We start from the raw sequence: 1,153,433 nt of genomic DNA on the forward strand, positions 1-1,153,433 counted from the left end.
ATGACCTTTGAACTATTTCTGAATACTTGAACGGCACAAATTAGCGATATTTGAGTACCCTTAACTGTGACTGAGCTCTCGCTAGTCCAAAGCTAAACTTAAAACACTAAGTTGCAAAAATATTAGGGCTTCAAAGATAACGTGCTCCCCCTCCCTGCCCGTTTCCTTAGCTACATATCAGAAGCACAGCGCTCTTGAATCGAAACTCCATCTACAGTTCAGCATTTCGGTAATGTGTGAATTTTTTTTTTTTTTTTTTTTTAGTGTAAAGTCGACCCTTGTTTTAATTATAATATTAAAATAGCATAAAGATACAAGGAAACGAACTTATTCTGCATCTTCCAGAATGTGGTGGGAGGAAATCATATTATTCCCATCATGGAAAAGTGCAATTCATCATTGAATTTTTCCAAACCTTTTCTCCCCCTCCCAGAGGGCATTTGACAAATCCCTCAATCAAATCCCCCTAAGATGTCTGGTTGCTAAGCTCTGAAGGCCCCTTCTAAGTTGCTACTCTTAATTCTTAGCCCAGTGTACCCACTCTTTGTAGCCGAGTGGTCAAGGGCGGTAGTGCAGTAGCAGACGCTCTTTAAGTGGACCGGGGTTCAAGCCCCTGACTGCTAAATACCTTCAATCTGCCAACCGGCACTGGACCAGCGTGGCAGATTATGGTCCATTTCCCTCAACATGAATTGTTGAGGAGGCTTCCATCCTGCAGTGGATTGATAATGGCCGCAGTTTAACTTTTACTCGCTCTTCTGTACACCGTGTCTGGAAGTTAGAACTTCCAGACACGGTGCAGAGAAGAATTTCTATCTCTTTCTTTAGCTGCGGGTTCCAGACCTGGATATAATATTCCAAGTGTGGTTGCACCATCTTCGACTGATTAGAGAGCCGGATAATGACCTCCACCTCTCCTATACTTGAAAAATTACTATAAATTTATACACAGAAAACAAAGTGGCTTTCTTCCCGCCTACTTACACTGCATGTTGAACTCCTTAATTTTCTATTTCGCAATCTTCAAGGCTTTATCATCCTTTAATTCGTCTCTTCCAAATCTATTAACTACTCCTCGATCCATATAGAATAGAATCTTTAATTGCAATATGAGCTACAATCAACTTCTGCATGAAGACTGAAACCTACCTTTCTTTGCAGACCACGAGAAGGAGCTGGTTGAAATTGTGAACTGGTAGTGCACGTACCTACGATGCATTCCACTATATGCATCGTAAGAGTGGTCATCTGTCCCAAATATTACTTGAAAATCCTTCTTGAATTATAATATTGGCTGATGAGGTGTAATCAGTTCACCAGAAAAGTTGAATATAGAAGTAATGCCGATTTTTGTTTGTCTCATGACCTTCTTCACATTGGACTAATTGGTGAGTCCATGGAGCTATTTCTTCAAAGAAGGACGACTGCTGTTGCATATGACTGAAATTTCCCCCTGCAGGCTACAACCACTGAGATATTAAATGCATTTAAGACAAGGTGTAACTTCCAGTCATTTACCCCAACAGTCATCCTACATAGACATCTTGAGGATTCTGTTCCACCCATAGTTGTATTTTCGTCCTTCAAGTTGAAGCCACTCACAATTACTGATCACACTAGCGTGCAAAGCACCTGAATGATCTCGAGCCAATATCACCCAACGATGCGGTTATTACTATACTTGAAAAGTCCATACATATGTGCTGAAATCGGTTTCTGACTGCTCCCACAACGGTCAAGATCTTCAGACCCGTCGAAAAAAACAATACTACTACTCATGCTGATAAGTATGGACTTTTCCAATGATTCGTGCAAGACAAATTCACTCTAGTGGTTGAACACAACTCAAATAGTGAACCAATCAGGTTTCATATAAAGCGCAATATGGCCTAAGTCGCTGATGCACCTAAAAACCTTACAACTGAAGTGGGTTTTAGCAACATTCACTGATAATGAATTCTTTGGGGCCATTGTGATCTGGTCCTATCTCACTGCTGCTCAGACCTCAACGTGTTAAGACGTTTGTCAAAAAATAAATAAAACAAGAATTAAAAAATATATAATCACTCTGTTGATCTTTGATCAATGCTCAGAGCGCCTGTGAAGAGGTCTGAGAGCTCTTTACAGATGGTCCGTGCAAGTATGCGTGTTCACAGACCGATGTGTACGTTGTGTAGGCTAAAAACTGGAAATAACTCGCAGGATAACCCTTATTCCCTCCACATAAGATTGGTAACTACAGTCCTGGTTGAAGAGGCCTTTAAAAATTCTTCCAGTCTATAACGAGATCCGATGCAGCGCTAAACACCACAAATGTGAGTACTCGTAAAGAGTTTGGCATGAACTGTATCCGGTGTATAACCCTGCTCACTTGACCAGTCCAGTGAATGATTCAGCCAAATATGTCAGCTGTTCTGATTATTATTATTAGAAATTCTAATCGCATTTTTCGTATTATTTAATAAGAATAATCACCGTTATTAGTAAATCCACAGGGGACCGGCTCCCTAATTATTCCTCATTACCGGAACCCGAACATGAACAGAAGTTCCTGCTTGGCGTACATTGGTTGTCGAGTTGGGGAAAAAAGTGGGCACATTTCTTGCCAGCTATTAACAAGTTAAGCTCAGATAACAATCGCGTTTGGGCCTTGAAGTGTGTTCCCGGAAAACTGTTACGGCAGTGATACACGATGACAAAGGTCAAGCGTTGCCACGGAAGGCAAAAATAATAAATAAATAACCCAATCAGGACAAGAAAGTGCCGTGAGAAAATATTGCGGCTCGATCATATCCAGGCAGGTGATGCGGGACAGCCTCAAGAAGCCATTATCACGTGACGGGATCACGTGAGTGCTAAAATACGGTTTTAAGTGGGGGATATAAAAGCTGTTAATGATCGCCACACTTTCCAACAAAGTTATCAACTTAAAGAGGAACGAGGACTCCAAATCCGGGCTCAGCTTTCGCGTCGATTGACATCACGAACATTCAGAAGTGGGGAGGGGATTCAAACCGTAATCTTTGGTGCGCGCTATTCTGAGAATCTTTTAAGTAGTGGTGGAGTAAAAAAATATGCGTTTTAGCCACCCCTGATGAAGATTTCCGTTGGTCTGATTTTTGCTCTCCAAGGACGGCTGTGGAAACTTAAATACTTGTGGACTCAAATCGCTGTGAGATTGAGTCCACAAGCCTCAAAGAAAAAATAAATAAAATAATGCACGTCCCATTGCTCTGTTCGCACTTCGGCACGACCACGTAGGTTAAAGGAGTTTACAGCTGACCATTTTGACAAGAAGAGAACCATTACTGTATTTAGTAGTCACCTGAAATTTTAAATTCAAAAAATTATAAATATTATTCCAACAATTGATACATTCCAGTAATAATTAGACACTTTAACATGAAGAGAATTTTAACAGGTATGTACTGGTTGTTATTAAGTTTTATTACATTTTAAAATTCACAGCAGCGTAGGCTTTTTTTTTTTTTAACCGTCCAGAATGAGACACCCGTGTATGCGACCGCTTTGTCTTTTTTGAACTCTACAAAACGTCTCGGAATTTTTCAGTATTTCAATATTTTTCAGTTTTTCAATATTTCTCTTTATCGGACCTACATCCCCCTTGGGGATGTAGGTCCGATAAAGAAGATCTGGGGAAAAAACCTTGCTATCTACACCTGAGACCGACTAACTCAGCCATGGAGTGAAAAAAGCCCATTAAAGTTCCTCGCATCATCGACGGGATCGAATCCGGGCCTTTTCCACCCGGTGTGGAGAGGACTGTGACGAAACCATTGTGCTCTCCGCGCAGACTCATGATCGAGAACATCAGGACCACAGTGATCGGCATCAGAAAAGAAATCTTCCAGAGAAATGCTTTAAGTCCACTATGGCTCTGTGCAGCACTGAACCCGCTGACAACAACATCAAATATGGATATACCCTTAAAGGAAGCGCTTGTAAACCTCTCTCACCTCGTTTACATGGATGACATAAGACTCAATACAACAACTGAGAAACCTTCTCCAACATTCACTGTGGATCACCGAACAGTTCAATACTGACATGAGGATGCAATTTTGCCTAGACAGATGCAAGACCCACGGACTGCATTAGCGAAATCCAGTAGGTGAGGAGATAGAAGCCATGACAGAGGAAGAGACCTACAAAATATCTGGGGATGATACAGGCTTATTAGTTAGACACAAGGAGATCAAGGCACGCCTGACTGAGAAATACCAACAGATACTGAGACGCCTGCTAAAATCAAAGCTGAATGGCGGGAACACGGTCACAGCCATAAACACTTACGCAGTTCCAGTACCAATGTACGCCTTCGGATTCATAGATTGGACCAACACAAAGCTGCAGAAGATTGTGAGATTGACCAGGATAATGATGACCAAGTGCCCGAAGTCGGCCATCGAGAGATTGACCATAGCCGGGAAAGAAGAAGAAGGGTGGGGTTATCAAACCTCATTGAATTACAGAAGAAGGCGATTAAGAACCTGAGGGATTACTTCGAGTAAAACACTCCACCAAGCCATAAGGAACATAGATAAACGGCACACACCACTCAACCTCAACAAGGAAACCCACAGAGAGAGCGAAGAAGGTGCTCCATGGCAGACACTACAATGACCTCCATCCAGACTACTTAGATAAGATGGCCTCCATCGCATGGCTCACGAGCGGGAGGATCTATCCTGAGATCGAACGATTCATGCTTGCCATCCAAGGCTAGGTAATCGACACTAGGAACTAAAGGACCCCCGGAGTGACAGAAGACCTATGTCGATGATGCCACCGGTCCTAGAAACAATCCAGCACAACACCGCGCGATGCAGGTGGATTTTTTCCTCCCTGTGACGAGTGGAAAAAACAATAATAATGACGCTTTTTAATAATAATAATAATTAACATGTTTTTGAAACAACTGTAGATCTAGTTGTGGGCATGTGCGAGAGAAATGCACGTGTGGGGATGGGGAGCGGGAAGAGGGTTGTCGCGATAATCCAACCATCATTTAAAATCTCCGAAGAAAAAAAAGCTCCGAAGCAGATTTTCTGTCTGGCTGGAGGTCATGCGGGCGTCGGATGCTTGCCGAGTAAACGAACACTTGTACAGCAGTGTAGTGCAACTTGTAACGTGCACAAACACCGGGCATTGTGTGACCTCCTTCCGAATCGTCATTCCACACCAGCAGGTGTTCAGAGAACCGTTAAAAAATTTCCGCCATTGATTTCTCCTTCATTTTCCCCTAGAAATCACGTGGGAAACGAAGCGTGGCTAAGGAAAGATGATGTGATTGTCCGTCTACAACCCCCCCTTCCACACCCCTCTCAAGTCGTTCCCTCCACGTCACGTAAGAAAAGAGCCATTAGACAGACTTTCCGTAACAGGTGTGAACGGAAGTGTAAAACTAATTAGTTTCGCATTCATTCCTACACGGACACGCCGGTCACATGACGGAACCAGTTAATGACCCGGCCATCGGAAATTTTGTAATTTTCGTTAGGAAACGAACGACACGCGAAGGTAACCGCAGGTCGAAGGGAGAATCTCCGTCTAATTACTCGTATTTCGAAGCAGCGATATGAAGATCTAACTGATCACGTGGGATTTGGATGATTATTAATAATCAATGGTGGGCCATCGTCGATTCCAGAACTTCTACTCGAGCTGTACGAATACGTAAGACTGTATAATGAGTTCTGAAGTAGACAGGGCCCCTCAATGGATCTCAGACTTCATTTTTAAACAAATAGGTAAATTAAGAATAAATTACTGTCTTCAAGGATGATTAGGGTTACGCCCATTACATCCATTGAAGAATGTTGTTAATCCATCACGGATATAACGAAGGACTACAATGGCGTGGGAAAGCTATCGGGGAGAGAAAAGTCTCTGTTCTGAGAGTATCGACAGGAATTATGCTGTATTTTATTTGGATTCTGTTTGAGATAGTTAATGGACTGTGAAGTGTGCGATGGATGTTCCAGAATGGAAATCTAGGCTTTATATTCACTTCATATTCGTAACTTTGCATTCACTGCTCAAAAAATTAGGAACCTTTTGCAGGTGACCCAGCTAGATATTGAATAAAGTTTTCTAATTTTTTGGCTAGTGAATGCATATTAGTACTGCACATGCTGAATTCCATAAGAACAGAATGCTCAATCGGAAACCCTATACACCTGTTTCAATGGTTTGTTATTACCTAGTTTCACTTATATAAGTAGTCCATTACAACAGATGTTTATATTGACTTTCACGGACATTTGAACAGGCCTGAGCACGTTTAATTTTATTTTCAAAAATCTTGTTCATTTCTTCTTGTGAAAGGCCTCTGATGGAAGCAGTTACAGCAATTTGGAGTTCCTGAAATGATCGTGGATTTTCTTCCTAAACTTTATTTTTTCCTGCTCCCCACAGATAAAAATCAGGTGAATTCAAGTCTGGTGAACGAGCAGGACACAGATTTTTTTTTTTTTTTTTCCAGATTATTCGATCAGCTATAATTTCGCGCTGTAATGTCATCGATTGTGCAGCAGTATGGGCAGTGGCGCAATCTTGCTGAAACCACCGATTCTTGATATCATCCTCCTTCAGCTCGTCGATAAATTGGTACAGAATATTGGAACAGTAACGCAGAGGTTATTGTTTCATTGAAGAAGATAGGAACAAGGATTCATCTTCTGGAGATAGCAACCCAAACACCACCCTTCTGCTGCGGAGAGGTGTTTGATGTAGATGCTCTACTTGAGCTACTTACTCTGCTGAGGAAGGGTGTGTGTGTGCTACTACCAGAAGCTCTAGACTTTGAGCTTCTGGAAGCTAGCACAATTTATCTGAAGACGTATGAATTAACTGCACAAATACTTCGCGATCAAATTATTTATTCTGTCCAAGCATCACGTTATACCGGTTTCGCCCCACTTGGTGTACCTGTTCTCTAAATTGAGTAACATATTGAGTTGAACATAATGCGAAGGTTTGTCTGTGTCCTATCATGTCCTGGAAGTACCCAACTGGACACAATTCGGATGATCAATCGATGGATCTGTATATCGTCCCATGTTGATTTTCGTCTGTGATCCAGAGTACCTTCCACTAACCAAGTCAAGTAGTGGTCATCAGCGATGAATCCTGCTTCTGCTTGGGCCCGATGACCTCCGCATACACGTGTGGTGACGTGATGAACGCAATGATCCTACAGCCATTGTTGAACGCCATACTGCACGCCCTGCTGGTGTTAGTATTTGGGTAGCGATCGCAACACTCTGGAATCCGTCGCCTTCTTCTTTCTTACTGGGATGCCGAAGCCATTTTTCACTATGACAATAGAGTGTAGTTATACGAAATAACGATACAAGCAAATTCTGGATTAGCATTTATTTAGCATCCTAAGAACCTGTTCCTGCCACATCTTCCTGTCCATAATCAGGATGCCGTGGTAAATTTCTTTTATATCTTTTATTATTTTGAATTTATTATTTTAACACAACATGGTCAATAATGATCTACATATGTTTTATAATATTTTTAACCGCACAAATACGATGGAGTGAAGAAAAGACAAAAATAGCAACGCACCAATGAAAGACATCTCCAATAGATCAAGACAACAGGAGCAAAAGACATTGGCAGGTTGCAAAAGAAGCAGTTACATTTCTTCTTCGTCAAATTCTTCCAAAATATTCTATATTTTATAACTGTTATATAATAATGGTTATAAAGTGATCAGAGTTGGGAAGACCAAAGAGAATGCAAAGCTAACTGAAGATTTTGTAGGAGTGCTGTGAAAAGGTGGGAAGGAAACGAATTCAAAATATTTCAACGGCCACTCCTTGTAAAAGTGAAAATACATTTCCCTTTCATCCATCATGGACGAGAATTATGACGGGCCACTTCAAGCGAAGGTCTGAAAGCAACTTCTTGGACGATGATAATACGAAAGCCATGAATAATGACTTTTTCTAGTGGAAGGGAAGCCAGATGTCATCTTTGGAGGTCGCATCTATTCGCGGCCCCACACAGAGAGTCACAGCAGCCACCCGAGGGCTGTGTCACTCCGACATATCGCCAAACTATTAATCACCCATGCGTGTGAAAAAGGAAATATTTTTAGCAGAAAGAAAACAAATAAAGTTTTCCTAAGACAAATATCTTACTAAGTGGACAACTCACCAGCACCATTTTTAAAGCATCTTCACGCAAAATGTTGTAATCTGTATTTATATTACAAGGGGTGGGCTGCGCTGTGCTTTCAAAGAGCTTGATGATCTTGATGTCTCTCTTCGCAAATCATAAGAATTTTTCTGTAATATGTGAGCAATAATCCAATTGAATATAAAACATAAATCTGTAATAATAAAATATAACGTGAAATTATAACTTTCATTAATAATTGACATTAAAATGATTAATTGACAGGCAAGTCTTGTCATACAAATATTGTGTGGAAAAAAGAAATAATTGCTGGATTTCTGTTTGTCCGATTTCAATAAAATTTGGAATGGCTCGACAAATATTTTTGAAAGGCTGAAATATAAAATTTCATGAAATTCTATCCAATGGAATTCGGGTAGTGACATGAGGATAAGGGTGTCTATAAGGTTATGTGGCAACAAATTCCATACTTCAACCAGGGCAGACTCGTAGCTGACCAAATGTAGTACGAAATGTAATAGCAACGCCCAAGATTGTCCTACAAATTTTCGATCGAATTTAATCTGGTGATCGTGCTGGCCACAGCAGTCGTTGGTTATCTTCAGTTTCAAGATATTTCTCCACCACTTGAGCTCGATGTGCAGCGAAGTTGTCGTCCATAAAAAGAAAATCTGGCCAATGACTCCCCTAAAAAATCACACATAGGGTTCGAGGATCTGTTCTCCGTACCTCTGCGCAATTACGGTAGCCCTATAAAAAACGTGAAGAGCGGAATAATGATCAACGGGCGTTGATCATTATTCCGCCCCACACAAGAACACCGCCTCCACCGATGATACCGCATTCCTCGTTGTCTCCAGATGAAATAACATCTGGAATCTGTTTGTAGGCTAAAACGGGACTCACCAGAGAACAGAACTGTATCTCATTTGTCACTGCTCCAAATCACATGTTCATGCCACCAGTTTCGACGAGCTTTGCGGTGGTTTGGAGGGCAATGGGATACAAACCATTGGCTTCCTTGCGTAGAGTCCACTTGAATTGAACCTTCTCAACACAGTCCCGTTGGAAATGTTTTCACCTGTAGCGCAACAACCTCAAGAGACAGTTGATGGCAGGATATTGTAGGGTTCCTTCTTGCTGTTGGAGCCAGATAGCGGTCTGTTCTGGTTGACGTGGCAGCCCTCGAGAGACCTTGGTCAACTCTTCTTGTAATAGTTTCTTTAATATTTATTACTCTTTTATTTTTATAATATTTTGTAAAATAATAAGAGAAGTTTACCTCAATATAATACGTAGAACACTTTTGTATGATACTCTCCAGCAATTAAAAGGGAAAAGAATCGAAAATCTTACATTACAGTAAAAAATAATTAAAAATCAATCGAACACAATTAAAAATCAATTAAACTTCTCTTATTATTTTAGAAATATTGATATCAAGGTAGAACATATTGAGCATTACAGCTATGGTTCATACTATCAATTTTTACAATACTTATTATTTTTCCTTGAGAGTAAAAAGTTTCTTGAGGCTGACTGCGACAGCCTCAAGAACCTTTTTCTCAGGGTGTCAAACCTAAAATGCTTATGGCATTGATTAACGTGACTCACGTGTCAAGTGGACCAAATTTTGGCCAACTCCAGTCGTTCCGTGACAACCAAATTTTCTGCTCCCACCTTCATAACGGTGGGATTGTTACTAACCCGGGGTATAACTCTCCCATATTCAAGTCCTCAAGTACGGAGCCTCGTATACTATAGATTCACCAACGTGAACAGCGGTCAAGGTGTGGTGACCCCACCACGCAGAAGAATATCGCCCCTCTGTGTTACCAGACAATACTAGATGGTAGATGACTCTCCTCAACCAGTGCAATATCACCACTTTGCTTATTGGAGCTTGAATTGGTGAAGCCTATGTTTAGACTCCAGAACAAATCTCCGGCAAACCCTCTCATCTCTTCGATTGTTTATGATTGTCTATTTAAGTTATGATGAACATCATGGCGAGATCCAGTCTTCCTTACATTTCGAGAATACAGGTCTAAAACGGTGAACGGTGTTCGCAGGATTATCCCCCGACCGAACCTATTGGTAACTCTCTAGGAGGCTTCCGAATCAGGTAGTCTACAATCTTGACGCCTCTACTCTGCTAGATTGTGAATGAGGGAAGTCCGAACAGTGTGTATGCGGGGCATTGTCGCAGCCTTGTTATGTCAAAGGGCTGGGTACAGTTGCTGTTTATACGGCATATTCAAAAATTTCATTGCTGCATATTCAAACGACATATTCAAAATTTCATACAGCATGATGTATGAAGTGATGCGATGCAAACCTCCCAAATGCTTCCTCGATCATTTCACAAATATACGTGATCTCAGTGTTCTAACTCAATGATATCCATTTCCAGTTACATAGTGTGCATAGTGTCAAGCGCCACAGCTGCGCCATATGTACGATGTGAAGAAATACAAAACTATTATTATTTTGCCACCCAAATAATTAAATTCATCTGCTGTACTGTGTCTTATGTCTGTTAATTGCGTGTTCTATGGTCGAGTTGTCTGTTTTGCTGGAGGAAAAACCCCAGACCTTAGATAGCAAGATAGATCTTGCTAAGTCAGAGGCCGACTAACTCAGCCAGGGAGTGAAAAAAGTCCATTAAAGTTCCTCCTGTCATCGACGGGATTCGAACCCGGGCCTTTTGCACCCAGTGTGGGCAGGACGGTGATGATACCGCTATGCTACCTGCGCAGACCCATTTCCAGTTACATTTTGCCAAGCCCCACTTACTTTTTCTGACAGAATTTCAATTACGTTGATTCAACCACTGCTCATATTAGTTGTCCTAATTATTCGGTGCACGATTCCTTTCGCTTCAAAAGCATATTGTGCATACATCCTCCTGATATTCCTTGTCAGGGATTTCCTAATTTCGAATCTCCTGTTTTTGATCTCCTCCAGCTTGAAATCTCTGTAGCCCGTTCTGTCAGATTCGTCTGTTCCTTGGTGATTGCAATATGCACAACCCCAGCTGGCTCCCGTTTCCTAGTCATACGGCCCCAACTGGTCGAAATGCGGAAGCTTTCGTAATCATTAATGACCTCAACAAGATTGCTTATTTGCCTACCAGAATACCAGACAATCCAACCACACAGCCAAACACTCTTGACTTTTTTCTCACAAACAACCCTTCCAAGTACATGGTCGAGGTGAGTGGTCTAGACACTTTAGATCATAACTTGGTGATGGTTTCTTCTCCAATGGAGCTTTTCTCTCGTGACCATTCTCAGCCTCGTGTTGTTTGGCATTACAAAAATGCAAAATGAGATGACCTGTAAGATTTCTATTCGTCTTTTCATTGGCTGGATTACTGTTTTAAGCCTTCTGATGTCAACGTTTGCTCAGATCGTGTCAGTGAAATTATTCTTGTAGGGGTGAAATCCTTTATTTCACACTTCACCTTAAAATCGCGCCTTTATCTAAACCATGGTTTCCAATAAATGTGCTAAAGCTGTTCAAGATAAGTTAATGAAAAAATCCATTAACTTCCAACTCTTAAACCTTTCTAGAAACCTTCCATTTGATCAATGATCGGCAATATGTATTTCATCAGTGTTCATCTACCGCTAATGCTGGCTTATGTTACCCATCTATGAAAAAATTCAACGGAAAAGATGTTTTGGTGAAACAAAAATAGTTGCTCTGTCTTCTAAATATGCTTCCATCTTAAAGCTTTCTAACTGTTTTTTTTTTATTGGCTTTCTGTCCTCAAACTTATCCATATCTTGGCTAATGATAATACATTGCATTCCACCTTCCAGTTTGAGAAAACGTGCCCTGCACAAACCGTTTCAACTTCTCAGATATCAACTAATAGTTCTTTAAATGCTCATCTCCAGATAATTCTATAATGGGCCAAAAATAACTTAATTAATTTCAATCCACCTAAAATTCAGTCCTGTCTTATATCTTGCAAAAAGAATTCTGCTCCTAAGTTCATCTTCAATAATACTCCAAAGTACGAACCCCAGGCTGTACTTGATACCCCAACCCACAAGCTGTACTGGGACCGAACCATAATAACGGACAAGACAGTCCCAAGCAACAGGCCGGACATAAATCTTGTCGACAAGAAGGAAAAAGCTACTTATCTGATTGACCTAGCGGTGCCCAACACTGACAACCTCCAGAAAACCCAGGAGAAAAAGATCATGAAGTACACGGACCTAAGACAGGAGATAAAAGAGATGTGGCACACGCAACAAGTAACGACTATCCTGATCATCCTGTCAACCACCAGTACGGCACCAAAGATCCTACATAACAGCCTATCAGCAATAGGTCTCCCAGAGAAAACCTACAAGGAACTCCAGAAAGTCGAAATCCTGAACACCTGTGGGATAGTCAGAGAATTCCTCGACCAACAGTAACCCCAGACATAACAACCACCCTGTGTGCTTGGTAGCAGTATCCGTCATGTGGAAGAAACCCCATCAGGGAGAAATAATAATAATAGAAACTCTCTCTGACCGGACAATTACATCATGCTTGAAAGAGATTACCATCATCAAATAAATGTTTATTCCGTTTTTTAAAGACCAGAAAACAAAGCTATCGTTCGACCCGACAATTTTCTTTAATTTATGGGTTAAAGTAATATTTGATTGATACCCTTCTACAAAATTATTATTTTAGGGTTGCCCGTAATTAAATACATTTGATACCCTTCTACAAATCGATCAAGAAATATTAAAACATTTCACTAATAATGGACCAATCAAGTGAAAACTAATACCTAAAACGATAAATCCAAAAACCGCCAAAGGCTACAGAGCAGTCAATGATGATTGGTCTGTAGTCTTTGGATTATTAGTTGGTCTGTAGCGTGTAACTGCATTTCCTCAAAATCTTCCAAACAGTCTTGCTACGAGGTGAGTCAACAGTAAACGATCATTCTTTTCAATACTACTTCGATCTTCTCGAGCACTGAAGAAAAATCAGATCGATCTTCAAGAACTTTCTTAAACTCGCTTAGCCCCAAATTGTCATAAATCCTAATGATGATTTTTGCTCAATCACATAAAAGTTTGTATTATTAATAGTATTAGCCAAATAGTGCAAGGAAGCCACAGGTTTATGCAGCTGCGACCAAAAAAAATAAAAAAAAAAAAAGCAGATAAGAAAATACAAATTATGCATTTCCCTCCTCATGTAGGTAGCTATCCAGTTGACCTTTGAATTTATTAAAACTGGTAGCCCACCTGCGAAGGCAACTTGTTCCAGCAATCAACGACTCGCTGTCTAAAAAAAAAAAACTTTCTGCAGTTTAGTGTAGGCCTTTTTATGTCCCCGAGTTCTAGAATTCCTTATAACATTGAAAATTCCGCCTTCGTTAATTTTACTAACCCCTCTCAGAGCCTTATAAATCTCAATCAGATCAGGTGCTTGATTGACAAGCTCTGTAGCCCACATAATCGAAGTCTTTCCTCGTATGGTCACCATTTTTCCGATCTCACCATGCGAGTTGCCCATCTTTGGACTCTTTCAAGAAGCTCGATGTCTCTTCTTTTTCACAATTCTCGCTGACCGAATAATGTTTCTTTAAGCGAGGTATACCTGTAATTCTCAGAGTATGAGTTGGGGGGTTTTCTGGAAACTGCGTCAGTTAACGCGTGAGGATACAAAGATTTTTCTATTTTGGCAAAGACTTTGGCTGGTTGCGTTTGGATCACGCATATGCATCCTAATTTAGAGCCCACAGCCGCCGGGTTCACCAGGGCGGCCCTTAGAGCACTCTTCGAAGACCATCGGGGAACTATCAGTGCACATATTCCTGTAAAATTTATTTAAAAATAATTGCAAACAGTTTTTCTGGCTTCCTCGGCAAACATTTCCAAAAGAAAGCTTCGATCATAGCTTCGATCCTACTGAAAAACAACACGTGCACCTAAACTCCCCCCCCCGATGGTTAAAGACCCCCTTTTCAACGAAGCGCGTAAGCGGCTTAAACTAGCGATCACCCATTAGCGAGTGTCGCCACCTGTTCAGGAAATGACACCGTGTGGTTTGGCAAAATAAATATCGCACGTGCAGGTATGCCCATCAATCAGCAACCGTCGTTTCGGATGGCGATGCTTTTAAAAATTCCCCTTTAACACTTCCTCAGCACGTCAATGAAGCTGCCCGGGCCACGACCGATCTTCCTTAAATAGCGTTTGCAACTCTTTCATCCGCGCTTTCTCTTCCAGTTAATTTTACTTCTTTTTTATAAACTCTCTGTCACTTCACGGGCCTAGCGGATTCCCTGACACCCACTGGCTGTCAGGAAGTGACAAGTAAACCGGGATCCGCCCTGTGCACACGGTATTTATCGCATGTATCACTCCTTCCAACACCTGCTGCTAAGGCAGGGAGATGCGGATTCCATATGAATAAAATAATTATTGATTACGCCGCGTGTGTACACGTGTTAGGCTCTATCGCGAGCGATACATTTATACTGCGAAAATGCATTTATACCATCCCTGACACCTGTAGGGACGTATAGATAGAGGGAGAAGGGTCTGCTATCAGAAAAGCGAACAGTGCACGCCAGAAAAGCCAACCCAATCTTAATTTCCCCGATAATCTTGGAATCTTTTAAACCGGGTCTGCCATATGTGATTCATTTATACGGACAAATTCCAAGCTATAAATAATTAATGGAAACCATCTGCCCAATAATATCCTTTAAGATAATATTTCTAAACACGTTTTTACTGATTTCAAAAGAAGGTTGCATTGACGTGTAAAAAACCCTTTTCAAAGTACCAGTTTTTTTTTGCGTACATCGAGTTTCGACTGATGGGAACAGGTGTGTAGTTCCATCCACAGCGCTGACCATTTGCTGATTCTGACGTTGTTCAGTTGGGCAGAATTTTCGCAGAGGCAACAGCAGCCATGAGACGTAAGGATGTCGTATTTTCAGCTGAATGTGTTCTAAGGTTAGCTTGTCTGTTTCGTAATGAAAGAAAAGCAAATGTTTTGAAAAATAATTTGATAATAAATTCTTCATTTCTAACTTTGGAAATCAAAAGAACTCAGCTGGAACCAAATGTGGTCAATGCGAAAGGGAATTTACTGAATCTTCTCAGAGTAGTTTGTTGTATTCTTACGCATTTGCGACCAGAGCATACCTGTTCTGGTTGAGTATGATATGGTGTTTCTCTTTAATTGTATGAGCTCGTACGGAGGTATATTTGACTTTATAGAAATCGGTCGGAGTCTGATCTGAGAACATGATGGGTGGCCAGTCAATTCAGTACCCATTTGTTCAGTCTAATCTGCGAGCGATGGGCAATGATACTATAATTATGGTCTATCGGCGTTGATTTCACATGTTGGGATTTTCTTCCATGGATTTTCCATGTTTGGATAAAAATTACGATGGTTTTCTTTAGCGTTGGACGAAGAAGACTTCTGGCCGAGTGGTTTATTCTGTAGATTCGGATTTTCTTCCCACAAAAAACCTTGTTATACCCGTGATAGTGAATCTTCATTAGATAAATTGTAATTCCTTAATAAATTGTAAAAACTAAGACACAATGGGTACTACAGCCAAGGGTTTTCAATATGTCTGTTCCTGACAATGTTGAGATTATACGATGAGAAGAGAAACAGATGAACGTATATCATGGAACATCAAGCGTATGTTTGATTTATCTCATTATTTAATAGCATTTTGCAAACTCTTAATTTATAACCGATATCCCTCTTTCCAAACAGCATTTTCGCATTAAACTTAAGACCCGGTAATTATAAGCTGACAGCCATCCTGCATCAAGGACATAGGACTTAAATGCATCTGGAAGAGATATACAATACTTATGAAAATGTACAAGAATTGGACCCAATAATTGGAATATTCGGTATCTTCAGCGCACAGCAGGCAATGCCTCCAAATCATGCAGTCCCCTTTTGCTGAATTTCAAGCCAAACAGGAAAAAGGCCAACGACTATCCTCACTTAAAAGAAAAAAAAAGTGACATGACACTAGATCCACGGAATATCTTGGAAATCTGTCACGGTAGCATTACTCAAGCCGTTTGCTAGCTTCAGATTATGAAATTAGCCAACAAAGAGGAGGCGTTCGAAAGATGTGCCCAGTAAACTCTGCTGACAACCACATGTTAGAATGATCAGTACGCCAACCTCTTGGGGCCGTTGTCAAATTATCCATCGCTCACCGAGACAATAATTGCCGGGTTGTCACCTAATGCAGATATTGTGTAAATGTTTGCGGACTCGTGGGCGTTAACTGGCCTTCTTTGGTCTTCATACGGGAGTTGCGATCGAAAAGAACTAGGAAGGTCAGTGAAGGGGTGGATCTGTCCACTGCCCAACTTCCCTCTCTTTGAAGGCAGCAAAATAAGTGATCGCTTCAACTTCGTTCGTGGCAGCTCTCTAGATATGCCCGCGAAACCCAAACCCCAATTAACTTCAACGGGCGCCGTAACGTGCCCACCACGCTACACCACCCCACACAAATTCTGTACACCTGTCAGTAGAATTTGATATCCAAAATATCGTTTCCCAGTTGCAACCATTTTCTGATCAACGACGTTTCTGATCGACGGTGAGTTTGTTTATTATTTTACAGAATCCAAAGTAGGATCCATCCTACAAACACCGTTTCAGTAGTATCGTGGAACTTGATCTTCTTAGAAGTGAATGACAACGTCGAGTTATTTGACACTTCGCCTTAAAATATCTGTAAAGTATACCCTGTCTGAAACTTTCTTCCCACCCTCTTTAGTCTTCAAGTTATGAAACGGCTAACTGAAGGATAAAAGGTGTCATCTGTACGCTGCATCGCTGAAAGAGGTCAGATTTCGTAATGTGAAGGAAAGAAGTTGCTATGAAACTGAATTGTGTGTCCGGATAATTTATCTAGTGAAACGTAAATTTATTCATCTTCTTATCGATTTATTACTAAGATTAAAACTTTATAGAACACTTAATAAAGTCCTATAGTTTTGTATTATAAATGGATAATATTTATTTATTATTTATTAAACATCTCTCACATACTTTTACGCATATTTTCTCTCTAGGCATCTGTTCACAAATTACACCACGTTCAACAGTCTTAATACGTACACGCAGAGGCGCGTTATGGCTTCAAGGGGCCCCGGGCAAATTTGAATTTGGGGGCCCCATGTATAGCGTTGAATTTTTCTTCCGGGGGGAAATCCCACGCCTCCAGTATACTCTTACCCATGCAAAAAGAAAAATAATAATAATTGTAGATATAATTTTAAATTTCTTTGATGGGGGAATTTCTTAAATTCCCGTTGATGGGGCCCCCAGGCAATTGCCTTTTTTGCCCATAGGATAACGCGCCGCTGGTAATAGTAGCAATTGTAGAGTACCAATCAATAGACTCAGTATCATTTGAATACACAGTATTAATTAAATTTTAACATTCAACTTGTTTCTGGTTAACTTAAACAACAATCCCCATGGCTCACTATTTCCAGTAGTACAAACCAATTCTTTCCATGCCTTAAATTTGTATTGAGAGATTGCCTTATGATATTCTCTCCTCTTCGTTTTATACATTTATTTATACCTTAATGCTTCATTATTACTTCTGCCCCTAACCCTCTGAAAAAGCTTCCTCATTCTAAACACTTCCCTCCTTAATACTGATAGCTCCAAAGACCACCAAGGTACTTTATAACCTCTGTTTCCTTCTCTTAGCAGCCGAATTTAAAGCATTAAAAATAGAAGATTGAACAAAAAATGCATATTCAGAAGCAGTTAATGAATTTATATTGTCCCCAGTATAAAATGAAAAACTATGTAACGTAGCACCTTTAAATTTATCCCACTTAATATTCTTATAATTAAATCTCAAAGTATCATCTGTTGACATATCTGTATTGCTAATTTCTGATAAATTGATAATTATTACAATAGCTCTGTGATCACTATTAGTCATATTTGTATAGCGTGTTCAGAGCAAAGACTAGATATAACAGTGATATTAAAACTCTAATTAAAAATCACAATAGCAGTTTTAGGTTTAACTACAGTAGTGTGTATAACATGAGCAGTTATTCAAAATCCAGTGACCTTAAAAGAGTTTTCAAATGTGCCTAATAACGTTCTTGGAGACACAGAATATCATAACCTCCTTCAATCATACCAACTTTAATTTCATCCATGACATTTCTTGCTTTTTGACCATTCAATTGAACAATTCTTAAATAATTTACTCTATGATCATACGTACTAGCATTATTCATCATAATTAATTCGCATACTTGCAATTTCCAATGCCCGGATATATTCAGGGCAGTTAACATCTCTTATAGAATGATCATGAATCCTTCCCTTCCTTTTACAATTAACACATTTTGGGGTACCATCCTTATCGTGACAATCACTATATTTATGCCCCCCTTGGGGGCACAATGCCCACAAGACAGTACTACGTGTACAGTTACCAGCTGAATGCCCGTATCCCAAACATTTAAAGCATTTGGATATTATTACAAACTTTCTGAATTTAAAAGAGGCAAACCCAATGTATAACCTATCACAAGCTAAGATACACTTGTATAATTTTCGATTCATACTTATAACCCAATTATTATACCTGGCTTTAGATCCAGTACAAAATCTAAATAATACACCCTCTTTAACTTCCAATTCAGTAAAACCAAAATCCTTACAGTTCTTATAAAACAAGTTCTCAAAAAGTTCCTCCTTTTTCCACATCCTTTGGCACATCATATACTAAAATTGAAGAGTCTGAAAGTTTAATGTTGTCAAGTTTTAAACCTTTATTTACTAAATGTTCAGAATTGATAATTTTATTCAAATCCTCCCTTTTAACTGTTTCAATCAACACTCCCTTATTTCTTATTTTTAAATTTCTAATTTTAATGTCTTTAAAGCCTTCTTTCAGGGATTGAGCCACAACATCCTTCACATCTTGACTGGAAGTAAATTGAGTATTGTCTTCTGCCCGCAATATAAGAGTATTGCCCTGTTTTTGCTGAATGTTTTTAGTTTGATGCCAATTACTTCCATCTGACACACCTTCATAATCCTCTAAATCAACTTGAGCACCCAATTGCCCCTTTACAACACCTGATTTCAATTTATCTGCGTAAGAAACTGTCTGTTGTTCTCCAATTGTTGACAGCTTGGGCTGATCTTTAATGAGATCATCGAATAGATTGGCTCTTAATTGTAGCTCATCAACCCTAGCCTTCAAACGCTCATTATCAATGAGCAAAGCTGTAGTGATTATCTCCAAGTCAACCCATTTATCTAGTATAAAATTTGATGCTGTCTTTATAACCTTATTGACTTCGTTCGTGGTGTAATCAACCACAATCTTCTTTAACTTTGTAATCAACTCATATATCGTATTTACATCCCCATACCTGCATCTTTGCTCGTATATATTGTTGACTATTATGTCACTCTCTCTGGCATTGGTACCTATGCTTCGTCTGCTAATATCCCAAAAAAAAAATTGTCAACATCAACATTAAGAAATTCTGAATGAGCCTCTGAAGCATCTGATATCTTTGGTTCTGATGTTAACTGTAAATCCTGTATACCCTCTCTGATCTCTTCAATCTGTATTCCCTGATCCATAACACCATGCTGAACTTTCTGAGGATGATGATGTACGTTCCATGACAGCAGCTGTCATCGAAAATACATCATCATCCTCATTCCTTGTACCACTAACTCCTGGATTAGAACTGAAAATTGCACCTTGAACTGAAGTTGAACCAGCTTTAGCACTCTTAAATTTATGCTTTGGATCTGTTGACTTTTTAGTCATCTCTCCGTGTAGCCTAGGAACTCGGGAGGGGGGGAAGTGCCAGGCTCTTCTTCTTCTCTTCCTCCCCCACCTCTAGGATTTTTCTTCTTATCCATATTTTAAACCAGATAATTGATTAACCCAGAAACACCAGAAATACAGTAACTTTCTTGATCCATCACCAGGAAAACCTGATTACGTTTCCCGCAAAATTACGTGTCCGCCGACGACGATCGTTACCACATAGCAGCCAAATTGGCTCTGCCAATGCGGTAATCCACACACAACTTTAACCAAATAGCACAAACCAGATGTGCAAATGCGGATGCATTTGAACAACTCCAGTCCGTGGAGACGTCCCCTGAGTCCAAGGAAGCTCTCATAATTATGGCTAAGGGTTTGCTTACTTCCTTTGCTGCCTCCTTTAATATAACTGGATAGATCCCATCCACCCCAGATGCCTTTCTTATGTTTAACTTCAACGATTTCTCTTCCACTTTGCTCTCAGTTATTACGAAATCATTAAGCTCCCTGTTAGAGTTTAATAAGCTTCTGTTCTTCACTTCCCTAAAGAATTCCTCATGTGTGAATGTAGAGGAAAAATCCTCATTCAATTTGTCAGCTGTCTGAGCAGGATCATGAACAGTCAGACTAACGATAACAAGTGGACCAATCTGATTCCTCCCCTCGTAAGTACGTAAAGAAGTCCTTGCTGTTTTTCTTTGCGTCCTTTGCCAAAGATTTCTGCCTTCGCCTGCCTAACCTCCTTTGTGACCTTAATACAGACTAGCTTATATGTGCCATAGGCTTCTGTGTCACCTGATACTTTATATGCATCCAATACATTTTTCTTCTCTGCTACGAGCCTCATTAATTCATCTGACATCCATTTAGGCTTAAACCTTGAACAATATTTCTTAGTTGGAATGAAAAGCCTCCAAGATTAATTCCTTGAAGGCTTCCCATTTAAAATTCACTGTTTTTAACATTATCAGTTGATTTCACTGTATAGAATTTATAAACTGTCCGAGACCACTGTAGTCACCTTTATGGAAGCAAAAACCCTTCCCTCTATCCCTGATGGTAGTTGCATCTTTAAGTAAATCCCAAATCAGTACATTGTGATCACTGCCACGTAGTGGTTCCTTTATCTGCAGATTCTTAATGCATGGCGCCTCCGTAGCCAGGTGGGAAGGAGCAGCAGTGCGTAGCACATGCTTCTTGATTAGACCGGAGTTCGAGCCCGTCACCACCAAACACGGAGGATGCGGAAAGGTCAGGGAATGACCACCGTATATTCCCGGAGCAATATGGCTTTAGTTGCTAATGCTCCTAAAAACCAAATAACAAACAAACTTAATGCATGAAGAATCACTACTGATAACCGGATCAAGAGTATTACTCCCTCTGGTTGTCTCTCGAACATGCTGCTGCAGAAAACAATCATCCAATAAATCCCCAAAAGTCTTGCTCGTGTGTGAGTGACCAATCCACAAGTTCCAGTCAATATCTGGAAAGTTAAAATCCCCCATTACAAGACATTCTGATTTACTGGTCCGGTCTATTTCAATGCACAATTGCTCATTATACTCATCAGATTCATTAGGCCTATAACACACACCTACTCTCATTTTTCCTTTCCCAGTACTTATCACACCAAACTGACTCATCATTGCACTGTCCATCTATGTGAACTGGATGCACTTCCTTAGATTTTATGTGTTTCTTAACTAACAGCATAATCCCTCCTCCCTTCCTATCCTATCTATCCTTTCTGTACACATTGTACTCCTCAAATTCCAATTCTGCACTGCTTATATCTGTGTGACACCACATCTCTGATATCCAACAATATCTGCCTTTGATGTTTTGACCAGCACTTCAAATTTATTTAATATACTGTACTCCTAGCATTGGTGTACACGCCAGTATACATGCACCTATTCTTATTCTTAGTTACTCTGACACAGTCCATGTATTTATTTGTTCTGTGATGGCTCCCACTACTTCCTGAAAACCCCAGCCCCACCCTACAATCTAAAAGAAGCAGTGCAAGTGAATATTATCACTGTGCCTGCGGCTGCTGTTAATCTATTATTCCATGTATCCCTCAAGCTAGCGGTTTTCCGACCCACCTAACACTGCCTCGATAGCATCAGCAAATATTCTTACACCCTTTCTATTTAAGTGTATCCCATCCCTTTAGAAGCAGTCTCTCCTGTTAACAAGCACAGACGACGCTGGAAAAAAACTCTGCACCATGAGCTTTGCAAAATCTCTCCAGGGTCGAATTGATCGACAAGGCTCTCATCATATACTCCCTCCTGTCGTGTTTGGGCAGAATTGCTGACCCTTTCAAATTTAATTCTAACTCACGACTTTTTTTTTCAACATTGGCCTATACTTGTTAAGTATGTCTGCAGATCTCCTACTCTTAATGTCATTAGCGTCAACGTGTACAACAATATCACCCTTTGTGCCCTTAAAAGTTCTACAGTGTCATCAACTTCTCCCCCTGGCAGACATACCGTAGTCCTATTCCACCTACTCTTTTTATACAATGTATTACCCGTCTCCCTGACAATGGAGTCACCGACGATACCTAGCTTCTTTGGGACCAGCGCATTCTGCTCTAAAGATCGCCGCTGTTGCCTGATGCACAAAAGTGAGCTCTGGCGTTGAGTTGGGCAGCTTGATGGGTTCCTCATTTTAATTCCTTCGAGTGCATCTACCCTACTCTTCAAACTCTCATAGACGCCCATCAGAACGCTGAGTTGGCGCCTAATTTCTTGACATTCTCTGCACCTAGCACACACACACACAAAGACATTCTCCTTGGCTAGATCATGTCCTATTCTAGAAGTTCTCCAAACATTGCACAAGTTGCACATTTTTTTAGGCTGTGATGCATTGGAGAATCGCCCCCCCACAGTTTGCCCCCTTTTCACAGCACTTCTGTCACTTTGTGCCCGTTGCTTTGCTGCTCTAGTCTGGGCATGATACTGAAATTTACAATGAAAATTAAGAAGATTAATAAATTTAATTAATTAATTATCAGTACTACGCTATCTAATAGATTCCTAAATGCAGTGATTCGTATTACGCTATCTAGTTTTCAGTTAGAGCTACTTACAATATTTACCACAATAATGCGCCTGTTCCTTCACAATGTCTTTCCAAATGTAACGGCTCGACTCCCACTTGAGGGATTTTTACAAAATTTTATATTTTGGCCTTTTAAAATGATTTGACGAGCGATTCCAAATTTTATGAAAACCAAACTAATGGGAATTCCCCAATTTTTATTTTTATTTCCGTCCTCATGTGTTAACTCGATTTCTGGTGCGTGGATTTTTATGAAAATTTATACCTGGACCATTGGAAAGGTGTTCCGAGCCATCCCAAATTTAAATAAAATGGAGCCGATAGAATTCTAAAAGTTATTATTATTCTTTCCGTCCGTCCCCATGTAATAACTCGATTCTCAGTTCCCCCCTTAAAGCAATAATATACTTCTAGACGATAAAACGATTACAATCTAGATAAAATAATAATAATTATTATTATTTGAACTGTGACAGTCATTAAGAAATACTTTAATACTTCATGCATTCGAATTAGATAAAGATATCCATTCCATCCAAGGCAGTAAGGAGACCATTAAAGTAAACTACGAATTAGTATTAGTTCAAAGGAGAATCCACTAGTGGAACTCTGCCGGAGGACTAGCAGAAATGGCTGCGATGAAGAATCGCATTCCTCAACAGTCGCATTTCTTTCAGGAGAAGGATATGAAATCCAATGGCTGAGCCTTATCCAGTGAGTCCTCAAGAATAGAATCAATGGACATCGGATTGTCCAGAGTCGATTCCCTCTAATAAAGCTAACGTGAGTCTTTTCAGCAGAGAAAATTAAATTGTTTAAAAACATTATATTATAATACTTTTGAAGGAATTGATCTTTTAAGATTTATCCCCCTTCTTGAAAATTCGCATCAAATGACTTCTTCAAATATATCAGGAATAATTAGAAGGCAGTGATTATCTAAAACAGAGGTCGCGACACTAATAAGTTTTTACTTCATAATCTACAAGGATGTAAAAGAGGGAATTTGAATCTTAAAGCAATTTCGCCTAAAGGTACCTTGCAAAGAATATTATGTAACTCACTAACATCATTAAAGATGAATCCCTATATCTGAAATTGATTTAGAAAATCTGATTGTAGGTCAAAAAAGCTGATTTACAGATGGTGATGGTGTCGAGATTTAGAAATTCCTGAAAAGTAATGAAGGAAGAAGTCAGCCCTCGGATCACTATTCTTGTAATGGATTCAGTTTCTCAGAAATCTGCATCGAAGAAACTTTACGTCTAAGAAGGTTGAATAATGACGTTTCACGATTTACCTAACAGGTCACGTCTTTAGTTTTAAGATTTCAGTTAAGATTTCATTTTGTAGAAAACCAGAAACAAATAGGAGGGGAGAATCTTCGATTTTCCTTCTTTGAGATACCTTGATTTTCGCCACTATTCTTCCGACTAGTAGGCAATATTAATATGAGGTGAATTCAACTTATAAGGTTGAATTCACCTCGTATATTTATTGTTTGAGGTGCCTGTCATGAGATGACAGCAGAAATGCATTGATTCACTCATGGAGAAAAAAAAATAGGATGGTAACATTTTGCCATGTTACACTTATGTCTCCTCTCCTTGGGGCGCTACCAACAATATTAAGCATCATAGATGGTGCTGCCATCCATGTTGCCTACATCAGAAAAGATTATCCCTTAATCTTTCAAAATTGGCTTAAATAACGTTTACAACCTTTAAAAGGAAAAAGGAATTGATCATATTAATTGGTGGAGTAAAGGTTGAGAAAGCTCACACTACTGTACTTGAATTTAAGGATGATATGGGACGAGGCGAAGGCCTCGTCCCATATCATCCTTATTGCCAAGTCCAATATTATCCTTATCATCCTTATTGCTCTCATTGCCAAGGCCTTATCTGCTATGTGGTCCAGGCAGGTGTACAGGTTAGCAAATATCTTAAATCTCCTCTACTTCCCATACCTATGTATGTGGCCACGATCTGGTCCTCTGTACTCCAGACACACATTAGGAAGTTTTCGAGTAAAAATATTGTGTGACGAGATGGCTTAATCGGGCCACTTAGTACCCCATTTACTATCTCAAAATCCTTATTTTATTGAACATCATATCAACGTCATCTACCGATATCATATCAATATTATCATTGCCTGAGTGGGAGTTGGCGCTACCGTCATGCAACTGAAAGGACCGCTCGATGACTAAGCACTAAGTAACAATGATTTTGCTCATAGTTCAGTGTGTGTGCTGTGAAACTTCTTTTGAAGAACAACAAATTTTTTTATATGCGATCCCCCAGTCACGCGTAGCAGTGTGCAGTCACTGTTCTTCACTTTTTATTATTATCCGTTTATTAACCACAAGAAACTGTGGGTCACCCCGGGACGGCAGTGTGCCAGGAGGATGAGAGATTTACATACTGAGGTGCGAGGAGAGTACATGCGTGCTCGACCCGAGATATTTCCATAATTGATCTTACATACGCTTCAAATAAAACAAAGTTTATAGCAATAGACATCAGAATTAAAAAAAATAAATAGAAAAAAATGCAGCAGGCAAAAAGTCCAGGTGTAGGCGCTCGTCACAGGTTCAATATTTGGTAACAGTTCTCGATTCATTTCTTTCTGTTGAGCTTGTCCTCGCAGAACTTATCAGGATTGATGCCCAGTTTATTGTAGATTTGGAGGCAGTTGGCCGGAAACATGCCCCTAAGGGAATCAATGTTTGTGAGTGTAAACCGGAGAGGGTGGCAGGAGTCGCGGCGTTTACCTCTTGTCTTCTTTGGGCCAGAGAGTAACGGGGATACAGATGGAGCATCTATTCGGCCTGTGATAAGCCGAGCTAGCATGAGTACATTTCTTGTCGTGATGAGAAGTCTCCAGGAAGTGGTTCCTAGATTAGCTTGGAGGATGGATCTACAGATAGTAAAAGGGTGACCCACCACCCTGTTCATCCATCTGAGCAACCAGTGTTCCAGACTGAGGTACTTTTTTCGGTGGGAGGCAGGAACAGATGACCAAATTTCAGATGCGTAGAGAGGGATAGGGGTAATGCCCCTCAGGATGTACCGACGAAGAAGCGCTGGCTGATGCACACCAGCGAGCTCCTGACGCACTGCCCAAAGTTCCGCGTACGCCTTCTGTCTCATCCTGACAAAGTGAGGCTGGAAGGTGGGTCCAACATGCCAGGTGAGGCCTAGGTCTGTGTGGGAAGTTACCCTTTGCACCCTTTCACCGCCAACGAAGATTTGAACATCACTTTTAACTATTTTTGGTTATCGGTAGTTGAGCAGATTTGGAAGGGTTCAGATGCAACTCAATTATGTCTAGATAGTTTTCCAGTTTCATTGTCTGTGTAGAGGCCTGTTGGTTAATATCCAGGATCTGATCAGGATGGTTTGAACTCACGAAGAACTTCTTATCATCGGCATAGGAGGCAAAGTTAGAATTACATGCTAGGAAAGGGTCCAAAAGTGCTGCGAAGAGAATTGTTGAAAGCACACTCCCTTGCGGGATGCCCCTTGTGACGTCGAAAGTTACCTGGAAATCGTTGACAGTAACAGATAGATGTCTGAGAAGTAGGATGGACGTCAAGATTTGTAGCAAGATATCTGCCAGACCGAAGTAGTCTTCAGTAAAGAGAGTTGGTAGGTATATTCTGTCGTATGCCGATTTAATGTCCAGGAAGATGATGTCAATCTGGGATTTGTTATTGATGGCCTGTTGGATTCTGAAGACGGTATCTAGAAGATTTGTAGTTGTTGATCTCTTCTGCAGAACGGTATGAATATACTCGGGCCTGTGACCAAAGCAGTGCTGGGCAATTTCTGGCCGAATCGCTTTTTCAAAGATTTTAAGTAAAGAGCAACTGATGGAAATTGGTCGCAGATCTATTGGAGATTTAGGTTTCCTAATCTTTAGAATGGGCTTGACATGGTAAGATCTCCAAATTGATAGAACAGATTGTAAGATTCGTCTGAAAATGTGGAGTAGACGGTCAACAATGTACGTGCTGCATATTTTTACTATGAATAATGGGAAACCGTCTGGTCCTACAGTAGCTTTGTTAGGTAATTTGTTGATGACATCAATCAGGGTCTCCCTAGATATTCTATATCATTCATCTGTGCCCTAGGTAACCAGTCCTGTGAGGGAGAGGAATCTGGATCTGGAAAATTTGCCTGCAGGAGGTTGCACTGTACCTATTCCTGGACAAGCTTTTGATCAATGATATGATGGTTTGTCTGGTGTGATAGAATCCTTCTACCCCTCTTCAACCTATCAAGAATAGCTTGGTTTAGGACTTGTCTTATCTTTTTTAGGAAGTAAGCTCTTTCTTTCTTAAATATAGTGAGGTCTGAGGAAAGTTGAGATTTCTGCCATTTCCGGTAGGCCTTCTGCTTCCTGATGAAGGCCAACTTGGTTTCCTTATTAAAACACCGATTCGACTTGTCACAAATCCTAACTTTCTTGGATGTACCACGGAGTGAAATTAACTTCAATTGTTTGGTCAAGGCCATAGTGGCATCCTCTATCGATTCAGAATAGAGGCATCCACAGTCAAATCCGCTCAAGCACTGTAAAATGATGTCCGGCTTGAGATATTTCGTAGAGCAGGCAACCCTAGACAGTTCAGCAGCATACTCCTCAGGTAACTCAGGGGAACTGCCATGCATGGATAACTGGCATGCAATTGGCAGGTGATCCGATTGAAATTGGAAAATGCTAGGCAGGAGCTTGATGTCTGGTAGATTATGGAATATTAGGTCGAGCGCTTGGCCTCCTCTAGTAGCTGGCGCTAAGAACCGTGTAAGGTCAAAGGTCCGAAGAGTGACCTCAAGACCCACAAGGGCATCTTCGTGCTTAGGGATCGGAAAGTTGAAATCACCCGCAACTACAGTTGGAGTTCAAGGTACTAAATTTGTTGCCAACCAGGTGAGCAGCATAGATCTAGTCTTCATTGTGATCTGGGGGGATGTAAACCCGGCAGCACTGAATTTGAATAAGAGGACTCCTCAGCGTTGTACAGATTGCATCAAAGTTGTTCAACTGGTTTACTCTTGTCCTTATTGGCTGAAAACGACCGTTAAAAAAGATTTCTACACCACCATCACCACCCCGTCTGGTGTTTCTTGAATTCCCAATGTGCTTGTAGGGAGTGTTAAGAGGCACAAGATCAAGCTGCCTATCCGCCGATAGCCATGTTTCAGTAAGGCAAATCATGTCAAACTCGTCAAGAAAAAGAAGGGCCTGGAGGGAGTGAAGCATAGGAAGAGTAGATCGGAAACCTCGTTTTGATAGCTTTGCATCAATCTTAATTCCATGTTCATGGGCAAAAAGAGCCTTGATACTTTCTGCTTGCGTTGAAGGACCCAGTCTCGAAACAAAAATTCTTTCTCTGGTCTGTACAGATGATATATTATAAATCTCCTCCAGTCTTCTCGACTGAGGGGCTGAAACCGGTTGGCGAGGGGCAGAAACTTGTGTCTCCTGTATTGGTAATCTGTTCCCTGGGGGTTCCACTATCAAAATGTCTTGGGTGGAAATAGCCGTTTGGGGGTTATGGCTATAAGATTGTGCTTGAGGGTTCGATTGATGAAAATGATTCGAGGCAACCATCTGAGCAAAGGTCCGTCCATTTTTGTTTTTCGCGTGGGGGTTCTCTCATCTCCATGTTGTTATCATGGTTGGGCGGATTCGAAACCAGGCGACCATGCTTTTTCTGTTGTAATCTGGAAGATTGATACGAGTTCGGCTCACCCAGATTCCAACATTAATCCTGGGTACGTTGACTATCAGCAACCATGGGCAGATCAAGCTCAACGGGGTCAGAATGGGAGGAATGCGTATCGAGTGGGTTCAACTGAACAGCAGGAGTGAAGATCTGCTGAATCCACCTCTCTGCAGCTAGAGGTGAACTCTGTAATTTTTTTGGATCAGTTGTCCCTTGCTGGGATCGAACAGTTTGGGCTGAGGATCGCGGGGGAGGGGAGGCTCATCCACTTCACGTAAACGATCCTGACGTTCCCGATCATTCATCACTGAAGTCTGACTAGGAGGAAGACAGCATTCACTAACAAAGATTTTCAAATCTCTGAGTTGATCGTTCAAGCAAGAGAACTTGATCAAGAATTTCTGTATTTTGGGCTCTCGGTTTTCTATTCTCAGCATTAAGGCAAGCAAGAGAATCCATTATTGGAGACAGGACTTCCCCCTAAGCTGATCTTGAAACCCTCAGGGAGAGCATTGAATGTAACGGTGTTGTCACTTAAAACGTTTTTTGTTTAAATCTCTCCTCGAGACGGAAATAATTTCATGGCGTTTTCATATTGTGACCAAGTTAGCCGGTCTCGGGCAGCGCACACGACTTTTCAGCCAATAAAATGAGTGAATTTATTTTGGAGTATAAGACATTTATAAACAGAACACACACCTACACCTCATCGCTTTAGTTACTTTTGCACAAGAAAAGACATAAAGTAACAACAAACAACCTTTCCCCCGCCACAACCACCCCAGATAATATTATTATTTCGTACATTGCTTTAGGATATTCTTCATTTCAGATGTAAATATTACAAACTATTACAAAGATCCGAATTATCACCAAACATGGTGGCGATCCCTAGTGTCTTAAATTATTCATGGAGTAGGTGTCTAGAACGCGGGCGTGATATCACCCCACGTGGCGCCGAAAGAATTGCGGGGGAGGGTGCACGAGAATCGATCGCTACAGGTGACCTTCAGTAACTATACCTTTTGGTGGGTCAACAACTCCCATGTATATACACATGCACAGAGCAAAGGGTGGGGACTCACGCATTTTACTGCCAACTAGATGAGGTATTAAATCCGCCTGTAACAAGAAGGTCATTATTATTACGATCTCCGCTCACCACACCCCCGCTCTGACGGAGTAAGCTAACTTTGATAGCGATATGGTGATCTGAATGCTGAAAATGGATAGCAAAAGCTTTAAATCAGTAACGGTTCATTCTTTTGTTACAGTATCTTGTATGGCATTCCCACTGTCAGCCACCTAAAGGGTTATTACCAACTCTGACTTCTTATCATTTGAAATTTGGAGAGAATCCATTTTGTAGCTCTTTGCTGAGCTTTAATATTACAGTTCTAAATTTCCAAGCAATAGATTTTTCATACTCTTACCTTCTGTTTGGAGAGGTCTAGTTCAATTTTCATCTCCAGACTGGTGTCGGCAGGAGTAACCCAGATTTTCATAAGAAAACCAGGGTTACTAACCTGCGAAAAAAAAAAAAAAAAAAAACGCGAAACTAGCTGTTCACTGCAACCCTTCGTGCGTAGCACAGTTGGTGTAATCACCATCCTCCCCACACGGGGTGAAAAAGATCTGGAGTCGAATCCCGTCTTTTTCATAAAGCGGCCCAGTTAGTCGGTCTCAGGCACGAGTAGATTGATTTTTTTCTCCCTGAAATCGGGGTTTTCATCTAGCAAACAGCAAATCGGAATTCGATGAGCCTCCCCCCCCCCCTAAAAAGTGCAAAAAATCAACCAATTGTGGTCTTCGCTTGCATAAACTACTGCTGGATCGAATTCGTAAATCACTATAGAAAATTGCACTGCCCATCGTTAATTATGCCAACCCAGTGAGAAGTGACATATTATCCAATGCATGACCCATTATGAGTAATACATTGGCTCCAGTTGACCTTATTCACGAGGAGTAATCGAACGTTGTGGGAAGGTAAAGTTATTATCTGCTGGGTTTCGTTAAGTACTGGGTGGAGGGTGATGAGGAAGCAGTCGCTCCTTTAAAATAGGCAGCACTAATTGCTCATAAGTGTGCGAAAAAATGAGGCTGTTGCAACTGGTCTGAATTGGTTATGAAAAAATAAAAGTATTAAAGAGAAAAAAAGAAATCATTACATTAACATTAATTAGAATTCTGAGAAACTCTTTGCTAATAAGAATACAACAGTGTGGAATAAGTGTTTTGCAATGAGATTTCGTACAGTAAGCCGTAAACGCTTCCCAAAGAAACTTAGCCCTGAGGCTTCAGAGTACTGTCTGCACGTTAAGTGTATTCAAAATTCTAAAACCGATATAGACCAAAATAGTGGATGGTGTGAAAAAGTCCATAAAATTCCTTGCATCATAGACGTAATTCGAACATGAGCGTTTTCACCACAACGCGGAAGAACAGCGATCCTAGCCACCGTACAATCCATAGGGGTAATAAATGACACCGAGTAATGTCTATTTTATATTTTCATGAAAATAGCTCTGTATGGGTATCGAAATATTTTGTATCCAAGGATGTCGGGGAAATCTGTATTAAAGGATATCGAACTAATATATATTCTTCTTCTTCTTCTTCTTCCAATCACATAGTTCCCTGAGGAGCTGTTGTGGCCTCAAACCAATTCCTCCAACTGCATCGATCATGTGCTATACGAGCAGCATCGAAAATGTGACGCCCTAAAGTTCACTGATCCCAACCTAGTTGCAGATCTTCCTTTAACAGCAGTTTTTGGAGTTGGTTTTGTTATGGTCTCTGTGGCATAAGATAATGTGATGGTATGCCATTGCCTACCACATGGCCGATTTTTAAAGGGCCGGCTTTAATCACAGGAAGACTCATCACGCATCCCACAAGATGCTCTTGAAGAGGAAAGGTGACTACAGTAGAGCCCCACTTAATGCAGAACGCTGATTACAACTGGTTTTCGCCAAGTTTCCAAGGTCGTCTATGTATATAAACAGATATACATATTATTCATCAGATTCGCACAAGTAGTTATAATATTTTCAGTCAATGAATTTATTCATATTCATCATCAGCCATTTTCAATAAACTGCAAGATGAAGACCTCTCCAGCAACTTTCCAGTTCTTTCTGTTTTGAGCACTGGCCATCCATTTACTACCCACAAACTCATGAATTTCATCTATCCATCTCCACCTTTGTCTTCCAGGTTTTCTTCTAGCTCCTCTTGGGTACCATTCTGTTATTTTCTTAGTCCATCTGTCATCATGTCTTCGAGCTATGTGTCCTGCCCAAGACCATTTTAGTTCTTTGGTTTTGATACGAATGTCCTTTACTTGAGTTTGCTGCCTAATCCATGTGTTTCTCTTCTTATCTAACAGTCTGATTCCCAATATAATTCGTTCCATTCTTCGCTGTGTAGTTCTTAGCTTCTCTTCCATTCTTTTGGTGAGTGCCCAAGTTTCACTTCCATAAGTCATAGTGGTGAGTATACATTGGTTCATTATTTTACGTTTCAGACAAACTGGGATATTGCTCTTCAGTATGTGACTATATTTCCTGAATGCTGTCCATCCAAAATTTATTCTTCTCTTGACTTCCAGCCATTTATCATTATTACAGCTAATAACTTGTCCCAGATAAGTATATGACTCCACCTTTTCAATTACTGCTCCTTCAATCATTATTTCCCTTTCTGTGGCATACTTGTTCATCATTACTTTTGTTTTAGCCATATTCATCTTTAGTCCAAAATCCTTACTAACTGTGCATAACTGATTAAGATTTTCCTCTAATTCTTTGGGATAGTGGCTTATGACCACAATGTCATCTGCAAATCGTAAATGATTTAGGTACTCTCCGTTCACATTGACTCCTTTTTGCGACCAGTCTAATCTTCTGAAAGCTTCCTCAAGGGCAGCAGTAAACAGCTTCGGAGATATTGTGTCTCCTTGTCGAACTCCTTTCTCGATTTTAAATTTCCTACTGTCTTTGTCTAGTCTAATAAAGGAAGTATCACTCTCATATATTTTCTTCAAAATCATAATATGTGGGGTATCTATGCCTTGTCTTTCCAGTGCCCGAAACATTGCCTTATGCTGTATGGAGTCAAATTCCAGGCATAATGGTGTTTTATATTCATTTGCTTTCTCCATTAGCTGCGATATTACGTGAAGGTGGTGATCCATAGTTGAAAATGCTGTCCTAAAGCCATTTTCAAGTTAATGATAGTTAAAGTGTCTTCTTTTTATTTCACTTTTTAATTCTTTAGAACCCATAATTATATGAAGTATGTTAACTGATGTACATATATACGTATAAAGAAGTACGCAAATGAATAGATATAAGCAATAGCATCCGTCCGACTCAGAGCCAATAACGATATTGAACAACATGCAACACAATATAATGTATGTTCTCTCTCTCTCTCTCTCTCTCTCTCTCTCTCTCTCTCTCTCTCTGCACAGTCAATCAGCGCGCAGTGAGAGTTACTCATCTGCCTTTCTAAATCCCGTGTATCTTTCCAAGTACTCAACTGTGAACAGAATTTTCATATTTCGATCCGGATTAAATATAACCGCATTAGCGAGGGTTTACTGTATATATATATATATATATATATATATATATAAACCCCCGAAAGGTATACTAAAGAGTGGTGGTGGGTAGCTTATGTACGCCCTATTGGCCCCCTTTGGCAATGCTAAAATTCTTCTTTTCGGTTCAGCACCTTTTCTGCTAACTTTTCACCTGTGTTCTCGGAAAAAAATAGCCGTGTTGTGTAAGTAACCATAGCAACGGCTCTCGTCCAACCGCAGTAGACCAATTACTGTAACTTTCCTCGACTCACTTCACAGAACTGTAATCTATCACTTCGACAACGCGAGAAGGTGCTTAGACTGCCAATAAGTCAGACAAAAGATACCTTCTTTACACAGGTGTAAGACATATCTCGTGTTCGACAACCCACCGGAGCGCACTGTACCACATTAATCGTAATCACTCGTGTTAAATTAATGCGGCGATTCTGGTGGTGCATCGAAAAGAATAGAAGAAAACAATCCGTGCTCGATTCGAATCAGTTCGGGTAAGAAAATTTCCACGTACACTTCACCAAGTTAATGTCGCACTCGCTGTTTCAATTTAGTGCTCTCAATTTTCTCATCTCTTTCAGATTTAGAACACGCTTTGAATAAATACACCTGAGAAGTTGGTGTTTTTTTTTTTTTTTTTTTCACGATTAGAAGTGGTAGAAACGGCCCGCAATGTCTTACTCCATTGGACGAGAGTTGCGCTATACTTAAAACCAATACGTCGATAGGCTAGTTAAGTTACGATCCAGCTTCATTTCGTCTGCTCTTTGTTGCAGTTGTTTGTATTTTTCGTATGCTCTTTCAAAGAGACTTTGTAACGAGAAGAGTAATGTATACGACCAGCTTAAAATGATGCAATTTTTAAAGAGCCGATGCCAACATTAACTGCGAATACTGAAACTATGAACCGGGGCATCGAACCGAATCTGAACCGCAAACCGAAAATCGGAAAAAATAAAGCGATATTTTTTGTTGGAGCGGACCTAAAACAGAAATGCACGGGAACGAAAATTAAGTTGAATTCGAACCGAAACGTGAGTGAGTGGACTCGTCCGGGGCTAAAATTTAACTTGGGGAATAATAATTCTCGCTGGACACCACCTTCCCCTAAGACTACCTCTGGATCCGTTCCTATTCACTTTTCGCTAATCTCCCATTATTTCTAACAAAATCCCGAGCTTCCGTTATTTAAAACACGCGCTATAAACAGAAGTCTTCTGTCTCATTTAAATAAATTTTCTGTTTATACTCCGGGACCACCAGAGGAGATCACAAAATCGAAATAATACAAGAACATCACCGTATTTAGAAGTCACGGGCTTGTTCCCCGGTCACTCAAAGCACGTGTACTTATATGCCCTCGCGCCTGACCACTTGGCTACCATTACTTTATTTAAGTGTTTTCCTACACTTTACTTAATTATATTTTCCACACTCAATTTTCCTCGTCTCGCCCAGTTTTCGTAATTTTTGGTTTGGGTCTCGAATCTTCGTGTCAAGCTCTCTACAACGTGTATCTAATTTGGCCTGCGCTCTCGCCTTGTCAAGACAGGAAAGTCTAGGCTTTTGACTTTCTGGTCTTGAGAGAATCATGAACGGTCGAAGCGAAAAATGAACTCCTAGTTTCAAGCTTACCTTCTACATTTCTGCATCCTGTTTCAGACTTGTAAGAAAGGTAAAGACAATTTTCGTTAAAAAAAATTCTAAGTCGTTCTTGAAAATAACACTCAAAGTTCAAGGATTAAAGTTCACTTCACTCTGATTATCATTAGTGGTGTGCATACAGAGGCGGAACTGTGAATTCTGGGGGCTCCAACCAAGTTGCTAAACGCAAATTGTCCAGCATGATCTTTTGAAGCCAGGCTAAACCAGCCATCATGAACTCCCAACTCTTTTGGGCCATCTCGTGGTTGTAGACCGCGCAGTATGGTAGGTTCGCTAATGATGTGTCCTCCTCCAAATATACGTTGACTCAATTGTTATCTTTGTATTTTGGCTTGATATCCAGACTGGTCTGTGCAGTAGCACGGTGGTGTCATCACCATCCTCGCCACACTGGGTAGAAAAGACCTAGGTTCGAAATCAGTATAAAATAAGTAATGAAATATTGCAAAATGATTGTCACTCACTCATTTTTCGGGATTCCAAAGATAAACAAGTAACAATAGACAAATATATTTATAATCTTTTAAATCGAATGTTTTTGCGTCTCTGGTTTTGATGCGTCCAAGACTCAGACAAATATCAGAACTGCTGAGTTACTGCAGCTGTGATATTTGCCACTTAGTTTTCAGTGGTATTTGTAATCCAGTTTAAATGAATAAATAATAAAATAAATTATCTACACGCGCATCTATAAATTGGCAGCCATGTAGGTTTACGAACTCTGATGTTTTGATTTTTGCTAAATTTCATAAATGCGAAACATGTGCTTCTATGGTTTGGTGGACCCTTGACGAAGTGACAAACACGAACCACGAAGTGGACTCAGCCTTTAATTTTTAATCATCCTATCTGAGCGCTGCATCTATGGATATGCGTTATTTGAACTCGTTCTCTTATTTATAAACCATGAAAATTTTGTTAATGAAATCGGTAATCAAATAATAAAATCGGATAATGAAATAAAGGGTATAAGTATAATTACTCCGGGAAATATATCAATTATAGCTGTGTGTATGTGTGCGTGGGCGCGCGCGCGTTAAACGCGAAGGCAACTAACGCCATGAGGCAATATACCGCGTGTATAATTGTTTGTATTCCTCGGTCTGTCTGCTGGAAGGAAAAAAATTAAGTTTAAGACAGAAAAATAACATGCATCCTCGCCAGAGGCCGACTAACTCGGCTACGTTGTGAAAAAGCCGAAAAAAAAATTCCTCGTGTCAGATATATGAATTTTAAATCTGAAAAGTATATGTAATAGATGAAAAAATATATATAAGAAGAAAAGAAAAAGTATTTAAAACACAGTACACTACTTCCAACATTTCCCATCAAGAAAACGATCATTCGTTTCAGCAGCTCTTGTAGCGCCATCTATCGGTAGTTAAGGGATCCAGTTTGAAAATTCCAGTACAGTATAAAGTCGACAATGTGGAGTTTACTGTACTTCGATATTTCGCTGATTTTCACTATTATTTTTATTAGTAGTAGTAGTCACATGCTGCACCAGCCAAAAACAAATTCTAAGTTACCCTGAGAGAGAGAAATAGAAAGGAATCACCAAGAAAGAGAAGAATAATGATATCCAGATCAGGACCTTGGGTGTGCCAAGCCCGTACTCACCAGATGTGAGTCCCTGGGGTTAATTTTCAAGTTATTAAATTTTTACTGTGACGAGAATTATATAACACTCAAATAAATATTGCAGCGGAGCCCTATCAATTAAATATCACTTTCCCCGAAACTGTAGAATGCGATTTTTCTACTGAGGTTTTTTTTTTTTTCTTTTTTTCTTTTCTCGTATACTTTAATTATTTATTTCAGCTATAAAACAGCAAACAAAAATGCCTTAAAATGCAGCTGCATATAATAATAATACAATTCGAAAGCAAATCAATACGAAACTTACGCTTTTTTTTATAATTGCACGAGACAAAAAAAATAAAATTCACATTAAATCACCTGCAACTGAGAAATTTTTCTCTGTAGTCGACTAGTCAGATTCATTTTCCCAAGAGTTCATTCAACATATTAACAACACTGAGTTTTTATCGGTTCTTATGAATAGACGCTACGGTTAATTACGAGTGTGTGTTAGTTTACGAGTAGGAATCATATAATTGTGTTAGTTTATAATTGCCAATGCCCATCTCGCTAAGTATAACAGAAGGAAGAAGAAGAACTTATTAAAGTCCAAACTTAACGACACGAACGGTATAGCTATGGGCGATAGCAAAACCGAATACTGAGATTGATAATATACACTGGTGTGCAAAATTTAAGGACCAGTCAGGTTTTCACCTGTAACTTCTCACAGGAGTGGCCTGGATATGGGAAAAGCATACCAAAGAAACCTCGTGAGGTACAGAAATGATGAAAGAAACAACAAAACGGAACAGAGGCACTTTATTCAAAAATGGCAACGTAGCACTGGCTGCCATGATACAGATGCATCACTGCCAAAGATGGAACAAACAGAAGAGGTGGTCCTCAGTAGGAGATATGGCCACCCCTAATATCGATGCAGGCTTTGCACCGCCTGTCCGTACTTAGAACAATGTTGTTGATAAGTTCTTGCGGTAACATCGTCCATTCCTCTGTCAGCGTCATCTTCAGATGGTGAACATTTTCTGGTGGGTGTGGACGTGCCGCTAGGCGTCTCCCCAGAGCGTCCCATATGTGCTCGATGGGATTTAGATTGGTGGAACGGGCAGGCCAGTCCATACGAACAATGTCTCACTTTCCAAAAGCATATCAACCTCTCCAGTGCAATGGGGTGTGGCGTTATCATCCATAAACACGAACTCCGGGCCAATGGCACCTCGGAACAGACGCATATGGGGAAGTATTATCTCAGTACAGTAGCGTGCACCGGTTACGAAAACACGCCATATCGAACCCTTTCAGTGATGTTTGAGGGGTGATACCGCGTGCCAACCTCTCGCCATATTAGCTGACGTTCAGGATCGCTGCTGAGACTGAATCTACTCTCATCAGTAAAGAGTACCTTAAGTAAAGATTTTGTGGTTGTAACCTTTAGAAATAGTGTTGGTCCTTAAGTTTTGCACACCTAACCAGTGTATTTGATGAAATGATAAAGAAAAAAAAATCTTAAAATAAATAAAATTGGACGTTCTAGTGGATGGGTGTCTCCTTAATCCCATTTCCCCTAAATGAGCGAATTTTGGGGAGGGGAAATCTGTGGATTTTGAACTAGTCGATTTTGAGTTAGTCGGTCTCAGGATAGATAGCAAGGTTTTTCCTCCAGAAACTGTTTTTTTCGTCCAGCAAAACAGGCAAATCGACCAGAGAACACCCTCAATTTACAGACATAAACGGGTATACGTAAGAAATTACGGGTGGCCCTAATACAATAATTTGTTTTGATTTGTGCTACCCACGCGGGAGTTGTTTTCTTGATGCTGTTTCGTTTTGATTCTACATTGGCATAAAAGAAGCGATCCCATAACATATTAATATCGAAAATAGTAAACAATGTACTGATATATTGCATATATTAATAACATCGATTAATAACCAATATTTGTTTATTGAAAAATAACATCTAGAGAAATATTAAGAACATCTGATTGAAAGAAAGATTTGTTATTTACAGAGAAAACGGTGTGTCACTGTCGTCTGACTACATTTCTTTAATTGTGAAGAGCATCTTTGTTGGCAAACTGGTGAATCTTCTTGTAACCACAAAAAGGACCGCCTACCTTTTTCATCGAAACCAGAGGAAGCCTGGACATTCTACGAATCAATTTTATTCCTTGTGGGTCGTGAGTGTACACTGCACCAAACCCCAATTTTTGAATATTTCAACAAATAACACTTACAAGAATGGAAGCAGCAACCTCGTACAGTTACACTCGAGAAGCTGAAAGAAACGGCATTCATTGCTACTCTCTCCCGTGATCCGCAACTTATTCTTTCAAGTGAAAAGGATTAACAGCGGATTATTATTATTATTATTATTAACATCTTTTTATTTCCACATCAGTGGGCACACCCGGAACAGCCTGGTTTGCCTAGAGTGGTGTACATAATAAATATTCAAGGCTTACCGGTTACATTGAGTTGACAACACATTGTATTTACAAGTAAGCTGACATAATATAACACTGAAGTTTCAAAACTGTGAAAGTGGTACAGTCAATAGTTCTACTTTGTACAGTTCTTTCAGGGTGTCCCGTCTGTAGCGCTTCGAGCTGCAGAAAGCTGAGGCATCGATTACGAGGGAGTTATATGGTCCGACCGTATTAGCCGGAAATCCTAGGTGTTGCAGGTTTTGTAGTGAAGATCGTGGACAAGGTGACCGGGTTAGAGAGAGAGAGAGAGAGAGAGAGAGAGAGAGAGAGAGAGAGAGAGAGAGAGAGAGAGAGAGAGATAATCTTTATTACCCTTCACGGCCATAAAGCCAGGGGCTTACAGTTTCCCAAACTTCCGGGAAAATTGAACAATTATTTACAAAAAGGTAATTTTACAAAGAAAACATTATAATACAAAGGAGAGAACTCCTTACGAGAGTTAATCTGATTGAGCTGGCTTAACATCGAGATAAGAGCACCAGCTCAATCAGACAGGAACAGATGCAAGGTACACATCAGTCATTGCTGATTAGTCCTACTCGTCATAATTTTTTTCCGGTAAGTCGGGTCAGCAGCGAATTTGTTGAGGTCGGCTCAACGAATTTGTTGGGTTCGTTGGATTGTTCGAGAGTTTGCCATCACTTCCCAGATGTCGGGTGAATCCATTCGGCCTCAAAGGAGTTGAGCCAGTGTGTGCAGATTCCACTCCTTGATGATGGTTTCCCACGGTTTGAGGACGAGGTTTGCAAAGAGCATGCTCCGAGAGATGGTAAAAGGATGGCCCATCACCCACCCTGTTTAACCATCTCAGGAGCCAATACTCTGTCCCAAGGAATCTCTTGAGTTGAGCAGGGGAGTTCCCTGACCAAAGCACAGATGCATAGAGCGGTACGGGGATCAAATTTCTTTGGGCGTAATCCAAAAGGAACCCTCGAGGCCTAAGACGGACCTGCTCCTGTCTGATTATCCAGAGAGCAGCAAGCGTTTTCCGCCTTTCTTTCATCCCACTTTAACCCCAAATCGGTGTGAGAATTAACCTTTTCAATGACGGTCCTGTTGATCTTCAGTGTAAGTTCATTCTTTGTCTTCCTTTTTGTGAAAGTCATCTGCGCTGCTTTCTGAGAATTCAACTTTAGCCCCAGACATCGTAGATAATCCTAAAGTTCAACCAGGACGTTCTGTGTTTTAAAGGCGACTGCATCTACTTTTGCTGGATCATCTAATGTGATGAGCATCTTGAGATTGTCAGCATATGAGAGGACATTTGGGTGCTTCGCAAGGAAGGGCTCTAAAGCAGTGGCAAAGAACCATGAGGAAAGAACCCCCCCCCCTTGTGTGATGCCGACAGAGGTCGTGATGGTGCTCTCCAATGTGTGGTTATATTTGATAATAATTTTCCTGTTGTTAAAAAGTTGGTTTAGGATACCAAGTAGGTTTCCTTCGATTCTGAAGTAATATTTCAAAATTTTCACCAGCTCTCATGTGTCAAAAGCTGCTTGAATATCCAGTAATACGATTTCGAGTTGTTTCTTAGCGTTTAGGGCTTTTTGGATTGCCCAGCTGGTCATTAAGAGATTAGACAGTGTGGACCTTATAGGAATAACAGTATGGAGACGCTGTGGTCGTCCGTTGAAATAGTGTTCGACTGAAATGGGCTCGATCGTTAACTTTGATTATGAGGTCTCCTTACTAAGAAGCAAGCAGATTGAGAGATGAAAAATTGACTCAATTACTTTCCATGTATGTATAACGTCCACGGCGACTGTATAATGGTTTCACCGCTTGTCACTCGTTTGGAGAGGGGTGCGAGTCCCATTTGTGTCTGCAGGAATTTCTGAAAATCCTTCTCAATCGGGGCCGTAGTTAGCCGATCTCAAGCAGCGGAAGTAGACCCCCCCGCCCTCCGTGAGTTATTCTTGGTTTTTCAGCCCGCATCACCATACAAATCGACACTTGTACAGCAGGGCGAGATTTACATATACGCTAAACAAGCTACAACTTAGGGCCTCACATTACAAGAGGCCTCGCTCCATCTTAAAAAATCCGTTTTTAATACTGTCACAGGTGACCTCTAAGGGAGAAGGGACTCATACATGCTATAGCTTAGGGCCATAACAAATTTAAATCCGGCGCTGTGTACAGACATAATACACCCTCTGATGACTGTTAAAATAATAATTATTATTGTGTGTAACTTGAATAAACGTGGTACAGTTTTGAACGTCTGTCCTGGTTATTGTTTCACGGTGCATAACTTCTGAAGATCGTCCTCAGTCCTCTATAAAAAAAAAAATCCGAGTTTCCGGAAGAAAAAACTTTGCTATCCTCGCCTGAGATCGACTGCCTCAGTCACAGAGTGAAAAAAAGCCCATAATAGTTCCTTTTATCTGTTGACGGGATTCGAACCCGTGCCTTTTCAACCCGGTGTCGGGAAGACAGTGATTATAGTTCAGATCCGAGCTATAATCAAATCCGTTTCCTACAGGAAACTTTCAAAGATTCTCTGTCCAACAATAATACTTGTAAATGCCAATTTTCATTTATATGATTTTTTAGAACTTCATAAAAAATCACCCTGTACATAAAACTGTTTTTTGCCTGCTGTTATAATTTGCTAGAAACCAGACTAAAATGAAAGAACCCAAACTGAGTGAAACAGGCAAAAGTAACACAAGATGCACGCGCTATAATGGAAGTTTCCAGGCACAACACGTTGGCTCCCAGCCCAATCCATCAGGGACTTTCTGCTGCTCTTTGTTTCCTGTAATTTACCTCAACAGAAAACTGAAGTATTCGGCAGTTAATGGAGTTGGCGTTCTGTCACGATCTCAGTTCTACTTGTGGTACCGAGCACGTTGCAGGTTCAAGGGACACGACGTGGGTGAAACTTCTTACCACGCTAACTACCGTCGCTACAGAGGACGAGAAATGGTTTCGATTCTTTAAAGTGACCTTTACACTTAACGTCTCGTCAAATATTCGAAGCCACAAGTGTCCTGTCAGGGAACTAACGATATATTATCGACTGCTCGTGACTTATGCAACCGAACAGTGTCATGAACACTTCCCTTCCAGCCCGCTCGTTATTGCCACTCGACACGAAATCAGTGGGGATGTGGTGCGGTAGGTGTCCCCCTGAAACAAGAACTTGCCGGACAATTATAGATTTGGGAATGGGGGGGGGGTTTAGAAAAGTTGTGGGAACAGGTGGTTATGCAAATACACGTGTTCAAAAAAAGGACCAAGTAATAAGCCTAGACGAAGAACTTCGAAGATGAAAATGTTCACATACAGCGTAGAAAATGGATAGTTATGCTGGGTGCTTTAAAATTATATAGGTCGTCGGGGCCGGCGCCTGTGCGCAAGTGAGGCACTTGCCACAGGTGCCGCCTAAAATAGGCGCTGCTAGATGCGCTACTGTATATATATGAGTGTTAAGATATGATATGAATTAGGCTCTTTTACAAGGTTTTGTCTCAGGTGCCACAAACGCCAGGGCCAGCCCTATGGGTCGTTTTATATAAACACATGCACGAAATCGTTCTGTTTCTCAGTTATGGCCCTCTTTGTGTTCCTGAAATTGTCCTGTAAGTTTGTTGGTCTCTGAGTAGGTGTCAGGCGTGTGTTAAGCGTCAAGGAAACTAAGGCTATGAGGTAATGACGTGTATTCCTCGGTCAGTTTTGTTGTTGGAAGAAAAACTCGCGTTTCCAAGAGAAAAACCACTGTCTGAGATGGCTAACTCAATTACGATGTAAAAAAGCAAATAAAAAATTACTCGAGTCACTGATGGGATTGGAACTCACGCATTTTCCACCCGGTTTAAAAGGACGGTGATTATAAGCACTCTGCTGTCGCGAGGGCCCTTGGTAAGCAAACCAAATTACCACAGCGCAGGTGTGTATGAAAGTTCATTACTTTTCCGCTATGCGTAGTCTGGTTTATTTGGAAGAGGTATTCTTCTGCTCGTATTTGTAACCTCCAAAATAAGTTCTAGATGCAGCTCAGTGGGGGGAGTGGAATTTAAAAAGGCGATCTACGCTATCGTCTATGTGTACGAGTACCAAGTTCGAGGCGGGGAGGGATCCTTGCTGACCAAGCCACCTAATTTGCCATCCTATGCGAATTAGATGGCCCACAAGGACGGCGATTAGTTTAAAAAACTTGTTTAAATACAGTAATGTAGAGTTACAAAATTAGCTGTGCATCCGGACTCAGGAAAGAGAGTGTCGATAAATTATTCACCTAATTATGAAGCTTGATTAAAATTTTATTGTAATAGGTATTGTAAAACGGTTTGCTGCACTTAATGAAGCAGCTCAAAGAACTTTTTATCGCACAACCTCACTTCAGCAAATCTCCACATGAGAACCTTGTGGCACGTAGAATATCAAGAGAGTATCCGATTTCATTCCAAGTGTTTTGAGTCATCTCTTAAGCAGGCCATATCAGAGAGGAGGGCAGGTGGACCAGTTGGCATGGACCTACGATTTTCAGGGGGGCCTACTCCCCCTGGTAGGTCGAACAAAATTAAGATGTGTTACTTGATGTTTTTGTGGGACAATGAAAAAATATGAAAGTGGTGCAGCAAAGAGAAAGTGTGCCAAATTGCAAGAAGAAGCTGTCAAAAAATCCAACTCAATTACTGACTTCGTAATTAGACATCACCATCGATGTGAATCAGAGAATGACCACGCCGATCTTGATAACCAGGCTGTTGGACCAGGACCAGCTACAGATATAGAAGATAAAATTCCCAAAGAAACTGATGATAAACTGATAGAACAAACAGTGGAACCACAATTGTCAACTGAAGCTGATGCTGATAACAGTGAAAAAGTGTCCGCAGCTGTAAAAGCCTCCACAACACAAATCGACGTTGGACTTATTGATAAGAGGAATATAATTGACACTGAATCATTTCTAAAAGTTCAGGACTTTGAAGTACCAACTGATGTCCCCAAGGATAAGGATAATCATTCATTTCCAACTCGCCTTTTTACAAATGGAGAGAAATATAAACGAGACTGGCTGTGTTGGAGTCAAGCGAAGCAATCACTGTATTGTGCACCTTGTTTTTTGTTTACCAACGGGGATGTCTCTTCTAATGTGAGTGCATTAACCAGTCATCCAGGATGGAGTATTGAGAAAGGGTGAAGAAAATTAAACGATCGCATTCCAAGTCATAAAAATTCGAACTTACGCAAGGAAAACTATATTGCATGGAAAGAAGCAAGTAAGGTAGCAGTGAGCGGTGCTTCAACTTCAATTGACAATTATATTGTTGGCCAGCTCAAGGCTGAAAGTAATAAATGGAAGAAAGTTCTTCATCGCATTCTTGATATCATCTTATTTTTGTCAGAGAGGGGGGCTCGCTTTCCGTGGTTCTTCTGAACAAATTGATGATAGCCATAATGGAAATTTTTGGGATATCGTTGAGCTTCTGAGCAAATATGATTCAGTATTTAGAAAATTTATGGTCAGATATTGAACTTAAGATTGGGCAATGTTTTCCTAAATATCCTTATCGCGTTGTGCATTTTTCGGTCACTGTCAGCAACAGTGGCCTCTAATGAGAGGAGCTTCAGTGTCTTAAAACTAATTACATCATACTTTCGGTCCACAATGGTGCAAGAACGTTTGAATGGATTAGCAATTTTGAACATCAACAGTGACCAGGCAAAGTTGCTTGGTTTTTTTTTTTTTTTTTTGGTGTAATAGATGAATATGCCCAAACAAAAGCACGGAAAGCATTTCTGAATGCGAAAAAAGTGATGACCATTTCTGATGTGAAATTCCGAATACAGAATAAGCATGAATGTACTGTGGCATTCACTGCTTCTTATTACCGTACTATACTCTATTGTCTTTATACATTTTGAATAAAATTGCTTGCCATTATAAATCGTTCTAGTTCTTTTATTGTGTTCTGTTACTTGTAAGTACATCATGTACATGTATATATCCATACATAAATCATATGTATTTATCACTAATTACAAATATACTTAATAAGCAGTTTGAAATGGGGCCTACATTTCCCATCTGGCCTGGGCCTATTACCAGCTTTGCACAGGGCCCTGCTCTTAAGAAATGGAAATCACTTCCTGCTCAATCCGGTCTTTTAACTCTGTGATGTTGTTAACTTTTTTTACACACACCTTGTCACTTGTCCTTTACAAAGAAATGCATAGGTGTGATTGCCAGGGAACAAGGAGGCTACAGAATGGGACAATCCCGACCATTCGGTTTGGACATTTTTTATTGAGGAAATCGCGCACATGCTCATATGTCTTGAAATGTATACATTTCAAGAATATCTACGTAATTTGCGAAGTTCAGTGTTTTTTTGTGGAAGAAAAACGACCCAATCACCTCGCTGAAGAGCACTGGGCACCATAATTTACGTTTGGACCATCACGCTGTGTGGGAAGGGTGTTTTTCTTGTTTATTTATTTTTTATTTCCCTTGCATTGCCATCAATAGTAATTGTTGTTATGATTTTAGTACAACAGCTCCCCTCAAGCACCAAAGTTCACGAGTTATCTGACTGCATTAAAATATCACAGGAGTTCCAGGAGCTGAGGGATTATATATCCTCACATATATATGTGAGCTGTCCGTTTCTCATGAGCAATGACACAAAACTATAAAGCAAAATCATTCATTACACAAAAAATACCTGGTGGTATTCATTTACATTTAATTTATTCCTTTTTTTCTCATTTAATCTGTTAATACATAATACATGCTATCATTGCCATAAATTTTCTCTCAATTGTTATATACAATATCGACTCTCTCTACAGCTGCAAACACTAAACTAATTCAATCTTAATCACTTCCTCATATTTCTCTTAATCAGCAATAGCTAACTTAATACTATACGTTAACTTAATACTTCCATACAGTTCTCTTAATTTAGCAATATCAATTCTCTTTACAACTTCAACCAATAAACCAACTCAATGCTAAACATTTCCTTATATTTCTCGTAGTCTTCAACTTCAACCTTACTCTAAAATAATCTAAAATTTTAGATTATTTTAGAGTAAGGTTCCTTTCGAGACTTACGTTCCTTCTCTTTCACAGTGGGGTTTGTTTGTGCGGATTCCTTCCAGGGTGCGGTGAGGTCTCTCTCTCTCTCTTAGTTGAAGTCTGCCATATAACTCGTCCAGTACTGTCTTATTTTGGGAACAGTTTTCTGTTAATACTGAAGAAAATTACCACAGCAGTAGTAGAAGCCAGGGGCACTATCTGACTCACCTATTACTCAGCTTTCGGATCAACTTCTAGCACTGGAACATGCAATTTCCCTAATGAACTTACTGCTTAAGGAATAACTGGACAAGCCAGGTACCATTTTACTTTACTCTTTTCAATGCGCTCTCTCTCTCTCTCTCTCTCTCTCTCTCTCTCTCTCTCTCTCTCTCTCTCTCTCTCTCTCTCTCTCTCTCTCTGCCCAAGACTGAGACTTTTCTTACCCCCCACCACATGCTACTAAAACAGCCTCTGTAATGCACTGCGGAACTCCTACATAGCGGGACTCTCTCCCAGGACTGAACCCAGAACTACAACAACAAAACTCACCCTTCGAGGCCGGAAAACCTTCTTTATTTTCTTATAGCCGCCCATGTATTTTAAACGTGACTCAATCACGATGTTATTCTTTTAAATTCGATTTGAAAGCCGATTTCTTGAAACTGTTTCAACCATCGCCTCACTGATTGTTCCGTACGTGGATTTTTCTATATTTCTTGTTGAAAACGCCTCTTTACAGTCACTGAAGATTTGATATCCCACAACCACAATACGCATACTGCTTTCTCCTGCACTGTCGCAATGCTCCCTGGGATCAAAGCTGCCAACCACATGAGAAAAAATTCATTGAGTTGCTTTGATAACCGCAGTGAACCATTTTAAGATATCTGTTACAATGAAGTTTTAATCGAGTTTCATAATCAGATGGATAATTTATAGACACCCTGCATACTGAAAGGTCCTGAACGGATAGACACTGATAACACACACACGCACATATATATGTATACGCACACTTGTAAAACGTTACCATCGTATATAAAATATATTTATTTCCAAGGGAAATAAATCAGTTTTGCGGGCTTCTTCTGACATATTTGGAGTCATTCACTATTTTCTGCTACTCCACTGGCGTCTTTTATCTACTCAAGGAGCTGGCCAGGCTTAAGTGCGCGTTTCAGTTGACAACAGTTCGAGTTTATGTGACTGCTCAATGTGGTTAAGAATAGTTTTGGTAAATGAAAACGACTTTGGCAAATGAAGTGGTAACTTAGAGAATTAGGCCTTATAACTCGAATATAAGATTTACGATAAGATTTATCGCGAGTTCTAAAATAATAAAAAGCGTAAAATATAGCAATGTACTCACGAGCATAATTACTAATGGCACCAAGTCACCAGTCCACGAGCCCAAAATGGCCTTCTGACAGAGCCTTTTGAAATTGAAATGACATAGGATTGTTAAATACACCTTTCTGAACAAACAGTCTTAATAATCATTGCAGTCCGATTAACAAAGAATAGTGTAGATATAACCATGTCATCAATCCGCAGCAATATCCAAAAAATTCCATCGGTTGCCGGTGAAGTTACGGCCCGCCTTGTCAAACTCCCTTCTCCTTTTCTCTTTTCCATCTTTGAGAGTCACATCGCAATATTAAAAACTTGGCACGTCGAGAGCCAGTACAGGCTCCAGGATAAATAGCCCTCCCCAGGCCTATCTTTCCCCTCTAAACGTTGGTACACGTAGAACAGGTGTCCCCCTTTCCGGGAGCTAGCACCTATATACAGCTTGAATGAGTCGTTGTTGTAGTTATTAGATTTTTGGAGCACCAGCTACTAAGGCCATGTTGCTCCGTGTATTGTCTCTAAATTGCGTGTGTTCTGAGGTCGATTTTCTGTTTGCTGGACAAAAAAAAAAAACCAAGTTTCCGAGAGAAAATACCATGTTACCCTAGCCTGAGACAGAGTAACTCAGCCACGTTGTGAAAAAAACCCACAAAAATTCCTTCCGTACTTTGAAGAGATTCGAACTCGGGTCTTTTCCATCCGGTGTGGGGAGGACGGCGATCCTGCAAACTGTGCTATTCACGAGGGTAGCTTGAATAAGTCACATAAATTAATGGGAGTGTACGTAGTAATAGCGTGTCATGACTGGTCACCGCTGGTTGTGTTAATCCGTGGCCTGCTTACTGGAATGAATTATAGTTTAATATTGCTGGTAATATTACGTTTGTTGCTAGGCACTCATTGGAGGAATGAAAGGGCAATATAGCAGATGCGTAGATACCAAATGTTCTCGATTCGCGCAAGTCCTTTTTAAACTTGCTTTCTACGTGTACTTTAACCCTTTCTAGAACTTACGGCAAAATTCGAATTATTATTTCAGCAGCACCGTTGGTTGCGCTCAAATGTGTATTTGTTTTTCTGCAAAAGTTCGTGTAGTGCCAGCTGAAAACCCCTGTATAACTCAAGGGGAAAGCCCTACATTTTCTGTAGAGTTTCCACTTGGAGTGGTTTCACTCTTTTGGAGAAGTTCCATTGAGAAGAAAATGAGAAATTCCTTCAGTAGTGGACGGGAATCGAATCCAGAACGCCCCAGACAGCGGCAAATAACGTGGCAGTGGTCTAGGTCACCCTACCCACTTTCTGGGCCACTTACCTGCCTACCCCAGACCCGGCGGATATGCCTTCCTCTCTCAATTGCCCTGCGAGAGACGCACATACAAAATGAATTCTTACTCTTCTCTTCGTAGATCTCGTATAATGTGCAACGCCTGCGAACGTCGGCGGCAATGACGATCTCATATTTTTGGTGTCCTTACGAGATGTCCAATACTTTTGCCGACATAATCTCAAACGTGGCATCTCATTCAATCTGGAGAAGAATGCAACTGCAATTGGCCAAAACAGAGTTTCAATCTAAACGTCACCTTCGTAATTAAATGTTACTTATTATTTTTTAAAGCTTGGTTTGTTTTGCTATTTCTTCTACTTCGTTAGTCAGCTGTTCTGTTTATTTTTTGTTTTCATTTCTGCTTTCATTATCCTACGCATCGAAGTAATGTTAATCGTTTGTGCTGAAATAATTCATTTACCACAAATAAGTGAATTATTTCACCAAACCGGTGCTGTTGGTTTCCACCAAGCGAAAGACAACAGGTACTTTGAAAATGCTGCTATCCTTTCCATAGCCAACACCTGCCCGATCCTCATCTGTAATCAATCTCTCCTAGTCTACAGCATGACCAGGTATCACTCTTATAGAATCCCTGCAGCTCTTTCGACAGCATGCTGGGTGAAATACTTCATCTAAGCTGGGATACGCACCTTTGACATTCACCTGTGACCTTGAACAAGGACAGCAGAGAGGAGGAATTTAGCAAAACTGCACTGAAACTAAATCGAGTTTACTATTAATTAAATTCCATATTTAGCGCGAATAATATAAGCATAATGTTCAGAAAGTATCTTATAGTATAATTAGTATTCGCTACTCTACGAAGAATGTGTTCTTAATGGAATGCATTCTCGATATTCCGGTGCAAGTCTGTTGGGATATTTATTACTAAACACCTTTTAGCATTATATAAAAAAAATATTTCGATGCAAATATAATGTACCAAAATAAACCCATGAGTTTTCTCCTCAGGAAAAATGAACGAATAAATTTTAGAACTTGAAATTTTGAAGTTTAAATTTTGATAGGAAGCAAATTTTTAAATCTGGTAAGTAGACGAACATGGGGGAACAAGAAGCGCACGCGCTTTCACGAATGGGCTAACACCACCAGCGTTGTCATTGCGCATCTTACAAGGTTAATGCAAAGAAGAATTTTTGATATTAAAGCACTTAGTAAGATCAGCTCGTTAGATAAGTCCTCGAAGACTGGGGGACGTCAATCACACCAGTTAGCATCTGAGACAGAAGAAGAATATTCCTGGATGCTGTGTGAACTCTCCAAGGAGTGATATTTAAGTTGGTATATAAAACAGCCCTGGAGATGGTGAATGCGTTGCCCGTGATCCTGTTCATCCATCGCATTACCCAGTATTCGCTGCCAGGAATCTGTTTATGTACGACGTCGGGGCAGAAGACCAGATTGGTGATGCATACAGTGCGATAGGTTGTAGGCACCGCTGGACGTATCCTCCGACCAGTAGCGGATTAAGGTCGGTTGAGGCCCCGGGCGCAGAAGAAAATATTGGGCCCCTTAAAAAAAAGAGAGAGAGACAGGGAAAATAAAAATACATGTTAACCATTTTTTTAAATAAATAAAAAATATTATGTACTATTAATGTTTTATTTCCTATAAAATTTGAATATAATATATGTATAATATAATTAATAATAGCATAATAATAATCACAAAGTTTTGAACTAATAGTTGAACATATTAGTTCAACTAATTTGTTGGGGTTTTGCGTGGGCCCTTCAGAAGTCGGGGCCCAGGGCGCGCGCCCGCCGTTAAATCCGCCTCTGCCTCCGACTACATCTACGTTCAGTAACCCCGTCAGCTCTTGTCGAATTGCCCACATCGCCGAGAAAGTCTTTGATTTCATGGTCGAGAAATGGGCCTGAAAAGTGAGGCCCTCGTCCCAAGTCATTGCGAGGTCGGTGTGAAACTTCACTTTCCTTATCTGTAATCCGTTGTGATAGGCTGTGATGTCATTTTTTAATCTCTTTTTTGTGAAGGTAAGGTGAGCTGATTTTGATACGTTTATTTCCAGACCTATTTGCAGTAGATATTCTACAAGGCTGTCGATCAGGACGGAGACTCGCTGATTAGTCAGGTGAGTTTGTTCAGCTTCTTTAGATGTTATGTATAATTTGAGGTCGTCTGCATACGATGAGAAATCAGTGTACCTTGCGAGGAAGGGTTCAAGGGTAGCGGCGAACAGTAGACCGAACAGAACACCTCCTTGCGGTACTCCTCTCGTTATAATGCACTCCTGTTGGAAGGATTTATAGCTGATGATGAGTTGTCTTGGTGTAAGGATGAGGTTGATGGTTTTTAGCAGGCTGCCAATAACGCCAAAGTACTTTTCTAGAATGTAGATGAGAACGGGAATTGAGAGTTTATCACAAGCAGATGAAATATCAAGGAAGATGACGTCCAGCTGAGATTTATTGTTGAGAGGTTTGAATTTTAAATAGGGTATCCAGTAGGTTTATATATGTAGATCTTTGGGGATCACAGTATGCAGATGTTTGGGTCTATGAGAGAAGCATTTGTCTGTCAGTGCTGATAAGATAGTTTTCTCAAACACTTTTAATAGAGAGCAGCCCACTGAGATCGGTCTGAAATCCTTAGGTTCCTTTGGGTTTCTTCTTTTGGGTATGGGTTGTACCCTGTAGTGGTTCCACATTGTCGGGATTGATCCGGAATTCAATATGCGATTAAAGATTACAAGAAGGGGCTCCACAATGAAGGCACTACCACTTTAACCATGAATAGAGGGAAGCCGTCAGGACCAATTGTAGATTTATTAGGAAGTCTATTGATGGTATTTATAAGGTATTGTTTTGTTAGCGTTATAGTTGAAAGGGGCTGTCTGGGGTGCATGAGGAAATCATTTAGGTTTGGAGTTTTTGGGTCTAATGGCATCTCGTTGAAATTATTGGGAATCATCGTACTTCTGATTGAAGAGTTATATTTCTTTATTCATCTCTTCAAGAATATCGAAAATTTCATGGTATAAAATCATAGAAACATTTAATTTCGTTTTTAAAACGAGAGTATCCACATTCTCACATTCACCTATCAACTAATAAGAAATGATCAGAAGCGTGCGAACTCTTTGTAGAATGGGAATAACTGTTGTCTTCTTAATAAAGAGACCCAGTAGCTCACTCTATGCCTTTCCTATTTAATGGTATCTAGTAAATACTCCTGACAGAATAAAAGAGGGCTTCTACTTGGTATTTCTTGGAGGCCAACCACCCAACGTAATCCCATATTCTTGGTGTCCCCCCCATACACAAACAGTTCAGAGGCAGCATCCAGTGATTTTGGCTGAATGTGCTTGAGTAAGGGAAGTCGCTTAAGACTGTTGTACATTCAGAGCAAAAGTTAGTATACTGATGAATTTCGGATTTGCCTATGCAATGAGCTGATATTCAGCAGAAGGAAGTCCTAAAAAATGACATGGAACATCAGAAGAAAACCAGTGACGGATGCAGGAAAATTATTCATAGCCAGGTTATTTTGAACTAGCTTCCTCTTGGGAGGTAGAAATTGGCCATATTGTAATTCGACATAAGCAAGGAGGAAAACAGGCAGAAGGGGGATGGAATTGAGAAGAGGAAAAAGATACCCGCAGACACCTTTAAAGAAAGATGACCATTGTTGAAATAGAAACGTATGGTCAAAGAAGATGAAGAACAGAAAAGCTGCCTTGATCACATAGAAATGTTCAAGGGTACATAAAAGGAAGAATCGCATTAACGGCTGTATAAATATAGATAGACAAGATCAACTTTATTTTTGTTATAGATAGCGTCAGTGATTTTGAGGACCAGGAAAATAAAATACTGGCAATTCAACTAAGATGGAATGGGAGCAGGACCCTTTCAATTTGAGACTAGCTAACTGATCTACGAAGTGAAAAAAGCCCATAGAAGTTCCTCCCATAATTAACGGGATTCGAACCAGAGCCTTTTCTGGAAGGGATAGGTAAGGACGATGATTATAAGCACTCTGATACACGCGAGGTTCGATCATGTAGGCAATCAATCTATTATATTAGGCCACCCGAATATTTAAATTCACATGCCGTGCTGAGTGTCTTATGTCTGTTAATTGCGTATGTCTATGGTCGATTTGTCTGTTTTTCTGGACGAGAAACCCTAGTTTTTTTTGGGAGGGGGAACCTTGCTATCTACACCCGAGACCGACTAACTCAGCCACGGAGTGAAAAAGCCCATTAAAGTTCCTCCTGTCATCGACGGGACTCGAACCCGGGCCTTTTCCACCCGGTGTGGGTAGGACGGTGACGATACCGCTGTGCTACCACGCAGACACACGCAATTTACAGACAGTATACACGGAGCAATACAGCCGTAGTCGCTGATGCTGCCAAAATCCTACTACAACAGTTGCAGAGAGGCGCCGATTACATAGTTATCCTAGAGGTACATTTGGCAGAATCCATACTATTTGTTGTTAAATAGACTAGAGTCTATTTGTTTTCAGATAACACTACTCTTTGTTAGTTATCTAACAAGTAAAATAATATAGTAAAGCCTAATGATCCTTTTCTTTTCAATATTTGCAGTATAATATACTCAGCAATATGAGAAATCGAAACTGAACACTTAATGTATAAATCTTAAATTTTAATTAAAATTATTCTTTCATAAATCGCATATTTGATATTCGTTCATAAACAATTACTTTGTATTTGAAAGGCTCCCCCTTCCTTTTCCGTGCAGCACATACACACTTCATGTCCCCTGGAACTGGCCTATGTGGAGAAATCTGTTTGAAATTGAAATTCATGATATTCATGGAGAACTCTCCATGCACAAAATGAGCCAGTGAGGAAAGAGAAGGAAAAATAAAAAAAATTCTCACTTCTTAAGTATATCAGGCGTAATATCCAAGTATGCAGATGATACAAAGGTTGGCAGAGTTGTTAATGACAGTACTGTAATGGCAGTGTGCTTCTGCAACAGGATCTAGAAAATTTGGGAAGATGGGCAGAGAACTGGCAACAGAAGTTTAACATTCATAAATGCGAAGTACTGCATATGGGTAGAAGTAACCCCAGAGAAACGTACCAAATGTGCGATACTACACTCAGGGTGATAGAGAATGAAAAATACCTGGGAGTAATTGTGCAGTCAGATATGAAGTTTTCTGAGCAGTGCAGACAAGCTGCCAGAGCAGGTCATGGGGTATTGTCAATGATATACAGGAATTTTGCTAGTAGGGGAAAGGAGGTGATTATCCCTTTGTATAAGGCAATGGTCAGGCCACGCCTTGAGTACTGCGGGCTGGAGGCTTCATTTTAGGAATGATGTTGAGTTGCTTGAGTGAGTACATAGAAGCGCAACAAGATTGGTGATGGAAACGAATGGGTCCTCTTACCAAGAAAGGCATAAGTTCTGCAAATTGCAGCGTCTGGAGACTAGACACCTGCGAAGTGATCTGCTTGAGATGTATAAGGGCTTTAATGGGTTGGGCAGGCTCAATTCTGCTGGGATTCGTCCTCTTTCTCAGATTACGAACCTGAGGGGACATAAATTCAAATTAAGGAAAGACAGATGTAGAATAGATGTGCGGAAATTTGCCTTTAGCCAGCGGGTGGTAAATTGCTGGAACAAACTTCCATCTGTCGTTGTCGAAGTTGATAGCTTAAATAAACTCAAGGAGGAACTGGACAAACGTTTAGAGGGAATGGATGTGTGAAATGTTTTTTTTTTTTTTTGGCTGATGAGCTTGCTTTCTTGTATCACATGCCTCTACTACTACTCTTTAACAGTGAAATAGTAAAATATTTCTTTGTCTGTAAAATTAGCAGATTCAAAAAATAAACAAAACAAGAAGAAAAGAAACAAACAAACAAACAGCAGGCATTAACCAATTAAATATTCGCATCACAACTGGCAGGCGCGTGGCAGCACGTGTAAGAGCTGATTAGCCGCCATGCAGGGATCAGGGTCAAGATGTTAGGTAACACGTACACGTTTACGAAAACTAGCAGGTGTTCTCCAACTTTTACACGATATGCCTTACGTAACGCTGAAAGAATCAGTAAATTATCATCCCTTCATCACGACTCCTATTGCAGTGAGTACTTAGAAGCGCCGCACCTTCATCAGCATATAGTTCCTGCGTATTATGTGCAGGGGATGAGTTCAGGCGGCTGATTGTTGTTTAGAAGATTTTTAGTTCATTTGCTCAATGGTTTTAAATTTATGTTCACACGTTAGTTACTGTGGTTTTTTGATGTATGTTCAGGTGGTTCACGTCGTTTTTAAGGGCCTACTTGAATGCTGGGAATGTGTGCCGATAAACTTTAAATCAACTTACCAGGGGAAACTCTCCGCTTGATATGATCACTGCCTCGACTGAAGAAGAGACTTTTAAGAATTTCATCAATACTGACTGTATCTGAAACGATAAGGGTGATAGGTGGCGAACCCACTGTATCAGTATCGGCCCATTGGGAATTTTAACTGGTAGTGCCAAAATAACCAAAAAAAAAGTTAGAATGTTGTCTTTCCACAATATTTTATCAAAGTTTACCATTGTATGGCCGCGACGAAAAAGCGCCCGCTTAGTGCTAGAGCAAAGGTATTTGCTAAAATTAGAACTTCGGGGGTATATTTCATCCTTAATCCGGCCCTACGAATGCCAGCACCTTATATAACATTTAATTATTTATAACATCGGTTATAAATACAAATCAGTAATAATTCATAAAATAAATATACAGCATAAGTAAACACAGTACAAAAATACAACAAAGTATTGTTAATTTTATTTTTTCAGTGTTATTGTAGCAGTGCCATGGCCCAACGGCAATTTGCAGCTGCACTACGTTGCCACTGCACTATGTTGTCACAAAGGCCTGTGTGTTCAGGAGCAGTCTATGTGTTCAGAAGCCATAAGCAGTTTTCATTTGAAGCGCTCCCTCTCTCACACAAACAGTAGATAAAAAACTGTATAAGCCACAATGGGAACCTTTTTTTTTATCTTCTTCTTAAAATTAAACTGAAACCATAATTTAGCCACCACGTAGGTAACACGTTATTGTTAAGGTTGTCTAGACAGACACAGTATCAGCATTCATGGTTTTGTCCAAAACATGCACAGTACATGTAAAGTGGTAAAGTCTTTCCATGTCGTGCATAATCCTCCAAGGCAGTGCAAACAGCACAAGAGGAATTAGATTCTTTCACAGACCACTACGGTTATACTGTGTAACAAAAAATATCATCGTAAAACAGATCTTACGAGACATTATAAAGCTTCTTGCGAAGCTTTATCCCAGTCATAGGTCATAGGCATTGTCGTTTCACTGATGTATGTTTCCATCAGGATTTTGCTTTCAAATTTCGCTATCTTTCCTAAGCATTTCAACATCTGTAGAATGGAAGATGGGATTATACTGTATGGAATGCATATAAGCAGATGGTAGAAGAGATACATTAAAATCAAATATTTACGATCATAAATATAAGCAAAGGAACATAATGAATCGTTTAAGATTATTAATTGCTGTGAATGGAAACTGTGGTTACGTAAATCTTTAAGTAGATAGAGCATGACATAAATCACAATAAAGTATAAAAATAAGCATAAGCATTAGCGTGCACAAAGTATCACAAAAATTAAATGACCATATTGAATTCCTGTAACAGAAAAAAAAAAAAAAAACAACCAACCTATTATATTTAGGCCACCTGAATAATTAAATTCATCTGCCGTGCTATGTCTTATGTCTGTTAATTGCGTGTGTTCTATGGTCGATTTTTCTGTTTGCTGGAAGAAAAACTCCAGCTTCTCGGGAAAAAACCTTGCTATCTACGCCTGAGACCGACTAACTCAGCCATGGAGTGAAAAAAGCCCATTAAAGTTCCTCGCGTCATCGACGGGATTCGAACCCGGGCCTTTTTCACCCGATGTGGGGAGGACGGTGACGATACCACTCTGCTACCCGCGTAGATCCTGTAATAGAAATGAAGATAAAAATTAATAATCTCTTCCGAAATACTTGAAGTACACCGACAATGTCTTTAGAGTAATCGTTTTGAGGTATAACATCGCTGTTTCCAAATTAGTGTGCGATTATGAAAAATTTATTAGGCATATGGTAATTGGCTGTTAATAAGACCTGGCTCTTAAAAATGCTAAAAAATGCATTTTTTATTTCCGTAAAATCTCTGGCGGGAATTACTATATAACCGTATATAACTAACATATGATATCTCGAATGCATTTCCTCGTGCTTAGCATAGTTGGTATAATCACCGTCCTTCCAACACCCGGTAGAAGAGACCTGAGTTCGAATCCCGTCAGTGATACGAGAAATATTTGAGTCTTTTTCACAACTTGGCTGAGTTAGTGGTTTATCGTCCAGCAAATCAACCACAGAACACAATGTTGGTATTGTTGTGGTAGAGTTTTAGGAGCATCAGCAACTAGGGTTATTGCTCCGTGTATAAACTGCGTGTATTCTGTTGTCGATTTTCTGTTAGCCGGGAGAAAAAATCATTCTGCCCTCGCCTGAGACCGACTAAGTCAGCCACTTGTGAAAAAGCACCTTAAAAATTCCTCCTGTCATTTACGGGATTCGAACTCGGGTCTTTTCCAACTAGTGTGGTGAGGACAGCAATTCTATCAACAGTGCTACCCACGAACGCGGAACACATGCAATTTACAGTCATATGGCGTAAGTTGCTGATCCCTCTAAAACTCTACAACAACCAACCTACCTTCAATGCTTTTGGGGTAACATAATTCAGAAGACTTTGACTTCATGGTTACAATGTTATTCTTAATATTTCAGATCAAATCAAGTAGCCATTAGCTTTTTCGATATACATTGCATCAGTTATCTAATATTACTTTATGCGACATAAGACTTGTTTATCTTCGTCACATCGTTTTAGTGAAAAGCGAGATAGCTAAGAAAAAAAGATGTAGCAAATGCGTTTTCGATGAGAAATGTGTCCCTCCACAGAAACGGACACCAATTCAGTCGGTGTATGTAATAGTAATAGTAATAGTGGTATGTGATGCAAGAAAGCAAGCGTATGACCTTACGTAGCATCAGCCAAAAATAAAAATAAAAAAATTCACACAACCGTTCCCTCTAAATATTTCTTCACTTCCTCCTTAAATTTATTTAGGCTATCAACTTCCACAACGACAGATGGAAGTTTGTTCCAGCAATTAACCACCCGCTGGTTAAAGGCAAATTTCCGCACATCTATTCTACATCTGTCTTTCCTCAATTTGAATTTATGTCCCCTTAGGTTCGTAATCTGAGCAAGAGGAACAATCCCATCAGCATTCAGCTTGCTCAACCCATTCAAGGCCTTATATACTTCAATCAGATCACCTCGCAGGTGCCTAGTCTCCAGCTGCTGCAATTTGCAGAACTTAAGCCTCTCTTGGTAAGAGGATCCCTTCATTCCCACCAATCTTGTTGCCCTTCTCTGTACACGCTCAAGTAAATCTACATCCTTCCTAAAATGAGGCCTCCAGACCTGTACGCAGTACTCAAGGCGTGGCCTGACCATTGCCTTATACAGAGGGACAATCACCTCCTTCTCCCTGCTAGCAAAATTCCTGTATATCATTGACAAAACCCTATCACCTGCTCTGGCAGCCTGTCTGCATTGTTCAGAAAAATGGCGCCTACGTAACCAGGTAGACATGAAGGAGCGGCAGTGGGTAGCACACGCTTCTTGATTAGACCGGGGTTCGAGCCCGTGACCACTAAATACGGAGAATGCGGAAAGGTCAGGGAATGGCCACCGCATATCCCCGGAGCAATATGGCCTTAATTGCTAATGCTCTTAAAAACCAAACAACAACAACAACATTGCTCAGAAAACTTCATATCTGACTGCACAATTACTCCCAGGTCTTTTTCATTTTCTACCACCTTAAGTGTAGTACCACACAGTTGGTACGTTTCTCTGGGGTTACTTCTACCCATATGCAGTACTTTGCATATGTCAATGTTAAACTTCAGTTGCCACTTCTTAGCCCATCTGCCCAAATTATCTAGATCCTGTTGCAGTAGCACACTGCCATTACTGTCATTAACAACCATGCCAACTTTTGTATCATCTGCAAACTTCGACATCAAGTCTGATATACCTTCATCAATATCATTGATAAATATACAAAACAACAGTGGACCCAACACCGAACCCTGTGGGACACCACTAATAACATTAGTCCACGAAGAGCAGCACCCATTGATTACCACCCTCTGTCTTCTCCCACTTAACCATCCTTTTATCCATTGTAGCAACTTACCCTTAATACCATTCTGCTCCAATTTGTACAATAGTCTTCCATGCGCAACAGTGTCAAAAGCTTTCCTGAAATCCAAATATATAATATCAAAATTATTTTTTGCATCCAGTTCCTTTGTAACCACATCATAATATCCTATCAAATTTGTCAGACAAGACTTTCCCTTAACATTGTTAATGTTGGGAATATTTACGAAGAAAAGGTACATCCCTGGACTGAGAGGGAACATCTTTGTTGCTCTTGTATTGCCAGTTTCACATCGTTTTCTCACGTAGTAGATATTAAAATATTCGAAAGTGTAGGGGGCAGCACTGGTGCCGATAATGTCAGATATATTTTAGTTAAAAAGTAGGAGGAGATGTGAAAGTTTCGTTGCATTTTTGGAAGGAAAAGATCAAAATTTTTTTTTTTTGCGTTATTGGAAGGAACGGGTCAAACCTTTTGATCCCTTCTTTCCTTTTATGAAGCACACTGCCCGACAAAATTAACAGAACAAATTATTCTTCATGAATATTTTATAGTGAACAGTGTCGCCGAATGCGAATATTTGATATCCTGGCATGCAAATTCCGAGTATCCAATCGAAATCGATCTACAACCTTACAAAGCCTTACAACCTTACATTATGCAAATTATTCAAGCCTATAAAAACAGGTTGCAACCACATCACTTCATTCCTGCTTTTTTTTTTAATTTTGGCTTGTTCAGTAGGGTAGCCACATTTCCAATAAAAAGGATAGCAAGTCATCGTCGCCAATTACATTAGGATCACCAGGAAGGTTTTTTCATATACCCATGTGTATTGTGTCTGTAAATTGCGTGTGTTCTCTTGCCTCATCGTAGTTTAGATGATTCTTTGAGCTGGCGTGCAGTTGGACAACTTGAAGCCGAGCAATTGCAGGTGGATGTGGCATTTTGGCTAAATGTGTCACGCAGTATCGTCTCGACACTATGGGCAGTTTAGGGAGATAGGAACCATTATATTACAAGAAGAGCTGGCCAAGGTCGCCCGTGGGCTACATCAAGCTGACCACACCACTATCTGGCTCTAACAGCAACTCTCTTGAGATTGCTGCGGCCACGAGTGAAAACATTTCCAACCGGATTGTGTTAAGGAGGTTCAATTCAAGTGGACTCACGCAAGGGAGCCAGTGGTTTGTATCCCATTATCCCCTCCATCGGGTGGAAAAGAACCGGGTTCGAATCCCGTCGAAGACGTGAAGAAATTTAATGGGTTTTTACACTCTGTGGCTGAGTTGGTCGGTTAGTTGGTTGGTCAGGCGTAGAAAGCAAGCTTTATTCCCCAGAAGCTGGGTTTCTTTCGTCCAGCAAAACAGGCAGATGGACCAGAGAACAGGCGCAATTTACAGACCCATTACATGAATGGGTACATAGAAGAAACTCTGGGTGACTCTGATAAAATATTTTGAATCCCATTAAACCCAAACCACAACAGAGCTCGTCGAAACTGGTGCCACGAATATGTGATTTGGGTACAGTTCTTTATTTTATGAGTCTATTTTAGCCTACAAACAGATTTTAGACGTTACTTCATCCGAAGACAACGAGGAATGCGGTATCATCAATCATCAGAGAAAGGGATACTTACGATGGAGTCGGTATTCTCGTGTGGGACGAATTAATGATCAACCGCAGTTTCGGCCCCCCATCTTCATGTTTTTTGATAGGAGTACCGTAATTGCGCAGTAGTATTGAGAACAGATCCTCAAACGCTATGTGCGACTTTTAGGGGTGCAGTTGGCCCAGATTGTCTTTTCATTCACGACAATGGAACTGCACACAGAGCTCAAGTGGTGGGGGATATCTTGAAACTGAATATATCCAAAGATTGCCGTGACCAGCGCGATCACCTGACTTGAATCCGGTCGAGCATGTGTGGGAGGCCCTTGGCCATCGCATTACCGACTGCTGACCGCCGAATCCTCAGTCAGTTGGTGAGTTAAGGTGTGCGCTGGTGGAAGAATGGGATTGATTGCCACAGAATCTTATAGACACCCTTATATCGAGCAAGGTTCGCTGCTGTCAGGCCTGTTTAGCCGTTGGAGGTAATCATCGCCGTGTCATGTGACCTTACTTTCGAACATCTTGTATAGACTTCTTCAATGTGACCTTTTCGGTAATTATTATATATCCCCTATAAATGTCCCTTATACCTGACCGAAGTTTATCGCTGTCTCCTTATTTCCTCGTTATTCTAGGGTACACCACCATACCAAATTTTGTCCGCTTCATCGTAAGCCGCACGCGTAATACATTCTACGTGTTCTGTTAATTGAGTCGAGCAGTGTATTATTTACACTTGTTACCACTAGCACGATCTTTTAGTCAATTACCTTTTACCCATTTCCAACATATGTGGCAAGCTGCAAGAAAAGTTTGGCCACCCGTGCGCTAAACTATAGCTCTGTAGCGATTTTTTTCTGGACAAACAAAAACGTTCTTATGTACTTGTATATTCCGAAAATATATAATTCTATCCATAGACAAACGCTGGCCACGTCACTACCATATGTCACAGCCACAAACATCAACAAACAATTAACCACGCGCCTCACGCACCATCCTGGCAGTGCACATCTCTATTCCAACTGCCATTCATGTATTCAATCTGAAGAAGGCTGCCTCCCAGCCGAAAGCTTATTAATTGTAATTATGTTTAGTTTGCTCTGAGAAACAAAATAAATTTTCGTAATGAATCCAGAGCACGTAGGCCTTTTTTACTATATACAGTACTTGTATATTCATTAACTCATATACAGGGTTATTCAAAATGAAGTCCGGGATTTCAAACAATTCCTGTACACACATGAGCAGACATAGGAAGAAAGAAATATTTCCAGAATGCAAGTATAGTAATGAAGTTTTTTTACATACCTCATAAATGTTCAATATGATAGCCTTTAGTGAATCGCACATTCTGCTTATTCACTTTCCCCGACAAATGGAAGGTCGATTCATCAGAAAAAATCACTCTGTCATCAAAGTGGCGTTGCACAACGGTAACAGATTTACTTACATGAAACTCCAACACAGTAAAAGCTTTCTCATTACATTCCGAAGCCATGTCACAAAAGAGCAGAACTAGCGTCACAGGCAAACGAACGACTGCACGGCGGTATGCGTCCAACGCCATCTGGTGGTTAGCCGTGCAGCATACCGAACATCGCGAGCATGGGAACAAAACTTGAGATATTATGCGTTCTTTCTAGATGGCTGCAAATGATTATGACACATGCGCTTTCCCAAAAAAAAAATTTCTGAAACCCCGGACTGCATTTTGAATAACCCTGTATTTAGTTCCTCAAATGCAATACACCTCTTATTGAATATTGCAATAAGGATATTATTAATCGTCTTGTTGTTAAAAAGTTTTCAGTTGTGTTGTTTGGTCATAAATCTCATGGTTATTAAAATTGTTATGCATTTCTAGGAGTAACCATTTTATTTTTTGGAACGCTTCTTCTGGTTATTCTGTTATATCAAGGAGAAAATCGCTTCCCCAATACAGATTTTCTCTTTACTGGTTGGTTGTTGTATATTTTCCGGCGCATCGGCAACTGAACAGAAGTGAAACAGAACAGGGTTAATATCATAAAAAGCATTAAAACAAGAGAATAATTAGATGTCCAGTTCAAAATCTTGCGCGAATTTTAAAACTGCAAAGTCGCTACACAACCATTCAATAAGAGATCCTTCCTGCCAGGTGTACAAAAAAAGTTATTCATAACTGATTCTTATCTAGCTTGTACTAGACAAGAATCAAGAATGCTAGACGTCTCAGGACCCGAAGAGATTAAGTTTCTACAACTGAATGCGCGGAGGGCTAAAGCGGTTGCAGACCAGCTGACGCTCAAGTCACAAGAAGATAAGATTGATATCTTGCTTCTCTAAGAGCCCTACATTCGCATGGGAGGCGTGGTGGGCTGTCCCACCTCCTACAAAATAATAAAATGTTCTGATCAACCAACCATGGGCTGCCGTTGTCAGCAGGAACCCTGAGATTGTTGCCAAAAGAATAACTCCGCTTTGCACTTACATCAGTGCTTGGGCCAAAATCTCAACATCATTGCGTAGACTTCGCCTTCTATCTGTGTATAGCCACCCTGGTGAAGACTTTTTTTTTTTTCTTTTCATTTATTAAGTAAAGCGGCCCCTAGCCAAAAAAATCTGGCACTTGCGCCGTACATTTATAAATGGTATAGTGCAGTATACAATTATTAACAATACAAATTTCACATTCACATTACAAATCAACTACACTGTGCAATGGTCACCCCCTCAGCTACAACACAACAAGCTGGACAAGTAGGCTACAACAGAAACCAATGAAGAGACACTGTCCACAGATGAGCACAAGCATCACATCCTAGAGACTGATCATTGCTGGTAATCTCCAAAAGATAAATAGTTCAAAAACTGCCAGCAGTCAGAAAACTCAACAGAAGTTACTCATATTAATCAGCAAAACCAAGCTGGAAGAAGGTGATATTGCAGGATCAAATCCAATAAAAACACCAACTAAGGCTTCTTGCCAACTGCGTTGGCAGGAGCAGAAGTGGACACCCACCAATTAAGGAAACAGAGTACTAACGTCCTGTCCACCTCTGCAAAGAATTTTCTCTGTTCCCATATAAAAAACAGAATACTGTTCCATATAAAGAAGAGGGCACTAATTCATCCATTATTCAATCTTAACTCTTCCAATTGAAAAGAAAATTCCTTCTCACGAAACCTGAATTTACCCCTAGTGAGGACAGCCACAGAAATAATACAAACTGTACTTGACCTCCTCCCGGATGCGCGACTGCTGATATGCATGGATGCCAACTGCTGCTCGATCCTAAGGCACAGCTTAATTCCGGACCAGACAAGTGCTAGAAATAGTGAACCATTCGAAGATTTTATTTTAGCCTCCGGATTGCGAATCCTAAATAGACCTGGTCATCTGTCCACGATCAGTGGTCCCTTCCGAGAAAGCACTATTGATGGCACCCTGACAACACCAAACATCTTGCAGGTTCATCAACTGGTCTGTTCAGGAAGCTTGAATGGCCTCAGAGCAATCACGTTCTCTTTTGTTAGCTAGGTGGAACACTTGCTACCATCTCTCCTGGATGTCGTCCGATGCAATACTAAGAAAGCAGACTGGCGTCGATTCCAGGATGAGCTTATCAGAATCCTTAAGGAAAGTACTGCACCAGCTAACAACCACTCGACGGAGGACTGTGTACTGCAACTTACACGATCCACTTGCACCATCTCGATCCCTAAAAGGAAACTATACCACTATACTGTTCCGTGGTGGAATTATAATCTGCAAGCTGAGAGTGAGGGTCCACCAGGCCCTCAAGAATTACCACACAGCCCGAGTCCATCAACCACCCCCATAAAATTTAGGCTCCAAGAGAAACTTACTACGTCCTCAGGAATTCATATACTACTAAAATTACACGACGTAAGAGGGCTTCGTGGCAGACTTGTCGAAGCCACTGGAAATTCTGAGCCGTGGAATATTGGGTATCATATTATGATGAACAAGCTCCCTAGAGGCGAAGTACTTATCACTACTGTTCTGTTAACCCGGATGGTACATACACTTACTCATGGGAGGAATCCTTAAATAATATGCTGGACGCTCTCTTTCCTGAGGTTTTGGTTTGGTTTGGATTTTATTGGCGCATTAGCAACTAAGGCTATAATGCGCCAAGACCAGGTAATATATAAAAATTTAAACTCTCAGTGACCTAAATAGTTAGGCCACCATGTCCAGATATATAATAATAAAAAAATATATATCAATAAAAGAAACAACGAAAACATATAAATTTCAGATACGAGTAAAAACCTTTATTGATTTAAAAAAGCTAAAAACAGCAGACACGTTGTCATTGTCGGATAAAATCTGACTGAGTGTATACGGCTCACTCAGATGATTAAAAGCGGTAAAACGGGTATTGCTAAAATCTGGACAGTCAACTAAAATATGTCTGATTGTTACAATTGTGCCACAGGACTCACACATAGGAGGGTCATCAGCCCTCAGCAAAAACGAATGAGTCAGATGACTATGTCCTATGCGGGTCCGGGCAAGAACAACTTCTTCTTTACGATTCCTGCGCAGACTAGACTGCCACGGTTCAATTACAGGCTTTATACGATATAGTTTATTCCCAGCCTGTTTATTCCAAGAATCCTGCCATTGGGAGTGTATTTTCTCGTGTATTATTTGCCTGTAGTCTGTATAGGGGACTGATAGGCACCGATTATTATTGAGAATTGCTGATTTGGCTGCGGTGTCAGCCAAATCATTTCCCCTAATCCCAATGTGGCTGGGAATCCAGCAGGAGCGGATATCATATTCACGTTCACGAAGGAAGTGAATCTTCTGCTGAATGCTTCGTGACCTCCTGGAGGTTGATGTGGTGAAGAAGATGGTTGAGATTTACCCCCAACAAACTCCTCGGTGAATTCTCTGAAGGTTCCTCTTTACCTGGAAAGTAGCCTCCATCAAGTTCATCACAAAGGGTCCTGACAAACCCTTGCAGCTCCCCAAATCCTACAGACCCATAGCACTCCTTTCAGTTTTGACCAGACTCGTGGAAAGACTTCTCCATTACCCCATATCTTACCACTACTCTCTTGAACAACTCACCTCACCTCACCTCAGCAGTTTGGCTTCAAGACCGGATCCTCTACCCAAGATGCCATTCACAAATTAATCACCTATGCCATTAAGACAAATTTTAAGTACTCACAGGCCATTATGGTCGACTTTGCTGGAGCCTTCGACAGGTTTTGGTGGCCGAGCATCCTTAGGAGGCTCCGACAGGTCACACTTCCATATAACCTCAATAGCTGCATCAGGTCCCATCTCACTGACAGGAAAATCCAAGTTTCCACAAAGTTCCAGAGAATTGCGAGAAGTGTTTCCCAGAGCTGCCCCAGGGCTCAGTCCTTGGGTCAATCCCCTGGGCCAATGTCTTGGATGAGTTCCTGGCGATGGACCTCGAGTGTGTCTACCCTCTTGCCTTTGCAAAAGACCTGGTCCTCAGAGCCCATGCTGATACAAGAGCAACACTGGAAACCACAGTCAACTCTACTTTGGCCGCGCTGCAGGATTGGGCCTCCAGTCACCACCTTTCTATTTCTGGGGAAAAAACCAAGTCTATCCTCCTGAAAGGTAAACTACAAATTAGAAAACCTCCCGTCATCAAAATAGGTGGCCTCCCCTTACAACTGTATGAAGAGGTCACATACTTTGGACCCTACCTCGAATCCAAACTGACCTTCTTTCTGCACCTGAAATATTATTATTATTATTATTATCTGTTTATTTCTCTTTCGAGACACCCATAGACAGCACGTGGCTAGAGGGTGTGGTTACATTATAGTATTTACAAGCATGTTTACATGAACTTATTTACAAAATTTGGAGATGCAAAAACACAGAATATGTGGTTAATGAATTAATTGTTAAGTTGGTTTAATTAATTGCAAATGGTTGTTAAATGCTAAATATTATTATATAAATTATTAAATTAGTCTTCTTATTATATATTTATACTTGCCGATACACATTACCAAAGATTTCTGTCCTATACATTTTGTCTGTACATAGTTTCTCTGGATCTATGTTTAAATTATTAAAATAATTCACAGTATTTGCTGGGAAAAATCTCCCCAGAGAGTCCAATTGAGTCAGTTGGCACTTGAGACTTGGTTCTTCCCTCTTTATTCTCGGTCGTATCATCCGGGGGCGAGTGATCACGTTTCCCACTTTCGGCGAATCTATTCTCTCCGTTAGTAGCTTTGCCAGAGTTAAGATGTTTCTGGTTATGATGATATACTTCCAGGGTGTGGTGTCCAGATTGGCAGACAAGACCGCTCTTGAGATGGTAAACGGTTTCCCGGCGATCTTGTTTAGCCATCTCAGGAGCCAGTATTCTACTCCTAAGAAGGCCTTGATGTTGCTCTCAGGGGCTGATGACCAGATAGTCGATGCGTACAACGGAATCGGTGTAACGCATTTAAGGATGTATTGAATTATAAGATGAAGGCTTCGGAGACCGGTGAGTTCTTGTCTAGTACTCCAGAGTGCTGCGTATGTCTTTTTCCTAATGTGTTCGAAGTGAGGTATGAAGTTTAATCCTTCATCCCACTTAAGGCCAAGGTCAACATGTGCGGGGGAATTTTGGATTCTGGTACTGTTCACAAAAATCGTAATTTCATTTTTCTTCTTTTTGTTGGTGAAGGTCATTTGGGCAGTTTTCTTTTCATTAAGTTTCAGGCCAATGTAGTGCAGATATTCTTCTAGCTTCTTGATTGCCTTGTTTGCTTCCTCTGATAGATGGGGTGCAGTTTCTTGTTCTTTAGATGTTACAAAAAATTTCAAATCGTCAGCATATGTAATAAATTGTTCACAGTTTTGAGCTAAAAATGGGGCTAGTGCTATTGCAAAGAAGGTGACGGACAATACGCCCCTTGAGGTACTTCCCTGGAGATACAGTAAGATGCTGTTTGTTTCCCGTTTATTGCGATAATTTGTCTTTCTTGAAGGGTGTTAGTGAGAATGCTTAAAGTGCTTCCTGAAATGAGGAAATACTCCTTGAGGATTACTGTTATAGCTGGGATTGAGACGTTGTCGAAGGCTGCTGCAACATCCAAAAAAACGATGTCCAACTGTTGTTTATTGTTTAAAGCTAACTGTATTCGGAGTAGAGTCTCCATTAAATTAGTAATAGTCGACCTTCGAGAAAGCACAGAATGTAAGTATTCTGGCCTGTCCCCAAAGCAGTGCTGATTGATGGTGCTCAGGATTGCTTTTTCAAATATTTTTTGCAGAGAGCATCCGATTGCGATGGGCCTGAAATCTTTACTGGTTTTAGGATTGCTTATTTTTGGAACTGGTTTTACGTAATATCTCTTCCATTTTTCCGGGATAACCCCCTCACTTAGTATTCGCTGGAAGAGGTGGTGGAGCGGGTCGATTATGTAAGCACTACATATTTTTATCATGAATAGCGGGAACTGGTCCGGCCCGATCGTTGCTTTACTGGGGAGCGAGTTAATAGCTTCCTTTAAGTTTTCCCTGCTGATATTAATTTCACGTAATATGTTTCTAGGTCTAGTTTGGTTAGTGCCAGTGGGCTCCGTCAGTTTTTCAATCATTTTCTGCATCTCGCGGATGTTTTCCTCACAAATTTTCTGCTTTTCATTCAAAGGTTTTCCGAATGTGACTTCTGTCCACTCTCTAAACAGCTGGTCCGTCATTTCTTTTTTGTTGTTTTTCTCGCTAACTATTCTCTTTCCCTTTTTTAATTTTTCCTTCATAACCTCAAAGTATGCTTGTCTTTTCAGTCGAATGAACCCTTTCGCGTTTGTACATAGTCCGATCAGTCGGGTGCCCAGTTCTTTTCCACTTTCGGTAGAGCTTTTGCTTCTTTTTAAACATAACTTTTACTTGTGGAGTGAACCAAGAGTTCGCTCTGTTGGAGATCTTTAATACCTTTGCTGCTCCTAGACGGGCGATCTGCAAGAGTAACCTCGAAATCTCATCTATGGCTTTTCTTGCTACTCTTTCTTGTAGCAAATATCTTGCTACCAAGGTACACAAATACGCCGCCATGAGCAGGCGTATTAGCAAGACTGACTGGGGGGGGGGGGGGCTGAAGAACAAAACATTGACTCTGATCTATAAAGCCGTTTTTATGCCAGTAGTATGCTATCACTCTGGTGTCACGGGGTCTACCCGGAGAGAAAAAGGCAGAAAATGGTTCTTTCAGCATTTCATACTACTCTCCATGACCAGGGCATGTCGCACCTCAGAACCCCTGCCCTCCAAGTCATAGCAGGATTTATGCTGCTGCACCTTGAGGTTGCACATAGAGGACTGTTCCAGCGGTTAAAGAAAGGACTACTAACTCAAATCCTGGGAATGGAACTTGACTAGGCCAATTACCCCAAGCAGGAAAACAGATGCATCTCCAATTCCACCCAAACTTATGGCAAGAAGAATGGAACAACACTGAGAAGGGAAAAATTACCACCAAGTTTCTACCCTCAGTTGATTTTACTTTCTCCAGGCCTCTTCCCTGGTTCTCTCCCGGGCAACAAGTCACCTTTGTGTTTCCCGGACACGGATCGTTTCAACAGAAGCACAGCTCTCGGGAAAGCGATCCGAAATGCCACTGAGGTGAAGAGGAAACCTTGGAACACATGATATATGCCTGTCCAGACTACGATGACCCACACCTAAGACTACTCACCGAAATACAACGATCTCCACAGAACCAGGAACACATTCTCCTAGCGGATGCATCAACATATGCTGCATTCGCACGTTTTGCCAAGGCTGTACTCACAATCAGACAGACCACACGCCCCAATACTAGAATTGGAAGGGCACCATGCTAATCCCGTAGCGGGGTAGGATTATGCAAATCCCCGAGGGGGTTAGCATAACACTTCTAATGCAGGATCAGCAGAGTTGCTCTCCACAATGATGGCCCTCCATGCACCCTCCTTGGGGGACAGGGGTTAGCATTGCAGGGCCAGGGATTAACATGGTGCCAGCATCCATGTTAAGATGCTGGCATCCCCATGCAGGGTGCAGAATTACGAGTGGAACTCAACAGAGTGTGGGATCTTCATATTGAGAGCAGGGCTATTGGCGCTCCACAAGGGCACCTGCTTCTGTGACTTTCACTCCCCCAACCTCCACTTCGCCTATACTGCTTGGTGGACCATCTTCCCTGTTGGTTCAATTTCTGTTACCCCACATTCTGACCATCTCTACCCTTATCTCCTCGTGCGCGCTCTCTTTCTTTCTTTTTTTTTTTTTTAACTAGGACTTCGTCTAGGAAGCTCAGTCGATCCTGGCAGAGTCCAGCTAGAGAATAATGGGCATCCTGGCTTACTTACTTCCTAGTGGTGGTGTTAGTGGGCAATGTAGGGTCTCACTAGGTGCCCTACATCCAAGTAGCTGGAGAAACAACAGAACCCAACACAATACTATACACAAGAGTATCGATGGCGCAGTTGTAGATGATCACCGTGGCTAGGCTCCTTACACTAAATACTATGCCACTATGCCCAGTTCAATGCTGGAGTCTATACAAGTGCATTAGACAGAACAGCGCCATAATAAATTCAGAAAGTGCTGGTGCTCACAATGAGTGGCCATTGTTGGCGACTCAAATGTTAAGGAAATAGAAAATATATTGTGCAAAAATAACAGGTGAAATAGGACCAAATCATGCCCACCAGGGGTAAGTTTTGCGAAGGCTGTTATCTTTTAAGGGCATAAAAGTTAATACTGTTTTACAGGTTAGTATTAATGATAATCAGAATAGGCGACCTGAGAATTTACTTAACAGGTATCGAGTAATGTTTGAGTTGCCACGAGGATTAAATTTGAAAATGCACGGAATTTTGCCTAGACATGATAGGAGGGAGGGAATAGATGTGCATCATGAGAGACTTGTCAATCATTTTTGTCCTCAAGAGACTGTGAAAGTCTCATGGAGTTTGTAGAATTTTTCTCGGCATCTTTTCTGCTTGTTAACATGAGAGGTTGTTTTCATAGGGGTGATTAGAAATATAAAAGTTCACTTCTCTTCAATTAAATATTTGGAGAATATTTTCTGACGCTCTTGAGACAACATTAGGTAAATCGGAAAGTATCAGTTCGTGGGTAACACTGGGAAACTATAGAAACAATCTGCTTTTAACAACAGCTGCAAGAAAAGGTATGATTGATTCTTCATTACTTCTCTGGAGGGAGATGAAACAGCCTATAAAAAAGGTTTCGGGGATTATAAGGCCTGCTAAATGTCTTCATGAGAGAAACAAATATATGGATTGTATTACGGTTATTAAGAGAAAAAATAGGAACTGGATGCAAAAAATAATTTTGATATCATATACTTGGATTTCAGGAAACCTTTTGACACTGTTGCGCATGAAAGACTGCTGTACAAACTGGAGCAGTATGGTATTAAGGGGAAGTTACTACAATGGATAAAAGAGTGGTTCAGTGGGAGAAAATAGAGAGTGGTAATCAATGGACGCTGCTCTTCGTGGACTAATGTTATTAGTTGAGTACCCCAAGGTTCGGTGTTGGTCCACTGTTGTTTTGTATATTTATCAATGATGTTGATGAAGGTATATTAGGCTTAATGTCCAAGTACGCATTGATACTAAGGTTGGCAGGGTTGTTAATGACAGTAATGGCAGTATGCTACTGCAACAGGATCTAGAAAATTTGGGCAGATGGGCTGAGAAGTGGCAACTGAAGTTTAACATTGACAAATGCCAACTACTGCATATGGGTAGAAGTAATCCCAGAGAAACGTACCAACTGTTTGGTACTACGCTTAGGGTGGTAGAAAATGAAAAAGATCTGGGAGTAATTGTGCAGTCAGATATGAAGTTTTCTGAGCAATGCAGACAGGCTGCCAGAGAAGGCCATGGGGTATTGTCAATGATATACAGGAATTTTGCTAGCAGGGAAAAGGAGGTGATTGTCCCTCTGTATAAGGCAATGGTCAGGCCACGCCTTGAGTACAGGTCTGGAGGCCTCATTTTAGGAAAGATGTAGATTTACTTGAGCGTGTACAGAGAAGGGCAACAAGATTGGTGAGGGGAATGAAGGGATCCTCTTACCAAGAGAGGCTTAAGTTCTGCAAATTGCAGCGTCTGAAGACTAGGCACCTGCGAGGTGATCTGATTGAGGTGTTTAAGGCCTTGAATGGTTTGAGCAGGCTCAATGCTGATGTTGTACTTCGTCTTGCTCAGACCTGAGGGGACATAAACTCAAATTGAAGAAAGACAGCTGTTGAATAGATTCGCGGAAATTAGCCTTTAACCAGCGGGTAGTTGATTACTGTCAAAACTTTTATCTGTCCTTGCGGAACTTGACAGCTTAAATAAATTCAAGGAGGAACTGGACGAACTTTTAGACGGAATGAATGTGTTAAATTGTTTTTTTTTTTTTTTTTTGGGATGATGCTACATAAGCTCATACGCTTGCTTTCTTGCATCACGTGCCTTCATTTCTACTACTACTACTACTACTACATGTACAGAAATGCTAGAAATAAAGTAAAAAGAATTGACGAATTGGAAGTACTGGTCATAAAATGTGCACAGTGTTGGAACATTGGAAACATGGTATCACTCAGATACAGAGGACACAGCAGTTGAATATGATGAGTACAATCTGCAGAGAAACTACGAGTTAATTTTGTGTGATATAAGCACTGTGAAAACAAAAATGAGAAGATGAGTATGTTATGACTAAATGACTGTGATGAGTATGTTACGACGAAATGACTGTGATGAGTATAATGAACAAATGTGTAGAAAAATATTGACTGCAAGTAGTGGATTGGTCACTTACATAGTAGGAGTAGAACTTTTATGGATTTATTAGATGACTGCTTACCACAGCAGCATGTTAGAGAAGCGGAACTGGCTAGCAGCACAGTTTATATAATTACCGTTCACTCTACACCTGTTGCGGAGGACGATTATATAAACCATGCTACATCGGTTGGAAAAGGCTTAGATTCGAATCCCGTCAATGATACGAGGAAGGGTTATCAGTGTTTTTCACATTGTGAAAATTGCGGAAGATAAAATCATACAACCCAAGGGTTGTACGATGTTTTTCTCCCGTAAGCTCAGGTTTTTCGGCCAACAAACAGGTAAACTAAAAAGACTATACATGCAATTTAAAGATATAATATACTCGCACTTCATAGTCTTAGTTATTTTGGCTCTTAACATACAGCTGTCTCGTTATATTGGCATGGTGTTTGAGTAAGGCGCCACCGGTGGTTTTCCACAACTGCGCCATAGGTACTCTTGTATAGTATACAGAACTTTGTAAATGCCAGAAATATGTGTAGTTTGTATATAACACACACTACACATATTTTTTTTGTATATAGTAGTGTTGGGTTCTGTTGCTGTGTTCTGGCCACTTGGCCAAAAGGAGTCCCTAGTGGGGTAAAGTGTAAAGTGTGTTTAGGGTCAAGCGGCACCAGGGGTTTCCCCCATCTCCGCGTAGTTTACATTGTGGGTGAACCAGTTGACTGGAAAAGCCAGAGATTTAAAAGTGTATGGACGTTGTATATATTTGATGCCTTGTACCGTTGTTCATCTGGTTATTTAGCCGCCAGACCCCTACTGAGGCCCGACGTTGTCCCACTTTAGTCCCGTGGAGGCAGACCAGGTACTCACTAGTATATAGTTCACTCTGGCAGGTCCTGCCACCTAATTTCCTAAGATTTCAGTGGCTAGGACCTTAAAAAAAAAAAAAAAAAATCGCGTACGCGTCGCGGGGAGCGCTAGAAGTCCAAAATGTTGGGCAAAATTAATTTAGATTGGTGATTTTAGATTGTGTGGGGCGTGTTCACGTTGCTATCAGATAGAGCGGGGTGAAGGCTGAAGACTGGGGGGCAAATAGACAGAAATATGGAGCCGAAAGGGAAGGCAACTCCAGTTTACAGTGGGGCATGCCCATGCCCCAACAGAGGGAAGAAATAGGGTGGCAGGGTGGGGAGGGGACAGTGTACTGTCCCCTTCCCACCTGCCAGGAAGAGGTGAGACAGTGAGCCAGACAAGAGAGCTGGCTCAGGTTGCCAATGTGGCCTGTGTGCATGGGTGGGAGCAAACCAGACCGCAGGGTCAGGTCCGCACCATCCAGAAAAACTTGAGGCCCGCGATCCAATGTTGGTTTGGCTGAACAGGTTGTGCAAAATGTGACAGTTGGGAGTCATTCATGGGACTGTTGTCCCGTCCGGTAGTCAATGTTCTGGGAAGTGGAGTTTTCTCACTTCTCATAAGAGTTCCAGTTTTGTCTTGCATGAAGGATCAAGCAGTCAAACCTGACATCTGGTTGGGGGTCTCTGAGAAGCTTTGTTTGACACATCTATTCGAAGTTTGCAGGCAAAGGAATGGTCAAGCGTCTAGCATACAGGTTCTGGGCAAACTTGGTGAACGCTATATATGAGGCTTCATCTTCCAGTAAGTAGTGTTCCCGGTTTTTGGGATTAAGGCGCACTTGGATGATTAATTCAACACGAAGATCTTCATAAAATTCGCAGTCATACATCTGGTGTCCCCAGGTCTCCACAGAGCCACATGCACACATTGGGTTGTTTTCGAGTCCGAGAAGGTGTAATTTGTGGCGGATCGCTCCATGTCCTGTTAGGAGATACGTGCTGTACAATCCCCCTAGTGGGATTCTTGTCAACTCAACATTGACTGCCTCTGCCACGGGGAAGGGAGCCAGGCTGCCCATCATTCTCTGGCTGGCCTCCGTCAGGGTCGCCTGAGCTTCCTGGATAGAGACCAAGTAAAAAATAAATAAATAAAATATAAACAAAAAAAAGAAAAAATTGTGCAGTTAACAGGGAAATAGCGAAGAAGGGTGGTTCAGAATGTATAAATTGACCGGGAATTCTATCCACAGTTTTGCTGATGAAGCACATTACTCCCATGATTTTACTCCCTGGGGCTAGTCCCCTCCCCACTCCTACCACTCTAGTGGGCTCCTTCCATGTGGCCTACCCCCTTTTGAATTTATACATTCTGAAATAGCGAAGAAGGGTGGTTCAGAATGTATAAATTCAAAAGGGGGTAGGCCACATGGGAGGAGCCCACTAGAGTGGTAGGAGTGGGGAGGGGACTAGCCCCAGGGAGTAAAATCATGGGAGTAATGTGCTTCATCGGCAAAACTGTGGATAGAATTCCCGGTCAATGGAAGAAGATCATTAATATACAAGAGGAAAAGAGTGGGAGAAAGAAATGAACCTTGGAGAACACCAGCATTAGTGGAGAAGTTAGAAGAGAGAGAGCCAGTTACCATCACCCACAGTGAATGGTCAGAGACAAAACTAAATACACAGTTAAAAATGCAGTAGGCAAACCATAAAATGAAAGCTTATTTAGAAAACATTTACGCCGAACACAATCAAAAGCCTTTGAAATGTCAAGAGAAACTGCCTGAGTTTCATCTAACTTTTCCATTGAATTTGTCCGTAGGTAAGTAACATAAGTTAGTATATCACCAATGAATTGACACTGACGGAATCCATATTGGCGATCACTGATCAGACGAAGGTTTTTAGATAGTTTAGGAATTGATGGAAAATAGATGTCTTCGTTACTTTAGAAAGAATAGAAGTAAGTACAATGGAAAGATATTAGCAAATTTCCAAGCAGAAGGGAAAACACTAATGGAATAAGGAAGTGTAAATCGGTGACACAGAACAGGAGTAAGCTGTCTAGTACAGGTTTTGAGAATTAGTGGAGAAATAGCATCAGGACCAGGCATTTTCTTGGCATTAAGATGGTTTACCAAGGTCATCAATACACGAGTTAAAAGAAAACTATGATGCTATCAGGTCAGCTTTATCTTTAGCTGAAGTGGCAATAGAACCATCTGGTTTTGACAGAAGTGGAAACAGAGATGCAAAAAAGTTGAGGCCAATAGCATTGGCAAGAGACCAGCATGCTCGACTGCCATTTGGACAAGAAGCGAGTTTTCTACTCTTAGCCTCTTCGAAATCCAGCTTGGATTGATTAATAACTGCTTTACAATGCGAGATTTGGTGTAGGCAGAAAATGAACCTGAAGATTTGGATATAAGCCTATTACGATATGCAATTTTCTTCTCTCAAACAGCTTTAGCACATTTATTGAAAAACCAAGCTTTAGATAAAGGTAGAGATTTTAAGGTGGAGTGTGGAATAAAGAATTTCATTCATACAAGAATAATTTCACTGACACGATCTGAGCAAACGCTGACATCAGAATATTTCACACAGTAATCTGACCAAGGAAAAGAAGAAAAGAAATTTTATAGATCGTCCCACTTTGCATTCTTGTACAGCCAAACAACATGAGATTGGGAATGCCCACGAAAGAAAAGCTCCGTTAGAGAAGAGCCCATCACTAAATTTTGTGCTATGAGGTGCCTAGAGGACCATTCACCTCGACCATGTACTTAGAAGGGTTGTTTGGGAGAAAACGATCAAGCGTGTTGGCTGGGTAGTCAGAATTGTCTGATTGTCTGGTATTCTGGTAGGTTAATGAATAATCTGCGCGAGGTCATTAGAAACTGCAAAAGCCTCAGTATCTCGACCAGCTGGGTCCGTGTAACTAGAAAATGGAAGCCAGCTGGAGTTATGAACATTAAAATCACCACGAAAAATACCTCACTATTAGGAGAGTTGGACTGGAAAAAGTCAAGTTTCAAACAGAAGAAGTCAAGGCGTTCCAAGTGATTAGGGGAATTAGGAGAACGATAGCGGCAACAGATGAATTTGATAGAATGTGGTAGAGAGATTTTAATCCAGAGAAGATCGAAAAGAGGAGATTTCAGATCACTAATACTCTGACAGGGAATATCAGAACAGACATATGCAAAAGTACGACCTTTGAAGCTAAAAAATCATACAGTGAATAATTCGAACAACTGAGATGAATCAACCGATAACTGGGATTCTGTCAGAAAAAAATAAATAAATAAAAAAAATGGCTTGGCAGACTGTAAGTAGAAATCGACATCATTGAGATTAGAACTGAGACCACGTATATTTGTGAAATGAACGAGGAGGCGTTTGGGAGGTTTAGATCGTTTCGCAAATAAGTTTGTTCTATTATTTCGACAGTTCATGGTGTATTCAGAAGTAAGAAAAGGTGGGGAGACATGGTCTGTGAAGTATTGAAATTTTTGGATATGGCATACACATGGTAGTAATAGACCTAGCTCCTTGACATAGTGGCCTCGACAATAACTGCTCCTTCCCCTTCATACCCACTACTAGGACTCCCTCCAGTCACAATCTGGCAGAGTAGAGGGAGAGAGATCATACTCTAGCTGAGCCGGAAATGTAAAGACGATGGGATCTCTCCATTATGTCCATCATCACCTTAAAAGGCATCAATCTTATTGCATGATGGAAGAGATGTGAGGGTTGCTGGAACTTTGCTCTGGAGATTAAACATGGGTTTCAGCGCTTCAAGCCTCCAATAAGCAAACTGATGGTATTGCACCAGTTGATAAGAGTCATCGACCACCTGGTATTTCCTGGTAACACAGAGGTGTGGCAATCCTACATGTGGTGTGTGGACCACATCTCGACCTCTGCTTATGTTGGTCCAAACCTGGGTGGTCACCTCCAGTATGTTAGGTGTTGTATTTTAGGACTTTCACATGGGCGTTATAGCCAGGGTTACTAACAGTCCGACCATCGTGAAGGTTCAAGCCATTTGGCTGTCGCAGACCGACCCGAATTGCTGAAATTAGGTCGACAATTAGCGACAATTTTGGTCGCTGAAATTAACTTGAGTGTCACCAGAATATCAGTTCCATCAACGTTTCAGACTCTAGGTAGCAAGCACAGCTTGGCATACCTGAGAGAATGTCTGTAAGAGCCTCAATAAGCATAAATCCAAAAGGTTCCGCCTTTTAAATAGTGTGAGCAGTTTAAATCGATGACACAATTAGTGTATAATTATGAGAATCATCATTAGTTCTTTTTTATAGCAAAAGTATTCGATAAACCTTTTTCTTTTTTTTTTTTCATTCTTTCAATTGTCTGTTTTTTTTTTTGGGCAGCTCCATGGGGTAGTTAAGGAAATTTTACACGGTAAACAAAATTTTGCACTAGTCTGCGAATTAAATGATCACCCCTCGTATTTTAATCATAGTTATAATAAAATTTCTGAAATTCCTTAAATATGCGTTTAGTTAGACTCAATACTCTGGCGGCTTTTTTGATAGGTTCAGTAATATATGAATGTTAAATTTGGTATGACTATTTAAACTTACACTGAGAGCAGATAGTTGCGTAACTCTGTTTATAGTTAGGGATCTTATTTGATACAGATGAAACTAGATAATAGTTTCGTGGTAATTTGAGAAGAGATAAAAGAAAATTTTTCCAAATTCAAATATAAATTATTATTTTCGATCCAATTAAGTAATGTGTTATTATCTTTCCAAATTTGTACAATTACCTAAGCGATATATCTCTAGATCTTTCCATCATATGTATAACTAAAAAATCTAGTCTCATTATCAGATAAGGTTGAGGGCATATCATTTAGGAAGATACAGAATAAAAAAAGGCCCAAAACCGATCCTTGAAGTATTCCTCGTTGTACAACAAATGTAGAGGAAAATCCTCCAACTATTTTACTTAGGCTATTGTTTCAGTATGAAAACTTTTTTTTTTATCAAAATAAGTGCAGATCCTATTATTCCATTTAACTCCAATTTCTGTATGAGCAAATAGGTTGATACTGAATCAAGTCTTTTGTATGTCTTTGTAGATTATTATTATTACCCATCACTTCCCTTAAGTCCAGTTCCTAGATTAATAGATCGGTAATAGTTGAGCTACTTGGCAAAAAACCGTGATTCGAGTAATTAAATCTGACATAGCCGAATGTTTGAGTGGACCTGGGTTGAAGCCAGTGACTGCTAAATACGATTAGCGTTTGTATTGATGATTTATTGCAAACTCCACTGACCTGGTTGTCGTGCCGGAGTATAAACAAGAACATTTATTTTAAATCAATAATAAATTTAGAGCTTCTGTTATCTTTGCCAAAGTTTTCAGTTTGTTTATAGGTATGCATGCTGTAATATAAATTTTATCGCCTTTCTTGAATATAGACGTAATACGCTGCTCGACAAAATTAACAGAACACGTATAAAACGTAGTGTAACTCGTGCAGTTTGCAATGAGGAGGGACAAATTTGGTATGGTGGTGTTCCATATTTTATGGAACACCACCATACCAAATTTGGTATGGTGGTGTTCCATATTTTATGGAACACCACCATACCAAATTTGGTGAGAATCTTCACACAGGTATATGGGACATTTATAGGGGTAGTCTATGAATTACTAAAAAGGTCACATTACAGAAGTCGATACAAGGTGCTCGAAAATATGGTTACACGACATCAGTACGGCGTATAATCCAGTCCAATCACTAAACAGTCCAGTCAGTGGTGAACTATGCTCGATATAAGGGCGTCTATAAGATTCTGAGGCAACAAATCTCATTCTTCTACCAGCTCGTCGCGCAATGCGATCCCCAAGGATGTCGCATTGCACGATCACCAGACTTGCACAATCACCAGACTTAAATCCGATTGAACATGAATTCAATCGGATTTAAGTCTGTTCAATCATGATCATGTTCAATCGGGTTTAAGTCTGGTGATCGTGGTGGTCACGGCAGTCGATGGATGTCTTCAGTTTCAAGATATTTCTCCACCACTTGAGCTCTATGTGCAGTGGCGTTGTCGTGCATGAAAAGAAAATCTGGGCCAACCGCACTCCTAAAAAGTCGCACATATGAATCGTGGATCTGTTCTCGGTAACTCTGCACAGTTACGGTAACCCTATCGCACACATGTACGACCGTTGGTCATATTCCGCCCCACTCGAGAACACCGCCTCCACCTTAAGTGTCACTTTCTCTGTTGTTGAAGGGATGGTACCGCATTCCTTATTGTCTCCGCATGAAATAACGTCTAGAATCTGTATGTAGGCTGAAACTAGACTCTTCAGAGAAAAGAACTGTACCCTCTTTGTCAGGGGTCAAGTTACATGTTCATGGCACCAGTTTCGACGAGCTCTGCAGTGGTTTGAGGTTAATGGGAACGAACCACTGGCTTCCTTGCATAGCCAGCGGCTCGTGTCCCACTTGAATTTTTAAGCCTTTCTTAACAATGTCCGATTGGAAATGTTTTCACTTGTCGCCACAGCAATCTCAAGAGACACTTGATAAGAGTACACCGTAGTGTTCTGTCTTGGTGTTAGAGCCAGTTAGCAGTCTGGTTGATGTAACCCTCGGGCGACCTTGACCAGCTCTTTTTGTAATGGTTCCTGTCTCCTTTAGTTGCTTCGATAGTGCCGAGACAACACTGCTTGCCACATTTAGCCATAAATCTTTTCAGTCTATACTTTTGTGTACACCATCCGAAATCTCTCTGGTGTTGCAATAAGTGACAACGTACTTATGAAGTTACTTATGAAGTTATACTTCATAAGTGCGTTGTCACTTATTGCAACCCACTTAGTGGGTTGTCACTTATTGCAACACCAGACAACCCACTTATGAAGTATAACTTCATAAGTGGGTTGTCAATTATTGCAACACAAGGATACCTGCCCACCCACCGATGAGAGGTCAAACAGCCTTCTGGGAGCTTGATGCTGCCTGGAGTTACCGAGAATAGGCAACAACAGCCTTCCCTAATGGAGAAGCGTTGTCTATTCGAGGAGTTACTGTCCCTCTCATTCTTCGATGCCGTTTCTGCCGCTTCTTCTTCTTCTTCCTCTTCCTCTCCAACTGTAACTTTCCTCTACTTTTTTTTTTTTTGCTTTTCTAGGTCTAATTGGGACAAGTGGGTAATGGAGTTATCCCACACATTTTTAACCAGGATTGAAGAGGTCGTCTGGGTGGTGGTATCCACTTGGAATAAGTAACAATAGTCTTCTCCAGTGGTGTATCCAGTTATCATGGTAAGGGGGGCATGGCAACCAGCTCCAGGTAACATCGTAAGGGGGCATGGCGACCAGAATTTTCAGTTGTTTTTTTTTAGAACGCCTCCTGCGTTCTGTTTCTTTAATTTCAAATTTTTGGTTAAGGAGACATTGCCCCTTCTGTCCACCCCTGGTCTTCTCCACTAGTGAAGCGTTACTTATTCGCGGTATATCAGGCAACTTGTTGTGAAGGTATTTACAATATGAGATATGATAAAAACGATGCCATTTTACCATTTTGGGCAATTCACTACGTACCTGTTATGTTTAAGAATGAATATCCTTATTAGTGGATGGATTAATCCGGCCGTTAGGGATATATAAACCTCCATCACAACTGGGACGTTTGTTTTCGAGAAAGTGCTGTATGTTGCTTAATTTTGCCTTCTGCCATTAAGTTCTATTAAAACAGAATAATCTGCATTTCCATCCGCCATTAAGTAATTTTTAAGTTTTATTGAAACATAATAATCTCCACAATTTCAAAACTTAAGGGAGCGCAGGATGTACAGGATTTGGTTTCGCGTGACGCTAATAGGTGGCCTTCTAAAAAAATGTCAGGTGTGGGCATACTGTGATGAATGAAATGTCGGGAATGTGGGTGTTTTGGTTGATGACGTTTTGTGATTTGCATGAAAACTGTATTTTAGCAGATAATCTGAAATAGTATTATATTTCAGGAAGGATTATAAATTTGTTTAATATCTATTTTTTTCTTTTTTTTGGTAAACACCGCTGGATTATATGTAGAAAACTGTGTTATTGGCACTTATTAAAATTAATACGGTTATCAGCTGTTGTTATTATGATTATTAGGTGCCCACAAAGACCCAACATGCAAATTGGTAAGCTGATTGGTATCTAGTTTTAATTTGTTTAGCATACGCTCCTAATTTCATACGTAGCGTGGATGATGCGAACCCACAAACATTATTTGAAATAACATGTTTTTTTTTTTTTAAATTTGAAATCGTCAATTAACTTTCGCGTAAGAAAAATACTCTGCATCTTACTCCATGTAATACCAGTTTCTGTGACATCAAGCAAAACAATGTATTCAGGAATACATTGTTCACAAAATCGATATAATCGAGATTTTCGTAGATTGCCTTTCAAATCAAACACTCCAATAGCGTCTGGTTTGAAAGGCGTGAGAGACGTGGATGAGACCTGGATGTACATAGACACTGGCTTAACCAAGATATTTTAATTATACTTAGCCGGTGGTAGTTCACCAATTTAATGAAGTGTAGTGGCATGGTTGCACCAGGGCCAAGCTCACTGGAACTGTTAGTCCAGCAGAGCCCAAATTACCTAAATCCAGCATTAGTATCAGTATTAGCAAATGATGCAAGGAAGCAAACCGGGCGCCTCCGTAGCCAGGTGGGAAGGAGCAGCAGTGCGTAGCACATGCTTCTTGATTAGACCGGGGTTCGAGCCCGTCACCACCAAATACGGAGTATGTGGAAAGGTCAAGGAATGACCACCGCATATCCCGGAGCAATATGGCCTTAGTTGCTAATGCTCCTAAAAACCAAATAACATAACATCAAGGAAGCAAACCTATACAGCATTGGCAAAAAAAAAAAAAAGACACCAACTTCCCCTCTAACAGGTAATGCATTCTGAAATTTATTCAGACAACTGACTTCTGTAACACCAGATGGAAGCCTGTTCCAATAGTCAAGTACTCTTACTGGCTGAAAGCAAATTCACACACATTTATCCTACAACCATTTTTTTTTTTTTTTTTTTTTTTCAATTTAATGTTCCCTTATGTGTGTTGTCTGAGAGAGAGGGGTTGCTATCAGCATTTAATTTGCTCAATCCATTTAAAGCCTTAAACAATCAAGTTTCCTCATAGTTGCTGAAGGCAAAGTAATTTAGAAACAAGAATATATTTTTTTACTGTGTTCTTTTATTGTTGGTGTGTTTTGCAGTTAATGATTTTTATTTTTTTTATTTGCAGTGTGCTAAATACTGAAAGTTTAAAGGTCCATAAGTTCCTAACAACAGTGATGGATACACATCACTGTTGTTATTATTAAAGTATATATTAAAGGAGGTTGCAAAGCAACTAAGCAAACCCTTAGCCATAATTATGAGAGCATCCTTGGACTCAGGGGAGGTTCCCATGGACTGGAGATGTGCAAATGTCTCCCCAGTTCACAAAGGGGGATCGAAGGGTGACACGAGTAATTACAGACCAGTTAGTTTAACTTCTTCTGTTCTGGGTAAAATAATGGAGTCACTGGTTAAAGATGCATTGCAGGATCATCTAGACAAGACTGCAGCAATAATTCAGACACAGCATGGGTTTATTAAGGGAAAGTCTTGTCTGACAAATTTGATAGGATATTATGATGTGGTTACAAAGGAAATGGATGCAAAAAATAATTTTGATATCATATATTTGGATTTCAGGAAAGCTTTTGACACTGTTGCGCATGGAAGACTATTGTACAAATTGGAGCAGAATGGTATTAAGGGTAAGTTGCTACAATGGATAAAAGGATGGTTAAGTGGGAGAAGACAGAGGGTGGTAATCAATGGGTGCTGCTCTTCGTGGACTAATGTTATTAGTGGAGTCCCACAGGGTTCTGTGTTGGGTCCACTGTTGTTTTGTATATTTATCAATGATATTGATGAAGGTATATCAGGCTTAATATTGAAGTTTGCAGATGATGCAAAGGTTGGCAGGGTTGTTAATGACAGTAATGGCAGTGTGCTACTGCAACAGGATCTAGATAATTTGGGCAGATGGGCTAAGAAGTGGCAACTGAAGTTTAACCTTGACAAATGCAAAGGACTGCATATGGGTAGAAGTAACCCCAGAGAAACGTACCAACTGTGTGGTACTACACTTAAGGTGGTAGAAAATGAAAAAGACCGGGGAGTAATTGTGCAGGCAGATGTGAAGTTTTCTTAGCAATGCAGGCAGGTCATGGGGTTTTGTCAATGATATATAGGAATTTTGCTAGCAGGGAAAGGAGGTGATTATCCCTCTGTATAAGGCAATGGTCAGGCCATGCCTTGAGTACTGCGTACAGGTCTGGAGGCCTCATTTTAGGAAGGATGTAGATTTACTTGAGCGTGTACAGAGAAGGGCAACAAGATTGATGAGGGGAATGAAGGGATCCTCTTACCAAGAGAGGCTTAAGTTCTGTAAATTGCAGTGGCTGGAGACTAGGCACCTACGCGGTGATCTGGTGTTGAATGGGATCCTTCCACTTGTTACCCTTTCATCTGAGAAAGGATAAAGGTTCTATTAGCATTTAGTTAATAAGAATATCCTTTTGTACCCTCAGCTAATCGTGTTGCTCTTCTCTGCACCCTTTCCAACAGATCTGGTATGTTTAGTGAGGTTTACAAACCTGTATGTAATATTCCAGATTACCTTGTATATCATGATGGCCATCTAACCATTACCTTATACAAGGGAATAATCATCTCTTTGTCCCTGCTTGCAAAGTTTGTCTATATCATTTACAATACTCCCCCTTCCTTTCACAAGACCATTCTATCTAGCAACTTGCTTGCACTGCTCAAGAATTTCATGTTATACTGTACAATTACTCCCAGATTTTTTGCAGCGCAGTGGGACCAGCTGATGATGTTGCCAACAGCAAATTCTAAATGGGAAGTATTCAGGGAAGTAATTAAAGAAGCTACTAGGCTTTTCATATCAACAAAGAAATACTGTTCAAGGCTTACACCTAAATGGATATCAGATGAACTATTGAAACACATGGCAAAGAAGAAAAGTGCATGGCATATAAATTATCAGGTGACACAGAAGCCTATGGTAGATATAAATTAGTTTGTAATCAACTCACAAAAGAAGGCAGATTATGACAAGTCTGTGGCAAAGAATACAAAGAAAAACAGCAAAGACTTCTATGCATATACTAACAGTAGAAGGAAGAGGTTGAATCACATTGAGCCACTTGAAGTTCACAGGTTAATTATTGATGACCCTGCTCAGGTTGCAGACAAATTGAATAGGTATTTTGCATCCAGATTCACACATGAGCAATTCTTTAGGGTACGGATGCCGAAAGTTTATCAAACTCTAAGGAGGAGCTAAATGACTTTGATAACTGAAAGGAAAGTGGAGGAGAAATTGTTGTGGATGGACATAAAAAAGGCACCTGGGGCAGATGGAATCTATCCAATTATATTAAGGGAGACAGCAAAGGAGGTAAGCAAACCCTTAGCCATAATTATGAGAGCATTCTTGCATTCGGGAAATCCCCATGGACTGGAAAAGTGTGAATATATCCACAATTCATAAAGGGGGATCAAAAGGCAACGTGAGTAATTACAGACATGTTAGCTTAATGTTTGTTCCAGGGAAAATATGGAATCACTGGTTAAAGAAGTAATGCAGGACAGTTTCAACAGCCATGCAATTATACTGAAATAACAGTATGGATTTTTCAAGGGGTAGTCTTGTCTAACCAATCTGATAGGTTTCTATGATGCAGTGACAAAGAACTGGATGCAAAAAATAATTTTGAACTACTCTTGTTGGACTAATGTTATTAATGGAGTTCCCCAGGGTTCAGTGCTAGGTCCATTGTTGTTTTCAATATTTATTAATGATATTGATGAAGGAATGTCAGGCTGAATGTCGTAAGTTTGCAGATGATACAAATATTGGCATAGTGATTGAAGACAGTTATCATTGTGAGCTACTACAGAAAGATCTGGGAAAATTGGGTCGGCTGACTGAGAAATGGCAGTTGAAGTTTAACATTTGCTACCCATGTGCAAGGTACTGCACATGGGTAGCAAATGTTAGAAACATACTGCACGTGGGTAGCAGTAATCCCAGGATAACTTATCAGCTGTGTGATACTATACTCAGGGTATTAGAGAGTGAAAAAGGAAAGGAAAGAGGGAGATAGGCAACTGATGAGAATAGCCAAAGTGAGAGATAAGGCATTGAAGGACTTCTCATCAATAAAACAGATAAAAGATGAGGGGAGTGGTTATACAGGATCCGGAGAAGGTTAAGGAAAGGTGGAAAGACTATTTTAAGAAGCTATTAAATGAGGAAAACCCAAGAGCACTATGCGAGGATGGAGAGATGAATATGAGAGTAGTGGAAGGCATAAGCAGGAAAGAAGTGGAAAGTGCACTCAGAAAAATGGAGAGGGAAAGCAGTAGGTGCTGATCAGATACCAGTAGAGGTATGGAGTTGTCTAGAAGAAGAAGGGATCGATATGCTATGGGATTTGATGGAAAAACTGTGGCAGCAGGATAGGATACCTGATGAGTGGAGGGAAAGTATACTTGTGCCAATCTTTAAAGGAAAGGGTGATGTGCAGGAATGTGGGAACTACAGGGGTATAAAGTTAATGTCTCATTCGATGAAGATCTGGGAAAGAATTGTGGAAGGAAGGTTAAGGCAGGAGATGGAAATAGGAGAGGAACAGTTTGGTTTCATGCTGGGAAGAGGAGCAACAGATGCGGTCTTTGCTTTAAGGCAGGTGATGGAAAGATACAGGGAGATGCAAGTAGAGTTGCACATGGTGTTTATAGACCTGGAAAAAGCATATGATAGAGTGCCCAGACAAGAGGTATGGAGATGTATGAGGGAGAAGAACGTAAGGCTTGTGAAGGATATGTACGAGGGAGCGGTGACTCAGGTTAAAAGCAGTGTAGGTATGACTGAGGGCTTCTCTGTAGAAGTTGGACTGCACCAGGGATCAGCTCTCAGCCCATATATGTTTGATCTGGTAATGGATGTGTTGGTGAGAGAAGTGAAGAATAGAGCACCACGGAGTATGCTGTTCGCGGATGATACTGTACTGTGCGAATCATCCCAAGGAAAGGCAGAAAAGAAATTGGAGGAATGGAGGAAAGCATTGGAAGATAGAGGCATGAGGATAAGGAGAACAAAGACAGAATATATGGTATTGAATGGAGGAGTTGAGAGTTTTGAAATTAAGTATCTGGGATCGATCATTGAGAGGGATGGAGGATTGAGGCAGAAATACAGCACAGAGTGCAATGTGGATGGCTGAACTGGAGAAAGATGAGTGGGGTGCTGTGTGATAAGAAAGTTAATTGTAGAACTAAGGGAAGAGTGTATAAAACTGTGGTTAGACCCGCATTGATGTATGGTGCTGAGACATGGGCGATTACAAGGGCCCAGGAGAAGAAGATGGAAGTGGCGGAGAAGAGGATGCTAAAATGGATGTGTGGTGTGACAAGGAAGGTCAGGTTAGGAAATGACTACATTAGAGGTACGGTTAAGGTGGGCCTCTGAGTAAAAAAATACAGGAATCTAGGTTGAGGTGGCTTGGTTATGTGGAATGAAGAAGTGAGGAGTATGTAGGGAAGAGGTGTGAAAAGCTGGAGGTGATAGGGAAGAGGAAGAGGGGGAGACCTAAGCTAAGATGGAAGGACAATGTGGCAGAGGATTTGAAAGAGAGAGGATGGAGGAGAGAGGAAGCCCTGGTTAGAAAGGAATGGAGGAAGAGAATTAAGGAAGGGAATGCGGACCCCATATGAACGTGGGAAGAAGGCGAGGACAAAGAAGAAGAAGATTAGAGAGTGAAAAAGACATGGGGGTAATTGTGCAGTCAGACATGAAATTCTCTAAGCAGTGTCGACATTCTGCCAGGACAGCTCATGGGGTTTTGTCAATAATATACAGAAACTTTGCTATCAGGGATAAGGAGGTGATTATCCCTTTGTATAAGGCCATGGTTAGGCCACATCTTGAGTAATGTATACTGGTCGGTCTGGAGGCCTACTTAAGCAAGGATGTAGATCTGCTGGAATGGGTGCAGAGAAGGTTAGCCAGATTGGTGAAGGGAACAAAAGGGTGCTCTTTACCTAGGAAGGCTTCAGTTCTAAATATTGCAGCATCTTGAGACCATGCACCCGCGGCAAGATCTGATTGAGGTGTGTAAAGCCTCTGTTGAGTAAGTTGAATGTTGATGGTATTCTTCCACTTGCTGAGTGGAAGACACAAATTCATGGGAAGACAAATTCAAGTTGAGGAAGGATGGTTGCAGGACAGACATGCAGAAGTTTGCCTTCAGCCAGCAGGAAGCTTGAAGCCTTCCATCTGTTGTTGTGGAAGTAGATGAGCTGAATAAATTCAAGGGAGAACTAGACGAATTCTTTGAGGAATGTGGACTTGTAAAGTGATTTTTTTTTTTTTTTGGCCGATGTTATATAAGCTTGTTTCCTTGCATGATTTGCCTTTACTACTGCTACTATTTCTTTCATGAATGTAAATGAATAATGTTTATTCAGTTTATCAGCAACCCGAACATGGTTATGTTATCCATAGTTATACCCTCAAATCTAGTGCATCAATGTGCTTCATTCCTTTCTTTCTAGTGTTAACATAAACCAATAACTCTCCTACTTTACCTCAAATTTCTAGCCATTAACTTTTTATAATCTTCTCATAATCTGCTTTAGCCTGCCTAACCCTTTTTGTGACTTGATTGTAGACCATTTGTACTTACTATGTGTTTCTTTGCCCCCTGATAATTTATAATCATCCCATGTAAGTTTCTTCCCTGTCACTAGTTTCATCTTTCATCTATTTAGGCCTAAACCCTGAACATTATCTTTTAGTTGATATGAAATGCTTGATAACTTCTATAATTATTTCCCTGACTACTTTCCATTTAGAATTTGCAGTTGGTCTTATTGAAAAGAGTATAAAAATTTTCTAAGATCTAGCATTAGCATTAGCATTAACAGAGACATATGATGCAAGAAAGCAAGCTTATTCAGCATCAGCCAAAAAAAAAAAAAAAAAACCCACTCCCATTTCACCCCTCCGTTCGTTCGAAATACCTGTCCAGTTGAGCTTTAAATTTGTTTAGGCTATCAACTTCAACAACAAGTGATGGAAGTCGGTTCCACCAACCAACCACCCGCTGGCCAAAGGCAAATTTCCGCACATCTATCCGACATCCGTCCTTCCTCAATTTGAATTTATGCCCTCTGAGGTGATTATTCTGAGAAAGATGAAGAATCCCATTGGCATTGAGCATGCTCAAACCATTCAAAGCCTTATACACCTCTATCAGATCACCTCGCCAGTGCCTAGTCTCCAGACTCTGTAATTTGCAAAACTTAAGCCTTTCTTTGTAAGAGCAACCATTTGTTCCATTTACTAATCTTGTTGCCCTTCTCTGTACCCGTTCCAGCAGCTCTACATCCTTCTTGAAATGAGGCCTCCAGACCTGTATACAGTACTCAAGATGTGGCCTTACCATTGCCTTATACAAGGGAATAATCACCTCCTTATCCCTGCTAGAAAAATTCCTGTATATCATTGACAAGACACCATGAGCTACTCTTGCAGCTCGTCTGCACTGCTCAGAGAACTTCATATCTGCCTGCACAATTACCCCCAGGCCCTTTTCATTCTCCACCACTGTCAGTGTAGTACCGCAGAGTTGATACGTTGCTCTGGGGTTACTGTTTCCCATATGCAGCACTTTACATTTGTCGATGTTAAACCTCATTTGCCACCTCTCAGCCCATCTGTTCAACCTTTCCAGATCCTGTTGCAGCAGCATAGCGTCAGTATTGTCCTTAACGACCCTGCCAACCTTTGTATCATCTGCAAACTTGGACATTAAACTTGATATCCCATCATCAATATCATTCATAAACACCGAAAACAACAACGGACCCAACACTGAACCTTGAGGAACTCCACTAATAACATTAGTCCACGTTGAGCAGTGTCCATTGATTACCACTCTCTGTCTTCTGCCACTCAACCATCCCCTTATCCATAGCAGCAATTTGCCTCCAATGCCACACTGCTCCAATTTGTGCAGCAGTCTTCCATGTGCAACAGTATCAAAAGCCTTTCTAAGATCCAAATATATAATATCAAAGTTATTCCCTGCATCCAGTTCTTTTGTGACTGCATCATAGTATCCAATCAATTTGGTCAGGCAAGACTTCCCCTTAACAAAACCATGCTGTGTCCTAGCTATAACTGAAGTCTTGTCTAGATGATCCTGCAGTGCTTCTTTCACCAGTGCCTCCATTAATTTTCCGGGAACAGAAGTTAAACTCACAGGTCTATAATTACTTGTGTCAGCCTTTGATCGCCCTTTGTGAATTGGGGTCACATTTGCACATCTCCAGTCAATGGGTACCTCCCCTGAGTCCAAGGAAGCTCTCATAATTATGGCTAAGGGTTTGCTTACCTCCTTTGCTGCCTCCTTTAATATAACTGGATAGATCCCATCCACCCCAGGTGCCTTTCTTGTGTTTATCTTCAACAATTTCTCCTCCACTTTGCTCTCAGTTATTACAAGATTCTCTAGCTTACTGCTCGAGTTGAATACACCTCTGGCATTCCCCTCGCTGAATAACTCCTCATGTGTGAATGTCGATGCAAAATATTCATTTAGTTTGTTAGCTACCCGAGCAGGGTCATCAACAGTTGACCCATCGATCTCAAGTGGACCAATCTGATTCATCCCCTTCCTTCTAGAGTTTACATAAGTAAAGAACTCTTTGCTGTTTTTCTTCGCATCCCTTGCCAAGGATCTCTCGTAATCTGCCTTTGCCTGCCTAACCTCCTTTGTAACTTGGTTACAGATCAACTTGTATCTATCATAGGCGTCCGTGTCACGTGTTAATTTGTATGTATCCCATGCATTTTTCTTCTCTGCCATATGCCTCATTAGTTCATCTGACAACCATTTAGGCCTAAACCTTGAACAATATTTCTTAGTTGGTATGTAAAGCCTAGTAGCTTCCACGATAAGTTCTTTGAATGCTTCCCATTTTGAATTTGCTGTTGGCAATATCATCAGTTGATCCCACTGTATAGAATTTAAATACTGTCTCAGTCCATTGTAGTCGCCTTTACGAAAGCAATACCCCTTCCCTTTACCCCTAATGGTAGTTACCTCTTTGAGTAACTCCCACTTCAGCACACTGTGATCACTGCCACCAAGTGGTTCATTTATCTGCAGATTCTTAATGCATGAAGAATCACTACTGATAATCAAATCAAGAGTATTACTCCCTCTAGTTGCCTCCCGAACATGCTGATGTAGAAAACAATCATCCAATAAATCCACAAAAGCCTTGCTACTGTGTGAGTGACCAGCCCCCAAATTCCAGTCAATATCTGGGAAATTAAAATCCCCCATTATAAGACTCTCTGATTTACTGGCCCACTCTATTTCTCCGAACAGTTTCTTATTATACTCATCAGAGTCATTAGGCCTATAGCACACTCCTACTCTCAATTTTGATCTCCCAATGCTTATGTCACACCAAACTGACTCGACACTGCACTGTCCAGCGATGTCGACTGGCTTCACTTCCTTGGATTTTATGTGTTTTTTAACTAATAGCATAACCCCTCCTCCCTTCCTATCCTGTCTATCCTTTCTGTAGACATTGTACTCCCCAAATTCCAGTTCTGCATTTCTTATATCTGTGTGACACCACGTCTCTGAAATCCCCACAATATCTGCCTTTGATGTTTTGAGCAATACCTCAAATTCATCAAATTTATTTACTAAACTCCTAGCATTGGTGTACACACAAGTATACATGCACCTGTTCTTTTTCTTAGCTACCCTAACACAACCCATGTGTTTACTTGTACCCCAATGATTCCCAGCAGTCTCTGAAATATCCTGCATCTTATTTTCCAGGCTGCGGCTCATTCCAATAGAAGCAGTGCAAGAATCACTTTCACCTCTGCCAGTGGCTACTGTTAATCTATTAGTCCTTGTATCCCCCCAATCTAGCAGTTTTCCGACCCACCTAACATTGCCTCGATAGCATCAGCAAACATTCTTGCACCCTTTCAATTTAAGTGTATCCCATCCCTGTAGAAGCAGTCTCTCCTGTTAACAAGTACAGACCAGGCTGAAAAAAATTCTACCCCTTGAGCCCTGCACAATCTTTCCAGGGCCGAATTGATTGACAGGGCTCTCATCATATACTCCCTCCTATCGTGATATACTCCCTCCTATCCTCCTTTGTGAATTGGGGTTACATTTGCACATCTCCAGTCTATGGGTACCTCCCCTGAGTCCAAAGAAGCTCTCATAATTATGGCTAGGGGTTTGCATACTTCCTTTGCTGCCTCCTTTAATATAACTGGATAGATCCCATCCACCCCAGGTGCCTTTTTTATGTTTATCCTCAACAATCTCTCCTCCACTTTCCTCTCAGTTATTACAAAATCATCATAGTCGCCTTTACGAAAACAAAAACCCTTCCCTTTACCTCTGATGGTAGTTACCTCCTTGAGTAAATCCCACTTCAACACACTGTGATCACTGCCACCTAGTGGTTCATTTATCTGCAGGTTCTTAATGCATGAAGAATCACTACTGATAATCAGATCAAGAGTATTGCTCCCTCTTGTTGCCTCACGAACATGCTGATGTAGAAAACAATCATCCAATAAATCCACAAAAGCCTTGCTAGTGTGCGAGTGACCAACCCACAAATTCCAGTCAATATCTGGGAAATTAAAGTCCCCCATTATAAGACTCTCTGATTTACTGGCCCACTCTATTTCCCTGTACAATATCTTATTATACTCATCAGAGTCATTAGGCCTATAGCACACTCCTACTCTCAATTTTGATTTCCCTATGCTTATGTCACACCAAACTGACTCGACGCTGCCCTGTCCATCGATGTCGACTGGCTTCACTTCCTTGGACTTTATGTGTTTCTTAATTAATAGCATAACCCCTCCTGTCCTGTCTATCCTTTCTATACACATTGTATTCCCCAAATTCCAGTTCCGCATTACTTATATCTGTGTGACACCACGTCTCTGATATCCCAACAATATCTGCCTTTGATGTTTTGAGCAATACCTCAAATTCATCAAATTTATTTACCAAACTCCTAGCATTGGTGTACACGCAGGTATACATGCACCTGTTTCTATTCTTAGCTACCCTAACACAACCCATGTGTTTACTTGTACCGCAATGACTACCAGCAGTCTCTGAAATATCCTGCATCTTGTTTTTCAGACTTCTGCTCATTTCAATAGAAGCAGTGCAAGAATCACTTCCACCTCTGCCACTGGCTACTGTTAATCTATTAGTCCTTGTATCCCCTCCAACTAGCAGTTTTCCGACCCACCTAACACTGCCTCGACAGCATCAGCAAAAATTCTTGCACCCTTTCTATTTAAGTGTATCCCATCCCTGTAGAAGCAATCTCTCCTGTTAACAAGTACAGTCCAGGCTGAAAAAAATTCTACCCCTTGAGCCTTGCACAATCCCTCCAGGGCCGAATTGATCGACAAGGCTCTCATCATATACTCCCTCCTATCGTGTCTGGGCAGAATTGCAGACACTTTCAAGTTCAACCCTAATTCACGGCTTTTTTTCAACAGTGACCTGTACTTGCTAAGTAATTCCGCCGGTCTCCTACTCTTAATATCATTAGTGCCAACGTGTACAACTATATCACCTTTTGTGCCCTTAAAAGATGATATCCGCTCTACAACGTCATCAACCTTTGCCCCTGGCAGGCATACCCTGGTCCTATTCCACCTATCCTTTTTACAAAGGATGTTCCCCGTTTCCCTTGACAATAGAGTCACCAACAACTACTAGTTCCTGTGGGACCAGCGCATTCTGCCTAGGGGGCTGCTTCTGTGTTGCCTGATGACCAAGTGCAAGCTCTGGCGTTGATGTGGGCAGCTGAGAGCTTGATGGGCCCCTCAATTTATTTCCTTCGAGGGCATCCACCCTGTCCTTCAAGCTCTCATAAAGGCCCATAACAACGCTGAGTTGTCGCCTGATTTCCTTGCTCTCCTTACATCGTGCACACACAAAGACATCCCCCTTGGCAGTATCATGTCCCGTACCCGACTGCTCCGCAAACATCAAGCAAACAGTGCATTTTAATAGACTGTGATTCAGAGGGCAACTGCCCCCCTCAGTTCTCCCCTGAACCACAGCACTCCCATTAGCTTGAGCCTTTTGCTTTGCTGCTCTGGTCAGAGTCATGATTCCGATTTAATTCAATAAAATTCAAAACAAAAATTAAATCCTTAAGTTATATCCCAAAACAGTTATGTTATATATATATATTTTTTTCGGTATCTAGTGTTTTCTACGAGTTCCCTTTATACAACTTCCGTATCACGTGTACCACTATAGTTATGTATTAATTATTTGTTAGATTAAGTCGTTTTATATATATATATATATATATATATATATATATATATATATAGAGTTAAAAGTACAATTTAATTGACAATAAAGTTTATCAAGATTAATAGATTTACTGATTAATTGACAATATTATATTATGCACTATACGACACTAAGCTTATGCTATCGTGTAAAAATGGCGGGAATTCCCGAACGGTATTTCTACTGACTCGTAAGTATTGATTAGCTTCCAAATCTCGCTATCTCAATTTAGAATAAACTAAGGATCCTGACTAGGTCTATAATCTACTTATAGAAGATAATTTGATATAACAGTTGGTTAATAAATCGACTAAATTTGGTTAAAAAAAAATTTGGTTTGTGACACGTGGATTTGATACCGTTACCGATACTAAGTAATATCTACAAAATCTCTGTCTAAGTTAAACTTTAAACTAAGTATCGTAACTAGGAATATAAAGCTACTCTAGAAAATAAGTTAATATGACAATTTAAACTAATAAAGCAGAAAATAAATCAGGAAAAACTTCTCTGTTTGAAGAGCTTTAAGGAGCAATGGCCGCACAGGCTAACCTCGCACCCAGACTCCTAACCTTGCACCCAGATCTTTCACCTTTATGAAAGCAGAATCCATTTCATATATGCTTGTGAATAGTTACATCTTTATTAGCATTAGTAGAGGCATATGATGCAAGAAAGCAAGCTTATCAGCCAAAAAAAACAAAACAAAACAAAAAAAAAAAAAAAAACACTCCCATTTCATCCCTCCGTTCTTTCGAAATACCTGTCCAGCTGAGCCTTAAATTTATTTAGGCTATCAACTTCCACAACAAGGGATGGAAGTCTATTCCACCAACCAACTACCCGCTGGCTAAAGACAAATTTCCGCACATCTATCCTACATGTGTCTTTCCTTAATTTGAATTTATGCCCTCTCAGGTGATTATTCTTATCAAGAGGAAAAATCCCATCAGCACTGAGCATGCTCAAACCATTTAAGGCTTTATACACCTCTATCAGATCACCTTGCCGGTGCCTAGTCTCCAGACACAGTAATTTGCAAAACTTAAGCCTTTCTTCGTAAGAGCAACCCTTTGTTCCATTCACTAATCTTGTTGCCCTTCTCTGTACTCGTTCCAGCAGCCCTACATCCTTCTTGAAATGAGGCCCCCAGACCTGTATACAGTACTCAAGGTGTGGCCTGACCATTGCCTTATACAAGGGAATAATCACCTCCTTATACCTGCTAGAAAAATTTCTGTATATCATTGACAAGACACCATGAGCTACTCTTGCATCCTGTCTGCACTGCTCAGAAAACTTCATATCTGCCTGCACAATTACCCCCAGGTCCTTTTCATTCTCTACCACTGTCAGTGTAGTACCACAGAGTTGATACGTTGCTCTGGGGTTACTGTTTCCCATATGTAGTACTTTACATTTGTCAATGTTAAACTTCATTTGCCACCTCTCAGCCCATCTGCTCGACCTTTCCAGATTCTGTTGCAGCAGCATAGCGTCAGTAGTGTCTTTAACAACCCTGCCAACCTTTGTGTCGTCTGCAAACTTGGACATTAAGCTTGATATACCATCATTAATATCATTTATAAATACAGAAAACAACAGTGGACCCAACACTGAACCCTGAGGGACTCTGCTAATAACATTAGTCCATGATGAGCAGTGTCCATTGATTACCACTCTCTGTCTTCTCCCCCTCAACCATCCCTTTATCCATAGCGGCAATTTGCCTCCAATGCCACACTGCTCCAATTTGTGCAGCAGTCTTCCATGTGCAACAGTTACATCTGTTACATCTAAGATCCAAATATATAATATCAAACTTATTCCCTGCATCCAGTTCTTTTGTGACTGCATCATAGTATCCAATCAGATTGGTCAGGCAAGACTTTCCCTTAACAAAACTATGCTGTGTCCGAGCTATAACTGAAGTCTTGTCTTGATGATCCTGCAGTGCTTCTTTAACCAGTGACTCCATTAATTTTCCTGAAACAGAAGTTAAACTCACAGCTCTATAATTACTTTTGTCCACCTTTGATCCTCCTTTGTGAATTGGGGTCACATTTGCACATCTCCAGTCTATGGGTACCTCCCCTGAGTCCAAAGAAGCTCTCATAATTAAGGCGATGGGTTTGCTTACTTCCTTTGCTGCCTCCTTTAATATAACTGGATAGATCCCATTCACCCCTGGTGCCTTTTTAATGTTTATCCTCAACAATTTCTCCTCCACTTTCCTCTCAGTTATTACAAAATCATCAAGCTCACTGCCCGAGTTTACTTCACCTCTGGCATTCCTCTTCCTGAATAACTCCTCATGTGTGAATGTAGATGCAAAATACTCGTTTATGTAAATCACTACATCAGTATACTGTAATCACGTCTACCTAGTGGTTCTTTTATGTTCCGATTCCTAATGCATAAAGTGTACTGTTGCTTCTTTAATATGCTGGTTTAGAAAGCAGTCATCCAATAAATCCAGAAAGATCCCGCTGCTGGGAGTGACCAGCTCATAAGTTCCAGTCAATATCTGGAAAGTTCAAGTCCCACTTTATAACCCATTCTAATTTACTGGCCCACTATTTATCTGTATAGCATTTCATTATGCTCATCACATTCATTTGTCCAGTAAAATTCATTTTTCCACCCTCATTTTTATTTTTCAGTGTTTATGTCACACCAAAACTGGCTGAGCATTACACTGTTCACCTATATTAACTGGGTATGCTGCATTAGGGTCAGTGTCTTTAATTCTGAGATCTAATTATATGCATGTGTTGATTGGCATATGTCATGTGCAGTTATTGAGAGCACTTTAGTGCTGTATACTTTACTCCATTCGGTAATGCTCTCTGGTTTTGTTGTTGTTATTTGGTGTTTTAGGAGCATTAGAAACTAAGGCCATATTGCTCCGGGGATATGCGGTGGTCATTCCCTGACCTTTCCGCATCTTCCGTATTGGTGGTCACGGGCTCGAACCCTGGTCTAATCAAGAAGCGTGTGCCATGCACTGCTGCTCCTGCCCACCTTGCTACGGAGGCACCGCCTCTGGTTTTGTGACATTGATGCTTTGTCTGGAATCAAACTGTTAACAAGCATGTTTTGCGTTTCATGCATGCATCAAACACACCCATTATTGACAGGCTAGTAGTTAATTGTAGTGTTCATTGAAGTGTGCAGTTTTTAAATTTGCATTTTCTTGCTGACAGGTCATCAGGGTTTTAATTTCCAAAATTATTTTAAAATATGTTTTTAATATAGAACATGGATTCTCTTGATGGCTGAGGCCAGAAGAGTTTACAAATTCATTTTGACTGCATACATGTTTAATTGTTAAGGGCACTAAGCTTTCAGTGCTATAGTTCACAATGGACTGTGCATATTTTGTGGAAGCGGGACTTAAAACTGCATCATTCTTCTTAATGGTGGCAACCAGTAGTACTACACTAAAATCTGGCATTTTTAACAGGCTTTTGTAGTAGCTTATAAATTATGTTGCTAACTAAAGAAGTTGTCTTTCCTGTTAATGTGTTTGTTGCTGCTTGATGTTATGTGTGTCATGTGGATCTATCTGCTCATGATGCATATTGAGGTGTATAAGATCTTGAATGGTGGTTTGAGCAAACTCAATGCCGATGGGATTCTTCCTCTTGCTCAGGAGGCATAAATTCAAATTAAGGAAAGACAGTTGTAGAAATTCTATTCTACACATCTATTCTACACATGTAGAATAGATGTGTGGAAATTTGCCTTTAACCAGCAGGTGGTTGATTGCTGCAACAAACGTCCATCTGTCGTTGTGGAAGTTGACAGCTTATTCAAGGCAGAACTAGACAAACTTTTGGGGTGAAATGGGATGGTTTTTTTTTTTTTTTTGGCTGATGCTGTATAAGCTTTCTTTCTTGCATCATATTCCTCTGCTATTGTTAATATGCATGGTGTAGTAATATTAGTGACTTTGATTAACTGAGCTGATCAGTGCTACAGTGGTGGTCTCTGTTGCTGCATTGGACTGTGGAGACTACTCTTGCTATATTTTATATAGCATTATTATCTTGGTATTGTTCATGAACAATACTAAGTTAATAAGGCTCAACCTTTGTGACAACAGCTCTTATATGAGGTGCTGTTGCCACAAAGGCAGTCTGACTCTGTGATTAGATCAAAGTGAAGAGAGTGATAATCAGCTTGTCCTTGTCCATGCTGTCGAAGTTCCTGTATAACATTTACAGAACCAAATGAGCTGTCGTAGAAGTGCACACAGTCTGATAGAACAGCTTATGGGATTCTATCAATGATATGCAAGAACTTTACTTGCCCTTTCCATTCAAATGAAATTGGCAAGTAAGCATAAATGTCTTATTATGGGTGATTTTAATTTGCCTCTAATTGATTGGAGCAAATGGGAAGGAAACTTGACATTGGGGACAAAATTTTTAAAATCAACTAGATGATTGTTATTTGTGTCAACATGTCAGAGAAAGTACTAGGGAAAGGAATATTCTAGACCTAATCATCACCCATGAACCAAATGACATAATAGGGCTGTCAGTACAGGAACGAATAGTAGGAAGTGATCATGGAATCCTGTGGTGGATGATGAAGAGAGAGGTAGTAGTAGTAGTTAAAGGCAATGGAAATTACAATGGCTTAAGGTATTACATGGCCTCTATTAACTGGGTAGATATCTCATAGAGAACTTTTAAAACATTAATCACAGAAGCTTTCAGTGTGTATATACCATTAAAAAATACTCCACAAGGAGGATTCCAAGTTGGATGAATAATGAAGTAGTCAGATTACTTGAGCAGAAAAAGACAGCACGGAAAAGTTACAGAGCAATAAAAAGTATTAAATCCTATAACAGCTACAAATTTATCTGTAATAGTTCCACAGAAAAGGTTAGGCTGGCAAAGAGAGAATAAAGAGTGGGGATAAGAAATTCTTCATATATATAAATGCGAAGAGGACAAACCAGATCAGACCCTTGTGTAATGGACATGGTATAGTATTAAATACCCTAGCTGTTGTTGCAGATGAACTCAACAGTTATTTTGTATCGATATTGACAGAAGAAAAACTCTTTATGTCAATGAGAAATTATGGGAGTGAAGTTCAAAAATATGTAATTTTGCTTATAGCCAAGAGAACTGGTATTGTAGAAGTGGGTAGCTTGAAAAATTTAATTTTTGGGGTGGGGGAGGCTGATGCTTGCTTTTTTTTTTTTTTGCATCATTGCTGCTACTACTACCACCACTACTACTACTACTAATAATAATAATAAATATGTATATTTGGCATAAATGTGAATTTCTCATTAGCAAATGAGGTAAATACAAAATAGGATAACATATTTATCTAATATATATATATATATATATATATACACTGTGCTTTTTTTGGGACAGTACGCAACGGTACAGAGTACCGGCACCTTTATTAACAGTGACGTGTGACATTTGGATGGAGTGCACTCCTAAATTTGTAACATCTTGTAATTTTTTTTTCACGTGTTTACCTATTATTCAAATAAGCTTAAAATTATTTAACTAAATTTGCATTTTTCACTGTCTGTTGTTAAGATATTTTCTATATAAAACTGTATAACCATTTTTATAATTCTAAATTACTCAGTCAGACCTCTGTTTAACGAAGTCCATTTATAGCAAATCATTTCAAATACTTTCCGTTGAGTGAAGAAAATTTTCATATAGCGAATGGATTAGGAGAGAATTAACTTGTTACGCACTGTTCGCATTTCTGGCCTTTAGGCAATTAGTGCTTCTGCACGAATTAAGAGAGTAAAGGGTTAGTGGTACCTGGTAAAACTTATCTGACCACCTGTCCCACATATGGAGATGTCACACAGGTCAACAGTGAGCAGATCAAGGGGTATTCCCAATAGGCTCTGATCCACCTTCTACTGCAGTGGTGTCCAAATTTTTCCCATATAAAAAAAAAAAAAAAAAAAGAAAAGAAAAAAATTCAAATTTAAGCACAAGTAACAATATTGGTGATGAGAGAAGGAAAACGAGGACAACAAAGGTATTAAACCTACTAAACATGAATTGTTGGCATTTAGTGAAAATTAAGTTAGAAAATTATCAATTAGGTTTCAGTTAAATGAAAGATACAATTCATGGATTTTTGGAATACCTAATTGAAAAGATGGTTTCGGAAGAATGGAAGCATTTGATGGATGCTCTGAGTACGATACCAATTTCATCGAGTGAATGCGAACAAGGATTTTCACAAATGAATCTGATCGCCAGCCCAACCAGAGCTTCATTGATGACAAAAACAGTTTTTTCCCTACTGTTTCTTAAAATTGTAGGCCCACCACTGACCTACTTCAATCCAGCAAAATATGTTGATTCGTGGAAACGTCATTGAGCAACAAACACACAAAGAGGAAGAAAAGAAGTCGGCATCAGGTGTCGGATGAGAACTTAATAAAAATTTGGAATATTCTACAAAAACTATTATGAAATTATTTTTACTTATATTATTTATTTTTACTTGTTATTTTTAGGGTCAGTAGTCTAACGAAGGACCCTTATAATGTCACTCAGTTGTCTGTCTGACCGACCGTCTGTCATAGCATTGTATCTCTGGAACCACTCAACCTACTGACATGAAATTTTGCACAGGTTTGTATATCGTGTGGGCCAACATGATGCCATATTGATCGTTGTTGACAAAAATTTGTTTGAGAAATGGGGGGGTAAAATGTTTTCAACAACCTATAGCTTATTATACACTGTTGGAAAGAGCTCAACGGTTTCAGAACTACACAGCGAAGAATGGAACAAATTATATTGGGAATCAGACTGTTAGATAAGAAGAGAAACACATGGATTAGGCAGCAAACTCAAGTAAAGAACATTCTTATCAAAATTAAAGAACTAAAATGGTCTAGGGCAGGACACATAGCTCGAAGACATGACAGATGGACTAAGAAAATAACAGCATGGTAACAAAGAGGAGCTAGAAGAAAACCTGGAAGACAACGGCGGAGATGGATAGATGAAATTCATGAGTTTGTGGGTAGTAAATGGATGGCAATTGCACAAAACAGAAGGAACTGGAAAGTTGCTGGAGAGGCCTTCATCCTGCAGTGGATTGAAAATGGCTGATGATGATATGATGAGAGCCTTGTTGATCAATTCGGCCCTGGAAAGATTGAGCAAGGCTCAAGGGGTAGAATTTTTCATCATATATATCATCCCTGCTTCTACAGGGATGATATACACTTAAATAGAAAGGGTGCAAGAATATTTGCTGATGCTATCGAGGCAGTGTTAGGTGGGTCGGAAAACTTCTAGCTTGAGGAGATACAAGGACTAATAGATTAACAGTAGCCACTGGCAGAGGTGAAAGTGATTCTTGCATTGCTTCTATTGGAATGAGCAGAAGCCTGGAAAACAAGATGCAGGGTATTTCAGAGACTGCTGGGAGTCATTGCAGTACAAGTAAACACATGGGTTATGTTAGGGTAGCTAAGAATAGGAACAGGTGCATGTATACTTGCATGTACACCAATGCTAGCAGTTTTGTAAATAAATTTAATGAATTTGAGGTATTGCTCAAAACATCAAAGGCAGATATTGTTGGGATATCAGAGACTTGGTGTCACACAGGTATAAGGAATGCAGATCTGGAATTTGGGGAGTACAATTTGTACAGGAAGGATAGCCAGGAAAGGAAGGGAGGAGGATTATGCTATTAGTTCAGAAAGACATAAAATCTAAGGAAGTGAAGTCGGTCGACATCACTGGACAGTGCAGTGTTGAGTCAGTCTGGTGTGACCTAAGCATTGGGAAATCAACATTGAGAGTAGGAGTGTGTTATAGGCCTAATGACTCTAGTGAGTATAATAAGAAACTGTACAGGGAAATAGTGGGCCAGTAAATCAGAGTGTCTTATAATGGGAGATTTTAATTTCCCAGATATTAACTGGAATTTGTGGGTTGGTCACTCACACCCTATCATGGCTTTTGTGGTTTTATTGGATGATTGTTTTCTACATCAGCATGTTCGGGAGGCAACTAGAGGGAATAATATTCTTGATCTGATTATCAGTAGTGATTCTTCATGCATTAAGAATCTCCAGATAAAGGAACCACTAGGTGGCAGTGATCACAGTGTGCTGAAGTCGGATTTACTCAAAGAGGTAACTACCATCGGGGATAAAGGGAAGGGTTTTTGCTTTCGTAAAGGCAACTACGGAGGTCTGAGACAGTATTTAAATTCTACACAGTGGGACCAACTGATGATGTTACCAACAGCAAATTCAAAATGGGAAGCATTCAAAGAATTAATCTTGGAAGCTACTAGGCTTTACATACCAACTAAGAAATATTTTTCTAGGTTTAGGGGCACATAATAGCCACTGCTGCTAATGAGACATGTGGCAGAGAAGAAAAATGCATGGGATACATATAAATTAATGGGTGACATGGAAGCCTATGATAGATATAAGCTGATCTGTAACCAAGTCACAAAGGAGATTAGGCAGGCAAAGGCAGATTATGAGAAATCTTTGGCAACAGATGCAAAGAAAAACAAAGAGTTCTTTACCTATGTAAACTCTAGAAGCAAAGGGATGAATCAGATTGGTCCACTGGATATTGATGATTCAACTGTTGATGATCCTGCTCAGTTGGCTAACGAACTAAATGAGTATTTGCATCTACATTCACCCATGAGGAGTTATTCAGGGAGGGGAATACGAGAGGTGAGTTAAACTCTGGCAGTGAGCTAGATGATTTTGTAATAACTGAGAGGAAAGTGGAGGAGAAATTGTTGAAGATAAACATAAAAAAGGCACCCGGGGTGGATGGGATCTATCCAGTTATATTAAAGGAGGCAGCAAAGGAAGTAAGCAAACCCTTAGCCATAATTATGAGAGCTTCTTTGGACTCAGGGGAGGTACCCATAGACTGGAGATGTTCAAATGTGTCCCCAATTCACAAAGGAGGATCAAAGGCTGACACAAGTAATTATAGACCTGTGAGTTTAACTTCTGGTCCAGGAAAATTAATGGAGGCACTGGTTAAAGAAGGACTGCAGGATCATCTAGCCAAGACTTCAGTTATATCTCGGACACAGCATGATTTTGTTAAAGGAAAGTCTTGCCTGAACAATTTGATTGGATACTATGATGCAGTCACAAAAGAACTGGATGCAGGGAATAACTTTGATATTATATATTTGGATCTTAGAAAGGCTTTTGATACTGTTGCACATGGAAGACAGATGCACAAATTGGAGCCGTGTGGCATTGGAGGCAAATTGCTGCTATGGATAAAGGGATGGTTGAGGGGGGGGAGACAGAAAGTGGTAATCAATGGACACTGCTCATCGTGGACTAATGTTATTAGTGGAGTCCCTCAGGGTTTATCGTTGGGTCCATTATTGTTTTCTGTTTTTATAAATGATATTGATGATGGTATATCAAGCTTAATGTCCAAGTTTGCAGATGATACAAAGGTTGGCAGGGTTGTTAAGGACACTACTGACACTGTGCTGCTGCAACAGGATCTGGAAAGGTTGAGCAGATGGGCTGAGTGGTGGCAAATGAAGTTTAACATTGACAAATGTAAAGTACTACGTATGGGAAACAGTAACTCCAAAGCAACATATCAACTCTGTGGTACTACACTGACAGTGGTAGAGAATGAAAAGGACCTGGGAATAATTGTGCAGGCAGATATGAAGTTCTCTGAGCAGTGCAGACAGGCTGCAAGAGTAGTTCATGGTGTCTTGTCAGTGATATACAGGAATTTTTCTAGCAGGGATAAGGAGGTGATTATTCCCTTGTATAAGGCAATGGTCAGGTCACACCTAGAGTACTGTATACAGGTCTGGAGGCCTCATTTCAAGAAGGATGTAGAGCTGCTGAAACAAGTACAGAGAAGGGCAACAAGATTAGTGAATGGAACAAAGGGTTGCTCTTACGAAGAAAGGCTTAAGTTTTGCAAATTACAGCGTCTGGAGACTAGGCACCAGCGAGGTGATCTGAAAAAAGTGTATAAAGCTTTGAATGGTTTGAGCATGCTCAATGCCGATGGGATTCTTTCTCTTGCTCAGAATAATCACCTGAGCGGGCATAAATTCAAATTGAGGAAAGACAGATGTAGGATAGATGTGCGGAAATTTGCCTTTAGCCAGCGGGTAGTTGGTTGGTGGAACAGACTTCCATCCTTTGTTCTGAAAGTTGATAGCCTAAATAAATTTAAGGCTCAGTTGGACAGGTATTTCAAATGAACTGAGGGGTGAAATGGAAGTTTTTTTTTTTTTTTTGGCTGATGCTGCATAAGCTTGCTTTCTTGCATCATATGCCTCTACTAATGCTAATGGATAAAGGGATGGTTGAGTGGGAGACGATAGAGAGTTGTAGTCAATGAACACTGCTCTTTGTGGACAAATGTTATTAGTGGAATTTCCCAGGGTTTGGTGTTGGGCCCATTGTTGTTTTGTGTATTTATCAATGATATTGATGAAGGTATATCAGGTTTAATGTCAAAGTTTGCACATGATACAAAGGTTGGCAGGGTTGTTAAAGACAGTATGCTACTCCATCTGGATCTAGATAGGTGGGCAAATGGGCTGAGAAGTGGCAACTCAAGTTTAACATTGACAAATGAAAGTACTGCAAATGGGTAGCAATAACTGAAGAGAAACGTGCCATCTGTGTGGTACTACACTCAGGGAAGTGGAAAGTGAAAAAGATCTGGAGGTAATTGTGCAGTCAAATGTGAAGTTCGCTGAGCAGTGCAGACGGGCTGCCAAGGCAGGTCATGGAGTTTTGTCAATGATATATAGGAATTTTGCTGACAGGGACATGATTATCCCATTATACAAGGCAATGGTCAGGACACACTTAGAGTACTGTGTACAGGTCTGGAAGCCTCATTTTAAGAAAGATGCTAGAACAAGTACAAAGAAAGGCAACAAAATTGGTGAGGGGAACAAATTGGTCCTCTTATGAAGAAAGACTGAAGTTCTGCAAATTGCAGCGCTTGGAGAGTAGGCACCTGCGAGGTGATCTGATTGAGGTGTATAAGGCCTTGAATGGGTTGAGCAAGCTGAATGCTGATGGGATTCTTCCTCTTGCTCAGATTAAGAACCTAAGGGTACAAAGTTTCAAATTGAGGAAAGACAGATGTAGAATAGAGATGCGGAAATTTTACTTTAGCCAGCGGGTTGTTGATTGGTGGAACGAACTTCCATCTTTTGTTGTGGATGTTAATAGCCTAAATAAACTTAAATCTGAGCTGGACAGGCATTTGGAACGAATGGAGCGGTGAAATGGGGGGGGGGGTTTGGCTGATGTTGCATAAGCTTGTTTTCTTGCATCATATGCTTCTGTTAATGACATTCTTCCTCCCAAGACTACACACACACACACACGAGAGGGCCTAAATTCAAATTGAAGGTGGACAGATGTGCAGAATTTTGCCTTTCAGCCAGCAGTAGTTGATTGTTGATGCAAACGTTTGAATAAATTCAAACTACCCACTTCCACAGCAGACAGACCACTACCCACTTGGAGGGGATGGACAGTTGAGGTGGAGAGATCCAAATGTTTGTCTAGTTCTGTCTTGAACTTATTTAAGTTGCTGAACTCCACTGCAACAGTTGGAAGTTTGTTTCGACTATCAACCACCTGCTGGTTAAAGGAAAATTTCCGCACATCTATTCTACAATTGTCTTTCCTCAATTTGAATTTATGCTCTCTCAAGCTAGTAATCTGAGCAAGAGGAAGATTTAACCCCATGGGCTCACATCTGGCGAGTATGGGCTTGGCACACCCAGGGTCCTGAGCTTGATATTATCATTCTTCTCTTTCTTGGCGATTCCCTTCTACTTTTGACTCTCTCTCTCTCAGGTTAACTTGGGAATTTTTTTTTTTCCTGGTGCATCATAAGCCTCAGGCTTTCTTGCACCATATGGCTATTAATAATAATAATAATCCTGTTAGCATTGAGCTTGCTCAATCCATTCAAGGCCTTATACACCTCAATTAGATCAACAATATTTAACCCCATGATGTTCGGTGGTGCTCAGATAATCCATTTCATCCCAATGAGAGTTAGACAGGAAAGTGCTGCTGGAGAATTCTGCAACTATACAATTTTTCAATTAAAACTCAACTGTTTTCAACTGTTTCAATTAAAATACACAGAAGTCTATTTTGCTTATTTTTCGGCTTAGTCTATTTGTTTTCTGGGCCTTTTTTGTCATATTTGGGCTGAAATTTTTGAATGTGATGTTTAAATTGGACTAAGCATTATCATTTAGATATTTTACAATTTATAAATTTAAATTTTGCCTAATCTACTTTTTTCTCATTGGGAAAGTTGTTCCCTGTTCTCAACTCAGTCTGTAAACATGATTGGTGTACTTCTAAAATGAATGTAAAGTGATTTTATTTGAAGAAAAAACAAACAACAGTTGTACATGATGGTGCATCACATACAACTGTTGTTGTATGTCAAACAGCTAGCTGTACAGCGGCAGTTATGTATCATGCATGTATCTTATGTGTGTCTTACAAATAATGACAAAAGAAATAACATTCAAGAGAATAAATTTTTTTTTTTTTTTAAATTCTGGGTGGAAAGCAGCAATTTTGTGAAATACAGTTTTAAAGAAGAAAACATGTGTGCAATAATAAATTCATTAAAAATAGCTGCAGGCAGAAATTAAACTGATCCTTGCACTACTTCTATTGGAACAAGCAGCAGCTTTGAAAGCAGGGTGGTAGGGATTTCAAGGACTGCTGGGAGTTGTCGTGAAACAAGTAAATACATGGGCTGTGTTTGGTAACTAAAAGTAAGAACAGGTGCATGTATACTTCATATACACCAAAACTAGGAGCATAGTAAATAAATTTGATGAATTTGAAGTGCTGGTCACAACATCAAATGCAGACATTGTTGGGATTTCAGAGACGTGATTTCGCTCAGATGTTAGGGATGCAGAATACGAATATGGGGGTGACAATGTATACATAAAGGACATGTATGTATATGTGTACCCTGTCTATGGTGGCTCTCAGACTAATATCCATCTCCACCTAGTGCCACTATGATGAAATACAGAAAACTGTAAAACGGGCCTGACGTGTGGTTAACGAATGTATGTGCAGTGTTAATGAATGTTCTGTAGTATGTGTTGTGAGTGTCAGATCTCTTTGCCACCAGGGAGCAGCCATCACCTGGACAACTGCTGCCCAGTGCCTATCTTTGTCATGTGGAGCCGGACCTGTTTCCTGTCTTTTATTGAATCCACTCGAGGTAGTGCAAAACCAGTGGATACATTAACCTCGTACTCAGGTTGTCCTGTCCTGAATACTGCACTATCTTAACACCATCTTAGTATTGAAATATATTGGTTGGTTTGGTTATTTATTTTTTTTTTTTTTTAGGAGCATTAGCAACTAAGGCCATATTGCTCTGGGATATGTGGTGGTCATTCCCTGACCTTTCCGCATCCTCCGTATTTGGTGGTGACGGGCCTGAACCCTGATCTAATCAAGAAGCAGTGCTACGCACTGCTGCTCCTTCCCACCTGGCTATGGAGGTGCCATTGATTGAAATATATGGGGCATTTTTCTACTATCTAGTGCAATAAAAGCCTCTGCAGATGCATCCATTGGTGGTAGTGCAATACCAATGGATACACTGTTCCATAGGATGCCCAACCCATGGGGCAGAAAAAACGAAACTACAACTAGTGGTATTTATATGTACTCAGGTTAGAATTCCTAACCCCATTAAAGATAACCTTAACTAAGTTAGCAATTAAGAAATAATTAAATTTGTGTATAGCAATAATAACTATTTACAAACATAAAATTTCTATATGAAAACCCTAATCTCATAATTAGCATATATATCTGAAACAGGTTATTCTGGATTTGAACTAACAGTTTGAATGAACATAGTGTGCCTGAATAAGTGTTTACAAGGAATAAATTTAACCAAATTAAAGGTATATATATAAAATTAAATCTTTTAAAGACGTTTCTGTACAATATCTTTACAATTATAAAGGAATTATGCAGTGGGAGCAAACAGTCTCATCACAAAAGCGAAGAGTAAAATCAAATCGATTAGATTTCCCTCAAGTTGGACCAGTTCTGAAAGCCAAAAACTTGATTGAAGGCAATTAAGATTCCCAAAAATCAGCAGCCAAAAAAAAAAAAAAAACTTCAAGAAAACATTTGCAAAATATTGATTTCTGCATAAGTGTTTGCTCTATGTTTTAAAAACAGATTCTGGTCTGGAAGGAGCAGAAATATATTCTGACACCATTGACAGTCCAACAAGTCTAATTCAGAAAAAAGAGAAGGGCCTAGAAGGAATGACTACTGTCAAAAGAAGCCCTGTCTTTGCTCTCACCACAAAAGTCAACCCAAAAGTTCACTTAAAAATTAATTATTAATAAAACTGTTCCTAACAATATACTAAAACTATATACATCAAGGAACTGTTAAATATAATAGTCAGTACACAAAGTGTGCAATTACATTGAATCTCACTCAGATTCATGCCAATACAGTATCCAAACACAGTTTTTTTAATTCGAAATAGTTCTCAGTAGAGAAAGTCTGAGCATCTTTGCAAAGCCCTAAAACAAATCTCATCCTGAATCAAGAGATTTACATTGTCCTCACAGATACTAGGCGAAACACTAGAGTTCACTTCTAAACTCTTTATACATAGTACAATACATGTTTCCAGTCCTCTCGGTTAGGAGAGGGATTGTGCTCTTAGTTAAGAAGCACATAAAATCTAAAGCAGCGATCCGGTTGACATGGCCGGCCAGCACAATGTTAAGTCAGTTTGGTGCGACATAAGTACTAGGAAAGAAAAAATGAGAGTAGGAGTGTATTATAGACTTAATGATTCTGATGAGTATAATAAGCAAGTGTACAGAGAAATAGACCAGTAAATCAGAATGTCTTATAATGGAGGGATTTTAACTTTCCAGATATTGAGTGGAACTTGTGAGTTGGTCACTTACAGACTAGCAAGACTTCTGATGATTTATTGGATGGCTGTTTTCTACATCAGCACATTAGAGAGGCAACAAGAGGGATATAATACTCTTGATCTGATTATCAGCAGTGATTATTTATGCATAGAGAACCTGCAGATAAAAGAGCCACTAGGTGACAGTGTTCACAATATATTGATTTGGGATTTTCTTAAAGATGTAACTACCATTAAGGGTAAAGGGAAGGGTTTTTGCTTTCATAAAGGTGACTACAGTGGTCTCAGACAGTTTTTAAATTCTATATAGTGGGACCAGCTGATGTTACCATCAGCAAATTCTAAATGGGAAGAATTCAAGGAATTAAACCTAAGCAACTAGGCTTTTCATACCAACTAAGGAGTACATTGAAAGGACAGAATTCATGGGATATCTGGTTTCTGGGCAACAATGATGTTATCCCTCTTGCTAGTGGATGAACCCACCGCTTGGCAGGTATATAGGTACACTGCATTCACGTAGATGGTAATTTGATGTCAGTATGGATAAATGTCGTGAGTTAACAGATTTTGAAAGAGGGGTGATAGTGGGTGCATGATGTATGGGTCACTATCACAGAGGTGGTACAGAAATTACACTATCCCTGTTCAACAGTATCAAGAGTGTATCAGGAATATGCCATTTCTGAAATAACATCTCATCATGAACAGCACTGTGGGTGGAGAAAGGTGGTGGATGAACAAGGACGTCAACATCTGCGTTGCATTGTTTCAGCCAACCAATGAGCTATGGTGGCACAAATCACTAGTGACTTGAACGAGGGAGGTGCTAGAAATGTCTCCACCAAGAACATCAGGTGATCATTAGCAGCAGTAGGTTATGGGAACCACCAACCTACCAGAATCCCATTGCTAACACCATGACACAGAACTCTATGCCTCAATTGGGCAAAAAGATCATCGGCACTGGACCTTGGATGACTTAAGACTGGTCTCCTGGTCAAATGAGTCCCATTCACAGTTATTTCAAGTGGCGGGGAGGGTCACATATTTCAGAAACTGCACGAAGCTGTGCACCCGTCATGTCAACTAGGAACTGTTCAGGCAGGTGGATAGTCGGTAATGGTCTGGGGTGTGTTCAACTGGCACATTTTGGGACCATTGGTACATCTACATTTATCTCTGAACAATCCAGATTATGTGATCATCCTTGCAGACCATCTGCCTCCCTTCATGGTCATCTTGCACCCACAGGGCAATGGGGTCTTCCAGCAGAACAAGGTGCCTCCTAACAGAGCTCTGCTGGCTAGAACATAGTTTGAAGAGCATTCCGCAGATTTTACCCCCCATAGAATGGCCTCCCCATTCATCAGACATGAATCCTGTGAGATGCTGTGGAAAGGTCTGTTCGAGCTTTAGATCCTCCACACAGGAATGCGACGGAATTATGGAATTATGGCATGTATTGAAATACTTGTGGAACACTTTCATGAACTAGTGGACTCAGTGCCTCGCCGTGTGACTGCTCTTATACGGGTGAAAGGTGGACCTACCCATTACTAAGTGGGTAGTAGTAGTAGTGGCATGTGATGCAAGTGTATGAGCTTATGCAGCATCAGCAAAAAAAAAAAAAGCACCATTCCTTCCAAATGCCAGTCCAGTTCCTCCTTAAATTTATTCAACCTATCAACGACAGATGGAAGTTTGTTCCAGCAATTAACCGCCCGCTGGCTAAAGGCAAATTTCCACACATCTGTTCTACTTCTGTCCTTTCTTAATTTGAATTTATGCCCCCTTAGGTTCATAATCTGAACAAGTGGAAGAATCCCATCAGAATTCAGCGTGCTCAACCCATCCAAGGCCTTATACACCTCAATCAGATCACTGCACAGGTGCCTAGTCTCCAGCCACTGCAATTTGCAGAACTTAAGCCTCTCTTGGTAAGAGGATCTCTTCATTCCCCTCACCAATCTTGTTGCCCTCTGTACACGCTCAAGTAAATCTACATCCTTCCTAAAATGAGGCCTCCAGACCTGTACGCAGTACTCAAGGCGTGGCCTGACCATTGCCTTATACAGAGGGACAATCACCTCCTTTTCTCTGCTAGCAAAATTCCTATATATCATTGACAAAACCCCATGACTACCCTGGCAGCCTGTCTGCATTGCTCAGAAAACTTCATATCTGACTGCACAATTACTCCCAGGTCTTTTTTCATTTTCTACCACCTTAAGTGTAGTACCACACAATTGTTACATTTCTCTGGGGTTACTTCTACCCATATGCAGTACTTTGCATTTGTCAAGATTAAACTTTAGTTGCCACTTCTCAGCCCATCTGCCCAAATTATCTAGATCCTGTTGCAGTAGCACACTGCAACCCCCGCTATTTGCGGTATCTATATTCGTGGTTTCGCGTATTCATGGTCGCTGTTTTTATATAAAATGAAACCTAAAAAATGTGAATTTTAAAGCGCCATGAACATTTTCCGCCATAAAAAAACATGGACATAGCTAAAATTGTCTTTCCCGGTCAAAACAGTGCTCAGTGGGGGAGAGGGATGACAAAATCGCGAGCATGGATGTTTCTCGCTAATCCTTGTTTAGTTTGTGCTATGCACTTGTCATGGAAGGTTTCGTCATTTGCTTTTAATTTATATTCTTATAAATTGAATAAATTTATCAATTTATAAATTGATATGCTTACAAAAGTGATAAATCTACCATTTTGCAGTGTAAAACACACTTTTTCGAGTGTGTTAACGGAAGAAAGTGACTTTATTGTGGACAAGTTCTTTCTAACCCATGCAAAAATATGGCTACGAATAAGAAGGGAAATGTGAAAAGATCAAAGAAGGTGATGACATTAACAAATAAAATTGAGTTATTAGACAAAATTTCTAATGGTGAAAGTGTCTCCTCAGTGGCAAAATCAATGAGTCAACGGTAAAATCGGAAGAAAAAATCTTCCATAGTATCCGTGAAAACACGCTAATTGCTTCAAAAATTTGCTCTGTAACTCGTGATGTTAAATTAGAAAAAATGGAAAAAGCTTTAAATCTGTGGATAGAAGACCGAACTCAAAATAAAATTCAGTTAAGTTCACTCATCATTCATGAAAAGGCAAAACTCCTTTACCAACACTTTAGCGAAACTGGTGATAGCACTGGCGGAATAAGTTTTTTAGCTAGCAAAGGCACTGGTTTGAAATTTCTAATAAATATTACATTTAATATTAAATTGTTTCTTATTTTCATTTCGATGCCTTATGCTTGCATTTCTAATGGTCATATTATGAAGGTACATATAATACATACATACATAAACAATTTTAGACTAATTTTTCTTATATATTTCACACTTTGGAATGGAACCCCTTTATTACTATGGGAGCCATAACTCAGTATTCGTGTTTTCGGTATTTGCGGCATTTCTCAGGAACATTACCCCCGCGAATAGCGGGGGTTTACTGTACTGCATATAGGTAGCTGTTGTTGTTATTTGGATTTTAGGAGCATTAGCAACTAAGGCTATATTGCTCTGGGAATATGCGGTGGTCATTCCCTGACCTTTCCGCATCCTCCGTATTTGGTGGTGACGGGCTCGAACCCTGGTCTAATCAAGAAAGCGTGTGCTACGCACTGCTGCTCCTTCCCACCTGGCTACGGAGGCGCCTATATATATAGGTAGCAGTAACCCCAGAGTAATGTATCAGCTGTGTGGAACTACACTCAGAGTAGTGGAAAATGAATAAGAACTTGGGATAGTTGTGTTGTTGGATATGAAGTTTTTGAGCAGTGCAGACAGGCTGCCAGGACAGCTCATGGGGTTTGGTCAATGATATACAGTAAACCCCCCGCTATTCGTGGGGGTTACGTTCCTGAGAAATGCCGCGAATACCGAAAACGCAAATACTGAGTTATGACTCCCATAGTAATAAAGGGGTTCCGTTCTAAAGTATGAAATATATAAGAAAAACTAGTCTAAAACTTTGTCTATGTAGTATTATATGTACCTTCATAATATGACTATGTATATAGACAGCACATAGTGAAATGCAAGCATATGGCATCGAAATGAAAATAAGAAACAATTTAATATTAAATGTAATATTTATTAGAAATTTCAAATAAATCTTTCAAACCAGCGCTTTTGCTAGCTAAAAAACTTATCCTGCCAGTGCTATCACCAGTTTCGCTAAAGTGTTGATAAAGGAGTTTGGTCTTCTATCCACAGATTTAAAGCTTTTTTCCATTTTTTCTAATTTAACATTGCGAGTTACACAGCAAATTTTTGAAGCAATTAGCGCATTTTCACGGACACTACAGCGGATTTTTTCTTCCGATTTTTTTTGATTGACCGTACCATTGACTCATTGATTTTATAATGTTTTGCCACTGAGGAGACACTTTCACCATTAGAAATTTTGTCTAATAACCCAATTTTATTCGCTAATGTTATCACCGTCTTTGATCTTTTCACATTTCCCTTGTTATTCGTAGCTATATTATTGTACGGGTTAGAAAGAACTTGTCCACAGTAAAGTCACTTTCTTCCATTAACACACTCAAAAAAGTCTGTTTTACACTGCAAAACGGTAGATTTATCACTTTTGTAAGCATATCAATTTATAAATTGATTAATTTCTTCAATTTATAAGCATATAAATTAAAAGCAAACGACAAAACCTTCCATGACAAGTGCATAACACATACTGAACAAGGATTAGCGAGAAACATCCATGCTCGTGATTTTGTCATCCCCACCCCACCCACTGAGCGCTGTTTTGACCGGGAAAGATAATTTTAACCACACCCATGTTTTTTTATGGTGGAAAATGTTCACGGCGCTTTAAAATTCACATTTTTTTAGGTTTCATTTTATATTAAATCAGCGACCGCGAATAGCGGGGGTTTACTGTACTGGATTTTTGCTAGTAGGGGTAATGAGGTGATTATCCTATTGTATAAGGCAATCAATGATCAGGCCTCATCTTGAGTACTGCACACAGTTCTAGAATTGTCAGTTTAGGAAAGATGTAAAGCTTCTTAAAGGAGTACACAGAAAGTTAATGAGATTTGCGAACGGAGAACAAAGAGGTGCTCTCCAAGAAAGGCTTCAGTTCTGCAATTGTAGCGTCTAAATTTAAGGCACCTGTGGAGTGATTTGATCAAGGTGTACAAGACTTTGAATGATTGAGCAAGCATGGATGCCGATGGGATTCTTTCTCTTGCTCAGACTACACAAGTGAGGGACTACAAATCAAAATTGAGGAAGGATGGTTGTAGGATAGACGTGCAGAAGTTTACCTTTAGCCAGTTGGTGGTTGATTACTGGAACAAGGTTCTGTCTGTTGTGGTGAATAGCGTAAATGAATTCAAAGAAGAACTGGACAAACTATTGGAGGGAATGAAATAAAATGGGAGGTGTTGAGATTTTTTTTTTTGGTGATGATATATAATTGCATTCTTACATCATTTGCCACCGCTGATGCTAATAAAAAGGTGGAAAGAATATTTCAGTGTCTAATTTTGGATTTTGACTGTTTGTTATTGCTGATTGGTTATTGGTGAAGTTTAACAATAGCATTATAGCATTAGCATTAGTAGAGGCATTTGATGCAAGAAAGCAAGCTTATGCAGCATCAGCCAAAAAAAAAAAAAAAAAACCACTTCCACTTCACCCCTCTGTTCGTTCAAAATACCTGTCCAGCTGAGCCTTAAACTTATTTAGGCTATCAACCTCCACCACAAGGGATGGAAGTCTGTTCCACCAACCAACCACCCGCTGGCTAAAGGCAAATTTCCGCACGTCTATCCTACATCTGTCTTTCCTCAATTTGAATTTATGCCCTCTCAGGTGATTTTTCTGAGCTAGAGGAAGAATCCCATCAGCATTGAGCATGCTTAAACCATTCAAGGCTTTATACACCTCTATCAGATCACCTCGCTGGTGCCTAGTCTCCAGACACTGTAATTTGCAAAACTTAAGCCTTTCTTCGTAAGAGCACCCCTTTGTTCCATTCACTAATCTTGTTGCCCTTCTCTGTACTCGTTCCAGCAGCTCTACATCCTTCTTGAAATGAGGCCTCCAGACCTGTATACAGTACTCTAGGTGTGGCCTGACCATCGCCTTATACAATGGAATAATCACCTCCTTATCCCTGCTGGAAAAATTCCTGTATATCATTGACAATACTCCATGAGCTACTCTTGCAGCCCGTCTGCACTGCTCAGAGAACTTCATATCTGCCTGCACAACCACCCCCAAGTCCCTTTCATTCTCTACCACTGTCAGTGTTGTACCACAGAGTTGATACGTTGCTCTGGGGTTGCTGTTTCCCATGTGTAGTACTTTACATTTGTCAATGTTAAACTTCATTTGCCACCTCTCAGCCCATCTGCTCAACCTTTCCAGATCCTGTTGCAGCAGCATAGTGTCAGTAGTGTCCTTGACAACCCTGCCAACCTTTGTATCGTCTGCAAACTTGGACATTAAGCCCGATATACCATCATCAATATCATTTATAAATACAGAAAACAATAATGGACCCAACACTGAGCCCTGAGGGACTCCACTAATAACATCAGTCCACGATGAGCAGTGTCCATTGATTACCACTCTCTGTCTTCTCCCCCTCAACCACCCCTTTATCCATAGCAGCAATTTGCCTCCAATGTCACACTGCTCCAATTTGTGTAGCAGTCTTCCATGTGCAACAGTATCAAAAGCCTTTCTAAGATCCAAGTATATAATATCAAAGTTATTCCCTGCATCCAGTTCTTTTGTGACTGCATCATAGTATCCAATCAAGTTGGTCAGGCAAGACTTCCCCTTAACAAAACCATGCTGTGTCTGAGCTATAACTGAAGTCTTGTCTAAATGATCCTGCAGTGCTTCTTTAACCAGTGCCTCCATTAATTTTCCTGGAACAGAAGTTAAGCTCACAGGTCTATAATTACTTGTGTCAGCCTTTGATCCTCCTTTGTGAATTGGGGTCACATTTGCACATTTCCAGTCTATGGGTACCTCCCCTGAGTCCAAGGAAGCTCTCATAATTATGGCTAAGGGTTTGCTTACTTCCTTTGCTGCCTCCTTTAATATAACTGGATAGATCCCATCCACCCCGGGTGCCTTTCTTGTGTTTATCTTCAACAGTTTCTCCTCCACTTTACTCCCAGTTATTTCAAGATTCTGTAGCTTACTGCTAGAGTTGAATACACCTCTGGCATTCCCCTCGCTGAATAACTCCTCATGTGTGAATGTCGATGCAAAATATTGATTTAGTTTGTTAGCTACCTGAGCAGGATCATCAACACTTGACCCATCAATATCAAGTGGACCAATCTGATTCATCCCCTTCCTTCTAGAGTTTACATAAGTAAAGAACTCTTTGCTGTTTTTCTTTGCATCCCTTGCCAAGGATTTCTCGTAATCTGCCTTCGCCTGCCTAACCTCCTTTGTAACTTGGTTGCATATCAACTTGCATCTATCATAGGCTTCTGTGTCATGTGTTAATTTGTTAATGTATCCCATGCATTTTTCTTCTCTGCCATATGCCTCATTAGTTCATCTGACATCCATTTTGGCCTAAACCTTGAACAGTATTTCTTAGTTGGTATGTAAAGCCTAGTAGCTTCCAAGATAAGTTCTTTGAATGCTTCCCATTTTGAATTTGCTGTTGGTAACATCATCAGTTGGTCCCACTGTATAGAATTTAAATACTGTCTCAGTCCATCGTAGTCGCCTTGACGGAAGCAATAACCCTTCCCTTTACCCCTAATGGTAGTTACCTCTTTGAGTAAATCCCACTTCAGCACACTGTGATCGCTGCCACCTAGTGGTTCATTTATCTGCAGATTCTTAATGCATGAAGAATCACTGCTGATAATCAAATCAAGAGTATTACTCCCTCTAGTTGCCTCCCGAACATGCTGATGTAGAAAACAATCATCCAATAAATCCACAAAAGCCCTGCTAGTGTGTGAGTAACCAGCCCCCAAAATCCAGTCAATATCTGGGAAATTAAAATCTCCCATTATAAGACACTCTGATTTACTGGCCCACTCTATTTCCCTGTACAGTTCCTTATTATACTCATCAGAGTCATTAGGCCTATAGCACACTCCTACTCTCAATTTTGATCTCCCAATGTTTATGTCACACCAAACTGACTCCACACTGCACTGTCCAGCGATGTCGACTGGCTTCACTTCCTTGGTTTTTATGTGTTTCTTAACTAATAGCATAACACCTCCCCCCTTCCTATCCTGTCTATCCTTTCTGTAGACGTTGTACTCCCCAAATTGCAGTTCCGCATCCCTTATATCTGTGTGACACCACGTCTCTGATATCCCAACAATATCTGCCTTCGATGTTTTGAGCAATACCTCAAATTCATCAAATTTATTTACTAAACTCCTAGCATTGGTGTACACGCAAGTATACCTGCACCTGTTTCTATTCTTAGCTACCCTAACACAACCCATGTGTTTACTTGTGCCGCAATGGCTCCCAGCAGTCTCTGAAATACCATGCATCTTGTTTTTCAGGCTTCTGCTCATTCTAATAGAAGCAGTGCAAGAATCTCTTTCACCTCTGCCAGTGGCTACTGTCAATCTATTGGTCTTTGTCTCCCCCCAAGCTAGCAGTTTTCCGACCCACCTAACACTGCCTCGATAGCATCAGCAAATATTCTTGCACCCTTTCTATTTAAGTGTATCCCATCCCTGTAGAAGCAATCTCTCCTGTTAACAAGTACAGTCCAGGCTGAAAAAAATTCTACCCCTTGAGCCTTGCACAATCTTTCCAGGGCCGAATTGATCGACAAGGCTCTCATCATATACTCCCTCCTATCATGTCTGGGCAGAATTGCAGACACTTTCAAATTCAACCCTAATTCTCGGCTTTTGTTCAACAGTGACCTGTACTTGTTAAGTAATTCTGCCGGTCTCCTACTCTTAATATTATTAGTGCCAACGTGTACAACTATATCACCTTTTGTGCCCTTAAAAGATGATATTCGCTCTACAACGTCATCAACCTTTGCCCCTGGCAGACATACCCTGGTCCTGTTCCACCTATCTTTTTTACAAAGCATGTTCCCCGTTTCCCTGACAATAGAGTCACCACTACTATATGGCCACTACTATTATTTCCACATATGAAAGGTAACAATGTAACTAATAAACAACAACAGCAGATTCAGATAATTTTTATCTTATAACAAAACATCAGATATGACACAAATAATTTGCAACATTCTACTTTGTTTGAAACATCAAGTAATAATTTAAACAATAGAGGCAGCATAGTTTCAAAAGCAGTTGTAAACCACAGTACAAAAGAATTAGCCATCATCCAAGTTAAATGTGGGTGTTATTTGTTTCAATGTCCCATGAATTGCCCATCCTTGCTGTGTCACTGGTAATGACAAATACTTTACAATACAGAATTTTATGTAAATATGGACCTAAATTTACTCTTCAGCTGTCACAGCAAAATCCAGAATGCACGCTAGTAATTTACTTTTGTGTTTCATATATTGATATTTCTGATACTCAATCAAATCGGTTATCTGTAAGAGTGACACCATGTAATGAATAATCTAATTATGATGAACACAGCTAGAGAAGATCTCATAAATGCCAATTACCAGTGATTCTAAATCACAATAATGTAATTAATTTTTCTGATAGATTATTAGCACAGTTTCATGTGTGTATATTCATGTATGTATGTACATGTAAAGTGAATAAATAATCTTTCAAATAAATCAGTATGTGTACATACAAAGTTTCATACTTAAGAATGGCGAGCAGTTGAAATGCTATGATTATTATTGTGCAATTTGAATTCCTTTTTTAATTTACTTTTACTAACATTGGTGCATATTAAAAGTTAGAAAAATTTTAACTGTTTTATATTTTGAAAATCTGTCTGAACACTTATTTTATACAAATTGTATTAGAAAGTAGATCATTTTAAAGTAGGCTGCTATTAAATAATGAATATTTTTAACATTACAGATTTAGAAAACATGCCAAAAAGTTTTTTTGTTTTTTTTATGTCAAGTGTTTGATAGTTACCCATATTACTATTTTTAAAAAAAAATTTTTCTCTGAATTTCACTATAGATGTACCATCATAATGGAAACATTTGAGAGAAAGCTGAACACAAAGTTAGACAGTCTGAAGAGCAAGTATGGCAAGAGAGTCACTGTCTCACAGTTAGGGGTGAGTAGCTCCCATTGCAGATCCTCCCTGTTTCCAAGTTTAGCTCATCTCACAGGGCAACAGACCTTACATGTGGAATGTATGTATGTGTTGCACTTTGATGGCTTACTAACAAGTGTACTTTACCAGATGTTTTCTATTGGGTGTGGCTTTGCTTACATTGAAAATAAGCTACTCAATGCATGCATATAATGACATTTAAAGGATATTTTAACACACTGATATAAATAAAATTATCAAGTGGCTAAAGTTAAGGTAAGTTTATAATAATAATGTTAGCAGCTTTAACATTTTGCAGTTCCTTAGGTTGTGTTGGCTCTGAGTTTTTAAATACCTAACCACATGTTGTGTAATTATATAACTTCTTATGTAAACAAATCATTTTCAGTCTTCCACTTTGTTTTTTCAAGTTCAAGATGTGATTTAGTTCATGGTAATGTGCTTTAGAAAAAATAAGTCTGGTAATATAAATTCAAAGAAATTTTTAAAAGTGTATTAAAATGCATCACTATATTGTTTTTCCTGAAAACGAAATAGAAGTTACAGTAGAAGTAAATGCTATAATTAATTTCAAAATATAGCAATGCTGCAGTAAATAAAAACAAAGATCATTTTAGTTCAAAAAATGTTCTTTCAAAATAACCAAGCATGATTTTATTTTCAGAATTTAAAATGATACAATATTAATACTTAAATGTAATTACCATCTTATTTTCTGCCTTAAAACTTTTTTATTGTTTTAAAAATATTTTGTACTTTATTAGTGCTATGCCAAAAGATTCCAATTGCATTCTTTTTTAATGAAGAACTGAATGGGTTGTGATATACACTTATAGAATTATGGTGTATTATGAAAAAATTCTCCCTAATTTTGCATCTGCCATATTATTTAGTTGGTTCAGTTGTAGGTGGGGGAACCTAATTTTACACATATCACTCTTAAATGTTTTGTTGCTTATTTTTTTGCGTGATAAATATATGTAAATAAAAAATCAAATTTAAATATAGTAATAAAATCAGAAGTTTTTTCATAATGGATGTGATGAAAGATGACTGGGAAAGTGGCCTCTCCTAGTGTGTAATCTTTTTTTTTTTTTTTTTTTCTGTCTTTTCTTCTTTTTACATTGGGTAATAATAGTTTTCAACACTATGGCACAGAAGTTTGTTTGTCAACTGAGGTAGTGACATAAAATGTCATCCAAAGAAATTTATGCAGATATACATCTGTGGTGCAAATGTGTAATCATGTGTTTCTCTTACTATATATTGACAGACAGATTTAGGTATTTAAAGCAAACAAATCTTTAAACATAAACATAACTATAACATAAACAAAATATAGTTACAAATAAAAACACATGGATAAGATTAAATAATTTGAACCTATGTTTGTAAGATCACCGATGACAACATAATTTATCAGTGACACTGGCTTGGCTATATCATTTATTAGATTATGAATTTAAGCAAATTTAAAAATGAATTTTTTAAATTCACTAACCATTGATGACATCATAATATATCAGTGGTACAATCTTGAGATTACTGATATTTATAAATTCACCATTGAAGAGATGGTGCTTGTGAGCTTCCTATTTCTATTTTGTTGTTTAAGTAGTGCTTGTTCTTTGGTGGTATGGGCCTATGTCTCTTTGGAAAGGGAGCTGTGAATTTGCTCCTCTGAAGGTTGGTATTACTTTAGTCTTTCCTTCTCTTATTTACATTTTTATAATTTTTATTTTGTTTTGAAATAGAGGTGATTAGGTTTATAGGAGCAGGATAGCATGTTGCATTATCAATATAACCCTATTAACAGTATTAAATTGTAGTTAACTATTCTGTGGTTTAAATGTTTCCTAACTTCAGTTTCAATAATTTTAGTGACATAATTATGTTTTCCACTACCCATAGTACTGTTTCTTTCTTTCTTTATTATTTTGAGATTCTCTTAAGAATCTTACATTTAAGTTTTCTTTCTTTTAAGTAAGAAGCTTATTTACTAGGCAGATTTTAATGAATAGACAGCTTAATTTTCTAACAGACAATCATTTTATTCAAATGAATAAATGAGTAATTCTTCCCCATTAGAGAAGACTATTGTTACTTATTTTCAGTTGAGAACCACCACTCAGACAGCACTGTTTCGAAGTTGGTTGGCTTCTTCAGTGAGCAGGTAGGTATCCAGAGTTATAAGGGGTGACAGTGTAGTCATGACTTATTTACACATTATGAGAGATGCCATTTGAAGTATAAGGAGAGCAACTAGTTGAAGCATTTCACAACATGAGATACGACTATAATGATGCTATTGTACAAACTTTGGTTTGACTAAAATATTCAACTATGTATGAATATTTTAGTCAAAATATTCATTTTTTGCACTAACTAATAACATAGTTTGAATTTTACATAGTTTGTAGCTTTCTGTGCTAAAACCTTATTAGTCTAAGGAGAACACCTATTGCCATCTCTCATATTGTGTAAATAAGTCACAACTGGGTTGTCAGCCCTTATATCTCTGAGTACTACCCACTCACTGAGGAGAAGCTGAATAACTTTGAAGCTAAATAGCTTATTTGAAGTATAAAGAGGAGTAACGTGTTGTGAAGGATTACACAATATGAGATGCTACGATAATGATGCCAGTATACAAACTTCATTTTGTTTGTTGTTGTTTGTTATTTGGTTTTTAGGAGCATTAGTAACTAAGGCCATATTGCTCCGGGGGGATATGCGGTGGTCATCCCCTGACCTTTCCACATCCTCCATATTTGGTGGTCATGGGCTCGAACCCCGGTCTATTCAAGAAGCATGTGCTACACACTGCCGCTCCTTGCCCACCTGGCTATGGAGGCGCCTTCGTTTTGTCTAAAAAATTCAACTATATAGTAATGATACAAACACACTATTGATTTTATTACCATGTTTTATTTTTAGTCTATTTTCATATATCTATCAAAAAACTCATAAGAAATGTTACCGAATGGTCAAGAACAAGAGTGCTGCAGCATATGTGTTTGAATGGATTGTAGTTCAAGCCTGTGTAACTGCTAAATATAGTTGACTATATTCATTGTCAGAATGATTATTTGTAAACTTCTCTGACATTTTGATTGTGTCAGAATATAAATGGAACTGTCGAGGATATGTTATGTCAAGGAGCTGGATATATTTTTGCTGTGTTGTAGCATACAACAGAGCAACGTTCCTTAATGAAGATTGATTTATTTTTCAAAAATCAGTATTCCAATGGTTAATCATTGTTAGTGTAACTGATAAAAATGGTAGTATATTCACAAATACCATGATGCAGGGTATTTGTTAAGAATCAACAATGATTTAGTATTAGGTACTTTTTTGCAGATATTGTTAACTATGTTAGTGACTACGTTAGTATTAGAGACAAAGTAACAAATGCGATTTTTGACCATCTTCCAGGTAACTTCTATATTTATAGTTTTTTTTTTTTTTTTTTTTTTAAGTTGTGCATAGTAGTAGTAGCCGACCGGGCTAGCCGAGTGGGTAAAGTACCTGCCCGGCAACCCAAAGGTCGCGGGTTCGATTCCCGCCTCGGGCTTGGATCAAAGTACTGCAAAAACGTTGGGAGGTGCAATATGGCCACAGAAGCCGATGCGCCAATAACTACCAAATCAAAATCAATCATAGTAGTAGTAATGGCAAATGATACAAGAAAGCAAGCTTATATAGAATCAGTCAAAAAAAAAAAAAAAAAAACCCTACACAGTTCACCCATCTATACCTTCCAAGAATTTTTCTAGTTCTTTCTTGAATTTATTCAACCCATCTACTTCCACAACAACAGATGGAAGCCTGTTGTTGTGGAAGCCAGTTACCCACTGGCTGAAGGCAAACTTTTGCACATCTATTCTGTGCCCATACTTTCTCAACTTGAATTTATTCCCTCTCCTGCGTGTGTGGTCTCAGCAAGTGGAAGAATGCCATTAACATTCAGCTTACTCAATCCATTCAAGCATTAAACACTTCACTCAGATCTCTCCACAGGAGCCTAATCTTGAGGCTCTCCAGTTTGCAGAACTGAAGCCTTTCTAGATAGGAGCACTCTGTCTGCAACTTGAGTACTGTATACAGTACTCAAGTTGCAGCCTAACCATGGCCTTATACAAAGAGATAATCACCTCCTTATCCCTGCTAGCAAAGTTTCTGTATATCATTGACAAAACCCAAGAGCTGTCCTGGAAGCATGTATGCACTGCTTGGAGAATTTCACATCAGACTGCACAATTACCCCACGTCTTTTTCATTCTTCGCTACCCTGAGTGTAGTACCACACAGTTGATAAGTTACCCTGGGGTTACTGCTACCCATGTGCAGTACCTTGCATTTGTCAATGTTAAACTTCAACTGCCATTTCTCAGCCCATCGACCCAATTTTCCTAGTTCTATGACATGTTGATTGTGTCAGAATATAAATGGAACTGCTGAGGCTATGTTATGTCAAAGAGCTGGATATATTCTTGCTGTGTTGTAGCATACAACAGAGCAACATTCCTTAATGATTAATGATATGAAGATTGATTTATTTTTCAAAAATCAGTATTCCAATGATTCTGCAGTAGCTCACCCTGATGACTGTCATTAACCACCTTGCCAACCTTTGTATCATCTGCAAACTTAGACATTAAGCCTGATATACCTTCATCAATATGATACACAGTAGAGCGTCAATTATCCGGAATAACTGATGTCAGACCTCTTCCGAATAGCCAAATTTTCCAGATAATTGAACATAAGGTTAAGTTTAAATAAATTTATTCTTACCTTACGATTAAATTAAATTAAGATTAATTAAATAAAAAAAGCATAAACCAATCTTGGAAAACAGAAACATCCATCCATGCATTTTTATGATTTTTATACAAAACAGGAAAATTATAAAGATTTTTAAATGCTCTCAGTTTTTTGGACTTGCCGACAACGAGCATGGACAATTTGTGTGTTCCAGTAGCATTTGCACACATAGCAATTGTAATTCGCTATTTTCTCATTTTAAAACCTGGTGCAGGCATTTCTCATTTAGTGGCTAGGTTTTTCTCTGTAATGCTTTCCATAATAAGCCCGTCTCATCAACATTATAAATGTTTTCTTTGTTGTAGTTTGCTATAACTGAAACAAACTTACAAGGACACTACTGCCGATTCGTCTGCAGAAAGTTTCTTGCCTTGAATATCTAGTTCACGTATACTGTGTCTGAATTTAAAGTTTTTCAGCCAACCTGTTCTTGCCTTAAAATCTTCATTACCTCTTAATTTTCAATTAAAATCCAATGTTTTTTTTTTTGCACACCATTGAGCCAGAGACTACACTTATAAAAATGACTGGTTCACTTAAAGAAATCACAAATAAAGTGCACTCTGAAGTTCTGAAAAAAATCACAAAGTGCACTCTCTAAAGCAGCATTTTCAGGTTTCTACATCGTCTTTTTCCCTGCTAGATCCTCCTTCACTATCCATAATAAATGCAAATTCTGTTATAGCAATGGTTTTCTTGATCTCATAAATTGTTGAAGTCCCCACATTAAACTCTTTGGAGAGATTTCATAAATTTTCACCTTTTCTAATTCTATTATAATAATTTCTATTTTTTGTTGCAATGTTAAAACTACGCATTTTCATTTCATTCACATTTTACTGTAAAAAATTGAGAAAATAATAAATTGCACAGTTTCGAGCCGATATTATTCTTATCGAATCTGGAGCTAAACTAAACTAATCTGAAATTCACTCATGGTTTCCGAGAAAACCCAGTAGTCCCTGTGAAATTTTTCTAAAGCACGTTTCTGAAAAGGTCACATAGATTTCTAGAGGTCACAACCAGAAAACTATAAAAACAATTTGCATTTTTCGGTTTATTGGGCTTTTTGTTTGTACAATCTGTTATAAATGGGTAGTAAACTTGATCTTTCGCTTATTGGAATCACAATTCAATTTGCACACATGATCACTATAACCACTGCTTACTGTACTAAAAAAAAAAAGAAAACTCAGCCTTTCAAATTATTATGGATAACTGACTTTCCGGATAGCCAACGTTCTGTTGTACCTTCATCAATATCATTGATAAATATTAATAACAATGATGCACCCAGCACCAAACCCTGGAGAACTCCGCTAAATGGCCCCAGGTGCCAAGCGTTTCCGTGGCCAAGCGATCTCTGAGCTCTATAAAGCAATTTCAAGCATTTTCCTTCAAAGGAATCACTCTTCTTATTAAGTTTAAAGTTAACTTCTCTTAAGTTTATCGTAAAGTACAGTAGACTTCATCTTACAAGTAGTAAGTTTAAGTCAGGAAAGAAAAGACACCTTTCCTTTTATTTTATTAGAGTTACTAACCTAACAACTGCTTGGCCACTCGTGGCATTACTCCTGCCTCCCCGTGGCGGGGTCGGTAACCTGAGTGGGAAAACCAACACTCAGGGCCAAAAGGAGTACAAAATGGACAAAGAAACCTTTCCTCCACTTGATCCATTGAGATCCTCTACCAATAAAGACCAACCTGATCATGACTCCTATCAAAATGAAAGACAAAAAACAGATCAATGTCAACAAGATCACCCAGCCTTTCTCCTTATTCATTCTCTATCAGATTTCCCTGCGAGCAAATTATCCCCATTTCTAATCCAAAAATACTTGGAAAATGCTGCAGGATCACCGAAGATGGTTAAACGATTACAGTCTGGAGACCTGCTGGTAGAAACAAAGAAGCCAAAACACTCAGAAATATTATTGAAACTGACTACATTTGGTAGAATTCAGGTGAAAATAATGCCACATGCCACTCTGAATACCTCCAAAGGAGTTATAGCAGAGTGGGACCTCATTAACATCTCAGAGCGTGAAATAGTGCAAGAATTGGCAGATCACAGAGCAATACATGCAAAAAGAATATTAATCCAGAAATATGTAGAATTAAAGCCTACATGAAACATAATATTGACCTTTAGCACTCCAAACCTACCAACAATGATTAAAGCAGGGTATCTAAATTGTCATATACATCCATATATACCGAATCGCATCAGGTGTTATAAGTGCCAGAAATATGGACACTCCCAGATAGCATGCCATGGCACTATGATTTGCCTAAACTGTGGTTCAACAGAACACACTCAAGCTGATTGTACCGTAAACACCTTCACTTGTCCCAATTGCAAAGGTAACCATCCAGCATATTAAAAAAATTGTGAAATGTGGAAAGTGGGAAAAAAAATACAAATCAGAAAACAAAGTAACGTACCAGGAAGCCAAAAAGCATATTATGCAGTTTATGCCGAAATGCACGTATGCAGAAGCAACCCAACACAGCCTTTCCATTGCTACTCAAACTGACATTACAGCCCCCTCCAAATGTTTCTCTTTCTGACTGGGCCAGATCCATGCTTAATGCTAAGCCGCAACCTACCAAACACAATCAACTGGAGCAAGGAATTAATACTCCAATTTCAGTACCACCCAATATCCCTGAATCTGCTTTTTTAGTAGTTTCAGGGATTTCAAAACAATACCAACAGACCATGCTCTGACCAAGAAACAGTCCCCTATACATGTGGATGTGGACAATAAAACTGACCCAGAAGAAACTATATTAGAACTTCATGCAGAAGAACGTGGATACACAGCGACCCGTCTTCCCAAAAAAGATAAAATAAAACAGATTGTTACAAACAAACTGCTCCAAAAAAAGACTGATCAAACCATAACTGCTAAGACCAAGTAATGCAGCACATAATCCAATGGAACTGCAGGAGCATGCAAGCCAATATTGATGAATTATACTACCTGATCAATAAGTATAATCCAGTGAGTGTTTGTTTGCAAGAAACTAATTTAACAAGATAGGCAGCTCTCTCAATTAAAAACTACACAATTTTCAGAAAAGACAAGAATGCTGCAAAATCCACACATGGAGGGATAGCGATATTAATTAACTCTAAAATCCCTGCTCGACATATCTCTCTACAAACTGACTTAGAAGCCATTGCTGTGCGTGTTGCACTTGGAATAACCCTAACTCTCATTTCAATATACCTTCCACCAAACAGTACCATCATGCTAAAAGAACTAGAAGATCTAATAATGCAAGTGCCAACACCTTTCTGCCTCTTAGGAGATTTCATTGGTCATCACCCATTATGGGGATCTTCTGACATGAATCAAAGAGGATAACTCATTGAGACCTTACTGAACCAACAGCAGTTAATCATACTAAATACTGGCCATCACACTTATTTTCATTTTCCCACAGGATCCACCTCAGCAATTGATCTGTCAATCTGCTCTCCAATTTTATTTCCTAGTATGGAATGGACAATCCTAAATGATCTGCACAACAGCGATCACTATCCAATTATATGCAAAATTCAAACAAAGCAATCCCATTATCTAAATTACAGAGTAAAATGGAAGTTCTCAAAAGCAAATTGGACAAAATACTCAGCCAGTGTCTCTTTTGATGATCAATTTATTAAAACACAACCGATACACGATACTGAGCACATTTCCACACAAATTTTGACAGCAGCGTCTGAAGCAATCCCTCAGTGGTCTGCAGAAAACACAGACATGTAAAACACTGGTGGAATGAGGCTTGTAACAGTGTCAAAAAGGAAAAAAATAAAGCCTGGAATCTATTTCGTATGTTTCCCACAAGTGCCAACCTCATATTATACAAAAGGCAAGAGCATGGCAAATCAGAAGACAAGCCAAAAAGGAATCCTGGATAAGATTTGCCAGTACCATTACAAAGAACACTAGTAGTTGGTTAATATGGAAGAAAATTCAACAATTAAATAATAAATGCATTCCTTTTTCTGCTCCAATCTTAATTAAAAATGAACGAGAACTGTCCTCTCCTAAGGAAATAGGCGATTTCCTTGGAGAGATTTTCAGTCAGATATCGGCAGCACCTGCATATGACAATTCTTTCCTGAAAATCAAAACCTCGGCAGAGAAATATAAAATAAATTTTAATACAATCCAATCTCTTCCTTATAACCAGCCTTTCATCTTAACTGAACTCCAAGAAGCTCTGAACAAAACAGCAAACAGTGCAGCAGGACCAAACGAAATATACTATATAATGCTCAAACATCTAAACAATACAGCCTTAAATCTATTATTAGTTTTCTATAATCGAATTTTTCTTGAATGTGTTTATCCTTCCTCATGGTGTCACTCTATCATTCTTGCTTTTCCAAAACCAGGAAAGGACCAATCACTTCCAGAAAACTATCGGCCCATTTCTCTCACTAGCTGTCTGGGTAAAACACTAGAAAAAATTATACACAACAGACTAAAATGGATCCTTGAAGGTGAAATGCTGTTAAATATCAATCAATACGGTTTCTGAAAAAACAGATCCTGCGTGGACCTAATGATAAGAGCTGAAACTAACATTCGCAATGCATATGTTAAAAACAAACATCTAGTAATGGTCAGTCTAGATATTGAAAAGGCATTCGATACCGCATGGCGGTATGGCATTCTTCGAGAGCTCCATTCCTATGGGTTGAGAGGACTTACTTCAATTTATTCAGAATTTTCTTAAGCACAGAACCTTTCAAGTCCGTCACCAGAATGTACTTTCACAGTATTTTGTCCAAGAAGAAGGGGTGCCTCAAGGATCTATCCTTAGTGCCACCCTATTTGCAATTAGGCTAAACACCATGACACAAAATATTCCCAAAACTGTAGAAATATATTTGTATGCTGACAATTTTGCCATATCATGCCATTCACCAAACATTATCAGCATAGAGAGACAGTTACAACTTTCCATAAATAAGTTGGAGACGTGGACCCTACAAAATGGTTATCGCCTGTCAGAACAAAAGACAATTGCGATTCACTTTTGTAAAAAGTGCAAATTACATCTAGAGCCTGAACTTAAATTAAGAAATCGACCAATCCCTCTTGTCAGCAATATACGTTTTTTTAGGTTTAACACTAGATACTAAACTCAATTTTGCAATGCATATAAGTTACCTCAGAACCGTCTGCTTGAAAAAACTCAATATACTCAGAGCCATCTCAGCTATGGCATGGGGAGCAGATAGATACGCTCTCCTGCATTTGTATCGATCTCTCATCAGGTAACGTCTAGACTGGTGCAATAGTCTGACTCATCTAGGAAAACTGTACTTTCAAGACTGAATATCATACAACGCGGTGCTCTTCGTACAGTTCTCGGGGCTTTTCGAACATCCCCGGTCCAAAGTCTCTATATCGAAGCAAACGAACCACCACTCCATCTAAGAAAGAAAATGTTACTCCTCACCTATGCAGCCAGAATTAAGTCTTCCTGATCATCCCAATCAACCGTCTATAACAATAAACCCACTGAAAATAAACCAACTGGTATTAGACTACAAGGATTGATTCAATGCTGGAATGTACATCTTGAAAACACACTTAAAGAAACCAGAATACCTGATCAATCCTGGTCAACAAACTCAACTTAACTGTGACACCTATTTCCAACGATGGGGGAAAAAGTACCTGGAAAATTGTAACATAAAACAACTGCACGCAGGACATGCTTCTAGCAATGCGCAGAGCTGCATAATCTATACCGATGGCTAAAAATCAGATGCCGCCGTAGGTGCTGCAGTAGTCTTTCCCTCATTCACAGTGTCTGTATCTCTTCCGACTGAATGTAGTAGTTATACTGCAGAACTGTATGCAATTCAGCTAGCTATAGACAATATCAATATCCGTCTCAACCCCAGTAGTTTAATATATACAGACTCCATGAGTGCACTGTCCGCAATAAGGAATAAAATCTCAACCCCACATCCCATAGTAAAAGAAATCTGGTCTCGTCTAAATCATTTGCAGGATAAGAATCATACTGTAAGTTTCTGTTGGATTCCAGGGCACACTGGCATCACAAGTAATGAAACAGCAGATCAGGCAGCCAAGCACCCAAAGAGCAGTGAACCAACATCTTACCAAGTATCCTACATAGACCTTGTAAAACATATCCGACATATCTGTAGAAACCAGTGGTTAAACCTTTGGAAGACACAGATGAACAATAAATTATTTGAAATTAAACAAGAACCACAAATATAGAACTCCAGCTTCAGACAAAACAGACACGAAGAGGTAATACTGGCAAGATTGTGCATAGAGCACGCACACACACACTTGACCCACCTGTTCCTGCTCATGGGCAATGACCCGCCTTTATGCATCATTGTTTATCACAAATGACAGTTTGCCATATCCTCTTAGACTGTTCTTTTTACTCTCATATCAGAAATACTACCTTCTGCTCCCTGGCCCAAATCCAAGAACCTTTATGACTAATCTACCTGTTGGGAAACAATGCTAATCTAGATGAGCTTTTCACCTATCTCAAAAAAACCAGACTGTATGAACATCTCTAATATCAAATAAAGCAAATTTCCAGCATCTATCAAAACACTGGATTAGGCACTTTTTGGCTTAAGTTGCCCTTGTGCCGCTAAATTTCTATACCAACCAACTCCACTAAATACATCAGTCCACGAAGAGGTGCCCATTGATAACCATTCTGTCTTCCACTTAACCATCCCTTTATCCATAATAGTAACTTGTCTTTAATATCCCATTGCTCCAGTTTGTACAGCATTTTTTTTTATGTGCAACAGTATCAAAAACCTTCCCGAAATCCAAGAATATAATATCATAATTATTTTTTGCATCCAGTTCCTTGGTCACTGCATCATAGTAACCTATCAGATTTGTTAGACAAGATCACCCATTGATAAATTCATGCTGTGATTGCAGTATACAGGCAACCCTTGTGTAACATGGCACTTCTACAACATGGTTTCGCTCTAAGATGATTGATAAATTGCAGAAATCCTAGCACAATACGGTACTTATATAACACAGTTTTACTCTAACATGGTTAGAGAATTGTGGCAAACCTCGTATAAAAAACAGTAGTTTTGTGCGGTGAAAACCCTGCTATTATGTTGGATGTAATTTTTTTAACATTTCCATTCTTTATTGTGAATCCCCATTGTTGACTCGCTTTGTTATGCAAAAAAATTATTGGAAAATCCCTGTACAGTCAGCCCTCGTATAACATGTGTTTACACTACACAAATTCGATTTATAAATAGGAGAACGATATCGTATATAACACGAACCGAATATGCTTATGCACGATTCGCCTTTGTGTTTACAAGAAATGGCAGTCGAACATGGAATCACCCCAACTGAATAGAACACAATAGGAATGAAAAGAAGATTCTGAAAATGTATTTGTTTTTTTATATCAGTGAAGGGGAAACACATTTCACCATAATCGCGTAAAAACCCACACAATTCCAGCTATCGGTATTATCGCAAATGCAATTAGATCGAGTTTACTACCAGTTTATAACAGATTCCACTAGCAGAAACGCAACTGGAAATTGTTTTTATTGTTTTATGGTAGTAACCCCAGAAATGTGTTTTATTAAAATGTGAGCTAGTGAGGTGTTCATAGTGTGTCTCTGCCTTCGGTGTTGTTTATTCAGTTGCTACACGCACGCAGCTTTGTTTATGTGTATCAAGCGTGCCTCCTCATTTCGTAATTGTGCTTTAGTTCCTAAAAATGGGTAAAATACTTAAAAGGCTGCATCCGAAAAGGAAGCATCCTGGTGAAGACACTACAGATTCAGAGAGAAAAAGAAAAGCAATATCGATAAACAGAGGCGGACTGGATCACAAATTCTTACCCGGGAAAATTTGTAGTGGCCTCATATTAGCATTTATGGCCAAAATCACACTGGCCTCCAGCCCACCGGGGTTCCCCCGGTAAGGCTTATGGCCAGTCTGCCTCTGTCGATAGAGAAAAAATATGAAATTGTGAAACGCTTTGAGCGAAATGAAAGACAATGTAATATTGCACGTGCTACAGGCCTAAATGAGGCAGCGCTGAGAATTACAAAGAATGCAGAGAAAATAAAAACAACTTTCATAGCAGGAACAACTCAAAGTGTAATTAAAATCCATTAGATTAAGATGCAAAGAATTGGAAGAGGTAGTAGTAGTAGTAGCAGCATGTGATGCAAGAAAGCAAGTGTATGAGCTTATGCAGCATTAGCCAAAAAAAATCACACCATTCCCTCCAAATGCCTGTCCAGTTCCTCTTTAAATTTATTCAACCTATCCACTTCCACAACGACAGATGGAAGTTTGTTCCAGCAATTAACCACCCACTGGCTAAAGACAAATTTCTGCACATCTATTCTACATCTGTCTTTTCTTAATTTGAATTTATGCCCCCTTAGGTTCGTAATCTGAACAAGTGGAAGGATCCCATCAGAATTCAGCGTGCTCAACCCATTCAAGGCCTTATACACCTCAATCAGATCACCACACAGGTGCCTAGTCTCCAGCCACTGCAATTTGCAGAACTTAAGCCTCTCTTGGTAAGAGGATCTCTTCATTCCCCTCACCAATCTTGTTGCCCTCTGTACACGCTCAAGTAAATCTACATCCTTCCTAAAATGAGGCCTCCAGACCTGTACGCAGTACTCAAGGCATGGCCTGACCATTGCCTTATACAGAGGGACAATCACCTCCTTCTCCCTGCTAGCAAAATCCCTATATATCATTGACAAAACCCCATGACCTGACCTGGCAGCCTGTCTGCATTGCTCAGAAAACTTCATATCTGACTGCACAATTACTCCCAGGTCTTTTTCATTCTACCACCTTAAGTGTAGTACCACACAGTTGGTACATTTCTCTGGGGTTACTTCTACCCATATGCAGTTCTTTGCATTTGTCAATGTTAAACTTCAGTTGCCACTTCTTAGCCCATCTGCCCAAATTATCTAGATCCTGTTGCAGTAGCACACTGCCATTACTGTCATTAACAACCCTGCCAACCTTTGTATCATCTGCAAACTTAAACATTAAGCCTGATATACCTTCATCAATATCATTGATAAATATACAAAACAACAGTGGATCCAACACCGAACCCTGTGGGACACCACTAATAACATTAGTCCACGAAGTGCAGCACCCATTGATTACCACCCTCTGTCTTCTCCCACTTAACCATCCTTTTATCCATTGTAGCAACTTACCCTTAATACCATTCTGCTCCAATTTGTACAATAGTCTTCCATGCGCAACAGTGTCAAAAGCTTTTCTGAAATCCAAATATATGATATCAAAATTATTTTTTGCATCCAGTTCCTTTGTAACCACATCATAATATCCTATCAAATTTGTCAGACAAGACTTTCCCTTAACAAACCCTTGCTGTGAGATGGAACGGCTGTCATCTGTTTGGACAGAAAATCAAACAAAAAAAAGTTTGCTTAAGATAGAAGCAAAAGCAGTAGCAATATTTTATTACGATTATTTATTGTGTTTGGTAATGTTTTTGTTACAAATGTGTGTTCAATCTTGGGTAGTCAGCACCTAACCCCATTTTTTCCATAGGGCCTGTTGTTTATATTGCACAATTTTGCATTGCACGAGGGTTTCTAGGAACACAACTATCGTGCTATATGAGGACTGACTGTATTTTATTTTGTTAGGAAATCCCCATGTGCTATTGAACTTGTGCTTGTTTGAAACCATAAAAAAAATGATTACTTCAAAGCATGCCCTTTGTTACTTTTAAGGTTTTTTGGTTTTTGTTTGATCATTTATAAATTTTGCCGGGTATGTATTACTAAACTTTGTTCTTAAGAACCATATTGGAATAATTTCTTTGTTGTAAATAAGTTCCAGCTCTAAATTATTAGTATTAGCCACATGGTGCATGGAAGCCTATGCTGCACCAGCCAGAAAAAAAAAAATAAATAAAAATAATAGCAAGAAAATTAAAAAAAAAAAAAAAAAAAATTAATAAAAGAAAAGGAAATAGACCTATTCATTTCCCCCCTCCCATAGGTAATTATCCAGCTGACCTTTGAATATCCCCAAACTGTCAGACTCTACCGCCCATGTAGGTAACTTATTCCAGTAATTTATGAACTCACTGGCTAAAATAAAACCTTCTGCAATCCAGTCTAAACATTTCCCCTGTAACTTGAATTTATGGCCCCTAGTTCTAGAATCATTTATAACTGTGAAAATTTCATCCTCGTTCGTTTTAATTTTGCCTCTCAGAGCCTTAAACTCAAGGAGCTCAATGTCTTTCTTTAGGTGTAGTCTCCATACTTGAACACAGTATTCCATATATGGTCTAGCAATAGTCTTATATAATGGGATTATCATGTGCTTACCTCTACTAGCAAATGTTTGATAAATCCTCGATGGGACACCATAGGCCTTCCTTGCAACCTGTCTACAATGCTCAGAGAACTTCATGTCTGACTGTATCATAACACCCAAGTCCCTTTCCTCCACTATGAGCTTTAGTTCAACTCCACTAAGCATATAAGTAATTTTGGGGTTACTGTTCCCCAGGTGTAATACCTTACAGTACCTTACACTTTGCTGGATTAAAGCATAGCTGCCACTTTTCTGACCATCCCTGAAATCTATCTAGGTCACTCTGAAGAAGCTCTGCTTGGTAGTGCTCATTAACTACTCTAACAATCTTTACATCATCTGCAAATTTAGACATCACACCCTCTATCTTTTCATTGATGTCATTTATGAAAATCAAAAACTAGTGATCTCAATACTGATCCTTGGGGAACCCTACTTCTAACATGAACCCTATCTGAGGAATAACCATTTATCACAGCCCTCTGCCTCCTGCCCTGAAGCCATCCTGCTATCCATCTAAGGATTTTCCCTGTGATTCCAACCTGTTCCAGCTTATAAAATAACCACTCGTGTTGGACCGAATCAAAGGCTTTGCTGAAATCCAAATAAACAAATGTTGAAATTATTCCCTAAATCCAGCTCTTGAGTGACCCTGTCAAAATAGCTATCCCAATTAGTTAAACATGATTTTTCCTTTTCAAAATCATGCTGAGTATCCTTCAGAATTCCATTTCTTTCAAAATGATCCTGAATTCCACCCTTGATCATTGCCTCTATGATTTTCCCTACTACTGCAGTTAGACTGACCGGCCAGTAATTTCCCTACTTCACTCTTAGAACTGCCCTTATGTACTGGAGATACATTGGCACTTTTCCAACCCAATGGAATCACTCCCGAGTCCAGTGATGCTCTCATAATTAGCCTCAATGGTTCAATGAAATCACTGGTTGCCTTCCTTAAGATTGTAGGGTATATGCCATCAACCCCAGGAGCTTTACTGGCCTGTAGTCTTGAAAGTTTTTTCTTTTAAATAATCATGTTAAATTTCAATATCATTAATTAGATATTTTTTGACTTCACTCCCATAATTTCTGTTTGATATAAAGGGTTTTTCTTCTATGAATAGAAATGCAAAGTAACTGTTGAGTTCATCTGCAACTTCAGCTGGGGTATCTAATACTATCCCACGTCCATTACATAAGGATCCGATTTGTTTTGTTCTCTCGTGCATTTATATATGTGATGAATTCCTCATCCCCTCTCTTTGCCGTCGATTTCTCATAATCTGCCTTTTTATTATTAGCCGTATGGTGCAGGGAAGCCTGAGGCTTTTGTTGCACCAGCCAAAAAAAAAAATTTCTGAATTACCCACCCCCCCCATGTGTGTGTGTGTGAGAGAGAGAGAGAGAGAGAGAGAGAGAGTCAGAGTCAGAAATAGAAGGGAATCACCAAGAAAGAGAAGAATAATGATATCCAGCTCAGGACCCTGGGTGTGCCAAGCCCATACTCACCAAATGCAAGCCCCTAGGGTTTGCCAGCCTAACCTGTTCTGTGGCACTATTACAGATCACTTTATAGATGTTATAGGCTTCAGTACTTTTTATTGCTCTATAACTTTTCTATGCCATCTTTTCTGCTCAAGTAATATGGCAATTTCAGTATTCATCCAACTTGGAATTTTCCTTCTGGAGTATTTTTTTAATGGTAGATAACCTTCTGTGATTAATGTTTTAATGGTATACCATAATTCATTTGTATTCGCTCTGTGCGATATCTACTCAGTTAATCAAGTCCATGTAGCACTTTAACATGTTGGCGATGATGTGGCACATTACACATTGACTCTGGCCGTTGTTGACGACTGGTGGAACATTTGTCAATCCACTTTCTATATAGCTAAAAATCTTCTAATTAATAGCAAGACCCTCTATATTGGGCATACGGCTATAGCATAGGTGCAAGTTGTTCGGTGTACCACAGCTGATGCACTTGTCTATAAATATGAATGTCATAAATTAAAACTATAATTATGAAAAAATATATTTTATTTTTGAAACAAACACAGTTGTATTCTAAATAACGAGATCAAAACTAATCATTAAAATAAAAACCTTAGTAAGTAGCTCAAAACTAATAGTTATTACTTATGTTTTTCATTGAAACACTCTAGGCACATAGTCGGCTTTCCTGGAAAATCTCCATTAAATGTACAAATGAGTATGGTACTACTACTTCTTGGCCTCTTCCTTGCTGGTGGTCAGTTTTCTTCGATTTCAACATCATTGTCAGACTTTGTATTTTCATTTTCAGTGTCCAACAGTCTTATTTTTTGTCGAAGCTGTAGTATATCCAATTTCTTGCTGTTGTCACTTAAGTTATTATATATTACTGAAGTATTCACGATGCATGTGCCAAGAGCTATTTCAAACCAAAACTTTTTTGTACCATTTGATATTTTTTCTAAGGGCTGTATAATAAGATGACATTTGGTCCAAGACATGAACCCCCCCTTTTCAGCTTTGTTGTTAGATATAACAGCTGGAGGTTTCAATATATCTTGCACCTGAATGCGATGAGGCATTCTGATCAGAGGAATCTCTTTGAAGTAACGAAATAATTTTCTTGTCCTTGAACTGAACTCATTTTGGCTTCTTTTCAATTAGATATCTAAAAAAAGGAACATATGTCACATATTGTGGAGTTTTATTCAGAGGCCACCAGTGGTACATAAAAAAAAAATAAAAAAAATCATTGGAGCCATCATGTGCCACCAGTGGTACACTCAAAAAATTGGATCAAAGGTGAAAAAATAACCAAAAGTATAGTTTATAAACATTTATAATTCATAAAAAAAAAAAAAAACTATCAAAAAATTTTTTGCCCACACACTAAGCATACTGTTTCCAGCATTGTCGCTAATGTGTTTAGGCATCTTAATTTCCTTTTCTGAAATTATAACCCATTCCTTTGCGTTTAACTACTGCTACCTCTCTCTTCATTGTCCACTCTAGAACTCCATGATCACTTCCTGCTACTGGTTCTTGTACTATCAGCCCTATTATGTCATCTGGTTCATGGGTGATGAGGTCTGGAATATTCTTTACCCCTAGTACTTTTTCTGACATGTTGATACAAATAGCAATCATATAGTTGATTTAAAAATTTTGTTCCCCATGTCGAGTTTCCTTCTGTGGGTAAATTAAAATCACCCATAATAAGACATTGATGCTTACTTGCCCATTCCATTTGCATGTAGAGGCTCTCATCTTCACAATCACCTGGCTTGTAGATTACTCCCACTCTCGTTGTTCACTTTGCTTCCAACTATCTCACACCATTATGCCTAAGGAAAGTAAAAACACTGCTCAAATGAAACTTTATTTCTCTAGAATCAAAGATACAAATTTTGGATCATCTTGGAAAAGGTATCATGTGTTGCAAAAAGTTTAAATTTAAATGAAGCAATAATCTTGACCATAAAGAAAAATGAACAGAAAATTAGGACTGCTGTTGCTGCAGGATCTTTAATTTCAGAAAATATGACTGACTGCTCATCCCTGAGTGGCAGTCATTGAGAAAATGGAAAAGCACTCAGCATTTGGATTGACGATAGCAGTAAAAATTGGATCCCATTAGATGGCAATGTAATTAAACAAAAGGCACTAAAAATTTATAACCATATAAAAGAAAATGGAGAATCTTCTGTTAACCTGGAGTTTGTTGCCAGTAAAGGTTGGTTTGAGTGATTTTAAAACCGCTTCTCATTACATAACATAAGAATTCAAGGGGATAAGTGCATTGGCTGATAATGTAATGCCAAGAAGTATGCACAAGAATTTCAAAAAATATTTGAAGAGCATGGATACACACCACATCAAGTTTTCAATGCCGACAAGACAGGTCTTTGGTGGACAAAAATGCCCAACAGAACATTTATTTCAAAAAAAGAGAAAACTGCACCAGGTTTTAAGGCACCAAAAGATCATATAAATGTTACTTATGTGCAGTAACCCATCAGGAGATTACATGATAAAACCTATGCTACTTTATAGATTCTCTAATCCTCATGCAGTGAAAGGTGTAAATAAAAACATGTTGCCAGTATATTGGAAAGCAAATAAAAAAGCTTAAACTTAAAAATTTAGTTAAAACTTAAAGATCTTTCAAGCAAAAGCAAACAAACCCAAATTACTGATTTTGCTTGAAAGATCTTTGTAATTACAGTTATTACTATTTTTAATAAAAATTAAGTTTCCGATAGTTATAAAAAATGGTGTATTTTTGTTAGTTTTTGGAACGTAACCCCAATTTTTGTACTGGTTCTTAGTCCCATATAACACTGTTTTGGACAACAAGAGATTTTATAGGAACTAACTATGTATACGAGGGTTACTTGTAATTGCATGCCTGTCCAAATGGCCCTACATTACTTCTTTAACCATTGATTCCATTATTTTCCCTGGAACAGACTTGAAGCTAACAGGTCTGTAATTACTCATGTTTCAGATTCATTAAGGGGTTGCTTACCTCCTTTGCTGCCTCCCTTAATACAATTGGATAGATTTCATCAGCCCCAGGTGCCTTTTTTATATCTATCCTCAACAATTTCTTCCCTGCTTTCCTTTCAGTTTTTACAAAGTCATTTAGCTCCTCCTTAGAGTTTGATAAACTTCTGGCATCCCCTACTATGAAGAATTCCTCATGTGAATATAGATGCAAAGTACCTATTCAATTACTTTGCAACCTGAGCCAGGTTATCAGCAATTAATCCATAGACGTCAAGTGGCCCAGTGTGATTTACTCCCTTCCTTCTATTGTTAATATAATCATAGAAGTCTTTGCTGTTTTTCCTTGCATTCTTTGTTAGAGACTTCTCATAATCTGCCTTAACTTGTCTAACCTCCTTTGTTACTTGATTACAGACTAATTTATATCTAGCATAGGCCTTTGTATCACCTGATAATTTATATATTCTATATCACCTGATTATTATTATTAACCATGTGGTGCAAGGAAGCCCAAGGCTTATGCTGCACCAGCCAAAAAAAAAAATTCTGAATTTCCCTGAGAGAATTTAACACATGCATGGTACTACTATAAGTTCTAATACCTCTTGTGTTTGGGATTTTCATAAAAAAAAAAAAATATATATATATATATATATATATATATATATATATATATGCATCCCATGCGCTTTTCTTCTCTGCCACGTTATCTCAATCTGACATCCATTTAGGTCTAAGTCTCGAACAGTATTTCTTTGTTGACATGAAAAGTCTAGTAGCTTCTTTGATTACTTGCTTGAATACTTATTTAGAATATGCTGTTAGTAACATCATCAGTTGGCCCCATTGCACACAATTTAAAAACTGTCTGATACTTCTCTAGTCATTCTTATGAAAGCAAAAGCCTTTCCCCTTTATCTTGACAGTAGTTGTCTTTAATTATATTCCATATTAGTACACTATAATTGCTGCCACTCGGTGGGTCTTTTACCCGCAGATTCTTAATTCATGAAGAATGACTGCTGATAAGCAGATCAAGTATTGCTTCCTCTTGTTGCCTCTCCAACATGCTGTAGAAATGTAGAATTTTGTAGATTTGTCTTGAGTGACCAACCCACAAATTCCATTCAACATCTGGAAAGTTAAAATCCCCCATTATGATAAATTCTTCTTTGCTGGCCCACTCTATTTTCCTGTATAGCTGTTTGGTATACCGATCATAGTTATTAGGCTATAAGACACTACTAATCCCAATTTTATTTTCTCAATGCTTATATCACACCAGACTGACTCAATATTGCACTCATCATGCAAGTCAACTGGATGCATTGCCTTAGATTTAATATTCTTCTTGACTAAGAGCATAACTATTCCACCTCTCCTGTCCTGTCTTCTTCCTGTATACATTCTACTCCCCATATTCAAATTCAGTGTGAGCGACACCACATCACTGCTATTCCTACAATGTCTACATTCGATGACTTGATCAGTACTTCAAATTCATGAAATTTATTTACATTGCTCCTAGCATTAGTGTACATGCAAGTATACATTCTTACTTACTCTTAGTTACCCTAACACAGCCCATGTATTCATTTGTTCCATAATGACCTACAGTAGGGCCTGAAATTTCAGACACCTTGCTTTCCAGGCTGCTGCACAGGGCCCTGGGCGGGGAGGCATTCCTGTGCCCCTTCCAGATGGAAAAAATTGGTGTGTTTTTTCAGTTAATATTTTTATTTTTGCTAGAAAAAAGTTAAAAAGACAAATGTAAATACAAAAAAAGACAACCAGAATATTTATAATGTTTTAATTGTCATAATTAAAATATTAACAATAAAAATTTTAATAGTCAGTTTTTTATAAGGACATTTATCAAAATACTAGCAGCGGGTTGCAGTTACACTTGCCTTTAATTTATATCATAATAATAATAGTTTCTATAATTAAATTTCAGCCACTCATATGAAAGAAATGGGATGCACTTAGGATTGTAGCCAATCACCTATATTTATACCAAATTTCAACTTGGTATCCCATCTGGAAGTGGAAGGATTTGGAGACAGACTGACACTTGACAATACTTAATAGTATTGTCAAGTATAAATATTTAAATAAATTTAAAATATATATGAATATAGATTTTACATTACATTACAACAAGTTACGTCAAAGCTATTTAAACAAAACAAAAATTTAAGAATAATTTTTTGTTATTAACACCAAATGTCATATTTTTATCCAGTGCCAAATGAAATTCCTTTTCTTGATTTTATATCAGAAAATTTATTATTGACATCGATAAAATCCAAATTTGCGGCCATATCATTTTCAATTGATAGTATTGTTAATGAATTTAATCTTGCCTGCGACATTGATGATCGCAAATATGTTTTGATTAGCTTTAATTTGCTAAAACTCCTTTCCCGACTTGTGACAGTTAGTGGAATTGTCAGCATAACTCTCACTTCTACCCATAAATTTGGCAACATATCTTGTAATTTATTGTTATTTATAAATTTCAAAATACTTTATCAGCTACCTTATCAGGCAAAAGCCTTATCAGCATCTGTTTGACACAAAGCTTCACCATTTACATCACACTCACTTTTATCACTTAATTTAATTTCAAGTGCGTTACACCTTTTCAATAGATCATCATGGTTTACATTTTTTTTTAATGTACAGAAATCCCCATGTATCATTATATTCCTTTTATTTGCATGAATCGTTCTGATAGTGACATGATTGCGTGATCTACAATCACATTAAAAACATGATTTTGAAAATATTTTTCATTTGTAGAAATTTCCTTCCGGGATTCGCCAATAGGAAAATCGTTTCCCCCATCAATCTGTATATCTTAAACTCAGGGACCACTCCTAGTTTTATTGCCAATTCTTTTGCTGATTTCAATGCTGTCGTATAACCTGAGTCCCGATATTCCTTTAAAAATTCTGTACAGTTTTCTAATAGCATAACTGTAGTGCTCAGCTCCAATTCTGAGCTCTGCATTGATTTGCTTATCAAATTAACTTTAAATAAAATTTCATTCCAAATACGAAGTGTTACTAAAAAATTAAATTCTTCGACCTTTTCCACTAGAGATTCTGCTTCAGAAACAACTGCTGGTTCAACAGAAGGCAATTCTGCTAACTCGATTAAGGTATCTCTCTCTCTCCCCTAAAACTTCATTTTTTATAACCTTAATGCAGTCAATTTTACATTGCCACCTAACAACTGAAGCTGAAAACAACACAAATTCTTTGAATAACCACAAAAAAACCTTTTTGAAAATACTGAATATGAGATGCTGTCCCCAATTATTAAATTTAGAGAGTGGCATCTACATGGCATGAAAAATGCTCACAGATAGCTACTTAAAATTCCTGCTTGTACTCCTTTATTTTTTCTTTTCATGTTGGCACCAGTATTGTACCTCTGACCTCTGCAATTAGTTAAATCTAATTGGAAAGCTTCCAAAATTTGTGCTATAGATCCATAAATTCCATTTCCAGATGAATCAGTGATTGGTTGGTAAGCAAGAAAATGTTCTTTAATTTTAACATCATTGAAACAGAGAAAGGGCCTCCACATCTTTCCCCAAATCTTTCGGTTTCCCCTTTACACGAAGCATATGTGCCCTCTCAAACCTTCAGCACTCCTAATATCATGCGCCCGCAAAGAGTCAGCACCCTGGGCGGCTCGCCTGTAGCTCAGGTCAACCCTGCTGCTTCTTGTACCAATAGTAGAAATGCAAGAATCACTTTCACTGCTGCCTGCAGCTTTGGTTAAACTACTAGTCTGTGTATACTTCAAACCTAGCAGTTTTCTGACCCACCTATCAATGCCTCAATAACAGCAGCAAATATTTTTGCATCCATTCTATTCAAGTGTATCCCATCCTTGTAAAAACAGTCTTTCCTGTTAACAAGCACAAACTGTGCTGAGAAAAATTCTACCCCATGAGCCTTGTGCATTCTCTCCAGGGCCAAATTGATTGGCAAGACTCCAAAGATATACTTCCTCTGTTTATGTCTAGGCAGAATTGCAGACAGTTTCAAATTCATTCATAATTGCATCTTTTTGCCAACATTACCTGTTATTTGTTAAGTAAGTCCTCAGATCTTTTACTCTTAATATCATTAGTGCCAACGTAAACAGCATCACCTTTTGTGCTGCTAAAAGATGATACAGTATCTACTCTACAGTGTCATCTACTTTTGCCCTTAGCAGGCATACCCTGGAAATGGGAAATGCCCTTAGCAGGCATATCCTATTTCCCATTTCCTTGATAATAGAGTCACAGACAATAACTAACTCCTGTGGCACCAGAGCATTCTGCCTTCGAGATTGTATTGCTGATTTGCAAGTGGAAGCTCTGGTGTTGGATTGGGCAGATGAGAACTTGATGGCTCCCCCATTTTAATTCCCTCAAGGGTATCTACTGTACTCTTCAAACTCTCATAAATGCTCATCAGAATGCTTAGTTAATGCCTAATTTCTTCATACTCTCTGCACCTAGCACACATGAAGACATCCTCCTTGCCTGGATAATGTTCTATTCCAGAATGGTCTGCAAACATTTCACAAGTTACACATTTTTTTAGGCTGTGAAGCATTGGAGAATCTACCCCTTCGGTTTTCCCCTGAGCCACAGCACTCCTGCTATTTTGTGCCCATTGCTTTGCTGCTCTAGTCTGGGGCATGATTTCTGTTTAAATACAGTTTAATTGATTAACAATGGAAATTAATAAAATTAATGAATACTGCATTAAGCTAATAGATTCCTAAATGCAGTGATACTTATTATCTTATCTAGTTTTACATTTCGCTATCAAGTTCAAGATATACCTTATGCTGTACCATAACGATTGCAATGTTAAATTAGTTATGTCCTTGCTAAAAAGGAAAAATTCCTTAGCTAAATACAAAAAAATATATGCCCAACAAGTGATTAGCACCTTCGAGCTACTTATTTATCACAATTTAAACCCTAATGTTCCTCTGCACTACCCGTTGCATGCTACGATATTCATACCAAACACCGATACAATAGAAGTATGAATAGTAAGTCGTAACTTACAAAATCATTAGCTAAATTTAAAAATAAATTAACGAACGTGACTGAGACTATTTAAACTATTTGTGAAACACAATTTAATATGTTAATTAATCAAAAAGGCATTAAAAATTTCCAAAAAACTTAGCTGTTTCCACAAACACAAAATTCTGCGACCTGACATATCCTTCAAATCACAGAGTAGTAAGATACAGAATGAACACTTGTTCAATTATTCCCAGTACCACCAGTACCAGACTCGTAAACTAACGTGGCCATCAAAACTCAGAGTACTAGTGCACATGCCCATTGCTAATAAAGTTGTTACTGTATTTGAAAAGATTAGTATTTGTTGAGTGTAGCAAGTTCATTTTTCATTGCATTTTTGGTTACTATTATTATAATTATTTGTGTATTTGTCTGCTGACACCATGAACAAGAAGTGTTTCTTATGTAATAAATCTGGAGTGCGATTGTACCGAATTCCGAATAATATTTAAGGTAATTTATCATAATTGATAGAACCAGGAAATATTTAATGAAATGTTAAAAAAAAAAAACTACACAATAGTTAATTAATAACTAATTCCAAACTTATTACATTAATTAATATGAAATATCAATGTAATAGTTTATCGAATAATTTTAAATTTATAGATGTAAAGACATGGTTGAGTTGGGGAGTTTACTCTTCCCTTCAAAAATGTGCAGTCCTATAAATGTGCCATTTGTAATAATGTGCACAAATTATTATTATTTTTTTTTTTAATTGCTGTTCTTCTTGACCTCTTAAACCATACTGATACATTGCTTGAATTTGTTCAGAGGATGCTAGTGATCCAGTAAGTCTCACTGACAAAGTGAAAGAGTCAGAATCTACCAGCTACAGTGAGGATATGGATATTTATGATGAAAATGTACTGGCATATGTCTCAGGTTACCTAGCCATAAATATTAAGAGCAACAATTGTGAAACATGTAAAGATTTATTATTCGGCCCAAAAGATCTTGATATTGACAAATTATTGTCATATTTTAAAGATTTTAATGTGAGTGAGTACAGATTGAAATGAACATTGAATTGTTGAATGCAATGATATGTGTATCTAATATCTTCTTTTCTGAAGTTGATTTGATATTTTGTAAGGAAAATTTTGCGAAAAACTTTATGATAAAACATTTTATTGACTTTGAGTGGATTGGGAACCACAAGCACAAGGTGATATGCAAAAAGTACTTATTCAGTTTTTCTTGAAAATTATGTTAAAACAAAAAGTGAAAAACATGAATTTGGCTTACAGTCTAGTCAAGCATCAAAATCCCTTCAAAAAAAAAATTTAAATATGTTAAACACGTGGAACTGGGAAATGTTAAACATGTGCTGTGAAAGCTACAGGGGGAAAATTATGATTTTTTTTATTAGAGATCAGTTGTATCAAAGCAATATTAACTGATAAAGAACTGATTAACTGACCATTCTGAACTACGTAAAACATGACGAATCCACAAATAAGATACAACTCCATAATTTGGATGGAATTCTATTGTTTGTCAAACTCTTAAATCACTGCAGTGTCTTTAAAGCGTCTTCTTCTGGCTTTCAGAGACATTCCAAAGTAATCTTCAGAATGTCTGAAAGCCAGAGACCTTCTGAAGATTATCATAAATATGAAAAATACCTGTTTCTTTTTTATATATATAAAAAAAAAAAAGTTCAGAATTGGCATCATAGTTTGAAAAAAAAGGTTCTGATATTTCTTGAAGATGACAGCTCCCACTTGTTTTAGTCTAATGAACTGTCCACAAGAAAGTCTTAAGCACATTTCAGAGTCTATATCAGTATCTTTCATACAACTCCAGTATCAGAATTATCTGAATTTTGATGCTGGAGTTGTTTTTTTTTTTTGGTAGTTGTTGGCGCATAGGCTTCTGTGGCCATAATGCACCTCCCAAGGTTTTTGCAGTACTTTCATCCAAGCCCGAAGCAGGAATCGAACCCGCGACCTTTGGGTTGCCAGGCAGGCACTTTACCCACCCGGCTAGCCCAGTCGGCGCTGGAGTTGTAAGAAAGATATTGATATTTGTATTTGCAAAGGAAACAAAACTTGCCTCTCAGTAACAGCATGTCATAGAATCTTTACAGTTTATGAAATTAAGGATTATATTAAAGACTGTGACACAGTGCTTTGTTATCTCTCTATACATTAAAAAAGTTTTCCTCCTAGTGATATTTATTCGAGCCAATAGGAGAAGAGGCAAGGCTATTACGTCACTAAAAATGCAATTAATTATTGACAACTGCCTCCATAACGTTGACCAACCTCATGCACATGCTTCACTGTCTAACATTTTATGTTCCATTATAACGTTTTTTGTATATTAATGAATATTGTATATTTGTAAATAGTTTAATATTTTGTAAACATTTAAAATATTTGTATAGTTTTGTAAATTTAATTAAATATTTTAGTCCTGCTCTTTCAGATGAAACTATTCCTCATGCATTATTATGGAACCCGAAACAAAAGGCCTTTGGCAAAAATCTATTATTTGGGTACCACTCATCTCTGTGCAGTGGGCATAGTTATAGAACGGTCAAGTTCTGTGATTGGGTGATTATTGTGAACACGTTTTGTTTCTGATTATTTTGTGTCATCGAGGAGGGATGCTTAGCTTAGGTAGGGTGTTTATCTCTCCCACCCACTGCTTTAAAATCGGAAAACGAGTTCCCGATTTTAAAACAGCGGGAAGTGGGGGGGATAAGCACCCTAGGCATGTCAATCTGGGAGGAAAGGGGATGGAGCTAAACAGTGAGTGGCACCTGCCTTCATCCTGACTTTTAGCCACAGTATAGAGTGGTACCCAAGATCTGAATTTTTACCAGGCCTTTTCCAAAGTGATCTATGTAAACGCAGTTAAATAATTACTAGTGATATTCATTCGACCTTGAGAATGCACAGGTAAATAATTACATAGGTCATTTCCTGATTAGATACCGATCAGTGCATTTCGACAGGTGTGCCTTTTACGTAGAAAAGATTTGACTTATTCAGTCACACCTCTACATAATTATTTAATTATATTACATAGAAAAGTGTGTGAGGGGGTTGGCGAGCAGGGGCAGAGCCCCCTAGTTGTTATTATTAATTTATTTATTTATTTTTGTTGCTTGTACTGAGCATATAAGTCTTTAGTCTTGTTTTTAAGTTAGACTTAAATCAACATGCTTTTTTTATAATGTTCATGCAATGATATTACTATTTCAATTTACAGAAGAGATTACATGTAATTAAAATATCTTTCATATATAATGAGAAACTTCATAAATTGAAGGAATTTGAATTATAGCGTTTGTCTTTTTTTTTTTGTTGTTGTTGTAATGCTAACTCAAATAAATAGTTATCTAAATGAAAGAATGCTTTGTCTTTCAAATTCTTCATTGATTCCAGATTCTTTGTATTTTTGTGTAGTATACAAAAAAACAAAAAAAAAATATTATTGGCTATGGTTAGCAGCTAAATGATGCAGTGTTCATTTCATATAATGCCATGACAAAAATAACAAAGGAAAATAATTAAAAATGTGAAAAGAAGTAAATTACCATATTCGTACTTGAGAAATTTAAAGTATTAAATTATTAAAATTAAATTAAATTATAAAATTTAATTTAAAGTATAAGAAGGAAGAAAAAAAGGGTGTGGGGGAAAGAAAAAGGTAGAGGGTAAAAACGGTGGGTTTGAATTGAGTAAGGAGAAAACCGTTTTGTTTAGCCCATTACACGGCTATCATCAACGTTAATTTAAGCTTGTCGATATTTCTACTTATGTTTATATTTCGTTATTTTTCCGTCTTTTATAGTGTTCTTTATTATTTTTTTTAATATATTGGAACGATAATTAATTGTGAATATTTCATACTAATACTAATAGAAAATTCTCCAAGAATTCTTCACAATGTTCCGGATTGTTTTTAGGGTTCAAAACTGGTGGCCCACTTTCAGTGTGTTTTAACACATAAAAGGAATTAACATTATCGCCTATGAGAGTCCACTCTGTATCTTACTACTACTCTGTGCTTCAAATAAACTGCTTTTCTTAGCAATGAAATAGTTTCATATTTTCAATCATTCCGAGCATAAACTAAAAGAAAAAATAGAAGCAATTAGATAGTTTGCAGTACGAGGGGCATTTGAAAAGTTTGTCCTGAGTATTAAACGTTAGTTGTACAGTTTTAAAAATTTCTGTACTCAATGTATAGCACTTCAAATAGTAACCTAGTGTCATGCAATTTCATTAATGTCTTTTTTTTTTTGATTACAGGCCTTGAAGTCCCTAAAGTTGTGTGAATGAGGAAAGATGGACAAAACCAGTCATTGTGCAGTCATCCAATATTTGGGAGAAAGGGGACTAATGTCAAAGGTGCTTTGCGAGGATATGATTACAATGTTTGGGGTGGTTGCCCCTTCCTATTCCATAGTTCAGAAGTGGGAAGTAGAATTTTAATTGAATGAACTAGGAGAGCCTGGAAGATTCCTATGCAGTGGAAGAACTGCAACGATCATCACTCCAGAAGTTGTTGACAGTGTGCACAATCTCGTGATGAGTGATCAACAAGTGGCAGTTCGGTACATAACAGAGGTTCTCACTATGGTAAAGAAGTGAGTACAATGAGTCCCAGCGTTCTTGACAGAAAATCAAAAACTCACAGGAGTTGTGAAGTCAAGTAAACATTTGCATCGTTTTCAAGCAGATCCAGAAAATTTCCTTGCATGGTTTGTGATACGGGTCCATCACTTTCAGCTAGCAACGAAGGAACAGTCCAAACAGTGGAAACACAGCTCATGTTCTCTCTCTCCAGTGAAAGCCAAGTCGATTCTTTCTGCTGGCAAGGTGATGGTATTATTTTTTTGCTATGCTGATGGAGTGTTGCAAGTGGATTACTTTGAGAAAGGCCAGACAATCACAGTGGTATATTACTCAGGTCTTATGAGGCTTTTGTGTGAAAACATCAAAAGACAAATGCTGAGGGAAGCTCAACAAAGGACTCTTGTTCCACTAAGAACAACGTGCCAGGTCACAAGTCTGCCATTGCCGTAGCTGCATTGCATAAGGTCAGCTTTGAAATCTTTTATCCTCCCATGCATTCATCAGATCTAGCACAATTGGACTTTTACCTATTTATAATTTGAAAAAAAAAAAAAAAATATATATATACACACACACACACACACACACACACACACACACACCTGGTTGTCATATATTTCCGCACTGAGTGATGTCTGCTCCAGTGGATACATTCCTGGAAGCTCAAGAGAAAACTTTCTTTTCAGCTGGAATCAATGCATTGCAGCACGGTTACAAATGTGTATTGACTTCAAAGGGGACTATGTTGAAAAGTAACTTAGTTTAGAAATGGAAGATTTACCTCTATGATGTCTTGTAGAACACTTCACTGCTGATACTCTCCGTAGTTGAATAATTATACAAATAGATTACATGTATTCCGCTCCCTTGTAAACAAGATCAGCGATCCAATGCACCCCGTAATCGGAGACCCGCGGACCCCAAGCTCTACCCCAAAATACATCGACTCACTGCCCCAATCTTTGAGCGAGAGAATACAATACGCCCATATTTTAAAAACAATTTAAATGATTTGAGACTAAATAAATACATAGTGAATCCATACTCTTAATACTTTAAAAACTAATATTAAAACAAAGTATCAGCACTGAAGTGTTCTACAAGACATCATAGAAGTAAATCTTCCATTTATAAACTAATTTACTTATAACGTAGAAAGTATTGAGCCATTGCTGCTCTGTTAACTATTAATTTGTTGAAAAGTAATGTATTACCAGACTCGTCACATAAATCCTCTGTACTCAGGCCATGAATTTTTGAAATGCCCCTCATATCATTTCTATAAACTTCAGTGCAAGAACCTACTCCAGATGTTGCTATGAAATAAGAATGAATTGATTATGGTTGTTCTTGGTTGGAGATCTCACATTCTGGAATAATTTGTTATATTTCAAGTTTCAAGTTTCCTTGAAGTATAACAAATTGTTCTGAGTCATTGCGTTTTAAAAATTCCTCATAGCAATGCTGAGTTTGAGGGCATGTTCAGGCATGTGCAAAAAAAAAAAAAAATGCTCTTCAGATCTATTTGGTGAAACTTTGGAAATGCTTCTGACAGCCAAACCAGACAACAAGGCCTTTGTTATAAACATACTTTTACTCAATGTTTCTAAAGAATCAAAGTCCGCAAGAGTACCTTTCTCCAAACAGTCATAATCAGTTAAATGCCCAAAGGCAGTTCAAACAGTAATTCACAGATGCACACACACAAAAAAAAAAAAAAATCCTCGGTTTGAAAGCATATTGTATTGGTAAACAGTCCTCTGCATAAAAAAAAAAAAAAAAAAATCCAGATTTTCTTTTTCGCTGTCAGCGTTACTTTTCTTCCAAACAGCTGTTTACTCTGTACAAATGCACCCTATCACGAAATATTGTTCCCACATCTGGGGTGGTCTCCCCCCCCCCCCCCCAAACCTCTCAGACTTCTAGATTTCATTCAAAATAGGGCAGTTTGGTTAATTAATGATTCATCTATAACAGAGTCTCTCCGCTCTTTGTCTCATAGGTGTTCTGTTTCTACTACATTCCTTTTCAATAGATACTATACCTCCATGGGCACTGTTTTTCTTTAATTGGTTTTTATAATTCCTCTCTCTCTTCGAAAGAAGCCCGAACACGGGCCGCAACCAGTCAGCATCCATTTAATGTTCAACTTCAAATTCACAGAACCAGCTTTTCTTCTTCCTCATTTATATAAGGGGCTCACATCTGGTGAGTATGGGCTTGACACACTCAGAATCACTCGGGAATTTTTTTTTTTTTTTTATGGCTGGTGTGGCATAAGCCTCAGGCTTTCTTGCACCATATAGCTAATAATAATAGTAAATCCAACTTTTTCTTTTTCGAACAAACCTTCCTTCATACGTATTTCTTGAAAATTAGAAATTCAAGTCTAATGTCAACAAGTATCTTCTTTTAACTTCTCAACCTTCAGCCCATGCATAGTACTAAAGTACTATAGATTGTAATACCTCTTGTGTTTGAGATTTTCATTAAAAAAAATATATATATATATATATATATATATGTGTGTGTGTGTGTGGTGTGTGTACTGTATATATAGAGCGGGGAGGAATTGGAACTATTGGCCGAGTGGGAACAGCACTGTTCGTTACTTTAGATAATATCGAATTCCTCCACAGTGCTTATTTTTTTTTCTCATTTCGATTTCGTAATCAACGAATTTGTTTATAATCGATTAAGAAAATGCCATAATATATATTGTTTTTCTATTACTGTACCTTTCATAATTGACTAATTTGCGTATAATCGATTTTTTTCGATTATTGGTTATTTAATTCTGCCCATAATTAGTAGAACCACTGGCGAAAGCAATAAATTTTATTATTATTTTTTTCCCGTGACTTCTGAAATTTCATGGGCTTCACTTGTACAAAATGCTATATTTTATTTGCTGGTTTGGACTGAATTCTCTGAGTGATTCTAATGATTTATTTTATTTATTAATTATATTAATTGAGTTTAATTTTATGATTGTATTACTTTTGTTTATTGTTTTTTTATTTATTTATTATATATATTTTTTTACTTCAGAATTGATTTAACCGTATTCGGGAACTATTTTCTTTATGCTTTTTTACGTGACTTTGTACAAGTGAATTCAATTATTTGGCTTTAAAATGTTTGAGCACACTTGAAGGAGGTTTTAGCACTCCGATGTTGTTTTCATATTATATGATAAGTTATCGATAAAGGAGAACAAGGTCTAACTCTCTTAAAAGCTACGTGGCACAGAATACAATAGTATATGGTTATGTAGGTTTTGTTTTGTTTTGTTTTGTTTTTTCTCCTCTCACTCAAGATGTGTATTAGTAACTTTCAGTCTGGTATGTCAGTTCATTATTATGGGGTATATGTGCCAACTCATCTTAGGTAAGCAAGCACTAATTACGATATGAGTTATCGCCTACAAAGACAAAAACAGACATTATGAATTGGTTTTATTTTTACAGTTTATTTTTCCATTTTTTGCAGAGATTAGGCTTTAATGGATGTGGCCATTTTCGAGCTATAGTTGCAACTTAGTTTTAATCCATATGGTTTCATTCGGATTTAGTTGAAAATTACGTAATGGAAATAAATGTTTTTTTTTTATTGTTGTTTTTTTTTAACACCTCTTACCCATCCGTAACACCAAGTAATTAAGTTTTGAACCCCCTTCGTTACCAACAAAATAGTTGTTCGTAATTTGTTTAATGATAAAACTATTGCCAAACATGCCTTGCGTTACGAAATTTGGAATGGTCTTTTAGTATTGATGCTATCTGTGTTATTAACTAGACCGGTTTTTCCCAGACTTAAACCATTCGCTTACCTAGGAACGTCTTATGCACTAGTGTAACTATCCATTTTCGGGCCCGGAAGCAAAGAACATGTTCAGACCCCTACTTAATTAATGAAAATTGCAAAAACAGAAGACAGCCAAAGACGCCGGGCCCGGAGGCAATTGCCTTGCCTACCTACATGGTAGCTACGCCTATGGTTATATACCCCTGCATGTAAATTTTAGTTATGTCAGATATTGTACCCTTTTCCATATTTAAATAAAATTAAAACTTCTCTGAAAACGGTGGAGGGGGAGACTTTCCAATCAATGGCAGCTTTTGACCCAATTTTTGCGGGCGGGGGGGATATTATGAAGCCGAATATGATAGAAACTGTTTACATTCCATGTTTATGTAAATATAATTACATGTATTGCAGTTCAGGCGGCCCACTTGTACGACTTCCCTACATAAATTCGCTGCCCTTCTAAGTTTTTTTGAATAAATTTCCAATTTCCCAGCAAAGACACATAATAGGTAGCGAAAATTGTACATCAAATCGCTTTGATGTACTCGTGTCTGACAATTTAACTAACAAATTAATTTATGCAAATAAATATGAACATAATCTAATAAACTCGCTCTTTTGTTCAAGCTATTCTATTTTTTAAAGTAATGTTGTCCATTTTTCAACACAACTCAGTGTATTCCATTCTTTATTATTTTCGATTTCGTTTATGGCATTTTTTTTAAACGCCAAACTCACATAATATAATAAATAGATCATATAATACATTTTCAAACTTAATATTAATTTTTTCAAATGATTCCAGAGATTTTTTCCTCTATATCCTCTCATTTCAGAATTTTTTCATTAGCATCCAGTTTAAGAACTGGAATTATTCTAGGGGTTTCAACCAATTTTCTAAATAATTTTTAGCCATCGAATAAAAATCTGTGATTTAGTTTTTAAACTTATGAACTTCTCGATTTTCTATATCACACTGAATAATTTTTCTAGCCTTAAATGGCAGAAATTGATCAGATATTTTATTATCTAACATCTCAATCGTTTCTTCAATAGTTAATTTAACCTCTAAAATAGTTTTGTTTTTTCAATTTTTAGTTTCTGCTTATTGAAGAAACTGAGAAACCTTTGGGCAGTCCACAAATATGCTTATCCCAATGGATGATTAAAAAATTTCTCAATAAAAACGGGAGGCTTTTCTTCAGATAAAAACAATTTAAATCTTCGAAAATTTTTAAAATGCGTTCAATGGTAGGAAATAATGACAACCAGCGAGTTTTAGAGTGAGAGAGTAATTTTTTATACTCCATATCAGTGGTTCTTGACCTTTTTCTACCTATCCCTTGTCAAATTTAACATCAATTTCGTACCCCCATTATAAAATATCTTTATTTACTTATTTGTACAATATTTTAGTAATCATAAATATTTAACAAGCATAAATAATGTATACAAATAAAAAAGAAAAAATAAAACCAGACGTTTAATGTGAGCATTGTTGCTGTTAAAATGGTGAACTTAGGGAACCATCTTCGATAAAGAAACACGCATATCATGTTCCACAAGAAGCCTGTTTCGTTTCTTCGTTTTTAATGAAACGAGTGTCGAAAATCCTGCTTCGAACATATAAGTTGTCACTAACGGAATTTAAAGATTCATGGCTTTTCTTACTAATGCAGGATGGGCGTCTTTTAAGGAAGACCAAAATTCTTCTCAACATGTAGAATTAAATTTTTGTTTTAGCAATTCTTTTGATCTTAAATCAATAAGGTCATCTTTAATTAATTCCTCATCCTTAATATCATTATTGTCAATAATAAAAGGATTACGAATCCACGTTGCCATTGTTAATTCATCAGAACAAAAATAATTATCAAAGAACTTTAAAGCTTGTCGATATGTATAATGATATATGTCTGCACAGATATTTCATATCGTTAAATACATATAGTGATATTCGTAAGGAATGAATTTTTTTTTGTTTATTACAAGAAATATTGCATTTTACATATGTTTACATATCAAGACCTGCGTTACCCCCTGAAAGACTTTCACATACTATTAGTGGGTACATGTACCCCAGGTTAAGAACCACTGACTCTATATCAACGGTAGCACAAAATTCCTTTAAACGTTCCGTTCGAACAGTATAAGTGTGAAAGTAAGAAAATATTTTTATAACTACCAATTCCACGTCAACGGCTAGTCTTCCTGCACCCGATTGAGCAGAATTATGAAATATGTGCGCTAGACATCCGACATCTTTGATACTGGAATTAACTAAATTTTGGAGTCGAGAAAATATGTTGCATTGGCCTCTTCTATTGATCCTCCAAAATTAACATTTGTATTGTCAGCTCTGAACGCAATACACTTTTCTTTGGGGATATTATTTTCCTTCAGAGACGTAAGGACGTAGTTGGCGATGGTGTCTGATGTCTCATCCTTTAAACAATTCATTTTAAGAAGTTTAACTTGCATACCATTTTTCTCGTTGAAATAATGCAATAACAATGGAAATACTGTACTTTCTCCGATTTTTTTGGTTGCTTGCATCGGCGGAAATTCCAAAGAATTCAGTACGACTGACATATTTTAAAACTTCGTTAAGTGAAGTAGTTCATTATTAGTGCAATTGTTTTCATTCGTGCAATTTTTGAGTCATCAAAAAGTTGACCGAAAAGACTTGAGGAGCAATCAGCACTTCTAAACGACTGATGATTTATTATTATTATTATTATAATAATAATAAATTACCCCCAGGGGCTCACATCTGGTGAGTATGGGCTTGGCACACCCAGGGTCCTGAGCTGGATATCATCATTCTTCTCTTTCTTGGTGATTCCTTTCGACTTCTCTCTCTCTCTCTCTCTCTCTCAGGGTAACTCGGGAATTTTTTTTTGGCTGGTGCAGCATAAGCCTCAGGCTTCCTTGCACCATATGGCTAATAATAATAATAATTTTCAGGTGAAACTTGAAAGTAAATTGTGTTTATTCCTGAGAAGAATCTATTTTAGGAAAGTATAGTTACCACACTGGCTGGTACAATATGGCCGCCGTGTGGTAACGATCGTCGAGTTGACATTGCCGTTTTGGCGGGAAAACTTTATCCTTGTCTGCTGCGAATAATAGTTGTTTTATAAGTTGAAATATCGATATTAGATTGTCGAAAATTATTTCCTCTTAACAAAATGGAAAATAAAAGTCAAGGAAGGAAATTAGTAGGTGTAAAGGGGAGTGGGGAAAATGTTGGATTTTCCCCCCTACCCCAGTAACCCTGAGAAGTTCTAAATTGCCTAGACAGGTGGAATTAGCAAAAAAGGTGGACAATAAAAATAGTAAAGGCAGATTATCTAAAAATCCTATGACTAAGGAAGAAAATATTACCCAATCTGTTTATACAGAGGAAATTAGAGAGTCTAGTTCGAGTTCGCAAAGGCGAAATGTTGAACAATTTGTAGAAATAATAGCAGATCAAGTTCATAGTTTAAGTCTTGAGAGTTCGCCTATAAATTCTGTTGTTGATGAGCAGTCTCAAACAAATGTGGAATGTGAGGTGGATCTGGGACAGGTTACTGAGCCGGAGGGAATGGTTGATTTCATGAATGAGGATGGTTCGAGAAGAGATATTGGAATTAGTGTAGGGGAAAGCGACATAATAGTAAGCAATATATATGAACAACAAATGAGATCCGAAGATGTTATTTCAATCTACGAATTAGTTATTAAATTAAAGAAACAGATCGTGGATTACATGACAAATGAGGCAAATAAAATAACTAAACCATTTTCGAATTATGTTTTGGATAAGTGGATCGATATGGAGACAGTGACTACGGCATTAATAATCGACAATGAAAGATTGAAAGCTAGAGCTAATGAATTACAAGTTAAGGCTCCATTAATAGACGACATTAATGCCCGATAAACTTAAATCGGGCAGTATGGGGGAAGATAGGAGTAGATCATTTGAAATTTATAACAAGGTGCTAACTCAAAAAAAGGTTCTGGACGACACGGTGTAAAAAGCAAAATATGGTAATAAAGAGCAGGTGAGAATTCCAGTGTGCAAAATAGTCAGGAGGTAAGAGAGGCAGTAGTTAATACCCTTAAAAATGATTATAAGGAGATTAAAATACGTAAAATGAGGCCAATTCGAAATAAGGGGGTTGTTCTGGAATTTGAAGAAAAGAGTGATATTGATAAATTCTCTAAATCAGAACTGCTAAATACAATTTTTTTGATTACTAATGTACTCGTATATTGGGTATCAAGTTAATGCACGCAGTGCTTGTCATTTCAGACGCGTGAGCAAATAGTAATAATTCATGATTTCTAACAAAATAAGTCAAACCACCGAGGTGAATATTTGTTACAAAGATTCTTAAAATATTCTAAGTAAGCATTGAAATTTTGAAATCGATCAGAGCTCCTGTTCCAAATTTTTAGTAATATCTCTGTAGGAGAAACTGGGGAGAGAAGGCTATGGAATCAGAATTGAACTTAGAACCATCCCAGAAGCCAACAGAACATATGTTGAAAATTTGGTAGCAATGTGCATTTTTCTTGTGAATTAACGCGAAAACATACTTTCATTTAGGCCGGTTTTTGTAGGCGGGTGAGGGGGAGAACGAGGGCTGTGAAATCTTAAGTGGATCTAAAATTTTCCCAAGTACCAAAAGGACATAAGTTGAAAAATTTCCTAGATGCCACATTTCTTTCGTTATAGAGTAATACGCGAAATGTACTTTCATTTATATGAATAGATTTTTGTAGTACGGTGGGGGCAGCGAAGGCCATGACTGATCTTCAAAGCTTTCCAGAGACCAACGAAAAACACGCTAAAAATATATTGATTGAACCTTTTCTTATTGAAGTACATGTAATTGGCTAACATCCGACAACGTACTTCCATTACAAGTTAGGTAATGTGTGTAGGGCGTTACATTTCAGGGACATTCTGTTATTATTTTCCTTATAATTAAAATTAATTGAATATACAGTATATATATATATATATGTATATATGCATGCTCCTCATCCACCCAGTTGGTCATGCGCAAAAAAAAAAAAAAAAAAATCAATTAAAAATAAACACACTCATTTTTCATGATTAATTAGATGAATAGTAAATATATAAATAAATAAATACATCTTAAATATATCAATTTTCCTAATATAGCTTTATAGAGCACTCAATAAAACTCAGTAGTTCTAAGTTCTCAAAACTTACGAACCAAATATAAAATTTCTTGAAAATCCATCCACCGGGAATCGAGTTGTTACATGCGGACGGTTGATGGACTTGGTAGAGACAGGCGGTTATGCCTATATACTAACGCCCTTAAAGCATGCCACAGGGAAGAGGGTTTACTGATTAAATTAACTACCTACTCAACGTTAAATTGGAACACCTGTGATCCACTTGATCACAGATCAGTTAATCACAAAATCTGACACATCTCGGATTAAAAAGAAATTTCTATTTTGCATATTTGTTGTAAAAATATACTAAATATGTAATAATAATAACTCTTAACATTTATAACACTCATTCTCTAAGTCCAGTTTAAAAAGCGTAAGGCCTAAAATCCCTCCCAGGGTTTACTTTTATTGCCAATCTAAAGATGAATATTATTGCTTATTTAAAAAAAAAAAAAAGGAACATTGATCTAAGGTAAAGAAATGCAGGTAATAATGAACTTTATCAGCACTGTTTACATCAGTTGAATGTAAACAGTAAATTTAAATCTGTTATTCATTATGAAAACGTTTCCGAATCTGTTCACGATATTATTATTAGTCATATGGTGCAAGGAAGCCTGAGGTTTATGCTGCACCAGCCAAAAAAAAAAAAAAAAAATCCTGCATTACCCCAAGAGAGAGAGAGAGAGAGAGTTACCAAGAAAGCAAGAGACGAATGATGATATCCAGCTCAGAACCCTGGGTTTGCCAAGCCCATGCTCATTGGTCTCGAGTATTGCATCTACAGAGATATAGGCGCTTCCGTAGCCAGGTGGGCAGGAGCAGCAGTGCACACGCTTCTTGATTAGATCGGGGTTCGAGCCCGTGACCACCAAATACGGAGGATGCAGAAAGGTCAGGGAATGACCACCGCATATCCCCGGAGTAATATGGCTTTAGTTGCTAATGCTCCTAAACAACAAACAAAACAAACACACACATACAGAGATATATAAATCATGTATTATTGGAAGTATTTGATGAAAATGGCTAACTGACAATGTAAATCAGGATATTATAAATACATAGGGTAAGAGTACATCAGCACAAAAGGTGATGATGTTGTACACGTTTTCACTAATAATGTTAAAAATAGGAGATAAGAAACCATGCAATGTCCTCTGAAGGGAAAATTTGTCTGCCCAATTTGATAGGGTAGGGTACTACGATGTGGTCACAGAGGACCTGGATGCAAAAAATAATTTTGATATTATATACGCGTACTTGGATTTCAGAAAGCTTTTTATACTGTACCATTAAGGTAAAGTTGCTGCTATGGATAAAGGGATGGTTGTGTGGGAGAGCGACGTTGTTCTTCGTCGATTAATGTTATTAGTGGAGTCCCCAATGGTTCGATGTTGGTACCATTGTTGTTTTCTATATTTATCAATGATATTGATGAAAGCATATCAGGGGCTTAATGTCCAAGTTTGCAGATGATACAAAGGTAGGCAGGGTGTGAATGACACTGCTATTGCAACTGTATCTAGAAAAGTTGGGCACATGGGCTGAGAAATAGCAATTGAAGTTTAACATTGATAACTGCAAATACTGCATATGGGTAAGAACCAACTGTATGGCACTACACTCAAGTACTGGAAAATGAGAAAGACTTAGGAGTAATTGTGTAGTCGGATGTGAAGTTTTCTGAGCGGTGCAGACATACTCCCAGGATTATCTCACCGGGGTTCTGTCAATGATATACAGGAATTTTGCAAATAGTGATAAGGAGGTGATTATTCCATTGTATAAGGCTGTGATCAGGCTATGTCTTGAGTTCTGCATCCAGATCTGGAGGCCTCATTTTAGGAAGGGTGTAGAGCTTCTGGAATGAGGACAGAGAAAGGCAAAGAGGTTGGTGTGGGGACAAAGAGGTGCTCTTTCCAAGAAAGGCTTCAGTTCTGAAAATTTGCAAATTTCAGCGTCTGAAGATTTAGACAGCTGTGAGGTGATGTGATTGAAGTGTTTAAGGTTTTGAAGGATTGAGCAAGCTCAATGCTGATGGGACTCTTCCTCTTGCTCAGGCTACAAATGAGGGAACAAAAATTCGAATTGAAGAAGGACGATTGCAAAATAGATGTACGGAAGTTTGCTTTTAGCCAGCAGATGCTTGATTCCTGGAACAAGATTCTGCTTGTTGTTGTGGATGTTGATAGCTTAAACAAATTCAAGGCAGAATTAGTCAAACTATTGGGGGAATGAAATTGAATAGGTGAAATGGAAGGTTTTTTTTTTTTTAAATGCTGTATAAGCTTGATTTATTGCATCAATGATAATGCCAAGAACCGGGTAATATTGGGAAAAAGTCGGTAGTTTGGATTGAATTTAAAAATGGATAGAATGGGCAAAGCTCATCGAGTTGAATATTTATCGGTGTTGTCTGTACTTGTTAACAAGTACAGACAACACTGTTTTCACAGGGATGGGACACCCTTAAATAGAAGGGGTGCGAGAATGAGCTGAAGCTGCCGAGGCAGTGATAAAGTGGGTCAGAGAACTACTAGCGTGGACTACCTGAACAGGAATGCAATTATCCTGCAGTCACAGTTGTCTTGTCTAACCAATCTGATAGGCTACTGTGATGCAGTAACCAAGGGACTGGTCACTTTGATACTATTGTGCATAACAGACTGTCATATAAGCTGGAGCAATGTGGCATTAAAGGCAAGTTACTGCTATGCACAAAGGGATGATTATCAATGGACACTGCTCTTCATGGGCTAATGTTATCAGTGGAGTTCCCCAGGGTTCAGCCCTTGGACAATTTTTGTTTTCAGTATTTATTAATGATATTGATGAATGTATATCAGGCTTATTGTCACAGTTTGCAGATGATACGAAGATTGGCAGGGTGGTAACAACAGTAATTAGGGTGAGCTGCTCCAACAAGATCTAAGAAAATTGGATCTGTGGTTTTAGAAATGGCAGTTGAAGTTTAACATTGACAAATGCAAGGTGTTGCTTAGGGGTGGCAGCAATCCCAGAGTAGCTTATAAACTGTGTGGTACTGTACTCAGGGTAGTGAAAAATAAAAAAAGACCTACGAGTAATTGCGTAGTCAGATATGAAATTCTCTGAGCAATGCATACATGCTGCCAGAACAGCTCATGTAGTTTTGTCAATGATATACAGAAAGTTTGCCAGATGGATTAGGAGGCGATTATCCCTTTGTACAAGGCCATAGTTAGGCCGCATATTGAGTATTATATACGGGTCTGGAGGCCTCACTTAGGAAAGATGTAATAGAACGGGTGCAGAGAAGGGAAACCAGATTGGTGAAGGGAACAAAACTATGCTCATCTAGAATGGCTTCAGTTCTGCAAATTGCAGCTTCTCGAGACTAGATACCTGCAGGGTGATGTCCTGAGATGATCAAGGGCTTGAATGGATTGAGTAAACCGAATGTGATTGAAGTATTTCCCCTTGCTAATCCTACACACGAGGGGGCATAAATTTAAGTTGAAGGATGGTTGCAGAATAGATGTGCGGAAGTTTTCTTTCAGAAAGCTGGTGGTTGATTGCTGCAACAGGTTGCCATCGGTTGTTGTGGAAGTGAATGGCTTGTATAAATTTAAGGAAGACCTAGACAAATTCTTGGAGGGTATGTGTTGGAGAAGTGTGTTGATAAATAAGATTGCTTTCTTGCATCATTTGCCACTACTACCTTAAATCTTACCCTGCAGATCGTTAGTTTAATTCAACGTGTTTATATAGACCGAGTACATCCATCAGTTTGAAGTGAGAATGAGCGCTCCTTCAGTAACATTATGCATTAATAATTGGTCAGGAAAGTGAATGCAGTTGCACATGCGCTTTGAGCAGACCGTGGTTCAAACCTGTTAATGATAAATAGGATTAATGATTGTACTTATGATTTTTTGCAACCTCTTCTGACCTGGTGGAATATAAACAAGAACAGTTGTAATGTCTGTTGTTTGTGGGGTTTTTTGGAGCACCAACATCTAAAACTATATCGCTCCATTGTGTATTATGGCTGGACAAGTGCATATTCGCGGGTAGATTTGCTTGTTGTACAGGCTAAAAATCCCTACACAGTCTACCCGAGATCAGGCTACCTACAACTCTTCCCAGATTGACTCCACCTTTAGAAATTTCTTCAATCCTCGACAGGATTCGAACCCAGACATCTTGAAATGAATGACAATTTGCGAAACCATTATTGTCATGAAGGGCCTCTTCAGTAATAGTATCAGGTGTTTGAACCAGATATAAAGGAGATGAGCAGGGATGCTGTATATGTGCCCAGAGGCGGACTGGCCATAAGACTTGCTGGGGAAACTCCGGAGATCGGAAGCCGATGAAGGCCGGTGTGATTATGGTCATACTCACTAGTATGAGGCCGCTACAAGTTTTCCCCGGTAAGAATTTTTGACCCCGTCCGCCTCTGTATGTGCCTATTCAGTGCAAGAATAGGTAAGACGATAGATCTAAATGACATTGGTAGTCGGCGTCAGATGCCCTGGTATGCGTATCTGGAAGCTGCAGATACGCATACCAGATACGTATCTGGAAGCTGCAACTGCTGTGGTTTTCACATAAGACCCTGTCTTGGGTATATCGAAACTGTTCTAGTAACTAAATAGCATCCAGCCAACTGCAATTTCGTGGTCGAGAATAGCTCGTTGATGCGAGTTGCCGACAAGACGTGCAGGGTAACAAAAAGGCTAAGGTCAGTTAAATAATAATCTTGTAGTAGCTGAAGTATTTCAGAGCATACAATCGTCCATTTCATGGATGGGGTATTGCAGCTGACGACCGAACCGGATTATACTCCTCAGGGAAAAAAAGTATGGTTACAGTGGGCTCAAGAACACTTAACACTGGACAAATAGAAAATGTTGCCTATTCTGACGAATCCTTTTTCCTTATGTTTCACTATGATTGGGGAGGACCAAAATATGGCAAGAAACAGCATGGATCTATCCTGCCAGGTGTCAAGTGAAAACTGGTGGTGAAAGTGTCATGGGGTATAGAGTGTTTTTGTGGTGAACATTGAGCTTCCTTGATGCTAGCGGATCATCAGCTAGATGAGGCAGGTTATTTGGAAATTGTTAGGCGAGTCCTTCCATGGTTGCAGTATGTCCATCTGCGAAGAGCTTCCAGCAGGATAATGTGGCATAACGCAAGGCCAGAATTGCACAGAACTAGTTCCAGGAACATGAGAGCGAATTCATCCTCAAGATCTCAGTTCAATTTGGATTTGAGTTGTTACGGGCCCTTCGGAGCATAGATTTGAAACCTTCCAGTTTGCAACAACTAGAAGCATATGTGTCGACATGAGGAAGCATCCTGTGGCACGCCTTCGAAACTTTGTTTAGTCCATGCTACAACGAATCCAGACTGTTTTGAGGGCTATTGGGGAACCTACTCGTTATTAGGTAGGTGTACGTAATCAAGTGGCCACTCAGTATACATACCTGGAGATTGGCAAGTTGGTCAAATTGCAACTGCTTTTAACCTGACAGCATCGATGTTGGTGAACTTAAGATGGAGAAGCGTTTCAAGCTGGCCAATGAAGGGTATATTTCAGCTGTATTATTTTCTCTGAAATAAAGAATTTTTATAAGACGATTTCATTTTTATTTATTTTAGTGGCAAGCAAGATTGTCGATGTTTCTGTAGAAACGATGTTCTCAGGAAATCATCCGAAGCACACTGCAAAAGCTGTCCTTTTGTGACGCTGAGTTACGATATTTTAGCTAGGTGTGGACACTGAATAATCCAGAAAAAGGTTAACTGTTGTGTAGAAGAGAAAGATATATGATATGGAGAGCGCTCTCTGAGTAGCACAGCTAGTAGAATCGCCGTCCTCTTCACACCAGGTTGAAAAGACCTGAGTTCGAATCCCGTCAATGACGGGAGGAATTTTTATGAATTTTTTTTCACAATGTGGCTGAGTTAGTCGGTGTCAGGCGAGGGTAGCATGGTTTTTTTCCTACCGGAAACTCGGGTTTTTCGTCCAGCAAACAGAAATCGACCTCAGAACACGCACAATTTACAGACAGTATACGGAACAAAGTGGCCTTGGTCGCCGATGCTTCTAAAGCCCAATAACAATGATATCGAGGGTACAAATTGGCGTACGAGGTCTTATAAAAGTGCTCCAAGACTTTACTTTTCTACAAAAAGAAAAAGAAAAAAGACAAAATTTGGGTATATATAAGCGGTCCCCTTCAAAGTAGTTTCCATTTGATAATGCAAGTGTTTCAAGGTTCCTGCTGTTTCTTAAAACGTCGGTGGAAAGCTTCAATTAAGACTGAGTTGAGTTTCGCAGTGGCATTATTTTGCAGGAGCATTGCAATGGTGGAGAAACCATTCACCATTTTCAATATTGTTTTGACGGTGTCGTGCTGATTTTTGCACAGGGCGAGTTTGGCGATTTCCACTAGGACAACTGGAATGTCGAGATTATAACCCTACACTCATGTTTTAGCCCCAGTGAAAATACAGTTGATGAAATTAGAGACAATTCTCGCCCTTCTTTTCCACTCTTATTATTCAAACTTTGGAACAAATTTTTCTGACACTGGAACCACGCGAAGGTTTTCTGTTAAAATAGCCTGGCGTGATTCAGAGGTGATTCCCAGTTCAACAGCAATTTCTCGGATGGTTAATTACCAATCAGAAAAGTTTTTCCCCTCTCGCACAAACAATCATTTAATCACTGTTTGATGTTGTAAGCAGACCTGAACGTTGGTCATCTTCGTTTTTGAAACGAAGATGTTTCAACGTGTTTTTGAAACGTTTCATCCAATGAAAAACGACAGCGTTGTTCAGACGAGCATCGTTAACTGCAGTTTTTAACATTTTGAGAGTTTCCACTCCATTTTTTTCCTTCTTGACACAGACCTTGATTCATACTGATTTAGTTTTCTATTCCGTTACGATTGCGACAGAGGAGGCTTAAAGCACTTTTGAACGTCAACACACTGCTCATTAGTGATATGATGGAATAGGAAGTCACTTAAACCAGTAATGCAGTGACACCCTCTTCTTATTCACCACGTTGACTCTCTACCTGCACCGCTCTTTTGTAATAAAGTCTTAAAACTTTTTGATCCACACCTCATATATTTATATAAAAATTCTTTTTTTTTTTTTTTTAGCTACGTCTGTGACCACCTGCCAAATCGGCTCTGAGGAAGTAAAAATTAGAAACCTCGTCAGATATTTCTAACCTTTGTTTATGAAATGCTTAAAAACTCAAATGAGAATACGTTTCTTGTGAAATAAGATTTGCACATCTGTGTAATTCGTGAAAATTTCTTTTAGATTAAATATGAAACTTGGGAATGCGTACCTCAACATTTGCTCCAAGCACTGTTACTAAGAAAAAAAAAAAAAAAAAAAAAAAAAAGCGCCTGGGTAAATACGAGTTTGAGTTTTAGTAACTGCATTTAAACTTAAATAAATAAGGATATTTTATTACGCACAACTAATTAAAGGCTTTAAACAATCTTTTATATAAAAATACTGTTTATGATAAAAAGAGCTCTAGCATAACAGTGAAAACAAACTTGTGTCACAGATTCAATGGAAGAATGACAAATATGGACAATTCATAGAGATAACAAGGAAGCTCAGTAGCATGCTTGTATTACATCACATTGGTTTCAGCGTCGAAAACCTAAGTACGAGAGTTAGAATGACACTGGGTAGAGGAGGAAACTGCTGTGCGCGCTACCTTTACCCCATGACGTTACTGTTCATTAATTGAAACTGTTACCTTTGTTACTAGTGGCTCATTCTTTATCTGCTGCTTTTCATCTGGTCAGCGAACTGTAACTATGATTGCATTACTTTATCTTCTTTTTTTAATATATATATATATAAATATATAATGTAAAAGTTAGGCAAAAGTAATAAAAATAAATAAATATAAATATGAAGCTATCAATAGAGGCAGCAAATGCACATCCTCCACATGAAGCCTAATTATATCTGATGATTAAAATAAATCTGATATTTAAAATAAAATAAAAAACATCAGCCAGTAGTACAGCAAAAATGTAGAGCGAAACAAAACGTAAAATGTTTCGCTCTACATTTTTGCTGTACTACTGGCTGATGTTTTTTTTTATTTTATTTTAAATATCAGATTTATTTTAATCATCAGATATATATATATATATATATATATATTTTTTTTTTTTTTTTTCCTTTTTGCGTTTGCTCGTGCGTGCGAGAGACCATATCAATATACGCTAAATATAAAATTAAAAATGCTAAAACAAAACTATGGAGTAAAGTATTGACAGGATCAGTTCCATTAAGTTCATTGAACATTGTCACTGGCTAGATTAGAGCATGCATGGCTAATTTCCCTGCATCATGCCATATGTTATTCTAGAAATGTCGTATACCACTTAAGGGCAGTCCAAAAGCAATGGAAATCAATTTCTTCACTTTCACCCCCCCTGATCTGGTTTGCTACCACAAAATGTTTTTTTTTTTTTTTTTCTGCTGACTGCCTAAAGGATTTCTATGATAAGTGCTTGCAATGGAAAAAAAAAAATCAAAACAATGCTAGGCTTATAAAATAAATTTAATATAGGTTAAGGATTAAATGGATAAACATATGGATTAGGCAGCAAACTCAGTTAAAGGACATTCTTATCAAAACTAAAGAACTGAAGTGGAGTCGGGCAGGACACATAGCTTGATGACTGATGGACTAAGAAAATAACAGAATGGTACCCAAGAGGAGCTAAAAGAAAACCTGGAAGACAACAACGGAGATAGACAGATGAAATTCAAGGGTTCGTGGGCAGTAAATGGATGGCCATTGCACAAAACAGAAGGAACTGGAAAGTTACTGGAGAGGCCTTCATTTTGCAGTGGATTGAAAATGGCTAATGATGAAGGAATAAATGTTTCCATGTTTTTTTTTTTTTTGGTCTCTTCTGTTTCGACAATCTCTCGCTCTCTTCCCCCCCACTTTCTGTAATTTTTTTTTTTTTTTTTGTTTTAGTCTACTGCTTATCAGAGGCCTTTTAAGAGATTTGGAATTTCTTTTTATTCCAAAATTAAAACCAGGATCTAAGTAGTGACGTACACTTTAAGAAGCAATATACTTGGTCTTTGGTCCTTGAGGCTGTCACAGGTATTCTTTAAGGCAATGACAAGCTGGGCTTGCTACCTGCGAGTCTAAAAAACTGATGGAACTGATATTCAGGTGAATACTTGAGGCAAGTGGACCGAATTTCTGCGAAGTCCGGTCTTTCTGCGATAACGAAATCCTCTGCTTGCACCTTCACGCTGGTAGAATTATTAGTAAGCCTGGGTATAACCCACATGTGCAAGTCCTGAATTACGACATCTAATATACTGGAGATGACCACCCAGGCGCAAATCAACGCAAACAGTGGTCGAGGTGTGAAGTCCACACCACGTGGAGAAATGCCGCCTTTCTGTATTACTAGGCAATGTTAGGTGGTAGATGACTTTTATTAACCGATGCTACCCCACTTTGCTTATTGGAGGCTTGAAGTGGTGGAACCCATGTTTAGTCTCTCCAGAGCAAAGCTCCGGCTACCCCTCCTTTTTCTTCCATCATGTAGTATGATTGTGTTTTGAGGATATGATGGGTATCATTGCAAGATCCAACGTCCTTCCCTCCAAATTTCAAATGCTTTTGATCGTGTTTGGCATAAAGGTCTTCCTAATAAGCTTCCATTATTTACGGTCTGCCAACTGTTTTTTGTAATCGGGTATCCAGTTTTCTGCCTGACTGCTCACTGCGGAAAATGGTAGAAGGCCCTCTGTCTTCTAATTTCTTCACTAATGCTGGTGCTTTCTAAACTTCAGTTTTTTCTCCCACTTTTTTTCCTCTTGTATTTTAATGACCTTTCATATACCAATTCCTTAAATTACGATCTCCAGGTAATTCTCTGTGGGGGGGGAGGGGTCAATGTTAACTTAGTTTATTTCAATCTTTCTAAAACTCAGTCCTGTTTTATAACTCAAAAGAGGATACTTCTCCTTTGCTTATCTTCGATGACACTCAATTTCTAGTTATTATTAATCTTTATTTCTCCTAGGAGACGCTACCCGGTTACAGCCATTGACTAGGGGGTGTAGATACATATTCTGTTATGCGACAGAGAATAATATTATATACAATTTTACATTATATGTAACACTCGTTACTAAATTTTACAATACATGTAGTACTTATTATCAAAATTATACGATACATTAATAACTTGTAATCTGCTTAAGACTTAATAAATAAACGAGTAAAATTTTATACTGCTGCGTTTAAAGCATAACATCACCATATTTACATTAGCGCGGATATTAGAATACAATTTAATACAGACTAAAAGCGTAAAAGTTCATTTTTACTGTTTTCAGCAGTCTGTTTCTTCTGTGGGAGTAGATAAGACATATCCAGGAGAGTGTTTCCAGATGAGGTCGGGATTCCTGTCAGCTACTGTATGGAGATTCTTAGTGCTATTTATTTTTTTCTTACATCTGTATCTGCAGGTAGTAGTTTTCGAGAACTTCTTTTCCGTATGTTTTTCTTGTTCAGAGTTTTTCAGGGTTGATTTTTAGGGTATTAAACAGCTTTAGAGTGTTTGCTGGAAAGAATCTTTTCAGACTATCCAACTACGTAAGTGCGGGCTTGAGTTGCTGTTCCTTACCTGCAACTCGTCTTTGTTTTTCTCCGGGTGTTACTATCCACTCTCGGGCTTTCGGTGAATCCAGCCGTCACGATAAGATCTGAGCAAGTGTCATTATATTCTTTGTAGTGATTGTTTGCCTCCAGGGAGTGACTTCTCAATTGGAGTATAGTATACCTCTTGAGATGGTAAAAGGCTTAGCTTAAATTTTGTTCAGCCATCTCAAGAGCCAGTATTCTATTCCTAGAAAAGCCTTGATAATGCTTTCCGGAGCTGAAGACCAGATTTGTGACGCGTATAGAGGAATATGGATAACACATTTATTAATATACTGAATCATTAAATTGGGGTTTCTAATACCGGTGAGCTCCTGCCTGGTTGTCCAGAGCACCGCGTATGTTAGGTGCCTCCGTAGCCAGGTGGGAAGGAGCAGCTGTGCGTAGCACACTCTTCTCGATTAGACCGGGGTTCGAGCCCGTCACCACCAGATGCGGAAAGGTCAGGGAATGACCACTGCATATTCCCGGAGCAATATACACATCTATTAATATACTGAATCATTAAATTGGGGTTTCTAATACCGGTGAGCTCCTGCCTGGTTGTCCAGAGCACCGCGTATGTTAGGTGCCTCCGTAGCCAGGTGGGAAGGAGCAGCTGTGCGTAGCACACTCTTCTCGATTAGACCGGGGTTCGAGCCCGTCACCACCAGATGCGGAAAGGTCAGGGAATGACCACTGCATATTCCCGGAGCAATATGGCCCTAGTTGCTAATGCTCCTAAAAACCTAACAATAACCGCGTATGTTTTCCTACGGAAATAAGCATAGTGCGGAAGGAAGTTCAGTCCTTCGTCCTACATGAGTCCAAGATCAACATGTGACTGAACCTTTTGGACAAGGATGTCGTTCACGTATATTGTTATTTTGTTTGGATTTATTTTATTTGTGAAGGTCATTTGCGCAGTCTTGTCTTCATTTAGGTGTAGCCCGATAGAGTCGAGGTATTTTTATAGTTCTTTTATTTTGGCGTTAGCCACTTGGCTGCAATAGTTGACAGATTTCTGGTCTTCTGCGGTAATGCCTGAAGTTGATAGTTAAGATCACGTATCTCTATTAGGGATTACCTTTGCTTCTATTCTCTCTTTTGGCACAAGCACATCACAAATGTTGCTTCCTCTGCATCTAAGACACTGGGTTTTCTCTTTTTGCTGTTGGCTTTACTTTTCTTCCAAATAGCTGCTAACTCTGAACAGATTTCACATCTCCCCCTACCATTGAACATTGTTCCCACATCTGGGGCGGTGTTGCCGAAACCTTTCTCAGGCTTCTAGACTTCATTCAAAAGATGGCAGTTAGGTTAATTAATGATCCATTTCTTACAAAGTGCTATAAACGTTCTGTCTCCATTGCGTGACTTGTCTATAATACCTCCATGGACACTATTCTTCTGAATTGGTTTCTCTAATTCCCGCTCTCTCTTCCAAACCTCTCCGAACACTCACCGCAACCAGTCAACATCCGTTTACTGTCCAACTTCAAACTCACAGGACCAACACTTTTCTTCTTCCTCATTTATTCCTTCAACTTCCATTTTCTGGAACAAACTCTCTTCATACTTGTTTCCTGAAATTTATAATCTACCGAAATTCAAATCTAATGTCAAAAAGTACCCTCTTTCATCTTCTCAACCTGTGCATGGTATTAAGTACTATAAGTTCTAATACCACTTGTGCTTGGGGTTTTCATTATAAAAAAAAAAAACCCTTCTCCATTGGAGTGGTGCCTTTTATTTAGAGTAGTGCAATATTAAGGCAACTCACGATAAAATGCCTTCAGAATATGAGATTGATGCAGTAAATAGCAAACGCAGTTTGCTCATATATTTGTACAAAAAGAGTACATAACTATGAGCAAACTCGTACAATGACTTTATATAGCTTTCATAGCTTGAGGCATTTGGAACTCAAGCAACAGCATGTTGATAATGCTAATATGCTTTGTCACACTGATTATTCACTGAGTAATTGATTGTTCTGTATAACTCGTATACTGTTTTTAAATTTTAACATACAAATGTTTGCCGTTGTATACGGTTTTATAATTTATCTGTTTTCGCAATTTTGAAACTTCCTGCATATCCACAATATGTGAGATTATTATTATTACTAGCCATATAGTGCAAGGAAGCTGAGGCTTATGCTGCACCAGCAAAAAAAAAAAAAATTTCCGTGTTACCCCTGAGAGAAAAGGGAATCGCCAAGAAAGAGAAGAATGATGATGTCCAGCTCAGGACCCTGGGAGTGCCAAGCCCATACTCACCAGATGTGAGCCCCTGTGGTGAAATAGACAGAATACAAGAAACAGCACCGTATTCAGCAGTCACGGGCTTGAACCCTGGTCACTCGAGGCACGTGTACTTATGCACCCACGCGCTTGACCACTCGGCTACGGTGGCTTGATGGTACAAACGCTTACAACACAAGTAAATTCAGGGAAACAGCCTCATGCTGCTTGCTAGTGTTGCAGAGCTAGTATTTGTTATATGAAATGAAGTGTGGTGAGTTTAAGATCGAAGTGAATTGGGGTGAAGTTTCTCTGCAATATGAGATCTATATATTTTCTTAGTAAACTCAGTTTACTTATTGTTGTGTATAAAACTGAGTCTATTGCCTTATCTGTATAATAATGCTCTAGTTCAGTGGTTCCCAAAGTCGGTGATTCCGCCCTCTGGGGGAGTTGGGATTACCTGGTGGCGCTAAGAGGCAAAGGAGCGGTAGGGGTGTGCTGGAGTGGGTGGGCCTCTCTGAGTGCGTCAATCGCTTATTTATGATTGACCAGGCTAGAGGCTGGAACGAAACACCTTACTCACTAAACTCTTATTTAAAGTTTTACTGCTCATCGCTTTCAGAGCTATTTTCTTTGGTAACTTTGTTTGTATCTACGATTCTGAGTTGTCACAAGATAGCCAGTAATTGGTAAAAGCTATTAATTTTCTTATAAATTAATATAGCTATTATATTAATTATTACTAAGCTATTACCAGTACCTACATTTTTGGTAAGTGAAGGTTTGTGCATGTTTGGCAAGTGGTTATACAAATATTTATTTAAAATAAATAAATGCACAAGGCATAATACTTTAAGAGTTTGGTATCTATATAATATCGGTGTTTAGATACACCATAGATAACTCTTAATAAACTACAAAGTAGTTGTTGTAGGCATCATTTGCTGTTTCTCATATTGTGCTCTGCCTTCACGACGAGTTGCCATGATATTGCACTACTTCGAATAAGTAACTCTTCACTAATAGAGAAGACTATTGTTACTTATTCTCAGTTGAGTACCACCACCCAGACAGCACTGTTTCACGGCTATTGGCCGATCATCAACTTCACAACTGGGTCGTCATGTCTGCATTACCAGGGTACCTGCCCACCCACTGATGATCGGCCAATAGCCGTGAAACAGTGCTGTCTGGGTGGTGGTACTCAACTGAGAATAAGTAACAATAGTCTTCTCTATTAGTGAAGAGTTACTTATTCGAAGTAGTGCAATATCATGGCAACTCGTCGTGAAGGCAGAGCACAATATGAGAAACAGCAAATGATGCCTACAACAACTACTTTGTAGTTTATTTAGAGTTATCTAAGGTGTATCTAAACACCGATATTATATAGATACCAAACTCTTAAAGTATTATGCCTTGTGCATTTATTTATTTTAAATATTGACATCTACACCTCTTGGCATCTCTCATATTGTGTGATTAACTTCACAACTGGGTCGTCATGTCTGCATTACCAGGGTACCTGCCCACCCACTGATGATCGGCCAATAGCCGTGAAACAGTGCTGTCTGGGTGGTGGTATTCAACTGAGAATAAGTAACAATAGTCTTCTCTATTAGTGAAGAGTTACTTATTCGAAGTAGTGCAATATCATGGCAACTCGTCGTGAAGGCAGAGCACAATATGAGAAACAGCAAATGATGCCTACAACAACTACTTTGTAGTTTATTAAGAATTATACAAATATTTATAAATACAAATGTATATAAATATTTTATGCTAGTTTCAGTATGGTAATCTAACTTCTCTCCAAGCAAAGAAATTAACTCCAGATTACTAAACGTTTGAGTTAAGGTCCCTGCAGGCGCCTCCGTAGCCAGGTGGGAAGGAGCAGCAGTGCGTAGCACACGCTACTTGATTAGACCGGGGTTCGAGCCCGTCACCACCAAATACGGAGGATGCGGAAAGGTCAGGGAATGACCACCGCATATCCCGGAGCAATATGGCCTTAGTTGCTAATGCTCCTAAAAACCAAATAACAACAACAACAAGGCCCCTGCTAAGTGCCTTTAAACTAGCCACTGGGAAACTGGTATCACTTCATCAAGTCCACCCATTGCATTAAGAATTTATTGAACAGTGAAATACTGTAGTTACTAAATGTGATATAACTAAATCTCTTGCTAAATGGCTATAAGACTTGGAAAAGCTGGTATCATTAGATCATGTTCGTCAATTTTGTTGAATTAATTAAACTAAAAAGTTTTAATTTGAATAAATATGCAATCAATTGTTATTTTTTTTTAATTTTATTGTGTTATTATCTTCCTTAGTGGATCTTGCAAACTGCTAGTCTGAATAATGCTTTTTATAGAGTAGGGTAGGGGACACTGGGGATGAGTTTATGGGACCAAGTGGGAGGTGGCCGAAAACGTTTGGTAATCATTGCTATAGTTAATTTTGAATTACCTTATAGGACTTTTACCCCACGGCCGTTGTAGCTGTGGCAATGTGGATGCATTAGTATTCAAGCCCACCTGCTTTCTGAATATAGTAATGTTCTTCCCCTCCCACCCTGCGTGTGTGGCCGACCTGGAATATAAACAGTATTAATTTATCATTATGTATGCGCGCGCGCGTGAGAGAGAGAGAGAGAGAGAGCTGCGACATTTTGCGAAGACACTGTAGTTGACCTTTTATGTAGTGCAGAGTTCGCCAAGCAAGAAGAGTCTTGTGGTATCCTTTACTCAAGAGCGTGAAGCGAATATCATTTTACTCAGACAATCGTGATGTTTAAATCTTTGGTGATGAAGGTTTACGAATAGTAGTAGATATAGAATGCTGAAATGAGAGTATGAGAAGATTTAAGAACATTAATTAATAATAGCAGCTATAGTGTATTTTTTTTTTTTTATGGTGAATGTACCTAATTATTTTTCTATCTCTGTTTTTTATAGGTTTGAAGATTCTTAAGCTTAGAATGGTAACAGGATGGTGGCCAGAAACTCGAATTGCATTGCTTCGTTTTGTTGCACGCGGATCAATCTGAGTTTGCAGCTAATTTAGTATCAGGTAATGCGATTAGTAGTTTTGCCATAATTGTGGTTTTGTTCTGAGCGTTTGTTTAAAAATAAGTTATGTTGTCATTAAAGTAGAGTCATATTGGCATGGAAATCTAAAATTCATCACCCAGGCAACAATCCTTACAGGCAGAAAAATGCACTGAGGTGGCACTCTATTAGGAACACCTACCTAACAGCGAGTAGTGTCCCCCCCCCCCTAGCCTTTGGAACTGTTTGAATTCGTCATTGCATGGACTCAATAAGTGATGAAAGCATGTCACAGGGATGCTGATCCATATTGACTCAATTGGTTACCATTGTTGTCGCATATTGGATGGTTGCTGATCTGCCCTCCTAGAGTTCGTTCCACTTCATCCACAGTGGCTCAGTTGCTCTGAGATCTGTGACTGGGTTGGCCACTATAGTAGCTGCACTCCTCTCGTGTTCCTGTAACCAGTTTCGTAAAATTCTGCCTTGTGACGAACCGGTTCTTCCTACTGGAAGAACCTATTCGCATATGGGTATATTGCAGCCGTGGAAGGGATGCGCCTTGTTGAAAACTTTCCAGATAACCTTTGGCATACAAATGTTGCTCCACAAGTTTCAAGCGGACTGAATGTGAAAATATTCCCCATACCATTATGCCTCTAATACCATTGTTGACACCTGGCAGTACTGGAGCTATCTGTAACCATACTTTACTGTGTTTTTTGCTGACAACAGTAGAATCCGGTCTTTCGCCGACAACGATACACTATCCGTGATGCAGTACGATGAGTTCTCTGTTCTGAATTGCCTCATCCAGTGCCGGCCACAAACATGTTCAGCCGGTTCTGTTGAACAGGGCCCCGCGCTCAAATGGTCAAAACAATATTGCTGATCAATGTATTAAATATTATTCGTATTTAAAATTTTTGTTCAGTATAATATAAAATTATTTGTCTTAATTACTGTATGTTTTTTTTATTTGAAAAATTAAAAAAAAATTACTATTACAAAAACACCCCGCATAAGTTTTGCAATGGACCCGACCACTCAAATTTTGGGGCCAGCTCTAGTTATCGCTGTTCTATTGAGTTGTTTGACTGACTGTAGGGTACCTTTCTGTTACCCTGCTCACCTTTTGTTGGTCTCTCTTCAATGGGCCGTTTCTAACCACAGGATTGCCGTTGATTGGATGTTATTTGAACAATCTCAATAAACCCGAAACATAGTCTTATGTAAAAACCCTAAACAGTAGTTGCGGTTTGCGACATGCTGATACTGGCGCGTCTGGCGCCAACTTCCATACCACATTCAAAGTCACTTAAGTCTTAGTAAGGCCAAACAGTTCAAGGAGTGACAGTCAAAAAATACACTGCTCGACAAAATCAACAGAACATGTAGAAAATGTGGTGTAACTCGTGCAGCTTGCGATGAAGCGGGATAAAATCTGGAATGGTGGTGTATCATAGAATAATGATGAAATTAGGAGATAGTGAGAAACTTTGGACAGGTATAAGAGACATTTATAGGAGTTGTATAGGCCTGAGTGGTCAGGAGCGCTAAGTGCAGTAGCACATGCTCTTTGAGTGAATTGAGGTTCAAGCCCGTGACTGCTAAATACGATTAACATTTGTATTGATTGATTTATTGTAAACTCCACTGACCTGCTGGTCGTATTGGAGTATAAACAAGAAATTATCAAAAAGGTCACGTTACAGAAGTCGATACAAGATACTCGAAAATATGGTCATACGACATCGGTGTGTCGTATGATCCCCTCCAACGGCTAAACAGGCCTGACAGCGGTGAACCATGTTCGATATAATGGTGTCTATAAGATTCTTTGGCAACAAATCCCATTCTTCCCCCATCGCAGGCTCACCAAGTGACCGACCGACCGAGGGGTTGACTGTCGGCGTGCAACGCGATGCCCAAGTCCCACACAACATGTTCGATCGGATTTAAGTCTGCTGATCGTGCTGGCCAAGGCAGTCGTTGAATATCTTCAGTTTAAAGATATTCTTCCACTCCTCCACCACTTGAAAGCTTTGTGTGCAGTGGCGTTGTCGTGCATGAAAAGAAATTCTGGGCCAATCGCATCCCTAAGAGTCGCACATAGGATTCGAGGATCTGTTCTCAATACACCTGCGCAGTTGCGGTACCCCTATCAAAAACACGAAGAGGGGTCCGGTCATTGATTATTATTCCACCCCACACGAAAACACCTTCTTCCCCGTAAGTGTCCCCTTCTCTGACGTTGGAAGGATGTTACCACATTCCTCGTTGTCTCTCCAGATGAAATAACGTCTAAAATCTGTTTGTAGGCTGTTGATTTAATTTTATTTTTGTTAATTTATTTATAATAAAGTATGGTTAATTAAATTGGAACGATTACGTTGATTTAAGATACAGTATGAATCAAAACTCAGAACATCTTTAAAAATAAACAGTGCATTAGGTTTTCAGTTGTTGGAATGTGAATTAACCGGCAATTTTAAGTCCGCGAAAGTCGGATAACAAAAAGAAATACTGTACGCGGAATTGTTCATACAGGACGGCAAATCCGCCGTTTTGTAGTTTTTCTCCACCGTCGCTGAGCTTATAGGCACAATTAAAAATCCTGGAAGTAGTTAATGACACTACACTGGTCAAAACAATTATGGGAATGACAGTATGTGCAAATAATGTTTGTGAGAATATGACATTACGTACCTAATGATGTAATTGAAGATAAATTCCCAGCAGTGTATGACGAAAACGTTCAGAGCAACACCAGAGTCGACAGTAATTCCGGCTTGCTTTATTGGAACTTGATACATCAGCAACCTCGTAGGAACAGTTTTTGTCACCGTTGTGGATAGACGCCTTAATATGGTGTTTGGGTTCCAGTACCTACGATTCATCAATAAAATCAAAGTAGTGATGAGTCGCAGAAACAGTGGCCACTCTTGTGTAAGTACTGTTTTCAGGTCTGTATGAGCTGCAGTTTGTATGGGACAGTCTGTATGAGCTGCAGTTCATGAGTATAGGGTGTCCTAGGCGTTCTCGATGCGAACTAGGCAGGCCAATCCATGTGGACAAACATGGCAGGCAATCCATACCTTTCCACCAGCTGTACCCCGTGGGACTGAGTTTTGTCGTCCGTCAGAACGAACTCTTGGCCTACAGCACTAACATATGAGAGGACTGCGGATCGCAGGAGCTCATCTTTTTACCTTAGTGTAAGGATTAATGGTACAAGGATAATTAATACTGCAACCACATGGACTAATGCTACCCTCATGCCAGCACAACCCCACGGAACTGCTGTATTCCTGCACATAGGGTTTCGGGTTCCTCTTTCGTTCCACACTAGAACCCTATGAGAATCCGACTGGTCTATTCATGAACCCATCTATAAAGAGCACACGGCGCCATCCCTTCGTCAATCGTTAATGCGATGTTCGAGTGTCCACATTTTTCTGACTGTACTATGTCTGGTGCTCGATAGAACACAAACCGTAGGTCTTCTTATATAAAGTTATTCTCTCTCAAACCAACCGAAATCGTCAACTTGTGGACTCCCGGAAGATTGTAACCATCTTTTCTATGAATGTGTTGAATTTTCTAACTTGAGGGTCACTTAATCGAAGGATCTGCTAATCTCCACTCCCTTATTCTTGGATGTGAACAGCTATTAGTGCAAAAGGAAATTTTTACGCACCCAAAATTTTGGGTTCCAATTATTCAGAAGAAGGCCCGTGTTGAAGGACCATGATCCAGATACTGAAGGGCAGTTAAAAATGGCATGAAAAGGGCGTGACGTGCTACATTAGAAGGGAATATTATTATGATAGACAGGATGGATGCAGGATGAGTGGTGCCGTTCTGATTATAAGTGGGAGTCTACCCTGTGAACACCACTGCTTCTAAAGAAGCTCAAGGTACATCCTCTAGATGCCTCTTCCACTAAATGGTTATTCAGGGCAGTTGAGTGTACACCTGACGCTTTTCGGATGGGTTTGTATCAGAGAAATTGAGGCTCCAGTGGAGAGTTAGACCACCACGACGAGCCTGTTGGATTACGATGGATGAAGTGTGATGTATTGGTGTTATTGTGGTTCCAGGAACTGTACGTGGAGACAGATTGCGGTACTCTCCTTTTCTGTTTACTGCAGTAGGGTTGTTCATGCCTACTGTTTTAGGAGTGTTTAGGTTTGAGGAAAAGTTGCATTTTTAATTATAACCACAGTTCCTGGTTTAGACTTCTACTTCCTGGATTGAACTCTTGTTCATTTCGAATCTTCATGGTGGACCTACAAGTGTCAGTTGGATCCTTGAAAATCATCACAACCTTATGTTGGGACTTTATAGTGTCAGATACCTTCATGGTATTGCATTGTGATGTGGACATTACATTGAGAACGAATTGATAAGGTAATCTGAGATAATTGTATATCAACATTGTTTAGTGGTACAGCATTGTAAATAGATTGCTGGGTTGTTAGGAAAGCTAGCTGGGATCGCATAGTACAATAAAAAACTAAATAATGTGCAGGTGATTTCGGATGTTTTGAGAGGGAGAAAGAGAGCACAGTCTTGCTATGGTCTACGACTATCTGGACTTACGATCATTGTGGGCTTCATGGAACTGATTCTACAACCTGCTGATGATACACTTTGATACAAGCTGATGAGTCATATTTCAACATGGCCTTGTGATTGTTCCTCCTTCAGTCTCCTGATGACTCTCCAAGCGGTAGACTCGCTACAAAATGTCATCCCAAACAGGTAAATAGGTCTTAGATGACATTTTTTGAAAAAAAGTTTCGATGTTTTTCCTTCTGAAATATGGTACATCTCGTGGATTTTGATTAATCCAAATTTGTAGTCATTGTTATTGTTTGCCAAACTGAATATCGCTCAGTTCACAGCGAAGAAGAGAAAAAATAAAAAAATTAAAACCTTGTTTCACGACAAGTTGCACCTCATGGTTAGTTTGAAAACGGCACGTACTGAGTGCCGTTTCAATAGTCACTTTCTGCGGAATGATTTCAATGGACGGACACAGTCGTGCGAGATAATAAATAAATAAATTTTCTGTTTATACTCCGGGACGACCAAACGGTCAGAGGAGTTTTACAAGATACACAGAATACAAGAAATAGCACCGTATTCAGCAGTCACGGGCTTGAACCCCGGTCACTCAAGGCACGTGTACTTATGCACCCGCGCGCCTGACCACTAGGCTACGGCGGCCTTATTATGTATTATGTCAAGCGAACACTCGAGTCTAGGTGCAGAAATTGCCTGAAACAATAAAATAAGATTCGGCCTATGACCATTAAGTTTTACCCATAACAGTAAGAGTGCATTGTAGCCTAAGTTGCTGATGCACCAACAAATCTAACAACATTAACAGTATGGGCAGTTTCTGCTACCTAACGGTTATGGTTCTTGTGTATTTTTCGACTTTGATATGCTGAACTGTTTATGAACATTACCACCAGATATGAGTCATGTACTTTGAGTAAATAAGATAAAATAATATTATCTTATTATAATAATGTTATATCTTTGATAATATAAGCATAGATATTAATTGTATATTATATGCATGCAAACATTATAAACCAGTTTTCGTTTTGTCTGAGATTTTGACGCTACGATTAATTACGAATGTGGCCAAACCTATAATTGGCAACGATTATCATCATAACACTTTGTAAAACTTTTTTTTTTTTTGTATGTTTTGCAATCCGTATATATATTATTATTAACCCTATATATGGTTGCTGTGCAGATTCTCACCGACTTTATCAGCAGAGAATGTACTGCGTATTAATCGCCTGTTGGAGATTTGTGTGTTGTTCAATCTATCTATCTAAATTCTCCTTGCAGCTTAGTTGGTACGACAGATCGTCATCTTTGGTAGAAATCTGGTAGATGATTCTAGTCGATTGGTGAAATTTCTAGTCTTATTCATTCGAAGCTGTAGTTAGCCGATCTCAGGAGGAGGAAGCAAAGTTTTCCAGTCCGTGAATACACTCTTACAGGCAAATACAAGATATGGATTTGAGCTACTGGTGCGGCACCACCGTTAAAAAAAAAAAAAAACACAAAACCGAGATATTATCATTGTGAACAACAAAAAAAAAATCATCGTAAAATCATATTGTGTAGATTTGGAAGTATTGATAAGATATCTTTTAATTTAGTACAGGTTAAACTAGGTTTTTTTTTTTTTTTTTTTTGTATACCCTTCTAGCGCCGGCTGTGGAAACAGGATGAAAGCAAACACTTGCTATAATAATAAACGGATTTAATAATAATAATATAATGATGTGCCTATTATTACCATAAGTGTACTTCGATGACGATGATTATCGAAATAAACTACAATGATGACATAAACGCAGCTGAAAACAACGCCTGATCTCGTTACTAATAGGAATGTAATCGAAATGTGTCTGTTCCCTAAATTCAGTACTTCCATTTGGTAACGTTAAGCTTTAGTTGCCAGTTTTCAAAACTTATTTAGTCCAGTCAATCCAAGACTTTCTGAAGCAGCATATCCTGGCCCCGATCGTTCAACTGCTCTTCCAACCTTTATGTTGTCTGCATACTTTGGCAACATCCCCTTATTCCTCTAATCAATACTTAGGAGGAGAAGTCTGAATATTGGTTCCTGAAGGACCCACTTGCTATTTCAGTGCACTCTGAGGAATACCGATTTCTAGAAATATCCGTCGTCTGTTTTTTAACCAACCTCTAATCCACCGATGGATCTTCCTTATTATCCAGAGCTGCTCCAAATTGTCCCATAATCTATCTCTCATGAGGAACCGTATAATCAATATTTTTGATATCGATTATCTCGTAACCGTACTTTAAATCAGATATAATCTGTTGAACTTGGTCGGCAAACTTTCTTCTCTCTGGGGTTTTTAACCTTTGTGATCGATCGTTTTGAAAAGGTAATGGTTCCGCATTGTTTGTAACACACCTGTTTTCAGCATCTGCCAAAATATATTTAACAGTACACCAGTAATATAATAACTTCGATATGAAGATGGTGACCTCCTCTCTGCATCACTGATCGACTTCTTCCGTAGCTAATTTAGTATGAAGGTTTTCTTCTTTGTTAAATAGCAATATCTGATAAAAAAAATTTTAATACAGAATGGGCAGTTGGGAGATTGCTTATATTTATTAATTTTTTTAAGTGTCTTGGTATTATACAAATTCGGTGTGTGTGGTCTTGAATATCAGTCCTATGAAAGGCATCACAGGTCTATTCTTTGAAGGTGCTTTCATATATTTTAAATTAATTTCTTTATGTGATTACGTATCATTTTAGACAGCTTAAGCTACTGGAACTTGATTATGATGAACTTTGCCTTTTCATTTTTAAGAAGTGTGTATTCTCCCTGTATTCTCAAAACTAAACTAAAATGGTCTTGGGCAGGACACATAGCTCGAAGACATGATGACAGATGGACAAAGAGAATAACAGAATGGTAGGTACCGAAGAGGAACCAGAAGAAAACCTGGAAGACAACGACGGAGATGGACAGACGAAATTCATGAGTTTGTGGGTAGTAAATGGATGGCCATTGCACAAAACAGAAGGAGCTGGAAAGTTTCTGGAGAGGCCTTCATCCTGCAGTGGATTGAAAATGGCTTGATGATGATTCTCCTTGTAGTCAGTTTGATCTTGTGAGGCAACAATGCCTTCTCTGTCATCTTTGATTTCTTTCTGTTTAGCAATAAATGCTTTCTTGGGGTGCTCATTAAACAATAGTTTAGAAATATTTGAGAACCTCATCTTTTTAAAGAATTTCAGCAGCAATTACTGTAGTTGTAATTTCCTTGCATATCATTGATATGTGGTTCTCCACTCATGGCTCGTTTGGAGAGGGCTAGGCTGAAATACTGTGGAATTCGTAAAGGTATCTTTAATCGGCTGTCGAACCCTACTCCCTCCACCTAGAGATGGGTGGAGGGAGTAGGGTTCTCAGTCCTTACAGCATGCAAATCGGCGACGAATAAACACAATATACAGACAAAATTCATATTTCCCGTATTAAGCCACTTGCGAGTAGCGAAGTGAATAGCGTCGCTGCGCTCTCAAACATTAAGGAGTCTGCACGGTAGCACAGTGGTATCGTCACAGTCCTCCCTACACCGGATGGAAAAGGCCGGGTTCGAATCCCGTCAATGACGCGAGGAACTTTAATGGGCTTTTTTTACTCCGTGGCTGAGTTAGTCGGTCTCAGGCGTAGATAGCAAGGTTTTTCTCCCCAGAAACTGGGGTTTTTTCGTCCAGCAAAACAGGCAAATCGACCATAGAACACAAGCAATTTACAGGGTTAATGTATTCAATTACGGGCAACCCTAAAATAATAATAAGACCGTGTTAAGGTATTGGCTTCGCCCGTGTTTAGTGCTGTTTTGGCGTCTTCCAAATCGGATTATTATGGCGATTTTAAACAACCCCCCCCTATGGATATTGTTCATAAAGGGTCGGTGAGTAATAAGATATTTTTGTGTGTTTTCGAGAGGGGTTTGCTTAGATATCAGACTGGAAGATATCTTAGGCATAGAAATATTTTCTGGACATACACTACCATTATAAAGCAGAATGCCTTGGCCAAACATGACTGCGTCTATATAAGCATTTGTGGACAGAATATATGTTTTATCGTAGGTTTCATTAATTTTGTGAAGAAGGCCAAGATGGTGGCGATGTAGATGTGTTTTGGAGGGAAAATTACATAGTTACTGCAAGGAAACATATTTCTTTTAGCGCCACCCGTGCTACTGATTTGTTGGACTTAAAAACATTGAATATAAACATCGGGTTATTCCAGTACTCTCTATGAGGTCAGTTTTCCAAATGGAAATCATTGCACATAGTAAATATGACTGAATATAGAAATTTATTTTTGGGCCTGGGTTGGAGAGTGTATAACTCCTCTCCTATTGGTCCTAAGGACTTGATATTTGGCAGGTGAAGTCCAATAAGAATTACTTATTTTTCTTATTTTTTGTGGCTTCCCCTGGTGGTTTCCAGGAGAGATACAAAAACTCAATTTTTAACTTTTCTTGTATTGCCACACTGGTTAACTCGGCCATAGACAAAAACTTTATACAGGGTGTTTCAGTTAAACGTTTCAGAACTTCTAAGAGGGGTAGGGTACATCCTGACAACTCGAAATCATATAGCAATGTGGGGTCGGAAATGCTTTCCTGAAGCGGTGTTGCACAGAAGCACCATAAAGAAAAGAGACCGTAAGTGAGAAATCGTTTTAATAATACATGAAAAGAAGCAAAAGGTACATGGATTAAAGTAAGTGTTCGAAGTTTCTTCAACCTCGTATTGCTTTCGCACAGTGGTACCTTGGAAAATGTGCTACAAATCCCCTTTTTCCTGCTGAAGTGTTGTTTTCCGATGAGGCATCCTTCACAAGGGAAGGAATTTTCAACACGCATAACGACCATATCTGGGCGGTCGAGAACCCGCATGCAATACGACGTCGTGCAGCACAGATTCGATTTTCGGTCAATGTATGGGCCGGTATTATGGGAGATCACCTCATCGGACCTTACCTGTTATTACCGTGTCGTCTAACCGGACCTATCTACTTGATCTTTCTGCAGCAAGTATTGCCACAACTTTTGAGAGATGAACAGATTTCTGCATCGACGCAACATACAATGTGGTTCCAACACGATGGAGCCCCTGCCCATTATAGCGGAGATGTTCGTAACTACCTGGATGTCACATTTGGTCAACAGTGGATCGGACGTGGTGGTCCCGTGTGCGTTGGCCTGCTCGGTCACCCGACCTATCATGTCTTGATTTTTATTTCTGGGGTCATATGAAATCGCTAGTTTATGACACCCCTGTTGACAATGCTGAGGAGCTGGTTGCAAGAATCGCAGTAGCTGCCGAAGAAATTCGAAATTCGCCTGGAGTATTCCAGAATGTTCGGATGTCCATGCGTCGGAGATGTGAGGCGTGCATTGTAGCCCGTGGAAGAAACTTCGAACACTTACTTTAATCCATGTACCTTTTGCTTCTTTTCATGTATTATTAAAACGATTTCTCACTTACGGTCTCTTTTCTTTTTATGGTGTTTCTGTGTACAACACCGCTTCAGGAAAGCATTTCCGACCCCACATTGCTATATGATTTCGAGTTGTCAGGATGTACCCTACCCCTCTTAGAAGTTCTGAAACGTTTAACTGAAAACACCCTGTATATTGTGTCTAGGTAATTCGAAGTAGGTAAGTAGTATATTAAACATTATTGGAGCCAAAGAAGGTTTCTTTGCGTTGTTTACATTGTATAGTTAGTTGCATTATTTTTAAATCTGAAAACCTTTTCCTCCCTGAGTTTTTTTTTTTTTCCTTCTTTCGTAGGCCCTAAAACTGTCGTAGGCACAGTGCTCAATGGGAAATCCGGCCCTGAACAAACTTTTGCCGACCTCCAGATCTTTGCAGTGTCAGTTTTTCAAAAGAGAGAGAACTGAACTTAGGAATCAGCTTGGTTAATTAATTTGAAATCAAATTGGTGTACAAGTTGCATGAGCTGCATTTTAATGAACAAAATAGCCTACCGTGATTTATTGGAATAGCTGGTTACACTTGTACGTAAATAAGGTAGATCAAGTAAACAGTGTAAATATCAATATTAGGAGGGAAGACTTTTTGCTGTACTTGGGGGGGGGGGGGATCTTAAGTTCATTATTTGAATCTTGTAACCTTCTGCTTGTTAGAGTCTGGAAATAGATACCATACTGATCCAACACCACATAGCTCAATATAAAATTGAGATTACATGCTCAAAAACGCCACTTTTGGATTAGATAATATAAATCGTGCCGTGGCAGTCTCATTGCCACTGTTCAGAGTATCATCACTCCTAATTTTCTGAGCAAATGATTTCCTAGACTTAACTGCGTGGGAAATTATGAATTGTGAAATTATGTATTATAGAGGCACAGTTTCATTATGGTTGTTGACCTCCTTCCTGACCCTACAGGTTTTTGTCATCTGTATCTAGTACATCTCTTCTGTGGAAGATTGAAAGCAAGATTTCTAATTGTTGAGTACCTTTGACTGGGAGGATGACAAGAATCATTATACTGTTCCGTGGCAATGGTCTCTTGTAAGATTGATATTTCAAGTTTAGTAACGTCGTTTTGGACCAACTAATATTAATGGGCTGTGGCAGTCTCATTGAGGCTGTTCATAGCAATCATCATCACCATTAAATTTTTGATCAAATTTTTCTGAATTTGACTGCGTGAGAATCAATGCTTTATAGAGAAACAGTCTCATTGTGGCTGTTGTTTCCCTGTTGATGCTACTGGCTTTATTATCTGCTTCCACTACGCCTCTTCTCGTGGAAGATTGTAAAGATGTATTTCATTGCTGTGTATCTTGGAGCGGAAGTGACGAATATCAACATGCTTCCTGTGGCATTAGTCTCATCGTGACTACTTGCCACCGGCTATCCTTTTAAATGCTTTTGTATATAGTTAAAGTTTTAACTTTTAAATTTTCCTGCGTTGTAATATCTAAAAGTTAAATTCAAGTAAGGTAAAATAATCTACTAGGTTAATTTACAGTTTTTTTTTTTTTTTTTTTTTTTTTTTTTTTTTGTTGGCTCCCTGGTTTGGGGCACTGGAAGCGCGTTTGCTGGCGCCCACCGGTATTGCACTGTCTCCAGTGGGTGCGGGATTTTGTCCATTTGAGCACTACAAATTCAAATTATTATTTTAGGGTTGCCCGTAATTGAATACATTAACCCGTATTTGTGTCTGTAAATTGCGCGTGTTCTATGGTCGATTTGCCTCTTTTGCTGGACGAGAAAACCCCAGTTTCTTGGGAGAAAAACCTTGCTATTTATGCCTGAGACCGACTAACTCAGCCACGGAGTGAAAAGAGCCATTAAAGTTCCTCGCGTCATCGTACGGGATTCTAACCCGGGCCTTTTCCGCCCGGTGTGGGGAGGACGGTGACGATACCGCTGTGCCTACCCGCGCGCCGGTGTTTCAGCGCTACAGGCAATAGTGGACCCAGACCAGCACATTTGGCTGACACACCAGCACCAACACTTTTTCGGGCCCGCTCTGCAGAGGTTCTGCACCGCCACAGATGAATCAGGTGGAGATGGGCAAATGCCTAGGAGCCACCAACGATACCACACACACTGTGTGGAAAAGTTGGTTCGATTCCGCGATACCGTGAAGGAGCCTGGGGAACTTAGCCATGAGCTACGGTCCCCAGCCTCATGTCTTCCTAGTATTTGACCGGGGTTCAAGCCCGTGACTGCTGAATACGGTGCTGTTTCTTGTATTCTGTCCATCTTGTGAACTCCTCTGACCGTTTGGTCGTCCCGGAGTATAAACAGAAAATTTATTTATTTTAGAGTCCGGTATCGTAGCCGAGTGGGCAGGAGCGGGAGTGCAGTAGCACACGCTCTTTGAGTAGACCGGGGTTCAAGCCCCTGATTGCTGAATACGGTCGATCTGCCAACCCGCACTGGACCAGCGTGGCAGATTATGGTCCATTTCCCTCAGCATGAATTGTTGAGGAGGCTTCCATCCTGCAGTGGGTTGATAATGGCTGCACTTTACTTTATCAGACTATTGGAACAAGCCCGACTCCACATGCCGCCGGACGGGCACCAGGAATCGGCTGTCCAGGAGACAGCTGCTACCTGGTGGCAAAGTGGCCTGACATGGATATAACAGATACTAGTTTTTTGTTTTGTTATTTGGTTTTTAGGAGCATTAACAACTAAGGCCATAGTGCTCCGGGGATATGCGGTGGTCATTCCCTGACCTTTCCGCATCCTCCTTATTTGGTGGTCACGGGCCGAAACCTGGTCTAATCAAGGTCGAAACCTGGTCTAATCAAGAAGCGTGTGCTACGCAGTGCTGCTCCTGTCCACCTGGCTAGGGAGGCGCCATACTACAGTATTGTAGTGTGTGTTAATACTGTGTCAGGCCCATGGTACAGAGATTCTTCTTTTACAGAGACATTAAGTGGAGACAGCATGTATGTTCTCTGTTTATGGTGGCCTAGGGGAGCCACCATAAACAGGGAACATACATGCATAAATACATAGTCCGGTATCAGTGGGCTCTGTAACATTTGCCACATTCTGGCAGTTAACCTGGAGAACCTAATCATGCTCCCGACTGGGTAAATTAGGCTGTTTTCAAGTTGTATGAATTTTTTTACATAGTTTATTTTTAGCGGCCACTAAATAGGAAGAGCAAAAATTTTTTTTCGAGACTTGTGTGGCTAGAATTATTTTATTTTAATGTAAATTCCAAATTTAAATATTTAGAACGCATATAATACAAAACGCAGTACGGACAAACGGAACAAAAGGCTGAATTCTATAAAGTTACCTACGCGGCTGTAATAGTTCAATCGAACAAGTTGTTCCGAAGTTAACTGAGGTGGCAAGTTTGGCGCGGTTAAAAGTGGTATTGGATGGTCACTTTTGAGAATATAGGAAAAGGAATCATTCAGTAGGAAATGTTGAGTGATTTCTATGTATATTTTAAACGCAGAAAATGCCTATTTCTTTCCTTCATTTGGTCATACCAATTCTGTGTTTTTGGGAATCTTAGTGATTACTTTCTCAATTTTTGAACGGTATGTGGCTTTGGAGATAACAACGAACATGGATTCGATTTTCCGTCAATGCCTAGAGGGATTTCTAAAATTCTCTTCATTCGAGGCTATAGTTAACTGATCTTAGCAGAGTGTGTAGGGTCTCTTCCCCCCCGTGAGTTATTCTGGGTTTTTCAGCCCACACAACATGCAAATCGGCCCGCGAACACACACTTCAACAGGTATAATACAAAGAGAGAACCAGAGAGAACAAAGTTTCTTCACGTGCAAATGATCTTGCAGAATCGAACGAATTGCTGGTGCATTTAGGCCCAAAGTATCCTCTATCTGTTGGTAGGTCACTCGCCTGTTTTCGTCAAGCATTTTCCTCACAGCAGTAACGTTTTCCTCCGTAACTGACGTTCGTGGCCTTCCCGGCCTCTCCGAATCCTCCAGAGTGAAATTTCCCCTTTGGAATTCTCTATACCACCTGAATATCGTTGTACGATGTGGACAATCATCATCTAGTGCAAGAGTCATTTCTTCTAAGCACTGGTCTATGGTTAAACCACGCACGAAATTATACCGCAAAACTGTCCTTATCTCATTTCGTGACCACGATGCCATCGCAAGCACTTTTACACTCTCACTACTAATGAATAACTGAGCCCATCGACTTGGCGCGGCGGCTACTATGCACGTATGAACAGGTCTCAACATGCAGCAACAAGCAGCTTCCTGTGATTCGTTGTTGCGTCATATTGCAAAACTTTCCTAGTACCCTTTGTACATGTACTGTTATGAGTGCACGCTTGGGGATCGTTAATACCTATAATATTTATTTTTATTATTATATTTTTATTCTACTGAGTTTATATACAAAAGGCTATACATATACATATGTTTTGGAAGGAACTAAGAAAATCAATTGTTTACAAATACAGCGCAGTATTTATAATCCTAAGGAAGGATTATAAAAACCTGAAATTAATGACGCATTCACTAATTATGTATGTAATTTATGGAGGTGGCACAAGAACATCAGTTCAACTTCGCCATTATGATATGATAAATTCTGAAGTTCATCCCTTCAGAATCTATACAATCAGAAGTATACAGGACTGTAGGTTGGTCTCAGCTTTATTATTCTGTCCGCTTGTGCAGAGGCAAACTGCTTTCCATTACAAAGGTTTTAAATGTTCTCTAATTATCTTCGTCTTTTTTTTTGTTTGCCTTTTCATAAGGCAGTACTTTCATTAGCTCTTCTTTTTTTACAGTGAAATTACTAAATGCCATACACGCCCTGATTGCCAGCTGTGCAGTGTGTGATATATCTGTCGAGTGATCGAACTGTAGTAGGAATGGTATCGAACTGAAATGAAATATGTGAAGGCATTCACACATTTCCAGCCACTCTTCAGTCGAGATTGCAGGTTCACTTGAAATTAAATGTATCCTGAGTAATTTCAGGATATATTTAATTTCAGGTAACTCCATAACTATGTTATCAGATAACTGCAAGTTTTGTATCGCCCGAATTATCTTACACTTGTTAGAAAACCTTTCAAAAAGGCTATCCTATGCGGCAGTCAGCTTCTTTCAACAACTCACCACTTGAAATGTGTTTTGTTCTTTGCGAGCAAATGGGAAATTTCAAGGGAAGCAAAAGTGGTATTTTTAGATTTTATCATGGGTGCAGTGAAAATCTCTGGCCTTGAGTTTTGATTTCATTTTAATTTCTTCATTCTTAAATCAGATTTAAATGGACAGTTAGCATTAAAGGAGCTATGATTAGTCTGGAAATGACGCTCGAGATTGTTTATTCCGTACTGCAGTCCACTACCGCCACTAAACAACACATTTACCTTTGATGTGAACGAAGCTATGTGTTTCTTCTTACTCGGCATTAAAATTATAGGTCTGTGGTCTTTTGTCTTATTTTGTCCACTCATTGTGGGGTAAAAAGCAGCACAATTAGTGCAAAGTACTCCAAATATAAACCACAAAAAAAAAAAATAATAATAAATAAATAAGATCATACTATAGGAGTAAACCCACGTTCCACGTATCGTCACAAGTTCACCCAAGCATACTAGTAACAACTGGTAAGCAGTATTCCAAAGCGAGAGGATGTAATTTGCTGCGTAAGCAAAGGAAAGTCTTGTAAATTATGGTGTGACTTTCTTCGTAGCCGAGTGGGCAGGAGCAGGAGTGTAGTAGCATACGCTCTTTGAATAGACCGGGGTTCAAACCCCTGAATACCGTCGATCTGCCAGCCCGCTCTGGACCAACGTGGCAGATTATGGTCCATTTCCCTCAACATGAATTGTTGAGGAGGCTTCCATCCTGCAGTGGGTTGATAACGGCTGCACTTTACTTTTTTTTTTTTTTACTTTCTTCAAGTGGGAGGACAGGACCTCCCATTGCTTACATCCTGATTATCAGGTGCCGTCCCTCGCTAGCTGTATAGTAGAAGTAGTAGTAATGACAAATGGTGTCAGCAAAAAAAAAAAAAAAAGAAAAAAGTTCACTCTTCCGTATCCTCCAAGAATTTGCCCAGTTCTCCTTTGAATTTATTCAATTCATCCATTTCCACAACAATAGATGGAAGCCTTTTCCAGCAATCAACCACCCGCCTGCTGAAGGCAAGCTTGCGCACTATTCTGCAACCATCCTTCCTCTACTTGAATTTATGCTCCCTCACGTGTGTAGTCTCAGCAAGCAGAAGAATACCATTAACATTCAGCTTTCTCAGTCCATTCAAGGCCTTAAACACCTCAATCAGATCTCTTCACAGGTACCTGGGAGATCTGATTGAGGCCTTTTTAGGTAAAGCACTCTTTTGTTCCCTTCACCAATCTGGTTGCCTTCTTTTCACCCATTTTAGCAGATCTTTATCCTAAAATGAGGGCTCCAGACCTGTATATGTACTCAACACGCAGCCTAATTATGGTCTTATACAAAGGGATAATCACCTCCTTATCCCTGCTAGCAAAGTTTCTGTTTATCATTGACAAAACCCCATGAGCGGTCTTGGCAGCATGTTTGCACTGCTCAGAGAATTTCATGTCTGACTGGACAATTGCCCCCTGGTATTTTTCATTCTCCGCTACTCTGAGTGCAGTACTACACAGTTCATAAGTTACTCGGATTACTGCTACCCATGTGCAGTGCCTTGTGTTTGTCAGTGTTAAACTTCAACTGCCATTTCTCAATGCACCGACCAAATTTTCCTAGATATTGTTGCAGTAGCTCACCCTGTTGATTGTCATTAACCGCCCCGCTAACCTTTGTATCATCTGCAAACTTAAACATGAAGCCTGATATACATTCATCAATGTCAGTGATAAATATTGAAAACAACAATGGACCTAGCACTGAACCATAGGGAACTCCATTAATAACATTAGTCCGAAGAGCACTGTCTATTGATAACCATTCTTTGTCTTCTTCTACTTAACCATCCTTTTATCCATTGCAGTAACTTGCTCTTAATGCCACATTGCCCCAGTTTGTACATCAGTCTTTTATGCGCAACGGTATCAAAAGAATTTCTGAAATGCAAGTATATGATGTGAAAATTATTTTTTGTATCCAGTTCATTGGTCACTGCATCATAGTAACCTATCAGATTCGTTTGACTAGACCACCCCTTGATGCCCAGATGGTCATTTAACTTCTTTAACCAGTGATTCCATTATTTTCCCTGGAACAGATTTTAAGCTAACAGGTCTGTAATTACCCATGTCGCCTTTTGATCCCCTCCTTAATGAATTGGGGATATATTCGCATTTCTCCAGTCCAGGATCATTCTGGGTGGCCACACTATTAGGCATAATATAAGATGTGGGGTTCATTTCAGAAATCAGCATGTACTGCCAGCTTGTGTGCAAGGCACCTAATTTTTTGTTTGGGTTGCTGTAGAACCGCTGTGATGGGGTAATGTCTTGCATTTTCTCATTTTCTGTATATTGTGTTTGTTGCCGGGGGCGCCGATTAGAAGAATGAACGGATAATATTACATTATTTATGTATAATATTATGCCGAATAATATTAAAAATGCAGTATATAGATCGTATATTATTACTATTTGCTAACTCGCCTGAAATGTAACGCACTCCTAACTTGCCATGCGATATGTTTTCATACATATCGCATGGCTGTTCATGTATTGTATATTCAATATTGTAGCTTGATTTGATTGATTTGGTAGTGTTGGCGCATCGGCTTCTGTGGCCATATTGCACCTCCCAAGGTTTTTGCAGTACTTTGATCCAAGCCCGAGGCGGGAATCGAACCCGCGACCTTTGGGCTGCCGGGCAGGTACTTTACCCACTCGGCTAGCCCGGTCGGCCAATATTGTAGCAGAAGCACTGTTCCATGTATTGTACCTTGTAGCTGAGGGGCTGGTTATTAGTTCATCATCAGCCATTTTCAATCCACTGCAGGATGAAGGCCTCTCCAGCAACTTTCCAGTTCCTTCTGTTTTGAGCACTGGCCATCCATTTACTACTCAAAAACTCATGAATTTCATCTATCCATCTCCGCCTTTGTCTTCCAGGTTTTCTTCTAGCTCCTCTTGGGTACCATTCTGTTATTTTCTTAGTCCATCTGTCATCATGTCTTCTAGCTATGTGTCCTGCCCAAGACCATTTTAGTTCTTTAGTTTTGATAAGAATGTCCTTTACTTGAGTTTTCTGCCTAATCCATGTGTTTCTCTTCTTATCTAACAGTCTGATTCCCAATATAATTCGTTCCATTCTTCGCTGTGTAGTTCTTAGCTTCTCTTCCATTCTTTTGGTGAGTGCCCAAGTTTCACTTCCATAAGTCATGGTGGGGAGTATACATTGATTCATTATTTTACGTTTCAGACAAACTGGGATATTGCTCTTCAGTATGTGACTATATTTCCTGAATGCTATCCATCCAAAATTTATTCTTCTCTTGACTTCCAGCCATTTATCATTATTACAGCTAATAACTTGTCCCAGATAAGTATATGACTCCACCTTTTCAATTACTGCTCCTTCAATCATTATTTCCCTTTCCGTGGCATACTTGTTCATCATTACTTTTGTTTTAGCCATATTCATCTTTAGTCCAAAATCCTTACTAACTCTGCATAACTGATTAAGATTTTCCTCTAATTCTTTGGGATCGTGGCTTATGACCACAATGTCATCTGCAAATCGTAAATGGTTTAGGTACTCTCCGTTCACATTGACTCCTTTCTGCGACCAGTCTAATCTTCTGAAAGCTTCCTCAAGGGCAGCAGTAAACAGCTTCGGAGATATTGTGTCTCCTTGTCGAACTCCTTTCTCGATTTTAAATTTCCTACTGTCTTTGTCTAGTCTAATAAAGGATGTAGCACTCTCATATATTTTCTTCAAAATCATAATATATGGAGTATCTATGCCTTGTTTTTCCAGTGCCCCAAACATTGCCTTATGCTGTATGGAGTCAAATGCCTTTTCATAATCCACAAATGCCAGGCATAATGGTGTTTTATATTCATTTGCTTTCTCCATTAGCTGTGATATTACGTGAATGTGATCCATAGTTGAGAATCCTGTCCTAAAGCCAGCTTGCTCTTTCGGTTGATTCTCATCAAGTATTCTTTCTAATCTGTTAGTAATGACCCTTGTGAACAACTTGTAGATATGGGATAACAAGCTAATTGGTCTATAATTTCCAATTTCTGATTTATCTCCTTTCTTATGCAGCAAAACTATGATTGCATTATTCCACTGCTTAGGCATCACACCTTTTCTAATGCACTTTGTGAAGAGCCTTGCCAGTTTTTGTGTTATGTCTCTTCCTCCCAATTTTAACAACTCTACAGTAACTTCATCTTCCCCCGGGGCTTTCTGATTCTTCATTTTCTTCAATGCATGTTCTACCTCATCAGGAAGAATATCGGGTATGTTGTATGTGTTGCTACTTTGCAATCCATCTTCCCCACTGCTGGTATCATTCCCTCGCTCCTTGTATAATTCTCTATAGTAGTCTTCTGCTATTTGAATTATGCCTTCTCTGCTGTTTATAAGTACACCATCGCTATTCTACAGTTTCAGTATCATTTGTCTTTCTGTATTACTGCTCATGGCTGCTGATTTAAATCCTTTGTTTTCCCTTAATGCTTGTTCTACTTTTCTTGTGTTAAATATTCTTATGTCCTCTCTGAGTCTCTTTCTAATGGCTTTGCATAACTCAGTATACTGAATTTTCTCCCTGTCAGTGTTTTTCTTGCTCTTCATTTGTCGTCTTTGGTTCATCATGACAAGTGTTTCTTGACTAATTTTTTCTTCTTTGGATTTCTGTTTCCCTATAGGTTTCTTGGGCTTTATCACTTTCAGAAAGTTGTAATATTCCTCGTCGATATCTTGGTCCTGAGCAGTTATTAGTTAGTTAACCTGAGGTTATTAGTCATTAACCTGAGGTTATTAGTTAGTTGTTGATAAGCGCTGATTGGGGGATTGAACAGGTAATATGACGGATGCGCAGAAACAAAATGCTTTCGGTTCGGGCATCTTCAGCGTATTATAAGTTTATTGCATCCTATATTATTGCCGTTTTCTAATGCACTTGTAGTGTAACGTACTGCTTACATTAATTAATATACATATATTACATATATTGTACTGCTTACATATATTTTTGATATAAGAGGTTATTGATATAATGCAATAAACTTTTATTATACTCTGAAGGCTTCTGTCGATGAATTTCAAATTCTGCTGTTATTAATGCTGACATCGTAAATTCCGGAAATCTAGAACTTGTTTTGAAAATGATAGAAAAATAATAATAAATAAACTTTAATGTTACTTTTACAGATTTATGTATTATGTATTGTTACATTATTCACACAAGGCACTAGGTCGAAATTCCAAAGGGAGACTGGAGGTTATCTTGTATGTGTGTGTTTGTATGTGACATCAGTTTTTTTTTTTTTTTTTTTTTTTCCTGTTAAAATCTGGAATCAGCACCAATGATTCAGTGGAAAGATTGGGGTGAATGTCTCGTGCACCTGGCCAACCGTAGAACTTCATTCAGACACTTCATAACTGACGTCACACCTCTGTAGTTATCGCCATGATAGTAGTGTTCCATACCTGTTGTGTGCAGTCATATCCGCTCCAATACGGCACGTTTTCCTTTCCTCATTTTGTGTTAAGTGCTTAAAGTAGTTGTGATTGCCGGTGTGAAAAATACGAGAGCAGTTTCACCTGGGCATAGAAATGGAGATGTCGTCCACGTTGTTTCCTGTATTTATTTGGATATTTATTCATCCTATGGTTTCAGTATGTTTGGAATTTTGTCTGCTTTTACTGTATTAAATATTTTCTCTTTATGCTGAGTGATAATACTAGTCACTGCTTTATCAACATGAAAGTGGAATCGTATTTGAAATAAAGTTTTATGCTATATAGTCATGATGTGACAACTACTGGCGTGCTGTGATTCTTTTTCTGATCCAGAACCGCATGGTTTCGTATGCGAATTTTAATACATTGAATAAAACTCACGTAGTGTTATGACAAAACTAACGATAAGACGGACAAACTCTCCGGAATTCCGATGTGTCAACATGATTGGTGTCCTAGATGTTGCAAAAGCGATCTGTTTGGCCTGTAAAATGAAACAGAAGAGGAGCTTCAGTCTCTTGCAAATAAAGGTCAGCTTTCATTTTCTGCTTATAGCACACAGTAGTAATCTTTAGGTTACATAGAACAGCCAGGCATGTGCTGCTAATCATGTATTTCCTCCCACTTACCCCCAATAGGATACTTTTCTGGTTCACCCCCGTAGGTAATTCTCATTCTGTCAATCCCATTAATATTTATAGCACGTATGTGTTGCATATAGTTAATTATACTGAAGTATTTTATTATAGGTTATCTGAAGCAGCGGTGGTTAACTATCTTTTATCCATGTACTACACGAAGTATCCCTTGGAACATTTTGAAAATCTAGTATTAGTGGAAAATGAATGCAAGAAAGCAAGCTTATACAGTATGAGCCAAAAAAAAAAAAAAAAAAAAGGAAGTTTATCTAGTTCTTCCTTGAAGAACTGTCCACTTGCACAACAACAGATGTAAAAGTTTGTTTCCAACAATCAACCACCCGCTGGCGGAAGGCAAACTTCCGCACAACTGTTCTGCAGCTGTCCTTACTCAATTTAAATGTATGTGCACAAATATTTAAATTCATGTGCATAATCCGATGAAGAGGAAGAATGCTATCAAAATTGAACTTGCCCAATCCATTCAAAGCCTTAAACACTTCAGTCAGATCGCCTGGTCCGCGGACGCTGCAGTTTGATCCTCATCCTTCCTAAAATGAGGCCTCTAGACCTGTATGCAATGCTCAAGATGCGGCCTAATCATTGCCTTATACAGTGACCTCCTTACCCCTGCTAGCAAAGTTCCTGTATATCTTGAGCTGTCCTAGCAGCCGCTCTGCACAGATAACTTTGCACTGACTTCAACTAATAGGTATTTCAAAGACCTTCAGACCCTTTAACCTGATAACCTTCCTTATTTATTTTTATTCATTAATATGGAAATTATTTATTAAGGCAATTGTTTTGCATGAAGCAATGGGACTACGCTTAAGATTCAGTATTGAACGGTCAGTGCTTTTGCACCATGTTTTATTCGTAGTGGACTGTTCAAGTCGATAACTGGCATCGTTTTAATTGTATCTCATATTGTGAATCAACCTTCACAACGAGTTGCCGAGGTATTGCACTGCTTTGAATAAGTACCGCCTCACCAGTGGAGAAGACTAATATTACTTATTCTGACCTTCGTCCCTCTTTCCACGTTGATCACGATATCCGCCTGGAATAAGTAACATTAGTTGGTGAAGCATTGCTAATTCAAAGCAGTGCAATATCTCGGCAACTCGTTGTGAAGGTTGATTCACAATATGAGATACAATTAAAACGATGCCAGTTGTCGACTTGAACAGTTCACTACGAACAAAACATGGTGCAAAAGCACTGACCGTTCAATAGGAAATTATTTATATAAAAATATAATCATTTGAATGTAATCAAGAGTTAAAAACATCTGCTTAAATATTTCTGTTACCCGTTTTTAAAGGTAAGTGGAAATATAAACGTAGATATTTTATTCGTATTTTGGTTGGTTACCACTAGTATAAAACAGTGGTATAAGGTATATTAGTGTCTAACGGCTCCTGGGATTTCTCCCATCTCCGCGGGTGTACAAGTGTGTGTGTTTAGGGTCCAACGGCACCAGGGGTTTCCCCCATCTCCGCGTAGTTTACATTGTGGGTGAACCAGTTGACTGGAAAAGCCAGAGATTTAAAAGTGTGTGGGAATTGTATTTGTGTGGTGTCGTGTACCGTTGTTCATCTGGTCATTTAGCCGCTGGACCCCTATTGAGGCCCAACGTTGCCCCACTTTCGCCCCGTGGAGGCAGACCAGGAACTCACTTGACTTAAGTTACTCTGGCAGGTCCTGCCGCTTAATTTCCTGAGATTTTGGCAGCTAGGACCTAAAAAAAAAAAAAAAATTGAAGATATATAAGTGTGTATACGTATATATATACACATGCAGTTGTAATTTATTTTTGAATGTTTGCATACAGCGCATAGCGTCCATGCATTCAAACGGCAAGAGCAGGGCAGTGGATATGATAGGCCGAGACTGGGCGAAAATTATTTTGATTTGATTAATTTAGGATGTAGGGCGTTTACATCGTGTATAGATAGAGTGGGGGAGGAGAGGCAGAAGGCTGGGGGGGGTAAAGGTAGAAGTATGGGGGCGACAGAGTAGATGTCCCCAGGTGGTCAGTGAGGCATGTCCATGCCTCACCAGAAGGAAAAGGAGGGTCGGCGGAGAGAGGGGGGGACAGGGTGTCTCCCCTCTTCCCGCCTGGGTTTGGGTTTAAAGTAATCGAGTCAGGCGCTCGATTTTGTTCGCCAAAATGGCTTGGTGGCAGTGAACTGCACGATCCAGGTCGGTGTGTTCCTTTTAAAAGTCCAGGGTTGTAGTCATTCTAATGGTTGTAAGCCGTGTCCTTATTGTATCGGGGCCAGAGATTTGAAGTGTGTGTGGGGGTCATGTGCTGTATATTGTGTTGTGCCCTTTGTTCCTCCGGTCTATTAGCCTCCGAGCCCCTAGTGGGACCCGACGTTACCACACCATGCCACGGGGAGGCTGACCGGGTGTACCACTGTAGCTAGAGTACTCTGGCGGGTCCTGCCACCTACTTTCCTGGGATTTTAGTGGCTAGGACCAGATTTGAGAATGAGATGATCGCTGTTTCTTCAGCAACGGTTGTAATTTTAACAGAGCGTAGGGTTGTTCGCTGATAGGACTTGTTCTAGGGCCAAATAGGTCGGGCAGTAATTTTGATGTTTTTAGATTTAGACCTGTGGGGCATGCGTGTGTGTGTGTGTATATATATATATATATATATATATATATATATATATATATATACACACACACACGCACGCACGCACACACACATATATAAACTAAATTAAAAAAAATAAAAAAAATAACGTTGTGCAAGAGAAAAGTAAGGGTATAAAACGGTGGTAGTCAACTTTTTTTTCTTGTTTCTTCCAAACCAAGTTCTATATAAATATTACATTTATTCGTTTACAAACTTCTCACCCACAGGGCACGCAGACCCTAGATAATGGTGAGAACCAATACAAAACAGTCACTAGTATTAAAATATAAACAAAATTTGGATTAACAAAACAGAGTAAAGAGAAATTTCTTATACTTAGACGGTTTAAGTGTAAAATCAATATTGTGATTATCCAATACCTGAAGGAAATGGAATAAAGGACTTCCAAGTAAGTGTTCAGTACGAGGGACAGGCAGTGAGAAATTAGAAATTAGTTTTATAACAAGAATTCAAGCGGGTTATAGTGAAAGGTATTTATTCAAGAAGAGATGAAGACTCGATAATAGAGTTTATGATATTGTAGACAAAGGGAGACCGATGGAGTTGTCGTCTGGAGTGAAACCATCCTGAAGCGACGACAAAGAGCTCCATAGTTTCGACGATGAAAGGCAAGGCGATTTGGAAAGCATAAGAATTTAATAAATTTAATTTGAATTCTCTTAAGTCTGTGAGAAAGATATTCCTGTTGTGGGGAACGAATAATATCACAATAATCAAAAATGAGGAGCATAAGCTGCTTGTAGAAAAGAATTATAACTTTGTCACTCTTGAAATTCAAGGAAAAACGCTTAATTAATCCAAGAAGTTTGGAAGTCTGCGATATATCGTGATCAACATGGAAAGAGCGATGAAGGTCAGATCGAAATAGAAACAAATTATTTTTATTGAACCAGAGTGAGAGGAAATCAATACCAGGACTGGAGGTCATCGCTGTCAGTTGAAGAAAAAATAACTTTGTAAAGTTTAATATCATTTGCAGAGTTGCCACTCAACATTAACAGACTGAAATAAAGTTGACAGATCATTAATGTAAGCAATAAAAAAGAGCGAACCCAAGGGTGAACTTTGAGGAAAACCTTGTGAAGCAGAAAATGGAGTTGATGAAGTACCATTAATTATTACGAATACTTTACGATTTCTAAGCAGTGAATCAAGTAAATTAAAATTCAAGTTGCAAATTTATTAACTTCATCCAAAATAGTATCTTTACAAACAAAGATGTTAAAGTTCTTTTGGAACTTTATCAAAACTTTACTTTAACTTAAGGCGTGTTAATTCACCTTATGTCTTTGTTGCAACGTAAAGAAATAGCGCGATGTTATTCGAACTACCTACAATTATCATTTTTAAATCATAAATATCTTGTGTATTGGAGTGTAAAAAACTGATTATAATAATAACTCTGTTGTATCCAGAAGGCACATTGCTGTACACAACTCTCTTCACGGCTACAAGCCAGGGGTTTACATAAAAGAAATAACACAACATATAAACAAAGATGAAAAGGATAAAAAAAAAACACCCAGCATTACGACTCAACAAAGGTTTGAACACTGGAGTGATGGACAGGTCCTCGGGAGCAGGTTCTAATGTCCTGTGACGTGGTCTTGAGAAGGAAGTCGATCGAGTACGTTCTGCCTATATTTCTTATCGACTGTGAACTTGTAGAGGTCACCGTCCAAGGTATGTACTGCAGCATTGTCATGGGTAAGAACCAATCGGATAACTTTAACCGTGATCCTCGATCCGCAGTTAGTCCAGAAATCTGGTTCGAAAATAATGCCAACCATCATTTTGACGGCAAAGACGAGTCTTTTCTCATGAATGATGGCAGGAAGATGTCTGATGCTGAGAGCTGCCGCGTTCTTGGTGCAGGGGAAAGCCAAAATTTCCATATGGCCCACTTCAATAGCCAGAATCCCCCCCCCCCACACACACACACCAAATCCCTCTAAGATGCGTCGTAGCAGTTAAAAGCCCAGACTTCGGCGCCATAGAGTATGACTGGATATACACATGTCTTGATGTATCTGCACCCAACAACCTGGTCATGGACGTGTTTAGGTTGTTTAATCATCCACCTGAGTCTACAGAACTTTTTTGCAAGTGGTCCATGTGAGGTAGAAAGGAGAGCTTTTGAGCAAAAATAACGCCCAGACCTGTATGTTATTGGATGGGAGAAATCGCGGATCTTATTAAAATGGGTTACTCTATTGTTGGGTTCCGTTTGAGCGAGAAAGTCAACTGTTCCGACTTCTCAGGATTGATGCGAAGACCCAAACCGAAGGCCTCAAGGTTCCGGATTTTTTGAAGGATTATGGCATTGATATAGTAAGCAGTGTCTCAATGGCTGATGAAAGTAAACAGTTTTATGCCATCAGCAAAGGTGATGATATCAGTTCGGCCCGTCACGAAGGGCACGAGAACAGCTGAGAACAAGATTCCAGACAGGACCCCGCCTTGTGAGACTCCAGCTGTAATAGTCCTGATGTGGCGCATATTGCCATAATGGCAATATGCGCCAATAATGCTCGAGAACAGGACCAATAATGGTCCTATTCTCAAGCATTGTCTGAATAAACCAGAGCACGGCTCCACCAATGAAGTAACACTCACATAGTAACCTTGCCAACACGTAAACGTATATTCAATCAAATGCTGCTTGGACGTCGATATACGAACGGCGATTTCCGAACAGTGCTCAAATGCCTCGAGGATCTTGCTAGTGGTGGCGGCGACTAGATTTGTAGCGGTGGATCTTGGCCGTGTAGCATGGTGGATCTGCGGTAGCTGTTGTGGCATAATTTGGGTGGTTAGTTACTTATATACTGTACTTGTATCTATATTGAAGTGGTGTTGATAATTTGAAACATTGTGCAGTATGAATATACGGTGGACATCGCTTATTGTGATCACTTTGGGACACTACTTAATTAATAACAATAACTGATGAAACAAGAATACAGCTGTTCAGCATTGTTTATTCATTCAGATCGGAATTGCGTACTTAAAAAACGGTGGAAGTTGACAAAGAAACCATTAAAATATAAAATACCGTACTTTAATTTGATTATTCGCTATTTCTTCGAGAAAGTCATCAATAAAATTGAAACTCAATGTTTCTGGAAATCCATACAAACTATTAAAAACAAATTTTAAAAAATATTCAAATCAAGGTTTTTGGTAGCACTTGTTATCCACTATCGGCTTGCTGGGCCTGTCACAGCTTCTCCAGAGCCCCGTTAACCAGTATAAAAATGGATTGTTACCACCTAACACGTGTCCATTTGGCTCGGACATGAGGTTAGATTTTGTGAGGTTGAATTAGAAATATTAACATTAGGTTGAACTTGGGAATAGAAAGTTTTAGGAAGAAGATGACTGCATCACGTTTGAGATGGTTTGGACACATGAAGAGAATGAACTCGAACAGAATACCAAGAAGAATGTTTGAGATGAAAATGGACAAGAAGAGGCCGAGAGGAAGACCCCAGAAAATATGGAGAGATCAGATTAGGGAAAATGTGGAAACGAAGGGAATTGAGTAGGAGAGAATGACAGAAGGTAAGATTTGGGAAGATAGAAAAAGATGGAAGGCTTTGATTCACCTGACTCAATCTTAGGTTGGAACAGCGAGGAATATACAGTTACAGATCAAATCAAGAATTAGAAAGTGTTATAATGCTCTACTGTAAAACACGCAGTAATGACACGATATCTATACGAACTGTACGAAGCCGAAGCAGTAACTGGACATGCAACGTGTCGGAGTTCAAGAACAAATAGGATGTTACGTAAAGCACTTACATTGCACACGCGTAAATTGCGATAGGGCAAAAAAGTGATAACAAAAACAGAAGTGTTAATTATAATAAACGTCGCCTTCTTAAAAGTGACAACATTATCCGTGATCACAATAAGCGGTATACAATATATACCGAGTGAATTAACAAATGATAAAGAAAGATTGTTGAACTATATGTATTTAAATCTAAGGTATTACGATTTAAGTTTGGGGAAAATAGTATACCGCCGTTTGTCCTTTTAAAAATAAGTAATGATTTTTTAATCTAATAATTTCAGTTTTTCCTATTAAAGTACATAATGAATCAAGTGTTCGCCGCTATATTCTGTTGAATGAAAATCGGAAACCTATGATACACTTTAGATAGTCATATCTCCATTCAAATCATCTATGCCATCCTTTTTATATCCTTTTCGATTATTCCAAGGGCAAAAGGAGGGGAGGGAAAGGAAGAAGTATTACTCAGTATGCCGTTGTATTAAAATCGGAAAGTGTAAGTGTGTTTAGGGTCAAGCGGCACCAGGGGTTTCCCCCATCTCCGCGTAGTTTAAATTGTGGCGTGTTACAGTACGCTGTAAATGCCAGAGATTTAAAAGTGTGTGGATCTTGGATCGTTTAGTGTCGTGTACCGTTGTTCTTCTGGTCGGTTAGCCGCTAAACCCCAATTGGGGCCCAACGTTGCCCCACTTACGCCCCGTGGAGGCAGACCAGGAACCCAGTAGCTTATATGCACTCTGGCAGGTCCTGCCACCTAATTTCCTGAGATTTCGGTGGCTAGGACCTAAAAAAAAAAAAAAAACGGGGGCACTTAAGTTTAGAAAAGCCAGAAGGGGTTAATGTGGTTCAGTTTTCAGTTTAGAAATCGTTAATTTTGATTAGTTATGTGGGGTTTACGCTGCCGTATTAGTCAGAGTAGGGGGAAGAGACTGAAGACTGGGGGGAAAGACAGAAGTATGGGGTCGATAGGACAGGCAACCGCAAATGGTCAGTAAGGCATGCCCATGCCTCACCAGGCGAAATATGTGGAGTGGTAGGAGAGGGAGGAAACAGGAAGACCATTTCCTCCTCCCCCCTGCCAGGGATAGGGAAAAAAAAAAAGGTACCAGGCAAGGGAGCTGGTAGAGATCGCCATTTGGCTACATGGCAGTGAGGCTGCATCAGTCGTAGTGTAGTCATTAAAATCGGAAAGTGGTTTATCGCATTATTTTTATCCTCTTACCAAGAGAGTTCTGCAAATTGCAGTGGTTGGAGACTAGGCACCTGCGCCGTGATCTGATTGAGGTGTATGAGGCCTTGAATGGGTTGAGCATGCTGAATTCTGATGGGATCCTTCCACTTGTTCAGATTACGAACCTAAGGGGCATAAATTCAAATTAAGAAAGGACAGATGTAGAATAGATGTGCGGAAATTTGCCTTTAGCCAGCGGGTGATTAATTGCTGGAACAAACTTCCATCTGTCGTTGTGGAAGTTGATAGGTTGAATAAATTTAAGGAGGAACTGGACAGGCATTTTGGAGGGAATGGTGTGATTTTTTATTTTTTTTTTTTGGCTGATGCTGCATAAGCTCATACACTTGCTTTCTTGCATCACATGCCGCTGCTACTACTACTCCTTGCCGATTTTTAATTCAAGGGCAAAGTGGGGGATTTCCCTCATATGCCATTGTGTTAAAATCGGAAACTAATTCACAGTTGCTGTCGTATCTCCATGACAACCATAACATTATGCTATACTAAAGTGACCAGACGTCCCAGAAAATGTCCCGGATTGGACATGTAGCTTCCATACTAGCAAATCATTTGTATTATGTTTGCCGGGTACCAATGGTACAACAGAAAGAGATTTTCGATAGTAAATAAACCAAGGACGTCAACAAAAACAGAAGCTTGATCATAGAAACGCCGAAAGCAATACTACAAATTAAGTACAATTTTGCTAATCCTTGTGACGAATTTTACGAAGTTTTATCCCCACCCTCCTTCCCTCTGTTTTGAAATAGGAAAACGAGTTCCCGATTTTAAAACAGCAGCAAGGGAGTGGAGATAAACATCCTAACTAACACTAACCATTGCGGGTTAGGTATGTCAATTTTTACAAAAAAAAAAAAATATATATATATATATTTTTTAATTAATTTTATATGTTTAGTTCAAAGAAGTCAATGTATTTAATTTATATTTTGCATGTTAATATTTTTTTATATAAAAATTTTTAAAAAAATGTGTATATTGTTTCCAGGGGAGTTGAAAAAAATTTATGCTATACTGTTAGCCTTTACTTATTTGAAGTGACTCCACCCACAAGCTTTACGTTGCAACAGTGACTTAAGGCGCATTGATACAAGCGAGTTAAAGAAAGTATGCCATCTTTAGATTTTCAGTCCTATTAGCAAAGCAAACCTTTACGCTGATTACTTTGCATCCTTCTCATTAATCGAAGTACACTGTACTCCTGTCAAATGAATGTTTAACGAGCTGACGTGCGCCGACCTGGCTAGCCGGGAGGGTAAAGTGCCTGCCTGGCAACCCAAAGGTCGCGGGTTCGATTCCCGCCTCGGGCTTGGATCAAAGTACTGCAAAAACCTTGGGAGGTGCATTATGGCCACAGAAGCCTATGCGCCAACTACCAAAAAAAAAAAAAAAAAAATCTATATTATGTATATCTCTGTTATATATATATCTATATTATAGAGACATACCGCCTTTCCTTAAAACTTTATTACCATATTATGGTGATTAAGTTTCAAGGAAATGAAATAAAGTCGGTGCTAAAGTATAGAGAATGGCTGGAAAATTTTTTTGAAATTCTGTGTATATTTTAAATCTTTTGTCGCTTAAGACATCAGAGGAGGGCAACGAAATTGGTGAGGGGAACAAAGTTTTGCTCTTACCAAAGAAGGCTAAGTTCTGCAAATTGCAGCGTCTGGAGACAAGACACCTGCAGGTGATCTGATTGAGGCATATTAGGTCTTAAATAGTTTGAGCAAGTTCAATGCTGATGGGATTCTTAATCTCGCGCAGATTACGCACCTGAGGAAACAAATTCAAATTGAGGAAAGATAGTTGTAGAATAGGTGTGTGGAAATTTGCCTTTAGCCAGCGGGTAGTTGATTGCTGGAACAAACTTCCATCTGTCGTTGTGGGAATTGATAGCTTAAATAAATTCAAGGAAGAACTGGACAAAGTTTTGGAGCGAATTGTATGGGCGAAATGGGAAGGGTTTTATTGGCTGATGCTGTGTAAGCTTTTTTCATATGCTTCTACTAATGCTAAAAATGATCTTTATTAATAAGAAAAACCGAAATAATATAGCAGTATTAGTGAATGACAATTCAGTTAAAAAAAAACAGTAAAATGAGATGGAATTAGTTTCCCTCCACATTTAGAGTACGTAAGAGAAGGAAAAAAAAAAAAAAAAAAGCACCGCTTTGGAACACAAGACAAACTAATCAGGCATCCCAATATAATAAAGCAGTACATTAAAAATGCTTTGAACTAATCCAGTTATATGTATTACAAATTTAGTCGACCGCTCCTGAAAGCGGCATTACAGCTTTTTTCTTAGCTTGGCTCTTGAGGATTCACAGTTAAGCCTTTCGTCATCTCATGTTCTGTTCTCTACAGAAATCTGTAAGTACCTTGGAGACAAATACTGATAACGACGAATATCTTGACCAGCTTCTAATTGTATGACTATATATGTAAAGTAAAATAGTGGATATGAAGAGCAAAGCAAAGATGAGCAATTACAAAGTGCAATCACTCAGACAGCCTACAAAGATTTTTTTTTCAGCGAAACATAGTAATGATTTTTAATAACTGAAACATTGATCCTGAAAACCTGTGCACAACCAAAGCATATAGGAAAGAAAATATTCCAAATGTATATTTATTGATATAGATGTGTAAACTGGCCAAAATTAGAAATCATACCCAACTTATATAGAGACAGTTAAAGAAGAAATTATTGTGTAGTACCGTATATTATTATAAAATCACGACCATGGCTTTTATCATATTCACTGTATTATAATATTAAATTGTAATTTCCATTTGTTAAAAAATTATAGCTAAAAACTATTGGTTTTTAAGGCCAAAACTTTGGTTTCATCTGAAGCCTAGTATGTAAAAACACTCCCTAATTGTTGTTATATCTGTTTATGCCTTAAGTCACTGGGTGTCTTTCAGGAGAATAAACATTTTAAAACAATATAATAGCTAGTTACTGATTTTTATGGACTAATATTAGGAGTATAGCCCACAAGGTTTCGGGGCCCTTACTGTTTCTGTGTTTATTGATGATTTTAAGTTTAATGCTCAAGTTTTTGGATGATACAAAGGTGGGTAGTGTAGTTAGACTAATCAAAGTATGCTACTTATTTTTTTATTAATTAATTTATTTGTTTAAAATGTATTTATTATTTACTTCAAGAAGACCTAGAAAAATTATTTGGATGGGTTGAAAAAATGTCATCCGGAGTTTAACACTGCACATGCATACATGACATTGCATTGTCATGAATCTGGGTAGCATTTAAGTAATTCAAGATATGGTACCTCTTGGTAACACCAGACTTAAAATAATTGATAATGAATAAATATAGTCTGATATGAAGTTTTGGGAATAGTGTAGAAAGATTGCTAGAACAGCTGTTGGGGTCCTGTGATAATCAGGAACTTTGCCATTAGAGATAGTTATGAACAAGAAGAGGTGGACTTGCATATGTGAGTGAAGAAATCTTGTTAGAAAGCGAGATACAAAAGTAATTTCCTACGCCTACCAACGGTGAAATAGTTTTAAGGTACAATTTATATAGTTTAAAATTTCAATTAAAACATTAAGTGTTAAAATCTGGATGCTCTTAATATACAGTAATAAAATTGTACTCATAAAAGTGTTAACAACAAACAAAAATAAAGTTAAAAACAGAAACTTTCTGTATCGACATGATTATTTACTCAACTAACTTTTTATCGAAGCAATGACTAATATATACATGTGGCTGAGGATTATGGGAATGGAAAGACGAGGGAGGTGTAAATGATTTGCTGTTCACCCTTCACTATACTGAGCCAAGATACTACAATAAATTTCAGCAGGTTTTATTCATTCTGCATTCAAACATCGGATTACAAATCGCTTTGGTGAAGAGTGCATGCGGGAATATCTCAAGTCCTCTTTAACCGCATTCCGAAGGGAGTGATTATTCTGGGCCACAAATCGTGCAAATCGGCCCGTGAAACACTTCCATAGACAAATACACATCGCACTGATATGGACAACCACAGGTGCCGTTAATGATAATATTAATAATAGTAACCCCCCCCCAGGATATCCCTGAAATTCTCGGTTTTCTCCAAAAGAAAGAAGTCGGGTTCCCTCTCTTACAAACTCACTGCATTAACATTCAATTTCTGCTGCAGCTCCTTTCTATAGACATTTTCTCCTCTGAATTACTGTAATATCCGCAATTCCAGTTTTGTTTCCAAAGCATACCAAGTCGGAATGCACGTATCAGTCAACATCAATCTGGTATCACTCTCAATATAACTACCATCCACCACTGGATGCAACAGCCAAAGCTCAGCAAGTTCACCTCCATAGCTATATGAAGATGAGAAGTAGAAATACTGAATACACTGCATCGATTGTGGCTCAGGATAAAGGCACTCGAGTTCAGGCCTTAGGCAGAGAAGTTTGTTCCAGTGGCAGCTCGTGACTCAGATGTATGGTGGTGCTGCTTCTTAAAGTTACATTAAATTGTCTGTCATAAGACGTGTTGATGTTGTTGTTTGTTGATATTTGGTTTTTAGGAGCATTAGCAACTAAGGCCATATTGCCCCGGGGATATGTGGTGGTCATTCCCTGACCTTTCCGCATCCTCCGTATTTGGTGGTCAGGGGTTCGAACCCCGGTCTAATCAAGAAGCGTGTGCTACGCACTGCCGCTCCTGCCTATGGAGGCGCCCATAACACGTGTAGACATAGATCGTAATAATAATAAGCAAGTTAAAAATACTACAAAACATTAACTGGACACTTACCATTAACAGACTTGGGTGATCTTGAAATTTTATTTAAAAATAAAATCCATTCTTCGGTTTTTATTTGTTGAAAATAAATTAAAAACTTTTTCTTTCAAGTTTTGCTGTTAACCAAGCTTTTCTCTATTGAAAGCATTGCTTGAGCATTTAGCATTTCCTGATTCATAGTGCTCCTTAAAAGTGTTTTTATTCTTTTTAACGTCGAATGGCAGCGTTCGGGCTCTGAAGCAGTCATCGGAATGGTCAAAAGAATTTTTACGAGTTTTGTAATTCACCAAGAACTTAGCTAGATTATTTTCTGAGATAAATTTTATCAATCAATTAATTTGCAATAATTGTGTAGATCATGCCTGCTATGCAAACTTGTAATTCCGTTAGTTTTTCTCTTTCAATCATGGGCTATGCCTCTCCCTTTGAGTTGTTTTGTCACCTCTAAAAATGGTATTGGCAACCCACTGACCAGGCATTAACTCAACCACTGGGAGCAAAATGTGGAACTGTGTAGCGCATAGTTCTGCCTAGAGTTAAACCTCAAAGTTGAAAACGATTTCGTGTTTTTATTTGTTTATTATTGAATGATTATTGGAAATAGTTGTTTTCCCGTGAACCAAAGGCCTTAGGCTATGGATCGCCAGGGCTCTGTTTAATACTTGTATTAAATAAAACAATTATTATTAATAAATTTGTTTATTATTAATTTTTTTTATTATTATTGGAAATAGAGGATGTGTATACTATATATGCGGGACCTGTTAATAAAAATATTCGTTGCGTTGCATTGTTCTTCAAAATTTCATATAACTCCATTGACTTACCCAGCCCCAATCAACTGGAAGTGATTGGGGCTAGGTAATCTGCACTAGTGACCACCCAGGAAGGAAGAAGCCAACGCATGAGGAGGAACATCGAAATGAATACATTCATCATGCAAAGCATACTATGAAGTCCAAAGTCACTCACTGAACTAATTGTTGGTCTTCATGCATCCCTTTTGCTTCTTTTCTTAGGAGCAGTCTTCTCTCTTTTGTTTTTTTTTCCGTACAACATATCACGGAAATTTCCACGTTTTCTTCTTAACACAATTACGGTACGAATTACTACGTATAAATCCAATAATCATTCGCTCCTTCGCACTCTTTTACAAAAAAGTCTCTGATAGTACCTAAATCTGTACTATCAGATTACTTACCTAAATCCTGCCACATGTATGGGAACGCTGCAGGGAATGTGCCATCAAATACTGCTTCGTTTTTGTAACAACCGTTTTGTTACAAAAATGGTTGCTCAGGTGATGCTGTTTTTAATATCGGATATGGTTACGTTTACATCATCGTAAAGAAAGTAAAGATTTCTGTTGCGTTTTAAAAACCTTATCTATAAATTATGCCGACAATATTTTTGTAATTTGTACATTAGGGAAAAAAAAGAAAAAAGGAAGTCAATCTTTAGTCTTGGCCTTTTAAATATTTAGATGTTTTTGCTGTTATTATTTTAATTTTATGGTACTATCTCGGTGTCCCTAAACATTTGGCTACTTTGGTTACGCATATCTGTTTAGCTTTATATTATGATATTTCAAAGTATTTTACTAGTCACATACATTCTTCTTTTTTTTTTTTTTCTAACTATATTTTTTTGCGATTTACTCGAGTTTCTTTTAATACCCATTACCATTGATAGCACTTTGTTCTAAATATATTTCTTCATACCTGGAAGCATTATAGATGCCCACGTAATCACCATGTGACGGGATCTGTTTAAACTAAATCACAAAAGGGAGGAAGAGGTACAGACCAAGGTACAGGGAAGTAAGGGTAGAGTAGTTTCTCTTTCCGGATACCGTGTTATTAAATGAACGAACACTTCGCATTTCGTGGCGGTATCCGGATGTTGAGACGGAATGAAAGAAGAGAGGAACGATAAATATATTTATGGATATTATAGAAATACCAGATAAAAAAAAATAGATAATTAAATATCAGATGCCATAGTATTGAGGATACAGTACAGAAATTAGATAAACCAATAAAATAGGCTTTTATACTAGGGCCATAGATAGAAGCTTTTAGACTAATGCCATATGAGTTGATATATGGTGATGGACCAGAAAATTAAATGTATATGGGCAGTCAAGGACATGCAGAAAACATTTGACAATGAAGTTTCATGTTGAAATTTTCTAACAGATAAATACGAGTACACGAGATAAATTTTAATGGCATTATTTAATTTACCTGCTAAGAGCCAGCAGCAGTAGTGCATATATACTCAAAATGGTAACAGGAAAAAATATCCAATTTCCTTGTTATTGTTATAATACTTAAGATTATTTAAGTATTATTATTATTAAGATTTCTTAAGTATATTAAGATTATAATAATACTTAAGAGTTGGATTATAATTTGTATAATTTTGCAAATTTTAATCTGTAATTTTGGTATCATTAAACTGTGATTATTGTCAGTAATGTGGTGTTTGTAGTAGTGGCATGTGATGCATGAAAGCAGGTGTATGAGCTTATGCAGCATCAGCCAAAAAAAAAACACACACCATTCCCTCCAAATGCCTGTCCAGTTCCTCCTTAAATTTATTTAACCTATCAACTTCCACAACGACAGATGGAAGTTTGTTCCACCAATTAACCACCCGCTGGCTAAAGGAAAATTTCCGCACATCTATTCTACGTCTGCCTTTTCTTAATTTGAATTTATGCCCCCTTAGGTTGTAATCTGAACAAGTGGAAGGCTCCAATCAGAATTCAGCGTGCTCAATCCATTCAAGGCCTTATACACCTCAATCAGATCAATGCGCAGGTGCCTAGTCTCCAGCCACTGCAATTTGCAGAACTTAAGCCTCTCTTGGTAAGAGGATCCCTTCATTCCCCTCACCAATCTTGTTGCCCTTCTCTGTACACGCTCAAGCAAATCTACATCCTTCCTAAAATGAATCCTCCCGACCTGTATGCAGTACTCACGGCGTGGCCTGACCATTGCCTTATACAGAGGAACAATCACCTCCTTTTCCCTGCTAGCAAAATTCCTATATATCATTGACAAAACCCCATGGCCTGTCCTGCCAGCCTGTCTGCATTGCTCAGAGAACTTCAAATCTGACTGCACAATTACTCCCAGGTCTTTTTCATTTTCTACCACCTTAAGTGTAGTACCACACAGTTGGTACGTTTCTCTGGGGTTACTTCTACCCATATGCAGTACTTTGCATTTGTCAAGGTTAAACTTCAGTTGCCACTTCTTAGCCCATCTGCCCAAATTATCTAAATCCTTTTTGCATCCAGTTCATTTGTAACCACATCATATCCTACCAAATTTGTCAGACAAGACTTTCCCTTAACAAACTCATGCAGTGTCTGAATTATTGCTGCAGTCTTGTCTAGTTGATCCTGCAATGCATCTTTAACCAGTGACTCCATTATTTTACCCTGAACAGAAGTTAAACTAACTGGTCTCTAATTACTCGTGTCACCCTTCGATCCCCCTTTGTGAATTGGGGATACATTTGTCATCTCCAGTCCGTGGGGATCTCCCCTGAGTCCAAGGATGCTCTCATAATTATGGCTAAGGGTTTGCTTAGTTGCTTTGCCGCCTCCTTTAATATAACTGGATAGATTCCCATCCACCCCAGGTGCCTTTCTTATGTTTAACTTCAAAAATTTCTCCTCCACTTTGCTCTCAGTTATTACAAAATCATTAAGCACCCTGCTACAATTTGATAACCTTCTGCCATTTTCAAACCTTAATAACTCCTCATGTGTGAATGTAGATGCAAAATGCTCATTCAGTTTGTTTGCTATCTGAGCAGGATTATCAACAGTCGAACCATCGATATCAAGTGGACCAATCAGATTCATCCCCTTCCTTTTAAGAGTTTATATAAGTAAAGAAATCCTTACTGTTTTTCTTAGCATCTTTTGCCAAAGATTTCTCGTAATCTGCCTGACCTCCCTTGTGACCTGATTACAGACTAGCTTATATCGGCCATAGGCTAATTTTTTCTTCTCAGTCACGAGTCTCATTAGTTCATTTAGGCCTAAACCTTGAACAATATTTCTTAATAGGTATGAAACTTTTAGTAGCATCCACGATTAATTCCTTGAATGCTTCCCACTTAGAATTTACGGTTTGTGAATTGATCAGGGCCGGATTTCCTATTAGGCTACTTAAGCACAGTCCCTTGGGCCTACAAAGGAAGGCAAAAACAAAAAAACAGTTCACACTTTTCACCGTGACTAACGAAAAACGAGCTGAGAAAACGTGCGCAATCGGCTCTAGGAGCTTCCACAACAACAGATGGAAGTCTTTTCCAGCACTCAACTACCCGCTAGCTAAAGGCAAACTTCCGCACATCTATTCTACAAAGGGTACTAGGAAAGTTTTGCAATACAGCTTTGTTTATTTAATTTTTTAAAAGTAATTTCCTCTACATTCAATACACCTCTCCATCCTCCGAAACCAATCTTTAAACCAGTTCTGCCAAGTTTCACTAGGGAGTAAAGCACACTCGTTGTCCCAAGCCCGTAGAAGGTCCTCATCACTGGAAAACCGCCTCCCTTTTAGCTTCATTTTCACATGCGGGAACAGTGCAAAGTCGCAGGGAGCAAGGTCTGGTCTGTAGGGAGGGTGCTTGAGAAGTTTCAGTCCTGTCGTGGTCAAATATTCGGTGCAGGCTTTGGCGCGGTGAGCTGGAGCATTTTCGTGATGGAGGTACCAGGTGTCCATTCTTGACTTTGGCCGCAGGTTCTTCATAGATCCAATGACTTTAGGCAGACATTGTTCAGTATACCACTTAGCTGTGACTGTCTTCTGCGTGTCCAAAACGACACGTTCCACAATTCCACTCGATTTGAAAAATACAGCTATCATTTTCTTCTTTACAGATCGGGATTTTCTGACAATTACGGGTGTGTCGTCATCATCAAAGACCCAAACTTTGTTTTGAGCCTTGGTCGGCAGATCGTAATAGTACAGCCAAGTCTCGTCACCTGTCACGATGTTGTTCACATACCGAGATTGTCCCTTATCAAACTTTTTTAACATCTCCCGGCACCAAGTCACACGTCGTGTCATCTGCTCTTCAGTCAGTTGATACGGCACCCAGAGAGAACAAAGTTTCTTCACGTGCAAATGATCTTGCAGAATCGAACGAATTGCTGGTGCATTTAGGCCCAAAGTATCCTCTATCTGTTGGTAGGTCACTCGCCTGTTTTCGTCAAGCATTTTCCTCACAGCGGTAACGTTTTCCTCCGTAACTGACGTTCGTGGCCTTCCCGGCCTCTCAGAATCCTCCAGAGTGAAATTTCCCCTTTGGAATTCTCTATACCACCTGAATATCGTTGTACGATGTGGACAATCATCATCTAGTGCAAGAGTCATTTCTTCTAAGCACTGGTCTATGGTTAAACCACGCACGAAATTATACCGCAAAACTGTCCTTATCTCATTTCGTGACCACGATGCCATCGCAAGCACTTTACACTCTCACTACTAATGAATAACTGAGCCCATCGACTTGGCGCGGCGGCTACTATGCACGTATGGACATGTCTCAACATGCAACTTCCTGTGATTCATTGTTGCGTCATATATTGCAAAACTTTCCTAGTACACGCTGGCACCTACCAGTATAGCACTACTTCCGGTAGGTGCAGGATTTGTGCTTTACAGCACACATAGAGAATGGTGGATCCAGGTGTTAGTTAATCCCTGGTGGCGAAATGGCCTGACATAATGCTCTTTTTTTCAGGCCTGTTTTGCAGACGTTCTGAGCTTTCTCAGGAGTAAAAGGTGGAGATGGGCTTGTGTCTAGGAGCCACCCTTCATATCAGGACACACACAATCAATGTACAGAAAGACTACAGTATATATAAGAGCATGTATATAAATCTGTATATAAATATTGTATATAAATTGATTAATATTGTATGTAAATTGATTAAGATAACTTGAGAATGTATATACAGTTGTGTGTTAATAAATAAATAAATAATAAAATAAGTACCCTTTGTACAACTGTCTTTCCTCAATTTGAATCTATGCCCCTCAGGTTCTTAATTGCCACAAGAATTGAAGTGATGATCGCTCCGTCAATTGAGGTGGTTTATCATTTAACAACTAATGAAAATAGAAGAAACATTTTATCTCCCCCCCCTTTTTTTTTGCACATTTCGGAATAAAAGTGCCTACGAGCACCAAAATCGAGCCGTGGAACTGATTGTATACTGTTATTATTTAATCGTTAAAAAAATAAATATTTTTTTTTGTTTCCTATTTTGTTTTCTCATATTGTCTTATTACAGTATAAATGATGAATATTATATAATATAACATTCGAGTTCTGTGATTATCAAAGGCGTTTTCTTTCTGATTGTTTTGTGTCGACGAGGAGAGGGGGGTGCTTAACTTAGGTAGGGTGTTTTACCCCCAACCCGCTGTTTGTGAATCAGAAAATAAGTTCGCAATCTGAAAACATCGGCAGGTGGGCGATAAACACCCTAGGCATGTAAACCTCAGGGGCTCACGTCTGGTGAGTATGGGCTTGGCACACCCAGGGCCCTGAGCTGGATATCATCATTCTTCTCTTTCTTGGTGATTCCCTTCTATTTTTGACTCTCTCTCTCTCTCTCTCTCTCTCTCTCTCTCTCTCTCTCTCTCTCTCTCTCTCTCTCTCGGGGAATTTTTTTTTTTTTTTTTTGGCTGGTGCAGCATAAGCCTCAGGCTTTCTTGCGCTATATGAGAAATCACTAGCAAACAGAGTAAAGAGGTGGGGATAAGGAATTCTTCACATATATAAATGCCAAGAAGAGCAGGACAAACCAGATCGGACCTTTACGTAAGGGAAAGGGGATAGTATTAAATACACCAGCTGCCGTTGCAGATGAACTCAACGGTTATTTTGCATCGATATTTACAAATGAAAATGGGAAATTGTGGGAGCGAAGTTGAAAAATATGTAATTAATGATATTGAAATTTCGCAAGATTATTTAATGAAAAATACTTTCGAGCCAACAGGCCAGTAAGGCTCCTGGAGTTGATGGAATATACCCTATAATCTTAAGGGAGGCGGCAAGTGAGTGCATTGAACCATTGAGGCTAATTATGCGAGCATCACTACACTCTGAGGAGATTCCGTTGGATTGTAAAAGTGCCAATGTATCTCCAATACATAAGGGTGGCTCTAAGAGTGAAGTGGGAAATTATCGACCTGTCAGTCTGACTTCAGTAGTAGGGAAAATCATGGAGGCAATGATAAAGGGTGGAATTCAGGATCATTTGGATCGAATTGAAATTCTCAAGGATACTCAGCATGGTTTTGTAAGGGGAAAATCATGTTTAACAAATCTGGTTCGCTATTTTGAAAGGGTCACTCACGAGCTGGATTTAGGGAATAATTTCGACATTGTTTAATTAGATTTCAGCAAAGCTTTTGACTCAGTCCCACATGAGCGGTTGCTTTATAAGCTGGAACAGGTTGGAATCACTGGGAAAATCCTTAGATGGATAGCAGGATGGCTTCAGGGCAGGAGGCAGAGGGTTGTGATAATTGGCTATTCCTCAAATTGGGTTGATGTAAAAAGTGGGGTTCCCCAAGGAACAGTATTAGGACCACTGTTGTTTTTAATTTTCATAAACGACATCGATGAAGGGATAGAGGGCGTTATGTCTAAATCTGCAGATGATGTTAAAATTATTAGAGTAGTTAACGTTCACTGTCAAGCTGAGCTTCTTCAAAAATTAATGAGTAATTAATTAATTTTTTTGGAATGGTCAGAAAAATGGCAGCTATGGTTTAATCCAACAAAGTTTAAGGTATTACACCTGGGAAACAGTAATTCCAAAATAACTTATTCACTTGGTGGAGTTAAACTAAACCCAGTACTGGAGGAAAGGGACTTGGGTATTACGATACAGTCAGACATGAAATTCTCTGAGCATTGTAAACAGGTTGCAAGGAAGGCCCATGGTGTCCTATCGAACTTTTGCAAGTAGAGATAGGGACGTGATAATCCCATTATATAAGGCTTTTGTTAGACCACAATTGGAATACTGTGTTCAAGTATGGAGACCGCACCTAAAGAAAGATATCGAGCTTCTTGAAAGGGTGCAAAGACGGGTAACTCGCCTGGTGAGATCGGCAAAAGGGCGTCATTATGAAGAAAGACTTCGAATATGTGGGTTGCAGTGTTTGGAAACTAGACACCTTAGAGGAGATTTGATTGAGGTGTTTAAGGCTCTGAGAGGCATCAGAAGACAAAAATTTCAAGACTATATATGATGCTAGAACTAGGGGACATAAATTCAAGTTACGAGGGAGAGATGTTTAGATTGGACTGCAGGAAGTTTTATTTTAGCCAGCGAGTTATAAATGACTAGAATAAGTTGCCTACATGGGTGGTAGAGGCTGACAGTTTGGGGAAATTCAAAGGTCATCTGGATAGTACCTTCGGGTGAGGGAAGCGCATAGGATGATAGGTTTAATTTCCTTTTCTTTTATTAATTATTATTTTTTTATCATTGTTTTATTCGTGTTTTTTTTATTTTTTTTTATTTGGCTGGTGCAGCATGAGCCATAGGCTTTCTTGCACCATGCGGCCATTACTAATACTAAAATGGACTTATACCCAAGATCTGGAGTTTTACGTATTATAATAATAACAACAAAATGGGATATTTTTTCCGTACAAAATACAATCGTAGCTCCTTAATCACACAGCACGTTATACCAACAGGTTCCTGCTGATTTCCTTTAAACCTAATGCTATTTTATGTTCGTTATGACCTAGAAGAATTTTACTATCTTGTTTTTAACTCTTTTTTTTTTTTTTTTTGATTTATTTAATTACGGTGTTCGGATTTCAAAATGAAAGAAAGCTAATTGAAGATAATGATGAATTGCAAGCCTACCTTGAGAAAGCACTCGTTGGCCATTTCCAGCGCTCATTGGCTGTTGGTATATTAACTAGACGTTCATTGCATTAACAGTTTTAGATGAACATGCAGTCTATCGATATGCAACCGTAAACAAAGTTAAGATTTTATAAGTTGTAGGCGTGCGTTTTAAGACCGACATCACTGGACATTTCGAAAAGTGCGCTGCTCACCATTCTAAACGATAAAAAAAAAAAAAAAAAAAAGTTGAAAGCTTAGGGAAATGTGCTGCACTGGGTAGGACCAGAGCACGAAAGGTGAAGTATCCGATTTGAAATAGCGGTAAAACTACAGAACACGGTGCCCCTTTGAAAATCACGTCGAGAAGAGGGGGGAGAGCAGTGACGCACGGTTCTTAACTCCGCCCACTCACTGCGTTCCCCCTCTTCTTCTCGACAATTGCACGTGGCAAATGTCACGCGACATAACAGTATGGCGGAGCTGAAAAACAACAAAATTAACTGCAATTTTTTTGGAGCAGCAACCAAAATAGTTATACGTAAAAATAACACACTAATTTCTTTTTCAAAACGAAAAAAATATATAATGAGACACAGTAAACGACCAATTTTCGGCAAATAACTCCCGAAGTCCCGTAAAAAGGTAACCTAAAAACATAACCATTTTTCATTAAACACAAATGAAAGACAATTAAAAACGTAACTCACATTATATATTTTTTTTCGTCCAACGACTGGTTTTTTGCTTGAATCCTTCCCGAAGTCGCGTAAAAACCTAACCTTTTTTTGCTAAACAAAAACGAAAGTCAATTAACACGTGCAACAAACAATAAAATTGCTCTTTGCATAAGTACAAAGCGGCAACATAGAATTTTTTTTTTTTTTTTTTTTTTGAAAAGAACGCAACAGACACAATACTAGCTTAATGATATGTGAAAATAACACAGAAATACACCTCATCAGTGGAACGGGATAACGAGACGACCACGAGGCAATTATTAGCAAAGCAATAAGTAGCAGCTGAGCACCGTACACAATAGAAACCAGCATTCGAAAGAAAGAATACGCAACGAATTTTGCATTTAGCGCTCCAGTGACGTCGTGTCACGTGACGTCCGCGTGAAACAAAGAGGGGATGCAGTCAGTAGGCGTGGTCACAACCTGTCAAAGTTATGACAGCCAATTACAAGGGGGCACCTTATATTGGAGTAAGGCCGAAATAGCTAATGATGGTGCATGCAAAAAAAGAACGTTCCCATAGATGGGAATCTAAAAAAAAAAAAAAAAAGTTAAATCCAGTTTATGGTGCACCTCCGTTCTTCGGCCAGAAAGAGGGGAAGACAGCGGTGATTGGCAGGTGAAGGAAACTTCTCCTCCTCTCCCGCACGTTACAGGCAGATGTCACGTGACATCACAATATGTCGGAGCTGATATGAAAAAGAAACGGCAAAAGGGAGCAAAAAATAGGTGAATATAAATGCAATTTTTTTTAAAAAAGAGTAGAAAAAATTAACACCAGACAAAACCACTGATACTCTCCCCCGTAAATTACCAGACGATTTCGAGTGCATTAACAATGAAATTGTTGCTCTTTGTTATGGCACAAAAGGTCTACAGAAATGCTTATTTTTAAAAATTTTTGGGGGCTACCACCCCAAACCCCCACTTTTGTAACCTTGCATTACTAGACGATTCCACATGCATTAATAATGAGAATTGCTCATGCATGTCTACAAAAATGCTTTTTTTTATTTTTGTGGGCTTCAACCCCCCCCCCTCCTCCCCCTTTTGTTGTGTGTGCATTAACAATGAGAATTGCTCATGTGCATCTACATTTTTTTCTGTATTGCCGCCTCCAAACCCCCACTTCTGTTGGGGTGGCTGCACCCCGCTATCAAGAAAATCTTACACTAACAACTAATACTAATAAAATAACTGCAAAAACAATCGAATCAGCAGAAAACTACTTGAATACAAAGAAAACTCACCTCATCAGTCCTGGCATACTGGCTGGTTTGTGGCGCCTCCGTGGGCAGGAGCGGCTGCGTAGCACACACATCTTGATTAGACCGGGGTTCGAGCCCGTGACCACCAAATACGGAGGATGCGGAAAGCTCAGAGGAATGACCTCCGCATATCCTGGGAGCAATATGGCTTTAGTTGCTAATGCTCCTAAAAGCCAAATAACAACAACAATAACATAACTGGCTGGTTTGCCAGAGAAAAATATCCGATACAGTACAATGACGATGAATAAACAGTAATTGAGAGCACAATAACGACTAAACAACACAATGAAACAAACCACTAAATTTTTGTGAAATGTGAAAAACCACGCAGCAGACAAAAATAAACAATAGCAGCATGATGGCAATGACTACACACCGAGCACAAAACAACATGATGAAACTAAGCAAATGATAATTTCTCATTTACTGCTACAATCAGAAGCGAATTTGCATCCAACCAAACATTTGGAAAGGAAAATTATGCATTCACAGTAATCAGCCAATCACTCTATTCTTTAACCACACCCACAACATGGCAACAAGGAGCATCATAAACTGGAGTTTGGCCAAAAAAAGCCGAATCTTTTGTCTTTTGTTTTTCAATTGAGTATTGACAAGTCTTCCAAATGATGGTTCCAGAAATTTTTTTAGCATTAGCATTTTTTAGCGTTATTTGAGGCATATGATGCAAGAAGCAAGCTTATACAGCATAAGCCAAAAAATAAAAAATAAAAAACCTTCCCATTTCACCCATCCGTTCACTCCAAATGTTTGTCTAGTTCATCCTTAAATTTATTTAAGCTATCAACTTCCACAACAACAGATGGAAGTCTTTTCCAGCAATCAACTACCTGCTGGCTAAAGGCAAACTTCTGCACATCTATTCTATAACTGTCTTTCCTCAATTTGAATCTAAGCCCCTCAGGTTCTTAATTGCCACAATTTCACAAGTAGATGATTTCCACAATTTGGAAGTCATCTCCTTGTCACTGCTAGCAAAATTCTTATATATCGTTGACAAAACTCCTTGACCTGCTCTGGCAGCTCTTCTGCACTGCTCAGAGAACTTCATATCTGACTGCACAATTATCCCCAGGTCTTTTTCATTCTCCACCTTCCTTGAGTGTAGTACTACACAGTTGGTGCTACACTCAGGGAAGTGGAGAATTTAAGGCTCATCATGTGCTGTCCTCAAAACAGTGGAGCCATTGGTACTCAAGCTACGAAGGAATAGAAGGAGAATCATTTAAAAATTTTTTTGTTGACATACCACTAGAACATCTTCAATGCTGAAAAAAATTGGATTTTTTTTTCAAGTTGCTACCAAATAGAATTCTTACATTTAAAGGTTAAAAATATAGTGGGGGTTAGAAAAAACAGATTAAGCCCTCTATGACCAGTATGTATGTACAGGTATTTCCCAACTTTACGAGTTAACTTCTAGCGCACGCTCGTAAAGCGGGAAGGAATTTATATCCCATAGACATAGTGTTAAAAACAGGGGTTAGGGTTACATTCTCAGCAATGAAATTTGACCATAGTTAACAAAACAATAGTTTATACTTATACAATGATTTATTTATCCAAAGAAAACATAGCCTTTAAAATCAAGCAAATTATAATAATAAAGAAATGATTTATGTCATACAAATGTTAAAGAATGTTTATCCTTCATCATCATTGACTAAATTCACACTCATTGATGGTTCTTCACTCATTGTTGGCTTGGCACTTGGTTTGTTGGCTGTCTTCTTCTTTGGAAATGCTTCAAGAGTCGTTTGTTTCCAAGAGAGTCTTCTCTTTTCTTTATAAATTTCACAATAGTATGCATAAGCATTTTTTAAAAATCTGTAGTAAATTTTCTAGTGTGCTCTGAATTTGGATCTTGTGACTCGAAAATCTCAATTGCTTTTTCTATGTGGTGAAAAGCTTCATCAAGCCCCCTGAGAGTGAAGGAACAAACAGAAGTTTTTCAGCTATTAAATCTTCTTCTTCCTCACCGCATCCACATTTTGCCATTTCAAGGAGGTCTTCATTTGTGAGCTCTCCATTGTGTGTTTGAAGCAGCTTAGTGCAATTTTGTAAGATCTCTGCTGTTTCTTGAAATCCTTCAAAATTATCAATAAACCGGTGACAGAGTTTATACCCAACACCCTTTGTCTTCTTCTCTGTAATTTTGTCCCAGGCTTGTTTTATTATTTTGATTGCATCTAAAATATGGAATTGTTTTCAGAATTTAAGAGTTAGACCTCCCTCTTTATCTCTGCCTGAACAAATAAATGCACGCACAGTAGTACATAATGTATTGTATAGCTATGCATGTGGTTTGAAATGCAGTATTTATGAATGTTTAGCATTTATGTATTGCAATTAATGTTGATATTTTCGATTCTGTTGATACTTGATATTTGAAAAAAACAGCAATGCATCTGAAGGAGAAATTGCCAAATCCCACGAAATACTCCATAGATAAAAAAAAAATTCAAAGCAACGAGAGGCTGGTGTGACCAATTCATGCATCATATAGGACTATCCTTAAGTCATCAAAGAGCGATTTGTCAAAAACTTCATGTTGATTTTCAGCAGGAGCTGCTTAACTTCCAGCGACACATAATTCAATTGAGAAGAAACAAAACTATGATTTTAGTCAAATAGTAAATGCTGATGAAACCCTGGTATTCTTCGAAATGCATCAAAATTATACTGTCAATGCTAAAGAAATCAAGATTAGTTCTAGTTATGAAAATCAGCATATCACTGATGCTCTGCATAACTGCCAATGGCTGAAGGTTGCTGCTGCATATAATTTTAAACTGCAAAACGATAACTAAAGAATGAGATCTTTCGTAAAGATGTTCTTGTGAGTGGACAAAAAAAATAACATGTATGACAGCTGAGCTGATGGATGACTTCTAAAAGTCGTCTGGAATAGACATCTGGGTGCCCTATGTAAACCGCTTAGTATGTTAATTCTTGATGTGTTTCGTGGATGTTTATCTGAACAGTTCTATAAGCTGACCAAAAAGTTTAGTGACTTGTTTGCTATTCCTGGTGGCATGACTAGCCAAATGTAAGCCTCGATGGTTCAGTCAACAAATCATTTAAGGACTATTTGAGGAAAGAATAAGAGTTCTGGTAATTAACTGAAAACGTTCTGTTGATGCCTTCTGGTAAGATAAAGAAAGCACTAGTATCAAAACTTGCAGAATGACTTGGAAGAAAATCCCAGAGACAATAGTGGAGCACTCTTTTAAGAAATGTTCATCATCAAAGATTTTGATGGCATAGAAGACAACATTGGATGAGAAAACGTGGACTCTTGAGTTGTAAAGTGATTCAGAAGAATTAGATATTGAATATGAAGAAATTTTAGACTATAATACTACAGAAGCAAATGAAGTAAAATATACGATAAAATGTCAGTATAAAATGTATTCTGTTGAAATAAAATTTTTTTGTAAATTTTTTTAGCGTTTCATTTTTTCCTACTTAGTGGTACTGAAAATGATGGTGTTTATTATAATTGATGGTGTCTTAGAATCAATGAAATACTGTAGTTTTAATTGGAATTAGCATAAAATTAAGGAAAATATTCAGCTAAATACTTATTTTATTTTTTTTATGAACACCCCAAACACAAGAGGCATTAGAACCTATAGTACTTGAAGCTTGAGGATATGAAAGAAGATACTTTGACATTAGACTTGAACTTCTGTACATTGTAATTTTCAGGAAATGTGTGTGAAGGAAGGTTTTTCAGAACATGGAAGTTGAATGAATAAATGGGGAAGAAGAAAAGTTGAAAAGCGAGTTTGAAGTTGGACAATAAAAGGATGCTGACTGGTTGCAGCACGTGCTTGGACTGTTTTAGAAGAGAAAGCAGGAATTAAAGAAGTATCTACAGAAAAGGTATGCAGCAGAAACAGAATCTCTATGAGAGGCGCTGTTAGAGACGAGTCATTAATTAACCCAACTGCCCTCTTTTGAATGGAATTTAGAAACCTGAGAGAGGTTTTGGGGGCACCGTCCCCAGATGTGGGAACAATATTCCGTAGTAGGGCCGATTTGCAATTTGTACAGATTGAACAGCTGTTTGGAAGAAAAGTAATGCTGAGAGTGAAATAGAAAACCCAGTTTTTAGATGCAAAGGAAGAATATTTGCTTATGCCAAGTGAGGTCAGAAGTCAGGGTACTCCCGAATAGAAGTATATGATATTGCCTAAAAATCAGTGTCATTGAAGATAAGTATAGGATTAGAAGGATCCTTTTTTGCAAATTTCAATCCTTCTAAGTGTTAGAAGGATTGAAATCAACAAAGTTATCTTTGCTCCACTGTAGAATTACTTGGAGACCTGCAGTTGAAGCTGTTTGTGCAGGGAAAAATGTCTAAAACTGGATGGTGGAATGCAATGTGCTATCATTAGCAAAACTATGGATAGGATTTCCAGTCCATGGAAGTAGATCATTAATATACAAGAGGAAAATAGTGGGGAGAAAGAACTGAACCTTGGGGAACACCTGCATTAGTGGAGGAGTTAGAAGACAGAGTGCCATCTACCATCATTCGCAGTGAACAATCAGGGAGAAAACTGGATACCCAGTTACAAAAAGTAAAATGGGACAATAATTGGATGGGAGAGATTTGTCACTCTTTTTGGGAACTGCCTGGATATGAGCAAATTTCCAAGCAGAAGGGAAAGAAGTGGAGAAATACCATCCATACTTCCAAGCAGACAAGAACAAGTGGAGAAATACCATCAGGTTGTGGAGCTTTCTTAACATCAAGATTGTTCAAAATCCTTTTGACAGAAAACCACAGGAGGCATTGAATGGGGATGTACTGTGAATGGTAGGTGGTAGTTTGCAGATCATCAATACATGTGTCAGAAGAAAAGTGTGGTGCCAGCAGATCAGCTTTATCTTTAGCTGAAGTGGCATTAGAACCATATGTTTTTGACAGAGGTGAAATAGAGATGGGCAAAAGTTTTGGTCAGTAGCTTTGGCATGAGATCAGAATGCTTTACTACCATTTTGACAAGAATCAAGTTTTCTATTCTTGGCCAGTTTTGAAATGTAGTTTGGACTGATTAATAACCGCTTTTGATTAATAAATGTTGCAAGCTTTGTTGTATGCAGAAAATGAACCTGGAGATTTTGGATACAAGAACCTGATAGCACCTGCAATCCTGGCAAAAATCAAGCAGGACATGAGCAACCAACTACAAAGAACAAGGAACATTTTATTATTTCTTTGGCAATGAGATCTTAGGATTTTTAGGTGTATTTTTAGTGTTAACGGTTAATTTTATGCATGAATTGCAGATTCGGGAACGAGAGTAGCCTTTTGTGCAGGCGAAGTTTTTACGAGTAGCTTTATATTCCTAGTTACGATACTTAGTTTAAATTTTAACTTAGATAGAGATTTTGTAGGTTATTACGTAGTATCGGTAAGGGTATCCAATCCATCTGTTTTACAAATTTTGCAGAGCCGGCGAATGGGAAGTTTTTTATCTATGTTTAGCCGCTATTGACTAATTGTTATACTAAATTATTTTCTGTAAGTAGTTTATAGACCTAGTCAAGATCCTTGGTTTATTCTGAATTGAGACAGCGAGATTTTGGAAGTTAATTAATACTTAAGTGTCCATAGATTTACCGTTCATAACTTGCCTCCATTGTTATATGATACAACGTTATATTCCGAACTAGATAGCGTTAGCTTAGTATAGTATATAATATTATCAATTAATTAGTAAAATTTATTAATCTTGTTAAACTTCATTGTCAATTAAATTCTACTTTTTAACTAAATACATATAACGACTTAGATTTTACAAATGTAACATAATTAATTAATACATAACTGATACGGAAGTTATATAAAGACACTCGAAGATAATACTTGATACTGAAAAAAAATATATATATAGATATATGGTGTTACAACTGTGTTGGAGGTGCCTCTGTAGCCAGGTGAGAAGGAGCAGCAGTGCATAGCACACGCTTCTTGATTAGACCGGGGTTCGAGCCCGTAATCCACCAAATACGAGGATGCGGAAAGGTCAGGGAATGACCACCATATATCCCGGAGCAATATGGCCTTAGTTGCTAATGCTCCGAAAAACCAACATAACTAACTAACAACTGCGTTGGGATACAAGTTTAGGGTTATAATTTTTGTACTGAAATTGAAATGTTATTGAAATTGAATCGAAATCATGACTCAGACCAGAGCAGCAAAGCAAAAGGCTCAAGCTAAATGGAGTGCTGAGGCTCAGGGGAGAACTGAGGGGGGGGGCAGTTGCCCTCTGAATAACAGCCTTTTAAAATGCACTGCTTGTTTGTGGAGCAGTCAGGTACGGGACATGATATTGCCAAGGGGGATGTATTTGTGTGTGTGTGTGTGTGTGTGTGTGTGTGTGTGTGTGTGTGTGTGTGTGTGTGTGCGCGATGTAAGGAGTGTGAGGAAATGAGGCGACAACTCAGCGTTGTTATGGGCCTATATGAGAGCTTGAAGGACAGGGTGGATGCCCTCGAAGGATCTAAATTGAGGAGCCCATCAAGCTCTCAGCTGCCCACATCAATGCTAGAGCTTGCACTTGATCATCACGCAACACAGGGCAACCCCCAAGGCAGAATGCGATGGTCCCACAGGAACTAGTAGTTGTTGGTAACCCTGTTGTCAGAGAAATGGGGAACATGCTATATAAAAAAGTATAGGAGGAACAGGACCAGGATATGTTTGCCAGGGGCAAAGGATATTGGCACGATAGGAGGGAGTATATGATGAGAGCCTTATCGATCGATTCGGCCCTGGAAAGATTGTGCAAGGCTCAAGAGGTAGAATTTTTTTCAACCTGGTCTGTACTTGTTAACAGGAGAGACTGCTTCTACAGTGATGGGATACACTTAAATAGAAAGTGTGCAAGAATATTTGCTGATGCTATCGAGGCAGTGTTAGGTGGGTTGGAAAACTGCTAGCTTTGGGGGATTAAAAAACTAATAGATTAAAAGTAGCCACTGGCAGAGGTGAAAGTGATCCTTGCACTGCTTCTATTGGAATGAACAGCAGCCTGGAAAACAAGATGCAGGGTATTTCAGAGACTGCTGGGAGTCATTGCAGCACAAGTAAACACATTGTGTTAGGGTACCTAAGAATAGGAACAGATGCATGTATACTTGCATGTACACCAATGCTAGGAGTTTGGTAAATAAATTTGATGAGTTTGAGGTATTGCTCAAAACATCAAAGGCAGATATTGTTGGGATATCAGAGACATGGTGTCACACAGATATAAGAAATGCAGAACTGGAATTTGGGGAGTACAATGTGTACAGGAAGGATAGACCAGATAGGAAGGGAGGAGGGGTTACGCTATTAGTTAAGAAACACGTAAAATCCAAGGAAGTGAAGCCAGTCGACATTGCTGGACAGTGCAGTGTCGAGTCAGATTGGTGTGACATAAGCATTGGGAGATCAAAATTGAGAGTAGGAGTGTGTTATTACCCTAATGACTCTGATGAGTATAATAAAAAACTGTACAGGTAAATAGAGTGGGCCAGTAAATCAGAGAGTCTTATAATGGGGGATTTTAATTTCACAGATATTGACTGGAATTTGTGGGTTGGTCACTCACACACTAGCAAGGCTTTTGTTGATTTATTGGATGATTGTTTTCTACATCAGCATGTTCGGGAGGCAACTAGAGGGAGTAATACTCTTGATCTGATTATCAATAGTGATTCTTCATGCATTAAGAATCTGCAGATAAAGGAACCACTAGGTGGCAGTGATCACAATGTGCTGAAGTGGGATTTACTCAAAGAGGTAACTACCATCAGGGGTAAAGGGAAGGGTTTTTGCTTTCGTAAAGGCGACTACGGTGGTCTGAGACAGTATTTAAATTCTATACAGTATGACCAACTGATGATGTTACCAACAGCAAATTCAAACTGGGAAGCACTCAAAGAATTAATCTTGGAAGCTACTTTACGTACTAACTAAGAAATATTGTTCAAGGTTTAGGCCTAAATGGATGTCAGATTAACTAATGAGACATATGGTAGAGAAGAAAAATGCATGGGATACATATAAATTAATGGGTGACATGGAAGCTTATGATAGATATACGCTGGTCTGTAACCAAGTCATAAAGGAGATTAGGCAGGCAAAGGCAGATTATGAGAAATCCTTGGCAAAGGATGCAAAGAAAAACAACAAAGAGTTCTTTACATCTATAAAATCTAGAAGGAAAGGGATACATCAGATTGGTCCACTTGATATCGATGGGTCAACTGTTGATGATCCTGCTCAGGTGGTTAACAAACTAAATGAGTATTTTGCATCTACATTCACCCATGAGGAGTTATTCACGGAGAGGAATGCCAGAGGTTAGTTAAACTCTGGCAGTGAGCTAGATGATTTTGTAATAACTGAGAGGAAAGTGGAGGAGAAATTGGTGAAGATAAACATAAAAAAGGCACCCGGGGTGGATGGGATCTATCCAGTTATATTAAAGGAGGCAGCAAAGGAAGTAAGCAAACCCTTAGCCATAATTAAGAGAGATTCTTTTTGACTCAGGGGAGATACCCATGGACTGGAGATGTGCAAATGTGACCCCAATTCACAAATGAGGATTAAAAGGCGACACAAGTAATTATAGACCTGTTAGTTTAACTACTGTTCCAGGAAAATTAATGGAGGCACTGGTTAAAGAAGCACTGCAGGATCATCTAGACAAGACTTCAGTTATAGCTTGGACACAGCATGATTTTGTTAAGGGAAAGTCTTGCCTGACCAATTTGATTGGATACTATGATGTGGTCACAAAGGAACTGGATGCAGGGAATAAATATGATATCATATATTGATATCATATATTTGGATCTTAGAAAGGCTTTTGATACTGTTGCACATGGAAGACTACTGAACAAATTGGGGCAGTGTGGCATTGGAGGCAAATTGCTGCTATGGATAAAGGGATGGTTGAGTGGGAGAAGACACTGAGTGGTAATCAATGGACACTGCTCATTGTGGACTAATGTTATTAGTGGAGCCCCTCAGGGTTCAGTGTTGGCTTCATTGTTGTTTTCTGTATTTATAAATGATATTAATGATGGTACATCAAGCTTAATGTCCAAGTTTGCAGATGATACGTAGGTTGGCAGGGTTGTTAAGGACACTAATGACAGTATGCTTTTGCAACAGGATTTAGGAAAGTTGAGCAGATGGGCTGAGAGGTGGCAAATGAAGTTTAACATTAACAAATGTAAAGTACTACATATGGGAAGCGGTAACCCCAGAGTGACTATCAACTCTGTGGTACTACACTGACAGTGGTAGAGAATGAAAAGGACCTGAGGGTAATTGTGCAGGCAGATATGAAGTTTGCTGAACAGTGCAGACGGTCTGCAAGAGTAGCTCATAGTATCTTGTTAATGATATACAGGAATTTTTCTAGCAGGGATACAGAGGTGATTATCCCCTTGTATAAGGCAGTGGTCAGGCCACACCTTGAGTACTGTATACAGGTCTGGAGGCTTCATTGTAAGAAGGATGTAGAGCTGTTGGAAAGAGTACAGAGAAGGGCAAGAAGATTATTGAATGGAACAAAGCGTCGCTCTTACGAAGAAAGGCTTAAATTTTGCAAATTACAGTGTCTGGAGACTAGGCACCTGCAAAGTGATCTGATTGAGGTGTACAAAGCCTTGAATGGTTTGAGCATGCTCAGTGCTGATGGGATTCTTCCTCTTGCTCAGAATGATCACCCGAGAGGGCATAAATTCAAATTCAGGAAAGACAGATGTAGGTTAGATGTGCAGAAATTTGCCTTTAGCCAGCGGGTAGTTGGGTTGGTGGAACAGACATCCTTTGTTGTGGAAGTTGATAGCCTAAATAAATTTAAGTTTGAGCTGGACAGGTATTTGAAAAGAATGGAGGGGTGAAATGGGAGTTGTTTTTTTTTTTTTTTGGCTGATGCTGCATAAGCTTGCTTTCTTGCATCATATGCCTCTACTAATTCTAATGCTAACATGGACACAACCAAACCAGAACTAGAGCAGGAACAGCAAATACAAGTTCCAGCTTTATTCATTTATTTGAGAAATGAAATTAATAAAAATAAACTTTTCATCATAGAACTGTTTCATATCCTAAACAACACTATTATAATAAATATAATCTCTGTGTAGCCAGTTAGGTAGGTACAGAAGTAATTTTGTTGGTAAATAAACTAATAATAATAATAAGGGGGCACAATCAGCCCAGTGATTATGACTCCAGGCCACCAATGTGTTGAACTTGAGTTTGAATCCAGCCGTGAAGAAAAAAAAAATCACTGAAGTTATTTCATCGGGCCTATCAATCTCAAGGCCGAAGTTATGGCTGAAGCAGTGAGTGGCACAATCTGGTGTTACTCCCAATATAACTACTATCCACCACTGGATGCAAAAGCTAAAGTTAAACATGTCCACCTCTATGCAAAACGAAGATGAAAAGTAGATATACTGACCATACTGTGTTGAGTTTGGCTCAGAATAAAGTCACTCATGTTCAGGCCTAAAGCAGAGGAGTGATTCAGAAAGTCAGAGACAGTCTCCCAGGATCGACAGTGGAGCAAGAAGTGCTGTCTCCTATATGGCTACCACAACTGAAGGGCAAGACCACTCAGCTCAACTAACTGGTAGTACTTCCTGTGCAAGTGTACCAGTGACCACGAAGGAAGAAAGAGCCAATGCACGAGGTGGGGCATCAAAATAAATATGTTCATCATGCAAGCATACTATAAAATAACCATGCTAGGGACCAATATGACAATGAAACTACACACCAAGTGGTTGGAATGGTTCCTGACTATTCAGGTCACTGAACAGCAAATAGTAGACCAGAGATGGACGATTGTCATGAAGAACCTGATAGCGCCTGCAATCCTGACAAAAATCAATCAGGATGTGAGCAACCAACTAAAAAGAACAAGCAACATGGACACAACCAAACCAGAACTAGAGCAGGAACAGCAAATACAAGTTCAACCCAGTGCAGTCGAAATGGAACAAGTCTCGATATTCAGAACAAGAAGTATGGAAGAAAGCCCTAGCAGAATTTAAGGGAATGATTCTACAAACACCCATTCCATACTGAAGCAGAGACCCAACAGAATCCTGTGGCGAGTCAGTAGTATTTACTGACTGATGTGTGTGATGACCACCTCAGTCAGTAAATACTACTGGAGTACTTTAACAACAACAAATTAACACTAGATATGATCCTCGTAGCCATTTGCTGTGCCATTGTAGTATCCACTGTGATGAACAGAAAAGAAATGAGAAACCAGAGACCAGCAGAGAACAAAACACAAAGACAAGGACCCACCGCCCTGGAAAAGAAGGCTGCAGCAGAAGATAAAAGAGCTATGAGTGAAGATAGGTCAACTGACCCAGTACCAACAAGGTAACAGAAGTAAGAAGCTGATCAAAAAAGTGAAGAGTATTCTCAAGAAAGGTAACATTCACAGCAAACCCGAGACCTATAATGGATTAAAGAATACCTTGACACCCTCAAGCAGAATCTCCTGGCACTCAGCAAGGACTTTGCTGATACAGGGAGAGTGCCCAGAGGGAAACAGACAGCTGGATATTTGATAAAACTAGAAAGCTTCTACAGAAACATTGGACAAGAAGAGGACAACGGACCTCCCCCCCCCCCCGTGAGGCAGTGGTTGGTATAGAGTGATCACATTTCCTAACAATGTATAAGATCCTGACCAGCTGCATAACCACGAAGATATCAGACCACTTGGAGTGCCAGAACGTCATGTCTGAGCAGCAGAAGAGATATAAGCAGAGGAGCAATTGACAATTGATGCAGCAGTTATTGAGCAAGCCTACAAGAAGCACTGCAATCTGTACACAGCCTTCATTGGCTACCCAAGGCCTTTGACTCTTTGCCCCATAGCTGGCTTATAGAGACACTTAAGATCTACAAAGTCAACTTGACACTGACATAGTTCCTAGAAGTAACCATGCTGAAATAGATCACCACCATTAGAGTCAAGAACATCACAACCAGACTGATTGAAATTAGATGAGGAATCTTCCAGGGAGATGCTCTGAACCTGCTGTGGTTCTATCTAGCACTCGTCCTACTGTCCACCATGCTCAACAACATAAAATACAGATATACTCTAAAAGAAGGGAGAAAGAATCTGTACTCCCTCTGTCACCTAATGTACATGGATGACACCAAACTCGATGTGGCAATGGAGAATCAACTCTTAAGTACTACTCCAGATCAACTCTATGTGCTACTCCAGATCACGAAACAGTTCAGGACTCAATTCAGGATGCAATTTGGCTTAGACAAAAGACCGTGGATTGAATCAGGGGAAATTCTGTTGGCCAAAACTACCAGGTGAAGACTGGTGGAGAGATTGAAGCCATGACAAAGAGAGAAAGACCTAAAAATATCTGGGGTTGATGCAGGCTCAACAGCTAGAACATGAGGAGATCAAGGTCCAACTCACCTGAAAAATACCATCAGAGACCAAGAAGCTTGCTAAAATCAAAGCTGAATGGTGGGGACATGGTCAGGGCCATAAACACCTATGCAATCCCAATACTAACATTCTCCTTCAGGATCATAGATTGGATGCTAAAAGGAAGGATATTATAAGATGGACAAAAATAATGATGACCAAGAGTTGCCAACAACACCTGAAGTCAGCTGTTGAGAGACTGATCATTTGAACAACAGAAGGTGATTAAAAATCTGAGGGATCACTTCCAGGAAATTGTCCAGATTTTAGCAATATCCGTTTTACCGCTTTTAATCATCTGACTGAGCCGTATACACTCAGTCAGATTTTATCCGACAATGACAATGTGTCTGCTGTTTTTAGCTATTTTAAATCAATAAAGGTTTTTACTTGTATTTAAAATTTACATGTTATTGTTATTTCTTTTTTGATTTATCTTTTTTACATTTTATACCTTTGTTATTTTATATCTTGACATGGTGACCTAAGTAATTAGGTCAGTGAAATTAAAATTTTTATATATCACCTGGTTTTGGCACATTATAGCCTTAGTTGCTAATGCGCCAATAAAACCCAAGAACCAACCAACCAACCAACTTCCAGGAAAACACAGGGGCAATCTTCCAGACCATAAGGAAGATATACAGACACTCTGCTCAACCTCACCAATGAGACCCCACTCACACAGATAGAAGAAACAAAGAAAGATGGGCAAAAAAAAAAAAAAAGCCATTACATAGTTGACACTAAAATGACTTCCATCAAGACTACATAGATAAGATAGCTTTGAATGCATGGCTTACAAGTGGAAGGGTCTTCCCCAATACTGAAAGATTTGTGCTCACCTCCAAGACCAGGTAATCAACACCATGTACTGCAAGAAATACAATGCCAAAAACTCCAGAGTGACAGATGATACATGTCAGCAGTGCCACCTAGCTCAAGACACAGCAGTCCAGTACATCACTGTGGGATGTAGTGTTATCACCTAGGCAGAGTACACTCATGGACATGACCAGGTCACTAGGATAATACATCAGAAGCTAATGCAAAAATATCAGTTAATCAAAGAAAGTGTACTGTATTGCAAGTGTGAACCCAAGGCCATACTAGAGACCCCTACACATAACCTATACTTGGACCACAACATAATAATGGACAAGATAATTGCGCACAACAGACCAGTCATAACCCTCATTGATATTGATAAGAATGAAAATGGCTACCTACCTGATCAACATAGCAGCCCAACACCACCAACCACAAGAAAACCAAAAACCTACGAGGAAAATATTAGGAAGTCAAAGAAATGTGACATGTGGAACAAGTAATGACCATCCCAGTCACTGTGTCAACCACCAAAGCGCTTTAAGAACCTGGCAGCAATAGGCCTCCCAGAGAACACTTGGAATTCCAGAAAGCCATGATACTGAATACCTGTAGGATAGGCAGAGAGTTCCCTGACCAGTAATAGTAACCAGGCATAGCAACCACTCAACACACCTTGTACCAGTACCCATCACCGAATGGGGAAAACTCATTAGGAGAAGAAAGAGATAATAATAACCAAATACAAGGAAATGCATTTTTTGATCAGAGAAAAATCTTGAAATGATGGTACAAACTGTGTTATTTTTTAAATTAGAATTAAAATTATGAGAAGTAATGTATTAGAATAAAAATAAAGAAAATTTTGGATTTGCAAGCCAGTTTATAGTGGCTTGCAGATTCAAGAAATGGCAACAAGATCAAGAACTCAGAAGAGTGCTGTTTATCTAAGTATTGTCTGCACATTGCTGAGGCTGCTTTCTACAGGGATGGTAAAAAAGGTAAAGTGCAGCCATTATCAACCCACTCAGGATGGAAGCCTCCTCAACAATTCATGCTGAGGGAAATGGACCATAATCTGCCACGCTGGTCCAGTGTGGGTTGGCAGATCGACCGTATTCAGCAGTCAGGGGCTTGAACCCCGGTCTACTCAAAGAGCGTGTGCTACTGCATCCCGCTCCTGACCACTCGGCTATGGAGGCCTTGCTCTTTCAACGCCCTACACGGATGGGATACACTTAAATAGAAAGGGTGCAAGAATATTTGCTGATGCTATCGAGGCAATGTTAAGTGGGTTGGAAAACTGCTAGTTTGGGGGGATTCACAGACTAAAAGATTAACGGTAGCCGCAGGCAGAAGCGAAAGTGATTCTTGCACTGCTTCTATTGTAATGAGCAACAGACCAGAGAGCAAGTTGCTGCAGATTTCAAGAGCTGCTGGGAGCCATCATGAAACAAGTAAATACATGGGGTATGTTAGGGCAACTAAGAGCAAGAACACGTGCATGTACACTAATGCTAGAAGTACAGTAAATAAAATTGATGAATTTGAAGTGCTGATCAAAGGCCTTGATCAGCACTTCAGCAGTTCCGTTGGAATATCAGAGACATGGTGTCACACAGATATAAGCAGTGCAGAATTGGAATTTGGGAAGTACAATGTGTACAGAAAGGACAGACAGAGTAGGAAGGGAGGAGGAGTTATGCTGTTAGTTAAGAAACACATAAAATCTAAGGAAGTGCATCCAGTTGACATGGGTGGACATTGCAATGTTGAGTCTGTTTGGTGTGACATAAACACTGGGAAAGGGAAAATAAGAGTAGGAGTATGTTATAGTCCTAATGACACTGATGAGTACAGTGAACAGTTCTGCAGAGAAATAGAATGGGCCAGTAAATCAGAATATCTTATAATGGGGGATTTTAACTTTCAAGATATTGACTGGAACTTGTGGGTTGGTCACTCATATGCCAGCAAGACTTTTGTGGATTTATTGGAGAATTGTTTTCTACAGCAACATGTTCGAGGAGCAACCAGAAGGAGTAATACCCTTAATCTGATTATTATCAGCAGTGATGATGCATGCATTATAAATTTGCAGATAAAGGAACCACTAGGTGACAGTGATCACAGTGTACAGTCAGTCCTCGTATAGCACGATAGTTGTGTTCCTAGAAACCCTCGTGCAATGCAAAATCGTGCAATATAAACAACAGGCCCTATGGGAAAAATAGGGTTAGGTGCCGGCCACCCAAGATTGAACACACATTTGTAACCAAAATATTACCAAACACAATAAATAATCATAATAAAATACTTACGTATTTTATTACGACTATTACGTAATAAAATATTGCTAATGCTTTTGCTTCTATCGTAAGCAAACTTGTTTTTTGTTTGATTTTCTATCCAAACAGTTGGATAGAAAATCAAACAAAAAAGAGCTGTTGCATCTCTTCCAATTCTTTGTGTCTTAATCTAATGGATTTTAATTACACTTTCAGTTGTTCCTGCTATGAAAGGTGTTTTTATTTTCTCTGCATCCTTTGTAATTCTCGGCGTTGCCTCATTTAGGTCTGTAGCACGTGCAATATCACATGGTCTTTCATTTCGCTCAAAGCGTTTCACAGTTCCATATTTTTTCTCTATCGACAGTGGCGGACTGGCCATAAGTCTTACAGGGGAAACCCCGGTGGCCGGTGTGATTTTGGCCATAAACCACAGTATGAAGCCACTATAAATTTTCCCGTGTAAGAATTTTTGATCCAGTCCGCCTCTGTTTATCGATATTGCTTTTCTTTTTCTCTCTGAATCTGCAGTGTCTTCACCAGGACGCTTCCTTTTCACACCTTTTAATTAAGTATTTTACTCATTTTTAGGGAATAAAGCACAATTACAAAACGAGGAGGCACGCTTGATACACATAAACAAAGCTGAATAAAGTTTATTCAGCTGAATAGCAACTGAATAAACAACACCGTAAAGGCAGAGATACACTATTAACACCTCACATTTCTAGGGGTTACTACCATAAAACAATAAAAACAATTTCCAGTTGCATTTCTGCTAGTGGAATCTGTTATAAACTGGTAGTAAACTCGATCTAATTGCATTTGCGATTATACCAATAGCTGGAATTTTGTTGGTTTTTATGTTATTATGGTGAAATGTGTTTCCCCTTCACTGATATAAAACACATAAATACATTTTTAGAATCTTCTCTTCATTCCTATCATGTTGCGTTCAGTTAGGGTGATTCCGCGTTCGACTGCCATTTCTTGTAGACACAAGGCGAATCGTGCATAAGCGAATTCGGTTCGTGTTATATAAGATATCGTTCCCCTATTTATAAATCGTGTATGATCGAATTCGTGTAATGTAAACACGTGTTATACAAGGACTGACTGTACTGATGTGGGATTTACTTAAAGATGTAACTACGATCAAGGGTAAAGGGAAGGGTTTTCGTAAAGGTGACTACAGAGGTTTCAGACAGTTTTTAAATTCTAGAGGGGGATCAACTGATCAATGGCGAATTCTAAATGGGAAGCCTTCAGGGACTTAATCTTGGAGGCTACTAGGCTTTTCATACCAACTAAGAAATAGTGTTCAACGTTCAGACCTAAATGGATGTCGGATGAATTAATGAGGCTCTCGTGCCAGAGAAGAAAAATGCATGGGATGTACATAAATTATCAGGCAACACAAAAGCCTACCACAGATATAAGCTAGTCTGTAATCAAGGCACAAAGGAGGTTAGGCAAGCGAAGGCAGATTACGAGAAATCTTTGGTAAAGGACGCAAAGAAAAACAGCAAAGAGTTCTTTACTTATGTGAACTCTAGAAGGAAGGGGATGAATCAGATTGGTCCACTTAACATAGATGGTTCGACTATTGATGATCCTTTTCAAGTAGCTGATAAACTAAATGAGTATTTTGCATCTGCATCCACACATGAGGAATTCTGTAAGGAAGGGGAGGACAGAAGAATACTAAACTCTGACAGGAAGCTAAATGATTTTGTAATAACTGACAGCAAAGTGGAGGAGAAATTGTTGAAGTTAAACATAAAAAAGGCACCTGGGATGGATGGAATCTGTCCAGTTATATTGAAGGAAGCAGTGAGGGAAGTAAGCAAACACTTAGCTGTAATTATGAGAGCATCCTTAGAGTCAGGGGAGGTCCCCATGGACTGGAGATGTGCAAATATAGCCCCAATTCACAAAGGGAGTTGAAAGGGTGACAAATAATTATATACCTGTTAGTTTAACTTCTGTTCCGAGGAAAATAATGGAGTTACTGGTTAAAAAGATGATACAGGATCACCTAGACAAGACAGCAGCAGTAATTCAGACACGGCATGGGTTTGTTAAGGGGAAGTCTTGTCTGACGAATTTTATTAGATATTACAATGTGGTCACAAAGGAACTGGATGCTAAAAATAATTTTGATATCATATACTAGGATTTCAGGAAAGCTTTTGATTCTTTTGCACATGGAAGACTGCTGTACAAACTGGAGCGGTATGGCATTGGGGGAAAGTTACTGCAATGGATAAAGGGATGGTTGAGTGGGAGACGGCATAGAGTGGTAATAAATGGACACTGCTCTACGTGGATTAATGTTATTAGTGGAACCCCCCAGGGTTCAGTGCTGGGCTCATTGTTGTTTTGTGTATTTATCAATGAAGGTATATCAGGCTTAATGTTCAAGTTTGCAGATTATACAAAGGTTGGCAGGGTTGTTAAATGACACTAAAGACATTATGCTACTGCAACAGGATCTAGAAAAGTTAGGCAAATGGGCTGAGAAGTGGCTTTTTTTATTTTTTGTTATTTGGTTTTTTAGGAGCATTAGCAACTAAGGCCATATTGCTCTGGGAATATGCGGTGGTCATTCCCTGACATTTCCGCATCCTCCGTATTTGGTGGTCACGGGCTCGAATCCTGGTCTAATCAAGAAGCGTGTGCTACGCACTGCTGCTCCTGCCCACCTGGCTACGGAGGGGCCCTGAGAAGTGGCAACTGAAGTTTAAAACTAACAAATGCAAAATACTGCATATGGGTAGCAGTAACCCAAGAGAAATGTGCCAACTCTGTGGTACTACACTCAGGGATGTGGAGAATGAAAAAGACCCGGGTAATTGTGAAGTCAGATATGAAGTTCCCTGAGCAGTGCAGATGGACTGCCAGAGCAGGTCATGAAATATTGCTAGCAGATACAAGGAGATGATTATCCCCTTGTATAAGGTAATGGTCAGGCAACACCTTGAGTACTGCATACAGGTCTGAAGACCTAATTTTAGAAAGGATGTAGAGTTGCTAGAATGAGTACAGAGAAGGGTAACAAGATTGGCGAGAGGAACAAAGTGGTGTGCTTATGAAGAAAGGCTTAAGTTCTGCAAGTTGCAGCATCTGGAGACTAGGCACCTGCAAGGTGATCTGGTTGAGGTGTATAAGGCCTTGAATGGTTTGAGCAGCCTCAATGCTAATGGGATACTTCTGCTTGCTCAGACTAAGAACCTGAGGGGGCATAGATTCAAATTGAGGTAAGACAGTTGTAGAATAGATGTGCGGAAGTTTGCCTTTAGCTAACTGGTAGTTGATTGCTGGAACAGACTTCCATCTGTTGTTGTGGAAGTTGATAGTTTAAATAAATTTAAGGCTGAACTAGGCAAACATTTGGAGTGACTGGATGGGTGAAATGGGAAAGGGATTTTTTTTTTTTTTTTGGCTGATGTTGTATAAGCTTGCTTTCTTGCACCATATGCCTCAACTAATTCTAATACTAATGCTAATGCCATGTTGCAAAGAAGATATATTACTAGTAAAAACTAGAAGCTCCTAACAGCATTTGATAAAATTAGTGTTAACTAGTAAGAACTAGAAATCACTGTGCTTGAATCTTCTTGTAAAGTGTAACTTCTAGTATTTACTGATGTTTTTAATAAAAACTTTCTTACCATGTACCTTTTAGTAAAATCCAGTTCTTCAACATTTCAGTTAGCAGATGCCACAAGAACACTGTAAAATGTAATAGAGGGGAAGGTTAAACTTTACAAGATGATTCTTACTCGTGGACCTTTGCTTGAGCAAATGATGGTCAGATCCAGCTCCACTCACTGCTTCATGCTGATTGGCTGCTGATCACCATGAATATGCATTAGGGTGTTTACTTGTAGAACCCAGGTAACCACCTACCTGGAAACCAGCAGTGACATGCAGCTGAAGCTTCTCACTGGCTATAAACACACAGAAAGCAGTTGACCAAATGTTGGTTCTCAGTATGCAATAAGTTAAGTTTTGCACTGGTTAACTGCTTTCTATGTGTTCATAGCCAGTGACAAGCTTCAGCTGCATGTTGCTGTCGGTTTCAAGGAAGTGGCTACCTGCATTCTGTGTGCAAGTACCCTTCGGGTGAATGCTGTTCTGCAAGCGAGTAGAGCTGGCAGGAATACAATAGGCAGGCCAGGAAACCTTACTTTTGTTTGTAGTAGGGGTTTTCTTAACAGACTTTCATTTCCACTGATGAAAAAAGGTCAGGTTAGTTTATATCATCAAATATGGAATGGATTCAAGTGAAAAATAGTGCGTACTAAATATTATGGATGCTATTTTTTGCTAGAATTCTTCCTGAATTTGGTGGCATAAACTAACCCAACATTTTTTTACTTGCCGAACATGAATGTCTATTAAATTCCTACTGGCTCTACTCACTCACATAATGGCATTCTCTTTAAACACAAAATTGTGGTGATTATTAGCCAGTTGGCTGCTAATCATCACAATGTATAGTCACAAAGACCCATGGGTAAGAGTCTTGTTTTAAAGTTTAACCTTCCCTTCCATTGCGCTTTATGGTGGTGTTGTGTTTTCTGTTAACTGAATTTCGAAGGAACTAGTTTTTACTAAAAGGTGATAACTAATTTTTACTAAAAATGTCAGTAAATATGAGGAATTATATTTTGGATTCGGGTTTTTAACCAGGAAACGCAGTGGTTTCTAATTCTTCTACTAGTTAAAATTAGTTTTTTCGAATGCTATTAGAAGGTTATAGTTTTTACTAGTAATAGTGATATGATAGTAAGAACTGGTAATAACAGATTTTGGGTTTTAACTGTAACATATACAAAAAAAAAAAAAAAAAAACCTTCCCACATCACCTGTCCATCCAATACAAATTTATGTTTTTAAGGTGGTGACGTGTATACTTTTCCTAGGCACAAAGTTTAAGTTTTTTTTTTTTTTTTTTTTTATATATATATTTAAAAATTTACATATTCTTGTGTCGTTAAAGTTTTGCTTTTATAGAATGCTGAGATGTGAATATTTATTCCATGTGATAAGATAAAGTTTACTAACTTAACTCTTTCAGCTTGAACCTGTGCCTCTGAATCTAAGTTCAGTTTCTACATTTGTTATCCTTAGGACACTTGCATTAAAGGTGGTTCTATTAGTATCAGTACTTCAAAAATGGAAGGATCTTCAACATTACCACTAGGTAGAGGTCATAGTCGCAGTGGCAGTGCAGCCAGTGCTAATTCTTTATGTGGACCTGCAGCCTCGCGTTCTATTTCAATGAATAGTGTGAGTAGTGATGGATCTTCAGAAAGTCCTCTTGTAGAGCAAGAGGATATTATTGAATTAACTCATGATGTTCGCAGTTTTAAGGAAGCATTAGGACGACTCAGAAGAATATTTCATCCAGGTAGAGGTGAGATAATTTATATTATATAAAAATTAAGTTTTTATTTAATAAGAACGGTGTGGTTATTTTGTATTTTATCAAAATATGAAGTATAGTGAGCTATAAGTTACTGAATGATAATAAATTTGTGCTGAATAGTTAAATTATCATTCCTCTTTTACTATACTCAGTTTGGGAAAAAAAACTTTCTTTCATGGATTCAGTTCTCTCATAAGTAGCCAATTTATCATTGTTGTTCACTGTACAAGATGCATTCATGCACTGAGGCTGCTACTTGTGTTTAGGAATGGCAACTGGTGGTGAGGAACACACTAATTCAGTGAAGGACAATTTGCTGTATAACAGTTCAGTGATGAGACAGTTTGGTGTGTGACAATTCTGTGAAAGACAGTTCATGGCTATGACAATTCATTGTACCACATACAGACAAGAAAAGAATTCGTCGAAATTTGGTCACTAAATTAATCATTAACCACTAAATTTTAAGCACAGCATGTTAAAAGTTTGCACTTTTAGTCTTCCTTTATTGTACATAAAATTCTTACATAGAATTTGTCTTTCACCAAATTGTCACATACAGCAAAATGTCATGTGCCAAATTATCTCGTGGTGAACTGTCATATACCAAATTGTCATGCACCAAACTGTTATACGCTGAAATGTATTACAATGAATTGATATAGATCCTAATAAGGGAACAGATATCCTTCAAATCCCAGCATTCACTGTAATAATTGACAGTTCTGTGAGTGAGTGAGCAGTTTGCATGCTGTTGCTTGCTTCTGCAAAACACAGTTCTTTTTGCAATCACAACATGGCCATAGTAGTTAAAGAACCTATAAACCCACAACTTTTACATTGTATAAATGGTATGTTATAAATATATTTTTAAAAATATTTATATATTAATTGTGTAAAATTTGTTTAGACTTCAAGTTTATTTAGATTCTTTGTAATGTGTTTTCCCAGTTGAAGTGCTCACTTCCTTCAAAATTATTCACATATTGAAGGCTTCAAAGTCAACATGCAACTGTTTCTTAAAACTTTTAAGTTTAATTTTAGAACAGGGCCTAAATTTAAATCCATATGCTAACAATGTATACATTTATATATGTTCTGAATAATACCAAAGTCACCCATAATAATGCGCTTGTGGTAGTTATCTATATATATAGCTGATTTTCTTCTAAAATGACAGAAATGTTCAGCCTTTATATCAAATTACTAACAACTTGTTTATACTCCGGCGTAACCACCAGGTCAGAGGAGTTTAAAATGAATCATAAATACAATCGTTAATTGTATTTAACAGTCACAGGCTTGAACCACAAGATTGTGTGTTACAACACTCTCATTTCTGACCATTCAACTACATCAGAGCTAGATTATAATTGCAAACTTTTAGTCCTGTGGGAAAAAACAAAGTTTGCAAACTTTTTTTTTCCCACAAGACTAAAAAAAAGTATCTCTATCATTAGTATACGATACAGATACTACATCTGTGTATATCTGTATCATATGCTAAAAAGAGTTAACAAGTAAGACATATAAATTTATTAATTTTATATCAAAAATTAATTTTATCCATAACAAAATTTTCAAATTTTAATATCAGGTAGTCAATGGATCTTTGAGCAATATTACCCAATTTGAATTTAAAGATATGGTATAAGTTAGAGAAGTATATTGCCGCTTAATTTTCAGCACTCACCTCTTGATGAATCTGCTTGAATGTGATGAGTTTGTAAAGAAGACAGTTAATAAGAGTGAGAGACTTACTTGTACTAAATCATTACTGAAGTCATGGTTCAATTTAAATTAAAAAAATTAAACATGAAATTTATTTAAACCCATTAAAATATGCGCATAACAAGGGAATGTATATTCCATTCCATGGTTGTCAATTAAAATTGTAAAGGTGGGATAACTTTGAATAGATTAATTATTAATAAAATGCCAATAGTTGTGCATGAGCAACTTTCGATATTCATTTTCAGTTAGCTTTGTGAGAAGAGGAACTCGATATTAATAAGAAGAGCTATTACCCGAGATGCAATTCGGAGCATGTGGGAACTTTATTTGTACCAAGTCCCAAATAGGGGAAGAGGTTGATTGGGAGTTTTGTGTTTAACACGTTCAATGACATGTGTCGATGAAACCATTCAATAACTAAAGCTTCATTTTTGGAGAATTTTATAATTAAATTCCAAGTTAATTATAGTAATAGCTGAATCGATCAGTGGATTATGATTGTGGGAATGCACATCTTGTGCTAACTCCATACTAGATAGGTTAGAATTAAAACTATTAAAATGATAACACGCACGCACTTATTAGAGATTTTGGAAGTGCTGAATTTAGTCGTGGTGCTCCCAATATAATAGGTATTACAGTCAACTTGGCATTGAATTAGATATATAATATTATTATAATCCTGTGTAGTGTATTTGTGTGTTGTTCTATACACATTGAATTTGGAACCTAGTTATTATATGACGAAAAAAACTATGTTTATACTTGCGTTTGCAAAGACTTGCAGAAGACGTTTCGCGAATTGCCTGTGGTAAGGGAGAACGGCTTGGGTTCCTAGTTTCCCATCATGACGATTGTTACATTGATGTGGGTTATTAATTCTGTTACTAACCTTAACAATTGTATCATTTATCAATTGTAGTGGATACTTCCTATCTAAGAATTTTTCCGTGAGGTATTTAAGTTCAATGCTAAGATCATCTTGTGTATAACTATATTTAATGGCATTATGTATCTGGTTAAAAAGAACCGCTTCTTTAATGTATAGAGGATGATGTGAATGAAAATGTAGAAATTTACCTGTGTGTGTTTTTTTCCTGTAAATCCTGGTACCAATTAGAAGAATATCATCCGCATGTCTAATGTAAAATCTAAGATTAGAGGGAAATGATTCAAGCACTTTTTGTTCGATGGATGGCAAATAAATTTCTGACATTGGGGCTGATGTACCTAGACCCATAGGGAGACCATATACCTGTTCATAAATTTTGTCCTGAAAACAAAATTGTTTTGCTTTAAGTAAGAATGACGTGAGTTCCAAAATACTACTAATATTTAAGCTAGTCTATTTAATCAAAGTGTCATATGCGGTTAATAATTCCCTCAAGGCTTGTAAAGTGTCTTCTATGTGTACGTTTGTGTATAAAGATACAATGTGAAGGGATGCAAGAATATCGATGCATTCTTCTAATTGGTAACAAGAAAACTATCGACGTATTGCTTAAAACATTAAACACAATACATGACAGATTAAAGTTTACCCTCGAAACGGAAATAGATAATTCAATCAGTTTCTTAAACCTTGCCATCTATAAAGTGAGCACAAGATTAGGTACCAGGATTTACAGGAAAACCACACACACAGGTAAATTTCTACATTTTCATTCGCATCATCCTCTGTACCAGCAATTTCCAAACTGCGAGGCACACCTCCCTGGGGAGGTGCAGACTGGTGCAAAAGGAGGTGCGAAAAGTTTAACAGAAATGTAATTTTCATAGCAAACACAAGTATAGCCATAGTTTTTTCGTCATATAATAAACTAGGTTCCAAATTCAATGCCTATAGAACAACACACAAATATACTACACAGGATTATTAGCATTAGCATTAGTAGAGGCATATGATGCAAGAAAGCAAGCTTATTCAGCATCAGCCAAAAAAAAAAACACACCACTCCCATTTCACCCCTCCGTTCGCTCGAAATACCTGTCCAGTTGAGCCTTAAATTTGTTTAGGCTATCAACTTCAACAACAAGTGATGGAAGTTGGTTCCACCAACCAACCACCCGCTGGCCAAAGGCAAATTTCCGCACATCTATCCGACATCCGTCCTTCCTCAATTTGAATTTATGCCCTCTGAGCTGATTATTCTGAGTAAGATGAAGAATCCCATTGGCATTGAGCATGCTCAAACCATTCAAAGCCTTATACACCTCTATCAGATCACCTCGCCAGTGCCTAGTCTCCAGACTCTGTAATTTGCAAAACTTAAGCCTTTCTTCGTAAGAGCAACCCTTTGTTCCATTCACTAATCTTGTTGCCCTTCTCTGTACCCGTTCCAGCAGCTCTACATCCTTCTTGAAATGAGGCCTCCAGACCTGTATACAGTACTCAAGATGTGGCCTAACCATTGCCTTATACAAGGGAATAATCACCTCCTTATCCCTGCTAGAAAAATTCCTGTATATCATTGACAAGACACCATGAGCTACTCTTGCAGCTCGTCTGCACTGCTCAGAGAACTTCATATCTGCCTGCACAATTACCCCCAGGTCCTTTTCATTTTCCACTACTGTCAGTGTAGTACCGCAGAGTTGATACGTTGCTCTGGGGTTACTGTTTCCCATATGTAGTACTTTACATTTGTCAATGTTAAACTTCATTTGCCACCTCTCAGCCGATCTGTTCAACCTTTGCAGATCCTGTTGCAGCAGCATAGCGTCAGTGGTGTCCTTAACAACCCTGCCAACCTTTGTATCATCTGCAAATTTGGACATTAAACTTGATATCCCATCATCAATATCATTCATAAACACCGAAAACAACAACGGACCCAACACTGAACCCTGAGGAACTCCACTAATAACATTAGTCCACGTTGAGCAGTGTCCATTGATTACCACTCTCTGTCTTCTGCCACTCAACCATCCCCTTATCCATAGCAGCAATTTGCCTCCAATGCCACACTGCTCCAATTTGTGCAGCAGTCTTCCATGTGCAACAGTATCAAAAGCCTTTCTAAGATCCAAATATATAATATCAAAGTTATTCCCTGCATCCAGTTCTTTTGTGACTACATCATAGTATCCAATCAAATTGGTCAGGCAAGACCTGCCCTTAACAAAACCATGCTGCGTCTGAGCTATAACTGAATTCTTGTCTAGATGATCCTGCAGTGCTTCTTTAACCAGTGCCTCCATTAATTTACCTGGAACAGAAGTTAAACTGACAGGTCTATAATTACTTGTGTCAGCCTTTGATCCTCCTTTGTGGATCAAAGGCTGACACAAGTAATTATTACATTTGCACATCTCCAGTCTATGGGTACCTCCCCTGAGTCCAAAGAAGCTCTCATAATTATGGCTAGGGGTTTGCTTACCTCCTTTGCTGCCTCCTTTAATATAACTGGATAGATCCCATCCACCCCAGGTGCCTTTTTTATGTTTATCCTTAACAATCTCCCCTTCACTTTCCTCTCAGTTATTACAAAATCATCCAGCTCACTGCCAATGTTTACTTTACCTACATCATTCTCCTTCCTAAATAACTCCTTATGCGTGAATGTAGATGCAAAATACTCGTTTAGATTGTTAGCCACCTGAGCAGGATCCTCAACTGTTGAACCATCAATATCCAGTGGACCAATCTGATTCATCCCTTTCCTTCTTGAGTTTAAATAGGTAAAGAACTCTCTTCTGTTTTTCTTTGCATCCTTTGCCAAGGATTTTTCGTAGTCTGCCTTTGCCTGCCTAATCTCCTTTGTGACTTGGTTACAGACCAACTTATATCTATCATAGGCTTCCATGTCACCCATTAATTTGTATGTATCCCATGCATTTTTCTTCTCTGCCACATGTCTCATTAGTTCATCTGACAACCATTTAGGTCTAAACCTTGAACAATATTTCTTAGTTGGTATGTAAAGCCTGGTAGCCTCCAAGATTAGTTCCTTGAATGCTTCCCATTTTGAGTTTGCTGTTGGTAACATCATCAGTTGGTCCCACTGTATAGAATTTAAATACTTTCTCAGACCATCATAGTCGCCTTTACGAAAACAAAAACCCTTCCCTTTACCTCTGATGGTAGTTACCTCCTTGAGTAAATCCCACTTCAACACACTGTGATCACTGCCACCTAGTGGTTCATTTATCTGCAGATTCTTAATGCATGAAGAATCACTACTGATAATCAGATCAAGAGTATTGCTCCCTCTTGTTGCCTCACAAACATGCTGATGTAGAAAACAATCATCCAATAAATCCACAAAAGCCTTGCTAGTGTGCGAGTGACCAACCCACAAATTCCAGTCAATATCTGGGAAATTAAAATCCCCCATTATAAGACTCTCTGATTTACTGGCCCACTCTATTTCCCTGTACAATATCTTATTATACTCATCAGAGTCATTAGGCCTATCGCACACTCCTACTCTCAATTTTGATTTCCCTATGCTTATGTCACACCAAACTGACTCGACACTGCCCTGTCCATCGATGTCGACTGGCTTCACTTCCTTGGTTTTTATGTGTTTCTTAACTAATAGCATAAACCCTCCTCCCCTCCTGTCCTGTCTATCCTTTCTGAACACATTGTATTCCCCAAATTCCAGTTCCGCATTCCTTATATCTGTGTGACACCACGTCTCTGATATCCCAACAATATCTGCCTTTGATGTTTTGAGCAATACCTCAAATTCATCAAATTTATTTACCAAACTCCTAGCATTGGTGTACACGCTGGTATACATGCACCTGTTTCTATTCTTGGCTACCCTAACACAACCCATGTGTTTACTTGTACTGCAATGACTCCCAGCAGTCTCTGAAATATCCTGCATCTTGTTTTCCAGACTTCTGCTCATTTCAATAGAAGCAGTGCAAGAATCACTTCCACCTCTGCCAGTGGCTACTGTTAATCTATTAGTCCTTGTATCCCCCCGACTAGCAGTTTTCCGACCCACCTAACTCTGCCTCGACAGCATCAGCAAAAATTCTTGCACCCTTTCTATTTAAGTGTATCCCATCCCTGTAGAAGCAATCTCTCCTGTTAACAAGTACAGTCCAGGCTGAAAAAAATTTTACCCGTTGAGCCTTGCACACTCCCTCCAGGGCCGAATTGATCGACAAGGCTCTCATCATATACTCCCTCCTATCGTGTCTGGGCAGAATTGCAGACACTTTCAAATTCAACCCTAATTCACGGCTTTTTTTCAACAGTGACCTATACTTGCTAAGTAATTCCACCGGTCTCCTACTCTTAATATCATTAGTGCCAACGTGTACAACTATATCACCTTTTGTGCCCTTAAAAGATGATATCCGCTCTACAACGTCATCAACCTTTGCCCCTGGCAGACATACCCTGGACCTATTCCACCTATCCTTTTTGCAAAGCAAATTCCCCGCTTCCTTGACAATAGAGTCACCAACAACTACTAGTTCCTGTGGGAACTAGTAGTTGTTGATATAATATAATATTATATATCTAATTCAATGCCAAATTGACCGTAATGCCTATTATATTGTGAGCACCATGATTAAATTTGGCACTTTCAAAATCTCTAATACCTGCGCGCGCATTATCATTTTAATAGTTTTAAGTCTAACCTATCTAGTACGGAGTTAATACAACATGTCCATTCCCACAATCATAATCCACTGATTGATTCAGCTATTACTATAATTAAATTGGAATCTAATTATGAAATTCTCCAAAAATGAAGCTTTAGTTATTGAATGGTTTCGTCGACAAACGTCATTGAACGTGTTAAACAACCTCTCTCCTATTTGGGACTTGGCACAAATAAAGTTCCCACGTGCTCTGAATTGCATCTCGGGTAATATCTCTTCTTATTAATAATGTTCATGTTCCTCTTCTCATAAAGCTAACTGAAGACGAATATCGAAAGTTGCTCGTGCACAACTATTGGCTTTTTATTAATAATCTATTCAAGGTTATCCCCACCACCTTTACGATTTTAATTGACAACCGTGGAATGGAATGTACATTCCCTTCTTATGCACATATTTTAATGGGTTTAAATTAATTTAATGTTTAATTTTTTAAATTTAAATTTAACCAAGACTTCTGTAATGATTTAGTACAAGTAAGTCACTCACTCTTATTAACTATGTGTCTTCTATAACTCATCACATCCAAGCAGATTCATCAAGAGGTGAGTGCTATAAATTAAGCGGTACTACTTTAATATACGTAGTCATTATAATACAGCACATAAGGAGTCCTTAAACTTAGTTAGTTAGATATATATAATATAATTACACGATATCTCTAAATCTACCATATTTTCAGAATTTGTATGAGTTTGTTATATTTGATTAATTACCTATTGTATTGTATGATATATGCCTTAATGAAATACCAGGACCCCACCTTATGGGTCAAGCAGTTATGTTCCTGGTATGTCCACATACCGAGTGGTTATGAAATAAGTTTCCCTATTCAGGAGACTCTAGTGTCAAAACGGTTAGAGATAGCGCTGTGAAAATCAGTGGGTATATCATTTAGGGTATGGGGAAGCAATTTGTAAAAGAAAAACATTAGTTCAAATTTCTGCCACCAGGGAAGAAATTGGCACTCTAAACATGAGATGGAATACTTAACTTAGGATTAGATTTTAATATCAGAACTTAGAAATCTACAGATATTGTTCTATGTGCTTTCCTTCACTTGAGACGACATTCTGAAAATGGAGGACTACGTGTGACACAGTTTCGTGTACCATCTCATTGGGGATGTTGGCTACATGCTGTTTAATGCTTGCCTTCAAATCAACAAGTGTCTGTATGCCACCATGGTAAATTCTGTCTTTCAGGTATCCCCATAGCCAGAAATCACAGAGATTGAGATCACTAATAAACAGCCAGAACTGTGGATAGTCTCTAGAAATGATGTGATCATTTCTGAATGTTGAACGGAGCAGCTTCTTCACTTGTTGACCAACGTGAGGGAGGGGCACCAGCTTGCACGAACATTACGGTTTCCAAGCATTTCCTTTCTTGCAGAGTGGGAATAATGTGATCTCTTAGAAGAGCACAGTACCGTGCACTAGTTACTGTACACATTACGGGGCCATGAGGTAGACTCTTCAAAGAAAAATGGTCTGATTATAAATTCTGGTGTGAATCCACACCATACTGTAATGTATGAACTTTGTAGTGGTCTTTCATCATGCACAGCAGATGGACGAGAAGTTCCCCACATTCTGCAGTTTTGTGCATTTACAGCCCCATGAAGAGTGAGGCGTGCCTCATCAGACCACAAGATCATTCGAGCTCATGTATCATCAATTTCTATATGAGCTAGAAATCGTAGAGCAAAGTCTATTCGTTGTTGCAGATCACAAGACTTTAGTTCTTGCACTAAGTGAATCTTGTACGGGAACCAGCATAAAATTATTCGAAGCACTTTACATACAGTAGACCAAGGAAGGTTCAAGTCTCTTGACACATCTTTGGCACTACTGACCGGTAGTGTTTCTCATTCTGACCTGGAGGCCACTGCAACCACCACTTCATCCACTACCTCCATTCCAATATGTGGTCGTCCTCTGCCTGGGATTACACCTAACTCCCTGGCCGCTTCAGATTTCTTTATTAGTTTTCGAAGCCCCACTGATGTCAAAGATCCTTTACGCAAACCTTTAAGTTTCTGATATTCATGTAGTGCCGCATTAGTGTTACTATTATTCTGGTAGAACAGTTTTACTAAAAGAGCATGTTCTTTTTTTTTTGTAAGAACCATAATGTTTATTAGTGGGGACATTGGCCTTTCTGCTTTTATCTAACAGGATGTCATTTGTGTAAGAGCGCATCTTGAAGTAAATGACGCACTCATTTACTTCAAGTGTGCAGTGCCATTTCCCCCTGGTGATAGAAATTTAAACAATTTTTTTTTTCTTCTACGAATCACTTCCCCATACCCTAAATGACATACCCACCGATTTTCACAGTGCTAACTCTAATCGTTTTGACACTAGGGTCTCCTGAACAGGGACACTTATTTTATAACCACCCGTGTACTTTGCTCCTTTTCTTTATTACTTGTTTGCTTTCTTATTCTAATTTTTACACTCCATGACTATTAAAATTTGAGGAGAACTCTTTCTGTCCTATTTTTTCCCTTCACTTTGCCAAATTTAGACAGCTTATTCTTTACACTATTCTAGCCCCCCCCCCCACTATATGTATATAATTTGTACATAATTGTCTGGACTACTATCTTTTGGGCTACCTGTTATTTTGCCAGTAAGATGCTAAATTGTTCATAAATTACCTTTTTTTAAGACAAGAATACCACTGAGGCCACTTCGATGATCTTTAGGTCCTGTGGTCACTGGCAAATGGCAGTTAGAAACAGATAGTTTCTGCTGATTATTTGAATGTATTGAATGGTGTTAGCCCTTGATAATGTACCATTCGGTGTATCCTTTTACTAATAATTAGAATAATTTTATTAATTTTATTATTATTATCATCATCATCATTATTATTTTTTTTTATATAGGACTTTCTCTGTGGTTTTAGTCCAGGACACTCATACCTTTTCCCTGTAGTATAATCAACCAGCCTATTTCTTGTGCTGAGCACTAATTATCTGCTATTGGCATTCTTGTTTTACACTCTTCTCTGATGCTGTATAAGCTTGCTTTCTTGCATCATATGCCTCTACTAATGCTAATGCTATATATATATATATATATATATAGTCCATGATGGCTGATGGACTAGAACTAGATGAATTGGAAGGGTAGTATGTCAATAAATTTCAACAAATAGAAACATCACAATGGAAATTGATTGGCGCATAAAATTGGGATGACAAGAATTTGGAGAGATTAATATAGTTATCAAGACAAAACTTGCCACTATGTCTGAAACAAAAAGTTTTTGAACAATGTATCCTCCCTGTCCTAACATATGATTGTGAAACATGGAAATTAAATTCCAAAGCTTTACAAAGACTGAGGGTCACAAAAAAGAAGTACGGCGCACTGAATTTTGAACATAACCAAAAGATCGAAAAACGTATGGATTTTCCAACAAACCATAGTCTGTGAAGTCATCAAATGAACAAAGTGTTTAAAATGGAAATGGGTAGGTCACACATCAAGGAGAACTAATAGTAGATGGAACAAACAAATTTTGGAGTGGATGCCGCTTGACTCTAAATGCCCATGAAAAAGACCAAAGATGAGGTGGATCAATGAAATTGTGAAATTTGCTGGTGTACAATGGCAACAGAAAGCACATGACTGCAACTGCTGGAAACTTGTTGAGGAGGCCTTCATCCCAGTGGATCAACAATGACTGAAGATGATGATGGTGTTTATGCGTGTGTGAATTTGTTTTAAAATGTCAACTACAGAATGAAGTGGTAAGAGGTCATTTTTGATTCCTTTTTTCCTGTGCATGTGAATGTTTTAGATTCATTAATAATGCAATATTATTTTATTTTACCTCAAGTATTATTATTTTTTCAGAGCAGCTTGTATTTTGTAATATTTTTCAAATAAATTTCATGTTTTAATTTTTTAAAACATGAAATTTATTTCATGTTTTAAAAAATAAAAAAGACTGTCTCTCATCCTATCAGGCATGTTTACATATAATTATATAGTACCTATTAGCATTAGCAGTGGCAAATGATACAAGAAAGAAAACTTATACAGCATCTAATAACATTAGCCCAAGAGCAATGTTAATTGATTACCATTACCACTCTGTCTTCTCCCACTCAACCATTCCTTTATCCATAGCAGCAACTTGCCCTTAATGCCACACAGCTCCAATTTGTACAGCAGTCTTTTATGTGCAACAGTATCAAAAGCTTTTCTGAAATCCAAGTATGTGATATCAAATTATATTGTCTTTATAAGTATATTGTCTATGTATAGTAGTAGTAATGGCAAATGATGCATCCAAGAAAGCAAGCTTATATAGCATCACTAAAAAAAAAAAAAAAAAAAATCGCATGTACCCGGTATGCACAAAAGATGTTTTATGTGAAAACATCTTTGATGAAAATCAGAACTGTTTTAAAATTGAACAGCTAGAACCAAAGTTACGAATGGTTTATGCTCATGTCCACTACTTATTCTACTGAATCAAGAGGTTAGCGAAATCCAAGTCGATAGCCTAATTACCCATTTGTTGAATAGTATGATGTCACAATCATAATTGCAACAATACAAGTATTTCCTTTTCTCTTATTTATTAATTATTATTTTATATATATATATTTTTAATTTTCTTCTTATTATTATTTTATTCTTATCATGTTATTTTATTATTATTATTTTTTTTTTTGTTTATTATTATTATTATTATTATTTTTTTTTTTTTTTTTTTGGCTGGTGCAGCATAAGCCATAGACTTCCTTGCACCATGTGGCTAATATTAATACTAAATATTTGTATTGTTGCAGTCTGCATTTTCATTACATTAAATTGTTAGGCTATAGATTCGTTATATTCCACTATAGATGTTTTCACATCAATAATTTTCTGATTAGTGATAGGGACTGAATGCCACACTGCTGTAGCTGAGTGTTCAACAATGCTGAAGTCAATTGCAGAGCGTTGTCGAGAGTATCGAGCAAGCCAACTTAAGAAAATAAAGACGGAGGTAGCAATGAGTGTGCGAGAATGACAAAGACTACTGCAATTGCATAAAAGAGAAAATCAAGCGCTGGATTTAACAGTTCTTTCAACCAGCAGTGTCGCTCCATCTAACAATTATGTACCTGAAGTGAGTATTAATTATATACAATGGAACATTTCTCCAATTGCAGAGCAGATGAGTTTAAATGATCAAGCTTCTTTTCCTTACACTGACTACTATTTACATAAGAACGCACATCAAGAGTTCGAAAGGAGATTTATGAAAACTGATTTCTGTTCTGTATGCTACATTTGCTCTTATTTTGAACATCGTCTGTGGTTCAAAAATGACACCAAAAAACCAGCTGCTAAAGATACATCAATAATACTCACTACATTTCCTGATTTTGATGTTGACTGGTTCCTTGTGTGTATCTCCTACAATAGCTGCAGAGGATCACTGAAGAACAACACCATTCCAGTGCTACCTAATTATCAAACAGTTTTGTCTACCCAGAAATTCCATCGCATTTATCAAAGTAGAATTTAGTGACATAGAGGCTTATTTTTCCTCGCTTACCATTCATACAAATAAGGCACCTGACACATGCTTACGGACAATATGGCATTCTGGGCCATGTGATCAATGTTCCTGTTTCAGTCAGCATAATGGTCCATCGCTTGCCAAGGGAGATTGACAATGATGATTGTCAATCTCCCTTATGCATATTAATGGGCATATAAAATGCAAGAAAATATACAAGCCAAGCTATTTTAGCGGGTTAGTAAGAAAGTGAGTGGTTAAAGCTTGGCTTCTATATTTGGTCAACACGCTTCCCTATCGATGGTATCAAATCGCGATAGACTAGTCATTCTTTGATGACAGTCATGTGGAAATTAATTTGGCTAAAAAAGGACATAACCAGTGACTCCATTATTTTTCCCGGAACAGAAGTTAAACTAACAGGTCTATAATTATTTGTGTTCAGAGAGTGACACAAATAATTATAGACCTGTTAGTTTAACTTTGGTTCCAGGGAAAATTCACTGGTTAAAGAAGTGATGAAGGATCACCTAGACAACACTGCAGTAATAGTTCAGATATGCAGTAATTGTTCAGACACATCATGAGTTTAAGGGGACAAACTCATGATAGTTTCATGATTTGTTAATTGGGCTTGCCTGACCAATTTTATTGGATACTACGATGTGGTCACAGAGAAACTGGATGCAAAAAATAATTTTGATATCATATACTTGGATTTCAGGAAAGCTTTTGATACTTTTGCACATGGAAGACCACTTTACAAATTGTAGCAGTATGGCATTAAGAGCAAGTTACTGCAATGGATAAAGGGATGGTTCAGTGGGAAACAGCAAAGAGTAGTAATAAATGGACACTGCTCTACATGGACTAATGTTATTAGTGGAGTCCCCCAGGGTTCGGTGCTGGGCCCATTGTTGTTTTGTGTATTTATCAATGATAGTGATGAAGGTATATCAGGTTTAATGTCCAAGTTTGCAGATGCTACAAAGGTTGACAGGGTTGTTAATGACAACGAAGACAGTATGCTACTGTAACAGGATCTAGTTGTTGTTGTTATTTGGTTTTTAGGAGCATTAGCATCTAAGGCCATATTGCTCCAGGGATATGCGGTGGTCATTCCCTGACCTTTCCGCATCCTCCGTATTTGGTGGTCACGGGCTCGAATCCCGGTCTAATCAAGAAGCGTGTGCTACACACTGCCACTCCTGCCCACCTGGCTATGGAGGCACCCCAACAAAAAGTTAAGCAGATGGGCTGAGGAGTGGCAACTAAAGGTTAACATTGACAAATGCAAAGTACTGCATATGGATAGCAGTAACCCAAGAGAAATGTACCAGCTGTGTAGTACTATACTCAGGGAGGTGGAGAATGAAATGACCTGGGGTAATTATGCAGTCAGATATGAAGTTCTCTGAGCAGTGCAGATGGGCTGCCAGAGCAGGTCATGGAGTTTTGTCAATGATATATAGGAATTTTGCTAGCAGAGATAAGGAGATGATTATCCCCTTGTATAAGGTAATGGTCAGGCTACATCTTGAGTACTGCGTACAGGTCTGGAGACCTCATTTTAGAAAGGATGTGGAGTTGCTAGAACGAGTACAGAGAACAACAAGATTGGTGAGAGGAACAAAGGGGTGCTCTTACCAAGAGATGCTGAAGGCCTGCAAGTTGAATCATCTGGAGACTAGGCACCTGCGAGGTGATCTGATTGAGGTGTATAAGGCCTTCAATGGTTTGAGCAGGCGTAATGCTGATAGGATACTTCCGCTTGTTCAGATGAAGAACCTGAGGGGGCATAGATTCAAATTGAGGAAAGACAGTTGTAGAATAGATGTGTGGAAGTCTGCCTTTAGCCAGCAGGTAGTTCTTTTCTGGAACAGACTTCCATCTGTTGTTGTTGAAGTTGATAGCTTAAATAAATTTAAGGTTGAACTAGACAAACATTTGGAGGTACTGAATGGGCGAAATGAGAAGGATTTTCTTGCATCATAATCCTCAACTAATGTTAATGCTAATAAGAGAAGTGGTTCCGATCAAGGAAAGTCTCATCCCCCAACAACATTGTTGTGGAGCGACGTTAAATATCTTAGAATCACCCCAGGAAAAGCCAATGTACCGCAGATCTTACTGTTTGATGAGTATGCAGAAGAATTGTTCTTTTTCAGCATTTATCTTGGACAATTCAGAATGTTCAGCGAGAATTTACAGGTGACTCTGTTCATGATGGAAATGGGCGAGCTCATATGATCTGACTGACACAGTGTTACTCCATATGATCTCCTTTAAGTAGCAATGAAGATAATGAGATTGAGAGCAAGAGACCTTCCCTGAAGTCTAGCTAGGTCACTCTGAAGAAGCTCTGCTTGGCAGTGATCATTAACTACTCTACCAATCTTTGCGTCATCTGCAAATTTAGGCATCACGCCCTCTATCCCTTCATCAATGTCATTTATGGAAATCAAAAACAACAGTGGTCCTAATAGTGATCCTTGGGGAACCCCACTTCTTACATCAACCCAATCTGTGGTATAACCATTTATCACAACCCTCTGCCTCCTGCCCTGAAGCTATCTATGTCATTCATATCAGGCTTTTCCATATCAAATTATTAATATAACTGCTCTCTCAGTGGATGGATTTTCCTTAAATGTTATATTTAGATCTTTTAGAAAGATTTGTTGAGCCAAACTTTGTTAAAACAAGACTGATGTTGCTATTTGTTTATTTTATTAAAGCACAGAAGATCTGACAGTTGGTTTTTTTCTACATATCACATAGGCCATCCATATACTGTATATAGTAGCTGAAGCACTGGATTTGTTTGTTACCATCATTTGATTGGAGGAATGAATTGGCATTTGGTGGATATGTAGAAAAGAAATATTCTTGTTTTGTCCTTTTCAACTTGTTTTTTGATGATCTCATTTTTTTGTTGTTAGTTTACTTAAATATATAAAGCAAGAATTATTACTATTTGTTTATTATATTAATCACAGTAGAAATGTGAAGTACATTTTTATTTCAATTGTTATTAAAATCCAGGAGGAAATAAGTGAAGTATTGCAAAACTTTGAATGAATATTTTATTGAGGTATGTGCAGTGATGTGAAAACAATTCTATGATTATTAGTTGATTAATTAGTAATTAATTAATAACAGAATAGCTATTGACTTTTTACTTCTGATAACCACATAAAAAGAAAAAATGCACTTAATTTAATTTAAATCAAATGGATAGGTGAAATGGGTAAGTTTTTTATTTATTTATTTATTTTTTATTTTTTGGCTGATGCTGTATAAGCTTGCTTTCTTGCTTCATATGCCTCTACTAATGCTAATGCTAATATTTTTTCCTTGGCTGAAAAGCATTGCTAAAATATCAGATTAGGTTTGAATTAAGGCTTGGGTATTGTAAATGCAAAGGTAGGAATAATTAGATTTTTAAACATATATGTAACGTAAAGAAAAATTTTGTCAGTCTTTTGGTATTTCTGAGGATGAAATACTTATTTTAGAATTGACATGACATTATTGTGAAATTATGGGTTATTTTCTGAATTATCTGAAAAGATAATTTCTGAAAAGGATATTTCAGGAAATAGCTCAGAATTCCACAATAATGTCTTGCCAATTCTGAAATAAGTAACACATTTTTAGAAATACCATAGACAGACAAAAGGGTAATGACATGTATTATTTTATGGTGTGGGTTGTGTAGTTGCACCAGGGCCCTGAGCTTTGAGTGGCCCAAAAGGAAAATAAAAATGACCTTGAGGTTTAATAAGGAAACACTGCATCAGAGTCTAATATTGTGATGGTACACCATTAAGGCTGAATTTACCAAGGTGCAGTGACACAGTTGCTCCAGGGCTGCAAGATTGCAAGGGACCCTGGAACAAATGTAATTACTATTAGTCCAGGGTCTCATGATCTTATTTTTAGCTTCTCTAAAAATATGTATGCTAGGGCTTGAGACTCCCTAAATCCAGTATTGTACACCACTGATATGAATTACAGATGTAACTTATATGCTAAAATATTTCAATTGAGTTTAAGTGAATTGCCCTTCCTTATATTTAAAAGGCCACCTGCTTACACTGCATGCTAATCGTCACATCTGATTGTATCAAAACTTAAATCATTTTCCTCATTTACATCTTTCAGCTGAATCCCTAGTGCAGTGGTTTTCAACCTTTTTTTAATAATGGCACCCCTAAGTAATTTATTTTATTTTATGGCACCCATACTGTACACCGTTTTATAATGAAATAAACATATAAATTTTAAAAAATAATAAGTTTAAGTAACTTAAACCCAAATTACGTGGCACCCCTGGAATGTTGTTGTAGCACCCCAGTTGAAAACCACTGCCCTAGTGTATAAATTATTCTCCAGTTATTTCTCAAATGTAGAACCTTATGTTTGACAGGCTGTAAAAAATGTAAGGTTCTACATTTGGGGGTGCCTCCGTAGCCAGGTGGGAAGGAGCAGCAGTGCGCAGCACATGCTTCTTGATTAGACCGGGGTTCGAGCCCGTCACCACCAAATACGGAGGATGCGGAAAGGTCAGGAAATGACCGCCGCATATCTCGGAGCAATATGGCCTTAGTTGCTAATGCTCCTAAAAAAAAAAAAAAAAAAAAAACCAAAAAAACCAAAACTACATTTGGGAAATAATAACCTGAGAATCTAGAAAATAGTTCTAAAATATAACTGCTGTTTCACCAACCATCCATAAAGCCTGTCCAGATTAGAAGAAGGTCACCCTAACTTGCATTGTTAGGCACCCTCACAGCCATCATCAAATTTCAAAACCATACACTTTATTTCCTCATCTATATCATTAAAGAAGTTCAGAAACAGGGATGAAAGCCTAATAACCAAACCCCGAAGTACCTTGCTTATAACATTGACCCATTCTGAAGAATGGCCATTCACAATCATCTGTTCTTTCCTTCACTCATCCCACAGCCCACCTCGGGATTTTGCCTATGACACTAGACTCCCATTTGTATGTCAGCTTCCCTTGTGAATCTGTGTCAAATTCTTTGCTAAAGTCTAAGTATAAAATGTTAAAATTGTTTCTTGCATCCAGCTCCCATGTGACCACATCACAATTTATCAAGTTTATCAGACAAGGTCTTCCCTGTTGGACAGACAACTTGAGTAGTCGAGACCTGATAATTTTCATAAAATCGGACAAATGCTAATAATTTTTTGAAATTTTTTCCTGTAGAGGATCTGTGATCTCATTATGGATTTAAAATAAACTTTGTAGATTTTTTGAAAAGAGTAGTATAGGCTATTTTTGTAAATTTTAAAGGAATATTAAATTTTAAGAATATTATATATTTTATTTTAAGGCAGAAGAATACTCTTACCTGGGGATGGCTGCATCCGGGAGAGGTGTAATTCAGAAGGTGTTGAAATTGCAATTATATGGAAGGAGGACAAAGGAAAAAGCCAGCTTTTTTGTCCTAAATCCTTGCATGGGGAGTAATTGTAGGTATAAAGGGAGATGATGTCCTGAAGCCTGATGGGGACTTTTCGTTAATACCATAAAAGAAGGGTGAATATGTGTCAAAGCAGTCTTTTATAGCCTGGGCATGTTCCATTGCCATATTTCAATAGCGTTGTGGGGGTGGTTGAGTTTCCAAATTCCCAAACTATAAGTGTAATACGATGAGGTGGGAAATTCTTCCCCCCCCCCCACTTCACCGTTTTCCAACTACTCAACCACCCCCAGCATGCTTTTGAAATATGGCAATGGAACGTGCCTGGGCTATAAAAGACTGCTTCAACACATATTCACCCTTCTTTTATGGTATTAACGAAAAGTCTCCATCAGGCGTCAGGACATCATCTCTCTTTATACCTACAGTTACTCCCCATGCAAGGATTTAGGACAAAAGCTGGCTTTTTCCTTCGTCCTCCTTCCATATAATTGCAATTTCAACACCTTCTGAATTACTCCTCTCCCGGATGCAGCCATCCCTGAAGAAAACCCCAGGTAAGAGTATTCTTCTGCCTTAAAATAAAATATATAATATTCTTAAAATTTAATATTCCTTTAAAATTTACAAAAATAGCCTATACTACTCTTTTCAAAAAATCAACAAAGTTTATTTTAAATCCATAATGAGATTGCAGATCCTCTACAAGGAAAAAAATTACAATAAATTATTAGCATTTGTCCGATTTTACGAAAATTAGTTGGTCTCGACTACTCAAGTTGTCTGTCCAACTGTCTAATAAAGTTTCGCGACTTTAGGACCTCCACATATTTTTTTACTCTATGACAAGGTTTTCCCTTTGAAAATCTATGTTGTGATCCATTTCAGATATTATTCTTCACAAGATGATCTTGTAATGCATCTTTGACTATAGACTCCATGACCTTCTCTGCCATAAGATTAAACTAACTGGTTTATAGTTGCTTATCTGATCCTTAACAAGTATCTTACTCCATTGGCAGGATGTTGACACATCTTAGCCCAGTGGGATTAGCTCTGAATCTAACAATGAACTCATAATTTATCCTAAAGGTTTGATGCATTCTTTATGTCCTCTTTCAGTATGATTAGGTAAATACCATTGGTACCCGAGTTCTTACCCAATTTTAAGCTGTGAACTTGTGTTCTCGTGTGCAATAATAATGTCATGAATACTACAGCCAGCATCAATGAATCAACCATTTTCATTGAGCAAAGGTTCTATCTTAATTGCTCATTTCTTTTTCATATTTACATATGAATAAAACTCCTCTTCCCCATAAACTATTAATACCCTTTATTGAGGTCAGGAGTAAGATACTTGTTAAATTCTCCGATATTAACCATATGTGAAATGAAACCTGTGTCTACTTAAAACGGCGCCTCCATTGCCAGGTGGGCAGGAGCAGCAGTGCGTTGCACATGCTTCTTGATTAGACCTGGGTTCGAGCCCATGACCACCAAATACGGAGGATGCGGAAAGGTCAGGGAATGACCACCACATATCCCCGAGCAATATGGCCTTAGTTGCTAATGCTCCTAAAAAAAACAAAATAACAATAACCACTTAAAGCCACAAGTCTTCGCAACAGTAATCATTAATACTAATTTTAAGGAAATAAAATTCAGTCTGCCTGTATATAAAGTACATAGAATGAAGAAGAAATTTCAGAAATGAAAAACTCCAAAATACAAGTGAGATGGTATGCCTCCTTTCCTAACTTAAAGTTATTACAAGCTGGTGAATTTAGAGGAAGAATGAAATAAAGCCTGTCTGATGAAGTGAGGATAGAAGTTATGCATCATATATAAAAGAGAAATAGACATACCTAGGAAGAAGTAGAATGAGAAATATGACCAGTGATGCACTATCCCTTCAGGAGAAAGCTACAAGGGGTTACAGGAGCAAAAGAAAAATATAGTACTTTGTTAACCTCTTAGCCCAGCAAAGGGCTGAGTTTATTTATTTATTCTTTATTTTCAAATTATTTGTCTTCTTTCTCTAAATTCACCATTTCAGCTCTGATAACTTTAAGCTAGTCAAGGATACATACCATCACACTGACATAGTGAAGTTATTCACCTTAAATGAATATAGAACGCGTACTGTCTCAATTGACTTTCAACTTTCATTTCCCATTTGGTTGATATCGGAAAGAACTTATATTACATGTATCCTTTTTCCCCTGCTTGACTTTCTTAGATAATGATGTCTCATATTCAGACTTCATCTGCCCAACTTCACCTTTGGTTTTGTTAGCAATCAGCATATAATTATTATATGAATCTGAGCCGCTGGTCACTTTGTAATTGTTCCTTGTTGCCTATTTCTATTCTCTCAGATTGCTAAGTCCTTTTTCCATCTGTCTTGGGCATCCTCCTAATGTCGCACCTCCTAAATGGAATGAATATCTTGAAAATATCTCATAGTTCAATTTACTTTCATGCTTATATATTTGGTATCACAAATATAGTACAATTACTGTACTATATTTGTGATACTATTCAAGTCATTAGTGATGACCAGGTCAAGAATATTCCCTTATAGTCTTTGTTACATGTTGATGTAGACAGGGGTGTTCCTAGGGTGTGTGGCAGCCAGGTGCCAGTCGCAATTTGGCACCCCCTTTAAAATTTTCTTCATATATGTATGTAAGTTTCAGGTTTTCAGGCACCCTTTGAACTTTGGCGCCCAGGTGCAGTACACCCCTTGCACCCTCGGGACTGCCCATCCCTGGATGTAGATACATCACCATCAACATTCATGAAGTTTATTCAGAAAATTTATTCCACAGGTTGCCAGTCAGAGAGTGGTAAGTTGAAATTTCCCATAAGAACACACTCAGACTTACCTGTCCAATAAAGTTATATAGAGACTCTTTGCATAACTTATATCCCCATACAGTAAAAATTAACGTAAAGTAGCATTCTTTCCTCAGACTCTTTTGATGCCTGTGTACAAATAGCATTCCAGATAATACTCCAATTCTTTACTAATTTTAAAATTTACTGCTTTGAAATTTTTAGATGCTTATTATTATTATCATTTACTTTGACCCCAATTATATATGTGCAATGCACTGATAGCTATTTTATTTTATTATATTTTTGATAGAAAAGCAAGAAACTATGCGAGTCATGGCTCATGAGAGGTTAGGAGAGGTTTTGAGAGTATTGAAAGGAATTCTAGAGAAATATCCACCTATTCAGTCAACAGAACTTCTTATGACTGCAGGTACATTAATACAGCAAGTGAAAGGTAATTCTATTTTATTATTATTACTGTTTACTAATGTAATAGCAGATATGAGAGGTATTTGAAAAGTTTGTGGCCTGCGTATGAAGAGTTTATTTGGTAACATATTGCTCTTCAACATAATCCCCTTTGGAGTCAGTATGCTTTTGCCACCAATATTGCGATGCATTGATTTCAGCTATGAAGGAAATATTCTCTTGCTCTGCCAGGAATGTGTCCACTGCAAAAATGGTGTCTCATTCAGTGGAAAAATGAATGCCAGCCAGAAATTTTTTCAAATTAGGAAATAGGTGAAAAGCGGATGATACTAGATATCATGAATATGTGGGATGGCCCAATATTTCAAAACAGAGGAGCTTCAAGGCAGTTCAGACAGACTACTCCTTTTCCAGAGGCAAAGAAGTAGTCTGTTTGGACTGCTCCTTTCCCTTTGGCTGTAAGTGATGGATCTATGTCTTGTCCATGGACACAAACCTTGCAAGGAAATTTTCTGGATCTGCTTGAATACAATGCAAATATTCACTTGACTTGACAACTTTTATGCATTTTTGATCTGCTTTCAATTTTGGGACCCATCATGATGACACATTTTTAAATGCAAGAACCTCTGTTATTTATATGGTGCACATGTTCAGATTAGATGCCCAAGGCTAACCGGGCTAGCCGGGTGGGTAAAGTGCCTGCCTGGCAACCCAAAGGTTGCAGGTTCGAATCCCGCCTCGGGCTTGGATCAGAGTAGAAAATGCAAAAATCTTGGCAGGTGCAATATGGCCACAGAAGCCAATGTGCCAACAACTTACAAAAAAAAAAAAAAAATGCCCAAGATGCGGTAAATGTACCAGCATCTTGAGCATCGTGGGTCCATCACTCACTGATCAGTCATCACCAGATCATGCACACTGTCAGCAACTTCTAGAATAATGGATGCTGCAGATTTTCCACAGTGTGGCTCATCTTCCAGCTCTCCCTCCATCATTTAAATACTGCTGCCCACTTCTTAACTATGGAATAAGAAGGGACATCCTTTCCTAATGTTGTAACCATATCTTCATGAATTGCCTTTAGCATTAGCCCCTTTTTCTCAAATATTGGAAAAAAAAAGGGGAGTAATGGTGACTGTACAGTGACCGATTTTTTTCATCTTTCCTCATTCACACAACTTTATTGATTTCAGGACCTGCAATTAAAAAAGAGACATTAGATCGTGGATATAGCTTAGCTTAATTTTTCAGCACTCACCTCATAGTAATCCGCTTAGTTGGTTGAAAGTTTTGCCACATGCATAGTGGTTAAGAGATTTTAATAATTTATGGGGATTATAAATTTAAAAACTAAGTTATGGGCTTTAAAAATTTTTCTAAGAAAGGAAAGTGCACCTTCCATTCTATGGTTGTTTAATTAAAATTAAAATAAATTAAATGAAGTGAGATAAAAGCTAATAGCCGCACATGAGCAACTTTCAAAATCGTCTTAGCATTAGCATTAGCATTAGTAGAGGCATTTGATGCAAGAAAGCAAGCTTATGCAGCATCAGCCAAAAAAAAAAAAAAAAAAAAAAAAAACCACTTCCACTTCACCCCTCTGTTCGTTCAAAATACCTGTCCAGCTGAGCCTTAAACTTATTTAGGCTATCAACCTCCACCACAAGGGATGGCAGTCTGTTCCACCAACCAACCACCCGCTGGCTAAAGGCAAATTTCCGCACGTCTATCCTACATCTGTCTTTCCTCAATTTGAATTTATGTCTTCAGTTAGCTATAGTGGGGAGGGGAGAGCGCGCAAATGTGTTATATACTGGTTGGGTTCCCAAAATGCATTTCAGTGCACGTGGAAACTTAATATGTGCTAAATTCCAAATAGGAGAGAAGTTGGCGGGAATCTTTTTGTTTAATATGTTAAGTGATGTGTGTGTGGTGCATCACTCAATGACGAGGGCTTCGTTTTGAAGGATTTTATAACTGGAATTTAGTTTAACTATTGTGATCGCTGAATCGATGAGTGGGTTATAATAAGATTGAACATGTTGTGTTAGTTCTGTACTTGCTAAATTAGATTTGAAGCTATTAAAGTGGTAGTATGCATGCGTGTTAGAAATTTTTTATGTCCCGAATTTTGCTGATGTACTGCCTATGTCTAGTCATTACATCACAGCACATAAGGACTCCTTAAAATATCAAAAGAGACATTATTGAAGTTATTAAAGCAGTTGATTAGAAGGTGGAAAAAAAAAGGAAAGGAGGAATAATAGGACACCTCCACAGCACTCATATACTTGAATAGATCTGTAGTATTGGATTTTTTTTTTTTTTTTTTTTATGAAAACCCCAAACACAAAAGGTATCAAAAGTTAGCTGGGAGAGGGGATACCAGAAACTTTTCTTTGGTAATGATAAATAATTTACTAGTATCTGGAGACTAGTAAATAGATTAAGAAAGAAGAAAGAACTTTACTTTTGAAATCAAGTTACTATCCATGTAGAATTGGATTTAAGGAGTTAAATATATATTTGGTAGAAGTAGTAAAATACAAAGCTAGGGACATTTTGCTTCTTTCCTTCTCACTACAGAAGCTTTGTGTTCTTGCATCATCATTATTATTATTAGTATTACCATATGGTGCAAGGAAGCCTGAGGCTTTGGCGCCTCCATAGCCAGGTGGACAGGAGCAGCGGTCCGTAGCACACGCTTCTTGATTAGACCAGTATTCGAGTCCATGACCACCAAATATGGAGGATGCGGAAAAGTCAGGGAATGACAACCGCATATCCCTGGAGCAATATGGCCTTAGTTGCTAATGCTCCTAAAACCAAATAACAAACAAACAAACCTGAGGCTTTTGCTGCACCAGCCAAAAAAAAAAAAAAAAAATTGTGTTACCCCTGAGAGAGAGAGAGAGAGAGAGAGAGAGAGAGAGAGAATCAAAAATAGAAAGGAATCACCAAGAAAGAGAAGAATGATGATATCCAGCTGAGGGCCTTGGGTGCCAAGCCCATACTCACCAGATATGATTCTGCTATTTTAATAGTAATTCTAACTCAGCATTGAAATAGCTATATTTCTTAACTATTTCTTTTCACAGGGATATTTTTTGAAGAAATAGCTAGCCTTTCTTCTTCTTCATGCCACAAAAGATTTAATAAACATAATTATGTTTATTAAATTGGATAAATTTAATAATCCAGTTGGGTAAATATATAACCCAGTTGGGTAAATTATAATTTACCCAACTGGGTTATAGGATAGATTACACACAAAATATAAATCTACTCCAAAAAAATTTCAGTAGTGAAATTTTTGGAGTAAATTTTGAAGAAAATTACTTATCATTTTATAAGTAATTTTCTTATTACTTATAAAATTTATTCATTTTCATTATTATTCTTATAAAATTAGCATTAGCATTAGTAGAGGCATATGATGCAAGAAAGCAAGCTTATTCAGCATCAGCCAAAAAAAAAAAAAAAAAAAACACAACCACTACTCCCATTTCACCCCTCCGTTCGTTCATTCATTGGTATTCTGCCAGTGAAAATGAATAAATCATGTAGACAAATATTCAACTAACTGAAACAAACTCCATTGGATTCTTATTTATTATTATTATTTTTTTCTATAAATTTGCAGATTACCATATAAAATCAAAAAATCTGGGGAGTGTGGAATGACCAGTGTGAAGCAGTTCTGCTTCAGAACAACTTTGGTTGTGTTTCAGGGATGATCAGAAAATTAACAGTTTAATGCAAAAGTGCAAGGTTTTACTTTTAAATAATAACAACCTCACAATAAGTTGTGCATTAAGAGGAGTTGGATTAAAGACAGTGGAGGAGAAGGGAGATATATATATATATTTGTATATATATATATATATAGAGAGAGAGAGATTGCAATAAAATGGAACACAATGTTTCTGTGCAGTCTATATAGGCACCCAGGTCCCATAGTTTCGATGCTTCCGTAGCCAGGTGGGCAGGAGCAGCAGTGTGTAGCACACGCTTCTTGATTAGACCGGGGTTCGAGCCCGTGACCACCAAATACGGAGGATGCGGAAAGGTCAGGGAATGACCACTGCATATCCCCGGAGCAATATGGCCTTAGTTGCTAATGCTCCTAAAAACCAAATAACAAACAAACAAACCCATAGTCTCCTATAAATGATTTATCAGGCTTATATTTGTAGAGATATGGAAGTCTGAATTCCATTGCATAAGGCAATGGGAAATTTTGGATATTTTTTGGTTTGTTCTCTAAGTATGAGAGACTATTTAAAAAAAAATAAATAAATAAAAAAAATATATATATACTGGTTAATTGATTAAATTGCGTCGGTTTGGTCGATTTTTCTTTTACTGTTATTTATAAACTATCTGTATGGGTATTTAGGTGTAACGGGAACAGGAGATCCAGTTAGCCTGTGCAGTCTAACTTCTTCCTGGGGGTCTGTACATTTAATGGTAAATAATAATAATAATAATAATAAATGAAGTTAATATTTTGTATTTCAAACAAACATCAAATAAACAACAAATAAATCAATGTTAATTAACATTCTTTTACCTGGTCATCTACCCGCTACTTCGTCGGGGACTTTGAGCGGGTCAATAGCCAGATTAAAGGAATGTCTCATACCTACCCATTTCTGTTATCCCTTTATCAGTTTTGCCTTTTTAGTGATACCTTTGCACATAATTACTTAATTTTGGATAACTTTAATTAATTGATTTTAGATAATCTTTAATAAATTGATTTTAGATAATCTTTAATAAATTGATTTTAGATAATCTTTGATTAATTGATTTTGGTAAACTTTATTTATATTGATTTTAGACAATCTAATTATAATTTTAGAAATATTTTTAATCTTAGAATCGGAATCAGCAAACTGGTATAGGTGATACAAAGCCCAATGGGTGAGTATCTGAATAAGTGAGGAGGTTTTTACTTACAGTCAGTTGTCCTGTGGTGGTCTGTCGGAAAAAGGGGGGTTAGTCCTGTTCTCTGTTTGTTTTATTGACCGATCGGTTTTTAGTATGCAGATGCGCCTATTGTTTGTTATGGCGTGGTGTCGATATTGCTGTAGGGGGTTTATATTTGCAAGTCATGAGAGGGTTGATTTTTATGTATTTTCGGGGGTGAGGGGCTGAGGTTGGGGGAATTCTTCCGCATTGAAATGATATGTTTTTCGTATATATTAGAAAATTACATAGTGATTGTTATTGATGATGAGGTTTTGAAGAAAAGGATGTTGTCCATTTGCATTTTTTCATGAATTTATATTTACATGATTTTCCATTGTTATTTACATGAATTTATTATTTACATGAAGTTTGTTATTGCTATCCCTTGGACTGGGCCGGTATAGGTTTTCTAAGGCATAACAGTCCATATTGTCCTAGGGGGTAGCTATTTACATATATACAGCCTCTTACTAAGTGAATGTTTACCTTGTGTCTCCTTGTGCTGTTTAGTTTTTTGTATTTTGCTCAAGGAGACACAAGGTAAACATTCACTTAGTAAGAGGCTGTATATATGTAAATAGTTACCCCCTAGGACAATACGGGCTGTTATGCCTTAGAAAAGCTATACCTGCCCAGTCCAAGGGATAGCAATAACAAACTTCATGTAAATAATAAATTCATGTAAATAACAATGGAATATCATGTAAATACAAATTCATGAAAAAATGCAAATGGACAACATCCTTAAATCATAAAAACATCCTTTTCTTAAAAACCTCATTATCAATAACAATCACCACATAATTTTCTAATATATACGAAAAACATATCATTTCAACGCGGAAGAATTCCCCCAACCTCAGCCCCTCACCCCCGACAATACGTAAAAATCAACCCTCTCATGACTTGCAAATATAAACCCCCTACAGCAATATCGACATCACGAACAAACAATAGGCGCATCTGCGCACTAAAAACCGATCGGTCAATAAAACAAACAGAGAACGGGCTAATCCCCCTTTTTCCGACAGACCACCACAGGACAACTGACTGTAAGTAAAAACCTCCTCACTTATTTAGATACTCACCCGTTGTGCTTTGTATCACCTATACCAGTTTGCTGATTCCGATTCTAAGATTAAAAATATTTCTAAAATTATAATTAGATTGTCTAAAATCAATATAAATAAAGTTTACAAAAATTAATTAATCAAAGATTATCTAAAATCAATTAATTAAAGTTATCCAAAATTAAGTAATTATGTACAAAAGTATCACTAAAAAGGCAAAACTGATAAAGGGATAACAGAAATGGGTAGGTATGAGACATTCCTTTAATCTGGCTATCAACCCGCTCAAAGCCCCCAACGAAGTAGCGGGTAGATGACCAGGTAAAAGAATGTTAATTAACATTGATTTATTTGTTGTTTATTTCATGTTTGTTTGAAATACAAAATATTAACTTCATTTATTATTATCATTATTATTATTTACCATTACATGTACAGACTCCCAGGAAGAAGTTAGACTGCACAGGCTAACTGGATCTCCTGTTCCCGTTACACCTAAATTACCCATACAGATAGTAGATAAATAATAGTAAAAGAAAAATCAACCAAACCGAAGCAATTTAATCAATTAACCAGTAATACAGCAAAATTTATTCAATTAACCAGTAATATGTCAAACACGTAAAATGTCTAATTGCCATATGACAATAGCATTAACGTAGCAAGTGATAAAGAAGCAATAATCAAATAGGCTTAAATAAAATAATAATTAAAAAACATAATATATATATATATATATATATATATATATATTGATCTTCTTGAAAAAGGTTCAAAGATGGACAATGCACTTAATGAAATCAGAAAAGGGTGCCCCTATGAGGAAAGGCAGAATATACAGGGTATACAGAGCTTGGTAACTAAGCACACGCCTTAGAGGGACCTGACTGATATCTATAAGGCTCTGAGAGGGAATAGTAAAATGAATGAGGGCAAAAATTTCACAGTTATAAACAGTAATAGAATGGGGACATAAATTTAAATTGTGGGGGAAAAGGTATAGGCTGCATTGTAAGTAGTTTTCTTTTATTGGTTCTTCAAACAATCAAACGTTGTTTGGAAAACCACAAATACTGATGCCTACCTTAACACAAATACCATTGCCCACCTTAATATTTTGGAGTTCCATGCTTCTTCTATGAGGTGGCAGTTCTTTCATACAGATCCATGTTTCTTTCAACAAGGCAATACCCTATGCCATACCTTCAGTGCTGTTTGAGAATGGTTTGTGGACATGAATGTGCAAAAGTTAGAATGGCCAGCATAGAATCTCAATTTTAATCCTATGAACACCTGTGGAATGAACTGGAATTCAGGTGAAGTTAGACCAACATATCCCACATTGGTAGCCTCACTTTTAACTCTTCTGCAGGAAGAATGGAGGTCTATACCCACTACAGTTTATCATTCATTGGTGGAAAGCCTATCCAGGAAGGTGGAGCATTTCACAGCAGCCAGAGGAGAACCAATGTGCTATTGAAGTGAATGGCAGTGACACTGATGTGGAAATTGAAGTGTATCCAAATGCTTTTTTGAGGGTTTTATATATATATCTATATATATATATATATATATACAGAGGACTGTAAAAAGTTAAAGGTAAGTTTAACAGTACTAGTACCAGCATGCATAAAGGCATGATCAGAGTACAGCAGGATATGTGATATCGGTGCCACACAAACTCCCGACATACTGATTGTATTTAAAAAAACAAAGTTAGAGTCCATATCTCAGAAATTGTTTGTGATAAAAAATATTTTACGTGCAATCAAAACGGCCACTAAAAACATTAAAATTTTATTTGAACATATGAAACATGTACATTTCAGTTTATGCAAACAGTATATGATAACGTTAATATTTTATGTCATATTAATGAATAAACAACACACACTTTATATATATATATATTTCCTCAATGATTCTATGTACGCCAATATGTGCAGTCTAACTTTACACTCCCATCTTCCATGACAAGCCTCAACATTGTTTTGGGTGCATAGAATTCCCAGTTGAATGGAATCGTATACAAACCAATAATGTTTGTGGAAATAATAATGGAGCGTGAATTACCATACCATTATGCATGCCAGGTGGGAAGGAGCAGCAGTGCGTAGCACACGCTTCTTGATTAGACCGGGGTTCGAATCCGTCACCACCAAATATGGAGGATGCGGAAAGGTCAAGGGAATGACCACTGCATATTCCTGGAGCAATATGGCCTTAGTTGCTAATGCTCCTAAAAACCAAAAATAACATAACATAACATAACCATTATGCATATACCATCTAATTCTTCATTTACATAATTGTCTTCAAACCACTCTATCATATCACTAGCTTCCCTCGGTAAATGTGGCTTCAGAACATTAAATGCTTGTGATATCTCACCAGAAGGAATAAACACCAAGGCACACAAATGTCGAAGCAGCAAACTAAATTCCTTATCGGTGCCATACTGAGATGCCAGTTCACTTGTTTGAATTTTTCTCCAAACACATATGTCCCAGGTGGAAAAAAACAGACATTATGAGACACGTTAAGGAACTCGCCTTTGGAGACATTTATTGCAGCTAATTCCTGCTGCTAAGGCCTGTGGTCTCAATTCAGTTTCATTTTCTTGGGCAAAGTTAATCATATCTTGAAACAAATGTTTATAATTTTCTTTACTCTTATTCGTCATCAACACATAAACTAAGGGAAGAATTCAATAGTTTTCATTACGACAGGTGCATGTATTGTATATAATTGATAAAAAATTGTGGGCACAATTTTAAATGTACCATCCATAATCCAATATTGAGCACATGATACGCGTTGAATATTTACTTTTGTTGTAAATAGAATTCTTTCCTCTCCCACTGCAGAATCTTTAACAAGAAATCCAATTTTCTTATTTTTCCATTTTCTTCTTCTTCTTCTTATTATTATTATAATAAGAAAATGGGATATTTTTTCCTGTTACCCCTTTCAAAATATCCTGCTGGCACCCATGGTCATATACTTGTCCTAATGTACTTGTCAAAGAAATTTGTGAAAGTACAGCTAATAACAAATACCTGTATAATTACAGTTTTATTTATGCTAATTAAAATTATTATAAATGTTACGCAGATGCCAAAATACATTACTCTAAATTTTCATATTCTGAAAGTATTCTTATTTAAAGTTTTTTATCTTTTGCATTTCAATGCTATACTTATAATTATTGCTCAAAGGCCCTATACAAATACCAAAATTCAACTTGAAAAATTACCAATTAAATGCAATATAATTAAATAAAATAAACTGAGTCATTTTTATTTGCTGATCATATTTTAAAACTGTTTGTTTCTCTAACAGAAAACATGATCTTCAAATTAAGAGAGATATTTGTCGTTAAAATTTTGTTATTTTTTATATTCTTTCTACAAAATTAATCTAATAAGGTAAAATTTTACTTAACTAAAAAACTAATAAATATATAGAATTATATTCATATATTTTTACAATATAGTAGATACTGTTGGGATTTTAGTTGTCGGGATTCTGGCCATCGGGATTTTGGGCCAGACCCATGTGATATATATGCAGTTTATTTACTGATGGCTTACAATTTATTTGTCATTCCTTATTGTTATGCTTTGCTCTATTTTTGATGTGAAGCCGAAGTGTGTCCAATTTTTATTTTTTGCAAAAAAACTTCATAAAACTCTCATTTCTAGACAAGATCACATATCTTTATTGAGATGTGATTGGAATAAAGAGATGAGGTCTTTATTTGTAACCTTGATTTGTAATCTTTCTTGGCAGTATGTCTGCCAGGGGCAAGGTTGATGACGTTGTAGAGCGAATATCATCTTTTAAGGGCACAAAAAGGTAAGCATATCACAAATATTGCTGCCTCTGAATCAAAAACCCAACATATCTCTTAAGCCCATAGACACAAAAAAAAAAAAAAAAAACTAATCTCGTCATCTGATTTTCAAGCCATTTTTGTGTCCCCCATCAATGAAAATTATGTATAAAAATTTAGACAATTTTATTAGACATATTTAGTTGGAAATAGATAAGAGATGGAAGCATGTACTGGAAGATTTCAAGACAGTTTGTACATGAACAGACACATTTTTCAAAATATTTTTGAAATGTGCCTCAAAAACACAAATATATGTCTTACCTCTCTGAGCCCACACATGAAAAACTTAAATACTTTTTACCTAGATGAGAAGGGTTGCAAGATATGTTTCTTATCAAAAGCAATCTGAGTGCAACATAAGTATTTCCAGACTGGGGATAATAATCATGCCAGAAATAGAATTAGAATCTGTATTGTGTGATAATATAGCTGGAAGCAAATGGAAAATAAGAGTGAGGATATGCTCCAGACCAGAAGGTTCTCAAGTGTATGACAAAAACCTCTATATATAGATGGATAGCAAGCAAAATGCCTTGTAGTTCTTTGCTTTATTTTTGCTTAATTTATGCTTTGTAATATGTTTTTCTTTATTTTTTCCTAATAATGTATGTGCTTTGCTTTGGTTTTTGCTTAATCATATTCTTTGATTTATTTTTCACTGTGTATTTTGGTATTGTTATTTAATATTCTTTATAATATCGGTGTTTAGATACACCATAGATAACTCTTAATAAACTACAAAGTAGTTGTTGTAGGCATCATTTGCTCTTTCTCATATTGTGCTCTGCCTTCACGACGAGTTGCCATGATATTGCACTACTTCGAATAAGTAACGCTTCACTAATAGAGAAGGCTATTGTTACTTATTCTCAGTTGAGTACCACCACCCAGACAGCACTGTTTCACGGCTATTGGCCGATCATCAGTGGGTGGGCAGGTACCCTGGTATTGCAGACATGACGACCCAGTTGTGAAGTTAATCACACAATATGAGAGATGCCAAGAGGTGTAGATGTCAATATTTAAAATAAATAAATGCACAAGGCATAATACTTTAAGAGTTTGGTATCTATATAATATCGGTGTTTAGATACACCATAGATAACTCTTAATAAACTACAAAGTAGTTGTTGTAGGCATCATTTGCTCTTTCTCATATTGTGCTCTGCCTTCACGACGAGTTGCCATGATATTGCACTACTTCGAATAAGTAACGCTTCACTAATAGAGAAGGCTATTGTTACTTATTCTCAGTTGAGTACCACCACCCAGACAGCACTGTTTCACGGCTATTGGCCGATCATCAGTGGGTGGGCAGGTACCCTAGTATTGCAGACATGACGACCCAGTTGTGAAGTTAATCACACAATATGAGAGATGCCAAGAGGTGTAGATGTCAATATTACTGGTAACTGGGTGGTGGTACTCAACTGAGAATAAGTAACAATAGCCTTCTCTATTAGTGAAGCGTTACTTATTCGAAGTAGTGCAATATCATGGCAACTCGTCGTGAAGGCAGAGCACAATATGAGAAACAGCAAATGATGCCTACAACAACTACTTTGTAGTTTATTAAGAGTTATCTATGGTGTATCTAAACACCGATATTATATAGATACCAAACTCTTAAAGTATTATGCCTTGTGCATTTATTTATTTTAAATATTGACATCTACACCTCTTGGCATCTCTCATATTGTGTGATTAACTTCACAACTGGGTCGTCATGTCTGCAATACCAGGGTACCTGCCCACCCACTGATGATCGGCCAATAGCCGTGAAACAGTGCTGTCTGGGTGGTGGTACTCAACTGAGAATAAGTAACAATAGCCTTCTCTATTAGTGAAGCGTTACTTATTCGAAGTAGTGCAATATCATGGCAACTCGTCGTGAAGGCAGAGCACAATATGAGAAAGAGCAAATGATGCCTACAACAACTACTTTGTAGTTTATTAAGAGTTATCTATAGTGTATCTAAACACCGATATTATATAGATACCAAACTCTTAAAGTATTATGCCTTGTGCATTAATTTATTTTAATATTCTTTATTAATACGGTAATTTTATTATGTTTCAAATATTTTAGTGACATATCTTAATGCTTTTTTCTTATTTTAACTTTGATGCTCATTTGGAGCTTAGCTATTACCACTAGAAAATATTAACTGGTAACTGGTTTTTACTTTAATTAAACATCATTTGTATATCTTATGTATATAATGTACGAGTTTTGATCAAAAAGTTGATCATACCTTGTATGGACTTTCAAGATACAGCTGACTGTATCTTGAAATTCCAACATCATATTGATTCACTATTTGTTGTAATATGTTTGGTAAATGCACACATGGTAATGCATAAATCATCCATTTATTTGCATTTAGTCTGAATTAGTATGCATTGAAATAGAAGATGGTTTGTTGCATCTTAAAATAAATGATTTTTACCAACAGCAAATTTGCATCAAACTTTGCTTCAAAAATAGTTTCTAATGGTTCAATTGCCGATTATTGTGTTGTCATCTGATCACTGGAATAAACTGCTTTTTTGTGTGGTTGAGTTTGATTGTTTAGTGAGATTTAAAGGGTGACTGGCAGTGGGAAGAGTATAATAGGGATATAGGTTGTATAGACAATGTTTTTTTTTTTTTTTTTTTGCTGATGCAGCAAAAGCCTAGTTTTCATGCTACACTGTTGCTGTAATTCCTTGAGCCCTTTTTGAGATTTAAGAAGTGTAGACTAGCTTAAATTTTCTTAAATATGTTACTAAATGGGTATTCTTTTCAGGTTATGGTTATGAAAATGAGAAGGCTGATCCCTCAGAATTCTTTGATGCTATTGATCAAATGGCTTTGGCCTTCAGTAGTAGGTAAGATGTTCTGCTGTATAGCATTACACAAATATATAATATTGCTGTATTATTTCTTCTTTGCTGGGACCATTTTTTCGTTTACTCTATGTCCTTGGGATCCCTCTTCTAATTATCCACCAGGCATTTACATACATCTTATTATTTTTGTATTTTGTTTTTCATCATCATACAATGCCGAATCAGTGCATTTTATGACATTTTAAAAAGAATTATATTCTGAACAGCACAAAGATTTTTTTTGTTTGTTTGTTCGTTTAATGCAGTTCTGCAAAAGTTAATTAGAACAAACTGTTTATTTAGCATCCTTTACACCACTGTTTATTTGTCAGAATGGTGCAATAAAAATAATTTTTCTAGCTTGAAAATTATTTTAGGTTATATTTCACTTCTGAATGTCTTAGTTGCTTTAATTTAAATATTGACATAGGTGGTAAAGAGCATTATATTAAGCAGGATAAACTATTGTAATCAAGAACCACTTCACTGCATACATTTCTGTTTTACTTGCTAATTAACATGATTTCAAATTTACAGTGGCATAATATTAATATAATACCAACATATTCAATCTGTCTCTTGGAATGCTTCTCAGATTGCAAGTGTTTAACTGTTATAACAGTTTGTCATTAATAAATTTAAAACAGAAAAATTCACTCTGATGGCCATGATGCCATCGTTTCAGAAAAAGAATTTTACCAAAATAGAATGATTTTGTTGGAAAGGAAAAGAAATGCTAAGATATTAGGAGATGGAACTTTAGCCATTGAACAGTTTTAGCAATATTATTATTATTATTTTTTTTTTTTGACACCATGGCATCACAGCCAACAAAAGAAAAATAGGCATCAAAAGGAAATGAAACAGTCATGGAAGCTGTGAGACATCAGATTCAGCTAATTATTGATACCAATTTATTTGTCAGCATAGGAACCTATATGTGCACATAAGATTCACTGCATAACCATCAGTTTCCCACAGCTGTAATAAACAGTCCACATGTTGTGAAGAGTACCTCTGTCATCATTAATTTGAAAACCAATTTTTCAATTATTTCATCTCTTATTTTCAGTCTTTCAACTTCTTTAATTTCATTATTTTGATGAACCAGTGCAAAAAGTGCACACTGCAAAGGTAAAGAAAGCCAACACAAGAACCACAGCAAACTATGGGAAATTTACCGGATAAACTGGTTTGCCTCTATTGCAGCTTCTCTCTCCATTCTCAGTAAAGAGATGGTGCGTTATCGGTAGCTGCAGAAGTCGAAAACGATATGTTGATTGACATGTAGGTTGTGACAGACTATGTACTGATTGGTGCATGAACATAACATACAGTAACATCATAGTGTTAAGTAACTGATTGACGTTATGGTATGTATATAAAGAATCTTTCTTTCTTTTCCTATTATTTCCTAACCTAACCTTTAAGGTTAGTTTTTTAATAGCGAAAACACTCATGGACTCCAATAATCTGCTTTTAATAATGAGAAAAAAGTAGCCATCGCATTGTCTGTTGTGCCTCAATAAATATATCGTTCTCTATTTCTACTGCCACTACTGACAGCATGCATGGTCTGTTTACCAAGAATGTAGGGAGAAACTGCGGTAGTGGCAAACCAGTTTGTCCAGTAAGTTTCCCATAGTTTGCCATGGTTCTCATGTTGGCTTTCTTTACCTTAGTTGTGCACACTTTTCTTAAAGAGGATGCTATGCAGATTAAGAAGTAAGGCTCAACATACTTAAGATACTGCTGTTTGAGTCACAGAAGTTATCCCGTACATGACTTAAAATGCTTTCATGAATAGACTGACCTGGTTGCCTTTACAGTTTTTGACTTGTATATACACCCATGTGCATGCAAGTTTGTTTGTTTGTTGTGGCTCTCTCTCATGCCTTCCTTTGTAGGGAGGAGAATACTTATAAAGTATGACTGTGTTAAGGTCAGATGACTCCAGTTGTGCTCCCAGAATTTTTACAGATAAAGCTAGGGAAAGAAGCCTAAATAACTTCAAGAGGGTGTGCAAGGGTAGTAAACTATAGAATGATATGGATCAAAGTAATGGTTGCACACATCTCAAGAATTTTTATTTGTTGCTGTAACAGCTCATTTTTTTTTGTTTGTTTGTTTTTTTATATGAAAACCCCAAACACAAAAGATATTAGAACCTATAGTACTTAGTACCATGCATCGATTAAAGATTGAGAAGATGAAGAAGATGCTTGTTGACCTTAGAGTTGAATTTCTTTAGATTGTAATGTTCAGGAAATAAGTATGAGTAATAGGCTGTTCCAGAAAATGTAAGGTAAAAGAATAAACAATGAAGAAGAAAAGTTGGTTCTGTGAGTTTGAAGCTGGAGTAAATGGATACTGACTGGTTGTCGAATGTATTCAGACTGGTTTGGAAGAGAGAGGGAGAATTATAGAAGTCAATTCAGAACAATGCCCATGGAAGTTTCTATAGAAAAGTCATGCAGCATAAACATGATTTCTATAAGACTGAGGAGAGAGATCTTGTAAGAGAAGGGTTATTAATTAACCTAAATACCCTGTCTTGAATAGAGTCTAGGAACCCGAGAGAAAGATATTATGGGGATTCTACCCCAACTTGTGTATTTAAGACCTTGGTAAACCACCTTCTGCCATTCCTGTACACTCCATTCAGTGCCTCCTGTGGTCTTCTGTTAAAAAGATATTAGAAGAATTTTGAACAATCTTAATGCCAAGAAAGTGCCTGGTCATGTTGGTATTTCTCCACTTGTTCTCAAAACCTGTGCTTGTCAGCTTGACAAGCACAGGTTTTTTAAATGGGAGAGATTGGTCACCAAAATGGTGACCAATTTCTCCCATTCATTTATCGTTCCATTGCACTTACTTCTACTCTTTTTAAAGTAATGGAGAAATCTATTAGTCACCAATTCCTAAACTATCTAGAAACCTTCCATCTGATCAATGATTACCAGTGTGAATTCCATAAGTGTCAATCCACTGGCGATATTCTAGCCTTTACCTGCACAAACAGCTTCAACTTCTCGAATATCCACTACCAATTCCTTAAATACTGATCTCCAGGTAATTCTCCAGTGTTACAAAGATAACTTAGTTGATTTCACTTCTTCTAAAACTCAGTCCTGTCTTGTATCCTGCAAAAAAAGAATTCTTCTAATCCTATGCTTACCTTTAGTGACACTCAGATTTCTAGACAAGATCGCATATCTCTCTATTAGGGAACACCCTGTCTTCTAATTTCTTTTGGCATAAGCATATCGAAGATCCACTCGAATATCCACTACCAATTCCTTAAATACTGATCTCCAGGTAATTCTCCAGTGTTACAAAGATAACTTAGTTGATTTCATTTCTTCTAAAACTCAGTCCTGTCTTGTATCTTGCAAAAAAAGAATTCTTCTAATCCTATGCTTACCTTTAGTGACACTCAGATTTCTAGACAAGATCACATATCTCTCTATTAGGGAACACCCTGTCTTCTAATTTCTTTTGGCATAAGCACATCACAAATATTGCTTCCTCTCTCAAAAAAACGGGGTTTTCTCTTTCATTCTCAGTGTTACTTCATGGTAAGCAGTGCGGAACTGCAGCATCCCCAGCTTTTTAAATCTAAATATACAGTCAACGGAGTTATGTGAAATTTTGTGTGCAATGAAATGAATATTTTTATTAACAGGTCCCGCATATAGTATACTCATCCTCTATTTCCAATAATCATTTCAATAATAATGAATAAAAACACAAAATTGTTTTCAGCTTTGAAGTATAGCCGTAGGCAGAACTGTGTGCTACACAGTTCCACATTTTGGTCCTAGTGGTTCAGTCAATGCCTAGTTGGCAGGTTGCCAATACACATTTTTAGAGGTGACAAAACAAGGCAAAGGAACTGCGGAGTGAGTAGTGCCAATTTGAACAGTGCACCAAACTTGAAGGAAAAAGTTATTAATCTATTTTCAACAAATAAAAACCCAAGAATGGATTTTATTTTTAAATAAAATTTCAAGATTACCCAAGTCTGTTAATGGTAAGTGTCCAGTTAATGTTTTGTAGTATTTTTAACTTGCTTATTATTATTACTGTCTATATCTATATGTCTTATAACCAAGGCAATTTAATGTAACTTTACGAAACAGCACCCCCGTACATCAGAGTCACAAGCTGTCACTGTTTCCAAGGTGGGAAAATGTCTACAGAAATAGAACCCATATTATTATTTGTAATGGCAAAATGATGCAAGGAAGGAAGGAAAGCTTATTCGGCATCAGCCAAAAAATATTTATTCAGACTACCCACTTTAACACACTCCTAAGTGGCAATCTGTTGCAATAATCAATCTGTCACTGAAAAAGTTTTCTGCACATCTGTTCTGTAACTATCCTTTTTCAGTTTAAAATTATGTACATTTATATGTTTAGTTGTGATTAATTAATAAAGGAGTGAAGAGGTTACTACCATTTCATTTACTTATGCCATACAGAGCTTTACACACTTAAGTTAGGTCTCTTTATAGTGCCTAATTTCCAGATGTTGCAATTTACAGAACAAAAATATGTTTTGACAAGAGTACTGTTTTGTGGTACCAAGTAATCTTGCTCTTCTCTGCACACATTCCAACAGATTCAAACAATTGCAGTTGTTTGAATCTGTACAATTACCCCCCCCCCCTCTACCTTGAGTTTGTTACCCAAATGTTATTCTGGTAGTAGTGCTGCCTAAATTCTTGAATTTATCTTGATTGGCATTTTTCAGCCCATATGCCTAATTTATTTAGATCTTGTTTGAACAACATATCATGATTAATACCATTATGCACCCTGCCATATTTCTGTCATCAACAAAACTTGAGCATTGAACTTGAAATACTTACATCGGTATCATTAGTATCATAAATAGTAGTATTAGTAGTGACAAATAATGCAAGGAAGCAAGCTTATACAGTATCAACCAAAAAAAAAAAAATCCTTCCCATTTCACCTATCTATTCCTCCCAATAGTTTGCCAAGTTCTTCCTTAATCACACTCTCTAATAGTACAGTGTGATGCCTACATCTCTGTTTGACTTACACACAAGATTCAGTACACCCACAAAACGAAAGAGACTAAATCAATATATGAATAAAATAAATTAGCATACAAATTTCTAATCTGAATCACTATCATATGAAATTATATCATAAGCTGCCAATACTCTATAAAAAAATCAAATAACCAACTAAATAACCATATGAAATTGCCAAAGTTCTTGATATTAATATTAGTAGAGGCATATGATGCAAGAAAGCAAGCTTATACAGTATCTGCCAAAAAAAAAAAAAAAAAAAAATCCTTCCTATTTCCCATATACCAATAAACCCCAAAGCAGTCGGCCAACCAACTAGTAGAAAGAAACTTAACATGAAATAATAAATAGCTTTCTAAATAGCTATTATAATTTGTTCATTATAACAGTTATTTAGCAAACTCTTAATATTTATATAAATTTATAATTATATGATAAAGAGATAGAAATTTAGAATGAGGATCTGTGTCTTATTATCTTCTTATTATTTTAAAATAAATTATGTTTATAGAGTATCAGAATACTTGATGGGTGATTTGGACAGTTCATGTCAACCAGTACCAAAGACTAGAGTAAGTGATCAGGCTTTTTCACTTGCATTAAAAAAATAAAGTTAACTGCACAATATTTACTTTCTGTATTTAATATGTTATTATTGAAAAGTATATTAAATTCTTTGCTGGTGATTTGTTTTGAATAATCATGTTTTTTGTTTTTTTTTTTATTCTTATGATGGAAGTGAAAGTTCCACTTATGTATTCTGTTGTGCTAATAACACTAATAATAAGTGTATGGATATATTAATGTGGATACCCCGTGACAATAGCATTTGGTCTCCCCTGATGAGGTACTCTGGCAAAAGCTGAGCAGTTCATTAGGGGAGGTGCTCTACCTCGGGCACTGCATACTATATGTACAGATTGCATGTGTTCACAAGCCAATTTGCATTTTGTGTGGCTGATAAACCAGGATAACTCATAGGAGTTATCCTGACTCTGCTGCCGTAGCCCAAATGATCATGCATCCTTGAATTTATTCAATCTTTCCACCTTTACAAAATTAGATGGCATTTTGTTCCAACAACCAACCAACCAACCTGTGGCTGAAGACAAATTTCTGCACATCTGACCTGCAACCATCATCATCATCATCATTATGAGCTATTTTAAATCCACTGCAAAATGAAGGCCTCTCCAGTTTCTTCTGTTTTGTGCAATGGCTATCCATTTACTACCCACGAACTCATGAATTTCATCTGTCCATCTCTGTTGTTGTCTTCCATGTTTTCTCTCAGCTCCTCTTGGGTACCATTCTGTTATTTTCTTAGTCCATCTGTCATCATATCTTCGAGCTATGTGTCTTGCCCAAGGCCATTTCAGTTCTTTAGTTTTCATAAGAATGTCCTTTATTTGTGTTTGCTGCCTAATCCATGTGTTTCTCTTCTTATCTAACAGTCTGATTCATAATATAATTTGTTCCATTCGTCGCTGTGTAGTCTTCAGCTTCTCTTCCATTCTTTGAGTGAGAGAGACGTGTAATTTTAGAAGGTGCCTTGTATAATAAATGAATCTAAGAGAAATTCCCATCGACTATCGGATTTCTTCTTCGATTACTACCGGAGATTTTGGTAATTGGGTTGTGGAGGGATGAGGATGGAGATCAAAGATCGAAGAGGATCATTATTTTATGTTTCAGACAAATTGGGATATTGCTCCTCAGTATGTGACTATATTTCCTGAATGCTATCCATCCAAAATGTATTTTTCTTTTGACTTCCAGCCATTTATCATTATTACAGCTAATGACTTGTCCCAGATAAGTATACGAATCCACCTTTTCAATTACTGCTCCTTCAATGATGTTTCTGTGGCATACTTGTTCATCATTACTTTTGTTTTATTCATATTCATCTTTAGTCCAAAATCCCTACTAACTCTGCATACTTGATTAAGATTTTCCTCTAATTCTTTTGATCTTATGAACACAATGCATCTGCAAATCGTAAATGTTTTAGGCACTCTCCATTCACAATGACTCCTCTCTGCGACCAATCCAATCTTCTGAAAACTTCTTCAAGGGCAGTAGTAAATAACTTTGGAGATATTGTGTCTCTTTGTCAAACTCCTTTCTCAATTTTAAATTTGCTACTGACTTTGTTTAGTCTAATAAAGGAGGTAGCATTCTCATATATTTTCTTCAAAATCATAATGTATTTTTTCCATTATGTTTATGGGATGTCTGTGCCTTATTTTCCCAGTCCCCTCGACGTGGGCACTTGTACCTGGTGAGGGAATCTCCCAGTGATGCTGCTGGTTTTCCAGATTAGCATCACTGGGATCTAACGCCCATACCTTGGTTCCAGGTTTACATCATTGGAATCTGGCATGTGCAGCCGTGCACCACGACCCGTGGAATTCGGAAAGGGGGATCCTGGTGGTTGAGGAGCCCAGCCTTAATACACCACTCTGGCCCCTGCTTCGACAAGAAGGGTGGTCCTGGACCGGCCCGACTGGGATAAATCGGCGGGTGGTTCTTACTGCTAGGGTCAACTGTGTTCCAATAAGTCTCCCTCCCTTTGGTCCTGGGATGGGATCAAGGCTTATTGGAAACATGGGTATGATGCTCCTAAGCGAACTTGGCATCCCATTCATGTACGCAGTACCTGCTAGTTCACGAGTGGGCATCCCCTCGTAGGGCTCCTAGCAGTAAGTACCTCACCTCGTGGGTGAGGTACTTAGGGCATCAGAAATTTTTATCTTACTCATATGAGTAATTTAAATTCTATTTCTTCTGGGGCCCCAACAAGACCCCTACCTAATCGAGATGAAAACACCTCTGCAAAAAGAGCCAGGACTGAGGATACACCACCACCATCAGTGACACTGCTTTTCCTCATTCTCCATTCCACCGGAGAGCAGTCAATTGGAAAGATGTCACCCTTATTTATCCAGAAAGGATTAGAAGGGTTGGCAAGGTCACCTAAATCTGTAAAAAGACTGCATTCTGGTGACATTTTGGTCGAAGCTTCTACCACAAAACAAGTGGCAAAAATCATAAACTCTACATCCATAGGGGGAATACCTATCACTGTAACCCCCCCACAAATCTCTGAATTCTTCACAAGGTGTTATATCAGAGTGGGACCTTCTTCATGTCTCTGAAGAAGAAATCTGCTCTGAATTGAAAGACCAAGGAGTGACAGCTGTCAAGAGAATATCGATACAAAAGGACAGGAATCTCGTCCCTACCCGAGTTCTTATCCTCACGTTCAACACCCCACGGCCTCCAAGTTTCATCAAGGCAGGCTACTAAACTGCCCAGTGAGGATTTATATCCCAAACCCACTGAGGTGTTTTAGATGCCAAAAATACGGCCACTCACAAACATCTTGTCATGGTAACCCTGCCTGTGCTCGATGTGGTGTTAAAGACCACGAGAGCAAGGAATGTTCAGCTTCAAAACCGATCTGTGTCAATTGTCGAGGAGAGCACCCCACCTGCTCTAGAGTATGCCAGCGGTGGAAGGATGAAAAAGAAATCCAAAAACTGAAAACAGAGCTGAATATCTCCTACCCAGAGGCCAGAAAACGTATCCAACCAATAAATAGCGGGAAACCTTCATATGCCCAGAAGGTTTCTGATAAGTGCACTATCGGTACACAAACTGAGATGACTATACCACCAAGAGAGTCATTCACTCCGATTACATGCTATTTATTGAGTTCATAAAAGCCCACCAAAAAAAACAATCAGCTGCCACTCATATATCTGTACCTCCTAGTGCTCCACCACTACCAAAACCAAGTTGTAAAGAAAAGCTAAAAAGTTCGGAAGAGTCACCCATAATACCAGAAACAGTGGATGTAGAGAATAAGGAGGTACCGGACAAATCAGTCTTGGAACTCTTTGCGGAGGAAGAAATGGACACGGGACACCATCCACACTTCCCCAAAAAAGATAAATCCAAGACTGACAAAAGTAAGCCCTCAGCACCTCGGAAGCCATCTGATGGACCCACCAAGCCAAAATAATGGCTAAATTCCTACAATGGAATTGTCTTGGATTCCGGCGAAATACTGATGACATCAAGGCCCTCCTGCAAAAGCATGCACCAGTTTGCTTTTTCTTGCAGGAGACTTATCTAAAGGCAAATGATGACCCCACCATGCATAACATCACATATAAGGACAGAATTTCAGATGGTCCTGCTCATGGAGGAGTGGCTATCCTTGTAGGCAACCAGACCCCAGTTCAGACCTTGCTACTTACAACCAGCATAGAGGCTGTTGCAATTCGCCTTACAGTGGGATTTCTATTAACCGTCTGTTCAATTTATTTGCCACCTGGGACTGACATCTCCGAGGAAGACCTTGATGATTTTGTAACGCAGTCGCCTTCCCCTTTCTTACTTCTAGGGAATTTTAATGGACATAACACCCTGCGGAGTAGTGCTAGCAATAATGGAAGGGGACGAGTCAGAGCATATGCTAAATGACAATGACCTCTCCCTTCTAAATGTGGGAACTAACACATTCTTCCACATGCCTACCCGTATGCTTTCTGCCATTGATCTTTCTATCTGCTCCCCCTCTCTACTCCCTTCACTGACTTGGGAAGTGGAGGAGAACCCATATGGAAGTGATCACTTCCCTGTGATAACCTGCTTATACAGTGGGAGACAGTGTCTTCCCTTCAGGTTACCACGGTGGAAGACTGGTCAGGCTGACTGGAATGCCATCCAACATCAGGCAAATTTTGACCATAATGCAGTCAGTCAGGAGACTATCAATGATGCAGTCACGTACAGCACAGAAAATATCATCCTTGCAGCTGCCAATACCATACTGAAAACATCTGCCCAGTTTCCACCTTTTCCCAAGCCATGGTGGAATTCACAATGCACAACAGCAAAAAAGGCTCAAAACAAAGCTTGGGGGATATTACTACCACTGTTAATCTAATAGCCTTCGAACGTGCGCGAGCCAAAGCACGCTACATTCGCCGTCAGAGTCAAAAGGAATCATGGATCCGTTTTACATCATCTATTAACCAGTATACCAACACTAAGGTAGTCTGGGATAAAATACGAAAAATGAAGGGAAAATATACATCCCACCCCTCACCGATCCTAGACTATAATGGATGCATTATTGCAGAGCCCACTGTAATAGCCAATGCTCTTGGGGAAACATTTTCAAACATTTCTGGAATATCATCCTATTCCCCAGAGTTCCTGGTCCTGAAACATAAAAGAGAAAAAGAGGCACTAAATTTCATACTGAAAAGCCTTTTTCCCTACAACGTGCCTTTAACTCTACAGGAACTAAAAAGAGCTCTCTATCATTCCAAGGCAAGTGCTGTTGGACCAGATGGCATCCGTTATGAAATGCTTAAACATCTCTCACCAACATCTATGGATCGCCTGCTTGTTCTGTATAACAGAATCTATATAAAAGAGCAATAAAAGAGCAAGCCAGGAAAGGATCCTAAACTCTCTACTAATTACCGTCCTATAGCTCTGACTAGCTGTCTGTGCAAAATCCTGGAGAGAATGGTTAATTTTCGGTTAATGTGGTATTTAGAATCGAATGATCTTCTCTCCAACATCCAGTGCGGCTTTCGAGAAAACAGATAAACTCTTGATCACTTAATTAGACTGGAAACATCCATCCGGGATGCTTTCCTAAAACGCGAACATTTGGTGTCAGTGTTCTTTGACATGGAGAAGGCATATGACACAACTTGGAGGTTTGGCATCTTAAAAGATTTGCATAGCCTTGGTCTTAGAGAGCATCTCCCCATTTTTATTAAAAACTTTTTTAGCCAATCGATCTTTCCAAGTTCGTGTGGGATCCTCACTCTCTTGTCCCTTCTGCCAAGAGGAGGGAGTACCACAAGGATCAGTATTAAGGGTCACGCTTTTTGCCATCAAAGTAAATTCTATCACAGAACAGCTTCCTCCAACTGTAAACAGCACCCTCTATGTTGATGACTTTAGCATATTTTGTCAGTCATGCAACATGAGCGTTATTGAAAGACAACTGCAACAAGCCATCAATCGCCTTAATTCCTGGGCACTTGCTAATGGCTTCAGGTTCTCGCCGGAGAAGACTTTGTATACACTTTTGTTGTAAGCATACTCTTCATCCTGAACCTGAATTAAGGTGCGAACAAAATGCTATTCCAGTAGTGTCAGACACAAAATTCTTGGGACTTGTGTTTGATAAAAAGTTGACCTTTCTAGAACATATTCGTCAACTTCGTACAAAGTGCACGAGGGGACTAAATATTCTTTGCTCTCTCTCCTCTATGTGTTGGGGAGCAGACAGGTGCACCCTACTATGTATTTATCCTGCACTTGTATGATCCAAATTAGATTACGGGGCCCAGGTATACTCCTCAGCCAGAGACCCTGTCCACCATCAGGCTATCCTTATCGCTACTAGAGCATTTCGAACATCTGCTGTCCAGAGCTTATACGTCAAAGCAAACGAACCACCATTATCCCTTCGACGTAAGCAGTTGTCTTTAAACTATGCTTTAAAGTTGAAATCCCTGCCAGACCATCCTACGTGGACATCCACGTTTTTGAGCCACATTGGGAAAAATTGTACAATATCCGTCAGACTGCCAACCGACCTTTTGGTATCCATGTCCAAGAGCTACTCAGAGAGTTTAACATCGTGGTAGACAAGGTTGCACAAACACCAAAAGAAACTCTTTCAACCTGGCATGCTCATACCCCATCATGCGACTTTTCCCTTAAGAAATGGGTAAAGTCTGAGACTCCATCATCTGTCTACCAGCAGCTCTATTCTGCACACTGAGCTGAGCACTCCGACTTCCTGCCAGTTTACACAGACAGCTCGAAGTCTGAATCGTGCATAGGATCTGTGTTGTCTTTCTGGACACTATAATATCTCAGCAGATTCTTCCTGAATCCAGCATATACACTGCAGAGATGCATGCTATAGAATTAGCCTTGGATCACATTCGAACTTGTTAATGCCAAAGGTCAATAATATATTCTGATTTTTTGAGTGTATTACAGGCTTTATTATCTTTGAGACACAACTCTCATCCAGTTCTCTGTCGGGTTCAGCAGAAGATACATTCCCAGAGTAGAAGTAATCGCAATGGGACGATAATTGGATGAAAGAGATTTGGCACTCTTTTTAGGAACTGGCTGGATATGAGCAAATTTCCAAACAGAAGGGAAAAAACCTTTGGAATAAGAAAGTGAAAAAAGACTAACACAAAACAGGAGTAAGTTCAGAGGCACAGGTTTTGAGAACAAGTGGAGCAATACCATCAGGACCTGGAGCTTTCTTAGCATCAGTTTCATCAAAATCTTTTTGACATCCTTTTTGACAGAAGACCATAGGAGGCATTGAATGGAGTGTACTGGGAATGGTTTGAGGTGATTTACCAAGGTCATTATTACATGAGTTGGAAGAAAAATAAGATACTAGCAGGTCAGTTTTATCTTTGGCTGTTGTGGCAACAGAATCATCTGGTTTTGACAGAGGTGAGAACATAAAATGGGCAAAAATTGCAGCCAATAGCTTTGGCAAGAAACGAGAATGCTCAGCTACCATTTTTACAAAAAGCAAGTTTTCTACTCTTAGCCTGTTGGAAATCTAGTTTGGACTGATTAATAACTACTTTACAAAGTACAGTATAAATAATACTTAATAATAATTTTTATTTTTATGCAATGTTGCTTATAAAAACGTAGTACTGGAAATATTTTATAATAAAAATTCAGAAATATTATACGATTTCAGAGAATATAGGCTTAGTGGTTTGCATTAAAAATATATTGTTGAAAGGGGTTTGCAAGTCAAAAAAGGTTGGAAACTGCTGGCATATACTATGAACTGGTCCTAGCAGCCTGTTTGCACAGCTCACCAAACTTCAAGTCTTATGGCACAGTAACCTCCAAGTCTATTGTTTTTAAACTGTTTTTGTGTGGTCCAACCAATGTTAAACTTTACTTGCCACTTCATTAATTACCCTGCCAACCTTTTTTTTATTATCTGAAAACCTAGACATAAGCCTGGTATACCATTCATCAATATCATTACTTATTGAAAACAACAGTGGGCCAGCACTGAACCTTGGAGAACTCTACTAATAACATTAATCCAAGAGCAGTGCCCTTTGATAGGCACTTTGTCTTTGCCCACCCGACTATTACCCACCCTTTATTCATAGCAATAACTTGTCTCTAATGCTCTGCTCCAATTGGCATAGCTGTCTTTCATGTGGAACAGTATCAAAAGATTTTCTGAAATCTAAATATATGATGTCAAAATTATTTATTTGCATTCACTTCTCTCTTAGCAAGTCTATAATTACTTACTTCGCCCTTTGATCTCTTCCTTTGTGAATTGGTGATTCATTCTCACATCTCTAATCTGAATTGAAGGAAGCTCTAATTATATCTATGGCTTGATTAACTCTTCTTCTGCCTCTCTTAATTTATATGGATGGATTCAATCCACTCTAGGTGCATTTTAGCTTCAACAATTTCTTTTCCACTTTCCTGAGTTATCACAAAATCATTTAGATCCTTAAACTGGTCAAAGGCCATCTCTATCCATTCCCAAAGACACCAGTGGTCACAGCAGTCCAGTCTGCTGCTGCACTTTACTGCACTGCTTGGGCCCCAAATTTTCCTCAAGAAGTGCAGACCACATACCACAGCAGACCAGTCCAGAGGAGCACATCTGCAAAGACAAAGATCAGAGGGGCTATTCATTCAAGGCATCCACATTCATCAGTATATATCTTCTCCTGAAAACTGCCACAGTAGCCTCCCTGAATCTAATGAAAGCTTCTTTTGACTGAAGTGGTTGAGGTTCAACTCCCACCTCCTTACTAGCCAACGATGGAGCCTACCATACCAGATCATCCCTAAGGTCCTGGTATTCTTAGCAATGATTACTGCATGAGTTCCCAGGTTTCAATTTCCGAACAATGACAAGTACTCTTATCCTTTGCTCCAAGTTGATTGAGTTTTGCATTGAAGCAATCATGCCCTGTTAGGAGGAATATAATCTGGAGTTTTGGCATGAACCATTTAATCTGAGAGTATGCTGATTCCTCATATCTGGGAAGAACTTATGGATTGTAGCCCCCTTCTCACTATTTTCCACTGTTGTCATTTCTCGACCAGCACATCCCATATTCTAGACTTCTCCCTTTTCACATTACCTCCTATTTCGTGTTATATCGCAGAATGACTGTACTCTGACATATTGACCCAAAAATACTGTATAATGTACACAGGTCACCTAATTGTATAAAACTACAGTCACTCTTAACAGTTGAGAGGCTGCATTCACTATACCCCCCACCCACCCACACACCAAATTTACAAATTTGGTTATCAAACTCTAAATACTCATTATTTATTCTTAAATTATATTCTATATTCTTTTATATCTTCATATAACTCGCATTTATTTTCTTTTTATTCTTATTTATATCTTTATTGCTTTAAAGGGGTCTGGATATGATACATATACAGGCTGGCCTCGATTAATTCATCCCACAAGCGCATCGCGCAAAACGGAAATGCATTAATCGAATATAATAATCAATAGGAAAAATTATAATTGGTCCTTGACCTTCTGAAATGTCCATAAAGAATTTTAAAAATACCTTTTAAATAACTTTTTAACTGTATACAATGTAAAAGATAATGAAAATAATTATGGAATTAAATGTGTATTGCATAAAACAGCGGTTCCCAAACTGCGCGCCGCGGAATATTTTAAATTTTCGAGGGAAACACAGCGATACTCGACATCTGTCGGACACCGCGCAAACTACTAGCTCGAGGTAGTTCACAGTTTCAGCATTTCTTATTAAGTTGTTTGGACCTAACTACTAAACAGAACTGTTAGGTATTTCTTTTGGTCTGGGTGCACCTTGAAAAAATTAGTGAGACACTAAGGGCACCGTGAACCGAGAAAGTTTGGGAACCTCTGACATAAAATACACAATGAAGAAATGACTGTTGCGGAAATATTTGAACAGTGTTGACTTTCTCTTTTCATCAATCAATTTCCGATAGTCGACAACAATCTTCTCTGGGCCCTGGTGAAATAAATATCGCAGAAAACCTCAAACCTTTTGTTTGAGGTTCTCTGCGATATGAAAGATTTCATTTAATTCTTTTACCGTTATCTCCTTCGCAGTAACATTTTCATCTGGCTCATTTAAAAATTTGAATTTTTATTCAAGTGTGCATTGACTTTATTAGCAGGAGACAAACAAGTAACACGTCTTCTTCCGATGGTTGATGGAACACACTGAGGCGGGCAGCAGGCAAACGTTTGTTTATTGACTGTACGACTCGCAATAAGCTTAATGCGCAATTCAAATCTTTTTTAACTATCGCATAAAAAAAAAAAAAATTGCGTTAACTAGAAATTTGCATTGTGTAAAGTGAAAAGTGGTATAATTTTTCAAATAGCATTAACTGAAAATCGTGTTAATCGAACTCGCGTTATGCGAGTATACACTTTTTTAAAAATTATTTTAATGTACAATAAAATATGAAAATGCAGAACAATTTTGTATGTATGAAGACCATAAGCCACTTAAATTATATTGTAATTTAGAATTTCTTATGATGAATAACATTCTTCTTTAATGACATTCTTCTTTCATTTTTGTACTGAAAGATTTCATTTTTAGAGTTAATTCAGTGCAAGCTTCATAATCAGAAGTGTAATACTTGTATAATTTATAATATAATAATTATAATTATTATAATAATAGTGGCATCAAAAACCATCATAATATCATCATCTCACTAACTCATAACCATGAGTTTAGTGAGAACTATCTCAGGTACACCCTTCCTTAGTGAGGCAATCTTAATATGATATTGTTGATATGTAGTTGACTTTTACTAAATTACTTATTTCTCAGACTGTCCCTATGAAATCACAATGTAACACTAAATCTGAGAACTTGTTATTATTTATAATGCTTGGAATGTAAAGATTTAAAAAAAGTTAGCACATATAAATCACTCTGAGAGTGTTTATAGTATTTTTTCACATTCATTCCCCTCTCCTTATAAGTTCTCATGAAGGTTGCTGAAAGGACCGTTGATGCTAACCATTTTTAATTACCTTAGTAATTTTCAGTTCAGATACATAGTTCATGTAAGTTTATTGTGGTATAGTTTACCATATTTTAGTTTTTTTTTTATGTTATCCACTCATTTGGTCATATTAAATATCAAACACATCTAGGTACAGGTTTGTCATTTTTAAATTTGGCATACTTGCATTATACGGGGTATATCAATGTGCCTGACGTCATTCTTGCTAATTTAGGTTTAGCATATCGTATCACTTATACATAGATTGAGAAAACACACTTTTCTCCCTCTTGGCACTGGACTATTCAAGCAAAAGAAATATAGTTTTTAGATTTTCATTTTGAATTACTTAAAGAAGGGGGTTACATTAATTTACGCCACCAATTCCGGATGGATTCAAGCAAAAAATGGTGTGTCCATTATCTTATATACAGTAGATTATGAAAACCGTTTTACGTATGAATTCATTAGTCTTGGGTGTTTATCCCCCACTTGCCACTGTTTAAAACAGAGGAAAGTGGGGGATAAACTTAAGTTAAGGTGTTTATACCACACTTGCCACTGTTTTAAACAGTGGAAAGTAGGGGATAAACACCCTAACCAACACTACCCATAGCGGGCTAGCATGTCAATCACTACTACTCACAGTGATCAGTTGGAAGGGGTATCATATTGTAAAGGTTTACTTTTTTTTTTAATTTTCATAATTTTACATTTACTAGCATAATACGTTTTTTTTTTTTTTTTTATTTGATAATTTTACGTTGTTTGTTAATTGGTTTTTAGGAGCATTAGCAACTAAGGCCATATTGTTCCAGGATATACGGTGGTCATTCCTTGACCTTTCTGCATCCTCCGTATTTGGTGGTGATGGGCTCGAACCCTGGTCTAATCAAGAAGCATGTGCTACGCACTGCTGCTCCTTCCCACCTGGCGACGGAGGCGCCTCGATAATTTTACGTTACCAAGCATAATACAATGGTTTTAAATCCAAACTGTGATTCACTGCCAAAGTGTATTCTCAATCTATGTATAAGTGACACGATAAATTAAACCTAGATTTGCAAGAATGACATCATGCACATTGATATACCCCGTATAATGCAAGTATGCCTTAAATTTTAATTTCTTAATTTTGTTGCAGAATAATATTGTTTGTATGCCAGTTTTAAGAATTTCTTGTTTGATGTGTCCATTGTTTATGTTACATTCTTGCTGTTTGAAAGAATTGCTCTGGAATGAAAAAATAGTTTTATTTTTAACATAAAATACTATATGTGTATACTTTTTTTTTTTTTTCAGTCATGTGATAACCTTTTGATAGCTGATGGTGAGTCAGACCCTTTTACCAAAGAAAAGAACCTTGGTGAGTTTATTCTAAATAAAAGAAGTTAACATGATTTTTTAATCCTTTTAATATATTATCAAAAACAAAAGAAAGCACTTAATGCCACCATTGGAATTATATCCAAAATAGCATGATGAAATGCAGATATACATACATTCCACTGTGGTCATTTGAAAAGTACATGTTAAAATGGTATATATGGGCGCCCCCGTAGCCAGGTGGGAAGGAGCAGCAGTGCGTAGCACACACTTCTTGATTAAACCGGGGTTCGAGCCCGTCACCACCAAAAATGGAGGATGCAGAAAGGTCAGGGAATGACCACCGCATATCCCAGAGCAATATGGCCTTAGTTGCTAATGCTCCTAAAAAAAAAACAAATAACTAACTAACTTAAAATGGTATTAAAGACAAATGGACAGTTAGTCATAGGAAATATAGACTTTTGAAATAAGCAGCTAGGTTATGTGTAGAACAAATTGCTGCACTTGCATCACAGATGATGTTTCCAGTGTGCAATTGTAGGTATCAAATATTTGATGCAAGGTGAGAACTGTAGTAGCTGTAACTGTAAGCTGTGAACAACTTGCATAGAGTTAAATGCCCCCAACATGCAGTGATACAGTTTTTATATGTAGAGGGTATACAACCAATGAACACTTACAGTTGTATGTTAATTGTGTATGATACAGATTGTTTGAAATGTGCCATAATCCATCAGTGGTGATGTAAGGAGTCCACACACCCAGGCAGTTCAGGCAGCTTACAGTAGCATTGCTTCATAATAAAACATCATTAAATGGTCTTGATGGTCTTGATGTTAGGCTTAGCTGCAGCAGTGTAAAAGAGAATGTTAACACCCAGCCTATAACCCTGATTTCTTATCTCTTATTCAACTATTACATCTTTTTTTTTCTCAAAAAAAAAAAAAGGTAAAGAGTCATTTCCAAAAAAAAGTAAAAGGATTAATGAGTTATCTTCACATATTTATATCGCTAACAGATTTCTGTGCCAGAAATTTCTCTTACCTGGTGGCACGGTAGGACTAGTGTGTTGCATCTGCAGACTGTTCATTCCAAAAAACCTACATTTCATTTGAATGAGTCTTGTAACAAAGCTTTGGAAAAATTTTCAAATCAGTACTTTTGTAAATTTCAAGGTAATATTTTATAGGTATGAATAAAAATAGCAAATCAAAAAAAAAATTTAGTTTTCAGATTGTTTTTAGCTGTGAAGATTTTTGTGATTTGTTATTTGCATACATATTTATAAAATATTAGGTTGGCAATTTTGCCAATGCTTTGTTCTTAAGGGGATTCAGATGAATTAAAATGAAAGTAAATGTTTGGAGTAAACAACTTACAGATTCACCTGATTAAAGGGACTGCCCCCGTTATTGAGACATTAGTTCCTTTGCATCTCTAGGCAAGATACACCCTCTGCATAAAACTTGACTGACTGCTGCTGAACTCAGTATAAGCTGGTCTTTTTTACTTCATTGTGTAAGTGAAAGCAATAACTTTTGAGCACTTTCTTCAGAGGACTGAAGATATAGCTACAGGGTGGTAGGTCACAATTGTGGGCTGAGTGTTACAGCACTTTTCATTTGTACTGCTGCAGCTAAGCTGGAATGCTAATGGTTGTGCAAGGTTTTGTGTTATTTTGAAGTAACGCTATGTCTTGTTTTAAGTTGCTTGGCTGTTTTGCTTTTATCCCACTGCAGAGAAAAACACTGGCACCATTGTTTTTCTTTGAAGCAATGGACATTGACTGCAGCATCAAGGGACAACTTGGCTATCAGTAATGTTGATCAAAAAGTAATATTAGCACTCCATGTCCAGCACCTTTCTTGTGCTGGAAATGAAGTGAATCTTTTTTTGGGTTTTGGTTGACAAGGCTGCTAGCTGAATTGATTGGCAAGTTTGATTGATTGATTATCCAGTGAAATTAATTAACAAATCTCAAGTTGACATTTTTATTGGTAAAAATTATTTTAGATGGCAGGCTGTAGCTTTATTTAAGTTAGAAATGTTCACTGTTACTTTTTAAAGCATTTTCACTATATGTTTATTCTGCATATTTTCATTTCTGTATTTTTATTTTCTTTAACATTTTATATTTTAATAATAGTTCATTTGTTGATGTTTTATTTGGAATGCATTTTATTATTTCATTTTGAGCATTCACTTTATGTACTTACACAAAATAGTCGCATAGTCACTGTATTGTATGTTATCATTAAATAAATAATTAGATAAACAAGATGCCATGGTACAAGGCCAGAATTGTACAGAACTGGTTCCAGGAGCATGAGAGTGAATTTTGGCCCATTACTGTTGTCTCTTCCAGTCATCAAATCTCATTCCAGTTGACCACTATGGGATGAGATGAAATGAGTTTTTTGGAGTAAAGATCTGCAACCATCCAGTTTGCAACAACTGTGTGAAGCATAATCACCTGAGAGGGCATAAATTCAAATTGAGGAAGGACGGATGTCGGATAGATGTGCGGAAATTTGCCTTTAGCCAGTGGGCAGTTGGTTTGTGGAATAGACTCCCATCGCTTGTTGTTGAAGTTGATAGCCTAAACAAATTTAAGGCTCAGCTGGACAGGTATTTCGAAAGAACGGAGGGGTGAAATGGGAGTAGTGGTTGTTTTTTTTTTTTGCAAAATGAACTAGCATCCCTGTAGCACAGTTTTGATACCTTGCTGAGCCCATGACATGAAAATTCAAGGTGTTCAAAGACTAAAGGAGGACCTACTCACTATTAAGTAGGTATACCTAGTATACACTCAGTGTAATGTAAATTAGAGAAAAGTACATGACCAGGAAACCAGATATGGAAGAAGGGGAGGAGGAATTATATAACTGATCAAAAATCACACAGATTCGAGAAAGAATACTGCATTCATTTAATGTACAACATCAGAATGGAATTGAGTCTGTCTTCTGTAATATAGAAGAATAAAACAGAGAAAATTAGAGTCTTGCTGCATATTGAACAAATGCATTTAGGTGGGTGGGCCAGAAAGTAATTCCTTAATTCATATCCTCAGTGCTAGGTGGCATAGCAAGTTTCAACTAGATTGTCCATGTACCGGGTTTTTCCGTTAAGAGGCCCACCCAAATAGAAGCCCATGGGCTTTTATTGGGGACAAATAATAGCGCACTTTCTCGTAACGTACCGTATATCGGCGCTCTGCGAATGCCCAAGATGTCATTGCAATAGATGTGAACTGCACGTCTTTACTCATTGTCAGAATATTTAACCCTAAAAATGGAAAATAAAAAGTCTAGTTAACGAAAATCGTATACTATCCAGGAAAAACTACAGTTTGTGACACGTTTAAAGTGGAGGAAAGTCAAAATTCGATATCACAACAAACAGGCATTGACAGGAAAAATCTTCGCCGTTGGTTGCAACAAGAAGCAGAATTATTGAAGCTGGTTAAAAAACGTAAACACAAACGTCTTAAGGGTGCAGGAAGGAAGGCGGTTTATTCCAAAATTGAGAAAAAACTATTTGAATTTTTCAAAAAAGAACGAAATAACCACCGATCAGTTACCTATAACACATTGTGAAACTATATTTTCTCACCAGAATTTGGCCTTAAAATACCACCTGCTTTTAAAGTAAGCAACAAGTTCTTATTTGGATGGACCAGGAGACATCGGGTTAGATCACGTAAAATAACTCATCATGGACAACTGGATAATTGCGATCCAAAGGAAACGCAGGAACAAGTAAAGCAATACTTAATTCAAGTAAATAACGCTACAGCAGGGAATAACAAGTGATCGTGTTTTTAATATGGATGAAACTCCATGTTACTTTGACATGGTAAGAGATTGCACTCTTACTTTGTTGGGAGCAAAAATGTTGATGGTGTGGATACAGGGTTCAGAAAAAATCAATACACTATCTGTTTGACAATATCATTGGATGGATGCATACTCCTACCTATGATTATTTTTCGTGGCTTAAAGAAAATTCCCAAAGTAACAATCCCCAGTGGTAAATCAGTTGTTGCTGTAAACAAAAGCAGATCAATGGACACAAATCTACTGAAGACATGGATGGATACTGTTTTCTGCAAGAGAGGATCTTATTTTAGTAACACTCCATCAGTAATTATTTGGGATTCTTATGGAACTCATAAGAAAGAAGAAAATATCTTTTTAAAATATCTTTTAAAATATCTTTTTAAAAATTATGGCTCAAAGGCAGTAATAATTCCACAAAAGACAAGACACTACACGCAGCCCCTAGATGTTGCCATAAATTCCAGTTTCAAAGCTGCTATGAGAAAGGAATGGGATAATTGGGTAAGAGAAGAAACTGCTGAATTTACTCCAAAAGGATATAGAAAAAGGCCATCTTACCAAAAGATTGTTGAAATGGTTATTTCTGCCTGTAATACAATCCAATCAAAATCAATTCAAAGAGCATTTGAATGTTGCTGCAAATTGACAAGAAGTACCAGCAACCAATATATTAAATCAAAAATTGTGAATTACCCTTGAAAACAATCATGGACTTTGAAATTGAATCTGATGATCTGGCTGCTAGTGATGGAAGTGATGAAAAATTAATGGAATTGGATGAAGATGAAAACAACAATTCTTCCATTACTAACTCGGATTGCTCAAATGAAGACGAAAACAACAATTCTTCCACTACTAACTCGGATTGCTCTGATACAACAGGTTCTGAATAAAAATTACTAATATAAATAATTCTCTTCTTGCAATTATTATTTGTCTTATATATTTATATTTTTTTAAGATAATAAGAATAATTTTTAATTTCATACTGTTCTATTGTTGCAATATTTGAAATAAAAATAACCTTTCATTAATCAAATAAATATTATTTAAAATAAAAATAGCCTTTCATTAATCAAATAAATATTATTTCAAAATAAACCTGTTTCCGTTAAGAAGCCCATGGGCTTCTATTTAGGGACAACATGAGAACCTTAAAAATGCAAAAACCAAATACAAGCCCATGGGCTTCTTAATGGAAAAACCCGGTAGCTAATTGTTTCTAGTGAATATATGTGCAGTAGTATTTCTGTGTGATTGTTCATTTACAAGTTACTGTTTTAAGTAGAAGCATCTCTGAACATGCAATTCAGACAATGTGCAGTTATTGGGTTTTCTGACTGCTGAAAATGCTAGATCTGTAGGATACATTTTTAAACGTTACTCTTACTAAAGATGACCCTAAATTCACCACTGTCATCTGGAAAACAGGATTGTTGGCTGTGATACCACATCTGTGATAAGGTATGATGAATAGTGCATTCTAAAATAATAATGTAAGTCAGTTCCTAGTTTTTCCCAAGAAAATTCGTGCTTAATCACATATTCACCATATAAGTAGACTCCCTCTTTTTCATCTTTTACATCTCTTGTAGCACTGCATTACAATAAAATCGTGTTAAGAACCATTGCCTACTTTTCAATTCAATTATTTCTGCTCTTTCTTTTAAAAGTTCATATTGTGATAGTTTATTACTCTGCATAGTAAAGTGTAAAGAAAACAATAAGTACAGTAAACCCCGCTATTCGCGGTATCTGTATTCGTGGTTTCGCATATTTGCGGTTGCTGATTTAATATAAAATGAAACCTAAAAAAATCTGAATTTTAAATCGCCGTGAACATTTTCACTAATCCTTGTTCAGTATGTGCTATGCACTTGTCATGGAAGGTTTCGTGATTTGGTTTTAATTTATATGCTTATAAATTGATATGCTTACAAAAGTGAAAAATCTACCGTTTTGCAGTGTGTTAGTGTAAACACACTTTTTCGAGTGTGTTAACAAAAGAAAGTGACTTTATTGTGGACAAGTTCTTTTATAACCCCTATAAAAATATGGTTACGAATAACAAGGGAATTGTGAAAAGATCAAAGAAGGTGATGACATTAGCGAATAAAATTCAGTTATTAGACTAAATTTCTAATGGTGAAAGTGTCTCGTCAGTGGCAAAACATTATAAAATCAATAAGTCAATGGTACGATCAATCAAGAAATCGGAAGAAAAAATCCACCGTATTGTCCGTGAAAACGCGCTAATTTCTTCAAAAATTTGCTCTGTAACTCATGATGTTAAATTAGAAAAAGTGGAAAAAGCTTTAAATCTGTGGATAGAAGACCGAACTCAAAATAAAATTCCCTTAAGTTCACTCATCATTAGTGAAAAGGCAAAACACCTTTATCAACACTTTAGCGAAACTGGTGATAGCACTGGCGGGATAAGTTTTTTAGCTATAGCAAAGGCGCTTGATCGAAAGATTTGTTTGAAATTTCTAATAAATATTACATTTAACATTAAATTGTTTCTTATTTTCATTTCGATGCCTTATGCTTGCATTTCACTATGTACTGTCTATGTACATAGTCATATTATAAAGGTACATATAATACATACATATACAAAATTTTAGACTAGTTTTTCTTATATATTTCATACTTTGGAACGGAACCCCTTTATTACTATGGGAGCCATAACTCGGTATTCGCGGCATTTCTCAGGAACGTAACCCCCGCGAATAGCGGGGGGTTTACTGTATATACAGTACATATGTGGAAGATCATGAAACCAAAACTTACAAGCATTAATGATGATGATGTGATATCCTTCTTATTGATGCTATATGTGTACATGAGTGGATTTGATTATGTTACCAAGCCCGCCTTGTTTGTTTAATACTGTACTGAAAACTTTTTTTTTCAGTAAATCACGAATCCATATGAAAGCATACTTGCTATGGGTAAACAATCTCAAAATTTTACTCTTTAAGAACTCAAAAAGTAAATATTTCCTAAATTGTTTTCATCCTGATGAAGATAATGAATAAGTTCTTGGATTTTAAAAGGTGTGCATACAATATAAATTTATGTAAAAAAATATAATAAATTGTAAACATGCTGCTGTTAATTGATGTCTTTTTAACCAGTGCCCATTCAGTTTAAGGTTTTTTTTTACTCAGCATGTAATCTAGCCTTAAAATTTTAGACAATTTTTTAGTGTTACTAAGGTCAACTTATAAACCAGAATATATGATATCCTTATTACGTTGGCATTTGTTGATTTAACCAGTTTTTAAACATTGAATATAACTCTTCTTGTAACATTTGTATACAAAGGTGCGAGAGACTTTTTTATTTTCTTGGTGGCCTAACACATTCCAAGTAGTTGCACGTGGCACTGCTTCTCTCAAGGATTTTCCTAATAGATATTTGATTAATTCCAGCATTTTCTGAAACAATGTTTCGTAGTTTTCCATTATTTTTCTATGGTCCCATAGCTTTACAGTCAGTTCCCCCCACTCTGTATTTCTATTAAAACACCTCCCTCCCGACTGGGGGGGAAGATCTTTTACTACTGTCCCTACTGCCTTTTTAATACTTTTAATACTGCCCCTCTATACTACCCCTACTATTTTCTAAATTACTAAATAACTGAACTTGTTGGCTATCTTCTCTGTATTCATAAGGTTTTAATGCAGTTTGGATACAATCTGTATAATGTTGCTCTCACAATGTATAACAAACTGGAAAATAATTGGTACATTCCATTATTTCCATTTCATCTGTGTCTGCATTTCTGCCCAAACATGGTAGGAGGGACTATATGCGGAAAGCCTTGTGGATTAACTCAAGACTTGAGGGAATCTGCAAGGCTCTTTGTTCATTTGAACAAATGTGGTGCAAGGATTTTTGCCAGTATCATTGAGTATACCCTAGGCATTTGGGGAAACTGCTAGTTAGGGGGAAGAATGGTAATTTAGATCTGCATTTAGCTGATGGCACTCATCTCATCAATTCTTGTTTGTTGCCACAACAGCTGATATTTATAAGATGTTCTGAAGGTAGCAGCATTTCAAGTGAGGGGGAAAGATAAAGCTTGGGAAACAAACCTAAATAACTTCAAGGGGTGTGTCAGGGTAGTAAACTATAGAAGATTACTTGTCTCAACTGTGTCAACAGTAATGTCAGGAGTGTTGTCAATAAAATGGCTCAATTTGAACTCCTGATTAGGAGAACTAATGCTAATATAACAGAGCTAACAGAAACATAGTGCCATCTAGAAATTAGTGATCACAAGTTCCACTATGGAAGGATAGGGAAGGTAGAAGGGGTGGAGGGGTCATGCTTCTTATCAAAAGCAGCTTCAGTGCAAAAAGAGCTTTTGCTGAGTCTGAAGTACTTCTGCCAGCATAGAATCTGTGTGGTGTGAGTTAGTCGGAAGCAAAGGAACAATGAGAGTGGGAGTAATCTACAGACCAGAATATTGTGAAGAATATGACAAGAGTCTTTACATGCAGATGGAATGGGAAAACAAGTATGAATGTCTTATTATGGGTGACTTTAATCTGCCCCAAATTGATTGGAAGTGGGAGAGAAAGTCACGATGGGGAAAAAGTTTTTTAAATAAACTAGATGTTATTATTTGTACTAGCATGTTAGAGAAAGTAATAGGGATGATAATATTCTTGATCTCATCATGACTAACTTCAGATCATTGAAGATCTTATGATCACTTCGTTGTCAGGAAGTGATCATGCAATCATCAACTGGAAGGTGAAGAAAGATGTTGCAGTAGTTAAAGGTAAAGGTATGGGTTTTAACATCAGAAGAGGAGGAATTTGACAGTTTGAGGCACTATATGGCATCTGTGAACTGGATGGATTGCTGAGGGATGGTGAATATATTTGAATTATGCAATACTTTTAAAGCAAAAATCACAGAAGCCACGAACACATACATATCTTTAAGAAAATATCGCTGGAGAAGGATTCCAAAATGGATAACTGCTGAGCTGGCTGATCAAATAGAGCAGAAAAAGATAGCATAATACAGTTACAGAGTGATGAAAAGTACTGAAGCCTACAACTGGTATAAGTTGATCTGTAATAGTTCTCTAATAGAACTATTACAGATCAATGTTGCTCTAAGAGAGCAAAGAATGGGGACAAGGAGTTTTTCGTGTATGTGAATACAAGGAAGAAAAAAGCGAATCAGATTGGACCCTAGTGCACTGGATGTGGGACAATCCAGCTGATATTGCATATGAATTGAATAGGTACTTTGCATCTGTCTTTAATGACATTAAAAAGTGCATCTGCCACTTTTTGATTGGTACTTCTTAAGAGATATGTCAATCAATTTTAACATAAGATTTGGGAATTTGATGTGTTTCATCTGAGTTTTGCACCCTTGCTGGTGAACAGAGTGGCAAGCTCTTTGCCAACATGTTGTTCCTGACCTCACACTTTCTTCTTTTCATCATTTCTGGTGATGAATCGTGTGTGTGTGTCTATGGTTTTGAAAAAAAAAAGGCTCAGTCCTGTTACTGCAAGACACCAACTTCTCCAAGGCCAAAAAATAGCAGGACAATCTTGATCAAGCGACACTGATCACTAATAGGATCACTTATCATCAATAGGATCAATAGGGGTAAGAAAAACGTTGCTTACTTGACATTCTTTTCAGATGCAAATCTTGTAAAGGGCCTTGATGAAATTTGCAACTTTAGCTGGACTCCAAATGATTATCTCCCTGAGAAGCCTCAAATAATACACTGGTGTGCAAAACTTAAGGAACAACATTATTTCTAAAGGTTACAACCACAAAATCTTTACTCAAGATATTCTTTACTGATGAGAGTAGATTCAGTCTCAGCAGCGATTCTGGATGTCAGCTAATCTGGCGAGAGGTCGGCACATGGTATCACCCCCACGAACATCCCTGACCCCACACTTTCTTTATGTGGGGTCAGGGATGTTTGCGGGTGAGGGACGATCCCTTTCGGTATACTACCTTCCAGTATCTGGAGTTGTTTAAGTCCATCCAAGATAACGCCTCCCCAGATAAGAACACCTTGACCGCCATATCGATCCCTTCCTATATACCGATAGGGATCGATATGGCGGTCAAGGTGTTCTCATCTGGGGAGGCGTTATCTTGGATGGACGTAAACAACTCCAGATACTGGAAGGTGGTACTGTAACCGGTGCATGCTACTGTACTGAGGTAATCCTTCCCCATGTGCGTCTGTTCCGAGGTGCCATTGGCCCCGAGTTCGTGTTTACGCATGATAACTCCACACCCCATTGCACTGCAGCTGTTAATATGCTTTTGGAAAGTGAGGACATTGTTCATATGGACTGGCCTGCCCGTTTCCGCCGATCTAAATCCCATCGAACACACATATGGGACGCTCTGGGGAGACGCCTAGCGGCATGTCCACACTAGGGCTTACGATACTGGGATCGCGAATACCAAAATACAGGTCATTTTTTTCCAGTATTGATACAGAAAATACCAGTTTTTTGGTACTAATTTAAAAAAAAAAAAATTGTGTATAATTTAATCACATAAAGGTTATAAAATCACCTTTATGTGATTATGACGTTGTTATCTCTACTAGAAAATGTTCGATAAATCATCGATAGGACACCATACAACATTGCAACCTGTCCACAATTCTCAGACAACTTCATGTCTGACCGTATCGTAACTTACAAGTCCCGTTCCTCCACTACTGACTTTAGTTCAACTCCACTAAGTGTATAAGTTATTTTGGGATTGCTGTTCCCCAGGTGTAAGACCTTGCATTTTTCTGAATTAAAGCATAGCTGCCACTTTTCTGACCATCCTGGAAGTCTATCTAGGTCACTCTGAAGAAGCTCTGCTTGGCGGCAATCGTTAACTATTTTACTAATCTTTACATCATCTGCAAATTTAGACCTCATGCCCTCCATCTCTTCATAGATGTCATTTAAGATAATCAAAAACAACAGTGATCCCAATACTGATCCTTGGGGAACCCCACTGCTTACATTAACCCAATCTGAGGAATAACCATTTATCACAACCCTCTGCCTGGTGCCCTCAAGCCATTGTGCTATCCATCTAAGGATTTTCTCTATGATTCCAGCCTGCTCCAACTTTGCTGGACTTTTCTGAAATCCAAATAAACAATGTCGAAATTATTCCCTAAATCCAGCCCACGAGTGACCTGTCAAAATGGCTAACCAGATTTTTTAAACATGATTTTCCCTTTACAGAACCATGCTGTGTATCCTACAGAATTCCATTTCCATCTAAATGATCTTGAATTCCCACCCTTGATCATTGCCTACATGATTTTCCCTACTACTGAAGTAGACTGGCCGGTCGGTAATTTCCTGTTACGCCCCTAGAACCGCCTTTATGTTCCAGTTTACACTAATCCAATGGAATTTCTCCTGTCCAGTAATGCTCTCATAACTAGCCTTAATGGTTCAATGCACTCACTTGCTGCCTCCTTTAAGATTATAGGGTATATACCATCAACCATGGAAGCCTTACTCGCCTATAGGTGCAAAAGTTCTCATTAAATAATCATTTGAAATTTCAACATCATTAATTACATTTTTTTCGCTTCACTTCCATAATATCTCATTGACATAAAGGGATTTTTTTATGTAAATATCGATGCAAAGTAACTGTTGAGTTCATTTGCAACTTCAGCTATGTTATCTAATACTGTCCCACGTCCACTACATAAGGGTCCAACCTGATTCATCCTTCTGTTCTTTGCATTTATATATGTGAAGAATTTCTTAACTGCACTTAGCTCGCTTCTTTATTCCTTATCCCCACTCTTTGCTCTCTCCCAGACTCAGTAAAGATACTATAGTGAAAATTATACTTTGCCAAATAAAACGTCTTTCTCCTTCCGAAAATGATGAACATAATTCAACCATGGAAGACCAACATGGAACAGAACATCAGTGTTCCACAAATTCTTTCCAAAATAAGAAATTGCCCGACTCCAATGAGATTTTAAAAGATGAACTTGAGTCAGAAATTAATGAAATACTTTTAACTATTTTTGCTAAAAAAGTTTAAAGCCTAGAAAATATGGACTGAGATCATCTACAATTATCTCACTACAATAGTACCAGAATAGAATGCTGTATGTACCAAAATTAGATCCATTTTAAACAATCATACTATTGATTGCTTATATTTCTTAAGAGCTCACTTTATTTGGACAGGTAGTGTGGATGCTTAAACATAACTAAACTTTACAGTAACAATATGTATTTTTTTGTTTTTAGAATAACTGTATTTTAATGATTTTTTTTTTTTTCAGAATATTTATTATTACAATAAAAGTTTATTTAAAACATGAATAATTCAAGTAATTGCAGTACTTGTTTTTTTCCTCACTTTATTGCACATAATCGTCATCAAAATTTATTGAGAAAAATGTTTGTTTTTGGAATACCGGTATCCCGGTTTCATAAATTAAAAATACCAAAATACCAGTATTAAGATTTGACCGGTATTGTGAGCCCTAGTCCACACCCACCAGAAAATTTTCACCAGCTGAAGATGGTGCTGACAGAGGAATGGACAATGTTATCACAAGAACTTATTAACAACATTGTTCTAAGTATGGACAGGTGGTGCCAAGCCTGCATTGACATTAGGGGTGGCCATATCTCCTACTGAGGACCACCTCTTCCCTTTGTTCCATCTTTAGCAGTGATGCATCTGTATCATGGCAGCCAGTGCTATGTTGCCATTTTTGAATAAAGTCCCTCTGTACTGTTTTGTTTCCGTTGTTGTGTCTGTGTTGTTTCCTTCATCATTTCTGTACCTCATGAGGTTCCTTTGGTATGCTTTTCCCATATCCAGGCCACTCCTATGAGAAGCTACAAGGAAAGTGAGCTACAAGGAAAATATCTATGAAAACCTGACTGGTCCTTAAATTTTGCACACCAGTGTAGTAGTAAGGCAGCATTTCAGTCTAGAGACAAACTAACGAAGCTTTTGTATCTGATGACTCTCTGACCTTTTGCTTTGCCTTGAAGATGGTATATTAATGGCACCTTTCCCACATCATACAAATTTCAGCTTGTTTACAGTTTCTTCATAACTGCATGAACTGTAAAAATGAATTATGTGTAGTCTTTCAAATAGCAAATTACTTCATTGATCATAAAATAGAAAAAAAATTCTTCATACAGTGTTTCTAATTTTGTGTCTGATTCTGTGTTGAAGCAAAAGCAATTTTTTTCTGAGTTAAATTTTATTTATTGTTAAAATATTTTAATTTATTGTAAAATCCATTATCTGAATGATGATCTATGGACTAAAAACTTGTTTGGATAGTGCCCATTTTTCATTAACAATAAGGATAATTAATATTAGGATTAAATTTATATAAAAAATGTGATAGCCTGACTTTTTTCTTCCTGAGAGGCAAGAATATTTATAATCAGTTGTAAAACTCATAAAATTGTTTTTCCTTAATGTTACGAGATTTAATTAAATTAATTTTTCACTTGAAAAAAAAATGCTAATATTTTATCCATATATATTAATTTTTTTTTTTCATAAGGTATAGATTATGGAAATCTAAGTGCTAGTTTATATAGGGATTTCTGTAATAATTTTAATGTTTTAATTGTTGTCCACCAATATCACCAATATCTGTTTGTAGCCAAGTTTGTTAAAACATATTGTGCCCCATTAAAGTTTTTGATGGCACTTTCAGAAATAAAATATCTGCATATCTCTTGTTAGAATTAATTGATTCACATACTTAAAAAATTATATTTCCTCTCATATTTCACATCAGTTTCTGATAATAATTATAAAAAATCAAAGTGGACTTGGGAACTGGCCTTTGCTTTTCTTACTGTAATTACCTATGATGAATTCAGTTAAGCTTCTATATGACTTGGATGTTATAGATGGCATTTAAAACTTCCATCTTGGTTATTAGTCTGATGCTTCTCAAGAACTAGCTTTGAATATTTCACATCAGATCTTATAGCAGTATACTTCTCCTTCTGGGATTGTGCTACTTAATTGCATGAATGCAACTCATTGTAAAGGGACTCACAGTATGAGATTTGTAAAATCTCAAACTTTGTGCAAACTTTATTTTGTATTAATTATGGAAGTATGTACAAAATGATGCTATTGCACTACTAGTATGATGATGTGTGAATATTTCTCCTAAAAAATTGTTTTTCTGATCAAATAAAGAAAATTATTATAGTTTAAATGAAAAAAAAAAAAAATGTAGAAAGCCTTTTCTCTTTTCATCAATTTTAAATATTTTAAACTTTACACTGTACATCATTATTCTGTTATAAAGTATATATGATAAAATATACCCAACTAAACAATATGTTATCTGTGTATAGCTTCTGCCATTCTTACTCCTCAGGAGATAGATGCACGATTAATAGGATTAGGGGATGGAGTTGAACTTGCTCTTAGACGTGCAAAGGCATGGTCAAAATATGCCAAGGATGTAATGGCTTACATCGAGAAAAGAACTAATTTAGGTAATTAAACTTTTACTTTTGTCTTTTAAAAAAATAAATGAACTTGCACCTTATCAGTAGTTATATCAATGGACTTATAAAAACACACTATTTTAATGACGATTTTTGTACTCAATTTATACTACACTTTTTTTAGGCTGAAAGAAACAATTTTTAAATGCACTTAAGAAAGTACATAAGTTCATCTCAATGTACCTTCCAATATAGTCTCCTCTGTAGCTAATGCTTTCATTGCTGAATAAATAAGGATTTCTTAATGTTATGCCATCAGAAATCTCAATGTGACTGGCAACTGAAAACACCAAATGACTTCTAAACCTGCCATCGGATGAGGTTGATACATGTTTCTGTGCTACATGATGTGCATCTACTTGGTGGACACTGAAGAACTTCACCATTGAATATGATCACAGTGCATTCTCAAGATACTGGTGGCTGAATAAACCCAGGTCACAGTGATCACAGTGCATTCTCAAGATACTGGTGACTGAATAAACCCAGGTTATAGCATTTCAGTGATGCCTAAACCTGCCATTGCACTAGGTTGTAGGCGCCTCCGTAGCCAGGTGGGAAGGAGCAGCAGTGCATAGCACACGCTTCTTGATTAGACCGGGGTTCGAGCCCGTCACCACCAAATATGGAGGATGCGGAAAGGTCAGGGAATGACCACCGCATATCCCGGAGCAATATGGCCTTAGTTGCTAATGCTCCTAAAAACCAACAAACAAACAAACAAACAAACATTGCACTAGGTTGAAACATTGTGTTCCTGTTCTGTGTGATGTGCGCTTACCCAGAGGAAACTAAAGAACTTTACTATTGATGCAAATAAGGTTAATGAAAAATAAATCAGATAGCATAATAACCAAATCTTGGTGGTAGATTAGACGATTTATACACTGTGTTCGGGGGGGGGGATGAATTTTAAGGATTGATTGAGGACCTGAAAAAAAGTTTAATAAGAATAAGCTTGAAATTGCTTTGTTTGAAAGTTACAGTCTATTTTGAGTTAAAACAATTATCCACCTTATCCTTATGGCAATTCTAAACTGGCCTGCATTGAATAGCTGTTTTGTCACATTTTAAGATGTGATTCACTGCTCAGTAAAATGTGATTTTACTGAGCAATGAATTTGTATCAAGTGCATCAGAAATGTTGCACTACAACTGAAAGGAAAAGTGCAGTAGAAACTCATAAGCTGTTAAAAACAGCTTTCAGAGAAGATGCTGTGCATCATTTGAAGACTTGTTCAGTGGTATGCAAAGTTTAAAGAGGGCCATGTGCCTGTTAGTGAAGACCATCCTCTGATTGCCCTTCAGCTTCAGAAACCAGTGATTTTTATGACTTATGCTTGTGATCTGAGAAGGACTGATTGATATTTGACTATCAGCAAAGTTGCTAGTGAAATCAGTACAATCAGTTTTAGTACATTGTGCTTCTAATGGTTTTAATGCTTCTAAGTAGCCTTGAAACTGCAAATTCTTACATGCAAATGTAAAAATTTGCATTTACCCTGTATCTAATTTATACACTTTGCTATTTGCACCTTCAGTAATGCAGTCCCTCTTATGAATGATCCAATCTAATTAACTTTCTAATCTAGTTATCCTGGCAACAAATAAGGGGAAACAGAAAGCTGGACCTCATAATGTTTATCTTTGTGTAATATACTAGTATTAGTTTTGGCAAGTTTATATAGCATCAGCAAAATAAAATAAAAAACACACACTTCAATTACCTCTCCTTTCTAATAATTTTTACAGTCCTTTAATGTATTCAAACTATAATTTACACAACACTAACTGTAAGTTTATTCCAACAATCAATTAGTTTCTGAAGGAGAAATTTCTAGACATCAGTCCTGCAACCATCCTTTTTTTGTTCAAGTTTATGCCCGTGTGTGTGTGTGTGTGTGTGTGTGTGTGTGTGTGTGTGTGTGTGTGTGTGTGTGTGTGTGTGTGTGTGTGTGTGTGTGTGTGTGTATCCCAGTCATTTGAGAAAGAGTAAAGATTTCATTAGCATTTGGTTTACTCCCTTTTATGCCTTAAGCAACTTGGTTATGTCTCCATACTGAGTTGCTTAAGGTCTAGTTATGAATAAAAATCTGATTTTTTTCCATGCCTTCCTAAATATAGTTAAACTTTTATACAAGATTTTTTGGAAGTGAAAATTTATTGTTTACTTGGAATTAAAAATACAGATTTACTGTTTTTGCCTTTCACTTCAATGTGCTAGTTTTTCTTTCAATGTCTTGTAAAGATCATGTTGCTAACACTTGTTCAAAATTGGCAAGTCTGCTGACATGTGATGGAGACATCTGCTACAGAAAGGTAGTTCCTCTTAGTTTTATGTTCAATTGTTGTACAAAATATGTTTTTTATCTTGATGAAGTGGTGCAATTAACCCAGTGATAGAATGCCGGACCACCAGTGCGATGGATCAGAGTTCACAATCCTGCTGTTAAAAAAAAAATAAATAAATAAAAATGGTTAGCTTAATTTTCAGCACTCACCTCATAGTAATCTGCTTAGCTGGTGGAAAGTTTTACCACATACATAGTGGTTATAGGATTCTAATGACTTACAGGGATTATGGGTTTAAAACTAAGTTTATGGGCTATAAAAATTTTAAGAAAGGAAAGTGCACCTTCCATTCTATGGTTGCCTAATTAAATTAAATTAGATTAAGAAAAATAGCTAATAGTTGCGCACGAGCGACTTTCGAAATTCCTCATCTTCAGTTAGCTATAGTGGGTGGGGGAGAAGAGAGCACGCTTGTGTTATATACGGGTTGGGTTCCCGAAATGCATTTCAGTGCACGTGGAAACTTAATACGTGCTAAATTCCAAATGGGCGAGAAATTGGCGGGAATCTTTTTGTTTAACACGTTGAGTGATGTATGGCGCTTAAACCATTCAATAATGAGGGCTTCGTTTTCAAGGATTTTGTAGCTAGAATTTAATTTAACTACTGTGATGGCTGAATCGATGAGTGGGTTGTGATTTTGAGATTGGACGTGTTGTGTTAGTTCTGTACTTGCTGAATTAGTTTTGAATCTATTCAAAACTAATTCAGCAAGTCAGGCCACACCTTGAGTACAGTATACAGGTCTGGAGGCCTCATTTCAAGAAGGATGTAGAGCTGCCAGAATGAGTACAGAGAAGGGCAACAAAATTAGCAAACGGAACAAAGAGTTGCTCTTACAAAGAAAGGCTTAAGTTTTGCAAATTACAGTGTCTGGAGACTAGGCACCTGCGAGGTGATCTGATTGAGGTGTATAAGGCCTTGAATGGTTTGAGCATGCCCAATGCTGATGGGATGCTTCCTCTTGCTCAGAGTAATTGCTCGAGAGGGCATAAATTCAAATTGAGGAAAGACAATTGTAGGATAGATGTGCAGAAGTTTGCTTTTAGCCAGCGGGTGGTTGATTGCTGGAACAAACTTCCCTGTCATTGTAGAAGTTGATATCTTAAATAGATTTAAGGCAGAACTAGACAAACATTTGGAGTAAGTGAATGGGTGAAATGAGAAGATTTTTTTTTTTTTTTTATTTTGGCTGATGCTGTATAAGCTTGCTTTCTTGGGTCATATGTCTTTACTAATGCTAACTTTCCATAAGCAGATTCTGTATGTGCATGCTAGTACTTGCCGAGCTAGTGTTGTTTGAAGAGAGTTTTTATAGCTGCATGTCACTAACGATCATTTTGAAGCAAGTGTCATATCAAGCATACAGATTGAATGATATGATTCTTTATTGTGTCAGGTGAGGCTTAAATTCATTGGAAACAGTTAAAGAGATGAATGAAGCATATGGTAATGAGAGCCTTGGTAGGATGGCCATATTTAAATGGGCGAATCTACCCAAGACCTGGCCAGCCTTCCTCAACAACTCCTGAGCAAATCACAAAAGCCTAGGAAATCTTGGATGAAGACAGGCAAATGACACTTTGTGAATTAGATGTTAGAACGTCCATTTCAAAAAGGCAGTGCTCAACAATATGTGAAAGATCACCTGAAAATGTCACGAATCTGTGTCTTCTGGATTCCACACAATTTGACTCCAGAACAAAAACAACAAAGAGTAGACTTGTGCAAAGAAATGATTGATTGTTTTGAAACACAGAGTCAAAACTTCTTAAATCAAATAATGACATGTTGAAACATGAATTTTTCGCTATGATCCAGAGACATAATAACAGTCGAGTGAATGGAAGCATTCCGATTCACCAAGACCTAAGAAATTTCGAGCTTCTCATTCGGTTGACAAACAAAGGGTTCTTGTGTTTTTTGACATAAAAGGCATTCTCGTTACCCATTTTGTGCATTGTGAATAAGGAAGCCTACTCTGAGGTCCTGAGAGTCAAACTTCGCCCTGGCATCATGAGAATCATCAACAACTTTCCGGTGTGAAGTAGTTTCTGCATCAACACAATGCCAGGCTCCATATGGTCACTGCCATAAGTGCTGAGGTTCTGCCACATCCCCCTTACTGACCAAACTTATCCCCGTGTTATTTGAAACGTGGGATTTCTTCCTGTTTCCACATCTGAAGAAAGCTCTGAAAGGCAAGTGTTCCACATCCAACAATGATGCTTGCAGAGCCACAATGATAGCACTTCACAATCTTTCAAAAAATAGCTTGCAAGAAGCATTTAATGGTTGGTACAACAATGGCGAAAGTGTGTAAATTCAAGGGAGAGTATTTCGAGAAGGAGAAATCCACAAAAGATTCAGATGATGATCTTTAAGATAAGATCTTGCACTAGTCAGCGAATTAAATGATCACTCCTCGTATATGACTTGAGAGTAACTTTTGACTGTTTAATTATGATTTATATCCTGTTTAAACTGGGAATTCTCTCCCTATCTGTTTTTCCCATGATAATGTAGATGCAAGAAATGATGTATTTGTCCTCATAGGATTGATAAGATCTTGTAATGCCTTGGTAAGATTGATCTTCAAACCATTCACCTTAACACATTTGCTGCTGGAATGTAATTTTGTGACCATTCAATTGTGTTCAATAAATGAATGCTGTTAAAGGAAAGGCACACTCATTGAACTGTTGGCTATTCATATTATGGCTGGGATGCTTATCATCAACTGCACTCTCTCTCTCTCTCTCTCAAGCACTATAAAAGGTGTACGCTTGGTTCATGGTTTCATATGTTCTTTGCTTATGTTGAAGTTATTTTATCTAGTTTAGTACAGCAATCCCTCATTTAATGAGGTTTTCAATTTAGTGCATTTTGTAATTTCACATCATATTTCAGATCACACTGGTCTAAATTTGATTTAGTGCTGTTTCCTGCACTTGTGTGATGCACCTCAAGTGTGAGTGTGTCAAACACAATAGGATAGATGCAGCCAGATTAGTGTGGCTCCACCTCTCCTAGTGTGAGCATGTGTTTGCTTATTGTTTCCCTCTATTGCATAGTTTATTTTATATTACTGTCCTTACATGATGCTTCAATAACTATGGACAAAAGGAAGAAGGGAACAGTAGCAGTGATAAAAAGAAACGAAAGGTGATTACTTCAGAAGAAAAATTCAAAATAATGAAAAAATATAAATATGATGATAGCAAAGCAAAAATTGGTCAAGCAAATCTGTGCTGTGATTGCTTTATAGCTCCATTCTTGTCAAGATGATCATATATTATTTCTTTAATTATTGATTCCATTATTCTCCCTGCCATAAAAGTTAAACGTAACAGTTTGTAATTACTCACTTCACTTTTGAACCACCCTTTTTGAATAGGAGAAGCATTTGCACATCTGTTGTCTGTAGGAACTTCCTCTGAATCGAAGGATTGAAAGCTTTTGGCTATTATAATCAAAAAGTTTGAATACTTCTTTTTTTTATTATTTAAATATAATAGATAGACTCCATCAATTCAGGTACCTTGTTTACTTTTAGCTGCAGCAATCTCTCTTACAGCTGTCATAAAATCATTTAACTCCTAATTGGCATTAGGAGTTTATTTGGTCTTTTGATATCATCCCCCCCCCCCACACAATCTTTGAAAACTTCTACACATGTGAATATAGATGCAATATAGTTATTCAGCTTGTCGTTAATCTGTACTGGATAATTAGTGCTTTTTTTTGCTCTTCACATAAAACGGATGAATATGGTTGATCCTTTTTCCTTCTAGTGGCAAAGAATTTTCGTTCTTCCTTGCTCTAAGCTAAAGATTTCTCATTATCCACCTTGGCATGCTTATCTATCTGAGTAAATTGATTACACAATTTTATATGAAGTATAGTTTATAACAATGAATTATGATATATAAAAATTGAAATACTATGTATTTTGCTTTTTTCAGAAGGTGAGCACTCACGTAACATGATAAAGTTGGCACAAACAATGAGACAAACGTTAAAAGAAGAGGTAAATTGACTATTCATTAGATCGGAAATTATCATGTTTTAATTGATCATTTGTGATAATGAAATAATTAACGAGCTTGAGGACCATTTATACTATTTTTTATATTGGATGATTTATAACATTTTCACGTGTATGCCAGATAAATTTTATAAATTGCTACTGGATTCCCTACTTATATGTATATACACCGATGAGCCAAAACATGACCACCTACCTAATATGATGTTGGTCCTCCACATGCAGCCAAAACATTATGACCACCTACCTAATATGATGTTGGTCCTCCATGTGCAGCCAAAACAGCTCATACCTGGCAAGACATGGCAAGATTTCTAAATGTGTCTTGTGGTATCTGATACCAACACGTAACTAGCAGATCCTTTAACTCCTGTAAGGTCCATGGTTGAGACACTGCAGATCGGCATTGCTGTTCCAACACAGACCACAGATGCTTGATGGGATTGATGTCTGAGGAATTTGGAGGGCAGGGCAATACCTGGAAGTCTTCCTCAAGTTCCACAAACCAGTCTTGAACACTCGGGGCAGTGTGGTATGGCACATTATCCTGCTGAAAGATGGCACCACCAGAGGGAAAGACCATTGCCTTGAAAGGGTGTACCTGGTCAGCAATGATGTTTAGGTAGGTGGTAGAGGCCAAAGTGCCCAGCACATGGATGACTGGACCCAGGGTATCCCAGCAGAACATTGCCCACAGCATGACACTGCCACCACCAGCTTGTTTTCGTCCTGCAGTGCATCCAAGTGCCATCACTTTTCCAGGTAAACGACGCACACATACCCAGCCATCCACATGGTGCAACAGGAAATGTGATTCATCAGATCAGACGACCTTCTTCCAATCACTCAAGGTCCAGTTTTGATGCTTGTGTGCCCATTGTAGGCGCTGTCACCAGTTAGCATGGGCACTCGGAGTGGCCTGCGGCCATGCAGCCCCATTTTCATCAGGGTTCGATATGTACTGTGTATTGTGACACATTACTCCTGTCACCAGCATTCCAATTACCCGCGAGTTGTGCCACAGTCACTCTTCTGTTGCCACGTACCATCCAGGAGAGCCTTTGCTCACCTCAAGCATCAATGAGCAGTGGTCGTCGAAACCCACGAACCTTGCCGGCGGTTCGTGGGTTCCCCCTCCTCAGACCACTTTCGGTAGGTACTAACCACAGCTGACCATGAGCACCCCACCAGCCATGCTGTTTCGGATATGCTCTAACCCAGTTGTCTGGCCATTACAATTTGGCCTTTGTCAAACTCGCTTAAGTCCACTACCTTTTCCATCTGAAGAACAAGAGTAACACTGATTAACGGAGCTCAGTATCAGGCATTTTTTTATATCCTGTCCTGACCCGTGCACGCGCCGTACCTCACTTGCAGTTGCTTCGATTTGCATAATGACTTGCTGGTCATAATGTTTTGGCTCTTCGGTATATATGTATCCTCTTTATTAATTCTCATTTATATTTTCATTTATTTTTTACAAGCATATTTTAAATAGCAACATTAAGTACTAAAACTACTTATTAGAAATTTCCGATTGAAACATAGTTGGCAAATCATAGCATGAAATTATTGCATAATAACATAAGAAAAATAAATTCATTTTTGTTTATTGTCGAGATGTCTAAGACAAGAAAGTTTACAAATTTATTGTGGCTGCATAGATATTGAATTTATTACTTATTAAGTGCAGCTGGATTTTCAGTACCACAATTTGCAATGTTATGGGCTTATCCATTCCTTATAATGTACTGCTGTGTCTCTCATAACACCATTCACACTCTGTACTACAGTAGGATTTCCAAACAGTAACAGTATCCACAGGAAACTTGAAACACTCAATTCTAGGTTAACTAGAATTGAGTGTTTCAAGTTTCCTGTGGATACTATAAGGGAATCATAAGGGAATCATGGGGTGTATAGATATTGTGCTTTCTCATTATTATTATTATTATTATTATTATTATTATTATCCCATTACAAAATTAAACTGCTTTTGTGCAAAGAAAAATAAACTAAACAAACTATATATACATATTTTTTATTATTTTTTATTTATTTATTTTTTTTTTTGGTAGTTGTTGGCGCATAGGCTTCTGTGGCCATAATGCACCTCCCAAAGTTTTTACAGTACTTTGATCCAAGCCCGAGGCGGGAATCGAACCTGCGACCTTTAGATTGCCAGGCAGGCACTTTACCCACCCGGCTAGCCCGGTCAGCTATATATATACATATACATATATAGTTTATTTAGTTTATGTTTTGTTTAGGAACCATGACATATTTAGCCTTAACTAAAATTGAACATAAAAAGATTAACATTACCATATTATCAATTTTGAATCCTGGAAGACAGATGCTATGACCTTGCCTGCCAGTAAGACTGATTTGGCCTTCTTCAGAGGTGGTGAATTAGCATGTTTTGATTCTGGTTGGTAGTGAATGGTATTCTGGTTGGTAGTGAATGGTTGGTATGCATAAAACCACGTTTCATGCATAGTTTCATATCTGACCAGAAAGTTTTCAGGATCTGCTTGATAATGAGCAAAATGTTGCTTTGAAGTTTTTAATTGAAGACATTTTTGATCAAGTGTCAAAAGGCGGGGAAACCATTGTGCAGAAACTTTTGTCATACCTAATTCATTTGATAGGCTGTTTTACACCCATTCACTTGAGATGCCTGAATGTAGCCTCTACTATTTCTAATAAAAGAGACTCGCCATTTTCCAGAATGGTTTATCACATATCCTTGCTTCCTACAATAGTTCCACTCTGAGAGCTGTTTAATTCTGCCTTATTATTTCTTCCTCATATTCTAATAATATCTTTCTTCTATGAAAAATTTCCTGTTCAAATGCTGCAGTGCAATGTCCAAAAGGCTTCCTTTGTCTAGCCCAGCAGTGTCTTTTCTCTTTCACTCAGACAATCTAGACTAGGAGCAGCTTCCACCAATTGCAGCTGGAGATCCTCGTATTCCTGATATCGGTATAAGATATGCTACCACATCTCCTGGACTCTCAGAAGCAGTTTGCCCAGTGCCCCTATTCATCTTCAAAGCTGATTCTGTCACATTTAAATTCGCTTTTTGATAGGTTTTTTTTTTTTTTTTTTTTTATGTAAACCTATAGTACTTAGTACTGTGCTTGGGTTGGAGGTTTAGAAGACGAAAGGAGATATTTGTTGACATTGGACTTGAACTTCTGTAGACTGTAATTTTCAGGAAATACGTATGAAGAAAGGTTGTTCCAGAAAACGGCAGTTGAATGAATAAATGAGGAAGATGAAAAGTAGGTTCTGTGAGTTTGGAGTTGGACAGTAAATGGATGTTGGCTGGTGGCAGCACATGTTCGGACTGTTTTGAAAGAGAGAGAGCAGGAATTATAGAAGCCAATTCAGAAGAACAGTGCCCATGGAAGTATCTGTAGAAGAGGCATGCAGCAGAAACAGTACATCTATGAGACAGCAAGTGGAGAGACTTTGTTAAAGATGAATCATTAATTAACCTAACTGCCCTCTTCTGAAAGGAATCGAGAAGCCTGAGAGAGGTTTTGGGAGCACTACCCCAGATGTGGGAACAATATTCCATGGCAGGGTGGATTTGCGATTTATACAGAGTGAGCAGCTGTTTGGAAGAAAAGTAACACCAAGAGCGAAAGAGAAAACAAAGTTTTTTAGATGCAGAGGAAGCAATATTTGTAATGTGCTTGTGCCAAGAGAGATTAGAAGTCAGGGTAATCCCCAAAAGAGATATATCATTTTGCATGGAAATTGGAGTGTCACTAAAGATAAGCATAGGAGCAGAAGAATCCTTTTTGTGAGATATAAGACAAGACTGAGTTTTAGAAGGGTTGAAATCAACTAAGTTGTCTTTGCCCCACTGGAGAATTACCTGAAGATCGGCATTTAAGGAATTGGTAGCAGATTTTCGAGAAGTTGAAGCTGATAGAGCAGGACAAGGTTTCTCAAAATGGAAAGTTGAATGCAATGTGCTATCATCAGCAAAACTATGGATAGGATTTCCAGTCAATGGAAGAAGGTCATTAATATACAAGAGGAAAAGAGTGGGGGAAAGAACTGAATCTTGGGGGACACCAGCATTAGTGGAGAAGTTAGAAGACAGAGAGCCATCTACCATCACCCTCAGTGAGTGATCAGAGAGAAAACTGGATGGATAACCAATTACTAAAAACAGTTGGCAAACCTAAGATGGAAGCTTGTATAAACAAGCTTCCATCTTAGGCCTTTATGCCAAACATGATCAAAAGCCTTTGAGATGTCAAGAGCAACTACTTGTGTTTCACCGAACCTTTCCATTGAATTAGTCCATAAATGGGTAACATAAGCCAGAATATCACCAGTGGATCAACACTGACGGAATCCATACTGGCAATCATTAATCAGACAGAAGGTTTCTAGGTAGTTTAAGATTTGGCGGTTAATTGATTTCTCCATTACTTTAGAAAGAGTAGAAGTAATTGCAATGGGACGATAATTGGATGGGAGGGATTTGTCACCCTTTTCAGGAACTGGCTGGATATGAGCAAATTTCCAAGCAGAAGGAAAAACACCTTTCGAATAAGAAAGTGAAAAAAGGCAGAAAAGAATAGGAGTAAGTTCAGGAGCACAGGTTTTGAGAACAAGTGGAGAAATACCATCGGGACCTGGATGTCTTTATTAATTTCTTGCTTGATAATGCCCTTTTTGTAATATATTTTATTATGGCTCAATGTTTAATTTTTTCCAGTTATACAAGCTCTGACTTCAGTGACCTAAAACAAAAAATTTTTGCATGTAAAGTTTCAAATTATCAATAAAAATATATATATATGTATGCATCAAAAATATATATCCCTTGTATGAGAGGCAAGAAACATATAGACCTGGTTTTAGTGCATTATAGCCAGTTGCTAATGCACCAATAAAACCTTGTATGAGAGGCAAGAAACATATAGACCTGGTTTTAGTGCATTATAGCCAGTTGCTAATGCACCAATAAAACCTAAATCAAATAAACCAAAATAAAATGTGATGCTCAGGAGCATCACATTTTAAACAGTTGCTCAAGAGCATCACATACTGAGGTAAGTGTCATGCTAAATTGTCAAGTTATCTGCCATTGAGAAAGGAATGCATGATGTAGTAAGATCTGATATCACATAAAATAAAATGTGTTCTTCAAGTTTATATGAATATCATTTGAATAACAGTAGCTGAACATTTGATAGCTTGTATCACATAGTTTGATTCAATTAAGGAAATTACAATATAGCATCCTGTCGTAATGCAATTTGCAGAGTCTGAAGCAGAAGGATACAATGCAATGAAGTGCAGAACTCCAGAGTAATATTTAGTTTTTGTATTTGTGTGTGTTATTTGTTTTTTAGGAGACATAATATTAATTAATTTCCTGACATAGAATGACTTCTTTACTTTCATTATATATATATATATATATATATATTTTTTTTTTTTTTTTTGCATATATTGGCCACCTATTGTGACCACTTTTTTGGATGACACTCTAAGGGAAATATGCCCTTAAAATGACAGTTTGTATTCAGCAAAATTTTAATTTGAAAGTTACTCCATTACAAATCTTCATAATTGTAGTACACATTTAACTTGATAAAATATTAAGAGATTCATCATCATCACAAATATTTTGTAGCATTACAAAAAATATACTATCTCTATTTAAAATGAAGTATGAGAATGGATTAAGATAAACATTTTCATACACTTTCTTATTAGGAGTTTCTATAGCAGAAGTTTATATACTAACAATATATATCATATCTGTAAATTTCTTACCATGCTATCTTCACCTATGACCAACTAACTCAGCCAGAGTATGATAAAAGCCCAGACAACATCCACCTAGTGTTGAAAGACAGTGATTACAAGAACATGCATAATGAATAAAATAAAATTGAGGATGGTATTGGGGGACGATGGGGGATGTCAGAGGTGAGTTAAATTCTGGAGCAGAACTGAATGATTTTGTGATAACTGAGAGAAAAGTAAGGGAGAAATTATTGAAACTAAATGTAAAAGCAAAGGGGGTGGGATCTATCCAGTTTTATTAAAGGAGGCAGCAAACCTTCAGCCATGATGATGAGAGCATTCATGGAGTCAGGGGAAGTCCCTGTGCACTAAAGATGTGCAAATGTATCCCCAATTCACAAAGGAGATCAAAGGGAGATTTGACTAATTACATCTGTTATCTTGACTTCTGTTCTTGGGAAAATAATGAAGTCACTAGTTAAAGAAATGCATGACCATCTGCACAGGATTTCTGTTATACTGCAGTCATTGCATGGATTTGTTAAGGGACAAATTGTGTCTGATTTGACCAATCTGATTGGATATTATGATACAGCAACAAAGGAACTGAATGCAAAAGATAATTCTAACATCATATACTTAGATTTCATAAAACTGTTTAATACTGTTGCATATAAAAGACTGCTATACAAATTGGAGCAGTGTCGTATTGAGAGAAAGTTGCTATAATGGATAAAGGATTGGTTGAGTGGCAGAAGACAGAGAGTGGCTATTAATTGAACACCCTTTTTCTTCCCTCACCAAAAGGGTGCTTCTACCAAGAAAGGCTTCAGTTTTGCAAATTATATTTTCTGAAGACTAGGAACCTGAGGAGATCTGATTGAGTGTTTAAAGCCATGAATGGATTGAGTAAACTCAGTGCTAATGGAATTCTTCCTTTTACTCAGACCACACACACATGAACACAAATTCAAATTTAGGAAGGATAGTTGCAGGTCAGATGAATGTAAATCTGCTGTCAGCTAGAGGATGGTTGATTGTTGGAACAAACTTCCATCTGTTGTTTTGGAGGGTAATTTGAATAAATTCCAGGAAAGACTAGATGAACTTTCCAGAAGGATGGGCAGGTGAAATGGGAAAGGTTGGCTTTTTTTTTTTTTATTTTAGTTGATACTATATAAGCTGGCTTTCTTTAAAGCACGATTTGCCACTACTGCTACTAATAAAATAATAAATTTAAATTGTTAAAGGATGGCTATAGAATAGTTGTGGAAAATTTGCTTTCAGCCAGAGAGTGATTGATTGTTGGAGAACTTTCATCTGTTGTTGTGGAAGTTGGTAGTTTGAATAAATTTAAGGAAGAATTAAACTAAATATTAGCAGGGATAGACAAATGAAGTGAGTATGTTTTTTTTTTTTTTTTTTTTTGGCTGATAATATGTAAACTTGCTTCCTTATTATCTTCATAAGGTATGATTTTTTTAAAACATATCTCTCAGTAGGAGAATTTTGGGGATTAGTTTGTTATTTTTACACTGAAAAAGAAACCCAATTTTAATTTTAAAATTTGTGTCCTTAACACTAACATTTACTAATATGCCCATGAACCCTGTTCATCTGTATAATGCATTGCAGAAAGGATGTTACATCGAATCTAATTAAGTTTAGGTTCATGTTATATTCAGGCCATGAAGCAAGTTAATAATTCTAAAATTAATGAAATTAAGACAAGAAAGATTAATACCTACTGGAATCTTACCATTCAACTAGCCAGAAAACCAATTTTAGGATTTTATTGATCATGGTGGTGTTTAACTTTTACTTTGAATATCATATGTACTCAGTGTATATCCTCATGAAAATTTTAGATTTCATTGCATGGAACTGAAGATTCTTCATGAAGAAATGCACTCATAGGATGCTTGATATTATGTAATCAAGATTTAAGTGTTTAATTCTCTGTTAAATTTTAATGGTTTTATGTTTTTAGAGTTTCCTTCCATTCCAGTCTGTCTACTGTACAGCTTTAGAACAAGATATGGAAAATGCACAGACCAACTTAGCAACATGTAGTTTGTTGCAGAGTCACAAATTCATTGAAGTAAGCAGAATTATGTTTCAGATCTTTCAAATTATTTCACAGCTTGACAATACATAGTTCAAGTTAGTAATTTAATTTGTGTGCCTTAAACTGTTTGAAATGACGCAGCTCAAACCTTTTTTGTACCACATACTCTAACTTTTGAAATTTTAGCTATATGAAATATAGTTAACCCCAGGGGCTCATATCTAGTGAGTATGGGCTTGGCACACCCAGGGTCCTGAGCTGGATATCATCATTCTTCTCTTTCTTGGTGATTCCTTTTTCTACTTTTCTCTCTCTCTCTCACTCTCAGAGTAACTCAGAAATTTTTTTTTGGCCGGTGCAGCATAAGCCTCAGGTTTCCTTGCACCATATGGCTAATTATTATAATAATACTTATCATATAGTTCTCTTTTGTTGTTTTTTTAGATATTATGTTTATACATACAAGAAAGATTGAATTAAATTAGTGCATTCAGATCTAATTAAGAAGTAATTCAGAGTTTCTGTTTTTTTTGTTTTTTTTTTTAAATTTTTATTACATGATGACAAAATAAACATATATATATATATATATATATATATATATATATATATATATATATATAGGATATTTCATTTAATGGGTACCAGCTGTTTATTCATTTATTTTTGATTTTAGAAGAATTTAAATCAATACTTTTTTTTATTCTATATTTCCTGAACAGTTTATTTTCAGATCCCTTCAGAAACTTGATTTATTATGCAAAAAAAACAAAACAAAAAACAAGTGCATTCCGCTTAATGGAATGCACCTAAACTTAATGTCAACCATGTTTATTTTGTCAGAATAGCTGCTTAATTATCATTAATATCTACTATATCAGGCTGCTTTGTCTTTATTGGAATAAAAAATTATCATGTTTGCTCAGAGATGATCATGCATGTTGTATTGCTTGCTGGCTTTTTTTGTATGTGGTCAAGTCTGTTGACAGTGTCACTGCTGGCACAACAAATTTCAATCAATGGCCCTTGATTCTTTTGTGAAATATAGTGATGCCATTAAATTATTTTATTAATTATTTATTAATATAAAGGTTAATAGTTTCATTAACATAAATTAGATTAGGGAAAGTAAGAAATGAAAACTGCCATTGAAGGACTGAATAGTAAATGTAGTCAGTGACACATGATCGCTATATAGAACACTATCAATGGGTGCATAATCAGAAAGCAGTTTGCTAATAGACTTTTAGTAAATTCTTCAGTAAGCAAAGTGTACTTTGCTTACCTTAATAAACATTTGGTCCTGGTCCCCATGATCAGCATTGCTGGGATCTAATCTCATATCTTGAATTTAAACAGTTTCAACTGGTGCACACACCCAGTTGGGCAGGAGCAGTGGTGCACAGCACATACTTTTGATTAGACCAGGGTTTGAGCCCATGACCACCAAATATGGAGGATGGGAAAGGTCAGGGAATGACCAGCACATATCCCCAGAGCAATATGGCCTTAGTTGCTAATGCTCCTAAAAACCAAATAACAACAACTGGTGCATACTATTGAAGTATAAAAGATTTTTTAACATGTTGGTGCACATCAGCTGTTTTTGATTAAACATGTAACTGGACTGGTAGAAGAGTGGCAATTATTGACCTGTTTAAAGAAGTGGTGAGAAAAGCAGTATGAGTGCTTTTCAGCATTACCAGATTGAAGAATATGACAAGCAGTCACTAGGGAGTGACACCAGCTCTTGTTGAAAGAAGACAAATGATGAATTCAAGAAAAAAAGAACTTCTGAATTGCAAAGCTTCTGGTAGAAGATCCTAAACAGGCCAAGCAAGCTGATAATTATAGGCAGTGTTTTCCTCACCGGTACACAAAATGTGTTCACATTTCTCTTTTCTTTTTTGAATAAAACAATTTGGTTTTTAAACCTCATGCCAAATATTTGAAAATCTGAGTATATGTCTTCAGTTGAATGTATCTCACATCCATACTGGAATCATTACTTTGTAGATTCTTCAACGTGTCTAGGAAGTACTGGGATCATTACTTCCTAGATACGTTGAAGAATATTATGTGCAAGTTTATTTTATCGGCAGTTCTCAAATCTTTCACTTCCATTTATGAAATTGATTACCATAGCACACTAAACCAGATGGATAATTCTGACTTAGTCATAGGCATTTCTACTGAAGATCATGGTCATGGAGAGTCTAAAAAAAAAAGGAGAAGATTCTGTTCTTTTGCTCCATGAGGAAATACTTTGTAGCTTCATGTAAGTACATGTTGCAAGTTTTTATGAAAATGATGTTCTTATAAATGCCGAGGTAGCAAAGAAATGAAAAATGATATTCTTATAAATGTTGAGGTGGCACAAATTTCATCAATTTGCAGTGCATCAGTTTCAAATTTTATTTTATTTTTTTTTATGAAACCCCCAAGTATGAGAGGTTTTAGAACCTATAGTACTTAGTACCATGCATGGGTTTAAGGTTGAGAAGATGAAAGCAGATGCTTGTTGACATTAGACTTGGATTTCTGTAGATTGTAATTTTTCAGGAAATACATCTTTTTTTCAGGAAAGGGAGATTGTTCCTGAAAATGGAAGTTGAAGTAATGAATGAGGAAGAAGAAAAATTAGTTCTGTGAGTTTTAAGTTGGACAGTAAAAAGATATGGACTGGTTGTGGAACATGTTTGGACTGGTTTTGAAAAGAGAGTGGGGAGGGAATTATAGAAGCCAATTCAGAAGAACAATTAACCTTACTGCCCTCTTTTTAAAGGAATCTGGAAGCCTTCGAGAGGTTTGGGGGGGGCACCACCACAGTTGTGGGAATAATATTACATGGTTGGGCAGGATTTTCAGTTTGTATAGAGTAAACAGCTGTTTGGAAAAAAAGTAACACTGGGAGCGAAAGAGAAAAGCAAGTTTTTTAGATGCAGAGGAAGCAATATTTGTGATGTGTTTATGCCTCCATACCCAAGTGGTCAGGGGCAGGCATGTAGTAACACACATTCTTTGAGTAGACCAGAGTTCAAGCCCCTGACTGCTAAATACAGTTGATCTGCCAACCCCCACTGGACCAGCATGACAGATTATGGTCCATTTCCCTCAACATGAATTGTTGAGGAGGCTTCCATCCTGCAGTGGATTGACAATGGCTACTGTTTTATGCCAAGAGAGATTAGAAGTCAGGTTATCCCCAATAGAGAAATATGATCTTGTCTGGAAATCAGAGTGCCATCAAAGATCATAGAATCAGAAGAATCCTTTTTGCAAGATATAAGCCAGAACTTAGTTTTAGAAGGATTGAAATCAACTAAGTTATCTTTTCCCCACTGGAGAATTACTTGGAGATCAGCCATTAAGGAATTGCTAGTAGATATTTGAGAAGTTGAAGCTGTTTGTGCAGGGCAAGGTTTCTCAAACTGGAAGGTGGAATAAATTGTGCTATCATCAACAAAACTGTGGATAAGATTTCTGGTCAAAGGAAGAAGGTCATTGATATTCAAGAGAAAAGAGTGGGAGAAAAAACTGAACCTTGGGGAACAACTGTATTAGTGGAAAAGTCAGAATACAGAGGTCCAACTACCATTACCCACAGTGAACAGTCAGAGAGAAAACTTAATTCCCAATTACCAAAAAACAGCTGGCAAGTCATAATATGGAAACTTATTAAGAAGATATTTTTTAGCCTTTGAAATGTCAAAAGCAACTTCTTAAGTTTCATGAAACTCAAGCAGTTGCTCTTGAACCCATTGAATTTGTCCATAGACGAGAAAAACATGAGCCAGAAGATTGATGTGATAGATTGATAGATTCCATACTGGCAATCATTGATCTGGTGGAAGAATCCTAGATAGTTTGATTTGCCGATTAATTGATTTCTCCATTACTTTAGAAAGAGTAGAAGTAATTGCAATGGGACAATAATTGGATGGGAAGGATTTGTCACCCTTTTTAGGACTGGCTGGATATGAGCAAATTTCCAAACAGAAGAGAAAACACCTGTGGAATAAGAAAGTGATGAACAGTGACACAGAGCAGGAGTAAACTCAGGAGCACAGGTTTTGAGCACCAGTGGAGAAATACCATCAGGGCCTGATGGATTCTTAACATCAAGATTATTCAAAATCCTTCTGACATCCCTTTGATGGAAACCACAGGTTCTGTGAGTTTGAAATTGGACAGTAAATGAATTTTGGCTGGTGGCAGCATGTTTTCGAATTGTTTTGAAAGAGAGAGCAGGAATTATAGAAGGCAATTCAGAAGAACAGTGCCCATGGAAGTATCTGTAGAAAAGGCATGCAGCAGAAACAGTACGTCTATGAGACAGAGAGTGGAGAGACTGTTAGAGAGGAGTCATTAATTAACCTAACTGCCCTCTTCTGAATGGAATCTAGAAGCCTGAGAAAGGTTTTGGGGGCACCGCCCCAGATGTGGGAACAATATTCCATGGTATGACGAATTTGCGATTTGTACAGAGTGAACAGCTGTTTGGAAGAAAAGTAACGACAAGAGCGAAAGAGAAAGCCAAGTTTTTTAGATACAGAGGAAGCAATATTTGTAATGTGCTTCTGCCAAGAGAGATTAGAAGTCAGGGTAATCCCCAAAAGAGATATATCATTTTGCCTAGAAATCAGAGTGTCACCAAAGATAAGAATAGGAGCAGAAGAATCCTTTTTGCGAGATATAAGAAAAACTGAGTTTTAGAATGATTGAAATCAACTAAGTTGTCTTTGTCCCACTAGAGAATTACCTGGAGATCAGCATTTAAGGAATTGGTAGTGGATATTCAAGAAGTTGAAGCTGATTGAGCAAAAATTCCACTTTTCAAAATGGAAAGTGGAATGCAATGTGCTGTCATCAGCAAAACTGTGGATAGGATTTCCAGTCAGTGGAAGAAGGTCATTAACATACAAGAGGAAAAGAGTGGAGGAAAGAACTTGGGGGACACTAGCATTAGTGGAGAAGTTAGAAGACAGAGAGCCATCTACCATCACCCTCAGTGAGTGATCATAGAGAAAACTGGATAACCAGTTACAAAAAACAGTTGGCAAACCATAAGATGGAAGCTTGTTTAGAAGACCTTTATGCCAAACATGATCAAAAGCCTCTGAGATGTCAAGAGCAACTGCTTATGTTTCACCAAACTTTTCCATTGAATTTGTCCATAAATGGGTAACATAAGCCAGAATATCACCAGTGGATCAACACTGATGGAATCCATACTAGCGATCATTAATCAGATGGAAAGTTTCTAGGTAGTTTAAGAGTTGGCGGTTAATTGATTTCTCCATTACTTTAGAAAGAGTAGAAGTAATTGCAATGGGACGATAATTGGATATGAGGGACTTGTCACCCTTTTTAGGAACTTGCTGGATATGAGCAAATTTCCAAGCAGAAGGAAAAACACCTTTGGAACAAGAAAGCAAAAAAGGGCAGCAAAGAACAGGAGTAAGTTGAGGAGCACAAGTTTTGAGAAGAAGTGGGAAATACCATCAGGACCTGGAGCTTTCTTACATTGAGATTCATCAAAATCCTTCTGACATCCTTTTGACGGAAGACCACAGGAGGCATTGAATGGAGCGTGTTGGAAATGGTGGGAGGTGTTTTACCAAGATCATTAATACATGAGTTGGAAGAGAAATGGGATGCTAGCAGAGTGAGAGAGTGCTGGGAATGGTAGGAGATGGTTTACCAGAATTGTCAATACACAAGTTAAAAGAAAAGTAGGATGCTAGCAGGTCAGCTTTATCTTTGGCTAAAGTGGCAATAGAGCCATCTGGTTTTGACAGAGGTGGGAATAGAGTTGGTCAAAGTTATGGCCAATAGCTTTTGCAAGAGACCTGAATGCTCAACTACCATTTGGACAAGAAACAAGTTTTCTACCTTTAACCTGTTCAAAATCTAGTTTCGACTGATTAATAACTGCTTTACAATTGTTGCAAGCTTTGGTATAGGCAGAAAATGAACCTGGAGATTTGGATACAAGCTGATTGTGATATGAAACAATCTTACTTTGAACAGCCTTAGCTCATTTATTGGAAAACAAAGGGTTAGATAAACTGTGAGATTTTAAATTGGAGTGTGGAACAAAGGATGTTATCCCTACAAGAATAATTTCATTAACATGATCAGAGCAAATCTTGACATCAGACGATTTGAAAAACCGTAATCCAACCAGAGAAAACAAGAAAAGAAATCTTGCACATCATCCTGTTTTGCATTCTTGTAATGCCAAACAATATGAGGTTGAGAATGGCCACAAGAGAAAGGCTCCATTGGAGAAGAGCTCATCACCAAGTTGTGATCTAAGATGCCAAGAGGACCACTTACCTCAATCATGTACTTAGAAGGGTTGCTCGTTAGAAAAAAGATTAAGTGTGTGATTAGAATTGTCTGGTATTCTTGTAGGTGAATGAATGCTCTGTGTCATTAGTAATTGCAAAAGCCTAAGCTTATTGACCAGCTGGGTCTGTATGACTGGAAAATGGAAGCCCAGTGGAGTTGTGAACATTAATATCACCAAGGAAAATTACCTCACTGTTAGGAAAGTTGGACTGGAGAAAGTCATCTTTCAAAGAGAGGAGGTCAAGGAGTTCCAAGTGATTAGTGGAGTTGGGAGAATGATACAGGCAACAAATGAATTTGACAGAATGTGGTAGAGAGATTTTATGCCAGAGAAGATCAAAAAGAGGAGATTCGAAATTACTAAGTCTCTGACCGGTAATATCAACAAGTTGTGAACAATTTGGTGTCATTAAAATAAAAAAATCAATAAATCAATAGATGTTTTGCAACATCTGTTCTGTCTGTTTCAGTGTGAAAACCTACCAAATGCTGTTATGAGTGAAGAAAGAATTGAGGTAAAATGGGTTGAGAAATAGATAAGTGCCCTTGAAATAAAACAAATTATCCCAATTTATTCTTTGCATTTTAATAATTCCTTATAGCAGTTCTCATTTTTAGAGAATATTTAACCAGCTTTGGAAAAAAAAAAAACTGGATTCAATTTTCTTTCCATTGAAGCTTTGGAAATGCTCTTGACAGTGGTGCTGCTGTTCTAAGTCTGAACAGCAGCACCACTTTTAGAAACAAAACTTTGACTCAACATTTATGAAGAGGCAAAGTGCAACAGTATTTTTCTTGAAGCAATCAAAATCAGTTGATGCCTAATAGAGCAATCAGAAATCCATAGACAGAAAAATATTAGGTAAGCTAATGTTTAAAAGCATTTTGTGTACTGCCAAGCAATCCTATGGCTGCATTTTAATATAAAGTATGCATTTTGCCACTGAACTTTAATTTCTTGTGCAGTGTGGACCAAAAAAAACCCAGTTTATTCTGAAAAATCACTTTTTCTTCTAATATTTTTAAAGAAACATTCCTGCTTTTTGCAAAAAAAACCTCCTCTTTTCACCAGCTTTGACCCAAAAGCCTCCTGTTTTCCTTTTGCTTACAAATGCCTATCTCCAGCTTTTTGAATGTCAAACATTTGCATCTCTGTGGCTAATTAAAAAAATAGGCAAATTTAAATACTTGTATTTCAGTTATGTTTATTTGACATACACATTTTGTTTAAAACTTTTCCAATTGAAACAGGACCCAAAATTATGGCACTCAGACAGTTCAGCGAGAAGTGGTACTTGCACGGATTAGAATAGGGCATACCCATCTGACTCGCTTCCATTTACTCACCAGCGATGATCCTCCTCAGTGTTCACACTGCTCTGAACATCAAACAGTCAAACATATTTTGATTGACTGTCCACACTATCAACCACATCATACTTCAACACTTCAAAATCTGGCTAATCTTCAAGAACCGTTGACATTACATCATATCATAGGAGAGGAGGCAAATATTAAGGAATGTTTTTGCTTTTTGAAACAAATTGGAGTGTATAATCTTTTATGAATAGGTTTCAGAACTACAATGAATTTGAACTGCTATGTTCTTAATTATTTTCTGATATAACTATGAATAGGTGCACTATAGCCATAGCAGCTAATGTACCAATAAACAACCATACCACACACACACACACACATTTGTTTATGTTTTGCTATCAATTTTTTTAGATACTACTATACTGTATTTTATCTGAATTTACTTTTATGTTGAAGTACTTTTATGATGTGTTTATCAAAAGAATAGAGTTTTCACTAATCTCCTTAAAGTTTATTGCAAGTTGGTTTTATTGTATTTACAGAATTTGTTTAACATCTTCATTTGGTGGGTTTTGCTGCACATGGATGGGGGTCTCTCCTAGTGAATTTTCATATATCTGTGGAATTTTTTTTTTTTTTTTTTAATTATAGAATTTTGAACTTTAATAAAAATGAAAATTTTGCACATAAATGCTTTAAAATATTATTTTCTTATATGGAGTTCATTGCCCAACATTAGAGTAAAATTATTGCCAAAAATCAAATTGGAATTTTAAAAATAATTGTAAAAAACATTCACAAATTATTATTAAATATTTTTTAAATAAAACCTGTTGTTACTTTTTTTTTTTTTTTTGATGCAACCATATCCTCTGCACCTATTTGTATATTACTTGTTTTAGTTTTTGAAATTCTGGATCTGAATTCCACCAAAATACTTCAATTTTGACTTTTGTAAAACCAAATTGGTCAACTAAGATCAGTAGTTGCGATTTGCTCTTATTTTCAAAACAAACATATTTGTACATTAAATGAACATATTGTTTAAATCAACCTTTAAAATGTACATATCTACATATATACTCAGTGACCAAATATGAAAAACATAAATCTCTGTTTTTCATATTTGAAATGGAAGCACATTAAGGATTTACAGAATTATTGGAAATGGGAGTGAAAAGACTTGGATGGTATATCCCAGACTATGCAAATTTTAAATGGGTATATTATCATGCTGCAGTGATGTAAAAAATTAAATCAATTCGGTCTGAAATTTAAGTTTTTTTCTTACTGATATAATTAATTTAAAATATTAAATAAAATACAATGAAATTCTATTTGCAGTAACTGTTCTGCAAGATCATTAAGATCATAGAGTATGATAAAATATAATTAGTTTTAGTACAGTTATTAGCTTTCCTTATGCCACTAGTTAATTGAAGTACTATGAAAAGTTTGAATTATTGCAAATTTTTTGAGATGCCTGCTTATCTGAGTCATTAATGAATTGAAAAAATAGTCACATATATATATTTGATTGTTTTGTTGGGTGGTCAGTTTTCAGTGAATTCATCCACATAGTAAATGGTTTTTACGTAATAAATGTATTTTTTATTTTATTATTATTAAATTTAATAAATAATAAAGGAATAAATTTCATAAATTTTTGAGAAACTGTTTTTCTGTTTCCATTTTTTCTATTTTTTTATTTTCCCATTTTCTTTTCCTGCAACTCTAAGTCATCCATTTAAGAGTACCAGTTATATCTTATTGTGTTACCTTTTCTAAGGGATTAGAGAAAGTAATTCAGTAAGTATTTTTTTGTGGGATTAGACTGATAATGATACAGTAATAACAATTTTCATTATATATATATATATATATATATATCCGATAATTCAAAATAAAAATAAAAACATAAGCCAGTAGTATGGCTAAAAATGTAGAGCGAAATTAACATAAAAATAACGTAAAATAAAATAACATAAAAACAAACAGGGAACGGAAAGTAAAGGTACTAAGATATAAGCAGTAGCCGATTGTCTCCATATAATTTAGCAATTTTAATCCAATTAATAAAACCAATGTCAAATTTAAAATAATGCCAATTATAATATGATTTAGCAGTACCCCCCCTTGAAGGTACCAGATCCAAAAAACAGCTTTATATTTATATTTATTTATTATCTTATTTTATGTTTAACTTTTAAGCCATTATTCAAATATAAATTAATGGTAGTAGTGGGTTGATATGCTAAATAAGCAGTGCCTGTGCCGCCATCTATTCCTTTCTTTCCTTTATATAAGCTGGTTAAGCTTACATTATGTCAGTGGTGTGGCTCTGATCTAGAGTGCTTATTTTATATTATTTCTCACTGCATAAGGATCACTGCCATGTAAATCCTCTGCATTGGTGGATCGATCAGAGGAGGAATGGGTGGTTTGGTTCTTCATTCTTTTTGCTTTTGCGACGATTTGTATGGCGATTGAAATGCAGCGATTCCATGACCATTATTGGCCTCGTGGTCCTCTGTCGATATGGGGCATAATGGTCAGTCTATTATTTTTATATTTTATTTTTTTTCATTTAGGTAGTTATTTTAACCTCTGTTTTGGTGATATTTCACGTTTTTCGGATCTGGTACCTTCAAGGAGGGTACCGCTAAATCATATTATAATTGGCATTATTTTAAATTTGACATTGGTTTTATTAATTGGATTAAAATTGCTAAATTATATGGGGACAATCGGCTACTGCTTATATCTTAGTACTTTTACTTTCCCTTCCCCGTTGTTTTTATGTTATTTTATTTTACGTTATTTTTATGTTAATTTCTGGCTTATGTTTTTATTTTTATTTTGAATTATCGGATATATCTGGGCTTCATGTGGAGGATGTGCTTTTTGCTGCCTCTAAAGACAGCTTTATATTTATATTTATTTATTATCTTATTTTATGTTTAACTTTTAAGCCATTATTCAAAAAAAAATATATATATATATTGTAGGGGTTTAGTCCTCAACAAAGTCCCTTGCAAAATACCTTTCCCACGTAAGGCTTATTATATTAATTATCTTAGTATTATATATGTTGTTTCATGTATTCCAGGGGTACAGTTGGCTTGAGGCTGCATCGATTTTCAAACCATGGAGGGCACTTACACTAACTTATCTAATTGCGGTGTATATATATATATATATATATATATATAGTAATGATAAAAACTATTACAGCACACACACATTTACAGATATCAAGCTTAATTTTGTTTTTATTTTTATTATTATCTTTACCTCTTATTTTAGCCATTGACCATCAGAAGAAATGAGCATGAGAAAGTTCGGAAGCAAATCAAAGAAGCCTGGGAAAGGGAAGTCAAAAAAATGGTAATTTTAGATTCTTAATTTGGTATATTACTTTTAATGCATTTTCATTAAAAATTATATACCAAATTTGGACTTTTGATTAATGTATACTGTTCAAGTAATTTCATTAACAAAATTCTTTTACTTTAATTATAGGATAAAATAATATTTTCAGGTGAATATCTTATCATGTGAAGTATTATCTTATAAAGTCATGTATAAAATTGTTTTCATTATTGCCTGACTGGATATTACATTGAAAATGTAATAACCTTTTTAAATCCTATTGATAAAAACTTATGTAATATTGGATATTACATGATATTTAAGATTTTACATAGAGAAATACATTGAATCCAATGGTATTCAAAATTTTATTTCATTGTTTCATCAAGTAGAAGGTACAGATCCCACTACTTAACAAAAGTCTTCAATAATTGGCTTGCTGGTTATGCTTTAACAGTTTGATTTAAAAAAAAAAAAGAAGTGTAATAGTATTGTATCAGTTTCTATCATCAATTCTGCTTGAATTGTGGCAGTGAACATCCTGCATATTCTAGAGCTGCCAGTGGCAGAAAACAAGAAAATATTCATAAAATCAAAGAAAAAATATCCCCTATACAGAGAAACAGATAGCACCAGTAAATAATATCAGAAAATAATGCAAGGTGTGGCTAAAATGAAACAAGAATCATTGCTTACCAACACCTTACTACTGTGCATGTCAGCAACATTCACATCATGCTATAGCTTGTTTCTTCCTGTACAAATCAATTTTTGTTTCATTATAATCGGTTAAGTTTTCATTGAACTATGCCTCTTTAAAATGAATCAGTGTTTTACCCTTTGTCAGAAAAATGAGTGATTGTAATTTAGACATAGAATTGTTATTAAATCTATAATGAAACTCAGTAAAAATGGTGCAGAAATGTTGGAGATGTTACAGAAAGTGTACAGTGATGAAACCATGAGTCACCCACATGTGTACGCATGACACAAATGGTTCAGAAAGGGATGGGAAGGTATCCACAACAACAAGAGGACACGAAAACCACCAACTTCAATGACAGACAATGTTGAAAAAATTCGAGACATTGTGCACCAAGACCGTCAGATGAGCATTTGACTAATGGCAGAACAATTGTATGTTAACAAGGAAACAGTAAGAACAATTTTGACAGATGGTTTTTTAATCGTGACAATGCACCATGTCATTTCTCTGTCACAGTGAGAGAGTTTTTAATGAAAAACAAGATCACAAAATTGGAGCACCCACCTTATCATCAGATCTGGCACTGTGCAACTTTTTTCAGTTCCCAAAAATTAAAATCCACCTCCGAGGAAAACAACTGAGGACTTAGCAGACATTCAGAAGAACACAATGCAGTAATTAAAGATGGTATCTTCCAAGGACTTGTGCTGCTGTTTCAGACTGGAAATTGCAAATGGTGCACTGCATAGGCATGGTTGGAGAGTAATTTGAAAGGGATAAACAATTAAATTGTATTTAAAATAATAAATGTTTTAAAAATATTTCTCGTTTCTTTTTATCCTCAGCTTACACACTCAAATGGTTTTGTGCAAGTGTTTTGCATCAACACAATCTGATATTTCAGTCCCACCATAAGAGTTTTCTATACCGAATGTTTAATCGGTTAAGTTTTGATTGAACTATGCCTCTTTAAATGAATCAGTGCTTTAATCCTTCAGTGGAAAAATGAGCGATCATAATTTTTATACCGTATGCATGCTATTTGTTGCTGCAAGTCAACAAATAGCAGGACTAACAGCACTTACAAAGAAAAAGCAGTCACTGCTCCCATCTCAATATCAACAAAGGAAGTAGTATCTAAAGAAAAACCTTCCACCACTAAGACCCAACCTGTTAATTGTACTGGAAGAAAATGAAGAAAAGGAAAGTGCAGATGACTGTAATTTTGAATCCTTATCCCGAAGAAGAAATTGATACTGGATGCCCTTTGTCCCTTAAAAACAGAATCCAAATCAGAGCAAGTAAATCAATACCTGCATCACTTCTGAAACCAGCCAACAGATCCACTAAACCCAAGTAAAATGGCTAAATTCTTGCAGAGTAATTGTCTTGGAATTCTGGGGAATACGGAATATGTCATGGAATTCTGGGGAATATGGAATATGTCATGGAAATATGGGGAATGTCAAAACACTCATGCATATCTTATTTACTTCTGTTTTCAGGAGGCATATTTAAAGGCAAAGAATGACCCTATCCTGCAGAAATTTACTACTATCTTTAGTCTCCAGAGCAAAGTTTCCATCCCCCCCATCTCTTTCAACACATGCACAGTACTACTAGTACTAACTACTGATACAAATATAAAATAGCACTAATAATATATATAATAATAATGCATACTAATACTTACACTGGGTAGTAAATGACTCTCATCAACCAATGCACTTTGCTTAATTGGAGGCTTGAAGTGGTGAAAACCATGTTTATTCTCCAGAGCAAAGTTTCTGGCATCCCCCTCAATCTTCTCTAACCTACTACTAGTACTAAACACACTAGGTGGTAGATGATTCTCATCAACCAGTATAATACCACTTTTCTTATTGGAGGCTTGAAGTGATGAAACCCATGTGTAGTTTTCAGAGCAAAGTTTCTAGCATCGCAGCCCCCTCCATCTCCTTCAACCCACATGGTACTAAGTACCATAAATACCTTTCGTGTTTGAGAGTTTCATTAAAAAAAAACAAAAAAAAAAAACAGACCAGGAATGGATTGATCCATGTAGGAGTCACAGTCTTTATAATCATTTAAACAGTAATATAGAAGCAGTAGCAATTCATTTAGCAGTGCAGTTCTTCTCACAATCTGTTCTACAATATTTGCCTCCTGGGACAAACACTTACCAGGCAGATCTCGATAATCAAATTGCAATTAGCCTCTCCACTCCTACTTCTTGGAAACTTTAATGGACATAATACTGTGTAGGGTAGTGCCGAAATTTATGAACAAGGTCATATGAACAAAGTTGCTGAACATATACTCAACAATAACCAATAACAATCGTATCTTATTAAGTGTGGGAACCAACACCTACTTCCACATTCTTATGCAAACATTCTCTACCATCAATATTTCCACCTGCTTGTATGGTGGATAGTATAAGGAAGCGATCACTGTACAATCCCCCCATCATGGGCAGACAATGCTGTCATCCATCTAGAATACCAGGGCAGAAGCAGAAATTTGATCAAGCAGATTGGAGCACATTTGCACAAATAAGTAAGAGAGTGTTTTATCCATGCAGAGGAAATTGCAATTCCAGTATTATCCTCCTGATTTACACACTGTCCAAAGCCATGGTGGAACCAAAAATGTAAAGAAGTAAAAAAAAGGCACAAAATCAGTCTTGGGGTATATTTTGATACTATTCTGCCACTGAACATATTATGGCCTTTAAATGTGCCCATGCTAAAGAGCAATTTATGTGGAACCAAAGCCAAAAAGCATACTGGGTCCAGTTGACATTCTCTATTAACCAGATGACCGATGTTAAAATTGTGTGGGATAAAATTCAGAAAATGAAGATATATGTCAGCTCCTTCATCAATATTATAGCCAATGCTCTAGGAGAACTATTTGCTACTATCTCTAAGGGAAATATCTTTAAACACTGGTTTCAGATAATCCCCTCAACTAGAAGTCGGCTGGAGTTAGGTCGCTCAAGATTCAAGCAAGGGTAAAATATGACTAATTACGCTAGCTAATGTGACTTTTACCTCTCCCACCAATGCCCACTAATATATCAGATGTTTGCAGTTGAATTTTATGCATATATTTTTGGTATATCAGAGATGTGGTGCCACTCAGATATAAGTAGGGCTTACAATACCGAGATTCCAGAATCCTGGTCATTTTTTTCCGGTATTCAAATCCCTGTGTGTGTGTGTGTGTGTGTTGTGTGTGTGTGTGTGTGTGTGTGTGTGTGTGTGTGTGTGTGTGTGTGTGTGTGTGTGTGTGTGTGTGTGTGTGTGTGTGTGTGTAGAAGTAAAGCACTTAAGGAATAACGAAACCATCATTACGGAAATGTTTCCATTAGCGGCATTAGGCCTGGTAGGGCAATTAAGGAATATGGTGAACAGTGGTATGGCGGGTGCAGAAGGGTTAAAATTAAAAGCTTCTGAACAATAGTTTAATCCCTCTATTACACCGCTACTTGAGGATGTGACACTTAGTGCATTTTGGGAAAGGGTGTCGGTATGGAGCAGTTCGAAGGTATTGTAAACAGGTGAACTTGAGGTAAAAGATTAAAGCATTTCGTTGTGTGGGAAAAATATTCTGTTTTTCCCACCAAAAGAAGAAGAGAGAGTTTAAAGAATAACACCGTGATTGGGTCAGGTTTAAATTAGATAGGGAGACATACGCAAATATGTGCAAACCCCAGAGGGGTTTGCACATAAGCTTGCATATAAAATAGTACAAGGGGTGATTCTAACTTGCAATCAATTCAATAAATAAATAAATGAGAAGGAAATAAGGTGCGCGCACCAAAAGAGGGGTTTGTGGTTGTTGTTCGGAGGGGTTGCAGACTTCCAATGGTAGTTCTGGGTTCAGTTTGGGTCCGGTTCTGGGAGTGTCCAGCAGTGAAGGGTTCTGCCGGGCATGTTCCTATGCTAGAAGTTAATCCAGAAATTGAATAACAAGCCAGTCAGATAGTGCCCTGGCTTCTACTATTGCTGTGGTAATTTCCTTCAGTATTAACAGAGAACTGTTCTTGAAATCCCGAAATATGGCAGTACTGGAAGAGCTATACAGCAGAGATGCAGAGTTCAACTAAGGAGAGAGAGAGAGAGAGAGAGAGAGAGAGAGAGACTCCGTGGAAGGAACTCGCACAAAGGAATCCCACCATGAAAGAGAAGGAAGGTAAGTCCTCTGAACTGTGTTGTTATTGAAATGGTACTTAGATAAAGTGGGAGATTATTTTAGAGTAAGGTTAAAGTTGAAGAAACACAAGAAATAAGGAAATGTTTAGTATTGAGTTGGTTTTTTGGTTGAAGTTGTAAATAAGATTGATATTGCTAAATTAAGAGAGATTACATGGAATTGTTAGCATTAAGTTAGCAACTTATGGATTGCTGTTGTGAAGAGAATTGATATTGCTGATTAAGAGAAATATGAGGAAGTGATTAAGATTGAATTAGTTTAGTGTTTGAGAGAGTTGAGATTATTAATTGAGAGAAATTTTATGGAAATGATGGCATATTAACAGATCAAATGAGAAAAATGAATAGATTAGATGTAAATGAACACCAGTTATGTATTGTAAGTAGATTTGTATGATAAATGACTTTTGTTTTATATTTGTGTCATTGCTCTCAAGAAACTGACAGCTCACATATAATATATATACGATATATAATATTTGTATATACTCGTGTGTTGGGGGGGGGAATATCCCTCAGCTCCTGGAAATTCTCATTTTTTAATGCAGTCAGGTAGCTTGTGGGGCTTAGTGCTTGAGGGGAGTTGCTGTACGAAAATCATAACAATGGCCACTGACAGTGATACTAAGGTAGAGGGAAATAAAAATTAATAAATAAATAAATAACCTCCCCACAACTTAGATTTGGTTTCCTCACCAAGTTTAACAGTCAGTCCCTTCCTTTCATTAATACGGATATAGTGCCATAAAAAGTCAAAAAGGAAATATATTTTTATTTTTGATAAAAGGAAAATTTTAATAATGTTAGAATAATGTTAATAATGTTAGAAATGTTAAGGCTAAGTGTTCTTGTGTAGTTTACTATCTTGTCACACCCCTTTTAAGTTATTTAAGCGTGTTTCTTTATTATTATTATTATTATTATTATTATTAGCCATATGGTGCAAGGAAGCCTGAAGCTTATACTGCACCAGTAAAAAAAAAGTCCCGAGTTACTCTGAGAGAGAGAGAGAGAGAGAGAGTCAAAAGTAGAAAGGAATCATCAAGAAAGAGAAGAATGATGATATCCAGCTCAGGACCCACTCACCAGATATGAGCCCCTGTGGTTATTAGCTTCCCATTAATTTAAAAAACATCACCATCCTTGTGCATCTTGAATGTATGGGCTTTTGTGGCAATAAACAAGAACTGTTAGATGTGTGCAGGCATTCATTTTACCCATACTGTCAGATAACTATGTCTATATTTACTCTTTGTTCCCCTAACTTGTAGTTTTCCTGAACCATTAAGTCCTCTTCACTAATTCTGGCAAAGACCTTTGCACCACCTTTGTTCAAATATATTCCATCTCTATAAAATATTTTCCTTCTGCCTATTGGAATGGAAGAAGCATTCCAAGTCCCTCAAGTCTTAAGTTAATCCACATCCCTTTCAGTATATAGCTCCAGGGCAGAATTGCTGACAACGAGGTACTACAAAAGTTACCGAAATATATACAAAAAATAATTTAGACTTACCCTGGGTCTTATTTGCCACCTTGACCTTCGAAGTAGTCCCCTCGAGAGTGTAAACACCGATCCGAGCACTTCTCCTGTGATTTCAATGGGTCCTGAAAGTCCTTCTTCGTCATAGTGTTCAGCACCACCTGCGATTCGGTTTAGATATCCTCTATGCTGCAAATCTTCGACCCTTCAGCTTGATTTTCATTCTTGGGAAGAGAAAGAAGTCACAGGAGGCTAAGTTTGGTGAGTAAGAGGGGTAGGTGACAATTGTCATGTTGTTGGATGCCAAAAACTGTGCCACAGCAAGAGATGTGTGAGCTGGTGCATTGTCATGATGAAAGACCCAGTTCTTTGTGTGCCACTTCTCTGGATGTTTCCTCCTGAAAGCTTCCTCATGGTAGAACTTTGCATCGACGGTCTGGCCAGGAGGGACAAATTCCTTATGGATAATACCATCAATGTCCAAAAAACAGATCAGCATGGACTTCACATTGTTTCTCACTTGTCGGACTTTCTTCGGTTGGGGCGAAGATAGGCTCTTCCACTGGGATGATTGTTGCTTGGTTTCTGGGTCATACCCATATACCAAACTCTTGTTACGAGTGACGACTGTAGAAAGGAAGTTTTGAACTCTCCTGGTCCGTTCTTAAAGATCTCTGCTAACTGTTGCTTTTGGTCTTCACTCAGTAACCATGGCACAAATTTGCCCACAATCCTTCTCATGTTCAACTCATCTGACAAAATCCACTGACCCGTGCCATATGATAGTCCTACAATGCCACAAATGTCGTGGATGGTCTGCCTGCAATTTTCACTGATTGTCACCCGAACTTTTGCAACATTTTCCAGGGTGGTGCTTGATGATAGATGCCTAGAGTGATCATCATCATCAACTGACATGCGACAATTTTTAAAATGGTTAAACAAGTTAAAAGTCTGTGTCCGGCCTAAAGCATTGCCACCAAAAGCTTGTTTCAACTTCTTATGGGTTTCTGCTGCTGTATCATTACGAAGGAAACAAAACTTGATGCACACACATTGCTTTCTCACATCAGCCATCGCAACAATCGCAAAATACATGAAACACACCACCAAAAAACTGTGCATAAATATTCAACGACTATCCAGCCCGATGCCACATGGCTGGATAGTCACTGATTCACAAAGATACATGCAGTGTTACCTAGCGCCACAATACTTACTAGACTTAGTTCCCACACAATTTTCACATTTTGAGAACTTTTGGGTAACACCTCGCATATAGATATCTGATGCATACACATATATATCAAAGTGATAAGTTTCTCATTATGGCTTTATTATAACTGTCAGTAAATATTATAACTGAACAGTTTTGATTCTTGAGATATTTACTTTGATATGGTATTTGATTTCCATGCTTTATATGTTTACATCTTTAAGGAATTTAAAAGTATTTCTTTTCCTAGCATGAAGCTCTTAGCAATTTACGCAAGGCAAAGTCCCTTTATCAGCAGCGTCAGCAAGAGTATGAAAAAGCCAAAGAATCTTCCCAGAAGGCAGAAGTCAGTGAAGGAATTGAATCCAGTAAAGCTGAAAAAAAGAAAAAAATAGAAGAGGATGCCCTACAGAAATCTACAGAAGCTGAAACAACATATAAAGCCTGTATAGCAGAAGCAAATGAAAAGCAACAGTCTTTAGAAAAAATAAAGGTTAGTTTAATCTTTTCTAAAGTATGTACGAACACATGTATACACAGTAATCTTAGGTTATAGTGTTGCTGCTTTTAACGTTCTTTCTTCTGATCCCATGGTCAATCCAATGAAATGCCATACTTTTTTTTTTATAACTAACTTCTGTAGTGTTACCATTTAAAATGGTGTCTCACTTATGTTGTATTTTTTTTTTTTTTTAAGATGGAAAGAAGGAATTAATCCAGATTTAACATGCCTTCCTTTTGATTTTGGTAAAAGGATTTAGAGATTAAATTCTAGGAATTGTTAATCATGCATATAAATCATTCCCAGTGCATGTGACTTTTATTTCATATTTATCTTGAGCTCTTTGAAGGTAGATAGGTTGGCTACTTGGTGTCACGCAGTTCATCATTATATTGGCAAGTTTGGCAATTCATCATTATATTGGCAACCATCCAAGAGCTTGCTGCACTGTAAGCACCCCTGCTCTCCAGATCCTGGCTGGCTGTATGCCCCTCCACCTTGAAGTCATCAAGTGTGGATTACACCATAAACTCAGAAAAGGGATCCTTTGCACAGTTTCTGGCATTCAGCTTGACATGGCAAACAACCCAAAACAAGAAAAGAGAAGGATAGTAGACAAACTGCGTAAAATATGGAAAGATCACTGGGATTTGACAACAAAAGGTGCTTTTATCAAAAAATTTATTCCAACAGTATCACTTGACATACCCAAAGCCTCCTCCCTGGTTTACACCAGGACTCCAGGTCACCTTCCTGCGTACAGAGGCATGGCCCATTTAGGCATAAATTAACCATTCTCGGAATTGAAGAAAACCCATTCTGTATCTGTGGCAATGAAGAAAACTGGGAACATGCATGTACCTCTGTCTCCAGTATGATGACTACTGGACTAGACTATTTACCAAGATACAGGAAAATCCCCGAAATCCTAAGCACCCTTTTCTTACAGAAGAAAATTTCTACATAGCTCTCACTCAGTTCACTCAAGATGTATTCTAGAGAAGCCATTCTACCCACCTGAGGCACACATTACCAATTCCATGACAATCCAACTGACAACACTAACTCCTCGCACTTTTCTTCGCACCTGTATACCTTTGGGTTGGTTGGGTGCTGCTGACATCTGGCTTGCCAGATGTGGGATGCCATCATGGCCTTCTCCTTTGCAGATCTCCCTTGTTCTGCAAACTGTCCTCCGTTCCCTGGCAATGGGTGGGCTTCCAATGCCAGGGGTGATTCTCACTTCTCCCCCAGCTCTTTGCTCCGCTAGAGGATGCCTTCTTTCCTCATCCTTCTCCTTGTTTCCACTTTGATTCCACTCCTTGCACTATCTTCCCCATTCAATCTCACCTTCTCTTTTTTTTTTTTTTTTTTTTTTCTCCCATCAGGAAGCTTAGGCTACCCCGGACAGAGAGCAGCCAGAGTACTGTGGATAGCCTGGCTCACCTCCCAGTGGTGGTGGCGAGCAGGCAACATGGAGTCCCATTAGGGCCCTGCTACATCGCAAGAGTACTAAGGTGCAGATTTGGAAACTGTCATGGCACCTTATTCAAACACTATGCCACTATGTACTACTGACATGTAGAAATCTGTCACCTTGGCTGATGAATCCTGTTTCCAACTCTATCATACAGATGGGCATATCCACATTTTGAGAAAACGTGCTGGAGATGGTGGTATTATGGTTCAAAAACTGTTTCCATGCAATGCCTTGGGTCCCCTGATCACCATTAATCAAAGCCTCAGTGAGAACACACATACCTTTCTGTTGTTGCTAACCAAGTACACCCCTTCATATTGAGTGTATCCAGATAATTCAAGCATCTTTTAGCAGGACAACACACCATGCTGAAAGGCTCAGCAGGTTGCTAATTTCAGGAACATGACAGTGAATTCTCTACCCTCTCAATCCAATTGAGCTCATTTCTGACCTGAAAAAAAAAGGACATTCGATGCTACAATCATCCACCTGACAATGTGCGAGTATTACTGGGCACATTGTGCAGCGCATGGGTAGCACTACTACAGGACACCCTGAAATACTTTGTGGAGTCCATGCCAAGATGTGGGCTGTATTATAGGTGACAGGTGGCCTCACAAAGTATTAGGTAGGTGTTACTAATGCAAAGTGAACTCAGTATAAATAGCTACTTCATGAACACTCCAAAAAAAAAACAAAAGAAAACTAAAAATCAATGTTATCTACGGAAATACTGATGTAAAATGAAAAAGAGCCTCCAAAAATGAAGGGAGATCCAGCTTATAGTGCTCTTTCAGGCCAATCCTTTAGAAAATGCTGTTACAGAATTTATGTATACAATAGAACGTTGATTATCCAAGCGTCAATTATCTGAACCACCACTCCCCCCCCCCCAAATTACATTATCTACATTTAGTGCACTGGTTGTTATGTTGAAATATTACTCCTGCTGCTTAATGCATTCGTTTCTAATTATTTATTCAAAGATATATATGCAGTATAACATAGAAATAGTCCTAATTTGTCATTACAGGAGTTAAAAAGTTTTTAAAGTCTTTTCTGAAAATGGCAGAGGAAGGAAGTTTTTCCAAGGATGACATTTAACGAAACAGGCCTACGCGCTCTGGATTCATTAAGAAATTTATTATAGTTACACACAGAGCGTCCAAATAAAGAAGAAATATATGAGCTTTCGGCTATATGGTAGCCTTCATCAGAATTAAAAATACATGAATGGCAGTTGGAATGAAGATGTGCACTGCCAGGTGCGTGAGACGCGAGGTTTAATTGTTTGTTGACGTCTGTGGCTGTGACGCATGATGACGTGGCCAGCGCTTGTCCAATGATAGAACTACTGACTCTGTGATCGGGTTGACTTGGCAACCACTGTTCCTGTTCAAGGATTTATCCGAAGATTTTATATTTAACGATTCCAACCAGGTACGTTTTAGGTAATGGTGGGATCTGTCTACCACCACGACATCGCGGTGTGGGTCGATGTCGTGGTGGTAGATATAGTGATATAGAACACTCAGCTATCGCCGAACATGTCTGGACAACCCACCACGACATCGACCCACACCGCGATGTCGTGGTGGTAGACAGATCCCACCATTACCTAAAACGTACCTGGTTGGAATCGTTAAATATAAAATCTTCGGATAAATCCTTGAACAGGAACAGTGGTTGCCAAGTCAACCCGATCACAGAGTCAGTAGTTCTATCATTGGACAAGCGCTGGCCACGTCATCATGCGTCACAGCCACAGACGTCAACAAACAATTAAACCTCGCGTCTCACGCACCTAGCAGTGCACATCTTCATTCCAACTGCCATTCATGTATTTTTAATTCTGATGAAGGCTACCATATAGCCGAAAGCTCATATATTTCTTCTTTATTTGTACGCTCTGTGTGTAACTATAATAAATTTCTTAAGGATGACATTTACAATGCAGATGAAACTGGTCTTAATTGGAAGTCACTCCCTCTTAAATCACTTGCATCGCAACGCGAAATGGCTGCTCCCGGTTTCAAAGCTAACAAACAGCTTGTTACAGTTATGGTGGGTGCAAATGGAAGTTGGCAGCTTGTTTTACCATTATTGATGATTGGAAAATGCAAAAAATCCAAGATGCTTTAAAGGCGTACCAGTACGCCTTTAAACTTCATTTTACATCAGTATTTCCGTAGCTTCTGTGATTTAAATTGTACTGGTAGGCGAGTACAATTTAAATCACAGAAAAATGCTTGGATGAATTCCAACAGTAAAAACCTGATAATGCACCATCCCACCCTCCTCTTAAAAAACTCAATTCAATTGACAAGAACTTCATTGTCAGGTTTTTACTGCCAAATGTTACAGCCCTGCTGCAGCCAATGGATCAAGGTGTTATAGAAAAACGAAAAGAGATGTACAAAAAACAAGTCTTGCGTCGCTTGCTGCTACCAGAGGGTTATGAAGAAAGCATGTTGAGTTTCAAAGAAGCTCAACAAAGAAGATTGGATACTACTGATAACTCTAGGTATCATGCACAATTGGCCAAATGGCAAATTTTTGAGAGTTCCTTCAAGGAGTCTCTTTCATTGGACCAGCCTGAACGTCATGGAAACCCTTTCTGTTGACAACCAGGTAAATTTCATTCAAGACATTATACTTCAGGCGCGTGACAAATCGATGAGTTTTAGGAAGAGGAAATCTTATAATGTACCCTGGTGGTCACCAGTTTTATCGAACCTAAAATTGCTAAATAGGCAAACACAACTTGAATTTCAGAGAGCAAAAAGGGATAGAACCCATTCATCCCTGGAAATACTGGTGTTACAAAATAGATATAAGCAAGCTCAACGGCAATATCACCAAGAGATATATAGACAGAAAAAGGCTTCATGGGAAAGTATGGTGAGTTCCCAGGGAAATGCTGTTCTCTGGGGACTGGTGTACAACTTACTGAGTAACAAGATCCCACCTGGAGAGGTGTTAGCTTCAGTTAAAACTGCAGGGAATCAGGACACCCTTTCATGAATGTCTACTATTAATAGAATTCTTGATGTAATCATACGGGACGATGGAATGTGTGAGCTCCCAGAGCAGGTGGAAATTAAATCTAAAAATTTGACTTATATTGGACAGTCTGAAGAGCCTCCTTTCACATTTGAAGAGGTAGATAATGCAATAAATTCAATGCACTATGGGAAATGTTCAAGTTTTGATAGTCTTGAAGTGGACATTCTCAAAAGAGCCTGGAAAGTTGTTTCTCCTTTTATTCTCAAGCTGTTTGATTCTTGTCTACAACATGGAATTTTTCCTAAAGCCTGGAAAATTGCAAATCTTAAGATACTCCTTAAACATCCGAAGAAACCTGAGGACAACCCAGCTTCATACAGGCCGATTGCCTTGCTACCAGTTATGGGCAAGGTACTGGAAAAGTGATCACTAATCGACTATTATTTATTCACACCATTAAAGCATTATCATCTCCGGATCAATTTGGTTTACTTGTGGCAAGGGCACTGAGGATGCAATTGCCAGACTCTCTACTTTGCAAAAGGAAACTGATACAAAATACCTTCTTGGCCTCCTTGTACACTTCAAAGGGGCCTTAGATACCCTTTGGTGGCAGAGTGCTCGGGAGAGGTTCCGGGAGGCCATGGTTTCTAGACCAATCTTCAAATTACTTACAAGCTATTTTTACTAGCACTCTATCATAGCTAAGAGTAGCACTAAACAGGTCTCTAGACATGTTACAAGGGGTTGCCCACAGGTATCAATTCTTGGTCCCTTATGTTATAATGTTGTGTTTGATTCATGGCTCACCAAGAAATTTGAAGGAACAAAGATGATTGCCTATGCAGACGATTTTACAATCCTTGTCTGCGGAAATTCAAGGAAAAATTTGGAAGACACAGCTAACTCCATCTTACAGGACCTTTCAACTTGGTCTGCAATTCACAAACTTCAAGTTTCAACCACTAAAACATCGTAGATGCTTTTAAAAGGAAAATTAGATAGAGAACATCCACCACTTGTAAAGTATAGAGGACAGACAATTAAATATACCACCATAACAAAATATTTAGGTATTCAACTTGATGATGCCTTAAATTTTCTACCCCATGCAAGATATGTGAAAGAGAAGTGCAAGTCTTTCTTATCCCAATTGAGACAGGTAACCAGGCAGGAATGGGGGCTGAGAGGTCTTTCATTCAGGTTATACTCTAATTGTGTTTTTTTACCTATGATTGCTTATGTGGCTGGAGCATGGGGACATAGGGCCAACAAGTCCATAATTATGAAACAGCTTCTGCAAGCCCAGCGTGCTGCCCTCCCGATGATGGCACAGGCATGTAGAACCACTTCTACTATGGCTTTGCAGGTGTTATTGGGAAAATTACCTCTACACTATGAAATACAATACAGATATATGATGTATCACCTGAAGAAATCAATACCTGTTACTTTGGATGATGTGCAACTTGACCTAGATGCTTCTTTAACATCTGAGAAAAGAAGGGTTCATTCTATCTATGTAGATAAATGGCAAAGAGACTGGTCAGCTTCGGAACTTAGTGCCATGACCAGAGAGTTTTTACCATCGGTGAAGGAGCTCAGGAAGAAAGAATCTTTGTGATTTTAACCTGGCTTGCATTGGTACATTTTTACTCACTGGCCACGGGAGTATTAACAGCAAATTATTCAAATTAGGATAGTCTCCTACCCTGCTTTGTCTCTGTGGACAGGAAGATAGTATTGGCCACATTATTTTCGATGTCAATATTATCAAGATTACATGTGTGAACTGCAGCTTGTTTTAGATACCTTCACAATGGGAAATAAACCTGCACTTATCTGATCTCAAACAGCATTTATAGCACTGAACACCTTTGACTCACATGCTTTTAAAAGAAGAGAGGAGCTTAGACTTACTAATTTTGGATAATTTTATCAGGAGTTGATGATGATCGGATACTCATTGTAACCAAATATACCCTGCTAGACATTCAACGTGTTCCTGTTACAAAGGAGGTTAGACAGGCGAAGGCAGATTACAAGAAATCTTTGGCAAGGGATGCAAAGAAAAACAGCAAAGAGTTCTTTACTTATGTAAACTCTAGAAGGAAGGGGATGAATCAGATTTGTCCATTTGATATCGATGGTTCAACTGTTGACGATCCTGCTCAGGTAGCTAACAAACTAAATGAATATTTTGCATCGACATTCACACATGAGGAGTTATTCAGCGAGGGGAATGCCAGAGGTGTATTCAACTCTGGCAGTAAGCTAGATAATCTTGTAATAACTGAGAATAAAGTGGAGGAGAAATTGTTGAAGATAAACACAAGAAAGGCACCTGGGGTGGATGGGATCTATCCAGTTATATTAAAGGAGGCAGCAAAGGAAGCAAGCAAACCCTTAGCCATAATTATGAGAGCTTCCTTGGACTCAGGAGAGTACCCATAGACTGGAGATGTGCAAATGTGACCCCAATTCACAAAGGAGGATCAAAGGCTGACACAAGTAATTATAGACCTGTGAGTTTAACTTCTGTTCCAGAAAAATTAATGGAGGCACTGGTTAAAGAAGCGCTGCAGGATCATCTAGACAAGACTTCAGTTATAGCTCGGTTGTTGTTATTTGGTTTTTAGGAGCATTAGCAACTAAGGCCATATTGCTCCGGGATATGCGGTGATCATTCCCTTGACCTTTCCGCATCCTCCATATTTGGTGGTGACGGGCTCGAACCCCGGTCTAATCAAGAAGCGTGTGCTACACACTGCTGCTCCTTCCCACCTGGCTACAGAGGCGCCTTTATAGCTCGGACACAGCATGGTTTTGTTAAGGGGAAGTCTTACCTGACCGATTTGATTGGATTCTATGATGTGGTCATAAAGGAACTGGATGCAGGGAATAACTTTGATATCATATATTTGGATCTTAGAAAGGCTTTTGATACTGTTGCACATGGAAGATGGCTGAACAAATTGGAGCAGTGTGGCATTGGAGGCAAATTGCTTCTATGGATAAAGGGGTGGTTGAGGGGGAGAAGACAGAGAGTGGTAATCAATGGATACTGCTCATCGTGGACTAATGTTATTAGTGGAGTCCCTCAGGTTTCAGTGTTGGGTCCATTATTGTTTTCTGTATTTATAAATAATATTGATGATGGTATATCAAGCTTAATATCCCAGTTTGCAGACGATACAAAGGTTGGCACGGTTGTTAAGGACACTACAGATGGGCTGAGAAGTGGCAAATGAAGTTTAACATTGACAAATGTAAAGTACTACATATGGGAAACAGCAACCCCCAGAGCAACATATCAACTCTGTGGTACTACACTGACAGTGGTAGAGAATGAAAAGGACCTGGGGGTAATTGTACAGGCAGATATGAAGTTCTCTGAGCAGTGCAGACGGGCTGCAAGAGTAGCTCATGGTGTCTTGTCAATGATATACAGGAATTTTCTAGCAGGGATAAGGAGGTGATTATTCCCTTGTGTGTGCAATGGTCAGGCCACACCTTGAGTACTGTATACAGGTCTGGAGGCCTCATTTCAAGAAGGATGTAGAGCTGCTGGAACGAGTACAGAGAAGGGCAACAAGATTAGTGAATGGAACAAAGGGTTGCTCTTACGAAGAAAGGCTTAAGTTTTGCAAATTACAGTGTCTGGAGACTAGGCACTGGTGAGGTGATCTGATAGAGGTGTATAAACCCTTGAATAGTTTGAGCATGCTCAGTGCTGATGGGATTCTTCCTCTTGCTCAGAATAATCACCTGAGAGGGCATAAATTCAAATTGAGGAAAGACAGATGTAGGATAGATGTGCAGAAATTTGCCTTTAGCCAGTGGGTAGTTGGTTGGTGGAACAGACTTCCATCCCTTGTTGTGGAAATTGATAACCTAAATAAATTTAAGGATCAGCTGGACAGGTATTTTGAACAAACGGAGGAGTGAAGTGGAAGATTTTTTTTTTTTTTTTTTTGGCTGATTGGTGCTGCATAACATCAGCTTCCTTTTTTGCATCATATGCCTCTAGTAATGCTGATATAGTGTAAATTCTTGGTGTGTTCTTCTGAAGACGTGGAACCTGTTTATATAGCATGATTGGGGTAAAAAAAAATAATAATAATAATAAAATAACAATAAAAAAAACAAAAATAAAATAATAATAAATAAATAAGTGCCTGGAGCAATGTCTATAAGAGATTAGACATAATTATATTTCAAGAAATCTTGCTGATCCTAGCTTCTAGGATGGGATCCTCCATGGGATTATTTCCCGTAGCATGAGAAGTCAGTCCATTTCTCCACCTCTGTTTCCTTCAGTCTTGCTTTATTTCTTCTATCTTCTAACTATTGGAGGATTCCTCTGTTTGAGCTTCCTCTCTTATATTCTTTCCTACCTCTACAACTCCCAAACTTCTCCTTCTATATATTTTCATTTCATCCTAATTTGGGCTATCTTGGGTCTTTTGCCCAGGGTTAGTCCAGCAGGTGGTAATAGATCCTGGCCGCCTCCACGTGGTGGGGTGGGATGTGATGACAAGATGTTGTTACACCCCATCTGCTAAGAGCCAGGTACCAGCTGTTTGATTATCTGAACTATTTAATTAACTAAACTATCTTGGTCCCAATTAGTTTGGATAATCGACATTGTACTGTATATGTTTTGTGTGTTTGGGCCCTGAGAAATAAAAATATAAATATATGTTTATTATAAGTGAAAGGTGCCTAGTGAGCATCCAAACTTGTGTGCTCCTGCTGGCACAAGGCCAGAAGGCCCCTCACACTATAGAATTTTAAAAAAATACAGTAACCCCCCGCTATTTGCGGTATCTGTATTCGCGGTCGCTGATTTAATATAAAATTAAACCTAAAAAAATGTGAATTTTAAAGCGCCGTGAACATTTTCCGCCATAAAAAACATGGGCATGGCTAAAATTATCTTTCCCGGTCAAAACAGCTCTCGGTGTGTGTGGGGGGGGAGAGGGGTGACAAAATCGCAAGCATGGATGTTTCTCGCTAATCCTTGTTCAGTATGTGTTATGCGCTTGTCATGGAAGGTTTCGTCGTTTGCTTTTAATTTATATGCTTACAAAAGTGATAAATCTACCGTTTTGCAGTGTAAAACAGACTTTTTCAAGCGTGTTAATGGAAGAAAGTGACTTTATTGTGGACAAGTTCTTCCTAACCCGTACAAAAATATGGCTACGAATAACAAGGGAAATGTGAAAATATCAAAGAAGGTGATGACATTAGCGAATAAAATTGAGTTATTAGACAAAATTTCTAATGGTGAAAGTGTCTCCTCAGTGGCAAAACATTACAAAATCAATGAGTCAATGGTGCGGTCAATCAAAAAATTGGAAGAAAAAATCCGCCGTAGTGTCCGTGAAAACACACTAATTGCTTCAAAAATTTGCTCTGTAACTCGTGATGTTAAATTAGAAAAAATGGAAAAAGCTTTAAATCTGTGGATAGAAGACCAAACTCAAAATAAAATTCCGTTAAGTTCACTCATCATTCGTGAAAAGGCAAAACTCCTTTATCAACACTTTAGCGAAACTGGTGATAGCACTAGCGGGATACGTGTTTTAGCTAGCAAAGGTGCTGGTTTGAAAGATTTGTTTGAAATTTCTAATAAATATTACATTTAATATTAAATTGTTTCTTATTTTCATTTCGATGCCATATGCTTGCATTTCACTATGTACTCTCTATGTGCATAATCATATTATGAAGGTACATATAATACATACATAGACAAAATTTTAGACTAGTTTTTCTTATATATTTCATACTTTGGAACGTAACACCTTTATTACTATGGGAGCCATAACTCAGTATTCGCGTTTTCGGTATTTGCGGCATTTCTCAGGAACGTAACCCCTGCTATTCGCGGGGGTTTACTGTAATTGGATTTCCATTCTCATAAAGTTAGCTGTGATTGACTAAACATATAAGAATTTTAGCATTAGCAGAGGCATTTGATGCAAGAAAGCAAGCTTATGCAGCATCAGCCAAAAAAAATAAAAATAAAAATAAATAAATAAATAAATAAAAAATAACCACTTCCACTTCACCCCTCTGTTCGTTCGAAATACCTGTCCAGCTGAGCCTTAAACTTATTTAGGCTATCAACTTCCGCGACAAGGGATGGAAGTCTATTCCAGCAACCAACGACCCGCTGGCTAAAGGCAAATTTCCTCATGTCTATCCTACATCTGTCTTTCCTCAATTTGAATTTATGCCCTCTCAGGTGATTATTCTGAGCAAGAGGATGAATCCCATCAGCATTGAGCATGCTCAAACCATTCAAGGCTTTATACACCTCTATCAGATCACCTCGCCTGTGCCTAGTTTCCAGACACTGTAATTTGCAAAACGTAAGCCTTTCTTCGTAAGAGCACCCCTTCGTTCCATTCACTAATCTTGTTGCCCTTCTCTGTACTCGTTCCAGCATCTCTACATCCTTCTTGAAATGAGGCCTCCAGAGCTGTATACAGTACTCTAGGTGTGGTCTGACCATTGCTTTATACAAGAGAATAATCACCTCCTTATCCCTGCTAGAAGAATTCCTATATATCATCGACAATACACCATGACCTACTCTTGCAGCCCGTCTGCACTGTTCAGAGAACTTCATATCTGCCTGCACAACCACAACCAGGTCCCTTTCATTCTCTACTACTGTCAGTGTAGTACCACAGAGTTGATACGTTGCTCTGGGGTTGCTGTTTCCCATATGTGGTACTTTACATTTGTCAATGTTAAACTTCATTTTCCACCTCTCAGCCCATCTGCTCAACCTTTCCAGATCCTGTTGCAGTAGCATAGTGTCAGTAGTGTCCTTGACAACCCTGCCAACCTTCGTATCGTCTGCAAACTTGGACATTAAGATTGATATACCATCATCAATATCATTTATAAATACAGAAAACAATAATGGACCCAATACTGAACCCTGAGGGACTCCACTAATAACATTAGTCCACGATGAGCAGTGTCCATTGATTACCACTCTCTGTCTTCTCCCCCTCAACCACCCTTTTATCCATAGCAGCAATTTGCCGCCAATGCCACACTGCTCCAATTTGTGCAGCAGTCTTCCATGTGCAACAGTATCAAAAGCCTTTCTAAGATCCAAGTATATAATATCAAAGTTATTCCCTGCATCCAGTTCTTTTGTGACTGCATCATAGTATCCAATCAAATTGGTCAGGCAAGACTTCCCCTTAACAAAACCATGCTGTGTCTGAGCTATAACTGAAGTCTTGTCTAGATGATCCTGCAGTGCTTCTTTAACCAGTGCCTCCATTAATTTTCCAGGAACAAAAGTTAAACTAACAGGTCTATAATTACTTGTGTCGCCCTTTGATCCTCCTTTGTGAATTGGGGTCACATTTGCACATCTCCAGTCCATGGGTACTTCCCCTGAGTCCAAGGAAGCTCTCATAATTATGGCTAAGGGTTTGCTTACTTCCTTTGCTGCTTCCTTTAATATACAGGTGACCCCCGCTTAACGCTGATCATTCGTTCCGGAAAAACAGAGCTCTAAGTGAATCAGCGCTAAGCGAGCGCCGCTTTCCCATAAGGTAGCATACGTATTTATGAGCTGCGGTCGGTGCCATAGGATATTTCCTAATGAATAATAAATAGTAATGAAAAGATGCACAAATGTCGGTCAAAATATTTAATATTCAAATATTTGCACATATAAAATATTCTGCATTGCATACGTATAATTATGTGGTAACTACTTGCGTATCAAAAGTAAATTTAAAATTCCAATTAAAATAATGAATTTAATTGAATTGATGAATTTAATCATGAAAAATGTGTGGATTTTGAGTTGAACTTTGGCCCTCTTCCAAATAAACTAAAAGGGGTATTAATTTTAAATCCCCCGCAGCGTTACAACCAACAATAAAGTCAACCGATCCTTCGCTGCTTTGAAACCTGGCATGTTTTTTTCTTCTTTCAATATGAAACTTCTTTTAGGCATTCGTTTCCACAAAAGTCCTGCTTCAGCTATGTTAAAAAGTTGAGAAGTATAACACATAATACCCCTCTTCAATAATTTTAACAAAAGTTCTTTTCTGAAAGTTTCGGCTCCATGATCTGCACTTGCGGCTTCTCCCTGGATTTTAAATCTATTCAACCAGCCCTTACCAGTTTTAAATGGTTCCACATTTTTTTTTTTTTTTTTTTAGGCGAGTTTTCTTCAGATCATCATATTGGCTAATCTCTCTCTCTCTCTCTCTTTTTAATATTTAACTTAACTGAATTCTGCATTGGAATATTATCTTCAATAAAATTAGTCTTTCCATTTCAATCCTAATAGCCGGCCTAGTCCTAGTTGCTTGCAGTGGAACAGCTATCTTTCCCGCTGCAAAAATTAATTCTTTATATTTTTTTAAAATTGTTCTTACAGTTAAAGTTGCAAGCCCTAAATTATGGCACACATTCGTTTGTCGTTGACCGGAATCGATTCGCTTCAAAACGTCTAATTTAATTTTCAAATTCAGTCTTTTTCTTACATTTATAGTCTTCGTACTGCGCGCAGACGTTGTTGCTTTTTCATTCCTATCAGTCATTATTAGCCCTTCGAAAATGTAACTGCGTTGGTTGAATTAATTACGATACAATATTTAAGTAAACTTTCCGTTAGGCACGATGTCTAATACTCTACTGAGTGATGACTAGACTTCGGATAAATGCATATAACGCAAATATTACAAGCAATATACTTGGTCATTTTTTAAAATGTTGATCTCGGAACTACGTAACAAGTCACGGTACTGAAACTAAATTAGCGTGCGAGAAAATTTCACTGAGCATGGGAAAATTTCTCAAGTCGGCGTGGAAAACGTTATAATGCTGTTTTGCTATTCATTTTCAAGCTATCGACTCCATCAAATGAAACGATTGCGTTATGTCAAAAATGTAATCTGTAAAAGAGCGTTATAGTGATCTGTGACAGCATTATAGTCAGATACGGGTTATAATATAAGAACAGCGTTATAGCGAATCAGCGTATAGCGAACCGCGTTATAACGGGGGCCTGCTGTAACTGGATAGATTCTTCTCTGCCATATGCCTCATTAGCATTAGCATTAGTAGAGGCATTTGATGCAAGAAAGCAGCATCAGCCAAAAAAAAAAAAAAAAAAACCCACTTCCACTTCACCCCTCTGTTCGTTCAAAATACCTGTCCAGCTGAGCCTTAAACTTATTTAGGCTATCAACCTCCACCACAAGGGATGGCAGTCTGTTCCACCAACCAACCACCCGCTGGCTAAAGGCAAATTTACGCACGTCTATCCTACATCTGTCTTTCCTCAATTTGAATTTATGCCCTCTCAGGTGATTTTTCTTAGCTAGAGGAAGAATCCCATCAGCATTGAGCATGCTTAAACCATTCAAGGCTTTATACACCTCTATCAGATCACCTCGCTGGTGCCTAGTCTCCAGACACTGTAATTTGCAAAACTTAAGCCTTTCTTCGTAAGAGCACCCCTTTGTTCCATTCACTAATCTTGTTGCCCTTCTCTGTACTCGTTCCAGCAGCTCTACATCCTTCTTGAAATGAGGCCTCCAGACCTGTATACAGTACTCTAGGTGTGGCCTGACCATTGCCTTATACAATGGAATAATCACCTCCTTATCCCTGCTGGAAAAACTCCTGTATATCATTGACAATACTCCATGAGCTACTCTTGCAGCCCGTCTGCACTGCTCAGAGAACTTCATATCTGCCTGCACAATCACCCCCAAGTCCTTTTCATTCTCTACCACTGTCAGTGTAGTACCACAGAGTTGATACGTTGCTCTGGGGTTGCTGTTTCCCATGTGTAGTACTTTACATTTGTCAATGTTAAACTTCATTTGCCACCTCTCAGCCCATCTGCTCAACCTTTCCAGATCCTGTTGCAGCAGCATAGTGTCAGTAGTGTCCTTGACAACCCTGCCAACCTTTGTGTCATCTGCAAACTTGGACATTAAGCTTGATATACCATCATCAATATCATTTATAAATACAGAAAACAATAATGGACCCAACACTGAGCCCTGAGGGACTCCACTAATAACATTAGTCCACGATGAGCAGTGTCCATTGATTACCACTCTCTGTCTTCTCCCCCTCAACCACCCCTTTATCCATAGCAGCAATTTGCCTCCAATGTCACACTGCTCCAATTTGTGTAGCAGTCTTCCATGTGCAACAGTATCAAAAGCCTTTCTAAGATCCAAGTATATAATATCAAAGTTATTCCCTGCATCCAGTTCTTTTGTGACTGCATCATAGTATCCAATCAAGTTGGTCAGGCAAGACTTCCCCTTAACAAAACCATGCTGTGTCTGAGCTATAACTGAAGTCTTGTCTAAATGATCCTGCAGTGCTTCTTTAACCAGTGCCTCCATTAATTTTCCTGGAACAGAAGTTAAGCTCACAGGTCTATAATTACTTGTGTCAGCCTTTGATCCTCCTTTGTGAATTGGGGTCACATTTGCACATTTTCCAGTCTATGGGTACCTCCCCTGAGTCCAAGGAAACTCATAATTATGGCTAAGGGTTTGCTTACTTCCTTTGCTGCCTCCTTTAATATAACTGGATAGATCCCATCCACCCCGGGTGCCTTTCTTGTGTTTATCTTCAACAGTTTCTCCTCCACTTTACTCCCAGTTATTTCAAGATTCTGTAGCTTACTGCTAGAGTTGAATACACCTCTGGCATTCCCCTCGCTGAATAACTCCTCATGTGTGAATGTCGATGCAAAATATTCATTTAGTTGGTTAGCTACCTGAGCAGGATCATCAACAGTTGACCCATCAATATCAAGTGGACCAATCTGATTCATCCCCTTCCTTCTAGAGTTTACATAAGTAAAGAACTCTTTGCTGTTTTTCTTTGCATCCCTTGCCAAGGATTTCTCGTAATCTGCCTTCGCCTGCCTAACCTCCTTTGTAACTTGGTTGCATATCAACTTGTATCTATCATAGGCTTCTGTGTCATGTGTTAATTTGTAAGTATCCCATGCATTTTTCTTCTCTGCCATATGCCTCATTAGTTCATCTGACATCCATTTTGGCCTAAACCTTGAACAATATTTCTTAGTTGGTATGTAAAGCCTAGTAGCTTCCAAGATAAGTTCTTTGAATGCTTCCCATTTTGAATTTGCTGTTGGTAACATCATCAGTTGGTCCCACTGTATAGAATTTAAATACTGTCTCAGTCCATCGTAGTCGCCTTTACGGAAGCAATAACCCTTCCCTTTACCCCTAATGGTAGTTACCTCTTTCAGTAAATCCCACTTCAGCACACTGTGATCACTGCCACTAGTGGTTCATTTATCTGAAGATTCTTAATGCATGAAGAATCACTGCTGATAATCAAATCAAGAGTATTCCTCCCTCTAGTTGCCTCCCGAACATGCTGATGTAGAAAACAATCATCCAATAAATCCACAAAAGCCCTGCTAGTGCGTGAGTAACCAGCCCCCAAATTCCAGTCAATATCTGGGAAATTAAAATCTCCCATTATAAGACACTCTGATTTACTGGCCCACTCTATTTCCCTGTACAGTTCCTTATTATACTCATCAGAGTCATTAGGCCTATAGCACACTCCTACTCTCAATTTTGATCTCCCAATGCTTATGTCACACCAAACTGACTCCACACTGCACTGTCCAGCGATGTCGACTGGCTTCACTTCCTTGGTTTTTATGTGTTTCTTAACTAATAGCATAACCCCTCCCCCCTTCCTATCCTGTCTATCCTTTCTGTAGACGTTGTACTCCCCAAATTGCAGTTCTGCATCCCTTATATGTGTGTGACACCACGTCTCTGATATCCCAACAATATCTGCCTTTGATGTTTTGAGCAATACCTCAAATTCATCAAATTTATTTACTAAACTCCTAGCATTGGTGTACACGCAAGTATACCTGCACCTGTTTCTATTCTTAGTTACCCTAACACAACCCATGTGTTTACTTGTACCGCAATGGCTCCCATCAGTCTCTGAAATACCATGCATCTTGTTTTTCAGGCTTCTGCTCAAAGCTACCTGGGGTAGATCCCATCCACCCCAGGTGCCTTTCTTGTATTTATCTTCAACAATTTCTCCTCCACTTTACTCTCAGTTATTACAAGATTCTCTAGCTTACTGCCAGAGTTGAATACACTTCTGGCATTCCCCTCGCTGAATAACTCCTCATGTGTGAATGTCGATGCAAAATATTCATTCAGTTTGTTAGCTACCTGAGCAGGATCATCAACAGTTGACCCATCAATATCAAGTGGACCAATCTGATTCATCCCCTTCCTTCTAGAGTTTACATAAGTAAAGAACTCTTTGCTGTTTTTCTTTGCATCCCTTGCCAAAGATTTCTCGTAATCTGCCTTCGCCTGCCTAACCTCCTTTGTAACTTGGTTACAGATCAACTTGTATCTATCATAGGCTTCTGTGTCTTGTGTTAATTTGTATGTCTCCCATGCATTTTTCTTCTCTGCCATATGTCTCATTAGTTCATCGGACATCCACTTAGGCCTAAACCTTGAACAGTATTTCTTAGTTGGTATGTAAAGCCTAGTAGCTTCCAAGATAAGTTCTTTGAATGCTTCCCATTTTGAATTTGCTGTTGGTAACATCATCAGTTGGTCCCACTGTATAGAATTTAAATACTGTCTCAGCCCATCGTAGTCGCCTTTATGAAAGCCAATAACCCTTCCCTTTACCCCTAATAATGGTAGTTGCCTCTTTGAGTAAATCCTACTTCAGCACACTGTGACCAATGCCACCTAGTGGTTCATTTACCTGCAGATTCTTAATGCATGAAGAATCACTACTGATAATCAAATCAAGAGTATTACTCCCTCTAATTGCCTCCTGAACATGCTGATGTAGAAAACAATCATCCAATAAATCCACAAAAGCCTTGCTAGTGTGTGAGTGACCAGCCCCCAAATTCCAGTCAATATCTGGGAAATTAAAATCCCCCATTATAAGACTCTCTGATTTACTGGCCCACTCTATTTCCCTGTACAGTTTCTTATTATACTCATCCGAGTCATTAGGCCTATAGCACACTCCTACTCTCAATTTTGATCTCCCAATGTTTATGTCATACCAAACTGACTCGACACTGCACTGTCCAGCAATGTCGACTGGCTTCACTTCCTTTGATTTTATGTATTTCTTAACTAATAGCATAACCCCTCCTCCCTTCCTATCCTGTCTATCCTTTCTGTAGACATTGTACTCCTCAAATCCCAGCTCTACATCCCTTATATCTGTGTGACACCACGTCTCTGAAATCCCCAAAATATCTGCCTTTGATGTTTTGAGCAATACCTCAAATTCATCAAATTTATTTACTAAACCCCTAGCATTGGTGTACACGCAAGTATACATGCACCTGTTCTTTTTCTTAGCTACCCTAATACAACCTATGTGTTTATTTGTACCCCAATGATTCCCAGCAGTCTCTGAAATATCTTGTATCTTATTTTCCAGGCTGCGGCTCATTCCAATAGAAGCAGTGCAAGAATCTCTTTCACCTCTGCCAGTGGCTACTGTTAATCTATTAGTCCTTGTATCCCCCCCGATCTAGCAGTTTTCCGACCCACCTGACACTGCCTCGATAGCATCAGCAAACATTCTTGCACCCTTTCTATTTAAGTGTATCCCATCCCTGTAGAAGCAGTCTCTCCTATTAACAAGTACAGACCAGGCTGAAAAAAATTCTACCCCTTGAGCCCTGCACAATCCTTCCAGGGCCGAATTGATCGACAGGGCTCTCATCATATACTCTCTCCTATCGTGTCTGGGCAGAATTGCAGACACTTTCAAATTCAACTCTAATTCACGGCTTTTTTTCAACAGTGACCTGTACTTGTTAAGTAATTCGGGATCCTCGTTGCCTTTTATTGTACTAGCAAATTTTTGCTTTGGGCAGTTGATTAGAGCGTGTGGCATTAGTTAAAATGATGGTTCAAATTACATTTTATTGTCACAAAACTGCCTGATTCTTAGCAAATATATAAAAATATATTAGTAATTTCCTGTTCATATTCAGTAATTTCCTGTTCATATTCAGTAATTTCCTGGTATTCTTTAGTATATTTTTGTGGTTTGTTTATGATTTTTTTTTTTTTTTTTTTTTTCTTTTCAGCTTTATAATTTATTTTAGGGGAGCCACACTGTACTCTAAGAGTATAGAGTAATTCCTATTCCTAGAACAAACATGGTAATTAGTCTGGTGGACTTTTGACCAAACTCAGTTTCTTCACTCTAGCTCAAATTATTAGAAAAATGCACGCTTCATTACCTATAAGCCCAAATCTTCAGTGAAAGACCAATGTATACCCTTTATGATCTACCATAACATGCCTACATGCTCTAATTCTTAATATTTTTAACTGATGAAATTGATGAAATCAGTTAAAAAGATGCTTCATAGGGACGGACCTTCATGTCCTTTCCAGGAAAATCTGCTGCATTTAATTTAGATTTCCGTTAAATCTCTCCTTTCCCTATTTGATAATTTTTTTCTAATCAAAAACACTTTGTTAAACTGCATAAAACTTCATTAAACTCATTCTATAAAGAGAATACGTCATTTTAAATTTGAGGATCAAGTATTTGATCTTAAAATTTAAAAATTATTATTTTTGAGGGTTCCTTATTAGCCCTGCTTTCTGTTGTCATCTTTGTTCATTGTTTCAGCCAAAAACTGTGACCTCCTTGGGTGACTCACTAGTGGGTAACCCTTGCTCATTGTCATTAATCCACATGTGCCAGATATCACTTTTATTAAATCTGGTTTGTTTGTTATTCAGATGTTGTTTTAACATGATAGTGGTTATGATATGGTAAGTTTAATCAACTTGACTCTTAGATCCATTTCTTGGAGAGAAACATTTACAAAATCAAAACTTGTTTTTCTTTATGAAAATTATATTTATAAGCTGATTTTTCCTTTGTAGGAAGAAGTATTGATACAAGTAAGGGAATTAATGCTACAGTGTGATCAAACAATGAAAGCTGTTACCGTTGGGTATTTCCAACTTCAGCACACAATTTCTGCTCCAGCACCAGTCCAGGTAAGATTCAGTTTTAGAATTTACCTAATAATACAAATACAAGTTGTATTAGTACTATTTTAAACTACTGATATACTGTCATAATATATATAATATTGGTTCTCAACCAGAGGTATCTCGAACAGTACCCAGGGGGAACTTCAGCCTTTGCATCCAAAATGGCAGAATTTCATGGGCTTTGATTTTAGTGAAATGTTTATCATCATCATTATCAGCCATTTTCAATCCACTGCAGGATGAAGGCCTCTCCAGCAACTTTCCAGTTCCTTTTGTTTTGTGCAATGGCCATCTATTTACTACCCACAAATTCATGGATTTCATCTGTCCATCTCCGTTGTTGTCTTCCAGGTTTTCTCTTAGCTCCTCTTGGGTACCATTCTGTTATTTTCTTAGTCCATCTATCATCATGTCTTCAAGCTATGTGTCCTGCCCAAGACCATTTTAGTTCTTTAGTTTTGATAAGAATGTCCTTTACTTGAGTTTTCTGCCTAATCCATGTGTTTCTCTTCTTATCTAACAGTCTGATTCCCAATATAATTCGTTCCATTCTTCGCTGTATAGTTCTCAGCTTCTCTTCCATTCTTTTTGTGAGTGCCCAAGTTTCACTTCCATAAGTCATGATGGGGAGTATACATTGGTTCATTATTTTACGTGGCGCCTCCGTAGCCAGGTGGGCAGGAGCAGCAGTGTGTAGCACACACTTCTTGATTAGACCAGGGTTCGAGATCGTGACCACAAAATACAGAGGATGCAGAAAGGTCAGGGAATGACCACCGCGTATCCCCGTAGCAATATGGCCTTAGTTGCTAATGCTCCTAAAAACCAAATAACAAACAAACAAACATTATTTCACATTTCAGACAAATTGGGATATTGCTCCTCAGTATGTGACTATATTTCCTGAATGCTATCCATCCAAAATTTATTCTTCTCTTGACTTCTGTCCATTTATCATTATTACACCTAATAACTTGTCCCAGATAAGTATATGACTCCATGTTGTCAATTTCTGCTCCTTCAATCATTATATCCCTTTCTGTGGCATACTTGTTCATCATTACTTTTGTTTTAGCCAAAGTCATCTTTAGTCCAAAATCCCTACTGACTCTGCATAACTGATTCAGATTTTCCTCTAATTCTTTGGGATCTTGGCTTATGACCACCACAATGTCATCTGCAAATCGTAAATGGTTTAGGTACTCTCCATTCACATTGACTCCTTTCTGTGACCAGTCTAATCTTCTGAAATCTTTCTCAAGGGCAGCAGTAAACAACTTCGGAAATATTGTCTCCTTGTCGAACTCCTTTCTCAATTTTAAATTTACTACTGTCTTTGTCTAGACTAATAAAGGAGGTAGCATTCTCATATATTTTCTTTAAAATCATAATATATGGGATATCAATGCCTTTTTCTTCCAGTGCCCAAAACATTGCCTTATGCTGTATGGAGTCAAATGCATTTTCATAATCCACAAATTCCAGGCATTATGGTGTTTTATATTCATTTGCTTTCTCCATTAGTTGTGAAAGCTAATGGAGAAAGGTGATCCATAGTTGAGAATCCTGTCCTAAAGCCTGCTTGCTCTTTCAGTTGATTCTCATCAAGTATTCTTTCTAATCTGTTAGTAATGACCCTTGTGAACAACTTGTAGATGTGAGATAACAAGCTAATTGGTCTATAATTTCTAATTTCTGATTTATCTCCTTTCTTATGCAGCAAAACTATGATTGCCTTATTCCACTCTTTAGGCATCACACCTTTTCTAATGCTTTTTGTGAAGGATCTTGCCAGTTTTTCTATTATGTCTCTTCCTCCCAATTTTAACAACTCTACAGTAACTTCGTCTTCCCTCGGGGCTTTCTGATTCTTCATTTTCTTCAACGCATGTGCTGCCTCATCAGCAAGGATATCAGGTATGTCTTATCTGTTACTAATTTGTGTTCCATCTTCCCCACTGCTTGCATCATTCCCTTGCTCCTTGTGTAACTCTTTATAGTAGTATTCTACTATTTTAATTACACTCACTATTCTTCAGTTTCAGTATCATTTGTCTTTCTGTATTACTGCTCATGACTGCTGATTTAAATCCTTTGTTTTCCCTTAGTGCTTGTTCTACTTTTCTTGTGTTAAATCTTCTTATGTCCTCTCTGAGACCCTTTCTAATGGCTTTGCATAACTCAGTATACTCAATTTTCTCCCTGTCAGTGTTTTTCTTGTTCTTCATTTGTCATCTTCGGTTCATCATGACAAGTGTTTCTTGACTGATTTTTTTCTTCTTTGGATTTCTTTTTACCTATAGGTTTCTTGGGTTTTATCACTTTCAGAAAGTTGTAATATTCCTTGTCGATATCTTGGTCCTGAGCAGTCTGCAGAAGCTGAAGCTTTTTCTTAAGTTCCAGTACATACTACTTTTTCTCCTCTTCAGTTATCTTAAAGACCTTTGTATTATTTATTTGAGTCAGTACAGTAACATCATTCATGATATATCTTCTGTTAGTGAGGATGAAGTCTATTTCATTAGTTGTTAATCCATTTGGGCTCTTCCATGTCTACTTTCTGTTCATCCTTTTCTTGAAAAAAGTGTTCATTACTGACATTCCTCGAGATTCTGCAAATTCCACAAGTCTTTCACCTCTTTCATTTCTTTTACCAATTCCAAAATTTCCTATAGTTCCCCTTTCTGCGCTGTTTTGTCTCTTTCCAACCTTAGCATTGAAGTCCCCTATAATGATAGTGTACATCTAGAAGACTCTCAATTTCGGTATACAATTCTTCAACCTCTTCATCATCATGGCTGAATGTTGGTGCATAAATCATTATAACCTTCAGCTTATACCTCTTAGAAATCCTGAGTAGTAGTCTTAACACCCACGATGATGTACTTTTGAATTCCAAAATGTTGTTTTTTTATATCTTTATGGACCAGAAAGCCAACTCCACCTTCACTCCTTTCACTGTTTCCATTGGTGTACAGCAGATTTCCACTTGATAAATTTATAAGTGATTCATTTCTTCTTCTTGTTTCAGTGAAACCGATGATATTCCAATTCACATTTTCTAATTCCTTTTCCAGCTCTAATATCCTGTCTTCACCGATGAGCAATCTTACGTTGTAACAGGCCAAGTTCAGTTTTCGTGCATGGCAGCCTGGTCGTACCCAGAGATTCTTAGCACCCTCTGCTTCCACTCTGATCCTCTCGCTACAGTAAGAGTGGGCGTGAAAGCAGCTGCGGACTGAGGGCCATTTGTTTCGTCTTACTGTCATGTGTGCCGACCGGGCTAGCCAGGTGGGTAAAGTGCCTGCCTGGGAACCCACCCAAAGATCACGGGTTCGAATCCCGCCTTGGGCTTGGATCAAAGTACTGCAAAAACCTTGGAAGGTGCATTATGGCCACAGAAGCCGATACACCAACAATTACCAAAAAAAAAACTGTCATGTGCTGGAGGGTTTGGTCTTTTCCTCTTCACGCTGACCAGGCGGCTTGAAGAGAATCACTCTGCAGTTTTGTTGCCACCTAAGTGACATAACAGGGCTTACCATCGAGGTGGGCATGAGTGAATTTTAGGGAGGCAGGCCAACCAGACTTCTCCTAAATATTCTGATATAGAAAGATATTGGATCCATCAGTGTTTTAGACTGAGTGTCTGATAACACACAGGATGCCTGTTCCCCCTCTAAGCCCCTAAATGTTTATCAGGTAAATGCAAAATTTTATTGAATTTACTGCATATTTATTTCTGATTCCATAGAATTTATCATGTTTTGAAAAAAAACTAAATCAAAACCAAACTGTCCACTTATCATAGTGAAAAAGTGAAATCACAATTTCTCCATAAATCACTTATTTCATGTATATTTTTGTCTAGTTTAACCTTTAGCAGTTTTTGCTGTCCAAAGTGTAACTTCTAGTCAACGAAAGGGTATCATGTGCTATTGCTTACAAAAATTTAATTTGTAACTAATGCTGCACTTGATGAATGGTAGCCATATTCCCCTCCAGAGGTAGCTGTTTATAATTACAGTAAAACATTGAAAATCCGAATGTCAATAATCCAAATGGGCAAGCAGTTTTTTTTTTTTTTTTTTATGCTGGTGATATAAAATAATTACAGTAAATGCCAGTTATTGTGATCACGTTTGCAAATTAAATTTTGATTCTATTAAATGGCAATTCTAATAAGCAAAAATCGGATGAATATTATCCAAAGGCTATAAAAAATGAAGATATAAAGCATAAATTTACACTTTTATTACCTTATGCCAATTAATAAAAATTAAATGATATGTGAAAATCAGAAGAATATTATCAACAGGTTAACAAAATAAAAATAAATTTATGCTTAAGTACATAACTTACAGTACTAAATAAGCAACACTTTGTAATCTGATGAGATTTACCAACGATTTTATTCCAAATGTCAAGGTATATCGTGAATCAAAAGGCAAAATCGGCTAGGTCTTGCTTATCCTAGACAAAGTGCCATCACATCCTTCAGTGAAAACATTTAACAAAATAGACGATGGATTCGTGGTAATGTTTCTTCCATCAAACGTTCCCACCGACCAGGGAGTCATCTCATCGAAAATTTGAAGAGAATCTACAAAAAACAACAAGTCTTGCATCGTTTACTTTCAGAACCAATGAGCAGAATCAAACTGAAAGAGATGAGGGACAAATACTGAATGAGATGATCAACTTGTTTCATTCAGTCTCTGGGTTTGAAGATTGCGATGAAGGTGATGCAAGGGTGTGGATGGAAAATGATACTGATGCAACAAGGTTTCCTGTTTTAAATGAAAATGAAATTGTGAATGTAAAATTAACTGGAGCTCCTGAAAATGATATGGACGAAGAAGAAAATGACATCAGCACTGAGCCTACGCATGCTGAGGCAGTCACCACATTAGAGACTGTGATGATTGGTACAAGCAAAAAACTGAATGCTGTCCAACTCAACTATTCTTGCTGAAAAGGATGAGAGAGCAAATAAATTAAGTTTGAAAATGGTACAGCAGAAATAAGTTAAATAAGGACTTAACCCCCAACTAGTGTGGGAATGAGCAGCAAACAGGTGCTCCAACATAGGAGCACCTGTTTGCCTTCCCTACTGCCTTCCTCTATTTTCCTACCACTTTTAGCTCCTCCCACTTCCTATCACCCCACACTACCACCACCTTTTTTTTTTTTTTTTTTTTTTACTGGGCTCGGCTCTCCTGTCTGTAGCTTTGGCTACCACAGTTCGCTCCGCCAATGCTTTCATACTCCCTACTGCCTGGCCCGCCTCCTTGTAGCTTTGGGTGGTAAACTAGAGGTTTCTGTGTGAAAACACAAGCCCCTAGGCGCTAAGAGGCTGGATGAACAACACAACCAACATAACCCACACTAAACACTTCACGAACACTCACTAACCTACATAAATCTGGCCTTTACAGAGTTTTGTATTCATCACATTGCTTCACGCACAGTTGGGGGAAACTCCCTGAACCCCATTACAAATAACACTATACACTACACTATGTCCTTTTATCTTTGCTTTCAACGATTTCAGGCTATACAAATTCTACACTGTCATGCATGATTTCTGAATTTGGGAAAATTTTTTGTCATGCTCAGGCTGCTTCTGATAAGAAGCATGACCTCACTCTTCTGTCTTGCCTATCCTAAATATGTTATACTCACCATAGTAAAACTCGTAGCCTGTTTTTTTGGTGAAATCACCTTTTTGTTAGCCTTATTATTATTATATTAAAATGCATTATATCAAAATTATCGAAATATTTTAATGCCAGTGTTGTTATTTTCTCCATATCATGCTAACTATCAGTAAGTGGAAGAAACAAGGTAAGGTGTTTAATATTGTTTTGAAACAGTATTTCATTATAACCCAATCTATTTTTATTTTTGCAAAATATAATCATATTGCTAGTTATGTCACTAAAATTATTATTACTTCTGCTGTTAGTTTTGAAGAATACAGAGTATCCTCAAACCTCCTTTACAAAACTAAAATGTTACATGTGAATAGTACATAGTACATGATATGAACCTGAAACCAGTTCCAGATAGATATCTTCAAGTTTATATTCACCAAACAGAAAATATGCACAATGCAGTAGGTGGCAGCATAATCACAAAACTTACCAGCTCCAAGGAGGCACATTATGTGTACTTTGATTCAATGAGCTGCAGTCTGCTATTGCTGTTATGTGTAAATTTCAAATGCAGTTCAAAAAGAAGCCACTGAATAGACCTACAGTTTTGCAATAGTAAGGATAATTCATAAATGACATCTGTGTGCACAGTCATCCTGATGGAGAGGATCAGACTGAGGTGGCCAAACAAAATTCACTGAGGGCCATCCTGACAGAGATTGCCAAACAAAAGTCAGTGAGGGGCACAGTGAAGCAGGTTTGAGAAAGTTTTATATGAAGCCCAGGGAAATCCATATGATGTGCTAGTCATGAGCTTAACATGTCAAAGTCAGACGTGTGCAATGTTTTGTTGCTCTCTGAAGATCAAACCATACAATTGACAGCTGGTCACTTATACTTAAAAGGATGTGTGTATTATGTGTACAGATAAACTGTTGATAAACAACAAAATCAAAAAGATGGAATTGATAAGTTCTGCATGATTACAGTTTTGCAGTTATGCTGCTCTCTATTAGCATTAGTTAACACATACACTGGTATGCAAAACTTAAGGAACAATTTAACCCTGCGGGCTCACATCTGGTGAGTATGGGCTTGGCACACCCAGGGTCCTAAGCTGGATATCATCATTCTTCTCTTTCTTGGTGATTCCCTTCTACTTTTGACATTGAACAGTGGCAGTTGAGTCTGCGCAGGAATCATAAGGAGGAAGTTGTTCTTGCCCAGACCCGCATAGGACATAGTCATTTGACTCATTCATTTTTGCTGAAGGCTGATGATCCTCCTATGTGTGAGTCCTGTGGCACAATTTTATCAATTAGACACATTTTAGTTGACTGTCCAGATTTTAACAATATCTGTTTTACCACTTTTAATCATCTGACTGAGCCATATACACTCAGTCAGATTTTATCTGACAATGACAATGTGTCTGCTGTTTTTAGCTATTTAAATCAATAAAGGTTTTTACTTGTATTTAAAATTTACATGTTATTGTTATTTCTTTATTGATTTATCTTTTCTACATTTTATACCTAAGTAATACCATGGTGACCTAAGTAATTAGGTCAGTGAAATTAAAATTTTTATATATCACCTGGTTTTGGTGCATTATAGCCTTAGTTGCTAATGCGCCAATAAAACCCAACAACCAACCAACCATCTATTTTTGACACTCTCTCTCTCTCTCTCTCTCTCTCTCTCTCTCTCTCTCTCTCTCTCTCTCTCTCTCTCTCTCAGGGAAGGTAACTCAGGAATTTTTTTTTTCCTGGTGCAGCATAAACCTCAGGCTTCCTTGCACAATATGGCTAATAATAATAATAATAACACTATTTCTAAAGGTTACAACCAAAAAATCTTTACTTAAGGTGCTCTTTACTGATGAGAGTAGATTCAGTCTCAGCAGTGATTCTGGATGTCAGCTAATCTGGCGAGAGGTTAGCACATGGCATCACCCCGCAAACATCACTGAAAAGGACTGGAGAGGCATTATCTTGGATAAACATACACAACTCCAGACACTGGAAGGCAGTACTGTAATTGGTGCATGCTACTGTACTGTACATGGGGAAGGATTACTCTACTGTAATCCTTCCCCATTTGCATTTGTTCCAAGGTGCCATTGGCTGAAAGTTCGTGTTTATGGATGGTAACGGCACACCTCATTGCACTGCAGCTGTTGATATGCTTTTGGAAAGTGAGAACATTGTTCGTATGGATTGGCCTGCCTGTTCCACGAATCTAAATCCCATTGAACACATATGGCACGCTGGGGAGATGCCTAGCAGCACGTCCACACCCACCAGAAAATGTTCACCAGAGGAATGAACGATGACAGAGGGTGCTGACGGAGGAATGGACGATGTTACCGCAAGAACTTTTCAACAACATTGTTCTAAATATGGACAGGCGGTGCAAAGCCTGCATCGACATTAGGGGTGGCCATATCTCCTACTGAGGACCACCTCTTCTCTTTGTTTCATCTTTGGCAGTGATGCACTGCATCATGACAGCAAGTACTGTGTTGCCATTTTTGAATAAAGTCCCTCTGTACTGTTTTGTTTCCATTGTTTTGTCAGTGTTGTTTCTTGCATCATTTCTGTACCTCACGAGGTTCCTTTGGTATGCTTTTTCCCCTATCCAGGCCACTCTTATGAGAAGCTTCAGGTGAAAAACCTGACTGGTCCTTAAATTTTGCACACCAATGTATGATGTAAGAGAGCTAGCTTATACAGCATCAGCCAAAAAAAACTTCCCATTTCACCCATCCAGTCACTCCAAATGTTTGTCTAGCTCAGCCATAAATTTATTTAAGCTATCAACTTCCACAACAAGTGATGGAATTCTGTTCCAGCAATCAACTACCCACTGGCTAAAGGCAAACTTCCGCACATCTATTCTATGACTGTCTTTCCTTGATTCCAGTCTATTCCCCCTCAGATTTTTTAATCTGAAGAAGTGGAAGAATCCCATCAGCATTCAGATTGCTCAAACCATTCAAGGCCTTATACACCTCAATCAGATCACCTCGCAGATGCCTAGTCGCCAAATGCTGCAATTTGCAGAACTTAAGCCATCCTTTGTAAGAGCACCTCTTTGTTCCTCTCACCAACCTTGTTGCCCTTCTCTGTACTCATTCTAGCAAATCTACATCCTTCCTAAAATAAGGCCTCCAGACCTGCATGCAGTACTCAAGGTGTGGCCTGACCATTGCCTTATACACTAGGATAATCACTTCCTTATCTCTGCTACCTAAATTCCTATATATCATTGACAAGCCTACATGATCTGCTCTGGCAGCCCATCTGCACTGCTCAGAGAATTTCATGTCCGACTGCACAATTACCCCAAGTCTTTTTCATTCTCTACCTCCCTGAATGTAGTACCACACAGTTAGTACATTTATCTTTGATTACTGCTACCCATATGCAGTACTTTGCATTTGTCAACATTAAAATTCAATTACCACTTCTCACCCATCTACCTAACGTTTGTAGATCCTGTTGCAGTAGCATACTGTCTTTACTATCATTAATAACCCTGCCAACCTTTGTATCATCTGCAAACATGGACATTTGGCCTGATATACCTTCATCGATATCATTAATAAATACACAAAACAACAATGGCCCCAGCACCAAACTCTGGTGGGCTCCACTAATAACATTGGTTCATGTAGAGCAGTGTCCATTTATTACCACTCTCTGCCGTTTTCCACTCAACCATCCATTTATTCATTGCAGCAACTTGCCCTTCATGCCATACCTCTCCAATTTGTATATCAGTCTTCCATGTGCAACAGTATCAAAAGCTTTCGTGAAATCGAAGTATATGATATCAAAATTATTTTTAGCATCCAGTTCCTTTGTGACCACATCGTAGTAGCCAATCAAATTGGTCAGACCTAACCTTAACAAACCCATTTGTCTGAACTATTACTGCAGTCTTGTCTAGATGATCCTGCAATGCTTCTTTAACCAGAATAGAACTTAAACTAACAGGTCTATAAAATCATTGTGTCTCCCTTTGAACCCTCCCCCCTTTGTGAATTGGAGATACATTTGCACATCTCCAGTCCATGAGGACCTCCCCTGAATCTAAGGATGCTCTCATAATTACGGCTAAGGTTTTGCTTACTTCCCTCACTGCTTCCTTCAGTATAACTGGATAGATTCCATCGATCTCAGGTGTCTTTTTTATGTTTAACTTTAACAACTTCTCCTCCACTTTGCTGTCAGTTATTACAAAATTATTTAGCTCCCTTTTAGTGTTAAGTATTCTTCTGTCCTCCCCTTCCTTACAGAATTCCTTATGTGCGAATGTAGATGCAAAATACTCATTCAGTTTTTTCGCTATTTGAGCAGGATCATCAACAGTTGAACCATCAATATCAAGTGGGCCAATCTGATTCAATCCCTTCCTTCTTGAGTTTACATAAGTAAAGAAGTCTCTGTTGCTTTTCTTTGCATCCTTTGCCAAGGATTTCTTGTAATCAGCCTTAGCTTGCCTAACCTCCTTTGTGACTTTATTACAGACTAGCTTATATCTGCCATAGGCTTTTGTGTCAACTGATAATTTATATGCATCCTGTGCATTTTTCTTCTCTGCCACGAGCCTCATTAGTTCATCTGACATCGATTTAGGTTTAAATCTTGAACAGTATTTCTTAGTTGGTATGAAAAGCCTGGTAACTTCCAAGATTGAAATTTAATTCTTTAAAGCCTTCCCATTTAGAATTCACTGTTTTTAACATAATCAGTTAATCCCACTATATAGAATTTAAAAACTGTTTGAGACTACTGTAGTCACCTTTACGAAAGCAAAAATCCTTTACTTTACCCTTAATGGTAGTTACATTTTTAAGTAAATCCCACATCAGTACACTGCAATCAGTCACCTAGTGGTTCCTTTATATGCAAGTTCTTAATGCATGAATAATCACTGCTGATAATCAGATCAAAAGTATTACTGTCTCTGGTTGCCTCCGAACATATTGCTATAGTAAACAGCCTCCAATAAATCCACAAGTCTCTCTGGCATGCGAGTTACCAACTCACATGTGTACATGCACGTATACATGCACCTGTTCCTTAGTTACCCTAACATAACCCATGTATTTACTTGTTCCATGCTGACTCTCAGCAGTTTTTCAGATCCCCAGCAACTTGCTCTCTAGGCTGCTGCTTATTCCAATAGAAGCATTTCAAGAATCACTTTCACCTCTGCCTGCGGTACTGTTGTTCTTTTAGTCTGCGAATCCCCCCACACTAGCAGTTTTCTGACTCACCTAACACTGCCTCAATAGTATCAACAAATATTCCTGCACCCTTTCAATGAACCATATCCCATCCCTGTCGACGCAGTCTCTTCTGTTAGCAATCAGAGACCAGGCTTTAAAAATATTCTACCCCATGAGCCTTGCACAATCTTTCAGGGCCAAATTGATTGACAAGACTCTCATCATATAGCCCTATCACGTCTGAGCAGAATTGCAGACACTTTCAAATTGTCATTAATGCTAACGTGTACAACAGTATCACCTTTTGTGCCCTTACCATTAGCATTAGTAGAGGCATATGATGCAAGAAAGCAAGCTTATGCAGCATCAGTCAAAAAAAAAAAAAAAACATTTCCAATTCACCCCTCCATTTATTTGAAATACCTGTCCAGCTGATCCTTAAATTTATTTAGGCTATCAACTTCCCCAACAAGGGATGGAAGTAAGTCTGTACCACCAACCAACTACCCGCTGGCTAAAAGCAAATTTCCGCACATCTATCCTACATCTGTCTTTCCTCAATCTGAATTTATGCCCTCTCAGGTGATTATTCTGAGCAAGAGGAAGAATCTCATCAGCACTGAGCAAGCTCAAACCATTCAAGGGTTTATACACCTCTATCAGATCACCTCGCCAGTGCCTAGTCTTCAGACACTGTAATTTGCAAAATTTAAGCCTTACTTCTTAAGAGCAACCCTTTGTTCCATTCACTAATCTTGTTGCCCTTCTCTGTACTCGTTCCAGCAGCTCTATATCCTTCTTGAAATGAGGTCTCAAGACCTGTATTCAGTACTCAAGGTGTGGCCTGACCATTGCCTTATACAACGGAATAATCACTTATCCCTTCTAGAAAAAGTCCTGTATATCATTGACAAGACACCATGAGCTACTCTTGCAGCCCGTCTGCACTGCTCAGAGAACTTCATATCTGCCTGCACAATTACCCCCAGGTCCTTTTCATTCTCTACCACTGTCAGTGTAGTACCACAGATTTGATACATTGCTTTGGGGTTGCTGTTTCCCATATGTAGTACTTTACATTTGTCAATGTTAAACTTCATTTGCCACCTCTCAGCCCATCTGCTCAACCTTTCCAGATCCTGTTGCACAGAGCATAGCGTCAGCAGTGTCCTTAACAACCCTGCCAACCTTTGTATCATCTGCAAACTTGGACATTAAGCTTGATATTAGCATTAGCATTAGTAGAGGCATTTGATGCAAGAAAGCAAGCTTACGCAGCATCAGCCAAAAAAAAAAAAAAAAAAACCACTTCCACTTCACCCCTCTGTTCGTTCAAAATACCTGTCCAGCTGAGCCTTAAACTTATTTAGGCTATCAACCTCCACCACAAGGGATGGAAGTCTGTTCCACCAACCAACCACCCGCTGGCTAAAGGCAAATTTCCGCACGTCTATCCTACATCTGTCTTTCCTCAATTTGAATTTATGCCCTCTCAGGTGATTTTTCTGAGCTAGAGGAAGAATCCCATCAGCATTGAGCATGCTTAAACCATTCAAGGCTTTATACACCTCTATCAGATCACCTCGCTGGTGCCTAGTCTCCAGACACTGTAATTTGCAAAACTTAAGCCTTTCTTCGTAAGAGCACCCCTTTGTTCCATTCACTAATCTTGTTGCCCTTCTCTGTACTCGTTCCAGCAGCTCTACATCCTTCTTGAAATGAGGCCTCCAGACCTGTTTACAGTACTCTAGGTGTGGCCTGACCATCGCCTTATACAATGGAATAATCACCTCCTTATCCCTGCTGGAAAAATTCCTGTATATCATTGACAATACTCCATGAGCTACTCTTGCAGCCCGTCTGCACTGCTCAGAGAACTTCATATCTGCCTGCACAATCACCCCCAAGTCCCTTTCATTCTCTACCACTGTCAGTGTAGTACCACAGAGTTGATACGTTGCTCTGGGGTTGCTGTTTCCCACGTGTAGTACTTTACATTTGTCAATGTTAAACTTCATTTGCCACCTCTCAGCCCATCTGCTCAACCTTTCCAGATCCTGTTGCAGCAGCATAGTGTCAGTAGTGTCCTTGACAACCCTGCCAACCTTTGTATCGTCTGCAAACTTGGACATTAAGCCCGATATACCATCATCAATATCATTTATAAATACAGAAAACAATAATGGACCCAACACTGAGCCCTGAGGGACTCCACTACTAACATCAGTCCACGATGAGCAGTGTCCATTGATTACCACTCTCTGTCTTCTCCCCCTCAACCACCCCTTTATCCATAGCAGCAATTTGCCTCCAATGTCACACTGCTCCAATTTGTGTAGCAGTCTTCCATGTGCAACAGTATCAAAAGCCTTTCTAAGATCCAAGTATATAATATCAAAGTTATTCCCTGCATCCAGTTCTTTTGTGACTGCATCATAGTATCCAATCAAGTTGGTCAGGCAAGACCTCCCCTTAACAAAACCATGCTGTGTCTGAGCTATAACTGAAGTCTTGTCTAAATGATCCTGTAGTGCTTCTTTAACCAGTGCCTCCATTAATTTTCCTGGAACAGAAGTTAAGCTCACAGGTCTATAATTACTTGTGTCAGCCTTTGATCCTCCTTTGTGAATTGGGGTCACATTTGCACATTTCCAGTCTATGGGTACCTCCCCTGAGTCTAAGGAAGCTCTCATAATTATGGCTAAGGGTTTGCTTACTTCCTTTGCTGCCTCCTTTAATATAACTGGATAGATCCCATCCACCCCAGGTGCCTTTCTTGTGTTTATCTTCAACAGTTTCTCCTCCACTTTACTCCCAGTTATTTCAAGATTCTGTAGCTTACTGCTAGAGTTGAATACACCTCTGGCATTCCCCTCGCTGAATAACTCCTCATGTGTGAATGTCGATGCAAAATATTCATTTAGTTTGTTAGCTACCTGAGCAGGATCATCAACACTTGACCCATCAATATCAAGTGGACCAATCTGATTCATCCCCTTCCTTCTAGAGTTTACATAAGTAAAGAACTCTTTGCTGTTTTTCTTTGCATCCCTTGCCAAGGATTTCTCGTAATCTGCCTTCGCCTGCCTAACCTCCTTTGTAACTTGGTTGCATATCAACTTGTATCTATCATAGGCTTCTGTGTCATGTGTTAATTTGTATATATCCCATGCATTTTTCTTCTCTGCCATATGCCTCATTAGTTCATCTGACATCCATTTTGGCCTAAACCTTGAACAATATTTCTTAGTTGGTATGTAAAGCCTAGTAGCTTCCAAGATAAGTTCTTTGAATGCTTCCCATTTTGAATTTGCTGTTGGTAACATCATCAGTTGGTCCCACTGTATAGAATTTAAATACTGTCTCAGTCCATCGTAGTCGCCTTTACGGAAGCAATAACCCTTCCCTTTACCCCTAATGGTAGTTACCTCTTTGAGTAAATCCCACTTCAGCACACTGTGATCACTGCCACCTAGTGGTTCATTTACCTGCAGATTCTTAATGCATGAAGAATCACTGCTGATAATCAAATCAAGAGTATTACTCCCTCTAGTTGCCTCCCGAACATGCTGATGTAGAAAACAATCATCCAATAAATCCACAAAAGTCCTGCTAGTGTGTGAGTAACCAGCCCCCAAATTCCAGTCAATATCTGGGAAATTAAAATCTCCCATTATAAGACACTCTGATTTACTGGCCCACTCTATTTCCCTGTACAGTTCCTTATTATACTCATCAGAGTCATTTGGCCTATAGCACACTCCTACTCTCAATTTTGATCTCCCAATGTTTATGTCACACCAAACTGACTCCACACTGCACTGTCCAGCGATGTCGACTGGCTTCACTTCCTTGGTTTTTATGTGTTTCTTAACTAATAGCATAACCCCTCCTCCCTCCCTTCCTATCCTGTCTATCCTTTCTGTAGACGTTGTACTCCCCAAATTGCAGTTCTGCATCCCTTATATCTGTGTGACACCACGTCTCTGATATCCCAACAATATCTGCCTTCGATGTTTTGAGCAATACCTCAAATTCATCAAATTTATTTACTAAACTCCTAGCATTGGTGTACACGCAAGTATACCTGCACCCGTTTCTATTCTTAGCTACCCTAACACAACCCATGTGTTTACTTGTACCGCAATGGCTCCCAGCAGTCTCTGAAATACCATGCATCTTGTTTTTCAGGCTTCTGCTTATTCTAATAGAAGCAGTGCAAGAATCTCTTTCACCTCTGCCAGTGGCTACTGTCAATCTATTGGTCTTTGTCTCCCTCCAAGCTAGCAGTTTTCCGATCCACCTAACACTGCCTCGATAGCATCAGCAAATATTCTTGCACCCTTTCTATTTAAGTGTATCCCATCCTTGTAGAAGCAATCTCTCCTGTTAATAAGTAATCAATATACAAGTAATTGATATACCATCATCAGTATCATTTATAAATACAGAAAACATCAATGGACCCAACACTGAACCCTGAGGGACTCCACTAATAACATTAGTCCATGGTGAACAGTGTCCATTGATTACCACTCTCTGTCTTCTCCCCCTCAACCATCCCTTTATCCATAACAGCAATTTTCCTCCAGTGCCACACTGCTCCAATTTTTGCAGCAGTCTTCCATGTGCAACAGTATCAAAGCCTTTCTAAGATCCAAATATATAATATCAAAGTTATTCCCTGCATCCAGTTCTTTTGTGACTGCATCATAGTATCCAATCAGATTGGACAGGCAAGACTTTCCCTTAACAAAACCATGCTGTGTCCGAGCTATAACTGAAGTCTTGTCTAGATGATCTTTAACCAGTGCCTCCATTAATTTTCCTGGAACAGAAGTTAAACTCAGGTCTATAATTACTTGTGTCAGCCTTTGATCCTCCTTTGTGAATTGGGGTCACATTTGCACATCTCCAGTCTATGGGTACCTCCCCTGAGTCCAAAGAATCTCTAATAATTATGGCTAAGGGTTTGCTTACTTCCTTTGCTGCCTCCTTTAATATAACTGGATAGATTCCATCCACCCCAGGTGCCTTTTTTATGTTTATCCTCAACAATTTCTTCTCCACTTTACTCTCAGTTATTACAAAATCATCTAGCCTACTGCCAGAGTTTACTTCACCTCTGGCATTCCCCTTCCTGAATAACTCCTCATGTATGAATGTAGATGCAAAATACTCATTTAGTTTGTTAGCCACCTGAGCAGGATCCTCAACTGTTGAACCATCAATATCCAGTGGACCATTCTGATTCATCCCTTTCTTTCTAGAGTTTACATAGGTAAAGAACTCTTTTCTGTTTTTCTCTGTATCCTTTGCCAAGGATTTCTCATAATGTGCCTTTGGTTATCTAATCTCCTTTGTGACTTGGTTACAGACCAGCTTATATCTATCATGGGCTTCCATGTCACCCATTCATCTTAAAGATATCATCTTATCAGATATCATCTTAAAAGATGATATTCTGCCCTACAATGTCATTAACTTTTGCCACTGGCAGACATACCCTGGTCCTGTTCCACCTATCCTTTTTGCATAATATATTCCCTGCCTCCCTGACAATAGAGTCACCGACAATAACTAACTCCTGTGGGATCAGCATATTCTGCCTTGGAGATTGCCACTGTGTTGCTTGATGCACAGGAATGAGCTCTGGCATTGAATTGGGCAGCTGAGAGCTTGATGTGCCACCATATTAATTTCTTCGATGACATCAATTCTACACCCCAAACTCTCATAGATGCCCCCTATTAGAATGCTGAGTTGATGCCTAATTTCTTCACACTCTCTGCACCTAACAAATGCAAGGACATCCTCCTTGGCTAGATCATGTCCTTTTCCAGATAGATCTGGAAACATTTCACATTTCGTGCATTTTTTTAGACTGCGTTGCATTGGAGAATTGCCCACCCCTCGGTTCTCCCCCGAGCCACAGCACTCCCACTACTTTGTGCTCGTTGCTTTGCTGCTCTTATCTGGGTCGTGATTCCGTTTATATACAATTTAATTAACAATGAATTTTAATAAGATTAATAAATTTTACTGATTAATTGAAAATATTACACTAAGTTAACAGATTTCTAAGACTGTGCTACATAATACATTATCTAATTTACATTAAACTTTACACTGTCAAGTTCGGGATATATGCTATACTATTCCTTATCGATCATATATTCAGTAACAATGCCAGTAAGCATTATACAGTCTATACAAGCTGACAATATACAGACACTAAGTATTAACTTTCAGAATCGCTATCTAAATTAAAATTAAACCAAGGAGCATGACTAGAACTATAAAGCTGTTTCTAGAAATAAATTAATGTGACAAATAAGTCAATAAAACGGCTTAATATTTATAAAAAACTTGTCCAATGTGTGGATAAGCTCGAACGCCCTCCTACTCTCATTTTTGTTTTCCCAGTGCAATTCATACATTTTCAGGTTAAAGAATGAACATGAAGACTGAAAGTAGTTTTAGGTATGTTTGATATACCCTAGTCATGTAATAACATTTTAGTTTTGTAAAGGAGATTTGTGGACACCCTGTATATTTATTTTTCCAGCTGATCAAGAATCGTCACTGGTGTTTGACCCAAGAACCCCTCAATCCTAGAGAGACACACATATACAATATGGAAGTATATATCTGGAAGTTTACACAGACGTTTTCTTGGATTCTGGTGTTTGATCTTCTGTATGTCAGGAAATTTATACAGAAGATTAAAGATCAGAATCTAAGAAAACTTGAAAGAATTTTAATTTGGGCAGGGTAAGTCTTACCAGCCTTTGATCCTTCCAGTGCCAGCATGTCTGATAACGGGAAATAACAAAACTTGAACAGGCGCAATATAGCCGAAGCTGCTCTTGCGCCACTAAACCCCAAACAACAACAACCGACATGTCTGGAATTTTTTTGATGCTTTTGTTGTCGCCACTGACAACTATAGATGTGCATTCATAGTGGCATTTTCAGATTAATTTGAACTTAGTACATCAATATATATATATTTATATTGATGTATTGGGTTCAAATATATTCAATGAACAGGTTATATCAAGCACAAAAACACTCAAACAAAATTCAGTGCAAAATCCCAACCAGGAGCCTAGTAACTGCATCACTCAAGAATCCATTTCACTTCATTAGTTAACAGGGCCAGATAATAAATAGAATTATTTGTAGAGTTAATGCTTAATAATTTGTCTGAAAATTTTAAATAATCTTATGTAAAATATCTTCATAAATAATCTGTAATTTTAGTTCTAGTTTTATTCATAATTCTTTAATTTCTAAGCAGCAGCTTTCCCAAAATACTTTTAATATCTTGATCAATTGATTTATTTGATTATTATTTGGTAGTTCTGATCGTTTACTGTTTCTTCTCAAAAAATCAGTTATTTCATCGCTAATTCCAGTTAAAAAAAATAGTCATATCATTTTTGCCTTTTACATTGCTGTTAGTAATTTTATTTCTTCTTTGTTGGTCATTACATTATAACATCCCTAGGGATGTTATAATGTAATGACCAACAAAGCAATACAGCAACCAATAAAGCAATAAACCTATACAAACAAACAGAATATAAAATGGGGGGGAGAAGGATCATACTACCCCCTCATTTTAATACTACAAATACAAGGTGATATGAAATACATGTATTGGATTTCATAATCTACTCGAACTTTTATTATTATGCATGCATGGTGCCTTGGGTAGAAAGGATCTATCAAGATTGTAAAGAGCAATAAAAAAAAAAATAGGTGAATCAGTGTGTTTAGTAGAGATACGGTGAGTGGGAGGCTGGGTATCATGCTTCTTATCAAAAGCACTCCAAAAGTACCAGACTGTTCCCAATGTTAGATCAAATTCAGGTAGATGTTGCATCTGTGTGGTATGAGGTGGTGTATAGTAAAAAGAAGTTATAATGAGGCATTCAAGTGTGATTGCCTCATTATGGGTGACTTCAACCTACCATATATTTAAGCGTGTAAGCCAACTTTTTAAAACATGACCTATGTGCTGGCTATAAAATTCTAATCTTAAATTAAAGGCATGTGCCTAATGTTAAAAAGATGCTAATTACAGTATTACAATATGATTACAAATATATTTTTACACAAATATATATTATAGCTCACCATTTAAAACCTGGAATTTGTTCATTCACCTTCTTCACCAAGGGGAGGGGGTGGAAGTTCTTGGAATCCATTGGGAGTTCTGTTTTTGGGTTTACTTTTCAACTTCTTGAAAATAAAATTTTCGAGATTGCCAATTTCTTGTAGCAGACATTCTTCCATATCACGGCATTGTTTAAAAAGGAAACCAGTTTGTAATAAAACACCAAACAAGCAACAAGGAATGGCCCAATTTCATAATCAAAGCCTCCCATGTATATATTTAGCATCAGTGAAATGATGTCACATTGTCATCTGTGCATATAGTTTTTGGGTTCGTGAACTTTTATGTAAAGGAGTACTGTATATGCTTATTGCTTTCTTTATAGTTTGCCAACAGTATAATAAATCACAGTTAATGCAGATTTTACTGTAATTCAAAATTGCATATGAGAGATGACTGCAAAAATGTGGAATGACTTATACAGTGAATATAATTAAGCATGAATTTTCAAGGTGAAAAATACAATTCAACTTATACACAGAGCTACACAGTATCTCTTATAGATTGGAAGTGATGGGCTGGAAATATGCTATGTGGAAATAATTTCTGACTGAACATGGACTGAGCCACCTTTTTTGATTATTATGTATTCTGTGTCAGACAAAGGACAAGGGTCTCTGCCAGAAGGTACTTATCCAGTTTCCCCTTAAACTTTACCAGTACTGTCAACTTTAGTTAACAAGGAAGGCAGTATATTTCAGTGAGATGATGAATAACTATACAGACAAATTGGGTGGACTAATAAATCAGAATATCTTATAATGGGTGATTTTAGTTTTACAGATATTGATTTTTCTAGATTATTAAAATCAAGATTTTTGCCTTTCAGATTTTGATTATTCAGAAAAGGTCTGGTGCTGTGTGAATGTGTAACTGTGGATTGGTCATTCGCACACTACAAGAATTTTAATAGATTTATTGTATGATTGTTTTTTTTTTTTTTTTTTTTTCCACCAGCATCTTAGAGAGGCAACAAGAGAAAGCAATACTCTTAATTTGATCATCATCAGTGACTCTTCATGCATAAAGAATCTCCAGATAAAGGAACCACTAAGTGACAATGAACATAATATATTGTTCAGAAGAATTAAATTCAGGCACTTTAATTCTTTTGTTTTCTAAAATTTTTTTCTTCAACGATGGCGACTGTTTCAGAATTGATTGCTTGAGAATATTGACCAGACCTTGGATCATCCTCAACTGACTCCCATGTTTTTTTTTTTATAACTTTTCTGGTAATCTTGCAACCATAGCATAACTGGATGATACTTGCTCAAAACACTTTGGGATTCCTTAGTCCCAGGTGTCAATCATTTCATGCCAAGCAATTCCATATGTTTCTCAATGCATTATTTCTAAAGAGCTTTTCAGTGAATAGATTCTGTTTTGTTTCAACTACCGTTTTCTTTATTGATAAATTAGCTCTTTCACACTACAAGAAGTAGGCAGAGGCCCAGAAAGGGAATCCACCTTTCTGTTTCTTTTTCTAGAAGTATTAACAAACTAACTCAGCCATTTGGTCACCTTGTAGCACTGTTCCTGCCACCCCATGGCAGGACCAGAAATCTGAGCAGTAAAGCTAATTCCCAGGGCCTAAAGGAGAAAACATGGGCTGTGTCAGCTTTCCACCATTTAAGGACTGCAAATTCAAATTCCATGCATTCTCTTTGGGGTTGGGATATTCATCAGGGTTGATGAATATCCCAACCCCAAAGAGACTGAAGATGGATACTGCCCAAGTAGAACATTCCAGTTTCCTGGTTCTACATCCTTTAACAAACCAGCCCATATGCAATCTGTCACCATTTCTATATAGAAATGTCTTGAAAACGTAGCTGATTTGTACCCCAAGAATGGTTCGAAGACTAAAATCTGGTGACCTGCTGGTTGAGACCACCATCCGCAAACATTTGAGTCTCTTCTCAAACTTGCCTGATTCAATGGAGTGCCAGTTAAGGTACCTCCCCATTTGCCACACTCAACACCTTGAAAGATGTAATTTTGGAATATGACCTAATGAATGTCTCAGAGGTGGAAAATTGCCAAAAACTGCAGGATCAGAAGGTCACACAGGCAGAGAGAATTTATGATGAAGAAATATGGCAAGCTTATTTCAACTTCCAATATCATACTGACATTTAGTTAGCCAAACTTTCATCATTGAAAGCCGAGTATTTCAACTGTCATATTCATCCATGCATTCTGAACCCAAAAAGATGTTATAAGTATCAGAAATGTGGGCTCTTTGAAAAAGTCTGTCAAAGTAACTCAGTATGTTCAAACTGTGGATCAAAGTATATTCATGCCTAAGCTGACTGATGCCCAGTCTTCACTTTGCCCCAATTGTAACCCAGCCTTCTCTAAAATTTGTGAGAAGTGGAAATACAAAAAAAAAAAAAAAAAAAATCCGGAATTACAAGAGAGAAAAGAAAGTCTAGTATTCAGAAGCAAGAAAACAATTACAACAACACATGCCAAGTTATATGTATGCTGAAGCCTCCTAAAGATTTCATTCAGTATCAGTTCAGACTGATACATTAATTTCACCAAGCATCTCCATTTTTGAATGGGCTCAATCCTTTCTCTCTTTTACACCTCAATCCTCAAAGCAATGGACTGAAGAGGAACTAACAACACACCAATCTTACTTGCTGCTCATGCAACACCTGTAAACTTGTCCAAACAGAAAACACAGATTCTTTTAGGAAGAAACATACTGACTCCTTCCTTATGGATACCACTGAAATTTCCAGTCAAGACAAAACCATTCTGAAGATCCAGCCAGAGGATGATATGGACACACAACCTATTTTTACAAAAAGAATGAAACTGAAAATTGATCACTTCAAGCAGATGTTCAAAAAAGCAGGCTGACTCAGATTATTCATTTGAATCCAAACAGTGAGAAACATAGTCCAATGGAATTGCAGAGGTTGCACTGGGTTTGCAGGATCTGGCAAGTACAGTAATATCCTCCTTCTCTTTCACATCCCTTTCCATTTCTCACTTTTGCACAATGCCTTGAAAACTTTTCATAATGTTTTATATATTGTTTTTATGTATTTTATTTTAGTTTGTTGTATACAGTTTTTAGTGCATTTATTTATACAATTCTCAGTCTTTAATTTTTTATTTTATATGTATATGTAATTAAATTCTCAGATTAAAGTTATTTATTTTTAAACAATTTTCTGGTTGATACAATGCTATATCATTGTGAATATACTTGGCACCCAGGGCCTTTTTTTTAGTATCTTTCTTCTTCTTGACAAGCACACGACTTAGGTTCTAGTATGCTTGTGTTTCGAGTTACATTATAAATAAATAAATTTCCATTTATAATCTGGATAATAGGCATGATCAGAAGAGTTTGCACAAAACAGTTATAACTCCATTATAACTGTTTAATATTTGTACAGTTATAATATTTGTGGTATAGTTTTGATATGTGGACCTGCTAGTTCATTTACATTTTCTATAACAGCTTTTTCCAAACTATGATGCCTTCCCCCTCCCCAATGGATAACAACTTCAAAATAAAAATAAAGAATAACTTATTTTTATTAATTGCATTTTCTGTCTCCTTGGTTTTTGCAAGGTTTTACAGCTTGCTGCCCACCTTATACCACCCTACCTCCATTTCAGATTAGAACCACCACTGGCAGATTTTGTAAATAGAATTAAAATGCAAAATGAACAAGCGTACTTCCTTAAATATATCCAAACTACCCACTTCCATAACATCTAATGATAGTTTGTTCCAACAATCAGTTACTCTGACTGAAAGCAAATTTTTGAAAAAGTATCCTGCTGTCATCCTTTTTCAGTTTCAGTTTATGTCTCCTTGTCTGTGCTGTAAATATCATCATCATTAAGTGTACCCAATCCATTTAAAACCTTAACCTAAACACTTCAATCAGGTCTCCTCTCAGATGTCTAGGTTTCAGACACTACAATTTGCAGAACTAAAGTCTTTTATGGTAAGACTACCCATTTCTGTTCTTTTGAATAATCTGGTTACTCTTCCCTGCATCCATTCCAAGAGATCCACACTTTTCTTAAAGCAATGCTTCCAGACCTGTTTGCAGTACTTAAGATGTAGTCTTCAATGGGATCTGCCAATCCGCACTAGACCACCGTGGAAGATTATGGTCCATGTCCTCAACGTGAATCGTCGAGGAGGCTTCCATCCTGCAGTGGGTTGATAACGGCTGCAGTTTACCTTACTTATCGTCAATGGGATAATCATCTCCTTCTCCCTGCTGGCATAGTTCCTTTATTTATGTATTGTTTTGTTACTATCATATTCGAGAACATGAAAATAAATGGAATTGGTATGTCGCATCATGTCATAGTTCAAACTTCCTCCAACAGATGGTGGTAAAAGATTGACCAGCAGCCAAGTAACAACCAGTTTCATTAGTAGTGTTAATATTTCGTCACAATTTTGCAATGGAGCAATAAATGAATATCAAATTTTGATTTTAACTGGGAAAATTAACAGAAATGTATGAAATGTTAAAAACTGTTTATGGTGATGAAACGTTAAGTCATACCAGTGTGTTTGAATGGTATTAGTGGTTCAAAGACGGATGTGAGGATGTTCACAATAACTTTTTTTTTTCTGTTTTAATCCATCAACCCTGGAAATGAGGACAAATATGCAAAAGTTCAGGACATTGTGGCAAGATCTCATCATTTGGCCCTCAGAATGATGGCCGATGAGTTGGATATGAGTAAGAAGATGATTCATCAAATTCTCTTGAAGATTTAGGAAAAAGGAAAACCTGTTCAAAGTTTGTGCTACACAACCTCGCTGGTCAGCATAAGAAACAAAGATTGTCATCATGCAAAGAATTCAATCAAACTTGTCGAGACAATCATAAAATCTTTGACTATATTGTTACTGGAAATGAGTGTTGGGTGTTTCATATGACCCAGAGACAGAACATCAGAGCATGCAGTGGACTTCAAAATCATTATCACCAAAAAAGTTTTGTTTATACAAGTCCAGAATCGACAGTGCTAATCAGGTTTTTGACAAACAGGGTGTGATTCCCAAGGAATTTGTACCTGAAGGGTAGAGAGTCAGTGCTGCGTTCTATGTACAGGTGCTTCAAAAACTATTGGAGTGCATTTCCCAGGTGAGGCCACAATTTTGAGAGAAAGGTAGCTGGTTCTTGCTGCATGATAATGCCCTGCCCATTCTGCAAATGTTATGAAGATATTTCTGATGAATCATGGCATCATATAGATTAACCATCCACCCTACTTTCCCAATCCAGCACCATTGGACTTCTTTCTCTTTCTCCTGGTGAAAACTGCTCTCAAAGGAAAGAGATTTCAGGATGTTGAGAGCACAAAGAAACACGTAACCACTAAACTGAACTTTATCTCTTTGGACACCTCTGCTGACTGTTTTTAGAATCTTTTAGAACAGTTTAATGTGTGCATTCAATCCACACCTCATATGCACTGTCTGTCAAAACATTATGACTGCCTCATGTTTTAGCAATCACTTCATGTTTTAGCAAAAATCCATTGCTGAACCTAGAACATCAGATTAATAGAATGGTACAGGGCTGGTTAAAGACTAATAAGATTTCTAAGGAGCAGTATTGGTCGTTACGTGTAACAGAAGCCAAATACAGAGATTCTATGGCCTGCCCAAAATACACAAAGTGGGTGTTCCACTCAGGTCCATAGTTTCGTTCATAGGCAGTCCCACATATGCACTATCCGGTTTCCTGGCCAAATTGTTGTCACCATTAGTAGGACTTTCCGAGTTTAGTGTCAGGGACAGCAAGGATTTTATACATTTTATAAGAGAGCAGCGTGTAGAAGAAAATGAAATTATGACATCTTTTGATGTGACATCTCTGTTTACATGTATTCCAATTGACCATGGTGTGCGATGTGCACACATGGCCCTACAGAGAGATACCACCTTAAGCAGCAGGACACAGCTAAGTTTGGAAGATATTTGTAAGGGCATAGAATTGTGTCTCTCAAGCACCACTATGGTGTTCTGTAACACTATGTATAAGCAGGTTCACGATGCAGCTATGGGCTCCCCCATTAGTGCAATTATAGCTAATCTGGCTATGGAGGAGCTCGAGGTTAGATTATTTAGTGACATGGTTCTCCTTATGCATCCATGGAAGAGATACATGGATGATATGTTCTCAATTATTCAAAAGAGAAGGGAAGATGAGGTGTTAAATTTTTTTAATGGCTTCTCCCTGTTCATACAATTCACCTCGGAGGTAGAAGAAGGAGGGCTTTGCCGTTCTTGGATGTGTTGGTCTACAGAGAAGGCCCGTGTGTAAAGACCAGAGTTTATAGAAAACCCATGTGTAAAGGCCAATTCACATTATAATTTAGCTCAGGCCAACCATCACAAGAATAGTGTGATTAGAGCACTAATAGACAGGGCAAAGTCACATTGTAGTACCTCCGAGGATAGAAAGAAAGAGTATGAGCGTGTCACGGCGAATCTCCTGAGGTGTGGCTACCCCCAGAGGATCATAGAGAAATATATTAGAGGAGAACAGAGAAGAGGTGAGTCTTTTATGCCGATAGCCACCGCATACATTCCCTACTATCTGGGTTTAACCGAGTGTATAGCTCGGGTATTACGAAACTACTAGATGTGCTGTGTGCAGCTTCCAGGTCGGAAGCTGCACACAGCACATCTAGTCTTTCACCTGTGACATGACTGTGTGCAGCTTCCAGGTTGGAAGCTGCACACAGTCGTGTCACAGGTGAAAGACCCCATTTCAAACGAAAATACAAGTGGGGTCGTCTATAGCATTAAGTGCCCGGATTGTGGGGGAAACAAAGTGGCGTCTCAAGGATCGTCTGGGGGAGCACACAAAGGCGATAAGGAATGCGGACTACGGAAAATCCGCCGTGACCGAACACTTTTAGGAGAAGCAGCACCATATCTTCCCAGACGAAGCAGTTATTATTGGCCGGGCGCAAAATATGTGCCCGGTCAATACCTAGGCAGGTATTTTGGGACCGCAAGTGGCTCGAGAGCTTGCGGATTAGTTCCATTGATCCCCTCTTTCAGACAGTGATCCTTAGAGGTGATGAACGATTCCACCTGATGAGCTCCCGAGCCACTTCAGGTTCCAACACGCACGAGAACAGTGCACGTGACATGTGCCATGAACCTGCGGGTATTTAAAGATGCACTGTAAAGTAAAGAAGCATACTGTTGAGAAAGAAGGCAGAGTCTTTGAAAGCTACAGATATTTTATCGCTTTTAACCTGGTATATTTTATTGTATTTTATGATATTTTATTTGTTTTACAGATATTTTATCGCTTTTAACCTGGTATATTTTATTGTATTTTATGATATTTTATTTGTTTTACAGATATTTTATCGCTTTTAACCTGGTATATTTTATTGTATTTTATGATATTTTATTTGTTTTACAGATATTTTATCGCTTTTAACCTGGTATATTTTATTTTATGATATTTTAATTGTTTTATATCCACTGTAAATAGTAATTTATTGTAAGCTTAATTATAAAGTTATCAAATTTTGGCTTTCGTTTTATTTTGTCATTTCAACATACGGTTGGTGAAAAATACTTAAAATTATATTAATCATCTTTTGTTCCTACTTGGTGGCACATGTCAGAGTGAGAACAAGTAAATGTGATATTGCAGGCTTGTGGCATGCAGTCCAGCAGGACTTGATTGACATGGGCAAGGGACATGATCTGATGCACTTTGAAAGAGGGATGATTGTTGAGTACTAATTGAAGGGGCAGTATTACAGAAACCGTGAATCTTGTTGGCTGTTTGTGGAGTGCTCTTATTAAGGTGTTCCAAGAGTGCACAGACAGTGGACAGAAAAGCAGTCACCAGACCCACACCTCATTGATGGTCATGTTGAATGTAGGATGCCTCACCCTGTGTGAGCTGATAGATGGAAAACAGTGGAACAACTGACCATGGACTTTAAATTCACTAGGGGATGACCAGCAGTGTTTCCAAGACCATAATCCAACGAGCCCTCATCCATTTGGATCCCCAGAGTAAGTACCTGGTCAATATATCCATGTTTACAGCCACCTATTGCCAATGAATCACATTTCTTGCTATTTGGTAGATGGAATGTACAGCAACAAAATGTAAAGAGGAAACACTCCAATGTCATGATCCAATGGAAACAGGCAGGCGGTATCAAGTGTTTTGGTATAGGGGATGATTTTCTGTGACTCTCTTTGAGCTCTTATGCCCTAGACTGCACTCTAAATGCTAAAAACTACCTACCCATTGCGGCTGACCAAGTATGCCTCTTCTTGTGTGGATGGCAGGATTTCCAGCAGGCTAATACACACTGCTGGTATTTTTCAGGAGTTGTTCCATGTGCTTTTTTTTCAGCCAATTTCTTAAAATACAAATCCCATGGAACATCTCTGGGATTACAAGGACTGACAGATCTGGCATTTGAATCCTACCATGGACTATCACAGGTCTGCGGGACACAATCCTGGTGCCACAGTACAACATATCTCCTGCAACATTCAGAGGTCTTATAGAGTCCATGCCTCACCATGTGACAGTTGTATTGTTGCAAAAAGGAGGACATGCCCACTATTAGGTAAGTGTTTATAATGTTTGAACTCAAATGTGTATATTTATTTCAGGACACATGCTATTTCAGACTAAAATATGTTTCCGAAACATATTTTCATCTCAAATATGTATTAAGACTCAGCCTCAGTAATTTTTAATTTATGTAAAACATTTTAAGATTATTCCTTTGAAAAATGCAGATCTTGGATACTGATACTGCAAGTATTTTTTCTTCACTAATGGATATGGAAGAGAAAACTTTTTTAGCAATTAATTTTCATTTCTTCAGTGAAAATAATAAATTTTTGTTATTTTAGTGGTAGTATTAAAAACTATGCACTTCACTGGAACACTTGGAATAATTAAATATTCAATTTAGTTTCAGACATTGTGTGAAAGCAGTAGACTATATGAACCCGGAATGCAGTATATGGAATTTGTGAAAAGGCTACCTCTGCCCTCCAACTCAGGAACCACTGGAATGATGCCATTCACCTTTGAACCATATAATGGTGATTTTAGGTTTGTTATTCTTTGCTTTTCTTTTCTTTTTTTTTTTTTTTTTTTAATACTGCTGTAAATTTTTTTTTGAATCTGTAAATAATGTGATTTGAATACAGCAGACCTTGTTAACTTGAACCACTGCAATTTAGTCTTTCTGGTATATGAAAAGTGAATTTTTCTCCTAAAAATAGCTTATCCAAAAAAAAAAAATCCCCTAAAATATTTAAAATATTTTCAGCTAAAAAGAATTTAAATGAATGAATGCCTCTGTCTTAAGCCCTCAGAAAGGATTCTCCTTGAACTACTGCAGCTAGGCAGGTGTACATTTGTTTTTATAACCTTGATACAAATCTAGCAAATCATTTATATATATACATATTTTCCATAGCTACATAGGGACATATAGGAACCTAATGGATGCAAAATCATTATGGAAAACAGAAAACATTGAAAAAATTGAAGTAAAATGAACTTATTATTATGTCTAATGGTATTTATAGATACAGTCTCATTTTTTTTTTTTTTTCATGAAAACCCCAAACACGAAAGGTATCGAAACCTATAGTACTTAGTACCGTGCATGGGTTGAAAGAGAAGTATGGGGGGGGGGGTATGCCGGAAACTTTGCTCTAGAGACTAAACATGAGTTTCACCACTTCAAGCCTGCAATAAGCAAAGTGGTGGTATTGCACCGGTTGATGAGAGTCATCCACCACCTAGCATTATCTAATTATTTTTAATATAAAATATTTATAGTTCAATTTACAAATCACATTATTTTGTATACCATTTTGACATCCAGTAAGCTAATTATAAATAACATCTTGAAACACTTTTATATATGGAGAACAATATTGACAAGCCTTTCACATAGAGACCTTGGAGAGCTGTCTTTCCCTTAACCTTGGGAAACATTAGATGGAGATAGTGGAAGCTCTCAGTTATCCTCTCCCTGTACGAATTTTTTTAAGCAAATTCATCCATATCCAATCCTTATTCATTTACGATGCTTAAGAGGCTAGCTGGGAACAAAAAAGTGAAAGGAAAAAAATACTTGTAAGTTTCATCCTAATGGGTAAGTTTCATCCTAATGGGTGGCCTACGGTTCTCTATTTTTCTTAGGATGCCACAGACATCCTTTATATTGTCTAAATACTTCCATTATGTTAACGGGGGGAACCATTTTTCCAGTAATAAGTTTGGTGAGAGTAATAGTAATCGTGGCATGTGATGCAAGAAAGCAAGCATTTGAGCTTATGTAGCATCAGCCAAAAAAAAAAAAAAAAAAAAATTCACACAACCATTCCCTCTAAATGTTTGTCCAGTTCCTCCTTAAATTTATTTAACCTATCAACTTCCACAACAACAGATGGAAGTTTATTCCAGCAATTAACCACCCACTGGCTAAAGGAAAATTTCCACACATCTATTCTACAGCTGTCTTTCCTCAATTTGAATTTATGTCCCCTTAGGTTCGTAATCTGAACAAGTGGAAGAATCAGATCACCTTGCAGGTGCCTAGTCTCCAGCTGCTGCAATTTGCAGAACTTAAGCCTCTCTTGGTAAGTGGATCCCTTCATTCCCCTCACTAATCTTGTTGCCCTTCTCTGTACACGCTCAAGCAAATCTACACCCTTCCTAAAATGAGGCCTCCAGACCTGTACGCAGTACTCAAGGCATGGCCTGACCATTGCCTTATACAGAGGGACAATCACCGCCTTTTTCCTGCTAGCAAAATTCCTGTATATCATTGACAAAACCCCATGACCTGGTCTGGCAGCCTGTCCTCATTGCTCAGAAAACTTCATAACTGACTTCACAATTACTCCCAGGTCTTTTTCATTTTCTACCACCCTAAGTGTAGTACCACACAGTTGGTACATTCCTTTGGGGTTACTTATACCCATATGCAGTACTTTGCATTTGTCAATGTTAAACTTCAGTTGCCACGGTACTAAGTACTATAGGCCCATCTGCCCAAATTTTCTAGATCCTGTTGCAGTAGCACACTGCCATTACTGTCATTAACAACCCTGCCAACTTTTGTATCATCTGCAAACTTTGACATCCTCGTCAATAGAGAGCGTGCATACATTTTGATACTAATTGAAGCCTCCAAGGTATAAAGCCCAGATTTGTGTACAATACTGAACTTGAGATGGTGAGAGAGTTGCCAGATACCATATTCATCCAGCTTAAGATTCAGTACTTGGCATCATAAAACCTTTTTAACCCCTTCTGAGGCGCCTCCATAGCCAGGTGGGAAGGAGCAGCAGTGAATAGCACACGCTTCTTGATTAGACCGGGATTCGAGCCTGTCACCACCAAATACAGAGGATGCGGAAAAGTCAGGGAATGACCAACGCATATCCCGGAGCAATGTGGCCTTAATTGCTAATGCTCCTAAAAACGAAATAACTAACTAACTAACCCCTTCTGGAATATATATATAAATTTATGTTTTTTGTGTGGGCTCTGGAGTGTATGCAGGTAAATTTACATTGTACAAAGTCGTGTCATATATGATTTAAATAATGCATCATTTAACGTACAAATTGTTTTGAAATTTTACAGTACTGGATACCGTCTCTTATTTGTGTTTCCAACTAATATTAGAACAGTTGTAATGGTTGGCTGCTTAAAAAAAACTTTGAAAAATCAAAGGAGATTGCATTTGTCCCCTGTTGTTGTCTGATTTTAAATTCTTCGGAATTCAGATTTAGAAATTGTTGAAATTGAATTAAATTATAAATAAATATAGAATATATCATTACATGAAAAAGTAATAATGGTCATAAGTGTAGGAATTTTTTGATGCTTTTTTATTATTATTATTTTTTATTTCTGATTTGATTTTTGGAAATAATTTCCCTCTAATGTTAGGACAGTCAGATCAAGATAAGGACAAATTAATATTTAAAAATTTTTAGGTACAGAGTTTTCATTTTTAATTTTTTAAAAATTCCTCACACAAATTTCCTCCACAAAGCCATCTGTAGCAAAAATGTCACTATCATGAATGCACACACCTTTGGCAAAGGCGCCTCCATAGGCAGGAGCAGCAGTGCCTAGCACATGCTTCTTGATTAGACCGGAGTTCAAGCCCGTGACCACCAAATACAGAGGCTGCGGAAAGGTCAGGGAATGACCACCACATATCCCCGGAGCAATATGGCCTTAATTGCTAATGCTCCTAAAAACCAAATAACAACAATAATCTTTGGCAATCTCATTAATGAAAGGATTAAGATGTGAGTTTGGGGATAATGGCTAGATCCTATTTAAAATAATGAAATTCTTGTTAACTCAAAATATTTCAAGTTATTAAAATTTTTAAAAACATGTATTATATATTTGGATGTTCTATTATTCCAGTTTTAAATTTTAATTCTAAACCTAATTTATAACTTAATTCCTGTTTTTTTGCCACCTTTTTACACTCTCTTATTCCACTGGTATATTTTACCTGATGTATGGTAATTTTCCCACATTTGTCCATTTCATAAAATGAGATAACAAATCTCATTGATAATGCATATTTCCCTGTCTGTAGTTAATATCTGACATTCCCCTGGAATGTCAGATATTAACTACACGAGAATCTGAGTGCCCTCCCTAATTTTTGCCCTTGTGATTTCTTCTTTTCTAAAACGAAACACAAACATAAGATACAATATCTTATGTATATTGTATATACATACTCAACTATCAGTGCTCTGGCAAGGTGTTTAAACATAAAAACTTCTCACTGAAATTGATAGCTTAATTTGATTCAAGGAAGAACTGGACAAACTTTTGGAGCAAATAGATATGTGAAATGGGAAGGGTTTTTTTTTTTTTTTTTTTTTTTTTGGCTGATGCTTATACAGCATCAGCCAAAAACTTCTCATGTTAATGCTAATAACATTCAAGTGAAATATTCCAGTTATCCAGTTTATTGCTTCTAATTGCTATAGAACAATTGCAAGAGTTAACAGCACTTAATTGCAGAGTTTATCTTTAGAAGAAAATTCTCCATTCTTCCACTCAAGAGAACAAATAAAGTAGCTTTCCTTTTCTTCATTTCAAGAATAATTAATGACTGTGATCATATGTACATGATATTAGAACATATTTTTCAAACCTTTATTTTTGGGAATAAACACTTTTCATAGGAGTGATTGAAACATTCCTTTTCAATAGAAGGAAATCAGCACACCAAAATAAAAGCAATCTTGTGCACATTCAAAACTTAAACAGAAATGAAAATCTACGTTATGCAAAACTTTTGAAGCATCAGCTTACTTAACTGAACTTTGATAATTATGTCTGCTAAATATTATTCTAGCATAGCAGCATTACAGTTACTTCTTCTCAACAAGTAATTTTTAAAAATTCCAGCTTTCTTAACATTAAAATTCCCCCATTACCAGCTGTAATATTCTAAGGAGCAATGCATTCCAGTCATGATATAGAGGTAAATATATGTTTAGCAAGTTACAAAGTTAGATGAATAGTGTTTCCTTTAGTTTAGCAGTTGCCAGTATTTGATTCTTCAAGTGAAACATGGTTTGCAAACAGTTTAGGATGATCATAATACAGATAGTTTTTATACATTAAAACATCCAACTAATTAGACATCAGTAGAATTAGATATAATTCACAGTTCTAAACAAAGGTAAATGTAAATACTTACATTTACCTTTGTTACACTTAGTAATGGTAGTTACATTTAATACCATTAAATTAGGATTAGTAAATCCTATTACTAAGTGTAACTTAGTAATAGGATTTACATTTCCTGTGTCTTTCAATTATCTTAGAGACAATTAACATATCTAGCAAGTACAATTGTTGAGGCCTAACATCTGGTACAATATAAATGCAGCATAATACATTTATAGGATACAGAAAGTTTAAGATTAAAAATTAAAATACAGTCGGACCTCTATATAATGAAATCAATCGTTCCCTTGAAAAAATTTGTTAAACAGAAATTTCGTTATAAAGAAATGTGACCTTGAAACAGTGAAAAATATTGTAAATTCATAAATATAGTAAAAGATGGGAAATAAATCAGAAATAAATGGGATTGAATAAATTTTCTAACATTTTAAAACAGTTAATTTATTAATACATACATATTAAGAAATGATTACTTACATGGTGCGTACAGTGTATTAGTACACTTTTAAGAATTATGTCATAAAATATTTGGTTATTTTTTGTTATACACTGGATTCTACTGTACGCCGTTCATAAAAATGTTTGCATTTGTTTAAACACTCTAATATATTTTCTGGCACATTTTCTTCCCACTGAAGGCCTCGATGCAAAGTTTCAAATTCTGCCAACATATCTTGTTTGGAAGTTTTAATATTGCCCTCATTTTAATCCAACTCATCATCAATATTGTCACTAGTTCTTTAAATACACTCCAAAAATGTTGGAGTCACTTGGATATTCAGCTACTATGACATCATTATCAACTCCTAAAAATTCGTCAAGAACAGTTTCTCCACTGAGCACACCTCGCTTGGAACTCTTCCCAAGATTGCTCAATGTCTTGTAGTAGTTCATTCCTCTCATCACTGTTAATTGGCATTTTAGCAAAACTTACTTTTGCAAAACAATTCTTAATCATTATTTCTTTCACTTCTTGACTCCACACTTTCACCACCTCTGATATGCACATCGCAAATCTATAGGTTGGTTGGTTTCTATTCTCAGTATAATTTTTTCAGTATGTGCCTTTGGTAGTGCATTTTCAAATCCATGGCCCATTAGCAGCAGTTTAGACGAGGTATTTGGAGGGAGGAAAACAAGCTTCACCCTTGTAAGTTTCGAAATTACCGAGTGAAGGTGGGTAGTGCAGTTGTCAACATTCAACACGATTTTTGTTTTATTTTGTCATCTTTTTATCAAAATTTTAAATCCACTGCTCAAAGTTTTCACTTGTCATCCAAGATTTTTTGTTGTAGTTGAAGTCCAACTGTAACGGCTTTTCTCCTTTGAAACATTGGAGTTGTTTACTTTTGCCTATTACCAAAAGCTTCAGTTTTTTATTACCAGCCATATTTGCACCAACCAAGACTAATTTTCTCCTTACTATTTTTACCACCTACACATTTATCACATTTAAAAGTGTTGGAGTCAATATCTTGTTCAGCAAACATTTAAAAAACAAGACATGTTTGATCAATGTTGAATATATCTTTGGGCTCTTAGTCCTCCATAATTTTTTTTCAAAACTGTTTCTTTCCAATGGGTACAATCTTCTTTGATTGCAATTCCACTTTCATCAGAAATAACTTTTTCGAGTAAGCCAACCAGATTTCTGGTTGGCTTACTCGAATGGCTGGAGATTAAATTTCTTACTCGGTTGGCCAGAGATTAAATTTCTCCAGCCAACCAGAACTGGCTTGGAATGTTTTATGCCCCAGAAAGATGCGTACTCCATAGCCTTTTATTTTATTAATGGCCCTGATATTGGCACATTTTGGTCTCAAATTGCTTCATCTACATCTTCACAAAGGCATAATTTTGCATTCTTCTGACTGGGTCCCATTTCCTCAAACAGTTTGAAAATCGAAATGCAGTTTTTCAGAATGATTTACTCACTACTGGTAGGAATATCAAATTTTAAAGCAATTTCTTTTCTTTTCTTTTTTTTTAATGCCCCGATCTACACTATTAAGCACTTTCACTTTTTCACACTACACTCAAGGATTTGCTCTTAGACACTATAAACTTACTTGCACAGCAGCTAAAACAAAACTGATTTAGGATCCACTTGTACCTACCACGTAAACAGAGACAGATGAAATTTAGTGAAAGTGCCGATGACCCATTTCTTCGAAACAACAGATGAATTTCCAGGATAAAGGAAAATAACTCTCTCCTAATTCTGTAATAGGGTGCTTACAGCAGAACACAGGTTAACTAGAGCCATTGGCTATAGAGACATAGATAGCAGTTGACCCGCATGACTTCTCGGTACAGGAGTGCATAGAACTAAAGGTTAGGTTTACCTCTCTTTTTAGCCATTGCTGACCCACTGCTGGGCAAGGCCTCTCCCAAAACCTTTCATCTTTTTCTATCCCACACCATGGTTGGCCAGTTTCCTCCTGCAGGGTTTTATGGGCACCACTAAATTGTAGAATGTTTCAGCTCTTAATTTGTGGAATTAATTCCTGTAGCTTTTAAAAGCTAAAGGGATTCCTAATTCTTTTAGATCTTAATTCTTAATTCTACAGCATCAGCTTTATCGCCTGAAGGCCAGAGGTGCGAACAATGTGCACCCACGTCTCTCAAAATCAGTTCATTATATGGAAATTTTCTTTGTTATACAGAAACTATTTTCAATGTAATGACCAAGGGGAAATAAAAAAGTTCGCTATGCACAGAAATTCGCTATATGACAGTTCATTAAAGAGAGATCTGACTGTACATCAGTCAGAATTAAATCTAAACAATGGCTTTTTATAAGCTTAGTTTAAAAATACATGGTGCATTCCACAGACACATCCATTCCAAAACAAGAGAGCATGTTTCAAATACAAAGCAGCCAGGCTTTAGCTGCAGCAGCAACATTGTGATGCATTATGAATTTTTTTAAAATGATAGGAAATTCAGTTTGTATAAAATATGCATAAGAAATTAATTTTTTTTTTCAGAGACAATGCACAATTTGTGTGTGTGTGTGTGCGTGTGCGTGTGTGCACTGGGCTATTTTTTTAAAATATAAAAGGAGTGGTCTATGGGTCCTCCCCTAGAAATTTTTTTAGAAAAATCATGGTGCTGAATGCACCAAATTCAAAAATTTGGTGCATTCAGCATACAAATTGTTAAGCAATTAGTCTGCATGCTGTTTTTTTTTTTTTTTTAGATCTCCAGAAAAAAAATTATTTTTTTCTTATATTATTTTATTATTAATATTATTTTTTTTTAACATTTTGGCTTCTGTTACTTTTGCTGTTCACCCTACAGTGTGTTTAATAAAGTCACCTCTTCCTCCATTTTGCACTTCAGTAATATCATGCTTAACACAATTAACAATACGTATTCTCGTTCCCCAGTGATGCTTTTAAATAATGGGTATCATAAGCACTGATAAGCATTAGCATTAGTAGAGACATATGATGCAAGAAAACAAGCTTATCTAGCATCAGCCAAAAAATAAAAATAAAAAATTTCCCATTTCAAACATCCATTTGCTCCAAACGTTTGTTTGGTTCTTCCTTGAATTTATTTAAGCTATCAACTTCCACTATGACGGATAGAAGCAATCAACCCCCTGCTGGCTAAAGACAAATTCCTGCACATCTGTTCACAACTATCTTCCCTCAATTTGAATTTATGCCCCACGAATCAGGTAACAAGTGCCTAGTATCCAGATGCTGCAATTTGCAGAATTTAAACCAATTTCACTGCCCTTCTCTGTACTCATTCCAGCAGCTCTACATAAGGCCTCCAGACCTGTATGCAGTACTAAAGGTGGGGCCTGACCATTGCCTTATACAAAGGGATAATCACCTCCTTATCCCTGCTAGCAAAATTCCTGCATTGCTCAGAAAACTTCATATCTGACTGCAATATTACCTCCAAGTCTTTTTCATACTCCACTACCTTCAGAGTAGTACTGCACAGTTGGTACATTACTCTGGAGTTACTGCTACTGCTACCCATACACAGTACTTTGCATTTGTCAATTCAATGTTAATGCCACCTCTCAGCCCATCTGCCTAACTTTTGTATATCTTGTTGCAGTAGCATACTGTCATTAACAACCCTGCCAACCTTCATATCGTCTACAGACTTGGACATTAAGCCTGATATGTCTTCATCAATATAATTGATATTGATGAAGATATGGGCCCAACACCCTGGGGGACTCTACTGGTAATATTAGTCCACAAAGAGCAGTGTCCATTGATTACTACTCTGTCTTCTCCTCCCATTCAACCATCCCTTTATCTAAAGCAGCAACTTGCCCTTAATGCCATACCTCTCCAATTTGTACATCAGTCTTCCATGTGCAACAGTATCAAAAGCTTTCCTGAAACCCAAGTATATGATATCAAAATTACTTTTTGCAGCCAGTTCCTTTGTGACCACATTGTAGAATCCAATCAGATTGTTCAGACAAAACTTCCACTTAATAAACCCATGCTGTGTCTGAACTGTAAACTTTGATGCAAGAAATTTGATGCAAGAAATCAGAGAGTCTTATAATGGGGGATTTTAATTTCCCAGATATTGACTGGAATTTGTGGGTTGGTCACTCACACACTAGCCAGGCTTTTGTGGATTTATTGGATGATTGTTTTCTACATCAGCATGTTCGTGAGGCAACAAGAGGGAGCAATACTCTTGATCTGATTATCAGTAGTGATTCTTCATGCATTAAGAATCTGCAGATAAATGAACCACTAGGTGGCAGTGATCACAGTGTGTTGAAGTGGGATTTACTCAAGGAGGTAACTACCATCAGAGGTAAAGGGAAGGGTTTTTTTGTTTTCGTAAAGGCGACTATGATGGTCTGAGACAGTATTTAAATTCTATACAGTGGGACCAACTTCTGTTACCAACAGCAAACTCAAAATGGGAAACATTCAAGAAACTAATCTTGGAAGCTACCAGGCTTTACATACCAACTAAGAAATATTGTTCAAGGTTTAGGCCTAAGTGGTTGTCAGATGAAACTAATGAGACATGTGGCAGAGAAGAAAAATGCATGGAATACATACAAATTAATGGGTGACATGGAAGCCTATGATAGATATAAGTTGGTCTGTAACCAAGTCACAAAGGAGATTAGGCAGGCAAAGGCAGACTACGAAAAATCTTTGGCAAAGGATGCAAAGAAAAACAGAAAAGAGTTCTTTACCTATTTAAACTCAAGAAGGAAAGGGATGAATCAGATTGGTCCACTGGATATTGATGGTTCAACAGTTGAGGATCCTGCTCAGGTGGCTAACAATCTAAACGAGTATTTTGCATCTACATTCACGCATGAGGAGTTATTCAGGAAGGAGAATGACGTAGGTAAAGTAGACATTGGCAGTGAGCTAGATGATTTTGTAATAACTGAGAGGAAAGTGGAGGAGAGATTGTTGAGGATAAACATAAGAAAGGCACCTGGGGTGGATGGGATCTATCCAGTTATATTAAAGGAGGCAGCAAAGGAAGTAAGCAAACCCCTAGCCATAATTATGAGAGCTTCTTTGGACTTGGGAGGTACCCATAGACTGGAGATGTGCAAATGTAACCCCAATTCACAAAGGAGGATCAAAGGCTGACACAAGTAATTATAGACCTGTTAGTTTAACTTCTGTTCCAGGAAAATTAATGGAGGCACTGATTAAAGAAGCACGGCAGGATCATCTAGACAAGAATTCAGTTATAGCTCAGACGCAGCATGGTTTTGTTAAGGGCAGGTCTTGCCTGACCAATTTGATTGGATACTATGATGTAGTCACAAAAGAACTGGATGCAGGGAATAACTTTGATATTATATATTTGGATCTTAGAAAGGCTTTTGATACTGTTGCACATGGAAGACTGCTGCACAAATTGGAGCAGTGTGGCATTGGAGGCAAATTGCTGCTATGGATAAGGGGATGGTTGAGTGGCAGAAGACAGAGAGTGGTAATCAATGGACACTGCTCAACGTGGACTAATGTTATTAGTGGAGTTCCTCAGGGTTCAGTGTTGGGTCCGTTGTTGTTTTCGGTGTTTATGAATGATATTGATGATGGTATATCAAGTTTAATGTCCAAGTTTGCAGATGATACAAAGGTTGGCAGGGCTGTTAAGGACACTACTGACGCTATGCTGCTGCAACAGGATCTGGATAGGTTGAACAGATGGGCTGAGAGGTGGCAAATGAAGTTTAACATTGACAAATGTAAAGTACTACATATGGGAAACAGTAAACCCAGAGCAATGTATCAACTCTGCGGTACTACACTGACAGTGGTGGAGAATGAAAAGGACCTGGGGGTAATTGTGCAGGCAGATATGACGTTCTCTGAGCAGTGCAGACGAGCTGCAAGAGTAGCTCATGGTGTCTTGTCAATGATATACAGGAATATTTCTAGCAGGGATAAGGAGGTGATTATTCCCTTGTATAAGGCAATGGTTAGGCCACATCTTGAGTACTGTATACAGGTCTGGAAGCCTCATTTCAAGAAGGATGTAGAGCTGCTGGAACGAGTACAGAGAAGGGCAACAAGATTAATGAATGGAACAAAGGGTTGCTCTTACAAAGAAAGGCTTAAGTTTTGCAAATTACAGAGTCTGGAGACTAGGCACCGGCGAGGTGATCTGATAGAGATGTATAAGGCTTTGAATGGTTTGAGCATGCTCAATGCCAATGGGATTCTTCCTCTTGCTCAGAATAATCACCTCCGAGGGCATAAATTCAAATTGAGGAAGGACGGATGTCGGATAGATGTGCGGAAATTTGCCTTTGGCCAGCGGGTGGTTGGTTGACTTCCATCAATTGTTGTTGAAGTTGATAGCCTAAACAAATTTAAGGCTCAACTGGACAGGTATTTCGAATGAACGGAGGGGTGAAATGGGAGTGGTGTGTTTTTTTTTTTTTTTTTTTTGGCTGATGCTGAATAAGCTTGCTTTCTTGCATCATATGCCTCTACTAATGCTAATGCTAAAGCAGTTAAGTCTTGTCTAGATGATCCTGTAGTGCTTCTTTAACCAGTGACTCTGTTATTTTTCTCAGAACCAAAGTTAAACTATCAGGTCTGTAATTACTCATGTTACCCTTTGATCCCCCTTTCTGAATTAGGGATACATTTACACATCTCCAGTCCTTGGGACCTCTCCCGAATCCAAGTATGCTCTCATAATAATAGCTAAGAGTTTGCTTACTTCCTTTGCTACCTCCTTTAATATAACTGGATATATCCCATCCACCCCACGTGCCTTTGTTACGTTTAACTTCAACAATTTCTCCTCCACTTTCCTCTCAGTTATTACAAAATCATTTAGCTTCCAATTAGAATTTGATAAACTTGTTACCTCCACTTCCCTACAGAATTCCTTACGTGTGAATATAGATGCAAAATACTCATTCAGTTTGTCAGCTACCTGAGCAGGATCATCAACATTTGAACCATCGATATCAAGTGGACCAATCTGATTCCTACCTTTCCTTCAAGAGTTTACATAAGTAAAGAAGTCTTTGCTGTTTTCTTTGCATCCTTTTGCTAAAGATTTTTTGTAATCTGCCTTCACTTGCCCAACTTCCTTTGCCACTTGATTACAGACTAGCTTTTATCTACCATAGGCTTCTGTGTCGCTTGATAATTTATATGCATCCCATGAATTTTTCTTGTCTACTACAAGTGTCATTAGTTCATCTGATGTCCATTATGCCTAAACCTTGAATAGTATTTCTTAGTGGCATGAAAAGCGTAGTAGCTTCCAATATTAATTCCTTAAATGCTTCCTATTTAGAATTTGCTGTTGGTAACATCATCAGTTGGTCTCACTGTATAGAATTTAAAAACTGTCTGAGACCACTGTAGTCACCTTTATTGAAGGCAAAAACCCTTCCCTTTAACCATGATGGTAGTTACATTTTAAGTAGATCCCACATCAGTACACCGGGATCACTGCCACCTAGTGGTTCCTTTATCTACAGATTTTTAATGCATGAATTGCATAGTAAATTGCACAAAACTGATTTAATGGGTATTATTTAATTATTAATCAAAATGTTTTTATAAAAATTTCCATGGTAATAGCATGTTATCATATTTCATATTGCAATTTATGTATCATGAGTCATGATGTCCTGAATATGCCATGGTTTTATTAATTAACTAATTAATAAATAATAATCAATTATTATAAATGAATTTATTGTTAATTAAGCATTGTGATTGGTAAATGCTTCAGTAGATGGGTCACAAAATCAAGCTGTGCATCTAGCTTAACTCTCAACTCTTAACTCTGCTGATGCACAACCCTCCAAGAGCTTAGTAATAATAAATAATTTTTGTTTTAAATGTATGATTTTTTGTTATTAAAAAAATAATAAATAGTTAAAAAATAAATATTTTTTAACTTCCAGAATGTTGTTCAACACATTCTGGCTGAAAAAAAAGTCCTGTATATATATTTATCTAAGAGAGAAATTTAAATTTATCAATAAATATGTATGTAACTTAAATTTACTTTTTTTTTTTTTTAATACAAAAATTACCAAAAATATCTGATATTAGTTTTTTTCTCTCTCTCTCTCTCTCTCTCTCTCTGTGTGTACGTTGGTTTTAATATTCCGTATTATGAAATGTCCACAAATTTGGTGTACGGCTGTATTTCTGAAAATGGGGTGATGGTGTCTATCATTTGGATTGCAGTAATTATTTTTTTATATATAGATAAATATATGATAAATAACAATGAAGGGAAGGTGAAACACTCTTCACCGCTATTTATCATTTTTCTCTGAATACAAGTAAGATACACAAAACAAGTATCTTACTTTCCCTGAAGTAGTAGGTTTATTTGTAGCTATCTGGCCACAGTTTCGACATCTCTGGTTTGGTGCCTTTCCTCTTTATTATCAGCAGTAAACCTCTGGTTAAGATTCGATTCATTCACATTTGGACATTAGAAACATCTTTCACTATTTGAATACAGCTTGCAGCAGCGGATTTCCTTCCATTTCCGGAACTTCTTGTTATGCCAAATTTTGATTTAATATTTTTCTTCATAACAACAATATAATTTTTTCTGGTTAAAAGTTTCACTCAAGAAATACCCATGACATACACTTTGAAGCTGGGAGCCATAAATGTGTCATAACCCACATAGCTTTCCGAATTATTTTATTTTTTTAAATAATGCTGACATGGTTATTATTTTATGATGTGTATTTATAGTGACTTATTTATAGTACACAAACACAAAAGAAAAAAATTAATGAGTCAGTATTTACCTGTAGACTGATAATATGAATCAGAGCTGTACTACTCAATATGTTCTACGTTGATAATAATATTAGTAAAATAATAAGAGGAGTTTACCTCAATATAGTGCGTAGAACACTTCCGTATGATACCCTCCAGAAATTAAAACGGAAAAAACGAAAAAATCGACAACTTACCGGTACATTAGAGTAAAATATAAATAATTAAATAATCAATTTAATGCAATTCAAATCAATTTAAAACAATTAAAAATCAAATTAACGCAATTAAAAGAATCTAACGAAAATATTCAAAAACGATTTTCCTAAGGAAGGATTATTTAATTATTTATATTTTACTCTAATGTACCGGTAAGTTGTCGATTTTTTTCGTTTTTTCCGTTTTAATTTCTGGAGGGTATCATATGGAAGTGTTCTACGCACTATATTGAGGTAAACTCCTCTTATTATTTTACTAATATTACCTGTAGACTATATTTAAAAATTCAGTTACATTCATATGAATTATATACCTTGCCTTTAGGCTTGACAGAGAAAGACGATCAAATGGATCTATGGATAGTTGTGAAGACAGTTTAAGTCAGCAATTCGTGGACCCAAGACTACTCTGTGATAATAGAGGTGTGTTTAATAGTATACTATTTTGATTTGTATTATGAGAGATGATATTTTTAAGAATTTCTAGAATTTTAAAAGCAATTCTCTTAGGTTTATGCATCCCCTGGTGCATAAATCTAAGAGATTTACATAGTCATGTACAAGAAATTCCCCAAGTTATGAAGTAATTGCTTTGTTGTTATTATATATGCACCAGCAAATGCCTAGTGAATAATATACAAATATAATGAAACAAAATATGCAATCTATTTTTTGGCTATACCTAGCCAATATTAACTAAATTCAGAAAACCTGGTCAGTATTGTAATTCCAAAATTATTTTCAAAAAAGGTATTATGTAATTAGTTTCAAGAATGCTTTAATTTATAATTCATGCTGACACAATTCATATTGATGTAGTAACAATGTCAATATCATTTCATTAATAATGAAAATATAATTTTATTGTTACTACTGAAAAAAATGAAGTTGTAACTTCATTAGAGCAGCCAGTACAACAGTTTGTGACATTTCAGATAAGTTAATCCTTTTTTCTGCTATATTGGAACATATTAATACTAGTAACACAAAAAAAAATAATAACCATAAGTATTTCCATCAGGTGTGTATTAGCTACTGCTTATTTCATTTTTTATTTATTTATTTATTCTTAATAACATTTGATCAGCGGTTCCCAACCGGTAGTTTGTGAATTCCCAGGGGTTCGCAAAAGTGTTCCAGGAGGTTCACACTAAAAATTCTGTAATGATGTCTGCTTGGATTTACATGGGTATATTTTTGTAAACTACAAAATAGTTTAATATCAATTTATGTGGTTCGGTTAAAAATTTATATTTAGTTGTGGTTTCATCTTTCATTCTTTAAGACCATTGTTGTGTATAGGTACTTAATAATTTTATATTATTATGCAATATCGCTTATAAAAAGGTAATACCAGAAATATTTTATAATAAGAATTCAGAATTATTATATGATTTCAGAGAATAAAGGCTTAGTGGTTCATGAAATAAATATTACGTTGAAAGGGATTTACGAGTCAAAAAAAGGTTGGAAACTGCTGCATGAGATGATTATTAACAAAGAACAGCTCTGATCCAGATGGCATCATTCCATTCACTGTGATTACTTCCAGGAGTGCCGAGGTTTGGTTTCTATATGTCTGGATACCAAACCAATAAGTTATTATCAACAACAGGTTTAACCTGGATCATGATCTCTTTAATAAAAATTATTATTGGTTGTGTATGTTGATATACACTATATAATATCGGTGTAGATACACCATAGATAACTCTTAAGAAACTACAATGGTAGTGTGGAAGGCATCGTTTGCTATGTATCTCATATTGTGCTCTTCCTTCACAATGAGTTGCCATGGTATTGCACTACCTCGAATAAGTAACGCTTCACTAATAGAGAAGATTATTGTTACTTATTTTCAGTGAGTACCACCACCCAGATGGCACTGTTTCAAAGCTATTGGCCTATCATCGGTGGGTGGGCAGGTACCCTTCCACATTGCCATCGTAGTTTCTTAAGAGTTATCTATGGTGTATCTATACCAATATTATATAGATATTAAACTCTTACTCTTAACGTATTATGCCTTGTTGCATTTAGTTATTTTTAAATATTATCATATAAACCTTTTGGCATCTCTCATATTGTGTGATTATCTTCACAACTGGGTTGTCATGTCTGCTATACCAGGGTACCTGCCCACCCACTAATGATAGGCCAATAGCTTTGAAACATTACCGTCTGAGTAGGGGTACTCACTGAGAATAAGTAACAATAGTTTTCTCTATTAGTGAAGCGTTACTTATTCGAGGTAGTGCAATACTATGGCAACTCGTTGTGAAGGAAGAGCACAATATGAGGTACAGAGCAAATGATGCCTTCCACACTACCATCTTGGTTTCTTAAGAGTTATCTATGGTGTATCTACACTGATATTATATAGATATTAAACTCTTACTCTTAATGTATTATGCCTTGTTGCATTTAGTTATTTTTAAATTTTTTAGTTGATATACACTATATTGCCAGAAGTATCCAGGGATTAACACCTTGGGATTTATCATAGTGTGTTATAGCTGCAGAAAGAGAGAAAGTTGAGTGAGTGAGGAGGGAAATTAAGTGGAAATATAGCATTTTTATGGATGGATTTCAGTAGTTGAAGAAAAGGGTCATTGCCCTTGAGGGAACTAAATCAGCTCAGGGCTGGGGAGATTGCTGAAGCCAATTCTCCTGTGTGCCAAAGTCTTATTATATGTATGGAGACCTGACTGTAGCTGGATATAATGCCTTAGGAGATGTATATATGTGTGCTAAGTGCAGAGAGAATGAGGAAGTTAAGTGGGAAGTCTCGTGTTAACAAGCACAAACTACACTGATAAAAATTCTATCCCATGAGCCTTGTACTCTCTCTCTAGGTCCAAATTGATTGACAAGGCTCTCATCATGTACTCCTTCCTGCTGTGTCTGGGCAGAAGTGCAGACGCTCAATCATCATCATCATCAGCCATTTTCAATCCACTGCAGGATGAAGGTTTCTCCAGCAACTTTCCAGTTCCTTCTGTTTTGTGCAATGGTCACCCATTTACAACCCACAAACTCATGAATTTCATCTGTCCATCTCCTTTAATGTCTTTCAGGTTTTCTTCTAGCTCCTCTTGGGTACCATTCTGTTATTTTCTTAGTCCATCTGTCATCATGTCTTTGAGCTATGTGTTCTGCCCAAGACCATTTTAGTTCTTTAGTTTTGATAAGAATGTCCTTTACTTGAGTTTGCTGCCTAATCCATGTGTTTCTCTTCTTATCTAACAGTCTGATTCCCAATATAATTCATCCCATTCTTCGCAGTGTAGTTCTCAGCTTCTCTTCCATTCTTTTTGTGAGTACCCAAGTTTTACTTCCATAAGTCAGGGTGGGAAGTATACATTGGTTCATTATTTTACGTTTCAGACAAATTGGGATATTGCTCCTTAGTATGTGACTATATTTCCTGAATGCTATCCATCCAAAATTTATTCTTCTCTTGACTTCCAGCCATTTATCATTATTACAGCTAATAACTTGTTCCAGATAAGTATATGACTCCACCTTCTCAATTACTGCTCATTCAATCATTATAGCCATTTCTGTGGCATGCTTTTTCATCATTACTTTTGTTTTAGCCATATTCACCTTTAGTCCAAAATTCTTACTAACTCTGCATAACTGATTAAGATTTTCCTCTAATTCTTTGGGATCGTGGCTTATGACCACAATGTCATCTGCAAATCGTAAATGGTTTAGGTACTCTCCATTGACATTGACTCCTATCTGCTACCAGTCTAATCTTCTGAAAGCTTCAAGGGCAGCAGTAAACAACTTTGAAAATATTATTGTGTCTCGTTTTAGAACTCCTTTCTCAATTTTAAATTTACTACTGTCTTTGTCTACTCTAATAAAGGAGGTAGCATTCTCATATTTTTTTCAAAATCATAATAAATAGGGTATCTCTGCCTTGTCTTTCCAGTGCCCAAAACATGCCTCATGCTGTATAGAGTCAAATGCCTTTTCGTAATCCACAAATGCCAGGCATAATGGTGTTTTATATTCGTTTGCTTTCTCCATTAGCTGTGATATTATATGAAGGTGATCCATAGTTGAGAATCCTATCCTAAAGCGAGCTTGCTCTTTCGGTTGATTCTCATCAAGTATTCTTTCTAATCTGTTAGTAATGATCCTTGTGAACAACCTGTAGATGTGGGATAACAAACTAATTGGTCTATAATTTCCAATTTCTGATTTATCTCCTTTCTTATGCAGCAAAACTATGATTGCATTATTCCACTCCTTAGGCATCACACCTTTTCTAATGCTTTTTGTGAAGGATCTTGCCAGTTTTTCTATTATGTCTCTTCCTCCCAATTTTAACAACTCTACAGTAACTTCGTCTTCCCTCGGGGCTTTCTGATTCTTCATTTTCTTCAACGCATGTGCTGCCTCATCAGCAAGGATATCAGGTATGTCGTATCTGTTACTAATTTGTGTTCCATCTTTCCCACTGCTGGCATCATTCCCTTGCTCCTTGTATAATTCTCTATAGTAGTCATCTGCTATTTATAAGTACACCATCTCTATTCTTCAGTTTCAGTATCATTTGTCTTTCTGTATTACTGCTCATTGCTCCTGATTGAAATCCTTTGTTTTCCCTTAATGCTTGTTTTACTTTTCTTTTTAAATTTCCTTATTTCCTCTCTGAGTCTCTTTCTAATGGCTTTGCATAACTCAGTATACTCAATTTTCTCCTTGTCAGTGTTTTTCTTGCTCTTCATTTGTCATCTTCGGTTCATCAAAGTGTTTCTTGACTAATTTTTTCTTCTTTTGATTTCTTTTTACCTATAAGTGTCTCAGCTTTATCACTTTCAGAATGTTGTTTTATTCCTCATTGATATCTTGGTCCTGTAAGGTCTGCAGAAGCTCAAACTTGTGCTTAAGTTCCAGTACATGCTGCTTTTTCTCCTCTTCTGTTATCTCAAAGACCTTTGTATTATATACTCGAATCAGTTTTTTCCCTTTCCTTTTCTTACATCTATATCAAGTGTGCATCTTACCATTCTGTGATCACTTCCAACATTTATCTTGTTCAGGACAGTAACATCATTCACAATATATCTTCTGTTAGTGAGGATAAAGTCCATTTCATTAGTTGTTAATCCATTTGGGCTCTTCCATGTTCACTTTCTGTTCACCTTTTTCTTGAAAAAAGTATTCATTACTGACATTCCTCGAGATTCTGCAAATTTCATAAGTCTTTCACCAATTCCAAATTTCCTCTAATTCTCCTTTCTGTGCTGTTTTGTCTTTTTCCAACCTTGGCATTGAAGTCCTCCCATAATGATAGTGTAGTGAGTTTTCTGTTCATCTAGAAGACTCAATTTCGGTATACATTTCTTCAACCTCTTCATCATCATGGCTCGATGTTGGTGCATAAATCATTATAACCTTTAACTTATACCTCTTAGAAATCCTGAGTAGTAGTCTTGACACCCTTGGTGATGTACTTTTGAATTCCAAAATGTTGTTTTTTTTATATCGTTATGGCTTTCCACCTTCGCGCCTTTCACTGTTTCCATTGGTGTACAGCAGATTTCCACTTGATAAACTTATAAGTGATTAATTTCTTCTTATTGTTTCAGCCAAACTGATGATATTCCAATTCACATTTTCTAATTCCTTTTCCAGCTCTAATGTCGTGTCTTCACTGATAGGCGATCTTATGTTGTAACAGGCCAAGTTCAGTTTCCGTGCATGGCAGCCATGTTGTACCCAGAGATTCTTAGCACCTTCTGCTTCCACTCTTATTCTCTCGCTGCTGTAAGAGGGGTGTGAAAGCTGCTGGGGACTATTGGCCATTTGTTTTGTCTTGCAGTCATGTGCTGGAGGGTTTGGTCTTTTCCTCTTTCTTGAAGAGAACCACTCTACACGTTCATTGCCACCTAAGTGACGTAACAGGACTTACCACCGAGAAGGTGTCCATGAATGGATTTTAGGGAGGCAGGCCAACCGGACTTCTAAATCTTCTAAAATAGAAAGATATTGGATCCATCAGTGTTTTAGACTGAGTATCTAATAACACACAGAATGCCTGTTCCCCTCTAAGACACTCAAATTTAACCCTAACTCACAACTTTTTTTCAAGATTGATCTGCACTTGTTAAGTAAGTCTGTAGATCTCATACTCTTAATGTCATTATTGCCAACATGTACAACAGTACTATCTTTTGTGCCCTTAAAAGATGATATCTGCTCTACAACCTCTTCAACTTTTTCCCCTGACAGATATACTCTAGTGCTGTTCCACTTATTCTTTTTGCACAATATATTTCCCATTTCCCTGACAATGGTATCACCGGCAATGTTTGTAAGTATAAATTTGTATATAAAATATACATGCATGCTCTGGAAAAGGTTAACATAGCTTCAGTAGTGTTACCCTTCCTTTCTGGATACCCACTTTTAACCACCTCCCAAGTCAAAGCAGAGTCGACAAGTTTGTCTTAACTGATCTGGACAGTTCCCTAAAGAGTTACCAGTAAGTTCAGTCTAGTGACATTCTTGCTGGTCTGGGAAAATAATTTTAAAGCCTTTTGTACCTATGAAATGTTAGAAATATATGATTCACCCTAATGGCATCGAAATAAATGACCCATGCTGCTACGTAATAGGAGAGATCAAGATATACTGGACCTTTTTTCTGGACACTAAACTTGATTTTTGCTGCTTAAAGCCTCCATTAAACAAAGTGGTAGTATTGCACTTAATGATTAAAGTCATCTACGATCTGATATTATCTAGTTTCTCTAAAGGTTGGTCATTCTTCTGTGCAGAATGTCCAACCTCTGTGACAGTGGTTGAGGTGGGACACCATAAACACAACTCCCGCTTATGTTTTTTTACAACTGAGTGATCACCACTATCATACCATGCATAGTACATTTAGAACTTGTATATATATGGGACATGGTACCAAGGTTTGTTAACAGTCTACTGTCACAAGATGTCAGTAGAATATTTGGTTGCCAAATGGACTTGGCCAAAATTCAGCATTTGACTCACAAGTGGGACCTCAGTATTAGCGTTATCATCTTGTTTGACTGAATATTGAATTTCCAGTCAGCTAATAGAATAATGAAAACTAAACTTCACTGCAGTTTCATTTGTAATCTATATGTCTGCATTAACCTAGTTATAGCCTTAAACCTATTTTGTATTTAATAGCAGATTATTCATCTTTTTGTGTGTATATATATATATATATATATATATATATATATATATATATATATATATATAAAGTTATGTAGAAGAATACGAGGAATAGAAATAGGAAAAGAAAAAGAGTATCAGAACAGATTAATGCCATCAAATTAATGGCAAACAGAAACAGATAGCCTCAGCTAATTATTGATGAGATATATTGAGTGTTGTTGTTTGGTTTTTAGGAGCATTAGCATATTTCTCCAGTGATATGTGGTGGTCGTTCCCTGACCTTTCTGCTTCCTCCATATTTGGTGGTCACGGGCTCAAATCCTGATCTAATCAAGAAGCATGTGCTACACACTGCTGCTCCTGCCCACCTGGCTACGGAGGCGCCATATATTGAGTGGAGCTAGCCCTAGTTAACATTCCATTCAATGTATCCATATATCTATAATTAGCTACATCATCATTTTAATGTTGCTATTTTATTTTATTATATTCTATGTGTTTATTTATAGGGTACAGCAAAGAAGTCCAACTTAGATTAACTAAATACTTGGCACTTTGACCTAATGGGTATAGTTTTCACCCATAATACTTATATTCTAAATTTTCCAATTTATCTAGTTGGTATTTAAAAAAATAAATAAGGTTATATATATATATATATATATATTGTTTTATAATTTTAACATTCTTTAGCAAACAGTGTAATCTTAAATTTTATTTAATGATATGGAGGTGAAATCAAATAATAGATTTAATACTATATTAGAAACCTTTGGCTTCACTTTAGATTCTCTTTTTTTATACCTGCTATTCAATAATGCTTTTTTTTTTTCTTTTTCCTTTTAAGTTCCAGATTTTGAATTAAAATCTATTAGTGAATAGCCATGTGAACTTTCTACTTAGTAGATTTTATATTCATGTATGAACAGTTTGGTCATAAACACCATTTATTTACAGAAAGGTCACGAGTACTGCAGCTGAGTAAGGCATGGAATCCTGCCATTCATGCTGTTCTCAACAGTGATTCAGATAGTGTTAGTAGTTGCCATAGTAATAAATCCCAAGACACAAGTCCTCTTGCTAGTCCTTGTATTGCTATGAGAAGAGCTGTTGCTATGTCCTCAGGAGATGAACTGGAAATAGATCATGATACTTGTAAGAAAATTATTTATAATTAATATCAAAATAGTTTGATTATTCTGTTTTTAGGTGTTAATGAAAATATAAAAAAAAGTAACTTTCATTCTTCTTCCTTCAGAAACAGAATGAAATTAGTGATTTGGATATCTACATTTCTAAAAGATTGACAACCTATATAAAAGATAATAATGAAAAATATGAAATGTAGATGAAAAGAAAATTACTTTCCCAAATCCATATTTAAAAAAATAATAATAATAAAGTATGTCTGCCTGCCCATTTTTTGTGGTCCACTAGGACATCCTAAAAATCAGTGCAACAAACTTGGCATGCCATCCTCTTTCAATAAAAGGTAGCTGAAAGTCTTTTCAATTCAAAATTTAGATCCCTAGAGGAACAATTGGACAAAAACTTGATCATTCCCCTCCCAAAGGGATAATAATTTTTCAAGGATTGCTTAATCAAAGGAATTTCTGGATTAGTGATCCATAAATTGATTTGATCAAGTAATCTCTGTTTTCTTAATACTATATTAGAAACCTTTGCTTAGAAAACTTTTTTAAAGATGGAAGCCTACATTTTAATCCAAAATGTTGCTACCCATGGTAGTGCTTCATTACAATAGGTAGTAGCTTAACAATTATTTTGCCATTCACTGCCCTTCTTTAGATTTCAAATTTAACCTCATGGTAGTGTAGTGTTAGATAATGATCCAGCAACTCTTTTGAACAAGTTTGCTTCCAAAGAATGTTTCAAAATAAAAAAACATCTTGCCAAGAAACTTGTTTTAAACTTAACTTGGAAATAACTTAGAGATTATTCAGTGTGTTTATTAAAGAGATTTTTCAGATCACAGTACAAAATGCTATACCTCTAGATGATATATTATATTGAATTTTCCAAGTTAATGCTGAATGCATTGATATTTAGACACAAAAGTCCCTTTATGTTGACAAAAAACTATGCAAGAGAAACTGGGAGCATGATTAATGATATTAAAATTACAGAAGATGTTTATTAGAAAAACTTTCATGCCTAAAGACAAGTAAAGCTCCTGGAGTTGATGACAGTGAGGTAATTGAAAAGGAAAGTGCATTGATTAATTATGAAGGCACCTTTGGACTGGAGTAGTGCAAACAAATTGCCATTACTAAAGGTAATTAATGTCCACTCAGTCAGACTTCAGTGGTAGGGAAAATATGGAGGCAATGATCAAGAGTGCAATACAAGATCACCTAGATAGAAATGGAATTCTGAAGAAAACACGGCACAGTTTTGTAAAGGAAAAATAATGTTTAACCACTGTGGTTAGCCATTTTGACTGTGTCACTCATGAACTGGTTGTGGGAAATCATTTTGATATTGTTTATTTGGATTTCAGAAAAATGTTTGGGAGGGTACACGATAAGCTGGAATACGTTGGGATCACAGGAAGATCCTTAGGTTGGATCTCAAGGTGGTTGCAGGATAGAAGGCAGAGGGTTGTGACTAATGATTCTTTTCAGATTGGACTAATGTAAGAAGGGGGGACTCCCAGTAATTGGGACTACTGTTGTTTTCAATTTCTTAAATGATGTTGATGGAGAGATAGAAGCAGTGATGTCAAAATTTGCAGATATGTCAATATTGGGAGAGTAATTAACGAGCAGTACCAAGTAGTGCTTCTTTGGGATGACTTCATGGATGGTCACAGAAGTGGCAGCTATATTTTAATGCAGCAGAATGCAAGATCTTATACAAGGTCCTGGGAAATAGCAACTCCAAAATAACTTATAGACTTAGTTGGGTTGAATTAATGTGTGAGTGAAAGTACAGACAGACAAGAAGTTCTATTCAGTGCAGACTAGTAAGGAGGGCCCATGGGCAGGGCTGTGGAGACAGAAAAAAATTTTGTGGCTCCATCTCCAGCTCCTTTAATTTATCAAATGTTTGGCTCCGGCTCCAGTTCCTTTAATTTATCAAAATCCTAATTTAGTTTTGAACTGTTGAAGTGAGCAGTGATCATGCCCAACTTACAAAAAAAAACACTGTTGGAATGATCTTTACATTATAGGCTAAAAATACACAGTTAATTTGACCTTTAGTTTAATGAACAAAAATGAATGAATTATGAATTGAAAACAACTTGTTGCATTATAGAAAAAAACATTGACTTATAATTACCATATTGAAGCATGCAAATTAACTTTAATTCCTTTAAAAACTGAATTTTCAAATTTTAAATTATTTGCAAGTCCTCTTTCATTAATGCTCTCAAATCTGATTTAATGATTTTTAGAGCTGAAAATAAACGTTCTATACTGGCTTGAGTAGGGGGCAACGCAACCACCAATTGTGCAACATCTCATGTGATTTTAGGGTACTTTAATATTGCATCTTTTTCTGACATCTTTGATTGATGATCAATTTTTTCAACTTCAGTGAGGGATGCTAATACTTCTAACTTGAATTTAGTCAATGTATTAATAGGAGTAACATGTGGTACACCTTTTTCTAATTCCAGTCAACAGCATTTTGAGCTATGCTGTTTGTCAGTAATCTTTTCAAAATCAAACTTATCTTCAGAATTAGTATCAGATGATGATGATGGTGAATTGCTTTGTATTTCGTCTCCTAGGGCTGAGCATTCTTCAGGGGTTCTTATTCTTGGTGCTATATCACATAAAGCTTCCTTTGCTTTGTTGTCCATCTGTTAATAAACATGTATACTTGGGATCAACATAAAGGCCAGCTAAAATTACATCGTTTCCCAGTAAAGGCTTTACATACCAACTAAGAAATATTGTTCAAGGTTTAGGCCTAAATGGTTGTCAGATGAACTAATGAGACATGTGGCAGAGAAGAAAAATGCATGGGATACATACAAATTAATGGGTGACATGGAAGCCTATGATAGATATAAGTTGGCATGTAACCAAGTCACAAAAGAGATTAGGCAGGCAAAGGCAGACTACGAAAAATCCTTGGCAAAGGATGCAAAGAAAAACAGAAAAGAGTTCTTTACATATTTGAACTCGAGAAGGAAAGGGATGAATCAGATTGGTCCACTGGATATTGATGGTTCAACAGTTGAGGATCCTGCTCAGGTGGCTAACAATCTAAACGAGTATTTTGCATCTACATTCACGCATGAGGAGTTATTCAGGAAGGATAATGATGTAGGTAAAGTAAACATTGGCAGTGAGCTGGATGATTTTGTAATAACTGAGAGGAAAGTGGAGGAGAGATTGTTGAGGATAAACATAAAAAAGGCACCTGGGGTGGATGGGATCTATCCAGTTATATTAAAGGAGGCAGCAAAGGAAGTATGCAAACCCCCTAGCCATAATTATGAGAGCTTCTTTGGACTCAGGGGAGGTACCCATAGACTGGAGATGTGCAAATGTAACCGCAATTCACAAAGGAGGATCAAAGGCTGACACAAGTAATTATAGACCTGTTAGTTTAACGTCTGTTCCAGGTAAATTAATGGAGGCACTGGTTAAAGAAGCACTGCAGGATCATCTAGACAAGAATTCAGTTATAGCTCAGACGCAGCATGGTTTTGTTAAGGGCAGGTCTTGCCTGACCAATTTGATTGGATACTATGATGTAGTCACAAAAGAACTGGATGCAGGGAATAACTTTGATATTATATATTTGGATCTTAGAAAGGCTTTTGATACTGTTGCACATGGAAGACTGCTGCACAAATTGGAGCAGTGTGGCATTGGAGGCAAATTGCTGCTATGGATAAGGGGATGGTTGAGTGGCAGAAGACAGAGAGTGGTAATCAATGGACACTGCTCAACGTGGACTAATGTTATTAGTGGAGTTCCTCAAGGTTCAGTGTTGGGTCCGTTGTTGTTTTCGGTGTTTATGAATGATATTGATGATGGGATATCAAGTTTAATGTCCAAGTTTGCAGATAATACAAAGGTTGGCAGGGTCGTTAAGGACACTACTGACGCTATGCTGCTGCAACAGGATCTGGATAGGTTGAACAGATGGGCTGAGAGGTGGCAAATGAAGTTTAACATTGACAAATGTAAAGTACTACATATGGGAAACAGTAACCCCAGAGCAACGTATCAACTCTGCGGTACTACACTGACAGTGGTGGAGAATGAAAAGGACCTGGGGGTAATTGTGCAGGCAGATATGAAGTTCTCTGAGCAGTGCAGACGAGCTGCAAGAGTAGCTCATGGTGTCTTGTCAATGATATACAGGAATTTTTCTAGCAGGGATAAGGAGGTGATTATTCCCTTGTATAAGGCAATGGTTAGGCCACATCTTGAGTACTGTATACAGGTCTGGAGGCCTCATTTCAAGAAGGATGTAGAGCTGCTGGAACGGGTACAGAGAAGGGCAACAAGATTAGTGAATGGAACAAAGGGTTGCTCTTACGAAGAAAGGCTTAAGTTTTGCAAATTACAGAGTCTGGAGACTAGGCACCGGCGAGGTGATCTGATAGAGGTGTATAAGGCTTTGAATGGTTTGAGCATGCTCAATGCCAATGGGATTCTTCATCTTGCTCAGAATAATCACCTCAGAGGGCATAAATTCAAATTGAGGAAGGACGGATGTCGGATAGATGTGCGGAAATTTGCCTTTGGCCAGCGGGTGGTTGGTTGGTGGAACCGACTTCCATCACTTGTTGTTGAAGTTGATAGCCTAAACAAATTTAAAGCTCAACTGGACAAGTATTTCGAACAAACGGAGGGGTGAAATGGGAGTGGGGTTTTTTTTTTTTTTTTTTTTGGCTGATGCTGAATAAGCTTGCTTTCTTGCATCATATGCCTCTACTAATGCTAATGCTAATGCTAACAGCATTTTGAGCTATGCTGTTTGTCAGTAATCTTTTCAAAATCAAACTTATCTTCAGAATTAGTATCAGATGATGATGATGGTGAATTGCTTTGTATTTCGTCTCCTAGGGCTGAGCATTCTTCAGGGGTTCTTATTCTTGGTGCTATATCACATAAAGCTTCCTTTGCTTTGTTGTCCATCTGTTAATAAACATGTATACTTGGGATCAACATAAAGGCCAGCTAAAATTACATCGTTTCCCAGTAAAGTTTTTTCCTTAACTTCCATGAAGGAAATGATACCTTCAGCTATGGGACCACATATACCTTGGAAAGGCAGTAGATCAGAGACTTCCATTCCTTTAGGAACTGACCAGGTCAAGTCTTCACCTTGAATTTTCTTTGTAGTGATATGTGGTTGGTAAAGCAAGTTTTTAAGTTTATACATCTGGAAACACAAACAGAAGTCCCACAGTACTTCTGTTTGTGTTACTTCATAGTTGGCCATGTCAATAAGGATAGGTTTCAGTTCCAGTAAGTGGTCCATCATCATGTATGTGCTACCCCACCTAGTAGCTTGATCTAAAATTTCTACTTTTCCAGCATGCCATTTAATTATCGCTTCTATTTTTGGTTTTCTAGCAGCTAGTACAACCTGCCTCACCTTACTTACAAGAGCAGTTGCATGCTTATTTCCTAAGCCATCACAAATTGCCAGCTGTAAAGTATGAACACCAGAACACGTGTTGGACTCTGTAGAGGCTTGAAATTTCATCCATAATGTCACTTAAATCCAGTTCTGCTTCTGCGTCATCATTGGATTCTAATTCTGGAGTCTCACCACTTGATTCATCTCTTTCACTTTCATCATCTGTTTTGAATCACCTCTCTCTTGGTCTTTATTTAACTTCTCAATGGTACTTGACATGTTGGAGGCATTATCAGTCACAGTACACAATACACTATCTTTTCTATTTCAAACTCTTGCAGAACATCTTTCACTAGCTGATGATGTATGTGTAACGATTTTATTGTTGGAATCAATAAATTAAACGTTTATTGCAAAGTAATTTACTCTACAATGTGTGCAAGCATCCATTTTCAAATATACAAAACGTCCTTTTAGATCATTTATAAGGGCAAACTTTTCTTCCTTTGCTTTCTCTATTATAAAACTTTGAATACTGCTTCTATCCAAACTAATTTTGAATTTTTGGGCCATTTCTCCTATCAAACCAAGCATGGCTGGTTTACAAAAGACATTCAGAGATAAATAATTCTTCACCACTAACTCAATAATGTAATTCTTGAATTGATCTGATGTCAGGGACACAGTGACATTCTGACTAACAAAATATTTAAAAATATTTTGATTTACTTGACTATTTGATGATGGAAAACTAGAAGATGATTATGACTTATGTGATGCTTCAAATTGAATGCTCTTGTTGAAATATTGGTCTTATTGGTCAAAGAGTTACTAATTTTTGTTCCAAAAGTCAAAATCTTGCCATAAGTGTCATTGACTTAGCATGTCCAAATGTAGTACAGTGGATTCTGGTTATTTGGGCCACTGGTTAACCGGAGCAGCTGTTTATTTTTGACAAATCTTAGAAAACAGAACCCAATCGAGAAAATAGCCAGGGTTTACTTCGCTTAATTGGGACAACATGCCGTTTAATCGGGGCATGAGATCACAGCACTGGAGATTACCCTACGATTGTCTCTGACCATACCACGTGGTTTGGTTGGATTTCTGGAGATCACAACCATAAAACAATTAGCAGTCACCTGTTTATTAGGCTTTTATGTTAGTGCAATCTAAACTCGATCTTATTGAATTTGCAGTAATACCAACAGCTGGAATTCTGTGGATTATTATGGTGAAATGTGTTTACACGTCCATGGAATCTTCAATCATATAAAATAATTAATTTTCAGAATCTTCTCTTCATTCCTATTTTTAAAGCTTTGTAACTTGTTACTCCATTCTCACTTGCTCATATCTGGCTACTTGCAATTTGTGTGTGCCATGTTCTTTGTTATTGATTGCTTATATTTTTACTGTTTTAAATTTTAACCCCCACCCACAAATGTCAGTGAACAGAAATGTTAACTAGTTAGTATGTACATATTACAGTACGTATTAATTCTTCCGATTATTACTTATATTCTTACGATTTTCGTGTATCATTTAATTTTTAAATTGGTAAGGTAATAAAGGATACATTTGTGCTTAATGTATCTTTACTTTTATAGCCTGTGGATAATATTCCTCCTATTTTCGCTAATTAGAATTGCTGTTTAATAGAATTAAAATTCAATTCACAAAGGTGATCACAATGACCGGCGCCTACTACACATCTTATAGTGAACGGTACTTTACTATAGTGAGTCCATCGTAATGTGATTTGATTGTACAGTGAACCAATTGTAAAGCAGGGGTCCATTGTATTTTTAACTATTTACACGAAACTTCAAATAATTGGGGCAGCCGCTTAATCAAATAATGTGCATTATTTGAATACTACTCACCATTTTAGACATTAAATAAAAAAACATAGTAAACAAAAATGACAGGGAAATGAAAACTTTACCATGAAGCATCAAAGCATGTGACATATGTGCCACCCTCATGATTATGACTGACCAAGTTATAGTTGGGGCCAGTTTTTTTTTTTTTTTTTTACTGGCTCCGGCTCCAGCTTCAGCTCCATAGAAACCTATGGCTCCAGGCTTTGACTCCGGCTCCACCGCCCTGCCCATGGTGTCCTGGCAATAATTTATCAAACATTTGCTTGTAGAAATATATCTGAAAGGCACTGAGTGGAGAAAGTAAAATAAATTAAGACTAAATTTTCACTGTTATAAATGATTTCAGATCCAAGAGCCATCAGATGTCAGCTGTCCAGTTAATACTTTTATGAGGAGGAGGATTCAAATAGATATTTTATTTTATATTATTATTTATTTTAATTTTATTATTATTATTTATTTTATTTTATTTTTTTTTTTTTGGCTGGTGCAGCAAAATTTCAGTCTTTGTTGCACCATATGGCTAATACTAAATTGAAATTACAGGGAAAGAGGCTTACACTGGATTGTAGAAATTTTTCTTTTATCCAATGAGCTTAATTACCAGACTAAATTACCCCCATTGGTGGTTGAGGCAGATAGCTTGAGGAAATTCAAAGGTTAGCTGAACAGGTACTTGTTTAACTAGAAATCTCGAGGAACTCTCTGCCTATCCTACAGGTTCAGGATTGCGATTTTCTGGAGTTCATTGTAGGTGTTCCCTGGGAAATCTCTTACTTCTAGGCTATTATGTAGGGTCTTTGCCACCATACCGGTGGTTTATATAATGATCGGGATGGTCGTTACATGTTGCATATGCCACATCTCTTTAATCTCCTGTCTTGGTTTGTGTATTTCCTGATTTTTTTTTCTCATGGATTTTCTGGTGATTGCCAGTGTTAGGCAGTGCTATGTGAATCAGATAGGTAGCCTTTTCCTTCTTGCCCACAAGGATTATGTCCGGTCTGCACAATAGACCAGACATAACCCATAATTGTGTTATCCATTATTATGGCATGGTCCAGTACAGCTTGTAGGTTGGGTTCTCTAGTACTGCCTGGGTTCATACTTGCAGTACAGTACATTTTCTTCAATCAACTGGTATTTACTTCTTTGGTCAATTGGTTGTATTATCCTGGCTACCTGGTCGTGTCTACAAGTGTATTCAGTCTGGGTGATCACCTTGCATCCTGCAGTGATGTGTTGGATTGTTTCTGAGGCCAGGTGGCATTGTCAACATCTGACACTCCAGACACCTTGGCAACGTATTTTCTGTAGTTTCTGGTGTTGATTACCTGGCCTTGGATGACGAGCATGATTCCTTCAGTCTCGGGGAAGTGCATACCACTTGTGAGCCATGCATTGGAAGCAATTTTATCTATATGATCTTGAGGGAGGTCATTGTAGTGTCTGCCACGGAGTGTCTTCTTTACCCATCTTTCTAGCTTTGTTTGTGCCATCTGGGTGGGAGGGGAATCCTCACTTAAGTTCAGTGGGGTATACAGCTTGTCTATCATCCTTATGGCCTGGTAGAATGCTGCTGTGTGTTTCTGGACGTAATCCTTCAAGTTAGCAATCACCGTTTTCTGTTGCTTGATGAGGTCTATCAGGCCCCTTCTTCCTTTCTGAGCTATTGTCAGTCTCTCCACGGATGACTTCAGGTGTTGTTGGCTGTTCTTGGTCATCACTGTCCTTGTCTTTCTCATGATATCCTCCAGCTCAGTGTTAGCCCAATCTATGATCCCCCAAAGGAGTATGTTAATACTGGGACTGCATGGGTGTTTATGGCTTTAACTATGTTCCCTCTGTTCAGCTTTGCTTTCAGAAGGCTTATAATTCTCTGATGGTATTTTTTCGGTCAGGCAGGCTTTAATTTCCTTGTGCTGTAATTGATGAGCCTGCATCATCCCCAAATATTTGTAGGCCTCTCCCTTTGCCATGGTTTCGATCTCTTTACTAGTCTGCAGTTGGTAGTTTCGGTTGACTAATTTTCCCTGGTGCAATCCATGGGTCTTGCATTTTTCTAGACCAAATTCCATCCTAATATCATTGCTGAATTCTTCTGTGATCCACAGGAGTTGCTTGAGTTGCTTCTCAGTTCCCACGTAGACCATGATGTCATCCATGTACATCAGATTTATTATTATTATTATTATCTCTTTCTTCTCCTGATGGGTTTATCCTCCATCCCACAGTGGGTACTGGTATAATTATTACAACCTTTTTCTCTATTGGGATGGTTGTTGTTCCATATGCCACATTACTTTGACTTCTTGTGTTATGTCTACGTGCTTCCTGATTTTTTTCTTTGTTGGTTTTCTGGAGATTGCTATTGGTGGGTACTGCTATGTTGATCAGGTAGGTAGCCATTTACTCCTTGTCAATGAGGGTTATGTCTGATTCTGTTGTGTGGGATTGTCTTGTCCATTATTATGGCACAGTTTCAGTATAGTTTGTGAGCAGGGGTCTCTTCTAGTAGGGCCTGAAGTTCATACTTACAGTATGATACACTTTCTTTGATCAACTGGTAGCTTCTGATGTGTTCTTCTGGTGACCTGGTTGTGTCTGTGAATGTACTCCATAGACTGATTGCCCTGCATCCCTCAGTGATGTTTTGGTTTGTTTCTGTGGCCAGGTGGCATCGCCAACTTGTACCATATGTTATTCTTGATATCATTGGAGAATATTGAGCTGACGGAAACAGATAAGTTTTTAAAAATATTTTGCTGTTTTATTTACCTAATTAACATATTAAATTGTATTCTATATATAGCTTTATAGCCCTTTTACTTTATTTTTAAACTTAACTAGAGATTTTATAAGTTACTGCTTAGTATGTGTACAACCTCTTTATCAGTGATTTGGTGCAAATATTATATCTTGTAACTTTATAACGTAGTGCGTGGTAAGAAATTCTAGTGTCTTAATTGTCGTAAATAGGTTGCTTACTCAAACACTGTCATCAATTTAGTAGATTTATTTGATAACTGTTTTCTACAACAGCATGTTAGAGAGGCAACAAGAGAGAGAGAGAGAGAGAGAGAGAGAGAGAGAGAGAGAGAGAGAGAGCAGTGCTCTTCTGATTATCAGTGGTGATTCTTCACAAATTAAGAATTTGCAGATAAAAACACTAGGTGACAGTGATCACAGAGTATTGATGGGAATTTACTTAAAGATGTAACTGTCATCAAGGGTAAGGGAAAGGCTATTTGTGTTTGTAAAGAGATTACAGTGGTCTCAGATAGTTTTTAAATTCTTTACATTTGGAATGTAATTTCAGATTGAGGAAAGTCGGTTGTAGGATGTGTGAAAATTTGCCTTTAGTCAGTGGGTGGTTGATTGCTGGAACAAACTTCCATCTGTCGCTTAAATAGATTCAAGGCAGAACTCAACAAACATTTGGAGCTAGTGGATGGGTGAAATGAGAAGGGTTTTTTTTTTTTTTTTTGGCTGATGCTGTATAAGCTTGCATCATATGCCTTTACTAATGCTGATGATATCAAAATTACTGTTTTTTTGCATCCAGTTCCTTAGTATCCAATCAAATTGGCCAGACAAGATCTCCCCTTAACAAACCCATGCTGTGTCAACTATTACTGCAGTCTTGTCTAGATGATCCTGCACTACTTCTTTAACCAGTGACTCCATTATTTTCCCTGGAATAGAACTAACAGGTCTATAATTATTTGCATCACCCTTTGAACTCCCTTTGTGAATTATAGATACATTTGCACATCTCTAGTCCATGGGGACCTGCCCTGAATCTAAGGATGCTCATATAATTATGGCTAAGGGTTTGCTTACTTCCCTTGCTGCCTCCTTCAATATAACTGGATTGATTCCATCCACCCCATCTGCCTTTTTTATGTTTATCTTCAACAATTTCTGCTACACTTTGCCCACAGTTATTACAAAATAATTTATCTCACTGCCAGAGTTTAATATACCTCTGGCATTCTCCTCTCTGTATAACTCCTCATGTATAAATGTAGATGCAGAACACTCATTCAGTTTGTCAGCTATCTGAGCAGGATCATCAACAGTCAAACCATCAATATCAAGTGGACCAATCTGATTCATCCCTTCCTTCTAGAGTTTACATAAGTAAAGAAGTCTTTGTTGTTTTTCTTTGCATCCTTTGCCAAGTTTTCTCATAATCAGTATTTGCTTGCCTAACCTCCTTTGTATCCTTTGCCAAGTTTTCTCATAATCAGTATTTGCTTGCCTAACCTCCTTTGTAACTTGATTACAGACTAGCTTATATCTGCCATAGTCTTCTGTGTCACCTGATAATTTATATGCATTCCATGAATTTTTCTTCTGTGCCACAAGCCTCTTTAGTTCATCTGACATCCATTTAGGTCTAAATCTTGAACAGTATTTCTTAGTTGAAATGAAAAGCCTAGTAGCTTCCAAGGTTAATTCCTTGAAGTGTTCCCATTTAGAATTCGCCGTTTTTAACATCATCAGTTGATCACACTGTATAGAATTTAAAAACTCTCTGAGACCACTATAGTTACCCTTACAAAAGCAAAAACCTTCCCTTTACTCTTGATGGTAGTTACATCTTTAAGTAAATCCTACATCAGTACACTGTGATCACTGTCATCTAGTAGTCCCTTTATCTGCAAATTCTTAATGCATGAATAATCACTGCTGATAATCAGATCAAGAGTATTACTCCCTCTGGTTGCCCCTCGAATATGTTGCTGTAGTAAACAATAAATCCAAAAATCTTGCTAGCGTGCAAGTGACCAACCCACAAGTTCCAGTGAATATCTGGAAAGTTAAAATCCCCCATTAGAAGACATTCAGATTTACTGGCCCACTCTATTTCTCTGTAAAAATAATAAGATAAGTATACCTCAATATAGTACGTAGAACATTTCCGTATGATACTCACCAGAAATTAAAACAAAAATTTAATTTCTGGAGAGTATCATATGGAAAATTTAATTTCTTTAATTTGTTACTCTAATGTAAGATTTAAAATCTTACATTAGTGTAACAAATAATTAAAAATCAATTTAATATAATTAAAAATCAATTTAACGCAATTAAAAATAAGAAAATTAATTAAAAGAATTTAAGGAAAAAATTGCAAAACGGTTTTCCTTCTTGAAGCTGACAATGCTTTTTGACCATATGTCACGATCACAGGAACGAAAATCAATTTTCATTTTAATTTTTGTTTTAATTTCTGGAGAGTATCTTATTGAAGTGTTCTACATACTATATTGAGGTAAACTTCTCTTATTATTTTAAAAATATTGATATAAACGTAGAACGTATTGAGCATTACAGTTCTGGTTCACACTACTCTATTTCTCTGTACAGTTTTTCGTTGTACCCAGAGTCATTAGGCCTATAACACACTTCTACTCTCAATTTTGCTTCTCCATTGCTTATGTCACACCAAACTGACTCAACATTGCACTCTCCACTAATACCCACTGGATGCACTCCTTAGATTTTATGTGTTTCGTAACTAACAGCATCATCCCTCCTCCCTTCCTATCCTGTCTATCCTTTCTATACACATTGTACTCCCCAAATTCCAGTTGTCCATTCCTTATATCTGGGTGACACCACGTCTCTGCTATCCCAACAATATCCGCCTTTGATGTCTTGACCAGCACTTCAAATTCATCAAATTTATTTACTATACTTCTAGCATTGGTGTACATGCAAGTATACATGCACCTGTTCTTACTCTCAGTTACCTTAACTCAACCCATGTATTTACTTGTTCCATGCTGACTCTCAGCAGTTCTTTGAATCACCAGCAAATTGCTCTCTAAGCTGCTGCTCATTCCAATAGAAGCAGTGCAAGAATCACTTTTGCCTCTGCCTATGGTTACTGTTGATCTTTTAGAGTTGTGAATTCACCCAAAACTAGCAGTTTTCTGACCAACCTAACACTGCCTCGTAGCATCAAATATTCATGCATCCTTTCTATTGAAGTGTATCCCATCCTTGTTGAAGCAGTCTCTCCTATTAGCAAGCAGAGACCATGCTGAAAAAATTCTACACCATGAGCCTTGCACAATCTCTCCAGGGCCAAATTGATTGACAAAGGCTCTCATCATATATCCTTCCTATCGTGTCTGGGCAGAATTGCAGACACTCTCAAATTTAACCCTAACTCGCGACTTTTTTTTACATTAACCTCTACTTGTTAAGTAAATCTGCAGATCTCTTACTCTTAAGGCCATTAGTGCCAACATGTTCAACAGTATCACCTTTTGTGCCCTTAAAAGATGGTATCTGCTCTACAACATCATCAACTTTTCCCCCTGGCAGACGTACCCAGTCCTGTTCCACCTATCCTTTTTGCATAATATATCCCCAGTCTCCCTGACAATAGAGTCACTGACAATAACTAGCTCATGTGGGACTAGTGCATTCTGCCTTGGAGATTGCCGCTGCGCTGCCTGATGCACAGGAGTGAGCTCTGACATTCAATCCACTTCTTCAAGGGCATCTACCCTACGTCTACATTCATATACATGAAGAATTCTTTAGAGGGGGGATGCAAGAATATTTATCAATGCTATTGATGAAGGTATATCAGGCTTAGTGTCGAAGTTTGCAGGTGATACAAAGGTTGGCAGGGTTGTTAATGACAGTAATGGCAGCAACAGGATCTAGATAATTTGGGCAGATGGGCTAAGAAGTGGCAACTGAAGTTTAACCTTGACAAATGCAAAGTACTGTATACCAACTGTGTGGTACTACACTTAAGGTGGTAGAAAATGAAAAAGACCTGGGAGTAATTGTGCAGTCAGATATGAAGTTTTCTGAGCAATGCAGACAGGCTGCCAGGGCAGGTCATGGGGTTTTGTCAATAATATATAGGGATTTTGCTAGCAGGGAAAAGGAGGTGATTGTCCCTCTGTATAAGGCAATGGTCAGGCCACGCCTTGAGTACTGCGTACAGGTCTGGAGGCCTCATTTTAGGAAGGATGTAGATTTGCTTGAGCATGTACAGAGAAGGGCAACAAGATTGGTGAGGGGAATGAAGGGATCCTCTTACCAAGAGAGGCTTAAGTTCTACAAATTGCAGTGGCTGGAGACTAGGCAACTGTGCGGTGATCTGATTGAGATGTATAAGGCCTTGAGTGGATTGTGCACGCTGAATTCTGATGGGATCCTTCCACTTGTTCAGATTAAGAACCTAAGGGGGCATAAATTCAAATTAAGAAAAGACAGATGTAGAATAGATGTGCGTAAATTTGCCTTTAGCCAGCGGGTGGTTAATTGCTGGAACAAACTTCCATCTGTGTTGTGGAAGTTGATAGGTTAAATAAATTTTAGGAGGAACTGGACAGGCATTTGGAGGGAATGGTGTGATTTTTTTTTTTTTTTTTTTTTTTTGGCTGATGCTGCATAAACTCATACACTTGCTTTCTTGCATCACATGCTACTACTACTACTACTACTACTACTAAGAGGGAAGTGTAATAGTAATTGTTGAAGTTAAACATAAGAAAGGCACATGGTGAGGCTGGGATCTCTCTAATTATATTAATGAAGGAAGCAAATGAGGTATTGAAACCCTTAGCCACGATTATGAGAGCATCTTTGGATTCATGGAAGGTTCTATAGAGATGTGCAAATGTATCCCCAAACAAAGGGGGGAAGGGGAAGGGGAAGATCAATGAGTGACATGAGTAATTACAAACCTGTTAGCTTTACTTCCATTCCAGGGAAAATAATGGTCACTGGTTAAGGGAGTAAAGCAGGATTTTATAGAGAGAAGTGCAGTTATACTTCAGTCGCAGCATGGGTTTGTTAAGTGGCTCTCTTGTCTGACCAATTTGGTTGGGTACTATGATACAGTGAAAAAGGAACTGGATGCATAATATAATTTGGATTTCAGGAAAACAGTTTGATACTGTTAACAGAAAAGACTGCTATACAAATTGGAGCAGTGTGACATTAAAGGCAAGTTGCTACTATGGATAAAGGGATGATTTAGTATGAGAAGATCGAGAGTGGTTATCAATAGACACTGCTCTTCCTGGAGGAATCTTATTAGTGGAGTGTCCCCAGGGTTCAGCTCTGGGCCCATTTTTGTTTTCCTTATTTATTAATGATATTGATGATGGTATATCAGGCTTAATTCCAAAGTTTGCAGAACAAAGTTTGACCAGGTGGTTAATGACAGTAATGAAAATAAAACAAGATAAAACAACAACATATAAAAATTAGGCAGATGAGCTGAAAAATGGCAATTGCAATTTAACAATGACAGATGCAAGTTACTGCATATGAGTATTAGTAATCCCACAGTGCAACATATCAACTGTTTGATACTACACTTAGGGTAGTGGAAAATGAAACGGCCCTTGGGCTAATTGTGCAGTCTGATATGAAGTTCTCTGATCAGTGCAGATGGGCTGCCAAGACAGCTCATGGGGTTGTGTCAATGATATGCAGGAATAAGGAGGTTATTATCTTGTTGTATAAGGCAATGGTAAGGCCACATCTTGAGTATTGCATACAGGTCTGTAGGCCTCATTTCTGGAAGGATGTAGAACTGTTGGAATGGGTACAGAGAAGGGCAATGAGAGTGATGAGGTTAACAAAGGAATGGTCCTACCAAGAAACACTTAATTTCTGCAAATTTAGAAAAAAATTAGGCACCTGCGAAATGATCTGATTATGGTGTTTAAGGCTTTGAATGGCCTGAGTAAATTCAGTGTTGATGGGTTTCTTCCTCTTTCTGAGACTATGTGCAAGAGGGAATTTAAATTCAAATTGAAGAAGCTTGGTTGCAGAATAGATGTATGGAAGTTTGCCTTCAGCTAGAATTGCTGGAACAGGTTTCCATCCATTATGGAAGTGGATAGTTTAAATATTACTAGTACTAACTCAAAAACTATTTTCAGAAATTAAAAAGAAAGTTGTCACCAGTTAGATTCTGCACTGCTGTCTTTTTAACATCTGGGGGTTTCCCCAAAACAGGGTTAAATATATTTTCATTGAATGTGCTCTATCATTATCATTCTTTTAGAATTGCTTTATAAATTCCAGTTCCTGCTTAACTCGCATGAATCTCTAAAAGTATTATTGGAAATAATGCCAATTTAGCAAAGGATTTTTACACATCTGAAATGAGCTTATATGCCCATTTATAAATCTGTTTTTTCTATATACTGATCATCACTCCAATACAATTTGTCAAGCACAGTTTTCCCATAATAACCCTTATACTATTTAATGCTCACACTAAGAATAACAGCCGCATACCGACTGTGAAATGTAAGCATTTTTAGACGAAGACTCCAATATTTTCGAAGTTACAAATTTGATTTTGGTATGCTGCTCAGTATTATGTTGTCATATCAATGCTCAAAAGCCATAATGCAATAATTGAACATTTAATGTGACTGGCTAACTATCAACTTCTAAACCTGTCAGTTCTACCTGCATACAAATTCCAGATAAGCATATTGGACATAAACATGCTATCTTTTGCTCTCTCCCATCTAAAGATTTGTTATAATGTGCTTTCAGAATTTTTTTGAATGTATCTTGATCAATTTATACTTTATATTAGCACTGATCTGAAAAGTGAAAATTCCCCAGTGTTTGATACAATGTGAATGAAATATATTTAGATTTAGTTTTTATATTACAGTGGATGCATTTATGTCAAGAAATAAACAGTCCATTTCAAAAGCTGCCGATACTCATACTTTCCGAAAATTAAAAACTCCTTCACGTTGTAAAGAATGTGATTCATATGTATATTTCCCTGGGATAGAATGTTCTGAGGTAAGGCTCTGAGGTTTAACTGTCATTCAGTTAAACAATTTTGTTTGAAAAAATCATATTGCCTCATTGTGAAATATAACATTCTTTCATACAAAGAACTGATCAACTTTCTTTCAGTGTGGTCTTGCAAGCCATAAAAAATGTTTAGAAACTTTAGCCATTCAATGTGGACGCAAGCCCCTTCCTCACAAAATGACAACTTTTGGGGTGGAGCTGACAAAAGGAAATAATGTTCCTTTCATCATTATCAAATGTGTTAGCGAAGTTGAGAAGAGAGGATTCTGCATAAAAGCAAGTGCTAATTTTCTGATTATAATTTTAAATTTGTTATTTATTTCAAGGTAAAATCAATGATTAAAATATGTGATATTAGAATCAGTAGTTAATGTTAGATCAGTATTAGTATTGGTAATATATATATATATATATATATATATATACATATTTATATATACATATATATATATATTTATATACATATTTATATACATATTTTTATACATATATATATATTTATATATATATATATATATTTATATATATATATATTTATATACATATTTATATACATATTTATATACATATATATATATTTATATATATATTATATGCCCACTATGTTTTAATACACTTTGATTACCTATATAGTACCAATTATACTCTTACAATAGTAATTTGATTGCAGATGGATGTAATGTTCAATCTACAATTGATAGCATTAATCTGATCTGACATACCTTTAATATCTACTCCAATATTTCATAATAGATTAAATATATATATAGTAAGTCAAAGTCAGGTGTGCTGTTGTTGTTGTTATTTGGTTTTTAGGAGCATTAGCAACTAAGGCCATATTGCTCCGGGGATATGCGGTGGTCATTCCCTGACCTTTCCGCATCCTCCGTATTTTGGTGGTCACGGGCTCGAACCCCGGTCTAATCAAGAAGCGTGTGCTATGCACTGCTGCTCCTGCCCACCTGGCTACAGAGGTGCCATCAGGTGTACAACATTAATGCTATTGTCTAAGGGGCAATTAGGCTTTATATGTGCAAGAAATTATATTAGTCAATTTTATTATATGGTATCTATCAGTAGGGAATTAGGTGTATAAGGACCAAACTAACAAGTTAGTAAAAGAAAACTAGCCTTAGTATGGAAGGCCTAGCCTTCCATACTAAAGCTAGTTTTATATTATTTTTATTTTATTTCTAATTATATGTTTATATTTAGGGTATAGCAATGTAAACCAACACATGCTGTCTTAGCCTTTATAGGTTCTTTTGGCCACATGGCCCGCTGAGTACTTTTATGCTAATGTTTTAATACACTTTGAATATCTATATAATACCAATTATACTCTTACAATAGTAATTATATATATATATTATCCCATTCCAATAATTTATCCAAATTGTCCTTAAATTTATGCCAACTACCCACCTCAACAACGCTTGGTTAGAATTTTTTTTCCCATAAATTCATTACACTTTGGTTAAATGTAAATTTTTGCACAGCATTTGTTTCCAGTTGAAATTTATTCCCCCTTGTGTGTGTGTCATACAAGAAGGCATAAAGATGACATCAGCGTTTAGTTTACTTAACCTATTAAAACCGTATACATTTCAGTTAGGTGGTAACACAGGAGCCTAGTTTCCAAAGACTACAATTTACAGAATCCCAGTCTTTCTTCTTAAGAATATCCTTTTGTGCTCCTCCCCACCCTAACTGGATTGGTTTCAAATCTTCTGATCCCATTGTTTGCTTAGATCATATCAATGAAATTATTCACGTAATGGTGAAATCTTTTAATCCACATTCTACATTAAAATTTCATCCTTTATGTAAACTTTTAGTTTTCTAATAAATGTGATAAGGCTGTTTAACATAAGAGTGTTGCATCTCTCAAGTGGCTTACATCCAAATCTTCAGCTTTATTTTCTGCTTAAAGTAAAGCTCACAACAGTTGTAAAACAGTCCTTAATAAAAACAAATTAATCAAAATCACACTTGGTTTTGAACAGGATAAGAGTAGAAAACTTGCTTCCTGTTTAAATGTAGCTGAGCATTCTGGTTTCTTTCCAAAGCTATTGGCCATGACTTCTATTCATCTATTCCCACCTCTCTTGCAGTCCGATGGTTCAATTACATCCTCACATAAAGATAAAGATAAATGACTAGCATCCTACTTTTCTTCTTACTATAGTTTTGATAACTAGATAAACCACATCCTACCATACCTTGTATGCTCCAATCGGTGCCTTCTATAGTCTTCTGACAGAATGTTAAAAGACTTCTGAGTAATCTTGATGTCGAGAAAGATCCAGGTCCTGATGACATTTCTCCACTTGTTCTCGAAACCTGTGCTCTGAGCTTACTCCTATTCCAAGTTACCTTATTACACTTTCTAATTTCACCAGTGTTTTTCCTTCTCCTTGGAAATTTTTTCATATCCAGCCAGTTCCTAAAATGGATGATAAATCCCTCACAACCAGTTAGCACCCAATCACATTTACCTCGACTATTTCCAAAGTACTGTAGAAATCCATCAACCACCAACTCTTAAACTATCTCAGAACCTTTCATCTGATTAATGATAGCCAGTATTGATTTTGGATGTGTCAATCCACTGGTGATATATTGGAAAGGTTTGGTAAAACTCAAACAAAGGGTTTTGATCAAGTTTGGCATAAAAGTCTTTTAAACAAGCTCTAATGTTATAGAATTCTGAACTATATTTTTGCATTTGGATATCCAGTTTTCTTTCTTTCTTTATATATTATCAATCTTTTTACACTGACTGAAATCCTATCAATAGTTTTGTTGATGATGGACACTACAGTCCACCTTCTATTGAGAAACCTTGTCCTGCATAAATAGCTTCAACTTCTCAAGTGTTCTTCACCAGTTCCTTAAATTTTGACCCAGGTAATTCTCCATTTGGGTAAAGAAAACATAATTAACTCTAAATCCTTCTAAAACTCGATCCTGTCTTATTTTTTGCAAAAATGAGTCTACTTCTCTTATTCCCATTTTTAATGACACTTAGATTTTCAGAAAAGATCATAAATCTCTACTAGGAATTAACCTAAATTAATCTCTCTCTCTCTCTTATGGTAAGCACATCACAAATATTGTTTCCTCTGCATCACTAAAACTTGTTTCTCATTTTCATTCTTGGCTATTCATTTCTTCTAAACAAATGCTCTCTCTGTACAAATGTCAAAATCTGCCCTACTTTGGAATATTGTTCCATCTGGGGTGGTATCCCCAAAATTTCTCTCAAGCTTTTAGGCTCCATTCAAATAAGGACAGTCAGGTTAATTAATTGCCCATTTCTTACAAGTTTCTCAACTTTTAGTCTCATAGATGTTCAGTTTATGCTACATGCTTTTTCTTTGATACTTCCATGGGTACTTTTCTTCTGTAATTTCCCCTACTCTTGTCCAACCCAGTACCATGTGCTGCAACTGATCAGTGTCCATTCACTGTCCACATCCAATCTTACAGAACCAACTTTGTCTTTTATCCCTTCTGCTTCTGTTTTCTTAGGATAACTTCCTTAGCATGTATTTCCTGAAAATTATAATCTACAGAAATCCAGTGTCAAATTTGATGTCAACAAGTATCTTCTGCCTTCTCATCTTTCAACCCATGCATGGTATTAAGTATTATAGGTTCCAATAGCGTTCATGTTTGGGGTTTCCATAAAAAATAAAAAAAAAGAGCCATTTTTCTAGGCTATCTGCTTAGTTTATCTAGAATTACATGTTGCTACTATGACAATATATGTATTACATAAAATTTATAGAACGCCACACTACAGTATTAATTATATGCCCAAAGACCTTGTGAACAGAAAATACCAAAGTAGCATACCTTGTAGCATTAGCCACTCGCAAAACTAGATAGCGTAAGGTTTAACAGAAAACTAGATAGCGAGTATAGTAGTATCAATTAATCAGTAAAATTTATTAATCTTATTAAATGTCATTGTCAATTGAATTGTACTTTTTTAACTAAATAAATATAGCGACCTAGTTATTACAAACATAACATCATAAATTAATACATATAAGTTGACAGGGGATAAGAAAGTAATATAATGTAACTTGGAGATAATATTCAATACCGAAATACATATATATATATATATATATATATATATATATATATATGTATATATATATATATATATATGTGTTATAACTGCATTGGGATATAGGTTTAGGGTTATATTTTATATTGGATTTTTATTGAACTTTAATAGAAATCATGACTCAGACCAGAGCAGCAAAGCAAAAGGCTCAAACTAGTGGAAGTGCTATGGCTCAGGGGAGAACTGAGGTGGGGGGGGCGGTTGTCCTCTGAATCACAGTCTATTGAAATGCACTGCTTGTTTGATGTTTGTGGAGCCATCAGGAATGGGACATGATATTGCGAAGGGGAACGTCTTTGTGTGTGCGCGATGTAAGGAGTGCAAGGAAATCAGGTGCCAACTCTGCATTGTTATGGGCTTATACGAGAGCTTGAAGGATAGGGTGGATGCCCTTGAAGGATTTAAATTGAGGGGCCCATCAAGCTCCCAGCTGCCCACATCAATGCCAGAGCTTGCACTTGAGTCATTCTTATGTACTACCGATTGCAAAACCTGGTAAAGATCATTCGGTTCCTCAAAATTACAGACCGATATCCCTTACCAGCTGTCTCAGCAAAACTCTCAAGAAAATGATATATCGCCATCTCACTTGGTTCCTCGAGTCTCAAAACTTTACAAATAACAACCAATTTGGATTCTGGAAAAGCCGATCTTCATTGGATCTCATGATCAAAGCCGAGACAAATATCAGAAATGCTTTCATCAAAAAGGAACATCTCATCATGATCTGTCTTGACGTTGAGAAAGCCTTTGACACTATGTTGCGTTTTGGCACCTTAAAGGATCTACATTCTCTTGGCCTGAGAGATAATTTACCATATTTTATCCAAAATTTCCTTCAACGGAGATCCTTTCAAGGTCATTATCGGGGAACCCTCTCTAAAATCTTTATCCAAGAAGAAGGAATTCCACAAGGGTCTGTTCTCAGCGTTACCTTGTTTGCAATGAGAATGAATCATATAATTGAACTTATTCCGAAAACTGTGAATTCATACCTTTTCGCAGACGATCTCTCAATTTCTTGTCATTCTCAAAACATGCATTACATTGAACGCCAACTTCAAATATCAATGAATCGCATCCTGACATGGATGACACAAAATGGTTATAGAAATCTACTGCCATTCACTTCTGCTCCAGACGCAATATGCATCCTGAACCCGAGCTGCACTTGAATAACCATCCTCTTCCCATAGCTAATTGTATTCATCTACTAGGATTGTTCTTTGACAATAATTTAAATTTCCAAAAGCACATTGAACATCTCCGGACTACTTGTCAAAAAAAACTGAACATACTCAGAGTCTTATCAGCCACAACATGGGGAGCAGATCGTTACAGTCTGCTTCATTTATATAGAACCATAATCAGATCACGACTGGACTACGGCATGCCTGTCTTCGATTCTGATAGGGAGAACGCTTTATCTCGCCTCAACCCTATTCAACATTCAGCTCTCAGAACAGCACTAGGTGCATTCAGAACATCTCCAGTGCAAAGTTTTTATGTTGAAGCTCGTGAACCTCCCCTAAATATCAGGAGAAAGATGCTGCTCCTGAATTATGCAACCAAGATCCAAAGCCAGATGACCCATCCTAATTGGTCAATACTTTATAATCCACAGTTTACGGCCTTCTATAGAAACAAACCACAGTCAGTTCGGCCTGCTGGTATTAGGCTAAAACAACTAGCAGAAGATTGGGATATACACTTCAATAAAATCTTACAAGATCCTATAGATCCCAACCCTCCATGGTCTGTCATCATGCCATCTTGTGACAGTTATTTCCACCAGTGGGGTAAACACTCTCTATCAGATATTAAAATCAAAAAGATACACATAGTGCATACTCAACGTTATCCTGACTTCGCTAAAATTTATACAGATGGATCAAAGTCTGAGAGTGGATCAGGCGCAGCAGTAGTACTCCCTGATACTATCATTTCTCTATCTCTCCCAACAGAGTGCAGTAGTTATACGACTGAATTATATGCCATAAAGCTTGCTATAGAAAATATTTTCCATATGTCAATTCAAAAGAGCTTAATATACACAGACTCGCAGAGTTCCTTATTAGCCTTGCAAAACAACTCCCCGTCTACTCACCCTCTATTAAGGCTCATTAGAACAGAGTTGATATGTCTGAGAGAGAATCAACAAAAGGTTATTTTCTGCAGGATACCTGACCATACCGGAATACCAGGAAATGAAATTGGGGAGCAGATCGCTCCCCAATTTCATTTCCTGGTATTCCAGTATGGTCCTTTCTATTTACTTCTGGAATGTACTCGGTATCATAATACTCGATTAACGTCATTCAGTTCTCTGGCAATAGTCACTTAGCCATATCATAGGCAAAAAATCAAATCTCACAGAATTCTTCTCCTTCCTAAAACAAATAGGATGGTATAGCTGTTTCTAACTGCTTCTAAGTGCAATATGGCCTAAGTAGCCATTGCACTTAAAACCCCATCAAGAACAACAACAAAAGCTTGCACTTGAACTTCACGCAACACAGAGGCAACCCTCAAGGAAGAATGCGCTGGTCCTAAAGGAACTAGTTGTTGTTGTTGTTGTAGGTGACTCTGTTGTTAGGGTAACGGGCAACATATTGTGCAAAAAGGATAGATGGAACAGGACTAGGGTATGTCTGCCAGGGGCAAAGATTGATGATGTTGTAGGGCAGATATCATCCTTTAAGAGCACAAAGGGTGATGTCATTGTACATGTTGGCACTAATGATATTAAGAGTAGGAGACCGGCAGAATTACTTAACAAGTACAAGACAATGCTGAAAAAAAGCCATGAGTTAGGGTTGAATTTGAAAGTGTCTGCAATTCTGCCAGACACGAGAGGAGGGAATATATGATGAGAGCCTTGTCAATCAAATCGGCCCTGGAGAGATTGTGCAATCTCTCCAGAGCCGAATTGGGGAGAATTTTTCACACTCAAGGGGTAGAATTTTTCTCAGCCTGGTCTGTGCTTGTTAACAGGAGAGACTCCTTCTACGGGGACGGGATACACTTAAATAGAAAGGGCGCAAGAATATTTGCTGATGCCATCGAGGCAGAGTTGAGTGGGTCGGAAAACTGCTAGCTTGGGGGGATACATAGACTAATAGATTAACAGTAGCTGCCTGCAGAGGTAAAAGTGATTCTTGCACTTCTATTGAAATGCAATTGAGCAGCAGCCTGGAAAGCAAGGCAATGGGAAATTCCAGGACTGCTGGGAGTCATAGTGGAACAAGTAAATACATGGACTGTGTTAGGGTAACTAGGAGTAGAAGCAGGTGCATGTGTACTTGCATTTACACCAATGCTAGGAGTATAGTTAATTAATTTGATGAGCTCGAAGTGCTAGTCAAGACATAAAAGGCAAATATTGTTGGGATATCAGAGACACAAGCATAAGCAGTGCCTAATGAAGGGGAGTACAATGTGTACAGAAAGGATAGACAGGACAGGAAAGGAGGAGGGGTTATGCTGTTAGTTAAGAAACACAAAATCTAAGGAAGTGCATCCAATTGATGTTGGTGGACAATGCAGTGTTGCATCTGTTTGGTGTGACATAAGCACTGGGAAAGGAAAAATGAGAGTAGGTGTGTGTTATAGGCCTAATGAATCTGATTATGAGCAATTGTGCAGAAAAATAGAGTGGGCCAGTAAATTAGAGTGTCTTATAATGGGGGATTTCAATTTCCCAGATATTGATTGGAATTTGTGGGTTGGTCACTCACACACTAGCAAGGCTTTTGTGGATTTATTGGATGATTGTTTTCTACAGCAGCATGTTCGGGAGGCAATTAGAGGTTGTAATACTCTTGATCTGATTATCAGTAATGATTCTTCATGCATCGAGAATCTGCAGATAAAGGAACCACTAGGTGGCAGTGAACACAGTCCCCTGAAGTGGGATTTACTCAAAGAGGTAATTACCATCAAGGGTAAAGAGGAGGGTTTTTGCTTTCGTAAAGGTGACTACGGTGGTCTAAGACAATATTTAAATTCTATACGGTGGAACCAAACTGATGATATTACGAACAGCAAATTCAAAATGGGAAGCATTCAAAGAATTATTCTGGAAGCTACTAGGCTTTTCATACCAACAAGGAAATATTGTTCAAGATTTAAGCCTAAATGGATATCAGATGAACTAATTAGACATGTGACAGAGAAGAAAAATGCATGGAATATATATAAATTAACATGTGACACAGAAGCCTATGATAGATGTAAGCTGGTCTGTAACCAAGTTAAAAAGGAGGTTAGGCAGGCGAAGGCAGATTACGAGACATCTTTGGCAAAGGATGCAAAGAAAAACAGCAAAGAGTTCTTTACTTATGTAAACTCTAGAAGGAAGGGGATGAATCAGATTGGTCCACTTATTATCGATGGTTTAACTGTCGATGATCCTGCTTAGGTAGCTAACAAACTAAATGAATATTTTGCATCAACATTCACACATGAGAAGTTATTCAGGGAGGGGAATATCAGAGGTGTATTCAACTCTGGCAGTAAGCTTGAGAATCTTGTAATAACTGAGAGTAAAGTGGAGGAGAAATTGTTGAAGATAAACACAAATATGGCACATGGGGTGGATGGAATCTATCCAGTTATATTAAAGGAGGCAGCAAAGGAAGTAAGCAAACTCTTAACCATAATTATGAGAGCTTCCCTGGACTCGGGGGAGGTACCCATGAACTGGATATGTGCAAATGTGACCCCAATCCACAAAGGATGATCAAAGGGAGAAACAGGTAATTACAGACCTGTTAGTTTAACTTCTGTTCCAAGGAAATTAATGGAGGCACTGGTTAAAGAAGCACTGCAGGATCATCTATACGAGACTTCAGTTATAGCTCGGACACAGCATGGGTTTGTTAAGGGGAAGTCTTGTCTGATTAATTTGATTGGATACTATAATGTAGTCACAAAGAAACTGGATGCAAAGAATAACTTTGATATCATATATTTTGATCTTAGAAAAGCCTTTGATACTGTTGCACATGAAAACTGCTGCACAAATTGGAGCAGTGTGGCATTGGAGGCAAATTGCTGCTATGGATAAAGGGATGGTTGAGTGGGAGAAGACAGAGAGTGGTAATTAGTAAACACTGCTCTTCGTGGACTAATGTTATTAGTGGAGTCCCTCGGGGTTCAGTGTTGGGTCCATTGTTGTTTTCTGTATTTATAAATGATATTGATGATGGTATATCAGGCTTAATGTCCAAGTTTGCAGATGATACAAAGGTTGGCAGGATTATTAATGACACTAATGACAGTACACTGCTGCAACAGGATCTAAAAAAGTTGAGCAGATGGGCTGCTCCACTTTTGGAGAAGTGGCAAATGAAGTTTAACATTGAAAAATGTAAAGTTCCACATATGGGAAGCAGTAATCCCAGAGTAATGTATCAACTCTGTGGTACCACACTGACAGTGGTAGAGAATGAAAAGGACCTGGGGGTAATTGTGCAGGCAGATATGAAGTTTTCTGAGTAGTGCATACAGTCTGCAAGAGTAGTCCATGGTGTCTTGTCAATGATATAAAGGAATTTTTCTAGCAGGGATAAGAAGGTGATTATCCCCTTGTATAAGGCAATGGTGAGACCACACCTTGAGTACTGTATAAATTTCTGGAGGCCTCATTTTAAGAAGGATGTAGAGCTGTTGGAATGAGTACAGAGAAGGGCAACAAGATTAGTGAACGGAACAAAGGGATGCTCTTACGAATAAAGGCTTGCAAATTACAGTGTCTGGAGACTAGGCACCTGGGAGGTGATCTGATTGAGGTGTATAAAGCCTTGAATGGTTTGAGCATGCTCAATGATGATGGGAATTCTTCCTCTTGCTCAGAATAATCGCCTGAGAGGGCATAAATTGAAATTGAGGAAAGACGGTTGTAGGATAGATGTGCGGAAGTTTGCCTTTAGCCAGCGGGTGGTTGATTGCTGGAACAAACTTCCATCTGTCGTAGAAATTGATAGCTTAAATAGATTCAGAACTTGACAAACATTTGGAGCAAGTGGATGGGTGCAATAAGGGATTTTTTTTTTTTTTTTTTTGGCTGATGGTATATAAGCTTGCTTTCTTGCATCATGTGCCTTTGCTAATGCTAATACTCTGCCTATCTTTGTGTTATTAGTAAACTTTGACATTAAACTTGAAATCTTTAGTATTAGTAGGTCAAATGATGTTAGAAAGTAAGCTTATACAGCATCAGCCAAAAAATAAAAAAAAAAATCCTTCTTCCTATTTTACCTATGCATCCACTCCAATAGTTTATCTAGTTCTTCCTTGAATTTATTCAGGCTATCCACTTCCACAACATCAGACAGAAGTTTGTTCTAGCAATAAACCATTCTTCCTCAGTTTGAATTTATGCCCCTCATGTGGTAGTCTGAGAAAGAGAAAGAATCCCATCGGCATTGAGCTTGTTCAATCCAATCCATTCAAAGCTTTAAACACCTCAATCAGGTCACCTCACAGGTGCCTAGTCTCCAGATGCTGCAGTTTGCAGAACTGAAGTGTTTCTTGGTAAGAGCACCCCTTTATTTCCCTCACCAATCTCATTGTTTTTCTTAAGAAACAAGAAGGGGATCCAATATCAACCCATGTGGAATCACACTCATTATATTATCCTATGAAGAGCAATGTCCATTTATAACCATACTTTGTCTCCTACATTTATAACCATTCTTTGTCTCCTACTTATTTTATCCATAGTTATTTGGCCCTAATGCAACATTGTTCCAATTTCTACATTATACATGTGATGCAGTATTAAAGGCTTTACTAAAATCTAAGTGTATGATGTCAAAATTATTTTTTGAATTCATTTCATTTGTAACAACCTTGTGGTAGATAATCAGATTGATGAGTCATGATCTCCCTTTAACAGGCCTATGCTGTGATTCCCAATGGCTGTACTCCTATCAAGATGATCCTGCATTCTTTAATTGTTGATGCCATTATTTTCCCTTGCCCAAATTTAACTTATAATGTAGTATTCTTGGGAATTGTAAATAATTGATCAGATAACCAGCACGCACAAATCAAACATTTCGTACCTGTGAACTCATGGTCTGGTCCGTTTTAACGCATGGGCTTACCCAGCGGACACTGGTGGCCTCACTTGTTGATCTTAACTAATTTTTTAAAAGACCCTCTGTCCCATACGTTACATTGCTGTCGGAAGCACCACAAACACGGAACATAAATGATATAAAAATAATGTTTTTGGCTTTCTTTAAATAGTTTAAAGTGCCGAAAATATTAATATTTAGAAAAATAATTAACAAATTTAATTCTTGCTTATGATTATAAATTAATAATATATATATATATATATATAATTATATATTATCTCTCTATACGTTAAAAAAAGTTTTACTTCTAGTGATATTTATTCAAGCCAATGGGAGAAGAGGGCGAGGCAATTATGTCACTACAAATGCAATTAATTATTGACAACTGCCTCCATAACATTCAACAACCTTGTGCACGTGCTTCCTTGTCTAACATTTGATGTTCCATTGTAACTTTTTTGTATATTAATGAATATTGTTTGCAGTATTTGTAAATATACAAAAAACATTACAACGGAACATTAATGGAATATTTATAAACTATACAAATATGTCCTTTAAATGTTTTAATTCTGCTCTTTCAGATGTAACAATATTCCTCATGTATTATGGAACCTGAAACAAAAGACCTTTTCCTAAGTGACCTATGTAAACGCAGGTAAATAATTACATAGTGATATTTATTCGACCTTCAAAATGCCGTGCACTACAAATGCACAGGTAAATAATTACATAGGTTATTTCCTGATTAGATATCGATCAGTGTGTATCGACAAGTGTGTCTTTTACGTAGAAAAGATTTGACTTACTCCATATATCTCTACATTTTACATAGAAAAGCATGCGCAGGGGTGGGCGAAGCCCCCTAGTATATATTATTAATATATATATATATTATGTAATTATAATTTTTAAGTGTCCCCTACGCTCCATGCAAATCTTCTTACATGGTGATGGAGCATAGTTTCGAGTAGCTCTTTTAATACATAGGGTTAGGAATGCGACTAAGAGAGAGACCCAGAAAACAATTAAAACAAAATTTAAACTGAATAGGGGCCACATTTGAAAATTTGTCAGGAGCCTTGAGAGTTCTTAAACCGGCCCTGCCCATGGTGGCCCTCTGAAATTTCAATAAATTATTATATATATATATATAATACTCAAACATTATTATTATTATTATTAGCCATATGGTGAAAGGAAGCCTGAGGCTTATGCTGCACCAGCCAAAAAAAAATTCTGAGTTACCCTGAGAGAGAGAGAGAGAGAGTCAGAAGTAAGTAAAAGGAAATCACCAAGAAAGAGAAGAATGATGATATCTCAGGACTCTGGGTGTGCCAAGCCCATACTCACCAGATGTGAGCCCCTGGGGTTTCAAGTGATATACTACACTATAATAATCCAAAAAGTTTTCCAAAACCATTTCGATAGACAACATAAATGGTAAGTATTACTCTATCAAGAGAAGCCAGTTTACTGTAGATTGCTATAGTATTCATTTTCTTGACTCATATAGTAAATGTAACTAAACCTAGACACAACCACTCTCAAAATGTTGTCTTTAAGTTGTTATGCACCTTTATCATAATTAGTATAATTGCTAGTGTCACTTCCAGAAGTATTCTAGCTGGATAGTGCATAGAGGATTTTGGGTTGCATCTATAACCTCTTGTTGGTTGTGGAAGCAGTGGCCTCATAAATGTTTCATTTTCAGGAAAAGAAAAATCATGTGGTGAGAAGTCAGTTGAGTAAGAGGATATGTGGTAACACCAGAAGTATTGTGTTTACCAAGTTCTTGTTGCATGAGAAATGATGTTTTTTTTTGGTATTTTTTAAATCATGGCAGATGAGGAATTCACATCACTGACTTGGAGGTTTCCAAGTCTTGATATGGAACAAGATACCATATCTTGTTCCTAGCAGTGATGGACTCTAGGAACTACAGATCATCAATTTTATCATCCACTCATTACATTGATAATTGATAAGCATTTGAGTCACCGCATGCTCAGCAATCCAATACATATAAAAAGCATTGCTTAAAATTCAATGACAGGCTTCTATATGGAATGTTTAAAGCTTCTACAAATTTATCAACAGTCATATAGCAGTTCTGACTCATGACTTATCCAGCCGTTTCAATTTTTTTTTGGCATACATACAGTTAAATGTTTTCCAAGATGGTCATCAGCTGCTAAATTTTCTCTTCCCTCTTTTATTCTGATATCATTCAAACATGGTAATATGAGATGAAGAATCCCATTTTAAACCTGATGCATTATTTCCAGTGTTTCTGAAGAAAATTTCCCCCTAAGCACTGGCAAATTTTGATGTTTACACAATGTTCCAATGACATTTTTCACAATTAGAAATCATAATAAAATGTATACAATTCAAACGCACACGGCAATACAACATGAAAGACTAACAGCAATACTGAATGACTAACAAACTTCTATACATTTAACTTTTGCAATTTTACAACAGCAATTGACTGATATGCTGTGCAGCTAGTCTAGGACCTTCATTTTATATTGTATATAAAATTTCATTCATTCAAAAGGACCTTCATTGTATATAACAGATTGTCCCTGTAGAACGTCTGTCTATAGGATTTTATTTAGTTTTTGCATTGGTTGTTTTATTGCTGGTAGCCCACTTGACACAATTCCTTTATCTGTTTTCTATTTTTATGCAAGCTCAAGGTCACACTTGGCAAATTTTGGTATTGTTTTTTATAGTTACTTTGAAGCATGATTTCCTTAGCATATTTGTAATGAATTTGGCTTTAGCATTACAATTAGAATGACCAAAAGATGCAAGAAAGCAGACCTATTCTACATTTGCCAACTATGATAAACTCCCTGCCTTTGCCACATTAGGAAGTAATTTATTCCATTGTTTTACAGCACACTCCCCAAAGGTAAACTTGAGATCCATTCTTTAATACTCTCTCTGGTTATTGTCTCACCTACTAGTGAGAACACCATTCATTTTAATTATCTCCTTTCATAGATAAATGAAATGAAAAACAAATAAAGACCTTATACACCTCAGTGTTATTAAGAGTAGGAGAGTGGCACTATTACTTAACAAGTACAGATCAATGTTGAAAAAAAGCCGTGAGTTAGGGTTGAATTTGAAAGCATCTGCAATTCTGCCCAAACACGATAGGAGGGAGTATATGATGAGAGCCTTGTTGATCAATTCAGCCCTGGAGAGATTGTGCAAGGCACAAGGGGTAGAATTTTTCTCAGCCTGATCCGTGCTTCTTAACAGGAGAGACTGCTTCTGCAGGTTGGGGGGGATACATGAGCTAATAGAGACTCCTAGCTTGGGGGGGGGATACATGGGCTAATAGATTAACAGTAGCTGCTGGCAGAAGTGAAAGTGATTCTTGCACTGCTTCTTTTGCTGAAACAAGGAGCAGGAGATTTCAGAGACTGCTGGGAGTCATTACAGAACAAGTAAATACATGGGCTGTATTAGGGTTGTTAAGAATAGGAACAGGTGCATGTATACTTGTGTATACACCAGTGCTTGGAGTTTGGTAAATAAATTTGATGAATTTGAGGTGTTGGTCAAAACATCAAAGGCAGATGTTGTTGGGATATCTGAGACGTGGTGTCACACAGATATAAGGAATGCAGAAATGGAATTTGGGGAGTAAAATGTTTAGAGGAAGGATAGGGATGGGAGGAGGGATTATGCTATTAGTTAAGAAACACATAAAATCCAAGGAAGTACTATCAGTCGAAATCAGTGGACAGAGCAATGTCGAGCCAGTTTGTTGTGAATTAGCACTGGGAAAGCAAAATTGAGAATACGAGTGTGTTATAGACATAATGACTCTGATGAGTATAATAAATAAGTGTACAGTGAAATACAGTGGGCCAGTAAATCAGAGTGTCTTATAATGTAGGATTTTAATTTCCCATATATTGACTGGAATTTGTGGGTTGGTCACTCACACACTAGCAAGGATTTTGTGAATTTATTGGATGATTGTTTTCTACAGCAGCATGTTTGGGAGGCAACTAGAGAGAGAGTAATCCTCTTGATCTGATTATCAGTAGTGATTCTTCATGCACTAAGAATCTGCAAATAAAGGAGCCACTAGGTGGCAGTGATGGCAGTATGCTGAAGTAACATTTACTCAAAGAGGTAACTATCATCAGGGGTAAAGGGAAGGGTTATTGCTTTCGTAAAGGTGACTACGATAGTCTGAGACAGCATTTAAATTCTATACAGTGGGACCAATTGATGATGTTACCAACTGCAAATTCAAAATGGGAAGCATTCAAAGAATTAATCTTGGAAGCTACTAGGCTTTTCATACCAACTAAGAAATATTGTTGAAGGTTTAGGCCTAAATGAATATCAGATGAACTAATGAGGCTTGAGGCAGAAAAGAAAAATGCGTGGATACATACCAATTAGCAGGTGATACAGAAGCCTAGGGCAGATATAAGCTAGTTTATAATCAAGTTACAAAGGAAGTTAGGCAATCGAAGGGTGATTACAAGAAATCCTTGCAAAGAAAAACAGCAAAGAATTCTTTACTTATGTAAACTCTAGAATGAAGGGGATGAATCAGATTGGTCCACTTGATATCGATGGTTCGACTGTTGATGATCCTGCTCAGATACCTAGCAAACTAAATGAGTGTTTTGCATCTACATTCGCACATGAGGAGTTATTCAGGGAGGGAAATGGCAGAGGTGAATTAAAATCTGGCAGTGATTTTGTAATAACTGAGAGAAAAGTGGAGGAAAATTGTCGAAGATAAACATAATATTATATTAAAGGAGGCAGCAAAGGAAGTAAGGAAACTCTTAACCATAATTATGAGAGCTTCCTTGGACTCAGGGCAGATGCCCATGGACTGGAGGTGTGCAAATGTGATCCCAGTTCATGAAGGAGAATCAAAGGGTGACACAAGTAGTAGTAGTAGTGGTGGTGGCATGTGATGCAAGAAAGCAAGTGTTATGAGCTTATGCAGCATCAGCCAAAAAAAAAAAAAAATCACACCATTCCCTCCAAATGCCTGTCCAGTTCCTCCTTAAATTTATTCAACCTATCAACTTCCATGACAGTTGGAAGTTTGTTCCAGCAATTAACCACCCGCTGGCTAAAGGCAAATTTCCGCACATCTATTCTACATCTGTCCTTTGTTAATTTGAATTTATGCCCCCTTAGGTTCGTAATCTGAACCAGTGGAAGGATCCTATCAGAGTTCAGCGTGCTCAACCCATTCAAGGCCTTATACACCTCAATCAGATCACCGCGCAGATGCCTAGTCTCCAGCCACTGCAAATTGCAGTACTTAAGCCTCTCTTGGTGAGAGGATCCCTTCATTCCCCTCACCAATTTTGTTGCCCTATTCTGTACATGCTCATGCAAATCTACATCCTTCCTAAAATGAGGTCTCCAGACCTGTATGCAGTACTGAAGGCATGTCCTGACCATTGCCTTATAAAAAAGGTAAAGTGCAGCCATTATCAACCCACTGCAGGATGGAAGCCTCCTCAACAATTCATGCTGAGGGAAAATGGACTGTAATCTGCCACGCTGGTCCATTGCGGGTTGGCAGATCGACCGTATTCAGCAGTCAGGAGCTTGAACCCCGGTCTACTCAAAGAGCGTGTGCTACTGCACTCCCACTCCTGATCACTCGGCTACGGAGGAATGCATTGCCTTATACAGAGGGACAATCACCTCCTTGTCCCTGCTAGCAAAATTCCTATATATCATTGACAAAACCCCATGACCTGCCCTGGCAGCCTGTCTGTATTGCTCAGAAAACTTCATATCTGACTGCACAATTACTCCCAGGTCTTTTTCATTTTCTACCACCTTAAGTGTAGTACCACACAGTACATTTGTCTGGGGTTACTTCTACCCATATGCAGTACTTTGCATTTGTCAAGATTAAACTTCAGTTGCCACTTCTTAGCCCATCTGCCCAAATTTTCTAGATCCTGTTGCAGTAGCACACTGCCATTAGTCATTAACAACCCTGCCAACCTTTGTATCATCTGTAAACTTCAACACTAAACCTGATATACCTTCATCAATATCATTGATAAATATACAAAACAACAGTGGACCCAACACCGAACCCTGTGGGACTTCAGTAATTACAGTAATTACAGCCTTGTTAATTTAACTTCTGTTCCAGGGAAATTAATGGTGGCACTGGTTAAAGAAGCACTGCAGGATCATCTAGACAAGCCTTCAGTTATAGCTCGTACACAGCAAGAGTTTGTTAAGGGGAAGTCTTGTCTGACCAATTTGATTGGATACTATGATGTGGTCACAAAAAGAACTGGATGCAAAGAATAATTTTGATATCATATATTTGGATCTTAGAAATGCTTTTGATACCATTGCACATGGAAGACTGCTGCAAAAATTGAGCTGTGTACCTCCAATGCCACGCTCCAATGCACAAATTGAGCAGTGTGGCATTGGAGGCAAATTACTGCTATGGATAAAGGGATGGTAATCAATGACAGAGTGGTAATCAATGGGCACGAACACTGCTCTTTGTGGACTAATGTGATTAGGTTCGTAAAACTGAACCCTGGAGTCCTCCAGGGTTCAGTTTTGGGTTCATTGTTGTTTTCTGTATTTATTAATGATATTGATGATGGTATATCAGGCTTAATGTCTAAGTTTGCAGAAGATACGTAGGTCGGCAGGGTTGTTGATGACACTAATGACAATACGTTGCGGCAACAGGATCTAGAAAAGTTGAGCAGATGGGCTGAGAGGTGACAACTGAAGTTTAACATTGAGAAATGTAAAGTACTGCATATGGGAAACAGTAACCCCAGAGCAACGTATCAACTGTGTGGTACTACACTGGCAGTGGCAGAGAATGAAAAGGACTTGGTGTTAGTTGTGCAGTCAGATGTGAAGTTTTCTGAGCAGTGCAGACTGTTTGCAAGAGTAGCTCGTGGTGTCTTGTCAATGATATACTGAAATTTTTCTAGCAGGGATAAGGAGGTGATTATCCACTTGTATAAGGCAATGGGTAAGGAGGTGATTATCCTCTTGTATAAGGCAATGGTCAGCCCACACCTTGAGTACTGTATACAGGTCTGGAGGCCTCATTTTAAGAAGGATGTAGAGCTGCTGGAATGAGTACAGAGAAGGGCAACAAGATTAGTGAATGGAACAAAGAGTTGCTCTTATGAAGAAAGGCTTAAGTTTTGCAAATTACAGTGTCTTTTACTAGTTACCTGTGAGGTGATCTGATTGAGGTGTATAAGGCCTTGAATGGTTTGTGCATGCTCAGTGCTGATGGGATTCTCCCTCTTGCTCAGAATAATCGCCTGAGAGGGCATAAATTCAAATTGAGGAAAGACAGTTGTAAGATAGATGTGCGGAAGATTGCTTTCAGCCAGTGGGTGGTTGTTTGCTGGAACAAACTTCCATCTGCCATTGTGGAGGTTGATAGCTTAAATAGATTTAGGGCAGAACTAAATCAACATTTGGAGTGAGTGGATGGGTGAAATGAGAAGGTTTTTTTTTTTTTTTATGTCTGATGCTGTATAAGCCTGCTTTCTTGCATCATATGCCTTTACTAATGCTAATGCGATCTTCCCTAAACTGCCCTAGATCCCAAGCTTTTCAGTTCACACCTTTTAAGCCATTCTTCATGTGGATTTTGAGCAGTTGAAGACTTTATACGTCTTAATCCGATATTCCTTAAGCTGCCTAGTTCCCAAGCTTTTCAGTCCACACCTTTTAAGCCATTCTTCATGCAGATTTTCAGCAGCAGACCTCATGAATTTGCTTACCCTTCTGAATCCTCCCTATAAGTTTAATCTTTTTTTTTTATGGTGTCTATATCTTCCTTGATATGTGGTTTCACATCACAACTGAAATGTCACAGTGAAACAGTTTTTTATATTCACATATACTTTATACTATGTCAGATCTGCTGAAAGATGAAAACCAGTACTCCATCTACAGATTACAAATTTTCACTGGTCAGAAATATTCTAATATCTAGATTGAAATTTTCCTTAATTGGACTAATCATCTTTAGAATTCATTCTTATGTAAGTGACATAAAAGAAACTTTTAATTATTACTAATGTTTAAGTATTATTTAATAATGCTCGTATGTAATTTGTCAAAAATAAATATGTTTATCATTTGTAATAAATATTATTTATTTTATTTTTTAACATTTAAGAAACTTATGATTTTTAAAACATATTATCATTTTTTTAAGGGTATATATAGAGTTTCAGGTGTGAAGTCCAAAGTTGAAAAGTTATGCCAGGCATTTGAGAGTGGAGCAGAACTTGTGGATCTGTCAGATGTTCATCCCAATGTCATTGCAAATGTTCTTAAATTATATCTGAGACAGGTAAAAAAATAAAATAAAAACAAAAGGAAAAACTCACGGTTCATTACCTGATGAGTAATGTATGTAGATAAACCATATTATAACATTTTAGAATTTTTAAATATTTAACGACAAAACTTTTTAACAATTTTGTTCCATAATTGTCTGCTAATGTTTCACAGCCAACTGTTCAGCCATTTCTTACTATATTCTCATCTATTCCTGCCGCAACTCATATGATTTCCTGAAAATGTTTCCAAAGCAGGTTAGACTATCACTTTTGCAGAATAGGATATTTTTAGCTTGCCTAGTAGCTCTTCTGAGTTTTTTAAAGAATTGTGATTCCTTGGCAAATGGTTAGTCAATATCTTCACTAGCCATTTGACAATTTCATACCCTGTGTGCTGTGCTGCTGCATATAATAATTTGTATAGAGAGGCCCACTTTGTGTTTTTCAGACTTCCAAAGATCATAGGCACTTCAGTTATTTGGATTCAGGGGTTTTTAGATTCTGGTGATCTTATTTATTCTTTCATTCATTTCATTATAGTACTTCCTTCAGTAGCCTGTATACATTTTCCAAGGCGTTTAGTAAGCTTTTTTAGTACGCTTTTAATCTGCTAAAAGCAGACTGAAAGCCTATTAAAAAAGGCTAATATTTGATATAACATGCAAATTCTGAGTATCCAATAGAAACAAATCTACCATCTTAAAAGAACTGCACATTATGCAAATTATTCATACCTATGAAAATGGATTGCAACTACATCATCTTGTTTTTTGGTTTACTCAGTAGGCTAGCCACATCTCCAGTACTCAGGATAACAAGTCATTATTGTTTATATGATTCTTTGAGATGACAAGCCATTGGATAACTTGAAGCCAAGCAGTTGCAGGCGAAGGTGGCACATTGGCTTAATGTGTCATGTAGTGTCATCTTGGAAGCAATTTCAAGAGACAGGAACCATTACAAGAAGAGCTAGCCAAGGTTACTCAAGGGTGCTACATCAACCAGAACAGACTGCTATCTGGCTCTAATAGCAAGGTGGAACCATACAATGTCCTGTCATCAACTGTCTCTTGATGTTACTACGGCCATAGGTGAAAACATTTCTAACTGGGCTGTGTTAAGAAGACTCAATTCATGTGGACTCTATGCAAGGAAACCATTGTTTTGTAGCCCATTAACACAAAACCACCAAAGAGCTCATCAAAACTGGTGCCATGGGTATGTGACTTTGAAGCCTGACAAATGGGATACAGTTTTGTTCTCTGGTGAGTTCTGTTTTAGCCTACAAACAGATCCTAGACCTTATTTCATCTAGAGACAATGAAGAATGCTGTACCATCCCTCCAACATCAGAGAAAGGGACACTTATAGTGGAGGTGGTGTTCTCATGTGGTGTGGAATAATGATCAATGGGCCCTTCATGTTTTTAATAGGGGTACCGTAACTGTGCAGAAGTACCAAGAAGATATCCTCGAACCATATGTGCAACTTTTTTAGGATTGCAGTTGGCCCAGATTTTCTTTTCATGCAAGAAATGCCATTGCACATAGAGCTCAAGTGGTGGAGGAATATCTTGAAACTGAAGATATCCAACAACTGCCATGGCCAAGACAATCACCAGACTTAAATCCGATCAAACGTGTGGGACACCCTTGGGCATTAGCATTACATTGCATGCCGACAGCCTTTGCATTACATTGCATGTTTCCACAGAATCTTATAGACACCCTTTCATCAAACTTGGTTCACCACTGTCAGGCCTGTTTACCCATTGAGGTGGGGATCATATGACCATATTTTTGAGCATCTTATGTCAACTTCTGTAATGTGACTTTTTGGTAATTCTTATACAACCACTATAAATATCCCGTTAACCTGTCCAAAGTTTCTTGCTGTCTCCACATTTCATCATTATTCTGTAGTACACCATCATGCCAAATTTTGTTCTACTTCATCGCAAGGTGTGCAAGTTAAACCATGTTTTCTACGTGTTCTGTTAATTTTGTCAAGCAGTATGGAAATTTGCCTTCAGCCAGAATCTAATTGGTTGTTGTTATAAATTGCCTTGGGGTTGTGAAAGTAGGTATTTCAAATAAATTAATGAAAGGATTTAAAAATATATATAGGGTGATTCACTACCAGTGCGACAAACTTGCAGGAGGTGTAGGGGGCACAAAGACGAATCGGAATCACCTAGCATTGCTGGGTCTGAAATGCCTTTGTCATGCAGTAGAGGATGTTGAACGGGAAGTCGCGTGAACCACGGGAAGTCAGTGGTCCCGCTGGAAGTCGGCATTTGCGAACCGGTTCCCGAGGCAGTAGAATGGACGAGTATTCAAACGTTGAACTGGCTGACATGCACCTCGCATATGGAGTAGCGGACTGTAATGGGTGCGCGCTCTGCACTTGTACCAGGAGAACGTTTCCCGCACGTGCTCCTCATCATACGATTTTCGCACGTGTGCACAGAAGGTTACGTGAGACTGGTTGTTTCACGAGAGGTACCATGAATTGAGAGCAAACGATGAGGACGCCAGACAATGAGGAGAATGTCCTACGTCTTGCAGAAGGCAATCCGAGTACGAGTACTCGAGTGATAGGCGAACGATTGGGTATTTCCCAATTCACTATATGGAGGATACTGTCAACAAACCAAATGAGTTCATACCATCTGCAACGCGTCCAATCATTGGAGCCTGCGGATTATCCACTCCTGAGGACTTTTGTTACTTGGTTTCTTCAACAGAAACGGTTCGCAAATGCTGACTTCCAGCGGGATCGCTGTTCACGTGACCTCCCGCTCAACATCTTCTACCACATGACGAAGGCATTTCGGACTCTGCAATGCTGTGTGATTCCAGTTCGTCTTTGTGCCCCCTACACCTCCTGCAAGTTTGTCGCACTGGTAGTGAATCATCCTGTATATTAGAAGGAATGGGCAAATTCAGTGGAGTTTATTTTTATTTATTATTTATTTATTTTTTTTTTTTGGCTGATGTTGCTTGCTTTCTTGTGAAATCAAATTTTACAAAATGATTGATTGGCACTTCCGTAGCTAGGTAGGAAGGAGCAGCAGCAGTGCGTAGCACACACTTCTTGATTAGACCGGGGTTCGAGCCCGTCCCCACCAAATACGGAGGATGCGGAAAGGTCAGGGAATGACCACCGCATATCCTGGAGCAATATGGCCTTAGTTGCTAATGCTCCTAAAAACCAAATAACAACAAAATGGTTGGTATTAATATTTACCAATATGCATATAATGGAAAGTATTAGAATCAATTGTACTTTTAATACCATGTATGGATTGAAGGTCAAAAATATAGAAGACAAGACTTGAATTTCATTAAATACATAGGAAAGTGTTTCAAAGAACAGTGCTAGGCAGAATAAACAAGGAAGAGGAAAAGTTTGGAATCAAACTGTAAATAGATGTTGATTATTAGTAGTAGTAGTAGTAGTGGCATGTGATGCAAGAAAGCAAGTGTATGAGCTTATGCATCATCAGCCAAAAAAAAAAAAAAAAAAAATCACACCATTTCCTCCAAATGCCTGTCCAGTTCCTCCTTAAATTTATTCAACCTATCAACTTCCACAACAACAGATGGAAGTTTGTTCCAGCAATTAACCACCCTCTGGCTAAAGGCAAATTTCCCCACATCTGTTCTACATCTGTCTTTTCTTAATTTGAATTTATGCCCCTTAGGTTCGTAATCTGAACAAGTGGAAGGATCCCATCAGAATTCAGCGTGCTCAACCCATTCAAGGCCTTATACACCTCAATCAGATCACCGCGCAGGTTCCTAGTCTCCAGCCACTGCAATTTGCAGAACTTAAGCCTCTCTTGGTAAGAGGATCCCTTCATTCCCCTCACCAATTTTGTTGTCCTTCTCTGTACACGCTCAAGTAAATCTACATCCTTCCTAAAATGAGGCCTCCAGACCTGTACGCAGTACTCAAGGTGTGGCCTGACCAATGCCTTATACAGAGGGACAATCACCTCCTTCTCCCTGCTAGCAAAATTCCTATATATCATTGACAAAACCCCATGACCTGCCCTGGCAGCCTGTCTGCATTGCTCAGAAAACTTCATATCTGACTGCACAATTACTCCCAGGTCTTTTTCATTTTCTACCACCTTAAGTGTAGTACCACACAGTTGGTACGTTTGTTTCTCTGGGGTTACTTCTACCCATATGCAGTACTTTGCATTTGTCAAGGTTAAACTTCAGTTACCACATCTTAGCCCATCTGCCCAAATTATCTAGATTCTGTTGCAGTAGCACACTGCCATTACTGTCATTAACAACCCTGCCAACCTTTGTATCACTGCAAACTTCGACATTAAGCCTGATATAGCTTTATCAATATCATTGATAAATATACAAAACAAAAGTGGACCCAACACCGAACCCTATGGGACTCCACTAATAACATTAGGCCACGAAGAGCAGCACCCATTGATTACCACCCTCTGCCTTCTCTCATTTGTGTTCACCAGTCCCTTTTCTTGGGAGTCGGAAAGTTTCTTTACTACTCAGTAAATGTTATTTTGGATGAATTAACATTATTATTTTTATTTATTTTCTGACATATATAGAAAATATTGACTACACTGGAATCATTAGCCATTCTAATACTAAATCCATTTGGTTAACCTAATGAACGGAATTATATTACAGGAGAAAAAGATAACTCTGATCCTTACCATACGTGATCAGAAAAACACAAATTTTTGACCAAATTTAAGACTAGTTGGCTTACAAAAACAGCATTAATTTTATATCTAATGTGTCTTTTGAAAGAACGATAATCAGTTTTCTGTGTTGCTAACTAGTCATGCTGAAACGAACCCCACTCTCCATGTGTATAAGAATCGCCATATTGAAAACGGTAAATTGAACTATATTCACAGTAAATTGAACTATAAACAATTTTCGGTTTTCTGCACCACGTCCTGCTAATCATTCCACGTAATATCTCAAAATTAAAATCGATATTCATTACGAACTAATTTATAAATAAATGAATTTAACACCTGAACTTACCATAACTACAACAGCAAAGCTCACTCCTTTATCACACTAAAGAAATGGATTTCTCTATTTAGTCAATTAGTCAAGGTATATGTTTATTTCAATTTGGAAAAAAAGAGGTGTGGAAATTGGGGTGCTAAATCAGAACAATTTGGAAATATCTATTTGGAAACAACTTGGAAACTGAAAGGCTATATGATAAGGAATGATTTCTTGCTAATTTCTGCAATAAAATTATTCATACACTGATCGATATACAAAATACTGATAAGATTTTAATGAACATGAAATGAATAAATATAAAAAATGATGTACTGCATATACAATATATAATATTAAAATACAAATAAAAGTGATAAAATCTCAATTCTCTAGTTTTTGCTTTCAAAACCACTTCTTTTTCTTTATCAGTAAATTGTTACAACTCCTTGGCTAGAAGAATGCTTGTATTCCCCCTGCTAATTGGACTTCTGAGGCTTTTGCTGTCACTATTAACCTTATATATATTGTTCATTTACCTATTAAAATAACAGGTAATCTTAACAATAACCTTACTCCTAGGCACCTCTCCCCCCCCTAGCTTTTTCGCACCAACAACCTGTCAAAGTATGCAGTTAACATTAGCTGTCCTCTGGGCACCTCAGATTACAGTCATTTCTCTAATGGAGCTTTTGTCTTGTACAGGAACTTTGCCCCGTGGGAACAAAGAAGTGATGATCCCATTGTATAATGCAATGGGTAGACTGCATCTCGAATACTGCATACAAGTTTGGGAGCCACATATTAACAATATGTAGAAAGGGATGTTGAAAAAAAGTGATGGGATCACTTTGGTGCAAAAAGGGTATTCCTTCTTTTGCACCAAATGCATTATTTGGCATTACTAGAATATGAAATGGGATGAACTGTGTGCCTGTTCCTCTTTTTCTTTATTGAACTGTTGTTTTAAATCTTGTATTCCTGATGTTTGTTCAGATCCTGGCACTGAAATTATCCTTATTCAGATGAAATCATTTATTCCCTACTCTTCTTTTTCTGAATTTCCATCCTTTATCTAATTCCATAAAATGTGATAAAGCTGTTCAAAATAAGAACAAAAGCTTATCAACATTTGACTTGTAGAACCACCAGAGCCTCTAGCTTCATGTTCTACCTGCACTAAAGCTCATAATAGTTTTAAACATGTTATTAATAAATCCAAATTTGATTTTGAAAAGTCCAAGGGTAGGAAACTTGCCTTTTGTAAAAACTGCTATTCAAGGTTTTTAGTCTATTACCAAAGCCATTTGTGATACCTTCTGTCCATTTATACTTATATCTCTTCTACATCCTGGTGATTCTGTTTTATCTTATTTTGAAAATGAAGCTGACTTGGTGCATCATTGATTACCTTTAGCTCTTGCATTGATGATCTCAGTAAATCTCCTTCTACTGTAACTAACACATACCACTCAGTGATTCTAAAAAATATATACATTGGTACCTACCAGACAAATGCTGCATTTCACATATTGAAGTATAGTAGTTAATTATCAATTAAAATACAGATTTATAGTGGCCTCATCAATGTTTGAAAGGCATTAATAAAGGCTTGAACATATTGGAACCTCTGAAGTTTGATATTTGGAAGTGGGGGAATTACTCTACCACCATATCAGCATGTACCAACTGATGCAAAATCCTTTTTGTTAACCAGTGTTAAAGCTAATATTATTTAGTAACCTTTTGTACCTCATTTAACTTTAGTACACTTTTATATCTGTCATCATTTCTTTTATTTTTATTTATTTCTTTATATGTAATTATTTCATTACTTTAATATTTGTGTGTGTGTGTGTGTGTGTGTGTGTGTGTGTGTGTGTGTGTGTGTGTGTGTGTGTGTGTGTGTGTGTGTGTGTGTGTGTGTGTGTGTGTGTTGCCCTTATTTCTAAATACCCTCTCATGCATTATAGTTAGAGTAGTTAGCTTGTAACACATAGCGCAGTACACTACATCTTGCAACACCTCAGATCACAACTTATGATAAGTCTCTTTTCCAGTGGAGCCTCCCTGTCATGGCTATTCTCAACCTCTTGGTGTTTGGCATTACAAGAATGAGAAATGGGTTGATCTTTGAGACTTCTGTTCTTTAATTTCATGGTTGGATTACTGTGTTAAATCTGTTGTCAGTATTTGCTTATTCTTGAAATTATTCTTGTAGGGATGAAATCCTTTATTCTACATTCCACTTTAAAGCCTTCTCCTTTATCTAAACCTTAGATTTCTAGTTAATACATTAAGGCTGTTCAAGATAATATGCAACTGGATGCAAGCCAGTTGCAATATGCAACTGGCTTGCATCCAGATTTCCAGCTTCATTTTCTGCCTACATGAACACAATAGCTTTGGCTATTGTTTGCAACTGCTGTCTTTATACCCCCACCTCTGTTAAAACCTGATAGTTCTGTTGCATCCTCAGTTAAAAATAAATCCAAATTACTAGCATCATACTTTTCTTTTAATTCTTGGTTTTACTCCTGTTCTCTGTCACCTTTTTACACTTTGTTATTCCACTGGTGTTTTTCCGTCTGCTTGGAAATTTTTTCATATTCAATCAATTCCTAAAAAGATGATCTATCCATCACAGCCAGTTTTCACCCAATTGCATTTACCTTTACTCTTTCCAGAGTACTGGAGAAATCCATTGGCCACCAACTCTTAAACTATCTCAAAACCCTCCATCTGCTCAATGATCATCAGTATGGATTCTGACCATATTGATCCACTGGTGATATGTTGCCTTATGTTATTCATCTTTGACTAATTCAGTGGAAAAGTTTGGTGAAACTCAAGCAGTTGCTCTTAGCATATTTAATGGTTTTAAACGATTTTAGCATAAAAGTATTTTAAACAAATTCTAAACATAACTCAGTTTCGCTGAGAAAAACAGATAAAAATAAAAAGAAAATTATGTACCAGGTACATAATGAGTTGCTGCCGCCCTACTCTGAGACTGATAATGTCACAGTGGCAGCCGTTAAAAATGTCTTTACTGCAGGAACTCATTATGAAACTGGTACAGTAAAATAAATAAAAAAGTATTGCTGCATTATTTTTAGCGAAAAAATAATTTCAGTACAATGAATGGAATTTTTCATTGTACTAGTGTACAATGAAATAACTTGTATAAAATATATTATAATAACACAAAAATTATTGGTCTGTGGTAACTGAAATAAGATATATAATTTTGACACTCAAGTGAGTTTAATTCCTGCGTGAATACTCCATCAATTGTCGTTCCATTATGTGTAGTATTGACTAAAGTATTTGACTTAATATCTAAATTGAAGACATCTTTCATAAATTTACAAAACTTCTTTCCAGCCTCAGAATTTAATTCTAGATTGAAATCACAGCGAGAACTATAGATACATGATCCAGTGGCTCTTCCAATAATTTTGCACCTTCAATGGAATACAGCATCAAATTCTTGTTTATGAATTTTTGAATTATATCTAATGATATCCCTGGAGTGATGTATATGGCAATGATGAAAATAGGTTTACTATTGAATTTGCACAAAGATCCACAAATGTCTCCAATTTCATCTGATACCATTGTCGCATTGCTGCTATTATGTACCATTGCTGCTATTATGTACCATTATGTACTATTATGCTGCTATTATGTATGATAGTTGAACCTTCACATTGATATATCGCAACACCACTACTATGAACATCCGACCTTTTAAATTGAGTCATACATTGGAATGGTTTAAGTAATATATGTTCATCATTATCCAACCACATTCCACTTAATATCAATATTTTGGATTGCTGTAAGATTGTGTCCATTTCAATATCTTGAACATGGGTCCTTAAACTTTGTATGTTCATTGACAATATAGACATACCACTTTGTATGAAATCTTGCAGTTCATCCTTTAGAGACAGTAGCTTATTATTTTTCAAGCAATCTAGTTCAGCACGAAGTTCTATATTTCTAGTAGCTTTGCCGTAGTGAAATGTGAAATCGTCATGGGGATTTGTAATATATTAACCTTGCAATTAGGTCACTCGAGATAATGCCACGTATACAAGTTGCTGTTGATGATCTTTCTCATAATTATATACAACTTTGTCGAAGGTCCCTACTTGAGATTTACATATAGTCAAAGCACAAGCACATACTAAAGGAAATTGTGTACATCTACATATTAATTTTCTATCTGTTCTTGAATGGAATTGTAGTTGATTGTTTTATAATAGGTACGGATTGACTAGGTAAATGTTTATCTTTCACATATTGTTTGTAACAAGATTGAAGGTTATGTCCTATTTTTGACTCAGAAAATTTCATCCATACTCGTTTAACTGTTTTGTCATCCTCAAATTCAAAATATACTAAAATACCAATTGCACCATTTACCAATCCATCGATCACATCTATATTTGTAGTAATCATGAATGGCTTTCCTTTCAATAATGGTAGAATGTATAGAAGTCCTGCAGTTTCAGTCACTGACATTTTATGAATTTTATTTCACATACTTGCTAATTGGTCTTCAGAATGATATCCATGGTATAAATCTTGTGCAATCACGTCATGGGTTTCATCTGCAACTGAAGCATTTGTATTATAGACATTCACTTCACTATTTTTAAAAATAGTCGAATCCCTTATGGACCTAAATTAGTAGCATCTTCTTTGGTAACAAATCTCGATTCTATAATTCATCTGGTAATAACGCTTCTCTGTTGCCTATTTTTGTAAGAATTTTAGAAAATGTACTATCGGACTGTCTAAAAACTTGTACTAATTCATGAAATTGTATTTTGCCATAATTCTGGATCAGTCTCTAATGACTTGTTTATAAATTCTTTCGGTTCCAATATAGAATGAGTAATATTAACTGTTATTCCTACTGATTTAAATGCAATTTGCAAATTTTCTGCAGTACGCATTCACATAATTTTCATTGCCATATATATATCAAATGTTGGGGAGTTACTCTACGATGATCAGATCTACGAATTTCACTCGATGCCATCATAACAGGAGTAGATATGATGTATGTAGATTAGATTAGATTTTCAATCCATTTTTAAATTTTTGTGCATGTCCCAAATATATAACTGGAAAAGAAAGTTCTTCTGTATGTATATCAAATATGAAATTTGTTGGAGATGATTTCTGACCCAGTGCTATACATAAATATTTATCTTTGGAACATAATAATGTTTGTTGTTGAATTAAAAATAGTTTAGCATCATTGTTGATAGGTTCCACAATTTCATCTAAATGTTCCTGTTCACTATCAACATTTGTCCCCAAGAAATCACTCGCTTTTATGCCATAGAATTTATACAAAGGTGAATTTATCAAATACCGTAATTATATTTTCACTTTTTTCTTCTGCAAATATCCTTGTAGATATGATGATTTATGTACGAGTCTTTGTTTTATATGTAGATTATATTAGATTAGATTAGATTATGATTTTATTGGCACATTAGCATCTAAGATTATTATGCGCCAGGAATTTTATATCTACATTAATGGCATAATCGTCATCTAATTCTCTAGGTAATTGATGAACCATCTTGTTTACGTTAACTGGTACATTTATTATTTGTCCAATGATCCCACGTTGTCCATGTTCGTAATGTAAACGACGAATTTGCATAAAGGGTAATCGTGGTGATATCAAATGCTCAGTTACAACATCCAGTGGAGGCAAATGAGTAGGATATGTTGGATATATAAATCCATTTGACATGGCCATAGTTGGTATCTGTCCCTCTTTTAATGAAGTATGACATGTATTACACGTCATGAAAGTACTCCCTTTTTGTAATGAAATTCATTTTGAAGTGATTCATATGTTGTTGAAAATGGTTTCAAATCTAATTGAAACCATAAACGATCACAACCAAATGGGTTTTTGTACACTGGTTTTTCAAACTCACTGTCAGCTTGTGTAGACACTATATAGAGATGCAAGCAGGAATCTCATTATTAGCTATATCTAATTTCGCTTTTTTTATGCACGATATTCCTTCGTTTGTTCTGCTGGAGTTTTAGATTCCTGATAAGTATCAGGCATAGTAAAACTCTGTGGTTGAATTTCGTTATTATTCGGAATAGTTTGAATTTCTAATTTCCTTTTCTTCCGTTCATGATATTCCTTCATTATTTCCGCTCAAATTTTTTTTGGGTGCAGTTTGAGAACTCCCAGGCATAACAAACACTCTTGTCGAATTTCATCTTGATTCACATTTCTGTCCAACTTCCCTTTCTTTCTTTCATGATATTCCTTCGAATGCTGAGCTGCAGATTTTGGCACAGTCATTCGCATATTAATCATTATGCTGATATAATGGTATAACATAGCACGTCACTGCTCAATTATACTTGCATCGCTGCACTTGTTGCATACAATGGAGTTTTCTTAGGTGCAGAAACAAGTACAATGCATGCACATCGGGTTTTGTGACAATTTCTAGGTAATGTAATGTTTTTTTCCAAATAATGCTGGTAAAAACATTTTTAATGTCAATAATAGTTTAGAGCAGTGGTATCCAACCTATGGCCCGCGAGCCAGATCCGGCCCGCGAATAATTTTTATAAGGCCCGTGCAGAAAGTGAACTAAAACAGCATCAATTGCCACTGCTTGTACAAGCATGCAAGCATCCAGCTTGACTGTATCAAACGTGTACATGTGGTTCAGTGCAGTCATATGTACGCTAAATACAGTTCTGTATTTTGATATAGCTTGTTCATTGCCTTGAATTAATTATTAATTTGTATTGAATTAAAAAAAATCATTCTTAAAAATGTTCCAAAAGGAAAAAAATCGATTTGGAGTGTTGTGTTTTTGATCTAAGGTGGACTGAAGACTATTTCTTCATTGATTACTATGAAAAAACAGTGTGTTTAGTGTGTCAGGAGACTGTGAGTTTTTAAAGAATATAATTTAAAACGACACTGATTCCAAGCACAAATCTTATGATCAACATAAAGGAGTGTTGCGAAAAGAAAAGTGTTCAAAGTTACAAAACAAATTAAGAAAACAAAACACACTGAAAACATATCAGTCAAGAAATTTATCTACTGTAAGTGTAAGTTAACAAGTTGTACATTTGATCACTTTTAAAAGTAAACTGTTCATTGATGGTGAATTTGTTAAACAGTGTCAGTTAAAAATTGCGAAATAAATTTGTCCAGAAAGGAACAATGATACAAGACATTAGTTTGTCTCGACAAACAATTATGCAAAGGAAAGAAGATATTAGAAAGAAGAAGATATTAGAAAGTTACTTTTTTTAAACAACTACTCACTCCGTCAATCTCAAATCTGCCCTATTGTTCCCACATCTAGGATATTTCTACAAAAACACCTCTCAAACTTCTTGACTCCATTCAAAAGAGGAGAGCTAATGATCCATCTTTAGAAATTCTTTCCACTCTTCTCATAACTGTTCACTTTCTATTGCATACTTTTTTTCTCTAGATACTTCTGTGGGCACTGTTCATAATTGGCATATGTAATTCCGTCACTCTCTTCCAAACCAGTTTAAACACATGCCACAACCATTCAGCATCTATTTGCTGTCCAACTCCAAACTTACAAAAAATAACTTTTTCTCTTCCTTGTTTATTCACGAGAAAATTGCAATCTACAGAAATTCAAGTCTAACAGAAACAAGTATCAGCAGTCTTCTCAACCTAGAACCCATATATGGTACTATTTACTGTAGGCTCTAATACCTTTCATATTTAGGGTTTTCATTAAAAATAAATAGTTAAAAAATTACTTTTTAATGTTCATACTTATCTAGAATTTCGTTACTACCAGACTATTTCCCAGAACAACATTTCTTTAATTTTTTTATCTGTGTACCCAGCACTGTGTTATACCATTTGCTTATAAGATTTCATTTTTAAAATAAATAAAAATAGCCAGTGACATTCATATTCCATGTGGTTTCTTCCTCATCATAATAGTGATTGGGCATTGTTTGGTGCTGTATGCTGCAAAAATATTTTATTCTTAGTCCTACAGATTTTGGGATAATGGAGCATTAACAATGAAAGGACTGGGAAATGACTGTTATGTGTCATTGTTTAGTGTTTTAATCAGAGAAACATGGCAATGAATTATGGATGCACATAGTCTATTTGCAACTACAATTACAAGTTACAAACCTGGACACATATAACTACATCTTACTTACTTGGCTGTCAATCATGATTGCTGGTGCACTAATGAACATGTACTGGTAACCATGATTGACAGCCATGTAAGCAGATGTAGTTACATGACTTCGGATTTGTAATCATAGTTGAAGAGAAGCATGTTTAGAGTACATTCATCCATAATTCATTTCCTGATTAACACATTACCAATATGAGATATTAAATTCATGTATCAGCTCTTTTAGTTAAAAGGCCTGAAATCTGCTGTTTTGCATGATGTTCATTTGTTGAAACTCTGCAAGATGGTTGGCATCTCTCACTGTGCATTGTGTCATATAAACATTTCAAGTACAGTCAGTCCTCGTATAACACATGTTTACACTACACAAATTCGATCATACATGATTTATAAATAGGGAAACGATATCGCAATTAACACAAACTTAATTCGCTTATGCACGATTTGCCTTTGTATTTACAAGAAATGGCAGTTGAACACAGCGGAATCACCCCAACTGAACACAACACAACACAACACAGTAGGAATGAAAAGAAGATTCTGAAAATTTATTTGTTTTTTATAATTGAAGATTTCATGGAAGGGGAAACACATTTCACATAATAATGTAAAAGCCCACAGAATTCCAGCTATCGGTATTATTGTGAATGCAATTAGATTGACTTTACTACCCGTTTATAGCAGATTCCACTAGCAGGAACCCCCAATAAACCAGAAACTGCAAATTGTTTTTATTGTTTTATGGTAGTGATCTCCAGAAATATGCTTTAGTAAAACGTAAGCATGTAAAATGTGAGCATAGTGTGTTTCTGCATTTACTGCATTGTTTATTCAGTTCCTAAGTGGACGCTGCATTGTTTTTTCAATTGCTACTTGCACACTGTGCTGTTTATGTGTATCAAGCTTGCCTCCTCATTTTTATTCTTTTTTATACTTGCACTCTATTCCCAAAAAATGAGTAAAATACTTGAGAAAAGTGGGAAAAGGAAGCATCCTGTTGAAGATACTACAGGTTCAGAGAGAAAAAGAAAAGCAATATCAATAGAAGAAAAATATGAAATTGTGAAACGCTTTGAGTGGAATGAAAGAACATGTGATATTGTGCATGCTACAGGTCTAAATGAGGCAATGCTGAGAGCAATTAGAAAGAATGCAGAGAAAATAAAAGCAACTTTCATAGCAGGAACAACTCAAAGTGTAATAAAATCAATTAGATCAAGACAAAGAATTTGAAGAGATGGAACGTCATCTGTTTGAATGGAAGAGCAAAAAAAGAAGGGATCGGGAATAAATTTGCTTACGATAAAAGCAAAGGCATTAGCAATATTTGAAGGCCTCAGAAATAAAGCTGAAAACCCTCAAGAAGTGTCTCCCTTTACCACCAGTAGTGACTGGTTTAATTATTTCAGGAAACGTCACGCTTTCCATAATGTGAAATTTCCATAAGGTGAAGCTGTGAGTGCAGATGAAGAAGCAGCAAAGGCATTTCTGCCAATACTGAAAAAACTAGTTGAGGAAGAGGGCTGTACACTGGACCAAATTTTCAACTTTGAAACTGGACTGAATTGGAAAAAAATGCCAGCACAAACATATATCTCAAGAGAGGAAGCACAAGCTCCAGGCCTCAAGGCTACTAAGGATAGATTGACCATTATGTTAGGAGCAAATGCAAGTGGCAACTTGAAACTGAAGCCTGTTGTTGTTTATCACGCAGCCAGTCCACGAACATTAAAAGGGATCGTAAGGTCTACCCTGGGTGTTTACTTTAGGAACAACAGAAGAGGGTGGATGACAGGGTAGATCTTCACTGATCTTCTATTAGATGTGTTTGAGGATGTGTTTCGAAGCTATTGCAAAAAGAAAAATTTGGATTTTAAGATTTTAATTGTTTCGAACAATGCACCAAGTCACCCTCCAACCCTTGCTGAACTGTCGCCAAACATCAAAATCCTGTTTTTACCCTAACACAACATCTCTTATCCAGCCACTTTACCAAGGAGTAATTGCTGTTTTTAAATGCTATTACACAAGATGCACATTTAAGATGTTGATTGCAACAACAGAAGGTGAAAATGCACTCAACAGTTAAAGACTTCTGGAAGCAATTCAACGTAAAGAATGCAATTTACATAATTGTGGAGGCTTGAATAGAAGTGACAAAAGAATGCTTACATTGTGTTTGGCGGCCTCTTTTACCAGATTTTATTCATGATTGTAAAGGCTTCGATCCTGTAAATGAACATCCTAAATTAAAAGCACATTGTGTTGCCCTCACAAAGCAGGTTGGCTTTGAGGAATTGGAGGAAGAAGATTTAGAAGAGTTGCTTCAGTCTCATGAAGAAGAACTTTCAACTGAAGAACTGCTATAACTTGTTGCTAGAGGACAGGTGGAAGGTGAGAAGACAACAAAGATGAATGCTTGAAAGCCACCATAAAACAGCTTTCTGCTTCAGAGTTATCTTCAGTTTTAAATTCATTTGAGAAAAGTATGCAATGGCTAGAAGATAACGATTACAATGCAGAAAGAAGCAGAAGAGCACTTCACACAATTCGATCTTATCTGCTTTGGAGCCATATAAGCAGCTGCTTTGTGAAAGTAGGAAGATAGCAAAACAACAGAAACAAATGTCTTTTTTTATGAAAACACCCAAGAAAGAGACAGAAAATGAGCCACAGCCCTGTAGTTCTGGCATGACCACATTTCATCCAAAGCCCTCATCTGCATCTCCTCCACCTCCCAGTTCCAATAATGATGACAACCTGCCGCCACTTTCCCCATAATTCTGCTGCTTCAACCCTTTCTCATGCTCTTTCCCTCAAGCTGTCTTCATTTATATTTAAAGTAGGAATCTAATTTTAAAATATTAAATTATTAATTTTACATTTTTCAACTGTGTAAGTGTTTTATTACGATTATTTATTATGTTTGGTAATGTTTTGGTTACAAGTGTGTGTCCAATCTTGGGTAGTCGGCACCTAACCGTATTTTTCCTATAAGGCCTGTTATTTATATTGCACGATTTTGCATTGTGCAAGGGTTTCTAGGAACACAACTATTGTGTTATACGAGGACTGACTCTAGGTGGGTCTAAGGAATAGGAATATGATTTTACCTTTGGAGTTTACATAAAAAAACTATCTATTAGATAATTAGGCTATTTAATTGAGCATCCCTTTTAATGTTTCCTTTCTTATATTCTAGAGAGAGAGAGAGAGAGAGAGAGAGCAAATATAATAAAGCGCAATATTTCAAATTGATAAGGAAAAAAAAACTCATATAGCAAATAATAAATTTTAAAATTTATAAAAAATATTTATATGGCCAACTAAATACTCAAATTATTGTTGTACTCATATAAACTTTACATTGGAAAGTTTTTAAAATAATAATTGTACTACTCCAGACTAAGTCCTTGTAAAAAACCTTTGTCCACATACAGTGGTACCTTGGTATACATCCTTAATCCGTTCCAGATCCTTGGACTTATACCAAACAGGACGTATACCAAACGAATTTTTCCCATAAGAAATAATGGGAAAATGATTAATCCGTTCCCATGAAAAAAATCCTATTATTATTGGCATATTATACAATGTCCCTGATCTTTGTTTGGTAATTGATTTCACCCCCTTCGCAACACTAGCAGATTTAATAACGTCTTTGTTTTTCACAATTGTAGATACTCGTTCTCAGCATACGGTATGCAGCAGCCAAGTCCCGGATACGCATGCCACCTTCATACTTATCAGCAATCTCTTTTTTCACCTCCGTGGTGATCCTGCCCCATTTTCTTCATTGCTTGGCTCTTCTCATTAATTTTCTTAGAACTTATGGTTAATGAATTTACAAAACATTTACGCAAAAAAACACAAAATCACGTGAAAATTCAGAGAGTTATAGCGCAGGCTGTTCACTGAATGGTAGAAACTGTTGTGCTGACGCTTGTGGGCAGTCGTGGCAGAGATACCAGATCCTACCCCCTCTCCAAAAACCGAATTCAGTCGATCGAGGATGTGTGCACGCATACATCCTCGGTCGGTTTTATTTGGAAAGCCGAGTGAGGACGGGCGTGCGTACTTTGCTAGCATCCGTCCTTGGTTGGCTTTTATTCGGTTTTTGGAGAGGCGGTAAGATCTGGCATCTGAGTCGCGGCTTTGTCTTGAGAGAGGTAAACAAGGGTAGCGCGCGGTGTCATGACTCATTTTGAAGCAAGCGAGTCATATTCCAAACAAAGGTCGTATGCCAAACAAAATTTTTCGCGTCCAAACAAACGTATATCAAGTTGGACTTATTTCAAAGTGGACGTATACCGAGGTACCACTGTATTACAACCTTTTTTGGTTTGTATTTACCCAGAACCCCTTCAAACAAAACATTTCACTTGCTGTTTGCCATTTTGTGCTCTGAGATAAGTCCATTGTGTCATATGGATGTTTCAGACCTTGGGAGTTTGAATATTGTCTCACTGCAGTTATATTGTTTTCTAAATAAGTTAATATCATTGCTATTTGTATTACATCCTGCAGCTTCACAAACTCATATCAACTGGAATAAATAGAATAAAAATAGAAATAAATGGCATAAATGTAAACAAGCAGTATGAGACATATGGTCTGTGTCAGCTTGCCAGAAGTGAGATTTTTTACAATTGGGACATGTTGAATTTGTCCCACAAAAAAAAAATAAATAAAATAAGAAAAACTTATTTGACTAATTTGTGTATTATTTTTATCCTTTCTTAAAGTAGGTAGTACTGATGTAAATTTATTTTTAGCTTCCAGAACCTCTTCTTACCTTTAAGCTGTATCCAGATTTTATCAAGTTAGCAAAGGTATGCATATTAAATATTATTACTTCTCTCTGCCTTATTTAATCAGTGCTTCAAAAAACTTTAAATTGCACTATACACCACATTAATTGAACTTTATTATTCCTATAAAATTATGCAGGAATCGTTAAGAAATTGGTGATACATATTTAAGCTTACCTTTATCATCTGACCCACAAACATGCATGCACTTATACAAACATAACACCATGGCTCAATATGGCGTAAGGTTCTGAGGCACAACAAAACCAATACGAATTAGTTGGATTACATATCTTACATCACACACGGTTTTAAAATTTGTCCCTTCCTATAATTGGTATATCAGGTAAAGAATTATGCCGAACAACTAAATATTTTTTTCTCTGTAGAGAGAAAGAGGTGATCAGTTATAGTAAATATGAATATGCTGAACTATGTATAAAAATAGTGCAAACGCATCAGAAATACATAGCTATATCTGAATAAATCAGAATATTCGTAAAACGGCATCATTTTAAGTTATATCTCATATTGTGAATACCTTCACAATGAGTTGCCGTGATATTGCACTACTTCGAATAAGTAACGCTTCACCTAAGGAGAAGACTAATATTACTTATTCTCAGATGGATACCACCACCCAGACGGCACCGTTTCAGGGCTATTTGGCCCTTCTGATTTATTCAGATATAGCCAGTGGTGAGCTGTAGTGGGCTGGCGAGAACTCATTGTTATTTTTTTTTGAAAATTTGCGACCCCATTGTTGAGACGATCATTTATTTTACAAATGAAATCCTAAATGAGCAATTATTGAATATCCTGAGCCGAAACTACGGTGGGGCGAGTGGGGGGCCCCATTCCCAGCATTTTTAATGCAAAATCGATCAGTTATGTATTTTAAAATTTCTTCATTTTTGATATAATTACAGTCGGAACAGAGTTCCGACTGTAATTATATTTCATCACTCGAGTACCTACCTACCTACCCACCCACCCACCCACCGAAGAAGGGCCAAATAGCCCTGAAACGGTGCCGTCTGGGTAGTGTCTTCTCCTTAGGTGAAGCGTTACTTATTCAAAGTAGTGCAATATCGTGGCAACTCGTGAAGGTATTCACAATATGAGATATAACTTAAAACGATGCCGTTTTACCAATATTCTGATTTATTCAGATATAGCTATGTATTTCTGATGCGTTTGCACTATTTTTATACATAGTCCTGACTCTCCCATAGCTTGAGGCTTATGCCCTAAATGCTTAGAGAATATGCTGAACTTAAATCTGAGCTTAAAAATTTTTTTTATCTGCCAATTTCAAGGTAAATGAAATAAAAATTTATATACAAATACAAATTAAATACAAAAACGATATGTCATATACCCCTAGCTATATCATTATTATAATTATGAGGTTACATGATATATACACCGATGAGCCAAAACATTGTGACCACCTACCTAATATGATGGTCCTCCATGTGCAGCCAAAACAGCTCATACCCGGTGAGGCATGGACGCTACAATATTTCAAAACATGGCATGTGGTATTTGGTACCAACATATAACCAGCAGATCCTTTAACTCCTGTAAGGTCTGTGGTTGAGACACTTCAGATCGGAGTCGCTGTTCCAACACAAACCACAGATTCTCAATGGGATTGATGTCTGGGGAATTTGGAGCCAGGGCAATACCTAGAAGTCTTCCTCATGTTCCGCGAACCAGTCTCAAACAATCTGGGCAGTGTGGCATGGCGCATTATCATGCTGAAAGACGGCACTGTCAAAGGGGAAGGCGGTTGCCATGAAAGGGTGTACCTGGTCAGTAATGATGTTTAGGTAGGTGGTAGATGTCAGAGTGCCCGGCACATGGATGACTGGACCCAGGGTATCCCAGCAGAACATCGCCCAAAGCATGACACTGCCACCACCCCACCAGCTTGTTTTCATCCCATGGTGCATCTAGGTGGCATCACTTCTCCAGGTAAATGATACACACACATGTACCCAGTCATCCACATGGTGCAACAAGAAACATAATTCATCAAACCAGACGACCTTCTTCCAATCACTCAAGGTCCAGTTTGGATGCTTGCATGCCCATTGTAGGCACTGTTGCCCGTGAACCATGGTTAGCATGGGCGCTCGGAGCAGCCTGCAGCTACGCAGCCCCATTTTCAGCAGGGTTCAATGTACTGTGTGGTGTGACACATTACTCCCATCACCAGCATTCCAATTACCGGCAAGTTGCACCACAGTCGCCCTTCTGTTGCCACTTACCATCCGGGACAACCTTTGCTCACCTCGAACATCGATGAGCCGTGGTCATCCAACAACACCTTGCCGGCAGTTCACAAGTTTTTTCCCAAGTCTGCACTTGGGAAAAAACATTAAAAAATTTTATATTTTTCTCAATAGCTTGGGATGAATCTATGGATATTGCTGACATCTCACAACTTTTAATTATTGTCAGAGGAATTGATTCAGATTTAGCTGCAGTGTATTCATTGAAAGGCACGACAACAGGAAAAGATATTTTTAATAATTTGGAAAAAATAATGTCTCATTTAAATCTCGATGGAAAAAAGTATCGGATTGATTGATAAAATTAATCATAAGATGGAAGAAATAGAATCAGAGAAACCAGTTGCATTGTACTGCATTATACATCAACAAGCATTAATGTAAAAGGTGCTGAATTGTGATTAAATTATGAATGTTGTAGTATCAACTATTAATTATTTAAGATTGAGTCCTTTGAACCACTGTCAGTTTAACGACTTTCTAAATTATATTGATGCAGAATGTAAAAACATTCTTTTTCGTGCTGAAGTAAGATGGCTAAACACAGAAAAAATATTATGCCAATTTTAAATTAAAGATACATTTAAAAATGCATGTCCAAAGGATTATTTTTTAAATTCTATTAAACTACTTCAAACAATGGTACACAACACTGCACATCCTTCCACTCCCCACAAACTTTTTAAATCTCTGTGCTACACAAACAGAGTACACAATGCAGAGATGGAGGAACTCCTGGTGCCCTCAGACAACTAACACACTTTGCACTTTAAACTACTTCAAAACCAAATAAAAGTGAGATTTTTTAGATTTTAACAGAATTACAAGCAAATTTTTTTTTTTTTTTTTTTATGGAAACCCTAAACATGAAAGGTATCAAAACCTATAGTACTTAGTACCATGCATGGGTTGAAGGAGAAGTATGGGGGGGGGGATGCCAGAAACTTTGCTCTAGAGACTAAACATGGGTTTCACAACTTCAACCTCCAATAAGCAAAGTGGTGGTATTTCACCGGTTGATAAAAGTCATCTACCACCTACAAGAAATCCCTTTACATTTTATTTTATGAATGCACTTGCTGATCTGCTATTAGAATTAATGGCGCCTCCATAGCCAGGTGGGAAGGAGCAGCAGTGCGTAGCACATGCTTCTTGATTAGAACGGGGTTCGAGCCCGTCACCACCAAATACAGAGGATGCGGAAAGGTCAGAGAATGAACACCGCATATCCCGGAGCAATATGGCCTTAGTTGCTAATGCTTCTAAAAACCAAATAACAAACATTAGAATTAATTGATCTTCAGAACAATGGCACAATGAAAATAATGGGGAAAATGTAGTCTTGTGCGAGTGAAGTTTTTACTGCTCCTGGAATAGAGAAGTTTTTTCTGTTTTATTAGCTTAAGTTGGCATATTAACTTATTTTCTAGAGTAGCTTTATATTCCTAGTTACGATACTTAGTTTACAGTTTAACTTAGATAAAGATTTTGTAGGTATTACTTAGTATTGGTAAGGGGCGCCTCCGTAGCCAGGTGGGCAGGAGCAGTAGTGCATAGCACATGCTTCTTGATTAGATCGGGGTTCGAGCCCGTACCCACCAAATACGGAGGATGTGGTAGGTCAGGGAATGACCACCGCATATTCCCAGCCCGGATAAAGGGTGAGGGTTGGCGTCAGGAAGGGCATCCGGCCATAAAAATTGCATGCCAAAACATTAAAAATGCTGACCCCATATAATAATGGGAAAAGGCGAAGACAAAAAAAAAAAAAAAAACTTAGTATCGGTAAGGGTATCAAATCCACATGTTACAAGTTGCACCTCAGCTGAACGAGAAGTTATTTAGCCCTATTTAGCTGCTTTATTGACCAATTGTTATATTAAATTATTTCTGTAAGTAGCTTATAGACCTAGTCATTATTCTTAGTTTATTCTGAATTGAGACAGCAAGATTTGGAAGTTAATTAATACACAAGTGTCCGTAGATTTATCGTTCGTAACTTGCCGCCATTGTTATACGATACAATGTTATATCCCGAACTAGATAGCGTAAGCTTAGTATAGTATAGTATATAATATTGTCAATTAATCAGTAAAATTTATTAATCTTGTTAAACTTCATTGTCAATTAAATTGTACTTTTTAACTAAATACCTATAACGACTTAGATTACAAACGTAACATAATTAATCAATACATAACTTGATACGGAAGTTATATAAACGGAACACGTAGATAATACTTGATACTGAAAAATATATATAGCATTATTACTGTGTTGGGATAAAAGTTTAGGGTTATAATTTTGTACTGAATTTGAAATTTTATTGAAATTAAATCGAAATCAAGACTCAGACCAGAGCAGCCAAGCAAAAGGCTAAATGGGAGTGCTGTGGATCAGGGGAGAACTGAGGGGGAAGGGCAGTTGCCCTCTGAATCACAGCCTTCTAAAATGCACTGCTTGCTTGATGTTTGTGGAGCAATCGGGTACGGGACATGATATTGCCATGGGGGATGTCTTTGTGTGTGCACGCGATGTAAGGAAATCAGGTGACAACTCAGCATTGTTATGGGCCAATATGAGAGCTTGAAGGACAAAGTGGATGCCCTCGAAGGATCTCAATTGAGGGGCCCATCAAGCTATCAGCTGCCCACATCAACGCCAGAGCTTACACTTGATCATCATGCAACACAGCGGCAACCCCCCCCCCCCAAGGCAGAATGCGCTGGTCCCACAGGAACTAGTAGTTGTTGGTGACTCTATTGTCAGGGAAACGGGGAACATGCTTTGTAAAAAGGATAGGTGGAATAGGACCAGGGTATGTCTGCCAGGGGCAAAGGTTGATGACATTGTAGGGCGGATATCATCTTTTAAGGGCACAATAGGTGATAAAATTGTACACGTTGGCACTAATGATATTAAGAGTAGCAGACCGGCAGAATTATTTAACAAGTACAGGTTACTGTTGAAAAAAAGCCATGAATTAGGGTTGAATTTGAAAGTGTCTGCAATTCTGCCCAGACATGATAGGAGGGAGTATATGATGAGAGCCTTGTCGATCAGTTTGCCCCTGGAAAGATTCTGCAAGGCTCAAGGGGTAGAATTTTTTTCAGTCTGGTCTGTACTTGTTAACAGGAGAGACTGCTTCTACGGGGATGGGATACACTTAAATAGAAAGGGTGCAAGAATATTTGCTGATCCTATCGAGGCAATGTTAGGTGGGTCAGAAAACTGCTAGCTTGGGGGGATACAAGGACAAATAGATTAACAGTAGCCACTGGCAGAGGTGAAAGTGATTCTTGCACTGCTTCTATTGGAATGAGCAGCAGCCTGAAAAACAAGATGCAGGATATTTCAGAGACTGCTGGGAGTCATTGCGGTACAAGAAAACACATGGTTTGTGTTAGGGTAGCTAAGAATAGGAACAGGTGCATGTATACTTGCATGTACTACAATGCTAGGAGTTTGGTAAATAAATTTGATGAATTACTCAAAACATCAAAGTCAGATATTGTTGGGATATCAGAGACGTGGTGTCACACAGATATAAGGAATGCAGAACTGGAATTTGGGGAAAACAACATCTACAGAAAGGATAGGAAGGGAGGAGGGGCTATGCTATTAGTTAAGAAACACATAAAATCCAAGTAAGTGAAGCCATTCAACATCGCTGGACAGTGCAGTGTCGAGTCAGTTTGCTGTGACATAAGCATTGGGAGATCAAAATTGAGAGTAGGAGTGTACTATAGGCATAATGACTCTGAGGAGTATAATAAGAAACTGTACAGGGTAAATCAGAGTCTTATAATGGGGGATTTTAATTTCCCAGATATTGACTGGAATTTGTGGGTTGGTCGCTCACAAACTAGCAAGGCTTTTGTGGATTTATTGGTGGTCTAACTAATCAGGTCACTGAATGTTTTAACTTTTTATATATGACCTGGATTTGGCACATTATAGATTTAGTTGCTGATGCGCCAAGAAAACCCAAATAAAAAGTGGATTTATTGGATGATTGTTTTCTACATCAGCATGTTTGGGAGGCAACCAGAAGGAGTAATACCCTTGATCTGATTATCAGTAGTGATTCTTCATGCATTAAGAATCTGCAGATAAAGGAACCACTAGGTGGCAGTGATCACAGTGTGCTGAAGTGGGATTTACTCAAAGAGGTAACTACCATCAGGGGTTAAGGGAAGGGTTTTTGCTTTCGTAAAGGCGACTACGATGGGCTGAGACAGTATTTAAATTCTATACAGTGGGACCAACTGATGATGTTACCAACAGCAAATTCAAAATGGGAAGCATTCAAAGAACTTATCTTGAAAACTACTAGGCTTTACATACCAACTAAGAAATATTGTTCCAGGTTTAGTCCTAAATGGATGTCAGACGAACTAATGAGACATACGGCAGAAAAGAAAAATGCATGGGATACATATAAATTAATGGGTGACATGGAAGCCAATGATAGATATAAGCTGGTCTGTAACCAAGTCACAAAGGAGATTAGGCAGGCAAAGGCGGCGTCTCCGTAGCCAGGTGGGAAGGAGCAGCAGTGCGTACCACACGCTTCTTGATTAGACCGGGGTTCGAGCCCGTCACCACCAAATATGGAGGATGCGGAAAGGTCAGGGAATGACCACCGCATATTCCGGAGCAATATGACCTTAGTTGCTAATGCTCCTAAAAACCAAACAACAACAACAACAACAACAGCAGGCAAAGGCAGATTATGAGAAATCCTTGGCAAAGGATGCAAAGAAAAACTGAAAAGAGTTCTTTACCTATGTAAACTCTAGAAGGAAAGGGATGAATCAGATTGGTCCACTGGATATTGATGGTTCAACAGTTGAGGATCCTGCTCAGGTGGCTAACAAACTAAACGAGTATTTTGCATCTATATTCACACATGAGTAGTTATTCAGGAAGGGGAATGCCAGAGGTGAAGTAAACGCTGGAAGTGAGCTAGATGATTTCGTAATAACTGAGAGGAAAGTGGAGGAGAAATTGAGGATAAACATAAAAAAGGAAACCCGAGGTAGATGGGATCTATCCAGTTATATTAAAGGAGGCGGCAATGGAAGTAAGCAAACCCTTAGCCATAATTATGAGAGCTTCTTTGGACTCAGGGGAGATACCAATGGACTGGAGATGTGCAAATGTGACCCCAATTCACAAAGGAGGATTAAAAGGCGACACAAGTAATTAAAGACCTGTTAGTTTAACTTTTGTATCTGGAAAATTAATGAAGGCACTGGTTAAAGAAACACTGCAGGATCATCTTGACAAGACTTCAGTTATAGCTCGGACACATCATGGTTTTGTTATGGGAAAGTCTTGCCTGACCGATTTGATTGGATACTATGATGCAGTCACAAAATAACTGGATGCAGGGAATAACTTTGATATTATATATTTGGATCTTAGAAAGGCTTTTGATACTGTTGCGCATGGAAGAATGCTGCACAAATTGGAGCAGTGTGGCATTGGAGGCAAATTGCTGATATGGATAAAGGGATGGTTGAGGGGGAGAAGACAGAGAGTGGTAATCAATGGACACTTCTCATCGTGGACTAATGTTATCAGTGAAGTCCATCAGGGTTCAGTCCATTATTGTTTTCTGTATTTATAAATGATATTGATGATGGTATTTCAAGCTTACTGTCCAAGTTTGCAGACGATACAAAGGTCGGCAGACTACTGACTCTATGCTGCTGAAACAGGATCTGGAAAGGTTGGGCAGATGGGCTGAGAGGTGGCAAATGAAGTTTAACATTGACAAATGTAAAGTACAAAGGGTACTAGGAAAGTTTTGCAATACAGCTTTGTTTATTTAATTTTTTCAAAGTAATTTCCTCTACATTCAATACACCTCTCCATCCTCCGAAACCAATCTTTAAACCAGTTCTGCCAAGTTTCACTAGGGAGTAAAGCACACTCGTTGTCCCAAGCCCGTAGAAGGTCCTCATCACTGGAAAACCGCCTCCCTTTTGGCTTCATTTTCACATGCGGGAACAGTGCAAAGTCGCAGGGAGCAAGGTCTGGACTGTAGGGAGGGTGCTCGAGAAGTTTCAGTCCTGTCGTGGTCAAATATTCGGTGCAGGCTTTGGCGCAGTGAGCTGGAGCATTTTCGTGATGGAGGTACCAGGTGTCCATTCTTGACTTTGGCCGCAGGTTCTTCATAGATCCAATGACTTTAGGCAGGCATTGTTCAGTATACCACTTAGCTGTGACTGTCTTCTGCGTGTCAAAAACGACACGTTCCACAATTCCACTCGATTTGAAAAATACAGCTATCATTTTCTTCTTTACAGATCGGGATTTTCTGACAATTACGGGTGTGTCGTCATCATCAAAGATCCAAACTTTGTTTTGAGCCTTGGTCGGCAGATCGTAATAGTACAGCCAAGTCGCGTCACCTGTCACGATGTTGTTCACATACCGAGATTGTCCCTTATCAAACTTTTTTAACATCTCCCGGCACCAAGTCACACGTCGTGCCATCTGCTCTTCAGTCAGTTGATGCGGCACCCAGAGAGAACAAAGTTTCTTCACGTGCAAATGATCTTGCAGAATCGAACGAATTGCTGGTGCATTTAGGCCCAAAGTATCCTCTATCTGTTGGTAGGTCACTCGCCTGTTTTCGTCAAGCATTTTCCTCACAGCAGTAACGTTTTCCTCCGTAACTGACGTTCGTGGCCTTCCCGGCCTCTCAGAATCCTCCAGAGTGAAATTTCCCCTTTGGAATTCTCTATACCACCTGAATATCGTTGTACGATGTGGACAATCATCATCTAGTGCAAGAGTCATTTCTTCTAAGCACTGGTCTATGGTTAAACCACGCACGAAATTATACCGCAAAACTGTCCTTATCTCATTTCGTGACCACGATGCCATCGCAAGCACTTTACACTCTCACTACTAATGAATAACTGAGTCCATCGACTTGGCGCAGCGGCTACTATGCACGTATGAACATGTCTCAACGTGCAGCAACAAGCAGCTTCCTGTGATTCATTGTTGCGTCATATTGCAAAACTTTCCTAGTACCCTTTGTACTACATATGGGAAACAGTAACCCCAGAGCAACATATCAACTCTGTGGTACTATACTGACAGTGGTAGAGAATGAAAAAGACCTGGGGGTAAATGCGAAGGCAGATATGAAGATCTCTGAGCAGTGCAGACAGTTTTCAAGAGTAGCTCATGGTGTTTTGTCAATGAATTACAGAAATTTTTCTAGCAGGAATAAGGAGGTGATTATCCCCTTGTATAAGGCAATGGATAAGCAGGTGATTATCCCCTTGTATAAGGCAATGGTCAGGCCACACCTTGAGTACTGTATACAGGTCTGAAGGCCTCATTTCAAGAAGGATGTAGAGCTGCTGGAACGAGTACAGAGAAGGGCAACAAGATTAGTGAATGAAACAAAGGGTTGCTCTTACGAAGAACGGCTTTAGTTTTGCAAATTACAGTGTCTGGAAACCTGGCACCGGCGAGGTGATCTGATAGAGGTTTATAAAGTTGAATGGTTTGAGCATGCTCAGTGCCGATGCGATTCTTCCTCTTGGTCAGAATAATCACCTGAGAGGGCATAAATTCAAATTGAGGAAAGACAGATGTAGGATGGATGTGCGGAAATTTGCCTTTAGCCAGCGGGTAGTTGGTTGGTGGAACAGACTTCCATCCCTTGTTGTGGAAGTTGATAGCCTAAATAAATTTAAGGTTCAGCTGGACAGGTATTTCGAAAGAATGGAGGGGTGAAATGGGATTGGTTTTTTTTTTTTTTTTTTTGGCTGATGCTGCATAAGCTTGCTTTCTTGCATCATATGCCTCTACTAATGCTAATTCTATTTAGAAAGTAAATTTAACTAGTTTTCATAATTTTTATAAGCAGTTATGAGATTTACAATTCAAAAATTAAAAAAAATTTTCAAAGCAATTACTTGTCGTTTTTGGTAGTATTTACTTTTAAATATACATTTTCTAAACTAAATTACCTCAAAAACAAATTTAATCACCAGGTTACAGATGAACACCTAGAAGAAATTTTACAAATATTTGTAAAATTTCTTCTGACATAGATTTTTCAAATTTTTAAATGTTATCAAAAAAAATAATTTTCTTTGTTTAAATATTACAGTAAGTATGTTATAATTAAATTTATAACCACCTGTATATTATTTTAAATTTATTACATCACCTCCATGGTCACATCTTATTTATTTATTATTTTTTTAAATGTACAAATGATATATTTTTTTTTTATGAAAACCCCAAACACGAAAGGTATCAAAACCTATAGTACTTAGTACCGTGCATGGGTTGAAGGAGAAGGGGGATGCCGGAAACTTTGCTCTAGTGACTAAACATGGGTTTCACCACTTCAAGCCTCCAATAAGCAAAGTGGTGGTATTTCATCGGTTAATGAAAGTCATCTACCACCTGAAAATAAAGGTGTTTGCCTATATATATAAATATATATTTGGCTCACAATAAAAAAAAAAGATAGGTCATTTGGCCTGTACCCATAAAAGATTGGGCACTCCTGTTATAGACAGTATACCTAGTTTCCAGTGCTGGTATAGAGAGAGAAGCTCTACGGTGTTGTCTAGGTGTTTGAGCTTCCTGTTACCTTGAAACTGGATCTGAACTGGTTGACTGTCATTTCCATAAATCTTTTGATAAATTGTGGGGGATTATTTTTATCCTTTAGCAGAACTCTGATGTTTCTGATCTCTTGGTGCAGTTATAGAGGACTGCAGATTTCAGGAACAAAGTTTTGTGCAAGCAAAGTTTTTATGACTCCAGCTAATAGAGAAGTTTTTCTTAAATTTTTGCCATTTTGTTGACCAAAATTGGCATATTAATTTATTTTTTAGCAGTTGCTTTATATTCCTAGTTATGATACTTAGTTTATTTTGAACTAAGATAGAGATTTTATAGATTATTGCTTAGTATCAGTAAGAGTATCCGTGTGTTGGACAAGATTTTGCAGCTCCAGCAAACGCTACGTTTTTCATTATATTTAGCTGTTTTATTGACTTAATTGTTATATTAAATTATTTTCTATAAGCTTATAATCCTAGTCATGCCCCTTGGTTTATTTTGAATTTAGATAGCGATTTTGAAAGTTAATGCTTACTGTCCATAGATTTACCATTCGTAACTTGCCATCATTGTTATACAGTAAAATGTATGTCCCGACCTAGATAGCTAAGGTTTAATGTAAAACTAGATAGCAAAACACATAGCACTGTATTAGAAACCTGTTAGCTTAGTATAGTATAATATTATCAATTAATCAGTAAAATTTATTAATCTTATTATATTTCATTGTCAATTAAATTGTACTTAAATGGAATCATGACCCCAAACTAGAGGAGCAAAGCACAAATTAGCCAGAATGCTATGGCTTGGGGGAGAACATAAGGGGACAATTCTCCAATGCATCACAGTCTAAAAAATGCATGAAATGTTTGCGGACCTGGTGCAGATCAAGGCATCAAAGGCAAATATTGTTGGTATATCAGGGACATGGTATCACACAGATATGAGCAAAATTGGAATTTGGGGAGTACACTGTGTACAGAATGGATAGACATGACAGGATGGGAGAAGGGGTTATACTGTTAGTTAACACATAAAATGTAAGGAACTGCATCCAGTTGACGTGTGGACAGTGCAATGTTGAGTCAGTTTGGTGTGACGTAACATTATAAACATAAACATTTTTGAATTCTATACAGTGGGATCAACTGTTGATATTAAACACAGTGAATTCTAAATGGGAGATCTTCAGAGAATTAATCTTGGAAGTTACTAGGCTTTTCATACCAACTAAGAAATACTGTTCAAGATTTATGCCTAAATGTATGTCAGATGAACTAATAAGGCTTGTGGCAGAGAAGTAAAATGTGTGGGATGCATATAAATTAGCAGGTGACACAGAAGCCTATGGCAGACATAAGCTAGTCTGTAATCAAGTTACAAAGCAGGTTAGGCAAGCAAAGGGTGATTACAAGAAATTTAGGCAAACGATACAGAGAAAAACAAAAATTTCTTTACTTATGTAAACTCCAGAAGGGGAGGAATCAAATTGGTCCACTTGATGTTGGTAGTTCGACTTTTGATGATCCTGCTCAGATAGCTGACAAACTGAATGAGTATTTTGTATCTACATTCACACATGAGGAATTCTGTAAGGAAGGGGAGGACAGAAGTATACTAAACTCTAACGGGGAGCTAAATGATTTTGTGATAATGGAGAGAAAAGTGGAGGAGAAATTGTTGAAGTTAAACATAAAAAAGGCACTTGGGGCAGATGGAATCTATCCAGTTATACTGAAGGAGGCATTGAGGGAAGTATGCAAACCCTTAGCCATAATTATGAGAGCATCCTTAAATTCAGGGGAGGTTCCCATGGGCTGGAGATGTGCAAATATATCCCCAATTCACAAAGGAAGTTCAAAGGATGATGCAAATAATTATAGACCTGTTAACTTCTGTTCCAGGGAAAATAATGGAATCACTGGTTAAGAAGTGATGCAGGATCACCTAGGCAAGACTGCGGTGATAGTTCACACACAGCATGGGTTTATTAAGAGGAAGTCTTGTCTGACCAATTTGATTGGATACTATGATGTGGTCACAAAAGAACTGAATGCAAAAAATAATTCTGATATCATATACTTAGTTTTCAGGAAACTTTTGATACTGTTGCACATGGAAGACTGCTGTACAAAATGGAGAGGTGTGGCATTAAGAGCAAGTTGCTGTAATGGATAAAGGGATGGTTGAGTGGGAGATGACAGAGAGTGGTAATAAATGAACACTGCTCTATGTGAACTAATGTTATTAGTGGAGTCCCCCCCCCCAGGATTTGGTGCTGTACCCATTGTTTTGTGTATTTATTAATGATATTGATGAACACATATTAGGCCTAATGTCCAAGTTTGCAAATGATATAAAGGTTGTCAGGATTGTTAATAATGGTAAAGACTTTATGCTACTGCAACAGGATCTAGAAAAGTTAGGTAGATGGGTGAGAAGTGGCAACTGAAGTTTAATATTGACAAATACAAAGAGTACTGGAGCTAGAGCTTTTGCCACCCGGAGCAATCCCTGAGTTTGCCACCCCTCTTAAATTGAGAGGGGCGGCAAATTTTTAATTTTTATACACTGCATAAATGCATCGAAAGGGTTAAGCAAAAACCCTAATATAATAGGGGCCCACAGAAATATTATTACTGGGCCCCTAAAATCCTGTTAATGGCCTTAGTTATACGCAAAATTAGAAGAAAAAAAAAAACAATACGTTTTCGCAAATGTGTACTGACTGTGGTGCCGCTACTGAGATGCAGCTGCCACGGTATAAGCAATAAAGCAATCACTGTGCCATGCTTTTTGTTGTTTTATTTTTAAGAATTTGAATTATAGTATCATAGGGAAATGTAATGGTTTTGTTATATTTATATTTTATTTATTTTAGTTGTAAGTATAGTTGTTAAAAACTAATTATTAATTCAGTAATAAAAATTACTAAGTTAACATAAATAAAAGAATCGTCGAAAAATAAAATTGTGCCTCATGTGAAAAGTGCCCCCTGGGGCAGGCTTCCCCCTCACCTCCCTCTAGGTACACCACTGAATGCAAAGTACTGCATAAGGGTAGCAGTAACCCAAGAGAAATGTACTAACTGTGTGGTACTACACTCAGGAAGGTGGAGAATGAAAAAACTTAGGGGGTAATTGTGCAGTCGGATATGAAGTTCTCTGAGCAGTGCAGAAAAGGACTGCCAGAGCAGGTCATGCAGTTTTTTCAATGATATATAGGAATTTTTCTAGCAGAGACAAAGAGGTGATTATACCTTTGTATAAGGCAATGGTCAGGCCACACCTTGAGTACTGTGTACAGGTCTTGAGGCATCGTTTTAGGAAGGATGTAGAGTTGCAAGAATGAGTACAGGGAATGGCAACAAGATTGGTGAGAGGAAAAAGGGGTTCTCTTACCAAGAGAGACTTAAATTCTGTTAGTTGCAGCATCTAGAGACTAGGCACCTGCGAGGTGATCTGTTTGAGGTGTACAATGTTTTGAATTTTTTGAGCAGGCTCAATGCTGATGGGATACTTCCACTTGCTGAAATTAAGAACATGAGGGGGCATAGATTCAAATTGAGGAAAGACAGTTGTAGAATAGATGTGCAGATGTTTGCCTTTAGCCAGCGGGTAATTGATTGCTGGAACAGACTTCCATCTGTTGTTGTGGAAGTTGATAACTTAAATAAATTTATAGCTGAACTAGACAAACATTTGGAGTGACCGAATGGGTGAAATGGGAATGTGGGAAGGGTTTTTTTTTTTGGCTGATGCTCTATAAGCTTGTTGTTCCCTTGCATCATATGCCTCAACTAATGCTAATGCTAAATTGAGGCCCCTGCGAATGGCTTCATTACTTAAACAGTATAGTTGAAGAAGAAATCAAGAATGCTTCCATGTATTTACATGCATTTAATGTATTTACAATATATGGTAGTTGGATTTTTTTTTTTTTTTTTTTGTTAGTTGTTGGCACATCAGCTCCTGGGCCATAATGCACCTCCCATAGTTTTTTCATTTTACTCTGATTCAAGCCCGAGGCGGGATTCGAACCCGCGACCTTTTGGTTGCCAGGCAGGCACTTTACCCACCTGGCTAGCCCAGTCAGCTGGTAGTTTGTGTTAGTATTAAGTATTGTTATGTGATACAAGGTAAAACCAGAAAGCAGCACCAGAAAAATTAAAAATTAAATTACATTAAAAAAAATTCCCACATCATCTGTCCATCCCTCTAAAAATTGATCGAATTCCTCCTTAAATTTATTCCAACTACCCACATTCACAACATCAAAGGAAAATCAACTGTCTTCTTGCTGCAAGCAAATTTATATGCATCTTCTATCTTGCTTCGATCCATTCTCAGTCTAAATTTAGCTCCCCCTCTTATTGTGTGTTGTCTCAGCAAAAGTAACGATGCCATCAACATTTAACTTTCTTAGTCCATTCAACACCTCAATCAAATCTCTTCACAGGTGCCTAGTTTCCATGTGCTGCAATACACAGAACTGAAATCTTTCTTGCCAACAGTGCCCTTTATTCTTATTGCTGATCTGGTGGCTCTCGTCTGCACCTGTTCCAACAGATTCACATCCTTTCCTAAAATGATTCTTCCAGACATGTATACAGTACTTAAAATGCATCTTTATTATTGCCTTATACAGCCAAATAATTACCTTTTTATCAGGGCTGGCCTGAGGTATATTGGCACCCCGGACGGGTAGGCATTCCTGTGCCCCCTACCAGATAGAAAAAATTTAAGGTGTTTTTATTGAGTTAATGTTTTATTTTTGCTAGAGAAAAGTTAAAAAGACAAATGTAAACACAAAAAAAGACAGTCAGAATATTTATAATGTTTTAATTGTCATATTAAAATATTAACAATAAAAATTTTGCAAAAGAGTCAATTTTTTATAAGGACATTTATCAAAATACTAGCAGCTGGTTGCTGTTATGCTTCCCTTTAATTTATATAATAATAATAGTTTCTGTAATTAAATTTCAGCTGCTCATGTGAAAGAAATGAGATGCACATAGCATTGTTGCCAATCACCTATATTTATACCAAATTTTGAATTGGTATCCCATCTGGAAGTGGAAGAATTTGGAGACACACTAACATTGACAGTACTTGATAGTAGATGCTTACAGAATAAATATATATTTTACATTACATTACAACAAGTTACATAAAAGCTATTTAAAAATACAAAACAAAAATTTAAGAATAATTTTTTGTTATTAACACCAAATATATTTTTATCCAGTGCCAAACAAAATTCCTTTAATGCATTCCTTTCCTTGATTTTATATCAGAAAAGTTATTAATGATATCGGTAAAATCCAAATTTGCAGCTACATCATTTTTAATTGATAGTATTGCTAATGAATTTAATCTTGCTTGCGACATTGATGATTGCAAATAAGTTTTAATTAGCTTTAATTTGCTTAAGCTCCTTTCTCCACTTGCTACAGTTAGTGGAATTGTCTGCGTAACTCTCAATGCTACCCATAAATTTGGCAACATATCTTGTAATTTATTGTTATTTATAAATTTTAAAATACTTAATTCTTTATCAGGTACCTTATCAGGCAAAAGTTTTATCAGCATCTCAATTTCCTGACACAAATCTTCACCATTTACATCACACTCACTTTTATTACTTATCACTGTGTGGTACCACACAGTTGGTATGTTATTCTAAGATACTGCCACCATATGCACTGCCTTGCATTCATCAATGTTAAACTTCATTGCAACTTTTTGGTCCATCTTCCTAATTATTCTAGATCCTGTTGGAGTAGCTTGCCCTGTTCCTGCAAACTTAGACATTCAGGCCTGATATACCTTTATCAATATCATTAATAAATATCAAAAACAAAATGGGCCCAGCACTGAACCCTCCACTAATACCATTAGTCCAAAAAGAGCAATGCCCATTGATAACCACGTTCTGTCTTCTACCACTCAGATGTCCCTTTATCCATAGCAATAGCTTGCCTCTATTGCTGCACTGCTAAAATTTCTATGTAGCAGTCTTTCATGTGGAACAGTATCAAAATCTTTTCTGAAGTCCAAGTATATAATGTCAAAATAATTTTTTTTGGTCCAGTTCCTTTGTTGCTATATTGTAGTAGCCAGTCATGGTCAGACAAAATTGCCCCTTAACAAATTCATGCAGTGACTGTCTTATATATGCATTCCTGTCTAGATGTGCATTACTTCTTCAACAAGTGATGCATTTTCCTTCTAACAGAAGTCATGCCACAGGTATAACTAGTAGGCCAGTGTGATTCATCCCTTTCCTTCTAGTGTTTAACATAAGCAAAGAATTCTTTGTTATTTTTTTTTTGCATTCTTAGCCAAGACCTCATAATCTGTTTTAGTTTGCTTAACCACTGCTAATATATATATATTCATCCCATGAATTTTTCTTCTCAGCCGTTAGTCTCATAATTTCCTCTAACATTCATTTGGGTCCAAATCTTAAAGATTATTTCTTAGTCGGTATAGAAAGCTTAGGAGCTTCTGCAGCTGCTTTCCGGTGCCTCCATAGCCAGGTGGGCAGGAGCATCAGTGCATAGCACACGCTTCTTGATCAGACCAGGGTTCGAGCCCGTGACCACCAAATACGGAGGATGCGGAAAGGTCAGGAAATGACCACCGCATATCCCCAGAGCAATATGGCCTTAGTTGCTAATGCTCCTAAAAACCAAATAACAACAACAACAACAGCAGCTTCTTCCCTGAACACATCTCATTTAGTTGGTAACATCACAGTTGGTCTCACCAAAAGGAATTTAAAATTTGTGTACAACCACTGTAGTTGTCGGTGTGAAAGCAAAAGTCCTTCCCTTTTAAGCCTAATAGCTAGATCTTTCAGATTCCACATCAGTATATTATGATCACTATCATCTAATGGTTCGCCGACCGGGCTAGCCGAGTGGGTAAAGTACCTGCCCGGCAACCCAAAGGTCGCGGGTTCGATTCCCGCCTCGGGCTTGGATCAAAGTACTGCAAAAACCTTGGGAGGTGCAATATGGCCACAGAAGCCGATGCGCCAACAACTACCAAATCAAAAAAAAAAAAAAAAAAAAAAAAAAATCTAATGGTTCCTTTGTCTTGATATTCTTGCTGCATAAGAAGTCATTTCTGATAACAAGATCAAGAGTATTGCTTTCTTTCATTGCCCCTCTGAAGGAGAGGTGCATTTACATCTGGATATTTTGTTTTGGACAAATGGGTTTGGAGTGTTAACATATATACAGACATGATGTCTGTATCATTAATTAACCAGCAGGTGGCAAGCCTCAAGTACAACCAGTGATAGCTCTCTCTGCAAAAATAGTACTCTGTCCTTGAATTTCGACATATGCATAATGCAGTTTTCAGTCAACAGCCATTGTGTGTCTAATAGCACATATGTGAAAATGCCGTCACCTGCCTCAGGCATGTACATATAGGGTGGCCAGGTACACACATATAAGGAGTGTATATTATATGCATACAAAATTTGCAGCTTTGCATATAATATAAATTATAATTCTTGAAGTATTTGTTTATGCACCCAAGTGAAATTTATAAGCAAAGGAATGTCTATATATTAGACCTATATATTTTCAATTTAATTAATCAATTTGGGCCTGTTTTAATATATATTAAAATTCACAAAGACTTTATGTTAGCAAATTTAACCAAATTCAAGATTATGGAGGGTGTCTCAGGTATGTCAAGCCGCTTGCTATCTGGGAGTCTAAAACGCTGATGGATCTGGTATTTGTGTAACACTCAAGTCATGCGGACCTAATTTCAGCAAAGTCTGGTCAGTCTGTGTCAGTCCGAATCCTCTACTTGCACCTTCATGATGGTGGGACTGTTCGTAATACTGGGTGTAACTGGGAAATACAGCACCTAGCACACTGGAGGGGATCACCGAGGTTCAAACCAATGTAAGCAGTGGTTGAGGTGTGGCACCCGCATCAATGGAGGAATGCTGCCCCTCTGTGTTACCAGGCAATACTAGGTGCTAGATGATTCTCATCAACCAATGCAATACCACCACTTTGCTTATTAGAGGCTTGAAGTGTGGAACCTATGTTTAGTCTCCAGAGCAAAGCTCCAGCAACTCCCCGCTCCCCATCTCTTCCATCATGCAGTATGATTGATGTCTTTTCAGGTTATAATGGACATGGCAAGATCCAGTCTTCCTTACATTTCAAGGGTACAGCTCTAAAACGTGTTCACAGGCCGTCCACTAGGTAGTCCACCAGACCAAACCTATTGGTAACTCTCTAGGAGGCTTCTGGATCAGCTAGTGTATAAACTCACTGCTTCTATTCTGCCAGATAGTGACTGGAGGGAGTCTGAACAGTGTATGTGGCGAGCATTGTCAAGGCTATGTTATGTCAAGGAGCTGGGTATATTCTTACCACATGTACACCATATCCAAAAATTCCATTACTTCATACATGTCCTTGCCAACTTTTCTTGTTTCTGAATACCCAGTGAACTGTCAAACTAACAGAACAAACGTATCTGCAGAAAAGATCTAAACCTCCCAAACACTTTCTCTTTCATTTCACAAATATACGTGGTCTCAGTTCTAATCTCAATGATGTCCATTTCAACTTACAGTCTTCCAAACCCCATGTACTTTTTCTGACAGAAATCAATTGATTTCTGCCAGAAAAATCAGAAAATCAGTTATCAGTTGATTCCACCACTGCTCTTCTCGGTTGTCTGAATTATTTGCTGTATGATTCCTTTCACTTCAAAGGTGGTACTTGTGCATATATCCATTCTGATATTCCCTGTCAGAGATTTAGTAATTTGGAATCTCCTCTTTTCAATCATCTCTAGCTTAAAATCTCTCTACCATATTCTGTCAAATTCATCTGTTGCCTCTATCATTGTCCCAGCTCCACTAATCTCTTGGAACTCTTCAACTTCCTCTCTTTGAAAGTTGACTTTCTCTAGTCCAACTTTCCTCACAGTGAGGTAATTTTCCTTGGTGATTTTAATGTTCACAACTCCATCTGACTTCCGTTTTCTAGTTACATGGCCCCCAGCTGGTTGAGATGCTGAGGCTTTTGCAATTGCTAATGACCTCACACAGAGCGTTCATTCACCTACCAGAATACCAAACAATCCTAAATACACAGCCGACATACTTGATCTTTTTCTCACAAACAACCCTTCTGAATACACAGTTGAGGTGAGTGGTCTTCCAGGCACGTCAGATCACAACTTTGTGATGGTCTCTTCTCTAATGGTGTCTTTCTCTCATGACATTTCTCACCCTCGTGTTGTTTGCCATTACAAGAATGCAAAATGGTATGATCTGCGAGATTTCTTTTCTTCTTTCCATGGTTGGATTACCGTTTCAAATCTTCTGATGTCAATGCTTGCTCAGATCATGTCAGGAATTATTCTTGTAAGGATGGAATCCTTTATTCTGCACTTCACCTTAAAATCTCCTCCTTTGTCTAAACCTTGGTTTTGCAATATATTTGCTAAGAGAAGAATGTTGCATATTATAATTGGCTTGTTTCCAAATCTCCAGGTTCATTTTCTGTCTACACCAAAGCTTGTAACAATTGTAAAGCAGTTATTAATCAGTCCAAACTAGATTTTGAATAAATTAAGAGTAGAAAACTTGCTTCTTCTCCAAATGGTAGTTGAGCATTCTGGTCTCTTGCAAAAGCTGTTGGCAGCAATCTTTTGCCCATCTCTGTCAAAACCAGATGGCTCTATTGCCACTTCAGCCAAAGTTAAGCTGACCTGCTAGCATCCTATTTTTCTTCCAACTCATGTATTGATGATCTTGGTAAACCACTTCCCACCATTCTCAGTACATTCCATTCAATGCCTCCTGTGGTTTTCTGTCAAAAACATGTCAGAAGGATTTTGATCAATCTTGATGCTAAGAAAGCTCCATCCTGATGGTATTTCTCCACTTATTCTCAAAACCTGTGTTCCTGAACTTAGTCCTGTTCTGTGTCACCTTTTTTCACTTTCTTATTCCAAAGGTGTTTTACCTTCTGCTTGGAAATTTGCTCCTATCCAGCCAGTTTCTGAAAAGGGTGACAAATACTTCCCATCCAATTATCATCTCCCTTACTTCTACTCTTTCTAAAGTAATGGAGAAATCAATTAGCTGCCAAATCTTAAGCTATCTAGAAACCTTCCATCTGATCAATCTCCAATCTGGATTCCATCAGTGTCAGCCCACTGCCGACATTCTGGCTTCTGTTTTCCCATCTATGGACAAATTCAATGGAAAAGTTTGGTGAAACTCAAGCAGTTGTTCTTGGTATTTTAAAAGGCTTTTGATCATGTTTGGCATAAAGGTCTTCTAAATAAGCTTCCATATTATGGTTTTCTACCTGTTTTTTGTAATTGGGCATCCAGTTTTCTCTCTGATCACTCACTAGCAGGTGATAGTATATGGCTCTCTGCCTTCTAACTTTTCCAGTAATGCTGGTGTTCCCCAAGGTTCAGTTCTTTCTCCTGCTCTTTTCCTCTTGTATATTAATGACCTTCTTCCGTTGACTACAAATCCTATCCATAGTTTTGCTGATGATAGCACATTACATTCGACCTTCCAGTTTGAGAAACCTTGCCCTATATAAACAGTTTCAACTTCTTGAATATCCACTACCAATTCCTTAAATGCTGATGTCCAGGTAATTCTCCAGTGGGCAGAGATAACTTAGTTGATTTCGAACCTTTTAAAATGCAGTCCTCTGCTCCTATGCTTATCTTCAATGACACTGATTTCTAAGCAAGATCATATATCTTTATTGGGGATTATTACCCTGACTTCTGATCTCTCTTGGCATAAGCACATTACAAATATTGCTTCCTCTACGTCTAAAAACTGGGTTTTCTGTTTCGCTCTCTATGTTACTTTTCTTCCAAACAGATGTTCATGCTGTGTAAATCGCAAATTCACCCTACCATGGAATATTGTTCCCACATCTGGGGCTGTGTTCCTAAATTCCTCTCTCATTCTTCTAGATTTCATTCAAAGGAGGAAAGTTAGGTTAATTAATGACCCATCTCTAACAAGGTATCTTCACTCTCTGTCTCTTAGTCATTCTGTTTCTGCATGCCTTTTCTGTAGGTACTTCCATGGGTACCATTCTTCTGAATTTGCTCCTATAATGTCGACGCTCTATCTCTCTTCTGGCGCACTATGGCCATAGTTGCCGATGTGCCTAATAAATCCCTAAAACAACTACAACTCTCTCTCTTCCAAAGTAGCCCAAACACATGCCACAACCAGGCAACATTCTGATATTGTCCAGCTTAAAACTCACAGAACTAACTTTTCTCCTTCCTCATTTATTCATTCAACTTCCGTTTTCTGGAACAACCTTCCTTCATATGTATTCCTGAAAATTACAATCTACAGAAGTTCAAGTCTAACGGCAAATATCTTTCATGTTCTTGACTTTCAACCATGCATGGTACTAAGTACTATAGGTTCTAATACCTCTTGTGTTTGGGGTTTTAGTCAAAAAAAAATTATAAAATAAAATAAATTTCATCATAATCTAATATACAACACAAATATCACATAATGAAATTAATTATCAGATTTTCTAATCAGTGCTGTCTATCCATCCAAGTAGTCTACTCGATGGAAAACATGAAAAAGTTTTTATAAATTCCTGTAATCCTATGTAGCCATCTCATAATATAAAGAGAAAATTATTTACGGTCGGACCTCTATATAACGAAATTGATCATTTGCTTGAAAAAATTCATTAAACAGAAATTTCGTTATAAAGAAATATGACCTTTTCAATGATGGAAAATAAATCAGAAATAAGTGGGAATGAATAAATTTTCTAACATTTTAAAACAATTTATCTATTAATACATACATATTAAGAAATGACTTACATTGATGCGCACAATATAAAATTACACTTTTAAGAATTATTTTGTAAAATATTTGGTTATTTGTTGTTGTACACTGGATTTTCATTCTTAAAATGTTCGCATTTGTTTAAACACTCAAATATATTTGCTGGCACATTTTCTTCACACTGAAGGCTTTGACGCAAAGTTTCAAATATTGATAACATTTCACGTTTGGAAGATTTAATATTGCCTTCATTTGGCCTCATTTCATTTTCATCATCAATATTATCACTAGGTCTTTGAATACTCTCCAAAATATTGGAGTCACTCGGATGTTCAGCTACTGTGACATCATTATCAACTCCTAAAAATTTGTCAAAAACAATTTCTCCGCTGATCCAACCTCTCGCTTTGAGTTCTTCCGGAGATGATTGCTCAGTATCTTGTAGTAGTTCATTCCTCTCATCACTGTTAATTGACATTTTAGCAAAACCTGCCTTTTCAAAATAATTCTTAATTGTTTCCATTACACCTTGAACTCCACACTTTCGCCAACTCTGATTTGCATATCCACAAATCTATAGGTTGGTTGGTTTCTAGTCTTAGAATAATTTTTTTTTTTTTTGGTAGCACATTTTCAAATTCTTGATAATGCCTTGGTCCATTGGCTGCAGTTTATACAAGGTATTTGGAAGGAAGAAAACACACTTTTAAGTTTCGAAATTACCGAGTGAAAGTGGGAAGTTGTCGATAATCAACATGATTTTTATGTTTTATTTCATCATCTTTCTATCAAAATTTAAATTCACTGTTCAAAAATTTCACTTGTCATCCAAGATTGTTTTGTTGTAGTTGTAGTACAACACTCTAACGACTTTACTTCTTTGAAACATTGGAGTTCTTTTACCTATTACCAATAGCTTCAGTTTTTCATTACCAGCCATATTTGCACCAACCAAGACTAATTCTCTCCTTATTATTTTTACCACCTAAACATTTATAACCTTTAAAAGTTAGTGTCTTGTTTGGCAAACATTTAAAAAATAGACCTGTTTCATCAATGTTGAATATCTCTTTGGGCCCCCTCCATAATTCTTTTCAAAACTGTTTCCTTCTAATGGGCATAGTCTTCTTCGATTACAGCTCCAGTTTCACCAGAAATAACTCTTTTTGCATAATCTGTGACGCTTTTTAAATTTGTCCAGCCAACCAGAACTGGCTTGGAATGTTTTATGCCCCAGAAAAGATGCGTACTCCATAGCCTTTTCTTGTATTAATGGCCCTGATATTGGCATGTTTTGGTCTCGAATCAACTTCACCCACTTAAAAACAGCTTCTTCTACATCTTCATACAGGCATAATTTCCCATGCTTCCAACTGGGTCCCATTTTCTCAAACAGTTTGAGAATCAAAACATGGTTTTTCAAAATAGTTGATACACTACTGGTGGCAATACCAAATTTTAAAGTGATTTCTTTCTTTTGAATGCCCTGATCTACACTATTAAGCACTTCCACTTTTCCCACTACACTCAAGGATTTCCTCTTGGACATTGTAAAGTTACTTGCACAGCAGCTAAAATGAAACTGATTTAGGGATCACTTGGACCTACTGTGTAAACAGAGAGAAGTGATATTTAGTGAAAGTGTGGACGACTCATTTCTATGAAACAGCTGAATTTCCAGGATAAAGAAAAATCGGTAAAATCAATCTCTCCTAATTCTCTAATAGTGTGCTTACAATACAAAACAGGTTGAATAGAACCAATGTCTGCATCAGGAATATGCCTGTGGACATGTAGATAGCAGTTGACCAGCACGACTTCTCGGTACAGTAGAGGCAGTTGCATAGGTTTTATGAGCACCACTAAATTGTAGAATGTTTTAGCTCTTAATTAAAGATCACGAAAACTCATGATCTTATGACATTTATGAAGGTTTGTATCTTATTGTTTTCAATTTTATATTAGTATATCTCCTTTAAGTATCATAGTTTATCATTATTTTCATATGGGTTTAATGAAACAACATGTGAAAGTTGATAACACTTGGTGGGCTACCATCTGTGCAAATTAAACTGGCAAGGTAAAATACTGAAAATCCTTTCTTTTATTATATTGCATATTTTCTAGATCAAAATTCCACTAATGATCAGTTCTATTCTTTAAATTTGTACAGGCATCCATAATTCATTGTTTAACTGTAATGCATATGTAATTTTTCTGGCATTCAATACTGTAACTAATGTAATATTGTCATTATCGTAATTTGGTCAGAAAAGTATGTAATGCTGATGCACCATCTATGTCAATTCAGCAGCAAGGAATGGGATTCTTCTGTGTGGTTGGTTGAATGTATACCAGTTATTATGATTTGAAAATAATGTGCCACATAGATTGATTTAAGATTCATGAATGAAGCCCATTTTTGAATGTGTAAAACAATTAACCCCAGTTTTAATTGAGCTTGGATTCTGTTTCCTAAATCAATATCTTGTTAATCAAAGGCTAGAATATAAAATCACTATCATGGTTTTCAGAATTACAGGTTAAACAGCTGTACTTTTCCTTTTAACTGGAATACTTTGATAATGGTTTTTTTTTTTTTTTTTTTTTCACAAATTTCACATATGTAAATGGCACATTGATTAAAGATTCACTAATTAATATGAAGATTTTATTATTAATGTGCATCTGTAATCTTGAATTGTCGAATTTGCTAAGAAATTCCTTGTGGATTCTAATTTACATTATAATAGGCCTAAAATTAATAAATATGTTTAATATATTGACTTTACTTTGGTATTCTGCTTAAATAAATATTTTGTGAATTATAATTTACATTGTACACGAGTATAAGATTAATTTATTTATCCAATTAATTTATAAATTGTGAGGCAGAGTCTCACAATCGATAAATCAGTTGGATAAACGTATCCAAATGATGTGCACGTATGAAACTCCAAGGACATACTGTGACTTTATGAAGTAAACGCAACTTTATGAAGTAAATTTTGCCATTTTAAGGATTGCCACCTGCATAATAATGATGCACTTCTTCTCACTCATTTGATCAAAGAACCAATCATGAATGTCCTTGTCTGTACATTTGTAATCATTCCATGCACATTTGTCTAGAACAAAACTCTGGGACAGTGTTGTAGGTGTAAATGCACCTTGACATGCCAGTGTGAAAACAGTCATCCAATAAATTCAAAAATGCTGCTATGTGAGTGATCATTCAAGTTCCAGTCATTATCTGGAACTTGAATGATTCCCCATTATAAGATATTTTGATTTACTGGCCTGTTTATTATACTCATCACAGTTGTTTGGCTTATAACATACTCCTACTCCCATTTTTGTTTTCCCAGTGCTTATTAAATTTGTGAGTTGTAAACAACATATCAGTATACAGGTCCCTACAGAGGAGAGAATTCTGAATAAAAATTTCAAATAATTACACCTGAAACAATAATTATGGGCCCTGCAAAATTGTAAACTCTAGACACTTAACACTTCTCTTATTTGTCTAGGTGTAAATCCAGCTGTTTACAGTGAAAATTGAATGTATTAGTAAGCCCTGAAGACAAAGCTACAGTTTACTTCTAACCTTATTGCAATTGCAAGGTCAGAAGTCATTATAAAAGAGAATGAATTTTTTCTCTTCACAGAAAATGTGAGGTAACTTACAATAGTAAACATTTTCCCCATCGTAGAAAGTTATATACAATATGATATTACTGTAAAAAACTGGTTTGCGTTGGTCCTCCCTTAATTTTATGTGGGTCACTTTGAAACAAATACCTCTAATTTTTTGTTTTTTTCTTGCTCATGTGATAATGCATACAAAATGTAATGGTGTCAGGTAAAAATTACCTGGTGTCAGGTAAGTGTTACTGCCAATATCCTGCAAGTTTCAACACTGTATGCGAGGTTGTAGGGCTAATAATAGTTGAGGAAAATGATAGACTACATTAATGTGCATATCATGTGTCATGCAGTGTTATTGAGTTCCTGGATGCAGAGAACATTGCACCCATTTAAATTCACTGATGTTTGAAGAACATTTATGGGAACATGACGGTTGATGTGAGCACAGGTAGGTGGTGAGTTAGATATGTCATTGATGCTGATAGTATGAAGGCAATGCCAAGTCAGCTATCCTCATGCTGCAGACTAGTGGAAGATGAGAGAGAGAGAGAGAGAGAGAGAGAGAGAATGCATAAACTGATTTGTGAAGACTCGGGAAATGTGTGAAAAGGTGTGAATAGTCTAATGAATTCTGGACAATCTGGGATATAGGAAATTGTCTGCCAGGTAGGTTCTTCAAATGTTAATGCCAGATCACACGTAACAAAGTGTGCAGACTTATGCTGGTCTTCTGGAATAGTATGAGACAAAAAGTAATAGTTTTCTGAATAGCATCATCATTGAAGATAGGACCTTGGTACACCACTCTGAACCGGAGTCAAAGTACCAATCTGTGGAGTGGTAACACAAGGATTCACCGATAAAGAAGAATTTCAAGGCTCACTGATAAAGAGGTGCCTCCATAGCCAGGTGGGCAGGAGCAGCATTGCATAGCATACGCTTCTTGATTAGACCGGGGTTCAAGCCCATGACCACGAAATACGGAGGATGCAGAAAGGTCAGAGAATGATCACCACATATCCCCAGAGCAATAAGGCCTTAGTTGCTAATGCTCCTAAAAACCAAATAACAACAACAACTGATAAAGAAGAATTTCAAGACCCAGCCATCCACTGAAAAAATTGTGTTCTGTTTTTTAGGACAAGGGAAGCATTTTCCTTGTGGGTTTCCTGCTACTGGGACAAACTATTAATTCTGCTCATATTTTATGTAGATACTGAAGAAAATGAAGACACAAATTGCAAGATTAGGGGCCAGAGAAGAAAGTAAAATTTCTCTTTCGGCATGACTGCCAGACCACACTAGCACTTGTGACAAGTGAGACTATTACATCATTTGGGTGTAGTGTTCTTCCTCATCCCCTCCCATACAGTTCAAACCTTTTGCCATTAGACTTTCACTTGTTTGGACCTATGAAGGATAGCTTTTGTGGGACCAGTGGCTGCTTCATGGCTGTAAAAGGTTTGCAGCCATGAAGAAGTAGTTATTGGAGGCTGACAGCAACTTTTATGAGAGGGAGGGAGATGTAGTTTCAGTGGCGAAGCATATACATACATTAGCATTAGTAGAGGCATATGATGCAAGAAAGCAAGCTTATACAGCATCAGCCAAAAAAAAAGAAAAAGAAAGAAAAGACCCTTCCCGTTTCACCCATCCATTCGTTCCAAATGTTTGTCTAGTTCTGCCTTGAATTTATTTAAGCTATCAACTTCCACGACATATAGAAGTTTGTTCCAGTAATCAACTACCACTGGCTAAAGAAAAATTCCACACATCTATTCAACAACTGTCTTTCCTCAATTTCAGTTTATGCCCCCTCAAATTTGTAATCTGAGCAAGAGAAAGAATCCAATCAGCATTGAGCCTGCTCAATTCATTCAAGGCCTTATACACCACAATCGGATCACCTTGCAGGTGCCTAGTCTCCAGAAGCTGCAATTTGCAGAACTTAAGCCTTTCTTCCTAAGAGCACCCCTTTATTCCCCTCACCAGTCTTGTTGCCCTTCTCTGTACTCATTCTAGCAACTCTACATCCTTCCTAAAATAAGGCTTCCAGGCCTGAATGCAGTACTCAAGGTGTGGCCTGACCATTGCCTTATACAAGGGGATAATCACCTCCTTATCTCTGCTTCCAAAGTTCCTGTAATATCATTGACAAGACCTACTCTGGCAGCCTGTCTGCACTGCTCAGAAAACTTAATATCTGACTGCACAGTTACCGCCAAGTTTCTTTCATTATCCACTACTCTGAGCATAATACCACCCAGTTGGTATTTGGTACATTTCTCTGGGGTTACTGCTACCCATATGCAGGACTTAGCATTTGTCAATGTTAAACTTCAGTTGCCACTTCTCAGCCCATCTGCCCAACTTTTTCAGATCCTGTTGCAGCAACATACTGTTATTACAGTTATTAATATTTGTTTGTCAATTTTTTCTCCAGAGTTTCTCCAAATGTTTGTCAAGGCAAAACTTGACAAACATTTGGCGCGGGGGGGATGGGTGAAATAAGGGTTTTTTTTTTTTTTTAATTAGCAACCCTTCCAACCTTTGTATCATAGTAATTTCCACACAGTAATATAATATGTGGAAATATAAATGTAATACTTGAAGTAGATAACATACAGTTTAAATTGGCATATCTACAGTGGTATGCAAAAAAAAAATTAGTAGAAACCAAAACTAATGTTTTGTAAAAAACCATTAGTTTCAGAGCAGCCTTCATATATGTATATCATTGGCTTACTTCATATTGTACTTCATATACGAAAAAATGATTGAAAACCTTTTCTGAGATGTTTTTTGCAAGGATTTTTTTTTTTATAAAATGAAATTGTATATCTGAAAGATGTAACCAATGATAGAAGCTACAAAAACATGTCCATTTCCACAGCTGTGCACATTGTCACTGTATTTAAATTAATTTTATTGAGCCGTTGGAAAACCATCCCAGCATATTCAGATAATGTCATATCCCATGTCAGATAACTTCATATATGAAGTTATCCTTGAAAGGATGAAGTTACATGAAGTTACCTGACATAATATTACATACCAATTTGTTGAAAATCACTTATCCTTGGCAGAAAAACATTGTTGTATATAGGTAATATTTAAGCAGATATCTTATTTCTATCATATTTTTGAATAATGTAGTGTTTTTAAGTATACGAGGTACCACCATGATGGGACACATCCACACTTCAGATAATTTGTGTGAATTATTTGGACCAAAGCAGGATAATAAACTATCGACAAAAAAAAAAAAATTCCTCTGTTCTGTATAAAATTTCATTGTTACTGCATCATAGGAATTTAGGCACTGTGCACGTTGATGAAATCGAAATAATAGGGGGAGAGGTTAAAAACCCCAACTGCATCTTCTGAGACCAGGTAATTTAGTTAAAATTATCACTTAATTTAGTTAAAAATTTAATATGAAATCTAAGTAGTCATCTTATATGCCTATGATCATAGCAATTATAATATTCAATAGCGCAGTTTTTTTCTAATTTTTTTTGTTATCTATTCTTGGTCAAAATGTTATAGGATTATCCTTCTGTAAGAGATGAACGATGCCGTGCAGAAACAGAAGCAGTCGATGAGCTTCGAAAGTTAATCCAGAACCTTCCTCCTGTACATTTTACTACTTTGGCATATCTGATACACCATTTACACAGGTAAAATAGATAGATATATATACTATGAGTATACGATAATATTATATATAATTTCTCATCAGTTTGATTTTCTTATGAGAGTAATCGCAGTGATTCCAAGTTTTCTCCTATTATAATTATATTTCATAACTTTTTAAGTAATTTATTGAAAGCCACCTGCTGCAGTTCCAGTATTAGTGGAAAACCTGTTGGTTGGTAACTCACTCAGTAGCAGAACATTATTAGATTTTCTGGATGACTGTTTTCTGCACAACCATTTAAGTCTGCTCTTTTAGTATCTCTTAGTTGGTATAAAAAGAATTGTAGCTTCTACAGTTATACCCCTGAATGCCTTCCATTTTGAATTTATTAATAGTAACATTGTTGATTATTCCTACTAAAAAGAAGTTAAAAACCTGAGACCATTGCAGTCACCTTTACAAAAACAAAATCAATTACCTTTACCCTTGATAGTAGTTACATCTTCAAGTAAATCCTACATTAGTACACTGTAATCACTGGTACCTAGTGGATCTATTATCTGCATTATTAATGCATGAAGAGTTGCTGCTGATAATCAGATCAAGAGTATTGCTTTCTCTTGTTCCCTCTCTAACATGCTGGTGGAAAAAATAGTCATTCAATAAATCCACAAAAGTGTTGTTGCTGTGTGAGTGCCTAATCCTCAAATGCCAGTCAGTATCCTGCACTTGTGGGTTATCAATTGTTAGGCCTGTAACACATTCCTGCTCTTCTTCTGTCACACCAAACATTCAACATTGCACTGGCCATCCATATCAATTGGATGCACTGCCTTAAATTTTATATGCTTCTTAACTAAGAGCATGACTTCTCCTCCTGTGATGTCTACCCTTACACATTGTACTCTCCACATTCAAATTCTGCATCCTTTATCTCTGAGTGACACCATGGCTTTGATATATCTTCTCAATTTCAGCATTTGATGACTTAACGAGTACTTCAAATTCATCAAATTTATTTACTCTGCTCCTAGCATTAATGTGCAAGCAAGTACAGGTGACCCTCTTGTGACACGGTTATTAGGATTCGATAAAATGTTGTGTTGTGCAAAACCATATTATATGGGATTAAGAAAAAGTACAAAAAGGGGATTACGTTCTAAAAGCTAACAAAAATACATTATTTTGTTAAAAAAATGTTAACAAAATTAAAAAAATACACCATTATAGATTTCGTGTGTCTTTAAAACCCAGTAATCTGGGTTTGTTTGCTTTTGCTTGATAAATCTTTGTTCGATTTCATCATATGGAACTAAGCATTTTTGAAGCTCCCTTTTGAACTTTGGGCTCATTTCATTCAAGAATCTGCATTCAAAAATTGAGATTCTCTTTGCTCAGCTGACTTTATGCCTTCCCCTGTGCTTTTTAGTGTAAAATTAGGAAGTTTAGAATTTTCATCTGCACTATTATCATCTGAATTTATTTGGTTAACCTCCGATGCCATTTCCACCAAATCCGCTCTGCCGACCTCTTCTTCTACCAGTAATTTTTGAACATCTTCAGCAATCATATCTTTTTTCAATTTTTTTTAGGAGCATCAGCGACTAAAGCCATGTTACTCTGTGTATATTGTCTATAAATTGCGTGTGTCCTGAGGTTGATTTTCTGTTTTGCTGGACGAAAAACCCGAGTTTCCAGGAGGAAAAAACCATGCTGCCCAACTAACTTGGTTATGTTGTGAAAAAGATCCATAAAAATTCCTCCCTTCATCAACTGTGCTGCCCACCAGGTCAGTAGTCACACCATCAAAATATTCCCCTCCTACTGACATATCAAGTTCTCCTATTGCACCGATAGAACTTTGAAATCGAGATTTTTCTACAAGCTCAATAGCACAGAACATAACACGGGAAGGCGCCTCCGTAGCCAGGTGGGAAGGAGCAGCAGTGCGTAGCACATGCTTCTTGATTAGACGGGGTTCGAGCCCGTCACCACCAAATACGGAGCATGCGGAAAGGTCAGGGAATGACCACCGCACCGGAGCAATATGGCCTTAGTTGCTAATGCTCCTAAAAACCAAATAACAACAACAACATTACACAGGAATTTCCCAACAAAATAAAATACAAAGATTTCTCAATAATTTTTTTTTGACTAGCGAGTCAAAAGCGCAAAAATGTTGAAAAATTACATCCACCATAACAGCAGGGTTTTCCCCACACAAAAGCTTAAAAATACACTTTATGCAAGGTTTACCGAAATTCTCTAACCATGTTAGAGCGAATCTGTGTTATATAAGTACCGTGTTAGGATTGCCGCAATTTATCAATCATATTAGAGCGAAACCGTGTTGTAGAAGTACTGTGTTATACGGGGGGGTCGCCTGTACATATTGCACCTGTTTAAGGCTCACATCTGGTGAGTATATGCTTTGCACACCCAGGGTCCTGAGCTGGATGTCATCATTCTTCTCTTTCTTCGTGACTCCTTCCTACTTCTCTCTCTCTCTCTCTCTCTCTCTCTCTCTCTCTCTCTCTCTCTCTCTAGGGTAACTCAGAATTTTTTTTTTTTTTTTTTTGGCTGGTGCGGCATAAGCCCCAGGCTTCCTTGCACTATAAGGCTAATAATAATAATAATAATATTATTATTATTATTATTAGCCTTTTATTATTATTATTATTATTTTATTTTTTTTTTTTTTTTTACAATACAATACAATTTTATTTACCAAGAGAATTCGTTTACAATAAATGAACTTGTTAAGAAAAGTAAATTTCTTGACAAGTTGTAATTCTTCCTTTACAACAGTTTTGTACAAATTTGTTATCTTACAGAAAAGACTATGAAGTCACTACACATAGTATATTCCACACTGTAAACAGAGGTAGTAGTTTATCTGCATATCAATTATAATATACTGTGTCACTGAGTATCAAGAATTTTCTTATTAGGAATTTTAATTTGGAGATGGGGTAACTTCTGAGCCTGAAATCAATGCTAGCCAACAAGTTGTTTATTATATTCATTGTGTGCCTATCTCCAAATCTATTTAGTATCCTAGGGTGAGGCAAAGTAATTGCTTTTGGGTTCCTTAAATTTTGTGAGACATTTCTTTGCAGATTCGACTCTTCAAAAATAGTGTTAAGATTTTTTAAGAATAGATTTAACTTCAGTTTTTGAACTGGATACAGTATTTTATGTTTCAACAAAAATTGCCTTCTCTTGTTCAGGTCATTCCAAGAGTTTGTCCCCATTAAAAGTTTCAGAATCCTATTCATTAAGTTGTTTATTGCCCTTATTTCTGTTTTATTTGCTCGTGCCCATATATTTACTAAATAATTGAGTTGGGAGTCCACTAATGCGTAAAATAAGGTAACTTTTGTTCTAAGATTTAACTTATTCTTAATGTAGTAGAAAAAGTACACATAAAATCTCATTTTTTTGTACAAGTTTGTTACAATTTTTATTATTATTAATAATAATAATAATTTAATCCCTGAAACTTTGATTTCCAATCTGCTGCATGTTCCAGTAGAAGCAGTGCAAGATTAACTTGCACCTCTGCCTGCAGATGCTATTAATCTTTTGGTCTGTATATCTCCCCCAAGACAGCAGTTTTCCAACTGAATTAACATTGCCTTGATGGCATCAGTAGTAGTAGTAGCATTTGATGCAAGAAAGCAAGTGTAATGAGCTTTTGCAGCATCAGCCAAAAAAAAAAAAAAAAAAAATCACACCATTCCCTCCAAATGCCTGTCCAGTTCCTCCTTAAATTTATTCAACCTATCAACTTCCACAACGACAGATGGAAGTTTGTTCCAGCAATTAACCACCCGCTGGCTAAAGGCAAATTTCCGCACATCTATTCTACATCTGTCCTTTCTTAATTTGAATTTATGCCCCCTTAGGTTCGTAATCTGAACAAGTGGAAGGATCCCATCAGAATTCAGCGTGCTCAACCCATTCAAGGCCTTATACACCTCAATCAGATCACCACGCAGGTGCCTAGTTTCCAGCCACTGCAGTTTGCAGAACTTAAGCCTCTCTTGGTAAGAGGATCCCTTCATTTGTCTCACCAATCTTGTTGCCCTTCTCTGTACACACTCAAGCAAATCTACATCCTTCCTAAAATGAGGTCTCCAGACCTGTACGCAGTACTCAAGGCGTGGCCTGACCATTGCCTTATACACAGGGACAGTCACCTCCTTTTCCCTGCTAGCAAAATTCCTATATACCATTGACAAAACCCCATGACCTGCCCTGGCAGCCTGTCTGCATTGCTCAGAAAACTTCATATCTGACTGCACAATTACTCCCAGGTCTTTTTCATTTTCTACCACCTTAAGTGTAGTACCACACGGTTGGTACGTTTGTTTCTCTGGGGTTACTTCTACCCATATGCAGTACTTTGCATTTGTCAAGTTTAAATTTCAGTTGCCACTTCTTAGCCCATCTGCCCAAATTATCTAGATCCTGTTGCAGTAGCATACTGCCATTACTGTCATTAACAACCCTGCCAACCTTTGTATCACTGCAAACTTCGACATTAAGCCTGATATACCTTCATCAATATCATTGATAAATATACAAAACAACAGTGGACCCAACACCAAACCCTGTGGGACTCCACTAATAACATTAGTCCACGAAGAGCAGCACCCATTGATTACCACCCTCTGTCTTCTCCCACTTAACCATCCTTTTATCCATTGTAACAACTTATACCATTCTGCTCCAATTTGTACAATATCAGTAAATATTGTTGAATCCCTTCTATTTAAGTGCATCCAATCCCACAGCAAGGCTTGAAATCCCAACATCCTGCTTTCCAGGCTGCTAAATGTTCCAATAGAAGCAGTATGAGAATCACCTTCACTTCTGCATGAGGCTCTAGTTAATCTGTGTCTATGTACCCCCAAACTAGCAGTTTTCCGACGCACTTATCACTGCCTTGATAGCATCAGCAAATATTGTTGCCCCCCCCTTTTATTTACGTGTATCCCATCCCTGTAAAAACAGTCTCTCCTGTTAACAAGCATAAGCCAGGCAGGTGTTCACTGGCACACAGATAGAGTGGGTGGGGAGGAGAAGAGACGGGGCCTATCTGCTCTCCCCCTGCCAAGGGAAGGGGAGTTAAAAGGGGAACCAGGCAAGAGAGTCCAGTTCAGATCGCCAATATTGGCATTGGGCAGTGTAGCCGCCATGTCATTCATGGTTCAGTCCAGTATTTTTTTTTTTTTTTATCCTTGAGATGCAGGTCTGAGTTTGGGATGTTGTCTTCTAGTACAATTCTTCTTGTTCTTGATGTAGGTGTCTTCTTTTAGTCCTTTCATAGTAATTAGTGAGTGTGATTACGTGCAGTGTTTTCGGTCCTGCGAGTTGGTGGTGTTTGAAATTCACTAGTGGGTAATCAGTGGTTTGTCTTGTGTCTGTTTGCTTTTTTTCAGGTTAAACAGTAGGGGTCCTTAGTCTGGTAAACATCTCTTGGGCAAATTGTGAAAGAGCCCGGTAATGGTCCTCCTCCAGCAGTATGAGGTGCTCCTGATCCTTTGGGTTGAAATGGATATTTGTGATGAGATGGCAACGGAGGTCTTCATAGAGGGGGGGGGGGCAATCGTACATTAAATGCTTCCAGTTTTGCTCCTCACCGCAGTGGCATAGTGGCGATTCAACAATACTGAAGGTGGCCAATTTTGCATTGAAGGATCCGTACCCTGTAAGCAGAAAAGTTGTGTAGAGGCCAGGTGAGAACCAGAGTGGTTGATGTGGGTAGACTTGCAGAATGTCAGGGATAAATTTCCGGGTCACAGCGCCCTTGGTTGAGTCTGTCCATCTGGATTGCCAGATTTGTCCAAGGAAGGTTGTAAGGCGTTTCTTCTCTGTTACAGTGTTATTGATTGGGTTGGTGGTGAAACCAATACAAGTTACTGTTCTTTCCTTTGAAAGGTGGTAGAGTAGGCCACAACAGATGATTTCCAAGTCTAGGGGGAGACAGCCCACTAGGACCTGCAGCACGTGCGAGCTCACAGTACAGCATGCCCTTGAGATGGTTAGGATGGAGCGCTGTATAGTCTCTAATTTTCTCCTATTGACTGCCGTGGTAGCTTTTTTAAACCAGACACCGGCAGCATATGAGAGGGCTGGGATAAATATGGCTTTATAAAAGAGGGAGAGTGTCCTTTTCTTTAGGCCCTAATTCTTCCGAGTAACTCTGGCAATAAATGCTGAGTACCTCTTAATTTTTTTCTGCAGATGTACAAGATGTGGGGTGAAAGATAAGTTCTTGTCAAGGGTAAGTCCGAGATGCTTCAGTTCTGTTGCTAGTTTTATTGTGGTATTCTGTATCTTGATTTGCAGTGGCCTGCGTATGTCGAGAGAACCTTTCAGGAGTATCGAGGAAGTTTTGGTTGAGGAAATTCTCAGGTGGTTGAGACTGACCCATTTCTGTAGTCTGTCAATGGCCTGGTTTGCAGTAGCTTCCATCTGTGCTCTGCTGCCCGCCTGTAGCATGAGGACAAGATCATCTGCGTATGCTTGGGTATCTACTCCATCAAGGTCCAGGCCATGGAAACTGTCCAGGACAAGGTTCCAAAGTAGTGGCCCCAGCACAGAGCCCTGTGCTGGGGCCACTACTTTGATGAACAGGTAACTACTCCCTACTGCCAAGTCAGGTGACTTGGCAGTAGGGAGTAGTTACAGTGACCATTCTGTCAGAGAGAGAGATCGGTTTGTATGCAGTCATATAGATTGCCCGGGATATTTGCCTCCTTGAGTCTGCTGAGGACACTTGGCCACCAAAGTGAGTCAAACGCCCTGGAAAAGTCAATGGAAGTGACCAGAAAATTCTTTTTGTTGCAGTTTTGGGCTGCATCTGTTATGCGTTCAAAAGCGTCAACCACAGAGCGCTCCCTCCAGAAGCCAAACTGGTTCAGGGAGGAGAGGCCCGCAGTAAAGTAGTGACTTTCAATTTTATTATAGAGAAGGTTCTCAAAGAGCTTGCTGATTACTGAGAGTAGTGCAATCGGTCTATATGACTCGGGGAGGTCTTGTGGCTTGCTTGGGTTTTTCATTATGAGTCTGACTTTTGCCAATCTCCAGTTATGAGGAAAGTGGCCTGTAGAGAGGCAGTGATTAAATAAATTTAAGATAAGGTCCAGATACAAGGTAGTCCGTTCCTGGTGTTTTCCTGTTTCACAATTTGTTCACTGCCAGAAGGAGTTCTGTATGAGTGAAAAGGGGCGCCTGGAGAGCAGGTTTGTATTTGTTGTTCTCCTCGCAGAGCTGGAACTGTTCTGCGGAGTTAGGAACCATTTGAGGAAGAAAGGTAACATCCAGAATTTTTGATTTACTGATTCATGCCACATCTTGGTGTAGGTTCCCATGGGTGTTTTGATGGCTGTTATCACCTCCCCTCTGGGGTTTATTGGTTGTTATTTTGTATACAACTCCCCAAAGTCAGTATTTCCAACAGTGGAGACTAGGTTCTCCCAAGACTGTTTCTTCTTTTTTGTGACCTATCCGACACTGCCTCAATATCATCAGCAAATGTTCTTGCACCCTTTCTGTTTAAGTGCATCTCATCTCTGTAAAAACAATTTCATCTATTAACAAGCACAGACCACTGAGAAAAAATCTACACATGAGCCTTCCATAGTATCTCTCAGGCCAAATTGGTTGACAAGGTTTTCATCATGTACTCCCTCCTATTTTATCTGAGCAGGATTGCTGACTCTTGTCAGCATTAATTGTTCTACCCAGGAATTATTAAGTAGCAGCTATTTAGTTTGGGCCTCAGTATGGTCATATATGGTTTTATGGATTGACAACTTTTTTTTTTTTTGCAATTGAGTCTCCAGTTTTTTCTTACCACTCACTGCAGGTGATAATAGACCACACTCTACTCTACCTTCTAACTTTTCCACTAATGCTGGTGTTCCCCCCCCCCAAGATTCAGTTCTTTCTCCCACTCTTTTCCCCCCTCTTGCATATTAATGACCCCTTTGCACTAACTGGAAATCCTATCCACAGTCTTGGCACATCATAGCCTTAGTCGTCCTTGCACCATAAAAACCGAATCAAATCCTATCCATAATTTTACTGATTGCACACTACATTCCACCTACCACTTTGAGAAACCCTATCCAGCTGAAATAGCCTGACCTTTTTGAATATCTACCACTTATTTCTTAAATACTGATTCTCTATGTATTTCTCTAATGGATAAGAAAATTTAGTTAATCCCTACTTCAGTCTTTCTAAAATTCAGTCCTTTCTTATTTCCCTGAAAAAGGAGGTTGCAGTTCCTCTGCTCATCTTCGATAATAGTCAGATTTCTAGATAAGATAACATTTCTCTATTAAGGATTACACTAACTTCTCATCTCTCTCTCTCTCTCTCTCTCTCTCTCTCTCTCTCTCTCTCTCTCTCTCTCTCAATAATGTAGTATAATCTAAATTTATAGCCACTACCAACCACAGTAAACTAATAATCATGTATTTTGTTTTGCCTGTAGAGATGTTTAAATTTTACGAAATTAGTTGTGAGTCAGGAGCTGAACTGCAAAATGTGTTGATTAGCTGATGCATATAACTGTTTTTACAAATGACATTCATTTGGAAGAAAAAGGAAAAGATGGAATTAGCTATGTCAATAAGAAATTGACATAGCTAATTCTACAATAAGAAATGTCAATAGTAAAGTATTCAGAATAAACTGAGCACCTTAGAATATACATGTTTTAGAGCATATTGAGCAAATTTTACACTGGCCAGCAAAAAAAACATTTTTTTTTTGCTCCATGTTAAAATTCAGGGTGAAAAAGCTAGACCTGTGACCCAGAACTAGCTGTGAACATTATCACAAACTGATTCAACATGGTTGCCATACATGCTACCTCTAAAAGAATCACAATTAGTCCACATACTAGACTTTGGTGGATTTCAGAACTCAAAATGAGTTTCCAGCCGAAGCAACGGCTCCATCAAACCTGGAAACATCGCAAAAATGCCAGCAACTGCATTGTCTATTCAAAGGCATGGACACAGTTCAACTGCCTGAAATCTCATGCACTCAAAATGCATGCAAATCATACTCTGGCTAAAGGAATTACTTGAACTAATGGATTAACATTAGCCACTGGCAGAGGTGAAAGTGATTCTTGCACTACTTCTATTGGAATGAGTATCAGCCTGGAAAACAAGGTGCAGGGATTTCAGAGACTGCTGGGAGTCATTGCGGAACAAGTAAATACATGGTCTGTATTAGGGTAGCTAAGAATAAGAACATGTGCATGTATCCTTGCATGTACACCAATGCTAGGAGTTTAATAAATAAATTTCACGAATTTGAGGTGTTGGTCAAAACATCAAAGGCAGATATTGTTGGGATGTCACACAAGTATAAGGAATGCAGAATTGAAATTTGGGAGTCATTGCAGAACAAGTAAATACATGGTCTGTGTTAGATGAGTACAATGTGTGCAGAAAAGATAGACAGGACAGGAAGGGAGGAGAGGTTATGCTATTAGTTAAGAAACAAACAAAATCTAAGGAAGTGCAGCCAGTGCACAGTGCAGTGTCGAGTCAGTTTGGTGTGACATAAGCACTGGGAAAGCAAAATGGAAAGTAGAGTGTGTTATCGGCCTAATGACTCTGATGAGTATAATGAACAACTGTACAAAGAAATAGAGTGGGCCAGTAAATGAGATTGTCTTATAATGGTGAATTTTAATTTCCCAGATATTGACAGGAACTTGTGAGTTGGTCACTCGCACACTAGCAAAGTTTTTGTGGATTTATTGGATAATTGTTTTCTACAGCAATGTGTTTGGGAGGTAACCAGAGGGAGTAATACTCTTGATTTGATTATCAGTAGTGATTCTTCATGCATTAAGAATCTGCGATAAAGGAACCACTAGGTGGCAGTGATCACAGTGAGCTAATGTGGGATTTACTCAAAAAGGTAACTACCATTGTGGATTTTTGCTTTCATAAAGGTGACTATATGGTTGCCTGAAAGACTCTAGAAAAACTCTAAACTCTAGAAGGAATGGGATGAATCAGATTTGTCCACTTGATATCAATGGTTCAACTGTTGAAGATCCTGCTCAGGTAGCTAACAAACTAAATGAATATTTTGCATCTACATTCACACATGAGGAGTTATTCAGGGAGAGGAATGCCAGAGGTGTATTAAACTCTGGCAGTAAGCTAGATAATCTTCTAATAACTGAGAGTAAAGTGGAGGAGAAATTGTTGAAGATAAACATAAGAAAGGCACCTAGGGTGGATGGGATCTATCCAGTTATATTAAAGGAGGCAGCAAAGGAAGTAAGCAAACCCTTAGCCATAATTATGAGAGCTTCCTTGGACTCAGGAGAGATACCCATGGACTGGAGATGTGCAAATGTGATCCCAATCCACAAAGGAGGATCAAAGGGAGACACAGGTAATTACAGACCTGTTAGTTTAACTTCTCTTCCAGGGAAATTAATGGAAACACTGGTTAAAGAAGCAATGCAGGATCATTTAGACAAGACCAGTTATATTTCGGACACAGCATGGGTTTGTTAAAGGGAAGTCTTGTATGACCAAATTGATTGGATACTATGTGGTCACAAAGGAACTGAATGCAAAAAAATAATAATTTTGCATATACAGTGGATTCCAATTATTTGGGCCAGCGGTTAATCGGGGTAGCCATTTATTTGGAACAAATCTTAAAGAACAGAACCTAATCAAGAAAATAGCCAGAGTTTCGTCACTTAATTTGGACAAAAAAAGTAAATTGCAGCCATTATCAACCCACTGCAGGATGGAAGCCTCCTCAACAATTCATGCTGAGGGAAATAGACCATAATCTGCCATGCTGGTCCAGTGCGGGTTGGCAGATCAACCGTATTTAGCAGTCAGGGGCTTGAACCCCGGTCTTCTCAAAGAGCGTGTGCCGCTGCACTCCCGCTCCTGACCACTCAGCTACGGAGTAAACCTCATGCCATTTAATCAGGGCAGAAGACTGCAGCACTCGATATTACCCTACGATTGTCTTCGGCCATACCACATGGTCCAGTCGGATTTCTGGAGGTCACAAACATAAAACAATAAAAACAATTAGCAGTTTCCAGTTTATTGGGCTTTTCTTTTAGCACGATCTATTATAAACCGATAGTAAACTCGATCTTATTGAATTTTCGATAATACCAATACCTGGAATTCTGTGGATTTTTACATTATTATGGTGAAATGTGTTTCCCCTTCCATGAAATCTTCAATCATATAAAAAACATAAATAAATTTTCAGAATCTTCTCTTCATTCCTATTTTTTAAGCTTTGTAACTTGTTACTCCATTCTCACTTGCACATATCGTGTTAGTTGCACTTTTTGAGCTGTGTTTTTTGTTATCGATTGCTTATCTTTTTTTGCTGTTTTAAATTTTAAAATTCCCAAATGTCAGTGAACAGAAATATTAAATAGTTAGTATGTACATATTAGAGTAAGTATTAAGCTATGCACATAAGTGTAAATTTATTTTTATTTTGCTAACCTGTGGAAAATATGCTTCCAATTTTCATGTTCATTTAATTTCATTTCCATTTAATTTTTTAATTGGTAAGGTAATAAAGTGTAAATTCGTGCTTAATATATATGTACTTTTATAGCCTGTGAATAATATTCCTCCTATTTTCGCTTATTAGAATCACTGTTTAATAGAATTTAAATTCAATTCACAAACGTGATCACATTGACCGGCACTTACTACATATCATATAGTGAATGGTTTTCTGTTATGGAGTGTCCATTGTAAAGTGATTTGATCTTACAGAGAATAAATACTAAAGCCGAGGTCCACTGTATTTTTAGCTATTTAAGTGAAACTTTGCATAACTGGGGCAACCACTTAATCAGGCAAAAATGCATTATCCCGATGTGTCCCAAATAACCAGAATCATCCACTGTACTTGGATGTTAGGAAAGCTTTTGACGCTGTTGCATATGGAAGACTAATGTACAGATTGGAGCAGTATGGCATTAAGGGCAAATTGCTGCTATGGATAAAGGATGGTTGAGTGGGAGAAGACAGAGAGTGGTAATCAATGGACACTGCTCTTCATGGACTAATGTTATTAGTAGTTTTCTGTATTTATTAATGATATTGATAATGATATATCAGGCTTAATGTCTAAGTTTGCAAACAATACGAAGGTTGGCAGATTTGTTAATGACAGTAATGACACTATGCTACTGCAACATGATCTAGAAAAGTTGAGCAGATAGGCTGAGAGGTGGCAACTGAAGTTTAACATTGACAAATGTAAAGTGCTTCATATGGACAACAGTAACCCCATAGTAATATATATCAACTGTATGGTACAACACTCAAAGTGGTAGAGAATGAAAAGGACCTGGGGATAATTGTGCGGTCAGGTATGAAGTTTTTTTATCAGTGCAGATGATCTGCAAGGGTAGCTCATTGTGTCTTGTCAATGATATACAGGAATTTTTCTAGCAGGGATAAGGAGGTGATTATCCCTTTGTATAAGACAATGGTCACGTCACACCACACCTCACCTTGAGTACTTTATACCGGTCTGGAGGCCTTATTTTAGGAAGGATGTAGAGCTGCTGGAACAAGTACACAGAAGGGCAACAAGATTATCGAATGGAGCAAAAGGTTGCTGTTATGAAGAAAGGCTTTAAGTTTTGCAAATTACAGTGTCTGGAGACTAGGCACCTGCAAGGTGATCTGATTGATGTGTATAAGGCCTTGAATGATTTGAGCAAGCTCAATGCTGATGGGATTCTTTCTTTTGCCCAGATTAACTGCCTGAGAGGACATAAATTCAAATTGAGGAAAGACAGTTGTAGAATAGAATAGATGTGCGGAAATTTGCCTTAGCCAGCGGGTGGTTGATTGCTGGAACAAACTTTCATCTGTCATTATAGAAGTTGACAGCTTAAATAAATTCAAAGCAGAACTAGACAAACATTTGGAGTGAATGGATGAGTGAAATGGGAAGGTTTTTTTATTTTTTTTATTTTGGCTAGTCCTGTATAAGCTTGCTTTCTTGCATCATATGCCTCTACTAATGATAATGCTAATGCTTTCAATCAGCATTTGTTATGTTTTACCAAGTTCAAAATTCTCAGAATTATAGGCTTAAAAATGTTGCAAAACTACTTTGAATTACATCTTGTGTTTTTTTGTTTTTGCATATTAATTTTTTGGATTTAACCAAATATTAAATTTATTCTAATTAGAAAAATTTGTGTGCTTTAGTTTCTAAATAAAAGCATTTAATTAAAATAAACATATAAAGTGAACACATTATTTTCTTATTTTATTTATTTTTTTTTTTTAGGGTGTCAGAACATTCTATTCATAACAACATGCCTCCCAGCAATTTGGGCATTGTATTTGGGCCAACTTTATTACGCACCAGGTATTGTTCTTTTTTTATTTTAATTGATTACATTGATCCATAATTAAATTCATGTTTCCAATTAAGCGTGATATACCTTCATCAATATCATTGATAAATACACAAAACAACAATGGGCCCAGCACCGAACCCTGGGGGACTCCACTAATAACATTAGTCCACATAGAGCAGTGTCCGTTTATTACCACTCTCTGCCATTTCCCACTCAACCATCCCTTTATCCATTACAGCAACTTGCTCTTAATGCCATACCTCTCCATTTTGTACAGCAGTCTTCCATGTGCAACAGTATCAAAAGCTTTCCTGAAATCCAGGTATATGATATCAAAATTATTTTTAGCATCCAGTTCCTTTGTGACCACATTGTAGTATCCAATCACATTTGTCAGACACGACTTCCCTTAACAAACCCATGCTGTGTCTGAACTGTTGCTACTGTCTTGTCTAAATGATCCTGTATCACCTCTTTAACCAGTGATTCCATTATTTTCCCCAGAACAGAAGTTAAACTAACAGGTCTATAATTATTTGTTTCCATGGGGACCTCCCCTGACTGTAAGGATGCTCTCATAATTATGGCTAAAGGTTTGCTTACTTCCCTTACTGCCCCTTTCATTATAACTGGACAGATTCCATCTGCCCCAGGTGCCTTTTTTATGTTTAACTTCAACAATTTCTCCTTCACTTTGCTCTTAGTTATCACAAAATCACTTAGATTCCTGTTAGAGTGTGATAAACTTCTGGCATTCTCCTCCTTGAATAACTCTTCATGTGTGAATGTAGATGCAAAATACTCATTCAGTTTATCAGCTAAATGGTATTCACACAAAGAAAAACAGCAAAGAGTTCTTTACTTATATAAATTCTAGAAGGAAGGGGATGAATCAGATTGGTCCACTTATCATCAGTAGTCAAACCATCTGTGTTAAGTGTACCATCTGATTCATCCCCTTCCTTCTAGAGTTTACTTCTAAAGAACTCTTTGCTGTTTTTCTTTGTGTCCTTTGCCAAAGATTCCTCGTAATCTGCCTTCGCCTGCCTAACTTCCTTTGTTACTTGTTTATAAACTAGCTTATATCTGTTATAAGTTCTGTGTCACCTGATAATTTATATGCATTCTATGCATTTTTCTTCTCTGCCACGATCCTCATTAATTCATCCGATATCCATTTAGGCCTAAACCTTGAACAGTATTTCTTAGTTGGTATGAAAAGCCTAGTAGTTTCCAAGATTAAAATTCACGGGGTAGAAAAAAAATTCTACCCCATGAGCCTTGCACAATCTCTCCAGGGCCAAATTGATTGACAAGGCTCTCATCATATACTCCCTCCTATCGTGTCTGGGCAGAATTGCAGACACTTTCAATTTTAACCCTAACTTGCTTCTTTTTATCAGCATTGACCTGTACTTGTTAAGTAAATCTGCAGATCTCTTACTCTTAAGGTCATATTGTTGTATAAGGTGATATTGTTGTACACGTTGGCACTAACCAACGGGTACAACAATATCATTTTTTGTGCTCTTAAAAGATGATATCTGCTCTATAACATCATCAACTTTTGCCCCTGGCAGACATAGCCTGGTCCTTTTCCACCTCTCCGTTTTGCATACTATATTCCCCATCTCCCTGACAGTAGAGTCACTGACAATAACTGTATAACTATAATTTTTGCAACACCAGGACAAAACAATGAAATCCAAGACAATTTCCAGAAACACTATAAATGCCTGTTCATCCTATACTAGGTACATTTACTTATTCTTATTTATCTTTTATTATTTATTTTTTATTATTTGTTTGTGTTTTGTCAGATTTAGTTCAATCAAGGTTGTTCAGGCACATGTGTTGTGAGTGTAGTGGTGTATTGCTGAGAATCTACAGATATAACTGCTTATTTAGAGGCGCCTCCGTAACCAGGTGGGCAGGAGCAGCAGTGCGTAGCACATGCTTCTTTACTGGAACTCGAGCCCGTGACCACCAAATACGGAGGATGCGGAAAGGTTAGAGAATGACCACCGCTATCTCCGGAGCAATATGGCCTTAGTTGCTAATGCTCCTAAAAAAAAAAACAAAAACAAACAAGCTTATTTAGAATCAGACCCATGTGCATATGAACTTTTTTACTCAGAAATCAGTTCCTGAAGTTATGAGGTAAGAAGAAGAAAATAAGTTAGAAAAGAAATTAGAAAACAAGAGGAAATGGATTACGTTTTATGGTTATTGTAGAGTTGGACACTACTGTGTCTTTTGAAAATTTCTTTGCTTTTTAAACAGGAACTCCAAAATTAATTCATTTTACTCCAAAAATAATAATAATAATAAATAAAAAAAGTAAACTGCAGCCATTATCAACTCACTGCAGGATGGGAGCCTCCTCAACAATTCTGATCTTAAATTATTATATTTTTGTTAATGTAAGTATGTAGTTCCTCTTAGTATATTTTCCTGTCTTTCCAGTGAAGGCAGTGCATCACTCAGTTCTCTTGTGGATACCATTCACCAAACTCGTGTAATTGAATTGCTTATCACGTATGTGTATGAAATATTTGGATCATTCCCTGGCACCACAGAAGAACATAACTGCATTAAGATTGAAAACACGGAGAACAAAACATTTCACCAGCCTTGCCAGGGTAAGGTTACTTTTTTTGTTAAATATACATGTTTTTTCTAATTTATATAATTAATGTTGAAAACAGTAGCGGAAATCACTGGAAATGTAAAAGTTGACCCTTTTAGTGTTAATAAATATCTTGCCAATAATCCAAAAAAAAGTTACTAAAAGGGTCAACTTTTAGTAACTTTTTTTGGATTATAGGTAAGATATTTATTGGATAACTTATTATTCCAGTTTTGAACAAAAGCACTTGCACATCTAACTAACTTATCTCTGTAATAAATTTGAAGAGCATGAAAACTATTAACCCATCTGTGGTGATGTCTACAATCTTAACAAAAATAGTGGCACCGGTTTCAAATTTTCTGTTTTATTTCTGAAAGGTTAGTTTTTAGGCATGTTCACAAATACATAAATTACCTGTTGTCTGTGCCATATCCATCCATCTGCATGTAACAAGTTCACTTCTAGTGAACTGATTTTCAATAAATTTTATATTTGGTTCTTGCAAAAAAGGTTTGTTGTGCCATTCCAAATTTCATTAAATTTGAACCAATAGAAATTTGGCAAATTTTTTTTTTCTTTCTTTTTTCTTTTTCTGTCTCCCCACCCCCTTCATTAAATTTCAAGTTACTTCTATGTATTAATGCATAGCTGCCAACTCTCCAGATTTACAATGTTGGAGAATCTGTCTTTTTTACTCATTTTGGTCTTCTATGTTTTACTGTCGTATTATAGTTGGTAAAAAGGGTTTCTCCATCTTTTCACTTTTCTCTGCCCTTTTATTTTCACAAAAAAAAAAAAAAATTAAAATTGGGTGTTTTTTTTTAAATTTTGCAAATTTCTGCATTTTCATTAATGAATTGACTTGAGTTGTGCTAGTCTATGTTGCGAAATATAAACACAGAATAGGAACATTTTTCAGTGTTATGTACAGTCATTTCATGGTAGTTGAGGGTATTTGTGAATATCATTTTATAGTATTTTACAAAGATATGAGGGACATTCAATAAATTATCTACCTAAGGTAGTTCACATAGTTATATTTCAGTGATTCATGATTTATCACGTTCCTACATATCTCAACTTGAATCATACTTAATTTTGATCCCACTATGTTTTTAGGTTGTGCTGCTCTAACAGAAGGAAGAAAGACACTTGAATCAAATTATCAAATTTCTCACTAAAGAAAAAAATGGACCAAAGGCCATTCATGAAAGGATGGTGACTGTGAATCGCAACAGTGCACCTTCAAAGTATCAGGTGAAATTCTGGTCAAAACAATTCAAGTGGAGTAGAGAGTTCGCCGAAGATGATCCATGTCCAGGAAAGCCTGTGACAGTAACTACTCCAGAAATGTACCTAGCTGTTGAAAACTTTGTGCTGAATAATAGATGTTTAAAGGTGTCCCAAATCTTTAGGAAATGTATCATATCTGAGGGAACACTTATAACCATCCTCCATGAACATTTGGAATGACTGTCAGTGCAAGGTGGGTCCCCAGAATTTTGACCCCTGTGCAGAAGCAAGTCAGAGTACGGTGTTGTGAGGAGAATTTAGAGCTTTATGGAAGGGATCCTGAAAATTTCATCTCCAGAAACATGGGTTCATCACCGGGATCCTGAGACCAAGCAAGAATCAATGCAGTGGAAGCACAAGGGTTCTCCCCCACCCAAAAAATTTCAGAAACAACCTTCAGCTGGCAAGATTATGGCCACCATTTTATGGGATGCTGTGAGAATTTTGTACATTCACTACTTGAAACACAAGCAGATAGTCACTGGGGGAGTCATATGCATCCCTGCTGTACAACCTGAGGGATGTCATTAAGGAAAATGCTGTGGAAAACTTTCTAGAGGTGTGCTGCTTTTTCACGAAAATGCACCAGTTCACAAGTCACATGCACATGCTGTTGCTGCTTCTTTGAGAGGCTGTGACTTTACAGAACTTACCCATCCACCTTACAGACCAGATCTGGCTGTAAAATTGGAAATAGTGGCTATTTCCAATTTTATTTTTCTACGTTTAACTTTAACAGGTGCCTTTCTACATTTAACTTTAACAGATTCTCTTCGAGTTTTCTTTCCATTATTACAGAATCATTTATCTCTCTGTTCAAATTTGATAAAATTCTGGCCTCCACTTTCCCATAGAATTCCTCCAATAATACTCATTTAAGTAAATCCCACATGTACTGATGTGGGATTTACTTAAATTCCACATCACATGTACTGATGATTTACTTAATTAGATGGCAGTAATCTGTGGTACAGATCATGGCCATCTAATTGTTCCTTTACCTGCAGATTTTTAATGCATGAATAATAAATGCTGAACATCAGATGAAGATTAATTCTCCTCTGGTTGCCTCTCTAGCATGCTGCTATAGAAAACTGTCATCCAATAAATCCAGAAATGTGTTATTAGTATGTGAGTGACCAATCTCAAGTTCCTGTCAATATCTGGAAAGTAAAATTCCAGATTATAAGACATTCTGTTTTACTGGCCCACTCTATTTCTCTGTACAGTTGTTCATTGTACTCATTCAAGTCATTAGGCCTATAACACAGGTCTACTCTCATTTTTGCCCTCATTTTGGTGCTTACCTGACACCAAACTGACTCTACATTGCTCTGGCAATCCATGTCAACTGGATGCACTTCCTTAGATTTTTATTTGCTTCATAACTAAGAGTATAACCTTCTCCTCTCCTATCATGTCTGCCCTTTCTATACACACTATACTCCCCATATTCAAATTCTGCATCCCTTATATCTGAGTGACCACATCTCTGATATGCCAACAATGTTTCCATTTGATGTCTTGGCCTGCACTTCAAATTCATCAAAGTTATTTACTGTGCTCCTAGCATTTTTGTACATGTAAGTATACATACAACCATGTTAGGCCCACCTAACACTGCCTTGATAGCAATCAGTAAATATTCTTGCACTCTTTCTATTTAAGTGTATCCCATTCCTGTAGAAGCAGTCCCTCCTGTTAACAAGCACAGACCATGCTGAGAAAAATTCTACCCCACGATCCTTGCACAGTCTCTCCAGGGCAGAATTGATTGACAAAGCTCTCATCATGTACTGAATGCTATCATTTCTGGGCAGAATTGATTGACAAAGCTCTCATCATGTACTGACTGCTATCATTTCTGGGCAGAATTGCAGACACTATCAAATTTAACCCTAACTTGCAACTTATTTTTCAATACAGTCAGTCCTCGTATAACATGAGTTTACATTACACGAATTCGATCATACATGATTTATAAATAGGGGTACGATGTCGTAAATAACACAAACTGATTTCGCTTATGCACAATTCACCTTTGTGTTTACAAAAAATGGCAGTCGAATGCAGAATCACCCCAACCGAATGCAGCACAATAGGAATGAAGAGAAGATTTTGAAATTTTATTTTTTTTATATGATTGAAGATTTTTTCCATGAAGAGAAACACATTTCACCATAATAACATAAAAACCCCAGAATTCCAGCTATCAGTATTATCGCAAATGGAATTAGATAGAATTCACTACCCGTTTATAAAAGATTCCACTAGCAGGAATGCCCAATAAACCAGAAACTGTAAATTGTTTTTATTGTTTTATGGTAATGACCTACAGAAATGTGCTTTAGCAAAATGTGAGGTAGCTTGAGGTGATAATAGTGTGTTTCTTCCTTTTCTGCATTGTTTATTCAGTTGCTACACAGTGCTTATGTGTATGAAGCATGCCTCCTTATTTTGTAATTTTTGTATTGTAATTGTTCTTTATTCCCTAAAAAAAAGTGTGAAGAGGAAGCGTTTTCGTGAAGATACTACAAATTCAGAGAGAAAAAGAAAAACAATATTGATAGAGGAAAAATACGAAATTGTGAAATGCTTTGATCGAATGAAAGAACGTGTGGTATTGTGTGTGTGTGCTGTTGGCCTAAATGAGGCAATGCTGAAAACAATTAGAAAGAATGCAGAGAAAATAAAAGCAACTTTCATAGCAGGGAAAACTAAAAGTGTAACAAAATCCATTAGATCAACACACAAAGAATTGGAAGAGATTGAACGTCTGTTATCTGTTTGGATATAAGATCAAATAAAGAACAATTTTGCTTACGATAGAAGCAAAAACATTAGCATTGTTTTATTACATAATAATCATAATAAAATACTTACATATTTTATTACGATTATGTATTGTGTTTGGTAATGTTTTGGTTACAAATGTGTGTGTTTAATCTTGGGTGGTCAGCCCCTAACCCTAGTTAGGGTTAGGTGCTGACTGTTATTTATATTGCACAATTTTGCATTGCACAAGGGTTTCTATGAACACAACTACCGTGTTATACAAGGACTGACTGTATTGACCTGTACTTGTTAAGTAAGTCTGCATATCTCCTACTCTTAATGTTATTAGTGACACTAATATCACCTTTTGTGCCCTTAAAAGATGATATCAGCTCTACAACATCATCAACTTTTGCCCCTGGCAGACATACTTGGTCCTATTCCACCTATCCTGTTTGCACAATATTTTTCCTGTTTCTCTGACAATAGAGTCACTGACATCAACTGGTTCCTGTGGGACCAGTGCATTCTGCCTTGGGCTGCAGCTGTGTTGCCCGATGATCAAGTGCAAGCCCTGGTGTTTGGTGTGAGCAGCTGAGAGCTTTATGGGCCCCACCCCCTATTTAAATCATTCAAGTACTGTACATACACTCTGTTCTTCAAGCTCACAAAAAAGTTGACAGCAATTTTGAGTTGGCACCTAATATCCTCACATTCCTTACATTGAACACATACAAAGACATCCTTTCACAATGTCATGTCTGCTCTGCAAACATCAAACAAGCAGTACATTTCATAAGGCCACAATGCCTTATGAAATGTACTCCCCAGTTCTCCCCCAGAGCCATGGCACTTCCACCACCTTGAGCCCTTTGCTTTGCTACTCTGGTCTGAGGCATGATTTTCATTCAAATTAATACAATTAAAAATATTACACTAAACTAATATACCTAATGCAGTAATAACATTATGCACTGGTTATGCTATGAAGTTTATGTTATTACAGTAAAATCTGTTAATACAAACTCGATTTATACAAAGTACTCGTTTATACGAAGCACATACCATTCCCTTGCAAAAGGATAGGCTTTTCTTGTAAATATATCCATTTATTACAAAATTTGGTTAATACGTATTACCAAGTTCTTTTTCTCCCCGTGAGAAATAAATATTGTTATTTTGTACATTTAATACAAACTTTGGCACAGTTGCCCGATTATTGCCCTTATTATTGCTTCTGGCCACCCAGTTCCTACTTCCAAAAGGATGGCACTGACTTGTTAGAAATTACTTTTGTATAAACGAAACCAGTTTATTGTAGCTGCAACTTAAGTGCACTCTGAAAACCATCATTATGAAGGATGAGATGTTAAATTAACAAAATAATAAAAATAGTTTTTCTAAGTTGTTTACTCCCTTGCTCTCCATGAGAAAAGGTCAGTTGCAATTGTTATGCTAGTTCAAAGAGTCTTTTGCTACTTTAATCTATTTTTTGTGTGCCATTTTATCTGAACTGCCTTTTTTGGAACTTGTCTTTAAATTAATTTAAAGTTTGTTTATATTAAATCTCATCTAGCAATGTTATGGTGAAAAACATAAAAGGACGGAATTAAGTTTGGAATTTACTGAATTTTATACAAGAGGCTGATAGGATGGAAGGAAGCAAAATAGACATTGCAAAGGAAGGGCTCTATATGCTCTCAAACGAGCATATAGAGCCTGCCCTATAAAGTACTTGATCTGCAACATAGAAGGAGGGAACAATTTTCAGCCTTGGATGCTATCCATATTCTTGTATTGCATCAAGGACTTGGGACAGTATTGCATCAAGTATAATAATTAGGTGCTTCAGAAAGAGTGGCTTTGGAGAGAATATCATCAAAAAACATGGTCCAGCAGATGAATGTGATAGCAACATTGAGGAATGAGGAATTTAATGGAGCATATGAATTTTATTGGTGAATATAAAGAGTTTGTGAAAGTGGATGATGAAGTGTCTACCACAGCAATGCAACACCAGAAGACCTGGCGAGCACCAAGCAAAACGATGATGTGTTTGTTAGTAGCGAACATGAAGAAGCACACACACATACACTGCCATCTAAAAAAAGATGCCCAAAATGCATAATAGAGAATGTGTTGGTCTGCAGTAACATTGATAAAGAAACAACTATTGCATTTGATAGTGTCTGTGTTGTAGTTAAAAATGTATATAGGACAAAAACTGTGCAAAGAACATTGGATTCTTTCTTTAAATTAGATTAATTTATCAAAAAAGTTAATCTTTTATATGTCTCCTTTTATATTAAGATTGTAATTCTTTTTACTTTATACTAAAATATTGTATATATCCTGTACAATATTTTCATTTTCACTAATTGCTTTTCTCTTAGTTTATCTTACAAATAAAAAAAAATCTTTAACAAGTGTGTTATTCCTATTACTGTACTGTTAGGAAAGGCTTTTGCTTTTTATTATTTTATTAATCTAAATTAATTTATTTTTAATATTATTATTATTCTTAGATATATAGTATGTACGAAAAAAAAAAAAAAAAAAACGTAAAATTTTGACACTTTGTGGGGACCTTGTTACTACAAACCTCATTATTACAAAACATGAAAATTTTGTTCCCTTGAACTTTGTATTAATGAGATTCGACCGTAATTATATATGTAGCCAGGCCTCACATAACGCGAGTTTGATTAACACGTTTTTCAGTTACCACTATTTGAAAAAATTATACTACTTTTCACTTTACACAATGCAAATTTCCAGTTAACGCGATCTTTTTTTATGTGATATTTGAAAAAGATTTGAATCGCACGTCGGATGGGCAATAAACAAACATTTGCATGCTGCCCACCTCAGTGTGTTCCATCAACCATCGTAAGAAGACATGTTACTTGTTTGTTTCCCGATAATAAAGTCAATGCAGACTTGCATTTAAAAATTCTAATTTTTAAAATGTTACTGCGAAGGAATAACGATAAAAGAACTAGATGAAATCTTTCGTATTGCAGAGAACCTCAAACAAAAGGTTTGAGGTTCTCTGCATACTTATTTCGCCAGGGCCCAGAGAAGATTGTTGTTGGCTATCGGAAATTGATTAATGTAAAGAGAAAGTCAACACTTTTCAAACGACTTTGTTCAAATATTTCTGTAACAAATTGTTTCTTCATTGTGTATTTTATGTCAGAGGTTCTCAAACTTTCTCGGTTCATGACACCCGTAGTGTCTCAGTAATTTTTTCCCGACACACCCAGACCAAAAAAATACCTAACAGTTCCCTTTATTAAGTAGTTAGGTCCAAACAACTTAATAAGAAATGTTGAAACTATGAACTAACTTGAGCTAGTAGTTTGCACAGTGTCCGACAGATGTCGAGTATCACTGTTTCCCTCGAAAATTTTAAATATTCCACAGTGCACCGTTTGGGAACCGCTGTTTTATGCAATAAACATTTAATTCCATAATTATTTTCATTATCTTTTACATGATATACAGTTAAAAAGTTATTTAAAAGGTATTTTTAAAAATTTTTATGGACTTCCTCAATGTCAAGGACCAATTATAATTTTTCCTATTGATTATTATATTCGATTAACGTGTTTCCATTTTGCGCAATGCACTCACAGGATGAATTAATCATGTTAATTGAGGCCCACCTGTATATTACAATATTGAGCTTATGGTATATGTATGTTGTATCTCCTGTATATTACAATATTGTTGCCCACCTGTATATTACAATATTGAGCTTATGGTATATGTATGTTGTATCTCCTGTCAAGTGTAAGTTATATGCATTACACTATACCATTACATTTATATGTAATCATAATAGATAATGAATTTATCTTACTAATGCCGACCTATGTGATTCGAGCTTTTGAGCTACTTATTTGCAACTATTAAAACATCAAAATTCTCCTACCATCCACTCAATACTATAACAGTGATGGCAAAATTCAAATGTTCAAATTTCGTTTTATTTATCAATGATACAAAACAATGGCAACAGAAGTCAAAAGTGGTTTCTTAAGCAATTACAAATGATAAGTAACAAACAAATTTACCAACCTAATCAGAGAATTAAAATAATAACTACACTTCAAATTCTAAATCAAAAGTTAAATGTAATAATAATTCTACTCCAGTTCACCAGTTATGCAGCAATAATACCACAACACTACCAGGTTTACATTATATGTATATAATATATAATAAAATTATCCAACTAACACCAACCTACATGATTTGAACTTTATGGCTACCTATTTACCATAATAAAAACACTAGAAGTCGCTAACCACGTATTCTATAATACAATAACAATGGGAGCAAAATTCAAACAATACAAAGGTTCTACATATACTAAGTAGTAAATTACAAAATCTCTATCTAAATTTAAAAATAAACTAACAAGCATAACTAGGACACTAAAACTAATTATAGAATACAATTTAATATGGCAATTAGATAAATAAAATTGCAAAATTTTTCAAAAACATCTATTTTCTGGAGTTGAAAATTCTTTGACTCAATTAGATTGTGTTCTTTTGCTTGGTGAGGAAGTACTTTATGGCTGCACGTTACTACATCATGCACAAGTTTCAAATTGAAATATGATGTTCTTTTAAATGCTGAGGTACAGTGGCGGATTTCCGCACAGGCACGTGCCTGGGGCCTCAAATCTCAGGTCTCAAAAAAAAAATAAAATTGTTTCATTTAAAATTTTTACACTCAACTTTATTACCGTTACTGAATAAAACTATAATTTAATATGAGAAGTTAGTAAACTATTATGCGAATTTCCCTACATATTATATGAAATATCTATGCGAACTAAGTGAATCTGAAGTAGAATACATATTAACATTAATGCTAGATTTTATGTATTAATTTTATTTATTAATGTTAGATTTGGAGGGATGGTAGTTGTGTCATTTTTTCATTTAAACATTAGTTAAAATATGTATGAAAGAATTGCACAACCAAAATGATTAAAACCGCAACACCAAATCTAGAGCGCGTGCTATAGTAAAAACGTGTGAGTAGAATGCACACTGTAGTGGTACCAAAAATATTTAGAGGGGGCCTCAAAATTGAATTGCACCTGGGGCCTCTCAAGTGCTAAATCTGCCACTGCTGAGGTAGCACAAATTTCATCAATGGGGAGTGCAAGTATCATTTTCAAATTATATATATTTTTTGTGGACAAGTGTATAGTACTTTTTATGTCTTTAAAGATAAAGAAATAGAGGAAGCTATAAACATTTTGCAAAGCCATTTCTGTCAGATTCAGTGTAAGAACCTACTAGGCACTAGTATATCACTACCAGGCACTATTACAGTGGCATTGGGGAATTGATAAGTGCACAAAGAAGCTTGAAATATAACAAATTATGCAAAACCATGCTTGACATATTAACAATGAAGAGGACCAAGTCTGCAACAGTATCTTTCTTGAAGCAATCAAAATCACATTGTAACTAATAGAATATCCAAACAGAAATCTGCAATGTTTAAAATAACTTTTAATGCTTAAAATCACACTCTTTCTGGTAAACAATCTTATGGCTGTATTTTAATATAAAATGTCTATTTTGCCAGTGAAATTTAATTTCTAGTGCAGTATGACCTTTAAAAAACCTACTGATTTTTCTCTCAAAAGATCTCATATTTTCCTTCCATTTTTTTTTGCAAAAAAAACCCTGTTTTTTCACCTAAAGCCTGTTGTTTTCCTGATTTCCCCCTTCCCTCCTTTACAAATGCCTGATCTCCAACTTTTTGAAATTCAGAAGTTGACTGCTTTGTAAATGGAAGTACAGGTAACCCTCGTATAACACAGTTATTAGGTTCCTGTAAAATGTTTTGTTCCGCGAAACTGTGTTATACGGGACTAAGAAAAAGTACAAAAAGGGGATTACGTTCCAAAAGCTAACAAAAATACGCCATTATAGATTTCTTGTATCTTCTGCTCTCTTTAAAAAATCAGTAATCTGAGTTTGTTTGCTTTTGCATGATAAAGCTTTGTGAATTTCATCGTATGGAACTAAGCATTTTTGAATCTCCCTTTTGAACTTTGGGCTACTTTCATTTAAGAATCTGCATTCAAAAAAGAAGATTCTAATTGCTCGGCTAACTTTATGCCTTGGCGTATGCTTTTTAGTGTAAAATTTGGAAGTTAAGCATTTTCATCTGCAATATCATCATCTAAATTGATTTGATTTTACCTCCGATGCCATTTGCACCAAATCCACTATGCCAGCTTCTTTTTCTACCAGTAATTCTTGAATGTCTTCAGTAATCATATATTTTTTTATTTTTTTAGGTGATAAGGAAAAGGCTTATTATTATAAAATTTTCCACATATGTTCTGCTAGTCTCTGGAAAAGTTTTAGAATGAATTCTAATTCTATAATCCCCCTCCCTTCCCTCTCACCTTCAAAAATCTGTATATGAAAGTTTGGTTCAGATGTTCAGTCGTTATTCAAGAAGGAAAAGTTGGATAAACATAAATTTTTGACTTATTTTGTTGGTCCATGGAAGGTTCTCCCCCCCCCAACACACACACATACTAACACATATGCACACAAAAAAATTTCTAACTTTTTCATAATTTCTGGAATTATTTAGAATATTCTTAACGACCTTTCCACCAAATTTCATATCAGTAAGTTAACTCATTATACTTATGTATCTGTCTCCTCCACTCCACCCCCCAAAAAAAAACACTACTACTACAATTCCACCTCATGGCTTAACATTACATGCAAATCACGTGGTGAAGTTTTAGTAAACACTTCTTGCATGCAAAGTTTGACCTTTGAGATGCATTATCAAATAATATACCCCTAAGATACCTTATTTGATAATGTGTCTGAAATATAACAGTGCATACATTATCTTAATTAAGGTTAAGTTTTAGTATGCTCCAAGTAATTTACAAATTTATTATTTTGGAGCATACTACATACACTCTAAATTTTGCATATAGCCATACTTGTATTTTGTTTACAAGAAATTTTTGAAAATTGCTCTGTAGTTAAGTAATTTTTATGGAAATACTGTACAATAATAAATGAATTCCAAACCACTATAAAAAAATAAACAAAAAACTTGAGCCTCTTTATCTGTATTTCTGTTATTTAACGCAGTCTTCATTCCATTCCATTTGCCTTAGATAATCAAGTTCCCACTGTATCTTTTAATGTTTGATTGTATCAGTAATATTTAATAATTGTTAACCTTTACAAAAAATACAAATTAGGTGTGTGTGTTTTTCTTTTCATTAATATTTTAGGTGGAACATCAGCCTTTAGTCAAACACTAGTGGGAGTAAGTCACATAAATGACATTGAAGAAAATGTACATTCACATGAGAGTAGTGAACTTTTGGATGTAGAAGATTATTCTTTACCTGGATTTTTAGGATTGGATAAGGTTCAAGAGTTTGATCCTTCTCGTCATGGCTCTGATGTCACACAGTCATCAGGTACTGTTCATCATTAAAAGACTTATATAAAGTTAAAAAATGGAAAATGTATTCATACCTACCAACTTTTCCATTTTTTCACATTTCCACCTTCTGTTTTTCATGGTTTCATAGCAAGTTAATTGTCATTTCAGATTAACAAAAAAAATGCAAATTATATTTTATTTTTTTATGGGGATTGAAAGCTGCCATTAGATGCACCTGCTCAAATTTAACATGAAAAATACCTTCTCTTGTAGGCAGTAGTAGTGTAAGCAGATTTTGTGTGGCTTATTCACTTTTAATGGTTTAATTCTCCTGATTATTTGATTTTAAAATTATATAGGGTGGGGTAGGGAAATAGGCAATTTTTAAAATTCATTAATTAAATAAAGAATGTGTATTTTTGGAAGATGATATCCTCAAGGTGTCCTCCATCTCTGTGCAGGCATTCTTCTAATCTTCCACACATGTTTCTCATGATGCAGCATCTCCAAAGGAATTCAAGTAATTTCTGCATGAATTCTTTCTTTCAGCTCTTCGGTATTGTGCGAGTGATGAGAGTATCCCTTGCTTTTTAAGTGCTCACATTAAAAAAAGTGACATGTAACAGGTTTGGGGACTCTGGAGGCCAAGATGTGCCACCATTCCTGGAAACAATAATATGGTTATGAAAAAGTAGTCATACAGTATCCATTGGCACTCTGGTGGTATGAGATGTGCCATCTTGTTGAAATCAACTAGCCTCATTAACTTGAGGAAACCTAATAGCTAGTTCATTAACCAAAAAAGTTCATAATGTTAGTCAGCATAGTGGTCTGACATCACAATTGTTACCCTTCCATTATCAGCTTCAAAAAAAGAAGGGGGCCAGCAGTGTTGTGAGATAAAATTGCAGACCACACTTTTATCCAGTCACTGTGCAGTGGTTGCTTATGGAATTGTTGAGGGTGTTCTTCCAACCAGCAATGAAAGTTTTGTTTATTCACAAAACTATTTAGATGAAAGTGAGCTTCATCAGAACATCCATAGTTGTGAATAAAGTCCTCATTGTAACCCACTTGAATTAGCATTTCTTGACAAAAAAAATTTATGGGTAAAGAGATCGCAAGGTTTTATCCACTAGAAGTTTACAGGTTCAATGACAGTGCATGCTTTGACATTGAACTCTATATGAGAGCAGTCTTGATAGTTGCAATGTCTTATATTGTACAATTGAATCTTATTCCGTCTTTTTGAGAGCAGAACCAGTTTCTTTAAAACTACATATCTGTGTTTTAATGGCAAATAGTACAGAATCTGGACACTTAATCTTAAAGTGAACCAAAAATAAATGTTGTGGTCTCATGACACTGTCATTTTTTTTTTTTAAATGACTTGATGGTGATGCATCATGTTATTCATCACTCTGCTCTTCCATGGTTACTAAACAGCATGTGTTGACAAGAGTTATGTAATCCTCCCCATTTCACCAGTAACTAGAAATCACTATTTCAGCTTGCCTAAAGATTGATTTATTTTCTCTAAGTATTGATTTCTCCATATGTATCCTGTCAGATACTGTTGTTTTGGGGAGGGGGGACATATTTTTCAAACAAAATATTCTTGCCACTTATATGCCAGTGTCAGCATGAGAGTGAAACCTGCTCCATGTAAACAAAAAAAGAAAGAACTATAGGATGGGTCAGCAGTGAACCCCATTTAAGTTGAGCAACTGTGGACAGAGCCATAATCAAAACCCTTAGAGCAGATTTCCAGCTCACAACAACACTTGTGTAACTTTTTTTGTGAACAGACTTTGAAATGCTTCCTTCTACCATGCAACAGGGGCAAGTAAAGGAAGGTATAAAGCAATGGCAGGAAACACTAAACTTTCAGCAGTGAAACACTAAACCCATTCGTGTTTTTTAATTAAAAATTAAATATAAATATGACTCTTTTTTTTTTTTTTTTTTTTTTTTTTGTCTGGTGCAGCAAAAGTCCGAGGTATTTCTTGCATCATATGGTTAATATTAATTTATTTTTAAAATACTCATAATATTGATGACAAGAAAAAATTTCATTCAGAAACATTCACATCTGAAAATTGATATACGAAAATCAGGACTAAGTTATGAAATAAAAAAAAAAAAAAAAAAAAATTACCTTTTTTTGAGCTGGCCTTTTCTTATCCCAATACCATTCATTATAGAATTTTATACCAATGTTGATGTGTTAATGCCTTACAAATTTAGACAGTACTTTGTTTATTTTTTATTTTTATTTTTTATTTATTTATTTATTTTTTGTTAGCACATCAACTTCTGTGGTCATAATGCACTTCCCAAAGTTTTTGCATTTTGTACTCTGATCCAAGCCCGAGACGGGATTAGAACCTGCGACCTTTGGGTTGACTTTGTTTATGTGCTTGTGGATAGTTACATTAACAATAATGATATTTATATATAACAGAAGTTAGTTTGTGTATAAAATATGATAGCCTGAGTTATCCTTCCTTGGAGAGAGAGAGAGAGAGAGAGAGAGAGAGAGAGAGAGAGAGAGAGAGGAAAACTTACATAATCTTTTGTTACACTCATAAAACTGTATTTCTTTGAAATTCTAATTCAGAAACATTTCACCTTGGAGACTCACTTTTCAAAATGTGCCTTTATTAAACTGAAATAGTATGGTCTTATTAGTATTCAGATAGGTTGTACTAATATTAATCAGTTTGATGACAGATTTAATTTTATCTACCTTAAATAATATAGGTAAGTAACAGCAATTAAATTATTTTTATTTCCAGCTGTTTTTAAATTACTTTATTAGTATAATTAATACAACTTACAATTGTATTAACCTAACTTGCATTAAAGGAAGTTAATTAACTAAGCCTCTTTTACCAAGAGAGGCTTAAGTTCTGCAAATTGCAGTGGCTGGAGACTAGGCACCTGCGCGGTGATCTGATTGAGGTGTATAAGGCCTTGAATGGGTTGAGCACGCTGAATTCTGATGGGATCCTTCCACTTGTTCAGATTACAAACCTAAGGGGGCATAAATTCAAATTAAGAAAGGACAGATGTAGAATAGATGTGTGGAAATTTGCCTTTAGCTAGCGGGTGGTTAATTGCTGGAACAAACTTCCATCCGTCGTTGTGGAAGTTGATAGGTTGAATAAATTTAAGGGGGAACTGGACAGGCATTTGGAGGGAATGGTGTGATTTTTTTTTTTTTTTTGGCTGATGCTGCATAAGCTCATACACTTGCTTTCTTACATCACATGCCACTACTACTACTACTACTAAAGTGTATATCATAATTCTCAATGAAATGTGCATTCCTTAAAAATTTTTTCTTGCATTCCAGTTTCTAATTAAAAAAATTGGCAACCACATATATTCTTTAATATGAGCATATAACTGTAGTGCTCTGAACAATAATAGTAATTCACCAGTGATTTATTATGAGGTGTGATCATAAAGTATCCAGATTGTATGTACTTACCCTATTCAGTATTTAATTGTTATTCCATGCTGTAGTAGTGTAAGCAGTAATTGTAAGCTGTTATTGTCAACAAAATAACCTTGTGAGAGGATAAAATGAGTCTAGTGGTTCTGACAGATATAACCAGCAGTTGTTCTTTGATTATGATAGTTATCAAATTTCTCTCAGTGCAAACTTCAGTTTGGGAAAGTTAAAACTCACATGGTAGATCTGAATGTATGGGGGCAGGAAACAACAGTCAGTGATGTGGTTTTTGACCTTAAATTCCTATACAGTCAAAGCAGAGAGGAGAAGGGATATTATCATGATGGAAGAGATCAGTCTCCAGTGTATTATTTCTTTGGACATTCATTTCACACGTTCTTATAGATGACATCTTTAAAAATACACAGTTCCACTAATATTAACAATCTGAATGTTCGTCACACTGAAATAAACTTATCTGACTTCCCGTGGTGATTTTGGACTCTTCTGTTGTGAAGAATATTGCTTTGTTTCAGGATCATAAACCCACAAACTATTAATTTATGGGTACAGAAAGCAGAATTGTGGATGCCTGAAATGTTTCTTGAACATTCTGTTACGTAATCGCTCAGGTCCACTTTTGGAAAGTCATTTGGCAAGAAAAGACATGATGCAGTGCATGTTCAAATCTTACATCAGAATACTCTGGCATAATCCAAATGAGATTCCTGCCTTGTTAGCCAAGTCACAGGTAGTGAAATACCTCTGATTTGGTGATTCATATCATGTTGTTGAACTTTGTTGGCATTTAAATTGTACTTTTAACTAAATACATATACCGACTTAGATTACAAACGTAACATAATTAATTAATACATAACTGATACGGAAGTTATATAAAGAGAACTCAGAGATAATTACTACTTGACATTAAAAAATATATATCCCGTTATAACTGTGTTGGGAGATAAGTTAGGGTTATAAACTGAAATTGAAATTTTATTTAAATTAAAAGAAATCATGACTCAGACCAGAGCAGCAAAACAAAAGGCACAAGCTAATGGAAGTGCTGTGGCTCAGAGGAGAACTGAGGGGGGCAGTTGCCTTCTGAATCACAGCCTTCTAAAATGCACAGCTTGCATGATGTTTGTGGAGCATTCAGGTACGGGACATGATATTGCCATGGGGGATGTCTTTGTGTGTGTGCGATGCAAGGAGTGTATCGAAATCAGGCAACAACTCGGCGTTCTTATGGGCCTATATGAGAGCTTGAAGGACAGGGTGGATGCCCTCAAAGGAACTAAATTGAGGGGCCCATCAAGCTCTCAGCTGCCCACATCAACGCCAGAGCTGGCACTTGGTCATCGCGCAACACAGCGGCAACCCACAAGGCAGAATGCGCTGGTCTCAAAGGAACTAGTAGTTGTTGGTGACTCTATTGTCAGGGAAACGGGGAACATGCTTTGTAAAAAGGATAGGTGGATCAGGACCAGGGTATGTCTGCCAGGGGCAAAGGTTGATGACGTTGTAGAGCAGATATCATCTTTTAAGGGCACAAAAGGTGATATAGTTGTACACGTTGGAACTAATGATATCAAGAGTAGGAGACCAGCAGAATTGCTTAATAAGTACAGGTCACTGCTGAAAAAAAGCCGTGAAATAGGGTTGAATTTGAAAGTGTCTGCAATTCTGCCCAGACACGATAGGAGGGAGTATATGATGAGAGCCTTGTCGATCAATTCGGCCCTGGAAAGATTGTGTAAGGCTCAAGGGATAGAATTTTTTTCAGCCTGGACTGTACTTGTTAACAGGAGAGATTGCTTCTACAGGGATGGGATACACTTAAATAGAAAGGGTGCAAGAATATTTGCTGATGCTATCGAGGCAGTGTTAGGTGGGTCGGAAAACTGCTAGCTTGGGGGGAGACAAAGACGAATAGATTAACAGTAGCCACTGGCACACGTGAAAGAGATTCTTGCACTGCTTCTATTGGAATGAGCAGAAGCCTGAAAAACAAGATGCAGGATATTTCAGAGACTGCTGGGAGTCATTGCGGTACAGGTAAACACATGGGTTGTGTTAGGGTAGCTAAGAATAGAAATAGGTGCATGTATACTTGCGTGTACACCAATGCTAGGAGTTTAGTAAATAAATTTGATGAATTTGAGGTATTGCTCGAAACATCAAAGGCAGATATTGTTGGGATATCAGAGACGTGGTGTCACACAGATATAAGGAATGCAGAACTGGAATTTGGGGAATACAACATCTACAGAAAGGATAGGAAGGGAGGAGGGGTTATGCTATTAGTTAAGAAATACATAAAATCCCAGGAAGTGAAGCCAGTGGACATCACTGGACAGTGCAGTGTCGAGTCAGTTTGGTGTGACATAAGCATTGGGAGATCAAAATTGAGAGTAGGAGTGTGCTATAGGCCTAATGACTCTGATGAGTACAATAAGAAACTGTACAGGGAAATAGAGTGGGCCAGTAAATCAGAGAGTCTTGTATTGGGAGATTTTAATTTCCCAGATATTGACTGGAATTTGGGGCTGGCCACTCACACACTAGCAGGCTTTTGTGGATTTATTGGATGATTGTTTTCTACATCAGCATGTTCGGGAGGCAACTAGAGGGAGGAATACTCTTGATTTGATTATCAGCAGTGATTCTTCATGCATTAAGAATCTCCAGATAAATGAACCACTAGTGGCAGTGATCACAGTGTGCTGAAGTGGGATTTACTCAAAGAGGTAACTACCATTAGGGGTAAAGGGAAGGGTTATTGCTTTCGTAAAGGCAACTATGATGGACTGAGACAGTATTTAAATTCTATACAGTGGGACCAACTGATGATGTTACCAACAGCAAATGCAAAATGGGAAGCATTCAAAGAACTTATCTTGGAAGCTACTAGGCTTTACATACCAACTAAGAAATATTGTTCAAGGTTTAGGCCTAAATGGATGTCAGATGAACTGATGAGGCATATGGCAGAGATGAAACATGCATGGGATACATACAAATTAACACATGACACAGACGCCTATGATAGATACAAGTTGATCTGTAACCAAATTACAAAGGAGGTTAGGCAGGCGAAGGCAGATTACGAGAAATCCTTGGCAAGGGATGCAAAGAAAAACAGCAAAGAGTTCTTTACTTATGTAAACTCTAGAAGGAAGGGGATGAATCAGATTGGCCCACTTGATATCGATGGGTCAACTGTTGATGATCCTGCTCAGGTAGCTAACAAACAATGAATATTTTGCATTGACATTCACACATGAGGAGTTATTTAGCGAGGGGAAAGCCAGAGGTGTATTGAACTCTAGCAGTAAGCTAGAGAATCTTGTAATAACTGACGGTAAAGTGGAGGAGAAATTGTTGAAGATAAACACAAGAAAGGCACCCGGGGTGGATGCGATCTATCCAGTTATATTAAAGAAGGCAGCAGAGGAAGTAAGCAAACCCTTAGCCAAAATTATGAGAGCTTCCTTGGACTCAGGGGAGGTACCCACAGACTGGAGATGTGCAAATGTGACCCCAATTCACAAAGGAGGATCAAAGGCTGACATAAGTAATTACAGACCTGTGAGGTTAACTTCTGTTCCAGGAAAATTAGTGGAGGCACTAGTTAAAGAAGCACTGCAGGATCATTTAGACAAGACTTCAGTTATAGCTCGGACAGAGCATGGTTTTGTTAAGGGGAAGTCTTGCCTGACCAATTTGATTGGATACTATGATGCAGTCACAAAGGAACTGGATGCAGGGAATAACTTTGATATTAGATACTTGGATCTTAGAAAGGCTTTTGATACTGTTGCACATGGAAGGCTGCTGCACAAATTGGAGCAGTGTGATATTGGAGGCAAATTGCTGCTGTGGATAAAGGGGTGGCTGAGGGGGAGAAGACAGAGAGTGGTAATCAATGGACACTGCTTGTCATGGACTAATGTTATTAGTGGAGTCCCTCAGGGCTCAGTGTTGGGTCCATTATTGTTTTCTGTATTTATAAATGATATTGATGATGGTATATCAAGCTTTATGTCTTAGTTTGCAGACGATACAAAGGTAGGCAGGGTTGTCAAGGACACTACTGACACTATGCTGCTGCAACAGGATCTGGAAAGGTTGAGCAGATGGGCTGAGAGGTGGCAAATGAAGTTTAACATTGACAAATGTAAAGTACTACACATGGGAAACAACAACCTCAGAGCAACGTAACAACTCTGTGGTACTACACTGACAATGGTAGAGAATGAAAGGGACTTGGGGGTGGTTGTGCAGGCAGATATGATGTTCTCTGAGCAGTGCAGACGGGCGGCAAGAGTAACTCATGGAGTATTGTCAATGATATACAGGAATTTTTTCCAGCAGGGATAAGGAGGTGATTATTCCCTTGTATAAGGCAATGGTCAGGCCACACCTAGAGTACTGTATACAGGTCTGGAGGCCTCATTTCAAGAAGGATGTAGAGCTGCTGGAACGAGTACAGAGAAGGGCAACAAGGTTAGTGAATGGAACAAAGGGGTGCTGTTACGAAGAAAGGCTTAAGTTTTGCAAATTACAGTGTCTGGAGACTAGGCACTAGCGAGATGATCTGATAGAGGTGTATAAAGCCTTGAATGGTTTGAGCATGCTCAATGCTGATGGGATTCTTCCTCTAGCTCAGAATAATCACCTGAGAGGGCATAAATTCAAATTGAGGAAAGACAGATGTAGAATAGACGTGCGGAAATTTGCCTTTAGCCAGCGGGTGGTTGGTTGGTGGAACAGACTTCCATCCCTTGTCGTGGAGGTTGATAGCCTAAATAAGTTTAAGGCTCAGCTGGACAGGTATTTTGAACGAACAGAGGGGTGAAGTGGAAGTGGGTTTTTTTTTTTTTTTTTTGGCTGATGCTGCATAAGCTTGCTTTCTTGCATCAAATGCCTCTACTAATGCTAATGCTAATGCTAATTATTGCTGTCTAGATGATCCTGCAATGCCAGTCTTGTCTAGATGATCCTGCAATGCATCTTTAACCAGTGACTCCATTATTTTACCCAGAACAGAAGTTAAACTAGCTGGTTTGTAATTACTTGTGTCACCCTTCGATCCCCCTTTGTGAATTGGGGATACATTTGCACATCTCCAGTCCGTGGGTCCTTCCCTGAGTCCAATGATGCTCTCATAATTATGGCTAAGGGTTTGCTTAGTTGCTTTGCCGCCTCCTCTAATATAACTGGATAGATCCCATCCACCCCAGATGCCTTTCTTATGTTTAACTTCAACAATTTCTCCTCCACTTTGCTTTCAGTTATTACAAAATCATTAAGCACCCTGCTACAATTTGATAACCTTCTGCCATTTTCTGCCATTGGTGAATGTATGGTTGACACTTACTACCATCTATAAAAGTAGATTTTAAACAGTTTCAATTAATGCATCCAGTGAAGAAAAACAATATATATATACATTGGTGGCCTTTACGTAAATGTTTAAGTAGCTTTATCAAACCTTAATAACTCCTCATGTGTGAATGTAGATGCAAAATACTCATTCAGTTTGTATGCTATCTGAGCAGGATCATCAACAGTCGAACCATCGATATCAAGTGGACCAATCAGATTCCTCCCCTTGATTTTAGAGTTTATATAAGTAAAGAAACCCTTGCTGTTTTTCTTAGCATCTTTTGCCAAAGATTTCTCGTAATCTGCCTCCGCCTGCCTAACCTCCTTTGTGACCTGATTACAGACTAGCTTATATCTGCCATAGGCTGCTGAGTCGCTTTATAATTTATATGCATCCCATGCATTTTTCTTCTCTGTCTCGAGTCTCATTAGTTCATTTGATAACCATTTAGGCCTAAACCTTGAACAATATTTTTAATCGGTATGAAACTTTTAGTAGCATCCACAATTAATTCCTTGAATGCTTCCCACTTAGAATTTACTTTTGGTAACATTGTTAGTTGATCCCACTGTACAGAATTTAAAAACTGTCTGAGACCACTGTACTCACCTTTACGGAAGCAAAAACCCTTTCCTTTACCCCTGATGGTAATTATATCTTTAAGTAAATCCCACATCAGTTTACTGTGATCACTGCCACCTAGTGGTTCCTTTATCTGCAAATTCTTAATACACGAATGACCACTGCTGATAACCAGATCAAGAGTATTACCCTCTCTTGTTACCTCTCGAACATGCTGCTGCAGAAAACAATCATCCAATAAATCCACAAATGTCTGACTAGTGTGTGAGTGCCCAACCCACAAGTTCCAGGCAATATCTGGGAAGTTAAAATGTCCCATCATAAGTTCTGATTTACTAGCCCACTCTGTTTCTCTGTACAATTGTTCATTGTACTCATTCGAGTCATTAGGCCTATAACACACTCTTACTCTTATTTTTGCTTTCACAGTGTTTATGTCACACCAAACTGACTCAACACTGCACTGTTCATCTATATCAACTGGATGAACTTCTTTTGATTTTATGTTTTTCTTAATTAACATAGGAAATTCCTATCCTTTCTGTACACATTGCACTCCCCAAATTCCAGTTCTGCCTTCCTTATATCTGCTTTTGATGTCTTGACCAACACTTCAAATTTATTTACTATACTTCTAGCATTGGTATACATATAAGTATGCCAATGCTAGTGGCAGGAAACACAACATAATTTGATATTTGCTAACAAATAAGCATAAATACAACATGCAGTACATAGAAAAAAATTCAAAAATAGCTGTAGTATTTCACAGTGAATATGATGTTATCATATATGTTTATTTGTATCATCTATAATGATTCTCTAAGTTGTGCTGATCATGCAAATCATGCATTCAGAAATGTGTTTCCCAATAATTAAAAAGCAAAAAAAAAAAAAAAAATAGTTTTGAAAGAACAAAAACAGCAGGCATTGTTAGTAAAATTACACAGTTATGGAAATAAGTAGTGAAGCCCCTGAAAAATGTGCCATTTTCAATTTCTACAGATGACAGAAGTGATTCCAAGCTGCAGTCCATTATGATGACTTTTCCATTTATTAAAAAATTCATCAAATTGAAAGCAGCTTGCTCTCACTGCTATCTTTGGAAGGTAACACTACAGGATAGTGTTGTGCTTGTCATCTGATTACTTTGTGTGCCAAAAAGGGAGCTTTGTGCTTTCCACTGAAATTTGGTGAATGTATGGTTGACACTTACTACCATCTATAAAAGTAGATTTTAAACAGTTTCAATTAATGCATCCAGTGAAGAAAAACAATATATATATACATTGGTGGCCTTTACGTAAATGTTTAAGTAGCTTTATCAAACAGTGGCAACTTTTTATAAGTCCATTTAAAGAAAGCATTGAGAAAAATTATATTGAGCACTTTTCAAAGTTACTAAGTTATAAAATACAGTAAGTAATTACTAGTAAATGCACTGACTCATGTTCAAATCTAGTTCATGGTCCAAAAGAAGTTTTGCAAGAATGTAAATTAATTAACATCTCAAGAAAAAAAAAAGAACTTCAAATTCTTGAATGTCTGGTGGAAGCAATCCAAAGCATGCATAGCAGGCTGATAACTGTAAGCATATCATTGGCACTCATGTGGAAAGGCTATTCATGTTCTTCTCATCTGGCTTAAATAAAGCACTTGTTTCTTAATAGTATGCCAACATTCTAAATTCTTAACATAACTCTTCAATCCATCACACCTCACGTCCATGTACTGATACAGTTAGCATTAGTAGAGGCATGTGATGCAAAAAAGCAAGCTTATATAGCATCAGCCAAAAAAAAAACCTCCCATTTCAGCCATCTATTAACTTCAAATGTTTATCTAGTTCTGCCTTGAACTTATTTAAGTTGTTGACCTCCAAATTTAACCCAAGCACGGTACTAAGTACTATAGGTTCTAATACCTCTCGTGTTTGGGGTTCACATAAAAAAATAAAAATAAAAAAAATAAAACAGGTGGAAGTTTGTTCCAACTATCAACCATCCGCTGGCTAAAGACACATTTTGGCACATCTATTCTACAATTGTCTTTCCTCAATTTGAATTTATGTCTCCTCTGTTGAGTAATCTGAGCAAGAGGAAGAATCCCATCAGCATTGAGCTTACTCAAACCATTCAAGGCCTTATACACCTCAATTAGATCACCTCGCAGGTGCCTAGTCTCCAGAAGCTGCAATTTGCAGAACTTAAGCTTTTCTTGGTAACACCAAGAAATTTACTGCTCACCAATTTTGTTGCCCTTCTCTGTACTTGTTCCAGCAGCTCTACATCTTTCCAAAAATGAGGACTCCAGATCTGTATACAGTACTCAAGGTGTGGCCTGACCATCTCCTTATGCAAGGGGACAATCACCCTTATCCCTGCTAGCTACTCTTGCAACTTGTCTGCACTGCTCAGAAAACTTCATATCTGACTGCACTATTACCCCCAGGTCCTTTTCATTCTGCACTACCCTGAGTGTATTACTGCACAGTTGGTATGTTACTCTGGGGTTACTGCTACCCATATGCAGTATTTTACATTTGTCAGTATTAAACTTCAGTTGCCACCTCTTAGCCGATCTGCACAACTTTTCTAGATCCTGTTGCAGTAGCGTACTGTCATGTGTCATTAACAACCCTACAAACATTCATATCATCTGCAAACTTAGACATTAACCATGATATGCCTGCATCAATATCATTGATAAATATACAAAACAACGAGCCCAAAACCCAACCCTGGAGGATTCCACTAATAACATTAGTCCACGTAGAGCAGCGTCCATTAATTACCGCTCTCTCTTCTCCCACTCAACCAACCTTTTTTTCCATTGTAGCAACATGTCCTTAATACTATACTGCCCCAATTTGCACAGTAGTTTTCCATGTGCCAGAGTATTAAAAGCTTTCTTAAAATCCAAGTATATGATATCAAAATTATTTCTTGCGTCCAGTTCCTTTATGACCACATCATAGAATCCAATTGAATTTGTCAGACAAAAATTCCCCTTAACAAACCCATGCTGTGTCTGAACTATAACTACAGTCTTAGTCTAGATCATCCTGCATCACTTCCTTAACCAATGACTCCATTATTTTCCTTGGAACAGAAGGTCTGTAATTACACGTGTCACCCTTTGATCCCCCCTTTGTGAATTGGGTGCACATTTGCACATCTCCAGTTCATGGGGACCTCCCCTGAGTCCAATAAAGCTGTCATTTTTTTGACTAAGGGTTTGCTTGCTTCCTTTGCTGCTTCCTTAATATAACTGGATAGATCCCTTCCACCCCAGGTGCCTTTCTTATGTTAAATTTCAACAATTTCTCCTCCAGTTTACTCACAGTAATTACAGAATCATTTAGCTCCCTGCCAGAATTTCATAAGCTTCTGGCCTCCACTTCCCTACAGACCTCATTTCTGAATGTAGTTGCAAAATACTTATTCCGTTTATCAGCTACCTCAGTAGGTTCATCGACAATGGAACCGCCGATGTCAGGTGGACCAATCTGATTCATCCCCTTCCTTCCTTCTAGAGTTTACATACGTAAAGAAGTCTTTACTGTTTCTTTGCATTATGCCAAAGTTTTATAATAATCTGGCTTCGCTTGCCTAACGTCCTTTATCCTATTTGAATTAATTACAGACCAGCTGATATCCACCACAGGCTTCTGTATCTACTGATAATTTGTGTCCCATGCATTTTTCTTCTTTTCCACGAGTCTCATTAGATCAGCTGCCATCTATTTAGGCCTAAACCTTGAACAGTATTTCTTAGTTGGTATGAAAAGCCTAGTAGCTTCTAAGAATAATTCCTTGAATGCTTCCCATTTAGAATTTGCTGTTGGTAACATCATCAGTTGGTCTCACTGTATAAAATTTTAAAAATTTCTGAGACCACTGTAGTCAACTTTACGAAATCAAAAATCCTTCAATTTACCTCTGACGGTAGTTACATCTTTAAGTAAATCCCACATCAGTACACTGTGATCACTGCCACTTAGTGGTTCCTTTATCTGCAGATTCTTAATGCACAAATAACCCCTGCTGATTATCAGATCAAGAGTATTACTCCCTGTGGTTGCCCCTTGAACATGCTGCTGTAGAAAACAATCATCCAATAAATCCACAAAAGTCTTGCTAGTGTGTGAGTGAGCAACCGACAAGTTCTTCCAATCTATATCTGGGATCTTAAAATCCCCTCATTATAAGACAATCTGATTTACTGACCCATTCTATTTCTCTGTGCAGTTGTTCATTGTACACATCAGAGTCATTAAGCTTATAACACATTCCTTCTCTCAACAAATATTCTTGCACTCTTTCTATTTAAGTGTATCCCATTTCTGTAGAAACAATCTCTCCTGTTAACAGGCACCACACTGAGAAAAATTCTACTCTGAGCTTTGCACTGTCTCTCCTAATCCAAATTGATTGTCAAGGCTCTCATCATATACTCCCTCCTTTCGTATCTGGGCAGTCTTGCAGACACTTTCAAATTTAACCCTAACTCGTGATTTTTATTTCAACATTGACCTGTACTTGTTAAGAAGGGTGCAGATCTCCTCTCTTAATGTCATCAGTGCAAATGTGTTCAACAATATCACCCTTTGTGTCCTTAAAAGATGATATCTGCTCTACAATGTCATCAACGTTTGCCCCTGGCAGACATACCCTGCTCCTATTAGACCTATCCTTTTTGCACAATATATTTCCCATCTCCCTGACAGTAGAGTCACTGGCAATAACTAGCACCTGTGGGACCAGTGAATTCTGCCCTGAAGGTTGCCGTTGTGTTGTTGCAAGCTCTGGCATTGATGTGGGCAGCTGAGCACTTGATGGGTCCCCCAATTTAAGTCCTTCAAGGGAACCTACCCTGTTTTTCAACCTCTCATGGAAGCCCATAACAGTGCTGAGTTGGCACCTAACTTCTTCGCACTGCTTACATCAAGCACACACAAAGACATACCCCTTGGCATTATCATGTCCCATTCCAGAATGATCCACAAACATTTCACAATTAAGATGCAGATTACCACAGTAGACAGAATCAGAACAATGGACTGCCAATATCAGGAGAGTATAAAACAAGAGAGGAGGATTTTGTTCTTTTTTCATTAGGGAAGTACTTTAATGCTGCATATGATTTACAATTGTGCAAGTTCTCATTGAAAAATTATGTTTTTGTAAATACTGAGGTAGCACAAATTTTATCAATTGGCATGCTGTACATTATTTTAAAATTTGAAATTCTTAATATTACTGTTATAGCCCAAGGATCCTTTAGAACTGCTCCTGTTCAGAGTGATAGTGGAGGCCCATATGCAGATGCATATGGGCCTCCACTACATCTTCAATGATATTATATCTGCTCTGCACATTTGTAGTAAAAATATGTAATTAGTTAACACCCCCAAACAGTCTGTTGACCTTGAATCTTGAAGGGTAGTTAATTACAGTGTTAAGCCAAATGAAAATAAAACAGTAGAACTACAACTGAGACACTTAGTTTGAGACTGGAAAATAAAGCTCATTCACATTTCTACTCTGAACATAAATTCAGAACCCACCCCCCCACCCAAATGTGGACTTTCAGGGAGTTCTGAATTACTTTTGTCAGTCTTTGAACTTGTTAATGGAAGAAAAATAGCATATCCTCAATTGCTGTTCAGAAGTTATATGCATTGCACAGTTTTCAAAATATAAATAGTCATCAGATGGATCAATATAGAAAACTCAGTAGGTGCAGCAGACATTTTTTGGAATATAAAGTGTCTGTGCCTTCAGTTTATAGTATTTATATGGAGAACTATATGCTTTTAAACTAGCATTAGATGGTGTTGGCAGTCATAAACTTTATTTTGTCCTCATCAATTCAGGCTCCCTTAGTGCAGTAGTAGCTCTCACAGAATGATAAACCCTCTTCACATCCATTTATACTCCATCTTAAAAATCAACTTGGGAATTTAAAAAAAAAAAAAAAAAAAAATTTGCTGTCTGTTGGAATTTTAGGAAATTATCATGTGGATTGAGCTGCAAGAAACGCAGATCAAAATGTGTGTAATAACTTTCAGTTTGTGCCTTATGCAAGTTACAGAAATGTCTTTCATACCAAGTACACTTCCATTTGAGTGCAACTTTGAAGAGATCAAGTATAGAATATACTCCTTAGAATAAAAAAAAAAAAAAAAAAAAAGATCTGTATCTGTGGAGTTCCAGCATACAGACAAATAAGTATGAAGTTATACTGACAGGTCTGTGTATTGGGTATATCTTTCTAATGCACAAACACTGCTTTAAGGAGAAGATCCTCCACTTTTCTCTGTATATAAGAAACAACTTACAGTTAAGCACATTTGGGATGATCTTTCATCATTTTTCAGCCATCCAAGCTATCATCTTCCAATCATTGACTAACCTGAAGCTCCTCTGATGCTCTCTCATATATAGTAAGCTGAAAGAGCAAACCTAGGGGAACTTTTTATCCATCTTAAACATCTCTGAACAGTAGACTGGTTGGTGGGTTTTTTTAACCATCATTAATTAATAAAATGGATATAGAAATTATAACACTGGCAGAACACATCTTAACCTTAGCGTATGCCATGTCACAAAATTTTCATAAACATCAATCACTATTAATAGATTCATCCAGCAAATGATTTGGTTTGTGCATAATAGCTAAAATATGCTAAATATGCAAAGTGATTGTAAACTTTGAAATGGCTGCCTATTAGCATTTTTTATATTCCGGATATTGCAACCTCGCCTGTTTCTACTTCAGCTGCTCCAGGTTGTAGTTCTTATACTTGGTGTTCCTCCTCCAGTTCTGGTTTGGTTGTGCTTGCATTCTTTATTCTTTGTAGTTGGTCCCCACATCCTGCTTAATTTTTTCCAAGATTTCAGGAGCTGTCACATTTTTTGTGACGTTGGTTTGTCTCTGGTCTGCTGTTCACTGTTCGTTGACCCGAACAGTTGGAAATCATTCCAACCACTTAGTGTGTAGTCTTATCCTCTGTCATGTAGTTCTCTAGCTTTGTTACTTCATAGTATGCTCACATGATAAACATATTCATTTTGAAACTCCACTTCATGCATTAGCTTTTTCTTCCTTCCTCGGTGGTCAGAAGTGCATTTGGGCAGGAAACACTTCCAGTTGGTTGGATTGAATAGTCTTTGGTCTTGCCCATTCCTTGTGGTAGGCATATGGGTGACAGCACCATTTCCTCCACTGTCATCCGCGGGAGACTGTCTCTGACCTTTCACACTGACCCCCTCTGCCTGAGGCCTGAACATGAGTAACTGTCCTGCACCACACTCAATGCAGTATGTTCAGTAGTTCTATTTCTCATCTTCATCCAGTTATGGAGGTCAACCTGTTTACCTTTGGTGTTTGCATCCAGTAGTGGATGTTAGTTGTTTGGAGCAATGCTCCAAACAACTAACATCCTTTCTGCCTCAGCCATCACTTCAACCTTGAGATTGGTAGATCCAATGAAGTACAATTTTTTTTCCTTTTTCTCTATTAATTTTTTTTTTTCTTGCATTGGGATTCAAACTTGGGTTCATAATATTGTTGATTCAGCATTGTAATCACTGGGCTATTATTAAATATTATTAAATAAATGTTATTATTATATAATTAGTTTTTTTTTTTTCTTTTATAGATGATTTAATGGGCTCTTCTAGCATTGTATCCGATGATGAAAATCTTGAAATCAGTTTGCCAGATGATTCTCAAAAATCTCCTTTGTTACCACATTCTTTATTCAGTGTCCAAAATGTAAAACAAATAGAAAGGTATATTCAACAACACTCCATAACAAAAATACAGGAACCTCAGACATCTCTTTCATCTTCACCAGCTATATCAGAAGCTAGTCAGAGTAGCTGTCAAATAAGGACAACTGATGATGAGTCTGTTCATAGTAGTGATTTAAACAGAAAAGAAGTTGTACCACCTGTACCTCCTCCAAGGAAAAATGCTTCACATGCTATTCTTATGAACCAAAGTTGTCTACATGGTACTGAAGAAAAGAAATCTGCAGTTAAATCAGTTTCTGAGTCTTCTGGTGTATCCTCTGCATCTTCTACTAGTCCTACCAGTGAAAATACTCAATATGGGACAAATACAGTGGATCAGAGTAGTTTGTACACATCAACAGCTGTTATGACATTCAGTAGTGAAAAGATGCAAACCAATATTGGGCGAACTTCTGCAGAACTCAGGAGACAGTTTTTTGAAGTTCCATTAACAGAAATTAGTTGTAGTGTGCAACATAGTACCAATATTATTGACCCAAATGTTTGGATAACTAAAGCTGCCAGTGGCACTCAAACATTTTCTAAGAAATTATCAGGAAATGAATCAAGCCTAACTCAGAGTGATAATGTAAGTGATAGCAGGATAGAATTCTTAAAAGAGCCACAACCAACAGGTACTTTTTAGTTAATATTAAGTAACAAAAAAGTATTATAAAATTTTCTTAGTGATATAGGATAGTAAATTAATGTGTAATTTCTCAGTAAATTAGGACAGATTGTCTCTTTTTCACAGCACTGAGTGAAAAGTTAAGTGAAATGTTATAAAGCTCATATAGAAAGAAATTTGTGATATTGACTTACAAGGAAAGCTTGTCATCATAACAGAATCAATTCCAGCAAAAATTTTTTTTTTTTTTTTTTGGTAACACTTTTTGACCCCAAGCAGGTAGCTGCTTGGGGTCAAAAAGTGTACTTGTACACTAGAAAATGGTTAGATTTGATGACAGGTCCTGTACTTGTACACTAGAAAATGGTTAGATTTCATGACTGTCACGTGACCTTATATATATATATATAAATAATAGAAATAAAATGTAATACCTGAATTTTAAGTAGAAGCTGTTGAAAAGTAAAAATGACTGAAAGGTAAAAATTTCAGGACAAATTAATGCTATCAGATTAGATTGAACATTACATACACCTGCGAATATAAGTACCATGTTTCTATATTTTTAACTATATAGTCTAATATTAGTGCGCAACCATAGCCCAAAAAGGCACCAAAAGCCACTATAACTAGCGAGGTCATACTAAATCTAAAAATAACATAATAATAATAATAATACCAAATCAAAAATATCATATTGCCACTACTGCATAAAGCTTACATTGAAAGGCACATCAACTTGGGTCTAGTGCCTCTCAATATATACTATCAGTAACAATAAGAGCTGTCTGTTTCTGCGGAAACAGATGACTCTTAGGGCTAGTGCCTCGCAATATATGCTATCATTAACAGATGGCTCTTGTTGTTACTGATAGCATATATTGAGAGGGCGCTAGTCCCAAGTTGACTTGCCTTTCAATGTAAGCTTTATGCAGTAACATCAATATGATATTTTTGATTTGATATTATTAGTATGTTATTTTTAGATTTAGTATGACCTCACTAGTTATAGTTGCTTTTGGTGCCTTTTTGGACTATGGTTGTGCACTAATATTAGACTATATAGTTAAAAATATAGAAATATAGAAACATGGTACTTATATATATATATATATATATTACTGAAATTACATACCAAAAAATCAATACAAATACCCACAGTATGGCAAAACTGTAGAGCGAAAATTTAACATAAACCTAACAATTAATCATAATAGGGAGGGCAGAGAAGGGGTAACAAGACAGAATCTGTAGCCATAAGCCTCCAAATAATTTAGAATATAATTTAAATCCAATTCAAATAAATCCATTTTAAAATTTAAACTATAGAACCAATTGTATAATAATTTAGCAACACCCCCCTAGTAAGGTACCAGTTCCGATAAATGTGAAATATCACCAAAACAGACTAATCAAACTACTAAAACCAAAATAAAATAAAATAAAAATAGACTGACCATTATGCCCCATATCGACAGAGGATCACGAGGCTAATAATGGTCATGGAATCACTGCATTTCAATCGCTAGACAAATCATCACATAGGCGAACCGAGCGAAGGACCTATCCACCTCCTCCTTCCTCCAATCGAGCCACAAATGCAGAGGATTTGCATAGTGGTGGTCCTTATGCAGCAAAAAATAAACAATAGAACAGACTAGCACTCCAGAGCAAAGCCACACCACAGACATACTGAAAGCTTAACCAGCTATAACCAGCTTATATAGATACAGAAAATAGAAAATATATTTATAAATATTAATTTTTTGGTATGTAATTTCAGTAAAATATTGGGTATCATGTGGAGGATTTGTATTTTACTGCCTCTAACTACTTCATGTTTATTTATTTTCTTATTTATCTATTTTATTTTTAATGTCTTTACTTACATATATTACAGGAAGTACCAGTTTAAGATGTTATTAATAAAAAGAATAATAATTATTATGGATTATGGACCTGGGACACTGCTATATGCAGAAAGTACCCAACGACCATAATGGCTCTAACTGCTTCTACAGGAATGGGATACACTTAAATAGAAAGGGTGCAGGAATATTTGCTGATGCTATCGAGACAGTGTTAGGCGGGTTGGAAAACTGCTAGCTTGGGGGGATAAAAGGACTAATAGATTAACACTCGCCACTGGCAGAGGTGAAAGTGATTCTTGCACTGCTTCTGTTGGAATGAGCAGCAGCCTGGAAAACAAGATGCAGGGTATTTCAGAGACTGCTGGGAGTCATTGCAGTACAAGTAAACACATGGGTTGTGTTAGGGTAGCTAAGAATAGGAACAGGTGCATGTATACTTGTGTATACACCAATGCTAGGAGTTTGGTAAATTAATTTGATGAATTTGAGGTGGTGGTCAAAACATCAAAGGCAGATATTGTTGGGATATCAGAGACGTGGTATCACACAGATATAAGGAATGTAGAACTGGAATTTGGTGAGTACAATGTGTATGGAAAGGATAGATAGGAAGAGAGGAGGGGTGATGCTATTAGTTAAGAAACACATAAAATCGAATGACGTGCAGCATCGACATTGATGGGCAGTGCAGTGTCAAGTCAGTTTGGTGTGACATAAGCACTGAGATATCAAAATTGAGAGCAGGAGTGTGTTATAGGCCTAATAACTCTGATTAGTATAATAAAAAACTATACAGGGAAATGGAGTGGGCCAGTAAATTAGTCTTATAATGGGGGATTTTAATTTCCCGGATATTGACTGGAATTTGTGGATTGGTCCCTCACACACTAGCAAGGCTTTTGTGGATTTATTGGATGATTGTTTTCTACATCAGCATGTTCGGGAGGCAACTAGAGGGAGTAATACTCTTGATCTGATTATCAGTAGTGATTCTTCATGCATTAAGAATCTGCAGATAAAGGAACCACTAGGTGGCAGTGATCACAGTGTGCTGAAGTGGAATTTATTCAAATAGGTAACTACCATTAGGGGAAAAGGGAAGGATTTTGCTTTCATAAATGATATTAAGAGTAGGAGACCGGCAGAATTACTTAATAAGTCAATACTGAAAAAAAACCGTGAGTTAGGTTTGAATTTGAAAGTGTCAGCAATTCTGCCCAGACACAATAGGAAGGAGTATACGATGAGAGCCTTGTAAATCAATTCGACCTTCAAGAGGTTGTGCAAGGCTCAAGAGGTAGAATTTTTCTCAGCCTGGTCTGTGCTTGTTAACAGGAGAGACTGTTTCTACAGGGATGGAATACACTTAAATAGAAAGGGTGCAAAAATATTTGCTGATTCTATCGAGGCAGAGTTAGATGGGTCAGAAAACTGCTAGCTTTGGGGGATACACGGACTAATGGATTAACAGTAGCCGCTAGCAGAGGTAAAAGTGATTTTTGCACCACTTTTGTTGAAATGCAATTGAGCAGCAGCCTGGAAAGCAAGGCAATGGGGATTTCCAGGACTGCTGGGAGTCATAGTGGAACAAGTAAATACATGGGCTGTGTTAGGGCAACTAAGAGTAGAAACAGGTGCGTGTATACTTGCGTGTACACCAATGCTAGGAGTATAGTTAATACATTTGATGAGCTTGAAGTGCTAGTCAAGACATCAAAGGCAGATATTGTTGGGAATCAGAGGCATGGTGTCACACAGACATAAGCAGTGCAGAACTGGAATTTGGGGAGTACAGTGTGTACAAAAAGGATAGACAGGACAGAAAGGGAGGAGGGGTTATGCTGTTAGTTAAGAAACACATAAAATCTAAGGAAGTGCATCCAATTGATATTGGTGGACAATGCAATTTTGAGTGTGTTTGGTGTGACATAAGCACTGGGAAAGGAAAAATAAGAGTAGACATGTTATAGGACAAATGAATCTATTGAGTATAATCAGTGGGCCAGTAAATCAGAGTAAATTTCTTATAATGGGGGATTTTGATTTCCTACAGATTGACTGGAATTTGTGGGTTGGTCACACACACACACACACACACACACACACACACACACACACACACACACACACACACACACACACACACACACACACTAGCAAGGCTTTTGTGGATTTATTGGATGATTGTTTTCTACAGCAGCATGTTTGAGAGGCAACTAGAGGGAGTAATACTCTTTATCTGATTATCAGTAGTGATTCTTCATGCATCAAGAATCTGCAGATAAAGAAACCACTAGGTAGCAGTGATCACAGTGTGCTGAAGTGGGATTTACTCAAAGAGGTAACTACCATCAAGGGTAAAGGGAAGGGTTTTTGCTTTCGTAAAGGTGACTACGGTGGTCTGAGATAGTATTTAAATTCTATACAGTAGGACCAACTGATGATGTTGCCAACAGCAAATTCAAAATGGGAAGCATTCAAAAAATTAATCTTGGAAGATACTAGGCTTTTCATACCAACAAAAAAATATTGTTCAAGATTTAGGCCCAAATGGATATCAGATGAACTAATTAGACGTGACAGAGAAGAAAAATGCATGGGATACATATAAATTAACATGTGACACAGACGCCTATGATAGATATAAGCTGGTCTGTAACCAAGTTACAAAGGAGATTAGGCAGGTGAAGGCAGACTGCTCTTACGAAGAAAGGCTTAAGTTTTGAAAATTACAGTGTCTGGAGACTAGGCACCTGCAAGGTGATCTGATTGAGGTGTATAAAGCCTTGAATGGTTTGAGCATGTCAGTGCCGATAGGATTCTTCCTCTTGCTCAAAATAATCACCTGAGAGGGCATAAATTCAAATTGAGGAAAGACAGTTGTAGGATAGATGTGCGGAAGTTTGCCTTTAGCCAGCAGGTAGTCTGTTGGTGAAACAGACTTCCATCTTTTGTTGTGGAAGTTGATAGCCCATATAAATTTAAAGCCGAGCTGGACAAGTATTTCGAATGAACGGAGGGGTGAAATGGGAGCGGTTTTTTTTGGCTGATGCTGCATAAGCTTGCTTTCTTGCATCGTATTACTCTACTAATGCTAATGCCTAGTAACTTCCCAGATTAATTCCCTGAATGCTTTACATTTAGAATTTGCTGTTGGTAACATCAGTTGGTTCACTGTACAGAATTTAAAAATTGTCTGAGACTACTGTAGTCACCTTTACGAAAGCAAAAACCTTTCCCTTTACCCCTGATGCTAGTTGCATCTTTGAGTAAATCTCACAGCAGTACACTATGATCACTGCCACCTAGTGGTTCCTTTATCTGCAGTTCCTAAATGCATGAATAATCTTGGCTGATAATCAGATAAAGAGTATTACTCCCTCTGGTTGGCTCTCAAACATGCTACTGTAGAAACAGTCATCCAATAAATCCACAAAAGTCTTGCTAGTGTGCGAGTTACCAACCCACAAGTTTATATATGGGAAGTTAAAATCCCCCATTATAAGACAATGTGATTTACCGGCCCACTCTATTTCTCTGTACAGTTGTTTGTTGTACTCATTAGGGTCATTAGGCCTGTAACACACTCCTACTCCCAACTTTGCTTTCCCAGTGCTTATGTTACACCAAACTACTCAACACTGCACTGTCCACCCATGTCTCATGGATGCACTTCCTTACATTTTGTGTTTCTTAACTAACAACATCACCCCTCCTCTTCTGTCCTGTCAATCTTTTCTGTACACATTGTACTCCTCAAATTTCAATTTTGAATTCCTTATCGTTGTGTGACCACATCTCTGATATCCCAATGATATCTGCCAAATTTATTTACTATACTCTTAGGTTGGTTGGTTGTTGGGTTTTATTAGCGCATTAGCAACTAAGGCTATAATGCACCAAAACCAGGTGATAACTATACTCCTAGCATTGGTGTACATGCAAGCACAGGTAGTTCCAGACTTTACGAGTTAATTCATTCCTAGCGTGTGGTCGTAAAGCAGGAATTTATTTCCCATATACCTAATGTTAAAAATAGGGGTTACGTTATCAACAATGAAATTAGTTAGCTAATTAGTTTATGTTTAAACAATGATTGATTTATCCAAAGAAATGAAAATGTAGTCTGTAAAATCAAACAAATTATAATAATAAATAAATTATTTATGACTTACAAATGTTAAAGAATGTTTATTCTTCATCATCATCACCAACTAAATGCACACTTGTTGATCACTCATTATTGACTCAGCACTCTTTGGTTTGTTGCATGAGGAGTTGTCTTCTTTAGTTGTGTTTCAAGAAGTGTTTCAAGAGGCATTTGTTTCCAAGATAATCTTCTCTTTTATTTATAAATTTTGCAATTGCATATGCATTAGCATTTTTTAACAGCACACAAAATTGGAACTAACACGATTTGCGTGGAGTAACAAGGTTACGAAGCTTAAAATAAAAGGAATAGTGAGAAGATTCTAAAAATTTATTTGTTTTTTATACAATTGAAGATTTCAGTAAAGAGGAAACACATTTCACCGTAATACCAGAATGTAAAAGCCTACAAAATTCCAATTATCAGTATTATCGCAAATGCAATAAGATCAAGTTTGCTACCCGTTTATAATAGATTGCTCTAACAGAAAAGCGTAATAAACTGGAAAGTGCAAAATATTTTTATTGTTTTATGGTTGTGACCTCCAGAAATGTGTTTTAGAAAAATATCACAAAGGCGTTTAAAATTGATTCTTATAATGGAACATATGATAACGATGAAAGTATACTGCATTTTAATGATTTGAATTGGTAACTAATACAATTTATAAACTACACTCGTGACCTTTTAGATGGCCTTAAGGTCATGCTCATGACCTTAAAATTGACATTTTAGAGAGATAAATATCTTAGTTATACATCAAAAAATTTCAACTTCCGAGGTCTTGAAACAAATTATCAAAAAACAATGTGTTATTGGGTTCACATTACGATATTTTCACAATACGATGGTGTCTCTGGAACTGATTAATATCGTAAAGCGGGGTACAATGTATTGTATAGCTATGCACATGGTTTGGAATGCAGTATTCATGAATGTTTTAACATTCATTTTTTGCAATGTTCACATTTTCGATTTTGTTGATACTTGGAGAAAAAAAAACTCATAAACCTGGGAACTCGTAAAGCGAAAAATCATAATAACTAAGAGTAAGAACAGGTGCCTGTATACAGGCACCTGTTCTTACTCTTAGTTATCCTAACATGGCCCGTGTATTTATTTGTTCCATGATGACTCCCACTATTTCCCAAAACCCCAAAAACCCACTCTCCAGGCTGTTGCTCTTTCTAATAGAAGCAGTGCAAGAATCACTTTCACCTCTGTCTGTGACTACTATTAATCTGTTAGTCTGTGAACCTCCCCAAGCTAGCAGTTTTCTGACTCGCCTAACACTGGCTCAATAGCATCAGCAAATATTCTTGCATCCTTTCTATTTAAGTGAATCCCATCCCTGTAGAAACAATCTCTCCTGTTAACAAGCACAGACAATACTGAGAAAAATTCTATCCCCTGAGCCTTGCACAATCTCTGCAGGGCTGAATTTGATTGAAAGGCTCTCATCATATTCTCCCTCATATCGTGTCTGTGCAGAATTGCAGACACTTTCAAATGTAACCCTAACTCACAACCTTTTTTCAACATTGACCTTTACTTGTTAAGTAAGTCCGCAGATCTCATACTTTTAATGTCATTAGTGCTAGAATGTCTTAATTGTAAGACATTCTGAAATACTCTTGATCTGATTATCAGCAGTGACTCTTCATGCATAAAGAATCTCCAGATAAAGGAACCACTAGGTGTCAGCAATCATAATATATTGATGTGGTATTTACTTAAATACACAACTACCGTGAAGGGTAAAGAGAATGGATTTTGCTTTTGTAAAGGTGACTGCAATAGCCTCAGACAGTTATTAAATTCTTAATTGGAACCAAATGGATTTAGACCTAAATTAATATCAAATGAACTGATGAACTAATGGCAGAGGAAAGAAAAACATGCATGTAATTATAAATTATCCAGGGATGCAGAAACCTACATTAAATATAGACTAGTCTACCATCCAGTCACTAAAGGTAGGAGAGTTCAGCAAACAAGGTCAGATTATGAGAAGTCTCTGACTTAGAATGCCAAAAGAAGTAACAAACAATTCTTTTCTACTTTTAACACTAGAAGGAAACAGATGAACTACATTGGCCCACTAGATAAATGGCATAACTTTTGATGATCTTGTTTAAATCTCTTATAAACTAAACAAATATTTTGCCTCTACATTCATGCATGACAAAGTTTTTAGGGATGGAAACGCAAAAGGTACACCAAGTTATAATTGGGAGCTAATTTTGACATTATATATTTAGATTTTAGGAAAACTTTTGACACTGTTCAGCATTAATGGATGCTATATAAATATAGACTAGTCTACCATCCAGTCACTAAAGGTAAGAGAGTTCAGCAAACAAGGTCAGATTATGATTGAAAGGGATGATTGAGTACAGAAGACAGAAGGTGGTTACGATGGGCACTGCTCTTCTTGAACTAATGTTATTTGTAGCATTCCTCGGGGTTTAGTGCTAGTCAATATTCAATTTTTATTAACAGTATTAACAAAGGACTTAGACTTTGGTTTTTCAAATTGCACCACTTGGAAACTAGGCACTTGTGGGGAGACCTGATTGAAGTATTGAAGGCCTTAGATGAACTGAGTAAACTTAATGATGATGATGATGGCATTCTACCTCTTTCTTAGACAGTGCGCACTCACACACACATGCGCGGACAGAAATTGAAAAAAGGATGCCTGCATGATAAATGTCCAAAAATATTGCTTTCAAATGGAGAGTAATTGTTGGAACAAATTTCCATCTGATGTTGTAGAAGTAGGTAATTTGAAGAAATTTAAGGAAGAATTAGACATATTATATTAGCACAATAACTACAACTTTTGGCCTGAAAGAATATTGATAATTGTGGGATTAGTTACCTTGTGCAGTCTAACATGAAGGTCTGTGACAATGCAGATAGGCAGCTAGAATAGCTGTCATAAGATTAGTTGTCTTGTATTAGTCCATTCTACTGGCTGTTCTTGATTATACTGGGGTTCGAGCCTGTCACCACCAAATATGGAGGATGCGGAAAGGTCAGGGAATGACCACCGCATATTCCCGGAGCAATATGGCCTTAGTTGCTAATGCTCCTAAAAAAACCAAATAACAACAACTACTGGCTGTGGAAAAGTCTTAGACAACCCAGCTGACATTGCTGATGAATTGAACAAGTACTTTGCATCTGTCTCTACTGAAGAAAGACTTATTTTATTTTTAGTGTATCTCCTATAACTATCACCATTTATTATTATTTTCATATAGTGAAGTGCCACAAAACAAATGTTAGTGGACCACCAGTTTGACATGTGTTGTACAAAAGTGAGATGCACGCCTGCTCCTGTATAAATTTTCTGTGTATGTAGCTTTGGTTTTAGACTCACTTTGCATCACTGAGTGCTGCTGTGAAAACCGTCAGTAAATATATTTTTTTTTTTTTGGATGAAAAGACTGCTTTGTTCTTATTATCAAAAATAGTGTCAGAATAAAGAATAAAATTTTGAAGTGCACCATTTTCAAATGTTTTTTCCCTTTTATCCCAAAAAACATTTTTTTAATTAATTAATTTTTTTTTTTTTGTTGATACTTCAGAGTTCATTACAGATATGCTTGAACTTATAATCAGTAATGACCATCTTAGTATTTCAGAAAAGTGTGTTTGAACATTTATTAGTTAGAACACCTTGAGCTTAATTTAGAAAAATAAACTTACCAACCAGAACACTAGCTCAGTTCAAACACACTTTCAGAAAAGTTTGAAATGTGTTTGCTGATACAGTGCCATCAGTGATGCCACTGTATTTAAAGCATTACTTATTTCTCACCAGATAGTAGGTAGTTTTAATTGTAGTTATGTTTCATGAAATGTAATCAAGGCAGTATTTTAGAAAACAGATAAAGATGACCGAAACTTATGATTTTTGGTCTTACACCCCCCCCCCCCCCCGTGCATTTATGACCATGTTTTCATTCAGTTCCAGGAGAAGTAGCCAGTACACAAAAGCAACAAAATATTTTTCTCTGAAGCACACCAAAATTATCAAAGATGAAGGTTGTTCTCGGCAGATACAACATTGACAAAACTGGACACTTTACTGGAAGAAAAGACCATCAATAAATTATATTGCAAATGAAGTTATTGATGGACTTCAAATCAATGTCTAGATTTGAATCAATTATACAGATCATCTACCTTTGTTGTTGAGGTCTGATTCTGCAGGTGGCTAATCAGCAGGCACAAATTGAAATTGATGCTTGTTTACCATGCTAAGAACCCAAGGCACTTAAGAGTTTGGTGAAGGGAACGGACCCAGTCATGTGGAAATCAAACTTCAAAACTTGGATGACCATATCGCTTCTAAAAAGCTATGCAGTCATCCACACAATGTAATCATTCCGCAATTTGGATAATATTCAAGGCCATATTCTTCAACATGTGAATCTGAATGTCAAGATTGTTCTACTGCCCTTTTCCAGTCCCTCCAATGCAGCATTGCTTTTCCAGTAGAGTAAGAGACATCACATTCTTTAAATTTTGTTACCTTGAATGGGCTTTTGACAGGCTGATACAAGCAGTTGACAATAAAAATGAGCCAACAATCAAAAATACCAGAAGCCATTCAATGTTTTTTACATCAAGTAAATCATTTAGAGATGTCTAGATATCAGTCACTGAATCCAAACCGTGAGTAGTTTGTTCAAACTCCCCAGAGGTTGGATTTGGTGGTATTCATCAAAGATATATCAAGCCAGCTCTGAAATTTTTGAAGACTGATGATCAACCACCAGGGAAAATCCTAAATAAGTTACTGGATCTGTGAATCAAGGTGGCAAATCAGCTGGATCTCAGTTTCTTCTGAAAATGTGATTAAGTTATTGGATTCTCACATTGAGGAGCTCACAAATGAAAATATTTTTAAATGGATGAACAAAGTACAATTCAAGGTTATCCTAAAGCCCTCCCCCAGCATTTAGATCTCAATTTTTAACACATTTCAAAGGTTATTTCAGCATACAGATACACTCATCTTTATCTCTTTTCTAAAATACTGCCTTATTACTTTTCATGAAACATAATTATAATTAAAACTACCTGCTATCTGGTGAGAAATAAGGAACTCTTTAAATACAGTGCTATCAGTGATGCCCAGTGTTTGAACTGAGCTAGTGTTCTGGTTGATAAGTTTATTTTTCTAAATTAAGCTCAAGGTGTTTTAACTAATAAATGACCAAACACACTTTTTTGAAATACTAAGATGGTCATTACTGGTTATAAGTTCAAGCATATCTGTAATTAACCCTGAAGTAGGGGATACACAGACTAAAAGGTTAACAGTGGCCGCAGGCAGAGGCAAAAGTGATTCTTGCACTTCTTTTAGAATGAGTAGCAGCATGGAAAGCAAGGCAATGGAGATTTCCAGGACTGTTGGGAGTCATAGTGGAACAAATAAATACATGGGCTGTGTTAGGGTAACTAAGAGTAGAAACAGGTGCGTGTATACTTGCATGTACACCAATGCTAGGCGTATAGTTAATAAATTTAACAAGCTTGAAGTGCTAGTCAAGACAACAAAGGCAGATATTGTTGGGATATCAGAGACATGGTGTCACACAGATATAAGCAGTGTACAATTGGAATTTGGGGAGTACAATGTGTACAGAAAGGATAGATAGGGACAGGAAGGGAGGAGGGATTATGCTGTTAGTTAAGAAACACATAAAATCTAAGGAAGTGCATCCAATTGATGTTGGTGGATAGTGCAACGTTGAGTTGCACTTTTGTGTTTGGTGCGAAATAAGCACCGGGAAGGGAAAAATAAGAGTAGGTGTATGTTATAGTCCTAATGAATATGACGAGTATAATTTGCAATTGTGCAGAAAAATAGAGTGGGCCAGTAAATCAGAATTTCTTATAATGGGGGATTTTAACTTTCCAAATATTGACTGTAACATGTGCATTGGTCACTTGCACACTGGCCAGACTTTTTTGGATTTATTGGATGACTGTTTTCTACAGCAGCATGTTCGAGAGGCAATCAGAGGGAGTAATACTCTTGACCTGATTATCAGCAGTGATTATTCATTCATTAAGAATTTGCAGATAAAGGAACCACTGTGTGACAGTGATCACAATGTACTGATGTAGGAATTACTTAAAGTAATTACCAGCTGTAACTACCAGCAAGGCTAAAGGGAAGGGCTTTTGCTTTTGTAAAGGTGACGACAGAGGTCTCAGACAGTTTTTAAATTATATACAGTGGGATCAACTCATAATGTTACCAACGTTGAATTCTAAATAGGAAGCCTTCAGGAACTTTGGAGGCTACTAGGCTTTTCATTCCAACAAAGAAATACTGTTCAAGGTTTAGGCCTAAATGGATGTCAGATGAATTAATGAGGCTCGTGGCAGAGAAGAAAAATGTATGGGATGCATATAAAGTATCAGGTGACCCAGAAGCCTATGGCAGATATAAACTAGTCTGTAATCGTCACAAAGCAAGTTAGGCAGGCGAATGCAGATTATGAGAAATCTTTGGTAAAGGATGCAAAGAAAAACAGTAAAGAGTTGTTTACTTATGTAAACTCTAGAAGGAAAGGGATGAATCAGATTGGACCACTTCACATGGGTTGATTATTGATGATTATTCTCAGGTAGCTGATAAACTGAATGAGTATTTTGCATCTACATTCACACATGAGGAGTTATTCAGTGAGGGCAGTGCCAGAAGTTTGTCAAACTCTAACAGGAAGCTAAGTGATTTTGTAATAACTGAGAGAAAAGTGGAGAAGAAATTGTTGAAGTTAAACATAAGGAAGGCACCTGAGGTGGGCAGGATCTATCCAGTTATATTAAAGGAGGCAGCAAAGGAAGTAAGGAAATACTTAGCCATAATTATGTGAGCATCCTTGGGCTCAGGGGAGGTCCCCATGGACTGGAGGTGTGAAAATGTATCACCAATTCAGAAAGGGGGTTAAAAAGGTGACACAAGTAACTATAGACCTGTTTAGTTTAACTTTTGTTCCGGGGAAAAAAATGGAATCACTGGTTAAAGAAGCATTGCAGGATCATCTAGACAAGACTGCAGTAATAGTTAAGACAGCATGGGTTTGTTAATGGGAGGTCTTGTCTGACCAATTTGATTGGATACTATGATGTGGTCACAAAGGAACTGAATGCCAAAAGTAATTTTGATATCATATACTCGGATTTCAGAAAAGCTGTTGATACTGTTGCACATGGAAGATTACTGTACAAATTGGAGAGGTATGGCATTATGGGTAAGTTGCTACAATGGATAAAGGGATGGTTGAATTTGAGACGACAGAGAGTGGTAATCAGTGGACACTGCTCTTTATGCACAAATGTTATTAGTGAAGTTCCCCAGGGTTTGGTGTTGGGCCCATTGTTGTTTTGTATATTTATCAATGATATTGATGAAAGTATATCAGGTTTAATGTCCAAGTTTGCAGATGATACAAAGGTTGGCAGGGTTGTTAACGACAGTAAAGACAGTATGCTACTCCAACTGGATCTAGATAAGTTGTCAAATGGGCTGAGAAGTGGCAACTGAAGTTTAACAGTGATAAATGCAAAGTACTGCACATGGATAGCAATAACTGAAGAGAAACATACCAACTGTATGGTACTACACTCAGGGAAATTGAAAGTGAAAAAGACGTGGGGGTAATTGTGCAGTCACATATCAAGTTCGCTGAGCAGGCAGACAGGCTGCCAGGGCAGGTCATGGAGTCTTGTCAATGATATATAGGAATTTTGCTAGCAGATACAAGGAGATGATTATCCCTTTGTATATATATATATATATATATATATATATTTTGTTAGTTGTTGGCACATCAGCTTCTATGGCCATAATGCACCTCCCAAAGTTTTTGCATATTACTGTGATCCAAGCCCGAGGCAGGATTCGAACCCGCAACCTTTGAGTTGCCAGGCAGGCACTTTACCCACCTGGCTAGCCCGGTCGGCATCTCTTTGTATAAGGCAATGGTCAGGACACATCTTGATTACTGTATACAGGTCTGGAAGCCTCTATTTAAGAAGGATGTAGAGTTGCTGGAATGAGTACAAAGAAGGGCAACAAGATTGGTGAGTGGAACAAAGGGGTGCCCTTACCAAGAAAGGCTTAAGTTCTGCAGTTTGCAGCACCTGGAGAGTAGGCACCTGCAAGGTGATCTGATTGAGGTGTATAAGGCTTTGAATGGGTTGAACAAGCTGAATGCTGATGGAATTCTTACTCTTGCTCAGATTAAGAACCTGAGGGGCACAGTTTCAATTTGGGGAAAGACTTGTAGAATAGATGTGCAGAAATTTGCCTTTAGCCAGCAGGTAGTTGATTGGTGGAACAGACTTCCATCTTTTGTTGTGGAAGTTGATAGCCAAAATAAATTTAAGGCTGAGCTGGACAGGCATTTGGAATGAATGGAGGGGTGAAATGGGAGTTTTTTTTTGTTGTTTTTTTTTTGGCTGATGCTGTATAAGTTTGCCTTCTTGCATTGTATGCCTCTGCTAATGCTAATGCATTTCAAAGATAATTATGCTTGCTACTGGTGAGAGTGTTTCTATGAAAAGAAGGAATCTTCAATTCAAATCACATTAGATTCTTATCTTAAGAAGCCCCAGCCAGTCCATTAAGAAACACTCTGCACCTGAAACCAACTTTGTCTTAACCAAGCTTCTCCAGTATGGCCCTGTTTCTTTCCTTCTACCTTCTTTTTTCTGTCGATAAATCTCTCCATTCCTGAGTGATACAGTACTTAGGAATTTAAATTATTTTCTGCTCTTTATCTTCAATGTTTGTATTTTAGTTAATAAATGTTTGTAAAACATACTTTTTTGTCTTTTATTTAGTTTTCCTTGATTTTTATACTAAATAGTATTTAAATTATATGAAATGGACAGATGATTCAAGGAATGTTATAAATGGCAATTCCAGGAACAGAATTGCCATTTATAACATTTCACCTGTGGGAAATAAGGGTTTGACATGCAATGGCTCTCCTTGAAGCAGTTAGTTCATGAGTGCAGGGGATAGGGGGTGCGGTTACCTGTACATACTTATTATTATTGTATATTATTGTTGTATTATTATTGTATACTTATTATTGTATTCAGGATAAAAAAAAAAAAAAAAACAGAAATATAATTTAAATTTTGGTGCATCGTTGAATAGTTTTTCCATTTTTCAATATTAATTACATTTAATTGGTGCATTTTTATACATAGAATTTTTTTCTTTTTATATAAATGTAAATTGTTAATGAAATGCAAATAAACATTTCCTTTACAGCAGATGATGAAACAACAAACTCTCCTGATATATCTTTGCTCTCATTAGCAATCTCAGACAGTAAAACTGGACTTCATACTCAGTCACTATTACACCACATACTTAGAAACCAGGAACCTACTCCGAAGAACCCTGCTGGAGCTAGTAACATTCTATTTTCATCATGCAAAGAAAAAGATGAAGTGGAAATAACACTTAATACAGCTAAGTTAGTTCTTTTTTTTATAATTCATTCATGTTGCTAAAATACAGACTTGATTAAAAATTGTAAAAAATACATGAAAGTAAACTGAACAATGTGATATATTAAACCTCTGTATAGATAAGTTATATAAAACAAATGATTAAAAGCTTAAAAATATAGAGAAACTAAAATACAGTACTAAACTTTCAAAGGCTTCTGCCTCCTTTGCCAACAGGGAAGTTATAATAAGTTTTTTTTTTTTTTTTTATGTTAAGTGCTTATAAAATGAGAACTGATAAAATATTATTGCTATACGGAAATAATTTAGCCGAAGATAACATAATGTGATGGGAAAGCAAAAACAAAATTGAGAGTGTGATAAATACCATGACAGTTTAGACAGAAAATGGAATAGGCATGTAATTATCAACATACAGGGGGTTTCCGAAAAGTAAGGTAACACTTTTTATTTTTAATAATGGTGAAAGGGAATGAGATGAAATGCAGTGGACAGATAGACCCGTTAATAACATTCAAAAATACTGCCAGTACAGTGTTGCGGTACTATCACCTCACAGTAGATTCCATTTGCAAAATGGCGGCTACCGTGTGAGTGTGGTCCAAAACAGGCATTCATGAAGTTATTCACTTTTTACAAGCAAAAGGGTCTTCACCAAGTGACATTCACCGTGAACTGGTTGCTGTGTATGGCGAAAAGGTAATGACAAAGAAGCAGGTGTGTTTTTGGTACAATGAATTACAGTGGGCTGTGTTGACATTGAAGATTGACATCAGGTGAGCAAGCCTTCATCAAGCAAGACAGAAGACAACACTTCACGCATTAAGGGCATCGTTCTTGAAAACAGGTGAGTGAAAGAAAATGCGTGAAATTACATAAATAGTGAACATGAGTAAGTTGACTGTTCACGAAATTGTTAACGATGTCTTTGGCTTTCGAAAGGTGTGCTGCCGCTAGGTGCCCCGACAATTGTCAGAGGAGGACAAAGCAAAATGCATGGAGATGTGTCTGGAGAACCTGTTGCAATACAGCAACGAAGTAGAGGATTTTCTCACTCGCACAGTCACAGCAGACGAAACATGGGTTCATCAATTTACCCTGGAGAGCAAACAAGACTCCATGACCTGGAAACATCCACAATCAACTGTGCGCAAAAAATTCAAAACTGTTTCCAATTTCCAAAAAATCATGACCACAGTGTTCTGTTGGTGTATTTCTTGCCGAAGGGAGGAACAATCAATGCACAGCTTTACTGTGCAACATTGGAAAAACTGCAAGCCAACATTTGATGCAAATGACCAGAACTCCTGACAAGCGGCATGATTTTGTTGCACAACAACACAACTGTACATACTGCCCACACCCACTCGTGAGTGGTTACGCCGTAATTGTTGGGAAACTCTGTAACATCCCTCCCTACAGCCCAGACTTAGCACCTTCAGACTTCCATTTGTTCAGCCCTCTGAAAAAACACCTTTCAGGAAAGCATTTCACCACAGATGAGGAAGTTCATCAGGCAGTGTGATGTTGGTTATTGTGTGTGGGCACGGACTTCTTCAGTACTGGTATTGATAAACTGATCCACCGTTGGGACAAGTGCATCAATAATAAAACTGGAGACGTAGTGCATGTTCACTTATTTCTTGGTGTGTAATTTCAACTTTGTATTATTAAACATTATCGAGAGAAAAAATGTGTTACCTTCCTTTTCGGAAACCCCTTGTATTAACATGGGAGAGGGGGGGGGCGGATTTTCCAGAGATAGACTTGTGTATGTGTCACTTGCAATAGCAGTACATTTCTTAACCAGTTTGATAATTTTTTATATTATCAACACGTTGCAGATGCTACGTGGGGCAACATCATTATTGACCTCATTTTTACCAATGATGCAACTGTTAGCCAGTGGTGGTTATAATGTATTAATGTGAAACAAGTCTAAAGAGATCACTGTTGTCAAGGGCAAGTGGAAGGATTTTAATTTTTTTCATGAGAAATTATGAAGTCCTTAGCTGTTATTTGAATTCTGTTCAATGGCAACAGTTTGTGAAACTATTGTGTACATAAGCTAAGTGAGAACTATTCAAAAAAATAATTTTAGAAGATAGCCATCTTTTTATATCTATAAAGGATTATTGTTCTAGACAAAAGTGACTGATCTCTGAACTGATTAAGCCAGTAATAAAAAAAAAAAACTTACGTAGGATAAAGATAAAATGTCAGGAGGCACTGAACACTATTACAAATATAAACAAGTCTGTAGTAAAGTTACTGAAGGAGTGAGGAATGCTAAGGTTGACTTTGAAATAGTATTGGAAAGGAGAACAGAGAGCAGTAATTACATTTTTTTTGCATATATGCATACTAGACAAGATACTATACTCTTACTATAAGTAAGAGGCTGAATTACACTGGCCCACTGAAAGATAGCTTTTATAATATCATTGATACTCTAAAGAGATAGCTAATGAGATAAGTAGAATTTTTTGCAACAATATATGAGCATTCTTTTAGGCTTAATAGTACTCCCAGATAACTGTCATCGAAATTTAAACAATTGTGTGCACTCTGATAACGGACTGAAGAAATATTTTGATGCATGAATGTGAAAAAGGCATGAGGAGCTGATGAAATTTATTCATTGATTTTAAAGGAAGCTGTATATACAGGTGCATGTTTTACATGCATGTATACCAATGCTAGTGGCATAGTAAATAAATTTGAAGTGCTGATCAAGACATCAAATGCAGACATTGGAAAATCAGATATAGTGTCACTCAGATATAAAGGATGCAGAATTTGAATATGGGGAGTACAATGTGTACAGAAAGGAAGGATGGAAAGAAAGGATTAGGGGGGGGGAGGATTATGCTTTTAGTTAAGAAGTGATAAAATCTAAGGCAGTGCATCCAGTCAACATGAGTAGCTGGTGCAATGTTGAATCAGTTTGGTGAGACATAAGCTGGGAAAGCAAAAATGAGAGTAGGAGTGTGCTATAGGCCTAATGACTCTGATGAGTACAACGAACAACTGTACAGAGAAATAGCATTCCAGTAAGCCAGATTGTCATATATTGGAGGATTTTAACTTTCCAAACATTGACTGGAACTTGTGGGTTGGTCACTTGCAGGCTAGCAAGACTTTTGTCGATTTCTTGAATGACTGTTTTCTACAACAGCATGTTAGAGAGGCAAGAGGGAGTAATACTCTTGATGTGATTATCAGCAGTGATTATTCCCACATTAAGAATTTGCAGATAAAATAACCACTAGGTGGCAGTGATCATAGTGTATTGATGTGGGATTTACTTAAAGATGTAACTACCATCAAGGGTAAAGGCAGTGGTGAGCTATAGTGGGCTCCCAAGAGCCCATTGTTATTTTTTTTTTGAAATTTTGTGAGCCTTGTTGAAACAATCATTTATTTTACAACTGAGCAAGCTTTCATCGTAATGAATAATATTGTAACAAATAAAAATAACATCTTTGACAGTTAAACATTTTGCAGATATGGTGACCTTACATCTAATTTCTGTATGGAAAACCATTGCTTCAATTTGGTCCAGATGTTACATCAGATCTTTCCTCCATAATCATCACTCAGTTATTGAGCAAAGCAGATCGACAACAAATATTAATAAAGAAGTAAATTCTATTGGCAATTTTTAGAATAAATGTTCCTTGAATATTTGTGTAATAAATTTTTTCATGTAATCTGTGATTTTTGTGTACCTTTTCTAGAACAGTTTTTTTTTTTTTTTTTTTTTTGTGTAATATTTGTTTTTATATTCTAGAATGTTTTGTGATCAATTGTTATTTGTTGTATGGAAAATATTTCATGTTATTTTTTATTTGCAATATTGAAATTTTATGATGAAAAAATGTATCCATTATATTTCCCTATTTGTAAAAAAGAAGAATAAAAAAGTCGCACATCTGCCGAGCATGCACGAGAGATGGTTTTATGTGAAACATCCTTTTGCATTTCTTTTAGATATTTTGATTTGTATATATCGATTACAAAATAAAAGAGCTTTTGTATTCCCTTTTATAAGACAATGGTCAGGCCACACCTTGAATACTGTATACAGGTCTGGAGGCCTCATTTCAAGAAGTATGTAGAGCTGCTGGAACGTGTACAGAGAAGGGCAACAAGATTAGTGAATGGAACAAAGGGTTGCTCATACGAAGAAAGGCTTAAGTTTTGCAAATTACAGAGTATGGAAACTAGGCACCTAGTCTCCATACTAGCCTTGAATGGTTTGAGCATGCTCAATGCTGATGGGATTCTTCCTCTTGCTCAGAATAATCACCTGAGAGGGCATAAATTCAAATTGAGGAAAGACAGATGTAGGATAGATGTGCGGAAATTTGCCTTTAGCCAGCGGGTAGTTGGTTGGTGGAACAGACTTCCATCCCTTGTTGTGGAAGTTGATAGCCTAAATAAATTTAAGGCTCAGCTGGACAGGTATTTTGAACGAACGGAGGGGTGAAATGGGTGTGGTGTTTTTTTTTTTTTTTTTTGGCTGATGCTGCATAAGCTTGCTTTCTTGCATCATATGCCTCTACTAATACTAATGCTATCAACCATTTAGTCAATAAGGCTAAATAAACTAATTTTTAAAAAAAACAAAAAAAAAAACCTTGTGGTATTATAGTGGTTATTAAGAGACAGAAAAAATGTCAGTAAAGAATTAGATGAAAGAAATGACTTTGCATCATTTACTTATTTAAATTTAAAAAAAACCTTTTGATACAGTGCCACATGAACGATTGTTGTTTAAATTGCAGCATTATGACACTGAGGTCAGTTACTACTATGGATAAAGGGATAGTTTAAGTAGTAGGAAATAGAGTGATTATAAATGTCTTCGTGGACTAATGTTATAAATGGACTCCCATAGGGTTCTTGGAATCTTACTGTTTCTAATATTCATTAATGATATTGATGCCCGTGTATCGGTTTTAATATCTGAGCTTTTTGCAGTTAATGAATCAGGGTGTGCTATTTCAATAAGACTTAGTAAATTAATAAGAGGAGTTTACCTCAATATAGTACGTGGAACACTTCCGTATGATACCCTCCAGAAATTAAAACGGAAAAAACGAAAAAATCGACAACTTACCGGTACATTAAAGTAAATTATAAATATAATTAAAGTAAAATATAAATAATTAAATAATCAATTTAACACAATTCAAAATCAATTCAAAACAATTAAAATTCAAATTAACGCAATTAAAAGAATCTAACGAAAATATTCAAAACGATTTTCCTTCCTGAAGCTGACAATGCTTTTCGACCGACTGTCGTGATCACAGGAATGAAAATTACCGAATCAGGCTAAACCTGCAACCAGGGTTCGACGCGGTTTTCTCTTAATATTCGTGTAAATCAACACGAAGCCTCAGTTCGTGCTTCTCGTTCAGCAGCGTCAGAATTAGCCTTTCATGCCATTAACGAAAAACATACTTTTTTATTTAACGAGGCCAAAATACTTAACGTTCAACGTAATTATACGCGACTATTAATTGCAGAAACCGTTGAAATTAAATTACACGAGAATTCTGTTAATGTTCGGCGGCCATATTTGATCTCCGATGCGTGGACCTTTACGCGCATGCGCGAAGACATATAATCACTATTTAAGTTGCAGGTTTAGCCTGATTCGGTAATTTTCATTCCTGTGATCACGACAGTCGGTCGAAAAGCATTGTCAGCTTCAGGAAGGAAAATCGTTTTGAATATTTTCGTTAGATTCTTTTAATTGCGTTAATTTGAATTTTAATTGTTTTGAATTGATTTTGAATTGTGTTAAATTGATTATTTAATTATTTATATTTTACTTTAATTATATTTATAATTTACTTTAATGTACCGGTAAGTTGTCGATTTTTTCGTTTTTTCCGTTTTAATTTCTGGAGGGTATCATACGGAAGTGTTCCACGTACTATATTGAGGTAAACTCCTCTTATTAATTTACTAATATTATTATCAACGTAGAACATATTGAGTATTACAGCTCTGATTCATACTATCTAATTAATTTTCAAACTCTTATTGACTATTTCATTCACTTCCTGTCTCCCCAGTAGTATACTATCGATACACACAATTATGGGAGATTTTTTGAATGGCTTGGTACAAAATTACATTAAATCTACACTAAGGTACTCGGCCCAAAGTTACCATATTTCTTTCCTAAAATATTGCCTTCAAAACAACATCGTTCCGAAGTTTGCCAGGGTGAATTTAAATCAAAAAATTTCAGGCATAAAACAACTATCACTGGCGACAGCACGTAATATTGTTAAGCTTGCCTTAAAATCTCGATATTCGGATAAACAAAAATACCTTTCCCAGGTTAGGAAGCTTCGCGATAAATTAAAAAATTATCTACATCCGAACGATTGGTCTGTATTGAAGACCTCCATAGATTTGCGACGGGAAGCACAAGCCTCAGAAATAAAAAACAGACACGTTAATAAGTTGCAAACATTATCGAATAGTTCAAGACACGTTCATACGAATTCTAACACATTGTCGCGAGCTTGCGACCAAGTTCACACGAGTTGGGTGACATCCCCCCCACAGACACATAACGCACTACCACAGAATATGTCGGCTAGTTCACGAACACCCCCTCACCCAGTATCCAACGAACCAACATATCAACAGGTTACAAATCTTTCCTCGTGTACACTATCGCAGGACCAGATTTCACTTTTATCCAAAGGATTAAATTATAATTTACCACCTCGAAAGCTGCCAAAAAACAATGCGTAATTGATATTGAATTTGGACTTCGTAGTGTTCCACAAAAAGATGTATTTATTCAACAAGTTAACCAAGTAGTAAATAACATAAAAGAAACGCGACTTCCTAAATTGAATACACATGACAGTTCAGCTTTACGAGAACTTCGAGAAAATAAGGACATTATTATACAGAGGGCAGATAAAGGAGATACAGTGGTAATACTAGATAAACATGATTATATTAATAAGTTAGATTCAGTTGTGTCTGATACCTCCACTTATCGTGAAGTGGACCCGGCACTGTTTACCAATTTGGTAAATCAATACAATAAAACGTTAACCACATATCGTAAAAACGACTACATTACTATGGTTCAGTTGAAGGAATTGAAGGCCAGAACATACAATATTCCTGCACTTTTTGGTCAGGTAAAATTACACAAGCCTGGATTTCCGATTCGACCTATTGTTTCCTACAGGAACTCGGCATTTTCAGCCTTAGCCACACATGTATATAATATTATAAAACCTTTTAGACAAGTTATACAATTTGGGATTAAGAATTACGATACATTATTTAATAACCTTAAAGACTGTAGACTCGGCGACAATGACAATTTATTCTCATTAGATGTTACCTCATTATATACGAATGTAAACGTTGAATACACATTAGATATTATTTGGGATATGTTAAATAAAAACTCGACACCGATTAATTATACGAAGCTGCCCATTAAGGAAATTTTTCACTTAATTAAACTATTAGCTGAGGCTAACTACATCACCTTTCGAGACAAGGTGTACAAACAAATTTTTGGATTACCAATGGGTTTGAGCCTGAGTGGCTTAATGTCAGAGATCTATCTCTCAACGATTGAACAGATACATTTGACACCTTTTCGTCCCCGTATCACATACTATGGGAGGTATTTAGACGATGTTCTAGTTATTACTGATAGTAGTACTATCCAAGACATTTTACATTCGTTTAATAACATTCATTCTAGACTCAAATTTACATTGGAAAGGGAAGATACGGATACTAAGTCATTAAACTTTCTAAATTTCACGCTTTCCCGTGACTCGAACAAAATACAATTTAGCATCTATCGAAAACCCACAAACACCGGTATGCTTCTTCATTATAATAGCTACCACCCGTTCACCTACAAAAGATCGATTATCTTTAATCAATTTCTAAATGCCTATAAATATTCAACGACGGATTCTGCTTTGGACTCAGAAATACAAATATTAACTAGCAGATTCTTGAACAGGGGTTATCCCATTAACACAATAAATCGAATTAGGGTACAAGCTAAGGATAGGATAAAAAATACTACACCAATCAACAATAGTAATATCAAAAAATACTTTATTTCTGTCCCATATGTTGAACAGTGGCACAAACAACTTAACAGATTCTTTAAAGATACCGAATTTAAAATTATAGCTAGGCCTATACGGAAGTTACACACTATACTGAACAATCGCTCGGTTCTTTCCGCGTTTGCAACACAAATTAATGATCTAGTATACAACATTTCTTGCAGTGATTGCGACTCGTCTTACCAGGGTTCGACGCGGTTTTCTCTTAATATTCGTGTAAATCAACACGAAGCCTCAGTTCGTGCTTCTCGTTCAGCAGCGTCAGAATTAGCCTTTCATGCCATTAACGAAAAACATACTTTTTTATTTAACGAGGCCAAAATACTTAACGTTCAACGTAATTATACGCGACTATTAATTGCAGAAACTTGAAATTAAATTACACGAGAATTCTGTTAATGTTCGGCGGCCATATTTGATCTCCGATGCGTGGACCTTTACGCGCATGCGCGAAGACATATACTCACTATTTAGTTGCAGGTTTAGCCTGATTCGGTAATTTTCATTCCTGTGATCACGACAGTCGGTCGAAAAGCATTGTCAGCTTCAGGAAGGAAAATCGTTTTGAATATTTTCGTTAGATTCTTTTAATTGCGTTAATTTGAATTTTAATTGTTTTGAATTGATTTTGAATTGTGTTAAATTGATTATTTAATTATTTATATTTTACTTTAATTATATTTATAATTTACTTTAATGTACCGGTAAGTTGTCGATTTTTTCGTTTTTTCCGTTTTAATTTCTGGAGGGTATCATACGGAAGTGTTCCACGTACTATATTGAGGTAAACTCCTCTTATTAATTTACTAATATTATTATCAACGTAGAACATATTGAGTATTACAGCTCTGATTCATACTATCTAAATAAGACTTAGGTAAATTATTTGGAATTTCTACCACGATTGCTTTCCTATATCTTCCAAATATAGCCCTCCCAGGATCAAAACTAAACAACCTTGTTATACAGGTCCAACCTCCTCGCTGTCTTATAGAAGATATGAATGTCCGTTATCTTTTTTTGGTATCTACTCCTATGAATTGAGGTAACATGATTGAAACATTATGCAATGATCAAGACCTGAATTTATCATATACTGAGCTTCGTACTTATACTAGCTTGTCTACAGGTATTACTTCTGCTAGAGATTTATCAATGTGTTCTCAATCAATTTATCTCAACATGGAATGGTCTATATTAAGGATCTTCATAGAAATGATCATTTTTCAATTGTATGTTCAAATAGTACAAACAAAACTGATTTGCACACAGGAAACTAGAACAATATGGAATTTTAAGAAAGCTGATATATGAATATATACTTTTAAATCAAGCTGGATAAACATATAGTTCAGACCAAATTAATGGATGGTGCTCTCATATATGTGAACTTTTGAAGTCTGCACTCAGTTAATGCAGATTCAGAGAAAGAAAAATTCTTTGATCAAAATTCTTTGAAAAATTTGTGCCCACACTCACTAGGAACTCAAATCCTAGTTCAGTGTGAAAATAAATTTGAATATCAAATGGCAAGTATCTTAGCATAATGTAACAATACTAGTCTTTTATTGGAAAGAGCAGGATATCTCCATGATAGATACAATCTCAGAAAGCCCTTGTGTCGTTAACCCGAACTACAACAACAACAACAACAATCTCAGAAATCTTGGAAAATTGTTTTGCTACTCTATCAACAATTACAACCTATATAGTACAGACTTTTTGAAAGCATAAAGGACAAGTAGAATGAAGCAGTGCCGAACTTTTCAACCAAAATATCTCACTCATCTAACTTCCCATTTCTAAAGACAAATTAATTACAATTATTATAAAAGTGCCTAATAATGCTGTTCCAGATGATGTAATATGACCTTTTATAATCGAATTTTTCTAAACAACTTATATTCTCCTACATAGTGAGATGAAGTTGTTCTTGCATTTCTTAAAACTGAAAAAGACTGTTCTCTTACAAATAATTATTGTCCCATTGTTCATATTTCAGCTGCTCAAATAAAATTCCATAAATGAATGGTGCATACGAAATTTAAAGTGGTTATTTTAAAAAAAAGAATGGTTTATCATACCACCATTTTGGTTTCAGGAAAAGCATATCAACCCTTGACTTACATATCAATGCAGAAACAAATAAAATAAATCCATTTATCTTAAAAGCAGTATATGTCAATGGTAAATTTAGACCTTGAGAAAGTGTTTGCTACAACATGGAGATAGCAAACATTTCTTAAGATCTAGATTTACTATGAGAAAGCATTTGCTCCAACACAGAGGTTTGGAATCCTGCAAGATTTATTTGAGTTAGGATACAGAGGGCAACTTCCACAATCTATAGAGAGCTTCCTTTCTCTCGAAAATTTCAGGTATCAGAAGAACATGCACAGGAAGAAGGATCCCCCTAGGCTCTGTATAAAGCCCAATCCTATTTGCTCTTAGAATAAACTTCAAAAAAGTTATACCACCTTCCCTGGAATTGCTTATGTATTCAGATATACAAGATGAATTCTCAATCTTGTATTGATCACAAACTTGACTATTGTTGAGCATTCTCTAGCTAACCATAAATAAAATAGAAATGCAGATAAGAAATAATGGATATAGGATTGCTGTGAAAAAATCAACATTATACACTTATGTAAAATTTGTGCTCCCTTTTATCCTGAATTTAAATAATTTTCTCTACCTGTTCAGAATTTCCCCTTTTTAGGTTTAATCTAGATAAGAAACAACTTTTATGATCATATATGAAGACTTAGGGCTAGTTAATGATGTAAAGTTAATGTCTTGCTTATGGTATCTTCGGTGACTAGGGGAGCCAATAGGTACATTGCTGTGGCTGTATAAAACTATCATTTTTATGTGTTATATTATGGATCTCTTGTATATGCTGCGGCTAGACAGAACATGTTACAACAATTAGATATTGTTCACCACTGCTGTTTGCATAGTCTTAAGGGCCTTTAGAACTTATCCTATTTATAGCCTGTACACAGCCCTTATGAGTGTATAGATCCTGCCTTTTCCTTTTGACTAAATTGACCCTTATTATTTGATAAAACTAATGTTAGCCTGGTTTCCTTTATTGGAGATGTCTATATTATTAATCAAGGACCTGTATTTAATCAATAATCTGTTAATTCCATCAATAAAGGAGGAAACCAGTGGAATCAAGCAAATGTTATTAAAAAATCTGAGTTAAAATATCAAGAACTTTGAAAAGGACACCCACTCGTAACTGGCAATAGAAGAAGCCATGTAAATGTAAGAGCCACATAAGTCTAGATTTGCATTCATGCAAGAGCAGTTGATTTCTGTTGTAAGGTCAGGAAAGCAGTCAAGAAAACTAGCTCATTATTAACATACAAGAATTTCACAAGTATGGAATGACACTGGAGTAGGGGCACCGTGGGGAAAAAACTGTACCTCCCACTTGAACAGCAAATACCTTGATGCCCAAAATGGTAAAGATTGTGCATGTGATGCGCAGAGCGACGGTGTTGACTATAGCTAAAAAGAGTTGGGACGTATCTGTGGTTCGATGGATGTGTAAATTTCTGTGGGGGTGAGGTGAAAATTCCTTATCCATCATGCACTATTCATGCACTTAGAACATCCAATGAGAGAGAGTAGTTGTCTAAACATAGGGAGCTGCTCCTGGCTTAAAAAGAGGGCTTTAGCAGGACCTAAAAGGTTGGAATGAGAGAGTGCAGTGATAATAGTAATCTAAGTGCCAGTGCCAGAAGGAGAAGCTTAGAAGTATGGAGTTCAGAGAAGCAAGAAAGAGAGGAGAAAGCCAGACCTAAGATTGACTACATTTAGCATGAAATGTATTCTATGTCGCAGAACCTAATTTTGGAGAATAGTATGAATTTTAAATGGTTAATACATGGTTATAAGTAGATGTTTGAATATCGCATTTTCTTAAATGTTATACTGAAGAATAAGTTAAGAGTAGAATGCTGAAACCTAAGTAATGGCAATAGCCACTTATGAGAATTCTATATCTTGTAAATCACTATGTTAATGTCATAAGTAAATGACCCACATAAAGGGATACCAAAGTATCCAAACGAATTATCATAGTACTTACTTATGGCTGATTAGACTGGAGTTCGAGCCCATCACCACCAAATACGGCGTATGCGGAAAGGTCAAGGAATGACCACCGCATATTCCCGGAGCAATATGGCCTTAGTTGCTAATGCTCCTAAAAACCAAATAACAAATAACTCCCTTATGTTTGTGAACATCATGTTTTAATTATGAGATTTTAAAATAATGTAAGTGATACATACATGTATTTTTTTTTATATTCAACAAATGTTTGTTATGTTGAAATTTTGCCTGGTTTCTAAGCTCCATTCTGATGATTACTCGCACTAGTAATCATCAGAACCAGTAATTATCAGACTTAGATATAAGAAGAAGAAATAGAAAAAGGGTTATTGCATATCGGGGAACCTGAGTTCTTAAATTCTTCGATATCACACAATGCAAAACAGATCCCAACTGTGACATTTGAAGAGGTGAGTTTCTTTTTCTCCCCTTTTCTATGTTGAGGGTATACGATATTTAGTCCTAATCATGACCACTAGACGAACACATTACACCGAGTCTACACTGAAGGTGCAAAATATTGGGAGCACTTCACTTCTCTGGAGAGCGAAGGCATAATGCAAGTGCTGCATCGAAGATCCAGGTAACACTGGTGACATGAAGAAAACTCAGATAACACTTGTGCAGTAACAACCCCCCCCCCCAGATAACAGATACATTCAGCCACTGCTACAATACATGGTCAGTTAACACACCCAAACTGAAACTGGTCCATTATTCGTGAACCTCAATGGATAAGTAGCTATAATAACGAAAACAAACCAATAAGACTGTGACTCATGTCTATTTCAAGATTGGGAAGTACATCTCAATTACAATTCTGCTCTAAACCTAAATTCAGAATCATTTGGATGTCAATTATGCCTTTGTCTCTAACCTTACAAAATGAAAGAAAAATAATATTCTTTTCAGTTGCTATTCAAAAATACATTTTTTGTACAGTTTTCAAAATGGAAGCAGTCATCAGATGGATCAAGATCAAACAGCTCAGTAGAGGTGTGGCAGTTTTTTTATTGTGATTTTTTCCCCAGAATTTATAGTATTTGATTTCTTATATCTGTTTGTAGTACTTTTATGAGAGAAACTATGTGCTTTTAAACTGGCATTAAATTATATTGACAATCATCGCCTTTATCCTGCCCTCATTTATTCAGACTATTTCAATTGCGGTAGCACTACAGAATAATAAACCCTGTTCATATGATACAGCATCTTAAAAATCAACTCGGGGAATTTTCTGAAATCAAAAAAAAAAAAAAAAAAAGTTTCTATTTGTTAGATTTGTAGCTACTTTGGAATCTTAAGAAATAAGCAGATTGTCTTTCATACCAAGTATACTTCTATTTGGACATAACTTTGAGAGTTCAAGAATGCAATAATTTCCATGAAATTAAAATAAGAACTATATTTTTGGAGTTCCAACCTGTGGACAAATAGGCAAGAAGTTAAACTAACAAGGTATTGTTAGTATAACTGCATATTGGACACATTTTTCCAATGCACAAATACTTGCACCTAGGAGAAGATCCCCACTTTGCTCTATATGTCAGATACAACTTACAGTTAGGCACATCCTAATTGCTTATCCATCTTTTCAGCCATCCAAGCTGTCTCCTTCCAATCATTTGCAAATATGAAAACTTAGGTGAATTTTTTATGTATCAATAGATACTCTTTGATTGTTTTGACTCATTAATTAAAATGGATATTGAAATTTTTACTGACAACTAAGGTTAATAACCTTGACCTTAGTTGTCCTTGTGGTGTAGAATTTTCATAAAAAATAGCTATGTATTAAAATTTAGTATCAGCGTTTTTATGCAATGATGTGTTCTTCATATTTATTACCAAGAAGAAAAAAAAATATGTTCACACTTCACCCATCTGGTCACCCCAAATATTTGTCTAATTTAGCCTTAAATTTATTTGTACTATCAACTTCCACTACAACAGATGAAAGTTTATTCCAACTATCAACCACACACTAGCTAAAGTCAAATTTTTGCACATCTATTCTACAATTACCTTTCCTCAATTTGAATTTATGTCCCCGCAAGCGAGTAATCTGAACAAGAGGAAGAATCCCATCAGCATTGAAGCTTGCTCAAACCATTCAAAGCCTTATCACCTCAATTAGATCACCTTGCAGATGCCTAGTCTCCAGATGCTGCAACTTGCAGAACTTAAGTCTTTCTTGGTAAGAGCACCCCTTTATTCCTCTCACCAATCTTGTTGCTCTTCTTTGTACTCGTTCTAGCATTTCTACATCCTTCCTAAAATGAGGCCTCCAGACCTGTATGCAGAACTCAAGGTGTGGTCTGACCATTGCCTTGTACAAAGGGATAATCACCTCCTTGTCTCTGCTAGCAAAATTCCTATATATCATTGACAAGACTCCAGCCCATCTGCACTTCTCAGAAAACTTCATATCTGACTGCACTATTATCCCCAAATCCTTTTCAATTTCCACTACTCTGAGTGTAGTACCACCCAGTTGGTACATTACTTTTGGTTTACTGCTACCCATTTGCAATACTTTATGTTTGTCAACGTTAAACTTCAATTTCCACCTCTCAGCCCATCTGCTCAACTTTTCTAGATCCTGTTGCAGTAGCATACTGTCATTAGTGTCATTAACAACTCAATAAACCTTCGTATCATCTACAAACTTGGACATTAACCTTGATATACCTTCACAATATCATTGATAAATGCAGAAAACAACAATAGGCCCAACACTGACCACTGGGGGACTCCACTAATAACATTAATCTGCGAAGAGCAGTGTCCATTGATTACCACTCTCTGTCTTCTCCCACTCAACCATCCTTTTATCCATTGTAGCAACTTGCCCTTAATGCCACACTGCTCCAATTTGTATAGTAGTCTTCCATGTGCAACAGTATCAAAAGTTTTCCTAAAATCCAAGTATATGAATTGAAAATTATTTTTGCATCCAGTTCCTTTGTGACCACATCATAGAATTCAATCAAATTTGCCAGACAAGACTTTGCCTTAACAAACCTATGCTGTGTCTGAACTATTACTGCAGTCTTGTCTAGATGATCCTGCAATGCTTCTTTAACCAATGACTGCATTGTTTTCCTTGGAACAGAAGATAAATTGACTGGTCTGCAATTTCACAAAGGGAGATCACCCTTTGATCTCCCTTTGTGAAATGAAGACACATTTGCACATCTTCAGTCCATGGGGACCTCCCCTGAGTCCAGTGATGCTCTCATAATTGTGGCTAAGGGTTTGCTTACTTCCTTTGCTATGGTGCCTCCATAGCCAGGTGGGCAGGAGCAGCAGTGAATAGCACACACTTCTTGATTAGACCGGGGTTTGAGCCCGTGACCACCAAATACGGAGGATGCAGAAAGGCCAGAGAATGACCACCGCATATCCCCGGAGCAATATGGCCTTAGATGCTAATGCTCCTAAAAACCAAATAACACAACAACAACTTCCTTTGCTGCCTCCTTTAATATAGGTGCCTCCCTAGCCAGGTGGGAAGGAGCAGCAGTGCATAGCACACACTTCTTGATTAGACCAGGGGTTCAAGCTCGTCACCACCAAATACAGAGGATGCAGAAAGGTCAGGGAATGACCACCGCATATCCCGCAGCAATATGGCCTTAGTTGCTAATGCTCTAAAAAAAAAAAAAAAAACCTTTAATATAACGGGATAGATCCCATCCACCCCAGGTGCCTTTCTAATGTTTATCTTCAATACTTTCTCCTCCACTTTGCTCTCAGTTATTACAAAATCATCTAGCTCCTGCCAGTTTGATAATTTTCTGGCCTCCACTTATCTACAGAATTCCTCATGTGTGAATGTAAATGCAAAATATGCATTCGATTTGCCAGCTACCTGAGCAGAATCCTCAACAATCGAACCATCAATATCAAGTGGACCAATCTGATTCCTCCCCTTCCTCCTAGAATTTACATAAGTAAAGAAGTCTTTGCTGTTTTTCTTTGCATCCTTTTGTCAAATATTTCTTATATCTCTCCTCTGCCTTCACTTGCCTAACCTTCTTTGTGACTTGATTACAGACTAGCTTATATCTACCATAGTCTTCTGTGTCTTCTGATAATTTATATGTATCTCATGCATTTCTCTTCTCTTCCATGAGTCTCATTAGTTCATCTGCCATTCATTTGGCCAAAACCTTGAACAGTATTTCTTAGTTGGTATGAAAAGCCTGGTGGCTTCCAAGATTACTTCCTTAAATGCTTCCCATTTAGAATTTGCTGTTGGTAATATCATCAGTTGGTCCCACAGCATAGAATTTAAAAACTGTGTGATACCACTATGGTCAACTTTACGAAAGCAAAAATCCTTCCCTTTACCCCGATGGCAGTTACATCTTTAAGTAAATCCCACAACGGCACACTGTGATCACTGCCACCTAGTGGCAGTGATCACAGTGTGCCGATCTGGGATTTACTTAAGTTTCTGCAGAATCTTAATGCATGAAGAATCACTGCTGATAATTAGATCAATAGACAATTAGATACTCCCTCTAGTTGCCTTTCAGACATGCTGCTGTAGAAAAAAATCATCCAATAAATCCACAAAAGCCTTGCTAGTGTGCGAGTCACTAGCCACAAGTTTCAGCCTATATCTGGGAAGTTAAAATCCGACATTATAATACAATCTGATTTTCTGGCCCACTCTATATTTTTCTGTACAGTTGTTGATTAACTCACATTCCTACTCTCAATTTTGCTTTCCCAGTGCTTATGTCACACCAAACTTGCTCAACATTCCACTGTCCACCCATGTCAGCTGGATGCGCTTCTGTACTTTTAAATAAGTGGGAGTTTGTTATTTTGGGGAATGTTTGTTTAGAAATAGTGTAATGCCATAGCAACTTGTGGGGAAAAAAAGCTTGTTCTATTGTGAGGATACTGTTATTATTACATGTAGTAATGCAGTTTAAACTCTGGAAGTGGAGGGAAAAGGAAATTTTTGTGTGCTTTTCATTATTTAAATAGTTTTTGTTCTAGTATTGCTAAGTTCAAAATGAATGTGCTATTAAAATTTTTTTTGTGAAATGTTGTGGTAAATTACTATCAGACAGAATATGTATAATGATGTTAAGTGTTTGTTTCTTAATTTAATATTTTGTAGTGATTTGGCATTCCTTAATTTTATCAATTAATAAATAAAAAGTAATAATAAAATATGTTAACTTAAATGAAAGAAAAACAAACTCTGGTTATGCATAGAAAATTTTGTACATGTAGACTGCGTTTTTCTTTCATTTAATCAGCAACTAAATTTCTTGTATAGTAGTTTCTCTGATTTTTCTTATTCATCAAATTTTGTTTATTTGGAAATGTCATTCAAGAAGTCTTATATTCTTATTTCTCTTACAGAGATGATCAGTTACATAATATTTTTGCAGAAGAAACCATGAAAAGGAATATTCAGAGTATACCTATTAATAACAGCCCAACAGTACAAACTGATGAATCAAAAGACAGAGAATTGGACTTATTACCAAAGACTGAAATGACAGTAAATGAAATTTCCATGAAAGGAACAGCTGATCAAAACTATTTATCATCACAGTATCAAGCAGTGAAACACACTTCTTATATTGATAGTACAGAAAGTGAAGTACCATCAGCAAATAAAATGTTAAAAAACCGTAGTGTAGTGGCAAACCCCTCTAGCACAATGTCATCATCATCTGAAATGTATTCATCAGTATATTCAAGTTCAGTGAAAAGAACTGTAGATAACACGCAACTTGCAAGGATCAGTAGTGATATAAATTTGCCATCTGAAGAAGTGCAACAACATGAAAGGACATGTAATATATCAGAAAAGCTCTCTCCCAATAGACAACCCAGATTTGTGTGAGGAAAAAAGCCAGTTTAAGAAAACTAAATATTCTCAGAAATCTTTTGAATTTCACAAGTTGTTTACTTGAAAAATAAATGCCAGTATTGAATTATTGTAATGATTACTGCTTAGTAGATCAAAGAGGCTCCTTCCTCCAAATCATCTAGTGAGCATTCATCATAACAATAAGTGAGTCATATGTGCATCCTTAGCCACTGTACAGTGTACATAAACAAGCATATGTACACTATTAATGTTTTAATCCATATGTGTAATCCATATACGGATCTCTCTCTCTCTCTCTCTCTCTCTCTCTCTCTCTCTCTCTCTCTCTCTCTCTCTCTCTCTCTCTCTCTCTCTCTCTCTCTCTCTCTCTCTCTCTCTGTGTGTGTGTGTGTGTGTGTGTGTGTGTGTGTGTGTGTGTGTGTGTGTGTGTGTGTGTGTGTGTGTGTGTGTGTGTGTCAGACATATGTACGATACACAGAGAGAGAGAGGAAGTACTTTTTCCTCTTTGAATACTACTTGCTTTGAACATTGTGTAGAATCCACTCTGGATTTTAAGATTGGATAGATGACTGAAAACCTGTATATATTACTGAACTGTATATTATCTTTACACGTTGTTATAAAATTTTCTATCCTGTCACTGTAAATGGTGTAAGATGACATTAATAATTTTTAATACAAATTATATAAAGAAAAATTATTAAAAACAAGAAATAAATAAGTGTAATGAATTTATTTATTTAAATAATAAGTAAATAAATATATATCTATTTATTAGCAGGCAACTAAGTACATAGTAAATATCCAGCCATATGTAATCTGGATGGCAAAGGCCACAGGGATCTGCAGAGAAAAGGAGATAATAAACAAAGCACATATATTAAACTTAAAATACATCATCATCATTAATAAATATGAGGTGTGATCAAAAAGTTGTTCGGGGGCTGAACTAATATTTGGGAAATTTTGGGATAAATTTCATTCATAGTAGTCTTTTTGACACTGTATACACCCAATTCCAACACTTTCGTGACTTCTAGAATCATTCTTGATAGGCTTCTATATTTACTAATTCCTGTGTCACAAGTCTGAATAATTTCCTCAGTTGTTGGAGATTTGAATTTTCAAGGAGGCTTAACAGGAGCAAAAAAGGGGGACTTCAGGGGGACAAAAAAGGAGCTAAGGCCACTTTTCAAAGGGGCTTAGCTCACTGGTTTTTTTTTTTTTTTTTTTTTGTTAAAAAAAAAATCAGTGAACTAAATCCATGATTATGGTGGATGAGGAACCACAGTAATGGAGTGCTGTGGTCCACTAAAAACATTCAAGAATTTCTTGCAAAGCACTGAGCATGCAGGGACATTGTCATGATGCAAATCCATTCGCTAAAGGCTGCTTTTCTGGCCATTTTCTCTAGACAGCCTTGTACAATTGCTGTTGAACTATTTTATTGTATTCATAGAATGCTCTGTGAGTCAAAAAATATGGAGTTCTGGTGAACTACATATTTTTTGAGGATTTTCTCTAGGAATTTGGGATGTTTTTCTCAAAGTTTGGCTTTGAAATTTACATACAATTTTGAACAAACGTATTGTTCAACTATAAACATATGTTCAGACATATAAACACTACAGGCCAAGTCTATTCTGGATGGGATTCAAAGATGCATGAATATTTTTAAAGGCACACCCCAGGGGTTCACATCTGGTGAATATGGGCTTGGCACACCCAGGGTCCTGAGCTGGATATCATCATTCTTCTCTTTCTTTGTGATTCCCTTCTACTTCTAACTCTTGCTCTCTCTCTTGTGGAGTAATTCAGAAATTTTTTTTTTTTTTTTTTTTTTGGCCATGCAACATAAGCCTCAGGCTTCCTTGCACCATATGGCTAATAATAATAATATGTCATGATGATTTCATCACAAACAAAATGGTGTGGATGAGTTTGTTTAAGTATAAACTTACAACCATTGTTCTGCATGCAAAGGTTTGTAGTAGTGTTATAAACTTGTTGCATAATTAGTTAACAAACTGCATGTGACTATCAAAAAGAGAATTTAACTCTTTAATTTTGGTGGCATGAATTTTGAATCATCTTATTAGAAATAACAAGAAACTTCGTACTGAACCATGTGGAATGCTGCCTGAGTCCTTGAAGCAGTTGTGCAATAGGCTTGTTGTTGTTGTTGTTTTTGGTTTTTAGGAGCATTAGTAACTAAGGCCATATTGCTCCGTGAATATGCGGTGGTTATTCCCTGACCTTTCCACATCCTCCGTATTTGGTGGTGACGGGCTCGAACCCCGATCTAATCAAGAAGCGTGTGCTACGCACTGCTGCTCCTTCCTTGACTTGGCGCATTATAGCCTTAGATGCTAATGCGCCATAAAACAAACAAACAAACAAACAAACAAGCTGCTCCTTCCCACCTGGTGCAATAGGCACTTTTTTTCTGTTTTTTTTTTTTTTTGGCTCTGTTGTTAGGGCAGTAAGAGATGTAGACCAGAGGCTTTCGAGGTTGGCCACAGTACATGTGTAGTTGTGGCTCACCTCCTCACAGTGTAGACAGGCACTGCTGTAGGCGCAATAACTAGATCCTGTGGGACCAGCATATTCTGCTTTGAAAATCACTGCTGTTTTGCCTGATGCACAAGAGTCAGCTCTGGGGTTGAGTTGGGCAGCTGAGAGCTTGATGGTTCCCCCATTTTAATTCCTTCGAGGGTGCTAAGTTGGTGCCTAATTTCTTCGCACTCTGACCTCCTCACACTCACAAAGACATTCTCCTTGGCTAGATTGAGTCCTGTTCCAGAAAGGTCTGCATACATTTCACATTTTTTATACTGTGATGCATTGGAGAATCACCCACCCCCTTCGGTTCTCCCCTGAACCACAGCACTCCCACTACTTTGTGTCCATTGCTTTCCTGCTGTGGTGTGTGGCATGATTTCCATTTAAATTAAATTTAATTGATTAACAATGAAAATTAATAAGATTAATAAATTTAATTGGTCAATTGACAACACTCCACTAAGCTAACAGATTTGTGAATGCAGTGATACGTATTTACCCTATCAAGTTCAAGATATATACTACTCTGTACCATATGATCTGATATGCTATAACAATGGTGGCAAGTTTCAAACAGATAAAGGTTCTACATATATTAAGTAGTAACCTACAGAATCTCTAGCTAAATTCAAAATACACTGAGTAGCATGACTAGAGCTATAAAGCTACTTATAGAAAATAAATTACATCAATAAAACAGCAAAAATTTATCAAAAACCTATGGAGGTTTTTGATGGAGCTGAAAATTCTTTTCCCACACATGCTTAACCTTGTGTGTGTGTGTGTGTGTGTGTGTGTGTGTGTGTGTGTGTGTGTGTGTGTGTGTGTGTGTGTGTGTGTGTGTGTGTGTGTGTGTGTGGCGCCTCCGTAGCCAGGTGGGAAGGAGCAGCAGTGTGTAGCACACACTTCTTGATTAGACCGGGGTTCGAGCCCGTCACCACCAAATACGGAGGATGTGGAAAGGTCAGGGAATGACCACTGCATATCCCTGGAGCAATATGGCCTTAGTTGCTAATTCTCCTAAAAAACAAAACAAACAGCTTAACCTTGTTCCTGGGTCCAAGCAAAATACGTTATTTTTATTTTCATCCTCTACATTATTAGAAAAATGTTTGCACAAAGCTATTGCTTAAGTTGACCAAACAGAGAAATTCCAGTGGCTTTAGAGAGAAGTTTCTACCTGAAATCATTAATGTTCTCTTGAGTACATTATAAACATATGCACTCTGACTATATGCAACTTTATATTATGATGCAATCACAGTAATTCATATGTCGGTAGCCCAGACCATTTTCTGTAAATTCAGTCACTCAGTTCTTTCAGATATCTGTGATAGTCAGCATTCACTGTATCTCCAATATTTTGGAAACACAAGAGTGATACGATTCCAGAAACAGTCACCATTACCTTCATTGCTGATATCTGAGTCTTAAACACCTTTCTAAAGATGAACCTGGATGCTTCTATTGCACTGATGAATGTTTGGATACAGATTGAAAGCAGTGTCCCAAGATTCAGTTGCTGATTGTTATTTAATTGCTTACTCACAATTTCATATTTGATGATATGGAAGTTGAAAATAGTACACAACAGTAGTTATACAACAACTGATGTAGTAGTAGTAGTAGTGGCATGTGATGCAAGACAGCAAATGTATGAGCTTATGCAGCATCAGCCAAAAAAAAAAATTTTTTTTTTTTTTTTTTTTTTGCTGATGCTGCGTAAGCTCATACACTTGCTCATACCCTCTAAATATTTGTCCAGTTCCTCATTAAATTTATTTAACCTATCAACTTACAACGACAGATGGAAGTTTGTTCCAGCAATTAACCACCCTCTGGCTAAAGGCAAATTTCTGCACATCAATTCTACATCTATCTTTCCTCAATTTGAATTTATGCCCCCTTAGGTTCGTAGTCTGAACAAGTAAAAGAATACCATCAGAATTCAGCGTGCTCAACCCATTCAAGGCCTTATACACCTCAATCAGATCACCTCACAGGTGCCTATTCTCCAGCCGCTGCAATTTGCAGAACTTAAGCCTCTCTTGGTAAGAGGATCCCTTCATTCCCCTCACCAATCTTGTTGCCCTTCTCTGTACACACTCAAGCAAATCTACATATCCTTCCTAAAATGAGGCCTCCAGACCTGTATGCAGTACTCAAGGCGTGGCCTGACCATTGCCTTATGCAGAGGGACAATCACCTCCTTTTCCCTGCTATAAAAATTCCTGTATATCATTGACAAAACCCCATGACCTGCCCTGGCAGCCTGTCTGCATTGCTCAGAAAACTTCATATCTGACTGCACAGTTACTCCCAGGTCTTTTTCATTTTCTACCACCTTAAATAAAATTAAATGTCTTGTAATACAGCAGTTTCCAAAATTTAATAAAGCAGCATGATAAGTGTGTAAATATTTTTGGTGATTATGTTGAAAAATAAATGCTATGTTTAGGTCACTTTCCTTCCTATTTATTTTTTAGCATTAGCATTAGCATTAGTAGAGGCATATGATACAAGAAAGCAAGCGTATATAGCATCAACCAAAAAAAAAAAAAAAAATTCACCCATCTGTTAACTCCAAATGCTTGTCTAGTTCTGCCTTGAGTTTATTTAAGCTGTCAACTTCTTCAACGTCAGATGGAAGTTTGTTCTTGCAATCAACCACCCACTGGCTAAAGGCAAATTTCCACACAATCTAGTCTACAATTGTCTTTCCTTAATTTGAACTTATGTCCCCTCAGGCAAATAATGTAGGCAAGAGGAAGATCCCATCAGCATTGAATTTTCTCAAACCATTCAAGGCCTTATCCACCTCAATCAGATCACCTCACACGTGCCTTGTCTTTCTTTGTAATAGCAATCCTTTGTTCCATTCACTAATCTTGGTGCCCTTCTCTGTACTCGTTTAAGCAGCTTTACATCCTAAAATGAGGCCTCCTGACCTGACAGTACTCAAGGTGTGGCCTGACCATTGCCCTATACAAAGGGATAATAACCTCCTTATCGCAGCTAAAAATATTCCTGTATATCATGGACAAGGCACCATGAGCTAATTTTGCAGACTGTCTGCACTGCTCAGAAAACTTCATATCTGACTGCACAATTACCCCCAAGTCATTTTAATTCTCTACCAGAGTGAGTATAGTACCACACAGTTGATACGTTACTTTGGAGTTACTGCTACCCATCTGCAGTACTTTACATTTGTCAATGTTAAACTTCAGTTGCCACCTCTCATCCCACCAACTCAACTTTTCTAGATCCTGTTGCAGTTGTGTACTGTCATTAGTGTCATTAACAACTCCGCCAACCTTCCTATTGTCTGCAAACTTGGACATTAAGCCTGATATACCTTCATCAATATCATTGATAAATGCAGAAAACAACAACGGGATCAACATGGACCAACATGGACCCCTTGGGGACACCACTAATAACATTAGTCCACTAAGAGCAGTGTCCATTGATTACCACTCTCTGTCTTCTCCCACTCAACCATCCCTTTATTGATAGCAGAAACTTGCCCTTAATGCCATACTGCTCCAACTTGTACAGTAATTTTCTATGTGCAACAGTATCAAAAGCTTTCCTAAAATCCAAGTATATGATATCAAAATTATTTTTGCATCCAGTTCCTTTGTAACCTCATTGTAGTGTCTTATCTAGATGATCCTGCAGTGTTTCTTTAACCAGTGCCTCATTAATTTCCCTGGAACAGAAGTTAAACTAACAGGACTGTAATTACTTGTGTTCCCCTTTATGAATTGGGGTCACATTTGCACATCTCCAGTCCATGGGGACCTCCACTGAGTCCAAGAAAGCTTTCATAATTATGGCTAAGGGTTTGCTTACTTCCTTTGCTGCCTCCTTTAATATAACTGGATAGATCCCATCCATCCCAGGTGCCTTTCTTACATTTAATTTCAACAATTGTTGCTCCATTTTGTACTCAGTTATTACAAAATCATTTAGCTCCCTTCCAGAGTTTGATAAACTGCTGGCATTCTCCTCCCTGCATAACTCCTCATGTGTGAATGGAGATGAAAAATATTCATTCAGTTTGTCAGCTACCTGAGCGGGGTCCTCTACAGTTGAACGATTGATATCAAGTGGACCAATCTGATTCATCCCCTTCCTTCTAGAGTATACATAAGTAAAGAACTCTTTGCTGTTTTTCTTTGCATCCTCTGCCAAAGATTTCTCATAATCTGCCTTCACCTGCCTAACCTCCTTTGTGACTTCATTACACACAGCTTATATCTAACATAGGTGCAGGCGCCTCCGTAGCCAGGTGGGAAGGAGCAGCAGCAGTGCATAGCACACGCTTCTTGATTAGACCAGGGTTCGAGCCCGTCACCAACAAATACGGAGGATGCGGAAAGGTCAGGGAATGACCACCGCATATCCTGGAGCAATATGGCCTTAGTTGCTAATGCTCCTAAAAACCAAAATAACAATAACAAACAACTAACATAGGCGTCTGTGTCACCTTTTAATTTATACGCATTTTGCATTTTTCTTTTCTGTGCCATGAGTCTCATTAGGTCATCTATCATCCGTTTAGGCCTAAACCTTGAACAGTATTTCTTAGTTGGGACAAAAAGCCTTGTAGTTTCGTAGATTACTTCCTTGAATACTTCCCATTTAGAATTTGCTGTTGGCAACATCATCAGTTGGTCCCACTGTATAGACTTTGAAAACTGTCTCAGTTCATCATAGGCACCTTTACGAAATCAAAAACCCTTCCCTTTACCCCTGATGGTAATTACATCTTTAAGTAAATCCCACATCAGTACAGTGTGATCACTGACACCTATTGGTTCTTTTATCTGCAGATTCTTAATGCATGTATACTACTGATAATCAAATCAGTAGTATACATGCATTAAGAAAACAAGTATACTACTGATAATCAAATCAAGAGTATTACTCCCTAGTCACTCTTCTAGTTACTTATGAACTCTTAATCACAGCTTGAAAAATTAGTTTGTTATAGGTTACCTTAAAACAGACTTATGCTGTGTTTCTTATATAATTCAATTTCTGCTCAATTGATCTATGCTGCAGATCATCTGAACATCTCCAGAAGAGCTGCCCTTAATAATTTATTGCATAATTTTTTTGCCACAAAAGTTAAACTTACATGTTGATAATTATCCATTTCACCCATCCTCAGAACCACATTTTTAAAGTGAAGCAATTTACTCATCAGTTTACTTGCACACCACTGTCTGGTGATTCACATGTTCTGCCCAAATCTGTAAGAATTACATAAATGTTTTCACTGTTAATGTGAAGTTATCCTTCTCATAATTCATAGATTTGATTAGTGTGTGAACATTTTCTGCTGTTTTTACAGAATCTTCATTACCGTTCTGAAATATTTCAAACGTTAAAAATGTGAGTGAGGTTAGGACATTGATTGTCACCATACTTTGCTTTACCAATCTATTGGTTTTTTAGTTGCACTTGTCCTCAACTTTTTATTATTATTTTAATAAAGCTCTGATATGGTTGTATGTGAATGAATGACTTATTATACGCAATCAGTTTGTTACATTATAGTTGTATTATGTATATATTAAGTGCAATAGCATCATTAATACACAGCCATTTCTGAATAAACAGAATATTTATAAGGTGGCATCGTTTTAAGTTATATCTCATATTGTGAATACATTCATAATGAGTTGCCATGATATTGCACTACTTCAAATAAGTAAAGTTTCACCTAAGGAGAAGATTAATGTTACTTATTCTCAGATAGGTACCACCACCCAGACAGCACCATTTCAGGGCTATTTTGTATTTGTGTGGGATAATAACTCGACTATCCAGTTGTCCCTATTAGACTTAGAAAAGCAAAAAAGTAGAGGGAAAGTAATAGTAGGAGTGGAGGAGGAAAAGAAACGGTGTAGAAGAATGAAAGGGACAGTAACTCCTTCAACTCACACCACTCAAAAACTCATAAACTCCTTGAATAGGCAACACTTCCCCAGTGGAGAAGGCTGTTGTTACCTTACCTATTCTTGGAAACTCCGGACATCATCAGGTTACCCCAGGTGCCGTTTCAGGGCTATTTGGCCCTTCTTCGGTGGGTGGGTAGGTACTCAAGTGATGCAATGATGGCAAAACAGTTATGAAGTATAACTCCACAATATGAGAGATGCCTGATGGTGTATGATGTATTTAGACTAAGACGCATTTAGGGCTAAAGATTCAAGCTGCGAGCAAATTTAGACTATGTATATATTAAGTGCAATAGCATCATTAATACACAGCCATTTCGGAATAAACAGAATATTTATAAGGCGGCATCGTTTTAATTTATATCTCATATTGTGAATATCTTCACAACTGTGTTTTAACTTAAAGCACAGCCATTTCTGAATAAACAGAATATTTATAAGGCAGCATCGTTTTAAGTTATATCTCATATTGTGAATACCAGGGGCTCACATCTGGTGAGTATGGGCTCGGCACACCCAGGGTCCTGAGCTGGATATCATCATTCTTCTCTTTCTTGGTGATTCCTTTCTATTTTCTATTTCTATTTCTGATTCTCTCTCTCTCTCTCTCTCTCTCTCTCTCTCTCTCTCTCTCTCTCTCTCTCTCTCAGGGTAACTCGGGAATTTTTTTTGGCTGATGCAGCATAAGCCTCAGGTTTCCTTGCACCATATGGCTAATAATAATAATAATACAATATGAGATATAACTTAAACATGTGCATCACCATATTGTGAATACCTCCATCAATATAGTATAATTATAAGTATTAGTACTAACCAAAAAATTAGGCTTTTGCCACATCAGAAGAAAAAAAAAAAAAAAACTGTTCAACATCTATTCCTCTTATCATACACTTCTTACCACTATGAGATACTGAACCAGGTACATCTTAAGTATCACAAGACTACCATTCTTAAACACCTGGGAAAGCAGTTTTCTTCTGTGGTTAAGACATGCTGACCAAATGTAAACTTCCTGATAACCCAATGTATTAGTTCACTCATTAGTTTATTTATATATGCTCCCCAGTTTTTGTATACAATTTAAATATGAAAAATCCACATATGTTCAGTTTGTCCCCCCCACACACACAGTGCATTGTACATCTTAATGAGATCCCGCCTTAGATGCATAGTTTCTAAGCTCTGAACCCACATCATTCTAGTCTGCTCCTGTGGATGCCCCCTTTTCATTCATAACAGCAAAATGCCTGTATTTGGACCATTCAAGAAGCTCAGCATCTTTCTTTAACTGCAGCTCTAAACCTGAATATAATATTCCAAATGCAATGGCTCGCCTTTTACTTGTGTAATCAGTGGTGTAGCTACGATGTGGGCAGGCAAGGCAATTGCCTCTGGGGCCCTTTAGGGGGCCTGGCGTCTTTGGCTATCTCCTCTTTTTTGCAACTTTCATTAATTAAGTAGGGGCCCGAACATGTTTTTTGCCTCCGGGCCGGAAAAATACAACTAACTATAACTTGCTTCTCCTTTGATGAAAAATTATGGTAGCTGGTCATTGTTATTATTATTATTATTTTTATTAGCCATATGGTGCAGGGAAGCCTGAGGCTTATGCTGCACAAGCAAAAAAAAATTCCCGAGTTACGCTGAGAGAGAGAGAGAGAGAGAGAGGAATCACCAAGAAAGAGAAGAATGATGATATCCAGCTCAGGACCCTGGGTGTGCCAAGCCCATACTCACCAGATGTGAGCCCCTGGGGTTGTTATCTGACTTCATATCTCAGTGTACATGGTGTATAAATTATTTTAAAATTTTTTCTCAAATGCAGACCGACCATTACATTTGGTAGCATTAAAAATAACTGTCATTTCTGTGAGTCCTCCTGAGTAGTGCAGTAGTGATACTCAACATCCTACAACACCATGGATTCACAATTCATTTGAAAGTATTGAAACCCAGGAAAGAACCTGGGTTTGAATCTCCATCCCTTCAATGATGTAAGGAATGCTTGTGGCCTTTTTCCACATCAAAATTGAGTTAGTTGGTCTCAAGTGAGGGTAGCATGATTTTTCTGCCAGAAAATCAGGCTCTTTCATCCAGCAAACAGACCAGTGAACGTGCAATTTACAAATATAATATACTAGGTTTATTAGCTACTTACTGTGTAAAATTGAACTCTTTTTTTTTTTTTTTTTTTTGTTGTTGCTATTTCTCCTACCAGCTGTGTAGCCTGTCCAATTCAATGTGAAGAAGCACAGCCTGCCTTGCATCATTAATCTCCCTTATATCATCTCATATTTAATCTGCAATTAAATATCCTACCCTTTATTCCCTTATCAATATTGTCCAGTACAGAAAAAAAATTGTCCCTAGTAGCTAACTTTGAAACTCCCTGCACACTCTGAAGAATGACTATTCATAACTTTCTGCCTTCTATCCTTCAGCCATCTGTCAATCCATGAGGTGTGATTAGAAAGTTCAGGGAGTGAAGTAACATTTGAGGAATGAAACTTGCTAGCTAATTGCACAGTTCTTCAGTGTAGTCTCTTTGACACTTTATATCCGAGTTCTTATGCTTCTGCAACTTTCGGAAACATTCCTGATAGGCTGCTTTTGCAATTGCTAATAGTTCTGTGTTATTTCTGTATAATTTCCTCAGTTGTTGCAAATCTGAAACCTTTCAAGAGGACTTTTAGCTTGGGATTAAAAATAAATAAAAATCATAGCTGCTAAATTCAGTGAATATGATTAATTTTCAAATGAAGAAACATGGGGTGATGGAATGCTTTGCATGAATTCTTCAGTGGAAACTTACGAGTGTGCAGGAGCATTGTCATGATGCAAGTGCCAATTCCTCAAATCCCAGTTTCCTAGTCATTTTTCTGAATAGCATTGCACAATCAGCATAGAACTATTTTTTGGTATTCTTGGTTCATTCTTTCACAATGCAGGTTAAATTCATAATGAACCTGCAATTCAAAAAACATAATAAGGATGAGTTTGATCTTCACATTTCATTTAGGCCATCTTTCTTCATTTAGGCTTTGGGCTCTGTCCTCCATTGCAAGGACTACCTTTTTGATGTGAAACATCCTTGGTCGCATCAACCAAGTAAATCTGATCGGTCATAAAAAATGCATCATGGAAGTGATATCATCTTTGGAATTAGCCAGAGGTTCTTCCCACGATTCCACCACTAGTCAGTGCTGAGCACTCACTAGAAGTGTGATTAGAGTGCGCAATGCATTTTTTGTGACCAGTACTATATCCTTAGGAAGAGGTTAGTAAATCCAAACCAAAACCTAATTACCCATTTAATTGTATCCATTTGTTGGATACTATAATTGCAACAATACAAATATTTGTCAACAATATTTTCGTATCAAAATACCTGAAAGAAGCATGAAGGATGTTTCTCATAAAATCATCTACCACATGTGCAGAGCATGCCATAATGTCAACCTAATGTATAGTAATGTAGGCAAACAGCCTAAAAACTATATTAATAATTTTCACATGGTATAAGAATAGTTTTAATATAATACCCTTAATTTGCTAGGAAACCCCCCCCCCAACAGTCACCTGAGCTTTCTGGAAGCATCCAAAAAATGGGGAGTGGGGGAGATGGTGGTAGAGGGAGATTTATAGCAGGTAAAAGGAAGGATGGGAAATTAAGTTGAGAGGGAAAGCCCTGATTTGGGGAGCCCACCCAGAGGCAGGGAAAGAATAAAAGCTTGCAGAGCTAGAGCATCCTGCACAAAGGTATGCCATTTTGGCATCTCACAACTGCAAAAAGTCAGCAGCACCTGTCCCATAAAGGTATTCGAGAAAAAACCCTGATGTTTAGCATCCCGCAACCTCGAAGGGATGCCTGCAATGCCATGGTGATGTAAGAATGGGTTTTGTTGCCACAGAATCTTATAGGCCTCTATGTTCAGCATGATCCACTATCAGGCCTGTTTAACCATTGGAGGTGTTCGTACACTGTACTGATGTCATGTGAGCATATTTTTGAGCATCTTGTATCGACTTCTGTAATGTGACCTTTTTGGTTATTCTTATACAACCGCTATAATGTCCCTTGTGGCTGACCAAAGTTTCCCACTGTCCTCTCGTTTCATTATTCTATGGTACTCCACCATCCCAGTGGAAAAGAGCTGAGCTTGAGTCCCATCTATGATGAGAAATTTTTATGGGCCCTTTTCACCATGTGGCTGAGTTAGTTGATCTCCAGCGATAGTAGCGTTTTTTCTCCCAGAAACTTGGGTTTTTCTTCCAACAAATGAAAAATCGACCTATTAGATTATATATATAAACCTGAAGATATATATATATTATATATATAAATATAATCTTTATTTTAAGGTTCATAGGTACACACAAGTATCCTACCTTTACAAACTCTTTATGGCACTAAGCCAGGGGTTAACAAGCAGTGGCAGAGACCATCTCGCCAGAATTATAATGCGGGGGCAAGTAAAAAGGTTAAATGCGAGTAAAGAGTAAAGTGCCGACCGGGCTAGCCGAGTGGGTAAAGTACCTGCCCGGCAACCCAAAGGTCGCGGGTTCGATTCCCGCCTCGGGCTTGGATCAAAGTACTGCAAAAACCTTGGGAGGTGCAATATGGCCACAGAAGCCGATGCGCCAACAACTACCAAATCAAAAAAAAAAAAAAAAAAAAAAAAGCGAGTAAAGTAAATTACAATTGCATGCTAATAAAATCAATTAGATTATATTAACTTTAAAAAATAATAATAATAATACATCAAATTACAAAAAAATGAAAGAAATTAGACTAACACAAGATAGTTTTCTTCAGTTGGGTTTTTCGTGAGACTTGTCAAGCCAAGACGAATTCAGATCAGTTGATGTATGGAAACAACGTGCTGATCTAAGATGAGATGTCTGTACTTGTCCTCTGTGATTTTACACATGTTGGCATCCAGGAGTTGAAATAAATGAAGCTTCTGATAAGGGAGGAAACTATCTTTAAGATATAACCTAGAAGAGAGTAATAAACTTGGGAGAGGAGCGGAGAGCTGGTTCAGGGGATCCTCTGACACACGGTGTCCGAAATGCTAATGCTAACAGAAAGTCTTCTAAAAGCCTGCCTCTGCAGTCTAAATAATCATTGTATCATAAAAATAATTTCACATTGGAATCAGTAGTAAACAGTATATTTACAGGATGAAGCATGACAAAACCTTTTTCAAAATAGCTGGTGATAAGTTTGTATCTGCAGTGGGTGGTAGTAAAGAGAGCAGTTAAAAGGAGAAGGAAGACATCGAAACCAGAATACAAGTTGAATTTTGGTTGCACAAACCAGAAATAAGAGTAATATCAAACTGATTGTTGACAGCGATGATAACCAATTTGTGATATCAGTGTCTGTAGAATGAATAATTCTGGAGAAGCATCAAAAAGTGCCTAGAAAAGAATGGTTCATTGATGCAAATGAAGTTATGAGAATTTAACTGCAATAAGTCAGATTTCATCAGCTACACTTCTAAACTGCTGGGATTAATCTGATAGATGGAGATAAGTTCAGGTGTTGAAACCCTGTCAGTTAAAAAAAAATGTTAGGCGCTAAGATTCTCCCACCGATCATTTTGATAGTGCAGTTTAGTCTTCTTTCATGGATTAAGGCTGAAAAATATAGTTAATTCAGTGATGTGGCCATCGATGTTGTGTGCTGCTGTGGTGGGAGAAGATTCTAGGTTGGCCACTTTAGGAGCCAGTATTCTGTAGTGTTTAATTATTGTGTTTGCAGCCAAACCCCATAACTCTACTCCATACGGTATGAATTCGAAAATCGTCCTGCTATGCATTTTTTATCAGATTTTTGTTCTGAATATGTAACAAGTGCTTTGTAATCCACCATTTCCTGTTGAATTTGGCACGGAGCTCTTCTATATAAAGATGGAATTTTACTTTTTGGTCAAAGATCACACCCAGATCTCTGAATTTTGACATGGGGGATCAAAACTCCTTCAATCATTGGCTGAATTATTGTTAGTGGGGGTTCCAGTGAGAAGACCCCAATGGCAGATTTTTCAGGATAACTTGCAGGTTATACACCAATGAGCCCAAACATGACCACCTACCTAATATGAGGTTGGTGGTCCATGTGAAGCCAAAACAGCTCATACCCGGTGAGGTATGGATGCTACAAGATTTCTAAATGTCTTGTGGTATCTGGTAGCAACACGTAACCAGCAGATCCTTTAACTCCTGTAAGGTCTTTGGTTGAAATGCCACAGATCAGAGTTGCTATTCCAAGAAACCATAGATGCTCGATGGGATTGATGTCTGGGGAATTTGGAGGGAAGGGCAACACTTCGAAGTCTTCCTCATGTTGCACACACCAGTCTTGAAAAATGCAAGCAGCATGGCATGGTGCATTATCCTGCTGAAAGACGGCACTGCCAGAGGGTAAGACCGTTGCCATGAAGGGTGTACCAGGTCAGCAATGATGTTCAGGTAGGTGGTGGATGTCAGAGTGCCCAGCACATGGGTGACTGGACCCAGGGTATCCCAGCAGAACATCGCCCAAAGCATGACACTGCCGCCACAGGCTTGTTTTTGTACCATGGTGCATCTAGGTGCCATCACTTCCCCAGGTAAATGACGCAAACATACCCGACTGTCCATATGGTGCTACAGGAAACGTGATTCATCCGACCAGAGGACCTTCCAGTTACTCAAGGTGCAGTTTCGATGCTCACGTGCCCATTGTAGGTGCTGTCGACGGTGAACTGTGGTTAGCATGGGCACTCGGAGCACCCTGCGGCTACGCAGCCTCATTTTCAGCAAAGTTCGATGTACTCTGTGTTGTGGCACATTGCTCCCATCACCAGCATTCCAATTACTGCTAGTTGCCACATACCATCTGGAAGAGACTTCGCTCACCTCAAGCATTCATGACCCGTGGCTGTCCAACACCTCGCCGGCAGTTCGTGGGTTTCCCTCCTCTGACCATTTTCGGTAGGCACTAACCATGGCTGACTGTTCACATCCCACTAGCCGTGCCATTTCAGATATGCTCTGACCTAGTCTTCTAGCCATCACAATTTGGCCTTTGTGAAACTCGCTTAAGACTTCTGGGAATATATCTGGAGCAGTGAAGTACGACATAACAGCAAAGCACCCTGGATAGAAGTAGAACGGAAGAAAACGAAGGACACAAGAGATGAGGGAGTGGGAGATTCGAGAAGAAGAAGTAAAACAGTCGATCAGGAACACCCACAACTGGCGAACCTCAGGAATTGATAACATCCACAACTACTGGTACAAGAAGCTCACCTGCACACACACAAGCATCTAGCAGAGCAGTTCACTCGAATGATAAGGCACCCGGAGATAATCCCGAAGTTTATGACTGAAGGAGTCACATATCTGAAGCCTAAAGATGAAGATACAAGAAACCCGGTGAAATACAGACCGATCACATGCCTCCCCCGATGTACAAGATCCTGACCAGCTGCATAACTAAGAAGATATCAGACACCTCAGAGAGTCAGAAGAATAAACAGCAGAAAAGATGCAAGCGGAGGAACAAAGAATGTTAGGAGCAATTAACCATAGATGCCGCAGTTATGGAGCAAGCCTTCAAGAAGCACCGCAACCTATACACGGCCTACATCGATTACCGCAAGGCCTTCGACTCCGTACTTCATAGCTGGCTAGTAGAGAACCTGATGATCTACAAGGTCAATCCGATAGTGGCAAACTTCCTGGGAGCAACAATGGCGAAATGGAGTACCATCATTAAGGTCGAGACCATCACAACCAAGCCAATCCCCATTAGAAGAGGAATCTTTCAGGGAGATGCTCTGAGCCCACTATGGTTCTGTCTAGCACTCAACCCGCTATCCACCATGCTCAACGGCAATAAGTATGGCTATAACCTGAAAGAACCTATACACCCTCACCCACCTGATGTACGTCGATGACATCAAGCTCTATGCGAGAAGCAACTCCAGCAACTACTCTGGATCACCGAAGAATTTACCACGGACATCAGGATGCAATTTGGTCTAGAAAAATGCAAGACCCACAAACTGCACCAGGGAAAATTAGTTGGCCCAAACTACCAGCTGCTGACTGGTAAAGAGATCGAAGCTATAACAGAAGGAGAGAACTACAAATACCTAGAGATGATGCAGGCTCAGCAGTTAGAGCACAAGGAAATCAAGAAGTGCCTGACCGAAAAATATCATCAGAAACTCAGAAGCTGCTGAAAGCAAAATTGAACGGAGGGAACACAGTTAAAGCCATAAACACCTATGCAGCTCCAGTAGTAATACACATTCGGGGTCATAGATTGGACTAACACCGAACTAGAAGATATCATGCGAAAGACAAGGACAATGATGACCAAGAGTCGCCAAAACCACCCGAAGTCAGCAGTGGAGAGAATAACAATACCTCGGAAAGGGGGAGGAAGGGGCCTGATAGACCTGACAGAACAACAGAAAACAGCGATAGTTAACCAGAAGGATTACTTCGAGAACAACGAAGTAACAGCACCACTCCACCAGGCCATAAGGAAGATAGATAAGTGGTATACCCCTTTCAACCTAAGCGAGGAAACCCCTCCCCCACCAAAAAAAGTTACAAGAAACGAAGATAGAAAGATGGGCAAAGAAGCCACTCTACGGCAGACACTACAATGACCTCCATCAAGAACACATCGATACCATTGCTTTCAATGCATGGCTCATAAGCCGGACGCTCTTCCCCGAGACTGAAGGATTCATGCTGGCCATCCAAGACCAGGAAATCAACACCAGAAACTATAGAAAATACATCGCAAAGCAGCCTGGAATGTCAGATGACATATGTCGACGATGCCAATGGCCTCAGAAACGAATCAACACATCAGCGCGGGGTGCAAGGTGATCACTCAGACTGAGACACTCATAGACACGACAAGGTAGCCAGGATAATACATCAGAAGCTAGCGAGGAAATACCAGTTGATCAAAGAAAGTGTACCATACTACAAGTACGAATCCCAGGCAGTACTAGAGACCCGAACTCACAAGCTGTACCGGGACCGTGCCATAATAACGGATAAGACCATCCCGCACAACAAATCAGACATAACCCTTGTGGACAAGATGGAAAAGGCTACCTATCTGATTGACATAGCGATGCAGAACACTAGCAATGTCCAGAAAACCCATGACGAAAAAATTAGGAAGTACACGAACCTGAGACATGAGATCAAGGAGATGTGGCATATGCAAGGAGTATCAACCATCCCAACCATCGTTTCAACAACCGATATGGTACCAAAGACTCTACATAGCTGCCTACTAACAATAGGTCTCCCAGAGAACACGTACAAGGAACTCCAGAAAGTCGCAATCCTGAACACCTGTAGGATCAGGCCCCTTCCTCCCTCTTTCCGAGGTATTGTTAGTCTCTCCACTGCTGACTTCGTGTGGTGTTGGGGGCTCTTGGTCATCATTGTCCTTTTCTTTCGCATGATATCCTCTAACTCAGTGTTAGTCGATCCCATCTTAGTACTGGAGCTGCACAGGTGTTTATGGTTTTCAATGTGTTCTCTCCAGTCAATTTTACTTTCAGCAGGCTTCTGAGTCTCTGGTGATATTTTTCGGTCAGACACTTCTTTTAAGTGTTGAGCCAACATCATCCCTAGGTATTTGTAGGTCTATCCTTCCGTCATAGCTTCGATCTCTTTACCAGTCTGCAGCTGATAGTTTCGGCCAACTAATTTTTCCTGATGCAGTCCGTGGGGCTTGCATTTGTCTAGACCAATTTTCATCTTCATGTCCTTGCTTATTTCTTCGGTGATCCGGAGTAGTTGCTGGAGTTGCTTCTCGGTTTACACGTAGAGCTTGATGTCATCCATGTAAATCAGGTGGGTGAGGGTGTACAGATTCTTTCTTCCTTCTTTGAGGTTATATCCATACTTGCTGGCGTTAGGCATGGTGGATAGCGGGTTGAGTGCTCTACAGAACCAGAGTGGGCTCAGATCATCTCCCTGAAAGATTCCTCTTCTGATGGGTATTTGGTCTGGTTGTGATGTTCTCGACTTTAATGGTAGTACTCCATTTCGCCATTATTGCTCCTAGGAAGTTTTTCACTATCGGATTGACCCTGTAGATCTTAAGGTCTACAGGGTCAATTAGTAACGGAGTCGAAGGCCTTGCGTTCTTCGATGTAGGCCGTGTATCGGTTGCGGTGCTTCTTGTAGGCTTGGTCTATAACTGCACTAACTATGATTAATTGCTCGTTGCATCCTTAGCTCCTCCGCTTACATCCTTTCTGCTGTTGAACCATTATGTTCTGACTCTCTAAGCGGTCTGATATCTTCTTGGTTATGCAGCTGATTACCTTCATTGGGAGGCAGGTGATTGGCTTGTATTTCGCCGGGTTTCTTCGTCACATACCTCCTTCAGTGAGAAACTTCGAGATTGTCTCTGGGTGCCTTATCATTCGAGTGAACTGCTCTGCTAGGTGCTTGTGTGTGTGTGTGTGTGTGTGTGTGTGTGTGTGTGTGTGTGTGTGTGTGTGTGTGTGTGTGTGTGTGTGTGTGTGTGTGTGTGTGTGTGTGTGTGTGTGTGTGTGTGTGTGTGCAGGTGAGCTTCTTGTACCAGTAGTTGTGGATGTTATCAATTCCTGAGGTTCGCCAGTTGTGGGTGTTCCTGATCGACTGTTTTACTTCTTCTTCTCGAATCTCCCAGTCTCTCATCTCTTGTATGTCCTTCATTTTCCTCCGTTCTACTTCTATCCAGGGTGCTTTGCTGTTATGTCGTACTTCACTGCTCCAGATATATTCCCAGAAGCCTTTGATCGTCTTCTCCTCGGGTGGTCCGTTTTCTGCCTTCTCATTTTCACCCAGTTTCCTGTAGAAGGCTCTTTGGTCCTCATCGAAGATTCGGTTGTTTATTTTCCTCTGGGAGCTCTCTTTGTATTGATGTAGTCTCTTGCTGAGCGAGAGGAGGTTCTGCTTCAGTGTGTCCAAGCATTCTCCTATTCTTTGATTTCATGTTTGCTGTGGGCGCTGTCTGGCTTGAGGATGCTCTTCACTTTTCGAATCAATTTCTTACTTCTATTACCCTATTGGTACTGGATGAACTCATCTATCTTGACTCTTAATTCTTCTATCTTCTGCTGAAGTCTTCTTTTCCAAGCTGGCGGTTCCTTCTGTTTTCGGTTCTTCTGCTGCTAATCTTTCATTTCTCTTCCATTAATCTTAGTAGCTGCTATGGCGGCACAGTATACGGCTGTGTGGATAGCCTCCAGCGTTGCACCATTGTTGTCAAGGTAATGTGGCGTTATTTGCCGATTGAGGTGGTCTGTTACTCTCCACAGGATTTTATTTGGCCTCTGCTTAGATATCACGTGGGTTCTTGTGGGGTCCATTCCTTTGAATTGTGTTATGGCTTTCTTTCACTTATTTATTTATTTATTATTCAATTTATTCCATATGCTTCACCCCTGAACAGCCTTCAGCTAGGAGGGTGCCTATATACATTTGTACATTTTGACTTAGACAGCAAACATAGAAGTCGTACATAAATTACACATATTATTATTATTTCTATTTTATAGAAACAGTTTCTATATAATATTATGAACATTAGTTTCTTTATCCAACAAACATCTAAAGTGAGCAAATATTCCGGATAAAAATATATACAGTGACACGAGCAAAAGGTAGAGACATATAAACACATACGCGTCCTAATGTGTGCACATACAGCCAATACATATACATACAAAACACATAATGATTTAAAACAAATTAATTCTTCAGCAAAGTAGAGTTCATGGGAGATTCCATCCTGAAGGAGATAATCAGGAAACTTCTACAGTTGTATGTGGTGGTACATGTCCTGTATCTTCTCAGATCTGTACGCTTTCTCATCACAGAACTTGTGGGGATCAATCTTCAGGGTGTTGTACGTTTGGAGGATGTTAGACGGAAAACATCTTCTAAGCATAGTTAAATTCTGTAATAAGCTTCTTAGGGGAATCCATGAACTATTGCAAAGGACGCGGGAAAGCCTAGGACCTGCAACAAGATTATGGACATTTGGAGCGTCAAAGCGATCGGTGAGGAGTTGACAGAGATTACGCAGATTTCCTGTAATCAGCAACTGATTCCAAGGGGTGCAACGTTTTCCAGTCAACTGGTTCACCCACAATGTAAACTACGCGGAGATGGGGGGAACCCCTTGTGCTGTTTGACCCTAAATACGTTGTCACTTGTCTTCTATGCTGGATAGCATGACCGTCTCTTTCCACTTCAGCTACTCTGGGTTGTATTTCTTCTTGCTGTTCCTCCTCTGGTCCCATATTGACATATTCTTTGTTCTTTGTAGTTGATCGCTCACATCCTGCTTGATTTTTACCAAGATGGCAGGAGCTATTAGGTTCTTTGTGACGATGGTTATTCTTTGGTCCGTTAAACGCTGTTCGGTGACTTGAATATTCAGGAATCGTATGTAGTCGCGAGATGTACATTGTCATCTCGGTCTCAAGCCTGGTTATTTCATTGTATGCTCGCATGGTGTACGTATTCGTTTCGATGCTCCACTTCATTCGTTGGCGTCTTCTTCCTTCCTGGGTGATCACTAGCAGATTTGCACAGGAGCACTTCCAGTTGGTGAGGCTAGATGGTCTTGTCCTTTTCTTGTGGTAGCCACACGGGGGTCAGCGCCACTTGCTGCACTGTCTTGCTCAGGAGACTCTTCAACATTTCGAGCTGACTCTGCCTGTGGCCTGAACGCGAGTGACTTTATCCAGTGCCACACTCGATGCAGTGTGATTAATATTTCTCGGCGACATCATCGATCAATGGAGATGGACTTGTTTAGCTTTGGCTTATGTCCAGTGGGTTTTTTAGTTCTCTCGCGTGACACTAGATGCCGTCACTCCGACCTTGGAGAAGGCATGTCCAGTGGAGCAACTTTCGCAATGTTTTTTTTTTTTTTTTTATTATTCTTATATCGGTCTCCCAGTTTTATAGAGCCGCGTTCGCTTCCACCAAGGTGAGATTCGAGCCCGGGTCCATCAGGCTGGTAGTCCAGTTCCTTAACCACTGGTCTAACCCACCCATTATTATTATTATCATTAGCCATATGGTGCAAGAAAGTGCGAGGCTTTTGCTGCACCAGCCAAAAATTTTTGAGTTACCCTGAGAGAGAGAGAGAGAGAGAGTCAGAAAAAAAAGGAATCACCAAGAAAGAGAAGAATGATGAGAAATTTCTAAATTTGATTCAGCTCTGGAACAATTGAATCAGTCCTGAAACAATTGCTAAATTTGATTCAGCTCTGGCAGAGCATATTTGCCGTATTCAGAAATCTGAATGGAAAAATATCGTGCATTATTCGGGTGGTCAAATACAAAATGAAATTATCGAAATAATTTCACAAAATATTACAGATAAAATACTATAAATGACTAGAGAAGCTAAATATTTGTTATGATTGTACTATAATCACTGAAGACGAAAATAAACATATGGATACAAGGAATCGTTCTAAATCAATAGTCTTAAAAATAACATCTTATAGTTTATTTGTTCAATTATAATTTGGCATGATACTTTAAATAAAATTTATCCGGTAAGTAAAATGCTCAAAAAAAAGAAAGAAAGAAAAAAGGATTCTTATATACATGAAGCTCTTGAATGTATACAAAATATCACGGAATATTTTAAAGAAAATAGAATAGAGGAAGCAGTCTAAACAATTCTCGATTCGACTAATAATATGGCTACTATCATTGGCATTGAAGCCTCTTTCCCAGAAGGAAGCAGTGTAAGGAAAGGATTACAAAAACATCATTTCGATTATGAAAGTAGAGATGAAGCTATTCAGGATCCGCTATAAAATTTCAATTTTTTTTTTATTTCAAATTATGGACACAATAATTTTCTCGTTTACAAATATGAAAGAACATGTAGATGTTTTATAACATTTCTGAATTTAAAAAATGGACAGATGACGATTATTTAAATCATTTGCATATTAAGTGACATTGATCGTAATGAATCCGATATTGATGGTTTACATTATCTGAAGAATTTCAAGTACTTCAAATTTATATTAAAGACAATATTACTCAATTTAAAGTTTTACAATATATTTTTAAAAATGATTTTACAGATACTTTTCCAAATGTAGCAGATGCATTAAGAATTTTTCTAACTTTACCAATTTCAGTTGACTTACGTGAACGGGGTTTTTCAAAATTAAATTAATCAAAAATTATTTGCGATCGATGATGTCTCAACAACGAATCTCTAATTTGGCAATAATTTCAATAGAAATGATTTTTTGAACAAATAAACATAAATGAAATAATTAATAAATTCGCACATCTTGAAGGAAGGAAACATAAATTTGTATAATTTTTTAGCATTATAATTTTCCTTTTATTTTTATTATTGTGGGTACGATTAACAGTGATTTGGAATTGAATGATTTTTTTTTATTCGTTTGTTGTTTGATTATATTACATGTGAGATATGTTGTAATTCTTTTCTTTTTCAATAAATTAATAATAATTATTTACGCCTTTTTTTATTTTTTAATCTAAATATTTTGGGGCGGAAAATTTGATTTTGCTTACTGACAGCACATAGGGTGGCAGGGGCCCTACCGCCATGTTTTGCCCAATTTATGGGCCGGCTCAGGTCTATAGATAGATATACCATCAATATTCGGTAAACAAATCCTTCCTACTTCATTTCAGTTAATCACTAGTTTCATTAAAAGTTAAATTATGCCAAACTGTCACCTTTCCTCTTTTTTTTTTTCTTTTCTTTGTATTATGACTCTTTTGTATTTCTGATTTATCAAAATTGGTAGACGGGCAATATTTTACCTATCGAACACTTTTCAGGCAGCCAGCTATCGAAACTGTTTAGAAAACTATATAAAAGCCAAATACATATACTGTAATTCTCTAGATACGTTATTTGAAAGGGTGGTTGTTTATTCAAATTTGTCCAAGGCGCCCATTTTAATGGTTTTGAGGGATTAAATTAGAGTTACCTAAATAATTAATAATTTCCGTGATACTTTTCGAACCTATTCTGAAACTGTAAGCAATTAAATTGCAACGGATGGTTTCATTACATTTTTATACCCCTCGACAGAGTACAATTGTCAGCCCTGTTATACATAAATAGCAGACAGAGAGAAAGATAGAAATATAATGAAAGGTGATTATATAAAAAAAAAAAAAAGCTCGCAATAACTAGCGTGTACTTCAGAAAACCAAACTTTTTTATTGATAACAAAAATTTCTTTCAGCAATATTGTGCGATACGGATGGTTGTTAGGATATTACTGTGGAGCGGAAAAATGCTGTGGTATAATGAACTGCATTCGACTGAACTCCCAATGCATCAATGCACTTTCATAGTACGATGGCTTTTCTCGTCAACAGTAGTCCGGATGCTTGGTGGTGTCCTTTGCTACTCGTGAAATATTTCCACACGCCAATTAAGTGAATGTCCAAACTTAAACCTAATAAGGTTTCTGGGTTTCCTATACAGAGAAGCAAGAAGTCACTCCACTTTATACACATTTGACGTTTCATTCACATTTGCATCTCGCCTTCGTGTTAGTATTTCGGTCCGTGTTAACCACACGCAACATTTCTCAGGTGCAAACTGAGCGTTTGAAATGGGCATCGTACTTGTAAGTATTCTTACGTTTCTTTTGTTGAGAAAGTTTTTCTGAAGATGAGATTCAATTGCTCGTTTCAGCTAATACAGCGCATTAGCATCTAAGCATTACCGTCCAAACCATGTTGTGATGTTTGTATTATGTTCGTTCAAGTCCATGTATGCTCACAAGCCGATTGGAATGTTGCGGCCTGAAAAACCCAAAATAGCTCACTTAATTGGGCGTTCCTAGCGTAGCGAAAACCCTACACACGCCCTCGCGGGGAGCACAGTGGATATAATCGCCGTGTGCCCCACACTGGCTTTGAAAATGCCCAGGTTCGAATTCCGTCGATGATTTGAGGAAGTTTTATGTTTTTTTTTTTTCACAAAGTGTCGAGTTTCATGGTTTTCATCCCGAAAACTTGGGTCCTCATCCGGGAAACTGGCAATTCAACCACAGAACACATGCAATTTGCAGATATAATCACAGCGCAATATGATCTAAGTCGTTGTTCGAAAAATATTACAACTCCTCCTCCCAAGACAGCATAAAAATTATGGGTCGCTGATTTATAATGAAATTTGTAATAAATAATGGAATTTTGAAAAAATGCGGGTTGCTCTAGCTAATTTTTTTTGGTAGTTTATCGGTTTTATTTTATTTTTCTACTACCTGGCTACCGTAAACCCCTTTCGATATATTTAAACTCAGTCATGGCAGCCTTTTTCCGTATAGTGTGCCACTATTCGTAAACCATGAGCTAACCTTCTTCGACATCACAAAGGAGACATCAGGTAAGAAATTTCTGGTTACAGTGCCAACAGTTGAATTGTTCCACCTTGTTTGCCCGATATTTATTAGCTCTTTAAAGCATCGAGCTTTTTTCCTTTTATTATCATCTTTCAGCGATAGGTCTACATCCATGATGAGGTAGGTATTCCTTTTTTTGAGCCTGAAGCATAATCCTCTAAATATTACATATAGGTCTAACGGCAGAGTCCCTGCAATAACCTGAATTGCCGCTGTGGACACCGTTCGGCAGATGCGATGTGTTGCTAGCAGCATTGCCCTCTGAATTGAGTTGAGTTTTTCCTTCATTCTCTCTCTCTCTCTCTCTCTCTCTCTCTCTCTCTCTATGGAACCAAGCTCCTGCCGTGAATGAGAGTATGGAAAGGAATATCACTTTATAGTAGAAGAGCAGGGTCCGCCTGGACTGTCTCCACTCATTTCTTGAAATTCTAATGATGGAGGCTGTAAACTTCCTCGTTTTTTCACGAAGGTATTGCAGGTGAGGTAGGAATGATAGCCTGTGGTCTATGATCATGCCCTGGCCTGCACAATCAGGGTTAGATGGATACCATTAATTTTTACCAGGGGGGGGAGAGCCTTCTTATGTCAAGTTTGGTTTTAAAAATCATCATCTTTGTTTTGGTGGGATTAATTTTAAGTTTGTTGGTTGCCATCCAGGAGGTGAGGCTATCAAGGACAGATCTTAAATGACCTGAGATAATGACAGTCAAATCATGGGCAAATGCAATGACTTTAGTATGCTCAAATGATTTGTGTAGCCAGTTTTGAAGCACCATATTCCAGACCAGGGATCCCAGAACCGATCCCTGTGGAAATCCCCGGTAAACAGGCCTGCGAATCTGTTGGTATTTAAATTTTACGATGATCGATCGCTCTGAAAAGTAGCTTCGGATTAGCCAATAGAGATTGTGAGGGCATTCTGCCTATCTGAGGTCCTCCAGGGCGCTTTCCCACCACACGTTGTTGAAGGCTTCCTCAAAATCAATTAACAGGGCAGTTTCGTACTTGTAATTGAATATCTCCAGATGCAGGACCAGGTCTGAGAGGGCCTCCTCACAAGACCTACCTGGGGTAAATCCATATTGTGCAGGCGAGATCAGATTCCGAGAAAGAAACAGATTTATAATGGTCAGAGCTATTCACCGTTCTAGGATTTTTCCCAAGTTGGCCAGAAGTACTATGGGTCTGAAGGATTCGGCTTTGTAATTGGTATTCCCCGGATGCGAAGCGAAATGTCAGAAGACGAAAATCGGAGGCATACCATCCTGACTGCATAACACCGACTGCAATGTTTCCCGCCGGTCAGACAGAACGATGAATGTAGAAACCTACAATGCTATCTTGGAGGAGTGCCTGAAACCCGTTATTAAGGATCACCACACAGACATCCAAAACTGCATTTTTCAACAAGACTCAGCACCTTGCCACCCAGCAAAATTGGTAAGTTTTATGTTATTTAGATTTATAATGAGTTTGTCCTCTTGTCTCACAAGGCTTAAAACATACTTACACCAATATTTTCCCTCGTTTTTCTCCCTTAAGGTGCAGTCATACCTCAGAATTGCTGGCATTAGTGTTGGACTGGCCCGGCAACAAAACCCTATTGAAAATTGCTCAGAATAAGTTAACAAGTAAGATTCGGCAGCATTGTAAGGTATGGTACCAAGAAATTGGGCAACCGTATATCCAGAAGTTGATTAACTCTGTGTCAGATCGCTGCAAGGCTGTAATTGCAACTCGAGGAGGAACAACAAAATATTGAGGACTTATTTTGCTAATTTACAGTACATAATACTATTACGTTAACTTGTCATTTCAGTTTGTACACGTAAATGGAATAAAATGCATGTTTGGTTGCCATGATTGCCATTTGCATGATTTCTCATATTTCCATTAATTACGCATTTTACCCTTTGGGAAGATATTTATGGCAATTAGGTATATCAGGTGGAGTCTTTTTATTGGATTTCATTCACAGAGATATATATTCCATCTAACATGTAGACATGTATAGTATCTTATGTAGGACGGCACGTGAACGTCAATTCATCTCCGCCTTTGTACACTGTGATGATTACAGAAAGCACTGTAAAAGGCCAGAAATGTGTGTAATGTTATGTTCGTGCAGCGTGTGTGTTGTTTAGTTATTTCTGGCCGTTTTGTCAACAGGCAGGCGATCACCTGGAAAGTCTGCCCAGTGTCGGTCTACACCACGGGGAGGTAGGCCACAACTACGCATGTATCGCGGCCGCCCTCCGAACGCTCTGGTTTACCAACTCTTACTATCCTAATATCTGAGCAAAAAAAAAAAATAAATAAATAAAAAATAAAAAAAATAATAGAATAAAAAAAAATATATATATATATATATATATATATATATAATAAAATAGTAAAAACTAGATAATAAAATCCTGTCCATCGGGCAGCCCAAACCCAGGGAACCAGCAAAAATAAATACAAATATAAAGTGAAGAAGAAAAAAAAAGAAAAAGAAAAAATAAATTAAAAAAATAAATTAAATAAAAAAAATAATAAAAATATATATATCCCATCTAACAAATACATTTCGAACATTTCTGCAACTCGCAATGCAGCGCAAAACGTTATTTGCAAAATTCACAAGTGATGTAGTTTTTTTTTCCACCACTGTATATATATATATATATATAATAAAAATAAAATGAATATAAATTAATGAATAAATATTCGCCCCGAAAAAATCGATAGTGTGAGAAGTTTACCAACGTCCCTACTTATCTGTAGTAAATTAACACTGAAAGTCAACAAATATCTGGTAAATAAGGGCCATCTCACTGAAACCTGGGTTATAGTTTATACCGATAATTTCGGAGAATTTAAACTGCATATTAGTTCCTCCCAAAGTTTTCTGGCACCTATACACTACACGTGCCAGAAATAATTCGACACTCCACTCAGAATTTTGTAATTATTCTATACCCTACTACTTTTGTTGCTTATCTTTAAGTTGATGATGAATGAGCTTATTGTTGAATTCATTCTTGAGAAGGCTAATTATACTTTGGTGAAATGAAGCTGTGCTCCATTTTCATTTTATCAAGAATGCCATTCAGACAAAACGATGTTTGGCAGCATCGTTCTGGTCACAATTTCTTGTCAACTTAAAAGTTCAGAATTTGTTTGTAGGACATGGACGGATGATATCCTTTCCCGAATAAGAAGACTTAGTTTATCGGGCAGCCAAAGAGAAATTAATATTTAAAACTGTTCCTCCAGTTCACAGTGACAAAATTGTGCCTGTTAACCGAAAACAATTAATTCAAAGCAGTGTTGATATGATAAAATCAAGACTTGTTCAGATTCAAAGAGCGAAAATGATTAACGATGTTTCTGTGCACTGAGTGGACAGAAATCATTAGATACCTACCTAATAACAGGTAGACCCATCTTTCGCCCTGATAAGGGCAGTCACACGGCAAGGCATTGAATCCATTAGTTTACGAAAGCATTCCACAGATATTTCCATCCATGCTTGCTGCACCGCTGTCCATAATTCCGTCGCATTCCTGGTTCCTGGGTGGAGGATCCAAACTCGGCGGACCTTTCCACCGCATCCCAAAAATGCTCCACAGGGTTCATGTGCGATGAACGGGGAGGCCATTCCATAGTGGCAAAATTTGCTGAATGCTCTTCGAACCATGTTCTAGTCACCACGGCTCTATGGGGAGGCGCATTTTCTGCTGGAAGAATCCATTGTCCTGTGAGTGCACGATGACCATGAAGGGATGCATATGGTCTGCAATTATGGACATAACCTGGACCGTTCAAAGATGCGTCTAGACGTACCAGAGGTCCGAACATGTGCCAGTTGAAATACAGAAAACAACAATGGACCCAACACTGAACCCTGGGGGACTCCACTAATAACATTAGTCCACGAAGAGCAGTGACCATTGATTACCACTCTCTGTCTTCTCTCACTCAATCATCCCTTTATCCATAGCTGCAATTTGTGCAGCAGTATTCCATGTGCAACAGAATCAAAAGCCTTTCTAATATCTAAGTATATGATATCAAAATTATTTTTTGCATCCATTTCCTTTGTTACTGCATCATAATATCCAATCAAATTGTTCAGACTAGAACTTTCCTTAACAGACCCATGCGCGACTGAAGTACACCTGTCTAGATGGTCCTGCAGTGCTTCTTTAACCAGAGGCGAAGATAAGCTGGCAGGTTTGGAGGAGAAGATAAGCTGACAGGTTTGTAATTACTCCTGTCGCTCTTTGATCCCCCTTTGTTAATTGGCGATACGTTTGCACACCTCCAGTCTACAGGGACCTTCTCTGAATCCAATGATGCTCTTATATTTGTCGCTAAATGTTTGCTTATCCCCCTTTGCTGCCACCCACAATATGATTGAATAGATCCATCCCAGGTGACTTTCTTATGTTTAACTTCAACAATTTCTCTTCCACTCTCCTTTCAGCTATTACAAAGTCAGTTGGCCCCCTGTTAGAGTTTTATAAATGTTTGGAATTCGTTTCCCTAACGAATTTCTCATGTTGAGTATAGATGCAAAATACTATTCAGTTTGTTAGCAGCCTGGACAGGATCATCAACAGTTAAACCATCTATATCAAAGAGGAAGGGGATGCGATTCATCCCCTTCCTTTTAGTGTTTACACAAGTAAAGAAGTCTTTGCTGCTTTTCTTTGCATCCTTTGCAAAAGATCTCTCGTAATCTGCCTTCACTAGCTAATTTCCTTTGTGGCTTGATTGGAGACTACTTTATATCTAACATAGGCTTCTGTATCACTTGATAATTTATATGTGGGGCAGAGAAGGAAAATGCATCACATCCATTTCGCCCTGATTCAAAGATGCTCTTTGAATCAGGGCGAAAATTGAGTAAACACAGCCCCCTCCTAGTGGGAGTTGTGTTTACTCAATTTTTCAAACATAAAATACCCACTAGGAGGGGGGCTGTGTTCAGCCGATCGTTCTGCAACGAAATTAAAATCTAACTCTCCACAAACAAGTGACACACTCACTGTACTGTTAACGAACCCTTCTGAAGGCGTGAAGATTTTATTACTCAGTACGATTAGCAGCCCATTAAGTGTAAGCATTGGAAACCTTAGACTCTGAAACTCAGGATTGGCTGGGAAGATTGAAAATTTTCAAGAAGAGCCCACTCTTTCGTGAAAAATCAGTGAATGAGCAGCTTAGGAAGATACACAGGGGTTGCACCTCTGTGGTATCTTCCTAAGGTATGCTCCCCCTTTTCCCGGAGATTTGTCTTCTAGTTTCAGTCCTTCTTTAATATCGGTTTTATTATTTAAGGTGAAATGTTGAAGTTCGAAATTATGTAGTGGCACCATCTACTGGCAAAATAATTATATTTTTAGTTACATAAATTGGTTAGATTAACATTTCGAAGTTTATATAATTATGTTCCTTTTTCTGTTTTCTTCTTCCTGAGATGCGTTACTTTATTTTTTTCAGATGCTTCACTGTATACTTCAGTTTCATTGAGGGTAAGCCATTTCTTCGTTGTACGAATTTTTGCAGGTATTTTCAGAAATTGTTCCTGAAAAAAAAAAAAAAAAATCTTGCCTACGACAATGAAACATGTGCTACACTTACATTAAAATATTTTTCACAGTAGTAATTTCATCAGTTAAACTCAAATTGTTTCCAGTTTGAACACACAAAGTGAACAAGGCTCAGCTTTAATATTAAGAAAATAATTGCTGTCGTTTACTTTGTGAATAAATAAAGTACACTTCTGAAAGAGAGTTTCCCGGGGCCCGGTAGCCGTGTTAGCTAAACGCTAGGCTGTACTGAGTGGAGTGTCTGGGTTCGAGTCCAGTGATGGAAGTTTAGAATTATCCATCCATTTCCCGCTCAGTATCTTGAGTTAGTCGGTCTCGGGCCGTGGCCGTGAGGGGCACTCCGATTTCCCCTCACAAACCTAAAACCGAACGTACGCGACACCGACATATTTTCTCTTCAATACCCCCCACACGGGGGTTTTTCCCCGTGTGGGGGCTATTGAAGAGAGCAGGTGGTATCCCCACCTGTTGCACTTTTTACGTAGAACGGTAACGCCCCACCCGCTTTCTGTTATTTTAGCCCTGTTCGGTATTTCTGTTGTAAGACGATATTTTCTAGTCCTTTATAACTTATACAACAACCGACAGAGGGCGTACAGTGTTCGTTGCGTTTTGCCAGTTGTGCTGAACAGCGGAGCTGTGCGGGAGTTTAATTTTGGCTTAGCTAATTTCTGCTTGATTCTACAGTAGGAATATTTTGAAGTTCGGCATTTCTGTTGTAGATTGAGACTGCTTAGCTGGTAAGTAACGTACAATTATTTAATTTGAAAAAAATCGCACGTTTCTAATAAAAGCGTGGCTTTGTTAGAGAGATTAGAAGGTGAATAAAGATGATTAACGGGTTGAGACAAGGGCCTATTATTTTTGTAAGTCGAAGACAGGTCTTATGTGAATTTTTTCTTATAAGAATCGAGATTCAGTAATTAACCCTTTAAAACGGTTATCAACGTTCAAGTTTGTCCTTTCAGCGATCGAATTAATTGGATTCAACTGCTGCCTTTGTACTATCAGAGTTTATGTAATTCAGTCTAAGTTATTTTGTTCTAATTTGATACACACAGTGTCAAATTGAAACGGGATAATTTGCGACAGTATTCAAGATCCTCTCTTTTGTCGTTTTTGACCTAACTGCTACAATTTACCCCAAAATTCATAGGCTTCACTTTCTTCGTTGATGAGATTGGTGTCAGCAAATTTGTTTTAGCCAGTCCATCCAACTTAATATTGTGAAAGCCTTTTATCCAAGTGACGTGAATTGAAACTTTGGCTAGATGAATGCAGTTATTTTTAATAAAACCGGTAGTGTTATCTTATTAGGTGACTTAAGTCGGTGAAATACCACCACTTTGCTTATTGGAGGCTTGAAGTGGTTAAACCCATGTTTAGTCTCTGGAGCAAAGTTTCTGGCATCCCCCTCCCCCCCATACTTCTCCTTCAACCCATGCACGGTACTAAGTACTATAGGTTTTGATACCTTTCGTGTTTGGGGTTTTCATAAAAAAAAAAGGAATGGTCTTTATCCCCCCCCCCCCCTCCGGTTTATACTTGATGTTTTCCTTTATTTTTAGCACGATTACAGAGGCAGAAGTGCCACTCCGCCATAAGAATCTATTCAAAAGATTTGTTTTTCCTGTGTTCGCTTTTTAGGCTACGGATAGTCGACCCCTCTCAGATTTTTTTTTCTTTTAGCTGTACCATAAATTCGGAATCAGAGAATTAGGACTAAAAATGGAGGTGGAAGTTGGATCTTCCTAGAACTAAATAAAGCGTCCAGTGGTTTTGAGTCATTTTCAATCTCTCGAAATTTATACCACCATTATTACTCAGCTATAGTAGAGAAAATACCCTTCGTTTCTCAGAGCAAATAGCGTTCGCCTTTGAATTAATTATCTGGCACACGCACCGCCCCAGTACTGCGATAGTTTTGTCAGCTTAAAAACTGAAATTCAATATTTATTTTGGATGCACGATATTGTCCCTGAAAAATATCTTCAGCAGCCAAAGAGAAAGCAATATTTAGGGGGCCGGTAACAAATGTTTAAGGATATTTCTGTGTTAGATCCAGAAAAGTCGACGCAGGGCGTTATGGGGAAATTGAAAGCTTACAGATTCAACGTATCCCTATGATGAAATTCGGTTAATTCAAGCGTTTGAGAAAATATTCAATTTAATCCAGAACCTGAAGTTTCGACAGCCGATTGCGAATGCAGGTTAGGTGTGCTGAACAATTTGATAACTGAATTGCGAGCGTCCTTTCCTGGTCAGTACTGTGTATTTAGCATAATTTCAACAAGAAAACTATTCAAGTCGCGGTTCATGAAGCGCTATTCATCTATCGAAACTACGCAAAGACCGAGAATGCAGATTTGTATCGTCAGGCTTGTTGGAATGTGTCTGAGAAAATAAAAGTACATCCAAGGTATGTTTTAAATTATACTTTTAAAAAGTACTGATTTATGAACTTTTTTTTATTCATTAAACACCACTAAAATATGATTTGGTTGTACTCCATTTATGGGTACATTCGGGAGGAAGTGGCTTTTTTTGCTTGAATCCGTCCCGAATTACTGGCGTAACATAACCTTTTCTCACTGGCCAAAAATGAAAGTCTTTTAAAAAACCCACACTTCTTTTATTATTATTAGCCATATAGTGCAAGGAAGCCTGCGGCTTATGCTACACCAACCAAAAAAAATTCCCGAGTTACCCAGTGTGAGAGAGTCAGAAAGAGAAGGTTGATATCCAGCTCAGGATCCTGGGTGTGCCAAGCCCATACTCACCGGATGTGAGCCCTTGTGGTTATTATAAGGTAATAAAGCGCCTTCGAGTTCAGTCTATTCCCTCCCGCTCCAACATGCTTTCCAAAGTTCTGAATATTTCGGACCCTGATTGCAGAGTCGTTACCGTCAGTGTGACATCATCCGCGTATGCCAGTATTTTTGTCTTCGCTTGTATGCGTTCGTTGTTCTGCAATGATCTTATGAGTGGCTCGATAACAAGGGCGAACAGGATCATAGATAGGTTGTCACCGAATCTGAAAAGGCGCAGAAAGTTTTTTTTATTAATTAAGAGTTGTGACTGTGCGTTGCGGTACATTAGCTTAAATCACTTTTGGAAACCAGGGTCAAATAAGGCAGCTTTAATTACTTTTTCGAGATAAAAACTGCAGCCATTGTCAACTCGCTGCAGGATGGAAGCCTTCTCAACAATTCATGCTGAGGGAAATGGATCATAATCTGCCGCGCTGGTCCAGTGCGGGTTGGCAGATCAACCGTATTTAGCAGTCATGGGCTTGAACCACAGTCTATTCCAAGAGCGTGTGCTACTGCACTCCTGCTCCTGATCGCTCGGCTACGGAGGCTTTGATTTTTCGAGGTGGCCGTCGTAATGCTCATAAATATACCTGATATTTATTAATATGGTATCTTCAATTCTGCTTCCCTTTATTCCACATGTTTGGACGTCTGTGATTATTTTGGCTATATGTTTTTGTAGTCTGGATGCCAGGATTTTCGAAATTATTTTAAAATCTGTGTTAAGTGTAATGCCTCTTCATTGGATTAATTGCATTTAATTTTTTTTTATCTTTTGATTTCGGAAAGCAGCAAATTCAGCCTAGTATGATAGTTGGCTTCAGAGCACGCACCTCTAATGCGTTTACTTGTGGCTATGATTGCTGTGTCTCATTTTCGTTGCAATTTTTTGTCAATCCACTAACGCAAGTTTACTGCCTGGAGCGCGCCTAAAGAAGTTTCACTTCAAAAAAAAATTTGCTTTTCGGGAAATAAAACCTTTTTATTTCCCGAAAAATGTTGCTTAAAATTCTCCGTCTTATAATCCATTGATATACAAGGTGCACGCAGCGATGGCTTTGTCTTTACCATTGACTGGACTGTATGGTCTGAAAGTCCAGGTGGCCTAAAAAACTAGCTGTTTTTTTTTTTTTTTAAATAAAGGGCGGTTCCTGACGTAATCACGGCCTCCTGGAATTAGCTGTAATTCCAGGAGGCCGCAGCCATCGGTCATCTTAATTAACAAACCCTTAAAATGTTTTAACCCCAGGGGCTCACATCTGGTGAGTATGGGCTTGGCATGGCACATCCAGGGTCCTGAGCTGGATATCATCATTCTTCTTTTTCTTGGTGATTCCCTTCTGATTCTTGTTCTCTCTCTCTCTCTGGGTAATTCAGAATCTTTTTTTTTTTTTTTTTTTTGGCTGGTGCAGCATAAGCCTTAGGCTTCCTTGCACCATATGCTAATAGTAATAGTATATAGTGTCCACAAAGTCCTCTATCTAATTTAAAATTTAATTATGTCACAACCAAAGGACACAGAACAATGCACTCTTATGTAAATTATTATGAATTTCTTAACGTTTATGTTCCTCAATGTGTGTAGCCCTTAGAACACCAAGGCGAAATTCCCCTTATTGCAATGTACGGGCGAGCATATCAACACTCACAGTTTTGATTGCCTCGGTTATCCTTGCACAAAGAGTTCCAATATTATAAACGGGTGTTCTGTACACAAAATCCTTGAGATACCCCCATAGGAAGAAGTCCAAGGGTGTAATATCGGAGGCTAGGCGATTGGCCCATTTATCTACCAGAAAATGACAAACATTCACACTCCAGTGTGGTTATCATCCTGTTGAAAAATGAATGGCTGCAACTCTTCCAGCTGAGGGATCACAAACTGCTGTAGCATGTCGAGATAAAATGTTTCCTTGTTGTTCTCCCAAAAGAAATATGGACCCCATCACCCTATCGTGCACTATCCCACACCAAACGTTTAACTTGCGGCTATCACGAATGTGTTGCATGTTTTCGGAAACCCATTTCGAAATGTTGTGGAAATAGTGGCATAGTGTTTTGTGAAAGGCGCCGCCGGTGGTTTCCCACATCTGTGCCATGGTAATTTTTGAAGAAGTACAGAATCTCTGTAAAGCCAGAAAAAGTGTAATGTCTGATTTCTGTCAGAGTAGTGTTATGTTTTGTTGTTGTCTCTGGCTGCTTGGTCGCCGAGCCCTTAGTGGGACCCCACGTTGCTCGCCACCACCACTGGGAGGTGAGCCAGGCTGCCCATTATATTCTGGATGGCCTTTGCCAGGGTTGCCTGAGCTTCCTGACAGAGATCAAGATTAAAAAAAAATGGAACGGGAGTACAGGTTGGAAGGGACTGAAAGTTGAGGAGGAGGAGTCTGCTCTTTGTGAGGCAAAAACAGGGGAGTGTGAGTTAAAGCTGCAGGGGACAGCTGCCGCTGCATGATCAACAGAGTCCACTGGACTCTGTATCCTGCATTCAGCGAGTGCCAGCAGTATCCAACCATTGTGGGTTGGAGTCTAAATTCTGCACTCATGAGTTCTTCAGGGTGCCAGCTGATTCTATCCTACAAGGGGTTTGCAGCAGTATCCCGCACCAGAATGGTGCCAGCGGTGTTCCTACTCTTAAAGGATTGACCAGTTTTCAGGGCAGTGTCCTCTAGCAGAGAAGGAACTAACCCACACCTGATTCAGGCTTTGGGGCAGCATAATCCAACATTGTTCTCATTTCAGCAATCTTGGCTTTCCTCAGTGAGAAGATTTCCTGCGCATGCAGGGTTAGTGCCTTGTACGTGTTTTCATCAAGCAGCGAGGACTCCTGATTACGTGGATTCCTTTGAATTGCGGTAACAAATTTGAGTCTACTGTTGTCATAGGCAGGGCACTCATACAGGAGATGTCCCCAGAATTCTTCTTCTCCACAATGACACCGCGGGTCTCTTTCAATTTCCAAAGCTGTGTCCAGTGATGATAAACGTCATGTGCAGACCGGGTGAGTTTGGTTTATAGTTGGGAGGAATCGCCTCGTGATGTTTCCTTTCTGTGTGGTTTCCCAGCTCTGTTGCCATATCTCTTGTAGGTGTTGGGTGATTCTCCTCTTCCTTATCTTGGGGTCATTTGCAAGATCCAGCTGGAGATTTACAATTTCGGCTGGTATTCCTTTCCTAAGTGGTAGAATAGGCCTCGCCTGATTACTTCTAGGCAGAGTGGCTGACATCCTGTTAGAACTTGCAAGGCAGGGGTGCTAACAGTGCGGCACGCCCTGCTAATTGATAGTAGCATGAACCTTTGAATTATATCCATCTTTCGTTTGTTTGTTGCTAGTGTAGCTTGTCTGTTCAAGGTGGAGGTACCGTAGCAAACTAGTGATACGTGGAAAGTGGCTTCGTCAGAGAAAATCACCTTCTTTAGGTATTGGTTGTCTTCATCAATTGAAGCCAACATTGAACAAGCAAATGAATAGCGCTGAGCAAGGTCATTTCGCCGCAAAGTTTGGACAGTTTGTACTTTATATGCATAATGACGTAATCACTTATGTGAAACTTTATGAATTGTTTATTTTGGTAAGTATAGTTCACGTGAATCACGACGAATCGACTTTTGAGGACTGCACTTGAATGATATTTAGATATTTTCAATGGTTTCTTGCTTGAGCAGGTAAATCACACGGTAATTACAGATTTTGACACTGCAATCAACATGATTCACTCAGCATTCTCTTGTGGCTTCTCCATTTTTACGCATCACCTTGTAAAAAGAAAAGAACCTCTTTTTTTAAATTTTATAATACAGTACTTTGTAAAAAAACTTTTGCGGTTTCATAATTCGCATAAGACTGCATTGTTCTGTCTTTTGGTTGTGACATAATTAAATTTTAAAATAGGAACAGGACTGTATGGACACCCTGTATTCATGCGTGAAGTGGACCAAAGGAGTGGAGGCACCAAATCTCTATTTCTCACCAACGGAAATAAAGAAGCTGCCAACCGAGCAACCACTCCCCAAGTATATACGAGTGGGTGAAAAATGAGTGAACTGGAGACAGTGGCGCATCTATCAAAAATATGGAATCAGCGCTGTCCCTGAAGAACATTCGTAACGATAGCTACGACTCATTATTAGAGTAAGGGGCTTTTTGCTTGTAATTTTATCAGTTAGAACTTATGTACTTGTTTAACATGCCCATATATGCAAATGTGGGTAGGGCTTATCTTCCAGAAATCACTGGTATTCAGAAGCAGACTGGGTGAAAAATTCTTACCGGGAAAAACAAATTCGGGAGGGATTCAAGCAAAAGAAGTGTGGGATTTTTAATAGGCTTTCATTTTTTGCTAGTGAAAAAAAGGTTAGGTTAGTTTACGCCGGTAATTCAGGGCTGATTCAAGCAAAAGAAGCCATTCCTCTGGAGTATAACCACAAATAGAATGTATTGGAGGCCAGAGTGTAATACTGAAAATCACTCCGGCCCACTGGGGATTCCCCGGTAAATCTTATGGCTGTCCACCTCTGCTGGTATTCCTTGTTAAGGAGGACAAAGATGAACAAATAGCATTGTTAATGCACATGTTTCGAAATCGAGGGTATCCTTTTGGTTGATAAATAGATATAATAAAACGGACCATTACTGTCAATAGGACTTCCATACATGAAGCCCTATCAGAAACCTCTTTTACCAAACCCGTAACGATGTCTACCATTCCAGGAAGAATGTGATTTAAATTGGAAGTACTTACAGTGGGGCAATTATGTATTTCAGCTTCCATATCTCTTTAATGTTTTCGGTTATATTATAATTTGTTTTGAGCCTGGATTCGAAAAGTAGTTTAAACACGTGTAATAAGAAAAAGTAATCAGAAATAACTTTTTACTTTGTGAAAACAGTTTAAGCCTCTGTTGTAATAATTATGCACATAAGTGAAACGTTGGCTAGAGCAAACAGCAATTCTATAAATGTTCGGACACCATAGATTTTTTCAGAAGAATAGAATTTAAAATGTTATATATATATATACACACGCTCAGGGATCGCTGAATTATGACCACTCCCATCTATAACGGATTAAGCTGCATAAAAAGCCGAACAGCTTCGCGTGCTAGAACGAAATGCTCATGACCCAATGTGATTAAGGCGTGGAACGGGTCAGACCACTCCCGAACTCTAAAGGATGTGCGTGGTGAGCAAAGGGAGCAGCGCGTTGTAGGAGGGTTAACGGAAGATTACTGTGCGAAAGTTGACATCGCAATACAATATGGAGAATGCAAAAACTATATTTCAAATGATGATGCGCTGCACACGCGGACGTATGGAGCTCCATAGTAAACGACCCAAGAGACACCATCTCCTCACTGCTGATCATTTTCGATGGTGAATGTTGTGTTGTCACCAACACGCTGTTCGGATACTAGAAACTTGTGTGCTTGTCGGATGAGTCCAAATACCTGGTGCAACACGCCGACAGACACCTTACTGTGTGGCGAAAGCAACACGTCCGTGAACCCATTGTGCATGATGCTCACTGTCCAGACAGGTGGCGATGGTTGCTTAATATGGTTCATATTTTGCTGTTAAGAACTAGAACCTCTGGTGCGAAAAGACAAACGTTTCACTCGTGAAGTCTACCAGCGTATTTCTGTGGACGGGCAGCGGTTGCTCGGCTGTTGACTGCTTCGTGCCTGAATATTAAGCAAGCAATACACATACTACATAAACCCTACGCAACACTCATTCAGGCCCATTCATGTAGTTTTATTTAAATTTTACAGTGGCACTAGGAGGATTTGGACTTATGTCTAAGGGACACATAGAACATACATACATATACCAGCAGCCATTAGGAGACCATGTTGCATTTTTTACCTAACACAAACCGAATTTTTCAAGGCAATAATGCGCTGTATCATCGGGCCCACCCTTTGCGCGACTGGTTCGAGGAACACAGTGAAGATTTAGCATTAGTAGAGGCATATGATGCAAGAAAGCAAGCTTATGCAGCATCAGCCAAAAAACCCACTCCCGTTTCACCCCTCCGTTCGTTGGAAATACCTGTCCAGCTGAGCCTTAAACTTATTTAGGCTATCAACTTCCACGACAAGGGATGGAAGTCTGTTCCCAACCAAGTACCCGCTGGCTAAAGGCAAATTCCCGCATATCTGCCCTTCCTCAATTTGAATTTATACCCTCTCAGGTAATTATTCTGAGCAAAAGAGGAAGAATCCCATCAGCATTGAGCATGCTCAAACCATTCGAGGCTTTATACGCCTCTAACAGATCACCTCGCTGGTGACTAGTCTCCAGACACTGTAATTTGCAAAACTTAAGCCTTTCTTCGTAAGAGTACCTCTATTCCATTTACTAATCTTGTTGCCCTTCTCTGTACTCGTTCCAGCAGCTCCACATCCTTCTTGAAATGAGGCCTCCAGACCTGTATACAGTACTCTAGGTGTGGCCTGACCATTGCCTTATACAAGGGAATAATCACCTCCTTATCCCTGCTAGAAAAATTCCTGCATATCATTGACAAGACACCATGAGCTACGCCTGCAGCCCGTCTGCACTTCACAGAGAATTTCATATCTGCCTGCACAATTACTCCCAGGTCCTTTTCATTGTCTACCACTGTCAGTGTAGTACCACAGAGTTGATACATTACTCGGAGGTTACTGCTTCCCATATGTAGTACTTTACATTTGCTAATGTTAAACTTCATTTTCCACCTCTCAGCCCATCTGCTCAAATTTTCCAGATCCTGTTGCAGCAGCATAGCGTCAGTAGTGTCCTTGACAACCCTGCAAACTTGGACATTAAGCTTGATATACCATGATCAATATTATTTATACAGAAAACAATAATGGACCCAACTCTGAACCCTGAGGGACTCCACTAATAACATTAGTCCACGATGACCAGTGTCCATTGTTACCACTCTCTCTTCTCCCCTCAACCATCCCTTTATCCATAGCAGCAATTTTGCTCCAATTTGTGCAGTAGGCTTCCATGTGCAACAGTATCAAAAGCCTCTCTAAGATCCAAATATATAATATCAAAGTTATTCGCTGCATACAGTTCTTTTGTGACTGGATCATAGTATCCAATCAAATTGGTCAGGCAAGACTTTCCCTTAAAAAAACCATGCTGTGTCTGAGCTATAACTGAACTCTTGTCTAGATGATCCTGCAGTGCTTCTTTAACCAGTGCCTCCATTAAGTTTCCTGGAACAGAAGTTAAAATAACAGTTCTATAATTACTTTGTGTCAGCCTTTGATCCTCCTTTGTGAATTGAGGTCACATTTGTACATCTCCAGTCTATGGGAACCTCCCCTGAGTCCAAAGAAGCTCTCGTAATTATGGCTAAGAGTTTGCTTACTTCCTTTGCTGCCTCCTTTAATATAACTAGATAGATCCCATCCACCCCGGGTGCCTTTTTTATGTTTATCCTCCACTTTCCTCTGAGTTATTACAAAATCATCTAGCTAACTTCCAGAGTTTACTTCACCTCTGGCATTCCCCTTCCTGAATAACTCCCTCATGTGTTAATGTAGATGCAAAATACTCATTTAATTTGTTAGCCACCTGAGCAGGATCCTCATCTGTTGAACCATGAATATCCAGTGGACCAATCTGATTCATCCCTTTCTTTCTAGAGTTTATATAGATAGTATGAATCAGAGCTGTAATACTCAATATGTTCTACGTTGATAATAATATTAGTCAATTAATAAGAGGTGTTTACCTCAATATAGTACGTGGAACACTTCCGTATGATACCCTCCAGAAATTAAAACGGAAAAAACGAAAAAATCGACAACTTACCGGTACATTAAAGTAAAATATAAATAATTAAATAATCAATTTAACGCAATTAAAAGAATCTAACGAAAATATTCAAAACGATTTTCCTTCGTTTATCGTTTATTGCGTTAATTGCTTTAATTTGAATTTTAATTGTTTTGAATTGATTTTGAATTGTGTTAAATTGATTATTTAATTATTTATATTTTACTTTAATGTACCGGTAAGTTGTCGATTTTTTCGTTTTTTCCGTTTTAATTTCTGGAGGGTATCATACGGAAGTGTTCCACGTACTATATTGAGGTAAACACCTCTTATTAATTGACTAAGAGTTTATATAGGTAAAGAACTCTTTTCTGTTTTTCTTTGCATCCTTTGCCAAGGATTTTTCATAATCTGCCTTATCTCCTTTGTGACTTGGTTACAGACCAGCTTATATCTATCATAGGCTTCCATGTCATCCATTAATTTATATGTATCCCATGCATTTTTCTTCTCTGCCATATGTCTCATTAGTTCATCTGACATCCATTTAGGCCTAAACCTTAAACAAGTTCTTTGAATGCTTCCCATTTTGAATTTGCTGTTGGTAACATCATCAGTTGGTCCCACTGTATAGAATTTAAATACTGTCTCAGTCCATCGTAGTCGCCTTTACGAAAGCAAAAACCCTTCCATATGCCCCTGATGGTAGTTACCTCTTTGAGTAAATCCCACTTCAGCACACTGTGATCACTGCCACCTAGTGGTTCGTTTATCTGCAGATTCTTAATGCATGAAGAATCACTACTGATAATCAAATCAAGAGTATCACTCCCTCTAGTTGCCTCCTGAATATGCTGATGTAGAAAACAATTATCCAATAAATCCACAAAAGCCTTGCTAGTGTGTGAGTGACCAACCAACAAATTCCAGTCAATATCTGGGAAATTAAAATCCCCCATTATAAGACTCTCTGATTTACTGGCCCACTCTATTTCCCTGTACAGTTTCTTATTATACCCATCAGAGTCATTAGGCCTATAGCACACTCCTACTCTCAATTTTAATCTTCCAATGCTTATGTCACACCAAACTGACTGGACACTGCACTGTCCAGCTATGTTGGTGGCTTCACTTCCTTGGATTTTGTGTTTCTTATCTAATAGCATAACCCCTCCTCCCTTTCTATCCTTTCTGTACACATTGCAATTCTGTATTCCTTATATCTGTGTGACACCACACTTCTGATTTCACCCACATCGAGTTTGTGGGATGTTTCGGACCGACAAATGAGGCGTATGGGCATGCAGCCGTCATTTATCACTGTGGAAAGCATTGCAGCAACATGACTGCAGTTCACTACGGGCGTCTTCACACGTCCGGTGGAGTAAATGCCTAGGCGAATAGTGGCTGTTATCCGTTCGAACGATGGCTCATCACGGTTTAGGTAGGTGGTCATAATTCAGTAATCAGTGAGTATATACACACAAAGGGGAAAATATTTTCCCACCCATACAGGGATTTCATTAGGGTCTGAGCTTTGCAGCTTTTCTACCAAAATATTTTCATTTCCCAATTAAAAATTTTCTTAGTTTCTATTTTAGGCAATTGAGTTGCGTTTTATTCTTTTTCTTAGTTTTTCACATTGATTACCGTAAGTAACCTTCGTCACTCTGAAATAACGCAGTCATTTTTCTTGCTTCTCTTGGTTGCAACAGAAAATTGTATCATACATCTTATATATAAGCATTCTATTCACACAGTCATAATATTTGTTAGCTGAGGAAGGTAAAAAGTTCAGTTTCAGGGCCAGTGATATGAGTTTTGGGGAATTTTGTTCATGTTATTAGCAGTGGTAAAACTGCCATACTGCCAAAATGGTGGGTTCGACATGGAGATTCTTAAAGATCACTTGGGCGCAGAATTTATAGTTTCACTTCTGGTTTGCACCCTTATGATGTATTTTAATTGGTTTTCTTGGTAAACGAATAGGTTACTCAATCACTTTTCTCATTCTGATTATAATGCATATTGTTTATTTCAGTTAGCGTACCTCTTGTATGGATTTAGTTTTAATGTAATTAATGTACAAGTTAGGCAATTTGCATAATTTCTGTACGTAGCCAACTACATGATAGTTATAAATTGGCATCATTAAGTATATCTCATATTGTGAATACATTCACAACGAGTTGCCATGGTATTGCACTACCTAGAATAAGTAACGCTTCACCGTAGAAGAAGATTGTTACTTATTCTCAGCGGATACTAACACCCATAAGGCACCGTTTTGAAATATGATATGGGATCAAGTTCTCGGTTATCCTCATACTATCCCTATTAGACTTAGAAAAGAGATGAAGGTGATAGAAGGAAGAAAGGGACAGTTGCTCCTTCAACTCACACTCAAAGCTCATATATTCCTCGAATAGGCAACGCTTCCCCAGTAGAGAAGATTGTTGTTACCTATACCTATTCGAGGAAACTCAGTGGCCATCAGGCCCCCCAGACGGCACTGTTTCAAAGCTTATTGGCTCCTCATCAGTGGGTGGTCAGGTACCCTGGTGTTGGAATGATGACAACCCAATTGTGAAGTATAAATCCACAATATGAGAGATGCCTGATGGTGTGGATAATTTTGTGAAGGTATTCACAATATGAGATATACTTAATGATGTCAATTTATAACTACTTATGTAGTTGGCTATGTACAGAAATGATGCAAATACACTAACTTGTATATTAGCCTGAATATTTTACAAGTAGTACGATTTATTATTATAATATATTGTCTTTGTTCAGTAGGTCTCAATGCAATCCGAGAAATCATGAACATTTTCACGAGCCGTATCGATGCCTCTCTTATGACATCGAATTTACATACAAAAGTTAGTTTGAGTAGTTCGAGCTCCATGTTTATTTACTGCGTGCAATGTGCATCCGCATTCTTCATTTTAGAAATTGGCGACACCTTGAACAGGATGAAGAATGTCATTTGTAAATTACTTGTCTCTAGCACTCTTACTCGAAGTTAGTATTATTGTTATGTATATGGTACAAGGAAACCTGAGGCTTATGCTGCACCAGACAAAAAAAAACTGAGTTACCCTGAGAGAAAGAAGTAGAAGGGAATCACCAAGAAAGAGATGAATGATGATATCCAGCTCAGGACCCTGGGTTGCCAAGCCTATACTCACCAGATGTGAGCCCCTAGGGTTAAGTTATTCATTTTTTCACAGGTTCTCATTTAAACATGACCGCCCTGTAAAGTTGTATTAAATGTTCTAGATGTAGAATTTCTCGACATTAAGCGTCAACACTTATCTGATATAATTTTGATCGTTAATTACTATGTCATTCCTTTCACTCAAAATTATCAGACCAGTGTCAATTACCATATGTAAATTGTTGTATTGCAAGTAATGTTAACTGCTCGACAAAATTGACAGAACAGAAAGTTTTTCATGAATATTTTATTGTGAACAGTGTAGCCGAAGGCGAATATTTGACATAATAGGTATGCAAATTGCAAGTATCTAGTAGAGTAGAAAACGATCTACCAACTTACAGCCGCACATTATGCAAATTATTCACCTATAAAAACACGGGTTGCCACCACATCACTTCATTTCCGTTTATTGGCTTGCTCTGTGGAATAGTGTCATCGTCGTATAGAACTTAGATGATTTTTTTGAGATAGCAGGCAGAAGTGACTCGTTGACTAAATGTGTCAGGAGAGAGAGAGAAAGAGAGCTAAACAAGGTCGCCCGAGGGCTACGTTAACCAGAATAGACCGCAAGACGAAACCCTACCATGTTCTGTCACCACTGTTTCTTGAGTTTGTTGCTGCCACAGGTGAAAATATTTTCAACTGAAATGTGTTAATAAGACTGAATTCAAGTGGTTTGTATCTAATGATCCCCAAACCACCGCAGAGCTCGTCGGAGCTGGCTCCATGAACATGTGACTTGGAGCTCTGACAAATGAGTTACAATTCTGTTCTCTGATGAGTCCTGTTTTACAGATTCTAGACGTTATTTCATCTGGAAACAACGAGGAATACGGTGCTGGCAGTGTTCTCATTTGGGGCGGAATAATGATCAACGGCAACACTTTGTTTTTCATAGGCATACCCTAAATGTGCAGAGGTACCGAAAACAGATCCTCGAACTGCAAGTGCGACTTTTTAGGGTTGCGGTTGGCCCAGATTTTCTTTTCATGCACGTCGAGATGAAGTGGTCGAGGAATATCTTGCAACTGAAGATATCCAACGACTGTCGGGGCCAGCACGATCACAGAATAAATCCGGTCGAATATGTGTGGGCGCCTTTGGGCGTCACATTTGCACGCCAATAGCCAATTCTTTGGTCACTTGGTGAGCTAAGATCTGCTGCGCAGGTGGAAGAATGGGATTTATTGCCACAGATTCTTTTAGACACTGGGCATGGTTCACTGTTGGAGGGGATGATACGCCGTACTGATATCATATGACCTTTTTGGTAATTCTTATACAACCTCTATGCCCCTTATACTTCTACGATTATCTACTATTTATCGTTATTCTGTGGTACACCGTCATACTAAATTTTGGCCCTCTTCATTGCAAGCTGCACTAGTTACACTAAGTTTTATACGTGTTCTATTAATTTTGTCGAACAGTGTAGTTCCAAAAATTTGTGGTTGGTGCCATCCCAAAAATGGTGGTTGGCTAACTGTATTATTGCATTGTTTATACAGCAATACTAATGAATATTGTTTTTGATTTTCAATTAGATGTTTACTTTAGCACTGGTAGTCCTTTTGCATAGCTCACATGGCAATGATTCTGATAACCGGAAAGAGTCGACAGAAAACAGAGAACGGGAAGGAAAGAATATAAAATGCTATCAGGAAAGCGATCCACTCGAAACAGAAAATAGTAAATCTCTTTACCCATCAGAAAACTTTCCATTTCGCCCATCATCCAGCGACGAGCAACTTGTGTTTTCCCCCGAGTCTGAAGATTCGTGTAAGGTTCAGATTGGACTTCATTATGCTAATTGTTTCAAGAAATCAACGCAATATGACACTAAATTGTAAGTATTTCAAATTTATGAGTAGTGAAAAAATATGAACAAATTAGGCCACCCGATGCTTGTCTGGCCTTTTTATGTTGACATTATTTTTAAATATTAAATCGTGGAGGGGAGGGGTAGGAAATTTTATTTTTTAATGATTATGAAAGTTGTACCACTCTTGCTTTCTCCTCTCTTAGGAGACAGAATTTATTTACTCATATCCCCCTCATAATTTTTATTTTTTTCACTTGGCAATGTGTCGTTTCTTGTGAAATTTGTTTTAAACGCTTATGGTTTTCATTTTAATATCTGCACTCTGGTAATTGTGAAAGCCAATTCTCATCCTGGATCATCTTAAGATTTTGTTTTGATACTGTTCTATTAATTATATACAATATTGCCAAAAGTAACTGGACATCTCCATGTTTAAAAAACTTTATTGATACAGTATTCAGTAAACTCAACCCATTTTTGATAACTAGTGAAAGAAGTATTCTACTTTCAATGAAACTAGTAAATGCGGGTGGTGGCCAACGTCTCAGTTCAAAAGTGTTCATTGAGGTTATGGTCTCGCTCTGGCCAGGCCAATTAAGCTTTTGCGAGCCCATATATTTAAATCAGGTCAGTTGACCAGAATGTAAATATACAGCACGGAATTAAGTGTTTTGGGAACGATGGGTCATGCGCTAAATAAGTTGACGCTGTGCATTGTCGTGAAAGAGAATGCATAGCGTAGTTAATCTTCTTGGATTTAACTAGACATTACTAATATGGTATGCAATGTTTCTTCCTTTTAAGTCGCCAAGTTCGATCCATCTTTGTTTCCTTTTGTACCAATTTATGATTCAATTTTCTCATCTGGCATGATACGTTACTTAAGTTTAATCATCTCGATATTTATATTAGTTGTGATGATCCTACTACTCATACATAATGCACGTATTTTGTTCTGGAAACATCCATGCAAGCAAAGTTTATACAGCATCAGAGGGGGAAAAAAAATTAAACTATACAATTCCGCAACACCAAGCGGAAGTATTTCAAAATCAATAATGGATGTGTATGTACCTTGATTTTAATATTTTAAAATTAAATCATAAATTAAGTTGGATTATTTGTGACGGTGCAAGTTTTAAATAATAGAAAGAACAATGCCTTCAGAATTGCGTTGGCAGCCTGTATAACTTCCCGAACTGAAAGCTTATATAAGGAAGCTCATGAACCACGATTTTATCTCAGAAGGAAATTTTTATATTAGTGAACTATGCATCCAATATAAATATAGGCCGCATTTCAATAAACCTGCTGGCATTAGATTTCATGGAATCACTTCAGACTAGCTATGTGTATGTCAGAATATACAGATTGAAAAATCTATCAATATGGGCTATAGTTATTTAAATCAGTGTGGTAAGCATTCTCTCTCTCTCTCTCAACTTAAATATAAGATATCTTCCTGCTATTCACACCCAAAGTTGCTGAATATAATCAGACAAGACAGTAGGTTCTGCAGGTCTTACCTGCTTTTGAATTTTTTTTTTTTGCTTCTCTGCAGAACCTTTTTGCTATCTACCTAGCGCATATAATCTATACCCGTTCTTTAATCTCTGTCAACTCAGTGCAGAATGAAACAAATTAGATCTAAACTGATCCAAGTACAGTAGTACTCTGCTGGATACCAGCTGATTGTGGAATACTCTGAAATGAAAACGCAGATCAGGCAGCAAAACAACCAACAAATTCAAATGTAACTGATATGAAAATTCCTGTGCAAGACTACGAAAACCCTACTACTTCCAATGGAAAAATATATGGCAAGAAAATTGCAACAATAAACTTATAGAAATTAAGACCCAGCACCAGGAAAGTAAGAAAAGTGGTTCTTGCAAGAGGACGCTCTTGTGTAACTCATCTTTACCCTCTCAGTAAAACGTTTTACTTGACTATTATTAGCAAGAAAGGCTAGAATCACCCCTCTCTCTCAGGAGTTTACAAGAACCTATAACAACGAATCAAACATAGATCAATTTCCCTCCTTTTTAAAGAAGATAAGGATGCTCTCTCACTTCTAAAAACTTACAAACTGGAAACTATTAATTTGAAAGACACGTAGCCCTTGCCAAAACCCTCAAAGAATGAAAGATAGAACACTACTATGTGTATATCAGAAATTGGAAAATCGGCCTTAAGCAGCTGATTTTCTTAGCTGGGGAAGGGGTTTAGAGTGAGAAATTTCGCAGTACGTATTCACATCCAGAGGGACTGATGGCACTATCAAAGGTAGAGGAAGATTCGTGACTGATCTGTGGCAGCTCTATACTGTCAATATTTAGTATTTCTTGGGATCTGCCAGGCTGCGTTGTGCCGATTGGCTCTTGTGAATACGTAAAATGGTGGCTTGTTTTGGGATTTTCTAGTGTTGGTGATTGAAAGAGAGGTAACGAGGTCTCTCCAAATCCCCCCAGCCTTTGGTATGGTTGGCTCGGTATATGGAGTTGCGCACATCCAAGTTTGGGTGGAGGAGACTAGACGCTCTCATCTAGCGCACCTTGCAATTTCTATAAAATTTTTCATGGGCTGTTTGACTATTTTAATAACAGATTACTACTACCCCTGGGTGACACTGGAATGTGAAATGAAGTCCCTAGATTTTCTTTCCTAAATTTTTTTTTTTTTTTTGGTAATGAGGTCAGGGTACTTTGGGCGATAATTGAGATGGAGAATGTTTCTGATCAATGGAAATGAGAAGACGAAGGCAGAAGAGTTCTCGCTTATTGCGTGCTGCACCTAGGCCCCAATCATGGAACCCATCAAAGTCTAAATGAGGCTTCTTAACCCCCTTTGCACGGACTGCGCTTATTTAAATAAATAAAATTTGAAGTCCAGGATGCAGAACCGAGGGTACCAATCTTATTTCTACACCCGGAACATATTACTGTTTTAAAGATATTGGAGTTCAGCAGAAGATTCTGGCTTGCAAAAGGGTTTTTGGGCTGCCAAAAACATTTAACATCTTATGAGGTTGTTTTTAAAATACTGTATTGTCAAAATACAAGTACTTGGGGTGAAACAAGTAGAATACATAGGTTGCCATTAGTCTGTTTCCTAACGGCAATCTATGTATTCTAATTCCGTTGCGCTTCGTTTCCGCTACTATGAAAGTTCTGTATTCTAAACATGTTTAGAATTTTATCACAGATGAAGATTTAAATTCGGCATGAGAAATGACTACACTAGAGGTCCAGATGATATTCCAGGCTTATTTTGGAAAATGACTGTCACTACCTTAAAACCCCTCGTACTGGGAAAGTATCCTAAGCACGTTAAGCAGGTCATTATAGTTCCTATTTTCAAAAAAAGTTGATATAACTGATTACAGACCCATATCCTTGCAAAACAACCTGGCTAAACTCTTCGAGTCAGTAGACACAAATTTGCTTTCTTTCTGGCAATACACCTCTGAAGTTCTTCTCTACACAGATATATCTAAGGCATTTGATAAAGTCCCGCACGTACAACTTCTGGAAAAACTTAAGCTATATGATATCCGTGACCCTGTGCTCTCATGGCTACGCAGCTATATTACGCATCGTTCCTTGAGCGTTGTCATCAATCAAGTGAACTCAGACTGTTTTATACCACTAAGTGGAGTACCTCAAGGCTCCCCCTTAGGTCCTCTACTTTTTATTGTTTTCGTAAATGATCTTTCATCTACACCTCCAATGTTCACTTTGAATGGCTTGTCTGCTACCCCCTCGAAGTGCAAAGTAATCTCTTTCTCATCCGGCATATGTACACTATTAACTCTGAGATCAAAAGGTGTGACCGACTTGGATTCTCTTCTCCAGCAGTGCCAAATTCGATGCCCATGTCCTTCAAAGCATTCGGAAAACTTACAAGTTCAAAAACTACAGATATGCGGTTTTCCTTTATAAAAATATTGTTCTGCCAATCCTTGGAATCCTCACACAGACTTTAACTAAAAAAATTTTGTCCGTTACTTTACGACCGTGATCTATTCTCTCACTCAGTGTATTATGAATTGCTGTGTGATTACTTTCATCTGAGGCCTCTGTGCACTAGAAGAGTTATTGCTGACATCACCCTTCTAGCGAAAGTAATCACTGGAACTTATGAAGCATCTGATATCCTTAGTAAAATCAACTTCAATGCTCCTTGTAGACAAGTCAGGAACCTTACACTGTTTCGCCTTGATTCTGCCACCACAGACTTTATGAAGTTCAGTCCACTAAACAGAATCAGCAAATGACTCTCTTTGACAACTCCATCCACAAGTTTGCCTCTTCTCTTAAACTGCAAAGTGGCCAGCTCTGATCTAATTATTGTAGTCTATTTTTTCTATTCTCTAACTGATTAATTATTACTTGTTTTACCGGTAACTTAATGCAATCCTCCTTTGTACATATGATTTTAATGTTTGGATCTCGGTTACCTGTTGTGCATTTTGTTATTATAAAAAAAAAACGTATTCGGAAACGGGACATTGGTTGGTTTTATGACGTTATATCTTAGCCTGCGGCGATTAACTGGTTTATCTAAATGATATGTATAGAACTGTTTTTTGCGTAAAGTGGGGATGTTATCTGACCACAATCTTTATCTAAAATAAATATGGCGAATTAAGGAATGGTTTTAGGAGAAACAACTTATTTCAGCAGATAACACCAAAGGCCGGTTAAAGTTGGACTCGTATGGGAAAAAGTCTTTCTCCAGTCTAGATGCCTTTCCCACATGGTGGTCATAACCACTGTGTTAGTTGTGAAGGATCTCGTGTCGAGAATATATCCGTTGCAATGTAGGCTCCTCCTGCTCGTTAACGACCATACCCCAAATCGTTCGGCACTCCAACTTTGAATCAACCACACCATGTAAGTGATAATGGACTTGATAGTTTTCCCACTGAACTGGATCTAGGGAGGCATTTGGTTGTTGCAGATACCTCCCTAGATCGAGTATGCACGTATCCTCATATGAGTTCTGTGAGACTAACCCATAAATGGGAAGGTATAGTATGAAATTGAGGTAACAGAAGAAATCCACGAAGGCTTTGTAAGACAGTTCCTTCCAAACGAACGGTAGCTTTTCCACCAATCATCTTATATGCATCCTTCTAGTAGTGTACGCAAAATATATAAAACAAACTGAGCAATGGCCATGCTAATACTCTTCATGTAAATAATTTTATTTATAAATGCAGGAATACCATTCATGCATCATTATATTAAGAATTAAAATATCTTTCTCTTTTCAGCAACGAGCTGCAGCACTATGTTCCAAGTCTTCCACGTGTGGCTGATGGTTTTGACAGCCCATGCAGTTCATTGCACGTCCTGGCAAAAGTGTAAGTCAGCAAGATAAATAATCATTATTCCTTATTGTGTGAATGATCAAAACTGACATTCGCTATTTTTGCCTCTTACAGAGATTAAAGGTGAACTTAAAATTTCTTTTCTTTCGTTGGCCATATACGATTAGCAAGAATAAAGAGGACCGGTGCCATGGATCACGAATGCATTCGTGTGATTCTGTCGGTGCTCATCACCATAGTTAGGCGCATTATGGCCGCGCACCGGGGATTGCAGAGTTTCAGCTCCTCACATAAAAATTGGATCAAAGCAGCAGGTGTGATGTGCCTCTACCCGTTTGTACATGTATGGAAAATTATATACAGCGAACGGTGAAAGCTTGGTGTTTTGTAATATTACCTGCCGATTTTTTACATTTTGTTTTTGGTCGTGTCCTACAGTTTCTACTAATTGAAGGTTCTGACACCAACTGCTCTGCGTGGATACATAGGCGAAGTCCGCTGCTGCAGGATCAATTATGATTATGCCATTTGCGTTTCCCATGGTACTGCAGTCCTTATAAATCTTCTGTAATGTATGACTGGACATGTCACAAGCTATTTCATTTAAGTGTACAGATACTGGAATGTTTGCTTTCCCCAATAAATTGGTACTGCAAGTTTACAGCCCACTAAGTAATATATAAAACGTAAATTTAATTTTGGCATAACTAAGTGGTCTTTTCTGTATATACTTCTTTTGACGTTGTGATCCTTGGGATGTGCCCTCTGATTAGGCAACAAGAACCATTGTTAATTTAATTCATGTTATTACTGCTAGTTGTCCTGCAGATTCCATGCATTATATTATGTTCAACTCCTCGTTTTCACAAAAGATGCACTTGGGATGCAACTGAATCCAGCGAAAAACATTTGTACTCAGCCTTGACTGATTTGTCGTTGCTGAATAATACATGAACTGCTCATGTCTGGAGATAATTATGCAGTTTTATAAGTTTGCTGCACATAGTAGAGTATTATTCATTTGCATAAGTTTAGAAATTTTCTGTGTCAAACGCATGCATTGCTCAACTAATGAGCAATACTGTATTTGAATATAACAAAAAATTACTAAAATAGCAATTTAACAAATTCGCCTTTGTTTATATTCATAACTAACTTTGGATGTAATTCCTGTACGCTATTTGTAGTACATATACCTATTTTGTTATCAGATGCACATTGAAATGTCCTCGAACTGATAACTCGGCAAAGGTCACCTTTAATTTCTGGAAGTTTAACAGCTGTCATGGCTTTCCTGTCCAATTTGAATTACAATAACTTGATTTCTAAGAGTATTTAGAATAAAAAAAAATTGCCAGTGTTATTGTTTATATAATTCATCTTTTCTTCACAGGAAATCCACACCTACTTTTCATAGGTGTCATGGTTCGCAATATGTACTACGGTTGCCATTCCAGATGTATAACATTAAAGGAGAACTGCGGTATATAATTCAAGATTCACCTCGCTTGGAACAGTGTTATTTAGAGTCTATGTGCAGGTACAGAAATAGTATAAGTTAAATTTTAGTAAAGGACCTTGGCGATGGTTAGACGATATATTCCTTTGTCTAATTTGGTTCACCAATTTAGATATCTGGTGGAGGGTGGGGAGAACGCCTAAACTGTTTATTGGGAAACAAAATTATGTGAAGAAATGGATTGCCAATCAGTGCAAAGGAGGGGCTGTTGCAGAGATGCATGGGTACGAGTCTCTTACTGAAGTTTAACCATAGTATACTTATCAATTAGAAAATTTGTTTAATCTTTACAAGCTGGTACCGTCACTGAACTGATCAAATTTCACTGCTTGCATTCAGTTTACGCTGTCACGTGATGAAATTACCATGCTAAAGTAGCTAATGCTGTCCTATCACCTACTGCATGACGGGGTACCAGTTTCTATGGATACGAAGATAGAACTGCTGCTGTGCCGAAGCGAGCATCAGTTGTCACATGACCAAATTCCCATGCATCTTTGTGACAAGTAATGGTGGCGTCCTATCACTGACTGGATGGATGCAAAGGTAGCAGGACAGCTGCACTGAAGCGAGCGTTATTGTCATGTGACCATCCGCAGGGGTACCAGTTTTTACGATTGCTAACAAAGCAAGCTTTAGTCGTTCAAATTCCCATGCATGTTTGAAGCTGTGGTACCATGATTGAGAACGACCGGAGTGAGGGTATAGGGTGACCCACCTGTGGTTTCCCACATCTGCGTGATATGTATGCTGTGAATAAATAGTCGTACTATAAATGCCTGAAAAGTGTTGTGTAGTATTATGTTCGGTCCTGGCATTTGCCCATCAGGGTTTGACCGTGCTTCCTGAGCGAACACGAAGTAACTCCCCCTCTTTCGTACGAAAGAGGGGGGGGTTAAAATAAAGAGGCATCGGTTGTAAATATCAACCCACTCTTTTCAAAAACACAGTAACATATGCTAAAAAGGAAAAGAAGACTCACCAGATGTTGCCGTACTTTTCAATCCTCGTCCATAGGTGGATATATTATGAACACAGCTTTTAAAAATTCCCATATGAAGTTGGTGGTCTCTGATGTCACATGAATTCCGCCAGATATGAATCAAACTGATTCATTTCCCGTCTTTTTATCACTCCATGACCCGTGATGGTGTTTTTGCCTATTTCAGGAAAACAGACTCAAATGAAGTGTGGTTAGGTTACCCTTTTGCTCTGTTAATTTCATCATGGCACCTCCGTGGGCAGGAGCAGCAGTGCATAGCACACGCTTCTTGATTAGACCGGAGTTCGAGCCCATGACCACCGCATATCCCCGGAGCAATATGGCCTAAGTTGCTAATGCTCCTAAAAACCAAATAGCAACAATGTCATCATAATTCCACACTTATATCAGGAGGTTATCATACTGCAAATGAGTAAAATAAGTGAGTCAGTCTCTCCCAGTGTTGCCAACTTTTTAAATTTTCATTTGGGTTAAATCCTATTAATGGGTGCCATAAAAATTTTCAAGACTCCTACATTATGTCCAGACAAAAACCTTCCAAATTGCATATCAAATGCAGTTTATTCTGAGGAAGAAGTCAAAAATAACAACTACCGTTTAACGGAGTTGATAAGATAAATTTATGCAGTGGCAATATTAATCACTTGATTTCTTGGTTGGCGAAAAATCACATTCTGCAAAATACTGCTTTTTATGAGGTTTACAAAAAGTAAATGTAAAACTGATATGCAGTAGCTTAGCTATCCTTGTTCGGGCCCCTACTTAATTAATGAAAATTGCCAAAGATGCCGGAAACGGAGGCAATAACCTTGCCATAAAACAAAGAGTATTAGACATAAATGATTTTTTGAAGATAGTAGATTATCATTGTCTCAAGATCGCATTGCTCTTAATTTAAATATTAAAAAATGCAAAGAACTGAGGGAGATCTGCATGATATCAATAATTTATTCAGATGGTTAACTAGGGGGAATATCTATCGAAGTTCAAATTTATGAATCAGCATTTTTCAAAAGAAAATATAATCGGGGACGACTAATAGGACTTTCGAAAGAATTATCAAACGATATTTTTTAGTTACAGTACAAAGAGTATTAGACATAAATCATTTTTTGACGATAGTAGATTATCGTTGTCTCAAGATCGCATTGCTCTTAATTTAAATATTAAAAAAATGCAAAGACTGAGGGAGATCTGCATGATATCAGAGAGTGGTAATCAATGGACACTGCTCAATGTGGACTAATGTTATTAGTGGAGTTCCTCAGTGTTGTTTTCGGTGTTTATGAATGATATTGATGATGGGATATCAAGTTGGCAGGGTTGTTAAGGACACCACTGACGCTATGCTGCTGCAACAGGATCTGGAGAGGTGGCAAATGTAAAGTACTACATATGGGAAACAGTAACCCCAGAACAACGTATCAACTCTGAGGTACTACACTGACAGTGGTGGGTAATTGTGCAGGCAGATATGAAGTTCTCTGAGCAGTGCAGACGAGCTGCAAGAGTAGCTCATGGTGTCTTGTCAATGATATACAGGAATTTTTCTAGCAGGGATAAGGAGGTGATTATTCCCTTGTATAAGGCAATGGTTAGGCCACATCTTGAGTACTGTATACAGGTCTGGAGGCCTCATTTCAAGAAGGATGTAGAGCTGCTGGAACGGGTATAGAGAAGGGCAACAAGATTAGTGAATGGAACAAAGGGTTGCTCTTACAAAGAAAGGCTTAAGTTTTGCAAATTACAGAGTCTGGAGACTAGGCACCGGCGAGGTGATCTGATAGAGGTGTATAAGGCTTTGAATGGTTTGAGCATGCTCAATGCCAATGGGATTCTTCATCTTGCTCAGAGGGCATAAATTCAAATTGAGGAAGGACGGATGTCGGATAGATGTGCGGAAATTTGCCTTTGGCCAGCGGGTGGTTGGTTGGTTGGTGGAACCGACTTCCATCACTTGTTGTTGAAGTTGATAGCCTAAACAAATTTAAGGCTCAACTGGACAGGTATTTCGAGCGAACGGAGGGGTGAAATGGGAGTGGTGTGTTTTTTTTTTTGGCTGATGCTGAATAAGCTTGCTTTCTTCCATCATATTCCTCTGCTAATGCTAATAAAACAACTCTATTATCAATTATAAGAGAGAGAATATTGCTGGGTACAAGAATCATCAGTGATGGCCTGCATATAAAGATCACGATTCATCGCTATAATTTTGTTTCTCCAGATAATTCAAGTACAACGAAGAAAAATTATCCAATGGCATTCCTTCGCGGTTTCAAAAAAAAAAAAAGCGGGGCTAATAATGGCGTCATTAGAATTTAACTCAACAGTCATGTCGTTTGACTGTGAGTGTAACAACGTATTGAAATTGTTGGGGTTCCCCTCAGGGGAATCCCTGAATAATATAAAATCGATTCTTCGCTTTTTATTAAAAAAAAAAAACGATGAAATAAGATATGTTTACGATGTATATCAATAAAATTATGAAATATTTCTTAATTTTACATTTATACTCCCCATCTGCTATTACATATTTTAATCAGCTAAATTGTCAACACTGGTCTCTCCTGAGGGTTCAAAGTGAGTGAGCTTCTTTGCTTACAAGGAATCATAATCCTCTCCGTAAAAATTATGCAGAGGAATTATTGTGTTTATTTACTAATTTTTTTTTTCTAAAAATGAAAAAGTGCGCAGAGGTTTATGAATTGCTTTGATTAGGTATCAGTTCCTGCTCTTTTTGTTGAAAACTAACGGTGCTACATTGGAATTAGTGATTAATAACGAACATACACCTCTTGGATATTACACAATTTCAAGAATTGGGTTAAGCATTTCATACTGATAGATTTAGAATGAAAACAAAGGACGATTGGGACTTTACAAAAAGACACTAGTTAAAGCTGCATGTGATATTTCAACCGAATCGTTCAGGACGATCGTCAAAAACTATTCTTGTAAAATTTATCAGAATTGGTATCATGAGATTAGTCTACTGATGTCACAGGATTGACTAAAAGGCTGGTGATATCTGGAAAGTGAGTCTATTTTAGAAAAAGAGTGGGTTGATCTCAAAATGCTGTGCACGCAGTGGGAGCAGCAAAACTTGTTGATCAGTGCAGACATAACACCACCTCACAACTAACCTGAAGGGTATCAGCTTGTAAAGATTAGCTAAAAATTCAAATTTTGTCGAGCAGTGCTAGGAAAAAAAAAACTTTTGTATTAATGCCTTAAGCATAACTAGAAATTGACCTCCCCCCCCAATATCAGAAATACAACTTTAAAATGTCTATAAAAACTCGGTTCTTTAACTTCATTTGGTGCTTGTGGCCATGACACCACTGATCCATCATATAAATGATGAAGATAAGACAAATATCTCTAAAACTGACCGTGTTGTACATGTGATGCAAGAAAGCGAGCTTATGTAGCATCAGCCAAAAAGTTTGTAGAGTTCCTCCTTCAATTTGAATTTATGCTCCTTAGGTTCAAAATCTGAGCAAGTGGAAGAAACCCATTAACCCAAACTGCCTTATTCACGTTGCAATTTGCAGAACTTCTCTTGGTAAGAGAACCCCCCCCCTTCTCTATATATGCTCAAGCAAATCTACATCCTTCCTAAAATAAGGCATGGCTAACCATTGCCTTATACAAAGGGATAATCACCTCCTATTCCCATATATCATTGACAAAACCCGATGCTCTTGCAGCCTGACTGCACAATTACTCCCAGGTCTTTTGCATTTGTCAATGTTGCAAATTTTCTAGATCCTGTTGCAGTAGCAAACTTCAACACTAAACCGATATATCATTGATAAATATGCAAAGAAACAGTGGCTTCACGACGAGCAGCATCCATTTATTAGCTATATGCTGCACAAGCCAAAAAAAAATTTCCAAATTACCCTGAGAGAGAAAAGAATGATGATATTCTGCTCCAATTTGGGCAGGAGCAGCAGTGTGTAGCACATTTCTTGATTAGACTGGGGTTCAAGCCCATGATCACTGCATATTCCTGGAGCAATATGGCCTTAGTTGCTAATGCTCCTAAAAACCAATTTGCCGCTTTTCTTATGTTTAACTTTGCTCTCAGTTATTACAAAATCTACCCACATGCAGGTAGCAATGCTTTGGAACTCTAGTTGTGGCATATTATGCAATAAAGCACTCATTGGTTATTTCTGAATTGGAAATATAGTACTCTCGGATACATGGTAAAAAAAATCTCAGGCTTCTTATATAACTTGGGAATGACTAATAAAATATTGCTTATATATCTCTGATATGCCAAAATTAAGAAAAAAAAGTTATATAATTAGTTCAAGTAAAAACTGATAACTATTTCGTAGCCTTGGCTTCAGTGGTGTCGATCCCTTCACCGTGATACTTAATGTTTGACCATATTTATACATTTTCTTGGTAGATGGCACTGATAACGGCCAAAATTAAATTTTCTGAAGAGCTTCACAGGGTTAAGGTGAAAGTTTGCAGTTTCTGGGGCTTTTTATGTTGGTGCAATTCATTATAAATGGGTAGTAAACTCGATCTTATGGCATTTGCAATAATACCAATAGCTGGAATTCTGTGGGTTTTTATGTGTGTTACCTTCTATATTTTAACCTTATTACTCTGTATCTCATTTGTGAGTGCCATGATTTCTTTTAAATTTAACAATCCTTGAAAAACCTTACAAAAAACACCAACAGTAATAGGCTTATGCTGCACCAGGCAAAAAAAATTTCTGAGAGAGAGTCAAAAGTAGAAGGGAATCACCAAGAAAGAGAATGATGACGATATCCTGGGTAATGGATGCATCATTTTCACAATTGACATAACTAAATTATTATTATTTTTTTTAATGGCGGGGTTGCAAGATATAATAGATACATTAATATCCCAATGACGACTTATATCTGTTATTACTTGAAGTGTTTGTGTAAATCGAGAGTCCCGATTAACTACTTTAACAAGATCATGCAGGGCAGTAAAATCAGAATGCCTTATACGAGAGCAAGTACATCTTTAGGTTTTCTATAATTTCTTATTCCAATTAATGGTATCCTACATTAAATAAGGAACAACTCACCAGAGTAGTCAAACAGTAAGATATAATTGCTGGCTTTTGGTGGAATTTAAAGACACACAGGTGCTTATCTTGTTCGACAGCTTTTTTCCTTCTATCATTTTGCATGCTTACAAAGCACAGTGGATTCTGTTTATTTGGGACAAATCATAAAGAAAATAGCCAGAGTTTTCTTCACTTAACTGGGGCAGGAGATTGTCTCCGACCTTCCACATGGTCCCATCGGATTTCTGGAGGTATAAACAATTAGCAGTTTTCAGTGTATTAGGCTTTTCTGTTAATGTAATCTGTTATAAACAGATCGACAACTCGATCTTATTGAATTTGCAATTCTGTGGATTTTTACATTATTATTATGGCAAAGTGTGTTTCCATGTTCTTTTTTGACTGTTTTAAATTTTAACCTTTCTTTCTCCTTCCCCCCAACTAGTGAGTATGCAAGTAAGCATATTTTTATTTTGCTAACCTGTGGATAATATTCTTCCTATTTTCAATTCACAAATTTTATTGTGCAAGGGTCCACTGTATATAATAAAAGCAGCTTGGGCATTACAGATTTTTTTTTTCCTTATCAAATGGAACTTTCTTTTAAAAAGAGTTCCACATTTCATATACATTAAGGAAAAATCATCTGAAGTTGCCATTTTTTTTCCACCACATAAAATAATATCATTGGTTGGTTTCAGCAAAATAAGTCTTTATAATTTCACAGTTGTGACGTGGTCGGGAGTGCGGCAGACCAGGGTTCAAGCTGCTGAATACGGCCAACCCGCACCGGACCAGCGTGGTAGGTTATGGTCCATTTCTTGCAGTGGGTTGGTAATGGCTGCACTTTACCTTTACAATTCTTTCTAGATCCAGTCAGTGCTAATCATTAAAATAACTATTTACTTAAGGGTTAAACTCTCATTCTGAAGACTTTGACTGAGAAAAGCCCAATGTTGTCTGAACATAATAATCCATTTATACAACCCCCAAAACTTCATTGAAGTGTCACTTTATCTGACGGCACCAGGGGTTTTCTGCATCACTTAGGTACTGTCCTTCCTCAGTGAATAAACAAAATTCACAAATGCATTTACGGGGGGGTCCATGATCATCATGCGTCAGGCAACTCTTCCTGACGCATGATGATCATGGACGAAATTACCTCAAACAGCACTACTGCTGTAGCAAATCTGCATCTACAATGCCTGATCATTAAGTATGTGAAATTTTGTTTGTTTCAAGAAACAATTAGAATTGTATTTTTGTTGCCTACTGTAACATACAGTCAGGTCTCCATAGTCACGGGGGTAACGTGTCAACACTTCCTGCAAAAATCTGTACTCTCGCCCAGATGTTTTCTTCATATGCTGAAACGCTTAGGCAACATTTTAGACCCATGTTTTGAAAATACTGTATCAAAATTTTATTACATATCAGGTATAGAAGTTGTCCTTTTTCAGGAACAATGTGATGGGAAGCTGTGAATCGTGTTTTGTTCTTCAGTTCTGTGCATGGAAAATTAGGCCTGAGGCATCTTCCAAAATAATGCTGTCTCATCAGCATTGAAAACCTGTGCGGGCTTGCCCGTAATCTTTACATTACAGAGTGAATGTCTCTTGAAATTTCTGGAACCAGCCTTAGCAGAAATCATACCGATGTTCACAGGCAAGTTTTTCTTGTGCTGCTCTTTGATCCAGATGAACAGCATTCTCCATTTTTTTAACATCACATTTAGCAGTAAGAATTCCACCAGTTTGCACTGCCTCTCCGATCTGTTTGTTGATATCAAACATGCGGCCGCATATGTGAGCCCTTTTAGGCTTTTGTTTAGAACCAATGGGTATTCATATAAGCACAAAGGTGACAAGCTGTCCTACTCGGATGGTGCTCACTGTGAGACTGAAGACATGCAAGCAGCAGCCAAATTTTCAGTATGATGAATATGGAGACCCGAATGTATATGAAAAATTAATTTTGAAACTGATAGAGTAGAAGCCAGATTAACAACTCATCACAAGAGTGATTTAGATTAGAGTTATCTAACTTATAATTGGCCTAGGAGTTTAGTTTTTCTAAAGAGAAACCAAACCTACTTCATTCATGATTAGTTGGAAAATAAGATTTAACAAATAAAAGGGCTTCTACTGTAATCTTTCTATTGCACCTCATCCTCCTTATTTGAAATATGAATGACTAATTCTTAATGGGTTTAATATTTCAGCTTACCAGACAGACTATGTTTACATATGGGATTTCGTAATCCCATAACATGTGAGCCACGCCTTTGTCATCATACACTACTTGTGTGGGATCCAGCAGTTCCAAACAAGGGATCATTTTTTGATACATTTGAGTATGCCTGCTGCTGTAATTGCCATACATTTCCATTCCTTGGGGCTCAAAGTATTCTTGGATAAGTAATAAATGTGTAAGTAATAGTAGGATTAGAAAGTTGCACATTTTCTTTTGATGTAGGGAGGGTTAAATCAATTTGCTTAAATACCAGAAGAGGAATGGGTAGCCACCCCTGGTGTATATTAGTGTTTTCTGCAGACAATCTGAATGGTATTACAGCAGTTCCTACACACTGAAAATTTATCCATTTTGGTTTAAATCTTGAACAATAAAATTAGCACACTTTCCCCCTCCTGTTCAGTGGAGGAATGGAACACATTAGGTAACAATGTGTAGTTCTTTGAAAGCAAGTGTCTTTCAAATTTGGTAACCTAGTTTTTGATATGTACAATAAAAGTAAATTCACTGAAACAGTTTTATTTGTTGCTATTTACAGAAACATCTACTTTAATTTATTGCAGATTTTTAGAATGATGTTTCTGTAATTTGTAATAAAGCAGCTAAAAGCAAAAAAACAGAATTATGATACACACAAAGGACATAAAATTAATACGGGAGAACTTGAATTAGTTTATAAGACTACACCTCTTTTTTTGGCAGATAGCAGAGCAATTTCAAGACTACTTCAGTAGAAGCAGTCACTAAATTGACTTATTAATTCATTGCATGTGTTAAACATCTCAATTAGGTTTCTAGCTGTTTACTGTAATTCAACTACTGCCATAATACTAAGATGAAGGGGACTAATTAAAGATTTGCCTTAGCTACAAGACAATATTAACTAATTTTCATGTGTACAAATTAGAACAGCAGGCCAGTATAACTATAGGCACTGCTATTCTTCCAGACAGAAAAAACATCTAAGAATACAGTAGGGAAGCTTACCACATAAAAACAAATGATTGGAAAGGCAATTTCTTCCATCTATATAATGTGCAAATCAGTTTCCTGAAAAACACCTACAGGATTTATGGACCTCTATTTAATTGGGTAGATTTTATAACATACAACACTATTGTAGTATATTTGGTAGAGCCATCCATAACGTTTGATGAAGAGGGAGGGGAACTAATCTCAAAAGAATTCCTATAATGTGCTAAGATGCAACAGCTTCACTCATGAATAGTATGGTATTACCCATCCTTTCCAGGACTAGACTGATTTAAAGGTTGTTTTTAGAAAATTTGTCAGGAGCACAACATGTCACCTAGAATGCTGAAAGGGTGGGTTATCGTGGTAGGATATTACTTGACTCTGCATTCCACCAAAAGTTTGAGAAACTATTAGATGTCTGATGATACTCCATAACAGTTATCAGTGGCTTTGCCACTGTACTCAGGTGGAGGAGAATAAGCAGAGCTATTTTGGGTTCACCATGGTGTCTCACTGGAAATGATTACAACCATAAAGGTTTCTTTCAACCTCCCACATGGAGGAGAGAGCAGGAAAAAAGTTATAAATCACACTTAGAAAGGCAAGGTCATTGTTTTCAAGCATGCATACTGTCATTAACAACCCTGGGGACTCTACTGCAGGATGAAGGCCATTCATAATGTGTTTCACTTCTGTAAATCATGGTGGGGAGTATACATTGGTTCATTATTATATTTCCTGAATACTTTCCAGCCAATGAATCCACTTTTCTGTGACTTACTTTTGTTTTAGTTCTTAACCCTGCATAACTGATTAAGATTTCCCTCTAATTATTTGGGATTACAATGTCATCTGTAAATAGTTTAGGTACTCTCAATTTTAAATTTGCTACTGTAATAAGGAACTAGACAAATTTTTATATATTTTCTTAAAAATCATAATATATGGAGTATCTATGCCTTGTCTTTCCAAAACATATAATGGTGTTTTATATTCATTAGCTGTGAACATGATCCATAGTAAAGAATCCTGTCCTAAAGTCAGTTGATTCTAATCTGTTAGTAATGACCTTTGTAAATGTGGGATCACAAGCTAATTGGTCTCTAATTTCTTATGCAGCAAAACTTACTGCCTTGCCAGTTTCTGTGTCATGTCATATGAATTACTAATTTGTGATCCATCCTTTCCATGTATAATTCTTCTGTATTACTGCTGATTTAAGTCCTTTGTTCTACTTTTACATTACTCAATTTTATCCATAACAAGTGTTTCTTGAGCTTTCAGAAAGTTGTAGTGTTCCAGTACATACTGATTTTTCTTCTGTTAGTGAGGATGAAGTTAATCCATTTGGGCTCTGTCTGTTCCCCTTTCCAACCTTATCATTGTAGTTACAATTTGTACAGTAGTCTTCCATGTGCCAACCTATTGTCAAGGATCTGGATATATTCTTGCCATATACGAAAATTTCATACAGCACATCGCCGTGCCCCCCACTTTTTCTTACTATTGAATACACCATGAATTGTCAAACTAATAGAGTAAGCTCATCTGGGAAAATATCCAAACACTTCCTAGTTCATTTCACAAATATGTGGTCTCAACGATTTTCAGTTGTCCAAATTATTCACTGTATGATTCCTTTCACCTCAAAGGTGGTACTTGTGCATATGTCCACTTCGAACTTCTCAGGCTTAAAATCTCTCTACCTTTCTTCAGAGTGAGGCAATTTTAATGTTCACAACTCCAGCTGGTCAAGATGCTGAGGCTTTTGCAATTACTAATGACCTTGCACAGATTGTTCATTTACCTACAAGAATACAGGACAACCCTTCTAGTGAGTGGTCCTTAAGGCACCTCAGATCACAACTTGGTGATTGTCTCTTCGCCAACAGAACCTTTATCTCATGGCTTCTGATGTCAACATTTGCTCAAATCGTGTCAGTGAAATTTATTCTTGTAGGAATTGACTCCTTTATCTAAACCTTGGTTTTCCAGTGTTGTCACTTCAGCCAAGAATAAAGCTGACTTGCTAGCATCCCATTTTCCTTCCAAATCATGTATTAATGATTTTGGTAAAAAACTTCAATGCTTCCATCAGAATTTTGACAAATCTTGATGGTAGTTCTCAAAACCTGTGCTCCTGAACTTACTCCTTTTTTTTTCACTTTCTTATTCCAAAGGTGTTTTTCCTGCTGCTTGGAAACTTCCTCATATCCAGCTAGTTCCTATAAAGGGTGACAAATCTGTCCCATTGCAATTACTTCTATTCTTTCTAAAGTAATGGAGCAACAATTGTCAGTGTTGATATTCTGGCTTATGTTACCCATTTATGGAAAAGTTTGGTGAAACACAAGCAGTTGCTCTGGACAGCTCAAAGGCTTTCAACTTTTTTGTAATTGGTTATCTAGTTTTCTCCACTAATGCTGGTGTCCCCGAAGATTCAGTTCTTTTCCTCTTGTATATTAATGACCTTCTTCCATTGACTAGAAATCCTATTCATAGTTTTGTCGATGATAGTACATTACTTTCCATTTTGAGAAACCTTAAATGCCATTCTCCAGTGGGGCATAGACAACTTAGTTGATTTCAGTCTTGTCTTATATCTCTCTTGGCACAAGCACATTACAAATCCGCCCGACCATGGAATATTGTTCCCAAAACCTCTCTCAGGAAGTTAGGTTAATTAATGACTCCACTCTTCTTTCATACGTATTTACTGAAAATTACAATCCACAGAAGTTCAAGTCTAATGTCTTCTCAACCTCCAACCAAGCACTGTACTATAGGTTCTAATACCTCTCGTGTTTGGGGTTTTCATAAATGGAGATAAGAGAACTGAAAACAAGCAAAAATATATTAACAGCCATAGCTATGAAGAACTTGGAATAGTAAAGGTCACCATATTACTATTTCAGGATGTTTAACTCCCCCTTCTAGTTATGCCTTGAACTTAAAGTTGGTTCCTGCTGGCAAATTTCCATACATCTATTCTACAACTGTCTTTCCTCAATTTATGTGCCTAGACAATGTAATTTGCAGAACGTGCACAATCACTCCCAGGTCTTCTTCATTTTCTACCACACAGTTTATATGGTCCTCTGGGGATCCTGCTGCAGTAGTGTACTGTCATTGATAAATGCAGGAAACAACAATGGGGACTCCATGAAGAGCTGTGTCTGAACTATAACTGCAGTTTTGTTTAGAAGATTCTGTAATTAATCATGTTTTTCTTTACTGTTCCTCTCAAGTCCAAAGAAGCTTTGATAATTATGGCTAAGTTTACATCCTTTAAATAGTAGACTTAATTAGATGGCAGGAAATAATTTTGATTAAAAAGCTTCATCTAGTCCACAACTAATGGATAGCGGCATCAGAATAAGTTTCTAGCAAGTAGTATTTGAACAGATATTATGCTTGAAATCATCTCTAAGAGTATTTAGCACACAAATTGCTAGTGGTGCATTTTTTTTCATGGTTGCCACATTAAAGGAGAACTGACTGTATATAGCCATAGCACAACTGCAAAAAATAAAAGTACTTTTGTGGCCATGCTATAAATGAAGGAATAATACTTTTTTATTATTATTAGTAGGCAAACCTCTGAACTTAATCACATCAAAATGACATTTCATAACAAAGAATAATGGGAGGTGATCTTGGATGTGCTCAGAGCTGGCATAAACCAACCAAGATCATTACATTACTGAAGTGGTTGTATATTTCCATAAACATTTTTCTGCAACCAGCTGGTCAAGAATATTTGAAATTGGGAGATAAGACTCCAAATTACATGAATAAGTAGGATCTTTTGCAATTGCACTGAGACCATGGTGGGCAGGAACAGCAGTGCATAGCACACACTTCTCAATTAGACTGGGGTTCGAGCCCATGACTTTAGTTGCTAATGCTCCTAAAAACCAAATAACAAACAAACAATGGTGAGTTTTAGAACCTCATTTTGCAAAATGGAATTTGCAGCATTACCATCTCACACCTGTACTCATTGAGATACTGAGTCAAGTTGTTTCTTTTCTTGCTGCACACCAGCCTAATAACTTTCATGCATACAGGGTAAACATTTTTTTAAAAACATATTAGCATTAGTAGAGGCTTATGCAGCATCAGCCAAAAAAAAAACACTCCCATTTCACCCCTCCGTTCGTTCCAAATACCTGTCCAGCTCAGCCTTAAATTTATTTAGGCTATCAACAAAGGATGGAAGTCTGTTCCACCAACCAAATACCAGCTGGCTAAAGGCAAACTTCTGCACTTCTGTCTTTCCTTAATTTGAATTTATGCCCTCTCGGGTGATTATTCTGAGCAAGAGAAAGAATACCATCAGCATTGAGCATGCTCAAACCATTCAAGGCTTTATACACCTCAATCAGATCACCTTGCAGGTGCCTAGTCTCCAGACACTGTAATTTGCAGAATTTAAGCCTTTCTTTGTAAGCGCAACCCCTTGTTGCCCTTCTCTGTACTCGTTCCAACAACTCTACATCCTCTTAAAATGAGGCCTCCTGACCATTGCCTTATACAAGGGGATAATCACCTGCTAATTCCTGTATATCATTGACAAGACACTATGAGCTGCTCAGAAAACTTCATCATATCTGCCTGCACAATTACCCCCAGGTACTTTTCGTTCTATACCACAGAGTTGTTACATCACTCTGGGGTTACTGCTTCCCAAATGTAGTACTTATAATTAAAATGGCTGCTGTTTCCTTTCCCCCCCAAAGATTTTAGTGGTACATACTACAAGTCTTTTAACGTATCATGGTCTGGCATGAATTTATGCCCTCAACAATATCATTCCTAAAATGGGGGGGACAGCAGCTTTGTATGATTTCTCCATCACATGCAGCCATTTTAATTATAATACATATCATAGAGAAGAGACCTATTTGATTACACTGGCTGAGATTTTATTCATGGCATTCACCTCGAGTGAATGCATAATCTTTTATATTCACATGAATAAAATCTCAGCCAGTGTAATGTTTTCCCTTGAACATCATTACCGATGATGTTCAAGTTGTATAATTTCTCTTTATTTCCTTTCACAATTAACAGCAATGCTTCATATAATTTATGGTAAGGTTGCAGAAAATTCCCAGCCCAAATATTTGGAATACATGAAGTGGTTGTGAATTCATCATAAAATGCTTTCCCCAACAGTATTCTATCAATTGACATATACCATTTGCTTACAAGGTATATGAATATTCTTTGTGGAAGTAACTTAATTTGAAAGCTGTAACAATTTATTCTTCCTTTTAGCACCTCTTTCTTCAGGTATTGCTGTAAACGAGAAGACTGCTCTGCAAACAGCAGTACTAATTTAATAAAACAGTTAAAAGACCACTAAAATTTTCCATTGTTAACTTATATGTATCACCTGAACTAACAAATATTAGACAGCCTATGCAGATTTCAAGAAACAATTGGAATAATCTCATTATAGTAGGTAATAGTGTATATGAAAAATTAAAATTATTAGAGATAGCAACTGACAAAAAGTTTTACTTTTTTTTAATAACATCATAAACGGAAGAAAATACCCTAGCATAGCTGTCACTGTATATATATATATTTTTTTTTTAACCAATCACATAAACCTTCTCCTCTTTACTTCAAATGAGAAAGTGTAACAGAATTATGATCCAGATTTTGTACTCGCTGAGTTGATTGAATTAAAAAAGTGTACAACAGGCATTACCTCTCAATGTCTTCAGCTGCTGTGGAGATTTAGAAGGGGACAGTGGCTTTTTTCTTTTCTTCCATATACCATTTAAACAACTTTTAGTAATTTCCACCCAGGCATGGTAAATATGACTCTCACATTCGAATTGAAATCCATCTAGATGCATAGGATTTCCAGGAACATCATTGTCTTTACATTTTTTTTCCAACCTATAGGGAATGAAGCAGTGGATTTAATCTGCAATGGCTCTGGCATTTTTTCCCATCACAGAATGCGCACTGACTTAATTCCTTTGCAATAGATGACAAGTTTTGTTGGTCACTTTCCCTTCATAATTGTAATATGTAAATAGTAGTGAAGGGAAACACATTTCACCATAATAAGTTACCACTTAATTTTGGGGAGGAAGGAAAATGTGTGTATGCACACAATTTTTAGGTTTTGTAACAACAAGGTCACATTACTTTTCTTCAGCAGTAGACTAACAAATATCTTTTGAGGCATGCCATTACATTCAAGGTAATGTGGAAATAAGTACAATCATCCACCACAAACTAGATATAGTTAAGGAAGCACAGCTTTGTAGAGTAAAACTGAATGGAATCATATTTGAAAATACAAGTAGAACCTTTATGTTAAAAGACTCTTTGCTCACAATTTATAATCCAATCTATTTTGGTGTAAATCTTGAATAACACTTTCAAATTAGTTTAGAGTGGGAGGTTTCCTTCTCCCCCCCCCACTAGATCTTGACAATTCATAAGTGATTTTTCTTTTAAGCAAGCTCTGTAAACTTTGTCCTAACATATGTGTAGCAGTTTTTTATTACCACACCCCTTGTATTCACAAGAGACTGAATAACTACTTTCACTTAGTTCCTGGTCTCTTTTTTAACATTTGAGCACATAACAGAAAAAACATTTCTTTGTTGTAAGTATTACATCCCACAGAAATAATATTAATATAACAATAATAATAAACATTTATATAAATGGAATGTTGTCAACTGTTTAACAATATTACAGCATAAATGGAACAATAGCTTTGCGACCCTTAGGATATGCCGAGAATTCTTTCTTATAACTGCGGTGTTTCATTAATGCCCAAACTGTCATTTGGTATAAGCCAGCCAGGGTAAACAAAGCAGCTAGAAAGAGAGAAAAAAAAAAAAAATGTAAAACAACTTTGATTTGTTCATCACTTATGCTACATACAAGTGGTAATTAAATTAATCCCAGCACCTCTGGAATTCATGACGGTAAGAACATCACTTACTGTTGGAATCATATTCTGTTCTCATGGACACCTTGACCAGAAACTTTTTAGAAGTTGTCAAATAGAAGAGTAATTCGATACATTTTTCTACACAGACTGCAAACTTTAGTCAAATGACATTCATTGTGCGAAGCCAGCAGAGATGTTTACCCAAGATCAGTTGAATGATATCAACACATCTATGCTTTGGTAATTTATATAAATTACCAAAGCATAGAAGGGCATTTAGTACACACAAAAAACTGCTTCTTGTGCCTAATTTTTCTTTGAAACCACATGCAAATACACATCAGAAGAATTTCTGAGTGTCCAGGTAAGATATAATTAAGAGTAAGTACAGTAAACTCCCGCGAATAGCGGGGGTTCCGTTCCAAAGTATGAAATATATAAGAAACTATTAAATGTAATATTTATTAGAAATTTCAAACAAGCGCCTTTGCTAGCAAAAAAAACTTATCCCGCCAGTGATATCACCAGTTTCGCTAAAGTGTTGATAAAGGAGTTTTGCCTTTTCACGAATGATGAGTGAACTTAACAGAATTTTATTTTGAGTTCGGTCTTCTATCCACAGATTTAAAGCCTTTAACATCACAAGTTACAGAGCAAATTTTTGAAGCAGTTAGCGGATTTTTTGATTGATCATACCGTCAACTCATTGATTTTTATAATGTTTTGCCACTGAGGAGACCTTTTCACCATTAGAAATTTTATTCGTAGCCACATTTTTGTACGGGTTAGAAAGTCACTTTCGTCTGTTTTACACTGCAAAACGATAGATTTATCACTTTTGTAAGAATATAAATTACAAGTGCATAACACATACTGAACAAGGATTAGCGAAAAACATTTGCAATTTTGTCACCTCCCCACCCACTGAGCGCTGTTTTGACCAGGAAAGATAATTTTAGCCACACCCATGTTTTTTTATGGCGGATAATATTCACATTTTTTTTAGGTTTCATTTTATATTAAATCAGCAACCACGAATAGCGGGAGTTTACTGTACTACATTTTGACTACTTAGTTCTTGAACAATCTCTTCCTCAGATAAACTGCAATTCCACTAAATGATATTTTAAAAAAATTATTCAATGGATGATGGACTTTTTTTTTTGCATTAGAAGCATTTCTGTTCAAAAGATCCATAAGTAGTATGTCTCATCCCAGGATTGTGCAGTGACCAAGCAGTTGTTGAATTTAGTAGACCTGATTAATATTAATATATATCCTAAGGAACATGCATATACAGTCAGTTCATAGCTGTGTTGGTTTTATTGTTGAAACCACAATAGCATATGAACGTTCAGTAATGATGACATAAAAAGCAGTCATCCAGATAGTCTAACTGCTATTAGGTGTCTCCCATAATAAGAAATTCTGATTCAGCATTACACAGACAACCTTCTGAGGATAACAGAGATATTTCCTTGTTTAAAAAAAAAACAAGAAATTATCATTGCTGTTACTAACAATCTTATGAGGTTCTAATATCCAAAGAAATCACGTTAAGAGAAGTTGATATGCATCTGGAGGACAACTTCACTTACTACTGCGTCAATAGTGTTCCAATTAAAAATTAATGCCCTTTGGTGAAAGCAGTAAATTTCAATGATTAGAAGTTTTTAGCTAATGTTTTATATTAGATATAATTAATTTATACTGAAACACATTCTTTCTAAGTTTATCTATATAATCTAAAGATTAATAAAAAAATTTTTTTATAACTATACAATTTTCAAATACTCACCTGGAGAACATTGTGTCATGATACTGAAAAACATCCAGGACATTATTTCATAAGTATAGTTGGGACAAGAAACCTTATGAAACAAATATGTAAAGGGATTGGATGTAGGTAACGGAATTTTTCTCTCTTTGGTACCTAGAAAGAAAATAAAAAGCAACACCTTTAGGCTATTTAGTTCCTATTAACTAATGGCATTTTCTACAAATTAGAATTTATGGACAACTTGAGATGAAATTTGTAGTATAGCATTTTTTTTTACCCCTTCAAAAAGAAAAACGTATTGTAATTTTATATCTATCAATCATAGTTGTTAATATGTATTTGTCCTATATAATATTAACAGTTATTTTAAATTCTTACAATTTGAGAAGAACAAAAAGCAAATCGAAGTTAACATTTTTGATGTTGAATGTTGTAGTTTTTTTTTTTTTTAAATTTATTGTCATGAAAATCTTGATCATTAACTCATTTTGTGTCTTTTCTTCCTAAGAATATTCTTAAATTTTATCATAACCATCAACAGTGCCTTTTGAAAAATGAATCCAAGAGAAGTTTTCTTCAAAAAAATTTTGTAATAAACAGTCAAGTTCTTGACTTTACTGGTACAAATCAATCTCTCAACTCTTTTTTTTTTTTTGGTGTAGTGTTATGTATCCTTCTTCTGCTGAAGGCAGCCAGGCTCCACGGGAGAAGAAAATGAAGTAGGATATAATATAGAGGTGGATCAAACAGATGCATCCACCAGAAAAGGGAAGTTAAGAGGCTTAACAACAAGAAATTGAGGAAAGGTGGAAACTAATACCTAAATAAATTTAAGGCTGAGCTGGACAGGCATTTGGGAAGGGTTTTTTTTTGGCTGATGCTGCATTGAATCCTGTCATTTTATTGTAATACTTCTTACACAATGTTTGAGGGAAACATAAGTGAACAGTAGAAATGAGAACTAAATTAGTGATGATCACTGTTTTGAAATATGTCCTCTGGGGTGGTGACATTAAATTAATTTTCTTAATGATATAAAAAGATTACATACCTTCTGTCCTAAGATTTCTCAGCATTAAGTGGATACTTAAATTTCCAAGTTCACTGATCTGAAAATGAATAGTTTCAAATTTAATCAATGCTATATAAGACAGAACAAGAAAACAGTGTATCTATTTTGTATGCAATATTTATTCTTTTTGTTGTATAACTTTAGCCGCAAATTTTGATATTTTCCTTTAATTGCTATAACAGCACCACTGTTATGGAGTACACTTTACACAATTTCTTGTAGCATATTTATTTGTTAACAAGAACTGGAATGCAAAATATCTGTATAAACCAAGCCTCATTACATGAACTCTCATCCCTAGTTTTTTTTTTTTTTTCAGGATAATTATGGGTAGAGATTCCATCAGGCCATACAGTCAAAGGAGAAGGGGTAGCAAGGAAGTTACAACAAAGCTATGCAGGATGATCACAAAAGACATTCAAGCATATATTTTTAAAGTGTTTCTATTCTTGACTTTTACTTGCAGCAAAGATTAATATGCCATTCTGTACAGAAGTTAAACAGCGTTACTAAACCTGATTATTTTTCTTTCATTGATATGCTATTTGGAAATTTTTACCCAAATTCATAAGAAACACCAATGCTAATAAAATCTGTGACATACTTTAATGAGTTTTTTTTTTTTTCTGTCAGTTCCTTAAATTAAGGAAGAACAGCTGCTGAAACAGTTATTAACCCTTTCATGAAAATGAGTTTTCTGTTAGGGGTTAGTATCTTGAAGTTTAATAATGTGGTATACAGAAATGCATGAGAAAATAGTACTTTTGTAGATTCCACAAAAAATTTTATCTTGCGAATCAGCAAATTTATGCGCCCTTCGGTTTCTAATCTGAAGAAGTGGAAGAATCCGATCAGATCACCTGCAATTTGCAGAACTTGAGGATCCCTTCTCGGTACACGCTCAAGGCATAGCCTGTCTGCATTTCTCAGAAAACTTCATATCTGACTACACATTCTCCCAGGTCTTTTTCATTTTCTACCACACAGTTGGTATTGGTACGTTTCTCTGCCCAAATTTTCTAGATCCTGTTACAGCAGCATACTATCTTTGATATACCGAACCCTGTGGGACTCGACAAAGAGTAGCACCCTCTCTCTCTTCAGCCAATTTGTGCAATAGTGTCAAAAACTTTCCTGAAATCCAAGTATATGATATCAAAATTATTTTTTACATCCAGTTGCTTTGTAACTACATCATACTATCCAATCAAATTTGTCAGACAAGACTTTCCCTTAACAAACCCATGCTGTATCTAGATGATCCTGCAATGCATCTTTAACCAGTGACTCCATTATTTTACCCAGAACAGAAGTTAAACTGGTCTGTAATTACTCATGTCCCTCTTTGTGAATTGGGGATACATTTGCACCTCCCCTGAATCCAAGGATGCTCTCATAATTATGGCTAAGGGTTTGCTGCCTCCTTTAATATAACTGGATAGGTGCCTTTCTTATGTTTAACTTCAACAATTTCTCCTCCACTTTGTTCTCAGTTATTATAAAATCATTAAGCACCCTGCTACAATTTGATAACTGTGTGAATGTAGATGCAAAATACTCATTCTGTGTTGCCTGATAATTTATATGCATCCCATGCATTTTTCTTCTCTACCACGAGTCTCATTAGTTGATTTGGCAACCATTTAGGCCTAAACCTTGAACAATATTTCTTAATAGGTATGAAACTTTTAGTTGCTTCCCACTTAGAATTTGCTGTTGGTAACATCAGTTGAGACCACTGTAGTCACCTTTAATAGGACCAGGTGATGTAAATACCATCAGTTAAAATGTTCTCACAAAGCAGAGTGCCAGTGAATGGAAGTTTCCACTTTCACTATGTGACAGAAAAATTTCAAGCTCTTCTACTCCACACAGTAAGTGTATTAAAATACAGCATTTTATTTCAAAGTAGCACATTAACTGAAGTCTCTAGACAAGACTTCAGTTGGGATTTTAATAGGTATGAAACTTTTAGTTGCTGCTATGGTTGAGTAGGAGAAGAGAGTGGTAATCAATGGACACTGCTCTGTCTGAAGTTGCCACCATTGACAAATGGAAAGCAGTAACCGCAGAGTAATGTATCAACTGTGTGGTAGAGAATGAAAAGGACCTCAGGATAATTGTGCAGACAGTCTGCAAGAGTAGGTCATGGTGTCTTGGCAATGGTCATGCCACACCTGGAGGCCTCTTGGAAGAAAGGCTTAAGTTTTGCAAATTAGTGTCTGGAGACTAGGCACCTGTGAGGTGTATAAAGCCTTGAATGGTTTGAGCTTGCTCAGAATAATTGCCTGAGAGGGAGCTGATAGCTTAAACAGATTCAAGGCGGAGCTAGTGGATGGGTGATGCTATATAAGCTTGCTTTCTTGCATCATGTGCCTTTGCTAATTTCATAATATTCTATCAATCATATATGTTTTTAATTTAATGGAAGGTCACAGCCCACTAATTAGTAGTGGCAAATTTTAATATTTCCTTTATCCGTAGAACCACGTGGCTAGGCTTGTTTAGCAAAAATTTTTAAAGTACTTATATGTTGATTTAAAATTAATACTATGAAAAAGAGCAAAACGTATCATTTTCATCAAGAGTAGGAACTAGAATACTTTCTTTGATTTGCAATGCTTCCGTAGCTATAATCAAAGTAGGAAATTTAGAAGGGCACTCCATGGTGACCAAAAAAAAAAATAAAAGAACTTAAATCCAGATTATTCACACAACAAAATTTCTTCATGACACTAATTTACAGCAGTAACTGTAGCATCATTTTGTGATGGTAAATTCATCAAAAATGAAATTAAAAGTGCTCTTCAAGATCTGCAATTATTTCGAAAAAATGTGAGTGAACAATTGCATGCTATTACCACTATTTAAGCTCGTATCAATGACAGGACATCTTAAAGGATGATGAAAATTAACCAGATGCGAGTTAGGTTAAGTTTCTACAGACTTTTAAAGGAGAGATGATTATCAGCTGTTGTTGTTATTTGGTTTTTAGGAGCATTAGCAACTAAGGCCATATTGCTCCGGAGATATGCGGTGGTCATGGGCTCGAACCTCGGTCTAATCATGATGATTATTAGCAGCTACAAGATACAGAGTGGTGTGATCTGAATTTGGAATTAAAAGGAAAAAATAAAAATGTGGGTAACATGATTAGTAGTATTTCTGCATATAAATATCAATTAACACTAAGTTGTGGATGATTTTAAAACAATCGAAGAGAAAATATTACTTCAAAATGAAATTATTACCTTGTGAAACAATATCATCAGAAAAAGACTTATTTGGTTTTTAGGGGGCCATAGTCTAATCAAGAAGCGTGTGCTATGGAGGTGCCGACTTTTGGAAATATGTTTGTGAAAAAAATGCAATGAAATTCTTGATCTGGTAGATCCCATCAACATTGAGCAAGCTCAATCTATTCAAAACCTTAAACACTTGAATAAATTATTTTGCAGAATTAAGAGGTCTTGAGTAAATTTATTAAATGGTTGGACAGATAACTGGCTTCCTTACATCAATTTGTTCTTTACTAACCAAAAGAAGTTCCTTTAAACTGTAATCTATCGTATTTCTTTGAGTAAAATTTTGCCAATGACAAAATATGTATTCTTTACTAACCAAAAGAAGTTCCTTTAAACTGTAATCTATCGTATTTCTTTGAGTAAAATTTTGCCAATGACAAAATATGTATTCTTTACTAACCAAAAGAAGTTCCTTTAAACTGTAATCTATCGTATTTCTTTGAGTAAAATTTTGCCAATGACAAAATATGTACTCTATCTTTATTTCACTAATGAGACCACTTTCAAAGATAAAATCCCCACATACAACATTCTCTTGATTTTATTTTAAAGGATCATCATTTAAAAAAAATACAAAATGTTTTTATATTAACAGAGAAACTGTTAGTAATACCCATTAATGCAAATAAGACAACTGCATTTTTTAATCTTTAAATAATTTGGTGCTACTTGCATAAAATTATGTTAGCACTTTTGGACTTAATAATTTCTTGAGCTGTTGATAGATTACACTTTCAACCAGTGGTATTACTGCCTCATTATCGTTACCCTTTTCTGTAGAGGCCACATATGACAATGGCCCAGTCCATTACCTAAGAAAAGTAGTAGTGGCAAATGATGCAAAATAAAAACACAACACACTTCACTCATCCATACCTTCCATGAATTTATTCAAATCAAAGCCTATTCCAACTGCTCACTTCTGCACCCATCCTTTCCCCATATGTATAGTCTGCAGGTGCCTAGTCTCCTTACTGCAATTTGCAGAACTCAATCCATTCTAGGTAAGAGCACCTGTTCCAGCAGATCAATATCCTTACTTACAAACCTCATGGTAGCCTGTCTGCACTGCACCCAGTCTTTTTCATTTTCCACTACCCTGAGTGTAGTACCATACAGTTGATAAGTTACTCTGGGATTTCTCATTGACCCAATTTTCCCTGATTACTGATGTTAGACATTAAGATATATTGAAAATAACCCTGGGAGATGCCACATTGCTCCAGATTAGACAAGACCACCCCTTAAATCCATGCTGTGACTCCATTATTTTCCTTGGAACAGATGTTAAGCTATAGATCTGTAGTTCCCCATGTAACCTTTCAATCTCTTTCTTTCCCCCCCCCCCTTTACGAATCAGGGATACATTCACACATCTCCAGTCCACAGGGACGCTCTCATAATTATGGCTAAAGGTTTGCTTGCCTTTCTTAATGACTGGATAGATTCCATTTGACTTTTTTATGTTCAGCTTCAACACTTTCTTTTCAGTTATCACAAAGAAATTTAGCTCCTCATTAGAGTTTGATAAACTTCTGAAGAATTCCTCACGTGTGAATGTAGATACAAACTACCTATTCAATTTGTCAACAGTTGGCCCAATATCATTTAACCCATTCGTTCGTTTTACTGTTAAGATAAACATAGAAATCTTTGGCAGAGGCTTCTCATAATCTGTCTAAGCCTAGTAGTTTCTACAATTACTTCCCATTTTGAATTTGCTGTTGGCAGCAGTTGTCTTTAATTAAATTAAACAATTGGCACACTGGGTCTTTTAACTGCAGATTCTTGATGCAAGTGTATGAGCTTATGCAGCATCAGCCAAAAAAAAATCACACCAGTTCCTCCTTAAATTTATTCAACCTATCAACTACAACGACAGATGGAAGTTTGTTCCAGCAAATTTCCACACATCTGTCTTTTCTTAATTTGAATTTATGCCCCCTTAGGTTCGTAATCTGAACAAGTGCAAGGATCCCATCAGACCACTGCAATTTGCAGAACTTAAGCCTCTCTTGGTAAGAGGATCCCTTCTCTGTACATGCTCAAGTAAATCTACATCCTTCCTAAAATGAGGCGTGGCCTGACCTGACCATTGCCTTATACAGAGGGACAATTACTCCCAGGTCTTTTTCATTTTCTACTACCTTAAGTGTAGTACCACACAGTTGGTACGTTTCTCTGGGGTTACTTCTACGCATTTGCAGTTGCCATTTCTTAGCTCATCTGCCCAAATTATCTAGATCCTGTTGCAGTAGCACACTGTCATTAACAACCCTGCAAACTTTGACATTAAGCCTGATATACCTTCATCAATATCATTGATAAATATACAAAACAACAGTGGGACTCCACTAATAACATTAGTCCAAGAGCAGCACCCATTGATTACCATTCTGCTCCAATTTGTGCAACAGTGTCAAAAGCTTTCCTGAAATCAAAATTATTTTTTTGCATCCAGTTCCTTTGTAACCACATCATAATATCCTATCAAATTTGTCAGACAAGACTTTCCCTTAACAAACCCATGCTGTGTCTGAATTATTGCTGCAGTCTTGTCTAGATGATCCTGCAATGCATCTTTAACCAGTGACTCCATTATTTTTCTGTTTGGTGTGACATAAGCACTAGGAAAGGAAAAATAAGAGTAGGTGTGTGTTATAGGCCAAATGAATGTGCAGAGAAATAGTGTCTTATAATGGGGGATTTTAATTTTACAGAGATTGACTGGAATTTGTGGGTTGGTCACTCACACACTAGCAAGGCTTTTGTGGATTTATTGGATGATTGTTTACGGTGGGACCAACAGCAAATTCAAAATGGGAAGCATTCTAAGAACTTATCTTGGAAGCCAATAGGCTTCACGTACCAACTAAGAAATATTGTTCAAGGTTTAGGCCTAAATGATGTCAGATGAACTAATTAGACGTGTGATACATATATAAGCTGGTTTGTAACTTTCTGTAACCAAGTTACAAAGGATGCAAAGAAAAAAAAAAAGTTCTTTACTTATGTAAACTCTAGAAGGAAGGAGATGAATCAGATTGGTTCAACTGTTGATGATCTTGCTCAGGTAGCTAACAAACTAAATTAATATTTTGCATCTACATTCACACATGAGGAGTTATTCAGGGAGGGGAATGCCAGAGGTGTATTCAACTCTGGCAGTAAGCTAGATAATCTTCTAATAACTGAGAGTAAAGTGGAGGAGAAATTGTTGAAGATAAACATAAGAAAGGCACCTGGGGGTGGATGGAATCTATCCAGTTATATTAAAGTAAGCAAGCAAACCCTTAGCCATAATTATGAGAGCTTCCATGGACTGGAGATGTGATCCCAATCCACAAAGGAGGATCAAAGGGAGACACAGGTAATTACAGACCTGTTAGTATAACTTCTGTTCCAGGGAAATTAATGGAGGCACTGGTTAAAGAAGCACTCCAGGATCATCTAGACAAGACTTCAGTTATAGTTCGTACACAGCATGGATTTGTTAAGGGGAAGTCTTGTATGACTAAGATGTAGTCACAAAGGAACTGGATGCAAAGAATAACTTTGATATTGCTGCTATGGATAAAGGGATGGTTGAGTGGGAGAAGACAGAGGGTTGTAATCAATGGACACTGCTCTTCGTCGACTAATGTTATTAGTGGAGTCCCTCAGGGTTCAGTGTTGGGTCCATTATTGTTTTCTGTATTTATAAATGATATTGATGACAGTACACTGCTGCAACAGGATCTAGAAATGGTGGGGTGAGAGGTGGAAAATGAAGTTTAACACTGACATATGGGAAGCAGTAATCCCAGAGTAACGTATCAACTCTGTGGTAGAGAATGAAAAAGACCTGGGGGTAATTGTGCAAGCAGGTGGGCTGCAAGAGTAGCTCATGGTGTCTTGTCAATGATATACAGGGATAAGGAGGTGATTACCTCATTGTAAGAAGGATGTAAAGCTGTTGGAACGGGAACAGAAGAAAGGCTTAAGTTTTGCAAATTACAGTATCTGGAGACTAGGCACCTGCAAGGTGTATAAAGCCTTGAATGGTTTGAGCATGCTCAATGCTGATGGGATTCTTCCTCTTGCTCAGAATAATCGCCTGAGAGGGCATAAATTAAAATTGAGGAAAGACCGTTGTAGGATAGATGTGTAGGTAGTTGATTGCTTGAACAAACATTCTTCCACTGCACTTGTACTCTGCAACTAACACTTTTCTTAATCTCATTAAAGTTTTCTAGCCACTGAATGAATATTTTGCCATTCAACCCTGAGTTTGGACATATATTTTTTAAAGAAGCATGGTTGGTGATTTTTCTTTTTTGCCTAATGCACTTGTACACAATAAAACTGATTTTGAGGGCAAAGTGCAGTTTCATCTACATTGAAATTGTTTTTCACACCTCTCACTCAAATCTGTTAATCTTGAAATACAGTTCTCAACTGTACCTTGGTTATTGGATGAACTTTTACTAAACAGATTTGAAGAAAATATTGTTTTAACATGTCATCCATTATAGCTGTAAAATTATCAATGTTTAGTAGCCTGGCAAATTTCTCACACAAGCATTTTTGACTCACTTGAGAGTCAAATCATTTCTCCTTTATCACCTTGTTTTTCAGCCAGTTTTCTTACACTTTCTTGTTTGCAGATATCTCTAATTTTTACTAATCTAGGGCTTAACCAAAACTGACAGAGCTAGTGAAGGGTACATATAAACTGCTTATGCTGCAACAGGAGCTCTTGTTCCCATCTACAAATTTAAGCGTGATATTCTTGTGAAATGTACTGTATGTACACTATTTTATTTCTTTTTTTGTGTTTAACTGAAATTATGAACATTTCCTGAAGACTCGAAAGATGATATGAATCCAGTCTAGTTACTAATCCTTATCAATAGTTTTATTTATTTTTTTGACAACATTCCTATTCAATTTATATTTGCCCCTAGTGAACAGAAACAGTAGTTAATGGTTCCTTTTCTGTCTACCTGGAAAAATCCCTAAAGTTAACCTTTCTTTTTTTTGGTAGTTGTTGGCGCATCGGCTTCTGTGGCCATAACGCACCTCCCAAGGTTTTTGCAGTGCTTTGATCAAAGCCCGAGGCGGGATTCTAACCCGCGACCTTTGGGTTGCCAGGAAGACACTTTACTCAGTTCTGCGATTAGTGGTCAAAAGAAAGGATTACTAGCATAAATCTACTATCTTTTAATACCATTCCATCAAATTTTGGTCACCTGCAAAGGTGGTCTTTACTAGAGGTTTTATTGCATGTATAAATTTCAAAATTTTTTTATCCTGAAAAGATATCAATCTTTCATTTCTCTAAGAAATAACAGACTACACAGCTTGAACATACATTTCATGGAATGGATTGCTAAAGGTATTATAAACTCTATTAGTCAAGGCCATTTAATTATGAAGTGACAAAAAAAAACTGATTTAGGATATGGGAGTTTTTTTATTTTGTTTCTGATTCATTTTGGGTTTTCTTTGGAAAATTAAATTTTAGTTAATGCTTTGGCAGAACCACATGTTTAGACAAGATTTCTTTCTATGATTGACAATTAGGACATTTTTTCATTCATTACTATTTGAAAAAAAGAGAGGGAGAAGTATATGATAATACAGCTATAAGTTTTCATATCACAAGCCAAGTAATATTAAACTTTCTTTTTAAAATGGTACAAATCATGAAAAAACTAAATTATAAGCATGTTACAGAAGTCATCAATCCATATACCCACTTACATAAGAATAGTGCACAGTTCAATTTTACAATTTAAAGGTTTTTCAGCTTTTAAAAAGCACAAATGAACTTAATATTTATACTTACAACAAATCCCACAAGGCCAAAATAAATCTGAAGAGAGCCATAAGCTATAGTGAGGGAAGACAAAAAATTATGACAATTTAATTTTCAGATTAGTTAAAATAAATAACATATTTCAAAGCTATTAAAGAAGTTTACTTGGCACGCTTATATTTCCTTATTAAGTCACTGCCTCTAATTTATGGCACAAGGACCACATTTGATTCACTAGTGATAATGTATTAGCAGATTTATCACACTACTAATGATAAATCTGCTAACACAACTGACTAGACTAATTTGTTCTTTAGCATTGAATGTGAAAGTGCACTTTCAATAATGGCTTAAGTACAATTAACCTTATACTCATTAACTGTGCAAAGGTGAACCACTAATTTTATATTAACAGAAGTAACATTTTTTAAAAAATCTTTTATAAACATTATATTTTGTGATGAGTTTTTTCCTATTGTCTTTACCATGTCCATTCATCCACATTTAATTAATTCTCAATGGATGGATTTTTAGAAAATTTGTTGAGCCATCCTAAATTTCATTAAAATTGGACCAATAAAAATCAAGCAATTATTATTTCTTTGTCTGTTGGCATGCAATAACTCACTCCCGAACAATGGATTTTTCATAAAAATGTTATTAACTATATAATATCAGGGTTAGTAAATTAATAAGAGGAGTTTACCTCAATATAGTACGTAGAACACTTCCGTATGATACCCTCCAGAAATAAAATCGACAACTTACCGGTACATTAAAGTAAAATTTAAATAATCAATTTAACGCAATTAAAAGAATCTAACAAAAATATTCAAAACGATTTTCCTTCCTAAAATCGTTTTGAATATTTTTGTTAGATTCTTTTAATTGCGTTAAATTGATTATTTAAATTTTACTTTAATGTACCGGTAAGTTGTCGATTTTATTTCTGGAGGGTATCATACGGAAGTGTTCTACGTACTATATTGAGGTAAACTCCTCTTATTAATTTACTAATATTATTATCAACGTAGAACATATTGAGTATTACAGCTCTGATTCATACTATCTAAATAATATCAGTGTAGATACAGCATGGTTTACCCATAAATTTGAACTGTGTGTGTGTAGTGTAAAGGCATCGTTTCAATTGTATCTCATATTGTGGGTGCCTTCACAATGAGATAGCTGGTATTGCACTACTTCAAATAAATAACGCTTCTCTAGAGAGAAGATTACTGCTATTTATTTTCAGTGGATACCACCACCCAGACTATCGTTTTGAATCTAGTGGGCAGGTACCCTGGTAATACGACATGCCATCACAGTTGAAGTTATTTCCACAATATAATAACTTCGCAACTGCGATGGCATGTTGCATTAAGAGGGTACCTGCCCACTAGCTTCGAAACGATTGTCTGGGTGGTGGTATCCACTGAAAATAAATAACAGTAATCTTCTCTACTAAAGAAGCGTTATTTATTTGAAGTAGTGCAATACCAGCTATCTCATTGTGAAGGCACCCACAATATGAGATACAATTGAAACTATGCCTTTACACTACATACGTACGTAGTTCAAATTTATGGGTAACTATATAATATCAGTGTATCTACACTATTATTATATAGTTAATTACCTAACCTAAACCCATGAGAAATTATGCCTTGTGCATTTTGTCTTCTAATAAAAATTTTATATTTAGCTCTAGTATTTATATATTTCTTTTTTCATACATTATCTACATACTGCATGTTGTAGCTGAAGCACTGGTTATCACATTTGTTGGCATGCAGCAATTGGAGAAATGAATGGCAATATAGTGGATGTTTTTGGTTCTTACATAAAAGTTTCCTTATTATTTTGATTTTTTTTTTGTTATAAATCATGAATTTTTGTGAAATGTAATGCACTGCATACAGTGACTAACTTGTTAAACTATTTTCACATGTCCCCTGATATACTGTTAACAAATTTTTCAAAAACTTTGAACTGTATACTAGTCAGGGTCAGTGTAGTTCTGCAAAACTGGAATTCACTAAAACTGCTTAGTGGGTCTTTAGAAATTGTCCATTCAAAAACTGTATACAGAATTTGTGAACTAAAAGATGCATCAGTGGGAAAAGTAAGTGTGATCATCATTATTTATGACTGATATTTTGTCTACATAGCAGTTTTTCTATCATGAGCCCTCTTGCATCTGTATAATGGGATTCCCATATGGAATGGTGGGTATTTATATCACCCAAAATACAGAAAGGAGGTAGCAGCTGTAGCACTAGGTCTTCAAGGTCCTCATACACATAGTGGTAATTCAGAGGAAGGTATAGATAGAGTTACTAATGTTAGTGCTAGATGAATCACGATGTGAACCGTAACTGCTTCCAAGATAAGTCTGTAGAAGAATATCTTTTAAGGGAACCCTGGAATCAACCAAAAGGCTACTCCTCCCTGAAGCCGACCGGGCTAGCCGAGTGGGTAAAGTACCTGCCCAGCAACCCAAAGGTCGCGGGTTCGATTCCCGCCTCGGGCTTGGATCAAAGTACTGCAAAAACCTTGGGAGGTGCAATATGGCCACAGAAGCCGATGCACCAACAACTACCAAATCAAAAAAAAAACTCCTCCCTGAGTGCCATTAGAGGTGATGCAATCATGCCTACATACATTGTAACCTTTCATGTTAACTTCATTTCTTGAAGACTGATAGCAGCAGGAGTATACTAGGTAATAAGATTAAGAATATCATCTGTTCTGCTTTGGAACCTCTACAAATCTGTCGAACAAGTGTACACTTGGGTTTACAGTTTGGTTCTGATAGCTGGTCTGTTTTTGTTGACCAATCTTTGACTTCTCTTTTTTGGGAAACAGCCTGATTTTCATTATTATCAATCCATATGGTCATGGTGAGTCTGCTTTTGGCATTTTGTGCTGAGTAGCTGGGGTTGCACATAGTGAGAGAGTGATTGGAGTTTGTGTTGAAGATAAGATTGAACAAGCCCAGTCAGCTATCAGTGCATGCATTCACAGGAACTAAAACTTCAGTTTGAGTTGCAACTGATTTTTGTTTTGGCTATTGAAGTGGTACTGTATGAGCATGCAATGGTATTTAATGGGAACTGTTTTTTTGCTTCCAAGTATGCAACTTTATGTTCAGTTTCATATTTCTAGTTTTTTTTTCCCCTCCCTTTTCCATGTTTCACAGTCTTTTGAATAAGCAATTTGGACACTGTGGGATTGAACAGTAAATGGGACATCCACTACTTGGCCACCAATAAATGCTCTTGGGAGTTGGATGCCAGGGCTTTCCAAACAACATACCTGCATTGTCACCAGTCTGAATCCTGTTCTTTGAACCACAGGATTAACATGGATGACCCTTGCAGGTGAACCCACTAACTGATTAATTCTGGGCCACCCATCTTGTTGAAGCAGAGGACAAAATGGTGCTAAAGCTGGGCCCTTCAACCACCAGGATCCCCCCCTTTCCACGTTTCCACTGGTTGCAGTGCATGGCAAACATGCTGGATTCCTATGACATTAACCTAGGCTGCAGGCATTGGATCCTACTGATGCTAATCTGGAGGACTTGCCACATACAGGTGCACATGTCAAAGGAACTTGTTAATGAACAAAATGAAATTAACAGAACAGATTTTCCTTCTAAGTCTTTGGTTGCTTTCTCTTAGACTTTATTAAAGAGAGATCTGGTTTTAATATCTCTTTGAAATTATAGTAATGTATTCTATACAGAGCTCACTATAAATTGCAATAAAAATCAATTGGCATTCATGGTTGAGAAGTTTGTCTTTAAAGTCTCTTCGCTAAGATGAAAGCTATTCTATACAGAAAGATGGTTACATATTACAGGTGAAAATCACTCAGTTACTAGAACACTTGACACGCATGTCCTCTTAAAGGGTGACCTTCCAAAGTAGTATACAACTATTTTGTAAACTGCTTAGAACTACCTGACAGACAAGTGCCTTAAAAATGACAGTTTTGGAATGCACACTGCAGAAGGTCTGACTGTAGCTTCCAGCATCCTTCCAAGTGTTACTGTAATCTTTACGGGAATACAATAGCACTGATGATTGAATCATTAATTACTTATTCTGAAAAAAGAATCGTGAAATTTGTAATCCTGATTATACTCTCATGCTTTTTTTTTTTTTTTTTTGCTTCATATTATTAGGGATTATGTAATTCCTGTAGATATGAGTCATGTAACTTTTACAAAAATTTCACATTGAAATTAATTTCCACATGGGCCCAAGATGGATAATAAATTGATAGCATTTTAGGTGTACTGATATTAACTTTCAAAAACTTGTTTTGCACATTAATTGTTGGTTTAAGATTAATGCTAAAAATTTTCTCTACCTTCCAAAATATAGACCTGGTTTTACTCATTGTTTTAGAGGTAATGATTTTGTTTTTCACAGAGTAATATCATGAGCATGCCATTCTAGTTTATGGTTACCCATCAGTTATTGCTATCTAACTTTGCAAATGCAGAATTATCTCATCAGTAGAAGGATGCTTTAGGACCTTTTGAAGAATAATTAGCAAAACACATGAGAACTCTTGGAAGGGCTTATTCCCTACTTAATTATTTTTGTGGAGTTACGTAAGGTTCGCACATTTAAAGTTGGCAATATCTGAATGCTGCCCCATTTGCAAAACTACAATTTTATATCAGCAGTTCAACTTTAAGCTTTCACCAGCATCACAGATTAGTCCATCCCTACACAAGAGGGTGTTGCTAATGCAACGCCAATTCAGTGTATATCAAGGATTTATCATTAAAACTGCCACAACAGCTGACCTGGACAAGATCAAGTCCTATGAAGTCTGGCACCATGGTCTTAAAACTGAAATCAGGTGGGAAGGAGCAGCAGTGCGTAGCACACACTTCTCGATTAGACCGGTGTTTGAGCCCGTCACCACCAAATACGGAGGATGCGGAAAGGTCAGGGAATAACCACCGCATATCCCAGAGAAATATGGCCTTAGTTGCTAATGTTTCTGAAATCCTCAAACATGGGAACCTAATCGTATAAGTTTTTAGGTGGCTGCCATAATCACAAAGGAAAACATGCTCCGCAATATTTATCATAAAAACCTGCAGAATGAAGCATATATCCTAGTTTATAAATGATACCAAATCATTTACGAAGTAGGGGCCATAAATTCAAATTATGAGGGAAGAGGTTTAGCATGGACTGTATGAACTTTCTTTTAGCCAGCACTATGTGAGAAGAGAAACACATTGATATTTTATTTGCTTTTTATTTTTAGCTGGTGCCAAAAGCATAGGTCTTCCTCGTGCCACATTTTTTTTTTTTTTTTTTTATGAGAACCCCAAACACGAGAGGTATTAGAACCTATAGTACTTAGTACCGTGCTTGGGTTGTTAGCCACATGGCTAACAATTAAATTTAACTGTTATTTATATTTTTAACCACCAGCACTACTTTTCATATATTATTATTTTTACAAATGTAAGTTTAATTGTTGGTGCCTAATATTCACTGAAATGTGCTTCTCCAAAACTGCTAGATATAACACTTTAAAATCCAGGACCTCCCAATCCTCAAGGGCACTAGATTTTGAAGAATTTACTGCCCTTTACATAATGTTCAATTCCAAAATTTTGGAAATGAAGTATCTTCGTGCAGTGGTCTGACTGATGGTTTAAGGCCTAAAAGGGTTATGAAAATGATGAGGAATATTTTCTTATTCTTTCAAATTAAGGAAAGGTAACTAAAATATAAATTTAATAAAATGTCTCTTCAGTCAACCATTGGAACACTGCCTAATCTTGTGGAGTCTGTGAGTCTATGTACATCTAAAGAGGATTTAGATAAAATTAGAGACATTTATTTTATTTTTTTGTTGTCATATGCTATGTAAAGTATTGTTTCTTTGAATTGTTTTAATATTAATACTATTTGTGCTCAAAATGCAGAGAAGTTTCTTCCATAGTACTACAGACTTGTATTATTCCTGCATTTATCCTGAAAACATAGAACAAAAACCATTGTTTACAAATGCAAGTTTTTTTTTTAAAAAACATCAAAGCATCTTACAATCATTAACATATTAATCACCATGAGACACAGCTGCTGTATCTCATGAGTTTTTTTAAGCACTAGACCAAAATGATTTTGGTTTAAATTTTTTATTAATTTTATCATCATGAATGTAGATAAAGAGGCACAATTCAAATTGGTGACAATATTCCTATACAGCAGCTTTAAAGTTTTGTATGTGAGATATAAACATGAACTCTGCAAATTGTGCAGAAACCTTCAAGTATTGTTACTTTTTTTTATTACTATCAAATAAAGACTATTCGTTTTATTTTTGGCACACAAGCCAGAAAAAGTGTATCATTATCTATGTCTGGGTAACAATGACTGAAAAACAAAAATTTCTTAATTTCTAAAATCACTTACCAGGAGGAGTATAAAGAGGATGATTGGTAATGTAACCAATGTAAAGACCAAACAGCCAGTAATATGAACAGTTCTGCAAAAAAGAAAATATTTATAAATATAGGTATAATTAAATTATGCCTACTTAAATAACTTCCATATGGGTAGCAGCAATTCCAGAATAACATATCAACTATATGGGATCACACTCAGGGTAGTAGAGAGTGAAAAAGACCTAGAGTAATTTATGCAAACATTAAGTTCTCTGAGCAGATGGGCTATTAGGACAACATACAGGAATTTTGTTGGCAAGGATAAGGAGGTGTTATCCCATTGTATTAAGCAATGGTGGACCACATCTTGAATAATGCAAACAGGCCCGGAAGCCCTCATTTTATAATGGATGCAGAGAAGAGCAATAAGACTAGTGAGGGGGGAACAAAAGAGTACTCTTACCAAGACTGGAAACTAGATACTTGGAAGGAGACCTGACTGAAATCTTTAAGGCTTTAAATGGATTACGTAAACTTAACGACGATGATGATGGTATTCTAACTCTTTCCCAGATAATGAACACAAGGAGATATAAACTCAATTTGAAAAAGGATTGTGCAGAAGTTTGCCTTCGGCCAATAGGTAGTTAACTGTTGGAACAAACTTCCATCTAGTGTTGTGGAAGAGTGTAGTTTGTATCAATTCAAGAAAGAACTAGACAAATTATTAGAGGGGTGGGACAGGTGATGTAGCATTTTTTTCAGCTAATGTTATATAAGCATGTTCCTCGTATCATTTGCCACTACTAACACTCTCACTCATTATTGATAACAAGCAGTCCTAGTTGACATTTGACATATCAACTATCCAAAAGATAAGAAAACAGAATAAAGAAAGAGAGGACCATGATTTTATTCTAAGTAAACACAGTACAATACTGTTTATCTGAATTAATGGAGACTGATCATTTCAGATAACTGATTTGTTGAAATTAGTTTTTTTTTATGTGAAACATCCTTGGGGACGCCTCAACCGAGTAAATCTGATCGATCAGGAAAAATGTGACATGGTAGTGACATCATCTGCAGCTTCTGCCAGAGGTGAATTATTGTAACTTGTATTGTTGAAATTACTACTGCAGGATGTATTATTGTGACGTCACAATCAAACATCATGCAGTTGTTATTTGATTGTAGCCTTACTACAATCAAATAACAAGGCTTGGTATTTATTATTGATGTTTCCATCAATAATAAATACCAAGATCGTGTGGATTTCACCAAGGATATTTCACATAAAATCATCTAATGAGAATGCTCAGCACACATGCCATTTTTTTTTTTTAAACTAGAAATTGTTAATTTCTTTACTCTGTAATTAGTCACCAAACTGGTACCATTACTACTTCAAAATTAAGAAAAGTTTACCACTTTTCTTCTACTCGTACTTCAACTAATCTGATTGACGCATCTTATCAGAAATGTTTATAAATGGTTAAATGGTACATTATTAAATTAAAACTATAAATATATGAGAGTTTTATAAAAGGGATTGGTTGATTTCATTTTTAATGGTGCATTGGCAGCTTAGGCCATATTGCACCAAGGAAAAAATAAAAACAGTATTAAATATGATCTGCTAAGGTATGTGTAGTAATTAGCCATACAGTACAAGGAGGCCACAGGCTTTTGCTGTACTGATGAAAAAAAAAAAAGGATAGATAAGAAAATACAAATTATTTGCTTCCTCAACATAGTTAACCATCCAAATGGTACATTAATATAATGAAACATTATTAAATTAAAACTATAAATATATGAGTTTTATAAAAGGGATTGGTTGATTTCATAACCTATAAAGACTACCATATCAAGAAAGTAAAAATTATCTGCTAAGGTATGTATAGTAATAGCCATACTATACAAGGAGGCCACAGGCTTTTGCTGCACTGGCAAAAAAAAAAGGATAGATAAGAAAATACAAATTATTTGCCTCCTCAACATAGTTGACCTCTGAATTTATTTCAACTGTCATCTACCTGTGAGGCAACCTGTTCCAGTGATTAATGACTTGCTGCCTAACGGAAAACTTTCTACAATCTAGTCTAAAACCTCTTCCCGAGTTCTGAAATTCTCAATAACAGTGAAAATTCCACCTTCGTTCATTTTACTAGCCCCTCTCAGAACCTTATAAACCTCAATCAGGTCACCTCTGAGGTCTTTTTTCAGATGTTTCCATACTTGAACACTGTATTCCAAATGTCTTATACAGTGGAACTATAACTTTGATAAATCATCGATAGGACACCATGGGCTTTCCTGGCTAGCTGCTTACTGCTCAGAAAACTTCATATCTGCTATTATAACTCCCAGATACCTTTCTTCCTTTACCATTTTTATATAAAGTTAAATAACAAAGTACAAATTAATCGAGTGTAAAAAGTTAAAAAATTCAGACATATTGTCTCAGTCATCTAACATCTGGCTGAGTGTAAACAGTTCAGCCAGATTATTAACAACAGTAAAGCATAAAAGTCTTGCATCTCTAAGCACAGGATACTAGATCAAAACATGTTGAATGCTTAGACTAGTTTTGCACTTCTCACACATAGGTGGGTGATCTGCCCGCAGCAAAAACCAGTATCATATAATTGTGACCTATGCACAGCCAAGCAAGAACTTCCTCTCTTCAGATCCTGTGGCAGCTGGACTGCAATTTCTTGATTACAGGCTTAATCTGATGTAGTTTATTTGTGACCTGTCCATGCTAATAATCTTGCCATTGGGAACATAATGGGGGGGCAGACAGGTGATAGTCATGCAAGAGTATAGCTAATTTATTTCCCCCCGATCATAATGTGGCTTAGGATCCAGAAGCAGATGTCAAATTCTGATTCAACAAGAGAGACAAGCATATGCTAATCCAGGAAGGACTAGATGAGAATTAAACCTCACTGATAATAAAGCCTGTAACAAGATTGTTCAATCAGTGTGTATATGTATATCATATATCTTTGGTAATTGCCATTTTTAATGTGATCAAGAGCCGTTTCTATTGCATGCAACTCAGTAGTATACATGCTATTTCTGTGAAGGACAACAGCTGATCCCACATATGATTCTGACTTTGAACCATCTGTGTAGACTGGCAGGAAGTCAGAATACTATGCCGCTTGATGTGATGTGATACTGTTATTATTTATGTTGTTATTTGGTTTTTTAGGAGCATTAGCAACTAAGGCCATATTGCTCCGGTGCGGTGGTCATTCCCTGACCTTTCCGCATGTTCCGTATTTGGTGGTGACGGGCTCGAACCCCGGTCTAATCAAGAAGGGTGTGCTACGCACTGCTGCTCCTTCCCACCTGGCTACGGAGGCGCCTATGTGATGTGATACAAACAGTTGCTTGTACACAGATGGCAGAAGACAACATTGCACTGATGATTGTGCAATGTTGTCTACTGTAATGTTTAGTTCATTTCAATACCAAAGGATCAGTTGGCAGATCATCAGATGTTATACAGATTTTCCCAACGTGCCTCAAAAACTGATGCCCGTGTAAGGTTTCAGCAGGGATTTCAATTTAAGTGTACTGTAAGGAAGACTGTTCACATCAAAGAGACAGAGATGGTTCATTTGCTTCAATGTAAAGGCTTTAGAGAGGAGATGTGTGAAATGGACTGGATCTAACCACTGAAGTAGAAGCATAAACCTGAGAACCATAATCGAGTTTAGAATGGACAAGAGCTTGGTAGAGATGAAGAAGGGAACAGAGATCTGCACCCCAAAAAGGATGCTAAGCCCTTTGGGACATGTTGTAGAAAGATCAGTGTCCTGTCAAAAATAAGTCCTAGGATTTGACTTCTGCTATCATTGGGTTGTGCTTTTTCTCAAGCCTTAATTCTGGACTAGATAAAGATTACATTTGAGAAAGAAGTGTACACAAATGGTCTTCTGTGACAAAAATTTTAACCCATTAGCACAGTGGTTCCCAAAGTGTGAAATGGGATTACCTAGTTGCCTGGTGCTAAGAGGCAAGGGGTGGGATGGAGAAGTTAGGCTCCTTTGAATGTGTTGATCACTTATTTACAACTGACCAGGGTAGAGCCGAGGGCAACCTTCCTTGCTTTGTATTTAAAGATTTACTGCTCTTATCACTTTCAAAATTATTTCCTTTGGTTATGTATTCATTAAGAGTTGTCACAAGATGGCCTATTGATAACAGCTACTGATTTTCATATAAATTAGTTACTGTGCATGTTTGGTAAGTAGTTATATATAAATATTTTATGCTGATTTTAGTGTGGTCATCCAACTTCTCCACAAGCAAAGAAATCAACTTTAAATTACTAAATTTGGTCATTTAAGACTCATGCTAAGTGACTTTAAACCAGACATGTGGGAAATATCACTTGATCAAGTTCATCAATTTTGTGCAAAAAGCTAGTCTGAATAAGGCTTTTTATAGGGCAGGGCATTGGCTGAAAAATTCTGGAAACCACTGCATTAGCCAATAACCAAGATGTAAGGTGATCAATTGCTTTTTGTTGTTACCTTTCAATGACCTCATACTGCAGCCCACCCAAGAAGTAGCTGATACTGATTGAAGGATGTTTAGGTTTTGCAAAGCCTTGTTACATGTACTTGAAAGTTAAGTTTACTGTCCAATAAATATTAATTCTAAAAAATTAATGGTATTCAAAACTGGAATAGTATTATTCTTTATCCACAGTTCAGGGCCAAGGTGCAGTAGATTTTGTTCAGAAATTCAATAACCATTTCATAGGGTGCAGCCTTCCAGCTTATTTATTACTAGCTACAGTTGGCGGTCTATGGTATTCATGTTCTGAGAACACATAGTAAAGGCCATCTACATACATGTATGCCTCCACCAAACTTGGGGTGTCCTGTATCATGGAATTTATTCTGAGGGCAAATAATGTCACACTGAGAATACACCCTTGAAGTGCACACTACTCCTAAATCTGAAGGGAGGAAATAAAGCACTGATAGCAGACCTGGAAAGTTCTGTAATGATAGACGTTTTGGATTAACTGAGGCAAGTATCCTCTTAAGCCTATACTGTGCAAGTCTTGAAGTATGCAGTATCAAAGGTTTTCTCAATATCCACAGATACCATACCATTACCAGATGTTGTTTCTTTACAAATGTATTTCGAATGTTAGCCTCCGATGTCGACATCTAAAGTTGATCTGTTCTTCCTGAAACCACACTTATGATGTTTTATGCTTCGAAAATCTATGTGAGTATTTTCTAAAAATATTCCTGTGTAGAATTTCAACAGGGAGTTTATTGCTTTGTTATTTAGTTTTTTTTTAACATTATATAGTAGACTATCTGGACCAGCAGCAGTACTGGATGCTTTAATGAGACTAAAAGTTCTGTTAATGTGAATGGCTGATTGTGATACCATAGTAGAGAAGTTTATTTTATGTTGTTGTGCAGATGTGTTAATTTGTTGAAAGGTTCAGCTGTAATTGGATGCTGCTAATATACTGCCAAGGCTAAAGCATTTGCTATTTCTGCTGGTGTGGACAACTCTTGCCGTTTCCTATTTAGAAGTGAGGCTGGAGACTGCACATATTTACCACTGCTTTGATTTTCTTCTACATGAGGAGTTTGTTGTCTGTGTCCTTCTTAATAGTGGAAGTAAAACTTATCCAGGCATCTTTCTTTGCTTTTCTTCTTATTTGGAGGAACTCATCTTTGAGTCTTTTAAAGTTAATAAAATTACCAATAGTAGGGAATTGCTGAAACAAATTGCAAGCTCTTTTTTGTCTGTTTAGCATGCATTCCTGATTCCACCAGTAACTTCTGTGTTTGCATTTCCCAGGCAGAGATTTAGGTATTGCAGAAGTATCAGGTATTGCAGAAGTATCATCAAACTGAATTAGACAGGAATATTTATGCCAGCATGCCATACAGAATTTCCAAGTGGAGTGATGCAATGGGGACAAGTTTACTCATGTTTTAATCTTGCTATTCATCAATGTACATTCCAGTAGAGTCATGGTTTATGTCACTTTTGGTTTTATTGCTGAAGAAACATCAGATGGTATGGTAATTGGGGTATTACTGGCTTATTCAGCTGTTTGTTGCAAAGGACACCGGAAATAGAGATCACCGAATGTGAATTAGCAATAGATATATACATATACGGAGGAACTGATACATCAGTCTGAATCCCTACTGATTGGAAATGCTGAGCAACTGTGGCATATATACGCTTTGTCTCTGTTTTGATTATTTGTCTTCTCGCCTCTGAGTATGACACTTTGTTCTCCACTATATTTCTGAATTTTTTTTCCCTTGCTTCCATAGTTCAGATGTTTTTGAGAAAGTGACCCACAGTTAGGACATATTGCCTCACCTCAACATGCAGTTTGGGAGTGTGTATTTTTGGCATTTGTAGCACCTGACTGGATTTGGGATGTATGGTCAGACACAGCAAAGTAGATAGCCAGCTTTCACATCTGTTGGTAGGTTAGGAGAGCTAAAAGTGAGAATTATGCTCCTTGTTGGAACATGATTTTCCACGCTTGGATGACTTTTTGTTCGTGTATCTCTTGGACAATTTCCTCCTCTGATACAGTTAATAAGCCCCATTCTGTTATTACTCCCTTAGAAGAGTTTAGGGTGGAATGGGGAGTGACTTTTACTGGGTGTCCTCCAAAGGTTGAGAGCTTCAATGGCTTCACAGAATGTTGAGGTTGGGTTGTCTCTACTAGAAAATCAGCCAACCTCACTGATTTAAGTGAACCTGCAGCAGTCTCAATGCATTTCTGCACAAGGAAGGGTGATAATTTACCAAAAAGGCTGGTATATCCTCTTGTTTTCAACCTCTTTGGTTGAGAAAAGTCAATTTTAGTGGCATTTGTCTCTAGTTTTTGAGCTCAATGCCTCTAAAAGTGGAAACATGTTGTTATCCATCTTTGCTCCTTTCAGCCCTGGGAGAGCGGATTTCCTCTCCCAGGTTATTGGCCTCACGATAGGGACCATTATTTTGAATTTGTGGATCCATCAGCTTCTGAAGTGCTGAGAGCTTAGTTTTTTCTGCCTTGGATTAATCTTTTTTTGGAGAAGTATGGACACTGTCCTGTATCCATTTCTTCCTTCTTCAGCAAGGAGCTCTAGAACTGAATCATGTGGTATCTCCTTTATCTTGATATCCATGTTTTTTTGTTTTTTTTTATTTATTTGCTGGTGTAACTGATGATTGGTCCTTCTGTGCAAGTTTCTTTGAGCTTAGTAAGTAGAGTGTAAAGTGTGTTAGTTGTCTGACGGCACCGGGGGTTTCCCCATCTCTCCGTTGTATTCTTTGTAAGTGACACAGAACTCTGTGGAGGCCAGAGATTTAAAAAGTGTGTGGGGAGTGGCTTGTTGTGTAGTGTTATGTTCTGTTGTTTCTCTGACCATTTAGCCATTGGGACCCACTGTTGCCCACACTTTGCCAAGAGGAGGCAAGACAGGCACCCAGTAGATTAATTAAGTACTCTGGCAGGCTCCACCACCTAATTTCCAAGGATTTCAGTGGCAGGACCTGTATATATATATAAAAGGGGGGGGGGGAGATGAACAATAGAATTTGGAAAGGCCAAAAGTGGTTTATGAGAAAGCAGCTGATTTGAATTTGGCAGCAATGTTAGGGGTGTACTCGGTTGGTTTCGTTAGTTGGGAGGGGACAGGTAGAAGGATGGGAACAATAGAGTAGGCATCCCCAAAGAGGTCAGAGGTCACGTCCCACCAGGGGAAGTAGGCAGAAGTAGACAGAGACCCATCTTCTCCCTCCCCTGCCTGGGATTTGGTTTTAAAGGGAACCAAGTTAAGAGTTAGTTAGTTATTTGGTTTTTAGGAGCATTAGCAACTAAGGCCATATTGCTCCGGGATATGCGGTGGTCATTCCCTGACCTTTCCGCATCCTCCATATTTGGTGGTGACGGGCTCGAACCCCGGTCTAATCAAGAAGCGTGTGCTACGCACTGCTGCTCCTTCCCACCTGGCTACGGAGGCGCCCAAGTTAAGAGTACCCAGTTCAGATCACCAAACGGCATGTTGGCAGCAAAGCTGCAGTATGTCTTCATCGGTGATGGTTTTCAAGTCCATGTCTTGTCAAATCCAGTAGGAAGGTCAAACTGCCCATCCCGCTCTGGGGTGGGATATGTTAGATGGCAGTGGGAACCCACCAGGTGGGGGGGAGACACACATTTACTTCATTCATAATCTGCATTTTCACTCTACATGCATTCTATTTTTATACATTTTTTTCCCACTCACTCATTCATCTCTTTCTCCCACACCAGGGGGGGATGTAATGGTGTGCAATATAATTTAAATATTAATGCTTAATTTTTTTATATAAACCCCAAACACGAGAGGCATTAGAACCTATAGTACTTAGTATCTTGCTTGGGTTGGAGGTTGAGAAGACGAAAGAAGATATTTATTGACATTGGACTTGAACTTCTGAGACTGTAATTTTCAGGAAATACGTATGAAGGAAGGTTGTTCCAGAAAACGGCAGTTGAATGAATAAAGGAGGAGGATGAAAAGTTGGTCCTGTGAGTTTGAAGTTGGACAGTAAATGGATGTTCGCTGGTGACGGCACGTGTTTGGACTGTTTTGAAAGAGAAAGCGGGAATTATAAAAGCCAATTCAGAAGAACAGTGCCCGTGGAAATATCTGTAGAAGAGGCATGCAGCAGAAACAGTACGTCTACGAGACAGCGAGTGAAGAGACTCTGTTAGAGATGAATCATTAATTAACCTAACTGTCCTCTTCTGAATGGAATCAAGAAGCCTGAGAGAGGTTTTGGGGGCACCACTCCAGATGTGAGAACAATATTCCACGGCAGGGCGGATTTGCGATTTATACAGCGTGAGCAGCTGTTTAGAAGAAAAGTAACAGCAAAAGAGAAAACCAAGTTTTTTAGATGCAGATGAAGCAATATTTGTAATGTGTTTGTGCCAAGAGAGATTAGAAGTCAGGGTAATCCCCAAAAGAGATATATCATTTTGCCTAGAAATTGGAGTGTCACTAAAGATAAGCATAGGAGCAAAAGAATCCTTTTTGCGAGATATAAGATAAGACTGAATTTTAGAAGGGTTGAAATCAACTAAGTTGTCTTTGCCCCACTCGAGAATTAAGAATTACCTGAAGATCAGCATTTAAGTAATTGGTAGCAGATTTTCGAGAAGTTGAAGCTGATTGAGTAGGGTAAGGTTTCTCAAACTTGAAAGTGGAAAGCAATGTGCTATCATCGGCAAAACTATGGATAGGATTTCCAGTCAATGGAAGAAGGTCGTTAATATACAAGAGGAAAAGAGTGGGGGAAAGAACTGAACCTTGGGGGACACCGGCATTAGTGGAGAAGTTAGAAGACAGAGAGCCATCTACCATCACCCTCAGTGAGCGATCAGAGAGAAAACTGGATAACCAATTACTAAAAACAGTTGGCAAACCATAAGATGGAAGCTTGTTTAGAAGACCTTTATGCCAAACACGATCGAAAGCCTTTGAGATGTCAAGAGCAACTACTTGTGTTTCACCGAACCTTTCCATTGAATTAGTCCATAAATGGGTAACATAAGACAAAACATCACCAGTGGATCGACATTGACGGAATCCATACTGGCGATAGTTGATCAGACGGAAGGTTTCTAGGTAGTTTAAGAGTTGGCGGTTATTTGATTTCTCCATTACTTTAGAAAGAGTAGAAGTAATTGCGATGGGACGGATTTGTCATCCTTTTTAGTAACTGGCTGGATATGAACAAATTTCCAAACAGAAGGAAAAACACCTTTGGAATAAGAAAGTGAAAAAAGGCGGCATAGAATAGGAGTAAGTTCAGGAGCACAGGTTTTGAGAACAAGTGGAGAAATACCATCGGGACCTGGAGCTTTCTTAGCATCAAGATTCGGCGCCTCCGTAGCCAGGTGGGAAGGAGCAGCAGTGCGTAGCACATGCTTCTTGATTAGACCGGGGTTCGAGCCCGTCACCACCAAATACGGAGGATGCGGAAAGGTCAGGGAATGACCACCGCATATCCCGGAGCAATATGGCCTTAAGTTGCTAATGCTCCTAAAAACTAAATAACAAACAGCATCAAGATTCGTCAACATCCTTTTGACGGAAAACCACAGGAGGCATTGAATGGAGCGTGTTGGGAATGGTGGGAGGTGTTTTACCAAGATTGTTAATATATGAGTTGGAAGAAAAATGGGATGCTAGCAGGTCAGCTTTATGCTTGGCTGAAGTGACAACAGAACCATCTGGTTTGGACAGAGGTGGGAGCAGAGATGGGCAAAACTTGCGGCCAATAGCTTTGGCAAGAGACCAGAATGCTCGGCTACCATTAGGGCAAGAAGCAAGTTTTCTACTCTTAGCCTGTTCAAACTCTAGTTTGGACTGATTAATAACTGCTTTACAATTGTTGCGAGCTTTGGTGTAGGCAGAAAATGAAAAATCAGAAACAAGCCAATTACAATATGCAACATTCTTTTCTTGAACAGCCTTAGCACATTTATTGGAAAACCAAGGTTTAGATAAAGGACGCGATTTTAAAGTGGAATGTGGGATAAAGAATTCCATTCCTGCAAGAATAATTTCACTGACACGATCTGAGCAAACGTTGACATCAGAAGTTTTGAAACAGTAATCCGACCAAGGAAAAGAAGAAAAGAAATCTCGCAGGTCATTCCATTTTGCATTCTTGTAATGCCAAACAACACGAGGTTGGGAATAGCCATGAGATAAAGGCTCCATTGGAGAAGAGACAATCACCAAGTTGTTACTGAAGTGCCTAAAGGACCTCTCACTTCGACCGTGTACTTAGAAGTGTTGTTTGTGAGAAAAAGATCAAGCGTGTTGGCTGTATGATTAGGATTGTCCGGTATTCTTATAGGTAAATGAATAATCTGTGCAAGGTCATTAGTAATTGCAAAATCCTCAGCATCTCGACCAGCTGGGTCAGTGTGACTAGAAAACAGAAGCCAGCTGTAGTTGTGAACATTAAAATTACCAAGGAAAATTACCTCACTGTTAGGAAAGTTGGACTCGAGAAAGTCAAGTTGTAAAGAGAGGAAGTCAAAGAGCTCCAAGTGATTAGTGGAGTTGGGAGAACGGTAGAGACAGATGAATTTTACACAATGAGGTAGAGAGATTTTAAGCCAGAGAAGATCAAAGAGAATAGATTCCAAATTGCCAAGTCTCTGACAGGGAATATCAGAACGGACATATGCAGAAGTACCACCTTTGAGGCGAAAGGAATCATACAGCGAATAATTTGGGCATCTGAGATGAGCAGTAGTTGAATCAACCGATAACTGAGATTCTGTCAGAAAAAGTACATGGGGTTTGGCAGACTGCAAGTGAAAATGGACATCGTTAAGATTATAATTGAGACCACGTATATTTGTGAAATGAATTAGGAAGTCCTTGGGAGGTTTAGATCTTTTCGCAGATAAGCTTGCTCTATTAGTTTGACAATTCATGGTGTATTCAATAGTAAGAAAAAGTGGGTGGGGCATGCTTTATGAAGTAATGAAATTTTTGGATATGGCGTACACATGGTAAGAATATACCCAGATCCTTAACACATAACGTGGCCTCGACAATGCTCCCCGCATACACGCTACTAGGACTCCCTCCAGTCACTATCTGGCAGAGTAGAGGTAGCAAGATTATACACTAGCTGATCTGGAAGTCTCCCAGAGAGTTACCAATAGGTTCGATCCAGTGTACTAACTAGCGGCTGGCCTGCGAACACCGTTTTAGAGCTGTACCCTGGAAATGTAAGGAATATTGGATTTCGCCACGATGTTCATCCTAACCTCAAAAGTCATCAATCACAGTGCATGATGGAAGAGATAGGGAAGGTTTGACCAGAACTTAGCTCTAGAGACTAAAAATGGGTTCCACCACTTCAAGCCTCCAATAAGCAAAGTGGTGGTATTGCACCGGTTGATGAGAGTCATCTACCACCTAGTACTGCCTGGTAACATAGAGGGGCGGCATTCCTCTATGTGGTGTGGTGTGGGCACCATACCTCGACCTCTGCTTACGTTGGTTCACACCTGGGTGTTCACCCACCATGTGCTTGTGCATGGAGGTTATACCCAGGATTACTAATAGTCCCACCATCGTGAAGGCGCAAGCAGAGGATTTGGCTGTCACAGACTGTCCGGACTTCGCCCAAATTGTGTCCACTTGACTTGAGTGTCACCTGAATATCAGTTCCATCAGCGTTTTAGACTCCCAGGTAGCAAGTGCAGCTTGTCTGGCATATCTGAGAGAATGTCTGTGACAACCCCAAGGACCCCAGTTTAATAATTAAGTTTAATAAGTTTAATAATTAAACTGCATAATAACTAAGAATATAAAAGATTAAAACTAGGGTTAGTGTGAACCTAACTGTAACATTTATGGTTTGTGTTCTTTTTCTCACACTTACACTGTCATTCATTCTTCTGGCTTTCATTTCATTTGTTCGACTCTTGCTTTCTGCACTGCACCCTCTGGGCACCTCAACTTACTATTATTTTCAGTTGCAGTGCAGGCCAAGGGAGACTGCAGTGATAGTGTTTGCGTTGTTAGTATATATAAAGTGGTGCCTCCGTAGCCAGGTGGGAAGGAGCAGCAGTGCATAGCACACGCTTCTTGATTAGACCGGGGTTTGAGCCAGTCACCACCAAATACGGAGGATGCGGAAAGGTCAGGAAATGACCACTGCATATCCCGGAGCAATATGGCCTTAGTTGCTAATGCTCCTAAAAAATATATATATATATATATATATATATATATATATATATACATAAAGTAGTGTAAGTTATTATTAACTTTATATTCTTTCGGCCAATTACATTTGCTCTTCCACTCATTCACTCTCTTTCCCTTGTGCTGGGTCTGTCTTTCTTTCACCAAAACTGACATTTATTCCCTTTTACCATAATTCCTAATTCACTCATTGACCAGCCTATTCATTCTGTCTTTCTTTCTACATTACATCCCCTGGCTGCCTGTACATCTCCCCCCACCCACATGGTTACTTATTTGGTGTGGGGTCCCAGGTTCCTACTCATGGCAGGGTAGTCCTGGGGGGGGTATCCAGGTCAATCTGGTTTTGTCATGTCAGGGAATACTGCTGTCCTGACAGTTATTAGATCATTGTCTGGGCGTGGTGGGAGACATGGGCGATTTTAACTATTGATTATTATTTAATTGCTGGGGAATTCTGAATTGCCATTCTTTGGATAGTTCTGTACATTTCGAATACTTTCTGCGTGAAGGTTGTAAAAGCTTTATAATTTTCCTCTTCTATAATGAATAGATGTTCTTCTCCCCTTGGAAGGGGGGGCAATCTGTGCTATTAGCTGTGTTCTGGGATGTCATAAATTATACATTCATATAGAATGTGTGCCCAGTCTTCACTCTCGCCACAGGTGCAATTTGGGTCATCAGTCAAATTGCACCTAAGTAGAGTGCAATGGGAGTAAGTGACTCTGGTGGCAGTTGGTCAACTCCAATCGTATTCTGGCGGTATGCTTCCCAGAAACCTTCTGGGTGTATGAGCATCTGCTGCTATTTCCCTGTTGTTTGTTTCGGTCTCTTGGTAGGAAATGATTAGTTGTGTTTTCAATTTTTGAATTTCTTTCACCACTGCCATGCTTGCAAGTGTGCAGGATGGTCTCCTTGGCAATCTGCATAAATTAGCTTTGAAGTGGAACATTCCTTGCTCTTGTGGTCTTTGGTACCACAACAGGCTCTTTTTGAGTGGCTATACTTTTGGCACTTAAAACACCCGAGCAGATTTGGAACATAAATCCTTACTGGCAGTTTAAGTATCACACCTTTGATGGATGTCAGAGTCCATGGAGGTATTAAATTTTAAAGATGAGAACTCGAGTAGATACGAGATGAGATTCTCATCCTTTCACATTGTTATTTTGCTCGACAACTGTCACTTCTTGATCTTTCAATTCAGAGCAGATCTCTTCTTCAAATACAGGAAGAAAATTCCACTCTGAACATGACACCAAGTGAAGAGTTCAGGGTGGGAAACATAAAACTCTTGAGAGTTCAGAGTTTTATGGGAGGTTACATTTTCCCTCCCCCCATCAATGTGGCTTTTGGAAGTTGTTGGGCTATTTGGCAGATAAGGCTTCCACTAAAAGATCTCCAGATTGTAGCCTTCTCGCAGAATTTGGGGATCCTGCCAGCCGTTCTAATCCTTTCTGGATGAAGAAGGATAACATTTTCCCAATTGCCTGCTGTCCAGTGGAATGGAGAATGAGGAAAAGTTATATCATCTATTCTGGGTCTTTTTGCATTGGCATTGTCACTTTTTTCTGATTGGTTAGGTTGGGCCCCCAGAAGAAAAACGATTAATTTAAATTACTCATAAGTCTTGACCCTGTTCCAGGACCAAAGGGAAGGAGACTTATTGAAATGCAGTTGATCCTAGCAGTAGGAAACACCTGCTGAGTGATCCCAGTCAGGCTGGTCCAGGACCTTCCATCTTGTCGAAGCAGGGGTAAAGTGGCATACTAGGGCTGGGCCCCCCTTGCTCCAACACAGTCACCCTTTCCAAGTTTCTATGGGTCATGGTGCAAGGCTGCACACGCTGGATTCTAATGATCTAACCCTGGAACCAAGGTATGGGTGTTAGATCCCAGAGTAATGCCAATTTGGAAGCTCAACACCATCATTGAGGGGTCCTCTCACCAAGTACAACTGCCCACATCGAGTGGACCTACAAAATAAAGAACCAGAAAACATAATGTTCTGAAATATCTAGAATACTGTAATGTACAGTTATTAATTAATAAAAGTGTCTATATTATGTTCATGCAACATTGTGTAGTGGGTTTCATTATTTTAACTGCTCAATTCAGTTTGTTTTGCAGAGAAAGAGACCAGAGTTTCCTAGTAAAGAAATCTACATGAAGTAATATAAGCGACTAAATGACTATAAAAATTTATTTGAATTGCTGACATGGTTAAACTAGATATATTCAGTAAAGAACCACCCCTATACTGGCTGAATTCTCCATAAAAAAAAAAAAACTATCAGTGAACTAAATGTTTATTAACTCTCTCTCTCTCTCTCTCAAGTTTATTTCCCCTATAATAATTAAAGTTTCCATAAATACTGATATGTCAGCATGGATCATCATCATCGGCCATTTTCAATCCACTGCAGGATGAAAGCCTCTCTAGCAACTTTCCAGTTCCTTCTGTTTTGTGCAATGGCCATCCATTTTCTATCCATCTCCGCCATTATCTTCCAGGTTTTCTTCTAGCTCCTCTTGGGTACCATTCTGTTATTTTCTTAGTCCATCTGTCATCATGTCTCCGAGCTATGTGTCCTGCCCAAGACCATTTTAGTTCTTTAGTTTTGATAAGAATGTCCTCCATTAGCTGTGATATTACGTGAAGGTGATCCATAGTTGAGAATCCTGTCCTAAAGCCAGCTTGCTCTTTCGGTTGATTCTCATCAAGTATTCTTTCTAATCTGTTAGTAATGATCCTTGTGAACAACCTGTAGATGTGGGATAACAAGCTAATTGGTCTATAATTTCCAATTTCTGATTTATCTCCTTTCTTATGCAGCAAAACTATGATTGCATTATTCCACTGCTTAGGCGTCACACCTTTTCTAATGCATTTTGTGAAGAGCCTTGCCAGTTTTTGTGTTATGTCTCTTCCTCCCAATTTTAACAACTCTACAGTAACTTCATCTTCCCTCAGGGCTTTCTGATTCTTCAACGCCTGTTCTACCTCATCAGGAAGAATATCGGGTATGTTGTACATGTTGCTAATTTGCGATCCATCTTCCCCACTGCTGGCATCATTCCCTCGCTCCTTGTATAATTCTCTATAGTAGTCTTCTGCTATTTATAAGTACACCATCGCTATGTTTCAGTATCATTTGTCTTTCTGTATTACTGCTCATGGCTGCTGATTTAAGTCCTTTGTTTTCCCTTAATGCTTGTTCTACTTTTCTTGTGTTGAATCTTCTTATGTCATCTCTGAGCCTCTTTCTAATGTTCTCTTATGATTGTTAGCATTAAGAATAGTTAGCATTAGCAAGGGCACATGATGCAAGAAAGCAAGCTTATATAGCATCAGCCAAAAAAAAAAAAAAAAAAAACCCTTATTTCTCCCATCCCCTCGCTCCAAATGTTTGTCAAGTTCTGCCTTGAATCTATTTAAGCTATCAACTTGTTAAAGTAACTTGCAAAAATACCATACCAGACTCATGTTTACAGTTCCTGATATTAAGAAATACACATGTGAGAATGGAAAAGTGTTCAGTGCATGAGTCAAATTTATTACTATTAATTTGGCTCTATTAATACCCATTAGTATTAGTAATGACTAAACTGCAAAAATTTCAGTTATGTGGAGGAGAAGAACCATATATCTGTAAACAACCAAAATTATCTTGCTTTTATAGTTACATTAAGCTGCTAACAACCCATGTGTCTAGCCATAGTTAGTACCACCTACCTTAAACAAGTTACGGAGAGGCATGGTGCTCTTGGAAAATCTGTGAACAAACAAAGTTTCCAACAACCTCTTCACATAATGTGCACTCCAACAACAGACAGCAATGCTAGGAGGAAAAAGAAAAATATTTCACAAGTTTAGAAAGTAAGACTTACCATATATTTGAATTTCATTCAAAGAATGAGGTTTAATTTTAGTGAATCAATATTTATCATGTATAATGTACATAACATATGCCAAAATAAGTTCAGCCCTTCCATTACCAATAACAGATGGAAAACAACAGAATCATCAAAAAGAGGTAGAGATATTAACAGCTACATACATTGTTCATTGCAATATATTCCAAGTTACGATAGGCAACTGGTGACAACTTTGATCTAACACGTCATTCACATTGACTCATTTCCATGTGTCAGCTATTTTTTAAAGTAATTATTATTGGTGTTTGACTTTGATGATCTGTATACACAGTATAAATAATCATTTTTACAGATCTTAATTAATGGACTTTGGAAATAGCTTCCACTGAACCAGTCTTTCCATCCATATGGATCCTAATGATGTGATTCAGCATTGATATTTACCATCAGTTAAAATATTTTAGCAAATTTAACTCACAGCTAATGAGAAGGATAGCCTTGTTTCATTTATCAATATACATCAGAAAAACTGTATGATGCATTTCTGTTCTCTTATGATTGTTAAAGTAACTTGCAAAAATACCATACCAAACTCATGTTTACAGTTCCTGATATTAAGAAATACACAAGATAAAATACATGTGAGAATAGAAAAGTGTTCAGTGCATGAGTCAAATTTATTACTATTAATTTGGCTCTATTAATACCCATTAGTATTAGTAGTGACAAATGATTCTAAGGACCAACTAATAATTTGTACATTTCCATTTATATGCATAAGACAAGAAATTTTCCCCTTCTAAGCATAGTATAAAGGTTTCTTGTTATAGTAGTCTTCAAAGCCAAAGCTGTCAAAAGTTACTCTTTTATATTATCATAAACTTCATTAGTTTGACTTCAGACTGAAATACAGCTACCAACTAAGGATTCTCAAGAAGAAAATTATTCAGTATTCAGGTAATAGTAGAAACCAACAAAATAAAGCTATCAAACTGCTGCAAGCCCATGTCTTTTACACGATTCACATCCGTATAGAATGCAAAGTAGGCAGGATTTTCTTTATCATCACCCCCCCATAGCCTGAGTGAATCAAACACCTGAAGGGTGTCATCTGAATACAGAGATTATACTCAAAAGCTTTAATTAACTGCTACTATGTGGTAATGCAAAATTTCAAGCTGTTCACTTCATACAGCTGGCAAATAGTGCAATAAAATACAGTATCACAATTTTTTTTTTTTTTTTGCTTTTATTTCATTGTACAACAGTTTTTCAAACGTTCTATTAACTTTGGCAAACATGCATTTCTTTTGAGTATGGATAATTAGCATTCAGGCCTTATTCCCCCCCGCCCCCACAAGTCTGTTAAACTGATGTTTTACTGTGTGCGTGTGTGTAAAAACATAACAGAGAAGGCAAAATCTATTTAGAGGGTTTACAAAGAATGCACACTCCAACTTAAAATTTTGAAATCACATTCATTTTTCTTAATTTTCTAAGTTTTTATTAAAATATTTTCAATTATATATAAAAAAATAATTAAATAATATTTAAGAAATTTCTTGAATATTAGATTATATTCCAGGAAGGTATAGAAGACAATAATAAAATAATATAAATTTTACAATAATTTACATTACATTTAAATATTTTACAATGTTTTACAATAATATAAATCGAGGAGTAAGATCTGTAATTTATACAATCGAACATCCATCATTCAGAAAGAGTGTTTAGCATAAGTTTTGTGTGTTTTTCAAAGGAGTGGAAACTACGATTCAAGGAGACTTTGTTTAAAGGACAGACCCACGATTGGGACAATCGCTCATAACAATGGAAACACAAGGTAAGACCATAACACTGATTTCTAAATGCAATCTACGACTTACTGTACCTGAAATCCAAGCTGAGTTCAATAGGAACAGAGAAACTCCCACATCTACATTAGAACTTCATCTTAAAACACAAAAACTTAAACAAGCAGGATTCATAGTCATGTAGCTTTACAAAAACCCTTATTAAAACTAGAAAATCAAAATAAATGGTTAAATTGGGCTAAGAGCCATCAACATTGGACAACTAAGATTGGAAAAACACACTGGATAAATGGATCCAAGCATAGAGTTTACGTGAGATGATCAACTGAAGAAAAAATGGTGCTACATTGTTTGGTGCCTGCAGACAAGCACTGGGGTTGCTTCTATTTTTCTGGAGTAGGTGAAGTGACACCATCAGAATTGAAGGAATTTTAAGAAAAGAAGGCTATAAAAATATTCTTGAACATAATGCAATATCCACTAGACTTTGACTTTGTGGAAGAAATTTTACAACAACAAGACAATGAACCAAAGCACAGCTCTAAGCTGTGCAGTCTTTCTAGCAACTAAACAACAGAAGGGGATACTGCAAATTATGGTACATGGCCACCCTAACTGCCTGACTTAAACCCAATAGAGCTCTTATGGAATTATCAAGAACATCAAGTCTGTGAATTCTGTCCTTCACAAACTTTATGGAGAACCTTGCATATTGCTTGGAATAATGTTAGTCGAGACACTATTATAAAATTAGTCACTAGAATGCTACATATGTGTAAGGCAGCGATGAAAAAATCAGTATAGCTGTTAATATTAATCATTTCAATATTTTTTTGCTGTAAACTTTTCAATGCTTAATAAAAAAAAATCTTAAAAAAAATTTTTTTTTTTTATGAAACCTTAAATTGTCATATGCTGTGATTCCAAACTTTTAGGCAGAGTGTAAGTGTAAGCATCAATTACACATCAACTGATAACTGATTTTTATACATAATAAATAATATAGAGTGCTCATTTTAAACGTAAACCCACTTTATTTATATTAAGTACAAATGTTGGCATAATTATGTGAGTGTTTCTAGTGGAGGATGTTATATAACTAGAAGTGACAGGTCTGCATTTTAAGTATTCAGTTTGATACGAATCCAGCAGCATGTTTTTTTTTAGTGGAATCACACTCACAAAACTACTTTATTATCTTGAAAATTGCAGTTTTGCATGAACAATTAGTGTTACAGAATTTTTCATCAAATGTTGACATTCATTGTATGACTTTGTTTCCAAGTAAGATTCCACTTACTTGGAATCTGAATGAATCCACAGTATCCTGAGCTTTAATTTCAGAATATGTTAAACGATTAGGGCATTGTCACTCATTTAAAAGTTGACTTTGCCATAAAGGTATTGAAATTTTGCATAAAAAATTAATTTTGCTTCTTATAAAGCATGGTTTTGCCTTGGTGGCTACCATCAATAATCAAAATGGAGAATACAGAATGCTGAAAATGCACACAACTTTTGCAAAACTCCCTTACATATCCAAAAAATCAGTGTTTGGTGTGAAATATCTTAAAGCAGTGGTTCCCAACCAGTGTGCTGCAAGATTAGGAAAAATTCCTTTGAGTTCGATGGCAATCACTATTTCAGTGTGCTGTTATTATTCGTCTTTTAACTTAATGTGTGACTGGATGACAAAAGATTGGGAGCAACTTTCTTAAAGGATAGCCAGGCGTGTAATTTTTGAACAAACTGTCACCTGTGATGTTTACCAAGTCATCATAATGCAGTTTACTGTAAGGCTATAGGAAACTGAAAGAGATATCCAACTCCCACAGGATACGGCAACCTGCCATGCTGCATGATCAACCAATAAAATATTTTTTTTTTTTTGGGATTGAATCATATCACAAGGACTCTGGCCACCTAACTCTCCTGATTTAACATCACCAGACTTATTTTTTTTATGAAAGTTATTATAGCAGAAAGCTTAAAAGAGCAATCCATTAAGCATTTTCCAGCACCTTAAAGTAAGCAAGCATTGAAAATAGAGTCAGGAGTGTATTATCAACATGATCAAAAGAGTGAATTTATGTATTGCTAATGATGAACACTTCCAGCATTATTTATATACTATTTTTTGTTAATTACTGTCACCTGTGATGTTTACCAAGTCATCATAATGCAGTTTACTGTAAGTCTATAGGAAACTGAAAGAGATATCCAACTCCCACAGGATACGGCAACCTGCCATGCTGCATGATCAACCAATAAAATATTTTTTTTTTTTTTGGGATTGAATCATATCACAAGGACTCTGGCCACCTAACTCTCCTGATTTAACATCACCAGACTTATTTTTTTTATGAAAGTTATTATAGCAGAAAGCTTAAAAGAGCAATCCATTAAGCATTTTCCAGCACCTTAAAGTAAGCAAGCATTGAAAATAGAGTCAGGAGTGTATTATCAACATGATCAAAAGAGTGAATTTATGTATTGCTAATGATGAACACTTCCAGCATTATTTATATACTATTTTTTGTTAATTAACCTGATATTAACCTGTATTTTCCTTTGACCATTTTTGGGTTTACTTTTAAAATGGACATGCTGTATAATAATACAGGGAATTTTTTATGGACTTTACTCAGATATAGCAAGTGTAGTGTATTATTTACTGCTGCATCACTACATTTGTCATAGATTTTGTGATTAGCCATGCAACACAGATGATGTTAGATCTTTTTGACAACTGGACATCGCCCATTCTAACTGCAGGTTCAAAAATATGATACTACAATATGACAAAACTTGTGCTTTTTTTTTTTTTTTTTTTTGACTGAGTGGCTTTAAGAACATTTTTGAAACTCTTACGAAAATGATGGTTTAGGGATCGTGCATGCTGCATTTATCAAGCTTTCACTTCCATTCGAGGATCCAGTGAGAACAGGAACAACAGCAATACAACACTTTTCCAAGAAGCAATGCTTTTAATGATAAAAAATATAAAATAACAAAAACTGAACTCTGTATCAAACTAAAGGTTCAGGATTCTCAGTTTGCCTAAGTAGCATGCTATCAATGCATTATACGAGGGGTTTCTGAAAAGTAAGGTAACACATTTTTTTTCTTAATAATGGTGAAAAGGAATGAGATGAAACGCAGTGGACAAGTGTAAAGTGTGTTAGTTGTCTCTGTCTGACAGCACCGGGGGTTTCCCCCTATCTCCGTGTTGTATTCTTTGTAAGTGACACAGAACTCTGTGGAGGCCAGAGATTTAAAAAGTGTGGAGAGTGGTTTGTTGTGCAGTGTTATGTTCTGTTGTTTCTCTGAACATTTAGCCATTGGGACCCACCGTTCTCCACACTTTGCCACGAGGAGGCAGGTCAGGAACCCAGTAGATTATTAAGTACTCTGGCAGGCCCCGCCACCTATTTTCTGAGGATTTCAGTGGCAAGATCTATTAAAAAGGGGGGGGGGGTGAACACTAGAATTTGGAAAGACAAAGAGGTTTATGAGAAAGTGGTTGAATTTTTAGACATTGATTAGAAATTGGCGGCATTGTTAGGAGCGTACTTGGTCGGTTTAGTTAGAATGTGGGGGGAGACTAGAGACTGAGGGGGAAACAGGTAGAAGGATAGGGACTATAGAGTTGGCATCCCCAAAGGAGTCAGTGGGGACAAGTCCCACCAGCTGAAGAATGGGGGTGGCAGGGAGAGGAGGAGACAGAGACTCATCTCCTCCCTCCCTTGCCTGGGGATGGGGTTTTAAAGGAAAATGAGTTAAAGTACCCGGTTCAGATTACCAAATGGCGTGTTGGCAGCAAGGCTGCAGTATGTCTTTGTCAGTGATGGTTGTCAGGGCCATGTCTTGTCAAATCTGATAAGAAGGTCAAACTTCTCATCCCAATCCAGGATTGGGATATGTTAGCTGGCAGTGGGGAACCCACCAGGTGAGGGGGGGGGAGACATTTATTTTATTCATAATCCACATTCTCACTCCCGTCACCACCAAATACGGAGGATGCGGAAAGGTCAGGGAATGACCACCGCATATCCCGGAGCAATATGGCCTTAGTTGCTAATGCTCCTAAAAACCAAATAACAAACAAACAACATTCTCACTCTACTTGCATTCTATTTTTATATTTTTTTCTCATAGTTTATAATTTTTTTTTTTGTCTGGTTTTATATATATTTTTTTTCACTCACTCATTCATCTCTTTCTCACCAGGGGGGGGATGCGATGGTGTAATGTCATTACTCACTAATGCTTAATAATTAAGCTAAATAAGAAAGGATATAAAAGATTAAAACTAGAGTTAGTGTGTACTTAACTGTAAACATTTATGGTTTGTGTTCTTTTTCTCACATACTTCTGGCTTTAATTTCATTTGTTCGACTCTTGCTTTCTGCACTGCACCTCAACTTACTGTTATTCTTCAGTTGTGGTGCAGGCCAGGGCAGAATGCAGTGTTTGTGTTTTTAGTAAATGTTTGTTAGTATATATAAAGTGGTGTGAGATGTTATTAACTGTGTATTCTTTCAGCCAATTACATTTGTTCTTCCACTCATTCACTCTCCCTCCTGCTGGGTCACTCTTTCTTTCACCAAAACTGACATTTATTCCCTTTTCCATAATTCCCAATTCACTCAGTGACCAGCCTATTCATTCTGTCTTTCATTCTTCTCTCATTCTACATTGCATCCCCTTGCTACCAGCTTACTGATATTTTTCAGCTAATCTGCTTCACTGGCTGCCTGTACATCTCCCCCCCCACGTGGTTACTTATTTGGTGTGGGGCCTAGGTTCCTACACATGGCAGGGTAGTTCTGGGTGGTACCCAGGTCAATCCGGTTTTGTCATGTCAGGGCGCAGAATATTGCTGTCCTGACAGTTATTAGGTCATTGTCTGGGTGTGGTGGGAGACGTGGGAATTTTGATTATTGTTTAATTGGTGGGGGGGGCTGAATTGCCATTCTTTGAATAGTTCTGCACATTACGAATACTTTCTGTGTGAAGGTTGTTAAGGCTTTATAATTTTCCTCTTCTTTAATGAATAGATGTTCTCCCCTTGGAATGGTGCCCAGTCTTCACTCTCGCCACAGGTGCAATTTGGGTCATCAGTCAGCCCTAAGGAAGTTAGTTTTGCCTTTAGGGATCCGTGATCTGCCAATATGAATGTTGTAAAAAGTCCAGGTACATCTACTTAGGTGGCTTTTGCTGACATTGCCACCCATGGCAGAAACCTTTTGGTAACTAGACCTCTGGTTTCCTGCTCCCATTTTGTTTGCCATAGCTAATGGAGCTTTGTGGCTATTCTTTTTCTTTCAGCATTGAAGGTGTTGGCTGTATCAAGGGCTATCCCCAGAAATTCTGTGGGTATGCCCTTTTTAAGTTTGGCTACTTCCGGGTAAAGTGGGAGAGCTCCGGCCAGCAACTGTAGCACAGGTGTGCTCACTATGCGACATGCTCTGGTAATGGTGAGAAGTATTGTCCTTTGTATCAATTCTAATTTATTCCTGTTTCTTACTATGGCCGAGCAGGTGAACCATGCACTGGCTCCATAGGTGATAACAGGTAGGAACAGAACATTGGATGGTATATGATTGCCAGGGTCTTTCATTTGAAGCCCCAGTCTGCCGGACTGATCCTGGCAATAACACCTGCATAATTTCTCACTTACTTCACCAAATAGGTCAAAATGGAGAAAAATTTTAATTTTGAATCAAAGACTACTCCAAGATATTTTACTTCTGTTAACATTTTTATAGTGGTTGGGTTAATTTTGATTTGTGAATGCCTTCTTATGTCCAAATTGCCTTTTAGAATTATTTGTTTGGTTTTGTCAGGCAATATTTTGAGCATGTGCATTTGCACCCATTCCTGCAGCTGCAAGAGGGCAGCATTTGATCCTTGCTCTACAACCACTCGCATGTTACCTTTTTCAAGGAAAATCATGTCATCTGCAAGGGCCAGGCTTTCCACAGGGCCCAGATCCAAGGCCAGAAATTCATCCAGAATAATGTTCCAGAAGAAAGGGCCAAGGATTGAACCCTGTGGGCAGCCTTTATTCACAGGGCATGTCAATTCCTTGAACTTTGTGTGTACTGAGACACTTCTGTCTGTAAGGTGGCTGTTTATTACCTTATAGAGGTTTTGTAGGACATTTGCCTGGCGAAGCCTCCTAAGGACACTAGACCACCAGAGTGAGTCAAACACCCCAGCAAAGTCAATAGAGATTGCCAGAATATATTTCTTCTCTGAGTTTTTTTAACTGTTGTCAGTAGGTGGTGCATGGCATCCTCTGTAGAGTTGCCCTTCTTAAATCCATAATGATTGTTGGAATGTAAACCTGCTTCTGTGTAGTATTGAGCTAATCTGCTATGTATTAGTCTTTCATATATTTTCCCTAGTACAGGGACATTGGTCTATATGATTTGGGATTGGTAGGGGGTTTCTCAGAGCTTTTGAGAATTAGTCTTAACACAGCTTTTTTCCATATCTTTGAGAATATACCTTCTGTCATACAGTTATTACATAGTGGTATTAATTTGTCTGGTCTATTTCCGCTAATTTTTTCATAATCTCAACCGCTAAGAGGTCAAAACCTGGGCATTTATTGTTTTTGGTTTTAGAAAACGTGGTGGACAGATAGACCCGTTAATAATGTTCAAAAAAAGTTTTTTCCGCTTTTTGCAAGAAAAAGGATCTTCACCAAGTGTCATTCACTGTGAACTGGCTGCTGTGTATGGCAAAAAGGAGATGACAAAGAACAGGTGTGTTTTTGGTGAATAAATTTAAAGTGGGCCTTGTTGACATTGAAGATCAACACTGGGTGGGCAGGCCTTCGTCAAGCAAGACAAAAGACAACATTTCGCGCATTAAGGGCATCGTTCTTGAAAACAGGCGAGTGAAACTGAGTGAAATTGCACAAACAGTGAACATGAGTAAGTGGACTGTTCACAAAATTGTTCACAATATCCCCTGGCTTTCGAAAGGTGTGCTCCGACAATTGTCAGAGGTGGACAAAGCAAAACGCATGGGGATGTGTCTGGAGAAGCTGTTGCGATACAGCGATTAAGGAGAGGATTTTTCTCACTCACATAGCCACAGCAGACGAAATGTGGGTTCATCACTTTACCCCAGAGAGCAAACAAGACTCCATGACCTAGAAACATCCACAATCTCCTGTGTGCAAAAAAATTCAAAACTGTTCCCAGTATCTGAAAAGTCATGGCCACAGTGTTCTGGGATTGCCAAGGTGTTCTGTTGGTGGATTTCTTGCCGAAGGGAGGAACAATCAATGCACAGCTTTACTGTGCAACATTGGAAACACTGAAAGCCAACATTCGATGCAAACGACCAGGACTCCTGACAAGCGCCATGATTTTGTTGCACGACAACGCAACTCTACACACTGCCCACACCACTCATGAGTGGTTGAGCCGTAGTCGTTGGGAAACTGTCACCCCCCCCCTACAGCCCAGACTTAGCGCTTTCAGACTTCCATTTGTTTGGCCTCTGAAAAAACACCTTTCAGGAAAGCATTTCACAACGGATGAGGAAGTTCATCAGGTGGTGCGATGATGGTTACTGCGTGTGGGCATGGACTTCTTCAGTACTGGTATTGATAAACTGATCCATCATTGGGACGACGTAGTGCATGTTCACTTATTTCTTGGTGTGTAATTTCAACTTTATATTATTAAACATCATCGAGAGTAAAAATGTGTTACCTTACTTTTCGAAAACCCCTCATATATACTGCCACTATTGATGTCACCAACAAATTGCCCATCTTTTTCCTCTTGTTCCTTTCCTTCCCTCATATAACTAATCATAATGTAACTCTTACATCCAATTAACTTAGGAAATGGGAATCAGTTAAAAAAACATATATATTTGTGATGTGTAGTTAAAAGAAAGGAAATATGCTTTCCTGGAAGCACAATATTTCATGAAACTAACAAATGCTGTTCACTCCAGTTGGCTATGCCTGCAACGTGTTGCTGTATCACAGCACAGCTGATAAAAAACTCTATATGTATAATAATAATATAACAAATCACTTATCAAAATAAGTTGATAATTAATTTTTTTTATTATTATACATTATAAAGAATAGTAGTAGTAAGAGTAGTGGTATATGAGGCAAGAAAGCAAGCTTATATAGAATCAGTTGGCAAAAAAGAAAAAAAAATCCCACATCACCTGTCCACCCCCTTCCAACGATTTATCTAGTTCTTCCTTGAATTTATTCAAACTGCCCACTTCCACAACAACAGATGGAAGTTTGTAAAAATTAAGCACCTGCTGGCTGAAGGAAACTTCCATACATCAATCCTGCAACCACTCTCACTCGATTTGAATTTATGCTTCCGTATGTATGTAGCAAGAGGGAGAATGCTATCAGCACTGAGCTTGCTAAATTCAGTCAAAGCCTTAAACAGGTCACCTCACAGGTACCTAGCCTCCAGATGCTGCAATCTGCAGAACTGAATCCTCTCTTGAATTGAAAAGAACTGAATTATAAAAAATTAATAAATCAATTATCCACTTATTTTGATAAGTGATTTATTGTATTAATATTATTGTATCATTTGAATACAGTTCTGCATACATATATATACATACAAACAGTCACGTACATATACAAAGGCAAAGTTACCTTCACTGCCGGAATGATGGCTGGGGGATCTACATAGAAAAGATAACTTGCAAGGAGGAAACTGACATCAAGTTATCCAGTATCCTCCCCATCAGATGTTAATAGGGTTAGTAGATAGTAACCCTAATGGAATACACCAGATAAGCAAATGAAATGATTCTAAAATGTAATCAAATACCGTAAGAATGTCAATTCTTTCTCAAAAGTGATTCAAAAGTTATTCAGCAGTTCTGTGCACTGCAGACTTTATCAAAACCAGACTTCAGATTACAATGCTTTGAGCATCCAAAACTCAAAACTGCAGATCAGGCAAACCTATGAAACATTTCAAAATGTTCGCGCACACAGCATATGGGGAACAGACTTAATATACAAGGTGTATCAGAAACATGGACCCACAAAATATATACATGACATTTTCTTAAAGTTACAAAAACACTCTTATATCTGTTTATTACACATTTCAGTAACTGAAATCCCTGGTATCCTGCTTTTCCATACAGGAATACGTAAAAATCTGTTGTTCAGCTTAAACCCACAGAATATTGCAGCTATGAAGGAAAAATATAACTGTATGGATGTTAATCAATTTGAATAAAAATTATGCATTTTGTTTCATTCTCCCTATGGGTCCACATTTCGGATACACTGCATAATAGAAAGCATTTCTTATAATATCCCTATTATGGACTTTTATGAGAATGAGTATTAAACTCGGGCAGCTTTAATAACAGAAAAACAAACAAAAAGGGTAATCCCTGAAAGTTAACTTGGCATCACAAACAGTATGTGTAAATTCAAGCAATTTAACTGCATTCAACTGATCAATATCAATACCTTCAATACAAATGAACTGATAGATTATGAGGTCTTGTCCAGAACAGAAAGCATTTTCTTATAATATCCTATTATGGACTTTTATGAGAATGAGTATTAAACTCAGGCAGCTTTAATAACAGAAAAACAAACAAAAAGGGTAATCCCTGAAAGTTAACTTAGCATCACAAACAGTATGTGTAAATTCAAGCAATTTAACTGCATTCAACTGATCAATATCAATGCCTTCAACACAAATGAATGATAGATGAGGTTTTGTACAAAATAACTTATATACTTCTTTTCAATTATATACCCCAACTGCATCTTATTTATGACCACTACAAATGGAGAAATATATCTGACTAGAATAAACACAAAATTTTAGTTATTTGATAAGAAAGAGATTAAAATAGCTGTAAGCAGCACACTTTTGCAAATAATGATTAAATTGAAAAATGTTAGGGTTCTACAAGATAATTACAAGTTTTAACTAGGGCCAACAATAATCAAATAATAAGCCTTTATCTAGTATGCTTACAAGTTAGTGCAAAGGCATCAGATCTGCTAGCAGCTAACTACTAAATAGTTATAAGATTGGCATCATTATATCTCATATTATGAATACTTTCACAACAAGTTGCCATGATATTGCACTACCTCGAATAAGTAACTCTTCACCAATGCTAATGCTTACTACACCTCCACCATGCTAAAAATCTTCAACAAAATGCAGAGAGGGCAGGAGTAGTGGCAGAAGATCCGAAAGAAAGCAGAGGAGGAAAATGTAGACATCTTAATCCTGCAAGAGCCATATACCCATACTAAACAGGTCAGAGGCTATCACACGACTTATAAAGTCATTCCAGTGGATGATGGCACCCCATGGGCTGCTGTTGTCGTCCATAATCCTAGTCTCACAGTAACTAGACCAAACCACTGCTGTACGGCCTGGGCTGCATGTGCCCACATCATCAGTCCCCTGGGAACATTTTATGTAGCACCTTGTACTGCAGACCAGGTGAAGAAATTATGTTTGCTACCAGGTACCTCCAGAGTCTCGCGGATGCACTCCCAAACCAGAGAATCATTGTGTGGGTGGATGTCAATTGTCGCTCTCCCACATGGCACAGTGCCACCCCGGACCGGCAAGGAATGAGAAATGGCCAGCTCCTTAAGGAGTACCTGAAAAACGCTCCATTGGCTGTGCTTAACATGCCAAATCAACTCCCTACCTATTATAACACCGTGTGGGAAGCGAATGTTGCCATCACCCTTGCTACAAGGAACATCACTGTTTACATCTCAAACCGGACAGTTCAAGACACCTGGCCACATTTGACCACAGAGTGATTACTTTTCAAATACTCCAATCCCTAACTACAACGCCAATAATCAAGCAACAGCTAAACAGATTTGGCATCATCAAAGCAAACTGGGACTCTTCAAGGAGCTGCTAATGACAGGTGCTAGAACCCAGCACCAAAACACTATGCCTTACATGGAACCAGAAGACTTGCAAAGGAAGGTGACTAGAATCATAACCCAGGCTACCGAAGCAGCCATCAAGAGGTGGACACCAGAGATACAGGCCCTCAGGAAAAGGAAACAACTTCAGAGATCCAGATGATCATGGCCCCCTGCGGAGGTGGAAGCCTTAAGGCAACTGTATAGAGAAGGAACCGCTACACAAATCTAATCACATTAAGTAAATGAAAATCCTGAGAAAATCTAGTTTGCCGAGGCAGGGAACACTGACCCCTGGGGGATGGTGTATAGTCATCACCAACAAACTTGTGATGCTCTGTGGGGCCGAGTAGAGGTCATTACCTCTACTCGGCCCCACAGAGCATCACAGCCACTACATGGGACGACGAGTCAATTGGGAACCTACCACATGGACAGAACCACCATTCACCCTTGAGGAGCTCCATGCAGCTGCAGCACTTATGAAAAACCACACCTGAGTCTGAACCAATAGCACCGGAACTTCTAGTCACTCTATTTAACTGCTGCCTCAAAACAGACTTCTCCCCATTTGACTGGAGAACAGCAAACCTAAAATTAATTTTGAAGAACCCAACCAAACCACCTGCCAATCCAGACTCCTATCAGCCAATTGCCCTGCTTCTGGTTGCTAGCAAACTATTAGAAAGGATGTTGCATGTCAACGACACTATAATGAAGCGAATCTCTCACTAGCAAAACAATTTGGCTTAAAACCGGGCCTCTCTACCATTGATGCCCTTCAGACGCTTATAAATGCAGCTACAAGCTCCAACAAGAAGTACTTTCTGGTCATATCAATCAACTTTGCAGGGGCGTTTCACATTGGCATGTATGCCAATCAACTGTACAATGTAATCAAAATCTCTGGGAAAGTAGGTGGCAGGATCTGCCAGAGGAATAAATGGATACACCTGGCTGGCCTCCCCGTGGCAGAGTATGGAACGTCGGGTCCCATTAGGGGCCTGGCGGCCAACAAGCCAGAAGAACAATGGGCACAACATATTACACAACACATGATCCACACCTATCCAACAGGCAAATAGAAGTAAATGCTCCCTACAGAAAGATCACCAGACCGGTCTTTCGGGATTGACCCCAGGGCTTCATCCTGGGGGCCAACTCCTTTGGAACCTCATCCTAGATGAATTCCTAGTGCTGGGTCTGGGAGAAGTGAGATCCCAAGCCTTTGCAGATGACCTCATTGTTACTGTGGCATCAAACTTTAGAGTCCAGCTGGAGATAATGGCAAGTAGGGCTCTCGACATGTGGCAAACTTGGGCTGCAACCCATTTCCTCAGGATCTCATCCAACAAGACTTCTTCAACACTGCTCAAAGGAACCCTCGATCCCCCCCCCCCTCGTAGGCCGCCGCAGATTAAAATTGAAGGCAAAACTATTAATTGTCCACACAAATTAAATACCTGGGGGTTATCTTGGACTCCCATCTCTCTTTCCGACCACATCTAATGTACATCAGAGATAAGATTTGGAAATACTCGGCAATGGTCACTAGTCTCCAGAAAGGACTGGGGCCTCAACAAACAAACCCTGTCACTTTACTACAAGGTCACCCTTATTCCAATTATAAATTACGTCCATCGTGATATTTATGAATGGGGCAGTCACGTGGCTCCCATGCTCCCTTGCATGGAGCTTTATATCCATTTCGGGGGGGGGGGGGGGGCTTTGACTTCCTCCTCGCCACCCCTCTTTTCTTTCTAGTGAGACATGGGCATGTCCCACTGATTACAATGGGCCATTGTAATCAGTGGGACATGCCCATGTCTTATTGACCCCTTATTTCTATTTCTACCCCCAAGTCTTCAGTCTCCCCTCCCCCCTTACTTTTATCTTTCACAGCCCGCAGTCCCACACATCAAAATTTATAAACGTCAAAAATTTAGCCCGACTTTTCAGGCACTAATATTATCCTTTCAGCGTACGAACCCAACTTGCGTTCTTAAAATGAATTAATTAGGCAAAACTGAACAGCGATATACTGTATACATTTTTTTTTTTTTAAAGTCCTGCCACTGAAATCTTTGGAAAGTAGGTGGCAGGATCTGCCAGAAAAACAAATGAATAAATGGATACACCTGGCTGGCCTCCCCGTGGCAGAGTATGGTAACATCGGGTCCCATTAGGGGCCTGGCAGCCAACAAGCCAGAAGAACAATGGGCACAACATATTACACAACACATGATCCTCACACTTTAAATCTCTGGCTTTGACAGAGTACTGTCCTCGATACAAAGAGCATATGCGGAGATGGGGTAAATCCCTGGTGCCATTAGACCCGAAAATACTCTATACTCTATAAATTACGTCTCTGCAGTTTGATTCCACAAAGCCACCAATGTAGCCAACAAACACCTTCTGCACACAATCCAAAGAATCATTCTACTTATCGTCACCTGCACGGTAAGCACCCACGCTCTACTGGTCCTGGCAGGGGCTCTCCTGCTCGACCTTGAAGTAATCAGAACCGGCGTGTTGTACCATCCATCTAAAGGATCCATGCGTACCCTCCTGGACTTCACACTTGATCTGGACAACAACCGAAAACTGGAAAAGGCAAGACTCCAAAGACACTTGCAGCAGGCATGGCAGACCAGATGGATGGACTTCGACAAACGTGGAAACCACTAAAAAGTTCATCCCGACAGCCGGCAGGTTTTACCCCAGCTCCACGACCTGGTTCCATCCAGGACTCCATGTGACATTCCTCCTCACGGGGCCATGGTGCATATAACGGCAAACTCACCTACTTTCGGATCACCCAGGATCTCCTGTGTATCTATGGCAAAGTGGAGAGTTGGCATCATCTGATGTTTGGCTGCGAACGCTACAAAGACATCAGATTCATTCTCATCACAAAAATAACATACCTGCCACGAAACATGGAATCACACCTATTGGACACGGTGGATGAATATAAAGCCTTTACAAAGTTTGCGCAAGCACTATTTGCACGAACAAAAACCCTCATAGTGGCAAACTCGTAACTCCTGAAAAAGGACCTGAAAATTGACCAAAGGGGACTCAGCACTGGACTACTCCAAATGCTACACTGCCCAATGTATGGGTAGCACAACAGCTTAGACGACTCAGCAATGCCACAAGAATAGACTCCATGGATGGGACAATGTTTCAATGTATAACCAAAAACCAACCTGACAACTCTTGGATGGGCCTGCACTGTCCCAGGAACTGCAATCAGACTTGACCTACTTGATTTGACCATGACATCTGCAGCTTTGCTGCCAGTGCCATTCTGGCAATCTGTACTGACTCACTTGCTCGGTACCTTTATTCCTTCCGCTGGGGAGAAGGGGAAGGGACGGGCTCGTCTCCTCCCCTCCTGCCCACCCCTTTCTTCCTCTGGGGCCGCCTTCTCTACAGTTCCCATATTTCTGTCTGTCTCCCCTCCAGTCTTCAGTCTTCCCCTACTCTAACTAAAACGACAGCATGCACCCCAAAATTAGCACAGCCAAATTACTAGCATCAAAATTCTAACCTCACTCTCATTAAATCATTTTGGCCTAATGAAACTCTAGCACTTATTCCTCCCCCTCCCCCCTTTTTTTAACAATAGGCTCTTGCCACTGAAATCTTCAGAAGCTAGGTGACAGGGGCTGCCAGAGTACAAAATATAACTTACTAGGTACCTGACCTGCCTCCTCGTGGCAAGTGTGGGCAACGGTGGGTCCTATTAGGGGACCCAACGACTAAATGGTCAGAGGATACAATGCACCACAACATTACACAACAGAACAATACCCATATAATTTTTAAATCTCTGGCCTCCACAGAGTACAGTGTTCACAAACAATGCACACAATGCGGAAATGGGGAAAAATCCTGGTGCCATTAGACCCTAAATACTTTACACCACTCCGGCACTACAATAACAGAAAATTTAAATTGGTTCTACTCAAAAAGTTGCTTCACATTAAATCTTTATAGGCTGTTTCCAGTCTTCTCAAATGCTTGGGAGGCTCCTTCTATTTGGGATAGGGTTGGCTGGCATATTCCCCCAATGAGCATTGAGGCAAAGCACAACAAATAAACAAATATTTATTTATTTATTGCATATTATATATGCTGGGTTCGTAACCCAGCATATATGTAATAGAAATATGTTCTATTACATATTTTAAATAGGTTATCTAAAATTATACCCAAGAGACTAACTCACATACTTTTTCTTTCAAAATTTTTCATTTAACAACTCAATCGGGTTAACCGAGTTGTTAAAGAATATAATTAATAAATAAATTAATTAATTAATAAACTCTACAGTAGGCCCTCATTATAACTTTAATCACTTTATGCTGATTCACTATAATGCTGTTATTATATTATAACCCGTATCTCACTATAACGCTTTTTTACCAGTGTACAGATTGAATTTTCAGCATGTTTAATGAAAACGTTTCATCTGATGTAGTCAATAGCTTGATAATGAATAGCAAAACAGCATTAAAACATTTCCCACACTAATTTAATTGCAATACAGTGACTTGTTACGTAGTTCCAAGATCAACATTTGAAAAAATAATCAAGTGCATTGCTTGTAATATTTGCATTATATGCATTTATTCGGAGTCTAGTCATCACACAGTACAGCGTTGACATTGTCCGTAATGGACAGTTTACTTGAACATTGTATCATAATTAATGCAACGCAGTTACATTTTTGAAGATTGGGGTCAATCCCAAAAGACCGGTCTGGTGATCTTTCTGTAGGGAGCATTTACTTCTATTTGCCTGTTGGATAGGTGTGGATCATGTGTTGTGTAATATGTTGTGCCCATTGTTCTTCTGGCTTGTTGGCCGCCAGAGTTAATAATGGTGGATAAGAACGAAAAAGCAACAACGTCTGGACATGGTATGAAGACTACAAAGGTAAGAAAAAGACTAAATTTGAAAATTAAATTAGACGCTTTGAAGCGAATCGATTCGATTCCGGTCAATGACAAGTGGATGTGCGCACAATAATTTAGGACTGGCAGGTTTAACTGTAAGAACAATTAGAAAAAATAATTAATTTTAGCAGCAAGAAAGACAGCTGTTCCACCAAGCAACTAAATTAGCTAGGGCTAGGCCAGCTATTATGATTGAAGATAATATCCAACGCAGAATTCTGTTAGGTTTAATATTATTAAAGAAGAAGAGATTAGCCTATGTGATGATCTGAAGAAAGCTCACCTCAAAAAAACACTTTGAACCATTTAAAGCTAGTTAGGGCTGGTTCAATATACAGTAATACCCCAACTTACGTGAACACGGAGTTACGCGGTTCTTGATTTTTTCATTTGGCAATACTGCTGCCCACTATCTTCAAGGTCGTTTTTCATATGCTATCGATATACAGTGCGACGGCGGAGAGTGAGAGTGAAAGATGAACAAAATTCAACTTTGCTGCCGCGTGAGCTGCACACATATACAAGAATTTGTATTCCAACTGTCATATTTATATGTGTGCGTTCGAATTCATGCTCAACTTTTGATGGAAATTACATTGTTTTCATGAGAGAAATGGATCGAGGTCGGTCGAGCCGTATATCGATGACATATGAAAAACGACCCTCGGTGTTTCTCTTGTTGTGATACGCATTGGACGTGTTTCACGCGAACTCTACATGCACAATTACGATTCTACGATTGACGAAAGTTATTGTTTTGTTATACGTTTTCTAAACCCTTAAAAAAACTATGTCGCGAAGTAAATCTGATTCTCCTGCACCTAGTAAGGAAAGGAAAACGATATCTTTGGAATGTAAACTTAACATTATCAAGGATTTTGATAGCAGAATGAAAATTTGTGAATTGGCAAAGAAGTCTGAGCTACTGGAATCCACAGTAAGAACAATCATAAAAGATAAAGAAAGAATTCTCGAAGCGGTGAAAAATGCTCAATCCTTGAACTCAAGTATAATTCGTAAATGTCATGGTATTATTGCTGAGATAGAAACAATGCTGAAATTATGGTGTGATAATCAAGTAAAAGTGAAGAATTGTCCAGTCGATCAGAACACTGTGTGCTATCAAGCTAAGCTGATTTTTGAGAGGTTGAAAGAAGAAGCTGGGGAGGCGGGCAAAGATGAAAACTTTGTAGTTAGTAACGGTTGGTTCAACCGATTTAAAACTCGCTGTAACTGGCACAGTATAGCAGAGAGTGGAGAGGCGGCAAGTGCCAATAAAGAAGCTGCGTCTTCTTTTCCTGAGACACTCAAGGCTATTATAGAAGAAGGTGACTATAGCAGTGAAACCGTATTTAACGTGGATGAGACTGGCCTGTTCTGGAAGAAGATGCTTAAAAGAACTTTTATCGTGCGTGAAATAAAAAAACTTTCCAGGCTTTAAGGTTTCCAAAGACCGATTGACAGTGATGGTTGGCAGGAATGCAGCTGGTGATTGCAAGTTAAAACTTCTCTTAATTTATAGCTCTGAAAACCCAAGAGTTTTAAAAAATATATCTAAAATTAGCTTACCAGTGATTTGGAAGTCAAATCATAAAGCTTGGGTGACAGCTTCCATTTTTGAGGACTGGTTTGGTCACCACTTCATACCCGAAGTCGAACATTATTGCAAGTCTAAACAGATTCCATTTAAAGTGATGCTTCTTATTGACAATGCACCTGGTCACCCTCCTGCCACCCTAATTAATTTCGACCCACATGTGAAAGTTGTGTTTTTGCCTCCAAACACAACCAGCTTGCTTCAACCGATGGATCAGGGAGTCATCAAAACATTCAAGGCTTACTACACGAGGTGTTCGTTTGCACGTCTGAATGAAGCTATGAGACAAAATAGTGAGATATCTGTTAAATACTTTTGGAAACAATTCAATGTTTTAGATGCCGTAAGAATCACTGAAGAATCTTGGGATGAAATTCACAAAAAAACATTGAATGGTGTCTGGAAGAAACTTTGTCCATTTTTTTTTTTCAAAAACAAGACGAAAACAATGCCAAAAACTGATCATGTCGCTCATGTGATAGAAGAAGTTGTTAATCTTGCCAGGCAATTAGATTTGGAAGTCAATGGTGATGATGTCAATGAGCTGCTGGATTCACATAGTCAGGAGCTGACAATGAATGAGCTCATAGAGATGCGTGAGCAAAATGTCACTGAAGTATCCGACACTTCAGACCCAGTTCCACCAGAAAAGCACATGATAATTGCAAGCTTGACAGAAGGTCTCAGCTTAATTGAAAAGGGCTTAAAAATTTTAGAAAACATAGACTCCAGCGAAGAACGCGTTACAGCTACAAAGCAAGGAATAAAAAAATTATTAGCTTGCTACGAAGAAATTCTGCATGAAAAAAAAGAAGGCGCTGTGTCGTCAGACAAATTTGTTAGATTTTATGAAGCCATCGACATCAAAATAACTTTTTTATGTAACTCATTTATTTTTTTAATACTTATTTTATATTAATATGTATAAGAACTGCAATTTCATTAAATATTTTTCTTCTAAACTAGTGTTTTTGTTAGTCCTTGGTCCCAATTAAACAAAATTTATATGTATTTATATGCAAAGTTGTACCCCGACTTACGCGGATTCGACTTAAGTGATTTTCGAAGGACCCATCTATCGCGTAACTTCGGGGTATTACTGTATTTAAAATCCAGGGATAAGCCGCAATTGCAGATAAAGAATGAGCCGAAACTTTCAAAAAAAGAACTTAAAATTACTGAAGAGGGGTGTTACACTTCTCAACAAGTTTTTAACATAGATGAAACAGGACTTTTTTGGAAACGAATGCCTAAAAGAAGTTTAATATATCGAAAGAAGGAAAAAACATGCCAGGATTCAAAGTGGTGAAGAATCAGTTGACTTTATCGTTGGTGGTAATGCTGCAGGGAATTTTAAATTAAAATCCCTTTTAGTTTACCAGGAAGAGGGCCAAAGTACAATCCAAAATCAACCAAAGATACAAAAACTCGACAGCCCAGGGCCATCAGATTAATAAATTCATGATTTTAATCAGCATTTTAAGTTTAATTCTGGTATGTAACGTAATATTTAATTTAATTTTGATATGCAATTTGATACCGCATAATTATATACGTATGTAACGCAGAATATTTTTCATGTACAATTTTTTAAATATTAAATATTTTGACCGACATTTGTGCATCTTTTCACTACCATTTATTATTGAGTAGGAAAAATCCTATGGCATAGATTGCAACTCACAAATACATATGTTACTTTATAGTAATACAGCACTCCCTTAGTGTTGATTCACTAGTGCTTTGTTTTTCCAGAATGAATTATCAGCATTAAGCGGGGGTCACCTGTATTGATTTGCAAGAATAACTAAACCTCATTTGTGTTTGGTATAATCAAATTCTATGGCCAGTGAAGCAAAGAAAAATTTTCTTCTCCAAATGTTTTTGCCTTAAAAGTAAGAATTATAAATTATTAAAAATACTTAAAAATTATTGCCTTAAAAGTAAGTTTAACTTCAAAGATGTTAAATAAATATATGTAAACCTAAGAATTATATTCCACTTCATGTTCTGCTTTTTTTTGGAATTTTCTTATGAAGATTGATAACAACATATATAAATATATGCCCCAAATGCAAAACTGACTTTTTACAATTTCATTCATTAATATTCTGTGTTAATAGGTATCTGAAACCTTATCTCATAGAACTGTTTCTGAGTGCTTTATGGTTAATTTTTTTTTTCAAAATCTAAGGTCCTAGCATCCTACTTTTCTTCTCTTTTTTATTGATGATTTAGGTAAACCACCCTTACCATTCGCAGTACAGAATTGCACTTAATGCATCCTGTGGTCTTCCATCAAAAGAATGTCAGAAGAATACTGAACAATCTTGATGCCAAGAAAGCTCCAGATCCTGAAGGTAATTCTCTACTTGTTCTCAAAACCTGTGCTCCCGAACTTACTCCTGTTCTTTGCCACCTTTTTTCACTTTTTATTCCAAAGGTGTTTTTCCTTCTGCTTGGAAATTTGCTCATATCCAACCAGTTCATAAAAAGGGTGACAAATCCCTCCCATCCAATCATCGTACTTCTGCTCTTTCTAAAGTAATGGAGAAAAATCCATTAACAGCCAACTCCTAAACTATCTAGAAACCTTCCATCTGATCAATGACCGCCAGTATGGATTCCATTAGTGTTGATCCACCAGTGTTATACTGCCTTATGTTACCCATTTATGGGCAAATTCAAAGTTAAAGTGTGGTGAAACTCAGATTTCTATACATGATCACATATTTCTATTAGAGATTACCCCGACTTCATTCCTCTCTCTCTCGGCATAAGCACATTGCTTGCTCTGCATCTAAAAAATTAGATTTTCTCTTTCACTCTTAGCATTACTTTTCTTCTGAACAACTACTCTCTGTACAAATCTCAAATCCATTCTATCGTGGTATATTACTCCCACATCTGGGTGGTGGCCCCAAAACCTCTCAGGCTTCTAGACTCCATTTAAAAGAGGGCAGCAGCCAGATTAATTAAAGACCTGTCTCTTAAAGGTCTCTCCATTCTCTGGCTCATAGATGTTCTGTTTTTGCTGCATGCCTTTTTCAATAGATAATTCCATGGGCAATGTTCTTCTGAACTGGCTCTGAAATTGTCCCCTTCCAAACCAGTCCAAACGTGCTGCAACTAGTCAACATCCATTACCATCCAACTTCACACTCAAACTCACAGAATCAACTTTTATTCTTCTTCATTTATCCCCTCAACTTCTGTTTTGTGGTAAAACTTTTCTTCATATGCGTTTAACTTCAACCCAACACACAGTACTAAGTACTATAGGTTTTAATACTTTTTGTGTTTAGTTTTCATAAAAATAAAAAAATTGTTATTATGGGCAATCACTCAAGACCACCCTGAAGTTGGAACATCTAATAAAAAACAAAAAGAAAAAAAAAAAAAAAAGAAAAAAGATTTTAAATTTGAATATTACATAAGTGGGATGCAGACACATTTTAAGATAAACACTGAAACAAATATATAAAAATAATCTCAGATTTGAATAAATATAGCACAATTTATTTAAGAATTTAATATTTAAATTGACACTTACTGAACAACCCAATGCTTGGGTTCTCTTGCAGCATGACTTCCATAGAGGAAGGCAGGACGGGTATAGGTAAGTAGATATAAAACTAGTGGTCCAAAATATTCCAAGAGGAAAACCTAAAAGTATTATGTACATAAATTTCAAAACAATTTAAAATGTCTATATTATGACTAATACCACTTAACCTGACCTAACCAACAAACTAAAAAAGTAAGATTGGGAACTAAAGCCATTTTTACCAAAACAATATATAGTTTGTTTTCATGTCCAAATATGAATCAATCAGCCAGCCATCAATTTCATCAAAACATTACAGAATAACAAATCTAAAAGTTTCAGTATCTGTCTGAAGATTATTTTCATACCACCAAATACAAGTGCAATGCTACAACTTATAGATCACAGGTTGTTGCACGTTTCAAAAATAATTACCAAATGTGAACATCTCCCAGAGCAATCAGTGAAAGGGGGTAAAGGAGCTCCAATTCAAAAACAATTCTTGAAATAATTCAACATCCCTAAAGCCATAAATATCACTGATGAAGCCTGGAATGAAGTTTCCAACTGTATGAATGTGCCAAGAACCATAGTTCTGGGGCAATACAAGGACTACGACAATATATATGCAAAAAAAAGAATATAGTAAAAGAAACTAATGGCAACATTTTGTGAATACCCAAGAAAATAAGGCTCCATGGGGAGTTCCTAATAAGATTTTATATGATAAAATTTAGATTTTCACTATGGTAGGGCCTGGCAGGTCTTACATTAACAACTAGTTTGATTCTGTTAGTGAAATGATAAAAGTATTATTTCCAGACGATGATTTATTAGTGCAAGGGTGTCCAACCTTTTTAGGCAGGCTGGGGCCAAAACAGATAAACTGCTAAAGGTCATGGGCTGCTAGTTGGTTTGGATTTTATTGGCACATTAGCAACTAAGGCTTAAATGCACCAAAACCAGGTCATATAAGAGATAACAGTTAAGATTTCAGTGATCTAACCAATTAGGTCTCTATGTAAAAATAAAGGGTATAAAAAGGCAAATTTTAAATAAAAGTAAGGTTTAATGAGTTTAAATAATTAAAAACAGCTGACACACTGTCAGATGACTAAAAGCAGTAAAATATTAAACACGTTTTTCAATAACATGCACACTCTGATAAAGCATGTTGTATGGTTAAAAAGGTGTCACAGTGCTTACACATAGGGAAGTCTGCACTCAGCAAGAATGAAATGTGTAAAATGAAATAGTAGTAGTAGTAGTGGCATGTGATGCAAGAAAGCAAATGTATGAGCTTATGCAGCATCAGCCAAAAAAAAAAAAAAAAAAATCACACCATTCCATCCAAATGCCTGTCCAGTTCCTCCTTAAATTTATTCAACCTATCAACTTCCACAACGACAGATGGAAGTTTGTTCCAGCAATTAACCACCCGCTGGCTAAAGGCAAATTTCCGCACATCTATTCTACATCTGTCCTTTCGTAATTTGAATTTATGCCCCCTTAGGTTCGTAATCTGAACAAGTGGAAGGATCCCATCAGAATTCAGCGTGCTGAACCCATTCAAGGCCTTATACACCTCAATCAGATCACTGTGCAGGTGCCTAGTCTCCAGCCACTGCAATTTGCAGAACTTAAGCCTCTCTTGATAAGAGGATCCCTTCATTCCCCTCGCCACTCTTGTTGTCCTTCTCTGTACACGCTCAAGTAAATCTACATCCTTCCTAAAATGAGGCCTCCAGACCAGTACGCAGTACTCAAGGGGGGGCCTGACCATTGCCTTATACAGAGGGATAATCACCTCCTTTTCCCTGCTAGCAAAATTCCTATATATCATTGACAAAACCCCATGACCTGCCCTGGCAGCCTGTCTGGGGGCAGGCTGCCCCCCTGTCTGAAATAAACCTTACTTTTATTTAAATGTGTAAGATGACTGTGTCCTATGTGGAGGCAAGCAAGAACAACTTCCTCTCTGTGGTTTTTGCACAGACTAGACTGCCAGTTTGATTACAGGCTTTATCTGATACAGCTTGTTTCTGACCTTCCATTGTCAAGGTTGTTGCTATTGGGAGAGTAATCTATTGCCTATTACTTTGCTGTAGTCTGCATATGAAACTCAAGAGGTTAGGGGATGTTCTGGGATTAAAGTGACCTGGCTGCCACATCAGCCACTTCATTACCTTTGATTGCAATGTGGCTTGACATCCAGCAGAAAGAGATGTTGAATGGACAATCAGAAATATAATGTAACATCTGCTGGACTTAGAACAAAAAAGGGATGAGGATATCTTATCCCCAATAGAGCCTGTATACCGAAAGCATCAGTATACACCATACACCCTTGGCAATTTTAGGTTTTTATGTGGTCCAAGGCTAATTCTATAACACACAACTCTGGTGAGTATATGGTGCACTTGTTGGGGATCTTCTCAGATATAGTGTTATCTGAAAGATGGAAGCCAACCCAACATGACCTGACCTTGGACCATCAATAAAAACAAGCAAGAAGTCGAGTATTCGGCTTGGTGGGTAGTTGTTGGTAGACAGAATTTGGAGAAGTGGCCTCTCCCCAGTTTTCAAGAGAAGTTGCATGATGGTATTTAAGCATACCAGGGTGGTGGTGATTGCCTTGATGATTCAACTACATTGTCTATGCATTTGTTTTTTTTGTTTTGTTTCTAGTTTTATGGTGCAAAAGCTGCTTTGAATATATTGCACCTGTTCCAGTTTTGTTATTTTCAGTTATGTTAACACTTACGTTTGAATATTAGATGCGATTGGTAAGATATATTAGTCTGAGGTATGTAAAGAGTTCTTTATGTTCGAGTTTTCTCCCATAATGAGTTCAAGGCTTAATGGTTCATTTGAATGCGACTTGAAAGCTGAATGGTGGGCAGTTTGGTAACGTGAACATTCTATGATAACGTGCTTCACTGTTAGTATGGTTAGACACTGAGGGCATTGTGGAGGATTATCTTTCATTAAGAGATAAGAGGGTGTTAAATGTGTATGGCCGATGAGAAGCTGGGCAAGGATAACCTCTTTGTGTCTGTTTGCCCAAAAACTTGATTTCCAGGATTTCGGCTGCTGTTTGATTTAATATAGTTTGTTTTGTTGATATTTCCAGGCCTATGTATATTTTCAGAGGCTTTTCGAATGACATTTTTGAAGTCATTGTGTGGAATTTTATGCAGGTGAGAATGTTCATTTGATGGATGTTTGGCAGCCTGATCAGCACGTTCACTGCCCAGTATTCCAGAATGTCCAGGAATCCAAGCGAATCTGACTTTTTGGTTTTTAGTCTTGAGAAGCAATAAGTAGGAAAGAATTTTTCTTAGATACAGATGAGACGGTTGATTTTGTAGCTGTAAAGCATATATTGCACTTAATTGAGTCTGTAAAAATGATACTTTTTACAAGGGAAGTTTTGGCAATGTGATCTAGTATGAGATTTATTGCAAACAGTTCAGCACTACGGATATTATACTCTATTGGAAGTGACTGAGAAATTATTCTATTTAGCAGGACCACTGCAGCACCAACATGTGTATCTGTTTTCGAGCCATCAGTGTACAGATGTGAGTAATCAGAGAATTGCATAACATAAAAGGAATATGCAAACCTGCATGGAATGTAGCTGTTTCACATATTAATTTGGGATGTTATTTTGTTTACATTTTGTGAGGTCCATGTTACAGTCGGCTGAAATGATTTCCCACAGAGGGAAGATATGTGGGGGTATCTTGGTAGATTTTATCCATATTTAAGTTCCATTGTGAAAGTATTTCTTTTAGTCATACAGTGGCAGGTTTGCATATGCTAGGTTTGTTCTCGTATAAAGTTTCCCATTTTGGAGTATACAGCTATTGACATGTTGGATGTCGGGGAAGGTTTTGAATTTTTTGCAGTGTAGTTCAGAACACTTTTCCTTGCAGAGGAGTAGATGGGAGAACCATAATCTAATGTAGATCTTATCACTGCTCGATAAATGTGCGAAAGTGAATAATGATCTGCTCCCCGTGTCATGGCAGATATTGCTTGTAGAATGTTTAATTTGTTTACGCACATTGTACATAGATATTTTATATAGGCTAGGAAATTTAATTTGTGATCCATGATTAGTTCTAGTAGTCGGATACTGTGTTTCAGTGGGATTTGTTGATTGCTTATTCTTAGTTCTGGGTCAGGATGCATCTTTCATTTTCTGCAGAAGTGTATTGCCGCTGTCTTTTGTACTGAGAGTCGATATCCATTATAGGTAGACACCAGGTCTCTATTTTATTTATAGCGCATTGAAGCTGTCTCTCAATTGTCCACATATTCTGTGAGTGACATGAAATAGTGAGATTGTCTGCATAAATATGTTTCTACCATTTCTGGAATGACTTCTGTGATAGGATTGATTTTTATTGCAAAAAAGGGTTGCACTAAGGACTGAGCCTTGGGGTACCCCCTGTTCTTGGCTGTATATTTGAGACAAAATATTATGGTAGCAGACCTGGAAAGTTCTTTCATACATGAAGTTCTGGAGGAACTTTGGTAGATGGCCTTGCAATCCAATTTGTGCAATTCCTGTAGGATACCATATCTCCAGGTAGTATCAAAAGCCTTTTCAATGTCAAGACATATCAAAACAAGGTGTTCATTTCGGAGAAAGGCACTGCAAATGTTTGCTTTGGCTTTTGTCAATATATCCAGCATTGATCAGTTTTTCTGAAAAACCACATTGGCTCGACTAAGGAGTTTGTGCAAGTAGAAACCATGTTAACCAATCATTCACCATTCTTTCTAAAGTTTTACTAATACAGCTAGTGAGGGAAATAGGGTGATAATTATTTGGATTTGAGTGGTTTTGGAAAGGCCAACACAAATGAATGCCATCAAGAGTCTGGATATGTGTGCTCAAGGTATATCTTATTATAAAGCAGCAGGAGCATGCATAAGGAATTTTTGGTGAGATGCTTAATCATTTGATAGTGGATTCCATCCGGACCTGTTGCACTTTGTTTTGATTTGGCTAAGGCTTTATGTAGTTCATTTATAGTGAAGGGTTGATTGTATAGAATTTCATGAGTTGTGCAGAAATTAATTCTGTATTTTTCAATTTGAGCTTTATATTTTTGAAAGACTGGTCTATATGATGATGTAGCTGATAGTTCCTCTAAAGTTTCTCCTAGTAGGTTTGCAATTTTTTCTGAATCAGTTATGTCATGGCATTTCCAGCTCATTAAAGTTTCTCCTAGTAGGTTTGCAATTTTTTCTGAATCAGTTATGTCATGGCCTTTCCAGCTCATTATCGGTTTGAGGGCTGTTGAATATTTACTTGAGATTTGTCCAATTTCATTCCAGATAATTCTAGTGTTGGTATTTCTATTAATTTTATTAACAAAAGACATCCAGGACTCTTTTGAGATTTCTGAAGTATATAACGTCCTTTTATAAAGCTCTGGCTTTCTTATATTTTATGAGATTAGATTAGTGTTGGTGAATTTGATTTTGACTTTCTGAATTTGATTCCAAGCTTTATTTTTCTCTTTCTTTGCTTCCAGGCATTCCACATTCCACTACTGCTTGTAATGTTTATGGTACTGATTAGTGGTCTTTGGTATTGAAATATTTGCTGCAGAGATGAACTGGTTTGTAACATAAGTAAAAGCACTATTGATATCACAATGTCTTATAGTTTTCTCATCTAAAGCAGCAGCACACTGGTATTTTTCGCAGTTTGCTTTGTGAAATTTCCACTTTTTACCTCTTATAGATTGCAGTATGTCATTTGTTAATAGATGACAATCAACTAGGTAATGATCAGTGTTATAGGGATAATTTGAAACAGATCCGTCGAGAACAGGAAAGAGAGACGGGGAATAGATGGCGAGATCGATTGCAGAAGCGCTCCCTGTTGGTAAATGGACATGGGTGTGAGTACCCGTGTTTAAGCGTATCAAATTCCTGCTATCTAGAAATTTTTCAATTATTTGTCCTCTTTTGTCTGTATGAAGTGAACCCCAAATGATATGATGTCCATTAAGATCGCCCATCAGATAGAAAGGTGATGGTAATTAGTCAATTAAGTCCTCGAAGTCTTGCAGTGTATATGTATGGTTAGGTGGAAAATATAGTGAAACCACTGTAAGGGTAATTCCTGTCACGATGTGTACCGCGACTGCTTCAAGAGGCGTTTCCAGCTGGATATGCCTGGATGGAATATTAGAGTCTACCAGAATGGCGACCCCTCCATGAGTGGTTGTTGTGGTTTTATTATCTTGCCTATATATATTGTAGTGCTTGACTGAAATGCTCATGTGCGGAGTTAGGTTGGTTTCTTGTAAACAAACACTTGCAAGATTAAAGATAGAAATCAGATCTTTGATATCATTAAGGTTACTTCGAAGCGCACAACAATTCCACTGAAGAAGTGTATGCATTATTTGGACTTAGTTGTTGATTCCAATGATTTACATTGGGCTGCCTGTTTGCACCGATCTGTTTTGATTTTTTCTTTTCTAGGGAAAGTTGGTCGACCACCACTGTTCATATCATTACTTACGTAGAGTTCCAGGACTGGTTCATCTTGTTCCTTTTTGTCAATTTCCATAGTATCAGTATTTTTTCTTTTTTTTTGTCTACAGATTTGGTGGGATTTGCACTGCCAGTTTATGTTGGATCTTTAGCATCTGGCAGAATTATAATTGGAGTATTTATTGCCTGATCAGCTTTTGTTTTTGTCTGCAAGAGGAGAGTACATGCCCAGTCCGCTATTGAGATGTTAGGCAGAACTGATGTCAGTTTGTGATGCAATTACATTTGTTTTCTGGACTACCATTGCTCCTGTGTATGATCTCACTGCTGGGAGTAATGGTATCTGCCTTTTAGCTTCTTGGTATGTAACCTTATACTCAGTTTTATATTTCTGTACTTGTTTCTCTCTTTTCCATATACTGCAGTCTCTGGAGTAGGCAGGGTGGTCTCCTTTGCAGTTTGGACACCGAGTAGACTGTGCATTGCATTCTTTATCATTATGATCTTTTGAGCCACGGGCCGCACAAATAGCTAGTCCTCTGCATACCGTTTGCGAAAATGGCCATACTTTTGACACTTGAAGCATCTTATTGGATTGGGGATGTATAGCTACACCTGGCAATTCAGGTATCTCGCTTTCACTGATGTTGGTAGGATAGGTGTGTTGAAAGTAAGTATGATAGTGCAGGTTGGTATCAAGTTTCCATCCTTTTTGATAAGAATTCTTTTCGCATGAATGACATTCTGGTTTCGTAACTATTGTACAATTTTTTCTTCTATAAGTAGGTCATCTGATTTCAAGCGGCGAACCATTTTCGGTGAACCAGCTACATGTTCTAGACACCTCTGTATTACAAAGGGAGAAAGTTTAACTGGTTGGTCTGATAAGGAATGTAAAATTAGAAAGAGTGGAGAGATGGTTTGGGTCACATCTTGCTGCCGATAGTGTTCAGTTTGATCCATAGATGCAGGTGAAACCTGGTTTGTATTTTTGCTCCTTTTAGCCCTGAAAGGATTACTTTTTCCTTTCAGGTTTCTGGCCCCACCACAGGGAGGCAAGAGCAGTGCCAACAAGCGACCAAGTGCCTTGAGAGGTTAGTTTGTTAGTGAAAAAATTAATTAATACACTAAGAAAATAAAGGTGATTTTCCTTCCCGGATTCTTACACAAAATCTGTTAAGTACAGAACCACTTCAAAAGAACTGAGGATAAGAAAAACACTGGAAAGAAAACAGAATGGAATCACTCAGAAAAGCACTTTATTTATCGCTCAAGAAAATCTCGTGGATACTATCACTTGGGGCCCACACTGTCTACTGTGATGTTTAATGCCCTCAGTAAATCTTGAATACGAATACCAAAGAGATGGCTGGCAGACTTGCTGCCATTATAGGTTTTCCCAAAATAGCTCAAAAACAGATGCTCACATAGGGTGGTCTGGCAGGGAGTTTAGTTCACGTAATGAAAATTGCTTTTGTCAGAGAAAGCAGGATGGTTCGGTTGCTTCAACATATGGACTCAGGACAGGAGATATTTGGAATGCTGCAGTAGCAATACCAATTTGCCTGATTGTTCACTGTGTCAAGTCACTGCAGTATGTTGCTAGCCAGCAAATACACCTGGGACCCCATAACCTAATTTAGAGCATACGAGTGCATGATCAAGTTGAAGTAACATGCAATGATCTCTGCCACACTTAGCATTAGCATTAGTAGAGGCATTTGATGCAAGAAAGCAAGCTTATGCAGCATCAGCCCAAAAAAAAAAAAAAAAACCCCCCACTTCCACTTCACCCCTCTGTTCGTTCAAAATACCTGTCCAGCTGAGCCTTAAACTTATTTAGGCTATCAACCTCCACTACAAGGGATGGAAGTCTGTCCCACCAACCAACCACCTGCTGGCTAAAGGCAAATTTCCGCACGTCTATCCTACATCTGCCTTTCCTCAATTTGAATTTATGCCCTCTCAGGTGATTATTCTGAGCTAGAGGAAGAATCCCATCAGCATTGAGCATGCTCAAACCATTCAAGGCTTTATACAAAGGGTACTAGGAAAGTTTTGCAATACAGCTTTGTTTATTTAATTTTTTCAAAGTAATTTCCTCTACATTCAATACACCTCTCCATCCTCCGAAACCAATCTTTAAACCAGTTCTGCCAAGTTTCACTAGGGAGTAAAGCACACTCGTTGTCCCAAGCCCGTAGAAGGTCCTCATCACTGGAAAACCGCCTCCCTTTTAGCTTCATTTTCACATGCGGGAACAGTGCAAAGTCGCAGGGAGCAAGGTCTGGACTGTAGGGAGGGTGCTCGAGAAGTTTCAGTCCTGTCGTGGTCAAATATTCGGTGCAGGCTTTGGCGCGGTGAGCTGGAGCATTTTCGTGATGGAGGTACCAGGTGTCCATTCTTGACTTTGGCCGCAGGTTTTTCATAGATCCAATGACTTTAGGCAGGCATTGTTCAGTATACCACTTAGCTGTGACTGTCTTCTGCGTGTCCAAAACAACACGTTCCACAATTCCACTCGATTTGAAAAATACAGCTATCATTTTCTTCTTTATAGATCGGGATTTTCTGACAATTACGGGTGTGTCGTCATCATCAAAGACCCAAACTTTGTTTTGAGCCTTGGTCGGCAGATCGTAATAGTACAGCCAAGTCTCGTCACCTGTCACGATGTTGTTCACATACCGAGATTGTCCCTTATCAAACTTTTTTAACATCTCCCGGCACCAAGTCACACGTCGTGTCATCTGCTCTTCAGTCAGTTGATGCGGCACCCAGAGAGAACAAAGTTTCTTCACGTGCAAATGATCTTGCAGAATCGAACGAATTGCTGGTGCATTTAGGCCCAAAGTATCCTCTATCTGTTGGTAGGTCACTCGCCTGTTTTCGTCATGCATTTTCCTCACAGCAGTAACGTTTTCCTCCGTAACTGACGTTCGTGGCCTTCCCGGCCTCTCAGAATCCTCCAGAGTGAAATTTCCCCTTTGGAATTCTCTATACCACCTGAATATCGTTGTACGATGTGGACAATCATCATCTAGTGCAAGAGTCATTTCTTCTAAGCACTGGTCTATGGTTAAACCACGCACGAAATTATACCGCAAAACTGTCCTTATCTCATTTCGTGACCACGATGCCATCGCAAGCACTTTACACTCTCACTACTAATGAATAACTGAGCCCATCGACTTGGCGCGGCGGCTACTATGCACGTATGAACATGTCTCAACATGCAGCAACAAGCAGCTTCCTGTGATTCATTGTTGCGTCATATTGCAAAACTTTCCTAGTACCCTTTGTACACCTCTATCAGATCACCTCACTGGTGCCTAGTCTCCAGACACTGTAATTTGCAAAACTTAAGCCTTTCTTCGTAAGAGCACCCCTTTGTTCCATTCACTAATCTCGTTGCCCTTCCCTGTACTCGTTCCAGCAGCTCTACATCCTTCTTGAAATGAGGCCTCCAGACCTGTATACAGTACTCTAGGTGTGGCCTGACCATTGCCTTATACAAGGGAATAATCACCTCCTTATGGAAAAATTCCTGTATATCATTGACAATACTCCATGAGCTACTCTTGCAGCCCGTCTGCACTGCTCAGAGAACTTCATATCTGCCTGCACAACCACCCCCAAGTCCCTTTCATTCTCTACCACTGTCAGTGTAGTACCACAGAGTTGATACGTTGCTCTGGGGTTGCTGTTTCCCATGTGTAGTACTTTACATTTGTCAATGTTAAACTTCATTTGCCACCTCTCAGCCCATCTGCTCAACCTTTCCAGATCCTGTTGCAGCAGCATAGTGTCAGTAGTGTCCTTGACAACCCTGCCAACCTTTGTATCGTCTGCAAACTTGGACATTAAGCTTGATATACCATCATCAATATCATTTATAAATACAGAAAACAATAATGGACCCAACACTGAGCCCTGAGGGACTCCACTAATAACATTAGTCCACGATGAGCAGTGTCCATTGATTACCACTCTCTGTCTTCTCCCCCTCAACCACCCCTTTATCCATAGCAGCAATTTGCCTCCAATGTCACACTGCTCCAATTTGTGTAGCAGTCTTCCATGTGCAACAGTATCAAAAGCCTTTCTAAGATCCAAGTATATAATATCAAAGCTATTCCCTGCATCCAGTTCTTTTGTGACTGCATCATAGTATCCAATCAAATTGGTCAGGCAAGACTTCCCCTTAACAAAACCATGCTGTGTCCGAGCTATAACTGAAGTCTTGTCTAAATGATCCTGCAGTGCTTCTTTAACCAGTGCCTCCATTAATTTTCCTGGAACAGAAGTTAAGCTCACAGGTCTATAATTACTTGTGTCAGCCTTTGATCCTCCTTTGTGAATTGGGGTCACATTTGCACATTTCCAGTCTATTGGTACCTCCCCTGAGTCCAAGGAAGCTCTCATAATTATGGCTAAGGGTTTGCTTACTTCCTTTGCTGCCTCCTTTAATATAACTGGATAGATCCCATCCACCCCGGGTGCCTTTCTTGTGTTTATCTTCAACAGTTTCTCCTCCACTTTACTCCCAGTTATTTCAAGATTCTGTAGATTACTGCTAGAGTTGAATACACCTCTGGCATTCCCCTCGCTGAATAACTCCTCATGTGTGAATGTCGATGCAAAATATTCATTTAGTTTGTTAGCTACCTGAGCAGGATCATCAACAGTTGACCCATCAATATCAAGTGGACCAATCTGATTCATCCCCTTCCTTCTAGAGTTTACACTTGTTGGACATATGGCCAAAAACATTTACAAACTCAGTGCACTTTGTTTGAAGTTGACAGATGTGTTGCAAAAATGTCAACTTTTTATCAAATGTAAGCCTGAGAAATTTTTTGTTTCGGGTGCTACTGTGATCGTGTTTTGTCCGAGCTTTAGTACGAGTTCAAGGTGAAAGCTCCGCTTCAAACAAAAGTGGATACAAATGGGCTTCTGGGATGAAAAACTGAACCCATTAACCATTGCCCTTCAATAACTCTCATGTTGCATGACTGTGAAAAGATGCTAAAGTCATCAACAAAGAGGGTACTGTTAATGGTTGGATGGTGCTGTTCAGAATTAGAATTAACTGTGATAGCAAAAAAATGTTACACTTAGCATTAGTAGAGGCATATGATGCAAGAAAGCAAGCTTATCCAGCATCAGCCAAAAAAAAAAAAAACACACCACTCCCATTTCACCCCTCCGTTCGCTGGAAATACCTGTCCAGTTGAGCTTTAAATTTGTTTAGGCTATCAACTTCAACACCAAGTGATGGAAGTCGGTTCCACCAACCAACCACCCGCTGGCCAAAGGCAAATTTCCGCACATCTATCCGACATCCGTCCTTCCTCAATTTGAATTTATGCCCTCTGAGCTGATTATTCTGAGCAAGATGAAGAATCCCATTGGCATTGAGCATGCTCAAACCATTCAAAGCCTTATACACCTCTATCAGATCACCTCGCCGGTGCCTAGTCTCCAGACTCTGTAATTTGCAAAACTTAATCCTTTCTTCGTAAGAGCAACCCTTTGTTCCATTCACTAATCTTGTTGCCTTTCTCTGTACCCATTCCAGCAGCTCTACATCCTTCTTGAAATGAGGCCTCCAGACCTGTATACAGTACTCAAGATGTGGCCTAACCATTGCCTTATACAAGGGAATAATCACCTCCTTATCCCTGCTAGAAAAATTCCTGTATATCATTGACAAGACACCATGAGCTACTCTTGCAGCTCGTCTGCACTGCTCAGAGAACTTCATATCTGCCTGCACAATTACCCCCAGGTCCTTTTCATTCTCCACCACTGTCAGTGTAGTACCGCAGAGTTGATACGTTGCTCTGGGGTTACTGTTTCCCATATGTAGTACTTTACATTTGTCAATGTTAAACTTCATTTGCCACCTCTCAGCCCATCTGTTCAACCTTTCCAGATCCTGTTGCAGCAGCATAGCGTCAGTGGTGTCCTTAACAACCCTGCCAACCTTTGTATCATCTGCAAACTTGGACATTAAACTTGATATCCCATCATCAATATCATTCATAAACACCGAAAACAACAACGGACCCAACACTGAACCCTGAGGAACTCCACTAATAACATTAGTCCACGTTGAGCAGTGTCCATTGATTACCACTCTGTCTTCTGCCACTCAACCATCCCCTTATCCATAGCAGCAATTTGCCTCCAATGCCACACTGCTCCAATTTGTGCAGCAGTCTTCCATGTGCAACAGTATCAAAAGCCTTTCTAAGATCCAAATATATAATATCAAAGTTATTCCCTGCATCCAGTTCTTTTGTGGATGCAGGGAATAACTTTGATATTATATATTTAGACACTTAGGACTAATCCTTGAGAAACTCACTCTTGTTGGCAAAATGGCCAAGAGAGTAGATCCCACATGACATTGAAAGGATCAGTTTGAGAGGAAATTTTAATAATATTGGCCATGTATCCCCTAGGACCAATTGTAAATATCTTTTAAAATTACAAATCTTCAAGCCATGTCATACACATTTTCACTTGGTGCTTATATTTCAGGAAAGCATCACAAATAGATGTTTCCAGTTAAATTATATGGTTGAGTGTTGACCTGTTTCTTCTGAAGCTACACTGTGTCAAAGAAAGAAGGTCATTAGCTTATAAATACTACATGAGCAGAGTACTGACCATTCTTTCTAGGACCTTGCACAAGTTGCTGGTCCTAGCAATTCTCTTTGAGACAGTTTCTGTTGTAGAGACAGAGCACACAATCCATAGATTCTGGTGAAAGATTAAACATCTTTCACACATAAATTGGGCCAGACAACATAATGGATGTTGTCTGGTCCAATGGCACTAGCCTGGGATAAAGAGTGCCACTATTATTGTGCAAAGAGCTGAATTTAGACTTCAAAGCCTTTTGAGGGCAGCTTCAATTGCTGTTTTTCAGATTTTTGCTTGAGGGCCTGAAATTCTGGAGTGTAAAATGTTTTTGTAGACACTTAGGCAAACCCTGGGGGCTCACATCTGGTGAGTATAGGATTGGCACACCCATGGTCCTGAGCTGGATACCATCATTCTTCTCTTTCTTGGTGATTCCTTTCTACTTCTGACACTCTCTCTCTCTCTCTCGGTGTAATTCAGAAATTTTTTTTTTTTTAGCTGGTGCAGCATAAGCTGTTTGTTTGTTTGGTTTTTAGGAGCATTAGCAACTAAGGCCATATTGCTCCAGGATATGCGGTGGTCATTCCCTGACCTTTCCGCATCCTCCGTATTTGGTGGTGACGGGCTCGAACCCCGGTCTAATCAAGAAGCGTGTGCTACGCACTGCTGTTCTTTCCCGCCTGGCTACGGAGGCGGCACAGCATAAGCACAGGCTTCCTTGCACCATATGGCTAATAATAATAATAATAAAATAATCTCCCAAAGAGTGTTTGCAATTGGGTTCAATCTACAGCTGCAGTTCGGTCTACAACTGCACATCTATTATGCTCTAGAATTGAGAAAGAGTGTGATGCGTATTTGCCCTTCATTTTCCGTACATTGTCCCAGATGACTTTTCGTGTTAGCAACCAGCTGGTGGAAGATGTGAAGTGAATTCAAATTTCTTCTGACTCTGATATCTAGCATAACATGCTTTGTCTCATGCTCTTGAAGGCTGTTAGATTTTCTGTGGTACGATATCAACAAAATATCCCTCATGCCTTACTGCTGTGCATTCTGCCTTCCACCACAGTTTTGGGAATTGTGCAAACTGAGTCAATATCTTCACAATTGCAATTGCCACTACTTGGACAATACTTTCTGTGATGTACTAAACTGTGTCATTAAATGTTTCCAGATATTTGAAGGCATTCCAGACAGCATGATGTCTCATTGCAAAGGGGGATATCATATGGAAGCGATTACTACCACATAACAGTTTTATTCAATCTCCCAATTACACACAGGAAAGAGCGATGTGGAACAGATGGAAAGATGAAGATCAGTAAATGTATGAGTAGGAGTGTGGAAAAGGTATTAGAGCCCACCTTTCAAAGAGCAAGGTCATTGCTTAACATATAGTATAATCCGACTGCTTCTATTAATGTTAGCACTACCACACAGAGAACTAAGTCGACTGAAATCCCCTAGTAATAGAAAAGGAGGATGACAATCATTTAATGAGATCAGGGTCTGCCTGTGAGATGTCATTTTCAGGTCAGAAATAGACTGAGCAGATTGAGGGAACTTAGAGAGACAAATCACTATAGCATCTATGTTAGTAGTCAGTGGCATAGGTTGAATGGGGTATCGTTACCCACAAAAATGACAAATGCCTCCATAGGCAGGTCCTCTGTCCTTCACTATGATAGTATAACTATGCACATAAGGGTCTTCATTTGCCTTTAAATATGCCTCCTGTAAGCAGAAGCACATTGTCTCATACTTACGAATGAGAGCCATGATGTTTTCACTATTTGGCAATACCACTGTTAAAAAATTTTTAACTGTGCTATTGCCAAATTTTAACCGTGGTTTGCAGCGAAACCATGGCAGTTTCGCTGCAAACATTTGAATGTGGACATTGAGACTTGATGGGTCTGTCTGTGCACTTCCAAGGAATTCAGGTGTCATGGATTTATCATTTTTGAGGAAATATGGATGTTATCCAGTGTCCATATCTTTTTACACAAAAAAGTTCCAACGTTGCATCTTCATTTGTTTTCTTCACCACTATCTTCATTTTTTTCATTTGTTGCAGGTAGCAAGTCAAGTTCTTTGGTCGTCTCCACATTATGTGGTTTAGTTAGAGGTGGAGCAGTAAGTGGCATCAATATGGGACTGTCAGCTGATTGAGTATTTCGTACTAAGTAGCGTGCAATGGGAGCAAAACATTCTTTTGGTGGAATTGTCATATCTGTTTGAGTTCCAACAGAATGCTTTCCTGCAGTCTTCTGAGCATATGTGGGCTTATTGCAACTTATTGGTATTACCAGTATTGAAATGACACAACTCAATGAATTTAGTGTTCTGTGTAGTGCGATAGTAATTGGTATTCCTCTAATTGCAGTTGTTCAGAATAACTGCCCAGAGTACCTGTCATTTTTAGTTTCAATTTCGGGGAACCTGCTAACCCCTCTACGCCCTTTGGTATGAAAAAGGGCAACATTTTCCCAATATTTTAATGATTTTTTTTTTTCAGAATATTTATTATTGCAATAAATGTTTATTTAAAACTTGAATTCAAGTAATTAGCATTAGTAGAGGCATATGATGCAAGAAAGCAAGCATCAGCCAAAAAAAAACACACCACTCCCATTTCACCCCTCCGTTCGTTCGAAATACCTGTCCAGTTGAGCCTTAAATTTGTTTAGGCTATCAACTTCAACAACAAATGATGGAAGTCGGTTCCACCAACCAACCACCCGCTGGCCAAAGGCAAACTTCCACACATATATCCTACAACCGTCTTTCCTCAATTTGAATTTATGCCCTCTCAGGCGATTATTCTGAGCAAGAGGAAGAATAATCCCATCCGCATTAAGCATTCTCAAACCATTCAAGGCTTTATACACGTCAATCAGATCACCTCGCAGGGGCCTAGTCTCCAGACCCTGTAATTTGCAAAACTTAAGCCTTTCTTCGTAAGAGCAACCCTTTGTTCCATTCACTAATCTTGTTGCCCTTCTCTGTACCCGTTCCAGCAGCTCTACATCCTTCTTGAAATGAGGCTTCCAGACCTGTATACAGTACTCTAGGTGTGGCCTGACCATTGCCTTATACAAGGGAATAATCACCTCCTTATCCCTGCTGGAAAAATTCCTGTATATCATTGACAACACACCATGAGCTACTCTTGCAGCTCGTCTGCACTGCTCAGAGATGATATGTTTCTCAGTTTTTGAATGCATGAAATTAAAGTTAAATTAAAAGTTAAACATAAATTTAACTACTTATGTAGCTAAATTTATGGGTAAACTATGGTGTACAGGGTTGTTAAAATTAAAGTATCCCTATGTACAGGTCTCTGTAGCGAGTTATAAGGCTCATACTTAAGAGAAATTTGGAAAACAGGTACAATAAAGAATGTGCTCGCCATTCATTGGAAAAAAAAAATTTGTTACAAAATTTGTCACTGTATGGCACGTAACTATCTTAGTTACAATTATGCAAATAACTTACAATTATGCAAATAATGTAAGTTATTGCCAAAGCACCACTACTCAGCTCTACTGTACTGTATAAAAGCAAAGCAGTCTCTTCAAAATCATACAGTAGATGTTTGCCTGCACTACAGCTGCAATGCCAACAACATTGCAGAAAAAGGTGCTATTAGTGAAGCTGTACTATCAGAACAGCAACAATGCAGCTGCGGCCATCAGATAATTCAGGCGTCAGAAGCGCATAAGGCACAGGTGGACCTATGACTGTTTGTGCTGTCCGCAAAATTATTGCAAAATTTGAAGCGATAGGACATCTTGGTGTTCAACCATGTAGAGGTTGAAAACGAGTGGACTTCTCTCGTTTGAAGATGTGGCTATAGCTGTAGTGGATTTATCAAGTCAATCTCCGTGTGGTAGCGCAAGTGTGCCAGCTGTTTCTGGTGAAGTGGATATGCCGTATTCCACTGTAAGACTAATAATGCGTCAGGTGTTGTAGTACTATCCTTACAAGATGCACATGCTACAGCAGATAAAGCATGGTGATGCAGATATTCATTTCACATACGCACTTCAGTTTCTGGCACGAATGACAGTGGATAACACTTGGTTATGGAACATCCTTTGGAGTGATGAAGCCCACTTCTCCTTAAATGGAGAAGTGAATATGCACAATTGTCACATTTGAGCAGAAAACCCTCAAATTATCCAAGAGGTCCCATTGCATTCTCCAAAAGTGACAGTGTCGTGTGAATTTACGGCCACATTCATAATTGGGCCATATTTTTTTGAACAGGTAACACAGACTGGACCCCGCACTTGTTCCATCGCTGGACAGCGATATTATGAAATGTTGGCAAATTTCACAATACCAGAGCTGCAACAACGTCGGTGTGTTCAGGATACCACATTCATGCAAGATGGTGCACCACCCCACATCCACTGTTGTGTCCAAAGATTGATAAGGCAACATTTTACAGATGAACAGGTCATCAGTCGTTGTCAGACATCTTGGCTACCCCGATCACTGGACCTCACCCCGTGCGACTTCAGGTTGTAGGATTTTTTGAAGAACCAGGTGTATCGGGAAGGATGTCAAACTCTGGCAGATCTGAAGGACAGCATTAGATGTCACATGTTGGCTATTCCAGTTGACATGTTACGTTCTGCTGTATAAAATGCTGTTCTTCGAATGGAAACTGTTGTTGGCCAAAATGGAGGACACATTGAACAATTGTAGTGCTGTTCAAGTGATTTGTATTGCCACAGCGCCATATAGTGACAAATTTTTTTTTTCCCAATAAATGGCGAGGGCATCCTTTATTGTACAAAATGTCCTGTTGTCCAAATGTCTCTTCAGTATGAGCCATAGAACTCGCTCCAGAGCCCTCTACATAGGGATACTTTAATTTTAACAACCCTGTATTTACACAGATTTTACATCGTTAACTTCACCTATAACATATTATGCCTTGTGCATTTAGTCTTCAAAATATTGTCATTATCTTCACCATCTGACATCTCTCTTATTGTGGAACTAACTTCGCAACCGTGATGGCATGTCTACATTATCAGGGTACCTGCCCACCCACCGATGAGTGAACCGACAAGTTCTGAAATTCGTCTGGGTGGTGGTGCCCACCGAGAATAAATAATATTAGTCTCCTCTACTAGAGAAACGTTATTTATTCGAAGTAGTGCAATATCTTGTATCTCGTTGTGAAGGTAGCCACAATATGAGATAAAATCAAACGATGCTGTTACACTATTTATGTAGTTAAATTTATGGTTTTTTTTTTTTTTTTGTTGGCGCATCGGCTTCTGTGGCCATAATGCACCTGCCAAAGTTTTTGAATTTACTCTGATCCAAGCCCGAGGCGGGATTCGAACCCACGACCTTTGGGTTGCCAGGCAGGCACTTTACCCACCCGGCTAGCCTGGTCGGCAAATTTATGGGTAAACTATAGTGTATTTACACCAATATTATACAGTTAATTTCACCCATAACACATTATGCCTTGTGCATTTATTTTAGTCTTCAAAACAAAAAGATAAGAAGTTTTTCATGCACTGTAAATGGACAGCAAAGAATGCACCAATAGGTCATCCAGGACATCTCATTTAGAGTTACACAAAAATATAAGTTTTTTGTGCACTGTAAATGGGCAACAAAGAATGCACCAATAGACCATTCACTAGACATTGTGTACCAAAAGTTTATCAATTCTTCACAAGTAGGGAAAAGAGATCCATTATTCCTTTTTATAAGGTGATAGAGAGACCCCAAGTGGAATATTAAATTCAGGCCTGGAGAATGGATGGAGAAAAAGACATTAAACTTCTAGAAAGGGTTCAAAGAAGGGCAACCAAAGTAATAAAGATCATCTGCAAAAGAAATAACTTAACAGGATGTTGTCTGCAAAACTTGGTAACTTAGAAAAGGGGAGGGAACATGACTGGGCCCCCAATTACTCTGATGTAACCGCAAGGTTGGCAGTTTCATTTGTAATTGTTTTTAGTAGCCAATATACTTGCATCACAGTTGTCAACAGGTTGTGGTTTTTTTGTGGAAGCATACCAGCTCTATCACAAAATGTGCATATTTGCATCTGCATACTTCATTCTGGAACTGAAGCTTGTTGTTGTTAAGGGGATTTAATGGTGCATAAGCTGCTATGGCTATAATGCACCTAATCATTTATTATATAAAAAAATTAGAAATTTTTAATCTGTGACAGAAAAAAATCTGAAAACAGAAATGATTAAAAAGTCCAGTTTGCCTGAGGAAGTTAAATAATTCAGAAAGATTTGCTTTGTCACCAATGAGATTTTCTACAGTTATTAGTTTACAAAGATTAATCAGTAATAGCAAAGTTGAAGTTCTGTCTTCTTTATAGTAGAGACAGTCAATCAGAATATGTTTCACAGTATAAAATGTGCCTTTGTATAAAATGTGCTTTTGCCCTTAACTTCTTATAATTAATGAGGATCATCTCCTGTGAATAAAAGGAGGTGGGTCAGATGGGTATGACCTATTCTTGTTCTTGAAAGGACTACTACTTCTTGTCTCGATGTATGGACATTGAAGCGCGAAATTTTCGGATCCTGTTTAAACTGAAAAAGTTTATTATTAGTCTGCGAGTGCCAGAGTGCTGTCCATTCTGACAGGCATGCAGCCTGAATGGTTAGTACATAGTCTAATACCGGAACAGGGATATTGGTTAAATCTAAGGTAGTTGGATTTTTTGCAGATTTATCAGCCAGTTCATTGCCTAAAATACCAGAATGTGCTGGAATCCAAAAGAAGGCGACCAGTTGATGGTGTTTTTCAATTTGTAACAATAACCTAATTTCATCTAGAACAGGGTGAACTTTATCTGAAGAATAAGATAATCCCATGATTGAGCTAAGGGAATCAGTATAAATAATGGATTTTAAAGAACAGTCAGAACACAGATTTTCTAAAGCTAGTTTGACTGCATATAATTCAGCTGAAAAGATACTGAATTCAGATGGAAGGGTTGCTGAAATAATGATATTTGAAAACATTGCTGTGCTCTAACATTTGCATTAGATTTAGAGCCATCTGTATAAATCGGAGAAAAATCAGTATATCTTTGAGTGTGAGCTGCATGAAGTGGTCTGACATTTTGATGCTTTTGTGTCACAGGTCGGTGTCACAGGTGAGAGGTAAGTGTCACAGGTTGGTACAGGAGGAAGAGCCGAAGGTGGTTGAGAGTAAGTTGCTATTTGTGGTACAGAATGGATGGAAACATTCCAATCCTGTGACAGTTCAAGAAGACGAAGACCAGCTGGTTTCACTATGCTAGGTTTATTTTTGTAGAGGTTTTCTAAAGGTGGATTGAAAAGGTATGACTGAATGGGGTGCAAGGCACAACTTTGTATCTTAACAGCATACTTTAGTAACAGTGTTTTCCTACATAACGTTAGTGGGGCTCGTGAGCATCAATGTAGAGACTGTGTGGGTGACGTTCTGAAAGCACCAAGTGTAATCCTCAAAGCACTGTGTTGAATGGGATCAAGCCAGCATAATGCACTTGTTCTGGCAGAATCATAGATGGGAGCTCCATAATCAAGGCGGGATCTGATTAATGCCCTGTATAGCCAATGCAGAGAGGTATGATCTGCACCCCATGTTTGGACAGATAAAGCTCTGAGTATGTTTAACTTTTTTAGACAAGGAGTAAATATATATTTTAATATGGTCTATAAAATTTAAATTGTTGTCAAGGATTAATCCTAGAAATCTGATGTTGTTAGTGATTGGGACAGAGACATTAGAAATTTGAAGTTCAGGATCCGGATGGAGTGTGCATTGCCTACAAAAATGGACAGCAACTGTTTTCTGCTGTGAGTCGATAGCCATTGCGGCTGGCCCACTGGCCAGCCTCAATGGCTATCGACAATGATATCTGAAGCTGCCATTCAACAGATCTCATATTTTGGGAATGGAAGGAGATAGAAAGGTCATCTGCATAAAGGTAAGTCTCAATTGTATTTGGAAGCTGTCTGGTGATGGAATCTATTTTAAGAGCAAAAAGAGTGGCACTCAGTACTGATCCCTGTGGAGCACCTTCTTCCTACATGAATGTTGTGGAGAGGACATGTTGGTATTGAACTTGAAACGATCTAGTATGTAGGAAGTTCTGAACAAATATAGGAAAGTTGCCCCGCAGACCAAGAGAGTAAAGATCACTAAGTATGCCATGTTGCCAGGTGGTGTCAAAAGCCTTCTCTATATTTATTGAAACCATTACAAGGTGTTCATGTTTAACAAAGGCATTTCGAATAGCGAATTCAGCCTTGACCATAAGATCTAAGCAGGACCTATTTTTACGAATGCCATACTGACTATGGCACATTAGATGTTCTGACTCAATGATCCAGACGAGTCTTCTGTGGGCAATTTTTTCTAGGATTTTGCTCAGACAACTTGAGAGAGAGATAGTGGTCTATAGCTATGGGGGTTGGTTGGATTTTTCCCAGGCTTTAGGAACGCCAAAACAGTAGTAATGTCAGGAAGCTGGAAAAACATTTTCTAAAAATATACAACTGAAAAAAACCAGGAGCAGGCGCAAAGCTTCATCATAGATGTTGTAGCATGACATAATAAATCCCATCTGGCCCATCAGCACCATTGTTGGCTGTTCTAATGGCATGCAAAAGTTCAGAGTATTGCAGAGGTTTGTTATATGGAAGAAGGCAGGCAGTTTGAAAGCTAATGGCATGCTTTTCTCTAGTGCTTTTAATTCATTGAAATGATGTAGAATAGGCTGATGCTAATGCTTTAGGCAAAAGTATTGCCCAAAGCATTAGCAATATCTAAGGGACTGAATAGGTCTTGCCCCTTCCAGGAGAGGATTGGAGAAGGTATGGTAGGAAACTTACCAGATAACTGTCTAATTTTTTTCCATATAATTTTGGGACCAGTGTTTCTGTTAAAGGTCGATGCAAAACGGGTCCAGGATTCTTTCTTGGCTTGCCTTTGTATAAAATGTGCTTTTGCCCTTAACTTCTTATAATTAATGAGGTTGGTTGTGGTTGGACATTGCCGAAATAAATTCCAGGCTTTAATTTTTGCTTTCTTTGCTTTTGTGAATTCCTCATTCCACCAATAATTATAATGCTTGCGACCAGGATATCTGATATTGGCATTGTGTCCTTGGCTACTTTTAGGATATGTGACGTGATGTAATCTGTTACTTTATCAATATTCTGGAGCTGGATTTTTTCCTCATCAAGAGAGACTGATGATCGAAATTTTACCCAGTTTGCACAAACAAATTTCCATTTCCAGCGGAGTTTGCTTGAAGGAGTCTTTGATATTAAAAATTTGCATATGATTGGAAAGTAGTCACTGCCCATAGGATCATTTAAAACGTAAAATGGTTGGGACCAGTACTGGAGAACAAATTGAGAGATCTACTGCTGAGGTATGTTCAGTTGGGAGATGTGTGTGAGTGTGTGCACCAGTATTGAGTATGATAGGTTTTGTGACTCTAGAAAGCTTTCAATGAGTCGACCACGTCTGTCTAGTTTAGGATCATCCCATAAGGGGTGGTGGCCATTAAAATCCCCTAATATACAGAGAGGTGGAGTTATCTGTATGAAGAGATCTTCAAGATCTTTTAAAGAGTAAGTATGGTTTGGTGGTAGGCAAATTGAATCAAGTGTTATTGAAATACAAAGTTATATGAACAACAACAGTTTCTATTTCAGTTTGAAGTGGAATATGTTTAGTTGGGATCTTTGAATTTATCAGAATTGCTACACCACCACCACGGGCAGCATTTGCTGTATTACGATCTCTTCGATAAAGGCAATAGTTCTTTACTGAAGGAGAAATTTGCGAGGTTAGGTAAGTTTCCTGAAGACAAAGGGCAACTGGAGCATATAGGTAAATTAGTTCATGGATATCATCTGTGTTGCAACGAAAGGCTCTGAAGTTACATTGCAAAATACAAGGCATTATTTGTGTTTAATTGGAGCTGTATCTGACTGTTTTTTAAAGGTTACTGGCTTATAACGTTCCAATTTTGGTTTATCTTTTTTGGAGAAAACTGGCCGACTAGTGTCTATTTCTTCTTCTGCATAGATTTCTAGAAGGGGATCTTCCTGTATGGATGTGCCATCTGTGTCCATGGTTGTGTCCTGAATATTTTTCATTACATTTGCATTTTTACTGTGAGATATGGTATCTATCACTGGAGTAGGAGATGCCGCTGGTATTGTCAGAGGAGTATTATTTGCCTGATCAGAGAACTTGGATTATTGCTTACGTAAACTCGGTTGTTGATAAGAAAACATTTCTAGCCCAATCAGAAATTGATTTGTTAGTGGGAATTGTTATATCAATTTGAGTGGAGACTGTTTGATACTTTTTTACAGCATTGGCATAGGTCATATTTTTGGTCATAGTAGGTGCAACTAGATTTCTCGCTTCTTGGTAACTGACTTTGTTCTCAACCTTGCATTTTACTATTTTTTTCTCTGTTTTCCAATTTTCACATGTCTTAGAATATGTTGTTGTTATTTGGTTTTTAGGAGCATTAGCAACTAAGGCCATATTGCTCCGGGAATATGCGGTGGTTATTCTCTGACCTTTCCGCATCCTCCGTATTTGGTGGTGATGGGCTCGAACCCCAGTCTAATCAAGAAGCGTGTGCTACGCACTGCTGCTCCTTCCCACCTGGCTACGGAGGCACCTGTCTTCTGAATATGCCGGATGGTCACCTTTGCAATTTGGGCAGGTCATTTTTATAGCTGTACATTCACTTTGTATGTGGTCTGAAGACCCACAGTTGGGGCAGACAGGAACTCCTCTGTATACAGTTTTTGAGTCGCCATACTTTTGACATTTATAATATCTTAAAGGATTTGGAATGTAGGGGTGGATGCAGCAAAGTAAATAACCTGCTTTTACAGAGGAGGGTAAGTTTGGTGTATTGAAAGTGAGAATAATATTTCTGGTAGGTGTAAGTTATCTTTTTTAATCACTATTCGTCTTGCTTCAATTATGTGTTGCCCCTGCAGTTCTTGAGTTATTTCTTCCTCTGTGACATTTAATAGATGAATTTAGGGCTGCACGAGGAGATATTTTTACTAGAATGCCAGCAAAGCTTGTGAGTTGTAACAGCTTCTCGGAATGTCTGTGGCTCATGATTTCTACTAGTAAGTCTCCTGATTGCAGTCTCTTAACTGTCTTGGGAGATCTTGCAATACCCTCCAGATGCTTTCAGATGAAAAAGGGAGACAGTTTACTCATAGGCTGACTAGTAAGTGAGTGGATGATTAAGAACGATGGCAAGTTGCTCCATCCAATCAGTCTTTTGTCTCTTTGGATTATCGTTCTCAATATCCTGATGGTCTGTGTTTTGCCATGTTTGCTCCTTTGAGCCCTTGGCAAGAGGACTTATCTGCCAAGGTTTCTGGCCCTGCCATGGGGAGGCAGGGGCAGTGCCGTTAGGAGGCCAAGCAGTTAAAGTGTTAGTTGGTTAGTGACCTAGAAATATGGATAAAGAAAGAAAGGTGGGTTTCCTTTCTGTGTTCTAGCTTGTGGATTTTCAAGTATAGAACGGTTTTGAAAATAAGACTTAAGAGAAATGTAAGAACTTAAAAATAACTTTAATCGCCTTTGAAGAGTACTCTATAAATTGCAGAAATATTGCTTGGCCTTGAAATGCTTAGCACCCGGGGCTGGGAACTACAGCCAGTTCTAAAGAATCTTAGAGGGTAACAGAAGGCTTAATCTTATGAAGCTTACCTTCAGACAGCATGTTGTTCATAACTGCATAAATTATCTTCTAAAGTAGACAGAGTTGAGAATAATACAAATGATTGAGGATTTTTTTTTTCCCTTACTGATGCAGGGGGAAAAAATTACTAAGTTTGCCACCTTTTATCCATTGGTCACTGTAAACTATGCTAATATCACTAACAAAACACATACAGCAATCATCCATATTAAAAATCGATGATTGTTATATACACTCACAACCCAAAACATTCAACCACCCATATCCATGAGCGGACACATCTCACAGCACCTACAAGTGACATCACTGATCAGTGCAGAATATATAGTGATGGTATGGGTAGTGCTTGTTAGTTTTTCAGTATGAAGCCCATGCAATGCGGAAAAAAGGGAAGGAACTGAGGGAGTTTGAATGGGGAATGATTTGCAACACTAGGAAATTGGGTGCCATCTCATCAACCACAGGCACTGCCGACTATCTGAAGACCACTGTAGTGAAAGTTGTTGTTGTGGTGGTGGTGGTTTCTGGCACAAGGGCTACTTAAGCCATATTATGCTTCCCAAATCAATTGCCTTTACATATGAGAACAGTCTCTGCAGCAGTTAGAAATGGTCATACATTTGAATTTGTTTTAAAAAGAAAAAGAATTCCTGGAGACCAGCATTTAATGATTTGGCAGTGGATGCTCGAGAAGTTGAAGCTGTTCAAGCAGGGCAGGGTTTCTCAAACTGGAAGGTGGAAAGTAATGTCTATTATCGGCAAAACTATGGATAGGATTTCCAGTCAATGGAAGAAGGCCATTAATATACAAGAGGAAAAGAGTGGGAGAAAGAACTGAACCTTGGGGGATGCCAGCATTAGCGGAGAAGTAAGAAGACAGAGAGCCACCTACCATCACCCACAGTGAGCAGTCAGAGAGAAAATTAGATACACAATTACAAAGCTCACGTACCATAGGATGGAAGCTTATTTAGAAGACCTTTATGCCAAACACGATCAAAAGCCTTTGAAATGTCAAGAGCCTTTGAAATGTTTTTGGTGAAACTCCAGCCATTACCAATGGCTTGAGATTCACCAAAAACTTTTGGTGAAATTTGTCCATGAAATTTTAATTTGTCCATAGATCTTCTCCAAGAGGACTGTTTCCATTTACAATGGGTTTCCCCAGCCTACAAGTTATTTTTTGGTAGGAATTTTTTCCCGCCATAAAGTGCAGTTCAAGGTGTCTTGGTCAGTTAAACCTGGGGCTGTCATGCATTCCCATTCTCCATCCATCCATGTCCTCCTAGGACTTTGTCTTCTCCTTCCAGGATAGCCTTTAGATATCTAGTTTCTTGCATCTGTTTTACATGCCCATACCATGTTAAACGCTTTTCTTTGATAGTGTCAATATTCTTTTTCACTTCCATTTTCTCTCTTATGTCTTCACTCCATTTTCTGTCTCTTGCTGAAGTTCTTGCATAGATGTACATAAGCCAGAATATCACTAGTGAAACGACACTGACGGAATCCATGCTGGCGATCATTGACCAGATGAAAGATTTCCAGATAGTTTAATAAGAGTTGACAGTTAATTTATTTCTCCATTACTTTGGAAAGAGCAGAAGTAATCGCAATGGGAATAATTGGATGGAAGGGATTTGTCACCCCTTTTTAGGGACTGGCTGGATATGAGAAAATTTCCAAGCAGAAGCAAAACCACCTTTGAAATAAGAAAGTGAAGCAAGACGACACAAAACAGGAGCAAGTTCACGGGCACAGGTTTTGAAAACAAGTGGAGAAATACAATTAGGACCTGGAGCTTTCGTAACATCAGATTCATCAAAATCCTTCTGACGGAAAACCACAGGATTCATTGAATGGAGTGTACTGGGAACGGTTTGAGGTGATTTACCATGATTATCAATACATGAGTTGGAAGAAAAATAGGTTGCTAGCAGGTCAGCTTTATCTTTGGCTGATGTGGCAATAGAACCATCTGGTTTTGACAGAGGCAGGAACAGATGTGGGAAAAAATTGAGGCCAATAGCTTTGGAAAGACCAGAATGCTCGGCTATCATTTTTTTTTTTTTTTATGTTTTTTTTTTTTTTTATGTAAACCCCAAACACGAAGGTATTAGAACCTATAGTACTTAGTACCTTGCTTGGGTTGGAGGTTGAGAAGACGAAAGAAGATATTTGTTGACATTGGACTTGAACTTCTGTAGACTGTAATTTTCAGGAAATACATATGAAGGAAGGTTGTTCCAGAAAACGGCAGTTGAATGAATAAATGAGGAAGATGAAAAGTTGGTTCTGTGAGTTTGGAGTTGGACAATAAATGGATGCTGGCTGGTGGCGGAACGTGTTCGGACTGTTTTGAAAGAGAGAGCGGGAATTATAGAAGCCAATTCAGAAGAACAGTGGCCGCGGATTTATCTGTAGAAGAGGCATGCAGCAGAAACAGTACGTCTATGAGACAGCGAGTGAAGAGATTCTGTTAGAGATGAATCATTAATTAACCTAACTGCCCTCTTCTGAATGGAATCAAGAAGCCTGAGAGAGGTTTTGGGGGCACCACCCCAGATGTGCGAACAATATTCCATGGCAGAGTGGATTTGCGATTTATACAGAGTGAGCAGCTGTTTGGAAGAAAAGTAACGCCGAGAGCAAAAGAGAAAACCAAGTTTTTTAGATACAGAGGAAGCAATATTTATAATGTGCTTGTGCCAAGAGAGATTAGAAGTCAGGGTATTCAACAAAAGAGATATATCATTTTGCCTAGAAATTGGAGTGTCACTAAAGATAAGCATAGGAGCAAAAGAATCCTTTTTGTGAGATATAAGACAAGACTGAATTTTAGAAGGATTGAAATCAACCAAGTTGTCTTTGCCCCACTTTACCTGAAAATTGCCATTTAAGGAATTGGTAGCAGATTTTCGAGAAGTTGAAGCTGATTGAGCAGGACAAGGTTTCTCAAAATGGAAAGTGGAATGCAATGTGCTATCATCGGCAAAACTATGGATAGGATTTCCAGTCAATGGAAGCAGGTCATTAATATACAAGAGGAAAAGAGTGGGGGAAAGAACTGAACCTTGGGGGACACCGGCATTAGTGGAGAAGTTAGAAGACAGAGAGCCATCTACCATCACCCTCAGTGAGCGGTCAGAGAGAAAACTAGATAACCAATTACTAACAACAGTTGGCAAACCATAAGATGGAAGCTTGTTTAGAAGACCTTTATGCCAAACACGATCGAAAGCCTTTGAGATGTCAAGAGCAACTACTTGTGTTTCACCGAACCTTTCCATTGAATTAGTCCATAAATAGGTAACATAAGCCATAACCTCAGTGGATCAACTCTGATTGAATCCATACTGGCGATCGTTGATCAGACGGAAGGTTTCTAGGTAGTTTAAGAGTTGGCGGTTAATTGATTTCTCCATTACTTTAGAAAGAGTAGAAGTAATTGCAATGGGACGATAATTGGATGGGAGGGATTTGTCACCCTTTTTAGGAACTGGCTGGATATGAGAAAATTTCCAAGCAGAAGGAAAAACACCTTTGGAATAAGAAAGTGAAAAAAGGTGGCAAAGAATAGGAGTAAGTTCAGGAGCACAGGTTTTGAGAACAAGTGGAGAAATACCATCAGGACCTGGAGCTTTCTTAGCATCAAGATTCGTCAAAATCCTTCTGACATCCCTTTGACGGAAGACCACAGGAGGCATTGAATGGAGCGTGTTGGGAATGGTGGGAGGTGTTTTACCAAGATCATTAATACATGAGATGGAAGAAAAATGGAATGCTAGCAGGTCAGCTTTATTCTTGGCTGAAGTCACAACAGAACCATCTGGTTTGGACAGAGGTGGGAGCAGAGATGGGCAAAAGTTGCAGGCAATAGCTTTGGCAAGAGACCAGAATGCTCGGCTACCATTAGGGCAAGAAGCAAGTTTTCTACTCTTAGCCTGTTCAAACTCTAGTTTGGACTGATTAATTTGGACAAGAACCAAGTTTTCTACTCTTAGGCTGTTTGAAACCTAGTTTGGACTAATTAATGACTGCTTTACAAAGTATAAATAATACTTAATTTTTATTACGCAATGTCACTTATAAAAACGTAATGCTGGAAATTTATATGAAAATTCAGTACTTTTATACAATTTCAGAAAATATAGGCTTAGGAGTTTGCAATAAAAATATTATGTTGAAAGGGGTTTGTGAGTCAAATAAAGTTGGGAACCGCTGATCTAGAGCACTCTCTCTCTTTCTTTCTCTCTCTCTCTCTCTCTCTCTCTCTCTCTCTCTCTCTCTCTGCAGTGTATATGCTGCATTCAAGGGGAATCTGTTCAGATATAGTGTTATCTGGAAAAACAGCTGCAGATCCCAAACACGATTTCGACTTTGAGCCATCTGTGTAAACTGGCAAGAAGTCAGAATGTCCTGCACGATGTTGTGAATAGAGCTTAAGGTAGACAGAAGGTGGAGTATTAGACTTCATCGCATTCTTTAGCGAAAAGTCACATGCTAGTATTTGAACATGCCAGGGTGGAAGAGACTGCTTTGGTGATCGAGCAACCTTGTCTACCGTGATGTTAAGCTCATTAAGTAGCTCTTGAACATAAATGCCAAATGGGCGAATGGCAGTCAGAAGTGAGGTATAAAGATTTTCCCATTGTGGCTCAAAGACAGATTTGCACATGGGATGATCTGGCAGGGAGAGTTCAACTTAAAGGCACACTGTAGAGACAACTGTTTCCGTCAAAGCAACAAGGATGGTTTATTTGCTTTTGCAGCATTGTCTGCTAATTCATTTCCTAGATTTGCCCAATGTCCTGGGACCCAACAGAAATGTATGGTTCTTCCAAGCTCAGATAAGATATATAAAGAGCTTATTTCTTTTATGATTGGGTGGGTGATGTTCATGGTGTTTTCCAGGGCTTAAAGTGCACTTAGAGAATCAGAGAAAATTATACTGTTTCAATACTGGAGGACTCAATATACTTCAGTGCAACCTGAATTGCCATTAGTTCCGTGAAAAATATACTGACCACATGTGGCAGTCGATAGGCCAATGTTATATTCGGAAAAACTGCTGCAATTCCAAGATGGCATCATTCTTTGATCCATTTGTATGAACTGCAATGAAGTTTGGAAACTGCTCCACTACTGCACGGCACAGTTGCAAGAAATTTTCTTTTGTAGTGCAATTTAGCCCACTTATGAAGGTATAAATCACATGAAGGTGGAGTACTGCTCCACGGAGCAAGGAGAAGTGGAGGGGTATTTGCAATATTATCAAAGGTCAGATTAAGTTCTAAAAGATGTCTTATTCTTATACCTAATGGTCGGTTAGCAGTAGGTCAGTTTTGGTATAACATTATGTGTTGGGGAGGGGGGGGTGTAAAGTATTTGCCAGTTTGGGTGTAGGCATAGATCTAATTTTATAGCATAAAATAAGTTGTTGCCTTCTGATAGAGAGAGGGGGGTTTTGCGAACTTCAGCATATAGACTATGTATTGGAGATGTGCGATATGCTCCTAGAGAAGTCCGTATTGCACTATGATGAAGAGGATAAAGCCAGCAAAGGACACTAGGTCTTGTTGAGCTAAACACTGGTGCTCCATAGTCAAGTTTTGATCTTATTAAGGCTTCGTATAGTTGTAATAAGGTAAGACGATCAGCTCCCCACTTTGTTTCTGAGAGAACCCAGATGATATTTAGTTTCTGTTGGCAGGATGTTCTTAGTCTTTTAATATGTTCTGGAAAGGTAAGTTTATTATCTAAATTGATTCCTAAGAATTGTATGCTGGGTTGAACTGATATTGGTTGTGCACTCAACTGTAGTTCCAGATGTGGGTGCAGTTTACATTGACGCCAAAAATGGATGCACAACATTTTTTCAGGGCAAAGTTGAAAACCATTGGTTTGTGCCCCTTGTAACTGTCTCTCAACAGTATTTATGTTTTCCGCATGACAAAGAGTACAGAACCCTGGGGAATTCCTTCTTCTTGAAAAAATAATTGGGACAGTGAAGTTTTAAATCGAACCTGGAATGTTCACTTGTATAGGAGGTTCCGTATGAAAATTGGCAGATGACCCCAAAGTTCATGGTGATGCAATTCACAGAGTATTCCATACTTCCATGTGGAATCATAGGCCTTACTGTTGTCAAAGCAAACCATTACATGGTGTTCCGATCAAAAGAATGCATTCCAAATGGAGTTCCCTAGGCTTACTAGTATATCTAATGTTGATCTGTTTTGTCAAATACCGAATTGTGCAGAATGTAGGAGACTGAAATTTTCAAGGTACCATCTCAGTCAACGGTTCACCATCTTTTCGAAAATTTTGCAAAGGCAACTGGTCAAGGCGACAGGTCTATAGTATAGTAAGTAGGATTTGTTGGGTCTTTACCAGGTTTAAGGAAGGCAAGGACTGTAGCATGGTGCCACTGTTTAGGGAATATATCTTCCAGGTAGAGTCTATTGAACAGATCAAGAAGTGACTGCAATGATTCAGTACTTAGTTCCAGTATCATCGAATATTGAATATTATCTGGTCCTACAGTGCTGTGCCTAGATATTCACAAAGCTCTATGTAGTTTGTGGACAGTAAATGGTAAGTTGTATTGTTCTGCTTTTGAAGAAAATTTTAACTTTTGTTTTTCTAAATTTGCTTTGAATCTTCTGAAGGTTGGTGTGTAACTTTCTGTTACTAATGTTTTGGCAAAGGTTTACCCTAGTATATTGGCAATTTGGGTAGGGTCAGCAATGTTCTGCCCTCTCCATTCCACGATAGGCAGAGGTGTCGTCTGATATTTACCACTCTTTTTTTTTCTGATTGTTTTCCAAATTTCATGTGTGGAAGTTGCTTGACTGATGGTTGAAGTGAAGCAGATCCAAGCGGCCTCTTTATTAGTGTGTCTAACATACTTCACTCTTGCTTTAGCACAGCGGTTCCCAAACTTTTTTTGTCGCAGAACCCCTATACGCTGTTTCAAAAATTACGGAACTCTAACTATATATATAGTTATTATATTAAAAAAATATATATTTGGATAAAAATGTTTTACAAAATTATGGTAGTGGCATTTATTGAAAACATGTTTGATACAACTTTTAATACAAAAAAAAAAAACTGAAATAAATGCAATACATTTTCACAAACTTTTATTGATATAAACGAGACTGAAAAGTAACAGTTTTAAAGTTAACATTCAATTTTATTTCATTCCTAAAAACTAGAAAACATTAAAATGAAAAAAAAATATTCCTGTAATAAGTAAGCTACCTTTTATGATTTGTCTTTGTTTCATATTTATATTTTTCACATAGTGTGAGAATCTTTGATAAAACTTTAGCTAGGTTTAATGAGAAGTATGCTTTTGCTTTTTGGATTCTAATATCCTTTCAAAATTTGGTTCAATACTGGATAGTCGAATTCGCATATCTGGTGCAGCATTTAGTTTGCTGCGGTATTTAGTTTTTGTATCAATGTATTTCGAAAAGGCAGATTCACACATGTATGTAGTTGTAAATGGTAACAAAAACTGAATAGCCCTTTTTGATAAATAAGAATATTCGTCATATATATCAGACCAGAAAATTATCAGAACTGCTTCGAATTTAGCCTTTAATTTAGAATCTGAGCTAATTTCAATTGTTTGTTTGTTTGTTTGTTATTTAGTTTTTAGGAGCATTAGCAACTAAGGCCATATTGCTCAGGGATATGCGGTGGTTATTCCCTGACCTTTCCGCATCCTCCATATTTGGTGGTGACGGGCTCGAACCCTGTTCTAATCAAGAAGCATGTGCTACGCACTGCTGCTCCTTCCCACCTGGCTACGGAGGCACCCCTAATTTCAATTAAACTTTCATATTCTTCTGGCAGAAATCCTTCTGGTTTTTCTTTTACTCTAAATGGGTTTTGTATCCAATAATTATTTGTATCTTTTTACTTAATATCTGGAAAATATTTAATTAGGCATTTCATTATCTATGCCTAGTTCAGATTCTTGGAGAAATTCACTTAAAGTTGGAAAACAGTCAAAAGTATTTTGTTCCACAGCAGATATTCAATATTCTAATTTATGTGACAACGACAACAACCTATCTTTGACTTGAAAAATATTAATTTCTTTTTCTTGTAAAGTCGCACATGACCCATTGAATTTTGCAAATATATCACCTAAACAAGCAGATCTTAATAACCATGATGTGTTTGATAATCTATCAGATAACTTAAATTTAAATTTATCGTCAGTGAAGTACATTAAGAGTTCTTTCCGCAATTCAAAAAATCTGGCAAGAATTCTACCTCGTGACAACCACCTTACTTCCGTATGTAGAAGTAAACTGGTGTGAAGACTACCCATATCTTCACACAAAGCTTTAAAAATCCGTGATTGCGATGCCTGACTTTTTCTAAAATTAATAACAAGAACTGCTTCTTCTAAAACTTATTTCAACGTGGCTGGAATTTGTTTTGTAACTAATGCATATCTGTGAAGAATGCAGTGATTAGAGATACAATTTCTTGCAACATTCTTAATTCGTGTAACAGCACCAGCTATTGTTCCTACCACTGATTTAGCTCCGTCACTGCACACAGCAATACATTTTTCCCAGCTTATTTCATGTGTTTTCATAAAATTATCAACATGGTTAAATATATTCTCCCCTGTGGTGTTTAGTTCCAGACTTTCACACAACAGCAAATCTTCTTCAATTTTTTTTCTTAAAGTCGTACCAAACAAACACAAGTAAAATTGCCAACCCCACAAGTGGACTCATCTAATTGCAAAGCATAAGCATTACAAACCTTCAATCGTGATGTAAGTTCATTTTCAATATGATTAGCGATATCCTTAATACGCTTTGATACAGTTTTATTAGAAAGAGACACAACATCAACATTTTTAGCAAACTCTTCGTCAAACATACACGAAACAATATCTTTTAAACAACCTTTAATAAGTGACTCACCTATTGCATGTGCCAGTGAACATGCAATAGACCAATGCGATAACATACTTTATATGACGCTAATGTTGCATTCTCGTTGTCCGTTTTAAATTTTTTTAGCATAAAACCTTTGGAGTTATCATGACTTTCCAACTTTCTTTTAAAAAAAGAAATGTCCTTGTCTTTATAGTTCGGATGATTTGTTTCAAAATGTCTCCTTAGTTTCGCTGGTACTAATGAACTGTTTACTAATAATTTATTGTAAAATAAACACATGGCATCTGGAGCTTCTTCATCACCAGTACTAATAAATCCTAATGACAACTTTTATTGAATTTGCATTTTTTCACTGATGTTTTCACAAAATTAGATGGTAAAATCTTTTCTTGTAGTTTAACGGAACTGGAAGTTGATGGTTGGGCAAGTTCTGAAATCTCTACGTCTGCAGATTCCACGGTTTCTACTGTTTTATTGATAATGTTATCTCCTGTTTCTTCGAATGATCCATATTTTAACCATCGATCCATTGTTAAATTGGAATCCCTATATCCAAATTTTTTTTTAAAGAAAGATTATAAAAAGTTAGTGATAGAGTTTTACCTGATTTATAAAAGCACAAACTGCAATCTTAATGAGTAGAAAATGAACGTAAAATAGAATAAATTTGTTAAAAATACAATAATCATAATCATAACTCCTCCATGGACGGTCCCAAGCCCAGCTGCGAAAGGAGGAGGGTGGTCATCCTGCCGAAATGACCAGAACCGGGGAAACTAGGCAAGAAACCGCATGAAATTTGGAACAAGCTCTTACAACAATGTTACCGCATCCGGGGTAGCCGATGCGCCAGCACTGGGGACCCAGGGTGCTGGTGTGAAGTGGACCACTGGCCACAGAACAAGCTCTTATAACAATGTTACCGCATCCGGGGTAGCCGATGTGCCAGCACTGGGGACCCGGGATGCTGGTGTGAAGTGGACCACTGGCCACAGAACAAGCTCTTACAATGTTACCGCATCCGGGGTAGCCGATGCGCCAGCACTGGGGACCCAGGGTACTGGTGTAAAGTGGACCACTGGCCATAGCAATAAGCTTACTACGCCGAAAAGGGCAATTAACACTGGCGAATGGAATGTTCGAACGGGGCACCACGTTGGACAAAAGGAAATCATTGCCCAAGAACTACTTAGGTGCAAGGTATCAATCGCGGCATTATCCGAATTAAGGCTCACCGGGTCTGGAACGATGATCATCCAACCACCAGCACCTAACGAAGCGGTTATGCTATTCTACTCTGGTGGTGAGAAACGAGAAGCAGGAGTGGGCTTTATGGTCGATGTTCAGGCCACCAGTAGTGTGATCGCTTTCCAACCAATATCGGACCGCCTGGCAGTCCTTACTGTCAAGGGCACCATCAAGACCCATATTATCTCCACCTATGCACCAACTGAGACTAGCCTGGACCCGACCAAGAATGACTTCTACAACCAGCTCCAACATACGCTGGATTCAATTCCACAGACAGAAGTGATCATCCTCGCAGGGGACTTTAATGCCCACATTGGCGTGGACAGATCTGGTTGGGAAACAACAATGGGCAAGTTTGGCCATGGGAAGATCAATGACAATGGACTACATTTGTTGTCCTTTGCCGCATCTAACAACCTGATCATCGGAAACAGTCAGTTCCAGCACCCTCAAAAACATCAACTTACATGGCGAAATCCATCTGGCAAGGACTCAGCAATCCTGGACTACATTCTGATCAACGCCCGATTTCGCTCATCACTCATGGACGTTCGTGCCGTGAGGGGACCTGATTGCGGATCTGATCACTACCTCATCCGGGCTAAGGTGAAGCTCAAATTACGGCATGCAAAAAGGTCATCTCGGTCAGCCAAGCTGGACTGGAGGCAGCTAATGAATACTGCCAACAAAGGGGCATATCAGATCGCCCTATCCAACCGCTTCGAGACGCTAGTCGTGCCCGAGGATATAAATGAAGAAGAAAAGCAGATCTCTGATGCCATCCTGGAATGTGCCAAGCCCCTATGTCCACCTGCCCGACGTCGAATGCAACCATGGATATCAGACGAGTGCCTCGACCTCGTGGACAAACGGAAGCAGGCAAAGTTGGTCGACTTTGAACGGTACCGGCAGCTAAACCGAGAAGTCCGACAGAGGATGACAGCGGAAAGAGAAGCATACTGGAATCAAGTGGCAGACGATCTTGAAGTGGCGGCATCCAAGAACGAGTACCGCACTCTCTATCGCACCCTCAGATGTCTGAGTGGAAAGACCAAATTGACTAGTGACAACATCAAGAATGCTGATGGGACCTTCGTGCGATCACCATCCGAACGCTTGCAACGGTGGAGTGAATTCTTCAAAGCATTGTATAATCACGACCCACCTCAGGGACCGCCAGAAGCCGCACTATCGATTGATCCCCCTGAAGTCTCCATGGTCGATGTTGAGCCTACAGTAGAAGAAGTGAAAGCAGCCATACAATCTCTAAAGAATGGCAGGGCACCAGGAGTGGACCAAGTCACCACAGAAGCGATCAAAGCTGGGGGAGATGTACTGCTTCGCCGACTACACTCACTGCTCAAAACCATCTGGTGCACTGAACAAATTCCGCTAACATGGAGGAAAGCCATCATCGTACCGATCCACAAGAAAGGTGATAACCGCGATTGCAAGAACTACCGTGGCATCAGCCTCCTTTCCATCATCGGAAAGGTCTTTATGAAGATCATCCAGTCAAGGCTGCAAAAACATCGCGAGCAAATCAGTCGAGAAGAACAGGCGGGATTTAGACCCGGGCGAGGATGCTGTGATCAAATCTTTGCAATCTGTCAGCTGATGGAGGAGAGGATCCGGTGTGGACAGCGAACCGTCATTGTTTTCATTGACTTTAAGTCTGCTTTCGACTGTGTCCATCGGCCTGCCTTATGGAAACTACTAGAGGTCGAACATGTACCTCGAAAAGTCATCACACTCCTCCAAACTGCATACAATGGTTTAACCAGCCAGGTGCGCATCCAGAACGATTTATCTGAGGAATTTACCATCCAAACTGGAGTCCGCCAAGGGGATGTAGCCTCCCCCGTTGCTTTTCAACATCGTGGTCGACGCCATTATGAGGCAAGCATTCAGAAACAGACGGGGCATACAATATGACAAGGATCACTATGTGACTGACCTGATGTTTGCCGATGATAGTGCTATCTTTGCTGGTAACGACTCTGAAGCCACGGACATCCTCTACGACATTGCCCGGCCATACGGTTTGAAGATCAATGCTGATAAGACAAAGGCCCTGACAACAGATGGGTCGCAAGCCACCATCTATCTCGAAGGCGTCCAGATCGAGCAAGTGCAGGACTTTAAATACCTTGGGTCGCTGGTCCAGGAGAAGAAAGTTGCATCCACCATGGAAATCCACAGCAGAATTGGACAGGCGGCCACTGCGTTCGCCTCGCTCAAATGGTGTCTGTGGAAGAGGACCAACATTTCCTCAAAGACTAAAATCCGACTCTTCCGGACTTTGATCCTGCCCATTCTCCTTTACGGATCAGAAACATGGATTTGTCTCAAGCTAGATTTAAACAAACTTGAGGTATTCCAAATGCGATGCCTGCGGCAGATTTTGGGTATCTCACTTCGTGACCGCATCACTAATGATACCATCCGCGCCAGATGCCAACAGCAACCAACCATTGCCGACCAAATCCAGAAGTATGTAGAATGGGCACGAACAGAATACCATCCACACTCCTTTGGAGACAACGACCCACCCAATGGAGCATCCAACGGACCGCGCCTAGGAAAACGTGGGCCAAGCAAGTGGAAAATGACTTGAAGAGCCGACGTCTCGACCTTAACCAGGCCAGGACTGACGCCATGGATCGTAAAGTATGGAAGAACATCACAGAGCAAGTTCGAAACCCTGCGGCACCTACAGCAGCATACTGGTTGCGTGGCCAACCGCCTCCCCCAGCTGCCAGCTAAGGACCAAGAAGAAGAAGAATCATAAACAATAAACTGATTCGGCAATGCACAGTGCAACAATGAATGAATGAATGATTTGTTCTAGTTTTAACAAAATCATAACAAGAAATGAGGTGATGTTTTGTTTTAGGTCTTTTAGGATATTCTGACAATAAGATAATACGTCCTGATTAGCTGGATCGCATGAGGCCAAGGCCACACTATAATATACAGGCCGTGCTGCTGGTACAGTGACGTCACAGTCAGTAGACGATGGGCTGCCTACAATAAGTTTTAATGTATTTATGCACATTTCCTCAGCTGTCTTGTCAAATTTTTCTCCATTACCTCTCAACTGATTAAAATTGATCTTGCTTATTTTGCAGTACATATTTCAGATTCCATAACGAAATGTATTTCATGTATTTAAATAATGAATAACGTAATTTTTTTGTATTTTTCTTGAGTAACTTTTTACATAACTTAAATTCTTTCATTTTTTTAAAATACCTACCCATTTTTATGAAACAAGAAAGATATAAAGGGCACCTTGTCTCATGGAACCCCTGAATTTTATCACGGAACCCTGGGGTTCCGCTGCTTTAGCACATTTATACTGAATGAGATTAGCTCTAGTTGGATTGTGCCGAAAAAGTATTCCAAGCTTTATTTTGGTCTTTTTTAGCTGCACAGCATTATCACTCCAGATTTTTGGGTGTATCAGTAATTTTGCAGAGGATTTTGATATGGCTTTTCCTGCTGCATGTAATATAGTTTTTGTGACATACTCAACTACTTCCTCGGTTGGGGATTTTTGGATAATTTCAGAGTCGAGTTTAGCTAATTTTTTATGTCTCCCAGTCTGCTTTATCAGTAAGCCACTGTGGAATTTTAGTAAGATGATAATAGGGCTTATGTAGTAATTCAATTGTTATGGGAAAATGATCACTATGCAGTGGATCACTGTTTATCATCCACTTTAGAGTAGGATACAATGTTGCTGAACAGATACACAAGTCTATTGCAGTATTTGTTCCGGAAGGAAGGTGAACATAAGTAGGTGACCCATCATTTAGAAGAAGGTTGTTATTGTCTAAACATTGTTCAATTAGTTTTCCTCTGATTGATACAGTTGTTACCCCATAGTAGCCGAGTGGTCAGGAGCGAGAATGCAGTAGCACACAATCTTTGAGTAGACCGGGATTCAAGCACCTGACTGTAAAATATGGTCTATCTGCCAACCCGCACTGGACCAGCACGGCAGATTATGGTCCATTTCCCTTAGCATGAATTGTTGAGAAGGCTTCCATCCTGCAATGGGTTGATAATGGCTGCAGTTTACCCTTTATCTTTTACCCCATAGTGTGTGATTACCATTTAAGTCTCCCAGAATGAGGAAAGGTGTGGGGAGTAGAGCTATGAGGTTGTTTAGTTTATTTTGTTGGATGGAATAGCTTGGTAGAATGTATAAGGAGCAGACTGTAATATGGATGTCAGCAGCTACACAGACTGCTATTGCCGCGAGGGGAGAGTTCGATAAGACCTGTTTGGCAGGAACATATGGGTCTGTTAAAACAGCTATATTTTGCAGTATTTTGATCAGTTCTATCTTTTCTAAAGATATTATACTGTGCGTCTTGAGGTTTGAAATACATCTCTTGGTGGCAGAGACTTATTGGTGTGTATTTAGAGATAAGGTCGTATAGGTCATTAATATTGGCACGGAAACCACGACCATTCCACCGATTATTGTGTTCGTTGTTTATCTCTTGTTAGACTTTCCGAGCATTTTTGTGTTGCTGATGTTCTTTGTTTTTCACACGTTTTTATCTTTCTTAGGAAAGTTACGGCTTGCTGTGTCCATGTCGTCTTGAACAAAAATTTGTAGGACAGGGTCATCTGTGGGTTTTTTCTTTAGTATCCATTTCCTCTTTGTGGCCTTGGTCCAGGGAGTGAAGATTTTCAATTAGTATAGAAATTGGCGTGTTGACTGCCCAAGTTTGAGTTGCACCGTACAGTGATTTTATTTATTTCAAGAAAGACTCTTTTGGGGGTACTGTTAGTTCAGTTTGCAATACGGGTTGATTGGAATTTTTTGATGATTTGAGCATATGTAGGTCTGTTTGCAAGAGTTGGTGGTGAGATGATTTGCTCTGCTTCTTGATAGGACATTATGATTGGTTTTATATTTCTGAATAAGTTTCTCAGTTTTCTAGCAATCGCATGTTCTAGAGTAAGCAGGATGATCTTTTTTGCAGTTTGGACATACTGTTTGGGGTTCAGTACAGGCTTTGCAGTTGTGTTCAACTGACCTGCACTTTGCACAAGCAGGGATTCCCTAGCAAGCTGTCTGCGGTCCGTACTTCTGACATCAGAAACACCGTAGCAGGTTTGGAATATATGGTCTGACATTACAGACCAGATATCCAGTCTCACGATGTAGTGTATTAAAGATCAAAATGAGATTGCGTGTAGGAGTCAAAACTCCATTTTTTTCTGGTGGAGATTCTCTTGAACTGTATAACTCTTTCTTCTTTAAGTTCTTCAAGCATCTCCTCTTCAGACACATCTAGTAAATCCCAGTCAGAGATCACTCCTTTAGAGGTGTTCAGTGATCTATGGGGTTGCAGTTACTGGTAGTCCAGCAAAGAGATTAATGTTCAAGAGCCACTCTGAATGTTTAATATTAGAGGTCTCGATCAGAATATCGCCTGATCTAAGTCTTTTTACAGACTTGGGAGCTCCAGCTCTACTTTCTAATTCCTTTCTTACTCTAAATGGCGAGGGTTTGCCAATTGCATTTTCACCAGTTGAGTGCATGAGCAGGAAAGTCGGAGTAGGACAGATCTTAGAGTCAGTTTTCTGGCATTTGGAAGTTCCTCCAATAAAACTATCTTTTTGACGTCTGCAGTGCATCTGGCAGCCCAGATAAGTCAGTTTGATTTACTCATGACGTGCTCTTTTGGGCCCTGAGAGATTATCTTTTTCTCCAAGATTACCAGCCCTGCCATGTGGAGGCAAAAGCGGTGCCATCTAGTGACCCAAGCGAAGGGAAGGTTAGTATTAACTAAAAATAAAAAGTGGGGTAAAGAAAGGTACTTTCCTTTTTAGGTAATATTATTTGAATAAATCTATTTAATTCTAATACTCAAGATTTAATGGACTTGCAAAACTCAGGAGAAATGTATATACAGTAAAGCGTACCACATAATCACTATGAAAAGGCACTGTGGTCACTAATATCGCTTGGCACTCGGGGCAGATGAAGGGGGAAAGCTTGCCCTTAGGTTGTGTTGACTCTTCATCACTATCAGGATTGCTGGCGATTCCTGTTTGCCAGTGTCTTTTTTCATTCTGAGAGAAAGAGAGAGAAGTCATGGTCAATATCGTGATTGTCACTTTAAGAGAACTTTGATTCTAAACGGGAAAATTCATTTGCTTCCTTCTTTGCTCCTTTTAGCCCCAAGGATGGTTTATCCACCAGGTTACTAGACCCACTACATGGAGGCAGGAGCAGTGCCACCAGTGACCAAGCGGTTGTTGAAGTTAGTAGAGTTGGTTAATAATAAATATAAAGAATAAGTAAAGAAAGGTGGATTCCCTCTCTGGGTTCTTACTTTGACAGATGAGATGAATGGAGACTGGCACATGCTGTCTGGGACAACAGATGGCTAACGGTCCCTCAATTAATGGCAAACTACAACCAGGAAATGATTCCAAGCACACCATCCAGCAGATACTCTTGCAGATAGACCTACTGAGTAGGCTACGTATTCATGTGCCAATGTTGATAGACCATCACCTATATCTCTGCCTGCAATGTGCACCACTCCTGGTCATTGGATAACTCACTTGGTCTGATGAATCAATCATACCAGTGGATAGGTGCATATTCAATTGCAAGCAGGTGAACAACTGCACAGATAGATTGCACAGTTGGACAAAAACAGGCTGGTGGCAGTGATATCATGGTTTGGGGATGTTTTCATGGACACCACCAGGTCCCCTCTTCTCATTGAACAAGCACTCACTGGCAGATCCTATCCTGGCATGGTTTTGGACCAAGTTTCACCCTATATGGTGAAATGCACATGGCACTGTATGTCTTCAACAAGATAAGGTCTTTGTCATCACAAGGCCTACATTGTACAGGAATAGTGCAAGGACATGTCTAAGCACTTCATGTGCTCTCCCCACCCAGCTGTTAAATTCCTCAATGTCAATCCCACTGAACATTTGTGGGACGTGGTGGAAAGAAGCATTAGCAAGTCCACATGAGTCCTTTGCTCCATTGCTGAATTCTGAAACGTTCTTCTGTTCAGTTGGTCCAAGATACCTGAGGACACCTTCTGTGGTCTTGTGGAGTCAATGCCATACCGGATGCAGCCCAACATGCTATCAGATAGGTTGTTAAAATGTTTTGGCTCATGAGTTTTGCTGAAAAACAAAACAATAAAACTGATATACTGTTGTAACTTGCATGAGCACATCCAAAAGCTTATTAGTGCAAAGCTCAGAAACTTGTGCTTTCTTTCTTTCTTTCTTTCTCTCTCTCTCTCTCTCTCTCTCTCTCTCTCTCTCACACACACACAATATCAATTGTTTTGCAATTTGAAAACTAATGGATGTTCAAGCATTGGTAATGACACCTGAAATTACTAGTTATCTGACAGCACGTGGTGACAGTAGTTATCTGATAGTGATTCTTCAAATGATACATAAGCAAAAATCATTACATATTCCACACATTTTATGTCAAATGATAAATGAGATTAAATGAAATACAGACCCCATCACAGTGTTCAACCAGAACCTACCAGCCAAGTTTCAATAAATGATGGTTTTGTGAGAACAAAAACAGTTACATATAACTGTGAGAGTAACTTCATATCAGAAACTGTCATTTACATGATTTATGTTAGTGAAAGTGGATACTACTATGGTAATTAAAAATAAGCTTTGTTTAAAGAACTTCACTTACTGTTGTCCATCCAATCTGAGGTCCCAGATCTGACAGATATAATTGATTTCCAGTAGTAAATTTCACTGATTTTAAAAGAACATCATCATCTAATCGTTTTCCTCCTTTCATAACAAGAAACAAAAAGAAAATTGTAAACTATATTTTCTGAGTAATTATTTTCTTATTATCACTTTTTTTTTTTTTTTTTTTTTTTTTGTATTATGTAATGTTACATACAAATTTTTCAGAGATCCACAGGGAGAAAAATACAGTCACAATTTTTCCAATCAATCTTCATAATAAAAAAAACAAGAAGATAAACACTGAAGAATTTTATGGTGAAGGATCATGAAAACCTCCAATTTAAAGTACTGCATTTTGCTTTTTTTTTTTTCATCCCTTCTTTTTAAGGAAAAGAAAGCAAAAAAATTGAAAACAAACCATATAAAAAGATCAAGAAAATAGGAGTGAATAAATATATCAGATTTTTAACAAAACAATGGGATCATACTGCATGTATTGGCAGTTTTAATTCCACTGCTTGCTAATAATTATCCCCTGGATAACTATTACCAAGTAAGAAATACATGGATGAAATAACATAGAGATTAATGAACAATAAGTTGAATAAAGACAGATTAAATTTAGAACACCACACATAGCAAAAAAGCTTGCTATAAATTTCAGTAATGAATAAGGCTTATGGGAAAAAGATCATAACAGGAGTGTGTGTGTGTGTGTGTGTGTGTGTGTGTGTGTGTGTGTGTGTGTGTGTGTGTGTGTGTGTGTGATCATCTTAACTATATTCAGGGTTGTTATAATTAAACTACACCACTATGAAAGCCTGTAGACAGGAAATAATCAACTGCACAGGCAAGGTGAAAGGATGATTAGCCTTAATAATTTGCTGTATTTTATGTCTTTCAGTGTTTTCATGTTATCCTAGTACCATATGGCGCTTAAGTAACCTCACAACAGCACTTCGCTGCTGAGCTGTCTTCAGATCTACTTATGATCCATGTTCGTTTGGTATATTGTATTAGGAAGAAATATCTCTATACAGATTCTGAGTATCAGGTCACAGCCAATTTGTGGGGTATATGACCATCTGGGCAGACGTATCAGTGTTGAGTTAGTATATGTACAGCAAAGCCAATGGAACAACTCTGAGAAAGGAGAGGATACATATACCTTCCAGCCTTTTCTACTGTGGACTATAGGCTGAGATCATGGTTGCAGTTTAAGCTGTATGCCTGTTTCTAATAGGACATAATCTTGGGATCCCGGTTGAGTCAGCTTGGCCTAGCAGAGTTAATAACTTTCTTATTGAGGAAAGCCTGACATTAGCCTCTATACCACTGTTGGAGCAAGAGATCTTGATTTTGTATGAGGATAGTTCATCTCAGTAATTTACTTTTCAGGCAAATTTCACATTACAGTTTATAAATTCAGTGTCTAACAGGTGAGCATGTTTGCCAGCATGAATAGTAACTCGAGGCACTGGAAGACATGATATGCCACTCCCTGCCACAAGGCTGGGTAGACAGTTCTTCCATAGTAATAATTCTGAATTGCTTTTATGCACTCAAATTATCCTTAAATTTATGAGTTTAATTCTTTATGAACCTGCCTCATGTCACATGGTTTCAGCCCTGGGGGAAACGATAGTCACTCTACACTATCTCACACCTGACTAGCTTTGCAAAGAGATGCAACTTCATCAGAGCATATTTGCAGATTTTAAGAAGTCTTCTAAACGTGCTTAGACAAAGGTGTGATATTATACAAAAATATACTTAGAACTTTAGTGTGCACAGTTTGTCCCAGACTAAAATTACCATATAGGCAATCCTTGACTTAAAACAGTGCATTCTTGAGATTTTTTCATAGGATGAAAAGTCCATGATCAAATTTTACTCTTATAAGTGCCAAACAAACTGTATATACAAAGTATATGTACAAAGATTATACAGCACCATCAAAAAAAAATCACCTTCCTTTGCCTCTGACTTCCAATAATTTGACTGATCCTTCTTTAAATTTATTCAAACTGGCCACTTCCAACAATGCTGGAAGTGGCCAGTTTTAAAATTTATTCTAACAATCAATTACATTTTGGTTGATGCAAATTTCCATAGATCTATTCTGCAACCATCTTTTTCCATTTAAATTCAGGCGCCTCCGTAGCCAGGTGGGAAGGAGCAGCAGTGCGTAGCACACGCTTCTTGATTAGACCGGGGTTCGAGCCCGTCACCACCAAATACGGAGGATGCGGAAAGGTCAGAGAATGACCACCGCATATCCCCGAGCAATATGGCCTTAGTTGCTAATGCTCGTAAAAACCAAATAACAAACAAACAAACAAACCATTTAAATTCATGTTCCCTTGGGTGTGTTATCTGAAAAAGTAACGTACTGTAATCAGCATTAAATTTACTTAAAAATCTTATACATTTCAGTTAAAGTCACTCAACACACTATCATTGTGTAGATATTTAATTTCCAGAGATTGCAATTTACAGGATCTCAAGTCTTTTTCGTTAAGAATAACCTTTTTAAGCTCCAGCTAGTCTTTCTGCTCTTTATAACAGATCTATGTCCTTCCTAAAATGAGGATTCCAAACCTTTATGCAATATTCCTAATGAGGCATAACCACTGCCTTATATAACAGGATAATTACTTCTCTGGAAATGTTCCCTTATATCACTGACAAAACCCCATGTACAATTACTGGACTGTACAATTACTGCTATTTTTTTTTCCTTATCAACCACTTGAGTTTGGTGCTGGCAAATGGTTTGTTATTTAAGGATTACTGCATACATTAATATATGCAGCATCTTGTATATATTAATGTTAAATCTCAGTTTGCAGTTTTCAGAACATCTGCTTAGTTTATCTAAATCTTCCTGAAGTAGCATTACTCTAATTACTGTCATTAGCTACTGTGCTCAACTTGTGTTATTAACCAACTTACACAAACCTGAAATACCTACACAGATTTCATATTTAATAAATATTTAATATAATAAATATTAAATATAGTAAGGGACCCAACGCTGACCCCTGTAGTACCCACCCATCACATTAGTTCATGAAGACCAGTGGCCATTTATATCCACTCTTTGTATTCTACCACTTAACTATTCCTTCATCCATAACAATAAAATTGCCACTAACGCCACAATCATATTTAAGGTACTGTATCAAAGGCTTGTAACAACCTCACAGCAGCTAATCAGATTGGTCAAGCATGACCTACTATGAACAAATCCATCCTGTGATAGTTTTATGGCTACACTCCTATATTAAGAGGAGGACCTTGTATTGTTTAACTATGGCCCCATTATTTTTTCTAGCACAGCAGTCAAATGTACTGGTCTGTAGTTGTGCTTGTTTGTTTGGTTTTTAGGAGCATTAGCAACTGAGGCCATATTGCTCCTGGGATATGTGGTAGTCATTCCCTGACCTTTCCACATCCTCCGTATTTGGTGGTCACGGGCTTGAACCCCGGTCTAATCAAGAAGCATGTGCTACGCATTGCTGCTCCTGCCCACCTGGCTACGGAGGCACCTGGTCTGTAGTTATCCACTTCACTCTTTGAACAGGATATAAATTTGCATATTTCCGATCTGTAGGGATTTCTCCTAAATCTTGTAAGGATGCCCTCATTATTATGGCTTAAAGTTTAACTACATCTTTTGTGGCTTCTTTTAATATAAATTGTTAAATTCATTCCATCAGCCCCAGTTACTTTCTACACTTCTACCTGCAGCAGTTTCTCTTCCATTTTTCAATCCGCCAATAGTGTCATTTCTTTACTCTCAAATCGAACGTACCTTATATCATGAAGATATAAGGTACATTCATGTCAGATGGCACCTGGGATTTCTCCCATCTATGCAGCATGAAGATATAATTATATTATACCCTAAATATATTTGACATTAATCTAAATTATGACTTGCCTAAAGCTAGTATTTTTTTAAACCCCAGCAATTACTTAACCAATCAAGTTCATATATTTAATGCTAAAACTGGATCTTTCCAACAAAATAAAAATACCTGGCTAAGGTAAAAAAAGTCAACACAAGAACCACGAAAAACTTTGGGAAACTTACTGAACAAACAAATTATCTGCTACCATAATATCTCCCTGCATTCTTGGTAAACAGATGGCCCGTGTTATCGGTAGTGGCAGTAGAAGTCGATGACGATGTATTGATTAGTTTTTTCTCATTATTAAAAGCAGATTATTGGAGTTAATCAGTGCGCTGAAATTTACTTACAGTTACACCCTCCAGACTGCCTCAGTCTTATACCCCCATTCCCACTGTTTTAAAATAGGAAAATGACTTTTATTGCCACTACCAATAACACACACCATCTGTGCAAAATAAAAAGTAATCGTAAGTAAATTTCAGCCGTGAAGGTATTACACTCATGAACACCAATGATCTGCTTTTAATAATGAGAAAAAACTAATCAATACATCGTTATCGACTTCTACTGCCACTACTGATAACATGCACCATCTGTTTACCGAGAATGCAGGGAGAAACTGCAGTAGTGGGAAACAAGTTTGTCCACTAAGTTCTCTGAAGTGTGCTGTGGTTTTTGTGTTGCCTTTCTTTACCTTCGCCAAATACCTATATGATAGAATAGTTTTTAGATTTAAATTTTGCAAAACTTCATCTCAATCAATGATATACCTGGGGATTTGCGAAATTGTTCCAGGGGGTTCGCACTAAAAATTCAGTAATGGCGTCTACTTAGATTTACATAGGTATATTATTGTAAACTACAAAATATAACTAATAATAAACAATAAAGTAAACTAAAATTAAATAAAAAGTAAAGCATAGCCAAAGAAATAAACCACATCTCCCACAATTCTTTATTAATTTTATTACGATCTAAACAGTATATCATGTTAAATAAATATCGAAAATTATTTCTTGACTTTCAAGAGTATGAAAAAGGCTGTTTATGCATGGGTAATGCGAGATATAATCAGATGCATGCATACTACCTGGGTAGTAGAAGTGATGGAAGTGCATTAACCCATGCAAAAACAACCTTTTTCATACTCTTGGATGTTTATTTAAGAAATAGTTTAAGATTAAACCATTTACACCGTCAAGCATCTCTCATATTGTGGAGTTAAACTTCATAACCGGGTTGTCGCTATTGCAACAACAGAGTGCCTGCCCACCCATCCACCGGTGAGTAAGCCAACAAGTTTCGAAATGGTGCCATCTGGGTGGTGGTATCCGCTTAGAATGTGTAACATTAGTCTGGTGAAGTTACTTATTCAAAGCAGTGCAATATCTCGGCCACTCGTTCTGAAGGTTTGTTCACAAGATGAGATATGAATAAACGACGCATTCATATTACCTGGGTAGTAGAAATGATGGAGGTGCATTACCCATGCCTAAACAACTTTTTTTAAATGTTTTCCATACATTTTTTTTTCTTTTTTTTTTTTTTTTCATTCTCAAGGCTCATTGTTATGTATAGGTAATTTTTTTTTTTTTAGAACTTATAGCACTTAGTATCATGCATGGGTTGAAGGTAAAAGCTGAAAGAAGATATTTGTTGACATTAAACTTGAACTTATATAGATTGTAAATTTTCAGGAAATACGTATGAAGGAAAGTTGTTCCAGAAAACAGAAGTTGAATGAATAAACAAGGAAGATGAAAAGTTGGTTCTGTGAGTTTGAAGTTGGACAGTAAATGGATGTTGGCTTCAGACTGTTTTGAAAGAGAGAGAGCGGGAATTATAGAGACCAATTCAGAAGAACAGTGCCCATGGAAGTATCTGTAGAAAAGGCATTCAGCAGAAACAGTACATCTATGAGACAGCGAGTGGAGAGAGACTGTTAGAGATGAGTCATTAAGTAACCTAACTGCCCTCTTCTGAATGGAATCTAAAAGCCTGGCCCTTTTGGGAGCACCACCCCAGATGTGGGAACAATATTCCATCTAAGCATCTCGGATAGATGTTTCCAGTGTAATTAAGTGGTCCAGTGTGGACCTGTTTCTTCGGAAGCCGCACTGAAAGCGGGAGAGAAGGTAATTCGATTCTAAATACCATAAGAGACGAGCATTGACCATCCTCTCCAATATTTTGCACAGACAGCTGGTCAGAGAAATAGGACGATAGTTTTTTGGACATTTAGGATCCTTTCCTGGCTTGGCAAAAGCAAGAATAGTTGCCTTGCGCTAGGTATCCGGAATATGCTCTTCAAGAAAGATTCTGTTGTACAGGAAGAGCAGACGGTCCATGGATTCTGGTGAAAGATGTTTGATCATTTCATAATGGATGTTGTCTAGTCCAACAGCGGTAGCCTTTCTACGGGCAAGTGCTGTTTTCAGCTCATGGATATTAAAAGGCCCATTATATGGGTGGGAACCCTTCAATGTGAATTTAAGGGCCTGTTTTTCAGTGTTGTGTTTTAAGACCAGAAACTCTGGGGAGTAAGATGACGTTGCAGAGATGTTAGAAAAAGTTTCCCCAAGAGCATTGGCTATTGCACTAGAGTCTGCAATAGTACATCCATTATATTCAAGGACCGATGAAGGATGTGCTGTGTATTTTCCCTTCATTTTCCGGATTTTTTCCCAGACAACCTTAGTGCTGGTCGTCTGGGTAATGGTTGATGTAAAACAGATCCATGATTCCTTTTGACTCTGATGGCGGATGTAGCGTGCTTTGGCTCGTGCACTTTTAAAGGCTAATAGGTTGACCATGGTAGGATATCATCGAAATATCCCCCAAGCTTTGTTTTGAGCCTTTTTTGGCTGCTGTGCATTCTGGATTCCACCATGGTTTTATAAAGGGAGGAAACCGTGCGGATGTTTTTGGAATCATAGTTGCAGCTGCATGGACAATATTTTCTGTTATGTACGTAACTGCATCATTGGTAGGCCCCTGACTGACTGCAGAGTTGTCAAACTTTGCCAGGTGTTGAAAGGTGTTCCAGTCAGCCTGATCAAACTTCCACCGCGGCAACCTGACAGGGAGACAAGGTCTCCCAGTAATTAAGGTGGTTATCCCAGGGAAGTGATCACTTCCATATGGGTTCCCTTCTACCTCCCAAGTAAGTGAAGGGAGAAGAGAAGGCGAGCTGATAGAAAGATCAATGGCAGAAAACGTATGGGTAGGCATGTGGAAAACGGTGTTTGTTCCCACATTAAGGGAGAGGTCATTGTCAATGAGCATATGCTCTATGACTCGTCCCCTTCTATTGTTGTTTTTTGTTTATTTGGTTTTTAGGAGCATTAGCAACTAAGGCCATATTGCTCCAGGGATATGCGGTGGTCATTCCTTGACTGTTCCGTATCCTCCGTATTTGGTGGTCACGGGCTAGAACCCCGGTCTAATCAAGAAGCGTGTACTATGCACTGCTGCTCCTGCCCACCTGGCTACGGAGGCGCCACCCGCCTTCTATTAATGCTAGCACTACCCCACAGGGTGTTATGTCCATTAAAGTCCCCAAGAAGTAAGAAAGGGGGAAGCAACTGCATTACGAGATCATCAAGGTCTTTTTGGCAGATGTCAGTACCAGGTGGCAAATATATAGAGCAAACGGTTAGTAAAAACTCCACTGTTATTCAAGTTGCTACTGCCTCTATGCTGGTAGTAAGTCGCAGATGCTGAAAAGGGATATGGTTGCCCACAAGGATTGCGACTCCTCCATGAGCAGGGCCATCCCCAATTCGATCCTTTCGAATGATAGTAACATTATGCATCCTGGGGTCATCATTTGCCCTTAGGTAAGTCTCCTGTATGCAAAAGCAAGATGGTTTGTGCTTTTGCAGGAGTGCCTTGATGTCTTCTGCATTTTGCCGGAATCCACGACAATTCCATTTTGGAATTTAGCCATTATTTTGGCTTGGTGGTTCCTTCAGGTGGCTTCCGAGGTGCTGAGGGCTTACTTTTGTCAGTCTTAGATTTATCCTTCCTGGGGAAGTATGGACGCTGCCCCGTGTCCATATCCTCCTCAGGAAAGAGCTCCAAGACTGTTTCTTCATGTACCTCCTTCTCCTCAACATCCATTTTTTTCCTGAAAACTAGAATATACGTCAGGTTTCTTATTCTTTTCTCCAGAAACTGGTTTTCTAACTGATGGGGGCATTAGGAGGTACAGATATTGGAGTGGCAGCTGATTGGTCCTTTTGTGCGGGTTTTATTGAACTTAGCAGGTAGCGAGCAATAGGAGTGAATGACTGCTTTGGTGGTATCGTCATTTCGATCTGAGTTCCGATGGAACATCTCCCTACTACCTTCTGAGCATAGGTTGGTTTATTTATATTTAAAGGTTTCAGTGTTTTCCTTGCCTCTTGATAAGATATGTTCAGCTCTGCCTTAAGTCGTTGAATTTCTTTTTCTTGTATCCACCTCTGGCATGCCCTTGAGTAGGCCGGGTGTTCTTCTTGGCAATTAATGCAGGTTGGTTTTGCAGATGAACATGATGTTGTTTCGTGGTCCTTTGCATCACACCGAGCGCATACAAGGGTTCTACGACAAGCCATCTGTGAGTGTCCGTATTTCTGGAACTTGAAGCACCGTAACGGATTTGGGACGTACGGACACACCGGGCAGTTAATATAGCCAGCTTTGATTTCATGAGGAAAAGTTGGTGAATTGAATGTTAAGATGATATTTCTAGTGGGAACTAATTTCCCATCCCTATGCATGGATATACGTTCGACAGCTGTCACTCCCTGTGGTTTTAACTCTGAACAGATTTCCTCTTCAGTCACATCCATCAGATCCCATTCCCCCGATAGATGTAGCACGGAGGAGATGTTCTGAGTGTATATCACTTCTGGTTCCTACAAGTATGTCACAAAGCCGTTTGACAGACTTAGGAGAGCCTGCCAACCCTTCCAAACCCTTCTGGATAAAGAAGGGTGACATTTTTCCTATAGGCTTCTCACTAGTTGAGTGAATTATCAGGAACCGAGGTGTTGGACCTGATATAACCTCCTTTTTCTGTCTTTTTGCAGAAGTGACATTCTCTTCGTCTACGGTAAAATTTTCAGTTAGGGACCAGGTTGGGGTCCCAGAAGAAATTAGTTTATCAGGATTCATGAATTTTTTCAGTGGTTCAGGGCCCAGGCTTCCCACCCACCACGGAGCCTAAAGGACGCCCACTACCCGGCATGCAATAAATGCGCTCGGGAGTGGAAAGCTAGGGCTACCCAGACACCATACCTGCACCGCCACCAGCCAGAATCCTGTCCCTCGGACCATGAGGGTAGGGGCATGGCATTGACACAGTTGACCCTCGCAGGCGAGCCTACTAGCCGATTGATCCTAGCCGAGCCTTTCAGGACCACCCGTCTTGTCGAAGCAGGGGCCAAAGTGGTGTATTGAAGCTGGGCCCCTCAACCGCCAGGATCCCCCTTTCCAAATTTCCATGGGTCGCAGTGCACAGCAAACACGCCGGATTCCATTGATGTTAGCCTGGAACTTAGGCTGTGGGCGTTGGATCCCAGTGATGCTAATCTGGAAGCCCAGCAGCAGCAGCATCACTGGGAGGTCCCCTCACCATGTACAGGTGCCCACGTCGAGGGGACTCTGTTGGGAGAAAGAGAGAGAAATAATAGTATCAGGGAGTACTACTGCTGTGCCCGATCCACTCTCAGACTTCGATCCATCTGTATAAATTTTAGCGAAGTCAGGATAACTTTGGGTATGCGCTATGTGTAGCTGTTGGATGTTAATATCTGATAGAGTGTTTACCCCACTGGTGGAAATAATTGTCACAAGATGGCATGATGACAGACCATAGAGGGTCGGGATCTATAGGATCTTGTAAGATTTTATTGAAGTGTATATCCCAATCTTCTGCTAGTTGTTTTAGCCTAATACCAGCAGGCCGAACTGTCTGTGGTTTGTTTCTATAGAAGGTCATAAACTGTGGATTATTGACCAATTAGAATGGGTCATCTGGCTTTGGATCTTGGTTGCATAATTCAGCAGCAGCATCTTTCTCCTGATATTTAGGGGAGGTTCATGAGCTTCAAAATTCAAACTTTGCACTGGAGATGTTCTGAACGCACCTAGTGCTGTTCCGAGAGCTGTATGTTGAATAGGGTTGAGGTGAGATAAAGCACACTCCCTAGCAGAGTCGAAGACAGGCGCGCCGTAGTCCAGTCGTGATCTGATTATGGTTCAATATAAATTAAGCAGGCTGTAACGATCTGCTTCCCATGTTGTCGCTGATAAGACTCTGAGTATGTTCGGTTTTTTTTGACAAGTACTCCAGAGATGTTCAATGTGTTTTTGGAAATTTAACTTAATGTCAAAGAACAATCCTAGTAGACAAATACAATTAGCTATGGGAAGAGGATGGTTAGTCAAGTGGAGCTCGGGTTCAGAATGCATATTGCGTCTGGAGCAAAGTGAATGACAGTAGATTTCTGGCTGGATAGTCTATAACCATTTTGTGTCATCCATGTCAGGATGCGATTCATTGATATTTGAAGTTGTTGTTCAATGTAATGCATGTTTTGAGAATGACAAGAAATTGAGAGATCGTCTGCAAAAAGGTATGAATCCACAGTTTTTGGAATGAGTTCAATTATATGATTCATTCTCATTGCAAACAAGGTAGCACTGAGAACAGACCATTGTGGAATTCCTTCTTCCTTTTAGAGAGGGTTCCCCGATAACGAACTTGAAAGGATCTCTGTTGAAGGAAATTTTGGATAAAATATGGTAAATTACCTCTCAGGCCAAAAAAATGTAGATCCTTTAAGATGCCAAAACGCCACATAGTGTCAAAGGCTTTCTCAACGTCAAGACAGACCATGACGAGATGTTCCTTTTTGATGAACGCATTTCTGATATTTGTCTTGGCTTTGATCATAAGATCCAATGAGGATCAGCTTTTCCAGAATCAAAATTGGTTGTTATTTATCAAGTTTTGAGAATCGAGGAACCAAGTGAGACAGCGATGTATCATTTTCTAGAGAGTTTTCCTGAGACAGCTGGTAAGGGATATCGGTCTGTAATTTTGAGGAACAGAAAGATCTTTACCGGGTTTTGCAATCAGCAGTACATAAGAATGACTCCAGGAGCTTGGGAAGGTATGTTCAGAAAAAATTTGATTATAAAATATGAGCAGCGAAGAGAGTGATCTTTGATCCAGATTTCGGAGCATTACATAATATATCCCATCAGGGCCAGCAGCACTGTTTCTTGAGTTGGTAAGAGACGAGACAGCTGTAGCTCAAACATGGTAAATGGTTGATTATAAGATAAAGCAGAATTGTCGGTGTAATTCAGTCTGGATTCCTCTGCAACTGTTTTAAGTTTTTGAAATGATTGATCATAAGCATTACAAGAAGACAAAAGAGAAAATACAATTCCTAGTGCATTTGATATATCTGTGGGATTAGAGAGCTCTTGTCCATTCCAGTTTAGTAGTGGGGTGGATAGAGGTGGAAATTTACTGTTCAAACATTTTATTTTTCTCCAGATTAATCTGATATCGATATTTTTATTAACTGATGAGGCGAATTTAATCCAAGTTTCTTTTCTTGCTTTGCATCTGATATAGCGAGCTTTAGCTCTGAGCCGTTTACAGTTAATAAGATTGGAGGTGGTAGGATATTTGCGGAAAAGGTTCCATGCTTTGTTTTTCTCTTTTTTTGCATTGTTGCAATCTTCATTCCACCAGTAATTTATTTTTCTTCTATTTCTTGCTTGATATTGAGGAATGGTGACGGATGCGGCTGCCAGCATTTGATTCGTGATGTGCTCAGTAACACTATTGATGGAATCGGACTGAATGATATTGTTGTCAAATGAGATGTGCGATCTATATTTTGCCCAGTCAACCTTTGAAAATTTCCATTTAATTGGACTTTCGGTTGGAAAGGAATAGGACGTTTGAATTTTGCAGATTAACAGATAATGGTCGCTACTATAAGGATCACTCAGCGATATCCAATCTATATTTGGAAAGAGGATTGGGGAACAAATGAAAAGGTCTATTGCAGATGTTGAGCCTGTAGGGAGATGCACATATGTAGGAGACCCAGTATTCAGTAATGTTAAATTCTGTCTATTGATCAGCATTTTGATAAGCTTACCTCGTCTGTCTGACGTGGGGGAATCCCATAATGGGCGATGTGCATTAAATTCTCCTAGTAAACAAAACGGAGATCGTAACTGCATAACAAGATCTTCAAGTTCCTGAATAGTATATTGATGATTAGGCGGAAGATAAATGGAAACCAATGTCAGAGTAATACCATTAACAACACGCGTGGCAAAGGCTTCTAAGGATGTTTGTAATGGAATACGGCTGGCAGGGATGCTTGAAGCCACGAGTATCGCTACTCCTCCATAGGCGTTATTGAAGTCAGCCCTGTCTTGCCTGAATACAGTGTAATTGATTGAAACTGAGACCAGAGATGTCAAATTAGTTTCTTGCAAGCACATTGCAAGAGGTTTATAGTGATGAATTAATTCATGTATATCATCTATGTTACTGTGAAGACCTCTACAATTCCATTGGATAATATGTTCCATTATTTGGTTTTTTTGTAAGAGGAAGATGAATCTGTCTGCTTTTTATGCGTGGGTTGTTTGTAACATTCAGGTTTAGATTTTTCTTTTCTGGGAAAATTAGGGCGTCCTGAATCATTTTTATCCTCCATATCTCCATCTGCATGTAATTCAAGAAAATCTTCCTGGTTGGGCATATCATCAGTATCCATGCTTGTTGGTTGTTTCACCTCCACAGGATCTGATTTAGTTTGAGTTTGAGAATTCAGGGTGTTATGTGGAGTGACTTGAATTGGAATTCCACTTAAAGATGTAAGTTTTAACAGGAGGTCAGAGTGTCTTGGATGAGAGTCCAAGCAAGTTGTGATGAGAGTCCTATCAGCAAGTCACCAGATTGAAGACGTTTCACCATTTTTGGAGATGCTGCTGCATTTACAAGGCATCATTGTATGATGAAAGGGGAGAGCTTGCTTGTTGTGACAAGCAAGCTCTCCCAAGCAAGCTTGACAAGTTGTGAAGACACAGAATGGATGATCAGGAAAGCTGGAGGTTCCTGCTTGTTTGCATCCTTTTTTAGTCTTTTCAACAATGAGGTCATGATCAGTTTCGTGGTTGTCATGTTGAGAGCTCTTTGGCTTTAATCGTGGGAAGTCATTAGTGTCCATGTTTACTCCTTTTAGCCCTGGGAGAAGGACTTTCTTCTCCCAGATTACCGGCCCCGCCACGTGGAGGCAGGAGCGGTGCCACCAGTGACCAAGCGGTTATTAAGGTTAGTAGAGTAAGTTAGTATTTAATATAAATACTAAAAAAATACTAAAAATTCCCTTTCTAGGTTCTTACGTAAGACTTTTTAAGCAAAGAATCACTTTAAGTGAACAAAACAGAAGAAAATCGCACAGCAAAAATAGAACTATATCACTTACAAAGATCACTTTATGAGCCACAGAGAAAAATTGATTGTCACTATCGCTTGGCACTAGGGGCCAACAACACAGTGTGGTAGAACTTTTAGGTGTTGGCTCTGTGCATTATCGCTGTAATATTTGGATAATTGGATTTAGTTTATCGCTATTATTTGCGGATATTTTAAAAGGGTGTTAACTAATTAATTATTGAGTTTGACTGCTACTAATATTCATAAAAAGTGATTTTGGTGTTTTTAACTGATATCATTACTACCAAGTGTAGTAACAGGAAGCCATTTTGGTTGTGGAAACGATCTAGTGATAAGAGTTGGGAATAAATTCAAAGAATACATTCGAGAAATACATAAGGTGAGATTTTTCTGTTATTGTATGTTGGTAAATCTTTCATTACAGATCAACAATTATTACACTGGATCAATGATTATTAGATTGGATACAAATAGTGGGGAGTGACTGTAGTATCCCAGTGTTAATTGAACATATATATAGATATCCAAGAAGGAGAAAACCTAAAGGATATGTTTTTGTTAGAAGCAGTATTCTTGGTCAATTGTTTCTATTCTCATTGATAAATTGGGATGGAGGCAAAACAGACTAGGAAGTCTGCAAGAGCTGTTGGGGGGGGGGACCTTCTTCTTTCCCACCCATTCCTCCAAGAAGTCCAAGACTCCATTCAGATCCCGCAAAGAAAGTAATTGAGGGGGAAGTATTTGAAGGGAAAACTGTCAAAGCTAGTCGATAAGTCTACAGGTATTCAACAGTATGTTAGAGTGCAAAGTGAGGGAGTGGCCAGTCAGGAGTCTCTCAAGAATCAGTGACAAGTGCAATAGTTCAGGGTAAATCTACTACTGTACAAAGAGTTCAATTTCAGGAGGATATAGTGCAAGATTTGCAATTTTTTTCTGAGGCAACGTTTGAGGCATTTCCTGATTTGCATGCAATTGAAGATATTAGAGCAGATATTGACAGTTTTTATGGAGATTTGTCTAGAAGTATTTCAACTAATGTGAGAGAAAGTGATATTATTGTGGCTAGCATACGAGCAGAGATATAGATATGATGTTCTGACTGTTTACGAGCTTTGGAATAAATTAAAAAAACAAATTGTTGACTACACTACTAGTGAGGCCAACAAGGTGACAAAGTCTTGTTTCCAATTTCGTACTCGATAAGTGTATGGACATTGATGTCATAACAACTGTGTTATTAATTGAAAACGAGAGATTGAAGGCTAGAACTGAAGAACTTACGATTAAGAACAGCACTATTTGATGAATTGGTTAGGGGTAAACCCCAACTATGCCGATAGGTCAACCAGTCAGCTATGCTGATAAAGTTAGAAGGGGAAGCGAAATTTTGAGTAAAACTGAGAGTCAATTTGATACAGGTAAAGTAGCCAATGCACATAAGGAGGGGGCGGGGGATTAATATTAAGCAAAGACAGGTAAATACTATTATATTGAAGGTGGTAGAAGAATTGCAGTTTGCATCAAGATGTTTGGGACACTGTAATAAATACATTTAAACAAGACTTTAAGGGGATTAAGATTAGGAACTTAAGAACTGTTAGAAATAAAGGTGTGCTTGTGGAAACACACAATACAGCCACTCCCTGACTTATGTAAGGGTTGCGTTCTGCAAAACTCTATGTAACTCAAATTTTACATAGGTCAGAATTTCCCTAAATGCTTATGCAGCACTTGCAGCTATGCACGCTGAATTTGATTGAAGCAAAAAAAGAAATGTTCGACAAACATGTAAATAGAATTATTTATTCAATTTTTTTTATCTCATGCACAGGAAAAATTATAAAAGTGCACAAAATTTCAAAATTATAAAATTACAAAGAGAGGAGACAGACATAAACGTAAGCAAGTTTTACCTTTCGAGCATCGTTGCCAGAATTAACTCTCCAGCTGATAAGCACACTGCTGCGGAAGTTGAGGGCTGTGGAGATTTAGAAGGGATTATTTCCAACACATATCACAAAATTTCTCTGCAGCTGCAGAATCAGCACTGGCAACTTCACCGCATACTTATGTTTTGGAAACCAGAGCGATGCTTGAACCTATTAAAACACCCATTGCTTGCCACGAACTTGGCTTGGAGTTCGCCGTACTTATCCTTAATATCTTCATAAACACTTCTTGCTTTTGCTTGAATGGCACTTCCCCTCAATTCAGAAGCCACTGAATTGATAGGAAATATCTTGCTTCTGAATCTGATTTTCCACCCATATTATTAATAGCTTTTTCATCTTCGATATAGCACCTGAATGCTGTTTTGTGATCACTGTTGATCTTAAAAGCAATAATCCTTTCACATGTTCTTTTATACATGCACTGTCCCTTAAAATAGTATTCACTGTTGAAGCAGCGAGACCTAATTCGGTGCAATAGATAACAAACTTTGTCCTTATTAATTAATCATCTTCATTTCTAAATCAAATTTTTTTTTCATTTCCTAGCATTACCAGCACTTGCACTTTCTGTTTGTCCCTTTCCCTTCACTATCATAATAAGTACATAGGAATGAAGAGAAATTCGAAAATTTATTTACATTTTTTATATGATTGAAGATTTCAGTGAAGGGAAACTCATTTCACCATAATACTGTAATGTAAAAACCTACAAAATACCAGTTATCAGTATTATCGCATATGAAATAAGATCGAGTTTGCTACCCGTTTATAATAGACTGCACTAACAGAAAAGTGCAATAAATTGGAAAGTGCAAATTGTTTTTTATTGTTTATGGTTGTGACCTCCAGAAATGTGTTTTAGAAAAATATCACAAAGGCATTCAAAATTGTTTCTTATAACGGAACATATGATAACGATGAAAGTGTAGCACAATTTCCATTATAAAAATGACCTTTTAGAGAGATAAAAAGCTTAGTTTTATAGCAAAAATTTCAACTTCCGAGATCTTGGAACAAATTACCAAAAAAAAAAAAAAAAAAAAAACCCAATGTGTTATTGGGTTCACATTACGATATTTTCAGGATCTCTCCATTTATTCCTACAGAATGCAAAATATGTTTCCACGATTTTTTTAAGTTTGCACCAGCCAGCAAAAACTTACATAAAGTCAAATTTCCATAAGTCGAGTATTACATAAGCCGGGGAGTGCCTGTACTGATGATATGAACAAAATTATAGGATCAGATTTGTTATCTAATAAAGGTATTAAATATGATAAACCCAAGATTAATAACCCATCAATTTTAATTTCTGATGTCCCTAAAGACATGTATAAGGATGAAATAATTGAGGATTTGTATGCAAAGAATTTTGGTGTTTTAGGGTTTGAATTGCAGGATGTTAAGGATGGTCATAAAGGAAGTCATAAAGTACAGTGTTTAGGCTTGATACAGGTAATAAGGTTAAGGTGACTAACTGGGTTGTAGGGTTAGCCCCTAGGCTATTAAAAAGTTTATAAGAAAAAAGATAGAGTATACTTAGGTTTTTCTAGTCACAGGCTCAGGAGATTTACCGTAGTTACTAAGTGTTTTAAGTGTCTGGGATATGGCCACTCTGCCCAGTATTGTAGTCATAAAGTAGTGTGTTGCGGTCACTGTGCTGAGGGTGGGCATGTTTATGCCGACTGTAGACACAAGGACCAACAACCATATTGTATCAATTGTAAGCGAAGGGGGAGAGATTTTCAACATTCTGTTAGGGACAAGAGTTGTCCAGAGTATAAGAGAACACTTGAGTTAGCCAGCTCTAGAATTAATTATGGTTAATGATAGACTCAAGTTAATAGCGTAGCTTAATTTTTACGGTACTCACCTTTTGTATAATCTGCAATTGATGCTTGAGATAGGATGGATACTAATTTGAATTTAAAATTGGGATTAATATGGATAAATTTAATTTTGAAACTGAGTTAAAATATGCCCAAGGAAATAGAAATGCACATCTTCGTCCTTGGTTGTCATAGAATTTAAGGTTAAAAATGATTGAAACTATATCTGTAAATCGAGGAGGCCAACAGCCGTAACGAATTGGCTTTTGTAGTTAACGTCTTCAGTTGGTGATAGTGAGAAGGAAGTGAAACGCGCGTATTTAAAGGACTCTATGTTCCCGTGATGCTCTTTGATACACGCAGGAATCTCAGGTGCATGAGAATCAAAACCGGAGAGAGGTTATAGGGTAATTTGGCATTTATTACGTTAAAATTAGAATGGTGGCGAAACCATTCTATGATGAGGGCTTCGTACTGAAAAATTTTAAAACTAGATTTCAATTTAATGATGGGGATGGCTGAATCAACTAAAGGAGTGTGATTGTGGGATTGTACATGTAGTGTGAGTTCTGTGTTTGATTGTCCTGTTCTAAAGCTATTGTAATGATAATATGCTCGTGTATTGGATGTTGTTGTGGAGCGGTATTTAGAGGTGGTGCTACCAATGTAGCATGCATTGCAGTTTGCAATGCATGCTAAAAAACCTCACTCCGGTTTGGAATCTCATGCACCTGAGATTGCACCTGAAATACGCGCATTTAACTTCCTTCTCACTATCGCCAACTGAAGACTTTAACTATGAAAGCCAATTCGTTACGGCTATTGGCCTCCTCGATTTACAGATATAGTTTCAATCATTTTTAACCTTAAATTCTATGACAACCAAGGACGAAGATGTGCACTTCTATTTTCTTGGGCATATTTTAACTCAGTTTCAAAATTAAATTTATCCATATTAATCCCAATTTTAAATTCAAATTAGTATCCATCCTATCTCAAGCATCAATTGCAGATTATACAAAAGGTGAGTACCGTAAAAATTAAGCTACGCTATTAACTTGAGTCAATCTAAATCGGTATTTTAAGAAATTGTACAAATCATTCAAAGGTTAATGATAGAACAATATTTAATTTTTGGGATATACGTGATAATGAAGATTTAAGATTTTTGAAATTAATGCAACAGAAGGCACAAATGTAATGGATGAGCTACGAGTATTTGTTAGCAAGAACTGTTGTGATATTATTAGCATACAAGAACCATATGTAGTACAAACTAGGCAACTATTTAAAGTGGTAGGTCTCCCAATGAACACAAAATTGGTAAATGAGGTTAGGCCTAGAGCAGCAATTGCTGTTCTGAATAATAGGATTAATGTGACAGCCATAATAGGTCTGTGTACTCAGGATATTGTTTGTATGCATATTGAGAGTTCACAAATTGCCTTTTATATAATTTCAGTATACTGTGTGCCATCTGTTGATATTGAGAGTGTATTAAATTATTTAGACAGTACTGAAAAGACTTGGCAATGGTAATATTATCATTGCCATGAACTCCAGAGGTATGAAGTTAGATTTTCTGTTAGCTAAAAATTTAAATGTTTTAAATATAACAGGCCAGCCTTGTACATTTGATAATATCCATGGTTCATCTAACATTGATGTCACACTTGCTTCACCAGGAATGTTGCATAGGATTTGTCATTGGTGTCACTAGTATCACAAATAGTGACCATAGAGAAATTCTTTTTCATGTAGATGTAGGTGACAGATTTTGTAACATACAAACCACAAAAACTGAACAGTCCAGATTTCAATATAAAAGTATAAATTGGAATAGATTTAATAGTTCTTTAGCTTTAGATTTTGGTGCATTTCAACTAGTAGAATTAAATAAATCAACTACAGAAGAGTATTCTTTTTTTTTTATTCAAAATGTGCTTTATAGACTTTGGTAAAGTCAACTAAGAAAAGAAAAGAAAGGCTGAGTTGCTCCTTGGTGGTCTCGTGAGTTGACTTTAAAGAGAAGGAGGTTTTTGTAGCCAGGAAACAGTTTCAGAGGAATAAAGATAGGGATACTGATGAAGTGAATTATTACAAGAAGATATATAGATGCAAAAGGTAAGAGGTATACTAAACTAATTTATAAACATAAACTGCAGGCTTGGAGAAATTTAGTTAGTTCCGTTGGTAACAGTGAGCCATGGGAATTACTTTACAAATTATCCATGAATAAAATAATTATTCAGGATATAATGAACTCAGTAACAAATGGGGAGAGTGAAACATTAAGTTGGAAAGAAACTGTTCGAGTAATAACTGAACATTTATTTTCAGATGATATATTAGTTAGTGATGATGAAGATCAAAGGATTATTAGGCATTTGAATAAAAATTACCACTCTCCAGAGAATTGTTCATTGTTTCATTTGGATGAATTAAAATTAGTAGCCACTAGACTTAATATAAGTAAAAGCCCTGGCCTTGATTTGGTGGAGAACAATGTCATGCTTAATATGATACAGTTGTATCTGACTGTGTTATTAAATTTATATACCAAATGTCTGTTGGAGGGTGTTTCCAGTATTCTGGAAAAATGCACTAATAAAATTCCTACGGAAGCCGGGTCAGAGTTTTACTAATCTGAGAATCTATAAGCCAATTTCTTTATTACCTAATTTAGGTAAGCTTTTTGAGAGTTTACTTCATTTGCATCTAACAGAATTATTATAACTAGGGAATATGAGCCTGCCATGTCAATATGGCTTCAAAAAATTTAATTCTACGGAAGATGCCATACATGAAATGAAATAGGACCAGGGTATGTCAGCCAGGGTCAAAGGTTGATGACATTGTAGAGAAGATATCATCGTTTAAGGGCACAAAGGGTGGTACTGTTGTACACGTTGACACTAATGATATTAAGAGTAGGAGACTACTCTTAACATCATTATATTAAGAGTAGGAGATCTTAATATAATTATATAATCTTATAGATCTTAATATAATTATATAATCTTATAGATCTTAATATAATCTTAATATTAAGAGTTAATATAATCTTAATATTAAGAGTTAATATAATCTTAATATTAGGAGAGTACTCTTAATATCATAATCGGAATTACTTAACAAGTACAAGTCAATGCTGAAAAAAAGCAATGAGTTAGGGTTGAATTTGAAAGTGTCTGCAATTCTGCCCAGACACGATAGGAGGGAGTATATGATGAGAGCCTTGTCAATCAATTCGGCAATGGAGAGACTGTGCAAGGCTCAAGGGGTAGAATTTTTCTCAGGCTGGTCTATGCTTGTTAAGAGGAGAGACTGTTTTTACAGGGATGGGATACATTTAAATAGAAAGGGTGCAAGAACATTTGCTGATGCTATCGAGGCAGACTTAGGTGGGTGGGAAAATTGCTAGATTGGGGGGATACACGGACTAATAGATTAACAGTAGCCACTAGCAGAGGTGAAAGGGATTCTTGCACTGCTTCTATTAAAATGCAATTGAGCAGCAGCCTGGAAAGCAAGGCAATGGGGATTTCCAGGATTGCTGGGAATCATAGTGGAACAAGTATATACATGGGCTGTGTTAGGGTAACTAAGAGTAGAAACAGGTGCACCAATGCTAGGAGTAGAGTTAATAAATTCAATGAACTTGAAGTGCTAGTCAAGACATCAAAGGCAGATATTGTTGGGATATAAGAGACATGGTGTCACACAGACATAAGCAGTGCAGAATTGGAATTTGGGCAGTACAATGTGTACAGGAAGGATAGACAGGGCAGGAAGGGAGGAGAGGTTATGCTGTTAGTTAAGAAACACAAAATCTAAGGAAGTGCATCAAATTGATGTTGATGGACAATGCAATGTTGAGTCTGTTTGGTGTGATATAAGCACTGGGAAAGGAAAAATGAGAGTAGGTGTGTGTTATAAGCCTAATGAATCTGATGAGTATAATGAGAAATTGTGCAGAGAAATAGAGTGTACCAGTCTTATAATGGGGATTTTAATTTCCCAAAGATTGACTGTAATTTGTAGGTTGCTCACTCACACAAGAGCAAAGCTTTTGTGGATTCATTGGATGATTGTTTTCTACAGCAGCATGTTTGGGAGGCAATTAGAGGGAGTAATAATCTTGATCTGATTTTCAGTAGTGATTCTTCATGCATTAAGAATCTGCAGATAAAGGAACCACTAGGTGGCAGTGATCACATTGTGCTGAAGTGTGATTTACTCAAAGAGGTAACTACCATCAAGGGTAAAGGGTAGGGTTTTTGCTTACATAAAGGTGACTACAGTGGTCTGAGACAGTATTTAAATTCTATTCGGTGGGACCAACTAATGATGTTACCAACAGCAAATTCAAAATGGGAAGCATTCAAAGAATTAATCTTGGAAGCTACTAGGCTATTCATACCAACTAAGAAATATTGTTCAAGATTTAGGCCTAAATGGATGTCAGATGAACTAATTACACATGTGACAGAGAAGAAAAATGCATGGGATACATATAAAATAACAGGTGGCACAGAAGCCTATGATAGATATAAGCTGGTCTGTAACCAAGTCACAAAGGAGGTTAGGCAGGCGAAGGCAGATTACGAGAAATCTTTGGCAAAGGATGCAAAGAAAAACATCAAAGAGTTCTTTACTTATGTAAACTCTAGAAGGAAGGGGATGAATCAGATTGGTCCACTTGATATTGATGGTTCAACTGTTGATGATCCTGCTCAGGTAGCTAACAAACTAAATGAATATTTTGCTTCTACATTCACACATGAGGAGTTATTCAGGGAGGGGAATGCCAGAGGTGTATTCAACTCTGGCAGTAAGCTAGATAATCTTCTAATAACTCAGAGTAAAGTGGAGGAGAAATTGTTAAAGATAAACATAAGAAAGGCACCTGGGGTGGATGGAATCTATCCAGTTATATTAAAGGAGGCAAAGGAAGTAAGCAAACCCTTAGCCATAATTATGAGAGCTTTCTTGGACTCAGGGGAGGTACACATGGACTGGAGATGTGTAAATGTGACCCCAATCCACAAAGGAGGATCAAAGGAAGACAGGTAATTACAGACCTGTTAGTTTAACTTCTGTTCCAGGGAAATTAATGGAGGCACTGGTTAAAGAAGCATTGCAGGATCATCTAGACAAGACTTCAGTTGTAGCTCGGACATAGCATGGGTTTGTTAAGGGGAAGTCTTGTCTGACCAATTTGATTGGATACTATGATGTAGTCACAAAGAAACTGGATGCAAAGAATAATTTGATATTATATATTTGGATCTTAGAAAGGCCTTTGATACCGTTGCACATGGAAGCTTGCTGCACAAATTGGAGCAGTGTGGAATTGGAGGCAAATTGGTGCTATGTATGGATAAAGGGATGGTTGAGTGGGAGAAGACAGAGAGTGGTAATCAATGGACACTGCTCTTCGTGGACTAATGTTATTAATGGAGTCCCTTAGGGTTCAGTGCTGGGTCCATTGTTGTTTTCTGTATTTATAAATGATATTGATGATGGTATATCAGGCTTAATGTCCAAATTTGCAGATGATATGAAGGTTGGCAGGGTTGTTAATGACACTAATGACCATATGCTGCTGCATGAGGATCTAGAAAAGTTGAGCAGATGGGCTGAGAGGTGGCAAATGAAGTTTAACATTGACAAATGTAAAGTACTACATATGGGAAGCAGTAACCCCAGAGTAACGTATCAACTCTGTGGTACTACACTGACAGTGGTAGAGAATGAAAAGGACCTGGCAGTAATTGTGCAGGCAGATATGAAGTTTTCTGAGTAGTGCAGATGGTCTGCAAGAGTAGCTCATGGTGTCTTGTTAATGATATAAAGGAATTTTTCTAGCAGGGATAAGGAGGTGGTTATCCCCTTGTATAAGGCAATGGTCAGGCCACACCTTAAGTACTGTATACAGGTCTGGAGGCCTCATTTTAAGAAGGATGTAGAGCTGCTGGAACGAGTACAGAGAAAGGCAACAAGATTAGTGAATGGAACAAAGGGTTGCTCTTACGAAGAAAGGCTTAAGTTTTGCAAATTACAATGTCTGGAGACTAGGCAACCTGTGAGGTGATCTGATTAAGGTGAATAAAGCCTTGAATGGTTTGAGCATGCTCAATGCTGGTGGGATTCTTCCTCTTGCTCAGAATAATTGCCTGAGAGGGCATAAATTCAAATTGAGGAAAGACAGTTGTAGGATAGATGTGCGGAAGTTTTCCTTTAGCCAGCGGGTGACTGATTGCTGGAACAAACTTCCATCTTCATTGTAGAAGTTGTTAGCTTAAATAGATTCAAGGCAGAACTAGTTAAATATTTGGAGCGAGATGGATGAAATAAGAAAGGTGTATGTTTTTTTTTTTTTTTTTTTTTTGGCTGATGCTATATAAGCTTGCTTTCTTGCATCATGTGCCTTTTCTATTCCTAATGCTATATTCCTATAATGAATCCTGAGAACAGAGGCCTCTTTCAATTTAGGATTACTTATGACATAAGGCAAATTCCATACTGTGTGTATAATAAGTATAACTTTTGAACCATATAATCAGCACAATACTTTAACAGAACTTAAAAAAGAAACAATTACAAAAAAAAAAAAAGCAGAAACCCATCTGCTTTACCAAAGTCTGAAAAGAGAATCTAACCATTTCTCCAGTCAGTGCAATAAAAAATAAAAAATTTATCTGCTTTGCCAGAGCTCAAAAAACTAGAACCATTCCACCAGTCAACAGTGCAGACCTAATTCAGATTATGTTCTAATTTCCACATGCTGACTGGATCAAATTCTTGGGAAATTCTCTAGAAAATTTTTTCATTAATAATGGCTACAAGAATTAATACCAATGACATTTCAAAACATCAGCTCCTTTATGAAATTTTAATCTTATAAAGGAGATTAAGCAGGGCACACAAGAGACCAAGGTGCTATTGTGTCAACTTCCTGAAAAATGCTTTTTATGATAAAAAATGTAATTTGACCTACTAACTCAGCATTGTCTCAGTTAGTTAGAGTTAGTTATAGGGTTATAGTTGCTATGTGAGAGAAGCAAACTTGTTACACAAATTTGCTTTCCACCTAGGAATTCCCTGCCTCCCCTCCTCAAAAATCACAAACATCCTTTCATGAGTCTGCATTCTCTGCACACAATTTTCTTTAACCTCAATATAGAATTATTAGCAAAATAAACATACTTGGTTCAAGTTTCAAAGACTGCCTTTCTGGATGTAGATGTCTCCCTGCAAAAAGAATATGCAAATTCATTTAAATATTCATTTAATTTATTAGAGGTAATCAATTAATCAAAATGGAGTCATAATTATTTCTGAAACAGTTTTAACACTACCAAATTCTGCTAACGCTAAAATATATAAAACCATAATCAAATGGATGCAGCCAAATAAAAAAAATATTTTAAAAATCTAAATATGCTTATGCAGACATAAAAATTACATACAACACAACAAAAGCTAAAGGAAAAGTATCATTCGTGCACTCATTTCTTTACTGCCATTTGACTTTATAGTTATAAATCATCCTCACCAAGGTGCCTCCATAGCCAGGTGGGCAGGAGCAGCAGTGTGTAGCACATGCTTCTTGATTAGAACGGAGTTCAAGCCTGTGACCATCAAATACGGAGGATGCAGAAAGGTCAGGGAATGCCCACCGCATATCCCCAGAGCAATATGGCCTTAGTTGCTAATACTCCTAAAAACCAAATAACAACAACAACATCCTCACCAATATCAGCCAAAGTGGGTTCAACAAATCTGCTGAAACTCTTTCTTATGATCACAATTAAAATTACAGTAATACTTTGGTTAACAAATCCTCTGCAAACAAAGCTCCTTTATAATGAAGTCGGCAAATAGCACGCTACAGCACATTTTTACAGCACAAATTTGTAGTGGGAATATTTTGACATTCCTAAACTTGCTCCATGCTATGCAGAGAACAGCAGTTAATAAGATTGTTAAATGTTACAGTGCAACGTGCACAAAAGTGTACGGAAATGGTCTTCTGAGACGAGAACCTGAAACCAATACTCATTGCCCAAGAGTTGATGTGGTCAATGGTGCTCTGCAATTGCTGTTGTGAGAAAATGCTAAAGTCATCAATGAAAACCGTACTGTTTACAGTTGGAGGAAGTTCTTCAGTAATAGAATTAACTTTGATAGCAAAAAACATAACACTCAGAACTGACCCTTGGGGAATGTCTTTCCTTTGGCAGAAGGAATGGACCCCCACAAGGACTTGGAATATGCAGTTTAACAAAAAAATTTTAATAAAGAGAGCTATTACCCTTAAGACCAAGATTATAGATATCTTTTAAATTCCAAATTTCCAAGCCATATCATATGCTTCTTCCATATCCAAGAATATATTTGCTTTTAGCCAGCGGGTAGCGGATTGCTGGAGCAGACTCCCATCTGTTGCTGTGGAGGTTGATGGCTTGAATGGATTTCGGGCTGAAGTAGACAAACATTTGGAGTGACTGGATGGGTGAAATGGGAAGTTTTTTTTTTTTTTTTCTATTTTATTTATTTATTTTTGGCTATTGCTCTATAAGCTTGCTTTCTTGCATCGTATGCCTCAGCTAATGCGCTCCCTGAAAATGACCTCTCACTTCTAAATAATGGAACAAACACTTTTTTTCCATGTGCTTAACCATACGTTTTCTACCACCGATCTTTCTGTTTCCCTTCTCTCTTCTCTTCACTTACATTGGGAGGTAGAGGAGGACCTGCATGGAATGCAGGTATATAGTCTACCTCTCAAGAGTTAAAAGGAATCTTGGATCCATTTTATGTCTTCTGTTTCCTATGTGACCAGCTCTAAGGTGGTTTGGGAAAAAATATGGAAAATGAAAGGAAAATACACTGCATGCCCCTCATCAGTTCTGGAATATAATGGTTGTACTATTGCAGACCCAACTGCCATAGCCACTACTCTAGGGGAGACATTTTGTAACATCTCAGCAGCATCATCTTTACTCCTCAGAGTTTCTTGTCCTGAAACACCAAACTGAAAAGGAGAACTTGAATTTTATATCCAATGGTGTTTATCCATATAATAGGCTATTTACCACCCATAAGCTGAAAACAGCTCTTGCCCTTTAAGAAGGCTATTGCTGTTGGACTAGACGGCATCCGTTATGAAATGATCAAACACCTTTCACCAAAATCCATAGGCTACTTGCTTTTCCTATACAATAGAATCTTCCTTGAAGATCAATTTCCAGACACCTGGTGCAATGCAATTATTCTTGTTTTTATTAAACCCTCATGGGCTCACATCTGGTGAGTATGGGCTTGGCAAACCCAGAATCCTGAGGTGTATATCATCATTCTTCTCTTTCTTGCTTTCTTGGTGATTCCCTTCTACTTCTCTCTCTCTCTCAGGGTAATGCAGTATTTTTTTTTTTTTTTTTTTTTTTTGGCTGGTGCAGCATAAGCCTCAGGCTTCCTTGCACTATATGGCTAATAATAATAATATCAAAACAGGTACTCGTGTTTGAGAAAAGGATCTCAAATAGATGTTTCCAATCTTCGAAATTCCATGGGTAGCCATGTAAACCATGCAACATCATATTGAAAACAATTTCAACCATGCTGTGAAAGTTCCTATAACATTTTCTTCAATGATCCTTGCTGCATGAGTTCATCCTCTGGCTAAATCATACTGAAATTGTAATTCCAAAGTGTCACGAGTTCCGACAACATGATGTCCTGAGGTGAGCTGTTTCATTTGTCGATCATTAGATTACGGCAAGGCAGTTCCTTGTGCTGCAGACGACAGCTGTGTGATGCAGTTCCTGATACTGCAGGCATGAGCTTCGTCAGCAGCTAGTAATTACTAATGACTCAAGAGGACTAGTACAAATAGGCCAGGCAAACATCCCTAGTTAGACCATCAACACTCAGTGCTCTTTCAAGGCGGAGTATTCGAGGACAGGTGCTTCCCTGAGTGGTATTTTAAAGCAATGTATTCGAGGACGGGTGCATCCCTCAGTGGTATTTCAAGTCTCAGTACTCAACAAGGATAGGTGATTCGGGTTGTGCATTTCATCACTGATTGCTCTTTTAAGTCGGTGTACTGGATGAGTCAATTGGAAACGTCAGCCTCAAACTAAATATATTTCAATGCTTATGAAGATGATACATTTGCAATAGATCTGTGTTCATCTTCTGACTACAATTTACTGATGAGAATACTTCCATGATGTGGAATTCAGCTTCCTGGGTAATATTTCATTTATTAAAAAGACCTTTCTTTCTCAGACTGGACATTACATTGAAATTATATGCACTGACAGCAATTTCTCACTAGCTACTTTTCGTAGCAGGGACTCCAAGTTCCTTTTATATGAACTGCAGCTCTTCAGTGTCTTATACTCGTGCAGAACTTCAATATCTTGTAATGGAGGGGGATTTGGTGATGTAAGTCTGTAAATATCTGTACAGTATTGTGATTAGTGGCAAGGATGCCAGGAAAGCTGGCTGGGACCACCTAGTACAATAAATAAATAAATTTTAAAAAAGTGCCGCTTTCAGTTCCAACAGTGTGAAAGGTTGATTATATGCCTCACAGTTTGCAGACAGCTTCAAATGCTGCCTTTCAGCATTTTGTTTGAAATGCCAGAAATTCAGGGGGGGGGGGGGTTAGATGTTTCAGCAGACACTTCAGTAAATGTCTCCCCTAGAGTGTTCGCAATAGCACATCCATTATGTTCCAGGATCAATGTAGTGTATGATGTGTTTTTTGGGACTTTACCCCAGACAAGCTTAGGGGACATAGTCTGGGTGACCGAAGATGTAGAGCGGATCCACGATTCTTTCCAACTCTGCATCTAAGGTAATGTGCTTTGGTACATGCACGTTTGAAGGCTATTAGATTATCTGTAGTGGGATAACAAGAAAATATCCCCACACCTTGGTTTTGAGCCTTTCTTGCTGCTATGCACTAGACATTCCACCATGGTTTTGGAAATAGTGGAAACCAGGTGAATGTCCTTGGAATCACTATTACTGCTGCCTGGACAATACTTTTTGTGATGTACTACACTGTATCATTAATCAGCTCCTTGCTAACTTCTGTGATATTAAATGATGCCAGATGTTTGAAGGCATTCCAGTCAGCATTGCTGATCTTCCACCGTGGTATCCTAGACAGGTGGCATGGTCTCCCTTTACAAAGGGTGAATATGACAGGGAAGTAATCCCTACCATAAAGGTAGTCTTCAACCTCCCATGTACATAAAGGGAGAAGAGAAGGGGAGAATTTCAAAAGATCAATCGCAGTATATGTACGAGCAGCCATGTGGAAGAAGGTGTTAGAACCCACATTTAGAAGTGCAAGGTCATTGTTTTCAAGCAGACACTCAATAGATTGACCCCTTCCACTGATGTCAGCACTACCCCACAGAGTATTATGTGCATTGAAATCCCATAGTAATAAAAAAGTGGGCAGCAATTGCTTAATGAGATCATCAAGGTCTGCATGACATGGGAGATGTCATTTTCTGGTGGCAAATGGAGCAGACAGTTAAGAGGAACCCTACTCTAAGGAGAACTGCTACTGCGTCTAAGTTGGTAGTGAGTGGTGCAGCTTGAAAAGGGATACGGTTAACCACAAGAATGGCAACTACTCCGTGGGTAGGTCCATCCCCAGCTCTGTCTTTGCGAATAACTGAACAGTTTGTAGGTGGTAGATGACTTTCATCAACCGGTGAAATACCACCACTTTGCTTATTGGAGGCCTGAAGTGGTGAAACCCATGTTTAGTCTCTAGGGAAAAGTTTCCGGCATCCCCCTCTCCCCATACTTTTCCTTCAACCCATGCATGGTACTAAGTACTATAGGTTTTGATACCTTTCGTGTTTGGGATTTTCATAAAAAAAAAAAAAAAAAAAAAAAAGTTACGCAAGTAAGGGTCCTCATTTACAGTTAAATGTTTCCTGCAAGAAAAAGCAATTTGGTTCATGCTTACGCAGGAGGGCCTTGATGTCATCACTATTCTACGGAATCCATGGCAATTCCGTTGTAAGAATTTGAATGAGGCCATTATTTAGATTTACTGAATCTGTCCAGTGGCTTACAAATAGCTGAGGGCTTTGTTTTCACAGTCTCGGATTTTTCATTTTTTTGTAAAGTATGGACATTATCCAGCGTCCAGGTCTTAATCCACAAAAAGTTCCAGGACCGCTTCGTCATTTGTATCTTTCTCCTCTATCTCCATATTTTCATTTCTTGTGGGCAACAAGTCAGGTTTTTTTTTTTTTTCTCCATATCATTTTATTTATTTAGAGGTGGAGCAGTAAGTGGTATCAATATGGGAGTAGTAGCTGATTGCTTGTTTTGTACTGGCTTTTATTTGCTCAATAAGTAGCAAGCAATGGGAGCAAAAGATTCTTTTACTGGGATTGTCATATCAGTTTGCGTCCAAACAGACTGCTTTACAGCAGCCTTCTTAATGTAAGTGGGCTTATTATTATTTATTGGCATTATCAGTTTTCTCGCCTCCTGATATGGAATATTCATCTCTACTTTGTGTTGTTATATAATTTCTAGTAACAGCCGACAAACTAGTTTAAGTTAAACTTTATTAAAATAAATAAATAAACAGATATAAAATAAAAGTGTTAAAAGCATTAAAATACAAGCTTTAAAAAATATATATATATATATATATACAGAGTGTCTCAAAAATATTGGTACAAACGTTAAGGGAAGGTAGGTAACATCTAAAAGAATGCGAATCGCATAGGAACAGATAACCGGAAAAGTCACGGGAAAGTAGTAGCAGAGGCACAAGAAGCAGAAATGACAAAAGACAGTAATTAGTGGCAAACATTTATTTGACATAATATTAACAATGGAGTACGAGATGGATGCATTTCATGATGTTACAACAGATGCTCGAAGGTTCCACCACGAGACGCGATGCATGTGTGACACCGATGCAGCATGGATTGGCGGACACGGTCGAACACACCTGGAGTTTCTTTGACAGTAGCAGCAGCGCAGACGAGTCTTGCCACGAGATCCATTTCCGTCTCCACAGGCGATTCATACACGATAGATTTGAGGGCCCCCCACAGAAAGAAATCAAGGCTCGATAAATCAGGTGAGTGTGGGGGCCAGGCAACGGGTCCACCACGGCCAATCCATCGACGCCCAAAACGCCTTTTCAAATGGTCACAAACACACCTTCCATAATGGGCAGGTGCCCCGTCATGTTGAAACCAAATGTTGCGTCTCACATTTGCTGGAACATCGTCAAGTAACCCTGGTAGAACTTGTTCAAGAAAGATCCGATATTTAGCGGAGTTCATGTGGGATGGTAAGATGTAGTATGGGCCGACTAAGCAGTCACCGATCATACCTGCCCACACATTTATTGCGAAACGATGTTGTGCCGCATGGGGGCGCACACCGTGTGGGTTGTCATGAGCATTGTGCTGATCGAATAAGCCTTCCCGAGTGAAATAAGCCTCATCCGTGAACAAAACATAGGTTGGAAAATTCAAGTCTTGAACACTTTCTTAGAGAAACCACTGTGCAAAAGCCACACGTGCAGGATGATCTTGGGGGAGCAGTAACTGAACCCTTTGGAGATGAAAGGGGTGTAAGGAATCGTCATGCCAGACATGCTGTACACTGCAACGAGACACTCCCAAGGCAGAGGCAATGGCACGTGTACTGGAAGTAGGATTATTCTGGACGGCATTCAACACACTTTCTTCCATGGCGGGAGTTCGCGTCGAAAGTGGTCTGCCCGCACTACTCCTGTTACCTCTAAATGACCCATAATCGCACAAATTTTGATGCACACGCGCAAACAAATGGTGCTCCGTTCATGTCTGTCTGGGAAGCATTCGCCATAAATTCGTTCAGCGGCTCATCCATTGCCCTCTGCTAATCCATACACTAGGTGCATGTCTGCCAGCTCACAATTTATATATCGATGGATGCTCTTCATGCAGCGACTACTGCTTGAATAAGTAAACCAGAAATTTTCCCTCTCGCAAACTGATGAACAGCACCATGTATTGACTTACGGTGACGTTTCCGGTTATGGGTTCCTTTGAGATTCACATTCCTTTAGATGTTACCTACCTCCTCTAAGCGTTTGTACCAATATTTTTGAGACACCCTGTATATATATATGTGTACACACACACACACACACACACACACACACACAGGTAGCCCTCATTTTGCGCAGGTCCAATTTGCGCTGATCACTAACCACAACGCCATTTTTATTTTTATTTATTTATTTTTTTCTATTTTTTTTGCAAATTTTTTATAAATTGAAAGTTTAAAATCATCAGACAAAATTTATCGGCATCATACTGTGCTATCCACTGTTCACATGATATAGAACAATCTGAGGCAATCAGCAATTAGCACATCCGTATCAGAGACGAGAAAGATTCCCGGCCTCAAAGTAACCACTCGTGGATGTGGGTAGTAAAGGTCCATGCGGTGAACCATTCAGTTGGTTGTTGTTTACGCTATTTACATGTGTTGGAAATTTATTACGCTAGCATTTTTTATTAATTGTGCTATTAATAAATTAAATAATAATGGTAATAGTCGTGTGCAGTTTTTGCCAATCGTGTTATAAAGTTTTTAATTTAATAGAATAAAGAAATGCCATGTCTGGTAAAAGAAGTTCATTGAATCCTAAGTGCAATATTTGGAGGATGGAATCTGGTGAAAGTCGCCCTAATGTGTGTGTAGGGTTATGAATATGCCTCCATCAACTATTACTACAACTATGAAGAATGCTAATAAAGTAAAACAATCAATGCAAAGTGATAGGTAAAATTTTTGGTGCTTGGAACCTAACCCTGTGATTTCCGATTGACTCCGTTATATAAAGGGTTCCATTTGCGCCTGTCCCCCCCCCCAGGAACCTGACCCTCACGTAAATCGAGGGCTACCCCGTATATACTGTATTTCTTCGATTCTGACGCACTTTTTTTCCCCTATAAACATCTCTAAAATCAGGATGCGTCTTACAATCGCAGTTTTTTTTTCGAATTTTCCCACACTTTGTACAGCACCACACATTTTGTTTTTACGTGGAAACCCCGTCTCCAAGTTTGACCTTTATTGCATTCTCCAATTCCAATGGAGAATAAAGTGGCGTGGGTGATTTCATGTGCTTTCGAAAAGTAAAGCCACCGTTATTTCATTATAGTGGAGCTCACTCAGCGAAAACTAGGAAGTTTTGTTTGTATCTTCAAGTGGAGTCACTGTATTTCGTTAATTTTGATCCCTTATTGCACATTAAAATGTCAAAAAGATTGCACTATGAAGCCGCATTGAAACGAAAAGTTATTGTGTATGCAAAAGAACATGGAAATAGAGCTGCGGGTCGACATTTTGACATTAGTGAAGTAAATGTTCGTCGTTGGAGAAATGATTGCAATTCCATATTTTCGTGCAAAGCAACAACCAAGTGCTTCACAGGGCCTAAGAAAGGAAGATTTCCACAAGTCGATGAAGCTGTGATACGTTTTGTAATGGAGACATTACAAAAGGATTACACATCAAAATTAGACATTCAAAAGGATTACACATCACTCGACAATGTGCAATTGAAAACCGGAGAAATTGCCAAGTCCCTGGGAATTTTTTGCAAAAATACATCAAAACGAAGAAGTAAAGCAAATATGCAATTAATAAAATCCGATGACAGCAAAGTAAATATTGATACATGATTAGGAATTTCATCGGGGGACTCCCCCTAACCATGCATCAAAAGACTGCATTTCCATACTTGCCAATAACTATGCAAGAGAAAATTTAAAAAATGTAAATGAAAAGGAAAGATATCTCTAACATAGTATGGACAAGGTAGTCCCGACGCAGTTTTTAAAAAAATAAATACAAGTAAAATTTAGTAAATTGAAAATAAAAAGCTGGAGAATTAAATAATTATATTATTATACCTGAAAATGGTGACAAGAAGATACATGAGATCAAACCAATAGCTGCAAACCAAGCAGTAACAAATAGGGACAAATCTGTTAAATAATACAGTAACTAATGTGACAGAGAGCTATGAAAAAATGGAGGACTAGTGACCTCGATAATAGATTTTAAGTGTATGGAAATAAAGAAAAAGAAACAAAATTTTGTATAGCTATTGGCAAATATGGAAATGCAGTCCTTTGATGCATGGTTAAGGGTAGTCCCCCGATGAAATTCCTAATCATGTATCAATATTCACTTTGCCGTCATCAGATTTTATTAATTGCATATTTGCTTTTCTTCCCCGTTTTGATGTACTTTTGCAAAAAAATTTTTCCCGCCTTTATCTGATATGGTATGCATGGTGCTCGCCTCACAGTTGACACAAGTGGGTTTTGTTGCTGTAAATGAATTGCTTTTGTACTCTTTTGCCCTGCAACTAACACAGGCAGGTACTCCACGGCAGGCCATCTGTGAATGAACATATTTCTGGCATTAAAAACATTGCAGGGGATTTGGGATGTGTGGCTTTATGTTACAATTTGTGCACCAGGGTTTTATCAAGTTCAGAGATGTTGGAGAATTAAACGTAAGGATGAGGTTTCTAGTTGGAACTAACTTCCCATCCTTATGCACAGAAATTCTTTTCACACCTTTCACCCCCTGTGGTTTCAGTTCGGTGCAGATTTCCTCCCCAGTAACCTCAAGAAGATCCCACTTTGAGATGACACCTCTTGATGAATTTAGTGTTCTGTGTGGCATCACAGTAATTGGTATTCCTCCGAATGATGTTGCTCTGCGTGTCTGTCATGTTTTATTTCAATTAAATGTCCCCAGAACGAAGCCTCTTAGCTGATTTCAGGGAACCCGCTAACCGTCTAAACCCTGTATAAAGAAGGGTGACAAACCAATAAGTTTCTCAGTTTGGGAATGTATAACCAAAAACCTTGGCACAAGACCTGACAGTACCTCAGTTCTACTCTTTCTTCTCTCTTTTTTTGGAACAACCTTCCTTTGTACATATTTCCTGAAAATTACAGTCTACAGAAGTTCAAGTCTAATGTCAACAAATATCTTCTTTCGTCTTCTCAACCTCCAACCCAAGCACAGTACTAAGTACTATAGGTTCTAATACCTCTCATGTTTGGGGTTTTCATAAAAAAAAAAAAAAAAAAAAAGAAGTATAGGACAAGTTCCTCCAGCAAGTCTCTCCTGTCTAAATGCCATTGAACTGGAATGGTATCTCTGAACTTTAGAACACTTCTGTGCTTATATTTATATTTTGTATAACTGCTGTATGGCATTGTAAAACCTTTTTTCTGACTATATATGAAATTCAATATCTTTAATATTGCTTGTTACGTGATGCCCAGAAGATTGATATAAGGTTCACACATGACAATTTTTTTTATATATTTCTAAATATCTTCTTTTATTATTTTTATTACCTCTGTTAAACCCCTAGCCTCTGAGCTTTGGGGTTGGTACTACTTCTCAGTGTATATCTCCCAGAGGTTAATTGTTGGAACAAATTTCCATCTGTCGTTGTGGAAGTTGATAGCTTAAATAAATTCAAGGAGGAACTGGACAAACTTTTAGAGGGAATGGTTGTGTGAACTTTGTTTTTTGGCTGATGCTACATAAGCTGATATGCTTGCTTTCTTCCATCACATGCTTCTATTTCTATTACTATTAACAGTGATGAAGATTATATTATTAACTAAATTTTGCTACTCGTTATAGCTCAAAAAGCTACGTGTCATACGTATTTTTTAACACGATGGACTAAATTCTAGATAAAACCACCTTAACCCATCATTTCAAATATCTTTGTCAAAAACTTGCAAACCCAGGTTTAAACTTCAGTCAATGTAATGAATTTCTCAGTAACATGCAACATATACCATCCACTATGACAATATAGTGGTTCTGCTACTTGCAGATTTGTTTGAAGGTCTAGATTCAATTCCCATCTGTGTGGAGGAATTTCTAAAGTCCTCTTCAATCAAGGCTATAGTTAATAGACATCAGGCAGAGGGAATAGAGTTCTCCCGTAAGTCACTCTGGGTTTTTCACAAAACACAACATGCAAATTAGCCCAATAACACAGATTTGTACACACATAATACACAACATGGTCCAAGTCACTGATGTCCTAAACTCTACAACAACAACAACAATATACCCTTTTAAATTATTCAAGGTTTTATAAGCAACATGAAAAATACTTACTTGATTTATGAATCTGTTTTTTCACATCATATACAGAAGACTTTAGAGAAATCTGGCATGAAAAAAACAGGAGCAAATAATTAAACCAAGTTACAGAATCCTCATTAAATACAAAAATACATACATTAAATATTAGTGTATTTACAAATAAATTCATGAAAACATTTACAGAATTTGGGAAAAAATAACTAAATTCATACAACGCATAGTAATTTAAAATTTCACTATATAGAAGTTCTCATTTTAATGCCATAAAAATCAAATATGTACACAGTAAAAATAATGGTAATTTCTGCAAGTCATGGTTCATCTAAAACTAAAAACTGGTTATAAGCCCTATTTAAATAATTAATCACATTACATAATAATAACACTTCATATGCCCACCGGGCTAGCCGGGTAGGTAAAGTGCCTGCCTGGCAACCCAAAGGTCGCGGGTTCGATTCCCGCTTTGGGCTGGATATCACGATGGTGCCGAATCAACCGGTTGGTTGGATATCCCAGCCACAATACACGAAGGAAGCAAGAAAAAACTGGTTCCTTCGTGTATTGATCACATCATATGAAATAAATAAATAAACACTTCGTATTTTAACTGGCCATTTTTTCGGCTCTTTGTGCCTCCTGTTAGTTGAAATTGCCCTGAAAATTCTTCTATATTCATTATTTCCTTGAGGTTTTTGAAAAATATGTCTGTCATCAACTCACGTTCAGGCCTAGACTGTGTTATATCAATAATCAAGATACTGGGGTTTCTCTCCCTTTTGGTTTTTCTGGTTAAAGACCAAATTTCACAACTTCAGGGTTTGTTTTATATTTTCTTTAAATCCTCTTTGTTAGCTACTTCCATTATAACACCATTGTCTCTTATTTTTCTCATATTGTTGACTTTGATGTCTTTCAGGTGTGGTGTTTTAATTTTGTCATTACAGTATCTTTCACTGCTTCACTTGATTTGCAGTTTTTTTATGAAAACCCCAAACACGAGAGGTATTAGAACCACCAATTTTAAACACACACACCAACTGTTTATGACTGATTGAATAATGAAATAAAATAAAATAAAATAAAATGATAAAAAAGACTAAAATAATATTTACAAAAAACTTTTAATTATTTACAAAAAACTGAAATATAAAAGCGATAGAAAAGACGATAAAAACACTATTAGAGCTTTCGGAGGTGTCTACCTCCTTCCTCAGTAATAGTGAGACTTAAGCGACACATCCTTAAGTATGTGTAACAGCAACAGCACTTAAGGTTTGCCTACCGTTGCAGGGATCATAATCTTATGCCACATGGATTTAGGATCAAGGCACCATTTAAAGATGCCCGTTTGTCCAGGATTATCACATGGTATCAAAAGAAGGTTTTGAATACATGGATTCAGAAACTTCATGATGACTTGAGACATAGTAGGAGATTGATTGATATAGCATTAGGTGATATTAGTAGTAGATTGTCCCCCCTACACCTGATAGGTGTAAAGAGGTTAGTTTTGGAGAGGACGAATAGGATTACCTATTCATATAAACAGAGACATATTAGGAAGTTTCACACGTTATTAGAGGAGCAGTCCACTGTATTTAGGGGTAGCGACCATTCCAACTTTATTCAGAATTTAAGTGGCAAATCGTTAACCCAAGAACAAGAGAGACTATTGGCTGTTGGATCTAAGTTTGCATTGCTACCCCCTAAACCTCCAATTACCGAAACATCTATGGGTATTGAGAGGGCAATTAGCAAATTACCTGAACATATTGCTAATCAAATTCGTGTTAAAGCTGTTGCCATCCTGGGCCAAGCAAAAACGGTTGCTCCAAATCTTACCCCGAAACAGAAGAAAGCACTAGAAGAACTTAAACGGAACGAAGATATCATAATCCTACCAGCAGATAAAGGCAGATCAATGGTGGTATTAAAAAAAGAAGATCACCACAAGAAAGTGTTAGACTTATTAGGTGATAGTGGTACTTATAAGATTATCCACAGAAACCCCTTGGCTAGCTTAGAACAGTGTGTAAATAAGATGCTACTTTCCTGGCTAAGAATGGAAAAGATTCCAAAGGACAAGTATTGGTCCATGCATGCAACAGGGTGTCGACTGCCCAGATTTTATGGGTTACCTAAGACACACAAGGAGAATGTTCCATTACGGCCCATAGTTTCCTTCATTGGTAGCCCTACGTATGCTTTATCAAAATATCTGGCGCAGCTGATTTCCCCGGCTGTGGGGTGGTCTACGTTGGTCATTGGAGACAGTGTGGAATTTGTGAACTTTGTAAGGAGTCAAGAAATAAAGGAGGACGAGATGATGATGTCATTAGATGTTATATCATTATTTACGTGTATCCCCATAGCACATGGGGTAGAATGTGTGAGGTTGGCTTTACAAAAGGATAATACCTTAAGTGCTAGATCCCACCTAAACATAGAAGATATATGTGGTGCTGTTGAATTATGTCTTTCTAGTACAACCTTGGTTTTCCAAGGAGTGATGTATAAACAGGTTCACGGCACAGCCATGGGTTCTCCAATCAGTGCTATTGTTGCAAATCTGGCTATGGAGGAATTTGAGAATAGGGTTTTCGCGAGATTGGAGTTCCCTATGCGTAAGTGGAAACGATATGTTGATGACACGTTCACTATTGTAAAGAAGGGGAGAGAGGAAGATGTGGTCTCGTTTCTCAATGGTTTCTCCCCCTTTATAAAATTCACCTCGGAGGTAGAAACAGATGGTACCCTCCCATTTCTGGACATAATGGTATATAGGGAAGGCCCCAGACTTAGAACTAAGGTTTATAGGAAACCAATGTGTAGGGGCCAGTACACACATTATAGGACGGCACAGACTGTTCAACATAAAAATAGTGTGGCCAGAGCACTTTTGGGTAGGGTGAGAACACATTGCAGTACCCCCGAGGAGGGAGAGAAGGAAATTAGGCAAATCACGACGTATCTTATGAGGTGCGATTACCCCCAGAGGGTCATTGATGAATACAACAGAGAGGAAGAGCCCAATCGGGTAGTTCCGCCTGTACCGCTTACCACAGTGTATGTTCCCTACTATCCGGGCCTGTCAGATCGCATTGCGAGGATGCTTCGCGACTTTCAGACACGCTGTGTGCAGCTTCCGGGCCAGAGGTTGCACACAGTAGTGTCACAGGTCAAAGACCCCATTACTAGGGATTCTAGTAGTGGGGTCGTATATGAGATCACATGCCCGGATTGTGGGGAATGTTACGTGGGGGAGACAGGACGGCGTCTCAAGGACCGTCTGGGGGAGCATTCACGAGCGATACGGACCGCAGAGCTCAATAAATCTGCCATTGCCGAGCACTATTGGGAAAAACAACACCAGATCTCCCCCAACAACACTGTCATCCTTGACCGGGCGCATAGATTCTGGGACCGCAAGTGGCTGGAAAGTCTGTGGATTGGATCCTCTGGTAACAATAGCATGAACAGAGCCAGGGGAGTTAGGCTTCACCCCCTTTTTGAGGCGGTGGTTTTGGCCAGAGATAAACGTTTTAATTTTCCACGTCTCCAGACCACTTCCGGTTCTGGTACAAGTGAAAGGAATGCTGAGTATGCGCCTGGTCATCCACGTGTGCCGTGAACCTGGTACTTAAGGATGTGTCGGTTAAGTCTCACTGAGGAAGGAGGTAGACACCTCCGAAAGCTCTAATAGTGTTTTTATCGTCTTTTCTATCGCTTTTATATTTATATTTTAACTTATTTACTTATTTTATTTTTGTTATATTTCAATTTTTTGTAAATATTATTTTACAGTCATTTTTATCATTTTATTTTATTTTATTTCATTATTCAATCAGTCATAAACGGTTGGTGTGTGTGTGTGTTTAAAATTGGTAGTATGAATAATCCCAACCTCAGAGGCCTTATTGCAGGTATTAGAACCTATAGTACTTAGTTGTTATTGTTGTTATTGTTATTTGGTTTTTTAGGAGCATTAGCAACTAAGGCCATATTGCTCCGGGGATATGCGGTGGTCATTCCCTGACCTTTCCGCATCCTCCGTATAGTACTTAGTACCATGCTTGGGCTGGAGGTTGAAAAGACGAAAGAAGATATTTGTTGACATTAGACTTGAATTTCTGTAGACTGTAATTTTCAGGAAAAACATATGAAGGAAGGTTGTTCCAGAAAACGGCAGTTGAATGAATAAATGAGGAAGATGAAAAGTTGGTTCTGTGAGTTTGAAGCTGGAGGACAGTAAATGGATGTTGGCTGGTGGCAGCATGTGTTCAGATTGTTTTGAAACAGAGTGGGAATTATAAAAGCTAATTCAGAAGAATAGTGCAAATGGAAGTATCTGTAGAAAAGGCATGCAGCAGAAACAGTACGTCTATTAGACAGAGGGTGCAGAGACTCTGTTAAAGATGAGTCATTAATTAACCTAACTGCCCTCTTCTGAATGGAATCTAGAAGCCTGAGAGAGATTTTGGGGGCACCGCCCCAGATGTGGGAACAATATTCCATGGTAGGGCGGATTTGCGATTTATACAGAGTGAACAGCTGTTTGGAAGAAAAGTAATGCCGAGAGCAAAAGAGAAAACCAAGTTTTTTAGATGCAGAGGCAGCAATATTTGTAACATGCTTGTGCCAATAGAGATTAGAAGTCAGGGTGATCCCCAAAAGAAATATATCATGTTGCCTAGAAATCGGAGTGTCACCAAAGATGAGCATAGGAACAGAAGAATCCTTTTTGTGAGATATAAAACAAGACTGAGTTTTAGATGGATTGAAATCAACTAAGTTGTCTTTGCCCCACTGGAGAATTACCTGGAGATCGGCATTTAAGGAATTGTTAGCGGATATTCGAAAAGTTGAAGCTGATTGAGCAGGGCAAGGTTTCTCTAAATGGAAACTGGAATGCAATTTGCAATCATCGGCAAAACTATGGATAGGATTTCCAGTCAATGGAAGAAGGTCATAAATATACAAGAGGAAAAGAGTGGGGGAAACCAGCATTAGTGGAGAAGTTATAAGACAGAGAGCCATCACCCTCAGTGAGTGATCAGAGAGAAAACTGGATAACCAATTACAAAAAGCAGTTGGCAAACCATAAGATGGAAGCTTGTTTAGAAGACCTTTAAACCAAACATTATTGAAGGCTTTTGAGATGTCAAGGGCAATTGCTTGTATTTCAGCGAACTTTTCCATTGAATTTGTCCATAAATGGGTAACATAAGCCAGAATATCACCAGTGGATCGACACTGATGGAATACATACTGGCGATCGTTGCTCAGACAGACGGTTACTAGGTAATTTAAGAGTTGGCAGTTAATTGATTTCTCCATTACTTTAGAAAGAGTAGAAGTAATTGCAATGGGACGATAATTGGATGGGAGGGATTTGTCACCCTTTTTAGGAACTGGCTGGATATGCCAAGCAGAAGGAAAAACACCTTTGGAATAAGAAAGTGAAAAAAGGAGGCAAAGAACAGGAGTAAGTTCAGGAGCACAAGTTTTGAGAACAAATGGTGAAATACCATCAGGACCTGGAGCTTTCTTAGCATCTATATTTGTCAAAATCCTTATGACATCCTTTTGACGGAAGACTGCAGGAGGCATTGAATGGAGCGTGTTGGGAATGGTGGGAGGTGTTTTACCAAGTTCATTAATACATGAGCTGGAAGAAAAATGGGATGCTAGTAGGTCAGCTTTATTCTTGGCTGAAGTGACAACAGAACTATCTGGTTTTGTCAGAGGTGGGAGCAGAGATGGGCAAAAGTTGCGGCCAATAGCTTTGGCAAGAGACCAGAATGCTCGGTTACCATTGGGCAAGAAGCAAGTTTTCTACTCTTAGCCTGTTCAAAATCTAGTTTGGACTGATTAATAACTGCTTTAAAATTGTTGCGAGCTTTGGTTTAGTAAAAAAAATGAAACCGAATAATTGGAAATAAGCCAATTACGATATGCAAAACATACTTCTCTTGAACAGCCTTGGCACATTTATTAGAAAACCAAGGTTTGGATAAAGGATGAGATTTTAATGTGGTGTGTGGGATAAAGGATTACATTCCTACAAGAATAATTTCACTGACTCGATCTGAGCAAACAGTGACATCAGAAGTTTTGAAACAGTAATCCAACCAAGGAAAAGAAGAAAAGAAATCTTGCAGGTCATCCCATTTTGCATTCTTGTAATGCCAAACAATACGGAGTTGGGAATAGCCATGAGATAAAGGCTCCATTGGAGAAGAGACAATCACCAAGTTGTAATCTGAGGTGCCTAAAGGACCACTCACTTCGACCGTATACTTAGAAGGGTTGTTTGTGAGAAAAAGTTCAAGCATGTTGGCTGTATGGTTAGGATTGTCCAGTATTCTTGTAGGTAAATGAACAATCTGTGCAAGGTCATTAGTAATTACAAAAGCCTAAGCATCTCGACCAGCTGGGTCGGTGTGACTAGAAAATGGAAGCCAGCTGGAGTTGTGACAATTAAAATCACCAAGAAATATTACCTCAATGTTAGGAAAATTGGACTGGAGAAAGTCAAGTTGCAAAGAGAAGAAGTCAAAGAGCTCCAAGTGATTAGTGGAGTTGGAAGAAAGGTAGAGACAACAGATGAATTTGACACAATGAGGTAGAGAGATTTTAAGCCAGAGAAGATTGAAAAGAGGAGATTCTATATTACCAAGTCTCTGAAAGGGAATATTGGAACAGACATACGTAAAAGTACCACCTTTGAGGCAAAAGGAATCATACAGCGAATAATTTTGGCAACTGAGATCAGCAGTAATTGAATCAACCGATAACTGAGATTCTGTCAGAAAAAGACCATGGGGTTTGGCAGACTGTTAGTAGAAATGGACATCGTTGAGATTAGAACTGAGACCATGTATATTTGTGAAATGATCTAGGAAGTGTTTGGGAGGTTAAGATCTTTTCTCAGATAAGCTTACTTTCTTAGTTTGACAATTCATGATGTATTCAATAAGGGAAAAAAGTGGGGGCCATGCTATATGATGTATTGAAATTTTTGGATATGGCATACACATGGTAAGAATATACCCAGATCCTTGACATATCATAACATGGCCTCGACAATGGCCCCCTCTGCATACACACTACTCAGACTTCCTCCAGTCACTATCTGGCAGAGTAGAGGTAGCAAGATTATACACTAGCGTACACGAAAGCCTCCTAAAGAGTTACTAATAGGTTCGGCCTGGTGTACTAACTAGCAGCCAGCCTGTGAACACCGTTTTAGAGCTGTACCCTTGAAATGTAAGGAAGATTGGATCTCGCCATGATGTCCATCATAACCTCAAAAGTCATCAGTTATACTGCATGATGGAAGAGATGGGTTTGAATCAGTTTTATCCTTTAGGATTATTATATTTGTCTTTTTTGTTCGTGGGCATTTCTTTTGCCTTATTAATCTGTTTGGATTGTGTTGTTTCAGCCTTGTTGGTCCTTGTCACTTGGGCATAGGTTAGGAATTCCATTTCCTTGTAATTATTTTTTTCCTCAGTCACTGTGTTCATCTTTGTTCTTAACACTATTTTCAGTGTTTAACTCTATTACTCTTTGCTCCAATACAGTCCAGCAGTTTACTTTTATCTGCGGCCTTATTGCAGACGTTATTCTATTAGTTTGTTTATGTAGAAAGTCCTGCAAAGTATAATTTTAGTTCCTTAATTTGTCTAATTGGGTCTTCTATCTCATTGATTTGCCTCAAAATTTTTCTCTTCCTCTGTCTTTGTCTATTTGTTCAGTGGTGTCTTTTTTGTTAGTTTTTCTCTAATTTCCACTTGATTCCTCCTTTTTTGGCCCTTTTATTGGTATCTTCATTGTTATTAGAGGTTTTCCCTTAATATTCTCACTTCAGTGTATGGGAGATCCTCTCTATCAGTCATTTACATTTCCTGTTTCTGTATTTTTTTGCAAAATTCTGGCCATTTTCTTATTATAATATTGTTCCTTAGGTTCAGGAGAATAGTTTAATATACTTTTTAGAAGTGGCTTATTTAAACCTAAGAAACATGATTTTCTATTTTTGGTGGGAAAATTGCTTGATTGATTTAGTGGTTTTATGGCACATCAGTGTCAGATGCTTAATGTGCCAAGTCAAGGGGAAAAAATCACGGTAAATAAAGAAATCTACTTTAAAATCTAAATTTAAGTTAGATCCACAGTTAGATTTGCATTCCCCATCCAAAATAACATCTATCCAAGTAGTTTTAACAGTAAAATAATCAAAATCCCTTGTACTTTAGAGGTGTAAGCAAGTCACTGTACCAGTAGAATTGCTACCACTAGCGCTGTAGAGATTGCACTGGACAAAAATATGTTCAAAAACACAAAAATAAGAATAAACAATTGTAAATAATACTCTCATCTGAATTACCTCAATTGTGTTAATCTGTAATCTTCTTTAAAATCGAAAAATCCATGACGAAACACTTGCAAAAATTCACAATTCACGAAATCGCAGTCAGTCGGTGTCCACTGTCTACCATCAAGTGCCACTTTGTGCAGGCATGTCTGTTCTCCTTCGCTGTTGTTGTATTTGGGTTTTTTTTGGCACAAGAGCCTCTTGGGCCATATTGTGCCTGTTCATGATTTGTTTGTCACTATGATCACAGTCTATTATACAGATTTATGTGTTTCAAATAATTAAACAGTTCCTCGAAATTTGTTTCATTGCCAAGAATATTAAATAAGGTTAAGTGTTCCTGTAAGTTGGACAGGGAGATAAAGCTTGATTTTCTGACTATTGAAAGTTGGGGACATTCTATGAGGATGTGTTTTATTGTTAGCTGCGACTGACAAAAGAAACACTGAGGAGGATTCTCTCCCATAAGCAAATACAGGTGAGTTAGATGCGAATGGCCGATGCGGAGCCTTGCTAGAATCACTTCTTGTCGCCTGCTTCTCCTGGAACTAGATGTCCACAGTCGTGGCTCTTTTTTTATCTGCAGCAGTTTATTATTGGTTTGAGTTTTCCAAAGGAGAGACCATTGTTTCCTGCATGTTGTTTTAATGACAGATTTCTGATCGGTGTAGGGAACTTTTAGTTGTCTGGAAGATCCAGAGTTGGGATGCTTTGCAGCAGCGTACGCATGTTCATTACCTGAGATGCCAACATGACCAGGGATCCAGCAGAAGGTAACCTTCTGATTGACTGTTTGATAGTGAAATAACTTAGATCGGATCTCTTTAAGAATGGGGTGAGAGGGAGAAAAAGTAGATTGAATGGCAGTGATTGCGCTTAAGGAGTCTGTATATATCAAAGATTCCTTGATATAGTACTTGTTTATATTATCTAGAGCCAGTTTTATTGCGAATAATTCTGCAGTATAGATACTGCATTCAATGGAAAGAGACACAGCTACTGAGAAGGTGGAAGAAACTGCTGCAGCACCTACAGCTGTATCTGTTTTGGAGCCATTCGTATAAATATGTACTTTTCCTGAGTTTTCCAAGGAATGGATTTATGGAGCTATTGAAAATTTGTATTAGCCAGGGATGTCTTCCCCCATCTTAAAAAGAAATTGTCACAGAGCGGTACGAATTCAGTCCAGGGAGGTTCAGGAGTACCAAGGTCTCGGAAGACATTCTGAAAATTAATGTTCCAGCTGATCATGAGCTCTTGCAGTCGAAGCCCTGCGGGGCAATTCTCATTAGGTTTATTTTGATATAGCATGGTGTACAGTCTGTCCTCGTATAACACGTGTTTGCATTACACGAATTCGATCATACACAATTTATAAATAGGGGAACGATATCTTATATAACACGAACCGAATTCGCTTATGCACGATTCGCCTTTGTGTTTACAAGAAATGGTAGTCGAACGCGGCGGAATCACCACAACTGAACACAACACAGTAGGAATGAAGAGAAGATTCTGAAATTTTGTTTTTATGATTTCGTGGAAGGGGAAACACATTTAACATAATAACGTAAAAATCAACAGAATTTCAGCTACTGTATCGGTATTATCGCAAATGTAATTAGATCGACTTTTACTACCCGTTTATAACAGATTCCACTAGCAGGAACCACCAATAAACCGGAAACTGCAAATTGTTTTTATTGTTTTATGGTAGTGACCTCCAGTAAAACATAAGCATGTAATATGTGAGAATAGTGTGTTTTCGCCTTTACTGCATTGTTTATTCAGTTTGTACACAGGCGTTGCATCGTTTATTCAGTTGCTACTTGTTCGCTGTGCGTTTATGTATATCAAGCTTGCCTCCTCATTTTTGTTCAGTTTATAATTGTGCTCTATTCTCAAAAAAATGAGTAAAATACTTGAAAAAAGTGTGAAAAGGAAGCGTTCTGGTGAAAATACTTCAGAGAGAAAAAGAAAAGCAATATCAATAGAAGAAAAATATGAAATTGTGAAACGCTTTGACCGGAATGAAAGAACATGCGATATTGTGCGTGCTACAAGCCTAAATGAGGGAACGCTGAGAACAATTAGAAAGAATGCAGAAAAAATAAAAGCAACTTTCATAGCAGGAACAAAACAAAGTGTAACAAAATCAGTTAGATCAAGACACAAAGAACTGAAAGAGATGGAACGTCTTTTATCTGTTTGGATAGAAGGTCAAACAAAGAAGAGATCAGGAACAAGTTTGCTTACGATAAAAGCAAAGGCATTGGCAATATTTGAAGACCTGAGAAATAAAGCTGAAAACCCTCAAGAAGTGCCTCCCTTTACTGCCAGTAGTGGCTGGTTCAACAATTTCAGGAAACGTCACGCTTTCCATAATGTGAAATTATCAGGTGAAGCTGCGAGTGCAGATGAAGCAGCAGCAAAGGCATTTCCGCCGATACAGAAAAAACTAATTGAGGAAGAGGGCTATAAAAAAAAAAAAAAAAGTAAAGTGCAGCCATTATCAACCCACTGCAGGATGGAAGCCTCCTCAACAATTCATGTTGAGAAGAGGGCTATACACTGGACCAAATTTTCAACTTTGATGAAACCGGACTGTATCGGAAAAAAATGCCATCACGAACATATATCTCAAGAGAGGAAGCACGAGCTCCAGGCTACAAGGCTGCTAAGGATAGGTTTACCGTTATGTTAGGAGCAAATGCAAGTGGCGACTTGAAACTGAAGCCTGTTATAGTTTATCATGCAGCCAATCCACGAGCGTTAAAAGGGATCACAAGGACTACCCTGGGTGTTTACTTTAGGAACAGCAGAAGAGGGTGGATGACAGGGCAGATCTTCACTGAACTTCTACTACATTTGTTTGAGGATGTGTTTCGAAGCTACTGCAAAAAGAAAAATTTGGATTTTAAGATTTTAATTATTTTGGACAATGCACCAAGTCACCCTCCAACCCTTGCTGAACTGTCACCAAACATCAAAATCCTGTTTTTACCGCCTAACACAACATCTTGTTGTGTTAGGCAGTAATTGCTGTTTTTAAGCACTATTACACAAGACGGACATTTAAGATGCTGATAGCAGAAACAGAGGGCGAAAATGCACCAACAGTTAAAGACTTCTGGAAGCGATTCAACATTAAGAATGCAATTTACATAATTGTGGAGGCCTGGAACGAAGTGACAAAAGAATGCTTGCATGGTGTTTGGCGGCCTCTTTTACCAGATTTTATTCGTGATTTTAAAGGCTTTGATCCTGTAAATGAGCTTCCTAAATTAAAAGCACATTGTGTTGCCCTCGCAAAGCACGTTGCCTTTGAGGAATTGGAGGAAGATGATTTAGAAGAGTTGCTTCAGTCTCATGAAGAAGAACTTTCAACTGAAGAACTGCAACAACTTGTTGCTGGAGAGCAGGTGGAAGATGAGAAAGACGAAGTTGAATGCCTGAACGCCACTATAAAACCGCTTTCTACTTCAGAGTTATCTTCAGTTTTAAATTCATTTGAGAAAAGTATGCAATGGCTAGAAGATAATGATTATAATGCAGAAAGAAGCAGAAGAGCACTTCATACAATTCGATCTGCTTTGGAGCCATATAAGCAGCTGCTTTGTGAAAGGAGGAAGATTGCGAAACAACAGAAACTAGATGTCTTTTTTATGAAAACACCCAAGAAAGAGACAGAAAATGAGCCGCAGCCCTTTAGTTCTGGCCTGCCCACATTTCGTCCAAAGTCCTCATCGGCATCTCCTCCACCTCCCAGTTCCGATAATGATGACAACCTGCCGCCACTTTCCCCATAATTACGCTGCTTCAACCCCTTTCCCTCAAGCTTGTCTTCATTTACTTTTAAGGTAAGAATCTAAATTTAAATATTTAAATTATTAATTTTACATTTTTCAACTGTAAGTGTTTTATTACGATTATTTATTGTGTTTGGTAATGTTTTGGTTAAAAATGTGTGTCCAATCTTGGGTGGTCGGCCCCTAACCCTATTTTTTCCATAGGGCCTGTTGTTTATATTACACGATTTTGCATTGCACGAGGTTTTCTAGGAACACAACTATCGTGTTATACGAGGACTGACTGTATTTAGGGTCGAACAAGTGCTGCCAGCTAGGATGTGATGGAATACTCTTAATCTTTAGTGCATAGTTACATAATAAGGATTTTCTCCTTAGGTGCAGTGGAGGTTCATTTGCCTCGATATACAGGCTGTGGATCGGAGATGTTCTGAAGGCTCCCACAACTATCCTAAGGGCACTATGCTGTATGGTGTTTAGACGTAATAGCGAACTGTTCCTAGCGGAGTCATAGACAGGTGATCCATAATCTAAGCGTGATCTTATTAAAGCTCTATAGGGATGAAGAAGAGAGCTTCTGTCAGCACCCCAGGACATAGCAGAAACGGCTCTTAGGATGTTCAGTTTTTTAAGACACATGGTTCGAAGGTAAGATATATGGGAAGCAAAATTAAGTTTATTATCTAAATGTAGCCCAACAGACGAAAATTGTTAGTGACAGGTATCAGGCTGTTTTTTAAAAATATTTCTGGATCCGGGTGGAGTTTTCGTTTTTTACAAAAGTGAATTGCAGTGGATTTTTTTTCGACTAAAGAATAACCATTCCGCAGTGCCCATGATTCTATTTTAGCTATGGAAATTTGAAGTTATCTTTCAATGGTGTTCATTGGGATTGACAAGAGATACTGAGGTCATCGGCAAACATGTACGGTTCTACTGTATTTGGTACTTCCCGTGTCATATTTGTAATTCTTACTGCAAATAATGTTGGACTTAGAATGGAACCCTGTGGTACACCCTCCTCTTGTTCATATGGTTTGGATAAATTGTTCATATACCTTACCTGAAAATTTTGTATGAATTGAGGTAACTGACCTCTCAAGCCGAAAGAATGGAGATCTTTTAGTACACCATATCGCCAGGTGGTATCGAAGGATTTCTCAATATCGAGATTAATCATGACTAGATGTTCTCTCCTTATAAAGGCATTTTGGATGTTTGCCTCTGCTTCTATCATCACATCTAGCGTGGACCGGTTCTTTCGAAATCCATACTGGCTGCTGTTTAGTAAGTTGTTTGCTTCCAGGAACCACGTTAGCCGCCTGTGAACCATTTTTTCCAGGAATTTTCCTAGACAACTAGTCAGTGAAATTGGCCTGTAGTTATGCGGAAAGGTACGATCCTTTCCTGGCTTCGGGAAGGCTAGAACAATTGAATGACGACAGGAGAGTGGGCAGGTATTTTCTAAGAAAATACGGTTGTAATATTTTAACAATGTTCTTTTTGCTCTGTTGTCAAGTTGCTTTAACATTATATAATAGACCCCATCTAGCCCAGCAGCACTACTGGGTGTTTTATCGAGTGCCCTTAGAAATTCTGCTAATGTGAATGGATGGTTGTATGGATGTGAAACTGCCGTAGAAAAATTAATCTTATGCTTTTCTGCAGATTCTTTAATTCTTTGAAAGGCTGGGTTAAAGGTGGATATTGCTGTTATGCTGGCAAATGATTCTGCTAAGGCATTTGCTATTTCTCCTGGTGATGATGACAACTTCCCTTCCCAATTTAATATTGTAGTTGGGGACTGAACATATTTGCCATTGAGCATTTGAATTTTCCTCCATATGATTCTACTATCTGTGTCCTTATTTATACTTGAGGAAAAGCTAATCCAGGCTTCTTTCTTGGTATTTCTTCTTATTTTACGGAACTTGGCTTTCAGTCTTTTGAAGTTAATTAGGTTACTAGTTGTGGGGAATTTACGAAATAAATTCCAAGATCTGTTTTTTTCCCGTTTCGCATGCGTACAATCTTGGTTCCACCAGTAGTTACTGTGTTTCCGTTTCCCCGGTAAAGATTTTGGTATTGCAATGGTGGCAGCTAGTAATATTTGAGTAGTAATGTGTTCCGTGACATTTTCTATAGTCTGAGATTGTATAATTTTATCATCTAACTGAACATGAGAGGCATATTCACCCCAGTGTGCCCTACGGAATTTCCAAATGGAGCGACGTGGGGAAGGGGAGTTTGCTCGTGTTTGGAGTTTGCAGAGAACTGGCAGGTGATCACTGTTCAGTGGATTGTCAAGAACAGACCACTCCATAATAGTATATAAGGAGGGAGAACAAATCGAGAGATCTATTGAACTCATGGATCCAGTCGAAAAATGAATGTAGGTTGGCTCGCCAGTATTTAAAATGGTGAGTTGATAAGCATCAAGAAAGGATTCTATTAGCTTACCTCTCTTGTCAATTGTTGGAGATCCCCACAGCAAATGATGTGCATTGAAGTCTCCGAGCAAGCAGAAAGGAGATGGTAGCTAGTCTATTAGATTTTCTAGGTCGTCTGAAGTGAATAAGAAATTAGGAGGGATATATATTGATGCTATTGGTCTGAAGAGCAATATGTTTCAATGGAACGTTGTTTCTAACAAGAATTGCCCCTCCTCCACGGGCTGGCGAGTCTATTCTCCTATCTCGTCTGAAGATGGTGTAATTTTTAATGGTGGGACACACTCGTGCATTTAAGTAGGTTTCCTGTAGGGACATGCCTGCCAGAACATACCGGTTGATGAGATCATATAGATCGTCTTTTGTATTGCGAAAGCCTCTAACAAGTCTCTGATCAAGTCGCTTAATTCTTCTTGCTCAATGTAGTGTGGGGCCTTTTCTTTCCATTAAGTGGTTTTGTTGTTCATTTTTGTTTCTGACTGCTTTTTAGTTGAAAGTTGCTTGCCTCGATCCGATTTCGCTTTCTCTTTCTTTGGAAAGTAGGAACGTGTGATGTCCATCTCATCAGTCACATGAAGTTCTAATATACCATCATCTGTTTCACTGCGTTGGTCAACATCCGTGCCCGTTGAAACTGGTGGGTTCAGTACTTTAGTTTCTGCCACTTTTGGTTTTGCTGTTTGAGGCACGTCAGTTGGGGTGTTACTGGCTTTATTATTATTATTATTAGCCATATGGTGGCAAGGAAGCCTGAGGCTTAAGCTGCACCAGCAAAAAAAATTCCCAAGTTACCCTGAGAGAGAGAGAGAGAGAGAGAGAGAGAGAGAGAGAGAGAGAGAGAGAGAGAGAGAGAGAGAGAGAGAAGGAATCACCAAGAAAGAGAAGAATGATGATATCCAGCTCAGGATCCTGGGTTTGCCAAGCCCATACTCACCAGATGTGAGCCCCTGGGGTTAATTCAACCTAACGTTGTTTTCCATTGCAAAATATCTTGAAAACTCTTCATTTCACTTACGGTTAATGTTTGTACCTTTGGCAAGTAAGTTCCACTGTTGTATTCTGGATCCGAGTAATTCAGCTTTCTCTTTAAGGTAAGCCCAAGTCTCTGATCAAGTCGCTTAATTCTTCTTGCTCAATGTAGTGTGGGGCCTTTTCTTTTTCTGGCTCGTAGTCCAAATCTTGTGAAGTACACGGTTCCACGACATCTGGTAAAACGATTTCTTCTGTTGTTTGTTTGTTATTTGGAGCATTAGCAACTAAGGCCATATTGCTCCGGGGATATGCGGTGGTCATTCCCTAACCTTTCCGCATCCTCCGTATTTGGTGGTCACAGGCTCGAACCCCGGTCTAATCAAGAAGCATGTGCTACGCACTGCTGCTCCTGCCCACCTGGCTACAGAGGTGCCAATTTCTTCTGTACCTTCATCACTACTTCTAATACCCCAAGATTTTGGTGGCACAGATACTGGCAGTTCTTTACCGTGTGGCACTGGCCTAATTTCTGATGAGATATTCGATGCAGTGCTTGCTCTTTTTGGAAATACCTTTTATTTTTATCATGCAGAAATAGCAGTCGTCGAAATGATTCTTGCGCCACACCACAGGGACGGAAAAAGGTAATGCTCTCAGTTTGCCATATAACCACAGCCTTAAGTTCATTGTACAAGTAATACAACAGATATGTGGAGCCCAATTTTTTTCTTGGTCACTGATCTTGCAGCCGAAGTACAATGAATATGCAAAAAACTTTTGTGAGATTGTATATTTTCTTCCTCTGAGTTTTTGGGGTTAAGTGTCCACAAACATAGCAGAAGGTCTGCTATGTCTGTGTGTCTGGGTGATTGATGCAAGTTCTGTGTTTGTCTTCAACATTTTAACAATGTGTTAACCTAAAAACAGTTGTTCAGCTTTTTGTTGTGAAGGACACTGTTTGGAAGCAGAGAGCAAGGAACGTGCCCAATCAGCGATGGATAAATTTGGAGGAACTGTAACATCTGTTTGAAGACCTACTGCCTGAAATTGTTTAGCAGCAGTGGCATATGTACGCTTTGGTTCTGTTAAGAATATTTGTCTTCTTGCCTCTGAGTATATGACTTTATTCTCGACTTTATATTTTTGGATTTTTTTCCCTTGTTTCCATAATTCGCATATTTTGGAAAAAGCCGGGTGATTACCTTTACAGTTTGGGCAATGAGAAGTAGCAGTGCATTCAGATTGATTATGATCATTTGATCCACAATTTGGCCATATTGCCGCACCTCTACATGCAGTTTGGGAGTGTCCATATTTTTGGCACTTATAGCACCTGATTGGATTCGGGATATAAGGACGCACACAGCAATGAAGACAGCCAGCTTAGCTAAAAGTGAGGATTATACTCCTTGTGGGAACAAGAATACCATCTTTCCGAGTCAGGATTCTCCTTACTTGGATTACTTTTTGTTCTCGAAGCTCTTGGACTATTTCCTCTTCTGATATTTTTAATAAGTCCCATTCTGCAATTACCCCCTTCGAGGAGTTTAGTGTGGCATGGGGAGTGACTTTTATTGGTTGTCCACCAAAGGTAGTCAGCTTTAATAAATTTGCAGAATGTTGAGATTTACTGGTCTCTACAAGAATATCCCCGGACTGAAGTCGCCTTACCGTTTTCGGTGAACCTGCAGCAGACTCAATACATTTTTGTATAAGGAATGGCGATAACTTACTCAGAGGCTGCTCTGAGAGAGAGTGTAGAATGAGGAATAATATCTCCTCTTGAGGGGTTGTTCTCAGCCTCTTGGGTTGAGAGAAGTCATTATCATTGTCATTTATATTGTCTCGTCTTGAGCTCAATGGCTCTAAAGGTGGATACATATTTTTATTCATCTTTGCTCCTTTCAGCCCTGGGAGAGTGGATTTCTTCTCCCAGGTTACCGGTCCCGGCATGGGGAGGCAGGAGCAGTGCCGCTAGAGTGACCAAGCAGTATAAAAGTTAGTACATTAATTTAAGGAAAAAAAGAAGAAAGGTGTTTTTCCTTTCTTAAACTTGCTTACGATTTGTAAGACTAAGTTGTCTAATAATAGAAAAGTAAGAAAACTTTTATAACTGAAACAAAACTATATCTTTGAGAAAACGCTCTAGCATTAGCATTAGCATTAGTAGAGGCATTTGATGCAAGAAAGCAAGCTTATGCAGCATCAGCCAAAAAAAAAAAAAAAAGTAACATAAATAAATAAAAATAACCACTTCCACTTCACCCCTCTGTTCGTTCGAAATACCTGTCCAGCTGAGCCTTAAACTTATTTAGGCTATCAACTTCCACGACAAGGGATGGAAGTCTGTTCCACCCACCAACCACCCGCTGGCTAAAGGCAAATTTCCGCACATCTATCCTACATCTGTCTTTCCTCAATTTGAATTTATGCCCTCTCAGGTGATTTTTCTGAGCTAGAGGAAGAATCCCATCAGCATTGAGCATGCTCAAACCATTCAAGGCTTTGTACACCTCTATCAGATCACCCCGCTGGTGCCTAGTTTCCAGACACTGTAATTTGCAAAACTTAAGCCTTTCTTCGTAAGAGAGAGAGATCTAGAAATCTAGAAATCTAGAGATCTAGAAATCACTCAGGAAATTGCTTGATCACTATAACGCTTGGCACCCGGGGCCGTTCTCCTTCGCAACTGCAGCACCACTATCAAGTGGAATGTTTTCCGACCCCTTCTTTCTACTGTTAACATATATAAAAAAGTCTTTGCTGCTTTTCTTTTCCAGAGACTGTTTGTAATATGCTTTGGCTTGCCTAATCTCCTTTGTGACTTGATTGCAGGCTAGTTTATATCCACAATGGGATTTTGTATTGCCTTATAATTTATATGTCCCATGCATTTTTCTTCTCTGCCACAAGTCTCGTTAGTTCATCTGACATCAATATAGGTCTTGAATAGTATTTTAGTTGGTATGAAAAGCCTAGTAGCTTCTAAGCTTGCTTCCTTGCATCACTTGCCACTACTAATGCTAACTGTAGCTGTGTAAATCACAGGGAATGCATTTATTATTCACTTATTCAATCTCTTCTACTCAATTACCTCCTTTATTCAATCTTAATGAAATTTATTTTCGAATCATCCTTACCTACAACATTTATATACAACTCATGTCACTCTTATTTATTTTCAATAAGTATTTTAGCTTCACTCTTTTCCAATTACTTTATTAAGACTTTCTATTTTATCCTCTTTCTTTCTCATATCCTCCTCCTCCTTTCCAAATATAATACTCATCTGAAGTGAACTCATTCTTATCATTACCAATATATATTTTCCATGATATCAACCAGTTTAAAAGATCCAGCCAACCAATAAATCTACTTTAATATTCACTCTCAAATACATTAAAACTTTATCCATACATTGGCCCCATCACAACTATAATTATGTCACTTATGCAACTGCTACATTTCTTGGACCATTTACCCCCCCCCCCCTTTTTTTTTCATGGTAGCTCTATCTGCATTGTCTGGACATCCTTCTGAAGTAAGAATGCTTCATTCTCTCTTCAGACCATTATATTTTGTGCAAGGCTCAAGGGGTAGAATTTTTTTCAGCCTAGACTGTACTTGTTAACAGGAGAGATTGCTTCTACAGGGATGGGATACACTTAAATAGAAAGGGTGCAAGAATATTTGCTGATGCTATCGAGGCAGTGTTAGGTGGGTCGGAAAACTGCTAGCTTGGGGGGATACAAAGACTAATAGTTTAACAGTAACCGCAGGCAGAGGTGAAGGTGATTCTTGCACAACTTCTATTAGAATAAGAAGCGACCTGGAGCGAGGGGTGTTGGGGGTTTCAGGGACGGATGGCAGTCATCCTGGAATAGTTGGGTATATGGGATGTGTTAGGGTAACAAGGAATAGGCATAGGAGCATGTATGCTTGCATGTATACCAATGCTAGAAGTATAGTAAATAAATTTGATGAATTTGAAGTGTTGGTCAAGACATCAAAGGCGGATATTGTTGGGATAGCAGAGACGTGGTGTCACAAAGATATAAGGAATGCAGAACTGGAATTTGGGGAGTACAATGTGTACAGAAAGGATAGACAGGACAGAAAGGGAGGAGGTGTTATGCTGTTAATTAAGAAAAACATAAAATCAAAAGAAGTGCATCCAGTTGATATAGATGGACAGTGCACTGTTGAGTCAGTTTGGTGTGACATAAGCACTGCAAAAGCAAAAATAAGAGTAGGAGTGTGTTATAGGCCTAATGACTCGAATGAGTACAATGAACAATTGTACAGAGAAATAGAGTGGGCCAGTAAATCAGAATGTCTTATAATGGGGGATTTTAACTTCCCAGATATTGACTGGAACTTGTGGGTTGGTCACTCACACACTAGTCAGACTTTTGTGGATTTATTGGATGATTGTTTTCTGCAGCAGCATGTTCGAGAGGCAACCAGAGAAAGTAATACTCTTGATCTGGTTATCAGCAGTGATCATTCGTGTATTAAGAATTTGCAGATAAAGGAACCACTAGGTGGCAGTGATCACAGTGTGCTGAAGTGGGATTTACTCAGAGGTAACTACCGTCAGGGGTAAAGGAAAGGGTTTTTGCTTCCGTAAAGGGGAGTACAGTGGTCTCAGACAGTTTTTAAATTCTGTACAGTGGGATCGACTGACGATGTTACAAACAGTAAATTCTAAGTGGGAAGCATTTAAGGAATTAATCGTGGAAGCTACTAGACTTTTCATACTGATGAAGAAATATTGTTCAAGGTTTAGGCCTAAATGGTTATCAAATGAACTAATGAGACTCGTGACAGAGAAGAAAAATGCATGGGATGCATATAAATTATCAGGCGACGCAGAAGCCTGTAGCAGATATAAGCTAGTCTGTAATCAGGTCACAAAGGAGGTTCGGCAGGCAAAGGCGGAATATGAGAAATCTTTGGCAAAAGATGCTAAGAAAAACAGCAAGGATTTCTTTACTTATATAAACTCTAAAAGGAAGGGGCTGAATATGATTGGTCCACTTGACATCGATGGTTCGACTGTTGATGATCCTGCTCAGATAGCAAACAAACTGAATGAGTATTTTGCATCTACATTCACACGTGAGGAATCATTACAGTTTGAAAATGGAAGAAGGTTATCAAATTGTAGCAGTGTGCTTAATGATTTTGTAATAACTGAGAGCAAAGTGGAGGAGAAATTGTTGAAGTTAAACATAAGAAAGGCACCTGGGGCGGATGGGATCTATCCAGTTATATTAAAGGAGGCGGCAAAGCAACTAAGCAAACCCTTAGCCATAATTATGAGAGCATCCTTGGATTCAGGGGAGGTTCCCACGGCCTGGAGATGTGCAAATGTATCCCCAATTCACAAAGGAGGTTCGAAGGGTGACACGAATAATTACAGACCAGTTAGTTTAACTTCTGTTCCGGGTAAAATAATGGAGTCACTGGTTAAAGATGCATTGCAGGATCATCTAGACAAGACTGCAGCAATAATTCAGACACAGCATGGGTTTGTTAAGGGAAAGTCTTGTCTGACAAATTTGATTGGTTATTATGATGTGGTCACAAAGGAACTGGATGCAAAAAATAATTTTGATATCATATACTTGGATTTCAGGAAAGCTTTTGACACTGTTGCGCATGGAAGACTACTGTACAAATTGGAGCAGAATGGTATTAAGGGTAAGTTGCTACAATGGATAAAAGGATGGTTAAGTGGGAGAAGACAGAGGGTGGTAATCAATGGGTGCTGCTCTTCGTGGACTAATGTTATTAGTGGAGTCCCACAGGGTTCGGTGTTGGGTCCACTGTTGTTTTGTATATTTATCAATGATATTGATGAAGGTATATCAGGCTTAATGTCGAAGTTTGCAGATGACACGAAGGTTGGCAGGGTTGTTAATGACAGTAATGCAGTGTGCTACTGCAACAGGATCTAGATAATTTGGGCAGATGGGCTAAGAAGTGGCAACTGAAGTTTAACCTTGACAAATGCAAAGTACTGCATATGGGTAGAAGTAACCCCAGAGAAACGTACCAACTGTGTGGTACTACACTTAAGGTGGTAGAAAATGAAAAACACCTGGGAGTAATTGTGCAGTCAGATATGAAGTTTTCTGAGCAATGTAGACAGGCTGCTAGGGCAGGTCATGGGGCTTTGTCAATGATATATAGGAATTTTACTAGCAGGGAAAAGGAGGTGATTGTCCCTCTGTATAAGGCAATGGTCAGGCCACGCCTTGAGTACTGCGTACAGGTCTGGAGGCCTCATTTTAGGAAGGATGTAGATTTGCTTGAGCGTGTACAGAGAAGAGCAACACGATTGGTGAGGGGAATGAAGGGATCCTCTTACCAAGAGAGGCTTAAGTTCTGCAAATTGCAGTGGCTGGAGACTAGGCACCTGCACGGTGATCTGATTTAGGTGTATAAGGCCTTGAATGGGTTGAGCACGCTGAATTCTGATGGGATCCTTCCACTTGTTCAGATTATGAACCTATGGGGGCATAAATTCAAATTAAGAAAAGACAGATGTAGAATAGATGTGCGGAAATTTGCCTTTAGCCAGCGGGTGGTTAATTGCTGGAACAAACTTCCATCTGTCGTTGTGGAAATTGATAGGTTGAATAAATTTAAGGAGGAAACTGGACAGGCATTTGGAGGGAATGGTGTGATTTTTTTTTTTTTTTTTTGGCTGATGCTGCATAAGCTCATATACTTGCTTTCTTGCATCACATGTCACTACTACTACTACTTGCCCACTTATAATACTCCAATCAGAGTCAAAACCCTGGTATGGGTTGACATACCCTTTAAATAAAAAGCAATGAATGTCTCCATTGGAGCAGTAACTACCAAAGCAACTCGTGGTGAAGTGCCTCCACAATATGAGACTGATGCACTAAGTAGCAAATCCAGTTTGCTACTTAGTATACAGATATTAAATATCTATACCTGATGGGTATGACATTTAATAATTATATACACATTAGGTATTTAACATTTATATTTAATAATCAGGTACAGATAATTTAATATCTGTACCTGATGTGTACAGATATTGTGATTTTGGGACCTGCGATCACTTATCCTGCTTGTGCTTAAATTCAATCAACTACTGTACAGCCACTCCCTGACTTACATAAGGGTTGCGTTCCATGGAACTCTATGTAAGTCGGAATTTCCCTAAATGCTTATGCAGCACTCGCAAATTTTCTTCAATCAAATTTCCTTGAATTTGATTGAAGCAAAAAAAATATATGTTTGCCGAACATGTATAAATAGAATTATTTATTCAATTTTTTTATTTCATGCGCTGGAAAAATTACAAAAATTATAAAAAGAGATAGGAGACAGCAAGAGAGAGAGAGGGGAAACATAACGTCAGCAAGTTTTACCTTTCAAGCATCGTTGCCAGAAATAACTCTCCAGCTGATAAGCACACTGCCAAGGAAGTTGAGGGCTGTGGAGATTTAGAAGGAATTTTTTTCCTTCCCAACACATCACAAAATTTCTCTGCAGCTGCAGAATCAGCAATGGCAACTTCACCACATACTTTAATGTGTTGGAAACCAGCATGATGCTTAAACCTATTAAACCACCCGTTGCTTGCCATGAACTTGGCTTGGGGTTCGCCGTACTTATCATTAATATCTCCATAAATACTTCTTGCTTTTGCTTGAATGGCCATTGGACTCAGGGGCACTTGATTCTAAATATGATTTTCCATCTCTATTATTAATAGCTTTTCCATCTTTGATATGGCACCTGAATGCTGTTTTGTGATCACAGCTGATCTTAAATGCAATGATCCTTTAACATGTTCTTTTATACGCGTTTTATATGCATAATGTCCCTTAATATAGTATTCACTGTTGAAGCAGCAAGACCAATTCTGTGCAATACATGACAAACTTTGTCTTGCTTCATACTTCATAAATAATCATCTTCATTTCTAAATCAATTTTATTTTGTTTCGTTTCTAACACTGCCAGCTCTTGCACTTTCCGTTGGTCCCTTTCCCTTCACCATTGTAATAAGTAAATAGGAATGAAGAGAAGTTTCTGAAAATTTATTTATGTTTTTTATATGATTGAAGATTTCAGTGCAGGGGAACTCATTTCAAAAAAAAAAAAAAAAAAAATGTGTTATTGGGTTCACATTACGGGATGCAAAATACGCTTCCATGATTTTTTTTAAGTTTGCACCGGCCAGCAAAAATTTACATATTGTCGAATTTCTGTTAAATCGAGTATTATGTAAGCCGGGGAGTGGCTGTACATCTGATGATTTACATATTCAACAGTTTACCATAAACCTCATAAAACCATGCTGCGTACTCCCAAGGATGTATGTACACCATCAAAGCAGGCTATGAAATGCTCAACATGTCAGACAAAAATTGCATTTAATATAAATTAGTAAAAGGAGCTGGAATTTTATTTCAATATATGAAATAAACAGTGTAATAAAAAAAGATTGAAAAACTGGTCATAGTAAGTGCCTTTGAGTTTTTAACATATTCACCTCTTAGTTATATTATTCAATTAAAAATATTATTAATTTTAGGTTTACTCCTGGATAATGATGTCATTTCTAAAGTGTGCATAAGTCCAAGCTTGTCAATGGAAGGAATAAAGCACACTAAAACAGAAAAGGCAGAAAAACAACAATAAACTGCAGCTTTTATTAAGTTTAATATATAAGAAATTTATATTTTAATGTTAAGACATCAAAGTATCATTAGAATTTACTCAGACGCAACTGAAATTTCAATTTCTAAGAGGTATTCAATTTTTAAGAGGGTATTAAAGTTGAAATTTCTTGCTGACATTGGTGGGGGGAGTAACTGGCTGAATTAGTTATAAAATTGAAAAACTTTATTAACAATAATTTTTTTTTAATACATAAGAAAATAAGATATGCTCTTACAACTACAACAAATTCATACCACTGTATTCTATATTATGCAAGAATTAAGATAGAAAGAGATAATTACATCAGTTAAAGTTGTTATTATTTTCCCACTTCCTGGTTGAATAATCTGGAGCTGCAAAAAATACATAAAAGATATTAGTGTTCATCTTCTTTAAACAAGCTCTTTAAAAGTTTCAAATATAATTGTCAATTATAATATATAAAACTATAAAACCGAATCTGCTACTTGGCAAATGAACTACAGCCATAAGAACATTCCTCTATAGTCATGCATGTGTGTTGGAAGGAACCAGCAACACAAAATTATAACTTCAACAAATAAAATTATGCACTGAAATGTTTAATTGACAGGAGAGTCATGTCAAAATGGCCAGTAACCAGATATTGGAAAAGATATTTGCTCAGTTAAAAACTCAAGTGTAGCAAGCTTGATTTCCTAGTAATATTAAAACTACCTGTTCACCAACACTTTAATTGTAAATTGTGAATAAATTCAGCAATTTTCCTTATTCTTTGCTAAAACCGACAAAACAGAGATTTGAACAGATTACACCGGTCAACAGCTAAATGTTTCGGTATAAAAGTTTGTGTAGCAACACAGCAGCCATTAAGGATGAGTCACACTATTTCCTGTCTAGATGCATCAGTCAGGCATCTGTCCATGCTAAACTTGTTGTTTTCAACTGAGCAAACAATTAAAATTTAGCATGCAGAGTGTGTAAAAAGTGAGGATAATTTTTGTTGTTTTTGGTGAAATGATATTTGCGTTACTCATAGAGGTGTGCCATTACTCTGATAATAAAAAAAGCTTAAAACTGTTATTTTGGCTGCAAGGTTGTGGTCCTAGACAAAAGCTGGGGGCCTCATATTTGCTGCAATAATTGTACTCTTAATCTCCGCAGCTGGTTAAAGCACATAAATTCAAATTGGGCATTGAATGGGGCATTTATGCCCCATTTGAAGGCATAAATTCAAATTGAGGAAAGACAGGTGTAGGATAGACGTGTGGAAAGTTGCCTTTAGCCAGTGGGTAGTTGGTTGGTGGAACAGACTTCCATCCCTTGTCGTGGAAGTTGATAGCCTAAATAAATTTAAGGCTCGGCTGGACAGGTATTTCGAACGAACAGAGGGATGAAGTGGAAGTGGGTTTTTTTTTTTTTTTTGGCTGATGCTGCATAAGCTTGCTTTTTTGCATCATATGCTTCTACTAATGCTAAAGTATTACTTACATATGGGAAGCAGTAACCTCAGAGTAACGTATCAACTCTGTGGTACTACGTTTTGTAGAGACAGGATACACTTAAACAAAGGTGGTGCAAAAGTTTTTGCCAGTATTATTGAGGATACCTTAAAGGTTCAGGGAAACTGCTAGTTGGGGGGGGGGGATGTGGGTAATACTGACGTGCGTTATCTGATAATATTGGTCAAACTCTTGCACATACCTCAAGAGTTCTTATCTGTTACCCCAACTGGACATATTATCTAGATGTTCTGGGGACAGAAACGTTTCAAGTGAGCGGGTAGCTAATGCCAGGGATGAGAGCCTAAAAATCTTCAAGGGTTTTGTTAGGGTTGTTAAATATACAAGAACAGTAAGTCTTAATTGTTTATACGGTAATGTTAGAAGTGTCGTCAATAAAATGAGCGAATTCGAACTGCTGGTTAAAACAAGTAACGCGGACATAATAGGGCTTACGGAGACGTGGTGCCACCCGGAAATTGGGGATGATGAGTTTCAGTATGGCTTGTATAATGTATTTAGGAAGGATAGGGTAGATAGAAGGGGTGGTGGGGTCATGCTTCTTATCAGAAGCAGCCTGAGTGTGATGATAGCTTTCCCGGATTCAGACGTTTCACATACTAATATAGAATCTGTATGGTGTGAGATAGTTGGAAACAAAGGTATAATGCGAGGAGGAGTAATCTACAGACCAGGTGATTGTGAAGATTATGACGAAAGCCTCTACATGCAAATGGAATGGGCAAGTAAGCATCAATGTCTTATTATGGGTGATTTCAATTTGCTCTAATTGATTGGAGTAAATGGGAAGGAAACTCGACATGGCGAACAAAATTTTTAAATCAACTAGATTACTGTTATTTGTATCAACATGTCAGGGAAAGTACTAGAGAAAAGAATATTCTAGACCTCATCATCACCCATGAATCAGATGACATAACAGGGCTGACAGTAGAGGAAACAGTAGCAGGAAGTGATCACGGAGTTCTACGGTGGATGATGATGAGAGAGGTAGCAGTAAAAGGCAAAGGAATGGGTTTTAATTTCAGAAAAGGAAATTACGATGCCTTAAGGTACTACATGGCCTCTATTAACTGGGTAGATACTGCACAGAGAATGAATACATTTGAACTGTGGTATGCTTTTAAAACATTAATCACAGATGCCTTGAATGCGTATATACCATTAAAAAAATACTCCGTGAGGAGGGTTCCAAGTGGATGAATAGTGAAGTTGCCACATTACTTGAGCAGAAAAGGGTGGCATGGAAAAGTTACAGAGCAATAAAAAGTACTGAAGCCTATAACAGCTACAAGGTGATCTGTAATAGAGCCACAGAAAAGGTTCGACAGGCAAAGGCAGTTTACGAGAAATCACTAGCAAACAGAGCAAATAAGGAATTCTTCACATATATAAATGCCAAGAAGAGAAGGACAAACCAGATCAGACCTTTACATAAGGGAAAGGGGATAGTATTAAATACACCAGCTGCCATTGCAAATGAACTCAACAGTTATTTTGCATCGATATTTACAAATGAAAAACCTTTTGTGGCAATGGGAAATTGTGGGAGCGAAGTTGAAAAATATGTAATTAATGATATTGAAATTTCGCAAGATTATTTAATGAAAAAACTTTCGAGCCTACAGGCAGGCCAGTAAGGCTCCCGGAGTTGATAGAATATACCCTATAATCTTAAGGGAGGCAGCAAGTGAGTGCATTGAACCATTGAGGCTAATTATGCAAGCATCACTAGACTCTGGGGAGATTCCCTTGGACTGGAAAAGTGCCAATGTATCTCCAATACATAAGGGTGGCTCTAAGAGTGAAGTGTGAAATTACCGACCTGTCAGTCTGACTTCAGTGGTAGGGAAAATCATGGAGACAATGATCAAGGGTGGAATTCAGAATCATTTGGATCGAATTGAAATTCTCAAGGATACTCAGCATGGTTTTGTAAAGGGAAAATCATGTTTAACAAATCTGGTTCGCTATTTTGAAAGGGTCACTCACGAGCTGGATTTGGGGAATAACTTCGATATTGTTTATTTAGATTTCAGCAAAGCTTTTGACTCAGTCCCACATGAGCGGTTGCTTTATAAGCTGGAACAGGTTGGAATCACTGGGAAAATCCTTAGATGGCTTCAGGGCAGGAGGCAGAGGGTTGTGATAATTGGCCTCAGATTGGGTTGATGTAAAAAGTGGGGTTCCCCAAGGATCAGCATTAGGACCACTGTTGTTTTTAATTTTCATAAACGACATCGATGAAGGGATAGAGGGCGTGATGTCTAAATCTGCAGATGATGTTAAAACTGGTAGAGTAGTTAATGATCACTGTCAAGCTGAGCTTCTTCAGAGAGACCTAGAATTCAGGAATGGTCAGAAAAATGGCAGCTATGCTTTAATCCAACAAAGTGTAAGGTATTACACCTGGGAAACAGTAATCCCAAAATAACTTATTCACTTGGTGGAGTTCAACTAAACCCAGTACTGGAGAAAAGGGACTTGGGTGTTACGATACGGTCAGACATGAAATTCTCTGAGCATTGTAAACAGGTTGCAAGGAAGGTGTCCTATCGATGATCTATCGAACTTTTGCAAGTAGAGATAGGGACGTCATAATCCTATTATATAAGGCTTTTGTTAGACCACACTTGGAATACTGTGTTCAAGTATGGCGACCGCACCTAAAGAAAGACATCGAGCTTCTTGAAAGGGTGCAAAGACGAGTAACTCGCCTGATGAGATCGGCAAAAGGGTGTCCATATAAAGAAATACTTCGAATATGTGGGTTGCAGAGTTTGGAAACTAGACACCTTGGAGGAGATTTGATTGAGGTGTTTAAGGCTGTGAGAGGCATCAGTAAAATGAATGAGGACGGAATTTTCAAGGTTATAAATGATGCTAGAACTAGGGGACATAAATTCAAGGTACGGGGAGAAATGTTTAGATTGGACTGCAGGAAGTTTTATTTTAGCCAATTATGCTAAATTACTGAGTTATAAATTACTGGAATAAGTTGCCTACATGGGTGGTAGAGGCTGACAGTTTGGGGAAATTCAAAGGTCATCTGGATAGTACCTTCGGGTCAGGGAAGCGCATAGGATGATAGGTTTAATTTCCTTTTCTTCTACTAATTATTATTATTTATTTATCTTATTTTATTTATTATGTTTTTTTATCATTGTTTTACTCGGTTTTTCTTTTTTTTTGGCCGGTGCAGCATAAGCCATAGGCTTTCTAGCACCATGCAGCCATTACTAATACTAATACTACACTGTGGTAGAGAATGAAAAGGACCTGGGGGTAATTGTGCAGGCAGATATGAAGTTTCCTGAGCAGTGCAAACAGTCTGCAAGGGTAGCTCATGGTCTCTTGTCAATGATATACAGGAATTTTTCTAGCAGGGATAGGGAGGTGATTATCCCCTTGTATAAGGCAATGGTCAGGCCACGCCTTGAGTACTGTATACAGGTCTGGAGGCCCCATTTTAAGAAGGATGTAGAGCTGTTGGAACAAGTACAGTAAACCCCCGCTATTCGCGGTATCTGTATTCGCGGTTTCGCATATTCGCGGTCGCTGATTTAAACCTAAAAAAATGTGAATTTTAAAGCGCCGGAACATTTTCCGCCATGAAAAAAACATGGGTGTGGCTAAAATCATTTTGCCCAGTCCACAGAGTAGTACAGTCAGTCGTCTTATAACACGTGTTTACACTACACTAATTCAATCTTACACAATTTAGGGGAACGATATTGTATATAACACGAACTGAATTCACATATGCACGATTCGCCTTTGTGTTTACAAGAAATGGCAGTCGAACGCGGAATCACCCCAACTGAACGCAACACGATAGAAATGAAGAGAAGATTCTGAAAATGTATTTATTTTTTTATAGCAGTGAAGGGGAAACACATTTCACCATAATAACTTAAAAACCAACACAATTACAGCTATCGTATTATCGCAAATGCAATTAGATAGAGTTCACTACCAGTTTATAACAGATTCCACTAGCAGGAACGCAACTGGAAATTGTTTTTATTGTTTTATGGTAGTAACCCCCAGAAATGTAAAATGTGAGCTAGTGAGGTGTTAATAGAGTTGTCTCTGCCTTTATGGTGTTGTTTATTCGTTTTGCTACACGCTCACAGCTTTATGTGTATCAAGTGTGCCTCCTCATTTTGTAATTGTGCTTTATTCTCTAAAAATGAGTAAAAATAACTTAAAAGGTGTAAAAATGAAGTGTCCTGCGCTCAATGGGTGGGGGGTGACAAAATCGCGAGCGCGGATGTTTCAAGCTAATTCTTGTTCAGTATGTGTAATGCGCTTGTCATAGAAGGTTTCATCTCTTGCTTTTAATTGATACGTTTACAAAAGTGAAAAATCTACCATTTTGCAGTGTGTTGATGTAAACAGACTTTTTCGAGCGTGTTAAAGTTAAAAGAAAGTGATTTTATTGTGGACAAGTTCTTTTCTAATCCTACAAAAATATGGCCGCGAATAAAAAGGGAACTGTGAAAAGATCAAAGAAGGTGATGACATTAGCGAGTAAAATTGAATTGTTAGACAAAATTTCTAATGGTGAAAGTGTCTCCTCAGTGGCAAAACATTATAAAATCAATGAGTCAACGGTACGATCAATCAAGAAATCGGAAGAAAAAATCCGCCGTAGTGTCCGTGAAAACGCGCTAATTGCATCAAAAATTTGCTCTATAACTCGTGATGTGAAATTAGAAAAAATGGAAAAGGCTTTAAATCTGTGGATAGAAGACCAAACTCAAAATAAAATTCCGTTAAGTTCACTTATCATTCGTGAAAAGGCAAAACACCTTTATCAACACTACACTTTAGTGAAACTGGTGATAGCACTTGCGGGATAAGTTTTTTAGCCAGCAAAGGCTGGTTTGAAAGATTTAAAAATCGATATGGTTATTTTTCGCCCAGCAACCCATGTTCTTGATATGTTTTTGAAAGGTTTCTTTAAAATGTCTAATAAATATGTACAGTATTACATTTAATAAATTGTTTCTTATTTTCATTTCGATGCCTTATGCTTTTTTTTTTTTTATGTACTTACTCTCTACGTTTGTCTATGTACATAGTCATATTATGTAGGTAAATACACATAATACGTACAGACAAAATTTTAGACTAATTTTTGTTATATATTTCATACTTTGGAACGGAACCCTTTTATTACCATGGGCGCCATAACTCAGTATTCGCGGAATTTCTCAGGAACGTAACCCCCACGAATAGCGGGGGTTTACTGTATAGAGAAGGGCAACAATATTAGTGAATGGAACAAAGGGTTGCTCTTATGAAGAAAGGCTTAAATTTTGCAGATTAGTGTTTGGAGACTAGGCACCTGCAAGGTAATCTAATTGAGGTGTATAAAGCCTTGAATGGTTTGAGCATGCTTAATGCTGATGGGATTCTTCTTCTTGCTCAGATTAATCACCTAAGAAGGCATAAATTTAAATTGAGGAAAAATAGTTGTAGGATAGATGTGCGGAAGTTTGCCTTTGGCCAGCGGATAGTTGATTGGAGGAAGACTTCAATCTTTTGTTGTGGAAGTTAATAGCCTAAATAAATTTAAGGCTGAGCTGGACAGATATTTCGAATGAATGGAGGGGTGAAATCTGAGCATTTTTTTTTTTTTTTTTTTTGGCTGTGCTGCATAAGCTTGCTTTCTTGCATCGTATGCCTCTACTAATGCTAATGCTCTCAAAGTACCTTCTATGGGACCATTTAGAGGCCTGTTTTAACATAGCATAAGCACTTTCTGAAATTATTATTTCAATGAGCTGAGGTCTGCATTCATACAAACTTAAATGCTGGTGCAACTGTGAAGATATACCTTATACAGTAAACCCTCGATTCAACGACTAATAGAGGAGAAGGGGTGTCCGTTAATGCCTTAAGTCTGTTAAATGGGGGGGGGGCATTTTTATTGTTCTTAATGTAAAAAAAAAAAGCTTTAACAATATACAGTACTGTAAAATATAAAATTATAAAATTATAATAAAGAATATGTAATATTTTGTTGTAAATATAAAATGTTGCAATTTAGCCTTTGATTTACAGATATCAAAAACAGTGTTTTTTTATGCTGTAAATTTCAGAAACACGTGCTACTGGGTTGTTATTGCTTGGGTTTTACTGGCGCATTAGCAACTAGGGCTATAATGCGCCCGTGCTACTGGGATGCCTTGTTCTAATTTCTCAATTAGCTCTAATTTCTGTGCCACATTTAAGTTCACATGCTTTCTTTTAACTCCTTTATCACTTGATGCCATTTTAAATTGTAAGGATTGCAAAATTATTTAATAAATAAAGTCACAATTCAAAAATCCCAGAAACACTCCGTATACGACCTGACTGCACGATAGCTTGAGGCAGACTGAGACCGAAACAAAGCGAGTCGGTAGACCTGCAGTTTAGTGTCCCAAGTCACGTTCAGCTCGCAAGTCACCGCCTGCTCTTATCTATTATCTGTAATCTGGGAAAATAGCTATTTGAACACGTTTTCAGAAAGAATAAAAAACAATTTCCTGAATTTGATTATAAAAATAAAAGTAGGTAATTATCAAAACAATAATGGAAATAGGTAATTATTATTAATTTTTAATTAATAATAACACTGAAGTTTTGTATAACCTAAAAATAATAATATGGTCGAAATTAATATGTACATTACTGTATTATTATTTGTCCGGTCTGTTAAATCCGAAATCTGTTATATCGGGGTCCGTTAAATCGAGGGTTTACTGTATATTCATATTGCATAACCAGCCATACAGAGAGTGCAGTTACAGCCAGTTTCTCAAAAAAATAATAAGTCTTGTGCTGTTTCTTGGAGTTTCTTATACAAAAATAGAACTTGAATTTCTGAACCAACAGAAACCTACAGATAATGAGGTAGCAGGTGTTAATCAAATTTAAAATTGTATGAGGGATACAGAATTATATATGCTGAAAGTTCCCAAATTAGTAATTTTTACTCTCTTTATTCAATTTGTTTTTGTTTTTTTTTTTTGCTAAGCTCATGCTGCTGCCAGTTCTCTGTGAAAGTATAATGGCTTCACTAGGATAAAGTGTTATATTTTCATTAGCAATGGGAGAAGCATCTTAAGGGCTTTACAAACAGGATAAAGTTAACTGGTCTCACACAGAGGTCTTTTGGTTTGTTTTTTTTTTTTCAAAGAAACTGAGGTTCTTCATTCTTCAAACAAGCAAGAAAATGCACACAATGTACAAATGGAAGAAAAAAATTGGGACAAAATGTAAGGTGGTTTAGTTGTGACCAGAGCTGCTACTACTTAATGTAATCAAATTCAAAATTCCAATATCAAATACCATTTAAAACATGCAATATTCTTAGCATAATGTGATTACTTTCCCCATCTATTTCATTATAAGATTAACACACCTGTTGATAAATTCCACATAAGTCCTTCCTGGAAAATAATTTATAATTCCTTCCTTGGGGTTTAATCCATGTTGGTTAGTTGGAAAAGGCTGTTGAAATGAAGCAGTTCATGAACATGAGTATGATATTTCAAGTAGAAGGTAGGGTGAAGTACTAATTAGCCAACTCTATGATTTAGAATGTGCAAAATTCAGATTTCTTACCAAAACCGATCATCAACAGAACTATTTGCATTGTTCAGTTTTCATTGACTGTTCTGTCTCAAGCAGTACTCAGATTTATTCTATTTTATTTTTTTTAAATAAAAATTCCACAGAAATAGAGAGATTTCAGTTTGCATAACAAACAATTAAAACTGCCCAGACACGATAGGAGGGAGTATATGATGAGAGCCTTGTCGATCAATTCGGCCCTGGAAAGATTGTGCAAGGCTCAAGGGGTAGAATTTTTTTCAGCCTGGACTGTACTTGTTAACAGGAGAGATTGCTTCTACAGGGATGGGATACACTTAAATAGAAAGGGTGCAAGAATATTTGCTGATGCTATCGAGGCAGTGTTAGGTGGGTCGGAAAACTGCTAGCTTGGGGGGAGACAAAGACCAATAGATTGACAGTAGCCACTGGCAGAGGTGAAAGAGATTCTTGCACTGCTTCTATTAGAATGAGCAGAAGCCTGAAAAACAAGATGCATGGCATTTCAGAGACTGCTGGGAGCCATTGCGGTACAAGTAAACACATGGGTTGTGTTAGGGTAGCTAAGAATAGAAACAGGTGCAGGTATACTTGCGTGTACACCAATGCTAGGAGTTTAGTAAATAAATTTGATGAATTTGAAGTATTGCTCAAAACATCAAAGGCAGATATTGTTGGGATATCAGAGACGTGGTGTCACACAGATATAAGGGATGCAGAACTGCAAATTGGGGAGTACAACGTCTACAGAAAGGATAGACAGGATAGGAAGGGGGGAGGGGTTATGCTATTAATTAAGAAACACAAAGTCAAAGGAAGTGAAGCCAGTTGACATCGATGGACAGGGCAGTGTCGAGTCAGTTTGGTGTGACATAAGCATAGGGAAATCAAAATTGAGAGTAGGAGTGTGCTATAGGCCTAATGACTCTGATGAGTATAATAAGGAACTGTACAGGGAAATAGAGTGGGCCAGTAAATCAGAGAGTCTTATAATGGGAGATTTTAATTTCCCAGATATTGACTGGAATTTGGGGGCTGGTTACTCACACACTAGCAGGGCTTTTGTGGATTTATTGGATGATTGTTTTCTACATCAGCATGTTCGGGAGGCAACTAGAGGGAGTAATACTCTTGATTTGATTATCAGCAGTGATTCTTCATGCATTAAGAATCTGCAGATAAATGAACCACTAGGTGGCAGTGATCACAGTGTGCTGAAGTGGGATTTACTCAAAGAGGTAACTACCATTAGGGGTAAAGGGAAGGGTTATTGCTTCCGTAAAGGCGACTACGATGGACTGAGACAGTATTTAAATTCTATACAGTGGGAACAACTGATGATGTTACCAACAGCAAATTCAAAATGGGAAGCATTCAAAGAACTTATCTTGGAAGCTACTAGGCTTTACATACCAACTAAGAAATATTGTTCAAGGTTTAGGCCAAAATGGATGTCAGATGAACTAATGAGGCATATGGCAGAGAAGAAAAATGCATGGGATACTTACAAATTAACACAAGACACAGAAGCCTATGATAGATACAAGTTGATATGCAACCAAGTTACAAAGGGGGTTAGGCAGGCGAAGGCAGATTACGAGAAATCCTTGGCAAGGGATGCAAAGAAAAACAGCAAAGAGTTCTTTACTTATGTAAACTCTAGAAGGAAGGGGATGAATCAGATTGGTCCACTTGATATTGATGGGTCAACTGTTGATGATCCTGCTCAGGTAGCTAACAAACTAAATGAATATTTTGCATCGACATTCACACATGAGGAGTTATTCAGCAAGGGGAATGCCAGAGGTGTATTCAACTCTAGCAGTAAGCTACAGAATCTTGAAATAACTGGGAGTAAAGTGGAGGAGAAACTGTTGAAGATAAACACAAGAAAGGCACCCGGGGTGGATGGGATCTATCCAGTTATATTAAAGGAGGCAGCAAAGGAAGTAAGCAAACCCTTAGCCATAATTATGAGAGCTTCCTTGGACTCAGGGGAGGTACCCATAGACTGGAAATGTGCAAATGTGACCCCAATTCACAAAGGAGGATCAAAGGCTGACACAAGTATTTATAGACCTGTGAGCTTAACTTCTGTTCCAGGAAAATTAATGGAGGCACTGGTTAAAGAAGCACTGCAGGATCATTTAGACAAGACTTCAGTTATAGCTCAGACACAGCATGGTTTTGTTAAGGGGAAGTCTTGCCTGACCAACTTGATTGGATACTATGATGCAGTCACAAAAGAACTGGATGCAGGGAATAACTTTGATATTATATACTTGGATCTTAGAAAGGCTTTTGATACTGTTGCACATGGAAGACTGCTACACAAATTGGAGCAGAGTGACATTGGAGGCAAATTGCTGCTATGGATAAAGGGGTGGTTGAGGGGGAGAAGACAGAGAGTGGTAATCAATGGACACTGCTCATCGTGGACTAATGTTATTAGTGGAGTCCCTCAGGGCTCAGTGTTGGGTCCATTATTGTTTTCCGTATTTATAAATGATATTGATGATGGTATATCAAGCTTAATGTCCAAGTTTGCAGACAATACAAAGGTTGGCAGGGTTGTCAAGGACACTACTGACACTATGCTGCTGCAACAGGATCTGGAAAGGTTGAGCAGATGGGCTGAGAGGTGGCAAATGAAGTTTAACATTGACAAATGTAAAGTACTACACATGGGAAACAGCAACCCCAGAGCAACGTATCAACTCTGTGGTACTACACTGACAGTGGTAGAGAATGAAAGGGACTTGGGGGTGGTTGTGCAGGCAGATATGAAGTTCTCTGAGCAGTGTAGACGGGCTGCAAGAGTAGCTCATGGTGTATTGTCAATGATATACAGGAATTTTTCCAGCAGGGATAAGGAGGTGATTATTCCATTGTATAAGGCAATAGTCAGGCCACACCTAGAGTACTGTATACAGGTCTGGAGGCCTCATTTCAAGAAGGATGTAGAGCTGCTGGAACGAGTACAGAGAAGGGCAACAAGATTAGTGAATGGAACAAAGGGGTGCTCTTACGAAGAAAGGCTTAAGTTTTGCAAATTACAGTGTCTGGAGACTAGGCACCAGCGAGGTGATCTGATAGAGGTGTATAAAGCCTTGAATGGTTTAAGCATGCTCAATGCTGATGGGATTCTTCCTCTAGCTCAGAAAAATCACCTGAGAGGGCATAAATTCAAATTGAGGAAAGACAGATGTAGGATAGACGTGCGGAAATTTGCCTTTAGCCAGCGGGTGGTTGGTTGGTGGAACAGACTTCCATCCCTTGTGGTGGAGGTTGATAGCCTAAATAAGTTTAAGGCTCAGCTGGACAGGTATTTTGAACGAACAGAGGGGTGAAGTGGAAGTGGGTTTTTTTTTTTTTTTTGGCTGATGCTGCATAAGCTTGCTTTCTTGCATCAAATGCCTCTACTAATGCTAATGCTAACTTAACATTTATAGTTATCACGATGATTTTCCCATGTGTAGCAAAGTTCTCTTTATGTAATCACTTAAAAATTAAAATTTTTTTGAAGTGAGTGAGACAAAGTGAAAATTTAAGTAGAAAAAATCTATAAAAAGTGCAAATTAAGAAGCACTACTGCAACTACTGAAAGGAGTTCGATAAGCAGACACAATATCTCCGAAGTTGTTTACTGCTGCCCTGGAAGAAGCTTTCAGAAGATTGGACTGGTTGCAGAAAGGAGTCAATGTGAATGGAGAGTACCTAAACCATTTACGATTTGCAGATGACATTGTGATCATAAGCCACGATCCCAAAGAATTAGAGAAAAATCTTAATCAGTTATGCACAGTTAATAAGGATTTCGGACTAAAGATGAATATGGCTAAAATAAAAGTAATGATGAACAATACTGCCACAGAAAGGGATATAATCATTGAAGGAGCAGTAATTGAAAAGGCAGATTCTATACTTATCTGGGACAAGTCAGCTGTAATAATGATAAATGGTTGGAAGTCAAGAGAAAAATAAATTTTGAATGGATAGCATTCAGGAAATATAGTCACATACTGAGGAGCAATATCCCAATTTGTCTGAATAAAATAATGAACCAATGTTTCTGCAACCAGTCCAATCTTCTGAAAGCTTCTTCCCCACCATGACTTATGGGAGTGAAACTTCGGCACTCACTAAAAGAATGGAAGAGAAGCTGAAACTACACAGTGAAAAATGGAATGAATTATATTAGGAATCAGACTGTTAGATAAGAAACATGGATTAGGAAGCAAACACAAATAAAGGACATTCTTACTGAAACCAAAGAACTGAAATGGTCTTGGGCAGGATACAGCTCGAAGATATGATGACAGATGGACTAAGAAAATACCAGAATGATACCCAAGAGGAGCTAAAAGAAAACCTGGAAAACAACAATGGAGAGGGACAGATGAAATTCGTGAGTTTGTGGGTGGTAAAGGGATGGCCATTGCACAAAACAGAAGGAACTGGAAAGTTTCTGGAGAGGCCTTCATCCTGCAGTGAATTGAAAATGGCTGATAATGATGACAATGACTGCAACAATTTAAAAATGCAAGACTACAGAATATTCCTATAGTGTAGACATTCCATGAGAAAAGCAAAATAATTTGTAAACTGGGTAGAGAAAACATTATTCTGATTAAATCAGTTGCTCAACAGGTGGAAGGAAACAACCAGGTATAACTAAGTTAGGTAATATATGCATTGTGCTACATTTCAGGCACATTCAACTGTCAAGTAATATACCACATGGGTTTAAAACACCTATACTATGTATCAGCAACCCTAGACATGTGTTCATATGTCTAGGATTGTAAATCTTCCCATATGTTAAGATTACATATGGGAAGATTTACTGCACCACATCATGGTGTGATAATTATTCATATTGCTTATTTCTATTTTACACTTCTGTTCAATGGGCACATGTGAAGGTTTTTATAGTCGTAATGAACAAAAATGGCACTTATAAGGAGAACGGTTGCCAACCCGTTATATATCGTACTCAAGTATTTACTAAAGAAAGTATTTACCAAAACTTCACCACATAATGTTCACATGAGCTAGCTGTGAGGTGAGATCTGTGTATTACTACTTTTTTTTTTTTTTTTTTCAGAGGGGGAACATAAGTTAACTTATATTCGATAATTGTAGATTTCTTAAAATACCATTTATAATTGACTCAATATGATAGCATGGCTTAATTTATTATGGTACTCAACTTTTTATATAATCTGCAATTGATGTTTGAATAAGGTGGGTGATAATTTTTAATTTAAGTTGGAGGAAGTAAGTTTAGGATTTTTAAAAACTGAATTTTAAAATATGTGCAAGGAAGTAGAAGTGCACATCTTCGTCCTTGGTTGTCAATATTAAATTTAAAAATCCTAAACTTACTTACTCCAACTTAAATTAAAAATTATCACCCACCTTATTCAAACATCAATTGCAGATTATATAAAAAGGTGAGTACCATAATAAATTAAGCCATGCTATCATATTGAGTTAACTTATATTTGGTAAAAGGGTCCAATAGAATATTCTAAACAAGTGCTGAAATTTTGAAAAGAATCAGAGTTGAATCGAGTAGGGTGATTAGAGGAATCAGGAAAATGAGCACCACCTTGCATTGCCTGGTAACATTTGCATTTGCACCACCTTGCATTGCCTGGTAACAGAGAGGGACAGCAATCCTTTGTAGTGTGGATGTAGCACCTCAACCCCTGCTTATGATAGTTTGCACCTGGATGGTCACTTCCAGCATACAAGATTACTTAGAATGGGGCAGAGAGATTTTAAGCCAGAGAAGATTGAAAAGAGGAGATTCCAAATTACTACATCTCTGACAGGGAATATCAGAGCAGACATATGCACGAGTACCACCTTTGAAGCGAAAGCAATCATACAGCAAATAATTTGGACAACTGAGATGAGCAGTTGTTTAATAAACCAATAATTGGGATTCTGTCAGAAAAAGTATGTGGGGTTTAACAAACTGTAAGTGGAAATGGACATCACTGAGACTGGACCTGAGACCACTGTATATTTGTGAAATGAACGAGGAAGTGTTTGGGAGGGTTAGATCTTTTCGCAGATAAGCTTTTTCTATTAGTTTGACTATTTTTGATAGATATATTCATTATTAAGAAAAGGTGTGGAGAACATGGTGTATGAAGTAATGAAGTTTTTGGACAAGGTGTACATATGTCAAAAATATATCCAGTTCCTTGACATAATGTGGCCCCAACAATTCCCCCCCTGCATACACACTACTCGGACTCCTTCCAGTCACTATCCAGCAGAGTAGAGGCAGCAATATTATACACTAGCCGATCCAGAAGCCTCCTAGAGAGTTAAAAATAGATTTTGTCTGGTGGACTATCTATCAGTCGGCCTATGAACACCGTTTTAGAACTGTACCCTCGAAATATAAGGATGACTGGATCTCACCATTGCGTCCATCATAACCTTAAAAGACATTAATCATACTGCATGATGAAGATATGGGGGGGGGGTTGCCAGAGCTTTGCTCTGGAGACTAAAAATGGGGTCCACCACTTTCAAGCCTCCAATAAGCAAACTGGTGGTATTGTACAGGTTGATTAAAGTCATCTACCACCTTGCATTGCCTGGTAACAGAGAGGGACAGCAATCCTTTGTAGTGTGGATGTAGCACCTCAACCCCTGCTTATGATAGTTTGCACCTGGATGGTCACTTCCAGCATACTAGGTGCCGTATTTGTACATGAGAGTTATACCCAGGATTACCCACCATTGTGAAGGTGCAAGCACAGAATTTGGATCGTCACAGAACAACCAGGCTTCACCAAAATTCAGTCCACTTGACTTGAGTGTCACCTGAATATCAGTTGAATCAGCATTTTAGATTCCCAGGTAGCAAGTCCATCTTAACTGAGAGAATGTCTGTGACAGCCTCAAGGGCCATTTACATTGATTTAAAAGTTATTGCCATCTTGTTTGAAATACAGCAGGGAAACAAAATTTTGCTGTTTTCTTTGTAAATGGAAAAGTAGAGGACAGTCTTCTCACTACACAAGAAAAGTCTGACTCTCAAGGCAATCATTTGATTCAAGGATAAAAAAAAAATATCCAGTATAGTCTGCAAGTTGGCCAAGCAAAATCCTGTTACCTCCCCTACATAAAATTGGGGCTTGTGAAAGAATTTGTTAAGGTCATGAATCAAGATGGACCAGCTTTCAAATATTTCAAGGAAATTTTTACAAGACAGTGAAGCCAAAATAAAGGAAGGCATGGTCATTGGCCCACAGATAAGGGACCTTCTCAAGGACAAACACTTTGACTCAATCCTCCACGGTGAGAAAGTGGCCTGGGATGCTTTCAAACTTGTAGCAACAAACTTTCTGGGAAATAACATAGCAGATAACTATGAACAACTTGTGCAAAACCTTCTGTCATCATACCATACATTAGGCTGCGGCATATCATTAAAAATGCACTTTCTTCATTCCCATTTGGATTTTTTCCTGGTCAACTGTGGCACATTAAGCGAAAGATTCAACCAGGACATCTAAGAAGTGATATCAAGGCAAATGGAACTCTGCAATGCTAGCTGACTATTTCTGGACTGTGACAAGAGATGCCATAGATGTGGGGTATAAATGACAGGTGAAGAAGCGTAAAATATGAATCAAGTGATTTTATGTATTTTGCTGATAAATGTGATTTAATTTTTTTTTTTCAATAACTAAAAATGTATCAATTATTATTTTAAACTGTTTTTGTCAAGTTTTTTAGAGAATAACATGCTTTTCAATATAATGTATATTAAAACAGTATGGTGGATGTTCTTTATTTATCCTGATTTAGGCCTACGTAGCATATTTTATAGAATATATGACATAGCAGGTATAGCAAAATAATTTTTTTAACATTCATTTCTCAACTCTGCACATGCAAAATAATAGGAAATATACTTTCGTCAAAGAAACAAAAAAAATTTTAAATTTGTTGACCAGTGTTATTCAGAATATAAAAGAAAAATTAAAAATATAGATAACTGTTTCATCAACAAATGAAACATTGAATTGTTTCAAACACTGCAATGGTCAACAAATTTTCAATATTTTTTTCAATATAATATAAACATACACTACACACATAGTATATGAAAACATTACAACATTCCTAGTAGTAGCCTCACACACACTTTAAAATAAATTAAAAGTGTTAAGCATTACTTTATTCATTGTATTTTGAATTACTTCCATGAAGCTACCTACAGAGCAAGGAGGCATTTATTATCCAGCATTAATTTCAGCTGGGTATAAAAAGATACAACGGTATATCTAGCTGGAACAACATTTTAACTTCTGCAGATATAGGATTCCCATTTCAGAACTCACAGGTTCCTAATTAATTTATTAGGAAGATATTCAATGTTTAATAAAATTCAACTTTTCATCCAATATTACATACTTAAGATAACAACAAAAACCACTCAACACTTCAGTTTATGTTCAGTGAAAATGAAATGAAACTTAGAAATGTAATGCTCCACTCCACTGGTTATGAAGCATTTAACTGAAATACAGACAAACATTTAAATTTAAAATTTTGAGGTATAGCACACATTCCAATCGCTCCTTGAGAATCATTTTCAGCTCTTACAATCTACAAAAAGATAAAGCATTATTTATAGTACTAGTTATATTCAGTTGAATGTACTATTTATAAATTTATAATTCACAAAGAAAAATTTTATCTATAAAGCATTCTATTTAATATTCACAAAGCTGCCTTCGTAAATTTGAATTTAATGATGGCACAGACATTGTAAAAAAAAAATAGGAAAAAAAAAAAAGAAAAATCAGGCCAATCCTCAGTGGATGCCAAAACTAAAATTATCATGGAATTGGGTCCCATTTCATGATGGTTGTTACTGGGTGTTCCTGCTTGCTTGCCATTCTAGTGGATCTCTGGTATGGAGAGTGACCTGTTTTTCGGAAGAACTGAAATTGGCTGTTAAGATATTAGAGGATAACTGTGTACATGTGTGGGTGTGTAGGAAGAAGTAGGAGTTGAACGATGGCAGAACTTGACCATCTCAAAAATAAGCTTGGCACTGCTACTTGAAGTGAGGGCTGTGAGGTAATTATGCACTGGATGGAGTGTTAAGGAAAGTATGCGATATTTTCTAGACTCAAAATAGAGAGGTTGGCCATTACAGGGAGAAGGGATATCTCGTCTGACCAAACTGACTGAATACCTTGGAACAAGGAACCAAGGAACAAGGCAAAAATTAATTTTGACATCATATACTTTGGAAAAGATTTTTATACTGTTGCACATAAAAGACTGCTGCATAAATATTACCAGTGTGGCATAAGGACAAATTATTTCTATGGATAAAGGGATGGTTGAGTGGGAGAAGGCAGAACGTGGTTATTAATGGACACTCCTTCATGGACTAATATTATTAGTTGATTCCCCCAAGGGTTCATTCAGTGCTGGGTCCATTGTTGTTTTCCATATTTATTAATGATATTGATGAAAGTATATCAGACTTAAAAAATGTCTAAGTTTGCAGACGATACAAAGGTTGGGAGGGTAGTCAAAGTAAGCTACTGCAACAAGATCTAGAAAAATAATGCAGATGGGATTTTAACACTGCCAAATGCAAGGTACTGTATATGGTTAGCAGTAATCCCAGATTAATGAACCCTGTGTGGTGCCACACTCCAGACAGTGAAAAATGAAAAAGACCAGGGGAGGGGGGTAATCATGCAGTCACATATGCAGTTCTCTGAGCAGTGCAAATAGTTGGTGGTAGATGACTTTCATCAACCGGTGAAATACCACCACTTTGCTTATTGGAGGCTTGAAGTGGTGAAACCCATGTTTAGTCTCTAGAGCAAAGTTTCCGGCATCCCCCTCCCCCCATACTTCTCCTTCAACCCATGCACGGTACTAAGTGTTGGGGTTTTCATAAAAAAAAAAAAAATAGGCTGCCAAGACAGCTCATATAGTTTTGTCAATGGTGTAGAGGTGTAGAAGATATGCCAGTGTATAAGGCAATAACAAAATTAGTGAGGGAAACCAAGAAAGGCTTCTGCAAATTGCAGCATCTGGAGAATAAGCACCTGCAAGATAATGTGATTGAGGAGGCATAAATTCAAACTAAAGGGGGATGGGTGCAAGGTAGATATGCAGAAGTCTGCCTTCATCCAGAGAATAGTTGATTGTTGGAACAAACTTCCATCGTGGAAGTGGATTGTTTGAAAAAATTCAAGGAAGAATTACAGAAACTATTGTAGTTGACAGAAGGTGATATGGGAAGTTTTTTTCCTTGGCAGATGATGTACAGGGTTCTTAAAATTAAATTATCCCTATGTAGAGTGCTCTGGAGGGAGTTTTAAGGCTTGTACTGAAGAGAAATTTGGACAACAGGTACAATAAAGAATGCATTTATTGGAAAAAAAAATTAGTTACAAAACCTGTCACCAATATGGTGCATAACTATCTTAGTTACGATTATGCAAATCATGCAAGATCTATATAAAAGGCATGTGACAGGAACTGAACTTCAATAAGACAGAGAAGCTATGGTAGAGATTAATCATTAATTAATCTGACTACCCTCTTTTGAATGAAGTGGCACCCACAAAACTTGAGAGTTTTGGGGGTGCCACTCCAGATGTTGCAACAATATTCCAAGGTATGGCAGATTTGAGATTTGTAGAGTGAGTAAGCAGTTGAGAAGAAAAGTAACGTCAAAAGAATAAAAAAAAAAAAAAAAACAGTTTGTTATAATGCAGAGGAAGAATATTTGTGATGTGCTTATGTCAAGAGAGATTAGAAGCCAGGGTAATCCCCAATAGGGATAGTTAACATCTTATCTAGAAACTGAGTGTAATCAGAGACATAAATAGTGGTAGACTATTTTTTGTGAGAAATAAGACAAGACTGAGTTTAAGGTCTGAAGTTAACTAAGTTTTCTTCCCTCACTGGAGAATTACCTGGAGATATGCAGTTAGAGAATTTGTAGTGGATACAAAAGAAATTTAGACTGTTTTTGCACAGTTATTTTTCTTATACCAGAAGATGCATTTTATATTACGTTTATCTTAAATTTTGTCCTCTACTAATTGATATTTGTGTAGCCTTCCTTTTGTGTAAGTCGGAGCAACTATAGTTACATGTTGACAGTTTGTAAGCTTTATGATATTGATAGTTAAAAAGTATTGTATTATTTAATGTGTGTCAGTATCAAAATGCTGAAATGATTAGCACTGTACTCAGAACTACCAGAAAAAAAAAAAAAGAAACTCCTGCATAAAAAAAAAAAAAAAAAAAGGGATGGCAGATTTGAAATTTCTTCATGATGTCTATTCCTCAAACACACTGTAGTTGAAAAACAAGCTGAATCAATGTAGTAGTAGTAGTGGTATGTGATGCAAGAAAGCAAGTGTATGAGCTTATGCAGCATCAGCCAAAAAAAAAAAAAAATCACACCATTCCCTCCAAATGCCTGTCCAGTTCCTCCTTAAATTTATTCAACCTATCAATTTCCACAACGACAGATGGAAGTTTGTTCCAGCAATTAACCACCCGCTGGCTAAAGGCAAATTTCCGCACATCTGTTCTACATCTGTCCTTTCTTAATTTGAATTTATGCCCCCTTAGGTTCGTAATCTGAACAAGTGGAAGGATCCCATCAGAATTCAGTGTGCTCAACCCATTCAAGGCCTTATACACCTCAATCAGATCACCGCGCAGGTGCCTAGTCTCCAGCCACTGCAATTTGCAGAACTTAAGCCTCTCTTGATAAGAGGATCCCTTCATTCCCCTCACCAATCTTGTTGCCCTTCTCTGTACACTCTCAAGTAAATCTACATCCTTCCTAAAATGAGGCCTCCAGACCTGTACGCAGTACTCAAGGCGTGGCCTGACCATAGCCTTATACAGAGGGATAATCACCTCCTTTTCCCTGCTAGCAAAATTCCTATATATCATTGACAAAACCCCATGACCTGCCCTGGCAGCCTGTCTGCATTGCTCAGAAAACTTCATATCTGCCTGCACAATTACTCCCAGGTCTTTTTCATTTTCTACCACCTTAAGTGTAGTACCACACAGTTGGTACGTTTCTCTGGGGTTACTTGTAATGTAACGTGCTGTGATAAGTTCACACAACGGACTTTTTTGTTTTTTTAAATATTTATAAAATAGTTTTTTAAAATATTATATATATCTAAAATACCTTTTACAAGTGCATTTATAATTATTACCCGAAATCCACACTTCATTCTGAGAAATTTTCTAAAATGAAAACGGAGAGGAAAGCTTCCGTCCCCGTTTTAGTAAAGTTGCGGAAAGATTCATTGAACTCATATAGCAGTAAAAAAAAAAAAAAATCCACATTGTTTTGACCTTATGAGCAAAATAATGTAGATTGATGGGGGGGAGTTATAACCACGGATGAAAATATAGGTGACGAAAAAATAATGCCTTTAGCCCGTCCATAATTTTCGAGCACGGCTTCTTTGTCTCCTTGCGTGTGAACGAAACTCGAAGAAATAAACATATTTTTAAACTCTAAGTTTACATTATAAAACCAAAGAGGTGGTAACAACATTCACAAAACATTTCGAGGCAGGAATATACATATATAGTTTTTTTTTTTTTTTTTTCCAGTTTTTACATAATTATAAAATGAATAACATTACAAATACCAACCTCCATTTTATTTTACACAAAAATGGGTAGTACGATGTTCTAATTAAAATTAACAAAATTAAACCAATATTTTGTTAGTATTGTTCTGAAAGTAAAATTGAGAAACTCTCAATACTGCACAAGTTTAGCACAAACAGGAAAATTATTTGCATTATCACACAACTAGATCTTACTATCTCTGCGGCGCATTACACCAAATACAAGTTGCCAACTCATAGAAATGAAGAGTACAGTACAGAACAAAAAATATAAAAATAAAATTGATTTTTATGAAATGCAAAAAACAATAAATAAAGAAACAAACATATCTGTTTTTCTAAACTCCGTTTCTCGTCGTTGTATTGATATGACTGATTAGGCGTGTAATGTGATATAATTGATTAGGTGTAATCATGTGGCGCTATAGAAAAAGTTCAATCCAAATGGACAAAATGGTTGAATATGTTAACAGCATTATTATTACTATTAGCCAAGGAAGCCTGAGGCTTATGCTGCACCAGCCAAAAAAAATTCCCGAGTTACTCTAAGAGAGAGAGAGAAGGAGGAGGGAAGGGCAGAGTATTAGCATTACCAAAGGCACATGATGCAAGAAAATAAGCTTATATAGCATCATCCAAAAAAAAAAAAAAAAAAACTTTATTTCACCCATCCACTCGCTCCAAATGTTTGTCAACTTCTGCCTTGAATCTATTTAAGCTAAGCTATCAACTTCTACAACGACAGATGAAAGTTTGTTCCACCATCAACCACCTGCTGGCTAAAGGCAAACTTCCACACATATATCCTACAACCGTCTTTCCTCAATTTGAATTTATGCCCTCTCAGGCGATTATTCTGAGCAAGAGGAAGAATAATCCCATCCGCATTAAGCATTCTCAAACCATTCAAGGCTTTATACACGTCAATCAGATCACCTCGCAGGGGCCTAGTCTCCAGACCCTGTAATTTGCAAAACTTAAGCCTTTCTTCGTAAGAACAACCCTCTGTTCCATTCACTAATCTTGTTGCCCTTCTCTGTACTAGTTCCAACAGCTCTACATCCTTCTTAAAATGAGGCCTCCAGACCTGTATACAGTACTTAAGGTGTGGCCTAACCATTGCCTTATACAAGGGGATAACCACCTCCGTATCCCTGCTAGAAAAATTCCTTTATATCATTGACAAGACACTATAAGCTACTCTTGCAGACTGTCTGGACTGCTCTTCATATCTTCTTGCACAACCATCCCCAGGTCCTTTTCATTCTCTACCACTTTCAGTGTAGTAGCAAAGAGTTAATACGTTACTCTGGGATTACTGCTTCCAATATGTAGTACTTTACATTTGTCAACGTTAAACTTCATTTGCCACCTCTCAGCCCATCTGCTCAACTTTTCTAGATCCTGTTGCAGCAGTGTACTGTCATTAGTGTCATTAACAACCCTGCCAACCTTCGTATTGTCTGCAAACTTGGATATTAAGCCTGATACACGATCATCAATACCATTTATAAATACAGAAAGCAACAATGGACCCAACACTGAACCCTGATGGACTGCGCTAATAACATTAGTGCACGAAGAGCAGTGTCCTTTGATTACCACTCTTTGCCTTCTCCCATTCAACCATCCCTTTATCCATACATAGCAGCAATTTGCCTCCAATTCCACACTGCTCCAATTTGTGCAGCAGTCTTCCTGCACAAATCAACAGTATCAAAGAAAAGCCTTTGATACTGTTGCATGTGCAACAGTATCAAAGGCTTTTCTAAGCTCCAAATATATGATATCAAAATTATTCTTTGCATCCAGTTCCTTTGTGACTACATCATGGTATCCAATCGAATTAGCTTCCCCTTAACAAACCCATACTGTGTCCGAGCTATAACTGATGTCCTGTCTAGATGATCCTGCAATGCTTCTTTAGCCAGTGTCTTCATTAATTTCCCTTGAACAGAAGTTAAACTGACAGGTCTGTAATTACCTGTGTCTCCTTTTGTACCTCCTTTGTGGATTGGGGTTACATTTGCACATCTCCCCTCCATGGGTACTTCCCCTGAGTCCAGGGAAGCTCTCATCATTATGGCTAAGGGTTTGCTTACTTCCTTTGCCGCCTCCTTTAATATAACTGGATAGATTCCATCCAACCCAGGTGCTTTCCTTGTGTTTATGCTCAACAATTTCTTCTCCACTTTACTCTCAGTTATTACAAAATTATCTAGCTTACTGCCAGAGTAGAATATACCTCTGGCATTCCCCTCCCTGAATTACTCCTCACGTGTGAATGTCCATGTAAAATATTCATTTAGTTTGTTAGCTACTTGAATAGGATCATAAACAGTTGAACCATCGATATCAAGGGGACCAATCTGATTCATCACCTTCCTTCTAGAGTTTACATAAGAAAAGAAATCTGCTGTTTTTCTTTGCACCCTTTGCCAAAGATTTCTCGTAATCTGCCCTCGCCTGCGTGACCTCCTTTGTGACTTGATTACCGACAAGCTTATATCTGTCATGGGTTTCTGTGTCACGTGATAATTTATATGCATCACATACATTTTCTTCTCTGTCACAAGCCTCATTAATTCAACTACTTAAAGCTTGTCATGCAGTCATTTCTTAAGAGTTTTTTGAAGGTTAATTTTTTGTCTAGATTAAGGTCGAAGAATTTCTGTTAGTTTGACAGATGTTCTTTGCACAGCATTTTTTCAAGATCTAAGTGAGAGATTTTATTTTAATTAGAAATTCACGTAACTGCAGTTACACTTACACTGCGTGACAAAATTAAAATAACAGAACGAAATGTTTCTCATGACTATTTTATTGTGAACAGTGATGCTGAATGCGAATATTTGATATAATAGGCATTCTGGCACGCAATTCGGAGTATCCAATGGAAATCAATCTAGCAGCTTACAGAGCCTCACATTATGCAAATTATTCATGCATATTAAAACACTGTTTGCAAACACATCAATTCATTCCGGTTTTTTTTTTTTGGCTTGCTCAGTGGGATGGCTACATCTCCAGTACTCATGACAAGTTATTGTCGTTTAGATGTTTCTTTGAGATGGAGGCCCGTTGGACGACTTGAACCCGGTAGTAGCAGGCGGAGGTGCACTTTGGCTTTGTCACGCAGTTTTGTCTCGGAACTACAGAAGCAGTTTCAGAAGGCAGGAACCATTACAAAAAGAGCTGGCCAAAATCATCCGAGGGCTTCGTGAACCGCAACAGACCGCCTTATAGCTCTAACAGAAAGACGGATCCCTTCAATTCAAGAGGACTCTATGTAAGGAAGCCAGTGGTTTGTATCCCTTTAATTCCAAACCTCCACATGGCCCGTCGAAACTGATGCCATAGAACCTCACCTTGTCCTATTGAAAGCTACAAATAACTCATTGCTAAACTCGAGCGAATCAGTTAAAACTCTTGTGGTTCAGCAGCTTCCTCACGACTTAAAAACAACTAAAATTAAATTCAGCAGGAAAACTAGAAACACTGGTGTCATAATTGGGACTGCAACAAAACAAGAGGCCCAGGCAATCATTTGTAATCCTAGAATTAGTTCCCTCGGTCTAACAGCAGAATACCCCAAGAAGAAAGGCCCATCAATTCTTATTTTTGACTTGGACAGGGAAATTACTCCACACAGCATCGCTGAAGAAATTTTACACAGGAACATTCGAGACTCGACCCAAGAAAAAAGAGACAAGGAGCACATAAAACCAAAATACCACACCAAGTCAAAGTCTCCCAACCTTTGCAATTGGTTAGTGGATCTCTCTCACAAGCGTGGAACCAGCTAAAACTTCAAGACAGGATCTTTATTGGTTGGAGCAGCCACCATTTCAAGGAACGTGTGGCTGTTCCTAAATGCTTAAGATGATGTCGTTTTGGGCACACCACCCACGCGTGCACACAGACGGATCCTACCTGTAGGCATTGTTCCCCAAAAGGGCATCATTATAGCAGTTGTCCAAATAAATCATCTGCTCCGATGTGCGCAAACTGCAAAGCAGTAAAACGGATGCATCCCATTCAATCAGGGACAGCAAATGTCCTATTTACATCAAGGCAGAGCGAAACCAATAACTGAAGACCGACTATGGTAGTGAGGCCCAAACCATTCAACAACAGTGTTATTAAATTTATACAACTTAATCCTCAGCGAGCACGTGCAGTAGCGGCAGAAATAAGGAAAAAGGCAGATGAAGAAAACATTGATATATTACTACTGCAAGAACCATACACCCACTTCAAGAAAGTTAGAGGCTATCCTCTCACATATAAAATAATTCAAGCAGATGAAGATACTCCCTGGGCTGCCATAGTCATCCGGAACCCGAAATAATGATCACAGAAATCTCTTCTCTCTGCACTTGGGCAGTGTATGCCCATGTAATTGGCCCCTTAGGTGCCTTCTATTTAATATCATTCTATTGTAGACCCAGTCAAGACATCAGCCCAGCTATTGACTACCTAAGAGCTGTTACCAATACTCTACCTAACGCTAAAATCATCCTGGGGGCGGATGTTAACTGAGCTAAGGTGTGCTGGGGAAAAAACGGAATTTGTTGCCACAGAATGTTATAGACTGTTATATTTAGCATGGTTCACTGCTTTCAGGTCTCCTTAGCCGTTGAAGGGAATCATACGCCGTACCGGTGTCATGTGACCTATTTTCGTCCATCTTGTATCGACTTCTGCAACGTTACCTTTTTGGTAATTCTTATATAACCCCTATAAATATCCCTTATACCTGTCCGAAGTTTCTTGCTGTCTCTCATTTCATCGTTTTTCTACGATGCACTACTTTACCAAATTTTGTTCCATTTCATCGCAAGCTGGCTGCATGAGTTACACTTTTCTACGTGTTCTGTTAATTTTTTGGAGTAATCAAATCAAATTATTATTTTAGGGTTGCCCGTAATTAAATACATTAACCCGTATTTGTGTCTGTAAATTCCGTATGTTCTATGGTTGATTTGCCTGTTTTGCTGGACGAAAAAACCCCAGTTACTGGGGAGAAAAACCTTGCTATCTACGCCTGAGACCAACTAAATCAGTCACTGAGTGAAAAAAGCACATTAAAGTTCCTCGCGTCATCGACGGGATTCGCACCCAGGCCTTTTCCACCCGGTGTGGGGAGGACGGTGACAATACCACTATGCTACCCGCGCAGACGTTTTGGAGTAATGTATTAGTGAACTCTTATTACACTGAAAAGACAGAATTCATGGGATTCCTTGTTCCTGTGAAACCTGACGCTGTCACCAATCTCGCCAGTGGCCGAACCCACCACCTGCCAGGTATATAGGTACACTGCATTCACATAGACGGTAATTCGATGTCAGTAGAAATAAACGTCGTGAGTTAACAAACTTTGAAAGAGGGATGCTAGTGGGTGCCCGATGCATGGGTCACTCTATCGCGGAGGTGGTACAGAAATTGCATTTTCCCCGTTCGAGTATCAACAGCGTATCGGGAATACGCCATTTCCGGAATAACATCTCATTATGGACAGCGATGTAGGCGGAGAAAGGTGCTGGATGAAGGTCACTGTCGACGTCTGTCTCGCATTGTTTCAGCCAACTGGAGAGCGGCAGTGGCACAAATCACCGCCAACTTCAATGAGGGAGGTGCCAGAAATGTCTCCACCAAGATCATCAAGTGATCATTAGCTTTCAATAGATTAGGGGTGCCGCTGACCCACCAGCATCCCATTGCTAATACAACGACACAGGATTTAACGCCTCGACTGGGCGAAAGAACATTGGCACTGGACTTTGGATGATTGGAGACGAGTCTTCTGGGCAAATGAGTAGAGTCCCGTTTCCTGTTATTTGGAGCGGACGGAACGGTGCATATCTGGCGAAATCCGCACTAAGCTATGCAACTATAAAACTATAAACTATTTCAACTGGCACATGTTGGGACCTCCGATACGTCTAGACATATCTCTGAACGGTCCTTGCAGACCACCTACATCTCTTCATAGTCATCGTGCACTCACAGGGCAATGGACTCTTTCAGCAGTACAATGCGCCTCTCCACAGATCCGTGGTGACTGGTACATGGTTCGAAGAGCATTCCGTAGATTTTACCACCATGGAATGGCTCCACGTTCACCGGACACGAACCCTGTGGAACATCTTTTGGGATGGTGTGGAAAGGTCCGTTCGAGCTTTGGATCCTCCACCCAGGAACGCGATATAATTATGGACAGCGGTGCAGCAATCCTAGCATCGATGGAAATACCTGTGAAATGCTTTTGTGAACTAGTGAACTCAATGCCGCCCCATGTAACTCTCTTATTCGGTCGAAAGGTGGGCCTACCCATTACTTGGTATGTATCCCAAGATTTCTGTCCACTCAGTGTACTTAGTTGTTCTGAAAACCAAGGGTTTCATTGTTTTAATTTTTTTCCTTTAAACAGTTTTAAGGTAAATTTCTTCTCTAAAATCTGTCATCATTGCATCGAGGACACCTATTGTACCTGAAACATCCAGATTCTGATTCTGAACATGGTAGCCCAAGCCAACAAACAGTTTCCAATAAAAAAAAAAATAAAAAAAAAAGGATGCACGACATCCTCCGATGATATATATAACATTTCATACCACAGCTTAATCAATCCAAAATCAAACAGTTTTAGTGCAATGTATTAATTCACAGAATTCTGGTTGCAGCATCAATATGCTAACTGTTGGTATGAAAGTGACTATAATTGTTGAATAGTTAGATTCAGTTATTTTAGTTGCTGGACCCAAAGGTTGTAGCCCTTTTAATCCCTAACCACTGTTTAAGTACAGGCTCGCTCTTCATCGAGAATGCCCTCTTTCAGAGACTAGCTTAAGAGGTGGGAAGTGCTTATTACCTTGGCCTGCCCAAGGTTAATATTCCCGTTCATGCCTTAAGGCCCATAATAACACAGATACTTCAGCTTTGATATCTTTCTCGCTGGGGAAATGTAAGGATATCTTTATTGTTCAATTTCCAAACTAATCCTAGATAAAAGGACAGAGAATTCATTAATAGCAACAAGTTTAATGAAGGGTAATAAAGAAAAATACACAAACCTGGAGAACACTATGGCTTGACACACAGATTAGTTTGATACATCTCTTTGAGGCACTGAGTGGTGTTTTAGCTCGAGTTAGCTTAATCATTATTTAAAACTTTACTACTTAAGTTACACGATAAACTTTAGCTTGCGTGCATCACAAGAATCTCCCTATCATTGGCATAATATTACACTTTTAGCACATAATTTGGTAATACATAACCCGTAGACTATACTCAAAGAGGACCCGAATTGTCATTGAAGTCACGTGACTTGGAATACGATTACAGCCATTAACCGTTTGGAGTGTTGTTCTGATTTGGTGTTCATAACCAATGAGTGCTGTTGCCAAATTTTATTTCGGTCTCGCCTCACTTTCCTTCCATGAGAAAAAAATTCCAATCACCCTTAATTTCCTGCGTACAATTAAGTAGCATGGTGGGAGAATTTTTCTAGTTAATGAAAGAACATGATCTTGGATAGATAATGCTTAGCTACGAGCCGGGAGCAGTACTGTCTCTCCTGCCTGCTTCGAAAATCGGATACTTCAGGAAGGACTTTGGTTTCTCTCTTCAGTAATCTGAATGACTCCCAACTTTCTTTGTGCCTTACAAGAGTGCCTAAGTATATAAAAATTCTGCTCTTCACTAGAGGAAGCAGGATAGCTCACTATGCCTACACAATATGGCCGTCTAATGATATCTTGGAGTTAGAAAGGGTATCTTCTCCCCGTCATGGATTATTGGTGTTTTTAAGTTACCACGTATTTGCCATTAGTTAACCCACTGTTGCATTATCAATCTAGTACTTGGGAACGTATGACTACTGCGTCTTACAATAAAAATCAACTTATGGCATTTTATTCTCACTTCTTCCCGTTTTACCTCTATTGCTGACTTCCCCTTGTCTTAGCTTCGTGTTTGTGTTGTCCACAGGAAACATTTTTTAAAGGTATCCCTCTCACTTAATTTTTGCACCCTGCTCAGCCTCGGCTAGACGAAAAAAAATAAAAAAACTACAGCGGAATTACATATGTGGCCTCTCTCAGATTTTTAATTTACTATGCAGTAGAAATTATTTACTGAAATGATATTTAGTGAAAAACTGGTTGTTACCCCGGACCATATGTAATAACATGGCCTAAAGCTTCTTTTTTTCTTTTTATCCCTTTTGACAAATTTATAAAATAAACACGCATACTGAAACACATCATAGTGTTTATAATGCAGCACTGTTCAATTCAGGCAATTGCAATCCAAAGAAAAAATAGCACATCAATGATCTTTAATCAAAAGAGATACAAAGGCATCTGTTATCGTCAGCATCAGTAGGCATGCAGTACATGCTCTCCATGCATTACTCTAGATTTTATAAGACAGCAGGCCTCTGACAGCTAGTACAACAGTACTGTTCCCTTACATTTGGTATGAACACATATAATTCGTAACTACCACATACCTTGACTAGTGTTATTTATTCTTTCCTTAATCACAAAAGGAACTCTAAAAGTAGTGATGGGTACAATTGAACGATAAATAATGATTTCAATAATCAATTATATACAAATTAGTTAATTATGAAATCACATACAAACAACTGAAAAATATTGATCCATTTTCCACTTTGCATGTGTAGATTGGGGCTACTGCCGAAGTGGTAGTTTTGGAGTTTGTTGGCATATGAGTAACATAGGCTGTAATGAGCCAACAAAGCCAATGGTAAAAACAATCATAAATAATAGATAAAAGATTTCAGTGATGCATTAAAATTGGTCCCTATATAGGAAAGATTTTGAGACTATAAGAATAGCCATCAAGAGACTAAAATTGCAATGCAATGCAATAAATGATTGCAGTGATGTACTGGTCCCTATATGGGAAGGGAGTTGTACTATACCATATAACAATAAAAGTAATTTAAAAAAATATATGCACGATATATAAATAGTATATATTTTAAATATTTCCAAAAGAACTTAATTACTGATATCTGGTTGTCAGACAGTATCTGTGTATAGGAGCTTCGCCAAATGGCTAATAGCAGTAAAAAATATACACTATTCATATCATATCACTGGATATAAACAGTGTAAAAAATATACTGTTCATGTACATCTAAAATGTGGACATTCATATAAAATATTGTTAAAAAGGTGTTACAATCATTGCACACGGGGCCATCATTCCTCAGCAGGAACGACAACTCTCCTGTGCAGAGCCAAGCAAGAACTTCCTCCCTACAGTCTAGACTGACATGTTTGGATTACAGTCTAATGCAACTTGCTTCTGATCTGTCCAAGCCATGATTTTTGCCATATTATGAAATACCTGCCTGTAGTTTGTATAGGAGACTAGCAGGCTGTGACAATACCGGGACTGTGCAGATCTGGCAGCAGTATCTGCCAGATCGTTACCCCTGTTGCTTGGAATCCAGCAGAGATGGATGTTAAATGCAGATTAAGAGAGAATAGTTTTTGTCTGGACCTCAAACATGGCTGCATGAGATTATAGATAATTATTGTTAAAACCTATAATGCACTTAAAAAATGTGTATACCATACACATTTGATTACTTTTAATACGGTCCAAGTCTTCTGACACCATGCTGTCAGGAAGACCGCTGCAGATCCCAGATGATTGCGATTTCGTGCAATCAGTGAAGACAAGCAAGAAATCAGAGTAAGCATATCGATGGGCAGCACAGGGCTGTAGGTAGTTGGACAGTGAAGTGCTGCCTCAGTGAGTGGGCAACATTGTCTACCAAGATGTCTAGCACTCTGAGCAGCTCTTGGACGTGAATACCAAAGGGATGGTCAGCAGTCTGACTGGTGTTATTCTTTCTCATACTGGCTTGAAAATGGATATCCGTGTACAGTTATATAGCAGGGATTTTGGTTTAAAAGTATATTTCAGCAACAAATGCTTTCACTGGAGTGACAAAGATGGTTCAGTTGCTTCAACCTGTGGATAGATTTCTAAATGCTCCTGTAATAGTGGATGAACTAGGTCTAGCTATTGAAGTGCCCTGCTTCTAGCAGAAGCAGACTACTTGGAACCTACAATCTAACTTAGATTGGACAAGCTAAATAAAGTGCAACAATCCACTCCTCACTTGTTAGATAGCACATAGAGGGTTCGGTTCCCTTGTGCACCTTACTGTAATTGATGAATGTGGTAAAAACGTTGACTTATTATCGAAAAGAAACCCCAAAAGAGTACGAATATTCGAATGGAAGCTGTGGCAGTTCTATGGTACGAATTTAATGTAATCGATATTTAGATTTGATGGGTCCATTAGATGGCTTTGAAATGGATGTTTCATCCTGGATATTTCCTTTTTCTTTCTGAAAAAGGAAATATCCAGGAAGAGGAAGAAATGGACTGTTGTATGTCCATCTGCCTCTTCTGCAGAGTTCAAAGACCGAGTCATCTAGTACCTTGTTGACTTCATCCATTTTTTCTTTTTGTTGTAGGTGGCTCTTTCAGTGATTTTGGTTATTCTTTCCCGCTTTGTTTTGGTAGTGGTGCACACCAGGAGGTACTGGAGTGGCAGCTGTTTTTTGTGGATTTTTGAGAGCTCAATAAATGGTATGCTATGGGGATGAATGACTCCATTGGTGGCATGCTTTGCAGCTGTAAGTTTCTTAGCATATGAAGCTTTATTGCTATTTATTGGCTTCTATGCTTTTCTTGGCTCCTGATAGGTTATGCTCTGCATCTTTTTCCTCCTTCCACTGCTGGCATGCTTTTGAGTACACAGGGTGTTCTCCTTAGCAGTTGATGCATACAGGTTTTGTTGCTGAACATCCCATGACCCATGATTTTGTGGTCCTTCGCACCACATCAAGTGCATGCAAGGGTACTATGACAGGCCATTTGTGGGTGTCCATATTTTTGACACTTGAAGCAGATTAATGGGTTTGGTACATACAGCCTTACTGGGCAGTGCAGAAACCCAGCTGTGATGGAATTGGGAGACATTGGCAAGTTGAAAGGTTTCTAGTGGGTACTAGATTCCTCTCCACACACAAATATTCTTTTTACAGCTGTCACTTCTTGTGGTTTAAGTTCGGATTTCTTCCATAAGATCCCACTCGTAGATCACATCACAAGATGAATTTGGTGGCTAATGAGGGGTAACAATGTAGAGTATTTTTTGGTCTAACAGCAACAGGGATTTACCCCATCTCCACATATGCTCTTTGTATCAAGGACAGTACTCTGTCAAAGCCAGAGATTTAAATTGTGTGGATCATGTGTTGTGTTATGTTGTGCCCATTGTTCTTCTCGCTTGTTGGCTGCCAGGCCCCTAATGGGACCCGACGTGAGGGGTAACAGTAATTGGAATTCCCCTGATTGAGAATGCTCTAAGCTGTTCAGAATGCTCTTTTCATTTTGTTTCTATTAAGATATCACCATAACATAGCCATTTGACTGCTTTTGGTGACACTGCCAATATTTCCAAATAAAGAAAGATGACATCTAACTGGTTTTTAAGAAGTGCAGTGAATTACCACAGAAGCATAGGATAAGTCCTGGTTTTTCTTCATTTTGGGCTGTTTTAGTGGTATTAAAATTCATGTTTTATTTTTTTGTTGTGCCCAGACACCCAGCATGGAGCCCAAATGGGATGCCCTACTACCTGCTAAGCAATAAATGGACTCAGGAATGGGATACCAGGGCTACACAGCCACTATACCTTCACCTTTGCAGGCAGGTGAACAGATTAGCTGACTGATCCTGGGCAAGCCATCCCAGGACCACCCATCTTGTCAAAACAGGGGCTGGTGTGCTGGAGCCCTCAACCACCACGATATATATATATATTTTTTTGGTAGTTATTGGCGCATCGGCTTCTGTGGCCATAGTGCAACTCCCAAGGTTTTTTGCAGTACTTTGATCCAAGCCCGAGGCGGGATTCGAACCCACGACCTTTGGGTTGCCAGGCAGGCGCTTTACCCACCAGGCTAGCCCGGTCGGCCCACGATATCCCCCTCCCAAGTTTCCACAGGTAGCAGCTCATAGCAAACATGCCAGATTCCTATGGTGGTAGCTTAGAACCAAGCTGTGGATGTTAGATCCCAATGATGCAGAACAAGCAGCAACAATGAGATAATTCCCCCCCCCCATACACACTGCCCACATCAACTGGGTAAAGTGGCAGCAGCACTAGTTTTGATACCAACAGATTGCATCCCTCCACTGTATTTTCTTTTCCTTCTTTAGTTTTCTTCTTGTCAATTTCATAATCAAGTAATTTGCATAAATCAACTATTTTGATTATGACTCTTGATTATGCCCATGACTGCCTCAAAGGGCACTGGCAAAAGATGAAGCTGAAAATGTAATCCCAACTAGAAAACCTCATTTTGTATTTTTTCTACAGAAAGAAAGTTGTAAATTGAACCAATATATTTTTATGAGACATTTTTTAGCTATTTTTCACTTTTTTTTTTTTTTTTACAAGCAAGGAATAGATCAAGTTACAACCAAGTTAAAAACCTTTACACAATAACAAAACACAATCTCATTTGTTTGTGTCTGATTGATGGAAAGTATGTAATTATGACTTATCAGGATGTTTGCCCAATTAACGAAATAAACAGCCTCCACCAGCTGCCAACACAGTTCTTAAAGGTGGTTGTTAACGATTCACAAAAAGAAATTATATTCAAGATTTTTAATTAACTAATTAACTTCTGAAAAAACTAATAAATCAACATCACATGAATTATTTTTTAGTTGAGCTAAATTAATCTTGCATCATTTGCCGCTACTATTACTACTACTAATAATAATAATAATATCAAAACAAATATATGAGCAATCAAGGAACAGATTACTTCAGTAATGAGAAATAAAATATGAACTGTTATCAAGTATGGAATTCAAACTAGATAGACCTTCACTATGCCATTAAAATTCCCCTTGAACATATTACATTTTATAATCCAAGCTTTTAAGTACTGAAGGAGAAATCAAGCCAACTAACTTACAGTACGATGATGGCAAACAATTTCTGGCCTACATATGCCAAAAATAGGTTGAAACAAAAATAACATTTTTTTTTTACATGCTGCAAAAAAAAAAAAAAAACGACTAAAATTAATATATATATACTGACATTATAAAAAGGTAACAATAACTTGAAGTTTCTGAGAATATTTCTGCCCTATAATATTTTGCACAATTATATTACATTGCTGTTTTCACTGTTAGACAGAACTAACAAACAATTAAATTTGTCTTCCAATAAAAAAATACCTGTTTTATGTCAAAAACTATTTATAAGCACACTTGGTATATTTTATTGCAATGAAGACTGTGGCACACATACCACTAATTCACCAGTGCTGATATAGTACATGCCTACTCACTTTTGGCAGAACTTTTGTCAAAAATAAAGAATGCACATTTCATGTGCCATGTAATTTCCCTAAGGAGCCACCATTTAAAATTATGTAAATAAGCAGGGAATGATCAGAGAAAATGTTCTAATGCATTACAAGTGAATGTATCACTTAAGTTTTTTTTAAAAAGTTATTTGAAATGTATTTTTTGTGTAATGATGGATCAAAGCCTGGTTACAAAGTGTTACAGGATGTTTTCAAGAATTTAGAAAATTGCTTTACATAATTTATGAATGGCCCAAACCAAATTAACCATTCATAATAAAATAACTATTGTCATTTGAATGTAATGATACAAAAAATATATAGTAACATTACTAGATAAGAGAGACGTCATACAGCGTAAATATTTTATATAAGGCACAAGTATCTCCCAAATAGACAACCATGCTAATATTTAAAGAGATGAAAATTATAAATGACCAAGTAAACAAAAAAATATCTAAGGAAAAGAACTTTTACAACTCTGTATGAATATTTGAAGTGGAATTCTACAGCACTTAATAAATAATATTACAGAAAAAAAAATGACATTATCATGAGAGAAAAATTCAAGTATAATATGCAAATTTTCATGTAAAGATTATTACACAAAATACATTTTTTTTTAAAAATTGATTACAAAATTGTCTTTTACAAATCTCAACATACAAATCAGTATAATTGTGCATTAGAGTTTAGACCTTGTGTTCCAAGTAGACATAGGCCATATGTTACCATTTTTATCAGTCAACAGATGTACGAGTTGTGGGTGCCTTCAGAATATCCTTTTTTGATGAATAAAATTGATGATGCTTTATCGCTGATGATATAAATTAAAGGAAAAAAAAAACACTGATTAGTTGTCCATACATCATTCAAACATGACTTCTACACTATCAGTTGGGTAGACATTCTCGAAGAGTCTGCTTTGTAGTTTCTGTCAAATGATCCGGAAATCTCACATCAAAAGACACTATTAGATCACCTCTCCTAGTAGGCTCTTTAGGATAGGGAAGCCCTTTACCAGAAAACCTTCGACACATATTTGGCTTAATTACACCATTCATCTGCAAGGAAATCTTTTCTCCTGAGACTGTTGGAATATCTACCTTTATACCACAAAGGGACTGCAAAATAAATTTAGGAATAAGCTTTAATACAAAAAAATTGTACAAAAAACAATTAGATATACAAATATGAAACAAAGATTAATGAAAACATATCTAAATTTACAGTTATTAATCAAGCAGCTGTAGCACCTGGCCTGAGAGACTCCTCCCTCAATGAAATATCTACTCCATTAATTATTAATTATACATACAGTCATATTTGAATAGTTTCAGAAGTGACACAAACTGTTTTCTGGGAATTATACATGAAAAGGATCTGACAGACCCAACAACACTTTGGTGTTACAACTTTTGTTTTCAGCTTTGTGTAACCAAATATGTTTCCTCTCATTGGAAGGTTAATGCCATTTCTAAATTATCTTACTGTTAATTTCATGTTTAAATAAAAATTAAAAAAAAAAAAAAAGATTTCTCGTTTATTATTATTTATTTATTTTAGAAAAAATATATTATGGAAGACATCATCAATCACAGTGCACAGGTACATATTGAAAAATAGAGAAAGTAATTAAGCAAACAAGGTAATGTAAGAACTTATATAAAATATAAGTAACAAGAGATATCTCTCTCTCTCTCTCTCTCACTGTGTCAAGTCAGCACAGGCCCTGAAACAAACAACCTCACCAGGATGGTTTGCCTTTCATCATAACAGACCTGGATTTCAATTCCAGGCCCCTTGACAATGACATATCCTGGGAAAGCTAATTTTGCACCTGATGCTCTTGTAAATGTACATTTCAAAGATACTTTTATCAATACAATATTTAATAGCATGTTGGCCCTCTGGCATCAATTACAACATACTGTTATCCTTGTCAGTAGACTCAAACCAATTTCTGACACCAGGAAGGTAGTGTTTTGGTTCATTTCTCCTTCAATACAATAGCCCATTCAGCTACTGACTGTGGTAGGTTTGGCCTGGCATGTTAACATTTCAGTTCATTCTAAAGGTGTTCAACAGGGATAAAAAACCAAGTCACTAAAGATTATGCAGTATGATATGGTGCACTAAAATGCTGAAACAAAAGGGCCCTATCCCTACTACTACTGCAGTGTAGGAAGAGCAGAATTTTCAAAAATATTGATGTACTACATGGCATTCATTGTTCAGGAAATGACAACTAATGGTCCAAACATTAAACACATGGTGACAGCACCTCCACACTTTACAGTCCGGAATATACATCATGGTAAACAACATTCTCTGAGTATCTGCCAGAACTCAGAGAAATAAACACAGCCATCAGATTGGAAAATCATGTAACATATTCATGGGATATGCTTTTCCACAAAAGGTTTCGATTGTTCCGAAGGCCAACTTGATAGGGTTGTGCATCAGTCAACTCATCTCTACATTGCATACTGTGATGTTTTGTTTGTGTGCTGCAACTCTTCTATAAAACCTGATGTGACAACTCCTAATGTATACCGCTTTTTTTAGCCTTTCCAAACTGGTTGACAAGTATTTGTAGAGGACTGATGGGATCAACATGTACCATTTCTAAACACCCTACAGTCTTTTTCTATCAATTTCTGTGGTTTGCAAGAATGTTTCCCGTCTGTAGTAGCACACCATATTTCTAACTGATAATTTCACCAGCCTCCAGCAGTCTAGGGTGCTGCAGTTTTAATGCAATGGCACAAACAGACTGATTGCTAATACAGCATTCCTGTAACTCAGCTCAACACCCTTCACCCATCTCCTGTATTTTGCTAATATGCACACTTTGTAGTATGAATGCAGTTGCTTTTATTAAACATGCATGGTGGATATGATTCATTTTTATCAAATCCCAGGAGTGTCTGGTATTTTTGGCAATAAAATTTATATTCTAAGCAGAAATATATTTGTATGCATAAATGCTGAATTTTCATGCATTTAATTTTATAAAATTGAAAATGAAAAAGACTAACTATTTTATGTTTATAATGTGTTTTTTTTTAAAGCAGAATTAATAAATGTTTTGTTTCACTGAAAGTAAGAAATGTAAGAAACATTTTTTTAAAATTTTGATTTAATAAGCATTATAACACATTAATAAAAGGTGAAGCATTAGTATACCCCAAACCTTTTTTTCCTGAAATAAAGAAAACTTTCAGAATCTGCACCATTCTAATTTTGTAGTTGGTGGTGCCACCGCTAGGTTAAAAAGCATTTATTTTATTTCAATAATTAAACAGCTGGTAATGTTTTGTTCATTTTAAAACTGTCCACACAAATGGTAAGTTTATTATCCAATATTATCTCATATACAAGATTATATAATGGTTGGGAAGGGCTGAGACCACCATAAGGTCAAAGTCTATTATTTATGTGATAGCTTGAAACCAGTGCAATCAATAGTTGGCCAACTTGGCAATGTTATGTTAAAACTCTGTACAATGTGTGCGCTAGGAGACCCCAAGAATTTTCCTCCCCCCCCTCCCCGAAGGAAAGAAAATTATTACAAGGAATTTTCAAAACAGTGGCTAAAATTTCTTTTACCTTAAAGAACCTACTCCCAATAACTGGTCTATTTCTTTCAGCTTTTACTGGATATGCAGGTTTATCACATTGTTGCACTTGATTAAGAGTCCAAACTTCACAGTTGCTGCACTTATATTCAATCATCTATATATATTTTAGTTGTTTAAATGCTTTTTATGCTTAATCTAAAACAGATCTCACTGTTTACATATTTAGCATTCTGTTATGCAGTTTTGTCTGTTAAACTGCACTAATTGTTAACCTGTTAAACTTGACGTCTGCTAATATATTCGCTGCTGCTGCTCAAATGTGAGAGAACCCATTCAATGGGCCGCAATTTTTGGAATGTTGAAAAAAAATCAACATACTGACATCCCCAATGTTCTGAAAATTAATGCCACTGGTTGAAAATTAAAAGTTTATAATTCATTGCTAAAACAAAACATTTACTTTTGTGCTGATCTGTAAATCAGAACAAATCACAAAATCTTACAAAAGTTTATTCATGTACATAAACTAATATTAACACAAACAAAAAATAAACAAAACTGTATGCCAAGTCTATAAACAAGAGCCAAGCATTACTGTAAAGCAGTGTTACCCAAACTTTTTCTACCCAATGCCCCCTCAGATTAAGTATATGCCAATGCTTCCTATTCTTCCCTTAAAATATGAGTAATGCACAAAAGGTATTTTCAACGATTATTATTGATTATTTTTATCATTCCTTTTTATTGCACTTAGATTACACATTAAATTCTTAATATGATTTATTAATATACATACATAGTTACAGAAAAGTAAATAAAATTAGATTTATTATAAAATACTATGTGATCCTTGAGCTTGATGAGTTTTGGCTAACACAATATCTGGAGTACACCTGCATAGTAATAGTCTTTAGTCACCATGACTAACATATCCAAACAGTTTCGATTCTTCAATAGTATGCAATTCACTGCACTAAATCCTCTTTCAACGAGATAAGAAGATGGAAAGGCAATATAAAAAAGTTTTGCTTTTCTCCATTGAGCAGGAAATTTCACATGATTTTTGCAACATGACTCGATGTACTCTGTTGTTGAAGATTTGCTTCGATTCTTCATCATTTTGAAGCTCAACAATTTCTTCTTGCAAACTAAGTTCTTGGTCTTCTGCTTTGAAAATGAATGAATTTGTTACCCAGACAGGTATTTCCAAATCAATCAAATCTTTGAAGCGATTCTCAAAGTTCACTGCTGAAATTAGGGAAATTTAAGTTTAGATTTTTCTGTTGGAAGATAATAAAAATAAATAAAAAGTTGAAATATATGCTTATGATCCTATTACTTACCTGTAATATTCCATATAGGTCAATAAATCGATAAAATACACAAGAAACAAATTGCAGATATAGGAGTTGTTTCGTATTTCACAAATCCTAAAAACAAGCAAAAACTAATTAAGTCCACACAGTATGAACAAACAGAATAACTGTGTTACTCAATAACAAACTCATTCAGTTTACTGGTATTGTTTCGTTAACCAAGTTCATTTAAACATAACAGAAACAATGGGTAGCAAGTGTGTCCCATTCCTGAAGAAAACCAGCAAATAACTGACTGTCTGTGTCACCCGTTTGCACACGTCACTCACCTGTAGGAAGAATGTGCCCTCCACCAATACACCTAGCTTATCAAACACTCTGCGCCTTCCACCAATACACCCAGCTTATCAAACACTCTTCCGTGATTGGTTTCAACTTTCCTCAAGACAGCATCGGAACATTACCTAGTGACGGGGCATGGCTAACATCCCCATTCCTTGATATGACACTGGCTGCTATCAGAATTTCTTTACTAAAGAGCACACACTATTTATAGTGTTATTTCCATGAATTGAGACTTAAATAAATATATTTAATTTAATAGTCTCAATTCTAACTGGGGACAAAACAGTTTACAAATTAATTATTTGTGTATTAAATAAAATTAATACTTAAATGCTTTAACTGTTGTATCAGACTGCCAAATGTAAACACCCCCTAATGAACCCAAACACCCCTGCTGAAAGGCTGTAATTCTCCCCAGGAGAGCACTACTGCCCACGTTGGGAATTACTGCTGCTGTAAAACATTCAATCATTGTGTCAATACTGAGTAGTTGTTAGTTTAATGTGCCTTCACATTTACAGCACTTGTTCATTGACCGCTTATGTGCATTATAGCACATTACTTGAGTGCATTTTGAAGCAGTTGTACACTGTGGAATATCACTCCTCGTGTTGTGTAAAAGGCAACGAACGTGTTAAACACCACTACCATGTCAACTCAATTGCTTTCTGCATATGCAAATTGGATGGTTGTGGATCTCTACACCTAAGAGCTCATTCCAACCTCACCTCACAGGCACTCAACTGGATTCAGATCTGGTGACTGGAAAAAACACCACAGTAGGCTGAATTCATTCTTATGTTTCTAGAAGGACCAGTGGCACATTATACCTTCATGGGGCCCAAGGCAAAATGGAATTTGGGGGCCCCATCTAAACAAAAAAACTAATAAACTTTTTCATTTTATTGTGACAACAAAACAAACAAATTATATGACATAAGAACTAAATATAAAATTTCATCAAAATCAGTAAAACCATTTAAAAAAAAAAAACGTGTAATTTTCAAATTAATCTTCAAGTAAATTTCATTGACCATGACAGGTAGTAAGTTCAGTTTCCGATAAAAATCGCTTAAAAATATTAGTTAAAAAACAGCAACGAGTTTTTGAAACAGTGATTTTGGGGCCCCTCTCTGATCAGGGCCATAGGCATATGTCTTTTTCCTATAGGATAACACGCCACTGAGAAGGACCCATCCTGTCAGGTGGGTCCATGGACTCATGCTGTTTTTGTCATGCAGTTCTTACTGTTCCGCACTGGTACTGCCACCAGCATGAACCAGGATTCTTTAAAACAGGCTACATTTTTTTTGGATTCTTCAATGTTAGTGTTCCTTAGCCCAATGTAACTGTACCCTTGTTTTTTTGCTGTCTGGAATGGAACCTTGTTTGGCCATTGCTGCAAAACCCCATATGTGACAAGGTATGACAAGCTATGCCTTCTGAAATGCCTCTTTGGTTATCCTTGCTGTATTGGGTTGTTAATTGGTTGTAGCCTTTCTGTTACCCTGCACAAGTCCTGTCAACCTATCTGTCAAACACTCAAGTCAATAAGCTGTTTCTGACTACATGGTTTGGTGTTATTTTCACCATTGGCTAAATGTTATTTGCTTAATGGAACAATCCCAATACAAAAGACACAGTTCTACATGTAACCCAGCACAGTTTCAGTTTTCACGATACCCAATATTGGCACATTTGGTGCTGGCTACCATACTGCATTCAAAATAACTTATATATTTTGTCTTGCCCATTCTCATACTGAATCACATATATATAGCATCCCTATATGTATAAGTAGGTATACCTAATAAAGTGGCTACTTGGTGTATAATCAGTTCAAAGATGATATTACAGACTATACTCTGTCCATAAATGTTGAGTCAAAGTTCAATTTATAACAATGGCCCTGCTCTCTTGAGCATTTTCCAAAAAGCAAAGATCTGAATTAAGTTTTTAAAACAAGTTGTTTTTGCTTTTATCACCTTACTGAATATCCTCAACACTCAGCAATGCTATAAGGGAAATGTTAAAATGCCAAGAATGATATGAGATAATTTGTTATATTTCAAGTTTCCTTCTGCATTTATCAGTTCCCAAACAAGGCCAACTATTTTAATGATGGCAAACTAGTCACTTGGCTGAGCCAACTCAGTTAAATCATTATAGAAAAGTGAAGTGAGTCAGAGCAGTGGCCATTAAATAAAGAATTTATGGAATCATTTATTAGTCATCAAACGTCTCAGAGATCTGATACCCAACCAGCCAGCAAAAATGACAAGTAACTTTATGTAAATGAATGATTATATGTAGTGAACTGAAACAAATGAAATAAGGTGGGTGGGTGGGATGTGGTGCATCTAACTATCAGATAGCTAGAATACTGAGTCACTTTGCACACCAAGTAATGAGCACAAATGAATTATCAAACAAGAACAAATTATCAAGCTATTTAGTTGTTTCTGAAACAGCTGAATGAACAGGTGATTAATGCAGCATTTTTAGTGCATTCTATTCATCTACAGTGAATAATTGTTCTACTGTTTAGGAAAACAGCAGAATGATCATTTGATAATCCACTTCAGTTGATTGTTCATAGCACTACTAGCCCCTATATATTTCTTCCAGCTATTGACTTTTTGGAGCATTGCACTCACAGAACAGGCATTATTCTTTGTTGTACCCTTGAGAATAAATTTAGGTATTTCCAAGGAAGGTCCAACCTTATTTTTTTATTTATTTATTTTTTTTTTTGAGGGGATAACAGGTGGAGTACAGGGAAATATCTTCACAAATACTCATAACATGATAAACACATTACAATTCACTGCATCATAATTTAGATTAATTTAATAATAACTATACAGTAAGCAACCACATGTTTCAGAGATCTTTGCCTTCTCAATCTTCAGTGGTAAGAAATATATAAATTTAACACGTTTTAATAAATTTAACAAATATATAAATTAACAAGTTTCCAGTGCAAAGATTGAAAAGGACTCTGGAAGTAGCTTGACATTCTGCCTACTGTTCTGTTCATGTCCAAAGATCAACAGGAGGAAGCCATCACTTTGCTACAAGCACTGCTGAGTGCCTTGGAGTTGTGAAGGGGACAGATGTGAGGACCCTCTCCAGGTGCATTTAACTTGATTTACAGATGTACAAACACTACTGTTATTGTTGATTAGAGATAATGGATCACTTCTTGAATAAATTTCTGAGTAGGTTGGAAAAACCATTGTACGATGGTTTGCTCTATGCTCCAGTCTGAAGATGATATCTTTATGGTATGGAGCTAGAGAGAAAGGGTGCATTTCCTCCTTCTATCTCTGCTTAAATAATATATGCAAGACCATAAAATTTTCCATTCAAACCAACAACAACAAAACTACACTTCCTTGATGTCAACGATATCTCCAACAACAGACTAAGAACATTAGTACAGAGAAAAAAAGACTATGACCATACTAATTTTCACTCCAATCTCCCTCACCCCCATAAAAGTGGATTATAAAAGGCATAATGCTTAGATCCCTGAGAATATGCTCTCTTGAACTAACCACTATCAAAACCTGAGAATAATCTCAATATGGATCTAAGCATGGGTTAGCAAAAGGGAAAGCCTTGCCTGACCAATCTAGTTAATTATTATGAAGTCATGAAACAGATGGATGCCAGAAACAACTCTGACATAATTTACCTCGACTTCAGTAAAGTTTTTGATAAGGTTCTTCATGAAAAGCTATTATATAAACTGAAGACTTAAAATTACCAAAACGTAACTCCAATGTTTCTCTATGTCAGAATTTCCAAACTGAGGTCCGTAGACCAGTTCCAGGGGGGTTAGTGAAACAGTGGTCGACCATATATATATATGTGTGTGTGTGTGTGCATATAACATATGCATAAGTTATACATAGGGGTCTGCAAACTTTTTTTGATATTTGAAGGTGTCCATGAACTTTTTTTCAGATTTTTGAAAGGGTCCATAGATCTCAATAGTTTGGGAACCACTGCTCTATGTGATTAACTTTTATTCCTATTTAATGTGAGGGGTGGGGTGGGGAAGTATCCTATTGACCCACTGGTCAAAGTTTGTAAGCAAAAGCCTGCAAGCAAAAAACTCTTACAACAACAGAGTTACCAAAGATGATGCCTGCCATTAATGCTTCCTTTAATTTTTTTTAAAAGTCCTGCACAGCATAGCCAGCTAAACACCATGGGAAGCAATCATACATGTCATGAGCTGTCATTGTTCCGCTATTCCACGGGTCGATGTATGAAGCCTTGCCACCATGCCCTGTCCGTGTACTCTCTGTCGTTGATTTCACTCCAGTTTCCTCCTCTTCTCTTATTTAGATTGGTCTTTATCATGTCTTGCCATCTCTTTCTTGGTCTCCCCGTTGGTCTTTTGTCCCTTAATTGTAAATCAAACATTCTTCTTGGCAAACACCTCTTGTTCATCCTCTTGACATGTCCAAAACATTTCAAATGGGACCTTTCAATCCTATTCTGGAGTTTTTCAACCTAAATTCTCTCTCTAATCACAACACTCCTGATTTTGTTGTCTTGTCCTTCCGGCTACGCTCCTCACAAATCTCATTTCTGCCCCCTGAATTCTGCTTTCATCCTTTCTCCTCATAGTCCAAGTTTCAGATGCATACATCAGAATTGGTATGTAATAGGCCTGATATATAGCCTTCTTACACTTCAGCGGTATGTTCCTGTTCCAGATCAGATCTCCTGTCTGCCTATAGAAATTCCCACCCGCTTGTATCCTTCTACTTATTTCTTCGTCTATCACTCCAGTCTTTGTAATGGTGCTTCCTAGATACTTGAAGTTTTTAACCATTTTTAGCTCTTTCCCTTCCATTGTAATGTATCCGTGAAGCTCACAACTGCTCTTTAGAACCATTACTTCACTCTTCTCCTGACTGAAAAGCAGTCCAAATTCACTGGACTGCTTTTGAGTTTAGTCAAACTGGAAATGCTGATGAAACCCGTCTTCTTCAATATGCCTCGAAATTACACTGTCAATGCTAAAGGTGCTAAAGAAATCAAGATTATAAGCACAGGCTACAAAAAGCAGCGTATCACTGTGACGCTATGCGTCACTGCTGATGGTTGAAAGCTTCCACCACCATCATCATCAGCCATAGTAAACTGAATTATATTATAATAAAAATATTTGTTAGATTTATTTTAGCTATTTTTTCTTAGAATCGAAGAAATATGGTAATATATATTACCATACAATAAATACGAACACAGAATACTTTTGAAAAAATAAATCCCTGCTTTGTACAATAGTCATTGTTATGCCTAAAAGAAATTCTCATAAAAAAACACTGACATTGGTTTAGAATAGCTCATATAATACAAGTACTGAGTATTACTAATGCAGGATCTAGGACTATATTAAGATGGAAGTCTGTAAGTATGTAATGCAGTTATGGACTTCAATCTTACGAAGTCTGTAACTGTGTACACTTATAGTACCAGGCAAAATTAACAGTCCGCTGAACCTCTTTGCACAGGACCAAATCAACCATTCCTATTATCTGAAATAGGGGAAGTAGAGTTAACACGTGGATTCATCATAGAAATTGCTTTAGCCAGTGAGTTGTTAATTATTGGAATAAATTAAGGTGGAGAGCTTGGGAAATTCAAAGCTGATACATCCATACCTACCAGAGGAATAAAAACACTTTTTTATTTATTTATTTTATTTGTTGGTGCAGCAAGTGTGTGGCTGTACTTGAATTTAAAGATAAGAAATAACTTTTGAGAATTAGAAAATATATTACATCTGGCTTTGAGTTTTATGAAATATAACCCTTATTTCATAATAAAAAATATTTTAAAAAATACAACTTTTAGATAATATTTAAAAACATATTAATATGAAAAGAAACTAAAAACTTCAGTAATACTTGCCTGCTGAAAAAGATAATTAATTTTATTAGTAACAAACTTTTTTAATATTCCTTTTCATCATCACTGAAACAACTAATTCAGTGGTTTTCAACCAGGGTGCGGTGGCACCTTTGGGTGCTGCAACAACATTCCAGAGGTGCCACGTAATTTGGGTTTAAGTTATTATTATTTAATTTATTATTTATTATTATTAAACATTATATTTTAAACATTATTATTTTTTAATTTATATGTTTATTTAATTATAAAAAGGTGTACAGTATTTTTTTAATTTTGTGGTGATCTATAATTGATTACTTAGTACCTCTATATAAAGAATAAAATTATATACTGTATATATATAATTTGTATTATGAAATGTAATTTTTATAATTATATTATTGTAATAAATATCATATAACATATATATTTTTTAATATTATATATATATATACACACATATACATATATTGAGAAAATTGAGTAGGGGGTGCCGCAAAATAAAATAAATTACTTAGGGGTGCCATTATTAAAAAAAGGTTGAAACCATTGAACTAATTGTTTCTTCCCGACTATTTTCGATATATATAACAAAAGGCTCATAATAACTGGATCAAATTTTTGTAAAAATAAAAATGATAAAATAAAATACACTGTTTGGGAGGTGTACCACCAAATTTCGCCTGGCAATGCAGTCAGTTTATCGTTCGCACAGATATTGGAACTGCAAATGGCTCGAGAGCTTGCGGATTTGTTCTTCTCAGCATAATGCCATTAATAGGCAGGGGAATTCATATTCATCACTTCTTTGAAACAATAATTCTTGGATGCGTTGAATGTTCTCCCTGGCATGCTCCCAAGCCATTTCCAGTTTCCATGCACGTGTGGAGGATACTGACCATGCTCCTATGATAACACATGCTGCGAGCCGTGATCTTGCAGTTAAGGATGTACCGTGACAAGCCTTACTGTTGATAAAGGAGGCAGTCACCTCTTAAAGCTACGGTTATTTTTTATCGCTTTTAATTCCATATAGTGTAATTTCTATATTTTATTTTATCATTTTTATTTTTACAAAAATTTGACCCAGTCTTATATTATTATTATTTTAATAAAGTTTCAGTTATACGGTTGGTGCATTGCATTGCAGGAAGATTTTAACTTTCCCAACCCCATAGGCCTTATTCGAAGAACAAAAGGCTTGCACACCTCTCTTTTTTCCAATATTCTGACTCCAAAATCATCACACAAGCATAATACTTTTTCCAGTTTTCAATACAATTTTTGGTGAATAGTTTTCTTACCTTGGCTATGTAAAGATTTTTCTCTGTGATACAGATATTGGTTCAGCCATCTGCATATTTTCATAATGCTGATTACTTGTGTATAACCATAACCACTTATGCATGTAGATTAAGGCTGTGAGTTTAAATCACGTACTAGGATGCGACTTGTATTACACAAGTGGAATATCATCAAATCTTCCAACAACTTCAGACAGGCAGGAATTACTAAATAGGTTACCAAACCTCACGGAGAATAATTTACCTCTCTTGGTTCAGAGGTGGGACATCTTTGCTTTGCTTCAGGAATTCTCGGCCAAAGTTTTTAAAAGAAGACAGGAGTTAAGAAATCTATTGCAGGATACCAATTAGGGGAAGTGCTGCACATTTGACGACAGAACACTTCGTGTAATGTCATCTTTATAGGATGTTTCCTGTTTACAGTGCGAGATGATCTTCTGCTCCTGGATACCCAAATGCAGGCTTGCATTTGTGGATGGACTCTAAGTGGAGATAATGTTAATCTAAGTGTTAATGTTAATGTTTCTAAGTGTTATTGTTAAGTTAATGTCATTCTAAGGGTATGTATTTGCTATTTACATGTAAATAATTGTATAATGTTGCTTTTGTTTCAACAAGTATACATTGTTCTTAGTTGGAATTTTTTTTTTTTTTTTTATTATTATTATTTATTTATTTATTTTTATTTTTTCGCTGGCCTCCAAGTTTGGGCAGCCTTGGGGGCGGGATTGCTGGCACCTACCATAGCACTACTTCTGGTAGGTGCGGGATTTGTGCATTACAGCACACACACAGAGAAAGAATGCTTGATCCAGGTGTTGGTTAATCCCTGGTGACGAAATGGCCTGACATAACGCTCTTCTTTCAGGCCTGTTTTGCAGACGTTCTGAGCTTTCACAGGAGTGGAAGGTGGAGATGGGCTTATGTCTAGGAGCCACCCTTCATATCAGGACACACACAATCAAATGTACAGAAAGACTACAGTATATATAAGAGTATGTATATAAAATCTGTATATAAATATTGTATATAAATTGATTAATACATCTTGAGAATGTATATACAGTTGTGTGTTAATAAATAAAAAACAAGTAATATAAAAAAAATTTTTTTAAAGTCAATTCCTACTTAGGTCAACAAAGAAAAATTTTATTTTAGTTACTTTTTATTAATTAATTACAATTAATATAAATATGTATATACATATGACAGAATCACAATATTAAGTGGCAAAATAGAAAGCGAATTTCCTTGCAATTTTCCATTTTCCTTTCTATATATGGTGTTGGACTATTATTTTTATTCACATGTTTCATTTTCCATTCTGTTCTCTCCTTGACTCAGACTAGAACCCAGAACGAAAAAAGAATCTGAAAAAGAAATTTTTTTCCAGCGATCTACACGCTTCGCCACTGACGGTATTTATTCCTAAATTTATATCCTGCTAAATATCTTATATAAGAGAAATTTTTTTCTCCCATATAAAACTAAAATTAATTAATTAAATTTAATTAATGAATTAATATTTGAAAAAACTGTATTAACATCAAGTGTCATCCACTACAAGTTTAAAAAAATTTATTTGAACTTGAGTCGATGAATAAAAAGTATTTTATTAACGATTGAAAATTTGAACAAGATATATATAGGGAGAGTGTGAACTAATAGTAGGAATTGAATAAAAAAAAAAAAAAGTACTTACCTCCGAAAAAATCTAGTATAGAGGACGATTCAAGCTCCCATGACATTGTGTTTGTGTGCTCCTGCTTTTGTTGAATATATCTACAGATCTAGGCCACCTCCCCCTACTGAAGAAATGTCACCTCGCTTTTACAAAGTATTGGTGAGTTTAGTGATATAAGTTTGATAAAGATTGGTAAAGTTCCGGTCAACCCTTCCCTATCTCTTCCATCATGCAGTATGATAAATGACTTTTGAGGTTATGATGAACGTCATGGCGAGATCCAATATTCCTTACATTTCGAGGGTACAGCTCTAAAACGGTGTTCGCAGGCTGGCCACTAGTTAGTACACTGGACCGAACCTATTGATAACTGTCTAGGAGGTTTCCGGATCAGCTAGTGTATAATCTTGCTACCTCTACTCTGCCAGATAGTGACTGGAGGGAGTCCGAGTAGTGTGTATGCGGGGAACACTGTCAAGGCCACGTTATGTTAAGGATCTGGGTATATTCTTACCACGTGTAAGCCATATCCAAAAATTTCATTACTTCATACAGCATGTCACACCAACTTTTCCTTACTATTGAATACACCATGAATTGTCAAACTAATAGAGCAAGCTTATCTGTGAAAAGATCTAAACCTCCCAAGGACTTCCTAATTCATTTCACAAATATACATGGTCTCAATTCTAATCTCAACAATGTCCATTTCCACTTGCAGTCTGCCAAACCCCGTGTACTTTTTCTGAGAGAATCTCAGTTATCGGTTGATTCAACTACTGCTCATCTCAGATGCCCAAATTATTCGCTGTATGATTCCTTTCGCCTCAAAGGTGGTACTTGTGCATATGTCAGTCCTGATATTCCCTGTCAGAGACTTGCAATTTCGAATCTCCTCTGGCTTAAAATCTCTCTACCTCATTGTGTCAAATTCATCTGTTATCTCTACCGTTCTCCCAACTCCACTAATCACTTGGAGCTCTTTGACTTCTTCTCTTTGCAACTTGACTTTCTCCAGTCCAACTTTCCTAACAGTGAGGTAATTTTCCTTGGTGATTTTAATGTTCACAACTCAAGCTGGCTTCCGTTTTCTAGTCACACCGACCCAGCAAGTCGAGATGCTGAGGCTTTTGCAATTACTAATGACCTTGCACAGATTGTTCATTTACCCACAAGAATACCGGACAATTCTAATCATACAACCAATACACTTTATCTTTTTCTCACAAACAACCCTTCTAAGTACACGGTCGAAGTGAGAGGTCCTTTAGGCACTTCAGATCACAACTTAGTGATTGTCTCTTCTCCAATGGAACCTTTATCTCATGGCTATTCCCAACCTCGTGTTGTTTGGCATTACAAGAATGCAAAATGGGATGACCTGCGAGACTTCTTTTCTTCTTTTCCTTGGTCAGATTACTGTTTCAAAACTTCTGATGTCAACGTTTGCTCAGATCGTGTCAGTGAAATTATTCCTGCAGGAATGGAATCCTTTATCTCACACTCCACTTTAAAATCTCGTCCTTTATCTGAACCTTGGTTTTCCAATAAATGTGCTAAGGCTGTTCAGGAGAAGAACGTTGCATATCATAATTGGCTTAAAGTAGAAAACTTGCTTCTTGCCCTAATGGTAGCTGAGCATTCTGGTCTCTTGCCAAAGCTATTGGCTGCAACTTTTGCCCATCTCTGCTCCCACCTCTGTCCAAACCAGATGGTTCTGTTGTCACTTCAGCCAAGGATAAAGTTGACCTGCTAGCATTCCATTTTTCTTCCAGCTCATGTATTAATGATCTTGGTAAAACACCTCCCACCATTCCCAACACGCTCCATTCAATGCTTCCTGTGGTCTTCCGTCAAAAGGATATCAGAAGGATTTTGATGAATCTTGATGCTAAGAAAGCTCCAGGTCCTGATGGTATTTCTCCACTTGTTCTCAAAACCTGTGCTCCTGAACTTACTCCGATTCTTTGTTGCCTTTTTTCACTTTCTTATTCCAAAGGTGTTTTTCCTTCTGCTTGGAAATTTGCTCATATCCAGCCTGTTCGTAAAAAGGGTGACAAATCCCTTCCATCCAATTATCATCCCATTGCAATTACTTCTACTCTTTCTAAAGTAATGGAGAAATCAATTAACTGCCAACTCTTAAACTACCTAGAAACCTTCCGTCTGATCAACGATCGCCAGTATGGATTCCGTCAGTGTCGATCCACTGGTGATATTCTGGCTTATGTTACCCATTTATGGACTAATTCAATGGAAAGATTCGGTGAAACACAAGTAGTTGCTCTTGACATCTCAAAGGCTTTTGATCGTGTTTGGCATAAAGGTCTTCTAAACAAGCTTCCATCTTATGGTTTGCCAACTGTTTTTAGTAAATGGTTATCCAGTTTTCTCTCTGATCGCTCACTGAGGGTGATGGTAGATGGCTCTCTGTCTTCTAACTTCTCCACTAATGTCGGTGTCCCCCAAGGTTCATTTCTTTCCCCTACTCTTTTCCTCTTGTATATTTATGACCTTTTTCCATTGACTGGAAATCCTATCCATAGTTTTGCCGATGGTAAGCACACTGCATTCCACTTTCCATTTTGAGAAACCTTGTCCTGCTCAATCAGCTTCAACTTCTCGAAAATCTGCTACCAATTCCTTAAATGCCAATTTTCAGGTAAAGTGGGGCAAAGACAACTTGGTTGATTTCAACCCTTCTAAAACTCAGTCTTGTCTTATATCTCGCAAAAAGGATTCTTCTGCTCCTATGCTTATCTTTAGTGACACTCCGATTTCTAGGCAAAATGAGATATCTCTTTTGGGGATTACCCTGACTTCTAATCTCTCTTAGCACAAGCACATTACAAATATTGCTTCCTCTGCATCTAAAAAACTTGGTTTTCTCTTTCGCTCTCGCCGTTACTTTTCTTCCAAACAGCTGCTCACTCTGTATAAATCGCAAATCTGCCCTACCATGGAATATTGTTCCCACATCTGGGGTGGTGCCCCCAAAACCTCTCTCAGGCTTCTTGATTCCATTCAGAAGAGGGCAGTTAGGCTAATTAATGATTCATCTCTAACAGAGTCTCTCCACTCGCTTTCTCATAGAAGTACTGTTTCTGCTGCATGCCTCTTCTACAGATACTTCCATGGGCACTGTTCTTCTGAATTGGCTTCTATAATTCCTGCTCTCTCTTTCAAAACAGTCCGAACACATGCCACCACAAGCCAACATCCATTTACTGTCCAACTTCAAACCCACAGAACCAACTTTTCATCTTCCTCATTTATTCATTCAACTGCCGTTTTCTGGAACAACCTTCCTTCATACATATTTCCTGAAAATTACAATCTACAGAAGTTAAGTCCAATGTCAACAAATATCTTCTTTCGTCTTCTCAACCTCCAACCCAAGCACGGTACTAAGTACTACAGGTTCTAATACCTCTCATGTTTGGGATTCACATAAAAAAAAAGGGGGGGGGGCTTTTAAGAAATAAGCAGATAAAAATTTATAGACTTGTAAATTTTTTTTTTTAATGTGATCTCTCCATAGACTTTCAATGGTAATTCTGAAGGCATACGGTATACCTAAGACTAACGTGGCTGACTACCTGTAGTGAAACATAGCTACATAGGAAAAGCATTGGCAGCCATTGTACTTAATAGAAGAAGCCAATAGGAAGTCCTTATTCATTTTTCTGGAGGGAAAACTTTCTTGGTAGTGGCAATCTTGTCTGTAGCGCCATCTACATAGAATAATTCAAAATAATATAATTGAAATAGAAAATATAAGACCCTGAAAGTGCTATAGTGTATGAGTGGACAGTATTCTCATACCACAACATAGAAATATATATTAGATATGGGCTCTTTTGGGCTATTTTTGAAAACTCATTACTTTGCAATTTCAAAAAATTCATGCAATTTTTCATCCAGCTGGTTAGACAGACCATAGTTTTCCAGTATATAAAAACTTTATATATTGTTATTTTTTGAAAGGTTATTGGTAAGTAATTTGAATACAAGGATCCAGACCAGAAGAATAACTTGAAAGATAAATTCAAATTGGAGTGATACAAAATATTTTAATTTCAGGGAAGACTGGAATATTATTTTAAATTATATATTTTTTGTGTACTGTTTCATTCATCAACACAACACTATGGATTCTAGTGTATCACCTGTGCTTGATTCTGATGGGGACTTGTCTTCGCCGGTTGCAGATAAGCCTACTAAATCAGCTGGGAAAAAACATCCCATAATATTAAAAATAACAAGAAGTGATCAGGATAATTCAGCAGATGATAAATCTATTTCATCTGCTTGTGAACCCAGTAGTTCTGACCTGGATAAAAATCCAAATCAAAACAAAGATCAAAGCAAAGACACAGTTGCCAACGCTTTGGCTAATGTACAAGAATTTGCGCAAAATACATCATTCACTGAAGGCTTGGACCTATGGGAGCCTTTAGATAGCTCGGCGGTACTTTCAACAATGACCAAGATTAAACATGCACTCAGAGAATTTTTATCTGCAGATAGCAGCAAAGTCACTAAGGCAGCCTCAAACTATATACATCATTTGTGGTCAGACCTGGAGTGATTAGGAATGCATTATTGATCGACAATGAACGATTGAAAGTAAAAACATCAGAATTACAAATACGCACTGAGATTTTTCACCATCTAATCAAGGACCAACCCAAATAGCGTACCTCTGCTGAAGCAGTAGTTAGAGGATCAACTGCTGCTGCAGCAGGCATTCAATGTACTGAAAATATTGTACATAAACCTAGAGGAGAAGATGAACAATTACAACATAATTTTTCTCAACTTCCTTTGGATGAAGGTGTTATTCCCCCATCAAAAAATAACTTTAATGACCTAAAAGCATCATTATATTGAGACCAAATGCCAATTCTGAAATTTCATCCAGTCAGGATGTTAGAATTAAAGTGACAGAGGTGTTCAAAAAAGAACATCGAGATATTAAAATCAAAAATATGAGGTTGCTAAGAAACAAAGGTCTCTTAATTGAAACTACTAATCCCATGGATGCAAATAAAATTAGCAAAATGACGCAGCTGACAAATGCAGATTTGTCTATGGACAAACCACGGTTATTGGACCCCACGGTTTTAATTTACAGTGTGCCAAAAGAATATACAAAGGAGGATATTTTAGAAAATTTCTTTATAAAGAACCTAAAAGATCATGGGTTTGAACAAGAGGAAGTTAAAAAAGGTACAACGTTCAGATTTAATTCAGGCTCTGGAAATAAAATAACAAACTGGGTAATAGGATTCACTCCCCAAATTTTTAAACGCTTAATACAGAATGATTGTATCTTTCTTGGCTTCACTTCACATAAATTCTGTCGTTTCACAGTGGTTACTAAATGTTTCTGCTGTCTGGCCTATGGCCATTCAGCATTAAATTGCACACATAAGACCATGTCTTGTGGCCACTTTGGAGGCAGTGGACATGTGTTTGCTAAATGCACACACAGGGAAGAACCCCCTCGGTGTGTCAATTGTAAAAGATGCAACAGAGATTGTCAGCATTCAGTCCGAGACAATAACTGTCCGGAGTATAATCGAGCTGTTGAACTAGTAAAAAAAAAACTCATAATGAATAATACGGCCACTATAAATTTTTCTAACATTGTGGGTGTGAATTTTGAGGGTATAAAAATACTGCAAATAAACTGCCAGCGTTCACGAGTGGTCATGGATGAAGTAAGAGTGGCGATAATTGAAAATAATTATGATCTTATGTTTTCAAGAACCTTATTATTCGACTCAAGTAGGGGGCTTGATCCACAGGGTTATGGGATTCCCGTTATCCCTCAGAATTGTTCATTCTATAGAAACCCATCCTAAAACTGCAATAGCAATATGCAATCATGAATTAGTAGTGACAACCATCTCGGGAGAGTGTACGGACACTGTAACTTGTCTTTTGATCTCGTCTCCAATTATTACTTTTCATCTATTGCCCTCCGTCAGCAGATATTCAAATGTCCTTGCATCAGCTGGATCGTATATGCACAAAATTTGCTTCAGCGAATTTAATTATATGCACTGATTTAAATGCCAAATCATCTTTTTGGCACAGCAGAATTTCAGACAACAGAGGTTCTGCTGTGGAAGATTTAATATTGTCTTACAATTTAGTAGTTCAAAATTTGACAAACAGACCTTACACATTCTCGTCCTTAAATGGAACATCAAACATTGATGCAACTATCACCTCTGTTAAACTGGATGGGCAGATAACTAACTGGAATGTTCTACCATCACTTATTAATAGTGATCATAACGCTATAGTATTCAGTATCAAATCCACAGTTAGAAATGTGGATCTACAGCTGGTGGACTTGAGAAGATATTCCATGGAAAAAATTAAATGGGATAAGTTTAAGAATTTTCTAAATTTGTTCTATCATCCTGAGGTGGCTTCTACTTTAAATTCCTTATCTGCCATAGAATATTCAAACTATGTTCAGTCACACTAATTCCTTGCTATGAGCTACTCTGCTAAACGTAAACAATCCAGACGCCCATCTGTTCCCTGGTGGACTTTGGAACTTACTGCATTAAGAAACCAAACCATGAATGCTAGGAAAACTTACCAACGAAACAGGCACCTGGCAGACAGTGATGTCCAGAGACTGAAACAACAATACAGTGATCTAAGGAAAAGGCTACATAAAGCCGTTGCAGATGCAAAAATTGAATGTTGGCAAAACTTTGTTCGTAACACGGGAAACACTGAACCGTGGGGTCTAGTGTACAAGATTTCCAGGAACAAGTTAATCTTCGGAGACATATATAACACTGTTATAGTGGACGGACAAGAAACTACCGACTGGTACTCTACTGTTGATACTATTGTAAATAAGCTTTTTCCTCAAGACAATCCAGAGGATGATTCTCCCGAACAAGCAGAAATTAGGAGAGACAATCAACAATATATTGGAACAAGTGACGTCAATCCTTTTACTCTTGTTGAACTAGGAACAGCTGTTTCCAAACTAAACAGTAAAAAATGTCCAGGGATGGATCTCATTTTATGACCTATTTTCCAATAACCTCCTCAATCTCATGAACAAGTGTTATATCGAGGGAATCTTTCCAAGACTGTGGAAGATTGCCCTACTTAAAGTTTTACATAAGCCTGGGAAGTCGACATCTAATCCCAGGGCATACAGACCAATCTCCCTGTTGGCAAACTTGGGGAAACTTTTTGAAAGGCTGCTCTCTCCAAGAATACAAAAAACGTTACAGGATAACCATCTATGTTCAATTAATCAGTTCGGGTTTAAAAAAGGTTCTTCAACAGAAGATGCCATTGCCACCCTCAAGAACTATGTAGAAAACTCCCAAGCTAAGTATGTGTTGGCAGTGTTTATTGACTTTGAGGGGGCTTTTGACACGGTATAGTGGAAAAGTGCCCTTGTGTCACTGCGCTTGGGAAGATGTGACAACTATACTTATAGAATCATCAGGTCCTACTTCCAAGACAGATCCACCAGAATTTGTGCAAAACATCTAGTGTATTCAGCTACCGTTTCCAGAGGATGCCCTCAGGGGTCGGTATTGGGGCCTCTCCTCTGGAACGCAGTCTTAGATCAGTGGATGACAAAATACAACCACAAGGAGGCTATGAAAATCGCTTACGCCGACAACATAGTGATTGCTGTTGAGGGCCATTCGAGGAGGATACTCGAGGAAACAATGCAAATCATATTAAATGATCTATTTGTATGGACCAAACTTAACAAACTAATATTTCTGCCAATAGTCTCATATGCTGTAACCATTTGGTATCACAGAGAAATAAGTTTCATAATGGTGAAAATGAAACTTATTTCTCTTCAAAGATCTATGTTATTATCTGTTTTAAATTCCCCTAGAACTGTATCAAACAACACATTACAAGTCTTAGCAGGAACCATTCCCCTGGATCTGTATATCGTATTCAAGGGTATGACAGGTCGGCTTAGGAAAGGTTTGGCTTCGGAACTAATGGGAATAACATCTGATCCAGTGAACAAGGTCAAACAAGAAAAGAAAAGATTGTGGGAACATCTGACATCTGTGTGGAATGCCAGCGAACATGGAATTGTTACGTAATTTATAACCAAAGTGGACTTTACTGCCGTCAAGGAAATAAATCCTTGGTTTGCTCCTTCGATGAATACAACGTACTTATTAACGAGACATGGCTCCCTCATAGCCAAGTTACATGAACGTGGACTTGAGCCAGACCCTTACTGCACTTGTGGGGGTGTGGAAACTTGGTCTCATGTTTTATTTGACTGCCCACAGTATCTTCAGGCACGTTTAGAGTTGTTTAGCAGTGTATCGGATCTGACAGAAGATAACGTAAGTCCCTTGGTAGAAAGCTGTAGGAATTTTAATGCTTTACAGACATTTTCAGTGACTGTTTTTAAAAGAAGACTAGAAATAAGATCCCTTCATCCTCGAGGAAATTAGATGTAGGGTGTACAGATGAATTGTTAAAGAAACATATACTAAGATTATTTGTTTAGGTTCTCAGCTGGCTGGAAATCGCAGATCGGATGCTTCGATAGAACTCTAATGGGAGGATATACAGGGACCCTCGGGTGTTAACAGGATTCTCATAAGAATGTCGATTGGTTCTGGGGCATGATACCTGAAATTAAAAACTAAGGAACTAGATGGAAACATAGTTTACAAGCATAACTTCTTCTGAAACTTATGCAGTTATACCTTGTGTGGTCTTAAGTGACATCTAGATCTGTGACCATATAGATATGAACTACCGCATATATACACTTGAAATCTACATGAACTTAATGAAACATGTTTTTCACAACGAGAATTTTTGTAAGTGAAAATACTCCATTTTCTTACCTATGGACTGTCATTGGAATTCCAAATCATACACAAGTTAGGACTCTTGGGAAAAAGAGAATAATTAGAAGTCTTCAGCAACTAGAAGAGAACCACCTGAAGAAGAGTTTTAAGACTTATGCTGGCACAGAACGGAGAAGACTACTGGGACTGACTTCTTTCTTGAATGAAATCAAACTGGACAGTTCAACTTGTGACTTCATTTGAAAATAAAATGTACTGAGAATAACTGAACTGTGGTGAAAAAGACTAAGACTAGGAAATCATGCATATACGTTAATATAATTGTTACAATTGTTTTGCTAGAACATCCTCCTAGCCTTGGAGTGGTTGGTCTTGGTGACTCGGAACCAAAATTACCTATCGCCTAAGAATAGAAGTGTTTGATCGAAATACTCAGACCATAATGTATATAACTACTAGGTGTTTTTTTTTTTTTTGCTGATCACCTGGGAGCAGGATTGCAGGCACTCGCCAGTATTGCACTACCTCTGGCGGGTGCGAGATTTTTGGTGGTAATAACACCGGTACAGGAGGACTGTTGACCCAGGCCCGGTGCTAGGGATGGGCACTAGGCAGCAGCTGCACATATGTTGGCTGCACCCTGGTGGCATAATAGCCTGACACAAACAAAACAACACACATTAATATTGCACACATACACTGACACTTTTCAGGCCCATTATGCAGAGTTTCTGCACCATAACACAGTACAAAGGTGGAGATGGGCTAAGGCCTAGGAGCCAACCCGATATAAGAACACACAAACACACAAGTACTTACCTTCTTCTTACCTTGCTTTCTTGCATCACATGCCACTACTACTACCTCCAAGCCCTAGCTGCAAAATTATATAACAAGTGGAATATTCGTGGCACATTGCCAGTGAGGAGATTAACAGAAGTGGGTATGCAGTATTATGATAATTTCTGACTTTGTGGTAAAATAGTGGTACTACACAGAGAAAAAATAGTAATGTGTGGCTGCACACCTTAAATGAAACATTTCCTGCAAACAATAAACAGGCAGAGGATGACCCTCCCTATTTAGGAGAGAAAGGATTTTCACTAAAATCCAAACAAAGGAAAATTGAGAAAGCCTCTGCAACTCACTTCACTGAAAACAGAAGGGAAACACCAGTAGCATGCTTTACAGGTAGTTTGTAGTGCTGCATAACTATGACAGCTTCATGATTAACAACATGATTATTCCACAATTATACATTACTCTGTTTGAATAAGCACAGCATCTTTTAAATGCATACATATTCAAAGTGCTTAATCCCTCTTTAAACCTATGCTGCTAACATGCCACATGACAGACACCACTTTTTAAAATTTTTCTGTTATTTTTTAGGTGTGTTAACATATATGCATAAGATGCCAACTGTCTACACTGTATCGGTCCATTCACATGTAAAAATCTGATCCCTAATAGATAGATTTTTATAAATTTTCATATTGGGTTCTTTCAGAAAGATTTCTTGAGCCAGCCCAGATTTCATTAAAATTAGATTAATAGAAATCCAGCATTTATTATTTTTTGTTCCATCTGCCCACACATAATAACTCTACTCCTAGTAGATGGATTTTCATGAAATTGGTCCATTTTTAATTTCATTAAAATTCAACCAATAGAAATCTATTATTTCTTTGTCCACTGACTGCATGTAATAACTTCACTCTCAATGGATGGATTTTCATGGAATTTCATATTTGGCTCTTTTAGAATAATTTGTCAGGCTTTCCCAAATTTCATTAAAATTGGACCAAAAGAAATCTGGAAGCTCCCCCCCCCCCCCCGTACATATTACACAGGCTATCCTCCACATATCATATGCTGACTGGGGGGAGGGGGGGGGAGAAAGGGTTATAGCAGTGGTTTTCAACCGGGGTGCCGCAACAACATTCCAGAGGTGCCACGTAATTTGGGTATTAAGTTACCAAATTTATTATTTTTTTAAATTTATATGTTTATTTCATTATAAAAAGGTGTACAGTATCTTTTTAATTTTGTGGTGATCTATAATTGATGTTTACTTAGTACCTCTATATAAAGAATAAAATTATTATATACTGTATACATATAATTTTGTATTATGAAATGTAATTTTTATAATTATATTATTGTAATAACTATAAATAAATATATATATATATGCAGAGAGAGAGAATCAGATCTAACAGGTAGGAAATTGAGTAGGGGTGCCGCAAAATAAAATAAATTACTTAGGGGTGCTGTTATTAAAAAAAAATAATGAAAACCACTGGGTTATAGGGCAGGTGTACAAAATGTTCCCAATTTATGCATGAAAGACATTGTGTTTTGCTTTCTTTTTGTTATAAATCACAAATTATTTACTATTTACTAATATGTCTGAAATGTAATACACTGCATACATTAAAGCTTTTAAATTTATAAATTAAATCAAATCCTTCCATATACATTTGCCCACCCACCAATATTCTCTAGCTCCTTATCCAATATTTCTGTTTTCATTTTCAATATACTGTACTATGAATTATAAGGATATTAATTTTTCATTTGGCATTTAACAGACTCCAGGCAAGCAAATGTCTATCTTTCTTATAAAGAACTCCCATTCTTGTGTAGCACTATAAGACACTAGCGAGAGCTGACTAATCTTGCTGCATTAGCTTTAGTTTTTACCGGCTAAATGCAAACAGCTGACAAAAATACAAATGCTCAATGGTGTGTATGTGTGTTTCAATCCGGGGAAGAATGACTTTGAAAACATGTAAAAGCTTTATTATTATTGGTTTCTTTCATTTTTATTCAATATATTTTGTAATTGAATTTAGCAGATCATAATAAATTGAACATTGTTTTCAATTCATTAAAAAAAAAGGTTAAAATAATATTGATTATAATATTTGTTTTAAAGTATATATTACTTATATACTTAAAATGCATATATTGAACTTAAAATAAGTGTTTCACAGATGCCACATGAGCTCATTTGTTCCATTTATGGAACAACTGCACTCATATGGGAAACACAGTAACAGAAGGTTAATACTTTTAATGAATTTGCTTAAAGTAAATATGCAGTACTTTCACTGATTAAGTTAGAAAGATCTGAAAAAATGAGCAGTTTTTTTTTTCATTTTTGTCATTATATTCTAAACTTAATTAAAAGTTAAAGGTATGCTCAAAGTCTCTAAAAGCCTTAAGTTTATAAGTTTAAACATTTATAAAATGCACTGTTTAATTGACAGCAGCCATGTTTAGAAGCAACAAATGAAAGACAAACAACACAGAATTCGATTATCAATGGAATCACCAAATGAGTTTGAGTGGCACAGATAAACAGCTGGTTTGGGATCCTATGGCAAAGGTTTATAATTTATTAAAAGCTTTTATTTATTTATTAAAAGCCTATAATAAAGTTTCCAAAAGAAAGCTGTTGTTGTTATTTGGTTTTTAGGAGCATTAGCAACTAAGGCCATATTGCTCCAGATATATGCGGTGGTCATTCCCTGACCTTTCTACATCCTCCATATTTGGTGGTCACGGGCTCTAACCCCGGTCTAATAAAGAAGCGTGTGCTATGCACTACTGCTCCTGCTCACCTGGCTACAGAGGCGCCTCCAGAAGAAAGCAGTGTGCTGTAATTGTGGTAATGGTAAAAACAGCCTGCCACTCTTTCAGAACACTGTAATCTTTCAACAGTAGTTGATTATCTGTGCACTTTGCTACCAATGGAAATATACAGTGTTAGGTTTTAAAGGCCTGGCAATGGCTGAATGTTAATACTACCAGTTTGTGTGTGTGTAAGACTGGACAAACTGATTAAAATTTAGGAGCCAACTAAAATTTTTTGGAGTTAGGCATAAAATTGTTAAAAAATTTGCTTGACATCTGTATCTTCCTCGCTGTTCCAACCTAAGGTTGGGTCAGGTAAATCAAAGTCCTTCATCTTTTTCTATCTTCCAAAATCTTTTCTTCTGTAATTCTCTCCCAAGCAATTCCCTTCATTTCCACAAATTCTTCCCTAATCTGATCTCTCCATCTTTTCTGGGGTCTTCCTCTCAGCCTCTTCTTGTCCATTTTCATCTGAAACATTCTTCTTGGTATTGTTCAAACCATCGCAAATGTGATACAGTCATCTTCTCCCTCAAACTTTCTATTCCCAAGTTCATTCTAATGTCAAGCTAGCATAGTCCTTAACACTTTCATTTCCACTGTGTGATTCTGCTGGTATCTTATTTATTCATCCTCCATGTCTCAGCAGCATAGGTCAAAATAGGGACAAAATATGCCCTATTTATCAGCTTTTTACACTTCATTGGAACTTCCTAGCCAATAACAGGCTGTTAACATTACAGAAGAAACTCTGATTAGCTGCTATTCTCCTTTGTATTTCTATAACTAAGCTGCCATTCTTTGTCACCACTTCCAATGTTTCATTTCCTAATTTTATCCCTTTTATACTCACTTCTCTCCCTCTGTTCATCACCACCTCTGTGCTTTTTTTGGCTACTTATCTTTAGACCATACTCACTGACTACACTTTCCCAATGAGCTGTTCATCACCATCTCTTTGCTTTTTTGGCTACTTATCTTTAGACCATACTCACTGACTACACTTTCCCAATGAGCTGTTCATCACCATCTCTTTGCTTTTTTGGCTACTTATCTTTAGACCATACTCACCGACTACACTTTCCCAATGAGCTGTTCATCACCATCTCTTTGCTTTTTTGGCTACTTATCTTTAGACCATACTCACTGACTATACTTTCCCAATGAGTTCATTTCTATTGAAGTTCTTCCTCCTTGTTTGCCCAGAGGACAACATCATCTGCAAATACAACTGTTCCATCTTTTTTTATCATCCATCGCTACAAGGATATTGTCCATGACAATAATAAAAAGTAGTGGTGACAATGCACTATCCTGTCGAAGTCCATTTAACAATAGAAACCAATCTGATTTTTTTTTTTTTTTTTTTTTAAGTTAGTTGTTGGCGCATCGGCTTTTGTGGCCATAATGCACACCCCCCCAAGGTTTTTGCAGTACTCTGATCCAAGCCCGAGGCGGGATTCGAACCCGCGACCTTTGGGTTGCCAGGCAGGCACTTTACCCACATGGATAGCCTGGTCGGCAGAAACCAATCTGAGACTCCAAACTTTGTCCTCACACAATTTTCACACTTTGAATACATATTTTTAATCATCACAACCTCCTCCCTGTCTATTACCATTTTCTCCAGATTTTCCCACACCTTTTCTCTTTGCACACTATCATATGACGTTTCAAGGTCTAAAAATACCAGAAAGAGGCTGTAGGCAAAGTCACAATGTCTTTCTGGCAATTCCCTTAAAGCAAATATCAGTTCAATCATTGACGTTGCTTTTCTACATCATAGTGTTTTTCCCTCATTATCTCTTCTATTTTATTCCTTAATCTTGTCTCGAGTATTCACTCAAAAATTTTAGTACAGTGGTATAATAAAGTGATTACATTCTCTTCTGGACCCTTTCTTAAAAATTGGTATGATGATTCCTTGTGTCCAATCATCTGGTATTCTTTTCTCTTTCCAAACTAGTCTATAATATCACACAGCCATTTTAATTCAATATTGCCAGCAGTCCTAACAACTTCAACTGGTAACTCATCGACTCCAGGTAATTTTCTGCACCATCTTTTTCATTGCTTCTTTTAATTCACCAAGACCAACTTTTGGGCTCTCTTTTTCCACTGAAAATTCTTCTCTTCTTACACTCTCTTCCTTTCCATTGGCATTAGCATTAAACAGGATTGTAAAATAGTCCTGCCACTGTTTCCTGATTTCCTTCTCATCTGTGACTAATTTTCCATCTGTATCAACTAGGAACCCTGATTCTTCATTGTTCCTTTTCTTATTCCTCAACATCCCATATATCATCTTTCTATTTCCATTAATACCCTTCTCATTAGGTTAATCGGAAATTGGCCGGGACCAACCACATAGGACGTTATGATGTTTTGTAACGTTAAAAGAGGGTTGCTATAAAGAGCTTCAACTGTATATGTGTGTATATATATATATATATATAATTATATTATGTGAGGTAAAAGTTAGGTAAAAGTAATAAAAATAAATAAATATGGCTATGTAGCTATCATTAGAGGCAGCAAATGCACATCCTCCACATGATGCCTAATTATATCTGATAATTAAAATAAATATGATATTTAAATAAAATCATCGGCCAGTAGTACGGCAATAATGCAGAGCGAAATGAAACGCAAAATAATATAAAATAAACAAACAGGGAAGGGAAAGTAGAGATAATAGGACAAAAAGGTAGTCGATAATCCCCTGTATAATTTAGTCAATTAAGTCATTAAACCCAATTAATAAAAAACGATATAAATTTAAATAATGCCAATTGTAAATAATTTAGCGGTACCGCCCTTGAAGGTACCAGTTCCAAAAGACGTGAAATATCACCAAAAAAGGGTTAAAGAAACTACCAAAAAACTAAAATATCAAAATAATAGACTGACCATCATGCCCCATATCGACAGAGGACCACGAGGCCAATAATGGTCATGGAATCGCTGCATTTCAATCGTCATACAAATCATCGCAAAGGCAGAAATATCGAAGAACCAAACCTCCCCTCCATTCTCCGATAGATCAACCAATGCAGAGGATTTGCATGGCGGATCAACCAATGCAGAGGATTTGCATTTGCATCCGCCATGCAAATCCTCTGCATTGGTTGATCTATCGGAGAATGGAGGGGAGGTTTGGTTCTTCGATATTTCTGCCTTTGCGATGATTTGTATGACGATTGAAATGCAGCGATTCCATGACCATTATTGGCCTCGTGGTCCTCTGTCGATATGGGGCATGATGGTCAGTCTATTATTTTGATATTTTAGTTTTTTGGTAGTTTCTTTAACCCTTTTTTGGTGATATTTCACGTCTTTTGGAACTGGTACCTTCAAGGGCGGTACCGCTAAATTATTTACAATTGGCATTATTTAAATTTATATCGTTTTTTTTTATTAATTGGGTTTAATGACTTAATTGACTAAATTATACAGGGGATTATCGACTACCTTTTTGTCCTATTATCTCTACTTTCCCTTCCCTGTTTGTTTATTTTATATTATTTTGCGTTTCATTTCGCTCTGCATTATTGCCGTACTACTGGCCGATGATTTTATTTAAATATCATATTTATTTTAATTATCAGATATATATATATATATATATATAATTCTAATTAAATCCAAATGAATCGAAAATTAGACCGCAGAAATAAAAAGCAAAATTAAGTGAAAATAAAAAATAAGGATAGTAGAGCAGACATCAGTGGTAGCAAAAATGCAAAAACCACAACATGCAAAAATGCAAAACCACAACCGCTTGTATTTAACTGTAATATTAAGTTTCAATAAAAAGAAATGAAAGTATACCAGTAGCGTGGCAAACCAGTAGAGCAAAATTTCCTTTAATTTGGACTCTATTTTCTAAATTATTTAATAACGTTTCTCCAACATTACTCTATCCTTAATTTTGCATGTTAAATTCTTCGCTCTACTGGTTTGCCACGCTACTGGTATACTTTAATTTCTTTTTATTGAAACTTAATATTACAGTTATATATATATATATATATGCATAAGCACCCATTTAATCATGGATGGATGGAATAACATGCATGTTCTTCCATCCATCTGAATGTTATAACTCACCTCTCAGTGGAAAGATTTTTCATGAAATTGATTATTTAGATCTTTCAGAAAGATTAGCCAAGCTATCCCAAATTTCATTAAAACAAGAAAAACAAATTGGGCAATTATTTTTATTTTTTTCCCAATGCATATCATACAGAATATTATATTTGTTCCTGTGTGCTGATAGAAGGAATGAATAGGCAACATGATCTGAAAAAACACAGACTGTGAAATATGTTACATTTCACATGCTGTAATTACAAAGTATTGTAAAACACTGAATGAATATTAATGTTGAGGTAGTTCAGTGTAGTGATAACTACTTTTATATATAATACAGTGGATTCCGGTTCTTTGGGCCACCGGTTAATCAGGGCAGCCGTTTATTTGGGGAAAATCTTAAAAAACAGAAACCAATCGAGAAAATAGCCGGGGTTTACTTCGCATAACTGGGACAGCATGCCGTTTAATCGGGGCAGAAGACCGCAGCACTGGAGATTACCCCACGATTGTCTCCGACGGTACCACGTGGTTTGGTCGAAATTCTGGAGGTCACGACCATAAAACAATTAGCAGTCACCTGTTTATTGGGCTTTTCTGTTAGTGAAATCTATCATAAATGAATAGTAAACTCGATCTTACTGAATTTGCAAATATTCTGACAGCTGGAATTCTGTGGGTTATTATGGTAAAATGTGTTTACACTTCTATGGAATCTTCAATCATATAAAAAAATAAATTTTCAGATCTCTTCATTCGTATTTTTAAAGCTTTGTAACTCGTTACTCGGTTCTCACTTGAGCGTATCGTGTTACTTGCAATTTGTGTGTGCCATGTTCTTTGTTATTGATTGCTTATCTTTTTACTGTTTTAAATTTTAACCCCTACCCACAAATGTCAGTGAACAGAAATGTCAACTACTTCGTATGTACTTATTACAGTACGTATTAATTATTCCGATTATCACGTATATTCTTCCAACTTTCCCCGTATCATTTAATTTTTTAATTGGTAAGGTAATAAAGGGTAAATTTGTGCTTAATATATCTTTGCTTTTATAGCCTGTGAAAAATATTCCTCCTATTTTCACTAATTAGAGTCGCTGTTTAATAGAATTAAAATTCAATTCACAAACGTGATCACTATGGCCGGCGCTTACTGTACATCGTATAGTGAACGGTACTATGTTGAGTTCGTCGTAACGTGATTTGATTGTACAAAGTGTTAAGTGTTCATTGTCTAACAGCCCCAGGGGTTTCCCACATCTCCGTGTTGTGTACTCTGTTTGTGAAACACAGAACACTGTGAAGGCCAGAGATTTTAAAAAGTGTAAGGTACATGTTTATGTTGTGTAGTGTCATTCCTCTGACCTTTTAGCCGTTGGGCCCCTAGTGAGACCCCCCGTTGCCCACACTTATCCCCAAGGAGGCAGGTCAGGCATAGAGGGATCGCATTAGAAGTAAGTACTCTGGCAGGCCCTGCCACCTAATTTCCTAAGATTTCGGTGGCAAGGGCCTAAAAAATAAAAATAAATAAATAAATAATAAAAAAATAATAAAAATAAAAAAGATAAAAAAAAAAATAATATTAATAATAAAGTAATAATTGAATTGGATTGTACAGTGAACTAATTGTAAAAAGAAGAAGGGGGGGAGGTACATTGTATTTTTAACTATTTATGTGAAATTTCTGATAATTGGGGTAGCCGCTTAATCAGGCCAAAATGCACTAGTCCCGATTTGTCCCAAATAACCGGAATGGACTGTATTAGTAGAGCAATTAGTAATTTAACCAATAGCAAGATAATTGATTATTTAATTTTTCACTTCTATTAATCACAGAAAAAAGAAAAATTCAGTTAATTTAAGAAATATCATATTCAGCTAAAATGTTACACAATATGTAAATTACCCAATTCGTCTTTGATTCACATGCCTGTCCATTACACATCTAGAATTAGCATTAGCTTGCTTTCTTGCATGCAAGAAAGCAAGCTTATACAACATCAGCCAAAAAAAAAAAAAAAAAAAACCCTTCCCATTTCACCTATCCATTCGCTCTAAAAGTTTGTTCAGTTCTTCCTTGAATTTATTTGAACTATCAGCTTCCACAACAACAGATGGAAGTTTGTTCCAGCATTCAACCAGGGCTGGCTAAAGACAAATTTCTGCACATCTATTCTGCAACTGTCTTCTCTCAATTTGAATTTATGACCCCTCAATGAATAATCTGAATCGCACCAGCATTGAGGTTACTCAAAACATTCAAAGCCTTATACACCTCAATCAGATCAGACTACCTTGCAGGTGCCTAGTCTCCAGCTGCTGCAATTTGCAAAACTTAAACATTCCTTGTTAAGCGCACCCCTTTATTCCCCTTACCAATCTCATCACCCTTCTCTGTACTTGTTCTAGCAGCTTTACATCCTTCCTAAAATCAGGCCTCTAAACATGTATGCAGTACTGAAGGTGCAGCCAGACCACTGGCTTATACAAAGGGATGCTCACCACTAGGGATTGCAAACCGGTTTTATAAAACCGGTTAAACCGGTTTTCATATTGAGTTGTTAAAACCGAAACCGAGCTTCTAAAACCGGATTCGAATATTTTCTTAGTTAGCCCTCGAATATAGTTTTTTGTTACGCACATTTTCTTTTGTTTGTTCATTTGTCTGGATCATTCAACTGCTTTATGTTTTAAACATGTTTTTTTATTTTATTTTATGTTTAGGTACGAATCTCATGGGCAAAGTGGCCTAAATCTAGGAGGGTACCTTTTATCTTCCCACCTGTATCATGGCACGATGCAGGTGTACTCATTTACGACTGAGTGATCGGAGCAATAGCGTAAAAGAAAATGCTCAACATTTCTCCGTTCCATCTATCTTGTTTGCCAGGCAAGTTATGGAACGCGCCTTATTGATGGTTACCCACTAGAAACAGATTCGCTGAATATTGCATCAAATTTCAATCGTAGAAAGTTTTTTGCTTCTTTATTCCTATTAAATTTGCGATCAAATGCTCCAAAAAAGCAGCTTTACCAAATTTAGCTTTTATGTAATTTTGAAAATACAAAAATTTAATTAGGGAAAAAAAAATTGCGAGTAAATAAAAAATTTCTTTCGTGAAAATTTTGAAACTTGCCTCGTTTAGACTCTTCATTCAGTGCTTGCGGGAGTGATGCATAGTATTGTGCCTTTGTTATCTTCAATATTTTTATTTAAAATTGTCGGTGATATAAATTCCTACTAATTAATATTTATTACTCTTAATATGTCTAAGATGAAATCAAATGTATGGAATTATTTTGCTCGAAAAAGCAAGATGAAGCACAATGTTCGAAATGTCAGAAGATAATGAAGTCGTCTGGGGGATCTACATCATCTTTGATGTTGCATTTAAAGAAAATGCATCAGATTGACATTAAACAAGATAACAGTGAACCTCCCGTAAAAATGGTAAGAACATTAGAAAACTTTATCGTTAAAAAATCTATGGAAGAAGAGATTTCAAAATTAGCTGCTTTAGATGGATTTTCTTTTAATTCAATTGCCAAGAGTGAGTTTATACAATCAAGCCTTCACCTTCAGAGAAATAAATACAATAAATTACCACCAGCCTCAGTGAATGGAATTAAAAATATGGTTCTGAATTATTAAAAAAACTAAGAAAGAAGAACTCATTCAGCATTTCAAAAATTCATTGGTTTTGGGTGCCACGGTACTTCATTGGCTATAGTCGTACGTCTATACACTTAGCGTCGCGACCGTCCGGCCAGCACTCAGCACCTGCCACAATCATTGGTCATTAGGTCTTATTGAGATTAATGGTTCACTTGATAGCAGAAGAACTGAGCAAATTGTGAATGGACACTTGAAGGAATTTGGTTTGAACTTGGATGAGGATATTTTTGCCTGCACCACCAATGGAGCAGCAATGATGATTAAGTTTGGCAAGCAAATTACGCCTAATCATCAACAATGTATAGTCCATTGTATACATCTGTCAGTTATAGATGTACTTTATGAAAAAGCAATCAATTATGGTGCCACAGTCTCTGAGTCTCCCAAAGACAATGAAAATAATGAAGAAAGTAGTGATGATGAAGAAGTTGAAGAAAGACAGCAAGGCATGCTTTATCAAACCGACTTTACCGATGAGCTCATTTATTTCTTCAATCCAATGGCCAATATTGCACAAACTATTAACAAAGTCAGAAAAATTTGCAAGCTTTTTCGAAAATCGCCTACCAAAAATGACATATTACAAAATTTTGTTAAAGCAAAATTTAATGGGAAAGAATATAAACTTAAGCTGTGTCTGACGATGCCTGGAAAACCTTGAATTGCTATGTGAAACTTTGCGACCAGTTGAAATGATTCTGAAGGCTATAACCTCAGAAGATACAGACTTACTTAAAGCAGAGTCTTCAATAGAATTTCTGCTTGCTAAGCTTGATACAGCAGAAACCCCATTTGCTTTAAAGTTTCACCAAAGCCTTTTGCAGCGTTACAATGCAAGACAAAATTGCCAAACTGTGGCTTTGCTGAGCTATCTACACAACCCCAAAAAGTTTAGGAAAGAAGATTCAGGTTCAAGAACTTTTGATTTTCCAAGTAAGCAAGTTTTGAAAAAGCATGCTGAAGAGATTTATCAGAGATTATTTGCAAAACATTCCGAAGGAGTCTTAGTGTTGAATGAAGAAACTGAAAATAAACGAACTCTTCTTTTAGAAGAAAACAAAGACTCGTCTAGTTCCGATGTTGGAGATACACTCATGCGAGAGTATGATAGTGTAATAAAGAGATTAACTGAAGAGCCTTCAAAATATCCGAGTGAATTGGAAATCAGCAAAGAATTTAAAATTTTGGAGGCAACTAGCAGTAGAAGTGAAAAGCTGGAGAAAGTTTATAGAGCACTGCTGACCATTAAACCAACAAGTGTCCAATCTGAGAGAGTGTTTTCGATCACTGGTCTCTTTAACACAAAAATAAGGTCAAGTCTATCAGGCAAAATGCTTAATATACTGTGTTTTTTAAAGGATCATTTTCAGAAAAAAGTTGAGCAATAAATAGTAAAGTAATTTCCCCAAGCTGTTTTTTTTTTTTTCACATTTTTATTTATTTATTATTATTATTATAGGGCTTATTATTTTTTTGTTTACTATACGAGAAGATAGTTTTCATTCAAAGGATTTGAATACAATTTGTAATTCTGTATAATCTCAAGCTAGTTACTTTTTTGGAGCATTTTAATTTTTTTATTTTTTTTACTATAAGAGGTGATAGATTTTGTTTAAAAGATTTGATTACGATTTGTACAATCTACCCAAGATAAAATAAATACCTCTGTTATAAGCTTTTAATTATTTTCCCTAAGTCTGAGAAAATCGGTTTTAAAACCGGTTTTAAGAGTAAACTTTGGTTAAACTCGGTTTTGAAATTTCTCGGTTTTATGCAAGCCCTAATCACCACCTTATCCCTGCTAACAAAGTTCAGGTATATCATTGACAAGACCCTATAAGCTGATCTGGCAGCATGTCTGCACTGCTCTAAAAATTTCATATTTGACTGCACAATTACCCCCAGGTCTTTTTCATTCTCCACTACAATGAGTGCAATACTGCACAGTTGGTATGTTACTCTGGGGTTACTGGTACCCATATGCAGTACTCTGCATTTGTCAATGTTATACTTCAGTTGCCATTTCCAGCCCATCTGCCCAACCTCTAGATCCTGTGCACCAGCATACTGTCATTACTGTCATTAACAGCCCTGCCAAACTCTATCATCTGCAAACCCTCATCAATATCATTGATAAATATAGAAAACAATGGGCTCAGCATTGAACCCAGGGAGACACTAATTTGTTATTTGTTATTTGGTTTTTTGGAGCATTAGCAACTAAGGCCATATTGCTCCAAGATATGCGGTGATCATTCCCTGACCTTTCTGCATCCTCCGTATTTGGTGGTGATGGGCTCGAACCCCGGTCTAATCAAGAAGCGTGTGCTACGCACTGCTGCTCCTTCCCACCTGGCTACGGAGGCGCCACTCCGCTAATAACATTAGTCCATTGCAAAACTAAAGCCTTAATTGTTAAGAGTACCCCTTTATTCCCACTTACCAATCTCGTCGCCCTTCTCTGTACTTGTTCCTGCAGCTTTACATCCTTCCTAAAATCAGGCCTCTAGACATGTATGCAGTACTGAAGGTGCTGCATTATACAAAGGGATGGCGCCTCCGTAGCCAGGTGGGAAGGAACAGCAGTGCATAACACACGCTTCTTGATTAGACTGGGGTTCGAGCCCGTCACCACCAAATACGGAGGATGCGGAAAGGTCAGGAATGACCACCGCATATTCACGGAGCAATATGGCCTTAGTTGCTAATGCTCCTAAAAACCAAATAACAAACAAACAAACAAAGGGATGATCACCACCTTTTCCCTGCTAACAAAGTTCTGGTATATTATTGACAAGATCCTATAAGCTGATTTGGTAGCCTGTCTGCACTGCTCTGAAAATTTCATATTTGACTGCACAATTACCCCCAGGTCTTTTTCATTCTCCATAACCATGAGTGTAGTACTGCACAGTTCGTACATTAGTCTGGAGTTACTGATACCCATATTCAGTACTCTGTTTTGTCAATGTTATATTTCAGTTGCCATTTCCAGCCCATCTGCCCAACCTTTCTAGATCCTGTTGCAGCAGCATACTGTCATTAACAACCCCGCCAACCTCTGTATCATTTGGAAAACTTCATCAATATCATTGATAAATATAGAAAACAATGGGCTCAAAGTTGGATCCTGGGAGACTCCACTAATAACATTAGTCCACTGCAAAACTTAAACCTTCCTTGTTAAGAGCACCCCTTTATTCCACTCACCAATCTCGTTGCCCTTCTCTGTACCATTCTGTCTTCTGCCACTCAACTATCACTTTATCCACAGCAACAACTTGCCCTTATTGCCATACTGCTCCAAATTGTAGAGCAGTATTTTATGTGGAACATTATCAAAAGCTTTCCTGAAATCCAAGTATATAATATCAAAATTATTTTTTGCATCCAGTTGTTTTGTAACCACATCATAGTATCCAATCAAACTGGTCACACAAGATTTCCCCTTAACAAACCCAAGCTATGTCTGAACTATAAGCTGTGTCTTGTCTAGATGATCCTGCATTGCTTCTTTAACCAGTGACTCCATTACTTTCTCCAGGACAGAAGTTAAATTAACAGGTCTGTAATTACTCATGTCACCTTTTGATCACTCTTTGTAAAATTGAGGATACATTTGCACAGCTCCAATCCATGGGAGCTACCATTGAATCCAAGGATACTCTCATAATTATGGATAAGTATTTTCTTACTTCCTTTTCTGCCTCCCTTAATATAACTGGACAGATCCCATCCACCCCAAGTGCCTTTCTTATGTTTAACTTCAACAACTTCTCCTCCACTTTCCTCTCAGTTATTACAAAATCATTTAGCTCCCTGGTAGAATGTGATAAACTTCTGGTCTCCACTTCACTGCAAAATTCCTCATGTGTGAATGTAGAGGCAAAATACTCATTCAGTTTGTTAGCTACCTGAGCAGGATCATCAACAGTCGAACCATCGATGGCAGACCAATCTGATTCATCCCCTTCCTTCTAGAGGTTACATAAGTAAAGAAGTCTTTGTTTTTCTTTGTTTCCTTGGCCAAAGATTTTAGGTAATCTGCCTTTGCTTGCCTAACCCTCTTTGTGACTCCATTACACTAGCTTATATATGCCATAGGCTTCTGTGTCACCTTATAATTTATATGCATCCCATGCAATTTTCTTCTCTGCCACGAGTCTCATTAGTTCACCTGACATCCATTTTAGGCCTAAACTTTGAACAATATTTCTTAGTTGGTATGAATAGCCTAGTAGCTTCCAAGATTAATTTGTTTGAATGTTTCCCATTCAGAATTTGCTGTTGGTAACATCATCAGTTGGCTCCACCATATAGAATTTAAAAATTGTCTGTGACCACGCGAATCACCTTTATGAAAGCAAAATCCCTTCCCTTTATCCCTGATGGAAGTTATATCTTTAAACTAAATCACACATCACTACCACCTAATGGTTACTTTATCTGCATATTCTTAATGCATGAATAATCACTGCCGATAAGACCAAGAGTATCATTCCATCTTGTTGCCTCTCTAACATGCTGCTCTAGAAAACAGTCATTCAATAAATTCACAAAAGTCTTGCTAGCGTGCATGCATCGAACCCACAAGTTCCCGTCGATACCTGGAAAGTTAAAATCCCCCATTATAAGACATCCTGATTTACTGGCCCACTATTTCTCTGTAAAATTGTTTTGTTGTAACCATCAGTATCGTCAGGCCTATCACACTCCTACTCTCATTTTTGCTTTCCCAGTGCTAATGTCACACCAAACTGATTCAATGTTGCACTGTCTTAGATTTTATGTGTTTCCTGCCTAACAGCATAACTCCCCCCCCCATCCTAACCTGTCTGTCCTTTCTATAGATTTCTGAATGATACCCCGAAAACCTGCAAAAATGCGAACCTTAAAATCCTGTTAAAGAAGTCAGATAAATGAGAGCAATCACCTACCTCATACAGACTGAAGGTGGAGCAGGAAAAGGTCATCAAAGTGGCCAAAGTGAACGATCTGGCCTTCCATCTTCATGGCAGATCAAGAGGGGGAAATCAGAGGACCTTGCAAAAGACATCTTGGACCACCTTTCTGGCTGGTGCTCTGTTCACAAGCTAAACATTTCTATTCCCATAATGAAACAAGTGCTACTTAGAAGAACTCTAAACAGACCATCTACAATCAAAGTCAATGATTAGGCCATCAAGATGGAGACTGCGTATAATCTCATCTGGACTACTCAAAGATCCACCTCGTTTGCCAACTTTGCAGACGGCCTCTTTAAACGCAGGCAAAGAATCCTTACTACTGTAAACATGGTCTTTGAGGTTTTCATAGACATTCTCTCAGATATGCCAGACAAGCTGTACTTGCTACCTGGGCGTCTGAAATGCTGATGGAACTGATATTCGGGTGACACTCAAGTCAAGTGGACCCAATTTCATCGAAGTCCGTATGGCCTGTGACAGCCAAATCTTCTGCTTGCACCTTCACGATGGTGGGACTGTTAGTAATCCTGGGTATAACCTCCATGCACAAGCACGCGGTGGGTGACCACCCAAGTGTGAATCAGGAGCCGAGGTGTGGCACCCACACTACATGGAAGAATGTCGCCCCTCTGTGTTACCAGGCAGTACTAGGTGGTAGACAACTCTCATCAACTGGTGCAATACGACCACTTTGCTTATTGGAGGCTTGAAGTGGCGGAACCCATGTTTAATCACCAGAGCTAAGTTCCGGTCAAACCTTCCCCATCTCTTCCATCATGCAGTATGACTGATGATTTTTGAGGTTATGATGAACATTGTGGCGAGATCCAATCTTCCTTACATTTCGAGGCTGCAGCTCTAAAACGGTGTTCGCAGGCCAGCCGCTAGTTAGTACACAGGCCCGAACCTATTGGTAACCCCCTAGGAGGCTTCCAGATCAGCTAGTGTATAAATCTTGCTACCGCTACTCTGCCAGATAGTGACTGGAGGGAGTCCGAGTAGAGTGCATGTGGGGGGGGGGAGCACTTTCCAGGCCACGTTATGTCAAGGATCTGGGTATATTCTTACCATGTGTATGTCATATCCAAAAATTTCAATACATTATATAGCGTGGCCCCCACTTTTTTTTCTTATTGAATACATTATGAATTGTCAAACTAATAAAGTAAGCTTATCTGCAAAAGATCTTAACCTCCCAAACACTTCCTAGATCATTTCACAAATATACATAGTCTCAATTCTAATTTCAACGATATCCATTTCCGCTTGCAGTCTGCCAAACCCCAGGTACTTTTTCTGACAGAATCTCAGTTATCGGTTGATTCAACTACTACTCATCTCAGTTGCCAAAGTTATTCGCTGTATGATTCCTTTTGCCTCAAAGGTGGTACTTGTGCATATGTCCGTTTCGATATTCCCTGTCAGAGACTTGGTAATTTGGAATCTCCTCTTTTCGATCTTTTCTGGCTTAAAATTTCTTTACCTCATTGTGTCAAATTCATCGTTTGTCTCTACCGTTCTCCCAACTCCACTAATCACTTGGAGCTCTTTGACTTCCTCTCTTGCAACTTGATTTTCTCCAGTCCAACTTTCCTAACATTGAGGTAATTTTCCTGTGATTTTAATGTTCACAACTCCAGCTGGCTTCTGTTTTCTAGTCACATTGACCCAGCTGGTCAAGATGCTGAGGCTTTTGCAATTACTAATGACCTTGCACAGATTGTTCATTTACTTACAAGAATACCAGACAATCCTAACCAAACAGCCAACACACTTGATCTTTTTCTCACAAACAACCCTTCTAAGTACACGGTCAAAGTGAGAGGTCCTTTAGGCACCTCAGATCATAACTTGGTGACTGTTTCTTCTCCAATGGAGCCTTTAACTCATGGCTATTCCCAACCTTGTATTGTTTGACATTACAAGAATGCAAAATGGGATGTGAGATTTCTTTTCTTCTTTTCCTTGGTCGGATTACTGTTTCAAAACTTCTGATGTCACTGTTTGTTCAGATTCAGTCAGTGAAATTATTCTTGCAGGAATGGAATCCTTTATCCCACACTCCACTTTAAAATCTCGTCCTTTATCTAAACCTTGGTTTTCCAATAAATGTGCTAAGGCTGTTCAGGAGAAGAACGTTGCATATCGTAATTGGCTTAAAGTAGAAAACTTGCTTCTTGCCCTAATGGTAGCTGAGCATTCTGGTCTCTTGCCAAAGCTATTGGCCACAACTTTCGCCCATCTCTGCTCCTACCTCTGTCAAAACCAGATGGTTCTGTTGTCACTTCAGCCAAGGATAAAGCTGACCTGCTAGCATCCCATTTTTCTTCCAACTCATGTATTAATGATCTTGGTAAAGCACCTCCCACCATTCCCAACACGCTCTATTCAATGCCTCCTGCGGTCTTCCGTCAAAAGGATGTTAGAAGGATTTTGACGAATCTTGATGCTCAGAAAGTTCCAGGTCCCGATGGTATTTCTCCACTTGTTCTCAAAACCTGTGCTCTTGAACTTACTCCTGTTCTTTGCTGCCTTTTTTCACTTTCTTATTGCAAAGGTGTTTTTCCTTCTGCTTGGAAATTTGCTCATATCCAGCCTGTTCCTAAAAAAGGGTGACAAATCCCTCCCATCCAATTATCGTCCCATTCCAATTACTTCTACTCTTTCTAAAGTAATGGAGAAATCAATTAACCGCCAACACTTAAACTACCTAGAAACCTTCCAAATGATCAACGATCGCCTGTATGGATTCCACAGTGCCGATCCACTGATGATATTCTGGCTTATGTTACTCATTTATGGACAAATTCAATGGAAAAGTTCAGTGAAATACAAACAGTTCCTCTTGACATCTCAAAGGCTTTTGATTGTGTTTGGCATAAAGGTCTTCTAAACAAGCTTCCTTCTTATGGTTTGCCAACTGTTTTTTGTAATTGGTTATCCAGTTTGCTCTCTGATCGCTCAATGAGGGTGATGGTAGATGGCTCTCTGTCTTCTAACTTCTCCATTAATGCCAGTGTTTCCCCCAAGGTTCAGTTCTTTCCCCAACTCTTTTCCTCTTGTATATTAATGACCTTCTTCCATTGACTGGAAATCCTATCCATAGTTTTGCCGATGATTGCACATTGCATTCCACTTTCCATTTTGAGAAACCTTGTCCTGCTCAATCAGCTTCAACTTCTTGAAAATCTGCTACCAATTTCTTAAATGCCAATCTCCAGGTAATTCTCCAGTGGGGCAAAGACAACTTAGTTCATTTCAATCCTTCTAAAACTCAGTCTTGTCTTATATCTCGTAAAAAGGATTCTTCTGCGACACTCCAATTTCTAGGCAAAATGATATATCTCTTTTGGGGATTACCCTGACATCTAATCTCTCTTGGCACAAGCACATTACAAATATTGCTTCATTTGCATCTAAAAAACTTGGTTTTCTCTTTCACTCTCGGCGTTACTTTTCTTCCAAACAGCTGTTCACTCTTTACAAATCTGCCCTACTGTAGAATATTGTTCCCACATCTCGAGTGGTGCCCCCAAAACCTCTCTCAGGCTTCTTAATTCTGTTCAGAAGAGGGCAGAGGTTAATTAATGATTCATCTCGAACTGAGTCTCTCCACTTGCTGACTCATAGACGTAGTGTTTCTGCTGCATGCCCCTTCTACAGATATTTCCATAGGCACTGTTTTTCTGAATTGGCTTCTATAATTCCAGCTCTCTCTTTCAAAACAGTCCGAACACATGCCGCCACCAGCCAACATCCATTTACTGTCCAACTTCAAACTCACAGAACCAACTTTTACATCTTCCTCGTTTATTCATTCAACTGCCGTTTTCTGGAACAACCTTCCTTCATATGTATTTCCTGAAAATTACAGTCTACAGAAATTCAAGTCCAATGTCAATAAATATCTTCTTTTGTCTTCTCAACCTCCAACCCAAGAACGGTACTAGTACTATAGGTTCTAATATCTCTCGTGTTTGGGGTTTACATTAAAAAAAAAAAAAATCCAGATGCACACTTACCAACAATGACAAAGACCAAAGCAAGATGCCACGCCAAACAATCCTGATCGTACCAAACGGTTCCACCGTGCTAACCACTTTTCTTAAAGGTAGCCTCTCTTATTGCATCTCCTGCTGTCTAAAACTTAATCCCCCCCCCCAGAAACCTGACTTCTGCCACTGACATACAATCTTCCTTTCAATTTCACTTTATTGGGGTAATACAGGGGGAGGTTCCTCTCTGGAGAGGAATCTCCCCCTGTATTACCTGATGGTATGCACTGATGGTATGGTTCCTCTCTGAAGAGGAACCATACCACCAGTGCAATTTGGACCCTGGTGTGCCTCCACGTGGCAAAGGATTGATGAAGGGGGCAGTGAACAAACTCGTGCTATGCCACGTGCCTGCAAAGACGCCAGGAGCCGGCAAACAACACTCAACAGAACAATATCACACTGCCGGCATTGGCATATGCCTCACAGCAGCTGATGGGGAGAACCCTGGAGACTGACACGAAACAAACACATTTTGACCTTTCTGTACACATTGTACTCCACAAATTCAAATTCTGCTTGTTTGTTTGTATTGAAGTTTAGGGGAGTATGGACTACGTGGGTCATAGTGTACCAGTTCATATAGTGCGATGTGTTTCAGAGGCATTTACTTTGGATTTAAATTGTTTCTTTTAACCTGATTCATACCTCACTGGGTTAGTCTGTTGCTTATGTTTGCTTCCGTAGAGGAGGTGGTATAAATTAATAGCTTTAGGGAAGTTGAAAACATCTGTGAAATCATCTCTATCATTCAAGAGGTCTGTTAGGTGTGATGTGTACTATAAATATCTTTGAAGGCTTGTTTGCATATGTAGAACAGCCTATTAATATATGTTGAACTGATTGGATAGTGTCAAGTCTGGCATAGTGGTGATTCTTCTGCTGGGTGCCTCAGTAGCCAGGTGGGCAGGACCAGCAGTGCATAGCACATGCTTCTTGATTAGACTGAGGTTCAAGCCCGTGCCCACCAAATACGGAGGATGCGGAAAGGTCAGGGAATGACCACCGCATATCCCTGGAGCAATATGGCCTTAGCTGCTAATGCTCCTAAAAACTAAACAACAACAAAAAGCATGATTCTTCTGCTCGCAATAAGAAAGAGTGCATAATATGGGTATGTCTGATTCTTAGTCTGGTCAAGTGATGTTTCTTATTTTCTCAACCTTCATGTGCTAGAAATCCTGTTTTCAATATTTGGCTTAATTTAGTATAATTTGTTTGTGGTTTGCTGATTCCAAGTTTCTTGCCATTGCAACTGGCAAGTATGCTGTATTGCAGGCTTGTAATCGGAATATGGCACTGATATATCTTCTCCAATCTGTAGTATGGCTTCTTTTGCTGACTTGTCTGCTGCTTCATTTCCAGCAATCCTTGTACGTCCTGAGATACAGCAGAAAAGTGTATCCTTTTCATTTCTGGCGCAGTCAGTTAGTATTTGTCGTATGTGCCAAAGGATTGGGTGTACCTATGTTTTTCATGGCTTTTAAGGAACTCAAGGAATCTGTATATATTACACTTCTTGTGTAACTCTTACATGAGTTAAGGCTATTTTTATTGCGTATAATTCTGCTGGTATACACTGCACTCTTTTGGTAACCTCGACGACATCAGAAAATATTCTTGCACTCTTTCTATTTAAGTGTATCCCATTCCTGTAGCAGCAGTCTCTGCTGTTAACAAGTACAGACCATGTTAAGAAAAATTCTACCCCAAGAGCCTTGCACAATCTTTCCGAGGCTGAATTTATTGACAAGGCTCCATCATTTACTCCCTACTGTTGTGTCTGGGCAGAATTGCAGACACTTTCAAATTTAACCCTAACTCGGGACTTGTTTTCAACATTAACCTGTACTTGTGAAGTAAGTCTGCAGGTCTTCTACTTTTAATGTCATTAGTGTCAACTAAGTACTCTTGTTTAAATATAAGATCGATATCATACCTTTATTATGTGAGCATCGGGTTAGATTTCCTACAATAAAGGTATGGTATCGATCTTATATTTAAACAAGTATTCTATAGTGAATCTTCAATAGCAGTGAGCTCTCTGAAATGAATTTCTTCATGAAATTTTGTAAAAATGAAAACTTTGCACCTAAATGTTTTCAAATATATATTTTTTATGTGAATTAGACATTTTTAAATTCTTCAAAATATTGTATCATCCATAAAAAAATCACAAAAAAATTGTAAAAAATCCTTGTGGTTATTATTATTTTTTTTTTTACTGTAGCAACACCCTCTGTATCTGTTTATTTATTATTTAATTCAGTTAATTTCTCATCAATTTCTAAATCTGAATTCAATTCCCCTGAATTTCTGCTTTTTTTTGTATGCTGGATAACAACAACAACTTATAGGCACAATTTCTGATTTTCAAATCTATATTTGCGCTACTATATTATAATTGTGTCTACTATTAATCAAGAACAAACAATAGGCTTAGCAGTATATACTAAATGCTTTTAAAATAACACCAGATGCCTTTACTGAATTGCCTTGCCTTGGAAAGCATAAATTTAAATATTTATATACTCATCAAAATTTTCTGGGGGACATTCATTAAAAACATTTCTGCCAGCTTTAGGCAACTTCTGCTACTGACAGAAGTTTGGTACCTTATTCCGAAACACTTTTTTAAAATTTAATTTCACATGTATAGCCATCTTACCAAATACGTTAAACAAAAATCTGAATACGGTTTTCAGTCTTACCTCCCTTAAGGAAACCTTAGCTATAAATCTGATATCACTACCCTCACGCTGGAATGTTGGATGCAACTTGTCCCTGATAACAAATACAATATCAGAAGGGATAGTATTTGGAGTCTGATCTCCTTCCCTTTGGAAGGTAATTCTTGTACCAGCCTTCCATCCAGGCTTAACAGTAATAGTTAATACCTTCTCTTCTCTTCTTGTTGTCCTACCATCAGGATTCAGAACTTTACGGCTTATCTTCATTTTCTTTGAACATCCATTCATGATATCTTCAATAGAAACATATAAGTCATATTCAATAGGGGGATCTTGTTTCTGTTGTTTGGTTCTACCCATTTGGGGGCTTCCTGTTGTAAAGCTTTGTGATCTAAATGCATTTCCACGATTACCTAAGTGTGCAGCAAATGGATCAAATTCAGGATCAAATTCTTCATCCATAAAAAACATATTTCCTGTATTCCCATGACTGCCCATACTGAAAAATGACTCAAAAGGACTGTCAGTTCCAAAAAATTGAGAAAATGTAGCTCTAGGATCCCCATGGAAAGCATATGAGAATTGAGAACCAGTACTACTACTTCCAGAACGGCTACCTTTGAGGCCATCTTCTCCAAATTGATCATATATGTCTTTTTTCTTTTTGTCACTAAGAACATCATATGCTTCAGCAATTTCTTTGAATTTCCCTTCAGCTTCTGAAGACTTGTTCTTATCAGGATGATATTTCAAAGCCATCTTTCGATAAGCCTTTTTAATGTCATCTTCATTTGCATTGCGACTTATACCAAGAACTTTATAGTAATCCTTACCCATTATTTTCACCTAAAATAAAATAAAAAAAAACATAATAATGACAAAATAATGGATGCTCAGTACTTATTTATGTAGCTCTTCAATCAAAAATCATGAAATAACTGTGTTCTTTGGTAGAATGATAACTTAAGATTAACAGGACAGTCGACAGGCCCTAGGCATTAGAAATGAGCATATTCGTGGCATCCACAAGTATTATCATTACAACTGTTATTGCAAAGCATAATGTGTCACTTTAATTTGAGTTTTACACCTTTAGTCAATATTCAATATCTTAGTCAATCACTAAGGAAGGGATTGAAGAAAATAGCATAACATTTTGTTATTAAGGAATTTAATCAAAAACTTTCCGATAGTTCTTTCTGCCAAAGAACGCAGTTTTCAATCAAATAAACTAGTTTAAACATATCATTTTAGGTATGTTTCTTTCTCTGTGAAAGTGACAGCAGGTTATATTAGATTAAGAATATTTAATTTGATGGTGTGGAGTTTTCCCCCCACCCTCAATGTTCTGTGTTTAAGTAATTTTAAATATGTTATTACTGAAGAAACATGAGCATATTTAAAATTACTTAAACAATGGGGGAAAAACTTAAACATTGGGGATAAAAATACTTCAAACCATCAAATGAAATGTGCTTAATTTAATATAATTTGCTGTCACCTGCACCCTCTATAACAAGAGCACTCGCATGGCATTTCTGAGCCACCTTTTTGTTTTAATGATAAACAAATTAACTTTTTTTTTTGGCGAACTGAAAACAGATTTATTAATTATGATTTGCAAAACCCAATTAAAAATATCAAATTAAAATAAAAGGGGAAACCAACAATAATAATGAAGTTTTTATTTTATTTATTATTATTTTTTTTAGAATTTTTCATTCACTGATCCCTTATATTGAAACTTCGATGCAATGTGAATGTCTGTATTTTTGTCAACTGTTAGCATTTAGCCAGTAAAATCAATGCATTACAACAAGATTATACGTGACATCTCACAGAGCATATGTTAGTTAGTTATTTGGTTTTTAGGAGCATTAGCAACTAAGGCCATATTGCTCCCGGGATATGCGGTGGTCATTCCCTGACCTTTCCACATCCTCTGTATTTGGTGGTCACGGGCTCGAACCCCGGTCTAATCAAGAAGCGTGAGCTATGCACTGCTGCTCCTGCCCACAGAGCATATGGGGAGTTGCTTAGAAGACAGGTAGACACTTTTGACCACCTGGCATCTGTTAAATGCCAAACAAACATTTAATATCTCGTAATTTATAGGATATCAATAAATATAGCCAATAAATAAATACTATATAGCCAGTTAGAAAATATTTGTGGGCAAAGGAACATGGGAGGATTTGATTTCCTTTGCAAAATTTAAAAAACAGAAAAATTTAATCAACAAAATATTTGCTTTTATTTTATTTAGCACATAATATGGCTAAAGGGTTACGTAGGGAGTTAACTAGCGTACAAGTTAGTGAAATTGCATCATTTCTGTACGTAGCAAACTACTTTAGTAATAAATTGGCATCATTAAGTATATCTCATTGTGAATACCTTCACAACGAATTACCATGATCTTGCACTACCTTGAATAAGTATTGCTTCACAATAGGAGAAGGCTATTGTTACTTATTCTCAGCAGATACCATCACCCATACGGCACCGTTTTGGAGCTTATTGGCTCCTCATCAGTGGGTGGGTAGGTACTCTAGTGTTGCAGTGATGACAACCCAGTTGTGAAGTATAACTCCACAATATATTGTGAGCAACCAATTCATGCTATGGCTAGGATTACTTCCTCCTTTCTGTTTACAGGGGAACTGTGGGCCAGTACTGTGGTTCAGGTTTTATTTGCAGAAGCTTAATATGCATTTCAGCTTGGCATAGAAATGTCCATTGTTACTTAGCATTAGCATTAGTAGAGGCATATGATGCAAGAAAGCAAGCTTATTCACCATCAGCCAAAAAAAAAAAAAAAAAATAAACACACCACTCCCATTTCACCCCTCCATTCGTTCGAAATACCTGTCCAGTTGAGCTTTAAATTTGTTTAGGCTATCAACTTCAACAACAAGTGATGGAAGTCGGTTCCACCAACCAACCACCCGCTGGCCAAAGGCAAATTTCCGCACATCTATCCGACATCCGTCCTTCCTCAATTTGAATTTATGCCCTCTGAGGTGATTATTCTGAGCAAGATGAAGAATCCCATTGGCATTGAGCATGCTCAAAATATTCAAAGCCTTATACACCTCTAATCAGATCACCTCGCCGGTGCCTAGTCTCCAGAATCTGTAATTTGCAAAACTTAAGCCTTTCTTCGTAAGAGCAACCCTTTGTTCCATTCACTAATCTTGTTGCCCTTCTCTGTACCCGTTCCAGCAGCTCTACATCCTTCTTGAAATGAGGCCTCCAGACCTGTATACAGTACTCAAGATGTGGCCTAACCATTGCCTTATACAAAGGAATAATCACCTCCTTATCCCTGCTAGAAAAATTCCTGTATATCATTGACAAGACACCATGAGCTACTCTTGCAACTCGTCTGCACTGCTCAGAGAACTTCATATCTGCCTGCACAATTACCCCCAGGTCCTTTTCATTCTCCACCACTGTCAGTGTAGTACCGCAGAGTTGATACGTTGCTCTGGGGTTACTGTTTCCCATATGTAGTACTTTACATTTGTCAATGTTAAACTTCATTTGCCACCTCTCAGCCCATCTGTTCAACCTTTCCAGATGCTGTTGCAGAAGCATAGCGTCAGTAGTGTCCTTAACAACCCTGCCAACCTTTGTATCATCTGCAAACTTGGACATTAAACTTGATATCCCATCATCAATATCATTCATAAACACCGAAAACAACAACGGACCCAACACTGAACCCTGAGGAACTCCACTAATAACATTAGTCCACGTTGAGCAGTGTCCATTGATTACCACTCTCTGTCTTCTGCCACTCAACCATCCCCTTATTCATAGCAGCAATTTGCCTCCAATGCCACACTGCTCCAATTTGTGCAGCAGTCTTCCATGTGCAACAGTATCAAAAGCCTTTCTAAGATCCAAATATATAATATCAAAGTTATTCCCTGCATCCAGTTCTTTTGTGACTACATCATAGTATCCAATCAAATTGGTCAGGCAAGACCTGCCCTTAACAAAACCATGCTGCGTCTGAGCTATAACTGAATTCTTGTCTAGATGATCCTGCAGTGCTTCTTTAACCAGTGCCTCCATTAATTTACCTGGAACAGACGTTAAACTAACAGGTCTATAATTACTTGTGTCAGCCTTTGATCCTCCTTTGTGAATTGAGGTTACATTTGCACATCTCCAGTCTATGGGTACCTCCCCTGAGTCCAAAGAAGCTCTCATAATTATGGCTAGGGGTTTGCTTACTTCCTTTGCTGCCTCCTTTAATATAACTGGATAGATCCCATCCACCCCAGGTGCCTTTTTTATGTTTATCCTCAACAATCTCTCCTCCACTTTCCTCTCAATTATTACAAAATCATCCAGCTCACTGCCAATGTTTACTTTACCTACATCATTCTCCTTCCTGAATAACTCCTCATGCGTGAATGTAGATGCAAAATACTCGTTTAGATTGTTAGCCACCTGAGCAGGATCCTCAACTGTTGAACCATCAATATCCAGTGGACCAATCTGATTCATCCCTTTCCTTCTTGAGTTTAAAATATGTAAAGAACTCTTTTCTGTTTTTCTTTGCATCCTTTGCCAAGGATTTTTCGTAGTCTGCCTTTGCCTGCCTAATCTCCTTTGTGACTTGGTTACAGACCAACTTATATCTATCATAGGCTTCCATGTCACCCATTAATTTGTATGTATCCCATGCATTTTTCTTCTCTGCCACATGTCTCATTAGTTCATCTGACAACCATTTAGGCCTAAACCTTGAACAATATTTCTTAGTTGGTATGTAAAGCCTGGTAGCCTCCAAGATTAGTTCCTTGAATGCTTCCCATTTTGAGTTTGCTGTTGGTAACATCATCAGTTGGTCCCACTGTATAGAATTTAAATACTGTCTCAGACCATCATAGTCGCCTTTACGAAAACAAAAACCCTTCCCCTTTACCTCTGATGGTAGTTACCTCCTTGAGTAAATCCCACTTCAACACACTGTGATCACTGCCACCTAGTGGTTCATTTATCTGCAGATTCTTAATGCATGAAGAATCACTACTGATAATCAGATCAAGAGTATTGCTCCCTCTTGTTGCCTCACAAACATGCTGATGTAGAAAACAATCATCCAATAAATCCACAAAAGCCTTGCTAGTGTGCGAGTGACCAACCCACAAATTCCAGTCAATATCTGGGAAATTAAAATCCCCCATTATAAGACTCTCTGATTTACTGGCCCACTCTATTTCCCTGTACAATATCTTATTATAGTCATCAGAGTCATTAGGCCTATAGCACACTCCTACTCTCAATTTTGATTTCCCTATGCTTATGTCACACCAAACTGACTCGACACTGCCCTGTCCATCGATGTCGACTGGCTTCACTTCCTTGGACTTTATGTGTTTCTTAACTAATAGCATGACCCCTCCTCCCCTCCTGTCCTGTCTATCCTTTCTATACACATTGTATTCCCCAAATTCCAGTTCCGCATTACTTATATCTGTGTGACACCACGTCTCTGATATCCCAACAATATCTGCCTTTGATGTTTTGAGCAATACCTCAAATTCATCAAATTTATTTACCAAACTCCTAGCATTGGTGTACACGCAGGTATACATGCACCTGTTTCTATTCTTAGCTACCCTAACACAACCCATGTGTTTATTTGTACCGCAATGACTCCCAGCAGTCTCTGAAATATTCTGCATCTTGTTTTTCAGGCTTCTGCTCATTTCAATAGAAGCAGTGCAAGAATCACTTCCACCTCTGCCAGTGGCTACTGTTAATCTATTAGTCCTTGTACCCCCGCCAACTAGCAGTTTTCCGACCCACCTAACACTGCCTCGACAGCATCAGCAAAAATTCTTGCACCATTTCTATTTAAGTGTATCCCATCCCTGTAGAAGCAATCTCTCCTGTTAACAAGTACAGTCCAGGCTGAAAAAAATTCTACCCCTTGAGCCTTGCACAATCCCTCCAGGGCCGAATTGATCGACAAGGCTCTCATCATATACTCCCTCCTATCGTGTCTGGGCAGAATTGCAGACACTTTCAAATTCAACCCTAATTCACGGCTTTTTTTCAACAGTGACCTGTACTTGCTAAGTAATTCTGCCGGTCTCCTACTCTTAATATCATTAGTGCCCTTAAAAGATGATATCCGCTCTACAACGTCATCAACCTTTGCCCCTGGCAGACATACCCTGGTCCTATTCCACCTATCCTTTTTACAAAGCAGTTTTTACTTATATATATATACAGCTTATATTGGTTCTGTAGTCAGTATATGGAATATAATAATGTGACAATGCCTTGTTGGAGGGATGGATGTTTAGCTGCATAACTTCATCCAGTTGACATGGTTGGCCACTGCAATGCTAAGTCAGTTTCGTGTGATATAAAAACTAGGAGAGCTACAATGAGAGTAGTAGTGTGTTATAGGCCAAATGACTCTGAGTACAGTGAACAAATGACCACAGAAACAGAGTGGGCCAGTAAATTAGAAAGGTGTATAATGGGGTATTTTAACTTTCCAAATATTTGTGGATTTATTAGATGACTGCCTTCTGCAGCAGCAGCAAATTAGAGAGGAGTAATGGAGTAATATTCTTGGTCTTTTTCTTAGCATTGATTACTCATGCATTAAGAATCTGCAGATAAAAGAGCTACTAGGTGGCAGTGATTACAGCGTATAGATGTGAGATTTACTTGAAGATGTAACTACCATCAAAGGTCCTTTGACAGTTCTCAGACAGTTTTGAAATTCTATACAGTGGGACCAACTGATGATGTTACCATCAGCAAATTCTAAATGGGAAGCATTCAAGGAATTAATCATAGAAGCTACTAGGTTTTTCATCAAGGTATAGGCCTAAATGGATGTCAGATGAACTAAATGGATGTCAGATGACTTTCTTGCACCATATGGCTGATGATAATAATATAATTAAAAAAAATAACTATTGGAGGGAACTGATAGGTGAAATGGTGATTTTTTTTTTTTTTTTTTTTTTTTTGTCTGATTCTGTATAAGCTTGTTTCATTGCATCATTTGCCACTATAATGCTAATACTAATAACTTGCACTTTCATTCCCTGATATTTTGGTGGTCTGGAATCCAGCAAAAGTTGACTGCCTACTGGTGTTCCTGTATATACACAGCTTATTTTTTATAGTTTTTATTAAAGGATGGTGGTTGTTTTTATTTGGTTTTTAGGAGTATTAGCAACTAAGGCCATATTGCTCCGGGGATATGCAGTGGTCATTCCCTGACCTTTCCGCATCCTCCGTATTTGGTGGTGACGGGCTTGATTGTTTGTTTGTTATTTGGTTTTTAGGAGCATTAGCAACTAAGGCCATATTGCTCCGGGAATATGCAGTAGTCATCACTTAGACCTTTCCGCATTCTCCGTATTTGGTGGTGACAGGCTTGAACCCCAGTCTAATCAAGAAGCGTGTGCTACGCATTGCTGCTCCTTCCCACCCAGCTACGGAGGCGCAAGGCAGGATGAGTTGGTGAGAAGATATTTTGTAAGGCTAAAAGTGCACTCAGAGTCTATATATATTATACTTTTCTTGATTGGATGGAGAATATTTTCTAGAAAAAGCTTGATGGGCCATGATTCAGCTATATAACTGCTGCATTTCAGCTGGAAATGATACAGAGATGGTGTTATAAGGGAAGACGGCTGCAGCACTCATTGCACTATAAGACTATCCATCAGTATATATTTTTGTAAAATGCAGATAATTTTGTGAGTAGTATGGAGTTATTGTATTCTGATATTTGCAAGGGAATGTTTTACCCAGTTTTGGAAATAACTCTCACAGGATGGTTTAAATAGAGAAGCATGGGGGGATCTGAACTGTCTAGATCTTAGTGGACTTCGTCAAGATCTTAATTCCAAGTTTGTGATGATGCCTGCAATCTGATACCAGTAGGCTGAGCTGCCCTGGGTTTACTTCTAAAGTACATTGTGAATTATGGATTATTAATTATTGGCCTAATGGGGTGGATAGGTAGACTCAGAATTTTAGCTACACAGTTCAGAAGTAACCTCTCCTGTGACAGAGGGGAAGTTCTACTGGTAACTTTATATAAGTACCTATAGCAATCTTGATGGCAGAATATTGAATGGGGCAAGCCACACTAGCACATGATCCCTAGCAGAATCATATACTGGAGCACGGTAATCAAGGTGGGATCTGATTAGGTCTCTACAGGGTGTCTCAAAAATATTGGTACAAATGTTTGGGGGAGGTAGGTAATATCTAAAGGAATGTGAATTGCATAGGAACCCATAATCGGAAACGTCATGGGAAAGTAGTAGCAGAGGCACAAGAAGCAGAAATGACACAAGACAGTAATTAGTGGCAAACATTTATTTGACATAATATTAACAATGGAGTATGAGATGGATGCATTTCATGATGTTACAACAGATACTCGAAGGTTCCACCATGAGATGCGATGCATGCGTGACACCGACGCAGCATGGATTGGCGGACACAGTCGAACACACCTGGAGTTTCTTTGACAGTAGCAGCAGCGCAGACGAGTCTCGCCACGAGATCCATTTCTGTCTCCACAGGCGATTCATACACGATAGATTTGAGGGCCCCCCACAGAAAGAAATCAAGGCTCGATAAATCAGGTGAGCGTGGGGGCCAGGCAACGGGTCCACCACGGCCAATCCATTGACGCCCAAAACACCTTATCAAATGGTCACAAAACACCTTCCATAATGGGTAGGTGCACCGTCATGTTGAAACCAAATGTTGCGTCTCACATTTGCTGGAACATCGTCAAGTAACCCTGGTAGAACTTGTTCAAGAAAGATCCGATATTTAGCGGAGTTCATGCGGAATGGTAACAGGTATGGGCTGACTAAGCAGTCACTGACCATACCTACTCACACATTTATTGCGAAGTGATGTCGTGCCACATGGGGGCGCACATCGTGTGGGTTGTTGTGAGCCCACACATGAGCACTGTGCTGATTGAATAGGCTTCATCCGTGAACAAAATATAGGCTGGAAAATTCAAGTCTTGAACACTTTCTTAGAGAAACCACTGCGCAAAAGCCACACGTGCAGGATGATCTTGGGGGGAGCAGTAACTGCACCCTTTGGAGATGAAAGGAGGTGTAAGGAATCGTCATGCCAGACATGCTGTACATTGCAACGAGACACTCCCAAGGCAGAGGCAATGGCACGTGTGCTGGAAGTAGGATTATTCTGGACGGCATTCAACACATTTTCTTCCATGGCGGGAGTTTGCGTCGAACGTGGTCTGCCCGCACTACTCCTGTTACCTCTAAATGACCAATAATTGGACAAATTTTGATGCACACACGCAAACAAATGGTGGTCCGGTACATGTCTGTCTGGGAAGCATTCTCCATAAATTCGTTCAGCGGCTCGTCCATTGCCCTCAGCTAATTCATACACTAGGTGCATGTCTGCCAGCTCACAGTTCATATATCGATGCATGCTCTTCATGCGGCGACTACTGCTTGAATGAGTAAACCAGAAATTTTCTCGCTCGCGAACTGATGAACAGCGCCGTGTACCGACTTACGGTGACGTTTCCGGTTATGGGTTCCTATGAGATTCACATTCCTTTAGATGTTACCTACCTCCCCTAAATGTTTGTACCAATATTTTTGAGACACCCTGCATATAAGTGAAGTAAGATGTAAAGATCTGCATCCCATGATGTAGAAGAAAAAACTATGAGTAAGTTCATCTTTTTCTAACAAGTCTGTAGATGTTTGAGAAGTTCAATTTACTATAGAAAATCAGACCATGGAGATAAACGCTGTTCACAACTGAGATAGGATGATTTGTTAAGTGTAGCTCTGGATCTGGATGCATCCTCCATATGTTTTCAGTTGATTAGATTTGCAGTTGCCTCTCAATGAAACTCATGTTCTGTGAACTGCAAGAGACAGTGAGCTCATTGGCATAGGTATGAAACTACAGTGTTGGGAATATTTTCGGTCATCATATTTATTCTTATTGCAAATAAGGTGGCTCTGAGAACAGAGCCACCATAGGCTTCCTTGTATGTATGTTTGTGAAAGGACTTGCCAATAGCAAACTTTAAAGAAATTCTACAGGAAATACATTAAGTGGCCTCTCAGGTCAAGGGAATGAAAACCTCTCAGGATACCAAAACGCCAAGTGGTGTCAAAGGCCTTCTTTGACACCATGAGATGTTCATTTCAAATAAATGCAATCCTGATGTTTCTTTCAGCTTTAACCATGAGATCCAGGGATGATCAATTTGTTCTGAAACCAAACTGATTATCACAAATCATATTTTGGGAATCAAGATACCATGTTATTATCCTTTTTTCCAGAGTTTTACTTAAGCAGCTGGTGAGAGAAATGGGTCTATAGTTGTAGGGAATAGTGTTCTTTCTCTAGTTTGGTAATTGTCAGTACATAAGAGTGATGCCAGGAACTGGAGAATGAATGTCAATAAAGGTTAGATTATGTTAGGTTTTTGATTTTTCGGCATAAGAAGCATACTACATACATGCCAAGACAAGTTTAGAGAGTTAAAAATAAATTCTGGTAACCTCTGAAGGAGGTTACCTTGTCAAAAGGTTATATAAGTAAAAGGCAGCATATGTATTAAAAATATATGTTCAGTATTTAAATACATATATACAAATGAATATGTTGTAAAAATTTAAAAACAGCTGACGTGTTGTTGTTTTGGGGTAAAATCTAAGTGTATAAAGCTCAGTCAGAGAGTTAATAGTGGTAAAGCAGGTATCATTAATAAAATTTGTGCAATCAATTAAAATATGCTTAATGGATAAAATGGTACCACAAGACACACAAAGGAGGGCCATCAGCCCTCAGCAAAAAGGAATGTGCCAAATGACTGGGTCCTATGCAGAGCCAAGCAAGAATAACTTCCTCTTTAAAATCCCTGTGCAGACTAGACTGCCATGGTTTGATTTACAGGCTTTATCTAATGCATTTTATTTGAAGTATGTCCATTCCATGAGGGGACTGACAGACCATGACGATTAGTGAGAATTGCTGATTTGGCTGCACTATCAGCCAAATCATTTCCCCTGATCCCAATGTGGCTAGGAATCCAGCAGAAGCGGATATCAAATTTATGTTCATAAAGGGAATGTAACTTCTGCTGAACCGAGGCAAGATTGGACGAGAATTGTACCTCAAAGATAATAAAGCCTGCAATAAGCTCAAAGAATCGGAATAAAGTAGACTCTCGATTTTCCGGGATAGATGGTAAAAAAAAAATCCCGGATAATCGATTTCTCGGTTATTCCAAAAATACAGAAGTCCCCGACATGTGTAAGAGATATGTTCCAGGACTTCTTATGTAAGTTGACTTTTACGTAACTCGGAATGAACAATCACATACTGCTACTATATTATTATTGACAAATCTGAATTCGGCGCGACACTTGTTAATGTCTGACCATTTTCATACATCCTTATTTATTTTAATTTTCTGATCCAAATCGATTGCATTCCTTTTGTTGGTAGATTTACTAGTACCGCTGTCACTTATTCTCTTAGTCAGTACCATGACAATGGTCAAAATGAAATTTTCTGTAAAGAACTTCACAGGGTTAAGGCAAAAACTCACTATTATCACCTCACACTAGCTCAAATTTTACTAAAGCACATTTCTGGAGGTCACTACCACATACTCGATCTCATTGCATTTGTGATAATACTAATGGCTGGAATTCTGTGGGTTTTTATGTTATTATAGTGAAATGCATGTGTCCCCTACACTGAAATGTTGAGTTACATAAAAAAAAAAACAATAAATAAATTGTAAGAATCTTCTCTTCTTTCCTATTTTTTTGCTTGTTACTCCGCATCTCACTTGTGAAATTTGTGCGTGCCGTGATCGTTGTTATTGATTCCTTATTATTTTTTTTGTTTGTTTTAAATTTTACAATCCTAAAAAAAAAAAAAAAAATTTCAAAAAAATTTACGTAAGTTGGGGACTTATCCCCAACTTACGTAAATTTTTTTTTAAACTTACAGTAAGCTGTAAATTTTCGATACAGTAAGCTGTATCGAAAAATGTTCAGCAACCTATGTAAAAAGTATGGCGATAGATAAAAAAACTAAAAAAAACTTACCACCCACTACTCGCGTCTCTAATACGATGCCTCCCTTTATTTTTTACGATGTCCATTTTAAATCTAATAGCTTCCCTTCATTTTTTTATGATGTCGTATATGGTTTGGTCACCAACATTATAACGGTTCTTTAAAGATTTAATGGATGCACCGTTTTCAAACTTTTGAATAATTTCAAGTTTTTGTTTAACTGAAAGCACAACTCTTGTGTTTACCCATCATTTTTGCGATTTCTTAACAAAAAAAAAAATTTACTAAATGAAAAAATTTTGACATCCCTGACATAAATAACGAAACAAAATTTGTCTTTTTGTGGTGCAACAGAACACAAGAATCGACGTGATGCACTAAAACAAACTAAACATGTTCTTTTTTTTTTGAGCAGTAGGTGTGAAGACAGCAGGGGTTGCAAGATAATAGGTACATTATCTCCCAATGACAACTTATAACGCCGCTTCTTGTCACTTATTTACGATTTGCAAAACATCTGTTTATACCTATTCTAATTATTACTTGAATTTTATGATTTCTGGTTGGGTTTTTTTTTTATTTTTAATTTGGAGTCTTTAACTGTCCTGGTTAATTTGATCGCAGTAAATCGAGAGTCTGCTGTTTATAATAAACCATTGGTATTGACAAGTTCTGATGTGGTCCAAGGCTAATTGTATTGCATCCAATCTGCAGTGTATATACTAGATTTGTGGAGAATCTGCTCTGATACGGTGGTGTCTGGAAAGACAGCAACAGATCCTACATGTGGCTCAGACTTCAAGCAATCAGTGTAAACTGGCAAGAAGACGGAATGATCAGCTCGGTGTGCTGAACAGAGCTGCAAGTAGATAGATGATATAGTACCAGACTTTACCCAGTTCTTAAGGGACAGTCATATGCTGGAACGTGAGCATGCCAGGGTTTGGTTTGGTTTTGATTTTTATGGTGCATGAACAACTAAGGCCATGAAGTGCCAAGTCCAATATTTAAATAAGACACAGGTTAAATAAACAGTAATATATTAATATGTATAAATGGTTAAAAGGCAAGTAAAATATCTGATAAAAGAAATATACATAATTTATTAAAAAACATTTATATACGTGTATAGAGGTTTGTAATTTTTAAAAAGTTAAAAATTGTGGACATATTGTCTGTGTCGGTTAAAATCTGACTGAGTGTATAAGGCTCAGTCAGACGGTTAAAAACGCTAAAACAAAAATGGCATGCATTTAAAAATCTTGGACAATCAATAACGATAAGTTTCAATGTTAAAATGGAGTCGCAATACTAGCACATAGGACAGTCATCAGCCCTCAGCAGAAAAGCATGCATCAGATGATTATGTCCTATGCGGAGCTGAGCTAGAACAACTTCCTCCTTATGGTCCCTGTGAAGGCTAGACGGCCAGTGTTCGATTACAGGCTTAATCTTGTATAGCTTATTTTCAGCCTGCCCATGCCAAGAGTATTGCCATTGGGAAACCAGTTTCTTTCTAATTACTTGCCTGTAGTCTGTATAGGGGACTAACCAACAAGAGTTATAATAAGTCGCTGATTTGGCTGCAGAGTCCACCAAATCATTTCCCAGGAGCCCAACGTGGCTAGGGATCCAGCAGAAGCGAATATCAAATTCCAATTCAGAAAGGGATTGTATCCTCTGCTGTACCTGGGACAAGACTGGATGAGGATTGCACCTCATTGATGACAAAGCCTGTAGTGAACTAAGAGAATCAGTATATATAACACATTTTTGGTGGTGGTGTGATGTATGTGATCCAAGGCTAGTTCAATTGCGTGCAGCTCTGCAGTAAATATGCTGCATTCAGATGGGATCTGCTCAGATATGGTAGCATCTGGGAAGACGGCTGCAGATCAACAGACCTCTGACTTCGAACCATCTGTGATGATTGGTAAGAAGTCAATGTTCAAATCGACATGCTGAATAGAGCTGCAGGTAGACAGATGGAGTATTATCCTTCCCCCAGTTGCTAAGAGAGAAGTTGCAGATGGGAACAAGAGCATGCCAGGATGGAAGGGACTGCCTAGGTGATGGGGCAATGTCATCTACTGTGATGTCCAAATTTCTGAATAGGCCTTGGATACGAATACCGAATGGACGATTGGCCATGTTACGAGTGCTGTACAGATTTTCCCAACGTGGCTCCAATACAGATGACAATGTGTAATGGTCTGGCAGGAATTTAAGCCTGACAGAATACAACAGAGACAACTGTTTTCAGCAAAGGGACAAAGATGGTTCATTAGCTTCAACATAAAGACGTTGGACAGGAGACATTCTAAATGCACCAATAGCAATGTGGACAGCCTGGTGGTGGATGGGATCAAGCCACCGAAGGATGCTATTCTTGGCAGATGCATATATCACACGACATCCATAATCTAATTTTGACCACACAAGTGCACTGGTCTGTACCCCAACAGGTAGAAGAGAGAGCACGAAGAAGATTCAGCTCTCTCGTGCATTTGGTGCGTAGCTGACGGATATGATGGAGAAATGTCAGCTTTTTGTCAAACATGAGTCCCAAGAACTTTGTTTCCGCTACTACTGGAATAGTAGTTTGTCCAAGACTTAATTCAGTTTCCGGGTGAAGATTACGCTTGCGGCAAAAATGGATGCAAACAGTCTTCTCTGATGAGAACCTGAAACCATTGGCCTTTAACCAGGAGTTAAGATGTCAATGGCTTGTTGTAGTAGCCTCTCCATAACTCTCGTGTCGCACGAATGGGAAAAAATGCTGAAATCATCAACGTACAGTGCACTGTTTATGGTTGGAGGAAGTTGTTCGGTAATAGAATTAACTTTAATGGCAAAAAGCATAACTTTTAAAATGGATCTTTGCGGAACACCCTCCTCTTGGCTAAAAGGCCGAGAGAGAGGATGGATCCTACTCGAACTTGGAAGGAACAAGACGATAAAAAGTTTTTAATAAATACAGGAAGGTGGCCTCTAAGACCAAGGTTGTAAATATCTTTTACAATACCATATCTCCAAGTTGTGTCACACGCTTTCACCATGTCAATGAAGATTGACACCAGGTGCTCTCTTTTAAGGAAAGCATCTCGAATAGATGTTTCCATTCTAATTAAATGGTCCAAAGTGGACCTATTCTTTTGGAAGATGCATTGATATCTGGAGAGAAGGTCACTTGATTCTAAATACCATAAAAGATGAGCACTGACCACTCTCTCCAATAATTTATACAAGCAGCTAGTAAGAGCGATAGGGCAGTAATTTGTAGGAAATTTAGGATCCTTGTCTGGTTTAACAAAAGCAAAATAATTGCCTTACGCCAGGCGTCTGTAAACTGCTCTTCAAGGAAGAGTTTGTTGTATAGGAAGAGCAAGTGTTCCATGGATTTTGGTGACAGGCGTCTCATCATTTCATAATGAATGTCATCTGGTCCAACAACTGTGCTGTAGCTTTTGTGAGTACAAGTACTGTTTTTAGCTCATAGTGGTAAAAGGCACATTATATGGGTGGGAGCCCTTTGATGTAAATTTAAGGGCTTTTTTTCAGCTTTGTGTTTAAGGACCAGAAACTCAGGGGAGTAAGATGAGGTTGCTGGGATGGTAGCAAATGTATCCACAAGAGCATTGGTTATTGCTTTTGAGTCTGCAATAGTACATACATTATGTTCTAGCACTGGAATCTAGCAAGTATGACTTCTTCCTTCCTATTCCCTCTTAGGCTTGATGGTCACTACTTGTGATCATTTTTAATCTGGAACAGTTTATTGCTTTTGTTCTCCTGCCAAATGGATAGTCATTTTTCCTACCGGTACATAGTATGATGTGTTTGTAATCAGTAATTCACACTCTGCTTCCATTCTAATCTGGATGTCTTATGTTATGCAACTCACATTCTTGGCAGAAAAATCTTCTTGTTTGTTCCTGTGATTCCAACATGTCCGGGTATCCAATAGAAGATTATTTTTTGCCTGTTTGTAAGAAGCTGTGCTAAATTTATTTAAATTTGTTGTAAAAAGGAATGACTGGAAGGAAGTTTACATCGAAGAGTAGATTCAGCACTTAAGGAATCAATATAAATAATGGTTTGAGGGTATGAAAACTGTTTTACATTCTCTTTTTTTTTTGTTAGTTGTTGGCGCATCGGCTTCTGTGGCCATAATGCACCTCCCAAGGTTTTTGTATTTTCTACTCTAATCCAAGCCTGAGGCAGGATTCGAACCCGCAACCTTTGAGTTGCCAGGCAGGCACTTTACCCACCCGGCTAGCCCGGTCGGCTTTACATTCTCTAAGGCCATCAGGATAGTATACAGTTCTGTGGTGTAAGTTCTGCTCTCCAAAGGGAGCTGATGAGATATTGTAATATTTGGTAGAACTACAGCTATAGTGCAAGGAAGCCACAGGCTTTTGCTGCACTAGCAAAAAAAAAAAAAAAAAAAAAAACTAAGTAGATAAGAAAACACAAATTATATGCTTCCCTCCTCACTATGTAAATATGCAGTTGACCTTTGAATTTATTCAAACTATTAATCTCAACTACCTGCGAGGGTAACTTCTTCCAGCTATCAACGATTTGCTGACTAAAAGAAAAGTTCCTACAATCTAATCTAAATCTCAAGCCCTGTAATTTGAATTTATGACCCTTAGTTCCGGAATTTGTTAGAACATAGTGTACAGTGTTATTTGTAATGCAGCTCTGGGAATTTCCCCCAACTCTGCATCAGACAATGTGATGAATACAAAACTCTGTAAAGGCCAGATTTATATGGGATTAATGTGGGGTTGTGTTGTTCATCCAGCCTTTTAGGGGGACCTGTGTTTTCACACAAAAACCTCTAGTTTACTGTCCAAATGCCACGAGAGATGGACTGGGCAATATGGAGTATGAAGCACTGGAGGGGTGAACCCTGTGGTAGCCAAGGCTACAGACAGGAAAAACCCAGTATAAAAAAAAAAAAAAATGAAAGTAGTTGATAGTAGTGGGGAGACAGGAAGTGTGGGGATTAAACTGGTAGAGTGAAAGGGGGGGCAGTACTGAAGGCACCCACCTGGTTGAAAGGGGGGACAGAAGAGGGCCTCAGGGACTGGATGCCCATCCTGTCCTGGGGGTGGGGTGGGAGTTGACAGGTGGCAGTGAGGTTACCCCCAGGTGAAGGGGGAGACACCTGGGTTGGGGGATGGGGAGTGAGAGAACAACCAACTCAGGTGGTAGGAATGAAGGATCCCTATGTTGGCGTGCCTGTGTAGGTGCTCTATCCCACTGGCCAGGGGGCAAGCCATGCTAGCCAGTGTCAGTGTCCCACACCACGCCAGCCACGGCATGGTGTCTGCTAGGATGGCCAGGGGGCCATAATGGGCCATCTGCCCATCATCCTATCAAGGGGGTAGAGTTCGGGGAGAGATAATGTAATTCGCTCAACTCTTCATTCACACTCTGCTTCCATTATATTTTAAACTTTTTTCTTATATTTTATGGTGTTTTATAGTTTTTTCTTACATTTTCTGTTAAATTATATATATAATTTAACAGAAAATGTGGGAGGGGGGGGGAAGCAATGACATATAGTGCAAATTAGTATACTAATATTTAATAACTTGGATTATGATAGAGTTATCTATAAGAGTAGTTGGTTAGTAATTACTTATACCTAATTGTATGTGCAATCTGTTACAATTCCACCATTCATTTTACTAATCCCTCTCAGAAATTTATAAACCTCAATCAGGTCACCACTGAAGGTGCCTGGTTGCCAAGCTCTGTAGCCCACACACAATCGGAGTCTTTCCACATATGGTCGTCCTGCTGATTTCACCATTCGAGTTGCCATTCTTTGGACCTCTTCAAGAAGCTTGATGTCTTTTTTCATTAAGCTTTACTATCTGTCTTGAAGCCGTCGGTGTAAATGTGGGTGAAATTAGAGAATTGAAAAGAGTGTACAACATAGACTTTGCTTAATATTGAAATTTGGAAGCGCATTCATTTCCCACTGTTGGAAATGTTTATCAATGTGTGCCAAGGGTATTTGCCATGGCAGTGTAGCCATGCTTTCATCTGGAATTATGTTATCTATATTTAGTTCCCAACATGCGTTTAAGCTTTGCAACTTAATTCCACGATTTATTTTTATACAAATTATTCCATTTTAGTGTGAACAGATACTGCCACATAGGATGATGCGGGACCTTCTGATTTTAGCTGCATAGTTTAATACAAGCATGCCAGCGAAGGAATAGATGTTGTTGTTATTTGGTTTTTAGGAGCATTAGCAACTAAGGCCATATTGCTCCAGAGATATGCGGTGGTCATTCACTGACCTTTCCGCATCCTCCGTATTTGGTGGTCACGGGCTTGAACCCCGGTCTAATCAAGAAGTGTGTGCTATGCACTGCTGCTCCTACCCACCTGGCTACGGAGGCGCCCGAAGGAGTAGAGGTGGTTCATATGCTTCTGTATAAAGAGACTCTGAACTGGTGATGTACGAAAAGCTCCTAGGGAAATTCAGAGAGTATTATGATGTACAGGATCAAACCATTTTAATAAAATTTGTCTGGCTGAGGCATATACGGGAGACCCATAGTCTAGTCTAGATCTAATTAGTGAAGGGTACAGATGTAGCAGCATGTATCGATCTGCACACCATGGCATAACAGAAATTGCCCTGAGTAGATTCAGCATCCTTAAACAGGTTCTACGGATGTGCTTAATATACTCCAAAAAACTTAATTTTTTATCTAGAGTTAGTCCAAGAAATGTAATATTATGTTGAAAAGTAGGATGAGAGTACAGTTGTAAGTCCGATCAAGATGGAAATTCCATTTACAGCGAAAATAAATTGCTGTTGTTTTTTGCTTAGAAAGTTGATAACCATTATTTTTTGCCCACTGAACAATCTTGTTAATTCTACCTTGAAGGTGCCTTTCAGTTACACATATATTTTTAGAGTGGCATGAGATTGTGAGATTGTCAGTGTACAGGAATGTTTTGACTGTGTCAGGAACGCATTTGGTAACTGAATTAATCCTGATGGAGAAGAGCATGGCACTAAGCACAAAACCCTGGAGGACCTCTTCTTCTTGCACAAATGTTTGGGAGAGAGCAAAGTGAAAACGTATCTGAAAGGATCTATTGCTCAAAAAGTTCAAGCTAAATTTTGGAAAATAACCTTGAAGATTAGAAACATAGAGATTGTGAAGAATCCCACATTGCCAGGTTGGGTTGAAAGGTTTTTTGATGTCAACACATATCATTACTTAGTGTTCATTCCTGAGAAATGCATTTCAAATGTTTCCTTCAGCTTTGACCATATGAGGTCAAATGTTGATGTTCTTCAAAAGCCATATTGATTTTGACTTAGGATATTTTCCATCTCCAGGAATCCTGTCAACCTGGCATAACATTTCCTAAACAGCTAGTTAAAGCAACAGGTCGGTAATTTGTTGGATCAGAATGGTTCTTTCCTTATTTTGGAAATGCTAATACAATTGAATGACACCAACTAGTAGGGTAGTAATGCTCACAAAAGATGCTATCATATAAATTTAGAAGAGCAGACTGGAACTCTTCACTCAAATAATATAACTTGGCATAATAGGCTAAGCCAGCATAAGAGTACACTGAATTACTTAGTCATGCACTTTCCATATATACATTATATGGAAAGTGCATGTAGTATTAAAATTCAGAATATATTTTTCTGCTTGTATTTTATGTAGCTGAAAAGTTGGCTCATAGGCAGTTACAGCTGAGATTGTTTGAAACATTTCACCTAAAAAATTGGCAATTTCAAGATGATTAAGATGTCTTTCCCATTCAGTAGTAATATTGGAGTGGTTATAGGAGGGTATTTCCCATTAATTCTTGTTACTTTAGTCCAAACTGTTTTGATGTCTGTGGTTCTATTTATAGTGGAGGCATATACCATGTCTCTTTTTTTACTCATTCGTTGTATATGATGAGCTTCAGCTCTTGCTTTCTTAAACTGTATCAGATTAGCAGTGGTTGGGTGTTTGCAAAATAAATTCCAGTATCTATTCTTCTCTTTTTTGGCATTGCTACAGGCTTCATCCCACCATATTTTTGGGTGCGGGTGGGTTTTCATAGATGATTTGGGTATGACAGTTTCTGTTGTTATTTGGTTTTTAGGAGCATTAACTAAGGCCATATTGCTCCAGGGATATGCGGTGGTCATTCCCTGTATTTGGTAGTGACGGCTCGAACCCTGGTCTAATCAAGAAGCGTGTGCTACGCACTGCTGCTCCTTCCCACCTGGCTACGGAGGCGCCAAAAGTTTCTGTAGCTGCCATTATTTGCTGAGTGAAGTAACTTACCACAGAGTCAATGGTGAGAGACTCAATGGTCTGAATATCTAAATGTGCCAGTTTCATCCAGTTAGCTTTATCAAACTTCCAGATTGTTTTTATTTCAGTTTGAGAAGGAGATTTAGTAGAAAGTGTGCATATTACTGGAAAGTGGTCACTGTTATGAAGATTTTAACTGTCCAATCAATAAGTGGAAACAAGTTTGGCAAGCATACTGAAAAGTCAATTGCAATTAAATACAGCAATCATTAGCAAGATAAGGAGGTGATTATCCCATTGTGCACGGCAATAGTTAGTAACCATCCTGATTGGTTTGTTTTGGATTTTATTGGCGCATTAGCAAATAAGGCTATAATGTGCCAAAACCAGTTCATATATAAAAAATTTAAGCTTTCAGTGACCTAATAAATTAGGTCACCGAAATGTTGAGATGTATAATAACATAGGTATAAAAGGTATTAAAGATATATCAATAACGATAATAACATAGGTTTAAAAGGTATAAAAGATATATCAATAAAGAAATAATAAAAGGTAAATTTTAGAGTTCCACAGTTCTTGCACAGTAATTTAGCATGTATTAGCTGCCGGTGGTCTGTTTAGTGGACTAACAAGCAATAAGTGTTGTGGGGTTCTGGTAATCTTGCCAGATCACCAGATAGTTGGTATAAAAAATCCCGGATAATCGATTTCTCGGTTATTCCAAAAATACAGAAATCCCCAACATATGTAAGAGATACGTTCCGGGACTTCTTATGTAAGTCGACTTTTACATAACTCGGAATGACTAATCACATATTGCTACTATATTATTATTGACAAATCTGAATTCGGCGCGACACTTGTTAATGTCTGACCATTTTCATACATCCTTATTTATTTTAATTTTCTAATCCAAATCAATCGCATTCCTTTTGTTGGTAGATTTACTAGTACTACTGTCACTTATTCTCTTAGTCAGCACCATGACAATGGTCAAAATGAAATTTTCTGTAAAGAACTTCACAGGGTTAAGGCAAAAACACACTATTATCACCTCACACTAGCTCAAATTTTACTAAAGCACATTTCTGGAGGTCACTACCACACACTCGATCTCACTGCATTTGTGATAACACCAATAGTTGGAATTCTGTGGGTTTTTATGTTATTATAGTGAAACCATTAGCCACTTCCCAAGAGTTGATGTGGTCAATGGCATGTTACAATTGTCTTTCAAAAAAAAGACCCTCATATTGGATCTGCCAGTTCATTTTCCCTGATCCCAATGTGGCTTGGAATCCAGCAAAAACGAATGAACACTCAGACAGAGAATGTCATGTCTGCTGAATCTGGGTCACGAATGGATGAGGATTATAGCTCATCCCCAATAAAGCCTGCAGTGTACTTAGAGAATCAGTGTACACCATACACCTTTGATACTTGTGGGTTTTAATGTGGTCCAAGGCTAACTCTATAGCATACAACTCAGCTGTATATATGCTGCATTCTTGGGGAATCTTCACAGAGATAGTACAACCTGAAAAGATAGCAGCAGGTCCGACAGACAACTCCAACTTCGAGCCATCAGTGAAGACAGGCAAGAAGTCGGAATATTCGGTTCGGTGGGCAGCGTAGAATTGTTGGTAGACTGAAGATTGAGTTATGGCCTTATCCCAATTTTTAATGAAGTGGCATGATGGTAGTGGTTGCCTTGGTGACTGGGCAACATTGTTTACTATGATGTCGATTTCTCTGAGCAGCTCTTAGACATGGATACCAAAAGACAGTTGGCAGTCTAATGAATGTTACATAGTTTTTCGCATCGTGGCTCGAAAATGGATGTCCACGTAGGGTTGTCTGGCATGGATTTTAATTTAAAGGTATATATTAAAGACAATTGCTTTTGTCGAATTGGTTCAGTTGCTCTGACATATAAACTCTGGACAGGGGATGTTCTAAATGCTCCAGTAGCAATACAGATAGCTTGGTGGTGAACTGGGTCTAGCCACGTAAGTATGCTGTTTCTAGCAGATGCATACACCTGGGACCCACAGTCTAATTTAGATCTGGCAAGCACATGATAAAGGCAGAATAAAGTGGAGTGGTCTGCTCCCTATTTATTGGAGGAGATGGCATGTAGGAGGTTCAACCCACTCGTGCACTTTGTGCGCAGTTGATGGATATATGGTAGAAATGTCAACTTCTTATCAAAAATGAGCCCAAAGAATTTTTATCTTGGGTACTACTGGAATGATTTTTTGTCCAAGTTTAGAGTGAAGGTTACGTTTGCAACAAAAGTGTACACAGATAGTCTTCTGTGGCGAGAACCTGAAACCATTAGCCACTGCCCAAGAGTTGATGTGGTCAATGGCATGCTGCAATTGTCTTTCAATGACTCTCATATTGCACGACTGCAAAAAGATGCTAAAGTCATCTACAAAGAGTGCACTGTTTATGGTTGGTTGTTGTTATTTGGTTTTTAGGAGCATTAGCAACTAAGGCCATATTAGTTAGTTAGTTATTTAGTTTTTAGGAGCATTAGCAACTAAGGCCATATTGCTCCGGGATATGCGGTGGTCATTCCCTGACCTTTCCGCATCCTCCGTATTTGGTGGTGATGGGCTCGAACCCCGGTCTAATCAAGAAGTGTGTGCTACTGCTCCTTCCCATCTGGCTATGGAGGCACCCTAAGGCCATATTGCTCCGGGGATATGCGATGGTCATTCCCTGACCTTTCCGCATCCGTATTTGGTGGTCACGGTTTATGGTTGGAAGAAGTTGTTCAGTAATAGTTAACTTTAATAGCAAAAACCGTAACACTTAGAACTGATCTTTGTGGAACTTCCTCTTCTTGGCAAAATGACCGGGAGAGGGTGGATTCCATTCGAACTTGGAAAGACCAGTCTGCAAGGAAGTTTTTTATAAAGAGGGCAATGTATCCTCTAAGACCAAAGTTATATATGTCTTTTAAAATTCCATATCTCCAAGCTGTGTCATACGCTCTTTCCATATCAAAGAAAACCAACACCTGGTGCTCGCATTTCAGGTAAGCATCATGAATAGCTGTTTCCAGGGAGATTAAATGGTCGAATGATGAACTGTTCCTTTGGAAGCCACACTATCCTGGAAGGGAGGTTGTTAGCTTCTAAAAGGCGAGCATTGACCATTCATTCCAGGCAGCTCGCCACAGCAATAAGATGGTAATTTTTATCCTTTCCTGGTTTCAGAAATACAACAAGAACAGCCATATATCCGGAAACGTCTCTTCAATATAGATTCTACTATAGAGACAGAGCAAACGATCCATGGATTCTGACAAATGGTGTTTAATCATCTCATTTTGGAGGTCATCTGGCCCAACAGCACTTGCCTTGGATGGTGAGAGTGCTGCTTTTAGCTCCGACTGTGTGAAGGGCTGATTTTGGTCCTTGTAATTGTTAGAAGACAGCTTCAGGTGATGTTTTTCTGATCTTTGTTTGAGTGCCAGGAACTCTGGTGGGTAGGATGTTTCTGAAGACATTTAGCGAATGTCTCCCCGAGAGTATTTGCAATTGCAGTTCAGTCTGCAATTGTACATCCATTATGTTCCAGGATCAATGAAAGGTGTGATGTGTATTTGCCCTTCATTTTCTGAACTTTGTCCCAGATGGCTTTGGATGGCAGCCGTGTGGGGGAGGATGCAAATCCTATCCAAGATTCCTTTTGGCACTGATGTCTGATGTAACTTGCTTTGGCACATTCATGTTTGTAGGCTATTAAATTATCTGTGGTGGGGTAACGATGAAATATTCCCCATGCTTTGTTTTGAGCCTTTCTAGCTGCTGTGCAGTCTCAATTTCACCATGGTTTTGGAAAACATGGAAACTGGGACGATGTCCTTGGGACTGCAACTCCACTGCCCGTAACAATACTTTCTATGATGTGCTATACTGACTCATTAATTGGCCCCTGGCCAACTGTAGTGGTATTGAACATTGCCAGATGTCTAAAGGCATTCCATTTGGCATGATTGGTTTTCCAACGTGGTATCCTCGACTGGTTGCATTGTTCCCCATTAGAAATGTAGCCACTATCTTGAGTACCACATACAGGTCTGGAGGACTCAATTTAAGAAGGATATAGATCTGATGGAACAGGTTCAAAGAAGGGCAATGAGAATGGCGAGGGAAAGAAAAGGGTGGTCTTCCAAAGAAAGGCTTCAGACTAGGCACCTCTAAGGTGATCTGACTGGGTATTAAGGTACCACCTCCAAGGTATTAAGGCTTTGAATGGATTGAGCATACTCAATGCTGATGGAATTGTTCTTGCTCAGACTACACATGAGGTATAAATTCAAATTGAGGGAGGATGGTTACAGGGCAGATGCACAGAAGTTTTCTTTCGTCCAGATTGTTGAAACAAACTTCCACATATTGTTATGGAAGTTGGTGGCTCCAATAAATGCAAGAAAGAACTAGGAAAAATTAATGGTGGGGAAGGATAGGTAGTGCAGGAATTTTTTTTTTTTTTTTAGCTGATGCATCATAAGCTTGCCTTCTTGCATCATTTGTCACTATTAATACATGTAATTAACTTGATATCAAACGCATAGCAAATTATATCATGTCTCTTAAGTACAAGACAATGAACAAGCACTGCAGTAAATAATAAGCATGATGACACTCTTATCTTGTAATACACATGTGCTATCAAGGCTGGTGAAGGGCTGTTTTCTCATTAGGAGCATCCATTTATAGAATAAAAACTGCAAGAGAGTGTTTTGAGAAATTGGGAAATATCTTTGACACAGTAGGAGGAATGCCAATAATTAGCACATTCTAAGGCAGACCTGAGGTCAAGGTAGATGACAGCAATTTTAGTATTATCTTGGAATGCACATAGAAATGTAGTCATAAATGGGAGCAAAGGTTAGAATTTTTTATTGCATAGTGGATTTGCAGAGGCTAGTATGATAGAAGCTGTTTTGTTAGAATATGTAGTAGGACTTTTACTAGAAACTTAAGCAAGGTAAAGGCACATAAAATGGGCTGGGATCGATTGACTTGTGATGGAAACTGAATCTTAGGTGGGCAATAAGTACTGTTGGAGGACTGCATTCAGGATGCTTAGTAGTGATTCTAAGATGAAGGGACTCATATTACAAATTATAATTGATTCCGTTTATAAATTGTGGAGGTCATGACTCTGAAAGTGGCAGTTGATGATAATGCATTAATGGGTTTCAGTTGTTCCTAGAGATTGCATTTCCACAAAGGCATCATACTGAAAGTCGGTGATATTGATAAAATGTATTTGCTGGTTCAAGAACCTTGTAATTAGATCAAACCATCAGTGCGACTGAAATAAAAAGAGCTAATTTCGGTGGTTTGTGTATGGCTGTTTTCCCCTTTGAAGAGACTGTGAAGGCAATTTTACTTCCGGGGGCCTTAATTCTATAAAATTCACCCCTCGCTCTAGAGTAAGAAATACATTCATGGGTAGTCCCAGTCAGTTACCATAGCTTGTGGTTGAAGCTAGCAGCGAGAAATGGAATCTATCATGTTTTTGTTCTTTTAGATATATGAACAGTTAAAGGCAGAAACTGACTGAAGCCAATCCTGACCTACCAGCCAAATCCTGCAATCCTGACCTGACATGACTGGCAGGTCAGGATTGCAGTATTGGAGGCTGCCCTAACTAGTGACAGTTCATTAACTTGGAGAAGTCATTTCTACTGTTTGCACAGGTTTCCAGACGTGATCAGGAGCAGGGAACTTTGTGACCACTGTGATTGGCTCCATGATGAAAAGGAGAAAAGCTCATACAGACAGTTAAGGAGAGTGAAAAAACTTCTACCTATTACTTCCAATAATTTCAAACTTTATTCAAACAAATAATCACTCTTTGACTGAATAAAAATTTCTGCACATCTCTTCTGCGATCATTAATCTCTGCAATTAAATTTAGCTCCCTTGTATGTCATCTGAGAAAGGGTACAAATGCCATCAGCATTCAGTTTACTTAATCCTTTTAAGGCCTTATACATTTCATTTATACTTCAGAGAAAGCATAGTTTCCAGGGACTGCAATTTACAGAACTTCAGTCTTTCTTGGTGTGAACATCCTTTTGTGTCCCCAATTAATCTCTCTCTCTCCTCTGTACCATTTCCAACAGATGTGTCCTTTCTAAAATGAAGTTTTCAAACCAATACACAGTATTCCAGATTTAGCCTACCATCGCTTTACACAATAGGATGATCATCTCTTCATCCCTGCTGGCAAAGTACCTGCATATTATTGACAGAACCTTGTGAGCTGTTCTAGTAGCTTTTTATCACTGCCCAGAGATTTCATGACACTGTACAATTATCCCAAGATCTCTTTCACATTCCATTACCTTCACTTTGATACCACCCAGATGGTACACTATTCTGAAATTACTGCTGTCCAAATGCATTACCTTACATTTATCATTGATAAACCTAAATTGCTATTTTATAGCCCTTATCTTTACTATATCTACATCCTGTTGAAGTGGCATACCTTGGGTACTGTCATTAACTCTTGTGTCCACTTTTGTATCATCAGAAAACTTAGATGTGAAATTGGAAATACCTATATCAAGATCACATTAAAAAATATTAAAAACAGCAGTAAGGGCACAATGACCTTTTAAAGTGATAAGGGCACACTGACCCCTTATCACATTAACCATGAAGAGCAGTGGCCATTTATAACCACTCATTGCCACCAAACATTTGGGCATCCCTTTATCCATAGTAGTAAGTTGTTCCTAATGCCACACTGCATCAATTTATACAACAATCATACATGTGATATGGTATTAATGGCGTTACTGAAATCTAAGTATATGATGTCAAAATTAATCTTTGCATTCAGCTCCTTTAAGATGAGTTGACAGTGGCTAACCAGATTTGTGAGGCATTGTCTCCCTTTAACAAACCCATGCTGTGATTGCTGTATAGCTCCATTCCCATCAAAACGATCTCACATGTACTTCTTTAACTCCATTTTCCTTGGAACAGAGGTCAAACACCTGCAGTTACCCAACTTCATCCTTTGAAACACCCTTGTGAACAGGAGATACATTTTGAACACCTCTAGCCTGCAGGTACTTTTGAAGGCTATTCTCATTATTATGATGGCTAAAGGTTTAAGTAGCTGTTTCGTGGCTTCTTTTAATATTACTGGATAGATTCCATCAGCCCCAGGTGCTTTGTTCACTTTTAGCTGAAACAATTACAAATTAGTATGTAATCAAGTTACTCAGGGGATTATGCTGGTAGATTATGATAAAATTGGCGTAGGAATGCAAAGAAAAGTATCAAGGAATTCTTTGCATACGTTAACATAGAAGGAAATGGACTTATCAAATTGTCCCACTGGATATGAATGGCATAATTATTGATGATCCTGTTCAGATTGCTAATAAACTGAATAAATATTTTGCATTGCATTCACACATTACAGTTTTAGAGATGGGCTAGCAGAAGTCTATGTAGTGTGGATTGGAACTTAGTTTGTACTTATTGTAGGACTCTGAATTCTCTGATAATTTATAATCATTCTATGCATTTTCTTCTATGCTAAGCTCATCTGACATCAATTTTTGTCTAAATCTTCAACAGTATTTCTTTATTTGGTATAAAAGAAAAAAAAATAATAAAGCCATAAAATGTAACAAAGTTATAAATAAAGATAACCACCTCTAACACTGACTTACCCTTACAGAGCTGGAGTGTTTGCAAATAAAGATTAAAAATTCCTCAAAGTAGTGTTACTCTAGAGCAGACATTAAAATTGAGCGGTCTAATCTGAATTAGAATTAGCAAAGGCATATGATGCAAGACAGCAAGCTTATATAGCATCGGCCAAAAAAAATCTGATTTCACCCATCCACTCGCTTCAAATGTTTATCTAGTTCTGCCTTGAATCTATTTAAGCTATCAACTTCTACAATGACAGACAGAAGTTTGTTCCAGCAATCAACCACACGCTGACTAAAGGCAAACTTCCGCACATCTATCCTACAACTCTTTCCTCAATTTGAATTTATGCCCTCTCAGGCGATTATTCTGAGCAAAAGGAGGAATCCCATGAGCATTGAGCATGCTCAAACCATTCAAGGCCTTCATCTTTATCATCAGCCATTTTCAATCCACTGCAGGATGAAGGCCTCTCCAGCAACTTTCTAGTTCCTTCTGTTTTGAGCCCAGGCCATCCATTTACTATCCACAAACTGATGAATTTCATCTATCCATCTCCGTCTTCGTCTTCCAGGTTTTCTTCTAGCTCCTCTTGGATACCATTCTGTTATTCTCTTAGTCCATCTGTCATCATGTCTTCGAGCTATGTGTCCTGCCCAAGACCATTTTAGTTCTTTAGTTTTGATAAGAATGCCCTTTACTTGAGTTTGCTGCCTAATCCATGTATTTCTCTTCTTATCTAACAGTCTGATTCACAATATAATTGGTTCCAGCTGTATAAGAGAAGCTGTAGTTCTCAGCTTCTCTTCCATTCTTTTGGTGAGTGCCCAAGTTTCACTCCCATAAGTCATGGTGGGGAGTATACATTTGTTCATTATTTTACGTTTCAGACAAACTGGTATATTGCTCTTCAGTATGTGACTATATTTCCTGAATGCTATCCATCCAAAATTTATTCTTCTCTTGACTTCCAGCCACTTATCATTATTACAGCTAATAACTTGTCCCAGATAAGTATATGACCCACCTTTTCAATTGGTCCTTTGCAATGGTCCTTGAGGTTGTCACAGACATTCTCTCAGATAGGCCAGACAAGCTGTTCTTGCTACCTGGGAGTCTAAAACGCTGATGGAACTGATATTCGGGTGACACTTAAGTCAAGTGGACCCAATTTCGGCGAAGTCCGGACGGTCTATGACAGCCAAATCCTCTGCTTGCACCTTCACGATGGTGGGACTGTTAGTAATCCTGGGTATAACCTCCATGCACAAGTACATGGTGGGTGACCACCCAGGTGTGAACCAACGTAAGCAGGGGTCGAGGTGTGGCGCCCACACCATATGGAGGAACGCCGCCCCTCTATGTTACCAGGCAGTACTAGGTGGTAGATGACTCTCATCAACCGGTGAAATACCACCACTTTGCTTATTGGAGGCTTGAAGTGGTGGAACCCATGTTTAGTCTCTAGAGCTAAGTTCCGGCCAACCCCTCACTATCTCTTCCATCATGCAGTATGATTGATGATTTTTGAGGTTATGATGGCTGTCGTGGCGAGATCCAATATTCCTTACATTTCGAGGGTACAGCTCTAAAACGGTGTTCGCAGGCCGGCCGCTAGATAGTACACCGGACCAAACCTATTGGTAACTCTCTAGGAGGCTTCCGGATCAGCTAGTGTATAATCTTGCTACCTCTACTCTGCCAGATAGTGACTGGAGGGAGTCCGAGTAGTGTGTATGCGGGGAGCATTGTCAAGGCCACGTTATGTCAAGGATCTGGGTATATTCTTACCACATGTACGCCATATCCAAAAATTTCATTACTTATTTGCTGTATGATTCCTTTCGCCTCAAAGGTGGTACTTGTACATATGTCCGTTCTGATATTCCCTGTCAGAGACTTGGCAATTTGGAATCTCCTCTCTTTGATCTTCTCTGGCTTAAAATCTCTCTACCTCATTGTGTCAAATTCATCTGTTGTCTCTACCGTTCTCCCAACTCCACTAATCACTTGGAGCTCTTTGACTTCCTCTCTTTGCAACTTGACTTTCTCCAGTCTAACTTTCCTAAGAGTGAGGTAATTTTCCTTGGTGATTTTAACGTTCACAACTCCAGCTGGCTTCCATTTTCTAGTCACACCGACCCAGCAGGTCGAGACGTTGAGGCTTTTGCAATTATTAATGACCTAGCACAGATTGTTCATTTACCTACAAGAATACCGGACAATCCTAATCATACAGCCAATACGCTTGATCTTTTTCTCACAAACAACCCTTCTAAGTACAAGGTCGAAGTGAGAGGTCCTTTAGACGCTTCAGATCACAACTTGGTGATTGTCTCTTCTCCAATGGAACCTTTATCTCATGGCTATTCCCAACCTCGTATTGTTTGGCATTACAAGAATGCAAAATGGGATGACCTGCGAGACTTCTTTTCTTCTTTTCCTTGGTCTGATTACTGTTTCAAAATTTCTGATGTCAACGTTTGCTCAGATCGTGTCCGTGAAATTATTCTTGCAGGAATGGAATCCTTTATCCCACACTCCACTTTAAAATCTCGTCCTTTATCTAAACCTTGGTTTTCCAATAAATGTGCTAAGGCTGTGCAAGAGAAGAATGTTGCATATCGTAATTGGCTTGTTTCTAATTTTTCAGTTTCATTTTCTGCCTACACCAAAGCTCGCAACAATTGTAAAGCAGTTATTAATCAGTCCAAACTAGAGTTTGAACAGGCTAAGAGTAGAAAACTTGCTTCTTGCCCTAATGGTAGCCGAGCATTCTGGTCTCTTGCCAAAGCTATTGGCCGCAACTTTTGCCCATCTCTGCTCCCACCTCTGTCCAAACCAGATGGTTCTGTTGTCACTTCAGCCAAGGATAAAGCTGACCTGCTAGCATCCCATTTTTCTTCCAGCTCATGTATTAATGATCTTGGTAAAACACCTCCCACCATTCCCAACACGCTCCATTCAATGCTTCCTGTGGTCTTCCGTCAAAAGGATATCAGAAGGATTTTGATGAATCTTGATGCTAAGAAAGCTCCAGGTCCTGATGGTATTTCTCCACTTGTTCTCAAAACTTGTGCTCCTGAACTTACTCCTATTCTTTGCCGCCTTTTTTCACTTTCTTATTCCAAAGGTGTTTTTCCTTCTGCTTGGAAATTTGCTCATATCCAGCCAGTTCCTAAAAAGGGTGACAAATCCCTCCCATCCAATTATCATCCCATTGCAATTACTTCTACTCTTTCTAAAGTAATTGGAGAAATAAATTAACCGCCAACTCTTAAACTACCTAGAAACCTTCCGTCTGATCAATGATCGCCAGTATGGATTCCGTCAGTGTCGATCCACTGGTGATATTCTGGCTTATGTTACCCATTTATGGACTAATTCAATGGAAAGGTTCGGTGAAACACAAGTAGTTGCTCTTGACATCTCAAAGGCTTTTGATCGTGTTTGGCATAAAGGTCTTCTAAACAAGCTTCCATCTTATGGTTTGCCAACTGTTTTTAGTAATTGGTTATCCAGTTTTCTCTCTGATCGCTCACTGAGGGTGATGGTAGATGGCTCTCTGTCTTCTAACTTCTCCACTAATGCCGGTGTCCCCCAAGGTTCAGTTCTTTCCCCCACTCTTTTCCTCTTGTATATCAATGACCTTCTTCCATTGACTGGAAATCCTATCCATAGTTTTGCCGATGATAGCACATTGCATTCAACTTTCCATTTTGAGAAACCTTGTCCTGCTCAATCAGATTCAAGTTCTCGAAAATCTGCTGCCAATTCCTTAAATGCTGATCTTCAGGTAATTCTCCAGTGGGGCAAAGACAACTTAGTTGATTTCAACCCTTCTAAAACTCAGTCTTGTCTTATATCTCGCAAAAAGGATTCTTCTGCTCCTATGCTTATCTTTAGTGACACTCCGATTTCTAGGCAAAATGATATATCTCTTTTGGGGATTACCCCGACTTCTAATCTCTCTTGGCACAAGCACATTACAAATACTGCTTCCTCTGCATCTAAAAAACTTGGTTTTCTCTTTCGCTCTCGGCGTTACTTTTCTTCCAAACAGCTGCTCACTCTGTATAAATCGCAAATCCGCCCTGCCATGGAATATTGTTCCCACATCTGGGGTGGTGCCCCCAAAACCTCTCTCAGGCTTCTTGATTCCATTCAGAAGAGGGCAGTTAGGTTAATTAATGATTCATCTCTAACAGAGTCTCTCCACTCACTTTCTCATAGACGTACTGTTTCTGCTGCATGCCTCTTCTACAGATACTTCCATGGGCACTGTTCTTCTGAATTGGCTTCTATAATTCCCGCTCTCTCTTTCAAAACAGTCCGAACACGTGCCGCCACCAGCCAACATCCATTTACTGTCCAACTTGAAACCCACAGAACCAACTTTTCACCTTCCTCATTTATTCATTCAACTGCCGTTTTCTGGAACAACCTTCCTTCATATGTATTTCCTGAAAATTACAATCTACAGAAGTTCAAGTCCAATGTCAACAAATATCTTCTTTCGTCTTCTGAACCTCCAACCCAAGCACGGTACTAAGTACTATAGGTTCTAATACCTCTCGTGTTTGGGGTTCTCATAAAAAAAAAAAAAAAAAAAAAAAATTACTGCTCCTTCAATCATTATTTCCCTTTCTGTGGCATACTTGTTCATCATTACCTTTGTTTTAGCCATATTCATCTTTAGTCCAAAATCCTTACTAACTGTGCATAACTGATTAAGATTTCCCTCTAATTCTTTAGGATCGTGGCTTATGACCACAATGTAATCTGCAAATTGTAAATGGTTTAGGTACTCTCCGTTCACATTGACTCCTTTCTGCGACCAGTCTAATCTTCTGAAAGCTTCCTCAAGGGCAGCAGTAAACAGCTTCGGAGATATTGTGCCTCCTTGTCGAACTCCTTTCTCGATTTCAAATTTCCTACTGTCTTTGTCTAGTGTAATAAAGGAGGTAGCACTCTCATATATTTTCTTCAAAATCATAATATATGGGGTATCTATGCCTTGTCTTTGCAGTGCCCGAAACATTGCCTTATGCTGTATGGAGTCAAATGCCTTTTCATAATCCACAAATACCAGGCATAATGGTGTTTTATATTCATTTGCTTTCTCCATTAGCTGGGATATTACGTGAAGGTGATCCATAGTTGAGAATCCTGTCCTAAAGCCAGCTTGCTCTTTCGGTTGATTCTCATCAAGTATTTTTTTTCTAATCTGTTAGTAATGACCCTTGTGAACAACTTGTAGATGTGGGATAACAAGCTAATTGGTCTATAATTTCCAATTTCTGATTTATCTCCTTTCTTATGCAGCAAAACTATGATTGCATTATTCCACTGCTTAGGCGTCACACCTTTTCTAATGCACTTTGTGAAGAGCCTTGCCAGTTTTTGTGTTATGTCTCTTCCTCCCAATTTTAACAACTCTACAGTAACTTCATCTTCCCTCGGGGCTTTCTGATTCTTCAACGCCTGTTCTACCTCATCAGGAAGAATATCGGGTATGTTGTACATGTTGCTAATTTGCGATCCATCTTCCCCACTGCTGGCATCATTCCCTCGCTCCTTGTATAATTCTCTATAGTAGGCTTCTGCTATTTGAATTATGCCTTCTCTGCTGTTTATAAGTACACCATTGCTATTCTTCAGTTTCAGTATCATTTGTCTTTCTGTATTACTGCTCATGGCTGCTGATTTAAATCCTTTGTTTTCCCTTAATGCTTGTTCTACTTTTCTTGTGTTAAATCTTCTTATGTCCTCTCTGAGTCTCTTTCTAATGGCTTTGCATAACTCAGTATACTCAATTTTCTCCCTGTCAGTGTTTTTCTTGCTCTTCGTTTGTCGTCTTCGGTTCATCATGACAAGTGTTCCTTGACTAACTTCAAGGCCTTATACACCTCTATCAGATCACCTCGCAGGTGCTTAGTCTCCAGATACTGTAATTTGCAAACCTTAAGCCTTTCTTTGTAAGAGCAACCCTTTGTTCCATTCACTAATCTTGTTGCCCTTCTCTGTACATGTACTTGTTCTTAAATTGAGCTCTACATCCTTCTTAAATTGAGGCCTCCAGACCTGCATACAGTACTCAAGGTGTTTTAAGGTAATTCATTAAAATCTGGCCCACTTTTACAAAAAAAAATCAAAATTTAATAGGGAAATATTTTAAGACAGCAACCCAACACATATTCAACAATTGCATTTGTTTTCAAGGATCCATGCAAAAAAAAAGAAAAAAAAAAAGGGTAACATTTCTTTTCTTTTAAGATGCTTGTAGGACACTACCTTGTTCTTATTATTTCTGTTTTTGCAGCAACAGGATTTAAACTGCATGGATAATGCAATGGTCTCAATTCTCACAACAGAACAAACTTGCCTTTGCAATAAGTTGCCCTCAATTCTCACAACAGAACAAACTGCACTACTTTCAAACAAACGAGTTATCTAAAAGGTCAACTGGCCATTCGTTTAAAAGATGAGACTGCTATGACAACTGCTTTCAGGGCTAAATAGTTACTGATCAGATGGTCAGGGCTGGCAATTGAGCAGTACGGCTGCACAGGCCGCCAAAATTTAGGGAGTGCAAAATGCCATGCAAATTCACTGATTTGCTGTAAATCTCAAGTCACGATCTTCCGAAAGTCACGATATGAAGTCAATCTTACATTCCAGTTCAAGCAATTCGAGCAAAATGTGGTTAATTTATTTCCTAAATAATATATTTGATTCTATCCTTCAGGGACTCTCATACATTGTTTCTTTTTTAAAATAAAAAAGTATTTTTCAGTTAACAGTAAAAATATAATGCATAAACTTAATAGGAAGTTGAGAGTGCACACCAAAAAATCTTGCACAGGGCACTGATAGACCTGGAGCCGATTCCGCAGATGGTAGGTGGTCTCTACAATATCCAGACAAAAGAGGTGCAAAGAACTGTTCCATGTTTTGCCAGTATAGGAAATAAGTTTAAAAGACTGTAACACAGCTAAAGCTGTCAGGAGGATTATGATTAAACTGGCTTAGGAGTGCAAAGAAAAGCACCAAGGAATTCTTTGCATATGTTAACATTGAAGTAAATGGACTTACCACATTGCTAAACTGGATATGAAAGTAGTGCAATAGTACAGCAACTTGTTCTGGTACGGAAATTAAGACCATTGCATTATCCATGTATTTTAAATCTTGTCCACAAAAACAAATGAAAGGACATGATAGTCACTATGTTTATAGTTGTATACAAGTTCAGATGTTCATATTTAATATTTATTGAAATTGAAATGTGATCCCCTAAAACTATTCAATCCACATGTATACCTCTCTCATTGCATAAGGTTGCCAAATTTTAAATTGTTCATTGTATACAAAAAATAGTGACATTGAATTATAAGCAATATAAGATTAGGATTTTATTATTAGTAGTAGGACTGGGAAATTATGCAAATTTACACATCATCAGCATCAGGCCAAAAAAAAAAATCACTAGCCACGTCGTCAGTCCATCCCTTCTAATGTCTAATTCTTCCTTAAATTTATTTAATCTAACAACTTCCAAAAACACAATAGCAGTTTCTCCCAACAATCAATTACTACCTGGTAAATTTTTACACATCTATCTTGTAGCCATGCTTTTACAAAGTTTGTGTACCCCTTGTGTGTATCCAAGAAAGAGTTAGAATACCATCATCAATAAATTTACTCAATCCATTTAAAGCCTTAAATACTTCAATCGCATCTCTCGCCAGTGTCTAGATACAAAGCACCGCAATTTGCAGAACCTACGTCTTTTGTGGTAAGAGTACCTTTGTGTTCTTGACTAATCTGGTTGCTATTCTCTGCACCTGTTCACAGGCGTGGAAGTCTCATTTTTTAAAATGAGACTTCCAGGCCTGTATGCAGTACTCAAGATGTGGCCTAACCATTGTCTTATACAATTGGCAAAGTATTTCTGGTGCTCCCTAAAAACCTCTTCAATGTGAATGTGGATGCAAAATATTTACTTTGTCAGCAATCTAAACAGGATCATCAATGGTTATGTCATTTATAACTAATGTGCCAATGTTGTTCATCTTTTTTCTTCTAGTGTTAACACAAAGAATTCTTTGATACTTTTTCTTTGTATTCCTAGTCAAGGCCTTCTGATAATGTTCTTTAGCTTGCCTAACTCACTTTGTGGCTTCATTGCAGACTAATCTGTACTTGTGCTGGATTCCATCCCACACATTTTTCTTCTCTGCTAGCAGTCTGATCAGTTCATCTGACATCTATTTAGGTTTAAACCTTGAACTGTATGTATTAGTTCAAATAACAAGCTTAGTAGTTTCTAATTACTTCCCTGAACGCTACCAATTTAAAATTTTTCAGTTGTTCCCCTGGTAAGAATTTTAAGAAAACAAAATCCCTTTTCTTTACAATAGTTATTGACAGTATATTTAACCGTATTCCCGTCCGCTCTTAATTGATAAATATGTACATACTTACAGCTATTGAATTTTCATCTGTGTTAAGTACATGCCAAAAAAAAAAAAAAAATACTGAATTAACTTAACACTGAACTATTAAACAGAACATCACTCCAATAATCTTTAATACACTTATAAAAACACTCCCATATTGCCTTTCACGGTAAACTAAAAATTGGTAACCCAGGTCATATTGAGAGGAAACACTTATTCAGAGTAGGAAGAGAAAAGCGTCACTTCCTGACAAAGCTACCAACCAATAATATCCATAAAAGACAGAGTGCCCAATGAAAATTAAATGAGAAAAATTGAACAAAATAAAATTATCATCAGTATGTTATTAAACAAGCTTATAAAAATTATATAGTAATAAAATAAAGCAAAGTAAATAATAAAGTTAAAATTATAGTAATCCTTAATTTTTACTTTAATCGAACTTTGGCGAATAACATCATAATATCGTCAGAGTGCTTCAGCTGCAAACTGTGACTGAGCTGGTGATTCCAACCTTCGCCACTGTGTTCGTTCGAACTGGCCAACGTGACATCGCATGCGTGTCAACCATCACAGACGGAATAATAACTGTTGTTGTTGGGTTTTTAGGAGCATTAGCAACTAAGGCCATATTGCTCCGTGGATATGCGGTGGTCATTCTCTGACCTTTCCGCGTTCGGTAGTCACGGGCTCGAACCCCGGTCTAATCAAGAAGCGTGTGCTACGTACTGCTGCTCCTGGCTACGGAGGCGCCGGAATAATAACTGTGTGGTGAGTGACACTCATTGTACTTGCCCAATGTCTGCACGGTAGCACAGTGATATCCTCACTGTCGTCCCCACACTGGATGGAGAGGGCCCGGGTTCGAATCCCGTCGATGACTTTAATGGGCTTTTTTCACTCAGTGGCTGATTTAGTTGGTCTCAGGCGTAGATAGCAAGGTTCCCCCCCCCCCCCAAATCTGGGATTTTTCGTCCAGCAAAACAGGCAAATGGACAAGAGAACAAACACAATATACATGGGTGTATATGTATGTAATAACTTACCGGGTGACCCTAAAATGATAGTTTGCTTTTTTTTTTTTTTTTTTTGCATTTGCCCATTGCAGTTACCTTTTTTGGTAGTTACCTTTAAAAGGTAACGCGAGTGGTTGTAGAGCAAAGATCAAATGCCGCCCTCTTGCAGCTGCAGGAATGGGCACAAATGCATATGCACATATCACCTGGCAACACCAAACAAATACTTCTTCGAAAGGCAATTTGACTTAAGAACACCTCCACAAATCAAAATTAACACAACCACAAAAAAAAAAAAATAATAAATAAATAAAAAATAATACTAACAGAATAAAAATATTTTGGAGTAGTCTTTGATTCCAAATTAACTTTTTCCCCCGTTTCAACTACTTGATAAAAAAATTGAGAAATAATGTTATTGAAGTTACTGAGAGTTTTTGACATAAAGGCCTCCTTGGACATATTGTGCCTGTTCATGATTTACTTACGATAGAATCTTAATATATTAAGGTTTTCAGAGATGGTTATATAGATTTATGCATTTCAAGTATTGAAACAGCTCCACAAAATTTACATTATTGCCAAGAAGGTGTATTAAAGTTAAAGATTCCTGCAAATTCGATAAAGAATGAAAACTGGATTTGCGGATACTTGAGTATTGAGGGCATTCTATTAGAATATGTTTGATTGTTAGCTGGATCTGACAGCAGGGACATTAAGGTGGATTTCTCCCATAAGCAAGAACAGATTAGTTGTATAAGAATGATCAATACGGAGTCTGGCAAAATGAATTCTCTCGCCTGCTTTTACTGCAACTAGAAGTCCACAGCTGAGGTTCTTTTTTTAATCTGAAATAGTTTATTATTGACTTGTTTTTGCCACAGTTCAAACCATTGAATCCTACATACTGTTTTAACAGTGGATTTATAATCAGTGTATGCGACTTTCAGATGGAAGTATGATCCACTGCCAGGATGTTTAGCAGCACGATCCATAGTCGGCATCCCAGGTCAACTTCTGCTAGATCCTTGTCGGAACTAGCAGAAGTTGACCTGGGAAGGATCTAGCGACAAGGATCTAGCAGAAGTTGACCATTTGGTTGGATGTTTCATATTGATATAAACGGAGATCGGATCTCTTTCAGAATTGAGTGTTGGGGAGAAGTCACAGACTGAATGGCGACGACTGCACTTAACGAGTAGTGTAGATTAGAGCTTGCTTGAAATGCTGCTGCTCATATTATCTAGGGCTAACTGTACTGCATATAATTCTGTGATTTAGATACTGCATTCAGTAGGAAGAGATACACCTATTGAGAAGGTAGGAAAAATAGCTGCAGCACCTACAGCTTCATCTGTTTTGGAGCCGTCAGTGTAAATAAGTATTTTTTCTGAGTTTTCTAAGGTGTGGATTTCATGTAGCTGCTAAAAGTTGTTATTTGGCAGGGAGCCTTTTCCCCATCTCAGAAAGAAATTATCATAAGGAGGGGAGAACTGCATCCATAGAAATACAGGAGGAGCAACGTCTTAGAAGACATTGGATGTTAATGTTCCAACTAATAATGAGCTCTTGTAATCAAAGATCCGCAGAATGGTTTTCATTAGATGTATAGTGGTATAGCATAACATACTGAGGCAAACAGGTGTTCCCAGCTGGGATAAGATGGAGAACACTTTTAATTTTTGCAGCAAAGTTGCACAGTAAGGATTTTCGTCTCGGGTGCAATGGGTGTTCATTTGCATCAATATACAAGTGGCGGACCACAGATGTTCTGAAGGCTCCCTGGCAATCCTTAAGACACTATGCTAAATTGTATTTAGACGCATCAAGGAACTGTTCCCCGCGGAGTCATAGACAGATGATCCATAATCTAAGCGGAACCAAATTAAACTTCTATAGAGATGTGATAAGAAATGTCTATCAGCATTCCAAGAGTTAGCGGAGACAGCTCTTAAGATGTACAATTTCTTTAGGCAGGCCGTTCTAAGGTAGGCTATATGATTGGAAAAATTAAGTTTATTGTATAGATATAAACCCAATAAATGAAAGTTCCTGGTAAGAAGAATCAGATTGTTTTTCAAAATGTTTCAGGATTTGGATGTAATTTTTGTTTATTACAGAAATGAATTGCAGTGAATTTCTTTTCTGCTAAGGAATATCAATTCTGTTGCACCCACGATTCTATTCTGGCTGGGAAAAGTTGAAGTTGCCTTTCAATGGCATTCATAGTTGAGATAATGAGTTCGACAGCACATGTATGATTCAACTGTTTCTAGTATGTCTCGCGTCATATTAGTAATTCTTATTGTGAATAATATTGTGCTTAGGATAGAACGCTGCGGTACACCCTCCTCTTGTAGGCGCCTCCGTAGCCAGGTGGGAAGGAGCAGCAGTGCGTAGCGCACGCTTCTTGATTAGACCGGGGTTTGAGCCCGTCACCACCAAATACGGAGGATGCGGAAAGGTCAAGGAATGACCACCGCATATCCCGGAGCAATATGGCCTTAGTTGCTAATGCTCCTAAAAAAAAAAAACAAATAACAAATAACCTCCTCTTGTTCAAATGATGTGGGTCAACGGTTCATATATCTGACCTGATACGTTCTGTGGTGTAGGAAGTTTTGTATAAACTGGGAAAACTAACCCCTCAATACAAAAGAACGAAGGCTCTGAGGGATACCATATCGCCAAGTGGTATCGAAGGCTTTCTCAATATCAAGATTAACCATGACCAGATGATGTCTCCTTTCGAAAGCATTGCGATGTTTGCTTCTGTGTTGATCATCGCATCTAAGGATAAACAATTCTTCCGAAACCCGTACTGATTTCTGTTTCGCAGATTGTTGGTTTCCACAAACCACATTAGCCGACTGTGTACCATTTTTTCTAAGACTTTTCCTAAACAGCTAGTCAGTGAAATCAGCCTGTAATTATTCGAGATGGTATGATTCTTCTGTGGTTTCAGAAAAGCTAGGACAACTGTGTGACACCAGGAGTACAAAAAAATATTCTATTGTAGAATTTCAACAGGGAATTTATTGCTTTGTTATTTAGTTTTTTTAACATTATATAGCAGACTCCATCCAGACCACCAGCAGTACTGGATGTTTCATTGAGAGAATCTAAAAGTTTGGTTAAAGTGAATGGCTGATTATACGGATATGATAGCTTAGTAGAGAAGTTTATTTTGTATTGTTCTGCAGATGCCTTACTTTTTTGTAAGGTGGACATTGTGATATTATTGAACTATACATTCAATATTTAGAGAGAGTTGAGGTGTTCTTGAGAGGAAAACCCATAGTGGTAGCAGCAGACAATAATTCTCACTCCACACTATGGGGGATTGGGGCCCCCGATGACAGAGGTCATGATCTAGAGGAGTTCCTTTCTTCCTCGGGGTGGGGAGTTGTGAATAACCCTCAGCAACTTGCGCCAACTCCTCTGTATGTGGTGAATCGTATATCTTATTATTATTATTAATATCCATATGATGCAAGGAAGCCTGAGGCTTATGCTGCACCAGGAAAAAAAAAAAAAGTTCCCGAGTAACCCTGAGAGAGAGAGAGAGAGAGAGAGAGTGTCAAAAGTAGAAGGGAATCACCAAGAAAGAGAAGAATGGTGATATCCAGCTCAGGTCCCTGGGTGTGCCAAGCCCATACTCACCAGATGTGAGCCCCCGGGGATAATGCTCTGAAGCAGTTTTGAATAAGATTACAAACTGAAGGATCCATAAGCTATTGTGACCAGTGACCATAGAGACATCTCATATAATTCCTGTGACTGGAACTCCCCGGATAGATAGCAAAGTTCCCCCCCCCCCCCGAAACAGGAGCTTTTTGTCCAGCAAAACAGGCAAATCGACGAAAGAACACATGCAATTTACAGATACAAATACGGGTTTGTGTAATCAATTACGGTTAATTGATTACAATAATTTTGATTTTTTTCGTTTATTGGATTATCAGAACTGACCACTCCGTATTGGCATATATGGATGGAGAACAGATTGAGAGGGCTATTGCAATTATGGATCCTGTAGAAAAATTGATGTATAGGTGGACTCGCCAGTGTTTAACAGGTTAAGATGATGAGTATCAAGCAAGGATTCAATTAGTTTTACCCGTTTGTTTATTGCTGGAGATCCCCATAGCGGATGATGAGCATTGAAGTCCCCGAATAAGCAGAAGGGAGATGACAACTTCGGACGACTAAGGATTTCTAAGTCATCCGAGGAGAAGGAGAAATTACGAGGGAGATATATAGGTATTGTGAGTGTGATACAAATTACAATGTGCACTGCGATTACTTCAAAAGGATCTGAAGAGAAACATGTTTGGATGGAATGTTTTTTTTTTTACAATAATCGCTACCCCTCCATGAGCTGGCGTGTGTCAATACCCCTATTTCATCTACAATTCCATTGAAGGATTCTTTCCATTATGTGGTTTTGTGGGTTATTTTTGGTGCTGACTGCTTTTTAGTTGTAGTTTGTTTGTACCGAACTAGCAACAGTAAGGAAGCACGTGATGCAAGAAAGCAAACGTATGAGCTTATGTAGCATCAGCCAAAAAATAAATAAATAAAATAATAAAAATAAAATAAAAAAACAATCGTGTTCCTCCTTGAATTTACACTGCTGTGCAAAACTCATGGACCAGTCAGGTTTTCACAAGTAACTTCTCATAGGAGGGGCCTGGATATGGAAAAAACATACCAAAGGAACCTCGTGAGGTACAGAAATGATGAAGGAAATAACAACGGAAACAAAACCGTACAGAGGGACTTTATTCAAAATGGCGACATAGCACTGGCTGCCATGAAACAGATGCATCACTGCCAAAGATGGAACGAAGGGAAGAGATGGCCCTCAGTAGGAGATATGGCCAATCCTAATGTCGATGCAGGCTTTGCACCGCCTGTCCATAATTAGAACAATGTTGTTGATAAGTTCTTGCGGTAACATCGTCCATTACTCTGTCAGCGCCATCTTCAGCTGATGAAGATTTTCAGGTGGGTGTGGAAATGCCGCTTGGCGTCTCCCCAGAGCGTCCCATATGTGTTCGATGGGATTTAGATCGATGGAACGGGCAGGACAATCCATACGAACAATATCCTCACTTTCCAAAATCATTATCAACAGCTGCAGTGCGATGGGGTATGACGTTATCATCCATAAACACGAACTCGGGGCCAATGGCCCCGGAACAGATGCACATGGGGAAGGATTACCTCAATACAGTAGCGTGCACTAGTTACACTTCACCTGGCCTTCTAGTATCTGGAGTTGTGTACGTCCATCAAGATAACGCCGCCCCAGACGAAAACACCTCGATCTCCATATCGATCCCTTTCAGTGACACCGTGCGGGGTGATAACGTGTTCCAACCTCTCGCCAGATTAGCTGACGTCCAGAATCGCTGCTAACATTGAATCTACTCTCATCAGTAAAGAGTAGATTCCCATTGCGCTGCTGGCCAGTACTTGTGTTCGATGCACCACTGTAAACGGTGTCTCCAATGGGCAGATGTTAAAGGGACACAGCATCTTGTTTTTAACTGTGGCTTGGAGTCGCCTGGCCACAGTAAACCGCGATATCCTGCAATCTGTGCAGCTGGTTTGCAATGGATCCCGCTGTCGGGTGTCGGTCCTCTAGGCCTGTAGGAGTATATAGCGGTCATCATTAGGCGTTTTTTTTTTTTTTGTGGACGCTCACCACTGGTCCTTCGAACAGCTATACCTGTCGTTCTGAAAGCCGACCACGCAGCTGATACGATGCTATGGGCGATACCGAACTCTGCAGCCACACTACTCGCACTTCGACCTTCCTTGAGCTTACCAGTTATTCGACCCGGGTAAAGTCATCCAGATGTTTTCTACTGGCCATTTTGTTGACATTAGCACTATATGAAACCAATCGAACATCTGTAACAATCGGGCTCACCATTCGGTAATTTGCACTTAACTGCTGAATTGCTGCTTTTATCTGTTTACGTGAGCCCTCTCATCACGATTCAAATTTTTGCAAGCCCGGTCTAATCAAGAAGTGTGTGCTACGCACTGCTGCTCCTTCCCACCTGGCTACGGAGGCGCCCAAAAAAGGCAGAGCTGGACAGGCTTTAGAAAGCATGGAGGGGTGAAATGGGATTTTTTTTTTTCTTTGGGCTGATGCTGCATAAGCTTGCTTTCTTGTATCTTATGCCTCTGCTAATGCAAAGAAGCTGTAAAAGATGGAAGCATAAGAAAATATTCACATAAAGAGAACAGCAAACGTTAGCTAACGGTAACAACAGCGGTGTGGTAGCGTTAAACGAATCCGTTTTATCCTCTTTCAGTTCAAATCACTTTTTTTTCCCTTTCCTGCCTTTTCTCTTTTCCATCCCTTCTTATACTTTAAATTCATTTCGAAAGTATACATATGTTGGTTTATTTATTTTTTCACATATACATTTAAATATAGACATTATTATTAAATTATAATATATAAAGAGCATATTATAATTCAATAACTATTTTTAAATATTTTGAGTGTTTTTATAACATAATGGCCAGACTGACTAAAATGCAGTCTAGAAGGAAATTAATATGACATTCATGTGTGTCAGTTACAATAAACATTAATAAATAAAGAATTTTATGTACACATTACTGGTTTCAGATGAGTTATAATAGCAGGTTTTATTGTAGTAAGATCAGTACACCTGTCTCACTGTGCTGAAACCTTTTATTATTTAAACCAAGTAGTGTGTATATAAAATTCTTTATTTATTGTAACTGGAACACAACTTTCATATAATCTCCTTCTAGGCTGCATTTTAGCCAATATCTGGCCATTATACAGTATTTTAAATTATTAGTTATTTGATCTTAACTCCATAAATCTACATCTGGTCACTTTGACTAACCCCAACTGTTTGTTTATACAGGTAGTTTTCGACTTTACGAGTTAATTTGTTCCTAGCGCGCGCTCGTAAAGCGAAAACCAGTAAAGCAGGAATTTATTTACGTTCTCGACGTTATAATAGGGGTTACGTTCTAATTTACGTTCTCAACAATGAAATTAGTTAGCTAATTAGTTTGTTTAAACAATGATTGATTTATCGAAAGGAATGAAAACGTAGCCTGTAAAATCAAACAAAATTATAATAATAGAGAAATTATTTACGACTTACAAATGTTAAAGATTGTTTATTCTTCATCATCATAGACTAAATGCACGCTCATTGATCACTCATTATTGGCTCGGCACTTGGTTTGTTGCACGAGAAGTCGTCTTCTTCAGAAATGTTTCAAGAGGCGTTTGTGTCCAAGATAATCTCCTTTTTTCTCCTTCTTTTAATTATAAATTTCACGATTGCATGCTTAAGCATTTTTTACACACATACCTTGCAACTAACACGATTCGCGTGATATATGCAAGTTGTGTATACTTGGAGTAACAAGTTTACGTAGCTTAAAAAAAAAAAGGAATGAAGAGAAGATTCTGAAAATGTATTTATGTTATACGATTGAACTTTTCAGTAAAGGTGAAACATATTTCACCATAATAACGTAAAAAAACACACAATTCTAGCTATCGGTATTTTCACAAATGCAAATCCAGTTTACTACCCGCTTATAATTGATTGCACAAACACAAAAGCCCGATAAACCGGAAAGTGCAAATTGTTTTTATTGTTTTATGGTCGTGACTTCCAGAAATGTGCTTTAGAAAAATATCACAAAGGCGTTTAAAATTGATTCTTATAACGGAACATGTGATAACGATGAAAGTGTAGTGCATTTTAATGATTTGAATTGGTAACTAATACAATTTACAAATCACGCTCACTATCTCTTATATGGCCTTAACGCTCGTGACCATAATGACATTTTATTATTATTATTATTATTAGCCATATTGTGCAAGGAAGCCTGAAGCTTTTGCTGCACCAGCCAAAAAAAAAAAAAAAATTCTAAGTTACCCTGAGAGAGAGAGAGAGAGAGAGAGAGAGAGAGAGAGAGAGCAAACAAGCGTAAGAAGGGAATCACCAAGGAAAGAGAAGAATGATGATGTCCAGCTCAGGACCCTGGGTGTGCCAAGCCCATACTCAACCAGATGTGAGCCCCTGGGGTTAAAAAGACGGCTTAGATAAATAGCTAGTTATACGGCGAAAATTTCAACTTCCCAGATCTTGAAACGAATTACCAAAAAAACAACGTGTTATTGGGTTCACATTTATGATATTTTAACGATACGATGGAACTGATTAATATCGTAAAGCGGGGTACACTGTATTGTTTAGTTACGCACGTGGTTTGAAATGCGGTATTTATGAATGTTTAACATTCATTTTTTGCAATTAATGTTCATATTTTCGATTTTGTTGATACCTGATACTTGGGAAAAAAAAAAAAAAAAAACTTGTAAAGCCGGGAACTGGTAAAGCGAGAACTGCCTATATTTCGATTTAACGAATTAAACTCGTTTTGACTTCGGTTTAAATTTTTATTTCATTCTTTTCCTTTATTGATTTATTATTTTAGTGCTGTCATCTTTTGAAATAAACACCACATCATTTAGCTGCAAACCATAGACACTAATAATTTTTTTTTCCTTACACAAACTAGGAATAAAATAATCCAGAATCAATGAAAATTTTGGAAGACAATTATCTGCGACTACATTTTTATCTGTGACTGTTAGTATTAGCATTAGTAGAGGCACACGACGCAAGAAAGCAAGCTTATGCAGCATCGCCAAAAAAAAAAAAAAAAAGCAGCTCCGATTTCATCCCTCCATTTGTTCCAAATACCTATCCAGCTCAGCCTTAAATTTATTCAGGCTATTAACTTCCACAACAAAAGATGTAAGTCTGTTCCACCAATCAACTACCCGCTGGCTTTCTGCACATCTATCCTACAACTGTCTTTCCTCAATTTGAATTTATGCCCTCTCAGGTGATTATTCTGAGCAAGAGGAATAATCCCATCAGCATTGAGCACGCTCAACCCATTCAAGGCTTTATACACCTCAATCAGATCACCTTGCAGGTGATAATCTCCAAACACTGTAATCTGCAAAACTTAAGCCTTTCTTTGTAAGAGCAACCCTTTGTTCCATTCACTAATCTTGTTGCCCTTCTCTGTACTCGTTCTAACAACTCTACATCCTTCTTAAAATGAGGCCTCCAGACCTGTATACAGTACTCAAGGTGTGGCCTGACCATCGCCTTATACCAAGGGATAATCACCTCCTTATCCCTGCTAGAAAAATTCCTGTATATCATTGACAAGACACCATGAGCTACTATTGCAGACCGTCTGCACTGCTCAGAAAACTTCATATCTGACTGCACAACCCCCAGGTCCTTTTAATTCTCTACCACTGTCAGTGTAATACCACAGAATTGATAAGTTATTCTGGGGTTACTGCTTTCCATATGTAGTACTTTATATTTGTCAATGTTAAACTTCATTTGCCACCTCTCAGCCCATCTGCTCAACTTTTCTAGATCCTGTTGCAGCAGCATACTGTCATTAGAAACCACTATATTTGTAATTAATGGATATAAAGAAAACATTACTTATACAGATTATCTAAACACCATTAAGCACAAAACCCAACTTGCTTTTTCAACAAAATCATTACTGCTATTCCAAGACTAATTTTTCCAATGAATTTTCGGGCCTTGTGGTCAACTGCTTACTAATTGTTGTTTTGTTTTCACTTATTTGTGCAAACTTTTTATTGCTGAGTTAATTATTTTCTTTAATGAAAGTAATTTAGTATTCTTTCATTTAGATAACTACATTGGATAACTGTTTATTTCAGTTATCATTATACAACACACAAAAAAAAAAAAAAGATAAAGACACTATAATTCAAATTCCTTTAATTTATGAAGTTTATCATTACATATTAACATATAAAAGATATGTTTTATATATATATATAACAGGTTACTGCCTGGCTATATCAATTATGATAAATTACCTTAAATGTTTCTTTGGAAAACGGTGCAATGGCACTCCAGATTTCTTATATAAGTAATATTTCTTCTTGTTCATGATTTCACAAACAATTACACAATATAAATAAAAAAAAAAACACAAATAATTATAATAATAGTAACCAAAAATACTATAAGAAATGAACTTGCTACGCTCAATGAATACTAATCTTTTCAAATACAGTAACAGCTTTTTTCAGTAATGGGCATGCGCATTAGTACTCTGTGGATTTTGATCGCCACATTAGTTCAAGGGTCTGATACTCGTGTCGCTGGGAGTAATTGAGCAAGCGTCCACACTGTATCTTACTACTCTGTGATTCAGGGGACGTCTCTCAGATAGGTTACTAAGATGCAATGACCAAGGAACTGGTTACATAAAAAGAATTTTGATTTCATATAGTTGGATTTCAGGAAGCCTCTTGACACTGTTGCACATAAAGGACTGCTGTACAAACTAGAACAATGTGGCATTAAGGGCAAGTTACAGCTATGGATAAAGGGATGGTCAGGTGATAGAAGACAGTGGGGGTAACAATGGGCTGTGCTCCTCATGGACCAATGTTATTAGTGGAATTCTGCAGTGTTGAGTGCTGGACCCATTGTTGTTTTCAATATTTATTGATATTGAAGAAGATATATCAGGCTTAATGTCTAAGTTTGCAGGTGACAAAGGTTCTTAAGCTTTCTTTCTTGCATCATTTACCTCTACTACTAAGAATCAGTGGCTTAGCAATAGCGGCTGTGCAATAAATTTCAGCTTTATAAAGTTTTTCCTAGAAACTAGATTGTTTAAACACACATTACCACGGGGAGTTATTTTTGAGATAATAGCTTTATGGTTTCAAGCTTCAATCCTTCTCAGTGTCCAGTGGTCTGTTTCAGTCAGCTTCGATTTTCTGCCACACATTTTTTTTTGTTTTCCATAAGTGTTGAATGCAGACGTCATTTTTTATACAGTTGCTCTTTATAAACAGATCAGCAGTTTTAGTCGCCTGTGTCCTGCTAAATGTTCGCCAACAATTTAACCTCTTTGGAATCTAGACAGGTCAGTCATATCTTCATATACCATTTTACTCAGTAATCTGAATTATGACCACCCCCATCTGCAATGGACTATGCCATATAGCTCGCAGTAAAAAAAAAAAAACGCATGCACCCTGTACACACGAAAGATGTTTATTGTGAAACAACTTCGAAAAACACCACTTCAGTAATGACACTAATGCAGCCACTAATGTTGATCCGGTAGAGTAAGTCTGTCACCAGCGTTAAATCTAACATTGGCAACATGTCATCCCGCTACTTACTCTGCCGAATTAACGTTAGTGACTGCATCAGCGTCATTTCCATCTGACATTTTCGTTTGCAGCTGGTTTTGTTTTAGTCCGAAAATGTAGTAGTTGCTTCAAGATGTTTTCACATCATAAAGCTGAACAATGCCCTAATGTTTATCCGGTAGAGTAATTTGCATCTGGTCATACAAATCAAAGTGATAAGGTAGCAAACTACCTCTCGCTGACAGAAACGTAAGGATTACGCAAAATGAATGTTTGTGGTAAGCTAATGGCGCAGCGAGCTGTATGGGCTGAACTGCAGGTCACTATGAGCCAGTTGACATGCAATACAATATAGGAAATGCAAGAATAATATCCCAGATGACGATACGCACCACTCTTGGGCATATAGGGTTCCATAGCTGACGACCCAAGAGAACCTCTCCTCATTGACTGTGAATGCTGTGGTGTCAACAATGCGCTGGTTGGACACTGGAAACTTATGTAATGGTGGGATGAGTCCATATACCTAGTGTAAGATGTGACAGTTGCCTTTGTGGTTGGTACAAGCAACATGAGTCCATGGACAAGTCTTGCATGGTGCTTACTATCCAAGCAGGTGGTGGTTGTTGCTTAATATGGGGTATATTTTGGCAAGAACTATGACCTCGTATAGACCATTTCATTGATAAGGTCTACCAGCAGCTCTTAAGTGACCATGTGCACATACTATGTTGCATTTTTCCATGCAAAAACATGATCTTCCAAGAAGATAATGCATCTAGCCTATGCACAAATGGTTCTAGGAACACAGTAAAAATATAATCTTGATTGGCCTCCAGATTTGCTTGATGTCAATCCAACTGAACACCTGTAGGATGTTTTGGAACTGAAGTGAGGCCGATGGACATGCAATCGTCATCTATTCCCACACTGTGGAGAGTCTTGCAGGCAGCATGGCTGCAAATTCCTACAAACGTCTCAGACATCTAGTGGGGTCAATGCGTAACTAAATAGCGGCTATTATCTGTACGAACTGTGGCTGTACACCGTATTTGCTAGATGGTCACAATTCATGACTTCTAATAAACATCGGTTTTTATCACTTTCCCTTTAAAGTATTACCTGTGAAAAAAAAAAATCATTACTACATGTTCATAAATAACGTAATACAGCAATTAAAAAAAACTATTAATTTTATATCAGGCGAGTTCGTACATTATTTTACTCTTCCCTGTATCTGCAAATAATGTAGTCATTGAAAGACAATTTTGGGTTGATCATAAGGCACAGGGCCGGCTTAAGGCACGATCGAGAGGTTCTCCCAAACAGGGCCCCAAAATTTAGGGGGTGCAAAATACCCTGAAAATTCACTGATTGGCTGCAAATTTCAAGTCGGAGAGGGTGCACAAAAAAAACAAAAAAACTTGCACATTGCACTGATAGACTGGGGGCCGGTTCTGATAAGGCATAACAATAATTTCCAGTATTGATTTAAAAATTATGCATAGAGATGATGATCAGAAAGTAATCTGTATCATCAATTCGAAGAATTACAATATTTATGAAACCGTTTTGAAGGCAGTTGATTCACACCGCGAATCTCCCGATTGAGCTGCTCAAAAAGTTTGAATGATTGGTAAATTTTTTTTTTTGTGGTTTCTGTTATGTGTGTGTTGTAGGGTTTTAGGCACACAGCAATTGAGGCCATATTTTGCTGGGTATAATATGTCTGGAAATTGAGTGTGTTCTGTGGGTGATTTGCTCTTTGCTGGAAGAAAAACCCAAGTTTCCAGGAGAAAAAAACATGCTACTCTAGCTTGAGACTGACTAATTTAGCCACCTTGTGAAGGCCTTTGGAGAATTCCTAGTAAAGCTGACTTTACAGTTTATATGTCTGTATAATTGCACGCCTTCCACATATTTTACCCTTGGGACTCACATCTGGTGAGTATGGGCTTGGTATACCCAGGGTCCCGAGCTGGATATCATCATCATTCTTCTCTTTCTTGGTGATTCCCTTCTATTTCTGACTCTTGTTGTCAGGGTAATTCAGAATTTTTTTTTTTTTTTTTTTGGCTGGTGTAGCATAAGTCTCAGGCTTCCTTGCACCATATGCTAATAATAGTAATACCTTAAGATGAGATAAGCAGATCAAAGAGATGTGGCTTATGCAACAAGTAACGACTATTATCCCGATCATCGTGTCAACGATCGGTATGGTGCCAATGACCCTGCATAACAGCCTAGCAGTAATAGGTTTCCCAGCGAACACTTACAAGGAACTCCAGAAAGTTGCAATCCTTAACACCTGTAGGATAGTCAGAGAGTTCCTCGACCAACAGTAACACCAGACATAACAACAACCACTACCCTGTGTACTTGGTAGCAATATCCGTCATGAGGTGGAACCCCCAATCAGGGAGAAATAATATAAAGAGCAATAATAATAATAATAATAATAATAATATCAGCTAAATCCAGTTTTCAATTTACTCATGAATTTACTGAGTTAAGGCCAAAAAGTTGATCTTTGAAGCAGAAAAATCTTTAAGCTGGTTTTGCAGAAAAGGTTTACTTTTATTTCTTAATTTAGTCCTAAAAACTTTACCACTGATTTTTCATGACAGAAGGAGTCATCCTTCTCATTCACAAGTGGCAGAACCAGGGGCTCACATCTGGTGAGTATGGGCTTGGCAAACCCAGGGTCCTGAGCTGGATATCATCATTCTTCTTTTTCTTGGTGATTCCCTTCTACTTCTCTCTCTCTCTCTCTCTCTCTCTCTCTTTGGGTAATTCAAAAAAAATTTTTTTTTGGCTGGTGCAGCATAAGCCTCAGTCTTCCTTGCACCATATGGCTAATAATAATAATAATAATAATAACACTGATAATTTTTGGTTTTAATGGTACAAAAACAAAGGTTATAATGCACTAGGAAGAAATTAAATTTACAAAAAAATTGAGATTTTGGAAATCTTTGAAAAGGTAACCTCATTGAAACTTGTATATATGTACATACATCAATAAGTAAAAGGCACTATAAAAATAAAAATAAGTTTCCTATTTTATATATGTCTATACCAGATGTGAGCCCCAGGGGCTCACAACTGGTGAGTATGGGTTTGGCAAACCAAGGGTCTTGAGCTGGATATCATCATTCTTCTCTTTCTTGCTGATTCCCTTCTACTTCAGACTCGCTCTCTCTCTCTCTCTCTCTCTCTCTCTCTCTCTCTCTCTCTCTCTCTCAGGGTAACAGAGCAATTTTTTTTTTTTTTGGCTGGTGCAGCATAAGCCTCAGGTTTCCTTGCACCATATGTATAATAATAATAATGATATCATGTAAAAAATTAAAAACTGCTGACACATGGTCATTCAGATAAAATCTAAGTCAGATGGTTAAAAGCATTAAAACGTGCACTTCTAAAATTCAGACATTGTGTTAAAACATGCTAGATAGATAGAATGGTGTTGCACTGCTTGCACACAGGAGCATCATTAGACACCAGCAGAAAAGAATACGTCAGATGACTATGTCCTATATGGAGCCGAGCAAGAACAACTTCCTTTTTATGATCCCCGCACAGACTACACTGCCATAGTTTGATTACAGGCCTAATCTGATATAGTTTGCTTGTTACCTCCCCTTGCCACAGTGAATAAACCTTATTAGGGATGATTGGCCTATAGTCTGTATAGGGACAGATAGGACAAGATTATTTCTTGGAACTGCTGAATCATTTCTGGTAATGCCAATGTGGCTGGGGATCCAGCAGAAGCGGATGTCAAATCCACTTTCATAGAGAGAGTATATCATTTGCTGAATCCAGGACAGAGTTGGATGATTGCTATATTTCATCGTTGATGAAGCCTGGAATACGCCCAATGAATCAGTATATATAACCCGATGATGTTGGCGGTTGTTATGTGGTCCAAGACTAACTCTATAGCATCTGACTCTGCAGTGTATATGCTGCATTCAGAAGGGGAGAATCTGCAGAAAAGGCTGCAGATCCCACACATGATTCTGAATTCAAGCCATCTGTTTACACTGGCAAGAAGAATGTTTCGCTCAGTGTTGTGAGTAGAGCTGAAAGTAGACAGTAAGCAGTGTATCTGACTCCATCCAGTTTTTAAAGGAGAAGTTACAGGCTGGAGTTAGAGCATGCCAGGGAGGCATGCTCTAACTACCGAAGAATATTAAAGAATATGCACACCAAATGTTCTCTTTTTTAGGGAAGCATCCCGAATAGATGTTTCCAGTGTAATTAAGTGGTCCAAAGTGGACATGTTCTTTCAGAAGCTGCACTGAAAGTGAGAGAGGTCATTCGATTCTAAGTACCATAAGAGAAGAGCGTTGACTATTCTCTCCAATGTTTTGCACAGACAGAGTAATAGGATGAGAGTTTTCTGGAGATTTAGGATCCGTTCCTGGCTTGGCAAAAGCAAGAATAGTTGCCTTGCGCCAGGTATCTGGAAACTGCAATTCATGGAAGATTATGTTGTTCAGGAATAGCAGAAAGTCTATACATTTTGGTGAAAGCCGTTTGATCATTTCATAATGGATGTCATTTGGTCCAACAGCGGTAGCCTTAGTAAGAGCAAAGTGCTGTTTCAGCTCGTAAATGGCCCATTATATGGGTGGAATGCCTGATATACCATCATCAATATCACTAATGAATACAGAAAACAACAACGGACCCAACACTGAACCCTGGGGGACTCCACTAATAACATTATTCAACAAAGAGCAGTGTCCATTGATTACCACTCTCTGTCTTCTCCCACGCAACCATCCCTTTATCCATACCTAGCAGCAATTTGCCTGCTATTCCACACTTCTCCCAATTTGTGCAGCAGTATCAAAAGCCTTTCTAAGATCCAATATATGATATCAAAATTATTCTTTGCATCCAGTTCCTTTGTGACTACATCATAGTATCCAATAAAATTGGTCAGACAAGACTTCCTCTTAACAAACCTGCAATGCGTCTTTAACTAGTGACTCCATTAATTTCCCTGTAACAGAAGTTAAACTAACAGGTCTGTAATTACCTGTCTCCCCTTGATCCTCCTTTGTGGAGTGGGGTCACATTTACACATCTCCAGTCCATGGGTACCTGAGTCCAAAGAAGCTCTCATAATTATGGCTAAGGGTTTGCTTTGCTGCCTCCTTTAATATAAGTGGATAGATTCCATCCACCCCCAGGTGCCTTTCTTATGTTTATCTTCAACAAGTTCTCCCCCACTTTACTCTGAGTTATTACAAGATTATCTAGCTTACTGCCAGAGTTTAATACACCTCTGGCACTCCCCTCCCTGAATAACTCCTCATGTGTGAATGTAGATGCAGAATATTCATTTAGTTTGTTAGCTACCTGAGCAGGATCATCAACAGTTGAACCATCGATATCAAGTGGCCCAATCTGATTCATCCCCTTCCTTCTAGAGTTTATATAAGTAAAGAACTCTTTGCTGTTTTTCTTTGCATTCTTTGCCAAAGATTTCTCGTAATCTGCCTTTGCTTGCCTAACCTCCTTTGTGACTTTGTTACAGACCAGTTCATATCTATCATAGGCTTCTGTGTCATCTGTTAATTTATATGTATCCCATGCATTTTTTTTCTCTGCCACATGTCTAATTAGTTTATCGGACATCCATTTAGGCCTAAATCTTGAACAATATTTCATAGTTGGTATGAAAAGCCTTGCTGTCGGTAACATCATCAGTTGGTCCCACTGTATAGAATTTAAATACTGTCTCAGACCACTGTAGTCACCTTTACGAAAGCAAAATCCTTTCCCTTTACCTCTTTGAATAAATCTCACTTCAGCACACTGTAATCACTGCCACCTAGTGGTTCCTTTATCTACAGATTCTTAATGCATGAAGAATACTGAAAATCAGATCAAGAGTATTACTCTCTCTAGTTGCCTCCTGAACATGCTGCTGTAGAAAGCAATTATCCAATAAATCCACAAAAGCTTTGTTAGTGTGTGAGTGACCAACCCACAAATTCCAGTCAATCTCTGGGAAATTAAAATTCCCCATTATAAGACACTATTTCCCTTCACAATTTCTCATTATACTCATCAGATTCATTAGGCCTATAATACGCACCTACTCTCATTTTTCCTTTTCCAGTGCTTCATCATCATCATCAGCCATTTTCAATCCACTACAGGATGAAGGCCTCTCCAGCAACTTTCCAGTTCCTTCTGTTTTGAGCACTGGCCATCCATTTACTATCCACAACCTCATGAATTTCATCTATCCATCTCCGCCTTTGTCTTCCAGATTTTCTTCTAGCTCCTCTTGGATACCATTCTGTTATTTTCTTAGTACATCTGTCATCATGTCTTCGAGCTATGTGTCCTGCCCAAGACCATTTTAGTTCTTAAGTTTTGATAACAATATCCTTTACTTGAGTTTTCTGCCTAATCCATGTGTTTCTCTTTTTATCTAACAGTCTGATTCACAATATAATTCGTTCCATTCTTCACTGTGTAGTTCTCAGCTCTCTTCCATTCTTTTGGTGAGTGCCCAAGTTTCACTTCCATAAGTGATGGTGGGGAGTATACATTGGTTCATTATTTTACGTTTCAAACTGGGATATTGCTCTTCAGTATGTGACTATATTTCCTGAATGCTATCCATCCAAAATTTATTCTTCTCTTGACTTCCAGCCATTTATCATTATTACAGTTAATAACTTGTCCCAGATAAGTATATGATTCCACCTTTTGAATTACTGCTCCTTCGATCATTATTTCCCTTTCTGTGGCATACTTGTTCATCATTACTTTTGTTTTAGCCATATTCATCTTTAGTCCAAAATCCTTACTAACTGTGCATAACTGATTAAGATTTTCCTCTAATTCTTTGGGATCGTGGCTTATGACCACAATGTCAACTGCAAATTGTAAATGGTTTAGGTACTCTCCGTTCACACTGACTCCTTTCTGCGACCAGTCTGATCTTCTGAAAGCTTCCTCAAGGGCAGCAGTAAACAGCTTCGGAGATATTGTTTCTCCTTGTCGAACTCCTTTCTCAATTTTAAATTTCCTACTGTCTTTGTCTAGTCTAATAAAGGAGGTAGCACTCTCATATATTTTCTTCAAAATCATAATATATGGGGTATCTATGCCTTGTCTTTCCAGTGCCCAAAACATTGCTTATGCTGTATGGAGTCAAATGCCTTTTCATAATCCACAAATGCCAGGCATAATGGTGTTTTATATTCATTTGCTTTCTCCATTAGCTGTGATATTACGTGAAGGTGATCCATAGTTGAGAATCCTGTCCTAAAGCCAGCTTGCTCTTTCGGTTGATTCTCATCAAGTATTCTTTCTAATCTGTTAGTAATGACCCTTGTGAACAACTTGTAGATGTGGGAGAACAAGCTAATTGGTCTATAATTTCCAATTTCTGATTTATCTCCTTTCTTATGCAGCAAAACTATGATTGCATTATTCCACTGCTTAGATGTCACATCTTTTCTAATGCACTTGCCAGTTTTTGTGTTATGTCTCTTCCTCCCAATTTTAACAACTCTACAGTAACTTCATCTTCCCCAGGGGCTTTCTGATTCTTCATTTTCTTCAATGCATGTTCTACCTCATCAGGAAGAATATCGGGTATGTCGTATGTGTTAATACTTTGCAATCCATCTACCCCACTGCTGGCATCATTCCCCTGCTCCTTGTATAATTCTCTATAGTAGTCTTCTGCTATTTGAATTATGCCTTCTCTGCTGTTTATAAGTACACCATCGCTATTCTTCAGTTTCAGTATCATTTGTCTTTCTGTATTACTGCTCACGGCTGCTGATTTAAATCCTTTGTTTTCCCTTAATGCTTGTTCTACTTTTCTTGTGTTAAATCTTCTTATGTCCTCTCTGAGTCTCTTTCTAATGGCTTTGCATAACTCAGTATACTCAATTTTCTCCCTGTCAGTGTTTTTCTTGCTCTTCATTTGTCGTCTTCGGTTCATCATGACAAGTGTTTCTTGACTAATTTTTTCTTCTTTGGATTTCTTTTTCCCTATAGGTTTCTTGGGCTTTATCACTTTCAGAAAGTTGTAATATTCCTCGTTGATATCTTGGTCCTGAGCAGTCTGCAGAAGCACACACTTGTTCTTAAGTTCCAGTACATACTGCTTTTTCTCCTCTTCTGTTATCTCAAAGACCTTTGTATTATTTACATGAGTCAGTTTTTTCCTTTCCTTTCCTACATCTATATCAAGTGTACATCTTACCATTCTGTGTTCACTTCCAACATTTACCTTATTCAGGACGGTAACATCATTCACAATATATCTTCTGTTAGTGAGGATGAAGTCGATTTCATTAGTAATTAATCCATTTGGACTCTTCCATGTCCACTTTCTGTTCACCCTTTTCTTGAAAAAAAGTGTTCATTACTGACAGTCCTTGAGATTCTGCAAATTCCAGAAGTCTTTCACCTCTTTCATTTCTTTCACCAATTCCAAAATTTCCTATAGTTCCCCTTTCTGCACTGTTTTGTCTTTTTCCAACCTTAACATTGAAGTCCCCCATAATAATAGTGTAGTGGGTTTTCTGCTCATCTAGAAAGCTCTCAATTTCGGTGTACATTTCGTCAACCTCTACATCATCATGGCTCGATGTTGGTGTATAAATCATTATAATCTTTAGCTTGTGTACCTTCCAGTGCTTATGTCACACCAAACAGACTCAACATTACACTGTCCACCAACATCAATTGGATGAACTTTCTTAAATAACAGCATAAACCTCCTCCCTTCCTGTCTATCCTTTCTGTACACATTGTACTCCCCAAATTCGCAGTTTTCCAAAGCACTTAACTCTTCCTCAATAGCATCAGCAAATATTCTTGCACCATTTGTATTTAAGTGTATCCCATCCCTGTATAAGTAGTCTCTCCTGTTAACAAGCATAGACCAGGCTGAGAAAAATTCTACTTCTTGAGTCTTGCACAATCTCTCCAGGGCCAAATTGATCGACAAGGCTCTCATCATATACTCCTTCCTATCGTGTCTGGGCAGAATTGCAGACACTTTCAAATTCAACCCTAACTCATGGCTTTTTTCAACATTGACCTGTACGTATTGAGTAATTCTGCCAGTCTCTTACTCTTAATATCGTTAATGCCAACAATATCACCCTTTGTGTCTTTAAAAGATGATATCTGGCCTACAACGTCATCATCCTTTGCCCCTGGCAGACATACCCTGGTCCTGTTCCACCTATCCTTTTTGCACATGTTCCCCATTTCCCTGACAACAGAGTAACCGACAACAACTAGTTCCTTTGGGACCAGCACATTCTGCCTTGGGGGTTGCCACTGTGTTGCATGATGTTCAAGTGCAAGTTCTGGCATTGATGTGGGCAGCTGAGAGCTTGATGGGCCCCCTCAATTTAAATCCTTAGAGGGCATCAACCCTGTCCTTCAAGCTCTCATAGGGGCCCATAACGCTGAATTGGCACCTGATTTCCTCACACTCCTTACATCGCATATGCACATTCTCCTTGGCAATATCATGTCCAGTTCCTGATAGCTCCACAAACATCAAACAAGCAGTGCATTTCAAAAGGCTGTGATTCAGATGACAACTGCCCCCCTCAATTCTCCCTGAGGGGGGAGTTTACAAGATTATCAAGGTCTTTCTGGGAGATGTCAGTCCCAGGTGGCAAATATATAGAGCAGATGGTTTACTAAAAACCCTAGTGTACGTAGAATTGCTCTAGCTTTATGCTGGTTTAAGTCACAGAGGCTGAAATGGCCTGGTTGCCCAAGAGGATTGCAACTCCTCTGCGAGCATGGTCATCCTCAATTTTATCATTACGAGTAGCCATTAAGTGGGCTTGGCAGATCCATCAGTCGGCTTCTGAAGTGCTGATGATGACTTTTTTCCAGTCTTGGATTTATCGCTTTTGGAGAAGTATCGACCCTATCCTCTGCTCATTTCCTCCTCCGCAAAGAGTTCCAAGATTGAGTCATCAAGTACCTTCTTCTTTTCTACACCCATTTTTTTATACCACCATTGGCAGTTGTTTTCTGTACTGTTACATTTGTTTTTGATTTTGGTAACACTAGAGCAGAAGGAGGAAACAATATTGTGGTTGCAGCTGACAGATTGTGCTGGTTTTCTGAGCTCAGTAAATAGTGAGCAATGGTTGTAAGTGACTCTTTCAGCAGGATAATCATTTCTGTTTGAGTCCCAATTGACCATTTCATGGCAACCTTTTCAGCCATGTTGCCTTATTGCTACTTACCTGCATCAGTAGCCTGATGCAGTTCCTATTCTGAGAAGACACTTCTTAATGAATTTAATTTTCTGTGCGGTGTCACAGTAATTGGTATTCCTGCAAGCGATGTCACTTGGAGTAGCTGCTCAGAGTGCCTGTTATTTTTTGTTTCAATGAAGAGATCCCCAGAACGAAGCCTCTTAACTGATTTTGGGAAACTTGCTAACTCCTCTAAACCCTTTTGTATAAAATGGGGTGACATTTTCCCAATAGGTTTCTCAATTTTTAAGTGCATTATTAAGAATTTTGGAATGAAACAAGATAGTACTTCTGTTTGGGGTCTTTGGTGCGTTGGCAGTCTCTGTTTCATGATTTTTATTTTCTGATATGGATCATTGTGTTGGCCCCTGAAGAAATAATGTTATTGGAATTCATATATTTTTTTAATTTTGGTGTGCAGTGTCCTGGCTCCCCACCCATCATGGAGTGCAAATGGGATGAATACTACCTGGAAAGCAATAAATGCACTCTTGAATGGGATGGCAGGACTGCCCATACACCATGTCCCCACCACTGCCAGCCTGAATCCTGTCCATCAGGTCTTGAGGGTATGAGCATGGCACTGGCATGGTTGACACTTGTAGGCACACCCACTACTGACTGACCTGGCTAAGTATCCAGGATCAGTCAGTAGTGGCCATCTTGTCAAAGCAGTGGCCAAAGTGGTGTGCTGAAGCTGGACCCCCTCAACCACTAGTACCTTTTTCTGAGTTTCTATAGATTGCAGCACATGGAAAACACGCTGGATTCTAGTGTCACTGGTAGGTCCCCTCACCACATACAAGTGCCCATGTCAAGGGGGGTGCATAGTTGGAATTGTGGATAGGATACTTGGTCCCATCAATGTTTCCCACTGTATACCAATTAATTCTGAGACCATTCTAGATCAGGGGTGTTCAGCCTTTTACTGGAGCATGCCTCATATCATGTTAGAAATATGTTACATGCCAACTAGAGTTTTGGTTTGATTTTGGTTTACTGGCACAACAGCAACCTAGGCTATAATGTGCCAACCACAATAAATTAATATACACATTAAAAGTAAAAACAGAGGTTGTTAAAAGAGTAAAGTTACAGTGTCAAAAATAAATTTGTACCAAAAATATTTATAAAAGCAATCAGTAAGGTATAAGTGATATATAAAAAGTAATAAAAGTAACGTCAGCAAAAGAGTACTGTATATGTTAAAAAGATGTAAACAAGTTTATCAATTTTTGGGCCAACTAGAGGGGGATTGAGAAGTTGCTGGATTCAACTCCTCCCCCCTATTGATCTGTGCCTGGCTCCATCAATTGTTTTTAGTATTAGTAGTGAGAAATGATACAAGAAAGCAAGCTTATAAAGCATCAGCCAAAAAAAAAAAAAAACTTTCCACATCAGCTATCCATCCCCTTCAATAGTTTGTCTAAATATGTAAAGGAACTTTATGCTAAGTTCTTGTAAAAAAAAAAATTAAAACAATTTTATGTTTATAAAATAAATTTAATATAGGTTAATCAATGTTTGTCCTCAAGGATCGACTGTCACAAGAAGCTCACTAGCAGCCCCCTACTTACCTGTGCTAAATTAAAGTTAACAGGCATATAAATATAAGCCAGTAAATAAGGTTTCCATCACACTGTAACTTGGATCATAAATTCTGACAATTTAGGTGGAATTTAAACTGTCAGTGCTTTCCCAACTTTTTTTTTATGCTTACACATTATGCACATGCGTAAAATAATTTGATACCCTACTCGGAATTTTGCAATTATTTGGTACCACCAAGTTGATGGTAAATGCAATGGTATGCAACTTCTTCTTCTTCTGTTTCAGGCCCTAAAACTTGCAAACAAGAGTAAGAGATAGATGTGCATTACTAGTCACAAGCTAAAGCTATTTGAAATCAACTATATCAGTTATTAGCTTTTAAAGAGAAAGAAGTCCACTGACCTGCAAGTGTGAAGTATGTGAAGAAATAAATGTAAATTTTTTATGTGTTAATGAATAATTTTATTTTAATCAATAAGTTGAAGACTAAATGCACAAGGCATAATATGTTATGGGTTGAAATTAACTATATAATACCGGTGTAAATACACCATAGTTTCCTCCATAAGTTTAACTACATAAGTAGTGTAATGAATAATATGTAAGTAATATGAGAAAAAAAATCAAACGATGCCATTACACTACTTATGTAGTTGAACTTATGGGGAAACTATGGTGTATTTACACCAATATTATATATTTAATCAATAAGTTATATCAATATGTGCAGTGAGAGGAAATCAGAGTGAAAATAATACTGATACAGTGCGAAAATTTCATTTGAAACCCTTTAGGACAGGGCACGACATGCAAAGGAAAGCTCTGCTGTATGTGTTCAGCTTATCTGATTTTTTTCAAATTGGTAGTGTAACTTTTTGCATCAGGAGGCAGACCACAAGCAGTATATGTGCTATAAGTTGGAATAGATGATTGCTTTCTATGTCAGCTTATTAGAGATACTCAGAAGGATCAATATTCTTGACTTTGTCCTTACTAAAGATTCATCTGCCATCAAAATTTTTAAATTTAAGAAGCCACTAGCTGGCAGTAACCATAATGTTTTGAAATGGGAAGTTTCCAATAATTTCATTTATTAAGGGTAAAGGGAAGGGATTTCATTTTCTTAATTAGCTGTAGACAACATTTGAATTCGATTCAGCAGAGGCGCCTCCGTAGCCAGGAGCAGCAGTGTGTAGCACACGCTTCTTGATCAGATCGGGGTTCGAGCCCGTGACCACCAAATACGGAGGATGCGGAAAGATCAGGGAATGACCACCGCATATCTCCGGAGCAATATGGCCTTAGTTGCTAATGCTCCTAAAAACCAAATAACAACAAACAAATGAATTCGATTCAGCAGGAGTAGCTGAAACTTAAATGCTCTGAAAAATAACTATAAATGTTAAACACTATTTCATTCCTTTAAAAAGACATGGCAAAAGGTGGAAACCAAAATGTATGACCAAAGACGATGAAACTGGCATCAAAAAAGAAGGCTGCTTGAGATATCCATCAAAAGACCTTGTTTATTATGGCACTTGTCAAATAATAAACAATCAGTTACTCAGAGTGGAGACAGGCAAAGGCAGATTATTGAAAGGGATTTTTATATGAACACTAGAAGGAAACAAATTAACTGTATTGGCCCATCACAGGAGAGCAGTGGGATGGGTATTGGGGAGTGTCTACTCTCCAAGCATGCAGTTTATGAGTAGAACTAGTTCTTTGAACTAGATCTATATTCACAAAGAATAACCTTACAAAGACTGAATGCCTGTTACTTCACCTAACAATTACTCATCATTAAACAACTCTGGCCTAGCTAAAAAAAGTTCTAGATGGGAATGAGATTTAAAAGCAAAGAAAGCAAAATGACCTAGCGAAGTCAATCTGATTATAACGAAAAAAGCAGCTTAAATGAAGTTCCAGATTACAAATGTGAATATCTCTCCAAAACACAAGGGGATATCAAGAATGATCTGTCTGGGCAAATATTGAGCTGTAAATCTTACTTCTGTATTAGGAAAAAATAGGAATTTATGATTAAGGATACAGTGCAGGGTCACCTTGATAATAATACCATGACAGTCAGAGAATGATTTTGTTAAGGATACCTTGCAGAAGGTTAAGGATATCTCTTTGTTATGGACATCTTGGGATATCTTGCAGAATTATTTTGTTTGAGAATGATCTTGCATGACAAATTTATTATGGTTTATGATATACAATAGTCAACGACGGAAATGGACGAAGGGAATAACTTAGATGCAAGGGGATAACTAATTTAGATTTTAACAAGGCTTTAGATGTATTAGTATTATCATTATTTCATTATTATTAGTATTGGCAACATGATGCAAGGAAAAATAGCTAATAGTGTACAAAAAAAAAAAAAAAACCACCCACTTTATTTCCCCATTCCTTTCAATAATTTGGCCAAAGTTTACTTAAATTTATTCAAATTCTCCATCTCCACAACTAGGTATAAGTTTATTCAAAAAATCGATTACTCTTTGGCCAAATGCAAATTTGCATATATCTATTTGCTGAATACCATCACTGAACACACCTATATCCATCTACACAGGATCTAGCTATGCTCTGGATCTGTCCATATCTTCCTCGTCCATTTATCTTAGCCTTCAGTGCACAGTATTAAACGACATTCACAACAGTGATCACTTTTCTATAATTTGCAGAATACAGACAGTTACAAACTATGTGCCTCCAACCAATGAATTATGTGAAATTTTCACCAAGCGAACTGGGAATTTATATTAGTTTTCTAATACAATCCAATTTGATAGCCACTTGATCCTTGCTACATCTATTAATAATGCCACTAGGCATATAGTTGAAGATCTACTTAGAGCTGCTGCAAGCCTAATACCGAAATCAAATACCACAAAACAGCAATATAATGGTTGCTGAAATGCTACATTAGAGAACCTTATAAACTGTAAACAACTGAAAGCTGAAGCATGCTGAATTTGTAGGAAAGCAAAACAGGATGCATGGAATCAATTCACTTCTACTATCTGCAAAAACACTGAACCCCAGAATAATCTGGAGAAGGATCCACACCCTTAGTGGAAAGTGTCAGCAAATTTCGGCCCCAATCCTGCTTGGAAAGAAATGGATATTTCTTCTCTGATTGATATTGCAGAGGCATTAGCCAAAACATTCACTGCCACCTCATCCACTGAATCTTATAAAGACTTGTTTAGATACACAAAGATGTCAGTTTACCTGTTAGTTTAAATTGTGTTCCGAGGAAAATAATGGAATCACTGGTAAAAGAAGCATTGCAGGATCATCTAGACAAGACTGCAGTAATAGTTAAGACACAATTGTATTTAAACAGAAATCATAACCCAGAATAGAGCTGCGAAGCAAAGATCACAGATTAGCAAGAATGAAATGGCTCAGGGGAGAAACGAAGGGGGCGATTTTCCAATGCATCACAGTCTCAAAAAATGTGTGAAATGTGAAATGTTTGCTGAACTTTCTAAAACAGGACATGATATAGCCAAGGAGGATGCCTTTGTATGTGCTAGGTGTCTGGAGTGTCAAGAAATTAGGCGCCAGCTCAGCGTTCTGATGGGCATCTATGAGAGCTTGAGGTGTAGGGTAAATGCCCTCAAAAATATTAAAATGAGGGGCCCATCAGGCTCTCAGCTGCCCAGCTCAACGACAGAGCTCACTCTTGCATCAGACAACACAGAGGCAATCTCCAAGGCAGAATGCACTGGTCCCAAAGGAACTTAGTTATTGTTGGTGACTCTGTTGTCAGGGAGAGGGGGAATATACTTTGTAAGAAGGATAGGTGGAACAGGACCAGGGTATGTCTGCCAGGGGCAAAAGTTGATGACATTGTAGAGCAGATATCATATTTTCAGGGCACAAAAAGTGATATTGTTGTACACGTTGGAACTAATGACATTAAGAGTAAGAGATCTGCAGATTTACTCAACAATACTCCCTCCTATCGTGTCTGGGCAGAATTGCAGACACTTTCACATTCAACCTTAACTCGCAACTTTTTTTCAACATTGACCTGTACTTATTATTATTATTAATATCCATATGAAGCAAGGAAGCCTGAAGCTTATGCTGCACCAGGAAAAAAAAAAAAGTTCCCGAGTAACCCTGTGAGGGAGAGAGGGAGTGAGTCAAAAGTAGAAGGTAATCACCAAGAAAGAGAAGAATGATGATATCCAACTCAGGACCCTGAGTATGGGCTTGGCACACCCAGGGTCCTGAGCTGGATATCATCATTCTTCTCTTTCTTGTTGATTCCCTTCTACTTTTGACTCTCTCTCCCTCACAGGGTTACTCGGGAACTTTTTTTTTTCCTGGTGCAGCATAAGCCTCAGGCTTCCTTGCATCACATGGATATTAATAATAATAAGTACAGGTCAATGTTGAAAAAAAGTTGCGAGTTAAGGTTGAATATGAAAGTGTCTGCAATTCTGCCCAGACACAATAGGAGGGAGTATATGATGAGAGCCTTATCAATCAATTCAGCCCTGGAGAGATTGTGCAAGGTTTAGGGGGTAGAATTTTTTTCAGCCTGGTCTGTGCTTGTTGACAGGAGAGACTGTTTCTACAGGGATGGGATACACTTAAATAGAAAGGATGCAAGAATATTTGCTGATGCTATCGAGGGAGTGTTAGGTGGGTCGGAAAACTGCTAGTGTGGAGGGATACACAGACTAAAAGGTTAACAGGCAAAGGCAAAAGTGATTCTTGCACTGCTTCTATTAGAATGGGCAGCAGCCTGGAAAGCAAGGTAATGGAGATTTCCAGGACTGTTGGGAGTCATAGTGGAACAAATAAATACATGGGCTGTGTTAGGGTGGCTAGGAGCAGGAACAGGTGCATGTATACTTGCATGTACACCAATACTTAATAAATTAAGCATTGGTGTACACGTATAGTTAATAAATTTGATGGTCTTGAAGTGTTAGTGAAGACATCAAAGGCAGATATTGTTGCGATATCAGAGACGTGATGTCACACAGATATAGGCAATGCAGAGTTGAAATTTGAGTAGTACAATGTGGATAGGAAGGGAGGAGGGGTTATGCTGTTAGTAAAGAAACACATAAAATCTAAGGAAGCACATCCAATTGATGTTGGTGGACAATGCAGTGTTGAGTCTGTTTGGTGTCAAATAAGCACTGGGAAAGGAAAAAAATGAGAGTAGGTGTGTGTTATAGGCCTAATGAATCTGATGAGAATGAGCAATTGTGCAGAGAAATAGTGGGCCAGTGAATCAGAATGTCTTATAATGATGGATTTTAACTTTCCAGATAGTGACTGGAACTTGTGGATTGGTCACTCGACTTTTGAGCAAAACTGTTATGAATTTATTGGATGACTGTTTTCTACAGCAACATGTTCGAGAGGCAACCAGAGGGGGTAATACTCTTGATCTGATTATCAGTAGTGATTCTTCATGCATTAAGAATCTGCAGATAAAGGAACCACTGGGCAACAGTGATCACAATGTATTGATGTGGGAATTATTTAAAGATGTAACTACCATCAAGGCTAAAGGGAAGGGCTTTTGCTTTCGTAAAGGTGACTACAGAGGTCTCAGACAGTTTTTAAATTCTGTACAGTGGGATCAACTGATGATGTTGCCAACAGTGAATTCTAAATGGGAAGCCTTCAGGGACTTAATTTTGGAGGCTACCAGACTTTTCATTCCAACTAAGAAATACTGTTCAAAGTTTAGGCCTAATCGATGTCAGATGAATTAATGAGGCTAGTGGCAGAGAAAAAGAATGTATGGGAGGCATATAAAGTATCAGGTGATACAGAAGCCTATGGCAAGTATAAACTTGTCTGTAATCAAGTCACAAAGGAGGTTAGGCAGGCAAAGGCAGATTACGAGAAATCTTTGGCAAAGGATGCAAAGAAAAACAGCAAAGAGTTCTTTACTTTTGTAAACTCTAGAAGGAAAGGGATGAATTAGATTGGACCACTTAATATAGATGGGTTGCCTATTGATGATCGTGCTCAGGTAGCTGATAAACTGAATGAGTATTTTGCATCTACATTCACACATGAGGAGTTATTCAATGAGGGGAGTGCCAGAAGTTTACCAAACGCTAACAGGAAGCTAAGTGATTTTGTAATAACTGAGAGCAAAGTGGAGGAGAAATTGTTGAAATTAAACATAAGGAAGGCACCTGGGGTGGACGGGATCAATCCAGTTATATTAAAGGAGGCAGCAAAGGAAGTAAGTAAACCCTTAGCCATAATTATGAGAGCTTCCTTGGACTCCAGGGAGGTCCCCATGGACTGGAGGTGTGCAAATGTATCACCAATTCACAAAGGATGTTCAAAAAGTGACACAAGTAACTACAGACCTGTTAGTTTAACGTGTGTTCCAGGGAAAATAATGGAATCACTGGTTAAAGAAGCATTGCAGGATCATCTAGACAAAACTGCAGTAATAGTTAAGACACAGCATGGGTTTGTCAAAGGGAGGTCTTGTCTGACCAATCTGATTGCTTACTATGATGTGGTCACAAAGGAACTGAATGCCAAAAATAATTTTGATATCATATACTTGTATTTCAGGAAAGCTTTTGATACTGTTGCACATGGAAGACTGCTGTACAAATTGGAGAGGTATGGCATCAAGGGTAAGCTGCTACAATGGATAAAGACATGGTTCAGTGAGAGATGACAGAGAGTGGTAATCAATGGACACTGCTCTTCGTGGACAAATGTTATTAGTGGAGTTCCCCAAGGTTTGGTGTTGGGCCCATTGTTGTTTTGTATATTTATCAATGATATTGATGATGGTATATCAGGTTTAATGTCCAAGTTTGCAGATGATACAAAGGTTGGCAGGGTTGTATCATCTGCCAACCTTTGTATCATCTGCAAACTTGGACATGATACAAAGGTTGGCAGGGTTGTTAACAACAGTAATGACAGTATGCTACTCCAACTGGATCTATATAAGTTGGGAAAATGGGCTGAGAAGTGGCAACTGGAGTTTAACATTGACAAATGCAAAGTACTGCATATGGGTAGCAATAACTGAAGAGAAACGTACCAACTGGGTGATACTACGGTCCGTGAAGTGAAAGTGAAAAAGACTTGAGGATAATTGTGCAGCCAAATATGAAGTTCGCTGAGCAGTGCAGACAGGCTGCCAGGGCAGGTGATGGAGTCTTGTCAATGATATACAGGAATTTTTCTAGCTGGTGATTATCCCCTTGTATAAGGCGATGGTCAGGCCACACCTTGAGTACTGTATACAGGTCTGGAGGCCTCATTTTAAGAAGGATGTACAGCTGTTGGAACGAGTAGAGAGAAAGGCAACAAGATTAGTGAATGGAACAAACAGTTGCTCTTACAAAGAAAGGCTTAAGTTTTGCAGATTATAGTGTTTGGAGACTAGGCACCTGCGAGGTGATCTGATTGAGGTGTATAAAGCCTTGAATGGTTTGAGCATGCTCAATGCTGATGGGATTCTTCGTCTTGCTTAGACTAAGAACCTGCAGGGGCACAGTTTCAAATTGAGGAAAGATAGTTGTAGAATAGATGTGTGGAAATTCGCCTTTAGCCAGTGTATAGTTGATTGGTGGTACAGGCTTCCATCTTTTGTTGGGAAGCTAATAGCCTAAATAAATTTAAGGCTGAGCTGGACAGGTATTTGGAATGAATGGAGGGATGAAATGGGAGGGGTTTTTTTTTTTTTGGCTGATGCTGTATAAGCTTGCTTTCTTGCATCATATGCCTCTACTAATGCTAATGCCAGTAGAAAAATATAAAATTAACTTTGATACAAATCAATCATATTCCTGTAACCTGCACTGAGGCTTCCTGATCTGTTTCTCTCAAGAAGTAGCCTAGCCAGTGGCTTATACTGCCTTGTCCCTGTTGATGAAATTCTTCATCAATGGTTAGGTAATGGTTGTCATGTATAGTTTCAATCATCTTCCCTCTATAATTCATGTTCGGAGAGCCCCACAAAGGGTGACAAGCATTTATATCACCTAGAAGGCATACAGGGTGGGGTAGCTGATTTAGTAAATTGTCAAGTTCTGCAGTAGAATATGTTACGTTTGGTGGAATATAAATGGACAAGAGTGAGGGTAATGCCAAGAACAATGTGAACAGCTATTGCTTCTAAAGTGGTTCAAAGCTGGATAGTTTTGGACCTTACGTTTCTACGAATTGAAATTGCTGCTACTCCTCTTGCTGGAGATTCAAGACATCATTTATGTCTAAATAGCACATACTCTTGAGAAGTGGGGATTATAATTTTATGATAAATATGTTACCTGTAGTCAAATGCTATCATAATTATGTTAGTTCATTAAATATTTTAATTCATCTAGGTTGCTTCTAGGACTCTACAATTCCATTAATTTATTTGGGTTTATTTATCGCTTTGAGAAAAGTAAAAATCGTTGAGACATTTGTTTTATTGCCCAAAAGTGAAGTAAGCGTTAGTGGATCTTCTGTTGTGGCTGGAGTGAAGAAATTCTGGCATTCATTGCAAATATTGTGCATTCCACAAGGATAAGCTTCACTGAAAGCACAGTGTCACACTGAGGGTGAATCTCCCCTCTTAAACAATAACCATGAGTAATATCAGTGTGACCTATTTGCAGACAAGTTAGTATTACCTCCTGATGTTGAATTGGACTGAAGCTTGAAGGCCACTGTTCAAGATTTGTCTTGATACTTCAAAGCTTATTTTTAAGTTGGTTTTGCCATGTTAACTGCCACTGGTACATGCATTTTTCCTGGATTATTTGTCTATAGTCTTGATGTGGAATTTTCCACTTGTCATCGGGTGGTAAGTCAGACGTTTTTGAGGCATTGTACGCTAATTAATTTCCTGGAATTGCCATATGTCCTGGGACTCAACAGAAGTGCATGGTTCTTCCAGACTCAGATAAGGTATATAAAGAGTGTTATTGCTTTTACAACTGGGTGGGTGATGTTCATGGTGTTTTCCAGGGCTTGAAGTGCATTAGAGAATCAGAGAAAATTATACTGTTTTCAATATTGGAGGACTTAGCATGGACTTCAGTGCAACTGCCATTAGTTTGGCAGAAAATGTACAGAACTCATGTGGCAGTCGATAGGCCAATTTGATATTCAAAAAAACTGCGGCGATTCCAACATAGGCATCATTCTTTGTTCCATCTGTATGAATTACAATGAAGTTTGGAAACTGCTCCACTACTGCATGGTACAGATGCAAGAAATTTTCTTTATGTAGTGCAGATTTATCCCATTTATGAAGGTATAAATCACATGACGGTGGAGTACTGCTTCACGGAGCAAGGAGAAGTGAAGGGGTATTTGCAATATTATCAAAAGTAAGATTAAGTTCTTCTAAAAGATGTCTCATTCTTATACCTAACGGGCGGTTAGCAGTAGGGTGGATTTTGTATAACCTACTGTGTTGGGGGTGAAAAGTATTTGCCAGTTTGGGTGTTCAGGCAGAGATCTAATTTTATATGCATAGCATAATATAAGTTATTGAATTCTGATAGAGAGAGGGGATTCAAGAACTTCAGCATATAGACTATGTATTGGAGATGTGCGATATATTCATTGCTCCTAGAGCAATGCGTATTGCACTATGATGAAGAGGATTAAGCCAGTGACGGACACTAGGTCTTGCTGAGCTATACACTGGTGCTCCATAGTCAAGTTTTGATCTTATTAAGCTCCGTATAGTGGTAATAAGGTAAGATGATCAGCTCCCCACTTTGTTGCTGAGAGAACTTGGATGATATTTAGTTTTTGTTCGCAGGATGTTCATAGTCTTTTAATATGTTCTAGAAAGGTAAGTTTATGATCTAAGGTGATTCCCAAGGATCGTATGCTGGGTTGAACTGCTACTGGTTGTCCATTCAGTTGTAGTTCTGGATGTGGGTTCAGTTTACGTTGGTGGCAAAAATGGATGCACAACCTTGTAACTGTCTCTAGACAGTATTCATGTTTTTTGGATGTAATATGGATGGAGACTGTAATATGGATGTCAGCAACTACATGGACTGCTATTGCCTCAAGGGGAGAGTTCAGTAAGATCTGTTTGGCAGGAACATGTGGGTTTGTTAAAATAGCTACACTACCATGTGCAGTATTTTGATTGGTTCTATCTTTTCTAAAGATATTATACTGGGACAGTTTTGGTGTGTCTTGAGGTTTGAAATACGTCTCTTGGAGGCAGAGACATATTGGTGTGTATTTAGAGGTAAGGTTTATAATATTGGCATGAAAACCATGATAATTCCACTGAATTATTGTGTTGATTGTTTATCTCTTGTTAAACTTCCCGAGAGTTTTTGTGTTGCTGAGGTTCTTTGTTTTGCACTGTTGTTTTTATCTTTCTTTGGAAAATAAGGCCTTTCTGTGTCCACATTTGGGTAACTAAGAGTAGGAACAGATGCATGTATACTTGCATGTATACATTGCTATAGTATACAATGCTAGAACTATGAATTTGAAGTGCTGGTCAAGACATCAAAGGCAGTATTGTTGGGCTATCAGAGATGTGGTGTCACACAGATATAAGCAGTGCAGAATTGGATTTCAGAAACATAAAATCTAAGGAAGTGTATCCAGTTGACACAGATGGACAGTGCATTGTTGAGCCAGTTTGGTGTGACACAAGCACTGGGAAAGCAAAAATAAGGGTAGGAGTTTGTTATAGGCCTAATGACTCTGATGAGTACAATGAGCAATTGTGCAGAGAAACAGAGTGGGCCAGTAAATGAGAATGTCTTATAATGGGAGATTTTAACTTTCCAGATATTGACTGGAACTTGTGGGTTGGTCACTTGCACACTAACAAGACTTCTGTGGATTTATGGATGACTGTTTTCTACAGCAACATGTTCGAGAGGCAACCAGAGGGAGTAATACTCTTGATCTGATTATCAGCAGTGATTATTCATGCATTAAGAATTTATAGATAAAGGAACCACTGGGTGATAGTGATCACAGTGTACTGATGTGGGATTTACTTAAAGATGTAACTACCATCAAGGGTAAAGGGAAGGGCTTTTGCTTTTGTAAAGGTGACTACAGTGGTCTTAGACAGTTTTTAAATTCTATACAGTGGGATCAACTGATGATGCTATCAATGGTGAATTCGAAAGGGAGCCTTCAGGGACTTAATCTTAGAGGCTACCATGCTTTTCATAGCAACTAAGAAATACTGTTCAACGTTTAGGCCTAAATGGATGTCAGAGGAATTTGGTTTGGTTTGTATTCGGGTTTAGTGGCGCATGGACTTCATGGGTCATAATGCATTTGGTATGATGTGTTTCAGAGGTGTTTACTTTGGATTTAAATTGTTCCTTTTAACCTGATTCGTACTTCAATGGGTTAGTCTGTTTCTTATGTTTACTTCCTTATAGGAGATGGTATAAATTAATAGCTTTAAGGAAGATGAAAACATCTGTGTAGTCATCTCTATCATTCAAGAAGTCTGTTAATGGTGTGATGTTAATGGTGTGTAATGGTGTGATGTGTCCTATAAGTATCTTTGAAGGCTTATTTGCATTCATCTGCATAAAGAGGACAGTCTATTAATAAGTGTTTGACTGACTGGAATGTGTCACAAGTCTGGCATCATGGTGATTCTTCTGCTCGTAACAAGAAAGAGTGTGTAATAATATTGGTATGTCCGATTCTTAGTCTAGCCTGTATAGTTTCTTCTTTTCTCGACTTCCGTGTGCAAGAAACCTAGTTTTCAATATTCGGCTTTATTTGGTATAATTTGTTTGCAGTTTGCTGGTTCCAAGTTTCATGCCATTGCAACTGGCAAGTATGCCGTATCGCAGGCTTGTAATTGGAATACGACACTGATATATCTTCTCCAATCTGTAGTATGGCTTCTTTTGCTGACTTGTCTGCTACTTCATTTCCAGCAATCCCTGTATATCCTGGGATCCAGCAGAAAAGTGTATCTTGTTCATTTCTGGTGCAGTCAGTTAGTATTTATCATATATGCCAAACGATTGTGTGTTTGGGTGTACCTATGTTTTGCATGGCTTGCAAGGAACTCAAAGAATCTGTATATATTATACTTCTTGTGTAGCTCTTACATGAGTTAAGGCTATTTTTATTGCATATAATTCTGCCGTGTATACGCTGCACTCTTTTGGTAGTTATTGTGTTAAAGTAATATCTGGGAATACAGCTGCTGCTCCCACTAAAGTGTCTGTTTTAGAGCCATCTGTGTATGCTGGAATATAGTCATGAAATTGAAGTCTGTGCGCTGCACATAACTGTTGGAAGATTGTTGCAGGTATTGCTTTTTTATTCCATTTTTGAAAGGAGAAGTTGCATATCGGGATATGCGAATCCCATGGTGGAGGAGTGTGAACTGGCAGGTGCTACACTGTCTATATTGGGGTTATGTACTGGTAAAAAGTCTTGCATTCTGATTACTAGGAGTCGATTTTCTTGATGGCAAGTCTGGTAGATATTTCTGCAACGTGAATCAAAGAGGGTCTCCCAAGTAGGGTGTCCAGGCATAGATTTTATTTTAAATGTATAATCCAACATCAGTTGTTGTCGCCTAAGAGTTAAAGGTGGTTTGTTGACTTCAGCATAGAGACTATATATGGGAGAGGTACAATAGGCACCAGTAGCTATACGCAGTGCATTATGATGAATTGGGTCCAGCATTTCAGAACAGTTTTCCCTGCTGAATCGTACAATGGGGCTCCATAGTCCAACTTTGATCTAATTAGTGCTTTGTACAGGTTTAATAAGGAATATCTGTCTGCTTCCCATGCTGTCGATGAAAGGATTTCAAGTATGTTCAGCTGTTTTGTGCAGCTTTTAGGTAGCTCCCAGATGTGAGTTTCTTATCTAAGATTAGCCCAGGAAATTTTGCTTTTGGCTGTGTTGGTATATTCTGGCCTTCTAGTTTTAATTCAGGATCAGGATGGAGATTTCTTTTGTGGCAGAAATGTACACATTGTTTTTTGTGTTGACAGTTTGAATCTGTTATATAGTACCCACTTTCTTATATTGTTGAATGCGCATTGTAACTGCCTCTCGATTGTTCTCATGTTCTGGGACTAACTAGAGATACTAAAGTCATCGACATAAAGTGTATGTGAGACTGAAGGAGGGAATTGATTTGTGATCGAATTAATCTTTATGGCAAACAAAGTTGCATTCAACACTGAGCCCTGTGGGATGCCTTCTTGTTGGTAGATTTTGGAGAAAGCAGTTTGTATTTTGACTTGGAAGGTTCTGTTCATAAGGAAGTTCTGGATAAACATAGGAAGATTGTCTCTGAGTCGAGCATGGTGTATATCTCTTAGGATCTCATATCTCCAAGTGGTATTGTAAGCTTTTTCAATGTCAAAAAATACTGTAACCATATGTTGTGATCTGATAAATGCATTTCTGATGTTGGCTTCTATCTTAACTAGGTGGTCTAGTGTAGAACTAAAGCCACACTGTGTGTTTGTGTAGAAGTTATTTTCTTCTAAATACCATATCAATCTCTTATTTATAATTTTTTCTAGCAGTTTTCCTAAACAACTAATGAGAGCTGTTGGTTGATAGTTACATAGGTTTGTTAAGTCTTTGTCAGGTTTAGGAAAAGCTAGTACTATTGCATGGTGCCGTGTGTTTGGAAATACATTTTCCTGGAATATTCTGTTGTACAGTTTCAATAGATTTTTTAATTCAGTCGTGTTAAGGTGCTTAATCATATCATAATGTATGTCGTCTGGACCTATTGCACTTGGCCTAGCTGTGGACAAAACTTTGTACAGTTCATTTATTGTGAATGGTTCATTGTAGGGTTCACTACCTTTTGATTTAAATTTAATTGTATGCTTTTTTGTTTTGAATCCGAAATTCCAGATGATATGAAGCTTTTGCTGATACCTTTGCAAAGGTCTCACCTAATGTATTTGCAATAAAGGTTGGGTTAGTCAAACTGGTTCCATTGCAGACCAGTATTGGTGACGGCTTATTTCTATATTTACCTGTCATTTTTCTTATTTTATTCCAGACTATATGAGCATTCATTGTCCTGTTTTTTATAGAAGTGAATTGGATCCATGTTTCCTAGTAAATCTTTCTATAGCTCACATCCTTTTGTACTGAATCAGATTGTCTGTGGTGGGGTATCTGTGAAAACGGTTCCATGTCCTATTTTGTTGTTTTCTTGTTTCAGTACAATCAGTGTTCCACCATGTCTTCGGACAGTTAGGGAAACGTGATGAAGTCTTCGGAATTGTTAGTTTTCCTGTGTTCTGTATGGTTTCTATGACGTGCTAGTGCAACATCTAAATGTTTCCTGCTCAATGATATTGGTGTTGAAAACTGCTTTCTTCCCAAATGCTTCCCAGTTGGCTTTATCTATCTTCCAGCGGGGAGTCCTGCTGGTATGACATGGATACTTCCCACCAGTGTGGAAATTAGTGAATAATGATCACTACCAAGAGGATCTTCAAATACCTCTCAACGAAATGCTGTGTAAAGCGTAGGAGTACATATGGTGGTCTACTGCGCATCCCCACAAAGGGTTATGTCCATTCATATCTCCCATCAAACAGGGTGGGGGAGGTAGTTGTATTAATGCATCTGTCTTCATAAGAGACATCTTCTGCTGGTGGTATGTATATTGAACATATGGTTAATAGAGATACTGCTATTGTACAAATTGCTACTGCCTCTAATTGGCTATTTATATGCACTTGTTGTGTTGGTATTCTGTCATTTACTAATATAGCCACTCCTCCATGGGTTATACCATCAGTTATTCAGTCTCTTCTGTACATTGAATAGTTCCTGATATTCAGGGTATCTTGTCGTTTAAGGCAGTGGTCTCAAACTCAAATTGCATGCGGGCCGAATGCACGATCTGAAAGCAGCTGACGGGCCGTACGTTAGTTTGTCTCCATCTATATAGCAATATGAACTGCGCAGCTGTGCATCCAGATAACCAACTAGTGACTGACTCAAGGAAAATATATATCAGAAGTACCAACTCAATAGAAAAAATCGGAAACACCACAATACTGAAGCGCCACCAACTGTCGGCTGGCAAACTAAATTTACTGATTGTTATTTGTTTTTTTTTTTTTTAGGAGCATTAGCAACTAAGGCCATATTGCTCCGGGGATATGTGGTGGTCATTCCCTGACCTTTCCGCATCCTCCGTATTTGGTTGTCACGGGCTCGAACCCCAGTCTAATCAAGAAGCGTGTGCTATGCACTGCTGCTCCTGCCCACCTGACTATGGAGGTGCCTTTACTGATTGTACCGACGTGGGAAGTTCTCCCACCTTACCCCAGTCACGTGGCCTGGCATACAAGCATACAGTGACAAAGACAAAGCCCCAACCTATTCATTCTATCTCTTTTTCCTTCAATAGCAGTCGTGCACATAAGCTCAGTCCATATCTCTATGTCTCTTGTTGTTATTTGGTTTTTAGGAGCATTAGCAACTAAGGCCATATTGCTCCGGGAATATGCGGTGGTCATTCCCTGACCTTTCCGCATCCTCCGTATTTGGTGGTGACGGGCTCGAATCCCGGTCTAATCAAGAAGCGTGTGCTACGCACTGCTGCTCCTTCCCACCTGGCTACGGAGGCGCCCCTCTATGTCTCTAAAATTATAAGCACCATATTTACAACAAATACATAATTGAAATGTATTCGCGGGCTGTGTAAAATTGCTTCAGGGGCTGGATGCGGCCCGCGGGCCGCCAGTTTGAGACCACTGATTTAAAGTAAGTTTCCTGAAGACAGATACAGATTGGGTGTACCGTGTGACCAGATATTGGACATCATCAAAATTAGTGCGTAGTCCTTGACAGTTTCATTGAATAATTTTATCCATTATTTATATTTGCTCAGCCCCTCGAGCTGTTTTTATTGGGTGGTAGTCTTTTGCTTTTCTCTCCTTAGTCTATCTCTTTTGGGAAAGGCTGGATTTCCAGTATCCATATCATCTTCGGCATGAATTTCCAACACTTCATCATCTACCTTTTCTGTATTCTCTAATTCCATAATTTCTGATGGAAGTTCATAATTACATGGTCCGTCATTACTATTACATTGTTTCACAGTTGGAGAATTTGAGGGGATTGAGATTGGTGTGTTTATTGTTTTCTCATGTTTATCTTTTTGTTTTGCTTGGAGTAAGTGTTTGACTTGTGGTGAGAAAGATTCATTTGGAGGAACTGAGATTTCAGTTTGATATTCAACTGATTTATATCTGGTCACACTTTGTGTATATGTTGGCTTACTGGTTATAGTTGGCTGGACCATTTTTCTTGCTTCTTGGTATGTAATATTGTGGTCAATTTTGTATTTCTGTATTTCTTTTTTCCATCTTTCAAATGTTTACTTATCCTTCAGTTTACTTATCTTTCAAATGTTTACGTATCCTTCCCCAAAGTTTCCCCTTAGTCGTATAAACAAAGTTACATCTAATGAAACAATTCTAATAAATACCAAACTCAACCACAATTTTATAATACACTCGCTGAAGAAATGCAGTGGCTATAACACTGAAAATCACTCTTTCACCAGATCTCTTTTGGCATTTGGAGCAAATAAATTCTGTCTAGAATAAATTCCTCCTTCCGTCACCAACTGGAAACCCAAAGTTGTACTTTTTAAGTTAAAAATGCAAGCACTTATTATGTGATTTAGTATGCTATATTAATGCCTGTTGATATTTAAATATTCTTTATATAATGGATCTATTGTCATGATACTTGAAAATGTGATGAGGTTGTGCTGTATGGCTGTTTGTCAACATAATCTTCACTTTTGTTCCTCTGATCATCATATATTATTCATATGGACTCATGAGGTAAGACCACCATCACCTGTGATTATGAGAAAGCACCAGGAGAGAGAGAGAGAGAGAGAGAGAGAGAGAGAGAGTGCTAAGAATGGGGATAAGGAGTTTGGTTTGTTTTATATTTTACTGGCACATTAGCAACTAATGCTATAATGCACCAAATCCAGATGATATATATAAAAAATTTAAGCTTTCAGTGACCTAATAAATTAGATCTCCATGTTAAGATATATAGATTTTCCCATGATGGGAAAATCTATATATCTTAACATGGAGATATACAGGGATTTTAATTTAAAGACAATTGCTTTCATCGAATTGGTTCAGTTGCTTCGACATATAAACTCTGGACAAGGGATGTTCTAAATGCTCCAGTAGCAATACGGAAGGGCTAGGTGGGAAATTGGGTCTACCCACCTAAGTATGCTGTTTCTAGCTGATGCGTACACTTGGGACCCATAGTCTAATTTAGATCGGACAAGCATGCGATAAAGGTGGAGTAAAGTGGAGCGGTCTGTTCCCCATTTATTGGAGGAGATAGCACGTAGGAGGTTCAACCCTCTCATGCACTTTGTCTGCAGTTGACGGATATATGGTAAAAATGTCAACTTCTTATCGAAAACGAGCCCCAAGAATTTTGTCCCGGGTGGTACTGGAATGATGTTTTGTCAGAGTTTAAGTTGCGGTTCAGGGTGAAGGTTCTGTTTGAGAGTAAAGTGTATGCAGATGATCTTCTGTGGCAAGAACTTAAAACCATTAGCCACTGCCCAAGAGTTGATGTGGCCAATGGCATGCTGCAATTGTCTTTCAATGACCCTCATACTGCGGCGCCTCCGTAGCCAGGTGGGCAGAAGCAGCAGTGCGTAGCACACGCTTCTTGATAAGACCGGGGTTCGAGCCTGTGACCACCAAATATGGAGGACATGGAAAGGTCAAGAAATGACCACCGCATATCCCCGGAGAAATATGGCCTTAGTTGCTAATGCTCCTAAAAAACCAAACAACAACAACAACCCTCATACTGTATGACTGAAAAGATGCTAAAGTCATCTACAAAGAGGGCACTGTTTATGGTTGGAGGAAGTTGTTCAATAATAGAGTTAACTTTGATAGCAAAAAGCATAACACTTAGAACTGATCCATGTGGAACTCCCTCTTCTTGGCAAAATGGCCGGGAGAGGGTGGATCCCACATGAACTTGGAAAGACCAGTCTGCAATCAAGTTTTTTTATAAAGAGAGCAATGTGTCCCCAAGACTAAAGTTATATATATGTCTTTTAAAATTCCATATCTCCAAGCCATGTTATAAGCTCTTTCCATATCAAAGAAAACCGACACCTGGTGCTCGCGTTTCAGGAAAGCATCACGAATGCGGATTAAATGGTCGAGTGTTGCTGTTTCTTCGGAAGCCACATTGTATCCTGGATCTTGCACAAGCAACTTGTCAGAGCAATAGGAGGTAATTTTTTGGTATTTTTGGATCCTTTCCTGGTTTCGGAAAGGCAAGAACGGTTGTCATGAACCTGGAAACATCTCTTCAATGATGCATGGATTCTGATGAAAGGTATTTAATCATCTCATAATGGATGTCTTCTGGCCCAATAGCACTTGCCTTGGATAGTGAGAGTGCTGCTTTCAGCTCCCACTGTATAAAGGGCTGACTGTAGTCCTCGCAATTGTTTGAAGATAGCTTCCGGTGATGTTTTTCCGATCTTTTTTTTTTGAGCATGAGGAACTCTGGGAGGTAGGATATTTCTGAAGACACTTTAGTAAATGATTCCCAGAGAGTATTTGCAATTGCAGTTAGGTCTGCAATTCCACATCTATTATGTTCCAGGATTGATGAAGGGTTGTGAGGTGTATTTGCCCTTCATTTTCAGAACTTTGTTCCAGATGGCTTTGGGATTGGCAGCCCGTGTGAGGGAAGATGTAAATCGGATCCAAGATTCCTTTTGGTGCTGACATCTGATGTAACGTGCTTTGGCACATGCACATTTGAAGGCTATTAAATTATCTGTGGTGGGGTAATGATGAAATATTCCCCATTCTTTGTTTTGAGCTTTTCTAACTGCTGTGCATTCTCCATTCCACCATGGCCTGTATCCATATCTTCTTTATCTTCTTTTGCAAAGAGTTCCAAGACAGACTTGTCCTGTACCTCCTTATCTTCTACATCCATTGTTTCTTGGATTGTAGGTGGCTGTTCCAATTTCTTTGGAGTTTCTTTAGCACTGTGTTTTGGAAGTGGTGGAGCACTAGGAGGTATAGATATAGGAGTGGCGGCTGAGCGAGATTTTTGGGTGGGCTTTTGGAAACTTAGTAAATAATGCGCAATGGGAGTAAATGACTCCCTTGGTGGAATAGTCATATCAGTCTGAGTACCGATGGTACTTTTCCCAGAAGCTTTCTGGGTGTATGAGGCTTGGCACTATTTATTTGTTGGATGCATTTTCTGGCCTCCTAATAGGAGATGTTCAGTTCTGTTTTTAGATTCCTTTTTCATCCTTCCACCTCTGGCATGCTCAAGAGTATGCAGAATATTCTCCTTGGCAATTAGTACAACATGGCTTAGAAGGTAAACATTCCTTGCTCTTGTGGTCTTTGCACCACAGTGAGCACAGGCAGGGGGAGCCATGAAAAGCTGTTTGAGAGTGGCCATACTTTTGGCATTTAAAATACCTCAGTGGGTTTGGAACATAAATCCTCACTGGGCAGTTTAAATAGCCTGCCTTTATGGAACTTGGAGGCCATGGGATGTTGAATGTTAGGATGAGAACTCAAGCTTCCCATTCTTCCGCATCGATATTCTTTTGACAACTGTCACTCATTGGTCTCTCAATTCAGAGCAGATCTCTTCTTCAGAAACATGAAGGTCACACTCTGATATGACACCACATGAAAAACTTAGTTTTGTGGGAGGTAATGATGATGGATATTCCCCCTAATGATGTAGCTTTCAGAAGTTGCTGTGCATATTTTTGGCTTGCAGCCTGAACTTGTCTCCAGAACGCAGCCTTTTGACAGATTTTGGAGATCCTGTCAACCCTTTTAATCCTTTCTGGATGAAGAAGGGTGACATTTTCCTGAGTGCCTGCTCTCCAGTGGAATGGAGAATGAGGAAAAGCGGTGTCACAGATGGTAGCCTATCTTCAGTTTGGGTCTTTTTGAATTGCAATTAATGGTATCTTCTGATCGGTTAGGTAGGGGCCTTGTTGGGGCCCCAGAAGAAATAGGATTTAAATTACTCATATGAGTAAGACCCACATTTCCAATAAGCCTTGATCCCGTCCCAGGACCAAAAGGAGGGAGACTTATTTGAATGCAATTTGACCCTAGCAGTAAGAATACCCCGCCAATTGATCCTAATTGGGCTGGTCTGGGACCTCCTGTCTTGTCAAAGCAGGGGCCAAAGTGGTGTTTTAAGGCTGGGCCCCTCAACCACCAGGATCCCCCCTTTCTTAGTTTCCATGGGTTGCGCCTCATGGCTGCACATGGCAGATTCCAATGATGTAACCCTGGAACCAAGGTATGGGTGTTGGATCCTAGTGACGCTAATCTGGAAGACCAGCAAGCATCACTGGGAGGTCCCCTCACCACATATAGGTGTCCACGTCATGGAGCGGATACAAGAAAAAACAGGGTGAATCCAAAAGGTCTCTTAATTGTTTGCAGGTTAACTGGGCTTTTATTATTATTATCAGCTATATGGTGCAAGGAAGCCTGAGGCTTATGCTGCACCAGCCAAAAAAAAATTCCCGAGTTACCCTGAGAGAGAGAGAGAGAGAGAGAGAGAGAGAGTCAAAAGGGAATCACCAAGAAAGAGAAGAATTATGGTATCCAGCTCAGGACCCTGGGTGTGCCAAGCCCATAGACTTTCCATAGAAAGCCCAGCAGAAATGGGCTGAAGATGGAAAGCCAGCTGGAAACTCTGGGAACTGTTAAGGTATCAGGCTGCTAGAAAATAAGTGATATGTCTCAGAAATGCACTTGTTAGAAAGGCAACTGAGATTAAAAGAGAGTAGTGCTTAAGAGGAAGGTAGTATATATTCAGTTGCCATTTTCCAGACCATATATGCAACTGATCCAAGTGTTTTCCAAGCAATGTAGTCCAGCTTGTATTGTTAACTCCTCTTCTTTCAACCTTTAAATTATCAGTAACCCTTAACAACTTACCTTGGATACCCCTCATCAATATCATTTATGAAAATTAGAGAAAGGAGGGACACTGATATTCAAGGCCCCCCTTATGCTGTTCCATCCTGAAACCTAATTATTATGATAACCCTGTTACCTACCTTTTAGCCAGCTTGCAATACAGCGCAGGATCATACTGCAGAATTCTTTCAGTTTAAATTGCAGCTTTTCATGAGGGACAATATCAAAATATTTACTTACTAAACTCTAGATATATAATGTCAAAATTTTTACCTGCATCCAACATCTTAATGCAAACATCACAGTAATTTAACAGATTGGTCATGACTTCTCCTTAACGAACCCCTGCTGGGGCCTACTGAAGATACCATTCTTGTCAAGATGGTCCTGAATGGCATTTTTAACCACAGACTCCATGATCTTCCCTACCACAGAAGTTATACTCACTGGCCTATACTTACTTGTTCTGTTTGAACTTTTATTATTTATTTTTATTTTAATTTACTTGTTATTTTTATTAAAAAACAAGTAAATTTTATTTTATTTATTTATTTTTTGGGGAAAAAATGAATAAAATACAGATAAATAAAATAAAATAAAATTTAGTATTAGTAAGGCTGAATACTATAATAAAGAAGTGATAATTGAAAATGTGATGAGGTGGTGCTGGATGGCTGGTAGTACAACCTACACTTTTGTTCCTTGTAGTCGCACTATGACCTGGAATTCAGTATAAGATAACTGTGTTGATTCTGGTCTTTCAGCATAATTCTCATGTGCTTTAATAGCAAATGGGTAGGCAAGTAAGTGTTATCATCCCTTTTATGCCCCCAAAAAACTGATGCCATTATCTATGCCTGAAAGTTTACCTTGAAAATTCTTTCAGCAAAGAACTCCTTTATGATACCACTTTGTGAACTGTTGTTTGGTCTCTGAATCATACTCAAATAACTCAAATTTTATCAAAGGTCAACCACTTTGCTGAAAAATTTGATTGGATCCAAGTACGAATTCACTCTTTCCCTCTACTGGTCCTTCTGGTTTGTATTCAAACTTTTTGATGTCCCTTTTTTTGAAAATTTTTCTATGCTCTATTCATTATGGACAATATGATAGATTCATTTACTTTTCAACAAGTCTTTACTTGTAACTTAATATGAAGATTTTTCAAACCAGGTCATGAACAAAGTTTTCTGTCCTTGACACAATCATAAGTCATCTAGATTTGGGATCATATTTGGTGATTCTACAACCCCTTTTGAATATTTTGAATACAGCAGTCCAGTTCTTGATACTATTTTATGACTGATAAACATCACCTAATGTCTCCAAATACTCATACTCTTGTGGATTTGGTTCTCCAGGCAGTCTTGTCAAAAAAAAAAAAAAAAAAAAAAAAAAAAGGTATTTCATTAATGCATAGTTCTCTTTCTTTGTGAAATTAGTGGACATCGCTTTTAAATCTATATGAAAAAAAACAAAAAAACAAAGAAAATGGCAATTACTCTAAAAATTGGATTATATGCATATAAATATTTGTAATTTAATATTTTTACGTTCATTTTATTTTTAAAATAACGATGAAATACCATATATGGTAATTATGAAAATTTTTAAATTCTCCTTGTATAAATAATATTGAGTCTAAATTTTGCTCCATTCTACAATATATATAACTTTCTAGCTTAATTTAATCCTTCTAGCTCACTGAAGAAGCTGACCATGTTGAAGTTGCAATGTTTGCTTTTAGCTGATTTACAAAATTTTATGCATTTTATAATTTCATAGTAAATATCTTTGAGCACAAAATGAAAATTTAATCAATTCTTTCCCTCTGGCAGTCCATTAAAATCAATTGAAGTCCTTAAACAGGATCAGATTAGAAAGAAAAGATCTCTCTGGGGAAATAAGGGTATTTTTGTTCGCATGTTTTCTTAATATTTTTCAGGATCACATATACCATATCATTGAAGCAGGTTTGGTTCTCTCAGGCTGCAATTCCCTATCACAAACCATCCTATAGTTGATTTACAAATAAACAGCACTTCCCTTATGAGCAGTGTAAGTACTACTCTTTATTTGTAACATGGTATTACCATCCATATATGACCAGTTAAAGTTTGCATTTTATGTCATTTAGCATTTATAGCACTGCAATACAAAAGCATACTTTAAGAACTTTAATCCAACTTCACTTGTTAATGGGCTTCAATCAAACATTATTTTTTAATAGTCTTAAGCACTGCATTAAGATGAGTTTTTTTTATTTATATGTCTTTTCTGTGAGAAGAAACTGTTTAAAAGCCAGCTATTTAAAATTTTAATACATTACACTGACCTAAAAGGATATCCTTGAACGATGTAAATTGGGAGCCCATCGAGCTCTTAGTTGCTCACCTCAGTACTAGAGCTTGCACTTGAGCGTCAGGCAACGACAATCCCTAAGGAAGAATGTGCTGGTCCCACAGGAGCTAGTTGTTGTCAGTGACTATTTTCAGGGAAATATACTGTGCAAAAAGGGTAGGTGGAATAGGACCACTGTATGTCTGCCATGGCAAAAGCTATAACATTGTAGAGCGCATATCAACTTTTAAGGGCAATAAAGGTGACAGTGTTGTACACAATGGCACTAATGACATTAAGAGTACGAGATCTATAGACTTAACAACTACAGGTCAACATTGAAAAAAAAAAGTCGCAAATTAGGGTTAAAATTGAAAGTGTCTGCAATTCTGCCCAGACCTAATAGGAGGGAGTATATAATGAGAGCCTTGTCAATCAATTTGGCCCTGCAAACATTGTCAAGACTCATGTGGTAGAATTTTTTTCAGCGTGGTCAGTCTGTGCTTGTTAACAGGAGAGATTGCTTCCACATGGATGTGATACACTTAAATAGAAAGGGTGCAAGAATATTTGCTGATGCTATCGAGGCAGTTTTAAATGGGTTGGAAAACTGCTAGCTTGGGGATTCACAGACTGATAGATTAACAATAGCCACGGGCAGAGGTTAAAGTAATTCTTGTGCCGCTTCTATCGGAAGGAGCAGCAGCCTGGAAATCAAAGTACCAGGGATTTCAAGGAATGCTGGAAGTTATCATAGAACAAGTAAATACATGGGCTGTGTTAAGGTAACTAAGAGAAAAAACTAAGAGAATTAATTGTATTTACACCAATACTAAGAGAAGAGTTAATATATTTGATGAATCTGAAGTGCTGGTCAAGATCAAATGCAAACTTTGTGATATCAGAGACATGGTGTTGCTCAGATATAAGGGATGTAGAATTTTAATATGGGGAGTACGTTTTCAGAAAGGACAGGAGGGGGTTTATACCCTTAGTTAAGAAGCACAAAATCTTAGACAGTCCATATAGTTGACATGGGTGACTAATGCAGTGTTGACTCAGTTTGGTGTGTCATAAGCACTGGAAAAGCAAAATTGAGAGTGGGAGTGTGTTACAGGTCTAATGACTGTGATAAGTATGATTGACTGCACAGAGAAATAGAATGGGTCAGACTGTGGGGGACCTTTAATGTTTCAAATATTGACTGGAACTTGTGGATTGGTCACTCACACACTAAAGAGACTTGTGCATTTAGTGATGACTGTTTTTTAAAGCAGTATATTAAAGAGGTAACAAGAGAGAGTAATATTCTTGATCTGATTATCAACAGTGAATACTCATGCATTAAGAATCTGCAGATAAAAGAACTACTAAGTGGCAGTGACCACAGTGTACTGATGTAAGATTTATTTAAAGATGTAATTACCATCAAGGGTAAAGGGAATGGTTTTTGCTTTTGTAAAGGTGACTACAGTGGTCTGACACAGTTTTTAAATTCTATACAGGGTACCAACTGATCAGCAAATTCTAAATAGGAAGCATTCAAGGCAGGGGCGTAGCTACCGTATAGCAAATGTAGGCAAAGCCTAGTGGCCCTACTTCACCAGGGCCCATAAACAGATGCAAGTAGGGGCTGCTGCTACTATGCTAGAGCCTATAGACAGACACAACATGTAATGAAAATATTTTTCTCACTGAACTCTGTGACATCCTGAAATAAGGAAGGAATTCTTCTTATATCTTATCACTAAAACATGATAAACCCAAGCGGCGGCAGTCTTTATTTTGCTTTTACAAATGCAACTTTGTATAGTGATTAGACATCTGCTCAGTTACTGTATGTGTGTGTCATATCATATGGTGTTTGGGATTCCATAATTTGATAAGAGGACAGAGGGGATAGGCCCCATACGAACATTTAGCCATATACTGTGGTCAAAAGTTGTTAGTTGATTAATTTCAATTCAAGTTTGTTCAAGTTCAAGTCATTATCAAAACAGCAATTGATACAAAAATGCATTTGTTTATTATTGCTTTTTGTATTTAAAATATAAAGTTTAAAATTAAATTAATAAAATTTTTAGTTAAAAATGGATGAAAAGAAAAAGGGAAAGAGTGGAGCCCAAAAAAGAACAAGCAGTCAATAAATTACCTAAATTAGATAATTTCTTTACAAAACACAGTAATGAATTATGTCCAGAAGAAGGTAAAGAAAAGACTAGTATTGAATCGGAAAATGTGGAAAAGAACGCTGCTGGTGTAAATATATTTGCAGATCATTTAAATCAAGCAGGTTCATCAAACGAAAACAATTTAACAATCATAGATATGCCTTCTTCGGAAATTAGTGTTGAATGCACTGCACCGTTTATTCCTTTAAGTGATCTTGGAGAATATGTGGGACATCAACATTTCTGATGAAACAAAAAGAAACGTTATGAGTTTGTCACCTCAGAGACTTAAAGGACCATTTCCAAGGGATCCTGAACAACAAAATAGAAGTTTTAGTGACACGTACTACTATTCTACTTCAGTATATGGCCCAGTTCCTCGTTTGTGGCTGTGCTACTCATGAATTTTAGATGCAGCATATTGCCAACCATGCTGGGTGTTTTCAAATATTAAAAATTAGTGGTGTTCCAGACTACGAGATTGGAAAAAATCTATCTTTTCGGATAAAAACTCACAGTGTTTCTCAACATTGTATCGAGGCATGTGGTATACATGAACTGTGGCAAAAGAATGCAATGATTGATAAAGATCTTGAGGAACAAGTAAGATACAGATCCTCATTTTGCAAAATGGTACTAGAACAGTTATTTCAGATAACGCTTATGTTGGCTAAAAATTCTTTAGCATTTCGTGGTCATCAGGATTTCGAAAGATTACAGCAGAAATTTTTTTATCGCAAGTCCATTTACTTTCTACTACTATGATGACGTAATGAAACAAATTATTAAGCCATCTGGTTCAGTAACTTATTTAAGTCCCATTATCCAAAATGAGTTAATAGAATGTTTAGGTACCAAATTAACAAAAGAATTAACACTCAAAATTAATTCAGCACCATTCTATTCATCAATTTTAGATACTACTCAAGATCTCACAAAAAAAAAAAAGATCAATTAAGTGTTATTGTATGACATGTTCACATAATTCGCAATGAAAATGAAAAATCCAAAGATTTTGAAATTTGTGAAACGTTTTTAGGATTCTATGACATGAATGATCATTTGGCAGAAATGATGACGGATAATGTAATTAAAATATTACACAAACTAAATATTCCCATTGAAAAATGTTATGGTCAGGTATATGATGGGGTGAATGCCATGAGTGGGTTTATAATGGTATGTAGATGCATTAAAAGGATCCAATCAAATGCAGAGTACATTCATTGTGCAAGTCACAATTTACTGTAAATTGTTGTAATAACGTTTCATCATTTTTCTACATCCTTCAAAACTTGTATAATTTTTTTGGAAATAGTATAAAAAGATGAGATATTCTTTCTAAATTTACTGGGGAATCTAAAGTTACATTAAAAAAACTCAACCCTACTCACTGGTCTGGTAGATTATAGTCTATAACAGCTGTGAAAGTTTGTTTTGTGGATATTATAAAAACTTTGACAGAAATTAATCTTAAATCAACTAAAAAAAGCAGACCAAGATGAAGCACTTAGAATAATGAAGCAAATGATGACATTTGATTTTATTTTCATTTGTGCATTTTTGAATAACGTGATGTTTAAAATTAATTATGCTTCAAAAACTTTACAGAAGCATGATATAGAGCAGTGGTTTTCAACCTTTTTTTTATTAACAGCATCCCTAAGTAATTTATTTTATTTTGCGGCACCCCTACTCAATTTTCTCAATATATATATATATATATATAAAATATTAAAAAATATATATGTCATATGATATTTATTACAATAATATAATTATAAAAATTACATTTCATAATACAAATTATATATACACAGTATATAATTTTATTCTTTATATAAAGGTACTAAGTAAACCAATTATAGATCACCACAATTAAAAAGATACTGTACACCTTTTTATAATGAAATAAACATAAATTAAAAAATAATAATAAGTTTAAGTAACTTAAACCCAAATTACGTGGCACCCATGGAATGTTGTTGCAGCGCCCTAAGATGCTGCGGCACCCCGGTTGAAAACCACTGATACAGGGTATAGACCTTGATGAATGTACTTCTTTATTGGATTGAGTAAAAAATTTGCAAAACATTTGAAATTCATATGAACAAATTAAATACGAATCTGAGCAAATTACCAAGGAGTTTGGTGTAGATCCCAAATTTGAAGACAAACAACAACGTAGAACTAAAAGACAGACGGTGAATTAGCTTCAGATTTTTTTTGTTTGATAATAGAGATCAGTTTTTTAAAATCAGCGTTTTTTACTATATTTTAGACAAAATTATAATACAAATTAAAAATTGTTTCGAAAGTATGAAGTTAGTAAAAAATTATTTTTCAATACTAGAACTGAAAAAAATAATATATCAAATGCTGATAAGCGAGTATATAAATCTCATAAAAAAGTATTCATCTGTATTCTCTCTCCCAACTGCTGATTCAATATTATAATTTAATCACACTTATTAAACAAGATTTATCAGCAGACAATTTTTTATTTATTAATTTGAAAATATAGTGCCCTAGGAAGTGACTTCTCAGAAATTTTTACTTTATGTTATTTTTTACCCTGCCGTGTCAGCTCCCTCTGCCAAAAGATCATTTAGTAAATTGCGAATAATAAAAGTTTATAAAAGAAATGCTATTGGTTAAAGCAGAGTGTGCAATCTTGCAATGTTGGCTATTAAGCATAAATATGCCAGTAAAATGGATTTAAAAGATATTATTAATGATTTTGCAAATGTAAAAGTAACATTTTAATATTTTTTACCTGAATTTATAGTAAAATTTTAGTAAAATTAATTATAGTAAAATTTTTTGTTTGTCAAATTGTATTTAATAAGTAGTATCATATTGTAATATTAATTTTCATGTTTTTGATGTCTGCAAAATTATAAAGAAATCATAAACAAAATACATATTTATGTTATTAAAATGATTCATTTTTTATATTATACCTAATCAAAATTTATTTCAATAAAAATAAAGGGCCCAAAAAACTTAGCTATGCCACTGATTCAAGGAATTAATGGTAGAAGATACTAAGCTTTACATACCAACTAAGAAATACTGTTCACGGTTTAGGCTTTAAATGGCTGTCAAATGAACTAATGAAACTCACTGCAGAGAAGAAAAATGCACGGGATGAATATAAATTATCAGACGACACAGAAGCCTATGATAGATATAAACTAGTCTGTAATCCAGTCTCAAAGGACGTTAGATAAGCTAATTCAGATTATGAGAAATCTTTGGCAAAGGATGCAAAGATAAACAGCAAAGATTTCTTTACTTATGTAAACACTATAAGGAAGGGGAAGAATCACATTGGTCCATTTGATATTGATGGTTCAACTGTTCATGATCCTTCTCAGGTTTCTGACAGACTGAATGAGTATTTTGTAACTACATTCACACATACGGAATTCTTTAGGTAAGTGGATGCCTGAAGTTTATCAAACTCTAACAAGGAGCTAAATGATTTTGTAATAATTGAGAGGAAAATGGAAGAGAAAATGTTGAAATTAAACATAACAAAGGCCCCTGGGTTGGATAGGATCTATCCAATTATATTAAGGGAAGCAACAAAGGAAGTAAGTAAACCCTTAGCCATAATTACGAGCATCTTTGGATTCAATGGTGGTCCCCGTGGACTGGAGATGTGCGAACATATATCCAATTCACAAAAAGGGGGATCAAAAGGTGTGACACAAGTAATTTGAGACCTGTTAGCTTAACTTCTGTTTCAGGAAAAATAATAGTTACTGCTTAAAGAAATAATGCAGGATCATCTACAAAAGACTGCAGTTACACTTAAGACAGAGCTTGCATTTGTTGGGGGGGGGGAAATATTATTATTATTAGCTATATGGTGCAAGGAAGCCTGAGGCTTATGCTGCGCCAGGCAAAACAAATTCCCAAATTACCCTGAGAGAGAGAGGGCCAAAAGTAGAAGGGAATCACCAAGAAGAGAAGAATGATGATATCCAGCTCAGGACCCTAGGCGTGCCAAGCCCATACTTACTGTCTGACCAATTTGATTGGATACTACGATGCAGTCACAAAGAAAAAGAAAAGACCAAATGGTTGAATGGGAGAAGACAGAGAGTGGTAATCAGTGGACCAGAGCCATGCTGAGGGTGAGGCAAACGAGGCTCTTGCCTTAGATTAAAAGCTGAAAGGGGTGCCAAAAGAAAGGTTAAATAATTGCCAGCATTGCAATGATTAACAGGAGGGCGCAATTTTTCATTCTTGCCTCAGGTACTAAAATGGCTCGGCAAGGAAGCCTGAGGCTTATATGGTGCAAGCAGTGTCCACTGCTCTTCATGGATTAATGTTATTAGTGGAGTTACCCAGGGTTTGCTGTTGGGCTCATTGTTCATTTCTATATTTATTAATGATAATGATGAAGGCCTATCACATGTAATGTCCAAGTTTGCAGATGATACAAAAGTGGCATGGTGTAATGACAATGTAAGCTGTTGCAACAAGATGTAAAAAAATTGGGCAGATTGGCAGGGAAATGAGAATTGAGTTTATAATAAACGTGAAGTACTAGTTATGGGAACTGTAACCCCAGAGTAATGTACCAACTGTGTGGCACAACATCAGCATAGTGGAAAATGAAAAAGACCAGGGAGTAATTGTGTTGTTATTGGTATTAGATTTAATGACAGAAAGGCTAAGGCCAAAGTTCATAGTTATTTCGTATAACTTTTAAGAATTGAATTTTATACATGTGTATAGGCCAATACGATTTAAGTATGTTAAGTTGTTCTATTTTCCCATGATTTCCAAGGAAATGGGATAAAATCTGAGCTTCATTCAATTTGCTGAATGACTGAAAGGTGTTAGAATGGATGGATAAGTAAAGAGGACAGTCTACAAGAAAGTGGCAAACTATAAGTTGGGTGTGACAGCATTAGCATTAGTAGAGGCATACGATGCAAGGAAGCAAGCTTATGCAGCACCAGCCAAAAAAAAAAAAAAAACCTCCCATTTCACCCATCCATCCTTTCCACATGCCTGCCCAGCTCAGCCTTAAATCTTTTTAGGCTATTAGCTCCCACAACAAAAGGTGGAAGCCTGTTCCACCAATCAACTATCCACTGTCTAAAGGCAAATTTCCGCACATCTATTCTATAACTATCTTTCCTCAATTTGAAACTGTGCCCCCGCAGGTTCTTAGTCTGAGCAAGAGGAAGAATCCCATCAGCATTCAGCTTGCTCAACGCATTCCAGGCCTTATACACCTCAATCAGATCACCTCGTAGGTGCCTACTCTCCAGGTGCTGCAATTTGTAGAACTTAAGAGTCTTTCTTGGTAAGAGCACCCCCTTTTTTTCCCTCACCAATCTTGTTGCCCTTCTTTGTAATCATTCTAGCAATTCTACAAATTTCCTAAAATGAGGCCTCCAGACCTGTACACAGTACTCCAGGTGTGGCCTGGAGTATTGTGCACATATCACGTTATACATTGCCTTGTATAATGCGATAATCACCTCCCTGTCCCTGCTAGCAAAATTCCTATATATATCAATGACAAGACACCATAAGCTACTCTTGCAGACTGTCTGCACTGCTCAGCGAACTTCAAATTTGACTTCACAATTACCCCTAGGTCTTTTTTTCACTTCATTGAGTGTAGTACCACACAGTTGGTACATTTCTCTTCGGTTATTGCTACCCATATGCAGTACTTTGCATTTGTCAATGTTAAACTTCGGGTACAATTCTCAGTCCATTTTCTAAACTTATCTAGATCCAGTTGGAGTAGCATACTGTCTTTACTGTCGTTAACAACCCTGCCAACCTTTGTATCATCTGCAAAATTGGACATTAAACCTGATATACCTTCAACAATATCATTGATAAATATACAAAACAACAATGGGCCCAACACCAAACCATGGGGAACTCCACTAATTACATTTGTCCATGAAGAGCAGTGTCTATTGATTACCACTCTCTGTCGTCTCCCACTCAACCATCCCTTTATCCATTGTAGCAAGTTACCCTTAATGCCATACCTCTCCAATTTGTACAGCAGTCTTCCATGTGCAACAGTATCAAAAGCGTTCCTGAAATCCTAGTATATGATATCAAAATTATTTTTGGCATTCGGTTCCTTTGTGACCACATCATAGTATCAAGGGAGGATTCAAGGGAGGTCCCCATGGACCTCCCTTGAATCCAAGGAAGCTCTCGTAATTATGGCCAAGGGTTTGCTTACTTCTTTTGCTGCCTCCTTTAATATAACTGGATAGATCCCATCCACCCCAGGTGCCTTCCTTATGTTTAACTTCAACAATTTCTCTTCCACTTTGCTCTCAGTTATTACAAATCACTTAGCTCCCTGTTAGCATTTGATAAACTTCTGGCACTCTGCTCATTGAATAACTTCTCATGTGTGAATGTAGATGCAAAATACTCATTCAGTTTATCAGCTACCTGAGCATGATCATCAATAGTCAACTCATCTATGTTAAGTGGTCTTATCTGATTCATCCCTTTCCTTCTAGAGTTTACATAAATAAAGAACTCTTTGCTGTTTTCTTTGCATCCTTTGCCAAAGATTTCTCGTAATCTGCCTTCATCTGCCTAACCTCCTTTGTGACTTGATTACAGACTAGTTTATACTTACCATAGGCTTCTGTGTCACCTGATACTTTATATGCATCCCATACATTATTCTTCTCTACCACGAGCCTCATTAATTCATCTGACATCCATTTAGGCCTAAACCTTGAACAGTATTTCTTAGTTGGAATGAAAAGCGTAGTAGCCTCCAAAATTAAGTCCCTGAAGGCTTCCCATTTAGAATTCAATGTTGGTAACACATCAGTTGATCCCAATGTACAGAATTTAAAAACTGTCTGAGACCTCTGCAGTCACCTTTACGAAAGGAAAAGCCCTTTCCTTTACCCTTGATGGTAGTTACATCTTTAAGTAATTCCCACATCAGTACATTGTGATCACTGTCACCCAGTGGGTCCTTTATCTATAAATTCTTAATGCATGAATAATCATTGCTGATAATCAGATCAAGAGTATTACTCCCTCTGGTTGCCTCTCGAACATGTTGCTGTAGAAAACAGTCATCCAATAAATCCAGAAAAGTCTTGCTCAAAAGTCGAGTGACCAATCCACAAGTTCCAGTCACTATCTGGAAAGTTAAAATCCATCATTATAAGACATTCTGATTTACTGGTCCACTATTTCTCTGCACAATTGCTCATTATACTCATCAGATTCATTAGGCCTATAACACACACCTACTCTCATTTTTCCTTTCCTAGTGCTTATTTCACACCAAACAGACTCAACACTGCATTGTCCACTAACATCAATTGGATGCACTTCCTTAGATTTTATGTGTTTCTTAACAAACAACATAAGCCCTCCTCCTGTCCTGTCTATCCTTCCAGTACACATTGTACTCCCCAAATTACCACGTTTGCACTGCCTATATCTGTGTGACACCTTTCTTGGTGTCACACAGATGCCACAACAATATCTGCCTTTGATGTTTTGACTATCACTTCAAGCTCGTCAAATTTATTAACTATACTCTGAAGTATACATGCACCTGTTCCTACTCCTAGCTACCCTAACATAGCCCATGTATTTACTTCTTCCACTATGATTACCCTCAGTCTTGGAAATCTCCATTACCTTGCTTTCCAGGCTTCTGCTCATTCTAATAGAAGCAGAGCAAGAATCACTTTTGCGTCTGCCTGCAGCCACTGTTAATCTTTTATTCTGTGTATCCCTCCACACTAGCAGTTTTCCGACTCACCGAACACTGCTTCGATAGCATCAGCAAATATTCTTGCACCCTTTCTATTTAAGTGTACCCCATCCCTGTAGAAGCAGTCTCTCCTGCCAACAAGCACAGACCAGGCTGAAAAAAATTCTACCCCTTGATCCTTGCACAATCTCTCCAGGGCTGAATTGATCGACAAGGCTGTCATCATATATTGCCTCCTATCGTGTCTGAGTTGAATTGCAGGCACTTTCACATTCAACCCTAACTCGCGACTTTTTTTCAATATTGATCTGTACTTGTTAAGTAAATCTGCAGATCTCTTACTTTTAATGTCATTAGTTCCAATATGTATAACAACAACACCTTTTGTGTCCTTAAAAGATGAGCCTGAGGCTTATGCTGCACCGACCAAAAAAAAAAAAAAAAAATTCTTATTACTCTGAGAGAGAGAAGCAGAAAGGAATCACCAAGAAAGGGAAGAATGATGATATCCAGCTCAGGACCCTGGGTGTGCCAAGCCCATACTCACCAGGTGTGAGCCCCTGGGGGTAGTTTCAGGAGTATCTGTTCTGGAGGCTGATAAGGATGCTTTAATCCAGAGAGGTGTTCATTGGTATCGACACATCTGTTTGAATTGAAGTTGAATGATAGCTTTGGGTGTGTGATGCATAGGATGGACTGGGTATGGTCAACATAATTTGTCTGCATTCCTCAGGATATGTGACTTTATGTTCGATTTTGTATTTTTGAATTTTCTTTCCAGTTTTCTAAGAGTTCTCCGGTTTCCGTGATTCAGGAAAGGCAGGGTAGTTTCCTTTGCAGCTGGGACAAATGAGAGTTGAGGCTGAGCAATCTGTTTGTGTATGATCTTTTGATCGACATATAGGACAGATGGTATCACCTCTGCATGCCTCCTGAGAGTGGCTATATTTCTGGCTGACATTTAAAATAACGAAGAAGATTCTCGATGCATGGCCAATTTTGGAAGTTTAAATAACCAGCTTTCACTGTGATGGCAAATCAGGTGTGCTGAAAGTTAAAATGATGGATCGAGTTGGAATGAGATTTACATCTTTTTTAATTATTATTTGTTTTGCACTGATTACCTTCTGATTACTAAGTTCCTGATCTAATTCCTCCACACACCTCAAGTAGGTTCCACTCTATGATGATGCATGCGTTTCAATGAATTTAAAGTATTGTGGGGAGTAAAGTATACTGACAGCCCACCAAATGTCATTGTCTTTATTAGCCACTTAGAATGTTTAGAGGTGGCTGTTTCAGCTGGTGGTCTCTGGATTGTAGTTGCTTCAATCATTTTTGGTGCTTCAGCAATAGATTCCAAATATTTTTGGATCATAAATGGTGATAACTTGCCCACAGGCTGAGTGGTTGAAGTCCTTAATCTTGATGGCTCTAAAGGTGGAAAATTATTTAATTCAATGGTTGCTCCTTTTAGCCCTGTGAGAGTGATTTTCTTCTCCCAGGTTAATGGCCCCACCACATGGAGACAGGAGCAGTGCCACCAGTGGCCAAGCGGTTGAGAAAGTTAGTATGGAGTATATAAATATATATGCCAGGAAAGAAAGGCGAATTTCCTTTCTGGATTCTTACTTCAAACCTTTAAAAGTAAAGTAAAGAATCACTTGAGAGAAAAACAGCAAGAAAAGGCACTGGAAAATAAGTACAGCCAGGACTTGCAAAAAAATAACCCCAGGGGCTCACATCTGATGAGTAGAGGCTTGGCACACCCAGTATCCTGAGCTGGATATCATCATTCTTCTCTTTCTTGGTGATTATCTACTACTACTCTCTCTCTCTCTCTCTCTCTCTCTCTCTCTCTCTCTCTCTCTCTCTCTCTCTCAGGATAACTTGGGAATTTTTTTTTTTTTGGCTGGTGCAGCATAAGCCTCAGGCTTCCTTGCACCATATAGCTAATAATAATAATACGAGTTCGATTAACATGATTTTCAGTAAAAATAATCATACCACTTTTCACTCTACATGATGCAAATTTCCAGTTAATGCGATCTTTTTTTTATGTGATAGTTCAAAAATATTTGAATTGTGCGCTAGGCTTACCGCATGTCGGACAGGCAATAAACTAGTGTTTGCTTGCCTCAGTGTGTTCCATCAATCATCAGAAGCAGATGTGTTACTTGTTTGTCTAATAAAGTCATGTGCACACTTGCATTTAAAAATTCTAATTTTTAAATGCAAAAAAAAAAGAGAAAAATTTTAATTTTTAAATGAGCCAGATGAAAATGTTACCACAAAGGAGATAATGGTAAAATAACTACATGAAATCTTTCGTATCGAAGAGAACCTCAAACAAAAGGTTTGAGGTTCTCTGATATTTTCTGCGCGATATTTATTTTGCCAGAGCCTAGAGAAGATTGCTGTCAGCTACTGGAAATTGATTGCTAATAAAAAAAAAAAAGAAGCCAATGCTGTTCAAACGACTCTGTTCAAATATTTCTGTAACAAATAGTTTCTTCATTTTTAATTTATTTATGCAATAACTATAATTACATGTATTTTCATTATCTTTTACATGGTATATGGTTAAAAAGTTATTTAAAAGGTACTTTTAAAATTATATTTGATTAACGCATTTCCGTTTTGCGCAACATGACAAATTAATTGTGTTAATCGAGTCCAGCCTGTATAACTAATTCGCTGAGAAAGAGCACTCTATGTATCATACAAAAGATTGCTTGGCACTCAGGGCTGGGTAACTGTGCAGTCAGATATGAAGTTCTCTGAACAGTGCAGACTAGACAGTTCATGGGGGCTTTGTCAAGGATATAGAGGAATTTTGCTAGTGGGGATATGGAGGTGATTATCCCATTGTATAAGGCAGTGGTGAGGTCACATCTTGAGTACTGAATTCAGGTCTAGAAGCCTCATTTTAGGAAGGATGTAGAGCTGCTGGATCAGGTACAAAGAAAGGCGAGATTGGTGAGTTGAACAAAGGGGTGCTCTTACCAAGAAAGGCTTCAGTTCTGCAAATTGCATCATCTGGAGACTAGGCACCTGGGAGGTGATCTGATTGAGGTGTTTAAGGCTTTGAATGAATTGAGCAAGCTCAATACTGATGGGACTGTTCCTCTTGCTCAGACTATGCACATAAGGTGGCATAACTTCAGAGTCAGGATGGTTGCCAAATAGATGTGTGGAAATTTGCCTTTAGCTAGTGGGTGGATGATTGCTGGAACAAGTTTCCATCTGTCATTGTGGAAATTGATTGCTTAAATAAATTCGAGGAAGAATTAGACCATGTATTGGAGGGAATGAAAAGGCAAAATGTGAATTTTATTTTTTGGCTGATGCTGTATAAGCTTGCTTTCTTGTATTGGCCAAACTAATACTAACACTAAAAAATACATATCTTATTTACTTTCGTAATTTATAGTCCAAGACCAGAGTTTTTGAAGTCTTCCTACCAGGAGTTTAAATTCTTAGTATTAAAATGACATTCTTCAGAATTAGTTGCCATTTTTTTTTTTTTTTTTTTTTTTCACTGATAGTTTTATAATGAAGTTACTTAAGGAAAAATAAATAAATAAATAAAACAACCATCTCCCTCACTTATGTTAAGTACCTTACCCTTTAACAATCATAAGACCAACGTCCAAAAAATGTCAATTCCCTTTACATGTTAAAGCATATACTCATTAATAATTGCAAGACATACTGTAACTAAACCATTTTTAGTAATATTTGATTTTTCTGAACCATTTTTTGATGTTTTATGTTAAATATCTTTCTTGATATTTAACATTATTACAATCATGTAACAGGAATGCTATTAGTGCCATGTAATATTGGAATTTTCACATTTAATTATTACATGTAAAAAATTAAAAAAAAAATTTAAAATCTAAATATAACTATAAACTCTAAACTGATCAGAAATTAAATCCTATATTGACCCTCTTCATTTCAGAATTTTTTCAGTTTCAGCCTCTAGCCAAAAAAGGATAAGCAATGTTTTTTTTTTTAGTATACATCTGAAATCACATTTAGTACACTTGAAATTTTGTGTGTTATGTAATAAGTTCTTGTTTTTTTCTTAATCTCAGTTTGAAAGACAAACACAATGAAACTAATCATTTGTGTAGTGAGTATAACATAAAAGTTTAATTACTCATTACATCAATGAATGATATCTTTTATGGATGAATAAATTACAAAATATTTATTTTGCACGTAGACAGTAAAATAATAAATATATGCCAACAAATTATGACTGAAAACAGTATTAGAAGTTTAAAATATATTTAATACAGAAATATACAGCTGCAAAAATAGTGCTGAGTCTTTTAACCAAATGAAGTCCAGTATAATAATTGTGCTTTAGCATGGATTCTATTTTGCAAAGATATGTTAATTTACAGTATGGTGAGAATAAAATATGTGACACAGAGTAAGGCATTTTACAATGGAAGTGTAAAAAAAAAAAAAAAAAAAAATCAGCTCTTGTTGTAGTTATCTGTCTTAAAATGAGACTCTTCTGGAGCTGGAGCATAACTATTTGAGAACAAAAGTAAAACTTTTTATGTTTTAAGCTATAACACTCTACATGAATTTAAACTGACCAAAAACAGTATCAGGCTAGATTGCTTAGGATGAATAAAAAAATAAAAAAGCAACTAAGCTGAAATTGTATAAAAATATAATTAAGTTTAATTTTATTTCTTAATCTTTTATAAATAGAACAAGCAAAAGATAGAGAAAAAGTACATATTCAGCATATCCATAGACCAAACCGTACACATCTTACAGTTCTGTAATACTCTGTTTACACATAATTCTATTTACAAACATGGTTGCTGTTTTGGCTCTTAAGACAGAGGGGGAGAAAAAAAGTCAAGACACTGAACAACATATTGCTAATGAGAAATTTTATTTTGCTTGAGCTGACTTCATAATAAAGACCATGATGGCTTAAATTACAACTCAACATGAACTACAGTGAAAGTACTGTACACTTAAAGCTACAAAGAACAAGTGCATGCCTTGTCTTTCCACTTGCAGTGAAACATTACTTTGAAGTCGTGTGAGTAAAAAATAAGAAATGGTATCAGACAATTTTCTGAAAGGGAGAAGGCATGACAAAAAAAAACAAACAAAAAAATAAATAAAAAAACAAACATTTAATCATGATAATTATAACAGGTCTCTCTGAAACTGCAACATCACTAGTGTGTTGCTTTCCACTCTTCCTAGAAGGGAACCTTGCCTTTTTAAAAATGGCGATAACCTCCAAGATTATATAGCCAAGTCCTTGCCTATATTATACTATTTAGATTATCAAATATTTTACCAATATATGTGAATGGCAAAAATTAAAATGTATTAATATATTATTTTTCTCATTATGTGAAAGGAAGGAAAAATATGACCACTGTGAAGGGATTATTTTTAGGCTGTTTTTAGAGTAAGTGCCAAGGCATTCAGGGTAATGAGGCATCTATATATCACGTAAATAACTTGTTTATTGGATTTATATGTATCATCCAAGGTCAAGCTGCGCTATCCATAACTTGTGTTATTGCATAGTAATCCACAGTCTTGTTTCCTGTTTTTTGTGAGATGAAAATATGCAAGATTTTGTGATGGGAATATCCATGATTGCCTGAAATTTATTAGAAATGCCATAGTGTGGTGGGGAGGAGCCCATAACAGTTCCAAGAAAACTCTCATGAGCTTTTACAGGTCTGAGTTTGCTTTCTATCAGGACTGGAATTAAACACAGGCCTTTTTCGTGTGGCATAGAAAAATGGTAGTCAGCATACACTGAGAGGTATGAAGGGAACAAAGGATATGAGGTAATAGGTGGGATGGGAGTGAACATTTTGGAAAGCAATATGAAGTCAACTGACACGGATGGATATATATATATATATATATATATATATATATATATAAATGGAAGAGGAACCAAACTGGTAGGAAACTGAGTGAAGGAGAGAGAGAGAAAAGAAAAGATAAAAATAACACAAGATGTATTAAAAGGCTTGATTATTTGGGAAGGTTAACAGGGATGGTTCAAGCAGTGGTCAACAGAAATGTGGGGAAATATGCAGCCGGCCAGGAGTAGGATTTTAAATTTGCAACTTGATAAAAAAAAAATATATATATATATATATATATATCACTATATTATACAGTTGAATACTCTACATCCCAATATTGCAACATACTATGTACAGAGAGGTCCATTGCAAAATTTCACTGATGGCTCATCCCACCTGATGAATATCAAGTTAGGTGTGTGTGTGTGTGTGTGTGTGTGTGGTGGGGGATCATGGTACTTCATTACTCCTGCCCCTGTATTATTACTCCACTGATATTGTCTAGATCAATGGAGAAGTAATATAATTTTCTCATTTCAGATTTTTATTTCTGAGAAACAGATAAATAGCTACTGTACTTTATAAGGAAACAGAGACATTAGCTGGCAGAATTTTATTTTGTGTAAACATTTGTTTGTAAAGAAAATTAGCAAAGAGATCGGTAATTTTTATCATGTTTTTTTGAGTTGGGCTGGATTATTTCAGACCTGTGCAAAGGCAAGTAAAGCCATGAATGTAGCTGTGTTCTGTCTTCAAATAGCAGATATTCTAAATTTGGTTTGTAGGGTGAAAAACACACTGTCTAATGGAGGATTCTATTATCTCTGTCTGGGACTAATTCAACAGTGTCTGCTGAGTCAAATGCATAAAGTCTTTAGATTATTTAATTAAATATACCCATTTCAACAATTTCCATTCCTGAGGAAGTTATTCCAAGGTCTGCTTCATTGTTCTCAATTAACTTAACTGAGAACAATGAAGAACAATTTAATGGTATAAGTTCTCACATGAACTTACACCATTAAATCTTTTAACTCTTGCTTCTAAGACAGATGCCTCAGCTGTCATGATCTCATCCTAGCATTGATAAACAGCCAACTTAGCATGACATTTTTGAATAATAATAATAATAACAACCAGATATAACTAACCACTCCATTCACTTGGCACCAGTACCCATCACAGGGAGGGAAAAAAATCCCATAAAGGAGAAAAAATTTTAAATAACAAGAGATCTCTGCAGCAGTTGTTACCACTGAAACCAATTCAATTACAGAGAAAACTTTCTCAAAGTGGTAGTCTTCAGCTTCCTTAATTATCTATCATTTCACCAAGGTCTATTATATTTTTATGTATGAAAATTAAAGATAAAAGATGTTTTTTTTTTTTAAAGTGTATATTTAAAATGTTTTTCAGCCTTTTTTTGTTAGTTTTTTTTAAACTTGTTTGAGCTACTTTTAATAATTTCTAGTCAATTATTCATAATTATTATTAAAATTCATTTTTAGAAAAGCCAGGCTCCACTTTCTAATTGCTTTGTTGTTGTTATATTATTTCTAATATTACAAATTCTGATAAGTTACCAACTTACAAAACATTAAACCACCAAGACATATAAATTCAACAACATGCTAAAAATCCAGAGGTAGGTTGTAGTTAACACTCAGGTCACTATGAACAAGTAACATGGAGAAGACCCAGTCAACCCATAAAGCACTTGGTTGGCACTGCAATGTGAAGGCAAGGTGTTAGTTTCTCTTAGGCAGAGGTATTTGCATCTGGTGTTCTTGAGCATTCAGTTCTACCCTGAAGTTGACCAAATGTACAAATTCACACATACATATACACAACAGCACCAACACAACAATAAAATCACAGCTGTACAAGAACTACTAGCCAAGGTATGGTATCTCACTAGACACATGCTTGCAGAATATACAGTCTCTGTCAAACCAAACAATAATGATACTTCAAAATAGGCCATTATCTACAGCTCATCTCTTTGTTGACCTAACAGTGCTCTTTATATGTGCATATGGTTGCATTATCACAATAACTTTCACCGGATAAGACTAATTCCTACACCACAGCATCTGTCATAACCTTAGCCAACAGCCTTGTACCTAGTGAGAACAAACTAGACCTTTAAACAAATGTTCTCTAAACAACGGTCACTCAAGAGGTAACCCAAATCATCTGCAAGGAACATTAACAGTGAGAAACATTCCCAACACAATGAAAAATGACTTGCTCTACATGCTACGTACAATTAAATCCATGCCAAGGATGTTGATGTAAGTGTGGAAAAGTAATGAAACATGCCAGTCTTTCAGAACAAGGAACAATATTGATCAGAGACTATTTAGGGAAACCATTATCTAAATGGAAATAATTTTTTTGCTGTTTCACATAAGCAACTTTGATTGTAAATAAAGTTAACATTTTACATGATAATATAAGTCAATTAACAAATTTCTTGTATGAGGTAACAGCTGATCCGTTAACCTAAGGCACATCAACGTTTTTTTCTATAGAGGACAAGTATAACAAATATATATATATACTATTCTAAAAAAACTTTCTGCATAGACAGGATATAACAATCAGGTAATTGAAGTATAGAAGTTAATATTTACAACTGAGTTAAGTTTCAGCTGTCACCCCTACAAAGTAAAATAAAATAACACAAATCTTTTTTGAAAAATTAACATTATTATACATTTCATATTTAAGTGTAATATGCAGCTTAAACTTTGAAAATCTGACTCTTTTTTTGAAAAATTTAATATAACCATTGGATTATATGTAAAAATATTGGTAAAACTAAGTAAATAAGACATTTTTTAAACAAATAAATACCTAGTCATCTTATACTACAGAAAATAAGACACGAGAAGTTTGACCATTTCTTTACATTTTAAAAAGAAAATGTTTTGTATTAAGTAATCTCTGTTGTTGCTGCTTATAATAGATAAATATTTTAAATGAAAAAATATAAACTCAAGCTCTTGCTTTATATGATGGGCATTTCTTGGTGAGGTTCATTTACAGAATAAATAAAATTTGCATTTCTGTACAAAAACTCTATAAAACCTATGCTTACAGTATACTCACTAGTTATTGCCCTTTCAGTTATTGCTTGGTCAGTAGAGTAACCATATACAATAATGATTACAGTAAAAAATGGGATTATAAAAATTAATCTGCCTATATTTTCTACCATGGATTTAACTCTTTCAGGCACTTGTACTATGTATATCATAACTGTACAGAACTGTTTTTATTGTTTTATATTAAATATTAGCCTAGTAAATTGTACTTTATTACTGCTGCTATATTTGGCCATAATAAAATATTTTCTATATTTGCCAATGGTTCTTGGATTAGCATTCACGTATGATCTTGCATAATAAAAGAAAAAGTTGACCTAGGAAGTGAGAAACTGAGGAATTGCAATTATATCCGACTAGACTGGAGAGCCAAATGAAGTTTCTTTCTACTGATATGTTCTTGAAACTTCAATATTTTTCACTTAATCAAGCACTTGAATCTTGTCAATGGTAACAAGACAAACAAAACAGCTCACTTCAACACAAAAAGTTATAAAGCTCAGTGTTATCAGCAACATTTCTTTTAATATTATGGTCCATCAGATTATGTATCATCAAATTTTGCTATATACACTTCTCATTTAGATAATTTTTTTTTTTTTTTTTTTTTTTAAATGTTTATAACTCATGTTCTGGCTCTTCCCCAGTTAAAACTCAATGCTAATCATTTGTATTATTGAAATCCAAGTCAGGTTATTCTTTAGCCATGAATCTGTTGAGGAGATAACTTGTTAAAAAAGTGCTAATTCTTATTCAATGTAATACACCACAAGGAAGATGAAATGGAAGTCTTTTGCTTTATGAAGCAAAGAATGCTATGCATTTCAGCTGGATATGCTAAGGAGGCCAGTATACATAAAACCACTAGTTCCATTATCAGCAATTAAACTTGACTTATTTTCCAGTGGCCAATGCCCTTAACCACTTGACCAGACTTTGCAATTAAAATGCTAGCAACAGTGACATCTCTTTCCATTATCTATAATACAAGGCAAATTTTCAACTAACAAAAAGAAGCATTACACAAAGAGGTACAATAATTATGTAAGACAATACAGATGACAAAAAAAAATGGAAGACAAAACTATGAGTTTATACAGATTCTAAGTCTGACTTTAACAATAGTAACTAAAATGTAACATTTGTGCATTTTTATAATAAAGCTATTTTTTAACTTCAGCAAGAATGCCCATCACTTAAATATTAGTCTTTTTCTAGACATAAACTTTCCTAAAACAATATATTAAAAATCACTCTTTTTTTTTTTTTTTTTTACTAAAGCTGTACAGTGCACTTTATATACACAAATACGTACATTTTTAAATAAAGCAAGGACATACTCTACAACCACCTCAAACTCTTTTTTTTTTTTTTTTTTTTTTTTTAAATTACAGATATTAAAATGAGATGAGGAAGACTTGGCAATGACAAGAGAATGAAAAATGAAGACTTATCTTTTATGTGAATAGGAAAAGGCTAAGTTGAGGATATTAAAAAGATGAAACATTGTGAAGAATGAATTATAAGTGTATATGGATTTGCATAGCTTATCATGATTCTATATAACCTATGAAAAGAGAAGTCTCTAGAGTCATTTGCAAATTGATATAAAGCTGTCAAATGTGTAATTATATGACTTTGTGACTATGCAAAGCTTATAATAGATCTAATAAACCAACATATTTCTATATTACAGCTACAAGGATACATGCTGAACACAACAATTTAATCACATCATTGTGGAACCCATTTTATTTGGGTATTACCATCTGATTGCCAGTTTCGTTGCACTACTAATGTTCTAATGAACACTGTAACCTTTTAATGTAATGAAAAAAAAATCAAAATAAAGGTAATATGCAGAAACAGATTTACATATCAAAACTATGAACTAATAATAATAAATAGGCGGTACTATCGTTTGAGCTTCAATGTCCAAAATACTAACAAACTTAAGAAAAAATACATCAAAATAAAATAAATTTGTGAATAGCTTTACAATTTTAAATATTTACTTTATATACTAGCTAACAACTAGTATTATATCCTAATTAATAAATGACAAACTTTTTTAATGCTATTCATTTATAAGATAATTTATGCAATTGGCTTTTTTCTTTTTAGAAAGACCAAATGTAATGTGAGAAAAAGGAAGCAAAAGTTGAAAGGGGAGGGGTAGTACAGTTATATATTCTCTAATCAGTCACTTTATAATTATTCTTGGATATTCTAAAATTCTATCTGATATTTATTATTGATATTTGATCAGCCACATAAAATTTTATAAAAAGTCACATTTTCATAAGTGTATGAAATGTGAATTACAGAAAATAAAACATTTAACAAATAACTGTATTTATTAAGTGTAAATTCAATGAAATAACTAATGTTATATAAGTCTAGAACTCTTAAACTTCAAGATAATTTTAAGAATTACAATGTTCATTATATCATTTTTTTTTTTTTTTTTTAAATACAGAAGAACATGTTTCTCTGCAAGTGTAAAAGCTTGCAATTATTTGCTTTATCTCACAGGTAGAGACAAATTATTTGTATTAGCTTTTGTTCAGAAATCAAGATATTCCTCTTTTTTTTCTTAAGAAACTAATCTAATGGAATATTGTCAGTGAAGCAAATGCATTAAGTGTTATTTAAACAAACAGCCAAGTATTAAGAAGAGTATAAATAATATGTAAAACTATTCCTAACGGCACAGGAAATTAGGAATTTATGAATTGTTTCTGTTTCAATATCACCTATTTTTTCTAATGATATAAAAAATTATTTAGTGAAATTTCAAAATGTTATATTCAAAATGCTACTTCTTAAGAAGATATTCAAAAAGTTAAATTTAACAAGTTCGGAAAGATATTCAAAGCACCTAATTATTTTTGTCATGCTTGGCATAACATTACCCATTTTGCTTTTGTACTCCACACAGGAATACAAAAGCAAAAACGAGGCAAACAAGTCTTCTAAATTTCTAAAATTCTACTTGTCTTCACTATTTCTAGACTATGTGGAAAAACTTGGATAAGGAAAGGTCAGGAGGCAATCTGAAAACTTTCTTAAATAGGAGAAAGTGAGTGAGTGAGAGAAATTGTGCTAATTTCTAGATCACCATTTTGATAGTTGTCAAAAAGTTGAAAAATTGTTAAATAGACTGAGGCCCCTGGACTATATCTTCTTTTCTAAATGGGCGGAAGATGAGTGTCATTGTCTAATTCATAAAAATGTCACCTAAATCTACAAATACTATCTGGAGTGGAAGAATATTAAGAGCACTGCAGCCACTTTGTATAAAAGTGGCTGAAACACCAGCTGATCTGATGATTAAATACATCAATCGACCTGCTTCCTTGTATCAGTTTTTAGAAGAGCTATGTATACCACTGCGGCACTTTATTTCCCATCTATAAAAGGACAGCTTCCACTGCGCACTATAAGCTACCACTTTTGACTGCCACCAATGGCAATACCACAGAGTAGTTTGGCCCAGAGATGGTCTGCTATACATTTGTAAATGGCAGCTCGCTTCCTCCATTTTCTTATCACTGCACTGTAACCACATGGCTGGAGAAATGCCTTAGTGTTCTCAGTGGCAGTACCACATTTTGTCCTATAAATTCTACTGCTGCATATGATTATGTAGTTTAGCCTTCTGAAGCTAATTAATAATAGAAAATCATTCATTTATGAGGGCTGTGACTTTGTTGGCGTTGATGGCGCACTGCCTGTCTGACTACTGGCATCTACTGCTTCACTGCTATGCACAACTGAAAAGAAGCGTTCTGAGGAGAGAGAGAAAAAAAAAACACAGTAAGGACAATTATCTAAAGACAGAAATATATGAAAGAGTTTAAAATCTATTTTTTAAATTAGAACTGAATAAATTTCAGTATGCATTTCATCTTGTATATGATTCTATTTTTAATTTCTCATGCTATATTCCAAATAATATATTTATTAATTCTAGAATAGTATGCTTTGTAAAATTTACAACTCAGCAACGATCTTTATCAATTTAAACAAACATATAAGTATACCATAAACTGAGCATGCATGTATTCTTGTATTTTGTTAAATAGCTATTATTTTCTTTCCTGTTTGTCAATTTTATGTACTGAGAGTATTACCATAAGTTTGAAAATTTAATGTATTATATTTAAATTATTCTTATTTATATAAAGAGATTTATTTTTTCAAGAACATCTCAGAAAAAAATCAAAAAAAAAAAAGAGACTTAGATCCATTTTTGCCCTCTAATGATGATAATACGGAAGACCAATCCTACAAGGTTTGATTTCATTCTATATTAGTTTTTTTTTTTGGCACATGTGCAACTAAGGCTATGATGTTCCAAGTCCAATACTGAAATATATTAAAAACAGCAGTAATCTACAAATAGGTAGGTTACATTCTAGTAATATTCTGACTTCTTACTAGTGCACACAAGATGGTTTGAAGTCAGAAGAAGTGTGTACGTGGGAACTGCAGCTGTCTTCCCAAACATGAGATTCAAGCAATTCTCTCTTTGAATGCAGCATAATCACTGTAGAGATGCACACAACTGAGTTAGCCTTGAAGCACATACAAACTCACCACCACCAAAAATGTATTATATATAATGATCCTCTCACTTCAGTGTAGTCTGTGCAGGAACCATAAAGAGGAAGTTATTCTTGCTCATCTTCACACAGGACACAGTCATCTCTCATGCTCTTTTTCTGCTAAGGGCTGATCACAATCCTATGTATGAGCACTGTGACACTATTCTAACCATAAAAAAAATTCTTATAGAATATAAACATTGTATCTTTTTTTCTTAAATGCTTATCTTTTATGTTTTATAACTTTTAACCATCTTATACACTAAGTCAGGTTTTATCTGACAAAGACAATATGTACAAAATTTGAAAAAATATAAATCTATATACACATATAAATGCTTTTTAATAGTCATCTGATATACTTCTGTTTCCTTACACATTTTTATTTCAATTCACTTGTTTTTAATTCTTTACACAATTTTATATAGTAACCTATTTGTAGGTTACAATGTCAAAATGCTAGGGAGGAAGGGGTTACCTTCCTCCCTAGCAACATTGTCTACTGTGATGTCCAAATCTCTGAGTAGCCATTGGATACAAATACTGAATGGATGATTTGGTGATCTGGTGTGTGTTATGGGGATTTAATGGCACACAAGCTGCTGGGGCTATAGTGTGCCTATTCATAGGAAAATGATGGTGAATGTTGTATCAATTTTTTCAGCATGGCTGAAAAAATTGATAAATGTGGGGTGGTCTGGTAGGAATTTCAGTTTGAAAGCATCCTACAGAGACAACTGTTTCCAATTAAGTGATAACAATGGTGCATTTGCTTTCATTGAGGCTCTGGACAGGAGATGTTCAAAATGCTTCAGTGGCAATACAAATCTCCTGATGGTGGCTGGAATTCAGCTGTTGCAGTATGCTATGTAGTAGAAGCATATACCTGGGACCCATGATCTAATTCAGATCACACAAGTGCACCAATCAGTACCCCAAGAATTACAGGCGACTGCATGTAGGATATTCAAGCCTCTTGCGCATGTCATGCACAATTGATGGATACATTCTAGAAAGGTCACCTTTCTATCAAATACAAGCCCTAAAAAATCTAGTCTCAGATACTACAAGAACAGCATTTTTTCCAGTCTTTTTTTTTCAGGTTCAATGTGAAGATTATGCTTGTGACAAAAATGCACTATGCAAACTGTCTCTTGTGGTGACAATCTGAAACCATTATTCATTGTCCACATGTTCAGGCAATCAATGGCATGTTACAGTTGTCTCTCAATTACCCTCATGTTGTAGGATTGATAAAAAATACCAAAATTGTCAACTTAGAAGATACAGTTTACAGCTGGAGGAAGATGTTTTGTGATGAAATTCAATTTGATGGCAAAAAGGGTAACACTTAAAACTGATCCCTGGGGTACTCCCTCCTCTTGGCAGAAGGGATGAGAGAAGGTAGATCCTACAGGAACATGGAAGAAATGATGGGATAAAAAGATTTTAATTAAATGGTCCAAAGCAGACCTGTTCCTTTGGAAGCTGTGCTACACTCTGAAGGGTCATTTGCCTCCAAATACCATAAAGGTGGGCATTAACCATTCACTTTAGGATTTTGTACAGAAAGCTAGATCAGTCACTGCTTACATCAGGAATAAAGAATAATCAGTTGAGCTAGGATTATATACTAGACTGACCTTGGAATACATGCCACTGGCAGAATGAGTAATGAACTCATGATGTTGTTGTTGCTGGTACTGGATTTAATGACACAAGGGCTACTAAGGCCAAATTGTGTCTGTTCATCATTTGTTCACAAGATGTTAAATTATATGCTTCTTTTAGATATATTAAAAGTTCTTCAATATTTGCTTCCTTTCCTAAGAAATTAGATAAATCAGGTAATATATTCAATATGGAGAGTGACTGAAAAGTGTTTGACTGGATGGATGAATGTAAGGGACAATCAACCAGAAAATGACAGAACATAAGTTGCATCTGACAGGATGGGCACTGGGGTGAGTTTTCTCACAATAATAGGAAGAGATGAGTAAGATGAGTGTGTCCAATTCTTAGTCTTGCCAATACCACTTCTTCTCATCTGTTTTGTCAGAAGCCAGACAGCCACAGCTTTGGATCTTCTTTTATCTGATAAAGTTTATTGTTTATTTCCAGATCTGTGCCCATTTATCGTAGCATGCTTTGCGTATGACAGACTTATAGTCAGTGTAAGTAACTTGAGGATGTTGTGAGAGAGCGGGTTGAGAATGTTTAGCAGCAAAGTCAGCACTTTCATTTCCCGGAATGGCCAGGGATCCAGCAAAAACTGATTGGACACAGTGCAAAGTGAATAGTTGGGAATGAATCTGTTTCAATGTAGGACGAGAAGAGGAGAAATTCTTCCTTATGGCAGAGACAGCACTAAGAGAATCTGTATAAATTAGGGCAGATGAGATGGAAAGCTCAATAATCTTACTAAGTGCTAACTTAATGGCATATAATTCAGCTGTGAAGACGATGCAAGCAAGTGGTAGTGTGGTCGAACTTGTACATAAAGGAAAAACTGCCGCAGCACCTACCATGCTCTCAGTTTTGGTACCATTTGTATAAATTTTACAGGCATAGTTGTTCATAGTAGCATGAGCTGAATGTAACTGTCTGATATTGCAGGCAGGTATAATATTTTCCCCCCACTGGAGGAAGTGTATATCTTGAGAGACAGTTGTTATTATGTTTGTTTGTTTATTTGGTTTTTAGGAGCATTAGCAACTAAGGCCATATTTCTCCGGGAATATGCGGTGGTCATTCCCTGACCTTTCCGCATCCTCCGTATTTGGTGGTGATGGGCTCAAACCCTGGTCTAATCAAGAAGCGTGAGCAGCGGTGCGTAGCACTGCTGCTCCTTCCCACCTGGCTACGGAGGTGCCTTTGAGAGACAGACATATATGTCCAAGGAGCAACAGGTGTAGTTGTGTCTTGGAAAATTTTATTTAAATTGACATTCCAAGTCTGAACAAGCTCTTTGATCCTGAATGAGGCAGGTCTATTTTCATTTGGCTTGCTCTCATAGAAGGATTCCCAACGAGTATTATAAAGATACTCCCAACTTGGGTGCAATGGTAGACTCTGGATCTTAGCAGCGTAGTGGAGCAGTAGTGTTTTTCTACGCAGTTGTAATGGGGGATCATGTGCTTCAATATACAGACTTTGGATTGGAGAAGTCCTGAAAGCTCCCAGTGCAGTTCTCACGCCGTTCAATGGTATTCATACTTTGAGACTGACAGGAAATGGTAAGGTCATCTGCATATACATATAAGTTTGAACGGTTTTTGGGATATCTCGTCATGCTGCTAACTTGGATTGAAAACAGTGTTGGACTAAGTATTGATCCCTGTGGGACTCCCTCTTACTGAATGTGAGATGCAGAGAGTATGTTTTTATATTGGACCTGAAAAGAATGCAATTGCAGCAAATTATGAATTATTTCCGGCAAATGGCCCCTAAAGTCTCAGATGGTAAAGGTCCATAATAATACCATGACGCCATGTAAGATGAGTGTAGTATCAAATGCCTATTCAAGATCTAAATTGACCATGACTAGATGTTGTTTCATGACAAAGGCATTGCTAATATGAGATTTGGCTTTAATGAGCACACCTAGGGTTGATCTATTTTTTCGAAAGCCATACTGATGATCTGGAAGGAGATTCTCTGAGTCCAGGATGTAAGTGAGCCTAGAATGAACCATTCTTTCGAAAATTTTCCCATGCAGCTCATAAGAAATATTGGCCTGTAATTTTCAACACAGGAAGGATTTTTTTCCTGGTTTTGGTAAGGTGATAATGATCGAATGGCACCATGAAAAAGGATAGGCATTTTCAGAGAAGATCCAATTATAAAAAATTAATAGAGTTCTCAAGTCTTCTTCAAGTGAATGCTTCAGCATAACGTAATGAACTCCATCTGGACCTGCAGTGCTATTGGAAGATCTGTTTAATGATTCTCGAAGTTCTATGTAAGCGGTTGGTTATATAGGAATGAGCGGCACATGAAGAAGGTGATTTTATACTGTTCTGCACCTGCTTTGAAGTTCTGGAAGGTGGATGCATAGGTGGCAGAAGCTGAGATTTTTCCAAATGATTCTGCTAGTGCATTTGCAACTTTCTTCAGGAGTAGAAATGTCTTTCCCTTTCCAATGAAGTATTGGAGAGGGCAGCTGAACAAATTTGCCATTTAACACCTGTATTCTTTTCCAGATTACCCATGTATGTGTCTTTGGTGATGGTTGAGGCAAAAGCAATATATGAATCCCGTTTCGCTTTCCGCCTAACTTGTCTAGCTTTTGCTTTCAGTCTATTAAAAACAATTAGGTTACTAGTGGTGGGATACTTGCAGAAATTATCCCAGGCACGGTTTTTTCCCTGTTTGGCAATTAAACAATCTGTATTCCACCAGTGATTTCTGTGTTTTTGATATTGCGTGGATTTTGGAATGGAGGCCTTAGCTGCAGTCAGAATCTGATTGGTTATGTAAGTGTTTACAAGACAATATGTTGTCTTTGAACATAAAATCTGTCTAAGAGTATTTGGGCAGAATAGCCACCCCAATTTGCCTTTTTAAACTGCCAAGTGGATCTTTGATCGGGATTTGGAGTTATCCATGTTTGTAGTGAGCAAATAAATGGAAAGTGATCACTGTTAAAGGGATTGGTTAATACAGACCATGTCATGATTAGAAATATGGATGGTGAACAAATTGACAAGTCTACTATGGAAGCAGATCTGGTTGCTAAGTGGATGTAGGTGGGAGATCCAGAATTTAATAAATTAAGATCATTATTATTCATGAATTCCTCCATCAATTACTAAACTCTAGAAGGAAAGGGATGAATCAGATTGGTCCATTGGATATTGATAGTTCAACTGTTGATGATCCTGCTCAGGTGGCTACCAAACTAAATGAGTATTTTGCATCTACATTCACACATGAGGAGTTATTCAAGGAGGGGAATGCCAGAGATGAATTAAACTCTGGCAGTGAGCTAGATGATTTTGTAATAACTGAGAGGAAAGTGGAGGAGAAATTGTTGAAGATAAACATAAAAAAGGCAACTGAGGTGGATGGGATCTATCCAGTTATATTAAAGGAGGCAGCAAAGGAAGTAAGCAAACCCTTAGCCATAATTATGAGAGCTCCTTTGGATTCAGGGGAGGTACCCATAGACCTGAGATGTGCAAATGTGACCCCAATTCACAAAGGAGGATCGAAGGGCAACACAAGTAATTATAGACCTGTTAGTTTAACTTCTGTTCTAGGAAAATTAATGGAGGCACTGGTTAAAGAAGAACTGCAGGATCATCTAGACAAGACATATAGCTTGGACACAGCATGGGTTTGTTAAGGGGAAGTCTTGTCTGACCAATTTGATTGGATACTATGATGTGGTCACAAAGGAACTGGATGCAGGGAATAACTTTGATATTATATATTTGGATCTTAGAAAGACTTTTGATACTGTTGCGGCACCTCCATAGCCAAGTGGGCAGGAGCAGCAACAGTGCGTAGCACACACTTCTTGATTAGACCGGGGTTCGAGCTTGTGCCCACCAAATACAGAGGATGCGGAAAGGTCAGGGAATGCCCACTGCATATCCCCGTAGCAATATGGCCTTAGTTGCTAATGCTCCTAAAAAAAAAAAAAGAAAAAAAAAAAAAAGAAAAAAAAAAAAAAGATACTGTTGCACATGGAAGACTACTGAACAAATGGAGCAGTGTGGCATTAGAGGAAAATTGCTGCTATGGATAAAGGGATGGTTGAGTGGAAGAAGACAGGGTGGTAATGGGACACTGCTGATCGTCGACTAATGTTATTAGTGGAGTCCCTTAGGGTTCAGTGTTGGATCCATTGTTGTTTTCTGTATTTATAAATGATACTGATGATGGTATATCGAGCTTAATGTCCAAGTTTGCAGACGATACAAAGGTTGGCAGGGTTGTTAAGGACACTACTGACACTATGCTGCTGCAACAGGATCTAGAAAAGTTGAGCAGATGGGCTGAGAGGTGGTAAACTAATTTAACATTGACAAATGTAAAGTACTACATATGGGAAGCAGTAACCCCAGAGAAACGTATCAACTCTGTGGTATTACACTGACAGTGGTAGAGAACGAAAAGGACCTGGGGGTAATTGTGCAGGCAGATATGAAGTTTTCTGAGCAGTGAAGACGGTCTGCAAGAGTAGCTCATGGTGTCTTGTCAATGATATACAGGAATTTTTCTAGCAGGGATAAAGAGGTGATTATTCCCTTGTATAAGGCCACACTGTATACAGGTCTGGAGGCCTCATTTCAAGAAGGATGTAGAGCTGTTGGAAAGAGTACAGAGAAGGGCAACAAGATTAATGAATGGAACAAAGGGTTGCTCTTACGAAGAAAGGCTTAATTTTTGCAAATTAGTGTCTAGAGACTAGGCACCGGTGAGGTGATCTGATAGAGGTGTATAAAGCCTTGAATGGTTTGAGTATGCTCAATGCCGATGGGATTCTTCCTCTTGCTGAGAATAATCAACTGAAAGGGCATAAATTCAAATTGAGGAAAGACATATGTAGGATAGATATGCAGAAATTTGCCTTTAGCCAGTGGGTAGTTGGTTGGTGGAACAGACTTCCATACCTTGTTGTGGAAGTTGATAGCCTAAATTAAGGCTCAGCTGGACAGGTATTTCAAACGAATGGAGGGGCAAAATGGTAGTGGTGTTTTTTTTTTTTTTTTTTTTTTTTGGCTGATGCTGCATAAGCTTGCTTTCTTGCATCAAGATGCCTCTACTAATGCTAAAGCTCTGAATTTGTCTTAATAGAGATTTGTAATGTATTTCCGGAACTTGAACCAAGTGTCTGAGACAATCTTACTAGTTTATTTTCATTCAGCTTCCAGGAATAGTTAATTGCCCCTAGTGGTTCAGGAATAATGAACCAGTTTGGATTTGAACTGACTGCATATTTTTTCTGCATACATGAGTAGACAATCTCACCAAAGATGTACTAGAGATTTGGCTGAATCTGTGTATAAGGTGGGTGAAGTTCTAAAAGTTCCTAAAGCTATGTGGAGAGCACTGTGTTGGACTGTATCTAGGCTCTGTAATATGCACATTCAGTTCTATCTAGGCTGAAGATACATAGGCGATCCAAGAGCCAATCACAGTTTTTTATAACTGCAGCAATGCATTTTTATCGGCTGCCCAGGCCATTGAAGATACCTATTCAAAACTTAGCACAAAATGCTAAGTTTTAAATAGGTAACTAGTTTTAAGTTATATGCTCATGAAAGTTCAGAATAATCAACTATGATGGAAAGTGAGATGGAAAGTTCATCTGCATACATATAAGTTCATCTGCATACATATAAATTTCAGTGCAAGTGTATAACCTTTGTAATACTGTTCACCCAAAGTGCAAACAAGGTTGCACTTAATACTAAGCCCTGGGAAAATCCTTCCTCTAGCATAGATATTGCAGATAAATGCTCCTTATATCATACCTGAAATGTTCTGAGAGAAAGGAAGTTGCCCTCTTTATCCTAACTCAAATAAATCCATCAGGATTCTGAATCTCCATGCTATATTGAAAGGTTTCTCAAGATCTAGATTTACCACCACCATATGTTGTTTTCTAATAAATAAATTTCTTATATTTGTTTCAATTTTCACATGTAGGTCATGGGTCGATCAATTTTTTGAAATCCAAACTGGTGTGGTAATAGAGCATGCTCTTTTTTTTTTGCAACCTTGTAAGTCGTCTATGTACCATTTGTTTGAGGACTTTACCTAAACGGCTAGTCAATAAAGTGGGATGATAATTATATGTATAAGAAAGATGTTTTCCAGGTTTGGGAAATGCACAGACAATTGCATGATGTCATGTGAATGGATACAAATTATTTAGAAAAATTCTATTATACTGTATAAAGCTAGCAAAATATCCAAAGAATCAGAATGTTCATTGTATTGTATCATTGCATTATATCATGGTATAATAAATACCACCTGGACCTGCAATGCCTCTTAAGGCACACTTTCCCTTTTAAAAATGATAAATTATGATTAAAGCAGAGCAGTTGTGGAGTTCAACTTGCTTTATTCAGCTTGTGCTTTTAGTCTTTGAAAATTAGTACTATAACTGCTAATAGTTTTCTTAAATTTTTGCTTTTTTATTGACTCAAATTGGCATATTAATTTATTTTCTAGAGTTGCTTTATATTCTTAGTAACAATACTTTAGTTTAATTTGAACTTATATAGAGATTTTGTAGGTTATTACTTAGTAAGGGTATCTAATCCACGTGTTTGACAAGTTTTGTAGCTCCCGTGAACACTAAGTTTTTAATTATATTTAGCCAGTTTATTGCCTTATTGCTTTTAACTTATAGAAAAATTATTTTCTATAAGTAGCTTATAGACCTAGTCAAGCTCCATGGTTTATTTTGAAAGTAATTAATACCTCGTGTCCGTAGATTTAGCGTTCGTAACTTGCCGCCATTGTTATACAATACAACGTATACCTCGAACTAGATAGCGTAAGGTTTAATGGAAAACTAGATAGCGAGTACAGTAGTAAAAATTATTGACAATGAAATTTAATAATCTTATTAAATTTCATTGTCAATTAAATTGTACTTTTTTAACTAAATACATATAACGACCTAGTTTTTACAAACACAACATTATAAATTAATACATATAACTTGACAGGAGATATAACGTAACTCAGAGATAATATTTGATACTGAAATACATATTTATATAGTGTTATAACTGCATTGGGATACGAGTAGGGTTATATTTTGTATTGGAATTTTATTTGAAATTGAATAGAAATCATTACTCAGACCAGAGCAGCAAAGCAAAAGGCTCAAACTAATGACTCAGGTGAAAACTGAGGGGGGGGGGGGGCAGTTGTCCTCTGAATCACAGCCTTTTTGAAAAGGGGTAGATTTTTCTCCACAAACATCAAACTGCTTGTTTGATGTTTGTGGAGCTATCAGGAACGGAACATGATATGGCCAAGGGGAATGTCTTTGTGTGTGCACGATGTAAGGAGTGTGAGGAAATCAGGTGCCAGCTCAGCATTGCAATGGGCCTATATGAGAGCTTGAAGGACACAGTGGATGCCCTCTAAGGATTTAAATCGAGGGGCCCATCAAGCTCTCAGCTGCCCACATCAATGCCAGAGCTTGCACTTGAACATCATACAACACAGCGGCAACCACCAAGGCAGCATGCACTGGTCCCCAAGGAACTAATTGTTGTTGTCAGTGACTCTATTGTGAGGGAAACGGGGAACACGTAGTGCAAAAGGAATAGGTGGAACAGGACCAGGGTATGTCTTCCAGGGGCAAAGGTTGATGATGCTGTAGAGCAGATATCATCTTTTAAGAGCACAAATGCTGATATTTTTGTACATGTTGGCACTAATGATATTAAGAGTAGGAGACCGGCGGAATTACTTAACAAGTACAGGTCAATGTTGAAAAAAAGCCGTGAGTTAGGGTTGAATTTGAAAGTGTCTGCAATTCTACCCATATACGATAGGAGTGAGTATATGATGAGAGCCTTGTCGATCAATTCGGCCCTGGAGAGATTGTGCAAGGCTCAAGGGGGTAGATTTTTCTCAACCTGGTCTGTGCTTGTAAACAGGAGAGACTGCTTCTACAGGGATGAGATACACTTAAATACAAAGGGTGCAAGAGTATTTGCTGATGCTATCGAGGCAGAGTTAGGTGCATCGGAAAACTGCTAGCTTGGGGGGGATACACAGACTAATAGATTAACAGTAGCCGTTGGCAGAGGTGAAAGTGATCCTTGCACTGCTTCTATTGAAATGCAATTGAGCAGCAGCCTGGAAAGCAAGGCAATTGGGATTTACAGGACTGCTGGGAGTCATAGTGGAACAAGTAAATATATGGGCTGTGTTAAGGTAACTAAGAGTAGAAGCAGGTCCCTGTATACTTGCAAGTACACCAATGCTAGGAGTATAGTTAATAAATTTGATGAGCTTGAAGTGCTAGTCAAGACATCAAAGGCAGATATTGTTGGGATATCAGAGACGTGGTGTCACACAGACATAAGCAGTGCAGAATTGGAATTTGGGGAGTACGACGTGTACAGAAAGTATAGATAGGAGAGGAAGGGAGGAGGGGTTATGCTGTTATTTAAGAAAATCTAAGGAAAGTGGATCCAATTGTTGTTGGTGAACAATGCAATGTTGAGTCTGTTTAGTTTGACATAAGCACTGGGAAAATGAGAGGAGGTGTGTGTTATAGGCCTAATAAATCTGAGGAGTATAATGAGCAATTATGCAGAGAAATAGAGTGGGCCCGTAAATCAGTGTCATATAGTGGGGGATTTTAATTTCCCAGAAACTGACTGGAATTTGTGGGTAGGTCACTCACACACTAGCAAGGCTTTTGTGGATTTATTGGATGATTGTTTTCTACAGTAGCATGTTTGGGAGGCAACTAGAGAGAGTAATACTTTTGAACTGATTTCCAGTAGTGATTCTTCATGTATTAAAAATCTGCAGATAAAGGAACCACTAGGTGGCAGTGATCGCAGTGTGCCGAAGTGGGATTTACTCAAAGAAGTAACTACCATCAGGGGTAAAGGGAAGGGTTTTTGCTTTCGTAAAGGTGACTATGGTGGTGTGAGACAGTATTTAAATTCTATATGGTGGGACCAACTGATGATGTTACCAACAGAAAATTCAAAACGGGAAGCATTCAAAGAATTAATCTTGGAAGCTACTAGGCTTTTCATACCAATTAAGAAATATTGTTTAAGATTTAGGCATAAATGGATGTCAGATGAACTAATTAGACATGTGGCAGAGAAAAAAAATGCATGGGATACATACAAATTAACAGGTGACACAGAAGCCTTTGATAGATATAAACTGGTCTGTAACCAAGTTACAAAGGAGGTAGGCAGGCAAAGGCAGATTACGAAAAATTTTTGGCAAATGATGCAAAGGAAAACAGCAAAGAGTTCTTTACTTATGTAAACTCTAGAAAGAAGGGAATGAATCAGATTGGTCCACTTGATATCGATGGTTCAACTGCTGATGATCATGCTCAGGTAGCTAACAAACAATGAATATTTTGCATCTACATTCACACATGAGTTATTCAGGGAGAGGAATGCCAGAGGTGTATTAAACTCTGGCAGTAAGCTAGATAATCTTCTAATAACTAAGAGTAAAGTGGAGGAAAAATTGTTGAAGATAAACATAAGGAAGGCACCTGGGGTGGATGGGATCTATCCATTTATATTAAAGGAGGCAGCAAAGGAAGTAAGCAAAATCTTAGCCATAATTATGAGAGCTTCCTTGGACTCAGGGGAGATACCCATGGACTGGAGAGGTGCAAATGTGATCCCAATCCACAAAGGAGGATCAAAGGGAGACACAGGTAATTACAGACGTGTTAGTTTAACTTCTGTTCCAGGGAAATTAATGGAGGCACTGGTTAAAGAAGCATTGCAGGATCATCTAGACAAGACTTCAGTTATAACTTGGACACAGCATGGGTTTGTTAAGGGGAAGTCTTGTCTGACCAATTTGATTGGATACTCTGATGTAGTCACAAAGGAACTGGATGCAAAGAATAATTTTGATATCATATATTTGGATCTTAGAAAGGCTTTTGATACTGTTGCACATTGCTGCACAAATTGTAGCAGTGTGGCATGAGGCAAATTGCTGCTATGGATAAAGGGATGGTTGAGTGGGAGAAGACAGAGTGGTAATCAATGGACACTGCTCTTCATGGACTAATGTTATTAGTGAAGTCCCCCAGGGTTCATTGTTGGTCTATTGTTGTTTTCTGTATTCATTAATGATACTGATGATGGTATATTAGGCTTAATGTCCAAGTTCTAGAAAAGTTGAGCAGATGGGCTGAGAGGTGGCAATTGAAGTTTAACATTGACAAATGTAAAGTACTGCATATGGGAAGCAGTAACCCCAGAGTAATGTATCAATTGTGTGGTTCTACACTGACAGTCTGTGATCACAATGTGATGATGGTCTCTCCTCCAATGAAGCTTTTCTCTCCTGACCATTCTCAACCTTGTTTGTTTGGCATTAAAAGAATCGAAAATGGGATGATCTGTGAGACTTCTTTCCTTGTTTTCCTTTGTTGGATTACTGTTTCAAATCATCTGATTTTGATGTTCTCTCAGATTGTGTCAGTGAAATTATTCTAGTCAGGATGACATCCTTTTTTCTACGCTCCACCTTAATATTTTGTCCTTTATCAAAACCTTGGTAAACCTTGGTTTCCCAATAAATGTGCTAAGGCTGTTCAAAATAAGAATATTGCATATCGCAACTGGATTGCATCCAAAATTCCAAGTTCATTTTCTGCCTACACCAAAGCTCACAAAAATTGTAGAGCAGTTATTAATCAATCCAAACTAAATTTCAGACAGGCAAAACGTAGAAAACTTGCTTTTTGTTGATATGGTAGTCGAGTGTTCTGTTATCTTGCCAAAGCTTTTGGCTGAAACTTTTGCCTATTTCTATTCCCGCCTCTGTCAAAACCAGGTGGTTCTATTGCCACTTCATCCAGATATAACGCTGACCTGCTAGCATTCCACTTTTCTTTTAACTCATGTAATGATGATCTTGGTAAACTATCTCTTACTATTCCCAGCACACTCCATTCAATGCCTCCTGTGGTCTTCTGTCAAAAGGATGTCAGAAGGATTTTGAACAATTGATGCTAAGAAATCTCCAGGTCCTGATGGTTTCTTCACCTGTTCTTAAAACATGTGCCTCTCAGTTTAGTCCTGTTCTATGTTGCCTTTTTTCACTTTCTTATTCCAAAGGTGTTTTCCCTTCTGCTTGGATATTTGATCATATCCAGCCAGTTCCTAAAAAAGGGTGACTCTTTCATCCAATTATCGTCCCATTGCACTTACTTCTATTCTTTCACAAGTAATGGAACAATCAATTAACCGTCAATTCTTAAACTATCTGCAAACCTTCCATCTGATCAATGATCACTAGTATGGATTCCGTCAATGTCGATCCACTGGTGATATACTGGCTTATGTTACCCATCTATGGACAAATTCAATGAAAAAGTTTGGTGAAACTGAAGCAGTTGCTATTGACATTTCAAAGGCTTTTGACCATGTTTAGCATAAAGGTCTTCTAAATAATTTTCCATCTTATGGTTTGCCAACTGTTTTTTGTAATTGAGTATCCAGTTTTCTTTCTGACCGCTCACTTCAGGTGATGATTGTTGAGGGTTTTTGGCAAGGGCTTCCTGGGCCATATTATGCCTGTTCATAATTTAATCATGACTGAATCTTTTATATTATGGTTATCAGAGATGATTATATAAATTTATTAATTTCAAGTATTGAAAGAGTGCTTAAAAATTTGCATTAATACCAAGAATGTGTAATAAAGTTAAAGGTTCTTGTAAGTTGGATAGAGTGCAAAAACTGGATTTCTAGATACTTGAGTATTGAGGGCATCCTATGAGGATATGTTTGATTTTTAGTTGAGATTGACAGAAGGAACACTCCTCAGTGTTCCTTCTGTCAATCTCAAGGAGGGTTCTCTCCCATAAGCAAGAACAGATGAGTTGTATAGGAATGACTGATTTGGAGTCTTGCAAAATCACTTCTTTTCACCTGCTTCTCTTGAAACTAGAGGTCCACAGCTGAGGTTCTTATTTAATTTGTCTGAACTGTGGCAAACTCAAATTATTGATTTGAGTTTGCCACAGTTCAGACCACTAATTCCTACATGCAGTTTTAACAATGGATTTATAATCAGTGTATGACACTTTCGAATGACAGAATGATCCACTCTTGGGATGTTTAGTAGCACGATCTACATATTCATTATCTGGGATACCAATATGACCAGGGATCCAACAGAAGGTGACCATCTGGTTGGATGTTTGATATTGATTTCAGAATGGGATGGTGGGGAGAAGTAGTAGACTGAATGGTGGTGACTGCACTTAAGGAATCTGTGTATATCAGAGCTTGCTTGAAATTCTTGTCACTTATATTATCTAGGACTAGTTTTATTGCATAAAATTCTGTGGTATAGATACTGTATTCAGGAGGAAGAGGCACAGCCATTAAGAAGGTAGAAGAAATTGCTACAGTACCTACAGCTTCATCTGTTTTGGAGCCATCAGTATAAATATACAGTTTCTCTGAGTTTTCTAAGGTGTGGGCTTCATGTAGCTGCTGAAAGTTGTTGTTTGGCAAGGAGCCTTTTCCCCACCTCAGAAAGAAATGATCACAAAGAGATGAGAATTGAATCCAGGGAAGTTCAGGAGTAGCAACATCTTCAAGGATATGCTGGAAATTAATGTTCCAACTGAGTACGAACTCTTGCAATCGAAGACTCACAGGGCGGTTTTCATTAGATTTATTGTGGTATAGCATTATACAGGCACTCCCCAGCTTATGTAATACTTGGCTTACGGAAATTCGACTTTAAGTTTTTGCCGGCTGGTGAAAACTTAAAAAAATTGTGGAAACGTATTTTGCTTCCAGTAGGAATAAATGGGGGTATCATGAAAATATCATAACGTGAACCCAATAACACATTGTTTTTTTTTTTTTTTTTTTTTTTGATAATTCGTTCAAAGACCTCGGAAGTTGAAATTTTCGCTATACACTGTATAAATAAGCTATTTATCTCTCTAAAAGGCCATTTTTATAATGGAAATTGTACTACACTTCCATCATTATCATATGTTCTGTTATAAGAATCAATTTTGAAGGCCTTTGTGATATTTTTCTAAAAAACATTTCTGGAGGTCACTACCACAAAACAATAAAAAAAATTTGCACCAAGTGCAAATTGTTTTTGGGTTTATTGGGCTTTTCTGTTAGCACAATCCATTATAAATGGGTAGTAAACTCGATCTTATTGCATTTGCAATAATACCAATAACTGGAATTCAGTGGGTTTTTACGTTACGGCAGTGGTTTTCAACTGGGGTGCTGCAACAACATTCCAGGGTTGCCACATAATTTGGGTTTAAGTTACTTAAACTTACATTTTTTATGTTTATTTCATTATAAAAAGGTGTACAGTATCTTTTTAATTTTGTGGTGATCTATAACTGATGTTTACTTAGTACCACTGTATAAAGAATAAAATTATATACTGTATATATATAATTTGTATTATGAAATGTAATTTCATAATTATATTATTGTATAAATATCATATAACATATATATATATATTTTTATATATATATATACACAGAGAGAGAGAGAGAGAGAGAGAGAGAGAGAGAGAGAGAGAGAGAGAGAGAGAGAGAGAGAGAGAGAGAGAGAGAATCGGATCTAACAAGCAGAAAATTGGTGCCGCAAAATAAAATAAATTACTTAGGGGTGCCGTTATTAAAAAAAGTTTGAAAACCACTGCGTTACGGTATTATGGTGAAACGAGTTCCCCTTCGCCAAAATCTTTATTCATAAAAAACATAAATAAATTTTCAGAATCTTCTCTTCATTCCAATTTACTTATTACAATGGTGAAGGGAAAGGAACCAACGGAAAGTGCAAGTGCTGGGAAACAAAACAAAATTGAATTAGAAACGAAGATCATTAATTAAGAAGTATGAAGCACAACAAAGTTTGTCATCTATTGCACGGAATTAGGTTTCGCTACTTCAACAGTGAATACCATTTTAAGGGACAGTGCCCGTATAAAAGAACATGTTAAAGGATCAATGCATTTAATTTCAACAGTGATCACAAAACTGCATTCAGGTGCTATATCAAAGATGGAAAAGCTATTAATAATATGGAGGGAAAATGACATTCAGAAGCAAGTGCCCCTGAGTCCAATGGCCATTCAACCAAAAGCAAGAAATATTTATGAAGATATTAAAGATAAGTACGGCAAACCCCAAGCCAAGTTCGTGTCAAGCAATAGATGGTTTAATAGGTTCACACATTGCGCTGGTTTCCAAAACATGAAAGTATGCGGTGAAGTTGCCAGTTCTAATTTTGCAGTTGCAGAAAAATTTTGTGATGTGTTAGAAAAAACCCCTTCTAAATTTCCACAGCCCTCAACTTCCGCAGTTGTGTGCTTATCACCTGGAGAGTTAATTCTGGCAATGATGCTCGAAAGGTAAAACTTGCTGACATTATGCCTGTCTCCTCTCTCTTTTTTAATATTATAATTTTGAAATTTTTGTAATTTTGTACACTTTCGTAATTTTTCCTGCGCACAAGATAAAAAAAAAATTGAATAAATAATTCTATTTACACGTTCGTCGAACATTTCTTTTTTGCTTCAATCAAATTCAGCGCACATAGCTGCGAATGCTGCATAATCATTTTGGAAAATTCCGACTTATGTAAAATGTTATAATTCGACTTACATAGAGTTCCGTGGAAAGCAACCATTACATAAGTCGGGGAGTGGCTGTATATTGAGGATCAAACAGGTTTTCCCAGTTGGGATGAGACGATATACTTTTAATTTTTGTAGCATAGTTACACAGTAAGGATTTTCACCTGAGGTGCAGTGGGGGTTCATTTGCTTCAATATACAGGCTGTGGACCAGGGATGTTCTGAGGGCTCCCTTGGCTATCCTTAGAGCACTATGCTGAATTGTATTTAGATGTAATAACTGTTCCTTGTGGAGTCATAGACAGATGAAACATAATCTAAGTGGGAACGAATTAAAGTTTTATAGAGATGTGAGTGGGAGTGTCTATCAGCACCTCAGGTCTTAGTGGAGACAGCTATTAAAATGTTCAATTTTTATAAACAGGCTCCCCATAGGTAGGCTGTATGAGTAGCAAAACTAAGTTTATTATCTAGATATAAACCCAATAAATGAAAATTGTTGGTAAGAGGAATCAGATTGTTTTTAAAAATATTTCAGGATTTGGATGTTATTTCTGTTTTTCACAGAAATGAATTGCAGTGGATTTATTTTCTGCCTAGGGAAAAATTGAAGTTGCCTTTCAATGGTATTCATAGTTTGTGAGTGAAAAAAGATAGTGAGGTCATTAGCAAACATTTATTATTCAACTGTATATGGTATGTCATGTGTTATATTTGTAATTCTTATTGTAAAGAATGTTGCCCAGTGATGGAACCCTGTGGTACACTCTCCTCTTGTTCAAATGATTTGGGTAAACTGTTCATATATGTGACCTGAAACATTCTGTGGTGTAGGAAGTTTTGTATAAACTGGGGTAACTGGCCCTCAAACCAAAAGAATGAAGGTCCTGAAGGATACTATATTGACAAGTGGCATCGAAGACTTTCTAAATATCGAGATTAACCATGACCAGATGTTGTTTCCTTATGAAAGCATTGCAGATGTTTGCTTCTGCTTTGTTCATCACATTTAAGGTTGAGTGATTCTTCTGAAATCCATACTGATTTCTGTTTAGCAGATTGTTAGTTTCCCGAAACCATGTCAACTCCTTGTGAACTATGTTCTCTAAGACTGCTTAAACAGCCAGTTAGTGAAAATCAGCCTGTAATTATGCAGGATGGAATGATCCTTCCCTGGCTTCAGAAATGCTAGGGCAATTGAGTTATGCCAGGAGTGTGTGTAATTATTTTCTAAAAATATTTGATTGTAGAATTTCAATAGGGAGCTTATTTGCTTTGTTATTTAATTTTTTTAACATTATATAGTGTAATCCATCAGGACTAGAAGTTTTACTGAAAGATCTAAAAGTTTTGTTAATGTGAATGGCTGACTGTAAGTGTGTGATACCATAGTAGAGAAGTTTATTTTATGTTGTTCTGCAGATGCCTTAATTTGTTGAGAGGTTTGGCTGTAAGTGGATACTGCTGATATACTGGCAGATGATTCGGTTAACGCATCTGCTATTTCTGCTGGTGCAGCAACTCCTGCCTATCCAGTTTAGGATTGAAGCTGGGGACTACACGTATTTATCATTAAGGGCTCGGATTTTCTTTCAGATGAGTCTGTTGTCCATGTCAATAGTTGAAGTAAAACTTATCCAAGCATCTTTCTTTGCTTTTTTTTTCTTATTTGGCAGAACTTGGCTTTGGGTCTTTTAAAGTTAATTAGATTACCAGTTGCAGGGAATTTGTGAAGCAAATTCCAAGCTCTAATTTTTGTTTATTTAGCATACATGCATGCATGCATTCCTGATTCCGCCAGTAACTGCTGTGTTTGCATTTCCCAGGCAAAGATTTAGGTATTGCAGAAGTAGCAGCTTGTAATATCTGGCTGGTTATATGATCGGTGACATTATCATGATATAGTGCTGAGACTGCACTATATCATCATCAAACTGAATTAGAGAGGCATATTCGTGCCAGTGTGCCCTACAGAATTTATGTGGGTGCTGCAATGGGGCAAAGGATCAGTAGATGACAACTATTTAGTGGGTTATCAAGAACTGATAGGCGCCTCCGTAGCCAGGTGGGAAGGAGCAGCAGTGCGTAGCACACGCTTCTTGATTAGACCGCGGTTCGAACCCGTCACCACCAAATACGGAAGATGTGGAAAGGTCAAGGAATGACCACCGCATATCCCGGAGCAATATGGCCTTAGTTGCTAATGCTCCTAAAAACCAAACAATAATAATAACAAGAACTGACCACTCCGTATTGGCATATATGGAGGGAGAACAGACTGAAAGGTCTACTGCAGTTATGAATCCTGTAGAAAATGGATATAGGTGGACTCACCAGTGTTTAACAGGGTAAGATGACAGGCATCAAGCAGGGATGCTATTAATTTACCTCTTTTGTCAATTGTTGGAGATCCCCACACAGATGGTGAGCATTAAAGTTCCCAAATCCTGAGTAAGCAGAACAGAGATGGCAGTTGATCTATTTAATTTTCTAGGTCATCTGAGGAGAAAGAGAAATTAGGAGGGGAAATTAATAGAAGCCATTGTAAGAGTGATACCAATTACAATGCACACTGCCACTACTGCAAAATGGGTCTGAAGAGAAACATGTTTGGCTGGAACGTTGTTTCTGATAATAATCGTCACCCCTCCAGGAGCTGGCATGTCAATACTCCTATCTCGTCTAAAAGTAGTAAAATTTTTAATGGTAGGACACACTCATGAATTTAAAAGAGTTTCCTGTAAGGATAAGCCAGCTGGTTCATACCAATCGATAAGATCCTGCGTATCGTCTTTTGTATTCCGAAAGCCTCTACAGTTCCACTGAAGAATTCTTTCCATTATGTAGTTTTATGGGTTGTTGTTGCTATTTGGTTTTTAGGAGCATTAGTAACTAAGGCCATATTGCTCCGGGGCTATGCGGTGGTCATGGGCTCGAACCTCGGTCTAATCAAGAAGCGTGTGCTACACTGCTGCTGCTCCTGCCCACCTGGCTACGGAAGTGCCTTGTTTTTGGGTCTAACAGTTTTTAGTTGTAGTTTGCCTGTATCAATCTATTTTTGTATTTGTTTTTCTTGGAAAAGAAAGGAAGTATCCTATCCATCTCATCGGTTGCACATAGTTTTAAAATTCCATCATCTGAATAATGCTGTTAATGGATGTCCATTCAGAAGGAAAGTGATGGTTGTGGTTTGATGGTTTCTGTCACTTTTGGTTTTATTGTTGAAGAAACATTGGTTGGTATGGTAATTGGGGTATTAATGGCTTGTTCAGTTGTTTGTTGTGAAGGACATTGCTTGTAAACAGAGCAATGATGTTGTTATTTGGTTTTTAGGAGCATTAGCAACTAAGGCCATATTGCTCCGGGATATGCGGTGGTCATTCCCTGACCTTCCCGCATCCTCCGTATTTGGTGGTGACGGGCTCGAACCCCGGTCTAATCAAGAAGCGTGTGCTATGCACTGCTGCTCCTTCCCACCTGGCTACGGAGATGCCTACAGAGCAATGAATGTGCCCAATTAGCAATAGATATATTTGGAGAAACTGATACATCAGTCTGAATCCCTGCTGACTGGAAATGTTGAGCAGTTGTGGAATGCGTACACTTTGTCTCTCTTTTGATTATTTGTCTTCTCGCCTCTGAGTGTCACTTTGTTCTCCACTTCATATTTCTGATTTTTTTCCCTTACTTCCATAGTTAACATGTTTTTGAGAATACTAGGTGATTACCCTTACAATTTGGGCAATGCAGAGTTGTAATGGTGCAATCAGGTTGGTTATGCCCTTTGACCCACAGTTAGGACATATTGCCTTGCCTCGACATGCAGTTTGGGAGTGTCTGTATTTTTGACATTTGGATTCGGAATGTATGGTCGGATATTGGCAACGTAGATAGCCTGCTTTCACAGATGTTGGTAAGTTAGGAGGGCTAAAAGTGAAAATTATGCTCCTTGTTGGAATAAGACCACGATTTTTTCGAGTCATGATTCTCCTTGTTTGGATGACTTTTTGTTTGCGTAGCTCTTGGACAATTTCCTCCTCTGATACAATTAATAAGTACGATTCTGTTATTACTCCCTTAGAGGAGTTTAGGGTGACGTGGAGAGTAACTTTTATTGGGTGTCCTCCAAAAGTTGTGAGCTTTAATAGCTTCACAGAATGTTGAGGTTGGGTAGTCTCTACTAGAAGATCGCCTGACTGGAGTCGTCTTACTAATTTAGGTGAACCTGAAGCAGTCTAAATGCATTTCTGTACAAGGAAGGGCGATAATTTACTCAGATGCTGATCTGATAGAGAATGCAAGATGAGGAAAGCTGGTATCTTCTCTTGAGGGTTTGTTTTCAACCTCTCTGGTTGAAAAAAGTAATTTTCAATGTCAGTTGTCTCTAGTCTTGAGCTCGATGGCTTTAAAGGTGGAAACATGTTGTTATCCATCTTTGCTCCTTTCAGCCATGGGTGAGTGGTTTCTTCTCCCAGGTTACTGGCCATGCCACGGAGGCAGGAGCAGTGTTGCTAAAGTGACCAAGTGGTATAAAAGTTAGTGTTAGTTTAAAGAATAAAAGAAAGGTGGTTTTCCTTTCTGAAACTTGCTTACAATTCGTAAGACTAAGTTTATTATTGATTAAAAAGAAAATGTAAAAACTTTTCGGACTGAAGAAGAACTGTGGATCAGAGTAAATGCTCTAAGAATCACTCAGAAAATTGCTTGATCACTATCATGCTCAGCACCCGGGGCTATGGGTGATGGAAGATGGCTATCTGTCTTCTGACTTCCCCGAAGTTCAGTTCTTTCTCCCACACTTTTCCTCTTGAATATTAATGAACTTCTTCCATTGACCAGAAACGCTATCCATAGTTTGGTGATGATAGCCATTCCATGCCATCTTCCAGTTTGAGAAATCATGCCCTGCACAACAAACAGCTTCAAATTCTGGAATATCCACTTTTTTTTTTTTTTTTTGGTAGTTGTTGGTGCATAGGCTTCTGTGGCCATAATGCACCTCCCAAGCCCGAGGTGGGAATCGAACCCGCGATCTTTGGGTTGCCAGGCAGGCACTTTACCCACCCGGCTAGCCCGGTCAGCAATATCTACTATTAATTCCTTAAATGCTGATCACCAGGTAATTCCACAGTGGGGATGTGATAACTTAGTTGATTTTAATCCTTCTAAAACCCAGTCCTGTCTTATATTTTGCAAAAAGCATTCTTCTACTCCTATACTTATCTTTGATAAAACTCTACACAAGATCATATACCTCTATTGGGGATTACCTTGATCTTTAATCTCTCTCTCTCTCTCGTCATAAGTACATCACAAATATTGCTTCCTCTGCATCAAAAAAATTGGATTTTCTCTTTTGCTCTTGGCTTTACTTTTCTTCCGAACAGCTCACTCTGTACAAATTGCAAATCTGCCCTACCCAAAATACTGTTCCCCACATCTAGGGCAGTGCCCCCAAAACCTCTCTCAGACTTATAGATTCCATTTAAAAGAGGTCAGACATCATTTAAAAGATGACTCATCACTAACAAAGTCTCTTCACTCTCTGTCTTACTGATGTTCTGTTTCTGCTGCATGCCTTTTCAATGGATACTTTCTTGGGCACTGTTCTGCATTTACTTCTATAATCCCCCCCTCTCCCCCTTCTAAAGCGGTCCAAACACGTGTCGCAACCAATCAAAATCCTTTTACTGTCTAACTTCAAACTCACAGAACCAACTTTTCTTCTTCTGTATTTATACACTCAACTTCAGTTTTCTGGAACAACCTTCCTTCATACATATTTCCTGATAATTACAATCTGCAGAAATTCAAGTGCATTGTCAACAAGTATCTTCTCAACCTTCAAACCCATGCATGGTACTAAGAACTATAGATTCTAATACCTCTTAGTTCTTGAGGTTCTGATATAAATAAAAAGTATTTGGAATATCCTTTTTGATATTATTTACTTGAGCTGTAAACAATGTGAGCTGTGTATTGATTGTTGTGGAACAACTTCCTCTTGAAGGTATGAAAGGGATGGTACATTTCTATTGGATACTTGGAAAGTTCTTGAAGTGAAAAGATTTTTACCACGTGGGGTAAAAAGCTTTTTTACATCAAGGTTGGCACAGTATAGCCACAGCAGCTTGTTTGGTTTGGTTTGGTTTGTTTGTTATTTGGAGCATTAGCAACTAAGGCCATATTGCTCCGGGGATATGCGGTGGTCATTCCCTGACCTTTCCACATCCTCCGTATTTGGTGGGCACGGGCTCGAACTCCGGTCTAATCAAGAAGCGTGTGCTATGCACTGCTGCTCCTGCCCACCTGGCTACGGAGGCGCTCAGCAGCTTGTGTGCCATTACACACACCCAATTAGACCGGGGTTCGAGCCCGTGACCACCAAATATGGAGGATGCGGAAAGGTCAGGGAAAGACCACTGTATATCCCAGGAGCAATATGGCCTTAGCTGCTAATGCTCCTAAAAACCAAATAACAAAACAAATAAATAAGATACACGAGATTTACCATAACTAAATGCTATTTTCTAAAGAAAGCATTATGTATATTTGCCTTGGCTTTGATTCAGGGCACATCTATTATGTTTAAAGGCATACTCATTGTTGATCATAGCATTTGTTTCTAGAAATCACGTGAATTGCTTATAAACCAATAAATTGGCTTAAATTTGCTTAAGCAGCTGGTGAATGATACTGCTTAGTAGTAGTTATTATTATTATTATTATTATTATTACTGGCATATAATGCAAGGAAGCAAGTTTATATAGCATTAGCCAAAAAAATAAAAATCCTTCCCATTTTACCAATCCATTAACTCTAAATGTCTAGTTCTGCCTTGAACTTATTTAAGTTCCCACCTCCACTACAACAGATGGAAGTTTGTTCCAACTATCAACCACCAGCTGGCTAAAGGCAAATTTCTGAACATCTGTCTACAATTGTCTTTCCTCAATTTGAATATATGGCCCCTCAGGTGAGTAATCTGAACAAGAGGAAGAATCACAAGGCCTTGAATGGGTTGAGCTTGCTCGAACCATACAAGACCTTATACACACCTCAATTAGATCACCTCGAAGGTGCCTAGTCTCCAGACACTGCAATTTGCAGGCTTAAGTCTTTCTTGGTAAGACCAACCCTTTGTTCCACTCACCAATCTCGTTTCCCTTCTCCGTATTCATTCCAGCAGCTCTATATCCTTCCTAAAATGAGGCCTCCAGTCCTGTATGCAGTACTCAAAGTGTGGCCTGACCACTGCCGAATACAAGAGGACAATCACCTTATCCCTGCTAGCAAAATTCCTGTATATCATTGACAAGACGTCATGAGCTACTCTTGCCGTCTGTCTCCACTGCTCAGAAAACTTCACATCTGACTGTACAGTTACCCTCAGGTCCTTTTCATTCTCCACTACTCTGAGTGTAGTACTACACAGTTGGTATATTAATCTGGGGTTACTGCTACCCATATGCAGTTCTTTACATTTATCAATTTTAAAATTCAGTTGGCACCTCTCAGCCCATCTGCTCAAATTTTCTATATCCTGTTGCAGTAGTATATTGTCATTACTGCACAAACTTAGACATTAACCTGATATACCTTCATCAATATCATTGATAAATAAAGAAAACAATACTGGGCCAAAAAACACCAAACCCTAGGGGACTCCACTAATAATATTAGTCCATGTAGAGCAGTGTCCATTGATTACCACTCTTTGTCTTCTCCCACTCAACCATCCTTTTATCCATTGTAGTAACTTGCTCTTAATGCCATACTCCAATTTGTATAGTAGTCTTCCATGTGCAACAGTATCAAAAGCTTTCCTAAAATTCAAGTATATGATATGAAAATTATTTTTTGCATCCGGTTCCTTTATGACCACATCATAGCATCCAATCAGATTTATCAGACAAGACTTCCCCTTAACAAATCCATGCTGTGTCTGAACTATAACTGCAGTCTTGTCTAGATGATCTTGCAGTGCTTCTTTAACCAGTAACTCCATTATTTTCCCTGGAACAGAAGTTAAACTAACAGGTCTGTAATTACTCGTGTCACTCTTTGATCCCCATTGTGAATTGGGGACACATTTTCACATCTCCAGTCTATGCAGATGTCCCCTGAGTCCAAGGAAGATCTCATAATTATGGCTAAGGGTTTGTTTACTTCCCTTGCAGCCCCCTTTAATATAACTGGATAGATCCTATCCACCAAAGATGCCTTTTTTATGTTCAATTTCAACAATTTCTTCTACACTTTGCTTTCAGTTATTACAACATCATTTAGGTCCCTGCTAGAGTTTCATAAGCCTCTGGTCTCCACTTCCCTACCAGACCTCCTCATGTGTGAATGTAGATGCAAAATAGTCATTCAGTTTGTCGGCTACCTCAGCAGGTTCATCAACGATTGAACCTAATGAGGTAGCTGAGAATTTTTTTCTTTACATCCTTTACCAAAGATTTCTCATTATCTGCCTTTTTCTTGTCTAGCCTCCTTTGTGACTTGATTACAGACTAGCTTTTATCTACTAGTCTTCTGTGTCACCTGATAACTTATATGTATTCCATGCATTTTTCTTCTCTGCCATGAGTCTCATTAGCTCATCTTCCATCCATCCTTATACAGTATTTCTTAGTTGGGACAAAAAGCTTATCTTTAATTAAATCCCACATCAGCACACTATGATCACTGCCACCTAGTGGTTCCTTTATCTGCAGATTCTTAATGCATGAAGAATCAATCACTGCTGATAATAAGATCAAGAGTATTACTCTCTCTAGTTGCCTCTCGAACATGCTGCCGTAGAAAACAATCTTCCAATAAATCAACAAAAGCCTTGCTAGTATGTGAATGACCAACCCAGTCAATATCTCGGAAGTTAAAATCGCACATTATAAGACAATCCAATTTTCTGGTCCACTCTATTTCTCTGTACAGTTGTTTATTGTACACAATCCTAAAACTTGAACAGTATTGCTTAGTTGACGCAAAAAGCCTAGCAGTTTCCAAGATTACTTTTTAGTAATATAAAAAGAAACAGAAGGGTAAATTTCTCTTATGGACTCCAGTGTACTGCTTTTAAACCAGAAGTTACTGATTATAACAAAAATGAGAGAACTGGATATTAAACAAAAACTAATATATATATATATATATATCTTTTAGAAATAAAGGATTAAACAGATCACTTGGAATCACATTTACCCCCAAGTTGCTTGGTATATGGGGCCAAATTCAGATTTAAATAGAGATAAGGTTCAGAGTTGTGGGAATTCAGAATATAGCTGTGTGTGTGTGTGTGTGTGTGCACGCGCGAGCATTTGTGTTATGGGTGTTTAGTGGCACATAAGCTACACTGGCTATAGTTCACCTGTCCATAGGTATATGTTAGGAAACAATTCAGAATTGAAGCCACTTCAATTTCATTTCAGAAAGCAGAAAATTTCATTAATATTTGCCTTATTGCCAATAATATACTCTAATGATATCGGTTCTTGAAGATTAGTTAAAGAAATCAAGACTGATGTTCTGTCCTGTTGATAGTGAGGACAGTTGATAAGAATATGTTTGACTGTTAGTTGTGCTGAACAGTGTGAACACTGAGGAGGGTCATTATCTGTGAGTAAATGGAGGTGGGTTAGATGAGTATATCCTATTTTTGCTTGTGCGAGTACCACTTCTGCCTTTCTTGTTGTCTGGATGCTCGAATGCCAAAATTTTGGGTCCTGTTTCAATTGGAAAAGTTTATTATTAGTCTGGGTGTGCCATAGCTCTTTCCACTGCTCAAGGCATGCTGCTTCTATGATGACATCATAGTCGAAGGCTGGAATATGGAGAGGTGAAATTTAAAGTTGAGGGGGTTTTTTGCAGATATATCTGCCAGTTCATTCCCCTTTATCCCTGAATGTGCTGGAATCCAACAAAAGTTCACCAATTGTTGACGATGTTCAATTTTCAACAGCAACCTCCTGATTTGGTTTAAAATAGGGTGATTTGTATGGGAGGGATTTTGTGTTGCTGTAATTGAGTTGAGAGAGTTTGTGTAAATTATATAATTTGGAGCTGGGTAACAATTCAGATTTTCTAGAGCTAATTTTATATCATGAAGTTCTGCAGAAAAGTTGCTATACTTAGGTGGAATGGAAGCTAAAATGATAACAGAGGGGACACACTGCTGCTGCTGCTCCAACAGTTGATTGAGATTTTGACCCATCAGTATATATTGGCAGGAAATCAACATAGCTTGCATGGAGTTGTTTCACATTGAGAGTCGTTAGAAGATCCTTTTCCCATTGAAAAAAATAAGTATCAAAGTTCAGTTGAGGAGGGGGAGTCCAAGAGGGTGAAAGTAATTCATTACTTGTTGACTGTTGTGAAGAGAAACTTTCCAAAGACTTAGGCCTGCGGGTCTTATTTTAATAGGTTTATTTCTATAGAGATCAGGTAATTGTGGATTGAAGAGGTGTGGGTGGATAGGATGCAGACAGCAACTTTTTATTTTGGCTGCATACTTCAGTAGTAAAATTTTTTTGCGGAGGTGCATAGGGGGTTAGTGAGCTTCAATATGTAGTCTATGAGTTGGAGATGTCCTGAAGGCTCCAAGTGCAATTTTTAATGCACTGTGTTGCATAGGATCCAGCCAGCATTAGTACACTCCTTCAGGCAGAATTGTAGACTGGAGCCCCATAATCCAAACGGGATCTAATCAGTGCCCTATATAATGGAAGCAATGACGTACGATCTTCTCCACAAAACAGGGCAGATAAAGTTCTTAGTATGTTCATCTTTTTGAGGCAGGCATTATGTACAAATTTAATATGTTCAAGGAAGTTTTACTTCTTGTCAAGGGTTACTCCTAAGAATCTGATATTGTTGGAAATCAGAATGGTAAAAGATTTGTCATGTGAAGTTCAGGTTCTGTATGCAATTAACATAGATTGCAAAAATGTATAGTGAAAGTTTTCTGTTGTGAAAGTTGGTAGCTATTGAGCATTGCCCACTTTTGTACTTTATTCACAGATATCTGTAACTGACGTTCAACAGATCTCATGTTTTGAGAATGGCAAGAAAAAGAGAGATCACCTGCATAAAGGTAAGTCTCAACAGTATTTGGAAGTTCTTTTGTAATAGAGTCACTTCTAATGGCAAAAAGGGTTGCACTCAGTACAGACCCTTCCTGCAAGAATGTTGTAGGATGGGAGTCAACATATCAGACTTGAAAAGAATGACTCCATAAAAAGTTCTTAATAAATATAGGCAAATTGCCTCGTAGACCAAGAGCATGCAGATCTCTGAGAATGCCGTTATGCCAGGTAGTATCAAATGCCTTCTCTATGTCTATGGAGACCATAACAAGGTGTTCGTTTTTCATAAAGACATTGCGAATTGCGGACTTAGCCTTGATCGTGAGATCTAAAGCAGACTTGTTTTGGAGAAAACCATGGCGACTATTACTCATTAGATGTTGCTCTTCAATGATCCAAACAAGTTGTCTTTGGATCATTTTCTCAAGAATTTTATCGAGGCAAATTAACTGGTAGCTATAAGGACTGGAGGGATCTTTCTCAGGTTTCATAAAGGGCAGCACTCTGGCGTGGTGCCAAGAGCTACCTCTTGTTTCCAGAAATATTTGATCATAAAATAAAAGCAGTAGTTGTAACATCAATTTGCTGTAACATGATGTAATGTAATATTCCATCCGGCCCTGCTGCACTGTTGCGTGTTGTTCTATTGGCTTGTAGAAGTTCCAAATACTGAAGTGGCTGGTTATATGGTAAGATTAGAGAGGTGTGAAAGTTGATGGGTCACTGTTCAGTGATGGTCTTGATTTTCTGGAATTCCGGGGAATAGCTTGATGCCGCTGAGACTTGGGCAAAGGTTTTTCCCAAGGCATTTGCTATATCTAGAGGAGCAGATAGTTCTTGCCATTTCCAGGAAAGAATTGTGGAAGGGATGGTCAGAAAACTTGCCAGAAAGCTGCCTAATTTTCTTCCATATTAATCTGGAATCAGTGTTTCTGTTTACAGTGGATGCAAATCGAGTTCAGGAAACTTTCTTGGCTTGTCTTTGAATGAAATGTGCTTTTGCCTTTTCTTATAGTTAATGAGATTAGCTGTGGTTGGGGATCGTTAATATAAATCCCACGCTTTATTTTTTTCCCCTCTTTGCTTTCGTGCATTCGTCATTCCACCATTAGTTAAAATGCTGCCGGGCCAGAGGATTCGATAATGAAATTAAGTTTTTAGCAGCTGATAACAATTGGGATGCGATATATTCTGTCACTGCATCAATGGGTTATAATCGTATAATTTCCTCATCCAGTGTAATTGCTGATTGAAATTTGAGCCAGTTGGCTCAAGAGAATTTCCATTTCCTGCAAGGTTGGGCTAATGGTGGTTGTGTAGTGAGCAGATTACAAATAATTGGAAAATGGTCAATGCCCATGGGATCATCCATAATGGACCATTCCATAACTGGAAACAGTATCGGGGAGCATATTGAGAGATCAATTGCAAAAGTTTGTCCAGTTGGCAATTTTATCCACTAATATTAAGGATGGTAAGGTTTTGCTTATCCAGAAAGGTTTCAATTAGTCGGCCATATCTGTCTAATTTAGAAGGCCATTGAAATCTTCCAATAGACAGACAGAGTGAGGTAACTGTATTAGAAGGTCTTCAAGATCTTTATAAGAGAAGGTATGATTTGGTGGAAGATAGATTGAAACAAGCGTTATTGCAATCTGTGTAATGAAACATACTGCAATAGCTTCAATTTCTGTTTGAAGAACAATTTGTCTGGCTGGGATCTATGAGTTAATCAAGAGGGCCACACTATCACAGGCAGCATTTTATGTATTGCGATCTTTTCGATATATAGAGTAGTTCTTTATGGAGGTGGAAATTTGAGAATTTAAATAGGTTTCCTGCAAGCAGAAACCAACTGGAGAGTAGTGATGAATACGGTAATGAATATCGTTGATATTGCTACGACGTCCTCTGTAATTCCATTGTAAAATGTAAGACATTACTTGATATGAGTACACAAAGCTGCATCTGACTGCTTTTTCAGTATGGCAGTTTTATGGCAGTCAGTCTTCTGTTTGTCTTTTTTTATAAATGTAGGCTGTCCAGTGTCCACATATATTTCTAGGATTGGATCGTCCTGGTTGGAAGAATAATCAGTATCCATGGATGATTTTTGGATATTCTTTCTTGAATTGGAACTTTGACTATGTGATGCACTAGCAATCACTGGAGGGGAAGGAGATGTCACTGGTATTGTAAGAGGAGCGTTACTTGTCTGGTGTGAGGGCTTAGGGATACTGGACTGTTGCTGAGAGAGGACAGTTCAAGCCCAGTCGGAGATTGATATATTTGAGGGGACGGTAACATCAGTTTGGGTGGACACTGTTTGTTGTTTTTGTGCAACACTGGCATAGGTATGTTTGGGCATAGTAGGAGAGCAATTATTTTCTTTGCTTCTTTATAACTTACCTTGTTCTCAACCTTGTATTTAACAATTTTTTTCTCAGTTTTTCATCTGTCACAAGTTTTAGAATATGCAGGATGGTTACCCTTGCAGTTGGGACAAGCCTTTTCTGTCAACAAACGTTCAGACTGAGTATGATCAGAAGATCCACAGTTGGGACAAATTGGGTTTCCTCTACATGTCGTCTGAGAGTGCCCATACTTTTGGCACTTGTAACATCTCAAGGGACTGGGAATATACGGACGAACACGGCAAAGTAGATAGTCAGCTTTTACCGTTGAGGGTAGGTTTGAGGAATTAAATCTAAGGATAATATTTTTGGTAGGTGTAAGGTTATATTCTTTTTTAATCATGATTCTTTTCGAAGCAATAGCATTTTGACCATGAAGCTCTTCAGTTATTTCATCCTCTGTCACGTTCAACGGATCCCAGCTATCACACCTTTGGATGTATTTAGGGTAGCATGGGAAGATACTTTAATTGGTATCTCAGCAAAATTTGAAAGTTGTAAGAGTTTCTCTGAATGTCTACGGTTTACTGTTTCTAAAAGTAGGTCTCTGGATTGCAGCCTCTTCACAGTCTTAGGAGATCCTGCAATACTCTTGAAGTGTTTCTGGATGAAGAAAGGAGATAATTTGCTGAGAGGTTGTGCTGAAAGTGAATGCAAAATTAGAAATGCAGGAAACTCTTTTGGTGAATTTGTTTTGAACCTCTTGGGTTGTGAAATGTCATAATCAATTTCAGTCTGTGGCCAAGAGCTTGTCGGCTCTAAAGGTGGAAACACATTGTGCTCCATCTTTGCTCCTTTTGGTCCTTGGCAGATCAACTTTTCTGCCAAGGTTTCTGGCCCTGCCATGGGAAGGCAGGAATATAGCTTTGTACAGTGAACTGAGATCTTTCACATATTACAAAAAAAGGGTTGCAAACACAATAGCGAGAATTAAATGGAAAAAAAAAATAAAAAATGGATGGCCATTTCAAATAAATAACAAAATACAGTATAGGACTCCTTATCCAGAAAGCTCGAGACCAAAGGTTTCTGGATTTCAGGTCCTTAGCATGAGAAGTTAGAGCATATGCAAAATAAATAATTAAAAACTTATATTAAGATTTACTTCATCTAAAAAGTGTTAGTAAATTTTAGTACAATTAATACAATGATACAAATTTTAATACCATTATAATCAAATAAACCAACTTAACAGCAGAATATAAAAATTAAAATGGTTTATTTAAAAAATAAAAATACAGTACATATAAAATCATGAAAATTTAAGTGTAGGTAAGTGTTAAAGAGAATAAAATAAAATATACTAGAATCTCAGTGTTGGGGGGGGGGGGGAGAGTCAATTTTGTTCTCTCAGATATCAGAACTTTTTTACAATTGACATTGAGTAGTGAATATTTCAATATGTATCAATACACATAGTGCAACATCAATATAAAGTGGACATCAGTGATATCTTTTAACACCTTCATTATAGTCTGAAATAAAATTTAGCTAGTTTTTTCTAATTTTAATATTAATATGTGATGACCTAAACAAGTGTTTTTATAGTAAGATATATCACCTTGGCATATATGTGTTTAACACCTTCACTATATTCTTCACATTCACATCTTGGCATATGTGTGTGGGTTAATTTTCATATTTTGAGCTGCTCAGTCTTGTCTTTCTCTCTCTCTCCGCTCATTTCTTAGGATTGCTAAGTGAGCGCATATCATTTTCAAGCCAGCAAATGTGTAAAATGTTCACGCTAGCTATGGAAAAAATATTTGTATTTATCTTGTGTTTTTACCACTGAAAGCAAAAGATAAATTTCTTTTCTATTTTCATGAAACAAAGATAATAAATTTTATAATTATCTTTATTCATGGCTTTTGATATGTTGGCATTTGACAGGCTATATCATACAGCAGTCTGTCAACAAACCAGGGGATCTCATAGTTAAACTGTCTATTTGCTCTAAGTTCCATTTTAAGTCATTTGAAAGAAATACGGTATCTGTTTGTTTGCACATGTTGACACTGTTGTTTGTGAGGATAGGAGGAAGTAATTGCTGTGTGGCACCACATCTGCTGACAATGACTGTTCTGCAGTATTAGCACTTGTTTCCCCAACTCATCTTTATGTTTATTGGGTGTGTGTGGAGGAGTTAGCAATGATTAAATAACATACCATGCTCTTTTAAGAAGGGTAATATTCTTAATAAGCTATGCTGTAGTGAGTTATTATCGTTTAAATAGTGAACACATATGAAACATCTTCCTTTTCAATCTCCATTTGATGCTGCAAAGTAACAAAGCTTAATTATAGAATAAAATGTATCAACATTCAATATTGCAGTTCTTTTCAAAAAGACTAATTGTTATAAGTTTTTTCAATAAATAATAAATTGTATTACATGTTAGTAGTAAGCAGAATTGGGCAGCAGTACTTTCTGAAATCAGACCAACAATTGCGACAAAGTTTTAATTAACTTTAAAATGTAACCTTTTAAAATGTTTACTTTTTGTGAGTTTCCCATATGCAATTATTGTGTAAGTTATGTACGATGAACTTTTTTTATTATTATTGCACCTCTAATCGAGGCAAAAAACAGCATCTACCGAAATTACTCTGGGATAAGCCTTGTTATTTATAAAAATTTAATTGTGTAATCAGGAGAACATACCACACACAGGAATACATAACCCAATGGGCTGCATTTGCAAACCACTGCATTACTTGGTTCTCAATCTGTGAGGAATGGAGTTGTGCTGTCTTTAATAGGGATGCTATTTGTCAAAAAATTTGTCTGTCACTTTCTGGTTATCACCAGAAAATAATTTAAAAAATAAATTTTAAACCACTCATCAAAGAATAAAAATATAGTGCAACCTCGATATAATGTGGGTGTCAAGTGACAATTTTAATACCCATATTATAAGCAAAGTGTGTTATAGCTAAAAAAATTTTACCAATTTTTCCCCCAGTTTTTTTTTTAACATAAATACACTTTACTTAGTAAATAAATACTTTATTTACTAATGTTTTATGAGATACAGCAAAAAGAAAGTATTAATGGTTATATCATTCCCTTTATGTTCTACTAATACAACAATGCTGTTATGGACTTATATTTTATGCATCCATTCTGAAATAGTCATGTAATTTAGTTTGCCAAAACTGATGACAGCATTTTTGCAGTACATAATTCTTAATGGTGGTCAGATACAATAAATGAAGATGTTCACCATCACTCTGTTCTAACCACACCATCACCTTATTAATGTTTTCAAGCACTTAGTTAATTTCTGGTGCTTTTCCTTATGCTGTTGTTGTTGGATTTTTTTTTTTTTTTTTTTTTTTTGGCGCAAAAGAAACTTTGGCCATATTGCGCCTATCTATTAGTATTATGTGACAATGACATTGACTTTTTTTAATTATGGTTTATATCTGGCTAAAATATCCTATTAGTTTTAAATAAGTAAATATAATTTCAATGTTAGAGTTATCACCTAGAATTTGTGATAAAGTCAGGGAACCCTGAATATTTATAGGGAGAGGGAAGACTGATTGTCGCACCATGTGGTATTGTGGACATTCTATAAGGAAATGTTTTACAGTGAGTTGACAAGAACAGTGAAGAAATTCTGGAGGATTTGCTTTTGTGAGTAAGTACAAGTGTGTGAGATGTGTATGTCTGATGTGCAGTCTGGTTAAAATGACTTCTTCGTGCCGATTCTTACAGAGACTCGAATTCCATGGCTGAAGTTCATGTTTTATTTGAAACAGTTTATTGTTTGGTTCATTTTGCCATATTTGTGACCACCGAGTGTGGAGATCCTGTTTTATGATAGGTCTCTAATCAGAAAGTGGAACTTTGTAAAGTCTTAAGTTTGAATTTGTAGGATTCTTCGCTGCTCGATCAGCGCCTTCATTACCATCAATGCCTACATGTCCTGGGATCCAACAGAAATTTACTTGCCTTCTTTTGTTTTTGAGCTTCACAAGATGGTGTGATGGAGTCTGCTTTTGTTGGAGAGCATGTATTGCACTCAATGAATCTGTGTATGAGATGTTTCAGAAGAGGAGAGAATGCAATGTATTTTAAGGCCATTAGTAGGGCAGAATAGCCACTGCATTGGATTGTGAGTTGCTGTGAGATAGCAGTGTGTAGAAGGACCACTGCAGTATCTTGAGCACCAACTTGAGTATCTGTTTTAGAGACGTCTATATATATTTGAAGATTTTCAGAGAACTTGATGAGTGAGCTGCATGCATCTGTTTTATGTTGACAATTGCCAGAGTGCTTTTTCTCCACCATTGAAAATAAGTGTCACAGTTAGGCGTGAAAGTGTGTCATGGTGGAATACTTATGCTATTATCCTCATGCACGTTGTCAAAGCCTAGACCCCATTTTGAAACTAGTTCTTTTAGTTGTATTCCAGCTAGTTTATTTACTGTGGGTTTATTGCTCTAGAGGTTCTCCCACTGTGGAGTGAAGAGATACTGCCAAGTTGGATGATGAGGAAGACTTCAGATTTTAATGGCAGCATTTGCCTCTGGAGATATAGTGAAGGCTCATGGGTCTCCGCATATAAGCTTTGTACAGGTGATGTTCTGTATGCCCCTAATGAAATTCGTAAGGCACTATGATGTATGGAATCACGCCATTTGATGACACTTGGTCTACACGAGCTATAAACAGGGCTCCACAGTCTAGTCTTGTTCTGATTATCGCACAGTATAGGTGAAGTAGTGTGAACCAATATCGGATGATATTTGTCAATCAAGTCACGAATATCATTGATGTTACTGTGGAAACCTCAACAATTTCATTGTATTATTGTACGCATTATGTTGGTTTCGTATTTGTATCCGTATTTTTGCGAATGGTGGTCTGCTTATTTCTTTCAGGCTTTTTCTCTTTTTTGGAGAAATATGGAAGAGTATCCATCTCTTCCTCAGCATATATATCTCTAAGATTGGTTCCTCTAAGACTTCTTTTTCATATGTGGCCATGTGATAATGGATTTGTCTTCTGTATCTATATTAGCATTAGTAGAGGCATATGATGCAAGAAACCAAGCTTATTCAGCATCAGCCAAAAAAAAAAAACACCACTCCCATTTCACCCCTCCATTCGTTCGAAACACCTGTCCAGCTCAGCCTTAAATTTGTTTAGGCTATCAACTTCAACAACAAGTGATGGAAGTCTGTTCCACCAACCAACTATCCGCTGGCTAAAGGCAAATTTCCGCACATCTATCCTATATCTGTCTTTCCTCAATTTGAATTTATGCCCTCTCAGGTGATTATTCTGAGCAAGAGGAAGAATCCCATCGGCATTGAGCATGCTCAAACCATTCAAGGCCTTATACACCTCTATCAGATCACCTCGCCGGTGCCTAGTCTCCAGACTCTGTAATTTGTAAAACTTAAGCCTTTCTTCGTAAGAGCAACCCTTTGTTCCATTCACTAATCTTGTTGCCCTTCTTTGTACTCGTTCCAGCAGCGCTACATCCTTCTTGAAATGAGGCGTCCAGACCTGTATACAGTACTCAAGGTGTGGCCTGACCATTGCCTTATACAAGGGAATAATCACCTCCTTATCCCTGCTAGAAAAATTCCTGTATATCATTGACAAGACACCATGAGCTACTCTTGCAGTCTGTCTGCACTCTCAGAAAACTTCATATCTGCCTGCACAATTACCCCCGGATCCTTTTCATTCTCTACCACTGTCAGTGTAGTACCACAGAGCTGATACGTTTCTCTGGCATTACTGCTTCCCATATGTAGTACTTTACATTTGTCAATGTTAAACTTCATTTGCCACCTCTCAGCCCATATGCTCAACCTTTCCAGATCCTGTTGCAGCAGCATAGTGTCAGTAGTGTCCTTGACAACCCTGCCAACCTTTGTATCATCTGCAAACTTGGACATTAAGCTTGATATACCATCACCAATATCATTTATAAATACAGAAAACAACAACGGACCCAACACTGAACCCTGAGGAACTCCACTAATAACATTAGTCCACGTTGAGCAGTGTCCATTGATTACCACTGTCTGTCTTCCGCCACTCAACTATCCCTTTATCCATAGCAGAAATTTGCCTCCAATGCCACATTGCTCCAATTTGTGCAGCAGTCTTTCATGTGCAACAGTATCAAAAGCCTTTCTAAGATCCAAATATATAATATCAAAGTTATTCCCTGCATCCAGTTCTTTTGTGACTGCTTGGATTTGGATTTGGATTTAGATTTTATTGGCGCATTAGCAGCTTTGGCTATAATGCGCCAAGACCATGTCACATATAAAAAAAAAATTAAACATTCATTGACCTAACTAGTTAGGTCACCATGTCAAAATAAATAATAACAAATGTATAAAAGATAAATCAATAGAAAAGCACAATAAAATGTAAATTTTATATACCAGTAAAAATGTTTATTGATTTTAAAAAGCTAAAAACAGCAGACACATGGTCATTGTCAGATAAAATCTGACTGAGTTTATAAGGCTCAGCCAGATGACTAAAAACGGTAAAATATAAATCACGTTCGTGTCTAAAACGTGGACACACGGTTGAAATGTGATGAATAGATAAAATGGTGCCACAGTTCTCGCACATAGGACAGTCATCTGCCCTCAGCAGAAAAGAATGTGTAAGATGACTGTGTCCTATGCGGAGACGAGCTAGAACAACTTCCTCCTTACGATTCCTGCGCAGACTAGACTGCCACGGTTCAATTACAGGCTTTATACGATATAATTTATTCGCAGTCTGTCTATACCACGAATCCTGCCATTGGGAATGTATCTTTTGATGTACTATTTGCCTGTAGTCTGTATAGGGGACTAACAGGCAACGGTTATTATTGGGAATTGCTGATTTGGCTGCGGCGTCAGCCAAATCATTTCCCCTAATCCCAATGTGGCTGGGAATCCAGCAGAAGCGGATATCATATTCGCGTTCATGGAGAACGTGAATCTTCTGCTGAATGCTAGACAGAACTGGATGAGGATTATATCTCACAGATATTAAAGCCTGTAACATGCTAAGAGAGTCGGAATATAAAATGAACCGTTGGTATTGGCATTTACTAATGTGATCCAAGGCTAACTCTACAGCGTGCAGCTCTGCAGTAAATATGCTGCATTCAGAGGGAATCTGCTCTGATATAGTGCTGTCTGTAAAGACAGCAGCAGATCCCACATATGATTCTGACTTCGAACCGTCTGTGTAGACTGGCGCGAAGTCGGAATATTCAGTTCGGTGTGCTGAATGAAGCTGCAGGTAGACACATGGTGGAGTGTCCGACTTTCCCCAGTTTCTAAGCAACAAGTCGCATACCGGGACACGAGCATGCCAGGGTGGAAAGGGTTGCTTTGATGTTTGGGCAACCTTGTCTACCTTGATATTAAGTTCTTTGAGTAGCTCTTGGAAACGAATACCAAAAGGACGATTGGCAGTCTTGCGGGTATTGTATAAATTTTCCCATCGTGGCTCAAAAACGAATGGCCACGTAGGATGGTCTGGCAGGGATTTCAGTTTTAAAGCATACTTTAAAGACAACTGCTTATGTCGAAGCGGTAACGGTGGTTCGTTTGCTTCGACGTATAAGCTCTGGACAGGAGATGTGCGATATGCTCCAGTAGCAATACGTAGGGCCTGATGATGGACGGGGTCCAGCCATCGCAGGACACTGTCTCTGGCTGAGGAATATACCTGGGACCCATAATCTAGTTTGGATCGCACAAGTGCACGGTAAAGCCGAAGAAGGGTCCATCGGTCTGCTCCCCAAGATGTAGAGGAGAGCGAGCGGAAAATATTAAGCCCACGTGTGCACTTTGTGCGGAGTTGACGAATATGATCCAAAAAGGTCAGTTTTTTATCGAATATGAGTCCCAAGAATTTTGTGTTCGCTGCTACTGGAATAGCATTTTGTCCGAGCCTTAATTCAGGTTCAGGATGAAGATTACGCTTGCGACAAAAGTGTATGCAAACGGTCTTCTCCGGCGAGAACCTGAAGCCATTAGCAAGTGCCCAGGAATTCAGACTATCGATGGCTTTCTGCAGTTGTCTTTCAATAACCCTCATGTTGCACGACTGACAAAAAATGCTAAAGTCATCAACATAGAGGGCACTTTTTACAGTTGGAGGAAGTTGTTCTGTGATGGAATTTATTTTGATGGCAAAAAGCGTGACACTTAATACTGATCCTTGTGGTACTCCCTCCTCTTGGCTAAAGGAGCGAGAGAGTGAGGATCCCACACGAACTTGGAACGATCGATTGGCTAAGAAGTTTTGAATAAAAAAGGGGAGATGCCCTCTTAGGCCTAGGTTATGTAAATCTTTTAAAATGCCAAATCTCCAAGTTGTGTCATACGCTTTCTCCATGTCAAAGAACACCGACACCAAGTGTTCGCATTTTAGGAAAGCATCCCGGATGGATGCTTCCAATCTAAAAAGATGGTCCAAAGTGGACCGGTTCCTTCGGAAGCCGCACTGGATGTTGGAGAGAAGGTCATTTGATTCGAGATACCATATTAAACGAGAATTAACCATTCTCTCCAGGATTTTGCACAGACAGCTAGTCAGAGCAATAGGACGATTATTGGTGGTGACTTTTGGATCCTTTCCTGGCTTAGGAAAGGCAAGAACGATTGCCTTTCGCCAGGAGTCCGGAAACTGCCCTTCAGTAAAGATTCTGTTATACAGAAGGAGCAGACAATCCAGAGATTTTGGTGAAAGATGTTTAATCATTTCATAATGGATGCCATCTGGTCCAACGGCACTTGCTTTGGAAAGAGCGAGGGCTCTTTTCAGTTCCTGAAATCCCTGTTGTAGGGATAAATGCTCTTAGATTTAAAGTTAAGTGCTTCTTTTTCTAGTTTATGTTTCAGGACCAGGAACTCTGGGGAATACGAAGATGTTCCAGAGATGTTGGAGAATGTTTCCCCAAGAGAATTGGCTATTGCAGTTGGATCTGCAATAGCGCATCCATTATAATCTAGGATTGAAGAAGGGTGGGATGTATATTTTCCCTTCATTTTCCGGATTTTATCCCAGACTACCTTAGAGTTGGTAGACTGGTTAATAGATGATGTAAAACGGATCCACGATTCCTTTTGACTCTGACGGTGGATATATCGTGCTTTGGCTCGTGCACGTTTAAAGGCTATAAGTTTGGTCGTGGTAGGATATTGGCGGAATATCCCCCACGCTTTGTTTTGAGCCTTTTTTGCTGTCGTGCATTGTGAATTCCACCAAGGTTTGGGAAATGGTGGAAACCGGGCGGATGTTTTTGGAACAGCATTCGCAGCTGCTTGGACAATATTTTCTGTGATGTACTTAACTGCATCATTGATAGGTTCTTGACTGACTGTGCTAAGATCAAAATTTGCCTGATGTTGGAAGGCAGTCCAGTCAGCCTGATCAATCTTCCACCGTGGTAACCTGGAGGGAAGACATGGTCTCCCACTGTGTAACGAGGTTATTACAGGGAAGTGATCACTTCCATATGGATTCTCCTCCACTTCCCAAGTGAGTGAAGGGAGTAGAGAAGGGGAGCAGATAGAGAGATCAATGGCAGAAAAAGTACGGGTAGGCATGTGGAAGAAGGTATTTGTTCCAGTATTTAGAAGGGAAAGGTCATTGTCATTTAGCATATGCTCTATGACTCGTCCCCTTCCATTGATGTTAGAACTACCGCACAGGGTGTTATGTCCATTAAAATCCTCGAGAAGTAAGAAAGGGGGAGGCAACTGCGTTAGAAGATCATCAAGGTCTTCCTGGGAGATGTCAGTCCCAGGTGGCAAATAGATAGAGCAGACGGTTAATAAAAATCCCACCGTAAGGCGAATTGCAACAGCTTCTATGCTAGTTGTAATTAGCAAGGGCTGCACTGGGGTCTGGTTACCCACAAGGATAGCCACTCCCCCATGTACAGAGCCATCCGCAATTCTATCCTTTCGAAAACATATGTTGTGCATGGTGGGATCATCATTTGCCTTTAGATATGTCTCCTGCAAGCAAAAGCAAACTGGCTCGTGCTTTTGCAGGAGGGCCTTGATGTCATCAATATTTCGCCGGAATCCACGACAATTCCATTGTAGGAATTTAGCCATTATTTTGGCTTGGTGGGTCCATCAGGCGGCTTCCGAGGTGCTGAGGGCTTACTTTTATCAGTCTTGGATTTATCTTTTTTGGGGAAGAATGGATGCTGTCCTGTGTCCATTTCTTCCTCCGCAAAGAGTTCCAAGACTGAATCTTCGTGTACCTCCTTCTGCTCGACATCCATCTTTTCTTGGGTACTAGGGGTGACTTCCCCTTTCTTATTCTTTTCTTTCATAATTACCTTTGTTACTTGTGGAGCATTAGGAGGTACCGATATTGGAGTGGCAGCTGATTGGTCCTTCTCTGCAGGTTTTTGAGAACTTAAGAGATAACGCGCAATGGGAGTGAAAGACTCCTTTGGAGGAATGGTCATGTCCGTCTGAGTTCCGACGGAACATCTCCCTGCTACCTTCTGGGCGTAGGTAGGTCTGTTGATATTCAGGGGTTTCACCGATTTCCTTGCCTCCTGGTATGATATTTTTAGCTCTGCCTTCAGCCATTGAATCTCTTTTTCTTCTTTCCACCTCTGGCATGCTCGTGAGTAGGCCGGGTGTTCGCCTTCACAGTTAATACAGGTGGGTTTTGCGGCTGAACATGCTGTTGTTTCGTGGTCCTTTGCACCGCATCGAGCGCACGCAAGGACTCCACGGCAAGCCATTTGAGAATGTCCATACTTCTGGCATTTAAAACACCGTAAAGGGTTCGGAACGTATGGATGTACTGAACAATTGATGTATCCAGCTTTAATCTCGTCAGGAGGTTTAGGAGAGTTAAAATCAGGATAACGCTCCTGATTTTAACAATTTTTCCATCCCTTCGCGCAGTGATTCTCTTGACGGCAATGACTCCCTGTGGTTTTAATTCGGTGCAGATTTCCTCCTCGGTTATGTCGAGAAGGTCCCACTCTGAAATGACACCTCTCGATGAATTGAGTGTTCTGTGTGGTGTCACTGTTATAGGGATTCCTCCGATTGATGTTGTTCGGAGTAGATGTTCAGATTGCCTGTCATTTTTAGTTTCAATTAAAAGGTCTCCAGAACGGAGCCTTTTAACTGATTTGGGTGAACCTGCTAACCCATCTAACCCTTTTTGTATAAAAAAGGGTGACATTTTTCCAATCGGTTTTTGACTGGTTGAGTGCATAATTAGGAACCTTGGAACAGGCCCTGATGATATTTCTGTTCGCTGCCTCTTTGTAGCAATGATGTTATCTGAATCTATATCAATGTTTTCAGATAGGGACCGGGTTGGGGCCCCTGAAAGAGTAAGTTTATCAGGATTCATATAGTTTTTTAAATTGTTCAGTGCACGGGCTCCCCACCCACAACAGAGCCCAAAGGGACACCCACTACCTGGCATGCAATAAATGCGCTCGGGAGTCGAACGCCAGGGCTACCCAGACACTATACCCGCACCGCTGCCAGCCTGAATCCTGTCCCTCGGACCATGAGGGTAGGGGCGTGGCATTGACATGGTTGACCCTCGCAGGCGAGCCTACTAGCCGATTGATCCTAGCTGGGCCTTCCAGGACCACCCGTCTTGTCGAAGCAGGGGCCAAAGTGGTGTATTGAAGCTGGGCCCCTCAACCACCAGGATCCCCCTTTCCGAATTTCCACGGGTCGCAGCGCACGGCAAACACGCCGGATTCCATTGATGTAAGCCTGGAACCTGGGCTGTGGGCATTGGATCCCAGTGATGCTAGTCTGGAAGTCCAGCAGCGTCACTGGGAGGTCCCCTCACCACGTACAGGTGCCCACGTCAAGGGGGTTTGTGACTGCATCATAGTATCCAATCAAATTGGTCAGACAAGACTTCCCCTTAACAAACCCATGTTGTGTCTGAGCTATAACTGAAGTCTTGTCTAGATGATCCTGAAATACTTTTTTAACCAATGCCTCCATTAATTTTCCTGGAACAGAAATTAAACTAACAGGTCTATAATTACTTGTGTCAGCCTTTGATCCTCCTTTATGAATTGGGGTTACATTTGCACATCTCCAGTCTATGGGTACCTCCCCTGAGTCCAAAGAAGCTCTCTTAATTATGGCTAGGGGTTTGCTTACTTCCTTTGCTGCCTCCTTTAATATAACTGGATAGATCCCATCCACCCCAGATGCCTTTTTTATTGTTATCCTCAACAATTTCTCCTCCACTTTCTTCTCAGTTATTACAAAATCACGTAGCTCACTGCCAATGTTTACTTCACCTACGACATTCCTCTTCCTGAATAACTCCTCATGTGTGAATGAAGATGCAAAATACTCGTTTAGTTTGTTAGCCACCTGAGCAGGATCCTCAACTGTTGAACCATCAATATCCAATGGACCAATCTGATTTATCCCTTTCCTTCTTGAGTTTAAATAGGTAAAGAACTCTTTTCTGTTTTTCTTTGCATCCTTTACCAAGGATTTCTCATAATCTGCCTTTGCCTGCCTAATCTCCTTTGTGACTCGGTTACAGACCAACTTATATCTATAATAGGCTTCCATGTCACCCATTAATTTGTATGTATCCCATGCATTTTTCTTCTCTGCCATATGTCTCATTAGTTCATCTGACATCCATTTAGGCCTGTACCTTGAACAATATTTCTTAGTTGGTATGTAAAGCCTGGTAGCTTTCAAGATTAGTTCTTTGAATGCTTCCCATTTTGAATTTACTGTTGGTAACGTCATCAGTTGGTTCCACTGTATAGAATTTAAATACTGTCTCAGACCATCATAGTCGCCTTTACGAAAGCGAAAACCATTCCCTTTGCCTCTGATGGTAGTTACCTCCTTGAGTAAATCCCACTTCAGCACTCTGTGATCACTGCCACACCTAGTGGTTCCTGTATCTGCAGATTCTTAATGCATGAAGAATCACTAGTGATAATCAGATCAAGAGTATTGCTCCCTCTAGTTGCCTCCCGAACATGCTGATGTAGAAAACAATCATCCAATAAATCCACAAAAGCCTTGCTAGTGTGTGAGTGACCAATCCACAAATTCCAGTCAATATCTGGGAAATTAAAATCCCCCATTATAAGACTCTCTGATTTACTGGCCCACTCTATTTCCCTGTACAGTATCTTATTATACTCATCAGAGTCATTAGGCCTATAGCACAATCCAACTCTAAATTTTTATTTCCTTATGCTTATGTCACACCAAACTGACTCGACACTGACCTGTCCATCAATGTCGAGTGGCTTCACTTCCTTGGATTTTATGTGTTTCTTAACTAATAGCATAACCCCTCCTCCTCTCCTGTCCTGTCTGTCCCTTCTATACACATTGTGTACCCCAAATTCCAGTTCTGCATTTCTTATTTCTGTGTGACACCATGTCTCTGATATCCCAACAATATCTGCCTTTGATGTTTTGAGCAATACCTCAAATTCATCAAATTTATTTACCAAACTCCTAGCATTGGTGTACATGCAAGTATACATGCACCTGTTCCTATTCTTAGCTACCCTAACACAACCCATGTGTTTACTTTTTTCGTGATGACTCCCAGCAGTCTCTGAAATATCCTGTATCTTGTTTTCCAGGCTGCTGTTCATTTCAATAGAAGCAGTGCAAGAATCACTTTCACCTCTGCCAGTGGCTACTGTTTATCTATTAGTTCTTGTATCCCCCCAAACTAGCAGTTTTCCGACACACCTAACACTGCCTCGACAGCATCAGCAAATATTCTTGCAACCTTTCTATTTAAGTGTATCCCATCCCTGTAGAAGCAGTCTCTCCTGTTAACAAGTACAGACCAGGCTGAAAAAAATTCTACCCCTTGAGCCTTGCACAAACTTTCCAGGGCTGAATTGATCAACAAGGCTCTCATCATATACTCCCTCCTATCGTGTCTGGGCAGAATTGTAGACACTTTCAAATTCAACCGTACTTCATGGCTTTTTTTCAACAGTGATATCTTTAGCATTTGTGTTTGATTGTGAAGAGGAAGATGTGTCTGGAGGAATTGTAACTGGTGTGTTGATGGCTTGACTGGAAGTTGACTTTGAGAATGAGTTCAGTGATGGAGTTAAGACTGGGTGAGCCCAATTAGATATAGAGATGTTGGGAGGAACTGTTACGTTGGTTTGAACCACAGTGGTAGTGGTGGTAATAGCAGATATCAGTTTGTGTTGTTGGACAGTTGCTGCATATGAGCGTGTTGCTGTGATTGGTGATATTTGTTTCTTTGCTTCGAGGTACATAACTTTATGCTCAGTTTTGTACTTTTGAATATATATATTTTTTTCTTTTCCATGTTTCAGAGTTTTTGGAAAAAGCAGAGTGATTGCCTTTACAGTTTGGACACTGTAAAGATTGTGCAGAATATTCAGTTTGGGCATGATCTTTATCCACATGAAGCACATACCGCAGCCCCTCAACATATTGCCTGTGAATGCCCAAATTTCTGACATTTGATAGGGTTTGGGTATATATGACAGTTCAAATATCTGGCCTTTACAGAAGTTGGTGGATTTGGCAAATTAAATGTTAGTATTATGTTTCTAGTTGGAAGTAACGAGCCATCCCTTTTAATTAAATTCTCTTGCCCTGAATTACATTTTGGTCTGAGAGTTCCTGTTTAATTTCTTTTTCAGTCCGATTCAGTTATAACTTCTTTTGAGTAGTTTAAGGTGGCGTAGGTGACACTTCTATGGGAGTTCCTCCAAGTGTTTTTAATTTAAGTAATTTATCAGAGTGCTTGCGTTCTATTGTTTCAACAAGCAAATCACCTGATTTTAGTTTTGCAAACTATTTTCGGTGAACTAGCAGCATTCTCTAAACATTTCTGGATGAGAAAAGGAGAGAGCTTGCCGACTGGCTGGTCAGTCAATGAATGGATTATAAGGAAGTAAGGCCAGATATTCTGATCTATATCCTTATTTTTTCTTTTAGCATAGGAAGGGTTGTAATCTTCCTGCTCTCTGGAATGTGATGGGATATTCATCCTGCAAGAGTCAGTGTTGGTATGATCCATATTGCTCCTTTCAGCCCTTGGCAGATTGACTTTTTCTGGCCCCGCCACAGGTAGACAGGAGCAGTGCCTGGTGTGACCAAGCGGAAAGTAGTGGGTGTTAGTAATAAAGTAGAAAATAGAAAGGTGGCTTTCCTTTCTTGCTTTGTACAGGAACTTTTGTAACAAGACCTGATTAAATAAACAGATTTATTAATGACAAGAACCTAAGAGAACTATAATTCACTTTTGGAAATTGCAGTGATATCACAGAGAAATTGCTCGGTCACAATCGCTTGGCACCCGGGGCCTTTTTTTCCTTATGCAAGTCATCCACATTATCTTCTGAGTCTCTCTCTGTATGTCACTGGCATTCTGTTTGTTGATTGTTCTTTCCACTATTCATGGAGGCTGTGATTTCTTCCTTGCTCAGGTAATTGTCAGGGAAACGGGGAACATGCTTTGTAAAAAGGATAGGTGGAACAGGACCAGGATATGTCTGCTAGGGGCAAAGGTTGATGACGTTGTAGAGCGGATATCATCTTTTAAGGGCACAAAAGGTGATATAGTTGTACACATTGGCCCTAATGATAAGAAGACCGGCAGGCAGAATTACTTAACAAGTACAGGTCACTGTTGAAAAAACGCCATGAATTAGGGTTGAATTTGAAAGTGTCTGCAATTCTGCCCAGACACGATAGGAGGGAGTATATGATGAGAGCCTTGTCGATCAATTCAGCCCTGGAAAGATTGTGCAAGGCTCAAGGGGTAGAATTTTTTTCAGCCTGGACTGTACTTGTTAACAGGAGAGACTGCTTCTACAGGGATGGGATACACTTAAATAGAAAGGTTGCAAGAATATTTGCTGATGCTATCGAGACAGTGTTAGGTGGGTCGGAAAACTGCTAGCTTGGGGGGATACAAAGACTGATAGATTAACAGTAGCCACTGGCAGAGGTGAAAGTGGCCACTGGCAGAGGTGAAAGTGATTCTTGCACTGCTTCTATTGGAATGAGCAGAAGCCTGAAAAACAACATGCAGGATATTTCAGAGATTGCTGGGAGTCATTGCGGTACAAGTAAACACATGGGTTGTGTTAGGGTAGCTAAGAATAGGAACAGGTGCATGTATACTTGCGTGTACACCAATGCTAGGAGTTTGGTAAATAAATTTGATGAATTTGAGGTATTGCTCAAAACATCAAAGGCAGATATTGTTGGGATATCAGAGACGTGGTGTCACACAGATATAAGGAATGCAGAACTGGAATTTGGGCAGCACAACGTCTGCACAAAGGATAGACAGGATAGGAAGGGAGGAGGGGTTATGCTATTAGTTAAGAAACACATAAAATCCAAGGAAGTGAAGCCAGTCGACATCGCTGTACAGTGCAGAGTCGAGTAAGTTTGGTGTGACATAAGCACTGGGAGATCAAAATTGAGAGTAGGAGTTTGCTATAGGCCTAATGACTCTGATGAGTATAATAAGAAACTGTACAGGGAAATAGAGTGGGCCAGTACATCAGAGAGTCTTATAATGGGGGATTTTAATTTCCCAGATACTGACTGGAATTTGTGGGTTGGTCACTCACACACTAGCAAGGCTTTTTTGGATTAATTGGATGATGGTTTTCTACATCAGCATGTTCAGGAGGCAATTAGAGGGAGTAATACTCTTGATTTGATTACCAGTAGTGATTCTTCATGCATTAAGAATCTGCAGATAAAGGAACCACTAGGTGGCAGTAATCATAGTGTGCTGAAGTGGGATTTACTCAAAGAGGTAACTACCATCAGGGGTAAAGGGAAGGGTTATTGCTTTCGTAAAGGCAACTACGATGGTCTGAGACAGTATTTAAATTCTATACAGTGGGACCGACTGAAGATGTTACCAACAGCAAATTCAAAATGGGAAGCATTCAAAGAACTTATCTTGGAAGCTACTAGGCTTTACATACCAACTAAGAAATATTGTTCAAGGTTTAGGCCTAAATGGATATCAGATGAACTAATGAGACATATGACAGAGAAGAAAAATGCATGGGATACATATAAATTAACACATGACACAGAAGCCTATGATAGATACAAGTTGATCTGTAAACAAGTTACAAAGGAGGTTAGGCAGGCAAAGGCAGATTACAAGAAATCTTTGGCAAGGGATGCAAAGAAAAACAGCAAAGAGTTCTTTACTTATGTAAATTCTAGAAGGAAGGGGATGAATCAGATTGGTCCACTTGATATTGATAGATCAACTGTTGATGATCCTGCTCAGGTAGCTAACAAACTAAATGAATATTTTGCATCAACATTCACACATGAGGAGTTATTCAGCGAGGGGAATGCCAGAGGTGAGTGAAACTCTGACAGTGAGCTGGATGATTTTGTAATAACTGAGAGGAAAGTGGAGGAGAAATTGTTGAAGATAAACATAAAAATGGCACCCGGGATAGACGGGATCTATCCAGTTATATTAAAGGAGGCAGCAAAGGAAATAAGCAAACCCTTAGCCATAATTATGAGAGCTTCCTTGGACTCCGGGGAGGTACCCACAGACTGGAGATGTGCAAATGTGACCCCAATTCACAAAGGAGGATCAAAGGCTGACACAAGTAATTATAGACCTGTGAGTTTAACTTCTGTTCCAGGAAAATTAATGGAGGCACTTGTTAAAGAAGCATTGCAGGATCATCTAGACAAGACTTCAGTTATAGCTCAGACACAGCATGGTTTTGTTAAAGGGAAGTCTTGCCTGACCAATTTGATTGGATACTATGTTGCAGTCACAAAAGAACTGGATGCAGGGAATAACTTTGATATTATACACTTGGATCTTAGAAAAGCTTTTGATACTGTTGCACATGGAAGACTGCTGCACAAACTGGGGCATTGGAGGCAAATTACTGCTATGGATAAAGGGGTGGTTGAGGGGGGGAAGACAGAGAATGGTAATCAATGGACACTGCTCATCGTGGACTAATATTATTAGTGGAGTCTCTCAGGGTTCAGTTTTGGGTCCATTATTGTTCTCTGTATTTATAAATGATATTGATGATGGTATATCAAGCTTAATGTCCAAGTTTGCAGGATCTGGAAAGGTTGAGCATATGGGTTGAGAGGTGGCAAATGAAGTTTAACATTGACAAATGTAAAGGACTACATATGGGAAACAGCAACCCCAGAGCAACGTATCAACTCTGTGGTACAGAATGAAAAAGTACCTGGGGGTAATAGTGCAGGCAGATATGAAGTTCTCTGAGCAGTGCAGACGGGCTGCAAGAGGAGCTCATGGTGTCTTGTCAATGATATACAGGAATTTTTCTAGCAGGGATAAGGAGGTTATTATTCCCTTGTATAAGGCAATGGTCAGGCCACACCTTCAGTACTGTATACAGGTCTGGAGGCCTCATTTCAAGAAGGATGTAGAGCTGCTGGAACGAGTACAGAGAAGGGCAACAAGATTAGTGAATGGAACAAAGGATTGCTCTTACGAAGAAAGGCTTAAGTTTTGCAAATTACAGTGTCTGGAGACTAGGCACGAGCAAGGTGATCTGATAGAGGTGTATAGAGCCTTGAATGGTTTGAGCATGCTCAATGCTGATGGGATTCTTCTTCTTGCTTAGAATAATCACCTAAGAAGGCATAAATTCAAATTGAGGGAAGACAGATGTAGGATAGACGTGTGGAAATTTGCCTTTAGCCAGCGGGTAGTTGGTTGGTGGAACAGACTTCCATCCCTTGTCGTGGAAGTTGATAGCCTAAATAAATTTAAGGCTGAGCTGGACAGGTATTTCGAACGAACGGAGGGGTGAAGTGGAAGTGGGGGTTTTTTTTTTTTTGGCTGATGCTGCATAAGCTTGCTTTCTTGCATCATCTACCTCTACTAATGCTAATGTTCAGTTGCACATTAGCATTAGAATTATCATATGCCTCTACTAATGCTAATGTGCAACTGAATCTTCTGCATTCACCTTTATCCAAGCAGCCAGGTCATTTTCTCTGAGAGTGCCACAAAGTATGTCGCAAGCAGCCTTTGCTTCTTGTTCTAAAAAAAAAAAAAAAAAAAAATCTGCTAATTCAAGGTTATTATTAGTGATCTTGTCTTTTCCAATACATTTTTTATAGCAGTTTTCAATTGCAGTTGAGCTTACTTTCTCCCAAGGTAATCCAATATTTTATGCAATGTCTTTTAGTGTTAATGTTTTCAGATATATACTATAACTCAAATTTCTGAGTTCAAAACACTTCCACGATAGTAGGCTTTGAAGGCTCAAATAATGCCCTAATCCATGAGCTGGATTAGTGCAGTTGTGTTCCTTGGCAGAAATGCAACTCTGATTTCAGGACATCAACCAAAGAATGAGCTGGGCAGTGATCTAACAGTAACAGAGCCTTTTCTTCAAGTTTTTTGGAAAGCAAGTGGCATCTCACTGATGGTACAAACTCACTTTTAAACCATGAAGCAAAAATATCACTTGTCATCCAAGCATTGGAGCTATTTTTATAAATCACAAGTAGAGATTTCATGGTAATCTGACTGATTGTTTAAAACACTGGGAAATTTGACTTTTACCAATGCACAATGGCTTTAGCTTGTGATTTATAGTCTTGTTTGTGCAGTAACAAGATATTCTTTATACCCAGTAATTCTTAATACCCAGTGACTTGTTAGGAAAAAGTTTATAGTACAGTGCCATTTTGTCACAGCTGTACATCTGAAAATTCACCATCTTGAATCACATTATGCAGAATTCAGAAAGTGCTTTTGCTGCTGTAATGTAACCAAATACAGATTTGCCTACAAGACTAACTTGGAATATCCCATGATGAGCCTTCCATCTCCAAAGCCACCATTCAGAAGCTTTAAATGTGTCATCATTTCAACTAAGTAGCTTATGTAATTTAAGTGCCTGTGCTTTCTACTGTGCCATGCTTCAGTAGAAATTGCTTGTATAAGCATTATTATTATTATCAGCCATATGGTGCAAGGAAGCCTGAGGCTTATGCTGCACCAGCCAAATGAATTACCCTGAGAGAGAGAGAGAGAGAGAGAGAGAGAGAGAGAGAGAGAGAGAGAGTTGATCCACATCACTTTTCCCAAAGTCTAGTTTTCTTTCTCTGGAGGCCTGCTTCATTTTCTAAGGAGTCTAAGAATGTATGCAATTTTTCTTCCTCTTTCATCCAACTGAAGATCGTTCCTTTTGGAATTCCACACTCGCAAAATATACTGCATTTTATTTTGCCACTCTTAACTCTTTCAATAATCTTTAACTCTTCTTCAATTGTATAATTTGTTCTTTTTGGTGGCCATTACTACAGTCCTACTGATTTCCTAATTTTGTCGTGTTTATTTCCAATGCCCTAGAATGTACCATGTTTTAAAAAAACTAAATTAAAACTAAACTCTCCAGTTTATCATAGTGCTGAAGTGAAGTCACGTGATTTCTCCACAAATCACTTGTCAGTTAGTTTATGTATATTTTTGTCTAGTTTTAGCCCTTAGCAGTTGCTATCCTAAATGTAACTTCTAGCTGAAGAAAGGATGTCATGTGCTGTTGTTTACAAAAATTTACTTTGTAACTAAAGTAGCACACTTGATGAACAGTAGTTGTATTCCCCTCCAGCTGTTTGTAATTAGTGTTCCACTGATATACTCCCCTTTATTGCATCTCTAGCTGAGGGGAGAAACTGGGTGCATACAGTAATTAGTCTATGATGCATCCTGTTGTTTATAAAAATTACTCTGCAAATGAATATACTGAAGCAAATATATAGCCAAGTTTTAGTTAATTTCCTGTCTTGGGAATATGATAGTCAGATGTACAGTAGATACGAGTATATGCAGTATTCACTTTTTCCAGTTTCCAATATGAAATTGCTAGTTTTTTTGAATACACTACTTTTTTTTTCAGATCTTGTTTTGGGGACATGATTGTACCAGCAGTACATCTGAAACAATGGCATGAAGGAACATATTATATTGAGGTTGTGCTGTATACATGGATTATCCAATAAATTTTTTGTTTGTTATTCATTTGCTTTTCACTCTCCATTTAATTTTGTCTCTTTGTTATTATTATTATTTACTTTTTTAAAGCTCAGTATCCTCATCGCTGCGAAAATGCAGTGTATCAGTCATAGGAAAGTGCGGCCGACTTTTTGTATGTAAAACAGCCCCTATTGAAATTAAAAACGTCATGTATTGGTTTAAAAATTTTTTAAATGGCCCTTTGGCCTTTTAAAATATATATGCTGTATAGAGAAACAGAAGTTTGAAGCTTCCTCTTATATGGCTGGTAAACATTCAACACGTCACTTTGCCATTACTGATGAGTGGAGTGGGTTGAAAAAATTTGCCAGGAAACATGGCCATAACACATGTACCTACCAGATCTCATCGAGGAAAGGCTGGGATGAGAGAATGCGTAGGACAGCAGATAAAATTCAGTGATTTACACATTTATTGAACGTAGTTACTCCAGTAGATGAAAAAAAAAAAAAAAAAAAAAATCATTTATCAAAAATAAGCATAGCAGTCATTAAAATTTCATGAAAAAAAAATTACCATAAATCTACTGCATTCAGATATACAGATGGGGATTTTGTCAAACCTGGATTTTATGGCCTTCCAGATTTCGGGATTCCGAATATGGAATCCCATACTGTACTTCTCCACTGGAGCAATACTTTTTATTTAAAGTGCACAGTTTGAAAACCAAGGCAATTTGTAGTGAAGTATCTTCACAACAGATCAATAGACCTAGTAGCAAACTTAGTTCTCAATACTACGTTCACACTGAGGTTAGTGCCCTAGCTGTGCAACATATTATTGCTCTTTTACTATGAAGCTCTTTTGCCCTAAATTCATCAAATATCATTTCATATCATGAATAAGAAAATACTGAAAATATTACTTCAACACAAAATCTTGAAAAATAATTGTCACACACTTTAAGTCAAATGAATGAGAATATATAGTATTAAAATTTAACACTACATGAGGTGAGAGTCAAAGTTCCAGCTTGTTTCAATAACAAAGGCTACCTTAGTCATGGGTCTCCCTGTTTCCCTGAAAAGCAGTCCCCTTTAAAGTTAATATTCTGAGTTCAGCATTTCTGCTACTGTATTTTGTTTTGTGATTGCTTTCAGCCCATCTGCAATTCTGGCTGGATATCAAATTTCCATCCTTTTGGGCAGCAATTTAATCTTGGGAAACAAGATTAGAGTATACAGGTGAGGAACTCAGATAAGTTGTTCTAGGTCAAAAACTGCTGTACACTCTAATCTTGTGTTTGCCAGGGCACTGTTGTGGTACAGCTACCAGTAATGATTGAGCCACACTATTTTCTCATAACATCTTCCTTCAAACATCTAAGGATTCCATTATCCTTGAATCACAGTTTTTCTTGCAGGAATGACTTCTTGATCAACAATTCCTTTACTCTCAAAAAGCACAACTAAGATGTATCTCACATTAGACCGAGTCCTATATTTTTATTTTTTTTTTTTAGACATGGGGACATGGACTCTTCTATTGGGATGCCTGTTGCTTTGTTTCTGAGTCATAAACAGAATTTTCAACTCCTGTTAGAATCTTGGAAAAGTAGCTTTGTCCTTTCTAATGTGATACAGCAGGTCCTGGCAATCAGACAAAAGAGCTTCTTTCTACTCATGATCTACTGCATGTTCAAATATTTTGTTAAAATGCACCAGCATGTTCCATAAGAGAGCCCTAACTTCACATGCCATATCATTAAAGAAATGTTGTTGGTCTTGCTTAATGACACAATACAACACATGGTCTGTTTTCATCAGTCCAACTTGACAACGGATGACCAGAAATGTTCTGAATCTCCAATCATCATTTGACCCCTTTTGAACCCGAAGAACCACTTGAATGTCCATATCCCCTACGACATCAATAGTGAAAGCTGTTTTGGTGGGTTTAAAGCAAAACTGGCCACAAACTCTTTGCCCCTTTATATCAGCTATTTCACTAATCACCAGTGGCATAGCCAGGGTAGGGTCAGCAGGTACATTGTACCCCCTGCCAAAATCTAGTATTGTGGTGCTTTTTAGCATTAGGCAATTCACACTTTTTTGTGAATGTATCTGCTGACAAAAAATTCTGACTATGCTACTGCTAATCACAGAATGCAAAGAACGAACACGATTGCATAACAACACACCAAAATAATGCTGAAACTTAACTAATCATAATGAAACAATACAATGGTATGTAGTTGCACAAAGCTGTATTGCTTATCATATTAAATGCTGCTTATGCTCCTATCTGCCACTACAGGAACTTTTAGCTCACACTTCATATGCAGTGTTAATCCTGGACAGTAATAAACATCACCTTTTCTCAATAAATATTGAAACTTAACAGTCTTCTATAGGAGTTTATGAAGTTATTTATGAATATTATATAATAAAAACTAACCTTCAGCACCAATGATGTGTGGAGGATCTGAATCGGGATTGGTACCAGGTATGAGACCTGCCATCACACTATAGTCCATATTCTCATCAAGTGAAATGAAAGGAGCATTCCAGCGGGGTATTGGTGTGGTTCGAGGAGTAGTACGTGGGGTGGTAACAGGAGATGTGAACATACTGAGGTTTGTGGGACTGATCATGCCACTCATGGCACTAACAGGACTTATGCTTGAGTAAGAGAAAAGCTGAAAATAAATGGCAATTCATTTAGAACTCAAATGCAATGTCATATATAGATTTTGCTGTTCTTAAGAATAAAGAGGTATTTTTAAAAATAGTACATAGTAAAATAGAAGAGGAGTGGTGGAGAGAGATTAGGAAGATAGCAGAAAATGAAAAAAAAAAAGAATAAAGGAATGACTTTTCGATGTTAGGTTGAGGAGAACTGCTGTAATAATGGAATAAATCCTAAGAAGGAGGAGACATAGTAAAATGATCTCAATAAGGGACTCAAATTTCATACTTCACATATCCAGCTATTGATCGATTGAACCAATACAAACTCTGCAAATATAGATTTCCAATTGCAGATGTCTTTTTACTAATAAAAGAGGTGTGGCAATAATAAAAAACAAAGTACTCCAATAAGTTAAAAGTTAAGAGTTTTAAACTCTAGTTTAAAACTCTTATTATAATATTTAGGAAATATCTATTTAATATCCATATGTGAAAAGAAGTTATGCTGTTATTCAAAATAAATTTACCAAAAAAAAAAAAAAAAAAAAAGCTGGGTTGGGTTGTAGCAGTGAATTTTATTTTAAAAATGTCAGCATATGATATTTCTTTCTTTCCCCCACCCCCACACAACAGGGCAAGTTCCCTAAACATTATGATAAGTGGTTTACACTAAAATTTAATTTAAAAGAGAATTTTTGGATTCATAAATGAGTACATAAAATGAAGAAAACTTTTAAAGAAGAAAATGTTCATCTAAACAGTGATATCAAATACAGCCTAACATGCTTCAGTAACCAGATCTTGGTTTCCACGAGGAACAAATATGTTCTCTCCTAGAGAAAAACTTCTTAAAATATTGAAAAGCATGGAAGAACTACATTACTGTAGATTATGAATCTAAACTAAAGCAAAATTTTACTTCAGCCAGTGGGTGGGTGGGTCAGCTATTGGACAAACTCCCATCTGGTGTTGTAGAGAAGAGTAGTTTGAATAAACGCAAGGAAGAACTAGAACTGTTAGAAGGGATGGACAGGTGATAATATTGGGAAGCGTTGGCTATTTTTTTTTTGACTGATGCTTTCTTCCATCGTTTGCCATTGTTAATACTAATACTAAACTAAAAAACAGGCAAAGTACTAGACATTTGAGGCTACCAGAGAAGGTCAAGTCAAAGCTTTCATAGCAGTTTGTAAAAAAATGAATTTATTCCAGTCAAGGAATAAAGTTTTTTTTCTTTAAAAGTTACCTATTTTTTCTCATTAATGTTCTTAATTGATACTAGCATTAATTAACTGGATAAAATCTGAGAAACTTCCATTCAGAACTATTGCCTTTTATCCTGGAGTACAGTATGAAATTATCTGGGAAGGCAAAAGCTCCAGACAACATTTCTGTGGGCATTTAGTTGTCCCAGGTAGCAATTTTTGCACCATGATCCTCATAGTACTTTACCAGCCTTAAAATGCATTTTTTTACAAAGGTGGGGGCATCACAGAATAAAATTCCTGCACATTCCACGACATCACATATGGTGAGTATGGGCTTAGCACACCCAGGGTCCTGAGCCAGATATCATCATTCTTCTCTTTCTTGGTGATTCCCTTCTACTTCTCTCTCTCTCTCTCTCAGAAGTGACTCAGAAATTTTTTTTTTTGGCTGGTGCAGCGTAAGCCTCAGGCTTCCCTACACCATATGGCTAATAATAATAATAATAATAATAATTGTTATTATTATTTTTTTTTTTAGGAGCATTAGCAATTAAGGCCATATTGCTCCGGGGATATGCAGTGGTCATTCCCTGACCTTTCCACATCCTCCGTATTTGGTGGTCACGGGCTCGAACCCTGTTAATCAAGAAGCGTGTGCTATGCACTGCTACTCCTGCCTACCTGGATATGGAGGTGCTAATAATAATAATAAACATGGCATACTAAAATGCAGTTGTTACTTTCATTTAGCCCTCCCCCTATGGTTTTTGACATATTTGAACTGTGTTTTAATTGATTTAAAAAAATTTCTTTTTGTATACCAATGGTAAGCTGATTTTAATTACTGTGTACACTCGAAAAGAATAGCGAAAGCTTAAAAAGCTTACTATGTACATAAACTTAAAAGCTTACTGTGTACATAAACACTGTGCCATAAATTTTTGCTAAGATATCAAATATTTAAGAGTGCACACACACACATAAAACACAATGTGATAACTCTTTTTAATTTAATATAGAAAGCAATGTGGAGGAATATGAGTTTGAAATAAAATGGTATGTGAAAATTACATTTGTTTTTACCACCTGTTGTTGTGGAAGTTGATAGCTTAAATAAATTCAAGGAGGAACTGGACAAACCTTTAGAGGGAATGGTTGTATGAATTTTTTTTTTTTTTTTTGGGCTGATGCTACATAAGCTCATAAGCTTGCTTTCTTGCATCACATGCCTCTATTACTAGTACTATGGTAAAAGATACCAGACATGAATAGCATTAGTAGAGGCATATGATGCAAGAAAGCAAGCTTATACAGCATCAGCCAAAAAAAAAAAAAAAAACTTCCACTTCACCCCTCTGTTCGTTTGAAATACCTGTCCAGCTAAGCCTTAAATTTATTTAGGCTATCAACTTCCACAACAAGGGATGGAAGTCTTCCACCAAACAACTACCCGCTGGCTAAAGGCAAATTTCTGCACGTCTATCCTACATCTGCCTTTCCTCAATTTGAATTTATGCCCACTCAGGTGATTATTCTGAGCAAGAGGCAGAATCCCATCAGCATTGAGCACGCTCAAACCATTCAAGGCTTTATATACCTCTATCAGATCACCTTGCTGGTGCCTAGTCTCCAGACACTGTAATTTGCAAAACTTAAGCCTTTCTTCGTAAGAGCAATCCTTTGTTCCATTCACTAATCTTGTTGCCCTTCTCTGTACTCGTTCCAGCAGCTCTACATCCTTCTTGAAGTGAGGCCTCCAGACCTGTATACAGTACTCAAGGTGTGGCCTGACCATCGCCTTATACGCCTTATACAAGGGAATAATCATCTCCTTATCCCTGTTAGAAAAATTCCTATATATCATTGATAAGACACCATGAGCTATTCTTGCAGCCTGTCTGCACTGCTCAGAGAACTTCATATCTGCCTACACTATTACCCCCAGGTGCTTTTCATTCTGTACCACTGTCAGTGTAGTACCACAGAGTTGATACGTTGCTCTGGGGTTGCTGTTTCCCATATGTAGTCCTTTACATTTGTCAATGTTAAACTTCATTTGCCACCTCTCAGCCCATATGCTCAACCTTTCCAGATCCTGTTGCAGCAGCATAGCGTCAGTAGTGTCCTTAACAACCCTGCCAACCTTTGTATCATCTGCAAACTTGGACATTAAGCTTGATATACCATCATCAATATTATTTATAAATACAGAAAACAATAATGGACCCAACACTGAACCCTGAGGGACTCCACTAATAACATTAGTCCCCGATGAGCAGTGACCACTGATTACCACTCTCTGTCTTCTCCCCCTCAGCCACCCCTTTATCCACAGCAGCAATTTGCCTCCTAATGTCACACTGCTCCAATTTGTGCAGCAGTCTTCCATGTGCAACAGTATCAAAAGCCTTTCTAAGATCCAAGTATATAATATCAAAGTTATTCCCTGCATCCAGTTCCTTTGTGACTGCATCATAGTATCCAATCAAATTGATCAGGCAAGACTTCCCCTTAACAAAACCATGCTGTGTCCGAGCTATAACTGAAGTCTTGTCTAGATGATCCTGCAGTGCTTCTTTAACCAGTGCCTCCATTAATTTTCTTGGAACAGAAGTTAAACTCACAGGTCTATAATTACTTCTGTCAGCCTTTGATCCTCCTTTGTGAATTGGGGTCACATTTGCACATCTCCAGTCTGTGGGTACCTCCCTTGAGTCCAAGGAAGCTCTCATAATTATGGCTAAGGGTTTGCTTACTTCCTTTGCTGCCTCCTTTAATATAACTGGATAGATCCCATCCACCCAGGTGCCTTTCTTGTGTTTATCCTCAACAATTTCTCCTCCACTTTACTCTCAGTTATTACAAGATTATCTAGATTACTGCCAGAGTTGAATACACCTCTGGCATTCCCCTCACTGAATAACTCCTCATGTGTGAATGTTGATGCAAAATATTCATTTATTTTGTTAGCTACCTGAGCAGGATCATCAACAGTTGAACCACCAATATCAAGTGGACCAATCTGATTCATCCCCTTCCTTCTAGAGTTTACATAAGTAAAGAACTCTTTGCTGTTTTTCTTTGCATCACTTGCCAAAGATTTCTCGTAATCTGCCTTCGTCTGCCTAATCTCTTTTGTAACTTGGTTACAGATCAACCTATATATCTATCATAGGCTTCTGTGTCACGTGTTAATTTATATGTATTCCATGCATTTTTCTTCTCTGCCATAGGTCTCATTAGTTCATTTGACATTCATTTAAGCCTAAAGCTTGAACAATATTTCTTAGTTGGTATGTAAAGCCTATTAGCTTCCAAGATAAGTTCTTTGAATGCTTCCCATTTTGAATTTGCTGTTGGTAACATCATTAGTTGGTCCCACTGTATAGAATTTAAATACTGTCTCAGACCATCGTAGTTGCCTTTACGAAAGCAATAACCCTTCCCTTTACCCCGATGGTAGTTACCTCTTTGAGTAAATCCCACTTCAGCACACTGTGATCACTGCACCTAGTGGTTCCTCTATCTGCAGATTCTTAATGCATGAAGAATCACTACTGATAATCAAATCAAGAGTATTACTCCCTCTAGTTGCCTCCCAAACATGCTGATGTAGAAAACAATCATCCAATAAATCCACAAAAGCCTTGCTAGTGTGTGAGTGACCAACACACAAATTCCAGTCAATATCTGGGAAATTAAAATCTCCCATTATAAGACTCTCTGATTTACTGGCCCACTCTATTTCCCTGTACAGTATCTTATTATACTCATCAGAGTCATTAGGCCTATAGCAAACTCCTACTCTCAATTTTGATCTCCCAATGCTTATGTCACACCAAACTGACTCGATACTGCACTGTCCGGCGATGTCGACTGGCTTCACTTCTTTGGATTTTATGTGTTTCTTAACTAATAGCAAAACCCATTCTCCCTTCCTATCCTGTCTATCCTTTCTGTAGACGTTGTACTCCCCAAATTCCAGTTCTGCATTCCTTATATCTGTGTGAAACCACGTCTCTGATATCCCAACAATATCCGCCTTTGATGCTTTGAGAGCTATACCTCAAATTCATCAAATTTATTTACCAAACTTCTAGCATTGGTGTACACGCAAGCATACATGCACCTGTTCTTTTTCTTAGCTCACCTAACACAACCCATGTGTTTACTTGTACCGCAATGACCCTCCCCGCAAGCTCTGAATTATCCTGCATCTTGTTTTCCAGGCAGCTGCTCATTCCAATAGAAGCAGTGCAAGAATCACTTTCACCTCTGCCAGTGGCTACTGTTAATCTATTAGTCCTTGTATCCCCCAAGCTAGCAGTTTTCTGACCCACGTGTGGCCATTTTGTAAAAAATGTCTGTTGTTGCGTTGAAATTAATGAAAGTGCATTTCAACACAACAGTATAGTAAGTATAGAGAATTTTTATTTTTTGCTCATATGGAAATAGATATGCTATAAGCTTGTGCATGAAAATTAGTTCCAAAAATACAGCCTTCATCAAAGCATACTAAGATTTCTACACTAAGTTCCATTAAACTGGCAGTTATTCACATAGCCTGCAGGCTTGCTTTAGAAGGAAGCAAAATGTTACTGAGAACATGTGCGCAGAAATAGATTGTGACAAAATTTATCACTCTCCAAAGAAATTGGCGAGTGATATCAGGGAATTGCCAGGGAAATGGGAAATATATAGTGCAAAAAGGATAGGTGGAACAGGACCAGGGTATATCTGCCAGGGTCAAAAGTTGATGATGTTGTAGAGCAGATATCTTTTAAGGGCACAAAAGGTGGTATTGTTGTACATGTCACTAATGACATTAAGTGAAGGAGATCTATGGACTTACTTAATAAGTACAGGTCAATGTTAAAAAAAAATCATGAGTTAGGGTAGAATTTGAAATGTCTGCAATTCTGCCCACACGTTAGGAGGGAGTATATGATGAGAGCCTGGTCAATCAATTTGGCCGTGGAGAGAGATTGTGCAAGGCTCGTGGGTTAGAATTTTTCTCAGTGTGGTCTGTGCTTGTTAACAGGAGAGACTGCTTCTACAGGGATAGGATACACTTACATAGAAAGGGTGCAAGAATATTTGCTGATGCTATCGAGGCAGTGTTAGGTGGGTCAGAAAACTGTTAGCTTGGGGATACACAGGCTAATAGATTAACAGTAGTCACTGGCAGAGGTGAAAGTGAATCTTGCTGCTTCTATTGGAATGAGCAGCATCCTGAAAAACAAGGCACTGGGGATTTCAAGGACTGCTAGGAGTCATCGCAGAACAAATAAATACATGGACTGTGTTTGGGGCTCTCATAAAAAAAAAAAAAAAAAACGAAGAGTAAGAATAGGTGCACGTATACTTGCATGTACAACAATGCTAGGAGTTTAGTAAATAAATTTGATGAATTTATTGCTGGTCAAGATCAAATGCTGACATTGTTATATCAGAGATGTGGTGTTGCTCAGATATAAGAGATAAAGAATTTGAATATGGGGAATACAGCATTTACAGAAAGGACAGACAGGATAGGAAGGGGGGGGGTTATGCTCTTAGTTAAGAAGCACATAAAATCTAAGGCAGTCCATCCAGTTGACATGGGTGGCCAGTGCAATGTTGACTCCGTTTGGTGTGACATAAATACTAGGAAAATAAATTTGAGAGTAGGCGTGTGTTATAGGCCTAATGACTCTGATGAGTACATCGAACAACTGTACAGAGAATTAGAGTGGGCCAGTAAATCAGATGGGTTGATCACTTGCACAGTAGCAAGCTTTTGTGGATTAATTGGGTGATTGTTTTCTACAGCAGCATGTTTGAGAATTATTATTATTAGCCATACAGTGCAAGGAAGCCTGAGGTTTATGCTGCACCAGCCAAAAAAGAAAAAAATTCTGAATTACCCTGAGAGAGAGAGAGAGAACAAGAGTCAGAAGTAGAAGGGAATTACCAAGAACAAGAGGAATGATGATATCTAGCTCAGGACCCTGGGTCTGCCAAGCACATACAAGATGTGAGCCTCTGGGGTAAGCAACAAGAGGGAGTAATTTTCTTCTTGATCTTATTATTAGCAGTGATTCTTCATGTGTTAAGAATCTGCAGATAAAGAAACCACTAGGTGGCAGTGATCACAGTGTACTTTTGAGATTTATTTAAAGATGCAACTACCAACTACCATCAGGGGTAAAGGGAAGAGTTTTTGCTTTCGTAAAGGTGACCACAGTGGTCTCAGACAGTTTTTAAATTTTATACAGTGGGACAACTGATGATTATATCAACAGTCAATTCTAAATGGGAAGCATTCAAAGAATTAATCTTGGAAGCTACTATGCTTTTTCATTCCAACTAAGAAATACTGTTCAAGGTTTAGGCCTAAATGGATGTCAGATGTACTAATGAGACTTGTGGCAGAGAAGAAAAATACATGGGATGAATATAAACACTCAGGTGACACAGAAGCCTATGGTAGATATAAGTTGGTCTGTAAAAATGGTTGATATAAAAATGGTTTGACTGTTGATGATACTGCTCAGTTGGCTGACAAAATGAATGAGTATTTTGCATCTACATTTACACATGAGGATGTCTGTAGGGAAGTGAAGGCCAGAAGCTTATCAAACTCTGGCAGAGCTAAATGATTTTGTAATAACTGAGAGTAAAGTGGAGGAGAAATTGTTGATGTTAAACATAAGAAAAGAACCTTGGGTGGATGGGATCTATCCAGTTATATTAAGGGAGGCAGCAAGTGAAGTAAGCAAACCATTAGTCATAATTATGAGAGATTATTTGGATCCAGGAGAGGTCCCCATGGACTGGAGTTGTGCAAATGTGTTCCCAATTCACAAAGGGTGACACAAGTGATTACAGACCTGTTAGTTTAACTTTTGTTTTAACTGGTTAAAATTTTCCCTTTATTTTCCACTACAAGATCATCTAGATCAAACTTCAGTTATAGCTCAGACACAACATGGTTTTGTTAAGGGTAAGCCTTGTCTGACAAATTTGATTGGATACTATGATGTGGTTACAAAAAGGAACTGAATGCAAAAAACAATTTTGATATCATATACTTGTATTTTAGGAAAGCTTTTGATACTATTGCACATGGAAGTCTACTGTACAAATTGGAGCAGTATGGCATTAAGGACAAGTTGCTTAGTTGTTGTTGTTGGACAGAGAATGGTAATCAATGGACACTGCTCTTCATGGACTAATGTTATTAGTGGAGGCCACCAGGGTTAGGTGTTGGGCCGATTGTTGTTTTCTGTGTTTATCAATGATATTAATGAAGATAAATCAGGGTTAATGTCTAAGTTTGTAGACAATATGAAGGTTGGCAGGGTTGTTAATGACAGTAATGATAGTACACTACTGCAACAGGATCTAGTAAAGTTGAGCAGATGGGCTGAGAGGTGGCAACTGAAGTTTAACACTGACAAATGTAAAGTACTGCATATGGGTAGCAGTAACCCCAGAGAAATGTACCAACTGGGTGGTACTACACTCAGGGTAGTGGAGAATGAAAAGAACCTAGGGATAATTATGCAGCCAGATATGAAGTTTTCTGAACAGTACCGACAGGCTGCAAGAGTAGCTCATGGTGTCTTTTCAATGATATACAGGAATTTTTTTTATCAGGGATAAGGAGGTGATTGTTCTCTTCTATAAGGCAATGGTCAGGCCACACCTTGAGTACGGCATGCAGGTCTGGAAGTCTCATTTTAGGAAGGATGTAGAGCTACTGGAATGAGTACAGAGAAAGGCAAAGTGATTGTTGAATAGAACAAAGCGTTGCTCTTATGAAGAAAGACTAGACTTAAGTTCTGTAAATTGCAGTGTCTGGAGACTAGGCACCTGTGAAGTGGTCTGATTGAGGTGTATAAAGCCTTGAATGGTTTGAGCAAGCTAAATGGTGATGGAATTCTTCTTGCTCAGGTTAAGAAGCTGAGGGGGCATAGATTCAAATTGAGGAAAGACAGTTGTAGAATAGATGTGCAGTAATTTGCTTTTAGCCAACGGACAGTTGCTTGCTGGAATAAACTTTTGTCTGTCACTGTGGAAGTTGACAGCTTAAATAAATTCAAGGCTGAACTATACAAACATTTGGAGTGAATGGATGGGTGAAATGGGAAGGTTTTTTTTTTGTTGATGCTGTATAAGCTTGCTTTCTTGCATCATACCTCTGCTAATGCTAAAGGTTATTGTTTTAGTCTTCTGATGTCAATGTTTGCTCAAATCATGGCAGTGAAATTATTTTTGCAGGGATTAAATCCTTTATTCCACATTAAATTTTTGTCCTGTATCTTGGTTTTCCAATAAATATGCTTAGGCTGTTCAAGATAAAATTGTTGCATATAGGAATTTGCTTGCATCCAAATCTCCAAGTTCACATTCTCGAACTTGCAAAAATTGTAAAGCAATTATTAGTCAGTCCAAACTAGATTTGGACTGACTTTTGGACTCAAAACCTGTGCTCCTGGATCATATACCTGGATAAATGTTGTGTAACTTTTTTACATGTTCTTATTCCACTAATGTTTTCCCTTCTTGGAAATTTGCTCATATCCATCCAGTTCCTAAAAAGGGTGACAAATGGTTTACATCTAATTATCATCCATTACATTTACTTCAACCTTTCTAAAGTAATGGAGAAATCCATTAACTCCTAACCAACTAACCAATTAACTCCTAACCAATCCTAGCCAACTCCAAAACTATCTAGAAACCTTCTATCTGATCAACATTTGACATTTTGTATTCTGTCAGTGTTGGTCCACTTCTAAGCATCTAATTATCATCCATTACATTTACTTCAACCTTTCTAAAGTAATGGAGAAATCCATTAACTCCTAACCAACTAACCAATTAACTCCTAACCAATCCTAGCCAACTCCAAAACTATCTAGAAACCTTCTATCTGATCAACATTTGACATTTTGGATTCTGTCAGTGTTGGCCCACTTCTACTCTTTCTAAAGTAATGGTGAAATCCATTAACTGCCAACTCATAAACTATCTAGAAACTTTCCATCTGATCGATGACTGTCAGTATGGATTCCATCAGTGTTTGTCTACTGGTGATATACTGGCTTACATTATCTACTCATGGACAAATTCAATGGAAAAGTTTGGTAAAACTCAAGCAGTTGCTGTTGACATTTCAAAGACTTTGACTGGATTATGGGAACATTTGCGCTAAGACCTTGTTATGAAGGCAATTCTTGTCCTTTATAATTTAACAGGCTAATACATTGTATAACAATGTATTAGCCTGTTAAACCTCTCTCCTAAAAGATTTCAAATGCCCATTTGGTTTAGCTTTAACTCGAACAGTTGTTCTTGACATTTCTAAGGCTTTTGATCATGTTTGGCATAAATGTTCTTCTAAATAAGTTTCAATATTATGGTTTGCCAACTGTTTTTTGAAATTGTAGTTTTCTCTTTGACTGCTCACTGCAGGTGATGGTAGCCTGCTCTCTGTCTTATAATTTCTCCACTTATACTGGTACTCCCCAAAGTTCAGTTCTTTCTTCCACTCTTTTCCCCTTGTATATTAATGGCCTTCTTCCATTGATTGGAAATCCTATCCACAATTTTGCTGGTGATAGCACATTGCATTCCACCTTTCAGTTTGAGAAAACCTTCCCTGCACAACAAACAGCTTCAAATTCTTAAATATCCAATACCAGTTCCTTAAATGCTGATTTTCAGATAATTTCCAGGGAATCAACTAAATTATCTTTGCCAGTGAGGCGAAGATAATTTAGTTGATTTCAACCCTTCTAAAACTCAGTCCTGTCTTATATCTCACAAAAAAGGATTCTTTTGTTCCTATATTATCTTTGATGAAACTTTTTTTTTTTTTTTTTTTTGTTAGTTGTTGGCCCATAGGCTTCTGTGGCCATAATGCACCTCCCAAGTTTTTTGCAGTACTTTGATCCAAGCCCGAGGCGGGAATCGAACCCGCGACCTTTGGGTTGCCAGGCAAGCACTTTACCCACTCGGCTAGCCCGGTCGGCTTTGATGAAACTCTGATTTCTAGACAAGATCACATACCTCTATTGGGGATTACCCTGACCTCTAATCTCTCTTGACATAAGCAAATCACAAATATTGGTTCCTATTTATCTAAAAAACTGGGTTCTCTCTTTTGCTCTTAGCATTACTTTTCTTCCAAACAGCTGTTCACTTTGTACAAATTACAAATCAGCCCTACCATGGAATATTGTTCCTCACATCTGGGGCAGTGCCCCTAAAAACTCTCTGTCAGGCATCTAGATTCCATTCAGAAAGGTCACAATCACCCCACTCTGTCTCACTGGCATCGTTTCTTCTGCATGCCTTTTCTCTAGATACTTCCATAGATACTGTTCTTCTGAGTTGGCTTCTATAACTGCTACTCTCTCTCTCTCTCTCTTTCTCTCTCTCTCTTCCAGACCTGTCTGAACATTCACCGCAGCCAGTCAGCATCCTTTTACTGTCCAACTTCAAACTCACAGAACCAACTTTTCTGGAACAACCTCCTACCTTCATAAGTATTTCCTTAAAATTACAATCTAATGAAATTCAAGTTTAATGGCAAGAAGTATCTTCTTAACCTCCAACTCTTGCATGGTACTAAGTACTATAGATTCTAATACCTCTTGAGCTTGGGTTTTTCATTAATAAAGATGTTCATCTCAGAGAATAATGTATAACTTAGGGTTTTTTGTATGATTCATGAACCACACAAAAAGCCCCTGGTTCTAAGTGGTTCACGAATTACATGACACCAATAAGAATTTTCCTTAAAAATTTGGTTTTCTGATGAATGTAATGGGCAATTGCCAAAATACATTATCACACAATACAGTTTTAGAAGCTTATGCAGCATCATTCAAAAAAAAAAAAAAAAAAAAAAAAACCTGACCTATCCATATCAGCAGTCCATCTCTTTTAATACTTCTAATAATATTGTAATCTTTCCTTAACTTTATTCAAAACTATCCACTTTCTCAAAAGCACATCAAAGTTTGTCCAATTACTCTCTGGCTGAAAGAAAATTTTTGCATCTATCACATCTATCCTGCAACCAAGTCTCTTACCAAAAAAAAAACACCTCCCACTATTCACAGCATGCTCCATTCAATGCCTCCCGTGGTCATCTGTCAAAAGGATGTCAGAAGGATTCTGACGAATCTTGATGCTAAGAAAGCTCCAGGTCCTGATGGTATTTCTCCACTTGTTTCTCAAAGCCTGCACTCCTGTTCTTTGCTGCCTTTTTTCACTTTCTTATTCCAAATGTGTTTTTCCTTCTGCTTGGAAATTTGCTCATATCCAGCCAGTTCCTAAAAAAGGATGACAAATTGCTCTCATCCAATTATCGTCCCATTGCAATTACTTCTACTCTTTCTAAAGTAATGAAGAAATCAATTAACCACCAACACAAACTGTCATTTGAAACCTTACATTTGATCATCTATGGACAAATTCAATGGAAAAGTTTGGTAAAACACAAGCAGTTGCTCTTGACATCTCAAAAGCTTTCAATTGTGTTTGGCATAAAGGTCTTCTAAACAAGCTTCCATCTTATGGTCTGCCAACTGTTTTTTGTAATTGGTTATCCAGTTTTCTCTTTGACCGCTCATTGAGAGTAATGGTAGATGGCTCTCTGTCTTCTAATTTCTCCAGTAATGGTGGTGCGCCTCAAGGTTCAGTTCTTTCCCCCACTCTTTTCCTCTTGTATATTAATACCCTTCTTCCATTGACTGGAAATCCTATCCATAATTTTGCCAATGATAGCACATTGCTTTCCACTTTCAAGTTTGAGAAACCTTACCCTACTCAATCAGCTTCAACTTCTCGAATATCCACTACCAATTCCTCAAATGCCGTTCTCCAGGAATTCTCCAGTGGAACAAAGACAAATTAGTTGATTTCAATCCTTCTAAAACTCAGTCCTGTCTTATATCTCGCAAAAAGGATTATTCTGCTCTATGCTTATCTTTAGTGACACTCTGATTTCTAGGCAAAATGATATATCTCTTTTGGGAATTACCCTGACTTTTAATCTCACTTTACAAACCCACTGTTTGTTTGTTATTTGGTTTTTAGGAGCATTAGCAACTAAGGCCATATTGCTCCGGGGATATGTGATGGTCATTCCCTGACCTTTCCGCATTCTCCGTATTTGGTGGTCACGGGCTCGAATCCCGGTCTAATTAAGAAGCGTGTGCTATGCACTGCTGCTCCTGCCCACCGGGCAAACACATTACAAATATTGTTTTTTTTTTTTTTTGGTTTTTAGGAGCATTAGCAACTAAGACCATATTGCTCCAGGATATGCGGTGGTCATTCCCTGACCTTTCCGCATCTTCCGTATTTGGTGGTGACAGGCTCGAACCCCGGTCTAATCAAGAAGCATGTGATATGCACTACTGCTCCTTCCCACCTGGCTACGGAGGCGCCTTCCTCTGCATCTAAAAAACTTGGTTTTCTCTTTCGCTCTCGCTGTTACTTTTCTTCCAAACAGCTGTTCACTCTGTACAAATCGCAAATCTGCCCTACCACGGAATATTGTTCCCACATCTTGGGCAGTGCCCCCAAAATCTCTTTCTCAGGCTTCTAGATTCCATTCAGAAGAGGGCAGTTGGGTTAATTAATGACTCATCTCTAACAGAGCCTCTCCACTCTCTGTCTCATAGACGTTCTGTTTCTGCTGCATGTCTTTTCTACAGATACTTCCACGCACACTGTTCTTCTGAATTGACTTTTATAATTTCCACTCTCTCTTTCAAAACAGTCCGAACATGTGCTGCCATCAGCCAACATCGATTTACTGTCCAACAAACTCACAGAACCAACTTTTCATCTTCCTCATTTATTCATTCAAATGCCATTTTTTGGAACAACCTTCTTTTATACGTATTTCCTGATAATTACGATCTGCAGAAATTCAAGTGTAATGTCAACAAGTATCTTCTTTCATCTTCTCAACCTTCAAACCCATGCACGGTACTAGGTACTATAGATTCTAATTCCTCTCGTGTTTGGGGTTTTCATAAAAAAAAAGAAAAGAAAAAAAAAGTATCTATATCTCATTATGTCTTAAGTTTAGTTTCCAACTTTTGCAATTTGCAGTGCTTGGAAATGTTTTTTGATTTGAATGGTCAAATGAACTTACAGAGGTCTTTGTAGCATGTAATAATATGGTGTCCCGTTTGTGGTTATCGAAATAATGGTCTTTTCTTTGGGTTGAATGTACTGTTATTGTCAACTAGGAGAGATAACATGTTTGATGATTATGTTCATACTGTGCCATACCATGCTGTGTGAACATAATTTAGATGCTTTAATTAATTAATAAAAGCATGTTCCTCACAGATGGTATGATATGCTACATTATTTTGGAGGATGTTCTGAGTGAGGTCACACATTGTGCCATCTCAACTCCAAAGTAATGTCACACATTATGCCATTTGACTCCAAAGCAATGTCACACATCATACTATCTGGGCTCCAAAGTGATGTGTATCATATAAACTAGCTAAAGCAGAATCATAGCGTTAATATTATAGGAAAAATTACCTCTTTAATAAATTCATCTAATTTAAAGGAAGAATCCAGTTTTTATTTGCGCAGTTTATGTCTTGACCATATTATTATTATTATTATTAGCCAATGGTGCAAGGAAGCCTGAGGCTTATGCTGAACCGGCCAAAAAAAAAATTTGAGTTATCCTGAGAGAGAGAGAATTAATTAGAAGGGAATCGCCAAGAAAGAGAAGAATGATGATATGATATCTGGCTCAGGATTCTGGGTGTGCCAAGCTCATACTTGCCAGATGTGAGCCCCTGGGGTATAGCCCAGTATTACGGTACAGCTGTTATCAAATGCAAAAATTGCTTTGTTATCAATGTTACTGCAGTCTATCGAAAATCTCTATGTTTAGTGCATTTTGGGAATCTCTTTTAGAAGGCAGTGAGAGTGCTTTTTAACTTTCACATTCATCACTGATAACCAAAGCTTCCTCACTTTGCTTGGTGGTCAGCAGCTCTTCTGCTGTTGCTGTAGCATATCATCATCATCACTCACCTTAACAAATTCCTCAAATTCTCCAACAAAATCCATATGCTCCTCCAAAGTCTCCTATTCTTCAATGCTGTTATCACATCCATTTGCTGGCCCATGTTTTTCAATGATAAAAGCCACTTTCTGTGAAACAGCTGATTATTATATTTCATATAATACTGTAACAAGCAAAATAAACATTATGAATAGCATCCAAGATATTTTACTTTGGCTGCAAATTGTTCCTTCCATGTGTTGTAAATACCTAATCAAGCAGGATTTATATGTTCTCTTGAGGTTATAAATAATTCCTTGATCCAACTGCTGCATAAATCTGGTGGTATCAGAAGGTATTAACATGCTAACTGTGCCATGATGCACATGTGAGCCATGAGGTTTTAATCCACTTAGAGGGATTAAAAACTGATTTTAGAACCATTTTCTTCCAATTTGTTGGAAGGAAAACTAGATATTTTTGTCAAGCAACCTTCACCAGCAGCTGAATAATTCAGCCATAGTGAGAAGAAAGGCCAAATATGTGCTGTACAATGACCTACAATTATCACAATGTTCCACTTCTGAAGACATTCTGTCCATTGCCAATAATGGAAAAATTTTGGCCACAAGCCAATAAAGCTGATTGGTCTCATATTTGCATGGACAAAGCTTGGAAACTTTCCTAAATATTTTGTACTGCCATCTGCTTTGTAGTATAAAATAACTTAAATTGAAGGTGTTTTGCTTTGGAAAAAATTAAACATTAATTAATTAGCATTGTACCAAGCTCTGCATTAATCACACAAAATAACATATATATATTGCTCATTTGGACAAATATGGATTTTGTAATATACAAACTGAATTTTATAATAAACAAGGATGTTTATGCAGAAAAGCCTATCCTTTCATTGGGGTACGGTATGAGTTTTGTATAAATGAGAACTTTATATAAACTGGGTTGATACTTTAAGGCGTCTAACTGGAGAACCCGCAAAGCTCCAGGAGGTGACTTAAAGTGTCAACTATCGACAAAGATGGGGAGACATGATCCAATCAAATAAGGGATGTTTACAAAATATCCTCAAATTTAGATTTTCCTCAAAAGCATGAAAATGAGTCCCTTAAAATTATCTGAAAGATGAAAACAGAAATTCCCAAGAAATCCATATAACTATCCCAAGGATATTTCCTCCTATCTATCAGTCTTCAAATACAAGGCAAATCATACAATTGCCAGCCACAAAGAAGCCCTCAGGGGTCTGTTGTGGGCCATGCTTCTTGAATATTATACTTGAATTTCAGAAAAGCCTTTGATACTGTTGCACATAAAAGACTGCTGTACAAATTGGAACATTGTGGCATTAAGGGCAAGTTATTACAATGGATAAAGGGATGGTTGAGGGGAAGAAGAGAGGTCAACGGACACTACTCTTCGTGGACTAATGTTATTAGAAGAGTTCTCCAGGGTTCAGTGCTAGTCATTGTTGTTTTCTTTATTTATTATTGATAATGATGAAAGTATATTAGGTTTAAAGTCTTAAGTTTGCAGATGATACAAAGGTTAGCAGGAGGTTAATGACAGTAATCAAGATATGTTCCTGAAACAAGAGCTAGAAAAATTAGGCAAATGGGCTGAGAAATGGCAACTGAATTTTAATACAGGCTGGCCTCGATTAACACGATTAATTCACCCCGCGAGTGCATCGCGCAAAACAGAATCATGTTAATCGAATATAATAATCAATAGGAAAAATTATAATTGGTCCTCGACTTTCTGGAATGTCCATAAAGAATTTTAAAAATACCTTTTAAATAACTTTTTAACTGTATACAATGTAAAAGATAATGAAAATAATTATGGAATGAAATTTTTATTGCATAAAACAGCGGTTCCCAAACTGCGTGCCGTGGAATATTTTAAATTTTCGAGGGAAACACAGCGATACTCGATATCTGTCGGACACTGCGCGAACTAGAGGTAGTTCACAGTTTCAGCATTTCTTATTAAGTTGTTTGGACCTAACTACTAAATGGAACTGTTAGGTATTTCTTTTGGTCCTGGTGAGCCTTGAAAAAATTACTGAGAGACTAAGGGTGCCGTGAACCGAGAAAGTTTAAGAACCTCTGACATAAAATACACAATGAAGAAATGACTATTGCGGAAATATTTGAACAGTGTTGACTTTCTCTTTTCATCAGTCAATTTACAATAGCCGACAACAATCTTATCTGGGCCTTGGCGAAATAAATATCGCAGAAAACCTCAAACCTTTTGTTTGAGGTTCTCTGCGATGCGAAAGATTTCATCTAATTCTTTTACCGTTATCTCCTTCGCGGTAACATTTTCATCTGACTCATTTAAAAATTTGAATTTTTATGCAAGTGTGCATTGACACTATTAGCAGGAGACAAACAAGTAACATGTCTTCTTCTGATGGTTGATGGAACACACCGAGGTGGGCAGCAGGCAAACATTTGTTTATTGACCATACGACTCGCGGTAAGCTTAACGCGCGATTCAAATCTTTTTCAACTATTGCATAAAAAAAAAAAAAAAGATAGCGTTAACTGGAAATTTGCATCGTGTAAAGTGAAAAGTGGTATAATTTTTCAAATAGCGTTAACTGAAAATACGTTAATCGAACTCGCGTTATGCGAGGCCTGCCTGTATTGACAAATGGTAGCAGTAATCTCAGATTAACCAACTGTGTGGTACTACACTCATGGTAATGGAAAATGCAAAAAGACTTTGTGATAATTGTGCAGTCACATATGAAGTTCTCTGAGCAATGCAGACAGGTGTCTGAACAGTTCATGGGATTTTATCAATGATATTCAGGAATTTTGCTAGCAGGGAAAAACAGGTGGTTATCCCATTGTATAAGGCAATGGTCAGGTCATATCGTGAGTACTGCATACAGGTCAGAGCCTCATTTTAGGAAGAATGTAGATCTGCTGGAACAGGTACAGAGAAGGGTAACAAGACTGGTGGGGGGGAACAAGCTGCACTCTTACCAAGAAAGACTTTAGTTCTGCAAATTGTAGTGTCTGGGAGACTAGCCACCTGCAAAGTGATCTGATTGAGGCGTTTAAGGCTTTGAATGGATTGAGAAATCTCAGTGCTGATGTCATTCTTCCTCTTTCTCAGACTACACACAGGGAGGGTATAAATTCAAATTGAGGAAGGTTGGTTGCATAATAGATGTGTGTAAGTTTGCTTTCAGCAAGTGGGCGGTTCATGGTTGGAACAAACTTCCATCTGTTGTTGTTGTGGAAGTGGACAGTTTGAATAAATTCAAGGAAGAACTAGATAAACCATTGGAGGAGATGATGGACAGGTGATGTAGTAAGTTTTTTTTTTTTTTTGTTTTGTGTGTTTTGCTGATGATATGTAAGCTTCCTTTCTAGCATCATTTACCACTACTAATACTAATGTCCTATTCACTAAGTTCCTCAACAAAGACAAATGCATGGCTAACAGAAATACTGCCTATGCAGATTACATCAAGGTGTTTCTAGTAGGCATTCCTGCAGGAAGACTGAAATTGGGGGTAGCACTCTCTTGACAGAGAAACTCATGTGATACTTGGTTATCATCTGGGACAAAACCCTTTGACAGATTAGCATTAGCATTAGTAGAGGCATTTGATGCAAGAAAGCAAGCTTATGCAGCATCAGCCAAAAAAAAAAAAAAAAAAAACCCACTTCCACTTCACCCCTCTGTTCGTTCAAAATACCTGTCCAGCTGAGCCTTAAACTTATTTAGGATATCAACCTCCACCACAAGGGATGGAAGTCTGTTCCACCAACCAACCACCCGCTGGCTAAAGGCAAATTTCCGCACGTCTATCCTACATCTGTCTTTCCTCAATTTGAATTTATGCCCTCTCAGGTGATTTTTCTGAGCTAGAGGAAGAATCCCATCAGCATTGAGCATGCTTAAACCATTCAAGGCTTTATACACCTCTATCAGATCACCTCGCTGGTGCCTAGTCTCCAGACACTGTAATTTGCAAAACTTAAGCCTTTCTTCGTAAGAGCACCCCTCTGTTCCATTCACTAATCTTGTTGCCCTTCTCTGTACTCGTTCCAGCAGCTCTACATCCTTCTTGAAATGAGGCCTCCAGACCTGTATGCAGTACTCTAGGTGTGGCCTGACCATCGCCTTATACAATGGAATAATCACCTCCTTATCCCTGCTGGAAAAATTCCTGTATATCATTGACAATACTCCATGAGCTACTCTTGCAGTCCGTCTGCACTGCTCAGAGAACTTCATATCTGCCTGCACAACCACCCCCAAGTCCCTTTCATTCTCTACCACTGTCAGTGTAGTACCACAGAGTTGATACGTTGCTCTGGGGTTGCTGTTTCCCATGTGTAGTACTTTACATTTGTCAATGTTAAACTTCATTTGCCACCTCTCAGCCCATCTGCTCAACCTTTCCAGGTCCTGTTGCAGCAGCATAGTGTCAGTAGTGTCCTTGACAACCCTGCCAACCTTTGTATCGTCTGCAGACTTGGACATTAAGCCCGATATACCATCATCAATATCATTTATAAATACAGAAAACAATAATGGACCCAACACTGAGCCCTGAGGGACTCCACTAATAACATCAGTCCACGATGAGCAGTGTCCATTGATTACCACTCTCTGTCTTCTCCCCCTCAAGCACCCCTTTATCCATAGCAGCAATTTGCCTCCAATGTCACACTGCTCCAATTTGTGTAGCAGTCTTCCATGCGCAACAGTATCAAAAGCCTTTCTAAGATCCAAGTATATAATATCAAAGTTATTCCCTGCATCCAGTTCTTTTGTGACTGCATCATAGTATCCAATCAAGTTGGTCAGGCAAGACTTCCCCTTAACAAAACCATGCTGTGTCTGAGCTATAACTGAAGTCTTGTCTAAATGATCCTGCAGTGCTTCTTTAACCAGTGCCTCCATTAATTTTCCTGGAACAGAAGTTAAGCTCACAGGTCTATAATTACTTGTGTCAGCCTTTGATCCTCCTTTGCGAATTGGGGTCACATTTGCACATTTCCAGTCTATGGGTACCTCCCCTGAGTCCAAGGAAGCTCTCATAATTATGGCTAAGGGTTTGCTTACTTCCTTTGCTGCCTCCTTTAATATAACTGGATAGATCCCATCCACCCCGGGTGCCTTTCTTGTGTTTATCTTCAACAGTTTCTCCTCTACTTTACTCCCAGTTATTTCAAGATTCTGTAGCTTACTGCTAGAGTTGAATACACCTCTGGCATTCCCCTCACTGAATAACTCCTCATATGTGAATGTCGATGCAAAATATTCATTTAGTTTGTTAGCTACCTGAGCAGGATCATCAACAGTTGACCCATCAATATCAAGATTGTTTGTTTCACTGCAGAGTTTTTATTGCATCAACATCTAAGACCATGGTGTGCCATACATATGTAGGTAGTTGGTTATTTATTTATGGATAGAGATAAATTTGCAAAACTATTATCAGAAATGCATTCAGTGTTCCTAACTAAAGGAGGTGGTATACAGTAATCATTTTTAGAAAAGCAAAAATATTAGTGACATTTGTTTCATTATTCAAAAGTCAGGTAAGTGCGAGTGGGACTTTGTTGGTGGTTGGAATGATTTTATTCTGGCATTGCCTTAAATATTTTATGCATTCAACAAGGATATGTCTGATTGTAACCAAAGCGTTATACTGATGATACTGAGGGAGATCCTGATCTTCCACTCTTAAAAGATAAGCATGAGTAATGTTTCTGTGGTTATCACAGATTGGTGCCGCCCAAAATCCTGACACTGATTATATTTAAAAAAAAAAAAAACAGCAAAGTTAGTCTATATCTCAGAAACTGTTTTTGCAATAAAAAATGTTTTTCATGTAATCAAAACGGCCACTAAAAACATTAAAATTTTATTTGAACACATGGAACATGTACCTTGCAGTTATGTAAACAGTATATGATAATGTTAATGTTTTATGTCATATTAATGAATAAAAAAAACACACACACACACACACACACTTATATATATATATACACTAACAATATACAATCAGTTCATAAAAACCACATTACTGACAATAGTCACAGTTTAATGTTTTCAAAATCACAGATTAAAATTTGCAAAAAACATAGAAATTATAATCAAATGTTTAAGTATTGTAACAACCTTAATAATAATACTTAAATAATCTTAAGTATTATAATAAGAAAATGGGATTTTTTTCCTGTTACCCCTTTCAAAATATCCTGCCAGCGTCCATGGTCATGCCTAATGTACTTTTCAAAGAAATTCATGAAAGTACAGTTAATAACAAATAAATAAATAAATACCTGTATAATTACAGTTTTAGTTATGCTAATGATATTTATGACAAATGTTAAACAGCTGCCAAAATATATTACTCTAAATTTTCATTTTCTGAAAGTATTCTTATTTCAAGTTTTTTTTATCTTTAGCATTTCAATTCTATACCTATAATTATTGCTCAAATGCCCTATACAAATGGCAAATTTAGACTTGAAAAATTACTAATTAAACGCAATATAATAAAGTAAAATTAATTAAGTCATTTTTATTTACTGATTGTATTTTAAAACTGTTTGTTTCTGTAACAGAAAACATGATCTTCAAATTGAGAGAGGTATTTGTCGTTAATTTTTGTTATTTTTTATATTCTTTCCCTACAAAAATTAATCTAATAAATTACATTTTTACTTATTAAAAAAATAAATATATAGAATTATATTCATAAATTTTTACAATATAGTAGATACTGTCAGGACTCTGGGCAATTGGGATTTTATTATTTATGGGATTTTATTGGGACAAATGTTATACAGCTGCCAAAATATATTACTCTAAATTTTCATTTTCTGAAAGTATTCTTATTTCAAGTTTTTTTTATCTTTAGCATTTCAATTCTATACCTATACATTTTAAGTAGATTAAAAGTTCTTCAATATTTGCATTGTTTCCTAGGATATGAGATAAATCATGATACATTAAGCCAGGAAACTGATTGAAAAGTGTTTGACCAGATGGTTGAATGTAAGGGACAATCAAGCAGAAAATGGCAGACCGTAAGCTGACTGTTACAGGATGAGCACTGAGGTGGGCTTTCTCCCTATAACAAGTAGAGATGGGTATGATGCGTATGTCCAATTCTCAGCCTTGCCAACACCACTTCTTCTTGTCTGTTTTGTCGGAAGCCAGAGAGCCACAGCTTTGGCTCTTGTTTTATTTGGTAAAGTTTCTGTTAGTATTCCTTTTCCATATCTGTGACCAGCTGCTGCAACATGCTTTACGAATAACAGGATTATAGTCGGTGTAAGGAACATGAGGATATTGTGAGAGAGTGGGTTGAGAATGTTTAGCGGCAAAGTCTGCACTTTCATTTCCCGTAATGCCAGAATGATCAGGGATCCAGCAAAAGCTGATTGACTGATTGGACATGCTACAGGAGAATAGCCGGAAATGAATCTCTTTCAATGTAGGATGAGAAGAGGAGAAATTCTTCCTTATGGCATAGATAGCACTGAGTGAATCAGTGTAAATTATTGCAGATGAGATGGAAAGTTCAATAATCTTACTAAGTGCTAACTTGATGGCATAAAGTTCAGCAATAAAGACACTGCATGCTAAATAAAGGTAGTGTCGCTGAATTTCTACATGAAGGGAAAACAGCCGCAGCACCTAGCATACTGTCAGTTTTCGATCCATCAGTATATATTTTACAGGCATGGGAGTTAAGGGTAGCATGAGCTGAGGCAACTGTCTGATATTGTTGGGAGGTATGACATTCTTCCCCCACTGGAGAAAATGTTCTCATATACAATTGACAGACCAGTGTGGAAAAGGCAGGGTGACTTCCCTTGCAGTTTGGACATGCAGGGGTTGTGGCTGAGCAACCAGCTTGAGTATGCTCCTTAGATCCGCAGATGGGACGGATGGCGTCACCTCTACGAGCCTGCTAGGAATGACCATATTTCTGGCATTTGAAGCAATGAATGGGATTCAGAATATATGGTCTAATATGACAATTCAAATAGTCAGCTTTGAGGATGGTAAGTCTGGAGTACTGAATGTTAAAAATGATGGTTCTAGTTGGAGTTAGATTTCCATCTTTTTTACTCATGATTCTTTTCACACTTGTTACCTTTTGACTACTAAGTTCTTGGAGTAATTCTTCTTCGGAGACTGCAATTAGGTCCCACTCACTGATCACACCTTTTGATGAATTTAAGGTTCCTAGGGGAGTAACTGATACTGTCAGATCCCCAAATGATGTTGTGTTTAACAGCCGCTCAGAATGTTTTCAGGTGGCTCTTTCAATCAGGTATCTGGATTGTAGTTGCTTCACCATTTTTGGTGACCCTGCAATAGATTCTAAACATTTTTGTATCAAGGATGTGATAACTTGCCTACAGGTTGGGCGGATAAAGAATGTACCACTAGGAAATTTGGTATATCATTATGACACTTTGCTTCTCTTCGAAGCTTTTTTGATTGAACAGAGTCATGGTCAATGTCAGAAATTTGTCTTGAGCTCAGTGGCTCTAAAGGTGGATAACTATTTGTATCTATGATAGCTCCTTTTGGCCCTGGGGGTTTACCTTTACCACCCAGGTTACCGGCCCTGCCACGGGGAGGCAGGACCAGTGCTGCTTTGTGGCCAAGTGTAGAGGTTAGTACAGTTAGTAGGAGTACTAAATTTTTTAAAGAAAAAGGTACTTTCCTTCTTCTGGACTCACTACTTAGTGCTTTTAAGAAAGCAGAGCTACTTAACAGAAAAGTTTAACAAGTAAGGGAGAAAACAAAGGAGAACCTAGTTGTTTACCGAAAAATGCTCTTTAATTATACAAGAATTGCTTGGCAATGGAAATGCTTGGCACCTGGGGCCTCTTGGTGTGGAACTTTCCATTTATTATCGTGTGGTGAGATAGCTGATTTATTATTATTATTATCATTAGCCATATGGTACAAGGAAGCCTGAGGCTTATGCGGCACCACCAAAAAAAAAAAAAAAAAAAAATCCGAATTACACCGAGAGAGAGAGAGAGAGAAGTAGAAGGGAACCACCAAGAAAAAGAATGATGATATCCAACTCAGGATCCTGGGAGTGCCAAGCCCATACTCATCAGATGTGAGCCCCTGGGGTTAATTTTTTATAGATAGCATTGTTGGCTAATTCATTTTCTGGAATTGACATATGCCTGGGACATAGTAGAAGAATGTGCTATTCCCAAATTCAGTTAAGGTACTTCAGGATGTGTTTTTTTTTTTTTTCATTTAAAACTGGGTAGGTGATATTCATTGTGTTTTTCAGGGCTTGGATTGCACTTAAAGAATCTGAGAAAATTATACCATTTTGAATGTCAGAGTATTCTATATACTTTAGGGCCACCTGGATTCCTATTAGTTCCACAGAAAATATACTGAACTCATATGCAATTGACAGACCAGTGTGGCGTTCCGGAAAATTGCAGCTATTCCAAAATGGGTGTCATTCTCTAACCCATTTATATGTGCCACAACACATTTGGGGAATTGATCCATGTAGCATGGTACAGTTGCAAATTTTTTTCGTGTAATGCAGATTTTTTCCCCATTTATGGAGGTATAAATCATATGGAGGTGGAGTCATATCCAAGGAGTGCAGAAAAGTGGAGGGGTATTTGCAAAATTATCAAAAGTCAGAGTTAATTCTGCTAACAGTTATTTGATTCTCATGTCTCAGGGTTGGTGTAACATGTGCTGAGGAGTGAAACTATGATGAATGGGATCAAGCCAGTGGAGTACACTGGGTCTTGCTCATATACTGGTGCTCCATACTCAAGTTTAGATCTCATTCTATATATCAGGTGGTAGATGACTTTCATCAACCGGTGAAATACCACCACTTTGCTTATTGGAGGCTTGAAGTGGTGAAACCCATGTTTAGTCTCTAGAGCAAAGTTTCCGGCATCCCCCCTCTCCCCATACTTCTCCTTCAACCCATGCACGGTACTAAGTACTATAGGTTTTGATACCTTTCGTGTTTGGGGTTTTCATAAAAAAAAAAAAAAAAGCTAAGGTGATCAGCTCCCCACTTAGTTGCCGAGAGAACCTGAATCAGGGGCAGGCCATCCTGAGGGTGCAAGGGTTGCACTGCATCTGGGCGCCAATGTTCAAGTGGTGCCTTGAAACCTGAAACTTATATACACATATGAAGAAAATTTTAAGGGGGGGTGCAAAATTTCAATTGGCACCCAGGTGCCACATACTCTAGGAATGCCCCTGACCTGAATGACGTTAAGATTTTGCCGACACAATGTTATTAGCTTTTTAATGTGATCTCCAAAGACAGTTTATAGTCTAATATGATTCCTAAGAACTGTATGCTGGTGTGTTGGTATTGGCTGGCCATTAAGTTGCAGTCCCAGATCTGGGATGAAGGTTACACTAGCAGCAAAAATGGATGCGCATTGTTCTTTGTGGACAGAATTGAAAGCCATTGACTTGTACCCTTAAAATTATCTTAGTTATTGCCCTTGTAATTGTCTCTCAACAGTATGCAAATTTTTTTGCATGAAATGAAATGATAAGGTAATCTACAAACAGTGCTATACAACAGTGTTTGGGAATTGTTCTACAATGGTGTTGAGTGCAAGTACGAAGAGGGTAGCACAGGGTACAGAGCCCTGGGGGAACTCCCTCATCTTGTGAGAAGACTTGGGACAATGAAGTTTTGACATGAACTTGGAATGTGAGTTCATACACAAAGTTTTTTATAAAGGTTGAGAGATGTCCCCAAAGTTTAGGATATTGGAAGATGTAATTCATGATGTATGCCATACTTCCATGTGGAATCATGTCTTACTGATGATAAATTAAAGCATGATCTTCTGATTTAAGGAATGTATTCCAGATGGAGTTCTCTATTTTTATTAATATATCCAGTGTCAGTCTATTTTGTCAGATTCCAAATTGTGCAAAATGAAAAAAGTTGAAATTTCCAAGGTATCATACCAATCAATGATTTATCATCTTTTCAAGAATTTTGCAAATACAATTTCACAAGGTGATAGGTCGATAGTAAATAGGGTTTGTTGAATGTTTACCAGGTTTGAGGAGGGTATGGATGATGCCACTGTTTAGATAATGTGTCTTTCGAGTAAAGTCTGTTGTACAGATTGAGAAGTGATTATAATGATTTGGCTTAGCTCCCATACCATTGAATAATGAATGTTATCCAGTCCTATAGCACTATGTTTAGACGTTGAGAGGGCTCTACATATTCATGGATAGCGAAGGTAAGTTGTATTGTTCTCCTTTGAAAGAAAAGTTTAACTTTTGTTTTTCTGAGTTTGCTTTGAATCTTTGGAAGGCTGGTATGTAACTTTCTGTTGCTGATGTTTTGCAATAGTTTCCCTGAAGACATTGGCAATTGGTGGAGGATCATGCATTGCTCTCTCCCTTCCCTTCCATGATACGTGGGGGAGAGTGGGGAAGTATGATATTTGCGACTCATTTTCCTGATTTTCCAAATTTTATGTGTAGGTGTAGCTTGATTCGTGGTTGAAGTAAAGCAGATCCAAGCAGCCGTTTTATTCCATTCTCTAACATTCTCACTCTTGCTTGAGTGCATTTATACTGAATAAGATTAACTGTAGTTGGTCTGCAGTGAAAGATATTCCATGCTTTAATTTTTTTAGCTGCACAGCATTCAGCACTCCAGATTTTTGGTTGTACAGGTAGTTTTGAGAAAGATTTTGGTATCACTTTTACTGCTGCACACAATATCTTTTTTTGTGACAGTTAACCACGTCTTAAGCTGAATTCTATTCTACTGGAGAGCCGGCAATTGATGCCGGCTCTCTGAATAGAGAATGAGGAAAAGTGATGTCAGTGATGGTGGTGTATCTTCAGTTTTGGCAAAAATTGTCAGTATCATTTTGATCTATATTTTGGGGGACTTGTTGGGCACGAATGGGACACTAAGTTTGCTTAGAGCATCATAATAATCACCAATAAGCCTTGACCCCATCCCAAGACCAAAGGGAAGGAGAACTATTGGAATGCAATTGACTCTAGGTAAGAACTACCCAATGATTGTTCCTAGTTGGATTAGTCCAGGACCTCTTGAAGTAAAGGCCAAAGTGGGGTATTATGGCTGGGCACCTCACCCACTAGGATCCCCTTTCTGAGTTTCCACAGTTTGCAGTGCATGGCTGCACGTGCCAAATTCTAATGATATAGCCCTGGAACCAAAGTATGGGCACTGGATCCCAGTGATGCTATTCTGGAAGCCCGGCAGCATCACCAGGAAGTCCCCTAACCACACAGAGGAGCCCACTCCAAGGGGCAAAGGCTAAGAGTGTCAATTAATTATTTGTGGTTCCTGTAAGATCATCAGAATGGAGACTTTACACCATTCCTTATACAGAAATGTCAAATTTAAATTTAAAGACATTTCTGTATATGAAATAGAGAGAGACGAAACTCACAGATAGTAACTTTGCAACTGGAGGATGAAAAAAATACAGATTCCTTTTGAGAATACTTCAGTTCTGTATCTTCCTTTTGAGAATACTTCAGTTTGCTGTCTTCAGAAAAATGACTATATGCCATAGTCATTTTCTGCGGTTGAGGTTTCTTGAGTCTGGAGGCTCCAGTGATGGATAACTTTGTGATCCATTTTTGCTCCTTTTAGCCCTGGGGGAATGGTTGCCTTGGCACCCAGGTTTCCAGCCCTGTCACATGGAGGCAGGAACAGTGCCGCCAGTGACCAAGCAATAAAGAGAGGTCAGTAGTTAGTATATTATTAAAGTTAGTAATAGACAATAGAAGGATGTATTTCTGTCTTTCTTTCTTTCTTCTTTTTTTTTTTTGGTAAGCTAACCACTTTCCTTAGAAGAGTGAAATGAAATAACTGCATAAATTTGGAAACTAATACTGTCTGTAATCAACTGATCTATAAGAGAAAGCACTTAGAAATCGCTATAGTCACTTTTTTGACTCGGGGCCTATTAATCAGGGACAGGGCATTGGATATCTATTGAAGAAAAGTAATATCACTGCAGATGTGGCAGGTATCCAACCAACCCATTGACTTTGATGTGGATCAATAAACCTACTAAAACCTTGCTTAAGACAGGATTATATCCTTACAATGGGTCACAAAGAATACGAAACTAACGTGTTCACTGATGGATCAAAGATGGAGGGGGGGCACTGGGACTATCTTTGTTGTCTAACAAAACCACATAGAAACAAACAGATGAAGTTTGATTAGAGATGCACCAGATTTCGGACCAAGCTAGCTATCATAAGGGAGACTGCACTATTTGGCAGAAAGGAAGATGAAAGAAGTTCCATTCATATGGGCTGAGGGGATATCCTCCACTGCCTGCAGTAACCTAATGGCCAGGGCATGGTAGCAGAGTTTTTCTGTAGCTGTCCTAAAGAAATGTAGTCCGTGTTTTGTCATGAGCAGGTAAGCCAGTATGCGTCGAATAGCAAATAGCAGTATTCTAGCTGTACCCGTTGTGAAAATTTTGCAATTGGTATGGTAACACAGTTTTTATTACTTTATATTTTCCAAAAATTTTTGGACAATCCATTGTTATCTCTAACTAAATTTGATGAATTTAAAGTGTTGGTCAAGACATCAAAGGTGGATATTGTTGGGATAGCAGAGACGTGGTGTCACACAGATATAAGGAATGCTGAACTGGAATTTGGGGAGTACAATGTGTACAGAAAGGATAGACAGGATAGAAAGGGAGGAGGTGTTATGCTGTTAATTAAGAAAAACATAAAATCAAAAGAAGTGCATCCAGTTGATACAGATGAACAGTGCACTGTTGAGTCAGTTTGGTGTGACATAAGCACTGCGAAAGCAAAAATAAGAGTGGGAGTGTGTTATAGAAATAATGACTCGAATGAGTACAGTGAACAATTGTACAGAGAAATAGAGTGGGCTAGTAAATCGGAATGTCTTATAATGGGGGATTTTAACTTCCCAGATATTGACTGGAACTTGTGGGTTGGTCACTCACACACTAGTCAGATTTTTGTGGATTTATTGGATGATTGTTTTCTGCAGCAGCATGTTCGAGAGGCAACCAGAGAAAGTAATACTCTTGATCTGGTTATCAGCAGTGATCATTCGTGTATTAAGAATTTGCAAATAAAGGAACCAATAGGTGGCAGTGATCACAGTATACTGATGTGGGATTTACTTAAAGATTTAATTACCATCAGGGGTAAAGGAAAGAGTTTTTGCTTCCGTAAAGGTGAGTACAGTGGTCTCCGACAGTTTTTAAATTCTGTACAGTGGGATCAACTGACGATGTTACCAACAGTAAATTCTAAGTGGGAAGCATTCAAGAAATTAATCGTGGATGCTACTAAAAGTTTCATACCTATTAAGAAATATTGTTCAAGGTTTAGGCCTAAATGGTTATCAAATGAACTAATGAGACTCGTAACAGAGAAGAAAAATGCATGGGATGCATATAAATTATCAAGCGACTCAGAAACCTATGGCAGATATAAGCTAGTCTGTAATCAGGTCACAAAGGAGGTTAGGCAGGCGAAGGCAGATTACGAGAAATCCTTAGCAAAAGATGCTAAGAAAAACAGCAAGGATTTCTTTACTTATATAAACTCTAAAAGGAAGGGGATGAATCTGATTGGTCCACTTGACATCGATGGTTCGACTGTTGATGATCCTGCTCAGATAGCAAACAAACTGAATGAGTATTTTGCATCTACATTCACACATGATGAATTATTAAGGTTTGAAAATGGCAGAAGGTTATCAAATTGTAGCAGGATACTTAATGATTTTGTAATAACTGAAAGCAAAGTGGAGAAGAAATTGTTGAAGTTAAACATAAGAAAAGCACCTAGGGTGGATGGGATCTATCCAGTTATATTAAAGGAGGTGGCAAAGCAACTAAGCAAACCCTTAGCCATAATTATGAGAGCATCCTTGGACTCAGGGGAGGTTCCCACGGATTGGAGATGTGCAAATGTATCCCCCAATTCACAAAGGGGGATTGAAGGGTGACACGAGTAATTACAGACCAGTTAGTTTAACTTCTGTTCCAGGTAAAATAATGGAGTCACTGGTTAAAGATGCATTGCAGGATCATCTAGACAAGACTGCAGCAATAATTCAGACACAGCATGGGTTTGTTAAGGGAAAGTCTTGTCTGACAAATCTGATAGGATATTATGATGTGGTTACAAAGGAACTGGATGCAAAAAATAATTTTGATATCATATATTTGGATTTCAGGAAAGCTTTTGACACTGTTGCGCATGGAAGACTATTGTACAAATCGGAGCAGAATGGTATTAAGGGTAAGTTGCTACAATGGATAAAAGGATGGTTAAGTGGGAGAAGACAGAGGGTGGTAATCAATGGGTGCTGCTCTTCATGGAGTCCCAGAGGGTTCGGTGTTGGGTCCACTGTTGTTTTGTATATTTATCAATGATATTGATGAAGGTATATCAGGCTTAATGTCGAAGTTTGCAGATGATACAAAGGTTGGCAGGGTTGTTAATGACAGTAATGGCAGTGTGCTACTGCAACAGGATTTAGATAATTTTGGCAGATGGGCTAAGAAGTGGCAACTGAAGTTTAACCTTGACAAATGCAAAGTACTGCATATGGGTAGAAGTAACCCCAGAGAAACGTACCAACTGTGTGGTGCTACACTTAAGGTGGTAGAAAACGAAAAAGACCTGGGAGTAATTGTTCAGTCAGATATGAAGTTTTCTGAGCAATGCAGACAGGCTGCCAGGGCAGGTCATGGGGTTTTGTCAATGATATATAGGAATTTTGCTAGCAGGGAGAAGGAGGTGATTGTCCCTCTGTATAAGGCAATGGTCAGGCCACGCCTTGAGTACTGCGTACAGGTCTGGAGGCCTCATTTTAGGAAGGATATAGATTTACTTGAGCGTGTACAGAGAAGGGCAACAAGATTGGTGAGGGGAATGAAGGGATCCTCTTACCAAGAGAGGCTTAAGTTCTGCAAATTGCAGTGGCTGGAGACTACGCACCTGCGTGGTGATCTGATTGAGGTGTATAAGGCCTTGAATGGGTTGAGCAAGCTGAATTCTGATGGGATCCTTCCACTTGTTCAGATTACGAACCTAAGGGGGCACAAATTCAAATTAAGAAAAGACAGATGTAGAATAGATGTGTGGAAATTTGCCTTTAGCCAGCGGGTGGTTAATTGCTGGAACAAACTTCCATCTGTCGTGGAAGTTGACAGGTTAAATAAATTTAAGGAGGAACTGGACAGGCATTTGGAGGGAATGGTGTGATTTTTTTTTTTTTTTTTGGCTGATGCTGCATAAGCTCATACACTTGCTTTCTTGTGTCACCTGCCACTACTACTACTAAAAAATACTACTGAAAAGGGCAGAATATTAAAAATTATGCTAAAAACTCAACATTTACTTTAAAAACTCGGTCCAACTTTCATTATTAGTGTTTCATTTCTTTTGTTTTCTTACATATGCTTCTACTGTACAGTCCTTCTTCAGTACTAGCAAATATCAGCCCTGATGTTGACATTTCAACTCCTCTGGTACCTCATCTCCATTGTGTTTAATGTCGTTTAAACCTCTCACCCTGTTTTTCACTTACACTTTCAAATGTGGAAGTGTAAAAATGTACCGTGACAATCATGTTGTGGCCCAATTTTTCTTGAAGTTCGCCAACATATTTTCAACTGTAGTTTGGCTTGTTTGTTATTTGGTTTTTAGGAGCATTAGCAACTAAGGCCATATTGCTCCGGGGATATGCCATGGTCATTCCCTGACCTTTCCGCAACCTCCGTATTTGGTGGTCATGGGATCAAACCCTGGTCTAATCAAGAAGCGTGTGCTACACACTGCTGCTCCTGACCACCTGGCTATGGAGGCACCTGTAGTTTGGTAGTCTGGATCTTTATTGTTCTCTAAAAAATTCTCAACTACAGACTTGAAACTAATATACCAAAATTTCTCTTTTAAATTTTGTTCCCTCATGAGTTGCAAATTTAAAGTTTTCTCTAGTTCTAAAGAAATGTAGTGTGTGTTTGTTGTAAGCCAGTATGCATCGAATCCTTTGTTATTTCTTCTATCTGAGGAGACTTATAAATTTTCTTTGATTTCACCATACCAGACCGATCCTGAATATATTTGCAGAAACATGAAAAGGCATGTATCTTCTTCGCTGAAAGGTACATTCAACCCAACACATCTTCCTGACTGTAACATAATTCTAAATCCTTAAATTATTACTCACCTAAAAAAACAAAAAATAAAATAAACTTGAAGTTAATAAGGATAATGATAAAACTTCTGATGACTTCTGAATGTTTTAAATGTATTAAACGTAACAAATGGCAATGAGCTCATGTGTGCAATGTCGGGAGCAGTGAAATGGAATCCCAATGATTAGTTCTTTCTTTTAAGGTAGGCAATTTTGCAATAATAAAACTGTGTGTAGCACAGTTTTATTATTATTATTTTTTTTTTTTTGGAACAAAGGACACGATTGTGCAAATTGTTAATCAGAAAAAAAAAATGCCTTATCAACTTAGACAATTGTTTAACAGTTAACATCTTCATGTGACTCCATCTTTGAAGTGAACGTTGAACCATTCCTGTTTGTACTACAAAACTGGCAAGTTGTGTAAAAAAAACTATTCGGAATTTGAATTTTAACAACTTTTTGCACACTTAGGAAGGAACAGCTTCAATTTGAGGCCACTTCCAGCCCAATCGGTTAAGCCTATCGTTCACACTGACTGTCGAAAGAAAATGCCTTCCGTATTAAATATATAGATATTAAAAAAAAAACTTCTATCTATGGAACATACCTGTGAGGTTGCTTGCTGATGTATGTGTGCAAAACTATGCTCCGGCCTAGCTAATGTTGTAAAAGGACTGTTACTCATCACAGAACGACTGACTGGAGATGATTCTACTGTGCTATTTGACCCTGACTGTGGACCTATAGTTAAATACAAGAAAGGAATAGAAAATCATTCTACTTGTTTTGTAATTTTTCATAATAATAAAGATAAATCAATTAAAGAACATAATTACAAGTAAAATTACCTACATCTTTATTTGAAAGTTAAACAACAAACAAACCAACAAAAAAAATCTCAAATACAATGATGTTTATTGTGCTCTAATGGAACTACCAGCTCTCTCTATTAATACATTTTACTGTTAAAGTCTGATATTCAGTTATTATATATATTTTCATCAGAAAATTTATGCAAGTAAATCATTTTAGTTAAATAAAACAGGGCTGAACAGTTTTTGGCTTCAGTGGCTCCCTATAACTTTGGCTGCATTCTGAATAACTTTCAGCATTAGTAGAGGCATATAATGCAAGAAAGCAAGCATATTCAGCATCAGGCGAAAAAAAAAAAAACCACACACACACACACCCCCTTCTCATTTCACCCATCCATTCACTCTAAAAGTTTGTCTAGTTCTCCCTTGAATTTATTTAAGCTATCAACAACACAACAACACAACAAAAGTAGCTTTCACAACTACAGATGACAGTTTGTCCCAGCAATCACTACCTACTGGCTAAAGGAAAATTTCCACACATCTATTCAACAACTGTCTTTCCTGAATTTGAATTTATGCCCCATCAGTTTGAAATCTGAGCAAGAGTTAGAATCCCATCAGCATTCAGTCTACTCAAACCATTCAAGGCCTTACACACACCTCAATCAGATCTCCTCACAGGTGCCTGTTTCCAGCAGCTGCAATCTGCAGACCTTAAACCAGTGATTTTCAACCAGGTTGCTGTGGCACCGCAACAACATTCCAGGAGTGCCACATAATTTGGGTTTAAGTTACTTAAACTTATTATTTTTTAAAATTTATATGTTTATTTCATTATAAAATGGTGTACAGTTTGGTAGGTATGCCACAAAATAAAATAAATTACTTAGGGGTGCTGTTATTAAAAAAAGGTTGAAAACCACTGTCTTAAGCCTTTCCTTCTAAGAGAAACCCTTTGTTTCATTCACCAATCTCGTTGCCATTTTCTGTACTCATTCCAGCAGCTCTACATCTTTTCTAAAATGAGGCCTCCAGACCTGTATACAGTATTCAAGGTGTGGACTGACCATTGCCTTATACAAGGGGATAATCACCTCCTTATCCCTGCTAGAAAATTCCTGTATATCATTCACAAGACACCATGGGCTACTCTTGCAGATTGTCTGCACTGCTCAGAAAACTTCATATCCAAGTGCAAAATTACCCCCAGGCCTTTCTCATTCTCTACCACCCTGAGTTTAGTACCACACAGTTGGTACATTTCTCTGGGGTTACTGCTACCCATATGAAGTACGTTACATTTGTCAATGTCAAACTTCAGTTGCCACTTCTCAACCCATCTGCTCAACTTTTCTTGATCCTGTTGTAGTACTATACTGTCAATACTGTCAGTAACAGCCCTGCCAACCTTTGCATCATCTGCAAACTTGGACATTAAGCTTGATATACCTTCATCAATATCGTCGAGAAATATATATTCAAGGGTGGAATTCAGGTTCATTTAGACAGAAATGGAATTCTGAAGGATACACAGCATGGTTTTGTAAAGAGAAAATCAGGTTTAACAAATCTGGTTAGCTATTTTGACAGGGTCACTCATGAGCTGGATTATGGGAATAATTTCGACATTGTTTATTTAAATTTCAGCAAAGTATTTGACTCAGTCCCACACGAGCAGTTACTTTATAAGCTGGAACAGGTTGGAATCACAGGTAAAATCTTTAGATGGATAGTAGGATGGCTTCAGGGAAGGAGGCAGAGGTTTTGATTTTCTTAAATGACATCAATGAAGAGATAGAGGGCATGATGTCTAAATTTGCAAATGATGTAAAGATTGGTAGAGTAGCTAATGATCACCTCAAGCAGAGCTTCTTCTGAGTGATCCAAACAGACTTCAGGGATGGTCAAAAAAATGGCAGCTTCGCTTTAATCCAGCAAAGTGCAAGATCTTACACCTGGAAACAGTAACCCCAAAATAATTTATACACTTGGTGAAGTTGAACTAAACACAGCAGTGGAAGAAAACGACTTGGGAGTTACGATACGGTCAGACAGGAAGTTCTCCGAGTATTGTAGACAGGTTGCAAGGAATGCTGATGGTGTCCTCTCAATGATTTATTGAACATTTCCTAGTAGAGATAAGGATGTCATAATCCCATTATACAAGACTATTGTTAGACCACACTTGGAATACTGTGCTTAAGTATGGAGACCACAAGTGGCAACTGAAGTTTGACATTTGTCAATGTCAAACTTCAGTTGCCACTTCTCAACCCATCTGCTCAACTTTTCTTGATCCTGTTGTAGTACTATACTGTCAATACTGTCAGTAACAGCCCTGCCAACCTTTGCATCATCTGCAAACTTGGACATTAAGCTTGATATACCTTCATCAATATCGTCGAGAAATATATATTCAAGGGTGGAATTCAGGTTCATTTAGACAGAAATGGAATTCTGAAGGATACACAGCATGGTTTTGTAAAGAGAAAATCAGGTTTAACAAATCTGGTTAGCTATTTTGACAGGGTCACTCATGAGCTGGATTATGGGAATAATTTCGACATTGTTTATTTAAATTTCAGCAAAGTATTTGACTCAGTCCCACACGAGCAGTTACTTTATAAGTTGGAACAGGTTGGAATCACAGGTAAAATCTTTAGATGGATAGTAGGATGGCTTCAGGGAAGGAGGCAGAGGTTTTGATTTTCTTAAATGACATCAATGAAGAGATAGAGGGCATGATGTCTAAATTTGCAAATGATGTAAAGATTGGTAGAGTAGCTAATGATCACCTCAAGCAGAGCTTCTTCTGAGTGATCCAAACAGACTTCAGGGATGGTCAAAAAAATGGCAGCTTCGCTTTAATCCAGCAAAGTGCAAGATCTTACACCTGGAAACAGTAACCCCAAAATAATTTATACACTTGGTGAAGTTGAACTAAACACAGCAGTGGAAGAAAACGACTTGGGAGTTACGATACGGTCAGACAGGAAGTTCTCCGAGTATTGTAGACAGGTTGCAAGGAATGCTGATGGTGTCCTCTCAATGATTTATTGAACATTTCCTAGTAGAGATAAGGATGTCATAATCCCATTATACAAGACTATTGTTAGACCACACTTGGAATACTGTGCTTAAGTATGGAGACCACACCTAAAAAAAGACATTGAGCTTCTTTGAGAGGGTCCATTAATGGGTAACTCACCTGGTGAAATCAGCAAAAGGGAGTCCATATCAGGAAACTTTTCAAACATGTGGGTTGCACAGCTTGGAGACTAGGCACCTTAGTGGAGACTTGATTGAGGTGTTTAAAGCTCTAAGAGGCAAGAGTAAAATGAACGAGGATGAAATTTTCACCAGTGATATCAAGTGGACCAATTTGGTCACCCCTTCCATCTAGAGTTTATATAAGTAAAGTCTTTGCTGTTTTTCTTGGCATTCTTTGCCAAAGTTTTCTCATAGTCAGCCTTCGCTTGCCTAACCTCCTTTGTGACTTGTTTACAGACTAGCTCATATCTACCATCAGCTTCTGTGTTGGCTGATAATTTAAATGCATCCCATGTATTTTTCTTCTCTGCCACGAGTCTCATTAGTACACCTGACATCCATTTAGACCTAAACCTTGCACAGTATTTCTTAGTTGGTATGAAAAGCCAAGTAGCTTCCAAGATTAATTCCTTGAATGCTTCACATTTAGAATTTACTGTTGGTAACATCATCAGTTTGTCCTACTGTATAGAATTTAAAAATTGGCTGAGATCACTGTAGTCACCTTTACGAAAGCAAAAACCCTCCCCTTTACCCCTGATGGTGGTTATATCTTTAAGTAAATCCCACATCAGTACACTGTGATCACTGCTACCTAGTGGTTCTTTTATCTGCAAATTCTTAATGCATGAATAATCACTACTGATAATCAGATCAAGAGTATTATTCCTCTAGTTGCCTATCAAACATGCTGCTATAGAAAACAATCATCCAATAAATCCACAAAAGTCTTGCTAGTGTGCTAGTGACCAACCCAGAAATTTCAGTCAATATCTGGGACATTAAAATCCCCTATTATAAGAAATTCTGATTTACTGGCCCACTCTATTTCTCTGTACAACGGTTCATTGTACTCATCAGAGTCATTAGGCCAACACACTCCTACTCTCATTTTTGCTTTCCCAGTGTTTATGTCACACCAAAGTGACTCAACATTGCATTGTCCACCTATGTCAACTGGATGCACTTCCTTAGATTTTATATGTTTCTTAACTAACAGCATAATCCCTTCTTCCTTCCTATCCTTTCTGTACACATTGTATTCCCCCAAATTCCAAATCTGCATTCCTTATATCCGTGTGACACCATGCCTTTGATATCCCAACAATATCTGCCTTTGATGTGTTGATCAGCACTTAAAATTCATCAAATTTATTTACTATATTCCTAGCATTGGTGTACATGCAAGTAACACAGCTCATATATTTATTTGTTCCATGATGACTCCCAGCAGTCCTTGAAATTTCCAGCTCCTTGATTTTCAGGATGCTGCTCATTCTAATAGAAGCAGTGCAACAATCACTTTCACCTCTGCTTTTGGCTACTGTTAATCTTTTAGTCTGTGATGTCACTTATGTCATGACTATTAGTCAATGGCATAATTTTTCTGTGTCAAGTATGGCTTGTTGGATAATATAGATACTAATACCTCTAATAAAAAAAAAAGTGATATCTAAAAGAATATATATCATTTTTTCAATTTTGTATGATGAATAACAGCTGCATATTAAAATTAAAATTGTCAGAAATTATAGTAATGACAAGTATTTTCAACGTTCAATCCTCAACAACAATAGTACTGTAAGTGGATGAGAAGGTTTACTATATTACATAGTTCTCCACATTTCAGTTCATTTCATATATGATGCTGCATAAGCTTGCTTTCTTGCATCAAATGCCTCTACTAATGCTAATGCTAATGATCACACAACACAAAAAATAAATAAAAATAAAAATATATATATGTGTGTGTGTAATTTGTAAGTTAGAACTTAAATTATATATAAAGATGGTGGGCTGAGGTATTCACTGTGCAGGATGCTAACCTAAAGGAATAAAGAGAGGAAAGTATATATAAGTAAAGAAAAGAAGGATCTAAAAATGAAAAGCAGGCGAAAAAATAATAACAATAAGTTATACAACAGGAAGAAGATAATGTCTATACAATATCATGCCATCATTGATGATTAAATTAGTTCTTAATAAATATTGTGTAATAAATAAATAATTAATATGAAAAACAAGGAAATGTGAAAAAATGTTTAAAACACAAGGAAATGTGAAAAAATGTTCAAAACAAAATATTGGAAAATGAAATATCACAGCAAACATTGTAAATCTATGTTGGACATAGTATTTTGTACATTTAAACCAATGCAACAAAAAAGTTATAGAAGCAGTAATAATGATAAAGTAATGGTAAATTAATTTTAAATTCAGAACCTGCATTGGCTAAGATGCTGCTTTCTATCTATGTACATGTAAATATATCAATACATCAGAAAAAATATATTTTTAAATCAAAATTTTAAACAATTTTACAAAATTAAAAACTCAATGTTCTCAAAAAAAGCATGCCAAGAACATTTTCTTTGACATACTCTAGAAGGATTAGACAATACGAGAAAACCACAGGCAAGGTCATACAGTGACCCACAATTAATTGGGGATTAATGATATTAAATGTACACAACGTGATCATCTGTTGGAGAAATATAAGACTATGCTGAAAAATGCCACGAGTTAGGTCAGAATGAATATGTGTCTGTAATTCTGCCCAGAAATGATAGGAGGGATTGATTATATGCTGAAAGTCTTGTGGATTAACTTGAGACTTAAGGGAATCTGCAAGGCTCTAGGGAGTGGAAAGTTTTTTTATCAGTGTAGCCTGCATTTGTAGGTAGAAGGAATCTGTTTTGTACAGTTGGTATTCATATGAACAAAGTTGGTGCAAGGATTTTTGCCAGTATCATTGAGGATAGACTAAGGGTTCAGGGAAACTGCTAATGGGGGGGGGGGAAAGGGTTATTTAGATCTGCATTAATCTGATGATATGGGTCAAAGTAAATGCTTGCATTCACCTCATGCATTCTTGTTTGTTGCCACAACAGCTGATGTTGATAAGATGTTCTGAGGGTAGGAATGTTTTAAATGAGAGGGATGATAAAGCTTGGGTTACAAACCTAAATAACTTCAAGGGGTGTGTCAGGGTACTAAGCTATATCAGATTACTTAGTCTCAACTGCATCTACAGATTGCTGAAGTGTGGCAAATGCCTTTGAATTATGGAATACTTTTAAAACAAAAATCACAGAAGCCATGAATGCATACATACCTTTAAGAAAATATTGCAGGAGGAGGATGCCAAAATGGACAACTGCAGAGCTGGCAGGTCAAACAGCAGAAAAAGATAGCATGGGACAGTTTCAGAGTGACGAAAAGTACTGAATGCTACAACAGGTACATGTTAATCTGTAATAGTACCACAAATAAGGTTAGGTAGGCCAAGGCCACATATGAGAAAGCATTGGCTAAGAGAGAAAAGGTTGGGGACAAGGAATTTTTCATGTATGTGAATACAAGAAAAAAGCAAATCAGATTGGATCCTTGTGCACTGGGTGTGGAAAAATCTTAGACAACCCAGCTGATGTTCCAGATGAATTGAACAGGTACTTTGCATGTGTCTTTACTGATGAAAGACCATTCACGCTGAGAAAAGGCTGTGCGAGTGAAGCTGAGCCATATGAAATTAGTGATGTCGTAATTACAGATGATTTAATAGAAAAACTTTTGAGCATAAAGACAAGTAAGGCTCCTGGAGTTGATGGCATATACCTTGTAGATTTGAGGGATAGTGCAAGGGGGTGTACTGAACCACTGAGGTTAATTATGAGGGCATCTTTGGATTCAGGGGAGATTCCTTTGAGTTGGAGAAGTGCCAATCTATCGCCAATCCATAAAAGCGGTTCTAAGAGTGAAGTTGGTAACTACAGACCGCTTAGTCTGACTTCAGTGACAGGAAAAATTTTACAAGCAATGATTAAGAGTGCAATCCAGTTATTTTTAGATAGATATAGCATTCTGAAGGACACAAAATGGCTTTGTTAAGGTTAAATCATGCTTAACTAACTTAGTAGTCTATTTTGACACAGTTACCCACGAGCTGGATTTAGGGAATAATTTCGACAATTTATTTGGATTTTAACAAAGCATTTGACTTGGTACTTCATGAGAGGTAACTGTATAAGCTTGAAAAGGTTGGGATTACTGATAAGATACTAAGATGGATTATTAGGTGGTTGCAGGACAAAAGGCAGAGGGTTGTGATTAAGGGATATTCTTGAGATTGGTGTAAAGTCAGACGTGGAGTCCTTCAAGGATTGTTTCTTGGACCACTGTTGTTTCTCATTTTCATAAATGACAATGATGAAGGGATAGAAAGCATGATGTTAAAATTTGTAGATGTGAAGACTGGCAGATTTGTTAATGATCAGTGCCCAGCAGCGATCCTTCAGGATGACTTGAACAGACCTCAAAGATGGTCAGGGAAGTGGCAGCTATGTTTTATTGTTGTTAAATGCAAGGTCTATTATACTTGAGGAAGGAAATGGGATGCTTTGGTAAAGTTTGGCAAGAGCATTGGAGTGTTTGTGATAAAGGGCAGCTTACACAAAAATTTTTCCCAGATTTAAGAAATGCAGCCGCAATAAAATTCAAATGGTTTGCCCCAAACTTACAAGCTATGTTCTTCTTGACTGGTCATGGTTCGATTAATGCAAAGTTGCATGATTTAGGAATTACTGAAAGATCTAGTTGCCACTGTGGCAAAAGAGAATCATGGGAACATATTATGTACAACTGCGAGGAGTACAGCGATCTACGAATTGAATTGATATTTCGGGTTAGTAATCTCAATCTTATGGCAGAAGGCTGCAAGATAATTCTAGTTGATAAACAGGAGAACTACTTGGCTTTCCAAGTCTTTGCAACTGCAATATTTCTTAGGCGGAAGACTCTTCTACATCTGGAAGCCTTGGATTTGTAATGTGGTATGGTGTATGCCAAATTACCTAAAGTTCTGGGAAATCGTGGAGGCTTGAGTCTGCTATATCCACTGCAACTTCAGCTCCTTGTGCTGGCATTTCTGTTCTTGGCAGCTCCTGGTGCTGCTGGCTTTCCAACAGATGTAGCTCTTTCCAATAAAGTTTGGACTTTGTCTGAAATTTAATTATATGTATATTTATTTTTTATGTAATTTGATTATTTTCAGTTTGTTCATATCAATCTTTTTTGGTCACAGCAGGTTTTTTCCCTCCCTGTACTTGGGCAAACAGGAGAGGGAGTATATAAGAGTACTGCTAAATTATGTGTAACTGACAGCTGGGTTGCCATTGGTTGGCTGGGACCACTTTAAGTAATAAATATCAATATACTTGTGGAATAGCAACTCACAAATAAATTATAAACTTGGTGGGGTTGAATTGAAAACAGTAGAGGAGGAAAGGCTCTATTACAATAAAAGTTACAATAAAGGTCGATATGAAGTTTGCTGGATGGTGTAAACAGGCAGCCAGGAAAGTCCATGGTGTCCTATTGAGGATTTATCAAACATTATACTGTAGAGACAGGGCAGTCACAATCCCACTGTATAAGGCAATTGTAAGATCACATTCAGAATACTGTGTTCAAGTATGGAGACCTCATCTGAAAAAAGAAATTGAGCTTCTTGAAAATGTCCAAAGATGGATGACTTGAATGGTGAGATGGGCAGAAAGACAACTGTATGAGGAAAGACTTTGATTATGTCCGCTACAGAGTTTGGCAACCAGACACCTGAAAGGTGACCTGATTGAGGCTTACAAGGTTCTGAGAAGGAATAGTAAAATGAATGAAAGTTGAATTCTCACTGTTATAAAGACTTCCAGAACTAGTGGTCATAAATTACAGGGCTTGAGGTTTAGATTAGATTGTCTAGAAATCTAAGTGTAGTAAGTAGGTTATCTTTTCCCCACTGGAGAATTACCTGGAGATTGGCATTTAAGGAATTAGTAGAGGCTATTTGAGAAGTTGAGGTTTTTTGTGTAGGGCAAGGTTTTTCAAACTAGAAGGTGGAATGCAGTGGGATGTCACTAGCAAAACTATGGATAGGATTTGCAGTCAATGAAAAAAGTTCATTAACATACAAGAGGAAAAGAGTTCGACAAAGAATTGAATCTTAGGAAACACCAGGATTATCGGAAAAGTTAGAAGACAGAAAGCCATTTACTATCACCCGCAGTGAGCAGCCAGAGCAAAACCTGGATTACCCAGTTACAAAATTACAAAAAACAGTCAACAATCTATAAGATGAAAGTTTATTTAGAAGACTTATGCCAAACGCAATGCCCTTGAAATTTCTAGAGCAACTGCTTGAGTTTCACGAAACTTTAACTTTTCCATTGAATTTGTCCACAGATGGGTTAACCACAGTGGATTGACACTGATGGCATCCATGATGGCAACCATTGATCAAATAGAAGTTTTCAAGATAGGAATTTGCAGTTAATGGTTTTATCTATTACCAGAGAAAGATTAAAGGTAAGGGCAATGAGACAATAACTGGTTGGGAGGTATTTGTTAGTAGAAAGGTGGGATGCTAGTAAATTGGCTTTATCATTAACTGAGGTGTCAATAGAACCATAAGGTTTAATAAGGGTTCAAGTACAAATGGACAAAATTTGTGGACAGTAGCTTTAGCAATAGACCAGAATGCTGGACTACCATTTGGACGAGAACCAAAGTTTTCTACTCTCAGTCTATTTCAAAATCCAGTTTGGACTGATTAATAACCTCTTTACAATTGTGATATGTAACATTCTTATCTTGAACGGCCATAGCACATTTATGGGAAAACCGATTTTAAATAAAAGACAAGATTATAAGGTAGAGAGTAGAATAAAGAATTTCAGCTAAGGTAAAGAAAGCCTGCACGAGAAGCACGCAAAATTTCGATGAAATTTACCTGTAAAAGTACTTTGCCATAATGGCATTTGTATTGTGCTCGCTCGGTAAACAGATGGTGGGTGTTATCGGTCAGGAGTAGAAGTTGAATCCCACGGGAGCTTGAAACCCTCCCAAAGTGTATGTGTGGGGGTAACCTGACCTTTTTTCTTTAGAATCACTAATCGAATTAACTAATTGAATCATGAACAGAGTCATATTGGAAGTTCTAGCATCGCAAAAAATGTTCATAACGAAGTTTCACCGGTAAACTTTTTCAAACTTTGCCGTGCTGCTCGTGAGGGCTTCTCCTTTGCCTTTTTTTTTTCATAACAATTTATCCACTAGCCCACCAGTGATACTAAAGAAAAAAAGTCAAGTTATCCCCTCCACTTCGAGAGAGTTTCAATCTGAGAACAGGACCAGGGTATGTCTGCCACGGGCAAAGGTTGACGACGTTGTAGAGCAGATATCATCTTTTAAGGGCACAAAGGTTGATATTGTTGTACACGTTGGCACTAATCATATTAAGAGTAGGAGACCGGCGGAATTACTTAACAAGTACAAGACAATGCTGAAAAAAAGCCATGAGTTAGGGTTGAATTTGAAAGTGTCTGCAATTCTGACCAGACACGACAGGAGGGAGTATATGATGAGAGCCTTGTTGATCAATTCGGCCCTGGCAAGATTGTGCAAGGCTCAAGGGGTAGAATTTTTTTCAGCCTAGTCTGTACTTGTTAACAGGAGAGACTGCTTCTACAAGGGAGGGATGGGATACACTTAAATAGAAAGGGTGCAAGAATATTTGCTGATGCTATCAAGGCAGTGTTAGGTGGATCGGAAAACTGCTACCTTGAGGGGATTCAAGGACTAATAGATTAACAGTAGCCACTGGCAGAGGGTGAAAGTGATTCTTGCACTGCTTCTATTGGAATGAGCAGCAGCCTGGAAAACAAGATTCAGGGTATTTCAGAGACTGCTGGGAGTCATTGCGGTACAAGTAAACACATGGGTTGTGTTAGGGTAGCTAAGAATAGGACCAGGTGCATGTATACTTGCATGTACACTAATGCTAGTAGTTTCGTAAATAAATTTGATGAATTTGGGGTATTGCTCAGAACATCAAAGGCAGATATTGTTGGGATATCAGAGATGTGGTGTCACACAGATATAAGGAATGCAGAACTGGAATTTGGGGAGTACAATGTGTACAGGAAGGATAGACAAGATAGGAAGGGAGGAGGGGTTATACTATTAAAGAAAAACATAAAATCCAAGGAAGTGAAGCCAGTCGACATCGCTGGACAGTGCAGTGTCAAGTCAGTTTGGTATGACATAAGCATTGGGAGATCAAAATTGAGAGTAGGAGTGTGTTATAGGCCTAATGACTCTGATGAGTATAATAAGGAACTGTACAGGGAAATAGAGTGAGCCAGTAAATCAGAGAATCTTATAATGGGGGATTTTAATTTCCCAGATATTGACTGGAATTTGTGGATTGGTCATTCACACACTAGCAAAGCTTTTGTGGATTTATTGGATGATTGTTTTCTACATCAGCATGTACGGTAGGTAACTAGAGGGAGTAATACTCTTGATCTGGTTATCAGTAGTGATTCTTCATGCATTAAGAATATACAGATAAAGGAACCACTAGGTGGCAGTGATCACAGTGTGCTGAAGTGGGATTTACTCAAAGAGATAAAGGGAAGGGTTTTTGCTTTCTTAAAGGTGACTACGGTGATCTGAGACAGTATTTAAATTCTATACGGTGGGACCAACTGATAATGTTACCAACAGTAAATTCAAAATGGGAAGCATTCAAAGAATTTATCTTGGAAGCTACTAGGCTTTACATACCAACTAAGAAATATTGTTTAAGGTTTAGGGGCAAAATGGATATCAGATGAACTAATGAGACATGTGGCAGAGAAGAAAAATGCATGGGATACATATAAATTAATGGGTGACATGGAAGCCTATGATAGATATAAGCTGGTCTGTAACCAAGTTACAAAGGAGATTAGGCAGGCAAAGGCAGATTATGAGAAATCCTTGGCAAAGGATGCAAAGAAAAACAAAGAGTTCTTTACCTAGGTAAACTCTAGAAGGAAAGGGATGAATCAGATTGGTCCACTGGATATTGATGATTCAACTGTTGATGATCCTGCTCAGATGGCTAACAAACTAAATGAGTATTTTGCATCTACATTCACCCATGAGGAGTTATTCAGGAAGGGGAATGCCAGAGGTGAGTGAAACTCTGGCAGTGAGCTGGATGATTTTGTAATAACTGAGAGGAAAGTGGAGGAGAAATTGTTGAAGATAAACATAAAAAAAGGCACTCGGGGTGGACGAGATCTATCCAGTTATATTAAAGGAGGCAGCAAAGGAAGTAAGCAAACCCTTAGCCATAATTATGAGAGCTTCTTTGGACTCAGGGGAGGTACCCATGGACTGCAGATGTGCAAATTGTTATTGCTATTTTTGGTTTTTAGGAGCATTAGCAACTAAGGCCATATTGCTCCGGGATATGCGGTGGTCATTCCCTGACCTTTCCGCATCCTCCGTATTTGGTGGTGACGGGCTTGAACCCCGGTCTAATCAAGAAGCGTGTGCTACGCACTGCTGCTCCTTCCCACCTGGCTACGGAGGCGCAGATGTGCAAATGTGACCCAAATTCACAAAGGAAGATCAAAGGGCAACACAAGTAATTATAAATCTGTTAGTTTAACTTCTGTTCCAGGAAAATTAATGGATATAATAGTTAAAGAAGCACTGCAGGATCATCTAGACAAGACTTCAGTTATAAATCGGACACAGCATAGTTTTGTTAAGGCAAAGTCTTGCCTGACCAATTTGATTGGATACTATGATGTTGTCACAAAGGAACTGGATGCAGGAAATAATTTTGATATCATATATTTGGATCTTAGAAAGGCTTTTGATACTGTTGCACATGAAAGACTGCTGTACAAATTGGAGCAGTGTGGCAATAGAGGCAAATTGCTGCTATGGATAAAGGGATGGTTGAGTGGGAGAAGACAGAGAGTGGTAATCAATGGACACTGCTCATCATGGACCAATGTTATTAGTGGAGTCCCTCAGGGTTCAGTATTGTTTCCATTGTTGTTTTTTGTATTTATAAATGATATTGATGATGGTATGTCAAGCTTAATGTCCAAGTTTGCAGATGATACGAAGGTTGACAGGGCTGTTAATGACACTAATGACAGTACGCTGCTGCAACAGGATCTTGAAAAGTTGAGCAGATGGGCTGAGAGGTGGAAAATGAAGTTTAACATTCACAAATGTAAAGTACTACATATGGGAAGCAGCAACCCCAGAGTGACGTATCAACTCTGTGGTACTACATTGACAGCGGTAAAGAACGCAAAGGACCTGGGGGTAACTGTGCAGGCAGATATGAAGTTTTCTGAGCAGTGCAGACGGTCTGAAAGAGTAGCTCATAGTGTCTTATCAATGATATACAGGAATTTTTCTAGCAGGGATAGGGAGGTGATTATCCCCTTGTATAAGGCAATGGTCAGGCTACACCTTGAGTACTGTATACAGGTCTGGAGGCCTCATTTTAAGAAGGATGTAGAGCTGTTGGAACGAGTAAAGAGAAGGACAACAAGATTAGTGAATGGAACAAAGGGTTGCTCTTACAAAGAGAGGCTTAAATTTTGCAAATTACAGTGTCTGGAGACTACGCACCTGCAAGGTGATCTGATTGAGGTGTATAAAGCCTTGAATGGTTTGAGCATGCTCAATGCTGATGGCATTCTTCCTTTTGCTCAGAATAATCATTTGAGAGGGCATAAATTCAAATTGAGGAAAGACATATGTAGGATAGATGTGCGGAAGTTTGCCTTTAGCCAACGGGTCGTTGGTCGGTTGGTGGAACAGACTTCCATCCTTAGTTGTGGAAGTTGATGGCCTAAATAAATTTAAGACTGAGCTGGACAGGTACTTGGAATGAATGGAGGGGTGAAATGGGGCATGTTTTTTTTTTTTTTTTTTTTGGCTGATGCTGCATAAGCTTGCTTTCTTGCATCATATGCTTCTACTAATGCTAATGCTAAAAATGCTAATCTCTAATGGGATTCAATTTCTACTCCTGACCAATAACACCCACTGTATGTTTGCTGAGCGAGCAACAATACAAATGCCGTTACAGCAAAGTACTTTTACTGGTAAATTTCATCGAACTTTTGAGTGCTTCTCGTGCAGGCTTTCTTTACCTTCGCCAGAATTTCATCCTACAAGAATAATTTTACTGACATGATCTGAGCAAAAGTTAACATCAGAAGATTTAAAACCGGAAAAGAATAGTAACCTTGGGGTTCATCACATTTTGCATTCTTGTAATGTGAGGCCGAAAATGGCCAAACAATGTGAGACTGAAAATGGCCATGAGAGAAACTAGTATAGCTAGTTTACTAGTATAAGTATTGCCATATAGAGCAAGAAAGCCACAGGCTTTTTCCGCACCAACAAAAAAAAAAAAAAAAAAGGAGAAAAAAAAAAAAAGGCAGACAAGAAAATAAAAATTATGCATTTCTCTCCTCATGTAAAAATCATTCAAAGGTCCACTATTCAGTGGACCTTTGAATGATTTTTTGAATGAATTTTTTCAAGCTGTTGGCCTCAACTACTTGTGGAGGCAACTTGTTCCAGCAGTCAGAAGAACTTGCTGGCTGAAAGAAAACTTCATTCAATCTAGTCTAAACCTCTTCTCCTGGAAGTTGAAGTTATGGCTCCTTGTTCTGGAATTCTGAAATGGTGAAAATTTCACCTTCATTCATTTTACTAATCCCTCTCAGAACCCTAAGAATGATGCGATGCCTGAAATTTGGCAACTTGCTGATTGAGGTCACCAGCTCCAACCAACTTCATTTAAATCCAAACAATGCCTTTTCAATTCTACCGGATGAACAACATGATCCAATGGAATTGCAGAGGCTTTTACAGCAATATAGATGACATCCACGAGATAATTAAGCATCATAAACTAGTTGGCATCTGCTTACAGGAGACAAATTTAACACCTCAGGTATTTTCCTCGATAAAATATTATACTCTCTTTCAACAAAACTGACCTGTTGCAAATCATACTCATGGAGGAGTAACCACAATCACAGATTGATGAGTCCCTTGCAAACCTCTATTGAAGCTGTTGCTTCAATAGTGACTGGTATTACTATGACACTTGTTTCGGTCTACCTGCCACCCAATCATCCTTGTACCATTCATGAACTTGAAGATGTTATTCTGCAGCTGCCAACCCTTTTCTGTTTATTGGGTGATTTTAATGGATACCATCCATTGTGGGGTTCTCCCAATTCAGACAGACACGGACAACTCATTGAAATGCTCATCGACAGAGAAAATTTAGCCATACTAAATACTGGCTCTCCAACTTGCATCCATCTCCCCACAGGAACAACCTCTGCAATAGATCTCTCTCTCTCTCTCTCTCTGCTCTCCTTACTAGTATCCAGTGGACAGCTCTTGACGATCCACTTACTAGTGATCACTATCAATTAATATATACACCCCCAGGGGCTCACATCTGGCAAGTATGGGATTGGCAAACCCAGGGTCCTGAGCTGGATATCTTCTCTTTACTGCTTTCTTGGTGATTCCCTTTTACTTCTCTCTCTCTCTCTCTCTCTCTCTCTCTCTCTCTCTCTCTCTCTCTCTCTCTCTCTCTCTCTCTCTCTCTCTCTCAGGGTAACACGGGAATTTTTTTTTTTTTTTTGGCTGGTGCAGCATAAGCCCCAGGCTTCCTTGCACCTTAAGGTTAATAATATACAAACTTTAAAGAACACATTCCATAACCTTAGAAAATCACATAACATGGAAATTTTCCAAAGCAGACTGGGCAAAGTACACTTCACATGTATCCTTTGAGGATCAGATCATTGAATCTGGTACTACTGATGCAGTCACCGACCACATTATGAAACAAATATTAGCAGCTGGCTCTACTGCCATTCCACGATCACTGAACCGTTAATTTTTGGCGGAACGAGAATTGTAAGAGTGCAAAAAAAAAAAAAAAAATTATAGAATTTATTCTGCAAATGCTCCACCACCAGTAATCTTATAAATTACAAGAGATTTAGAGCCATGCCTTCCAAATTTGGAAGAAAGCTAAAAGAGAGCTCTTGGATTCAATTTGCAACTTCAATTAATAAACATACTGATGTAAGAACAATATGGAGAAAAATAAAGCAACAAAATGGCATATTTCCCCATACCCTCTCCACTTCTCAACTAGAATGGGCAGGAGCTTTCTACTCTTGCAGAGATTGTGAATGCCCTAGAGACTATATTTTCACAATTGTCTACCTCGACTGAACACGTATCATCTCTTGACAAAGTCCTCCAAGATTCAAACAGTTCAGATCCTCATAGTCCTCTTTGAGGGATCTGACAATTATTTATTTACCTTCTCGCTTTTCAACCCACGATTCATCATTGCTGCTAAATTTGCACAGTTTTAACAGCATTCCAGTCTCTCTCCTTCAACAATAACGTTGAACACAATGAACTGCCATACATATCCAAAAATTGTTGCACCCTCCAAACTGTTTTCCATGGAATTGATAAGATCATGGTTTAGTGAAATTCCACTTTGACTGAATTTATTTTAAAAAATTCTGATTATTTAATTAAAATTATTTTTTAATTAATGAAACACATTACCTGCAGATGTGGAAGGTGGTGTGGATGCTGCTTTGTGAATATCGATAGTACCAGGATTCGGACCTGGATCAGATCCTGGAGGGCTATTACTACCTGCTGTGGTATTAGAATTTGTAGGGGGGCTAGGTGTTGATGAACTAAGGTCTGGAAAGGAAGCAAGTTTTCCTGAAAAATGATAATAGTTTAATAGGTTAAGTATATATATATATAATTTAAATAAATATAATTGAATAAATATAATATAAATATTGCATAAATATAACTTAAGTTGATTTTGGGTCCCTGTTCCAATTGTTTTGGAAAGGGAGAATCCTATTTTCCACAAAAGCTCCCTATTTCTGTGGAAACTCTCTCCATGAAAAGTGGGCTCGTATAGAACAGAAATAGAAATAGAGTAAAACCATAAACATGGCATTCAGAATATCAGTATTTTTAGAAATCAAGCTCTTTTTGAAAATTTGGTGAAGGTAAAGAAAGCCAACATGAGAACTATGGCAAACTATGGGAAACTTACCGGACAAACTGGTTTGCCATAACCACAGTTTCTCCCTACGTTCTCGGTAAACAGATGGTGTGTGTGTTAGTAGATAGGTAGGTAGCGGCAGCAGAAGTCAAGAATGATATACTGATTAACATGTAGGCATGACAGACGATGTACTGATTGGTGCGTGAACACAAGCAGGTTAGTGAAAAAAAAGGTTACATTATGTTATGCTAGAGTGTGCACCCTGCCTGAATCTGTGGTACAGATGATAACATCATAGCATTAAGTGATTGACTGACAAAAAGAAAGAATCTTTCTTTCTTTTGCTATTATTTCCTAACCTAACCTTTAAAGTTAGGTAAGGAAATCCTTTCCTCTTATTTCTTAACCTAACATTTAAGGTCAGGTTATGAAATATAGCAAAAAATAAAGAAACCTTGCTAAACCTTCAGAACAGGGTGCACACTCTAGCGTAACATAATGTAACCTTTTTTTTCACTAACCTGCTTGAATCCGTCCTGAATCTGTGGCATAAACTAACCTAACTTTTTTCACTAGCCAAAATTGAGAGTCTATTAAAAACCACACTGAAAACCACCCACACAATTAAAAAATGGGGATAGTCTCGAGTGTGTGAAACAGAAGTGTTTTAATGCTAATGTTAGTGTGCACTCTGTTCCTAACCTAATCTTTAATGTTAGGTTAGAAAACCTAACTTTAAAAACGTACAAAGAAATCAGTAATATGGTTTTTTTTTTAATAGCAAAAACACTCATGAACTCCAATTATCTGCTTTTAATAATGAGAAAAAACCAATCATTACATTGTCTGTCATGCCTACATGTCATCAATATATCGTTCTTGATTTCTACTGCTGCTACTGATAACATACACTGTGTTTACCGAGAATGCAGAGAGTAACTGCGGTGGCAGCAAACCAGTTTGTCCGGTAAGATTCCCATAGTTTGCCGCAGTTCTCATGTTACTTTTCTTTACCTTAGCCAAAAAATTTAATAAAAACAAATATTACTTTGACGTATTAGTCGGGTAGTGACAAATGATACAAAAAAGCAAACTTATACAGCATCAGCCAAAAAGTAAAAAAAAAAAAAAAAAAAAAAACTATCACCTATCCATCCCCTCCAATAGTTTATCTTGTTTTTCCTTCAATTTATTCAAACTATCCACTACCACAACAGTGAATGAAAGCTTGCTTCAACAATCCACCACCCATTGGCTGAAGGCAGATACACATCTATTTTGCAACCATCCTTTCTCAATTTGAATTAATGTCTCCTCATATGTATAGTCTGAAGACGAGGAAGAATCCCATCAGCATTAAATTTTCTCAAGCCATTCAAAGCTTAAAACACTTCAATCAGGTCACCTCGCATGTGACTAGTCTCCAGACACTGCAATTTGCAAAACTGAAGCCTCTCTTGGTAGGAGCATCCCTTTGTTACCCTCATAAGTATCGTTGCCCTCTGTACCCGTTATAGCAGATCTACATCCTTCCTAAAATGAGGCCTCCAAGACCTGTATGCAGTACTCAAGATGTGGCTTGACTATTGCATTATACAATGGGATAATCACCTCCTTAATCCTGCTGCAAAATTCCATTAAAACCTCATGAGCTGTCCATGCAACATGCCTGCAATGCTCAGAGAACTTCATATCTGACTGCACAATCACCCCAGGTCCTTTTCATTGTCCACTATCCTGTATGTAGTACACAGGTGATATGTTACTGTGGGCTTACTGCTACCCATATGCAGTACTTGGCGTTTGTCAATGTTAAACTTCAGTTGCCATTTATCAGCACATATGCCTAATTTTTCCATATCTTGTAGCAGCAGCATACCTCCATTACTGCCATTAACCACCCTACCAACTTTTGTATCATCTGCAAACTTAGACATTAAGCCTGATATGCCTTCATCAAAATCATTAATAAATACAGAAAACAAGAGTGGGCCCAGCATCAAACCCTGTAGAACTTTAACTCTACTAATAACATTAGTCCACGAAGAGCAGTGTCCAGTGATAATCACTCTCTGTCATCTCCCACTCAACCATTGCTATATCCTAGCAGTAATTTGTCCTTAATGCTACACTCCTCCAATTTGTACAGACATCTTATTTTCAACAGTATAAAAAGCTTTCCCAAAATCTAAGTACATGATATCAAAACTATTTTTTTGCATCCAGTTCCTTTGTCACTGCATCACAGTATGCAATCAAATTGGTCAGACAAACTCCTTTTAACTAACACATGATGTTACTGAAGTATCTAGACAGGACTGCACTCCTGTCTAGATGGCTGTGCATCACTTCTTTAATCAGCGACTCCATTATTTTTCTAAGACAAAAGTTAAGCTGTAATTACTCGTGTCCCCCTTTGATCCCTCTCTTTGTGAATTGGGAACACATTTCACTCACCTCGACCAGAAGGGTTGTTTGTGAGAAAAAGATCAAGTGTATTGGCTTCGTGGTTAGGATTGTAGGGGGGAAAGAAAAGGGTATGAAGGGATTTGAACCGAGGAAGAAGAAAACAATTTTTTTACACATCTTCAATCCACAGAGACCCCCGCCCCCCGAATCCAAAGATGCTCTCATAATTATGGCTCCTTGGCTGCCTCCCTTAATATATGTGGATAGATCACATCCATCCCAGGTGTGTATTTTATGTTTAACTTCAACAATTTCTGTTCCAGTTTCCTCTCAGTTATAAAATCATTTATCTCCCTGTTAGTCTGTTAAAAAAAATTCTAGCATCCACTTCCCTAAAAAATCCCTCACATTGAATGTAGATGTAAAATACCCATTCAGTTTGTCAGAAACCTGAGCAGAGCATCAAGAGTTAAACCAGGGATCGGCAAACTTTTTTTGGAAAGGGCCAGATCGTAAAATTTTTAGGTTCGGCGGGCCAGGTAGCAAGCTCGAAGATATTTACATGGGTAATTCTACTCATAGAGCAACAAAAAAAAAAAAAAAACAGGTTCAAAATCTTTTTATTAGGAAGTGATGTTTTACATAATATTTATACACATACACATGCTGACACTTACAAAAAAATGAATAAAATATTTCTATTTATTAATAAACGTATTATAGAACTGGTTAAATTTTGTACTAATGCGATGAATGTAATTATTTTTTCTGAGATAATATTTCATCATACTGGAATTCGAAGTTAGTACTTCCTATCATTAAAGTTGTTTGCAAATGGTCATCCGCATACCTATTCTTGTCAATATCTACAGGATTGAATTGAATGAGTAAATCCTTTAGATCATCTGAATGACTGCTTAGTCCTCTGCAGTTCCATTTTATGATATTGTGCATTATTTTCAATTGACTATGATTTATCTGACTGTTCGAATGTGGGGCATTTTTTCTGGAAGATGGAGCATCCCAGTATTCTGTGTCACTTGCATGAAGTTCTACACTGCTTGACAAAATTAACAGAAAAAAATGTTTTTTGTGAATATTCATGGTTCACAATAAAATTGTGAACCATGTTGTTGAAGGCAAATATTTGATACAATAAGCATCCTGGCATGCAAATTCTGAGTCCCTAACTGGATACTCAGAATCTACATGCGTTTCACAAGCTGCTAAGTGGAATTTTATTTATTTGATTTGCAGTTGTTTTTCTCTAACTTGTTATTTAAATTTAGTAGGGTAGTATTTTTTTGTGATTTTTCTGATTAATTTAGTGTATTTATTCTTTACTTGGCCTTTGTAGTTGTCCACTGTATCAATAGGAATATCCAAATTCTGCCACCATTGTTTTTGTATCGATATAGCAGATACTGGAAGTTTCTAAGTATCTTGTAGCAGTATAATCAGTATCAGAAGAGGATTATAAACTATAATTTATAGTGCTACTTACATGTTTTAATAATTTAACTTTATCACATAGTCCATAATGTACAACATTAATATTTTTAGAGCTTTTAGTATTGGCGATTTGGCATAGATATAATATTGCAAATAGTTCACACGGGAGTTCGAATAACGTAGGTTCGCAACAGACAGTTAAATTTATTATCTGTTATAACTGCTTAGAATTTACAAACGTAGCGTTATAGCGTAATATACATAACTTAAAATTGATAGGAGGTACGGAATTTATATAACATTAACTTGGTAGGAGAAACGAAATACATATACCATAAGCTCAATACTGAAATACATATATAGTGTTATTACTGCATTGGGATATAAGTTTAGTGTAATACTTTGAATTGTATTGAAATTGAATCGAAATCATGCCTCAGAGCAGCAAAGCAAAAGGCTCAAAGTAGTGGGAGTGCCATGGCTTCGGGAAGAACTAAGGGAAGAGTGGCTGTCTTCTGAACATAGCTTTTTGAAATATACTGCTTATTTGATTTTTGTAGAGCTATCAGGAATGGGACATATTGCCAAAGGAGATGTATTTGTGTGCTTGATGTAAGGAGTGTGAAGATGTTAGGTGCCAACAAAGTGTTGTAATGGGCCTTTATGAGAGTTCGAAGAACAGTGTGGATGCCCTCTAAGGATTTAAATTGAGGGGGGCCCATCAATGCCAGTGCTTCCACGTGATCATCAGGCAACAAAATGGCAATCCCCAAGGCAGAATGCACTGGTCCTACAGGACCTAGTTGTTGTCGGCAACTCTCTTGTCTGGGAAATATATTGTGCAAAAAGGATAGGTGGAATAGGACCGAGGTATATCTGCCAGGGGCAAAAGTTGATGATGTTGTAGATCAGATGTCATCTTTTAAGGGCACAAAAGGCGATATTGTTGTACACGTGCACTAATGGCATTAACAATAGGAGATCTGTGGACTTACTTAACAAGTACAGGTCTGAAAAAAAGTTGAGTTAGGGTTAAATTTGAAAGTGTCTGCAATTCTGCCCAGACACAATAGGAGGGAGCACCTGATGAGAGCTTGGTCAATCAATTTAGCCTTGGAGAGGCTTGCTAGGCTCATGGGGTAGAATTTTTCTCAAGGGTGGTCTGTGCTTGTTAACAGGAGAGACTGCTTCTAAAGGGATGGGATACACTTAAATAGAAAGCATGCAAGAATATTTGCTGATACTATCAAGGCAGTGTCAGGTGGGTCAGAAAACTATTAGCTTGTGGGGGAAATACACAGACTAATAGATTAAAAATGGTCACAGATAGAGGTGAAAGTGATTCTTAACACTGCTTCTACTGGAATAAGCATATTTTAAACATATTTTACCTAAACGTTCTCCATATATTTATCTAGGTATGTCTTTTTGCAGTACTCTTCCCCAAAAACTAATAAATATATTTAAAAAACAGTACTGTATATATACACGGGGTCCCTAGTATCCAAGTCTCAAAGTTACAAGGTTGCAAGTTAAGAGGTTACAATATGAAGAATGCAATGAAAATAACCTGGAAGATTTTTGTAAAATTTTTAATATTCTGGACAGTATAAAAATGATTGGAGAAGCTTGAAAAAAATTTTGTGTAGATTAATGAATAGCTCGTGGAAAAAGTTATACCCTGATCCTGTTCATGAATATGAAGAATGCAATGGGATTGGGTTACAATATGAAATTGTAAGGTCTCGCAAAAGAAGTCGGATTCCACGAAGCCTTCGTGGGTAGCACAGTTGGTAGTGTTGCCATCCCCCCCACACCGGGTGGAAAAGATTTCAGTTCGAATCCTGTGAATGACTGGAGAAATTTTTATGGGTCTTTTTCACGTGATTGAGTTAGTCAGTCTCATGCAAGGGCAGAATGGTTTTCTTCTGTAAACTGTGGCTTTTCATCCAGCAAACAGAAAATCAACCTCAGAACACATGCAATTTACAGACAATATACACAAAGCAACATTGCCTTAGTTGCCGATGCTCCTAAAAACCCAACAACAACAACAACAACAGCTTTCAAGGTTGTTGATGGGGATATTACACAATTGCTTGAATCAAGTGGAAAACCACTTACAAATGAGGAGCTAGCAGAATTAGACCAACTACCCACAAAAGAGGAAGCTGAAAATGATGACGTGATGGAATAAACGGATAAAGATTTGAAAATTAAAGAATTAAAGGAAGCCCTTAAGAAGATTGACCAAGCACTTGAAAATTTTTGTGAGAACGACAATCTTCATGATCGCACAGCAAAAGTTAAGCAAGAAGTTAAAGACATAACTAAATGCTACAACACAATTTTATTTGAATAAATACGGCAAAAACAAAAAACAAAAACTTTGGATTTAATCTTTATTCATAAAACTGAAAAATAGTGTAACCTCAATAAACTTTACTTAACCTTACAATGTTCAACATATATTATAATAAAATGGTCTAATAAAAATAATTGTCTCATTTTTCAGTTCCTTCAATCCATTTTTACTATGTACAAGAACATAATACACATTATGAAAATTTGGTCCACGTTTGAAGTGGATTTGTTTTAAGCGGAATTTTTAGGAACCAATTATCCTCAGATAACAAGGACCTCCTGTATTACATTACGGACAAGTGTATATATTGCCACTGCAATGGCACTAGCCCATAAATTCTGTACATCAATGATCATCAACATACTATATAGCTCATATAATATATATTAATATATATAGTATAAATTTTACAGCGTGAAACCTTCCTAATAATGGTAAACAGTCCCATAAAATTCTGCTAAATGTATATGTTTATTTAAAAATTAGCATAAACAATGGCATATTTAAAATTTATTTACCTATAGTTTTAAAAATTTTACAAATAGTAACAAATCTAACTGTGCAAAAAATTTTATTTGAAACATTACCTGTTGAGCGAATGATAGCTACTGGTCGAGCCATAGGGGCTGGTGGCGGTGGAGGGAGCATAGGGCTAGTATAAAAATGAGGAAGTTTTGTTGGACTTCTAACACCTGATTCTGCACTGGACTGTAAAGTACACAATTTCCTAAATAATTCTTATACACTTAACATTTATATCTTAATTTTAAAACAAATTGAAAAAAAAAAAAAAAAAAAATGCAGGTATATCTGAAACAGGTGTACAAACTAATTGTGAAAATGTCTAATGCTACCTTAAGATAAAATTCCACATACAGGGCAGGCAATAACACAATCCCATTACGGAAAGAGCTACCCTTTCATGCCAAGAGTTACATGCCTATTTTTTCTTTATGTACTTTGTTTACTATTCATACAATGTAAAACAAAAATTAATAACATGCATGCTAAACTAAGCCAAAATAAAATACGGTGGAGCTTGGTTAATTTGAAATGTTGATTATTTCATGGAGAATATTGTTATGATGATCATTAACACACTATATTTTAGTGATTGTCACAACAGTATTCTTTGGAGTTGAATGTGCTACTGGTAAACATGTCTAAACATAGTATGTATACAAGCCAAACATTCGCCAAAAAAAAGATGCGATTAACAAAGTAGAAAAAAAGAATAAAGAGGAAGTCTGACATTGCAAAATAATCTGGAATTCTGCCAAACATGCTGTCCATTTATCTTAAAAATAAAGAGAAGACAGTAATGGAATTCATAGGATGGACAAAGGAAGCGACCGCGAGGGCCAATCTTTCTCAAGTTGATGTATTAAGTGGTTTAAGCAGATACATGGCAAAAACATTCCATTGAGTGCGTCAATAATAAGGGCAAAAGCAGAGGATTTTGCTAAAAAGTTGGGGTTAGTAATTTTAAAGTAAGTTTGGGATGGCTGTCAGGATTTAAAGAAAGGAACAACATTACATTTATACAAGCGGATGAAGAAGCAGCAAATGATTGAATTAACAGTCTTCCATATAAACTAATGAAGGATGAACCAAGAGATATTTTTAACATTGACAAAACTTGTTTTATTTTTCAAGTACATGGATTTTCAAGTACAATGATCACCTTTAAAACATTTTGTTTTAAAGGTGATCATTGCAGCAATGAAAAAAATAGTAAAGAAAGAGTGACAATTCTGGCTGGAATGAAGATGGATGGCAAAGAAAAACTGCCACTTTCAAGTGGTAGATTCTTGAGATTGCTGGGATGAAATTTTTGTTGATTGATCCCTTTGTGCTTTGATCCCATCTCTGCTGCCAGGTCCTTTGGAGGTGAAGGGTGAGTCAGATTTTTTTTCACTCTAGCATTGTTTGTGGCGTCAGTAGTGGACTTAATACAGGTCAGGGATCTACCCTTGGAGAGAGTGACAGTAATCCACTCATGAAGATCTCAAGGTCCAGACCGGCAAGCACCTGTAAAGCATGCGTGCTGACTGTGTGGCAAGCTCTAGTGATAGATAGTAGGATGGTATCCTGGATTGTTTCTAATTTTCATTTATATACTGCACTTATTGCTTTAGGAAACAGGCCCCTGCAGATGATGATTGGTACAAAGACTGCTTTGTAATAGAGGAATAATGTTCACCATTTCAAGCCCCAGTCTTACTGAGAAACTTTGTTAACCATTGTGCTATAGTTCCTTCCTTTTTTATGAAGATGGACCAGGTTGGTTGGTTGGTTCTTGAGTTTTATTGGCGCATTAGCAGCTAAGGCTATAATGCGCCACAACCAGGTGATATATAAAAATTTTTGTTTCACTGACCTAATTACTTAGGTCACCATGTCAAAATATAAAATAACAAAGGTATAGAATGCAAAAAGATAAATCAATAAAGAAATAACAATAACAAGTAAATATTAAATATAAGTAAAAACCTTTATTGATTTATAAAAGCTAAAAATAGCAGACACATGATCATTGTCAGATAAAATCTGACTGAGTGTATACGGCTCAGTCAGATAATTAAAAGCGGTAAAACAGATATTGCTAAAATCTGGACAGTCAACTAAAATGTGTCTGATTGTTAAAATTGTGCCACAGGACTCACACATAGGAGGGTCAACAGCCCTCAGAAGATGGACCAGGTGTGGGGTGAAAGATAGGTTTTTGTCTAATATTACTCCGAGGTATTTCAGCTGTGTAGACAGTTTTATGGTTTTGCAATGTTCCCTTTAGTAGAATGGAGTTAGTCTTCTCTGGTGAAATCTGCAGGTGTGCTGCTCTGCCCAGAGCTGGAGAGTAGTGAAGGCTCCGTTCGCTGCATCCTCTAGTTGCCTACGGGAGTCAGCCACCAGGGTGACAATCAGATCATCCACATACACCTGAGCAGAGACATCCCACGTCACAGGTGGGTATGCAAGAATTTGTCTAAGAGGATGTTCCAGAACAGGGGTCCCAGGGCTCTGCCCTGGGAACACCCCCCTGTGCACTTGTCTGGAAACCTGGCAGTATGGTGAATTGATGGTTACCTTCCTCTGTGAGAGGCAATCCTTGATGCAGCAAAATAAGTTGTATGGTAGATTGGCTACCCTGAGGAAGCTTGGCCACCAAAGTGAGTCAAACACCCCCAAACAAAGTCAATAGAAATTACCAGGAAGTATTCCTTGCAGCAATAATGATAGCTTCTAGGGCATCCACAACGAAGTAGCCTTTTTTGAGCCATACTGATTCGATGACTAAGTTTGCATTGGTATAGTGCTGGCTGATTCTAAGGTGGAGAAAATGCTAAAATAGTTTATTTAATACAAAAAGTAGGGCTACAGGCTGGTATGAGTCTGACTGTTCTTGTGGTTCAGTGCAGTACCATACAGTTGTACGTTTCTCTGAGGTTACTGCAATATGCAGTGCTTTGCATTTGTCAATGTTAAACTTCAGTTGCCACTTCTCAGCCCATCTGCCCAAATTTTCTAGATCCTGTTGCAGTAGCATATGGTCATTACTATCATTAACAACCCTACCAACCTTTGTATCATCTGGAAACATGGACATGAAGCCTAATATACCTTCATCAATATCATTGATAAATATACAAAACAACAATGGGCCCAACACCAAAATCTTGGGGGATTCCACTAATAACATTAGTCCATGAAGAACAGCATCCATTGATTGCCACTCTCTGTCTTCTCCCACTTAACTATCCTTTTAACTATTGTAGCAACTTGCTGTTAATGCCATACTGCTCCAATTTGTACAGTAGTCTTCCATGTACAACAGTATCAAAAGTTTTCCTGAAATCCAAATATATGACATTAAAATTATATTTTGCATCCAGTTCCTTTGTGACAGCATCATAGTATCCAATCAAATTGGTCTGACAAGACTTCCCTGCAAATCCATGCTGTGTCTGAATTATTATATTACTGCAGTGTTGTCTAGATGATCTGGAAATGCTTCTTTATCCAGTGACTCCATTATTTTTCCCAGGAACAATAGAATGACTCTGCTGGACTGTTTGTGCATATGTGCATTTTGGTATAAACTGCATGATGTGTGTTTTGCTTCCTGATATGTAACTCTGTTTTCTGTATTTTACCTTTTTTTTCCCCCCCCATTTTCCACATTTCACAATTTTTTGAATATGCAGAATGATTACGGCATATGCCTAGCATATTTTTTGAATATGCCAGCTTACACTTACAATTGCATCAGGTAAAAGAGGCTACATTATAGTCAGCTTATTCTGTTGAACCACAATTTGGTCATATCGTAGCGCCACAGCATGATGCCTGGGAATGTCCATATTTCTGACACTTATAGCACCTAATGGGGTTTGGTATATATGGACATATGTGACAATTTAAATATTCTGCTTTAATCATTGTTGGTAAATTTGGGGTACCGAAAGTAAGTATTATGTTCCGTATAGGCATTAATATTCTTTTTGCTTGTATGACTCTTTGGTCTGCCAACTCTTGCACGATTTCTTCCTCTGATTTGTTCATGAGGACCCACTCTGCTATAACTCCTTTGGAGGTATTCTGAGTGGCATGGGGTGTTATTTTCACAGGAATTTCACCAAATGTGGTTAGCTTCATTAATGTTTCTAATTAGTTTGGTTTCACTGTTTCTACCAGTTGATCTGCAGACTCTGAATGTTTTACAATCTTCGGTGATCCTTCAGCATTTTCCAAGCATTCATTTCTGGGTTAGAAATGGGGATAATTTGCTCGCATGAAAATCTGACAGTGAATGAATAAGGATAAAGGCTGGGCAATCTTGTTGACATGGATCTCTTCTTTTGTCTTTTATTTTGATAAAAGTCATGATCAGTCTGTATCGGTGGATGATCTCAATGGATCAAGTGGAGGAAGGTTCTTTGTCCATTTTATACTCCTTTTGGCTGTGAGGGTTGGATTCTGCCACTCAGGTTACTGGCCCTGGCATGGGAGGGGGCAGGAGTAATGCCATGAGTGGCCAAGTGATTGTTAGTAGTAACTCTAATAAAAAATAAATGGAAAGTTGTCTTTTCTTTCCTGACTTAACTTAGCATTAGTAGAGGAACACGATGCAAGAAAGCAAGCTTATACAGCATCAGCCAAAAAAACCCCATTCCCATTTCACCGATCCATTCATTCCACATGTTTGTCTAGTTCTGCCTTGAATTTATTTAAGCTATCAACTTCCACAACAACAGATGGAAGTTTGTTCCAGCAATCAACTACCTGCTGGCTAAATGCAAACTTCCACACACCTATTCTACAACTGTCTTTCCTCAGTTTGAATCTATACCCCCTCAGGTTTGTAATCTGAGCAAGAGGAAGAATCCCATTAGTATTAAGCCTGCTCAATACATTCAAGGCCACATTAATCATATCGCCTCGCAGTTGCCAAGTCTTCAGAAGCTGAAATTTGCAGACTTAAGCCTTTCTTCATAACAGCACCCCTTTGTCCCTTTCATCAGTCTTGCTGCCCTTTTCTGTACTGTTCTAGCAACTGTACATCCTTCCTAAAATGAGGCTTCCAGATCTGTATACAGTACTCAAGGTGTAGCCTGACCATTGCCTTATACAAGGGGATATATCCCTGCATGCAAAATTCTGTATATCACTGACAAGATCCCATGACTTACTCTGGCAGCCTGTCTGCACTGCTCAGAAAACTTTATATCTGACTGCACAATTACCCAAAGGTCTCTTTCATCCTCCACTGCCCTGAGTGTTACAACACATGGTACACTTGTCTGGGGTTACTGCTACCTATATGCAGTATTTTGTATTTGTCAATGTTAAATTTCAGTTGCCACTTCTCAGCCCATCTACCCAACTTTTCCAAATCCTGTTGCAGCAGCATACTGTCATTACTGTTATTAATAACCCTGCCAACCTTTGTATCATCTGCAAACTTTGGCATTAAGCTTGATATACCTTCATCAATATCATTGATAAATATACAAAACAACAATGGGCCCAACACCGAACCCTGAGGGACACCACGAATAACATTAGTCCACGTAGAGCAGTACCCATTGACCACCACTCTCTATGTTCTCCCATTCAACCATCCTTTTATCCATTGTAGCAACTTGCCCTTAATGCCATACTGCTCCAACTTGTACAGTAGTCTTCCATGTGCAACAGTATCAAAAACTTTCCTGAAATCCAAGTATATGATATCAAAATTAATTTTTGCATCCAGTTCCTTTGTGACCACATCATATTATACATTTAAATTGGCCAGACAAGACTTCCCCTTAACAAACTCATGCTGTGTCTGAATTATTTCTGCAGTATTGTCTAAATCAGCAGTTCTCAACCGGTGGTTCGCAAACCCCTGGGGGTTCACACTAAAAATTTAAAAGTGAATTAAAATTAAATAAAAAGTAAAGAATTGCCAAAGAAACCATACATCCGACAATTCCTTATAATTAGTTTACTATCTTATAGTATATCATGTTAAATAAATATGTTTTCCATACTAAATTTTTTTTTTCATTCTCAAGGACTATTGTTATGTATGTTGTTGTTGCTGTTGGGTTTGTTGGTGCATCAGCAACAATGGCTATAATGCACATATTTCTGGCTAGTATATTTTTCTTGTTTGTTTTGACTCTGATATAAAAGTTCAGACAAGGTGATATTTATCAATCAATTTTAGAAAAACAAAAATGTCATCCATATCCTGACGATCTCCTAGAACATTCTGTAGTGCTAATTGATTGCGATTTTTTAAATGTGAAGAGAAAGCAGTTTTTCGTTTTCTTAGATATAGTGGGCATTCAATGAAGATATGCTTTACAGTAAGTGGGCATGAACAGTTACTGCATTGTGGGGAGTCTTATATATAACTGTGAGTTATATATAAGGTGTGAGTGAGGTATGTATGACCTATGCGCAGTCATGCTAGTACAGTTTCTTCTTTTCTATTTCCTCTTAGGCTGGACTGCCACTGTTTGGGTTCTCTCTTTATTTCAAAAAGTATTATTTATTTCTTTTTCTCATATACTGTTCTTTAGAGGTCTGTTGTATAATGGATTTATAGTCAACATATGGTGTCCTGAAACTGGGGGAGATCAGATTTGGAGAATTTTTAGCAGCTAAATCTGCCTATTCATTTCCTGGGATTCCAGAGTGTCCAGAAATCCAACAAAAAATTGTGTGGTGGCCACGTGTATGAATTTCCATTAACTGAGACCAGATTTTCTGTATCAGAGGATGATTGCTGGAGCATTTACATTGTATACAATTCACAGCACTTAGCGAATCGGTATATATGATGGATTGAACACATAAGACTTCTTTTATGTTCTCGAGGGCTAATAGGATACCATATAACTCTGTGGTATAGTACTAAGGGGAGCTTATTGGCAATGATAGCATCCGGCAAAACTACGGCTGTACCAACTTTATTGGCAGTCTTGGATCCATCTGTATATAGCTGTACGTAACTTCTAAACTGATTGGTGTGGGCCAGATGTAATTGTTTAATGTTAGTATCTGGAAGATTATTCTTCCCCCATTTCTGAAAATATCTGTCAATGTATATTGTGGGTATTTGGCCATGACTGGATTTCCATGCTAGTATCCTGCAGTATGTTATTCATGTTGGTTTTTAGAGCTTGAAGCCTAATGCCAGATGGTTTGTTGAGACGTGATTTAGTTTGATAGAGGTTTTCCCATTTTGGTCTGGAGAGATATTGCCATATTGGGTGATGTGAAAGGCTGTTGATATTAGTGGCATATTTTAGGAAAAGAATTTGTTGTTGAAGGTGTAGCGGTGGTTCATGGGCTTCCATATACAGACTTACAATTGGAGATGTACAAAAGGCCCCCAGTGCAACTGTGATGAATGGGATCAAGCCATTTCAGTACACTTGGCCTGGCTGAGGTATATGCAGGAGGTGCATAGTCTAAGCGGGATCTAATTAATGAGCGATATAAATGTAGCAACATGTAATGTTCTGCACCCCATGACATAGAGGAGATTACTCTGAGAATATTTAGTTTCTTAAGACAGCTGGTACGAATATATTTTCTGAAATGTGATACAACGTGAGTCTAACTGAAGGTCTGGATCAGGATGCAATGTACGTTTATGACAGAAGTGTATTGCAGTTGTTTTGGATTTAGAAATTCTGTAACCATTGTTTTTGGCCCAAGAGACTATTCTATTAATGGCGCCTTGTAGTTGTCTCTTAACAAGTCGCATATTTTGAGAATGACATGAGATGTCACCATACAGGTCGTCAGCATACAGGTATACAACTGTGTTAGGTACACGCTTGGTTATAGAATCAAAAGTGTTGTGCTGAGCACTGATCCCTGGGGAACTCCCTCTTCTTGTACGTATGTTTCAGAAAGTGACAATTGGAAGTGGACCTGGAAGGATCTGCTGGATAGAAAATTCTGAATATATTTTGGGAGACGACCCCGAAGACCAGATTTACGTAAGTCGCTAAGAATCCCATAACGCCAAGTTGTATCAAATGCTTTTTCGATGTCAATGCATATCATAACAAAGTGCTCATTTCTTAGAAAGGTGTTCCGAATATTTGCTTCCACTTTGATAATGAGATCAAGTGTCGATCTACTTCTCCGAAAACCATACTGGCTTGGACTTAGAATGTTTTGAGTCTCAAAATACCATGTTAGTCAGGCGTTAACTATTTTTTTCCATTGTTTTACTCAAGCAACTTGTTAGGGAGATAGGCTGATAGTTTGTTGGATCTGTGTGGTCTTTTCCTGGTTTCGGGAAGGCTAGCACATAAGAATGGCACCAGCTGGTTGGGTAATATTCCTCTAAGAAAATTCTATTATAGAGTCGTAAGAGGACACTTTATGATCTTTCACTTAAATGGGAAATCATTGTATAATAAATTCCATCAGGACCGGGAGCACTGTTTTTCACTTTTGTGAGCGCATTAAGCAGTTTAGTCATGGTCAGTGTCAGACTGTATAAATATTGGAGAGCGGTATTAAAATTCAGTTTGTACTTTTCTGTACTGCATTTTAGCGACTGAAAGGCTGGTTCATAGGCAGAAACAACTGAGAGTGTTTCAAAAGATGAGCCCAAAGCATTAACAATTTCCACAGGTTCAGAAATTTCCTTTCCTTTTGGAAATAGAATCGGAGAAGTAGCAAGTGAGTATTTGCAATTAATATGTTTGATTTTTTTCCAGACTGTAGCAGTATCTGTGAATCTGCTTATGGTGGCAGCATAGCGTGGCCATGCTTCTTTTTTTTACTCATTTGTCTGAGTCATAACGAACCTTAGCCCTTTCTCTCTTAAACTGTAGGAGGTTAGCTGTGGTTGGATGTTTTCTAAACTGATTCCAGTATTTATTCCCTTCTCTTTTGGCAATGCTACATACTTCATTCCACCACATTTTTGGATGGAGTCGGATTTTAAATGATGATTTCGGGATAGCAGATTCAGCTGCTCTCATTATTTGTTGTGTAATCTAGCTTACTGCAGAATCAATCTTGTCAGTAGCAATGATAGTGGAATCTAAATGAGCTATTTCTTGATATTTAGTCCAGTTGGCCTTGTCAAATTTTCAAATTGTTCTAATTTGGAAATTAGAACAATTTGGAACTATTCTGCGGAGGAGAATTTGTACAGAAATTACATACGATCAAGTACAATGGTAGTGGTCACTACCAAGAGGGTTGTCAGTAACTGTCCAGTCTATGAGAGGAAATATTGTTGGGGAACATACTGATAGATCAATGGCAGAGCTTGAACCAGATGGTATATGCACATATGTGTGATCACCGGTGTTTAAAATAGTTAGATTGTGCTTATCCAAGAATTTCTCAATTATTTGTCCTCTGCAGTCAAGATGTTGAGAACCCCATAGGAGGTTATGGCCATTCCAGTCACCCAGAATACAGAAAGGAGCAGGTATTTGTCTTATTAGGTCATCTAAATCAGCAAGGGTGTAAGCGTGGTTTGGTGACAGATACAGTGAGACTAATGTTATCGTTATGCCAATGGTGATACGGGCTGCAATTGCCTCCAATGGTGTTTGCAAGGGAATAGGTCTGGAGGGAATTAAAGAGTTTACTAACAGCACTAATCCTCCGTGTGCTGCATTAGAGCAGTTCTATCTTTTCTATAAATCGTGAAGTGTTTGATTGTTATAGCTACTGCATTTGTTAGGTTTGTTTCTTGTATGCATGCTGCAACAGGCTTATATTCACTTAGGAGATCGTAGAGGTCATCTAAATTAGCACGAAGTCTGCGACAATTCTATTGAATCACTGTGTGCATTGTTTGGTTTTAACTGGTGGGTTTGGTTACTTAGGGTGGATTTTTTTGTTTGCGCTTGTCTACTTTTGCTTTTCCTTTTTTTGAGAAGATTGGCCTACCCATGTCAATGTCATCCTCTGGATGAATCTCAAGAACTGAATCATCTTCATCTATCTTTTCATCAATATCCATGGTATCGGAAATAAATTTAGTTGGGTTGCTTCTTTCAGGGCTCATTGGCTCGTTCTTTTGGTTACTCATTAGGTTTCTTATCTGGAGGTATTGTTACAGGAGTATTTGCTGCTCGAGTAGCATATTTGGGAGTAGGTTTTTCCTTTGATGAGGAGAGGAGTGATTTAGCCCAACTAGATATTGAGATATTTGGAGGGATTGAGCAGTCAGTCTGAATTGCTACTGAGCATAGCCGTTGAGTAACTGAAGCATATGTAGGTGACTTAACAGGTACTGCAAAATGTTTTTTAGCTTCTTGATATGATACTTTCTGCTCAATCTTATATTTTTGAATATTCTTTATTCTTTTCTCTTTTCCACTGAGGGCATCCCTTAGAGAAAGCAGAGTGGTCACCATGGCAGTTAGGACAAATTGGCATTTCAGTATTACAGTGTGTGTGTGTGTGTGTGTGCTCTTTTGATCTGCAGTTAGCACAAGTGGCTACACCTCTGCAGACAGCTTGGGAATGACCAAATTTTTAGCAATTAAAGCACCGGACTGGATTTGGGATGTATGGCTTACTTGACATCTTAGATAACCAGCTTTAATGGAAGTAGGTAGAATATTAGTATCACCATCTGTGTAGGGGCAGGCTCTCCATCTCTTTTAATGACAATTCTTTTGGCTTGTACCATGTTTTGATCTCGTAGTTGATGCACAAGTCCATCCTCAGATACATTTAATAGATCCCACTCTAATATTATCCCTTTGGAGGAGTTTAAGGTGGCATGTGGGGTAACCTTCATGGGAATTCCCCCAAAAGTAGATACTTTCAATAGTCTCTCAGCATGTCTATGTTCGGTCATTTCAACTAATAAATCTCCGGATCTTAATTGCCGAACCATTTTAGGAGGGCCAGCCACATTTTCGAGACATTTCTGTATCAAAAATGGGGACAGCTTACTCAATGGTTGGGTGCCTCCGTAGCCAGGTGGGCAGGAGCAGCAGTGCGTAGCACATGCTTCTTGATTAGACTGGGGTTCGAGCCCGTGACCACCAAATATGGAGGATGCGGAAAGGTCAGGGAATGACCACCGCATATCCTGGAGCAACATGGCCTTAATTGCTAATGCTCCTAAAAACCAAATAACAAACAAACTCAATGGTTGGTCTGTGGAGGAGTGTAGTATTAGAAAGAGAGGAGTGGTATTATCCATTCCTTCTTTTTTTTCTCTTAGCATGGAATATATTTGTGTTGTCATGATCTGGATCATGTTTGTCTAGATCTGGATCATAAGACCCACATGAGGACTGTTTATTTTTGTCCATCGTTGCTCCTTTTTGCCCTGGAAGGGTGGCTTTCTTCTTCCAGGTTTCCAGCCCCACCACATAGAGGTAGGAGCAGTGCCACCAGTGACCAAGCGATAAAGTAGGGTTATTTGTTAGTGCGTTAGTAAATTAGTCCTATGTACAAGAAGAAAGGTGTCTTTCCTTTCTGTTAGGTATGCTAGCTTCTTTACTTTAGAAGATAAAAATTAAATAACTCTGTCAAAAATGAAGAATAATACTATAAATATCAGCCGCTCTACGAAAATCGCTTGGAAATCACTCAGAAATAGCTATAGTCACTTGCTTGGCACTCGGAGCCATTGTTATGTATAGGTACTTTTTCTTTTTTTAAAGAACATATAGTACTTAGCATTATGCATGAGTTGAAGATTAAAAAGATGAAAGAAGATACTTGTTGACATTAGAATTGAACTTTTGCAGTTTGTAATTTTCAGGAAATATGTATGAAGGAAGGTTGTTCGAGAAAACAGAAGTGGAATGAATAAATGAGTAAGAAGAAAAGTTGGTTCTGTGAATTTGAACTTGGACAGTAAAAGGATGTTGACTGGTTACAGCACATGATCAGACTTCTTTGAAGAAAGGAATTATACAAGCCAATTCAGAAGAACAGTGCCCATGCAAGTATCTATAGAAAAGGCATGCAGCAGAAATTTGTGTCTATGAGACAAAGAGTGGAGAGACTCTGTTACACAGATGAGACATTAATTAATCTAACTGCCCTCTTCTGAACGAAATCAAGAAGCCTGAGAGAGGTTTTGGGAGCACCACCCCAGATGTGGGAACAATATTCTGTGGTAGGGCGGATTTGTGGTTTGTAGAGTTGTTTGGTAGAAAAAAAAAAAGTAACACCGAGAGCTAAAGAAAAAAACCCAGTTTTTTAGATGCAGAGGAAGCAATATTTGCTTATGCCAAGAGAGAGATTAGAAGTCAGGGTAATCCCCAATAGAGATATATAATGTTGCCTAGAAATCGGAATGTCATCTAACGTAAGAATAGAAACAGAAGAATCCTTTTTGCGAGATATAAGACAGGACTGAGTTTTAAAAGGATTAAAATAAACTAAGTTATCTTTTCCCCTGCTGGAGATCAACATTTAAGGAATTGGTAGTGGATAAGGAATAAGGAATCGGGAGTAGGTTAAAAATGTTACCTCATCAAAATGTTATGCACACATAAATAAAATGCAGTATAAGAGTAAAAATTTATCTATTTTACGTATGTGTGTGTATATATTTATGGCTTGTAAAAACAAACTGCCATTGTTGGATACAGGGCCTAACTTGAGGATATTCAGGCCCTAAGCAAGAGTATTTTTGGCACCCCTGAAATAATGTTTATTATGAAATAACATCTAATGTTTTTGGATTAATGATAATATTGATAAATTAATAGGTATTGGTGCCAATGGTGCATTCAAAAAGTCATCTTGTCAATAATTCTTGCTTGAAACTGCTTTATAAATTACTGATATTATATTATTCTGCTCTAAGATGAGGCAGCTGTTTGTTCAATACCATACAGTTGAATATTTGTTATTTGGTACAGATAAATACATTTCACAAAACAAAAATTAACTTGTGGAATATCAAACACAGAAAGGTAACTAATTAGGAGAATATATTAGTTACTTAGAGCTTAGAGACTCAGTTATATTTTAAAATAAGATATTTATTCAATTATTCCCAATGATTTGAAACAGCTAATACTCTACAAAACAAAATCAAAATTAAGACAAAAATAAAATATAAAAATTCACTATAGAAAATGGCAGAAACGAAAATATACCATCTATGTAAAACAGAGATTACCACCATGTAGGTTCCGACCTCACTGGGAGTCACGGAAGAAATTTGAGGGGTTGTGAGAAAGCGAGAAATAATAATCTAAATGTAATACTTTTATCATATCGCTTGACGTTGTAGTTATAAAAATGTCGACAATGTAATTGGTAACACTCCTGCAAGACCCCATTGTAGTTCCTACAAAGTCATGCATTACAATTTTGGCTGTGTTCATTGCCATTCATGGGTGCCCTCAAGCACAGGCCTAAGGCACATGCCTAGTTTTCCTAGGCCTAAGATAAGCTCTGTTGGATAAAATCTAACTGAGTGTATAAGGCTCAGTCAGATGGTTAAAAACAGTAAAACGAGCATTTCTAAAATTGGTACAGTTGGATAAAATATGTTTATTGGATAAAACTGTGTTGTATTGCTTGCACATAGGTTGCTCATCAGCCCTCACCAGAAAGGAGCATGTCAGATAACTGTGTCCTATGCAAAGCCAAGCAAGAACAACTTCTTTATGATCCCTGCACTGATATCATCGTATCAGTAGTAAACTACTGATAACATGAATCTTGCCACTGAGAACATAACCTATTATGGATTATTTGCCTGTAGTCTATTTAGAGGACTGAGAGATCAAGAATATTTGTCAGAGCTGCTGATTTGGCTTCAGTATCAGCTAAATCATTTCCTCTAATCCCAACATAGCTAGGGATCCAGTAGAAGTAGGATGTTGAATCCACCTTCAAAGAGATTGTATATCATCTGCTGAATCCAGGACAGGGTCGGATGAGTAGAGTATCTCATCGCTGATAAAGCCAATGAATTAGTGTATATAATAAACTGTTGGTATTCAAAGTTCTTATGTGATTCAAAGTTATGTGATTCAAAGTTAACCCCAAAGCATGCAGTTCTGCACTGTATATGCTGCAGAGCTGCATGAATTCAGAGGGAATCTGCACAGACATAATATTATCTGAAAAAACAGTAACAGATCCTACATCGACTGAAACTTCAAGCCATCTGTGTAAACTGGCAAGAAGTCAAAATGTTCAGCACAGTGTTGAGAATAGAGCGGAAGGTAGATGGAAGATGGAGTATTGCACTTCGTAGCATTCTTAAGCGAGAAGTTATGTGCTGGTATTTGAGCATGCCAGGGTGGAAGGGGCTGCTTTGATGATCGTGCAACCTTGTCTACCATGATGTTAAACTCTTTAAAGTACCTCTCACATGTATTTTATAAATATTTTCCAATCGTGCCTCAAAAACGGTGTGGGGTGGCCTGGCAGGGAGTTCAGCTTAAAGGCATACTGTGGAGACAACTGTTTTTGGTGACAAGGATGGTTCATTTGCTTCAAAATATAGATTTTAGACAGGTGATGTTCTCTATGCGCCTGTAGCAATAAGGAGGGCATGTTTATGAATGAAGCCACCGAAGTACACTATTTCTGGCAGATACCTGGTAGATGCATATACCTGAGACTTAGAATCTAATTTTGACCGTACAAGTGCATGATACAGACAGATAAAAAGTACACCAGTCTACACCTCATGAAGTAGAAGAGAGAGCAAGGTGAATGTTCAGTTTTCTCATGCACTTGGTGCATAGCTGACGAATGTATTGGAGAAATGTCAACTTATTAACAAATATGAATCCCAAGAATTTCATCTCAGCTACTACTGGAATAGTGCTTTCTCCAATGCTCAATTCCAATTCGGTTGTTGTGTGATGTTTTCTGGCACAAGGGCTACATAGGTCATATTGCGCCTCTCAAATAAATTGACTTTACATATAAAAACTGCTTGAGCAGCAGTTAGAAACGATCATACATTTGAATTTGTTTTAAATAGAGAAAGAATTCAGAGACAGAGGTAGTTGTAGATCTGAAATTAAACTAAAAGATGTTCGTCGGGCATTGTTGAACAAGCTTGTTATTTATTTGGGTTTTTTTTCCGAGCATTAGCAACTAAGGCCATATTTCTCCGGGATATGCGGTGGTCATTCCCTGACCTTTCCGCACCCTCTGTATTTGGTGGTGACAGGCTTGAACCCCGGTCTAATCAAGAAGCGTGTGGTTGAACAAGCTACATTCAAGAGTATATGTTTTACTGTAAGAGGTTGCGAGCAGTGCGCACACTGAGGAGTATCATTTCCTGTAAGCAAGTAGAGATATGTGAGGCGAGTGTGACCTATTCGAGTTCTGGCTAAGATTACTTCTTCTTTTCTATTTTTAAGAAGGCTAGAAGTCCATAATTGTGGTTCAGGTTTTATTTGGAATAGCTTATTTGTTTGCTTCCATAGAAGTGTCCATTGTTCCATAGTTGTTCTCCATATATTGTGTTTATAATCAGGATATGGACATTTTCCATAGAAGTGTCCATTGTTCTATAGTTGTTCTCCGTATATTGTGTTTATAATCAGGATATGGGGATATGGGGCATTTGTTGAGGCTATGTTGGAAGGATGCTTTGCAGCGTCATCTGCACATTAATTTCCTGGAATACCACTGTGGCCAGGGATCCAAGAGAAGATGACAGTTTGCCGATGCTCATGTAGACACATCAGCATATGTCTTATGAGCTTAAAATAAAGGATTGTTAGATGAGGAAGTCTTTTAAAAGCTAAAAGAGCACTCTGTGAATCAGTATATATTATGCTTTTATTTATTGACAGCAGTGAGATGTTTTCATAGCAAGCTAATGGCATGGAGCTCAGCATTATAACTGCTGCATTCAGCTGGAAGTGAAATTGAAATAGTTGTATTAGGGAAGACTGCAACTGCACCCACTCGATTCTTAGACTTTGAACCATCAGTATAGATCTGGGTAAAGTGGGAGTACTTTTGTGTGTGAGCAAAATGTAGTTGTTGAATGTTAACATTTACTATAGAACATTTACCCCATTGCTCAAAGTAATCATTACAAGAAAGTGCGAAGGAAGTCCACAGAGATCCAAATCTTTTGATTCACTGAGGATGTTATCAAGCTGAATGTTCCAGCTTTCTCTTAGATTCTGTAGTCTGACACCAGTAGGCCGAATTGTTCTGGGTTTATTTGCATAATGGGTTTTCCACTGAGGATCATGCAGTGTTTGATTTGATTTGATTTGATTTTTTTATGGCGCATTGGCAGCTAAGGCCATAATGCGCCAAGTCAAATTTTAAAACACTACTAAACATTTTGGTAGCCAAAGCTACCACGTCAAGTAATTAATTATTGTCAAAAGATGCAAAGTAAAAGTATAAAAAAGTATAAACCTTAGATTCTTGTATAAAAATTAATAGATTGTAAAAAGTTAAAAACGTCGGACATACTGTCTCTGTCACCTATAATCTGACTGAGTGTAAATGGCTCAGTCACATTATTAAAAGCGGTAAAATACAAGCGTCGTGCTTCTATAAAAACAGGGCATTCTATTAAAATATGAGTAACGGTTAAAATAACATTACATATCTCGCACATAGGTGGGTCATCCGCCCTCAGCAAGTAGGAATGGGTTAGATGACTATGACCTATGCGGAGCCGAGCAAGAACAACTTCCTCTCTTCGGACCCTGCGTAGACTGGACTGCCATTGCGTAATTACAGGCTTAATGCGATGTAATTTATTTGTGGCCTGTCCGTGCCAAGAATCTTGCCATTGGGAGAGTAATTTAGAACGTATTATTTGCCTGTAGTCTGTATAGGGGACTGACAGGCAATGATTATCCAGGGAAATGGCTGATTTAGCAGCGGTATCAGCTAATTCATTTCCCCGGATCCCAATGTGGCTTGGGATCCAGCAAAAGCGAATATCAAATTCTAATTCCACGAGAGAAAAAAGAATCTTCCGGATCCTGGACAGGATCGGATGAGGGTTATACCTTACCGATACTAGAGCCTGTAATACACTCAATGAATCACAATAAATCACATACCTCTGGTAGTCGCGATTTTTAATGTGATCTAGGGCTGATTGTATTGCATGCAACTCTGCAGTATAAATGCTAGTTTCTTGTGGGATCTTATAGGATAATGTTTTGTGAGGGAACACAACAGCAGATCCCACATGACATTCTAACTTTGAGCCATCTGTATAGATTGGCAGAAAGTCAGAATACTGCTGTCTATGTGATGCAAAGAGTTGCTGGTAGACAGATGACGGTGTAGTAGCCTTCTCCCAGATCTTAAGGGAGAAGTCGCAAGTTGTAAAATAAGCATGCCAGGGTGGAAAGAATTGCCTTGGTGACTGGGCAACGTTGTCTACCGTCAAGTTTAGCTCATTCAGCAGCCCTTGAATGCGAATACCAAAAGGTTTGTTGGCAGTCTGACGGGTGTTGTAGAGGTTTTCCCAGCATGGCTCAAAGACAGATGGCCACGTGGGATGATCGGGCAGGGATTTTAATTTAAAGGCGTACTGTAAGGACAACTGCTTACGTCGAAGAGACAGAGATGGTTCATTTGCTTCAACGTAAAGGCTTTGGACAGGAGCTGCGCAAAATGCTCCAGTGGCTGTCCGGATGGCTTGATGGTGGATTGGATCTAACCACCGAAGTGCACTATATCTAGCAGAACCATAGACCTGAGACCCATAGTCGAGTTTGGAATGGACAAGTGCCCGGTAGAGACGAAGAAGGGTAGCACGATCTGCGCCCCATGAAGTTGACGAAAGGGCACGAAGGATGTTAAACCCTTTGACACATCTTGTCCTCAGCTGACGAATATGTTGTAAAAATGTCAGCTTTTTGTCGAAAATAAGTCCAAGGAATTTGAATTCTGCTACAACTGGGATGTTATTTTGCCCAAGCCTTAATTCTGGGTCAGGATGAAGATTACGTTTGCGACAGAAGTGTACACAAACAGTCTTCTGTGATGAAAATCTGAACCCATTAGCCAAAGACCAAGCTGTAAGATGGTCAATGGTTTTCTGCAGTTGCCTTTCAATGACCCTCATATTGCATGAATGACAAAATATAGCAAAGTCATCAACATAGAGGGCATTGTTTACAGTGGGTGGAAGTTGTTCTGCGATAGAGTTTATTTTGATTGCGAAAAGCGTGACACTTAGAACGGATCCTTGTGGGACTCCCTCTTCCTGAGAGAAAACTCGAGAGAGGGGGTGGATCCTAAACGGACTTGAAACTGGCGATTCGAAAGAAAGTTTTTAATAAAAAGAGGAAGGTTACCTCTAAGACCAAAGTTATAGAGGTCTTTTAATATCCCAAATCAACAGGCTGTGTCATAAGCTTTTTCAATATCAAAGAAAACTGCTACCAAATGCTCGGATTTAATAAAAGCATCACGAATGGACGTTTCCAATCGGATTAAATGATCCAGAGTGGATCGATTTCTTCGGAAGAAGCACTGTGTCCTGGAAAGCAGACCATTTGTTTCTAAATACCATACGAGGCGTGCATTAACCATTCTTTCCAGGACTTTGCACAAACAGCTTGTCAGAGCAATAGGACGATAGTTACTTGGATTGCTAGGGTCTTTTCCTGGTTTTGGGAAAGCAAGGACGATAGCCCTTTGCCAGGAATCCGGAAATTGTTTGTGAATAAAAATTCTGTTAAACAGAATTAAAAGGTGATCCTTAGATTGTGGTGAGAGGTGGTTTAGCATTTCTTAGTGGATGTCATCGGGCCCCACAGCACTTGCATGCGTGAGAGCGAGTGCTGCATTTAACTCTTCCTGTAAAAAGGGCTTGTTATATGATTCAAGCCCTTTTGAAGAGAAGTTCGGTGGGTTTTTCTCAATTTTCTTTTTCAGGGCCAAAAACTCTGCGGGAAAAGATGTTGTTGTAGAGATTTTTGCAAATGTTTCCCCTAGACTATTTGCAACTGCAGTTCGATCTGCAATTGGACATCCGTTCTGCTCGAGGATCACTGAAGGGCATGGTGGATATTTTCCCTTCATTTTCCGGATCTTATCCCAGACTACTTTTGAGCTAGCAGCCTGAGTTATGGAAGATGTAAAATGAATCCAAGATTTCCTTTGGCTCTGACGTCGTACATAACGTGCTTTTGCACATGCACGTTTGAATGATATTAAATTTTCAGTGGTGGGATAACGGCGGAATATCCCCCACGCTTTGTTTTGTGCTTTTTTTGCTGCCGTGCATTCTGAATTCTACCAAGGTTTGGGAAATAGTGGGAACCGGCTGGATGATTTTGGGATTGCAATTGCAGCTGCTTGGACAATCGTTTCTGTGACATACATGACTGCTTCATTGATTGGCTCCTGACTGACTGTAGCAATGTCAAAGTTTGCCAGATATTGAAAGGCATTCCAGTCAGCCTGATCAATCTTCCACCGCGGTAAACTAAATGGCAGACAGGGTCTACCACTAGTTAGGGTTGTTATCACGGGGAAGTGATCGCTTCCATATGGATTTTCTTCTACCTCCCAAGTAAGTGAAGGAAGGAGAGAAGGGGAGCAGATAGAAAGATCAATGGCAGAGAATGTACGGGTAGGCATGTGGAAGAAGGTGTTTGTTCCCACATTTAAGAGGGAGAGGTCATTATCAGTGAGCATATGCTCTATGACTCGTCCCCTTCCACTGGTGTTAGTACTACCCCACAGAGTGTTATGTCCATTGAAATCCCCAAGAATTAAACATGGGGAAGGCAATTGCTTGATAACATCATTAAGGTCGGTCTGGGGGATGTCTATCCCAGGTGGCAAATACACAGAGCAGACAGTTAATAAGAACCCCACTGAAAGGCGAATTGCTACAGCCTCAATGCTAGTTGTAAGCTGCAAAGGCTGAAATGGGATCTGGTTGCCGATGAGGATTGCGACTCCTCCGTGAGCAGGAATGATGGTAATGTTATGCATACTGGGGTCATCATTTGCCTTTAAGTAAGTCTCCTGTATGCAAAAGCAAGCTGGTTTGTGCTTTTGCAGGAGTGCCTTGATGTCATCAGTATTTTGCCGGAATCCACGACAGTTCCACTGTAGGAATTTAGCCATTATTTTGGCTTGGTGGGTCCATCAGGCGGCTTCCGAGGTGCTGAGGGCTTACCTTTTTCAGTTCTGACCTTCTCCTTCCTGGGGAAGTATGGACGCTGTCCAGTGTCCATTTCCTCCTCAGCAAAGAGCTCCAAAACTGAGTCTTCTTGTACCTCCTTCTGCTCGACATCCATGTTTTCTTGGGTACTAGGTGGTATTTCACCTTTCTTATTCTTTTCTTTTACATTTGCTTTTATTATTTGTGGAGCATTAGGAGGTACTGATATAGGAGTGGCAGCTGATTGGTCCTTCTGTGCAGGTTTTTGGGAGCTTAAAAGATAACGTGCAATGGGAGTAAATGATTCTTTTGGAGGGACGGACATGTCCGTCTGAGTCCCAATCGAACAACTCCCTGCTACCTTCTGGGCGTAGGTAGGTTTTTTGATATTAAGAGGTTTCACTGCTTTCCTTGCCTCCTGGTACGATATGTTTAGCTCTGCCTTCAGCCGTTGAATTTCTTTTTCTTCTTTCCACCTCTGGCATGCTCGTGAGTAGGCCGGGTGTTCACCTTCACAGTTAATGCAGGTGGGTTTCGTGGCTGAACATGCTGTTGTTTCGTGGTCCTTTGCACCACATCGAGCGCATGCAAGGACTCCACGGCAGGCCATTTGAGAATGTCCATATTTCTGGCATTTAAAACACCATAAAGGGTTTGGAACATATGGACGAACTGGACAGTTGATGTAGCCAGCTTTAATCTCATCAGGAGGTTTGGGAGAGTTAAAAGTCAGGATAACACTCCTGGTTTTAACAATTTTTCCATCCCTTCGCGCAGTGATTCTCTTGACGGCAGTAACTCCCTGTGGTTTTAATTCGGAGCAGATTTCCTCCTCGGTGACGTCGAGAAGGCCCCACTCCGAAACGACACCTCTCGATGAATTTAGTGTTCTGTGTGGTGTCACTGTTATGGGCATTCCTCCGATTGATGTTACTCGGAGTAGATGTTCAGACTGCCTGTCATTTTTTGTTTCAATCAAGAGATCCCCAGAACGAAGCCTCTTAACCGATTTGGGTGAACCTGCTAACCTGTCTAACCCTTTTTGAATAAAAAAGGGCGACATTTTACCAATCAGTGTTTTATTGGTAGAATGCATGATTAAGAACCTTAGGACTGGCCCTGATGGTAATTCAGTTCGCTGCCTCTTTTTAGCAATAATGCTATCTGCTTCTTTTTCAATATTTTCAGATAGGGACCGGGTTGGGGCCCCTGAAGGAATATGTTTATCAGGATTCATGAAGTTTTTTAAATTGTTCAGTGCCCGGGCTCCCCACCCACCACATAGCCCAAAGGGACGCCCACTACCCGGCATGCAATATATGCGCTCAGGAGTGGAACGCCAGGGCTACCCAGACACTATACCCGCACCGCCGCCAGCCTGAATCCTGTCCCTCGGACCATGAGGGTAGGGGCGTGGCATTGACACGGTTGACCCTCGCAGGCTAGCCTACTAGCCGATTGATCCTAGCCGGGCCTTCCAGGACCACCCGTCTTGTCGAAGCAGGGGCCAAAGTGGTGTATCGAAGCTGGGCCCCTCAACCAACAGGATCTCCCTTTCTGAATTTCCACGGGTCGCAGCGCACGGCAAACACGCCGGATTCCATTGATGTAAGCCTGGAACCTGGGCTGCGGGCTTTGGATCCCAGTGATGCTAGTCTGGGAGTCCAGCAGTGTCACTGGGAGGTCCCGTCACCACGTACAGGTGGCCACGTCGAGGGGGATCATGCAGTAGTGGCCAAACAGGATCAGTAGGTAGGCTTTTAATTTTAGGTGAATAATTTATCAGCAACATCTTCCTTCTGATTCTAAGTGGAGGTTCATGAGCCTCAACGTAAAGACTGAACTGGAGATGTTCTGTATGCACCTAGGGCTATCCTACAAGAAGAGTGTTGGATGGGCGCAAGATGGGCTAAGGTGCTTTCCCTAGCTAAGTTATAAACAGGTGCTGGTAGTCTAGCTGAGATCTAATTAGGAACTTATATAAGTGAAGCAGGTATAACGATCTGCACCCCAAAATGTATGGAGATGACCTGGAGTATATTCATTTTCTTTGCACAAGTGGTTCTTAGATATTTGATGTGCTCCTGGAAGTATAACTTCTTATCAAAAATTAGATCTAGGAGGTGAATACTGTTCACGATCAGTAAAGGATGAGGGGCCAAAGTACAACTGAGGTTCAGGATGCATTCTGTGCTTTGTGCAGAAATGTATAGCTGTAGATTTGTGGCTTGACAGTCTGTACCCAATTTGTGCCATCCATAATTCAATGTTATTTATGGATATTTGTAGATATAGTTCATATTCTGGGAATGGCACGATATGGTAAGATCATCTGCACAAAGATATGAGTCAATGGTGTTTGGAATGCGATTTGTGATATTGTTTATTTGTATTGAAAACAGAGTGACACTAAGAACAGAGCCTTGTGGGACTCCTTTTTGTACGTATGTTTGAGAAAACCTGCTGGTACCTAACTTGGAAAGATCTGTGTCGAAGGAAGCTTTAAATAAAACATGGTAAATGACCTCTCATACGAATAGAATGGAGATCTCTTAGGATGCCGTATCCTCATGTGGTATCAAAAGCCTTTTCTATATCAAGGCATATCATGACGAGATGTTGATTTCTGACAAATGCATTTCTTATATTTGATTCAGCTTTTGTCATGAGGTTTAGGGAAGATCTATTCTTTTGAAAACTGAACTGATTGTAACTGAGGTGAGTCAATGGTGAACCATTTTTTTCAAAGTCTTACTCAAGCAGCTGGTTAGAGAAATTGATCTATAATTGTGAGGAATTGAGTGATCTTTTCCAGGTTTCGGTATAGTTATTACATAAGAATGTTGCCAGGAAGTGGGGAATATATGTTCTGAGATATCCGATTGTAAAATTTTAGCAATAACGATAATGATTTCTGATTGAGACTTCGAAGCATTATATAGTAAATTCTGTCAGGACCAGGACCACTGTTTTTTGAGTTATATATAGATTCTTTAAGTTCAGATATTGTGAGTGGTTGGTTAAAGGGCATGTAGCTTTGAAGTTCAGTTTCCTTTTCTCAGCTTTGGCTTTAATTTTTTGAAAATACGGTTGATATGCGCTTGAGGCGGACAATTCGCAGAACATAGTTCCAAAGCCAATCTCCCCAGGAGAGAAAATCTCCTTCCCATTCCAGTTAATAATAGGAGAAGGTGATATATGATATTTCCCGCTTAGCTTCTTTATTTTTTTCCAGATTATTCGGGTGTCAGTATCTTTGTTGATTGATGAGGCAGATTTTATCCATGAATCTTTTTTGGCCTTTCACCAGATGTAACGAGCCTTGGCTCTCAGTCCCTTGAAGTTAATAAGGTTGGCAGTGGTGTGATATTTGTGGAAGGTGTTCCATGCTGCGTTTTTTCTCTTTTTGCTTTATTACAATCACCATTCCACCAGTGACTGGTATGCCGACGGTTTCTTATTTGAGACTGTGGGATGGTGGCTGTTGCAGCTGTTAGTATCAGCATTTTGATATGATCGGTGGCAGTGTCTATAGCAGAAGGCTCAATGATATCCTTGTCAAAAGATACATGATAGGTAAATTTTGTCCACTTAGCTTTGGAAAATTTCCATTTCTTTTTTGTTTCTTTATGTTTGGACTGGGTGGTTTGAAGGCTACAAATCAGCGGATAATGATCATTGTTTAGAGGATTGTCGTGTATTGCCCATTCTATAGTTGGGAAGAGGATCAGAGAGCAGATTGATAGATCTATAGCAGTGGTTAACCCAGTAGGAAAATGGATGTAAGTGGGTAAGCCTGTGTTCAATAGTGTCAAATTCTCTCTGTCAAGTAGCATTTCAATAAACTCACCACGTCCATCTGAGACCAAAGAACCCTACAATGGATAATGTCCATTAAAAACTCCTAATAGACAGATAGGAGACGGTAACTGAGAAATAATTTTCCAGATCCTGAATTATGTATGGACGGTTTGACAGGAGATATATCGAGGCCACTGTCAACGTCAACGTGATACCTATTACTATACAGGTATCAGCTTCTAATGGTGTTTGCAATGTTATGTGCCTAGAGAGGACTCATGATTCCACTAGTATAGCTACTCCTCCATGGGAGCTGTTAGTTTCAGATCTGTTAGTTTCAGAGCTGTTAGTTTCAGTATAGTTTTTGACTGAAACGGATATTTTTGTTGTTAAATTCGTTTCTTATAAACATATGGCAGCACGATTGTAACATTGAATTAGTTCATAGATATCATCAATACTGCTGCAAAATCCTCTGCAATTCCATTGTATGATTTGTTCCATTATTTGGTTTTGTGAGCAGAAGAGGAGTCTGTCTGCTTTTTGTAGGTAGCTTCTTTATATCTGTCTGGTTTTGATTTTTCTTTTCTTGAAAAATTTCGGCATCTTGAGTCATTGCCTTCTTCCATATCATCATCTGCATGTATTTCAAGCAGATCTTCTGAGTTGGTGGTATCATCTGTGTCCATGCTTGATAGGTGAGATTTCTTCACCTTAACAGGATCAGATTTCTGGAAATTATCCACTGCTCGACAACGGGGTGGAACTGTCAGTGGTGTATTATTGCATTGGTCTACTACGTTTGGTGGAGATGGATGCTGGACCGAGAGGACTGATCGAGCCGAGTTTTTTTTTTTTTTTGGTAGTTGTTGGCGCATCAGCTTCTGTGGCCATAGTGCACCTCCCAAGGTTTTTGCAGTACTTTGATCCAAGCCCGGCGGGATTCGAACCCGCAACCTTTGGGTTGCCAGGCAGGCACTTTACCCATCTGGCTAGCCCGGTCGGCATTGAGCCGAGTCTGAGATCAATGTGTCTGGAGGGATGGACACTTCCGTCTGACACCTGCTTGATGACTGTAAGCAGCAGAAGCATAGGTGCATTTTGGCATACTTAATTTTACTTGTTTCCTTGACTCTTGGTAGGAAACTTTATTTTCAATTTTATACTTCTGAATTTTTTCCCTCAACTTCCAGAGGCTGCAGTCTTTGGAATATGCCAGATGGTTTCCCTTGCAATTTGGACACTGTGGGTTAATGCTTTACATTCTGTTTGTGTATGAGTTTTACACCCACAGTTTGCACATGTTGCATCTCCATGGCATGTTGTCTGGGAATGGCCAAATTTCTGGCATTTAAAACATCTTAGGGGGTTTGGTATATATGGCTGAATGCAACAGTTTAAATATCCTACCTTGACCAAAGCTGGTTGGTTTGGAGAACTGAAATTTAAAATTATATTCTGGGTAGAGACTAAACTTCCATTTTTATGGATCACAATCGTTTTTGCCTGAGTGACTTTTTGTTCTTTAAGTTCCTCAACTATTTCATCTTCAGGGACGTTCAATACATCCCATTCAGTGATCATTCCCTCTCTGAAGAATTCAGGGTGATATGTGGTGTGGTGTGACTTGAACTGAGATTCCACTCAAGGCTGTCAGACGTAAGAGTGTTGAGAATTGGTGGTCTCTATTAACAACTGGAGATGTTTCACCAATTTTGGTGAACCCCCTGTGGTATGTTCGAGGCATCTCTGAATGATGAAGGGGGAGAGCTTGCTTACAGGTTGTGTTGACAGAGAATGTATAATTAGAAAAGCTGGTGATTCTTGTCTGTCAGTGTCCTTTTTGATTCTCTTCGAGAGAGATAAGTCACGGTCAGTATCGTATTTGTCACTAGATTGAGGGCACTTTGGCTCCAAACGTGGAAATTCATTTGTTTCCATTGTTGCTCCTTTTAGCCCTGAGGGTTGGTTTATCCCCCAGGTTACCGGCCCCGCCACGTGGAGGCAGGAGCGGTGCCACCAGTGACCAAGCGGTTGTTTAAGTTAGTAGAGTTGGTTAGTGATATATATATATATATCTGATATTTCAAAATAAAATAAAACAAAATAAAACATCAGCCAGTAGTATGGCAATAAATGTAGAGCGAAAAATTAACATAAAAATAACGAAAAGTAAAACAAAAAAAAAAACAAGAAAGGGAAGGTAAAGGTAATAAGACAAAACGTAGCTGATTGTTCCCTATATAATTTAGCACTTTAAATCCAATTAATAAAATCGATTTCAAATTTAAAATAATGCCAATTATAATATAAATTAGCTGTACCCCCTTGAAAGTACCAGTTCCAAAAGACGTGAAATATCACCAAAAAGGGTGATATTTCACATCTTTTGGAACTGGTACTTTCACCATTTTGCTGCCTCTAATGACAGCTTTATATTTATTTATTTATTTTCTTATTTTAAGTTGAACTTTAAGTCATTATTTAAATATAAATCAATGGTAGTAGTGGGTTATGCTAAATTAGCAGCGCCTGTGCCGCCATCTATTCCTTTCTTTCCTTTATATAAGCTGGTTAAGCTTACATTATGTCAGTGGTGTGGCTCTGATCTAGAGTGCTGTCTGTTCTATAGATTATTTCTCGCTGCATAAGGACCACCGCCATGCAAATCCTCTGCATTTATGGATCGATCGGAGGAGGAATGGGTGGTTGGGTTCTTCGACCTTTTCGCCTTTGCGACGATTTGTACGGTGATTGAAATGCAGCGATTCCATGACCATTATTGGCCTCGTGGTCCTCTGTCAATATGGGGCATAATGTTCAGTCTATTATTTTGAAATTTTGTCTTTCTTTTAGTAGTTCTTTTAACCCCTTTTTGGTGATATTTCACATCTTTTGGAACTGGTACTTTCAAGGTAATGCTAAATTATATTATAATTGGCATTATTTTAAATTTGAAATCGATTTTATTAATTGGATTTAAAGTGCTAAATTATATAGGGGACAATCGGCTACGTTTTGTCTTATTACCTTTACCTTCCCTTTCTCGTTTTTTTTGTTTTATTTTTCGTTATTTTTATGTTAATTTTTCGCTCTACATTTATTGCCATACTACTGGCTGATGTTTTTATTTTGTTTTATTTTATTTTGAAATATCAGATATATTTAGACTTCATGTGGAGGATGTGCATTTTGCTGCCTCTAATGACAGCTTTATATTTATTTATTTATTTTCTTATTTTAAGTTGAACTTTAAGTCATTATTTAAATATATATATATATATAAAGAATAAGAAAAGAAAGGTGGATTGCCTTTCTGGATTCTTACTTTTAACCTTTAAAGCGCAGAACCACTTCAAGTAAATAAAATATCAGCCGCACTAGAAAATAAATGAAACTATATCACTTTGGAGTTCACTCTATAATCACAGGAAGAAAATCGCTTGTCACTATCACTTGGCACTCGGGGCCATTCCAATTCGGGATGAAGGTTACACTTGTAACAAAAATGGATCTAAATGATCTTCTTTGGTGAGAACCTGAAACCATTACCAATGGCCAGGAGTTAAAACGGTCAATAGCTTGTGCAGTTATCTTTCAATAACCCCTCACGTTGCATGATTGAGAAAACATGCTGAAGTCATGAACACAGGGTGTACTGTTTACAGTTGGAGGAAGTTGTCTGGTAATGGAGTTTACTTTAATGCCAAAAAGCATAACACTTTAGACAGATCCCTGAGGTACTCCCTCCTCATGGCAAAAGGACTGAGAGAAGTGAACTCTACTCAAACTTGAAAAAACAAAGGGATAAAATTTTTTTAATAAAAATGGAAAGCTGAAAATCTTTTAAAATCCTAAATCTCCACGTTGTGTCATATGCTTTTTCCATGTCAAAGAAGATGGACACCAGATACTCCCTTTTTAGGAATGCATCTGGATGTTTCCATTCTAATTAAGCAGACTACAGTGGACTTGTTCCTTTGAAAGTTGCACTGAAAGCAGAAGAGGTCATTTGATTCTAAGTTTTTTTTTTTTTGTTTTTTTTTTATGAAAACCCCAAACACGAAAGGTATCAAAACCTATAGTACTTAGTACCGTGCATGGGTTGAAGGAGAAGTATGGGGGGAGGTGGATGCCAGAAACTTTGCTCTAGAGACTAAACATGGGTTTCACCACTTCAAGCCTCTAATAAGCAAAGTGGTGGTATTTCATCGGTTGATGAAAGTCATCTGAAAGATGAGAATTGACCATTCTCTCCAATATTTTGCCCATACAGGTAGTGAGAGCAATAGGAAGGCAATTTTTTTAAAAATTACGATCCTTTCCTGGCTTGGCGAAAGCAATAATAATTGCCTTGTGCCAGCTGTCCAGAAACTGCTCTTCAAGGAAGATTCCGTTGTATAGGAAGAGCAGGTGATCCATGGATTTTGGTGATAGATGTTTAATCATTTCATAATGGATGTCATCTGGTCCAACAGCACTTGCCTTGTTAAACGTGAGAGCTGTTTTCAGCTAGTGCATGGTAAATGGCCGATTATATGGGTAAATACCCTTTGATGTAAAAGTAAAGGTCTGTTTTTCAGTTTTGTGTTTAAGGACCAGAAACTCTGGGGAGTAAGATGATGTTGCTGAGATGTTAGGAAATGTTTCCCTAAGGGCATTGGCTATTGTAGTTGAGTCTACAATAATGCATCCGTTATATTCCATAACCAAGAGGGGTGCGCTGTGTATTTTCCCTTCATTTTCCAGATTTTCTCCCTGACCATGTTAGGGCTGGATGCTTGGGTAATAGAAGAAGTAAAACAGATCCAGGAATCCTTCTGGCTCAGACGTTGGATAAATGCTGTTGTTGGTATTGGGCTTAATGACACAAGGGCTACTGAGGCCAAATTGTGTCTGTTCTTTGTTTATTTACAGGCAACATATAGCTATAGATGTTAAATTATATGCTCCTGTACAGGTGCAAAATGGTGATGTACAGGTATGGGTGATGTACCTAAAATATAATTTTAGGCACATCAAAAGTTCTTCTATGATTGCTTCATTTCCTATGAAGTGAGATAAATCATGAGATGTTCAACGTGGAGAGAGATTGAAAAGTGTTAGAGTGGATGGTTGAATGTAAGGGACAATCAACCAGAAAATGACAGACTGTATTTTGCGTCAGACAGGATGAACACTGTGGGTTTTCTCCCAATAGTAGGAAGAGATGTGCAAGATGAGTGTCTCCAATTCTGTGCCTTGCCAATACTACTTCCATCTCTTCTGTTTTGTCGGAAGCCAGAGAGCCACAGCTTTCCTTTATCTAGTAAAGTTTATTGTTGGTGTTACTTTTCGAGATCTGTGACCAGTTGTGATAGCATGCAGGAACCTGAGGATGTTGCGAGAGAGCAGGTTGAGGATGTATAGCAGCAATGTCAGCACTTTCATTCCCTGAAATGCCAGAATGACCAGGGATGCATAAAAAACTGATTGAATGATTTGACACGCTGCAGGAGATTAACTGGGAATGAATGTATTTCAAGATAGGATGGGAAGATGAGAAATTCTTCCTTATGGCAGACATAGCACTGAGGGAGTCTGTGTAAATTATGGCAGGTGAGATGGATAGCTTAATAATTTTACTAAGTGCTAACTTGATAGTATATAATTCAGCAGTTAAAACACTGCAGGCTAATGGTAGTGAGGATGTAGCAGTAAATGAAGGAAAAACTGCAGCAGCACCTACCTTACTGGCAGTTTTCGATCTGTCAGTATAGATTTTACAGGCATGGGAGTTCAGAGTAGCGTGAGATGAGTGCAACTTCCTGATATTGCAAGGTGGAATGACATTTTTTCCCCACTGTAGAAAATGTACATTGTAAGATGCAGAAACGTATGTCCAAGGTGGAACAGGAGCAGTTGTGGCCTGAAAAATATCATTTAAATCAATATTCCAATTCTGAACAAATTCTTTAATCCTGAGTGAAGCAGGTCTATTTTCATTTGGTTTGCTCTCATAGAACAAATCCCACCGAGTATTATAAATATACTCCCAACTGGGTAGTGATGAAAGACTCTGGATTTTAGCAGCATATTGGAGCAGTAATGTTTTCCTACCAAGATATAATGGAGGATCATGCATTTCAATATAAAAACTTTGATTTGGAGAAGTTCTGAGAACGCCCAACGCAGTCCTCAGAGCACTGTGCTGGATGATATTTAGACGTCGTAAAGTAGAGCTTCTGGCAGTCATATACTAGACAACCATAATCTAAGCGTGAATGGATTAAAGTTCTGTAAAGGTGAAGTAAAGTATATCGATCAGCTCCCCAAGACATGGACGAGACTGACTGAAGTATGTTCATATGCTTCAGACAAACATTTCTTAAATGAGTGATGTGAGCTTGAAAATTAAGCTTGCTGTCTAATATCACACCAAGAAATCTGACATTAGTAGCAAGTGGGATTGGAGTATTGTTGATTTGTGATTCAGGATCAGGATGGAGAGCCTGACGCTTGAAAAAGTGGGCGGCAGTGCAATTCTTTTCAGGAATGGTTGATAACCATTCCTTAAAGTCTAGGATTCTATTTTGGTTATGCCAAGTTGGAGTTGGTGTTCAATGGTACTGATAATTTGAAACTGACAGGAAATGGTAAGATTGTCTGCATACATATGTTTCAAGAGTTTTTGGGATATCATGTGTCATGCTGCTAAATCTAACTGCATAAAGTGTTAAACTAATTATCGATCCCTGCGGGACTCCTTCTTCCTTAATGTGAGAAGCAGAGAGTATTCTTTTATACCAGACCTAAAAAGTGCACAAATGCAAGAAATTTTTAATTATTTCAGGCAAATGGCCTCTAAATCCCAGATGGTAAAGATCCATAAGAATACTATGACACCAAGTAGTGTCACATACCTTTTCAAGATCTAAGTTGACCATGACTAGATGTTGTCTGACAATGGCATTACAGATATGAGAGTCGGCTTTGATGAGCTCATCTAGGGTTGATCTATTTTTTCGAGAGTCATACTGATGATCTGGCAGGAGATTCTGTGACTCCAGGATGTAAGTGAGCCTTGTATGAACCATCCTTTCGAATATTTTAACCAAGCAGCTTGTGAGAGATGTGGGCTTATAATTTTGAACCAGGGAAGGATCTTTTCTTGGTTTTGGTATGGCAATAATAAAAGAATAGTGCCAAGAAGAAGAAGGATAAGCATTTTCATAGAATATCTGATTGTAGAAGATCAACAAAGTATGCAAGTCCTTTTCAGGTAAATGCTTCAGTATAATGTAACAAATATCATTTGGGCCTGTGGCACTATTAGATGATCTACTTAATGATTCCTTGAGTTCTGTTAATGTAAAGGGTTGGGTTTATGGAAAGGAACAGCGCGTTGAAGAAGTTGATTTTATGCTGTTCTGCAGCTGCTTTAATGTTTTGGAAGGAGGAAGCAGAGATTGTGGCAAAAAATTCTGCTAGTGCATTAGCAACTTCTTCAGGAATAGATACGTCTTTCCCTTTCTAATGAAGAGAGGGTAACCGAGCAGATTTGCCATTTAGGTCCTGTATCCTTCTCCAGATGAGCCCAGTGTCGGTATCTTTTGTGATGGTTGAGGCAAAGGCAATCCACGAATGACGTTTCGCTTTCCATCTAATTTGCCTTGCTTTAATTCTAAGTCTCTTATACGCGATTAAGTTAGTTGTGGTAGGATACTTTCAGAAATTATTCCAAGCATGGTTTTTCTCCTGTTTGGTGTGAAGGCAATCTGTATTCCACCAGTGATTCCGGTGAATGTGATATGTCTTTAATTTTGGAATAGATGCATCGGATGGGTTATGTATGCAGTTAAATCATTAATGGGTTGTTTTTGAATATAAAGTCTGTCTAGACATATTTGGGCAGAATAGCTATCCCAATTCGCCATTCTAAACTTCCAAGTGGATCGTTGGTCAGGATTTACAGTTACACCTGTTTGTAATGAGCAAATAATCAGAAAATGATCACTATTAAAGGGATCAGTTAACACCGACCATGTCATAATTGGAAAGATGGACGGTTTACAAATTGACAAGTCAGTTACAGAAGTGGATCCTGTAGGTAGGTGAATATATGTGGGAGATCCAGAGTTTAGTAAATTTAGATCACTGTTATTCAAAAGCTCTTCAATCAATTTGCCTCTTGTGTCCATTGTAGTGGATCCCCACTATGATTGGTGGTCATTAAAATTACCTAAAAGGCAAATTAGTGTCGGGAGTTGTGTAAGGAGATTGTCCAGTTCTGAATGGGGAAATGGCAAAGAAGGCATAATATAAATAGAAACAAGGCTGATTGAAGTACCAACTTCAATACGAAGGCAATCTGTATTCCACCAGTTACAAACCTCCCTAGAAGCTGCCACAGCTTCTAGGGAGGTTTGTAACTGGATGGGCCTCGATGGAATATTAGAATTAATGAGAATAGCTACTCCTCCATGTGCAAGAGATTCTGATCTTCTATCTCATCAGTACATGATGTAATTTGAAAATTTTGGTGAGACCTGTTGTGACAGGAATGTTTCCTGCAGGCCTATGGGATTAAATTGGGTAAATCCTTCAAGTCATCTAAATGGCTGCTAAATCCTTTGCAGTTCCATTGTATGATGTTTTGCATTATTTTGGTTTAGTTGAGGATGATTCATCTGACTGTTTTTTTTTTTTGTACAGGGCACTTTTTTCTGTCTTATTTTGGGAATACGGGATGTCCAGTATCCATTGTGTCATTGGCACGAAGTTCCAGGATAGGTTCCTCATAATTTTTGTGTTCATCCACTTCCATACTGTTGGTGGGTACTTCGGTTTTCTTAGAGTCTTTAATAGTTTTCAATTTTTCTGTGTCATTCGAAACCATTGTAATATCAGTTGGAATATTCATTGGAGTATTAGTGGCTTCGCTGGTTTTAGTTTTAGAAGTGGCTTTTCCGGATGTTGATAGGGTTGCTTTAACCCAGTTAGCAAGAGAAGTGCCAGGTGGAATCGACACTTCTGTTTGAACTGCAGTTGACGAATAGCTCCGGGTGTGAGATGCACAGGATCGACTAGGCATGGTCAACATAATCTGTTTGCGTGCCTCAGGATATGTGACTTATGTTCAATTTTGTATTTTTAGATTTTTTTCCCCAGTTTTCCACATTTCACATGATTTGGAAAGAGCAGGGTGGCTTCCTTTGTAGTTTGGGCAAATGGGAGTGAGGCGGAACAATCTGATTGTGTATGGTCTTTTGATCCACAAATTGGACAGATGGCATCCCTTGCATGCTTTCTCAGAGTGCTCATATTTCTGGCATTTAAAGCAGCAAATCGGGTTTGGGATGTAAGGGCGAATTCGGCAATTTAAATAGCCAGTTTTTACTGTGGATGGCAATTCTGGAGTGCTAAACGTTAAGATAATGGATCTAGTAGGAATGAGATTTCCATCTTTTTTTGTCATTATACATTTGGCACTGATCACTTTTTGACTGCTGAATTCTTGAACTAATTCTTCCTCAGAGACTGGGTGGATAGGGTGTGAATTACCAAAAAAATTGGGAAGTTATGGCATGTGCTTCCCTATGAAGCCTTTTGGGTTAGTTCAGGTCATTGTGAGGTGATATCTCTGGCCTTGAGCTTGAAGGCTCTAGAGGTGGATAGTCATTTATATTCATTATTTCTTCTTTTTCTTCTTCTTCTTTTTGTCCTTGAGGATAACTTTTCCCTCAGGTTACCGGCCCCGCCACATGGAGACAGGAGCGGCTGGAGGAGTTAGTTTGTTAGTGAATAGATTTATAAATATACTAAGAAAAGAAAAGCGAATTTCCTTTCTGGGTTCCTACTCAAAGTCTGTTAAATACAGAACCACTTACAAAGAACTGAGGGTACAAAAGGAACTAGAAATAAAACAGAAAATAATCACTGCAAAAATCACACTATATATTGCTCAGGCAAAGTCGCTTGGACACTATTGCTTGGCACTTGGGGCCGATAAAGCATGCATTAGCATGTGTGCATTTAAAGGCTCTGATATTGGCTGTGGAGGGATATCGTTCAGAACAACCCCCAGGCTTTGTTTTGTGCCATTTTTGTTGCTGTGCATTCTGAATTCCACCATGGTTTAGGAAATGGTAGAAACTGGGTGGATGTTTTTGAACTTGCAATTACAGCTGCATGGACAATATTTTCTGTGATGTGTGTGTGTGTGACTGCATCGTTGATGGGTTCCTGGGCGACTGTAGTGATGTCAAAATTTGCCAGATGTTGAAAGACATTCCAGTCAGTCACCCTGATCAATCTTCCACTGTGGTAGTAAGCAAAAAGGAAGACAGTCTCCCACCATGAAAGCAGGTTATCACTGGGAAGTAATCACTTCCATATGGGGTTTCCTCTGCCTCCCAGGTAAATGAAGGGAGGAGTGAAGAGGAGCAGATAGAAAGATCAATAGCAGAAGACGTGCAGGTAGGCACATGGAAGAAAATTTTTGTTCCCACATTTAGAAGGGAGAGTTTAAAGCCAGTCCTGTTGCTTTAAAGTCAGAAATGATTAAAAAGTCCAGTTTTCTTTAGGAAGTTGAAAAATTCAGGAATATTTGCGTTGTCCCCAATGAGATTCTCTAAAGTTATTGGTTTACTAAGATTAACCAGGGATAGCAGGGTTGAAATTCTGTCTTATTAATAGTAGGGGCAGTCAATAAGAATGTGTTTAATAGTCAGTTTAATATTACAGCATGGACACTGTGGTGGATAGTCCCCTGTGAGTAAATAAAGATGGGTCAGGTAAGTATGACCTATTCTTGCACTTGAAAGGCCTACTTCTTCTCGTCTTGTTGTGCGGACACTGGAGCACCAAATTTTCAGATCATGTTCAAATTGAGTTTATTATTAGTTTGAGAGTGCCATATTGCTGTCCATTCTGTCAGGCATGCAACCTGAATGGTTAATGCAAAGTCTGATGGTGGAACAGGGATATTTGTTAAATCTAAGGCAGTCGGATTTTTTGCAGCTTTATCAGCCAGTTCATTGCCCAAAACACTGGAATGTGTTGGAATCCAACAAAAGGTGACCAGTTGATGGCATTCTTTAATTTGTAGTAATATACTTCTTACTTCATCTAGAACAGGGTGAACTTTATCTGAGGAATTACATAATGGCGTAATTGAGCTGAGAGAATCAGTGTAAACAACAGATTTTAAAGAACAGTCAGAACAGAAATTTTGTAAAGCTAGTTTAATTGCATATAATTCAGACAAGAAGACACTGAATTCAGATGGAAAGGATGCTGAAATAATGATATTCGGAAACACTGCAGCTGCTCCAACATTTGTATTAGATTTAGAGCCATCTGTATAAATTGGGGAAAAATCAGTATATCTTTGATTTTTCTTTGAGTGGGAGCTGCATGAGGTTGTTTGATATTTGATGCTTGCACAATATTCTTTCCCCATTGACAGAGGTAAGTGTCACAAGTTGGTAGGGGTGCAGGAGTCCACAGTGGTTGAGTACGAGTCACTACCTATTGTACGGAATGGATGGAAACATTCCAAACCTGTATCAGTTCAAGAAGGCAAAGACCAGCTGGTTTTACTATGCTAGATTTATTTCTGTAGAGGATTTCTAATGGTGGATTGAATAGGTATGGTTGAATGGGATGCAATCACAACTTTTTATCTTGACAGCGTACTTCAGTAACAGTCTTTTCATTCTTAAAGTTAGTGGGGGGCTCATGGGCATCAATGTAGAGACTGTGTGCTGGCGATGTTCTAAATGCACCAAGTGCAATCCTCAAAGCACTGTTTTGAACTGGGTCAAGCCAGCATAATGCATTCTTTCTGGCAGAATTGTAGATGGGAGCTCCATAACCAAGACGAGATCTGATTAATGTCCGGTATAACTGAAGTAAGGAGGTATGATCTGCACCCCATGTTTGGGCGGATATTGCTCTGAGTATGTTAAACTTTTTTTAGATAGGAAGTGAATATATTTTTAATATGGTCTATAACATTTAACTTATTGTCAAGGATTACTCTTAGAAATCTGATGTTATTAGTGACTGGGATAGGGACATTAGAAATTTGAAGTTCAGGATCCGGATGAAATTTTGGTTGTCTACAAAAATGGATAGCAACTGTTTTCTGCTGTGAGAGTTGATAGCCATTGAAGCTGGCCCACTGTTGTATTTTATTAATTGATATCTGAAGCTGCTGTTCGACAGATCTCATGTTTTGGGAATGGCAGGAGATGGAAAGGTCATCTGTATAAAGGTAAGTCTCAACTGTATTTGGAAGCTGTTTGGTGATAGAATCTATTCTAAGAGCAAAAAGAGTGGCACTCAGTACTGATCCCGGTGGTACACCTTCTACCTGAATGAAAGTTACAGAGAGGGCGTGTTTGTATTGAACTTGAAATGATCTAGTACGTAGGAAGTTCTGAACAAACATAGGAAGGTTTCCCCGCAGACCAAGAGAGTAAAGATCACTTACTATGTCATGCAGCAAGGTGGTGTCAAAAGCCTTCTCTATATCTATTGAGTTTCTATATCTATCTAAGTTTAACTTAGGCATTTCGAATGGCAAATTCAGCCTTGACCATAAGATCTAAGCATGACCTATTTTTAAGAATGCCATATTGACTGTGGCTCATTAGATGTTCTGACTCAATGATCCAGACGAGTCTTCTGTGGAAAATTTTTTCTAGGATTTTGCTGAGGCAGCTTGATAAAGATATTGGTCTATAGCTATGGGGGTTGGTTGGTTGGATCTTTTCCAGGCTTTAGGAATGCCAAAACAGTAGAGTGATACCAAGGAGCTGGAAAAACATTTTCTAAAAATATACGATTGTAAAAAACCAGGAGGAGGAGTAAAGCTTTGTCATCAAGATGTTGTAGCATGACATAATAAATCCCATCTGGCCCAGCAGCACCATTATGGGCTGTTCTAATAGCATGCAAAAGTTCAGGATATTGCAGAGATTTGTTATATGGGAGAAGGCTGGAAGTTTGAAAGTTAATAGCATGCTTTTCTGTAGTGTTTTTAATTCATTGGAATGATGTAGTGGTTCTTTCCTGTTTTCCACATTTCATATGATTTTGAAAAGGCTGGAGGACTTTCTTTACAGTTGGGGATTTCAGCAAAAAGCATTGCTCAAAGCATTAGCTATATCTAAAGGTCTTGATAGATCCTGCCCATTCCAGGAGAGGACTGGAGAAGGTATGGTAGGAAACTTACCAGACCACTGTCTAATTTTTTTCCATACTATTTTGTGCTCAGTATTTCTGTTAAAGCTTGATGCAAAACGGATCTAGGATTCTTTTTTGGTTTGCCTTTGTATGAAATGTGCTTTTGCCCTTATCTTCTTATAATTAATGAGGTTGGCTGTGGTTGGACATTGCCGAAATAAGTTCCAGGCTTTATTTTTTGCTTTCTTTGATTTTGTCCATTCCTCGTTCCATCAGTAATTATAGTGCTTTTTGCCCGGAGGATTTGATAATGGTATTGTGTCTTTGGCCACTTTTGGGAGATGCAACGTGATGTAAGCTGTCACATTATCAATATGCTGTAGGTGGATTTTTTCCTCATCAAGAGAGATCGAGGACTGAAATTTTGCCCATTTTGCTTGGACAAATTTCCATTTCCTGCAGGATTTGGTTGAAGGAGTCTGTGCTATTAAAAAGTTGCATACGATTGGAAAGTGATTGCTGTCCATGGGATCCTTTATAACATAACAGTCGGGACCAGTACTAGAGAACCAATTGAGAGATCTATTGCTGAGGTGTGTCCGTTTGGGAGCTGTACGTGAGTGTGTGCACCAGTAATGAGTATTATGAGGTTTTGTGCCTCTAGAAAGCTTTCAATGAGTCAACCACATCTATCTAGTTTAGGATCATCCCATAAGGGGTTATGTCTATTAAAATTGCCTAATATACAGAGAGGTGGAGGTATCTGTGTGACGAGATCTTTAAAATCTTTTAAAGAGCAAGTATAGTTTGGCGATAGGTAGATTAAAACAAGTGTTATGGCAATATTGAGATTATACGAACAGTAACAGCTTCTAATTCAGTCTGAAGAGGGATATGTTTAGTTGGGATCTTTAAATTTATGAGGATTGCCACACTGCCATGGGCAACATCAGCTGTATTATGATCTCTTCGATAAAGGCAATAGTTTTTTATCAAAGGAGAAATTTGTAAGATTACCTAAGGGTCCTGGAGACAAAGCGCAACTGGAGAAAATCGGTTAATTAGATTTTTGATATCATCTGTGTTGCAACGAAAGCCTCTGGAATTCCATTGTAAAATGGTGTGCATCATTTAGGTTTTGTTCAGGATGATTCATCTATTTTTTGAATGAGCATTTTTTCCGTTTTTTTTTTTTTTTGGGAAGGTAGGGCATCCAATATCTATTGTGTCATTTGCATGGAGTTCTAGTATGGGTTCCTCAAATTCTGAATGGACATCAACTTCAATGCTGTTGGTGAGGGCGATTCGGTTTTCTGGCTCTCTTTAGTGGGTTTCAATTTTTCATTGTCAAGCAAAACCTTTGGATTATTGGTTGGAGTGCTAATTGGAGTGTTGGTTTTCTTCGCTGGTTTCAGCTTGAGGTGTGTCGTTTTCAGAGTTTGCTAGTGTAGTTGTAACCAGGTTAGCTATAGATGTGCTGGGTGGTATTGATAGATCAGTTTGAGCTACTGTTGAGTGAGAGCTTTGAGTGCGAGATGCATAAGAACAACCGGGCATTGTCAACATAACTTGTCTGCATGCCTCATGATATGTCACTTTATGTTCTGTTTTATATTTTTGTATTTTCTTTCCTGTTTTCCACATTTCATAGGATTTTGAAAAGGCTGGAGGACTTTCTTTACAGTTGGGGCAAATGGGAGGTGAGGCTGAACAATCTGCTTGTGTATGCTCCTTGGAATCACAAATAGGACATATGGCATCATCTCTACATGCCTGCTGGGAGTCTCCATATTTCTGGCATTTAAAACAACAAATGGGATTAGGGACATAAGGCTGAATTCTGCAGTTTAAATAGCCAGCTTTTACTGAGAATGGCAATTCTGAGGTGCTGAAAGTTAAGATTATGGATCAAGTGGGAACAAGATTTTCATCTTTCTTAGTCATTATACGTTTGCCGCTGATTAGATTATCTTTTGATTGCTCAAATCTTGAACTAATTCCTCTTCAGGCACTGTAATTAGGTTTCACTCTGTGATGATGCCTTTGGATGAATTTAGCGCATTGTTGGGAGTGACAGATACTGGAACCCCACCAAAAGTTGTCTTGAGCAGCCACTCAATGTTTGGAGGTGGCTGTTTCTATCAGCAGGTCTCTGGATTGTAGACTAACTATTTTTGGTATTTCCAGCAATGGATTCCAAATATCTCGGGATAACAAATGGTGATCACTTGCCTATAGGCTAGGGGTGGAGAGAGAGTGTATCACCAGAAAGTTTGGCATCTCACCGAACTGCGCTTCTCTTTGAAGTCTTTTCGGTTGATTAGTGTCGTTGACGCCAGACATTTCCGATCTTGAGCTTGTAGGCTCGGATGGCATAAAATTATTCAAATCCATGCTTGCTCCTTTTAGCCCTGGGAGAGGGTGATTCTTTTCCCAGGTTACTGGCCCCATCATGTGGAGGCAGGAGCGATGCCAACCAAAAATTTCTAAAAATATATGATTGTAAAAAACCAGAGCAAAGCTTTGTCATCAAGATGTAGCATGACATAATAAATCCCATCTGGTCTGGCAGCACCATTATGGGCTGTTCCAATGGCATGCAAAAGTGACCAAGTGATCAGAAGAATAGGAGAGCAGTACATTGCTAGCAATGTACTACTCTCCTAGTGGGGTTAGCAGTAACGTTGCAAGCGGTCGGCAGTAACGTTGCAAGTGGTCGGCAGTAACGTTGCGAGCAGTGGTGGGAGGTTTATGAAAACACTAGTACTCACCCTAGAAAAGATGGTAGACAATCGCACTAGAAAGATTGCTTATGAACTATCACTTGGAACTCGGGGCTACATATTTCCTTATTGCTATTTACTAGTTTAACTGCTTTTATGGCCTGCTGGTATGCAATGTTTAGCTTTGCCTTTAGTAATTGTATTTTTTTTTTTCTTCCATCCAGATCTGGCATGCTCAGGAGTATGCAGGGTACTTGCCTTGGCAATTAATGCAAGTGCATCTTGCAGGTCTACATGATATAATTTCATGGTTCTTTTCACTACATCGAGTGCATGCAAGAACACCACAACAGGCCATTTGTGAATGTCCATATTTCTGGCATTTCAAGCACCTTAATGTTTGGGATTTACTGTGCAGTTCAGATAACCAGCTTTGATTTCATTAGGCAATATTGGCATATTAAAAGTAAAGATGAGGTTTTCTAGTTGGGACGAGATTCCCATCCCTATGTATGAACATTTGCTTTTCAAGTGTCACTCCTTGGCTTTTTAGTTCTGAACAGATTTCCTCCTCAGACACTTTGAGCAGATCCCATTCTAAGATTATGCCTCAAAATGAATTTAATATTCCTGTGGGTTCTGGTCATTATTACAATCACTATTCCCCCAATAGATGTTGCTAATAGGAGCTGTTCTGAATGTTTCTCACACTTAGTTTCAGTGAGAATATCCTCATTCAGAAAGGTGGGACTTCCTTTCTGAGTTCTTATTTGATACCTTTTCCATACAGAACCACTTACAGTAATGTGATGAAAGGCACTAGAAATAAAACAGAACTAAATCACTTGAATGCTATTGCTTGGCACTGGGCCATCGGTATTACACAAAATTGTTTAACTCAGCAGTGATGGCATCTTCAATTATGAACAGAAAGGTGATGTGCGATCTGACAGGCCTATCACTTTTTCTTTTTTCTAATTTTTCCCCCCTTTTTTCGTTTTTATAAATTTTGCTTACAGTATATAATTTCAATACTTATTAAATGTATTAGTTTCAGCGAAAAATTTAAATTTAAAAAAAGTGTTCTTTTTAACACTTATTTAAAAAAATTAAATTCTGTTGGAAAAAAAAAAACATTATAAATATATTATTAGTCATTTCCACTTCCATGTTTATAAAACTATTAAGCACACAAAAATTCAAACTAATGCATCGAATATTAATGATTTGCCAAATAAATAACTGAGACAAGGAACCATTTTACAAAAACAATAATAATTCAGACAAATTTTATACTGTAATTCAAACATGAAACAAATAGCAGCCAATTTTAGCAATAGCAGGAAATCTGTAGAGAAATATGCTAATTTACATTGCACCAAAACTAAAAATAGCAGCACAAAGTGGAGTGCATAAATAAAGCTAATGGTAGTGTATGTGGTATGGGTGTTTAATGATGCACAAGCTGCTGTGGCTATAGTGTGCCTATTGATAGGAATATTAAAACAATAATTAATATGAAGCCAGTTCAATTTTATTTCAGCTCAGAAACTAATCACAGTTGTTTATACATTCCTATTTGTTTCAAATAACAGAAAAGTTCATTAATATTTGCCTTCTCACCAATGATATGATTTAATGTTATTGGTTCCCGGAGATTAGCCAGAGAATGAAATATTGAAATTCGATGTTCATAATGTGAACAATCACTCAAAATATGTTTGACTGTTAGATGCTCTGAGCAGTGTGGACAATGAGGAGGATCATCGCCTGTGAGTAGATGGAGGCAAGTCAGATGAGTATGCCCTATTCTAATCTGTGCAAGTACCACTTCTCGCCGAACTGTCTGAATGCTTCAGTGCCAAAATTTTGGGTCCTGTTTCAACTGGAAAAGTTTATTATTTCTTTGGTTAAGCCATAGCTCTGTCTACTGAGCACAGTATGCTGTTTGAATTATGATATTATAATCAGAGCCGGGAATAAAGACAGAGGTTAAATCTAAAGTTGATGGATTTTTAGCAGAAATATCAGCCAGTTTATTTCCTTTAATGCCTGAATGTGCTGGAATGCAGCAAAAGTTCACTAGTTGTTGACGACCTTCAATTTTCAACAGTGAATTCCTGATTTGATTTAAAACAGGGTAATCCTTATGAGAGGGATTCTGCATTGCCCTAAATGAGCTGAGAGAGTTGGTGTACACAAAATATTTGCAGATGGATGAAGAGTCAAATTTTCTAGAGCTAATTGTATTGCAAAAAGTTCCACTGAAAAGTTGTTGTACTCAGGTGGAAGAGAAGCTAATATGATAGCGGAGGGAAACACCACTGCTTCTTCAACGGTTGAATGAGATTTGGGACCATCGGTAAGAAGTCAAAATAGTTTTGAATATGGCTAGCATGGAGTTGTTGCACATTCAGAGTTGGTAGACAATTCTTTCCCCATTGGAGAAAATAAGTATCATAGGTTGGTTGAGGAAAGGGAGTCCAAGGTGGGTGAGAATAATTCTTAATCTGCTGCCTACTGCAGAGAGGAACATTTCAATTTTGTGCTATTTCAAGAAGCCGTAGGCCTGCTGGTTGTATTTTATTTGGTTTATTTCTATAGAGATTGTGAAATGGTGGGTTAAAGAGGTATAACTGAATGGGATGCAGAAAACAATTTTGTATTTTGACTGCATATTTAAGTAGTAACATTTTTCTGCGGAGGTAAAGAGGGGGCTCACGGGCTTCAATATATAGACTATAGGTCCTATAAGCACCAAGAGCAATCCTCAGCGCATTGTGTTGTACAGGATCGAGCCAGCGTAAAACACTCTTTCAGGCAGAATCATAAACTGCGGCACCATAATCCAAACGGGATCTAATCAGTACTCTATATAAGAGCAACAAAGTTGTACGATCTGCTCCCCAAGACAGGGCAGATAAAGCTCTTAGCATGTTCAGCTTTTTCAGACAGGTAGTACGAATTATTTTAATGTGTTCAAAAAAGTTTAACTTGCTGTCAAGGATCAATCCCAAAAATCTGATATTGTGCCAATCGGAATGGTGGAATTTGATATCCGAAATTCAGGGTCTATATGCAATTTACATTGATTGCAAAAGTGGATCACAACTGTTTTCTGATGGGAAAGATGATATCCATTGACCTCAAGCCCACTTTTGTACTTTATTGAGGGATATCTCCAATTGCCGCTCAAAAGATCTCATGTTCTCTGAATGGCAAGAAATAGAGAGATTGTCAGCATAAAGATAGGCCTCCACAGTATTTGGGAGTTCTTTTGTAATGGAATCAATTCTAAGGGCAAATAGGGTTGCATTCAATACCCTGTAGTACTCCTTCTTCCTGCAAGAATGTAGAAGAAAAGAAGTTTTGGTATAGAACCTAGAAAGAGCGGCTTTGTAGGAAGTTCCTAATAAATATAGGCAGGTTGCCTCGTAGACCAAGATTATGAAGGTCACTGAGAATGCCATACTGCCAGCCAGTATCAAATGCCTTCTCTATATCAATGGAGACCATAACAAGGTGTTGGTTTTTCACAAAGGCATTGCGAATTTCAGATTCAGACTTAATCATCAGATCTAAGGAGGACCTGTTTTTGCGAAAGCCATGTTAACAATTACTCAGTAGATGTTGAGTTTCGATGATCCAAGTGAGTTGATTGTGGATCATTTTTTCAAGAATTTTACCAAGGCAACTTGACAGAGAGAGATTGGCCTGTAGCTAGTAGGACTGGAATGACCTTATCCAGGTTTCAAAAAAGTCAAAACTGTAGCATGGCACCAAGAGGTTGGAAAAATATTTTCCAGGAACATCCGGTTAAAGAAAACTAGCAGCAGTTGTAAGTTTTTGTCATCGAGATGCTGCAGCATGACATAATATATGCCATCTGGCCCAGTGGCACTGTTTCGTGTTGTTCTGATGGCCTGTAAAAGTTTACAATATTGAAGAGGCTGATTATATGGAAGTGATAGCGAGATTCTAAAGTTGATGGGTCTCTGTTCAGTGGCACTCTTAATTTTTTGGAAATTGGGAGTGTAATTTGATGCAGCTGAGACTTGGGCAAAGAAGGAAAAAATTAAAGCATTCAATTTATTCTGTCAATCTCCAACCACATCTAATCTAATTAGCTAATTAATTAAAGAAATAGAATAGAATTAATAGAAATAGAATTAATAGAAAAAATTAAAGCATTCAATTTATTCTGTCAATCTCCAACCACATCTAATCTAATTAGCTAATTAGATTAGATGTGGTTGGATATTGACAGAATAAATTGAATGCTTTAATTTTTACTTTCTTTGCTTTCATGCACTCTTCATTCCACCAGTAATTGAAGTGCCATCGGGTTGGGGGGTTTGATAATGGAATTGAGTATTTAGCTGCAACTAAAAGGCGGGGTGTGATATAATCAGTTACTTAATCTATAGGCTGTAGGTTGTTGTTATTTGGTTTTTAGGAGCATTAGCAACTAAGGCCATATTGCTCCGGGGATATGCGGTGGTCATTCCCTGACCTTTCCGCATCCTCTGTATTTGGTGGTCACCGGCTTGAACCCCGGTCTAATCAAGAAGCGTGTGCTATGCACTGCTGCTGCTCCTGCCCACCTGGCTACGGAGGCGCCTAGGCTGTAGGTGAATAGTTTTTTGTCCAGAGTGATTGCTGACTGAAATTTGGCCCAGTTGGCTTTAGAAAATTTTCATTTTCTGCAGGTTTGGTCTAATGGTGGTTGTGTAGTTGTGTAGGTTACAAACAATTGGAAAATGGTCACTGCCCATGGGATCATCCAGAGTGGACCACTGAATGACTGGAAACAGTATCGGGAAACAAATCGAGAGGGCAATTGCAGAAGTCTGTCCAGTAGGTAACTGTGATGATGATGATTTTTGATTTTTTGTGGTGCAAAAACAGCAAGGTTATAGTGCACCATGAAAAGGTTAAAATTCAAGAAAGATGAGACTGGTAACTTTTAAAAAGGTTACTTCATCGAAAAGTGCATATATATACACATGCATATCAATAAATAAAATCAGTACAATGATAAAAGCAAATTGTATATTTCATATGAGAATGTATATATATATATATATATATTAATCGATTTTAAAAATTTAAAAACTGCTGACACATTGTCATTGCCATTTAAAATCTGACTGAGTGTATATGGCTCAGTCAGATGGGTAAAAGCAGTAAAACGAGCATTTCTAAACCTGGTAAAATCCCATAAAATATGTTGAATCGATAAAATAGTGTTGCATTGCTCGCACATAGGAGGGTCATCAGCCCTCAGCAAAAAGAAGTGTGTCAGATGATAGTGTCCTATGCGGAGTCAAACAAGAACAACTTCCTCTTTGCAATCCCTCCGTAAGCTGGACTGCCAAGGATGGATTACAGGCGTAGTTCACATAGTTTGTTTGTAATAACCAGGCGATGCCATGAATCTTGCCACTGAGAATGTAACTTACTATGGATTACTTGCCTGTAGTCTGTATAGGGGACTTAACAGGTCAAGATTATCCATCAGGGCTGCCGATTATCAGTCATGGCTGCAGTGTCAGCTAAATCATTTCTTCTAATCCCGATGTGACTGGGGATCCAGCAGAAGTGGATATCGAATCCACCTGCATAGAGGACGTATATTATCTGCTGAATTCGGAACAGGGTTGGATGATTAGTGTGACACGGCTGATAAAACCTGTAGTGTACACATTGAGTCGGCATATATAATACACTGTTGGTATTGGTGATTTCTTATGTGATCTAGAGCTAACTCTATAGCATGCAGCTCTGCAGTGTAAATGCTGCAGTCAAGGGGTATGTATTATCCTATTTCCAGCTAATACTATATCTCTGATATAGTATTATCTGGAAATCTCACATAAGATTCTGACTTCGAGCCGTCTGTGTAAACTGGCAGGAAGTCAGAATGTTCTGCACGTTGTTGTGAGTAGAGCTGAAGGTAGACAGAAGACGGAGTATTGGACTTCATCGCAATCTTCAGCAAGAAGTCACATACTGATATTTGCGCATGCCAGTGTGGAGGGGGTTGCATTGGTGATCGAGCAACCTTGTCTACCGAGATGTTAAGTTCATTGAGTAGCTCTTGAACACGAATGCCGAATGGGCGATTGGCAGTCCGTTGTGTGTTATAAAGATGTTCCCATCATGGCTCAAAAATGGATGTCCATGTGGGGTGATCTAGCAGGGATTTCAGCTTGAAGGCATATTGTAGAGACAACTACATTCATCACAGTGACAAGGATGGTTCATTTGCTTCGAAATACAGACTTTGGACAGGCGATGTTCTGAATGCACAAATAGCAATATGAATGGCTTGATGATGGATAAGCCAATGAACAGAAATAGTTCGCTGAAATAGAATAGAATCTAATTTTAGGCGTACTAGTGCATGGTATAGACCGAGTAGAGTGCATCGGTCTGCACCCCAAGAGGTTGAAGAGAGAGAGAGAGAGAGAGAGAGAGAGAGAGAGAGAGAGAGAGGTGAGAATGTTCAGCCCTCTCGTGCACTTTGTGCGTAGCTAACAAATGTATTGGACAAATGTCAGCATTTTGTCAAAAATGAGTCCCAAGAATTTTGTCTCTGATACAACTGGAATGGTGCTTTGTCCAAGTCGTAATTCAGGCTCAGGGTGGAGGATACGTTTGCGAAAAAAATGGATGCAAACGGTCTTCTCCGGTGAGAACCTGAAACCACTGGCCGTGGCCCAGGAGTTAAGACGGTCAATAGCTTGTTGCAGCTGTCTCTCAATAACCCTCATATTGAATGATTGAGAAAATATGCTGAAGTCATCAACGTAGAGTGTACTGTTAATAGTTGGAGGAGATTGTTTGGAAACAGAGTTTATTTTAATGGCAAAAAGCGTGACACTTAAGACAGATCCTTGTGGTGCCCTCCTCCTCTTGGAAAAAGGGCCGGGAAAGGGTGGATCCTACACTAACTTGGAAATAACGGCAGGATAAAATTTTTTTAATAAAGACAGAAAGGTGACCTCTTAGACCGAGGTTGTATAGGTCTTTTAAAATACCAAATCTCCAAGTTGTGTTATACGCTTTTTCCATGTCAAAGATGGACACAAGTGTTCTCTTTTTAGGAAAGCATCTCGGACAGATGTTTCCAGTCTAATTAAGTGGTCCAGTGTGGACCTGTTTCTTCGGAAACTGCACTGAAAGCGGGAGAGAAGGTCATTCGATTCTAAATACCACAAGAGACGAGCATTGACCATTCTCTCCAATATTTTGCACAGACAGCTAGTCAGAGCAATAGGACGATAGTTTTTCGGAGATTTAGGATCCTTTCCTGGCTTGGCAAAAGCAAGAATAGTTGCCTTACGCCAGGTATCCGGAAAATGCTCTTCAAGAAAGATTCTGTTGTACAGGAAGAGCAGAAGGTCCGTGGATTCTGGTGCAAGATGTTTGATCATTTCATAATGGATGTTGTCAGTGGTCCAACAGTGGTAGCTTTTCTACAGGCAAGTACTGTTTTCAGCTCGTGGATAGTAAATGGCCCATTATATGGGTGGGAACCCTTCAATTTGAATTTAAGGGCCTGTTTTTCAGTGTTGCACTTTAAGACCAGAAACTCTGGGGAGTAAGATGATGTTGCAGAGATGTTAAAAAATGTTTCCCCAAGAGCATTGGCTATTACAGTAGAGTCTGCAGTAGCACATCCATTATATTCAAGGACCGATGAGGAGTTGCTGTGTATTTTCCCTTCATTTTCTGGATTTTTTCCCAGACCACCTTAGGGTTGCTTGTCTCGGTAATGGATGATGTGAAATGGATCCACGATTCCCTTTGACTCTGAGAGTGGATGTAGTGTGCTTTGGCTAGTGCACATTTAAAGGCTAATAGGTTGATCGTGGTAGGATAGCGTCGAAATATTCCCCAAGCTTTGTTTTGAACCTTTTTGGCTGCTGTGCATTCTGGATTCTACTATGGTTTGGGAAATGGAGGAAACTGGGTGGACATTTTTGGAATTGTTGTTGTTGCAGCTGCACAGATGATATTTTATGTTATGTACATGACTGCATCACTGATAGGCTCCTGACCAACTGCAGAGATGTCAAAATTTGCCAGGTTTTGAAAAGCACCAGTCAGCCTGATAAAACTTCCACCACGGTAACCTGACAGGAAGACAAGGTCTCCCAGTAATTAGGGTGGTTATCACGGAGAAGTGATCACTTCTGTATGGGTTCTCCTCCCCCTCCCAAATAAATGAAGTGAGAAGAGAAGGGAGCTGATAGAAAGATCAATGGCAGAAAACGTACGGGTAAGTATGTGTAAAAAGGTGTTTGTTCTCACATTAAGAAGGGAGAGGTCGTTGTTAGTGAGCATACACTCTATGATTCGTCCCCTTCCATTGATGTTAGCACTACCCCAGAGGATGTTATGCCCATTGAAGTCCCCAAGAAGTAAGAAAGGGGGAGGCAACTGCATTACAAGACCATCAATGTCTTTCTGGCAGTTGTCAGTACCAGGTGGCAAATATATAGAGCAACCGGTTAGTAAAAACACTGTTATTCAAATTACTACTGCCTCTATGCTGGTTGTAAGTCGCAGAAGCTGAAAAGTGGTATGGTTGCCCACAAGGATTGCGACTACTCCACGAACGGGGCCATCTCCAATTCCATCCTTGCGAATGATAGTAATGTTACACATCCTGCGGTCATCATTTGTCCTTAGGTAAGTCTCCTGTAAGCAAAAGCAAGATGGTTTGTGCTTTTGCAGGAGTGCCTTGATGTCTTCTGCATTTTGCCGGAATCCACGACAATTCCATTGTAGGAATTTAGCCATTATTTTGGCTTGGTAGTTCCATCAGGCAGTTTCCGAGGTGCCGAGGGCTCAGGAGTGGCAGCTGATTGGTACTTTTGTGCAGGTTTTATTGAACTTAGCAGGTAGCGAGCAGTAGGAGTGAATGATTCCTTTGGTGGTATGGTCATTTCGGTCTGAGTTCCGATGGAACATCACCCTGCTACCTTCTGAGCTTAGGTTGGTTTATTTGTATTTAGAGGTTTCACCATTTTCCTTGCCTCTTGATAACAGATGTTCAGCTCTACCTTAAGTTGTTGAATTTATTTTTATTGTTTCCACCTCTGGCATGCTCTTGAGCAGGCCAGGTGTTCTTCTTGGCAGTTAATGCAGGTTGGTTTTGCAGCTGAACATGTTGTTTTGTGGTCCTTTGCACAACACTGAGTGCATGCAAGGGATCCACGACAAGCCATCTGTAAGTGTCCGTATTTCTGGAACTTGAAGCACTGTAATGGATTTGGGACATACGGACGCACTGGGCAGTTAATATAGCCAGCTTTAATCTCATGAGGAAAAGATGGTGAGTTGAATGTCAAGATAATATTTCTGGTGGGAACTAATTTCCCATCCCTACGCACGAATATACATTTAACAACTGTCACTCCCTGTGTTTTAACTCAGAACAGATTTCCTCTTCGGTCACATCCATCATATCCCATTCCGCGATGACACCACGGAATGAGTTCAATGTCTTGTGGGGGGTGATAGTGATAGGCATTTCCGCAATAGATGTAGCACGGAGGAGCTGTTCTGAGTGTATATCACTTCTGGTTCCTACAAGTATATCACCCGAACGAAGCCGTTTGACAGACTTAGGAGCCTGCCAACCCTTCCAAACTCTTCTGGGTAAAGAAGGGTGACATTTTTTCTATAGCTTCCCACTAGTTGAGTGAATTATCAGGAACCAAGGTGTTGGACTTAATATAACCTTCTTTTCTGTCTTTTTGTGGAAGTGATGTTCTCATGGTCTATGGTCAAATTTTCAGTTAGGGACCAGGTTGGGACCCCAGAAGAAATTAGTTTATCAGGGTTCATGGAGTTTTTTAAGTGGTTCAGTGCCCGGGTTCCCCACCCACAACGGAGCCCAAAGGGATGCCCACTACCTGGCATGCAATAAATGCGCTCGGGAGTGGAACGCCAGGGCTACTCAGACGCCATACCCACACCGCCACCAGCCTGAATCCTATCCCTCGGATGATGAGGGTAGGGGCATGGCATTGACACGGTTGACCCTTGCAGGCGAGCCTACTAGCCAATTGATCTTAGCTGGGCCTTCCAGGACCACCCATCTTGTAGAAGCTGGGGCCAAAGTGGTGAATTGAAGCTGAGCCCCTCAA

The 1,153,433-nt window shown here is 37.9% G+C and overlaps 5 protein-coding genes across 20 annotated transcripts in view; 2 read left to right on the plus strand and 3 right to left on the minus strand.

Annotated features, from left to right (window-relative positions):
* Positions 1 to 81,431: 81,431 nt before the first annotated feature.
* LOC150078471 (rho GTPase-activating protein 45-like) lies at positions 81,432 to 574,085 on the plus strand. 5 transcript variants are annotated; one of them, XM_090385482.1, is made up of 28 exons: positions 81,432 to 81,698; positions 119,193 to 119,292; positions 173,708 to 173,822; positions 239,427 to 239,712; positions 261,235 to 261,378; positions 274,088 to 274,169; positions 279,749 to 279,809; positions 291,664 to 291,727; positions 305,930 to 306,073; positions 312,403 to 312,467; positions 320,260 to 320,370; positions 331,321 to 331,401; positions 339,262 to 339,504; positions 358,987 to 359,103; positions 387,161 to 387,303; positions 401,748 to 401,845; positions 409,562 to 409,759; positions 426,752 to 426,888; positions 427,006 to 427,179; positions 446,381 to 446,518; positions 464,523 to 464,579; positions 494,528 to 494,658; positions 507,978 to 508,058; positions 510,517 to 510,692; positions 522,060 to 522,251; positions 539,321 to 540,091; positions 555,422 to 555,629; positions 573,294 to 574,085. In XM_090385482.1, exons 4-28 carry the CDS (start codon positions 239,472 to 239,474, stop codon positions 573,781 to 573,783), a joined length of 4,347 nt encoding a protein of 1,448 aa, XP_090241608.1. In that variant the 5' UTR covers positions 81,432 to 81,698; positions 119,193 to 119,292; positions 173,708 to 173,822; positions 239,427 to 239,471; the 3' UTR covers positions 573,784 to 574,085. The 5 variants fall into 5 exon arrangements, with proteins under 5 accessions (XP_090241608.1, XP_090241611.1, XP_090241612.1 ...); XM_090385485.1 differs by having other exon boundaries at positions 555,425 to 555,629; XM_090385483.1 differs by lacking the exon at positions 81,432 to 81,698 and adding an exon at positions 100,631 to 100,702.
* A 30,988-nt stretch (positions 574,086 to 605,073) lies between these two features.
* On the plus strand, positions 605,074 to 635,366 carry LOC150078472 (uncharacterized). The gene is made up of 4 exons (XM_090384579.1): positions 605,074 to 605,117; positions 619,744 to 620,045; positions 625,300 to 625,389; positions 635,171 to 635,366. Exons 2-4 carry the CDS (start codon positions 619,744 to 619,746, stop codon positions 635,364 to 635,366), a joined length of 588 nt encoding a protein of 195 aa, XP_090240705.1. The 5' UTR covers positions 605,074 to 605,117.
* A 6,380-nt stretch (positions 635,367 to 641,746) lies between these two features.
* On the minus strand, positions 641,747 to 825,618 carry Sc2 (trans-2,3-enoyl-CoA reductase Sc2). Its single transcript, XM_090384691.1, has 12 exons — positions 825,464 to 825,618; positions 803,948 to 803,998; positions 779,330 to 779,381; positions 768,305 to 768,349; positions 743,903 to 744,006; positions 701,056 to 701,168; positions 678,025 to 678,130; positions 661,524 to 661,596; positions 655,096 to 655,139; positions 645,940 to 645,997; positions 644,907 to 645,041; positions 641,747 to 643,031 (listed from the first exon to the last, which is right to left on the minus strand). The coding sequence occupies exons 1-12, from the start codon at positions 825,467 to 825,469 to the stop codon at positions 642,904 to 642,906; spliced, it is 915 nt and encodes a 304-aa protein (XP_090240817.1). The 5' UTR covers positions 825,470 to 825,618; the 3' UTR covers positions 641,747 to 642,903.
* Positions 825,619 to 839,583: 13,965 nt separating this feature from the next.
* On the minus strand, positions 839,584 to 921,669 carry LOC150078474 (dnaJ homolog subfamily B member 4-like). Its single transcript, XM_090384225.1, has 3 exons — positions 921,648 to 921,669; positions 885,051 to 885,875; positions 839,584 to 840,022 (listed from the first exon to the last, which is right to left on the minus strand). The coding sequence occupies exons 2-3, from the start codon at positions 885,864 to 885,866 to the stop codon at positions 839,792 to 839,794; spliced, it is 1,047 nt and encodes a 348-aa protein (XP_090240351.1). The 5' UTR covers positions 885,867 to 885,875; positions 921,648 to 921,669; the 3' UTR covers positions 839,584 to 839,791.
* A 69,151-nt stretch (positions 921,670 to 990,820) lies between these two features.
* The window catches only part of LOC150078475 (nuclear factor 1 X-type-like), a 798,656-nt gene continuing 636,043 nt past the window's right edge, over positions 990,821 to 1,153,433 (minus strand). For 5 of the 12 annotated variants that reach the window (XM_090384794.1, XM_090384791.1, XM_090384795.1 and 2 more), the window contains 5 exons: positions 1,103,559 to 1,103,679; positions 1,096,280 to 1,096,444; positions 1,079,323 to 1,079,456; positions 1,045,953 to 1,046,193; positions 990,824 to 991,790 (listed from right to left, as the gene is read on the minus strand). In XM_090384794.1, the coding sequence (XP_090240920.1) occupies positions 991,693 to 991,790; positions 1,045,953 to 1,046,193; positions 1,079,323 to 1,079,456; positions 1,096,280 to 1,096,444; positions 1,103,559 to 1,103,679 (759 nt within the window). In that variant the 3' untranslated portion in view covers positions 990,824 to 991,692. Of the gene's footprint in view, positions 991,791 to 1,045,952; positions 1,046,194 to 1,079,322; positions 1,079,457 to 1,096,279; positions 1,096,445 to 1,103,558; positions 1,103,680 to 1,153,433 lie in introns of all 12 variants that reach the window. The other 7 variants (XM_090384789.1, XM_090384790.1, XM_090384788.1 and 4 more) reach the window with 3 other exon arrangements.

The sequence above is a fragment of the Mastigoproctus giganteus genome, chromosome 11 (genome assembly GCF_048544385.1).
Source record: "Mastigoproctus giganteus isolate SK-2022 chromosome 11, ASM4854438v1, whole genome shotgun sequence".
Classification (NCBI taxonomy): Eukaryota; Metazoa; Arthropoda; class Arachnida; order Uropygi; family Thelyphonidae; genus Mastigoproctus; species Mastigoproctus giganteus.

What these genes read in the sequence shown, in the direction of transcription:
- LOC150078471 (XM_090385482.1), top strand. Translation starts at nt 239,472, where the DNA reads ATGGAAGGATCTTCAACATTACCACTAGGTAGAGGTCATAGTCGCAGT. An exon ending in AATATTTCATCCAGGTAGAG is followed by an intron (nt 239,713 to 261,234) that starts GTGAGATAATTT and finishes TATTTTTGATAG; the next exon opens with AAAAGCAAGAAACTATGCGA. An exon ending in AGAGAGGATTCTGCATAAAA is followed by an intron (nt 427,180 to 446,380) that starts GCAAGTGCTAAT and finishes CATTTTTTTAAG; the next exon opens with GGTATATATAGAGTTTCAGG.
- LOC150078472 (XM_090384579.1), top strand. Translation starts at nt 619,744, where the DNA reads ATGTTTACTTTAGCACTGGTAGTCCTTTTGCATAGCTCACATGGCAAT. An exon ending in ACGCAATATGACACTAAATT is followed by an intron (nt 620,046 to 625,299) that starts GTAAGTATTTCA and finishes TTCTCTTTTCAG; the next exon opens with CAACGAGCTGCAGCACTATG. An exon ending in TTGCACGTCCTGGCAAAAGT is followed by an intron (nt 625,390 to 635,170) that starts GTAAGTCAGCAA and finishes TTAATATTTCAG; the next exon opens with CTTACCAGACAGACTATGTT.
- Sc2 (XM_090384691.1), bottom strand. An exon ending in AAAACAGATTCATAAATCAA is followed by an intron (nt 768,350 to 779,329) that starts GTAAGTATTTTT and finishes TTCTTTTTGCAG; the next exon opens with GGAGACATCTACATCCAGAA. An exon ending in CATGACACAATGTTCTCCAG is followed by an intron (nt 643,032 to 644,906) that starts GTGAGTATTTGA and finishes CTCTCTTTCTAG; the next exon opens with CTGCTTTGTTTACCCTGGCT.
- LOC150078474 (XM_090384225.1), bottom strand. Translation starts at nt 885,866, where the DNA reads ATGGGTAAGGATTACTATAAAGTTCTTGGTATAAGTCGCAATGCAAAT. An exon ending in CTAAGGTTTCCTTAAGGGAG is followed by an intron (nt 840,023 to 885,050) that starts GTAAGACTGAAA and finishes TTTATTTTGCAG; the next exon opens with TCCCTTTGTGGTATAAAGGT.